The 1,124,486-nt window shown below is 43.5% G+C and overlaps 3 protein-coding genes across 8 annotated transcripts; 2 read left to right on the top strand and 1 right to left on the bottom strand.

The window, feature by feature from the left end:
* Positions 1-199,873: 199,873 nt before the first annotated feature.
* On the top strand, positions 199,874-445,908 carry LOC137384237 (myosin-16). Of its 5 annotated transcripts, XM_068057952.1 has the most exons (23): positions 199,874-200,432; positions 203,450-203,680; positions 241,687-241,791; positions 265,537-265,623; positions 292,498-292,643; positions 297,056-297,146; positions 328,707-328,763; positions 349,681-349,767; positions 356,495-356,740; positions 360,978-361,095; positions 367,559-367,686; positions 371,779-371,975; positions 388,122-388,254; positions 390,271-390,487; positions 397,734-397,870; positions 417,490-417,593; positions 419,821-420,013; positions 425,681-425,884; positions 428,365-428,490; positions 433,244-433,414; positions 435,097-435,297; positions 437,059-437,205; positions 444,903-445,908. In XM_068057952.1, exons 1-23 carry the CDS (start codon positions 200,292-200,294, stop codon positions 445,047-445,049), a joined length of 3,414 nt encoding a protein of 1,137 aa, XP_067914053.1. In that variant the 5' UTR covers positions 199,874-200,291; the 3' UTR covers positions 445,050-445,908. The 5 variants fall into 5 exon arrangements, with proteins under 5 accessions (XP_067914053.1, XP_067914054.1, XP_067914056.1 ...); XM_068057953.1 differs by lacking the exon at positions 241,687-241,791; XM_068057955.1 differs by lacking the exon at positions 203,450-203,680 and having other exon boundaries at positions 199,876-200,432.
* Positions 445,909-446,774: 866 nt separating this feature from the next.
* Positions 446,775-909,549, bottom strand: gas7b (growth arrest-specific 7b). 2 transcript variants are annotated; one of them, XM_068057958.1, is made up of 14 exons: positions 909,053-909,547; positions 706,395-706,515; positions 596,671-596,748; positions 591,826-591,911; positions 586,449-586,502; positions 525,907-525,996; positions 523,720-523,835; positions 519,592-519,666; positions 505,586-505,664; positions 503,212-503,340; positions 486,469-486,592; positions 464,342-464,421; positions 456,452-456,550; positions 446,775-449,777 (listed from the first exon to the last, which is right to left on the bottom strand). In XM_068057958.1, exons 1-14 carry the CDS (start codon positions 909,230-909,232, stop codon positions 449,664-449,666), a joined length of 1,425 nt encoding a protein of 474 aa, XP_067914059.1. In that variant the 5' UTR covers positions 909,233-909,547; the 3' UTR covers positions 446,775-449,663. The 2 variants fall into 2 exon arrangements, with proteins under 2 accessions (XP_067914059.1, XP_067914060.1); XM_068057959.1 differs by lacking the exon at positions 596,671-596,748 and having other exon boundaries at positions 909,053-909,549.
* A 104,208-nt stretch (positions 909,550-1,013,757) lies between these two features.
* LOC137384541 (myosin-4-like) lies at positions 1,013,758-1,038,533 on the top strand. Its single transcript, XM_068058683.1, has 39 exons — positions 1,013,758-1,013,958; positions 1,014,067-1,014,210; positions 1,015,218-1,015,374; positions 1,015,517-1,015,544; positions 1,015,684-1,015,804; positions 1,015,916-1,016,008; positions 1,016,277-1,016,340; positions 1,016,449-1,016,547; positions 1,017,297-1,017,400; positions 1,017,670-1,017,808; positions 1,019,438-1,019,556; positions 1,020,704-1,020,853; positions 1,020,961-1,021,131; positions 1,021,226-1,021,526; positions 1,021,631-1,021,701; positions 1,021,893-1,021,980; positions 1,022,162-1,022,279; positions 1,022,390-1,022,513; positions 1,022,831-1,022,967; positions 1,023,104-1,023,359; positions 1,023,452-1,023,694; positions 1,023,800-1,023,976; positions 1,024,072-1,024,217; positions 1,024,587-1,024,677; positions 1,024,785-1,025,174; positions 1,025,285-1,025,411; positions 1,025,503-1,025,621; positions 1,025,927-1,026,123; positions 1,026,213-1,026,396; positions 1,027,122-1,027,287; positions 1,027,516-1,027,640; positions 1,033,107-1,033,415; positions 1,033,692-1,033,895; positions 1,034,291-1,034,416; positions 1,034,546-1,034,716; positions 1,035,196-1,035,300; positions 1,035,406-1,035,501; positions 1,038,212-1,038,346; positions 1,038,500-1,038,533. Exons 1-39 carry the CDS (start codon positions 1,013,758-1,013,760, stop codon positions 1,038,515-1,038,517), a joined length of 5,814 nt encoding a protein of 1,937 aa, XP_067914784.1. The 3' UTR covers positions 1,038,518-1,038,533.
* Positions 1,038,534-1,124,486: the final 85,953 nt, after the last annotated feature.

Here is a 1,124,486-nt window from a genome sequence, read left to right on the forward strand (position 1 = left end):
AAATGCTGGAGTTCTTCTGTGGAGTGAGATAACGGCAGGTCTGTTATTCGATATGGGAGATAGTGGAGGCGAAGGATTAGAAAATTGAATGCTTTGAGGAACTGGATTCCAATCAAACTGAGGTACCCCAGTCAATCCAGATTAACACACACGAGGCCTGTTACAAAGGAATTTAAAACCAAACAGCTCAAAGATAACTTTGTGAATTGTAGATGAGATGAAATTTGACCCTGCAGGAAAGAAGGTGTTAATCTGTAGTAACCGGGACATTGAAGCTATAATGTGCTGAGCCATGCACTGAATAGAATGATCAACACTTTTACAGTAAATCTCAGCATTTGTTTCTGAGACCCGATATGTTTAAATTCAATTCAATTCATAACGTTCCCTCCACAGAGCCAATGTACAGACACTGGCCAACACTGAATCACAGGGCACGTTTGTCGAGATAATTTTCTCCTCTTTCACCTCACCCATAACTCTTTGGAGACACAAGTGGCATTTAGTCCCCCTTTTGTCCCCATTCTCGTAAATGCTGAGCCTGATGGGAGAACCAAGGCCCTGTCTCTCTGAAGTACATTGATTACCTCTCCATAGCCATGGAAAGCTTCATCTGACTGATGTAGAATCCAGTCTCTGGCACTTCCTGAGTGGGAGGAGGATATTCTCCAATGGCACCAACTGCCCCTTGGATCTGTTTCTCTTACCATCAGCAGGACATCCCTTTCCCATCTCCTACATCAAAAACCAGGGAACAGGGGAATTTTATGCTCCCCCTCCACAGGGGAGAGCATATAATCAGGCGGGATGGTAACAGGGTGGGAAGCAGGCCTATTGCTGCGTGGGGAGCACACAAGCAAACCTGTATAGATTACTTGCCAGCTCCAGGGTGGGGTCAGTCCCTCGTTAAAAGGTACTTAGTGCCTGAACTAGGGATATGGCATCGGGAAGGTGGGGACCTGCCGAGAGCCACCCCCCCCCCCACCCTCCTTTGCTGCCGACCTCCCTACACCCCCCCCCCCCTCTCCTGTGACCCCCCCACCTCCCGCCTGGACGTACCTGTGGCCTGGGTCCCTCGGTGATCCACCAGTGAGTCCATTACCAGCAGAAGCTCCAGTTTAAGAGCTGCTGGCCTCTGATTGGCTGGCAGCTCTCAGCAGGCGGGTCTCCATTGCAGGGGTCCTTGATCCCGGATAAGGCCCGCCTCTGTCCACTTAAGGGCATTATTGGCACTTGATTTGGTGGGCCTCCCCCAGAGGAGGTGACAAGGGGCTGTCCAGGCTTTTGCCAGTGGTCGAGAACCCGTCGCCTGGAATAAAAATCCCAGCTGACGTTGACCTTACTGATTCCTTTCCCTGGTTTACAGAATTCCCTGCACTCTGTTGTGAAGTCAGCTGTGGAGTCCAGTAGAAGCAGAGTGTGATTAAGAATGATGGAAATTTGTTGATATAAATCTCTGGAATGGGGGAATAGACTGACAAGCTGTTGGACAGACAGCTGTTGGGAGCGGGCAAAGGGGTTTAGGGATAGAGTTTTTTATTTGGAGATACAGAACTGAAACAGGCCCTTCGGCCCACCGAGTCTGTGCCGACCATCAACCACCCATTTATACTAATCCTACACTAATCCCATATTCCTACCACATCCCCACCTGTCCCTCTCTTTCCCTACCACCTACCTATACTAGGGGCAATTTATAATGTCCGATTTACCTATCAACCTGCAAGTGTTTGGCATGTGGGAGGAAACCGGAGCACCCGGAGGAAACCCACGCAGACACAGGGAGAACTTGCAAACTCCACACAGGCAGTACCCAGAATTGAACCCAGGTCGCTGGAGCTGTGAGGCTGCGGTGCTAACCACTGCGCCACTGTGCCACCCTAGTGGTGGAGGAAGAGGTGGAAGGGAGGGAGGGGAGGTGATTGGGTATGTGTGGGGGAGGGGAAGAAATTGGTTGGGTTGTGGGGTGGATATTGGAGAGTTGGGAGGGGGGTTGGGGGTTAGGGGAGGGAAGGAGGGTGAGCGGGTGGGGTAGGGGAGGGAGGGTGGTTAGGAGGTTGGGGAGGGAGGGAGGGTGGTCAGGTGGGGTAGGGGAGGGTGGGCGGGTAGAGGGTAGGGGAGGGTGGGTAGGGGAGGGAACGGCTGCAGGTGGGGGGTGGGGAGGTAGAGGACAGGGTGGGCAGGCAGTGGGGCGGGAGGGAGGGAGAGAGTGTTGGTGGGGGGAGGGAAGGGAGGGAGGGGGTGGGTAGGAGGTAAGTGAGGGAGAGTGTGTGGGCAGGTAGGGAAGATAGGGAGGGTGGACAGGTGGGTGGGGACAGGGAAGAAAGGAGGGTGGGTTGGGGGGTATGGGAGGGAGGGAGGTTGGTTGGGGTAGTGGGGGTTTGTGGAGGAAGGGTGGGTATGGGTTAGGGGAGGGTAGGTGAGTGGGTGGGTAGGGGAGGCAGGGTGGGTGGGTAGGGGAAGGGGGAGGGTCGGTGGGTGGGGGGATAGGGAAGCGAGGGAGGGTGGGTGAGTGGTGATGTAGGGGAGGGGGGAGTGGGAGGGAGAGTGGGTGGGTAAGGTTGGAGGGTAGGGAGGTTTGGGGATGGGTTTGGAGGGGAAGGCGGGTGGGTGGGTGGGGGATGGTAGGGAAGGGAGGGAGATGGGGCGGGCAGGTGGTGGTAGGGAAGAGCGGGTTAGGAGAGGGAGGGCAGATAGAGGGTGGTAGGGAAGGGCAGGAGGCTGAGCAGATGGGGGGTGGTAGGGAAGGGAGGGAGAAGGGGCAGGCAGGTGGTAGGAAAGGACGGGTTAAGGGAGGGAGGGCAGATAGGGAATGGTAGGGAAGGGCGGGAGGATGGGCGGTTGGAGGGGTAGGGAAGGGAGAGACGGTGGGTGGGTAGGGGCTGTAGGGGAGGGAGGATCGGAAGGCATAAGGGAGGGTGGGTGGGTGGATGGGGGTTTATGGGGAAAGTGGGTGGGTGTCTGCAGGTGTAGGAGAGGGAGGGAGGGTTGGTGGGCGGGCTTGGGTGGTAGGAGAGGGGAGGAGGGTTGGGGTGTGGGGGTTTGTAAGGGAATGGGGGGAAGTAGGGGAGGGAGGGTGGATGGATGGGGCTGGAAGTGAAGGAGGGAGGGTGGTTGGAGGGGAGGGGTTGGAGGGTGGTGGGAGGAGTTGGAGGGGAGAGTCGGAGGGAAGGGGGAGGGGAGAGTGGGAGGGAAGGGGGATGGGGTGGGAGGGAAAGTGGATGGGGTGAGAGGGGAGGGAAGGGTTGGGGGGGAGGAAACGGAAAGGTTGGGGGAGGGAAGGGGGATGGGGTAGGGTGGGGAGGTAAGGGGGTGGGAGTGGAGGGAAGGGTTGGGGGGAGGGACAGGGATGGAGTGGGAGTGGATGGAAGGGGCTGGGAGGGGAGGGAAGTGGGTGGGAGGTAGAGGCCTGCTCAGTTCAGGAAAAAGGAACCCGACCTGCCCCCGACTCGGACCCACCCCATGTCATTGGGTCTCGTCGGGTTTGGATCGGGCAGCAAGCCTAAAGTGGGAAGGGAGGGAAGGGGGTTGGGGGTGGGAGCGGAGGGGATGGGGTGGGTGGGAGGGGAGTGGGGTGGGAGTGAAGGGGCATGGGTTGGGAAGGGGTGGGAGGGGAGAGGAGGCAAGGGGCAATGGGAAGAGGTGGGAGGGGAGGCAAGGGGCAATGGGGTGGGGTGGGAGGGGAGAAAAGGGGTTGGGGTGAGAAGGGGACTGGGGAGGGTGCAAGAGAACTAAGGGGAAGCTGGGAAGGGGATGGGGAAGCGGAGGGTGTGGGTGAGCGGCAATGGTGGTGAGGCGATGGGAACCTTGAATATATTCAAAGACCCAGTCTCCACTGATCTCTGAGGAAGAGAATTCCACAGACTAATGACCCTCTGAGAAAAAAATTCTCCTCATCTCTGTTTTAAATGGGATACCCCTTATTATTAAACTGTGTCCCCTCGTTCTAGAGTCATCCAAAAGTGACAACATCCTTCCACTATCCACCCTGTCTAGTCCTCTCAGGTTCTTAATATGTTTCAATAAGATCGCATCTCATTCTTCTTCTGGGTATAGGCCCTTACCCGTTCAACCTTTCCTCATAAGATAACTCCTTCATCCCAGGAATCAGTCGAGTGAACCTTCTGTGACCTGCTGCTATTGGAATTTTATCCTTTACGTAAGGAGACCAAAACTGTACGCAATACTTCTGATGTGGTCTCACCAAGGGCCTGTACAGCTGTAGCAAAATTTCCTTACTTTTATATTCCCTTCCACTTGCAACAGATGACAGCATTCCATTTGCCTTTGGCACAGACACAGTGGGCCAAGTGGCCTCTTCCTGTGCCTTAAACTTTCATTGATTCTATAATTTGCTGTACCTGCATACAAACTTTTTGTGATTCATGTACCAGGACACTCGGATCCCTCTGTACTGCACAGTTCTGCAGTCTACCATTTAAATAATATACTGCTTTTCTATTCTTCCTACCAAAGTGGACAAGTTCACATTTTCCCACATTATACACCATCTGCCAAATTTTTGCCCACTCACTTAACCTATCTAAATCCCTTTGTAGACTCTTTATGTCCTCTTGAGGAGATATAGAGTCGGAAAGGTGTAGGGAGAACAATCATGAGTTGCCTAATGTGATCAAATGAACAATTGAAGATTACACTGCACAACCAGACAGAGCATCTTTGAGCTGCAGATGGTAAGGAAATAACTTATATTTATACAGTGCTCTTCATGACCTTGGGACGTCCCAAAGCACTTCACAACCAATGAAGCATTTTTGACGTATAGTCACTGTTGCAATGTAGGGCAATGTGGCAGCATAAAAGGATACAATTCTAAAAAGGGTTCAGAAGCAGAGGCTCCTGGCGGGGTGTATGTGCACAAATCATTGAAGGTAGCAGGGCAGGTTGAGAAAGTGGTTATTAAGGCATACAGAATCCTGGGCTGTATAAATAGTGTTACAGACAACAAATGTTAGGGATGGTTTCCCTTTCTTTCACTTCTCAACTCCCCGAAGACAGCATGTTTTTAAAAGTATTTTAATCCCTGAGCAGTTTAATGGTCAACAAACAGACAAATGACAGGTTTTCTTGTAAGTTTAAAAGAAAGATTAATGTTTATTTTCCAACACCCAAAAATATACACAACTTCACCCACTTTCATAACACATACAGATACACACACGCAAGAAAAGATAGAGATTTAAAAGATAACATGCATTTAGGTCTGATGGTTTTTAAAGAGTTTAAAAAGTGCTCTACAAGTTGATTTGTGCCACTGGTGTAGACTCACTTCACCCCCAGATTCTCTGGGTTATTAGTCCAACCTCCATATTATTAGTATTACAGTCTAGAATGTAAAGGAAATGGGTGAGGTGTACAATGCAGTGGGAACTACCTGAAGGGTGTAAATGGAGCTGTGGATGAGTAAGCAGGGGATGTTTAATGAGTGGGAACATATATGGTGGAGCGTTGAGACTTGATGGTTAAAAAGGGGCCAAGATCCCCTCACCCATCATGATACTAGAACTTACTTCCTATTCTGCTAGTTCTTGGGCAACCTCCAGTATTGCCAGGGTCTATCCACCCCCTGCCAAAGCTTCAAGGGGGCATGGATTTAGGGTAAGAGGTAGGAGGTTTAGAGAGGATTCAAGGGGAAAAGTTTTCACCCAGAGGGTGCTCGAGATCTGGAACTCGCTTCCTGAAAGTGTGGTAGAGGCAGAAACCCTCATAACATTTAAAGAGTACTTGGGCATGCACTTGGAGTGTTGAAAGCTACAAGGCTCCAGACCAAGAACTGGAAAATGGGATCAGGCTGGATGACTTCTTGTCGGCCAGCACAGACACAATGGGCTGAATGGCCTCCTTCCATGCTGCAAATTTCTAAGATTTGATGATACTTTGTCATCACTCCCAGTTGTCCATTAACTTTCATGTAACAAGGTAACTAAATTGTTGCAGGAAACATCATAACCTGTTTTAGCTGGAAAATGTAAATACTTTGCCAATGGAATAAAGTGGTCTGATAAAGGTTTTTTTTTACTATTCCAATACATTTTCTAATTAATTGGTATTATCATGTGCTAGGAATTTTCTCAGGGCTTTTCCTGCTCAAGCAGGGTCTGGTGGCAGTGTGGAAGAATACTCAAGAAATTTCTAGGGAAAATGTTGAGCATCGACATATACTAACTACACAGTGACAAAGGAGCTGTCACTGCAAGCTCTTGCCACCAGAGGGAGTGAGAATTTGAATGCACCATCCAGTTGAAATTTGTGTTGAATATATTCAGAAAGGCCTGTATTTATAGCACACATTACTTTATCTCAGAAAAGTCTTAACACATTCAGTGACTACTGTTATGCAGGCAAATGTGACAACCATTTTGCACACAGCACCATCTCACAAACAGCCATGAGATGAGTGATAACACAATCTCCTCTTTTCTAAAGAAAACAATCCCAATTTTTCATTTATTTCTTCATATTGTTACGGCCACGTGGTGCAACGTGGATGGTTCCTACTGTTCAACTCCCCCACCTTACCGCAGCAAGTGTATTTTTATTAGGTTTTAACCCCTTGATGTTTTATTTGTCCAAAAAAACAGACCGGGTTTTCTTGTAGGTTCTAAAAACATGAAATAAATTGTTTATTAATCAACACACCTTATCCCAAAATTGTCGTAACCACATCCACTCACACACACACACACACACACACACACACACAAGAAGAGACAGAGAAGGGAAAAAAGGAAGGTGACTTTTAGTGGGGCTGGAAGTCACAATAAATCTGTTGAATTCTCTTGGAAATCAAGTTCTCGATGGTTACAGGCCTGAGATGAGGGTAGATTTCTCTCATGATTGAAGGTTCAATTGAAGATAGTGGGTCACTTCTAGTTTTCACTGCTGCATAGTGTAGATGTAGGATTCTGCAGCAGGGCACGTGCCTTCTGGCTTGGCTGGAGCACAAGCTGTCAGAATGTTGCTTCACCCTCTGGCTGTCTTTGGTTTAAGGTAAAACTGTGTAACTTCTCACCTCCTGTTAGGAGACACTCTGATTTCTTCCCCATGGTGATTGCACAATGGCCCAGGACATGGCTACTTCACACGTTCTTTGCTTCCGAAGAAGACATTCAAATCTGGAATGTTTTTAGGATGGGGTGCAATTGACACCTCTTAGCTTTGAAAATTTGTCCTTTGTCTTTGTCAGACAGTTTGAATACTCTAAATGCCAATCCCTTCTTTCTTTGGTGGCCATTTTGGACCACTGTTCACTTTTTAAAATGAACGTTCATTTTTTAAAAGACAAAGTCAGTTTTTCATAATTCTTCAGAGTTAGTCAATAATTTGTATCATCACACTTCAAGTGTTCATGACAATATCAAGTGGCACCTTAGTGAATTTGTGTTGCACCCTTTCTATTACCTCAATGCCCTTCCTGTAGTGTGGATCTCAAAACTGCACACAGTACTCCGACTGTTGTCTTAATAAGGTTTCATATGGATTCACCATTACCACTTGACCTTTATATTCAACAGTCTCCGCCAAAGAAAATCCATGAATTTTTTTTAATGGCTTTATCCACTTAAGGTGGTGCTTTCAATATCTTGTGAACCATACCATCCAAATCGCTCTGCCCTTGCACATCTTCCAGCTTTTCCACCAAGCTCACTTAACAAACTAATCTGGGGCTGTTTTTTTGAAAGGAAAAGCAGCAATTCTTTTTGGCATTAATCTAAATAAAATGCAACAAATGAAAATAAAGCTACAATCAGAAAGAAAGATGATGGGCTGGTGCAATAGGTTAACCTACTTACCTTTCACCTCAGACACTTTCTCAAGGCTCCATTGACACTACAATTCACTGCACCAACTACTTCTGTCCTATCACCCCCACCCCGCCCCCCCCCCCCCCCCTCTGCAACTTCACCTCCGCCAACACCTCCATCACTATTGATCATTCTTAAATGGCCAGATGCACAATACCTCCTGTTTGGATTGCTGGCTAAACAAGGTAAAAAAAAAATCATGGCCACCCTAGCCAAGAGCCTAACAGCATCAAAACATTCAGGGACAGACAAAAACGGCAAGCTACAGGAATCTGGTAGACAGATGGCTCTGGTTTCAAGTAGCCTGTTCTAACATTTCAGTACCCTCGGGGGCTTTAGGTCCATAATTTTCCAAACCTGTAGTTACATAAAAACACAAACAAATACCGTGCATTCATTCTGTATGTTCATTTTTAATAGACCTCATGATCTTGCTGAAACTCCTGGAAGCTGGCGCAGATAGGAATTTCAAGTCTTGCAAAACATTCCTTATGATGGAGACCAATGAACCAGCAGGGCAAACACTAATAAATCTCATTTCCCAGCAGCTGTTTGACCTCAATTTTGCTGATCCACAAGTCTGGAATTTGATTGATTAAAAGATTTAGGTCAAAGCCTACCTTGTCCCTCATGACAAGTTTGTGAGAAAAATGATATGTTGCAATAATGCCATCTGGTTTTTTTTGTACAATGGTAGTTTGGTGTTAAGTTTTAAATAATAAACGGAGCCGCAGAAAGACTTGTTCATTGTTCCAAGTAGGCTTTATAGAAACTACATTTATCAGAATTTGAGCCACTAAAACTCAGCACGGAAATTATTCTGTATGTCATTAAAGTAATTGTTAATTTGGCTTGGTGATTGTACAGTCACTGATGAGTCAGAAAGCTGAGGGTTCAAGCCCCACTCCAGGACTTCCCATAACCTATTTTGACACTTCATGCAGTACTGAGAAATTGTTGTATTGTCCTGTCTTTTGATAGTGACATTCAATTGAGGGCCATTTGCCTGTACAGAGGCATGTATAAGATCTCCTGGCATTTTTTGAAGAAGTGCAGGGAGTTCTCCCAGTGTCCTGGCCAATATTCATCCTTCAACCATCGCCATCAAAACAGATGACCTGGTAATCCTTCACATTGCTGTTTGTGAGACTTTGCTGTGCACCAATTGACTGCCATGTTTGCCTACAAAACAACACTAATTCATTAGCTGCAAAGCATTTTGGGATCTCTTGAAGTCATGAAGCGTGCAATATCAATGCAGCTTCATTCTTACTGAATACTGAACACAAATTCTTCTTTTAATTTCAGCAGGTTACTTTCTCTGTTAAAGTAGCAGGTAGGGGGATTTGGTACAAATACTCGTAACATGGAACATAATTTCCTGGCTTTGAAGCTTAGGCTCAATTTGAACTATCAGTTTTATTTATTCACATTACTCCTTCGAGCAATGAAGTAAAATAATGTTATTGACCTGCTGTTTACTCCCTTACACTCCGATTCTGTTATTTTGGACATGGGCCTCTGAGCAGTTCCCAGCATGCAGTGCAGAAAGGACCATAGTCACAATGTCATTTCTTTCTTTTCCCTCTTCTACTCTCTTACAGGTGTTGATTGCTTTTGTAGACAGATGGGGAACAGTTTCATAAGCATTGGTTGTCTTTCAGCGCTTTGACCAAGTGGCCTTCTGCATTGGCCTTTTTGTTTCTAGAGTCTTGTACAAGTTCCCTTACTCAAGTCCATGAAAGTGCAAAATCCAGATCGCACGTTGATCAAGCTCTGTGTGAAGAAGCACCTCCTCAATTTACCTTTCCCTAATTTGAATTGTGCCTCCTTGTTCCTTTTACACATTTTAGTTTGAAGCAATTTCCAGGATTCACTCTTTCCATACCATGTACCTCTATCATTGCATCTCTCAAATGCTGCCTTCCAAGGTGGAAAAACCCAAGTTTCTTCAACCCTTAATAACTCCTACCTCTTAACACCATGGATCAGCCTTGTGGCTCATCCCTATGCTGCCTGCAGCTTTCAGTGTCTCTTTCCTGCCAATCTAAAAGCAGAGCTTTTCATTAATTAAGCAATAGTTCTGTACTTCACCAAGCCGTAGTACAGAAGTCTGCTGTGAAAGGAGCATTATAGCCTAAAGGGTTGTTTTTATTTCAAACCTGAAGTGTGCCAGGGCACCCTTGATAAGAAATTGCAGCCCCAGTGTCTCTTTATAATGAAATGCAGCTGCTCTAAACCTGTTAGTGTCTTGTTTATTCCCCTGTCACATTTGATTTCAGCAGGTAGCTTCAGGAAGGCCAAGTTCTTAGTTCAGGTTGAGCTGAATGTGATGAAACAAAGGTATTTGATATGAGTTGAATTGTCTGTTATGTGGTTGAGTTCAGTTTCACTTAGAGTCATGCAATCAGTTCCAGAGATCAAATTGAGGGGGCAGAGAAATTAATGCTGCTCATCCTAGAACAGGTTTACTTGTGGGGCTTCTTAACAAACAAAGATGGCTTTTCATTTGTAATTGGGACATAGGCCAAAAACTTTCTTCTTGGGTTGAGAATCCGATGCATGACTAAAACAGCCTCACAGGCGCCAGCCAATTGGTACCTGATTATACTAATTTCAGCTCTTTTCAATCCCTTTCACAGCTGGAGACAAGAATGCAAAGACACCAGCATCTTTCTAGATGATCAGTCTCTTGTGTAGTAAACACTGAGTGATCTTAAACTTGATTAACATTCCAGTCTTGCTGCTGATGTATTGAACTGTCCCAATGCTCTACCTGATCTACACTGGAGGGCGAGGAAGCACAATAAACAGAATTGTCAAAAGTTTAATTTTGAATAGGCCCATCCCTAGATTATCTCTCTCTTTCTGCCCTACTTGCCTGAAACATTATCTGTTCAATGAATTATCAGGAGAGGGCATTGAAGCAGAGAGCATAAATAGGTTCAAGAGATAATTATACATGCTTCTGTAGCCTGTGCCAGTTGGCTTAGTTGGCAGTACTCTCACATTCTCATCTCTAACTGTTGGAGGTTCAAGATCCACTATAGGCTTCAGCGCATTGTCGATGCTCAAGTTTCAGTGCCATACACAGGGTGTGCTGCTTTGTTCGAGGTGCTGTCTTTCAGATTAAACATTAAACTGAGGTGCCAACTGCCTGCTTAGGTGGATGTAAAAGATCCCGTTGAACCTCTGGAAGAGTATTGAGTTTTCCCAGTGTCCTAGTCAACATTCATCCCTTAACCAACAGTACCAAAATGGATTTTCTGGTCATTTATATTATTGCTGTTTGCAGGATTAGCTGTGTGCAAATTGGCTGCATGTTTACCGACATAACAAGTTATTTCAAAAGTACTTAATTAGTTGTGAAGCACTTTGGGACATCCTGAGGGCACAGAAGGTGTTATATGACTGCAAATTATTTCTGATTTTGGTGAGACGATGTATTGAGGCAACTATATAGCCTTGGTGAGACTGCACTTGGAGTATTGTGTACAGTTTTGATCTCCTTATCTAAGGAAGGATGTACTTGCCATAGAGGGAGTGCAATGGAGGTTCACCAGCCTAATTCCTGGGATGGTGGGATTGGCTTATGAGGAGGGGTTGCAGAAACTGGGCCTGTATTCTCTAGAGTTTTGAAGAATAAGAGGTGATCTCATTGAAACTTACAAAATTCTTACAGGACGTGACAGGGTAGATGTGGATAGAATGTTTCCCTTGGCTGGTGAGTCGAGAACCAGGGACACAGTCTTATAATAGGGGGCAGGCCATTTAAAACTGAGATGAGGAGGAATTTCTTCACTCAGAGGGTGGTGAACTATGGAATTCTCTATCCCAGAGAGCTGTGTAAGCTCAATTATTGAGCATGTTCAAGACAGAAATCTGGATTTCTGGATACTAATGACATCAAGGGATATAGGGATCATGGAGAAAAATGGCATAGAGATAGAGATGATCAGCCATGATCTGCTTGAATGGCAGAACAACCTCAACAGGCCGAATGACCTATTCCTGCTCCTATTTGCTATCTTCCTGTGTTGAGAAATACAGTGAAGATGGTGGCTAAGGTTCATCTATTGAAGGACATGGTCTTGTTGAGCCCAAAGACTTTCTACTCTTCCTAAAAGATGCTTTGGTTTGTACAGTTCCATGGGTACCTTAACCAACTGGCATTCTTCACGCCTGAGCCAATGATCTATTCAACTGTGGCATTACCACAGTTATTGCTTTTGTCCAGTTGTTGTGCATTTACAAGGGATCTATTTCTCTTCCCATACCCAAGACAGCAAGGCTAATGGCAGTGCCCCTACCACCTGCCTAACTACAAGCAGGTAATTTAGTACAGGTCAAGAATCAAACCTGGGGTTTCCCTGGTAACTATGGTTAGTGGGAGGTTTCTCGATAGTTAATCTTTGTGGTTATCTTATAGTGTTAATGGTTAAATTTGTGCTTGCAGGTAGGGTTGAAATTCCGTGTTTACATGCTACTCTAAGAACAACATGGAACCACAAATTCTTTCTGAGATTGACACTTCATCATATTACAAGTTGGAATCCTGTGATATACCTAATGAAACATCATATCCATCAGTTGTCAAAAAAATTATTGCAAATTACAGATCTAGATTGACAGGACACTGTTTGCAGCCGTATCCAAGGGAGACAAGAGAATGTCAATCAGTGGCAGGTATTAATTGTATGCAAATATCAGTTAAAGTCATTACCATGACAATCGTTAATTATAAGTTTCATACTATTTCATACACTTTGTTATTGCCAGCTATTATTTGCTTTACCATGACTTCCTACACCAGTATCCAATCTTTGGGGTCCTGGAGTTCATTACACTAGTTTCATCTTTGCTCCTTCTACTCTCCTGTTCACTCTCTGCTTCTCACTCCTAGTTTTGCTGTCTGATAATCTTTTCTCTCTCTGTTTCCGCTTTTGGTCTTATAGCATTTGTCCATGCTCTCTCTTCCCTTTGCCTTTTTCCCTCCACTCACTGCCAAGTCTGCATTGAGTCCCATAATAAACCCTGCTTCCTTTTCCTTCCCATTCCCAGTCCAGAGGAACTGTGCTCATTGGCAGAGATAAAAAGAAAAGCCACAAATGTTGGAAACCTGAAGGAAAATGCTCATTTGATATAAACACAGTGTGACTATCTCAAGAGTTTAAGCAGTCTCAAGCAATGATGTTTCTCATGAAGTAATATTGATTCTTCTACAATTATTATTGTCTAGGTAATTGGGGGCAATTTTGTGATCCTACATATGTTTGCATGGAATGCGGGCCATAAAATTGGGGCAATCATATTGTAAACCCATCTCCAGTCCACGATCCCCTGAGCACAGTTTGTCCACTGGGAGTGCAGGATCATGGAATTAATCCTATAGTGTGATGATTCACTCCATGTTTCATATCTTCATATTTGATATAGTACATTGATGCATGTATTGGTAGCACATTCCAAACCCGTGACTTCCACCACCTAGAAGAGCAAGAACAGGAAACATAAGGTAACATCACCACCTGAAAGTTCTCCTCCAAGCCACACACCATCCTAACTTGGAATTATATTGTCGTTCCATCACTGTCCCTGAGTCAAAATCCTGGAACTCCCTCCTAACAGCACTCTGGGTGTACCTACATCTCATGAACTGCAGAAGGCAGCTCACCACCACCTACTCAAGGGCAAGTAGGAACCTTCAAGAAATGCTGGGCTAGCCAGTGATGCTCATTTCCCGGGAACACATAAAAAGAAAATTCATATTCTGTCTCTGATACTTGTGTATTGACGTCTATGGCAAGTAACGCACCTCCTGACTCCTCAAAACCTTTCCACAAGTCAAGAGTGTGATGGAATACTCTCCACTTGCCTAGATAAGTACAGCTCCAACAACACTCAAGAAGCTCGATACCATCCAGGAAAAGCAGCTCGCTTGATCGATACCTTATCCACCACCTTAAATAGTCACTCCCTCCACCAGCGTCATACCGTGGCAACAGTGCGTACCATCTATAAGATGCATTGCAGCAACTTGTCAAGGATTCTTTGACAGCACTTTTCAAACCTGTGACCTAGAAGGACAAGGGCAGCAGATGCATGGGAACACCACCACCTGCAAGTTTCCCTCCAAGCCACACACCATCCTGACTTGGAACTATATTGCCGTTCCTTCACTGCTGCTGGGTCAATATCCTGGAACTCCCTTCCTAACACCTCAGTACAGTGGTTCAAGAAAGCAAATCACCACCACCTTCTGAAGGGCAATTAGGGATGGGCAATAAATGCTGGTCTTGCCAGCGATATTCACATGCATGAATGAATTTTTTAAAACCCAGTCCATGCTTTGTATTGATCCATTCCATGTTTTATATTGATTCATTTTCATGCTTTCGTATCAGATGCCAGCACAGTTTGATCACCAGAGGTCAGAAGTGGTTAGTAGAGTGTGCTGGTGAACATTGTTTTCAAGGTTACATTTGAACTGTTTGAGATTGTGTCCTTACTCGTTATGTTGGAAATGGAAATGCACAGCAGGCCACTTAACATATGAAAGAAAAAGATTAGCCCTTCATCAGGACACTTTGTAAGTAATGTTATAGCCTGCCAATATTACTTGAATTTCTTTCAAAGAGGAAAATTCAAGGTGAGATCAAAATTATTAACACAATAAGCAATTTAGTATTCTACAGGGCAGTATGGGTAAAATCACAGGCACAGGGCAGGCAGTTCACGTGTGAAGTTTCCTGCATTATTCCTTCGGTACAAAGCATTACTTGACTGTTTGAAATAGCAAATTATTTAAGGACCTACTCTAATGTGCCGCAATATTTTTCACAAACTAAAGTAATCCATTTATTAAAACCCTTTCTGAATTTTAAATGACACACGACTACTAGACTTTATATAGGATACAGATTGTCATTTACTGAAGTTACCATCATTGACGATACCTCCATCACACTATAAAATTAAAGAAGTATAAATTTCAATTTATTTCTGCCAAATCCCGGCTCTGCCTCTCTATCGTCTCCGAACTCCTCAACTATCTGTGCTTCCAGACTGCTTGTCTGATATCCAGTCTTGGACAAGCTACAGTTTCTCCATTTAAACATTGGGAAGTCTAAAAGAACAAAGCCATTATCTACAGCCCTGCCATAAACTCCAGACTCACACCAACAATTCCTTCTCCCTCCCCCGACTATTGTTCCAGACTGAGCCAGACTGTTTGCAACCTCAGTATCCTATTTGGCCTTGAGCTGAGGTGAACTGAGCCTTTAACCAAATATACTCTTCATCACAAAATGCACCTAGTGCATTCTACATAACATTGCCCACCTCCACCCTTGCCTCAGCCCATCTGTTACTGAAATCCTTATCCATGTCTTTGTCACCTCCAGACTTGACTATTTCAATAGTTTCCTGGTCAACTTCCCATTCTGCATAAATCTGTAAATGGCAGCTCATCCAAAACTCTGCTGCTTGTATCTTATCCCACACTAGGTCCCGCTCACCTATCACCCCTGTCCTTGGGGATGTACATTAGCTCTCAGTCCCCAAGAACTCCAATTTAAAATTCTCAGCCTTGTGTTATAATCCCTTCATGACCTCACTCCCTTTCTATCACTGTAAATTCCTTCAGCTCTATAACCCAAACCCCCTACAATCTTCATGCTCCTCTGACTTTGGTGTATTATGCATCCCCCCAACATTGGTGGCCATGCTTTTAGCTGTCTATGCCCACACACTGTGGCATTCCTCCAGAAGGCCCCCATCTCCCCACCTCCCTCTGCTTACTTCCCTGTCCTCCTATAAAATTGTCCTTAAAGCCTACCTCATAGACCAGGCTTTTGAACTTTTGGACACCTCGCCTAAGATCTCCTTAGTGCCAACATTCATTTTACCTCATTACACCCTTTGTGAAATGCTTTAGGATGCCTGTGCCACATAAAGGGGCCTTATAAATGCCATTTGTTGTTGTTTAGATAATTAATTTAATTAAAATGTGTAATTTACATTGTCGTGGAAATGTAAGCCCACAATGCAAAATCACTTTGCAGCTGGCGCTAGTGTATTGTAAGAATAATTTAAAGTTGCCCACCAATGCTGTTGACTTATAGTTACATGGTACTTTCATCCAAAGCCAAACTAGAAATATCTTCCTTTAGCTAGCACTCTAATGGCTCCCTTGATGAACAATGCGAAGAATTCTGAGTCAATCCCACATCAAAACCACTAACGGATGGTTTGGGATGAATCATTGTTGGTCCTTTTACAGTCAACAGTTGTCTGCTGCCTTTCCAAGGCAATATGAAGGATTGAAAATTCCAGACATTTGAGCTGTCCCACATTGGTGTTCAAATCAGAACATTGTGCCTGATTTTTTGCTACCAGCTGTTCCTAGTGTCTCTCCCCAGAGCTGGTGATAGCTTTACATTATCTTCCACAGCCTCCCAGTAAAACAAAAGCGCTAATATTCCAGAATAAACTCAAAATCTTTAGAAATAAGAAGGTTTTGAATCAACAGCTCAGTTTGTTTCCCGAAATCTACATACATCACACCACGATGATTGACTGGATGGGATGTTTCTATTTCAAACATTTGGGTTTCTTGAGTGTGAGAGGCCAATCATCCAGAATCTTGGATTTAGTCCAATCTACATAATGGATGTCTATACCAATATGGTGCATCTGCAAAGTTACTATTTTTGTGGCCATTAGAATAACATGAAACATTATCTGTCATGATTCAATTCACCGAGGGGAGAAAAAAGCTTCTAAAGGTGCACAACTCCAAATTTTTATTAAGAATAAATCAATATTTTTGTTTTTCTGTATTAGCTGTGGCTTAGTTGGTAGCACTCTGGCTTCTGAGTTAGATGGTTGTGGGTTCGGAGTCCCACTCCAGAGTTTGAGCACAAAAATCAAGGCTGACACTCAGTATGTGGGAGTGCTGCACGTGGTGCTGTCTTTTGGATGAGATGTTAAAATGAGGTCCTGTCTGTCATCTCAGGTAGATGTATAAAATCCCACGGCACTATTTTGAAGAGCAGGTGAGTTATCCCCAGTGTCATGGCCAATACTTATCCTTCAATTAACATCACAAATGCAGATTATTTGGTCATTATCACATTGCTCTTTGTGGGAGCTTGCTGTGCACAAATTAGCTGAACAGTGACTACTCTTCAAAAGTACGTCATTGGCTATAAAGCACTTTGGGACATCCATTGGTTGTGAAAGGCGCTGTATAAATGCAAGTCTCTTTTCCCACAATACTCCCCAGTCCCTCCAGTGCCCATTGATTGCAATAAGCCTAAAGTGTACGATGGACACCACAATCTCCCTGTCCAGGGACACCTGTGTATGAACATAGCTGCAAAAGAGAGGCAAGCAGCCAAAACAACCACCCCCATCGATGGCATCATGCCTGGGCATGTTGATGACATTAGTTTCACTGCATTTTGTATGTTTTTTTTCTCGTAGGTAAGTTCTTTTCTCTGTACTCTGCCGTCAGGCGTCCTTTGTCTTGGCCTTTGGCTGGTCATTCTTGAAATGGGCTGCAGGAGGTCTACGAGGAAGTGTCGCAGGTTGACTTTGATCCTGCTCAAGAAGACAATCCTTTCCTCTTTCACCACTGGCTTATTGTATTGATAATTGCTCTAGCCATAGTCCCAAAGGAATCTCTACCCATTAGAGAAAGACAGCTGGTGATGTACAGCTTGAGGGTCACCACTCCTCAAGCGTGGGGTAAGGTGAGGAGGCAGGCCTCCATGAACTACCACAGCTGGTACAGGGATTGAACCCATGCTGTTGGCATCTTTCTGCATCACCGTCTAGCCGTCTAACCAACTGCGCTAGGAGTAGAAACCCTGGATTTTAGTCTGTGATCAGCCATGAGCCGCACTGCCAGGTGATCTCCTAATGTTTGTATGTTAAACGGAATGAAAACACCGACAGTGTGTTTCATGTTCAGCAAATTGCATTAATTCATACAAGGCCTCAGGCCAATATGGCTTTGTTTCCACTGAGCCCCTATTAGTTCCTTTTTTCTGCACAGCTGAACTGAGCTTATTCAGGTTATACGATTTTGCTGGAGGTGGAAACCATTCCACTTTAAAAGTCTGGGTAATTCACAAACATCTGCATGTTGGCTACATTTGAAAGACCTGATTAGATGCTATTTATGATATTCCATTTTTTTTCTTGCATACAATTTGCTAACATGCTAAATTATGTCGCAGCAGAATTACAGTTCTTCAAATTTAGATAATCTGCTTTAATTTTTAGCAGAAGTATGGGTGGTATTTTCTCTGATTGACTGCGAAAGGGGTAAATTCCACAACTGTTTTTGTTTAAAGTTTAACTAGATACAGTATGTAATTGGGACAGTATGCACTGTAGAAAATCCAGCAGAAAATACATGACTAATTTTATATGAATTGTAAATTTGAATACAAAAGTAGGGAGGTTATGCTTCAGTTATACAGGGCATTGGTGAGACCACATCTGGAGTACTGTGTACAGCATTGGTCTCCTTATTTAAGGAAGGATGTAAATGCATTTGAAACAGTTCAGAGAAGGTTTACTAGACTAATACCTGGAATGGGCAGGATGTCTTATGAGGAAAGGTTGGGCAGGTTAGGCTTGTGTCTGCTGGAGTTTAGAAGAGTAAAAGACGACTTGATTGAAACATATAAGATTCTGAGGGGTCTTGACAGGCTGGATTTGGAAAGGATGTTTCCTCATGTGGGAGAATCTAGAACTAGGGTTCGCTGTTTAAAAATAAGGGGTCACCCATTTACGACAGAGATGAGGAGAAATTTCTTCTCTCAGAGGGGCGTGAGTCTTTGGAACTCTCTTCCTCAAAAGACGGTGGAAGCAGAGTCTTTAAATATTTTTAAGGCTGAACTAGATAGATTCTTGACAAGCAAGGGGGTGAAACGTTATTGGGGGTAGGTGGAAATGTGGAGTTGAGGTTGCAATCAGATCAGCCATGGTCGAGCAGGCTTGAGGGGCCGAGTGGCCCACTCCTGCTCCTTATTGGTATGTTCGTAGGTAATTTGTGTATATTAGTGTAATTGCTTACTAATACAAGGATTCCACTAGGATAGGTGCCTTTCTCACTAAAATTACAACTTTCTTTTTACCAACGTCTCCACAAGTGTTTGTCCTTCACCTTCTGCCATCATTCTCAGTCTCTGCTAGATTATGCTGTTTCTTTGTTTCAGGCCCATCTGTTCAAGACCATGTTTGTTTCCTTTAAAGTTAATAAAAAGGGGAAAAAATAGAACATGAGAGTAAACTAGCCAGGAAGAGCTTTTACAAGGATATAAAAAGGAAAGTAAACATTGGGTATTTAGAAGCACAGACAGGAGAAATTATCATAGGGAATGAGGAATTGGCAGGGACATTGTACAAACGTTTTGTGTCTGTCTTCAAAGTGGAGGACACAAATTATGTATCAGAAATAGAGGGCAAACGAGGGCAAATAAGAATGAAGAATGTAATCACTATCAGCAGGGAAGAAGTATTGGATAAACTTAAACGACTAAAAGTCAACAAATCCCCAGGACCTGATGGTCTAAAAGAGGTAGCTGCAGAGATAGTGGAAGCATTGATTATGATTTTCCAAAATTCCCTAGATTGTAGTATGAAACCGGCAGATTGGAAGTTGGCAAATATAACCCCGTTCTCAAGAAAGGAGGGAGAGAGAAAACAGGGAACTGCAGGCCAGTTAGACTGACATCAGTCATTCGGAAAATGCTGGAATCTATTATAAAGGAAGTCCTAACAATGCACTTAGAAAATCAACAGGGTTTTCCGAAAGGGAAGTCATGCTTGGCAAACTTACTAAAGTTTATTAAAGATATAATTAGTAGGGTAAATGGCAAGGAGCTAGTTGATGTTTATACTTGAATTTCCAAAAAGGATTCAATAAGGTGCCACACAAAGGGTTAATACACAAAATAAGGGCTCATGGAGTAGGGGGTAATATATTAGCATGGAAGCAGAAAGTAGGGGAAAACAGGACATTTTCAAGTTGGCAGGCTGTAACTAGTGGAGTACTGCAAGGATCAGTGCTGGGGCCTCAGCTATTTACAATCCATATCAAACAAAGAGACAGGGTAATGTATCCATGTCTGCTGATGATACAAAGCTAGGTGGGGAAGTAAGCTGTGAGCACACAAAGAGGCTGCAAAAAGATATAGAGAGGTTAGGTGACTGGGCAACAAGGTGGCAGATGGAGTATAATAAGGGGAAGTGTGAGATTATTCTCTTTGGCAGTAAGAATCGAAAAGCAGATTATTTTTTAAAATGTGTGAAACTTTTAAATGTTGTTGTTGAAAGAGACTTGAAGTGGAATTTTACCCCTCCCCACCGCTCCCTCCCCCCCCGACCCCACCGCAGGAGCGGGCTGGAGGAGGTGGGGGCATCGTTCACGTTGCCTTCCCGCCCCCACTGCAATTTTATGAAGGGTGGCAGCGGCGAGAAACGGCCTGCCCACCCCAGGCCAATTCAGGCCCTTAAGTGGCCAATTAACTCCCACTTAAGGGCCTCCTCCCACTGGCGCTGGTATCTTACCAGCTCAGGCCCCACAGTAAAACCTGGCAGCCCCCTTGCGGGCTGGTGGGGGCCTTCCTGATTGAGCACCCTATGCCCCACAGAGGGCGCCCCCACGGCCCAACGCCCCCACTGAAATACATTCCTCACCCCTGCCCAACCAACCTCCCTTGTCTCACCAGGGCCCGGCCGATTGTCCCAGATGAAGCCCCACAAACGTACCTTTTTTCCAGGGCTGGAGTCCCTCTTGCTGCACTCCCTGGCTGCAGTCCCTGCAGTGGCCACCACTCCCGGTGGCGCTGCTGGAACTGAAAGCTGCAGGCCAGCTGATTGGCCAGCAGCTCTTGGAGGTGGGACTTCCTGCCTCAGAGGACAGAAGTCCTGCCCAAAACCAATTAAGGGCCTGGGCCATGTAAAATCATAGCGTGGCTCCCAGGCCCAGCGGAGGCGGGCTCTCCCCTGAATTTTTGGCCAGTGGGCGGGGCTCCCACCCAACATAAAATTCCAGACTTGGGTGTACTTGTACAAGGAACACAGAAAGTTAGCATGCAGGTACAGCAAATAGTAGGGAAGGCAAATGGCATGTTGGCCTTTATTGCAAGTGGATTGGAGTACAAGAATAAGGAAGTCTTGCTACAATTGTACGGGGCTTTGGTGAGACCACACCTGGAATACTGTGTGCAGTTTTGGTCTCCATATCTAAGGATGGATATACTTGCATTGGGGCGGTGCATCAAAGGTTTTCTAGATTGTTTCCTGGGATGATGAGAGGCTGAGTAAATTGGACCTATACTCTCTGGAGTTTAGAAGAAGACAGGTGATCTCATTGGAACATACAAGATTCTGAAGGGCTTGACTTGGTAGACACTGAGAGGTTGTTTCCCCTGGCTGGGGAATCTAGAACACAGGGGCACAGACTCAGGATAAGATGTTGATCATTCAGGACTGAGATGAGGAGACATTTCTTCACTCAGAGGGTTGTGAATCTTTGGAATTTTCTGCCCCAAAGGGTTGTGGATGCTCCATCGTTGAACATATTTAAGACTGGGATAAACAGATTTTTGATCTTTCAGGGAATCCAGGGATATGGGGAGCAGGCAGGAAAGTGGAGTTGAAGCAGAAGATTAGCTATGATCTTATTGAATGGGGGAGCAGGCTCGAGGGTCGACTGCTCCTATTTCTTATATGTTCTTATTTTAAGGAATTGGAGCTGCTTCTGGTGTTTTTCTTTATCCCTCAGTTTTCTCCTCATTGAGCCAATGCTGTAGTTCAGTTTGATGGGGGTGGGCATCTGGTTACCTAACCCAATGGACTGTTCCTCATACGTAAATCAAATCAGTGAATATTGGCAAGCTGTTTAATATTGGGCCTTCACAACTGTCCCTCATTGTGTCCTTCTCTAATGCCCATGCCCACACTTTCTAGCAGCAGTTACTGGACAATGATCCAGCTCCAGAACGATGGCTGATTTCTTAATCCCCCTTAGTCCAGGAGCACAAGGCCAATTGTGGGTGTTGTTGGCAAGACCAGCATTTGTTGCACATCCCTAATTTCCATTGAGAAGGTGGTGATGATCATCTTCTTGAACCACTGCAGTCCCTAAGGTGTAGGTACACCAACAATGCTGTTAAAGAGGGAGTTTCAGGAGTTTGACCCAGTGACAGTGAAGGAACAGAGATATAGTTCCAAGGCAGAATGGTGTGTGACTTGGAGAGGAACTTGCAGGTGGTGGTGTTCTTCTGGATGGTAGAGGTCATAGAAGGTGCTTTTATTACATCTTTGTGAAGAGCCTTGGGATTTTTTTTCTACATATAAAGATATATTTAAGGATAATAAGGTGATAAAAATGCCAACAAAGCACTGGGGTTCATTGCTAGAGGAATAGAATTGATAAGTGGAGGAATGATATTAAACTTATATAGAACTTTGGTTAGGCCAAACTTGGAGTACTGTGAACAGTTCTGGTGTCTGTATTCTAAAAAAGTTAGAGGCACTGGAGAAGGTGGAAAAAAAATTACTTGAATGGTACCAGAACAGAATGGTCATACCTATCAGGAAAGATTGAATAGGCCAGGGCTCTTTTCTCTAGAAAAGAGAAAACTGAGGGGTGATCTGATAGATGTCTTTAAGATTATGAAAAAGTTTAGTTGGGTAGACTTGGAGAACATATTTCCACTTGCAGTGGAGACCAGAACTAGGGGTCATATATATAAGATAGACCCTAATAAATCCAATAGGGAATTCAGGGGAAACTTCTTTACCCAGAGAGTAGTTAGAATGTGGAAATTGTTACCACAAGGAGTAGTTTGAAGGGACTAGCATAAATGCATTTAAGGGGAAGCTAGATAAACACATGAGGAGGAAAGGGATAGAAGGATATGTGGATGGGGTTAGGTGAAGACGGATTGAAGGAGGCTCATGTGGAGTAGAAACACTGGCAATGCTTGTTGGGCTGAATGGCCTGTTTCTGTTCTGTAAAGACTGTCCAACAGTGCAACAATCCCTCAGTACTGCACTAAATTGTAAGCCTAGATTATATGCTCAAGTCTCTGAAGATTGACTTGGTGCAATCCAGATATGGCTTTATTGCCAGGGCCAAGCTTCAACTGTTAAATGAACAGTTTCTACGTTCAATGTCTATCATGCCTGCCCTAGGACCCACTGCTGTGCTTCGAGGGAATCCGGAGTTTGAAATGATGAAGGCTGCAACACCTCAGTAAATTTATTCAATGTATTCAATTCAGAATAAAATCTGATCATAAAAATAAAACATGCAAATCGTGGCCCAAGAATTGATCAGAATCCAGACTCTCAACAACGGATAACTTACCTAATCTTTGCAGGCACCGATGACTCTTGCCTCGATGGCGCCAGCTTTTCAAAGGCGGGAAAGTGAAGGCACGTGAGTGCTGCATGTCAAGTGGAAGATCGTGAACGCGTGGTAGGATCACGGTGAAATAAATACAAATACATGCAAAACAGTATGTAACAGATTTAAATTACAATCCCGTCGCATTGTGGTGGAGGTGCCGCCATGGAACTTGGCCGCTTCCGAGAAAATTGGAAACTGGCATTATGGCGTCGGGTTCTGTGGCGGACAACTCCATGCCGATTCTCCAGCCCCACCCACTGCCAAAAAGCCGCCTTCTAACGGAACATAAAATCTAGCCTGCAGAGTGGACACTTGTGTGAGATATTGCTCAACAACCATGTGAACATACATGACATCAACAACTTGCATTTTTGTAGTGCATTTAACATAGTAAAATGCCCCAAGGTGCTTAACAAGAGCAATATTAATAAAAACATTTTTGGCATTTTTTGACACCGAGCCATAGGAGCAATCAGGTCAGATGGTCAAAAGCTTGATCAAAGAGGTAGGCTTTTAGGAATATCTTCAAAGAGGAGAGACAGCTAGGGAGGCAGAGAGGTTTGGGAGGAAATTCCAGAGCTTATGGCCAAAGCAGCTGAAATCATGACCGGCCATGGTGGAGCAATTAAAATCAGTGATGCAAAGCAGGCTAATATTGGAGGAGCGCAGAGATCTCAAAGACTCGTAGGGCTGCAGGAGGCTGCACAGATAGGGAGGGGCAAGACCATGGAGACATTTGAAAACAAAGATCAGGATTTTAAAATTGAGGCGTTGTCAGATCAGAAGCCTATGAGGGTCAGCAAGCACAGGGGTGATGGATAAATGAGATTATGAGCGAGTTAAGATATGGATAGCAGAGTTTTGGGGGACCACATGTTTATGTAGGGTGGAAGATGGGAAGCCAGCCAGGAGAGCATTGGAATAGTCAAGTCTAGAGGTAACAAAGGCATGGATGATGGTGTCAGGAACAGAGGGAGGGTCGAAGTCGAGCAATGTTATGGAGGTGGTAGTAGGGAGTCGTGGGGACAGTGTGGAGTTGGAAACACAACTTTAAACACAGCATCAAGATTGTGAATGGTCTTGCTCTGATTAAAGACAGTTACCAGGGATGGAAACAGTGGATAGGGAATGGAATTTGTGTTGGGGACCAAAGACAATGGCCAGGACTTAATGAGGAGGTGGTGGCCCCACACACCTGCTGAAAGGTTGGGGGCGAGCCCACCTCTACCAGCCCTGGATGCGAAAACGCTATTTTGCGTGGCTCAGGCAATTAATTGCCTGAGGTTGTGGCTTCTTTCCCCTCTGAGGCAGGAAGTTCTGCCTCCAAGAGCTCCCAGCCAATCAGAGGTCTGGCAGCTCTTCAGTCCCAGCAACACCACTGGGAGTGGTGGCCACAGCTGGGACTGCAGCAGGCCCCAGACCCAGCCAATAATGGAGGCCAAAGAGTAAGGTAACTAAGATTGGGGTTTGCTGGGTCAGTCAGCCAGGCCCTGACAAGGGGGAGGGAGGTCGATCATGAGGGCCAGAGTGTCTTCCAGTGGGGCCAGCCCATGCCACTTGAGGGGCCATCCATGGAGCACAGGGTGCATAATTAGGAGGGAACTTCCCCCCCCCCTCACCCAGCCCACAAGGAGGCCTCCAAGCTTTAGTGGGAATATGTCCCAGGTGGTGAAGTGCCCATCCACCACTTAAGGGCCTCAAGTGGCATAAGGGCGGGCAGGCCACCTACTACCTCTCCCGCCAGTGGTATTTTACCAACAGAGGCAGGTAGGCGACGGGTACAGCACCCTCAACCATCGCACCTAATTTTATGCCCCCCCGCCCACCGCCTCCCAATCTGCTCCCGGGGGAAGGTGGGGGGCGGGGGGGAACATGGTGTAAATGTGCGGCCAATGTCTTCAGTCTTCCCAATATTTTGTTCGTGGAAATTTCTGCTCATCCAGCATTGGATGTCGGAAAAGCAGTGTGACAAATCAGAGATATTTGAGGGATTCAAGAAGGTGGTGATAGAGCTAAGCCTCATCAACATACACATGGAACCTGATATATTTGCGAATGATATCGCTGAAGGGTTGCATGTAGATGAGAAATAGATGGGGGCCAAATATAGATCCTTGGGGAACTTCAGAGATAACAGAGCAAGAATGGGAAGAGAAGTTATTGCGGGTTATTCTCTGGCCACGATTAGATAGCTAGGATTGGAACCAAGCTGGGCAGTACCACCCAGCCAGATGATGGAGGAGAGATGTTGGAGGATGATTGTGTAGTCAACTGCATCAAAAGCTGCAGACAGGTGAAGAAGGATGAGAAGGGTTAGTTTATCATGGTTATAGTCAAAAAGATTAGAATACCTTGGTGCGGAGACAGCAGCTTGAGAGAACAATTTGTGAGAATACTTTTTCCAAAATAATTCACAATTTTTTATTGCTCCTCACTGCCTGTAACTATGAACTTAATTCATACATTCAACCCAAAAATGATGAATTATTAGACAGGTTCCCTAGTTTTGGTAGCTGCTGATCACTAGCCTATGTCGAGTTATCTCCTCCAAGCTGTATAATTGGTCTCATTGTTAATAGACTCAGGAAAGGAAACAAAGGAAGGACCTGTTTCCCCAATCGGAGAGGTCAATTACCAAGGGGGCACAGATTTAAGGTGATCGGTAGAAGGATTAGAGGGGACATCAGGAAAAACTTTTTCACCCAGAGGATGGTGGGTGTCTGGAATTCACTGCCCGGATCGGTGGTGGAGGCAGAAACCCTCACCTCATTTAAAAGGTACCTGGACCTGCACCTGAAGTGCTGTAACCTGCAAGGCTATGGACCAGGTGCTGGAAGGTGGGATTAGATTGTGCGGCTAGTTTTTTCAACCGGTGCAGACACGATGGGCTGAATGGCCTCTTTCTGTGCCGTAACTTTTCTATAGTTTCTATTTTCGAAATCACCACAGTTCCCTCTCCTAATTGTTACACAGTAACCCTGGTGAAAGTGAGTGTCTGGGGGATACTGGGTGTAGACAGGATCATGCTTGGCCAAGATGAGGGTGAAGGGGGTGGAATTTCCTGATCATTTGCATCAAGAGACAAGCTTAATCAGGGTGTGAAGCAAACACCTAGCATAAAAGATCGAGGAAACTTGACAGCAGCTGTGTCATGCCTGTAATTAGGCTCTGCCCGATTTCCCCAATCTTTAACACCTATCGATCCCTGTACCCGAACACATCTTGCCTCATCATGGTATCGCCCTCAGGCTAAAGTGCTCTCAGGCTAAAGTGCCCACACAAATTTCCTATGATTCTGCTGATTCAGCAAGAAACAAGGTGCCTTTCCTACAATTTTTTAAAAAGCTATTTTTAAAATTATTAATCCTCACTGAGACTTGTCCTGCAGTTTCCATTTCTTTGTATTTTTATGGCATCAGTTTGGGCCACAGTAAAAATTGCAGTTTCCCCAATTGCAGGTCCTTAAACATATTGTACCTAATGTGCATGAATGATGTGTAGATGGTTTGAAACTTTAATTTCCATACTTAAACCAGGCATCCATGGCCCAATTTGACTGTTTTCTTGGACCCCGATTGTTTCCTGATGATTTTGCATTCCTGTATGTGCTAATGAGATATACAGGAAATGTAGCTGCAAATCGACATTGGTAAAATGAGTGCCCAGATAGGTGTACTTTCGAGCATAATGTCCTCATTATCGACCACCCACAGGAAATTCCACCCCAAACAACCTGCCACTACTCAATGGCTAGACGTACACATGAGGAATGGTTACTCAGGTGAGGTAATGAGAGCTGCCAGCACCTGTGAATCTGTTTATCCCAGCTTGAGGGCACCGCCTTTAGGAAAGACCAGGAAGATAAAAAGAAGAAAAAGTTTGTGTTTATTTAGTGGGTTCACATATTTGGACCATTCCAAAATGCGTCATACTTTATACTTTGCAGTACAGTTATTGTTGTGTAGGCTTGTGCAAGTGAACAGGGTTTCAGATTAATGGCTTACCTGAGCAATGTTACCTCTGACAATGCAGCACTCTCTCAGTGTAATGCTGAAGTGTGAACATCTGTGCTGTAGTGTGTATTTGGGCTTGAAACCATGATGCTGTAGATTCAGAGGCAAGAGTGCCACCAACTTAGCCAAGCAGATACATTGCAATCGGGGCAAATTTACGGGGGGGAAGAGGATGACAAAGGCTAGATAACAAACTAATACTTGACACAATATTGATCTTTATGTGATATCAATTTTGTCAGATGTTTGGCTTTCTACAATGCTGGAAAAGTGTCAACGTTTACTGAACCAGCATAAAATAAACTTGAACAAATGCATTATATATTTGCATTTTCCTGGTCTATTTTTAAAAGGTATCCCCTGCACAAATGTGACCTTGTTTGGAGAATTCAGTGGCATGAACAATTTGGAAACCTCAGCAACAATTTCCTAGCCTCTTGTTTTCTGAATCTACTTTCGACTGCTGTGCACACAGCTGTTATATACAAGGCTCATAAATGATTAAATTCCACTTCTAACTTGCCTTTAACTGGTGTGCACACAATGGGATTGTTGCATGAGTAACAAAGTGCCCAGGAAGCTAACATTCTGCTGCATTTCTTAGCAGATTTGTTCAAAGCATGTTTTGCTTTTGAAGAAATCCATCTTGGATCAAATAAGTAAAAGTAGAACAAAGGGTCACTAGGCTTTAATGGACTTTGCAATACAGAGAACATAAATAATAGGTACCTTCCTCACAAAAGCTTTTGAAAGATATTTATACACATAACCCTGGGGTGGTTATGAAGAGAGACAAGTGGATGAACAACTCATAGAATCTGAATTTAAAAATGTGTTGCTCTAAATTGATATCCAGTAATGTTTTGTGAATGAGCTACTGTTAGTGCTCTTGCAGAAGTAATGGCCCAGAAATTGCTGTCAAAATAATGGAGAGGCTAATAGCACTCGCTGTTAGCTAAGTGCAAGGGCCACAGCAACTTCAGGTGAATTCAAATGCACGATTAAACGTGGAAATCTTGGAGTTGCTGTCTGAGATGAGCCACTCCGCTATTAGTTTCTTGCTGTCCGGCTCCCTATTAAAATGCATTGAATGGCGTAAAGTTGCTGTATTTGCACGGTAGATATAAACACTAAATCTGCTGCAGACAGTTAATTTCAAGTTTAAGTACCCTTTCAATGATGTGATAAGTGTTAATTACTTACAGTAAACCTCTCTGGCACTGAAAATGAACTATTACAAGTGTAGAGTCTCATTCCTACAGGTTTTAATTGTTGGAGTTTTTTAACTATAAAATTTAACTAAAAAATGTGCGTTTATCTTTTTTCTCTCTCTCTCTCAATCCAATCTTTCTTTCCCTCACTTTATTTATCTTTCTGTACGTTATTTGACATTGAATTCACCATTCTATATAGTGCTTCCTTTTTTAGATCTTGTGGTGATCATTTCACAATCCTGCAATCTGATTGGTTAAGGAGATTCACAGATGCTTACTATGTTCACTCAGGTTCCAGTTGCCCTGTAGAGGGCACCGTGCCATTTCCTTCTCGCACTTCCAGTAACTTGCAGTGCAAAATAGCATGGAGATTAAATGGGCAAGGGCATGTCTAACTAATGGCAGGCACCCTTCGTTGACCAGTTACAGGAATTGTTGAGCCAACACATTGCTGGACAAGGTAAAGAATTTTCTATGGTTTGGCTTAACCATTTTTTTAATAAAACTGATAACGGTGATGTATATAGACCAGTAGGGACCAATTTGAAGCTAACCCACCCGTTGTAAAATTGAAAGGATTGGGTACAACACTAGCTTTACGCCCCACCCAATATTATTCCCCATTAAAGTCAATTGTTGGGGTGTAGAACTGAAGTTTCACCCGATCCCATGGATTTCCCACCTGATAAGCAAAGTTAAAATTGCCCCCGTTGTATTTGATCTGATTGAATTCCTAACTGTGCTGTAACGCCCATGTGCTTTGTTGAATGATAATTTTCTTTAATCCACTGATTGGAGATCTGAATTTATTTTTTTTAAGATATTTTAAAAAGAAAAGCTTAGGATGGTCACCTAATTTGCAACACTGTATCCTGCACTGCAATGCTTGTGAGGAGTGAGACAAAATGTCTGCTCAGTCCCCAGCAAGAACCAAGACCCAAGAATTTTAAAGGAACTACCTGTTCTTTCAGCAAGCAGAGAAATATTTTGAACTGCTATGTTTGAATGACTGTCATGTGACAAGCCCCTCCCCATCTGTGGTTTTAAGCTGGTGTCTTCTCTGCAGCAGAGCAGAGGCTTTAAGACTCTAACATGTGCAGACCCTAAGTGGAGGTCCCTCTCTCTCTCTCTCTCTCTCCATTCCAGCTTGACAGCTTTCACATCCTGCCTGTTGACTGACCACCTTTGCATACTCTGGCTACAATCAGAAATCCCATTGGAGGAAATCATTCGCATCACTGTCTCCAAGCGACCCACCAAACCAGTCATCTACCTCTTCAACCTAAAAATCTCAGGACCACCGAATTCAGTTGGAAGCCAGCTGAATCATCAAACGCCACAGACCCTGTATGCCCCTTTTTGCTATGGACTCCAACTCAACCAATCTACCTTTTCCCACTATGTAACCTAGTCGCGTGTGTGTAAACCTCTCATGCAGGGTTATCCAACTCACGGCCTGCGGGCCAAAGGTTTCCATCCAGCCCACAGGTCTAAACTGTACCCAGGGCCGTTCCTCATTCTTGCCAGGGCTCCATGACTGGAGATGGGAAATTTCCTATTGTCTTCTTTCAGACTAGCCTTTCTAAAAACATCGCGCTAAGTTTCACAGCTGACAACTGCTGAAGCAGGAACGCACTTCCCAACTTTGACAGATTCAGGGTTTTCCGAATTTTTTTACAAGCCTGCCGGAAAACCTTGACTCTCTCCAACATTGGGAAGCATGTTTTTGCTTCAGCAGCTGTCAGCTGTGAAACTCAGAGCAATGTTTTTAAACAAACTGACCAACCACAAAGCTGCTGTGCTGAGCACTCCCGCTCAGTGCAACTGTCAGAGAGAGGGAGAGAGTGGGGTGGGGAAAAGAGAGAGAGGGGAAAGAGAGAGAGGGGGGACAGAGAGAGAGAGAGAGGGGAAACAGAGAGAGAGAGGGGAAAACAAAGAGAGAGAGAGGGGAACAGAGAGAGAAAGGGAAAACAGAGAGGCGGATCAGAGAGATAGGGGGAAAACAAAGAGAAAGAGGAGGACAGAGAGAGAGAGGGAGGAAACAAAGAGAGAGGGGATGAGGGGGTGACACCGAGAGCGAGGATGACACCGAGAGGGGGGAACAACACAGAGAGGGGGGAACACAGGGAGAGACAGAGAGAGACATCAAGGTTACTCCTGACAGATGGATATCTATCCAGAGTACTTTGCATCGCTACATCAAATGTACGGGCAGAAATTGACTACTTGTGCAAAAACAATGCCTGGTATGTCATTAAATCAGTTTTCAATATAGTGATTAGAAGGTAAGTCAATAAATTAGTCTTCTCATTTAAAGCTTCTTCACAAAATGCACATTTGTTGTTGTTTTTATTAGTAAGATAAATTTTTAATGCATTTATCTTTCAAAATTTGCTCACTAGCCCCTCAGGCTGAGCATAAATTGTAATGCGCCCCTCCGCCCGAAAAGTTTGGACAACCCTGCTTTCGTGTGTGTGTGTCTGAGTGAAAGTTGGCGCGTTGTTTATTATTTTTATTGGTTCAGTTTAGGTATAAGAAAGATAATCTCTTTCTTTGTTAAACTCAAGTAAACCTGTCCGATTGGTTCTTGTTATGATCATAGCAAGTAAGTAATCAAACACCTACTAAATTGGCCAGTACATCCACTTTAAGAACGAATTAAACTTCTTGTGGTCAAACAAGGAGAGGGAAAAGAGGGAAGCCCTTTGACCTCTCCTCACTTGACTGTAACAATGTGAAGTATTAATTTTGTATCTTGCTGACACTTTCCTTTGTATATAATCTATTTTAAGGGAAGGGCTAATTCAAGCCATTGGTGGTAATATTACCATATTCACTCGTATCGTGGCTACTGATGTACATATTTTTCCAAAAAATCTTGCCTTTCACTGTTAAAAAGCCCTCCATCCTGGATGTGCATTGCTTTTATAGTCTCACCAGCTGTGGTTCCACAATTAGGGCTGAATTTTATCTTCAAAACGTGCGCAGCGTACGCGCGAGACGTTCACCGTGCAGCCGTTGTGATATTTGGCACAGTGCCTCATTAACATGGAGGGGGCAGACTGCCCACTCCCAATGATGTAGAGGGGGTGGGCACTTCATCCCGGGCAAAAACATCCGGTGCCGCTGTGCAGGCGTGGCACCATTTCTAAACAGCTTCAAGCCCTGACAGGTCATTTTAATTTATAAAGGGACAGGTTTGGCAAAAGATTAAAATAAAATTATACTGACACTTCCAATCCCCTCTCCCCTTCCCCCCATGAATAATCCGTTTATTATTTGTCCTATCACCCCAAAAAACTTAAGTTTTCACTCACGACCTCTTCCCCCCAAGCTTTATTCCCTTTGACCCTCAACCCCTTCCCACCATCTCTGCAACCAATCACGTTGGATTTGAATTCACTCCTCTCCTGTCCCCACCAGTGTCATGCCTTGGATCTCCAAACGAATATCCGAAGGCGTGGGAGCTCTGACCAATGGCGGAATATTGTCTTGAGACGGCCGTGGGGACAAGGTAAGTGCTTATGCATGTATTTAAATGTATTTAAGTGTTTAAATGAAGGCTGCGCCGCCAAGCACCGGGTGGGCCATCCCGAGGCCTCGCCGCCGCCGGTAAAATGCAGCGGCGCCTTCCCGGCATCGAGGTCCGTGACGGGCCTCTCCCGGAAGTATTATCTGGGCCCCCCCCACCCCCACCCCCACCCCCACCCCCACCCCTCCTCCCATCACGATCCCCGATGCAGGGAGCTTATAAAATTCAGCCCTTGATTTTCCAGTGTTGGAAGTTACCATTTTCTGTCACCTCACATATGTTGTGCTGTCAGGGAAACCATGAAGACATCTGTCCCTGATGTGTTACAGATGTAGATATGGTTCCACACTAATTGGCCTGTAACAGGATTCTGAAGCAAGGAGTTTTACCAGACAGCTCGAAGGGTCAAAGATCACAATAGCTTGGTAGCCTTGTGTTACATCGGGATTTTAGGACATTTGCGATAATACTCATAACAAGAGAAACACACTGGGAAACTCTTACTGTCTCGTGATTTAAGGACAGCAAAATAATTGATTGGGCTGTAATGAGGTGACTTCGAATCTTTGACAATCTGCCTAAAACACTTAAATTGAGGTCTGTTTATAGTTTAATCTCAACTTTATCTGGGTCGCCATCAGCTCAGGTGGATTTTCTCCCCCATCTCTCCCCCCACGCTCCCCCTGGTAACTTTTATATGGAGGCTGCCTGAGACTTGCTTCACAATCAAAATTAAAGCATCTGCTTGCACAGCACTTTGAGAGCCGTTGCAGCCGGAGCATTCTTTCCATATGTGCCGAGATCTGCTGCAGTGGTGTTGGAAGCGCCATGATGCAGAGTGGAAGTCCGTTTGGAACCTTCATAGAATTTTATTCCCATTCCAACTGCCAACAAAACACAAAACAAAACCTTCTTTCTGCTGAAATTCAAGTCTTCCGGTTAAATTGTTGCCTGCACCTCTGTCCCCTTGAGATTACAAACATTATTAATAATGTAGAATAGAGTGTATAATTTATGGACAGGCAAAATGCTCAGTCCATGCCAGTAGTTGTTTTAAATGTCTGCTACAAATGTCTTCCACCACAACAGACCAAAGAGTGTCGACTGAATGTTGGTCCTGATTCAGAAATACACTTGACTTCTCAGATCTGTTAGCAAGTTTCACTGATACACAGCAGATATCCATTTATTTCTTGTACAAATATGCAGCCACTAGTTGGTTTGACTGTGCAGGTTACCCTGAAATACAGTAACTAGTCATAGTTTTTGTCAGCGTAGGAGAGTTTGTTTTTAGGAAACTGCGACTATGTGCTTCATGCTCTTGAAGACGAAACTCAGTGTTGTTAGTGTTCAGAACTTCTGCACAATGAGAGGATTTACCAAACCTAGTAAGGGTTGGATGGTGTTTTAAGTTATCAGCCAAGCACCCAAGCACTTAAAGATCTGAATTGGAGAGGATATTGTGCTTCTGGGATGATTCACTACAGGTCTCTTTGACTGGCTGCTGGGTGCTGCTTAGTATTAGGCAGAATACTCAACACTGAAGCTCGATTTAAAAATCTGGTGACCATATGAATTACAAGAGAAATGGAGTTACCCCATAACCTATCCCATTGCACATAGCGATGATGTTCTCCTGTGGAACAAAACACCAGTGCTGGCTCGATGGCTGAATTGGCTGCTTCTGTGCTGTTACACGGCCTGTCCTATGATCGTAGTCTCAATTGTTACATATTTTATCATAGCCCTGGTACATGGAAAACTCTTTTATTTAAGTAGTCACTATTTCCCTACATTACAACACTCTCATTACGCTCTGGAAGTGGTTCAAGAGTTCACCCATCTAGGCTCAACTATCACGAGTAACCTGTCCCTCGATGCAGAAATCAACAAACGCATGGGAAACGCGTCTGCTGCTATGTCCAGACTGGCCAAGAGGGTGTGGGAAAATGGCACACTGACACGGAACACAAAAGTCTGAGTGTTTCAAGCCTGTGTCCTCAGTATCTTGCTCTACGGCAGCAAGGCCTGGACAACATATGTCAGCCTAGAGCGACGTCTCAACGCATTCCATCTTTGCTATCTCTGGAGAATCCTTGGCCATCAAGTGGCAGGACCGTATCTGCAACGCAGAAGTCCTCGAGGCGGCCAACATCCCCAGCATGTACGCCCTACTGAGCCAGCGGCGCTTGAGATGTCTTGGCCATGTGAGCCGCATAGAAGATGGCAGGATCCCCCTGGACGCATTGTACAGCGAGCTCGTCACTGGTATCAGACCACCGGCCGTCCATGTCTTCGCTTTAAAGATGTCTGCAAACGCAACATGAAGTCCTGCGACATTGACCACAAGTCGTGGGAGTCAGTTGCTAGTGATCGCCAGAGCTGGTGGACAGCTATAAAGGCAGGGCTAAAGAGAGGCAAGTCGAAGAGACTTAACAGTTGGCAGGAAAAGAGACAGAAGTGTAAGGAGAGAGCCAACTGTGTAACAGACCCGACAACCAATTTTATCTGCAGCGCCTGTGGAAGAGTCTGTCACTCTAGAATTGGCCTTTATAGCCACTCCAGGCGCTGCTCCACAAACCACTGACCACCTCTAGGCGCTTACCCATTGTCTCTCGAGACAAGGAAGCCAAAGAAAGAGACAACAGTGAGTGCACTTCATAAAGTACTTTGTTGGCTGTGAAGTGCTTTGGGATGTCCTGAGATTGTGAAAGGTGCTATATAAATGTAATTTATTTCTTTCATTAGAACCAGCAGATTATAGAACTCAAGTATAAATATTGCTTCTTCTTGCTCTCATTGTAGCTCTTCAGTTACTGGCAGAAAGCATGATCTTATAGCATCTATTCCATAATAGATCTTTTTCAAACTGAGAAACACCTTAGGTGAAAGGCTTAGTACATAGTTCAGGACAGCATCAATGTACAAAAGAGCAACTAATAAAATAAATCGCCTTTATATGATGTATTTCAACACCCTGTAATGTTTCACAGCCAATGATTTGTTTTTGAAGTGCAGTCACTATTTTGCAGTAAATGAAGGAAATGAAGATGCAGTATTTCAAAGGCATCAAGTTTGGATTTTGACAACCAGTTCATTGTAAGAAGAGAAAACTAAGGGAGGTAAAGCATTCTGCATGTCGCAATGAGTTCCAGTGAGTTGTTTAGTTTAATTCTCTACTTCACTCAAAAAAGTATCTGTTCCATTGACCTTGAATCAAAATAAAATAACCTGAATGATGTCACACAAGTTGATGTTTGCTCAATGAAGTTGTTGCGTTATTTTGCTCCTGTTATTTCATATCTAAGCAAGTGACTGGGACAAATATCAGCCGTTGGTTTTAATTCTGGAAAAATAAAGATGACTTAAGATAAAGGATGATGCAGTCTGTATTTTTCCCTTTATCTGGTTGTGTTGTTGGACGTCTGACCAGCGAGGCAACATCAAAAGCCTTCACTTTTGGCAAAGATCTATGTCTCAAAAACACGAAGTCATGGAGCATATTGAAAGACAGCTGTATCGTTTCATCAGTACATCTGCCACAGAGCAACAGGGTATTCATTTGAAACTTGGATCCTGCCCCATGTTGACTTTATAAGTTTGCATCATGCACGAAGGGTAGGAACCTTTGGTCAGTTTGCATATTCAGAATTGAAAGGTATCCCATTGCTCACACATATGATGTGGGTTTCTCATTGTTTAAACTGGATTGACATAGTACTCAGGAGGGAGGAGAGGTGTTTATAAAACTCCTGGGACTATGAAAACCTGGCAGATTTATTGTCATCATGCAGTAAACATGTCAGAATTTAACATCTGCATTGCATAGAATTTATCATCCAGAGACAATCTTACAATCTTCCAGTGACTGGAAAAAAGGTTGTTCTCAATGTTTTACATCTCTATTGAAAATATATTGCTTAATGTTGTGCATAAATTGGTTGCCGTATTTCCTACATTATAACAGTGAATACGCTTCAAAGCTACGTCATTAGCTATAAAATGCTTTGAGACGTCTGGTGGTCGTGAAAGGTGCTATATAAATGCAAGTCTCTTTTTAATCAGAATTTTCAAATTCAGTAACAATCTGTTGCATTCAGTTAGGAGTGGATGAGGCAGTAATTTCATGTGATTTCTTTTTAATTGTGTTACTGTATTTCACTAAATAGATGGGACCTTTATGTGATGTGATATTACAGGATGTCTGACCTAGTTATGACTAAGTTTATTATTTTGTGCATTGATAGTTATGTCAAATTTGTATCATGTACAGGACGTCACTCAAGTGAGGTGTCACGAAAATGTACTATGTCAAATGATGATTTTCTAATCCACTGGCTAGAAACCTGAATATTAAACTGATGGCGATGAACCACTCAAACCTTGCAAGCTTCAAACTTTGCCTGCTGCAGACTGTAGTGGTCAGTAGTTTAATTGGTCTGTGTTTGATTGTGTTAGTCTGTTCACGGATCGATGCTCACTGTGCTTAATTATCTAAGCCTGAGGGTGGAGCTAGTGAGTAGAAACATTTCCAGAAAGAACAGACAGAGATCCCTTGAAGGAAATCAGCCACATTGCTGCCTCCCAGAGAACCACTGAATCAGCCATCCAAAACTTCAAACAGGAAGCCTCAGGACCACAAAAGGAAAGTAGCTCGGCCACCAAATTCAGTCTGAAGCCAGCAGAGTCACCAACCTCCACAGACTGTATATCCCTTTTATGTTTCTGGACTCTAATTCAACCAATCTATCCTCCCCCACTCTTTAACCTATTTCCATGTACGTATGTGTGTGTGCAAGTTGGACCATATTTTATTATTTGATTAACCTGTCCAATTGGTTCTTTTTATGATCACGGCATATAAACAGCTGTGTTGCCTGCCCAGTGCCAAGGTTAAGGACATTTCCTTGTAGCTGGAGAAAAACCTGTGGTCCAGGTAGGTAGAACTAAGAATGAAGTTCTACTGGGGGTGTTTGAAGAGCGAGGGTACAAATTATAAAGAACAAAAAGATAATTACTGGATGTATAGGCTTTGACCCTCCAGAATTCCCTAGATTCTAGAATGGTCCCCATGGATTGCAAGGTAGCAAATGTAACCTTGCTGTTCAAGAAATGTAGAAGAGAAAAAAACAGGGAACTATAGGCCAGTTAGCCTGACATCAGTATCAGGAAAAATGCAAGAATCTATTACTAAGGATGTGGTAAGGGAGCACTTGGGAAATCACAGTATGAATAGGCAGAGTGAACATGGTTTTATGGAAGGGAAATTGTGTTTGACAAATCTATTAGCGTTTTTGAGGGTGTAACTAGTAGGGTAGATATGAGGGAACTAGTGGATGTAGTATATTTGGATTTTCAGAAGGCATTTGATAAGGTGACACACAAGAAGCAAGATTAGGGCTCATGAGATTGGGGTAATATATTAGCATGGATTGAAGATTGGTTACTGTACAGACAACAGAGAGTTTGAACAAATGGGTCATTTTTGGGATGATAGGGTATATCTAGTGGAGTTTCGCATGAATCAGTGTTCAGGCCTCAGCTATTCACAACTTATATCAATGACTTAGATGAGGGGACGAGTGCAGTGTATCCATGTTTGCTGATGAAACAAAACCAGGTAGGAAAGTAAGCTGTGAGGAGGACAGAAAGAAGCTTCAAAAGGATATAGACAGGCTAAGTGATTGGGCAAGAAGGTTGCAGCTGGAGTATAATGTGGGGAAATGATCTACTTTGGTAGGAAGAGCAGAATATTTTTTCGAAGGTGAGAGACTAGTAAGTGTTGGTATTCAGAGGGATTTGGGGTCCTTGTATAAGAATCACAGAAAGCAAATAGAAAGGCACATGGTATGCTCGCCGTTCTTGCAAGCAGGTTGGAGGATAAGAGTAAAGAAGCCCTGCTGCAATTGTACAGACTGTAGAGCTTTGGTGAGACCAAACCTACAGTATGTTGTGCAGTTTTCGTCATCTTACTTTATGAAGGATATACTTGCCTTAGAGGAATTGGAATTCACAAGATTGATTCCTAGAATGAGAGGGCTGTCCTATGAGGAGAGTTTTTTTTTAATTTGTTCATGGGATGTGGGCATCACTGGCAAGGCCAGCATTTATTGTCCATCCCTAATTGCCCTTGGGAACATACAAACATGCGAATTAGAAGCAGAAGTGGGCGGCACAGTGGCGCAGTGGTTAGCACCGCAGCCTCACAGCTCCAGGGACCCGGGTTCGATTCCGGGTACTGCCTGTGTGGAGTTTGCAAGTTCTCCCTGTGTCTGCGTGGGTTTTCTCCGGGTGCTCCGGTTTCCTCCCACAAGCCAAAAGACTTGCAGGTTGATAGGTAAATTGGCCATTATAAATTGTCACTAGTACAGGTAGGTGGTAGGGAAATATAGGGACAGGTGGGGATGTTTGGTATGAATATGGGATTAGTGTAGGATTAGTATAAATGGGTGGTTGATGTTCGGCACAGACTCGGTGGGCCGAAGGGCCTGTTTCAGTGCTGTATCTCTAATCTAATCTAAAAAAAAGTAGGCCATTCGGCCCCTCGAGCCTGCTCTGCCATTCAATAAGATCATGGCTGATCTGTTTGTGTCTCAAATTCCACACTCCCATCTACCCCCGATAACCTTTGATTCCCTTGCCTAACAAGAATCTATCTACCTCCGCCTTAAAAATATTCAATGACCCCGCCTCCACCACCTTCTGAGGCAGAGAGTTCCACAGTCGCACAACCCTCTGAGAGAAAAAAAACTCTCCTCATCTCTGTCCTGAAAAAGCAACTATTAATTTTAAAATTGAGCCTCCTAGTTCTGGACTCGCCCACAAGAAGGTGGTGGTGAGCTGCCTTCTTCAGCCATTGCAGTCCATGTGTGGTAGGTACACCCACAGTGCTGTTAGGAAGGGAGTTCCAGAATTTTGACCCAGCGTCAATGAAGGAACGGTGATATAGTTCCAAGTCAGGATGATGTGTGGGTCGGAGGGGAACTTGCAGGTTGTGGTGTTCCCATGCATCTGCTGCCCTTGTCCTTCTAGATGGTAGAGGTCGCAGGTTTGGAAGGTGCTGTTGAAGGAGCCTTGTTGAGCTACTGCAGTGCATCTTGTAGATTGTACACACTGCTGCCACTGTATGTCGGTGGTGGAAGGAGTGAATGTTGAAGGTGGTGGATGAGGTGCCAATCAAGCAGGCTGCTTTGTCCTGGATGGTATCGAGCTTCTTGAGTGTTGTTGGAGCTGACCCAACCTGGCAGGTGGTGAGTATTCCATCACACTCCTGACTTGTGCCTTGTAGATGGTGGACAGGCACTGTGGAGTCAGGAGGTGAGTTACTCACAGCAGAATTCCCAGCCTCTGACCTGCTCTTGCCCCCTTGGTATTTATGTAGCTACTCCTGTTCAGTTTCAGGTCAATGGTAACCCCCAGGATGTTGATAGTGGGGGCTTCAGTGATGCTAATGCCATTGAACGTCAAGGGGAGATGGTTAGATTCTCTCTTGTTTGAAATGTTCATTACCTGGCACTTGTGTGGCGCGAATGTTACTTGCCACTTACCAGCCGAAGCCTGGATGATCTCCAAGTCTTGCTGCAATTGGACACGGGCTGCTTCAGTATCTAAGGAGTCACGAATGGTGCTGAACGTTGTGCAATCATCAGGGAGCATCCCCACTTCTGACCTTATGATGGAGGGAAGGCCATTGATGAAGCAGCTGAAGATGGTTGGGGCTAGGACACTGCACTGAGGAACTCCTGCAGTAAAGTCCCGGGACTGAGATGATTGACCTCCAACAACCACAACCATCTTCCTTTTTGAGCAGTATGACTCAACCAGTGGAGAATTTTCCCCCTGATTCCCATTGACTCCAGTTTTCTTAGGGCTCCTTGATGCCAAACTCAGTCAAATGCTGCCTGGATGTCAAGGACAGTCACTCTCACCTCACCTGTGGAGTTGAGCTCTTTTGTTCATGTTTGGACAAAGGCTGTAATGATATCAGGAGCTGAGTGGCCATGGCAGAACCCAAACTGAGCGTCAGTGAGAAGGTTATTGCTGAGCAAGTGCTGCATGATAGTACTATCGACGACCACTTCCATCACTTTACTGGTGATCAAGAGCAGACTGATAGGGCGGTAACTAGCCAGGTTGGATTTGTCCTGCTTTTTGTGCACAGGACACACTTGGACAATTTTCCACATTGCCGGGTAGATGCCAGTATGGTAGGAAGAGCTTGAGTTAAGGCGCAGCTGTTTGTGTAGCACACGTCGTCAGTACTATTGCCGGAATATTGTCAGGGCCCATAGCCTTTGCAGTATCCAGTGCCTTCAGCTATTTCTTGATATCACTGGAGTGAATTGGATTGGCTGAAGACTGGCATCTATGATGCTAGGGACCTCCAGGAGGAGGCCGATATGGATCATCCATTCTGGCTGAAGATGAATAAAATGGAGCTGAATATCAAACCTGACCTTTAAACACCAGCACAGATGAACTTCTCCAATGAAAGATTTCAGCTACTACGCAGGCGCCGATGTCATTTTTAAAGGGCTTCGAGCCCTACTTTACAATTTAAATTTTTAAAGAAACAATGCTGTTAAAAAATGAAATAAATTTATCCTGACCCTCATTGAAAACCTGCCATCTCCACACACACCCACCCCTGCCAGAACACTTATCTTGTGCTCCCAACCTTCCCCCTCCAAAGTTCATTAACTTTAAACTTTACCACTTCTCACCACCCACTAGACCAATCAAATTAGTTTTACCCTGCTCCCCCCCCTCCCGCACACAGAAACTTACCTGCTGCCCCTCTCCCCATCAGTGTTCCACCTCGGATCTCCAGGATTTCCTTTATTTTAATAATTTAACATATGATAATTTTGGTCCTGTCGCCAAGGGGGGGGGAGGTGATGGGGGGAGGTTGGGAGGGCCGGCACGAGCCCTCGCTGCTGCCAACAATATTGGACCAGGCCTTCTTGGTGTCAAGGCCTGTAGCAGGCCTCTGCTGGAGGCATTTCCTGCCCCCACCCCACCTGCCATGACCCCTGACATCGAGGGTGGGGGTGCTGTAAAATTCAGTCCATAATCTGTCCTAACACATCCCCCTCCCCTCACTGTACCTACTTGCTCTCCTCGACTGCGGGGCTGTGGCCTTGTGCAGTAGGCTTGCCCACCTGACAGGCCTCCAGCCTGTCAATCAGGCTGCCTGTGGGCGGGAAACCAGCAGAAAACATTTTAAAAACAGCAGGATGTTCGGGAAACACATTCTTCTGGATTTGCCAACATCCAAACAGCATTCCCCACAACCGCCTCCCCACGCTCACAAAGAACGTACCTCTGGGATAAAATCCAGACCATGGTGTGCAGCACATAATCAATTTTCCAAACATTGACCCCCACCTTGAGTATCAAGATTAACCCTTTGACCTTTACTCTGAGTTTTTTCATGATAAAATGGCTTAGATCAGGAAGGCATCTTTGTATGGACTGCAGCTACCTGTTTGCACTCCCCATAACATGACAAAAAACTGTGGAGCCCCAGTTTGCATTACTGCACTGTGTTAAGTGGGGTATGGAATTTGATATGCACAGAATTTAATCTGTATACATGACACCTGGGTCTTACAACTAAAGCACAGTAAAATACATATAGACAGTTATAGATTCGTTTACACACATGTACTTTATGGTTTTAGAATGACAATGTTGCATTGCTAAAGCTATTCCTTTATAAATGTCAATATGAATAAGTAATTCAGAGATGATCTGTTAACAGTCTCTATCAGACATTATATCAGTCGAAAACTAATTTGATCCAGGCTGAAGCCAGGGAGTCAGAAAATGAAGTTGGTAAGCAGCCATTGAATGCTGCTGTCAATAAGGTTCCTTGAAATCTCAATAACCTTTTATTCCTTTTCAGTTAAATCTCAGATTACAGTGAATCCTAAATAAAAATCCTGTAAGATGAAAAGTTAAATTTTACATTTGCTTTAAAGTACTTGACAGCTGAAATTCTTTACAGGGCAAATGGTTCATTTCGGAGAGTACCGAGTGGCACAGGGAGTTGAAGTTTCTAAAGGTGAGATAAACTTTTAAAATGTGGTGAGGATAAAACAAAATTAAATAGATATGCACCTTAAACATAGCTTTTTGAAAATTGATGTAATGAGATAGGACCTGAAATGAAATCTGACCCTTTGAACTTGCTGTTGCCTTTAGCTGAAAGCAGTCAAAAATGTTCAAGTTACCATAGTAACAGATGAAAACACTGATTAGGATCTTATATCTCTGACCCCTCTAACGCTGGCGGGGGTTAAACTCCCTCTGTTTGCTATTCATCACGTATCACTTAACCTGTTCAAGTTAAATTCCTGCCAGTGCTGTGTTAATACAGTCATTTAACATGTTTAATTAATGGATTAGCAATATCACTACGATAGCACAGCATGGTTAACAATCCATAAACCAGTACACAAAAACAGAGCATAGAGGGAATTAACACACAGAAGTGAGTGCCTTTGCAATCATCCACGAGAATTTTTAAAGTACACTTCTTTAACCTGTTGGTATTTATATGGTAACTATCAAAATGTAACAGTGATTTTCTCGTCATATGAACTGTTTATCCAAGTTGTGTTCATTCAGTCGACAGCATACCTTCAACTAAGTGACAACCTGACAACCTCGACTAGACTATGGGACTGCATATTAGAAAATTGATCATGTGCTGTGCACAATATTCTAAAGATTTTTTTCCCCAATTTTTTATGAAGGGTTTACATATCAGAATAGAGGAACAAACTTCAATAGTTAAGATATGTTACCAAGAAATGATTCAAAAGTTCCCCTGATGGTTAGTTTGGTAAGTGCCGGCTGTCGGCTCAGCTCCGCAGACTACGAAAGGTCTTTGTCCATTTCATCATCTGTGCTAAGTGATTTGATCTCAGTTGGGGAATTGATGGGAAGCTGTATTTGGCCTGAGAGAGGAATGGCATTAGCTGCGGCTTCTGTCCAGTGATTTCAGCTTCAAAATATACAGCAAGCAAGATAGACTTGCATTTATATAGCGCCTTTCACGACCTCAGAATGTACTTACAGCTAATGAAGTACTTTTGAAGTGTAGCCATTGTTGTGATGTAGGAAATGCAACAGCGAATTTGCACACAAAGGTCCCACAAACAGCAATGAGATAAATGACTAGATCAATGACTGCTTTAGATGTTGGTTGAGGGCTAAATATTGACCAGGACACCTCCCTTGCTTTTCTTCACGTAGTGCCATGAGATCTTCAATATGTACCTGAGTAGCAGACAGCACCTCAATTTAACATCTCATCCAAAAGGCAGCAACTCTGACTGTGCAGCTTTCCCTCAGTACAGCCAGCCTAGAGTATGTGTTTCTGATTAAAAATAACTAGAATAGGTCTCTAGAGTGGGGCTTGAATTTACAACCTTCTGACTCAGGGTTTAGATTGCTACCCACTGAAGTACAGCTGGTTCAATGTCAAGTAAGGGCAGGGTCAGGTTCACTTATCATGGTCTTATCTACCCTTCTATCTCTCCCATCCCAGAACAAATAGCCTGCACCCCAGTCCTGACAGCTACCCCCTCCCCCAACTCAGCTGTTACAAGTACAATAATATCAGCATGTCTCAGTTTGTAGCAAACTAGCCTCCAGGTCAGCATTGATATAGCATTGTAATTATCACCCACAGATAGACCTCAAAAGGATGTTTTATCGTCTATACAATTAATAACATTTCCACAGCTGCTCGTCATGCAAGGGGCATCAAAAAATATATCAAAGTGTGTTCTAAATGCATTGGTCATGATAGTGTTGCTAGTTTTAATTTAAACAGCAGCAATGACAAGCCATGACTGTATGGCACCCAACAACTCCTCAGCTGGCCTGAGAGATGTACGAGCATTGGCTTCCATCTTCAACAAAGTTGAATAATACAGCTCCTCCAGATTTATGAGTGACGTGTAGTTTCTTTGTAAAGTGCTAAAATAATCAGAAGATTTTAAATGCTTCCCCCACAGTGATGTATGTAACTGAAAATGATTTTGCTTATTGTCCATAATCAGTTGCAGTATGTGAAAAAAGTAATTATTGGTTCTGTGAGTTACGTTATACTACTTGCTTGATAGCTCAGTTGAGAAGTTTAGTTTAGTTTAGAGATACTGCACTGAAACAGGCCCTTCAGCCCACCGAGTCTGTGCCGACCATCAACCACCCATATATACTAATCCTACACTAATCCCATATTCCTACCACATCCCACCTGTCCCTATATTTCCCTACCACCTACCTATACTAGGGGCAATTTATAATGCCCAATTTACCTACCAACCTGCAAGTCTTTTGGCTTGTGGGAGGAAACCGGAGCACCCGGAGAAAACCCACGCAGACACAGGGAGAACTTGCAAACTCCACACAGGCAGTACCCAGAATTGAACCCGGGTCACTGGAGCTGTGAGGCTGTGGTGCTAACCACTGCGCCACTGTGCCGCCCCGGCACACACACAGTGTGTAATGTGGAATTCAGCACAGATGAAAATACATCTATCAATACAGATGATTCAATTCCCAGTGTGCATTGCAAGTTAGCAGATCAGCTGAGTGACCTCAATTGACCTTTAGTGCTCCAAGGTATTGGGGAGGGAGCAGTGGGGGTCGCGGTGTGGGTGGTGTGGGGATGAGCCAGAGCCCCTGATCAATATAGAGTAACAATTCCTTCCAGTGTTTAGACAGTGCATGTTAGTAATTTCAGACAAAGGCTGTTGCACTGACACTCGCTGCTTAGACTCATGAGTATGGATTGATGACCTAGGCATGTGGCCAGAGGGTGGCAGTGCCAGTAGGTGGTACTTTATTCTAACATCTTCAAGAGAGGAGAAAAGCGTAAATATGCCAGGAAGAATGTGTTCGTATGATATCTAAAGTATAAAAATTCAAATCAATATTTCATGTAAATAGGTTTTTCTGTTACTATTACAGGTATTAGCTTGAAAGAGCAACTGTGGCATACATTAGGAGGGGAAACTCTTAGTGCTGGCCTTGCTAGTGACGATCACATCCAATGAAAGAATTTTTTTAAATGTAGCAGTTATATCTCGATAAATAAGGAAAGCTCTTCATGTGGAACCAACCCTCAGCTTACAGCTGAATCTCCACCAATAATTCCACATGCTTATAACAATTGGCTGCTCCAGTTCAGTTTCAGACAAGTGGCCCCAGATAATAACATCAGCACTCTCTATTTAAACAAAAATTTAGCAACAGAAATGGTTGCAACAAAAGCAAAGGCCAATGAAGTTAAAGTTAGCCACCACATTCTTTCTAACTACTATGTTTTTAACCGTTCCCCCCTTGAAACATTTTAAACTGGGGCAGAGATGTGTTTGCATTATCATCAGTGTTTTAATTATTTTAGTCCTTTTTGTAGCCTGGGACAAGCTGAAAGCTATAACTGCCTGAAAGGTTACACTTGATTTGCTGCCTGCAGTCTTTGTGTATTAATCTTTGACTGATCTCTGTGAATTTCTCCCCATCTGCTAGCACTGAACATCATATTTCGTTGATTTCCTCTTTTTACTGAAAGAGCAAAGTCATGTGGTTTGATTTGTTTTGACACCATGTGGTAAGAGATCAGTTCAACATGCCATTTAATTGGGGTCTCCCCTCCTCCCTTGTTTGGTTAGGTTTCCTTTGAAATATAGATGAACTGAGATGGTGAAAGTTTATCCCTGTGAAAATTATTGTCTGTGTGTGTAAATGTACGCGTGTGTTTGGGGGAGGCAGGAGTAGTGTGAGGAGGATGGTAGTGAAGTTGTTGGTAGGAAATCAAGTTGATTATGTGGAATTTTTAGGCATTTTCCTGTAATGTGCTGCCAGAGAATTTCAATGATCACATGGTACGGCATTCTTTCAGGCCGAATGTTGCTCTGATCTTCCTGACTCTTTTTTTATCTGTTTCATTGAGAAATACACTTGCCATTGGCTGAAGCAGAAGTCGGAGCTTCTTTTGTTCCAGTATGTATTTAATTTACATTTGATCTCAGAGAGGCATCCTTGAAAACCAAACTCATTTTGGTTTTTTTTAAAAGGAGGCACTGTCTTCATGAAACAACATTTGGCAATTTTCTTTTAAGGAGGACGAATAACAAATGAGGGTCATTTTCACCACAGTGATCTCACACGACCAGCAAAGGACACCTTGGTGGCTTTGGTAGCGATTTGCATCATTGCACTTGTAGCCAAGCAAAAGTTGGCTGTGGGTTTTCGTGACAATGATGCCCTCGGATAGTTTGAAAACAAATACAACAACTCCTGCTGCACTGTTCTTTGTGATTGTTGTTTTCTACTGTGAATTGTGGACACAGAAGATGTAGGGGGGTGGGGGGGTGCAACTCTTCTTGAAGCTGGCATTTGATCAGAACAAAGGGCCAAGCCTCATGAGAAACCTTCTCGGGAAGATTTGTGGCATGGCTCTAGAAACTGTATTTGCCATGCAGAAGAAAGTCTTGGATCATCAAATTTAGATTGACACTTTTTTTTCTGTGATTAGGCACTTTGCAACCTTCCAGATTCATCACTGAGTTCAGCATTTTCAGATCATAACCACTGCTCTCATTTTTGTGGACAGCAGGTTCTGGCAAATGTCCTGTTGTTGCCATTTGCACCTCTTCTCGATCCATCTTTTGTTCCTTTACTTGTCCCATTACCACTCCCTTTGACTTGCACCATCATCCCTTTGTCATTTAACCACTCCTGCCTTCCACTCAGTCACAGATCTTCCCTTTTTTTATCTTTTTATCCTCCCCTCCCACCCTTTTCATCATAATATGTGCTTTTTGAACAAAATATGCACAATTTCCCTGCCTCTGTACTTCTTTAAAACTATTACATTTCTAACTTCTTCCAATTCTAAGGAAAGGTCATTGACCTGAAATATTAACTCTGTCTGGTCTGTGAGGAGGTTTCCACTTCCTCATCAGAACTCGTTTTTAATATAGTAGCTTTCCGGAACTCCCTTTGCCTCAGCTTCAGTTAGAACTGTTTGTGCCACTTTATTTAACTCTGGATTGGCTTGCTGAGCCTTGATCAGAGAAGACTTATTAAACATTTCCTTTGGATTGTCCAAATCCCCAAAGAAAGTTTCAGATATTTGACTATCTGACTGTGGTGCCAATTTTACCTCCAACAATGGAACATGTTTAGCCATTGCGCGGGTCACTACACATGAAGGAAAAATTCCTGGTACCTTTTCCTGCAACTGTTATGTCTCTTTAACTTCACTTGGTTTTTCCATGACTGGAGAAGCTACTACCTTCGCTCCGGCCAAATCATTCCCTAGGATTAGGTCAATTCCGTCTACTGGCAAACTATGGACAAATCCTACAGTTATCGTTCCAGACATTACGTCACACTCTTGGTACACCCATTACAAAGATACAGGTATATACTCCCCACCAATACCATTCACTAAAACCTTGGTATTCAGTGGGCTCTCTGGTGGAAAAGTTATGCCTTTTTCCAGCAAATTAATTTGAGTGACTCCTGTATCCCTGAGTATGACTATAAGTTTACCTGCCTCACTTGAGGGATAAGGAGTTACTTTCCCTTTTCACAAGAATTCCCTGTAACTTTCAGGTATCCTGTTCATGTCCCCCCGCACTTACAGCTGTTTTTGTACTTGGCCTTATAGCTGCAGTCAGAGCTGCAGCCTGATATATCATACTCTCAGTCAAGGCTCCTTTCTCTGCATTGGCTTTGTGTATCCCAATAGGTCCCATGGGTTTACCTTACAACTTCCAACATTCTGCATGAAAGTGTCCCTCCTTGTGGCAATGATAACACTTAAGCTTGTGGACCTCACTTCCACCCTCAGCATCTTCCTTTCTGGCCTGAGGAGGCAATCCCGGGGTGTTCCCAGCTGTCCTTTTTTGTCCATGGCTACTTGCTTTCCTTTCACCCTCCCACCTTCTATCCTTCTCGGGTTTGTGGGGGTGATGGACAAGTGGTTTGAGCTTATAAACAAGCTCTTAATCATCAACTATTTCTGCTGCCTGTCTGGTTTTGGACACCTTCTGGTTCTCTACATGGGTTCTTACTACTGGAGGGATTGAATTTTTAAATTCTTCCAGGAGAATTAGTTCCTTAAGGTTCTCATATGTGGCCTCTACCTTTAGTGCCCACATCCAATGATCAAAATTGATTTGCTTTACCTTCTCAAATTCTATATAAGTCCTCAAGACTGTCTCCGGAGGTGTCAAAATTTCTGCCGGTAAGCTTCAGGGACCAACTCATAAACAGCAAAAATATCCTTTTCTGCCATCTCGTTATCTGCAGAAGCCTCCTCAGAAAACATGGCATAAGCTTCATAAGCTCTGCCCATCAAATTGCTTTGCATAAGCAGTGTCTAGCTTTCCTTTGGCCACTTCATCTGTCAGGCTATCTTTTCAAAATAAATGAAAAATGCCTCTATGTCCCTTTCCTCAAATTTCAGGAGGGCTTGTACAAATTTAAATAGCTCTCCACTGGGTCCTGGGCTGGAGACATGTCTTTCCCCAATGAATTTTCATCATGGTCAAGGGCATCCTTTTTTTTCTCTAGTTCCAGCCTTCTAATCTGGTATTCCCTTTCTCTCTCCTGCTGCTCTGCTTACTCCCTTTGAAATGCTCTCTTTTGCCCTTTCCTCAAGTTCAAGCATCTTCTAGCTAATTCAACTGCACTGCCATCTGGTTAGCCACCTTCTTCCAATTGCAAATGCTGTGCTCTTACTTTTTGTCTGCTTTCTTAGCTCCTGGTTTTAACTCTAATGTCAACACGTCTGCCAAATCCATTAGTCTAACCTTGGTTATGTTTCCCAAATCATTCCTTCCCCAGAAAGGTCGTAGCAACTAACAAAGACTTTCCAGTAGTGTAAACTTTACTCTAATGCACAAGAAATCTGGTTTTTCCTTTTTTTTCAATTATTATTACCCCACTTGTTGCACACTTGCTTTTCTAGTTCCACTTCACCACAAGTCACAACAAGTATTTAAACATTTACCCAGTTACCAAATGGTCAATCATAGACTACTCTTTATCCCAGAATAAAATACATCAACAAGGTTTCTTTAGTAAACAACAAAATTATCAGTTTTTTTAGAAAACAAGACATAGCCAGTAACAAAGTAAAGCATTAATGCACAGAGTGAAATATGAAAGTTCCCTTTTACCTTAGCTCACCATCCCCCCCCCCCCCAATACACACACACACACATACACCGTTAACCAAAAAAATAGAGATTTTCTCTTTAGAGCTCTTTTACAAAAAAGACAAAAAAAATACTTTGGCCAAATACTTCCTAATTCTTGAAGAAAAAAGGAAAGATATGGAAAGATGCCAGTTGTCCCTTTTTGGTTTGGTGTCCCAAATACATGTAGATGGCTGTCACTGGGATTTTTCTAGAACAGTACTTCTCAGGCGACATTGAAGATCAGTTTCCCGGGCTTTCCAGGAGAAATGTGACAACAGGGGTTTCCAGCAGGCTTTTCAGGAGAAATGCAGCATCAGTTGCTCTATTTCTTTCACTTGATGCTCAGGAAGTTTTCAAAGAGATGGAAGAGGGTGAGCTGATGGTGACTGTTCTCTTGGCTGGTTTTCTCCAACTGCCTTCAAAACAGTTCACACCCTAACATACTGTCCAAAGTGACACCAAAAACAGTATCTCAAGAGTCAAACCTCCTGACCCCTATAAATCTTGACCTGTCACTTCTCTGTAAACATCTCCCCCAAGTCAAAAAGCCCCTGCTGGGTATTTATCTGAAGACAGGTGACTTCCAGTAAATGATGTTTTCAAACAAAACCTCTCAGTGTCCTTTCAATGACCCCAGAGAAAAAAATCCATGGAATTCTTTTCAGTTTTCCCAAATAAAACAATGTCCATAATTCTAAAATACATGAGTCTTCAAAAAAACAAACAAGAAATATAGAAGCACCATCATAACACTAATGAACAATAAACTCAGCTTCCTGGAAACAGAAAAATGAGGGGATAATTGAAGCTGACTTTAGCACAATGAGGTCATCTTTCTCCTTGATCAAAGCATCATCTTTGGGAATGAATCATAGAATCATAGCATGGTTACAGCACAGATAAAGGCTATTCAGCCCATCGTGTCTTTGCCAGCTCTCTGTAAGAGCAATTCAGCTGGTCCCACTGCCCTACCCTTTCCCCATAGCCCTGCAATTCTTTTTTCAGGTGCTAATCCAATGCCCTTTTGAAAGCCGCAATTGATTCTTCCTCTTCCACCCTCTCAGACAGTGCCCTATAGGTTTTAACCACACACTGCATAAAACAGTTTCCCTCATGTTGCTGCTGGTTCTTTTGCCATTCAACATAAGTCAGTGTACTCTGGTTCTCGATCCTTCCACAAATGAGAACAGTTTTTTCCTATTTACTCTGTCTAGACCCCTCATAATTTTCAACACGTCTATCAAATCTCCACTCAACCTTCTCTAAGGAGAACAACCCCAGCTTCTCCAATCTATCCACATACTGAAGTTCCTCATCCCTGGAACCATTCTCGCAAATCCTTTCTCCACCCTCTCTAAAGCCTGCACAACCTTCCTAAAGTGTGGTGCCCCATAATTGTATGCAATATGCCAGTTAAGGCCAAACCTTCAGGTTCATCGTAACTTCTTTGCTTTTATACTCTATGCCCAGGATCCTGGCTGCCTTTTTCACCACTTTTTCAGCCTGCCCTGCCAAATTGGTTGGATAGACAAAACTGGCTCCACTGTACAGAATGCTTAGCCAATCGAAAGGCAGTGCAATAATGGTTGACATGATTTTATCTAAACAAGAAGGATCTGCTGCTGGATGACTGAACCAATGAGTATCCCACAGAGCAAAAGCACAGCTAGTCAACTAAATGTGGCCATGATCTGCCAAATGTTAAAGGGGCAAATTAACTCCAGAGGAGAATGATTGTAAGAGTGTTTTTTTGTTCTTTTGTGTTTTTATTTTTGTAATGGGTTCGCTGTATCTTAAGGGCGCCTCAGCACAAAACTGAAAATTACCCCTTTACTTGACTATCTTGTCAAGCTCTGGTAGCATCGGACAAGAGGATCTGACTAAGCCTGACTATCTGTCATTCAATAGCCTGCGGCCAGACTGACTGGGAGCTGTCTCTTTTCTTAACTTTGTCCCCACTGAATTTACAGCAAATACAACCCACAAAAACTTCTCAAACTAATTGATATGGAATGCTTCAGACACCATCTCAGCAAAGTATCCAGATGGACTCATGACAATGTAATTAATAACAGGCAATTTTATTTGGGCAATATTATAATGCGGCTTTAATGTAGAAAAGTTATCCCATGGCATTTTACACAGGTGTCGTCTTGATGAAAATAGATGGCAGTGCATTCCGGATTGTAATCACTGACAGTGTGAAAACCGTTTGCTTCCTGTGGTACTCACTCTACTCACCCTTTTGTCACCCCTCACTTGACTGAGTTGGACCAGCTCTCAAGCTCCTACTGCTGTTCATGACCTTGTGTGCTCCTCACCCTCCTATAACTATTTCTCTGACTAGCTCTTCTTTGCTCTGACCCGACTGCTCCTCTGCTCGAATACCAGATCTGTTGTTGCACACTGCGAACACCTGATGCTGGATCTCCACTGGATCTCTGAATTAATCTCTGATGGCTCATGGCAGATTCCTCACTCCTTCTCTGCCCCAGTTTTCCATTCAACAACCTTCAACAGCATGCCAAATGATACTCTGTCCCTCAAACACCTCTTGGATTCACTCCCTGTTGATAATGGTCTCAAAACCTGGACATAAGTTTGTAAATGCTTCAAACTGACTTCACCCCATCTAGAAGTCAACTTCGTCCCAGCAAAGGACCTCAAACTTTAGCTTTGAACTCACTCGTATCGTCTCCTCCCTATCCTCTGTTTAAAACCAGGATATATCTCTTCTCACCTCTGCCATTTCTATATAACCCAACTCCTTCTGTGTCCATTGGTGTCCCATTACTTCTGTCTTATTTCTCTTTATCGCTCTTGGGCCCGTCTCTTCTCTCTCCTCCTCTTCCTGTCACTGAATTATGCTATATTTCTTTACTCCCCTATCAAGTACTTGGCCTGCCCAACACACACTCCTACTCCAATCTGTCACTACTTCTCAGCTTTCCTACACTAGATTGCTGCCAGCATTGAGGTTTGACTCTCCGTTGGACAAGTTCACAGTTACCCTCTGTTTCTCTGTTGGCATTCCAGAAGGGCTCATCAAGGCACCATCACTTCCTCCTTACAAGAAACAACCCCGGTGCCCATCTCCCCTCTTGTTGACCTTCCCATCTAGCATGCCTATGAGGAGATAAACACATCAATCTTCAAAACTATCACCCTATCTTCATCCTCCCCTTCCTCTCCAAAGTCCCTGAACATGCATTGCCTCCCAAATTTGTGCCCATCTTTCCTGCAACTCCATTTACATCTCTCCAATCAGGTTTCTGCTTCCGCCACAGCATTAAAGGGAGCTTATTCAAAGTCACAGATGACATCCTCTGTGACGGTGACCATACTCCTCAGCCTTCTCCATCTCTCTGCAACCTTTGACCAAGTCAATCACACCAAGTTCTTCCAGGGAGTCGGTAGAAGTGGAGAATGTTATACATTTTAAGGGAGATTGATATATTTTTGGAAAACAGTACGATTATAGAGTGTTGGAGGTGAAGTGGAATAAAAAGCCTATAGCTTTTGCAGCCAACTCAATCGATGGAAATGGTACTACCTGGTCCTATTTAACCTTTTGATCCCCAGGAAACTGGCTTCTATGGGGATGTCATAACCTAACTATGTCAAGTGATGGATCATGGGTAACAATGACCTCCTAGAGTTAACCTGATTGCCTTAGGGAGTCACTGATGAATTTCCCAGAGTGCATTCTAAAAATTGGCCGCAAGTTTTTCCCTCCCCCTTGAAGTTAGCATTACCTATAGTTAAGGAGCATGGTGTGTGAGGTTGCACTGTCTAATGGATTGGGTGAGTATTGATTGGCCTAATGGTCTTTTCTTACCCTTACTTTTGTATGGTTGTAATACACATTCTTGTAAAATTATTAAATATTCGCAGTCCATTTAATTTCCCATATCTTTTGTCATTCTCATATGCATAGCTCCATGACGCTTGATAAAAGATTACGAATTAGAGAACTTAACATGTTAAGACTTAACACTTAACATGTGTACAGTGTTAAACTGATAATTCAATTTATTTGACCACTAGTGGGGAGCTACAGAGGGATCCTGGAGATTCCAGTCCAGCCAATGCAGTTGAACAAAGGCCCACATTCTGAAATGGACCATTTCTAGCAGGTGTAAAAGAGCTTGATTAAAACAATGTGTGAACAATGTCCAGCCCTGTAGCATTTGTGCACAGCCACCATGTCAAGTGGAAAAAATAGGATTGCAAACTCTTCCAATTTCCACCCTTCTCTCACCTTCACATAGTCCAACTCCAGCTCTTCCTTTTCCTTCCACAATTTTTCTATCTCCATTTCTGGGAATAGGCTTTCAACCAATATTCACTGTAGGTCCACTAACTCCCACTGCTACCTTAACTACACTTCCTCATACCTCAGTTTCGTCATCTCCACCATATCTTTCCTGATGATGCCACCTTCCATACTAGCGCATTCAATATATCTTCCCTTTTCCTCAACTGAGGACTCCCCCACCCCCGCAATGCATGGTTGACAGGGCCCTCGATCATGTCCATCCCATTTCCCGCACTTCTGCTCTCAACTCTTTTCTCCACCCCCCCAATCCAAGAACCACAATAGGTTCCCCATGTCTTTACCTTCCACCCCACCATCCACCACATTCAACAAATCACCCTCTGCCTTACCGCCACCTCCAGCATGATACCATCACAAAACACATCTTCCCCCCTTTCAGCCTTCTGAAGTGACCATTATCACTGCACAACCCTAGTCCACTCTTTAATCACCCCCAACATGGTTCCCCTTCCCACAGCACCTATCCATTGCAGGAGATGCAACACCTGCCCTTTTACCTCCTCCTTTCTTACTGTCCAAGGCCTCAAACATTCCTTCCAGGTGAAACAGTGATCTAACCTGTACTTCTTTGAATTTAATATCCTTGTATTCACTGCGCACAATGCCGTCTGCTCCACATTGGAAAGACCAAGTGTAGATTGGCTGACTGATTTGTGGAACACCTCTGTTCAGTCTGCAACCATGATCCTGATCTTCCAGTGACCTGTCATTTTAATTCTCCACCTTGCTTTTATGATGACCTCTCTGTCCTTGGCTTCCTGCAGTGTTTCAGTGAAGCTCAATGTAAGCTGAAAGAACAGCACCTCATCTTTCAACTGGGCACTTTACAGCCTTCCAGACTCAACACTGAATTCAACAATTCCAGGTCATACCCTCTTCCCCCATTTTTGCTTTCGGATGGCAGCTGTTGGTGACGATAATGCTTTTCATTCTTACCTCCTCTAAATGTATTTTTTGTTTCTTGACTTGTTCGATTACCATCTCCTTTAGCCTTGCACCATCATCCCTTTTGCCATTTCATCTCTCCTGCCTTCCACCCTATCACAGATCTTCCCTTTTGTTCCTTCCTCTCCTCTTTCCTTTCCCTGCCTCGCTTAAAAACAGTAGCCATTCCTTCAGCAAGAACACATTCAACTTAAAGGGAGCCAACGTTTAAAGTTCAAGTGACGGTACTACAAAAAGGCTGTTTGTAATGGACAATTGTCTGAAATTGGCCAAGTTTCGCATCCCAGGAACCCACGAGACTTTGTAACACAAACTTTGTAAAAAAAGAGCCGGGAATTGAAATGAAACACAAACAATGAAGTGACTTCATGAATATTCTAGTCAAAAAGAGACATGTTGTTGAAGATTTTCATCTTGCACTCATCAGGACAAATGCAAGAATGCCAAATTTCAAAGGGAAGCAACAATTTATGTTGCATGAGAAAAGGATACTGATTGGTTGGCAAGTTGACTCTGATTGGTCAAGGCATTGCCATGGAGAATGTACCAGGAACTATTGTCCCACACGCTTTGTTTAATTCATAAAAGGTGCAATGCCTGGACATGTTCCTTTTGCCTGCAGAGGACAGGTCCTTGCATATGAATATATGTAGCTTCTAGCAATTAAGTAAAATGTATGAGACAATAGTTCCGTGGTGCATTCTCCATGACAATGCCTCAACCAATCAGAGTCGACTTGCCAAACCATCAGCAGCATCTTCTCATGCAGTATAAATTTTTGCTCTCTTTTGAAACTTGGCATTCTTGCGTCTGTCCTGATGAGTGCATGACAAAAAGCTTCAACAGCATGTCTCTTTTTTCATCAATAGTCAAGTTCTGTACTACCAAATGGCTATTTGTATACTAGTCAAGAGTAAGCTAATGCAATCAGATAATACAATGGTGTGCGTCTATCCAGATTTAAGTGACTTATCTCGACCATCGAACTCCGATAGCCAAATTATAAATAGCACTTACAAGCTAACGAACTCTGGGTTCCAGTATGCCTGGTTGGACATCAACATCCCTTAAAAATGCTAATCCCAAAAACTGTTTCATTAGGGCGAAACTCTCCACCAATCTAATGATGCTGATCAGCCGGAATCTTCCCCATCAAAACACCTTCATATGCTAGTAGCCTATTTACAAACCCAGGATGTGGAACTGTTGCATGATTTAAGAAGTTACAATCAAAAGCGAGAGGGGTTTGTGTCAATCATTGTCATGGGTGTGACTTTTGTGCTATAAGAAACATGTGTTTAGGGTGTGACGAAACCACAATTGCCAAATGGAAACATAACAATTTTGTCATATGGAACACTGTTTGAACTTTTACTGGATATTGAACATAACTTGTTTAAAAAGGCCACAGAGTTGAATGGCTGAAAACATGGCTGCACATTTGCATTCTGAAAGACAGTTGCATAGAGGGACAATGGGAGTGCTCCCTGATCCAATTATCAAGATGGGTTTCATCAATAGTAATGATCAAAAGACATTGAGAGCCATTGTCTGTGTAAGTGCTCTCCACCACCCCCTCCCCTACCCCGCCCACCGAATGTGTCTAGCACGTTTTGAAGAATCAACAACCTCACAGGAAATGCTGTTTCAAACAAAGAGCTGGTCACATGACTGACCTGTTGGCCAACCTCAGAATTGATTGAATTGTGCCTCACAGAAAGATTTAGGGCAGACTGCAATTGAACTTCAAGAAGAAAGCACCCCTCTCTCTCTGTCTCTCTCTCCAGGAAAGTTCCAGGGACCCACGGAAGCAGTTTAAGAGGACGTCTTTGGCCTTCTGGTACCAGTAAAACAAGTTTGAAAGTGTGCACTGGACCCCAACGAGAACCACAAGACTTAACTCCAATCAAGGTCTTTACATCCAAACCAGAGAAAGTAACTGAATTCCATTTACCTATCCAAACCCTCCCCCTTTAATTATTTCCCCTCTGTATCTATTTGTGTGTGTTTATCGCGTATGCATGCTAGCGCAGTTGCAATGCGTATTTTTAGTAATTGTAACTGAGTTAGAGTGTTAAGGTTAATAAACTTACATCTTTCCTGTTTAAACCTAAGAAAGCCTATCTGATTGGTTCATTTACAATTACAATTAGAAAGCAGTGAGCAAGGGCTCACTGAGGTGAAGCTAAAGACACTGTGTTTTAAAAAGTTAAACCTTGTTACGGCCAACCAGGAAATGGGCGAGAGGGGAGCCTGAGACCCCTTCCTCACCTGGTCATAACAAGGGACAAGAGCAGCGACATGCAAGGATAACGCGGGCGGGATTGATCATCCGCACAGATGGGAACGTACTCCTCTGAGTGATCGACAGGGTGAATGCTGTTCGGAAATTAAGAGGCAGCATTTGTGAATATTGATTTAATTTGAAGGGAGCAGGGTACTGATGTTCATAAGTTATCAGTGGTACAATGAACTGTTAGAAGAATACTGAGTGTACTGAATTGTGAGTCTTGACCATTGGGTTCAGTCAGACTTTAGAGTTAAGAGTATAAGAGGGGAGGTGTAGGTTCACCTACCGACAAAACTGTTACATCTCTAATGTTTCCCAGTTCTGACAAAGAGTCATCCACCTGAAATGCTAACTCTGTTTCTCTCTCCACAGCTGCTGCCTGACCTGCTGAATATTTCCAATATTTTCTGTTTGTGTTGCAAACTCTGGTTGGATGTATCCCAGGAAGTTTCATCACATGATCATACACCTCCAACTGCCTACACCCCCATTCTCTCACTATTAGTCAGCCGATAAGTGCGCTACCTTCACATCTCAAATGGAAAGAGAACAGATTCTTCATTATCAGATTGTATGATCCTTGTCTGTTAGTCAAAAAGTCTTTTTTTAGGGTCTCCAATATTTTACTGACTAATAAATGAAGTGTTCAAAAAAATGAAAAAATACACCAGTTTTCTTAATGCCTCTGTGATTTTTCTCCTAGGTTGCTTGAAGCAGCGTCCTGGAGATTACTTTTGAATTTCTGAGATTCAACGGCATCCGTAGAAGGTTGGCAGGAAGTGTGTTCTGTCACTGCAGCACTCCACTAGGTAGATTTGTATTCTCAGCTGCTGCCGTATTGGGATTTGCAGAGCAGAAGTGAAGCACTCCTCTCGAAGGAGGGAAAAATCTCCCCTCAAGGGCTGCTTTGCGAGTTCAGTACTGCTCAGCTGTCATTATCCAGCAGATGGTGTTGTCAATTGACAGGGATGGGAAATGAAATCCAGGGATATTCAGTACTTAGGAAGGAGAGACAAAAAGCAAAAGGTGGTGGACTTGCATTGCTGGTTAAAGAGGAAATTAACGCAAAAGTGAGGAAAGATTTTAGCTCTGACGATGTGGAATCTGTATGGGTAGAGCTGAGAAACACGAAGGGGCAAAAAATGTTGGTGGGGGTTGTACATAAACCCCCAAACTATAGTGGTGGTGTTGGGAATGGCATTAGACAGGAAATTAGAGATGCATGTGATAAAGGAACATCTGTAATTATGGGTGGCTTTAATCTGCATATAGATTGGGCAAATCAAATTAGTCACAATACCGTAGAGGAGGAATTCTTGGAGTGTATACGGGATGGTTTTTTGGACCATACATTGAGGTACCAACTAGAGAACAGGCCATCCTAGACTGGGTATTGTGTAATGAGAGAGGAATAATTGACAATCTAGTAGTGCGAGACCTCTTGGGGATGAGTGACCATAATATGATAGAATTCCTCATCAAGATGGAGAGTGGCGTAGTTGATTCTGAGACTAGGGTCCTGAATCTTAGTAAAGGAAACTACGAAGGTATGAGGTGCGAGTCGGCCATGACAGATTGGGAAATTTACTTAAAGTGATGATAGTGGATAGGCAATGACAAACATTTAAAGAGCGCATGGATGAACTGCAACAATTGTTGACTCCTGTTTGGTGCAAAAGTAAAACGGGAAAGATAGCCAAACCATGGCTTACAAGGGAAATTAGAGATAGCATTAGATCCAAGGAAGAGGCATATAAATTTGCCAGGAAAATCAACAGATCTGAGGATTGGGAGCAGTTTAGAATTCAGCAAAGGAGGACCAAGGGATTGATTAAGAAGGGGAAAATAGAGTACAAGAGCAAGCTTGCAGGGAACATAAAAACTGACTGTAAAAGTTTCTATAGGTTTGGGAAGAGAAAAAGGTTGGTGAAGACAAATGTAGGTCCCTTACACTCAGAAACAGAGGAATTTATTATGGGGAATAAAGAAATGGCTGACCAACTAAATGCATACTTTGGTTCTGTTTTCACAAAGGAGGACACAAATATCATACCAGAAATGTTGGGGAACACAGGGCTTAATGAGAGAGAGCAACTGAAAGAAATCAGTATTAGTAGAGAAATGGTGTTGGGGAAATTGATGGGATTGAAGACCGATAAATCCCCAGGGCCTGATGGTTTGCACCCAGAGTACTTAAGGAAGTGGCCCAAGAAATAATGGATACATTGGTGGTCATCTTCCAAGATTCTATAGACTCTGGAACAGTTCCTACAGATTGGCGGGTAGCTAATGTAACCCCACTATTTAAAAAGGGTGGTAGAGAGAAAGCGGGGATTTATAGGCCAGACAGCCTGACGTCGGTATTGGGGAAAATTCGAGAGTCCATTATCAAAGATTTTATGGCAGAGCACTTAGTGGTAGAATCGGACAGAGTCAGCATGGATTTATGAAAGGGAAATCATGCTTGACAAATCTACGAGAATTCTTCGAGGATGTAACTAGTAGAGTTGATGACAGGGAGCCAGTGGATGTGGCTTATTTGGACTTTCAGAAGGCTTTCGACAAAGTCCTACATAAGAGATTAGCATGTAAAATGAAAGCGCATGGGATTGGGGGTAGTATATTGTGATGGATAGAAAATTGGTTGGCAGCCAGGAAACAAAGGGTAGGGATAAATGGGTCTTTTTCTGAATGACAGGCAGTGACTAGTGGCGTACCGCAGGGATCAGTGCTAGGACCCCAGCTATTCACGATATATATTAATGATTTAGATGAGGGAACTAAATGTAATATCTCCAAATTTGCAGATGACACAAAACTGGGTGGGAGGGTGAGTTGTGAGGAGGATGCAGAGAGGCTTCAGGGTGATTTGGACAAGTTGAGTGAGTGGGCAAATGCATGGAAGATGCAGTATAATGTGGATAAGTGTGAGGTTATCCACTTTGGTCCCAAAAACAGGAAGGCAGATTATTATCTGAACAGCTATAAACTGAGAGAGGGGAATATGCAGCGAGACCTGGGTGTTCTCATACACCAGTCACTGAAGGTAAGCATGCAGGTGCAACAGGCATTAAAAAAGGCAAATGGTATGTTGGCCTTCATAGTGAGAGGATTTGAGTACAGGAGCAGGGATGTCTTGCTGCAATTATACAGGGCCTTGGTGAGGTCACACCTGGAATATTGTGTGCAGTTTTGGTCTCCTTATCTGAGGAAGGATGTTCTTGCTATAGAGGGAGTGCAGCAAAGGTTTACCAGACTGATTCCTGGGATGGTGGGACTGACGGATGAGGAGAGATTGAGTCGGTTAGGATTATATTCGTTGGAGTTCAGAAGATGAGGGGGGATCTAATAGAAACCGGTAAAATTCTAACAGGACTTGACAGGGTAAATGCAGGAAGGATGTTCCCGATGGTGGGGGAGTCCAGAACCAGGGGTCATAATCTAAGGATACAGGGCAAACCTTTCAGGACTGAGATGAGGAGAAATTTCTTCACCCAGAGAGTGGTGAGCCTGTGGAATTCGCTGCCACAGAAAGCAATTGAGGCCAAAACATTGTAGATTTTCAAAAAGGAGTTAGATATAGCTCTTGGGTCCAAAGGGATCAAAGGGTATGGGGCGAAAGCGGGCACAGGTTACTGAGTTGGATGATCAGCCATGATCATATTGAATGGTGGAGCAGGCTCGAAGGGCCGAATGGCCTACTCCTGCTCCTATTTTCTATGTTTCTATGACATTATTCAAAATGTTTCTGATTAGGAATGGGCTCAAGGCCATAGGAATGAGCATCAATTGGGATAATCAAAAATGAAGTGCGAAGACGTGAGGTGGATAATCTGCTGTTTTATATAATTCGGCTTGGAGATCAGGATGTACATTTGTCAAATCTTCCTTCAGCTGTGGCTGAGTGACTCATCTCTGAGCCAGAAGACTATGGGTTCGGGTGCCACTTCATAGCCTTGAGCAGATAATTCAGGCTGACATTCCAGTGCAGTACTGCGGGAGTGCTGCACCGTCGGAGGTGCCGTCTTTTGGATGGAACATTAAATCAAGGTCCCATCTGCCCTCTCAGGTGGATGTAAAAGATCCCATACCACTATTTTGAAGATCATGAATCTAAAACACTGGGGCACAGTCTCAGGATAAGGGAACGATCATTTAGGATTGAGATGAGGAGCAATTCTTCATTCAAAGGGTTCTGAATTTTTGGAATTCTCTACCCCAGAGAATAGTGGATGCTGCATCATTGAATATATTCAAGGCTGGGATAGACAAATTTTTGGTCTCTCAGGGAATCGAGGGATGTGGGGAGCAGGTAGGAAAGTGGAGTAGAAGCCCAGGATCTACCATGATCGTATTGAATGATAGAGTAGGTTTGACAGGCCGTTTGCTCTACTCCTGCTCCTATTTCTTATGTTCTAATGTTAACAGCAGGGCAGTTCTCCTCAGTGTCTTGGTCAATATTTATTCCTCAACCAAAACTTGAATACAGATTATCTGGTTATTATCACATTGCTGTTTGTGGGATCTTGCTGTGTGCAAATTGGCTGCTGGGTTTCATACATAACAACAGTGACTATACTTCAAAAATACTTCATTGGCTGTAAAACGCTTTGGGATGTCCTGAGGTTATGAAAGGCACAGCATAATTGCAAGTTTTTCTTTCAGGAGCTTAACTGTTGGGTTAGAATCCATGATAAGTGGATTGTCGATGCATTGTATAAACAACAGTCTTAATGGGTAAATAGATTTTTCTCAGTTCATGTTTCCATAGGCTGTTATGCTTTTGAACAATAAACCACATGCAGTGTACTGAGACGCAAACACATAGTACCACTGCTGGCTCTGCTATTTGCACATATAAAATCAGAAGAATGTTTGGTTCAGTTTATTGCCACCCACCTGTGATGGTAATATTAATTCTCCCGCAGTTTCAAGATGAGCTGTAGATGCAAGTGGCTAATTTGGAAACGCACCCACCTCTTTCCTCTTTTCCATGAGGGAATGTTTTATTTACAAGTGAAAAATAGCAGTGGGAGAGAGCCAGCCACCTGTTTCCCCACTGGGTTCCTGGCAGTCAGCAGATGCTTGCAGAACTTGACTGAAATCTTTGTTGGTTTAATGACAGTATCTGTCAGCACCTGCTCAGAGACGAATCTATCTGCCTACACACATCAGTATATGAGAACCATCTGCAGCTGAGTGCAGGCATGTTGTAAATACTTCAGGTTTCTGTTAAGATGGAATGCCACCAATGTGTGAAATGACAATTAATGGCTGATGATCTATACACACCCTGCCCCACCATGAGTAATGGCGACTTTGTTTTCTACGCCTCTCGCTCCTTTTCAAATTATTTGTGTTTCCTTCTATGTTTTCCATCCAAATGTGTTTTCTTTTGCCTTTCATTGTTTCTTCTCTGCTTCATCCTTTGTGTCCAGGGCCAGGGAACCCTGTACAAATCCATGGGATCTCCAGTGAGTCAGGGGCCCCAAAAGGAACCAATGAAAAGGCGTCTAGACCTAGATATTTCGCCGCCTGGTGCCGGTTTTACAGCTAGTGACTGGTCAACTAAAGTCCCAATATGCCGAGCAGGATGTGCACGCATTTCCAGCTGGAAGTGGCTTCCCACCATATTGGTGCAAGTGGATGCATCGGAGTTAGGAGGGAATGTTGGGATTATTTAAACAAAGGAATATTTATTCAAGATCGGGTCCGACGCACTTTTCAAGACTCCATCAATGTTTTAAAGCCCCAATGTTTCAATCGTCATGTGTTCAAATTTCACAGGATTACGTGGCTGTTGGGTTGGTTTCTCATTTCAAATAGAAATAGGTTAACTTCTGGATTTTTTTTAAATCACTCTACAAAGCTCAGTTTGTCAAAGAGCAAGATTTTGCTGATCTTGTACCTCTGTTGACTGCCTCACAGATAGATTGGTTGTAGTCATTGGTGGTCTCATGGCCTGAGCTGCCTTTGGGGCTGAAGGAAGAAGGATGACAGCAGAGAGCAGGGGCAGTTGCTACAGGAGGAAGGAAGTGGAGGGCACTGTGCAGAAGGCCATATTTACTGTGGCTATTCAGGCAGCACTTCTCCTGTGTTAACTTCACTCAGGAGCAGTGTCTCAGGTGACTTCACTTCACCAAGGAGACTGTCATCGAGCTATGTCAGCAGCTGCAGCCACAACTCGAGCCTTGAACCAGGGCATCGACAGCCCTGCCTGTGCATGCCAATGCCATTGTGGACATTAACTTCTATACCACGGGGTACTTCCTGCTACAATAGGTGACATCAGCGACATCTGTCTGTTTGCAGTCACAATATATCAGGGAAGTCACCAAGGCTCTCTATACTAGAAGAAATAGATACATCTCCTTCCCTATAGACAGAGCCCACTCTAACAGTAGTCTATCAATTTCAGCCTGCGCCACTCTCTCTGTGCCATCTTTATTCCAACCAGCTTGCTAAGTTACAGGCTGGCTATTGGGTCAACAATGGCAGCAGTGTCTAGAGCTAGGGATCAGCCTGAGGATAAGGGGTTTTTAGGAATAAGATGAAGAGAAATTTCTTCACTCAGAGGCTTGTGAATCTTTGGAATTCTCTACCCCAGTGAGCTGTGGATGCTCAGTCATTGAGCACATTCCAGAGATAGATTCTTGGGCACTAAGGGAATCAAAGGATATGGGGATAGGGCAAGAAAGTGCAGTTGATGTAGAAGATCAAACATGGCCTTAGTGAATGGCAATGCAGGCCATAGGGCCTACTCCTGGTCCTTTTCTTATGTTCTTTTGTAGAGCCTCATCATCAAGCAAACAACGGGCCTGCCCACAGAGCACTTGCACTGCTTGGAGTGTCCCCCAGGCTCTTTATAGTAAACCCCTGTAGCAGCTCCGCCTGCAGTCTGCTGTCTTACTTCTGCACCCCCTCGCTCTGAGCCTTGAGACAAGTTGGAGCTGGACTCCTCCATACTCCGTGACGTTTTATGCAAGCTGCCCAATGCACCTGGAATCTCCTGTTGAATGTCCAGCAGTCTTCTTCACTAGCTTGGGCCACCAAAGTCAGAATCTGAGTCCTCTGCAGCAGACCTAGTGTACGACTTTGCCCACTGGCGAGCTGGCATCTTTGGTGACCTGTTACCTTGCCCTAGCTCCTGTGTACTTGTGCCCAGTGAGTCAGCACATGTAGGCACCTCCTCCAAGCTAGCCTCTAAAATAAATGTGTTGCCACTATCGGAGCGGGTGCCTCCCAGGGTGGGATTGAGTTATGGTGCACCTTCAAGAAGGCCGGTCTCCTCTTCCTCAGCAGGTAGAGGGGCTTCCATATTTTTACCAGCTGAAATGATTGGTGTGAAGTGAGAGCAGAGACCAAACAGTGGGTGGTGAAAGCATCTTCAGCTTGTCATGGAGATTGTGTGGTGTGAGAAGCCAGAAGGGACAAAGATTTTGTTTTACATGAAGAAATCCTACGTGATACCTCCTCCAACTCTGCCCCTGCCCATGATAGCCAGCACGCTTTCCTCAAGGTGAAGGGGTGCAGCCTGCTGACTCAAATTGTGGGACACCTTTTCCTGCAAGAAAGAAGGGAGTGCTTATGCAAGTCTTGTGAGGTGTTTGGAGAACGCACCTGTTCTGGTCAAACAGCTGATAGCCGAAGTGTGAATTGTGAGTTTTGGGTTAGTGAGGGTTGCAATAGTGGTAAGTGTGATGAGAAGGATGTGTGGTGAAGCATTCTGTAGTGATTAGAGGAGAATGAAGAAACACGGAATAGAAGAATCTTGTGAGTAATGAAGTTCTAACTGGTGAAGGTTTGAGCAGAGTGGAAGAGAGCAGTATTCTTACCTTGAAAACTGTAGTGAAGTAATTGGACTTCTCCTGGCATTGTAGCCATGCCCTGGGTGCTAGATTCCTGGTATTGATATATATCCTGCAACCTCTTCCCATTGCTGGCGTAGTTGATGCCTGGAGGGCTTCCTGCCAATTAGGGAGAAGAGGATGTCGCTCCTTCTGCCCACTGCCTGAACCAGAACCTCCAAGACAGCATCCAGGAACCTTGGTGCTCTCTCAGCGGTTGTTTCAGCCATACTTTTGATTGCAAAAGACTTTCCCTGGTGTCTACAGCCAGAGTGAACCTTTCCTTTGATGAGGTGCTGGCTGCCTTTAAATAATGGTAGAAATATTCAATATTCTCCAACTACACCACCCCCAACCCCCAGCCCCCACCACCACCTTTACAGGCGTGCAACCAATGAGTAGCGCTGACTGCTTACTTGCATGATTAAAATGATCAGACACCTTGAATACTGCCTAAGTCAATAGTAACAGGCACATGCAGTACACTCAGAGCCCCTTGGGAGCATGCTCTACCAATTATTATAAGATATGAAGTTGCATTTTCAGATTTGCTGTGTTTACTCTTTAACTGAATTTGTAAAGCATTTCAAAGTGTTTCCTTGTGTTGAAGTGGAATTGCCTACTGTGATGTTTATTTCTGGAATGCTGCACAGATGTGAACCTTGGAGACGGACGAGAGAACAAAAATAACAGCAATTCTATATACAGCAGCGTTCAAATGAAGATTGGAATCCTTGGATTTGGAGGGGTTTGGGATCCTGGCCATTCGATGTATAATGAGACGCTCTTGTTTGAAGTTTTTGGCTGAAACTTCCTTCAGATTCGAGCTTTCCTGAGACAGTCATGTTCAAATTATACATGTGTTACGACGAGGTGAGAAAGGGGTCTAGCGCTTCCCTTTCAGCCTTTTCCTGGTTTGGTCGTAACAGGGTTTAATTTTTAAAACACCGTATTTTTAGCTTCCCCTCAGCGAGTCCTCGTTCACTGCTCTATAATTGTAATTGTAAAGAAATCAACCAGATAGGTTTTCTCAAATTTAAACAAGAAAGGTGTAAGTTTATTAACCTTAAAACTCTAACTCAGTTAAAACTGCTAAAAATATGCACTGCGACCACCTAGCATGCATACACGATAAGCACACATGCAAATAGAGACAAAGGAGGAGAAAGAAATAAAGGGAAAAGGTTTAAAGTAATGGATGAAATTCAGTTACTGGTTTTGGGTTGGATGTAAAGTCTTTAATTGAAGTTACATCTTGCAGTTCTCGTTGGGACCCAACGCACACTTTCAAACTTGTTTTGCTGGTCTTCTGTGTTGAGGCTTAAGTTACTTCCGTGGGTCCCTGACACTTTGCATGAGAGAGACAGGCAGAGAGAGGGAGTGCTCTCTTCTTGAAGTTCAATTGCAGTCTCTTCCAAAAACTGCACTGTGAGCACAATTCAGTTAACTCCAGGTTGGCCAGTAGGTTAGTCATGTGACTGGCTTTCTGCTTGAGACAGCCTTGCTTGCGAGGTTTGTGGATTCCTCCAAGCTTACCAGACATTCTGAGTGGGGTGTTGGGGGTGGGTGGTGGTTAGTAGAATGCTGGTTCTTACGCATTCAATGACTCTCAATGTCTCTTGATCATCTGGCTAATTGAATTCGGAGGGTACTCCCATTGTCTCTCCATGCCACTGTTTTTTAGAATGCAAATGTGCAGCCATGTTTTCAGCCACTGTTCTGTGGTCTTTTTCAAACAAATTATGTTCAATGTCCAGTAAGCGTTCAAATAATGTTCCATATGACAAAATTAATATATTTCCATCTTGCAGGTGTGGTTTCCATCACACTTGTGATTTATGTGCGAGTTTTTTTAAATCAGTTTATTTAAAAGTCATTTTTTTCCTTCTTTCCATTTAATTACTGTCATCCGTTCTCTGCCGTTTCTTATTTCTGTTTTGGCATTTTGGACATACTGATGTGAAGCCAAGTGGGTTGCTGCAACAACTGGTTCCTGGTAAGAACTACCCACAAATCACTTAGAAACAAGAGGTCACCTTGTGGGAGGATGTTCTCATTTGGAGTCGTGATAATGAGCTCTCCCAGTGGAACAGTTGGAAAGTGTAGAGCTGAACTATGTGAGGAAGATTCCAGATTCATTCTGTGTTGACTTAGCTGATTTCAGCTGATTCAATGGCAAGGACCCTACTTTTGCCTTCGGAACACAGGAACAGGAGAAGGCTCTTCAGCCCCTTCAAGCCTGTTCTGCACCATACTCTACACCATTCATTGTAACCTGCTGTCTGTGTAACTGGTGTGTTTATATACTCTTCAACAATAGCAGTAACAAGGCCATATATTACAATGATGATTATGTTATTTAGACAAGCAGGCAATAAGGCTCCTTGATGGCTCGATGCACTTATATGGTAAGTAGTTGACCGTACAGACCAGGAAAGCACAAATTCACCCCCAGTCTGTGTTGCATTAGCTGAAAGCAGACTGAACAGTTGCTGATGCTCGTCAGGCTTGTATATGTGTAGTGACCAATTGAGTAATGTACTGGAGGATGACAGGTTCCTGTGGAACCAAGGAGGTCAATATTTTCAGCAGAGATGAGAAAGTTGGCCAGAAGGATTAAAAATAGATCCCAAAACAAACATGAGGTCAAAACACAAGTGGGGCATCTGCCAGTCAGCGACAGCATTGTTCAAGAGCTGAGAAAACACAAGGACATTGGGCACCCACTGAAGATTAATCTTCTACCCATCCAAAGCCCCATAATCAGATTGTTAGGACTACCACCCCCTGCTTTATTTACTTAAAACCTATTACATTTCTACCCTTTGCCAGTTCTGATAAAAGGTCACTGACCTGAAACGTTAACTCTGCTTCTCTCTCCACAGATGCTGCCAGATCTGCTGAGTATTTCCAGCATTTCTTGCTTTTATTTCAGATTTCCAGCATCCGCAGTATTTTGCTTTTGTTATATTAGCATGTCTGAGGTAATACTGTGCAAGTGCAAGTAGCTTCAGATTCATTGGTAAATTCAGCTTTATCTTATGAATATTTGAAACATAAAATTCAAAACTCAAATTAGTAAGGCTTTAAGAGATGAAAGAGGATTGTACTAGATATATGTGATCTTACTGCACTCCAGAGGAAGTGAAAAGCAATTTTTTTGCATACAAGGGGATGCAGACCTCTATATGTTCTTTGTGTATCCAAAAAGAAAGACTTGAATTTTTATTGTGCTTTTCATGACCACTGGATGACTCAAAGCGCTTTCCAAACAATGATGTAGTTTAGAAGTGTAGCTACCATTGTGATGTAGAAACACGGCAGCCAATTTGTGCACAGCAAGCTCCCACAATCGGCAATGTTTTTGTGATGTTGATTGAGGGATAGATGTTGGCCAGGACACTGAGGATAACTCCCCTGTTCTTTTTCAAAATAGTGCCATGGGATCTTTTATATCCACCTAAGCAGGAGGATGGGTCCATCTCACAGCACCTCCAATAGTGCAATATTCCCTCAGTACTGCGCTGAATTATCAGCCTTGATTATTGTGCTCAATTCCCGAGTGTGTTTATTTTTGCATGGTCTCCTCCAACATTCAACTTAGATTCTGAAGTACCTTTTATGCAACCTATGATTGGACATGGCAGCACAATCACTACTGTACTAATGTTCAGATAGGCCACACCACTAAACTAGAGTCCTTTGGGCCTCCAGATGAAATTATTTTGATGTGTGTATTTCCCACAACCCTAACTCAAAGCTTTTTGCTGTGTGAAAGCAAGGTTCCTATGCCCGCCAATGCAAAGTTCACCATTTATTACTGAATTGGCTTAAAATGGTTTGAAATTTTAAGAGAGGATAATAGTAAGTACTGCAGTTTGCAGCACAGGCCATTATTCAGCCCATTGTTTTGGCTCTTCATGAGACTTGTACAGCCTATTGTTCCTTTAAATTTGTTTTGGACAATTCATGAGAACACAGTAAATAATGGAGGACAAACAGGCAAGTTATATCAAAGTATTTTTTTTGCAAAAATATACTTTATTCATAAAATTTGTACAAAAGAAGTACACTACAAACAATTCAGAGTGGACATTTCAGAAAGTGCAAAAAGGATCAGTTCTTTCGATATCACATGTGAGGTGCCGCACACCTCTTGCCATTCCATTTTATATACAATGTACATTTGGATTAGATAGTAAAAATATTTTCTGGTGCATACAGCCCGAAGAGTTTCACACAGGTTCCAGACCCTCGGTATACTCTGGCGAGAGGACTTGACACAGTGGCCTTTCCCCATTGAGCCTTTGCAGTGTCTGCTCCAAGTTTGAGTGCGTCCCTCAGCACATAGTCCTGGATCTTGAAATGTGCCAGTCTGCAACACTCGGTCATGGACAACTCTTTGCACTGGAAGAGAAAACAAGTTTCAGGCAGACCAAAGAGCGTCTTTCGCCAAGTTGATTGGTCCTCCAGCAGCAGCTGATGTTCATCTCGGTGTGCATCCTTTGGAGCAGCCTGTATAGCACGGAGTCCTGCGTTATGGGGCTGCTTGGGATGAACTTTGACAAAAACCACTGCATCTCTTTTCAGACCTGCTTTGCAAAGGCATCTTCCAGAAGGAGATGGACAATGGACTCTTCTCCACCGCAGCTGGCTCGAGGGCAGAGTGCGGAGGCTGTGAGACGCTGTGCGTGCAGGAAGGCTCTGACGGGGAGACTGACAGGGAGGACCCTGCTCACCACCAGCCAAGCTACATCTTGGTCTTTGTTTGAAAGTTCTGGCAATGAGATATTCTGCCAAAGGAGTTTAACAGTCTGCTCAGGGAACTATCCAACAGGATCCACCATCTCCTTTTCCCACAGGGCCTCAAGGAGATTACAATGTCCCAGACCCTGCCATCACTATCTCCGGGTATGTCCTGTCCCACCGGCAGGACAGACCCAGCAGAGATGGTGGCACAGTGGTATTCAGTAGAGAGGAGTTGCCCTGGGAGTCCTCAACATCGACTCTGGACCCCATGAACTCTCATGGCATCAGGTCAAACATGGACGAGGAAACCTGCTGCTGATTACCACCTACCGCCCTCCCTCAGCTGATGAGTCAGTACTCCTCCATGTTGAATAGCACTTGGAGGAAGAACTGAGGGTGGCAAGGGCACAGAATGTACTCTGGGTGGGGGACTTCAATGTCCATCACCAAGAGTTGCTTGGTAGCACCACTACTGACCAAGCTGGTCGAGTCCTAAAGGACATATCTGCTAGACTGGGTATGCGGCAGGTGGCGAGGGAACCAACAAGAGGGGAAAACATACTTGACCTCGTCCTCACCAATCTGCCTGCCGCAGATACTTCTGTCTGTGACAGTATTGGCAGGAGTGACCTCCGCACAGTCCTTCGTGTTGTGTGGCACTACCACCGTGCTAAATGGGATAGATTTCGAACAGATCCAGCAATGCAAAACTGGGCATCCATGAGATGTTGTTGGTCATCAGCAGCAGCAGAATTTTACTCAACCACAATCTGAAACCGCATGGCCCGGCATATTCCCCACTCTAACATTACCATCAAGCCAGGAGACCAACCCTGGTTCAATGAAGAGTGCAGGAGGGCATGCCAGGAGCAGCACCAGGCATACCTCAAAACGGATCAGATATAAGCTCTGCAGTCCTGCCACATCCAATCATGAATGGTGGTGGACAATTAAACAACTAATTGGAGGAGGTGGCTCCACAAATATCCCCATCCTCAATGATGCCAGACTTCAGCCAATTCGATTCACTCCGCGTAATATCAAGAAACGACTGAAGGCACTGGATACTGCAAAGGCTATGGGCCCTGACAATATTCCGGCAATAGTACTGAAGACCTGTTCTCCAGAACTTGCTGTGCCTCTAGCCAAGCCTTTCCAGTACCGCTACAACACTGGCATCTACCCTGCAATGTGGAAAATTGCCCAGGTATGTCCTGTACACAAAAAGCAGGACAAGGCCAACCCGGCCAATTGCCGCCCCATCAGCCTACTCTCAATCATCAGTAAAGTGATGGAAGGTGTCATCAACAGTGCTATCAAGTGGCACTTGCTTAGCAATAACCTGCTCAGTGAAACACAGTTTGGGTTCCGCCAGGGCCACTCAGCTCCTGACCTCATTACAGCCTTGTTTCAAACATGGACAAAAGAGCTGAACTCAAGAGGTGAGGTGAGAGTGACTGCCCTTGATATCAAAGCAGCATTTGACAGAGTATGGCATCAAGGAGCCCTAGCAAAACTGAGGTCAATGGGAATCAGGGGGAAAACCCTCCGCTGGTTGGAGTCATACCTAGCGCAAAGGAAGATGGTTGTGGTTGTTGGAGGTCAATCATCTGAGCTCCAGGACATCACTGCAGGAGTTCCTCAGGGTAGTTCCTAGGCCCAGCCATCTTCAGCTGCTTCATCAATGACCTTCCTTCAATCATAAGGTCAGAAGTGGGGATGTTCGCTGATGATTGCTTAATGTTCAGCACCATTCGTGACTCCTCAGATACTGAAGCAGTCCTTATAGAAATGCAGCAAGACTTGAACAATATCCAGGCTTGGGCTGATAAGTGGCAAGTAACATTTGCGCCACACAAGTGCCAGGCAATGACCATCTCCAACAAGAGAGAATCTAACCATCTCCCCTTGACATTCAATGGCATTACCATCGCTCAATCCCCCACTATCAACATCCTAGGGGCTAGCATTGACCAGAAACTGAACTGGAGTAGCCATATAAATACCGTGGCTACAAGAGCATGTCAGGGGCTAGGAATCCTGCGGCGAGTAACTCACCTCCTGACTCCCCAAAGCCTGTCCACCATCTACAAGGCACAAGTCAGGAGTGTGATGGAATACACTCCCCTTGCCTGGATGGGTGCAGCTCCAACAACACTCAAGAAGCTCGACACCATCCAGGACAAATCAGCCCGCTTGATTGGCACCCCATCTACAAACATTCACTCCCTCCACCACCGACGCACAGTGGCAGTAGTGTGTACCATCTACAAGATGCACTGCAGCAACGCAACAAGGCTCCTTAGACAGCACCTTCCAAACCCGCAACCTCTACCAACTAGAAGGACAAGGGCAGCAAATGCATGGGAACACCACCACCTGCAAGTTCCCCTCCAAGTCACACACCATCCAGACTTGGAACTATATCACTGCTCCTGCACTGTCGCTGGGTCAAAATCCTGGAACTCCCTTCCTAACAGCATTGTGGGTGTACCTAACCCACATGGACTGCAGCGGTTCAAGAAGGCAGCTCACCACCACCTTCTCAAGGGCAATTAGAGATGGGCAATAAATGCTGGCCTGGCCAGCGACATCCACATCCTATGAATGAATAAAAAAAAACATGCAGACCGCTGCCTGATGTACTTGTGGTCAAAGGTGTTTTTCTGCACAAGTCTTTCCACGAAGGATAGGTGGTACGGCACAGTCCAACGGAATGGAGCGTTCCACGGCAACGTGACCAGACACATCCTTCGCAACACCAGGGACAGATAGGACTTCAGTACGTAGTGACACTTGGTGTTTACGTACTGGGGAGCTCCGCACATCTTGAAGCAGCCACAGACAAAGGTGGCCATCAGGATGAGGGCAACGTTGAATACGTTTTTTTCCCCTTTATCTAGATGTTTGAGCATCATCTGCCTGCGGACACGGTCCAATTTAAATCTCCTGATAAAGCAAGAGATGGCTTGGGTGATCGCCACGGTGCAGGAGTGGGGTATGGGCCAGACCTGAGCCACTGTCATGAAAACATATTGTGCTGAATGATGATTTTTAATTCATCGCTAGGAAACCTACATTAAACTTTTAAAAGGAAAGCTGGAATCCTAAATTGAACTATTCAAAAGACAGCAACTATGATGGCCACCACAATTTGCATTGAAATGTCTCACATTCCAAAGTATTGAGGTGGAGACGCATGTCTGAACAAGCCCTCATCCAGAACAATGGCTTGAGCAGTTGAATGAATTATCTGGTATTGCCACATTAGCAGGACATTCAAAGCCATCTTGGAACATTAACCGTAGTGGAGAATAACCTCAGGGGGTAATCATCGAAACAATAAGACCTGAGAGAGATTGTAATTCTTGGACTTGGATCTCATTAAAGTGAAAAAGAGAATACACTGAGACAATCATATGACAGTCTAGTCTTTCTCTGTGTAAACGTGGAGTTCTTTTGGACACAGGAGACACGTTTTGAGTGCTAATCAGTGCAAGACCCCAGTGGGTCTCTCTCTCCAGGTAATACTGTAAAAATCAGTCTGCTTTAAATGTTGCAATAAAATGTGAGATGTTTGCAGGCTGAAAAACATCCAAGACTCATTGCTACAGACAGAGAAGCTGGGGAAAAAACATCTACATCACTGTCTCCAAGAAAACCCTGAACTAGGTAGCCACCTCTACCAGCCAGTAACTTCAGGACCACAAATTCAGCTGGAAGAAAACTGAATTACCGGACTCCACAGCCTGTATATTATTATATTTGTTCTGAACTCTAATCCAACCAATCTCTTCTTCATCACTCTGTAACCTAATTGTGTGTATGTGATTCTCATGTGTGTATGGGTGTGTGTGTGTGTGTGAGGGTGTGTGTGTGTGAAAGTTGGAGCATAGTTTATTATTTTTACTTAGGTCGGGTTTTGATTAAGTACAAGAAACTAACCTCTTTTTTGTTTAAACTCAAGAAAACCTGTCTGATTGGTTATTTTATGATCACAGCACATAAAGGGTTAAACACTCACTCAATTGGTAAGCACATCCACTGTTTAACAGAAATAAACCTTGTTGTGGTCAAATGAGGAGAGAGACAAGAAGGGAGCCTTTCGACCTCTCCTCATCTGATCATAACAGCCACGTATAGCAACACCAAGAGCACCTTGCACCTGATGACCAGGTTCTTGCCCGCAATGGAGAGGGAGCATCCCTCCCACATGACCAGTTTCTGTTTCACCATGGCAGCTCGCTCCTTCCAGTTTTCGCACCATATCCTCAGCCCCCTCAGGTAATCTGACCCTATGGTAATTGGGACAAAGGATTGGTCGGCCCAGTTTCCAAAGTACATAGCCACGCTCTTACCGTGATTTACATTGGCTCCCAAGGCCAGTTCGAACTGGTCACAGATGCTCATCAGTCAGCGAACGGACCGCAGATCTGAGCAGAAGGCGGCAATGTCACCCATGCACAGGGAGGCTTTGACCTGAATGTCTCCGCTGCCTGGGATTGTCACCCCTCTCATGCCCACATCCTTCCTGATGGGCTCAGCAAAAGGTTCAATGCAGCAAACAAATAAGACAGGGGAGAAAAGACAGCCCTGTCTAACTCCAGATTTGATCGGAAAATTTTCCGATTCCCACCCATTGACTGAAACTGCAAGACTGATGTTTGTGTAGAGCAGTTGAGTCCAATTGTGGATTCCCTCCCCAAATCCCTTTTGGAGAGCATGTCCATCATGTAGATGTATGATATCCTGTCAAAAGATTTCTCCTGGTCCAAGCTGATGATATCCCTGAGTAGCACAAGGCTATCAGAGATCTTCCTGTCGGATACAGTACTGGTCTGATCAGGGTGAATCACCAACTCCAGAGCAGACTTGATCCAATCGGTGACAACCTTGGACAGAATTTTGTCATCCACATTAAGCAGTGAGATGGGCTGCCAATTTCTAATTTCTGCCCTCTCCCACTTCTGCTTGTAGATGAGGGTGATGGAACCTTTGGCTTTGTCTGAATATGCTTAACTTGCTGTATCACTAGGTGACGGGTCAAGGCGCACATCACAAGACAGTATCAAGGTTAGATTCAATCAGAGAGCAAGTGAGGTAAATCAAGGAGTAGGGGTTTAGGTGACAGCAAGGTTGGGCTATAAGATACTGTAGAATTTTTAATTTGCAGATTATTTGCATAAACTGCATGCTTTACATATTTCCATGGATTATGTTAATCCAATGCAGTGGTAAGTTGCCAGCGTTCGCCAGAGCTGGCGGGCAGCCATAAAGACGGGGCTGAAATGTGGCGAGTCAAAGAGACTTAGTAGTTGGCAGGAAAAAAGACAGAGGCGCAAGGGGAGAGCCAACTGTGCAACAGCCCCGACAAACAAATTTCTCTGCAGCACCTGTGGAAGAGCCTGTCACTCTAGAATTGGCCTTTCTAGCCACTCCAGGCGCTGCTTCACAAACCACTGACCACCTCCAGGCGCGTATCCATTGTCTCTCGAGATAAGGAGGCCCAAAAGAACAAAAGAAAGAATGCAGTGGTATAGTGGGATATGTGGGAATATTTTGTAAAAGTTTGGGTGAAAAAGTGAATGATGCCTTTCTGAATTATATAAAAGCAAAATGACTTGTATATTCAGAGGAAAACGACATGAGGTCTCTATTGGGGACAGCCATTATGAAACTTTATTTACGCCTCCCAACAGAGAGGGCAGCAGAGAGGCAGTATACAAAACATATTACAATAAAATAAGCCAGCTTAATACAGCATAATACAGTGACAAAAATGATATTGAAGTACATTCAACATGTTACTTTATGTTCATTTTGAGAAGAGGTAGGGATATAATCATAATGGCAATCAATGAAAATTATGTCAATCAGCAGCATAACCCTTGGCCTAACCAGGAATTTATGTCCTTCAGCCATCAACAGTGAACTCTGAATTTTCATTCCTGAGCCCCTCCACCTTGCTGTATAGCTTCCTGCCTTCAAAAGCCTCCTCAGAACAGCTTAAAACTTTCCTTTGTTCACTTCCCTCTCAACTCTTGCTTGGCAGCCAAATTTTCTCAGTTAAAAACACTTTGCAAATTCAGTTCATTTTATCATAATTTGGAGCCCTATTCCTCTCATTCTTCCATTTTACTCAGTTTGTATGAGCTTCTGACCCCATATCCTCTCCATGTCCAAGACTTCCTACTTCCATATCCATCTCCACCCAGCTTGCACACCATCTGCTGCTGAAACCCAAATCCTTACTTTTTTTACCTGCAACCTTGACTATTCAAATGCCCTCATGGCTGGCCTCCCACCTTCCAATTTTCATAAACTTAAGTTAATTCAAAACTTTGGTGCCTGTATCCTAACTTTCATCAAGCCCCATTTATCCATCACCTCTGAGCTCATTGATTTCGATTGGCTGCCGGTCCCCATAAGCATCCATTTTTAAATTCTCATCCATGTGTTCACATCCCTCCATGACCTGGCGTCTCCCCACATCTGTAACCTACTCCAGCCCTACAACCCTCCACAAACTTTGCGTTCTCCAACTCTAGTTTCTAGTCCAACCCTCCCTCCTTCACACCACGATTGGCAGCCATGGATTCAGCTGTCAAGGTAGTGACCTCTGGAATTCTATCCCTAAATCGTTCTGCTTCTTTACTTCTCTCTTCTTCTTTAAGACAGTTCTTAAAACTCAACCTCTTTGACCAAGCTTTTGGCCTCCTATCCTAATATGTCCTTTTTTGGCTTGGTGTCAGTTTTTTTGATAACACTCCTGTGAAGCAGCCTGGGATGCTTTACGATGTTAAAGATGCTATATGAATGAAAATTGTTGGTATTTCATGTCACCAAGTATGCTAACTTGGGGGTAGTGGCAAGGGTGGGGTGCATGAGTGGTAGCATCTGTACATCCCCAATCCAAGACCTGTCAACAAGTTGCAGCTGCTAGTGGATTGCCTTAGGCTCATTGCTGTGTTCTCAGCCTGGCTCACACTCTGAAGACCTGGCCTGGCTTAATCCTGACCCTGGCCTGGTTCACATTCCAGATACCTGGCATGGCTTTTTTCTGACCAATCAGACTGGTTCAGAGTCCTGAGCTCCGGCCGGGTTGCTGATCTGTGTGATAGTCCAGGCTCCTGGTTTGTATGGTAGTTTGAGCTCCTGGTTTGTGTGGTAATGTGGAGGGTCGTGAAGTGTAACTTCCAAAGGAGACTGCTAATTGACTTTCAATTCATTTGCATGAAGCTGCTCAGGAGCAGCACGACAAGACACAGAGAAGCTGTTGCTTGCTGCATCATACTGAACTGGCTGGGAGATCAAATAGACTGAGAGGTTTCAGAGCACAATTAAGTCCTTTCTTTATGTGGATGTGCGTAGGCATCTCCATGTCAGGGTCTGAGGTAAATGTCTCCTCACAAATCCCAACTTCAATGAGTTTAACCTTGCAATAATTAACTAGCCCACAGATGTGGCAGTGGAGGTGGTGCCTTGTTACTTGTTTACATTGTTTGATTGTTTAAGCAATAAATATCACCAGTGTGGAAGATAACAAACATCTGTACACTGACTCAACACAGAGACCCAGGCTGTTGTTGTTGCTAACCAACTATAAATATGGTCTCAGTAAATATATAACTAACGTGCAAATGATTAAGAAGAAATACAGAAATAAATGTGATTACTATGTATGGAATTGTAAAGGTCCAACAGTTGTTTTTAATCTTGAGATCCGCAGCAGTTTGAAGCTCCTTCTGAGCATGAAAGGGACGCTATCTGTGAGTTTACAGTAAGAGATATTGATATTTTTATGAGGGGTCAAGCAGTTTAAATGAAACATGATGTTTTGTGCTGAAGAAAGTAAATGTGCAATGTTCGTTTGCATTGGGTCGCATAATGGCAATGGTGCAGAATTTGACATTGATGGTGCTGAGGGAGGTTCCCCGAGAACATCGATGAATTAGCCCTCACCTTAAGATGACAATAGATATTAAACCGGATTTTACATTCGGTGAAGGACAGCACTTGCCGTTCATCTTGCTGATCACTGCCAGTAAAGATCTTGCAGGCTTTTTAGTAGACACTTGCTCAAGTTCAGCATCTGATCCAGCACGGCACCTACAACAGGCAAGCTGTGGCATCTGTGAACAAGGAACAGTGAGGCTCTCTAACCAATCTGATTGAAACATCCTCACTGAGCCACGCAGAGTCTAAACAGGAGGTATAAAGGAAGAAATAGAAATTAGATTAAAATCAGTAAGTGAAATAAAGATTGGGAAATACAGATGGGATTAAGAAAGAGAGAGATAAAAGAGACAGGCAGAAACAGTTTTTAAAAATTATTTTAATTTTTTTGTAAGTCTCCAACACTAGTTAACTTCGGGAGGAATGAGACTCTACACTTGTAAAATTAGATTTTCAGGGGCAAAGAGGTTGTTTGACAGTGTTATCATTTATCAAACCATGAAAAATTAACTTACTCCTGAATGCACCAGCCCAACTTTTTCTGCCATCCATTGGAACCATTGGCAACACAACTTCACACCATTGCAGTGATATCAGTGCCATGTGAGGACTGTTGCAATGCACCTGTGGAGGAACAATGTATTTCAGAACACAGCTTCTGGATTTAAGTATTTAACTACCCGTGTGCGGATGCCAGAAATTGCTGTCTGATTTACCCTATTATAACGATGAGCACTGACAGCCTCACCACTATTTCTCTCGCAAAATCAGGGTCATTGTTTTAAATATACAATATAGAGGAAAGCAGCATGGAGGAAATTAATTCAGGCTCGTCAACGATGGGGAAGATCTGGCAACTGTCTAGTCCTACTCCCCACCCACCCCCTGCCTGGTGCTGCATGCAAGACATTAAGAGCAAAGATAGAACTTGCCTTCATATAGATACTTTTGTGCACTCAGGACATCCCAAAGCCCTTTACAGCCAATTATGTACTTTTGAAGTAAAAACAGAAAATGCTGGAAACACTGGGCAGAGGCGGTTGTGTAATGGTAATGTCACTGGACAAGTAATCGAGAGGCTTAGGCTAATGCTGGGGACATGGGTTCAAATCCCACCATGACAACTGGTGGAATTTAAATTCAATTAAATGATAAAAAATTTGGAATTGAAAGCTACGCTCAGTAATGATGCCATGAATCATTGATTGTCGTAAAAACCCATCTGGTTCACTAATGTCCTTTAGGGAAGGCAATCTGCCATCCTTACCTGGTCTGGCCTACATGAGACTCCAGACTCAGAGCAATGTAGTTGACTCTTAACTGTCCTCTAATATGAACCAGTAAGCTATTCTGTTCAAGAACAATTAAGGATGGGCAACAAATGGTGGCCTTACCAGCGATGCCCCCACCCTCTGAAAGAATAAATAAAGTCAGCAGGTCTGGCAGCATCTGTGGCGAGAAACAGAGTTAATGTTTCAAGTCGTGGCCTTTCATCAGAACTGAGAAAAGTTAGGTTTTGAGCAAGTAAAAGGGTGGGAAGAAGGACCAAAAGGGAAGGTCTATAATAGGGTGGAGGGCAGGACAGATGAAATGACAAAAGCTTTCATGACAGAAAGCCAAAGGGAGTGGTAATGGGACAAGTAAAGAAACACAAGATGTGTCAAGATGAGATCTAAATGGCAGGATAGCAGCCGTCCAAACGCAAGGGAAGGGGATTAAGACAGAAACAAGAGAAAAACACTGAAGCAGAAAATAAACATGAAACAAAATGGGGACAGAGATTATGGCCTAAAATTGTTGAACTCAATATTGAGTCTGGAAGGCTGTTAAGTGCCCAGTCAAAAGATGAGGTGCTGTTTCTCGAGCTTACGTTGAGCTTCAAAGAACAAAGAACAGTACAGCATAGGAACAGGCCATTCGGCCCTCCAAGCCTGCGCCGATCATGATGCCTGTCTAAACTAAAACCTTCTGCACTTCTGGGGTCCATATCCCTCTATTCCCATCCTATTCATGTATTTGTCAAGATGCCTCTTAAACATCGCTATCGTACCTGCTTCCACCACCTCCCCCGGCAGCAAGTTCCAGGCACTCACCACCCTCTGTGTAAAAAACTTGCCTCGCACATCCCCTCTAAACTTTGCCCCTCGTACATTAAACCTATGTCCCCTAGTAACTGACTCTTTCATCCTAGGAAAAAGCTTCTGACTATCCACTCTGTCCTTGCCACTCATAACTTTGTAAACCTCTATCATGTCGCCCCTCTACCTCCGTCGTTCCAGTGAAAACAATCCGAGTTTATCCAACCTCTCTTCATAGCTAATACCCTCCAGACCAGGCAACATCCTGGTAAACCTCTTCTGTACCCTCTCCAAAGCCTCCACATCCTTCTGGTAGTGTGGCAACCAGAATTGTACGCAATATTCCAAGTGTGGCCTAACTAAGGTTCTGTACAGCTGCAGCGTGACTTGCCAATTTTTATACTCTATGGCCCGACCAATGAAGGCAAGTGTGCCGTGTGAAACAGTGGAGCAGGCCAAGGACAGCGTGGGAGCAAGGTGGAGAATTAAAATGTCAGGCGACAGGAAGCTCGGTGCCATGCTTGCGGAGTCATAACCTCGGCCCCATTTTGTTTCGTGTTTTTTTGCTGGTTTGGTTTTTATTCTTTCTTGGGATGTGAGTATTGCTGGCTGGGCCAGTAGTTTTTTCACATCCCTAATTACAGATGGGCAATAAATACTGATCTTGCCCATATATATTACCCAAGCATTATATTAAAAAAATCCTGGAGCTACAGGGAGCCCTCCATTTGCCTCCAGCCCATGTATTGTACTACAAACAGGGAACTGAAAAAAGCTGTGGAGCTAGTTTATAAGCCTCTCTTCCTTTTTAATGTGAAGCTGATACAATAGGAAGGTTAAAAAGGTACCTTCACAGTTAAATCAAAACTATCAGTCAAAAATTGATTTCAAGGGGCCTCTCAGAATCCAGACAAGCTGTCCACATAGCATCTGGATTAACCCAATCTGTCAGAAATTTGTTCACACGATCCCCTGTTGGGTCAATTGCAAAGGCCACAGACCGTGAATGTAAGTAAATGACAGCTAGGAGATTGATATTAATGATCCATTAATTATCCTCTCTGGTGGACCTGGCATCTACCGTAATTTGTTCTGCACTAATACTGATTCCATTCAAACATTTCTGCATCTGCTTATACAACGAAGCTATTTTCGCTTGATGGGCTGTTAACTAATATCGATGAGGATCAGCTACTTCCCTTTGGGAGTTGAAGATGGTCTTTGTAGATTATTTCCAGGGAAAAATAAAACTTTCCCAATGCAGAAAACCATGAAAAATTATAGTATTGACAAGGCATGAACTCCCATACAGTAAGAAAAAATTGTTATTCATTCTCAAAGAATATGAGCATTGCTAGCAATATATTGCCCAACATTAGTTGCCCTGGCTGAGTGGCTTATGAGGCAAGAGTCGACCACATTAAGGTGGGACTGGAATCACATTTAGGACTGATCAGGTAAGGGCAACAGAATTCCTCCCCTAAAAGAAATTAGTGAAATCGTTTTCTTTTAACGACAACCTGATAGATCCATGGTTATTTTACTGATAACAGAATCAAGTGAAATTCTCAAACTGCCATGGTGGGGTTTAAACCCATATTCTCAGAATTATGAGTAGAGATTGTTATGATTTAAAAAAAGACAAACTCTCAGATCTGTCAAAATAATCATAGAATGGTTACAGCACAGAAAGAGGCCATTCAGCCCGTCGTGTCCGTGCTGGCTCTCTGCAAGAGCAACTCACCAAGTCCTACTCCCCTGCCTTTTCCCCATAGCCCTGCAAATGTTCTCTCTTCAGTTAACAATCTGATTCTCTTTTGAAGGCCCCAATTGAATCTGCCTCCGCCACACTCTCAGGCAGTCCATTTCAGATCCTAACCACTTCCTACGTAAAAAGGTTTTTCCTCATGTTGCCGTTGCTTCTTTTGCCCATCACCATAAATCGGTGTCCTCTGGTTCCCAATCCTTCCAGCTATGGGAACAGTTTCTCCCTATCTACTCTGTCCCGAACATTATTTTGAACATCTCTAACAAATCTCCTTTTAACCTTTTCTTCTCCAAGGAGAACAGACTCAACTTCTCCAATCTATCAATGTAACTGAAGTTCCTCATCCCTGGAAACATTCTTGTGAATCTTTTCTACAACCTCTCTAATGCCTTCACATCCAACAACTGGACACAATACTCCAGTTGAGGCTAAACCAGTGTTTTATGCAGGTTAATCATAACTTCCTTGCTTTTGTACTATATTCTTCTAAAGCCCAGGATCCCGTCTGCTTTGTTAACTATTGTCTCAACTGCCCTTCCACCTTCATTGGTTTGTGTTTCATATACCCCAGATCCCTCTGCTCCTGCACCCCGTTTAGAATTGTGCCCTTTAATTATATTGCCTCTCCTTCTTCTTCGTACCAAAATGAATTACTTCATACTTTTCTGCTTTAAATTTTGTCTGCGATTTGTCTACCTGTTCCACCATCCTCTCAATGTCCTCTTGAGGCTTATCACTACCTCCTCACAGTTCACAATACTTCCAAGTTTGCGTCTTCCACAGATAGTGAAATTTTGCCCTGTACACCCAAATTTAGGTCATTAATATAGATCAAGAAAATCAGTGGTCCTGATGTATTTGGGACAGTTTCTCAGAGCAGTATGTTCTAGAGCCAAAAAGGGAGCAGGCTATTTCAGACCTGGTAATGTGCAATGAGACAAGATTAAATAATGACCCTAATAGTAAAGGAGCATCGAGGTGACAGCGATCACAACATGACAGAATTTCACATTCAGATTGAAGGGGAAAAGTGTGGGTCTAAAACTCGTGTTGTAAACCTAAAGAAAGGTAATTACAATGGTATGAAAGCAGAGTGACCTGGGAAACTAGTTTAAAAGATAGGACCATAGAGATGCAGTAGCAGATTTTAAGGATATATTTAATAACCCTCAGCAAAGATTTATTCCAGCGAGAAAGAAAGATTCTTTGAAAAGGATGCATCATCCGTGGCTAAATAAGAAAGTTAAGGATGATATCAAATTAAAAGAAACACTGTACAAATCTGCAAAGATCAGTGGTAGGTCAGAAGATTGGACAGATTTTAAGAACCAGCAAAGAAGACAGAAAAAAGTAACTAAGAGGGAGAAAATCGAGTTTCAGAGAAAACTAGCTAGTAATGTAAAAACAGATAGTCAGAGTTTCTCCAAGTATTTAAACAGGAAACGAGTAACTAAAGATAGTGTTGGTCCTCTGGCGAATGTGTCTGGGGAATTGATAATGGAAAGCAAGGAAATGGCAGAGGCGTTGAACAGGTATTTTATGTCTGTTTTCACTGTAGAAGACTTAGAAAACCTGCCAAAGATACTTGAAAATCAAGAGGTGAAAGGCATGGAGGAACTGAAAACAATCATCATCACCAGGGAAAAGGTGCTGGGAAAATTATTAGATCGAAAAGCTGACAAGTCCCAGGATCAGATGGTCTGCATCCCAGGGTCTTAAAAAAGTGGCAGCAGAGATAGTAGAGTGGTTATAATCTTCCAAAATTCCTTAGATTCTGGAAGGGTCCCAGCGGATTGGAAAATAGCAAATATAACACGTTTATTCAAGAAAGAAGCGAGACAAAAAGCAGAAAACTCTGTCCGGGATTTTATGGGCAGGTCAGAGGTGAGGTGAGGGGGGTGGGGGGGTGCACGGAGTATCGCGACAGGTGGCAGGGGGCAGAGGGCCTGTTGCTAAATGATCTTCCCGGGGTGGGATAGGCCGAAGACAGCCTTCCTGCCGAAAGGCCAATTGAGGCCCTTAAGTGGCCTTTTAGCAGCCAATTAAGGGCATCTTTCCCCCACCGCTGTGATCCTACCAGCGGCGGTGGGGGCAGGGAGGCCTTCACTATGCAGGGAGGTCATCTTGTAATATGAGACACACTCCCTGTGGGCTTCAGAGGAGGGTGGTCTATGGCCCATGGAGGATTCCCCTGCTGGAAACCACTTTAGCCCCCTGGACCCCCCTCCTTCTGGACTGTACGATAACCACCCCACCCCACCCCCCCTGACCAGGGCCTGCCGGATTGGTCCCAGCGACCCCATCGTACTTACCTGAGATCTGGGGCTCCAGCATTGGGCTTGGGTCCAAGGCCACTGCAGTACTGGCAGTGGCCACCGCTTCTGTTGGCGCCGCCGATACTGCCGGCCCTGTGCTTGGCCGGCAGCTCTTGGAGATGGGATCCCCATCTTGAAAGGGTTGGGAATCCTTTCTAGGCAAGAAAAAATCAGAAGATCACTTCAGGGGGCACGAAAAAGGCCGAGGTGGGCATTCCCCCGCCTTTTCAGCCCAGTGTCGGAAGCCCACCTCCAGTACAGAAACCAGCCCCATATGCCAGTTAGCCTAACGTCTGTCATAGGGCAATTACTAGAATCCTTTATTAAGGAAGTTATAGCAGGATATTTGGAAAATCATAATGGGATCGAACAGAGTCAGCATGGTTTTGTGAAAATGAAATCACGTTTAACTAATTTATTAGCGTTCCTCGAGAAAGTAACAAGCAATGTGGATAAAGGGGAACTTGTAGATGTGGTGTACTTGGATTTCTAAAAGGCATTTCGTAAGGTGCTACATCAAAGGTTACGACAAAAAGTAAGAGCACATGGTGTAGGGGGTAACATATTAGCATGGATAAAGGACTGGTTAACTAACAGGAAGCAGAGAGTAGGGAAATTTGATCTTTTTCAGGTTGGCAAGCTGTAACTAGTGGAGTGCCTTAGGGATCAGTGCTGGGGCCTCAGTTGTTTACAATTTATATCAGACTTTGTTATGATCAGGTGAGGAGGGGTTGAAGGGCTCCCCTCTTTTCCCTATCCTTGTTTTACACAACAGATTTATTTATTTTTTAAGTGGATATACTTGTCAACTGTTTACACACTGTGATCATAAGAGCCAATCGGACAGGTTTTCTCGAGTTTAACAAAGAGAAAGGTTAACTTTATCGTACTTAAACCAATCTAAGTAAAATAATAAAATACACTCCAACTTTCACATGCACACACACACCCGCACACACAAATAGTTTACAGAGTGGGGAAAGATAATTGGTTGAATGAGAGTCCAGAGAAGTAAAAGGGGTATACAGTGTTTGAAGGTTGGTGACTCAGCTGGTTTCAGGTTAAATTCTGTTGTTGTTTGACCTGGTGGTCCTGAGGCTTCTGTTTTGAAGGTGTGGACAGCTGATTTGGTGGTTCTCCAGGAGGCAGCAATGCAGCTGATTTCCTTCAAGGCGGTCTCTGTTCTTTCTGGAATCTTTTCAAAACTCTATAGCTCTACTCACAGGCTTAAGTAATTAAGCACAGTGAAATTGATCAGTGAACAGACTAGCACATTTAAACACAGATCAATTAAACCATTGAACACTACAGTCTGCAGTAGGGGATATGCCTCGGTGGTCACAGTAAGCAGGCAGAACTCAAAGCTTGCAAGGTTTGAGTGGTTTGTCTCCACCTGTTTAATATTCAGGTTTCCAATCAGTAGATTAAAAAAAAAATCATCATTTGACATAGCACATTTTCGTGACAACTTGGATGAAGGAACCGAATGTTTGGTAGCCGATGACACCAAGATAGGAATAAAAACAAGTTGTCAAGAGGAGGTAAAGCGTCTACAAAAGGATATAGATAGGTTAAGTGACTGGGCAAAAGCTTGGCAGATGGAGTAAAATGTGGGAAAATGTGAACTTGTCTACTTTTGCAGGAAGATTAGAAAAGCTGTATACTATTTAAATGGAACTCAGTGGTACACAGGGATCTGGGTGTCCTGGTACATGAATCACAACAGGTTAGTATGCAGGTGCAGCAAGTGATTAGGAAGGCAAATGAAATGTTGGTGTTTATTGCAAGGGGAATTGAATATAAAAGTAGGGAAGTTTTACAGCAGCTGTACAGGACTTGGTGAGACCACATCTGGAGTACTGTGTACAGTTTTGGTCTCTTTATTTGATGAAGGATATAATTGCTTTAGAAGCAGTTCAGAGAAGGTTCATTCGACTAATTCTGGGGATGAGAGGCTTATCTTATGAAGAAAGGTTGAACAGATTGGGCCTATAACCATTAGAGTTTAGAAGAATGAGAGGTGATCTTATTGATCCTGAGGGGACTTGATAGAGTGAATACCAGGAGAATGTTTCCACTTGTGGGGGAGACTAGAACTAGGGGATGCAGTATAAGAATAAGAGGTCTGCCTTTTAAGACGGAGATGAGGAGAATTTTTTTTTCCCAAAGCGTTATTAGTCTGTTGAATTCTCTTCCCCAGAAAGCAGTGGAGTCATTGAATTTATTGAAGGCAGAGTTAAATTTTTGATAGACAAGGGAGTTGAGGATTATGGGGGCAGACAAGAAAGTGGAGTTGAGACCACAACCAGTTCAGTCATGATCTTATCGAATGGCGCAGCAGGCCTTAAGGGCTGAATGGCCTACTCCTGCTCCTAAGTCCTATGTTCCTATGTTCCTAACACTGATCCCTGGGGAACCCCATTATATATCTTCCTCCAGTCTGAAAAACAACCGTTCACCACTACTCTTTATTTCCTGTCACTCAGCTAATTTTGTCTCCATGCTGCCACTGTTACTTTTATTCCATGGGCTTTGGCTTTGTTGACAAGCCTGTTATGTGGCACTTTATCAAATGCCTTTTGGAAGTCCGTGTACACCACATTACCCTCATTAATACTCTCTGTTTCCTCATCAGAAAACTCAGCATGTTACTTAAACACGATTTGCCCTTAACAAATTTGTACTGACTTTCCTTAATTAATCTACATTTGTTCAAGTGACTGTTAATTTTTGACCAAATTATTGTCTCTAAAATCTTTCCCACCACCTTCCCCTCTGAACCTTCTATATTCAGCCTGGTTCTCAATTGTATTATCCAACTGAAATCTGTCATATGCACACTTTTTTTGCTTCATCTTACTCTCTTTCGTCATCCAGGGTGCTCTGGATTTGTTTGCCCTACCTTTCCCCCTTGTAGGAATGTTCCTTGACTGTACCCGAATTATCTCCATTTTAAAGGGAGCCCATTGTTCCATTACAGTTTTGCCTGACAATCCTTGATTCCAATTTAGACCAGATTCATTCTCACCTCATTGAATTTAGCCCTCCTACAATTAATTATTCTTACTCTGGATTGCTCCTTTTCCCTAGCCAACTTAAACTGTAAGATACTATGATCACTGTCCCCTAAATGTTCCCTTACTGACACTTGATTCACTTGATCCACCTCATTCCCCAGAGCCAGATCCAGCAATGTCTCCTTCCTTGTTGGAGTGAAACATACTGATGTAGAAAATACCCCTGAACACACGCTAGGAATGCTTGTTACTCTCTACCCTTTACACTATTACCATCACAACCTATATTAGGATAATTAAAGTCCCCCATTATAACTACACTATAATTCTTGCACCTGTCTGTAATTTCCTTGCAAATATGTTCCTGTATGTCTTTCCCAATAGTTGGTGGCCTATAGAATATACCTAACAATGTAATGGTATCTCTATAGTTTCTTAGCTCTAACCAAATAGATTCTGTTCTTGACTGCAGTAGGATACCCGGTCTCTCCAGCACTGTAATGTTCTCCGTAATCAATACTGCGGCCCCTCCTCCTTTCTTTCCTCAGCACCTTGTATCCAGGAATATTTAGTACTCAGACCTGCCCTTTTTTAAGCCAGTTCTCCATTATCAACATGTCATCATATTTCCATATGGCTATCTGCGCCTGCAGCTCACCAGTCTTATTTACCACTCCCCGTGCAGTCACATACATGCACAGTAAACAATGAAGGCAAAAGCAAAATACTGTGGATGCTGGAAATCTGAAATAAAAAGCAGAAAATGCTGGAAATACTCAGCAGATTAGGCAGCATCTGCAAAGAGAGAAACAGAATTAATGTTTCAGGTCAATGACCAAAAGGGAAAATTCAGTTAGGCCCTTTCCCCTATAAGATAGCCTGCTGTTAGTCATTGTCTGGACTTGTGCATAAAGCATAGAGATTTGAGCGAGTTCTAGTGAATCCAATGCTCATGGAACAAATGTCTGTTGTGTGAAGAAAGGGAATATAGAATTTACAGCACAGAAACAGGTCATTCACCCAACTGCTAATGCTGGTGTTGATGCTTCACATGAGCTACCTCCCACTCTATTTCATTTAACTTTATCAGCCTATGCTTCAATTCCTTTTTTCCTCAAGTGCTTATCTAGCTTCCCCTTAAAACATCTACGCAATTACCCTCAACTACACCCTGTAGTAGCAGGTTCCACATTCTCACCACTCTCTGGGTAAAGAAGTTTCTCCTGAATTCTTTATTAGATTTATTAGTAACTACTTCTATTTATGCCTCCTTGTTTTGGAGTGCCCCATAAGTAGAAACATCTTCTCGACACCTACTCTGTCAAACTCTAATTTGAAGACCTCTATTAGGCCATTCCCTCAATCTTCTCTTTTTTTGGTGAAAAGATATAATGGGGTACTGGTGCTGGTAATTTGAAACATGCCCCATGGACAATGTACATCAGAATGCCATAGCTACACAGCCACGACTTACCAATTATACACTGTTGGGAGACATGATTCCCCAATGCTGACACATATTCATAAACTTGACCTCCCACATCCACCCCACTATGTAGGACCAATTGTCTTGGCTTGAACTTGTAACACAGACATTGTAGCTCAGAAGAAGGCCTATCAGCCAACTAGTCTATGCTGGAGCAATCCATCCGCTGACCCACCTTTTCCCTTTAGATGCTTCCAATGCTCATTGAACTTTTTGAAGTGATCATGAAGTTGCTTGATTAGGATACCCCAGCAGATATGAGAACCTTGATTTTCATAAAGGGCAGCTCAAATGTCTGTTAAGGAACGTTGTGAGATTGGTGGAGGATTGGTGGTCAGATGTAAATTTAGATTGTGAACTGGCTTGCATTTGCCTAGGCAGATGGTGGTTATTATGGGCAGCTTGGCACTCGGTCTGGTCACTGGTGGATTGTCCCAGGGATCCATATGAAAACCGCTGAAGAACAAACCTCCCCAAAGTATTTGGATGAAAGCATCAGAAGCACAGCCCTTAAGTTTGCTGATGATGCTAGTTGGCGTCGAGGGAATTAAGACTGACTGAAATAAGTAGGCCACAGCCTGACCCAGATACAATAATAATAACTTGCATTTATCTCATGTCTTTAACATAGTAAAATGACCCAAGGCACTTCATACTAGATTTATCAAATGAAATTTGACATCGAGCCACATAAGGAGATATTAAGGCTGGTTTGGTCAAAGAGGTAGATTTTAAGGATCGTCTTAAAGGAGGAGAGAGGAGGTAGAGAGGTGGAGAGGTTAGGAAGGGGTGTGCAGAGCTTGGGGCCTTGGTAGCTGAAGGCATGACTACTTTTTGATGAGCACTTAAAATTGGGGGTGCACAAGAGGTCCGAATTGGAGGAACGCAGAGATCACGGACAGTTGTAGGACTGGAAGAGGCTACAGAGATATGGAGAGGCAAAACCATGGAGGGATTTGAAAACAAGGATAAGGATTCCAAAATTGTGGTGTTGCTGGACTGAGAGTCAATGAGCGTCAGTGTGTGCACAGGGATGATGGGTGAATGAGACTTGGTGCGAGTTGAGATGCAAGCAGTAGAGTTTTGGTCAAGCTCAAGTTTATGGAGGGTGGAAAATGGAAGGAATAACATGAAAACATGAACAACAGGAAAATATTTTTTAAAATATCTTTGATAATTCTGAGAGTACTGTGTTCTTCACCTCTTGTGTTCTCACAGCCTTTTAGAAACACAGTAATATCATAATTTAAATAATTGTTAAACTGGAAATTGTTCCATCATATGAAAGCTGCTAGGCTGCATAAAGTCAGTGGTCTCAATGTGAGCTATTTAGGGGCAGATAGTGTACAAAGGTAATATCTAGAAGGAAAAAGTAACACTTTGAACTGTGAATGAGCTTAGCTGGGATACACTGTGAGATGTTTGATACTGGTTCAGCCTGTAATAGTTCGTTCACTAGATCTGCCATGACCTTTCTGTCTGATTGTAGTATCGCTCTGAACATTACGTTGTGGGGAATTTGATTGCAAATCAATCAAAGGTAATCATTCTTCCACAGGAGGTCATGTTCGCAAGACAGTGAAATGCTTCTTAGTACATAGTTAAATGGCAGCTCTTTTTTTTCTCTCCCTCTTTTAAGTGCACTGCCCTGACTACACAGCTGTGGGGGTGATTTAAATTTTTGGCAGTATTGTTAAACGGGCGATATCAGATCGGTCACATGTTACACATTCCACCCGAATTTCCTTCCCATTAAAATGACACCCACTTTACTCATGTTTTCCAAGTACATTCTTGCAGAATCTTGCCTTCATTGGACTCTCATACCATAATTTCATTCAATCCAAGACATGAGCTAGGTTCTCTGCTTTCAGTGCATTTTTGAACATTTAGCCTCTCTGTTCTCTGAAAACTCCAATGAATTAGGGTGTGTTAAAACTAACCAAAGGACTGTTTTTAAAAAACGGTAAAACAATGCTGTTAAAGTAGCCAAACTGCACTTAAACAGCGTACGTAGTACAGAGTGGAGCAGTCCAGCTATGGAATACCGTAGCGTTCAGGGTACATGGCCCACACTTTTGAGATGTGGCAGCATGGGCACAGGGCATGTGGTTGGCACTGCCGCCCATGTCTCCAGTACTGTCTGCCTGCTTGTGAAGCACGAGCGCAGAAAGCAATCCACGGGCAACAGTAGGAGGGAGGGCAAAGCAGCTGCTCATGAAGGGGGAACAGAAAGATCACCTGCACCAGCTCATCACCTGCCTGAGAACAGACTTCTGGGTGAAGGACAATGTCTTTATGCCCACCAGATATAACATAGGGCAGCAGAAGAGGTCAGAGAACCCCCTTCTCACCCATGGTATGAAACACACCAGCAATTCATTTTTGATTTTATTGCACAATAGTTACTCAGGCTGACTACAAACTCTAATACAAGCATTGCCAACAGCACAATCCATCAGACCATATATAATAAATTGCCTATACTTCAGATAAGCATTCTTTTTTACATCCAGGACTATTTATAGAAAACATGGAAAAGTAATTGTTTCAACTTGTATCACTGATATTATTTTAACTGTTTCATTCTGTTGAGTTATTATTGAGTTATTAGTTATAATTTTTATTACAGTAACATTCCCACAAAGGAGCTTCCCCGAGGGTGGAAACAGTGGATCAGCTTTTCTATCATAGATTTAAAATATATGCAACTCATCAGATAAAGTGTTAAATCAATATTTTCCAAAGGGGACAAAAAGGGAACAAGAGGGGACACATACCTCCAGAACCCCCTCCCCACAGAAAATACATTTTTGGGCTGAATTTTATAAGTCTGCTGCCAAAACAAATGGTGGCCCGCCTGTGTGGCCGCACAGCAAAGAGCCGCCGCAATTTCAAGCATGGCGGCTCATTTAAACAGCCGGGGCGGGCTGCACCCCCCCCCCCACCCCCCGATCATGTGGAGGGGGCGGGCTGTCTGTCCCTGGCAATGGCGTCAGCTGCCTGTGTACAGGCAGCTGACGCCATTTCTAAAGGGCTGTTAGCCCTACTGGCATATGTCAATATTTTAAAAAAAGATTCAATGAAATTAAATAAATACATCTCTTTTGCCCCTTTCCCACCCCCGCAATAACAAGTAAATTAATTATTTGTCCTTCCCCCCAAAAACACCTTTACCATCTGACCTCCCCCCCCCCCCCAACAAAACTGCACAAACTTTAAAATACAACACTTCCCACCATCCCTTACACCCATGATGTTAATTTGACCCCATTCCCCCCATCCCCCCGCACTGAGAAACTTACCTTCTCCCCCCTCCCCATCAGTGTTGTATCTTGTTTCCCCAGACAGGAATCCAAAGGCATGGGAGTGCCGGCCACCGGGCGAAAGATCACAGCAGGACATCAGGAGGCAATGTAAGTTTATTTCAATTAATTATTTTAATTGAGTTAAATATTTAAATATGGTCCCATCGCCCAGCAGCAGGGAGGCCGCCATAGTGCCTTGCTACAGCTGGGAGGATCCGGGCCGGGCCCTGACAGGTTGAGGTCCGTGGTGGGCCTCATCCATGGCCATCTTCAGGTGCTATGTAAATATAAGTTGTTATTACTGCCTCTCAAATGGCCAGCATTTGGTTTCATCAAGAGTTCCTTCAAACATTACAGTGTGGAACTTTCTCAAACAAGATGTTATTTCTGTAAATTTTATTCTGTTCTTAAAATGGTACCAATTGGAGAGGATGAGAAAGTAGAGCATGGGGTTGATGTTGTCAATCTGCTCTGTTGGTGGAAATCTTGCACACTGGGGAAGGTGATTTTTATTCCCTTCACCTAGCATCAATGGGACATTATTGGTCTCAAGATTGGGTTGTTAGCCTAACCACCTCATTAACAGCTGGCACCATTTTAAAAGGGGCCCACTTTCAGATATTCAAAGCGCTGCTCATCTGCTGCATGCAAGCATTGCCCAGTTTCACACGAGGTGGATTATGAGCCTTGGAGGAGTAGGAATGCACCTCCAGGACCCACAAATATAATCTAGGTCCCTGTCATTCGGTACCCCCACCCCTCTCATTCACAATTTGCTCATCCCTCCCATCTTCCTGGTGACAGCTCCAGCCCAGTTTCCTTTGCCAAATCTGGTGATCGGCATCAATGTGCCCATTTGGCTCCCTGCAGCTCGCTTGGTGAATGTAATGGAGGCCGAAAGCTTCAAAATCACGTGACCATGGTTGCTTCTGGAATAGGCAGTCAGCCAGGGGACTCCACCGATCGGCCTGGGTATGATCAAAATGGACCCCAGGGATATGCACATAAGAAATTCAGACCCCATGCTATGTGTAGTTACCAATCATGAAGACTAATTGTCAGAGAATCGTATCCATAACATAACCAAATTTCTGAACTGGCAGGCAAAGTTCTCTCATCAGTTTCTTCACCAGCACTTCCCAAACCCGCCACCTGCATCACCTAGAAGGACAAGAGCAGCAGGTGCATTCGAACACCATCACGTCCAAGTCACACACCATCCTGTCTCGGAACTGCATCGCTGTTCCTTCAGCGTCGCTGAGTCAAAATCCTGGAACTGCCTCCCTAGCAACACCCTAGGGTTGGAAAGATAGGAGGGTTGATAATAAGAGCAACTTGGTTTTAGTGAGAGAAAGAGTAAAGGAGAGGATACAGGAAACCCTCAGAGTGGTAAAAAAAAAATAGTCAGGAGGCTAGGGTTGAGTCAAAAGTATTATTTTTGTAATAAAAGAGAACATATAAAATCAGAATGCTGGAAGTTAAAAGAAAAATTGGTATCTGTGGTTGGTTTATCAAAAGCTTGTCCTGAAAAGAATGCCCCAGTAGGTGTTAATAAGCCAGTGGCTTTGGCAATGTTGAATAGTGAGCAGAGGTGTGCTCCCCTGGGTGCTGATGAACTAGATCAGGTTCCTGAAGGTTATAGAAGTTTTGTGTTCAGGGGTAAGCTGTCCCCATATTTGTCAGATGAGGTAGGCAAGCCGTTTGTGTTGTTTAGAGATACAGCGGAAACCCAGTCATAAATGGTAGCAAAGGATGTAGATTTTTCCCCAAGTAGTGCATTGAATGGAAAAGTTATAGTGTTGGGGATTGAGGGTGGCTAGTTATCCATTCCATTGCATAAGATTAATTTGCACTGTGATTTAGTCACCAGTCCGCTAACAGTGGGAATCATGCCTAACGTGCATATTGAAGGGGTAGATTTGTTGCGAGGGAATGACTTAGCTGGGTATAAGGTATTGGCATCTCCAGTAGTTGTACAAGAATCTAGAGTTGGAGGAACATAAGAAAGTCAGTTGGTATATTCCATTTCACTCATTTTTCTATGACAGTACCTGTGTTGATACGTAGGGAGATTTTTCCCTTTGACATTTCCAGTGTGTAGATGAGAAATGATCCCATAACAAACTGCAAAGTGATTCTGACCAGACAATCTGTTTTATTGATTTTGGCTGAGCGATAAATGTTGGCCAGGAACTGGGGAGAACTCCCCTGTCTTCTTCAAAATAGTGCCATGGGATCTTTAATGCCCACCTGAGAGAGCAAATGGAGACTTGGTTTAGTGTCTCATCCAAAAGACAGCACAGCACTCCCTCAGTACTGTACTGGAATTGTCACACCCTAAATTTTGTGCTCCAGTTTCTGGAAGGGGATTTGAACCCACAACCTTCTAACTCAAAAGTCAAGAGTGCTATCTCAGCCATGACTGACACTGAGGGGCAGTTAGACTGATGAGGGGGAGAGAACTTGACTCAGTGGCATCTTAGGGCCTTTGACATTACTGGCTGGGTCAGATCATGCTGGTACTCTCACTGTGGCCAGCCATAGAGGGAATTGCATGTGTAGATTGTCTGCGACAATTTGGCCACTGTGCATTTGCAATTTATATGCACCATAATTTCATCAATTAATAAAGTTTGGCACAATGCTTCAGGCATTGGTACATGATGACCTCATGAAGGGTAGTACAAAATGGCACTGCTACAGTTGCTGCACTTTCACTATGTAAACTTATACTCAAACTCTAAGTCCTGAGAAAAATGAGCCTTGCTGACTAGCAGTGTAATAACATGAGGTAGTTTTAGCTTCATCTGGTCACTGGCTACAGTGGACGCCGACTACAGGAGACAGCAACCATAGAAAAATACAAAATGGCTCTAGCTAAGGTAATGGCAGCCCCAGCCCAGGTACATGTGGACACCACCTACAAAGCACTCTGATCCCAAATTGATAAATGGGTCAGTCACATTGTGCTGCTAACACTAATGCAACCATGTGAAGCTGTTTTGAATGGGCATCAATGCATCACCAGGTCATCAATCAGACTGTACTGAAAGCAAGACATGGGAGGCTAGCTCGATAACATTCGAATTTAATCAGTATATATGTAGAAGCCAGTAAAAGGAGCTTTGTCATGCACTCGAGCATTTTGCTGTACATCTACTGGTATGGAGACAATAACTGTAACACAGTTAACCATTAATACAGCTAAAACAACAACAAGCATTTATATAGTGTCTTTAACATCGTAAAATGTCCCAAATTAGGAAGGATAGTCAACACTGAGGAGGACTGCAACAAATTACAAAAAGACACTAATAAACTTGCAGAATGGGCAAATAATTGGCAAATTAATTTCAACAGAGGTAAGTGTGAAGTGTCAAATTTTGGTAGGAAAAATAAGGTCACATGTTACTTGGAAAATAAGAATCTAAATGGGTTAGAGGAGCAAAGGGATTAGGGAGTACAAATACACAAATCACTAAAAGCCATGATGCAGGTCAAACAGGTCATAACAGAAACAAACCGAGCACGAGGATATATTTCTAGAAGGATAGAAGTGAAAAGTAGCGAAGTTATGTTAAATTTGTATCGAATATTTGTTACACCACACCCGGAGAGTGTACCATTTTAGTCGCCATATTATGAAAAGGATAAAGAGGCACCAGAGAGGGTGCAAAAAGGTTTTACAAGGATAGTACCATAACTGCAAAGTTATATACATCAGGAAAGGATGAACAGGTTGAGTCTCTTTTAGAACTCTTTAAAACTATGAAAAGTTTTGCTAGAGTAGACACAGAGAGAATATTTCCACTTGTGGGGAAGAGCAAAACTAGAGGTCATTAATAGTCACGAAGAAATCAAACAGGAAATTCAGAACAAACCTCTTTACCCAAAGAGTGGTGAGAATGTGGAACTCGCTACCACAGGCAGTGGTTGAAGAGAATCGTATAGATGCATTTAAGGGGAAGGTAGATAAGCATATGAGAGAGATGAGAATAGAAGGTTATGTTGATAGAGTTAAATGAGGAAGCTTGGGGAGGAGGCTCGAGTGGAGCATAAATTTCAGCATTGACTGGTTGGGCCGAATGGCCTGTTTCTGTGCTGTGTATTCTATTCAATTCTATGTAAGGTGCTTCACAGGAGCGAAATCAACAAAATTTGACACTGAACCACATAAAGAAATATTAGAATAGGTGACTGAAAGCTTTCTCAAAGAGATATGTTTTAAAGAGCAACTTAAAGGGAGAGAGGTAGAGAGGGGGGAAGGTTTAGGGAGTCAATTCCAGAGTTCAGGGCCTAGACAGCTGAAGGCCTGGCCACCAATGATGAAGAGAAGGAAATCAGGATGCACAAGAAGCCAGATTTGAGTAAGCACAGACATACCAGTATGTCTAACTATACAGTAGGATTGTAAAGAAAGAAAAACTTGCATTTCTATTGCACATTTCATGACCACGGGACATCCCAAAGCACGTTACAGATAATGAAGTACTTTTGAAGTGTAGTCACTGTTGTAACGTAGAAAACATTCCGAATCAAAGACCACATACTGTAATTTCTCAGCTTATGTATCAAATATAAATGGAACTAAGGACACTCATAGCCAGGTGCAGCTGGATGGAAAAAATGCCAAAAATCATGAGTTGTGGTTGAAATCGGAAACTTCAAATTGTCTGTAATTGAGTGTGTAGGGTTGGCTGGGCTAGTCATTGTAGTGAGGACTATTCTTTTAAGTCAGCCTTTTAAAAGGAAAAACATTGGCAGTAAAAGAGTTGCTCCTTGTCCTATTCTTGCTGTTCTACATTTTTTGGCAGCCAGCTGACAACGCACAGCCAGCCAGCACACTGAATGTTCGAAACTCCTCTTTGGAGTCTTGATTTTAACTGTTTCTGTGAGGCAGCCGTGCAGGGAAGTGGTTGCAAACCTCCCCTCCCTGCTCCAGTGACTGTTCAGGTTAGAATGAAAAGGTCTGCAGTTGAAAAGGTTATGCTAGTCACTGTAGAAACCTCTCCTGCTCCTCTGTGTGGAAGCATGGATATGGTGCAGTGCAGTACGTGTGGCTGCAACTGTCAGCCCCTGCTGCGGAGCTAATACAACTGCTGTTTATTGATCAGATAAGAGAGTAATTGAACGCCTGGGCTGGCTGGCTCCTTGCAGGCGGGGTTTCTTTTAAGCTTATAAAGCAGAGGGAGGCTTTCTCCACACAATTTGGCTTTAGGGCTTGGCTGAAGCTTTTCTTTTTCCCAGCAATTCTCCCCTCCCCTCCACCCCCCCCCTCTCTCTCTCTCTCCACTTCTCTCAGTACCTCTGAAGGGTCAGGTAACATCAGGCTGCCAGTGCTGGTCTTGCACGTTTCCTCAACATGCCTTAGTGATGGCGGGATGAGAGGCTACTGTCTGGAAGGATGGAGAGGAAAGTTTGTGTGATACAAACAAAATTTCATCAGTATCGTCCAACTATTAGTGTTCAAGTCAAGCCTCTAGCACATGTAAGACAGAAATGCCATCCTTATCCTCACTTCTGAAGCTGTCCTTGGTCTGTACATGGTTAGACAGACAGTATATTACTTATGTTACTAATCAGCTTATATTGGCAATGTTTTGTGTTGATGTTAGTGTAACTCTGACTCATATTATCTCTCGTAATGCATGTGCTGAGGGCTGACTTTTATCAATGGTGCTGCCAGCTTTATCAAGAAATATTGCAATTTTCACTTAAAAACCTAATCGAAAAAGTTGAGATTTTTAATCATGTGGTTTGCTTTATTGCAGCAACTAAATCTTAATTTTTGATTTTTGCAAGATAATAATATTAAGAAAAAGATACGAGTTTGGACTAAAATAGAACTTGTCCACATTGTGCTTTTTCATGAAGGGTATTTAAGGATATCAACTGAGTTTGATTTATCATTTATCTTCAAAAAGTTAAAGTATATGTGTCTGGTTAATCTTATATAATATATCTTTAATGTTTTGTATGAAAAAGAGTAAGAACTTGTATTTATATAACACCTTTCATGGCCCCAGGATGGTCCAACGTGTTTTACAGCCAATGAAGTACTTTTGGCGTGTAGTCACTGTTATGTTAGAAACATGACAGTCAATTTGTGCACAGCAAGCTCCCACAAGGGTAATGTGACAGATGAACATATGATTTGCTTTAGTGCTGTTGGTTGAGATAAATATTGGTAAGGCACTGGGAAACTCCCTTCTCTTCTCCAAATAGTGTCAGGGAATAGTTTCCCACCTCCTGAGAGGGTAGTTGAGCACCTGATCCAAAAGATGACGGGCTGGATTTTAAGGAGCCCTTGACGTCGGGATCAGTGGTGGGGGGTGGGGGGGCCTGAAGACGGCCCCGGATGAGGCCCACCATGGACCTCAATACCGGCAGGGCCTGGCCTGATCCTCCCGAGACCGTGCCGGCCTCCCCACCTGCCGCTTGGTGATGGGACCACAATCACTAGATGCAAATGAATAAAATTAATAGATTTGCATTGTACTTACCCTTAATCTTGAGGGCCCACCGCAATCTTCAGCCCGGTGACCGGCACACCTGTGCCTTCAGATCCCCGTCTGGGGAAACGATGCGCCGCACTAGTGGGGAGGGGGGAGGAGGTACGTTTATCAGTGCCGGGGGTGGGGTAGTGGTGGGGGGGAACATGGTCAAATAAATGTCATGAGTGTAGGGGATGGTGGGAAGCGTTGTACTTTAAGTAATTTGGGGGGAAGGTCAGATGTTCCAAGTGTTTTGGGGGGGAGGGCAAATAGTTAATTTAATTGTTATGGGGGGGGGGAAGAGGAGCAAAAGAAATGTATTTATTTAATTTTATTCAATCATTCTTTAAATATTTAAATAAGCCGGTCGGGATGACAGCCCTTTAAAAATGCCCGCAACGCCTGTGGACGGGCAGTTGACGTCATTGCCAGCGATGGACAGCCCGTCCCCTGCACATGATTCAGGGGAGGGGGGGTGGGGGAGGCGACTCGCCCCAGCTATTTAAATGAGCCACCACGCTTGAGATTGTGACAGCTCTTTGACGTGCAGTCTGCCATTTTTGGCGCTCGCCACTGAGCTCATTAAATCCAGGCTGACACCTCTGACAATGCAGTGCTCCCTCAATATTATGCTGAAGTGCCAGCCTAGATTGTGTACTTCAGTCGCTGGAGTCAGCTTGAACTTTCTGCCTTTAGGATGAAAAGCAAGAGTGCTGCCATGGGCCAAATCTGACAGCAATGTCGATTTGATAGCTCACAATAATAAATGTAAGTTTTCAGTCATTCTTGAAGATACGAAGATGTGTGTTTCGTGTGCACAAGGACGGATTAATACTTTGATATTAGTTTGCATCTTGATTTTTTTTCAATAACCAGTGATTCTTCTTGTTATCATTTCTAAATTTTGAAGTACTTGCTGATGTCTTGGCGTTGAATGTGCAAGGAGAAAGCCAAGTGTAGTTTAAAGTAAAAGGGTGTTCGAGGGCAAAGGATAATAGAAGCAGGTTGTGCAGGTGCAATTCAAGCCCCATTTTATATCCTGCATCCCATTCTTATTTGTAAATAATACCTCAGCAAACTGTACCACAATTTTGGAAATAGAATTGGTTGCAGCAAAAATAATTTCTCCGCAGTACAGACTAAGCAACAGGAAGATGCAAAACCGCAGTGTTATACTGTCACTGCAGGTGTTAGGATATAATTACAATGTGACTGGTTTACATAGACAGTCTCCATTGTAATGTGGAGATAGGAATTTATAATTGGGAAAGTTGACGCCAGAAGTACAGAGAAACATAGAAACATAGAAAATAGGAGCAGGAGTAGGCCATTTGGCCCTTCGAGCCATTCATTATGATCATGGCTGATCATCCAACTCAGTAACCTGTTCCCACTTTCACCCCATACCCTTTGATCCCTTTAGACCCAAGAGCTATATCTAACTCCTTCTTGAAAACAAGGAGTTGCTTTGGCCTCAACTGCTTTCTGTGGTAGCGAAATCCACAGGCTCACCACTCTCTGGGTGAAGAAATTTCTCCTCATCTCAGTCCTGAAAGGTTTACCCTGTATCCTGAGACTATGACCCCTGGTTCTGGACTCCCCCACCATCGGGAACATCCTTTCTGCATCTACCCTGTCAAGTCCTATTAGAATTTTATAGGTTTCTATGAGATCCCCCCTCACTCTTCTGAACTCCAGCAAATATAATCCTAACCGACTCAATCTCTCCTCATACATCAGTCCCGCCATCCCAGGAATCAGTCTGGTAAACCTTTGCTGCACTCCCTCTATAGCAAGAACATCCTTCCTCAGATAAGGAGACCAAAACTGCACACAATATTCCAGGTGTGGCCTCACCAAGGCCCTGTATAATTGCAGCAAGACATCCCTGCTCCTGTACTCAAATCCTCTCGCTATGAAGGCCAACATACCATTTGTCTTTTTTACTGCCTGTTGCACCTGCATGCATACCTTCAGCGACTGGTGTACGAGAACACCCAGGTCTCGCTGCATATTCCCCTCTCTCAGTTTATAGCCATTCAGATAATAATCTGCCTTCTTGTTTTTGCTACCAAAGTGGATAACCTCACATTTATCCACATTATACTGCATCTGCCATGCACTAGCCCACTTACTCAACTTGTTCAAATCACCCTGATGTCTCTCTGCATCCTCCTCACAACTTACCCTCCCACTCAGTTTTACATCATCTGCAAATTTGGAAATATTACATTTATTTCCCTCATCTAAATCATTAATATATATTGTGAATATCTGGGGTCCTAGCATTGATCCCTGTGGTACCCCACTAGTCACTGCCTGCCATTCAGAAAAAGACCCATTTATCCCTACTCTTTGTTTCCTATCTGCCAACCAATTTTCTGTCCATCACAATACACTACCCCCAATCCCATGCGCTTTAATTTTACATGCTAATCTCTTATGTGGGACTTTGTCGAAAGCCTTCTGAAAGTCCAAATAAACCGCATCCACTGGCTCCCCGTCATCAACTCTACGAGTTACATCCTCAAAGAATTCTAGTAGATTTGTCAAGCATGATTTCCCTTTCATAAATCCATGCTGACTCTGTCCGATTCTACCACTGTTCTCTAAGTGCTCTGCTATAAAATCTTTGATTATGGACTCGAGAATTTTCCCCACTACCGACATCACGCTTTTAAAAAATTTATTCAAGGGATGTGGGCGTCACTGGCAAGGCCAGCATTTATTGCCCATCCCTAATTGCCCTTCAGAAGGTGGTGGTGAGCTGCCTTCTTGAACCGCTGCAGTCCATGTGGGGTAGGTACACCCACAATGCTGTAAGGAAGGGAGTTCCAGGATTTTGACCCAGAGACAGTGAAGGGACAGCGATATAGTTCCAAGTCAGGATGGTGTGTGACTTGGAGGGGAACTTGCAGGTGGTGAAATTCCCATGCATTTGCTGCCTTTGTCCTTCTAGTTGGTAGAGGTCGAGGGTTTTGAAGGTGCTGTCTAAGGAGCCTTGTTGCGTTGCTGCAGTGCATCTTGTAGATGGTACACACTGCTTCCACTATGCGTCGGTGATGGAGGGAGTGAATGTTTGTAGATGGGTGCCAATCAAGCAGGCTGCTTTGTCCTGGATGGTGTCGAGCTTCTTGAGTGTTGTTGGAGCTGCACCCATCCAGGCAAGTGGAGAGTATTCCATCACACTCTTAACTTGTGCCTTGTAGATGGTGGACAAGCTTTGGAGAGTCAGGAGGTGAGTTATTCGCCACAGGATTTCTAGCCTCTGACCTGCTCTTGTAGCCATGAAACTTCATGGGGTCCAGAGTCGATGTTGAGGACTCCCAGGTCAACTCCCTCTCTACTGTATACCACTGTGCCGCCACCTCTGCTGGGTCTGTCCTGCTGGTGGGACAGGAGATACCCGGGGATGGTGATGGCAGAATCTGCAACATTGTCAGGTATGATTCCGTGAGTATGACTATGTCAGGCTGTTTCTTGACTGGTCTGTGGGACAGCTCTCCCAACTTTGGCACAAGCCCCCAGATGTTAGTAAGGAGGACTTTGCAGAGTCGACAGGGCTGGGTTTGCCGTTGTCGTTTCAGGTGCCGAGGTCGATTCTGGGTGGTCCGTCCGGTTTCATTCCTTTTTATTGACTACGTAGCGGTTAGATACAACTGAGTGGCTTGTTAGGCCATTTCAGAGGGCATGTAAGAGTCAACCATATTGCTGTGCATCTGGAGTCACATGTAGGGCAGACCAGGTAAGGACAGCAGATTTCTTTCCCTGAAAAACATAAGTGAACCAGATGGGTTTTTACAACCATCGACAATGGTTTCATGGCCATCATTCGACTAGCTTTTTAATTCCAGATTTATTAATTGAATTCAAATTCCACCTTCTGCTGTGGTGGGATTTGAACCCATGTCTCCAGAGCAATACCCTGGGTCTCTGGGTTATTAGTCCAGTGACAATACCTCTACGTCACCATCTCCCCGGTGTCTGGTCTATAATTCCCTGCTTTGTCTCTACCACCCTTTTTAAATAGTGGGGTTACATTAGCTACCCGCCAATCTGTAGGAACTGTTCCAGAGTCTATAGAATCTTGGAAGATTCATCCACTATTTCTGGGGCCACTTCCTTAAGTACTCTGGGATGCATACCATCAGGCCCTGGGGATTTATCAGCCGTCAATCCCATCAATTTCCCCAATGCCATTTCTCTACTAATACTGATTTCCTTCAGTTCCACCCTCTCACTAAACCCTGTGTTCCCCAACATTTCTGGTGTGATATTTGTGTCCTGCTTTGTGAAGACAGAACCAAAGTATGCATTTAGTTGGTCAGCCATTTCTTTATTCCCCACAATAAATTCCCCTGTTTCTGACTGTAAGGGACCTACATTTGTAAGCTTATTAATACATTATATCTATGGCACTAGCTCCTCATAGTTTCAGAGAGAGGATATTTTCCAATTTTGAAAGTGATTATTTACTGGCGAGGGCAACTGGGGCAGCAGTCAGATCATTTTTTTTTACTTAAACAGGGATCTACTGTGGATCTTGAAGAGAGCCGAAATTAACATCAATTGACACTGGAATAAAAAAGGAAATGCAGCAGGTCAGGATATTTCAATTGGCCTCAGTGTTATAATTGGCCTAATATATATTCTGACGTGATGCTGATTGAGCATTATTCGCACAGCTCCGAGTTAAAATTACCTGGGTGCTAATGACATGATCGGAGGCCAACATTTCAATATTTATAAGGCGCATGCTTAGGGTTACCAAACCCCCCCCACCTTGGTCATATTGTCGGATGCAGAATGGAACATGAATTTCCCAGGCACTGCTGTAAGCAACTTGGGATGAATTTGCACCTTATTACGTGCCGCAATAGCACCCCTTCCCTCCACAGAGGAGCCCCCAATTCAGTGAATTCATACCCCATCCCTTCCCCCCACCCCCGCCATCTCAGAGCACTGATGCCCACTTAGCAGTGGCCAGGAGTGTGAGGGGAGAGAGAGAGATGAAGCAAGGAGAGGTAGGAGACTAGGGGGAATCATGGACAAAACAAAGGGGATTGTGGCCAGTGACTGAAGAGTGGGTATCCGTGGCCCATCGGGGGTGTGCTGTTGGGTTGGGGGAATAAAGGAGCAGAGACCAAGGATTCTCACTGGAAGAAGTAAGAAGGAAGGCAGAAGGAAGGCTTTAGAACTGCAGGCTATTAGACCATGGAATTCTTCAACACAAGTGGCTGTGGAGGCAGAGACTAAAACACCATTTGAAAAGTAAAAATACTACAGGATAAAGTCATGGAGTAATTTACGGCACAGAAGGAAGCCATGTGGCCCATCAAGCCCATGTCAGCTCTCCACGGAGCTATCCAATCAGTCCCACTCCCCCACTCAATCCCCGTAGCCCTGTAAGTCTATTTTCTTCAAGTGGCCATCCAACTTCCTCTTGAAGTCATTGATTGTCTCCACTTCCACCACTCTAGTGAGTTCCAGGTCATTACCACCCGCTGTGTAAAAAAGCTCTTCCTTATAGTCCCCTGCATCTCTTGCCCAAAACTTTCAATCTATGTCCCCTAGTCTTTGTACCATTAGTTAATGAGAACAGTTTTTCCTTGCCTAACTTGCTTGTTACAATCTTGTACACTTCTATCAAATCTCCACTCACTTTCCTTTGTTCTAAGGAGAACAAACCCAGCTTGTAACTAAACTAACCTTGTAACTAAAATCCTCCATCCCTGGACCCATTCTGGTAAGTCTCCTCTGCACCCTCTCAAGGACCCTTACATCCTTTCTGAAGTGTGGTGAGTAGAACTGGATGAAATACTGGGGAGGCAGTGGTGTAATGGTAATGCCACTGGACTAGTAATCCAGAGCCCAGGCTAATGCTCTGGGGACATGGGTTTGAATCCCACCACGGCAGATGGTGAAATTTGAGTTTAATTCATAAATCTGGAATTAAAAGCTAGTCTGATGACCATGAAATCATTGTCGATTGTTAGGGAAGGAAATCTGCTGTCCTTACCTGGTCTGGCCTACATGTGACTCCAGACCTACAGCAATGTGGTTGACTCTTAAATGCTCTCTGAAATGGCCCAACAAGCCACTCAGTTCAAGGGCAATTAGGGATGGGCAATAAATGCTGGCCTAGCCAGTGACGCCCACATCCAACAAAAAAAAAGCTCCAGTTGGGGCCTAACCAGAGCTTTATAAAGGTTCAGCATAACTTCTCTGCTTTTGTACTCAATGCCTTTATTTATGAAGCCCTAGATCCCATATACTTTACAAACCACTCTCTCAATATGTCCTCCCACCTTCAAAGATCGATGCACATGCACCCCCAAGTCCCTCTGTTTCTGCACACTCTTTAGAACTGTGGCATTAAGTATATATTCTGTCTCCCCATTCCTTCTGCTAAAATACAACTCCTCACACCTGTCAGTATTAAATTCTATCTGCCCATTCTGCTAGCCTATCTATGTCCTGTTGCGGGAAGTTCATATCATCCTCACTGTTTGCCTCACCTCCATGTTTGGTGTCGTCAGCAAATTTTGAGTTTCCACTCCTTATTCCAAAATCCAAGTTATTTATATATAGCAAAAAAAGCTGTGGTCCCAGCACTGACCCTTGGAAAACACCACTGTCTACCATCCTCCAGTCTGAAAAGGAACCATTTACAATGACTCGTTGTTTTCACTCCTTAAGCCAATTTTTTTATCTAATTGGACACTGACCCTCCTATTCATGAGCCTCAATTTTGTTAACCATACTTTTATGCAGTACTTTATCAAATGCTTTCTTAAAATCCATATAAACAACATCCACTACACTCCCTTCATCAACCTTCTCTGTTACTTCATCAAAAAATTCAATTACATTCATCAAGCATGATCTGCCGTTTACTAATCTATGTTGGCTATCCTTAATTAACTTGAACTTGCGAAGAATTGCATTACAGGAGAGAGTGTCAGCAACAGCACAGGCACCAGGAGGCCAAATGGCCTTCTTCTGTGCTATAATTTCTATTGTTCTATGAAAATTCTCATTTATTGAATCTGAGCCCAGGAAGTGGTTTAGAAATGTTGGTGCTAAGCTGAGTTTAAGACAATATGACTTGTGAGAAGTGTCCCAAACACTGCGCCCATGTCAGAGATTGCCCTTTTGTGCAATCTCTTGGTTTTGTTCAGGTCAGTCTGTGTCAGTCAGTTTTGACCTGTGCCAAATCAGCTCCGACTGAGGTTCCCAGTTCAGATTGTCACCTTCACACAAAAACTGAGACCAAATCAGAGTCCAAGGAGATTGGAGGAGAGAGATAGAGCCTGTTATAAATGCCATTGACTGCAGACCCTGACCATACACTGTGCAAAGGCAGAGGATTCTGGCTGTAATTAAGAGGGTGAATATCAGAGGATTATCGGTAAGATATCAGGGCATAGCACTTATACTACCAGTTACCAGTTACATACCTTGTATCAGTGAGTTATTACATTACAGTTGGTCATGAGCAGAATCTGAATGTTACCAGATTAGCTATTAGTTATCAGAGCAATTTCAGTGACTTACCATAAGTAGTGGAATCAAAATTCCTCCCACTTCTGTTCTTACCCCCTCCCTCAACTCTCCTCCTGCCCCCCTCTCCCTAGCTATGAATCCCTCCTCCATCTTCAGTTTCCATTCATCCCCACCCTCAGTTTCCTCTCTTTCCCTGCTCATGTTGCACAACAACTGCTGGCGTGAAACTACGGGCAAAAATATTCAAGTAAAGGGGAACCCAACCTTTATAAGGTAAATGCAGTGACATTTACAGGTGTCACCTGATCAGACATCACATGATCTGGTGTCACATGACCAATTCCTCCAACTAGGGTTGGCAGGGTTGAGGTGGAAGGCATGAGAATGCAGTGGCTTATTAAAATGTTATTCATTCTCAGGGTGTGGGAGTCACTAACGAGTGACTTAACCCTAGTTGCCACTGAGAAAGCAGGGGTGGGCCTTCTTCAATTACTGTAGTCTGTGTGGAGAAGGTGGAGCACAAGTCTGCCCAACTGCAGCCAGGATGTTGTGGAGACCAGTCGCTTTTGATGTGTCCAGTGCACTTTGACCTAGCCACCATTTAATTCCCCCCTCTTCCTTCCCCTTTCCTGCCCCACACCATTCCCACTGGTTGGGCTAGTTTGAAATCGGGGCTTCTCTGTCCAGGCTTGCACTCATATGTTGACAACTTGGATGAAGTCAGATCTGGAGGCGCTGTGTGCAACTCACTGTATTAAGGAGAGGGGATAGAAAAAAAAAGACAAGAAATTGAGAAAATTCTTTAGTTAAACAAAAGATGTCTGATTATTCAGAAAATTCAATGTTTGACATGATTTCTTATATATCCTGATATAATCCATTTTTGTTTTGATTGTCAACTTTCCAAAATGGGGAATAATACAGCACTGGAAATGAAATCATGTAAGAAGAATGTGAGGCCTTAAATCCAATTTGTATTTCTGCTTCTCAAAGTAATTCACATATTATGCAAGTAGCAGGTCTGCACTTGTCCCTCCCTTGTCCATTAGCAAACATAGGTTTTTAACCCATTTAAAGGTGCTTTTTACAGCACTACAGGGCTGTTGGCTCCCAACATATGCGGCTGAATTTTATGGCCCCCCCAAGAAGGGTTCTGAGCCGGAGGGCCCATAGAACTGTGATGGGAGGCGTGGGCAGAGGGCCCGTTGCCTCCCCATCACAACACAATTTTGTTGGGGATAGCCTGGCCAAAGATGGCCTTCATACCCAATGGCCAATTGAGGCCCTTAAGTAGCCTATTAAAGACCACTTAAGGGTCTCTTCCTGCCACTGCTGGAATTTGACGAATGGGAGGGGGTGGGACGTGGTGGGAGGGGGCATCCGCCATGCAGGGCGGTCACCAAGTGAAATGAGGCAACCTCCCTGCGGGCTTGGGGTTGGGGGCCTCCTCCGTGGGCAATCTGTGACCCATGGAAGGCCCTTGCCGGGAAATTCTGCACCTCCCTGAATTATCCTCCCTCTGCACCGAGTTCCCATCCACTCACCCCCTTCACTTGGGCCTGCCGGACTGGCCCCAGCGACCCCCACCTCACTTACCTTGGATCCGTGCTCCAGCACTGGGCCTGGGTCCAAGGCCTCTTGTAGTACTGGCAGTGGCCACCGCTCCCAGCGGCACTGTTGATACTGCTGAGCTGCCAGCCCTCTGATTAGCCAACACCTCTTGGAGACAGGATCCCCATCTTTAAAGGGATGGGGACCCCAGTGCTGGACTGCTAACTGGCCCAATACTGTAGAATCACTCCAGGGTGGGGAGGGAGGGGAGGGCTCCAGCTGGCCAAGGTGGGGATCCCCCCACCTTTCAGCCTAGTGCCAGGAGCCCCACCATGTGCATAAAATTCAGCCTGTGAGTTTTATGCATTAGCATTCACCAGGGAGTAATTCCTTTGACTAATATAGTCAGCAGCGGAATCTTCAGCTCTATCACCTCTGTCTGTGGATCCAATTATGAGACAATGTTTTTTCACGTCTCTCGCTTAGCACTTGGACTGTGCTGAATTACAGTGCAAAAGAACCTCAAGGAAATTATGCTTCAGGAATTCTCTTCAGACACTCTTCAGGAATATTTGTAATGCCATTTGTGAGCTCCCTCATAATTTGTTTCATAACCTTGAATTCATAAACTTCAGTCAATTTAGTGTATTGAATTCGCTGCTCATGATGTGGCCTCCTCTACACTGAGTAGACCAAACGCAGACTGGGTGACCGTTTTGAGGAACACCTCCATTCAGTCCGCAAGCATGATGCTGAGCTTCCTGTCGCCTGTTATTTTAATTCTCTGCCTTGCTGCCACTCTGACTTTTCTCTCCTTGGCCTGCTGCAGTGTTCCAATGAAGCTCAATGCAAGCTTGAAGAGCAGGACTTCATCTTTCAACTGGGCACTTTACAGCCTTCTGGGCTCAACATTGAGTGCAACAATTATAAATCATAACCTTGGTCCCCATTTTGTTCAGTTTTTTTTTGCTGGTTTGGTTTTATCTCTTGTTTCTTAAGTCCTTTACTTTGTGTTTGGACGGCTGCTATCCTGCCATTCACACCTCCTCTCGACACATCTTTTTTTTCTTTACTTATCCCATTACCACTCCCTTTGGCATTGTACCATGAAAGCTTTTGTCATTTAATCTCTCCTGCCCGCCACCCTATCACAGACCTTCCCTTTTGTTCTTCTTCGCATCGTCCCCCCTTTCGCTTGCTCAAAACCTTTCACATTTCTCATTTTTCTCAGTTCTGATGAAAAGTCATAGACCTGAAACATTAACTCTGTTTGTCTTTCCACAGCTGCTGCCAGACCTGCTGAGTATTTCCAGTACTTTCTGTTTTCGTTTTAGATTTCCAGCATCCACAGTATTTTGCTTTTGTGTAACATTTCTCAAATGCCAATGAATTGTTCGAGCTTGTGTTATGAGTGTTGACAGTTTGGTATTTGATGCATTTACGGGAATCTAGATAAGCACATGACGGAGAAAGGAAAGGAAGGATATGTGATAGGGTGAGATGAAGTAAATAGAGTAGGAGGAGGCCCAAGTGGAGCATAAACACCTGTTTAGACTATTGGCTGAATGGCCAGTTTCTGTGCTGTAATTTCAATGTGTTAACATTGATCACAAATGCAATGTTAACAGAGAGCAGATCATTGGTGCAATTTGCAGTTTTTCCATTTGGATCAGAGTGAGGTGATGTTTCCAACATTAAACAGCAAAAACTGGACATTGCTGGAGAACTAAAATAAAGACTTGTAATTTTATAGTGCTTTTCATGACCTCAGGATGTTCCAAAGTGCTTTTACAACCAATCTAGTGTAGCCACTAATATAATGTAGGAAACATAGCACAGGGCGGCACAGTGGCGCAGTGGTTAGCACCGCAGCCTCACAGCTCCAGTGACCCGGGTTCAATTCTGGGTACTGCCTGTGTGGAGTTTGCAAGTTTTCCCTGTGTCTGCGTGGGTTTTCTCCGGGTGCTCCGGTTTCCTCCCACAAGCCAAAAGACTTGCAGGTTGGTAGGTAAATTGGCCATTATAAATTGCCCCTAGTATAGGTAAGTGGTAGGGAAATACAGGGACAGGTGGGATGTGGTAGGAATATGGCATTAGTGTAGGATTAGTATAAATGGGTGGTTAATGGTCGGCACAGACTCGGTGGGCTGAAGGGCTTGTTTCAGTGCTGTATCTCTAAACTAAACTAAACTAAAACAGCAGCCAATTTGTGCACAGCAAACTCCCACAAACAGCAATGATATAAATGACCAAGATGGTTTGTTTTAGGTGTTGGGTAAGGGGTGAATGTTGGCCTGGATGCTGAGAAAAATTTTGCTGTTCTAAAACAAACCCAGGAAATGCTAGAAGGACACTACAGGTCAGTTGGTGTACAAGGAGACAACAAATAAGTTAACAATTCATTAGAACTGAAAAATATATTCCATTCAGAATGACCTGGCATATTATCAAGACAGATCCTTACAGTATTATTACGTAAACGTTGACCCGCTGTGCATTGCCTATGGCAATAAAATTGTATCTGTTTACTGTAATAGTTTTTTTCCCCTGCTTCATGCTTTGTAATTCTTTTTATATTCCTTTCAGTGTCTTTCTGTTTATGTCTCACTTTTCTCTCACACTCCTTTCTCCCACAGTTGTGTCTGTTCATTGTGCCCTGTATGAGTCTTCCCTCCTATCTCCTCTCTCGTCTCCTTCACTGTTGTACTAAATTTTTATATGTCAACCTTTGTGAAGCCCAACGAAACACAGCTGAGAGGGGATGAGATCCTCAATACACCCTCAAGAACTGTGTTAATGCCCCAGCTCATGATATACCAACAGTTTCACCTCAGAAAGGTGAAGGCAGCGATGTATGTTTCATTGCAAGGCCCCTCCTGACTTTTGAGTTTCCAGAAAGTTATGTTGTGCTAGTTTTGGAAGATTTCTGGCATAATGGAATTCTTAAATTTTTTGATCCTTGCTGGCTGCATTTGCTTACTCTTTTGTTACTCACTTTTCTTCTGTTTACTTGTCTTTTTCACAGTCCAGCAATTCAAGGAGCTTAAACTTCATTTTAAGCAAATATGTGAACTCATAGACCCTGCCCGAGCTACTTGAGCATGCCAAAGGAGATGTGGGCTCAAACTAGAGAGGCCTTTCTCCGTATCGGGATCATCTGCCACCTGATGGCAACAGTAGAAAACTAGTCTTGAGATGCCCGCAGTTGGCAGGGCACATGTTCAACCTCTGTATCTGTAAGTGACAAACCCGTTAATCGGCTAGGTTGGTTTGCAGTGAATTAAGATGTCATTGAAAGATGTGAGTGGGGCAAAGCTTTTAGTTCTCGAAGGAGTGCCTTACTGAGATATGGTATGCATGAATGGCAATGAAAGCTGTAAAGGTTGTGCGAAAGCTTGGCATGAGCAAACAGTAAAGGCGAAACAGGCAGGCAAGCAGGCAACACTTTGTTGGTTGACCTTGTTTTGCTTGATTCCAGCTTGATTATCAGCTGCAAGGTTCTGCAGGTAGTCTACATAGCCTTGAAACTGGTTACCCATTGACCCCCAGAAATGGTGCGTTGCTGTTTTCAGGGCAAAGTGCCGGACAGGACAACTGACCTCAATAAGCTGCGGTTCCTTTTTGCCAGCCATCAAACAGTGCATTGAGAGTTCTAGTATTTGTCCACAGATCCCTCTTGTCCCTTCACATTGAAGTTTCTTTTAATTTATCTTTCCCGCTTCTCCCAGTTAAATGTGGAAGATTTTTAAAAGTTAAAACAATATTTGTTCCTATATGCAGCCACTTCTCTGTAAATATGCACATCCCTTTAAATGTAACTTGCTGGCCAGATTACCACATCAAGTGTGAATTTGAGACTGCAGGTGTGAATACAGTCTAATACATTAGCCACATGTGACTAATTGGGAATCCAGATGTGGATAATTGCATTTGTGATTAGTAAATAAAAAATGAGTAATAGACACCATTGTTGTGCATGTGATCTCATTACTCACAGTTTATGAATACGTACTTTAACCTTTTTGTATATTTGTTGATAAAATTGAAAGGCGAAAAGCAGAGTGAGTGTTTCTTGATCATCCTTGAGTGCTTTATTTCCTTGGTTACTGAATAGTGCTAGATGTTTGTCAAGTTTAAATATACACGCAGAGTATTTTTACCTGTATTGTGTATGCATGTAGGAGTTTTCTGCATGTGGCTAAAATGGGATTGCTGTAGGAACATCTGTAGCTAGTCAACAATTTTTATTGGCCAACATTTTATGAACAGGATGGAAGTCTGTAAGTTGCTCCCCACTGTTTAATTCAGAATCAGGAATGATTTCAGTGAATTTACATTGTGTAACATCAGACTTAAAAGTCCTTTAGTAGTGTCTTTCAAGAAAGAAAGTGGGCAAATTTTAAAGAAATTGGGGTAAATCTGGAGTCTTCCTTGGCGGGATCGCCGATTGTGGAATGGGCTGATGAATTCTGGGGCACAATAGAATTTATGGCCATTAAAATGAATAACTTGATAGGGGGAGCGGTGTGTTCCCCACACAATACCTGAGTCTCCCCTTAGCATTCCGGTCAAATGAGGCACCTGCTGAGCATTGAGTCTCTAAAAGTGGGTTCATCTACAGTTACTGATGGATTTTGAAGGTTGTTCATACAAAAAAACTCAGTCGATGTGTGATTCACACATTTTAGTTGAAACTTTACCAGAAAGATATGCTCAAGACTATAATCTATTGCCAAGGGGTGCAATAAGGTTGAACTGTTAAAGTATATCTTCTACAAGTCTGTTACAGAAAGTGAGACTTAAGGCAAATGCTACAGGCTGCTAGAGGAAAATAAAATAAGGATAACAAGTTAATGGAAATGTCATTTTAATACTTTGAAATTTCTTTCTTTCTTTCTTGCTGGGTTGCTTTCTTACTCTGAGGAGGAAGTACAATGCATTCAAATGACATTTAAAAGAAGTCACACAGTTCTCCAATCTCTTCACGATGGGCTGAAAGGCCGGTTTCTGTGCTGTATGACTCTATGACTCTTTGACTCTTATCCTTCTTTTTCCTTTCACTCAATGAGCCTACAGCCGAAAGGCTAGGTCTGGCCTGTACATGCTAAAACTCAAACATTTAAAGTGTTTCAATCCATGTGTCAGCTTGTCAGTGTCTCACGGGAAAAATCAGTTCATCCCCTCCACAGGATTGCAGGGTGTTAATATCAATATTATTTAGAGATTAGGACTGAAGGTTGTCAGAATCAATCAAACAGATGCTTATCTCCCACTGTTAGTTGCACACAAACTTAAGGCAGAAAGATAAGCTAGTGGTTTCTGTGTGCCACAAATACAGATATGTTTATTATCAGTTGCGAAAGAAGCTATTACAAAGCTCGTAAAATATGTCTGTACAATGGGTCGTTATCACATTGCTATCTGTGGGACCTTGCTGTGTGCAAATTGGCTGCTGTATTTTCTAAATTACAATAGTGATCATACTGCAAAAGACAGTAAAGAACTTTTGACACATCCTGAAGTCATGAAAGGTGGACAACTAACTGAAATATTCAGTCAATAAAATATTCCAGTTCAAATGCTTGGGGTCATCTGGAGGCCTTCTGAATAGTAGTTCAAGCTTTTGATTCTAAGTATGTTTGGCCTACTTGTGAGCTTACTTTTGTCATAGAGTCTTCATTTTTAGTCGTCTTCTTTTAATTCCATTGCTATAATGGAGAGTGCTCAGTAAAGAACAGCAGGAGTGATTCTAGGGATTAGAGCACTTAGTTATATGAAGAGACTGGCAGAACTGCATTGTTTATATCAGGGAGAAGGGGACAGAGGAGAAAGGTGATCCCAATTTCAGAAGTTTTTTGAGCCATTTATGATGTAGCTTTTGAACTCAAGACCAAAAATAAGTCTAAAGCAAGATTAGAAATTAGAAGAAATACAAACAAGAAATGCTGGAAATACTCAACAGGGCAGGCAGCATCTGTGGAGAGAGAAGCAGAGTTAACATTTTGGGTCAGTGACCCTTCTTCAGAACTGGCAAATATTAGAAATGTCAAAGGTTATAAGCAAGTAAAGTGGGGGTGGGGCAAGAGATAACAAAGGAGAAGGTGTTGATAGGACAAGGTCACAGAATAGCTGACCAGAAGGTCATGGAGCAAAGGCAAACAATATGTTAATGGTGTGTTGAAGGACAAAGCATTAGTACAGATATGGTGTTAACGGACTGAAAATTGAACAGCAGCAAGTACAAACATGAAAAAAAACAGTGGTAAGCAAACTGAACAAACTAAGATGAAATAAAATAAACATACAAAAAAAATGTAAAAATTGTAAAAAAAAAGAAAAAATAACTAAAAATAAAAGTAAAATGGGGGGCCCGTCATGCTCTGAAATTATTGAACTCAATGTTCAGTACAGCAGGCTGTAGTGTGCCTAATCGGTAAATGAGATGCTGTTCCTCGAGCTTGCATTGATGTTCACTGGAATACTGCAACAATCCCAGGATAGGGATGTGAGCATGAGAGCAGGGCCGAGTGTTGAAATGGCAAGCAACCGGAAGCTCAGGGTCCTGCTGCGGACTGAGCAGAGAAATTAGAAGAATTTGTTTTTCCTCCATGACAAGAGATGATAAAAAAACTATATGGGATCCTGTAATTTTTATGCTATTGGCACCATGGAAATGGTATCTGTGAAGAAAACAACTTTAGGTAATGAGGCTTAAATGCCCTTTCCCGATTCCATGTTTTATGTTAAGATTAATTGTAACTAAGGTGCGACAAATACAGCAATATCATCCAATCTTGGTAAAGGCTCAGTCAAAATGAATACTATGGAAGCTTTCCAAATTATACGATGTCTGCTATTGCCTTATTCTCCATTCGGGCACTAGAATTTCATTCAGAGTTATTTTTGACCTAGGGCTATATTAATATCAGGAGGTTAAAATGCTACTTTAACTATTCAGTAGCCAGTAGTTGTGTGTTGAAATGGCATTGTAGCATTCCTCCTCAGACCACATCGTAGTTTGTGATTACTGTGATGTGTGAAGTGGTTTGGCAAAGTATACTTCATTGTTTATAAATTATTATAATTTAATTATAAATTAAATAAATTTGCGGGATCAATATAGTCACATGTTGACCAATCAACTGTGATATGATCAGAATCGGTTGCTAAAACCAACTTCAAAGAACATCAAAGGGAATAGGATATATCAACTGTAAAATTTGGCTGCAGAGTGTTTTTGGTGGAGAAGACTGAGAGTTGTTCTGTTTCCATGAACCTTGTGATTTTAAAAGGGATCTCCACTGAAGGAGAAATTAAGATCTTAATGAGCACGAACGTATTTTTTGCAAAATATTGCCTTTTACTGTGTAGTATTTTATCTGATTTCTGTGTTTCTGTATATACAAGTTCAGCATAAATAAATACTGTGGTGATTGTAGTTTGTACAAGGTTAATCTGATATTTCCCTGCCAAAATGACTATGTGTAGCACAAGCCTATGTACCCGTGAGAATGCAACTCATCGCAATTGGGGTTAATTGTTCAACCCAGGTAGAAATATCTCTGAGACCAGAATAAGAAGGACATGTAGTATCATAGAAAAATTATGGCACAGAAGGAGGCCATTCAGCCCACCATGTCTGTGGTGCCCCAAAAAAACAGCTACCCAATCTATTAATCATTGGGGAAGCTGTTCCACCACAAAGCATTGTGGAACCATTTGGAAAGAGGGCTTCTTTTAAATGCCCAAACTGTAACACACCACTTGCTTTGTGATGGAATAGTTGCTCTAAGTTTCAGAAACTAACCACATTTCAGGAGCAGCAAAGAATCCTTTCTTTCAATCTTATAGTTTCAGCAAAACAGCTTTTAATTAATGTTTTAGGAAGTTTGAAAATCCTGATATCCAATTGATTGATACAAGACAACAATAACTTTGGGAGAGATGGGCATGGACTTGGGAATTGGCAATATGTTTAAGGATCTTGGAGAAGAAGGGCAGGTTCAAGATGGGACAGAGAAGTCAAGGTTTTTTAAGGAGGAGGAAATGATGGCAGCTGTTTTGAAAGGGTTGGGGACAATACCCGCAGAGAAAAAACATTTACAGTGTTGTCCAGGAATAGAAGCTGGATGGTTAGAACTTTAGTAGGAAATTTAGTAGGTTGAAAGAGCGGGAGGTGGGTCTCATGGATGAGATGAGCATAGAAAAACAGAATATTTTTTAAAAGGTGTGAAACTGCTAAGTGTTGATGTTCAGAGAGACTTTGGGGTACTCATACATGGAACGCACAAAGTTAACATGCAGGTGCAGCAGGCTATTAGGAAGGCAAATGGCATGTTAGCCTTCATTGCAAGGGGATTGGAGTACAGGAATAAAGAAGTCTTACTAAAATTGATAGGGCTTTGGTGAGACTTCACCTGGAATATTGTGTGCAGTTTTGGTCTCCACATTTAAGAAAGGATATACTTGCACTGGAGGCAGTGCAGCGAAGATTTATTAAATTGGTCCCTGGGATGAGGAGGTTGTCCTATCATGAAAGGCTGAGTAAATTGAGCCTATATTCTCTGGAGTTTAGAAGAATGAGAGGCAATCTAATTGAGATATAAAAGATTCTGAAAGGGCTTGATAGGGTAGAAGCTGAGAGATTGTTCCCACTGGTCAGGGAATCTCGAACATGGGGACACAGTTTCAGGATAAGGGGTCAATTATTCAGGACTGAGATGAGGAAAAATTACTTCACTCAAAGGGTTGTGAATCTTTAGAATGCTCTAAAGGTTGTTGTGGATGCTCCATCATTTAATACATTTAAGTCTGGGATAGATAGATCTTTGGTCTCGCAGGGAATGAAGGGATAGGGGGTGTGGGCAGGAAAGTGGAAATGAAGCCCAAGGTCACCATGATTGTATTGAATGGCGGAGCAGGCTCGATGGACCATATGGTCTATTTCTGCTCCTCTTTTTTGTGTTCTTATAATAGACAAGTTGGCACCTCTTGAACTTGGAGGAGTGAAGGTAGGCGCCATACCTGGGCAAGGGTGAGACTAGGAGACAGGGAAAGGTTTGCTGGGGATGAGGACATTGAAGGTGGAAGTGAGGGAGTGGTTAAGCAAATCAGTAACAGCAGAAGTGTGGTAATGGAGGTTGTAATCAATTAGAGGGAGTATTTCTCCAGGCACCGATGCAACAGGATGGGTAGGGGTTGCGCATGGTGAGGGATGTAAAGAAATGATCAGAGATAGCTTTGCCAGTATTGAGGCCACAGCAATCACTAACAATTAAAATTGATAAGTATCATTTACACTGTTTAAATAATAAAACAGTATAACTGCCTATAAATGACCTATAAATGAATCCCAATTCTATTTAAATATTAAGTGCAAACATACACCAAATCAAGTTGTTTGGATCTAGATCTCCTGTTAACTGCATGACAAAGCATGACAAAGTTTGACAAAACAAGAGGGTTGAGTGACAATGACCAGATGTCCTGGAAATGTGTGTGTTTTGGGAATAGAACAAGTCCAGTCAAATTTGGTGCGTGGATTTGGCATTTGACTGACTGCTTAAAACCACAGTTGCATGAATTGAACAATACGAGGATTGTTTAGGATGTTATATGAAGTACCTGAAGAGAGGTTCTCATTCATGACTGTTGATGAGTCTGAACAGGATTTGCATTCATTCGTTCAGCTGCAGCAATATTTTGGAAGGCCTGCTTTATCGTCTTATGTAAATGACATAGTCAGCTGCAATGCCAGGTTGATGTGGAAGGACACTTTTAGCAAAATAAGAAAACTTAGAATGAGTAAAGGCTTTTTGTGTTAACAAGCCCACTTCTTCCAACTTCCTGCCTGACCACCCAAACATTTCTCCCTGTCCCACCAGACTTTGCCCTGATTCTGAGGAAAGAATCCACTTGACATGATCTGCCAAATCAGACACCTCAAATTTCTGTCTGTGGAATTTACTTTACACATTTGTGATCAGCAAGGGTTTCAGCCATACCCATAGTCAGCCAAGAACTGACCCTATACACGGATATCCTCCACAAATAGCACTGACATATAAAGTGTGTACAATAAGGGAACCATGTCCTGATCCAAGGAATTTTGCAATAAGCAACTTAATGCAGCACGGGCTACACTGCATTTGGGGTCCCTTATTGTTGATGTGGATTTAAGGGGAAGCTTGAATGTTGGCATGGGTGCAATAAAGCACATCTTGCACCTTTGGAAGTTCTGTGACTATGAGGAATTCCAGTTATCTTGATTCCATTTTCTGGAGAAATGACTGAAGAACCTGACGTGGAAACCTCAGTTACTTCTTGATCACAATTGTGCTTTGTGCTCTGATCAGTGCCAATATAATCTATACCTGGAGCCTGGAATTCCTGTCACAAAGCATTCAAGGCAACTGTAACTATCACTATTGTACTATTTTAAATTCACTGCTGGGATGTAAGCATCGCTGGCAAGACCAGCATTTATTGCCATCCTTAATTGCCCTTGAGAAGGTGGTGGTGAGTCACCTTCTTGAACAGCTGCAGTCCATCTGGTGTCGGTGCACCCATAGTGCTGATAGGGAGGGAGTTCTAGGATTTTGACCCAGCGACAGTGAAGAAACGGTGATATAGTTCCAAGTCAGAATGGTGTGTGACTTGGAGGAGAGCTTGCAGGTCATAGTGTTCCCATGTGCTGCTGCACTTGTCCTTCAGGTGGTAGAGGTCGCAGGTTTGGTAGGTGCTGTCAAAAGAGCCTCAGCAAATTGCTGCAGTGCAGTTTGTAGACCTAGAGTGTCACCATTTGAAGTAATCACCTGGAAGATCTCCACAATGACTTTTCTGTGCCTCTATACATGCTGGTTTTCAAAAACATCAAGGTAGTTTATCCTTAGCCCATGATAACCTGGCTGTCTACTTTGTCTGGATCACCTCCTCAGTCATTGAACCTGTTGTATTTCGTGTTTCACCTCAAAGAGAATAATTATTATATCAGGTAAACTCCTGATTAGATTAGATCTCCCTTCTAATATTTGGCTGTATTGATGAATTTCAACATTGTGCAGAAATGTTTTACTGTCCAGATAAACGTGAGGGTGGACAATTTGAACCAATGAAATATTGTCTAAAATGCTGTAATTTTTCCTAATATTGAACTTCCTGCCTCACAGAAAATGGACAGATATTTTATCTGTACTTCACCAATTTTGTTTCTCCATTTGTCTCTGCACATTAATAGTGTCCCTCTGCCTGTCTGTGGCTTTTATATTATAAACATTACAATTAGATGCCGTAGCTCGGGATTCTGTGACCATTGTTTTATAAAAAATGTGACCTAGTGAGCTGCCTACTATGTGATTTAGGCTGGAACTTATCTGAAAGGTGTCACACTCACTAAAGGAACAGTTATGACGTAAAGTGAACTGGAGCAATTACAAATTGCAAAAATGAACTGGTGACTTAAACTCGGAAAAATTGGCACATTTTGTTGCATACAAGATGGAGTAAGAAGTCTGGTGACCCCTCCCATACTGCAAATATACATCGTGACTGTTGGAGACTATCTCATCATCATGTCTGGACTAGTTCTGGGGAAGGTACATGAAAATGCTAAGCAGGCCATTCAATGCTATATGACTCCTATCTTCAAGAATTGAGTTGACAAAGACTTTCACAGATAGGGCAACTCTGGATTCCAAGCCAAGATAATAGGTGGGATATCACATCACTTTACCACGTTAAGCCACATTCAAACCCCATTGTGCAACAATGGACTCCACGTAAAAAGCCATTGGGCTGGAGTTTTTTTTTGAGAGATACAGCACTGAAACAGGCCCTTCGGCCCACCGAGTCTGTGCCGACCAACAACCACCCATTTTATACTAATCCTACAGTAACCCCATATTCCCTACCTACACTAAGGGCAATTTACAATGGCCAATTTACCTATCAACCTGCAAGTCTTTGGCTATGGGAGGAAACCGGAGCACCCAGCGAAAACCCACATGGTCACAGGGAGAACTTGCAAACGCCGCACAGGCAGTGCCCAGAATTAAACCCGGATCCCTGGAGCTGTGAGGCTGCAGTGCTAACCACTGCGCCACTGTGCAGTGTACCTGTTGCGGAAGCGGCGGCAGGTGAAAATATGGCAACCTGCACACGCTGCCATGTCGCCGCGATCTTCCTCACGGCGGCCCACGATAATGTGCAGTTGGGCTACCCCCCCACAATCATGTGGAGGGGAGGTGCTGTCCGACGCTGGCAATAGCGTCAGCTGCCTGTCCACAGGCGCTGGCACCATTTTTAAAAGGCAGCCAGTCCTGCTGGCTAATTTACATTTTTAAAGTTATACCCTGCCCCCACTATGCCGATCAAAAATCTGTCGCCCCTTTCCCACCCCCCAATAACAATTAAATTAAATATTTGCCCTATAATTCCACCCCCCCCCCCCCAAAACACTTACCTTCAAGACTTGAACTTCCCTCTCCTCCCCAAAACTGAACCAAGTGCAGAGGTCACCCTTTTCCGCCATCCCCTACACTACTACTATAAATCAGACACCCCCCTGCACCTCCCCAGCAACAAACATTCCTCCCTTCCCCACCACTGTGGCGCCTGCTTTCCCTGGACGGGAAAGTGAAGGTATGTAAGTGCCAGCTACCGCTCAGATGATCGCAGCCCAAAGTTAAGATCGGAGTGAATTTTATTTAAATCTATTCATGTGCTGAATTTAAATATCCAAAGCCGGATCCCGTCACCCAGTGAGGGGGCTGCCACGGAGCCTTGCCAACGCCGGGAAGATCAGGCCCGGCACTCCCGGCTTCGGACTGGTGGGCTGCTGCCAGAATGATTTTCCGGCCCCACTCACCACGGAGCCTGACATCGGGAGCTCAGTAAAATCTCAACCACTGTATGAACGCACCAGGGGAGTACATCTATGGTCACCTGACCTAAACCAAACCCGATTGGGTTTTTCCTTAAAAAAAGGGATTTTTCTGAAAAGTAGAGAGAGATATAGCCAGCAGCTGACAGATCAATTCCAGCCAAGAAGAGAACCCTGCCTGTAACTTCTTTAAGTCACCAAGGCAGAGGCTGGAAAAGATGACCTCGAAAACTCCCCACCTGAGAAATTTTAACAAGATTGTTCACCAACTTTGACTGAGTGTTAAACAAAGGAATCAGTAATACTTAGTAAAACAAGAAAAGGAACATCAGACCTGCAATGCTGTTAAAAATTCTCCCCCGAAAACCAAGAAGGTTTCAAAGTGAACTCTTTTTACAACAATCGGGCTTAAATGCTTGCTATTCTCTAATCTGTATCTTTTCTTCTGTGTATGGATGTGGGTGCCTGTGTGAGTGGGTGAGGTTGTGAACATATTTGGGTCTTGTTTAATAAATAGTTATCTTCCTTTTTAAATCTATGAGGAAACCTGTCATTGGTCTGTTTATTTGACCCTTAAAATACTCAGGAACTAAAACACTTGTTAAAAAAAAACGCTATCTGCAGTCAGCTGAGAGTTGAAAAGTAGAAGTCACTCAACCCATCTCCCACCTGTCCATAACAAAAGGGAATAATTATTCCAGACATTCCTATGCTGGGATGGCTATCATCTGACAGATGAAAGGTTACTTAAGGGTGAGATGTTCAGCTGGTTTGTACAGAATAGTTAGCAAAGACTGCCCATCCAGGAAGACATCTAGCGTCCTGCTGCTGACAAACTCTTTTGCTTCCTGTAGGTCAGGGAAAGAGCAGCTTTTTTAAATTAAGATCATTAATAAAAGCTGATCATACCATAGCAGGCCACTTCATCAGTACATCTTCTTCATCTGCGAGTCTTCTTCATCAGGGTGCCTTCTTCATCAGAGGGTCTGCTTCATCAGTGAATCTTTATCATCAGTGTCATTTTCATCAGAGTGTCTTCACTGTCAGTGCGTCTTCCTCATCAGTGCTTCTGCTTCTTCAGAATGTCTTCAGCAACAGGAGGCAGGAGTTTTGTACCCAGATGGGGGTGAGTACGGAGGCTGGAGGCAACATCCATTTCTGGGCCATTTTGCTGCAGGGAGAATCAGAGTCGGCAGGGCTGGGTAGCCAATGAAGGGGTGTTAAAGGCTCATTTAGGCAAATTGTCAGAAGCTGACTGGAATTTTCCAGTTGGCCTGCTGGCCCCCATCGGGGACTAGACCAGCTGCCTCAGGGGGCCTCCTGACAGTAGACTTGGGGGGACCAATGCTCCAGGCAGACTTTGAGGCCCTTCCCTCCTGCCTGGCCACAGTTGCTGCCACAGGTCATCCTGTGGAAGGTTCCCTCTCTGTAAATGTGGCCCAGCTTCTGAGGGCAATTTTTAAGTTAAAAGGTTAAAAAGTTGGGAAGAGGGTTGGAAGATGCAGGTTCCCTCTCTCTCTCTCTCTCTTTTGCCTGAATTGCAAGCTGAAGCTTCTTCCAAGCTGGAGAGCCTCCCATAGGTCCTCCAGATTCAAAAGTCCCAGACAGCGAGCCCGTCCTCTGGCCACTAATTGACTAATTCGGGGAAAGTCACTGCCAGGTGACTGTTTCCCACACAGCTGTGGGGTTGTGACCCCATCTGACCCCGACATTGGATTCCAACCCAAAACCCCAAATTCTGCCCAGTATGTCTTGATAAGCACATCTGTTTCATTATTGTGATTACTTCACATCTTCTTGAGTGGCTGCCAAGGTTCAAGAGTCCCAATTCTCCATCAAATGACAGTCATGCATTTGTGAACTGACAGAAAAGTGTGCTTATTGTAGCGCACATTATTTTGCATGTGCATAGTTTGACAAGTGGATATTTTATTGCTATTTTTCTTTTCAAGTATATGTCTGCCACTATTTATAAACAAGCACATGAAATTACTTTATAGTTGGTAATGTTGATGGGCTTTGAGCAAGCATTCCTTGGGAGTGTGGCATAAAATGTGAGTGATTACCATTGAAAAGTTTCCAGGATTGCTTTCATGTAATTTATTAAACTAAATGAACAGTGCTTTATTATCCTATTTGAGGCAATTTAACAATAGATGATTGGTGGATTATGTGGTCATATTTGAAGTCCAGAAACGCTTGAAAACATTGCATCTGTGTTTGTAAACGAAACCAAATAGACTGATGGACAGTATTGAGAATTGATTACGATATCAGCAGATGTCCTATGGTGTTATGATAAAAATATTCCTCTCATTTCATAGAATACCACATTGTGTGGCACATGATATAACAGCCTGAATTATCATCAACATGTTTTCCAACTTGCAAGGACTTCAGTTCAAGCAGAAAGCCCACCACCAGCACCTCAGGGCAAGTGAGGATGGCCAATAACTGCAGCCTTGCCTGCATTGTCTGTATCCCAAGAACAAATTAAAGACACAAAGGAGGAAAAAAATGGATGAAGAGAGATAGAAAGGGAAAGAGAAACAAACAGAAAATGAACAAAAAATAGATTTTTCTTGGGCACCATGAATTCACTTTATTTCCCATTTACCTTGTGCGTGCACACGTTTTCATATTGGAGGTAATTTTCCAACTAAGTCGGAGCCCTCAGCCATAAACTCTGTATATTGGAAATTCGGGAGTCTGCAATCATGGTGCACCCAAATTTATGATTGACTCTTACCATTGGCAGTACAGTCAGAAGTTGTCCCTTGTAATTCAGCTGTGTGTGAGCTCTTAGGCTTCAAAATTGCACTCAGCTGCCACTGTATGGGCTGGATTTTATTTTCCCGCTACCAGGAGCAGAGGCGGGCGAAAAAAATGGCGGCCCACATGTGCAGGCCACGCACCGCCATGCCGCCGTCAACAGCGCCGCCTGTTTCTGCGCAGGCGCTGGCGCCATTTTAAAGGCCTGCATTGGCAATGTCAATTGACCCCACCCCAACTATACTAAAAATAAATGTTTGCCCCCCCACCCCAGTGCACTGATATTGCAGAGTTGAACCCTTCTTCCCTCAACTGCACAAAATGCAGAGGTCACCCCTACCCCTGCCCCACTAAAAATGCAGCATTGACCCCATTCCCCCACCCGCACTGGACAAAAAATGCTCTGATCCCCCCTTTCCCCACCTTGGCGGCACCAGCTGTCCCTGGATGGAAAGTGAAGGCACATGAGTGCCACCCATCACACTGAAGATCTGGAACCAAAGGTAAGATCACTGGGAATTGGATTTAAATGTATGCATAGAGTTTATTTAAATATTGAATTCCAAGTCCTGTTGCCCAGTGGCAGAGGGACTGCCATGGAGCCTTGCCGCCATTGGGAAGATTAGGCCTGGAATTCCCGGCATTGGGTTCCATGGCAGCTGCTGCCAGTGCAATCTTCCGGCCCCCCCGCCCCGCCCCGCCCCGCCCCGCCATGGAGCCCGATGTCGGGAGCTGAACAAAATTCAGCCCTGTGAATGCTTACTGTATTCCTTCCATGACTTCTTTATATGAAGGGTACCTTAGCGCCTCCTTTACAATAGCGGAGAAAGAAATGCTATGTTGGTAACTATGAGGTCATTTCAAGGTTTTAATCTGCATAGTGAATGTATGTCTTTCTCAGTCAAGTGGTTGAATATTTTCAAATTCACCTTGTTTGCTCTATCTCAGTGAATTAAAAGCTAAATCTTTTTAATGTATTTTGGGCTGTGGAGATCATAAAGGAGTCATTTTCACTAATAACAGTCAAGAACGTTAACCTGCCAGACTGAGAGTGTACTGCATGTGTGCAGACAAAGGAATCTGGAATAACACAAATGAAGTCCAACTGACCAAAGAAGTCAATTGCAAACAAAAAAAAATGGAAATCAGCATAGGAGATCAATTTTTCCAGGGATGGAAAAGGCAATGAGCTGAATTCTATAAGCCCGCCACGGCGTAGCAAATGGTGGCCGGCGCGCGCATGCCGCACGCTAAAGAACCACAGTGATTCCAAGCGCAGTGGCTCGTTTAAATAGCCAGGGTGAGCCGCCCCCTTTTCCCCCCGATCACGTGGAGGGGGCGGGCTGTACGTCCCCGACAATGGCGTCAGCTGCCTCTGCGTTGGCACTGACGCCATTTTTAAAGGGCTGTCTGCCCAACCGGGACATTTAAATATTTAAAATGAAATTGAATTAAAATAAATAAATACATTTCTTTTATCCCTCTCCCATGCTTCCCTCCATATCAATTAAATTACTTATTTGCCCTTTCCCTTTCCAAAATAGTTACCTTCACAATCTGACCTTGTCCCCCACCCCCAAACTGAATAAAATTTAAACGATAACACTTCCCACCATTCCCTATACCCATAACGTTCATTTGACCCCGTCTCCCCCCTCCCCCCATATTTATTAACTTACCTCCTTCCCCCTCCTCATCATTGTTCTGCCTCGTTTCCCCAGATGGGGATCTGAAGGCATGGCAGTACCAGCCGCCAGGATGAAGAGCGCAGTGGGACTTCAGGAGGTAGCGGGAGAGTCATTAATGCAGGTATTTTAATTTATTTAAATATTTAAATTGCGGTCCCGTTGCCAAGTGGTGTGGTGGGGGGGGGCGGTGGTGGTGGCCACCACGAGGCCTCGCCGTCGCTGGCAATATTGGGCTGGGCCCTTCCAGCGTCAACGTCTGTGGCGGGCCTCATCCGGGGCCATCTTTGGGCACCCCCCCCCTGCCACGGATCCTGACATCGAGGGCTCTATAGAATCCAGCCCAATGACTCAAACTCAAAGGGTTAAACAATAAGCAATTAAAGAAACAAATCAAACCATATTGAAAAGAGAAAGTTACGCAGTTGTGTAGATTTAATCTTTCATTGTGGCCTTTTATTTTCTACCCAATTATTTTGCCCAGCTCCTACTCTCTTTTGGCTCAGTTTTTTTTTATTATTTTAAGAATTTTCTGTTTGCTTTAAATATTTAGAAGTGAAGAATTTGATTAAGTTCCAAGATGATCTTTTTTCAAATATATATTTTATAGATTCTTAATATTGATGCCTAGTTCCAATTGTTCCATAACTATTCAGCACTTAAGCTTGGCTCTCCCATTGTCTGATTGTAGTACTGAACTGGGCTACACAGATGAAGAAGGTCATTGATTAGATATCTAATCTGTACTGAAATAGCTAAATCAAAATACATTTCCTCTCATTTGTCCTCATTAATTCCCCCGTTCAGGTGAATGAAACCATTCACCCTCCATTGGGTGTTCAATAGAAGATGGGTTTTAGCAGATGTAGCCAAGACAGTATTAATCCTGTCCATTGGAAATTCCAACACAAGTGGAATTAAGGCTTGCCTAACTTGTTCATCTGAAAGTTAGCCACGAAATAGCAATTTAGTAACTGATTCAAAAGTACTAAACTTGACCTACAGTTATGAGCATCCTCTTCAAACAGCATTTACGATAAAATTCTTTCTGCCTGTAATGTTGTGCTTGTAGTTTTTCTTCTTTTTAATTGGTAAGTGTCTGCTTTTCTATTCTCTAATTACTTATGCTTTTTAATGAGTTATCTCACTACTCAAACTCTCCACATACACAAAAAAATTTGCCATCAGTCAATGCACCCCGATCTGACTCACCTTCTTCCCAATTCCCCATTTGAAAAAAAGGCATGGCTGACATGACAGTCCCACGGAACTTGTGTACTTCCACAGGGCTGAGTACTGGCCCCTCGTAGCACTGAGGTAAAGGTAGGAGTCTAATCTATGAGTTAATAGTTCAGAGGATGGATGAGTAAACTATAAATTATTACTAAACATTTATTGGTCTCTTCCAGTCTTGAAATACCTTGTAGCATTGCATATAATTGATTGGTATTAACTAATGATATGCATGGACCAAGTGTAGTGTAAACAGGTTCAAATACATGGATGGGTGCTACTGTATTTTATAAGGAAGCAGCAAGTATATTCTCCAAAAGGTTGGGTTACAATGCTTTACAAACAAATGAGGGAAATCTTGGTTTTGCTTAAAATGTTGGAGTTCCGAGGCGAGATACTGGTGGGGAGGGGGGAGGAATAAAATTATCAGGGTGGGAGGACGGGGGAGTGGGGAAACTATTCCTATTGGTTGTGGGGATGGTGGGAAGGGGTTGAGGGTCAAAGATACTGAAGTTCAGGGGGAAAAGTTCGGAATTTCAAAAAGTGTTTTTTTGGGGGGATAGGTCAATTCTTGTATTGAAGATTTAGTGGGGGGTGGGAGAGGGGATTCAAAGTTAAATTAAACTAAACTTTTGTTGACATTTTTATGACACTGGCACCTTTAAATATTTAAATCTCTCCTGTAGGGCTTAAAGCCCTTTAAAAATGGTGCCGGCGCCTGCACAGTGGCACTGGACGCCGATGCCAGGGACGCGCCGGCTGCCCCCCCACCTCATCAGGGCCAGCCGCTCCGACCCCTCCATTTAAATGAGCTCCTGCACGTAATATCACGGGGGCTTGGCAATGGCACTTCCGTGTCAGAAGGCTGCTGATTACACAGCGCGATGCCATGGAGCGCAGTGCACTGATAAAATTTAGCCTTATGAGTGGGTTCCGGTCCTTGGAGACTTCCCCTTGGCAATTCTCCCCACTGCCAGCCTTTACTTCTCAGTAATGACAATGTCAATCTCTTCTTCTGAGTCGCTGGAGTGCGAGGCAACACTGCCTGTTGACAGAGAATTTTCACCATTTGTGTTTGGATCTTCATTCTCTTGGTGTGGTGATTCTGAGAAGGGGCTGATACTCTCCAAACCAGAACCACTGAGATCCTGGAGGAACTGTGGCTCAATGTGGGTACCCTTGCTCTCTTCCGCTGTAATTGGTACCTTGGTGACCTCGTGGATAGTTATGATGTTGAGGTCTTTACACGCTGGTAGTCTTGCCACTGTTGGTCCGTTCATGTCTACCAGGTAAAATATTTGTAGTTTCCATGCCGACTAGCCAAAGCTGCATTGCATTGTAGTGTGCCACTGCAAGGGATGGGTGACCCGTTTTATGCAGATAACTTGGTAGTTGTTGGTTGTTTCATTAATTTCCAATGACTCCAATACATATCCTTCAGGATTCGGACTGGTATGATATTTGTACTAGCTCTGGTGTCAATCTTAGCCCTGAATGCATGTTTGCCAATTTTCTCTGGGCACGTGATGTTAATGGTAGCAAAAGCTTCCAGTTGCTTGACTTTGTCAACGCAATGTGTCAGGTTCACTTTGTGAAATGCTTTCTCACCTTTCGGCTGATAATTAATTCTCTCTGACTCTTGTCTCAGGTCTATTTTGCTGTGGACTTAAGTGTATCAGCTTGCATTTACGCAGATCTCTGGAGCTCTCATTGCTGCTGTTGCCCTGTTGCTGAGCCTGTCTTCTGTTTGCTTGCATCCTACTGTGACTTCTGACTGCATCTTTCGAGCCAGATTTCTTGCATAGGGAGGCTCAGTATCCTTTTGCACTGCACACCTTGCACAGGTCTTGAAGTGTAGGAAAACTTCGCAGTAAGTGGGACCAACCGCACTTACCACACAGCTTGCTTGCTCTTTTCAACCTGCTTATCATGCTGATACTGTTGGCTGCACCTAGTGCTTACAGATGCTGTTATCCGGCTACATTTGCTTCATATTTCCTGCCATCTTCAAGCAGTGCATCAATGCTGTTACATTTCTTTTTCCTCAAGAGGTCTTTATGAAATACTTCAATGGGTTGTTACGACCAGGTGAGCAATGTCCAGGGGTCTTTTGCTATCTTTTTCTGCTCTTATTGAAACAGAGTTTAATTTTAAACACACTGTGTTTTGAGCTCCCCTTTTTGTGAATCTGTGTTCACAGTTTCCAATAATCAGGAAAAGAACTGAGCACAAACAGGCTTTCTTTGGTTTAAAGCAGAAAGAGGAGATTTATTAAAACCTTAATCTTAATCCCTAATACAGTTCACACCTACGGATATATAACACGCTCATGCTGACATGCACATGCGATATAAACATCCAGATAGGAATAGAAAAGAGCAGAAGAAAAGATAAGTAAAACAGTTTGAGGCAATATCTTGTTACTGTTTCTCCAGCTCACTGTAGTCCTTGATTGAAGCTATGGTCTTGAGATTCGTTGGGGCCCAGTAATCTTCATGGAACTTTGTTCACGTAGCAAACCTTTCTCTCTTTGAGTTTCACATGTTTTCATGAGATTCAGTTCCATGGGAAGCGATGAAGCAGGCAGACCAACAGGCATGTAGGAGAGGAGATGTTCTCAATCCTAGGAGAAGGTCTTTACTCAATGATCACATGGCCTTGTCTCTCCTCAAAAACCTTTGTTGGGAGTTCAAATTCAAAAAATCTCCCAAGTTGCCCAGCAGGTTAGTCATGTGATTGGCTCTTTATATGGAACAGTCTCCTCAACCTCCTTGGTTGGAAGTTTAAATTCAAAAACTCCAGCCAGACAGTCATGTGTCCAAAACTGATCTGACCACTTCTGTGTATTGGAGAAGCAACTGCTAGATCCCTATTATTTCAATATTGTCTGTTACCATGGAAATGTCTTTTCGGTCAGGGCTTGCAATTTTAAGGTTTAATGTTCATGTGGTGAAATAATGTGTGCCTCAGTCTTGGCAGGTGGGGTTTGCCTGATAGGGTGTTGAGACAATCACCAGCTCTATTAGTCACTCTGGTAGCTCAGCGCATTTGTTGCCCTTACTCAGGCACCTACTGATGAACTGCTCTATTGATTCCTGCGGTTGTGCCTGTAGGACATCAATACCAGGTGGTGAATTTTAAAATGCACTTTTAATCAGAGACGATCCTCTAGCACTTTCCATATCTTTGCAGGATCTTTCTGGCTCTCTTCCGATAAGCCAGAGGTGTTGATTCTGTGTAACCCGTAATTTCCAAATGCTATCTGTATTTTTAAAGCTTGCTTCTCTGGTTATACAATCACTTGGTCTGTGAAACATAACTTGTTTAAAAAGTTGTAACTCAGGTAGAATAATATTGGCCTTCCAGTTCATGCTGGAAAATTTGATATCCATCTTCCTGCTGTTCTTTTGCTTAAAACTTGCTTTAAGACTTGTTCTATGACTCTACACTGTTTTCCCTTTAAGAAACTCTCTGTTATTTAGACTAGCTGCTTGGATGGAGAAGGGCAGGTGTTTGACAGTGCTCTGTGTTTATCTTGCTTGCAGCACTTAAGATGGTCTGTTTACATGGCTGTTCAATAAGCAATTGCTTTATTTGCTGAGGTTTTTTTTGCAGCATTTAAGCTGGTCTGTTTATACAGCTCTTCACAAGGCAGTTCAATTGTTTTATTTTGCTAGAGTTTGTTTATGTCCTTCCGGCTTGTGTGGTTTAATGGTATTTTTAAAGCTGTAGCTGTGTGACTAGAAGCTCTTCTTCATGCTCGACTAGTTTAATGATTTTTTCAACTTTAGCTGTGTGAATAGGGACTCGTCAGTGATCAGGGTTTTTCCGAGCTTTTTGCAATCGGATGCCTCCTATAATGGTGCCAACCTCGATCAGCCTGAGAGAGGAGTCAGGTCTTCCCCATTTTTATTTACAGAGTCTTTAGAAAAAATCAATCTTTTAAGCACTTCAAAGCTGTTTTTTAAACCATTATCCCTCAACCGTCGGCCCAATGACTCACCTGATTTACTCGTTCTGTGCTCTGTCTTCTATAGCTGGAGGCAAGTTCCTTTTATCTTTCTACTATTTGGGCCAGTATTTCTCTTGAATGTACTCTCTTTTGGCAGTAGGAAGGGTCGTTTTCAGAGCTGTTTTACCCATGGTCTTCAACTTAGACTTTTTTCCTTCTCACCACAACTGCCACCACATAATGAGTTCTTTATGTTGTCTGATGCAACATAAATGAGATGTGTGGGGTCCAGTTTGCTGAAGATCTCAAACAGGTTTATTACAGCTAAACTATTATATACTATACAGAGCAAATTATTTACAGAACCTTGCTCTGGATGTTACAGTTGCAGAGTGACTCTGGCTTGGAGTCACATGGCTACATCTTAATACTTATCTCATTCGCATACTAAGCTCTTAAAGGGACATCACCCTTAAAGGTAATCATATAACAAAATAAAGATTGGAAAAAATAAGTAATTGAACTATACCACATAGTGCAAAGAATATAAAGTAAATGCTGATTTTATTCCCTTCAAGAAAAGAGAATACACACATATCAGGCTGGATTTTATTGGAGGGGGGTTGGAAAGGGGAATTACAATTTTATTTTGTAGATTTTGGAGGGGTTCATATAAAAAATTAAAATTCGCTGGCAGGGCTGGCTTCCCTTTAAAAATGACGCCAGTGCCTGCACACTGGTAGCTGACGTCATTGCCGGGATGGACAGCCTGCTCCCTCCATGTGATTGGGGGGAGGGTGGGCCGCTTTGGCTATTTAAATGAGCCACTGAGCGGGAGCGATGGCGAGCTCTTAAAATCCAGCCCATCATTTGTGAAAGAATTATGCAGCTTTATCATGTGAAACACAGGAGAATGCATAGGCGCATTTAAGTTGTACACATGCTGAGAACTGTGCATTTTTTGGGAAGAAGCAGCAGGATAATTTGATGACAGTCCCTGGGCTTTGGCTGGGTCAGAGGAACATTGACGATTCTGCCTGCTTAGAACATAGAGTTGTTGCCCTTTGTGAGCTCTAGTAAAGGATTGTTAGTTTACAATACCATTCTGACCTTCCCGGCTGGTGCTCTAAGTGTGTTGAGAGGTGTCTGACAGACAACTTTGCATCTTTTGATTTCCAAGCGGAGTCATTACATTGCTTGCTCTGAGTGGCATGTGTCTCACAAAAGTTTCATCCATATGTTTGTAATCTTTGGGTTGTGCTGCACCGCAGCTGGGGAATGCACCTTCCCGCAATTAGCAGTGACAGCTGCATTGGCCTGCGTGTTGCTGGATATCAGGACACAGTCTACAATGGGCAGGTTCATCAGGCATAGACTGCACGTGCAGAGGTTAGGGGGCCTGTCAGACACATCATCATCTCCAGGACTTCTGCCCAGAATGGTTTAATTAGATGTAAAGCTTTGAAATGCGACAAATATTTGACCTTGGGGTCTTAAAACAAAAAGTGGATTATGGGTGCCAGTAAAACACTTCCTAGTGAAAGCTTAAGTTCAAAATATTTGGGCACAAATTATAAACTTTGATGACCCTGAAAATAGACCATGGGATAATACGGTAGAAACGTTAATGTGTTTTGAAATTTTTATCCACTTTTTTTGCAGGGATGTTAACCTGTTTAAATGAAATGGGTAAATGCCTACATTAAAATAATTGAGTAAAAAATGCCTCTGTTAAACACTTTAAGCATTTATACATGAATCTCCCACAGCACAATCTCAAGGACCATATATCCACAAATGATTATCAGAAATTTGAAAAAGTACTTCAATATTCCACATATGTGACTGGGCCAATATTTTACTTCAAGTTAAAAGCTTAATAGTTGGTGGAAGTAGGTTTGATTAAGTAATCACAGGCTGAAATCTTGAGTCTAAAGTTACTTGGAAATTGGATTTGATTTTAATGCAGTTGATTTTTACCATAGAATATTGGCAGGATAGATTTTATCAAACCTGCTGTTATGTGGGCGCTGTTGTTTAAAATGTCTGTATTTTTCTTTGCAAAATCTACTGGAAAGGTTCAGAAAGTCTTTATAATGAAAGGTTGGGTTGGCTTAAGTTTTCTGTTGAAACTCTTGATTACTTTCCCTCGGGGTCCACAATGTACAGTATATAGAAAATGACAGTAGACCTGGTACTGCCTTGTGGCATTGTAGGCAATTAACTCCATCCAACCTCCTAATTATGGGTTGAGATAGACTGTCAAATAAGTAAGCGCATGCTTCCACTTTGCTTTCTGTGTTTTGCATCCTGCCTGTACAGATGACAGTTGGAAGATGAAGCATTTTGGATGAAATCCAAATTTTACTTGGTTTTCTCTGAAAAAGAACCATACGTGACATCAGGCTATGAGCTAAGACATGATACTGCATGATATTGCCATTCAAACAGTTAACGCATTAGTACAAGGTTATTTTGTCAGCTATTTTAAAAGTGACACTATTCCATGTACACTAAGGAATTAACAGCCAGGGTTATGTAGTGGATGATTAATGTGACATGAATGCTATAAATTTGCATTCTAGGCTATTAATTGAAATTCTTTAGAAATTCGCATTTTTGCTTTTAGCACTACGACCCCACAGTTCTTTAAATTTTTTTTGCACCTAGTTTTTTCCCCCTCCTCCAGGCTCTGATTTATGTTGGGGTTCAGTTATTTTGGTGCCAGCTAGTTCCCTCGACCCCACCCAAGTGACTATTATTCAAATCTGAACCTGTATTTCCTGCCCAGGTTACTGTCTCAGGGTGATTGTAGGCAACTTTATAAATCCTGATAGCAACTTGATTGAGATCAGCTACTCAGCACAGACTGGCGATTGGACCTGTGACCATCCTGCTTTGAAGGGCGTTTACTGATAAACAATTGGGAGAGGATCCTTCAATTTTGGTTCATAAAATCAGTCCTCATCTAAAAAATTGTCATCAAAGTCTTCTTAATTTGATGATTTTCTATGCATCAAGGCTAATCCAAGTGGGAGAATTATAGGGACACTTGTCCCTTAGCATTTGCTGACCTTGTCCTTACTGTACCATTAAGCCCAGGTTGTTGCTCATTGCCTTTTTTTTTGCTCTTGGTATCAAGAAGAGACAGTTCCCGTATTTTGACCTTGTCTTGGCCAATCTTGTTAGCGTCCAGAAATGTTGTCATTCATAATTTTCTCCTCCCTGCATTTTGATTGTGTTGAACACCATCTACTACTCTGCTGCATGTTTTCCTCAAAACTGTGCAATTCCTTGCCTCACTCAGTCTTCCACAGACCTTCAAACCTCAAACATGTTGCCACCGAAGTAACCATCCTTCTTGAAATGTCCTCTGTAACTCTTTTTAACCTTAGATGGGTAATGCCGTCTGGACCTAGGTTCTTCAACTAGATTTCTCAAATTCAAAAATCAAAAAGCTGTTGAAGTTGGTAATGGGCCACAACTCAAATCTCCCAATTTGGCAAATAAAGTTCGTGAAAGGCTAGTTCAAGAGAGGCACTAATTCAGATCCTAAATATAAGAAAGCTATTTTATAATTGACATTCAGGCTCCAAAACTAAAATCATTTCTCACTTTTGCCATTTTCCTTCCTCTAAGCTCCAATACTGCAGTAACAGAACCAATTGCCAATGCACCCTTGAGTTTGAAATGATTAGCTTGAAGCCACTGCCCTTAAAGACACCATGGATAGAAACACAATTTGGGTGGTGTTGAATCGGCCACCCATTATATGCACAGTCATTATATGGCTACAATGCAACTGAGTATTGGGCAGGTCGTATAATGGGTGGTGAATGCAATACCGCCCACTTGGCGCTGTGCTAAAGACAAATCTCTACCCCTACCATATTAAATTGCTCTCAGGATGGAGCATGAAGGAGCTCTTTGCCCCTGTGCCAGCAGCACTTGGATGGTATGAGTTCTGGGGTCCTTTGAAATGAATAGAGCTGCAGGGAGCTCCTCCATAGAACTGGTGTTTATTGGGGTGGTATGCTAAAATGGTAGGGTCAGTGAATCAACAAAGACAGCTGGTAGTAGATATATTTAACTTTTCCTCTTGTAGGAATGAGAGGAGTACTTTGATCAGATTAGATTCCCGAAGAGTAAAGAATCGGGTGTGTTCTCAAGCCTTACTGCCTAATTAAATGTCAGAGTCTGTAGATCAGGATCCTGCATGTCTAAATGTTGTCATTACTTAAAATTTTTTTCCTGTGATATTTGATATTTCTTAAGGTGCAGTCCTCTTCTGCTCCACCCGTATCTAATTTGTGCAATGAAAATTCCACTAATTAAAGCAATTGTGAGGGAATAAGAGGTTACAAATGTTTTATATTTCAAATATTTCTGAAATCCAGGGAAGCCAACTTGTCACATTCATTAGGCACGCTCTTGGAATGTTTCAGTAAAATCCAACTATAAATTTACTCACAGTTTCTCTCGAGTTTCTAAATAAGAAAATTCATACAGCTGATTTTACTAAACTATTGTTCAGTCTCTGGATTGAATACAGCACCCTGCCATTTATATGTGTATAATTCCTTGCCCTTCAAACATCAGCCTTTATCTGTGTATTTATTCAATCAATTGCCTCCATGCAGCTGAAATAGATTATATCAGTTTGTACTTGAGGCACATTTTTCTGCAGCATAGTAATTATTACAACCCCAGACCCCGTCTCACTCTGTCCCGTCATTACAAAGCATTAAATGTTTGCTTCTAAGTTTCTGTCTGTCGCTAATGTGAAAGAAAATTTGAAAAATATAATTTCTAACCATTTAGATTTCTCAAATTTATTTTGTACATCACTGTCTCACAAAATTTCTCAACTGTATCTGTTTTCAGTAGGCCATGTATTAGTTATCGAACAGCCCATAAAATTTATCGTCAAAAATTAGAGTCAGACCTTTCAGGAGAGATGTTAGGAAATACTTCTACACACTATGGCTGGGATTATGTTGAGCTCCCGATGTTGGGCCCCATGGTGGTGGGGGCCAGAAGATCGCAGCGGCAGCGGCCCACCACGAAGCCCGACACCAGGATTGCCGGGCCCAATCTTCCCAGCGGCAGTGAGACGCCATAGTAGCGTGCCCACTGCTCGGCAATGGGACCCAACTTTAAATATTTAAATAAAGGAAATGAATACATTTAAATGCAATTCACCGTGATCTTAATGGCTGTCTCCGGGATTTTTCTGTGCGACGGCCAGCATTCACGCGCCTTCACTTTCCCGTCCAGGGCAAGCTGGCACCACCGAGATGGGAAAGGGAGGATCTTAGGAATTTTAGTGAAGTTGGGGGAGAAACGGGGTCATTTCTAGTGAAGTAGGGGGGTGGAGGGGGAAGGGGTGACCTCTGCATTTTGTACAGTTGTGGTGAGGGAGAGGTTAAATCTTCAATGTAAGTGTTTTTGGTGGGGGTGGACAGCGCGGCCATTTAGTTTAATTGTATTGGGGAGGTACAGGTCAGAAATTTATTTACAGTCCAGTGGGGGTGGGAATACGGGGTTCAACTGTGCAGGTCTGACAGGCCTTTAAAAATGGCACCAGTGCTTGCGCAGAGGCAGCCGACGCAGGTTACGGCATCGCAGAGCCTGCGCCCCACACATGATTGAGGGAGGGGGGGGCGGACCACCCTGCATATTTAAATGAGCTGCTGTGCGCCAAACCACAATGGCATGTGGCGGTGCGTGGCCCATTTATGCGGGCCATCATTTTTATCACCTGCTGCCGCTCCCGGCATTGGGGAAATAAAATTCAGCCTAAAGTGTGGTGAAATTTTGAAACTCTCTTCTGCAAATGGCGGTTGATGTTGGGTCAATTGTTAATTGTAAATCTGAGATTGATAGATTTCTGGTAATCAAGGTTTTTAAGGGTTATGGGGCAAAGGCAGGTACAGTAAAAGCTATGTTATCCAGCACTTTACCAACTGGCAAACTCTATTATCCCCCTGCAGGAATTCAGGTTGCCATCTGCAGTTAGACATGCTACCTTGCCTCAGTGACTGGTTCCCATTCACTCGAATGGGATGCTCGGTCCCTGCAGTCAGATGCGTTTTGCTCCAGAGTTCCATGTCCAATCTCCACCAGAGATGGCTCGGTGGAAAAGGCGGACTCTCCCGCATGCTATCTTAGTGCACTGATCCCGAGGAATTAAGGAAAAATTAGGAATAGGCTTTCCCAGTGCCAGGCCCTGGGTACCCTTCACTCTCCCGGCAATAACGTTGGAGCGGAGGGTCAGTTCTCCACACGCCTTGGTATGTACAGCTCTTGAATATCTGGAAATTTTGCTTATCTGGCACCTCTCAGGTCCAGCACATGCCGCATACTGTTATATGGAGTTAGCTCACGGATCAGCCATGACCTCATTGAATGGTTGAGCAACTAAATGGCCTACTCCTGTTCCTATGTACACCTATCTACAGCCCATATACCAGCTATCTAACAGGCCATATATCAGTTGCACCTCTGTGTAAATTTGGATATTTGACTTGTTGTGTTGTATGAAGGTGAAAGGCTTTCTCCAGAGACAGGGGAAGAATATCAAAGAGTCAATGGCTTTAGTGTACTGCGTGCAATCAGCTGAAGAGCGACAGACACAATCCCTGAGAAAAGGTTGTCTACCTGCCCGTTGTCCTAATGTGTGACACAGGATGACCTAAAGATAAAGAGAAAATTCCATCCAACATGGGAAATCCATGGAGATCTTCTGTAATTCACTAGTGATGCCAGCTCAAACAGTTCTCGGCTGCCTGGGAACCAAACAGCATGTGTACTTGTCCCCAAGACTAATACTAGCTATATGAAGAGAAATACCACCACCCACCACTGCCACCACCCCTCTGCCCACACCCCAGCAATCACAGAACTTATTCTACCAATATTCTCCAGAGAGTTAGATGCTCCTGACCACCATAAAAAGCAAATCTCTTGCATCATTGTTGAATGATCCCTCAAACCACTGTAGTATTAAACATCTTGAACAAGCCTGGACGAGCACCCATAGAATCATGGAGAAGACTGGCACAAAATCCAAACAACATAAGCAGCCAAGAGAAACAAATTCACCACCTGCCTATCTTTCCCTAAACCTGAACTGAACGAGACATGCTAAGGATAAGCTTCTTTGGATGTGAAGCTGCCTGAATGATGATGTGTGCCTGTGGTATGGGCACAAGCCATCCAATGTTCATCACAGTCATTCTTGCAGCCTTCCATAACAACACTGCCAATTTAACACAATTACTATTGGAACGTGGCAGTTGTTTGCTGTGGATTTGTGCCCAGAAGGAACTAAATTGAGATTGACTGTGCTCATTTTACTTTAGACCTTTACAACAATCTGAGAAAAGAGACTTTCACCGAATGCAATTGGGTTAGATTTGAAGCTGTGTCTTGGAGATGAAAGGATTTTCCTTTAACTCATTGCAATGCCAAGTTTTCATTTTCTCTGGTTTAGTCTTCATTTGGTCTCATCGCTATCAAATATAAATGAAAATATGGTGTGGTCCAAATGAGTGTGCTCTTTGTAAACATCCAACACATCGACACACTTATGATTTAATTTCTCGCATATCATTGCTGTTTAAAAAACATTTATTCAAGGATCCTAAAATTGTCCATAAGGGGACTTGCTTGTAAAAATAGTTGAAGGCCTAGAACCCATTGTTTATTTTATTCCTTCTATTTCAACACAGATGAACTGATCAAAAGAACCGTAAGAATAAAAATTCTTGGTAAGTAGGTTTCATAAAATGAAAGGGAGATGGGCAACTTTCTTTTAATATGTCTACAGTGTGTATAATATAAATGTTTTTCTGTGATATGCAACAGAGAAAAGATTCCATTTGTCAGGTAGAAATGTTAGAGAAATCTGTTTTGCATAGAGAATACTGAAAACTAATGTCATATGTCTTCAAGAATGGAATTCTAAAATTAAATTGAAGAAACAGCCACATCTAATCTCATTCAATGCATTGATGTGGTGCAGAAATGTTTCAGTTATAATGGAGGCTGTATTCAAAGATTAGGCCTTCCTGGCATAGTACCTGCTGTAAATTCTGTTCAGAAACATTTAACATGAAATTGCAGTTTGAAAGTGTCTTTATTCTATACTAAAAGTGATTTAGTGGCAAGTCTGCACTGAGCCCTTTCACTTGATCCTGAAATTCTCCAGATAACTTGCGAGTAAATTCACTTCTTTAGCGAAGCCACAACCATACCACTGACAGAATTCAAACTGACAAACGTGACGGGCTTTCACAAAGGTTGCTCTGTTCTGACTGGTTTTCCTTTCCTCTGCTGGGCTCGAAGTGGAGTTAAATCTTGAATCCATTTCAAATCAGCACATAGCTTATTACTGATATTACCACATTGAAATCTGGGATAGAACAACTTTGGAATGCATATAGGCAGACTGCAGTGATTGAAGAAGAAGACCCACCATTACCCTCTCAAAGACAATTAGGGATGGGCAATAAATGCTGGCCTTCCCACATCCCGAGAATGAATAAAAATAATTAAGATAGAAGGGGCCGTCCCATGCAGAACAGATGGCCCGGAATGAACAATGGAGATGTGGTCTGGATAGATACCCGAGTGTTTTGATTGTTACCATTGGGGCTCAGAAAATATTTATGAAGGACTATCTGTCAGGAGATTGAATAGGTAAGGTAGAGTCCATGGCAGGGGATTGGCCTGCAGAAAGAGCAGTCATGAGGAACGAAAAGTTCATTCCATGCTTTCTTATATTTTTATGAATGAGCCGATAGCTCTAGTTGGACAATAGATCCATTAGAAGGCTAATAATCACGCTCCAACAGTTCAGCATTATTGTGAAGCTGAAGCTGCTTTCAACTAATATTAAACTTGGACTGAGGTTGCATGTGGAGATTTGATCTGTCTCTGAAGCAGGGTGAGCCTAACTCTCGAGAGTCTCACTTCACTTCGTTCGTAGGTCATGTTGGGCCTTGGTATTAGATTCTGACTGTGATTAGACTGTAATCGCAGTTTTAAAACCACTTCACACTGATGCTGCAGCACCAGTGTAAGTGCAGCCTCAGCTTTTAGTTTACTTTCTATGAATGGGGCTGGGGGAGGGGGCACAGGAAAACAAATGCTGGAAATCTGAAGTGAAACAGAAAATGCTGGAAATCCACTCCAGACCTGTCTGTATCTGACCAAAGAAGTTACTGTTTTGGGTAGAGACTCTTCATTAGATTTTCTCGACTATCAAAAATAGCTGTGTGAAGACTGTTAAGACCATTAGCTGCTTCTTCTTTTCAGAGTTTTTGACTTACAATCTTTATCTGTTCTCCTTTCTATTTTGGTCATTCCTACAAAAGGATTCACCTACCTTTTCTCAGCTCTGACAATAGGATCCTTAGCTGAAACATTTCTCCTTCCTTGGGCGGAATTATTTTTGCGGGGTTGGGAACCCGGCACCTGCAATATTTCTGGATCCCAACCCCGTGCCACATCACCATCGCTGATGCACCACAATTTTCTTATGCAAAGGACCAAATTGACCTGGGGGCAAGTCCAGCACCCAATTAGAGGCACCAGGAGTGGCCTGGAGGTGGGGCCAGAGGGCTAATTTAAAAGGCATGCCTTCATGGATGGAGCAGCTGGGAAATCGGATGGCTAGTGTTGGCATGGGCATGTGTCCTTGGGTGGCACCCCGTTTTTCTGATGCCTCCCTGGAGGCGCTCACTGATGCAGTCTCACAGAGGAGAAAGATGTACCTCCTTGCTTCAGGAAGCAGAGATCTGCCCAGTGAGACCAAGAGGGCTTGGCCGGAGGTGGCTACAGAGATCAGCAGCCACGGACCCACGAGAAGGATGTGATTCCAGTGTAGGAAAAGGTTCAATGACTTCTTGCGGCTTGGTAAGGTGAGTGGCTGGTGGCATCCAGTTGATTGGGCACAAACTGTCTCAGCAGCAGAATGCAATGAGCTGACCTCACAGAATGTCCATAGTTCTCCCTCACATTTTCAGATCAAATGTCGCAACACTGAGATGGAAGCTTCCCTCACATATGGTGCTACTCTCCGTTGGGGTCATCACTGAGGGGAACATCAGCCCACGTGTATGTCATGCTGGACGAGGTGAGGAAGGGAAACCTACTTATGATGCATTCTCCTCTCATCCTGCAGGAGAAGAGAGCTAATACCACTGAAGAGATGGCCAGAAAAAGTGGTGGAGTGGCCCAACTGCATGCCTTGACCCAAATGGAGGAGGTGACGCTGGAGATCACCAGGGTGTCTTCGAGGCAGTTGGTTGGGGATGGCAAGACAAGAGGCCGCAAGCAATAGGGTCATTGGATTAGCTCTTTCTTGAAGTGAAGGGCATGGAGGAGACTCCTGCAAAATTCATGCTGTGGATCTTGAGATTCACTTCCTGTGGTCACAGACCAACTGGACATTCAATGAGAGGTGTCGCTCATTGGTGTGTCGCTGCCTTGGTGGCTACATGGGTACAATTGATGACCCCCTGGACCTGAGTGAATCCATCGATGGTGGCAAAGCCCAAAGCCCTCTGTACCTATGCAGGCCCGTCTGTGTCAACATGGATATATTATCTGGCCTCCCTGTACATGGTATCCATGACCTGCCTGATAGCGTGATGAGCTGCTGACTGCAAGATGCCACCTAGGTCCACAGCTGATCCCTGGAACTACCTGGTTGCATAGAAATTGAGGGCAATGGTGACCTTAATGGCTGCAGAGACTACTATGGTGGCTGCGAGGTCTCAGGTGGTTGTGCACCAGAGCACAAATGCCTGGATGGGTGTTGCCTCCTATGATTACTGGCAGTCTGTCACTGGCAGGTAGCTGATTTTTGGGTGGTGGACCCCATGTCTAGGTTAGTGCCTGCTTCCCCTTGCAGTCCGCTGCTGTGCTCCTCTGACCTCCTCCTGTCCAGGAGGTTGCATCTGCTGCAGCTCATCCTGGCTGTTCTATGCAATGTCAGAATAGCCTGTTCCCATCTGATTTCCCTCAGTTGGGCTTTGTGCATTCACCAGGCATTCTTCTGTCAACCTCAGCTGTCCAGGTGATGCCAGCACCCTCACATCCCTCTCCAGATTTCTGCCACTCACCACTGAGAAAAGCAAGTCTTACAGCTCCAGCATGGCAACTCTGTGGCACTTTTGGAGCAGCTGAGCTTTATTTTGGGCCTCTGCATTATGTTAATCAGCCCTTCCCATAGCCCTCATGGCCCTCCACATTGTTCACATCCTCTACACCCTGCCGTGGTCCAGGCATGGCATTTTCCCCATGCCCTTCCATTGAAACTCACAAACTGCTGCTGACAAGCCTTTTAATGAGCTCCACAATGAGCTCAACTGGCAATTAATTGGAAGCTTGAGGACTTGCCATTCCCTCCCTCCAGGCGTCCCTTTAAAAACAGCTTTGTGTTCCGGAGGCTGTGGGTGCCAGTGTCAACCTCCAAGAACATGATCTTCATATCGGGCATGCGCCTACTTCTGCTTCCAGTGGCCTGCTGTGTTTTCCCAGTATTTCCTGTTTTTATTTTAGCTGTCTTTATGAATACTTTATTACACATGGTGTGCTGAATAGAGGCAATTCTTTGCCATTTTCTTGTAGTTTAAGTAATCTTGTTCAGACCTCAGAGTTTGAAACAATAGCATTGTTTGACGCGCTGGTCAATGCGGCTGCGCAGTTTCAATGCCTATTGTACAGTATTCAATTGGCACTCTAGATGCGACAACACTATGAGAACTCTGCACCTCCTCCAACGCTGGCCTCTGTGTATTCCCCAATTCCTTTGACCCACCAACAGTAGCCGTGCCTACAGCCAACTTGGCCTTAACCCCAGAATTCCCTCCCTTAACCATTTCTGGCTAAAGTCGACTGGGAAACTACATTAAAAGATATGACTGTCGACAAGCTATGGTTAGTCTTTAAAGAATTAACACACACGTTGCAACAAATATACATTCCATTAAGGCATGAAAATGGACTTGGTAGATGAGAAATGTTTCTGCTGGCTGGGGAATCTAGAACACAGGGTCACAGTATAAGAATAAGGGATTGGATATTTAGGTCTGAGTTGAGGAGAAATTACTTCACTCAAAGCTTAGTGAATCTTTGGAATTCTCTGCCCCAAAGAGCTGTGAATGCTCAGTTGTTGTGTATATTCAAGACAGAGGTCATTATATTTTTAGGTACTAAGGGAATTAAGGGATATGATGGTGATAGTGCAGGATCGCTGCAATCTTGTAGAATGGCAGAGCAGGCTTGAAGGGTCAACTGGCTACACCAGCTCCTATTTCTTATATTCTTATGAAAAAACAGAAAGACTCGTATTTATAGAGCACTTTTCATGATCACTGAATGTCCCAAAGCACTTTACAGACAATGATGTAGTTTTGCAGTGTAGTCACTGTTGAAATGTTGAAATGCAGCAGCCAATTTGTACACAGCAAGTTCCACCCGTCCAAACAGCAATGTAATAATGAACAAATAATTTTTTTGTGATGTTGGTAGAGGAAGAAATAATGGCAGGACACTGGGGATAACTCCTCTACTTTTCTTCAAAATAGTGCCTTATGATCTTTTATGTCCATCTGAGAAGGCAGACAGGGCCTCAATTTAACATCTCCATCCAAAAAACAGCACCTCCAACAGTGCAGCATTCCCTCAGTACTGCACTGGAGTGTCAGCCTAGATTATTACACATGTTGTCTTGGAGTGGAACTTGAACCCACAACCTTGTGAGTTAGGTGAGTGTGCTACCAATCGAGCCACAGCTGATGCTAGCTGCATTTGGCTCAGTGTTAACTTTTGCCGCTCGAGACTAGTTACAACATTACAGGTGTTATATAAATGCAAGTTGTTCTTGTTATTGGAAATTAATATGGATAATGCTAGCTCTGTATAAGTACATGTAGCACTTTAATGTTCCCAATGTTTATGTGCCAATTCTTACAGCACAATTAGACGCCATGCTATTTCCAGTTGAATACTAATGTAATTAACATTCCCCGTTCACGGGCACCATCCACTGTTTTGTTTTTGGCCTATCCCAGCCCATTCCTTGGAACATTAAGGCTGGATATTCCTGAAGAAGTTCCAGTCCTAGAACCGAGGTGGAAGCTGACCCCGCTCTTGCAGGCAGCAGGACCCCAGAGCGACATTTTACCAGCCACCGGCCAATTAACAGGCCACCACCAGGGCCTCCATCCAACTGAGGGCAGCGGCCCGCGGCCCGCGCCCGCAGAGCTGCTCACTTAGTCAGAGGGCTGGCAGCTCAGTAGCCTCAGCAACTCCACCGCTAGCAGTGGCCAGTGCTGAGGCTGCATAACAAACAGAGGGTGCATCAATGCTGAGGCACCCTCGAAGACGGGTAAGATTTTTTGAAGAAGCCGGGCCAGGGTGGGAGTGATTATTCTGGTGGCAGCGCCTTGGGCATGCGGGTGGCCATTGCTGTCAGGAAGCCCCTCCATGGACCATGGAGCACCCATCAAGGAGGGCGCCCCCCCCCCCCACCGTCCGGGATCCCACTGGGAGGCCCCCAGGGTTGACCTGCCAGTCTTCACAAACGCTGTGGCCCCACCTGACGCTGGTGAACTGCCAGTAGGAGTGGGAAGTGGAGCTTAATTGGGCAATGGGGTACAGGTATCTGGCACAGAGTCTGTCCCTGTTGCTCAGAAGGGAAGGGGGAAGAGGAGCAGAGCATTAGTCATTGGGGACTCCATAGTTAGGGGAACAGATAGGAGTTTCTGTGGGAACGAGAGAGACTCACGGTTGGTGTGTTGCCTCCCAGGTGCCAGGGTTCGTGATGTCTCGGATCGTGTTTTTGGGATCCTTAGGGGGGAGGGGGAGCAGCCCCAAGTCGTGGTCCACATAGGCACCAACGACATAGGTAGGAAGAGAGATGGGGATTTAAGACAGAAATTCAGGGAGCTAGGGTGGAAGCTTAGAGCGAGAACAAACAGAGTTGTTATCTCTGGGTTGTTGCCCGTGCCACGTGATAGCGAAGCGAGGAATAGGGAGAGAGAGGAGTTGAACACGTGGCTGCAGGGATGGTGCAGGAGGGAGGGTTTTGGTTTCCTGGATAATTGGGGCTCTTTCTGGGGTAGGTCGGACCTCTACAAACAGGATGGTCTTCACCTGAACCAGAGGGGTACCAATATCCTGGGGGGGAGATTTTCTAGTGCTCTTCGGGGGGGTTTAAACTAATTCAGCAGGGGAATGGGAACCTAAATTGTAGTGCCAGTGTACAGGATGTTGAGAGTAGTGAGGTCAGGGATAAGGTTACAAGGACGCAAGAGGGCACTGGCAAGCAAGAACCTGGTTTAAAGTGTGTCTACTTCAATGCCAGGAGCATCCGGAATAAGGTGGGTAAGCTTGCAGCATGGGTTGGTACCTGGGATCTCGATGTAGTGGCCATTTCGGAGACATGGGTAGTGCAGGGGCAGGAATGGATGTTGCAGGTTCCGGGATTTAGATGTTTCAGTAAGAACAGAGAAGATGGTAAAAGAGGGGGGGGGTGTGGCATTGTTAATCAAGGAGAGTATTACAGCGACAGAAAGGACGTTTGAGGACTCGTCTACTGAGGTAGTATGGGCCGAGGTTAGAAACAGGAGAGGTGAGGTCACCCTGTTGGGAGTCTTTTATAGACCTCCGAATAGTTCCAGAGATGTAGAGGAAAGGATAGCGAAGATGATTCTCGACAGGGGCGAGAGTAACAGGGTAGTTGTTATGGGGGACTTTAACTTTCCAAATATTGACTGGAAATACTATAGTTCGAGTACTTTAGATGGGTCAGTTTTTGTCCAGTGTGTGCAGGAGGGTTTTCTGACACAGTATGTAGACAGGCCAACCAGGGGCGATGCCACATTGGATTTGGTACTGGGTAATGAACCCGGCCAGGTGTTAGATTTAGATGTAGGTGAGCACTTTGGTGATAGTGATCACAATTCGGTTAGGTTTACCTTAGCGATGGGCAGGGACAGGTATATACCGCAGGGCAAAAATTATAGCTGGGGGGAAAGGAAATTATGATGCGATTAAGCAAGATTTAGGATGCGTAGGATGGGGAAGGAAACTGCAGGGATGGGAACAATCGAAATGTGGAGCTTATTCAAGAAGCAGCTACTGCGTGTCCTTGATAAGTATGTACCTGTGAGGCAGGGAGGAAGTTGTCGAGCGAGGGAGCCGTGGTTTACTAAAGAAGTTGAAGCGCTTGTCAAGAGGAAGAAGAAGGCTTATGTTAGGATGAGACGTGAAGGCTCAGTTAGGGCGCTTGAGAGTTACAAGCGAGCCAGGAAGGATCTAAAGGGAGAGCTAAGAAGAGCAAGGAGAGGACACGAGAAGTCATTGGCGGATAGGATCAGGGAAAACCCTGAGGCTTTCGATAGGTATATCAGGAATAAAAGAATGACTAGAGTTAGGTTAGGGCCAATCAAGGATAGTAGTGGGAAGTTGTGTGTGGAATCAGAGGAGATAGGGGAAGCGTTAAATGAATATTTTGCGTCAGTATTTACAGTAGAGAAAGAAAATGTTGTCGAGGAGAATACTGAGATTCAGGCTACTAGGCTAGATGGGATTGAGGTTCACAAGGAGGAGGTGTTAGCAATTTTGGAAAGTGTGAAAATAGATAAGTCCCCTGGGCCAGATGGGATTTATCCTAGGATTCTCTGGGAAGCTAGGGAGGAGATTGCAGAGCCTTTGTCCTTGATCTTTATGTTGTCATTGTCGACAGGAATAGTGCCGGAAGACTGGAGGATAGCAAATGTTGTCCCCTTGTTCAAGAAGGGGAGTAGAGACAGCCCTGGTAATTATAGACCTGTGAGCCTTACTTCGGTTGTGGGTAAAATGTTGGAAAAGGTTATAAGAGATAGGATTTATAATCATCTAGAAAATAATAAGTTCATTAGCGATAGTCAGCACGGTTTTGTGAAGGGTAGGTCGTGCCTCACAAACCTTATTGAGTTTTTCGAGAAGGTGACCAAACAGGTGGATGAGGGTAAAGCAGTGGATGTGGTGTATATGGATTTCAGTAAGGCGTTTGATAAGGTTCCCCACAGTAGGCTATTGCAGAAAATACGGAAGTATGGGGTTGAAGGTGATTTAGAGCTTTGGATCAGAAATTGGCTAGCTGAAAGAAGACAGAGGGTGGTGGTTGATGGCAAATGTTCATCCTGGAGTTTAGTTGCTAGTGGTGTACCGCAAGGATCTGTTTTGGGGCCACTGCTGTTTGTCATTTTTATAAATGAACTGGATGAGGGTGTAGAAGGGTGGGTTAGTACATTTGCGGATGACACAAAGGTCGGTGGAGTTGTGGATAGTGCCGAAGGATGTTGTAGGGTACAGAGGGACATAGATAGGCTGCAGAGCTGGGCTGAGAGATGGCAAATGGAGTTTAATGCGGAAAAGTGTGAGGTGATTCACTTTGGAAGGAGTAACAGGAATGCAGAGTACTGGGCTAATGGGAAGATTCTTGGTAGTGTAGATGAACAGAGAGATCTTGGTGTCCAGGTACATAAATCCCTGAAGGTTGCTACCCAGGTTAATAGGGCTGTTAAGAAGGCATATGGTGTGTTAGCTTTTATTAGTAGGGGGATCGAGTTTCGGAGCCACGAGGTCATGCTGCAGCTGTACAAAACTCTGGTGAGACCGCACCTGGAGTATTGCGTGCAGTTCTGGTCACCGCATTATAGGAAGGATGTGGAAACTTTGGAAAAGGTGCAGAGGAGATTTACTAGGATGTTGCCTGGTATGGAGGGAAGGTCTTACGAGGAAAGGCTGAGGGACTTGAGGTTGTTTTCGTTGGAGAGAAGGAGGAGGAGAGGTGACTTAATAGAGACATATAAGATAATCAGAGGGTTAGATAGGGTGGCGCAAGGGGAGAGCCAACTGTGCAACAGCCCCAACAAACAAATTTCTCTGCAGCACCTGTGGAAGAGCCTGTCACTCCAGAATTGGCCTTTATAGCCACTCCAGGCGCTGCTTCACAAACCACTGACCACCTCCAGGCGCGTATCCATTGTCTCTCGAGATAAGGAGGCCCAAAAGAAGATAGGGTGGATAGTGAGAGTCTTTTTCCTCGGATGGTGATGGCAAACACGAGGGGACATAGCTTTAAGTTGAGGGGTGATAGATATAGGACAGATGTCAGAGGTAGTTTCTTTACTCAGAGAGTAGTAGGGGCGTGGAACGCCCTGCCTGCAGCAGTAGTAGACTCGCCAACTTTAAGGGCATTTAAGTGGTCATTGGATAGACATATGGATGAAAATGGAATAGTGTAGGTCAGATGGTTTCACAGATCGGCGCAACATCGAGGGCCGAAGGGCCTGTACTGCGCTGTAATGTTCTAATTCTAATCTAATTCTAATTCTAATTACTTGCAATATACCATTGCAGCAGTGAGACATTGGCACCCCTCCCAATGCCTTCTCCCGCCATATTGTCAGCCCTGCAACCTCCCAGCCTACCTCCAAAGGGCTGGGAAAATTCAGGGCTAAGCTATTGAACTGAAACCTCTGGATACTAGCAGACCAACAGATTTCTGTCCCTCTGTCCTCAGGTTTCTGTATTTGTTGACTTATTGTAATAGAATTTCAATTGCTGTAAATGAATCAAAAGATACAAATTCTAAAGGCCTGTGGCGAGTTAGCATTGTCTTTTGGAAGTTAGAACAAAGGTCTATTAAGCGATTTGGAACATTTCACGATGTTACATGCACTATATAAATGCAAGTTTTTGTTGTCTCCCACACGCAGAAGTATGAAAATGCTGCCTCATTATAGAAGACCAGAGTTGTAGACATTTGCATTGTTCTTTACTAGTAATTAAATGTGCTTTAAAATCAACATTGTTACAACCAGGTGAGAAAGGTGTCTAGGGTTCCCTCGAAGCCTTCACCTGGTTTTACCATAACAGGGTTTAATTTTTAAAACAGTGTTTTTAGCTCCCCCTTGGTGAATCCTTGTTCATCACTTTCCAATTATAAGGCAAAGAAACCAGCACAAACAGGTTTTCTTAGGTTTAAAAATGAAAAGTTTAAATTTATTAAACTTGAACTTAAACTCTAATTCGGTTGATGTCTACGGATGCACGACACACCCACGCTAGCATGCATACACGATACACACCTGCAAATAGAGACAGAAAAGGGCAGAAGAAAAATAAAGTGGAAAGGTTTGAGGCAATACATGAAGAGTTTCTGTTATGGTTCTTCGAGCTCATTGTAGAGTCCTTGATTGTAGGTAGATCCTGCTTTTCATTGGGGCCCAGTATTTTTCTTAAACCTTGTTCACTGTAAGAAACTTTTCTCTCTTGGGGTTCATGTGTCTTCAGTGGATTCAGTGGCTTGTGAGAAAAAGATGGGAGCAGACAGGAGAGATCTTCTCTGTCCAGGAGCAAATAGTCTTTCCTGAGTTCAAAGTCTCTGTGGCTAGTTCAAAAGACCCTGGAACAGCCAGTTAGTATTGTGACCAGCTGGTCTAACCAGTCCTGGATTGTATCACCTTAGCAGTCTCTGGAATGCTCCTCTTACACACAATACCTGGTGATCAAGGTCCATTGGGGGTTGAATGTGTCAGGGAATGGTCCATTGTCCTCCAAGCACTGTCTGTTAATATGCAAATATCTTTTGCAGCCACGGCTGATCTGTTTAACAAGTCATTTCCTCGCTCCAGTAACAGTTTAAAATCAATGTTCATGACAAAATTAATGTGCCTCATTCTTGGCAGATGGGGGCCTTGGATGACAACATTCTGTTCTAACAATTAACATATTAAGAATCCTCGCCTCTACTAAGAAGACTTGTAGCTGTACGTGTTCATAGATAGTATGGGGAAGCTTGTGAAGCTTGTCACTCAATTACCTGGTCCCTTCGTTATAGAAGATATTAAAAAATATAATTGACAACTGGAATTGGATGAACAGAAGGATGGTTGAGAATAAGATACTGGATTCATTGACGAATTGGCTATCTGCTATAATGGGGGACAGTAGGATAGGATTCTTCAAGGATGGCATCTAATAGGTCAAAGAGGCTCTTTCACCTGAATATATCTTGCATACCAGTGAAAAAGCAGGGCATAAAGTGGAGGGTGTGGGGAACAGACTTGCTTTTGATGGGAGTAACTTCATTTTGCTGAATCCGTTAAGTTGTTATGGCAACATTTCATGATTTATGTGGCTGTTTTGAAAACGCCTTTCCATTGCACAATCTGATACATGCAGCAATGCAGACTGGTGATTGGAAGGATCCCAGCTCTTTTATTCAAGTTGCTCTACAACAAACCTGACTAAATTCCTTTCCTTCCTCACACCTGCTGATGCAGTTGATAGTCTTGAGATTTGAATGGAAAAGCTAAGGCAATGTGAAACTCCAGATTTAATAACTTATTGTGCTGAAGATATCAAGTAGCATTGTGAAATCAATCGGTGTGATTTGAAGCACTTTCTTAACCAACATAGTAATTACTTTCTTCTGAAATGAAAAGGAAATATTCACCAGGGTGACCTGCACACCTGGCATTCTATTGTCAAATACAACAGATGAATATGTATGTACAGCAATAAGATTTTGTGTTAAGATGGAATTAAATTAATAACAAGTGTCCTAGTGGTCAGTCTGCACCATAATGAACAATAATACGTGACTCTGAATTGGTGATTTAGTTGTTTGATCTACATTGGGCTAAATATAATGGCTGCATTATAATTTGTAGATGTGTTGGAAACTTATGATATGCTGAAGAATACCTAGAAATGACTTCATTCTTTTTTTGCATAACTATTGTGAACAGACTTTTAAAAAGTGAGTTCAGTAGATACAACTCGAGAGCATTGGCCTCTCAACTGAGAAATCAACATTTCAATCCAAGTTTCAAATTGCTTTTGAACTCCAGATTTCCCTGAGAATGTAAATTGGATGAGTCATGTTTGGACTATCTGGAGAGATGGAGTGCACTGATGTCAACTCTGTGCCAGATTGTGATGTCTCACCTGTTTGGTGTACCAGCCTGCCATTGCCCAATCCAGCTAGGGACACAGGAACTCCTGGCCTGGGATTCCCACAACCATGGCCGCACCCCTCCCATGCTGTCAACTTTGTTTCAGGTTGGCAGAGACTCTGCGCTTTATAAGGCCTCGCAGAAACAGCTGGCTAAACTCAGGACCTGGCATACCTGGGTTCCAGCCTAACTTGCTGCCTTGTCATCAGATTCCCACTAGAGTTAAAGGGGAATTGCATCAGATGAATCATTGAGTTTTTGACAGTGTAGTGTCCTTGGCCCAACTATCTTCAGCTGCTTCATCAATGACCTTCCCTCCATCATAAGTTCAGAAGTGGGGATGTTTGCTGGTGATTGCACACTGTTCAGCTCCATTCACAACTCCTCAGATAATAAAGCAGCCTGTGCCCACTTGCAGCAAGACCTGGCAACATTCAGGTTTGGGCGAATAAGTATCAAGTAACATTTGTGCCTCACTAGTGCCAGGTAATGACAATCTCCAACAAAAGAGAGTCTAAACACCTCCCTTTGACATTCAATGGCATTACCATTGCTGAATTCCCCCACCATCAACATCCTGGGGTTACCATTGAACATCAACTTCACTGGACCAGCCACATAACTACACTGACTCCAAGAACAGGTCAGAAGCTGTACATTTTTCGACGAGTAACTCAACACCTAACTCCCCAGAGCCTTTCCACCATCTACAAGGCACAAGTCAAAAGTGTGATGGAATACTCTCATTTGCCTGGATAAGTGCAACTCCAAAAACAATCAAGAAGCTCAACACCATCTGGGACAAAGCAACCCACTTGATTAGTAGTCCATCCACCACCTTAAACACTCATTCCCTCAGTACCTGTGCACAGTGGCAGCAGTGTATATCATCTACAAGATTTACTGCAACAACTCGTCAAGGCTTCTTTGACAGCACCTCCCAAACCTGCGACCTCCACCACCTAGAAGGGCAAGGGCAGCAGACGCATGGGAACACCACCACCTGCATGTTTCCCTCTAAGTCACGCACCATCCTGACATGGAAATATATCGGCGTCCCTTTATCGTCGATAGGTCAAAATCCTATAACTCCCTCCCTAACAGCACTGTGGGTATACCCACACCTCACAGACTGCAGCAGTTCAAGAAGGTGGTTCAAGGACAATGAAGGATGGGCAATAAATGCTGGCCTTGTCAGCGACGCCCATGTCCTATGAACGAATAAAGAAAAGACTTCTATTAGTTTTATAACTAATCCCCTCCCTCTGTTCCATTGACATTTGGGAGCACCATATTGTTAAACTGCTTTCCTTCAGCTGAAAATGCAGGGTACACTGATAAAGAAGACTTTTGAACAAACAATGTCTTAATTCACTAACGGTATGTTTATTGCATGTTGAAATGAGCAGTGTCCTTCGCCCCCACAGTGTGGAGCTACAACTTGTAACTTGAATAAATGTAATCTTTGCAACAATAATTGAGAGCAGAGTGCCTGACAATTTTGCTCTCTGCATTATCAAGTCTATGTGAAAGCAATAACTGCAAGTTTTAGCTAAAAGCAAACCTTCTAATTCACCCACCTTCTCCATTGTTCTTCTGTTTCTTTCTTTTCCTTAAATCTAATTGGTTAAGGACTGTTGGCCCTATTGTTTACTAAGGTTCCAGATGCCCCATTGCCCTCACTGTGCCATTAGCAGCTCAGACTTCCAGCAACTTACAGGGTAAAACATTTTTGTGTTGAAAGGTGCAGGAGGAAGTCTAACTAATAGTGCACACTGCAAGATGCCCTACTCCAACAAAATACAAATGTATAATTCTTCAATTATACCCTTGATATGAGTGACATGATGTACACTGCTTCAAATATGTTGTCCTAAACTAACCTCCTGAAGGTTTTGGAAGTGATTCTAGATCTGTGCAATGGACAGTGTCTTCAATTTGTTCAGTTTGTTTACCTCACTCAGAGGTTCTAGGATTTGATTGTTTGTGTTTTGTCAATACTCACTTGGTGATTTTTCCTTGCTTACTGGCAGCTATTGCAGCTGAGATTGACTCATGTAGAACTGAAAATGATATGATTACACATACACAAGATATTGGAAATTTGTCATCTACTGATGAACTCACAGTTTGAGTTGAAAATTTCTCAACATCTGCCTGTGTGTGTAGTGAATATAGGGACTATATGTTTTTCAGTGAATGCAGTGTGCTCTCCTCTCTACAACATTCCCAACCCAACATTGAGTTGAACAACTGCAGATCATAACCAATGCTCCCATTTTATTGGGCTAGCAGGAGCTGGTAATAGTTCTGCTGTTGTCATTTACAGCTCTACTAGACCCAGTTTCACTTCTTTACTTGTCCCAAATTCCTCCACTTGTCCCATTATTTGCACCATCATTCCTTTTGTCATTTAATCTCTCCTGCCTCCCACCCTCTCCCAGACCTTCTCGGGAACTCCTCCCCCCCGCCCCCCCCCCCCCCCACCTCCCCTTTCCCTGCCTCTGTACTTGCTTAAAACCTGTTACATCTCTAACTTTTGTCAGTTCTGATGAAAAGTCATCAACCTGAAACATTAACTCTGTTTCTCTCTCCACAGATACTACCTGACCTGCTGAATATTTCCAGCATTTTCCCTTTTAATTTGTGCTCTCCACTCTGTTTTTCCCATATTCAAGCATTTCTATTATTTTTGCTTCTCTATATTTTTTCCTTACTTCCAAGCTGGCACCAGAAAATATTCTTAAACTGTCTAACGATTCTCATTGGACGTTAGTAAGCCGCAAAGTTGCCACTCTTGGCCACTTATCGAATCATAAAATCATATTGCACAGAAAAAGGCTATTAGGCCCATCGTGCCTGTACTGCCCCTTTGAAAGAGCTATCGAATTACTGCCAATGCTCTTTGCCCACAGAGCTGCTTTAAAGAAATGAGGGATGGGTTTGACAGCAGCTGATTGCATTACAATGGCAACATTGGTTTACTCAGTCTGAATCTTGTTAATTCAACAATGAATATTTAACAAATTATGTTTTGATAGAGTAAAAGAAAATACTTTAAATATTTCAGCTTAAATACGAGGCAAAGGAGGTCAATTGTCTGCTTGAATTTGCAGTGGTTTCAAAATCGTGCAGGTTATGAGAAGGTCAATAGTGAAAGATTGGCCCACTGGTTCGCGATTTGGGAGCAGGGAAAAACAGATATAGAAGGAGGGAGGGAGAGGGTTAGAAGACTTTTCCCCACATAGAAGGTTATTAGAATGGGGAATGCATTATTACAAGTGACTATTGAGTCAAAGACTATGACGTAATTTAAAAGAGAATTATTTGAAAAGTAAGGGCCTTCAAAAGACATGGGGAAAGAACAGGGAAATACAATTAGAACAGACATCTCCAGTTACCAGCTAGAAATGATGCATGCATGATGGATTGAATGACCTCCCTCCCTGCTGTAATTTCTATGATTCCATCTTGCTTTCTCTGCAGATTAGTTACCTTTCTTTACCCTCTCTCTGTCTGTCTTTATCTCTCACATTCTTGCTCATTCTCCCCGTTGATTGTTCACTGTTTTTTTTTCTCATTGTACCTCTTTCTCTCACTCTTGCACACTCGCTTTCTCTCTCTTTCCACCACGTGTCTCACAAACTCCACAGTACTTTTCACACCCTTTAGTGCTCTTCCTGCCCATCTTGGCTTTCAGACATGGTTCTAGGTTCCACCCTTCCTTCATTGATGGGGTCTCCCCCATTGTCTTTGTGATCCATTACAGCATTCTAAAACTGTTTGCCAACCACCTCACAATCCTGTCTTCAGCTTCTCTTGCTGAGCAACTGCACAGTATGTGAAATATCCTATTACATTGGTCCATTTATTTTCTTACTCTCAACCAACGCACTTGGGAAGTATTCTGTGCAGGCAGGAGGTTTTGCATTCCATCGATTGCTCTCTTGTTATGTCTGGAACTGAGGAATGATTACTTGCAGATGACAGTTCTAGATGACAGTTTCTTTGCTGAGTGGAGAAAATTGCTGTGTTTCTATAAATTGTGGGGGAAGTTTACATTATAATGTGGCTCTCCAAATACCAGTCATGTGTGAGGTAATAGAAGTTTTGCACTGGTTTGACCTGGGTCCTCCAGCTTAGTTTCAATTCACTCCCCCTTGTTGTAATTACAATACTCATGGGGGACTACAGCTCCAGTGAAAAAAGATCTTACCTGTGGTGTAACACTTCCAGAATTACCCACTGGTTTGACTCCATCCTGGATCTGCAGTAAGCATCATGTTGGATGCCAATCTGTTACTGCAGCCCTCCAAGGTATTTTCTTCCCTGAGACAGCTGTCTGAGCCAAAGCAAGGTACGATTAAGTGTTAGACTTGGCATTTTTTGCTTTGATTTGTTCCAGTTGGGTCAGAATTCTTCTGGTCGCTATGTGTAACCACATTGCAAATGCAATTAAGTTTTCCTCTGTTCAGCATTTCTAACAAAACCATAAACACATTCTTTACAGCATGTTCACAATTCTGATAGAAATACTGAGCAGAGACAATCTTCATGAACACATGAACAGCGGCCCTTAGCAACTAGAAGAATTCTTGCCCCAATGGATTTGTAGTTTTCTTTATTCATTACGCACTCATTGGCTGAGGAGGTGGTCAGAGGGTGTGATTTATGTTGCATTGTGATTTATCTTTACACTAATGGTGATCTCGTTTGACTAAAGCTTATAAACTGCAACATAAGAAAGCTGGAGAACAGTGTGGAGATCCATTCCTCTATTTATATTAAGAATGTTGAAATAAATTCTGCCTCTGACATTGTTAAAGCTGTCTCATTGTGCACAGAATTTAAGGGGAAGGGATGAGGCAGACAATTTCTTCTTCTTTTGTTAAAATGGAATCTGCCTCTAACCTTTTTTTTAAAAAAAGCATTAGTTAACAAACCTTTATTTTTTGTAGGTAAAACCACTTCTACATGTGTTAGGTCAGAACATCGAGATGAGAGCAAAAGAAGAGGAGCTTCAACTAGTCATTGAAGAAACAGATAAGCTTGCTTTGCGCATTCAGGAGCTTGAGCAGAAGAATATGCTGCTGGTTCAGGAGAAGAGTGCTGTAAGTTCACCATATGTTAAACTTGGTGTGCTTGATAAGTGTCACTGAAAAACCACAATTTTGTCAACAATCTACCCTTTAAAGTCACAAAATATGTAAACTCCTTGCAGAAGTCAAGTGATCAACAGTGTTTTTATAAATTCTGACACCTAATTGGATAGATATTGTGCTCACAGTATTTTAACCTACAGTACTTTCGCAGTCCTGTTTTATTTGCTGTGAAATGGCCCAGTCAGCCACCGTTACGAGATGTTCGGACATACAACCAAGAAAGTCACAAGTTCAGATACCAGACTTGATTTGTATTTGCATCGCCTCAGCTTCCCCTCCCTCCATTCCCTCCATTTTTCTCACCCTTTCTTCTCTCCTCGCCTGAACGCACCAACACACTGTTCAATGGACAGTGGCAATTTTTCAATGCCTAACCCCAAGTGGCCATTCTTCACCTGTGAACTTAGATTGTATCCAGGCTTTTCAACCAGGGAGGGCATCATATACTGATCCTGATCTTAATCTTGTCCTCACCTGATGTCGATACTTTCCAGCATATGTCCCTGAGCAGTAATCAGGTATAAAGAAGCCTTCATATTTTCCTACCTCTTCTCAGAGGCTAATTACTTAGTGACTAGTGGCTTTGTTACTACCCTGGCTGACACCAAAAAGTCCAAAACAAGCAATGGTTCAAATCTCAGTCCGTGATGTATCACACCAGTATAGCACTACCACCCTAAGCCATTGTGGGAGTGAATTGTGCAGGGCTGTTTCAGTTTCGGTGCCAGCCTTGGTGGTAGCAGTCTCACCGCTAAGTCATTAAAATCCATTCCAGAGATTTGATCACAAAATCCAGCCTGATGCTTCAGTGCCTTACTGAAGGAGCTGGTGTACTTCTGGAGCTTCTACCATTCAATTAAGTCATTAAACAGGATGCTCCCTCAGGTGGATGTACAAGATCCCATGGCATCACTCAGAAAAGAGCAGGGCATTCTCCTGGTACCCTGACCAATATTTAGCCCTCAATCCACACCACTGAAACAGGTTATTTGGTCATTTATCTCATTGCTGATTGTGGGATCTTGTTGTGTGCTAATTGATTGCCATGTTTCCCTGTATTACAATAGTGACTGTGCTTCAAAAAGTACTTAATTGGATGTGAAGTGCTTTGGGACATGGTCATAAAAGGTGGTGTACAATTGCTTTCTCTTTCTCTTTTTCTGATTTGAGTGCTAGATCAAGAACAATGCTGCTTTTTGCCACCCCAATGTCTCATCATGACAGCAGGGATAAAGAAAACATACATTGATAGGCAGAATGTGAAAAGTGATGTTCTGCATGAATCTGTACCAATGCCTCATCTTCTCATTGTATTTATGTATGTCAATGACTCGAGTAAAAGAATAGAGACTTATATATGCACCTTTGCAGATGTCATTAGCTAAGAGGAGGAATAAGTTGTATTGTTATGAACGAGGTGGGAGGAACGCACTGTTGTTTTTAGTTCCACTTCTCCACAGGTCACAACATATATTTAAATGTTTACCCAGTTACCGATACTGTCAATCACAGACTTTATTTTTATCCCAGAATAAAATGCACCAACCAGGTTTCTTTAATAAACGACAAAATTATCAGTTTATTATAAAACAAGATATAACCAGTAACGAAGCAAAGCATTAACACACAGATTGAAATATGAAAGTTCCCTTTTACCTTAGCCCCTCACACACACACAAACACAGCCTGAATTTTACAAGCACGCCATAAATCGTGGTGGCAAAGTTGGCGGTCTGCCCATGCGGATTGCCCATCACTGAGCCCCCGCGTTATTTCATGCGTAGGCGCATTTAAATGGAGGGGGTGGAGCAGCCACCCCCGATGTTGTAAAGGGGACGGCTGCTCCATCCCCAACAATGGCATCCGGCGCCACCATGCAGGTGCCGGCGCCATTTTTAAAGGGCTTTAAGCCCTTACCAGCAATTTAAATTTTTAAAGAGAATAGCACCTTTAATTTAAATTAAAACACTCAATTAAACATCAAAGCCCCTATTCCAAACCCCAATGATCAAATAATATATTTATTCGCCCCTCCCCGATAAACCATTTTTGCCGGTACAGACCTTTCACCCTCAAACTTTGTAATCTTTGCTCTTCAACCCCTTCCCACCATCCCCTCAATCAATGCAAACAGTTTTCCCTGCTCTCAGCCCTGAAAATTTTACTCCTTCCCCCCTCCCCACCAGTGTCACACATTGGAACTCCGAACCGCGTTCCGAAGGCGCGGGAGTTCTGGACAGCGGCCGGAATATCGGTGTGGGATGGCCATTGCTACCAGGTAAGTCATTATTCTTTAATTGTAATATAATTTACATATTCAGATGAAGGCTCTGCCGCCGAGTGGTGGGGGGCCGCACTGCGGCCTCGCCGCTGCTAGTAAAATGCAGCAGGGCCTTCTCGGCACCAGGGGACATGGCGGGCCTCTCCTGGAAGAATTTTCCAGGCTCCCTCCCGCCCCCCAACCTCGACCCCCTACTTCAGAGTTCCAGTAAAATTCAGCCCACACACACACACACCCACATTGGTTAACCGGAAAAAATAGAGATATTCGTTTTAGAGCTCTGTTACAAAAAAAGACAAAAAAGAATACTTTGGACAAATGCTTGATTATTCTTGAAGAAAAAAGAGAAGATATGGAAAGATGTCAGTTGTCCTTTTTTGGTTTGGTGTTCCAAATTCGCCTTGTCGGCTGTCACTGGAATCTTTCTCGGGAGCAATTTGGTCAGGCGGCGTCAAAGATTTATCCGGCAGGTTTTTCCAGTGAGTCAGGAGAAATGCAGCTACCCAGGTTTCAGGCAGGCCTTTCAGGAGGAATGCATTATAAATTTCTCAATTTCTTACACTCGCTTCGAACAGCATCTCAAAGAGATGGAAAAACTGGCAGGCTTTTCAAAGAGATGGGAAAGGCTGAGTTGGGGTTTTGTCCTTCAGGTTGATTTTTAAAACCGACTGACTGTCCAAAGCAAAACCAAAAACAGTCTCAAGAGTCAAGCCTCCTAACCCCTATAAATCTTGACCTGTCACTTCTCTGTAAACAACTCCCCCAAGTCAAAAAACCCCTGCTGGGTAATTATTTGAAGACAGGTGCCTTCCAGCGAGGGTTGTCTACAAACCAAGTCCAAAAGACCTACGATGACCTCTTTTTTAAAAAAAAAGACAAAGTTCAGCATCTATGGAATCCCTTTTTCAGTTTTAAAACACGTCCTCAAAATTTAATAAAAAATGGAAGTACTTTCATAACAGTGTAGATTGAATTGGGAAGTTACAAAAACAGGTTAAGTTAGTCAGCAAAACCATAGATGATGAAGTTTAATTTGGGCAAGTGCGAGGCTGGGAACTGTGGAGGAACAAATGGATTTAGGTTTCCAGGTATTCAAAGCACTAAAAGTAAGAGCACAGGTATGAAATGTAATCAACAAGGCGAATAGAATGTTGGCCTTTATTTTAAGGGGCCAGAATACAAAGGGCAGGAAGTTATGCTTTAATTGTACAGAGCCTGAGGCAGACCCTGTCTGGCGAACTGTGTTCTGTTTGGACGCAGCATCTCAGGAAAGATATATTCGCCTTGGAGGGGTTACAGTACAGATTCACCAAAATGGGACCAGGACTTAAAGGGTCAAATTATTAGGACAGATTGCGTAAACATGGCTTGTAGTAAACTGTGTTTTGAACGTTGAGAGGTGATCTAATTGAGGTGGTTACAATGATAAAGGGTAGATGCACAGGAACTTTGTTTTATTCGTTCTTCGGATATGAGCACCCGGCAAGGCCTGCATTTATTGCCATCCGGCAGAACAAACCTCCATTGGGTGACCAGGATGGTTTTCTCAGCCCAACAACAGCGCAATAGTTTGTGAACACTCTGGGTATGCAGGAACATACCCAAGGTCTGGGAATAGCACAGACACCTGGAATGGTAAGCAGCATACAGTTTTAATGGGTATAAAGATTGCTTCCATTAACATGTGTAGCGTTCAATCCACTACACAATATGTTTCGACCTTAGGGTATCTTGCCTAGGTCTAGGCTGGCCTGTTGTTTCTGCAGTAATGTGGAAGATCACACCTCAACACTTACAGGCAATGTTCGCCATGGTGGTCCCCCTGGGCCATCGAACTGGTCAGGGGGGAATGATTCTCATTCCTCTGGGTATTCTGCTGCGGGGAGGCAATTTCACCATCTCTGAAGTTAAGGTGGTGGCCTCCTCATAGCAGACGTAATGTACAAAAATGCTGTGCTCCAGTTAATCAATGTATACAACCGACAGCAAACGGCAGACCATCCTCCGGCAGCTCCCACTACTGCGGGTGACATCCAGGCCAGTCATTCTAGGCAATGACTTCAACTGCATCATCAATGCAGCTGGATGATCCAGCGGGGCCGACAGCAAACTGGCTGGCACATCCAGATTCCTGATGGAAACAGTAAAAGATGCGAAGCTGCACAAGGTCTTCAGCAACCCTGCAGATGGAGCACTGCGTAGATGTACCTGGTCAAGACCAGATAGGTCTGTCTGTTCAAGGATAGACTTCCTATTTGTGTACTGGACGTTCACAGTTAGATACACCGACATCAAACCAGTGTTCTTCTTTGACCACTGCCTCCTACTGGCCAACTGTCACGTACAGAAAGTCCAGAGGGTTGGCAGGAGAACATGGAAGCTGAACGGAAAACTGTTGACCCTAGAAAACATCGAGGAACTCATAGGGAATAAAAATGTTGGAGAACCATGAAACCCCTCTTTGAGTTCCCGCCGCACTGATGGGAGACAATCAAGGTGAACATCAAGAGGTTCTTCGTCCTCAAAGGTGTTCAGAAAGTGAGACAGAGACAGAGGGAAATGTCCCGGCTCCAGAAAAACATGCGGAATCTGCTCTTGCTGCAGTTGATGGGGGTCGAGATCAACGAGGATTTCCAAGAGGTGAAGAGCCAGCAAGCCTCGCTCTTTGTCGTGGAGGCCTCCAAGATCATCTTCCATTCCAGAGGCCACTCTGTGGAATGTGACAGAAATCACACCTGCCAAATGGAAACATTTTAATTTTGCCATATGGGACAGTACTTGTACTTTTTTTTAACTGGACATTGCACAGAATTTGTTTTAAAAAAAACAGAACTGAGCAACCGAAAACATGGTTGCACATTTGCATTCTGAGAGACAGTTGAATTGAGAGACAAGCTCACTGATTCAATTAACAAGATTGGTCTGGGCAACAGTGATGATCCACATCTTATCTGAGTAAGAGCCAGCAATCCACCACGGCCCACCCATCCCCCCAACCTCCACTGATTGTCTGAGAGACTCTGAAGTCCAGCAACCCTCTAAGAAGTTGCTATTTCAAACAAAGAGATGGTCACATGACTTTTCTGCTGGCCAAACTGGGGACTGTTTGAATTGTGCCACACAGAAAGGTAACAGACTGCAACTCCAGCAAAGTCCCAGGGACCCATGTAGCAGCTTCAAGACAGAGCACTTCTTCAACCTTCTGGTATCAGAGAAGCAAATTGAAAATTGTGCACTGGGCCCCAGTGAGAACTCCAAGACTTCAGCTTTTATAAAGGACATTTCCGCCCAGTAACTGAATTCCCTTTATTACGAATTATACTTCAACACCGCCCCCCCCGCCAACCCCACCAATTCTTTCCTCCCCTCTCTATCTATTTGTGTGTGTGTTTCTCTCGTACGCATGCTATCGTGGTTGCGTTGTGTATTTTAGTCATTTTAACGGAGTTAGAGTGATAAGGCTAATAAACTTACATCTTTCTTGTTTAAACCTAAGAAAACCTGTCTGATTGGTTCATTTGCAATTACAATCAGAGAGCAGTGAGCAAGGACTCACTGAGAGGGATAAACTAAAAACACTTTTAAAAGATAAACCCTGTTACAGCCAAACCAGGAAAGGGACAAGAAGGGAGCCTGAGAGCCCTTCCTCACCTAGTCGTAACAGGAGCAAGATGAGACGTGCTCACGTTTCTTCTTCCAAAAGGTCCAAAGGTTCTGTGATCAGCAGCCTGATGGAAGAAGACAGCTCGGTAATGTCATTGCAGCTAGACATACTAAGGATCAGCAAATCCTTTGATGCCAGTCTGAACGACATGAAACCCACAGACAGCACGGCCTCCCTGTCTTCCTGTCCTCTATCACAGAGGTCATAGAGACAGCAAGCAGAGGAATCTGGACAAGCCACTAACTTTAGACAAGCTGATGAAGGCTATCAAGTCAGAGTGTCATAGAGTTTACAGCACAGAAACAGGCCCTTCGGCCCAACGCGCCTGCGCCAACCATCAAGCACCCGTCCTAAGTAATCCCATTTCCCCGCACTTTGCCTGTAACCTTGTATGTTATGGCATTTCAAGTGCTCATCTAAATATTTCTTGAATGTCGTGAGTGTTCCTTCCTTCGAGAAGTCCTTTGAGATGAGTAAAACTCACCGAAGCAATAGCTTGCTGGCTGAGTTGTGTTTGACTCTGTGAAACTGGATTGGCCCAGGCCTGCTGGAAGTGTATGAGAGCATGCATCTGGCCAGCAGCATGTCAGAATCTATGAGAAAAAGTAACAATCACCCTCATCTACAAGCGGAAGAGGGAGAGGGAGGAAATCAGAAATTGGTGGCCCATTTCACTGCTTAATCACAGAATCATAGAATCATTACAGTGCAGATGGAGGCCATTCGGCCCATTGTGTCTGCACTGGCTCTCTGAAGGAGCAATTCCCTCAGTTCCATTTCCCTGCCTTCTCCCCAAAACCCAACATATTCTTCCTTTTCATATAACTGTCTAATTCCCTTTTGAATGCTTCAATTGAACCTGCCTCCACCTTGTTCTCAGGCAGTGCATTCCAGACCGTAACCACTCGCTGCATGAAAAAGATTTTCCTCTTGTCACTTCTGCTCTTATCAAATATTTTAAATCTGTGCCCTTTCGTTCTCGGTCCTTTCACAAGTGGAAACAGTTTCACTCTAACTGCTATGTCCGGACCCCTCATGATTTTTAATACCTTTATCAAATCTGCTCTCAGCCTTCTCTTCTCCAAGGAAAACAGTCCTAACTTCTCCAATCTATCTTCATAACTGAAATTCCTCATCCCTGGAACCATTCCCTTGAATCTTTTCTGTATTCTCTCCAATGCCCTCACGTCTTTCCTAAAGTGCGGTGCCCAGAACTGGACGCAATACTCCAGCAAGGCCGAACTAGTGTCTTATACCAGTTCAACATAACTTCCTTGTTCTTGTACTCTATGCCCCTATTAAACCCAGGTCCCTCTGCTCCTGCATCCCCTTTAGGAATGTGCCCTTTATTCTATATTGTCTCTCCATGTTCTTCCTACCAAAATGAATCACTTCACATTTGTCTGCATTGATCGTCATCTGACACCTGTCTGCCCATTCCACCAACTTATCTATATCCTTTTGATGTTCTACTCTATCCTCCTCACAGTTCACAATGCTTTGAAGTTTCGTATCATCTGCAATCTTTGAAATTGTGCCCTGTACACCAAAGTCAAGGTCATTAATTTATATCAGGAAAAGCAAGGGTCCCAACACTGACGCCTGGAGAACTCCACGACAAACCTTCCTTCAGCCTGAAAAACATCCATTAACCACTACTCTTTGTTTCCTGTCACTCAGCCAATTTCATATCCATGTTGCTACTGTCCCTTTTATTCCATGAGCAACAAGTTTGCTCACAAGTCTGTTGTGTGGCACTGTATCAAACGCCTTTTGAAAGTCCATGTACACCACATCAACAACATTGCCCTCATCAACCCTTTCTGTTACCTCCTCAAAAAACTCCAGCAAGTTAGTTAGACATGATTTTCCCTTAAGAAATCCACGCTGGCTTTCCTTAATTAACTTGCATTTGTCCATGTGACTATTGATTTTGTCCCGAATTATTTTATTCAAAAGTTTTCCAACCACCGAAGTTAAACTGACTGGCCTGTAGTTGCTGGGCTTGTCTCTACACCCTTTTTTGAACAAGGGTGTAACATTTGAAATTCTCCATTCCCTGGCACTGCCCCCGAGTCCAAGGAAGACTAAAAAATTATGGCCAGTGCCTCTGCCATTTCCACCTTCACTTCCTTCAGTATCCCTGGATGCATCTCGTCTGGTCCTGGTGCTTTATCCACTAGCTTCCCCTAAAATTCTATGCTATTCACCTTCAAATACTCCTTAATCCTCAACTCTGTAACCTCATCCAGGCCTTCAAACCTTTGAGAGCTCGGTAATGTGTCAATTCTGGCCTCTTAGGCATCCCCAGTTTTAATCACTCCACCATTGGCAGCCGTGCTTCCAGCTGCCTTGGCCCCAAGCTCTGGAATTCCCTTCCTAACCCTCTCCACCCCTCTACCTGTCTCTCTTCCTTTAAGATGCTCCTTAAAACCTTTCCCTTTGACTAGGCTTTTGGTCATCTGGCCTGATATCTCCCTCTGTGGCCTCAACGTCAAAATATCTATGGATTAATGTGGACTACAGAATTCTGTCCAAGATCATCACCAATCAGGTCAAGCCTGCTCTGGAGTTGGTGATTCACCCCGACCAGACCTGCATGATATCTGGCAGGAAGATCATAGAATCATAGAAATCATAGAAAGCTTAAGGAACAGAAAGAGGCCACTTGGCCCATCGTGTCGATGCTGGCTGAAAAACAATCCGCCCAGTCTAATCCCACCTTCCAGCATTCGATCCATAGCCCTGCAGATTACGGCGCTTGAGGTGCATATCCAGACTCCTTTTAAATGAGTTGAGGGTTTTTGCCTCAACTACCCTTTCAGCCAGTGAGTTCCAGACCATTACCACTCTCTGGGTGAAAAAGTTTTTCCTCATTTCCCCTCTAATTTTTCTACCTATCACTTTAAATCTATGCCCCCTTGTCACTGACCTCTCTGCTATAGTGAACCAACCCTTCACCTCCACTCAAAATTTTATACATTTCAATCAGATCTCCCCTCAGCCTTCTCCGTTCCAAGAGAACAACCCCAGTCTATCCAATCTTTCCTCATAGCTGCATTTTTCCAGTCCTGGCAATATGCAATTACATCCTTTCTGTAATGAGGTGACCAGAACTGCACTCAATACTCAAGTGCTGGCCTAACCAATGAGTTATACTGTTCCAAAATAACCTCCCTGCTCTTTTATTCTATACCTCGGCTAATAAATGAAAGGATTCCATATGCCTTCTTAACCACCTTATCGACCTATCCTGCTACCTGCAGGGATCTGTGGACATTCACTCCAAGGTCCCTCACTTCCTCTGCACTTCTCAGTATTTTCCCATTAATCGTGTATTCCTTTGCCTTGTTTGACCTCCCCAAATGCATCACCTCACACTTCTCCAGGTTGAATTCCATTTGCCACCTTTCTGCCCATCTGACCAGACCATCAATATCTTCCTGCAGCCGACAGCCCTGCGGAACACCACTGCAAACAGCCCTCCAGTCACTAAAACACCTGTCAACAATTACCCTTTGTTTCCTGCCACTGAGCCAATTTTGTATCCACTTTGCTGCATTTCCCTGGATCCCATAGGATTTTATTTTTTTAGTCTGCCATGTGGGACCTTGTCAAAAGCCTTGCTAAAGTCCATGTAGACCACATCAACTGCACAACCCACATTTATCTTCCTCTGTCTTCACCCAAGAGAATGAGGATGTAGATATGGAACTTAGAGAGACTGTGAGGTTCTTGAGCAACTTGTCATAGGGAGTGACAAGGTATTGGAGGTTTTGGAAGGCTTAAAAGTGGACAAATTTCCAGGTCCAGACGATTTGTGTCCCAGGATGCTGTGGGAGGCAAGGGTGGAGATTGCAGGGGCTCTGACCCTAATTTTTAATTCCTGTCTGGCCATGGGGGAGGTGCCAGAGGACTGGAGAACAGCTAATGTGGTCCCACTATTTGAGAAAGGTTGTAGAGATAAGCCAGGGAACTACAGACCAGTGAGTCTCACGTCAGTGATAGGGAAACTATTGGAGAAAATTCTGAAGGAGAGAATATATCTCCACTTGGAGAGGCAAAATTTGATTAGGAATAGTCGGCATGGCTTTGTCAGAGGGAGGTCATGCCTAACAAGTTTGATTGAATTTTTTGAGCTTGTGACCAGGTGTGTAGATGAGGGTAGTGCAGTTGATGTAGTTTACATGGATTTCAGCAAAGCCTTTGACAAGGTCCCACATGGGCGACTTATCAACAAAGCAAATGCACATGGGATACAGGGTAACTTGATAAGGTAGATTCAAAATTGGCTAAGCTGTAGGAGACAGAGAGTGATGACGGACAGCTGTTTTAGTGACTGGAAGCCAGTGTCCAGTGGCGTACCACAGGGATCTGTGCTGGGTCCCCTATTGTTTGTCATTTATATATATGACATAGATGACTATGTGGGGGGTAGGATCAGTAAGTTCGCGGAAGACACAAAGATTGGCCGAGTCGTTAACAGTGAGGTGTAGTGTCTTAGCTTACAGGAAGATATAGACGGGAAGGTCAAATGGGCAGAAAGGTGGCAGATGGAATTTAACGCTGAAAAGTGTGAGGTGATACACTTTGGAAGGAGTAATGTGACACAGAAGTATTCAATGTATGGCCTGACACTGGGAAGTTCCGAGGAACAAAGGGACTTTGGCGTGTTTATCCATAGATCTCTGAAGGCAGAAGGGCAGGTTAATCGGGTGGTGAAAAAGGCATATGGGACACTTGCCTTTATCAATCGAGGCATAGATTACAAAAGCAGGGAGGTCATGTTGGAGTTGTACAGAACTTTTGTAAGGCCACAGCTGGAGTACTGTGTGCAATTCTGGTCGCCACATTATAGGAAGGATGTGATTGCATTGGAGGGGGTGCAGAGGCGATTCACCAGGATGTTGCCTGGAATGGAACATTTAAGCTATGTGGCGAGGTTGGATTGGCTTGGGTTGTTTTTGTTGGAGCAGAGAAGACTGAGGGGTGACCTGATCGAGGTGTACAAGATTATGAGGGGCATGGACAGGGTGGATAGAGAGCAGCTGTTCCCCTTAGTTGAAGGGTCAGTTACAAGGGGTCACAAGTTTAAGGTAAGGGGCGGGAGGTTTGAGGGGGATTTTTTTACCCAGAGGGTGGTGACGGTCTGGAATGCACTGCTTGGGAGGGTGGTAGAGGCGGGTTGTCTCACATCTTTTAAAAAGTACCTGGATGAGCACTTGGCACATCATAACATTCAAGGCTGTGGGCCAAGTGCTGGCAAATGGGATTAGGTGGACAGGTCAGATGTCTTTAATGTATCGGTGCAGACTCGATGAGCCAAAGGGCCTCTTCTGCACTGTATTATTCTGTGATTCTGTGATTCTGTTACTTCTTCAAAAAACTCGATGAAGTTGGTCAAACAAGATCTTCCCTTAACAAATCCATGCTGACTATCCTTGATTAATCTGTGTCTTTCTAAGTGACAGTTTATCCTGTCTCTCAGAATAGATTCCAATAATTTGCCCACTACCGAGGTTAGACTGACTGGCCTGTAATTATTTGGTCTATCCTTCACTCCCTTTTTAAACAGAGTTACAACGTTAGCAATTCTCCAATCCTCCAACACCACACTTGTATCCAGTGAGAACTGGAAAATGATGGTCAGACTTTCTGCTATTTCCTCTCTTGCTTCTTTTAACAGCCTAGGGTACATTTCATCTGGCCCTGGTGATTTATCAACTTTCAAGAATGCTAATCCCATTAATACTTCCTCTCTTCCTATGGTTATCACATCCAATACGTCACACTCCACCTCCTTAACTATAATATCTGCATCGTCCCCCTCTTTTGTGATGACAGACGCAAAGTATTCACTAAGAACTATACCAACATCTTCTGCCCCTATACATGTATTACCTTTTTGGTCTTTTAAGGGCCCTACTCTCTCCTCAGTATCCTCTTACTCTTAATATATTGATAAAACATCTTTGGGTTCACCTTGATTTTGCTTGCCAATATTCTTTCATGCCCTCTCTTTGCTTTCCTAATTTCCTTTTTGATTTCACCCCCCACTTTCTATACGCCTCTTGGCTTTCTGTAGTATTGAATTCTCAGTGTCAGAAATAAGCTTTCCTTTTCTGCCTTATCTTACCCTGTAGACACCTTGACATCCCTGGGGCTCTATATTTGGCCATCTCACCCTTTTTCTTTGTGGAAACATGTTTACTCGGAACCCCTTGAATCTCCCCTTTGAATGCCTCCCACTGTTCTGACACTGATTTACCTTCAAGTAGCTGTTTCCAGTCAACTTTTGCTAAATCACTCCTCAGTTTAGTAAAATTGGCCTTGCCCCAATTGAAAACTCACACTCCTGTTCTATCTCTGTCCTTTTCCATAATTATGTTAAAACTGACTGAATTAAGATCACTACCACCAAAATGCTCTCCCACTGCCACTCCTTCCACCTGCCCAACTTCATTTCTTAAAGCTAAGTCTAAAACTGCACCCTCTCTTGTTGGACTTGCTACATACTGGGCAAAAAAGTTCTCCTGAATGCACCTGAAGAATTCTGCTCCCTCATTTTCTTTCACACTAAAACTATCCTGGTTAACATTGGGGTAGTTAAAATCCCCTACTATTCCTGCCCTATTGTTCTTGCATTTCTCAGAGACTTGCTTACATTTGCCTCTGACTGTTTGAGGGTCTACAGTACACTTCCAGTGGTGTGATTGCCCCTTTTTTGTTCCTTAGCTCCATCCATATGGCCTAATTTGAGGAACCTTCCAACATATCATCCTTCCTCACAGCTGTAATAGTTTCCTTGACCAAAACTGCCACTTCCCCTCCTTTCTTAACCCTCTCCCTATTGCGTCTGAAAACCCTGTAACCAGGAATGTTGAGCTGCCATTCCTGCCCCTCCTTAAGCCATGTTTCTGTAATAGCTGTGATATCATACTGCCACGTGTCTATCTTTGCCCTCAGCTCATCTTCTTTATTTGCGATGCTCCTTACCTTGAAATAGATACCCTTGAGCACTGCCAAACTCTTTATTTTATTTTCTAACCTTTGTTTCCTTTGTCTTCCAGATTCATCCATCAATTTTCTGCCTTCCATTTTCATTTCTGATTTTGTCACAACTGAGTCTACCCTCAGGTCCCCATCCCTCTGCCAAATTAGTTTAAATCCTCCCCAACAGTAATAGCAAAACGTATCATAAGGAACTCAGTCCCGACTCTGTTCAGGTGCAAACTGTCCGGCTGTACAAGCCCCATCTCCCCCAGTGCCAGTCCCAATGTCCCAGGAATCTAAAGCCCTCCCGCCTGCACCATCTTTCCAGCCACGCATTTATCTGTCCTATCCTTCTATTTCTATACTCGCTTGTGCGTGGCCCTGGGAGTAATCCAGAGATTACTACTTTTGAGGTCTTGCTTGCTAATTGCTTACCTAGCTCCCTAGATTCTGACTGCAGGACCGCATCCCTCTTTCTGCCTACATCGTTGGTTCCAATGTGGACCACGACTGCTGGCTGTTCACCCTCTCCCTTCAGGATTCTCTGCAGCTGCTCAGTGACATCCTTGACCCTGGCACCAGGGAGGCAACACACCATCCTGGATTCACATCTGCAGCCACGGAAATGCCTGTCTGTTCCCCTGACTATTGAATCACCTGTCACAATGCCTCTTCCAGTCTTTCCTGTACCCACCTGTGCAGCTGAGCCACCTGTGGTGCCATAGACTTGGCTCAGGCTGCACCTCCCAGGTGAAGCATCACTTTCCTCAGTATTCAGAACTGAATAGCTGTTGGAAAGTGAGATGCACTCAGGGGTCTCCTGCACTAACTGCCTGATTCTTTTTGACTGCCTGGTGGTCACCCATTCCTCTCTCCCTGCATACTCTTAAGCTGTGGGGTGACCACATCCATAAATGTGCTATCCACATAGCTCTCATCCTCATGAATGCACCACAGTGTTGCCAGCTGCCACTCCAGTTCCAAATCCCGGAGCTCAAGCTGCTGCAATTGACAACACTTCCCTCACAAATGATTCTCCAGGATACGGGAAGTATCCTGGAGCTCCCACATAGCACAGGACGTGCACTCTTGAGATTGAAGCACCCTGCCATTCCTTTATTTATTAGTTGACCCTTTGTTACTGCTAAAAAAGACCTTACCAATGCTACAACACCTTAGAATTATTAATAAAACATTACTAGTACTGATTATTCAGAGTAAAAATCAATGCAGTCCACTAGTTAAAATAAACCTTACTCAAAAAAATACTCACCAGCTACTCACTTGTTCCTTATGATTAATACTTTTTACTCTCTTTTAGTCTGCCAGTTGTTTGGCAGCTATTTACACACACACCCTAACAGTAGTGTACTATGTTCTATTAAAGGAGAATGATGGGGTATAGATTAAATTGTCCTTGACAGAGGACAAAGGATCGGCACAACATTGTGGGCCGAAGGGCCTGTTCTGTGCTGTATGTTCTATGTTCTAACCTAGCTATTTACAGATACTCCCTAACCGCATCTCTGATAGCATTGCGCTATTCAGGGATACAATCGCCTATGTAGGGGACTGGAGGGTGGACAACTGCCTCATCAGCATGGATCAGGAGAAGGTCTTTGACGGAAAATCGCATGTTGGATGTGCTCTACAAAATGGGGTTTGGGGAGGGAATTTGCAATTGGATCCAACTGCTCTACACAAACATCAGTAGCTTAATTTCAATCAATGGGTGGGAATCAAAGTTTTCCGATCAAATCTGGAGTCAGACAGGGCTGTCCTCTCTCCCCTGTCTTATTCGTTTGCTGTATTGAGCCTTTTTATTGAGTCCATCAGGAAGGATGCAGGAGTGACAATCCCAGGCAGCGGAGGAAATCAGGTCAAAGCCTCCCTGTACATGGATGACATCGCCGTCTTCTGCTTAGATCCACTGTCAGTACACAGACCGATGAGCATCTGCGACTAGTTCAAACTGGCCTAGGGAGCCAAAGTAAATCATGGCAAGAACAAAGCCATGTTCTTTTGGAACTGGGCCGATCAATCCTTTGTTTCCTTCACCATCGGGTCAGACTACCTGAAGGTGCTGGGGATATGATTTGGAGGGGCTGGGACATGCACCAAAAACTGGAAGGAGCAAGTAGCCATGGTGAAACAGAAACTGGGCATGTGGGAGGGATGCTCCCTCTCTATTGTGGGTAAGAATCTGGTCATCAGGTGCGAGGCGCTCTTGTTGTTGCTGTATATGGCACGCTGTGGCAGTCACCCGAACCATCTTCCGCTTTTTCTGGAGATCGAAAATGAAGCGTGTCCACAGGGACACAATGCTCAAACCTCTAGATAAAGGGGGAAAATATCTACCCAACATTGCCCTCAACCTAATGGCTACTTTATCTACGGCTGCATCAAGCTGTGCATGGATCTCTGGTACACAAGCACCAATTCTAACCTCATCTCTGGAATTCAGCTTTTTTGTCCATGATTGTACCAAGGCTATAATGAGGTCTGGAGCTGAGTGACCCTGCAGAACCCAAACTGAGCATTGGTGAGCAGGTTGTTGCTGAGTGAGGCCTGCTTGATCGCACTGTCAACAACACTTTCCATCACTTTGCTGATGATTTGAGGGTAGACTGATGGGATAGTAATTGGCTGGATTGGACTTGTCCTGCTTTTTGTAGGCAGGATATACCTGGGCAATTTTCCACATTGCCGGGTAGATGCCTGTGTTGTAGTTATACTGGAACAGCTTGGCTAAGGGCGTGGCTAGTTCGGGAGTACAAGTTTTCAGTACTTCAGCCGTGATATTGCCAGGGCCCATAGCCTTTGCAGTATCCAGTGCATTCATCTGTTTCTTGATATCACGTGGAGTGAATCGAATTGGCTGGAGACTGGCATCTATGATGGTGGCAACCTCAGGAGGAGGCCGAGTTGGATAATCCCATCGGCACTCCTGGCTGAAGATGATTGCAAATGCTTCAACCTTGGCTTTGGCACTGACGTGCTGTGCTCCCCCATCATTGAGGATGGGCATATTTTTGGAACCTCCTCCTCCAGTTAATTGTTAAGTTGTTCACCGTGATTGAATGTGGCAGGACTGCAGAACTTTGACCTGATTCACTGGTTGTTGGATTGCTTTGCTCCTTCTATAGCATGCATGTAGTCCTGTGTTGCAGCTTCACCAAGTTGTCACCTCGGTTTTAGGCATGTTCTCCTACACTCCTCATTGAGCCAGGGTTGATCCCCTGGCTTGATGGTGCTGGTAGAATGACAGATATGCTGGGCCATGAGGTTACATATTGTGGTTAAATACAATTCTGTTGATGCTAATGGTCTACAGCGCCTCATGGACGCCCAGTTTTGAACTGCTAGATCTGTTCTGAATCTATCCCATTTAGAACGGTGGTCGCGCCCCACAACAGGAGGGAGGGTGTCCACAATCTGAAGACGGAACTTTATTTCTTCAAGGACTATGAGGTGGTCAATCCTACCAATACTGTAATGGACAGATGCATCTGCGACAGGTAGATTTGTGAGGACAAGGTCTAGTATGTTTTTCCCTCTTGTTGATTCCCTTACCACCTGCCGCACTCCTAATCCAGCAGCTATGTCCTTTAGGACTCGGCCAGCTCGGTCAGTAGTGGTGCTACCGAGCCACTCTTGGTGATGGACATTGAAGTCCTCCACCCAGAATACATTCTGTGCCCTTGCCACCCTCAGTGCTTTCTCCAAGTGCTGTTCAACATGTTCAACACTGATTCATCAGCTGAGGAAGGGCGGTAGGTGGTAATCAGCAGGAGGTTTCCTTGCCTATGTTTAACCTGATACCTGAGACTTCATAGGGTCCAGAGACAATGTTGAGGGCTTCCAGTGCCACTCCCTCCCAACTGTATACCACTGTGCCACCACCTCCACAACTAGGCAGCATAAACTTAAAATTAGAGCTAGGCCACTTAGGACTAAAATCAGGAAGCAGTTCTTCACACAAGGCAGTAAAAATCTGGAATTCTCTCCCCCCCCCCCCAAGAAGGCTGTAGATTTTGGGTCAATTGAAACTCTCAAGATTGAAATTGATTGATAGATTTATGTTACGTAAGGATATTAAGGGATAGAGAGCAAAGGCAGGTAAATGGAATCGAGGTGCAGATCAGCAATGATCTAATTGAATGACTTGAGGAGCTGAATGGCCTAGTCTTGTTCCTATACTTGTAAGCCATTGTGAAAATACTTGTTGAACACTTTTCTCTGGATGTTAAAGTTGTTCAATTCATATTCCCAGTACTATTGGGTTTAATGATTCCAGCAGGTCAGCATTCCCCCATGAAACAATGTAATCAGACATTCACAGTGTGCACAAATGTGTCCATGTTTTAATCACCCAGGGCGGCAACTCAACCGTTGCATTGTGAGTTTACACTGCAACAGTTTACTTACTGCTCCAAGGGATCTGGTCACGAGTTGTTGCTTCTTCCGTCACCGATGTTCCTCCTGCTGATCCCAGCTGCAGGTCGTACCTATCGTTGCTGCTTTCTTCGATCACAGTCTCTGTACTGCTAATGAATATTCCTGGGTGCAGAACTGGGAGCTCCTGCCTGCAGCACGGAGGTCAATCACGGAATGTAACAGCAATGGCAGGTAGAAACTGAACTGCAGAGCAGCAGGAGTAAGAACGTCAATGAGGTAGAGTGGTTTTGTGCATTGGTGGCCGGGGGGGGGGGAGATTTGATGGGGAAAATAGACATATGGACATGAAGGGACGCTTGTATAGGAGAGAGTTTGTGTGGATTGGGGTGTGGGCAAGGGAGTTTATTTCAGAGAGAGAGTAGTGTGGTGGTGGAGGAGGGGTTGCTCATAGTGGCCGGGAAACCTGGAAGTGTGGGCTTCCTGGAAAAGTCAGCAAGAACTTTTTAAAAAATGTGTCTGCTTTTCCCAACAGGCAGCCAGATTGAGGGTCTGGTTGACTGGCTGGCTGTTAGATGGGAAGGCCTCCGACACTAGGCCACAGCAGGGGAGGGAGAGAGGGAGACATCCAGTGTGGGTGCAGAAGAGACATGGGGGTGCAGGAGGAGGCATTGGAGGTTGGGGTGGTGATCATCGCGAAGGAAGCAGGCACGCTTGGTGGGCTAGGCAAAGTGGTCCTGCCCCTCCTGGCCCACAAACAGTGCTGTAAAGCAAGTTACCTTATGAATCCGATCCTTCTTGCCTCCCTTCAGCTGTTGAACCCCGAGAAATCTGGCCCACAGATGTTAACAGTAAAACTCTGGTTAAATTTGAGACAAGCAGCTTCACTGACATATTTTGATGACGGATCCGTCAGGACAAATTAATCACCCGCCTCCCGCAAACCTGTTTCCATTAAAGCCAGAATGGGCACATTGGAGGCAGGTTAGTAGTTTTTCAATTCGTCGTTTGGTAGTACCGAACTTCAGTATTGCTGTAAACAGAGACATTTTGTCAAAACTTTTTATCTTTCACTCATCAGGACAATTCGCAAGAATACCGATGTAAGGGAAAGCAACAAATTTATACTGTATGAGAATAGACTGCTGATTGGTTGGAAAGTGGACTCTGATTCGTAGAGGTGATACCATGGAGAATGCACCAGTGTATAGTGACTGACAGTTAACTGCCAAGCTTTAGGTATATAGACCGTACATCCCAAAGACATATCAAACAGTATGTTCCTTCCACTGTTCGCAACAGGCAAGGCGTAGACTGTACTCAACCAGCCCATGCTTGCAAAACTCAAAACCCAGTGTCCAATATTAGATGTGAATCCATGATAAGACAACATTTGCTAAATAATCCTCAGTGTGCTAAGAATTACACTGATAACCAATTTAAGAGTGTCAATTGGGCTCACAGTGTGGCACATTTGCGTATACTGGAAGCTATATATATTAACACACAGGGCCCCCATTTTTTGCAGACAGAAAGAACATGTACACACATTGCGCCTGTTTCAGCTAAACAAAATAAGTGACAGTCATTCGCTGCTTCATTCCTCAGGGCAATGCCTTGACCAATCAGAGTCAAACTGCCTGATTTAAATTTCAAACAAAGCTTGGCAGTTAACTGTCAATCACCATAAACTAGTGCATTTTCCATGGCCATGCCTCTACCAATCAGAGTCCACTTGCCAACCAGTCAACATTCTCTTCTCATACAGTATAAATTTGTTGCTTTCCCTTACATTGGTATTCTTGCGAATTGTCCTGATGCACGCAAGATGAAAAGCCTTGACAAAATGTCTGTTTTCAGCAATACTCAAGTTTTTTAAATTTTTAACCCCCTCCCCCTGTTGATATCCTGCCCCTTTTGGGGGGATTAAAATGACCCTCTAGAGTGTCCCTGAACTGTGTTTAAGAGGGGAGTGTCTCTCTGAATTGGAGGTATGGAGATTAGAGGAAGAATATGCTTCTGTGAACTGGGGCAGTGGGCTGTTGGAGGAAGAGTGTCTCTGCAAACTCTGGAGGTGGTTAGCAAGGTTGAGTAAACTGGGGTGAAGAGAGTAGAGGGTAGAGAGAATGGCCTGGATTTGCCTCTTCAGTGGGAATTCTGCTGGGACAATGGTGAAGCAGTCTGTAGACCCACCCATAGCTCCCCAGGCTCACCCTGGTCAATTTCCTGGTCTTGTCTCCATTTCCATATTTTTGCCAGGCTTCTGGCTGGATTTCCAGTGGCATCAGGCATGGGTGTAAATTGGGGAGTGTGGAAGGGTGTTCGAGGGAGAGATTCTCTGAACCTTCTTGGTGTTGAAGAGTGGCAAGTCTCTGAACCAAGGACAGGAGGGTATAGGAAAAAAATGCCTCTGTGAGCTGGGGAGGTGGAGGGGGGGTGGTTTGTGGGTAGAAGTTTGTTGCTAAGGCATTAATAAAGGAATAGTCACCATCACATTAATGGGGTACAACCCTGGAAATGACAGTGACTGACAATGTGCCAGTGGAATTCCTGCCCAGATGATTTCCTGACCCTGTCCCATCCTAGTCTTGAGTACCTCCAAGAATGGGAAGTTAGTGGAAGCAAAATCTAACCCAATGTTATTTTGGGGGAATGTAGGGTGAATCTGCTAATCTGGTTGTTTTACTGAATACAGATAAGCCTGAAAGTAGTTTATTTTTCCAATAATTTTTAAGATTAAAAATCTAGATATTGCAAAGTTGGTTAGAATTAACTTTGGGAACATTTTGCATTTTGACATTAAAACAGTTCAATTAAGCACATAAGAACATAAGAAATAAGAGCAGGAGTAGGCCATTCAGCCCTTCAAGCCCACTGCGCAGTTCAATGAGATCGTGGCTGATCTTCTACTTCAACACCATTTTCCTGCACTATCTCCAAAAACACCAAGGGATACAGGGATAGTGCAGGAAAATAGTGTTGAAGTAGAAGATCAGCCATGATCTCATTGAACAGTGGAGTGGGCTTGAAGGGCAGAATGGCCTACACCTGATGCTATTTCTTATGTTCTTAATCGAACTGTTTCAATGTCAAAATACAAAATGTTCCCAAAGTACCATGTGCCTGGACCCCTCCCCCAAGGGCCTGGGAGTTTGAAAGGATGAATGCAGCAATTGGAACAATGTCATTCGATTTGAAATTTGCTGTCTGCACCTTGCTACATGATGCTATCACTGCTCACAATTCAATCCTGTGGTTGTTTTAAGGCCACAAAATCTGACATAAATACAGAGCTAAAATCGATTGCAATATGTGTCAGATCACTAATACCAATGGTGGAACTTTGTATTGGGTATAAATGTTTTGTGTCAGTGTATGGCTTTGGAATTTTCAAGGGCCTCTGATTCCAGGCAGGAGGTTGATTAGTTTAGCCATATAAATTAGACTTAGTCTTGGTAAATGTTTAGGATTCCTCCGTTTTACAGCCTTGGTATCTGCGTGCTGGGCTGACCTCATGTCAGCAAAGTTAGCACAAGTGAATTGCTAAAGGTTATAGAAAAAGCTATTAAATCCTAGTAATGCCTTGCCTCCTTTGTGATTTAAAGCTCAACTCCACGGGGGAGCAGCAATATGCTGCCTATTTTAGCAGCAAGGGCTGCAAGCAGGCTCAAAACAATAGCAAAGAAATTCAGAAACTTGAAATGTAAATCAGAATATTTTGTGCTCTTAATAAGTACAGTGTTTTGGGGTGATGGTAGTGCATTAGCTGCACACTTTGGGTGTTATTTAGATTTAGTTTAGAGATACAGCACTGTTCTTGCAGAATTTGCTTTCCTAAAATATTTTTGATGCATAAAGAACAAAAATAATTACACAGTGCCTTTCACAACTCAGGATATCCCAAAGCGCTTTACAGCCATTGACGTTGTTTTGAAGTGCAGCAACTGTTTTAATGTAGGGAAATATTGCAATGTACTGGAGTACCAAGAACAGAGATGAGGGCCTAGAAATTTGATTGTAGTCACTGTTGTAATGTAGGCAAATGCAACTAGTTAGCAACATCTAATAACACTAATTTTCAGTTTTCCAACTATCTTTTTGTGGTAATTTTCTCTTCACTCACCCCCATCCACAATATCCCAGATGACGGCAGGTTGGCTTAGTGTCTCTATGGCTACGACCAGTACTGCTCTTGGAAGAATTAAGCACTGCCAAAACATTATCTCCCAGGCTGTCCTTCCTCCGATTCCCCCTCCCCTTTTGGACAACCTAGCCCTTTGAAGATCTCTCTGTGAAATGCAATGACTTCCTGATAGAAACATTTTGTGACCTTCATACCACAGTAATCAAATAGTTCCACGCACATTCTGAACACTGACTGGAGACCCATGTGAAGATTACAAACAGGAATACAATGGAACCTGTATTAAGACAACCGTGTTAGGTCAGTTGCCTTGGAACCACAGTATATGTGATGTGATCACTCAGGGGTAAAATAAGTTCTGGTTTTATTCTCAGCATTAACATAGTGGATTACTGGGCTCTTCAAGCTGAAGGTTATTGTAGGGTGAATTGAACTCCCTCTTGCTAGACTTAAAAAAGTACTTACAATACCTTGTGGAATTTTTTTAAAGTTTAGAGTTATTTTCTATTTTACTCACCAAGGCCTACCATTTAGGGTCTCTGCACTCAACAGGGAGTTGTTCAGCTGTCATCGGTCACAAGACGAATTAGCAAATAGCCTCCAGAGGGAATTGTTCCAGTCCTGAATGCCAGCCAATCAGCAGGCTTCAGAGTTGGTAAACTTCAGTAACAAATGTTATCCTGACTAACATCCGCTCTTTCTTTTATTCGTTTGTGGGATGTGGGTGTCGCTGGCTAGGCCAGCATTTATTGCCCATCCCTAACACCACTTGAGAAGGTGATGGTGAGCTGCCTTCTTGAAATGCTGCAGTCCTTGGAGTGTAGGTACACCAATAGTGCTGTTAGGAAGGGAGTTCTAGGATTTTGACACAGCGACAGTGAAGGAATGACGATATAGTTCCAAATCAGAATAGGGTGTGACTTGGAGGGGAACTTGCAGGTTGTGGTGTTCCCTTGCATCTGCTGCCCTTGTCCTTCTAGGTGGTAGAGGTCATGGGTTTGGAAGGTGCTGCTAAGGAGCCTTGGCAAGTTGCTGCATCTTGTAGATGGTGCACACTGTTCCTGGATGCCAGTTTGTTGGGTCTTGTAGCCTCCTGTTGAGCACAGAATGAGTGGTCTTCTCCTGATGGAGGGCAAGAACACAGGGATAGAAAAGCTGGTGTTACTGAATTAGCCACCCATTCCAAACCCCCTCCGATATTCAGTCCTATTGACTTTAACAAAACTGAATATTATGTCAGGGGTGGTATATTTACACCAATTTTGAGGTGACACCTAAGAAGAATTTCTACCCCTCTAACTGTTAAATGTCTCCTACAATATGAAGAGATTTTCTTCATTGGTTCTTTTCTCACTTGCCAAAATAAAGAGCATTTTACATCGTTCCCTGATCCCAAGGAGAAATAAGTGATTCTCACCTCTTAACTGGCACAGACAGAGATGGGGTAAGGACTGTTATGTCCTAGCCAATGGCATGTACATGGTCCAGGAGAGTGGGTACTTTTTCACAGCCTGAGGGGAGATTCCCCATCTAAATTGCAACTTTTCATCTCAGCTAATTGGGTATTCAGGATTAACAGTTAGCATCTGGGTCTGTCGGACTACACCATCACTACGGCTACTGTTCTCCTTATACATTAGGTGCCGCAATAACACAGTGCAGGTAGTTAGGGGTAATTCAGAAAGCCTCCAAGAAATTGTCATAGACTCACAACATGCAGCAAAATTCTCATAGCCTAATTGATACTCTAACCACTGCAAATGAGAGTGCCAGACAATGACAAGGTTCCTGAAGCAAGTAAATATTACACAGATTCAAAGTTTTACAACTGACCTGTGCTGATCTTTGGCATTGTGAAGAAGTGTAGAATGGAACAGTCTTTTTATCCTCACCACAATCATGGAGATCTGGTTCGGCACGTCTTCTGCTAGCCACAGTTCTCCATTACTGGAGAGTGTGGCTGCACTTTGAAGTGGAAGATTACCTTATCCAAGGCCCTGAATGCACCATTGATCTCATAACCTATCCACTCCTTAATAAAGAGTCATTCATTCAGAATTTTCACAGCTCTGGAAAAATCCCTTCTGACAGAATGTACATATCTGCAGGTCTCAATTTTTTCCAGCGGTGGTCCACTCTCTCACTGGCTCTTTTACTCTGCACACCATGGTTTGAACCTATACCTCCAGCATGGGTTTCTAATTCTACCCCAACTCACTCACTGGAACCAGCTGCAAGATGTGATACTGAAAATCTGTTATGGAAAGGAATTGCTCTTGGCTATTGTGTCAGCTGCTTGAAGTCTGTGGTCATTGATGCTGCAGAATAGCCTTATCTTCCATCCCAATCCAAGATTCATTCCCAAAGTTGCCTCCAAGTTTCACCCCAATCGTTGCACAGTTCCGCAGTTTTTAACATTATTCCATACAACTGTAATTGAGACAAATCGAGGATGGAGCCTTTGTTGGATGATCACAATTCTGCATTTTGTACCTTTTTATATGACATTTTCTGTGATCCGGTTTCTTTTTCAGCCATGGCTTTTAGAATGTGGAGAGGGTATATATTATGTTTTTTTCTTTGAAATGGGCAACTTTCAGTTCATAAAAAGTTTGGGCTTGCCTATGGATGCTGCCTTTTACAGTGAGCACATAGTAAGAGTATTAGGAGGTAATATGAGTTGATAGATTTCAATGCAAAACACACTTCTTAGTTCATAGGTTTTCAAACTGAGGTCAACAAGCCCTCAAGGTCCAAAAGTCTATGGGATTTCTGCCTGCCTGGGGCCAGGCATATTTCACAGCGCACACCATATCTTGAGAGAATTCTACATATTTCCTGTATTTATTGACCTACTTGCATGTTATTACTTTTTTTATATATTAATTTTTTAAAAAGAACATTTCCTGTAATGAGACTACTGTTTTTCTTTGATTAGCTGGCTGTCTTGCAGAGGTTTGGAAAAGGAATATGTCAATATTTGCAGAGAAGTTTGAAAACCACTACCTCACAGGTGCAGTGAGCCATTTAGCTCCTAATGGCCCCTGGCAAAATATTAATTGTTATCACAGGAATTTAAAAGCAACTGAGGGAGAGACACATAGAAATCATGTGAAGTTAGAGAAAGCTTCTGTCGAGGGAGAGTTAGCCAGAGCTTCTGTGTAGCTCAAGAGGTTGATATTGAAACATGGCTGCTTGGCAAAATATCTTGTCAAAATCACCTTGTGTTATTAGATATTTATAGTCCCTTAAACAACACAGCCCAGATTAATAGTTCACATAGTGCAGAAGAGCTTGCCACCTTCCATATGAAGAATCCTGATTCAATATGCTATCTACTACCATTGTCTTCAAAATCATTCCTGGAGATATGTAAGGTTAATGATGAGACTAATCAGTATGCTGTAACCTCAGTGGTCCTGGTTTGTACAAGATAGCAGTAAGAATGCAAGGATAAATGTGATTGGGCTTCAAATAACATCACCGATCAACCAAAGAACTTTGAATCTGTGTAATATTTGAATCAGATCTATTTCTTTATTAAATTCACTACTTAAGTTTATATTTTTTTAAATATCTGTCTATACATGTATTGAAATTCCATCGCTCTTCAATGAGTCACATTTGAAAACTCATGTAAAGTTTGTCACATTTGCACTTTACTCAAAACTGCAACATATTCACACCTGAAGAATCATTAGAAAAATGTAGCATGATGGAATGGGACTGTCAAAAGGAAATTGAATAAATACCTGAAGGGAAAAATTTATGGAGAAGGCTATGGAGAAGGAGTAGGGGAATGCGTTTAAATGGATAACGCAAAGAACCACCACAGTCATGATAGACGAATGGCTTTCTGTGCTGTATCATTCTATGATTCTACGCTCGGTGCAACACTAATTCACCTCTAAATAGCCTCAGGATGTGCCTATTTAGAGCATTTCTCACTGGGAAACATTGAGTAGGTAGAAAATCCTCAAGGCAGTCGTTTAATGCCAATTGAGCAAGGGGCTTACCATGAGACGAGCTGATATATCACATACTTTGCATTCTGTGGTATAATGCCAGTTAGACAACAGCACATCTTCCAACATATTGTGAGCAACATCACTGGAAATCTATCAGTATTTAGATATTTTCTCTTTGTCCCGTTCTTCGATTTTGTTATACCTGCCACTAAGTGAGAAGACAAAGGCAGAAAAATGGTGGTGTGGTGTGGATCAGCCATGTTCTGATTGAATGGCGAGGGGCTGACTGGCCTACTCCTGTTCCTAATGGGCGGCACAGTGGCGCAGTGGTTAGTACTGCAGCCTCACAGCTCCAGGGACCCGGGTTCAATTCTGGGTACTGTCTGTGTGGAGTTTGCAAGTTCTCCCTGTGTCTGCGTGGGTTTTCTCCGGGTGCTCCGGTTTCCTCCCACTGCCAAAAGACTAGCAGGTGACAGGTAAATTGGCTGTTATAAATTTCCCCTGGTGTAGGTAGGTGGGAGGGCATATGGGATTACTGTAGGGTTAGTATGGATGGGTGGTTGTTGGTCCACACAGACTCGGTGGGCCGAAGGGCCTGTTTCAGTGCTGTATCTCTAAATTTAAAAAAAATAATAATGTTCCCAGGTTCTTAATGAGGGTGCGTCAATTCTGCTATATAGCACCCCCCAGTAGTGGGTGACTAAGAACATCTCAGGATGACATTCCCTATAGCCCTGAACTTTATTTGGTGCCTCTAAGTGATGCCAGAGATGAGATTCACAAATCATTATGCGGGGAATAGCCAATAACACCTTTGTCCTACTGCACCTTGATACAAATAATTGATATCTCCTCTAGCACAAAATCCTTTGAATCAGTTTCTCTTTTTTTTGTTTTATGGGATGTGGGTGTCACTGGCAAGGCCAGCATTTATTGCCCATCCCTAATTGCCCTTCAGTAGGTGGTGGTGAGCTGCTTTGTTGAACCACTGCAGTCCATCTGGTGTAGGTACACCCACAGTGCTGTTAGGCAAGACGTTCCAGGATTTTGACCCAACGACAGTGAAGGAACGGCGATATATTTCCAAAGTCAGGAAAGTATGTGGCTTGGAGGGGAGCTTGCAGATGGTGGTTTTCCCATGCATCTACTTCCCTTGTCCTTCTAGATGAAAGATGTGTGAGTTTGGAAGATGCTGTGGAAGGAGACTTGGTGCGTTGCTGCAGTGCATCTTGTATATGGTACACACTGCTACCACTGTGCGTCGGTGGCGGAGGGAGCGAATTTTAACGTGGTGGATGGGGTGCCGATCAAGTGGGCTGCTTTGTCCTGAATGGTGTTGAGCTTCCTGAGTTTTGTTGGAACTGCACCCATCCAGGTAAGTGGAGAGTATTCCATCACACTCCTGACTTGTGCCTTGTAGATGGTGGACAGGCTTTGGAGAGTGAGGAAGTGGGTTACTCGCTGCAGAACTCCCAGCCTCTAACCTGCTCTTGTAGCCACGGTATTTATGTGGCTGGTCCAGTTCAGTTTCTGGTCAATGGTAACCCAGGATGTCGATAGTGCGGGATTCAGTGATAGTAATGCTATTGAATGTCAAGGGGAGATGGTTAGATTCTCTCTTGTTGGAGATTGTCATTACCTGGACTTGTGTGGCACGAATGTTACTTGCCAATTATCAGCCCAAGCCTGAGTGTTGTCCATCTTGCTGCATATGGACACGGGCTGCTTCAGTATCTGAGGAGTTGCGAACGGTACTGACCACATGTAATCATCAGCGAACATCTCCACTTCTGACCTTATGATTGAAGGAAGGTCATTGATGAAGCAACTGAAGATGGTTGGGCCTAGGACACTACCCTGAGGAACTCCTGCAGCAATATCCTGGGGCTGAGATGATTGGCCTCCAACAACCAGAACCATCTTCCTTTGTATAAAAGCAAAATACTGCAGATGCTGGAAATCTGAAACAAAAACAAGAAATGCTGGAATCACTCAGCAGGTCTGGCAGCATCTGTGGAAAGAGAAGCAGAGTTAACGTTTCGGGTCAGTGACCCTTCTTCGGAACCCAGTGACCCATCTTCCTTTGTGCTAGGTATGATTCTAACCAACAGAGAGATTTCCCCATGATTCCCATTGACTTCAATTTGGCTAGTGCCCCTTAATACCATACTTGATCAAATGATGCCGTGATGTCAAGGGCAATCACTCTCACCTCACCTCTCGAGTTCAGCTCTTTTGTCCATGTTTGGACCAAGGCTGTAATGAGGTCAGGAGTCGAGTGGCCCTGGCAGAACCCAATCTGAGCGTCAGTGAGCAGGTTATTGCTGAGCAAGTGCCACTAGATAGCACTGTCGATGACACCTTCCATCACTTTGCTGGTGATAGAGAGTAGATTGATTGGGCAGTAATTAGCTGGATTTGATTTGTCCTGCTTTTTTTGTACAGGACATATCTGGGCAATTTTCCACATTGTCAGGTAGATGCCAGTGTTGTAGCTGTACTGGAACAGCTTGGCTAGGGGCGCGGCTAGTTCTGCAGCACAATTCTTCAGTACTTCAGCCAGGATGTTGTCAGGACCCATAGCCTTTGCAGTATCCAGTGCCTTCAGCCATTTCTTGATATCGCATGAAGTGAATCAAATTGGTTGAAGATTGGCATCTGTGACGATGGGGACCTCAGGAGGAGGCCAAGATGGATCATCCACTTGGCACTTCTGGCTGGAGATGGATGCAAATGCTTCAGTCTTTTCTTTTACACTGATGTGCTGAGCTCCCCCATCATTGCAGTGTGCTGGCTTTAAGTGCTTAAAGGGGAAGTAAGGTGTAGGGAATGCACTTTTACAAAGAAAAATAATGGCTTTTATCAGAAGTTTCTTTGCAGTTTTCTATGTAAATCAATTGCAGACAACACTGGACGTGATTTCAATCCTGACTCTAGAATGCCAGTGTACTCCATGTTTTTTTCTGGACCTGCCTGCCACCTGAGTCTTCAGGGCTATCTGAAATTGTGGCCGCGCTGTTTGCAATGGAACCGGGACACTTGGGAATGTTTCTTCAGAGTGAGTAAACTCTCCAACACAAACAAGAAATGCTGGAAATACTCAGCAGGTCTGGCAGCATCTGTGGACAGAGAAGCAGAGTTAATGTTTCAGGTCAGTGACCCTTCATCAGAATTAAACTCTCCGTTTATTTTGGGTCAAAAACACAAGAGGTGAGAAATTGGGCACGATAGTGCACTTTTTTGGGCACACAAGTGCCCTTAGTTCCAAAATGGTGCCCACAGTGCAGGTGCACTTCAGATGCCAAGGGTGCTGGACACCATCTTGATAAAGGGCAATGTTGATTTGACCACACTGCTGCCACTTTGGAGCTCCACACTGCAGATGACACAATCTCCTAAACTTGTAGAGCTGAATACACGTAAAGCAGCAGGAAGGACACTCCCACCAGTGTTATTTAATGGTATCGTCAACGACTTGAAGATAGTTGCTAGATGATTTCTTCTGTCTGTTGCTATAATTCTACATGTTTTTGGTGCTTTCTGTAGTTGTTTCAAGTTGCAAAACTCCACAAGGAGGGGTGTGTCAGATGCTTAAGTACTTTGTGCTAACATCAAGGCTTGTGCACAAACCAGCTGCTCCCAGACATGGGTGCATGAGTAGGCATCCCCATGCAAATATAGCACCACTGGGAGAATGAGCAGAGGCCACACAGAGCAGGGCAAGCTGCTAGAAGGGGAAGAAGGAGGCGAGAGAGAAGGGATCTCAGCAGGAGGTCATATCCACCCAAGATGTTCAGGGAGCAATTGTCTTCCCTGAATCTCAGTGACAACCAGTGATTGTGATGTCTGCGCTTCAGTATGGAGCTGATCACTGAAATCTGTCAACTGCTGCTGCTCCAACTGCAACCTCAGAGCAGAGCAAAGACCACACTGACAGCAGGTTTGAAGGAGACCTTGATGATGAACATTTTTGCAACTAGTTCCTTCTGGAGCTGGAGATGTTAGCAACAGATGTTTTCAGTCTACTGTTGCATGATGGAGGTCACCGAGGCTCTCAATTCGAAGAGAGATAATGTCATTTCATTCCCTCTTGCCAGCGACAAGCAGACAGAATAAGCATTTGGATTGGATGCTTCCTCATGTTGTAGGGTGCTATTGACTATATGCACATTGCTTGTTGGACGCCACTTGTCAACTCTGCCATGTACCAGAACTGAAAGGGATTCCACTCCCCTCAACGCCCAGCTGGTGTGTGACTGGAGGATGCAGGCTAATGTCTAGTATCCTGGCAGCAGTAATGATGCTTTCATTCTGAGGAAGTGACTGTGCCAGCTGCATTTAAGCAATCATGGCAAACCAAAGGGTGGTTACTGGGTGATAAGGGCTATCCACTAACAATGTGGCTCATGGCTCTGGTGCACAACGTACACACAAGTGCGCAGCATGCCTTCCATGAAAGCTACACTGCCACAAGAAATGTAATAGAGCAGACCATTAGCATGCTGAAGTAACAATTCTGCTACCTGGATTGCTCTGGAGGAGTCCTGCAGTACTCAGCTGAGCAGGTTTCAAGATTTGTGGTGGTCTGCTGCATGCTGTACAACCTTGCCATCATGAGTATATAGCCCTTGCCACCTCATGTCAGGTGAGAAGCTGAGGAGAAGCAGAACAAAGAGGTGGAAAAGGAGGAAGAGGAAGGGAAGCTGCAAACTCGACAGCCCCTTTCTTCCAGGGCTGTACATGAAGAACTAATCCATGTGCGACACCAATAACATCCAATACAATTCCCCATTTGTTACACTTTACATAGTCAGGCAGTGAAGCATAGAACTGGAGTCCAGTCTTTACACACTTACAAGCTTTCATTTTCAGAGATGCACATTATAACCGTGCACCTCCAAAATCCCACCAATACAGTTTCAGTCTGCCCCTATATATATGAGCATAAAGTGAATCCCCTGTTAATGCCCACTGCTTGAATGCAATTAAACACCCAATTAATATACAATCAACCCCATTTACCAACAGTCCCACACTCTTTACCTTCCCTCTGTCAGTAACCATCACATTATCCTCTTGGCTACAATGCAAAAATAAAAACCAACACAAAACATACATTCCAAACTAAATTTATAAATTACAACATTAAATTAATTGCCCTTAGTGCATGTCTTCCACGCGCCTGTGCTGGTCTAGTGCTCTTTCGCAGTGCTACCCCAGTGGTTGCAGTATGGCTGGTGGAAGGCTGCTGACTTTCAGTGGGGGAGACTGCAGATGACTTTGGAGGATGACCTTGTGCAGCTCTGGGCTGAAAAGGCCCGGCTTTGGACTGCACCCACCTCGGCATGGGCAGCAGTCTGGGGGGGCTGACTGACAGGCAACAGCAAAGGCACTGGTGAAGTGGGATCACAAATGCTGTCATCCTGAGAGTGGACAGGAGGTTCGTGCTCCATGGAACCACTGCCATTCCTGCAGGGGGGAGGGGGGTGCAAACCTAGTAATCTGTTGGAGGACAGTTTGTTGGACTGCTGTGACACCCTGCAAACCATGATGGATGCCAGCTAACCTTGCATGACATTGGCCTGAGCTTACACTGTAGCACTCAGAATTTTGGTGGAACCTGCTTGTGCTGCAATGGAAGCTGAGACGTCAGCCATCGGATGCTTTATTATGGTTGGGTCCATAAGTGTGTTGATGGAGTTGACCACCACTTACCTGCTGGAAATGATGGTCTCTGTGCAAAGCCCTGTGCCAAGTTGGTGCAGGACTCCTCCATGCTCCTTGACATTGATCGCAGGCTTTCTGGCAGGCTTCCCAATGCACCAGTTATTTTGCTGTGTATACCCATCCTTTGTAGCGGAACTCGTGTGAAAACTCACCCTTGGGCAAACTGGCACCTGTGCTATCCTTGGCACTGTCCTGGCTGCAGTGCACTTGTGCCCAGTGTCTCACCACATGCAGATCTCACCTCTATGCTATCCTCTAAGATACTTGTAGTGTCAGTACCTGAACTGGTGGATCTGAGTGTGAAATCAAGTGACGATGTGTTTTCATCATCATTCTCTTCTTGGTGTTCCTCCACTGTGGGACGGGGGCGGGGGGCCAGGGGAGGAAGTAAGAGTTGCACTGTCTGCAGCTTGTAAGTCAGAAAGTGATTGTGCGATGAGTGGGGAGTGGGATGTGAGATGGAGGATTAGGTGTGACTGTACCGCCATCTTGAACGGATTCAGCTGCCTCCATTGGCCATGGCCTCAGCAATGTCCCATCTGATAATTACCAGCACCATTTCCTCCATGGAGGTTATAACATGCAGGTAAGCCTTGCCTCCTCTGGTTAGTTCCTGCTGCCTCTGGCTGTACACCAACGTCTCCTGTAAGAGAGAGAGGGAAGTGTGACTGTGAATGTTGTGCCATATGTTTGGGTGATGTAGGTGTCATGGCTGAATAGCTGGCAGTGTGTGCAAACTGTGAGATGTGGAAGTGAGGTTTGCAACAGAACTAAGTATGTGGGAGTACGATGAAGCGTATGAAGGTTCGGTATGCGTCCTGATTGATCGAGATTGTTGGTAGATATGTGATGGGAGCATGGTGGATTGAGCAGTGGCTTAGGCTAGTCGTGCAGTTAGTAGGATATGGCATTTGAAGATGAATTCACTGACCTTGACCACTCGTGCGAGGTCATTAAACTTCTTGCAGTACTGCATCCAGGTCCTCAGGGCTAAACTCCTGAAACTGAACTCTGCAGCTATCTGCTCCCACTGCCTTCTCTCTGGGTGAGGGCCTCCTGGCCCCCATGCAGATACAGGACATCTCTCCTCCTTACCACCTCCTCCACCAAGACCTCCAGTACAGCATTGGAAAACCTTGGTGCACACCCTCTCCCATGGTTAGCCATTGTTGCACAGCACTATTCTGAATGGTCTCAGTGCCTTCAGTAGCCACAATGCACCTTCCCTTTAAGAGGGGCAGGCTAGCTTTAAGCAGTGCAGGCTAGCTTTAGGTTGTGCTAGCAAGAAATGATGTCGGACCCCTGCTGAAGGGTGCTGCCTTCAGAGGCAGTTAGCGCTGGCTGCACACAGAAATCATGATAATAAGCAGACAGCATGAAGGTAGTGTGCTGCCTGCAATACATCGAACGGGCGCAGGGTAATCAAGCATCGCAAACCCTGTGTCTGTTTTCCGGCGGGGGACTATCCAATTTAGCCTCCACAAGTTTATATCAAAATTCAGTTCTTCAAAACTGTTTGATTCAATACCTGATTGAGGTATAAAAAATTATGAGGGGCATTGATAGGATAAATAGGAAGAAACGTTTCCCCTTAGCGGAGGGGTCAATTACCAGGGGGCATAGATTTAAGGTAAGGAGCAGGAGGTTGAGAGGGGATTAGAGGAAAAGAAATTTCACCCAGATGGTGGTTGGAATCTGGAACACACTGCCTGAAGGGGTGGTAGAGGCAGGAACCCTCACAACATTTAAGAAATATTTAGATGAGCACTTGAAATGCCATAGCATACAAGGCTATTGGCCAAGTGCAGAAAAATGGGATTAGCTTGGATGGGTACTTGAGGGTCGGCACAGACACGATGGGCCGAAGGGCCTGTTTCTGTGCTGTATAACCCTATGACTCTAAAACTCTAATTCTGGAAGTTTTGTTTGGGCTGTATTTGGTAACTGGCTATACAGAAACCATGTAATGATTAGTGAATAGGTTATCTGAGCTCAAAAGGAATGGGACAACTAAGGGGCATGAATATAAAATAGAAAAGAAAAGGGTTATGCTAGATGTGAGTGTTTCTTTTCATAGAGAGTGATTGACCTCTGGAACAGATTAATAATGCATATGGTAAGTACAGGTTCACTGGAGCCCTTCAAAAGGGAGCCGGGCAAGTTTCTAAGAGTGGAGGACATCTTGAGTTATAGGCTCATTGGTATGAGTTACTGCAGTCCCCGGGCACTTGCTTGATTGCCTTCAGGGATCAGTGAGGAATTTTACATGGATTTTCCTCAACTACCAACAGTTTTTTTTCTCTTTCTTTACCTTTTCCAGGAGATGAGATGACTGGATGGGTGCGCTGATTGTGCACCAAGGATGTGGCAGGTCTAGACAAATGAGCGTGATGGATTCAATGGGCCTTTTTCTTGAGCTTCTTTTTCATACATCTGCCTCTCTTTGGAAAAGCAGGAATTCTCCTCTCAAAAGCAGCAGTGTGACGGAATGTCTTGCTGATTTTGTGATGCGCTGCCCTACATATGAATTTATTTTAGTGGAGGAAATGATGCAGAGCTTGTTTCTGGCTTCTTTCACCTCAGCCATTTAGTGCCAATGGCTAATGACAGTATCAGCAGTCATGGATTGTTCTTGATATACCCCTTGACCAATTTTCTGGGTGTAAACTGAATGCAAAACACACCAACCTAACTGTGGAATGGCCTACACTCAGTCTGTGTAAACATTGATCGCACTGCTAAATTTATGGGGCTTTTATCCAGACATCCCAGCTGATGCCTGAGGGCCTCTTAAGTATGTAAATTATGGGCCTAACAAATGTTGAAGGGCCTCTTTTTGAAATTTATCAGGGAAGAACAGTGCAGGTTGTTGGGCCTAGCCCACTAAGGATTCTGTAGTGGAAATGTTTTTAATCTTTCTGGAGGAGCAGGAGTACTTCCCCTACTCCATCGGAGTAACGATCATCCAACACCGCCCTGCCAACCTGCGATGTCTGCTCCAACCCCACCCTCCTCCACCCTAGAACTTACCTGATGGCCATTGCCAGCAAGGAAGGAGACTTGACATTGATGTCTTCTCCAGAGCATACTGCCTGTGAAGGTTTGACCAATGCTGGCAGCACCCACTGAGTATGGTGATGAGGCCCAAGGACCGATTTCCATTGATCCTCAGGCCTGTTGGTTGGGATGCTTGCTGGGTGCCTAGTGCCAAGCCTTGGCCTAATAACAGGTGGGCGCTGAACACTGGCACTAAATCTGGGCCAAATAACAGGCCCAGACCAAAATGTACCCCAATTACTGAATGAAGTGGTTAGAAAATACTGCTGCCATACAGAAGAAGAGCCAATCAGATTATTCTCAAGCGGAGCAAATATCTACTGAATGGACTTTCAATTTTATCTTTAAATAAACTAATGTCCTATTATAAACTAATTCAAGTCAATTTAGCTGAGCAGAGATGCTTGACAGTGTTTTGTGCAATATGCATTAACCAGATTCCTTGCCTAGCTTGCGATCATAATCACTGTCTCCCTGGAGAAGTAGGAAGCAATAAAATAAACAAGTATTTACAGGTCTAGGCTGAGGAAAGGCAGTTCTCTTAAAAATCACTGAAGCATATATTGATCAAGACTTGGATTGAAGCTCAGAAGATTTTCCACAGATTACACAATTATGAAATTTATTACATTTGCAATTAAGTACTTAAGGTTGGAAAAAAAATCTATGAAATCGAGTGATGTTCCATTTACAATGTTGGGAATTTATAGTCCTTGTATTTTAAGTGTATATTTATATTACTTTGTAGCCAATGTGCACCCAACAGGGCACTGTCACTTTTGTCTACAGAGCATGATTTGTGGATGGCTTTTGATGTGGTTCGTCAGTCTATTTTTTCAGTCCAGCATTTCTGCTATATATTTGTGGTTTATGCTTGTTAAATCTTGCCTGACAATTTTTATGAATTTACTTTACTGGCAGGGCCTGATTAATGGGTGATCTGTACACTGTGCTTTAACATGTTAGGTTATACTAGTACTGTGGTTCAAGTTCTGAGTGTGCATTCTCCTTTAATTACCTGAATGATATGATATGGTTGAAGAGTGAGCTGATTTAGTTAAAGTGGTGGCTATTTGCATTTACAGATATCGGGGTAGATGTTTGTCTGTACTGCATGGGTATTAAGTGTGGATTCGGCAGTGGGCAGAGACAAGAGTCTGGCAGGGAGAGGCCCATGCTCATAACAACCTGCCTGTAACAGAAGGGAGATTGCGCTGTCAAGGGCTTGCTCACTTTTCCACTCTAACACCCAGGCGGTAAAGATAAAAATCTACCCCAATGTCAGCGTCACCTGAGGGAGAATTGCACTGTCGGAGATGTCATCATTGAGAAGAGAGATTAGACTGAGGCCCTGTCTGCCCTCTCAGATGGATGTAAAAGATTCCAGGGCACTCTTTGAGGAAGAGTAAGGGAGTTCTCCCCCGTGTCCTGGCTAACATTTATCCTTCAACCAGCATCACTAAAACAGACTAACTGCTCATCATCACATTGCTGTGCGCAAATTGACTGTTGCATTTTCTACATTGCAAACTGGACTACAAAAGTTCTTAATTAGTTGTAAAGTACTGAGGTCATGAAAGGCGTTATATATTAATAGACATCTTTCCATTTTTTTAAATTTAGTTTAAAAGTTGGCTTGGGAAAGGGCTTGTTTTCCATTACAAATTAAGCAAAAGAGCCCACCAATGATTTGGTCAGGTGAATTCACTGCCGAGTGTGTCGTAGGTTTATCCGATTACATCAGTTTTTGTGAGTTTTTTACTCTTAATTATCTTTGTTTTTTTTCCCTGGCTGCGCTATCAAATAGGAACGCAGGGTTAGTTTTGCATCTCCACTGAGCATCAGAAATACGCTTCAAACTGATTCTTACCAACCGCATTCAATTCCTATAAGTTAATATCTTCGTAGCTGCTACACTGCAAACAATGATACCAGGACATAGTGATTGTACAATTATACTATTATCTGTTATACATTAAACAGCTATACCATATAAGCCACATAGTTTAGGAAGATCCCAGGTTTGAACCCTGGTCAATGGTGAGTGAGCTGATCTCAACTCAGACAGCAGCAAAAGGCTTTAGGACACATGGACTAGGGAGGGGACAAGTCAGCCAGAATAGTCCTGGTTGCTATTCAGTACTCTTGTGGAAATGTATATACGAGGCAAAGGTAAAATAGGGCACGGCTGTGAGGTTTCCTAAAGATTGCTCAGCCTTCTCACACAGTGCAGGTTCGCCCATGAAGAACAGCAACTTGTATTTATTTAGCACCTTTAATGTATAATATGCACCACATTGCTTTTCAGGAGCCTTATCAGACAGGATTTGACACCAAGCCACGTAAGGAAACATTATTAAGGCTTTAAGGAGCATCTTAAAAGAGGAGAGCGAGCTAGAGAGGTGGACAGGTTTAGGGAGGGAATTCCAGCGTTTGGGGAAATGGTGGGGTGAAGGATATGGAGGAATGCACAAAAGACCAGAATTGAAGGAGTGCAGAGATCTCAGAGGGTTGCAGAGCTGAAAGAGGTTACAGAGGTAGGGAGAGGTGAGGCCATGTAAGACTTTTAAAAGCAAGGCATTGCCAGACTGTGAGCCAGTCAGTGAAGCCATTTGGGTGCGGTACAACCATGGAGCAGCCACCGAAGGAACCTCACTCCAGCACGAGTTATCACCTTTGGAAATGGAGCAGGAGAGTTGCGATGGAGAGAAAAACTGATGGAAAACTGTTTTGATAAAACTTGTGTGAAGTGTTAAACTTCTTTGGAAAATCTGACTGTCTAATGGTTAAATGCATCTAAAACTGCGGTACGTTAAAACTGATTTAGAACAGTGCGCACAAAGATTGTTAAAACAGTTTTTTTCCTCCTCCAGCTTTTTCTCTCGAGAGCACCACCCCTCCCCACCCTCCCTCAAAGGCGGTAACTCAAACTGGGACATCCCAAGTCCCTCGAGGAGATTGGATGGAGGCAATTAGCTGAACACTGTGGTCCGAATGAACTGAACTTTAGCAACAAAAGTTTTTCCATTCCCTGTTGAAAATGTGTTGCAGTTTGCCTGCAACTTTCAAGTTTATTATCTGATCTATAAATGGAAATGGGCAACATCTGGCATAGATGGAGTTTTCAGTTCTAATTGTTTCAATCAAGTAGAAAATTACACAGGAACAGCCTTAGAAGGTGCACGTTCTAGCATGAACAGTACTTTTTACTTGCTCATTTTCTGCTCTCTTCTGAATGGGTTGAGTCTTGCTGGCATTTCTCTGATATCTTGGCCAAAACGCTGTTCTTCAGGTTAGCTGAGCAAGCTGCTCAGCTGTAATAGGCATCACATCAAAACCTGTTCCTCACTTCATCCTGATATTTGCACATATGCACTTTACAGCAGGCGTCACAAAATAGTAATGTTACGACCAGGTGAGAAAGGTGTCTGGGGTCCCTCTCAGTCTTCACGTGGTCTTACCGTAACAAGGTTTTATTTTGAAACACACTGTTTTTAGCTCCCCCTTGGTGAATCTTTGATCACTGCTTTCCAATTTTAAGGCAAAGAAACCAGAACATACAGGCTTTCCTAAGTTTAAAGAATAAAAGTTGAAATTTATTAAACCGAAACACTAATTAGGTTAATGTCTATGCATGCACATGCGATACACATATGCAGATAGAGACAGAAAGAAAACAGAAGAAATAACGTGGAAAAATTTGAGGCAATATCTGAGGAGGTTTTTTTGTGTTACGGGTCTTCGAGCTCACTGTAGTGTCCTTGATTGTAGGTAAATCTTGCTTTTCGTTGGGGGCCAGTATTCTTCTTAAACCTTATTCACTGTAGGAGACTTTTCTCTCTTGGGATTCATGTGTCTTCAGTGGATTTGGAGTTTCATGAGAAAGAGATGGGAGCAGACAGACAGGAGAGGCTGTGGTGAGCCAGCCAGGAGAGATCTTCTTAATCCAGGTGTATTCTGTTTTCTGCCCAAACTGTTTGTACAAATTCAAAAAACTCAGGTTGCCCAGCAGGTTAGACTAGCTAGTTTGACCATGTCTGTTTGTGAATTCAGCCATTTTATCAGTCAACCTAGAATGCGAGCTCCCCTACCTTCAACGTCTGGTGATCAAAAATCCCTTGTGGGTTGAATGTGTCAGGGAATGGCTGCTTTGTCCTTCCAAACACTGCCTGTTAATATGCAAATGAATTTCCAGCCAAGATCTGGCAATTTTTTTTAAAGCAAGTGCTTTCTTCACTTCAGCAACAGTTTGAAATTTAATGTCCATGTGGCGAAATTAATATGCCTCATGCTCGGCAGGTGGGGGCCTGCATGACAAGTAACCAGGAGTGACAACTATGGCTGGTTTCCTCTTTCCTAAATCCACGAGCGCTGAGGCCAGTTATTGCACTGACCTGATTGACATCACCTAACTTAAGACAGACCAAGGTTTTAATCCTGGGAGTTTCCTTGCTTGGCGGAAAAGCCCCTGGGAAGGACAGCATTACCCCTGAAATAATCAAGAGTGCCAAGCCTGCTATACTCTCAGCACTACATGAACTGCTATGCCTGTGCTGGGACGAGGGAGCAGTACCCCAGGACATGCGCGATGCCAATATCATCACCCTCTATAAAAACAAAGGTGACCGCGGTGACTGCAACAACTACCGTGGAATCTCCCTGCTCAGCATAGTGGGGAAAGTCTTTGCTCGAGTCGCTCTGAACAGGCTCCAGAAGCTGGCCAAGCGCGTCTACCCTGAGGCACAATGTGGCTTTCGTGCAGAGAGATCGACCATTGACATGCTGTTCTCCCTTCGTCAGATACAGGAGAAATGCCGTGAACAACAGATGCCCCTCTACATTGCTTTCATTGATCTCACCAAAGCCTTTGACCTCGTCAGCAGACGTGGTTTCTTCAGACTACTAGAAAAGATCGGATGTCCACCAAAGCTACTAAGTATCATCACCTCATTCCATGACAATATGAAAGGCACAATTCAACATGGTGGCTCCTCATCAGAGCCCTTTCCTATCCTGAGTGGTGTGAAACAGGGCTGTGTTCTCGCACCCACACTTTTTGGGATTTTCTTCTCCCTGCTGCTTTCACATGCGTTCAAATCCTCTGAAGAAGGAATTTTCCTCCACACAAGATCAGGGGGCAGGTTGTTCAACCTTGCCCGTCTAAGAGCGAAGTCCAAAGTACGGAAAGTCCTCATCAGAGAACTCCTCTTTGCTGACGATGCTGCTTTAACATTTCACACTGAAGAGTGCCTGCAGAGTCTCATCGACAGGTTTGCGGCTGCCTGCAATGAATTTGGCCTAACCATCAGCCTCAAGAAAACGAACATCATGGGGCAGGACGTCAGAAATGCTCCATCCATCAATATTGGCGACCACGCTCTGGAAGTGGTTCAAGAGTTCACCTACCTAGGCTCAACTATCACCAGTAACCTGTCTCTAGATGCAGAAATCAACAAGCGCATGGGTAAGGCTTCCACTGCTATGTCCAGACTGGCCAAGAGAGTGTGGGAAAATGGCGCACTGACACGGAACACAAAAGTCCGAGTGTATCAGGCCTGTGTCCTCAGTACCTTGCTCTATGGCAGCGAGGCCTGGACAACGTATGCCAGCCAAGAGCGACGTCTCAATTCATTCCATCTTCGCTGCCTTCGGAGAATACTTGGCATCAGGTGGCAGGACTATATCTCCAACACAGAAGTCCTTGAAGCGGCCAACACCCCCAGCTTATACACACTACTGAGTCAGCGGCGCTTGAGATGGCTTGGCCATGTGAGCCGCATGGAAGATGGCAGGATCCTCAAAGACACATTGTACAGCGAGCTCGCCACTGGTATCAGACCCACCGGCCGTCCATGTCTCCGCTATAAAGACGTCTGCAAACGCGACATGAAATCGTGTGACATTGATCACAAGTCGTGGGAGTCAGTTGCCAGCATTCGCCAGAGCTGGCGGGCAGCCATAAAGACAGGGCTAAATTGTGGCGAGTCGAAGAGACTTAGTAGTTGGCAGGAAAAAAGACAGAGGCGCAAGGGGAGAGCCAACTGTGCAACAGCCCCGACAAACAAATTTCTCTGCAGCACCTGTGGAAGAGCCTGTCACTCCAGAATTGGCCTTTATAGCCACTCCAGGCGCTGCTTCACAAACCACTGACCACCTCCAGGCGCGTATCCATTGTCTCTCGAGATAAGGAGGCCCAAAAGAAGAAGAACAGCCCAAAATGGGTACTGGTGTTTCCCAGTGAGTTATTGGAGGTGATGCAGAGATTATATCTAAACATGCCCTATAGACCTATAACATGCCCCTGTAAACCTCTTAAGGAAGGTTACAGCCAGTCGGAAGTTGCTGTTGATAGAAAAATAGAAAATGCTGGAAATACTCAGCAGGTCAGGAAGTATCTATGGAGAGAAGCAGAGTTAATGTTTCAGGTCTGTGACCTGTTGTTGCTGTTGCATGGCTGTGGTGTTTTGAAGAGAAAGTTTGTAATGCAATCAATGTAATACCTTCTGCTGAACAAATTATGTTTTAAAAAAAAAATCATTTATAGCAGCAGACTTGATGTGGTGTGATGAGGTGGCTCCATTGTACAGTTCTCTTATCTCTTCTTTAGCTCCCTCCTCTAATTGTCAATTACTTGGTCCCTTCTTACATTTCTTTCTTCTGGAAGTTATTGCTGTCTTTGGTTGGGCTGCTATCGAAAGAGTAGAATAGTCCTAGGCCCATGCTAACACACCCTGTAGACACCTATCCGAAGGTGCTAAGGAGTGCACGGTTGTAATTCTCCTCCTCTAACTCTCTCTTCTCCTTGCAATTAAGGTGCTTAGCTGAACTCAGACTGCAAACTGATCAAAGTGGGAACTGGAACTACATTTAATTCTTGCGTTGTGACTCTGAGCATTAGTGCTGTCATGCTCAATGCTAGCATAGTATCCCAACACAGCCAAGAGACTGGTGGATGATAGAGACCCAATTGTCTGCAATGGTGTTGCCTTGATGATATAGATGCAGACCTGTATGATACGCAATTGTGCAGCACCTCAGTAGATCAAGGAACTGCATCACTAAGACCTATTGTCTTGAAAACTTTAATTGTAAAATGATCTTATGTTTGTAAAGCAGAAGAAAGAAGACTTGTATTTCTATATTAAAATGTTTAATGTGTAATTTAGCACCTAAATGTGTCTGTGCAAATCTGTAGCTGAACCTTTTGAAAAAAATGAATCCTTCTGAAATGAGGATCCCAATAATTCAGTGGGTCAATGCATTACCTAGTGTGATACTGAAACGGGAAGGTGCCTTGTTTGATCCTTGATCTGTGCTGAACTAGATAAAAAAGATGAAGAAATAAAGAAAGGAGGACTTACATTCATGTCGCGCCTTTCACAGCCTCAGGATGTCTCAAAACACATCACAGCCAATGAAGTACTTGTTTAAATTTAGTCTCCGTTGTCATTTAGGAAACATGGCAGCCAATTTGCACACAGCAAGCCCCCACAAACAGCAATGATAAATGATAATGGCCCGATTTTTATTCCCTTGGGAGCGGTCTAGGAGTTGGGGGGTAGGGGGCGTAAAATCTGGTGAGATGGTGGAGGCATCTGGCCTGTCACCTACCTGCTCCCACGGCTATTTCACCAGTGGTGGATGTGGTGGCAGGCAGCTTGCCCACACTTAGGCCAATTGATGCCTTTAAGTGGCTAATTAACGGTGACTTAAGGGCCTCTTCCCGCCGCCACTGATATCTTACCAGCAGCAGATGGGCACCTTGGCACATGAGGAGGCCACCTAGTGGCCTCCTTGCGGGCGGGGGGTAGGGGGGGGAGGGTGGCCCTCCTGATTGGGCACCCTGTGCCCCACGGAGGGCACCCCCAGCAGCACAAACTGCCTCCACTGAAACAACCACCCCCCCATCCCTTCTCTGGGGCCTAGCCAAGCGGCCCCAGTGAGGCCCGACCCCACTTACCTTTTCAGAGGCTAACGTCCATGTTCCTTTTCTGGCCGGGTGCAGTCCCAGCCGTGGCCACCTGATTGGCCAGCAGCTCTTGGAGGTGGCACTTCCCGCTTCAGAGGGCAGAAGCCCCGACTGAAGCCAATTAAGGGCGGAAGCCATGTTAAAAAGCAGCGTGGCTTGCAGGCCGGTGGAGGCGGGCTCCCTCCCAGCTTTCCAGCTGGTGGGGGGGGGGGGGGTGGGGGCACTGCCTCATCGTTAAATTCCAGCCAATCTGTTTTAGGTGTTGGTTTAGGGATAAATATTGGCCAAGTTGCTGAGAAGCACTCTATTTGAATAGCCCCGTGTAATCTTTTACATTCACCTGAGAGGGCAGGCTTGGCCTCAGTTTAACATCTCATTCATAAGACAGCACCTCCAACAGGGTAGCTCTCCCTTAGTATGGGAATGGTGGCAATGGGGTGGGAGATTGGGGAGTGTGGTAGTGATTGGTTCCTTTAATGTGGAGTTGGTAGGAAGACTCCCTGAGTACAAACCAATCTTGGAGAGGGCCTAATGCTTGATTTTGGCATGGGTAAAGGACACATATCTTTTGTCCTTAATATGGCAAGCACTGCACTTCTAGCCAGAAATGTGGGCAATGCTTCCTGCCCGCCATATTGGGGCCTTAGTAAAACAGGCACTGTTTGGGCCAATTTCTAGGTCATCATGTTTCAAATACTCATTTACTGTATCCTAAACTATCAGTTGGAAGAACCAGATTTTCTTCTTTCACTTTTTCTCATTTTTCCCCTCCCCTCCTGAATGTGCTAAGCCGTCCAGCGCCTCACCCAAATGTTGGTTCTCTGTGTGTGAACCTCATCAAGTTAAAGTCATAGAATCATACAGCACAGAAGGAGGCCATTTGGCCCATCTTGCCTGTATCAACTCTGTCCAATTATTCCCTCTCTTCTTCTCTTTCCCCATAGCCCTGAAATTTTCTCTGCTAGTTGCAGACTGTGGGAAAGTCATAATCAAGCCTATTCTCATCAAATGTACCTCAGGGCAATGGGTCACTGGATGGCAATCAGGAGCAGATTTCTTTTCCCTTCCCCGGGACGGAGGGGGTTAACATCAGTTCTAACACCTCAACTGTGACTAGTCATGGGGCTGGATTTTACCATAGGCGGACAGGACTTCGCCACCAACATAAAAGTCAGTGGCGAACCCACTTCCGCCTAGCGTGGGTTTTCTCCGGGTGCTCCGGTTTCCTCCCACAAGCCAAAAGACTTGCAGGTTGATAGGTAAATTGGCCATTATAAATTGTCACTAGTGTAGGTAGGTGGTAGGGAAATATAGGGACAGGTGGGGATGTTTGGTAGCAATATGGGATTAGTGTAGGATTAGTATAAATGGGTGGTTGATGTTCGGCACAGACTCGGTGGGCCGAAGGGCCTGTTTCAGTGCTGTATCTCTAATCTAAAAATCTAATCTAGCCCGGGGATCCGACCCGCATTTTATGGGTCCCCGGGCTTTAATTGTCCCGAGGCAGGAATTCCATCCGCTTGAGGGAGGAGGTCCCGCCTCAGTGAGCTGCTGGCCAAACAGCAGGCTGGCAGCTCTTAGTCCCACCAGCGCCACCGGGAGTGGTGGCCACTGCTGGGACTGCAGCCCAGCCGAAGCCATGGAGCCAGGACCTCAGATAAGTTGGGCTTGCCTTGCCGGAGGGGGAGGTGGGGGGTGGTCGGGTCGTGGTGGCGAGGCAAGGGTAGTCGTTTGGGGGCGGGGGGGTGTCTTGGGTCCTGGGGTAGGCTCGGAGGCGGGGGTGGCCCTCAATTGGGCACCCTGTGCCCAACTACCATGGCAGCACTTGCCCCCCCCCCCCCCCCACCCGGTGTGTGGAAAGGCCGGCAGCTATCACTGGGCAGCCTTTCATGTCCCCAATGGAGGCAGGCAAATGCCATTAAGTGGCCACTTAAGGGCCTCGATTGGCCTGGGGCAGGTGGGCTGTTCCCCACCACCACCCCGCACCAACCGCCCTAAAGTTGGCTGGGGGCGGGAGCGGGGTGGGAAGGCCTCCCGGAGCCTCCCGCTTAATTTTACACTGCCCTATCTGCCCCCATGCCACCATCCAACCCGCTGTTGCGTTGTAAAATTCAGCCCACGGTCTTGAGGTTAACCCTGAATAACTAACCTTTCAATTTCCCAGAGTTTATCTAACTTGCATTCATGGAAGCATGAAAAATTTACAGCACAGAAGGTGACCATTCAGCCCATCATGCCTGTGCCAACTGAAGAGAGTTTTCCAGCCTAATCCCATTTTACAGCTCTGGGTCCATAGTCTTATAGGTTACAGCACTGGAGGTTGACATTCCTTGATGTCTTCCTGCTGTTTACAGCTTTCTTCCCCTTTATCAACCACATGGCTAATTTTTGTATCATCTGTTATCATGGCCCCTACATTTAAGTCTAAATCATTGACATAAAGTCTGAAAAGCAAGACACCTAGTACTGAGCCCTGTGGAACCCCACTGGAAACAGCCCACTAGTCACAAAAACACCTGTCAACCATTGCCCTTCACTTTGTTAGTGACCTATTCACTATCACAAAGTACAGTTTCATGGACCAAAATTAATACGCATAAAACCAAGGTACAAGGACGTTTGAATGCTGATCTCTACTCTACGCTGTTCTGAAACACATGGAAATATAGTTTTTAAAAAATGTAGTAGGCTGTTGAAAGAATAAAGCAGCTTCATATGTTGTCAGGTATTTGCTTCCAGGAAATAATGTATGTGGAATATTGGTTGCTTTCCTGCTAAAATATAAATCCTGCTTTTTGGGAGAAAAATCTATACATAGAAACACGTCAGGAATTTACTGGAAGAGTTGGAGTAGGCAGGGGATATTCTGCTCTCTAGTTACCAATGAAGTTCACAGTTAAGTTGCCACCTATTGATTCATTAGGCCTCTAAACAGCCAGTTATTCTATTCTTTATAGCATAGCCTAAAGGGATCTGGGGTGGGAAACATGGTGTATGAATAGAGCACCTGCACCAAACTGAAGGTTGATAGAATGCAACAATAAAAGGAAACTATGTAGAGTATGGGGTCTGTAGGGACTCTGGAGCTTAAACTGATAATTACTTTCCTGGCGGTCAGTCTCATTTAGTCAGGTGCTGAGTCAGCTTGCTGTGCCTCACTGTCTGTGGCAAATGAAAGTGTCAAATAGCAGAGTGGTTGTTAGAATCTGATGGCACTTGTTCAAGGCAGCGAGCAGAGGGAGAGGGAGCAAAGGTATCTGCAGAAAAAAGATCAACAAAGAGAAAAAAAGCTGAAGGTCAAGCTGTAAGGTGTAGCTGCAGGGGGAAGCTGGCCACCTTTCTAACCCAGGAGGCTTCCGACTCGGAGCTCCACTCTCAGTAAATCAAGCTGAGCCTTGCCCTGCTGTTTCAACTCTCGTCAGCCAGACAGGCAGGTGTGAACTTTGAAGTGGGGGGCTCACAGCTAGGCAGTCGAGAAATGTCAAGAATTCTGAGCTTGCGGAGATCACGGTCTCTATCCGATGAGTCAGAAGCAGCCGACGGAGTGGAGCTGGAGCCCGAACCAGAAGATCTAGACTGGGATAACTACAGCGTGACCCTGGAGGAGAGGATAGCTGCTGTATGTATTCCCTTTCACTTGTGAATTCCCCCTTTGCAACATCTTGCTTTCTTTCATCCCTTTCACCTAGCTTGCGTGTAAGAATAAGCGCACTGTTCAAACCCACTGTAATGCTGCCCAATGAAAAAGGCTTGGAAGGAAAAGAAAACTTGAAGCAGATTGCACTAAGCTTGCTAGTAAGGTACACTGTAATTGAACACAGTTGGCTTGTTAATTGTTCTATAGGTATAAGTTCAGCCTCCCCTGAGCACTCAGAACTTAACTCTTCGGGGTTTTGCCTGGCAAAATAGTTTCTTCGGAACTCTTAATCTCATATGTTTAAATGGAGGTCATTAAAAGTTGCAATTATTTTAATTTGTGATTAAAAACTGAACATTACAACCTGCTTTTGGCAGGGAGAAGTTGGGGGTATTAAGTCAGGGCTAAAGCATATTTTCTGACTTTAGGGCAAGGCTGATTCCGACGCTCCTTTCTGAGAGTTGGTGTAGCAGGTCAAAGTTGTTAATACTGATGGGGTTCGTCTGAAATTGTGATGAGGCGCCATTTAACCCTTTAGTTGCCCTGTGAAGTATTGACGATGCTGTTCAAAAAAGACGAAGGCAGGAAGCTGTAAAGGTTTGTCTCAATGAATGAAAAATCTGGTGTGCACTGTGCTGTGAATGTTGCTGAGTGGGTGTTTGAGATGTTTCCAGAATGCAGCGCACAAAGCAGAGTATAAAGTCATAGTTTAAATGTGTGGTCTTAATGTTTGGTTTCCCTGAATCTGTTTGTCTATGCTCCCCGGCTATGTGTGTAAGCTGGCTTCCCAGTGGTCTACATTTGCTTGATATTTCATTCCCTTGTTGATCTCATGCATCAAGTTTCTATGGATGCTAAGTTTCCTGATTCTAGTGCATCTCTGAGACTTAATAACTAGTTCCCCGTTGGTCTGTCTGTTCAGGGTGTCTAATTTCTACGATTTTATGCATTTAAGCACCAATGATTTCCAGGCTTCCCACAGCCCAGTGCATCTCAATGTCTGGTTTCCCTGACAGTCAGATGTATTTAAACGTGCATGGTGTTTGAGTTTCCCAGGCAATTCTTATGTCTCTATTTTCCCTGGACTTGTAGGCATATTGCTGTTAATCTTTTGTGTAACCTGTATAGGCAATTATCTTTTACTGGACATTAAATTTGATATTCAAAATTGTGAAATGCTTTTAATTTTTATCTATCTGGACATATTGAAACACAAGTAAAACATTTAAAAAAAAATATCTAGAGAATAAAATTATGTCGTGATTTTGAACTTGATTTGATTCTTTATTTCGAAGGAAGCTATTCTTTATTTATTGTACAATATGCTTCTTTAGTTTGGTCAAGTTGAAGATGGAGAAATTATTTTGTGTAACAAGTTATGATGATCTGGAATACACTGCCTGAAAGTGTGATGGAAGCACATTCAATTGAAACTTCAAAAGGGGATTGGAAAGATAATTGAAAAGGAAAAGTGTACACGGGGAATGGAACTAATTGGATAGCCCTTTCAAAGAGTCAGCACTGGCACAATGGGACGAAAGGCCTCCTACTGTGCTGTCAGATTCAATGAAAAGTTGCTTGCTTTAAGAGTTTTGCCATCACCACCTTTTAGTTTTACTCTTTTGAGTTGTATTAATGGCCTAAGCCATACAGACCACGACGTCCTAAGTTTAATTCTCTGGCTGCATTCTCAGCTAGGGCAAAAGTTGGAGCTAGGGGAGGCTAGTAAATCAGAGTTCCTGGTCCTGATCACCATCTAGTGACCCCTTTACAAGAAAGCACATATGAGAATAGGATCAAGCTTAGCTATGATGCTCTCTATGGTGGAATATCCTGGCACTCACTGTCTTGGCTCACATGCCAAGAATGGGCACCCTTATCAGACACTGGAGGACCTAAGGTACCTGTGGAAATTTTCCCAGCACCTTCAGAAGAGGGAAGGGTGAAAAAAAATTTATGTCAGGAATTATCAATGTAAGCAATATTCTGATTCTTTCCAACTTTCTGATGTTGCTTAAAATCAAGTGCTTGACGGCATCAGGACCAGAATCTAAGAAAAACAACAGAGCCTGAAAGTGTAAAGAAGCTAAATTATCAGTAGCAGTACAAGCCATTATTTATGAACCCACTATCTATCAGTTTGAGTTACAAATGTTCATTTAGCTCCCTCGCACTGCTGCTTAGTAAGTTGCATACATCAATGACCTTATCAGAATATTAATTTTTTTTAAGCATTCAAAAATCATAAGCAAGGTTAAAGTTGAATGCCAGTTGCTCATAACTTCAGAAGAGGCCCTGTTGGCAGAAGTAGCATTTCAGAAGCTCAACTGTCATTTAGTTTTGGTATGCCTGTGCCCCCTGACATTATTAAAATATTTGGGTTTTGAAATGGTTAGAGAAATCAAAAGTGTTTCCATTTATCTCCTAGGCTATACCTGCTAGGGTAGAGAGGCAACATTCTGCATGGGCAGAGCTCCTTTTGTTTGGCCGTTTGCCAACTTTAGAGAGCCAGAAAGAGAAGGCCAATGGTACATAACCATTATTTGCAGCACGGGCACATTGATAAAAAGCTGTGCACTTGGATTTCATTGTATAGCATCGAACGCCTTTATTTTGAACGGTTGTCTCTATGAAGACAAAATGAAGTAGCTCCTTGCAGAGTGGATACTATCTTCTGCTGCCCTATTAAGCTAGGTTGGAGAGGCAGATACAAGATGAGAGCTTTCATTTTCCTTCGGAGTAGAGCTATTTCGTGTGTTGATGTTGTAACTGGATCTGTCGGTGCAGAATAGAGGCTCCGCAGTCTAGTTTTCTTCGCACAGTCAACTCTCCTGTTCTGAATTGGAACCTGGTCTTCATTTAGTGAGGAATGCTGACAGTGCGCGCTCTCTCTCTCTCCCCCCCCCACACACACAGCCCCCAATTCTATGCACACAGAGACAATGCAGACTGTAAATCATCGGAGTCCTGCCCTGAACAGCTGCCAATCATCTTCACAGGAGCAGGAGAGCCTCTCTGACATTGAGCAGCGTTGCACGCAGCTGCTGAAGGTGAAACTGGAGCTGGAGTGGCAGGTCGCAGAGCTGAACGAGCGGCTGCTGGAGGAGGAGGAGATCTGCACCAATGAACTGAACACCCAGAAATGTAAGCTGAAGTCTGAGTGCGGCAACCTCAAGACAGACGTTGAAGAATTGGAGTCCACGCTCATCAAAGTGGAGACGGAGAAGCAGGTGGGTGGTGTTCAGTTGAAACCTGATAAATGCATAACTAATTGGCCAAGGAAATGCCGTGCTTGGATTCGAACCTCTGTAATACTAAAGCAAAATGCAGCCAAATCGATAGCACAGCCCCCATTAATCATTTAATCAGCAGCCCCATTGTAAGCAAAAGCGGAACAAGCCCAGTGCAGTGATGACCCTTCTAAAATGTGATGTATCCCGGGCTGGGACGTGACAGCGCATTCCTGTACATGAAAGTAATTATTTAGGGCAGGCAAAGCCGGAGCAAGGGCTTGCTTAGAATTGAATCAGGGAATTCTGTGCAATCGGAGTTAGTAGGAAATTTTTAATAGATCAGAGGGTGTGATTAGCTTAGGGAATGCCTGAACAGGTAAGCACTTATCTGCAGTCAGGCTGCATTCTTGTACAGTTGAGAAGGGAGGGGGGGGGAGAAATTTAATAAACCTCCGGATTAATTCAGAAATGCAAACTCGATAAATCTTCTTTGAATAACTGTTTAAGAATTAGATTTGCACCTTGTTCGCAAAGCGATTTGTTTGAATTGATGCTTCATTCTTTAATAAGATCACTGCTCAATTGTCATCTATGCAGAAAGAACACTGTTTCAGTAACTAGTCCAAAAATCATTAACCCTTTAGGTCATGAAAAGGGCACTGTTTCCTTTCAAAACAACAAAAAACAAGTTTGGCCAGTACTTTAAAAAAAAACAGAGGTAGAACAGCTGGGCATGGTGTTCATTGTGAGGAGGTCTTATGCAAGTGCATCGGTGATGGAGATAGGCCTGCAGAAAAGGAAATGTTCACTGTTTTAGAAGCAGTGCTTCTGTAATTTCCTTTTCAGTTTCCAGCCTGCTTTTCTTTTGTTTCCAGTTCTTTTTATTGTTTTTTCCCCTCCTGTTTCTCTCAGTCTCCCAATACTTTTCCCCATATTTGCCCACATCACCCATATCTCAAGTGAAAACAAATCTTCTATCAGTGCTGGTCTATTAGGAGGTACACAACAGTTCAGCTGGTCCTTAGATTTTTCCTCCCTACCTCTCTCTGGGGTGTGCACTCCACTTGGCATCTGCCTAAGACAATAGTTGAGATACAGGAGCTCACTGCAGAGGAATCACAGACCTATGACATCATACAACTTGCATTTCTCCACATCCAGCGTGGCCATTCCTGTTGCATAAGCAGGCTCTTGAACCACAGGCAGCACCATGTCCTTCCGTATTGTGTTTCCAGGAGGGAAATCTGGATGGTCAGAAGCAGGAACCCTGCCTTGGTTTATTTCCCTTGGGGATAGGTGCTGGGGATAGGTGCAGCACCCCTACAGTCACTGCAACTTACCTTAGTTCACTCAGCACAGTGAAAGGCTAAAGCGCTAAAGGGTTGCAGGGCTCAGTATTATAATCCACATCCTGCAGCCCTCGGAGGAATTGAAATGGCAATATTCAGGAGAACGGGAAGGTAGAACATGGCTGAGATATTCTGCTTGGCTGTATTGCTGAGTTTGCAAAGTGCTAGTTTTATGTCTGTACAAAGATGGCAGAAGCACCATCAGCACCAGGACTGCTGTACTTCGAAGAGAAGACCCACCTCAGGGCAACTAGGGATGGGAAGAAATGTGACCTTGGCAATGTCATCTGGAAATGTCACTTTGCATTTGAACAATTCATTCTGTTTTATATAACTTCATAGCAGTAGAGCTGAAAGCCTGTGCACTCCCATGTTTTGTTTGTGATGCATGGTTACAGGATATATTTTTCTGTCATACCACCTACCCTCACACATGCCAGCGAAAGATATTAGCAAAAGAAAAACTGAGCAGCAGCTTCAAAAGAGCCAGTAGCTCGAAAGCAGCTCTGAATATAGGCTTCACAGTAAGTGATAAGGCCGAGGCAGTGTCATTGAAACAAAACCTCAGAGCCAAGATCCGATGAAGGGATCCCACCCAAAACATTCCCCTACCTTGACTATTTTAAGATGTTGATCAACCTGCTGTACATTGCAAATACGTTCTGTTTTTAAAACCTAAGAACATATGAGGGTACTAATTGCAGATGGCAACAATTAGGGATGAACAATTAGTGGTTTAATGTGACATTCCTCGTATTTTAAGAGGTGTTATCAAAGGTCATACACACTCAGCAACAACTGCAACTTATGTTTTTATAGCATATTGAATGTAGGAAATGTGCCAATGTGCTTGACAGTCTGCCTGCTGTCCTTGTCAACAGTAATTTTGAGCCTGTGTTTCTGTTTTGACTCTCTTGTACTGGAAATAAAAATCATTACCCACTGCAGTCAGTCGGGAAAAAGTGACTGCTTTCAGGATTTGCGTGACTGACTGGTACGTTACCACGCTGGTGGGTGTCACATTCAAGCACAGTGCCACCCTAATTCAACATCGGCATGTCTGCTCTTCCAGTAGGTCACAAGATTGTGACTGAAAGCAGCCTGATTTCCCCCTCCCTAATCCATGGGAGTGAGGTTGATTGCACCATTCCTATTGCCATCCGAGCTCATGTCTGCATTGAACCTGGGACTGTCCTGATTTCTATGGCTCAGCCATTCATCATTATATGAGTTGTCTATTGCCTTTTTAAGTGAGGCAGTCTGTTGAGTAAAACAGTTAATTCCGAAGTATGGTTAAAGCACCCAAACTCATTTCATTAGGACCCTAAGAGCCAGTAGAGAGAAGAGACTCACCGCCCCACGTCAGTGCAATAACCCACTGTCACAAGACAGTGTGATAACCCACTGCCCCAACTAGTGTCACAAAGTTTTATTTTTTATCTAATTTAAAGGAACAATGTCAGCTTCTGCTGGTTGAAACCGAATCTACATATTATCAATGCTTCCCATTTCAATTTTCCTTTTGCACCAGTGTAAGACGTGCTCCATCCCCACTTGACCTCTGATGAATTCAGTTGTTTTCCAGGTTCTGCTCATGTAAATATCTACGGCCAGCACTGAGCTGGACTACTGTCTGGGAGTCAACCAGTGATCAATCACAGGAGGGGCTAAGAAATTGTGTGCTGTGGGATAGATACCTCAGCAACAGAAAGTGAGTGACTGCAGCTCTGGTGGATGCACTGTCCATCGATTTCCTCCCCACACCCACCGCCCCTCCAACCTCCCTGAGACTTGGTAACTGCCTGTGAAGATGCTCCAGTCTCAACAGTGCCCGCCAGGGCCTAACACCCAGTTAATTGCCATTGGTAATGTAGAAACCAGGCAAACAGCATTGACCCAGAATATGTTTTTTTTATTCTTTCATGGACAGTGGGCATCCCTGGCAAGACCAGCATTTGTTTCCCATCCCTAATTGCCCCTGACAATTGATTGGCTTGCTAGGCCATTTCAGAGGGCAGTGAAGAGTCAATCACATAGCTGTGTGGCTGGATTCACATGGAGGCCAGACCAGGTAAGGACGGCAGATTTCCTTCCCTAAAGGACATTAGTGAGCCAAATGGGTTTCTATGGTAATTGATGATAGTTTCATGGCATCATTGCTAAGACTAGCTTTCAATTCCAGATTTTTTAAATTAGTTAATTGCATTTAAATTCCACCAGCTGCCATTGTGGGATTTGAACCCCTATCCCCAGGGCATTAGCCTGGGCCTCTGGATTACTAGTCCATAAAGGCCCAGTTGGGAAAAAGAACCCAACCGAACCACAGCGGATCCGGCCCGAGTCCCTCCGATTTTACCCCGAGCCCGACCCGACCCGACCCAAGCCCGACCCAACTCGACCCGGCCATCCCTTTTCTTATCTTCTTGACACTGAACCTGCAGCGCATGCGTGATGACGTCATAGTGACGTCACTCGCTCACTCCGCAGACTCAGTTTCGTCCTGGACTCCCAGCTCAAGTAAGTTTTTTAATTTCAATACTTAACAGCAGAGCACTTACCGTGTGTGTCCGACCCGGACTCGGCCCAAGCCCGAAAGCTGGACCCGGAAGAGTGGTCCCACCCGACCCGAACCCGTCACATGTCGTCGGGTCCCGTCGGGTTCAGGTCGGGTAGCAGGCCTTTACTAGTCCAGTGACATTACCACTACGCCACCATCTCCCCTTAATATGATCCAAGAGGTGCTATTATGTCACGTGCACATTGTGTTTATGGGATTTCGATGCACTTGCTGGTTTGGATGGGAGCTTGTTGCCCCTGTCTGTTCAGCCTCAAGAAATGTGTGCCACATGCAAAGAGGTGGAGAGCTGGCAATATCCCTCGTGTTCTAGAATCTGGCACACATGGGGCACTTAGGGCAGGACTGATTCCATTCTTATCTATATATTCGTATCCAGAGTATCCCTTGCAAAGACTCTCTCCCTGCTCCTGCACTGTTACCTCTGGTGTCCCCAAAGATCTATCCTTGGCCCACTCCTATTCCTCATCTACATGCTGCCCCTCAGTGACATGATCTGAAAGTATAGCAATAGCTTTCACATTGATGACATTCAACCCTACCTCACCACCACCTCTCTCAACTCCTGCACTGTTGCTAAATTATCAGACCGCTTATCCAACATCTAGTACTGGATGAGCAGAAATTTCCTCCAATTAAATATTGGAAGACTGAACCCATCATTTTCGGTTCCTGCTCCAAACTCTGTTCCTTAGCTACTGACTTCGTTCTTCTCCCTGGCAACAGACTGAGACTAAGCCAGTCTGTTCGCAACCTCGGTGTCATTGTTGAACTTGAGATGAGCTTCCGACCACATCTTTGCAACATTACTAAGACTGCCTATGTCCACCTCTGTAACATCATCTGACTTAACCCATGTCTTAGCTCACTTGCTATTTGAAATCCTCATTCATGCCTTTGCTACCTCTAGACTTGACCATTGCAATATGTTAACATATTGTTTGCCTTTGCTCCGTGACCTTTTGGTCAGCTATGTGGCCTGGTCCAATCTGCACCTTCTCCTTTGTTATCTCTTGCCCCACCCCCACCTCACTTGCTTATAATCTGTGACTTTTCTAATATTTGTCAATTCCGAAGAAGGGTCACTGACCCGAAACGTTAACTCTGCTTCTCTTTCCACAGATGCTGCCAGACCTGCTGAGTGATTCCAGCGTTTCTTGACCTTGATTTTAATATTCTCATCCTTGTTTTCAAATCCTTCCTTGGCCTCGCTCTTCCCTATCTCTGTAATCTCCTGCAGCCCCACAACTCAGCAAGATATCTGCACTCCTCTAATTCTGGCCTCTTGAGCATCCCCAATTTTAATCGCTCTACCATTGGTGGCTGTGCCTCAGTTGCCTAGGACCCAAGCTCTGGAATACCCTCCCTACACCTCTCCACCTGTCTACCTTGCTTTCCTCCTTTAAGACACTCCTTAAAACTTACCTCTTTGACCAAGCTTTTGTTCATTTGCCTGAAATTCTCTTTATGTGGCTTAATGTCATATTTTGTTTTATAAGACTCCTGTGAAGAGCCTAGGGAAATTTTATTAAATATAAATTATTGTTGGCAATTAACCCATTTTCTTTCCAGAGTGCAGAGATAGATTTAGTCTAGAAATAGGTGAGCCCCCAACCAACTCCCACAAAAACTGCACCAACTGGATGAGACATTAAACCAAGGCTCTGTCTGCTCTCTCAGGTGGATGTAAAAGATTCCATGGCACTATTACGAAGTAGAGCAGGGGAGTTATCACTCATGTCTTGGCCAATATTTATCCTTCAATTAACATCACAAAAAACAGATTATCTGGTCATTATCACATTGCTGTTTGTGGGAGTTTACTGTGTGCAAATTAGCTGCCACATTTCCTGCATTGCAATAGTGACTACGCTTAAAGTACTTAATTGGTGGTAAAGCGCTTTGAGATGTCCTGTGGTCGTGAAAGGCGCTATATAAATGCAAGTCTTCTTTAACCAAATCAACTGGGTTGATATTGATGGGAAGAGACTGGATGAAATCACCTATAGGGAACAAACGTTACCTTAATTTAAATAAAAACACTTACCATCCCATGTACATTGTCGTGGGTCAAAATCCGAAAGTATTAACCAGCAAGTCTATTCATTGCAATGATGCAGCAGCATCACAACACTGGTATTACTGTCTAATCTCCCATATGAAAAATTATGGCGTAATCCAAAAATGAAATTCTGCTATTTCTCTGCTATCCTAACCTCCCATATTCACCTCAGCCAAACTCCTTGGAATATAAGCTCATGTGTGTCTGTGTCTGTGTATTGATTACCTGTTCTTGAATTGTTGTGCTACAACTATAAAAGCTGAAAACCTCTTTAATGTCTAATAACTGTATGGGTCCCCTGAATGAAAAAAATGTGGACCAGCTTCACCTTAGTTCCAACTATTACAAATTCACAAGAGTAAACAGCTGCACAAAATGTAATTGTTTCTTGAGCAATGTATAGTCTTTGAAATCTGACCTGGATGGTTTATATAATGACTCTAAGATAGGTAAATCTCCATCAATAAAGCACTTCATACTATTATAGCTTTATACGTTTATCTTCTGTGATGTAAGCCCGTTTAAGATTTCCAAGCAGCTTGGATGGTGAACTCCAAAACCTGTTGTGATGCCTGGCACAGATTTGATTCCTAATCCCTGCTCAGAGAACTGATCTCAGCTAAAGCATTACAGTTAGCCTTGGCATCCCAGCTGTGGCGGTGAGGGAGAGGTGATGGGGGGGGGTGTGGTGGTGGTGATGGGATCAGCCAGGATTCCGGCTCCTAATAGCTATTCAGTGGCTTTTGCCAAAAGTGCCACAGATGTGTCTGTCGGTGGAGGAGAGGATTGAGCAGTGGCAGGCAGCAGCCTACAGTTTTAATGTAGAGTCAATGAGGAGCACTCCTGGTTGTCATGGTTCTGCATTCGGGTCAGGAGTGTTCTATTCCAGAAAACCAGTTTGTGAAGGATAGAACTGGAGCCAATCTTTACATACTTTTATATTTATTTGCAGAGTTACACATTACAAGCATACATCTCCTAATCCAACAACCACAGTTTCAGTCTGTACCGATTTATAGGGGGATCAGGTTAATGCCCACCATTTGCATACTATTAAACACAGTTAATATACAATTAACAAGGAGAGAAGCTTTAAACTTAACTTTTTGGTGCCTCCAGCAGTCCCCTGAAGGATCACTGAACTTTCTGCTGCTGAACAACCTAGCCACGGAGCTCATTCAGCAGAAACTAAGCACGTGTGTGCTACATGTCATATTGTTGCATGAAAAAGAGGCAATGTGCAATCGAATTTTTAGGCCCTCTTTTCTGTTCTTGTATGTAAATTGCCACCTTTCCTTGCATTACAAAGTACTTCATTCACCGTAAAGAACTTTGGGACATCTGAGGTCGTAAAAGGCACTGGGCCCTTCTTCCTTTTTCTAACTTTACTACTGCCTCTTAAGATGTTTTCTCTCTCCTGTTCTAATGGAGCATTCAGTTTAAAATCAGAGATCCGAAGATAATGTGAAGCCAGAGCCTCCAGAGACTTTGAGTCATTATCAGAACTACAGCTGGTTGCAAACCCATTCATAGCTCTTCCAGCCAGTTATAAATGATTGGCTCAACTTACAATGGCATTGTGCATGTGCAAAAGTAGAAATAAAGAAAGAACTTGGGTTTATAGAACTCCTTTCACAATCTCAGGATGTCCCAAAGTGCTTTACAGCCAATGAAATTGAAGTGTAGTCACTGTTGTAATATAGGAAATGCGGCAGCTAAATTACACACAAGCTCCCATAAACAGCAATGTGATGATGACCAGATAATAGAAATATTGACCAGGGCATCATGAGAGCACCCCTGCTCCTCTTTAGATAGTCCCATGGGATCTTTTACATCCAACTGAGAGTGCAGGCAGGGCTTCGCTCAATCTGAAAGACGGCACCTCTGACAGTACAACACTCCCTCAGTACTGAACTGAAGTGTCAGCGTGAATTTTATGCTCACATCTCTGGGGTAGGACTGGAACCCGTGACGTTCTAACTCAAAGGCGAGAGTGCTGCCACACTATCAGATTAACAACTCTATGCACACTAATTTTCTTTCTATAAACAAAGTTTAAAGGGACAATATCTAAAAATGAGACACTAGATTTGGGTGGAAATTTTGTTTGACTGCTGAATTAATCCCTCTGGCCTCGCTCAGATGTTGTCCAGTATTCATGCCTTGTGCCTACACTCTTAGGCTCCTGTCGTCATGTGGTTCAGTCCTTACCGTTTTTAGCATTGCAGCTAACATATGCCACAAAGAAAGCTCTGCAATCCGTCCTGAAGGCAGCCTATTCATTGCATGTCAAATAAACAGCAGTCGAATCATTTGCAGCAATTGCTGTAAACTTTATTTGGGCTCTGGGAGGCCGAAACAAAATGATACATTTATGAAGAAATGAACTGGGAAGGGAAGTCTGTGCTCATGCTTTTGTACTTTGAAGTATTTCAATGTGATTTTGCAGATTGACTATCTATAAAATGGTAGCATTTTTTTAATGTAAACTTCAAGAGGGTGGGAAGCTCAGAGAAATCTTCCAAGTGATGAGGACCATCTTTGAGTTTTACAGTCCTTCTGGATACTGTACCTCTGGGCTAGGCAGGTATGTAAGAGTGTAGGTTTTCAAGTCGTACAATAGTATTGGTTCAGTGGCGAGCAGACCACATCTGAATCCTGATGGAAAATAGCCCCAAATTTCAAGAGAGATGAATAACATCTGTGCATCTCCTCTTTATTTTATTTCTTTTGGTGCCTCACTTGAAGTAAACCACATATCACAACCCAAACACTGATCCTGCTCTACTGGCGCTCTGTAAGTAGACAGTATAGTTGTAAGCTGGCTCCTCATGTAATGTTGTCATCTAGTTTGTGGACCTCTGTGACCCTTATCTAATTTAATGTACTTTTTGTCTGCATCAAGTTCATAAATAATCAGACTTACTTCAAAATGTCTGGGTCAGATAAAGGTTACATCATGCTTAATAAACTTAAGGAATATTATTTTCTCTTTGGAATAAACGGGTGCTAATCTCGCTCTCTTTTGGTGACTGTTTAGTTTCTGAGACTGAAAATGATTCTTCCATGCCTATAAAGGAAAAGGAAATCTATTCAGAACACTCCTCAATTCTATATTAAAAATATATATCTTCATGAAGTATTATAAATATACCAAATAGAAATTTCATTGACTCTTTTGAAGGGAGAAGCATGGCAAGTTATGGCTTGCGATCGCTGATTTGGGCTACCATCCCAGATCCAGGAATGGGAGTTATTTAAATAATTGGGATGCCAGCCCATGTCTATAGTAGCACAACAAAGGTGCTGCCACACAGCGGAGGCAGAATGCGGAACGCTACTCCGCCACTTCGAGAAGGGGCTCCTGAGGCCTGAATTGGGGCAAAGGAAAGTGAACATGAAACCTCACCGGTTGCCCCGAGGGAACATAGGGGGAACTGGAGGACCAGTGCTATACCTTGAATTACAGACATCCCCTGTCCACCAGAATCGTGCTCCAATTCCACCCCATGACCTAAACATGGAAAATACAACTCCCCAACCGATAGCTGGATATGCCAGTTCTGGTCTCCTGCTCCCTATTAGGCTGATCTTGGGGGTATTGCTGAGGGGGAATACTTTGGAATGGGTCCATAGAAAACAATTGCTCTGCAGCCACCCAAAACCAAGGAACCAAATTACTGGCTGAGAAGGCAGAGGATTCTTTCTCCTTTCTGGACATCTTTGATACTTTCTCTAAAATAAATGTCATTAACTATGTATTTGTTTTAAATTTTTGTTCACTGTAAACAATTTTGCTTGTCAATAAGCTATATTTCCTTCTCTGGCACCCCAATGATTTGATAAGAAACCCGCAGTCTGTCCGTATTTGTAGCTTAAGCCTCAGAGTACTTTAATAGCATATTGTCAAACAGTGGCTAAAACGTAATGTCACTGTATCTAAATAACATAACATATTATGTTTAAGAGAGCGGTCCTCATGATACAGCTTGGGAGTTATTTGTAACCCCCTCGCCCATGACTCAGCAGGTTAAATACTCAGGACCTCCATTCATGTTTGCTGGGGCCATGACATATTGACAAAGCTGGGAGTTACTACTATTCACTTGCCTTGCCTGATGACAATACGAGGCTGGGTTACCTCAGCTTGCATACGGCAAGTGAAAGAGCCCCACAACTATTTGTTCAATAGTGTTATTTTTACTTCGCTTCCTGGGAGAAAATGTCTGGCCTCCACATGACGACTGCCCTCAATGATGTAATTGAAAGCAGAAATTCACTGTGTGGGGAATCGGATGCACAATCCCATATCCCCTCACTGTGGACATAATACTGTTTGCTCAGCATCCCTTCTGGAAGACACACCCAAGGTTTGGGAATTCACACGTGGCGACTTCTAGAGGGGATCTTCTTTCCTACCAATCCACAGTACCACACATCATTTATCAATTCGACACATTTTGCTGTATTATTTCAGTTATCTCCCCATTTCTGGTTAATGTTCCGCAAGAGCCTCCTTCCACTTTAATGTATCTCACCCTATTCCTTTCTACGTAATTTACTGGTGTAGTTTCCCCTTAAGTGCATCTATGATAATTGCCTCAACTACTCCCTGTGATAGTACATTTGGCATTCGAACCACTGTCTGGGTAAAGAAGTTACTTTTGAATTTGTGAGTATCTTATATTTAAGGTCTCTAGATTTGGATTTCCCCTCAAAGGGAAACATCTTCTCTGCATCTACCCTGTCAAAGCCCTTGAAGGCACAGAGGCACAGTTCACGAGTGCTGTCAGCCTCTGGAAACCTCACCCGCATAACCATTTTTCAAGGGTGAGCCTTGGCTTTGAGTTTCAATTGGATATTCGACCATAGTAGCCAGCATTAAGCTGAAGAATGTCTTCACACGTGCACTTGCCAGCAGGGGTCACTGCATAGTGCTCGGGAGCAGGAACCCTGCTGATTTTCTCCAGCTCAGGGATGCTGTGGCCAAATGCGGCACTTTTACCCATTCCTTACAGAAGGGGAGATCAGCTAACACATTTAGTAATGAGCATTGCAAGGTAACACTGGAGAAATCTGCAGAGTTAAGTGACATTGGCCTTGATGTTTTAGTCATGTATTGTTTTTCTGGTACCAGCAATTTCCTCTGTTTTGGGAGCCAGCAATGGGGGGGGACATACATTTAAAATGATCACTAAGATTGAGGAGTGAGATCTGGAGAGATTTCTTCACAGAGAGCTCTGTTGGAGCGTGGAATGGTTTCATACAGGGAGTAGTTGAGGTAGAGACCATTACATCCTTTAAATAAAAATGGATAGATGTTTGATGCAAAGGAAGCTAAAGGATTGAGCGTGGGACAGTAGGATTGTATTTGAATTGCTCGAGCAAGGAACTGGCATAGGTCTTCAGTACTGTAAATTTCTATGGTTTGAAGATATGCCACTGCAGTCAGCAAAGGATTGTGAGGTCACAGGGTCAGAATTCTTCTGGTTGCTATGTGTGGTGATGCTGTAAATGCATTATAAAGATTACTTCTATGAAGAATTTCTAAAACATAAATGGGCAAGAAATACCAAACAGAAAATCTTCACAAGTGCTGTAGGCACCAATATTGAGCAGAAAAATTGAACCCGACATGCGCTGAGGTCTTTGATACTTTTTCACAGGTAAAGCTGATGTAAACAAGAACAGAATATTTATAACAAGGCATTCGTGAAACTCAAGACTGTCGTCACTATCTTCGCTGACCAGGAATAGGGCATTTCTGCCTTCTTTCTTCTCCAGGCTTAGGAACATACGAACAGGCGTAGGTCATTCAGTCTTTCGAGCCTGTTTCACCATTCACTGGCTAGTTTTTATCTGAACTCCCTTTACCCACCTTGGTTTATGTCGCTTAACACCCTTGTCTAACAAAAATCTATCAATTGACCTAGCATCATCAGCTTTCTGGGGAGAGAGTTCCAGGTTCACCATTTGTGTGAAGAAGGACTTCCTGTCATTGCTCCAGAACGGCCTAGCTCTAATTTTAAGGCTTGTCTGCCCTAAATGCTATTACAGTATTGCTCTGTTGCACTGGAAAAACAATTATGCCATTAAGCAATTGCAGTAAAATGCTGTTCACCAGCAAAAGTACAGGACCAAAGTTAGGAATGAGTGAGAAGATTATACAAATCAATCCAAATATTTTAAATGACTGATTAAACAGGATTTGCCTTCACCAAGGCAGCACAGGTAGTTGGTCAGTTCTTTTGTCATTGGCTGGATTCTAAAGCTGTCTAAGATATAAGTGATGGCAGAGCTTATTTATACACTGTTTATCTGTACCTGTTGCAAGTTCCCTACTAGCATGCGACTGATTGGTTCTCCATTCCAAAATGAGACCACTTGCTGCAGTTTTATTTATTTATCGTTATATTTCGTGACTTTTCCGCCTTATTGGCCTAGTATGATCCATTACCTAGGTGAATGGCTAAATATCCACACTGGGTCTGAAACCCACACTGCGCTGTCATTACGCCTGCAGCTACCATGAGAGGGACACAGTTTGGTCAGATTTTGCTCTTTTCAGTGAAAACAATGGACTGTATCTGTGGCGAGCTGTTGAAGTGTCGCAGATGTGCTGTTGCGCAATTTTAAATATGCAACACAAATGCCACTCGGGTCTGTAACCAGACTGGCATAAGGTAAACATGTGTTCGCGAATCAACCTCCAAAATGTATCTATTTAAATGAGTTGGGCAAAATTTTACTGGCCTCCAGGTGGCAGGAATTGAGGTGGGGGGTGGGAGCGGGGGGGCTGATAGAATAGTGTGGAGCCACATCGGGACAACTCCCCGATGCAGTCCCACTACTGGATCAGCTGCCCACTCCCAGGAGGTAGGCAGCTGATTTGCATAATTCAATGCCATTTAACAGGGCCGCCGGCATTGCCCTATCACATGGGGATACCACCAGCTTAATGGACGCAGCTCCCTGTGGCATCTCGGGGGGTGGGGGGGTGAGCAGTAGATCTGGAGGCTCCATGGCCTAAAGAGGGGGCTGCAGGCAGGGAATGCAACCTCTGTGGCCCCAACATTCCCCCCCAGAGAGGTTTTCCCCTCCAACCCTCGGCTCCCTGAATTTTTAATTTTTAATTTACTTACCTGGAGGTGCCCTGAAATCTCTGATCTGCCTCAGTAGTGCCCACCTCTCAGGTGATGATGCTGAGGTTCAGAGCTGCTGGCCCTCGGATATGGTGGGCAGCAGCAACAGCCTGTCTACCATCCCTAATTGGATAGCGGGCCGTAGGAGGCCAATTGCATTAAAATCACCCAGCTGGTCCCACTGCTGGCATGTGAGGGTTCAAGACCCCCTTTTCCTTCTGACGTTTTATTTTATTCATTCGTAGGATGTGGGCATCGTTGGCTAGGCCAGCATTTATTGTCCATCCCTAATTGCCCTTGAGAAGGTGATGGTGAGCTGCCTTCTTGAACAGCTGCAGTCCCGAGGGTGTAGGTACACCCACAGTGCTGTTAGGAAGGGAGTTCCAGGATTTTGACCCAGCGATAGTGAAGGAACGACGATATAGTTCCAAGTCAGGATGGTGTGTGGCTTGGAGGGAAACTTGCAGGTGGTGGTGTTCCCATGTATCAGCTGCCCTTGTCCTTCTAGTTGGTAGAGCTCATGGGTTTGGAAGGTGCTGTCGAAGGAGCCTTGGTGAGTTGCTGCAGTGCCTCTTGTAGATGGTACGCACTGCTACCGCTGTGCGTCATTGGTGAAGGGAGTGAATGCTTGTGGATGAGGTGCCAATCAAGTGGGCTGCTTTGTCCTGGATGGTATCGAGCTTCCTGAGTGTTGTTGGAGCTGCACCCATTCAGGCAAGTGGAGAGTATTCCATCACATTCCTGACTTGTGCCTTGTAGATGGTGGACAGGCACTGGGGAATCAGGAGATGAGTTACTCATCATAGAATTCCCAGCCTCTGACCTGCTATTGTAGCTACAGCTTTTATGTAGCTGCACCAGTTCAGTTTCCGGTCAATGGTAACTCCCAGGATGTTGATAGTGGGTGATTCAGCGATGGTAATGCCATTGAACGTCAAGGGGAGATGGTTAGATTTTCTCTTGTTTGAGATGGTAATTGCCTGGCACTTGTGTGGCACGAATGTTACTTGCCAGTTATCAGCCCAAGCCTGGATGTTGTTAGGTCTTGCTGCATCTGGGCACGGGCTGCTTCAGTGTTTGAGGAGTCGCGAATGGTGCTGACATACCTGGGCAATTTTCCACATTGCTGGGTAGATGCCAATGGACAACTTGGCTAGGGGTCTGGAGCACAGGCCTTCAGTACTATTGCCGGAATGTTGTCAGGGCCCATAGCCTTTGCAGTATCCAGTGCCTTCATTCGTTTCTTGATATCATGCGGAGTGAATCGAATTAGCTGAAGACTGGCATCTGTGATGCTGGGGACCTCAGCGGGAGGCCGAGATGGATCATCAACTCATCACTTCTGAAGATGAATGCAAATGCTTCTGCCTTGTCTTTTACACTGATGTGCTGGGCTCCCCCATCGTTGAGGATGGGTATATTTGTGGAGCCTCCTCCTACTGCCAGTTGTTTAATTGTCCACCACCATTCATGACTGAAAGTGGCAGGACTGCAGAGCTTAGATCTGATCCGTTGTTTGTGGGATTGTTTAGCTCTGTCTATTGCATGCTGCTTCCGCTGTTTGGCATGCAGGTAGTCCTGGGTTGTAGCTTCACCAGGCTGACACCTCATTTTTAGGTACGCGGTGCTCTTCATTGAACCAGGGTTGGTCCCCTGGCTTAATGGTAATGGTAGAGTGGGGGATATGCCAGGCCATGAGGTTACAGATTGTGGTTGGATACAGTTCTGCTGCTGCTGATGGCCCACAGCACCTCACGGGTGCCCAGTTTTGATTTGCTAGATCTGTTCAAAATGTATCCCATTTAGCACAGTGGTAGTGCTACACAACACAATGGTGGGCATCCTCAATGTGTAGATGAGACTTTGTCTCCACGAGAAGTGTGCGGTGGTCACTCCTACCAATGCTGTAATGGAAAGATGCATCTGCGACATGTAGATTTGTGAGGATGAGGTCAAGTAGGTTTTTCCCTCCCGTTGGTTCCCTCACCACCTGCCACAGACTCAGTCTAGCAGCTATATCCTTTAGGGCTTGACCAGCTCGGTTGGTAGTGGGACTACCGAGCTACTCTGCTAATGGACATTGAAGTCCCTCACCCAGAGTACATATTGTGCCCTAGCCACCCTTAGTGCTTCTGACAATTGGTGTTCAACTTGGAGAAGCACTGCTTCATTGGCCGAGGGGGGGGGTGGTGGGGTGGTAACAAACAAAGAACAGTACAGCACAGGAACAGGCCCTTCGGACCCCCAAGCCTGCGCCGCTCTTGATGCCTGTCTAAACTAAAACCTCCTGCACTTTCGGGGACTGTATCCCTCTATTCCCATCCTATTCATGTATTTGTCAAGATGCATCTGAAACGTCGCTATCGTACCTGCTTCCACCACCTCCCCCGGCAGCAAGTTCCAGGCACTCACACCCTCTGTGTAAAGAACTTGCCTCGCACATCCCCTCTAAACTTTGCCCCTCGCACCTTAAACCTATGTCCCCTAGTAACTGACTCTTCCACCCTGGGGAAAAGCTTCTGACTATCCACTCTGTCCATGCCACTCATAACTTTGTAAACCTCTATCATGTTGCCCCTCCACCTCCGTCGTTCCAGTGAAAACAATCCGAGTTTATCCAACCTCTCGTCATAGCTAAGGCCCTCCAGACCAGGCAACATCCTGGTAAACGTCTTCTGTACCCTCTCCAAAGCCTCCACGTCCTTCTGGTAGTGTGGCGACCAGAATTGCACACAATATTCTAAGTGTGGCCTAACTAAGGTTCTGTACAGCTGCAGCATGACTTGCCAATTTTTATACTCTATGCCCTGACCGATGAAGGCAAGCATGACGTATGCCTTCTTGACTACCTTATCCACCTGCGTTGCCACTTTCAGTGACCTGTGGACCTGTACGCCCAGATCTCTCTGCCTGTCAATACTCCGAAGGGTTCTGCTATTTACTGTATACTTCCCACCTGTATTAGATCTTCCAAAATGCATTACCTCAGATTTGTCCGGATTAAACTCCATCTGCCATTTCTCCGCCCAAGTCTCCAACCGATCTATGTCCTGCTGTATCCCCTGACAATCCTCATCACTATCCGCAACTCCACCAACCTTTGTGTCGTCTGCAAACTTACTAATCAGACGAGCTACATTTTCCTCTAGTTCATTTATATATAATACAAACAGCAAAGGTCCCAGCACTGATCCCTGCGGAACACCACTAGTCACAGCCCCCCATTCAGAAAAGCACCCTTCCACTGCTACCCTCTGTCTTCTATGACCAAGCCAGTTCTGTATCCATCTTGCCAGCTCACCTCTGATCCCGTGTAACTTCACCTTTTGTACCAGTCTGCCATGAGGCACCTTATCAAAGGCTTTACTGAAGTCCATATAGACAACATCCACTGCCCTTCCTTCATCAATCATCTTCGTTACTTCCTCAAAAAACTCAATTAAGTTAGTGAGACACGACCTCCCCTTCACAAAACCATGCTGCCTCTCGCTAATAAGTTCATTTGTTTCCAAATGGGAGTAAATCAGGCTGGGCCCTGCCGGCGTTGAGGTCCTTGGGGGGCCTCATCTGGGGCCACCTTCAGGCGCCCCCGCCATGGATCCCAACGTCGAGGGCTCCTTAAAAACCACCCTATATGTGCAATGCATGTGCAGAGACTGACGAGAATATTGAACTTCTAATGCATGAAAACAGTTGTGTGCATAGTAAGTAGCTTGGGCAACTCACAGTGTAAATGATAATGCATGTAATTATTTTTGTTTTTTGTATGAAAAGGGGGATGTTTGGGATAGAAATGCAATGTCGTGGCTCGCCGTAGTCATGTGAACTCTACCACGAGGCACTCACTGCAGGCATCCATCAGAAGGCAGTTCAATAAAGACACAGTACTGTTGTCCTGTGAGCTCGCAACAGAACTTACATTATATAGCAGATTTTACAGCCTGAGGATGTTCCAAAGTGCTTTACAGCCAATTAAGTACTTTTGAAGTGTCGTTACTGTTGTAGGAAATGTGGTATCCAATTTATACACAGCGAGATCCCACAAACAGCAATGTGATTATGCCCATATAATCTGTTTCAGTGATGTTGATTGAGGGATAAGTTTCAGCCAGGACACTGGGGATAATTCCCCTGCTCTTTAAATAGTGCCATGGATTTTGTAAGGGCAGTGAGGGCCTCGGTTTCACATCTCTTAAAAATGGCAGCTCTATCAGTGCAGCGCTCACTCAGTACTGCAGTGAAGTGCCTGCCTAGATTTTGTGCTCAAGCTTTGAGACTTGAATTCACAACCTTTCTGACTCAAAGGCAAGCGTGCGACCAATTGAGCCATGGCTGACACTGCATGGAGTGTTAGAATAATTTATAGGGAATTTATTGATATAAATGTTTATATATTTTTTTGTAGTTATACCATTCTTAGATTGGAAAGTTATATATTTGTGAATGGTGGACTAAAAAAAAGCTGACCTATTTCCTTTAAAACGTGGACAGGTGAATAACATTATCAGAATCATTACAGTGTGCCTCAGCACTGATATTACTGTGTGTATTTGAACACTTGTTACTGTCTGCCCTGCCCAAGTGGCTGGGAAGCTTCAGATGATCATTCTATTATATTTTTCCCCTCCCATCCTCTCGAAGGTGTTGACTCCTTGCTTGGCTGGGGTACATGTGAGTCTTGAGGGCTATTGGACTGTAAGAAGCGTAAAGCCAAGCTTGATCCCACCCTTCCCCAACCGACAGATTTTCAGCACAGTAATGCAAAGTGGGAACACTGGCTGCCCTTCCTCTTCCTATTGCAGGGGTACTGACGACAATCCTAGCAGCCTTACCTGCTGCCTGAGTGAAGGAGATCAGCCACAGGGGATTGAACCTTGGACCTTCCTAGCCTGTCTGTCATTTAGCAAACTCACTGAACCATCAAGGGACCTTATACTTGGAATATTCTGGAATGCATTTTGCAGATCAGCTTCCCTGTTTCACTAACATGTGGAATCGAGATGGTTAGCCTGCAGTTTAATGCACCAAAGGGAAACTGAACTCATTCATGCCTAGTGTTAATGTCAGTAATATTTTTCTTCAGTTGGACGAATTTTGTCTGCGTTGAATTGAAGGATGTTGGTTCTGGAGAAATAGAGCAGTTCTTATTTTGGACACCCAGAATTAAGCACTCCCGAGTCAGAAATAGCATGGTTAGATGCTGAGTAAAGCTTCCTGTACTACGGTCTAACAATTTACATTGGCCTGAAACGATTGTGGCATTTTTCCACAATATATATCTGGCAGTCTTTCTATGTGACAGTCCCAAATTAGAGGCAGTTTTATGTTAAAAGTCTGTGCCCAAGCTCATGCCAACAAACAGTGGAGACTTGCATTTCGCCAGCCTAGCCTGGTTTGAACTGAGGTGTCTTAACCCATTGTGCTACTTAGTGCTCGTTGGAAAAGTGTTTTATCAGCAAAATCTTCTAAAGCATAAAATTTGATTCCTCAGACATTAAAACAAAAGTACCAGGTGAGGCTCAGGATCCATTCTCCAGTAGGTCGGGGCTTCTGTGTATTTCAGTGACAGGTTAGATCGGGGTTAAGGTTCAGTAGCATCAAAGACAGATGTAACCCAAATAAGAAAAATGAATGTCAACTTAAATGAGAATGTACCTGAGTGTCTTCCCAACAATTGTATAGAATGAAGAATTACCACTTGTTTCTTTGAGCACTAATTTGTGTGAACAGCTTTCGAATTTCACACAGCTGTCAAAATGTCTACTGACTTCTTTTGTGTGTGTGCGTGTGTATGTTTGTATATTATATATAGCAAACATTGAAATAAACTATGCAGAACCACAGGACATTTACTTAAATACAAACACTGTCTAAACTGTTTATATCTTTATATTTGTTCGGAAAGTTAACTCAGTCCTCAGACAGTTAATGGCAACCCCAAAGGAGTTTGTATGCATACATAATATGGATTGGCAGGCATGGACCCCTGTCTTTCGTTTCTAGGGTCCCAGTTTCAATCCTCACAGGAAGCAGATTGGAAACTAATGAAATTTGAGTTTCCAACTGGCTGGCTCGTTGCCTCTACTATGGTGGGGGTAAATTACTGTTTAGAAATTTTGTATGAGGTGGACATGAAAGGAGTGAGGTTTTTTTGCAGATACATTGTTCCTTTTTGCTGCTGGTTTGAATTAGCTTTGCTTATTGAAAACATCGTGGCAATGTTTTGTGGTTACTGTTGCATAGTTTGAAGCTGAAAGGTTGACATGTATCGGCAAACAATCCGTTGTAGGCTCTTTCACAACTTGGAGCTACCTTTATTTGCACTCAGTTAAAATAGCAGTTATTGTAACTTGAAGATCGCTGAGTTAGACCCAACTAAAACAAGTAGTGTATGCCACGTTTGCTTTGCAGTGTTGCCGATGATGCCAATTTCGGGACAGTACTGTAATGGTTGGTTCCGCTGAGTGCCACCTCGTGAGAGTCAGTGCAACAACAACACTGGCTGGCACCAGTGCTTTGAGCCCCTGCTGCCAACAATGTGTGCAGGTGGGCTTCGGCACTCATTCTTTGCATGGATGGACTGCAAGGTCCTTCCCCGACTGATGGAGAATGTCCAGGGTTGAAAAAAGAATCCATAATCATTGACACCAGTGGTGTGGCATTCACCCTATGGTACTGTGGTGGGGGCAGGGGAGAGATTCCAGAGGGGTACAGCTAACTAATAACACTGGTGTGGTGGGAGTAGCTCTGTGTTATATAGAAGCACTAATAATGTTAACAATGCCTTCTGTTGAAATGAATAGGTTCATTGGGGTTTGGGCTATGCTGTGAGCTTTTAGATAATTCTCTCAGCGCTTGAAGCTCCGTTCAATTCCAACACAGATTGATGGCTGAAAGTTTACTGCCAACCAATTGTAAAGGCCCAACACATTCTTAACCCATTTCCTGGTGAGCACAATTCAAACTGTCCGTAACTTGATATCAAATAGACTGTCGCAGTCAGAGAGATCACACGGATGTTTTGGAAAGGGAAGAGAAGATTGAGGGACTGATGAAGAAAGGTGCGTTCTTTTAAGGTTGGGAGTTGAAAGATGTCATTAGGGTAGCATAGTAGGAGTTTTACTTTGTGTCCATCCCATGCTGTATCTGACTTAGTAGTGGTTGATGCTGCCACTATTTATTAAAAAAGTTACATTCTTCAACACTGACATTCTTTGTTATACCCAGTGGAAAATTCAACAACCCCCCCCCCTCCCCCTGCCACTCCTCTGAAACAGTCACCCTATCACTGAAGCACACTAGCTGTATCTCTTTAAGACAAATAGAAAAGAAGGACTTGAATTTACATTGTGCTTTGCAGGGCTGCAGGATGTCCCAAAGCGTTTTACAGCCAATGAAGTAGTTTTGAAATGTAGTCACTGTTGTAATGTAGGAAATGTTTGTTGTCGATACAGCTGATTCACTGTTCTTGTTAGTTGCCTCTCTGAACCAGCTTCTTGAATTGGCTGGCTGCCAGACAGGAAAGTCAGCGGTAGGAAGCTGCAGCAGAGGACTATTGGGGACGCGGTTGGGAAAGGTGGTGGGTGTGTTGGGTCGGATTGGCAATCAGGAGGAAGGGCGACAGGCATGGGATTACAGCTTTGTTGGGGGCGGTATTGACCGATCGCTGAAGAAGACATGCTTGAGAGTGTGAGGGGGAGAACTCCTTCTCCTGTCCCAAGAGCAGTGCTTTAAAAGCACTTATCTGTTTGACCTATCTCCATTTCACTGCTGAGTATCCGGAGCAAAACGAGGCCCACAGCTGTTACATTTAACTTGGCTCTTAATTGCAGGGAGGCTGATTTAAATATAATAATGAGTTGTTGCGCCTCTTGAGAGCGGGACACAGGCAGGCCATGCAACATGTGCAGTAAAAATGGAGGCAAGACAGTACTTGGCGGGTTAAGGTTGGGTTACCTGATTTTTAACTATTAACTCGACCCCTCCTGCCCATCTTTGGTGGGAGGGGTCAGGGGGTTAAAAATCTGCCCCCACCTGAGCAACTGAAAAAGAAAGTACCCTATTCCCTGACATTAACGTACTTCACTCACAGATTAACACCAAGACTTAATTACAATGGAAAAAGTCAAACTACTGTAGTTTCCTCTGCCTCGCTTCTTGAGCTGCTATTAAAATTCATGTCAGTCCAATTTCATTACCTGTTTTACTTTCAGCGCATTCTCATTATGGGTGTGTGTGGTTGAAACAAGTGCATTACACAAACAGCTGCTATTGTTCATGCTTAATGACTTAAATTTGTCGACACAGTCACGTCCAGTCTCCCTTCTCCTTGCCCGTGTTCAGATCTTTTGAATAACTAGTTCAGTATCTACGAGAATATAGATTCAATTGACTTAGATATTCGATGCTTTTGCACCTCCTTTACGGGGATAGAAACCAGCTTAAAAGCGTTCAATATGCTTTATTGCACGTACATTCTGAGCTGGAAAAGATGGTCCACCATATGGCTACAGGCATCAATAGAGGTATCCAGGATCCACCAATAAGATATGTTGGGCTGAACAAACTGACCTGAATATGGAGCCTGAGCGGGTGTGGGAGTATTGATAGGTTACGCATTAAATCCCTGGCTGACTGCCAGTCACCACTCAGCTGTGCCCCCACATAGCTTCCCTTGCTCTCCTGATTGCTGCCTCATCTCCCCCATTGCCCCCCCCCCCTCATCCTGACAGTGTTTACCCCTCTTTTGGTCACCCCACCAACCAACCCCCCTCCGCCAATCAGTTCCACCTCCTTCTTTGAAAACCTGCCTGAGATCCACTGCTGACGATACAGCAGCCTGAAATTCAAATCGCCTTTGCTGGGGAGCTGCCTGTGGACGCCGATTAGGCATCTTCAGTTCACCAGGCCTCATGTAAATGAAGCCCGAGGCCCCAGATCGAATGAGCCTCAGGCCCAAACTGTTTGAATGCAGGGATCGTTACCTGTGCCCAGCTCAGCCAGCATGAAGCAATTACTAGCCCCTAGCATTCGGCTAGAAAGAGCCGTTGCATTCTCTCAGTAGCCATGAAACAGATCTTTCTTTCATCAACTCAGTACCTGTGTGAAGTGGTGTACACTGGCAACGGTTCAATAAAATTGAGAGGTACATCTGCAACTTAATGAGTTGCATGAGGAGCTAGGTGGTAAACTTTACAGTTTAGTCTTTCACCGAACTGATAGTCTTCCAGCAGCAGTTGATATTTATCTCGGTGTGTGTCCCTGGGAACAGCCCGTAGAATACAGACTCCTGTGTTACAGAGCTGCTTGGGATGAACCTCAACAAAAACCACTGCATCTCTTTCCACACCTGCTTTGCAAAGACACATTCCAGAAGGAGATGAGCAACTGTCTCTTGCCCACTGCAGCCACCGCGAGGGCATTGTGCGGAGGGGGTGAGACTTCGGGCGTGCAGGAAGGATCTGACGGGGAGGGCTCTTCTCACCACCAGCCAAGCCACATCTTGGTGCTTGTTTGAAAGTTCTGGTGATGAGGCATTCTGCCAAATGACTTTGGCGGTCTGCTCGGGGAACCATCCGACAGGATCCACCGTCTCCTTTTCCCGTTTGGTCTGCCCGAAACTTGCTGGTCTTCCAGCGCAAAGAGTTGTCCACGACCGAATGTTGCAGACTAGCACATTCCAACGTCCAGGACTACGTGCTGAGGGACACACTAAAACTTGAAGCAGCCGCAGCAAAGGCTCAATGGGGAAAGACCACTGTGTAAGGTCCCCCCACCAAGCTGAACTGAGGGGCTGGATCCATGGGAAACCCCTCGAACTGTATCGGGAAAATTTTGAGTGCTGTAAAATGTAAAAATGTATTTGGCATGACAAATGAAATGGAAGGGTTGTGAGGCAACTCATGATTGTATTGAAGGAAACTGATCTCCCTTGCACTGTTTGTATTTTTTGACTTGGTGCTGTTTGAAACTGTTTGGTAATGTATTTTTTTTTTACAGATTTTTGCGAATAAAGTATATTTTGGAAATTTAAAAAAACTTTACAGTTTAGTCTCCACATGCAGAGTTTCATGTGATGGGTGAGAGTTCAGGAATTTGGGTGCAAAGGCCAGCACGTAATTTTCTATCTATTCAACTGAATTGGTGGAAGATGATCCTAATCTGTGCTCCCATTTCACAAAGCACTGTGCTGAGAAAGCTGAAACTCTTAAAATGTACTTCTTACAGAGTTTAGCAAGAACATCAATCAGTGCTTTTACATGCATAATTATTAATTTAGACTGAGCAATTAGTTTGGATTTTGAATGTGTGCAAAATACAGAATGAATTTATGATGATTGTTTATTTAATTGTTGATCCATCGAGACCAAAGAGGTCAGTCACATTTATATTACTACGTAGCTTGATTATTTTACCTTTATTTGTCATTTTAAGTCCATCCAAGATCCAGATGCTGCTGGCCCAGCTGAGAGAGGACAAGCAAGAGCAAATTTCAGAGCTCCAGTGACCATCATGGTATTAGTTAAGAAAAATAAGATAAGTTACAATGGAGATAGAGCAATAAGAAACTAGAGGTAGGAGCAGATGCAGTTTTCAAATGATGAGCTTTTCCTGTTATCCACTGCAGAATTGCATGAGAGATGGTAGGAGAACCTCAACATACAGGAGCAGTATTTAACTGTTTGATGCATTTGGTTTTTACAGACACTTAAGAAGTGCTGAAGGGAAAAGTATCATTTGGTTTGGAACAAGAAGCAAGGTTTTTCAAAGCAATTCGACGTAAAACTCAGTGAAAACTTGATAATTAAAGTTGCATGGGTAAAAGAATAGATAATCAAACATTCCATGAAATAAAGAACTGGTATTACCCTGGGGTGGGTTTGATTGCAGGTGGGAGACTCCAGCAGCCTCTTCAGCTTGAAGACTGGGGCATTTTAACTCCCAGGCCTACTTTAATATTAAAGATCTGTCTCCCTAAAAGTGAGGTAGTTCATTTTGCTACGAAGAATAGTGAGGTCACATTACTTGGAAGGTGTGAGTCCAGGTGGGGAGAAGAACAAAGGGATCTTGGGGTACAAATACACCAAACACTAGAAATTGCACCACAGATGAGCAAGGCCATAATAAAAGCAAACCAAGCACTGGGCTTTATTTCTAGAGGGATTAGAATTGAAAAGTAGGGAAGTTATGCTAAACCTGTAAAGCACCTTGGTTAGACCACACTTAAGAGTACTGCGTGCAGTCCTGGCCATCATATTTTAAAAAGACTATCGAGGTACTAGAGAGTGTGCAGAGAAGATTTACAAGGACGAAACCAGAAATGCATGAGTATACATATCAGGAAAGGATGAACAGGCTTGTTCTTTTTTCTCTTGAAAAAAGGCTGAGGGGTGTCCTGCTATAGGTCTTTAAAATTATGAAAGGTTTAAATGGAGCAGATATGGAGAGAATGTTTCCTGTTCTGGGGAAGAACATAACTAGAGGCCATCAGTATAAGATATTCACCAAGAAATCCAATAGGGAATTCAGAAGAAACTTCTTCACCCAATGAGTGGTGAGACTGTGCAACTCGCTGTCACGGGAAGTGCCTCAAGCGAATAGTATGGATGCATTTAAGGGGAAGCTAGACAAGCATATGAGGGAGAAGGGAATAGAGGGCTACGATGATAGATTTAGATGAAGAAAGATGGGAGGATGCTCGAGTAGAGCATAAAAGGCAGCATGGACTGGTGGGGCTGAATGGCCTGTTTCTGTGCCATATGTCCTATGTAATCCTAAGTAATCCATTCAAAGCTGGTAGAAATGACATTGAGTCCAGTGGGTGAGAGCCTAACACTACTAGGGATCCAGTGGAATAATGCCCGGCATAAGTTTAGTCCTGGTGTGAGAGGCTGCAGAGCCCATGCCAATCTGGGGAAGGAGGGGGAGAAGGCTCATGAATTCCATGTGGAGCCAGAGGAGCACTCGTCTTCCTCCTGGCTTCCAAGGAATCCTTCCAATAGTTAAAAGAATGTAACTTGTCTTGGCCTCTTCTGGCCAAGCTGCTGCCTTGCACTATGTATCACTGGCAGCTTTGGCGTGTATGAGCTTTCTTGGGAACTGAAGCCAAAGTTGCATTGCAGTGCCGATTTATGCCATTTCAGTCAGACCCTCGCCTGCCTGTGACCACACCACTGGAACCTCGGCAGTTAGAATGGCAGCGAACATGAGCCTCTTTGCGCAATGCACAACCATTCTCCCGATCGCTATATTAATCACCCATTCATGCCCTGTGGGATGGGTTAACATCAAGCCCATTATGGCTCCCATGTTGTTCGAAATATAAACAATCAGAATGCAAGATAATATATGTTGGTATGTTGTTGCTGCATTGGTTTCATAGGAACATAGGAAATAAGAGCAGGAGTAGGCCATTTGGCCCCTCAAGTCTACTCTGCCATTCAACTAGATCATGGCTGATCTTCTACCTCAAAGCTATTTTCCCTCGCTATCCCCATATCCTTTGATATATTCAATATCTAGAAATCTATCGATCTCTGACTTGAATATACTCAATGACTGAGCCTCCACAGCCCTCTGGGGTAGAGAATTCCAAAGATTCACCACCCTCTGAGTAATAAAATTCCTTCTTGTCTCAGTCCTACATGACCTACCTCTTATTCTGAGACTGTCCCCTTCATTCTAGATCAACACCCCCCACCACCCCCCGCTCAACCGAGCCAGGGAAACATTCTTCCTGCATTTACCCTGTTGAGCCCAGTAAGAATTTTGAGTACCTCAGTGAGATCGCCTCTCATTCTGTTAAACTTAGAGAATATAGGCCCAGTCTGCTCAATCTCTCCTCATAGGATAATCCCAGGGATCCGTCTGGTGAACCTTCATTGCACTCCCTCCATGGCAAGTCTATCCTTCCTTAGGTAAGGAGATCAAAAGTGTACACAATACTCCAGGTTCAGTCTCACCAAGGCTCTATACAATTGCAGCAAGGTTTTTTTCTTTAGTCCTGTACTCAAATCCTCTTGCAATAAAGGCCAACATACCATTTGCCTTCCTAATTGCTTGCTGCAGCTGCATGTTAGCTTTCAGTGACTTATGAACAAGGACACCCAGGTACCTTTCGACATCAACACTTCCCAATCTCTCACCATTTAAGACATACTCTGCATTTCTGTTTTTCCTACCAAAGTGGATAACATCACATTTTCCAACATTATATTCCATCTGCCATGTTCTTGCCCACTCACTTACCCTGTCTAAATCCACTTTGAAGACTCTTTGCATCCTCCTCACAACTAACATTCCCACCTAGTTTTGTGTCATCAGCAAAATTGTAAATATTACATTTGGTCCCCACATCCAAATCATTGATATAAATTGTGAATAGCTGGGGCACTGATCCCTGCGGTATCCCACTAGTCACAGCCAGACAATCTGAGAATGACCCATTTATTCCTGAATAAATAATGCACTGAATATTGGGTGGTGTGTGTAACAGGAGGCAAATGCAATATCTCCTGTTTTAAGCTGCTGCACAAGATGAATTTTTAGCCCAGTATGGTTGCTGAGGTAAAACTGCTCTTTCTTGGTTATAGCACTCTCACCTCTGAATCAGAAGGTTGTGGGTTCAAGCCCCACCTCAGAGACTTGAGCACGTAATCCAGACTGACACTTCAGTGCAGTATTGAGGGAGTCCTGCAATGCCTGAGCTGCTGTCTTTTGGATGAGATGTTAAACTGAAACCTTATCTGATCCCTCAAGTGGACATAGAAAATCCCAAGGCTTTATTTAAAGAAGAGCAAGGAAGTTCTCCTGGTGTCCTGGCCAACTGTCATCCCACAACCAACAGCACCAAAACTGCTTAATTGATCATTTATCTCATTGTAGAGTTTCACACATCATTTGCCAAAGCAACACTGTCCGGTTGAATTTCTCTCAGAAAGAGAACTTCTGATAAAAGTCTCGGAATAACATGAGGCTGAGCACATTCTTAGCAGTCATGCAACCAAAAGTAAATCTACTTACTGCTGAATCATCTTAAAGTTTAGTAGCTTAGTCAGGTTTTGTCAATTTCAATTGTGGCAACTCCACAATAATTGGCAGTAATCGCCCCCTTTTAGTTCATTTCAGTTGAGTCCATTATATATTAATTGGCACAAATTCTCATGGTTAATGGAGAGTTTCTGCTGCTCTAAACCTAAATATTAAAATGCCAAAAACCAATGTGATAATAAGGTAGGATGCCAAGTACTGTGTTGATGACATGGCTTGATTATGCAATGATCCATTTTGTTTCGTGCACTAAATACAGATTAATTTTTCTTCCAGCTTGGGGGAACTGAACAGTCTTCATTCAGCATAAGCGTCAACCTCTCCCAAGTCAGTTATATCAAGCTTTATTTTCAAGCGAAAGCTGTCTCTACTTAGGTACAAGCATGCACCTTAATCCAAGCTACAATAGAGCATTCCTTTTGAAAAGTGTGCCATTTCCATTTTACATCATTCTTATAGACTCACGGAATGACAGTGCCAATTTAGTGCTAACTGGGGGTATTGGGAGTCACAGTGGATTAGATTGTAACTGGGGTACTGGGAGTCACATGGGTTAGATTGTAACTGGGGTACTGGGAGTCACGGTGGAATAGTACCTCAGATACAATCTAACCTAATGTAATTCCCAGTACCACAGTTATATGCTAATCCAATGTGACTCCTAGTACCACAGTTACATTATAACCCTCCATAATTTGTAGTACCCAAGTTTCAATGTGCTTAACAGGCCTGTGATACAGCAAATTACAATGTTTGGACATTATTTAATGATGTACATGTATTTGAACCATAATCCACAAATTGGTATTTCTCTGTAGTTTGTTTGTACAGTAACTAAGTATTTATTGTAACATAAGGGCAAGATTTCATAGGCTAAAAGCTTACTTTAGTAGTTATTCAGTCAGCCTTCAAGCAGCCCTTGTGCTTTTGACATCTATATATAAAGGATTACAAACTGCACCAGTATCAACAGATAATTATCCTTCCACACACACATACACTTTGAGATGAACTTTTAGAGCAATTAATCATTATTACAGATGGGAATAACATTTAACAAACCATTTATCTTTTCTGGCAGGAATTCTTTAACTGATTTGGACCATCAGCTAACTTTGAACTTCTCCTGGGTTCAACCAACATAAAGAAAGCATACATTGTGGTTAACACAGGCCATTTAGGAACAGGACGAGAGATGGGAAGATTTTCGAGCAGCGTTATCAATAAAACATGGCAAAAGTAAGGGTTCCCATCAGGAGAAGGTGCAATATAAAATAAAGTGATGGAAGGTAGAAAATAGTCAAAATTCTTCCTGTAAATCTGGGATTCAGGCATTTAGCAGGTTCAAAAATATTAACAGGAACAGAAGTTCACATTTATATTGAGTCTTTAACAAAGCTCCCAATTATCCTCACAGATTAGCATAAGGGAAAAAGATGCTGAGCCAAGTTATTAGAGATTAGAAGGGCTGACTGAACGCCTGAGGAAGGAGATTAGTTTTGAGGAGACAGAAATGGAAAAAGGTTCGAGAAGGAACTCCAGAAAGTAGATCTCTGGCATTTTGGAGGCTGTGCTGACAATGGAGAGGAAAGGGGAAGGAGGAATTCACAGAATGTCAAAATGAAAGGTACGTTAAGGGTAGAATGTTGGGCTGGAGGATATTGTAGAGTGGAGGGGGAGTGGATGGTCAAGCCATGGAGGTCAAGCCATGGAGGTCAAGAATGAGGATTGAAGCTTTAAGGGACAAGGAGCCAAGATAGGTCACCAAGGGCAGGAGTGATGGTGCATGGTGCTTGGTGTGGGATAGCAACAAAGCTTTAGATGGAGTTCATGGTGAATGCAGCATGGGGAATGGGAGGCCAGCAAGCAGAGAATTGGAGTAATCAAATATAGAAGTGGCAAAGAAATGTATCAGGATTTCAGTGGCAGTAGGGCTGAGAGAGGATCTGAGGTGGATAATGTTGCAGGGGTGGATATAAGCAGTGATGGAGATGTTATGAGTCTGTATCTCAGCTCGGGTCAGACCTAGAAGCCAAGATTGCGAAGAGTCTAAAATAAAAGGAAAATACTGCAGATTCTGGAAATCTGAAAAAAGAAACAAGAAGTGCTGGAAATACCCAGCAGGTCTGGCAGCATCTGTGGAGAGAGAAGCACAGTTAACATTTCTTGTCTGTGACCTTTCATCAGAACTGGCAAAGGTTAGAAAAGAATTAGGTTTTAAGCAAATGAAGGGGAGGGGGGTGGGGGAGAGAACAAAGGGGAAGGTGTTTGATAGGGCAGGAGAGATTAAATAACAAAGCTGTCCTGGGACAAAGGCTAAGTGTGTGTTAATGCTTGTGGTGAAAGACAAAGCATTAGTCCAGAGAGAGTGTTAATAGCAGAATAATGAGCTGCTCTGACTACATGAACAGCAGGCACATGGTTAAAAAATAAAATATTTTTAAAAAGGCCAGTCATGCTCTGAAGTTATTGAACTCAATGTTCAGTCCGCAAGGCTGTAGAGTGCCTAATTGAAAAATCAGGTGCTGCTGCTTGAGCTTACGTTGGTGTTCACTGGAACACTGGAGCAAGCCAAAGTCAGAAATGTTGGCATGAGAGCAGGGGTGAGTGTTGAAATGACAAGCAACCGGAAGCTCGGGGTCATGCTTTTGACACTTTCTGTTTTTGTGAAGAGTCCAGTTCAGTCTGCGACCATGACTGGGAAGGGGGATGGAGTCAGTGGCAAGAGAGTGAAGATTCTGGCAGGCCTAAAGAATGATGGCTGAGGTCTTCCCTATGTTGAGCTGGAGGAAATTATGACTGACCCACGACTGGATGTTAGAGAAACACTGATGGCATAGAAACAATTGAAGAGTTGAGAGATGTGGTGCAGAGGTAGAGCTTGATGTCATTGGAATACATGTTGAAGCTGGTCCCATGTCTGTGCATTGTGTTGCCATGTAGCGGCAGATGCATAAGGAACAAGAGACGGACCAGGAAAAGTTGATGTGGGATGAAAATACAAGACAGTGCAGATATGCTGGCTATCTGATTTCAAATAATTTAATATAATAGGGCCTAAATCTGAATAAGCTATGCCAGTGTTTAATATGGGTTTCAATCATTCGTTTCGATGCAATCCTCTCTGTAATGCACACAAGGTGCACGTTCTTTCTGTAATGTATGTGAGTTCTACTGTTTCTGTGTAATGTATACAAGTTCTGCTCTCGCCATGTAACTCAAGGTACATTTACATTACTAATTTAGCATTGGAGTGGAAATGATTTCTGCTTTGCACTAGTGCTGAGCGTGTCATTTATATTCAGGCTCAGCGTTGAACCAGATTCTGGAATGACCCTGAGTGAATCTTCGAGGAGGTGATTGCCTCACACTGCAAGGTTTACAAGGTGCTCAGTGTGTCCACTGGGCCTCCTAGAGAATTTTTCTATGCACCTTACCTCAATTTAAATGGTTAGAGAGTGAAGAATTTTCCATCGGCACACTCTAAACGCTCACATTTCTAATTGTTGGGAAAAAGCTCTGTGCAGATATATATCCAGGTATTTACAGAACTATCTCCTAAACAGGAGAGTAAAAGTTTCAGCCTAGCATGATTCAAGCAATGGGAAAAGGATGCTATAGTCTGGGTACTTCAACATCAGCAGAACCCTGGAAATTGATAGTTTGCTATCTTGCTATGTGGTGTCATCCGTGGCTCAGTGGTAGCACTCTTGCCTCTAAATCAGATGGCTGTGGGTTCAAATCCCACTCTAGGGACTTGTGCTCTAAATCTAGTCTGATTCATCAGTGTGGTATTGAGGGAGTGCTGCACTGATCTTCACGATGAGATGTTAACCAAGATCCCCTCTACTTTCACGGGTGACACAAAAGATTCCATGGTCCTATTTCAAAAAAGATCAGGGGAGTCCTTCATGGTATCCTGGCCAATGTTTATCCCTCAACCAACAGATTATCTGGTCATTATCACATTTGCTGTTCATGGGACCTTTCTGGTAGCAAATTAGCTGCTGAGTTACCTATAGCATTGACTACACTTCAAAAGTACTTCATTGGCTGTAAAATATCAGTCAATCAAATACAATTTATTGTCCATATGGAAATTCATTTTGGGTACATTGCTCATTCATTAATATATTACATGCGAATAATAACAAAAAAAATTATCCTATTACAGAAAGTCTAACTTGATTAAAATATATATATTAAAAACTAATTCCAGTACATTAAAATAATCAGTCATTGATTCCCATCATGAGCGCATATCCTCATCCATTCATTAAGCTCCTGTTAAAAGTTCTTATCGAGAAAGGCACACACAAGTTCAAGAACTGAATAGTCTGACTTCTAAGTGATTGTAGCCTTTTCCCTGAATGCATCCAACAGTAATACTGAGACAAGGGGCGAATCTCACTTTTCATTATACTGTTTACTTTTGTAAAAATTCTTCGAGATCGGATTTCATTGTCAAGAAAATATGCGATGCCAATGAGGATTTTTAATTCATCCGTTGGAAACTCGCATTAAACTTAAAAAAAGAAAGCTGAAATATGACAGACAACTTTTACAAAGACTTTGCCACAGCTAAAAATGGCCACCACCGTTTGCATTTGAAAACCTTGCACACTCTATAAGTATATTAAGAGTAAAAGGGTAGCTAGGGAGAGAGTAGGTCCCCTTAAGGATCAGTATGGCAATCTATGTGTGGAGCCACGGGAAATGGGCGAGGTCTGAAATGAATATTTCTTGTCAGTATTTACCGTGGAGAAGGTCATGGAAGCTAGGGACGGAATAGCGATATCCTGGAGCATATCAACATTACAAAGGAGGAGGTGTTGGAGGTTTTGAAGCGCATTAAGGTGGATAAATCCCCAGGGCCTGACCAATTGTAACCTAGGATGCTATGGGAAGCAAGGGAGGAGATTGCTGGGGTCCTGGCAGAGATTTTTGTATCATTGTTAGCCACGGGTGAGGTACCAGAAGACTGGAGGATAGCTAATGTTGTGCCTTTATTTAAGAAGAGCAGCAGGGATAAGCCAGGGAACTAAAGGCCGGTGAGCCTTACATCAGTGGTGGGAAAGTTATTGGAAGGGATTCTGAGAGACAGGATTTATATGCATTTGGAAAGGCATGGTCTGATTAGGGATTGTCAGCATGGCTTTGTGCATGGGAAATCATGTTGCACGAATTTGATTGAGTTTTTCGAGGAGGTGACCAAGAGGATTGACGAGGGCAGGGCAGTGGATGTTGTCTACATGGACTTTAGCAAGGCCTTTGACAAGGTCCCGCATGGTAGGCTGGTCCAGAAGGTTCGAACACATGGGATCCAGGGTGAGCTAGCAAATTGGATACAACATTGGCTTGGTGATAGGAGGCAGAGGGTGGTAGTGGAGGGTTGTTTTTCAGATTGGAGGCCAGTGACCAGTGGTGTGCCACAGGGATCTGTGCTGGGCCCTCTGTTGTTTGTCATATATATTAATGACTTGGATGTAAATGTCGGGGGCATGATTAGTAAGTTTGCAGATAACACCAAAATTGGTGGTATAGTGCACAGTGAAGAAGGTTGTCTAAGGTTACAACAGGATATAGATCAACTGGGAAAGTGGGCAAGGGATTAGCAAATGGAATTAAACGCAGACAAGTGTGAAGTGATGCATTTTGGGAAGTTAAACCAGGGCAGGACATATACAGTGAATGGCAGGGCCCTGGGGAGTGTTGTTGAGCAGAGAGACCTTGGGGTGCAAGTATAGAGTTCCCTGAAAGTGGCAACACAGGTAGACAGGATGGTGAAGAAGGCATATGGCATGCTTGCCTTCATCGGCCAAGGCATTGAGTACAAGAGTTGGGACGTCATGTTACAGTTGTACATAACGTTGGTTAGGCCGCATTTGGAGTACTGTGTGCAGTTCTGGTCGCCCCACTACAGGAAAGATGTGATTAAGCTAGAGAGGGTGCAGAAAAGATTCACAAGGCTGTTGCCTGGTTTGGAGGGCTTGAGTTATAAAGAGAGATTGGATAGGCTGGTTCTGTTTTCCCTGGAGCGAAGGAGGCTGAGAGGGGACATGATAGAGGCATATAAAATTATGAGAGGCGTAGATAGTCAGAGTCTGTTTCCCATGGTAGGGGTGAGTAAAACTAGAGGGCATAGATTTAAGGTGAGAGGGAGGAGGTTTAAAGGGGATCAAAGGGGTAAATTTTTCACACAAAGAATAGTGGGTATCTGGAATGAGCTGCCTGAGGAGGTGATAGAGGCAGGAACAGTAGCAACATTTAAGAGGCATCTGGACAGGTACTTGAATGAGCAGGGCATAGAGGGATATGGAATTAATGCAGGCAGGTGGGATTAGTATAGATAGGCATTATGGCCGGCATGGATGCGGTGGGCCGAAGGGCCTGTTTCTGTGCTGTACTATGCTATGACTCTATGACATTCCAAGGCATCAAAAGTGGAGGCATATGTCTGATTAGCCTGTGCCCAAAACAATGGCTTGCCCTATTGATTGAGCTAGCTGAGATTGCTTTCATTAACAAGACATTCAAAGCCATCCTGGGGCATTAACATTTGAAAGGGCGAACCCCTCCTGGGGAAAACATTGACACCATGAGACTTGAGAGCTGGAAATTCCTAAAATTGAATCTCATTAGAAGTTGCCAGAGAATATACTGAGACAGTCATGTCCATCTCTGTGAAGGCGGAGAGTTTCCCATGGACAAGCAGACAAGTCAGAGACTCGATCTCTGCAGAAGCCAGAAGGGCTGTCTCTCTCTTTTTCTCTCTCTCCCCCTCACTCCAGAAGGCCTGGTGTGGGGTGTGCGAAGACTAGCTATCGGCTGCTAGATCCAAGACAAAGGCAAGAAGAAAGCCCTCTGCTCAACTGTCTCCAAGAACAACTATCAACGCAGAACTTCCAGACCACAAATTTAACCGGAAGACCTCTAAAGTCACAAGTCACCACAGACTGTATTATTTTTATTTGTTCTGGACTCTAATCCAACACAAGTCTTTTCCTCATCACTCTATAATCTATTTGTGTGTGTGATTCTTGTGTGTGTGCGTGAAAGTGTAGCGTAATTTTATTATTTTTATTTAGATCGGGTTTAGACTTAGAGCAATATCATTAACCGGCTTTTAACTAAAGTCCATAATTAGTTCTTTCATCTAGTTTTCGTTCAATTTAAGAGAATTGTCATCGCATCATTTTACGAACCTCTGTGAGTTCCTATAGTTTACTTTGTTATTCCTGATGAGGCCCACAAGTGCCGTTTTCATCAGCATACTTTAGAATTGTTACATCATCATGTTCTGATCAAGGCGCAAGTACACAATCCTGAGGAGATCCAATATTCATTAACATGAGCTCAGAGTAAATCCTGGAGACTAACACTCATTGGATCCTGTTGTGAAGAAAATCACTTATCCAAAGTAGCAGAGTAGGATTAACATCAAGGTTTTTCAGTTTCTCAATAATCTTGAATGGTTGCATGGTATTCAAAGCTGAAGAGAAATCAACAAAGGCTGCACAAGAATAGTTGCCTAATCTGTCCATGCGCTTTTGGATCAAATGGACCAAGGTCAGAACAGCACGTCCATTGACTTATGAGGTTGATAAGCAAACTGTAACTGACCAATATATGGAACAGGAGGTGGGTGCTTTGGAATATCCTCAAGTTGTTAAAAGCACTGGATAAATGCAAGTCTTTCTTTCTGCCAGCAGCATTCCTAAATGAAGGAATGGGTGAAAAATATAATGCAACTTATCATAAAATCAACAGTGTTTAAATAGTGCTCACAGATATATTTTACATCTGTGTGCTTGTGATTTCTCCAACATCCAAAATCATTTTCATACTTTGACCCATGGAGCAACTGCAGGACTGGAAACCTTGCACAGAATAACTGAATCCAACATTCAGTGTTTCATTACAGTAATTTTAAATGATCACTCCCATGTCTTGGCAATCCCTCAGATTGCTGTGCCAAGTTTTAAAAGGTTCTTAGCAAAGTGTAATCTTTTTTCAATCAGTCATGCAGCTAAAAAGAAATCTTAATCGGCAATTTCTGAAAGCGATTTATCACCAGGTGAAAATGTTATAAGCTTGCACTTTTGAAGTATCACGCTTTCCATTTACGTAAGTATTTGAACAATTGTTTAATTCCACAGCACATTAACTGTTTGACTGTCAGAATTCCCAATGCAGTCTGACATAAGGCAACGTATTTCCATTGGGGTCATGGCTGTGACCAGACATGCACAGAATTACTGGCACTAATGTGATATACAGCTGAACTAGCATTCTTTTGATTTGTCTGTTATGGTCTGTCTTAACACAGAAGGAACCATGGACATGCTTGGAAGTAACCGACTGTTAAAGGATTTGTACTTCTCAAAGGAAAGCACAAAATCTCAGTACAATTCAGATCAAAAAGGAACAACTATGAACAGTGCAAAATGACAAACAGCAGCTCCCCAGAGACGGTGTTTGATGAGTGAATGATCCAAGCTTCTGTCACAGGGTGAAGCAGATGATAAATTGACCACTCACAACTGGCAGGAATATAAATAGTGAATAATTATACCTGCAGGCAAAGTCTGGGAATGGATTAAAGAGTCCGGAACAGCAGTGTATGTAATTGGGATAAAAATTAAAAATTAGGTGGAAAATTGAAGCAAAAAATAGAGGTTGAAAATAAAAAGCACGGATTTGAAGGATAGGTTCACCTTATTTTATGAACGTCAGTAATCGATTATAGCTGGGAATGGGTCCCTTGGGTACTCTTGGATCTGATGTGTACGTTGAATGGTTGACATTTCGAGTTATGACAGTGATGATCACTGCAGTATTGGTGCCCTACCATTAAACATCACGAGGGTATTTCGCAAATAAATAACTTGCATTTATCTGTGTCTTCCATTTCTCCAGGACTTTCCAAAATGCTTTACTGCCAGTAAATTACAGTTTGACATGTTACCACTATTGTTGTGTTGGGGAACAGGGTAGCCAAGTTATGCACAGCACAGCATAAACAACAATTAAGATGAATGACTAGATAATCGGTTATTAATTGCATTGGTTTCAGGATGAATGTTGGGCCAAGATTCTGGGAGAAATCTCCCGCTCCTCTTCAAAATAGTGCCATGGAATCTTTATCATTGCCTTGAATCCAATGTTACATTGCTGGAAACTGGAGATGGGAATCCAACTCCTTGTTTCAAAGTTATAAATTTCACAGTACTACCGGGTATCTGTTAGTTTTAGTAAATGCACAGTGTACTTCCTGGGTGTTTTTTTTCTGATTTTGGGCCTGTTTTTTGATCAACAGTCTCTCAGAATGTAACTAGTGTGTCTATATTGTAGATTGCGATGTTGTCCGCGCTAAGGGATTAACAGTTGTGGTTTGATCACTAGAAGTTCGTAATACCATCTCAGTTAGGTAAATTCAGCATTTCTGCCTTCCCAGCAGAGGCCTGCACCTCAAGGGTGCACAGGCTGGCAAAAAGGTAACAAAAGGGTACTACTGATTTTTAGCATGCACTCCCTTTGTGTGCGGTTCTTCTCTGTGAATTTACACATGTGTATGATGAGGAAGTAAATGGAAGTAAGACGATGATTCTTTTTATTATACCGATCCTTGTTTCTCCCCCGCCCTCCCACAGTTACAATGGTCACATTTAATCATTTAGCCCTGTACTTGTAATTCCTACAAGTGAATAAAAGTTAATGAGCCAAAGTCTGACAATTGAGCTGATGGCTTTTGGCAGATAATGCATGGTGTGATGGGGGACCTAAAAATGTCTTGAAAAAATATTCCCAACAGGAAATTTGTCCTGATATTTGAATGTACTATGTGGATTTCACTGGAAATTGTGCTGCAAAGTGAGTTGCAAAGTTGAATTTATGAAGATTCATATGATGAAGGCCATTCAGCCCATCTCAATTCATCCATCCAGAGAGATCCTATTGTTGTATTAGTTTTTTAAGTGGCAGCATGGCTCTGTGGTAGTACTTTTACCTCTGAATCTGAAGGTTGTGGTTTCACTGCAGAAACCTGAGCACAAAATCCAGACTGATACTCCAGTGCAGTACTGAGGGATTACTGCACTATTAGAGATGTCGGCTTTCGGATGAGAAGTTAAGCCATCTCCACTGAATGTGAAAAATCCCCTCTCGCTATTCTAAGAAAAGCAGGGGAGTTCTCCCTGGTATCCTGGCCAATATTGATCCTTCAATTAAAGTCACGAAAACAGATTATCTGGTCATTACCTCATTGCTATTTGTGGGAGCTTGTTGTGCACAAATTGGCTGCCATGTTTCCTGCACTACTACAAAGACTACTCCTCAAAAGTGCTTCATTAGCTGTAAAACGTTCTGGAAATTTCTGAGATTGTGAAAGGCGCTATATAAATGCAAGTCTTTCTTTTAAACCACTCAGGTATTTTTTGCATCTTCCAGTCTATTTGCTAATCCATTCCAAATGTTGACCATTCTTTGATGGATGAAAAATTTCCTGATATCAGTCCTAAAATTATTTTTCACTTGGTATTTCCTTGATATACTCCCACTGTTTAATAGAAAGTAATAATCCAGTTTAAATCTCTCTGCACATTCAGCAGTCTTATATTTCTGTTTATAAGATCACCTCCCAGACATCAGCTTTCCAAGCTGAGTAGCCCAAGCCTTCTCAGTCTTTTCTCATCACTCAGACCTTGCACTATGTATCATGTGTTGACCAAGACTTTAAGGAAGCTCTGGATTGACTGATGTATTGAAAAGCTACAAAACATTTTGATGGGATTTCCAAATCTATTGTCTGTGTTTCTTCTCAGAGTTCGGAACAGAAACTGCAGACACTTACAGAGGAATTGAACCAGAGAGATGAAGCAATAGCTAAACTTCATAAGGATAAGCAACAATTGGAGAAACTCATCCAGGTCAGCTCTTTCAGCAAATAAAAGCAGAAAATGCTGGAAATGCACAGCAGGCCTGTCAGCATCTGTGGAGAGAGAAACATAGTGGCTGGGATTTAATGAGAAGGAGGTAGCCCCATGCACTGACTGGAAAGTCAGGGCTGTGCCCGCCTTCATCGACCCTGGAAGGCGCAATGCCATTTCCCATAGAGGCCGTGGCTTCCGTCCCTCTGAGGCAGGATGTCCCGCCTCCAAGGGCAGTTGGCCAGTTGGAAGGCTGACAGCTGTTCAGTCCCAGCAGTGCCACTGCTGGGACTGCAGCAAGCCTTGGACCCAGCGAACAATGGAGGGCAGAGAAGTGGGTAAGTGGGGTTGGGGCTCACCAGGGCCAATCAGCCTGGCTGTAGTGAGGTGGAGGGGGTCAATCACGAGGTTGGTCCTCCAGCAGTGGTAGCCCATGCCACTGGGAGGGGGGCCCTCTGTGGGGTGCAGGGTGCCCGATCAGGAGGGACCCCACAAGTCCGCAAGGAGGCCGCCAAGTTGTACAGGGTGACCTTCTAGGTGGCGGTGTCCATCTGCCACTGGTAAAATAACAGCAGTGGTGGGAAGAGGCACTTAAGTGGCCATTAATTGGCAACTTAAGGGCCTAATTTGGCCTAAGGTCTGGCAGGCCACCAACCACCTCCCTTGCCAGTGGTAAAATACCAGCGGAGGCAGGTCGGTGCCCTCCACCATCCCACCCAATTTCATGCCCCTCCCTAACCCCCGGCCATCTTCCAGCCAGCTCCCAGGCGGGGAGGGTGAGGGGCGTTAAAATTCCGGCCAGTGTTTCAAGTCAGCGACTTTTTGTCAGAACCAGTTCTGATGAAAGGTCATCGACCTGAAACGTTAACTCTGTTTCTCTCTCCCCACATGCTGCCAGACCTGCTGAGCATTTTCAGCACTTTTTTTTTCTTTCAGATTTCCAGCATCAGCAGTAGTTTGCTTTTGCATTAGAACGCCTTGGACAATTGCGTGCAGACTTTCTCTATGTGGTGAACCAGAGTTCACAGTCTACCTTTTTTACCTTTGCATACTTGCAGGAGACTTAAGCAATTGAAAAATATGTCTTTTTAAAAAAATTATTCAATATACTTTTGGCAGTGAATATGTATCTTTTTGATGTGTTGGAAAGCATTTTAATTTTAAGATTATATCAGATTTCAGTCCAAGCAGTTATAAATTAAATTGCTGCTCTTTAAAAGTAGAGCCTTTCAGCAAATGAAATTAAAGGGCATCTGTAATGTCTCCCGGTTCCCTGTCGTGACCGTAGCGCTATTGTTTGACGGCAATGGACTGTAAAGACCTGGATGTCATTAATTTTAGGCACGGCCCCTTCAGCTCACAATGCTGCTTTCAGCCATATTTAGATTGCACTCCATCATATCACTGTAGTCAGGAAGTCTGGTACCACAGCACAAGATAATGTAGCTTGTAAAAGAAATCTGTCTTGACTCAGATTTATAGCAACTTCCTTCCCAATTCTTGGTGAGTTATTGGTATAAGTGTAGTGTTCCATGCTAACCTGCATGAACTCACCCACCTGTCAAGCTTTTTGTTGGTGCCCAGGCAGCCGACACCAGTTGTAGTGACGTAGCTGCATCATGTGCTGCCTTTCTTGATGTGACTTAGTTGCAGCATTGAGCTTAACCATATTTCACAGAGGAGTGGCAGGATGCAAATTTGTCTTTGACTTGCCTCAGAGGAGGAGATGCCAAGAGTTAAGAATAGAATAGAGACCAATATAGAATAATAAAATCACAGAATGATAGAGCATGAAAGGAGGCCTTTGGCCCATCATGTTCTTGAAAAGAGCTCTCCAATTAATCCCACTCCCCTGTTCTTACCCCATAGCTCTGTAATATTTCCCTTTCAAGTATTATCCAGTTCCTTTTTGAATGTTACTGGTGAACCTGCTTCCACCACTCTTTCAGGCAGTGCATTCCAGAACACAGCAACATTTTTTTTAACTCATGTTATCTCTAGTATTTTTTTTTACCAATCACCTGAAATCTGCGCCCTCTGGTTACCAACCCTTCTGTCACTGAAAACAGTTTCTCCTTATTTGCTCTTATCAAAACCATTCATGATTTTGAACACCTCTATCAAATCTCATCTTAAGTGAGTCTGCACTAAGAATAACTCCCAGCTTCTCCAGTCTCTCCACATAACTGAAGTCCCACGTTCCTGGTACAATTCTAGTAAATCTCTCTTCTGAACCCCCTTGAATGCTTTGACATCCTTCCTAAAGTGTGGTGCCCTTGAGTTGAATACAGTACTCCAGGTGAGGCCTAACCAGTATTTTACATATTAAAAATAGTAACCAAAAGTCACATAGGGATGGAGGGAATGTTGGAAGACCAAGGCTGGAATTTTACGCTCCCCCTCCCCCGCCCCCCCCAGGGAGCAGACTGGGAGGTGATGCGGGGGCGGGCAAAATGGAGTGGGAGGCGGGGGTTGCCATGCCCGATGCCTACCCGCCCCCAGCACCATTTTCCCAGTGGCGGTGGAGGTAGCAAATGGCCTGCCTGCACAAGGCCAATTGAGGCTCTTAAGTGGCCAATTCATTGCCACTTAAGGACCCCCTTCCGCCACCGCTGATATTTTACCAGAAGTGGACGGGCACTTCAGCAACTGAGGAGGCCACCCAGTAATACCTGGCGGCCTCCTTGCAGGCTGGTGTGGGCTCTCCTGATTGGGCACCCTGTGTCCCATTGAGGCCCCTCCAGTAGCACGAGCCATCCCCACTAAAACTACCTCCCCTGCCCTGCTTTCCAACTCCCACACCCAGCACCCAGCTGATTGTCCCCGGCAAGGCCCGATCCTCACTTAAGGCTGGCAGCACTTGAAAGAGGCACCTCCTGCCTCAGAGGAGCAGAAGTCCTGACCGAAGCCAGTTAAGAGCCTGGCACATGCAAAATTGCAGTGTAGCTTCCAGGCCCAGTGGAGGAGGGCTCGTTCCTGACCTTTTAGCCAGTGGGCAGGGCCACCACCACAAGGTAAAATTCCGGCCCAAGTCTCTCTTATGCAGCTCCCATTGGATGGCATGGGGGTACTCACATGAGGGAATTTTAGAGAAAAACTGAAATGATTTGTCAAAATTAAATCGATTGAGTTCACCAGAGCAGTTGTCCCTACATATTCTGGGAATGGAAGAGGTGGACCTTGAGTGTAAATTGAGCAATGGTGCAGTGGTAGATGAGGGAAAATTGGATGGGTCCTGGATATTCTGGTTGCAACCAGCCTGCCAGTTTCTGTTGCAACACGAGATGGGCAGAGCCTTTGAAAACAGAGGGGAAAGGATCAAGAAGAGGGTATTCCCACTTTCCCACTTTTGGTAATTTTCTTGAATGTAGCTGCCTTTCCTACCCAGTGACCAGGCTGTCACAATTATCTGCACTGTCCCAGTGGGTGCCCAAAGTACGCTCACACAGGTGCGGGTGCTTACTGATGGCATGCGAATAGGTTGATTAATGAGAATGAGAGTGAGGATCTAATTAATGGCAATTGGGAGAATCGGGATCTGATTAACGTGAGCTGGGAGAGCAGGAATATGATTAATGGGAATTGAGAGAATGAGGATCTGATGAGTGGGAATTGACAGCGTGTGGATCTGATGGGTGGGAATGGAGAGGTGACGGGGAGTATGGGGAACTGATGAGTTGTTGGAGAAATGAGAAATGGAGCCAGGAGAGTATGAAGAGTGAGAGCAGGCACTGGTGGTAAAACAATGATATTAATAAAGGAAATAAATAATTTGTTATGTATTTTCTTTCATGACCTCAAAACGTCTCAAAGTGCTTTTTTAGAAGTGGAACACAGGGAAATGTAACATATGGAAACATGGTAGCCAATGTGCGCACATCAATTAATGATAGAAATAAAACCCTTACCTGAAGTTGCTTTGTGTGGGAAATAGCAATTAACTATGTATAAATTAAATTAAACTTTGACAAAAAAATTGAGTGCATGAAACTAACAAGGAGGAATGAAAACAGATGATGAGCAATTTTTAATTAAGGGAAAAGGTGCGAAATAACTGGTGGAAAAAATTCACAATTAAAATAAATAAACATTTTTTTTAATTTTTGCATGAATCTAATTAATCCATGTTGTCACATGCTTAGCACGGATCAATTTTGTGATGCTGTTGGTCCTTAGTCTGAAGTGTCACATGGTTAACACAATATTACAAACATAAAATCTTTAATAAAATAGTCTGATTTAATCCATTGTAAGCAGTGGCTAAATCAAATGCTTTCTTTCAGGCTTTTATTGTGTAACGTATCATTTAGTCCTGACCTATTTTCTTTTTCTCCATGAAGACCTATTGGAGGCATTCTTCTATGAGCTAAAAGATGGCTGAAAATGCATTATCCTCTTGGATTGAAGCCCTGTGTTAGAGATAAGATATCAGTGATCTGAGGCCAAGCAGGTGGTCCCACATAAGAGATTAGCATGTAAAATTAAAGAGCATGGGATTGGGGGTAGTATATTGCAATGGATAGAAAATTGGTTGGCGGACAGGAAACAAAGAGTAGGGATAAATGGGTCTTTTTCGGAATGGCAGACAGTGACTAGTGGGGTACCACAAAGATCGATGCTAGGACCCCAGCTATTCACAATATATATTAATGATTTAGATGAGGGAACTAAATGTAATATCTTCAAATTTGCAGATGACACAAAACTGGGTGGGAGGGTGAGTTGTGAGGGGGATGCAGAGAGGCTTCAGGGTGATTTGGACAAGTTGAGTGAGTGGGCTAATGCATGGCAGATGCAATATAATGTGGATAAATGTGAGGTTATCCACTTTGGTAGCAAAAACAGGAAGGCAGATTATTATCTGAATGGCTATAAACTGAGAGAGGGGAATATGCAGTGAGACCTGGGTGTTCTCGTCCACCAGTCGCTGAAGGTAAGCATGCAGGTGCAACAGGCAGTAAAAAAGGCAAATGGTATGTTGGCCTTCATAGCGAGAGGATTCGAGTACAGGAGCAGGGATGTCTTGCTGCAATTATACAGGGCTTTGGTAAGGGCACACCTGGAATATTGTGTGCAGTTTTGGTCTCCTTATCTGAGGAAGGATGTTCTTGCTATAAAGGGAGTGCAGCGAAGGTTTACCAGACTGATTCCTGGGATGGTGGGACTGACGAATGAGGAGAGATTGAGTCGGTTAGGATTATATTCGCTGGAGTTCAGAAGAGGGGGGAATCTCATAGAAACCTATAAAATTCTAACAGGACTTGACAGGGTAGATGCAGGAAAGATGCTTCCGATGTTGGGGGAGTCCAGAACCAGGGGTCATAGCCTAAGGATAAGGGGTAAGCCTTTCAGGACTGAGATGAGGAGAAATTCCTTCACCCAGCGAGTGGTGAGCCTGTGGATTTCGCTACCACAGAAAGCAGTTGAGGCCAAAACATTGTATGTTTTCAAGAAGGAGTTAGATATATCTCTTGGGTCTAAAGGGATCAAAGGGTATGGGGCGAAAGCGGGAACAGGCTACTGAGTTGGATGATCAGCCATGATCATAATGAATGGCGGAGCAGGCTCGAAGGGCCGAATGGCCTACTCCTGTTCCTATTTGCTATGTTTCTACGTCTGTATCTTCTGTGCACGTAAATGCTGTTCCTTCGTTAATCTGTATGGTATCTTTCCAAGATTGGAACTGTACATTTTTGAAACCTTGCCAGAAGAATATTAGCAATGATCCGACATAACTGCTGGGATATCATCATTTATTATTTCTTTGTTGCATTTTAGGCCTGGTGATAGCAAGGGAGAAAGAAGCAATTTCCAAGACTGAAGAGTGGGGGAGAGAGAAGAATGTAGTGAGACAGTGAAGGAGAGGTTTCAAACTTCTGGGCAACAATGAGGGCGAAAGGGAAGAGAAACAAGGGATAATGAGGGATAAGGGGAGAGAGAAGGTGGGGGCATTGGTGAGTCACAGGGACACAGTGAAGAGGGGAAAAGAGACCTGGACAACAGTGAGGGAAAGGGGAGAAACAAAGGTGCAGGGAGTGAAGGAGAAAGACAGAGGGGGACTACAAGAGAAGGAGGACAGAGAACTAGGAGAACTGTGAGGAAGAGGGAGTAGAGAGGGGAGTGAAAAAAACATGACAACAGTAGGGAAAGGAGAAAGAGGCACTGTGAGTGAGGAAGAGGGGTAAAGACAGAGAGGAGGACAATAAGGGAGAGAGGGAAAACAGTGGTAATGGTAAGGGAGAGGCAAGGAGTCAGAGGGGCAAAAGACAATGGTGGAATAAAAAAGAGAGAAGAGAATTGGGAGGAGAGTGATAGAGATAGGCTGTGAAGTACAGGAGCTAGGCAAGCAGAGAATGAGAGAAAGTAAGACATGAAAGGAGGGTTATACATTGACTGATGCATTTTCACTCTCTTAACGTACACTCTTCAGTTTTTGTTTTCTTCACTCTCTTTAATACCCCAATTTACAGAGCATTAACAGGTATAATTGTGTAGATGTGGTTTTAGTGGCTTAAGAAAACCTCACATACTTCCCATCAATGATGTCTGCTTATATGGTTGGTTAAAAACCATCTCCCATAGTATGTATATGGGTGATGAATAAAGATGAGTGATCCATATGGTGATTTCAGTCACGCATCACCTGGGTGAAACCAAGTGTTTCTCGTGTAATGTAATCAGATCTTCTTCAGGTTCTCATTGCAAAACAAAGTTGTTTAGAAGATTTTTTAAGAAGTACTTCATGGGACAGTCAAGTGGCTGCAAGACTGGAGTGCAAGGCTCCCAGCTCAGAGAACCCGGTTTGAATATCAGGCTTGCCATTCAAGTCTGGAACATAAATGTCCACACTTTTTCAAAACCCTGTAAAAGGGAAACTAAACTGGAATTTGGGGCAGAATGTGGCCAGGTATAAAGCTGCCTCAGCAAGATGGCTTTATCATGACTTCAGCTGAATATAAATCAATGACATCTTTCCATCATTATTGCATATCTAAAAGAAATTGTGTCAGTTATGGCTCAGTGGTAGCACTCTCACCTCTGAGTCAGATTTGGATTTCCAAAATGCATTCGATAAAATGCCGCACAAAAGGTCAATTTGCAAGACAAGGATTCATGGAATTGGGGCAATATATTTGCATAGTTGGAGGATTAGTTAATGGACAGGAAGCAGAGGGTAGGGATAAATGGAGCATTTTCAAGTTGGCAGGCTGTAACTAGTGGAGTGCCGCAAGGATCAGTGCTGGTGCCTCAACTATTTACAATCGATATCAATGACTTAGATGAAGAGACCGAGTAATGTACCCAAGTTTGTTGACGATACAAAGGAAGGAATGTAAGCTTTGAGGACCCCAAGAGGCCAAAGAGATATAGACAGGTTAAGTGAATGGGCAGCGGGGTGACAGATGAAGTATAATGTGGGGAAGTGTGAGGTTCTTCACTTTAGTTAGAAGAATAGGATAGCAGAATATTTTTTAAAAGGCGTGAAACTTTTAAATGTTGATGTGCGGAGAGACTTGGGTGTACTTGCACAAGGAACACAGAAAGTTAGCATGCAGGTGCAGCAAGCAATCAGGAAGACAAATGACATGTTAGGCTTTATTGCAAGGGGATTGGTATTCAAGAATAAGGCAGTCTTGCTGTAATTATTTAGGACTTTGGTGAGCCCACACCTGGAGTACTGTGCACAATTTTGTTATCTCATTGAAACATAAAAGATTCTGAAAGGCCTTGACAAAGTAGACACTGAGAGGTTGTTTCCCTTGGCTAAGGAATCTGGAATATGGGGGCACAGTCTCAGGATAAGGGGAAGATCATTTAGGACTGAGATGAGGAGAAATTTCTTCACTCAGAGGTTTGTGAATCTTTGGAATTCTCTATCCCAGAGGGTTGTGGTTGCTCCTTCATGTAATATATTCAAGGCTGGGATATCTAGATCTCAGGTAATGAAGGGAAATGGGGACCAGGCAGGCAAATGGAGTTGAGGCAGAAGATCAGCCATGGTCTTATTGAGTGGTGGAGCAGGCTCAAGGAACCATATGGTCTACTGCTCCTGTTTCTTATGTTCTTATGTTTTTAGAAGGTCGTGATTTAAGCCCCATTCCAGAGACATGAGCACAAAATCTAGGCTGACACTTGCGTGCAGTACTGAGGGAGTATTACACTGTTAGAAGTGCTGTCTTTTGGATGAGATGCAAATGAGAGGCCCTGTCTGCCCTCTCAAGTGGACATAAAAAATCTCATGGCACTACTACTAAGAGCAAGGAAGTTCTCCATCTTGTCCTTGGCAATATAGATCCCTCAACCAACATCACTAAAAAACAGATTATCTGGCCATAATCACATTTCTGTTTTGTGGGATCTTGCTGATTGCAAATTATCTGCTGCATTTCCTACATTACAAGGAACTACACTTCAACATGGACAAAAGAGCTGAACTCAAGAGGCGAGATGACAGTGATTGCCCTGGATATCAAGACAGCACTTGACCGAGTATGGCATCAAGGAGCCCTAGCCAAATTGAAGTCAATGGGAATCAGGGGAAAGCAATCCGCTGGTTGAAGTGATACCTAGCACAAAGGAAGATGGTTGGTGGTTGTTGGAGGCCAATCATCTCAGCCCAGGACATTGCTGCAGGAGTTCATCAGGGTAGTGTCCTAGGCCCAACCATCTTCAGCTGCTTTATCAATGAAAGGTCATATGGTGAGAAGTCCATCATATGGTGAGAAGTGGGGATGTTTGCTGATGATTGCACGTTGTTCAGTACCATTCGCAACTCCTCAGATACTGAAGCAGCTCGTGTCCATATGCAGCAAGACCTGGACAACATTCAGACTTGGGCCGATGAGTGGCAAGATACATTCGCACCACAGAAGTGCCAGGCAATGACGATCTCCAATGAGAGAGAATCTAACCATCTCCCCTTGACTTTGAATGGCATTACCATTGCTGAATCCCCCAGTATCGACATCCTGGGGGTTACTGTTGACCAGAAACTGAACTGGAGCAGCCACATAAATACAGTGACTACAGGAGCAGGTCAGAGTCTGGGTTTTTTTAAAAATTCTTTCATGGCTGTGGGCAATGCCAGCATTTGTTGCCCATCCCTAATTGCCCTTGAACTGTGTGGCTTGCGCGGTCATTTCAGAGGGCAGCGAAAAGTCAGCCACATTGCTGTGGCTCTGGAGTCACATGTAGGCCAGACCAGATTTCCTTCCCTGAAGGACAATAGTGAACCAGATGGGTTTTTATTACACTCGATGATAGTCTCATGGCACCATTACTGAGACTAGTTCTCAATTCCAGATTTTTTCAGTTAATTAATTGAATTTATTAATTAATTGAATTTAAATTCCGCCAGCTGCCATGGTGTGGTTTGAACCCATGTCCCCAGGGAATTAGCCTTGGCCTCTAGATTACTAGTTCAGTGACTTTACCACTATGCCACCATCTTCCCAAGTGTGTGACCCACCTCCTGACTTCCCAAAGCCTGTCCATCATCTACAAGGCACAAGTCAGGAGTGTGATGGAATACTCTCCACTTGCCTGGATGGGTGCAGCTCCAACAACGCTCAGGATTGACACCATCCAGGACAAAGCAGCCCACTTGATCAGCACCCCATCCACCACTTTAAACATTCACTCATCCACCATCGATGCACAGTGGCAGCAGCGTGTACTATCTACAAGATGCACTGCAGGAAGTCACCACGCCTCCTTCGATAGCACATCCCAAACCTGAGACCTTGTCCACCTAGAAGAACAAAGACAGCAAAGAACATCACCACCTGCAAGTTCCCCTCCAAGTCACATACCATCCTGACTTGAAAATATATCACTGTTCCTTCACTGTTGCTGGATCAAAATCCTGTAACTCCCTTCCTAACAGTCCTGTGGGTGTACCTACCTCACACGGACTGTAGTGGCTCAAGAAGGCAGCTCACCACCACCTTCTCAAAGGCAATTAGGAGTAGGCAATAAATGCTGGCCTAGCCAGTAATGCCCACATCCCATGAATGAATAAAAAAAAATATACCTCATTGGTTGTAAAGTGCATTGGGACACTCTGAGATTGTGAAAGGCACTATGTAAATATAAGTCTTTTAGGAGTTTGCATCTTATTATAGGTAACTTTGTACAATGGATCTGCAGCTGTTAGGAGTTGGGTTGAGGCTACGTGAACTCTGTTCATGTAAAGCTCTGTAGTTAAGCAGAGCCATCCTCCTTGTCTGAGCCATGTTCAAACACAAGTCTTTGAAATGAGATAATACTGTGCTAACCCCACTGTGCCCTGGCATTGTTATAATTTCAGCTATATATCCTTGCCACTGATTCCATCACCGTTCCCAATTGCTCACTTAGGCTGTACCAGATGGTGGAAACCATTTATGTCTCCTGCTTGCCAATCATTGCGATCCTTACCCACCTACACTGCCTCCCAATCCCCAATGCAAAGATGTCAGAATCGTTGTGCTTATCCACGAATCCTTCCACTGCCTTACCATACCTTATCTCAATGACCTGCTCCAGTTTTATGTCCCATCTTGTGCCCTACGGCTATTTAACCCTGGCCTGCTGTGTAGGCCCCGTCCTCTGCACCACCATTGGGGGTACAGCATTTAGCTGTTTCAGCCCTAACATTTGGAATTCATTCCCTAACCCTCTCCACTTCACTTTTTTTCTTCTGCTTACCTCTTCTAACTCTCCGCCTTTAACTTGGTGTTTGGTTTGCTCTTTTGTGGAACACATTGGGCCATTTTCTAAGCTAAAGGCGCAATATAAATTCAACTTATCCTTAGTTAATTGTTTTCTCACAGTAATGGGGCACAGTAACTCCTCCACCTCCCCTCACCTTCCACTGGTATTTTAAATGTAAACAATTGCATAGCCTGGGCTAAGTTTGAACCTAAGCCCTAGGAGTGAATTAAGAGTGTGCCAAACAATTGTGCCACTCAGCTCCCCCATACAAAGCCACTTGCTGCCATTATGCCCTCTTCCACCCAGTAGTTTGATAACATTTTCCTCTGTCTAGGGCCTGCTGTGGCATCCATCCCTCCTCTTCCAAGAGTGGGGGATGGATTACTCACTTTTGGGTTTGAACTAAAGTAGGTAACAGTCCACAGAAGTAATGCTGGCTAATTCACCTCTCATTAATTTATCCCTCTATATCCATGTCGGGAAACAACTTGCCTTCTCACTGTATACCCAATCCCTTCAGATAGGACTCAATAATTCAGTCAATCTTTTTGGGCACAGGAAGATCGGCAGGAATTTAACAGATTCCAAATATATTGTGGCTACAGATTTATAGCTCCAAAACATTTTACTAATTCTTTCAAGTAGCCTCTGGAAAGTGCACATCTGTGAACATCATCTACACACAAGTTCAGATTCTGCTCTAATCACCACCACAGTCAAATAGCCTTCTGCCGGTATATAGAAGACTCTTGAATGAGGTACTAGAAGGCAGTTGAGGCCTGTAGAACTGTACCCCAACATGAGGAGGGGAAAAAGAGACAAACAAAGGTTCTTGAACTCTGAAACCAAAGCCAACAGTGAAAACTGACTTATTCCTTTCATATAACTATTTTATACAATCTTGAAGATGTCAAAGATGGTCAAATTACATTTAACTGTGTTGATGATAACTCGTAGTAAACTAACTGGGACCTAGTCTTCTTGTTAAGTGTTCTGAGTGGAAGGTCCTAATGATGATCTACTCATAAAAGAGAAAAACTGCAAATGCTAAAACTCTGAACTAAGAGGAGAAAAAGCTAGGAATGCACAGCAGGCCCTTTTGTAAAGGACAAGAGGATCTCATTCATGGATCTTTTGTGAGTTCTGATGGAGTATCCAGGCCCCAAACATTAATCTGTCTTTTTTCATTACAGATGTTGATGGACCTGCTGTGCATTTTCGGCATTTTCTGTCACTGTTTCAAATCCACTGAGATCCTGCTGGGCCTAACAAAGTGGGGTCCTTCTCAATGAGTGATTGCACTTTCAGACTGCTTGTTAATGAGGTTTCTTCTGTACAGTCAGAAATAATAAAAAAAAACATTTTATAGAGTAAGAGGTTGATTGAAGTGACATACCCATACATGTTTTATCGTAAAATTAAACCACTCACAACAACAGGCTCCTGAATTTACATAAGAGTTCCATTCAGAGGTCGGAGTATGTTAAAAAGGCCAATTTACTCTCAGTTCATTGCACCTTTGAGACTGTTTAAAAATATGAAATTATAAAAATTACAGAGTATTCTGAGGTTTGATGTGCACAGTGTGTTACATGTGCGTATTTAGTGGAGTACAGGAACATATTCGATGGCAGAAGTTTTTTTTCTTTATTCATTCATGGGATGTGGGCGTCGCTGGCTAGGCCAGCATTTATTGCCCATCCCCAATTGCCCTTGAGAAGGTGGTGGTGAGCTGCCTTCTTGAACCGCTGCAGCCCATATGAGGTAGGTACACCCACAGTGCTGTTAGGAAGGGAGTTCCAGGATTTTGACCCAGCGCCAGTGAAGGATCAGCGATATAGTTCCAATTCAGAATGGTGTGTGACTTGGAGGGGAACTTGTAGGTGGTGGTGTTCCCATGCATTTGCCGCCCTTGTCCTACTGATTGGTAGAGGTGGTGGGTTTGGGAGGTGCTGTTTAAGGAGCCTTGGTGCATTGCTGCAGTGCATTTTATAGACGGTACACACTGCTGCCACTGTGCCTCGGTGGTGGAGGGAGTGAATGTTTGTGGATGGGGTGCCAATCAAGCGGGCTGCTTTGTCCTGGATGGTGTCATGCTTCTTGAGTGTTGTTGGAGCTGTACCCATCCAGGCAAGTGGAGAGTAGTCCATCACACTCCTGACTTGTGCCTTGTAGATGTTGGACAGGCTTTGGGGAGTCAGGAGGTGAGTTAATCGCTGCAGGATTCCTAGCCTCTGACCTGCTCTTGTAGCCACAGTATTTATATGGCTACTCCAGTTCAGTTTCTGGTCAATGGCAACCGCTAGAATGTTGATAGTGGGGGATTCAGCGATTGTAATGCCATTGAATGTCAAGGGGCGATGGTTAGATTTTCTCTTGTTGGAGATGGCCATTGCCTGGCACTTGTGTGGCGCGAATGCTACTTGCCACTTTTCAGCCCAAGCCTGGATATTGTCTTGCTGCATTTCTACACGGACTGCTTCAGTGTCTGAGGAGTCGTGAATGGTGCTGAACATTGTGCAATCATCAGCGAACATCTCCACTTCTGACCTTATGATTGAAGGAAGGTCATTGATGAAGCAGCTGAAGATGGTTGGGCCTAGGACACTACCCTGAGGAACTCCTGCAGTGATGTCCTGGAGCTGAGATGATTGACCTTCAGCAACCACGACCACCTTTCTTTGCGCTAGGTATGACTCCAGCCAGCGGAGAGTTTTCCCCCTGATTCCCATTGACATCAGTTTTGCTAGGGCTCCTTGATGCCATACTCAGTCAAATGCTGCCTTCATCAAATGATGTCAAGGGCAGTCACTCTCACCTCACCTCTTGAATTCAGCTCTTTGTCCATGTTTGAACCAATGCTGTAATGAGGTAAGGTGCTGAGTGGCCCTGGCGGAACCCAAACTGAGCATCACTGAGCAAGTTATTGCTAAGCAAGTGCCACTTGATGGCACTGTTGATGACACCTTCCTTCACTTCACTGATGATTGAGAGTAGACTGATGGGGCAGTAATGGACCGGGTTGGGCTGGGATTTTATGAGGCCCCCAGAGGCGGTGGGGGGGGGGGGGCGGGGTGGAGGGGCAGCGCTGCGGAGGGCCCATCGCCTCCCCGTCGCCCAGTGATCTTCCCGGGGTGCAGGATAGGCTGATGACGGCCTGCCCACCCAGAGGACAATTGAAGACCTTAAGTGGCCTATTAATGGCCAATTAAGGGTCTCGTCCTACCGCCGCAGGGATCTTACCAGCGGCGGTGGGGGGGACACCTTCTAAAACGAGGCACCCTCTCTGCCAGCTTGGGGGGGGGGGTCCCTTCTCTGGGGGCAATTTGTGGCCCATGGAGGACCCCCAGTGGGAACATTTCATCCCCTGGGTTCCCCCTCCCCCTGGACTGCATGACCACACCCTCGCCCCCCCCCCCCCCCCCACCTCACTGAGGCCTTCCGGACTGGCGCCGGCGACCCCACCTCACCTACCTCTGGTCGGGGGTTCCAGTGCTGGGCCTGGGTCCGAGGCCTCTGCAGTACCAGCGGTGGTCACTGCTCCCAGTGGCGCTGCTGAGCTGCTGGCCCTTTGATTGGTCCTCAGCTCTTGGAGGCCGAATCCCCATCTTTAAAGGGATGGGGATATTGGCTCCTGAAGCTTTGATTCAAAAAGATCGGAGGATTGCTCTGAGGTGGAGGGCACGAAAAGGCAGAGGCGGGGTTCCTCCCGCCATCTTGGCCCGGTGCCAGGAGCCCCTCCTCCAGCACCAAATCCAGCCCATAATGTGGGACAGCGAACAGATAAAGATATAAATGCTACACAGTGTGTGTGAACAGGCTACAGAGACTGAAGGGTGTTCTGCTGGAAAGGGAAGCATCAAAAACTGGCAAAGCAGAGGAGGTTCCAGTGACGCTGGAGCCTGGCAGAAGAAATAAGCAGACCAGCAAATGGTGCAGACCATTAAAAGGAACAAACTGGAAAGTAAGACAATTGGCTTACATTTGATCAGGCCAGCTAAGTGCTTTCATTTTGGGTGAAAATTCTTTTTTAAGTGTTAATGTGTATTGTATAACACAGGGCAATAATTAACTCCACGCTGTGTGCAGATCAGCATTTTCCCCACCACTTGATTGTTTCATCACAATGCCCAGCTAAGTACCTGATTATAAATCCTCTTCGCGTTTGTCAAGCTAGCTCTTAGCACTAGAACATTTCAGTGAAATGATGGTTCAGCTAATTTACCAATTTATGAGCCACACAGACCAAGAAGGCTGTACCTTCAGGCACTGATCTATGCTGAGTTAGCTGATCTTATCCAAGGCAAAAGTTGGCAAAATGTTAGGGAAGAAAAAAAATGGCCTCTCTTGTGACGGCCACTTGTGTTCTCCTAATGCTGAAGTTCACACTTGAATAATGGTCACATGGACAAGTGAATAATAGTGGGATAAGGTTGCTGACAGTGCTCAGTGTCAACAGAACCGTACTCAACTGTTACTGTTACTGCTGGGACAAACCTCCACCCACCCCCGCCAGCCCTGCCCACTGCTGTTGTCACTGCTGGACAGCACCCACCCACCAGAAAGAGCCAGACGCATAGAAGTTGAGCACCACGGTGCCATGGACATTTGAAGATAGCTGAGGGGTGTCCAGTACACTCCGAAGAAGGGTCACTGACCCGAAACGTTAACTCTGCTTCTCTTTCCACAGATGCTGCCAGACCTGCTGAGTGAATCCAGCATTTCTTGTTTTTGTCCAGTACACTGTCTGGCGTGGATAGGCCCTTCTTGGCATAACCGGCTGCTGCTGCTGCTCCCCTATTGGAGCTTCACTGGCGTGCCCAGCTGGATCCTGGCCCTCCTTTCCTCTTCTGCTGCATGGCATGGGGTCCACAAAGACTGGGTGTATAAGACCCATGCCAGCTGGTCTCTGCCATTGCTGTGCGCTGTCCTGGAGAAACAGTCTTGCCTTGGGACCTTCCCATTGCTACCCCCTTCTGAAGATGCACTTATGCTCGTCAGTGCCCACCCTTTGCAAAGAATCCAGCATCTGAGATTGCACCCAATCTTGCAGAGAGCCCAGCACTGACACTGCATCCACTCTTGCATCCATCACTGTGCCAACCCTTGTAGAGAACCCTGCACCACAGGCTGACAATGGCCACCACTCCCCTTTCTTCCACTATCCACAGTTCACCATAGCTGCCTTCCTGTGGTGGCACTGAGGCCTCACCTCTGTGTTGGCACCTTTAAATGCCTGGGTACTGGGTATCTGAAGCCATTGAATAAATTTGACCCCCCCCCCCCCAATAAAATTGGCTTGAATTTAATACAAATGCATTGCAACTTGCTGTTCACCAATTCAAATTGCAGTGCCGCCATGTTGTGGAGACAAGACTGCCTTGGATCTTTCCCGTTGACAAAATCCGGAACCGACATTACTATGTCGGGTTTCTAGGCAGGCATGCCCACCCCTATTTTCCGGCCCTCCCACGCCTCCAATTGTGTTCCTGATGGCCGGATAAAAGTCAGCCCTCAGTCACTGATCTGTGCTGAGTTAGTAGATTGCGTCCAGGGAAATGGTGCTCACCTCTGGTTGCCACTGTGATCAAATAAGATGTCAACATTTACTGTCAAAGCTCATACAGGAATAATGGTCACTTGGATCAGGCAGCTGAGGGAAATGTCCTGTGGGAACCACCCACTCTCCTTGCAGCTAACTTGGTGCAGATGGAGGATAGACCCGGTGGACAAACCTGGCTTGTGTGCCTGAGTTACTCAATGTGTAGGTCTCTGAGCAATTGGGTGGAGCTAACCACCTCCATGAAGGCTCACAATGGCTGCGTGGGCCTTCCCTATTCAGCAAAAGTCAGAAAATGAAATTTGCAGCTGCAAGTTTTAAACAGCTGTGCACATGCAAACACATACAGACGTAATCACTTTATTGCTGTCAGCAGAGCTCTGGTATCTACCATGCAAAGTAAACAGAACAGAATTGCACAGCACCAGGAGCCTGCAAATGCAGAATTGCTTCTGTGTGAAGTGGTTGTCCATAACTCATCATCAGTGAGCCCACCAAAGATTTCAATATAGAGCTAATTATTAACCTCGCTGCGATGTAGCATAAGTATAAGTGACTGTTGTCTCACCAACCAACAATTCTGTCAGTCCTGTCTCACTTGCATCCCGTGCAAACAATGCCTACATGATGCAGGATGACCCCCCTCACAAATTGGTGTAGCAATAATAAGCAATATTCAGATAATAAACTTGTTGAGGAGTTAAGATGCCATTATAATGTCATTACACTGTGACCTATCCAACAGTTTGTACTTCTTAATTTGGCACTGAGCCACAGGGTCAAGGCCTGGGCAGACGCGTGGCCCATAAGTAATAAAAACAGAAAGTTCTGGAAGTACACAGCAGATCTGACAGCATCTGTGGAGAGAAACAGAGTTAACGGTTCAAATCAGATGTGACTGTTCAGAACCACCAGTGGCCTGCAAGTCCTTCCCGGCTGTATGTCGGTGGCAGATGGAGACTTCTGGAATGTCAGGCACCTCTTAAATTTGTGATCACATTGATGGTCATTGGTTGACTTACAATGTAAACAGTGCTGCATATCGAAACCCTGTTTTAAGTTAAGACAGAAAAGATTTTTTCCTGTTTGTAGGCAATGGAAAGGGCAGTCAAAGACTTGGAACAATTGGATATAACCTGTACTGTATGCCGACAGATGTAAAGAGTTGAGCTTTTTCCGAAACATGTAAGGAATTGGCTGGCTGGAACTGTCTGCACAATGAAGCAGATTTGTATGTTGTACAGGCTTACCTGGAGTTCAGAGGTCCTTCTTTCAGGTTGCTGACAGACTGTTGCAGTACTGAGCAAGAAACTAAGCAGAAAATCATAACCCACTCATCTGCTGTGTTGACAGATGTTGAACCCATTCAGATTCAAATAATAATTTAATAAAAAGCAATTTGCTTGATCACATGTCAGATAAGCTAAGGTACTGTGACTCTTTAATCCAAAAATAATTTAAGGGTAAATTCATCTAACCATTTACTCAGTCAGATTCTTGGAACTGACGAGAGAAAGTCATTTCGAGAAGCAAAGCCTACCAGAAACTTTATAGAAGTATGAATGTGTAATAACATTCAGCACTTATTGGGAATTCTTTTATAACCCTTACTTTCCAAACATAAATTTATTAGTAGTGAGTGCAAGATTGTGGCCTGACTCCATTTAGTTTTCATTAAATTTGACAAGCCTCATTTTTATGCATCAACACTGTACAGGATCCAGTCTCTCGATTTCCCTCCGCAGATGAGGAAGTAAAGAGAATGCAGAGACGGATTCCATGAACTGTCAGTGTGTCTGAATATCTCTCTGTCCTGCTGCCTTAAGTTATCGCCCCAGATTGCATTCTGTTATCTTTGGTTGAACAGTCAGGGTGGTCTTATTTATGGAGACTTCCTAGCTGTGCTTTGATCAAATATGCCATGAAAGTTCTCTTCACCATATAGCCTAGCGAAGACTGAAGAACTTTAAGGAACATTCAGGTACAAAAATCACTCAAGCTTCACATATTAAACTCATTTATTTACGTTATTTTGAAGATCAGATTACCTTTTCAGGTAAGAAAAGGTTTTGTTGTTCAGTGTCTGTAGCCAGGTATGCAGATGCCTGGTAAACTGCACCAAAGCCACTGGCTTAAGTGTAAAACTAGTCACTGGATAGTGTGTGAAATCAGCTCATGACTGGCTCTCTATCTGCTTTTTGCAAACAACCAACTGCCTTTTACTTGGTATCTCCTCACTTGAGCATGGTTGAGATTCAGAATTCAGCAAACAGACAAGGCAAGAATGTTCATCTCATAACTCTTAATTTTAACATAGGACCATGGCTATAGAATTGGACAGGTCCCAAATGGGCACAGGGATAGCTATACAGGATTATATCACGCTTGTTGCTTCTGATGCAGGTAGCGGACAAACTTCATTCTGCCTGCTAATTTAAGTAATTGTAGCAGGCAGCCAGCGCTAAGCACGCTGTTGAGTGACTGCACGCCTGAGTAGGGGGTCACAAAATTGTGAGAGGCTAGCACGCGTTAGAAGCTATAATGAAAACAGAAAATGCTGGAAATACTCAGCAGCTCAGGCAGCATCTGTGGAAAGAGAAACAGAGTTAACGTTTCAGGTCGATAACCTTTTATCAGAACTGTGAAAAGTTAGAATTGTAATAAGTTTTAAGTAAGCAAAAGCAGGGAGTATGGGAAAAAGAACAAAAGGACAGATCTGTGATAGGGTGGAACACAGGAGAGATTAAATGACAAAAAAGTTGGTGGTGCAGGGTCAGAGGGACTGTCAGAGGTGCTGTCTTATGGATGAGACATTAAACTGAGGCATGGTTTTCCCTTTTGGAGGAACATAAAAGATCCCTTGACACTATTCGAAGAACAGGGGAGTTCTTCCAGTGTCCTGGCCAATATTTGTCCCTCAATTAACATAATTAGAAGAGATTCTGTGGACATTATCACATTGCTGTTTGTGGGATCTTGCTGTGTGCAAATTGGGTGCAGTGGTTCCTACACTACAACACTGCAAAAGTTCTTACTTGGCTGTAAACTGCTTTGGGGCATCCTACTGTTATGAACAGTGCAAGTTCTTTCCCTTTACCGTGCTATATGAGCAGGGGAGTATCTCAATCCCTCCTACTCCTCAATAAACCTCCAAGCAGTGTAAACATTGACCAGATTGATTAGGAAATTACCCTGCATATGGAGTGCCAATTCTGTCTTTTACCACCAGGCTGGACAATATAGACCCATTAAAAAACAAAATCTTTTTTTCTTCACTTCTAGTGGTCAACATCCAGCATAATGGAGAAAAACTTTATGGACTTTGTGTATATGCAGAGTGACATTTTCAGACACTGTGCAGTCATTATATTTACTTAGCATATGCATATTTTTAAGTTACTTGATTAATGAAATGATCATTATTAGATTTTAGGATGACCCATTTATACATTCATTTTATGTAAATGTTGTGTGTCGGCAATATTTGAAAGATTGTGCTTTGAGTTTCAGCATGCTGCTTGCCTTTTTTGCCTTCTTTCTTCACACTGACAATGAGGAAGGATCACATTCTGAAAATATCATTTTATTCAGTTATTTTGTGTCTGTTTAATAATTTAAAGTTTGTTCTCAAATCAAGTTACTTCATGAGGAATTATGTGACTGTTGATGGGTCACTCAGAGCCCTCAGTTTTGCTGGACGCATTACTGATCTAAATTTACAGTGTTACTCATTGACTTGTTATCAATGGGCACAGTCCCAACCATTGCCATATTTGAGAGTAACATGCTGCACCATGCAGTGATGAAATATGGTTTTGTGCCCATATCATGAGCTGTGGATTTCAGTACTGTGAGCTGATGCCAAGTTGAAGCCAAACATTTTGCAACAGAAATAAAAATCCGTTTTTGGACTTTTAGGGCGGCACAGTGGTGCAGTGGTTAGCACCACAGCCTCACAGCTCCAGCGACCTGGGTTTGGTTCTGGGTACTGCCTGTGTGGAGTTTGCAAGTTCTCCCTGTGACCATGTGGGTTTCTGCCAAGTGCTCCGGTTTCCTCCCACAGGCAAAGACTTGCAGGTTTGGTAGGTAAATTGGCCATTGTAAATTGCCCGTAGTGTAGGTAGGTGGTAGGAGAATGGTGGGGATGTGGTAGGGATATGGGATTAATGTAGGATTAGTATAAATGGGTGGTTGTTGGTCGGCATAGACCCGGTGGGCCGAAGGGCCTGTTTCGGCGCTGCATCTCTCTATGACTCTACGATAGTTCTATGAAATAGTTTCATTTTAATAGAGTCCTTTCATTTGTTGAATAGAAATTGGGCCCTGCTTGCTAGTAATAGTCTCTTGTCTTCTTCTGCTGGAAAGTAAGAAAAGGATGAGAAACAGCACCAAACCCCAACTTAGTCAACATCTCACAGCTGGGCAGGCCATGAACAGAGATGCAGAGGCACGGAAGCAGAAAATCTGTCAAGGGTCTCAGGTGAAGAGGAGGCGGACTGGGAAAGGGCTTGAATGCCATTTTATGAATAACACTAGCTGCAAGAATATTACAACTTGAAATGAAAAATATACAACACAAGACAGAGTAGCATGACCTCACAGTGCACCATTTGATATTGTGCCAGGCATATCACCAGAATATTTCCCTGAAACCTTATGTATTTCTGTACAATAGTCCAGTATCATGGTGAGAACATGCAGACCAGGGTGGAACTTAGCAAACCAGCACATACTTTAATAATTCACTCATTATTTAATGATGAACAGATGCTATTCTTTTGGTCTGGCATATACACCTCACACTGTGATTTTTCTTATTTATTGCGAGACGATTACTTACAGATGGAATATTTCCTGGTCTGTGAATATTAAAACTCCAGCAGTGTGCTTGTTTTCCATTATCTTCGGCCCTGTATATCATTTTCATAATTCAAGGGTTTCATGCTTTTGCAGACATTGACATTTTTTGACCCAGAGATAGCAAATTTTGAAACAGTTTTGTCTGAAATGACAATCATCTTTGAAGTCGTTGGCTACAATTGGCATTATCCATCCATGTTTCCAAATAAATAGGGCCAACCACCAGCTGACCAAATGGCTGTACCCGTATGGTGTTAGAAATTTTTTGCTGTATACCCTGAAAGGCCTTGAATGGCTGTGCATTCCCCCCATCTGCCCCCTGCCACCATACTGCTTTCCACTTTGATTCAAATCAATCTCGTAGGAAAATGTATGGAGTGTTTAAATTGCCGAAATACTGAGGCAGTTAAATCAATCGGAGCATCTTGAAGAAAATGATTAATTTGTACTGGCATAAAGGAACAGTAGTTTGAAAGGCAACTATATATAAATATCTTGCTATAAAAATCTTCTCATCTCTATCTTAAATGGGTGACCCCCTTATTTTTAAACAGTGACCCCCTAGGTCGAGATTCTCCCACAAGAGGAAACGTCCTTTTCACATCCACCCTGTCAAGACCCCTCAGAATCTTATATATTTCAATCAAGTTGCTTCTTTGTCTTCTAAACTCCAGCGAATACAAGACTAGCGTGTCTAACCTTTCCTCATAAGACAACCCACCCATTCCAGTAAACCTTCTCTGAACTGCTTCCAATTCATTTACATCCTTCCTTAAATAAGGAGACCAATACTGTAGACAGTACTCCAGATGTGGTCTCACCAATGCCTTGTATAACTGAAGCATAACCTCCCTACTTTTGTATTCAATTCGCCTTGCAATAAACAATTACATTCTATTACCTTTCATAATTAATTGCTATACCTGCATACTAACCTTTTGCGATTCATGTACTATGACTGCCAGATCCCTCTGCATCTCAGAGTTCTGCAATCTCTCACCATTTAGATAATATGCTTATTTTTTATTTTTGTTTTTGACTGTCATGTTTCCTACATTACAACTGTCACTACATTTCAAAGTACTTTATTGATGTAAAGCACTTTGGGATGTCATGAAAGCACTATATAAATGCAAATCTGTCAGTCTTTCTTTCCTTCTTTCCATTCTTTCTTTCTTTCTTTCCATTCTTTCCCAGGACTTGTAACTGGTAGAATTCTATATTTCTTTGTTCTTCCCTTTCACCTTATTAGAGTGTTATGGCCAGGTGAGAAAGAGATCTACGGTTCCCTGTCAGCCTTCACCTTGGTGAATCCTTGTTCATTGCTTTCCAATCATAAGGCAAAGAAACCAGCACAAACAGGCTTTCTTTGGTTTAAAGAAGAAAAGTTGAAATTTATTAAACTTAAACTCTAATTTGGTTGACACCTACAGATACATGACGTGCCCATGCTAGCATGCACATGCGATACACACGTGCAGATAGACGGAAAGAAAACAGAAGAAATAAAGTGGAAAAGTTTGAGGCAATATCTGAAAAGTTTTTGTCATGGTTATTTGAGCTCACTGTAGAGTCCTTGATTGTTGGTAGATCTTGCTTTTCATTGGGGCCCAGTATTCTTCTTAAACCTTGTTTGCTATAGGAGACTTTTCCCTTTTGGGGTTCATGTGTCTTCAGTGGATCCAGAGGCTTGTGAGAAAGAGATGGGAGTAGACAGATAGGAGAGAAATCTTCTCAGTCCAGGAGCAAGCAGCTTTCTGCCCTGAAACTGTTTGTACAAATTCAGAAAACTCAGGTGTCCCAGCCGGTTAGTCATGTGACTATCTGATTTGACCATGTCCGTTCGGGTATTCAGCCATCTTAGCAGTCAGCCTGGAATGCGAGCTCCCCCACCTTCAATGTCTGGTCATCCAAAGTCCATTATGGGTTGAATGTGTTACGGCATGACTGCTTTGTCCTTCCAGACACTGTCTGTTAATATGCAAATGTATTTTCCAGCCACGGCTGATCTGTTTAACAAGTCCTTTCTTCACTCCAGTAACAGTTTAAAATCAGTGTTCATGACAAAATTAATGTGCCTCATTCTAGGCAGGTGGGGGCTTAGCATGACAAGAGTGTCGACAGGCTTTCTGCTATTAGCATTGGGCCAACAGGCAAAGTGATGTACAGCCTGACAGGTTGGTGATGCAAAATGATACAGGACTTAACACACAAAATACTCTTCTAATTGGTGAATTAGAATAGAATCCACCACACAACAGTGAAATACTATTATATGGAGATAAGGAATTAAAATTCTGCTTTTTTGTAGGCAAATTAGTAAATGATAATGAATGTTTTGATCTTATTGATGACATAGATTTTAATAGGCAGCTCACCACCACCTTCTCAAGGGCAATTAGGGATGGGCAATAAATGCTGGCATAGCCAGTGACGCCCACATCCATGAATAAATTTTTTTAAAAAGCTGCAATAAGTTGCACTAAAGGCAACCAATGTTTATCTCAACCTTTAAATCAGTGCAGTCATATTGAAACAATAATTTAATGTGACCATGATTTTACTGTTAAGTACACCACTAGATAGGGGTCCTATAGGGTATGTTTTCAAATCCTTTATCTTTTCTGCAGCACAGACTGGAAGACCTACAAGTTGAGGAGGACAAAGTAAACCATCTGACCAAGTACAACGGCAAACTACAAGCACAGAGAGAAGAGGTGAGTGTACGGCTCAAAGATAAGTGTGATTTCTTCTAACTCCATTGTCACTCTGTTTCTTAAATGCACTGCCTTGCTCGGCTACATCAAGGGGATCGGCAAGTCTATTGCTGCACCCCCAAGATTTACAAATGCCTCTTTCTGGTTGAGGATACATTCTGATTGTAAAGGTGGAAGTAAAAGACTGTGAAAATGTTGATGATTTGTAAATCGATTATCCAAGACTGAGTATGACAAAGATTGTGCATGTATACTTTTTCAGAAGATTCTCTGGTAAACCACTTAATGTTCTTGGTTCCTCTTTAAGAAATAAACTGTGTAAAACAATTACACAGTCCGGGGTGAAGTTACTCTGAATGTGTCAAATGTAAGTTTGTTTGTCTCTTGTTTTAAGTGTATTTTCGTAAACTGTTTATTCGAAGGATCGAAATATAGCGAGACACTTCCTCTTATCTCTCTGAGTTCGCGACGCTGTTGAACTTATTAATAAGTACTCGTAGAATCTTTTACAATTTTTATGGAAATAGTGAATATACGAACATACAAATTAGGAGCAGGAGTAGGCCACTCTGCCCCCTCGAGCCTGCACCGCCATTCAAAAAGATCATGGCTGATCTGATTGTAACCTCAAATCCGCATTCCTGCCTACCCCGATAACCTTTCACCCCCTTGCTTATCAAGAATCCATCTACCTCTACCTTAAACATATTTAAAGGCTCTACTTCCACCGCCTTTTGAGGAAGAGAGTTCAAAAGACTCACGACCTTCTGAGAGAAAGAAATTCTCCTCATCTCTGTCTTAAATGGGCCACCCCTTATTTTTAATCAGTGAGCCCTAGTTCCAGATTCTCCCACAAGAGGAAACATCCTTTCCAGATCCACCCTGTCAAGACCCCTCAGAATCTTATGGACATGAGAAATTTTCATAATTGTTTATAATAAGGATTATTGAAATTGTGAGCTACAAATAAGTTTTATATTTAAGTCCAGTTTAAAGATATAGTGAGATACAAGTAATTTATATAGCGACATACAGGTTATCTATATGCTGAGAGGCAAGTTAATTATATAGTAAGGATCAGATTAGTAATATGAAATTAGTAATGTGAGCCACCAGGGGGGATGGTGGTGTATTGGTATTGTCACTGGACTAGTAACCCAGAGACCAGGAATTGCTCTGGGGACATGGGCTTGAATCCCACCACAGCAAAAGGTGGAATTTGAATTCAATTAATTAATCTGGAGTTTAAAGTGAGTGATGTAGTGTTAGACTTTCATGTTCAACATGTGAAGAAAAATAATCCTCTTTATTAAACCCAGGAAAAGTGCTGTTATTCAAATTGGCCACGCACTCAGGGGTTAAGAAACACACATTTTCCTTGTCAAAAACACACCGATTACGGACAGTAAAGGGAAAATAACTGGGGTTTCACTTCTCTCCCAATTCTGTCTGTAATAGTGCTGCATAAGTATAAATTGTGGTTATGAAAATGCAGGGAGCCAATCTCATGTGTTTGCTCCATGTGAGTCTCCATATAAAAGTCTATCTAGTTCACCCACATGGAATAGGTGTCCATTTAAATGTGCAGCCTAGTACACTACATAATCCAGATCTCAATACAACTAATCAGCTGAATGGATGGTCTCAGTCCCAGTGACTGGAAGTCTATGAGCTCCTCACATTGGAGCAGGTGATGGGGGTTCTGATGTCAGATCAGAAAGGTGAGGGGAAGCCCCACCTCAGCCATTTCGGGGAATCGCAGCTGCATTTTAGTGTCCTGGTCAATACTTATCCCTCAATCAGTATCTGAAAAAAACAATTTATCTGGTCATTATCACATTGCAGCTTGTGCGGGTTTGCTGTGCGCACACTGGCTGCTGCGTTTCCTGCATTACACCAGTGACTACACTTCAAAATATGCTTCATTGGCTGTAAAGCACTTTGAGACATCTCGTGGACAGGAAAGGCGCTTTATAAATGCAAGTCTTTCTTTATTTAATGGCACTCAGGTAGTTAACTGCCCGGCGCCGGCGACATGGTCGCTTTATGGACAGGGATCCCGCCTCCAAGAGCTGTCAGCCAATCAGAGGGCTGGCAGCTCAGTAGTCCCAGCAGCGCCACTGGCAATGATGGCCACTGCTGGTACTGCAGGAGCAGCACTGGAGGCCCAGAGAGCAGGTAAGTGTGGCTGGCTCACCGAGGCCTGTCACAATGAGGGGTTAGGGGGGGTGGTTGTTAAGGGCAGGGGAGATGGCTGTTGGCGGTTGGCGCAGGACGGGCTTTGCTGCCGAGGACACCTAATGATGGCCATGAAACCATTGTCGATTGTTGTAAAAAAACATCTGGTTCACTAATGTCCTTTAGGGAAGCAAATCTGCTGTCCTTACCTGGTCTGGCCTACAAGTGACTCCAGACCCACAACCATGTGGTTGACTCTTATATGCTCTCTGAAATGGCCTAGCAAGCCACTCAGTTGTATCTAAGCACTACGAAGTCAATAAAAAAGAATGAAACCGGACGGACCACCCGGCATCAACCTAGGCACCGTAACCAACAACGGCAAACCCAGCCCTGTCGACCCTGCAAAGTCCTCCTGACTAACATCTGGGGGCTTGTGCCAAAGTTGGGAGAGCTGTTCGACAGACTTGACAAGCAACAGCCTGACAGTCATACTCACAGAATCATAGCTCACAATGTTTCGGCAGCTTGTTTTTGAAGCAGCGATAGTGCGAGCGAGGTGGCAGCTGGGAAGGTGAGTTTTAGTTTAAATTAACTTACCTTTTGTTTCGGCGGACACGGGGACTACTGGGTAAGTAAACCTATATATTCGGGCAGTGGCTAAACCCGAAACACTACATGTGTAGTGTCTCCCACCCATCCTCCTCCTCTAACCAAAAAAAAAGGACTCTTGTGTGGAGGGTTTGGTAAGGTAAGGTTTTCCTTTTTTTTGAATCTCTGTTGTCAATTTAGTGCAGAGGGGATGGAAGCTAGGGCAGCTGCATGCTCCTCTTGCAGGATGTGGGAGGTGAGGGTCACCACTTGTGTCCCTGCTGACTTCACCTGTGAGAAGTGCACCCAATTCCAGCTCCTCACAGACCGCGTTAGGGAACTGGAGCTGGAGCTGGATGAACTTCGAATCATTCAGGATGCTGAGGGGATGATAGAGAGCAGTTATAGGGAAGTAGTGACACCTAAGTTACAGGATAAAGGTAGCTGGGTGACCGTCAGGGGAGGGAAAGGGAATAGGCGCACAATGCAGGGATCCCCTGTGGCCGTTTCCCTCAATAATACGTATACCGTTTTGGATACGGTTGGGCGGGACAACCTACCAGAGGAAAGCCACAGTGGCCAGGTCTCTGGCACTGAGCCTGGCTCTTTGGCTCAGAAGGGAAGGGGGGAGAATAGGACAGCAATAGTGATAGGAGATTCAATGGTTAGAGGAACAGACAGGAGATTCTGTGGTCGCGAACGAGACTCGCGGATGGTATGTTGCCTCCCGGGTGCCAGGGTCAGGGATGTCTCGGATCGAATCCACAGGATTCTTAATGGGGAAGGGGAGCAGCCAGAGGTCATGGTACATATCGGTACCAATGACATAGCTAGGAAAAGGGATGAGGACCTGAAAAGCGAATATAGGGAGTTAGGTTGGAAGCTGAAAGGCAGGACGAGCAGAGTAGTAATCTCAGGATTGTTACCGGTGCCACGTGCTAGTGAGGCTAGAAACAGGGAGCGAGTGCAGCTGAACACGTGGCTACAGAACTGGTGTAGGAGGGCGAGATTCAGATATGTGGATCATTGGGATACCTTCTGGGGAAGGTGGGACCTGTACAAGAAGGACGGGTTGCATCTGAACTGGATGGGCGGGAGGTTTGCTAGAGCTCTTCGGGAGGGTTTAAACTAGTTTGGCAAGGGGATGGGAACCGGAGCCACGGATCAGTGGATGGGGTAGCTGTTGAACAGGCAGATACTGAGTGCAGAGAGTCTGTGAGGAAGGTTAGACAATTGACACGACAAAGTTGCAGCCAGTACGATGGGTTGAAGTGTGTCTATTTTAACGCAAGAAGTGTCAGAAATAAGGGTGATGAACTTAGAGCATGGATCAGTACTTGGAGCTACGATGTTGTGGCCATTACGGAGACGTGGATATCACAAGGGCAGGAATGGATGTTGGATGTTCTGGGGTTTAGATGTTTCAAAAGGAATAGGAAGGGAGGTAAAAGAGGTGGGGGAGTGGCATTGCTAATCAGGGATAGTATCACAGCTGCAGAAAGGGAGGTCGTCGAGGAGAGTTTGTCTACTGAGTCAGTATGGGTGGAAGTCAGAAACAGGAAAGGAGCAGTCACTTTGTTGGGGGTTTTCTATAGACCCCCCAATAGCAACAGAGACACAGAGGAACAGATTGGGAGGCAGATTTTGGAAAGATGCAGAAGTAACAGGGTTGTTGTCATGGGTGACTTCAACTTCCCTAATATTGATTGGAACCTCCTTAGTGCAAATAGTTTGGATGGAGCAGTTTTTGTCAGGTGTGTCCAGGAAGGTTTCCTGACTCAATATGTAGATAGGCCGACTAGCGGGGAGGCTATGTTGGACTTGGTGCTTGGCAACGAACCAGGCCAGGTGGCAGATCTCTAGATGGGAGAGCATTTCGGTGATAGTGATCACAACTCACCGACCTTTACTATAGTCATGGAGAGGGACAGGAGCAGACGGGATGGGAAAATATTTAATTGGGGGAGGGGGAGTTACAATGCTATTAGGCAGGAACTGGGGAGCATAAACTGGGAACAGATGTTCTCAGGGAAATGCACGGCAGAAATGTGGAGGTTGTTTAGGAAGCACTTGCTGCGACTGCTGGATAGGTTTGTCCCGATGAGGCAAGGAAGGGATGGTAGGGTGAAGGAACCTTGGATGACAAGAGATGTGGAACAGCTAGTCAAGAGGAAGAAGGAAGCTTACTTAAGGTTGAGGAAGCAAGGATCAGACAGGGCTCCAGAGGGTTACAAGGTAGCCAGGAAGGAACTGAAGAATGGACTTAGGAGAGCTAGAAGGAGACATGAAAAAGTCTTGGCGGGTAGGATTAAGGAAAATCCCAAGGCGTTCTACACTTATGTGAGGAACAAGAGGATGGCCAGAGTGAGGGTAGGGCCGATCAGGGATAGTGGAGGGAACTTGTGCCTGGAGTCAGAGGAGGTAGGGGAGGTCCTAAATGAATACTTTGCTTCAGTATTCACTAGTGAGAGGGACCTGGTCGTTTGTGAGGACAGCGTGAAACAGGCTGATATGCTCGAACAGGTTGAGGTTAAGAGGGAGGATGTGCTGGAAATTTTGAATGATATGAGGACAGATATGTCCCCGGGGCCAGACGGGATATACCCAAGGATATTACGGGAAGCGAGGGAAGAGATTGCTGCACCTTTGGCGATGATCTTTGCATCCTCACTGTCTACTGGAGTGGTACCGGATGATTGGAGGGTGGCAAATGTTGTTCCCTTGTTCAAGAAAGGGAATAGGGATAACCCTGGGAATTATAGACCAGTCAGTCTTACGTCGGTAGTGGGCAAATTATTGGAGAGGATTCTGAGAGGCAGGATTTATGATTATTTGGAAAAGCATAGTTTGATTAGAGACAGTCAGCATGGCTTTGTGAGGGCAGGTCATGCCTCACAAGCCTTATTGAATTCTTTGAAGATGTGACAAAACACATTGATGGAGGAAGAGCAGTGGATGTGGTGTATATGGATTTTAGCAAGGCGTTTGATAAGGTTCTCCATGGTAGGCTCATTCAGAAAGTGAGGAGGCATGGGATACAGGGGAAGTTGGCTGTCTGGATACAAAATTGGCTGGCCCATAGAAGACCGAGGGTGGTAGTAGATGGAAAGTATTCAGCATGGAGCTCGGTGACCAGTGGTGTTCCGCAGGGATCTGTTCTGGGACCTCTGCTCTTTGTTATTTTTATAAATGACTTGGATGAGGAAGTGGAAGGCTGGGTTAGCAAGTTTGCCGATGACACGAAGGTTGCTGGAGTTGTGGATAGTGTGGAAGGCTGTTGTAGGTTGCAACGGGACATTAACAGGATGCAGAGCTGGGCTGAAAAGTGGCAGATGGAGTTCAACCTGGAAAAGTGTGAAGTGATTCGTTTTGGAAGGTCGAATTTGAATGCGGAATACAGGCTTAAAGGCAGGATTCTTGGTAGTGTGGAGGAACAGAGGGATCTTGGGGTCCATGTCCATAGATCGCTCAAAGTCGCCACCCAGGTTGATTGGGTTGTTAAGAAGGCGTATGGTGTGTTGGCTTTCATTAACAGGGGGATTGAGTTCAAGAGCCGCGAGGTTATGCTGCAGCTCTATCGGGCGCTGGTTCAACCACACTTGGAATATTGTGTTCAGTTCTGGTCGCCTCATTATAGGAAGGATGTGGAAGCTTTAGAGAGGGTGCAGAGGAGATTTGTCAGGATGCTGCCTGGACTGGAGGGCATGTCTTACGAAGAAAGGTTGAGGGAGCTAGGGCTTTTCTCATTGGAGTGAAGAAGGATGAGAGGTGACTTGATAGAGGGGTACAAGATGATGAGAGGCATAGATAGAGTGGATAGTCAGAGACTTTTTCCCAGGGTGGAAAGGACTATCACCAGGGGGCATAATTTTAAGGTGATTGGAGGAAGGTTTCGGGGAGATGTCAGAGGTAGGTTCTTTACACAGAGAGTGGTGGGTGCGTGGAATGCGCTGCCAGCGGTGGTAGTAGAAGCAGATACATTAGGGACATTTAAGCGACTCTTGGATAGGTACATGGATGATAGTAGAATGAAGGGTAGGTAGTTAGTTTGATCTTAGAGTAGGTTAAAGGTTCGGCAGAACATCGTGGGCCGAAGGGCCTGTACTGTGCTGTACTGTTCTATGTTCTGTGTTCTAATGTCCCAGACACTGCCATCACCATCTCTGGGTAGGTCCCTTCCCCGTGGCAGGCCAGACCCAGCAGAGGTGGCGGCACTGTGGCATACAGTCGGGAGGCAGTTGCCCTTGGAGTCCTCAACATCGACTCCGGACCCCATGAAGTCTCATGGCATCAGATCAAACATGGGCAAGGTAACCTCCTGCTGATTACCACCAACCTCGCTCCCTCAGCTGATGAGTCAGTACTCCTCCATGTCGAACACCACTTCGAGGAAGTACTGAGGGTGGCAAGGGTTCAGAATGTACTCTGGTTGGGGGACTTCAATGTCCATCACCAAGAGTTGCTCGTTAGCACCACTACTGACCGAGCTGGCCGAGTCCTAAAGAACATAGCTGCTACACCGGGTATGCAGCAGGTGGTGAGGCAACCAACATACTTGACCTCATCCTCATCAATCTGCCTGCCGCAGATGCATCTGTCCATGACAGTATTGGTAGGAGTGACCACCGCACAGTCCTTGCAGAGACAAAGTCCCACCTTCAAATTGAGGGTACCTCCATCATGTTGTGTGGCAACACCGCCGTGCTAAATGGGATAGATTTCAAACAGATCTAGCAATGCAAAACTGGGCATCCATGAGGCACTGTGGGCCATCAGCAGCAGCAGAATTGTACTCAACTACAATCTGTAACCTCAGGGCCTGGCATATCCCCCACTCCACTATTACCATCAAGCCAGGAGACCAACCCTGGTTCAATGAAGAGTGCAGGAGGGCATGCCAGGAGCAGCACCACACATACTTCAAAATGAGGTGTCAACCTGGTGAAGCTACAACACAGGACAATTTGCGTGCCAAACTGCATAAGCAGCATGCAATAAACAGAGCTAAGCATCCCATAACCAACGGATCAGATCTAAGTCTGCAGTCCTGCCACATCCAGTCTTGAATGGTGGTGGACAATAAAACAACTAACTGGAGGAGGTAGCTCCACAAATATCCCCATCCTCAATGATGGGGGAGCCCAGCACATCAGTGCGAAAGATAAGGCTGAAGCATTTGCAACAATCTTCAGTCAGAAGTGCTGAGTTGATGATCCATCTCGGCCCCCTCCTGAAGTCCCCAGCATCACAGATGCCAGACGTCAGCCAATTCGATTCATTCCGCGTGATATCAAGAAATGACAGAAGGTACTGGACACTACAAAGGCTATGGGCCCTGACAATATTCCAGCAATTGTACTAAAGACCTGTGCTCCAGAACTTGCCATGCCACTAGCCAAGCTGTTCCAGTGCAGCTACAACACTGGCATCTACCCGGCAATGTGGAAAATTGCTCAGGTATGTCCTGTACACAAAAAGCAGGACAAGTCCAACCCGGCCAATTACTGCCCCATCAGTCTACTCTCAATCATCAGTAAAGAGATGGAAGGTGTCATCAACAGTGCCATCAAGCGGCATTGCTTAGCAATAACCTGCTCAGTGACGCTCAGTTTGGGTTCCGCCAGGACCACTCAGCTCCTGACCTCATTACAGCATTGGTTTAAACCGACAAAAGAGCTGAACTCAAGAGGTGAGGTGGGAGTGAATACCCTTGACATCAAGGCAGCATTTGACTGAATGGGAATCAGGGGGAAAACTCTCCGCTGGTTGGAGTCATACCTAGTGCATAGGAAGGTGGTCGTGGTTGTTGGAGGTCAATCATCTGAGCTCCAGGGCATCACTGCAGGGGTTCCTCAGGGTAGTGTCCTAGGCCCAACCATCTTCAGATGCTTCATGAATGACCATCCTTCAATCATAAGGTCAGAAGTGGAGATGTTCGCTGATGATTGCACAATGTTCAGCACCATTCGCAACTCCTCAGATACTGAAGCAGTCCGTGTAGAAATGCAGCAAGACCTGGACAATATCCAGGCTTGGGCTGATAAGTGGCAAGTAACATTTGCGCCACACAAGTGCCAGGCAATGACCATCTCCAACAAGAGAGAATCTAACCATCTTCTCTTGACATTCAGTGGCATTACCATCACTGAATCCCCACTATCAACATTCTGGGGGCTACCATTGACCAGAAACTGAATTGGAGTGGCCATATAAGTACTGTGGCTACAAGAGCAGGTCAGAGACTAGGAATCTTGTGGCAAGTAACTCACCTCCTGACTCCCCAAAGCCTGTCCACCATATACAAGGCACAAGTTAGGAGTGTGATGGAGTACTCTCCACTTGCCTGGATGGATGCAGCTCCAACAACACTCAAGAAGCTCGATACCATCCAGCACAAAGCAGCCGACTTGATTGGCACCCTATCCACAACGTTCACTCCCTCCACCACCGACGCACAGTGGCAGCAGTGTGTACCATCTCAAGATGCACTGCAGCAATGCACCAAGGCTCCTTAGACAGCATCTTCCAAACCCGCGACCTCTACCAACTAAAAGGACAAGGGCAGCAAATGCATGGAAACACCACCACCTGCAAGTTCCCCTCCAAGACACCATCCAGACTTGGAACTAAATCGCCGTTCCTTCACTGTCGCTGGGTCAAAATCCTGGAACTCCCTTCCTAACAGCACTGTGGGTGTACCTACCCCACATGGATTGCAGCGGTTCAAGAAGGCAGCTCACCACCACCTTCTCAAGGGCAATTAGAGATGGGCAATAAATGCTGGCTACACCCACATCCCATGAATGAGTAAGAAAAAAAAGATTCAGCTTAATATTGTTGTGAGATACTGGTTAGTTATGTAGTGAAAGCAAACTTGTTCCATAGTGAGATACAGACTAATTATGTCATTAATTGCAGGTTAATTATGTAGTTCAACATGTTCTTTTTGTTGTGAAGGTTGAATGGAGGGACAAATACTTTAATTTATCTCATCATGGCACAATATATTCTCACAGTTTGTGTTTCTATATTTGGCAGTATGAATGTTGGAGAACAATGACCGAGTGCTGTTTAATGATTTCACTGGAAGTGGCCATAAATTGCCCTCCTGCTATGACATGCTGTAAAATGTAAGGTACTGGCTGCTGGTTCTGTGAGTAAAGGAACTGTAAAGAAAGTCTTCACAGTAGCTGGTCTCAATGAGTCGTGGTAGTTTTATGTTTGACTTGAGGCCAATCAGGCGAATCCTGGAATTGGGGAAGCTGGCAGCACCCCTGTATGAGTTTCACTCAATATAAAAGGACCCCGAATGTGAAGAAAACACATAGCAGGCAGCATTGTTGATGGGCATTACTGCTTCCTAATGGCTTACTATTGACATCAGCGTCTTTAGCCACAAAGGCTCCATTCTGTGCAATTCCTTCCCCAATGCTCATCATCTCTCTATTTCTCTCTGCTTTTCCAAATATCTTTTCAAACATCATCGTCACTTAAGCCTTCAATCAGCCTACTTCCACCCAAACTCTCTCCCTAACTTGACATTCTGTTCCTTTTACCCCTCTGTCAGAGAAAAACAAACTTGCATTTATATAGCGCCTTTTATGAGCTCAGGAAGTGCCAAAATGTTTTACAACCAATGAAGTGCTTTTGAAGTGTAGCCACCCTTATAATATAGGAAACGTGGCAGCCAATTTGCACACGGCATGCTCCAACAAACAGTAGTGACCAGACACCATGTTGTAATGAGGTTGGTTGAGGGATGAATATTGCCAGGACAGCAGGGAGAACTCCTCTGCTCTTCTTCAAAATAGTGACATTGGATTTTTTATGTCCACCTGAGAGTGCAGACAATTCATCAGCTTAACACCTCATCTGAAGGGCAGTACCTCTGACGGTGCAGTACCCTGCATGGAGCATCAACCTGGATTATGTGGTCAGTTGTTTGATGTGAACTTGAACCCACAATCTTCTGATTCACAGGCAAGAGTGCTGCCAACTTAGCCACATGGCTTGTAAAGTACTTGGGGAGACGGCTTGCACATTAAAGGTATTATATAAATGCAGTCGGGTATAAAATTGCAGTTTACAAACTGTGAATTCTGTGCCTGTGCAGATTACAGGTGATCGAGCTGTGAACAAGCTGTAATATTTTCCCCATGCAGAAATAATAGATAATGAATTGAGGTAAATACTATTAAACTGATCGATATGACCAATTAGCACAGATCATTAGAAACAAGCACCACTACACAAAAACATGGGCGTTACAGTTTTAGCAAAGAAACTACCACTAAAGCAATGATCATGAAAGCCGTGTTCCATGGCATTTATAATAGAATTGCTGGACCACTGATGTTTAAAACTGTGGCAGAGTAGGCCAGATAAACATTAGTTGAGCTTCTAAAAATAGTACACAGCTGCAAGCAGTAGCCAGGACTTTGAAAATGACTCCCATTGTGTTGCAGTGATCAGTTTCGTTTTGCTTCAGTCATGCAATTCCCTGTAGCTCCTGACCGCTGTCCAGGGGAATACAGAGGAATCAGGTTCACGTTCCAATGAAAAGAAATACGTGCAAATGCAGAAATTTGAACTAAAATCAGAAAATGCTGAAGGTTGAACACCATCTCTAAAGAGAGAAGACATTTTACTGTTCTAATTATAGAGCCCTACATTAGAGCTAGGAGCTGGAAGTATGTTTGGTCAGCTCTATAATGAGGGAATCTACAGATCAGGTAACAACCTTCCCAAATATCTATGTTCTGTCTGCAAATGTACCTCGGCACTTCAGTCCCCCTTTCTATACATATATATTGGCCAGGGCACCAGGGAGAGCTTCCCTTTGAAATAGTGCCATGAGATATTTTCCACCACCCTAGGCTATTGCAATGGTGCCAGAATCTGTTTGTATAGGTGTTAAGCAAATAGAAGAAAGAGAGGGCTGTTTAGTTTAAAATGAGTCCTAAATCCATTGCTTAATTTATTCGTTTTTGGGCAGCATGTTGCAGTTCTGATTATGTAACGATAAGCCAAAAAAGAAAGGTTTTACAGGAACCAATGGTAAAGGGTCACAAAGCATTTTATGGGTCATCACCTGACTGGGATAAATGTGTCTTAGTTTCATATTATTTATATTTGCTGTGAGATGAACAGGTCGAAAGAGCCGGTTTATTTGTTTCTATAATGCATGTTAATTGAGGTTCCTGGTAACATCATTCAACACTGAACCAGTAATTTTGCTGAACATTACAACGTGTATTTATATAGTACCTTTAACATCGAAAAATGTCCCAAGGTGCTTCATAGAACTGAAACCAGACAAAAATAGTAGTTTGAAAGGAATGCAGCTTTAAATTTAACTGAGCTCATCTGACACTCTGTTGGAATCCTTTTCCCAGACCATTTTAAACTTGTGCCTGGCACTGCATCTCACCTCAGTCCATTAAGCACTATTGGGCCTTCCTGTCCTCTGCCAAAACTACTTCTACTCCAGGATCATCCTGGAATACAAAGATAATCTCTAGCTTCCTTTCTCCTCTACTAACCATCTCCTTAAGCACCAACCCCACCCCCCCCACCCCCCGCCCCCCCCCCCCCCACTGTCCCCGGCCCCCTCCACTCTCACCTCTAACACCAAGGGCTGAATTTTATCAGCTCTCTAGGGACTGGCAGGGTGGTGGGGGGCCCTTAAGATGGCGAGGGAAGGCGGGGATGGAGTGCCTGTTGCCTTTCCGATGCCATTCAGTTTTGTCAGAGACAGGGAAAGCCGACGACTGCCTTGCTACCCAGAGGCCAATTGAGGCCCTTAGGTACCCAATTAACAGCCACTTCAGGGCCTCTTTCTGCTGCCGCTAGGCCCTCTGCCATGTGAGGAGGCCACGCAGTAACACCATGTGAGTCTCCATATATGTCTATCTAGTTCACCCACATGAACTAGGTGTCCATCTAAATGTCCAGCCTAGTACTCTATATAATCCAGATCTCAATACAACTAATCAGCTGAATGGATGGTCTCAGTCCCAGTGACAGGAAGTCACTTGTGGGTTGGGGGCTGGGAGCTCTCCTGCTTGGGCAACCTGTGGCCCACGGAGGGCCTTCAGCAGTAAAGGCCATCCTGCACCAGCCGGCAACAGCCACCTCCCCTGCCCTGAACAACCACCCTCCAACCCCTCACTGTGACAGGCCTCGGTGAGCCAGCCCCTGCTCTCTGGGTCTCCAGTGCTGCTCCTGCAATACCAGCACTGGCCAATGCTCCCAGTGGCGCTGCTGGGACTACTGAGCTGCCAGCCCTCTGATTGGCTGACAGCTCTTGGAGGCGGGATCCCTGTCCATAAGGGGAATAGGTCCCCGGCACCGGACAGTAAACTACCTGACTGCCGTTAAAATAAAGAAAGACTTGCATTTATAAAGCGCCTTTCATGTCCACGAGATGTCTCCTAGTGCTTTACAGCCAATGAAGCACATTTTGAAGTGTAGTCACTGGTGTAATGCAGGAAACGCAGCAGCCAGTGTGCGCACAGCAAACCCGCACAAGCTGCAATGTGATAATGAACAGATTATTTTTTTGTGATATTGATTGAGGGATAAATATTGACCAGGACACTAAAATGCAGCCGCGGTTCCCCAAAATGGCTGAGGTGGGGGTTCCTCTCACGTTTCTGACCTGACATCAGAACCCCCATCACCTGCTCCAATGTGAGGAGGTCATAGACTTCCTGTCACTGGGACTGAGACCATCCATTCAGCTGATTAGTTGTATTGAGATCTGGATTATGTAGTGTACTAGGCTGCACATTTAAATGGACACCTATTCCATGTGGGTGAACTAGACAGACTTTTATATGGAGACTCACATGGAGCAAACACATGAGATTGGCTCCCTGCATTTTCATAACCACAATTTATACTTATGTAGCACTATTACGGACAGAATTATGAGAGAAGTGAAACCCCAGTTCTTTTCCCTTTACTGTCCGTAATCGGTGTGTTTTTGACCAGGAAAATATGTGTTTCTTAACTCCTGAGTGTGTGGCCAATTTGAATAACCAGCAGCACACTTTTCGTGCATTTAATAAAGAGGATTATTTTTCTTAATACATTCAACCCGAAAGTCTAACGCTACATCACTCACTCACCACCCTCTCTCACACATGCACATACACACTCAAGAAAGAAAGTCGTTGGAAGGATAGTGCACTGTTACAAATTACAAGCAAAGGAATAGTTCATAAGTCACGTGATTTGGCTCAACTTAGGGGAAAAGGAATGCATTGCAGGTCCAGTGAAGAAGGTGTTTTCACTCCTGAAGTATAATTGGGTGGATTCGATAGCTGGAGTGTCATATCGAAGTCGTGGCCGGATTCTCTGGAAGAGGTGGATTTTCAGCAGGTCATGAAGTTAGTTGCTTGTAGTCTCATTACTAGGAGGTTGGTTTTCTGTACTGGTGAACTTGAAAAGGAACAGGTTTGGAGACTTTCAGATGTTACAGCCTCCAGTTCTTTTAAATCATGATGGTACTGTCTGGTCTGCTTTTTGCTGTTTCTCCAGTCTGTATTTTAAAGATTTTTAAAAGGAGACCAACATGGCTGCCCCATCATGTAACTTCTCACGGTTCCTTTTCCAAATATGGTGGGGGTCTAAGTTGATCAGCCCCATTCTGGTTCTCAGACATTCTTCCAGAGGAGGGTTAAGACAATCACCTTCTTTGTTTCAAGAGAAACACTTTCAATTCAGGAATGTCTCCTGATGGTTTAAGGATGGGCGTTGATGACATCTCTTAGTCTGGAAGGTATTGTTTTGCCCTTTGAAACAGTGAGGCAGTTCTTGAATATCCAGGCCAAGGTCAGCTTAGTAGCTCATGTCCACTTTTAATGTCCATTGTGCTTCATTTAAAGCAAAAGGAAAATTCAGTTCCAGAAGATGCTATGCTGAATATAGTCCATGTTTAAAGTTAGGAATAGGACATGTCTGTACTGGGCACGACAAACACCTTTAACATAATAAAATGTCCCAAGGCGCTATACAGGAGCGGTATAAAGCTAAATTAGACACCGAGCCACATAAAGCCACATTAGGGCAGATGACCAAAAGCTTAGTCAAAAAGGTAGGTTTTAAGGAGCGTCTTCAAGAAAGAAAGAGAGGTGTAGAAGTTTAGGGTGGAGCTGAAGGCATGGTCACCAGTGGTGGAGCAATTGGGGATACTCAAGAGGTCAGAATTAGATGAGTGCAGATATCTCGGAGAATTGTAAGGATGAAGTAGATTACAGAGATAGGGAGGAGTGAGACTGTGGTAGGACTTGAAAATAAGGATGAGAATTTTAAAATCAAGGCATTGCTTGACTGGGAGGCAGTGTAGGTCAGCGAGCACAGGGGTGATATGTGAACAGGACTTGGCACAAGTAAGGACGTGGGCAGCAGAGTTTTGGATGACCTCAAGTTTACAAAGGATAGGATGTGGGAGACCAGCTAAGAGTGTGTTGGAATAGTAAAGTCTAGAGGTAACAAAGGCATGGATGAGGCTTTTAGCAGCAGATGAGCTGAGGCAGGGCAATGTTGTGGAGTTGGAAATAGGCGGTCTTAGTGAACTTCATCCTGATAGTAGAATCATAAACCCAGATTTTCATAGATGCTGATGAGATTTGTTACTGGAACCTGGGCTTGCTTTTATTAAAATATGAACCAACAGAGGGACATGTCATGTCTGCAGTTAGCTGCATTCCTATAGACTGTAAATATCCCTTTAAATGACACAATAACTGAATGTGGAATCGTGTTCAGATATTGCCCTTTAATTTCTTGGAAGTAAAAGTAATTTCAAATCAACAGTTTGATCTGAATGCAAGATAAAGCTGCAGGGTTAGCTGATTAAACATCAGAACAATGTTGTGGGTCTTAAGAGAATGCTTGGTTACTCCTTTACCAGCAATCTAATTAGGGAATTGAAGCGTAGATCCTTGGCTTTCAGCAGCATGAACAGTATTTGAGTTTGATCTTAGACACTGTGTGAATACTGTCTGGGTTTACCTTTGCATCAGGAATTAGCAGGGAGCAAGGGGCCTGTGAGAGCCAGATATGGCCTTAACCACTGCTTATAACTGTTTTAATTCAATCATTCTGTACACACGAGCTAAGTATTTTCACGATGGGGCAATCCTATGTGACTTTGTTGCTGACTCGAGCTTCAGTAGCAGTGAGTCAAGTTTGGAATGCCAGGTCTATAGTGTTACATCTCTATCCCACGCTCCTGTTTGATGAGGCTTTGCCGCTGGGAATGGAGTCTTGTGAACTTAGCCACTATTTATCACCCATTTAATCTAATCTGTTGACCACACAGTGTGTACGCTACACCCACATGGCTTCCTTTTCTCTTTCCAATTTTGAGTCCACCCTTCTGATGTCTCCCTAGCTGGGGTGTGGTTCCATGGGTGCCAATTGCTTTTCAATGTCTCACCCAACTGGCCTTTCTTTATGCATAATTCTTGATTGTTAGTATTGGCAGGATAGTCAACCACAGGGGGCTTTATGGGTGAGCCCAATTTTATTCTCACCCAATGCTCAAACATGAGCACTTCAAGAGGGGGGCTGTTGCTTTTCACTCGCCTGAACCCATGGTACTGAGGTCGATTTTAGCACCCCCTACGGCTTAGTTCAGTTAATGTAGCACAAACCAGGAATTGAACCTGTACTTATGATTCAATGCTTTGCTGAATACCTTGCAGAATCGTTGAAAGGAGCGATGTGGGGGTGGGGTGGGGGGTGGGGCGATGGTGCCATAAAATCCTAAGGTGGCACTTCTGCTACATAAATCTGTGTCACTATTCTGCTTAACTCAATGTTTTTTAATGATGGAAGAAGGTGCAAATTGAACACCACGTTTTATACTACATGATCTAAGACCATACTGCAGCTTGATCTCAGTTAGATTAGCACATGCAAGCTTTGAATCATGAGCAGAGTTCCACACCTGGATGGCCAATGCCTAATGATAGGAGAGCGCGGGCAGGAACATCCACTCCCACATAACTGTAGAAAGACTCCCTGCAAAGTTATAAAATTAACCAGCAGGTTGAGCAGACCACTAGCTCACATATGGCTTTGCAGCAGACTGGAGTAACACTGTTGCAGTGTCACAGAGTACTTGTCTTTAGTGAGCTGGAGTGTCAGATTGATACCCGATTGTGGCAAAGGCAGAGGGGAACGGTGGGATGTTCAAGCACCCCATGGATGTTGTGCGATTGTTTTTTTCAATCAGACTACACTGGCTTCTGAAAGGATGTGCCTTAGGTCACTTGGTAGAACAAGTAAAGGATGTTCTTCCAGAGCTAGTCAGTTCTGCAGTTCAACCAGTGGAAACTGGATAACTGGACTGGTGCTTCTAAATATTCAGTGGGATATTGCAGCAAATAGTAGCGAAGTTATTAATAGACCAGCGCTTGGATTTTGTGTTTTCGAGGTTTTGTCCGACAAAGTTGCTTTTTCTTTTCATTCGCTTTATTTGCTTTGTTAGATTAATGGAAGTAATAATGTTCCCATTTGAACCTTATTATGAAATTCCCATTTGAAAAATAGACGTTATGAAGTAGTTTTGTTTGGTCTGGCAAGCGCATATCAAATACCCTGACTAAAATACCGCCTACGCCACTGACACCTGATACTGAAATTATAGCTTAACTGCACCCATGGACTTATGATTTGAATTGCACCATGAGCAAAAGGTATGTTGGTGCTTACTGCTTAACAGAGGTGACCCTGTACAGATACTGCAGGAGACATGAGGGAAGAAGGAATTAGTAACTTTAAACCACTCTGTTGGCATAAACCTGTCTTTAAGTTTGAACAAAGTATAACCTAATTGACACTTATCAGTGTATTTACTTGCCCTGATACCTTCATAAAGTAAAAGCTTACATCAGTCTCTTTTTAAATCTTTTATTGAGTGATTCACAAACTCACAAAAAGTTTGCAACAAAGCGGATTGGAAGGAAAGCTTGTTTCTAAAAGCCTTCTCTACATCCCTGAATAGCTGATGCGTGTTCACCTCTCACTAATCCTGTTGCTCTTCCCTACTTTACCTCTAGTGATTTCTCCCAGCTGTTGCCACTGCCCTTTGACCTCGATTCTTGGTTATCTGCCAACTTCCATTGTCCGTAGGAGTCAGCTTACATCTGATCCCTCTCAAATCTTCTGTCAACCTGATAATAGCAATAAAAGATTGGAAAAACTCTGTGCACTAACTGAAATAAATAAGAATAATCATTGAAATGATGCTCATTAGTAAATCGAGCCTAGTGTGTAAGGAAAGCCATATCTAAGAGGTTGCTCTACTCCCTCCGGACACCCTACTGTCCCAGCAATTCTTGTTGCTAAGCAACAACGTGGATAACTGGAACACAGAAAATCGAGTTCTGTCGTGTTAGCTTTGGTGAGGGAACTGAAGAAACAAGGTGGATTTTATGTATGAAAGGGTTAAGCTAAAAAGGGGGAACGTCAAGAGAGGGTCATTGGGATTGTAGAAAATCTTAAATCATATATAAATCAGGCAAACCAGAATGCTTCAAGCATGGGACTTAAGCTCAGTACCAGAGAGCAAAAATGTAAATTAGTGACACATGGTTTGAAAGCAGATTTAAGAAGAGGACTCAGTTGTTGGGAACAGTCTGCCAACTGAGGGATAGAGGGCAAATGCCTTAGGGACATTCGAAATGAGGCTACATTCTACATTTGGAGAGTTATGGTGCTGGAAGGGGTGAGCTTTGATGGGTCAAGTGTTCTTTTCATGTCTTTGATCTTCTTTACATCTTCTGACCATTACAATAATTACAACTAAACAAGGTAAAAAGGAATATTTATATATATAAGAACAAAAGAGAAAATGCATTGCCCTGTTTAGAATGTCCATGGAGTCACTGTTGACTATTGATAGAATTAAGAATGCGAATGACTGCGTGGTTTCGACAGTATTGAAAAAGGAGCATTATAACCTTTAAAACTGCATTAAGGCAACAATGACAGGCTGATTCCCCGAACAGGGCAAAAAGGACAGCACATAGAGAGTGCTTGTCAAGAAATCGCAGGGCAGCAGCCTATAAATATCTGTCTAGTTAAAGTAATGGCCAAAAAAAATTAGGAAGAAAATTTTCTGACCAGTGTGAGATTAGTAGCCAAACTCTTTATATGTTCTTATGATATGACTTTGTCCACTAGTTTAATATAGATATTAACCAGTTTTAACTCACAGGTGAGTGCCTCCATAAAAATAATAGATAAATTAATATCATATCCTTGTGCCAATAGACAGGTTTACAGGTCCATTAACATAGCTACGCATGTCATTGAGTTCGAGTATCACAGTAGTTTTGGACATTTTTTTCATCATTCTTCAGGACATGTGCATTATTGGCAAGGCAGGCTTTTATTGCCCATCCCTAGTTGCGCTTGAGAAGGTAATGATGGATCTGCTTCTTGTGTTTGTGTAATGATGGTGCTGCCACTATGCAGGTCGGTAGGGTGTTTCAGAAATTTGAACCAGCAACACTGAAGAAACATGATATATGTTCGAGTCAGGGTGATGTGTGACTTGGAGGGAATCTTGGAAGTGATCATGTTCCCAAGCACCTCCTTCTCTTGTCCTTTTAGGTGGTAGAGATCATGGGTTTGAGAGATGCAGCTGAGGAAACATTGATACCTTGCTGCAGTGCATCCTATAGATTGTACACACTGCAACCACAGTACACTAATGGTGGAGGGACTGGATGTTTAAGCTAACAGATGGAATGCTGATCAAACAGACTGCTTTGTCCTGGCTGGTGTCAAGCTTCTTGAGTATTGTTGCAGCTGAACCCATCCAGGTTAAGTGGGGAGTATTCCAAAACACCTCCGACTTGGGTTTTGTGGGTGAGGCTTGAGGAGTCAGGAGAGGAGCCACTCAATACAGAATACCCAGCCTCTGACCTACTCTAGTAGCTACAGCATTTATATAGCTACTCTAATTTAGTTTCTGGGCACTGGCAACCCCCAGGATCTTGATGTTGGTGGACTAAGCAATGGCAATGGTACTGAATGTCAAGAGTAGCTGGTTAGATTCTCTCTTGTTGGCGAGAGTCATTGCCTGGCACTTGTGTGGCAGGAAGCTACTTGCCACTTATCAGCCCAAGTCTGGATCTGCATGTGGGCGTGGACTGCTTCATCATCTGAGGAATTGCTAACAGAACTGAACACTGCACAATCATCAGCAAAAACCACTTCTGATCTTGCGATGGAGCAAAGGTCATTGATCAAGTCAGGCCTATGACGCTACTATGTGGAACTCCTGCAGCAATGTTGTGGGGCTGAGATGATCAGCCAGCAACAATGACAGTTAGCTTCCTTTGTGCTAGGCTTGAGTCTGACTGCTGGAGAGTTTTCCCTATGATCCCTACCGACTTCAGTTTTCCGAGTGTTCTTTGGTGCCCACATTCGGTGAAATGCTGCCTTGAATTCATCTCACCTCACCTCTGAAATTCAGCTCTTGTGTCCGCAATTATACTAAGGCTGTCATGAGGTCTGGAGCCAAGTGTTCCTGGTGGAACCTAAACTGAGCATCTGTGAGTAGCATATTATTAAGTGTGGCTTGATATCATTGTTGACGACTCCTTCAATCACTTTGCTGATAATTGGGAGTAGGCTGATTCATTGGGTTGGATTTGTACTTTTTATGGGAAAGATAGCTTTAACTTGAAACAAACAGACTTTTCTATAAAATATCACAAATTCTAATAGGTATGGTAAGTTCTTGTGCGTGATTCCTTGATTAGACACTCGCAGTGAAGAACAGCCTGCAGTTCCTGATTTGCTGTCCATTAGAGTGAATAAACAGTAAATCGGAGGCTGTAGGCCTGCGATTTCACAACTAGCACTCCCTGTGATTACCCTTCCTTAGAGAATCAGCCCTTGTTGCCTTGATGTAATTTTCGTTCAGAAATGTAGAAAAAGCATTCAAAGGTGTGAGGAGGATATTGTCCATATCTGTTTCTGTGCCTAATCTAGTAACAGTATGGTGTTATTAACTGGGTAGCGATGCCATTCTTGATTATATAATTTATGTCAGGCTAAGTGTTGGCAGACAGCACCCAGCCGTGCCCAGCACATTCTTGTGTTTCTGTCAGACAAGCTGACCTTAGTGTTTTAAGTGCAAAGACCAAATCAGTCATGGTATTGACTGTTATAGGCAGCAGTATTAATCACTGCTTCATAAAGGAAACAGTTGCTGAAAAATCATGTCCACATGTTTAGCTCTTCACATTTATACTAAAAGCAAGGCAGATTTAAACTGTCCGATGACATTGTTCAAAAGAAAAATATAAGACGTTTTCCTCAATTACTTTGGACAAAGGTCACTTGTGACTGAAAGCTGGGTTAAGTAAGTGCAATCAATGAAGGATTTAAGGGAACTCTTTCCCCACTGCACGTTCCTGGTGCATAGCCTCGATCCCCTGATGGCACATATCAGGAAATTGCGGGGAATGCATTTGTGATCTCTCAGTGTGTACTGCTGATGGGTGAGACTCCACATCATAAGCACAAATTTGGAAAAGGTCTTTGAAATGAATCTTTGAACTTCCTCTGGGATTAATTAATAAAATTGATAAAAATCCATTTTAATTCTAGCGGTGAATAATTAAGTCAAGCTTTGGTCTGTGTGAGATGACAGGCTCTGTTTGCTTCTGTTACGGTGTCACATCATTTGGAGCAGACTTGTGTCCACTTAAACCTGTTCATAGACAGCACTAAAACTGTTCCACATAAGGCCCTTACTGCAAATGATATTTAGTATTGCAGTTCAAAAGGTTCAGTTTCATTATGCTGTGGGATTACCATTATACAGTTACAAAATATTACTTGATAAATAAAATAGAAACTTCCCTGATGACCCAATGGGTAAATTCACTGCCCACTGAGCTACACACACACCAGGAAGATCCATTGTTGATCTGTTGTAAGATTTAATAATCCTGCTTGTTCTTTAATAACCATTGCTGTATAGTGTTACGACCACGGCAGGAGCAACACACTGTCAATTCAGTCCCGTCGCTCCACAGGTCGCAGCATATTATTCAATTTTTTTTCCACCCAACCGGAAAACAGCCAAATTAAACACTCTAGTAACCCCCAAAATAAAACAGACCAAACCAGGTATCTTTAGACAATGGGCGGCACTGTGGCGCAGTGGTTAGCACCGCAGCCTCACAGCTCCAGTGACCCGGGTTCAATTCTGGGTACTGCCTGTGTGGAGTTTGCAAGTTCTCCCTGTGTCTGCGTGGGTTTTCACCGGGTACTCCGGTTTCCTCCCACCACCAAAGACTTGCAGGTTGATAGGTAAATTGGCCATTATAAATTGCCCCTATTATAGGTAGGTGGTAGGGGAATAGAGGGACAGGTGGGGATGTGGTAGGAATATGGGATTAGTGTAGGATTAGTATAAATGGGTGGTTGATGGTCGGCACAGACTCGGTGGGCCGAAGGGCCTGTTTCAGTGCTGTATCTCTAAATAAAAAAAATAATAAAAATAACAAATTAACTATTCATTAAAACTAAATCTTAAACACCATTAAGATAAACCTATGTCTAAAGACCTTATAGCTTCTTATTTTAACCTAACTTCCTCATTCACACACACACACTCAAAAATCACGGTTAACCGTTTTCTTTAAAATTGGTGTTTTTAAAAATTAGCTGTTTCTTAAGAATAAATAAATAAGTAAGTCTTTGTGAGTTACGTTCCTGATGGATGAGGTACTCTAATGTGAAAATAATCAAATGCTACTCGAATTTTTCACTTGGATTTGATGAAGCAATCTGTTTTTGATAGGCATTCAAACTCTTTGGCTGCAGTAGGTATCAACAGTTCCTTCAGCAATACCAAATGGTCTCTTATAAGGGTTATTTCCTCTTTGGGCAATTAATTTGGCTTATAGCTCCTTGTAGAAGTTCTGCTGACAGAGAATGGACAGCTCTTTTCTCTTCATTACACTTCGCTGTTGAGTCTGGTTTTCCAGTTTTTGCCAGTTTTACACACAGTCAAATTGAAACATTATACCAAGTGACCTCTCTCTCTTGCTGTCACCTAGGTAACAAAATGCAGCTGTGGCATACTCTGCCCCCAGAAATCCAAAACTTCTCTCCCTGTCTTAAAACTACATTGTTTTTAACAGAGTCTTAAATGCACATGTTTTAATCTGAGGCGAAAAAATAATACAAGTCTGTGACAACAGACATTAACTGAGGACAAACTAGTCTGGACTCTGGCCCTCTACCTGTCCCAAGCCCCCATGGAGGAATAGTATTTCATTATTTGAGCAGACACATGAACAATAGCCACCCTGATGACTGTTAACCATCTGCGAAACCATACCCAAGCATGAACCAAGAAAAGATTGTAGAAAGGTATAAGGGAAGAGAAACATCCGTTGTGGCAACCCAGTTATTTTCTAGCAATGCTTTTAAAGAGGTCTCCTTAGTTGACTAGCTGGTGCAGTGTGTTTGTACACTGTCCTTTCTTCTCTGGAATTCAAATCATTTGGAGCCCAGACTTGTGGAATTAAACACTTTCCTGTCTGGTAGTTGTAAAGGTTCTACTTCAGATGAGTTTGACCATGTACATATGAACATATGTATTAGGAGCATGAGCAGGCTGTTCAGCCCCTCAAGAATGCCCTACCATTGTTTAAGATCATGGCTGATCTGTTTGTGGACTCAACTCCACTTTCCTGCCTGTCCTCAATACCCTTTGACCCCCTTGTTTCTCAAGAATCTGTCTATCTCTGCATTAAAAACATGCAGTGACCCTGCCTCCACCGCTCTCCGGGGAAGAGTTTCACAGATTCGTGACTCTCTGAGAGAAAATATTTCTCCTCATCTCTGTCTTAAATGGGAGACCCCTTTTTTTAAACTGTGCCCCCAAGTTTTCATCTCTCCCAGAAGGGGAAACATCCGTTCAAAATCCAGCCTGTCAAGTCTCCTCAAGATCTTATGTGTTTCAATAAGATCACCTCTCATCCTTCTAAACACCAATGAGTACAGACCCAACCTGTCCAATCTTTTCTCATCTGATAACCCCCTCATCCCAGGAATCACTTGAGTGAACCTTCTCTGAACTGCTTCCAAAGCAGTTATATCTTTTCTTAAGTAAGGAGACCAAAACTGTACACAATACTCTTGATGTGGTCTCACCAATGCCCTGTCCAACTGTAACAAAACATCTCTATTTTTATATTCCATTCCCCTTGCAATAAACAACAGCATTATATTTGCCTTCTTAATCACTTGCTGTACCTGCATACAAATTTTTTGTGTTTCATGTACTAGGATACCCAGATCCCGCTGCATCTCAGAGTTCTGCAATATCTCTCCATTTAAATAATATGTTGCTTTTCTATTCTTCCAGCCAAAGTGGACAAATTCGCACTTTCCCACATTATACTCCATATGCCAAATCTTTGCCCACTCACTTAACCTATCCCTTTGCAGACTCATTATGTCCTCTTCACAACTTACTCTCCTACCTATCTTTGTGTCATCAGCAAATTTAGCAACCATACATTCTGTTCCTTCATCCAAGTCATTGATGTAGATTGTAAATATTTGAGGCACTGGCACTGATCCCTGTGGCACTCCACTAGTTACAGCTTTCCAACCCAAAAACGACCCATTTATGCCTACTCGCTGCTTCCTGTTAGCTAACCAATCCTCTATCCATCCTAATATGTTACTCCCATACCATGGACTCTTATTTTGTTTTGTAACCTTTGATGTGGCACTTTGTCAAATGCCTTCTGGAAATCCAAGTACACCACATCCACAGGTTCCTCTTTATCCATGTTGCATGTTACTTCTTCAAAGAACTCTAATAAACTAGTCAAAAACGATTTCCCTTTCACATGTTGACTCTGCCTGATTGCATTCAGATTTTCTAAATGACCTGCCATAACCTCCTTAATAATAGATTCCAGCATTTTCCCTATGAGCGATGTTAAGCTAACTGGCCTGTAGTTTCCTGCTTTCTATCTTTCTTCTTTCTTGAATAGCGGAGTTATATGCGCTACTTTCCAATCTGATGGGACCTTTCTGGAATCTAGGGAATTTTGGAAAACTAAAAACAGTGCATCCACTATCTCAGCAGCCACTTCTTTTAACACCCTATTATGAAGTCCATCAGGACCTGGAGGCTTGTCAGCTTTTAGTTCTAATAATTTTCTCAGTACCCTTTCCCTAGTGATGGTTAATTGTTTTAAGTTCCTCCCTCCCTTTCAACTCTTGATTCACAGTTATTTCTGGGATGTTATTTGTATCCTCTACAGTGAAGACAGATGTAAAAAATCTGTTCAATTCCTCCTCCATTTCCTTATTTTCCATTATTAACTTCCCAGACTCACAATCTAGAGGACCAACACTTACTTTACTTACTCTTTTCCGTTTTAAATACCTGTAGAAACTCTTACTATCTGTTTTTATATTTCTAGCTAGCTTTCTCTCTGACTCTAATTTCTCTCTCATTATTCTTTTAGTCATTCTTTGCCGTTTTTTATATTCTGTCCAATCATCTGACCTGCCACCACTGTTTACTGAATTGTACGCTTTTTCTTTAATTTCCTTAGTTAGCCACGGATGGTGCGTCTTTCCCCTAGAGTCTTTCTTTCTCACTGGAATGTATCTTTGTTGAGTGTTTTTTTTATTCATTCGTGGGATGAGGGCATCGCTGGCTGGACCAGCATTTACTGCCCATCCCTAATTGCCCTTGAGAAAGTGGTTGTGAGCTGCCTTCTTGAAATGCTGCCATCCATGTGGGGTAGGTATACCCACAGTGCTGTTAGGAAGGGAGTTCCAAGATTTTGACCCAGCAAAAGTGAAGGAACAGCGATATGGTTCCAAGTCGGGATGGAGTGCGGCTTGGAGGGAAACTTGGAGTTGGTGGTGTTCCCATGCATCTGCTGCCCTTGCCCTTCTAGGTGGTAGAGGTCGTGGGTTTGGAAGATACTGTCTAAGGAGCCTTGGTGCGTTGCTGCAGTGCATCATGTAGATGGTACACACTGCTGCCACTATGCGTCGGTGGTGGAGGGAGTGAATGTTGTGGATGGGGTGCCAGTCAAGCAGGCTGCTTTGTCCTGGATGGTATTGAGCTTCTTGAGTGTTTTTAGAGCTGCACCCATCCAGGCAAGTGGAGGGTATTCTATCACACTCCTGACTTGTGCCTTGTAGATGGTGGACAAGCTTTGGGGAGTCAGGAGGTGAGTTACTCGCCACAGGATTCCTAACCTCTGACCTGCTCTTGTAGCCACGGTATTCAGATGGCTACTCCAGTTCAGTTTCTGGTCAGTGGTAACCCCGAGGATGTTGATAGTGGGGATTCAGCATTCGTAATCCCATTGAATGTCAAGGGGAAATGGTCAGATTCTCTCTTGTTGGAGATGGTCATTGCCCAGCACTTGTGTGGCACGAATGTTATGAAATATCTCCTTAAATGTCTGCCACTGCATCTCTACTGACCTGTCCCTTACCTTTATTTCCCAGTTTACTTTAACCATCTCTGTCTTCAAACCCTCATAATAACCCTTATTTAAGTTTAAAGCACTAGTCTTAGATCCACTCTTCTCCCCCTCAAACTGAATGTGAAATGTCTCAACCAGATTCCTCGTGGCCATCTGCCTACAGAACAAACCCGCCAATAATTCCACACAATTTGGCACTAGAATGGCAATTTTGCAGAGTGGCCTCAAGAAAGGCTGGTGTAGGAAGTGGGGAAAATGTACATTGCTGCAGCAGGACATACTCTTCTGATCTTATGGGTAAGCTACATGGTTGAGATGGTGTACAGGGAGAATTCCTCTGTATCTAGCTTTGCTGCACATGACATTGGGAGTGCTTGGCGCTGACAAAAACGATAAGATGTCCTACCCCATAGCACTGACATTTCCTTCCTTGTTGAGTGTAAAACGACCTCTTTCCCCACCAAAAAGCCATGCATTCTCAAATGGTTCCATATGTATGAATTGTGTACTTCAGTTATCTATGAATATGTGTTGACATACATGATTGAAAATAAAACAGATTTTTCATCTTGCATTTCCTGAACAGTTTGAGTACAACTTTGAACAAGAGAAACAACTACGGGCAAACCTAGAAAGAGGAAGGCGGAAGCTTGAAGGAGATCTCAAGATGACCATTGATAGCCTGAATGAAATGGAGAAACTGAAGGTTGACCTGGAAGAAGTCATTAAGAAGTGTGTTCTTTTTTTAAAAAAATTTCTGAATGATGAATTTAAATAGCTATTAAATTAATGTGTGTGTGCTGTTAATTAGATTGGTTCATGAACTGGGCCAAATTGGATTGTGCATTTGTCAAACGCTGCTGCTACATTGTTTCATTTTGCCATCCACTAGACCAGTCGTACAGCTCAAACCTGTGAAACACCGTGCCTCCCTCTGCCATCCCTCCTTCCTATAATCTTCAGGGTTTTAAACCCCAATCTTGCTACAACTACTTCCTACTACTTCTTTCCTACTCTTTTCAACCTTAGTGAAGTTCTCCGCTAAAAGTTGATCTGTCACCCAAGTTTCTCAGTTTAAAAAGAGTGAATTGTAGGGTTCAGGAGGTGCTGTTGAAGGAGCCTTGGTACGTTACTGCAGTGCACCCTGTAAATAGTACCCACAGCAGCCACACTGTGCTGGTGGTGAAGGGAATGGATACTTAAGGTGGTGAGTCACCATCTGATGTGCAAATTTATAAAATGCACCCCACGGTTGAGATTGCAGTGTTCTCTTTCAAATTGCTTATGGCTGCTCACCTATCCTTAATCATCGAATAAAACAATCCCTATCAATCTGATTAAAGTAAACCCAAAAACGTTCTCACTGAGAAGCTACCTGGTAAATGGATAGAATTGCATTTAATTTTTTTCTAATTATATTTTCAATTTCCAGAAATTCCTCTCCATATGAAATATCTCTTATTTATGTTTTGTGCAAATAAAGTCACATCAAAGGTTGCTGTTCATTTCAGTCCCCTGGGCGTTTTTGGTCATAAATGTTGAGTGCCTCTTTTGCTGTGATTTTCTTTTTGGAGCTGAGTAATTGCCTGTAACTGACTGTAAGCACTGCCTTCTGGGTGGTCTTATACATGGGTTTTACAGTATTGCATTTTGTTCCTGAAGAAACTTGTTGCGTAATTGATAAAAAGTCAAGATATGAGCAAAAGAGAATGTAGGAAGAGTTAAGGCGAGTTAGTGCAAGCACCACACTAAAGCCCTGAGTCTTTCAGTGCATTCAATCCCTCAGAGAATCCGCCTCTTGTTGTATTCTTAAACTCATGGAAGGCAGGTAAGAACCTTAAACTTGTGAATGCAATGGGACATCTTAACACCTCAGTATATATAATGAGTAAATGGAATACCAATGTTCCAGAAAACCGTGCAAGTGGAATGCTTTCAGGAATAATGAAACAACAGAGCTTACTTGTGGCAAAGGAGTTTTAGTTAGAGTGGGCCAGCATTTTGTAGTGTCAATGTGTAGTGCAACAGATGATGGGACACAAGTTTTTTCCCCCTGTGCCCTGGACTGATCAGTCTTGGGAAAGCACTATTTGGACTATTCCAACATAAGGAAGAGAGGCAGTCCTCAGTAGGCCACATTTCTGTGGACATGAAAAACAGCTTCTTAGGAGGAAGTGTAGAGGATGATAACCCTTAGAGCTGTGCTTTGGAGTTGTCTCTTTTGGTCCACAGTAGCGATGCTCAGACCAACAGTAAGGCATTCCTCAAGTTTTTAGTTGGGCTGGCAGAACAATTCTGACAATTGCCCAGGTCATGTGTAGGAACTCAACTCAGGAGCAGCTCAGTCTGCTGGGTGTTGAGCCTTGATTTACAGGAAAGCGAACCATTACAGACAACATTTAGCCCACCAGAGCAGTTTTGTGTGGTGTAGGTCCCACTTCCAATACAGACAGTGGGATCTGGGAGCAGAAAAGCAGATAAGTAATATATTTAACCATAAGAATTAAATAAAAATATGTAAAAGTTAGAACAGTGGGGGAGGGTATTAAAATTTTTAAAGATTTAACATTATGGTGTGGTTTGGGAATACAAAAGAATGCTAAGCAAAGGAGGAACTGTTAGACTGAGAAAAAACTTGGTCAAAGAGATAGATTTGAAGGAGGCAGGAGAGATATTATGTTGAGGGGTTTTTGGAGGCAATTCTAGAGTGTGTTGCCTAGGTGACTGAAAGCACAGCCGCCAATGATAGGACAGAGGCTGAGGACCAGAGGAAGGGGGGGGGGGCAGAATACATTTAAGCAAGAGGAACAGAGTTCAGGAAAGGGGTTGTAGGGCTAGAGGAGAAAGGAAGGGTGAGGCAATGGAGATATTTAAAATGCAAGGTTGAGAATTTTAAACTTGATGTGTTAGGTGACTGTGAGCCAGTGTATTTCTTTAAGGACAGGGGTGATGGGTGAGCAGGGATTGGGGATTTGGGCAGCATTGGATTAGCTGAAGTTTATGGAGGATGACAAGCTGGCTAGGACAGCATTGGAGAAAGTCAGTCTGAAGTTGGAAAGGTATGAATGAGGCTTTTAATGGCAGATGGGGTTGAGGTAGTTCCAGAGGCACACCATGTAATGGAGATGAAAGTTGGTGGTCTTTGTGATGGAGAGTATGAGGGTTCAGAAGCTCACCTTGAGGTTGAGTGGGACTTGAAGACTGAAAACAGGTTGGTTCAGCACAAGACCAGTGGCTGGTGAGGAGGATGAAGTCAGGGACAAGGGCACAGTGTCTGTGATGAGAGCTGAGGCAATGCCTTCCCAGTGTGTAATGAAGAAATTTGTCTCCAGTTGACCATCCAAGGTTGAATGTTGGGCAAGTAGCCTGACAAGGAGTCAAGAAAGTTAGTGGAGAGGCTGAGTGTCATTAGTCTGTATGTGGAATGATAACCTCATGTTAATGGATTATGTCATTAGGGGGCAACGTGTAAATGTGGTAGAGGAAAGGACCAAATATGGATCCTTCTTCGGACTTCTGAGGTGATGGCACAGGGTTGAGAAGAGAAACCATTCATAAAGATACTCTGGTAAGAGTGGAACCAGCTGAGGGCATCTCACCAAACTAGACACGAGAGGAGGGGCATTGGAGAAGGAGAGTGTTGTTGACTGGGTCAAAGGCTGCAGAGAAGTCAAGGAGAGTGAGGAGAAATAACACATTGTCATCATGTTCATAGAAAATATTGTTAGGACTTCAAATATTATAGTAATAAAGTTATAACATTGGGGTTAGGTTCAAAATTTTGGTGTGACTGAACTGGCCATCCCAAACAATGGAACTCCATGGTCTGTCATCAGTCAGCTAATGCTGACAGTTTCTAATAATGAAACAAAATTGGTCGTAAAATGTGTGATTGCATGTGCAATATTTATGTAGCACACATTGGACCTAAAGTGATTTTTTGCAAAAATTCTATATTATAGTCAAAATATTCTATTATATAGAAAGAATAATCTCCTAATTGCGAGTCAGTTGTCAATGGAATGTTCCATATTGCAGTACTTACAGATTGCATGATAGTATGCAGGTAAAGCTGGCATGTAGGTACAGCAAGCAATTAGGAAGGCAAATAGCATGTTGGTCTTTATTGCAAAGGGGGTTGGAGTACAAGAAAAAAGGGGTCTTACTACAGTTGTAAAGAGCTTTTGTGAGACCACACCTGGAGTACTATGTGCAGTTTTGGTCTCCATATTTAAGGAAGGACATACTTGCATTGGAGGCGGTACAGCAAAGGTTCACTCGATTGGTCCCTGGAGTGAGAGGGTTGTCCTATGATTGGAGGTTGTGTAAGTTGGGTCTATATTCTCTGGTGTTTAGAAGAATGTGTGGTGATCTCATTGAAACATACAAGATTCTGAGAGAGACTTGACAGGGTAGACACTGAGTGGTTGTTTCCTGTGGCTGAGGAATCGAGAACATGGGGTAGAGTCGCAGGATAAAGGACCGATCATTTAGGACTGAGATGAGGAGAAATGTCTTCACTCAAAGGGTTGTGAATCTTTGGAATTCTCTATCCCAGAGGGTTGGGAATGCTCCATTGTTGGATATATTTAAAACTGAGGGGGACAGATTTTTGGTCTTTCAGGGAATCAAGGGATATGGGGGAGTGGTTGGGAAAGTGCAGTTGAAGCTGAAGATCAGCTATGATCATATTAATGACAGAATAGGCTCAACGGGCCATATGGTCTACTCCTGCTCCTATTTCTTATGTTCTTAGATCTAGATGGAAGCTAATGGGTCTGAAATGTTCTTTCCTTTTGACTTCTGTAATTGATAGAAGCCATTTGTACAATTTCACTCATTCCAAGCAACTATATAATCTCCAAAATTGCCTAATTTCATAAGATTCAGTGTATCAAATGTCAGACGCAGTGGCAAGTTAGAAAGCTGTTCACTTGTTACTTCACTGGACTATGCATTATACTTATTGAGCTGTCAGTGGTCTCTCCCATTGAATGTTTAGCTCTGGTAAATGCATCTTCATCTTTAAGGACTGAACTCTCAGTTTCATATGTGAATGAAGATATGATTGCCAGATGTTTTTTCTTGTGAAAAGGTTTAGGGACTTTGCCTTCCATGTATAATGTATTTTGTTCTGTTTGAAGGAAGGAGCTGGAGATAAACACAGTGAGCACGAAACTGGAAGATGAACAATCGCTAACTGCTACTCTTCAGAGGAAGATCAAGGAATATCAGGTAAAGTGAGCTAACTGGATACTGCATAATGTTTTCTTTACCCATGTAGAAAACCATCTAGACTGGAGAGTGGTAACTGGCAGTGAATCACTAAGACCAAGAAATCTGACTTCTGCTCAAAACAGTCACCAAGTTGGTGCAGCGTTGGCTCTGTGCGCCACTCTGAAACTTGAACCATATTTGCCTTTGGGCTCCAATTAAATGGTGCCATCAAGCACCAAATGGATGTTGCACTGTAGCTTGCTGATTGGCGAGAATGGGATACCAGCCAGCCCCTGTACTGAGCCAGCTGCAAGTCGGATCTGGTGGTGGGGAACACGGGGAAGTAATCCTGTGGGTTGCGTCAAATGCGCCATCAGTGGGCTGGAATTTTTTTGTGGGCACAGAAGGAGCTTCTCCTGGGTCTACAAAAATAATGACTGAAAATTTGCTGGGCTTTTTCTTTTGAGTAGCCTCCAGTGGTTCGTTTACAGATTATTGTTTCGGCCACTCAAATATCAGGTACGCCAGGGCTTAGTTTTGCGCTATGTCGGCTCAGCTCATTTTAAGTGCATTCTGCATCCGGGGTCCAATAGTAAATACTGAGAGGACTGAAATGCTTGTCTTTCACATGGTAAGTGTAGTGATATCCGGTTTTACAACACCCTATTGTAGGAGAATAGTGTGCTCTTTATGTTATATTCACTGGCTTGTGCAAACATGCAGAACTAGTTGCATTAAAGTGGTCACTGTTCTAATGTATCAGGCAAGCAGAATAATGGATAAATGGGATGACATTTTGCCATCCAGTGTTCCTGTAAACTCTCAGAAATGAAGTGCTCCATTGTTATCAAATGCACCTTGAGTTGTGGGTGTGGTGAAATCACCCAACAATGTTCCACTTGGCTAGAATATAATCACAGATAAACAGGACTGGAATTTCCTTCCAACTGACAAATTACTTACTTGTAAACCTATAGTAACAGCACGGTCAAAGAGTTCATTGAATATCATCTTACACTTCATTGTGATTCTGCAGTGCTTGTAAAATTATTTTAAAAAAAACAGGCATAACTACATATTGTATAAAGTTAATAATTTCTAAGGATTAAGGGAAAATTTATATTTTAAGAAGAACATCAGAAACATTGAAAATGATCCCCTCCAGTATCCTGGCTCTCCCTTTATAGAGTCCAGCCTCATTTTGAATGTCCGTAAGGTATTTTCTTACAGTAACCTACCTGGGAAATTGGGCTGAAGTTCTTCCTAAGATCTGTTCTAAAATTATTTCTTATGACTTAAAATTTACTTCTACGCACCAACTTTCTTGTTTTGTTTTGAAATAATCTTCTCATTGACCTTATCTGTACAGTTATGTGTGTGTGTGAGCTTCTCCTTAACCTACTGTCTTTTAAAATATAGAAGTTAAATTTCTCCATTATGTCCACAGAACTCATCCCTTTGCACTTGGGATAAATCTTGTGATCTCAATGATTCTTTTATTCGTTCATGGGATGTGGGCATCTCTGGCTAGACCAGCATTTATTGCCCATCCCTAATTGCCCTTGAGAAGGTGGTGGTAAGCTGCCTTCTTGAACCGCTACAGTCCATGTGGGATAGGTACAACAACAATGTTATTAGGAAAGGAATTCCGAGATTTTGACCCAGCGACAGTGAAGGAACGGCAATACAGTTCCAAGTCAGGATGGTGTGTGGCTTGGAGGGGAGCTTGCAGGTGGTGGAGTTCCCATGCATCTGCTGCCCTCGTCCTTTGAGGTGGTAGACGTTGTGGATTTGGAAGGTCTGTCGAAGGAGCCTTGGTGCGTTGCTGCAGTGCATCTTGTAGTTAGTACACACTGCTGCCACTGTGTGTTGGTGGTGGAGGGAGTGAATGTTTGTAGATGAAGTGCTAATTAAACGGGCTGCTTTGTCCTGAATGATGTCGAGCTTCTTGAGTGTTGTTGGAGCTGCACCCATCCAGGCAAGTGGAGAGTATTCCATCACACTGCTGACTTGTGCCTTGTAGATGGTGGACAGGCTTTGGGGAGCAGGAAGTGAGTTACTCGCCATAGGAATCTTATCCTGTGACCTGAACATCAGTTGAGGACTAATGGAATACCTATATGGACAGAACGCTCCGCATGCAGGATAATACAAAGCAAACACTAGTAAAGAGCAGATCAGAGAAATTTAAATGGCCTAATAAGACAATATGAAGAGAAATATGTAAGAAAAACAAACTCTACAGCCTGTACAAAGAAGAATGAGGGGTGCCAGAAAAAAATAGAGAACCCTCCAAAATAAAGGAAATAAGGGCAGTCAAAGAGGAATCTGGAAATGCATATAGTTGTCGAAGCCAAACACAACAACTTCCAGTATTGGAACCACCAGTGGGTTATCCAAGGAGAACTGAAATTTCTTAAGCAGGAAAACTACTCTGAAATTGAGAATCAACTAAATATAGTTAACATACAACGTGATTACTTATTTGAAACATACATTAGAGAAGCCATTAGTGTTGTATGATCGCTTTACGAACATACGAATTAGGAGCAGGAGTAGGTCACTTGGCCCTTCAAGCCTGCTCCGCCATTCAATAAGTTCATGGCTGAACTGATTACTCCACATTTCCACCTACCCCCGATAACCTTCCCCGTTGCTTATCAAGAATCTATCTACCTCTGCCTTAAAAATATTCAAAGACTCTGCTTCCACCATCTTTTGAGGAAGAGAATTCCAAAGACTCATGACCCTCTGAGAGAAAAAATTTCTTCTCATCCCTTATTTTTAAACAGTGACCCCAGTTCTAGATTCTCCCACAAGAGTGATGTCCCTTTAAGAACTCAGAATGCTAATGAGCTAAGTACCAGGATGTAGTCATGTGACTAGAAGCCATAATCACATGACACAACAACACACTGGACAAAGGTTCTGTATATAGTTTGCTCTGTATTGTACTAGTTTAGCTGTTAATAAACCTTCTAGAGATCATCAAGGAAGTGGAATCCACGAACCTCATTGTGTTGCTTAAGATAACAAAGAAACTCATGACAATTAGTAGCAACTTATAGGTAATCTCACAACTGCATACTTCATAATTTCGATATCACTTGCTTGGGCAATGTAGTTGGGCTTAAAGGGATCAAAACCAATTAATCCTGAGCGACAGATGCTATAGACCCAAGGGTGCTAAATGGCTCCAGGCACTCTACAAAGTTCCACAAGTTATCACGAGGGCGTTAATGAACACAGGCCAGGTCCCATGGCATTGAAAACAAGTCCACCTGGTATCCATTCTCAAAAAAGGTGGTAAAACAAAACTTCCAGAGACTCATCGGTCACACATCAGAATTGATCATTGGGAGTGCCTATATGAAGAATAAGTGGAAGTCAACAGAGTTTCAGAAGGTGCAGGTCTTGTCTGACCAACACCTTTGACTTTTTTGTGACAGTGACATCTCAATTGAACACTGATATAGTATGCTTAAGACTTCACAAAGCCTTTGATAAAATTCAACTTGAAAGGCTGCTTCACAACTTATGTTAGTGGCACTGGGACTTTCCTTCGGGGTTCTTCTGAGGAGCCACTGTAACTTCAGCTGAACATCAGCAGGATCCCCAGACAGATGTATAAACGGGGGGTTCCACCTGTCTTCTCTCAAAGTTAGAGCAGTTGATCAGCACAATACCCCCTCCGCCGACCCAGTAAATTCCCAGCATAGATATCCAATAACAGTGCATTTCTGGCATTTACAACATCTTGGGATATTCAGAGCTTTTCCAGCTTGGGAATGGAATGCCTGCAGTCGGAGGAATGTCCAGATAAAGGTAGCCTTAAAACGTCATTCACATTCCCTCTCCAGGAGGAACAGTGAGGCAAAAGCAGCAGCCTTACAGTGAAGCCCTTTCTCTTGCTATTAAGATCAGAAACTGGGAGCTGTTGCTTGACACCCTTCCTGATGTCTGTGTGTTAGAACACATCCTCTTCCGAATCACTCTCTGTCCTAGATCAATGAAGCTTACTTTCTTCTGGGCCTATCCTCAGATGTATGATAAATTCAGTTTAATGTAAATTACCAATTTCTGTTTAAAACAAAGCTCAACATGTTAAGTAGAATTCCATTTGACCCTATTTTTTCCTTTGCTGTTGTTTTCGCACAAATATGGCATTTTGGCGCTGAATCCCCCACTATCAACATCCTGGGGGTTACCATTGACCAGAAACTGAACTGCAGTAGCCATCTAAATCCCATGGCTACAATTATTTTGGAGGATTCTCTATTTTTTTCTGGCACCCTCATCCTTCTTTGTCCAGGCTGCAGAGTTTGTTTTTCTTACACATTTCTCTTCATATTGTCATATTAGGCCATTTAAATTTCTCTGATCTGCTCTTTACTAGTGTTTGCTTTGTATTATCCTGCATGCGGAGCACTCTGTCCACATAGGTATTCCATTAGTCCTCAACTGAAGTTTTCGCGAGCACTATCCCCAGTTGATTTGTTTAAGCTCATTCCTTACGACTGCAAAATTGACCCTTTTACAATTGTATATCTGAATATTGATTTGCAGCATTGGTTTATACCTGATCGTAGGATCATACAACACAGAAGGAGGTCATTTGGCCCAATGTGAAAGAGTTATCCAATTAATCCCACTCCCTTCCTCTTTCCCCATATTCATGCAAATGTTTCCTTTTCAATTATGCGTCTAATTCCCTTTTGAAAGTTACTCTTGTATCAGCTTCCGTAACCCTTCCAGATCATAAAACTCTCTGCATAAAAAGTCTCATCTACCCCTCTGATTCGTTTACCAATTTTCTTAAATCTGTCCTTTAGTTATCGACCCCCAAGTCGATCAAAACTTCTCAAACTTCATCACTTTATGAACGTCTGTGGTGCCATTGCTTCTATCTTCAATATGCTATCACAGTCATCCTTGTGCAGACCAGAATATTATGTTTGGTGGGATGACCCAAAGGCTGGTTTACGGAACGCTCATATCTGACACCCATTTCCGCACAAATGGATTGTAAAATTATTGTGCATCCATGAACAGTGACCTTGCTATTCAGGTGCATTTAAAGAAAATAATTTCTGCTCCTTTGTTTTTTTACATGGGTGACTAATATTCTGAAGCACTTTGATAAAAAAGGTTGCTTCTGCATTTGAAATGTTTGTATAAACACCGTCTTTTATTTTGTGATGATATATTTTCTCATAAAGCAGCATGCCGAGTACGTACTGTTGTAACAATCACATGAAATGACCACTTTATTGATAGTCTTTATTGCTAAAATAACTATTTGTTTCAATACAGATTTTTGTCTTTTAACATATTTACATTTGGAAGCAAGTGGGCTATAAACAGTTTCTCGGAGGAGGCAGTGATGTTGAACAGAGCTTAGAAATATTTGCTCTGTTCCTTTTTCTTTTAATGTCAGAGTTCCTGAAATCACTCTTTCTGGCCTCTACTTTAAGACAGTGGTGATTCACCAATAGCAGTCAAATAAATAGTTCTGTCTTAGTCAGACTAGTGGTTTCCACAGTTGTGCTAATTGCAAATTTACTGGAAATACTATTTGTACGTTCGATTTTTTTTCAGATCCTAATTGTGTGGTTTCAATCTAGTTCACCTCTTAGTCTCTGTATAATCCTACAGAAAGCTGCTTAACTGTGTGTAGTTTTATCTTAGTGATAAATTAAAGTGCAGGATATGTCAAAGGTGGATAAAACCAGAAGAGAAAATGTTGTACTGTCTCCATTCTGTGCTTCTTTTTGACACAATACTGTCAGTTACCAGAGTAAAGTAATTGGGATCAATTTTCATGTCAAGCGGATGTTGGGTGGGTGTGGGGAGTGAACAATGACACAGCCCACCTAATGACTTTCGTGAGAGATCTGAATCATTTTAGGTTCGGGTCTCATTTGATGGGGATTGGCAGTTAGCCCACCAATCAGGGGAGGGGTTAGGGAATTTGGTTGGTCACTCACCCATGGAGCCAAGCTGCAGGTGAGCGTTTTTTGGCGGATGGGGGGCTGGAGGCAATTACTTGGAGGGCCCACTGAGCGTCCTGCATTGGTTGGAAAGATTCATGCTCCTCCGCCCCAACAATAATTATTGCCACAATTTTATTTAGGAAGGGAATTTGGGAGCAGTCACCAGTGGTCCATTTAAGGACTGCTGACTGGGCCACTCCACATCCAGTACCAATGGGCAGAGCGTGTGTGGCACATGCCCCATCCATTGATAGCTGACAATTGCATTGGAGTCCTACAACCAGTCTAGGACCTCAACTTGAATATTCTAATGTGTCGTTGGCCACCCATTTTGATGTCAAATTGAAAATCAAGACACGCAGGCTTTGGGTAGCTAGGCAGAAGCAAGACTAAAAACAAATTGTCTACCACCCCATTCTCCAGCGTGAAGGCAGTAGGTGTGACGGGGGATGGGGGAATGTGTGGTGTCGGCAAACAAAAATCGCCCTCTTTATGTCAGAAATCGCATTTATAATGAATGATCTCATTTTTAACCTTTTTTAAATTCAACTCCTGCTTTCTTGCAGGGTTAATCTTAGTATTTACCTTAGCACGACGCGAGGAATGCAACCTAAATTTCCCATGTAACAAATGATCTGTTAGTACCATGTCTATAGACATTGAATATATATAGCCTCTTCAAAATCCTCTTTCTGCCTGCCTAAGATATCCAGTTGAGAATTGAGTTAAGCTCCGTTTGCATAGTGAATTATAGTAATCTCACTCGCCAATTCATTTAAATGCACATTTCCATCTCTATAGAATGACGCTAACTCATTTTTTGATTAAAATTGCATATTAGTTCATGAAATGCAATCTATATGCTGTCTTCTTCATTCCATAAGAAGTTACATTTTGGAGACCTGTTGTCTTTGACAAAGTAGGGATGTCAAAACTGATAAAGGGAACATTTCCCCCCCCCCCATTTTTACCATCTAGTGTTAGCATCCAGCATGGCCTACACATATAGACATCTTCAGCTATTTCAAGCATTTTGTGTGGGAAACAATTATTAAAGGTATAAATAAAAATGTAGATTAATTCTCGTTGGATTGTGAGATAGAGAGATAGCTGATGTTACTTTATATTTGTTTACAATAACAGGACTTCTGAAGGTTATTGACCAAAGACTTTAGTGTCTGAATAGAAAATTATTGGCTTTAAGTAGAGGGAGAAAGCAGCTCAAAGATAGGCCAAGCCAAATTGTTGTAGACCATACAGCACAAAACTGTTGACCATATCTTATTCGAGAGAGCCTGTAGGATGTGTAGGGCAAAGAGGTGCTTAGCTGTCAGCCATGCTTCAATGGTAGCACTCTCACCTTTGAGTCAGAAGGTTGAGGGTTCTCATCTTCAGCACACAATCCAGGCTGACACTCCAGTGCAGTACTGAGGGAGTGCTGCACTGTTGGATATGCTGTCTTTTGGATGAAATGTTAAACTGAGGCCCAAACTGCCCTCTCAACTGGATGTAAAAGATCCCATGGAACTTTTCTAAACAAGATAATGATGATGAACTCAAAAAAGGAAGAAAGATTTGCATTTCTGTAGTGCCTTTCATGACCTCAGGACATCCCAGATCACTTTACAACCAAATAAGTACTTTTGAAGTGTAGTCACTGTTGAAATGAAGGAAACATGACTGCCAATTTGCACCAGCAAACTCTCATAAACAGCAATGTGACAATGACCATTTAATCTATTTTTCTTAATGGTGTTGATCGAGAGATAAATATTGGCCAGGACACCGGGAATAACTTCCCTGCTCATCTTCAAAACAAAGATAAGGAGCAAAATTTTCACAGGCAAGGGGAGGCAGGTTTGGGTGCATGCGGGGAATTAAATCCGCTTAAAGTGACATCAGGTCGGGATCCCGACATTATCCTGCCCTCTTCCAGGTTTCACCTGGTTGAGTTTTAAGACGAGTGGTGTACCCCTCTTGGAGCTATCAGTAAGGTAATTAGATTATGCAAACAGGCAATTAAGTGTCTCTTTAATCCTGTCTTCTGGATTTAACAGTCAGCAGACCTATTTCCTAAACTATCAGCAACTCTTCAAATTCACCAAGGTGAGTGCACAGTGGGGAGAGTTTCTTCAGTGAAACTGACAGGCAGGGAAGCCTTTGGTTAGTGGAACTGAAGAGCTGCAGCCCTGGCCAGGTGAGAGGATGCTGCTCACAGCACTCCTTCTCAGAGAGTGCTTTCACTGCTTGACAGATGATTGTCAACTTTGTTGAAGTCACTTAACCTGCCTTGCACTTCACACACCTTCAGCTGTACTTCCCTACTGCCAGCCTTCATGGCATGGGAGCAGCTTATCCAGCTCCATCTGCACCTCCGATGTAGAACAAGTGGAGTTGCAACACCAACACCGCCATCACCAGCTGCCTTCTCTTCAACCACATGCCACTCCACAGGGCAGAGGGAATGGTCAGAGAGTTCCAGCTTGAAGGAGGTGAGACCCCCAATACAGGATCTGCTCTCTCAATGTGTGTGAGCATGAATGCCTCAGAAGGCTCAGGTTTTCACTGCTGACATCTGCAACCTCCTGGAACAAGACCTCCTTCTCAGTGGATCAGGTGGGCACTCATTGCCAGTGGCTGTCAAGATGCCTGTCACTGGAGAGCCATTCCCCTCCCCCTCCCCCACACTGGATCTCTGCCTCTCCCCGAGATTGTGTGCTCTTCTGCAAGGAGAGGAAGCAGAGAGTTATAAGTGTCACAGGAGAAGAGGGAAGGACACCATATGTGGAGGGTGCCTGTGAGTCGTGGGTATGAGAGAGCAATAGGATAAGAGTAAGTGTGAGTATTGGCTGTTCAGATGGGGATGTGAGGAGGTGCCTGGAGAGAAAGAGGAATGATTGAAGTTGCAGGGTGTGTTGGTCTGAGGAGTGCTGTGCAGGAGAATGCTGGAAAAGTCAGAGTGTGGGGCTTGGCACCTGAAAGTATTATGCCACTCACCTTAACTGCCCTCCTGAGGTCCTGGATCCTTTTGGTGCACTGTCTCCTGGTTGGAGGGATCACACTTCTGCGGTTGACTTCCTCAGCCATTTCCATGAGCACCTGCTTGGTTGGAGAGGCCAGTCTCTTTCCCGTCCTTGGGAAAGATCACCTCAGTGCAGTCCCTCAGATCCAGATAAAAGCTAGACACCAGAGAAGCAGCTTTCCCGGGTCTCGTTTCCATTCCTATCGTAGCTGCAGCCTCAAAAATCCATATCCATTTGAGCCTTTCTGAACCCTGCCAGGGTCTCTTTACTTAAAAAAGCTTCCTTTGACAGAATGGATGCATCATTGCACCCACTCTTTCTGATTGGCTGGAGAACCTGGAGGCGGGTTGCTAATGCCATGGCTCAAAGAGCCGTCATAAAGCCCACTGCAGATTCCAATGGGTTCCTGACCCACTACGGTCCCCTTTGTATCAGCAGGGACCATGAGCTGAAAATTCTGCCCAAGCTTTCTGGCCAATGAAGATCACAAATGATGCCTGACCTGTTGCGTATTTCCAGCATTTTCTCTTGATATGATTCATTTTCAGTGCTGTTAGTAGAAATTGATAACATTTATTCAAAAAATAAATAAAAAGAACATCGTAATGTTTGGCCACAATGGACCAAATAAGCTGAGAATTCCAAATTTATTTTTATTGCTGACTATTGAAAATACAAGTAAGCTGCAAAGAATTTGATTGGCCAACTAGAGTTTTATTTGGGAGCCATTAGACTGAAGATTTTAAGCTTCGTAAAAGGATTGAGATTCGACTGTGATTAAACAATATCATGCTGACATTATTTGAAACTATCTCTGCCACTAAACTATTCCTAGATGTTTTCAAATCCCTCCATGGCCTCGCCTGTTTATATCTCTGTAATCTCCTCCAGCCCCACTACCCTCTCAAGATATCTCCGCTGCTCTAATTCCGGCCTCTTGTGCATCTCTGATTTTAATCACTCCACGATTGTTGGCCATGCCTATAGCTGCCTAGGCCCCAAGCTCTGGAATAACTTCCCTACACCTGTTCATCTCTCCACCTCGCTTTCCTCTTTAAGAGACTCCTTAAAACCTACCTCATTGACCAAACTCTTGGTCATCTCACCCAATGGGCTGAATTTTACCGGCCCCTCGACGCCGCAGGTCACGGCGTGGGGGCCGGTAAAATTCAGCGGCGAGAGGCCCGCCTCGACCCGCAACGTCGAGAAGGGCCCGCCACAAATTACCGGTGGTGGGGGGACCTTGGTGTGGCCCCCCGCCGCATGGTGGCAGCACCACAATTAGCATATGGTAAACAGTACTTACCTTTGCTGATTATGCAGCCTGCCGCCTCTCCACTGACACGTCCTGATTTTTCAATGAACGGACGGCCGTCACTGGCAGTCCCGTTCACGATTGGAAAAGCCGGCGGGTCCTCAGAGGCAGAAGGTTTTACGGCAGAAGGTAAGCTTCTTTTCAGGGATCTCACTCTGCATACCTAAAGGGAGGAGGGAGGGGGGTATTACAGGGGTTTCACTCCGCATTCTTAAAGGGGCAAGGGGGGATACACAGGGGTCTCATTCTGCATTGTTAAAGGGAAGGGGTCTGGGATTACTGGAAGGAAAGCTGTGCTGGTATGAAGGGAGGTACTGTGTACCATTCCTCCGTAAACAGTGAACGCTCTGTTTGTTCATGTTTGTGAGGGGGCATTGGCACACTGGGCACCCTGTGTGTGGGGAGGGTACCAGAAAGGGCAGGAGCATTATGGTTATATGAATGGTGGGGCAATCTGTTCAGTTGGTGGGATCTTGATGTGGTCATGCTGTGCCACTCTGAGTGTTGGCCAAGATGGGCAATGCCATGGCACGCCACATAGTTGATCCAGGAAAACAGCTGATGTACCCGTCAACACCAATCCCTGCTCTGTTAGGAACCTTTGAATACATGAAAGGGTCAACTTTATTAATCACATGGAAATAGGTATGGCTAATCCTACACATTGTGTGATCCTCTGCACGGGGATCCGTATGCACCAGAGGCAATATCAACAGGCAGATGCGATCCATGTAGAGACCCCCTGTCGTGAGCAGCAGCCTCCAAGGGGAGCTCACCATTACGTTTGCCGTGCATTTACAGGCCCCACATGTCATCGGATGTCAGAGCACCAGTTTCAGAGGTGATTGTGCATGTAGAGAGGGTGGTGACATGTCTCTGTGCTCTGCTCAAGGATGACCCGCAGCCCATATGCTTTGGTGGACATCCCATGTCTTTGTTCCTCATAGTGGCAGCGGTTCTCAAGCCTGACGCCTTTGCAGCCTTTTAGGGGCCCACCAGAGACCCTTGTGGGGTCACACAGTCAGCAGTGCACTGCTGCATCAGGGAGATCACCAATGTCCTGCACCGGAGGGCCAGTGAGGATGTCCGCTTCAGGACGGACTCTCACAGCCAGGCCCAGAGGGCCTTTGGTTCTGGCACCATTGCCAGAGAACCATAGGTTGTAATGTTCGTAGACTGCACTCATGTGGCCTTCAAGTCTACTGCCAGGCTACCACCTGCAGACGTCACCATTAAAGGAGCCCTCTCAATCTAGGTGAAGCTGGTATATGAACACCGCAGATGCTTGTTGCGAATGTGTGACTGCTTCTCAGCTGCCATGACACCTGGGTCTTGCGTCAGTCCTGGCTGCCACCGCTGTTCACTGAACTGGCACAGATGGAGGGGTGGCTTCTTGGAGATAAGGGCTATCCCTTGCAGATATGACTCCTGACACCAGTGAGAGACCCCACCACTGCTGCAGAGGAGAGATACAACGCCAGTCACTGAGTTACACGAGCCACCATTGAGTAGGAGATCGGCATGCTTAAAGAGCGCCTCTAATGCCTGTATGGATAGGGTGATGCTCTGTACTGCGGGCCGAAAAGGCCAGTTCCTTTCTTTGCTGATCTGCACAACTACGCATCCAATAGGGGCCAGGCCTGGCATGATGAGGAGGGACATCAACAGGATTCCACCTCGGACGATGAGGACGCTGAGGACCTACAACACGAAAGACGCATGGGAGGGCGGATGGCACTCAGGCTCTGCACGCAGGGCTAACAGTGAGCTAGGGGTGTACAGCAGTGGCTTATCAGACAAAAGCTGTCTGCTCCAAAGGAAACGACATGAGCTCTGCAAGCCACATGTCACCCTTGCTCACCTGCTGTGCACCAGTCCATATCTGCAGCATCCCTGTGTAAACCATTAGAGGCAGCAGCTGACTGAGCCAATGTCCATGTCAGTGTATCCGTGGAGATGCTCATGAGTATGGTAGCATGGCAATGATGCTATTGCATACGTTGGCTCTCCTGAAGGGCCAAAGGTGCAAAGAGATGTGACATTGGCACTACATGCTGGCACACATCATTCACACAGAGAAAAGGACACACATGTTGGTGAAGAACATTTAGTCAAAGATGCATTTACATTGCTGTGACACACGTGCATTCCCATTTGTGTCAGTGTATTCTCTGTAAACCTCTGTAATACCTTTTATGGTCTATTTAAGTCTCACGTCCTGGAATGTGCAAAATTAAGATTATTCACCCAGGTGCAGCACGCCTTACAAGAAGGAATGTTACACTTGAGTGGGAGAAGAGGATCGCAACTTCACAGGACACTGGGACACAGCAGGGTAAGTATGTGGCAGCAAAGTGGAAAGTGCTGGGGTCACTCAGCAGGTCAGGCAGCATCTGTGGAGAGAGAACAGAGTTAACTTTCAGGTTTGTGAACTTGGACAAGTTAACTCTGCTTCCCTCTCCACAGATGCTTCCTGACCTGCTGGATTTCTGCAGCACTTCCTGCCTTGCTGCCAGATTGACAGCAGCCCCCTCTTCAGCCATCAGGTAAGTATTCTTTGACAGCTGTCAGGAAGCAGATGCTGGGGCGCGTAGAATAGGGCCCCAGCACCTGCTGCACAATTGTCAAAAACTCTCTCACTGCGCCGAATGTCCCGCCTCTCCCCATGTAATATTGTTGTGGAGGGCGGCTTGGCGTCGTGATTTTAATGAGGCCCGCGCATAATATCATGGGGGCTCTGCAGCGGCCGCTAAATGTGGGCACTCCACTGAGTTGAAAGGGCGTCGCCATGCAGCACGGCGCCTGAATAAAATTCAGCTCAGTATCTCCTTTTGTGGCTCGGTGTCATACTTTGTTTTATAATGCTCCTGTGAAGCGCCTTGGGATGTTTTCTTATGTTAAAGGCGCTTTACAAATTTAAGTTGTTGTAACTCAACAAGGAAATAATCAAATTATGTGGCTGATGGATTCTTGATGAATGGATCATATTAACAAAAAATCTTGCATCTTGAAACCAAAGCAAAAACCATGTCACAAAGTTGAGAAAACTAGGGGAAAAGTTGCCTTCAGCTGAGGAGTCTGAAGGAGCCAGCCTTCACAACATGCAGGGGCATTGATCTCGTGTACAGTGGAGAGTGTTTCTGTGGACTTGGTGGAAATGGTGGATAAGTCAATGGAGTCCACTACTCAAATTTTAAACACTGCAGGATATATGCCAGGCCCAGAATACTCTGGAGTCTGTGACCAAGCAAAAGATATATGAAAACAAGCTGACAGGAGAAGGTTCTAAGGACAGTAGTGACTGTTAGAGTGGTAACTAGAACTGACCATTTCACTGGGTTTGCAAGACTTAGTTGAGACAATTCAGTCTGTTCTCCCAGCGTCCTTAGACCCACTGATACAGCAGCAATCACCATTGGGTTGCAAGGAGTGATTTACTTAGCATGATAATAAACATAGGGCACATGATGCTAAGGATTAGCTGTATTTAGAGTTTATATGAATGCTAAAGTAAATTGGAAGTTTGTCTGGAACAGTGATTGCTTTTTTTTGGTGGCTTGCTGCTGTGTGGTCTAAGCAGATGAGTTTCGAGTTTGGGAATATCCCAGAAATGGAACAAGGTTCACAGGCCTTGGCATATAATGTTGACATCGAGGCAATTGAGGGGAATCAAGCGGAAGTAAAAGCTCATTTCTTTGTTTGTTGAATAACATTCATTGAAAGTAGTTGCATATGAGTTGCTGTCACTTCTCCCAGGCCTCAAACAGTGTAATCTTAAAATTGAAGGAGAAAAGTTCAGTGACGTTGCAGTAAGAAAAAATTCTTAAATCAATTTGGTAGGCTTCACTGAGAGCTGCAAGTATCCAATATCTGCAGTACTGCCACATTGACAACCTTCTCATCCTCTTAACAATACACAGTAGTGTTGTTTGAGGTGCAGGTTAGAAGCAGTAATCGAGTAACTGAGTGGCTTGCTAGGCCACTTCAGACAGTTGCTAAGAATCAACCACGTTGGTGTGGAACTGGAATCACATATAGGCCAGACCAGGTAAGGACATCAGTTTCCTTCCCTTAAAGGAGATGAGTCTGTCAGTGGCTTTTTTTCGACAATCTGACTGTTTCAAGGTCACTTTTATTGATTTTTCCCTTTTTTTTGACTGAATTTAAATTTGAACTCGCGTTCTTTGGATTACTAGTCAAGTAAAATAACTACTACATTACCCTACTGCATTTTAAGCAATGAATGATGTGGGAACGGTCTTTCATTTTCAGTAAAAACATGCTGAAAATAGCACATCTAAATAGTTAAGACCAGGCAATAGATGAGCCTTAAAAGAATAAAGATCACCCTGTTAATAGCTTACCATATAGTAAACAGTTCAATAAGCAGCAAAACCTAAAAATGGAATTTTAATCTCCACTTTTAGCTTTTACAATTATGATTGACATGATGCAAATATCTAAAATAAAAACCCTTTCAACAAAATAAAGCATCTTCTGTAATTTTTTTGACTGTTGTTAGAGGTTGAAACTGATATCGTTGTATTATTAAATCGTAATCAGTTTCCTGCCCTTTAATTGAAGACAATGAAGCCTTTCTTCATTGTACGGTTGATGTCAGTAGTCTTGTTGCACAGTTGATACTTTGCCAAGTGGAGGTGAACATAGACAATATGAGGAGTTCATCTAACAGGCCAATGATGACATCAAGGCACGACCTGGCCAAAGAGGTGTTCGCACATAATGGGGACAGAATTGGATAGCCCCGAAAACGGGCACAGGGATTGTGATGCACAATTAACCTGCACCTGTTGATTACAATGCAGGCAACATGCCAACTTCTTGCTACCTGCTCATCTCCATGGTCTCTGCGTCCAGCCAGCCCTAACAGCACTGTTCATTGATTAGACACATTGTCATGCAGGCCCTCACCTGCCAAGAATGAGGCACATTAATTTCGCCACATGGACCTTAAACTTCAAATTGTTGCTGGGAAGAAAAGAGGGCCTATTACAAGGAATTGCCAGGCCCCTCGCCAGAAAGACATTTTTGCATACTAGCAGACAGGGTTGGAACAAAGGAACCAGTCCCTGCTCCCAATACACAGAAGACGTGGTCAGACCAGTTTAGTTACATGACTAACTGGCTGTTGCAGAGTTTTGAACTGAGAGTTTTAAATTGGCCACAGAGAATTTGAACAAGGCAGAAAGCTGTTTGCTCCTGTACGGAAAAGACCTCTCCTGGTTGGCTCGCAGCAGCCTCTCCTGTCTGCTCTCATCTCTTTCTCACCAGCTTTGGAATCCATGGAAGGCACATGAACCCCAAGAGAAAAAAGACTCCTACAGTGAACAAGTTTTAAGAAGAATACTGGGCTCCAACAAAAAGCAAGAATTACCTACAAAAAGACCCTACAGTGAGCTCGAAGCACAGTAACAGAAACTCTTCAGATATTGCTCCAAACCTCTCCACTTTATTTTTCTTCTGCTCTTTTCTGTCTCTATCTGCATGTGTAAATCGCCTATGCATGCTAGCGTGGGGCGAGGTGTGTATCCGTAGGCGTTAACCAAATTAGAGTTTAAGTTTAAATTTTAATAAATTTCACTTTTCTTCTTTAAACCTAAGAAAGCCTGTTTGTGCTCATTTGTGCCTTATAATTGGAAAGTGGTGAACAAGGATTCACCAAGGGGGAGCTGAAAACACTGTGTGTTTAAAATTAAACTCTGTTACAGTAAGACCAGATGAAGGCTGAGAGGGACCCCTGGACACCTTCCTTACCTGGTCGTATCAACATCAAGGTACCATTATCATGAGTGGGTAGCACCACTTAAAGCTTGTCTGCACTGCTTAAGGCCAGCCTTTATCTCTTAAAGGAGAGATGCATTGTAGCTGGAGCAGTAGTCTCAGCCACTGCTCAAATCACTAAACACCCATCACTCACATACCAACCATCTCTATCAATCAGGCCTCATACCTAACATTCATATGCTTTGCCTCACCCTCCAACACTTAGCACTGCTGCAAACCTCACATCCACATCTCACAAGCTGCACAGACCTCCAGCTATTCAACCATGACAGCCACATCAGCCAAACAGATTGCACGTCCCTCACTGACATACATCCCTCTCTTTTGCAGGACAAGGAGGAGCACAGCCAAAGGCAGCTGGAACTAACCAGAGGAGACAGGCGGGCGTGCGCATCCTAAACCCTCTGGAGGAGGCATTATAGGAATGGCCATTGCTGAGGCTGTGAAACCAGCATGAGGATGTCGATGTTTATGGAGCCTGCTCCTCTGGTTAGTTGTTTAATTCTCCACCACCATTCAAAACTGGATGCCCATACGGTGCTTAGTGCAACCATGAGTCCTCTCTATGCTTTGTGCTGCTGTAGCATGCCACACATGGAAGAAATATGACTCAGGTCATGTCAATGGCCAAAAGTACCAGCATGAAGCAGATATGGGTGTCAGGATCATTAAAAAAAATTATGGGCATAGTTGATCTGAAATTTTTATGTCAAATATAGTAAAATATCCACTTGGTCATGTCATTGTGGGAAGGAACCATAACGTTGGTTAACAACTTGGAACAGCCTAACCTGTTACATGCAGATGTCACCTTTGGAACAGTAGCGAAAGTATGGACACATGAAATGAACTCCTACTCAAAGGTGGCTTCAAGGTTGTGACGGCTTCAGAAATTACATGTTAATTACATTAAAAAATGCTCTCCAGGAAGATCCATTGTCTGCAACGACCAAAAACATTGGGATAATGTAACAATTGACTCCTAAATGTGCAGACAACAGCATTGATAGTATTATGTTCCTTTGCAATATTGATCACTTAACAGAACTCCTACAAAGATGAAAATAATGTGGCAAGCGGATCCAACGCCAGTGTTGCTCAAAGAGCATTCCAGGAGTTACTTATAACGTGACTGCCTTACGGCCTTTCACCTGGGACATTTACAGACCAGGACCTCCATTCACAACCCATTTTCCATAGAGCAAGTGAAAGTACATGATTAAAACTGTAAGACCTAGAGTTTTCTCCTCATTTCTCCCTCCTTACTCCTGAATTTGAAATCACAGCTTGACTATATGACTCATCGCCCCATGGTACTTCATATTACAATATCCTTGTGACCCTCTCGAACAGTAGGCTGGATGTAAAAGTGCGCCGGGTGACATTGGAATCGAAACAGCTAACATGCTTGTACGAAATTCCTTTGTCTGCAATTTTAACAGAAGTGTTTATTTTAAATGGCTGAACACAACATTGGAATAGCAGACAAAGGAATTTCATACAAACATGTTAAGTTCAGATACTAATATCACACATGATAATTTGATCCTGCCTGTTTGGAATTGTGAGTATTCACAACACTGCCCAGTCCTGCAATTGAATTTCTATCATTTTGCAGCAGTAGCAATAAGTAATGCATGGATGTGAATGCCCTAATCTGTACCTCCTTTTGATTGTCAACTTTAAATACTTTATTGGTAACTATTGGGGTAGATCTTGACTTTGGGCGATAGTGTAAAGCTGATGATAGTCATCGACCCATTTAATAAAGAATAACAGAATTTTTATAGCACAGAAGGAGACCATCAGTCCATTGTGCCTGTGATTGCTCTTTGAAAGAGATATCCAATCAGACCCTCTCGCCTGCTCTTTCCTCATATCCCTGTAAATATTTCCTTTTGTTAAGTATAGATACAGTTCCCTTTTGAGAGATGCTATTGAATCTGTTTTTATCTTTCTTTCAGGCTATGCATTCCAGATCACAACAACTTGCTGAGTAAACAAAAAATGTTTTCACTGACTTCAGTAGAAATATAAATCATGGGAGATGCAAAGCGGGCTGCCAACTCGCTATCGCGCATTTCACACTCTCGCACAAAGAAAATTTAATAAAGCTCATCCCCAAGTCCTTACCATTGAGGAAAATCCCAAAACACAACAAGCAGCAATATCAGAACCCAAAGATCATGAAGACAGTCTGTAGATTGAGATGGGTGGAGGGATGGGGGTAGGTTGGGGTGGGATGCGGTGGTAGAAGTGAGTGTTATGAGGTCTTTAGAGAAAATCTACCCCATTATCTTTAGAGCAGCCAATTTATATAGTGAGCAGATATTTCTCATGATTCTGACAATGCCCTAACCCTGAACTTGAAGGCTCGTTTCGACCCACTAGCATGTCTCTAACAGTAAACCCGCATTGATGACATTCCGAATAAAAGATTTCCTTTTAACACAATAAAAGCATAGTTAGTGCACAGAAAAAAAAGTGCGATAGGTGCAATTTACACTTTTGGGGTTTAGTCATAAAGCAGAGAGTATTTTCTTACTGGTAATTTGAGATTAGTTTTGAAGTACAGTGCCTTGTATGATGCTGTTGTATCTAATGTGCCTCAGGGAAATTGATGTGAGAGGGATTAAAGAGTGTTGTTTGATTCATGTGGCCAGAGTGTGTAATGTGTTAGCTGTGGTAGTACTCTTGCCCTGGGATGTTAGAAGGTTGTGGGTTCAAGACCCGCTCCAGAAAGCTGAGTCTAAGTCCAGGCTGACATTCTAATGCAGTACTGAGGGAGGCTGCACTTGCAGGTTAAACTAAGTTAAACCAAGGCCTTGTCTGCCCACTCGGCTTGATGCAAAAGATTCTGCAACACCATTTTGAAGAAAAGCAGTGGAATTTAAGTTTTAGTTCAAAACCCTGGTTACCTGGCCAATATTTATCCCTCACCATGCATCACTAAAAAACAGATTATCTGGTCATTTGTGGGAGCATGCTGTACACAAATTGGCTGCTGTATTTCTTACATTACAATAGTGACAGCTTCAAAAATACTGATGTGGCTTGAAAGCTCTCAGGGATGTCTTGAGGTCATGAAAGGCATGGTATAAATGCAAGTCTTTCTCTCCCTTTACAAAGGAAAATCGGTGGATGTATAACAGGCCACCATTTTTAAGCACGCCCCCCCTCCCCTCCCCTCCCCCCCACACAGTTAAAATTTTCACACCGCCAATCGTTTCCTTTTACAGATGCAGAAACCTACTCTGCATTTCCATAATTTCTTGTTTTCATTTCAGCAATTTAGCAGTTGCAGTTTTTCCTTTACATTTTCATTCAATCTGTCAGGTTTGTTTTCACTATCACTTTAATTTACTCTTTCCTTCCATTTTAATCACTTGTAATTTGCTTTTCTCCCAATTTGACTTCAGCATGACCCTCTTGGACTCAGGCATATGGAGATGGCTATTTTGATGGATTTGGCGTTTGTTTGATCATTACATACACTTTCAGTTTTATTACCATGCCTGGGAGAACTCAAACTGCAGACAAGTAGATTGCTCTGCTGGTCAAAGAAGTGATTATCTTTTCACTGCAAACCAGAGGAATTTAAGTTTTAGTTCAAAACCCTGGTTTCTCTGGCAAGTGAAGTTCCCCAAATGCCACAGTAGCCTCAGAATTCCAACAGAAGTTTCATATTAAAGAAAACCTCAGAAGATCTGTTGTCCAATATTGACGTCCTGTTTGTATTCAGTGGTTCAAGGATATGATGAACTTAAAATATCTATTTCTTTAATTGTGACATTTTAGTACAGTTCAATTGGCAGTGAAGCCAGATGAGGATGTTTCAAGGGATCAGTGAGTTGCTGAGATGCAACCTTGAAAGCTGACAAGATAGCTTCATTCAAAGATGAACAAGAGAGACAACAGGCTGCATTTTAACTTTTAACTGTTGCCTTTAATGTGGTTTCACACCATTGATTCTCTAGCCAGCGGAAAAACCCCGGGAAGGACAGCATTACCCCTGAAATAATCAAGAGTGCCAAGCCTGCTATACTCTCAGCACTACATGAACTGCTATGCCTGTGCTGGGACGAGGGAGCAGTACCCCAGGACATGCACGATGCCAATATCATCACCCTCCATAAAAACAAAGGTGACCGCGGTGACTGCAACAACTACCGTGGAATCTCCCTGCTCAGCATAGTGGGGAAAGTCTTTGCTCGAGTCGCTCTAAACAGGCTCCAGAAGCTGGCCGAGCGCGTCTACCCTGAGGCACAGTGTGGCTTTCGTGCAGAGAGATCGACCGTTGACATGCTGTTCTCCCTTTGTCAGATACAGGAGAAATGCCGTGAACAACAGATGCCCCTCTACATTGCTTTCATTGATCTCACCAAAGCCTTTGACCTCGTCAGCAGACGTGATCTCTTCAGACGACTAGAAAAGATCGGATGTCCACCAAAGCTACTAAGTATCATCACCTCATTCCATGACAATATGAAAGGCACAATTCAACATGGTGGCTCCTCATCAGACCCCTTTCCTATCCTGAGTGGCTGTGTTCTCACACCCACACTTTTTGGGATTTTCTTCTCCCTGCTGCTTTCACATGCGTTCAAGTCCTCTGAAGAAGGAAATTTCCTCCACACAAGATCAGGGGGCAGGTTGTTCAACCTTGCCCGTCTAAGAGCGAAGTCCAAAGTACGGAAAGTCCTCATCAGGGAATTCCTCTTTGCTGACGATGCTGCTTTAACATCTCACACTGAAGAGTGCCTGCAGAGTCTCATCCACAGGTTTGCAGCTGCCTGCAATGAATTTGGCCTAACCATCAGCCTCAAGAAAACGAACATCATGGGGCAGGCCGTCAGAAATGCTCCATCCATCAATATTGGCGACCACGCTCTGGAAGTGGTTCAAGAGTTCACCTACCTAAGCTCAACTATCACCAGTAACCTGTCTCTAGATGCAGAAATCAACAAGCGCATGGGAAAGGCTTCCACTGCTATGTCCAGACTGGCCAAGAGAGTGTGGGAAAATGGCGCACTGACACGGAACACAAAAGTCCGAGTGTATCAGGCCTGTGTCCTCAGTACCTTGCTCTATGGCAGCGAGGCCTGGACAACGTATGTCAGCCAAGAGCGACGTCTCAATTCATTCCACCTTCGCTGCCTCCGGAGAATACTTGGCATCAGGTGGCAGGACCGTATCTCCAACACAGAGGTCCTCGAGGCGGCCAACATCCCCAGCTTTTCCACACTACTGAGTCAGCGGCGCTTGAGATGGCTTGGCCATGTGAGCCGCATGGAAGATGGCAGGATCCCCAAAGACTCATTGTACAGCAAGCTCTCCACTGGTATCAGACCCACCGGCCGTCCATGTCTCCGCTTTAAAGACGTCTGCAAACGCGACATGAAATCCTGTGATATTGATCACAAGTCGTGGGAGTCAGTTGCCAGCGTTCGCCAGAGCTGGCGGGCAACCATAAAGACGGGGCTAAAGTGTGGCGAGTCGAAGAGACTTAGCAGTTGGCAGGAAAAAAGACAGAAGCGCAAGGGGAGAGCCAACTGTGTAACAGCCCCGACAACCAATTTTATCTGCAGCACGTGTGGAAGAGTCTGCCACTCTAGAATTGGCCTTTATAGCCACTCCAGGCGCTGCTTCACAAACACTGACCACCTCCAGGCGCTTACCCATTGTCTCTCAAGATAAGGAGGCCAAAGAAAGAAAGAAAGACACCAGCTGCATTTATAGTACAGCCCATTTGCATTTATATAGCACCTTTAACATTGTAAAACATTCCCAAGGCACTTCATATGAGCATTATCTAACTAAATTTGACACCGAGCCACATAAAGAGATACTAGGAAAGCTTGATCAAAGAGGTTTTAAGGAGCCTGTTAGAGAAGGCGAGAGAGAGGTTTAGAGGCAGAGTTCAGGAGTTTAGCGTTTAGGCAGTTGGAGGCACGGCTGCTAATGCTGGATTGATTAAGATCGGAGATGGACAAGAGGCCAGAATTGGAGGAGCGCAGATATCTCAGAGGATTGTGAGGAGGTTACAGAGATGCGGCAGGGCGCGGCCATGGAGGGATTTGAAAACAAGGATGAGAATTTTAAAATTGAGGTGGTATTAAAATTGAGGTAATTACTGATCGGTGATTGGCTTGGTCACTGGGGATAATTTTTTAAAAATTACATGAGCAGGAACAGCTATATCAGTAGCTGTAAAAGAATGGGCAGTTGCATCACTTATGTAATAAAAGTGATAAATGGGCCCGATTTTAACTCGCTCAAAACCTATTCACTAACACAGCGTTAAAATTAGGCCCAGTTGTTGCCCTGGCTCATCTCATGCTCAAACCAAAGAATCTCAATGTCGTGCATTCTTTCATAAAGACAGTGGCCCTTCAGAGTGAGTGTTCCTGGACACACAATCTCACGAAAAGCACCAATTGGAGAATAGGAGCTGCAATGTTGGAACCCTATCTCCAATCCATGCACTCCTAGAATCCAAACCTCGACCATGAGTGCAGGATTGTGGAATCATCACAATATATAAATTCTATTTTCTTTCAGGTTGGAAAACTCTGTCCACTGCAGTTCAAAACGCCACAAAACCAACCCGTCTATTGGATAAATAAATCTTTAATACATATTTACAGCTCTTTTACAGAAGTTCTTGCTTTAACCGCAAGCCAATTGCCTGTGAGTTAGTCTTGCACAAAGTTAGTATTCTACTCAGTGTCACTGTGTCTTTCATCCTTTGCTGTTATCATTATGACTTTGCTCCTCTCATTCTTCCTGACTGTGTCTCCTATTCTGCATTCCGCGTCTTGCTTTGTGGAGGATTGCTTCAAGTTTCCTGTAGCCAAGCATTTGCTGTCAGCATACTGCCTGTAAATGCACTACAGTGACCATTGGATGTAATTAAGCAGCAGGACACTTCTCTTACTGGAGTAATTATGTTTTGGCAGTCTTTACCTCTATTGTGGCATTTGAGTAGCTCATTGATAACTCAAAATACCCTCTCCCAGTTTTATTGCCAGACTGAATCGTACTGAAATAGTAAAACTGAAAATAGGTACTTTAACTTTATTAAACACTACTGAAGTTTGAATTTAAATAGGGCATCAGTACTTTGGACAACAGACTTTCTGTGTTTTTAATATAAAAATTGTTCATAAATAAGACATTGGGACTCATTTTGGGACTTGGTATAATTATGTGAAATGAGTGATAGCAAATTGGCAGCCTGTTTTACATCTCTCCCAGTTTTTATTTCCATTAACTTTATTTTCCATTGAGAATAAAAGTTAATATTTTCTTGTGTTGCAACAGGAGTGCTGTATAATTTAGAATACTGGAATCAGCCTGCATCATTATTTTGCTGTACCAGGGGCTAAGTTTTGCCAGTAATTGAACCATTTTTTGAAATTTCTGCATTGACGAACCACAAAACTACTCAAAATGACTCGAGGAAAGAGAATTTGGGGAACTGAGGAAGAGAGAATTTGTTGTTCCCCCAAAAAGTATATTGTGAGAAAAATCTAACTTTTGAAAAATTGATTGATTTATGCTTTTGAAAACAGGATCAAATTTCTTAATTGCATAGAGACTTGCCAGGTTGGATCTCCTTGCCTCTGGACTATTCTTGTAACATAACTAACAGGGAAGGTCCCCTTTCATCCTGGAGGGGCTCTGTTTGAAATCGAGGCTTCGATTTTGAAGTTGCTTGGGAATTAATCCAAATCTGATGCCCCTGAGATAATGGATGATTGGCTCCCTATTTTCCTAGGTACAGATGATTTTGATTGGCTCCCTGACAGATTGCAGTGCTCGTCTCATTTGCAGTCCCATTAGCGTACCTGCCTGTCAGTGGCTTAAATGGAACTGTCTGGATTCTAGAAGAAGGAGAAATGGTCTGGCAGGTCTCTGTGGAAATTTGTTAAAATAAGGAACTGGGTTTTTAAGTCTATAAAATGTCTCTGCATATATATACACCTCAATTTTAAAATTCTCATCCTTGTTTTAAAATCCCACCATGGTCTTGACCCACCCTAACTTTGTAACCTCCTCCAGCCTAGAATCCTTAGATATTTGCACTTTTCCAATTCTTCCCTTTTGCGCATCCTTGATTTTATTTGCTGCACCATTAGCAGCCATGCCTTTCGCTGCCTAAGCCCTAAGGTCTGGAATTCCCTCTGAAAACCTCTCTGCCTCTCTCTCTTCCTTTATGACGATACTTAAAACCTACCTCTTTGATCAAGCTTCTGTTCACCTGCCCTACTAATATCCTTCGGTGGCTTGGTATAAAATGTTGTTTTGACTGTACTCCAGGGAAGCACCTTGGGACGTTTTACTACATTAACAATGCTATATAAATGCAAGTCGTTATAGTTTTGAACAGGAAGTTTTCTGTGGTGCTATATAAATGCAAGTTCTTATAGTCTGAACAGGAGGTTTTCTGTGGTGCTATATAAATGCAAATCATTATAGTTTGAACAGGAAGTTTTCTGTGGTGCCATATAAATGCAAGTTATTATAGTTTGAACAGGAAGTTTTCTGTGCCCCACCTGCCTTTAAATAAACAAGCATTTCATATTATTTTGTCCGCAGAATTCAAAATCCAAATGAATAAAGTAGTTATTCGTCATCCACTGAGCGTGGAAGTGTGTGGGGGAATCCATGCAATTCACATTCCATATCCAACAGCTAAACATTGAGTATCACCTCTGTATCTGTGGCTGAATCTTGATTAAACCATCTTTGCTGCTCCCTCAACAATTTGCAGTGACTTGGTGGGGAGGAACTGATTACAGACAGCAACACAGAGCACAGGTGCCCATGCTTTAACCACTCTCCTTAAAGCAATGTTCCTGGTTGAAAAGATAAGCACTTCAAGTTAAGCTATGCAGAATTACAATGCTGGGGAGAAACTTACAGACAAGGAGAAGTTGGAACAAAGTTCTCTGTGATACTAAGGTTTTTCTTTCAAATCAGTTATTCAGTTATCTATAAAGTAAAGGAATGGTTGTGATTTTACACCATTAGGCTGTGATATGAAGGGTCCTATTTACGAAATGCTTTGCTAGAGGGATACTTGTTTTAAAAGGCCATGGATCATCTAGGTATTTAAGGATAGTGCATTCTTTGTGGAATGCGTGTGTATTTTTGTGTGTGTGCATATCTGTATGTCTTTACCTGTGTGTGTCTGTGCACATGCAGCAACTTCCAAAGAATCTTTATGTGTTAAATGTGTATTTTCCTGGTTATTGGGGCTGTTGTACTGCAGTAACTGTGAGTTGCAATTTGAAAATTAGTCCAGATGTTATGATGCCCTCTTGAATATGCAGTCTACCATTGTTTAGGCTTCACACCAAAAAATGTTTAACTGCAGTCAGGGTGATGCTACTATTTTCAATGGTGTTGTCTTTAAATGATTGAACAGTTCAGTATTTTAACTTTAAAGATGTTCCTGGTGTTCCAGCTTTAGGGAATAGAGCTCTAACTAAACATTTGTGAAGCTGTCATTTAACTGAGGGCAGAACAGTGCAAGCACCAGTGCAGGTGCCAGTGTGAGGCTGGTATCTGCAGTTTCTGTGGTTTGACTTCTTGTATGTGACTTATCCTTGTTTAAAATGGTAAACAAGTGCTATTAAAATCAAGAGTTCACCTATTGCTTTGAACATCACAAGCTTGGACCACGCAGGATGGATTTACACTGAATCCTCCAAAGGTATTTTTACATGACAGGATTTTACCCAATGGTATTCCAAGAATGTGGGGAGAGGTGAACAGAAATTCCTTTATGCAAAGGCTTGTGAGAGCATGGAATGCTTTTCCATGGAATGGTTGAGGCAGATCCAGTCGCAGCTTTTTAGAAAAACATAGGTCTGTTGGAAGAGAGCAGTGCAGTGGGACTAGTTTTGGATCACATGAGCTCATAGCCATCACAGATATGATGGGCCAAATGGCCGCCTTCTGCACTGTAAACTATAGTTCTGTTATTCTATAGCAAATGCTTTGTTCTCCATGCATAGTTTTAATTGCAGTGGCAAATTATTATGCCTGACTCCTGCCCTTTAAGCAATTTCAGTCACTCACCTTTGGATTCTTTAAATCTGGAAAACATTACAAACTTTAAAACAAAAGTGCATGTGCAGCAACATATGAAATTTACATACTGTGGCTGAGATTAAAGTTTATTTTTTGCATTACTTTTCTCCACTTCCAGTAAATTGTGAGGAGCAGCCATCATGAAGTTAAGTCAGTTAAACTCCTTGAAAGGTGGCAGGACAGGGATGAAAGGCAGGAGGGGTGACTGCAGCTATGTATTTTAGGCCAAGTCGGCCATATTGTTCCCTCTCCCATTTATGAAACTGGCATGGTGAAACTTGGGCCTGTAAATTCTCAGAATTCCACGCTAATAGGCATCTGAGGAGAAACAAAGTATGAAATCTATTTCCATGTGATTTAAATATTGTAGAGTGACATTGGAATGAAGTTACCAAATGAATTTTGAAAGTCGACCAATTATTCACCACAGGCTTAATTCTAATGTCTGTACAGGAAATATGTGTTTCTTTCTGTAGCAAAGCACATCATGCAATACATGACTTCCATTAAATGTAAAGAAGTCACATAATTGCATTGGGTAAAAGGAATAAAAGATATTTGCAAGTGACTACACAGCACTAATCTTTCCGGTACTCAGATGAAACCATGAGAACAAAATTCCATTGGCTTATAACCATCATCTCAAGCATAAGAGGAAATTTCAACATCTCCATGGTATTCGGTTTTCACTCTACACCCTGTGGAGTTCGGCCAGTGGTTTTATTTAGTTTTGGCTGATTTAGCTGGCACAGGCCATCATGGGAGATCAGCTTTGAGTGATATCCACACTGAGCGACGAATAATCTTTGCACATTTATCATAATCAATGCTAGGTTACAGGCAAATAATATAGAAAGCATAACTGACAGTGGTTTAGGAATTATAAGCAGATGTCAAGGTGATGTCAAATTTCAATTCACATCTCTTTTGTCTGTCACATTAAAGCCAGGATGCACAGCTCATATCTTGAATTCAATGCGAACAAGTTAGGTACGCAATCCTTCCCTTCGGGATCCTATGGCTTATTGTTCTTACATGGCATTTGGAAAGTAAGATTCCAAGCTGTCCCAAATGGCCTTGTGGTTGAAGGCATCTCCTGATTTGTTGGTGTCATCTTCTTCGCAGGCAGTTGATTGCCACGGATCTCCACCACTATCTGTCCTGTGCAGTCCTTACACATTCTGCACAGGTCAGCTGTATCCAGTCCATTATATCTGTCATCCATTTTCTTCTCTGCTTCCCTCTTCTACGTTTTCCATCGATCTTTCCTTCCAATGATAGTCTCTGTCTACCTTCTGATCTAGTGATGTGGCCAAAGTATTATATCTTTCTCTCTTTTTTTTAGATTAGAGATACAGCACTGAAGCAGGCCCTTCGGCCCACCGAGTCTGTACCGAACATCAACCACCCATTTATACTAATCCTACACTAATCCCATATTCCTACCAAACATCCCCACCTGTCCCTATATTTCCCTACCACCTACCTATACTAGTGACAATTTATAATGGCCAATTTATCTATCAACCTGCAAGTCTTTTGGCTTGTGGGAGGAAACCGGAGCACCCGGAGAAAACCCACGCAGACACAGGGAGAACTTGCAAACTCCACACAGGCAGTACCCGGAATCGAACCCGGGTCCCTGGAGCTGTGAGGCTGTGGTGCTAACCACTGCGCCACTGTGCCGCCCTTGCGCCTTTGATGTTATGCACTAATTTCCTCTTTTCTCCAGCCATTTCCAACACTTCCTCTTTAGCCTTTCTGTCTGTGTAGGATATGCGGAGCATCCTCCGATATGTCCGCGTATCAGATGCATTCAGTTTATCAATAGTTTCTTTATTTGTTGTCCATCTCTCTGAGGCATATAACATAGATGACAAAATGTAGCACCTCAGCATTCTTTTCCTTCACCTGATTACTGCTCAGCCCTACAAACCTGATCATTCCACATTGGATTTCCAATCTGTGACTAATTGGCTCATTTTGGTGGGAACTTGCAGGGGGAGAGGGGTGGCTTTAATTGACCTCAGTATCCTTGTGCTAAGGGAGGAAACTTCAGTCATTTCTGCACTTCTATTGAATCTGACAAGCTCTGCTGGAAGATGCAAGTGTGTGTACCTCAGGTGAAGATATGGTTGATCTTGGTTGTGAAGCCCCCACAATTAAATAGTCTTCCAGCATTCACTTGTCAAGGCATCATCCATGAAAAATGGCTGTTGGAGAGCAGTACAAAAATGTTTGCCGGGATCAGTGGAAGGAACCTTAGCTTGAGCCACAATCTTAAAGGTAGAAGGGGTGAAAAGATTAAGAACATAAGAAATAGGAGCAGGCATAGGCTGTGCGGCCATTCGAGCGCTCTTCAGTTCAATAAGGTCAAAGCTGATCCAATTGTGGCCTCAACTTCACTTTCCTGCCTGCCCCCATAACATTTGATTTTCTGTAGACCAAGAATCTGTTTAACTCAGTCTTGAATATGTTCGATGACCCAACCTCCACTCTTCTCTGAGGTAGAGAATTCCAAAGATTAACGAGCCTCTGAGAGAAGAAATTCCTCTTCTCCATTTGAAATGGAGACCCCTTATTCTGAAACTATGCCCCTAGCTCTAGATTCCCCCATGAGGTCCTCTCAGCACTGACCCTGTCACGCCCACTCGGAATCTTATATGTTTCAATAAGATCACCTCTCAGTCTTCTAAACTCCAATGAGTATAGGCCCAACCGGCTTAACCTTTCCTTATACAACCCCTTCATCCCAGGAATCAACCTAAAGAAATCTTGAAAGGATTCAAAGTATTTGGGATGACACAGCTGCATTCCTGCAATCCACCAGAGGTTAAATTTCAAAGTATTCAGCATATTCCATCTACACTGCTTAATTCAGTTCATAAAGGCTTCAGTAACACAAGGGATCCTACTGGTTGTGAAACAAAGACCTCATAAACTGCACAGTTTGAAGGCTTCTTTTAAAAGAGATGGGCAGTTTTAATGAGGGGGTGAGTGTGATAAACTACCATATATGCAATCCTTGATAGTGTTAATACATAAACATACTGGTTGCTCATGTTTAGTCTGCCTGGTGCATATGTTTGCACTGTCTGGATGCTGTTATAATGGCTTTTGAACTGACTGCTGAAGCACTGAAATGGGACGTGAGTTACTCCTTCAAGCTACATGTATCATGAGACTCATCTGACTGCTTTAATACAGGCAGTAGCCTCTCTGGCACTTGTTAAAGGATAAAATTACTGTTACTGTTCCTGGATAATCAGAGGCGACTGCTTAGGATTGGTGGTAAATGAGGGTGTTTCAGGTGAATGTACAAGAAGGTTTTTAAAGACATTTTTATGCTATTAGAATGCAGTTGATGAAGAAGGACCTGATGAACTACTCCCCTTGGTGTAAACAAACCGGGGTCCCTTATTCACACAGCATTGCAGACACTTGATTAACTGAGGCAAATAGTGTAATACATTTAAGGGAAAGCTAGATAAGTACATGAGGGAGAAAGGAATACAAGATTATGTTGATAGGATGAGATGAAGTAAGGTAGGAGGAGGCTCGTGGGAACATAAATACCAGCATGGACCAGTTAGTAATATAAAAGCAAAATACTGCGGATGCTGGAAATCTGAAATAAAAACAAGAAATGCTGGAAATACTCAGCAGGTCTGGCAGCATCTGTGGTGAGAGAAGCAGAGTTAACATTTCGGGTCAGTGACCCTTCTTCGGAACTGGTCTTTGGACCAGTTAGGCTGTTTTCATGCTGTAAATTCTATATAATGATTCTGTTATGGAATTAAGGCTTTAGTAATGTAAATACGAGGAATTTGCCCTCATTGCAGGGTTGGAATGGCAGGGGTGTTTATGGGGATGTTTAATGGAGCCCAGCACACTTATGGAGGCCAGGTCACTGGTTTGATTATAAAAGTGCAGGGAAACTACTCATAGAAATGGAAAGAAGCACAAATGTAAAAGCGTTTTTAGAGTTTATGTGACACTAGCCCGTCTTAAAATAATAGTTGAATGGAGTTTTATTAAAATGTAGCTCATATTTAGTGTTTTTTTCCCATCCCAGTTGTGTACTGTGAGAGCCTTCATAATGAAGGATTATTTTATGTCACCCCCTTTGCAATCTGACAGAGTAAACCCCCTTCAGAGATCTGGCATTTTTATTAGTTTACTTAGTCCTGCTTTTAAAAGGATCATCCATCAGTGATCTTAGAGAATGTATATTTTCTTTTTTCCCCACAAAATATTTCTTTATAAACTGCATCTGTCACTTAAGGGTGATGACAACCAATTATTATTTTGTTTAATTGTTAAATCTTTTCCAGTAACATCCTGTAGACTTGATTGTGGCGAAGACTGATCAGAGCTGCGTGTCTTTACTCCCTGCATTTCTGTTTCCCCCTTGCCAATTTGGCATTGGCAACTTATTCGGCTAATGCTTCATGGGCATCAGTTGTCCTTTGGTGCCTCATCAAAGTCGGCATTGTTCATGCATGAGCCTCAGCAGCAAGTGTAGGTGGGCAAGTCAAACAAGGGCAGCCAAAGCTGAGGCTAATCCTGCCATCATCCCAGATTGACACTTGTATTTCCAACAGAGATCATCGTCAGGAGCAGGAATGCTGGATGATATTCATCTCCCTAACCCAAAAGTACTGGGGTTAGTTGTAGTGCTAATTGAGGTGTCCCAATCATTGCCCGGGCATGGACCCATTATAAGACATGGGCTTTCCTGGTGTGTATGGCTCAGTAACTCAAAGGAAAAAACTCATTGAATTGCCTGCTGGTGAACCCTCCAGCTGGATTGCCTCCATTGGGAGAGCCCTTCGTCTCCCGTTCTCAGTATTGATTTTCACATTTTGTTGTGGTGTAGTCTTTGCAGACAGGATCCCTGTAATGCCACTGATCTGGCTGGAGCCCAGAGCCTGTCACAAAATGATACCTTAACAACTCCCCCCCACTCTCAAAAAAATATACCAGTGTGTTGTCCATGGGATTAGTAACAACCCAAGTGTGTGAGTGCACTGGAAGGACCTTGTGACAACACTGTACAGTGACTTTATCTAATATAATGTCCTCTTCTCTGAAGTCAAATAAGAGGATGTGACATATGAATGTGTTGAATTTTATTTATGTGGATTTGGACCAATCTAAGAAGCACAGCTGTGGCTAAATAGTTGAAGATTAAATATCATTGATATTTCTAGTTTTTGAACCTGGAGGCAAGGAAAGAGTAAGCCAAAATGCATGCTAAAAAATTGGAAAATAACTCTTGCACTTTTCCACCAGCCTGCTCCCCATCTCCACAATTTATCCTGCCCTATGTATTTTGCAGGCCCGTGTTGATGAGCTAGAAGAAGAGCTGGAGGCAGAACGAGCCATGAGAGCCAAGGTATGTGATAGCATGGGCTGCATGTATTTATGGAACAATAGAATCTCTTTCTGCAACAGAAACTTTCTCACATAAACAAAAATTCTTGGTTTTATGCCACATTAGAAGAACCTTTCCAAATGTCTCACTGACTAATTGAACTGTTTGGTACAATATTGGGCAACACTGACCAGAAAGGCCACAGGTCCATCATTGGTCTGCTCTAAGTCAGCTGCTTTCAATGGAGGCAATGGTCGAAACACGACAATTGGCATCGGCAGGAGAGACATGAAATCTGCCCACTTCATGTGTTATTGGAAGTTTAATGATGATAGGAACAGGAGTAGGCTATTCAGCACCTCAAAACTGTTCAGACATTCAATTAGATGATGCCATACAGTCAGACTTTGTTTGATGCCTGTCTCAATCATATAGCCTCTTGCCAATGGCCATTGAGACTCACATATAAAGAATGGCCCTTTAGATTAAGTATTAGGACTGTTGACTGTAGTAGAATGGTACCCAGTCTGAGTCAACACCTTCACAAAAGGTCCTAAAGTGTTTCACGTGCAAGTCATTTTGTCTTACAAACATCATTACCTCATTGCTATCAGTAAACCCTTGCTAGTTGCAAATTGGCTGCAGTGTTTCCTCCATTACAGCAGCGACTGCGCATCAAAAATAATGCTGAATTGGCTGTTAAGCCCTTTGCGATATCATGAGGTTGTGAAAGGAATTATATAAATGCATATAAAAACAAGAAATGCTGGAAATACTCAGCAGGTCTGGCAGCATCAGTTCTGAAGAAGGGTCACTGACCTGAAACGTTAACTCTGCTCCTCTCTCCACAGATGCTGCCAGACCTGCTGAGTATTTCCAGTATTTCTTGTTTTTATTTCAGATTTCCAGCATCCGCAATATTTTGCTTTTATTATATAAATGCATGTTCTTTCCTTCTATTGTGGGAGTGCCAGCTGCTATGTTGTTGCATACCTGCTGGTGTTATTGTTCTGACCTAAATTACTGCTACTGGAAGATTTTTCATGCCCTTGGGCCACATTTGCATGCACATGTGGAAAAGTGACACCATCAGTTCGCTTTGCAAAAGGTGATCATCATTTCCTGACATTACAAGAATAACTACATTTCAGAAGCACATAATTGGCTGTGAAGTCCAATTAGGACACCCTGAGGTTGTGAAACTAGCTATATAAGTACAAGTTCTTTCTTTATAGTGTCATTTCAGTAGCTGAGACAGGTTTCTGATCTCTGGCACCACTCTGTTGAAATGCAGGCCCAGTTGAATTTGGCAATCCAAAATGAAAGCTGTTTTAGGGAGGTTGGAACTTTATGCCTCCCCCCACTCCCCTACTCCCCTAATCCCCTACCCCACAGGGTGGACTGGAGGTGGAGGGTAGTGTTGGGGGCGGGGGGGGTGGGGGGTAATGGTGTAACATTGAGTGGGAAGCGAGGCTGCTGTTCCCATCACCAATCCAACCCCGCTGCCTTTTTAACAGCAGCAGAGGAGGTTGAAAATGGCTTGCCTGCCCAAAGCCAATTGAGGCCCTTAACCAACCAACTAATTTCCACTTAAGGGCCTCCTCCCACTGCCACTGGTATCTTAGCAGCTATGGCCGGGCATTTCAACACTGGATGGCTGCCCAGTAATACCTGACGGCCTCCTTGCGAGCTTGGGGGGGTGGGGGGCCCTCCTGATCGGGCACCCTGTGCCCCATGAAGGACCCACAGCAATACAAGTTGCCACCACCAGAGCACCACTTTTTCCCTCAAAAATATACTATATTCCTAAAAATCTGTAAAAAAACAATTACAAAATAGTTCCAATTTGACATTCCAGAAGTGCAAAGGAAATCAGTTTCCTTGGATACAGAACTTCAGTTGCCTCCCAACATTTCCCATTCCATTTTACATGCAGTGCACATTTGCATTACAGAGCAAAAACATATTTTGGTGCATACAGCCCGAGGTTTTTTTTAACATCAGTTCCAGTCCCTCAGTTCATCTTGGTGGGAGGACCTTACACAGTGGTCTTTCCCCATTGAGCCTTTGCCGTGGCTGCCCAAAGCTTTAGTGCATCCCTCAGCACGTAATCCTGGACCTTGGAATGTGCCAGTCTGCAACACTCGGTGGTGGACAACACTTTGCACTGGAACACCAGCAAGTTTCAGGCAGACCGAAGAGTGTCTTTCACCAAATTGATGGTCCTCCAGCAGCAGTTGATGTTTATCTCAGTGTGCGTCCCTCGGAACAGTCCGTAGAGCAGGACTCCTGTGTTACAGAGCTGCTCAGGATGAACCTCGACAAAAACCACTGCATCTCTTTCCATACCTGCTTTGCAAAGACACATTCCAGAAGGAGGTGGGCAACTGTCTCTTCCCCACCACAGTCACCTCTAGAGCAACGTGCGGAGGGGGATGAGACTCCAGGTGTGCAGGAAGGACCTGACGGGGAGGGCCCTTCTCACCACCAGCCAAGCTATGTCTTGGTGCTTGTTTGAAAGTTCTGGTGACAAGGCATTCTGCCAAATGACTTTGGCGGTCTGCTCAGGGAACCATCCGACAGGATCCACTATCACCTTTTCCCGCAGGGCCTTGAGGACATTCCGTGCAGACCACTGCCTGATGGATTGGTGGTCAGAGATGTTTTTCTGCACGAACATTTCCACGAAGGCTAGGTGGTATGGCATGGTCCAACTGGATGGAGCATTCCGCGGCAATGTGGCCAGACCCATCCTTTGCTACACCGGAGACCTATGGAACCTCAGCACCCGGTGACACTTGGTGTTTGCGTACTGGGGTCTACGCACAGCTTGATGCAGCTGCACACAAAGGTGGCCATCAGGATGAGGGCAACGTTGGGTACGTTTTTTCCACCTTTATCCAGAGGTTTGAACATTGTGTCCGTGCGAACATGATCTATTTTCAATCTCCAGATAAAGCGGAAGATGGCTCGGGAGACCGCCATGGCGCAAGAATAGGGTATGGGCCAGACCTGCGCCATGTACAGTAACAACGTGAGTGCCTCGCACCTGATGACCAGGTTCTTACCCACAATGGAGAGAGAATGCTGCTCCGACATGCTCAGTTTATGTTCTACCATGACTGATGGAGAAAGTGAAGTCGCATGGGGTCCAGGGTGTACTAGCTAGATGGATAAAGAACTGGCTGGGCAACAGGAGACAGAGAGTAGCAGTGGAAGGGAGTTTCTCAAAATGGAGACGTGTGACCAGTGGTGTTCCACAGGGATCCGTGCTGGGACCACTGTTGTTTGTGATATACATAAATGATTTGGAGGAAAGTATAGGTGGTCTGATTAGCAAGTTTGCAGACGACACTAAGATTGGTGGAGTAGCAGATAGTGAAGGGGACTGTCAGAGAATACAGCAGAATATAAATAGATTGGAGAGTTGGGCAGAGAAATGGCACATGGAGTTCAATCAGGGCAAATGCGAGGTGATGCATTTTGGAAGATCCAATTCAAAAGTGAACTATACAGTAAATGGAAAAGTCCTGGGGAAAATTGATGTACAGAGAGACTTGGGTGTTCAGGTCCATTGTTCCGTGAAGGTGGCAACGCAGGTCAATAGAGTGGTCAAGAAGGCATACGGCATGCTTTCCTTCATCGGACGGGGTATTGAGTACAAGAGTTGGCAGGTCATGTTACAGTTGTATAGGACTTTGGTTCGGCCACATTTGGAATACTGCGTGCAGTTCTGGCCACCACATTACCAAAAGGATGTGGATGCTTTGGAGAGGGTGCAGAGGAGGTTCACCAGGATGTTGCCTGGTATGGAGGGTGCTAGCTATGAAGAGAGGTTGAGTAGATTAGGATTATTTTCATTAGAAAGACGGAGGTTGAGGGGGGACCTGATTGAGGTGTACAAAATCATGAGAGGTATAGACAGGGTGGATAGCAAGAAGCTTTTTCCCAGAGTGGGGGATTCAATTACTAGGGGTCATGAGTTCAAAGTGAGAGGGGAAAAGTTTAGGGGGGATATGCATGGAATGTTCTTTACGCAGAGGGTGGTGGGTGCCTGGAACGCGTTGCCAGCGGAGGTGGTAGACGCGGGCACGATAGCGTCTTTTAAGATGTATCCAGACAGATACATGAATGGGCAGGAAGCAAAGAGATACAGACCCTTAGAAAATAGGCGACATGTTTAGATAGAGGATCTGGATCGGCGCAGGCTTGGAGGGCCGAAGGGCCTGTTCCTGTGCTGTAATTTTTCTTTTGTTCTTTGTTCTTTTACGCTCCGTCCAGTTTTGGCGTATGCCCCAGCCCCTCCGAAACATATCCCCAGCACCTTCAGGTAGTCTGAACTTATGGTAAAGGGAACAAAGGATCGGTCGGCCCAGTTCCCAAAGAACATGGCCTCACTCTTACCGCAATTTACTTTGGCTCCCGAGGTCAGTTCAAACTAGTCGCAGATGCTCATCAGTCTGCAAACGGACCACGGATCCGAGCAGAAAATGGCAACATCATCTATGTACAGGAAGGCTTTGACCATGCTGTCTGTGGGCTTCACATCGTACAGTCCAGCATAAAAGGTGTCAATAACCTGGGGGCATAGCTTTAGGGTAAGGGGCAGGAGGTTTATGGGGGATTTGAGGAAAGATCTTTTCACCCAGAGGGTGGTTGGAATCTGGAACACACTGCCGGAAGGGGTGGTAGAGGCAGGAACCCTCACAACATTAAAGAAGTATTTAGATGAGCACTTGAAATGCCATATCGTACAAGGCTACGGGCCAAGTGCTGGAAAATAGAATTAGAATAGATAGGTTTGATGGCTGGCACGGACACGGTGGGTCAAAGGGCCTGTTTCTGTGCTCTATAACTCTATGACTCTATGAAAAGGATTTGCTAATCCTTAATATGTCAGACTGCAATGACATTACCGAGCTGTCCTCTTCCTGCAGGCTGCCGATCACAGAGCTTTCTCTCTCTACCTTTTGGAAGAAGAAACGTGAGCACGTCTCAAGCTGCTCAATGGAGCGGACTCTGGGCCGGAAGATTATGTTGGTGGTCTCCGTGGCAAAGAGCGAGACCTGCTGGCTCTTCACCTCTTGGAGATCCTCCTAGACCTCAACCCCCATTAACTGCAGCAGCAGCAGATTCTGCATTCTTTTCTGGAGTCGGGACACTTGCCTCTGACTTTCTCTTGCCCTTTGAGCACCTTTGTGCATGAAGAACCTCTTGATGTTCGCCTTGATTGCTTCCCACCAGTGCACCAGAGGCTCAAAGAGGGGTTTCACGGTTCTCCAACCTTTGTAATCCCTTTTGAGTTCCTCGAGGTTCTCTGGGGTCAGCAGTATGACATTCAGCTTCCAGGTCCCCCTGCCAACCTGCTGGTCATCCTGTAAGTGACAGTTGGCCAGTAGGATGCAGTGGTCAGAGTCGAACACCAGCTTGACATTAGTAGATCTGACCATGAATGCACGGGACACAAACAGGAAGTCAATCCTGGAATGAACAGACCCGTCCAGTCTTGACCAGTTGTATCTACACTGCACTCCATCTGCAGGGTTGCTTGGCATCTTTTACTGTTTGCATTAGGAATATGGACGTAGCATCCAGTTTGCTGTCATCGCTGCTGGATCGTCCAGCTACATCAATGATGCAGTTGAAGTCACCGCCTAGAATGACCGGCCTGGACATTGCCAACAGCAGTGGGAGCTGCTGGAAGACGGTCAGCCGCTTGCTGCATTGAACTGGGGCATACACATTGATTAACTGGAGCGGAGCATTGTTGTACATTATGTCTGCTACAAGGAGACGACCGCCCACCACCTCCTTAACTTCAGAGATGGTGAAGTTGCCTCTATGCAGCAGAATATCCAGAGGAACGCAAATCATTTCCCCTGACCAGATCGATGGCCCAGGGGACCCCCATGGCAACCATTGCTGAGTGCTAAGTGCTGAGGTGCGGTATTCCACACTCTTGCAGAAACAGTAGGTCGGCTTTGACCTTGGCAAGGTAAACCAAGGTCGAAACACATCGCATAGTAGATTTAACGCTACGCATGTTAATGGAAGCAGTCTTTATACCCATTTAAAGCTGGTTGTTGCTTACTACATCAGGTGTCCTTACTATCCCAGTCCTTGGGTATTTTCCTGCATATCCATAGTGTGCGCAAGCTGTTGTTGTCTCAGAAAACCCTCTGGTCATTCACGGGAGCTTTGTTCCGCTGGGGTGACATCGGGGGAGTCTTGGAGGCAGCGAGGTTTGAACTGTTCTCTGCCGGTGGTGTCTTTCCCCTCTGTTTCTCCTCGAGGATGTACTGCTCCCGGCTTCCCAGAGCTGGAGTGCGCTGGACATTTCGCTGCTCTTCGCGTTCTGACGCTTATTTTATAGGTGCCATCTTTTCGGCCCTTCCTCATCCGATGAGGAGCTGCTGCCATAGACTGTCTCAGATGTTAGCCTCCTCTTGCCACTGGTTTGAGTGGTGATCTGTGTCTTTTTGGGGGGCTTCTTTGTGGTTTTCCTTTTGACCACATGCCACTCACCGGTTTGTCCCTCTGCTGGCTCCTCCTCCATTGATTCTATCTGAGGAGGAGTTTCCAGGCACGGTGTAGATGTTTGGTTGCTTGTTGCAGCTGCCTCGCCATACTTCTCCTTCTTAGATGGATTTTCCTCGCTGCGGGAAGGATTGGTTTTCTCCTTCACAGCACCAGGCGCGTTCACCGTTCCTTCCTCCTTGGACCTTGCTGCCTGTGTGTAACTGAGGCAGCATTTGGGGCAGGTTTTGTAGAGGTGGCCTTCCCCACCACACAAGTTGCAGCACTTAGTCTGCTTACAGTCCTTTGTCTGATGGTCTTCCTGTTTGCAGTTCTTGCAGATGACTGCTGCAGTTGGCCACCACATGACTAGATTTGCCACAAGTCCAACAAACTCTGGGCTGCCCCGTGTAGATCAAGAAGCCTCTACTTCCCCTGATAGCAAAGCTGGAGGGAGAATGGACGATGGCTCCTTTGACATCCACCTTCAAGGTCACCTTGACCTGCTGCTTGCTGGTCCAAATCCCAAAGGGGTCCTTGACCTCGGTGCTGCTCCCAGCCACCTCGACGTACCTGGCGAGGAAGGTGAGCACATCCACGACAGGAACCTGGGGTTGTAGAGGTGGATTGTCACCACCCAGTTCTGTTGCGATGGCAGCGTGAAGAGTGGCTCCACTGTGAGGATTGACAGCGGCACCTGGTTTCCCTTCTCCTTGAACACCTTCAGGAACTTGATGCATCCCACCACGTTCTTGAACGTCACATTGAAATAGCCACTGCTGGTGAAGTCCTGCAGACAGAAAATCTTCGCAGCTTGGAACCCACAGCAATCAATCAGGATTTTATTTTTGAAGAAGGCACAGTTCATGGGTGCACCTCCTTCGCTATCCTTCACCACCACCCTAATGGTGTTACGCACCCCCTGGCCTGGAGTTCTGGTGTCAGTTGCAGCCATTTTTGCTTGAAGCCTTCCTGGGACAGGCAGTAAAACCTCAACCAACAGGAAAACAACAATCACGGTCGATCTCCAATCCCAAAGGACGAAATGCCGTGAAAATGGCGCTGAAACCCCCCCAGAAAACCCAACAGTCAAAAAAATACCACCTGCAAGATCAAAGCCCATTGATCATGGTCTCTCCCCTGCCAGGTAAGTATCACTCCATCATGGCGGCCGTGCCTTAAGCTGCTTAGGCCCTGACCTCCCCAATCCATGCTCCTAATTGACCCCCATTCCCCTTGCTGGAGTCAGTCGATTTTCCCTGGCGAGGCCTGAAACCCCACTCACCTTTCGGTGCTGGCGTCCACAGTCCTCTTTTGGCTGAGTGCAGTCCCAGCAGTAGCCACCACTCCTGGTGACGTTGCTGGGACTGAAGAGCTGCTAGCCCGCTGATTGGCCGGCAGCTCCTGGAGGTGGGTCTTCCTGCCTCAGAAGACCCCCTCAGGGCCAATTAGGGGCCTGAGCCACACGATACCACTGTGTGGCTTCCAGGCCCAGCAGAGGTAGGCTCGCCCCTGACTTTTCAGCCACATAAAATACCTGTCGATGTGTTATCAGTGGGAAACGCCAAGCCCGTCTGTTATGGTGAATTTTTCCTGTTTCCATGGCGTGGCAGGATTTAGAGCACTAGTGGGAACACTGAAGCAACCACTTGAGGTCGGACACACTCTGTAGCTCAAATGTCACTTTCAGGACAAAGTCCATAGAGGTGAATGATGTGGAAAACTGTCCACGAGAGCTTAGCCCAACCAAAATGGCAGCTCAGGACATCCAGCACCAACACTGGCACCTAGTTAGGTTTATCACATGTGTTGATTCACCTCCAGCAAGGCTAGGATAAACTGCTGCATGTTGTACTTTGCCTCCAGGCTGCTTTTGTAGGCAGTGCGATAATTTAAATCCAGCAGAAGAACAGGCAACTGACTCTTATTAAACCAATCAAGGCTTCTGGTAATAAACAGAACAAGGGGCAATCATACCTGATGACTCTTAATGAAAATAGATTACATTTACATATCAGGTGTGAGAAGAATTTTGTTTGTATTATTAGAATTGCATCGCATTTACAGCACAGAAACAGTCCCAACTGTTCGATGCTGGTGTTTATGCTTCACCCGATCCTCCTCGCGCCTGACTTCATCTAACTCTGCCAATGTATCCTTCCACTCCTTTGTCCCTCATGTGCACTTATTCTCTCTAATAAAGTAATAAATACACAGTCAAAAATAAGGGAATGCTTGCTGTTGGCAGTTCTAACATGACACTTGCATTTAGCACATCAAAACATCTCAAAGTACTCCACGAGTGAATTTTTTGCAGTTTATTAACTGTTCTGAATTCAAGATGGCAACATCTAACAAGTCATGAGATAAATTTACAGTCGAGAATATACAGGCCGTTAATGAATTCCACCATCCATAAATATTCTGACTTTGGAGGGTTTTGTAGCTGTTGCTTTCTAGGTTTGCTGCACACTTGTTAAGCTCTGAAGGTTTGTTTGAGCAACATAGGAACAGCTTCGCACACTGGGAGATTTGGGCATATGGAGTCGTTCAAAGCTTGCAATTGCATATTTAAAGTTATCACATAAGTACTTTCATGACGTGAGCTTGCTGGCTGCAGTTCCTCCCGGGTTTTGTGGGGGGGGTTTGCACTCGTCAGAAATGTGACTTTCTCAATGCTGACCTGTATGAGAGGCCGGAGAGTGCAGTCTGTCTGCAGTCCCAGGCCTAACCATTAACATTTGGCATCTGTTTTGTTTTGCCCGATAAAGCAGACCTATTTTGTCCTGTACCTCCCGGGACACTGAAGCTACAGGGTTTCTGTAACAACACAACGATTGGAGGTAGTGTGTAATATAAATTAGCCTGTGCTGATGATTTTGAATGTGCACAATTTAGGTTCCTTTGAAGTAAGGATGATTGAATTGTTTTGGTTGTTTATGGAAAAGCAGGAGTTCTGAATCTTATTTTCACTTTTAGAGGGGAATTTCATGCTCTCCCCCACCACAGCAGGTTTGGAGGCAGGGAGAGCATATTGTTACGACCAGGTGAGGAATGTGTCTCAGGGTCTTTTGCTGTCTTCACCTGATCTTATTGTCACAGGGTTTAATTTTAAACACACTGTGTTTTGAGCGCCCCCTTTGTGAATCCTTGTTCACAACTTTCTAATTATAAGGCAAAGAAATGAGCACAAACAGGCTTTCTTTGGTTTAAAGAAGAAAGATGACATTTATTAAAACTTAAACTTAAACTCTAATCCGGTTAACGCCTATGGATATCCGACGCGCCCACACTAGCATGCACACGTGATACACACATGCAAATAGAGACATAAAGGAGCAGAAGAAAAGATAAGTAGAACAGTTTGAGGCAATATCTTGTTACTGTTTCTCGGGCTCACTGTAGTCTGTGATTGAAGATATGGTCTTGCGTTTCATTAGGGTCCAGTGTTCTTTGTAAACCTTGTTCACGTAGGAAAGTTTTCTGTCTCAGTTCTTGTGGGGAAGAGATGGAGGCAGGCAGACAGGAGAGGAGGTAATTCTTGCTTCAGTTCCAGGAGAGATCTTCTTTACTCATGAGCACACAGCTATGTCTGAGTTCAAAATTCCTTGTTGAAAGTTCAAATCTCAACAGCCAGCTGGTCATGTGACTAAAACTGGTGTGACCACTTCTTCTGTGTTTGTGGATTCTGCTATCTTAGCAGTCAACCTGGAATGCTCGCTCCTCCCACCTTCAACATCTGGTAATCAAAAGTCCATTGTTTGTTGAATGGGTCAGGGCATGGTCCCTGGTTCCAACTCTGCTAGTTACTATGCAAATGTCTTTCCAGTCAGGGGTTTGCAATTTTAAGTTTAAATGTTCATGTGGCGAAATCATGTGTGCCTCAGTCTTGGCAGGTGGGGAGTCTGCCTGACAATGTAATCAGGCGGGATGGTGGCGGAGGGGGGCAGCAGCACCACCTTCCAGCCACCGTTGAAATTAAGGCCAGGGCAGGAGGGGCTGAGAACGGCCTTCCCGCCCCGCCACCAATTGAGGCCCTTAACTGGGCAATTAATGCCTAATTAAGGGCCTCTTCCTGTCGCCGCCAGAATTAGCTGTGTGTCAGACGGCCCTGTCGCCGCACGGGAAGCAGGGCGAGAAAAACTGTGGGCTGCTTGCCAGTTCCAGTGGAAGGGTGGGGAGTGGGGTCCCTTGTTAAAAGGCACTTCGTACTTGAACGAGAGATGGTGCCTGCTGAGAGCCACCCCCTGCACTTGCTTCTGACCCCCCCCCTACACACCCCTGCCCCACAACCTCCACCCCACGAGACCCCTCCCTCCCTGATCTACCTGTGGCCTGGGTCGAGCGCCGCTCCTCGGCCTCGGGTGGGTGCTCCACCAGCAGCAGTCACCGCCTCTCCAGTGGCACTGCCCAGTTACAGAGCTGCCGGCCTCTGATTGGCCAGCAACTCTCAGAGATTGGGACTTCCATTGCCGGGATCCTTGATCCCGTGGAAGACCCGCCGCTGTCCAGTTAAGTACCTTAATTGGCACTTGATTCAGCGGACCTCCCACAGAAGAGGCACCACAGGGTTCTCGGTGGTGCTTTTGCCAGACATCGAGACCTCCGTCGCCCAGATAAAATCCCAACCTTAGACTTTTACTCACTCAAAACTCAACAATGCCAGATATACACTTCAAAGGAAACCAAAAAATTGAGAGGTCTTCAAAAGATCTTGATAGATGTGAAGTTTAAGCAAATTGAAGTTAATTCATTCTTTAGTAGGCCAAGTGTATTTTGATGCAGTCCTGAAAGTGGAGTTAATTGGAAATGAATTTCCCATTATCTCATCTGGATCCTTTGCCTTTGATTTCTGACGAGTAGCATCTCCAGCACATTCCACAGCTTAATTATAACAATCGATCAGTGCCTCTGACAGTCCTGCCCTGTGCTACTTGAAAAGGTACCCTCAGCCCAGCTTTACCCTGGAGCTAAAATCAAGGCCTCTTTCATGTTATTCAATTTGTCATAATATAAGTGATCTTTTTTAATCTTCTGTCGTAGTGCTGAGGTGAGATAACACAGGGTATGACAGGAGAGAAACTGCTGACAGTATATTTGCTACACTTTTAACAGGTGTTTGTATAAGAGATAGAATCTCTATTACTCTTATTATTTCCTAAAATTTACAATTGTTTAAGTAGTAAATCACATTCCTGTAAAACCTCCAATTAAAAAAAAAGTTGCATCCAAACCTTCTCTTATCAGTGTGAGATACTGGGCACAGCATTATCGGCTTATTGCCAAAGCCAAAAACAAGCATTTGTGCAAAAAAATGTATTTAGACTGACAGAACCATAAATCCAGAGCCAACTTATAAAGTGAACTCATTCCAAATTATTTTGCAAAGTGCCTGAAAGTTGCACATTCATTATCGTGCAAAGAGCCTTCATTGCTAGACAAGTGCAAGACTTATATTAGTTGCATGCAATCACTTGACAGACGTCCTTCTGGAGTCAGGGAGGACTTCCCAGGGGTTTGCTTGAAACTGGTCACAGAGTTTCTTTTTGTCTACCCTGAAATTAGCATTGCCAGTAGTGTGGGAGGGCAGTGCGTACAATTGCAGCATCTAATAGATAGGATGACCACTGCCGAGCCCAATGACATGTTCTTGCATTCATATAAGAAAGAGCAATTTCCTCAAAGAGCTTTACAGCCCATAAAGTACCTGTGTGAAGCAGTCCGCATTGTAATGTAGGAATTACACACAGCAAAGTTCCACAAAAAAGCAATGGATAATGACCAAACAATCTGCTTTTGGAGATGTTGGTTGATTAATAAATATTTGTCAGGACGCCGGGGAGAACTCCCCATTTTTCTTCGGAATAGTCTTCTTCATCCACCTGTGTGGGCAGATGGGGCCTCAGTTTAATATCCCATCCGAAAGATGGCACCTCTGACAGTGTAACACTCTCTCAACGCTGCACTGGGAGTGTCACAGCCTAGATTATGTACTTAGGTCTCTGGAGTGGGCCTTGAACCTACAACCCTCAGAGGCGAGAGTACTACACCCTGAGCCATGGCTGCTTCCTCCGATATGCTGATATGATCGACCATAATATTCCAAGTTCAATTATTATGACAAATCCATAAGTATTTTAAACATGTATAATTATTACAAAATGAAGATAGTCTGTAGTTCTGTCTTGTTGTATAAAATTCTGGTGTATTGGGAGACACTTTGGGGAAGAAATTCCGATAGTTCCACTCTGCCGGTGGAATTGTGGCAATGTAGCATTCTCATTCATCCTTAGCTCCCACCCTAGATCCCATTCCAAGCTGTAGTTATGGGATTATTTTGAATGACCTAAAATGTAGATTAGGGGGTAATCTAATTGAGGTGTTTAAAATGATTAAAGGATTTGATAGGCTAGATACAGAGAAGTTATTTCCTCTGGTAGGAAGGTCCAGAACAAGGCAGCATAAAATAAGCTTAAACATAGAGCCAGGCCATTCAGGAGTGATGTCAGGCAGACTTCTTTACACAAAGGGTAGTGGAAATCAGGAACTCTATCTCTCAAAAAAACCTGTGAGGCTTGGAGTATATGAAAAATTTCAAAAGCAAGATTGATAGATTTTTGTTAGGCAAAGTTAGTAAAGGTTACAGAACAAAGTGGGGTTGTTGGAGTTAAGGTACAGATCAGCCATGATCTAATTGAATGGTGGAACAGACTCGAAGGGCCGAGTGGCCTACTTCTGTTCCTTTGTTCCTAACTATAGACATTTGGGGCAAGGTCGAAATTGCTATTAGGACTTAGGGCCATCTGTCACCCTAGCAATTTCAAAACCATGCAGTATTTTACCTCAAGCCCACATGTAACTATCATCTTCAGTGCTGCACTTCATAGCCTTAAAAGGATTCTCTGTTACTCTACTGAGGAATATATGTCAAAATGATTTGTTTCTGAGGGGGAACAAAAACATGTGAAACTCTGCGCAGACAAGCCATTAGTTGATTGACTGTGCCCTACTTTGCTAGCAGCAAGAAAGACAAGACTCCTTCTGACAGGGTCAGGGGTCACTCTGTGAGAAGTACTTTCCACCTTGTGTAGCTTCCAGCAAGTAGCAGTAAGAGATGTTTATAAAACAATGAACAGGCATACCAGCACCAAGCACTGTTGTTCAGATCTAAATGCAAAGAGAAATAAGCTGTTTGGCAGGGCTATTTCCATATCTGACCTGGATCCCAGGGCTATTCCTTTCCTCATGTGAGACAGTGCTAGGAGACAGCAATCAGTAGTTACTTGGAGTATATTGAATGGAGAAAAAAGATAGGTGTAGTCATTAAATTCATCAAATTAAAGAGTACTGTCGATTCAAGCTTTCCCATTCTCCCCAGATGCCCACCTTTAGTGACTGGGATGCAGTTCCTTGTGTGTTAGTTCTTAGATGTGCTTTTCCATGTAGCTGTATGTTAGTCTGTTAAGGCATTGTCATGTCTTCCTGTCTGAATGCTCTATACTCTCGAAGTGGGAGATAATTTTGACCTTGTACGATAGTGTAAACTGGGTGATAGTGAGTCACTTTACAGTATTGTAGAAGGTCAAAATCTATCTTAATCCACAATGCCTTTGCTACCTGACCTGTTAAACAAGTTGGCAGGGTGGTTGAGGGGTGAAATTGGATTTCAATAGCTGATATCGAAACGGCATCCTGTTTAACTCCCCACCCAATTTTCTTTTCTTTGAATTCAGTAGAAAACAAATGAAAAGTAGTGGATGATCTGGCCACTGTGGGTGTAATTGGATCTGAACCCTGTTTTGTGCTCAATGTTTCCCTTAATCAGCTGCATCCCAGGAACCTGCACTAAACTGTAGCTCTCTAATTTTGCTGTGGGGCTGAGGGTGGTGGTTTTATTTATGCAAACTGGGTGCTGGTCTGAGGCATTTGACTTAAGGGTTTCTCTATGAAAGTGGAGCCCAAAGCAGCTACAGAGACTGGCTTTCCGGTGTGAGTATTTAAATGGGAAAAAGGCACATGGAACTTGGTCTCCTGGAACAGCAATCAGTATGTAGTGGAAGTCCAAAAGGGCTCTTTTAAAGTGTCCCACTGATTTTTCTCATTTGCATCACTTGCCTAATTTGTGGTTTGAAGAATGTATACGGTGTCCCATAGTAAGCATTGTACATTATTATAATAAAAGCAAAATACTGCGGATGCTGGAAATCTGAAATAAAAACAAAAAACGCTGGAAATACTCAGCAGGTCCGGCAGCATCTGTAGAGACAGAAGCAGAGTTAACATTTCAGGCCAGTGACTCTTCTTCAGAACTGGCAGATATAAGAAATGTAAAAGATTTTAAGCAAGTAAAGCGGGGGTGGGGCAAGAGAGAACAAAAGAGAAGGTGTTGATAGGACAAGGTCACAGAATAGCTGACCAGAAGGTCATGGAGCAAAGGCAAACAATATGTTAATAGTGTACTGCAAGACAAAGCATTAGCACAGATAAGGTGTTAATGGACTGAAAACTGAACAGCCACAAGCGCAAACATGAAAAAAGCACAGTGGTGATTGTACATTATTAGTTCTCCTGAAAACTCATATAAAAAAGAAAGATTTACTTTTTTATAGTGTCTTTCACAACCCGGGGATGTCCCAAAGGACTTTACAGCCAATGAAGATGCTGTTCTGTTCTCTGTCAGCCACCATTTAGTTGCACTCATCGCTTGGAATCAATCATTATTTATTGGGGTGGGGTTGTAGTTTTAATTTAACCCCTACCTCTTCAGAAATTGAGTTCACCCACTGCAGAGTGCCCTGTGGTGCCCTTGCCCACCCCCACCCCACATTGTCATCACTTTGTGCAAACCTAAACAACAAAATGTTGGTTTTGGGAGGCATCGAAGATGGGGCCTGATGTTGTCCAATACTCAGCTGCACGCACCTCCCAGTATGAATGACTGGACAGTGATCAGGAACAAAACACAAACTGAGACTTTCTCTCACCTGGCCCAGGAGTAACTGAAGCCGTTCGTAACACCTCAGTTGCCATCCTGGATGAACAGCAGCCAACTCTGCCCAAACAGGTGATTGATCCAGAGACCCTCTGGTTTGGAAGGCTCACTGTGTGGTACATTAATTCACTGAGCAGTCAGGGCAGCTGATTAATTTTACTAGATTATGACCAATTGAAGAAGCCATATTTTTGACAGGAACATGATGTTTAGCAAAAGAAAACTACAGTTTAAGGAATGTATGAAAATACAGCACAAGGAAAGCGTCACCTCAGGATACATTCTGGCATGTATTCCTTTTGCTGAAAATGGTTAAGCAATCCAGTTGAATTTCAGAAAATTTATGAGTCCTTTTTCAAAAAAATATGTTTAGCGAATTAGCCTGAGGGTACGTCAGGAAGTGTTCTGTTTCTGCAATTAGTCACCCAGCAGCAACCCATCATTCATCACATAATTGGAGCTTAAAGTGATAGCCAGTGTCTGATCATGATGTGGGTGGGGGGGTGGGGGGGGGGGGGTAAGTTTCCAAGTGTACACTGCTGGTGAGGAACCTTGAGATCCTTTCGCTCCTAGCTCACCAGTGTAGATTGAAAGATTACAAGGGCACGTTGTCCTCCATTTTCTAACATGTGGGGTTGGAATGCTGAGGTTCCTCACCGTCACTGCATACTTGAAAAATTCAGGCCGTGGGTTCAACCACTTGCCAGTGTGTGTCTGCATATCTTTACTGTAGAGGAGGAAATAGATGAAGGCAGGAATAAATTGCTGTGACGAGATCTCATTTTGAAACCTTTTCCTCAAACCATATGATATCAGGTTGTTAGCTGCAGTTCGACGAACTGCTGGAGTAATCTAAGCAATTGCCATTGCCGGAACAGCAGGACTCTTTATGAGTAGATGTAATAACGTACTTTTGTTGGCTATTACTCAGATCTCCATGTATTAAATGTCTATAATGAGGCACTTGAGATGTTCTTGTCATTTATCGCACAACAGGCACTTATTACATAAGAATCCAAAAACCCAGGTGTGTGGGGGTCAGAGTACATTCCCTGTGTCTGAATGGTGAGCCCTGAAGCTCCCCAAACTATTGAGCTTCAGTTCTCATTATAATGGAGCCGGGTGCGGACTTGGAGCCCACCAGTGAAGAGTAATGGATGATCTAGCCACTGTAAGTGTAAGTGGGTCTGAAGGGGATCGCAGGGGCCAGATAAGGGGGTCTGGGCCAGGAGATCGGGGTTGGGAGTTGGGGGAAGCTGGGAGATTGGGGTCATGGGTCAGGGGGCGAGAGGTCAGGAGCTGGGAGATCTGAGGAGGTCGGCGGCTGGGAGATCGGGGTCATGGGTCAGGAATGAGAGGGGGGGGGGGCAGAGGCCAGGATATTGGGAGTTGGGGTGGACAAGACTGGGAGATCTGAGGAGGTTGGGGGACTGGGAGATTGGGGTGCAGGAGTCGGGGGTGCCACGAGATCCAGGTTGTGGGTCATGGGCTGGGCACGAGGAAGATTAGGAGCCATGAAATCGGGGCCCTAGGTCAGGAATGAGGGAAGTTGGATGCTGGGAGATCAGGGCTCGTGGGTTGGGTGCTGGGACATTGGGGGTCCGGAGCAGGGCAGTTTGGGAGAGGGAATCATGGTGGCCAGTCCTTTAATGCAAAGTCACATCCATTGCTTTTTGGGTGGCAGTTTCTAGCTGTCCCTTTACAGATGTCTGGTTTGTCTCCTGTCTGCCTAAGAAAATTGATCACAGCGTGTGCTGCAGTCTTCACAAACCAATTTCACAAAAAGGCCTAAAACAGGCATTCAGTCCTCAATTTACGCAAGCAGTGGGTTTAACGTCAGTTTCTGGCAAGCACCCTGGACAACTACAGGCCACCCTGAACAATATGACGCGTGGCGCACTTACGGAGTGGAATGAGTGCACGCACGCCATATTGGGTCCTGCAGCAATGTTATTCTTTGGAAAACGTGTGCTACCCAATCAAAGTTCCCAGCCGCAGCTTTGGTCCAAGTGACTATTCCAAGATGCCAATGGTTGCATCGCAAAAATCATCACTGCCTGGACTCTGACCCATTTCATCATGACAAGCATGTCCTTTTTCACAATTCGCATTTACATTAGTTATATGATTGCATTTTGGCCAAAAGAGTCATAGAATCATTTACAGCACATTTGGAGGCCATTTGGTCCTCAAGTCCATGCTGGCTCTCCACAGAGCTATCCAGTCAGTCCCACTCATGATCCTCGTAGCCCTGCAAGTTTATTTCCTTCAAATGGCCACCCAATTTCCTTTTGAAGTCATTGATAGTCTCTGCTTCCACCACCCTTGTGGGCAGCGAGTTCCAGGTCATTACCACTCACTGTGTAAAAAAGTTCTTCCTCACAGTCCCTCTGCATCACTTGCCTAAAGTTTTCAATCTGTGTCCCGGAGTCCTTGTACCATTAGTTAATGAGAGCGGTTTTTCCTTCTTTAACTTGTCTGTCATAATCTCATACACTTCTATTAAATCTCCCCTCAATCTCTTTTGCTCTATGGGGAACAAACCCAGCTTTTCCAGTCTAATCTTATAATTAAAATCTCCCATCCCTGAAATCATTCTGGTAAATCTCCTCTGCACCCTGTCAAAGACACGCACATCCTTCCTAAAGTGTGGTGACCAGAACTGGACGCAATATTCCAGTTGGGGTCTAACCAGAGTTTATAAAGGTTCAGCATAACTTCCCTGCTTTTGTACTCAATGCCTTTATTTATGAAGCCCAAGATCCCACATGCTTTACTAACCACTCTCTCAATATGTCCTACCATCTTCAAAGATCGATGCGTATGCACCCCTAGGTCCCTATGTTCCTGCACACTCTTAAGTAATTAAATATATATTGCCTTTCCCTATTCCTTCTGCCAAAATGCATCACCTCACACTTGTCAGTATTAAATTCCATCTGCCACCTGTCTGCCCATTCTGCTAGCCTATCTATATCTTGTAGGCATTTCCTATCATTCTCACTGTTTGCCACACCACTAAGTTTGGTGTCATTGGCAGACTTTGAGATTCTGCTCTGTATTCCAAGATCCAAGTTATTTATATTTAGCAAAAAAAAGTGGTCCCAGCACTGACCCTTGGGGAACAACACTGTCTACCATCCTCCAGTCTGAAAAGCAACCATTTACTACCACTCGTTGTTTTCTGTCCTTAAGCCAATTTTTTTATCCAATTGGACACTGACTATTCCATGAGGCTCCATTTTCTGAACCAGCCTTTTATGTGGCACCTTATCAAATGCTTTCTTAAAATCCATATAAACAACATCCACCACATTACCTTCATCAATCTGCTCTGTTTCTTCATCAAAAATTCTATTGGATTAGTCACGCATGATCTGCCTTTTTCAGATCCATGCTGGCTATCCTTAATTAACTCGAACCTCTCCAAGTGTCTGTTGATATTTTTCCTGATTATTGCTTCTAAAACCTTACCCGCCACTGATGTTAAACTAACTGGCCTGTAGTTGCTCAGACTGTCCTTACACACATTCTTGAATGAGAGTGTCACATTTGCCACTCTCCAATACTCTGGCACCTCCCCTGTATCCAGGGAATATTGGAAGATTATGGCAAGCCCATATCTCCATCCCCATTTCCTTTAGTAACCTGGGATGCAAGTCATCCAGATTTATCTACCCTAATTCATTGCTTCTATTCTCCCTACTTCTACAGATTATTTTGTCAGATTCCACTTCCTTAGTGAATGCTGATGCAAATAGAGATGTGAAAGCTTTAAAATTTCTCCCTCCACATGTAAAAATATGGGAAATGTATTCAGTAAAATATTGGTTAGAAAACTATGAGCCAGTAGGGTCAGTTCATGGATTGTGTATAAGTGCCTGATAAATTCCAACAAGATCGTCATACTGATTGCGATGAAGTTATACTGTATGCTTCTGACTTGTTGTGAATGGGATTTAGTGCACAGCTACACAAGTGTCAGTATAACTCCATGGTCAGGCCCAAACCAAACTGCAAAGGAGAGGTCCCTGGTAGAAGCCATCTCCCACTGAGAGATTGGCGGCGGGCTCTTAAAATCCAGCCCACAGTCTGTAGTACAACTAAATTCTTTCTGGTTTCAAATCATGCTGTCCAGCTCCAGGTTTCAGACCAACAGTAAGACTGCCATCTGCAGATGCCCTGTTCAGTTCTTTTCCCTTCTGTCACTGTTATCGTTCTGTTCACAAATGTGTGAGCTCTTCCATTGCATGAGAAGCTACGTTCATATAACTGGAAGCCATGCTGCCTGCTGAAGTGCATGACCTGTTGACATAATGGTAGCCAAGCTGTGATTCTGCCTCCTAGTTCCTGGAACTGCTGTGCAGCATAAATTGGGGTGGGTTTCATTGAGCAGCCAGGCAGCACGTGCCAGATTTGTCGGGATTGGTATTTTATCATTTTTGTGTCATAATTGAGTATCTGGAGTAAATGCAGCAAGAAGCAATTGAGCCCACACTCCAAGCTGCCAAGGCCTGTCGCTATAGCTGATGCAGGATTCACGTCACAGGTTACACATTCTTCTGAAACAAGACATCTTTCTTGAGAGAGCCATAATACAGTATCATAGGAAGGGCTCACTGTCATTGCACCCATTGTACTTATTCCCAATGAGGTGTTTATCTTGCAGGGTATGTTTTATCTCATCTTGCCTGCTATCACCCTATCTTTCCTCTCCACAAGGGAAGTGGGGCATCTGCTCCCTCCAGTTTTCCAGGAACACAAACAGGCTTTGCGAATTGACAGGCCTCCTGAGTTGCAAGGCCCTGCGCACTTTCATTGCACAGGAAAATGTCACATAGCTCAGCTTCACCTGCTTGAATCAGAGTCATTTCTAAAGATGTATGATTTTACCAAATTAAGTGCTATTGCAGTAAAAAGTTTATGTCAATGAAATAAGGTAGGTGGGGTTTAAGAAAATTAATTCCCTAATCAGAAGCTGGATGGATGATGAGAGGTTACATGCCAGTGAGTTCCTGACCAGCTCGTCCTAGAAGCGTGATTATATATAATCGTCCACATCTGAATTTCCAACACTCATAGCTTCACTGTAATTTAACGTAATCCTCACTTCATGGAAATGAAAACTCATCACCTTGTCTCCGGGCCTCAAACCCATGCACGTCCTTGCCTCCCTCAGTCCTCCTTCCTGTAACTTGCAGGCATACTAAATCTAAGCTGCCCATCAACTAATCTCCAATTCCAGATCTACTTGCATCAACTTAGAGTCTTGGTGGCCGAGTCCTTCTTGAGTTTTTCAATTTGAAAACAAAGAACCATTCCTTCACAAGTGCCCATAAAATCCATGGTCTTTGAACCCTGAATGAATCAAATGTGGTATTGAACTAAAATTGCTGGTATTTCAGTGAAATATACTTTCCATGTCCTCAGGTAGAGAAGCAGCGAGCTGATCTTACCAGGGAGCTAGAGGATCTGACTGATAAACTGGAGGAAGCAGGTGGAGCAACTGCATCACAGGTAATAATTCAGTGTTATTTTTCATTGGCTACTTGCTTTATTTAATGCTGATTTTTATTTATCAGGGCGTATTCAGATAGATGTACTTATAGAAACCTTTCCCAGACACACTGTGAGGGAAGAATTACTAGGCATTGTCAACATTTTGATGTAGATTTGTTCTGTGAGCATTGCTTGTGAAACCATGGTTATTTTTAAATGGATTAATGATTTTGGCAAAAAGAGACATCTTTGTTGTGTTTACAAAGTCACTAATATGTTGCAACTGGCTAAACCTCCCCTCATTTAATATACCATGGTCCCTGATGCACTGCTTCTCTCATTACCAGAATAAACAATACAAAAAATTCCTCTTTAGAATCCATTTCCTCGCCATAATCATCTTTACATATGCTTCCTGAAAGCCAATGTTATTCACTCAAATATGACATTCTTCTCGGAAGTTGGAATAACTGTTTAGGGTCAAAGGTAAAGGAATGTTCTAGTGTGTTGAATAAAACACCTGACTACATCTGTGCCATTATCGCTGATCCTCACTGGCCAATCTGACTTCCTGTTGGGAATGGAGAGCATTCAGTAAAATTTTTCTCCAGCAGAAAGTTAACTGTAGGTCAATCAAAATTCCTTCAGTTTGTGGTTAATCAGTGGTTATCAAGTCTACAGGTTTGTGTTCTTGTCAGTGATGTTTCATGAAACTGTCAGGGGGCTCAGTGTGTAAGTGCCCCAAGCATTTGGTACTGAGCCATACAGACAGGAAGGGTCCCTGCTCCATTCCCTGGTCTTGTTGTTGAATTGGTTGATTTCATCCAGTATATCACCCTCAGTGCCCTGCAGGGATAGGCACCACATGTTGCACCACGGACATTTGACAAAATTATTGTCTCAGCCGCAGACATGGGGGCAATTATTCTGTACATAAAGTATATATCCAATCTACTGCCGTCAAAACACAGTCCGATTTAAAACGCATTTCTCCCTACTTAGTGAGTACATGGCATTGTTTTTGCTTGCACAAGTATTCAGTGTTTGCCCACACACTTGATGTAGCGATGCAGAGAATCTTGATAGATGTCCACCTGTCAGGTGTGATCTTGATCTCTTTCTCTCCCTTCTCGCTCTGTCTCCCTCTGTGTCCATCTTTCACCCCTCTCTCTCTCCTCCCTCTGTGTCCATCCATCTCCCCTCTCTTTCTCTTCTCCCTTTCTCCCCCTATCTCTACCCACCCCTCTCTCCCCCCTTACCCCTCACCCTCTCCCTCTCTCCCCCTTTCCCTCTCTCCCCTCCCTCCCTCTCTCTCTCTCTCCCCTTCTCTCCCTCCCCTCCCCCTCTCTGTCTCCCCCTCTCTCACATGCCCCCCCTCTCTCTCTCCCCTCTCCTTTCTTTCTCACCCCCGTCTCTCTCCTCTCTCTCTCCCCCTCTCTTCCTCTCTCTCCCTCTCTCTTTCCCCATCCCCCCTCACTCTCTCCCCCCTCTTTCTCCCCCTCTGTTTTTCTCCCCCTCTCTCACCCCCCTCCCCACCTCTCTCTCCCCCTCTCTCTCTCCCCCTCTCTCTCTCCCCCTTTCTCTCTCCCCCTTTCTCTCTCCCCCTTTCTCTCTCCCCCTTTCTCTCTCCTCCTTTCTCTCTCCCTCTCTCTCTCTCCCCCTCTCTCTCTCCCACTCTCTCTCTCCCACTCTCTCCCCCTCTCTCTCTCCCCCTCTCTCTCTCCCCCTCTCTCTCTCCCCTCTCTCTCCCTCCTCACTCTCCCTCCTCACTGCTCTCTCTCTCCCCCTCTCCCTCCTCTCTCTCTTCCCCTCTCTCCCTTCCCTCTCTCTTCCCTTCCCTCTCCCCCTTGACAGTTGCAGAGAGCAGGAACTCTCCCTAGAACTGTTTTGTGATAGGTCAGTTTGTTAAAAGAATTCACAGCCGACAGTTTCAAAGGAACAGGAGCAGGAACAGCAGTTTCTGAACTCAGGACAAGTTTGGGGTTTTCGGCAGGCTTTTTAAAAAAAAATCGGAACCCGCTGTAAAACCCCAAACTTGTTGTGAGTTCGGAAGCCACTGTTCCTGCTCCTGTTGCTGTGAAACTGTGAATTTTTTTAAAGTCGGTCTTGTCTGGAAAGAAGAAGTCAATGGGGAATTTCTCATCCCAGAAATTACCAGTCACGGACCTCAAAATTGTTTACCACGGACACTGTCGTGTACAGACACGTTGCCGACCCCCGCTTCTCTGGGATGGAGAGGAACGGTAAAATCAGCCCAAAATCCTGCTCCTGATGTTATCCAGTGACTCTCTGCTGAAAGGTGGACATCGTTGGTTCAGCTGTAGTCCTTGATCAGGTAGTTTCCAGACATTCCCTGTCTGTGTCATAGGACCCTGGCGCCTGTAGAACCAACTCATCCCAATTCCCACCCCATCAAGGATCTACACCTTCAGGAGAGAAGAGGAGGAAATTGGATGCGCGGAGGACCAGGGTTCGGAGGTGGGGGCGTGGGATTCATGCAGAATGGATGGGTATGGAAGTTCTGAGACTAAAAATAGACGGATGGATGTCGCCCACCGTCAGTAACTTGTGTATTCTGTTTGAGTCTTTTCTGTCGAAATTCCAGATAAGCTGTGAGTTTGAGACATATTGAGCAAGTTCCAGTAAGATGATGGGAGTGGAAGTAACACCGTGAATTGTTTTTAAAAAATGGCCAAACATTTCATTGAGTAGAATGTTCTTTTAAGTGACCTAAGTTGCATAAATTAATTTTTTTATTACTTTGGTATCTGGATAGTGAGAAATTATAATGTAAAATAATAAGGAGAGAAAAAAAGTTGTTTCTCTGTCTGGTCTCTGAGTGATCTTACTCTCATCTTCTTGAAAACATATCTGGCAATTTTTGATTAGTTTATTAAGATTAAATGGCATAAATTACATTGGGGGTAATTTTGACTTTGTGTGATAATGTAACTCTCGATCATCAGTAAAGTGATGGAAGGCGTCATCAATAATGCTATCAAGCGGCACTTGCTCAGCAATAACCTGCTCAGTGACATTCAGTTTGGGTTCCGTCAGAGCCACTCTGCTCCTGACAAAAGAGCTGAACTCAAGAGGTGAGGTGAGAGTCATTGCCTTTGACATCAAGGCAGCATTTGACCGAGTATGGCATCAAGGAGCTCTAGCAAAACTGGAGTCAATGGGAATCAGGGGGAGAACTCTCCGCTGGTTGGAGTCATACCTAGCACAAAGGAAAATGGTTGTGGTTGTCGGAGAGCAATCATCTCAGCTCCAGGACATCACTGCAGGAATTCCTCAGGGTAGTGTCCAAGGCCCGACCATCTTCAGCTGCTTCATCAATGACCTTTCCTCCATCATAAGGTCAGAAGTGGGGATGTTCGCTGATGGTTGCACAATGTTCAGCACCATTCGTGACTCCTCAGATACTGAAGCAGTCTGTGTAGAAATGCAGCAAGACCTGGACAATATCCAGGCTTGAGCTGATACGTGGCAAGTAACATTCGCACCACACAAGTGCCAGACAATGGCTATCTCAAACAAGAGAGAATCTAACCATCTCCACTTGACATTCAATGTCATTACGATTGCTGAATCCCCCATTATCGACATGCTGGGGATTACCATTAACCAGAAACTGAATTGGTGTAGCCATATAAATACCGTGGCTACAAGAGCAGGTCAGAGGCTATGAATTCTGCGGCGAGTAACTCATCCCCTGACTCCCCAAAACCTGTCCACCATCTACAAGACACAAGTCAAGAGTGTGATGGAATACTCTCCAATGGCCTGGGTGCAGCTCCAACAACACTCAAGAAGTTCAACACCATCCAGGACAAAGCAGCCCACTTGATTGGCACCCTGTGCACATTCACTCCCTTCACCACCGGCGTACAGTGGCAGCAGTGTATACCATCTACGAGATGCACTGCAGCAACTCACCAAGGATCCTTCAACAGCATCTTCCAAACCCGTGACCTCTACCACCTAGGGCAGAAGATGCATGGGAACACCACCACCTGCAAATTCCCCTCCAAGCTACACACCATCGTGACTTGGAATTATATTGCCATTCCTTCACTGTCACTAGGTCAAAATCCTGCAACTCCCTTCCTAACAGCACTGTTGGTGTACTTACATCCCAAGGACTGCACCAGTTTAAGAAGGCAGCTCACCATCACCTTCTCAAGGGCAATTAGGGATAGGCAATAAATGCTGGCATAGCCAGCAACCGCTGTATCCCATGAATGAATGAAAAAAATAATTGCCCTTGAGAAGGTGGTGGTGAGCCGCCTCTGGAACACGCTGCAGTCCACGTGCTGTAGGGACACAGTGCTGTTAGGAGTTCCAGGATTTTGACCCAGTGACAATGAATGAACAGCCATATAGTTCCAAGTCAGGATAGTATGTGACTTGGATGGGAACTTGCAAATGATGATGTTCCCATGTGTCTGCTGCTCTTGTCCTTCCAGTTGGTAGAGGTCGTGGGTTTGGAAGATGCTGTTGAAGGAGTGGTGCGTTGCTGCAGTACATCTTGTGTATGGTACACACTGCTGCCACTGTGCGTCAGTGGTGGAGGGAGTGAATGTTTAAGGTGGTGGATGGGGTGCTAATCAAGCAGGCTGCTTTATCCAGGATGGTGTTGAGCTTCCTGAGTGTTGTTGGAGCTGCACTCATCCAGACAAGTGGAGAGTATTCCATCACACTCCTGACATGTGCCTTGTAAATGGTGGACAGACTTTGAGAGTCAGAAGGTGAGTTACCAGCCGCAGAATTCCCAGCCTCTGACCTGCTCTTGTAGCCACAGTATTTATATGGCTGGTCCAGTTCAGTTTCTGGTCAACAGTAACCCAGGATGTTGACGGATGATAGAGAATCGGCAGCACGTTTTACATTTGAAGCCAGGATGTTAAATTTGAACAAAGGAAATTATGAAGGTATGAGGGGCAAATTGGCTGGGGTAGATTGGGAAAATACATTTAAAGTTCTTACAGTACATAGACAATGGATATTCTTTAAAGAATTATTATTACATGATGTACACTAACTATACATTCCTTCAAGGCACAAAACCCCAAAAAGAAAAGGCAGTCAATCGAGGCTAACGAAGGAAGTTAAGAATTGTATAAGATTAAAAGAAAAGGCCGATAAAGTTGCCAGAAATAGTAGTAAACCCGAGGATTGGGAGGATTTTAGAATACAGCAAAGGAGGAACAAGAAATTGATAAAAAAAAAGGGAGAATAGAATATGAATGTAAGCTAGCAAAAAAAATAAAAACAGACTGTAAAAGCTTCTATAGGTACGTAAAAAGGAAACGTTTGGCTAAGACAAATGTGGGTCCATTACAGGCAGAGTCAGGAAAATTTATAATGGGGAAATAGAGAAATGGCAGAGAAGCTAAATGATTACTTTGTGTCTGTCTTCACTGAGGAAGATGCAAGAAATCTCCCAGAATTAGAGATTCAAAGGGACTAGGGAGAATGAGGAAATTAGTGAGAAGGAAATTAGTATTCGTAAGAAGGTTGTATTGGAAAAATTAATGTGGCCCCAGGACCAGATATTCTACATCCAGAGTGCTGAAAGAGGTAGCTATGGAGATAGTGGATGCATTGGTGATCATCTTCCAAAATTCTATTGATTCTGGAGTGGTTCCTGCAGATTGGAAGGTAGCAAATGTCACCCCACTATTTAAGAAGGGAGGGAGAGAGAAAACAGTGAATTACAGACCTGTTAGCCTTACATCAGTAGTAGGGAAAATGCTAGAATCTATTCTAAAGGATGTGATAAATGGACACTTGGATAATAATGATCTGATTGGGCATTTTGCACTTTGGATTTATGAATGGGAAATCGTGTTTGATGAACCTATTAGAGTTTTTTGAGGATGTTACTAACATAATTGATAAAGGGGAGACGGTGGACATAGTATACTTGGATTTTCAGAAGACCTTCGATAAAGTTCCCACAGGAGGTTGGTTAGGAAAATTAAAGCACATAGAATAGGAGGTAATATACTGGCATGGATTAAGCATTGGTTAACAGGCAGAAAGCAGAGAGTAGGAATAAATGGGTAACTTTCGCATTGGCAGGCTGTGACCAGTGGTGTACCGGAAGGATCAGTACTTGGGCCCCAGATGTTCACAAAAGATATCAATGATTTGGATGTGGGGACCAAATGTAATATTTCCAAGTTTGCGGATGACACAAAACTAGGTGGGATTGTGTGTTATGAGGAAGATGCAAAGTGACTTCAAGGGGATTTGGACAGACTTAATGAGTGGGCAAGAATATGGCAGATAGAATATAATGTGGAAAAATGTGAGGTTATCCACTTTGGTAGGAGGAACAGATATGCAGAGTATTTCTTAAATGGTACGAGATTAGAAAGTGTAGATGTACAAAGGACCTGGGTGCCCTCGTCGATAAGTCATTGAAAGCTAACATGCAGGTGCAGCAAGCAATTAGGAAGGCTAATGGTATGTTAGCCTTTATCGCAAGAGGATTTGAGTACAGGAGTAGTGAAATCCTGCTTAAATTGTAAGCTGGTGTATGGCTTGTCTCCCTCTTGCAACAACAACTTGCATTTATATGGTGCCTTTAACATAGTAAAACATCTCAAGGTGTTTCACATGAGCGATGTGAAGCAATAGAATATTTGCCGAACAGAGAGGTTGTAAAGACCATGTCTCTTTAAGGGCAAGCCGTGATTCCTTACATTTAAATTCTTTTTTAATCCTTCTCTTGGAGATTGAGATGAATAAGAAGCGAGAGTCGGAGCTGCTGCGACTGAGGCGTGAGCTGGAGGAGGCCACCCTGCAGTCGGAGTCCACTGCCGCAGCCCTTCGCAAGAAGCATGGCGACACAGTGGTGGAAATAACTGAGCAGTACGAGAACCTGCAGAGGATACGAGTGAAAACGGAGAAGGAAAAGCAAAGCATGAAACTGGAATTAGATAACATGACCCTCACCATCGACAGCCTCCAAAAGGCCAAGGTATTGAAGTTACTCATTTAAAATTGGTTGAACATTTTAACTTCAAATATATCTGTATTTTTTTTTACTGGTCATGAACAGTATATCTGACCTGCACTGAGCACTCCAAATTAGCTAACTTTTTTTTGGAGTCAGTATTGACACCATTGTGTCAACCAGTGGGTTAAGAGGTGGGGCGGAACTTACAGCATTACTCAGCAAACAGGTCTATTTAAACAGAATCTCTACAAACTACAGCAGACAGAGTCTCCCGATAATAGCATGTTATTTCTCCAGCAAAATGCAGTGAGTGGGGAATAGTTATATTATACAAAATATGTGCATAAAATCAATCCCAGTCACTTTCAGTAGTGTGATCTCCAGGTATGACTGATGGGAGGATTAGCCAATCATCTCCATTCTGGCTGGGACTTGTGCTGTTAATATATGCAGCCTTGATTATTTATACAGAATGGTGAATGGCTGGGAGAACAAGAAGTACTGTCTTAAAATTCGAGCTAGGCCATTTAGGAGTCAAATCAGGAAGAACTTTTCTTACACATTAGGCAGTGGAAATCTGGAACTCCCTCCCTCCGAAAAGATTGCAGCTATTGGGTCAGTTGAGATCAATTGATTTGTACACAGAAAATGATGGAAATACTCAGCAGGTGAGGTAGCATCTGTGGAGAGAAAAACAGAGTTACTGTTTCAGGTCGATGGCCCTTCATCAGAAGTGTTGAAAAGTCAACAACTTGAAGTGTTAAATTTGTTTCCAATCCCACAGATACTACCCGAAGATTTGCAGCGTCAGCAGTATTTTGCCTTTTGGTAGATTTTTGTTGGGTAAAAGTATCTAGGATCTGGTACAAAAGCAGGTAAATGGACTTGAAGTACAGGGCGGATTAGACTCGAGGGGCCTACTCCTGCTCCTATGAGTGATTTTAAAACAGTAATCTAATATGAAGTTTAAATTACATTATAAAAATCAGAAGTAAATTGTTAGTGGTTTGTATCCATCGTGTGAACGTTAGATTTAGATTAGTGCTTTCAAGTAGATCTGGAGTACCAGGATTTTTACTAAGTAATATGCGCAGATAACTGTTTTCCTTGCTACACACAGTTAAGTGAAACCTGGTATCTCTGCATCCCAAATCACATAGTTGGACAACGGATCAAGTAAAATCTTGTGATTCAGGGTTGGCCCCGATGGCAGAGTGGGTAAATTAACTGCTGGGTGTGGATCTCAGTCTTGTAACCTGGAAGGTCTCGGGTTGGTTGTGGTGGGGTGCAAGGAGGGGACAGTGGTAGGGGGCTATAGTTGGGCTTAGCACTTGTGGCCTGGAGGGAGAGTTAATAATCAGCCAGGGTGCCTGCTCCTAATCACTATTCAGTTACCTATGCTAGAAAGTACATGTGTATGGATGAAAACAGGGTTAGTTATGATTAACTCTCTCCTAGCTTTAATGCCCCCATGGTTGAATTGTCTGTCTGGATTCACTGTCTAGACTCACACATGGAGAATAGCCACTTGGGTGATGTATCAAAAGGAACTTGCTGTCTATGGAACTGTATCTTATTATGATTCACATCATTCAGGATAGGAAGAGAGAAAATCAGTGAAGGAGGATTATATGGTGTGAGGGAAAACTAAAAGGAGGAGATGGAAATGTAAACATTTATTATATGGAAGGGACAGAGCTATTTAAAAAGAAAAATCTTCAAAGCAACAACTTCTTCCATGTCACTCAACTTTGTAAACGTTAAACAAGTCAAAACTGGTAATTGCCACATTGCTAATAACTAGCCTCAGGTCAATATCTCTCAGCCTGTCTACTGCTCACTAGCCATTAAGGCCCAACAAATCGGCAGGTGTTTGATCCTGTCAGTGTTGGATTGGCCCCACCAGGGAGTTAGCCCTGACTCCACCATGGATCCTACACAGGGTCCCAGTGGGGTCCTTGGAGCGGGATAACCTGACTTAAGGAGTCACCGCCTCCATCTTTTTGGGGCCCCCCGAAGTTGAGAATGAAGGTGGAGGGGGCAGGGTTGAAAATACCAGCACCAGGCAATGTGGCAATTTCAAGGCACCGATCCTGACGCTGGCAATAATCACCAAGGCGGGCCAGGAATCCCACTCTCCTCACCATTAAGGCCAAGTAACTTGCTAAAAAACACTTCTAGAGCTTGTTGAAGGGGCAGGGTGAAATATTTAAAGGGGCAAACGGGTTTTCAGAAGCTGTCAGTTTCTGAACAGCTGAGGGGAGGCAGGTACACAGTGGCGAGACAGTTATGGCTGCCTCAGGGCATCACCTGGGCCCCATAAGAGTAGGGAAAAGGGGGACTGGGCACTTGGTAACAGATAGCAGGGAGAGTGGGCACTCACCGCCCGGGCTTTCAATGGGGTCGGCACCCCCCCCTCCCCCGCATCGAGAGAGCAGAAGAGCAGGGGCAAGGCTACCAAGGACAACTGGACAGCCAGTTCTCCAGAAGAAAGGCTCCAGCTGGCAACAGGGGCACAACTGTCAGATTTTGACCCGAGTGGCGATGAGGGGCAACACCCCCCGCAGTGAGGACAGAGCCCCAGGCATCAGGAAGGCACAGCAGAGGAAAGAGGGGCAGGAAGGCAACAGAGGCAAAACCCTCAACACAGCATCTACCACTAAAGATGGAGCTACCTGGAGATGACCAGGAACCAGTGCCGCAGGAGACTGTGACTCTCCGGGCAGATGGTCACAGACATCTGTGCCCTTGTTGCCGAAGACCTTGCACCTCACAGCACTGGTCACCATGCCCTGCCAGTGGCCGACAAAGTCACTGTGGCCTTGAAACTCTTTGCTTCTTTCTTCAGATGCGGACCTTAGCGGCATTTTGAAAACGACTACGCACCACTGCATCTTGCTGGTCACTGATGCCCTCTTTGCCAGATCTGGACAGCGCATTCAATAAAAACAGACACGGCCTCACAGGGAGCGAGGGCATTGGGTTTCTCTTCCGTCACTGGATTCCCCCAGGGACAAGGTATAGATTGACCACCCATGTGGCCATCAAGGCACCCAGTGACTGGCCAGTGAGATCCATCAACAAGGCTTCCATTCCCCCAAGGTCCAACTGGTCTGTGACCAAAACAGGAGCTTCCTCGATGTGTGTGCTCATTTTCCTGGCAACTGCTGTGACTACTTCATCAGCCGCCAGGCCAGGCTGCGGCAGATCTTCACTTCAACCCCCAAAGCACGTGAATGGATCCTAGAGGACAAGGGAAATCCCTTGAATAGATGGCTGCGAGCCCCAGACAGAGGCACAGAGACAATACAACAAATGTCACCTGCTCAGCAGGACAGCCATTGAGCAGGCCATCGGGGTTCTGAAGATGCAGTTTTGGTGCCTGGACTGGTCAGGTGGTGCCTTCCAATACCCTCCTGCAAGGGTCTCAGTCATTGTGGTGGTTTGCTGCGTTATCCATAACATGGCTGTCCAGAGAGGTGGGGACCTTGAGGACAGTGAGACCCAAGAAGCAGACAGCTCATCGGTGAAGGAGCAGGAGCAGTGGGTAAGAGAGGAGGAGGAATTGGAGGTTGAGGGAGATGATGCTGAACAGAGCAGTGTCCCTGCTGCACAACAAGGTGACCTCCTCCTGCCATACTCTCCCTCCTCTCTCTCACTGCCTCCAGCATTAGATCCAGGTCACATTCGATGAAGCGAGGGTCTGCCCTGCCCCAGGTGCCAGGCATCTCGCTTCCCTCTGGTGCAGTGGAAGGCTTTGGCACAAACTGCAGATCTCTCCCTCAGGACAACCAGCAGCCTCAGTGATGGCTGCCACGGGATGTCTAAAGCAGTCCTACACTTCATCTGACCCACCTCCGTTCCCACCGCCACTCGCTCTAAATGGACAGGGAACCTGTCTCCATGCCAATTAAGGGCTCACCCCATGAAAATATGAACTTTAATCGGTTCCCCTCCCCCACCCACCCAGAGGTGGATTTCTAACCCAAAACCAGACCCACCTCCTGTTTTCCTCCTCCATGGTAAAAATTTAGCCCACTGTGCCAATGCTGGAATTTGAACACCCAATACTCAATTTGGAAGAGTGTTTTTTTTCCTGAGCTTTAACATTTATCACCTCAGTGCCAAATTCACCAGAAATATCAATTAGATATTTACCTTCATTCCTGCCTCAAGTATCATGTGATATCAGCCACTAAAAGTGCTGCAGGCTAATTCTAGCTGGTCCCTGAGGCTTTGTATGTTCTTTTGTAACCAGGTGGCCAATGATGCCCAGATCCGAAAGCTGGAAGACTTGCTGTCGGAAGCCACTTCCAGGAATGAAGAGATGCAGCGGTCACTCACTGAGCAGAGCCTTGGCAAAGCAAGATTGACAGGTATGGAAGAAGGGACATATTACAGAGTTCATTCTATTTGGGCTGTGTTCAGAGGACAAGTTAGCAGTCTGTGCTTTTGGCTGCACCATATTATACAAACATACGAACAATGACAGACAGGTAAAGATCCTCGGGTCTATTCAGCATATCCCACACATTTGTGATTCCCTGTGTATCACAATATATACAGTCTCCACCTCACCTGAAACCACAGCCAGGCTTTTACGTAACCTGGTGGGGAGGGAAGGTGGGACTGGAAACGGGTGACACTGGCGCTCTGGCTCCAATGCCCGTCCCACACTGACCAACCATTTACCAGCCAGAGGTAGCAGACGAGTCGTCAGCTGGCACGGTCAGATGTGCTGGTGCCATCTTTAAAGAGCTGCCAGCGCTGGAACACTGCCTCAGACCATCCTGCTCACAGCAGCCTGTGAGCACCTTTGCAGCAGCCTCAGGAAACATCCAGCCAGCAGTGTAGACCTGCCATTGAGAGAGGATGAAGAGGTCACTGATGTGGCCTTCTGCTGCTTCCCCATTCCGAGGTTGCCCATGCAGGTGGCCATGAGGTTGCTCCTGACTGGATCCATGTGCCCGCACCTCCCTCCCTCTCAGCTTATTCCTCCTCGCTGGAGGACCCACCTGCTGAATGGACCATGCCCATGGCATTTGCACCACTCTGCCAGTTGCTTCCTCAACACTGCCCATCCCACCTCCCCACAACCCCCTCTCGATTGATTCCTATGCCAGGAGCTTGATGGCATGATGGAGGCGCGATCCCAGATCCTTGGCTCGTCAACTCACCCTTCTCCATGATAAACACTCTGGCCATGGTGCACAGGCCTTCCTATGTGGCGAATCCTCCCTGACCCCACGGCAGTCAAATGCAGCAATGACCTCAACTGCTGCCTCGTTGCTGCTCTTAAATATCTGCCTGGGCTCCGACGCCCCGTAGCCCTGTGCACTGCTCGTAAAATGCAAACGGACATGTAAAATGGCATTCAGTTGGGTCTTTAACAAGCTCTCAATTGATAGTTTTGAAAAAGCATGCGCCGTTCTCACTCAACTTGCCCTCTGCTGCTGGTAAAATGCGGACACGGCTTGATGACATCAGCAATCCATCCCAATGCCATCCCATGTGATTTTACATCCCCCCCAAACCACCCACCACCACCGCCCCCCCCACTCCACCTCCAATACCATCTGCTTCGGAGTTGTGAAATCCCAGCACACGTGATCTTCTGGGAGCATTGAGAAACCAGATAAGAAAAAACCCAGGCCAATTTGGGGAAAAGATTCTGGGGAAATTCCTCTCCAGCCTATTTAGGAAATCAAACCTCGTCTAGGGGATCACTCTGGCCCTGAATTCCCTGCAGTACCTACCTTTTGTAAGAGGTGACGTCCGCCTCAGCCCGAAACAGGTCAAGCTCTTGCTTGATTAAAGGCTATTAAACGTTTTGAAGTAGAATTTCCATTTTGAGCACTGTTGGGAAGGTGCTTGAAATTGCTGTTGTTAGGTTATAGTTCAAGTTTCCAATAAAATTTATTTGCATAAACACAAACGTAAAATCTTGCATGAACCAACACAATCAGGCATCATAATGGAATGCAATAATTTCTTTCTGTTTCTTTCAATTCAAAAGAATCTCCTGATGAATTTAAGAGTGATAACCTGATGAGGTTTTATTAATTCTGCTGAAAATGGACTTATCAACAAAAATGCATATTTTTAGTAAAAGTGTCCATATTCACAGAAAGTGAATTTTAAAAACAATATTGAATCATTTAGTAGTTCCGTTGGTGTATATGAGTCAGTTCCTTGGGAAATTAAATATTCTTTGATATGAAAAAGCTTTTAAAATGTGCTTGACTATTGCCCGCAGATTTAAGAAAATGCTACAACCGAGGTGGGAGGAGTGCACTGTTTTTTCCAGTTCTACTTCTCCATAGGTCGCAACATATATTTAATTGTTCACCCACTTACCGATATGATCAATCATAAACTCTTTATCCCAGAATAAAACACACTGTCATGAAGACCCCTACCTGCCAAGAATGAGGCATATTAATTTTGTCATATTAACATTAATTTTAAACTGTTGCTGGAGTGAAGAAATGACTTGTTCAAAGAGATCACCAGACACTTGGCTGGAGGACATTTGCATACCAAGAGACGGTGCTTGTGGAGACAAAGCAACTGTTCCCTGGTCCAATTAACCCAAATGGATTTTGATCACCAGACATTGAAGCTGCAAAGAAGGCTCGCATTCCAGAGTCTGCGAAGATGATAGAATCCACAGGCGCAAGAGTGGTTAAAGCAGCTTGTCACATGACTAACCTGTCGACCCAAGTTTTTTGAAGTAGATACAGGACAGTTTGAAGACAGACTGCAGATTGCAACTGAACCTGGAACAAGAGAGCCTTTCCCCTGGCTGGCTTTCTCTCACTTTCTTACAAACTTCCAGACCCACTGAAGTCACTTAAACCTCAAGAGAAAAAAGACTCCTACATTGAAACAAGTTAAAGCGTGCAGTGGGCTGCAACGAATGGCAAGACTTACCAACAACCAAAGACGCCACATTGAACTCAAAGGATTGTAATTACAACCCAGCTATTGCCTCAAACTTTTCCCCTTTATTCTTTCTACTTTTTTTTTATTCATTCATGGGATGTGGGCGTTGCTGGCCAGGCCAGCATTTATTGCCCATCCCTAATTGCCTTTGAGAAGGTGGTGGTGAGCTGCCTTCTTGAACCGCTGCAGTCCATTTGGGGTAGGTATACCCACAGTGCTGTTAGGAAGGGAGTTCCAGCATTTTGACCCAGTGACAGTGAAGGAACGGCGATACAGTTCCAAGTCAGGATGGTGTGTGACTTGGAGGGGAACTTGCAGATGGTGGTGTTCCCATGTATTTGCTGCCCTTGTCCTTCTAGTTGGTAGAGTTTGCGGGTTTGGAAGGTGCAGTCTAAGGAGCCTTGGTGTGTTGCTGCAGTGCATCTTGTAGATGGTACACACTGCTGCCACTGTGCGTTGGTGGTGGAGGGAGTGAATGTTTGTAGATAGGGTGCCAATCAAGTGGGCTGCTTTGTCCTGGGTGGTGTCGAGCTTCTTGAGTGTTGTTAGAGCTGCACCCATCCAGGCAAGTGGAGAGTATTCCATCACTCTCCTGACTTGTGCCTTGTAGGTGGTGGACAGGCTTTGGGGAGTCAGGAGGTGAGTTACTCGCCTCAGGATTCCTAGCATCTGATCTGCTCTTGTAGCCACGGTATTTATATGGCTACTCCAGTTCAGTTTCTGATCAATGGTAAGCCTGAGGATGTTGATAGTGGAGGATTCAGTGATGGTAATGCCGTTGAATGTCAAGGGGATATGGTTAGATTCTCTCTTGTTGGAGATGGTCATTGCCTGGCACTTGTGTGGCACAAATGTTACTTGCCACTTATCAACCCAAGCCTGGATATTGTCCACGTCTTGCTGCATTTCTACACGGACTGCTTCAGTATCTGAGGAGTCACGAATGGTGCTGAACATTGTGCAATCATCCGCGAACATCCCCACTTCTGACCTTATGATTGAAGGAAGGTCATTGATGAAGCAGCTGAAGATGGTTGGGCCCAGGACACTACACTGAGGAAGTCCTGCAGTGATGTCCTGGAGCTCAGATGATTGACTTCCAACAACCACAACCATCTTCCTTTGTGCTAGGTATGACTCCAGCCGGCGGAGGGTTTTCCCCCTGATTCCCATTGACCTCAGTTTTGCTAGGGCTCCTTGATGCCATACTCGGTCAAATGCTGCCTTGATGTCAAGGGCAGTCACCTTTACTTTTTCTGTCTGTATCTCCATGTGTGTTATCGTGTATGCTTGCTAGCGTGGTTGCGTTGCATATTCGTAGTCGTTAACCAAATTAGAGTTTAAGATTAATAAAATTCCACCTTTCTTGTTTAAATCTAAGAAAACATGTCTGATTTCTTTGCCTTGCAATTGGAAAGCAGTGAACAAGGATTCACTGAGGGGGAGCTAAAACACAGTGTTTTTAAAATTAAACCCTGTTACGGTTAAGCCAGGCAAAGGCTGAGAGGGAACCCCTAGACCCCTTTCTCACCTGGTCATACCAACCAGGTTTCTTTAATAAACAACAAAATTATACGTTTATTGTAAAACAAGACATAACCAGTAACAAAGCAAAGCATTAACGCACAGATTGAAATACGAAAGCTCCCTTTTACCTTATCCCCTCTCACACACATGTCGATCGAAAAATATAGATTTTCTCTTTAGAGATCTGTTGCAGAAAAAAAAGGCAAAAAATTACTTTGGCCAAATACTTTCTAATTCTTGAAGAAAAAAGAGAAGATATGAAAAGGCGTCCCAAATACGCGTCACTGGGATCTTTCTAGAATAGTTCTTTTCAAGCAATGTTGAAGATTAGTTTGGCAGACTCTCCAGGAGAAATATGACAACAGGGATTTCTGGCAGGCTTTTCAGGAGAAATACAGCATCAGTTTCTCTATTTCTTACACTTGATTCTCAGGAAGCTCTCAAAGAGATGGAAGAGGGCGCTGATGGTGACTGCTCTCTTGGCTGGTTTTCTCCAAATGCCTTCAAAACAGTTCACAACACACTGTCCAAAGTGAAACCAAACACAATATCTCAAGAGTCAGGCCTCCTGACCCCTACAAATCTTGACCTGACTTGTCACTTCTCGGTAAACATCTCCCCCAAGTCAAAACACCCCTGCTGGGTATTTATCTGAAGACAGGTGACTTCCAATAAATGTTGTTTTCAAACAAGGCCTTTCAGTGTCCTTTCAATGACCCCAGTGGAAAAAACATCCATGGAATCATTTTCAGTTTTCCCAAATAAAACAATGTCCATAATTCTAAAATACATGAATCCTCAAAAAAACTTAACAAAAAAATATAGAAGCACCATCATTACAAAACTGAGCACAATTCGAACAACCTTCCCAAATGAGCACAATTGGCAGAATCTCACCGTTTTTGCCAGGGCGTGTTCCCGATTCATTTGTCCAGAGAGAGTGTTAGTGGCAGAGCCTGATCCAGGCTAATTGAATCTTGAACCAGAATAAAGGATTGCAGAAAACAAGATCGTAAGTGCTCTTGGACACAACTCACTTGTGCATTGTATGATATTACTAGCCGAAACAAGCAGAAACTCTACCCCACTATCTTCAACAAATAGAATAGCATTGGTGGATCTAGGGGCAATATTAAATTGGTATCTGCTACCTTTTTAGTCACAATGCAAAAAAGATGGTGGGTATTAAGCTATGAATCTGACTGCTCAGCTCTTCATTTTATCTCAAGAACTTCTGCATGCCTGTTGTATTGGATTTTATTCAGCTTGCTGTTTTAATTAGTTGCCCAGCCTCCATCTGGGCCCATCTTCTGCTAAGTCCTGGGCTGGAATTATTGGATTTGGTATTGAGCTTTCATCATGTGCTTTCGAACAGAGCTGCTCATTATTGTGTCACTAACACTCTCTCTGGACAAATGCTTTGTCTTTCACCACAACCGTTAACACTCTCTTTGCCTTTGTCCCATGACATCTTTGCTATTTAATCTCTCCTGCCCTCTGCCCTATCACACACCTTTCCTTTTGTTCTTTTCCCCATCTCCTCCCCCTCCCCCCACTTCACTTGCTTAAAGCCTAAAACTTTTCTAACCGTTGCCAGTTCTGATGGAAGATCACAGACCTGAAGCGTTAACTCTGCTTCTCTCTCCACAGATGCTGCCTGACTTGTTGAGTATTTCCAGAATTTTCTGTTTTAATTTCAGATTTCCAGCATCTGCAGTATTTTGCTTTTATTTTTTTCATCGTGTAGTTTGTTTCATTTGGCGTTGATTCTTGGCTTGGGCATATATTTGCTACTGGTGTTCATTCTGGGACTGGAGAACAGTAATGGGCAATATTATTTTTTTTTTCCTTTGGGGAGCAATTTTAATACTTGAAATTCAAATGTCAGAAATGAAACTACAAATCACAGGCATATAAATATTGGTTGCACCTTTTTCCATGTCACATTATTTTGATGGGCCTATTTGGGTTTAGTAAGCGTGGACAGTTGTTCTTGGCTCCAGTATTAGATGAATGAGCAATTTAATACAGTTGGAAGAAATAGAGACAGAGAAAATAGAGGGCTAACAACAAATACTCCAATCACGGAGAGGGAATGAATGGATTCCGTGACCTATAAATTGGTTAATAGAAAACGATTAAGATGATATAAAAGACCATCTCAGTGAAAGGAGTGGAAAGGACAAAACAATGTGAATCTTTAAGGTGGTAGAAGGACATGGGAGAAGTTCAGACAAATTAAAAATTGTGAGAAAATAGAGGAAGTTGGAAAAGAAAAGGGGGAAAACCCTGCAAATTCCAAGGGGAGTTCATTAGCTGAGTTCATGTTCTTTTGATTGTAATTCTGGATAATATTTATTGTTTCAGCTGAAAATAATGACTTGAATCGCCAGCTGGAGGATGCGGAGAGTAAAATAGGTCAACTTAGCAGGTCAAAGATCATTCTGACATCACAAGTTGAAGACTTGAAAAAGCAGGTTGATGAAGAATCAAAGGTGATTTATGGATCATGAGTAATGTAAAGTCTTGAGGTGTTTGAAAACCATTGATTATTCCTATATCTCCATTCTTGATCAATTCAGTGCTCACAACCACTTTTCCTGTATTTCTGAATGATTTTTCCCAGTGTTCTTCCATTCTGTTGCCATGAATGTGAAAATATACAAAATGGAAGCAGTGACAATTTGGTGAGATTCTGCCAAGTTCTAAAGGAGGCAATAGTTCTGCTAGAGTTAAGATCATTGCTCCTCCATTATCCTGAAGTGCCACTTCCACATAACACCCCAAACATTCAAAATTACTGCTTTGTTAAGAACCAGTTGCATCCATAGTAGAGGATGTAGATGTTGCTGCTCTGTGCTTGATATATCCCATGATGTCATAAACTAGAGTCAATAAAACCTGCTTGACTTACTTGTGCTACTAATGAGGTAAGATAACACATTCTCTGTTATATCTGCCATTGGTTACATTTTATTTTGTAATAATTTCCCTTTTTTGTGCATCATCAATTTTCAATGTAAAATGCAGGCATTCCATCAGCCATGGTAGTGCTATACTTAAAACATAGCATTTCCAGAGCAAGCGGGAAATTTTTCAGGACACCTTATAGCCTCTTAAAGGAAATTTTGTCCAGTTAGTGCTGGATGAGTTTTAGTTGTAGGCAATGAATTGAAAATATCTAAAGTTATGTTGGCTGAGGCCTGAATCTCTCATTTATAGTATAGAGTCTCTTTGGAAAGTGGCTGTGATTGGCAAATCATTGATTTCCATGGAGCTATTAACTAGATGAGTTGAGTATTCACTCTTATCTGTACTGGTGTTTGCCCATTGAGTTTTGTCCCAATGCTGATGAAATCACTTTCATACTTTAAGTTGGGCAAAATCCAAAGTGTGATGTGGGGATTTAATTGCATGATCTCACTCTCATCGGGGAAGCCATGCCAAAAGCGATAACATTGCAGCCCATATTGCAGGCATTCACTGTTGACATGGTTCTTCGCCAGGCCTTCCATTCTAGTAACCCAGCATTCGACCCTCAGAGGCCAACTATACAGTCTGGAATACTTTCCAGAAAACATTTTACCTCAGAAACTCCCTTCAGAAGCCTCCTAAAAACTCTTCCTTGACGATGCTTCGCATCTCTCCCTCACGCTTTTCTATTTTCCTGTTCAACTTTTGCCTTTTCTGCCATGTTAAGCCCTCTAAGACATTGGTCCAGCGCATCCTTCCAGATACGTCAATCCTCTGGCCTCTGGTTCTTTTAAAATATTTCTGACAGGCTCCCTGAGTCCACCAGCATCTGGGGTTTGTGGGAGCAGAAATTTGCTGCGGCAAGTGTCCGAGGCTTGAAACAGTGCATTGATGCGTTAAATGTTATGCCATAGCATTGAAATTGCTTGGCCAGGCTTACCAGCTTTAAGAATTTATATTCCCCTCTGTCGTCAAAGCAACACTGACTGCCAGAGATGACCATGTATCCCAGGAATCCAGTGTTGAAAGAAAATAGTTCGGAAGTACTTTAAATATCATTTTCAATACACCTTTCTATATATGGACTAATGTATTGGTTATCACCTATCACGTCCAGTGGAAAATACAATGTGTGTGAAAATAGGTAGGGACATGGTGGAGCATGACCATATCAGAATTTTGTGCAGTTTCCTATCCCAGTTCTGGCCAGAAAGCAGCAGGAGGAAGAAAGCTCCCAACCACTTTCTTTTACATGAAGGATGTTATATATGAGTTGCAGGAACCTGAATTTGTTAGTGCCCCAAACCGAGCACAATTCCTGCAGGGCACAGTGTTGGCACTTCAGAACAGAGAGGCCTGAGGACTGAGTTAAGTTCATCCTTGGGCCTCATAATTCAATAACTTAGGCGAGCTTCAAGTGCCTTGACACAGCTCGCCTATGAGAACCTTAACAATCTTATTATGCAGGTGCAGCAGGTAATAAGAAAGGCAAATGGAATTTTGGCATTTATTGCTAAAGGAATAGAGTATAAAAGTAGGGAAGTGTTGCTGCAACTGTACAAGGCATTAGTGAGACCACACCTGGAGTATTGCATACAGTTTTGGTCCCTTTACTTGAGGAGGGATGTTGTTGCATTGGAGGCAGTTCAGAGGAGGTTCACTAGATTGATTCCAGAGATGCGGGGTTTGTCTTATGAAGAGAGATTGAACACTTTAGGATTTTACACTCAAGAATTTAGAAGAATGAGAGGAGATCTAATTGAGGTATATAAGATGATTAAGGGGATTGACAAAGTAGACGTAGAGAGGATGTTTCCTCTCGTGTGGCAATCTAGAACGAGAGGTCGTAGTTTTAGGATAAGGGGTAGCAGATTTAAAACAGAGATGAGGAGAAATTACTTCTCTCAAAGGGTTGTGAGTCTGTGGAATTCACTACCTCAGAGTGCGGTGGATGCCGGGACATTGAGTAAATTTAAGGAGGAGATAGAGAGATTTCTAGTTAGTAATGGGTTGAAGGGTTATGGAGAATGGGCAGGAAAGTGGAGTTGAGGCCGAGATGAGATCAGCCATGATCGTATTGAATGGCGGAGCAGGCTCGAGGGGCTGAATTGCCTTCTCCTGCTCCTAGTTCTTGTGTTCCTATGTCTAATATCTCCACGTGCTGAAGCCCATAGGTACGTCTGGAAGGGGAGATGGGGGCCGGTTGGGGGGGCGGGGGGGCGGGTGGTGTCAAGGGTGAACTCAAAGTTGCCCATAATAGAGTTATGGAGCCAAGACGATCAATCCTGCTCCTTCCAACTCTACAAATGCCACACCTCTGGAAGTTTTGGGGCTTTTTTCCCCATCAGTCTCTTTAAGGCCCGCTGGTAAGACTGCTCAAGACCCAGAAATACCAGCCTGAGCTTGGTCATCCCAAGCTCCGACTAGGGAAAGCAAATATAGCAACCTGGATCTGAAATGGGCAAATGAACCTTATTTCAAATCTTAAAATGAGGCCCATGCTTATTTTGAGGCATCTGTCAGGGTTGCCTAAAAACAGAGCATGACCAATTCAGCAGTCGCCAAGGTGTCTCGGTTGCTCCAGCACAGGCATCTGCCCTGTTAAATTGCTTATTGTTACTCCATTTTGGGTCTATAAATGGATGCGACAATGTTAAATTTACATACTGTTGTTAATGATTGGAAAGCAAAGTCACAATTACGTTGTGTGTTGCTGATACTTGGAAAGCCTTTTGATTTAAGACACTTTGGGGTGAATGTTAATTTTTAGACACTCTGGTACAGTGTTTTGCATGCCAGGAATGTGTATCAGGAATTGAGGCATGCTCCCCACATTATTTTGCATCGTTAATTTTAATGAATGGAAAATAAGGAGGGAGGGTGCATGCCGAAATTCTCAACGTGTGCTCCATTTCCTGAAGCATTGAGAGCTGCAAGATCTGAACTTCTCTGCAATGTTTATTGCAGCAAATTGGAGCCAAATGTCATGTTGGTTCCGACTCGTTTCTTTTTAATAACAGTGTATTAAAGGCTTCAGAGAGGCAAACTTTTATTCCATGCGCCTGGTCCAAGTTTAAATCCAATTCCCATAAATGAAAGGATTGCGTTCCAATGTACTTTATTAAGTAGCTTAACAGGTTAAAGGCAAACGAGTTGAGAACTGAACGTACCAGGTGGAACCAAAGGAGCTGATACTTAAAAGAATAGAAATTGCAAGGCTCTTCTCTGCTGTTAGCATGGATCCTAGCTGGACATGAACACAAAGCACAGATTTGAGACGAGAGTAAGGTAACCCTACCTTCAGCCCACATTCTAAACTTGGAACCCCTGCCCTGGTGTTCCTTTTTGCCTCAAACATTTTTTAAACATTGACAATAATTAATTTATTTCAAGTAATAAAGAGTGTTTAATTGGTGGTGTTATTCGATTGAGGCCAATCCAGTGCAGCTAAACTCCTTACTAAACTGTATCATCCTCACAAACGTGCATTATCTTCAAAAGCTACACAGTAAGTGGTCTGTAATTGGGATAAGCCTACAGTGCATTGTAAAAAATATTATGTCGGTGTTTAGTATAAAAGTATTTGATCTTAATATTTTTTCTTGTCGTTTCAGTTGAAGAGCACGATGGCTCTGAGTCTCTCAAGTGCCAAGCATGACAATGAGCTGCTAAAGGAGCAAGTCGAGGAGGAGCAGGAGAGTAAATCTGAACTGCAGAGGCTTATTTCCAAACTAAACAGTGAGGTCACCCACTGGCGGACACGTTATGAAACTGACGCTATTCAGAGAACTGATGAGCTCGAAGAGTCCAAGTAAGCAATGTGGTTTGTTATCAGATACCCTGAAACGAGCTCAGCCCAAGGCACAGATTTTACAGCCTCTTGTGGTATAGAGTAATAAAAGATATTCAATAAAATTAAATGTTATTTAATTATAAACATATATCCTGAAGTGGCACAGCAAGGAACAGCAGCATTTGAAACTTAGAATTCGTAACAGGATGACTAAATGTCGGATGTCATTTAAGAGCTGGGTACCAACAGTTAGTGCCACTCATTGATATTTGCTTTCCTATCAATTTGCAGTATAGTATTATAAAATATACATTTAAACCTGAAAGTTACAAATTCCTGAGGTTTCGGCAAATTAATGCTTTTTATCAGCGGTTAATCCCAGTGAACTTTGTGATGCTTCACTGTTGTAATAGAGTTTTAGCCAAAACTGAGGGAAAGATTGTTCTAACAAGGCGTTAATGAATTTGTAGAAGAATTGTCAGTATGTATAAAAATGCTGATGTAATGTCCCCACAACATAAAGTGATGTACATGAAGTTTTACAGTGACTTTCACACAGAAACACCTCAGAGAACTTAATGCCATGAATTAATGGCTCTTTAAGATATAAATATCCCAGATGCTAAGAAGATTGAGATAAATGTGCATTTGAACTCTGTATAGTTGTACATCAAAGGAGCTTTGACTAAAGTTATGTACTGAGAGCATTAGAACATTAAGTTAAAGAGTTAGATAGATCAACATAGAGCTATATGGTATGACACAATACTGCACAGGATTAAAGTTGGGCACTTTTATTATTAGATGTCAAATTGATGTATTAAGTATTGAGAAGCATAGAAAAATGCAGGGGTAAATATGACTTGATACCCCAGTCTCCTGTTTAAAAGTTGACTGGAGTTGATGGTTTTGGGCCACTGGCAGGGAAGCAGTCTGTGCTTTAACAAGCCATATTCCTGGTCATTTTCTCAACAATGAAGTGGTAAATGTTTAATTTGACAAACTGTGGGTGAGACAGAAATTTATCAATGCTCCGCGAGCAGTTAGTATTTAGCTTAGCCATCTTACTTGAGTTCTTAGGATTTAGTGAAAACTCAAAGTGCAGCCAGGATAACGGGAGATCAGAATTGAGGAGGCATTTAGTCTGAACTATTAATTGCTCAGGATTAGTGTGATATTAACTACTTTACATAGAACTGACCTTCTTTGATCAGTAACTGATAACTACATCCTATGCTAAGCTTTCTTCCGGACGCAGTGAACCATTTGACTAAAATTAAAAACAAAACGTTTAAAGAAATCTTAAATCCTGTTTGTTTATTTAATTAATGGCATGTCCTTAAACAAAATGGTCATCTGTGTTCCATTTGAGGTCATCCTTGCCAAAGAAAATCTATCAATTGTACAGAAATGGGAACAGAGGATTTTAATTTCTTTTTCCTGAACATTAATTTTATCTCAGTAACTGAATTAAGTCTGAAGGAAAATATCTTGGAGAATGGCAGTGTATGACACAGATGAGACAGAGTCTCAACGGTTGTGAAGATTTTCTACAAAATCCAAATGATTTGGTCCAAAGAGGATATGGAATCAGAAATTCATCTCAGTGTCAAAAAGAATGCAAGGATTGCAAATAATCTGATCTATCTCTGTATTGTGATTTCTGATTGATTCAGTAATGTACGTTCACAATGACACTGCTTCATGTGTGTCCCAAAATGGTAAACACAATAAAAAAGAAAGCCACGCAGTTCCCCAACACAGCTTCTAATTGCTCTTATATTATCCCCCCTCTCCCTACACCGCCCACCATATACCCCACCACTGCCAAATCAAAATCAAAAACCCTTCCAGGTACATCCTTAGGAATGAATGTTGGATGCCTGGAATCACGGCAATCCCTGGAAGACTGAAGTTTTAAGAGATTACCTTACTCGGATCTTCACTCTGCCATTGCTAACTCCTGCAAAGGTCCTACTTTCTAGAGTTATCTCCCTAAGAGCAACAGCAACAGTTCAACACTTTCCTCTCCTCTTTTAAGAATGCATTGAAATGGTAGGTCTTATGGGTGGGACTGAGATATTCTTAATGCCATACCCCCACAAGAATAATTCCTAAGAAGTAAGAGCTTCCTTCAACACAATTGTGGTTCAGCTGATTATTTCATTGCACCATCTGCTCTCAGTCATGTCTTTCAGATTTATACTGTGTGTATCACCAAGGCATCTCCTGAGATCAAAGCAGTTGATTGTACTGACTGTCAGCCACTGGGATCAGACATCTCGCAGATTGTTCTGGCTTTCATGATCAAAGCAAAATTCAGATTGAAACTTGGCTGCTTTCCACAACATACTGGAGAAATCCTCTTGAGGGACATTTTTCCAATGCATTGTACATCTTTTTACTTTTTATTACAGTACATTTTACAATGCAGACTTTTATAGTTTTGGATGATGTTATTTTTCATGTAGATCAATCGCATAAGAAATATTATGCATTGAGCACAAAAGACAAATCCTTTTGATTAAAATCCCCCTCCAGTTAAATGTAGAGATAGTATTTTAGCCTTGAAATCAGAGGTTCGATACACAATCTGTGCCTCTTTCAGCCTCATTTATTAAAAAGATAAGTTATTGGTGGTATTCTATACATATCCAATCAGGAGAACCCAACACTTCAAAAAAAGGCACACAGGAACAATAAGAAAGAAAGGCTTGCATTTATATAATGCCTTTCACAACCTCAGGATGCTCCAAAACGCTTGAAGTACTTTCGAATTGTAGTCGCTGTTGTAATGTAGGAACCACACAGCCAATATGCGCAAGGTACGATATGATAATAACCAGCGCTACAACCAGGTGAGCAAGGGGTCTTAGGCTCCCCTCTTGCCATTCTCTGGTTTGGCCGTAACGGTTTATCTTTTTAAATGCAGTGATTTTAGCGTACCACGTCAGTGAGCCCTTGCTCATTGCACTCTCATTACAATTGCAAATGAACCAGTCAGACAGATTTTCTTAGGTTTAAACAAGAAAGATGTAAGTTTATTAGCCTTACCACTCCAACCCGGTTAAAATTACTAAAATACGCGACACAGCCATGCTCTCATGCATACGACAGAAACACACACACAAATCGATACAGAGGGGAAGAAAGAATGAGGCAGGGTGGGGGGAGTGGGGTTGAGGTAGAGTTGGCAATAAATGGAATACAGGTACTGTCCTTTGTCCTTGATGTAATGTCCTTGATTGAAGTTAAAGTCTGGGAGTCCTCACTGGGGCCACGTGCACAATTCCAGACTTATTTCTCTGGTACCAGAAGGCCGAAAAAGGGCTTTGTCTGTAGTCTTGAAGCTTAAGCTGCCACCCTGGGTTCCCTGGGACTTTGCTGGAGAGAGAGAGAGAGGGAGATCTTCTCCTAGGTGTTCAAATTGCAGTCTCTTTCCTTTCTGAGAAACACAATTCAAAAGCCCCAGTATTACCAACAGGTAGGTCATGTGACCATCTCTGTTTGACACAGTAACTTCTTGGAGAGTTGTTCTAATTTCAGTCTTACAGAAATACTCAGGGGGTAGAGTTTTGTCTCTTACAAAGTCAAAGGCTATTGATGTCTTTTGATCATCACTATTAACAAAACCCATCTCGCTAATTGAATCAGTGAGCACTCCCATTGTCTCTCTATTCAGCTGTCTCTAGCTAGTCCTTGTATTCTCAGAATGTAAATGTGCGACCATCTTTTAGCTGTTCAGTTCTTTTTCTTTTTAAAAAGTCATTTGCAATGTTCCACATGACAAAATTAATATGTTTCCATTTGGCAGGTGTGATTTCCGCCACTCCAGATAATCTGTTTGCATTGGAGATCTTTGATGGCTAAATGTTGGCCAGGAAACCAGGGAGCACTGCCCTGCTGTTCCTCAAATAGTGCCATGGGATCTTTTGCATTTTAGTTTAGTTTAGTTTAGAAATGCAGCACTGAAACAGGCCCTTCGGCCCACCGAGTCTGTGCTGACCATCAACCACCCATTTATACTAATCCTACACTAATTCCATATTCCTACCACATCCCCACCTGTCCCTATATTTCCCTACCACGTACCTATGCTAGGGGCAATTGCTAATGGCCAATTTACCTATCAACCTGCAAGTGTTTGGCATGTGGGAGGAAACCGGAGCACCCGGAGGGAACCCACGCAAACACAGGGAGAACTTGCAAACTCCACACAGGCAGTACCCAGAATTGAACCCTGGTCACTGGAGCTGTGAGGCTGCGGTGCGAACCACTGCACCACTGTGCCGTACCTGAGGTTCAAAGGTTTAACATCTTCTCTACAATACAACCCCTCCAATGGTGCGGCACTCCCTCAGTACTACACTGGGATGTTAGCTGGTGCACCTTTCCTGTTCTAAACTTGAGCCCATGTCCCCTGATTGCAGAATTTGTGCCAATCTTGAATATATTATTAGGTTCAATTTGCCTTTTCATTAAGCATCTTGAATACTTCAATAATATCTTCCTTGAACCTTCTTATCCCAAGAGTGAAGAGCCTTGGGTTCTTCAACCTCTCCTCATAGCTCAGAGTTCCTCATTTTAATTGCCCCGGATATCCTTGTTTTCATATGGCCACCAGAATTTCATGCAGTACTCCAGATGTGACAATATCTGTACAAACTCTTGGGATTTGTGCTTTATCCCTCTGGTTGTACATCCACTTAGTTTTCTACTTTTACCACACACTTCGCTGTTGGTATTAGTGAACAATCCACCAATACTCCAAGATTCCTTTATGATTTGTAGCTTAGAGCCATTTAGCTTGTATTTCTATGGTATATTTTCCTTCTCTACCTTCGACCTTAATGCCATTTGCTACTCATCAGTCCATTTAGTGCTGTCCTGAGCCCCAAATCATTAACAGCAAATGGCCCCAACACTGATCCCTGTGATGTCCCAGTAATGGCCACTTGCCAATTTTTTTCCATTCAACATCACTTTTTGCTTTGTCTGGCTTAGCCAGTTTTCACCCCATCTCCAAACTTTGCTTTCTAGTCCAGACCTCAATGTCGATTGTTTATGTGGCACAGAATTAAAAACCTTGCTAAAATCTAAATATGTCTCAACCACAGAATTTCCTCTGACAATGAGGTCCACCACTTGTTTGAAGAACTCCAAGAAATTTGTTTGGTATGAGCTTCCTCTATAAATCCAGGCTCCATCCCATGTCAATCTAGCTATTTCATTATACCCTTTTTCAGGATGCCTTTGAATACTTCACTCACAATAAATGTTAGGTTAACTATAGCTGCCTAAATTGTCTCTGTGCCTCTTTTTTAAAGATTAGTGTTGTGTTTGGTGCTTTCCAGTCCTTTGGCCTTGCTCCTGTTTCTAAAGCTCTCCCTAAAGCCAGTTTCTTAACTACCATGTGTAGGACCAATTTTAACTCTGTGCAAGTGGATGGGCTTTGAGTGAGTTAAAAGCTCACCCTTGAAGTATATCTAACCCCATGCTTTGTCTTCCTTTAACTTCCTCAGCCTATCATTGAGTGTTTTATCTGAAATTTGGTAGCATTCCCACCTCTGAACCTCTTTGCAGACGGTCCTGGTGAGTGGAGACCGGAGTTCCAGATCTGAATTCTGGGTTGACATTCAGTGAGATGTTTGCAGTCGGTGGGTGTGGGTGCCCCTCCCCCATAATTTAAATTATGGGAGCAGGGTTAAAACCCTGCTCCTTCTGACTCAGAAGTGGGAGCTCCATCACTTATTGGAAATAAATCTGAGATATTTATATGTTTGTGTCTACCCAAAGACTCAACTTCTATGCTGGAAACTGTCCAAACTCCCCTCCTTGAGCTCATAAAAAGGAAAATATGTTTGGTAGATTTGTTGTCTCTCTGTCAGTTGATACCATGTCATATTTTGGTTCTTTCAATGGTCCCACTGTTTCTTTTTGACTTTTTGTTGAGGTGGCCTTTATCTGGTGAAGACTCTTAAGTTTCTTTATAAACAACTGTAGAAAAAGCTATTTATGGATTACGTTTCTTTTACTAGTGCTTTCCCTAAAGGAAGTGGACCATTCAATCATGTCCTAGAAGCACCGGTTAAGGAGTCTGATAACATGGGTGCTGTCACATTGAGAGCAGGAAATGTTTAGAGTGAAGGCACTGAGCCTCTCACGAAGAGAGAGAGTGCGGTCATGTTAACATTTTCCAGAGGATATGCCAGTGAGAAGCTGTATTAACACATTGCCTCGGCCAACCTTTTCTTAACATCTTTTCCTCTAATTTCCTGTCTTGGCTTTGATCCTTTGGTCTGGAACGTGGAATTGTCAGGCCCCAGATGTTTCTTTAGATAAACATGACACTTCTGTGGAGCCAAGATGGGTTCTGCCAGTTATTATTTTCTCTATCTCCCTACCTCCTTTCCCTGTCCTCCCAGGGGCAGGAAGTGCTCCATCTGGTACCTGGTTAAGAATTTACAAAACAGGCATGGAGCTTAAATAAGCTGGAATGTCAGTCAAGATCAGGATGCCAACTCCTAAGGAGAGCGGTGACTGGCTGAATGAATCAAACCTTATATTTTTGGGATTTCCACAGTTTATTTTGTAATTATTTTCCTTGTGCGGTACCTGAGCTTTGGAATTGCATCAAAGTTGCATATTTTCATCAAAGAAGGAACTTACCATTATATAGCATATTTCACATCCTTTAGATGTTCCAAAACAATCACAGCCAATGAATTACTTTTAATAATCTACTCACACAACAGCCAATTGGCACATAGCACAGTTCCACAAAAGCACTGACATGAATGATCAGTTAATCAGTCTTGATGGTGGTGTAGGCTGAGGGATAATTGTTGGCCAGGATACTGAGTGAGCTCCTCTGTTATTCTTCACAAAGTGCTGCAGGATCTTTTACAGAACAGACAGACGGGCCATCAGTTTACTGTCTGAAAATCATGTCTTCCTACAATGCAGCACTGTACTCCTCTGTCAGCCTAGAGTTGCTTAAGCTGTGTTCATAATGATATTGTTGTTTTCATATCTTCACAGTCTTCTTAGGGAGCCAGGTGAGGTGAGAGTGAGGAACAAATGGGCATTCTTGAATGAAAAGAATTCTGGCTTACGTTATTGCTCACCTTATTACCTTTCTCTCAATTTAATTTTCTTCCTCAGTCTCCTCAGTTTTGCTTTTTTAACATTAACTATGCTTTCCTTCTATCAAACATAACAGAATCTGTCTCTCTGAACCATTTCCTAAGTTCAAAAATAACTTTAAAACCTTTAACTTATTGTTTTTTTTCCACCTTGTCCCATCTTGTAGGTGGCAGCAAGTTTCCGAAACTGTTTTCATTGTCTGAAACCAGACTTTATAGGCCAGTTTTCTAAACAATGAAGTTTTGGATCTTACATCCAACAGACCCTCAGCATCCACAGCCTTTTGGGGCGAGAATTTGAGTGGGGAAAGAAGTATTTTCCTGATTTCACTCCTGAACGGCCTAGCTGTAATTTTAAGCTTGTGTTTCCTTGTTCTGGATTTCCCCATGAGGGGAAATAGCTGGTCTTTGTCTACTCTATTAAACCTTATATAATTTTGATCACCTCCCAACCTTCTAAATTGAAGGCAACACAACCCAATTAAATGCAACCTGGTCTCATAACAACTTTTTAAGCCGTAGTAATAATTCTGGTGAATAAAGTCAACATATTGATATAATAATTATCCAGGCAATCTTTGACATGTAAAAACATGTCAAAACAGAAAGAAACTCTACGAATGAATAAATCCATCAGTGGCCCAAATGCCTGACTATTCAATAGATGGAAAATCGCAGGCAGTGCACCCATGATATTCTGATCTCTTCTGGCTGCAGACAAGGTGCCTTCTTGCAATGCACAAAATTTACCCTCAACAACTAGTAGTTCTCAAAAGAGGAGTTGGCATTCGAGCATTCTTTTCTGTGGGGAAGGAAAGGAATATCTGATTTAAACAATGAAAGATGACAATATAAATGGGGCAAATGGCTTAGAGCTGTTGTTGAGTATGTACTGTGCGCAGAGGCAGAATTAACATCAGTAGAAACTTTTTAGTATAAGCCAGAATGCTGTAGCCTTCAAGTGTGTGTGTTGGTTCCACTTCTGACACTATTTTACTGACTAACCCGCTGGAAATGATTCCCTCAGTGGTACCCTCAGCATCCTCAAATTATTGAGAATAGCAGCAGATGGACAAGTACTGATAATTCTTGATGCTTCTTTTTGGAATGAAGTCTTTATGGTGATTTTTTTTTGTGCGAGTCTGTAATAACTGATGTAAAAAGGGCTAAACTTTTCTCAGACACTTAGCTGCTGGGTTCCTGCTAGCTGTAATTTTACAGACTCCAAAATCCTGGTGCTCTGTTTGACAAATTGTGATAAACTATGTTCTAGATTAACATTCCCACATGTAGCAATCAAGTCAATTTTAAAACTACCATTTATAGACATCTCGAATGAAAATGTTTTCCAGCAGTAGGTTTAATGTGTATGTTTAATGAAAATATTTCACTGAACTGCTAGAAAACCTTAGGAAAAATGTCCTCCAAGGTTTGACTAAGCTGATTAAAGAGAGACCTCCATTTTCAGCTTCTTTAATAAGCTGTAGAAAATCACATTTTAACAGATCTAACAAAATATTCTATCCTTCAGATATTTAATGAGGGGCAAATCCATTTTGAAGATTTGCTTGAAGTTGTGCTGCTCCATTTTTCTTAATGGGAGAGGTGAAGAGCCAGGAGCGAGAGCAATAGTTACCCAGTGCTCAGTTTGGCTTTTAAAAGACTGCAGATTGTAGGAGGGAAGGGAGCTGAGGGAGGCATAGAGTTTCATGGTTTAATGGTCCTGTGAAAGAATTAATTCGAGTAGGAGATTTCACCACCTAGTGTCATCACTGGTATATCCTTGTATTCGATTTGTTCATGATTAAACACGTATTCTGAAGAACGTATGGGACACCTCTGGAGCCCACAAAACATAGTGTTTGAGGCTATATTTCTTGGTTGCTGCCAAGAGTAGTGCACTATACATAAATAGTGATAGGTTGGGGCTGTTCTTGGAGTTTACAATAAGATGGTTGTTGGCTCCTTCAGCAGAATAATTCACCTTCTCTGAAAAGAGATACTAACCTGGGGAATTTTTTTCCTGTACAAATCAGTCCAAAAGATAAACAGCCAGTCATTTCCATGATTACTGTCAAATGAATGTTTCCCCCCCCCAATATTCAGGACTTATATATTCTTTGTGAACTCCTGCCTTTGCATGAGGCTGCCTTAAATCACTCATCTAAACTGCAGCAATCAGAGCAGAGACATAAGGGAAGGGATTTGTGCCAGAAAGTGCATGTAAAAGGGGTTTTCTCATCTGCTGATCAGCTGGAGTTGATCCTGCAGGACATCCAGGAAGGAGGCTTGTCCTCTTTGGCCATGAAGGGCACTGTTATAATTTTGGGTTTACTTTAGTTACCATCTCAGATTGAGCCGTGTCAGTCAATTCCATTAGCAGTCAGAACATTGTAGTTTTATGGGAATTGACTCCCACTGCCCTATATCTACTTGCGTGGTCACATAACTGGGTGCGGGGGAGGGAAACATGAATACCCCCTCAAGACTGAGACTGAATATTTGTGACTTTTTGCACATGTTTTCTTTAATCTCTCCAAAGACAGACTGGGGTTAGATCTTGACTTTGTGCGATAGTGTAAAAAGTGTGACAGCAAATCAGCAATCTGTTTTACATCAATGCAAATAAATAAAAATTGAGAGAGATATAAAACAGACTGACAATTCATTCTGACCGATTTGACACTGCACAATTTGAAGATCTACCACACTGAGTTAACAATTGATGAGGCAAGGCTTGATATGAATTGTCAAGCTGCTTTATTTACCCTGGGCATATAGAGCAACAATTACAATCAGATTCACTTTGTTCAATCAGTACAATGTATCTTTGCATCATGATACAAATTAAAGACCTTTCCAGACCTCTTCAGCAATTGTGATTTCCTCAGCTTCCCTAAACCATTCATTGCTCTCTGTATTTTTTTACCATAAGCCTTTTTGTTTCAAAAATGAAGTCTTTGTCTCTTCAAACAGATCATGATCAAAGGTGTTTCCAACCCAATGAGTGTGAGGTGTTCTTCGATTACCTAGATGAGCTAATGAATTGCTTATTGTTTTGACACGGGAAAGAAACTTCTATTTAGCATATTTCCCATCTTTTGACTATGTATCGTTTTTAAACTTGTGGGAATGCACTTTGCTTTTAAAAAAAACATAAAATTTTGTACTTACTTTCAAATCATTTCTGTGGAAATTTTTTTAAAATCTTGAAACGTGACTGGTATCTTTTGCGGAAATGACTGGTGCAGCATCTGGCAGGAAATAACTTAGGGAGTCAGTGCTGTTTGCACCACTCAGAGGGTCTGGACGCACATGCACAAGAAGATGGAAGGTCAGAAGAAAGCTGCCGAAGTGAAGGAGTTTGACATGATGTCACGTTAGAGAGTAGTCATGAGGAACGAGGCACATGGTATCAAAGGGATGGTAACTGCAAAAATGGAGGGATTGTTAGTAGTAAATGGGTGTTTTTTTAGATTGCTAGATGTGTGTAGCAATGTCGCCTAGGAATCTAGCTAGGACATTTTTGATTTTCCATTTCTATACATGATTTGGACATCGGCACAAGAGGACTAATGTTGATGTTTTCTGATGATAAGATGGCAGAATGTAGGAGGACAAAGCCAGAGGAATGGGCAGATAAAAATGCAGTTCAGTGTGGAGAAGTTAAGTAATACATTTTGGTGAAAAGAGTAATGAAATGAACCATACCCTAAATGTAATGATTCTTAACCGAGTGGAGGGACAGAGAGATCTAGGGATTAAATTACGTCAATCTTTAAACTGCAGTGAGAAAAGACCAGAAAAGGGGAAATGGGATTCTAGGATCGTAGGAAATAAGAGCAGGAGTAGGCCATTCGGCCTGTCGAGCCTGCTCTGCCATTCAAACAGATCATGGTTAATCATCTACCTCCACGCCATTTTTCCCCACTATCCCCATATCCCTTGATGTCGTTTGTATTCAGAAATCTATCGATTTCTGTCTTGAACATGCTCAGTCATTGAGCCTCCACAGACTTCTGGGGTAGAGAATTCCAAAGATTCCAAAGACCTTCTGAGTGAAGAAATTCCTCCTCATCTCAGTCTTAAATGGCCTGCCCCTTATTTTGAGACTGTGTCCCCTTGTTCTTGACTCACCAGCCAGAGGAAACATCCTAACCACATCCACCCTGTCACGCCCTGTAAGAGTTTTGTAAGTTTTAATGAGATCACCTCTCATTCTTCGTAACTCTAGAGAATACAGGCCCAGTTTCTGCAGTCTCTCCTCACAAGTTATTTCCGGCCATCCCAGGGATTAGTCTGGTGAACCTCCGTTGCACTCCCTCTATGGCAAGTATATCCTTCCTTAGATAAGCAGACCAAAACTGTCTGCAATATTCCAGGTGTGCTCTCACCAATGCTTTATACAATTGAAGCAATACATCTTTACTCCTGTACTCAAATCCCCTTGCAGTGAAGCCAACATGTCATTTGCCTTCTTAATTGCTTGCTGTACCTGCATACTAGCTTTTAGTGACTCATGAACAAGGACACCCAGGTCCCTTGGCCATCAACACTTCCCAACCTTTCACCATTTAAGAAATACTCTGCCTTTTTGTTTTTTTCTACCAAATTGGATCACTTCACACTTATTCACATTACATTAAATCTGCCATGTTCATCCCCATTTACTTAATCTATCCAAATCCCCTTGAAGCCTCCTTGCATCCTCCTCACAATTTATATTCCCTCCTAGTTTTGTGCCATCTGCAAATTTGGAAATATTACAATTGGTCCCCGTATCCAAGTCATTTATATAGATTGTAAACAGCTGTGGCCTGTGCACTGATCCTTGTGGTACCCCACTAGTAACAGCCTGTCATCCTGAGAATGACCCATTTATTCCTACTCTTTGCTTTCTGTCTGTTATCCAATTTTCAATCCATTGCAGTATATTACCCCCAATCCCACGTGCTCTAATTTTGTGTACTAACCTACTGTGTGAGACCTTATCAAAAACCTTCTGAAAATCCAAATACACCACATCCACCGGTTCTCCTTTATCTATGCTGCAAGTAACATCCTCAAAAAAACTCAAACAGGTTTTTCAAGCATGATTTCACTTTCACAAATCCATGCTGACTCTGCCCAATCATATTATTTTCCAAGTGCCCAGTTATCTCATCCTTTATAAAAGATTCCAACATTTTCCTTACCACTGACGTCAAACTAACAGGTCTGTAGTTCTCAGTTTTCTCTCTCGCTCCCTTCTTAAATAGTGGGGTTACATTTGCTACTTTCCAGTCTGCAGGAACCCTTCCAGAATCTATGGAATTTTGAAAGATAACCACCAATGCAACCACGATCTCTGAAGCCACCTTGTTCAGTACTCTGTGTACTGTAGGTTCAATACATTGGGCATTGAATATAAACAGGACATTGTTTAGGTGTTGCTTACAGATCTCAGCCTTCCATTATAGGAAGGATGTTAAAACGAATGAAAAGCTACAGCAACAATTCATGAAAATGATTCAAGGAATCAGAAGTTATTGTTATCAGGAAAGGCTTGAAGATTTGAATCTTTTTCATTGATTCAGTGGAAGTTAAGTTGGGAGTTGAGAAAGGATTTTCAAAATTCTGAAAGCATTTGAGAGAATAAATGGTGAAAGATCATTTTCTCTGGCTGGTAGTCAGTAATAAAGGGGCATGGACTCAAGGTTATCATCAGAAGTACAATGGAGCTAAGTTAGAAGAAATGTTTTCACACAACAGGTTACTGGCACATGGAAACTTTACACATGGCTATTGAGGCAAAGATTAGAACATCATTTAAAAGGGAATTGTGTAAATATTTGAAAATGTTCATAAAAAGGAAGCTTGGAGAAAAGGCAGATAAATGAGATTAAAGTAAATAGCTCCATTTGAAGAGCTAACACTGCAACAGGTGAGATGTACCAAATGTCCTCCTTCATCCTTTCTGTGATTGTAAAGGTTTTTTGTACAAAAAAGCTGCCCCAATATGCAAGCTGCGGTGTTGCCTCAATTCTTGCAACCTTATTCAGAGTGCTGACTCATCCAATCTAACAGACCTCTGAATGAGTACCATGTGTGGCCATACTGCAGCATGGCATAAATACAAGCTGCAACATACAACAGGAATTGTTGTCACTCTGCAGTTCGCAATTCACACGACTAATCTTTGAGCTGTATGTTGTATGCATGTTTACTGACGCACAAAATGAGCAGGTTGGGCACATGACTTAGGAACATTGGAGCAGGAGTAGGCCATTCAACCCTTCGAGCCTGCTCCACCATTCTAGATCATGGCTGATCGTCTGCCTCAACGCCATATTCCCCCACAGTCCACACGTTTGCTGCTGTGTGCTCCTTATACTTGCAAAATCTCAAGGACTAGATAGCAAATAACAAGTGAACAGCACTGAGTAGAAGGAGGGCTCAAATATTGTGAATCCAACTTCCAGTGAGCAGACCAAGCTGGATATCATTGGCTGTGAGATTATCAAGAAACTACAGGAAGGGTGAAGCCAGAGCTTCTCGCAAGCTGAAGGCTAGTACCCATACTGCTGTCATCACACCTTGTCCCTTCCCACCCCCACCCCCACCTCATACACATACTTGCACACAGAGATACCCTTGATGCTGCAGTGGAAGCACTGTTGGAAGTTGTGTTTTGAGTCATAGAATGGCATGCAAATTGGCCATTCATCCCATTAAGTCTGTACCAGTGTTTTTCGCTGAATGCACCAGCTAGTCTAATCCTGCAGTCCTGCATTCTCCTCAGCCTTTTTTTAATATTACTTTTTTTCAGGCAACGATCTAATTCCCTTTTAAAGCAATTTATGATCCCTACTTAAGCAGTGATTTGGGGCAGAGATACTAACCGTGCTCCATGTGGAGATTTTTTATTAACCTTTCCTTTCTATCTTTTTGTGATCATCTTATATTTGTGCCCTCGTATTAATGTCTTTCCCACTAAAGGAAACAATCTATCACTGTTTACCTTATTATAAGCCTCTGGTAATCATTAAGACCTTTTTTAAGCAACCCTTAATCTTCTTGTCCCAGTGAAAAAGCCCTAACTTCTCATTTCTCTCTTCATAACCATAACTGTTCATCCATGGGAACGTTCTAATGAACCTGTGCTCCATCTTTTTCCATTACATCTGTATCCTTCATATAATGAGGAGCATAAAGCCATGTGAAGTACCACAAGTGCTTCTTAAAAAAAGGTCTGGTACAAGTTCAAGATCACCCTCTTGCTTTTGTACTCTTTACCACTTGATATACAACGAAAAATTTGGTTAGCATTTTCATGGCATTGTTGACTTAGGCTATGGAGAAAGAGCAGGAGTCGTGGGAGTAATTCGTTAGTTCATTCGAAGAGCTGTCGCAATTACAATGGGCCGAATGTCCGCCTTCTTTGCTGCATGATTGTATCTGTGGATAGCAGATTCCAAGCTGGTCTGTAAGGAACTAGAGGCATAAAGACTGAGGGCCATAGTCACCATGATTATTGCTATCTCTGTGCTAGAGAGAGCTGAAGGTCTCTAACTCTGTGTCTTCCTGCTGAACCCAAGGCTGCAGAGGCAGTATGCTCAGTTGTACCTGACTTTAGATAAACTCTGTAGCATAGTGGCAGCTGCCTGAAGCCACCTCATATGCCTGACCAACCATCCTTTCTCCAAGGGAGAAGAAAACACTGAAATTAATCCACCTAACAGATCCACAAGGAAATCAGTGCTCCTGCTTTAAGAGATCAGTTCCCAGCACAGGAGAAACTGGCAGGCTTTTGACACCCATTTAGTGCTTTATGTATGTGATGCCTGAGAACAGGAACATTGCGGGCTGTCTGGATAGATTAGCAGGTTTTCGTTGATAGTGAGGCAGACTCCTTTGTGCAATAATAGGGGGAAATGTTACAGGAATTCGCAACTGTGTACATTCCAGTTGACAGGAAGCAAACAAGTTCAGTAACTCTCAAAATTGCTTCCCTCGCTTGCACAGTTCTGACTGGTGTAACCATGTACACCCTTAGGAATTGCCAGGCTATCGTTCCTAAGTTATCCAATTATTATTAATTAAATTCCTTTCCCTCTTTTAAATATTTCCTGAACTCCTGCATGGTACAATATAGGCATGAATAAATCCATTGGCTATGATACAGTTAGAATCTTTGACTCTTTATAGATTTGAAGGGTGTTAGCAAAATACTGCCTTTGTGTGGATTATTTTTAGCTGAGTAATTAGCTCTTTGTGAACAAACCTGTAATAATGCAGTTTGGCTGTTTTCCAGAGTCTGGGAATGCATTAATGGATCTTCCCACATTCATTGGCCTATAGGCACCATCTAGTGGTATCTTTTGGAACTCCTCAGTGAATTGGAAGTGGTTGGAATGGCAGCTCCGAAGGACAGAATCAGTATGTGTCAGTGAATGACCTGTTGTGCTCAATCTCCTATATAGCCCTGTTAGTATTCCAGGGGTATAAAAGGTAGATAGTTACCATGATGGTACAAAACTGTTGTGAAACATAACTATGTGTTGTGTTTAAATAGGAACAAAACAAGCTTTGAAATTTTATAGTTCATGAAGCAACCTGTGCCTCTAACCCAGGCCACACAATAGGAATGTGCCCGTTCGGCTTCTCTCTGCAGTGAATATAGACTACTCAGGCCTAGTGCAGGCCTCTACCAGTGTGGTTTGGTTCACATTCGTAACTGAATGAGCATCGCGCAAATTCAGTCAGCCTCTAATTATTTTTGTTCCGGTTTCCCAGTGCCTTCCTCCATGGCAGGGCCTAGCCAATCAGCACTTTCCCAGGTGACTGGGAGCAGAGCAGGAATCCACCATGTTGGAAATGTTGTGGGCGGTGGGGAGGAATCTGGATCTTCTTGGGTGGAGACCTTTTGCACCAGTATGGTACAGTTCAAGGGGGTATATTCTGCTCATGCTATTAACTCAAAAGTTTGAATTGTCCTGAAGAGTTTTTTAAAAATATAGTAACTTTTGGATCATGACAGGAAGAAGCTGACATCTCGTTTGCAAGAGGCTGAAGAGGCAGTGGAGGCAGCCCAGGCCAAGTGCTCCAGCCTGGAGAAAACCAAACAGCGGCTGCAAGTAGAGGTGGAGGAGCTGAGCATCGACCTGGAGAAGGTGTGTCTCTCCCGTAAAACCCAAGAGTGATTCCTGGGGGCGATAACAGGGCAGCGGTCTCGGTCCACAGCTTGAATGATATATATCAGACAGGCAGAAAGATGAGTGGTTTATAATCACCACCTCAGCCCTGCATGTTGCTTTATAAGCATTCCAACGTACCGATTATTTTTATATAGAAGGTGGAGTTTACAGGATTTTCTGTTTCCAGCAGATCGCTCCCCTCTCCCTTTCACGAAGATAGTCAGTCATGTTGGGGTGCAGTTTTATGATTATCTGTGGTGATCTGGTGCTATGCCCAAGTGATTACCCTTCATGTGCAAGTGTTGGCCCGATCTGATCCTTACTTGACATCCACACAGATATGCTCCTCACTGCCATGGTGTCTGAACAGCAATCCAGAGCAGGGAACCCTCAGTGGATTTATCTTTCTCCCTCTTCCCCGGCCCAGGGTTCAGACATGAGCTGCTCTTTACAGACTGAGGACTCCTCCCACAAAGGATGGCAATCTGCTTCCTTACATTCACCGACATGCAGGTGCACACTTTTTAACATGGGGGGTGTGGGGGGGTGGCCTTCAAATCATTTCTTTGATATATTTCAGTTCTCATTAAGTCACAGAAAGGAATGGAAGTCCATTTGCTTAAACAATTCGACATTTGATGCATGAATCTTTCACGGCAGTCAATATGCCATCTGTTGAATCTGCTGTAAACTTTGACTGGGGAAAATTTAGACATAACTAATCCACTATTCAGCATTCCCCACCCCCCCCCCCCCCCCCCACATGCTGTGAAGTTTTACCATGTCCGTGACATCTCCAATTGGTTCCTTGCCAGAGGTCTGAGCTGGGCCTCCAGTCGATTGGCGAACCGGTCATTGAAGGCTGCAGCAGCAAGTAAGTCCGTGCTGGAGTAAGGGTCAATCGGGTGGTCTGCCGATCCTGGATGAGGAGAGGGGGAAATTGGGGTCCAGAGGGGAGGGGGGGGGATACTGATCAGAGACCTGGTGGTGGGGGGGATTGCAAGCCTTAGGAGGAGATCGGAGGCCTCAGGGTTGGGGGGGACCGAATTTCAAAGTCCACTGGGGAAATTGGAGGCCTCGTTCTGGGAGGAGGAAGGATCTGGGGCCTCTTGGTAGGAAGGTGATTGGGACGTGCCAGATCGTGGAGGCTCCTAAGGCAGTCACCTGAATCCAGGAGGTGGTTGTCAAGCCACTTACTTCCTGAATCCACCAAGTCCTCGCCTTGAGGAAGCTGCTGGGTTACCCGCTGCTCAGGAAACCCGGCCAACCAGAGTTAAAGTTGAAAAGCTGAATGACCATGTGGCTCGCAGCCTCATTATCATATTTAAAGTTGCAGCCCCACCTCCTTGGATCTGGTTGGTCGCCCACCCGCCTTCCAGCCTCAGTTAAAGCTGGAAATGGGTGGGTTGGTGGTGGGTTTGGATTGGGAAACAGATTTTTCAGTCTTTAACCACCCTTCCACCGAACCCAAACCCACTTTATTTTTACGTTAAAACTCAGCCCTGTAACTCCATCCATGAGCAACATTTTTCATGTTCCCACAGTTTAATAAACTGCTCTTGGTGAATTCTAAAGCTGAGAGGGTTTAAAACATTTATAAGGGAGCTGGGTTCCATAACTGTGTTAAAAGATCTGCTGTAAAATTAGTTTTATAGGAGAATTCATGGCGTATTTTACTTCTGGCAATATGCAAACGAGCTTGAGCAGAAATGTGTTGCGGGGGGGGGGGGGGAAGACACCTCTCAAAACTAGTGCAATTTGTGAGCAGATCGATGATTGTGCCTAAAGCAGAAACTCTACCCCAGGTTGTTTGAGCTAAACAGCCTATATAATTTCTATAACCTAAACCTTTAATGTGACAACTCTACTGAGAATTGATGCTGAACCCATCATCATGCATAGCTCCCTGAAGCCCACAGCATATAGCTGAATGTGTAATTGATTCGAATTCATAAAACTGCTTTCCCATTTTTGGGCACTTCTTTCTTATAGGCTAATGCAGCAGGTGCAACCCTGGACAAGAAGCAGCGAATGATTGACAAGCAGATCTCAGACTGGCGGCAGAAGTGCGAGGAGATTCAGACTGAGCTGGAATCCTCGCAGAAAGAGTGCCGACAGTATGCCACCGAGCTCTTCAAACTGAAGACGTCCTATGAAGAGCTGATAGAACAACTTGACTCACTTAAGCGGGAGAACAAAACACTCCAAGGTAACAGTCTGAAAAATCAGGGCTCCAGTGATCTGCAGCATCAGGAATAAATATAAAATGTTGAGGGTATGAATTAGCATAAATATCAGACAGGAGTGGCAATAAAGGATAAATTGACTGCCAACAATTGAGAAAGACATTGAGGAAAAGAAGACAATGTTTGAGGTATTCAAGAGCAGTATTAATGAATAGGGTCTTTGGCCTCCTTATCTCGAGAGACAATGGGCAAGTGCCTGGAGGTGGTTAGTGGTTTGTGAAGCAGCGCCTGGAGTGGCTATAAAGGCCAATTCTAGAGTGACAGACTCTTCCACAGGTGCTGCAGATAAAATTAGTTGTCGGGGCTGTTACACAGTTGGCTCTCCCCTTGCGCTTCTGTCTTTTTTCCTGCCAACTGCTAAGTCTCTTCGACTCGCCACACTTTAGCCCCGCCTTTATGGCTGCCCGCCAGCTCTGGCGATCGCTGGCAACTGACTCCCACAACTTGTGTTCAATGTCACAGGACTTCATGTCGCGTTTGCAGACGTCTTTAAAGCGGAGACATGGACGGCCGGTGGGCCTGGTACCAGTGACGAGCTCGCTGTACAATGTGTCCTTGGGGATCCTGCCATCTTCCCTGCGGCACACATGGCCAAGCCATCTCAGGTGCCGCTAGCTTAGTAGTGTGTATATGCTGGGGATGTTGGCCGCCTCGAGGACTTCTGTGTTGGAGATACGGTCCTGCCACCTGATGCCAAGGATTCTCCGGAGGCAGTGAAGATGGAATGAATTGAGACGTCGCTCTTGGCTGGCATGCGTTGTCCAGGCCTCGCTGCCGTAGAGCAAGGTACTGAGGACACAGGCTTGATACACTTTGACTTTTGTGTTCTGTGTCAGTGCGCCATTTTCCCACACTCTCTTGGCCAGTCTGGACATAGCAGAGGAAGCCTTTCCCATGCGCTTGTTTAATTCTGCATCTAGAGACAGGTTACTGGTGATAGTTGAGCCCAGGTAGGTGAACTCTTGAACCACTTCCAGAGTGTGGTCGCCGATATTGATGGATGGGGCATTTCTGACGTCCCGTCCCATGATGTTCGTTTTCATGAGGCTGATGGTGAGGCCAAATTCATTGCAGGCAGCCGCAAACTTGTCGATGAGTCTCTGCAGACACTCTTCAGTGTGAGATGTTAATGCAGCATCATGAGCAAAGAGGAGTTCCCTGATGAAGACTTTCCGTACTTTGGTCTTCGCTTTTAGACGGGCAAGGTTGAACAACCTGCCACCTGATCTTGTGTGGAGGAAAATTCCTTCTTCTGAAGACTTGAACGCATGTCAGAGCAGCAGGGAGAAGAAAATCCCAAACAGTGTAGGTGCGAAAACACAGCCCTGTTTCACACCACTCAGGATAGGAAATGGGTCTGATGAGGCGCCGCTATGCTGAATTGTGCCTTTCATATTGTCATGGAATGAGGTGATGATACTTAGTAGCTTTGATGGGCATCCAATCTTTTCTAGTAGTCTGAAGAGACCACGTCTGCTGACGAGGTCAAAGACTTTGGTGAGATCAATGAAAGCAACGTAGTGGGGCATCTGTTGTTCACGGCATTTCTCCTGTAGCTGGCGAAAGGAGAACAGCATGGTGGATCTCTTTGCTCGAAAGCCACACTGTGCCTCAGGGTAGACATGCTCAGCCAGCTTCTGGAGCCTGTTTAAGGCGACACGAGCGAAGACTTTCCCCACTATGCTGAGCAGGGAGATTCCACGTTAGTTGTTGCAGTCACCGTGGTCACCCGTGTTCTTATAGAGGGTGATGATATTGGCATCGCGCATGTCCTGTGGTACTGCTCCCTCGTCCCAGCACAGGCAAAGCAGTTCGTGCAGTGCTGAGGGTATAGCAGGCTTGGCACTCTTGATGATTTCAAGATTTCAAACCTTCCCAGGGGCTTTTCTGCTGGCTAGAGAATCAATGGCATCACTGAGTTCTGATTTTGTTGGCTGTATGTCCAGCTCATCCATGACTGGCAGAGACTGGGCTGCATTGAGGGCGGTCTCAGTGACAACATTCTCCCTGGAGTACAGTTCTAGGTAGTGTTCCACCCAGCGGTCCATTTGCTTGCGTTGGTCAGTGATTGTGTCCCCTGATTTAGATTTGAGGGGGACGATCATCTTGATGGTTGGCCCAAAAGCTCTCTTAATGCCATCATACGTTCCTCTGATATTTCCTGTGTCAGAGGCCAGCTGAATATGACTGCATATGTGTTGCCAGTAGTCATTTGTGCAGCGCCTGGCTGTTCTTTGTGCCGTGCTTCTGGCAGCTTTAAGTTAACTCACTGGGGGCTTTCTTGTAGTTCAGCAGTGCGATGCGCTTAGCGGCTATGACAGGTTCCAGCTCTTCAAAGTGAGATTGAGACCAGTCTGCATTCCGCTTCACATGATTGCCATAGGTGGTCATTGCTGAGTCATAGATGGCGTCTCTGATGTGAAAAGGGTAAAGAGGCCTATAATAGGTAGGCTAAAAATGTCATTAGAAAAACTGGTGAGGGTTGTAAAGAGGGCACCTGTGGGTAATATAGTGGTAAGCTTGAAACCCATAGATTAAACTTTTATTTAAGTATTTTATTAGCATGTGCAATTGTTTTGACATTCGTGTTCCTGGAGGTTCCTCCCCCCCTCTCCTAATCAGTAAACTATGGGTTTGGCATTGAGAATCCCCCTTCCTGACATGTAAGAAGAGATGAACCCCAGTTAGAAGTGAGTGTACCTCATATTAGCAGTCAGTGCAGGCCGTGGTTTTGATTCCCAAAGGAAGCTGGGACAGCAGATCGAACTAACTGTGCTGTTGGCCACTTCCTCAGAGCTATACCAATCACGCCCATAGATTCAGGACAGTACACATCAGTGTGATCAAGACCCAGCATAACATGTTTCACCACACGCCTGGCAAGATGCCACCAACGATTTCTTCAGGCACTGGTACACCTACTTGGCAATGGCTGTGGGAAACTGTCAAAGGGAGCAGAAAGTCAAATACAGAGCTGTCCCATCTTCTGCAAAGTCACCTTCGGATGTCCCAGAGTGTTTCACAGTGTTTCAGGCAGGTGAGAGATGATCGGGATGTTTCCCCATTTCTTACCTCTCAACTGACCAAAGACAGCGGGTTTTTTTTTAAAGAAGTGTTTTAACTCAAGTGTTTTAATTGTCAAGAAGAGACAAATGACAGATTTTCTGGTAAATTTTACAAGAAAGTTAAATGTTTATGATTCAACACCTGAAATATACACAACTACACCCACTCTCCCTCATGCAGAGACACGCATGCTCAAGATGCATTTAGGTCTTACGAATTTTTTAAGAGTTCTCTGTTGCACTTGCATTCCCCGGGGTGAAGACTTTAAACAGTGCAGGCCTGTAATATTTTCCTTGTTCAATGAAGAAAAAATTTGGAAGGTTTAGGAGGAGGTATGCACTGTTGCAGATTTCTCTTGTTATATACCAATCAAAGTTCAATGGCGAAACCTTGGTACAGTTTCTCAGGTGGAGAGTTCAAGGCCGACTCCCGTCACTGCCTACGTGTAGCTTACAAACTGGTGGTGTTAGCAAGGTCCTTTCTCTCCAATGGTACAGATGTTTCTCTATCCTTGTCTGCCCAGAATATACCTTTATTAAAACTCATTATCAGAAACCTAGAGCTGAATTTTCTTCTCCCACCGTCACTCCCAGCGGCAGGCAAAAAAATGGCGGACTGCACATGCGGACCACGCACTGCCATGCTGCCGCGATCTACCATGTGGCGGCCCAAATATGCTGGCGGGCCACCCCCACAATCATGGAGGGGACGGGCTCTGCGGTGCCGGCAACTGCGTCAGCTGCCTGTGCGTAGGTGCGGGCGCCCTTTTTAAAGGGCAGCCAGCCAGCCCTGCCAGTACATCTAAATTTTTAAAGATCTACCCTTACCCAGTGCACTGCAAAATAAACTATTGCCCCTTCCTCCCCTCCAGAACAAATCTATGTAATAGTTGCCCTCTCTTCCCCCCAAAACACGTACCTGCAAGACTTGACCTTCCCCCCCCCCCCCGCCACAAAACTGATAAAAGTGCAGAGGTCACCCCTTCACCACCCCCCCCCCCCCGTACACTAGTAATTTACATTTGACCCTGTATTCCCTCCCCACTACGCTGAAAATCATAAGTACCCACCGTTTCCCACCTCGGTGACACCAGCTTTCGCTGGACGGGAAAGTGAAGGCGCGTGAGTGCTGGCTGCCGCTCGGAAGATCCCGGGCAGCAGGTAAGGTAGCTTACAATTTTATTTAAATTTATTCATTCTCTTAATTTAAATATGGAAAGCTGGATCTTGCGCCCGGTGGTAGGGGAGCCGTCAAGGAGTCTCGCCGCCGCTGGGAACATCCGTCCCGGCACTCCCGACATCAGGCACCATGGAGGGCCATTGCTGGCATGATCTTTCAGCGACTCCCCCCCCCCCCACCCCCACTACGGATCCCAATGTTGGGACCTCAACAAAATCCAGCCCCTAGTTTCTGTCATATGACCAGAGTTTCTCTTCCATTGAATTCAGAAACAGTTTCTGATAGTGAGGCCATTGTTAGACAGTGGAGTTTGGGTGTCACTCAGTGTGATAAAGTAGAGCTTTTCACACCCATTCTCTGGAGTTCAGGTTTGGAGTCAAAAAATCTGCAACAGTATTGCTGACTCAATTGGTTGGAGAAATGCAGCCATTGCCAGTTCTTTGAGGGAGTTACATGTGCTGTGAATATATTGTACTTTGATTTCCAGAAGGCATTTGATAAGGGTTATTGCAGAAAATAAAAGCTCATGGTTTCGGAGGTAACATATTGGCGTGTATAGAAGATTGGCTGGCTAACAGGAAACAGAGTAGGCATAAATGGGTCATTTTCTGATTGGCAAGATGTAACGAGTGGTGTGCCACAGGGATCTGTGCTGGGGCCTCAACTTTTTACAATTTTTGTAAATGACTTTGAAGAAGGGACCGAAGGTATGGTTGCTAAGTTTTATGATAAGACAAAGATAGGTAGGAAAGTAACTTGTGAAGAGGACATAAGGGGGCTACAAAGGGATATAGATAGGTTAAGTGAGTGGGCAATGACCTGCCAAATGGAGTATAATGTGGGAAGTGTGAAATTGTCCACTTTGGCAGGAAGAATAAAAAAGAAGCATATTATCTAAATGGTGAGAGATTGCAGAGCTCTGAGATGCAGCGGGATCTGGGTGTCCTAGTGCATGAATTGCAAAAGGTTACTATGCAGGTACAGCACGTGATTAGGAAAGCTAATAGAATGTTATTGTTTATCACGAGGGGAATTGAATACAAAAGTAGGGAGGTTATGCTTCAGCTATGCAGGGCATTGGTGAGACCCCATCTGGAGTACTGTGTACAGCACTGGTCTCTTTATTCAAGGAAGGATGTAAATGTGTTGGACGCAGTACAGAGAAAGTTTACTAGACTAATACCTGGAATGGGCGGGCTGTCTTGTGAGGAAAGATTGGACAAGCTAGGCATGTATCTACTGGAATTTAGAAGAGTGAGAGGTGACTTGATTGAAACATATAAGATCCTGAGGGGTCTTGACAGGGTTGATGTGAAAAGGATGTTTCCCCTTGTGGGAGAATCTAGAACTAGGGGTCACTGTTTAAAAATAAGGGGTCGCCCATTTAAGTCAGAGATGAAGAGAAATTTTTTTCTCTCAGAGGGTCATGAGTCTTTGGAATTGTCTTCCTCAAAAGGCAGTGGAAGCAGAGTCTTTGAATATTTTTAAAGCAAAGGTCGATAGAATCTTGATAAACAAGGGGGTGAAAGGTTATCGGAGGTAGGTGGAAATGTGGAGTAATCAGTTCAGCCATTAAATTATTGAATGGCAGAGCAGGATTGAAAGGCTGAGTGGCTTACTCCTGCTCCTAGTTCGTATGTACAGCAGCCAGTTTGTGCACAGCAAGCTCCCACAAACAACATTGAGATAAAAGATCAATTCGAGGGATAACTGTTGGCCAGGGCAGCTGGGGAACCCCCTTGCTCTTTGAATAGTGCCATGGGATCTTTAATGCCCACATGAGAGGGCAGATGGATTAACATGTCTTCTGAAAAATGGAACCTCTAATAGAGCAGCACTGCTTCAGTACTGCACTGACGTGTCAACCAGGATTTAGCTCAATTACTGGAGTAGAATCCATAACCTTCTGACTTAGAGACAAGAGTACTCCCAGTGCGCCAAGGCTGAAGCAAGCTATTATTCAGCATAGGGTAATGCAATGATGGTATCAATCAGCCGTGGCCTTGCATTATCACACCAGCCTCTTTGGTTTCTTTTCCCTTCATTTTGTCCCATCTCTTGTTATTCCTCAGCATTTTGAGATGCTTTTTGATGCTCTCCAAAACTTACAGAATTTTTGACACACTTTTGTGACATTTCCTTTAGTTGTCCCCATCCCTTTAAGTTTCAGTTACCTGCAACTTTCCACTCCATTCACTTGAGTGCTCCCAACACCTGTCCAATTCTACATTGGAAACTATTCTAATGAACTAACCTAGGAAGAACATGGTGCAGACATCACACTTCTACTCGAGTCTGCTAAAATACACCAATAAAGGATCACATAGCATCCAATACCAGATCACATTTGCAATATCACTATAAGGAGAGGTGATAGGAAGCAGAAAGGGGGTGGGGGAGGGGGGGGTGCTGAGATCTGGAACAAGAGCAAAATGCTGCAGATGCTGGAAATCTGAAGTAAAAACAGAAAATGCTGGAAACACTCAGCAGGTCTGGCAGTATCTGTGTGGAGAGAAACAGAGTTAATGTTTTAGGTGACCTTTCATCAGAAAGAGATCTGGAACTCCTGGGCACCTTCCTACTACACTATTCCCAGACTAGGTGTAATGTACTGTACCCCAAAAGTTAGCATAGAATCTCCTCTTTGGGCAACGAATAAGTTTACTACACTGCTGAGGCACTTCCTGAGGCCTGGCGTTGCATTTCAGGCTGTTGCCATCAAGGCTTCAGGCAGTAGCTGAAGAGCAACAGAGAGAGAGAGCTGAGGCCTTTAGATCATTCATTGTGGAGAGGGTGGAAGGGGGAAATAGGGATTGAAACTGCCCAAACTCATTTGAAGCAGGACCCTTGTAGTCATCAGAGAGAAGAAGGCTTTTGCTCCAGTGTGAAAAGCTAGTTGTGTTTCACTGATGTTTCAGGCTGAACTGACTCTGTTTTCACTCCTTTCCTGATTTGCTTCCGCAGAGGAGATTACTGACTTGACAGACCAGTTGGGCGAGGGAGGGAAGAGTGTCCATGAGCTGCAGAAATCCAAGAAGAAGCTGGAGATGGAGAAAGAAGAGCTGCAGGCAACTCTCGAGGAGTCGGAGGCAGCACTGGAGGTAAACATAAGCGAAATTCACCAGTCACGCCCATTAGTACGGCAACTCCTTTTATACCTGTCACCGGGGAATACTGACCATTCAATAGATGGTCTTTATTTCCCTGTCAGGTAAACAGAGAATGCTTGTCTGAAACCTGCTTGTCTTATCTGATAAGGGATAGCCCCAGTAAGGGCAGGAACTCTGTGTTTTTTGGTGCCTAAAGAATATTACATCTGTATTGTAAACCGGAATGAAAGGCTGCTTATTGCTGAAGGTTGCAGCCTTAAAGCAGAGCAGATGCACACCGTAACCATTTGAGTATTTATCAGTAAGATTGCACGTGGCGGGAGGAAGTGAAGATTTGTCATTAATGACTATAATGTTGAAATTTGGCCATGACTGGCCGGGTTGAGGAGACGTAGACAATTGGAGCTTTAAACCACTAATGTCTTGTTGTTCTGAGGTGCTGAGAGGATCAGTGCTCCCGTGGTAAAGATCAAGGATTTATTCATATTGTTTTCTGCATTAGCTTTGGTGGATCACGATGCCCCAGTACAACGTTGCCGTGTTGTAAGTTTCTGTGTAACTGACCTGTGCTGTATTTACCCCTCAGTGCTGCCTCCAAATGCAGCTCCAACCTCAGTGGCAGCACTGAAAGGTTAATGAGTTGATGACGCTGAGAGGCAGCAGTGCCACCTCAGCAACAACGTAAACTTTGCTTCAAGGCAGACACCATCTTCTCCAGTTGAGAAGTCAACATTGTGGTGCTCATCGCAGGGGAAGGTCCAATCACCAGAAAATAAAATCATGAACAAAGTCAAACAATACCCTTGTGCTATGCAGTCTTCCCTACCAATGGGGCAAACACTGGAAGCTTGGGACATTGACAACCGCTTCTCCCTTCCAAGATCTGGAAATAAAAATCTGCTATCAGTAGAAGTGGCCACAAAGCTGTCAGATTGCCAGAAAAACCCAACTGGTTCCCTGCAGTCCTTTAGCGAAGGAAACCTGCTGCCCATGCACGGTCTGGCCGACATGTGTCTCCAGTCCCACACCCCAACCATAGGAATGGGTAACAAATGCCAGCCTTGCCAGTGACACCCACATCCTAAAAATAAATTTTAAAATATTCTGAGATATGAACACAGAGAGAGTGGGAGAGCGGAGCACAGCCCGAGGAGCCGGAGGTTTAAAAAGCACGCCAAATCAGAGTCGGAGACCAGAGTCTGAGAGAATGGGAGAGCGGAGCACAGCCCGAGGAACCGGAGGTTTAAAAAGCACGCCAAATCAGAGTCGGAGACCAGAGTCTGAGAGAGAGAGAGAGAGAGAGAGAGAGAGAAGCAGGGAAAAAAATTGAAAAGTAACATCAGAGTGATGTCACAATCAACAGAGGGAGCAGGGAAGAAGTTATCTGTTTGGTGAGTATCTGATAAGTGATTAAGGTCCATTCTAATCATAACATTTAAAATAGTAAAGGAACTAGTGGTAAGCTTAATAAAATATATTTAAAAAAAGGAAAATAAAATAAATAATTGAATAAAATAATTAAGTAGTTAATTAATCCACATTAAGGATGGCAGGACAGGCGATGTGTTAGGGCTGCAGCATGTGGGAACTCCTCGATGCCAGTGTGATCCAGGCAAACACGTCTACAGTGTTTGTGGCTCGAAGATCTTTGGCTCAGAGTCATTGAACTGGAGTTCGAGCTGCAGACACTGTGACACATCAGGGAGGAGGAAAGTTACCTGGACATTTTGTACCAGAAGGCGACCTTAGGATACGGTCTTTTGATTTGGTCAGTGGTCAGGGACAGGAGAGTGTGGCTGCAGCTGAGGCAGGTAAGGGGACCCAGAGGGCAGGAGTGCAGGAGCCTCAGCCTTTGCGATTGTCCAACAGTTTTGAGGTTCTTTCAGCTTGTTTGGAGGAGAGTGGGGGCTGCAGGGTGTATGAGAAACCTGACCATGGCACCATTTACAGGAAGCCATTCAAGTACAGGGAGAGAAAAGGAATGTAGTGGTAGTAGGGGACAGTATAGTTAGGGGGATTGACACTGTTCTCTGCAGCAAAGAGCAAGAGTCCAGACAGCTGTGCTGCCTGCCCGTTGCCAGGGTTCAGGACATCTGCTCAGGGCTGCAGAGGAAGGGGGAGGATCCAGTCGTTGTGGTCCATGTAGGTACCAACGACATAGGCAGGACAAGGAAAGAAGTTCTGCATAGTCAGTATGAGGAACTAGGCGCCAAATTAAGAAGCGGAACCTCAAAGGTAATAATCTCTGGATTATTACCTGGACCACATGCAAATTGGCATAGGGCAAATAAGACTGGAGAAATTAATGCGTGGCTCAAAGACTGATGTGGTAGAAGTGGGTTCTGGTTCGTGGGGCATTGGCACCAGTACTGGGGAAAGTGGTGGCTGTAACGTTGGGACAGTCTACACCTGAACCGTGCTGGAGCTGGTGTTCCAGCGAGCCACTTAACTAGGGAAATGGAGAGGGTTTTAAACTGAATAGTGGGGGCAAGGGATCAAATTTGGGAAGCTATGGTAAATCAATGAGTAGAGACAAGGCAAGAGAGAAAGTTATTAATTTGAGAAATGAGAAACAGACTGTGACAGGAAGGGACAGAGCATACAAATCTAAGAGTAAATCAACAGGTAAGGCTAGAGGTTACAAAAATAATAAAAAGACACAGCTAAAGGCGCTGTATCTGAATGCACGTAGCATTCAAAACAAAACAGATGAATTGAGAGCGCAAATAGAAATAAATAAGTACGATCTAATAGCCATTACAGTGACATGGCTGCAGGACAACATAGATTGGGACCTGAATATTGAAGGATACATGGAATTTAGGAAGGACAGGAAGCTAGGAAAAGGTGGAGAGGTAGCCCTGTTAATTAATGATGGTGTACTCGCAATAGAGAGGGATGACCTAAGTTCAGGAGAGCAGGATATTGTAGTAGTTTGGGTAGAGATGAGAAATGATAAAGGCAAGAAGTCACTTGTGGGAGTGGTGTACAGGCCACCTAATATTAACCACACTATGGGACGGGGTATAAAGGAAGAAATAATGGCAGCTTGTCACCAAGGTACGCCGAAAATTATGGGGGATTTTAACCTACATATAGACTATAAAAATCAGATGGGCAGAGGTAGCCTAGGTGAGGAGTGCATAGAGTGTTTTCAGGATAATTTCTTGCAACAATGTGTTCTGGAGCCAATCAGAGAACAGGCTATACTAGACCTGATATTGTGCAACGAGATAGGATTCATTAATGACCCCATAGTTAAAGCACCCCTAGGTAGCAGCAATCATAATATGTTTGGATTTTACACTCAGTTTGAGGGAGAGAAGAGTGGGTCCAAGACTAGTATTTTAAACTTAAATAAGGGCAATTATGAGGGCATGAAAGCACAGCTAGCTAAAGTGAACTCACAAATCAGGTTAAGGGATAGGTCAATAGAGATGCAGTGGCAGACCTTTAAGGGGATATTTCAGAATACACAGAATAGACACATTTCAACGAGAAAGAAAAATTCCAAGGGTGGGACCCGTCATCTGTGGTTAACTAAAACAGTTAAAGATGGTATCAAACTTAAAGAAAAAGCCTACAATTGCACAAAGCTGGGAGGCAGGGCAGAAGATTGGACAGAATATAAAAAAACAGCAAAGAATGACTAAAAGATTGATAAGGAAGTTAAAATTAGAGTACGAGAGAAAGCTAGCTAGAAATATAAAGACAGATACTAAGAGTTTCTATCGATATTTTAAAAAGAAAAGAGTTAACAAAGTGAGCATTGGTCCTATAAAAAGTGAGTCTGGAGAATTAATAATGGATAATAAGGAGATGGCAGATGAATTGAACAGATATTTTGCATCAGTCTTCATTATTGAGGATACAAGTAACATTCCAGTATTAGCTGTAAGTCAGGAAATGAAAGGGAGGGAGGAACTCAAGAAAATTACAATCACCAGGGATGTGATACTGAAAAATAGTTGGAGCTGTGGGCTGACAAGTCCCTGGGAAAAGAAGTGGCTAGTGAGATAGTTGATGCGTTAGTTTTAATTTTCCAAAATTCCCTAGATTCGGGGAAGGTTCCTTTAGATTGGAAAATAGTTGATGTAACTCCTTTATTCAAAAAGGGAGGGAGACAGAAAACAGGAAACTACAGGCCAGTTAGCTTAACATCTGTCTTAGGGAAAATGTTCCAAGCTATTATTAAAGATGTTATAGCAGGGCATTTAGAAAAATTCAAGGTAATCAGTGTTACGACCGACCGCTCCTGTCAAATCCCCCAATCAAAATATATGATTCTGATTGTGGTGGGAGAGACACACTGATAGGCAATCTGTGGAGGGATGGGATTGAATTAACCTATCATTTAAAACTTTCCAAGTTAAAGAAAGACCCAGCCAAATTGTAACGTCTATTAACCCCCGAATGAGGCTAACCAAACCAGGTGTTTTTAAATCAACAAATTAACTCTTTACTTAAAAGAACTACATTCTTAAACACTATGAACATTTAAAAATAGAAAAATTAGAGTCCTTGCTAAATTACAGTCCAATGTTGTTCGAAGTCCTCTGCAGAATGTTGTTCAAAGTCCAGCGAATTCAACTATTAATGACTTGCAAACACTTTCAACAGAATCAATCTGACTTCAGAGATTTTTTGAGATTGTCATAGTCTAACTTCCCTTTCTTCAATTTAAATTGCCAAAGATCTCTGTCTTGGCTTGACTTTTTAGAATTTCGAGAGATCATAATTAAACAAACAAAAATCCTATTTCCTTCAGTTTAAAAGGTTGAGAGCTCTTTTTCAGTGCTGACACCACAGCTGTCTATGTCTTCTCTGTGTGTTTAGTTAGGACAAACTGTCTTCAACTAAGAGCCAGTTCAAACTGAATTGAAACAAATGTATCGCATCAGGCTCACTTCCAGTGGCTATATCTATGGTAACGAGAATGCACCCTTTGAATCGCAGTCTCCAAATGGCTGTTTCTAAGGCAATGAAAATGCACCTTCCTATAAGTCCTAAGGCTTGCCGGCTCTTAAAGCAATACTGATCCCTTGCAAGCCTTAAAGGCAAACTGCATATCTGAAAAAAAAAACTACAGGATCATGACATCAGACAGAGTCAACATGGTTTTGTGAAAGGGAAATCATGTTTAACCAATTTATTGGAGTTCTTTGAGGGAGTTACATGTGCTGTGGATAAAGAGGAACCAGTGGATGTATTGTACTTAGATTTCCAGAAGGCATTTGATAAGGTGCCACATCAAAGGTTATTGGAGAAAATAAAAGCTTGTGGTGTCAGAGGTAACATATTCATGGTTAGAAAATTGGTTAGCTAACAGGAAACAGAGAGTATGCATAAATGGGTCATTTTCTGGTTGGCAAGATGTAACAAGTGGTGTGCCACAGGGATCTGTGCTGGGGCCTCAACTTTTTACAATTTATATAGATGACTTTGAAGAAGGGACAGAAAGTATGGGTGCTAAATTTTCTGATAGGCAAAGATAGGTAGGAAAGTAACTTGTGATGAGGGCATAAGGAGGCTACAAAGGGATATAGATAGGTTAAGTGAGTGGGCAAAGACCTGGCAAATGGAGTATAATGTGGGAAATTGGGAAATTGTCGACTTTGGCTAGAAGAATAAAAAAGAAGCATATTATCTAAATGGTGAGAGATTGCAGAACTCTGAGATGCAGCTGGATCTGGGTATCCTAGTGCATGAATCACAAAAGTTTAGTATGCAGATACAGCACATAATTAGGAAAGCTAATAGAATGTTATCGTTTATCGCGAGGGGAATTGAATACAAAAGTAGGGAGGTTATGCTTCAGCTATACAGAGCATTGGTGAGACCACATCTGGAGTACTGTGTACAGTACTGGTCTCCTTATTTAAGAAAGGATGTAAATGCTTTGGCGGCAGTACAGAGAAGGTTTACCAGACTAATACCTGGAATGGACGGGCTGTCTTTGTGAGGAAAAATTGGACAAGCTAGGCATGTATTCGCTGGAATTCAGAAGAGTAAGAGGTGATTTGATTGAAACATATAAGATCTTGAGGGGTCTTGACAGGGTGGATGTGGAAAGGATGTTTCACCTTGTGGGAGAATCTCGAACTTGGGGTCACTGTTTAAAAATAAGGGGTCGCCCATTTAAGTCAGAGATGAGAATTTTTTTCTCTCGGGGTCGTGAGCCTTTGGAATTGTCTTCCTCAAAAGGCAGTGGAAGCAGAGTCTTTGAATATTTTTAAGGCAGAGGTAGATAGATTCTTGATAAGCAAGGGGGTGGAAGGTTAACGCGGGTAGGTGGAAATGTGGAGTAATCAGTTCAGCCATGAACTTATTGAATGGCGGAGCAGGCTCGAGGGATCGAGTGGCCTACTGCTGCTATAAATTCATATGTTCATATGTCGCATTTAGCCACTGCTATTACAAACAAACGATTGGTGCAGTTACCAGTGGTGTACAGCAGCTGCCCTTGCTATAATACAGAGTAGCTGTCCACTGTTTACAAATTCCTGGTAATTTAGTATACTCATAATCTACTGCCATTGGCAGTCTGAGAGGGTTGTGACAGTAAAATTGTTTGGCATATAATGCAATTAACTGCGGGGAAAAACAGATGCCAACTTTTTTCAAAATTAACAAATGTCAATTATCAATCTGTCAGTCCATTCTATTGAAATTTTTTTTTTTAGTATCCTGGCAGATGGCATATTTCAGACTAGCAGATTTACAGAATGAAAGTGATGCTATAAACTGTGCTCCTCACTGCTGCTAACAATGAGTAGAAGTGGTCTTTAGACAAACCAGGTTTGAAGAAAGTATTTTCTACATTTTCTGTTTTTGTTTGTTGGGGAAAGTACAGTTCTTTAGTTGGTAAATTTATTCAGGCTTTGAAGCCCTGTACTGTGATTTTGGTACCTGTAATTCTGGATGAATTAAAAATCGCTTAAGGTCAGACCACTGTGAACATGAAGGACCAGAATTTGGTATCGAGGACTAAAAGAGTTGCTAATTCCCACTCAGAGCTGATTGCTGCTGTTACACACTTGAAAGGCAATAAGCAATCCCTTCAAGTGATCTCCACCATGAGCAGCTCCATCATGCATGCCATCTCCACAGCTGTTTCCGAACCTGTACACTAGTTCATGAACATTCCAGTCTGACTCCACCTTGTCTGTAAGTCAACACCAACTCAGCACAGGACCTCAAACCTTAACTCAGACTCTTTCATTGCAGTCTCCTCTGTGGCATCTGTTTACAACCATGTCCTTTCTAATCTCTGCGATGACTATCTATCCTTAAAACTCTGTGGCCATTCATCTACACATTATGCGTATTGCTCCAAAGCAGAGCCCATTATTTCTATCTCACTTTTTACTTCTCTTAGGCCTTCTCAAGTCCTTCTCGCTTGGTTTCTTCCTTTCCTGTCACCCAATCATGCGAACTTTCATTTCACCTTTCTTGAGCACTTTGCTCCTGAATCCCTCTCCCAACACACCACTACTCCTCTACCTTCTTATTCTCCTGCCATTGTCCAAAACTTGAATTCACCTTGGATAAGTCCACAGCTACCCACTGTGCCTCTTTCTGCATTCCCTGAAGGGTACATCGAGGCACATGTCACTACCTCCTTACGAGTAGCAACCCCATCTGACCCATCCTCCATTCTCCTCATTCTTCACACCCAGTGCACCCTCGAGGAGTAGGAGGATATGGGTTGTGAGTGATACAAGGTGGATATTTCTGTGATCAAGACCAAGGGAGTAGAGAGGCCGTGTGAGATGGCAAGGTTGTGAGGTGGCTGTGAGCGCAGGTGGGAGTTTATATGGAGAGAAAGGTTTAGGTAAGACAAGAGGGAAATGAATTCAAAGCAGTGCGGGCAAGGGGAGCTGAGATGGAGGTTGAAGTGACAGAGAGTGAGGGCGTTACTCAGTGCAGAGGCTGAAAGAGGAAAGAAGGGAAGATATTTTGGTGAGAAACTTGGGGTGTAGCTTGAGGGTGGAACAGCAGTAGACAGTGGGGTTTTTAAAAGAGATGGGACATTAATGTTATTGATGTCTAAGGCCTTGTTCATCGGTAAACAGTCATTCTGGAGGAGAATGAAGAGCAAGGCAGCAATTGTTGCCAGAATCTAAGGAAGTAGTAGTGATGGGGTGAGTGGGACATGAAGGAGGTTGGTGAGATTAATCCACATCCTCCTACCCCCTTCCAACCCCACAATACTTCTACAGCTGTTGATTTACTGAACCGCACCGTCACCTCCACCTTTGATGCCCTTGTCCCTTGCAAAATATGTCCCCCCTCCCATCCTAATCACTTCACTTGGTATGACCCCCACTTTCACTCCCTCAAGTTCAAGGGGCACAGACTTGAGCGTATCTGGCATACAACTAGTTCAGCAATCCCTCAACAGTCCTGGCTAGACATTGCTATCTGGCCTCATTCTCCTCAACCAGTATTGTCCATTGTTCCAAGATCATCCTGGGCAGCAAAAATAACACCCTGCTTTCCCCACAACAAACCAGCTCCTTAAATGCTTTCTTTCCTGCCCCCACCATCTATTCCCCCAAAAACAAAAAATGCAAGGAGCTCATAGACATATTTGTCTCTAGTATTGACAGCATCCATTCAGCTCCCTTTGCTGCTTCCCTTTTTCCCTTTTCCAGGCCTCCCTCAAAACTTCCCCCTGCCTAAGCCCTTAACCCTCCTATCTCCCCTAATGCCAAGCTCATCTTGTCCATGAGCCAACCTCCTGCTCCCTTGAGACCATTGCTAGTAAATTGCTTACCACCCAACATCCCTTCCTTGTTCCGTGCTAGCTGGCATTGTAAATGGTTCCCTCTCACTTTCAAAATTGTCATCATAACCCCATCGTAAAAAAAACCACCAGCCTTTGACCCCTCTGTCCTTGCAAACTACAGCCCCATCTCCAACCGCACTTCCCTCTTCAAAGTCCTTGAACGTGTTGACACCTCCCAAATCCGTACCTATCTTTCCCACATCCTCCTCCTGAATCTCTCCAACCAGATTTCCATTCCTACCACAGCACAGAACAGTCCAAATCAAGCAACAAATGACATCCTCAGTGACTGCTGTGCATTATTCCTCCTTGTCATCTCTGCAGCCTTTCAGAAGTTAGCCACAGCAGTGCTCCTCCTCCATTGTCCAGCTGGGACAACCATTGCTTGATTTCCCTTTTAGTTATCCAGTTGTAGTCAGAGCATCTCCAGCAATGGTCTCTCTTCCCAGCACAAAACCATTAACTCAGGGATTCCCCCAAGGATCTATCCTTGGTCCCCCGACTTGCCCCTTCCTTATCTACATCCTGCCCCTTGGTGACATCATCTAAAGACATAGGGTCAGGTCCCACATGTACATTGAAAGCAACAAGTTCTGCCTCTCCAGCACCATCATTTGACCCCCTTCACTGCCTTTGTGTTGGCAAACTGCTTGTCCAGCATGCAGCCTTGGATGAGCCACAACGTTCCCCAGTTAAACATAAGGAAGACTGAAGGCATTGTCTTTGACCCCTGCTACAAACTCTTGCACTGATCCAAGTCATCATCTTGCTTTAGTGTGCATCAGCTTAGAGTTGGTAGAATTCTCACCTTTAAGTAGGAAGGTTATAGATCCAAGCCCTAAAGCACAGCTTGAGTGCATAGCTTATCTTGACTCTCCATACTGAGGAAATGCTGCATTGTTAGAGGTGATGTTTTTTGAATGAGATATTAAGTTAAGGCCCTGTCCAATGCTTTAGGTGGGTTTTAACGATCCCATGGCTCAATTTGACAAAGAGCTGAGGTTTTCCCAGTCAACTGGTCATCATTTATCTTTCACCCAGCAGCACTAAAAACAGATTATCAGCCAGTTTATCTGACTGCTGTTTGTCTGACCTTGTTTTGTAGAAACTGGCTGCTGCATCTACCTACATAACAAGAGCCACTACGTTCTAAAATAACTCACTGTGAGAGTAGGGCTAATAGGGGTAATCTTAACCCTAGGCATTGGTGTAAAATGGGCAATATTGAATTGACCACTCATTTCTCACCCAGCCCAATTTTCCCGTCCATTGCCAGATTTGGAGAGGAATATTGTCATTTTACAGGTGGCTAATTCAGTATGGACCATTTTGCACCATCAATTAATATTAAGATTAGTCCCATAAGTTTATTTTTACTTATCAGTTTCTTCTCCATCTTTATCAGTACAGCATATTCTTTGATATTTTATGTATTCCTTTAATGTTCTGATAAATTGGCTCAGAATTTGCAGTAAAAATGGTGAACCTAACCAATGTTCCCTTTAAAATTTCATTGTTGTGCGCAGCTAGTTTTTCGATGCATAGTACCTTTAAATTTGCACATGCAGTATTTAACACAGAACAGGCCTGCACGGTACTTTCCAGGCTGCTGCAAAGGCGTGCATGTGTGCAGCTTAGTGGGAATATTGAGGCTAACAGCACTCACCATAATCAAGGAATAAATTGGACAACAACTTCCAGCACAGTTAAATGCGGAAATCAGGACGCTGCTGTCCGATTTGTCCTGCTCCTCCACAAGCTTTACTATACTGTCACCTCGCCAAGATACTCGGCATTGAAACACATAGAACAGCATGAAGTTGCTGTGTATAAGTGATAGATACCCATACGCCAGGAAATGTTTGGGTTTGTCCATTCTAGTGTAAGTAAATTTTTAAAGTTGTGCTAAGTCTTAGTTACTTCCAAACAACCGCTCTGGCATTGAAAATCAACGTTTATAAGTGTGGAGTCTCATTCCGTCAGATTTTAAGTATTGTTGAAGATTTTTTTTTTAATTAAAAATTACAACTTTGTTGCTTTTCTCTTTTAATCCCATCTTTCTTTCCCTCTCTTTATTTCTCTTTCTGTGTCTGATTTGGCATTGAATTCAATATTCAAACTTCTACTTCCTGATTCAGACACTGCTGCTCATTAACAGTGTTTCAGTCTGATTGGCTAGGGAGGTACACAGTTGCTTGTCCTGTTTACACAGATCCCAGATCCCCTGTAGAGGGCGCGGTGCTGAAATGGCTTTCTAATCACAGCAAGTTCCAGTGCAAAAGCCCATCAAAAGTCTAACTGTGGGCAATTATAAATGTAATGGATGGCTACGTTGGTTCGCTACTGACCTCAAAATCCAGCCCATAGGTTCTAAATGTTGTGTTGTCTAGCACATGGCTATGTTCACATACTTCTATTGAATAAAAGTTTTCAAAAAGATACACATCATATCTCATTGCAAATATGACTGTTTTATGACATTTTGACGAGTTTTGAATCTAAAATGCTCTCAGTCAACTTGTGTTTTCTTGGAGAATTCTTAGAGCATCAGCTCCATTACATTGAATTTCTAGAGTATTCTCTTTCCTCCTCCTGGTGCGCTGAATGTTTAGTTGGAGACACACAGTTAGAAAGGCACAGAACCTAATTTATAGCTGCTCACAGCAGCTGTTCTTTAAATTAACTTCCTACCATAATCTTATTACATTTTGACTTGTTAAATCTTGATAGCTGGGATAGTTACATTATAAGAAGATGAATTTAAGATGATCAGCTCCCCCTAGACTTCATTCCTCATCACTCTATTATGTGAAGACATAGGAAGAAGCTGCTTTAGGCTTCATTATATTAATTCCTCAGGAATTGCAGAATTGTGCTCATTTTAATTTTGGTTATCTCAGCAGGGTGCTGCTAAATAATTCAGTTCATCAAGTGTCTGTGCAACAGTATTAAAATTAGTGTTTGTTATTCTGTGATAAAGCCAGTGAGGTACTTTTGAAGTAGGAAACGCAGCAGCCAATTTGTGCACAGCAAGCTCCCACACACAGCAATGTGATAATGACCAGGTTTATTTCCTTAGGAATGTAGGCTGAGGGATAAATATTGGCCAGGACACCAGGGGGAACTCACCTGCTCTTATTTGAATAGTGCCATGAAATCCTTACTGTTCACCTGAGAATCCCTATCCAATGGTTTTGGTGGTTGTTAAAAATCCCACGGCTCTATTTAAAGAAGAGCAGAGCATTTGCCTAGTCGTCTGGTCATCCTTCCTGCTTCAACTAACACCACCATATGTGATGTGCATCTGCGGTTGCCAGGCAAGAGAAGGTCGTAAGAAGGACCATATCATGCAGCACCATCTACATTTCAGCAGCCTTCAGGCAAACTTATCTGGCTGGGAAAAGCAATGATCTGGAAAGCTGTTCTCCCAGGATGAGTAAAATGGCTGCAACCAATTCTCGAGCTTCAGGCCAGGGAGTGCGTAACACCGTTCAGGTGGTGGTGAAGGATAATGAAGGAGGTGCACCTGTGGACTGTACTTTCTTCGTTAAGAAAATCTTTATTGATTGCTGTGGATTCCAAGCTGCAGATATCTTCTGCCTGCAGGACTTCCCCAGCAGTGGATATTTTGATGTGACTTTCAAGAACGTGACGGGATGCATCAATTTCCTGAGGTGTTCAAGGAGAAGGGAAACCAGGCGCCGCTGTCGATCCTCACAGTGGAGCCACTCTTCACACTGATATCGCAACGTGACTGGGTGGTGACAATTCACCTCTATAACCCCCATGTTCCTGTCGTGGATGTACTCACCTTCCTCCCCAGTTACATCGAGGTGGTCGACAGCAGCATTAATGTCAAGGACCCATTTGGGATTTGGACCAGCAAGCGGCAGGTCAAGGTGACCTTGAAGGTTGATGCCAACGGCGCCATCATCCATCCTCCCTCCAGCTTCACGACCGGGGGAAGTCGAGGCTTCTTGGTCTATGCAGGGTAGCCAGAGTTTGTCGGACCGGTGGCAAATCTGGTCACATGGCAGATAACTGCAGCACAGCCGTCTGCAAGAACTGCAAGAAGGAAGGCCATCAGACCAAGGACTGTAAGCAGAGTAAATGCTGCAACCTGTGCAGTGGGGCAGGCCACCTCTACAAAACCTGCCCCAAACACTGCCTCAGTTATGCTCAGGCGGAAAGGTCCAAGAAAAGGACGGGAGAAGGAACGGTGAATGTGTCTGGTGCTAGGAAGGAGACAAGCAACTCCCTCCGCAGCGAGGAAAGTCTGAGAAGAAGAAAGGGGAGGCAGCTGCAACCAGCGACCCAACACCTACCCCGTGCCCGGAAACCCCTCCTCTACAGACAGAATCAATGGAGGAGGAGGCAGCAGATGGACAAACTAGTCAGTGGCAACTGGTACAAAGGAAAACCACAAAGAAAAAACCTCCAAAAAAGGAACAGGCCACCACCCAAACCAATGGCAAGAGGAGGCTACCGTCTGAGACAGACTACGGCAGCTCCTCCTCACTGGACGAGGAAGGGCCGGAACGACGGCACCTGCAAAATAAGCGGCAGAATTCAAAGGAGCTGAAAGAGAGGGCCCCCCCAGCTCCGGCGCACTGGAAGCTGTGATGGGCCCAGCGCGCCCCAAACCCAGAGCGCCGAACCCAGCGAGATGCCCAGTGCACCCCAGCTTCGGGACACCGAGAGCAACGAAGCGTCTGGCGCACTCCAGCTCCGGGAAGCCGGGAGCAGTGATGTCTTCGAGGAGGAACAGAGGGGAAAGACACCATCAGCAGAGGACAGCCCAAGTCTTGCTGCCTACAAGACCCCCCCCCCCCACCCCCGATGTCACCCCAGCGGAACAAACACCCCATGAGTTACCAGGAGGGGTTTCTGAGCCCAACGAATGTGAAACAACTTGTGTACACTATGGGTATACAGGAACATACCCAAGGACTGGGACTAGCAAGGACAACTGGTGTGGGAAGCAACACCCAACTTTACAATGGGTATAAAGATTGCTTCGATTAACATGCTTAGCGTTAAATCCACTACGCCATGTGTTTCGACCTTGGACTACCTCGCCAAGGTCAAAGCCGACATGCTGTTTCTGCAGGAGTGTGGAATACCGCACTGCAGCACCTACAGGCAATGGTCGCGATGGTGGTCCCACGGGCCATCGATCTGGTCAGGGGGTGATTATTCCCGTTCCTCTGGCCTGGGTATTCTGCTGCGGGGAGGCAACTTTACCATCTCCGAAGTTAAGAAGGTGGGCGGTTGCCTGCTCGTAGCAGATGTAATGTACAACAATGCTCCACTCTGGCTGATCAATGTGTACGCCCCGGTTCAATGCAGCGAGCGGCTGACCATCTTCCAGCAGCTCACACTGGCGACGTCCAGGCCGGTCATCCTAGGCGGTGATTTCAACTGTATCATTGATGCAGCTGGACGATCGGCAGTGACGACAGCAAACTGGACACTATGTCCAGATTCCTAATGGAAACAGTAAAAATGCCAAGTTGCACGATGTCTTCTGCAAACCTGCAGATGGAGCACAGCGTAGATACACCTGGTCAAGATCGGACGGGTCTGCCCATTCCAGGATTGACTTCCTGTTTGTGTCCGGTGCATTCACAGTTAGATCCACTGACGTCAAGCCGGTGTTCTTCTCTGACCATTGCCTCTTACTGGCTGTCACTTACAGAATGACCAGTGGGTTGGCAGGGGGACATGGAAGCTCAATGCTACACTGCTAACCCCAGAGAACGTTGAGGAGCGCAAAAGGGGTTACAAAGGTTGGAGGACCGTGAAACCTATCTTTGTGTCTCCAGTTCACTGGTGGGAAGCAATCAAGGAGAACATCAAGAGATTTGTTATCTCCAAAGGTGGTCAGAGGGCGAGAGAGAGACAGAGGGAAATGTCCTGACTCCAGAAAAGAATGCAAAATCTGCTCTGGCTGCAGTCGATGGGGGTCAAGGTCAAGGAGGATCTCCAAGAGGTGAAGAGCCAACGGGCCTTGCTATTTGCCACGGAAGCTTCCAAGATCATCTTCCGGTCCAGAGTCCGCTCCGTTGAGCAGGATGAGACGTGCTCGTGTTTCTTCTTCCAAAAGGTACACAGAGATAGCTCTGTGATCAGCAGCCTGAAGGAAGAGGACGGCTCGGTAATGTCTTCACAGCCCGACAAAACCCAAGGATAGCACGACCTTCCAGTCCTTCCTGTCATTTATCATGGAGGTCTTAGATGACAGCATGAGGGAGAGACTGGACAAACCGCTAACTCTGGACGAGCTGACAAACGCGGTCAGGTCCTTCGAGACGAGTAAAACTCCTGGAAGCGACGGCTTACCGGTTGAGTTGTGTTCAGCTCTTTGGGACTGGATCGGCCCAGACCTACTGGAAGTATACGAGAGTATTCTCCTGGCCGGCGGCATGTCAGAATCCATGAGGAAAGGCATCATCACCCACATCTACAAGCGGAAGGGGGAGAGGGCAGAAATCAGAAATTGACGGCCCATCTCACTGCTTAATGTTAACCACAAGATTCTGTCCAAAGTCATCACCAGTCGAGTCAAGTCTGCTCTGGAGTTGGTGATTCACCCTGACCAGACCTGTACTGTACCTGGCAGGAAGATCTCTGATCTCGTGCCAATCAGGGATACGATCGCCTATGTACGGGACAGGAGGGTGGACGCCAGCCTCATCAGCCTGGACTAGGAGAAGGCTTTTGACAGGATATCGCACACCTACATGATGGACGTGCTTTCCAAAATGGGGTTTGGGGAGGGAATCTGCAATTGGATCGAACTCATCTACACAAACATCAGTAGTGCAGTCTCAATCAATGGGTGGGAATCAGAAAGTTTCCCGATCCAATCTGGAGTCAGACAGAGCTGTCCTCTCTCCCTTGTTTGTTTGCTGTATCGAACGTTTTGCTGAGTCCATTAGGAAGGATGCAGGCATAAGAGGGGTAACAACCCCAGGCAGCGGAGACACTCAGGTCAAAACCTCCCTGTACATGGATGACGTCGCCGTCTTCTGCTCGGATCCGCTGTCTGTGCGCAGACTGATGAGCATCTGCGACCAGTTCGAACTGGCCTCGGGAGCCAAAGTTAACCACGGCAAGAGTGAGGCCATGTTCTTTAGGAACTGGGCCGACAGATCCTTTCTCCCCTTCACCGTCAGGTCAGACTACCTGAAGGTGCTGGGGATATGGTTCGGAAGGGCCGGGGCGTGCGCCAAAACCTGGAAGGAATGAGTAGCCAGGGTAGACCACAAACTGAGCATATGGGAGCAGCGTTCTCTCTCCATTGTGGGTAAGAACCTGGTCATCAGGTGCGAGGCGCTCACGTTGTTGCTGTATGTGGCGCAGATCTGGCCCATACCCCACTCCTGTGCCATGGCGGTCACCCAAGCCATTTTCCGCTTTATCTGGAGATGCAAAATGGACCGGGTCCGGAGGGACACGATGTTCAAACCTCTGGATAAGAGCGGGAAAAATGTACCCAACATCGCCCTCATCCTGATGTCCACCTTCGTGTGCGGCTGCATCGAGCTGTGCATAAAACCCCAGAACGCAAACACCAAGTGCTGAGGTTCTATCTGTCCCCTGTGTGGTGAAGGATGGGCCTGGTCACATTGCCGCGGAACACTCCATCCAGTTGGACCGTGCCGTACCATCTATCCTTCCTGGAAAAGCTTCTGTGGAAAAACACCTTTGAATACCAATCCATCAGGCAGTGGTCTGCATGGAATGTCCTCAAGGCCGTACGGGAAAAGGAGATTGTGGATACTGTCGGACGGTTCCCCGAGCAGACTGCCAAAGTCATTTGGCGGAATGCCTCTTCACCAGAACTTTCAAACAAGCACCAAGACGTAGCTTGGCTGGTGGTGAGAAGTGCTGTCCCCGTCAGATCCTTCCTGCAATGCCCAGAGTCTCACCCCCTCCACACGCTGCCCTTGAGATGGCTATGGTGGGGAAGAGACAGTTGCCCACCTCCTTCTGGAATGTGTCTTTGCAAAGCAGGTATGGAAAGAGATGCAGTGGTTTTTAGTTTTAGTTTTTAGTTTTAGAGATACAGCACTGAAACAGGCCCTTCGGCCCACCGAGTCTGTGCCGACCATCAACCACCCATTTATACTAATCCTACACTAATTCCACATTCCTACCACATCCCCACCTGTCCCTATATATTTCCCTACCACCTACCTATACTAGGGGCAATTTATAATGTCCAATTAACCTATCAACCAGCAAGTCTTTGGCATGTGGGAGGAAACCGGAGCACCCGGAGGAAACCCACGCAGACACAGGGAGAACTTGCAAACTCCACACAGGTAGTACCCAGAATTGAACCCGGGTCGCTGGAGCTGTGAGGCTGTGGTGCTAACCACTGCGCCAGTGTGCCGTCAAGGTTCATCCCAAGCAGCTCGTAACACAGGAGTCTGTGCTCTACAGGCTGTTCCCAGGGACGCACAGCAAGATAAACATCAACTGCTGCTGGAGGACCATCAATGCAGTGAAAGACGCTCTTTGGTCTGCCCGGAACTTGCTGGTCTTCCAGCACAAAGAGTTGTCCACGACCGAGTGTTGCAGACTGGCACATTCCAAGGTCCAGGACTACGTGCTGAGGGACGCACAAAAGCTTGGGGCAGCCGCTGCAAAGGCTTAATGGGGAAAGACTACTGTGTAAGGTCCTCCCACCATAGTGAACTGAGGGGCTGGACCCATGGGAAATCCCTTGGGCTGTATACACCAAATATGGGTTTGCTGTAAAATTTACATGGCATACAAAATAGAATGGAAGGGTTGTGAGGCAATTTACTTGAAGAAAACTGATTTCCTTTGCACTTTTTGGAATGTCAACTTGGTGCTGTTTTGAACTGTTTGGTAATGTATTTTTTTTTACAGATTTTTAAGAATAAAGTATTATTTTTGGGAAAAAAAGCAAGGGATCAGGTGGTAAACTACTGCAAATTGAAATCCAAATCTTGTCTTTCTGTTTCCCTTTATATTTGACTGTCATCTCTGAGTTCTCTCCCTCTTGGGCCTTGGCAATAGGTTGAAATGTTTTTTTTTAAAGCCTTTCAAAGATTTTCAGATATTTTATCTCTCAGCAACAGCACTCCCCTTTAATTGACCACATCCCTTTAAACTTACCTACACGCAGTTTGCCGCTGCCACTGCTAGTTATCCTCCAAATCTGCACCTAGAGCTATGTGTATTTATGATATTGAGCTGAATTCAGAAAATTGGATGCAAAATTATCAAACTTCTAATCATTTCAGTGTGAAACCCATTTCTAATCATTCAGATATCGGCTGTATCCATAGCAGAAGATCATGGGTTAGCACTAGGTACTTCCAGATCAGGTAGTGCTGTCAGATGCAGAGTAAAACCACCTCTTCCCTGTCTTCAGATCCATTAGGTTAATGTCTGCATTGAAACAATAGGTGGAGAAATTTCATCTGAATACACATTTATATGATCATATCCGATAGCATAATTTCAAGTTTGCAAAAGCAAAATTACATTTTGGTACAAGTGCAGGGACTGTTGTCTCAGATTATTATGGTGACATTTTGTACATGTTCAAGGGATGTTGTGACCCAATATTACGGTACAATTGCAGGTACTATTTTTCTGAGTATTACGGTACAATTGCAGGTACTTTTTTTGAGTATTACAGTACAAGTACTGAGTTTGTTTTTCTGCCTTATGGCAAATTTACAGGGAGTGTTTTCTCTGAGTAGGTGATGCATTTTGGCAGAAGGGATGGGGAAAGGCCATATAGACTTGATGGTACAGTGCGAAAGAATGTGCAGGGACAGAAGGACCGGAGGGTGCATGTGCATAGATCTTTGAAGGATGCAGGACATATTAAGAGAGTTGTTAGCAAAGCATATGGAATCTTGGGCTTCATAAATAGAAGCATTGAGTACAAAAGCAGGGAGGTTATGCTGAACCTTTATAAAGCTCTGGTTAGGCCACAACTAGAGCATTGCATCCAGTATTGGTCACCACACTTTAGGAAGGATGTGAAGGTCCTCGAAGGTGCAGAGGAGATTGATCAGAATAGTTCCAGGGATGAGGGGTTTTAGCTACAAGGTGCGGTTAGAGAAGCTGAGGATGTTCGCCTTGTAGCCAAGGAGATTGAGAGGAGATTTGACAGAGGTGTACAAGATTATGACAGGTTTGCATTAGGTAGACAAAGATAAACTGTTCCTATTAGCTGATGGTACAAGGTTTAGGAGTTACAGATTTAAAACTTTGGGCAAGAGATGCAGGGGGAATGTGAGGAAGAACTTTTTTATACAGCGAGTGGAAATGACCTGGAACTCGATGCCTAGAAGGGTAGTAGAAGGAGTGACAATCAATCATTTCAAAAGAAAATTGGATGGCCACTTGAAGGAAATAAACTTACAGGGCTACGGAGATAGAGTGGGGGAATAGGACTGACTGGATTGCTCCACAGAGAGCTGGCATGGACTCGATGGGCCGAATGGCCTCCTCCTGTACCATAAATGACTCTATGACTCTATTTACAAAGACTGCTTTTCTGAGTATTGCAGTACAAATACAGAGGTTGTTTTTCTGATTATTATGGTACATTTACAGGCTGCGTTTTTGGGAGTATTATGTCACATTTTCAGGTCGTGGTTTTCTGAGTATTACGGTATATTGACAGGACGTGGTTTTCTGAATATTATGGTACATTTACAGGGATGTTTTTCTGAGTATTACGGTTCCATGCCCTGAACCGCTTTGGCCAGTTTCTCACTGTGGACTGTTATTTATTTGGCTGACTGCTGTTCCCTGGTTTCAGGCTGAAGAGAGTAAGGTGGTTCGACTGCAACTCGAGCTGACCCAGGTGAAGGCAGAGATTGACCGCAGAATCCAGGAGAAGGAAGAGGAGTTTGAGGCAACACAGTAATCTCATAATTTTACTGCAGTATTTAATCGGTGTTGGGGGATTGTGTGGTGCACTAAGTTCAATTCAGCCCAGACTGAGCTAGCAGGACCCTTTGCTGCTGCCTTTTAGCAGCAAAACAACCAGTTTCATGCCACAGTGGGTCGTTCCTGGAGGAGCACCTGTCTGTCCCATGGTAAGTAGGTGACCTCCTATGGTCCCCTGATGCTCCAATAGGTCCAGCCCTCCCATTCTGATCACCAGTATAACAGCCCACAGGTTTTCTCCTCTGGTTTTTGATTAATTTTGCTGTGTTTTTGGCAGTTGTGAAGGATTATGTTCTGCTGACTGCTCAGTGAATGAAATGCTTTGTCAATCTCTCCTTTTAACTGTTAATGTCAAACTCATCTCCCAATGGTGGATTGAGCATTTAAATCATTGCTTTGTCTCTCGGTTAACATCAAATTTTTTTTTTTTCTTATTTCTAAATCGTAAGCTGTAAATTGATTTAGATGGAATTAAAAGTGGAAAATTCTCTATCAGGGTGAGGTCAGGTTTTTCGTAAAATTTTCTCTGCTTCCCTCCCTCATCCCCATTCCCACCCTCCTGAAGATGCTGACTCCTGCCGTGGTACAGGATCACACAGGTGTCAGTGGCCCTCTTGCCCAACCGGCTACTTTTCATGTGTGAACTCCAACGTGAATGCCGGCAGGCTGTTCACCTTTGTGGGGCATCGCAGCTGAGTCTGGTCCTGTTCTCACCTGCTTATTTCCGAGCAGGGGGTTACGGACACAATTGGAGGGGGGACACTGGCTAATTCCCTTGTTCGTGGCCCAAGAAGGCTGAGCTAAATTCTAGTAACCCTACCACCGAACAGATCAGCTAAACCAACATGGTTCAGGGATCAAACACAGGGCCTTTCCTGGCCTGTGTGGCACACCTCTACACTGCAGGGAGTTTTGTACAGTGGGAGACTGTATGGTGGACAGTGTTAATAAAAGAAACAGATATATGTGTGTTTTCTCAGATTAATGTTTCACTCTCCAAGTTGTATAAAGCTATAACTTACTGTGATTACTGACTCTTCCAAAATGAATTAACCTCTACTGCTCATTACCGATGAAATACCTATTTCGAGCCTTTGCTCACGTTTCTCTCCTTCTCTTCTATCTTCCATAACCTCTGTCGGAAATCTGCTCCCTCCTGCGGTAAGTGTGAAACTTGCACTTTATTCTTTACAGTTATCCTCTCAAACAATATCAAAGGACTGTCTGGATGCTGCTCCTTTCTTTGGTGGCTGCCTCTGGGTCATGAATTAGGGTGGGAAAGATCCATTTATTGTTGAGAAGCCACAGGGCAGGGCAAAGCCAAGGTTCAGAAGATTAGCGGAGAAGAGGAGGAAAATCAGGGAATGGTAGTTGGATGACATCAAGAATAGGCTTTTAAAATCTTTCGATTGCATGAGGAAGGGAATTCAAAAGGAAGGAAGCAACACTGCAATTTTCCCTCCCTGAGAAAGAATAAGTTAGAAGAGAATTTGAGCAATACCAGCAACAATTTTTATTTTATCTAGCGCTTTTAACCTAATAAAACGTCCCAAAATGTTTCACAGGAGCATTATCAAGCAAAATTTGACACCGAACTGCAGAAGAAGATATTAGGAAAGATGGCGCAAAAGCTTGGTCAAAGAGGTAGGTTTTAAGGGTATCTTAAAGGAGGAGAGAGGTAGAAAGGTCTAGGAAGGGAATTCCAAAGCTTGGAGCCTCCACAGCTGAAGGCACGGCCGCCAATGATGGAACGATTAAAATCGGGGTTGAGCAAGAGGCCATAATTAGAGGAGTGCAGATATCTCAGAGAGTTGTAAGGCTGGAGATACGGAGGAGCAAGACTGTGGAGGGATTTGAAAACAAGGATGAGAATTTTAAAATCGAGGTGTTGCCAGACTGGGCACGAGTGTAGATCAGTGAATACAGGGGTGATGAGTGAAGGGGATTTGGTTTAATTTAGGGCATGGGCAATGGAGTTTTGTGTGAGCTCAAGATTACAGATGTGAGAGGTGGGCCAGATAATTATTATGTTGGACATTTTCGAGAGGTTTATTAATTAAACTCGCTATTTGACATTCAGTACCGTCTTTGTTATCTGGGAAAAAGAGTAGCCATTTTCTGCTCTTTGTGTTGCTGCTTGAAAGGATCTTGCAGTTGCCTCAGAACTTTCCAATGACGGGACCATGTTTTACCTTTTAAGGAAAAACCATCAGCGAACTCTGGATTCGTTGCAGGCCAGTCATGATGCGGAGGTGAAAGGTCGCGCGGAGGCGCTGCGGATAAAGAAGAAGCTGGAGAGTGACCTGAATGAGCTGGAGATCCAGCTGGACCAGGGGAACAAGAACAACAGCGAGCTGGTGAAGCTACTGAAGAAGATGCAACAACAAACAAAGGTGAGGCAAGAGCTAGAAGCTGCAGGAGTAACAGAGACCACTATTTGATGAGGGTAGTTTATAATACAGCACAGACAACAACATCAATGAGTGAGGCTATTTGGTCCATCTTAACTTTTTTTTATTCATTTGTGGGATGTGAGCATCGCTGGCTAGGCCAGCATTTACTGCCCATCCCTAATTGCCCTTGAGAAAGCTTGAACCGCTGCAGTCCATGTGAGGTAGGTACACTCACAATGCTGCTAGGAAGGGAGTTCCAGGATTTTGACCCAGTGACTGTGAAGGGACAGTGATATAGTTACAAGTCAGGATGGTGTGTGGCTTGGAGGGGAACTTGCAGGTGGTGGTGTTCCCATGCATCTGCTGTCCTTGTCCATCTAGGTGGTAGAGGTCGAGGGTTTGGAAGGTGCTGTTGAAGGAGCCTTGGCGCGTTGCTGCAGTGCATCTTGTAGATGGTACACACTGCTGCCACTGTGCGTCGGTGGTGAAGGGAGTGAATGTTGAAGGCGGTGGATGGGGTGCCAATCAAGCGGGCTGCTATGGCTGGATGGTGTCGAGCTTCTTGAGTGTTATTGGAGCTGCATCCATCCAGGCAAGTGGAGAGTATTCCATCACACTCCTGACTTGTGCCTTGTAGATGGTGGACAGGCTTTGGGGAGTCAGGAGGTGAGTTACTCACCGCAGGATTCCCAGCCTCTGACCTGCGCTTGTAGCCGCAGTATTTATGTGGCTACTCCAGTTCAGTTTCTGGCCAATGGTAACCACCAGGATGTTGATAGTGCGGGATACAGCGATGGTACTGCCATTGAACATCAAGGGAGATGGTTAGATTCTATCTTGTTTGACATGGTCATTGCCTGGCACTTTGTGTGGCACAAATGTTAACGCATCCATTCGGAACTTTAAAAAAATGAACATTACCATGTACGAGTGAATTGCAGGTTTTCATATACACCAGAGAAAGGATGTTCATTTATATAGCACCTTTCACAACCTGAGGACATCCCAAAGCATTTTGCAGCCAGTGAAGTACTTTTGAAGTGTTGTCACTGTTGTAATGCAGGAAACGTGGCAGCCAACCTGTGCACAGCAAGCTGCCATAAACAGAAGCGAGATACTGACCAGATAATCTGTTTCAGTGGTGCTGGCCACCCTCATTATAAACCCATTCCAAACGTTGATGACTCAACACGCAAAGAACATGTCTGACATCTGCCCTAAACTTTCCTTTCACCATTTTTAACCAATGCCCTCTGTTCTAGTTTTGACACATTCCAGTGAAGTAGTGCTCTAGGTTAACCTTATCTAGAAAGAAAGATAAAACCTGCACTTATATGACATCTTTCACAACCTCAGTACATCCTAAGTGCTTTACAGCTAATAGAGTACTTTTGAAGTTTGGTCACTGTGGTAATGTGAGACTATGTTGTTTAATATCTGTAAGTTCCTCATCCTTTCAAAATTAAACACCCATCTTCTCCAGTCTGTCCTCATAATTCAGTCCTTTAATCCTAGCAATCTTGGCCATTCTCTACATGGCTTGAATATTTTTCCATGCTTTGGTGTCCAGTGACTCATTTTTATTGTAATTTCTCCCCATCCTGGTTTATTTTTTTTAATGAGACCTTCCCAAAATCCAGCTGTGAGGCTGAGTTAATGATGAACCTACTCACAGGCAGTCTGAAACCAGCCACTAAAGGAACAAAGCCAGCCCGGCTGTTATCTGTGGGTTGGTGCTTGACCGCTGCTCAAAGCCTGTTTCTGATGCAGGTCAGATTCACGGTGTTGGTGTGTTTGAAATCATGGACACAAGTTCCTGCCTTGCTAATCTGCGGCACACAATGTTGGATGTCGAAACAAAATGCCACCCACATTTTAATTTTCTCTGCTGCTCGAAGCCAAGGAAGTGATATGTTTCTGTTTTATCTCTACCTGTTTGGACAATTCTTCATCTGTGTACCAACTTGCCATTGCAGGAGTCTTTATCATATTTCAGCCACATTATATTTGTAGCTTCCTCTCAATTGGGTTCATTTCTTTTTGAAAAAGTGGTGCGCTGGGAACCATTGATGCATCGAAACCAGCAGTTGTTACATGGGCCTCAAATTTATTGTAATACTTTCTATTCAAAGTACTTTCCAGCCCTGTTGATTAAATATGTAGCAAATCCCACCTGGATTATATGTTATTCCCATAGTTGAACAATTCCATACTGGGTCCCAGGCTGAGTGATTAAGTGGCTTATCTTAACTTGCATCAGAGAATGGAGAGCTCAGCTCTCCATTACATTGTATGAAGGGTCATAAGTTAGCTGTAGTTTATGGTAGCTGCCTTGCCTCTAAGTCAGACGCTTGTGGGTTCAAGTCCCACTCCAGAGACTAGAGTGCAAAATCTAGGCTGACACTTCAGTGCTGAGGGAGTGCTGCACTGTTGGAGGTGTCATCTTTCAGATGAGACTTTAAACTGAGGCCCCATTTGCTCTGTCAGGTGGATGTAGAACATACCATGGCACTATTTGAAGAAGAGCAGGTGAGCTGCCCCCAGTATTCTGACCAACATTTATCCCTCAACAAACATCTATAACAGATGATCTGATAATTTATCACATTGCTGTTTGTGCGCAGATTAACTGCTGTATTTTGTATATTAGGATAGGTTGAAGAAGTTGGGGCTGTTCTTGGAGAAGTGACGATTAAGAGGGGATTTGATAGCGGTGTTCAAAATCATGAGGGGTCTAGAGAGAGTAGATAGGGAGAAACTGTTCCCATTAGCAGAAGGATCCCGAACCCGAGGACACAGATTTTAGGTAATTGGTAAAGGAAGTATCAGTGACATGAGGAAAAACTTCTTATGCAGCAAGTGGTTAGGATCTGGAATGCACTGCCTGAGAGTGTGATGGATGCAGATTCAACTAAGGCTTTCAAAAGAGAACTGGATAATTATCTGAAGAGAAAATATTTGCAGGGCTATGGAGAAAAGGCAGGAGAATGGGACTAGGTTCTTGCAGAGAGCCGGCCCAGACACGACGGGCCAAATGGCCTTCTTCTGTGCTGTCACCGTTCTGTGAATCTATGATTCTATGAATTCAACAGGAACTGCACTTCGAAAGTACTTCATTGGCTGTAAAGTGCTTTGTGACTCCCTGAAGTTGTGAAAGGTACTATATAAATGCAAGTTCTTTATTATTAATAAATACATGTTCCATTATTTTTCTAGACAGAGCTGTGAGGAGTGCTTCTAGCAGAAAACACAATCACTGGAAACTTCCTTCCCCTTTAACACCTCCAGAGACAGTGGTCTCGATATTTACAGGGAGGGTGAGGCCAAAAATGGCAGAATAACCCACATGGATGTCCGGCTATTCCTAATGGCAGGACCTCGTTAACATGTTTAGCTCTGTTTCCTGCCCAGCAGCCAGCAAATGGACAGCCTGGCCAGTGGGCAAGTGGGAACACCAGCAACAGAAGGCTGCAGCTGGGGACCCTTGGGGAACAGTCCCAGGAAAGCCCGAGGTTGAAGAGGGCCCTGATTGGGTCTTGGGGGGGCAGAGATTGCTTCCTTTGTCTTTGTTTACAGCACATGTGTAAATACATTGGCTGCACAAGGACGAGTGCTGCACTTCAAAGTAGTTTATTAGATGCAAAGTGTTCTGAGCGGTTTCTGAGAGATGTGATAAAGCACTAAATAAATGCAAGTCAAAATTTCTAACTAACAATAATCAACCATAGAATATTAGCAAGATTTCCGCAGAATACAATAAGGGATTTCATGCCACTGGATGCTTGAGGGCTGGATTGTGTAAAGACAGTGGGAGAATTCCCTGTTCTTCAGCCGGTGTTATAGGATCATTTAGAGCTCCCCACTCCCCATCAGTTTCACATGATTCCTCGGGCAGTGCAGCACTCACTCAGTACTCCACGCAAGTATCAGTCTAGATTATGTGCTCAAGTCCTGGAATGGGCTTGAACCCAACCACTTTCTGACTCAGAGAGACAAGAGTGCAAACAAACTTGGACACGGATTCCCCGGAACACTCATTTCTCTAAATGGAGCATAAATCAGCACTCTTCCTAAAACATTAATCAGTTTAAAATTCTTGTTTAATTCACAATAGACTTTGTTCTGCATTGCTTCAATCTGGAAAGAGCGACAATTCCCAGGCAGTAGACACGCCAGTATATGAAGCATAGGTGATGCATTACTTGGGTGTAACCAGGGGAGGGCGATCGCGTCTGCCTCGTGTGGCTCTCTCCAGTAGCTCAGTGGATTGTGGTTTCGAGCCAGACCAAGAATCGCCGAGCTTCAATCCCTAGTCAGCTGGCTGATCTAAGCCAGATTGATGGTGGGTTTTGCTCAAATTGACCCCTGCATTGTTAGTGAAAGGAGGTAAAGTCGAAATCCACCAGCCCCCTTTTGGAATGTGCTTATGCGTGGGCCAGAGTGGGCTGGGCTGTGATGCTTCTCACAGTTGAATAACCAGTTGACTGTTCTGTCTGGATTTGCACATGAGGAATGGCCATTTGGGATATGTATCAGAGGGCAGCTGACACCCAGGAAAATAAAGGCGTCCTTCAGCCGAGGAGAGGTTCGTAGAGAAAACAGCCTTGCAATTATGATCAATACCAGCTTCTCAAGAGCTGAAGTAGGTTTAGCGAGTACACAAAGACTGTAAACATCCTCCCCAGTTCCTCCTCTCTGCCAAACAGCCCATCTCCGAGAAATGAAATCATCTCTTCTCGACTCATCATCTTCACTTATACATGCACTAGATGGTGCTGTTGGCTCTCCGATTGAGATATAACAGTCCCTTGAAAAGTGAGTGCCCAGCACAAGAATGCCCTGTGCTTTGTGTCCTTCCTCTGGCAGAGAGCCCCCGTCCTTCCATTCTCAATAACGGTGTTATTTCTTTAGTGCATACCTGTGGATCTCCACAGTTTTACTGCAATGTAATTTGAGCTCATTGTTGCTGTCTAGGGCCAGATGAGTGGTAATAGAACTGGTTGCAAAGTGTAAAACAAAAAGATCTCATGACGTTGTTGGCATCATATCTGCTCATTCATCCCTTAGAGAATAGTGTGAAGTAGTGGAGGAATTCTCAGGTTGATTAACAGTGTGAGAGGCTCTGATGTGCCGTATCCATCTAACCAGCCGATAGGGCAGCCAGTCATGGGATCATACAATGAGGAGGGAGTGTGCACCTACCAGCCATGAGTATCTGCTGGATTTCAGTCCATCTCCAATCAACAGTAATGGACTCTGAAAGCTGCATTTCCTCACTCAAAGGTCAAAGGTTCATTTCCATCTCCCAATGTGACTCATCTCATGCCACTATTTCAAAGAAGGTTGGGGGAGTTCTCCGCAGTGTTCTGGCCAATATTTATCTCTCCTTCAGTACTTAAAAACAGATAATCTGGACGTTTAGTTAAATGATGTTTGCAGGAGCTAGCTGTCCGCAAATTGGTTGCCGCGTTTCCTACATTACGAGTGACCACACTACAAAAATTTACTTCATTGGCTGTAAAGCGCTTTGGGATGTCCTGTGGTGCTAAACGGCACTAATGAAATGCAAGGTCTTTCATTTCTTTAACCCTTTGACAGCCTATCGGTATTGTAGTAGCTTCTTTGAGGTGAATGGTGGTGCTGAGCAGGCTTTACTCTGTTACCCAGGAAATGCAGTCTCAGCTAGAGGACGACGCTCGGCAGCATGAAGAACTTCGCGAGCAGTCCAACCTGGTGGAACGGCGCTGCAGCGTTCTGTCCACCGAGCTGGAAGAAACCCGCAGTGCGCTGGACATGACCGACCGCGCACGCAAGATCCTGGAGCAAGAGCTGATGGAAATGACTGATAAATACAATGAGATTAACACACAGGTGAGGAGAGCTGGTCAAGGATGGGGATTGGGCCTGAGGAGCTGGTTGCGGAGGATTGCAACCATTTGAATTCCGCATTGTGGGTTTGGAATTGTCAACATATGTTTCTGTGTTGTAATTTGGAACAGGATGAGGCCATTCAGCCCCTTGAGCCTGTTCCACTATTCAATTAGATTTTTTATTTTTATTTTTTATTTATTTAGAGATACAGCATTGAAACAGGCCCTTCGGCCCACCGAGTCTGTGCCGACCAACAACCACCCATTTATACTAACCCTACAGTAATCCCATATTCCATCCCTACACGAGGGGTAATTTATAATGGCCAATTTACCTATCACCTGCAAGTCTTTGGATGTGGGAGGAAACCGGAGCACCCAGCGAAAACTCAGGGAGAACTTGCAAACTCCGCACAGGCAGTACCCAGAATCGAACCCGGGTCCCTGGAGCTGTGAGGCTGTGGTGCTAACCACTGCGCCACTGATGATTGCTGATCTGCATCTTCAATCCATTTACCTGCCTTGGCTCCATATCCCTTAATACCCTTGCCTAACCAAAATCTGTTAATCTCAGTTTTGACATTTTCAGTTGACCCTCTAGCCTCAACAGCTTTTTGGGTGAGAGAGTTCCAGATTTCCACTATTCTTTCTGAGGAAAAGTGCCTCCTGACATCACCCCTCAACAGCCTAGCTCTAATTTTAACGCCATGACCGCTTGTACTGGACTCTCCCCAGAGGAAGTTGTTTCTCTCTACCCTATAAAATCCTTTTGTCATCCTAAGCACCTCAGTTAGACTCCCTTTAATCTTCTATACTAGAGGGAATACAAGCCCAGTCTATGCATCCTGTCCTTATAATTTACCCTGTCACTCTATGTATTGCTTTCCAGGGCCATCCTGCCCTCTTCACTCTCCATCAGAGAAGTAATTCGTGAATCTGGCAGGGTGGACCAGGTATAGGAATATCGGAGCAGGAGTAGGCCATTCAGTCCATGGAAATTTTCCGCCATTCAATACGATCATGGCTGATCATCCACTTCAATGCCTTTTTCCCACACTATCCTCATATCCCTTTATGTCATTGGTATATAGAAATTTGTCAATATCTGCTTTAAACGCACTCAATGACTGAGCTTCCACAGCCCTCTGGGGTAGAGAATTCCAAAGATTCACAAGCCTCTGAGTAAAGGAATTTCTCCTCATCTCTGTCCTAAGTGGCTTCCCCCTTATTTTGAAACTGTGTCCCCTGGTTCTAGACTCCCCAACCAGGGGAAACATCTTAACTGTAATTACCCTGTCTATGCCTTTAAGTATTTTGTAGGTTTCAATGAGATCACCTCTCATTCTCCGAAACTCGGAAGAATTCAGGCCCAGTTTCCCCAATCTCTCTTCATAGGACAGTCCCACCATCCCAGGAACAAGTCTGGTGAACCTTCGTTGAACTCCCTCTATGGCAATAATCTCCTTCCTAAGGTAAAGGGACCAAAACTGCACACAGTACTCCAGGTGCGGTCTAATCAAGGTTCTATACAATTGAAGCAAGACTTTGCTACTCCTGTACTCAAATCCTCTTGCGATAAAGGCTAACATGCCATTAGCCTTCCTAATTGCTTGCTGCACCTGCATTTAGCTTTCAGTGACTTATTGACAAGGACACCCAGGTCCCTTTGCACATTTACACTTTCTGAGCTCTGACCATTTAAGAAATACTCTGCACATCTGTTCCTCCTACCAAAGTGGATAACCTCACATTTTTCCACATTATATTCCATCTGCCATGCTCTTACCCACTCACTCAGTCTTTCCAAATCCCCTTGAAGCCACTTTGCATCTTCCTCACAACACACATTCCCACCTAGTTTTGTGTCATCCGCAAACTTGGAAATACTACATTTGGTTCCCCAAATCTAAATCATTGATATATATTGTGAACAGCTGGGGCCCAAGCATTGAGCTCTGCGGTACCTCACTAGTCAGAGCCTGCCAACGCAAGAATGACCCGTTTATTTCTACTCTCTGTTTTCTGCCTGTTAACCAATCCTTAATCCATGCCGGTAGATTACCTCCTATCCCGTGTGCTTTAATTTTGCTAACCAACCTCCTGTGGGGGTCTTTATCAAAGGCCTTTCAAAAATCCAAGTATACCACATCCACCGACTCCCCTCACTCTCAGCGTTGCTGATGCACGGTGGGAGCACGTGCCACAGGAAATACTGCGGCTCCAACCCGTGGCTTTCGGAATGATGGAGAACCGTGAGTGGGGGAAGGGAGGGAGGAGACGCGGAATTCCCGAGCTGTTTGCAACGCCAAACGGGAAAATCCCAGTGGTCTACATTGCGTTTTTCCAACTGGTATAACTAAAGGTCATGCAAGGGTGAGATTGCCATCGGATGCTTGGGAAATTACCACTGGATACAATCCCAGATTTTCCACAGAGCTCTGACTGCTTTGACCTTTGCCCTTGCCCCTCACCCTTTCCCAGTTGCAAGGAGCCACCGTCCTGAAACGCAAACTGGAATCGGACCTGCAGCAGCTCACAGCCGAGCACGAGGAATTGACGAGTGAATACAGAGGCACAGACGAGAAGGCGAAGAAGGCGGTGTGTGAGGTGAGTGCTCCTCGCTGCTGCGTGGATTTATTGTCGGGTAATGTATTTTTTTTTAATGATTTGGGCGCTTTTCTTGAGGGATTTTGCCCTCTTTGAGGTGAGAGAGGTCACTGCTGAGGAATGGAAATGCTTTGCATTTTGGGAAATCTAGTGTCCATATGGAGCCAAGTGAAGGAAGAGTAGCTGAGGTAGCGCCTCCCCCTCCTCTGCCCTCATAACCTTGATGCTTCCCACACCCCTGAACTTTACCTCCAGGTGTGACAGTCCTGGGATGTACATTCCCTTGTTCAGAGATGTCCACCTCACCTGATTGAATTGTAGAAAAACTACCGCACAGAAGGAGGCCATTCAGCCCATCATGTCTGCGTTGGCCGAAAAAAAACTAGCTGCCCAATCTAATCCCACCTTCCAGCACCTGGTCTGTAGCCTTGAAGGTTACAGCATTTCAGGTGCATGTCCAGGTTCCTTTTAAACGAGTTGAGGGTTTCTATAGAAAGGACATTAGTGAACCAGATGGGTTTTTACAACATTTGACAATGGTTTCATGGCCATCATTAGACCAGCTTTTAATTCCAGATTTTTATTAATTGAATTCAAATTCCACCTTCTGCCATGGTGGGATTCGAACCCATCTCCCCAGAGCAATACCCTGGGTCTCTGGGTTACTGCTACGCCACTGCCTCCCTGTCTGTGTATGATGTTGGTGGGTGGGCAGCCAAAGTCACCAAAGCAAGGTTCACCCATCTTTGCTGCCATTCCTGGACCAAGCCTGCTATGGAATCCTTGCCAAGGGCTGACATCTTTGGTGCTGCACTCTCGAGCACACATTCACTGTTTGATTATGTTGGTCCCTCCAGCTGAACTGATGCAGCCAACTCCCATCTAAAGGGCAAGCAGCAACCCTCGTTTCAGGGCTGACTCCCTGTCATAGGTTAATTCAGATCAAGGGAGAGCACGCTGACACCACATATTTCCACTGTCTAAAGCTGGCTGTTTAATTCAGTCAGTGTGAAAACTCCGATCTCCGATTCTGGGTAGCTATCCCGTGAACTAAAGAAGCATCATCCAGAAACATGCTTTGACTGAGTCTTAGGCGTTGCCGTTTGTCCGCTTGCCTTGGTTATGGTAATCCCTTCTCTCCTGTGAATCAGAAGGTTGTGATCCAAGTCCCACTCCAGGACTTTGGGCACAAAATCCAGGCTGCCATTCTCGTGCAGTATTGAGGGGGTGCTACACTGTCAGATGGTCAGTGCTGAGGGAGTGCTACACTTTCAGTGGTCAGTGCTGAGGGAGTGCTGCACTGTCGGAGAGTCAATACTGAGGGAGTGCTGCACTGTCAGTGGGTCAGTGCTGAAGGAGTTGCACAATCACAGGGTCAGTACTGAGGGAGTGCTGCACTGTCAGAGGGTCAGTACTGAGGGAGTGCTGCACTGTCAGAGGGTCAGTACTGAGGGAGTGCTACACTGTCAGAGAGGCCATCTTTCGGATGAGCTGTTGAACTGAGCTCCCACCTGCTCTCTCAGATGGACAGAAAAGATCATGTGGCACTGTTTGAAGAAGAGCAGGGGAATTTCTCCCAGTGTCCTGGCCAATATTTAACCATCAACCAACATCACTTAAACTGATTATCCAATAATTTATTTCATTGTTGTTTGTGTGACCTTGTTGTGTGCATATTAGCTGCTGCATTTCCTACATTACAAAAGTGACTACACTTCAAAGGTACTTAATTAGTTGTGAAGTACTTTGGGACATCTTAAGGTCATGAAAGGTGCTATATAAATGCAAGTCTTTCTTTAGGCTGCTACTCTAGTGCAGGTAGTAAAGGGCTTCGCTTTATTGCGGGTGCTGTCTATACAGGGAAAGGCACAAGATCCCAGGGTACCAAGCTATAAAAAGAGTGGGAAGTTCTTCCAGTGTCCTAGCTGTGCACAAACTGTGTCGGTAACAGCAGTGACTGTATGTCATTGGCTGAGACATGTTTTGGGTTGCCCTGAGGATGTGAAAAGGTCTGTATTAATGCGCGATTCTTTCTTGCCTGTTGACCATGTCAGTCTTCAGTAACTAAGAGGACAGTGTCCATTTTTATTCCGAAGCTCCCACGGTGAGGATTGTAACTGGTGTGCTGATTACTCCTGGTAAATTTTGATCCCTGAAGCCCAGGTTCCACAGTCACTGAGAGATAAAAAGGCCAGAGATCTGAAAGACACACATACGATGCTGGAACTGCACAAGCAGATCTGGGCAAGAACGATAATGACCAGAGCTGAATCCTAAAACTAGTGAGGGTGTGGGTAAGGGGAGATGTGCACAGTGTGTGCCTCCCCAGCACCAGGATCCTCAGTCAATCAGGAGCAGTATATGGCAGCAGATCAGGTTTTCATTTTAAATTAACTTTAGATAGTGCGGATTATAGTGAGTCTGCCAGCTGGTTCTGGTGGTAAATTGTTTGTGCATCTGTTACGGCTTTGGGTGTCATCAGAATAGCTTGATTGAATGACTGCTCTTAACTCCCTGCCAGCAATTTAATATGCTGTATGGAGTTCTGGGAGCAGCCAGCAGGTGGCAGCGCTGCTCTATGCAGCAGGAAGAGGGCAGTGGGAGCAGTGATTTATGGCAGCAGCTTTGACAGCCCGATTTCAGAGTTCACTTGGATTGCACTTTGCTGCCAGCCAATGTGTTTACATTACAGCTCCTCTATAATGTCAATGCAAGTTTTATTTGAGTGATAAATGTCTGACAGGCATTTTTTAAAAACAATCTACCGCTTTAAACACAGCCGGAGATATTTTTGAAACCTATTCTGTCATGAGATAAAGCTGAACGCATTTGAAAGGACCAGGCCGAGCCGGGGAGGATGGGGTGCGGGGTAGTGAGTTAAATTCAGACCCAGAGAGTGACCACAGGTTTCTCCTCCATACCCGCCTGTTCATTCTCTATTTGTTCACTGGCCTGACATTGTGAGAATATGCATGAATTCGTCACTCACCCTCAGAGCTGCCTCTTGGGGTTGGGTATTCCTGGAGCAGACTCTGGCCACAGCTGAAAGTCTCGTTGGCCCTGGCGCGATTTGCTGATACGGCTGCAGATCAGTAAAACATGATCCCCCCGGCACTCAGATTACATTCCAATTTCGAGCCAAAGCCATTTCAGCAAATCCCGTGGTCATAACCCCCCCCCCCCCCCCACCCCCGGTCATATCCGTCCCCGTTCTCGGGAATTTGAGCTAGCAGTTGGTTGAATGGTGTGAATAGCTGGTCACATATAACACCCAGGGATCACTGACAGCTTCGCATCCACCAAGAACTGGGAAATGAAGGGCCTCGAGCTCCACTCCTCCCTCACACTCTGTGCACCTGTTTGTCCCCTTGCCTCTGCCATTTACCGCCCCCTCCCCCCAACACCTACTGTCTATTGATCTATTTACCCCCTCACTGTCTAAAACAGTGGGCCCCACAGTGTTTTAGCTGCTTTTCGGTGTCACCTAGTTTTTAAAAATTTTATTTATGTAAAAAATTGGACGGTTTCAACTGGCACGGTGCCAGTCCATTTATTTTTTGGCCTATATATATATTCGTATGGCTGGGTAAGCAGTTATAATTCGATGATGACGTTTCTTGGCCTCATTTTTTTTTTCTCTGAACTCTATTGTATTTTTTTTAATTCAAATTTTGTCAAGAAGTCCCATTTGATTGGGTAAACACTGATTTGTGTTGATCTGATTTGTCTCAGATTAAATGTCAACGACCTCATGATTGACATGGTTATGCTGTTGGCTTTGTGGTGAGGCATGGGTTAAATACTCCATTGCAGGTGAGTGCATCTGGTCCAGTGGAGTTACCAGCTTCGGTTGGTGACTAATGGACCTGTGCTAATGTCACCTTTGAGTCCGAAGGTTGTGGTTTCAAGTCCCACTCCAGAATTTTGAGCACATAATCCAGGCTGACACGCCAATGAAGTGCTATCAACGTGCTACCCTTCAGCTGAAAATGTTCAACTGAAGCCACATCTATCCTCTCAAATGGATGTCAAAAATCAGGGGAATTGCCCTTTGTGCCCTGGCCAATATTTATTCCCCCAACCAACATCACTAAAACAAACGATTTATCTTATTCAAAAGCAAAATACTTCAGATGCTGGAAATCTGAAATTAAAACAGAAAATGCTGGACATACTCAGCAGGTCTGGCAGCATCTGTGGAGAGAGAAACAGAGTTAACTCCCAGTCCTGATGAAAGGTCATCGACCTGATACATTAACTCTGTCCCTCTCTCTACAGATGCTGCCTGCTCGGCTGCCTATTTCCAGCATTTTCTGATTTATCTCATTGTTGCTTGTGGGAGCTTGCTGTGCACATATTGGCTGCCACCTCGCCTATGTTGCAACAGGGCTTCCTCGGCTTTAAAGCACTTAGGGACTTGCTGAAGTCATGAAAGGCGCTAAAGAAATGCAAGTCTTCACTTGAACCAGCAGGTGGCTCTCTGCTTTGAGGAAGGATTTTCTGTTGCAACTTGTGTTCAGAAATCATGAAAATGCCGAAATTCGTAAAGGAAGATGGAAATTTGTGCAAATGTATCCTAGGCTGATCAGTCCGCAAGAGAGAGAGGGAGAAAGGGAGCTGAATATTTCAGGTGGGACCAGAATTCTAATCATGCTCTCATTACGATCATTCTCCGATCAATCACAAGGGGGCAGTGTGGGTCTGTGTATGGCGGCTTGGGAGATTAACGTGCCCCTTTCTGTGTTTTGTTCAGGTTTTAAGATTAGCCGAGGAGCTGCATCACGAGCAGGAGCATTCCCTGCACCTGGAGAGGATAAAGAAGGGCCTCGAGGCCCAGATCAAGGACTTAAACATGAAATTGGAAGAAGCTGAGCAGTTGGCCCTGAAGGGAGGGAAAAAAATTATTCAGAAACTGGAAGGACGGGTAAGAACATGGGAAGAACTGATCCGGACAGATCCATGTTTAACAAGGAATATGCTGACGATTTTTTTTTTTTCAATTGTGTTCCTTCGGATTTTGGCACAGTTAGCTGAAATGCAAATGAGCATTTTTTTAATCGGCTGACTATTGGTGCGGGTAATGCTGTGTGGCACTGTCAACTCACCAAAGTAACCGTCCATCATGGCAGTGACGGCACAATGCTGAGGGCATCAGAGCCGTGGTGAGTTGGCAGTGCCTACACAGCCTTACCCACACCAGTAGTCAGCCCTTTAAAACTCAGTCCTGTCCTTACACAATGCACACACACTCCTTCCAGGACAGCCCTGGCATCTCCAGGAATTAATGAATCTCCGGAGCATTGCTACAAGTCAACCCGGAGAAAGATTATAGGGGCCTTAAAAAAAAAATCATTATTCTTTATTTTTGTTTATCAGTTACATAAAAAACGGTCATGGGGGTAAAGTTTTGACTGACAGTCATGAATCATCCAATCAGGTGAGGCAGGATGTCATGTGATGCAACCTCCATAATGTCCTGCCAGAGTTGACAACCCTAGTCCAGGAAGATAGCGAGGGTTTATCGCAGCCTTGGTGAATGTGACAGACTTGCCCTCGTGCTGGGCACTGGCTCAGCATGGTCACTGATCTGGGGCAAAGCTGAAAGCAGCAAAGAGGTTGGTGGATTTGTGGCCGTGTTTCTCTCTTCCCTGATTGGCAATTCTTTTCATGCTGCAAGTGAAAGGACTCTCCAGTCTGGCATCACTGGCCTCCAGTGGAGTAGCTGAGCTTCCATTGGAGGAGTGCAGACTGCTGTTGGGGGGCCTCTGCTGCAGATGGTGCTGGAGCTGCCACACTCTTTATGATAGACTCAGTGATGCCAAGCCTGATAGCATGTCAGAGCACAAGGGAAGATGGGCACCTCGAGCAGGCATCAGTAGCACGGCCTTCAGTACTTGCGCATGGAGCTGACTCTTTTTGCAGCTAGGACCAGCTTTTAAAAATCAAGCCCATCAGATTTGGATGTCCAGGCTATGGTCAGCAGGGGCCTCCTTCTGTCTGCCTGTGCTCACTCGTGCAATGTACCCCGTCACGCATCCTCCCAGTCTGGCGCATTTTCTGGTTTCCCCAGGTTGGTTATCGGTGGACTGGTGCCTGTGGGCGAGAGAGTGAGTGTTGGCAGGCATTTTGCAGTTCTGGCACGGCGAGATAAACCGGGGCCTCCTTGGGAGTTATTGAATTAATGCAAGGGCGGTCAGTCAGCCCACGTTGCATCGTGCGGCCATGAGTCTCACTGTGGCCCTCACTCCCACTCTGGATTTCGCCCACCAGGAAAGTCTGGGACGGAGGAAGGAGCTGAGTGCGGATTTGGGCAACGGCTTCAGTGTTGGCATCATAAAGCTGGAGGGCATATGGATCATCCTGCCTTTATGGTCATATGGGACTTACCGTCTGTGTGAGAAAAAAGTGCTTCCTGATTTCACACCGAAAATGAGGAATACTTTAATCATTTTGAGCTATCTTTTTATCTGCAAGAATAATAACCACCTGTCACTTGACACAACGATGGGGTTACAGTTTAATAACTGTGGGATGCAATTTGTGTTTGGAGCCTCCGTGGGCACCTGTTGCACCCAACAGGCTTCTGACTGGTGCCTCTTTGTACAGGTGAAAGAACTGGAAGCAGAACTAGATGCAGAGCAGAAGCGACACGCGGAGACTGTGAAGACCCTGCGCAAGAATGAGCGTCGGCTGAAGGAACTGGTGTTCCAGGCAGAGGAGGATCAGAAAACCCAGCACCGCATGCAGGAGCTGGTCGAGAGGCTCCAGAACAAGTTAAAGGCCTACAAGAGGCAGGTGGAGGAAGCAGTAAGTATGGATCACCTCCCACTGGTGGCTCAAGCTTGAGAAGTTCTGACTTGTGGTACCCAGAGTGGTTGGGCTGTTCCCGCACAGAAACGTGATATCATGCTTAAGCACCTCCAAACCAAACAACTGAAACGTTCACACAATTGTGGGGTCAGTTTTTGACTTTCGAGCGTCTGACTGGGTCGGCCGCACATTCCGGCGGTGGAGGTCCCCATGATTTTGCGGCCCCAGTCTCAGTTAAATGCAGCAGGATAGGCTGCAAGGTAACAAACAGGGATCCCAGAGCAGCTTGCTTGGGCTGGGACAGCTATCAGCAAAGTATGTTGTGGGGATCACGATCACAGAGGGTGGGGATCACGGGGCAGCTGTGGCCCAGGTTATTTTAGTGGGACTCCCGCTCCTCTCGGCCCTTAAAAATAATTTGACATTTTAACAGGCGTCTTCAGTTCCATTGCTTGTGAAATGGTGTCATGGAGCTTTCATGAGGCAGGCGCTGACTAGTTCTGGTCTAAAATGGCAACGGGGTTCCTATTTATGACATAAGACCCTGATTTCCATAGTAAAACAGGCCTAGCACCTGAAACAGGCAGCCACAATGGACGCCTGGCAATCGGCCCCTTTCAAAATGGAGCCAGCAGCACCATCTATGCTGACAGGGCGGTCCCACCTATTAATGCCTGGAGAAGTCACTTAAAACCGACCTCGCAGAGTTCCACGCCGTACCCCACTTACCTAAAGCCAGACAACTGAGCTGTAGATTGACAGAGCATGCATTAACCCCCAAATACGTGCAAGGATACTGCTGGGGGTTGGTCCATATGAAACTGTTTGTCGGGCTAGGACTGCCTTATCCATAGGTCACTGACGTGTAGAGTTATCTGGATCCAATTACGGAGAATCCCAGATCCTACTTACCAGGACTAGCTCTCCAGTTGCCAATAATGAGCCAGGCTGGCCAGTTGATCATCAGCTGTGGGCGGGATTACCTACCCCAGCTCACAAAGGGTTGAGGATGTGGGTTCACTGTTCTAATTCCTTCCAGGTGACTTTTCCAGTTTTAACCATCAACCATGGCACCTACACAGTGGGAAGGAAGGGGACAGGGATGTGGAATTGGATGGCAAATCATAGACACATTCTCAGGCACAATTAGAAGCTTGCGTTAGAGAGGCAATGGCTGTGTTTATTTTTCATACCATGCTGCTACTTGCAAAATCAATATTTGTTAATAGATTAGCAGAAGGAACAAAGGGACCAATTCACGATTGTTGTATAGTGACACCATGAGATTTACTATATATGGAAGAATCATTTTTTCCATTTACTGTGAATACTTTAGAAATCGTTGTCAGCTACAGTTGAGAGAGATTCCGAATGATCCTTAAAGGCCCTGTTAAGACAGAGTGACGAATCTGAAGTGTTTACTTGATGTTTGATAAATACAGAGAGAGAGAAAATGGCTCTGCATTATGTGTCATTGTTCATGGTATTCAGCGAGTCCTGTATGAAGTGTAGTGCCTGGGACTGATTTACCAGATGTCCCGCGATTAGGCATCTTTTCTAATCTATTCTGAGATGCAGTTTAATTTTAGTGAAGTAGAGGGAGTATATTGCAAGACAGAGTGAATTTAGGCTCGGTCGTCATTTCCAAGAAAAGGGAACTGGATGTTTTTCCAATTCAACGGGGAGAAAGAAGTTGGTTGTGTGCGGAAGTCCCATGTTCCCATTTTTGTAATTGCGCACCATCTCTTTATGTTCCAGGAAGAGCAGGCCAACATGAATCTGGCAAAATACCGAAAGACGGTGCACGAGTTAGACGATGCGGAGGAGCGCGCTGACATTGCCGAGGCGGCATTGACCAAAATACGCACCAAGAACCGGGCCAGCTTTGGCAAAGGCTACTCCTCGGTAAACGTTTCCACTGGTTCATTTCATCCCCTGCACAGGCACATTTTGTATGGTGAATGTTTCTGTGTGCTGAATGGTGTTGTGGTCACACTTCAGTGCTGCTGCTGCTGCTCTTGGTCTCTTCATGCAAATTAGCATAACCTCTGACTGGCTGGAAAATGAATTCCCACACATCTGAGGAAAGACTTGCATTTATATAGCACCTTTCATGACCTTAAGATGTCCCAACCCACTTTATAACCAATTTATTACTTTATTAAAATGTGGTCATTGTTGTAATGTAGGAAATGCTGTAGCCAATTTCTACACAGCAAGATTCCACCAACAGCAATGTGATAATGGCCATTGCTTTTGGTAATGCTGGTTGAGGGATAAATATTGGCCAGGACACTGGGGAGAGCTCCCCTACTCTGCTTTAAATAGCATTGTGGGGTGTTGTACATCCACCTGAGAGGGCAGACAGTGCCTGGGTTTACCACCTCAACTGAAAGACGGCATCTTCCACAGTGTACACTCCCTCACTGTGACAGTTTGCCATTGGTAACTCACTGTTAGGAGTCACTGTAACCTAGTTTTAGATTTAAAGGTACAAGCTGAAAACAGGCTACAGTCCATGTAAAGTCATCCATGATATTTGGGTAGCTTTATATTCACATTGTACTGCTTTTAATTTCGGAATGTATTGTAGATATGTCTGTGCCGTGTGCTTTTCTAACTGGCAGCTGAGGTGCTCAGTGCCAGACACCTTTTCTTTTTGTGATCATCAGTTCTGCTGGCTGATGGTGCTGGGTTTCTGCAGAACAATAGGGGTTATTTTGATGAAAGGGTGAAAACAGGCACCAAAGTGCCAATAAGCCATGCCTGTTTGAAAGTCTGGATGTAGCACACAATTTTGGTCCTAATTGCTGATTAACATAATATGTGCCTGGAGTACTGGACCCAGTTTTCCTGGAGCATTGTATGTGGACTCCTCACACGAGGGAGAAAGCGCACGGGTACTAAGACGTGGGACTGGAGGTCCTTCCTGCTAGAGGAGGTCCAGAGGAGGAGAAATATCCTGTCGCTGCAGTGGGAAAGGAGTCCACCTCGCTTTCCTGTCCCTCTCTCCTGCAGCAGCTAATGCTGCTCCCTGGCCTCATGTCCTGCACCCATTCCTCATCCAGGCCAAGGGTGACCCCCTAGCAAGATGTCCATGACCAAGCGCTTCTCTTCTCCTGCTGATTCTTACAAGATCTCCAAGAAGGCAGAGTAGAGTAGCACAGCACTCTCTCTCTTCAGGTGAAGCCCTCAGAGAATTCCCAGAATAAACGTTGTTCGACTGTCACGACAAAGTGTCCCAGAGAGTCTCCTGATGCGCCTTGAAAAGTCCTCTTCAAGCCTCCAGCAGCCACTGAACACTGAAAGCTGAACATGGCTTTCAGTAGCACTCGAAAATCTCAGTAATGATTTGTTTACTCTCGTTCAGCTTCTCGCTGTTAGGTGAGGTTGTTAATTGAAACACGAGCCACCAAATGCTGTGCAGCCTCTTTACTAAGTGCTCGCAGGCAGTTTGATTGTCAATCAGAACTTTAATGATCCTCCACTCCGAGCACGCACACCAACTCCTTTACCAAAATGGCATCTTGTGCTAAGTGTGGGCTAAACTGGCTTCCCAGCTCAAGATCCCATCTTCGCCACCTCTGAGGCTCTGCAGCACCTGAAATAGCTGAAGATAATCACGCCTAATGTCTGCATCCAGCATGATCTGTTCTGTATTGGTTTGATTAGATGGATCATAAAGCCTAATCTACTCTGCCCCAAGATTGTGTCTCAGTGCATCTTCAGAACTGAACCAGGGTAACAGTTTTGTATTTCCATCACTGAGTGAGATTATCAATCTACTCAGGGTGAAGGCTGAATGATTGCTCTGGGCTCCAGAAACTAGAAAGAGATTGTCCCAACTCAGTTCAAATAACACAGTCAGATTGTTAGCTGACTGACGTTGAACTCAGGCCCCAAAGCTGAAAGGCCAGTGTTCAAACCCCCATAGCACTCAGTCCCTTTGCCTGTGGCTGTTAGAAAATGCTAATCAGCATTTACTGTCGTAAAACATCCCAAAGTGTTTCACTGAAGAGTTATCAGACAATAAATTTACACCGAGCCAAAGAAGGAGACATTAGGACAAGTGACTTAAAGCTTAGTCAAAGAGGTTGGTTTTAAGGAGCATTTTAGAGGAGAAGGAAGACATGGAGGTTTAGGGAGGGCGTTCCAGAACATGGACGAAGGAAGTCAAGGATCCACAAGAGGCCAGAACTAAAGGAACGCACAGTTCTCAGAGGCTTGTAGGGCTGGATGAGGTTTCAGAGATAGCTCAGTGTGATCGTCACTCTCTAATACCATCACTAGTGCAGTGTGATTGTCATTCTCTGGAACCCGTGCTAACTCAGAGTGATCGTCACTGTCTAATACCATCGCTAGCTCACAGTGATCGTCACTCTCTAATACCCTCGACAGCTCAGTGTGATCGTCACTCTCTAATACCCTCGACAGCTCTGTGATCGTCACTCTCTAATACCCTCGACAGCTCAGTGTGATCGTCACTCTCTAATACCCTCGACAGCTCAGTGTGATCGTCACTCTCTCATACCATCGCTAACTCAGAGTGATCGTCACTCTATCATAAGGTCAGAAGAGGGGATGTTTGTTGATGATTGCACAATGTTCAACACCATTTGCAGCTCCTCAGATACTGGAGCAGTCCGTGTCCAGATGCAGCAAGACCTGGATAGCATCCAGACTTGGGCTGATAAGTGGCAAGTTACATTTATGCCTCACAAGGACCAGGCACTGACCATCTCCAAAAAGGGAAAAGCTAACCATCTCCTCTTGACATTCAATGACATTACGATCGCTGAATCCCCCCTATCAACATCCTGGGGGTTACCATTGACAGAAACTGAACTGGACCAGCCATATAAATGCTGTGGCTACAGGAGCAGGTCAGAGGCTGGGAATTCTGTGGTGAGTAACCCACCCCCTGACCTCTCAATGCCTGTCCACCACCTACAAGGCACATATCAGGAGTGTGATGGAATACTCTCCACTTGCCTGGATAAGTGCAGCTCCAACAACACTCACGCAGCTCGACACCATCCAGGACAAAGCACCCCGCTTCAATGGCACCCCATTTACCACCTTAAACATTGACTTCCTTCACCATTGATGCACAGTGGCAGCAATGTGTATCATCTACAAGATGCACTGCAACAACTCACCATCCCTCCTTTGAGAGCATCTTCCAAACCCACAACATCTAGAAAGACAAGGGCAGCAGATGCATAGGAACACCACCACCTGCAAGTTCCCCTCCAAGCCACACACCATCCTGACTTGGAACTATATCACCGTTCCTTCACTGTCGCTGGGTTAAAATCCTGGAACTCCCTTCCTAACAGCACTGTGGGTGTACCTACCTCACATGGACTGCAGCGGTTCAAGAAAGCAGCTCACCACCACCTTCTCAAGGGCAATTAGGGATGGGCAATAAATGGCCAGCAACGCCCACATCCCATGAAAGAATTTTAAAAACTCTCTTATACCCTCGCTAACTCAGAACAGTCGTTACTCTCTGGTACTCTCGCTAGCTCAGTGTGATTATCACTCACTATTACTCTTGCTCACAGTGTTGAGGAAAGCCATGGTTGTCTTTTAGAGTATTTTAGTGATACCGTAACTGAGATCTGTTGGGTTTTATTTAATGGCCCAATAGTTGCTGCAGTTTCCCATTGAACCTGCCTATGTACAAGGTATTATATGAGCCACATGTCAGTTCTTTACCTGGTACTGCTGGAAGGCTTTATAGAGGCAAAGTATTCCATGAGTATCACTGCTTCCTGTTTATTCGGGTGTCTAACTAATGTCAGTGGCCGAAATAGTTTCATCCTCCCAGCTAAATCAAGAGCATGCAGACATTAAGAGCTAGATGTTAAATGTGGTTAAATTACAACAGAGTAGTTGGTTCTGTCGCAGAGTGTTATAGAACCTGCTGTCTCCTTTTCTCCTTTCTCTTACATGAATCACTCCAGTTTCTTGTCGTGTGAATTATCGAATCTCTTTACGCAGAACCGTGCTCACGAGAAACAATGAACGTATCATTGCAACTGGAATTGTTTTACACAACAAATTCTTTAACTGCACAGGATAAAAGCCAACCTACCCATTGAAAAACCTCATTTCCCACATAAGCAAAGTATGAGCTGCTTGACAAGTTTAGAGATACAGCACTGAAACAGGCCCTTCGGCCCACCGAGTCTGTGCCGACCATCAACCACCCATTTATACTAATCCTACACTATTTCCATATTCCTACCACATCCCCACATTCTACCTATACTAGTGGCAATTTATAATGGCCAATTAACCTATCAACCTGCAAGTCTTTTGGCATGTGGGAGGAAACCGGAGCACCCGGAGGAAACCCACGCAGACACAGGGAGAACTTGCAAACTCCACACAGACAGTACCCGGAATTGAACCCGGGTCACTGGAGCTGTGAGGCTGCGGTGCTAACCACTGCGCCACTGTGTTGAGAAGTGGGAAAACTCACTAATGTGCTTAAGTGTAAGGAAGCACAGTACTCGTAGAAATTGCTCATCTATCCTCGTTCACTGCCTGGGACATCACCAAACAGGCACCCAATATCAACCTATTACTAGCAGCCTTCAGCTCAACCAGCTGCCATTGTGCAGCTGAATTCACCACCACGACAGCATAATTGAACTCCCTCACAACAGCAGCCCCCAACTTAACCTGCAATTTCAGGTCTCAATGAAACCCTCTGAAGTCTGTCCAAACATTTCTACATCTTTCTGCGTGTCTGTTCATCTGTCTGCATATCTGTTTGGCTGTGCGTGCGTGTGACTCAGAGATTCTATCATTAATTTGTTCTTGTCACTAAAGCTTACATTGGCAAAAAAGTGTTGAGCTGACAGTTTTTATGGAGTTCTGCCGCGTTAGTGGGGGTGGGCTGACAGCTGTTAGTGATGGCTGTCGTGATACTGCGGTCGTTTTTAGTGCATCTTTTCCCGATGTTCAGTCTCAGTCATATGGAAAGAAAAGCTGATCATCAATTAGACCCTGAGGAGATCTACACAACAGTCCAGAATTTCATTTTCACAAGTGAGATTCTTACCAAGAAGTTTTTCTGCTGTTTTTTTCAATTTGTTTACTTTGGAGGAATCCTATAGATAATGCTAAAATTTTCACTAATTATAATGTATAATAACTTTCCCATGAACCCTAATACAGTGAGAATAATATGGGCCTTCTGTGTCTCTCACTCATGACCATTACCAGTTGAGGCCAGGAACTTAGTAATTGGTGCCAAATGATAATTGAATTGCATCTTACTACGCAGCTAATCTGAGAATTAATAACTGGTGACAGATGTCTGGATCAAAGGCTTCTCGAGATATCTTACGCAATGCCTATTACCAGCTGATTCACAAGTAAACATGTCACTGGGAGCAAGCAGCCTACTTCAAAACTTCAAACAATGTTTGGTTCCCTATCCTCGTTATTATTGCTCTGTTTTGTCAATGTGCAATAATTTCCTGGATAACAGCAATGCTCAGTATTTGAATGATGCCAAAACTCTTCCAGAGCCAAGGCCCAGATAATAATGCCTCTGATGTGTCTGTCAACACGTCTCAATTCAATAGCTGACCGGTGTTCAGGCAAGCTCGAATCATCTGACCGACACGCTGTGCAGCATAAATGCCTCTGATCAGCATCAATAACAGGAAGGCATCCTGACATTAGCCCATGTCGTGTAGCGATAGTGTGAATGCAGCCTGTATCTGATGCTTGGGTCCAGTCTAATACCAGAGTGAGGTGTGGCGAAGTTCTCTGGCACTTGAGGTTTTAGCATTTGTATGAAGGGGTTTTAGCTTGTGGAGTGTGAATGTACCATCAGGTGACCAACTATTAAAAATCCCTTCATTGCTAAGCAATTGCCATCGTGCCCATTATCGATAAGGTGATAATTTAGAACACCATGCCATAGAAAAGGCTTTATTAAGTGGATTAATATCTAGTCGTATTCTCATTCTTCCCCTTATTAATAAAAAAAATATACTTGCTCTCCCCTTCTTGTTGAACTCACCCATGCCATGAACCATTACCATTTTCTTCTTCCTTGTTTGTAGGCTCACTAAGTTTGTTAACTCAGGTCGGATGATTTTCTTCCCTCACAGATAGTGATGAAAATTGGCAGTGCAATACTTTTTACCCATTCCTACCACCATCCTTAAAGAGTAGCTATAGGCTACTCAAAGAAATGTTGGGAAAAACCTGGATCACAGCCCTCTACAGTCCTCCCCCAAGATCATCTTTACCATCCTTAACGTATTTACGTTAGCTGGGCTCTGCCGTGGATCTGACAAATACACGCTCACCCAAATCGCTCCTGCCCCCTCCACTCTTTTAAAACCCAATCCTCATTTTTCAATTTACCGTGACTTCTCTCCTACTCTTTTTTGACCTATGCTCTTATCTAGGGAAAAGAATGTGATGATCATTGAGGTCTTCAAAGAAAATCATTGAGATTAGGGCGGCACAGTGGCGCAGTGGTTAGCACCGCAGCCTCACAGCTCCAGGGACCCGGGTTCGATTCCGGGTACTGCCTGTGTGGAGTTTGCAAGTTCTCCCTGTGTCTGCGTGGGTTTTCTCCGGGTGCTCCGGTTTCCTCCCACAAGCCAAAAGACTTGCAGGTTGATAGGTAAATTGGCCATTATAAATTGTCACTAGTATAGGTAGGTGGTAGGGAAATATAGGGACAGGTGGGGATGTTTGGGAATATGGGATTAGTGTAGGATTAGTATAAAATGGGTGGTTGATGTTCGGCACAGACTCGGTGGGCCGAAGGGCCTGTTTCAGTGCTGTATCTCTAATCTAATCTAATCTAATCAAATGCAATCTAATAACATTAGAAAAGTGAAGGATGAGAAAAGGACATTCAACTCATTAAACCAGTTTTTCCCATTATATTATCAGCTTCCTTTTAAACTTCCACAGTTATTTCATTTGCAATATTGGGCCATACATTTGAATAAAGAAATTCTTTCTAGTAACAGTTAAAAGTTGTTTTCACTCAAATTTACATCCTTTGTCCAATTTGTCTTGTTTAATTTGAACTAACATTCTTACGTTACCCATCCTAACCATATTATATTTTATACTGTTTTCTGTTTAGATGAAAGCAGTTAAGTTTCTTTCATTTCTCCCTATATTTAGGATCAGTCTTCTTGCTGTGTGCTCTTTGGGTGCATGTCCAACTGAGGACATAGTGAAAGCCTTGGGATAACTTCTGCAGGGTTGTACTGCACTGTCCTGGCTATATTTATCAACATGCTATTTGTTTTTACTAATTACTTCACCAGATTGTCCACACGTCAGACATGTTAAGTCAATAGTCACTCTCAGCTCCAAGTCTCCCTCTGTTTCTGAAATTCCATTCTTTGCATACTTACAATGCACATCTTTTTGAAACAATGCATAAAGTTTTACGTTTATGAGGGACGCATTTCTCGTGCCATTTGTCTTCCCAAAATACCTATCTAAATCATTCTGTAAGCCTAGACAATATCATAGATACACATTGAAACACACGCAAGGTGCAACCAAAATAATTTGTTGACTTCCACTGTCTTAATTTATAGGGTTACAATTCCCCCTTTGCTACCCTGGTCAGATCTCCTAGCTCAGCTGGGTCAGAAGGACGAGGAGAGAAAATCCTGAATGATGATGATTCCACCTCTCTCATTCCCACTTACCTTAATTCTCTGAAGAAGCTGATTATTGAATGACACACAGAAGAAAAGGCTACATCTCATGCACTAACTGTTCCTGGGAAGTACCACACAGAAAAAGGCAGCCAGCATTTACCACGGGAGTGACATACAAGAAAATGATGTGGACATCTTGATGCCTTTGCTACGTGCACACACTGCCGTTGTAAATGGACATCCAAACCGGTAGGAGCAACAAATAAACACTCTTACCAATTGACATTTCATCAAGTTTTAAAAATGTATTTTTCAGATTTAATTGCTTGTGTCCATTATGACTATCTGCACTGTGCTTGTGTGGGAAATCAGTTGGTTGGGAGCAATGGATCGTGGATGCTGTTGAAGCTGCTTTGCATGTTACCGATAGACTAGGCATTCTTAAGCAAACAAATAAATGATGAATGAACTTAGAGTTCATTTAACTAGTCAATTTGGTTAACAAAATAAAACGGTTGAAGCTGGTAACTATCCTAGATTCGGATTGCAGTTTGCTATGTTTCGACTCAGCATTTCAGAGATTAGTTCTTGCTTTCCCAGGTCGACACTTAAGGCTCCCTTCAGCAACTTTCAAGTTCAGTGCAACTTAGTGCTGATTCATGTTTCAAAGCCACACTGTAGTAAAATGTTGAAATTTTCAAGCAACGCATATTTGTATCACTGAGAATTGCATTATTATTTATATATTATATATATTGTGGACTGCTTGGTTGAATCTATACTGCAGCTTTAAGTGGCCCCATAATTGCAGATGGAATTCTCCATAGTAAGTCCTTACTTTAACCTATAATGACCAATACCATTTGTGTAATCCATGGTGATTGTGAATATATTATTCTGTGCATTTTAAAATATAATAAACCAACGTAATCTTCCTAAACTGAACATTTTCTTTTAGAGGGGGAGAGGAGCAGCTGTTGGTAATGCAGTTACTGCCGTGCATTATGAACAGTCCTCACTTTCAACAAAAGCCACTGTTGATTTTCACTGTCGCAGCTCTCAGACAGAGCAAGGCCATCGGGGAAAAAGTATCTGAAAGCAGCAGTGCCTTTGGGAGATTCAACTGAGTCAAACAAAGGCTCAGCACTATGTCCCCCAGTATAATACATTGTGACTTGATATGAGTGTCACGGAGTAGGCCAGAAACTCTGGGGAACCATTGCGGTTGTACTCGGAGCCGAATGGCTGTGTTAACGCACCCGATTTTGACAAAGTGAAAGGGTTTTGAGCGAGTTAAAATCTCACCCCATAAAGCAGTGAGCTGAAGTTGGCAAGTAGAGTGCCTGAAAACCCATGTCTCCATTTTTAAAATACAACCAACACTGATCACTCTGGCTCTTAATGTGTCAGCATTTTGCCTTAAAATTCTCTCACACCTTCTCTTAGTAAATAGAATTCACAGTGAAGTGTCTAGTTTACAGTCATGCCCACAAGATGCATCGTTGAGGGGGCAAAGGCCAACGCACAATCTCAACTGGCCACACCAGCAATTGAGATTTTTTTTGTTGTTAAGATGGAAGAGGGTGTGCTGATTTTCAAGATCATATTGCAGTTCAGTAAACGATCCTTTCCCTTCTGCAATAGCAGTCTGCATAGGTGGTCACATTTGAAGATATTTGTCGGCATTCGCAGTTCAAATTACCATGAAACGTACATGTATGTAACAAGATCCAGAGATATTTTAAAACAGACACTGCAAGCGTCTTCTGCAGCACACTGAAGGGCGATGTTTCAACAAGATGTCATTTTATTATATGGAAAACATTCAGGTTTTAGCAGTTACAGCCTTTCAATGAAAAAAAATTGCTTTTATGGTGTGAATGTTTTAATAACTATCAATTTAACTAGAGAGGACATGTATCACAACTGGCACAATATTCAAAGCAGCATTTACAATGTTAAATAGGAATCATTATGTTGCCGTAAATACAGCTTGGTCAAATTCATTTTGGGGTACTTTCACATGAAAACATCCTGGATCATAAATCATGTCTTCAATGATTTGACATTGTTTTATGGGAAATAATGAAACCCCTTATACAGTACATTGTAGAATTTCAAAATATTATACAGAGAAACTGTGCTTTTGTAACAATGTTTATGAAACTCAGTTGAATTTAAGATATGCAAGTAGCATTCGTGCTTCAAAGTTGTGAATGGACGTGTTAGTATCACCCCAATATACATTGACAAAATGCTCCAAAGTAATTTTTCAGTAAACTGTTAATTGTGTATTATTCTTTATTGGAGTTTGCATTACTTAAAGAAAAGCATAGAATAGCAGCAGGGCTAGATCCTCCATTAATTACTAAGCTAGCAAACATTAATGTGCACACGATTGGATTTTCATCTTCCAAGGGCATTCGGAATGCATCTCACTTGTCTACAAGCTCACCTGTCTACAAGGATGCAAATCTTACTGGTTTGCATTAGTGAGTTTGAAAGCAGCATAACTAGCATTTCCAATGGGAAATTTGCTTCTCACATCTGGTTTGCGCTGTCCTTTGTAAGCCAGAGCACACACTGTTGTTGATGCAATCCAAGTTTCCAAAAGGACAAAGGAACATTTACATGGTTTACCTCTCAAAATTGAACTAAACTGATTTCTGCCAGGCAATAGTGTGGGTACAATAAACCACTAGATGATTTCTCTGTACTCCAAACTTCCAGTCAGATCCATGTCCTTATATACTTCAGATAGCATGTCAGGAACCAGTCTGGTGGCCTGTTTTCCTCTAGGTATCTTAATTGGTGCCATTTCCAAATCCAGGTCTGTTAGAAGCCTTAAGTTTTAAATTGGTCACTTGAACTTCACAACTGATACAAATCATTGCTCCATTTCACTTTTCTCATTCATATTTTAATCAAATGTTTTGGTCATTTTGAAAGGGCCTCTGAATTGACGTCAAGCCAATTCTGCATGCCTGTGGGTTTGATTTCGAGATGAAATAATGTCTTCAGCAGGACAGAACAGGAGCTGCAAAGCACATAAGAACCTAGGTTTTGCTGTGATGGCTTTGGAGTTCGGAGCATTCACATTTGTGGTTTCTTTGGCAGAAGAACTTCTGCTGTCGACAGCGCTCTATCTAAACAACAACACTTCTGGTGGAAAACCAGTACTTCCACATTGTTTTGAGAGTTAACTCAGTGCATGTTGGTCCATTAATACCAAATTCACTTGCTGGTTTAGATGGAATGTTTGGGGACTGTTTTAATAGACAATCAAAATGTAATGATGGGTGGCATCATTACAGTGATATACTGACCTGCACAAGACCCATTCCTAATCACTTGCTCATGACCTCCAAGGAATGATGGATACGCTTCTGGTATCCAGAAGGAAAGGAAATGTTTTACAAGCAAATATGGGCCAAAAAAAAATTTAAAAAGCAAGGTACAGTAAAATTGCCTCAAAACATTAATGATTAGTGCATAAAGAGCACATTACGTATTTGAGATACGTCAAGTAAGGAAGAACCGAGCAAAGGCTGTTTTGTGGGTCTGACTGGAAACTTTCAGGAGTGAACAGGGAAGAAAATGGAATGATGGGCCCATGTGGACAGAGAAGAGTTATAAAAAAGAGACAAGGGAAACTTACCCAAAAAACTATCCAATCATACAAACAAAAAACAAAAAGAAGCAACCACCTTAGTGACAAACTCTAGCCAAAACAAAAGGGGAGAGGAGGGGGAAGGTTACTTTTCCACAGAAAGTTCATTTAATACTTAAATATTTGTGCTATCATTAAGAATTTCATTTGGCAGCTTTTACCTCACTGAGGGTCCTTTTGGAAATCAACTTGAAATTCACTGAAATCCAGACAATCAGAAGCTAGAACTCATTTAAAACCCATTCACTTAACCAGAGTTAAAATCGGGCCTAGAATTCTAATTTAATTCAACTTTTGCTCCTTCCAAAAATCATGATGATAAAAATGAACACAACAAATAATTCATAGTACATTGCACACCAGCACCAACCTTTAGCCTTTCTTCAAAATATACTGATTATCAATTTTGAAGTTACTCAAAACTTTGTAGCCTTCCCCCATCTTTGCCTTTCGACCCAGGCTAGTTAGGCTTCAAGGTACAACAACCCTCAATTGTGGTCATGTGGTCAATTATTAGATTGGCTAATTTATGCGCGGGCATGTGAGATTGAAAATAAAGGTCAGATTTCTGCTCAGGAACAAAGTGAGAACTGGTTTTCATGTGAAAGTGCCCAACTTGATCTCGGGACAACCACATTGCACTGTTTGTTGGAATGTAAGGAGTAAGGGGGAAGTTGGGGGAGGGGGTGGTTGGAATCAACGACAGCCGAAGCACTCTTTATATATACATGCTTAGCATGCAAGAGAAAGCTTTTCCACCATTGCTGGTGAACAGGCAGTTTGATCCGCAAGAAAACTCCTACTAGCACAAAAAACAAACTGCTTGAAGTTGACACAGATGGCTAAATATTTATACATTTTTGTTGTTCCATGTACACAAAAGGCACTGTGTTATATGAGCTTGGACTGTGACTTTCATTGCACTTCATCTCCTCGATACAATCCATTCATCTGAAGACCAGCAACAACTAACTGCTCAGTCAATGCCTGTGGAAATAAAAGTACTGCCTCTAAGGGCTTGCTCTCTATAATTCCATGTCCACAGGCCGGATATGGCCTGTCTTGTGCTCTTTCACCCATAATTCTCTGTCACTGTTTGGGTCAACCTCCCGGAGTAGCTTGTCCACTGGTTCAATAGTCTAGAAATGAAGGGAAAACGAAGTATGAAAAACTGCTTAGATTTTAAGTTTCATTACAAAATGGCAATCATTCTAACCTTTCGTTCTGACTAAAGGTCATCAAGCTGAAACGTGAACTGTTTCACCCTCCACAGATGCTGCCGCATCTGCAGTATTTTGCTTTAGTATTATGGAATCATTCTACATGATTTTTAAGTGAATAACCTAAAGTGAAGGGCCAAGGATCATGATGCAGAACTAGAGGGGGCTATTCCTGCATCATCCAGGCACACCTTGACCATTCTTTGCCTTTGTTGCTCATCTGGAACACAGTCAAGTTTGAAAAGTGCTGGAGAGTTGCAGAGTTTGGTTTGTGATGGCAAGCTTGTGTTTGAAAGGCTTGTAGGTTGTTGGAGGAAATGATGATTGAAGGAGGTAAAGAGTTCCTCTGCCTTGTGACCAAATGAAGTAGATGCGATGGGTATTGATTTTGATGAAGTAAGGGAAGATGGAGTGTGTGTAGGACAATGTATTCGGAAGATAATACACTGTAGATGTTTTATCCACAATAATGTCCCAACTTGTACACATTTAGAAGGCCTGCCCACCATCTATAATTGGACCGGGCTTCCAGAGGTGACCACTCAATTGGCCACCTCCTCAAAAATCTCTTCCTGGGTCCTGCCGCCGGCATTGGTGGGTTCCTGACCCACATTTCATCGCAACAGCATGATCAGGACCTGGGAACAAAAATCCTGCCCATTCATTCTTTGTGTAATTACATATTGATCTTCCTCTCTGACTGTCTGCACTGATCACCTTTCATTATTCCAATATCGCAGTGAGAAAAAGGTGAACAAGTTACATTATTTGCGGCCTGTGGGTTGAGGTTTCTCCAAAACTTTACAGTTTGTTTTGCCACCCCATTTAAACAATTGCCTTTGTTATAAATTGTGGACAGCTTCCCAAAGACTGTTAAGTCAGTGGCTAAGCTGAGCTGTTAGATCTCAATGCTTTATCGTAATGGTTATGTCAACATCATCAGGTTAAGCCAAGAAAACATATGCCGCATCGGTTGCATGAACTCACTGGAACAAAGCTGACTAACTCGGAGGTGCAAGCAACAAATTGGACCAATATAATCTCTCAGAAATATGCTGAGCATTAACGAGTTAATATCCAAACACTCTAGAAAAGATTTTCATATCGCAATAGCCCCAGTGCCTGGCAGCAGTGCACTCGACAGAAGTACTGAGAAATTTGGCAGTCCCATCTAGGAGGTTGGGTGTGTTTTTTTTTCAAACACTAATTCCATAAACCTTTAAACAAGGGCTACAGGAAGTTTTTGTACAGCTTAGAGATGGGAAACGTTACCAATGCCAAGTTCCAACCCTCAGCCTAACACAATATTTTCACTTAATGCCCATGAGTATTAGGCTCCCGTACAAATCTGAGAGATCTGGAAAAATGACTCATCCAAGTACCCTCTCAGAAGGATTTCACAAAGGCCCAGTTCGGCCTCTAGGTAAACAGGGTGAAGCCCCATTCAGTCTAATCTGTGGTCCAACATGCATTGAAGGAGTTTCAGATAATACAAGGCCATGTTCCAGGTGTGAACAAAGAGAAAGTTAGTATTGTACACAGTAACATAGAATCATAGAAAGTTTATGGCACAGAAACAGGTCACTTGGCCCATTGTGTCTGTGCCAGCCAAAAAACGTTCCACCCATTCTAATCCCACTTTCCAGCATTTGGTCCGCAGCCCTGCAGATTACGGCACTTGAGGAGCATATCTAGACTACTTTTGAATGAGTTGAGGGTTTCTGCCTCAACTACCCTTTCAGGCAGTGAGACTATATCTGGACTAGTACCATTATTAAATATTCTCTACAATCTCTAGCAAGTGAAATTTCCTCCAATGTGTCTCCCTGCCTCAAACACAAATGCACAATTTCGAAATTATTATGCCAGGAGTAAGAGTACCCAAAGTTTTGCATCTGAATGAATTGTCTTTCCACTGGTTAAGAAGCTTCCACATGTATACCTATCCCCATAGTTTTCAAGATTATGTGTTGACGTTTCAGAGACTAAAAGTGATCTGTTTTTGGGGCCCAACCAATTTAAGTTTAAAATTTAGCTTCATAATGAGTCCTGGGAGTTTCTGGACCCTGTAGAATCTGGGAAGTAGTGTCAATGCAGCAAGGACAAAACCTGCCCGAAGGAAAATTGACAGGGATAATCCATCACCTTTAACCTTTCTTATACTCCAGTTTTTCTGCAATCCCCACTGGTCCAAGATAGGCACATTTTAGTATGGAGCCATGTATGTCATGCAAAGGGGAGTCTAATAGTACAACGCTTAAAGGGACAAGTCTTCTTAGAGATTTGTGCTTGTTGCATGTAGGGCTTTATTCAGCGAACATAGTAGAGAAAGTTGAGATGATTTCCTCTGGTCACTTTGAGTGGCAGTATTGGAAGCAAATATGGGAATCCCATTTGCTGCTAATGAAAACCTATTAGGGCCAATAATAGTACAGATGAATCATAGAACATATTGAGAGTGCACTTTCTTTTCTAAAAAGACTGACATCACTACATTCAGCAAGGTCAGTCATTTAAATAAAAAATCAGAGCTCCTTGCAAGAATCACCCTTCACACAAGAAGCCCAGCTCATGGTGGTATTTGGGGGGAGGGAGATTATGAAATTTTGCTTAAAGGACCTTAACATGTTCTTTAGGAACTCCATGGAAAATTAAAGAGATGTGGACACTTAAATGTAAGTGAACACATATTCAGTACTTGCATTAGCTTTTACAGCTCAACCTGCATTAAAAACAGCAGCTTTTGAAAGTCCTGTATTTAGAAGTTTGATCAATATAAAGTGAAGGCGAACACAATCTATAGACAGTCAAGTCTGTGGGCAACTGATGGAGCAGTGCAACCCCCTCCCTAACAGCTGTTTGATGGTCGACAAGGTGGACAATCTGCGTGGAGGGTTTCCAGATAACAGCCATGTACCATGTCTGGCTGGAGGGGTTGGGCCTAGTAGTACTCAGAAAACCCAGGATTAGATGTGGGAGATGACAGCACATTTTAAGGAATATGAAAAGCTTCCCCTCTTTTTTTCCCTTCACATTAGGTTCCTTGGAGGAGTGTGTGAAGTGGTGGACTGATTCAGAGGCTGGCTAACAGTCCGGTGACTCATGAATGCATCTTCCCTGGTCACAGCCATCTTCACAACAGCCAATAAGGTTGCTAGTTCTATAGGGTGGGAGGATTTTATGTGCTTCCACAATGAGGGATGCCACCCACACCTACCACTGGAAGCAAATCCAGAATTCAGAGGTGGTGCTCTGGCCTCCACTTGCCGGATATGTCTGGAGCATGGTTCAACCCTCCACTTTCTGACTCAGAGGCAGGAATGATACCACTCACTCGCTCCATATGACAAGGTAAAACTACTCAATATCATACTTAGGGCAGATTGCATGCAATAAAATGTTTGCCATTTACTGCTCACCTATGTCAAATCCTCACAATCTCTATCATGAAATCTTATCCATACCCAAACAGCAGTAGGTCACACATTGAAGCTGCAGCTTTGAACTGAAAGCCTTACTATACTTGTATCCTCCAGTGCTTCACACCCAAAGTATTGTAACAAAATTATAATCAATTACTAATGGCCTGCAGAATGGTCACATGTCTGTTCTTAACATATGTGTCCTTCAGCTTAGAATACGTCTCTGCATAATACAAGAAACAGAGCCGACTGCAGCAGCACTCAAATCCTCGAGACCCTTGAAAGGGGGTTACCCTGGACATATGACAGAGTAAAAGGAGTAAGGAAGGATGAAACAGTGAATCTCATGCAAGCTAATGCCTCCCTGCACTTATGCCTTGTCTTCTCATATACTCCCACACATGCATACACACAACCACACAAATATCACACTCACTGTCTGGCAATGCAAACCAGTTGTTGCTTTTTCCTTGTTGGCCTGGAAAAGCTGCCAACTTACACTGCCAGTGGCCCAGAATAATACAACACACAGCATCACGTATCATCACCCACTGAAGTAGGTAAGTACTTGCACATATGCCGAGGTAACTGAGCTGAGGAGGCAGCACTGGCTGAGGCAGAGTACACATTGGTGAAGAGAAGTGTGCAAAAGTGAAGAGAAGGAGTTGGCTGGATGGCCATGTGGCATCAGTGGTCATCGTGCACTTGCTGAACTGCGGTGAAGATGGGCATTGTCCGGCACCTGGTGCTCCTCAGTGGGAAAAGAGATTAAACTGTTAATGCTGATTACTCTATCAGTTGCCTGTAAATGTGTAGCTAGCACATTAGATCATTCAGCATGCTAACTTAGAATGAGCCAAAGGCTCAAAAACAAGTGCATTTATATAGCACCCAAGGAGCATTAATGGACATAATTTGACACGAGCCACATAAGGAGATATTAGGACAGCAGAAAGTACGTTTGCCAATGGTAGAGCAATTAAAATCAGGGAGAGGTAAAAGGCCAGAATTGGAGGAGCAGAAAGATCTCAGAGGATTGCAGGACTGGAAGAAATTAATTAATAGGGAAGGGAGGGATTTGAAAACAAGGATGTGTCTATCAGTGAGCACAGGGGTGTTGGATGAAGGGGTCTTGGTGCAAGTTGGGATATGGGTTGCAAAGTTTAGGATAAGCTCAAATTTATGGAAGGCGGAAGATGGTTCAATGAGAACAGTCCTTTTCTGTGCCCTTTTCACTTCAGTTCCTGTTCTGTTTCAATTCCTGGAGATGCTACAGTTACTGTCTGTTCTCAGCTGAACTAGCATAAAATAAAAGCTTTTTCTGGGACTTAAAAAAAAAAATCACTTACTAGTTGAATAAATAAAAATCGTGCCCAAACATTAATCGAAAATACCTATATTTTTAATTTAAAAATGGAATGATTTTTTAAAAAAATCTTTAATAACTATAGTAATAAAAAATAAAAATAAGAATTATAAAAATTAGAACAGAAAGAGGACAATCCTAGATTTTGCACTAATCATTGACATTTCTTGCATGAATTCTGGGCCTTAATGAGGCAACAGCACAAAATGGGAGTAATTTTGATGGGTGGCAGGTTAAAATGGACAATATTGGATCAGTCACAATTATACATCTCCTGATTGAAATGAAAATCGAGAAAGATGCATAATGAGCGGTTGATCCAATATTGTAGGATTTACACTAATGCCAAGAGTTGAAATGATCCCTACTGTGTGATAAAGTGTTCTAATACTGAAAAGGCAGATGGTCAGAATGGCCAGAGGGGATCAGGTGCACACCATACCTAGGAGCTACTCATCCAATCTTCTGATCCCCCAGTGCAGTCAGAGGAGCTAGTCAGGAAACTTACCCTGCGACGTATAGAGTATCAGATTTGTTTTTTGCAAGCTGCAATCCTATTTTCGACTCCATCTAAATTTTGCTCTGCACTGAAGAATCTTACACGCTGAAGTAAACAGGCCCGAATGTAAGGGGCCACCTGCTGCACTTAAGTAAGTTTGACAGCTGCAGAGGGAAAAATCAAAATGCCTCAACACTTGTCAAACAGCAAAGCAGTTTCAGAAAACTGACACCCAACTGGTAATGGCCAGATATAGATCTAACATCTATCTGTGTGCGATAGACTCCAGAGACTAAACTAAATTGCTACAAGCAGCTTGAACACATGTAAAATGAAACTATCCAGTTAGGCATTTGCAAAACATGCAATATAAGTCTAGCGAGCTACTTGTAACTGCATAGCATGGGGGCCCTGGGTGCAGTGAACTTGACCACTGCGGAAAAGGCAACTAAATAAATCTCTAACCTTTTTGAAAGCGTCGCCGAGGAATTAAACAGTTCTGTAACCTTGATAATTAATTTAGAAGGCCAATGTCTGATTTTTTGACTAGATCAGATGTCAATAAGACATTGGGCCTACTCAACATTTTTCCCAAAACCTTTCTCACTGATTAGATAGCTACCAGTGGTCAAATAAGAGAAGCTTTCATTGTAAAAGGCTGTTATTCTACCTCATGCACACACTTATTTTGGACTCCTGCCACAACATTAAAGGGAGGCGTTGCTATTGGAAACAGCATGGGCTTTGCCAATATCAGGCCAGCAATAAGCAATTTAATTATCCAGCTATACTGTATTACTGATGAGATAATTAAAGATGACGGCAAATTAAACCAAGCTGACAACTTCTAGGCATTCCAATATATATCATTTAAAAACAAATTCTTTAAGCACTGCAAAAATGAGAGTATGATGTGTGGGATAACTAATTTTGATCGTTTTGAAAAGCACATTGGGGAAAATCAACAAGGAAGTGAGTCTTTCTTTAAAAGACTACATTAAAAATGATTGTCCAAGATGACAGTGGAAGCAGATAGTACAAACAAAAAACTGTAGAGCTATTTGAGGAAGTGGGCAATTGAGGGGCACCAGTTATTAGGACTGGTCAGAGGGAACATTCCAGTCCAGTACTTTCACATGTTTCTATGGTGCCAACACACCTTAAAACTGTGTGAAACTTTGTAATCAAACCTTTCCTAGATACGTGGCCCCATTTTAAGTTTCTAAAACAATTGTACACTAAAGGCAGCAACTTTTTAAGGCATGAATGTTCTCCAGTGGTTCCATAGTAGCAAAGATTTTCTTACACTTTGGTTGAACATGTCTGTCTCATGGCGAAGCTGCGTGTATTGGCAGAGGTGTTGCCGAATCATCTCGATCCTTTCAACCTCCAGCCTCTCGAGCTCCTGGATGGTGAAAAATAAACAGAAATATTAGCAGCACGAGCTTCTTTAATACATACAAGCTTCTGTTGACTTATTCAGATTTAACATGCCCGCTGTCCATTTGAGCAACTGGTCTGACCCATTGCTTTGAAATCATCTTTGCTAAATGGAAATGATGCTGCAGACCATGCACCATAATCCAGCCAAAAGTGTAGCCAGTTCCAACAACAGGCAGGTCTAATAAGAACTTCAAATGCAGGCTTAACCAGCCATTAGTAAATTCAGGTTATTACACAGAATGCAACAGCACACAAACAAGCTATTTGGCCTAACTGCTCTGCGCCAACTGTTCTGATGAAGGGTCACTGACCTGAAACGTTAACTCTGTTTCTCTCTCCACAGATGCTGCCGGACCTGCTGAGTATTTCCAGCATTTCTTGTTTGTATGCTCTGCGCCACAGTTTTTATGCTCTTTACAAGCCACTTTTCACCCTACCTCACCTAACCCTATCTGCATATGCTTCTATTCCTTTCTCCCTCATTTACTTATCTCGCATCCCTTTAGATGCATCTATGCTATTCGCCTACTCTCTGTGGTAGTGCGATCCCCATTCTAACTTGTATATCCCTAACCATTCTCTGGGTAAAGAAGTTATTGGAGCTGGTATTAGACTGGACAATTTATTGCCTGGTGACACTCAGTATAACGTTACCAATTTATTTTGTGCTCCCAACAACTCTCAAGCGTTAACCCAGGAGATCCCTGTCCTTGTCAAAGTTGTATCTGTGCATTACAAGCTGTTCTCATGTGATTTCATATTTTATTCATTTAGAAAAGGCATGGAAAAAGGTGATGCAAATGTGGTGGGTTAAGTCACCTGTTGACCATTTTCTCCTTGTGAGGAAATGTCACCCGAGTACCACAGCTGAGATCAAAGGGTTTTGGGTGGGGGGGGAGAGGCGGTGGTGGGCGTCATATGCCTGAACCCATTTTGTTATCAGGGTTGCCACGTTTTGTCAGTCTGAACTGAACAGTGAGCAATTAAAGGTAGGGTGGGGTAGAATCATGGCCCGAGCCTTGATGCTTATGATAATTCATTGACAACTTTACCAACCTTGCTTAGTGACAATGGGAGAATTGCCAATGTTAACCTAACCCACCCAGAGGGAAATTGAAGAGATCAGGCTGGCTGCTCACGTAAATCTCTACTGAAGTCAAAGTTTGACAGGGCATAAAACCAAACAGACCAACCCAGTTTCATCAGTTTCCTGCCAAGCGGAATGGGTTAAAATTATCTCCTTCATGCCTGGCTTACACCTGATAAATTTCCAAACAACCTACTCGAAAAACAGATGAACAGTTCAAAACTGGCGAGCTGGTATCACTATTATTTTGCGACACACTGTTTTATATCTTTGATGTATTTGCCATTTTCTTCTCTCAGAGGCTGGGGAGGCTCCTTCCAGGTTTTGGTGGATATTTGAAGACAATCTATTCCCACAGCCAGGAATAAATAACAGATTCCGATGGACGCAAAGCCACTTTTGACGGAACAATGCTGATCGTGAAAGGCCTGTCTGGCACATCCCTTGTTAAAGCACAGTGTGTTAGCCAGTTCAAAAAAGATAAACACAGGTTTAATTTATTACTAGTGTAGGATTTCCAGCTACTGCAGGATCTGCTTTGTGAGTTCACCACTTTCCTAACAGGAAACAGATGTGAAACATGCACTCCTGAACACGCCAAAACAGGAACTGATAAAAGACGTTTCATTTAATGCGACCACTAACCTGTACCTGAAAGTTCATGGATATTGACCATGAATCACTCTGGATCATCAAATAACTATGATGGGTGGAAAATGGACAGGTCGGCTAAATTGCAGAAGAATGCTGGGCACATATTATCGGATTTGTGCACCATAGTCTTAAAAAGACAGACTTCCGTTATTCAGCAACTTTCACAACCTCAGGATGCCCTAGAGTGTTTTATAGGCGAAGAAGTACATTTTGAAATGTAGTCACTGTTTTAGAAAATGTGACAGCCAATTTCGGCAACCCCAGAAACAGCAATGTGATCATGCCCAGATAATCTTTTTTTAAAGTGATCTTGGTTAAGTAGTTAATATTGGCCACCATACCGAGAAGAACTTCCCTGCTCTTCTGCGAAATAGTGCCGTGGAATATTGTACATCTACCTGAGAGGGCAGATGGGGCCTTAGTTTAACTCATCCTAAAGACAGCACCTCTGACAGCGTAAGCACTCCCTCAGTATGGCACTGACTGATTAAAATGAAACCTTGTCGAATTCAAACAGCTTTTGCTCAGGGGATAGCACCTGTAGGCTCTGGGTTTGTGAATCCTCTCAAGAAAACACATTGAGCAACATCTTTTACACTGAATGATTCAGTAAATAACAAGGCTGATTTGCATTTATTTTAACACAACGAGTCTTACAAGTAAGGTAGATGAATTGAGGGTGTTGATTAACACATGGGAATATAATATCATTGCTATCACAGAGGCATGGTTGAGGGAAGGGCAGGACTGGCAGCTTAATCATTCCAGGGTATAGAATCTTCAGGCATGACGGTGGAGGCAGGGAGTGGGGTTGTAAAAAAGGAGGTGGCATTGCACTATTGATCAAGGAGTCAATTACTGCACTAAGGAGGGATGATATCTGAGAAGGTTCCTCAAATGAGGCCATATGGGTAGAACTTAAAAACAAAAAGGGGGCAATCACTTTGCTGGGAGTGTACTAAAGGCCTCTAAACACTCAGGGAGAGATAGAGGAGCAGATATATAGGCAAATCCCAGAGAGGTGTAAAAATTATAGAGTAATAATAGTAGGGGATTTCATCTTCCCCAGTATTAATTGGGTTAGTCTTAGTGCGAAAGGCTTAAAGGGGGCGGAATTCTTAAAGTGCATCCAGGAGAGCTTTTTGAGCCAGCACGCAGAAAGTCCTACAAGAGAAGGGGCAGTACTGGACCTAATCTTAGGCAATGAAGCCAGACAGGTGATAGAAGTGTCAGTGAGGGAGCATTTCGGGGATAGTGGCCATAACTCTAAGATTTAAGGTAGTTATGGAAAAGGACAAAGATGGACTGGAAATAAAGGTATTGAATTGGGCGAAGGCCAATTTCAATATGATAAAACAGGATCTGGCCAAAGTGGACTGGGAGCAGCTACTTGTAGGAAAGTCTACATCAGACCAGTGGGAGTTATTCAAAAAGGAAATAGAGTGAGTCCAGGGCCAACATGTTCCCGTAAAGGTGAAGGATAGGACCAATAAGTCCAGGGAACCCTGGATGTCAAGGGATATAGAGGATTGGATAAGGAAAAAAAAGGGAGACTTATGGCAGATTCAGAGGGCGGAAAACAGCAGAGGCCCTAGAGGAGTATAGAAAGTGTAGGTGGGGTACTTAAAAAAGTAATTAGGAGTGCGAAGAGGGGGCATCAAAAAACACTGGCGGGCAAGACAAAGGAAAATATCAAGGCATTTTTATAAGTATATTAAGGGCAAGAGGATAACCAGGGAAAGAGTAGGGCCCATTAGGGACTAAAGTGGCAACCTGTATGTGGAGCCGGAGGACGTAGGTGAGGTTTTAAATGATTACTTTTCATCTGTGTTCGCTATGGAGAAGGACGATGTAGGTGTCGAGATCAGGGAGGGGGATTGTGACATACTTGATCAAATTAGCATTGAAAGGGAGGAGGTATTAGTGGTTTTAGCAGGCTTAAAAATGGATAAATCCCCAGGCCCAGATGAGATGCATCCCAGGCTGTTATGTGAGGCAAGGGAGGAGATAGCAGGGGCTCTGACGCATATTTTCAAATCCTCTCTGACCACAGGAGAGGTGCCAGAGGATTGGAGGACAGCGCACGTGGTACCATTATTCAAGAAGAGTATCAGGGATAAGTCAGGTAATTACAGGCCAGTGAGTCTAACATCAGTGGTTGGGAAACTATTGGAAAAAATTCTGGGGGACAGGATTAATCTCCACTTGGAGAGGCAGGGATTAATCAGGGGTAGTCAGCATGGCTTTGTCAGGGGGAGATCATGTCTGACAAATTTGATTGAACTTTTCAAGGATGTGACTAGATGTGTAGATGAGGGTAAAGCAGTTGATGTCGTCTACATGGACTTCAGTCAGGCTTTTGATAAGGTCCCGCATGAGAGATTGGTCAAGAAGGCAAGAGCCCATGGGATCCAGGGCAATTTGGCAAATTGGATCCAAAATTGGTTTAGTGGCAGGAGGCAGAGGGTGATGGTCGAGGGTTGTTCTTACGATTGGAAGCCTGTGACCAGTGGTGTACCATAGGGATCGGTGGTGGGACCCTTGTAGTGTACATTAATGATTTAGATGTGAATACAGGAAGTATGATCAGTAAGTCCACAGATGACACGAAAATTGGTGATGTCGTAAATAGTCAGGAGGAAAGCCTTAGATTACAGAATGATATAGATGGGCTGTTAAGATAGGCAGAGCAGTGGCAAATGGAATTTAATCCTGAGAAGTGTGAGGTGATGCATTTTGGGAGGACTAACAAGGCAAGGGAATATACAATGGATGGTAGGACCCTAGGAAGTACAGAGGGACATTGGTGTACTTGTCCATAGATCACTGAAGGCAGCAGCACAGGTAGATAAGGTGGTTAGGAAGGCATATGGGATACTTGCCTTTATTAGCCGAGGTATAGAATAGAAGAGCAGGGAGGTCATGATGGAGCTGTATAAAACACTAGTTAGGTCACAGCTGGTGTACTGTGTACAGTTCTGGTCGCCACACTACAGGAAGGATGTGATTGCACTGGAGAGGGTGCAGAGGAGATTCACCAGGATGTTGCCTGGGCTGGAGCATTTCAGCTATGAAGAGAGACTGAAAAGGGTAGGGTTGTTTTCCTTAGAGCAGTGAAGGCTAAGGGGGGACCTGATTGAGGCATACAAAATTATGAGGGGCATTGATAGGATAGATAGGAAGAAACTTTCCTTTAGCGGAGGTGTCAATAATCAGGGGGCATAGATTTAAGGTAAGGGGCAGGAGGTGTCGAGGAGATTTGAGGAAAAATGTTTTCATTCAGAGGGTGGTTAGAATCTGGAACACACTGCCTGAAGGGGTGGTAGAGGCAGGAACCCTCACAACATTTAAGAAGTATTTAGATGAGCACTTGAAACGCCATAGCATACAAGGCAACAGGCCAAGTGCTAGAAAATGGGATTAGAATAGATAGGTGCTTGATGGTCGGTGCAGACATGGTGGGCCAAAGGGCCTGTTTCTGTGCTGTCTAACTATGACTATATGACTCTATTATCTGATTAAATAGCATGAGACACAAGTTTAAAATGAAGGAGTCAGGAATAAGAAGGGAAGTCGGCGGAAATTTTTCACCCAAAGAGCAACAGATCTCTGGAATAAATTGCCAAGGAAGTCACGTAAGCACACAATATGCATGGGGTGAAGAAACAATTAGCATTTCTGAAGAGAAGGGTTGAGAGATTTTCTGAAGAGGTGGTTCAAACAGCTTGTTGAGTCAAATGACCTTGCCCATTTCTTGAAATCCTTGCTCAATTTGTGCCTTCAGTTTTTTGTTGATTACACCACAGATCTTTTAATCACGTCCAATTTTTTTAGTTATTTATTTATTTAGAGATAGTTCTGACTATTATTGTTGTTTTTTCCACCCACAGGCCACAAAATAAGTTTGCTGTGAAGGTTACACCCCTCCATCATGTACTGCCACTTTGTAGTGATCTCACTCCATCCTGGCCAACCCGTGGGATAGCATCAGGTCCTTCAGTGTATTTTCAGTATCAACAGATTTTGGCCCAAATGCAGTCCAAAAAGTCATTAATTCAAGAGAAAGTGGAAACAGTCAGACCACCAACTGATTGTCCAAGTAGAGGTTTGCTATGAAGGCTGCTTTGTATTATATAAAGGCCCTGAACAAAATCAGTTGCTGGAATCTTCTGTCAGATCTCATATATATTGTTTGGACTTGATTATGTTTAATTGTGTCACTTTTACAACAGACTGGGGTACTTGTTGTACAGTTAAAGCAGCTTTAATATTGGTTGTTTTTAAAAAAATTTTCATGGTATGTGGGCATCGCTGGCAAAGCCAGCATTTGTTGCCCATCCCTGATTGCCCTTGACAACTGAGTGGCTTACTAGGCCATTTCAGAGGGCAGTTAAGAGTCTTTGGGTCTTCAGTCACATGTAGGCCAGACTAGGTAAGACAGCAGATTTCCGTCCCTAAAAGACATTAGTTGAACCAGATGAGTTTTTACGACAATTGATGATAGTTTCATGGCACCATTACGGAGACTAGTTTAGTGGCGTGTTAGCACCACTACTAACATGGGGGCTTCATTGGAGTCCGCTGTGGCTGATGACCAGGAAGTCTTGGGGAAAGAAAAAGAGGTCATCCTCGCCGCAGACCTCAGTGAAATCTGGCAAATTAACTGCAAGGTTGCTACTGGCTGTACAAGACCCAGGTTTCAGGAACTGGCAGCTTTACCTAAGCATGAGGAGCAGCCAAATTCACAGCAGAAGAAACGTTCCATTAGTGACTCTGCCTAATAATCTAAAAGGTAAAGGATCCAAGTCAGATTTCAGAGGAAGAAAATGGCCTATCTAACCTAAGTGCATTACAGCCTAACTCAGTAGAAGCAAGTCATTGAGATAATTCTCCAGTGACATAAGTAAGGCATATTCCACAGGGATGCATAAAGCTGCCTGCTGATATCTGCAGACCTAAAATTTCTGCTTCACTCAGTTGGCAGCACTCCTGTCTCAGAACCAAGCGGTTGTGGATTCAAGCCCTGTTCCAGGATTTGGACATAAAAGTGAGTCCACAGCGAATGGGTGTTGTGTTGTCGGAGGCTTTTCAAATGAAGCCTTATACGGAGGTCCTGCCTGCTTAGTCAGGTTGATGTATATGAGTCCACTGCACTGTTTAAAGGAGAGCAAGTCCTATGTTCAACCAGTATTACCAAAAACAGATTAATTAGTCATTTGTTAATAGTGGCGCCTTGCAGCTCACCAATTAGCGACTGTGTTTACCTCCATGATAACATTGACTGCACTTCAAAAGTACTTCTTTCAACATGAAGCATTTTGGGATGTCCCGAGAGTGTGATGGGACTCTGTATGAAAGTAGGTTCTTTGTGTTACAGATAGTTTTTCAGGACTCTAACCTAGTCATGCAATGTGTGGAATTTAAGGAGTTGCAAGCCAATAGTTGCCATCTCACTTCAGCAGTAAACTCAGGTAAGGAAGGGAGGAAAGATTGCCGCAGCTATATTCTGATGTCTGGATTTGTTTTCCTGTTGTCATTAAATTTTCTCCTTTGCTTTCTGTCCTGTGGGCGTTAACTTCTTGCTGCAGTATTGTTTCACAGGTGGCCAGGTGCTTAAGTGGCTATTATTCACATCTAGATAGTGCCAGTCAGCTAACCAGTCTTAAAAACCTAGCCCTCTCCTGGCGTCACTCATCATCCGCATACACATATATTGGACTGAAATTATGAAAACATTAATGATATAGCCTCAAGTCAACAAGGTTACTATCTGAAAATTGTTTAGCTCTACATCATTGAATAGTTTTTTGATGACATTGGGGAAAGAGAGACGAGCGTAAAGAACCTTTCCTCAGGAGAGTCAATGGTCGAAGGATTTAACATAACCTGGAGAAGGAGAGCTTTTTAATATTCTGACCAAATCCCTAACCATTTTAAATGCAGTGTCGCTACAAGGAAAGCGTCACAGAGAGATGTTTAAAGGGAGTGGAAATGATTATGTCTGTTACTCACCAGAGTCGTCGTGACCATTTCCTCAAACCACTTGGACTGGGTTTGGTTGTAGAGATCTACACAGCGCGTCAGATCATCACCTGTAATGGCAGAGGGCACTCATTCAAGGCTGGGTTATATAAACACTGCATTATAATCCCAGATTGCTGCTCAGTGCTCTCTAGCACCTCACAAACATTTATCATGAAATGACTATTTACGATCAGCTGGACCCATTTTCAAGCCTCACTCCACTTTGCCATAGGTTCAGATTGGGTGTTCTCTTGGAATTTACTCTCCACATTTATGTAGCACCATGAATTATAGTAAAACATCCCAAAGAATTCCACAGGAGCGTTATGAAAGAAAGTTTGACACCGAGCCACATAAGGAGATATGAGGACAGATGATCAAATCTTTGGTCAAAGAGGTAGGTTTTAAAGAGCATCTTAAAGGAGGAGAGAGAGGTAGAGAGGGGGTGGTTTCAGGAGGGAATTCCAGAACTTAGGGACTAGGTAGCTGAAAACACGGCTGCCAATGGTGGAGCGATTAAAATCAGGGGCTGAATTTTACAGTAGGATGGGAGCCATCCACCAACCGAAAAGTCGGTGGCAAACCCACCATCCCGGCTTGGGATCCAGTCTGGATTTTACGGTCCCCAGGCCTTTAACAGGGCTGAGGTGGGACTTTCACCTCTTTGAGACAGGAAGTCCTGCCTAATGGAGCTGCCAGCCAATCAGTGGGCCAGCAGTTCTTAGTCTCAACAGCGCCACCAGGAGCAGTGGCCAATGCTGGGACTGCAGCCCAGCTTCACAAAGGAGAGGAACGACAGCCCCGGGAAAAGTTAAGTTTTAGGGGCCTCGCCGGGGGTGATTGGTCAGGCCCCAGCAAGGCAAGAGTGATCAATTGGGGGACAAGGGACGTGCTGGACTTTGGGGGTGGCTGGGGCATTGGGGGTGACCCTCCCTCGGGCACAGGGTGCCTGCCCAAGAGGGTCCCCCACCCCAGGTTGTCAGAGAACCACCTGCTTATGTCAGGTGGCTTTTCTCAGGTCTGGGCCGCCTGACCGGCCAAGGGTAAAATCCTCGTGGCAGTGGGCGAAGGCCCTTAAATGGCCATCAGTTTGCCACTTAAGGGCCTTGATTGGCCTGGGGCAGGTGGGCCATTTCCCGCCGCTGCCACCCCACATAAAATGGCAGCGGAGGTGGGTCGGGAAGGGCCCCCCAAGCCTCCCACTCCATTTTACATCCCCGCCACTATCGCACTCTTCGGGAGGCGTAAAATTCCGGCCCAGGGATGTGCAGGAGTCCAGAATTGGACAAGCACAGAAAATTCGGAAAGTTGCACACCTGGTGGATGTTGCAAAGATAGGGAGGAGTGAGGCCAGGGAGAGATTTGAAAATAAGGATAAGCATTTTAAAATCGAAGTAATGCTCAACCAGAAACCAATCTAGGCCAGCGAGCACAGGGGTGATAGGTGAACAGGACTTGGTGTGGGCAGCAGATTTTTGGATGAGCTCAAGTTTGTGTAGGATGGAAGATGGGAGCCCAGCCAGGGGAGCTTTGGAGTCTAAAGGCAAAAAGGGCATGGATGAGGGCTCCGGCAGTAGATGAGCTGAGGCAGGGGTACTGTCAGGTAATGTTATGGAGATGGAAGTAGGCAGTCATGGTGATGCAGCAGACATGGAGTCGGAAGCTCATCTCAGGGTCAAATATGACACCAACATGGCAAACTGTTTGGTTCAGCCTCGACAATTACTAGGGTGAGGAATGGAATCGGTGGTTAGGGAATAAGATTTTCCAGCAAGGAAGGAGGACAATGGCTTTGGTCTTGCCAATTAGTGGAAATTTCTGCTTATCGAATACTGATGTCGGACAAGCAGTGTGTCAAATCAGAGGCAGTGGAGGGTTGAGAGAGGTGGTAGTCAGATCGAGCTGTTATGTTAGCATACAATGTAAATTATAGTAAATACATGCCATGTGGAAATGTATAATCATACCACACACTATGGTGATATTTAAAGAGTGTTCTAAGGTGTCTATATACAACGAGTTTAAAAATAATGAAATATATTTAAAGAACGTTCATGTCAGGTTAAGAACAAGGAGGGAGACCACTTGGCATCTGAGATAGGATCTTATCTGATATTAAGCCATCAGTGCCCAAGTAAGTACAGGGAATTGCATACATTTATCACAACATAAATTCTATACAACTCTCAGTTTGGAATTCTTAGAATGCTGAGATTGCAGCCAGGAATGTTACATTGTGGATCAGAGCAGCGAGGGGACATAATTCATAAGACTTTCATAGACTGATTGTGATTGCGAACTTTTATGGTAACAAAATTTGACAACACATTTATTGAATAGATTGATGTAATCAATACAGCTTATCTCATCCCATACGGGCACAGCACAGGGGTCCACATTCTTGAGACTGAAGGACGTGACAGTATCTGCCTCAATGGGTCAAGCTACAGGAAGCAAATTATCTTATAGTACAGGCCCCAGTGGCTTGTAATCATAGAACACACAGTCAGTGGGGCCTTGCCCAATCTGGGTTGTCAATAGCAAGGACAATTTTGTACAAGTGCTTCGAAGTTTACTACTGTCTGAGCATATGCACTGTTGCCCACACGTTGGCAGAGTTTACAACACATCCAGGGTTTTTACACTCAGTCATACTATTTTCCACAAGGTGGCAGTGTGGATTTGACATTCCTTGCAAATTTAATGGATATTGGAGACCTAAGCACATCATTCAATGATTTATATCACAAATGCTATAAAACTTCCCTAAGATAGCTTTATGTACACACTATTGATGTTCTACACTACAATGGGAGCAGCATGCATCAAAGGTCCATTAGTTTTTTTTTAAATGGCTCTTTGAATGTCTTTCTCCCCCATCTCCTCTTTCACCTCCCAAAGGTGCTCCCCCTTTCTTGCTTGTGGTATCACAGTGGCAATGCCTCCCTCCCCCAGTTCCTTGCTCAAGTGGCCTTCTTTCACATGCAGACCTAGACAGCAAGTATCAACTGGCCATTCTGTCTCCAAGCCTGATTGTATCCTTACTTGATGTCCACCCAAATATCAGGCAACAATCTCGAATAGAAGCCCTGGTTGACTAACTCTTCCTAGTCTAAGGGGCACTGAGGCCAAGGCCTTGCTGCTTTGTATGGCTGAGTTTCTCATTGGGCACTACACTTAACAACTGAGCCTTTGAAGGAGCATTTTTACTGCGATTTAACTTCATTGACATCTGTCCATCTCTACCCTCCCTGCTTTTCAAATATCATTCATTGACTGAGAGAAAGGACGGGTGGTAAGATAGGATAATGATCATCTCCCAGGACAATGCCCACAGTCTGGTTATACTTGAAAGTTGCCTAGTGGGTTTTTTTCTCACTCCCTATAAAAAAGCCTTGAACTTCAGCAGGCACCTCCCATTCCTCTCTCCCAGTGATGCAGACAAGATCAGGCATTGCCATGTGGAGAAACTTCAGGCAAAAAGCTCCATCCACACTGTTGCTAAAATAAATCTCAGACCGACAGTAAATAAGTCTCAAGTTAACATTATTCCATTTTCAATATAGACAATTTTTTATTGACTGTTGTTTTGGCTTCAGAGTTACAACCGTTTCCTCTTCATAAATATTTATGCTCTGACTGCTTACAGTTTTTCAGCAGCAGGAACTCTGTTCTCAGCAACCACTTTATAAATGTTAACATTTTAAATTAAAAGTGTAGGTTTGCATAGCACTGTAGCTAAATGTAGATGGATAGTTTGAAGTCCCGATTCCAAGCAGTTCTCCTGAACTTCCAACATAACTTTGTGGAAGATTAAATGGAAACACTAGAGGAACAGCACAAACAGCCAGTTCTCCCAAGATTCTGCCAATATTCCATCAATGTTATAATGGAAGATTGGGAGAACTCCCTGGATATTCTACCACTGTATGTTTTTGAATTGCCAGCATTTATGGACCTTTCTTTAAAAATAAACTAGTTGAAATGGAATTGACTCTTGACTGCCTGGTAGACAGGACTAATACCATAACACTATTGTGCAAAGGTCTGCAGCTGTTCAAGCAGAAGGCCCACCGCCACCTTCTCTGCGAAAGTAGGGATGGGCAATAAATGTGGCCTTGCCCACATCCTGAGAACAAATGAAAAAGAACAGGGATCAGAAAATGGGTGCATTGGAAACAGAGGGCTGACTTTACTAGCGGCCCGCAGCACTCGTTAAAATTCCGCCCCGAGAGCACAACTTCAAATGAGCTCTCTGGAGCCAACTAACTCCAGGGGCTGAATTTTATGAGTCCCTCGACATCGGGGGTCGTGGCAGGGGTGGGGGGGGGGCCGTAAAATTCTGCCTGGAGAGGCCCTGCCTCGACCCCCCCCAGCATCGAGAAGGCCCCGCCGGATATTAGTGATGGGGGTGGGGCCTACATCCAAATATGTAAATGAGCATTAATTAAATGCAAATTATCTTACCTGCCAACGGCAACCATCTCACGCTGATTTTACAGCCAATCAGCTGCGACACGTGCGCCTTCGGAACTCCATCGAAGTTCCAAGGCATGACACTGGTGGGGAGGGGGGAGGAATAAAATTATCAGGGAGGGGGGAAGGAATAAAATTATCAGGGTGGGGGAGTGGGGAAACGTATACCTATTGGTTGTGGGGATGGTGGGAAGGGGTTGAAGAGCAAAAGTGGAGAGGTTGGTGGTGGGGGGGGGGTGGTGGGGGGAGATACGTGCTGGGAGTGAAATACATTACAAACACAACAGACAGTAAACACACCATTGTGGGGGTTGGGAAAGGGCCTGCCTGCATGTTTTAGTTTTTCCATTTGAAATAAAAATTTTCCTGCACCACTTTAAATATTTAAATTTACCTGAAGGGCTTGGAGCTCTTTAAAAATGGTGGTGGCGCCGGACGCTGTTGCTGGGGACGCGGTGGCCGCCTCCGGTACGACATCGGGGGCGGCCGCTCCACCCCCCCCCCATTTAAATCAGCCCCTGCACGTAATATCGCGGGAGCTTTGAGGTGGCACTTCCGTGTCGGAAGGCAGCGCACTGATAAAATTTAAATTGATGAAACCATCCTGCAGCCTAAGATATAGATCTCACACCTTTAGCCTAGTTTACTTGCATCATTAGAGCCTCTAAAGCCCATATGAGGTTGTACCCTTGTTTTTAATCAAGAGGTTGGTAACATTAACCATTATTGATGCCACTATGGTGACCTAACAGGGACTAAGACCTTACCCAAGTGTCTCCATGTCAGTTATCCAATTGATGATTTTTTTTTTTTAAACATATTGATTTTTTTTTTACATATTGGTCCAGATTTTTCGCTAGGAATAACGATGAGGGTCTCAGTGCTCATCATTATTATGAAGTAAATTGGACAGCGATTTCTGGCGCCACCCTTGCACAGTTAAACGTGGAAATCTGAAGGTTTCTGTCCAATTTGCCCTGCCCCTCCCGAGATTTCGCTCCCCAGTACCTCGCCGATAGACTTAGCAATAAAGCACATGAAGGGTGTGAAGTTGGAGTATTTACCCACTAAACACACCAGTAAAAGTTAGGGATGGTGCCTCCAGGTGAAAGTAAATTTCTATCAACGTAATAAGTCTTAATTACTGCCAAAACAAACCTCTCTTACCCTGAAAATTTAACTTTACTAGTGGGGAGTTGCATTCCTTCAAAATTTAATTGCTGTTGGAGATTTCAAGACAACATTTAAATTATATTTCAGACTTTTTCTTTGCATTTTATCTCTCTTAATCCCACCTCCTCTCTTCATTTCACTTTCTGTATATGATTTTACAATTAATTAAATATTTTTATTTATATTTCCTAGTTTAAGCTCTGCATGTCTCAATGAGGATTCTTCAGTTTGATTGGTTGAAGAGATACGAACATACATACATACATATGAATTAGGAGCAGGAGTAGGCCACTCGGCCCCTCGAGCCTGCTCCGCTATCCAATAAGGTCATGGCTGAACTGATTACTCCACATTTCCACCTACCCCCGATAACCTTCCACCCCCTTGCTTATCAAGAATCCATCTACCTCTGCCTTAAAAATATTCAAAGACTCTGCTTCCACTGTCTTTTGAGGAAGAGAATTCCAAAGACACTTTTGGTTGTCCTGCTCACACATGCCACAGATCCCTTCTAGATCACTCTCTAATAACTAAGTTGCTGCTTAAAAGTCCATGAAAAGTCTGCAGACAGCTGTAAACATAATGAACGGCAAGAGCAATTCCTTTGCCAGTGACCGCAAAATCCGGGTCTATATGTTTAAATAACTTCCTTCTCCAGTAAGTGTGAAGTAGTACTCTGAAGTAAAAGCACACTCCCTAGATGTTCCCCTTCAAGTTAATGTTTGTTTTTATTTGAGGGGCCATGTGAGCAACCTCAGAAGGTTTCAAAATGGTTGCCTTGTTTTGGACCAGTAGATTTTATGTAGGATGGCAGCAATGTATTTTTAAATCATCAGAGTGAGAGACAATATTCATTACAGGAGTAACAACTTTGGATAATGATGTAATATTTGTTAGTTTGACACCTCACATTTCCACAACTATGTGAAAAAGTCTCAAGGAAATAAAGAAGTCTCACAGTAAAAGTGGTGAAATGCTAGCAGTCACCAATCAATAGCCAGCTCTGAATGGTGAAAAGAAATGACATTTTTGCAAGAAGTTTGAAATTCCTCTGTGTACCATTGTTTTAGAATCTTGATTAATGTGGTAATGTCAAATTCCTGGGCAGTATTTCAGCTAAGCTATTATTCTGTTTGAAAAATAAATGCTGCAGGATTAGAGTGATAACATGCTCAATTTTACATCAGGAGACAAAGAAAAAAGCTTTTCTGTTTGTATATTCTGGGCAGAGGAGACCTTTAAAAGATACTTAATAACTTTCCATACAATAGCAGCCATGAAGGACACTGCAATGCTTCCGAAATAATCCATTTGATTTTGTTTCATATTGCTTGCTTGTAACTAGAGGCCTGTTGACTTTTGTCTGACTTTTTTTTCAAAACAGTATTCTCGACATATTTGCCAAGGTCAACAGATGGCAGAAAGTCTTCCAACCCCTTGCAGTCTGGGCCTGATTTGATGCAGAATGTGTGTATATATATATGTTCCAAATTTCCTGTACTCAGTATGGCTGACCTCAACACTGCAAATCATGTCTGTTTTTTTTCCTAAATCATCCATAACATGTCCACATGTTCAATGGCAGAATCAGAGTCAGCATGTGTTCTCAAGGTGTTTTGGAAATACTTAGGACCAGTATGCATAACTGTATAATGTCCTACATTGACTCCCCACCCCCTTGCAGCCCCAACCTCCCCAGTTTAGTTAGATTTGTGACGTTTGGGCTACTGGGCTGTACCCAGAATCGAGTGTGACCCTTTGAACTTTTGGTTTGGTTAGAACTTGGAAAGAGCTCTTAAAAGTCTTAAGTTCCCAATAGTCTACAGGTATCAACCTAAACATGCTTTTGCATTACAGAACTAGTTATGGGAACGTATAGCAACATAAGAACAGAAGTAGGTCATTGAGACCACAGAGCGTGTTCTGACATTCAATGAGATCATGGTTGATCTCTGACCTAACTTGATGCACCAACCTTTGCCTGATAATTATTAACAGTATTAATGCGTCAGCTGTGGCTCAGTTGGTAGCACTCTTACCTCTGCATCACAAAGTTCCAGGTTCAAATCCCACTCCAGGGCTTGAGCACATAAATCAAGGCTGACACTCTAGTGCAGTACTGAGGGAGCACTGCACTGTTGGAGGTGCTGTCTCTCAGATGAGATGTTAAACTGAGGGCCCCAACTGCCTGCTTGGGTGGATGTAGAAGATACCATGGGACTATTTCGAAGAACAGCAGGGGAGTTAACCCTGGTGTCCAGGCCAATATTTATCCCTCAATCAACATCACAAAAAAGAGAGGTTATCTGGTCATTATCACATTGCTGTTTGTGGGAGTTTGCAGTGCACATACAAGCTGCCATGTTTCTTACATTACAACTGTGATTACCCTTCAAAATAAAGTACTTCATTGACTCTAAAGCACTTAAGAGGTCTGGTGGCTGTGAAAGGTGCTATATAAATGTAAGTCTTTTTTTAAAAACAGAAACCTATCAATCGCATTTAAAATTAACCATTGACCTAGCAACAACTGCCATTTGTGGAGTAGAATCCCAAACCTCCGCCACCCTTTGTGTGTAGAAGTGCTTCCTAACTGCATTCCTGAAAGGATTGGCTTTAATTTTTAGGCATTGTCCCCTCGTCCTAGACTCTCCAAACTAGCAGAAATAACTTCTGTCTATCTGGCCTTTCAATTCCCCCTAACATCTTGAAAACTTTGATCAAATCACCCCTTAATCTTCTAAACTCCAGGGAATATGACCCTAGTTTGTGTAATCTTGACTTGTATTTGAATCCTTAAGAGTCCAGGTATCATCCTGGTAAATATAAGCTGCGCTCCCTCCAAGGCCAGTATATTCTTCCTAAGGTGTGGTGCCTGGAGGTGAACACATATATCAAAGTCCAGCTGGTCTCATGTTCCCTGTTTTTATTGCCAGCTGGCACAGTTCTCCATGAAATGCCAGTGATAACCAGACTCATTTATCTGATGACAGCTGGTAAGAAGCAATCAACCTCTGTTGACCCCAGGTCAAGTTAAAAACCGAAAAGGCCAAACTTCCACAGGAACCTGATTCCAGCGGTTTCTCTGAGGTCATGACCACAGGTGACCTCCATCACTAACCACGTCACAGGAAGCGGCACCCTCAAGAGGTTACCCCATTTGCATAGAGCCGGTGACTAATCGTATTACTAAGGGTACATTTTGGGTACTTGTCTGCCCAAAGTGGGCTGGAACAGGAAACCAAAAGGTTAACATTTCTCCCATAAACACCAGACTGGGTACCAAACAGTCACTGGGCCAAAGCCACTCTGAAGATTTACCCCACGCCTCCCATTCAGGGGTCCAGGCCACAATCCCAATGGAGACACACATCTGCCTCATCAGAATTCCATGCCACCTCTTCTTACTCTACAAGCTGCCTCATTTGGTGTCCCTTTTAGGCTGAGAATGGGAGAACTCCAACAACAGGGAGTCCTTAACAATAGCCACGACCTCTCTACTTAAGTGGTCTTGTTTGAGGTAGATGGTGTCTCCTTCTCCCCACCTCATTCCCCCCACACCCCCAAAGACTGCCACAAAACTCCAGGAAAAGCCGGGACCCCATGGGTCCCAGTCCCATCAGAGTTTGAGACCAATCTAAAGTAGCTGAGCAATTTTGCTTCCTGTAGTTCGAACAGCCAATGGCAAGAGAACTATGCATGTGCAGATGTTTGTACTATTTTTTAAAATGTGAAATGCCTTAAGTATTTCAGGAAATATAAAGAGGAAGTGCTCAATGAAGAATATAAAGTGTTATTCAGTATTTTAACTCCTTAGCTATGTTTATGAATTCAGATCAAGGGTTACACACGTTAAACATCAGTCTGCTGTTCTCAGATGCTGATTAACCTGCTGTGCATTTCTGACATTTTCTATTTTTGTTCTAGATTTCCAGCAGCCCATTTCTTATCTCTAAAAATCACAGAATCCTACAGCACAAAAGGCAGCTATTCAGACCATTGTGCCTGTGCCAACTCTATGAAAAAGCTATCCAATTAGTCCCACTCCCCTGTTCTTCCCCATAGCCTTATAGATTTTTCCTTTAATTATATATCCAATTCCCTTTTGAATGTTACGATTGAATCTGCTTCCACCACAGTTTCAGTCAATGCATTCCAGGTCATAACTTGCTGCGTAAAGAAAAACTCATCATCTTCTCAGGCTCTTTTGCCAATTATCTTAAATCTCTGTCCTCTGGAAACAGTTTCTCCTTATTTACTCTATCGGACTCATCATAATTTTAATATCTCTATCAAATCTCCCCTTAACCCTCTCTGCTCTGAGGAGAATAATCCTAGCATTTCTGGTATCTCCACTTAATTGAAGTCCCTCATCCCTGGTGTCACTCTGGTAAATCTCTTCTGCACCCTCTCTAAGGCTACCAATGTTAATAAAGGTAAAAACACATGGAAATGGAGGCAACAGTTGACATGGATACAGAATTGGTTACATGGTAGAAAACAGAGTAAGGACAATGTAGAAGTACTCATTGACAAGATGCGACTAATGGCGTCCTTCAGGGATCGGTATTGAGGCCTCAGCTTTTCACTGTATTTATAAATGAGTTAGGTGAAGGATTGGAGAGCCATATATCTGATTTTGCTGATGGCAATAAGTTAGGTGGTATGCTAAGTAGTGTCGATGGGAGCAGGAAATTGCAAAGAGACATTGATAGATTAAGTGAGTGGGCAAAACTCTGCCAGATAGAGTTCTGAGAAAGACAGATCAGAGTATTTCCAAATGGTGAGAAGCTAAGAACTTTGGAAGTGCAGAGAGATTTAGGGGTCCAAATCACTAAAAGCTAGCAGTTAGGTGCAAAAATAATTTAAAAGGCTAATGAATGTTGGCCTTTATGTCAAGGGGGTTGCAACACAAAGGGATAGAAAGTAAATACAGAATCACAGAATAATACAGTGCAGAAGAGGCCCTTCGGCCCTTCGAGTCTGCACCAATGCATTAAAGACAACTGACCTATCTACCTAATCCCATTTGGCAGCACTTGGCCCATAGCCTTGAATGTTATGACGTGCCAAGTACTTTTTAAGGGATATGAGGCAACCCGCCTCAACCACCCTCCCAGGCAGTGCATTCCAGACCGTTACCACCCTCTGGGTAAAAAAGTTCTTCCTCAAATCCCCCTTAAACCTCCTGCCACTCACCTTAAATTTGTGTCCCCTCATAACTGACCCTTCAACTAAGGGGAACAGCTGCTCCCTACCCACCCTGTCCATGCCCCTCATAATCCCGTACACCTCGATCAGGTCACCCCTCAGTCTTCTCTGCTCCAGTGAAAACAACCCAAGCCTATCCAACCTCTCCTCATAGCTTAAATGTTCCATCCCAGGCAACATCCTGGTGAATTGCCTCTGCACCCCCTCCAGTGCAATCACATCCTTCCTATAATGTGGCGACCAGAATTGTACACAGTACTCCAGCTGTGACCTTACCAAAGTTCTGTACAACTCCAACATGACCTCCCTGCTTTTGTAATCTATGCCTCGATTGATAAAGGCAAGTGTCCCATATGCCTTTTTCACCACCCTATTTACCTGCCCTTCTGCCTTCAGAGATCTATGGACAAACACGCCAAGGTCCCTTTGTTCCTCGGAATTTCCCAGTGTCAGGCCATTCATTGAATACTTCCATGTCACATTACTCCTTCCAAAGTGTATTACCTCACACTTTTCAGGGTTAAATTTCATCTGCCACTTTTCTGCCCATTTGACCATCCCATCTATATCTTCCTGTTTCCCAAGACACCCAACCTCACTGTTAACCACTCGGCCAATCTTTGTGTCATCGGCGAACTTAATGATCCTACCCCCCCCCCCCCCCCGCCGCCGCCGCCGTAGGGTTATATAAAGTTCAGGTTAGACCCCGGTACTGTGTTCAGTTCTGGGCACCGCACCTCAGGAAAGATATATTGGTCTTGGAGTGCAGCACAGTCACCAGAATTAAAAGGGTTAAATTATGAGGACAGATTGCATAGACTGGGCTTGTATTCCCTTGAGTATAGAAGATTAGGGGATGATCTAATTGAGGTGATTAAGGTGATTAAAGGATAGGCTGTGGTGGATAGAGCATAACAATTTCCTCTGGTGGGGGCATAACCTTAAAATTAAAGCTAGGATGTTAGGAAGTTATGTTATGTTAGGAAGCACTTTTTCACAGTAAGGGTAGTGAAATTCTAGAACTCTCTCCCAAAAAGCTTTTGAGGCTAGGTCAAATGAAAATGTAAAAAAACGGTATTGATCGATTTTTGTTAGGCAAGGGTATTAAGTGTTATGGAACAAAGGCGGGTAGATGGAGTTAAGATACAGATCACCCATGATCTAACTGAATGGTGGACCATGCTCAAGGAGCTGAATGGCCTCCTTCTGTTCTTATGGTCCTTTCCTTCTTATTATTTCCATTTAAAGATTGCAGCTTTTCCATGGTTAACATTTTGAAAGAACCAGGTCCTATTTTTGGTTACAAATGGCTGAGAAATTAGAGGCTAAGCTTCCAAAATTCATCATAAAGTTCTAATATTCTAAATGTAGGTGGGGGGCGGGGGGAACAAGTTAAGCAGCAGCAAACAAACTGACATTTTTAGAAAGGATAAATTTAACCACACATTTTTGTACTTATTTTTGTCCATGATTTTATCTTTCTCCATATGTTGTTACTTGCACTTTAATGATTGCCTGACAGGAATTCAGCCCATTAAGATAGATGCAGGGGCGGTGTTAAATTACAGACAAACGCATGCGCTGTGTGCAGTCTATATACTGTTGGCCAGGAAGGGAGCGAGCATTCAAAACTGCTTTATTTACATTGGCCTTATCCAAGTCCAGTCACTGCTGCATTTTGCTCTGAAACAGCAACAGGGGAATTTTTGCCTTCGATTGTAATGCACAACAGCTGCAAGTTTTCAGCAACAGCCAACAGTGGAAACATTGCCCAAGTCAGTCCGCTAAAGATACAGTCACTGGAAATGGAAAGGAAGCAAAATCAAAAAAAAAAATTGGGATATTGCTTTGTGAATACAGATGTTTAAAATTCCCAGCTTCCCACACTCGTTCTGATAAAACCCAAGACTTTAACCACAGATAGTGCCCTGCTTCCAGGGAATATTGTGCGTCACTCTCCCCTGTTGCTTGGTGATATTCATAAAACTGACAACAGATTTTAACTCAAAACTGCTTTTCACTAATATCTTGCACCAAACAACAAAACATTTCAAGCAGTCTTGAGCCATGGTGATATGGTGAAGTTGCCTCCACTGAAGGTGGTTCTGGGGCTCAGTGAGATTGCACCCTGTTTACATTGCAAGATGGACTTCGGAATAACCGTAGAAACACTGAAGCAATTCAATTTCATACAACAATGAAAGTCACAACAACTTGTATCTAGTATCTTTAGCAGAGTAAAACGTGCTGCACAGGAGTGTAATCAGACAAAGTTGATACCAAGCCACATGAGACAGGTGACCAAAGATGTGGTCAGGAGTAGCTCTTAAGCAAGAGGCGGAGTGGTTTAGGTAAGAAATTGCAGAGCTTGGAGTCTAGACAATTGAAGGCATGGCTGCCAAAGGTCACATGAAGGAAGTGGGTGATGCGACACAGGCCAGAATTGGAGGAACGTAGAGATCTCAAAGGGTTGTAGGATTGGAGGAGATTAGAGATAGGGACGGGAAAAGCCATGGAACACAAGGATGGAGAATGTTAAATCTGACGCATTGCTGGAGCAGGAACCAATGTGAAAGCCAATATATATGCAGTTGTTTAAGTCACAACTGCACTTAGGCAAATGTTCAAAAGTTGCGTTTCTGACTTTTAAGTTGCTGACTTTGGAACTGGCTGATGTTATTGGCTTTCCCCTAATGTAAAAACTCTGTTGTCTTCTCAAACGGGTGGGAACAGGCTGCCTACAGCTAGCAGCATTCAGTATTGCCAGAGATGACCATTTATACTTTCCCTTGGAAACCCACCCTGTGTAGTGAGCTTAGGTGTGTTTAATGTCATGAGTCTTGGCTTTTTTTTTGCTGCAGCATAAGTTAGTATTTAAGGTTAGTGTCTGAATCAGTAATATGGCAGATATGCTCACAGGGCTGGGCAGAAGCATATGACTGCAGATGCAATGCTGTCCCGAGTCACCAATCATTTCAAGGAGACATGTGTTTTAAAAGACAAAATAATACAGTGGATAGACATAAAATCTGAACTATTTTCGCTGTGATAAGTAATAACTACCTATCACGTGTCAGCCTCGTCAGTGCAAAGTCTTTGCTTGCTTTTTTATTTTAACATTACAGCTTTGAAGAATAAGTGGGGGGGGGGGGGGAGGTATTTTTTGTTCAATGTCCTCCACATTTTAATAGATTGAAAAATGATATATCTGAGAAAGATCTGGGGATCAATGGGGAACATCCAACAGCAGCTTCATTCATTGCAGTGTCTGACTCAGATAACAAGAATCTCTACATTACATACTTTAATAGGAATGTATAGCTGTGCCAGGTTGGACAGGCTAGGCTTATATCCGCTGGAGTTTAGAAGAATAAGAGGCGACTTGATTGAAACATATAAGATCCTGAGGAGTCTTGACAGGGTGGATGTGGAAAGGATGTTCCCCCCTTGTGGGAGAATCGAGAACTAGGGGTCACTGTTTAAAAATAAGGGGTCGCCCATTTAAGACAGAGATGAGAATTTTTTTTTTCTCAGATGGTCATGAGTCTTTGGAATTCTCTTCCTTAAAAGTCAGTGGAAGCAGAATCTTTGAATATTTTTAAGGCAGATGTAAATAGCTTCTTGACGAGCAAGGGGGTGAAAGGTTATTAGGGTAGGTGGGAATGTGGAGTTGAGGTTACAATCAGGTCAGCCATGATCTTGTTGAATGGTGGAGCAGACTCGAGGGGCCGAGTGGCCTACTCCTGCTCCTAATCCTTATGTTCGTATGTTAGGATTGTAGCAACCTTAAACTATATTCCATGACTGGAAGAGATTTACTGCTGTCTTTATATCTTTATTGGTACAAGGATTTGCATCCCCATCAATGTATTTTGATGCCCAGTTCAAAACCCCTCTCTATTAAGGTTAATAACAACATTTGTTGACATAAAGCCCATTAATTAGAAATAACTAATTCCACTTCCTGGGAGTGGGGTGGGGATGGGGAGAGAGGGGGTGGTGATGGGAAGACTCCCCTTACTGCAGGAGTGTTGCTTTATTCTAAAGGTATCAAAATTGACTCAGGAAACCCAAGTGCCGGCCTTTGAGGCCTTGGAAAAACCTGACTTCATTGCCAACTTTGCCAGTTCCAGAGGTGATTCAAGGTACAAGAGATCTGATTATGTAGGAAACTCTCATCATCCATTATGGCAGCCTGTATATCCAAAAGGGAGACAGTCATATACGCAGGCTTATAGTCTTTATTCTTCAATGTATTTGTCCTTCACTCTTCTTGAAGACAAGTTGAGAACTGATGAGACTGAACTCTCTTGGAGCATCTTTTGTAAATCTTGTCGTTGTTGATGCATGGTCAAAATTAATGGGGAGAGCGGCAAAGAGATGAAGCTTCAATTGCACTTTCTTTTTTAACCAGATGGAGTAAAGTACCTCCACTTAAGCTGATGGCTTAATATGTACTGACAGAAAGGCTTGTCAGGTTCTTTTTATTATTGATTCATGAGATGTGAGCATTGCTGGCAAGGCCAACATTTATTACCCATCCCTAACTGCCCTTGAGAAGGTGGTGATGAGCCACTTTCTTGAAGCGCTGCAGTGCATGTGGTGTAGATACACCCACAGTGCTGTTAGGAAGAGAGTTCCAGGGTTTTGACCCAGTGACAGTGAAGAAACGGCGATATAGTGCCAAGTCAGGATGGTGTGAGAACTTGCAGGTGGTGGTGTTTCCATGCATCTGCTGCCCTTGTCCTCTGAGGTGGTAGAGATTACAGGTTTGGAAGGTGCTGTTGAAGGAGCCCTGGTGAGTTGGATCTTTGTCGATGGCACACACTGCTACCACTGTGTGCCGGTGGAGGCAGTGAATGTTTAAGGTGGTGGATTGTGTCCCAATTAAATGGGCTGCTTTGTCCTGAATAATGTTGAGCTTCTTGAGTGTTGTTAGAGCTGTACTCATCCAGGCACATGAAGAGTATTCCATCACACCCCTGACTTGTGCCTTATAGATGGTGGGAGAGGCTTTGAGGAGTCAGGAGGTGAATTACTCACTGCAAAATTCCCAGCCACTCACCTGCTGTTGTTTATGTGGCTGATCCAGTGAAGTTTCTGGTCAATGGTAGCCTCCAGGATGTTGATGGTGGCAGAAACAATTATTCTGTTTTTTGCTTTCTTTAACCTTCATAATTAACATGAATTAGTGCATTTAATCTGAGCCAACAGTCTTTCAGTGTGCTGTTAATATCAGCCAGCGAGATCAGAAGTGTTCACCCTGCTATTCTCAATATATATCTCAATTCTTTGTGCAGAGGTCCACTATCTTAGATACTGGGTGAAATTTTATGCTTTCCTCCGTGGCGGGTTTGGAGGCAGGGAGAGCATAAAATCAAATAAAAGCAAAATACTGCGGATGCTGGAAATCTGAAACAAAAACAAGAAATGCTGGATTCACTCAGCAGGTCTGGCAGCATCTGTGGAAAGAGAAGCAGAGTTAACGTTTCGGGTCAGTGACCCTTCTTCGGAACTGACAAATATTAGAAAAGTCACAGATTATAAACAAGTGAGGTGGGGGTTGGGCAAGAGGTAACAAAGGAGAAGGTGCAGATTGGACCAGGCCACATAGCTGACCAAAAGGTCACGGAGCAAAGGCAAACAATATGTTAATGGTGTTTTGAAAGACAAAGCATTAGTACAGATTAGGTGTGAATATACTGAATATAGAACATCAGCAAGTGCAAACCTGAAGAAAAACAACCTGAAAAAAACAGTGGGTAAGCAAACTGAACAAACTAAGATGAAATGAAATAAATGCAAAAAATGTAAAAAGGAATGCAAAAAAAAAAGGAAGAAAAAATAACTAAAAATGACTAAAAATGAAAGTAAAGTGGGGGGCTGTCATGCTCTGAAATTATTGAACTCAATGTTCAGTCCGGCAGGCTGTAGTGTGCCTAATCGGTAGATGAGATGCTGTTCCTCGAGCTTGCGTTGATGTTCACTGGAACACTGCAGCAATCCCAGGACAGAGATGTGAGCATGAGAGCAGGGGGGAGTGTTGAAATGGCAAGCAACCGGAAGCTCAGGGTCCTGCTTGCGGACTGAGCGGAGATGTTCCGCAAAGCGGTCACCCAGTCTGCGCTTGGTCTCCCCAATGTAGAGGAGACCACACTGTGAGCAGCGAATACAGTATACTACATTGAAAGAAGTACAAGTAAATCGCTGCTTCACCTGAAAGGAGTGTTTGGGGCCTGGGATACTGAGGAGAGAGGAGGTAAATGGGCAGGTATTACACCTCCTGCGATTGCAAGGGAAGGTGCCCTGGGACGGGGACGAGGTGGTGGGGGTAATGGAGGAGTGGACCAGGGTGTCGCGGAGGGAACGATCCCTTCGGAATGCTGACAGGGGAAGGGAGGGGAAGATGCGACTGGTAGTGGCATCACGCTGGAGGTGGCGAAAATGGCGGAGGATGATCCTTTGGATATGGAGGCTGGTGGGATGAAAAGTGAGGACAAGGGGAACCCTGTCACGGTTCTGGGAGGGAGGGGAAGGGGTGAGGGTAGAGGTGCGGGGAATGGGTCGGACACGGTTGAGGGCCCTGTCAACCACAGTGGGGGGAAATCCTCAGTTGAGGAAAAAGGAGGTCATATCAGAAGCACCGTCATGGAAGGTAGCATCATCAGAGCAGATGCGTCGGAGACGGAGAAACTGGGAGAATGGAATGGAGTCCTTACAGGAGGTAGGGTGTGAAGAAGTGTAGTCGAGGTAGCTGTGGGAGTCAGTGGGCTTATAATGGATATTGGTAGACAACCTATCCCCAGAGATGGAGACAGAGAAGTCGAGGAAGGGAAGGGAAGTGTCAGAGATGGACCATGTAAAGGTGAGAGAAGGGTGGAAATTGGAAGCAAAGTTGATAAAGTTTTCGAGTTCGGGGCGGGAGCAGGAAACGGCACCGATACAGTCATCAATGTACCGGAAAAAGAGTTGGGGGAGGGGGCCTTTATCAACTTTGCTTCCAATTTCCACCCTTCTCTCACCTTTACATGGTCCATCTCTGACACTTCCCTTCCCTTCCTCGACTTCTCTGTCTCCATCTCTGGGGATAGGTTGTCTACCAATATCCATTATAAGCCCACTGACTCCCACAGCTACCTCGACTACACTTCTTCACACCCTACCTCCTGTAAGGACTCCATTCCATTCTCCCAGTTTCTCCGTCTCCGACGCATCTGCTCTGATGATGCTACCTTCCATGACGGTGCTTCTGATATGACCTCCTTTTTCCTCAACCGAGGATTTCCCCCCACTGTGGTTGACAGGGCCCTCAACCGTGTCCGACCCATTCCCCGCACCTCTACCCTCACCCCTTCCCCTCCCTCCCAGAACCGTGACAGGGTTCCCCTTGTCCTCACTTTTCATCCCACCAGCCTCCATATCCAAAGGATCATCCTCCGCCATTTTCGCCACCTCCAGCGTGATGCCACTACCAGTCGCATCTTCCCCTCCCTTCCCCTGTCAGCATTCCGAAGGGATCGTTCCCTCCGCGACACCCTGGTCCACTCCTCCATTACCCCCACCACCTCGTCCCCGTCCCAGGGCACCTTCCCTTGCAATCGCAGGAGGTGTAATACCTGCCCATTTACCTCCTCTCTCCTCAGTATCCCAGGCCCCAAACACTCCTTTCAGGTGAAGCAGCGATTTACTTGTACTTCTTTCAATGTAGTATACTGTATTCGCTGCTCACAGTGTGGTCTCCTCTACATTGGGGAGACCAAGCGCAGACTGGGTGACCGCTTTGCGGAACATCTCCGCTCAGTCCGCAAGCAGGACCCTGAGCTTCCGGTTGCTTGCCATTTCAACACTCCCCCCTGCTCTCATGCTCACATCTCTGTCCTGGGATTGCTGCAGTGTTCCAGTGAACATCAACGCAAGCTCGAGGAACAGCATCTCATCTACCGATTAGGCACACTACAGCCTACCGGACTGAACATTGAGTTCAATAATTTCAGAGCATGACAGCCCCCCACTTTACTTTCATTTTTAGTTATTTTTTCTTCCTTTTTTTTTTGCATTCCTTTTCACATTTTTTGCATTTATTTCATTTCATCTTAGTTTGTTCAGTTTGCTTACCCACTGTTTTTTTCAGGTTGTTTTTCTTCAGGTTTGCACTTGCTGATGTTCTATATTCAGTATATTCACACCTAATCTGTACTAATGCTTTGTCTTTCAAAACACCATTAACATATTGTTTGCCTTTGCTCCGTGACCTTTTGGTCAGCTATGTGGCCTGGTCCAATCTGCACCTTCTCCTTTGTTATCTCTTGCCCAACCCCCACCTCACTTGTTTATAATCTGTGACTTTTCTAATATTTGTCAGTTCCGAAGAAGGGTCACTGACCCGAAACGTTAACTCTGCTTCTCTTTCCACAGATGCTGCCAGACCTGCTGAGTGAATCCAGCATTTCTTGTTTTTGTTTCAGAGCATAAAATCAAATGGGGTGGGGGTGGGGGTGGGTTCCCGCCACCATCCTGTCTCCGCCAAAATTTAGTCTGCAGCGGGAAGGCCTCAGGCTTTCCCACCCTGCTGCCAATTGAGGTCCTTAATGGGGCAATCAGCCCCAATTTAGGGCCTCTTCCCACCACAGCTGCAATTACCCTTGTGGCGGGTGGCCCTGTCGCTGCACAGGAAGCAGGGTAGGAGAAACCGTGTGGGCTGCTTCTCGGCACCGGTTTGGGGGGGGTGGGGGAGGGGGTGGGGGGGTGGTGGCGGTCCCGAAAAAAAGGCACTTAGTACCTGAACAAGAGACCCAGCATCGGGAAGGGGGGGCCTGCTGAGGACTGTCCTGCTGCCCTTGCTGCTGAGTGCCCTCCTCTGCGTCCCCCACCCCGCAAGACCCCTCCCTCCTGAGGCCTGGCTCCAGCGACGCTCCTCGGCCTCCAGGACGATCACCTCCTTCAGCAGCCACCGCCGGCCTCTGATTGGTCGGCAGCTCTCCAAGGGCGGCACTTCCTGCGATGGGTGCTGGATCCTATGGAAGGCCCGCCATTGTCCACTTAAGCGTCTGACTGGCACTAAATTCGGCAGGCTTTCCAGAAAAGAGGCGATGCAGGCATCTCAGCCTTGGTTTCTCCTGATGTTGTAACCCCTGCCACCAGGATAAAATTCCCCCCACTATGTGTGCTCAGTTAAGTTTCAGTTCACAGGAAACATGACTTCTAAATTGAGCACAAGTAAAAAAAAATTGTCTAGAGAGAGCCTGAATCAAGACAAACTCAATGTGGGCCAGAACATCGGACCAGGACGGGAATGGGGAAACAGGGGGCAGACTCATTGATATCAAGGAGTGGGTGAGTTATGAGAGAATTCCAACCCAGCAAGTCTACCTGGCAGTCTGGGTATTGTTTTAAAAAAAGCTCTTTAATTATATACCTTTTTCAAATGTAAAATGGAAAGAGTGTTTTGAACAAAAGATACTCCACCTAAGCAGTTCTTCCCTTTAATTAGCTATTTTTTATTCCAGGCACTTAAACAAATTATGTCATATTTTCCTATTTCTGGATAGTAAATGCATTATCACAGAATTGTTACAATGCAGAAGGAGATCATTCGGCCTATCGTGTCTGCACTGGCTCTCCGAGAGAGCAATTCATTTAGTGCCATTCCCCTGCCTTTTCCCCATAACCCTGCACATTCTTCCTTTTCATATAACTATCTAATTCCCTTTTGAATGCTTCAATTGAACCTGCCTCCACCACACTCTCAGTTAGTGCATTCCAGACCTTAACCACCCGCTGCATGAAAGTTTTCCCTCATGTCACTTTTGCTTCTCTTACCAAATACTTTAAATCTGTGCCCTCTGATTCTCGATCTTTTCACCAGTGGGAACAGTTTCTCTCTATCTACTCTGTCTAGACCACTCATGATTTTGAATACCTCTATCAAATCACCTCTCAGCCTTCTCTTCTCCAAGGAAAACAGTCCTAACTTCTCCAATCTATCTTCATAACTGAAGTTCTTCATCCCTGGAACCATTCTTGTGAATCTTTTCTGTACTCTCTCCAATGCCCTCACGTCTTTCCTCAAGTGCGGCGCCCAGAACTGGATGCAATACTCCAACTGGGGAAGAACTAGTGTCTTATACAAGTTCAACATAACTTCCTTGCTCTTGTACTCTATGCCCCTATTAATAAAGCCCAGGATACTGTATGCTTTATTAACTGCTCTCTCAACCTGTCCTACCATCTTCAATGAATAATGCACATATACATCTAGGTCCCTCTGCTCCTGCACCCCCTTTAGAATTGTACCCTTTATTTAATATTGTCTCTCCATGTTTTTCCTACCAAAATGAATCACTTCACATTTCTTTGCATTGAACTTCATCTGCCACCTATCCTCCCATTCCACCAACTTGTCTATGTCCTTATGAAGTTCTACACTATCCTCCTCACAGTTCACAATGCTTCCAAGTTTTGTATCATCCACAAACTTTGAAACTGTGCCCTGTACACCAAGGTCTAGGTCATATTAAATAATATATTATATCATATTATACAGGTGTTTCAACCAATATAAAGAGGGAGGGGATATTAATGGATTGAAAATCCCTTTTCCAACAAACATCAGTCAGCAAGTCAAGGCAAGGGAAGCTGGTAATTAAATGAGCAAAGATTAACAGAAGAAAAGTGGACACAGTAACAAAAACAGAAAGTGCTGGAAATACTGAGCAGGTCTGGTAGCATCTGTGGAGAGAGAAGCAGGTCTGTGATCTTTCATCAGAACTGGCAAAGGTTAGAAAAGAATTAGGTTTCAATGAAGGTGAACAAGGTAAAAGAGACAAAGGGAAATTCCGTCGGAGAGAAGAGCAGAACTTCAAGGTAGGCATTCCTGGAAGAGAAGTGGCAGTGAATTAAACACCAAAATAAAAGCAAAATACTGCATGTGCTGGAAATCTGAAAGAAAAACAAAAAGTGCTGGAAATACTCAGCACGTCTGGCAGTATCGGTGGACTTTTTAACCTTATTCACCTTCATTGAAACCTAATTATTTTCTAACCTTTGCCAGTTCTGATGAAAGATCACAGACATGAAACATTAACTTTGCTTCTCTCTCCACAGATGCTGCCAGACCTGCTGAGTATTTCCAGCACTTTCTGTTTTTCTTTCAGATTTCCAGCATCTGCAGTATTTTGCTTTTATATAAAGGTAGACACAGCTTAGACCCACCAGCCTGTTTAACGTCATGTCCCGAACACAATGCCCTACCCCACCTGCTTGTGTCGATTTCCGCCTGGCTTTCTTGATGTCTTCCTCTGTTTTGTAAGTGGATTTATTCTCAAGTTGTTGAGTTTTAAATTCCAGATCCTTCTGCCTCTCTGCCAGAGCTTTTCGAGCCTATGAAAAGGGTGATATCAGTCATCACAGATTCAAAGAGAAGTCAGCCTTTCCTTGTTGAGATCAATCTATCTGAACAACAGCTTACATTTATATAATGCCTGACAGAAAACAGAACACACCAAAGTACCTTACAGCATGAACAGTGGACGCTGAGCAAGAAGTTAGTTGAGGTGACCCAATGTACAATTCAATAGGTTGAGTTTTGAGGGGACCTTTAAGAAAGAACAGGGAAGAGAACTCTAGAATGCAGCTGCATAGTGGCTGAAGATGTTGCTGGAGATACTGGGGTGTTTGAGGACAGTACAAAATATCAAGAGTTCAAGCATGATAAGAGAGCTATACAAAAGGTTAAGTTGCTCGATCTGATATTTGAAGCAACTGCTCTGACTGTTGCGATTAGCAGTGGTGTCTCTCAGCACTGGATCTGTTCAAAGGACTATATACACTGGGTGATCAGCAAAACTTTCATGGGAAAAATTGAGGATTTTCCTTTAACAGACGACTCAATCCTTTGAAATCACAGTGATCATCGAGTGCATTTTAAATTATAAAACGCTCGTTCTGTCTCATCTGGAGTATTGTGTCCAGTTCTAGGCGCCGCACTTTAGGAAGGTTGTGAAAACATTAGAGAGGGTGCAGAAAGGATTCATGAGAATAGTTCCAGGGATGAGGAACTTCAGTTCTGTGGATATATTGGAGCAGCTGGGTCTGTTCTCCTTGGAGAAGAGAAGATTAAGAGGCGATTTGATAGAGGTGTTCAAAATCATAAGGGATCAGGAAAGGATAGGGAGAAATTGTTCCTGTTGACGGAAAGGTCAAGAACCAGAGGACAGTGATTTAAGGTGAACGGCAAAAGAAGCAATGGCGACATGAGGAAATTTTTTTTTGCACAGCGCGTGATTAGGATCTGGAGTGCACTACCTGAGAGGGTGGTGGAAGTAGATTCAATTGAGGCTTTCAAAAAGGAATTGGATAATTATCTGAGGAGAAAATAATTTGCAGTGCTACGACAGGGGGAGTGGGGCTAGAAGAGTTGCTCTTGCAGACAGCTGGCACTGACATGATGGGCAGAATAGCCTCCTCTTGTGCTGTAACCATTCTATGATTCAATGAAATGACTGCAATACTCACATTAATTAAACAAAACAAGATAGTTTACAGACTAGACTGAAGATTTAGCTAAAGGTTGGTTGTGTGGCAGCACATTGAAGCACCAATGTACAGCACCACTGGAGTGGAAGAAAGGTTCAATGTCTCCATATTCCTGAGCTCAGCTGTGCTGCTGTTAGGACGGACCAGGCCACTCTCATGTCTTTTAGAGGGCCACTTAGAGTAACACTTGTAGAGACTTCACAGCAGATCAGTCAGCCTTGGTTATGGGCACAAGAGGTACATAACCTAAGAACACTTGGAAAGCAGGAAATCATTTTACATTTGTAGATTACAACATATCGAAATACATGAAACATACATTCATTTCGAAACTTAGTGATAAAATATCTAGTTTACTATCGTAATGGAGCACAAAGGGCCATTTCAGAGGCCTCTGAGGACAACTCATAAGAAATAATGGCTCAGAAATTTTGGCGTGACCATTTTTGGACACACAGTTAGCACAAGTCCAAGTTGCTGCACCTCAGTGGAGAGGGCCAAGGCGCTGCCGAGATTGGGCCTTGGGCCTCGTTTCCATGAGCGGGTGAATCACAGAGAATAAGAGGCAGCTCACTAAGCAAAGAGTTGCAACAGTTGGGGAGTGTGAGGGAGTGACCGGTTGTAGGTCAGTAGCTAGAAAGGGAGTGGGAGTAGGGGCAGGGTGGGATGGGTGGAGGAAGAATATTCTGCATTCTTTTAATGCAGGTTTGAGAGGAGCACTCCTGCTGATACTGAATCCACATTCAGGTAAGTGTGGGGGCCTTTCTGCTGGCTAATGCTGTGTTGTGCTGTGCAAGTTCAGTGCGGGAAGTGTTTGAAAATTGGAAACACAAGTCTCACTTAAATTAATTAAATGATTTCCACTTTTCATTGTTCCTGACATTCTTGCGCCAATGTAACCAATATGGCAGACAACACACTTACTGCCAGAATTGTGCTTGCGCTTCCTGTCTGCCATATTTGAGGCTTAGGAGGCTGTTTAGTGCCTGAAGAGAGGCCACATTTCTGGGCCTTTGTATTTCAAGGCCCTTCAAGGTTCTTAAACAAAAATCATGGAAACTCAAAGGCCAGCAGTGAAATGAATTGCATATGTTCTGCATTTGGCAGCTATTCTGAAATTGTTTGGTTTCAAATCCACATGCAGGTGAGCCAAGGCATCAATCCACACACCCACACCAAGAAATTTCACATCTGTATATTTTTAGCAGTAACTGGTCACATCTGAGTCATATAGGGATTTCCTGTGTAGAATCATCACTTGAACAGGGTCTGCACCTTTCAGGGAATTCACTGGTGAGTCACACAAGTCTACACCACAGGCAGAATCTTACCACCTTAGTCTCTGGAGCAACAGTGGGTCCATTTCTGGGGAACGAAGCCGACCTCCCGATTCACGGGCCTTCTGGTTACTTTTTCCCAAGTCAACCAATGAACAGCCTGCTTCTGGGTTTGGGGGTGGGGATGATATGTCTAAAACAACAATGAAGGACCTCTGCTTAAGGGACCCCGGTAGTACTGTGTGTTGTGATTCGCTCAGTGAGAGGAGGAAAATGGATGGAAGGTGTGGGGTGGCTGCCCATCCCCCCACCCCATCCCTGAAAGTAATGCTGGAAGCAGTCAGGGCACACAGGAAGTCCTCTTTCCAGAGGAGGCCAGCAAGCCTCACCAAACAGGCTTGGCTTGAGGTTGCAGAGGAGGTGAGTAGCCGGAGTGTGGTGCGATGGACGTGGATCCAGTGCCATAAATGTTTCAATGATGTCCCCTGGTCAGGCAAGGTGGGGGTGCCCTGCCACTCTCAGCTGGCAGCCATCATTCTCTCACCTCCTTAGCAGTCTTCTGCAAAGCTATCATCTGAGCCACACACATTCATTTCTCCTCAGGCCTCTTCTCAGATATCCATCTCAACAGACAGCACTAACACTCACCTGCAGCCCAGCCCCCTCTCACTCCCCAACCCACATTCACTCTCCTCAAAAATCTTACCTTCATCCTTAGCAATCACTTAACTCCTAAATCTCTGTCTTTTTACATTGCAGAAGACAGCCCATAACTGCCGTAAAGGTAAGGAGCAGGGGTGGAGCTGCATTTAATGGAGTGATGGAGGAGGATGCCCTGGAAAGCGGCAGGGTGACAGCAGTGCAGGCTGTTTCCGATGGAGAGATGGGAGTGGCACAGAGACCTGGTGAAAGCATTAGAAATCACACTTGGCACTGAACTGTCACCCATGTTGAGTTGATGTCACCAGTACATGATCTGTCCAATGCTAAGTTGGATCTCTCTGTCACCTGTGTGCAGCAGTTATGAATGTATTTTGTCTCCTGCAGGGGCATTGCCAGAGCCACACCAGGAGATGAGGGAGGAGCTTGTGGAGTCCTCAGAAGAAGACATCACTCTGAGGAAGAACTATCACATGACTCATGTGCCCCCTCCACCAGAGCAGAAACAAACACCTCGGTGGGTCCTGAGTCACAGGTAGAAAGGGTGGCACATGGTGAGGAGCACATCACATGGGAACAGGAGCTGAAGGCAGGGACAGCTGTGGAGAGTCCCCGTCAGGCTTTGCACAGCTAGACAAAGACGCTGAGCATTGGGGGACATATACTAAACGGGTATTTGTGGAGCAGCAATGGGAATTGGCTGAACATCGGTCAGAATTTCCAGAAGCTGTGCACACCCACACCCTCAAGATGGAGGAGCCCATCTCTGCCACGATGTTTCAGGCATTTAAGCGCATGACCACTTCCATTGAAAGATTAGCCAATTCTTCATATATGGCAGGCCCAACGAGTGGATGCAGGCACACAGCAATAGCCTCCAAAAAATGGCAGTGAACTTAAGAAGCATTGATCAAACAATTGGGTGATTGATGGCTAAGCACTGTATTCAAATGCAGCCAAGGGCTCTCCTACACATGGTTAGCAGGGAAGTGCAGGGGGCTCCTGACAGGAAAGAGGAAGGCAGGGATGATGGCATTGGGGGCTCTCCTCAAGTCACCCCCAGGTTACAGTCCTTGCCCGCGGACCCTCTGACAGAGCCGCACACACTGCCTGCTGCCCCATGACTGAGTCTGTCCCTGCACAGATGCAGGTGGAGCAGTCTTTGGCGGAGCCCCCATGGGATCCAAAACCCAGAAGGCATCGGCCACGGGCATCTCACGTGGCACAGCAGGCAAACGAGCACCTTATCTTCAGCTCTGCTGAAGCCACAGGGTGAGCACCATGTAAGAGAAAGCTGCTGCAGAAACGGTCTTAGCTGCACAAAGGGAGTCACTTGGGTGCTTATTACACTGTTACTGTCACGTGGATTATGCTTATTTCAATGAAGGCATGATTACGTTTCATCTTACAATCAGTCATTGTCGTTTGTGCTCCACACCACGTTGAGCCGGGCCAGGTACATGCTGTGGAATGGCCTGAGACTCATTGATGTAAGGCTCAGAAAGAATGTGGATGCCTGTTTGTATCGACCAGGTTTGTTGTTGGGGGGGGGGGGGGGGGGGGGGGGGCGGAAGCTAGCTTCCACAGGTGCCATGATGAGACGATTGCAATGCTGCATGCACAGTACTCACCTGAATCGTGTCTGGATGATGGCATCACAGACTTCTCAGGCACGCAGTATCTATCGGCTGCAGGCACCACCGATGCTTCAGGATGTTCCTGTGCCTCCTCCCTCTCCTCCGCCGAGGATGCTGGGTGCTCTCCACTTCTGGTTCCAGCTCCAATCCTCTCTGAAGTGCAGGTTTTTGCAAGGCACAGCACACTACTGTTATCTGGGATATCCTTGCCTGCTTGTATTGAAAGGCGTCCCCAGATCAGTCAAGGCAAAACTTCATTTTGAGCAAGCCAATGGCTTGCTCTATTGTGGCCCTGGTGGCAAGATGGCTCCGCTTGTACCTCTCCTGTGCCTCCGAGGTGGAGTTTCTCCTTGGTGTGAACAGCTAGGTCTCGAGTGGATATCTTATTTTTTATTCATTCCTGGGATGTGGGCATCGCTGGCGTAACCAGCATTTATTGCCCATCCTTAATTGCCCTTGAGAAGGTGGTGGTGAGCTGCCTTCTTGAACTGCTGCAGTCCATGTGGGGTAAGTACAGCCACATTGTTCTTCGGAAGGGAGTTCCAGGATTTTGATCCAGCGACAGTGAAGGAACGGTGATATAGTTCCAAGTCAGGATGGTGTGTGGCTTGGAGGGGAACTTGCAGGTGGTGGTGTTCCCATGTATTTGCTGCCCTTGTCCTTCTAGGTGGTAGAGGTCACGGGTTTGGAAGGTGCTGTCTAAGGAGCCTTGGTGCATTGCTGCAGTGCATCATATAAATGGTACACACTGCTGCCACTGTGTGTTGGTGATGGAGGGAGTGAATGTTTGTAGATGGGGTGCCAATCAAATGGCTGCTTTGCCCTGGATGGTGTCAAGCTTCTTGAATGTTGTTGGAGCTGCACCCATCCAGGCAAGTGGAGAGCATACCATCACATTGCTGACTTGTGCCTTGTAGATGCTGGACAGGCTTTGGGGAGTCAGGAGGTAAGTTACTGCCAAAGGATTCCCAGCCTCTGACCTGCTCTTGTCGCCATGATATTTATATGGCTACTCCAGTTCAGTTTCTGGTCAATGGTAACCCCCAGGATGTGGGGGAGTCAGCGATTGTAATGCCATTGAATGTCAAGGGCTGATGGTCCCCCAGGAGCAAACCACTGAGGCTGTCTGATGCTAAGAAGAGGAACCCGCGACTATTGAAGGATGAATGCATCATGGCAACTCCCTGCAGTGGTCGCGTAACAGCTGCACATTGGAGTGGAATCCCTTCTGATTGATCAAAATGCCTGGCTTCTCCAGTGGAGCCTTGACCGCCACATGGGTGAAGTCTACAATGCTCAGGACCTGTAGAAATCCTGTGAGGGAGGTGAAGCTGACAGCCCTCTGGGCTTGACTTGCTGCATCCGCCTCAAAGTTAATGCAGTTGGAAACAAGTTGGAAACTCGCAAACAAGTCATCCATGACCTGGATTGTGAGATCCTGCGGATGTCAGCAGCTGAGCCTTGGAATGAACTGGCACCCAGAAATTGAGGGCTGTGGTCTCCTTGACCTGCTCCTATTGGCATTAGGTCTTCCTCCAAGCCAGTGCATAAATCTGTGATGAAAGGCTGTTAGAGCTGCAGCCTTCAGAGGCATTGCTGCTCTAGAGGTCCAGGAAGCTGGCCCTTGGCCTACAGACCCTGTGCTCAGCATATCACCTACTAGGTGCTGCCCTGTGGCCATCCTATCTGATTTGTCCAACTGCACGTGACTGTGGAGAATGCTGCCATTGCTGCCTCTGTTGCTGATCTGGATGACCCTCCAGCCCCTCCTCAGTAGTCCAGGCAACTTCTGAACACGTGGAGCCCACGGCACTGTGCAATGTCACAGGCGATAAGGGAATTTGCCCTTCAGGGATATCCAAAGAACTTGAAAAAATTGGCACCAAGTTGCTGTCCCCACACAAAATCCCTTAGTTTAGCCTGAAGGAGCTGCTCCTATCAGCGCAAGCCTCTGACTGCGGCTGACCTCAGGCTTGCCAGTTCATAATGCTGTCACAGTAAATGTCAGTTTCAGTCCTCAATGACTTCCCACTGTGCACTCGCCTTCCCCAAGCTGCCAAGTGGCAGACACAGCATGTGATCCGCATGCTGTTGGGAAAGAAGTGTTGCATCCATAAAATGGCTTTTAATTAGCCTTTTTAAGTGCCTCAATTGGCTTCCTGTCAGAGCCACGGGCGTCCCCTGCTGCACTCGCAACCCACCCCAGGAAAGCCGGAAGAGAATAGGATCTCGACTCTATGTCATTTTCTGAAATTTTCCCACCTCCATCCGCCTCCCAACGACCTGTCTCCCTGACAGCTGAGACTTTTGATTTGCCTCAATTTCTGCAACCGCTTAAGTATAGAGGATGATAAATAATAATTCTAAAACAAACTAAAAGAGAGTAGAGTAGGCACTGTAAAGAAGTTGTGTATAGGCCTTGCTGGCAGCTCTGAAGTGGCAGGATGTATAAATGGAGAGATGAAACAATCATGAAGTGAAGGCAGAGTGGTTTGAATGGGGGAGTTTTAACTTCCAAAGAGACTGGGATAAGTAAGTAGCTTATTTCAGAAAGATAGCACATTTCCTGAGCGTGTTCAGAATAGTTCCCTGCAATGATATGTCCTGAAACCAACAGACCATATTAGATTTAATAATAAGCAACTCGCCAAGCCTCCTTCAACAGTGCCTTCCAAACCCATGACCCCTACCACCTAGAAGGTCAAGGGCAGCAGACGCATGGGAGGAACATCATCATCTGCAAGTGCCCCTCCAAGTCACACACTATCCTGACTTGGAACTATATCTTTTCGTTTGTTTTCAAAATCCTGGAACTCCCTTCTGAACAGTAGTGGGTATACCTACACCAGTTGGGCTGCAGCAGTTCAAGAAGGAGTGGGCAACAAATGCTGGCCTTACCAGCGATGCTCACATCCCAAGAACAAATAAAAGAGAGTAATGAGCCAGATTTAGACAACAACCTGATAATGTGTAAACATTTATCAAATAGTGATATGATCAAATTCAAAACAAAAGCATTTCCTGTAATTCTGTTCTTGCCCCTTCCCTCCCAGAACCAGTTCCCTTTATCCTCACCATCCATGCCACCAGCCTCCATAGCCAATGGATCATCTTACGCCATTTCTGCCACCTCCAGCATGTCGCCACCACCAAACACATCTTCTCTTGCCCTCCCCTCCCCTTTCGGCATTCCGAAGGGACTGTTTCCTCTGCAACACCCCGGTCCACTCCTCAATCACCCCCAAAACCCCCTCCCCTTCTTACAGTACCTATCCATGCAAGCGCAGGAGATGCAACACCTGCCCTTTGACCTCCCCTCTCCTCACCATCCAAGGCCCCAAACACTCCGTCCAGGTGAAAACAATGATTTACTTGTACTTCTTTCAATTTAATATACTGTATTCACTGCTCAAAATTCACTCAGCATCACATTGGGAGACCAAACACAGATTGGGTGACCGCATTGCGGAATACCTCCATTCAGTCCACAAGCATGACCCCAAGCTTCTGGTCACCTGTCATTTTAATTATCCACCTTGATCTCAAGCTGACCTCTCTGTGCCTCCTGCACTGTTCTAATGAAGCTCAACATAAACTCGAAGAACAGCACCTCACCTTTTGATTAGGCACTTTACAGTTTTCTGGACTCCACATCAAGTTTAAGGATTTCAGACCATAATCTCTGCTCCCATTTTGTTTTCATTTTCTTTGCAGTTCTTGATTTTCCTCTTGTTTTTGCTTTCAGGTGCAGCAGCTCAGCATTCTGCCCTTCACACCACCTCTAGACACATCTTTTGTTTCTTTATTTGTCCCATTACCACTCCCTTTGGTTTTGCACCACCAACACTTTTGTCATTTAATCTTTCCTGTCTTCCACCCTATCACTGATCATTACTTATATTCTTTTTCCACCCTTCCCCTTTCACTTGCTTAAAGCCTATTACATTTCTAACTTTTCCCAGTTCTGATGAAAGGTCATCGACCTGAAATGTTAACTGTTTCTCTCTTCACAGATGCTGCCAGACCTGTCTAGTATTTCCAGCATTTTCTATTTTTATTTCGATTGCATTCAATGTTGTGTATGGATGAGAGAAATTCGAAACAACTACTAAGATTCCAGATTTAGGTAAGGCCGACTTCAGTAGAATGAGACAGAGACTGACCACAGAAAACTGAGCGAATCTGATAATGTGTAAAACAACAGAAGACCAATGGGAGGCATTCAAAAAAGAATTTAACATGATACAGAATCAATTATCATCTCTTGAAATTCTAAAAAGTCAAGCCAAGACAGAGATCTCTGGTAATTTAAATTGAAGAAAGGGAAGATAGACTGTGACAATCTTTTATCCCTCAAAAATTCTAAAGTCAGATTGATTCTGTTGAAAGTGTTTGCAAGTTGTTAATTGTTGAAATTCGCTCGACTTTGAACAACACTCTGCGGGGACTTTGAACAACATTGGACTGTAAATTTGCAAGGACTCGAATTTTTCTATTTTTAAATGTTCATTGTGTTTAAGAATTTAGTTCTTTTAATTAAAGAGTAAATTTGTTGATTTAAAGACACCTAGTTTGGTTAGCCTCATTCAAGGGTTAATAGATGGTACAATTTGGTGGGTCTTTCTTTAATTTGGAAAGTTTTTAAATGATACGTTAGTTAATCTGTGGAATGACAGGATTGAAATAACAGTGCGTTGCTCCCACCACAATCAGAATCGTATATTTTGATTGGGGGCTTTGACAGGAGCGGTCGGTCGTAACATATTTATTGGGAGCTTGTCCGCGACTTGACTAACATATTAATTAGGGGCTCACTCAAGATTTGAATCACATATTAATTGGGTTTCTGGATTTGAATCATATTTAATTCGGAGGCTGGCGTCTGGGATCAGAATCAGACAAATTTGGAGGGCTCACATTTGGAATCATTGCAATTACTCGTCTTTGGGATAACATATTTGAATTGGGATGTTGCTTTTGGCATCAGATTAATTGCTAGCGAGTCTGGGATCTTATCAATTAGAAACATGATTGTTGGGATCTAAATCTGACACCAATTACAAAGAAATTAAAAGAACCAGGTCTCTTGTACAATAAGGTACAGTCTATACCATTGTTATGGCATTAATGCTTGTAGCAGAGTTTTTGGGAAAGCAGAATGTTTCCCTGAGTGACTTGATAACTTTAACTAAGAACAAATTAAAAGAATTGGCAGCAAAATTGGGGTTGGAATTGAAATCAGGTGCCAAAAAAGCAGAGATAATTGAAATAATTGCCGAACATCTGGAATTAATAGCAGAAGATGATCATGATGATAATACAGATGAGGGCCAATACGAGGAACAAGAAAGCGGATATGAAAGACATGAAGGCAATAGGTCCAAGAGTGATGCAGTGGAATTGGCTAGGATTCATTTAGAAATGAAAAAAACTGGAGCTTCAGCAGGAAAAAGAATTAAGAGAACTTGAACTGGAAAAAGAGGAAAGGGAGAAAGAGAGGGAATTTAGGTTAAAAGAGATGAAATTAAGACAAAGGGGTAGTCTTAAATCCAGGGAAAATTCGGGTCAGGAAGAATCTGAATTTAGATCAGGACCCAGTGAGAAGTTTTTTAAATTTATACAGGCTCTTCCTAAGTTCGAGGGAAGGGACGTAGAGGCATTTTTCATATCTTTTGAAAAAATGGTCAAACAGATGAAATGGCCGAAAGAAAGCTGGACATTGCTTATTGAGGGCAGGCTGGCAGGCAGAGCTCATGAAGCTTATGCCACGATTTCTGAAGAGGCTTCTGAAGATTATGAGATGGCAAAAACGGCTATTCTTGTTGTGTATGAGTTAGTCCCTGAAACTTACCATCAGAAGTTTAGGAACTTAGAGATTGTCTGGCCAGACATATTTAGAATTTGAGAGGATGAAGCAAATGAATTTTGACCGTTGGATACAGGCATTAAAGATAGAAACCACAAATGAGAACCTTCAAGAATTGATTCTCTTAGAAGAATTTAAAAACTCCATTCCTTCAGTAGTGAGAACTCATATAGATAACCTGAAAGTTTTGAAAGCTAGGCAAGCAGCAGAGATTGCTGATGATTTTGAGCTTGTGAATAAGCCAAGCTATTTTGTCCATCATCCCCATAAACCCGAGAAGGATAGAAAGTGGGAGAGTGAAAGGAAGGCAAGTAGCCATGGACAAGAAGGAACAGCTGGGAATGCCCCAGGATCACCTCCTCAGGTCAGAAAGGAAGGTGCTGAGGGTAGAAATGAGGTTCGCAAGCCAAAGTGTTATCATTGCAACAAAACAGGTCATCTTCATTCAGAGTGCTGGAAATTTTGAGGTAAACCCATAGGACTTGCTGGGGTACGCAAAGTTAGTGCAGAGGAAAAGACTCTGACTGAGAGTACAGCAGACCAGGCTATAGCTGTAACGACAGCTGTGAATGTGAAACCAGATACTAAAACTAAGAGGAGTGTAGAGGTTAATAATAAAATACCTAAGAGTTATAATGATTTTTTGTCAAAGGGGAGAGTAACTCCGTACCCTGTAAGTGACTTTGAACAACATTCTTAGAGACATAGATCTGTGAGGACTTCAAAAAACATTGGACTGTAAATTTGCAAGGACTCTAATTTTTCTATTTTTAAATGTTCATCGTGCTTAACAATTTAGTTCTTTTAATTAAAGAGTTAATTTGTTGATTTAAAGACACCTGGTTTGGTTAGCCTCATTCGGGGGTTTATAGATGATACAATTTGGTGGGTCTTTCTTTAATTTGGAAAGTTTTTAAATGATATATTAGCTGATCTGTGGAACGACGGGATTGAATTAACATTGCATTGGTCCCACCACAATCAAAATCATATATTTTGATTGGGGGCTTTGACAGGAGTGGTCGTTCGTAACAAAATCACTAGAGTCTATAATTAAGGATAGAGTGTCTGAACACCATGAAAATTTTCAGCTATCTGCGAGAGACAATATGGATTTGTAAAGGGTCGGTGATGCCTGACAAACCTGACTGAATTATTTGAAGAAATGACTGAAGTAGTGGATTGGAGAACGTCTATCATGTTATTAACGCGATTTCCAGAAGGCAGTCGATTAAGCCCCTCTTACGAGACTGTTAACTAAAGTTGAAGCTCATGGAATTGAGGGTAAATTACTGACCTGGTTAAGAAATTGGCTGAGTGGCAGGAGACAATAGGATAAGAGGCAGGTACTCTAACTGAGTGATCAGTGGTGCCCCACAGGGATGTGTGTTGGGACCTCAACTATTTACTGTGTTTATTAACTTAGATGACAGGATATAGAGCCACACATCCAAGTTTGCCAATGATAGAAAAATGGGCAGCATTATAAGCAGTGTGGTTGAAATCATAAAATTACCAAGATATTACTAGATTAAGTGAATGGGCAAAACTATGACAAGTGGATTTCAATGTAGACAAATGTGAGATCATCCACTTTTGACCAAAAAAGGATGAAAATGGTTCAAAGCTAGAAGCAGTGGAGCTCCAGAGAGATGTAGGGAACCATGTACATAGATCTTTAAAATGTAATGGACAGTTACAGAAAATAATCATAAAGGCTAATAGAATGCTGGATTTTATATCTAGGGAGAGGCGGTGGCGTAGTGGTAATGTCGGTGGACTAGTAATCCAGACCCCAGGGTAAAACTCTGGGCCCATGGGTTCAAATCCCACCACGGGAGATGATGAAATTTGAATCAGATAATAAATCTGGAATTAAAAAGCTAGTCGAATGGTGACCATGAAACCACTGTCAATTGTTGTAAAAACCCATCTGGTTCACTAATGTCCTTTAGGGAAATGTGCCATCCTTACCTGGTCTGACCTACATGTAACTCCAGACCCACAGCAATGCCGTCTGAAATGCCCTCAGTTCAAGGGCAATTAGGGATTGGCAATAAATGCTTATCTGCCAGAGGGAAGAAAAAAGGACTAGAATACAAGGGGGTAGAAGTCATGCTCCAGTTATACAAAGCCCTGGTTAGACCTCACCTGCAGTATTGTGTTCAGTTCTGGGCACCACACCTTAGGAAGGATATATTGGCCTTGGAGGGAGTACAGCGAGATTTATTAGAATGATACCCTGGCCACCCAACCTGACCCGACAACATGTGTCTTCAATCAAACAGTACTGTAGAGTCCTGATCGCTATTCAATGAACTCAGCCACAAACTAAAGGGCTCGTGTGTGAAAGTTATGGGTGGGGTGCGGTGGGGCAGTTGGTGACTAAATCAAGCTCCGATTCCCAACTCCATCTGCACGATTCTGCAGGAGCCTGCTGCCAGAACGGAGGATCCTAGGTAGAGCACAACCTAATGTAATTAACTTCATTCCGGTAGTTGGGTCAGGTCAGGTCGGGCGCGGGAAAATAAAATCAAAGGACTCGGGCCTGGGTCGGGTTTCAATTGCATACCCAAACAGGCCTTTAATGCCTCGACTCCAAGGCCGGAACTTTTCCCCACATGAGCGGGCTGATGGTGGGGAGGGCCATAAAATTGCGTGGGAAACAGGGAGTAGTGTTCCCAACGCCTTCCCACCCCCACTGCGATTTTATGCGGGGCAGCAGCTGCGAGAAACAGCCTGTCCGCCCCAGGCCAATCTAGAACCTTAAGTGGCCAGTTAACTGCCACTTAAGGGCTTCCTCCCACCATTGCTGGGTATTTTACCAGCAGCGGCTGGGTGGCAAAGGCCCCCAATATGCTTGTGGGCTGGGAGGAGTATTTTTAAAGCCACCAAAAGAAGCTGGAGATGTAGAAGGGAAATTATGGAAGCTAAACAAGTGTGTTTATGGGCTAAACGTTGCATCCAGGGTGTGGTATTTTTCAGTTAGGTCCGTCCTTTTAAAAGTTGGTTGTATTCAACTAAAGGTGGATCCGTCAATGGTTTATTGGTACTATGAAGAAAAACTAACAGGCATTTTCTTGATGCATGTGGATGATTTTCTGTGCGGAGGATCTGAGGCATTTCAGAAATTTGTGGTAAAGTTCTGCAGGAATTTAAAATTGGAAGTCAGGCTTCCAGAGCTTTATATAGGGTTGAATATTAGGCAGACTACGTTGGAGGTAACCCTAAATCAATAGTCTTACCAAGAGAATGTTAATAGTATCCCAATAAATTGTGCCAGATTCTCACAAAAGGAAGACTCTGCAACCAAGGAAGGAGTAGGCCAGTTAAGGAGCTTAATCAGGCAGTTGAACTGGTTGTGTACACAAACTAGGCCGGATGCTTGCTATGATGTATTAGAATTGAGCACCATGCTCAAACATGCTACTGTTGGGGAAGTCCTGAAAGCAACTAAGACATTGAAGAGATTGAGTTTTGACAAATGTGCACTCAAATTTCCAGCATTGGGTGACCCAGAAGAGATGAAATTGGTCATTTTTAGTGACGCCTCACACGCTAATCTTCCCGATGGTTATTCAAGTGCAGCAGGGTTTATTATATTTTTGGTGGGAAGAAATGACAAATGTCGTCTGTTAGCCTGGGAATTGAAGAAAATAAAGAGGATAGTTAAAAGCACCTTAGCTGCTGAGACACTTGCACTGATAGAAACGATAGATATGGATATGTATTTATTGAGTATTTTAAAGGAACTCTTGTATAGGGGCAATCGGAGAAGAGTTTTCCGAGAGAATGCTACATAGACAATCACTCTCTCTGGGACAATGTCCATTTGACAAAAAGTGTCGTAGAAAGAGGTTGAGGATTGATCTTGCAAGTATAAAATAAATGTTGGAAAGAAAATAAATTTCCAAAATGAAATGGGTTGATGCAAGTCATCAGTTGTCAGATTGTTTTACTAAGAGAGGTGCTTGTTCGAAAAAATTGTTGGATGTCGTCGAAGAGGGCCATTTTGTGTTAGGATAAGTTAAGAAAACATGGAAAATATATTTTAACAATAAGATTGCGTTTGCTTTAAACTAGTTTTTTTTAACGGGGGGGGGGGGGGGGGGGGAGTATACAGCATGTTAATGGCTGGTGCTGTTGAAAGTTAATGATAAATAATGTAAAGAAAAATGTGTCTATTTGTTTTTTATTTCTTTTTCTTATAAAAATGTATGTATTTACTTTAAAGAAAAAAGGGGGAATCTGTTAAAATCTGAAGTTCTGTTCATGGATGATAAATACCTGGTAGCTCAAGATAATAGGGTGAACAAGTGTTGGGTGTTAATTAGTTAATTATATTCAAGTGTGTTTATATAAAAAAGAGCCAGCCAGCACTGGCAGGGTGGTGTTATTTGGAGTGCAGAAGTAAGCTCTGTGACAAGCAATAAACAATCTCCACCAAAGCATCCTTGTCTCAGTGTCTTCTTCACAAACAGGCTTGGAAATTTCTCTAACATGTGTGTACCCAATTGTGTTAACTCTTAATTCAGACTGGAAGGCACTTTCTTTTTGTTTATCCAAACTTCATTAATGTTATTCTGGCAGGATTAACCAAAGACTCGTCCAATAATATTGTAACTGTCGATCTGATATCTGCATTTCGAAAGAACACTTTGCAGTTCATAATGGCAGCTGTAACTATAATGGCCATCCACATCTCCATTAACAACAGGAATTAAACTGACAGCTGCCTGCAATAAAATGTAGAGCATCTTCCACTGGTATGTTGAAAAGGTTATTCGATCATTGGACAAGCCCCAATCTTGGTGATTGATCATTAACTTCAGGATGAACTGGGATTCCAATGTAGAGGCAAAGATTTCCCCACCATTTTTGACATACTATTGATTACTAATGATATGAGATGCTTTATTTCAATTTCTTGGATCGGTTAGATGTGTCAAAATTTGACCAGGACTTTAGCAGCAGTCTACATTACATTCCTGCTAAATTGGGTTTAATCACTCAGTTGATAGGCTGTGGTGCTTGATTGCCATTTGCTTTATATTCCATATTTTTTGTTGTGTAGCTTGTCTGAAAACTGGAATGGGTTTGTTGTTAAACCTCAGCCAGCCTGAAGATATAGTTGAGAGAGCTGATCCATATTTTAACTGATGATATGGGGCCGAAGAGTCTTTTTATGGTTGATTAAAATCAATGGGATAATTTTGACTTTGTACAATAGTGTAAAATGAGCAATGACAACTCGGCAACCTGATTTACAACTTTTCTGATTTCTACTTCCTTTGACTTTGTAGTTAACTTTTGATGTTGAGAATGAAAGTGATCCCCAATGGTCCTGAATTTCCTACCTGTTTTCTGCTATAACTCATAAGGAAACCAGTGAGAACCTCCAAGGAAATGGCAGAGATGGCTGAAAATGGCCAAGTAAGCCATGGCTCAGTGGGTAGCACTCTCACAGGTTGTGTGTTCAAGTTCTAATCCAGGGACTTGACCATAAATCCTAGGCTTACGCTCCAATCCAATACCGAGGGAGTGCTGCAATGTGGGATGTGCCGTCTTTCAGATGAGATGTTAAACCAAGGTCCCCTCTGCTGTCTCAGGTCGGCATAATAATCCAATGAAACAATTTCAAAGAACAGCAGAAGTATTTTCCTGATGTTTTGTACAATATTTATCCCTCAAGCAACAGTTAAATGCAAATGATCTGGTCATTACCACATTGCTGTTTATGGGACCTTGTGTGTAAATTGGTTGCCACATTTCCTACATTGCAACAATGGCTACAATTCACAGGTATTTCATTGCTATAAAGTGCTTCCTGGGGGGATTCTATTGATCTTTCACTGGAGGTATAACAGAAGCTGGTAGACCTCTCAAAGAATTTCAGGGTCAATAATGAAACTACGCAAAATAAAAGGGCAGAAATACTCTATTATATCCTTTTTAATCTATGAACTATATATTTCTGGAAACGATAAGGTTTCCACTTTCTTCCGAGTCCTAAGTATCTCATACCTTCTCCACTGCAGCATAGCGAGCACTTAGTTGTTTGCGGAGGTCAGATATATGATGGTCAAACTTCTTCATATCCTTCTTGAAGTTTTCTCGAAATGACAGCAGTGGTTTCTCCACTTCGCTCTGCAGCTGAGAAAAGAGAACAGAAATAAACTCTCATCAAGTAGGGAGAGAACATGCAGTGGATTTTTGATAATATTGGGGCACTCAAAGTTTAAAGTCTGAATGTAAAGTACCATCTGCTCCTTCTCTGACCATGTCACTGTGCAAAGGATGTTCTTTAATAAAGCTATTTTCTTATAACAAGATAATAAACATCAGAAACTTTAAAACATAGATACAGTCTGTTCTCTGAGCAATATAAAATGGGATTTCCTGTAATTAAAGCAATTGGAGGAATTGTACTGTTGGAAAGTTGCTGGCATAGTTCTGTAGTTGTGTTCATCAACTCTGATGCAGCTTCACTGCTGGGTAAGTTGGCAGCTACATGTGGAGCACAGACATACAGACCAATCCCTGGATTTTTCCAAGTTATCTGATCTCAGCCATGGCAATAATAAGGATGCTTGCAATTGGCTTCAAACCCTCCAGGCTTGTGAGTGGAAGTAGGAGAATCAGCTAATGTTCCCAATCCTGATCACTGTCCAGTGATTCCTCTTGGAAAGCACCTATTTCCTCAGCTGTGGTTCCCATCCCCCACTACAGCTAAATAGTCAAACTCTCCCCAGTCTGCACCTGAATAGTAACTTGGGCTGGATATTGAAGGACACATGGCAAGTGTACGCCAGTATGAGTAAGCAGTGAAAAATATTAATGGGAGAGAAAGAAATTGTGTGCTATACTAAGAGAAGTGTTCCTTGTTGAAAGATATGGGTATATATATCTCAGCTGTAGCACTGCGGTTATAATATCCTATGTTATACTGGTCCACTGGCTATCCACAATTTCCAGATATGCGTGGCTGGGGAGCAAGAATTCCACCACCCCGCACCCCACCCCCTCCCCTCCCCCCCCACCCATCTGTACTCAGAAAACAAGGACAGGGTTCAGCCAATAAGAAAGGGCATTTTCCATTTAGCCTTGTTGCATTCTCATTGGAAAATATGGTCAGGTATGGAATGACAGTGGAGCTCAAAGTTTATTTTGAGTTAACTTATAGAAGGAAATAGGAAGCTCGAATACAAAAACACATAAGATACACACACACACACACACACACATAGTTCTGTCCAGTTGAAAACCTTCCAAATGTATACGGCTTGAAATCTTTATCTGATCACATTCCTTAGCACAATAGCACAAATACAGTAATTATAGAAAAGTCTGCAGGCTATGTTTTCCCTGTGTTTTGAACAGACTGTACTCCTGGCTTGCAGATCACATCCCATGTTGACTAAAAATCCCTAGCTTACCAGGAGTATTTTTTTTATTATTATATAGATGGTACAGAGCAAGGAAAACCTTGCTGAACTGCTGAGACTGGGGGGAAAAAAAATTAAAACAAAAGCTCCAGGAATCGTTTTCCTCACAGACCTCTTTAACAGGGCTACAGATTTAGGGCTGAATTCTACTGGCCCCTCGACACCACCAATCGCGGCGCAGGGGCCGGAAAAACGTTGCGGGGAGAGGCCCGCCTCAACCCACTCTGTCGAGAAGGGCCCGCCGCAAATTACCGGCGGCAGGGGGCCCTTCATCTGCATATTTAAATTGAGAGTAATGATATTCAAACGAATCTACCTGCCATCCCACGCCAATGTTACGGCCTCCGTTCGGCCTTCACGCGCCTTTGGAACTCCACACGGAGTTCCGAGGCGAGAATCCTGTGGGGAGGGGGAAATAATAAAAATTTCAGGGAAGGAAGGCTAGAAGAACGGGGAAATCAATTTTTATTGGATGTGGGGATGGTGGGAAGGGGTTATAGCCCAAATGTTATGTTTAGGGGGTAAAGTTCGGGTAGGGAGAAAGGAATGTGTTGGTCGTTGAAATGACCATTGGAGGGTTGGGGAAGGGCCATCCACATATTTCTTACTGCTTATTAAAAATTTAATACTGCTGCCCGTTTAAAAATGTAAAGTAATTCTAAGGGCTTAAAGCCCTTTAAAAATGGCGCCTGCACGGTGGCACCAGACGCCGTTGCCGGGGATGCGGAGGTCGCATCTACACATCATAGGGGGTGAGCACTCCGCCCTCACTATTTAAATGAGCCCCTGCATGAAATATTGCGGGGGCTCTGCAGCGGCCGCTGAATGTGGGCACCCCGCCAAGTTCAAGTTCAAATAAAATTCAGCCCTTAGTGCTACCTGTGCAACTGATTTGGGTTTTCATTTATCTTTTTCCCATTGAAGTGGGTCAAATCGGGCAAACGATTTATTACCTTGGACGAAAACTTCAGATGAACCTCGGCTTCGTCTGCCAAACTTTTCTTCACTTGTGTCCAAGACTCTCCCAAGGTGCTGCCAGGGACGGACAAAATAAAGAATATAAAGGATTTTTAGAAATTGGAAATGGCCATAGGTCCAACACCAGGGCATCCATTTTTGACATCAATTTCCATTACCCACCTCCCTGTGTTCTGCAAAATATTCTAAAATACATTTTATTCTTCTTGGGGAAGAGTTTCTCTATTCACTATGTGTAATGACATTGTAAAGACATTGAATCAAAACTTCTTGATGAATTTGGTACATAGTTACCAGGGCATTTCTTCACATAATATCTGCTTCAATAACTTCCTTGGTAATTTATTAGTCTGTTACCATTAGTACAAAACTTTTGCCTAACCACTATTCTTACAGATATAAATTCCAGTCGGCACTGTATTTGAGAGATATTTTAACATACACATATCAAATTCTTCTGAGTTAGTTCAGGAAAATACCTATGTTAACACAGTAATTTCTTACTGTACATACAAGAACACTGATCACAATTTCTAACTTTTAAATACATATCCCTGATTTTAAACCCTTCACATGACATGCAATTTCCTTCGAGCAACTTTTTCAGTTCCTTTTCCAGAATTAAAAACTTTAGTTAGGTCTCCTCAAAGACTCCCTTTTTCCAAAAGTTAAATTTCTGATGGTCAATCATCATTTTAAACATTCAAGAGAATCAAATTCTTCCTAAAATTAAGTGAGTAACACCGAGATGGACTCTGCCTAATGCTTTGTACATTCCCTCTTCGAATGCAACCCAGTATTTTGCTTATCATTTTTTTTTTAAAACATTGCAGGCGATGATTCTGCTGATTGTTCCATAGGATGTGCTCACACTTCACAGGCTTAGCATCAGTGGGAAGCCTAAGCCACATTGCATTGACACCAAAATTGGATGCCAAGGCTGGAATGGTCTCTGATGCTAAACTCCTCGAGTGTCAAACCAGGCTGAAAGCCGCATGCATACTGCAACACCATTGCGTTCTGTTGAATTGACCATTCAGCCATTGGGGGAAAGTTCAGATACTATCCATAAGCAAAATGTTCACACCAAAATATAATATGAATTGGACACACACCAGGGTCTCCTCTGTAAATTGCTAAGAATCCATAAACCCTCGTGTATCTCTATATCCCTTTTCTCCTTTAAACCCCTTCATAAAAACCATCTCTTTGACCAAGCTTTTGGTCACCCCTCCTAATTTCTCTTTCGTCGGTTTGACATCAGTTATCCTTACACCTCTGGGATGTTTTTCTACATTAAAAGCACTTGATAAATGCAAGTTGTTTGTCTTTGCAGATCCAGCAATGGACATTTAGTTGGCTCATCAGGATGGAACTGAGCAGGAGGTATTTTGATGGAGGGCAGCAGTGAAACATGAAACATGTGCCTTCACTTCTGGAGTATTTATATCTGGCACCAAACAACCCATAATCGCATGTAATCTTTTTTAATGATATGTCTGTCTGGCAATGACAAAGTACTTCATGCTGCTAATATATAGACAAAAAGCTACTTTAGAAGAAGATATAAATTCCTATTTTACAATAAGTTGTGCATTAATGAAGGACAGAAACATTATACATTCAGATTAATTGCAGTTGTCATTCTTATTAAATTTGTGCAAATTTCTCAATATCCAGCTGGTTTTCACATCAGCTATAATTCATTTAGCACATTACCAAATCTTCATCGTGTTATCATTAATTGCAACGAATGGAAAATCAGGATATGACCCCCTTCCTGATAAGCCGCCTTCCTAATAAGCACCCACAGCGGTGAAAGGCTCTGTGCCAGGAGTGTGCAATCAGAATGAGTAAGTTTTGTCAAGCTACATTCCCAGTGCGTAGTCTCACTTGGCAGGAGCCTATATCGGACAGCTAGGCGTGGAGGTCTGCATGGCCAATTTGTAGTGCTCCCAATTTTCCCATTATTAAAATGAATGACTAGAAATTGAGCATATCTTGAATCAAATGCACTGACCCCTCCCACTTCCATCAATGAGACTTTGCACTGGGAACAGCTGATTCTATGCTCTCTACCCAAGTCAAGTGACAGCCCATTCTAACAGTAGAGCCTTGCAATATTGGGTCTCAAACTCATTGTAGCATTTACCACTTTAAACTCATTTTCCTGGGAGCCCAACAATCAGATACTCCTTTTTGCAGCAATCTTCAGACTTTAAAACCCAAGTATAGGATCATCTAACCATTACTTTCTGCTCTTTCTTTATTCTTTTATTACATTAGCAAAAAACATTTTTTTTCCCCGTAAAGCTAAGGTATGGCAGGGCAGCTCGGCCAAGTGGAATGTGCCTCCTGTGGTATGTGGGAAGTCATGGACGCACCATGTTTCCTTGGCAAACACATCTGCAGGAAGTGTCACCAGCTGCAGAAGTTTGAGCTCTGGGTTTCAGAACCGAGCGGCGGCTGGAGTCACTGTAGTGCATCCGGGAAGCAGAGAACTATGTGGATAGCACGTTTCAGGAGGTACACACCCCGGAGCTTAAGACAGCACAGGCAGAGAGGGACTGGGTGGCTGCCAGACAGACAAGAAGATCAAGGCAGGTCGTGCAGGAGACCTCAGAGAACATCCCACTTTCTAACCGGTATTCAGTTCTGAGTACTGATGGGAGAGAGGGCTCCTTTGAAGAATGCAGCGAGAGTCATGACCGGAGTATCATGGTTGACTCAGCTGCGCAGGGAGGGAGGAGAAAAGACAAGAGAGCAATAGTGGTAGGGGATTCTATAGTTAGGGGAACAGATAGGTGTCTCTGTGGTCACAGCCGTGATTCCAGGATGGTATGTTGCCTCCCTGGGGCAAGGGTCATGGATATCACCAAGCGGCTACAGAGCATTCTGGAGGTCGTGGTCCACATTGGTACCAAAGAAACAGGAAGAAAGAGGATGAGGTCCTGCAAACTGAGTTTAGGAAGTTAGTAAAGAGATTAGCACCCAGGACCTCAAGGGTCAGTAATCTCCGAATTACTCCCAAGGCCACGTGCTAGTGAGTATAGAAATAGGAAAATACACCGATGAATGTGTGGCTGGAGAGATGGCGCAGGAGGGAAGGTTTCAGATTTCTGGGCCATTGAGACCGGTTCTGGGGAAGGTGGGACCTGCACAAACTGGACGGTCTCTACCTGAACGGGACTAGGGCAAATATCCTTGCAGGACGGTTTGCTAATGCTGTTGGGGATGGGAACCTGAGGACAGTTTCAGATAGAACAATTTCAGGGCAGGGAACGGAAGGAGAAAATTAGCGAGTGACTCAGAAAGACAGGAGAAGTAAAGGTTAAAAAGTGTGCAGCACAGGAATTTGGCAGTGTTAAAAGGTATTTATTTAAATGCGAGGAGTATAGTAAATAAAGCCAATGAGCTGAGGACACAGATAGACACACGGCAACACATATTGTTATATCACGGAAACTTTGTTTAAAGTGGGGCAAGAATGGCAGCTCAACTTCCCCGGATATAGAGTTTTCAGGCAGGATAGAAAGGGGGATAAAAAAGGAGGGGGTGTAGCATTACTGGTTAAGGAATTAATAACAGCTATGAGGAAGGATGATATGCTAAATGAATCATCAAATGAATCATATGGGTTGAGCTCAGAAATAAAAAAAAGGGGTAGCCACACTACTAGGAGCGTATTTTAGGGAGAGGGAGATAGAGGAATAAATATGTAGGCAAATTTCTAAGTGTAAAAACTATAGGCCAATAATAGTTGGGGATTTCAACTACCCCAATATCAACTGGGATACAAACAGTGTGAAGGGCACAGAGGGCACAAAATTCTTGAACTGCATTCAAGAGAACTTTTCTTTAAGCCAGCACGTAACAAACAAGAAGGAAGATTGATGAGGGTAGTGCAGTGGATGTGGTCTACATGAATTTTAGTAAGGCATTTGACAAGGTCCCACATGGCAGACTGGTCAGTAAAATGAAAGCTCATGGGATACAGGGGAATGTGGCAGGTTGGATCCAAAATTGGCTCAGTGACAAGAAGAAAAGGGTCGTCGTCAACGGATGTTTTTGTGAATGGAAAGCTGTTTCCAGTGGCATCCCACAGGGCTCAGTATTGGGTCCCTTGCTGTTTGTGGTATATATTAATGATTTGGACGTAAATATGGGAGGCATGATTGGGAAATTTGCTGATGACACAAAATTTGGTCATGTAGTTCATAATGAAGAGGATAGCTGTAGACTCCAGAATGATATCTGTGGTTTGGTTGAGTGGGTGGAAAAGAGGCAAATGGAATTCAATCCGGAGAAATGTGAGGTAATGCACTTGGGGAGGGCAAATAAAGTGAGGGAATACACAATGAATGGGAGGATATTGAGAGAGGTAGAAGAAGTGAGAGACCTTGGAGTGCATGTCCACAGATCCCTAAAGGTGGGAGGACAGGTGGATAGAGTGAAGAAGGCGTATGGAATGTTTTCCTTTATTGGCTGAGGTATAGAATACAAAAGTAGGGATGTCATGCTGGAACTGTATAAAACACTGGTTCGGTCAGAGTAGGGAGTATTGCATACAGTTCTGTTCGCTACATTACAGAAAACACATAACTGCTCTGGAGAGAGTGCAGAGGAGATTTACAAGAATGTTACCAGGCCTTGAAAGTTGCAGCCATGAAGAAAGATTGGATAGGCTACGGTTGTTTTCCTTAGAACAGAGGAGGCTGAGGGGTGACTTAATTAAGGTGTACAAAATTATGAGGGCCTAGATAGAGAAGACAGGAAGAACCTGTTTCCTCTAGCAGAGAGGTCAATTACTAGGGGGCACAGATTAAAGGTGATTGGTAGAAGGATTGGAGGGGACATGAGGAAACTTTTTTTCACCCAGAGGATGGTGGGGTGTCTGGAATTCACTGCCAGGAATGGTGGTGGAGGCAGAAACTCTCAATTCTTTTAAAAGGGTACCTGGACATGCACCTGAATTGGTGTAACTTGCAAGGCTATGGACCAGGTGCTGGAAGGTGGAATTAGATTGGGCGGCTAGTTTTTTATTTCGGCCGGCACAGATACGACGGGCTGAATGGCCTCCTTCTGTGCCGTAATTTTTCTATGGTTCTTTCTCATCAACTCTCCCAATCACGATGTCCTGCACTATTGACCTTAACATTGCACAGCATAAAAAAATGTCCAACATAAAAGAAAATTTCTATAGGTTTATGTTATTTAAGAGATTTTTTTTAAAAAAAAGTTAGGCACTTCGATTAAACTCCAGCCAACATTGGTGGGTTGAAATTTTCCTCTCTGGCTGGCTTTAAAAGCTTCAAGGTGTCATGCTAGGCCCCCACCTGCAAAGAATGAGGCACATCAATTCTCATGAACACTGATTTTTAACTGTTTTTTTTTAGAGATACAGCACTGAAACAGGCCCTTCGGCCCACCGAGTCTGTGCCGACCATCAACCACCCATTTTTTGTACTAATTCTACACTAATTCCATATTCCTACCACATCCCCACCTGTCCCTATATTCCCCTACCACCTACCTATACTAGGGGCAATTCATAATGGCCAATTTACCTATCAACCTGCAAGTCTTTTGGCATGTGGGAGGAAACCGGAGCACCCGGAGGTTGTTGGAGTGAGGAAAGGATTTGTTAAACAGATCTGCCGTGGCTGGAAAAAAACATTTACATACTAACAGACATCGAAGGTGAGGAAGCGCATTCCAGGGCCTGCTAAGGAGGATATAATCCACAAGAGCCAGGACTGGTGAGACCAGCTGGTCACATGACTCCCTCGCTGTTCCAGGGTTTTCTTTTGAACTAGCCACAGAGAGTTTGATCTCAGAGTGTCTGTTTGCTCCTGAACTGAAAAAATCTCTCTTGTCTGCCCCCATCTCTTTCTCACAAGCCTCTGAATCCACTGAAGACACACGAACCCCAAGAGAGAAAAGTCTCCAACAGAGAACAAGGTTTAAGAAGAATACTGGGCCCCAACGAAAAGCAAGATCTACCTACAATCAAGGACTTTACAGTGAGCTCACAGACCCACAACAAAATCTCTTCAGACATTGCCTCAAACTTTTCCACTTCATTTTTCTTCTGCTCTTTTCTGTCTCTATTTGCATGTGTGTATCGCGTATGCATGCTAGCATGGGCACGTCATGTATCCGTAGGCGTTAACCGAATTAGAGTTTAAGTTTAATAAATTTCAAGTTTTTTCTTTAAACCTAAGAAAGCCTGTTTGTGCTGGTTTCTTTGCCTTATAATTGGAAACTGGTGAACAAGGATTCACCAAGAGGGAGCTAAAAACACGGTGTTTAAAAAATAAAACCCTGTTAGTGAGACCAGGTGAAGGCTGAAAGGGAACCCTAGACCTCTTCCTCACCTGGTCGTAACAAAAGTAAACCAAGTTTGATCAGTCTCAACCCAGGTCATAGCTGGCACAAATCCGCAATGGACCATAATTTGGTATCAACTGATAATAAATTGGCAATCTCATTCAGACTGGAAATTAAGAATGCCTGGTTAGGAAATGGAAAAATCCAGACTTGTAGAGTCTGGGATATTGTTTTGAGTTTGGGTTTAGGCACATTATTGGGTCACAACAGAAAAAAATGACAAAAGAACAGCCTACTGGGCCTTTCATGGCTTACTCTGCATTTGATCCATGACCTAGTTGATCTGGGAGTGTTTGATATTGGCATTTGCAATGTAAGTGGAGAATTCATGGGGCGCTAGACTCCTTGCCAACACCAAAATCTTTGAGAAGGTAGGCTGAAATTTTCATCCAGGAGCCTTTTATACTTGTTTTGCATGGACGCAGTTAAACCAAAATAGTGTGAGGTTATTGACGAAAAAAAATAGGCAAGTCATGCTGCAGCTGTACAGAACCTTAGTTAGGCCACACTTAGAATATTGCGTGCAATTCTGGTCGCCTCACTACCAGAAGGACATTGGAGAGGGTACAGAAGAGGTTTACCAGGATGTTGCCTGGTCTGGGGGTCATTAGCTATGAGGAGAGGTTGGAAAAACTCGGATTGTTTTCACTGGAACGACGGAGGTGGAGGGGTGACATGATCGAGGTTGACAAAGTTATGAGCGGCATGGACAGAGTGGATAGTCAGAAGCTTTTTCCCAGGGTGGAAGAGCCAGTTACTAGGGGACATAGGTTTAAGGTGCTAGGGGCAAAGTTTAGAGGGGATGTGCAAGGCAAGTTCTTTACACAGAGGGTGGTGAGTGCCTGGAACTTGCTGCCAGGGGAGGTGGTGGAAGCTGGTATGATAGCGACGTTTAAGAGGCATCTTGATAAATACATGAATATGATGGGAATAGAGGGATACGGTCCCCGGAAGTGCAGAAGGTTTTAGTTTAGACAGGCATCAAGATCGGCGCAGGCCTGGAGGGCCGAATGGCCTGTTCCTGTGCTGTACTGTTCTTCTTTTGTTATCTACTTAAAGCGGTCTCACTTGAGGTGATCTGCCACCACATCAGTGATTCCTTGAACTGATGCAAAAACTGTAGCATAATTAGGTCATAGAAATGCAACATCCACCTTTCTCCTCAGTATTTGCACTTTATTTAGGTAAGGGATGGTTTCACTGAAATCGAGTTACTCCAACTGTACATCTTTAACAAAATTGACATAATTTCATAGCATTCTATGCAGGTTTCCAACTTATAGTAAGATGAAATAACTCAAAAAAGCACAACAGGTTCTAGCTGTTGACTAACAAAATAAAGATCTGATTCTAACAAGAACTTATTTAGAAGGGATCTAGAAATGGGGAAGTTTCTCCAACCACACTATTAAAGGGAAGTTTCACTCATTAGCACAGCTAATCTAAAATACAGGCAAACACAGTTCACGTTTTTTCAAATATTTAGCTTAAGTTCAGTAAAATCAGTGGCCAATGCACAAAATGGTCCAAATACATCCACAATCTCAATGAAAGGCAGCTGGAATTCTTCATTAGTTCCATTGTCTGTACTCAGGAATCAATGCAATCAAAGTTTGCATTGATGCTATACAATTTTTCCTTGAAATGTTAATGTAGCCACAGACCAGGGGAAATGAATAAAATTCATTTTATTTAACTTTCCTTTGCTCTATATCAATGCTGGGTACTGGCAGCTTATCAGAAAATCACGGCTGCATTACACGCAAATTAAAAATATGGGCAAAATACCTGCAGTTTTATGATTAAGTGGCTATTGCAGACAAGGACCCACCAAAGTTGTGGCATCTCCAGGGCAATTAGGGACCCGGGTTCGATTCCAGGTACTGCCTGTGTGGAGTTTGCAAGTTCTCCCTGTGTCTGCGTGGGTTTTCTCCGGGTGCTCCGGTTTCCTCCCACAAGCCAAAAGACTTGCAGGTTGATAGGTAAATTGGCCATTATAAATTGTCACTAGTGTAGGTAGGTGGTAGGGAAATATAGGGACAGGTGGGGATGTTTGGTGGGAATGTGGGATTAGTGTAGGATTAGTGTAAATGGGTGGTTGATGTTCGGCACAGACTCGGTGGGCTGAAGGGCCTGTTTCAGTGCTGTATCTCTAATCTAATCTAATCTAAATGCTCACCTTGCCAGCATTGCTCACATCCCATGAATAAATAAATAAAAAAAACTCTGAAAGTTCCACATCACTTCTCTGATGGCTGACTCATCAAGGAATATGTTTGAAAATAAGATATTTTTAATGTCTCCAACAACAACTTTGACATGAAAAAGATACTACCATCGCTGTTGAATTTTAATTCCACTTTAGTCCAATTGACAGCTGGCCCCATGTATTGGCAGAAATGTCACCCCTCCCCCACATACAAACACCTCAGAGAAGTCTAGGAAAGCTTGTTTCATCCCAATTCTTATAGATAATCAGATGGCAAAAAGTTGATACGAATAAATACCATCTTTACATGGACTGTTTCTATCTTTATCTTTTTTTTAATGTATTTGTACCATTAACATCTGCTGTGTATTTCTGCTGCTGTGCAATTACCTTATGACTGACTAAATCTTACCATTAGTTATAGCCTGAATGCAACAGTTTGTTATTTATTGCCTTTCAGAGTAGATAGGAAAACAAGGTGGTTTTTGGTGCATCGTACTGTAATAGAGGATCACCTGTTAATTCCATGGCACACGTAATGATGAGAGCTTGGTTCATAACGAGACTCAGTATGTATTCGCAAACTTTATTTCGCTGTGACTGACTTAAAAGTGTTGGAACTCCAAACTTTAACTGTGCTGACCTTCATTATTCATACAGAGGTAATTTACTAAAATTGCATGGTTATGAAACAATCTCCAACTCAACTGATGATATACAGACCAAAGATCCAAAGCTACTGGCTAGTGTGGGGATTTGTGATGTCAACCAAGACAGCCCTTCAGGTGCTATGAGCTGGAGCAGAGGAAGAAAACAACCAGCGTTCCAGCTTCCAAATGCTAGCCAGTGACTCCACTGGAAGCATGGATGTTTGACCATTAGACAAGGACAGGATTGTGTTTACCTGTAATGCTCTTTGTGACTTGAAAAATGCTCACTTGGGTGAGAAAAACTTGCAGCAATATGAGCCCATTCCCTAGAAAAGGTCAAGTTCCTTCATGGGGGAATAAATTGGAAGATGAGAAATCTAAAAGGATTTTAGTGAACTTGTCAATCTTCAGGCTGAATTTCTAATATTCTCTTTTAATCAGCACTGGGTTTAAAAATTATGTAAAGAAAGCAAATCTGTATTGAACAAAGAACAGTACAGCACAAGAACAGGCCACTCGGCCCTCCAAGCCTGCGCCGAACTTGATGTCTGTCTAAACTAAAACCTTCTGCACTTCCGGGGTCCTTATTCCTCTATTCCCATCCTATTCATGTATTTGTCAAGATGCCTCTTAAACATCACTATCGTACCTGCTTCCACCACCTCCCCCAGCAGCAAGTTCCAGGCACGCACCACCCTCTGTGTGAAGAACTTGCCTCACGCATCCCCTCTAAACTTTGCCCCTCGCACCTTAAACCTATGTCCCCTAGTAACTGACTCTTCCACCCTGGGAAAAAGCTTCTGACTATCCACTCTGTCCATGCCCCTCATAACTTTGTAAACCTCGATCATGTCGCCCCTCCCCCTCCGTCGTTCCAGTGAAAACAATCTGAGTTTATCCAACCTCTTCTCATAGCTAATGCCCTCCAGACCAGCCAACATCCTGGTAAACCTCTTCTGTACCCTCTCCAAAGCCTCCACATCCTTCTGGCAGTGTGGCGACCAGAATTGCACGCAATATTCCAAGTGTGGCCTAACTAAGGTTCTGTACAGCTGCAGCATGACTTGCCAATTTTTATACTCTATGCCCCGACCGATGAAGGCAAGCATGCCGTATGCCCTCTTGCCTTATCCACCTGCGTTGCCACTTTCAGTGACCTGTGGACCTGTACGCCCAGATCTCTCTGCATGTCAATACTCCTAAGGGTTCTGTCATTTACTGTATACCTCCCACCTGCATTAGATCTTCCAAAATGCATTACCTCAGATTTGTCCGGATTAAACTCTATCTGCCATTTCTCCGCCCAAGTCTCCAACCGATCTATATCGTGCTGTATCCTCTGGCAATTCTCATCACTATCCGCAACTCCACCAACCTTTGTGTCGTCCGCAAACTTACTAATCAGACCAGCTACATTTTCCTCCAGGTCATTTACATATAATACAAACAGCGAAGGTCCCAGCACTGATCCCTGCGCAGCACTAGTCACAGCCCTCCATTCAGAAAAGCACCCTTCCACTGCTACCCTCTGTCTTCTATGACAGAGCCAGTTCTGTATCCATCTTGCCAGCTCACCTCTGATCCCGTGTGACTTCGCCTTTTGTACCAGTCTGCCATGAGGGACCTTGTCAAAGGCTTTACTGAAGTCCATGTAGACAACATCCACTGCCCTTCCTTCATCAATCGTCTTCGTCACTTCCTCAAATATAATTAGTGAGACACGACCTCCCCTTCACAAAACCATGCTGCCTCTCGCTAATAAGTTCATTTGTTTCCAAATGGGAGTAAATCCTGTCCTGAAGAATCCTCCAATAATTTCCCTACCACTGACGTAAAGCTCACCGGCCTATAATTTCCTGGATTATCCTTGCTACCCTTCTTAAACAAAGGAACAACATTGGCTATTCTCCAGTCCTCTGGGACCTTACCTGTAGCCAATGAGGATACAAAGATTTCTGTCAAGGCCCCAGCAATTTCCTCCCTTGTCTCCCTCAGTATTCTGGGGTAGATCCCATCAGGCCCTGGGGACTTATCTACCTTAATGCTTTGCAAGACGCCCAACACCTCCTCCTTTTTGATAAAGACACGACCCAGACTATCTACATTCCCTTCCCTAGACTCATCATCCACCAAGTCCTTCTCTTTGGTGAATACTGATGCAAAATACTCATTTAGTACCTCGCCCATTTCCTCTGGCTCCACACATAGATTCCCTCCTCTGTCCTTGAGTGGGCGAACCCTTTCCCTGGCTACCCTCTTGCACTTTATATACGTATAAAAAGCCTTGGGATTCTCCTTAATCCTGTTTACCAATGACTTTTCATGACCCCTTTTAGCCCTCCTGACTCCTTGCTTAAGTTCCTTCCTACTTCCTTTATATTCCTCAAGGGTTTCATTGATTTCACAGTTTAATAAGCTGATAAGTAACATCAAAATGTTGATGTCCAAGAAATGTTTCCATTTCTGAGGGCTGTCATAGAGAAGATGCAATATGTTGTGGATTAATGGGTGTACTTTCAATGTACTAGTCAGGGAATAATCACTCTCACTTTAATTTGTGTCAGTCAGAAGCTAAAGCCCTGGTCAAAGTGTGAAATTAAATGTTGCCAATTTACGAGGACATGTTTCTGGCAAGATTTCAGCAAGTGAAATCCAATGTGGCTTCTACAGAACAGGGAAAAGCTAATGGTACATACGTCAGTTTGGCACAGAAAACATGGCTCCTCGGAAACACTGGCCTCGATATTACCCTCTCTACCTCACAACAGGCAGAAGGAAGTGTGTTAGGGGTTGGGGGCAGTGGTGGAAAGAGTCCTAAAAAAAAAAAGGGGCATGTATGGACCCATTGCCATTTTTACAATGACAAGCAGTGAGGGGTGAGTGTCCCATCTTGATTTCATTAACATATTCAAAATCAGGCTCCGACAGTGCAATTGAAAGCATGATTTAAATTTAACAGCTGTCGGACGGATTTCCCGAGGCTCAGTAAACCTGGCAATGAAAGGGAAGTGGGAGCTGGCAGTTCCAGAAGGAAAATGTCTTTTATAACACTCCTAGTAGCTGTCCCACCCAGTTCCCCCAGGAAGCCTTTGGCCTTCCCACTGCTGATTGCAGCCTCTCTCTCCCCCCACTGCAATCTACAACCTCTCTCCTCCCCAAGCACCAAGTACAGTTTGCCCCACGATCACCAACACCCAACGTAACAAGCCCCAATCTGCAAGTGTGGTGTAGCCAATGTTCGACATTAAATTTAACTTTACCTCCTCGCTTGTGGCCTTGTCAACAATCATGCTACTTCTAATGAATAAAATATCTATGTTCCCAAACCAAATACTGTGGAGCTTCATGGAAGACTCTGCATTTGTGTAACATTGCAAAATCAGTTAGCCCAAGTTGAAAATATTGCTGCTGTTGGAGAATCCCATTTACTAAAGACAGTTACAAATGGATCTTACTGACACTTGAGTAACAGACTTCAAAAAATCATCCTTTGTGAAAAAATTCTTGATAGTCGTCATTTCTGGGGAGGTCCACTATGCTGGATCCAAAAAAAAAATAAGCTAAGGCTTAGTGTCAGCTGTGGCTCAGTTGGTAACACTCAGATCTCGGAGTCAGAAAGTAGTGGGTTCAAGTCCTACTCCAGAATTTGAGCACAAAAATCAAGACTGACAGTCCAGTGCAGTACTGAGGGAGTGCTGCACTGTTGAAGGTCCCATCTTTCAGATGAGGCATTAAACCAAAGCCCCATCTGCCACCTTGTAAAAGAGTCCATGGCACTCTTTCAAAGATGTGCAGGGGAGTTATCCCTGGTGTCCTGGCTAATATTTGTCCCTCAATCAACCTCACCAAACCAGATTATCTGGTCATTATCACATTGCTGCTTGTGGGAGCTTGCTGTGCACAAATTAATTGTCATGTTTCCAACATTCCAACAGTGAGTACACTTCAAAAGTACTTCATTGCTATAAAGTGCTTTGGGACATCCTAAGGTCGTGGAAGGTGCTACATAAATGCAAGTCTTACTTTCTAATAGTGATCTATTATTATTGCATTGGCATTTGGACAAATACACAAATACAATTCAGTCAGTCACTAATTAGCATTATGATCAATTGGCCAATACTGGCACCTGGTTATGGTATGACTCTATCATAAAGGAGAACCATTCTGAACGTCGTCATATCAGAGTGGTGGTGGTCAGGAGGAAACCAAAACTGGTCTACTCGGACTTCTTCTGTTCTGGTTGCAGTGCTTTATTTCTGCCTTCTTCTTGCCATCTATACATTTTGGCTAGATCCTTGATCTGTTCCAATAATACCCAGCTCAAACCATTGACATTTGTCCTCATAAATTACCAATAAAAACATGACACTATGAGCCCAACAAAGTTAATCAGTGCCTGGTTCCTGATATATTGAAATACAAAAACAATATACAAAACTTATTCATCTGTCATAGTGCATATGATGAAATTCTTTTTTTTTGAAGTTTTTTTTAATGGTGCTACTTGCATCTCACCGTGCAGATACACAAATCCCTCCTGCATATTTGGTTGCTAGAAGGGACTGCCCCAGTGCCACCTCCCAATTATACAGTGGCAAGCTTCGCTTGAAATCTCTACTTGCAAAAAAAAATCTCATGACTACAGCTCCAATTACGAACAGACATTATCTATCCAAACTTGCAGTAGAGCTCAGGGACAAAAAAAATGACTATGAAATTATGAACTCACCCTTCCTCCATGCCCGCTAGTGGACTCTGGGAGAGCTTTGCCAGGTTTTTGGCATAATCCTCTTCAATTTTAATCCTTTGAACAGAAAAAAAACAATATTAATTTGAATGGAAGTCCCTTACAACAAACAAGGATGATTTCCCACTTCTGTACTCCTGGAGCAGACCATTGCACAGTCGGAACTTAATACCACACAAACTCAACATATTTTATAAATACAGCTTTACCCAGACCATCTGAGGTCAAGAAGGACGGAGCACCCTTTACACAAATGTTTGATGTTCCTTCCATTCAAACAAAACAGAAAAGAGCAGAGGCCACACCTGGAATATTGTGTGCAGTTTTGGTCTCCTTATCTGAGGAAGGATGTTCTTGCTATAGAGGGAGTGTAGCGAAGGTTTACCAGACTGATTCCTGGGATGGCTGGACTGACGTATGAGGAGAGATTGACGATTATATTCGCTGGAGTTCAGAAGAGTAAGGGGGGATCTCATAGAAACCTATAAAATTCTAACAGGCCTTGACAGGGTACGTGCAGGAAGGATGTTCCCAATGGTGGGGGAGTTCAGAACCAGGGGGCATAGTCTAAGGATATGGGGTAAACCTTTCAAGACTGAGGTGAGGAGAAATTACTTCACCCAGAGTGTGGTGAGCATGTGGAATTCGCTACCACAAAAAGCAGTTGAGGCCAAAACATTGTATGTTTTCAAGAAGGAATTAGATATAGCTCTTGGGGTGAAAGGGATCAAAGGAAATGGGGGGAAAGCAGGAACAGGTACTGATTTGGATGATCAGCCATGAACATAATGTATGGCGGAGCAAGCTCGAAGGGCTGAATGGCCTACTCCTGCTCCTATTTTCTATGTTTCTATGACTGGGATTAATTGATTAGCTCTACCAAAGAGCTGGCACAGGCATGATAGACTAAATGACCTCCTCCTATGCTGTTTGATTCTATGATTCTTAAAACAGGTGGGCTAATTGGTGCAATATACTTTGTGCCCAATATCATGATACTTACTGTATCCCTGATAGAAAACACATATAGAAAATTACCCTTCAATCCCTTGAATTTGGTTTTAAAAATAAGTTGATAAAAGTGCATCAACATTTAAATGAAAATGTTTAACTCAGTAACAAAAATCAGAAATCTGAAACATTATAATCATTGTGTGTTTATATGCGTGTGCGCATGTGTGAAACATATGTCACATTTCTATCTCAGTGTGTATTCAATATTCACAATTCACAGTTCAAGAAATTTCCAGGAAACGATATGAATAAAAAATTAGGTTTAATTTGAGTTTCAAACCATACTATATTCATTCAAGTTTAAAATACTTAAATGATCAGTGGTTAATAAGCTATTAAAAGCTTCTCTCCTTGAAGATGTAAACCAATAAGCAATTTGTTAGCTTGTCTTGGTAATCAATAAACACCTCACAACAATCGTGTTGGGAAGATTCTAGTGTCGGACGTTAAGCAGGGGCTATCTGGCAAGCTTTCCTTTTTGGCCACGAACAGAGGAGAACAGACAGGCAGAGATGCAGGCAGTCTATAGAAATTTTAAAATAGAAGACTGTGAAAGCCCATCAAGGGCTGTGAGGATAAAATGGAGGGAGTATTTCGGAATTACTTTGTTTTCGTCAAGCCAGATGACCCACATTGCTGTGGCAAAGTATAGCAGGTTTGTTCAATATTTCACTTTATTACACTCAGTAAGTTATACTGATAGAAATTAGTGAAATTGATGACAACTGTGGCTCTCTATGGTCATATACTGTGAAATAAAGTAACTTAATGACTAGTATCTGGCCTAAGCTCATCAAGTGCTTGCCTTTGGAAATATTGAAGAAGCGCGCAGGAAGGACACACATTCATTTCAGATCACAAAGGGATACTATTGTTGCACCCCTGGGTTACGCTAACATATTAGATATTGGGCAGTATGTATCCATCCCTGAACGCAAAGGGCTGAAACTGTTTATGGTAGCAACTAGCACTATTGAGAGAATGTCTAAGGCAAAACCCTAAGCTTATAACAACATAACACACACACAAAATTGCTGTGGAGGATCGTCCCAAATAGTGTGACTGAATTCAAATCATGTGAAAAGAGACCCAACATCCAAGACAGTTGTGGAGCTTCTCAGAATTTCTGCACTGGACTTGCTGAGCAGGACAACTGGGATGAACTACATTGATATTCCTTAGTTTTGGATTTTGTGCATTTGTGATGGTGCCAAACTAGCTCTAGATCAAATACGCATCTGTTTATGCTTACATTTTGCTGGCCATTTGTAGCTAGCTGGGAATACAGGGGAGGATTGCCTTTGACTACAGCAGCATTTAATCTTACTGGCTAGCAGGATGTGACTGGAATACATAATGTGTACATGTGCAGAAAAACAGATCATTTTGATAGAAAAAAAGCTGCAAACAAAACAGTCCTCCTGATCTATTTATAGTTCAGGAAGTGACTGTGGGGAGTCAAATGGTGAAAAGATCAGTGAAATCAAAACCAACTCAAATAAATGCTGATTAATCCAGAAATGCAGATGGCCCAAAACAGCTATGGATTTCTCTAACTGTGTTGGTAGAGTATGGCTGTAGAGAATTTATCCATTAACGACACATAGAAAGCATCCTTGACCATTGATGCTCGACGGGGTTGATTTTAACTGTTCCTGCCAGGAGGGAAACAAATGGCAGTGGATTAGCTGCCTGTATTACACCTTAGCCCCAAAATGGAGACGAAAATTGGGCGGGACATAAAACAAAGAGCTAACCTGGTTCAGGCCTGGTGGGAAGTTAAAACTGACCCCTATATATAATTATCTGAAACACCCACTCCAATGGTGCTAGCCTGTGACACTCCACAGATGTGCTGTTCCATGCACCCCTGGGCTTCCATTTGCAGCCAGCCAGTCCTGAGATGGGGATTACTGGATTACCAACATAAATACAGAGATAGATAGATGGATAGATATTCGGATTGTGGACCTCAGCAGGAAGTCACTGAGTAAGCCAAGCCTATGTATATGCATCATGTCTGGGTACAGCAGGACTGATTTTGAGAATGAGCTCTCCTGTTGCCGAATCTTGCCCACAGCAGAGACAGATCAGGAAATTGATGGCACACTCCCCACTGTTACCATCAGCACTCCCAGGTGAAGCTAGTAACGTGCATTCAAAAAGTTTGCCGTGGTTCAGTGGGTGGCACTCTCACCTCATGTCAGCAGGTTGTGGGTTCAAGCCCCAGTCTAGGGACTTGAGTGCAAAATCTGAGGGAGTGCTGAACTGTCAGAGGTGGAAAGACATTAAACCAAGGCCCTGTTTACCCTCTCAGGTGGGTGCAAGAGATCCTATGGCACTATTTTGAACAGAGCAGTTCTCCCAATGTCCTGGCCAATAGATAGCTCTCAATCAATCTCACTACATAAAGAAATTATCATATTGCCATTGGTGCTGTGCTTAAATGAGGTACTGTGATCCTACATTGCAATAAAGACTATTCTTCACATGTAGTTCATTCACTATGAAGCACTTTGGGACGTCTTGCAGTTGCTCTACCTAAATGCAAGTGTTTCTCTTCTTTCCTTCGCACAGAGAGAACAGTAGGAAACTGAGTTTTTACTGTCAGCAAAAGTCAATAGCTCCACCTTTCTTCATATTTGCTCTACACGAGTACTTGATCTAACACTCAGTCATTACATTATCTCAGGAAAGAATGTTATATTCCAAACTATGTGAAAGGCTGTCTGGATATTTCTCAAAGGCTGTAAATTAGTGCCAAACTAGACATCCCATTATAACTTCCCCCATCATGTGAAAGTAGTAGTACTGCTGTAAATTCAAGAGCAACAACAGAAGCAAAGGAAGGTAACTTAGTTGAACAAGTTTAAAATTCATCAGTGAAGAGTATCAGTGATAAGCTTCTTGCCAATTCCCTTTGCAATGGATCAAAGAGGATGGATCATCTTAACACAACTATGGCCAATCTCTTCATTAATACATAACTAACAAAGTGGGCCACATCCCCAAGGAGAGGCATAATTTCATTAAGTATTCAAAGAAAATTCAATTAAGAAGTGAAATACAAGTAGAACATGTAGGTGACGTAATTACCTTTCTCTAATAAATTCTGCCATTTCCTTTTGCATTTGTTTTCCCTTGAGCTGTTTCACAAGGATAATATCAAATCCAGTAATCGTGCTATTGCTCTGGCTCTCCTTTCTATCTGCCTGTTGAGTGAGCAGGAAAAAACAATGTTTGAAAGAATTATATACATTTATTTAATTTTCATTCATTTCAGTGAGGAAGATTTTTGCTTTACACAAAAGTACAAGTCTGAATGCTGACATGCTGAAAAGTTGTAACCACTATTGGTACAGTTTTACTGGATGGCTCCTTTAAGTTTCAAGTTTCACATCCCATTCTACTCTGTTCCTTCTGCTTCCCTGGTCACTCGGAGTTTTGTTCAAGCGTTCAGTCAGCCACAAAGTGGTATGACCAGGCAGACAGCCTGAAGAATGGCTCTGAAGAATATAAAGTTGCAAAACAAAAAGCACGCAGTAAGGGTAAATTTACAAATGCACACTGCCAGCAAAATTGGAAATTTGGCTATGCATTCTTCATAATTCTCTGACTATTAAAATTAACAGCTGGCAGCACAGACTCATGAATCAATATTAGCTGTGGCTCAGTGGGTGCACTCTTGTCTGAGTCAGAAGCTGTTCAAGTCCCACTCCAGAGTCTTGAGCACAAAATCTAGGCCAAGACCAGTGCAGTTGTTTTCCAATGCGACATTAAACTGAGGCCCTGTCTACTGTCTGAGGAGGACGTAGAAGTTTCCATGGCACTACTCAAATAGCAGCTTCTACCCATCCTGGACAATATTTATCACTCAAACAACATCACTAAAAACAGATTGTCTGGTCATCATCACATAAACTGTTTGTGGGACCTTGCTGTGCACTAATTGGTGACAATTTTGAAAATGCTGGTCCCTTTTATTATCCAGGACTTACTTCAGAGTTTATGGAGAGCAGGTGCTGCTCATTGTAGCTTGTATTTAAGGGCTGGGCTTCTCCCCAGTCAGGGACAGGGACTTCTGGACAGGACGTTAGTCCTGAAGGGAAGAGTGGAAATTGATATTTGTGCTGAACTGTGGATTGAGAATAAAACAGTTGTGGATCATAGACTGTCCCCTGCTTCCTGATTTTGGTGAATGGATATCTGCCAATTGATCAATTGGCTGCTGTTTCCGACATTACAATGTTAACTACACTTCAAAAATACTTCATTCATTTTGGGACATGCTGAGGTCGGGAAAGGCACTATATAATTGCACGCCTGTCTTCTTTTCAATGAGCACATTCTCACACACCTCAATGCATTCAGCTCAAGAGCAGGAAAGATAGAGGGCTGCACATTCTCTGAGTCAGTGACACAGGGGAGGGGCAACCTAAACAAAGATAAGAGAAAACAACTTAAGGGAGAAGAAATAAATGAATGAGAAGAAAGCAAGAATGAGAGAAAAAGCACCAAGAGAAATATAAATAAGTGAGAAAGAAAAATTCCAGCTGAAGCATTTGGTTCAAATTTAAATTTTAAAGCTACTTTCTCACTTTGATGATGATTATTTGGAGAATTGTAACACTGGCTTGGACAGCATGTGCCCTCGTGTTCCTAGCCTCTCACTAGGTCAGCTCCCATGCTTTATTTATAATAAATTCAAATATTAAGGTCACATAGCATTCAATTTGGAGACCTCCACTATATAACTTATAGGCGGCACAGTGGCGCAGTGGTTAGCACCGCAGCCTCACAGCTCCAGCGACCCGGGTTCAATTCTGGGTACCGCCTGTGTGGAGTTTGCAAGTTCTCCCTGTGTCTGCGTGGGTTTCCGCCGGGTCCTCCGGTTTCCTCCCACAGCTAAAGACTTGCAGGTTGATAGGTAAATTGGCCATTGTAAATTGCCCCTAGTGTAGGTAGGTGGTAGGAAAATGGTGGGGATGTGGTAGAGAATATGGGGTTAATGTAGGATTAGTATAAATGGGTGGTTGTTGGTCGTCACAGACTCGGTGGGCCGAAGGACCTGTTTCAGTGCCGTATCTCTAAATAAATAAACTTCTTGGCTGTTCGTTTAAGTCTATCTTTGAGCCATAGAGATGAAATGCCACAAGTATGACGGTAACATGCAGACGCAACCAGCCTTCTCTGGGTTACAGGCACTTACATTGCAAACTGACATTTAGTGTTCTATGCTAGCCCAGATCCTACTCGCAGGCGAAATGGCTAAACCTTCCTTACCCAAAAGTAGTCGCAGTAGCTCCAATCATCTCGTTTGAGCAATTGCTGTTCAGGCATTGTGTCCGGATGTGGAAATGTAACACAGTTTATCTGTTCAAATACAAACAAATTTTCTTTTAAATAATGACATGAATTGATCAGAAAAATATAAATATGAGAATTTTTCTTTGCAATTCTTACACTGCGAGACATTGGTCCTTGAAATTGGCCTTCGCTGCGCCCATTTTACATTCATAAAACAGGAACATTGATCAATTTCTATCCCATTATCTGACATTAGAGTTACATAATTTACAGAATCACAGAAGTTACAGAATCACAGAATTGTTTCAGCACAGGAGGCGGCCATTTGGTCCATGTGGCTGCACCGACTTTCCGAAAGAGCAATTTACCTAGTGCCAATCCCCTGCCTTCTCCCCTTTGCCCTGCACATTTTTCCTTTTCAGATAACAATGCAATTCCCTCTTGAAAGCCTCAATTGAACCTGCCTCCACCACACACTCGAAGGTAGCGCATTCCAGATCCTAACCAGTCGCTGCATGAAAAAACTTTTCCTCATGCCACCATTGATTCTTTTCCGAATTACCTTAAAGCTGTGCCCTCTTGTTCTTGATCCTTCCACCAATCAGAACAGGTTTTCCCTATCTACTTTGTCCAGACCCCTCATGATTTTGAACATCTCTATGAAGTCTCCTCTCAACCTTCTCCAAGGAGAACAGACCCAGCTTCTCCAATCTATCCACCTAACTGAAGTTCCTCATCGCTGGAACCATTCCCATGAATATTTTCTGCACCTTCTCTAATACCTCACATCTTTCCTAAAGTGTGGCACCCATAACAGGGCACAATACACAACTTGAGGCTGAACCAGAATTCTATACAAGTTTGACATAACTTTCTTGCTTTTGTACTCTAAGCCCCTATTAATGAAGCCTAGGATGTTGTATGCTTTATTAACTGTTCTGTCAACCTATCCTACCACCTTCAATGATTTTTGCACATATACACTCAAGTGTTCCTACACCCCTTTTAGAATTGCACCTATATTTTATATTGTCTCTTCACATTCTTCCTACCAAAATGAATCACTTCACACTTCTCTGCATTAAATTTCATCTGCCACTTGTCTGCCCATTCCACCAACCTATGTCTTTTTGAAGTTCTACACTATCCTCCTCACAACTCACAAAATGTTTCCAAGTTTGGTATCATCCATAAATTTTGAAATTGTGCCCTGTACACCAAGGTCTAGGTCATTAATATACATCAGGAACAGCAAGGTTCCTAACACTGACCTTTGGGGAACTCCACTATAAACCTTCCTCCAGCCTGAAAAACATTCATTAACCACTACACTCTGTAACCTGCCACTCAGCCAACTTGTATCAATGTTGCTACTGTCCCTTTTATTCATGAGCTATAGCTTTGCTCCAAGTCTGTTGTTTGGCACTTTATCAAATGCTTTTTGGAAGTCTATGTATACCACATCACCCTGGTCAACCTTCTTTGCTACCTCTTTAAAAAAACTCCAGCAAGTTAGCTAAACACAATTTGCCCTTCATAAATCCATGCTGGCTTTCCCTAATTAATCCACATTTGCCCAAGTGACTATAAATATATAAATTCTAGAAGTATATAAAAGGTGAGAGTGTAGCTAAAGTGAATGCTGGTCCTTTGGAGGATGAGACTGGGGAGTTAATGGAGGGGAACACAGAAATGGCAGAGACACTAAATCAGTATTTTGCCTCAGTTTTCACGGTGGAGGACACTAGTACCATTCCAATAGTAACAGGAAATGCAAAGGTTATAGAAAGAGAGGAACTTAGTAAAATCGTCATCACTAAGGAAAAAGTATTGAGCAAACTATTGGCATTGAAGGCAGACAAGTCGCCAGGGCCTGATGACCTACATCCTTGGGTCCTAAAGGAAGTGGCAGCAGAGATAGTGGATCCATTAGTTATAATATTCCAAAATTCTCTGGATGCGGGAAAAGTTCCAGTGGATTGGAAAAAAGCTAATATAATGCCTTTATTCAAAAAGGGAGGGAGGCAGAAAGTAGGAAACTACAGGCTAGTTGGTTTAACATCTGTCATTGGGAACTTGTTAGAATCCATTATTAAGGAAGTAATAACAGCACATTTAGAAAGTCAAAACGCAATCCATCAGAGTCAGCATGGTTTTATGAAGGGTAAATCGTGTTTGACTAATTTGCTAGAGTTCTTCGAAGTTGTAACAAGCAAAGTGAATAATGGGGATCCTGTAGATGTAGTATATCTGGACTTCCAGAAGACATTTGATAAGGTGCCGCACAAAAGGTTAATACACAGGTAAGAACACATGGGGTTAGGGGCAATTTATTAGCTTGGATAGAGGATTGGCTAACCAACAGAAAACAGAGAGTCGGGATAAATGGATCTTTTTCTGGTTGACAAGATGTAACTAGTGGGATGCCACAGGGTTCGGTTCTTGGGTCCCAACTATTTACAATATATATTAATGACTTGGATACAGGGATAGAAGGTAATATAGCCAAATTTGCAGATGACACTAAAATAGGTGGGATAGTAAGTTGCAATAAAGAAATAAGAAATTTACAAATGGATATGGATAGGTTAGGTGAATGGGCCAAAATCTGGCAGATGGAGTTTAACGTGGATAAGTGTGAAGTTATCCACTTTGGTTGGAAGAATAGAAAGGCAAATTATCTAAATGGAGAGAAACTTCAGAATGCTTCGGTGCAGAGAGATCTGGGTGTCCTCATGCATGAATCACAGAAAGCTAGTATGCAGGTACAGCAGGTAATAAGGAAAGTAGATGGAAATTTGGCATTTATTGCGACTGCACCTGGAGTATTGCGTGAAGTTTTGGTCCCCTTACTTGAGGAAGGATGTAGTTGCATTGGAGGCAGTTCAGAGGAAATTCACTAGATTGATTCCAGGAATGAGGGGTTTGTCTTATGAAGAGAGACTGAGCACTTCAGGCCTTTACTCTCTATTTTAGAAGAATGAGAGATCTAATTGAGGTGTATAAGATGATTAAGGGGATTGATAAAATAGACGTAGAGAGGATGTTTCCTCTTGTGGGGAAATCTAGAATGAGAGGTCATAGTTTTAGGATAAGGGGTAGCAGATTTAAAACAGAAATGAGGAGAAATTACTTCTCTCAAAGGGTCATGAGTCTGTGGAATTCACTACCCCAGAGTGCGGTGGATGCCGGGACATTGAGTAAATTTGAGGAGGAGATAGACAGATTTTTAATTAGTAAAGGTTTGAAGGGTTATGGAGAATGGGCAGGAAAGTGGAGTTGAGACCGAGATGAGATCAGCCATGATCGTATTGAATGGCGGAGCAGGTTCGAAGGGCAGAATTGCCTACTCCTGCTCCTAGTTGTTATGACCTTATGACTATAATCTTGTCCGGAATTATAATTTCAAAAGCTTCCCCACCACTGAGGTAAAACTAATGGCCTGTTGTTTCTTCGCTTATGTTTACACCTTTTTTTGAACAAGGATGTAACATTTGCAATTCTCCAGTACTCTGGCACCATCTAAGGAAGACTGGAAAATTACAGCCAGTGCCTCTGCAATTTCCACTCTTACTTCCCTCAGTATCCTTGGATGTATCTCATTCGGTCCTGGTGTCTCATCAACTTTAAGTACAGCTAGCCGATCCAATATCTCCTCCTGATCAATTTTAACCCCTTTACGTGTCTGAATTGCCTCCTCTTTCACCATGACCTGCGCAGCATCTTTTTCCTTGGCAAAGATAATTGCAAAGTATTCATTTACTACCTCAGCCATGCCCTCTGCTTCCATGCATAAATCCCCTTTTTGGTCCCTAATTGGCCCCACTCCACCTTTTACCATTAATATGCCTGTAGAAGGCTTTTAGATTCCCTTTTATATTAGCTGCCAGTCTCTTTTCATACTCTCTTTGCTTCTCTTATTTGCTTTTAGACTTCCCCTCTGAACTTCCTATATTTAGCCAGGTTCTTGGTTATATTATCTTCCTGATATCTGTCATAAGCACACTTTTTCTTTGTTATCTTAATCTCTATCTCTTTCCTCATCCAGGGAGCTCTGGATTTGTTTGCCCTACCTTTCCCTTTTGCGGGAATATATCTTGACTGTGCCTGATCTTTCTCTTCTTTAAACACAGCCCACTGTTCACTTACCATTTTGCCTGCCAACCTTGGATTCCAATTTATCTGGGCCAGATGCATTCTAACCACACTGAAGTTTGCTTTCCCCCAGTTAATTATTATTACCCTGGATTGTTCCTAGCCATTTTACATATTCAACCTAAACCTTATGATACCATGATCACTGTATCTAATTGCTCCCCTACTGATACTTGGCCCACCTCATTCCCAAGAATCAGGTCTAGCCGTGCCTCCTTTCTCGTTGGACTGGAAACATACTGCTGTAGAAAAATCTCCTGAACACACTCTAGGAACTCTTGACCCTCTCTGCTCTTTACACTACTACTATCCCAGCCTATATTCAGATAATTAAAGTCCCCCATTATGAGCACTCTATAATTCCTGCATGTCTCTGTAATTTCCTTGCAAATTTGTCCCTCTACATCCTTCCTGCTAGTTGGTGGCCTATAGACTATACTGAGCAATGTAATTGCACGTTTTTTGTTCCTCAGCTCCAGCAAAATAGATTCGGTCCTTGACCCCTCTTGGACATCCTCTCTCTCTCCAGCACTGCAATGTTCTCCTTAAGCTCCTTAGCACCTCCAACAATGCAGTAGTTCCTTAATACAGTATTTTTTGGCAGTTGAGATCTTAAAGCAGGGCACAGGGCTCAAACTTACACCTCCCAAACCAGAGGCAAAAGTTCTACCAGCTGAGGCAAGGTAGTACATGGAAGCCAACCAATGCAACAGAGTCACTGGGCCTTTTTATTTTCCAGTCCAGTCGCTCTTCATTAAAAGATGCCCTGCAATTGATCTAACTTATTCTCATAACACAAGGAATCACTTAGAGATTCCTTCAGTTAATATCACTCCAATGTATTTGTTCCTGCAAGTGGGATTATTTAGAACTCTAATTGTTTAGGAGGCTAGATGATGTAATAAAGTAGCATCCTTTAAGCCATTCTGACCTTATTTTGAATCCAATCTGTTCCACTGAAATGAAAGACTTATGTATCACTAATTCTATGAGTCCTCCCATGAGATGTAATTGAATAGTCTTGATTCATTTCCGGATGACAAAACCCAGAGCACAAAATTGCCTTAATTGAAGGAAATCAATTATGTTACTCAGAGAAGTTTCAAGGATAGCTGGGATGAGAAGAAAAAATGTGGTATTGGTGTTGAAGGTGCCCTGTCATTTGTAGTGAAGGCACCTTATTGGAGCAGATTAGGGAAAGTTTATTTTGCATTTGGCTCATGCTTTACCTAGTGGGAACTGTTTTTGCACTCTCGCTGCATACATAAAGCAGAAAAATTCTATTCCGCATCTCTAACATTCTACACCTTGCTTTGTAAGAAAAAAAACTGCAGAGAAAATCAATTGTTCAAGGAAAGTCAGAAAATGAAAGACCTGAGTATCTAGGTGTCCCAAGGAAGAGTATCATTACCCCAGAGTACTCAGTCATTGAGTATATTCAAGACTGATTCAATAGACTTTTGGATAGTAAGGGAATCAAGAGATGTGGGGATAGGGTGGGAAAGTGGAGTTGAGGTGGAAGGTCAACCTGATTTTGTTGAATAGCAGAACAGCTCGAGGGGGAGTAAGGCCTGCACCGTCGCTTATTCCTTATGTTCTTATTCATAGTGCTGCCTCTGACACTAACTAAGTTATGACTCTCAAAAGTAAAATAATTAGATTACTGACCCCAGAGCTAATAACATAATCAACGACTAATTCAGTCTCAGGCTCTGTTGTAGTTCACAAAATGTTCAAGCTTCATCATACTGCTGACTACATTCCGCTCACTGACCGTTAATTATCTAGGCACTCTTCTGATCTGGATGGTTGAATGTGCCTGATTTGGTACCTTTATCAGTTGTATTTTTATTACTTTCAATGTGCATCCATTACTGTTCATTATTATGTCCGCTCTATTGATCATTTGATAATGAGAAGTAACGCTCATCTTTTGTTAGATGTGTAGTGCTCTATCTGGTACCAATAGGTGGCAGGTGCATTCAAAGTAAACTGGCTGTTATCACACAGCCCCCAAATTAAATGACATTGAGTTCAGGTGGTGATATTGAGGTGAAATTAGTCTCGGGTGACAATGAATCGGCCACTTTGTTCTACTGCCAAAGACCAATTTGACCCCCATCTTATTTTGCACCAACAGAACTGAAGAATCACTAATGGGCTAGTCAATAAACTTTAAATATTTGATAAATATCAATGTGGAAATATGTACTTATGGAAATTAAAAGAGTGGAATATTCACAATGCAAATGCAACTATTTTTAGTTACAGAAATATTAACTTTGGAGTTAAAATATTCTGATCCAAGTGTCCTGACCATATCCTGAACAGCCAGGTGATGTAAAAACAACTCAAATGATCATTCAACAATCGATTTATATTCTGCCCATGTAGGTTAACCCAGAATATACAATTCTGGTGCTATGCTATTGGATATACAGCAAAGTAGAACTACTGCCTGCCACTTTCCATCTCAAATCCCAGGAGTGGGGTCACGGGGTCATTAAGTGTTAGAGAAGGGCACCCACTACATTAATAGGACAATTCTACCCACAGGTATTTGACATTGAGCAGCCAAATCAGCAGTCCTTAAAGGGACCACTGGAGGCTGCTCCAATTCATGTACAGGTACGTTTTTGAAGGATTTTTGTGGAAAAAGGAGGAACATTATTGCTCCTCTTGGCCCCACAAAAATCAACTCCCCTCTACCCGCATGCCTGACCCTTTGTGGCTTTCCCCAAGGAATTGCCTCATCACCCAGAACCTTTACTTCCTGTGACAGGCTCAACTCTGGGGGAGTCCCAAGAGATTTATCAACCCCTCTTCTCAGTGAGCTGCCCATAGTAAAGCCTATAGTATGTCCTTATTCCCATTAGTGTGGCAGCTTGCTGGTTATATTAAACTGAGCCTGTTCATTAACGATGTGGCTATCTGACTACTTTCATCAGGTGGGCCGACGGGCAGTGATCTCACTCTTCCCAATGGAATTGGTCACATAAAATCCTACTCCACCTGGTCTGTACAGTCCTATAGCATACCATATAATGCATTTATCCACACAACCATTTGTTAATTGTATATTGTGTTTAATTGTGCACAGATGATGGCATTAACTGGGGATTCACTTGCACCCCTATGAATAGACACAGACTGAAACTGTGGTTGTTGAGTTAGGAAGTGCATACTTGTAATGGGTAACTCTGTAAATAAATGCTTACAAGAATGTGTAAATATTGGTTCCACTTCCAACCTGTGTTACGAAATTGTTTCTATATTTTTTGTTAAGTATGTGTTTTTGAGGACTTATATTTAAATTGTGGAGAAGGCTTAAGATTTCATAGAAGCTGGATATAACGTTGGTTAGGCTGCATTTGGAGTACTGTGTGCAGTTCTGGTCACCGCACTACAGGAAAGATGTGATTAAGCTAGAGAGGGTGCAGAAAAGATTCAAAAGGATGTTGCCTGGTTGGAGGGCTTGACTTATAAAGAGTGATTGGATAGGCTGGGTCTGTTTTCCCTGGTAGGGGTGACTAAAACTAGAGGGCATAGATTTAAGTTGAGAGGGAGGAGGTTTAAAGGGGATCAAAGGGGTAAATCTTTCATAAAAAGAATAGTGGGTATCTGGAATGAGCTGCCAGAGGATGTGGTGGAGGCAGGAACAGTAGCAACATTTGAGGGGCATCTGGACAGGTATTTGAATGAGCAAGGCATAGAGGGATATGGAATTAATACAGGCAGGTGGGATTAGTATAGATGGGTATTATGGTAGGCATGGACGTGGTGGGCCGAAGGGCCTGTTTCTGTGCTGTATGACTCTATGACTTTGTTGTTGACAGTTCATTGAAAGGCCACTTGGCTGAAAACACTTGCTGGAAGAATCAATGAGTGCTTAAAACAACCACTACTGGAAACCACCTGTCATCAATTAAGATAAACAAACAAGAAGTACCTTGGACTAACGGGAGATGTTTACAGAGAAGCGACAGGTCATGAGGCTTGACTCTTCAGATATTGTTATTGGTTTCAGTCAGTGGGAGTTTGGACAGTGTTTTAAAAGGAGTTAAAATCAACCTGCTAAGGACAAAAACCCAGCTCAGCTTTTCCCATCTCTTTTGAAAAGCCTGCCAGCTTTTCCATTTCTTTGAGAAGCTCTTAGAAGCAAGTCTAAGAAATAGAGAAACTGATGCTGCATTTCTCCTGAAAAGCCTGCCAAACTGATCCTCAACGTCACCTGAAAAGAACTGATCTCGGAAGATCCCAGAGACGGCCATCTACGCGTATCTGGGACGCCAAACCAAAAAAGGGACAACTGACATTTTTCCATATCTTCACTTTTTCTTCATGAATTAGCAAGTATTTGGTCAAATTATTCTTGATATTGTCTTTTTTTTGGTAACAGAGCTCTAAAGAGGAAACTTTTTTTTTTAGTTAACCGGTGTGCGTGTGTGTGAGGGGCTAAGGTAAAAGGGAACTTTTATATTTCACTGTGTGTTAATACTTTGCTTTGTTACTGGTTATGTCTTGTTTTATAATAAACTGATAATTTTGTTGTTTATGAAAGAAACCTGGTTGGTATATTTTATTCTGAGATAAAGAGTAGAGTCTATGATTGACCGTACTGGTAACTGGGTAAAGATTTAAATATATGTTGTGACCTGTGGAGAAGTGGAACTAGAAAAGACAGTGCACTGCTCCCAACTCTGTCGTAACACCTTCACCAACTGGTTTTCTGGACTAGAACAGGGAACTGTACATTTATATCATATATAACATATCTGAGGGTAATTTCTGTGGTACTATTAGTGGGGAGCCGAGCTCTCAGGAAGCACAAGGCTGATAATCAGAATTACAAAATTGTAACTTCATCTCTGACCCTGGTCAAGTTGAATGTGATTCCCGACTAGGAATGTGCAATCCACCCCATTAAACAATTTTTGGTCATGGTTCAAAAACAATGAGGGACCACATATATTTTTTACGATACACACATCAAAACACTTCATCTGTTATATTTATTCTATTAGACCATTTATTTGTGCAGACTTTCTTCTTACAATTATGAACCTCCAATATCAGATTCCTACTGCGCTGTTGACAGAAACAGTGTTTCTTCACAACTCTCAACTGGTAGCATCCCTGCAGGCACTGCCAAAAATAATTCAGCACCCTTGCATAAAATGTGCAGAGAGCTGAACATAATTTACAAGAGAAGAATACGACTGCATTTTACTGCAGCTGCTCTGATCAACTGCCACCAATGTAGCCTTGTTAATACTGAATTCACAAAATCTACCAAGCCCCCAAAATCTACAGGAGTGGCATCCCAGCATAAGTACTGGGACATGCCTGTGTGGAACCACCAGCACTAGCTTCAGGTCAAGGGGAGGTTGAATCACTGAAAAATAAATTGTGGGCAGACACATCACTAGAGCTCCAATTCTTGCATCAGGGGAGGCTGATAATTCTGGGGGAAGATAGCTCCCGTTGTGGAAACATTTTGAAATGTTGCAAATTCAAAGGATAGTGGGTGGGGGGGAGGGGGGGGGGGAAGCTGTACATCCAGGCTGTACCCCAGGTGAGTCCCATTCTAGCCGGATGACCAGGCCAGTTGGCCTCCTCTCTCACTGTCTCAACAGGCCAGCAATGAGGAATTTCTTGGCCTGGGAATCCCCTCTGCAGACAGTCCTCCCCGCTCCCCCACAACCTTTCCAATATATCATGCACGTTTGGGGGTCAAGTTTCTGTTTTCCTCAAACAAGGCCTCGCACGGCTCCACATATCCAGGTACCTGCCTAATTTGCAGCCCTTTTGACTCCACTCTCTCTGGATTTCCAGCAAGAATGTTCTGGAAAGGGGAAGATTTTCAGCTTCAAATTATCCAACTTGCTTCATGAATGCAAAGCCAGTTGGTAACAATATTGGTTAGCTCCTCAAACTGACATTTCATGAACTGAACCATCTCAGCTAAATAATGTAAATCAGGTTGTTAAACGTTTCTCCTGCCACTCCAGTAGTGATGGATGTCAGAGACAACTGTTCTAAGAGGAGGTTAGCAAAGCTATAGAAACTGCAGATCATATATCACCATCTTTGTGAAGTTAGCTAGGTAGATAGCTGGGGTAAATCTAGTGGACAGAATGCACTTGGACTTTGGAAGACATTTGATACAATTTTACATATGAAGCTTTTAAACAAGATAGAATCACATGCTATTACTGGTAAAATATCTAGATGGACAGCAAATCATCTAAGCAATAAGAAAATAATTTTGGTAGTCAGTGACAAGTGGAGTTCCACAGGAGTCTGTTTTGAGCTCAATTCTGTTTGCACGAATCGTAAATAATTTGGAAATATTAGCATTAGATTTGCTGATGACATCAAGCTACACATTGGGCGTCTGGAACCAAAATAGGAATTATTCAAGTACACAATGGACTGAATGGCCTTTCCCTTTTCCCATTCCATTGGGTCTTTATGATGCAATCTGGGGCTAGGACCAGATCATTCATTTGGACAATAGTATGTTCCTGTCAATCAAAATAACCAAAGAAGGGTCATGGTTTCATTGGTAAGTCTATAAGCACAGACTGCAAAAGAGCAGATTTTGCCTATAAAATATACATTTCTAAACACCACCTACTCGACCAAAAAGGTTTGCAAGGTGTTCAGTCCACATAAAAGTAAATCAAAGCCTAGAATATTTACTTAGCCTTTCATTTTGTATTATTCATATGCAGTTGGTTGTATTTGCTGTGTCTTATTTCTAAGGTGTATATTGTTGAGCAAGTACCAGGTTCCACGCTATTCTTGATGATCTCTATTTGTACATATTCCTGTACTCCTCAGTTCTGTTCTGAACCAATTATTTATCTAGCTCTCTGACGACAGTAGTCAACACAGCATTAATTATCCTGGCACAGTCTACTGGGAGTGGAGGGGAAAGCCTAATTTGAAGTCTTGTTGTTTTCATTACTGATATAAGCAACAAATGTATTGAGATGCTTTGCCAGAAAATATCAATAGGGAAGTAATCAAAACAATTACAGTTGTGCCACTTCTCTTAGCATTTTGGAGAAGCCAAAGAAATGTTAATATTGACATATTTCAAGAACTTCAATGTATGTACGAGACTTAAAAAGGATCACCCTGAACTAACCAACACATTCTGCTGCTTACTTTGAATTATCGGTTCATTTGAATAGAAATTATTCAAAAAAGCGTTATTCTTAGAAAAATTGTTAAATTTATATCATTGGTCAATTAAATTTTTTTTACAGTTAATTAACAGCAATTGAATGCATTCAAATATATCAATATATTTCACATTTGTTAATGTCACATTAATGGCTGGATTGCACTCAATTTCCCTGTGGGCTGCTGCAAGCATAGTGAACAGCAAGCGCTATTCCTTCACCACTGACTGCAAAATCCTGGTCACGATACAAACTTGTGTTATGGCCAGGTGAGGAAGAGTCTAGGGTTCCCTTTCAGCCTTCACCTGGTCTTACTGCAACAGGGTTTAATTTTAAACACACTGTTTTAAGCTCCCCCTTGGTGAATCCTTGTTCACCACTTTCCAATTATAAGACAAAGAAACCAGCACAAACAGGCTTTCGTAGGTTTGAAGAAAAGTTGAAATTTATTAAACTTAAACTCTAATTCAGTTAAACCCACGAATACACGCCGTGCCCCACGCTAGCATGCATATGCGATACACACGCAAAAAGAGACAGAAAAGAGAAGAAAAATAAAGTGGAAAGGTTTGAGGCAATATCTGAAGAGTTGTTGTTACGGTTCTTCGAGCTCACTGTAGGGTCTTTGATTGTAGGTAGATCTTGCTTTTCGTTGGTGCCCAGTATTCTTCTTAAACCTTGTTCACTGCAGGAGATTTTTCTCTCGAGGTTCACGTGTCTTCAGTGGATTTAGAGGCTTGTGAGAAAGAGATGGGAGCAGAAAGGAGAGAGATCTTCTTAGTCTAGGAGCAAACAGCTTTCTGCCCCCAAACTGTTGGTACAAATTCAAAAAAACTCAAGCTGCCCAGCTGGTTAGTCATGTGGCGAGCTGGTTTGACCATATCCGTTTGTGTATTCGGTCATCTGAGCAGTCAACCTGGAATGCGAGCTCCCCCCCACCTTCAACGTCTGGTGATCAAAAGTCCACTGTGGGTTGAATGTCAGGCAATGGCTGCTTTGTCCTTTCAAACACTGTCTGTTAATATACAAATGTCTTTTCCAGCCACATCTGATGTGTTTAACAAGTCTTCTTCACTCCAGTAACAGTTTAAAATCAATGTTCATGACAAAATTAATGTGCCTCATTCTTGGCAGGTGGGTGCCTAGCATGACACCCCCACACCCAGCGGAATGAAATGCGATTTGAGAAAAGCGCATTTCATCAAAAGGGTCAAGAGAAAAATATAAGATACAGAAAAAAAAACATGCATTTCTCTCATTCATTCTGAAATCCTAAAATGTATCACAGCTTGTCTTCTCCTGGTGCCAGTGCCGTTTTAATTGCCCCCTTTTGGCATCTCAATAAACATGTGGTTCTTTTTTTTTGGGTAAGTTTTTCTTCCGTTTGCCCATTTCCATGGCTGTCTAGGGCCTTTATTCTAGCTGTGGTAATTTTTTGATTAAAAGAGTGTCAACAGTGGGCAGGTCTATCCTGAACTCTCTTTCAGCGCTTTGCTGAGTCTTGCAAAGGCTTTTGTCTTCAGGGGATGGGTGGTTCGCTTTTTTTCGGACAGTGGGGGAGGATTCTTTGCTAATCGCCCCTTTGTCCCAGAGCACACACCAGCCTGCAGACTCTACTGCATTCCCCTATGGCACTTTGACCAGGTGAGGCATCACCCTCGTGGTTTATCTGCCCCCTAGAGATCTTTCTTTGTCTCTGCAGATTCCTGCAAATGCTGTTAGCAATTATGGTGGGGTACTTCTAGTGTCTGCATTTACGTAGGACGATATGGAGTCTAACATTTCACGTATATCAGGATTGGTTGACCGGACAGTAAGGGTTTTCATCTGGGATTCCTCCCAGACTTCCTTTAAGCTGCCCTGTTGGTCACTTTTTCCCCTTCCTTTTCTAAACTTTTGCCAGCCTTGTGCCTGCCTGTCCCATTTTGTTCTCGGTGGGGGTCCCTTACAATTCATCAGCCCTCTGCTGGAGGTTCCTCCTAACACTGGCACAGGACTTACAGGTGCAGGTTTCACTGTAGATTGGGTTTCCCCTCAACCTGGCACATGTGGCAACTCCTACAGTACTCCACCACATCTTTGTGGAGTTTTGGCCAGTCAAACTGCTGTCTTATGTGGACTTTGGTCTTTCGTATACCGGCATGTAGTCTCGTGGGCCCTTCTTAATCTTTCTCTGTGGCACAAGCTGGTGAACCCCTTGCTCTCAGGTGTGTGAGGAGAACTCCATTTCCTAATCAGTACCTCATTCTTTAAATAGTAGCAATCAGGGACTCCCTCTGATTCAATTTCAGACTGAGCAGCCTGTGATAACTCACGCAATACTGGATTGGCTCACTGAGCCTCAGCTAGAGAAAATCCATTTAATTCATTCCCTGGGACACTGAACTTTCCAAAGAAAGTCTCGGACAGGCAGTCCTCATGGTCATCTGCCTGCAGTGCCAATGTAGTCTCCTCTGGGGCAGCTGGTTTGATCATGGCCTGATTCATTACACACTCAGGGACACTGCAGGGAACCGTCTCCTGCCACTGCCCTGTCTCTCTGACCTCCTGCGGTCTTTCTTTCACTACAGGGGAGGGGGCTACCACCTTCACCCCCGCCAGATCATTACCTATGAGGTCAACCCTGTCCACAGGCAAACTAGGACAATCCCTACAGTTACCGATCCCGAAACTAGGTCGCACTCCAGGTGCACCCGGTGTACAGGTACAGGCATACACTGCCCTCCAATACCATTCACCACCATTTTGGTGTTCACTGCACTCTCTGGGGGAAAGGTCAGGCCTTTTCCCAGTAAAAGGGATCTAGTGGCCCCTGGGCCCCTGAGAATTACTATGGGCTTGCTTGTCCCACTCGAGGGGTATGGGGTTACTTTCCCTACAGACACAAAACCCTGATAACCTTCAGGAACCCTACTAGCTTTTCCTGCACTTGCAGAAGTAAGCTTCCTGGGTCTCACTCTTACTGCAGTTAAAGCCACAACTTGTTCTGCTGTGCTTTCCATCAGGGTCTCTTCTTCACTGAGCGGGTGTGCCCTGATTAACCCTACCAGTTTTCCCTTAGTTTCCAGCAATCACCTTTTAAAGCCCTGCTTTATTACAATGGAAGCACACAGGCCTCTGGGTCTCACTCTTACTCACAGCTTCATCTTTTCGGCTAGAGGAAAAGCCCCTTGTGTCTCCTGCTTTCCTTTGTTTCCCAGGACTGCTTGGGCTCCTATCACCTTCCCACCCTTTGTCCCTTTCGGATTTGTGGGGATGACTAGGAAAGGTTCTCCCCAGGGAAACCGGTTTATAAATTAAAGCAAATTCATCAGCCAGGACGGCTGCTTGCCAGGCTCTCTGGATCTGCTGCTCCTCTACATGTATTTTTATGGAGAGTGGGAGAGAGTGTTTAAATTCCACTAACAGAATTACTTCTGAGATTCTCATAGCTGAGCTGTACTTTAACAGCCCTCAGTCACTGGTCAAAAGCCAGATGCTTACTTCTTTTAAACTCCAGATAAGTTTGATTAGCTTGCTTCTTGAGGGTTCTAAACTTTTGGCAATAGGCTTCGGGTACTAATCCATATGCCGACGATAGCATTTTTGGTCAGCTTATAATTTGATGAACTCTCATTTGGCAACAGGGAATAAACCTCATAGGCTTTTCCAGTTAGCTTGCTTTGTAATAAAAGAGGCCAGATCTCAGATGGCCATTTTAGATGCCTTGCCAGTTTCTCAAAGGACACAAAAATAATTCTACATCCTCCTCATTGAATTTTGGAATTAGTTGAGCTAGTTTTAACAATTTTGTACCCAGACCTGAACTATTGGCCATGCTTTCACTGGGGTTACTTTGTCGCCCCTAGTTAACTCAAGCTGCTTCAACTCTCTCTCTCTTCGCATTCCTTCTGGAATATTCTTTCTCTCTCCCTCTCCTGTCTTTCTCTCTCTCTCCCCCCTCAAATTCAAGTTTCCTCTGTTCTAATTGTATCTTTGCTAACAATACCCTGTCAGAGTCTGCTTGTAATTCTGTTTCTGCTTCTTCAGATTCAAGGGAAAAATGGTTGGCCACTAGCCTTAGGAGTTCAGCCTTCCTAACCTCGCCACGTACAGCGATCCCACACTGCTCAGCCATGTTTCTCAACTCCTCCATACAGTGCTTTTAACTTACCCCAAGTTACTTCACCCTGTCTTGGAAAGTTACTAGCTTCAGTTGCAGACATGTTGGTATTCTAGCACACACAACCATAAGAAAACCTGTAATGAAATCTTGCTCTTTTTAGATTGGGAACAATTTGGCTTCCCACTTCCAATTTCTCTCGTTTGTCTGTGGGTCGATTCCTGACACTAGCACCTAAATTTCTGTTATGACCAGGTGAGAAAGAAGAAAAGTTGAAATTTATTAAACTGAAATTCTAATTCGGTTAACGCCTACGGATACACGCCGTACCCCACGCTAGCATGCATACGCGATACACACACGCAAAAAGAGAAGAAAAATGAAGTGGAATCAGATGGAGTTCAACCTGGAAAAGTGTGAAGTGATTCATTTTGGAAGGTCGAATTTGAATGCAGAATACAGGCTTAAAGACAGGATTCTTGGTAGTGTGGAGGAAGAGAGGGATCTTGGGGTCCATGTCCATAGATCGCTCAAAGTTGCCACCCAAGTTGATAGGGTTGTTAAGAAAGCGTATGGTGTATTGGCTTTCATTAACAGGGGGATTGAGTTTAAGAGCAGCGAGGTTATGCTGCAGCTCTATAAAGCCCTGGTTAGACCACACTTGGAATATTGTGTTCAGTTCTGGTCGCCTCATTATAGGAAGGATGTGGAAGCTTTAGAGAGGGTGCAGAGGAGATTTACCAGGATGCTGCCTGGACTGGAGGGCATGTCTTACGAAGAAAGGTTGAGAGAGCTAGGGCTTTTCTCATTGGAGCGAAGAAGGATGAGAGGTGACTTGATAGAGGGTTACAAGATGATGAGAGGCATAGATAGAGTGGATAGTCAGAGACTTTTTCCCAGGACGGAAAGGGCTATCACCAGGGGGCATAATTTTAAGGTGATTGGAAGGAGGTTTCGGGGAGATGTCAGAGGTAGGTTCTTAACACAGAGAGTGGTGGGTGCGTGGAATGCACTGCCAGCGGCGGTAGTAGAAGCAGATACATTAGGGACATTTAAGCGACTCTTGGATAGGGACATGGATGATAGTAGTATGAAGGGTAGGTAGTTAGTTTTATCTTAGAGTAGGTTAAAGGTTCGGCACAACATCGTGGGCCGAAGGGCCTGTACTGTGCTGTACTGTTCTATGTTCTATGTTTGAGGCAATATCTGAAGAGTTGTTGTTACGGTTCTTTGAGTTCACTGTAGAGTCCTTGATTGTAGGTAGATCTTGCTTTTCATTGGGGCCCAGTATTCTTCTTAAACCTTGTTCGCTGTAAGAGACTTTTCTCTCTTGGGGTTCATGTGTCTTCAGTAGATTCAGAGGCTTGTGAGAAAGAGATGGGAGCAGACAAGAGAGAGATCTTCTCAGTCCAGGAGCAAACAGCTTTCTGCCCAAACTGTTTGTACAAATTCAAAAAAACTCAAGTTGCCCAGCAGGTTAGTCATGTGACGAAATAAAAACAAGAAATGCTGGCAATACTCAGCTGGTCTGGTAGCATCTGTGCAAAGAGAAGCAGAGTTAACGTTTCAGGTCACAGACCCTTCTTCAGTCATGTGATGAGCTGGTCTGACCATGTCCGTTTGTGTATTTGGCCATCTTAGCAGTCAACCTGGAATGCGAGCTCCCCTCACCTTCAACGTCTAGTGATCAAAAGTCCATTGTGGGTTGAATGTCAGGGAATGGCTGCTTTGTCCTTCCAAACACTGTCTGTTAATATGCAAATGTATTTTCCAGCCACGGCTGATCTGTTTAACAAGTCTTCTTCACTCCAGTAACAATTTAAAATCAATGTTCATGATAAAATTAATGTGCTTCATTCTTGGCAAGTGGGGGCCTAGCATGACACTTGGCACACCGTAATTTCACTCTTCCTCCAGTGGAGGCACTGCACCTTTTCCTGCATGACAGAGAAGCTCCTACTTTCTAACCAACTACTTTTACGCTTGTAAAACTGGGGTATGTTTTTCTCTTTAACTATAAAAATAGTTATAAAATCAAAGTATACAGAAAATGACTTTAAAAAGTTAACCAGCGTGCCCTGGTCTAAATTATCCTTTCAACGTTTCAGCTGAAGATTACAATTGATCTCGAGTCCCTGTGTACTGGAGATCAGTAACTACGTATAAAATATAATGAGAAAGAATATAGTGGCAGTGATATGAGTCAGACAGAATTGTAGCTATTGCCTGTAGTCATTTTTACTAAACATTAAATGTCAGTGAGCATAAATATCAATTTATTTCATGCTTCTAATCCCGTCATTGTATTGAGCACCCAATAGTAGGAGTGTCACTTGGTGCCTTAGACAAATTAAAGATTTAATGTGACATTTGTGCCATTTCTATGGATTTGTTTAGTTCAATCCACATTCTCTTGCCACAAAGTCTTGATGATTTGGTTTAATAGTATCAATAAAATGCTGAAATCAAGAGAGATATTGGCTAACTTGCTGTGCATTTCCAGCATTGCCTCTTTTCTTTTACAAATAGTATATTAGACGTCATAATAACTTGACAGCCATGTTATAAAATGAGCCCCACAGGCTGAAAAGAGCAACAAAAGACCTGAAGAATTCCAGCTGGGTCCCATGAGCCAGGCTTTAATCATGCTTAACAATATTGGTTCAGTGAGCGTTGAACATCTACATATAGGACAAAATTATACAGGCATCAGAAACATTTAAAGCTTCATGACCTGTCAGAATGATTTGTGGGCTTTCAAAAATGACAACTGTCAGATATTACATCACACACTTAAAGGGGTACAAACTTCAAGAAGTAGTGCTCTGCAACTATTTCTGTGGCTATGAAGGGACAGTCTAGTAGTACATGTCATTTGCATGATAATAAATTTGAACTTGCATCAAAGAAAAAGTTTGATGAACACATTTTAGTGAAGGGAGTGTCCCTTTAACAGTTTTGCTGCAAATGAAAGTGCCCTGTTTATACTTGAAAATAGCATTGAAAATAAATTCTGTGGCACTTACATTTACAAAGGCAGCTGCAAATCTACTGGCTGAGCAGCTAGGAAAAGGCACTGGGTTCAGTCGTGAGTTAATTTGCTTAACAGGCATTTATTGCCCACTTTACCACCATTTAATTGGAAATATTTTGTCTTTTATTGTCAGATTCAGGCCCAATTTTGTCAAGTCCCCTCGTTCCCTTATACCACTCCTCCCACGGCCCACTATTCCTCAATCAATCAGACCAGCTCTCAGGCCATGTCCAATACTGCAAGAGGGGAATGAGCTGACACACCTTCCAGTTTCCCCGTGTTTGGGAAAAGAGAAGGGAAGGAGAATTACCTCACTTTAGGCTGTCATCTTTTGCCAAGCCTGACACTGACGATATACTATCAGCAATTACAGATGCTCCCTTACATCTGTAAGTATGAGCGAGTTTCAAATGTGTCATTTAGGGATATTCCCGTAACAATCAGTATCTTGCCAAGTTGCAATTAGGCAACTGGTTTGATTCAGACTGCGTAGCCAAGGAGTCTGGATATATAACATATATAAGTTGTTTTAAACCTTGATGAAAAGCCTATTACTCTTTCATTAAATCTTGGATTACAGGATAACCAGTTCAAAATGAACTTTATTCAGGGGGTGGAACAGGGCTAGTCCACAGGGTGGGGTCATGAATTGCATTCTGATGCTTACTTTGCTGCTATCAAGTACTGATTGAAAATAATAAATGATTTTCCCATCATAACACAGAAGGATGTGGAAAACAAATTGACTTCTATTTCTTTTTAAATTTGATTTTGGGGGGTCTGGTTCACATTTCAGAAATCCCTTGTGATCTGTTCTGAACTTGGACTGTACGTTTTCAAACAAGGTGGATCGTAACCCAAGGCACACAAGTACTTGGCAGCACCCCGGCAGGTCTGACCAGGGCTCACTGTATTTACTTCCTGCTGCACGCTCACAAAGGTTATTTTTCATCAGTCCTTCCCACTTCCAACAAATCTTCTATGGGTTTAAGCTACGATTTGCACCAATACTGTGGTGTAAAGTTATCCATTCTCACGCTCACCTTGTTGCAAAGGAAGCAGACTATTCACTACTATTCAGACAATAGCTTCAAAAGCAGTGTACAAAGATAGCAATGAAAGCCAGAGGAAGCCATCTTCTTATGTATGTGACAAGCGTTGAGCATCAGAACATTCCACATGGATAGCATTCTGTGCATGCAATGTGGTAGGTCAGTGTGGTTTCATGTGGAAATTTTTTTGCCCGAGTTAAATACGGTCCCACACCACTAAACCATCGCAGGCTTCATCTGCTGTTCATTAAAGAAGGATCAGGCTTTTGTCCATTCTGGAAGCTGTTGCTTTGAGGCTGGAAATGACATCACTGGATGAATCTGAGGCATTTTCTGGGCACATGAGAAGTTTGTTATATATCTTCCAGAATACATCGGTGGACATGGATGACACTAGATGTGTACAATGACATATCCAAGCTGTTGTCTGTGTGTGCTGGCGTGTCTGTGAGCCATTGAAGTCCTTGAGCAGATAATGTAAGGAATGGACATTGCTGTAATGTGAATACCTGTCATTTTTACTTACTCCAGCCCAGTTTTTCACCATTTCCTGACCATCATTGCTGCAGCTTGCCTTACTTTTTACCCACTCCTGGGCTTCTCATATATCCAGTTCCTACCATTTGTTTCACTCTTCATGTTCATGTTTCACTCCATGCCCTCTGCTACCCCAATTAATCAAGAGCAATGCCAAAGGAGCTTCCCAAATTTATGAATGCAAATATTCTATTATCTACGTGTGCCCATCATACTTCCTACATCACAATTCAAAGTCTCACACTTTGGATTTTGTGCTGGAGGCAGGGCTCCCAGCGCTGGGCCAAAAAGGCAGGAGAAACCCTAGCTCTGCCTTTTTGTACCAACCCCCCAACCCCACCACTGCCCCCGAAGTGATCCTCTGGTCTTTTTGAGTCAAAGTTTTGGGAGGCAGGTCCCTGTCCCTTTAAGGATTTTAAAGGGATGGGGATCCTGTCGCCAAAGACTGCCAGCCAATCAGAGGGCCAGCAGCTCAACAGTAACAGCAGCACCACCGGTAGCAATGGCTATTACAGAGGCCTCGGACCCAGGCCCAGCGCTGGAACCCCGGAACAGGCATAGGTGAGGCGGGGTCGTCGAGGCCAGTCCAGAAGGCCCCAGCGAGGGTTGGTGGGGTGGTGGTCATTCAGTCCAGGGGGAAGGGGATCCTAGGGGCCAAAGTTGTTCCCAGTGGGGGTCCTCCATGGGCCACAAATTGCGCATGAGGGAAGGACCCCCCCCCCCCCACTCCAAACTCACAGGGAGGGCACCTCATTTTACAAGGTGTCCTTCCCACATGGCGGAGACCCCCCCCCCCCCACCCACCCCCCCCACCCGCCAATAAGATCCCAGCAGTGGCATGAAGAGGCCCTTAACTGACCCTTAATCGGCTACTTAACGGTCCCAATTTGCCTCTGGGTGGGAAGGCTGCTTTGGCCTTCCCTGTCCCCAGGCAGATCACTGGACGACAGGGAGGCGACGGGCCCTCCGCCCTGCCACCAGTCACAATTCTCCATGCCCACTGCCTCAGATTCCACCTCATGGGGGCCTGTAAAATCCCAGCCTTTGTTACAGATGCAAAATAACGAACAGTTTTTGTTAAAGAACCTTTACCGTTTTTCTGGACCAGCAGCTGCCAAACTGCATAGAATCAATCACCTTTTAAATTAGCCGAACAGATATGCTTAAAGATTTGATTTCATGATGTCTAGCAATTAGAAATTGTGGCTTCAATAGAGCAGGGCATGTTAACAAACAGCAACAGCTTAGCAGCAGAATAATACACTTTGCATTGCATAGTATTGTGCTCCTCCTCTCATAAAACTTTCTGCAACTACATTAACACTGCAATGGGAAAACCTCCACTATATTTTGAAGATATGTCCTACTCAAAGGACTGAAGCACATATTTTTGGCTGGCACTGGAATGCAGTACTGAGGGAGTGCTGCACTATTGAAGGTACCACCTCATCTGCTGCCTCAGATGAACACAGAAAGATCTCATGGTACTACTTGAAGAGCAGGGGAGCTCTCCCTGATATCTTGTTCAATTATTTATCCTTCAATCAACACCGAAAAGCACATAAACTGGTAAATCATTTCATTGCTGTTTGTGGGAGATTGCTTTGCACAAACTGGCTGCTGCATTTCTTCGATTACAACAGTGAACATATTTCAAAAGTACTTCATTGGCTTTTATGCATTTTGGGATGTCCTGCCATCATGAAAAGTGTTACATTAATGGAAATTCTTTAACTACATTAGCAATGCCACAGAAGATCCTCCAGTATGATTAGATGGAGAGATGTAGAGACAGACAGACATTCACCTCTGAATATACTCAGTAATTAAGCACAAAATAATCTTCACTAAATCAGCTCCACTGATTGTTCATGTTAATGTTTCACTATGAATGTAATTACAAAGTCAGTGACACAGAGTACATTGCTAGTCACTAATAAAAACACAAATTGCTGGAAAATACCCAGCAGGTCTGGCAGCATCTGTGGAGAGAGAAGCAAAGTTAATGTTTCAGGTCAGTGACCTTTCATCAGAACTGGCAAAGGTTAGAAATGTAATAGGTTTTAAGCAAATAAAGTGGGAGTGGGGCAAAAGAGAACAAAAAGGAAGGTGTTGTTAGGACAGAGGGTCACAGAGAATAACTGACTAGGAGGTCATGGAGCTGAGGCAAAGTGTGTTAATAGTGTGGTGAAAGACAAAGCATTAATGCAGAGAGGGTGTTAAACGACAGAATAATGAAAGCCCTAGCCAAAAGCACAAACATGAAAATAAACAGTGGGCAAATGGTAAAAAAAAAAAATTTAATGATGAAACAAACTTAAAATAAAATGAAATAAAAATAAAAAACAAAAAGTCGCTGAACCAAAGGCAGCATGCCTTTGGGATTAAGCATTGGGCGTGAGATCATCTCAGGGATATAATATTGTCACACTTGTACTTTACAACAGCTGTGGTACAACTGCATCTGCTGCAAAGCGAACTTTACACTTCAACTTAGCCAAGAACAGTAAAGGTCTTTATTAATATTGAAGAGTTCACTGGTATTTGGATGACGATTTGTATAGTTCAATGTATGCATTTAAACACATGAGCACAGTGTTCACTACATTGAGGCAAGTTGTAATACCTTTACTCCTGAGATCAGCTAACTCAGCAGACTGGGGAACATAGGAACAGAAGTCAGTCAGTCATCTCCTCAAGCGTGTTCCACCCGTTCAATTAGATCATGGCTGATCTGTACCTCATTTAACCGCCATTCGGCCATATCCCTTGATGCGTTTTGCGAATAAAAATCTGTCGACCTCAATCTTGGAAATTTCAATTGACCTTGCATCTGCAGATTTTTGGGGAAAAAGAATTCCAGATTTCTGTGTCTAGGCTCCTCCAAAGCCGATACATCCTTCCTGAGGCGCAGTGGCCAAAAATGAATGCAGTACTCCAGATGGGGTCTGATCAAGGCTTTGTACAAATGAAGCATAATTTCCTCTCTTTTGTATTCCAGCTACCTTGAAATACCTTGTAGCTGTGCACTAGTTACTCGTAACTTGTGTACCTAGATATCTAAATCCCTTAGTCTTCCACAGTTCTTAATCTTTAGCCATGAAGAAAATATCCCAATTTGGCTTTCTTCGATCATAAGTGGATGACCTCAGACTTTTAACAACAACATACATTTATATAGTGTCTCTAACATGGTAAAACATCCCAAGGTGCTTCATAGAAGCATAATGACAAAAAGTAGCACAGAGCCAAAGAAGGAGACATTAGGACAAGTGACCAAATACTTGTTCAAAGCAGTAGGTGTTAAGGTACATCTTAAAGGAGGGGAGAGGTAGAGGTGCAAAGAAATTTGGGGAGGGAATTCCAAAGCCTAGAGCTGAGATGGTTGATGCAAAGTCAGTATTAGAACTTGTATGGTATATCCGGTAGGCCCTTTGTGGTTGAGGACTTCACCAGAACCCTTCAGTAAAGATTGTAATTGCAATTTTTCCCAGTTATTCTGTATACCCCCAAAAGAATGCATAGTTTTGAAAGTGAGGTCATTTAAACTCTGAAAAGAATGATGTATTACAGTATGGAACTGTGAACACCACTATTTTATTTACACCACTCTCGTCATTACTTGCCTTGCTAGCCCTGGCTTCCACTCATGAGCAATGAGCTCAATCAAAAACACAATCATTCGCCAACACCTAAACTAGTCCAGCTTGAATCAGGTGTGGATGTACATGTTGATATTGCTTGCACTTGTACTCAGATGTGCACAAGGTTGCATTTTGGTGGTGCATTGTGCTGTGGGGGTTGTGTGCTTTGTATCTCACAACTGTGTTTGCACAAAGGTGGAGGGACAAATCAATGAAATAGAGTGGAATTGCAAGAAAAGTTGTTGCATTAGTCTGAAGTTGGCTCTCATCAGTGTGGGAGCAAATACATGTAATGGAAGGCTAGTGGTCAGTATGAATATTTGAGGCTATAACTAGCAGTAAAGATAAAATAAAGACTTCCTTCATGGATACTTAATGGCATCTGCGATGATAAGCTGGGATCAATGAATGGCAAAAATATTTGCCTTGATGGCAGCACAAAGGAAATTGCAATGGCCTCCCGGGATCCAAGGTGAACTACTGTAACAATTGTTTCATAAAGTTCTTTCCAGTCACTAAATTGTTCCTAAATTGTTTGATAGATAAAGCTTATAATGGGATGTCTAATTTGGTTGTCCATTCCATGGCCTCCCGAGATGCTGATTGGATAAATGAGGTGCCTCCCTCAACAGATCTTAGTTGGCAGGTTAATGTAGTGTTGGATGGTTTAGGACTTGTGGCCACAATCTCACTTCGGATCGTCCCTCATCTTCCACTTGTGGAGCAGGTGACCACATTTTCCATGCCCTGTGTGGATTCGGTTGAGCACTGTCCAAGGGAGGTCAAAGCCAGGGAGCTATGTTGCTGGATCAGTGATGAGGCGTTGGTTCTTTATGCTACATACGTCCCACAATTCCATCAATCTGGACGGTGGGCAGATAGCGAATTGTTATCATAGCAACTTGGAAATCAATCTCTAGCACTACTCACTAACAGGGCCAAGTACTGTTCTTGATGAATCACTTCTCTCTGCTTTTTTCCCCCGACCCCTTTCAATTACCAGATATGTCCTTTGGGCCACTGCAATACTGGCATATCCATCTATGATGTACTAAACACTAACTCAGCATCTTGATTTAGATAACTATCCATGAAACATAAGTGAGTCACCTTAAAAAAAAATTAAATTACATTTTGGTAGGGGAGTAATTCAGTCTCCAAGCACATCAAACTGGGATTTGAATCAGAATTTTACAGCACAGTCCCTCACACTGACTCTCTGATTGAATCCCATTCTCACATGTTATATTTATGACCATTTTTATTTTTTAATGGGATTAAACAGGAACAAAATGACATTTTCTTGGTGGAAGTTTTATTACTGGCCACCAATGGTTCTTTTTTTTTTTAAAGCAGCACCGTGTCTAATTCGCCATTTTCCAAAGTGCACCCACACAAAACAATAATGTTTCACCCTTCCTGTGAACATTTTACAAAACAAACACAGTAATTTCACAGGCATTAAGCCATCAGATGTGAAATGTTGGTGGTTCAGCTCTGCACTATAACATTGCTACCCTCTCTTGAAAAGTAGAAATAAACATTAGAATATTTGTAATCAGTGCAATTTCTCGTCAATGTTCTGAGGTCCAGGAATACATTGGGGTGGTCCGTATCTTGGCTGCATGCCTGGTTGACTGTGCGCGCTTCAGAACTGCACTAACTCATATGGGAAAAAGATAAAACTGGGATAAATGTCAGATACATCAAATATATCTTGGCAAATATTCAGGACAGCTGCCGAACATACTTGAAATATAGAGGGTAAAACATGTGGCATAAATATTGACGACATCTGCAATCATAGTTAATGCATATTCTATTGAAGCAAATAAATATTCATATTGAACATAGCTGGATATTAACTCTTGAATTGTGTGGTAAGTTATTACCAATTTCCAAGTGGAGATCCGAAGCTGCTGTTAACCTTTTCCCTCCATGGTCTGTACAGCAATCCATTGCACCTGCACCATCTTGCTTTAGGTTACCTTGTCAGGTTACACTCATTAAGAATGCCACTGACTCACTGCAGCTTAAAGTGCAACGTTGGTTCCACTGACTTAATATGAAAGTACAAAATTTACACGCCAGCCCTCAAGCAAGGTTAAAGATTATATAGGCAAAAGAAAACTGGGATTAATTTTGGAGTAGAAAAGATCAAAGGGAAGCTTGCTCGGGGTTCAAAATTATTAAGGGTTTTGATACAGTAAATAAGGAGAATCTGATTCCACTGGCAGAAGTGTTGGTAACCAGAGGCACCAATCCAGTGGACACAGATTTAAGGTAATTGGCAAAGAACCAGAGACTACCTGAGGGAAAAGAAATGCAGTCAGTTATGATGATCTGGAATGCACAGCCTGAAAGGATGGGGAAGCACATTCAAAAATGAAAGACTTGCATTTATATAGCCCTGTTCATGACCAGCAAACATCTCAAAGCGCATTACAGCCAATGAAGCACTTTTGAAGTGTAGTCACTGTTGCAATGTAGGTAACACGGCAGCTAATTTGGACACAGTAAACTCCCACTAACAGAAATGTAATAATGACCAGATAATCTCTTTTGGTGATGTGAATTGAGGCATAAGTCTTAGCCAGGGCACAAAGGGGAATAATTTGCCGAGCTGTGCGGACAGGAGCAATTGGGCAGCATTTTCTAACAGCTGGCACAAGCACCACATGTGCTCCTTCTGTGTCGTATCATTCCATGATTCTATGAAAGTTGGCAAATGATACAGACTCCAAGAGAAGGTTATTGATTCAGTCTACTGGCATCTTTGAAATAGAACTGGATAGGTGCCTGTTGGGAAGGAGGATCAAATGTAATTTTTTTCCAGTGAGGCAGAAGAATCTTGGTGATTGTTAAAGTAGATAATTGGCAGGGGTGAGAGGGAAATTAATGGAATAATCCACATGCTCTCTGGATGAGATGGTTTGATGGCTAAAATTACTTTTTCTTGCTTCAAACATTGTGTTCAATGCTTTGCTCCATGTGGTATCAAACCACACAGACCAACAAGTCTAACTGCTAGTTTGGATTGAGTTAGCTGATCTCAGGGTAGTGCATTACAATTGGCCTCAGCATGCCTAGATGGGAGATGGAAAACAAAAAATCAGCTAGGGCTTACATTCCTGACCTTTATCCACGGCCCCCCTTAGTAAGAAGACATTGGTAAGGACAGGATTAATCACAGCAGCAATCGCACAATAATTACATGTGATGAAGCCCATTCAGCCCATCTTAGCTGAACCATCCACAAAGGACCTAAAGTTCCCCCACTGCAGCATACAACTGCTTTTCAATTCCTTTTCAGTACTCTAACTGGGAGTCCATTTCATGTCGAAGAACTGACATCAGTTCATACTTTCCTTTTACAAATCTGAGCCTTTCCTGCTCTTATAACTTAATTCAAAATAACTATCCAGATTATCCTTTTCATACATTTTACACCTCTGTAATAACACCTTTCAAATGTTTCCTTTTGAGACTTTAAATACCCCAGTCCTTCCTCATAACTCAGGCCTCTAAGACTACTGCTCAGTCTTTTGGTTCTTCTTTGCCTTGCCAATGATGCTTGAAAGCTTCTCTCTTTAATGAGTCTCGGTGATCAAAACTGAACACCTAACTCCAGGTGATATCCTCTACAATGAATAAACTGCTGGACACTCAGTGTTCAGACTCTGACATGAAGGAAGATCATTCTGGAAAGGTAACAAAGGAATGAGCCATAATCGTCAGGGCGTCCTCTCTTGTGAGGAATAAAATTAAATAAAAATGGAAGCTACATTGCTACATGACAATAAAAGTTAACTACAGTTCTATAGAAGTAATTGCACAATCCTCCGCTCTGGAGAATCACACATGGAGGAAGAACAGGTTAAAGAACCAAGGCTACACTTGTAGCCCCATCTTTAACTGAGCCTCATCTTAAACTGTGCTCCATTCGCATATAGATTCCCCACCAGCACAGAGTCCAATCAGTCTCATTCGTTCACATCACGTGGTTGATCATGCTGCATGTCTGCGATTTTCAGAGCAATCAGTGAGCTCAGCACAGTCCAATGCTGCTTGCTGCACAAGGGAGACCTGCACCCAAAATCTGTGCTCGGTTCATTAGGGCTGTGAAAATGATTCAAATTAGAGGGCCTTTCCATATTGTAACTGTGCAGCGCTCCAGCATGCAATGGCCCTGAATGGGAGGCTCTGGTTAAAAATAACCCCTCTGCTTGGCCTTTCCCCTCCACCCCCACCTGCCACTGTTTTTCCTCCTCTTCCCCTAAAACCTTCCCCAGAAAATCATCCAAACCTTTTGGCTGCTTGCTGGTGTCCAGAGTTGCAGCCTCTGCCAACACCTCACAAGTAGAATTGCCAACTCTGGTTTGATATATCCCTGGAGATTTGATCATGTGACAGTTGATCACATGGTATTTGACCATGACACCACTTGTGATACTTAATCCTATGACATTTGATCACACAGCATTTGTCCAGTTTGCAAATATTATTCCATTTACCTTAGCTGAATGCAGTAAATTCCTGACTCAAAAAACATCAATGTAAGTAACTTCAAAAGTTTTTGTACAATTTCACTGCTTTTTACAATACTTAAAAATAATAAATAAAACTAAATTTCATTCACTGAATTTTACACTCCACCATTGAAGCCCAGAGTTTTAGAGGCAAGACTCCATCCTCAGGAAGAAGTACAGAAGCTGCCCAACTCTCATAAAAAAACACATCGGCCCTGATTTTGCACTGACCTCAAAGAAAGCTACCCACAAAGATCTTGCAAGATCTATGGTGTGGATTTCACCTTTCCTGTTGTTAATTTCATTCTGACACCCATTAGAGGGGTGCCTTGGCATCGAGCAGGCTCAGTAGCCAATCACATCGAAGAATTCGCAGACAGCAAACCAGGCAGGTTTTCTCATTCACTTTTTATAATTTTTCCAAAAGCAAAATAAAGATTGGGACATACAGATGGGATTAAGGTAGAGGCTGAAATATCAAACAAACTTCAAAAAATTTAATTTAAAGTATCTATTGGATTATCATGGAATGGAAAAATTTGTCATTCCACAGATAAAGAATTAGTTTTTCAGGGCCAAAGTAGTTGTTTAGCAGTAATTATGAATTAGTACATCAGTAAAAAAACCCTGGGCTGAAATTTATATTTCTGCCGCCGAAATCGGCCTCTGTGGGCCACACGTTGTGGAGCCACTGCAATATTAAGCACAGCAGCTCATTTAAGGTGCCATTTTAATGACTTAAATTTGCAACTCATGCAATATGCCTCATTTGTCCATAAATTACCATCATTTTGTGCTGCCAAAACAGGACAAAAAAACCTTCATATTTGCTCCCAAACCTCCTCGAAGAGCTATAATTACCAAATTTCTTTCATGAGAAAATTGCCGTTGAATTGTCCATCACTTAGAAAATAAATAAAACTATTGGCAAAAAAAAAGTAGAAAATAATGGTGAAAAGATATGGGAAAGCAAGCAGAGCAAGAGCAGCAAAAGATAGAGAGACTAGAAAGAACCTCTTGCCCCATGAGTCATTTACACAGGATAGGTCAAGAATTAAAACATTAAATAATTACCTTAATAAGGAGACAATGCAGACTTTTTAAAAATTCAAAAGATTCAAAGCAAAAAGGAAAATAGAACCGAAATGTTAAGAAATCAAGAATCAAACACAGAACCTGTACCCAGATTGGAAGGAAATTAAACAGGACCTGGCCTCAAATGTTATATCGTGTAATCTTGTGTTGAACGTATTAAACTATCAAGCACTGCCTTACAAGGTTTACAACTCACTGCTCATCAAAATATACATTCCAACTTGCATGTAGCTTTCAGCCATGACTCCACTTTCAACTCATACTATTAGTATTGAGCAGTAAACCATTAAATGATCACTAATGATGGAGCTGCCATGTGTAAACATTCTGAAGTGAATAGTGATGCAGTACTAGTTGCATCTCGTGCAGAGCAACAGGTCCCCTGGGCTTTTGTAATCTGATTCCCAAAGCTGCAATTTGTAGGGCAACAAAATTGTTTGCTGTACAGGAATATTAATCCCATGAGTGCTGAAAAGAGTTTCAGTTTTCAAAATGCACACCTATTTCTCATCATATACCAGCTATAACTTCTCCCATGATAATGGATATAAAGTAGAAATAAGCTATTGTGATAGTGTGGAACCTGAGGTGAGCCACCCTCGGACAAGGGGTGTGGGTTTGCCTGGTCAGTATATTTCTCACACTAAATGTTCCTTAGGAATGTGTCATGTCTGGGTGATGAGATAAGAAGAGTGTTGTTGAAGCATAATGTCTCACTCTGTTATTGCGCTGTACCAGCTGCAAGGCCAATGGTGAAATAGATATGTAAACGAAGGATTGAAAATTACTGTATCTTATTCGTTTAGAGCAAAAACTGAATTGTAATATTATTGGTGCTTTAGAATGCAAATTAAGGATTGAACTATTGTTGTAAGATTATTGGTTGCAGAATAGTATAATTGCCATTGTTTTACTGAAATTCTTCAGAACATTGCACTGAGTCTCAATGTGAGCTCTACTGTGTTTGTTCTCCTTGTGCACAAGTTAATAAAAGTCGGTTGCGAGTACTCCCCGTACCAAGTCTGATTATTTTACTACAGTTTCTTCTACAATAGTGTCTAAGATGTGGCCTGTGGACCGTGTAAACTCCTTCAATCTTTTCTTCTGCTTGCTCAGAGTAGTTCACACTCTTTGGGCCTTGAGGATTAGAAAAGCTGCTTCCTGATTTCTGTGTTTAGACCAATTGAAGGAATAGTATTTTTGCAATCAGCCAATCAGGAAGCAGTTTTCAACCCTGGGAGTTTAAGCAGGCTAAAGGAGCTAAAAGACCCTGTGAACTTAAGTGAGTGGTAACAGACCAGGTGAGCTACATCCCAGTGTGTTGAAGGAGGTGGCTATAGAGATAGTGGTGGTTATCTTTCAAAATTCTACAGATTCTGGAAAGGTTGCTGCAGACTGGAAAGTAGCAAATGTAACCCCACTATTTAAGAGAGGAAGAGAGAAAATGGAGAACTACAGACCTGTTAGTTTGGCGTCAGTAGCGGGAAAAATGTTAAAATTTATTATAAAAGCTGTGATAACTAGACACTTAGAAAATATTGATATGATTGGACAGAGTCAACATGGATTTGTGAAAGGGAAATCATGTTTGATAAACCCGTTGGAGTTTTTTTTGAGGATGTTACTTGTAGCATAGATAAAAGAGAACCAGTGTATGTGGTGTATGTGGATTTTCAGAAGACTTTTGATAAGGTCCCACACAGGAGGTTAGTAAACAAAATTCGAGCACGTGGGATTGGGGTTAATATACTGGTATGGATTGAGAATTGGATAACAGACAGAAAGCAGAGAGTAGGAGTAAATGGGTCATTCTCAGGATGGCAGGCTGTTACTGGTGGGGTACTGCGAGGATCAGTGCTGGGGCCACAGCTGTTCATAATCTATATAAATGATTTGCATGTGGAGACCAAGTTTAATTTTTCCATATTTGCTGATGGCACAAAACTAGGAGGGAATGTAAGTTGTGAGGAGGAAGCTTCAAGGAGACTTGGACACGATAAGTGAATGGGCAAGAACATGGCAGATGGAATATAATGTGAATAAGCGTGAAGTTATCCAATTTGGTAGGAAAAAAAACAGAAAAACAGTAGTTCTAAAATGGAGAGAGGTTGGGAAGTATGGATGTCCCTGGGACCTGGGTGTCCTTGTTCATGAGTCACTAAAAGTCAGGTGCAGCAAGCAATTAGGAAGGCAAATGGTAGGTTGGCCTTCATCACAAGGGGTTTTGAGTACAGGAGTAAAGGAGTCTTGCTGCAATTGTATAGAGCCTTGGTGAGACCACATCTGGAGTACTGTGTACAGTTCTGGTCTCCTCATCAAAGGAAGAATATACTTGCCATAGAGGGACTGCAACAGATGTTCACCAGACTAATCCTTGGAATGGCAGGATTGTCTCATGAGAAGAGATTGAAGAAACTCCAGAGTTTAGAAGAATGAGAAATGAGGTCATTGAAACATACAAAATTCTTACAGGGCATGACAGGATGGATGTACATAGGATGTTTCCCCTGGCTAGAATCAGGGGACATAGTCTCAGAATAATGGGTAGGCCATTTAAGACCGAGGAGGAGGAATTTCTTCACGCAGAGGGTGGGGAATCTTTGGAATTCTCTACCCCAGAAGGCTGCAAAATTATGTAAAAGACAGAAATCGATAGATATCTGGATACTAATGACATCAAGGGACATGGGGATAGTGAGTGGAAGTGGCGTTCAGGCAGATGATCAGCCATAATCTAACAGGCTCGATGGGTTGAATGGCCTACTCCTGTTCATATGTTGCTATTCTCACCTCAAAGTCAGAAAGTGCAGCAATTGGAGACTGGTGATCTGGTTCTAAATTCTGGGTTGGTAACCAGTGTAATACTTAAAATCTTGTGGGTGTGTTTGACCCCACTGTCCTCCACCATCCACTGTGTGTGTTGTGCAAGCCCATAAAACCCTCCTGCCATATAGGATGAACCATCCTTGAGTTGGTACAAAGACGGATATGGCCATGGAAAGAAAGTTAATGTTGGAGCCCGTCAGACTGTTAATCAGCTTACGAATCCTTCCACTTCTTTACACTACTCTCCAAGGGAAGAATGTGAAATACAAAATCAAGCAACTTCTGAACTGCAGGACAGTGGGAAGCACAGGAGGTAGTAGACAGTGGTGGGTCAGAACTGGACAAGGAATGTAGAGGATGCAGAACATACCAAGACAAGAGAAATAAAAACTTAACTAATGTACAGACCTTGTGTAGAGAGGATGAAATCCATATTTATTGCATAGCTGGGCTTTTGTTTTGCATGCAAAGGGTTAGGTTTTGAGCAAGCAGGGTTTGATTTTGTATACATGGGCTTATATTTAACAAAAGGATGCACAGGATTTGTACATTACCAGAGCAGGCACAAGTTACAGAAAGCAAGAGAAGCTTACCTCAAGAAAGCTGCCCAATGCAGTTTGGGCTGCATTTCAGAAACTATGAGTTATTTTGGTTCCAAGGTTTTTATAGGATTTAAGTTAAATCCAGCACTGGCTTCCACTGATAAGCAATGAACTCGATCAAAAACATGAAATATGAAGTTAATTTCAAGTAAACTTTTTGTTTTAAATTGAAGTGCAGTGATTCAGTATTCAAGCATATCAAGTTCAGAAATAAAAACAGAAAGTGCTGGAAATACTGACCTGAATACACTCAGACTTGAAACGTTAACTCTGTTTCCCTCTCCACAGATGCTGCCTGACCTGCTGAGTATTTCCAGCACTTTCTGTTTTTATTTCAGATTTCCAACATCTGCAGTATTTTGCTTTTATTATATCAAGTTCAGATTTGTATCAACACAGGAGAAAGCCATTCGCTCATCATGTCTGTGCTGACCCTCTAGAAGATCAATGCTATGAACACCATACCCATATGTGACACCTAGATCAATTTTTTTATTTTAAATGAGATTATCCAGGAACAAAACATCTTATTTTCCAGCTCCCTTGTCTAAATAGTTCAATCAGCACTATGCCCAATTCACCATTTCCCATTGCGTACCCACACAAATTTGTAATGTTTTATCCCTTCTAATCTTTCCCTTTTTGGTTTTGCATTGGTTTTTCCTTCTCAGTCTGTCAAACATCTTTGATATAAGTGCCTTAACTGCAGTAAAGCGTCAAATGAAAGTGATCATGGTGGTGACATTCGTCATAAGGAAAAAAAGAGATCTCTTTTAAACAGATACACAAAATAATTGAGGATGTTGGCTGGAATAAGAGGAACTAGGTCATGCTGAAACATGGTGAAAGTATACATGAGCAATTTACTTAATTCACCTTTGTGCTTGAATGCAGAAGGCTGAGATACTTTTAAATAACAATTTTTGCCAGCCATAAATTGAGAAAGTAGACAAGTCTGCGAATCAACATCAGCTCATATTGTTCTGGCATTCTGGGGAAATTGTGTAAGTTCTGTAGAAGTCTCTAGTTCTCTTCTTGGTGCAGCTTAGCCTAGGGGCGGGGTGGGGGAGTTCTCCCTTACACCACTGACATTCTTTTCCCTCCATACCAGGGGTCTGCAACCTGTGGCTCTTTAACATCTCATTTGCAGCTCCCAACCATTTCCAGTTGGATTGCATTAATATGAAAAAAGCCTAAAAAATATAAAGTCAAGAAAAGTAAGGGACATGTTTTACTGTGGGGATAAAAAGATAATCATTGTGTTACACTTAAAGGTTTCAAATGATTGTTTTAACCAAAAACATCATTGTGCTCTAAAAGAAAATCTGTTTGAGTGGTATAGCTGCAATGTGTTTATAGATAATGTAACCATTATAGTTTCAAATATGTTGAGATGATAAATTATTCTGAATGCAATATTAGAAAAAATTTTTAGCATGAGAAATAACAGTTGAAAAGAATGTCTTAATTCTACGCATCTTATGTTATAATTTGTTTAAAGATGGCTTTACTAAATATTATAGCTTAAAAAAAAAGTCAAATGTGATTATTCAGAATTCGGTCTATTTTAATTTTTTTTTTTATTGATACAAAAATTTTATGTATTTTATTTATTACATATACAAATTATGCATTCTACCAGAAGCATGTTGCAATTTGCCAAGTACTTTGTTTAGAAATATTGAAACCTCGCCTTACAGTTGCCAATAGTTTTTATTTTTGGCATTTTTTTTTTAAAAAAGCTCTTCAGGGAAAACAAAAGGCTGCTGATCGCTGCTCTACACCATCCAATTCCAGTGACCAACTGTCCCTTCTACATAGCCAAGCTACTCTTCATTTCTGACTGATTCCACCCTCTTCATGGTCAGACGCAAAAGCCTCTTCAATGTGATTAGGAACATAGTAGCTGGAGCAGGCCATTCAGCCTGTCGAGCCTGCTCTGCCAATTAGATTATGGTTGATGATCTATCTGAATGCCACTTTCCCATGCTAATCCCATATCCCTTGATGTCAGTAGTAGCCAGTAATCTATCGATTTCTGTCTTGAACATGCTCAATGATTGAGCTTCCACAGCCCTCTGGGGTAGAGAATTCCAAAGATTCACCACCTTCTGAGTGAAGAAATTCCTCCTCATCTCGATCTTAAATGGCCTACCCTTTATTCTGATATGATGATCGGAATTTTACTCCCCTCCCTGGAGTGGGCTGGAGGCGGGGCAGGAGGGTACGTAAAATTGAGTGGGAAGCAGGGAGTGCCATTCCCGTCACCTACCCACCCTCGCTGTCACTTTACCAGCAGCGGGGTAGGTGGCAAATGGCTCGCCCACCCCAGACCAATTAATTGTCCCTTAAGGGCCTCCTCCTGCTGCCGCTGGCATCTTACCAGCAGTGGACAGGCACTTTGACAGCTGAGGAGGCCGCCCAGTAATACTAAACAGCCTCCTTGCGGGCCCTGGGTCAGGGCGGACGCTCCTGATCGGGCACCCTGTGCCCCACAAAGGGCCCCCACAGCAGCACAAGCTGCCCCCACTGGAGCACCTCACCCCGCCCTCCTGATTGACCCCCACCCCCCTCACTGGTGCCCAGCTGATTGTCTCCGGCAAGGCCCAAAACCCCACTTACCTTTTTTGGGACTAGCAACCATGCTGCTCCTCACAATGGATGCAGTCTCAGCAGTAGCCACCGCATCTGGTGGTGCCGCTAGGACTGAAGAGCTGCCAGCCCACAGATTGGCCAGCAGCTCTGGGAGGCATGACTTCCTGCCTCAGAAGGGCGGAAATCCCGCCTGAAGTCAATAAAGGGCCTAGGACTTTTCAGCGTGGCCTCTCCCTCCAAATAAAATTCTGGCCAATGTTCCCTGGTTCTAGACTCACCAGCCAGGGGAAACATCCTATCTACATCCACCCTGTTACGACCTGCAAGAATTTTGTAAGTTTCAATGAGATCACCTCATTCTTCAAATCTCTGGAGAATACAGGCCCAGTTTCTTCAATCTCTCCTCATAAGACAATCCCACCATTCCAGGGATTTTTTTTTTATTTGCTCGGGGGATGTGGGCGTCGCTGGCTAGGCCAACATTCATTGCCCATCCCTAATTGCCCTTGAGCAGGTGGTGGTGTTCCCATGCATCTGCTGCCCTTGTCCTTCTAGGTGGTAGAGGTCGCAGGTTTGGAAGGTGCTGTCGAAGGAGCCTTGATGAGTTGTTGTAGTGCATCTTGAATATGGTACACGTTACTGCCACTGTGCATCTGTGGTGCAGGGAGTGAATATTGAAAGTGGTGGATGGGTTACCAATCAAATGGGCTGCTTTGTCCTGGATAGTGTCAAGCTTCCTGAGTGTTGTTCAAGCTTCATCCATCCAGGCAAGTGGAGAGTATTCCAGCACACTCCTGACTTGTGCCTTGTAAATGGTGAACAGGCATTGTGGAGTCAGGAGGAGAGTTACTTGCCACAGAATTCCCAGCCTCTGACCTGCTCTTGTAGCCACAGTATTTATGTGGCTGGTCCAGTTCAGTTTCTGATCAATGGGTCCCCCAGGATGTCGATAGTGGGAGATTCAGCGATGGTAATGCCTGAGAGTGTGGTGGAGGCAGATTCAATTGTGGCTTGGAAAAGAGAATTGGATAAGCACCTGAAAAGAAAACATTTGCAGGGCTATGGTGAAAGGGCAGGTGAATGGGACTTTCATGGAGAGCTGGCATGGACCCAAATGGGCTGAATGGCCTCCTTCTGTGCTGTAACCATTCTCTGATTCTATTCTACAGTCCTAGTTCTTTTATGGTATGTGAAGGAGTATTTTCATTGTAAACAGGACATTTTAATGATAGTGATACCTGTTGTGACATGCAGTTTACACAAATATTTATTTGCAAAAAATGAGGGTAACTACTGGATTTAAAAAAGAGAGAAAAAAACTGAAGCCCTAATAGCAGGGTGGAATCTGAGACTATAATAAGGACCTACAATGAACCTGTGTCAGAGATACAGAGGCTGCAAGAGCACCCAAGAAATCTGCAGTAAGAATATCCGGAAAAAAAACCTCCAACTGGCTGCAGTAAATGCTGGCTTTGTTCTGTTCTGGTACACAAACTGATGTGTGGCACATCCTTTGTGTTTTGCACCATTGCCAGCTTGGAATGTCACTTTAATTGTATATTCTATTGCCTTCAGAATGGGAGATATTTCCTATTACCCAATGCCAAGAAAATTCTCACGCTGATTGCCGTAAAGTAGGAGCAGAGAAACAAAGAATTACAGAATACTTATTAATTCACAGGGTTGTCAAAATAAATAAATTGCTGCTTCTACTCCACCCATCAGAACACCTGTAACCGGACCCTGCCTTGACCTCACTGTAAGGAGAAGCAAAAGGTTACAAGAAGCCAACAAGCCTTCATTAGTCTTTCCTGTCACTCATTCTCTCTGTGACCAGCATCTCAATACAGAAAGCTCCAATATAGGTCAAATGAGACTCGGAGAACTGCCATCATCAGGGAAATCTTAGCGGTAACATCTGTGGTTGACGTGACTGTCATATTTTGCAAACCCATTGGAACATGATGAAAATCTGTTTTTTTGTCTGGGTGGCAATTTGAAGGATATTGGCACACAAGATGCCAGTTTTTGAATTTGAACTCAATAGTTTCCACTTCTCTGTCCTGTGATTTAGAGACAGCATCAGTTATTAAAGTTTTCAATGACCTTATCAGTAGCAGCAGCAACATCAGAACTCCCAGTGGGATTCCTAAGCACCTTTTCTGGACTCTAATCTACCCACTTGTCAGAAGTTGAATTTCAGAAAGTAGCAACACAAGATGCCACGGCACTGTGAGCATTGCTGTTGGATATTGTTTGGTTACTGGGCGATGCTTAACATTTCTCCCCTCTCCCACCAGCACAGTTGAATAGTTTGGTGACATTCACTGTCAAGGTCCCACCTGTGAAACTGGATCAGTTGAGCGGGACAGCAATGGGTGGCATTAGGTCCATGATTAGCTTATTGAAGGGGCCCGACGCCTGTTGAGGCAAGTTCCCTGAACATTTGGCAGTCAACATCTGCCAATTTGGCAGTCGATGCACTTCTGGGACACACTGGGTATGAGACACTCTTCTCTCACCTATTCAACACGGGTGACACAGCCCAATGTCTCCCCCCATGATTTCCTCATTCAGTTTTGTCACCGGGTTACTACTGTGTAGAAACTCATCTCTCCATTTTATTTTGGTGAAAAGAGATATTTCATCCCCACAGTGCAAATCTCCAGTTAAATCGAAATTCAGGAATTGCCAACAACTCTTCCAAAATTCCACAAGTGCCTTCCAATGTACAGAAGGTGGGTTCATGAAAACAAAACTCTCGTTAAAAGGCACCGTCTTTGTTAGATAACAAGATGATTGATTTATAAAAAATGAAACCACAGTGAAATGGGGTGTTGGGCGCAGGAGTGCTCCCTTAGCTTTTAAACGTGGCAATAAGTATTTGGCATAGCAGCAAAGTGCATAATATTAAATGTAATATTGAGCAATATTAAAGAATAACACTGATCTGTACATCACAGAATCCCCAGTAAAATCTATAAAAGGAACTCCCACGAAATGAGTGACAGTGGGCTGATGCAAAATTAGAGTCAGATCTTCTTTTCTGCCTTTCAGATACAGCCTCATTAGAATGGCAAAGGGAGAACTGTGCTCCCCTGAGCAGAATGGTGAATAACAGGAGTTCTACAGCAGCAGAAGCCAGACCCAATCATCAATGATGTATCTTGCACACTTTCAGCATGTGAAGGAACAGACTGAAGAACTTCAAATGATTTCTAACTGCTGAGGCCTCCTTGGATATGTTGTCAACACCCCAGTGATGTATAATTCAATTCTCTTTGCAGACTGCTTTGAAAAGGAATGGTAATCCAGAGAGACACAGATAAATCATCATGCCAATGTTGTACAAAAAAATTATAATTTATCCTCAGCATTTCGGAGCATTTATATTTATTTAGACAAGAAATTCTGGACGTACTCATTCTCACTTTGAAATACTCTTTGGCCTCCTTGTCTCAAGAGACAATGGGTAAGCGCCTAGAGGTGGTCAGTGGTTTGTGGGGCAGTGCCTGGAGTGGCTATAAAGGCCAATTCTAGAGTGACAGACTCTTCCACAGTCGCTGCAGATAGAATTGGTTGTCGGGGCTGTTACGCAGTTGGCTCTCCGCTTGCGCTTCTGTCTTTTTTCCTGCCAACTGCTAAGTCTCTTCGACTCGCCACACTTTAGCCCCGCCTTTATGGCTGTCCGCCAGCTCTGGTGATCACTGGCAACTGACTCCCACAACTTCTGATCAATGTCACAGGACTTTGTGTCGCGTTTGCAGACGTCTTTAAAGCGGAGACATGGGCGGCCGGTGGGTCTGATACTAGTGACGAACTCGCTGTACAATGCATCCCTGGGGATCCTGCCATTTTCCATGCGGTTCACATGGCCAAGCCATCTCAAGTGCCGCTGGCTCAGTAGGGTGTATATGCTGGGGATGTTGGCCACCTCGAGGACTTCTGTGTTGGAGATATGGTCCTGCCACCTGATGCCAAGGATTCTTCGGAGGCAGCGAAGATGGAATGAGTTGAGACATCGCTCTTGGCTGACATACGTTGGCCAGGCCTCGCTGCCGTAGAACAAGGTACTGAGGACACAGGCTTGAAACACTCAGACTTTTATGTTCCGTGTCAGTGCGCCATTTTCCCACACCCTCTTGGCCAGTCTGGACATAGCAGCGGACGCCTTTCCCATGCGCTTGTTGATTTCTGCATCGAGAGACAGGTTACTGGTGATAGTTGAGCCTAGGTAGATGAACTCTTGAACCACTTCCAGAGCGTGGTCGCCAGTATTGATGGATGGAGCATTTCTGATGTCCTGTCCCATGATGCTCGTTTTCTTGAGGCTGATGCTTAGGCCAAATTCGTTGCAGGCAGCCGCAATCCTGTCGATGAGTCTCTGCAGACACTCTTCTGTGTGGGATGTTATTGCAACATAGTCAGCAAAGAGGGAGTTCCCTGATGAGGACTTTCCGTACTTTGCTCTTCGCTTTAAGACGGGCAAGGTTGAACATCCTGCCATCTGATCTTGTGTGGAGGAAAATTCCTTATTCTGAAGACTTGAAAGCATGAACCAAAGCTACTAAGTATCATCACCTCATTCCATGACAATATGAAAGGCACAATTATCCTGAGTGGCGTGAAACAGGGCTGTGTTCTCGCACCTGCACTGTTTGGAATCTTCTTCTCACTTTTAAATATGTGGCAAGCACATCCGAAGCACGCCGCATGGCAAGCATTGCAGTCTCGATATGAACTGCCCCCACGATAGGCAGCAGAGGATCCAGAAGGGGTTAAAATTCAAAAATCAGGGAAAGTGTCCTCAACCCACCGCGTGCGCACCTGCTGCCACTTTCCGTCAATATCTTTGCTTAACAAAAATCTACCAATCTCAGTTTTAAATTTAACAACTGATTGAGCATCAATTTCCATCTGTGGAAGAAAATTCCAAACTTCTATCAGCCTTTGGCAGGGATTTTATCTTGGGAAGGGTTCTTGACCACCAGCAAAAGCGCTGGCAAGAGCCCCACATTGCCTCCTCTGAGGAAGGCCCACCAAATCAAGTGCCAATTAGGCACTTAAGTGGACAGCAGCGGGTCTCACCCAGGACCAAGGACCCTGGTGATGGAAGTCCCATATGCTGAGAGCTGCCGGCCAATCAGAGGACGGTAGCTCTTTAACTGAGCAGCGCCAACTTGAAGGCACTGGACTCACCAGAGATCCTGGAACCAGGCCACATCAGGAGGGTTTTCGGGGATTTGGGTCCCAGGAGCCGGCGGGGGGGGGGGGTTGCAGGGGACAGCAGCAAGGGCAGAGGGATGACTCTCAGCAGGCCCCCACCCTTCCCGCTGTCAGGTCCCTCGTTCTCAGGCACTATATGCCTTTTAACGAGGGACACCCCACCACCCCCCACACCCCGGAGCCAGCAAGCAACCTGCATGGGCTTGCTTGATATGCTCCCCATGTGGCAACAGGCCCGCCCACCACTGGGCTAATTCTGGCAGTGGGATGACACCCTTAATTGGGCATTAATTGCCCACTTAAGGGCCTCGACTGGCGGCACTGAGAGCATATAATCGGGCGGGATGGTAGCAGGGAAGGGTCCCCATCACCTTTCCGCCCTGGACTTAATTTGGGTGGATTCAGGAAGGTGGTGGGGTCCCCCCTACCACCCAATTATATGCTCTCCCTGCTTCCAAACCCAATCCGGGGCGAGCATAAAATTCTCCCCTTTGTGTGCAGAAGTGTTTCCTAATTTCACTCCTGAAAGGTCTAATTTTAGACAATGCCCCCTTGTCTGAGACTCGCCAACCAGCGGAAACAGTTTCTCTTTTTCTACCCTATCTGTTCCCATTAATATCTTAAAAATTTCAATCATATCACCCCTTAATCTTGTAAATTCCAAAAATATAACCCTAATTTGTATAATCTCACCTTGTAATTTAACCCTTGGAGTGCAAGAATTATTCTGGTAAACATACCCCGCATTACCTCCAAGACAATATATTCTTCCTAAGGTGTCGTACCCAGAGCTGCTCAGAATACTGCAGGTGTAGTCTTTCCAGAGCTTTGTCTAGCTGAAGCATGACTTCTACCCCCTTGTATTTTACTCCTCTCCAGATAAAGGCCAACATTCCATTATCCTTTTTGATTATTTTCTGTACCAGTTTATTTTAGTGATCTATGTACCTGGACCACCATGTGTCTCTGGACCTCCACTGTTTCTAGCTTTTTCCCATTTAGAGTACCCTGTTCTATCCTTTTTGGGTCCAAAGTGGATGATTTCACATGTGCTTACATTGAATCCATTTGCCATAGTTTGCACATTCACATTCTATCAATATCTTTTTGCCATGTTACACTTCCATTTACACTGCTATTGGCTAATTTGGATTTGTGGCTTTCTATCCCAACATCTAAATCATTAATAAATATGATAAATAGTTAAAGCCCCAACTAGGATCCTTGTGAGACGAGTCACTTCCTGCTAATTAGAGTGCTTGCCCATTATCACTACTTGCTGTCTCCTATCGTTCAGCCAATTTCCTAACTTAGACAATAATTTCTCTTCAAATCCATGAGCTTCAGCTTGAGCTAACAGTCTCTTATGAGGGACTTTATTTTCTGATGAGACCAACCATAAAGGCATCATTGAACTCAGTTCAATGAAAGAGTTGATATCAAAATCAGTAGAGACAGCCTCTCTGTGTTGCCTCACTCAGTCAGCTCAGCAATTCCTGCAAGTCATGTTCTCCCAAGTGTCATCAGCATTGAATAGAAATATTCATAGAAATCAGTAAGGATCAATCTGCAGCCACCTGAGTCACCACATACAAGAAAGTACCAAACAATGCTCTGAACCTCTACAAAACAAACGGCTTGTAGCAACTGTGCATCATAACAAGCATCTGGAAGCTAGAAGATAGCAGAGCAATGTGGGACACAAAAATGCAATAAAGTGACCAATCAACATAAAACTTAGCACTGTCCCCATAGCATCATTCCCTACAGTTCTTTAGAATCCAGTTACTTTGATTACATTAACTTACACCCTGATTCCTGTAAGGACTCTATTCCATTCTCCCCAGTTCCTGCATTGCATCTGATCTGGTGATGCCACCTTCCACACCAGTGCTTTAGATATGTCATCCTTTTTCCTCAACCAAGGATTCTCCTCCACTGTGGTTGACATGGCTGTCAAATGTGTCCATACCATTTCCTACACTTCTGATTTCACCCTTGCCCACCCTCCCAGAACCCCATTAGAATTACCCTTTTTCTCACTCTCCACCCCAACAGTCCCCACATTAAACAGATCATCCTTTGCTATTTCCACTGCTACTTAACACAAACCCCCACTCCCTTCCCAAAGCACCTGTAACACCATCCCTTGCACCTCTCTTCTCACTGTCCAGGACCTCAAACACTCCTTGCAGATGGAACAGCAATTTCCTTGTACTTATTTCAATTTACATACGAACAAACGAATTAGGAGCAGAAGTAGGCCACTCAGCCCTTTGAGTGTGCTCCGCCATTCGAGATCATGGCTGAACTGACTGTAACCTCAACTCCACATTCCCGCCTACCCAGATAACCTTTCACCCCCTTGCTCATCAAGAACCTATCTACCTCTACCTTAAAAATACTCAAAGACTCTGCTTCCACTGCCTTTTGAGGAAGTGAGTTCCAAAGACTCACGACCCTCAGAGAAAAATGTTCTCATCTCGGTCTTAAATGGGCAACCCCTTATTTTTAAACAGTGACCCCTAGTTCGAGATTCTCCCACAAGAGGAAACATCCTTTCCACATTCACCCTGCCAAGACCCCTCAGGGTCTTATCTGTTTTAATCAAATCACCTCTTACTCTCCTAAACTCCAGCGTATACAAGCCTAGCCTGTCCAACCTTTCCTCAAATGACAACCCGCCCATTCCAGGTATTAGTCTAGTAAACCTTCTCTGAACTACTTCCAACGCATTTACATTCTTCCTTAAATAAGGAGACCAATACTGTCCACAGTACTCCAAATGTGGTCTCACCAATGCCCTGTATAACTGAAGCATAACCTCCCTACTTTTGTATTCAATTCCCCTCGCAATAAACAATAACATTTTTTACTTTTCCTAATTACTTGCTGTCCCTGCATACTAACCTGTTGCGATTCATGCACTAGGACATGCAGATCCCTCTGCATCCTCTCACCATTTTGATAATATGCTTCTTTTTTCCTCTTCCTGCCAAAATCAACAATTTCACATCTTCCCACATTATACACTATGGCTGGAATTTTACGGCCCCCCAAACGAGTGGACTGGTGGCTGGGGCGGTGGGGGGGAGGGGGTGGGGGTGGGGTTTGTGTAAAATTGAGTGGGAGGCGGGGGGAGCCGTTCATGACCCCCTACTGCCCCAGCTGCAATTTTACGCGGGGCAGCAGCAGCAAGAAATGGCCCGACCACCTCAGGCCAATCAGGGCCGTTAAGTGGCCAATTAACTGGCACTTAAGGGCCTCCTCACACCGTCGTGGGTAGTTTATCCTCAGTGGTCGGACAGTAAAAGCCTCAAGAACCTTGCCTGATAAACCAGGCGGCCTTCTTTCAGGCTGGAGGGAGGGCCTCCTGATAGGGCACCCTACACCCCACTGAGAACCGCCCCCAATGCACAACACTCCCCCCACCATCCCCTCCCTCCCCCCCACTTGGTTCACTGGGGCCTGGCCGACTGCCCTAAAAACTTACATCCTTTCCCTGGCCGTCCTTCACCTCGTTTGGGTTGGCTGGGTGTAGTCCCAGCAGTGGCCACCATGCCCAGTGGCACTGCTGTGACCAAGAGCTGCCAGCCCATTGATTGGCCAGCAGCACCATTAGGCAGGACTTCCTGCCTCAAGGAGTTGGAAGTCCCGCCCAAGATCAATTCAGGGCCTGGGGAGCAAAAAATCCTGGTCTGGCTCCCCAGGCCCAGCGGAAAAGGGTTCGCCACCGGCTTTTTGGCCAATGAAAAATTCTAGCCCATGTGCCAGATTTTTGCCCACTCATTTAACCTATCTATATCCCTTTGTAGCCTCCTTATGTCCTCTTCACAAGTTACCTTCCTACCTATCTTTGTGTCATCAGCAAATTTAGCAAGCTTACCTTCGGTCCCTTCATCTAAGTCATTGATATAAATTGTAAAATGTTGAGGCCCCAGCACTGATCCCAATGGCACACCACTTGTACATCTCGCAAAGCAGAAAATGACCCATTTATGCCTAGTCTCTGTTTCCTGTTAGCTAGCCAATCTTCTATCCATGCCAATATGTTACCCCCTACACCAAGAGCTTTTATTTTCTGCTACAACCTTTGAAGTTGCACCTCATCAAATACCTTCTGAAAATCTAAGTACAGTCCATCCACTGGTTCCCCTTTATCCACAGCCCATGTTACCTTTCCAAAGAACTCAATAAATTGGTTAAACATGATTTCCCTTTCACAAAACCATATTGACTGTGCCTGATTACCTTGAATTTTTCTAAGTGCCCTGTGTCATGATACTGCTTTTTTTTTGGGACAGGGGTGGGGGTGGGGGGAAATTTGCAGTGTGTCTTTAAGACAGAAAAGGATCAGGACTGCTTTAAGAACAAGCCAGCCTCAAAAGTTAGCAAGGAAAGTGCATCTTGGTTGCCCAAATACAGCCATTCAGAGACCAAGAACAAGATATACAATGTTGCGATTAACTTTTGAAACTAGCTGAAAAACTGGCTTTTGCAGAGGCAGTTAACAGACACAGACTTTTCTGCCAGCATGTACTGAAGGAAATAGGAAAGCTCTCCCTCGGTCTATTTAAACCCAATTTATTATACTCTCAGAATTCTGAAAAGTCAAGCCAAATTAATTATTTATTTTTAAATTGTTTATCGGTGTTCATCGTTGAAAAAGGAAAAGTGGCACTTCGGCTGCTGAACTGGACTGCTGGATTTCCTATGGTTGAGGAACTTGTTTCTTTTCCCATCGGAAGGCTGCGAGGACTTCAAGCAACCTTGGATTGTTCCACATTGCAAGATTCCACTTCGCAGGAGGGTAAATTTGCAAGAACTTTTGTTACTTTTTTTTTAAATGTTGTTTATATCTGAGTAGTGTTTAAGAATTTAGTTTTTCTAATAAACAGTTAATTTGCTGATCTAAAGACACCTGGTTTGGTTCGCCTCATTTGGGGGTTAATAGATGGTTCAATTCGGCTGTGGTTTTCTTTAATTTGGAAAGTTTAAAGTGAGATGTTAGGCGATTGATGGAGTGATGGGACTGAATTGACAGTGCGTTGCTTCCACTGCAGTCAGAATCATATATTTCGATTGGGAGCTTTGTCTTGAGCCTGCCATAACACCTGCTTTAACGTCTTTAATAATAGCTTCTAAAATATTTTCCCTATGACAAGATGTTAAGCTAACTAGCCTGTAGTTTCCTGCTTTCCTTTTCCCTCCCTTTTTGAATTAAGGAGTTAAGTTCGATATTTTCCAATTTAATGGAACCTTTCCCGAATCTAGGGAAGTCTGGAAAACTAAAACCAACACATCAACTATCTCACTAGCCACTTCTTTTATGATCCTAGGATGAAATCCATCAGGACCCAGGAACTTGTCAGCCCGCAGTTCCAACAATTTGCACAGTACTATTTCCCTGGTGAATGTAATTTTCTTGAGTTCCTCCTTCCCTTCCATTTCCTGATTTACAGCTATTTCTGGGATGTTACTTCTATTGTGAAGACTGATGCAAAATACCTGTTCAATTCATCTACCATCTCCTTATTTTCCATTATCAATTCCCCAGACTTACTTTCTTTAGGACCAACACTCATTTTGTTAACTCTCTTTCTAAATATCAATAGAAACACTTACTGTCAGTTTTTAGATTTCTAGCTAGCTTTCTCTCGTACTCTAATTTTTCCCTCCTGATTAATCTTTTTGTCTTTTGTGCATCGTTCATGATGCTCACATTCTGGTTTCCTCTACGTTGGGGAGACCAAACGCAGATGGGGTGATTGCTTTGCTGAATTTCTCCATTCAGTCCACAAGCATGACCCAAGGCTTCCGGTCGTCCGTCATTTTAATTTTCCGTCCCACTCCGACCTCTCTGTCCTTGACTGCCTACACTGTTCCAATGAAGCCCAATGGAAGCTCAAGAAACAGCACCTCATTTTCGATCAGCCATTTTAAAACAATCTGGACACAACACTGGGCTCAACAACTTCAGATCAAAGTCACTGCTCACATTTTTGTAGACATCAGGTGTTCGTAATGATTCTACTGTTGTCAATTACATCTCCTCTCGACCCATCTTTTGTTTTTGTTGTCCCGTTACCAACCCCTTTTACTTTGCACCATTATCCATGTTGTCATTTCATCTTTCCTGCTTTTCAACCCATCACATATCTTGCCTTTAGATTTTTTACTCTCCTCCCCTTGCCTCTGTACTTGCTTAAAACCTTTTGCATCTGTTGAAAAGATGCTAGAAAAAATATCAAGATTAGGAATGATTAAAAGAAATAAAAACTTGCATCAAATTGCCCTTTCACAACCTTAGGACATGCCAAAGCACTTTCCAGCCAATGAAGTACTTTGAATCACATAGTCACTATCGTGAGGGAGGAAACCAGCAGTCCATTTGCACACAGCAAAGCGACAATGACCAGATAATCTGTTTCTAACAATGTTGACTGAGGGAATAAATGTTGGTCAGGATCCTAAGACAACTCGCCTCCTCTTCAACATAGCGCCAATGAAGAAAAGCAGAATTATTTTGAAAAGGCATGAAATTTCTAAATACTGATGTTGAGAGACTTGTCTGTACTAGTACAAGGAACATAAAAAGCTATCATGCAGGTACATTAAGCAATTAGAAAGGCAAATGGCATGTTGGCCTCTAGTGCAAGGGGATTGGAATACACGAATAAGGAAGTCTTGCTACAATTATACAGGGCTTTGCTGAGACCTGGAGTACTGTGTGTAGTTTTGGTTTCCATATTTAGGGAAGGATATATTCGCACTGGAGGCAGTACAGCAAAGGTTCACTAGATTGGTTCCTGGGATGAGAGGGTTGTCCGATGATGACAGGCTGAGTAAATTGGGCCTATACTCTCTGGAGTTTAGGAGAATGAAAGGTGATGTCATTGAAACATACAAGATTCTGAAGCGGCTTGACAGGGTAGATACTGAGAGGTTGCTTCCCTTGGCTGGGGAATCTAGATCATGGGGTCACAGTCTCCGGAAAAGAGGTCAATCATTAAGGACTGAGTCAAGGAGAAACTTCTTCACTCAAAGGGTTGTGAATCTTTGGAATTCTCTACCCCAGGGGATTGCAGATGTTCCATCATTGAGTATATTTAAAGCTGAGATAGACAGATTTTTGGTCTCTCAAGGAATCAAGGGTTATGGGGGCGGGCAGGAAAGTGGAGCTGAAGTAGATCAGCCATAATTGTATTGAATGGCAGAGCAGGTTCAAGTGGCCGTATGGTCTACTTTTTCTCCTATTTCTGATGCTCTGTGGGTTTCTGCCGGGTGCTCCAGTTTCCTCCCACAGCCAAAGACTTGCAGGTTGATAGGTAAATTAGTCATTGTAAATTGCCCCTAGTGTAGGTAGGTGGTAGGAGAATGGTGGGGATGTGGTAGGGAATATGGGGTTAATGTAGGATTAATATAAATAGGTGGTCGTTGGTCGGCACAGACTCGGTGGGCCGAAGGGCCTGTTTCAGTGCTGTATCTCTAAATAAAAAAATAATAAATAATGTTGATGGGATGTTTTAGGTCCACCTGAGAAGGCAGACAGGGCCTTAGTTTAATGTTTCACACTAAAGATGATTGATTTAACAAGATCCTGACGGTGTCAGTGCTTTTCCAACATGGTGTCCACGGAGGTTACCTGAGAGGTCTGAAAGTGGTGGGGCTGTGTTGGGCAGACCCAAATGGAACAATGATCGTGGGTTGACAATTGCCAGAGCTAAGTGTGCAATTAAATTGTGGGATTAAAGGCAGCGTGGTTACACAACTGACTGGCAAGACTTGTAACAAAATGTTCATAACAATTCACTTTGGGACACAGAGGCCTTAATTTTCAAATTGTAATGCCAACAGTAAACCATTCCATTTAATAAAAAGTTACTGTTTGCCCTGAGATAGGAAAATCTGGGTGACATACACTTAAATTTATTATAGATAATCCTAAAAAAGCATTTCATGTCCAATAGCATTGGTTGGAATATGAATAAACATGCAATTGGAAACTATAAAATAAATAGCCCTTTACACAGGTCAATGTGCACTTATTCACACAGTAACTAACTGTACTTCAACATAATTCATTGTACATGAAGCACTTTGGGATGTTTCGAAGAGCTATGATTAAAATGCTCTATGAATATAACTTCTTCATTTTCAAGAGAGATTCACTTCATTAGATATCCTCTTAAATTACAAATAAAACTGTTATGTCCAATTCTGATCAATTTTAGAATATTTGTTGGTTTTTCTGTTATATAGCTCTATTTAAGTTGGGAGCACCAGTGATACTGGCTGGGAGGAGGTGCAATGACTGACAGTGTGGATGGGGGAGGAAATTAGCCTTTACAGTTAAAATTCCAGCATCACTGTCTGACTTATTAACCTTCTGAACAGTTCTACAAATGATGCCATCAGCCTTTACTAATACAACAAATATGTTGTCCCACTACCACCAAATAGTAAAAAGATGGGCAAAAAGATGTTAGGGCGGCACAGTGGTGCAGTGGTTAGCACCGCCGCCTCACAGCTCCAGCGACCTGGGTTCAATTCTGGGTACTGCCTGTGTGGAGTTTGCAAGTTCTCCCTGTGGTTTCCTCCCACAGCCAAAAGACTTGCTGGTTGGTAGGTAAATTGGCCATTATAAATTGCCCCTAGTATAGGTAGGTGGTAGGGGAATATAGGGACAGATGAGGATGTGGTAGAAATATGGGATTAGTGTAGGATTAGCATAAATGGGTGGTTAATGGTTGGCACAGACTCGGTGGGCCGAAGGGCCTGTTTCAGTGCTGTATATCTAAATCTAAAGTACAGATGCAACTATTTGTAATAATAATGGCTTGGATTTTGCCAACAGTGGCGAAGCAAGGGCACTCACCACTATTCTGGAAGAAAGCTGCCCGCAAACATCTAGCGATCTCTGAGGCCTGGTTTTCTGCTTTGCTGACTGCAGTTTAAATCTGGTACCAGGTTAAGGGTTGTCTTGATGTGTAGCAACAGTGACGTTAGCAAGCAGGTCGACAGCCAATAATATTGAATTATTCATGCACAGAAGACCAGAGTTAAAAACACTGAAAATACTTCAATTTAAATTTTCAGATACTGAAATAAATGTATGACTGTATTAAGATTGAAACCGAAATAAAGATAAACAGATGTATAAAAAAAAACAGTTTTAAAAAATTTGGGGAATTTTTAATCATTGCGATGTAATTTGCAAATATAGAATTAGCTTTGCAGGGCCAATAAGGCTGTTAGGCAGCAATTATGAAATTAGTATACCGTTATAAACCCTGTTACACCTCATTCAACAAGGTGCAACATTTTCAAAGGTTTTTAAAGCGAGATTAATACTATAATAGTGGAATTACTTGTCAATTCATGACTGCAATGGAGATAACAGTCTGTGGGAACCTCTACAGCAGACTCTATGGAAGAGAGTAGACTCACCGACAGCAACCTCTGCATTTCTGTGTCATTCTGTGCATGTCTGAACTCCCAAAGTTGCTGTCAGTTTCATTGGACAATTGGCAGTGGACGCTGACAGTTTCGCCATCATTACCACAATGAAACCTGGGCCATTGTTTTCGAAAGGACTACAAATGAGCTGTTTGCCTTTCTGAGCCATTCCCAAGGCTGTGTGGGCAGAAATTTCAACTTTGGCAGTAGTGCAAAATGAGCAATATCAGCTTGACTGTTCATTATAAACCCCCACCCGTTATACTACACCCCCCATTATAAACCCCCACCCGTTATACTACACACCCCCATTATAAACCCTCACCCTTTATCCTACACACCCCCATTATAAACTTCCATCCTTTTTACGACATCCCCCCATTATAAATCCCCATCCTTTATACCACCCGTGATAAACCCCCACCCTTTATACTACACACCCCCCATTATAAACCCCCACCCTTTATACTACACACCATTATAAACCTGCTGCTTTCAAATGCGTTCAAGTCCTCTGAAGAAGGAATTTTCCTCCACACAAGATCAGGGGGCAGGTTGTTCAACCTTGCCCGTCTAAGAGCGAGGTCCAAAGTACAGAAAGTCCTCATCAGGGAACTCCTCTTTGCTGACGATGCTGCTTTAACATCTCACACTGAAGAGTGTCTGCAGAGTCTCATCGACAAGTTTGCGGCTGGCTGCAATGAATTTGGCCTAACCGTCAGCCTCAAGAAAACGAACATCATGGGGCAGGACGTCAGAAATGCTCCATCCATCAATATTGGCGACCACGCTCTGGAAGTGGTTCAAGAGTTCACCTACCTAGGCTCAACTATCACCAGTAACCTGTCTCTAGATGCAGAAATCAACAAGCGCATGGGAAAGGCTTCCACTGCTATGTCCAGACTGGCCAAGAGAGTGTGGGAAAATGGCGCACTGACACGGAACACAAAAGTCCGAGTGTATCAGGCCCGTGTCCTCAGTACCTTGCTCTATGGCAGCGAGGCCTGGACAACGTATGTCAGCCAAGAGCGACGTCTCAATTCATTCCATCTTCGCTGCCTCCGGAGAATACTTGGCATCAGGTGGCAGGACCGTATCTCCAACACAGAGGTCCTCGGGGCGGTCAACATCCCCAGCTTATACACACTACTGAGTCAGCGGCGCTTGAGATGGCTTGGCCATGTGAGCTGCATGGAGGATGGCAGGATCCCCAAAGACACATTGTACAGCGAGCTCGCCACTGGTATCAGACCCACCGGCCATCCATGTCTCCGCTTTAAAGACGTCTGCAAACGCGACATGAAATCCTGTGACATTGATCACAAGTCGTGGGAGTCAGTTGCCAGCGTTCGCCAGAGCTGGCGGGCAGCCATAAAGACGGGGCTAAAGTGTGGCGAGTCGAAGAGACTTAGTAGTTGGCAGGAAAAAAGACAGAGGTGCAAGGGGAGAGCCAACTGTGCAACAGCCCCGACAAACAAATTTCTCTGCAGCACCTGTGGAAAAGCCTGTCACTCTAGAATTGGCCTTTATAGCCACTCCAGGCGCTGCTTCACAAACCACTGACCACCTCCAGGCGCTTATCCATTGTCTCTCGAGATAGAGGCCAAAGAAGATTATAAACCCCACCCTTTATACTACACACCACTCATTATAAACCCCCCCTCCTTACTCTACACACTACCTATTATAAAGCCCCACCCCTTATACTACACACTGCCCATTATATACCCCACCAGTTTTTCCCTCTCCTGCCTGTTATAAACAGCTGCCCATTATGCCCTACCCTGCCCATTACGCTACGCTCTGTCCATTATACCCTCCCTGTCCATTATGGCTTCAATGCTGAGGAAAATCAGGCGATGTACAAGGGGCAGGACTGCTGACAAGATAGTGCCCGTTTTACACCCCTGCCACCCCAGCTGAAGTTGAAAGCTCTGGCAGTGGGTTCCCAGTACAAGGATGATACCAAAATAGTTCTTTACGAAACAGTCATTAATTACAGCTCTATGAAATAAATTGGCAGTATGGTAAGTGGTGAGGATTAGCCTGCTGGTGGAGGAATGGTGAAATACACAGATTAAAGTCTCAGCTCTAAAATAAAGCTGACTTCAAACAGTGTGAATTTGCCTTGTGGCAGTGGGGGGGGTGGGGGGGGGGGTGTTGGTGGGGTGCGGGTGGTGGTAAATGAAATTGTGTTGAACTGATACAAAAATACCTGCTAAATTGTATTTCTATTGTCCTTTTTCCAGAAATGTCCTTCCTTTGCTCCATAAAGTCCTACCTGTTGCTGGGCTATATTCCCAAACTACAGGTAGTGCTCCAGTAGTCATTCCTCATGTATGAGCCTGGAGAGTCAGTGCTGACAACCCAGTGAACAATGGATGGCATCATTGCCTTATTCATGCCTGTCCTCACATTGGTACATAAAAAAATGCTTAAGAGGAAGCATTGGTTTGTGATCAGGAGTGACCTGATTTACCAGCTGCCTCGCCTGTGGCCAACTGTATCACCCACTATTACCATATCGGCTGAGATCAACTAATTCAGCACAGATTTTAAATTCGCTGGCCATACACATTCACAGTGAGAAAATTTCAAAGACGGATTCAATCCCTGCATTAACAGAAGGGTAACTAAAGCTGTACTGTTGGGTAAAGGATGTACAAGGATAATATGGCAATGCCGTGTTTTGGAGACAATAATAATTTTTGGGAAAAAAAACACCTTTAAGATACTGGTGTCAAGAAAGTCAAATGTAAAAAATAATGTTAATGAAAATCCAATTCAAGTTTCCCATAATAACTGGCAAAACAGCAGAGTTTAGTCAGTGTGAACAGTGAATCCTGAGGTTATCAACAACACTACAGCATTGACTGTGCCACCGAGAGTGCCTGTTACCATGGCAACCTACAGTTTGCTTTCAGTGAAATGAAGCGTGACATTTGAAACACAAATGACAGATGTTGCCATTACGGTATTAAGGTCCGTGCGCTATGCAATTACAGAAACGCTTGACTGATTTGCAGCTAACCAGCCTCTCTGATGCCACATAAACATTGCCAGGTTGCTGTCACCAGCTTTGCAGAAATCCACAGTAACCTGGCAACATGAGCAAGGTGGCACTTGTGCTGCTGAAAGTAGTGCACATCAACCAACAGCAACACATTTGACCTATGATCCTAATTGCGAAAGAAATCCTAAACATCTTCACATCAGAGCCAGTCGTGTTTCAGTGACCAGCACATTGAGTGGCTGAAGCACTCAGGCCCACACTTCAAAGCGCTGAGGTAGGGTTTCCCTCCCTCCAACCTAAGTGGATCTTCCCCAGTCATTGACTAAGAAGCTGAAGCCCGGGAAGCAGGCACCCTTTGCAAGCAGCCTGCGCACACAACCTTTTAACATGAGATTGGAAGCCATTCCACAATATGAACAGGCCAGTTTCTACAGCAGTGTGAGCTGAGACACTGTAGAACCACTTGTCACATGTGTCTGTGGAGATTCAATGTGACGAAACAGGATATTTTGCAAAATAAAAGAAATTCGCCATACTGCAGTCGAATAATTGCGAGGTCATCCACTTTGTATGGGAGAAAGACAAATTGGAATATTTCCTTAATGAGGAGAGACTAGTCAATGTGAGCGAGCAAAGAGATTTAGGTGTGAATCATTAAAACTATAGCACAGATTAAAAAGTAAATCAGAAAGACTGATGGTATGTTAGCCTTCATCTCAAGGGAGCTGGAGTACAAAAGTGAGCAAGTTATGCTTCAGTTGTACAAAACCTTGGTCAGACCTCATCTGGAGTGCTACAATCAGTTTTGGGAACCGAACCTTAGGAAAGATATATTGGCCTTGGGAGGGGTACAGTGCAGAATCACCAGAATGATATTAGGCCTTAAAGAGTTAAATTATAAGGACAGGTTGCATAAACTTGGCTTGTATTCCCTTGCATTTAGGTTGAGATATGATCTAATTGAGATATTTGGAATGATAAAAGGTTTGATAAGTTAGATACAGAGAAACTTATTCCACTGTGGGTGAACCGCAAACAAAGGGGCATAATCTTTAAATCAGAACCAAGTAATACAGAGTGAAATCAGAAAGCACATCTTCATACAAAGGGCAGTAGAAATCTGGAACTTTATCCTCCAAAAGGCTTTGGATGCTGGGTCAATTGAAATTTGTAAGACAAAGACCAATAGATTTTTTTTCTTAGGTAAGGGCATCAAGAGATATAGAACAAAGGCAGGCAAATGGAGCTGAAGTGCTGATCATAACCTAACTGAAAGGCAAAACAGACTGGAGAGAATGATTGGTTTACTCCTGTTCACAGGTTCACCAGTCTGCTGAGTTAAATGATCTCAGTTGAAACAGCAGTAAAGGTGTTACAAGTGGCCTCAACATTCCTGGGTGTGGATGGATATTGGTTGAGCAAATGATCAAACTCAGTGGTGATGCCTCATACAGTTGAATAGTTGAAGAACCACCATTTGGGACAAAATGCTTAGATGGTTGGTGTCGGTGGAACTGTGCTCCAATATGCAGCAGTGGAGGAATTGGGAGGGTTTTTTGATATATATATTATCTTCTTTTGGGCCTCCTTATCTCGAGAGACAATGGATACGCGCCTGGAGGTGGTCAGTGGTTTGTGAAGCAAATTATCTACACACACACATATATAATTTTTAAAAACTTCCCTTCCTATCAGCTAACTTCAATTATACTTGATTTCTTGTGGTTATTGCAGAGCATACCACTTTCCCTATCACTTTGAGCTGCATCTAAAATCTTAGCATGAACTTGGGTGGCACATACCCAAAGGAGAATGAAAAAGAGACAATAATAAATGCATACATTACAAATTGAACAAGTTTGTCAGCTTGTTCAACCGTTAACACACAAGAGTTCAGATAACTACATAAGTCTTCAGGTTATATAACAATGAAATTTAGAATATATCCATGGGGCAACTTTCATCCTATCTCTACCTCCTGTGCATCTCAAGAGGCCTGTTGCTTTATGTCTCTATGACCTACATCCAGAGCCTGTTAATAAAACATAGACGGATAGCAGCCTTTGTTAACAAGTTAGTGAGGAGTTTGACTTAGAGTGATGCAAGACTTGTCCTTCATCTCGAGTTGATCCTCGAAGGATACCAAGTGGTAGAGTTTCAACTGCATCACAGCAATTGCGAAGTTTAAGTAACATTTGGAAATTAAAACAATAATAGTGTAACTGGAGTCAAATTTGATCAATGCCCCATGAACCTAGCCATTCCTTCCAGCAATCAGCCCTAGTCTTGGTCATATAAGGCAAAGGGAAACCAAAAATGTTCAGTTTTGAATTCATCTGCATAGGAAAGTTATTGGGTTTATGATAATTACAACAATGATGAAATGAGAGCAAATTAATAAGAACAAATTCTGATTTAGAAAATTGAGACAAGAATGGTATGATACTTCAGGCAGCTTCAAGAAGTCACCACATTAAAGATTACCTATACATGCAACGAGTACTCACAGAAAAGGCATCATAATTTCTGGGCAGTTCAAGTCAATCCATCACTTGCTCCAACAGAGAAGTAGCAGATAGATAATAGCTGAACATACAGACTGTACACAAGAGAGAGGAGTAGTAGCAGGCTATCAAGAGGCCTTAATGGCAGCAGTATTGAGATAAAACTTGTTAAGGGCTGATGATGACTATGATGATGGCAGCCACTTGAGAACCTGTGGCAGTGTGCTTCTCGGTGTCCTGCACGTTTTAACAAAGTCAGTCTTCCATGGTGCTGCTCACCTACTCAAAAATTTGAAACTGAACTTCTGGCAAATCTAGTGCAGCTGGACTTGCTCATAAGTTGAGTTCCAGGCTTCCCCAGGGCATACATAGGGCATGAGTAGGACTTCAGTTACAACTTAAAATATTCAAATGTTTACAATTACTTTCATTTACATAATATTTTAGTTGGTGCTGAAGTGGATACTTGGTGATGGTTAAATCTAATCGAGTGCCTGCTTCTCAATTATGCTGCATGCTTAGAAAGCCAGGGGAACACTAAGTGAATTTGGACAGACACGAAACTCATTAGTAAGATACAATTTGACACTGTCTATTTTCTTCTCTATTGGGCTCACATCACTAATCTCATGTCTTCCATTAGTGCTATTGAATTGGTCTGTAAGTAACAAAGATTTGAAATATGGAAAACTGCAAGTGCTTCTGAACAGAGTAAAAAATATCATTGGTCCCCATGTGTGCTGCTGCACAGGAGCTTTTTATTTTGCTGAGTATACATAGGAAAAACCGTCATGAATGTAGGACAGCTTCACCAATGCTACGTGGATCATTTTACAAAGATTACGATTTGGATACGCTGCTACAATCAATGTGTAAATGTCAAGTATGAAGACCAAACCCTTAGGTAAACATGATCTAGAGAAACATAAATAATTGATAGATAACTCCAAAATGTGTTGGTTTTTTTCAGAAAAAAAAACCCAACAGCAAGAAAAGCAGCAATTCAATCTCGCAGCTCTGCTCAAGGCGTGCGCTTGAGATTTATGGCATCAACAGAATGGCTTGATTGAATGACTGCCTTTTAACTTACTGCCAGACATCTATTATTCATCATGTATTGTGATAAAATTGACTGCTCTGTAATTACAATATCACCGTTATTAGGGATGAATGTTTGGGTTCTTTCAGAGTTTTTATGAAGCTAAAGGCTCAGTGCCAGTGACACACCCACAGCATCAGGCTGCAGAATACAGAAGACATCGTCTTACATTGTCAAACCAGACTGAATACTGGATACAAGATGCTCTTCACTGCCAAAAATTGTGGATTGTCACATTCCTGCCGTCCCCCAACCAAACTGCCCTTGACAAGTTATGTCCTGACCATTAGACTTGCATGAATTAATCCTTCCCAGCAGACTGGTGGTGTGAAATTGACACAGAGTAAGATATTTTTTATTTATTTAGAGATACAGCACTGAAACAGGCCCTTCGGCCCACCGAGTCTGTGCCGTCCATCAACCACACATTTATACTAATCCTACATTAATCCCATTACCCTCTCACATCCCCACCTTCCCTCAATTCCCCTACCACCTACCTATACTAGGGGCAATTTATAATGGCCAATTTACCCATCAACCTGCAAGTCTCTGGTTGTGGGAGGAAACCGGAGCACCCGGCGAAAACCCACGTGGTTAGAGGAAGAACTTGCAAACTCCGCAGAGGCAGTACCCAGAATCGAACCCGGGTCGCTGGAGCTGTGAGGCTGCAGTGCTAACCACTGCGCCGCCCACATTGACATCGTTTAGCTCCCCTGAAGGCTATGCTGGGCAAAGTTAGCTGATTCAAGTCTCAAAAGCAGTGGCGACAGTATAATTGCCTTCAGTAGCACTAAGCTAGGGAGAAAGTTAAGTAAGATTGTTGGAAATGCCTTGTCCTGAATGCAACTGCATTTGCTTTAAGTGCATGCACATGGATAATTGGGTGAGAACAAGATCTGGACTCAACTAAGATGCCCTAGAGAGTCGAATATCCTGCCACACTCAATGTCAAAGCTCACACATGCAGAATGTTCCACTTAGGCAAGGTGCTGGAGAATGCCTGATGACCAAATGCACAATGTTTATCATCCATAATCCAATAAGGAAGAAACACCTCGAAAAAAACCTTACATTATAGAGCCTTTGGCAATCTCAAAGTGTCCCAAAGTGCTTTAGATTCAATGAAATACTTTTGAAGTGTTGTAATGTAGATTACATGGTAACCAGCTTGCACAGACAAGCTCCAAAAATCAGCAGCGTGGTAAACAACCAGTTCTTCTGTTTTGGGTTAAAAATTGAAAAGACTGGAACTACTCAGCAGGTGTAGGCGACCACCATCCAACCCGTGAACTATATGTAACCTGGTATGTGGGGAAAGTAGTGTGCGTGGCTAAAAGTGGTAAACAAGTCCACAGCAGCGATGTAGGATATGTGATGAGACAGCAATGTGGTGTAACTGAACTGCTGAAGGGGAAAGTGGATGGACTAATACCTGTGAGGTCTGATGAAGGCATGTCTAACTTGCTGCTAAATTTGTAATAGATGCACCATGTGAGCTGGTTGCTTGGAGATCGGGGGTTGGCGGAGTGAAGCAGTGCCTTGTTATCAGACAAGGGCTGGAGAACAGAGAACTAGCTATGCATCGTGGTTGAAACTTGAGGGATGAGGCTACCAAAAAACAAGCAGATGTCAAAACCGGTGAAAGGTTGACAGACTGTGGCTGACATGGCTCACAAAGTATGACTGTTACCCCAACCCCATGGGTGGGTTTGGGACCCACAAACAGTCCCAGCTCCTATTTCCAGCCTTCAATAGTGCAGTGCTCCCTCAGTGCTGTCAGCCTTGATTATGTGTCCAAGTCTCTGGACTGGAGCATGAACCAGGAAAATGGAGGAGAAGCAAGAAAATTGGCCATGAAATCTGTTCCATATGATTCAGCTACTTAGCACTTTAAACAGCTGGGCTATTGCGGAACTGCAAGATGCAATTTTTACCAAGCAGTGTGTGTGGAGCATATCGCTATGGGATATTCAAGGGTTACTGCTACAAGTTCATGCACTCAGCACAGAGTCTCACCTACCAGAAACATAGAATTGGAATTTTGCTGCACACTCCTCGATTGTCTGCCCAAGGATTGATGGGAGAATTAACTCACAACATTACCCATATAATGAACAATTTGTGCTGTTAAGTGGGAATCAATACGGTGCAACAATTTGAACATTTACTGAAGACACTAGCTAATATGGGACTAATAGGAAGGTTCTGTGGAAATCGATTAGCTCAGCAATTGGAGCAGTGTAATAAGTTCTCACCTAGTCAAAGCCATAGCAGTCCTATTTAGGACAGTGTTTAAAGCAGCAGTTCTGCTGTAACAGTATACGGAGTTTATCTTCTGCTTTGTAAAGCAACCAACAAGCTTATTAGTTGTTCTTTGTTTTTGATCTTGAAGACATCTTTCAATAGTGTGTTAAGAGTATTTATGGAATTCAATATTGCAGGGGTATCCAAATCAGAAGCCTGAAATTCAGTCAACTCGGTGCTATTTGTACTCATTTATTACTCATTGGCTTGCCCTATTTGAATTACATGCGGTTTGGAAAGGGCTGTCCTCAGTGTTATGGCCTCATTGGTGGATAAATCCTAATTATAACACCGAGATTCTTCACTGTCACCAACTTATATGCAACTTAACAAGACCACAGCTTTAAACATCTTTACATGGCCTCAGAGACTTCATGGTACACAGCTATGCAACTGATCAAGACAAAAGGATAGACATCCATGTAATAAAGCACAGTGCAGTGCGAGTGGTTTTCTTTTGCATTTAATCTAGCTGACACTCCAAGGTGGTACTGAGGGAGTGCTGCACTATTGCAGGTGCCAACTTTCTGATGAGACATTAAACCGAGGCCCAGTCTGCCCTCTTGGGTAGATGTTAAGGATCCCATGGCACTATTTTGTAGTTCTCCCTTGTGTCCAGCATCGCTACAAGAGATTATCTGGTCATCATCATATTGCTGATTGTGAGATCTTACTGTGAACAAATTGTCTTGTCTTATTTCCTACATTACTGCAGTGACTAGACTGAAAAAACTGCTTCATTGGCAGTAAAGCTCTTTGGGATGTCTTGAGATCATGAAGCATAAATACGAGTCTTTTTTTAATGTTTTGTTTTTCTCGCTGCACCATTGTTTAAGTTGGAAAATCAGGAGCTGGCACCTACCTTATAAAATACAGCCGTGACAGTGAGGAACTTTTGCTGTTCATGTGGGTGCCTAGAGAAAGGTCGCAACTAACTTTGTGGCTAGGTTGATAAAGCAAGATAGCACCATGCAGCACCTCAATATCTCCTGCTTAAGTGATTTTGCAAGAGGAGGGTGCTAATATGGAACTGATTTTTGCAGTGATTAACTTAAGAAAGTCTCTGCACCAGGCACAAAATGTACCTTTATGGGAGCAAACACTAGCACAAAACCTAAATAACCAAAGACAGCTTGGAAAACATATGGTTAATTCACTACAAATAGAATGGAGCACAGCTGCGAGCTACAGGTTTTTGTGCCCCATGGTTCACAGACTGTGTAACACTGAATCAAACCTCTCTCTCTCTCTCTAGATGCACATATTTCTTCTGGCTTCAATGTACAATGCATCATTATAAGTATTAGGCTATTCAGAGATTGGAGAAAAATGAGTTTTGAAATAAAATATTTGTCTCTTGAAAGATCTGGAAATGGAATCAATTCCTCTCGGCACTTGTAAATAATTCTGAGTTTCCACTCGTCCCACTCAACCCAGCTCCATCACCATAGCAACAACAAATTGCTGAGATAATTTTAACAACAAGTCTTGCTGTTTTTTTTTGGGTGGGCTTTTTCCCGTTGCGTCTTAAAAACAGCGTACTCACCGTAATGGTGCTCTCTTTATTCTGTCTTCGGGTGGGTGACCCTACTCCTGGATTCTGAGGGAAAGAGAAGGAAGCGTCAGTAGTCATCCTGTTCAAGGAAGGGAAAAAAAGTCAGAGCTGAACTCTTGTCACTTCAGCTCACTCCGAGCCAGTTCTGACCCAGCTTTCCCCAAGTCCTCCCCCCTCCTCTCTGGCCAGACTGGTGACTTGTGACTCAAACTCGTCAGATCTCTTTGGTGAGACAAATTGAGGGCGTCTGGAGATTTCAGTGACCGCCCGAGGCAGCCATAGTAAAAGCGAGCGAATCAGTGCATGAATGCCGGTGGGAAGTGGGAAATCAACTAAGAGACTAGATACACAGGAACTTCCAACCTTCCCCCCACCCCCTCCACCACTTTCCTCCCGATGTGTGCACCCTTCTCATTAACCCCTTCTCAGCCAAACCCACACTGTTCAGAACTTTACAGCTTCACTTATTATATAGTCACATGCCGTGCTTCCCCACACCACCCACTCAAATTAATTAGTGGATTTCTCAAGCGAGTAACACTCGAATAATTGGCTGCTTGCTGACTCCATTTGAGCTGAGTTTGGAGAATGCGTCCTGGACAGAAACAGTGCACCAGATATGAATCTCACACATATCAATGCGGATGCTGCACCAGCGCTCCAAGCTCCACAGGTTATCTTCCTTTTATTATTTTCAACCCTCAAAAATAACAAATCACAACACATGGATCACATCAGGCCTGACCATTTTTTTCTCCCAGTAAAAGTGGCCACTTGCATTGGGCTGCAGTTATGCTGGAGGTGTCCATCTTTCAGATGAGATGTTAAACGCACACATAATTCATCAAGGGGTCATCAGCTAGACCGGCCTCGCACTCCTGAACACTTTTGTTTCCCCTTCCTTATCTATGCTACCAAGGCCAACTGGCATCTCACACCTTCACCCTTGAGAACATCAATTTCTGAAGCAACGACCAGGTATCAGCTGGCAGCTTGCTATATTGTGCAGCTTAGTATTACACCGAGCAGTCCATATAGCCAGTGAGCTATAAGGGGCACCAGTCCACATCATCTATAACTAGAATTAGCAAATTATGAGGGCATTGGTAGGGTAAATAGGGAGCAGCTGTTCCACTGGCAGGAGGGTCAGTAACCAGTGGACGATGATTTAAGATCATTGGCTAAAGAGCCAGAGGGGAGGTGAGCAGAATTTTTTTCTAATGCAGCGAGTTATGATGGCCAAGAAGGCACTGACTGAAAGAATGGTGGAAGCAGATTCAGTAGTAACTTTCAAAAGGGAATTGGTAAATACTAGAAGGGGGAAAAAAATGCAGGTCTATGAGGAAAAAGCAGGGAAGCAGGATTAATTAGACGGCTCTTTCATTCAGGTTGCACGGGCACGATGGGTCGAATGGCCTCCTTCTATGCTGATCATTCCATGATCTGAAGCTGTTTTTATATAAGGTGACAGATATCTGCTATCCAGTGATATGCCTGAGCGATGACAAAGAACAAAGAACAGTACAGCACAGGAACAGGCCATTCGGCCCTCCAAGCCTGCGCCGATCTTGATGCCTGTCTAAACTAAAACCTTCTGCACTTCCAGGGTCCTTATCCCTCTATTCCCATCCTATTCATGTATTTGTCAAGATGCCTCTTAAACATCACTATCGTGCCTGCTTCCACCATCTCCCCCAGCAGCAAGTTCCAGGCATTCACCACCCTTTGTGTAAAGAACTTGCCTCGCCCATCCTCTCTAAACTTTGCCCCTCTCACCTTAAACCTATGTCCCCTAGTAACTGACTCTTCCACCCTGGGAAAAAGCTTCTGACTATCCACTCTGTCCATGCCACTCATAACTTTGTAAACCTCTATCATGTCGCCCCTCCACCTCCGTCGTTCCAGTGAAAACAATCCGAGTTTATCCAACCTCTCCTCATAGTTAATACCCTCCAGACCAGGCAACATCCTGGTAAACCTCTTCTGTACCCTCTCCAAAGCCTCCACATCCTTCTGGTAGTGTAGCGACCAGAATTGCACGCAATATTCCAAGTGTGGCCTAACTAAGGTTCTGTACAGCTGCAGCATGACTTGCCAATTTTTATACTCTATGCCCCGACCGATGAAGGAAAGCATACCGTATGCCTTCTTGCCTTATCCACCTGCGTTGCCACTTTCAGTGACCTGTGGACCTGTACGCCCAGATCTCTCTGCCTGTCAATACTCCTAAGGGTTCTGCCATTTACTGTATACTTCCCAAGATTGAACTTATGTGGTGCTTAACATGACTTGCAGTTTAGTTTCATGGAGGAAGAATGGCTAAACTAGTGAGGCATTGGAGGGTGTGTCAATGCTGGTGGAACTATCCCCAGCATAGATCATTACCTTTAGAACAAGGGAGAGGAGGCAGTGGGGAGTAGGAAAAATTTCTTAATTTTGTATTTTAAACAACGAAACAGGTTTTCCCTTTTGTGTACAAACCTGATGTAATGATACCCTTCATGTTACAACTAACAGATGACCACCTTATTCTGAGCTCTTCTTTGCCTTAAATTTGGGGTGCTGGCCCTTTAAAAACAAATTCACTGTCTCCACTCGAGCAGTTTGTAAATAAGGAGATAAGCAATCCTCTCAATGGGCCCATTCAACAGATTAGCATATGAATAGGCAAAAGGGAGTCTTTATTCTGCCTCTTAAGTGTCTGCCTAGAGTAAAGAAACTATGTGGGACTTGACAAAAACTGCTGTTTTGTTATGGGCCTAATGCCGGTTTTTATGTGCCTATTGAGGCACTGGAAGAGCTCACAAGTAGCACAGCAGCTCGATCTTCCTTCTACTGTAGTCCCAATGCTTGTCCATGAGAGGCCCAAAATGAATGTTGTTGCCCTACTGTAGGCTGCAGAGCCGATTGAAATTCAGATTGAGGACTCTGTACAAAGTGCCAATTAATTGTTACTTAAGGGCCTCCTCCCACTATCGCTGGCAATTCAGTAGCTCAGAAGGCCATCCAGTAAAACCTGGAGGCCTCCTTGTGTGCTGTGAGGGGGCCCCCTGTCCGACGGAGGGTCACCCCACGGCACAAACTGGAACACCTCTTCATCTGCCCCCACCTCAAGCGTCCCCTGCAGAAACCACCCCCCTGCCTTGCCGAGGCCCAGCCAATTGTCCCCGGCTAGGCCCCACACACTTACCTATATTCCAGGGCTTTGTCCATGTCGCTGGTCCTGGCTGGGTGCAATCCCAGCAGTGGCCACTGCTCCCAGTGATTGGCCAGCAGCTCTTGGAGGTGGGACTTCCTGCCTCAGGGGGCGGACATCCCACCTGAGGCCAATTAAAGGCCTGGGCCACATAAATTACGGTGTGGTTTCCAGGCCTGGTGGAAGCGGGCTCACCATAGATTTTTTCTGCCAGTGGGTGGGGCTTCTGGCCCAATGTAATATTCCAGACATGGTTTCTGTGGTCACCTCAGGAGACACTTTCACTCCTTATTGAGGTTACCAAGTCCGGTTCAAGATATTCCTCGAAGTTTTGACCGATAATGGCTGACCACATGGCATCTGGGAATGTTATTCTGTATATCTTATAAAAACTTGGGTCCCTCAACGTTGATTATCTTTACTTGTGGTTTAATGCCAGCAGCTGTTGTGCAAGAACAGACAAAGAAGGGAAACCGAGCGGCACAGTGGTGCAGTGGTTAGCACAGCAGCCTCACAGCTCCAGCGACCTGGGTTCAATTCTGGGTACTGCCTGTGCGGAGTTTGCAAGTTCCCCCTGTGACCGCGTGGGTTTTCGCCGGGTGCTCCAGTTTCCTCCCACAGCCAAAGACTTGCAGGTTGATAGGTAAATTGGCCATTATAAATTGTCCCTAGTATAGGTAGGTGGTAGGGGAATTGAGGGAAGGTGGGGATGTGGTAGGAATATGGGATTAATGTAGGATTAGTATAAATGGGTGGTCGATGGTCAGCACAGACTCGGTGGGCCAAAGGGCCTGTTTCAGTGCTGTATCTGTAAATAAAATAAATAAATAAAGAGAGGAAACCAAAAGTGGGGGGAGGAAAGAAGAAGTGGGAGCAACTTTGATTCCACTAGTAACTCACTGAAATTGCACTGATAACTAACAGTAATTACCAATAACAGTCAGATGCATGGAACCAGTTCAACAGGGACATTCAACTGGATTGCTGGAACCAATTCAGCTGATGAACTGGAATTCATTTCCCACTTGATAACTGGTGAGAACTGGTACCAGTTTGACTGGAAGCACCAGTTATACAATAACTCAGTCTACATGTAACTGGTAGTAATTGGTGTATTGCCTTGATAACCTGTCTGTTACTAATAGTAATCCTATAATCCACTTATATTCACCCTCTAACTACAGCCTAAATCTCCCTGCACTACACAAGGTTTGGTCAAACTCCCCATTTAATGTCACTCTCAATAAGCTCCATCTCTCTCGTTATCTCCTTGGACCCTGGTTTGGACTCAGGTTCTTCATGAAAATGGCAACTTTCAAATGGGTATCTCATTCAGCGACAATCCCGACACGAACTTCACACATCAAAATCGGCTGGCAGTCTGACCTGAGCTGCACAGCGATTATATTTAGGGTAGCAGGCTCCATGAATTTCACACTTCTCACCAGACACATTGTCCTGAACTCCACTCAGTAACAACATTTCTAAACCATTCCATTGGCTTGCACTCAATATAAGGAGAGAATTACAGAAATTACAGCACAGGATGCCGATGCACCAATGGGCCTGTTTCTGTGCTGTATCGCTCTATGACTCTATGACAGGAGGGTTGGCAATTCCACTCCTCATATGCCAATGCAATCATTTTCTGTATTGACAGGAGGGAAAGCCAAATCACAATCACGCTAGTTTCTATATCATCAGTGCAATGTAAAGTAAAAAGCAAGCAATTCCAGATACACAGCACTATTGTCTGAAATGAAACGATTTCTAATACAACAGATTGCATAAAATGTGGACCATGGAGTCTCACAGGAAGTTTAACTCAATGTTCTCATTGATTTGCATATCTCTCAATCAAGCAAGGTACTAACAGAACTTGGTGTTCCGATTTAGGAGTTAGCCACCAATGAAGCAAGAAAATGCCTTTCTAGACATCCAAAAACAGAACAAAGCAGTGAGTAGAACATATAAGCACATGTCTATAACTAAGTTCACCGGGTTTTGGGAACAAAATTGCCACAGTTTGATGGCCAAAAATGGCTGTGGCTGCAGTTTGGCCACACTAACACTGTGTGTTAAGAGTTAATCTTTAGTGCAGGGCTGGAAGTTCCACTCTTCAGGATTATGACACTTTTGTGCCAAAGGTGTGTTGGAGGGTGAAGAACGTACCTGTGGATCACTGCTGGTCTTTCTCAAGGCCATGTGCGAGGTCTCTGAATGGTGTGACAGACTCCCTGACGAGTGAAAGCCATTCACTGTAATACAAACACAAGCAGCTGCATTATAAAAGACAGATCTGGTCTGATCTTCGATGCAGTCCAAAAACAAGGGTTTTTTTTTAGGTATTGTTTTGCGCTAATCCACTACTTTCAAGACACTGATCACTTCCCATCCTTGGTCTGAGATAATGCGCATTAAACTTCCTCCTAATAAAGCATTTGCTTTAGTGAGATTTTTTTTTTTACTGGGGCATGGCAAAGTAAAAAATCTGGTGTTAGTGGGACAAAGGCCCAACGGAAGGGATAGTTTCCATGGGCATCTCTGGAAGTGGCTCATTTTCTAGACAGACTTGGAGTTTTTGTCAGAGGTGGCCAATATATGCAGCAATGAAAAGAAAATATAATTTGATGAAAGCTATAAATCTGTGCTTTGCTACAAAAAGTGTGGATGATAATACCAGTTATGACTTCAGCCATCTTTCATCAGTCCATTATGTGATATCACACGTTTCAAACACACAAGGCAGCCAACAAATCGCTACAGGAAAGATCTAATCAGCTATGCACAGTACCAGTGAGTCATAATGACACAAGTGGAGTCAACAATTGACTTTAGCTTACTCTGTTTATATGGGATTTACCTACAATAAAATTGAATTTGAAATTGAATCAAGGGCATATTTTAAGTTATAAAAATTCTGCTAAGTAAATACGCCTCAGCATTACGTATTCTGTGATTTCAAAGTAGGCTTTGGCCCTACACCATAGATTCAATTCTCATGTCAGTCATAAATAGGGCCCTACCAAATTCAAGACCATGAAAAATGCGTCACAGACCATGAAATCTCAGGTCCTCTGTGAATTCAGCCATTTTGCGAACTACATGCATTTTATTTATTGACAAGGCATAACTGATTGCTGGGCATGTTACGAACATTGTGCATTTTAGTGATTGACACAAGGCTCACCTCGCTTACTGGTAGATGAGGGAGGGCTTCCAGTGCAGTTTTGAGAGAAACAATCTCCAGTATTAGCAGTCAAGTGAGAATGTCAGAATGTGCAAATCAAAAACAGCCACAACTATGACTGCACTCCATCAAGTGAAAGAATTTGGAAGCCAAATTCTGCATGCTGATAGTGTGTGACCTATTTATAGTCAGCTTTTTACAATAATTTTTGAGGAGACAATAAACACCATTTGAAACCAGAAATCTTCCTGGTCTTTTTTTAGTTTTAAATAGATCATTTTCATGGTTTGTTGCAACACCATGAAATTTATGATTTAAATACGTGAAATCGTGAAATTCATGATCCTTAAAATGCTGTGACCGTGAAATTTGTAGAATTTGACAGTGAATTAAGTAGCGCCCTAGTCATAAATAACAAAGAGAATGCAGAAGAGCTATCTTGTTGCATTAACTTTTTTGCTGCATGTATAATCCTTTAAATTCTCAGAAATCTATTTTTCAAGTCATGCTATTAGATGATATCAGTCTTTCTGAAGGGAGACTTCTAATAAATTGCCTATGGCCACTCTGCAACTAGGCCCCAATGTGTTCAAGTTGAAGTTTTAAAGAAATGTTTACAATGAGTCATCTGCCTTAATTGGCATTTTTACAATTGTTTTATTATTTTTTTCTCCATAATTTTCTCCCCTCTTTCCCGAAGGTGCTGACTTGTGCAGAGTGTAGTTCCATGGTCTGGGAGGAGCAGCCATTTGCAGTCAGCATGCTGAAAGCTGCAGCTTGTTGTTCCTCATGTTTCGATGTAGCTAGTTAAATCTTATTGGTTGTTTTAGCTTTTTTTTTAAAAGGAGGTGGTGGAAGTTGTTCACAAACCTCTCTGTAAAATGGTATCAAATTTTGCCTGCATTAAAATTCTCTCCTTTAAATCTGCCGTCATCAGCCCTTCGCCTCAAAAAACCAGCCCTTGATCCCACTGTCCTTGAAATCTACGCCCCATCTCCCATTCTTCTCCAATGTCCTTGAACATGTTGTCGACTCTAAAATCCATACCCATCTTTCACACCATCCTCCTCCAACACCTCTCCACTGTTGTCCAGCTGGGTGTGACTGCTCTCGCCTAGTTCTATTCTTAACTATCTAATTGTATCCAGAGTATTACTAACAATGGCTTCTCTTCCTTCTCCCATATAGTTACCTCTGGTGTCCCCCGATGGATCTATCCTTGCCCCCCTCCTATTTCTCATCTACATTCTGCCCCTCAGCGACATCATCATTAGCACAGCGTTAGTTTTCTGATGTATGCTGACAACACTCAGCTCTATCTCATTACCACCTCTCCCCTGTTGCTAATTTATCAGACTGCTTAGCCGACATCTGGTACTAGATGAGCAGAAATTTCCTCCAATTAAATATTGGTGAAACTGAAGCCATTATTTTCGATCTCTGCTCCAAACTCCGTTCCCTCACTACCGACTCCATCCTTCTTCCTGACAACAGTCTGTGACCAAACCAGTCTATTTGAAACCATGGAATCATATTTGACCTCAAAATGAGCTTCCGACCACATATCTGTGCCATCACTAAGACTGCTTATTTCCACCTCCATGACATCGCCCGACTTCGCCCCTATGTCAGCTCATTTGTTGCTTAAACCTTCATTCATACCTTGTTATCTCTAGACTTGACACTCCTAGCTTGTCTCTCACATTCTACCCTCCGTAAATTTGACGTCATCGAACACTCTTTCTGCCACCCATGTCTTAACTCACACCAAAGTCCCGTTCCCCTATCATCTCTGAGCTCACTGACCTGCATTGGCTCCCTGTCTGAATGGTGATAGATTGGGAAAGGGGGAGGTGCAGCGAGACCTGGGTGTCATTGTACACCAGTCGGTAAAAGCAAGCATTCAGGTGCAGCAAGCAGTTAGGAAGGCGAATGGTATGTTGGCCTTCATTGCAAGAGGATTTGAGTATAGGAGCAAAGATGTCTTACTGCAGTTATACAGGGCCTTGGTGAGAGCACCTCTGGAGTATTATGTGCAGTTTTGTTCTCCTTATCTGAGGAAGGACGTTCTTGCCATGGAGGGAGTGCAAAGATGATTTACTCGGCTGATTCCTGGGATGGCAGGATTGACGTATGAGGAGAGATTGGGTCGACTAGGCCTATATTCACTCGAGTTTAGAATGAGAGGGGAGCTCATAGAAGCTAATTAAATTCTAACAGGACTAGACAGGCTAGATGCAGGGACGATGTTCCCAATGGAGTCCAGAACCAGGGGTCACAGTCTCAGAATACAGGGTATGCCATTCAGAACAGAAAAGAGGAGAAATTTCTTCATTCAGAGGATGGTGAACCTGTGGAATTCATTACCGCAGAAGGCAGTGGAGACCAAGTCATTAAATATATTCAATGAGATAGATATATTTCTTAATGCCAAAGGAATCAAGGGATATGGGGAGAAAGCGGGAACAGGATACTGAATTAGACGATAAGCCACGATCTTTTTTGAATGACGGAGCAGGCCCAAAAGGGCCAAATGACGTACTGCTGCTCTTATTTTCTATGTTTCTGTCAAGCAACGTCTCAATTTTAAAATTCTCATCCTTGCTTTCAATTCCCTCCATGGCCTCGCCCCTCCCAATCTCTGTAATTTCTTCCAGGCCTACAAATCTCCATGATATCTGGACTCACCTAATTCTGGCCTCTTGGGCATCCCCAATTTTAATCACTCCACCACTGGTGGCCACGCTTTCAGTTGCCTAGGCCCTAAACTCTGGAATTCACACCCTATAACTCTCCTCCCCTCTACCTCGCTTTCCTCCTTTTTTTCTTTGGCCTCCTCATCTCGAGAGACAATGGATACGCGCCTGGAGGTGGTCAGTGGTTTGTGAAGCAGCGCCTGGAGTGGCTAAAAAGGCCAATTCTAGAGTGACAGGCTCTTCCACAGGTGCTGCAGAGAAATTTGTTTGTCGGGGCTGTTGCACAGTTGGCTCTCCCCTTGCGCCTCTGTCTTTTTTCCTGCAAACTACTAAGTCTCTTCAACTCGCCACACTTTAGCCCCGTCTTTATGGTTGCCCGCCAGCTCTGGCGAATGCTGGCAACTGACTCCCACGACTTGTGATCAATGTCACAGGATTTCATGGCGCGTTTGCACATGAAACTCCTTCGACACTCCTTAAAGCCTACCCCTTTGACCAAGCTTTTGGTCATCTGATCTCATATCTCCTGTGGCTCAGTGTCATATTTTGTTTTGCGAATGCTCCTGTGAAGTACCTTGGGACATTTTATTATGTTTAAAGACACGACATAAATATAAGTTGTTATTGTTTATGTACTCAACATTGAGGGTAAGAGAGAAATGGGGTCAACCAACAGGGGATTAAAGAATGCATGAGCATACTTCAACCAGGCAACTATTAAAAATTTGCTTTTACTTCCCTCCTCGAAATTGTTAATTTAAATGAATTAGGAGCAATAAGCACTTTCCAAATACTGTACTGAATTACAAAATTGTTCTATTAACCTCCTGTCCCTGCTTGGGTAACTGTAAATTTGTTTGTGTTCCCCCTTTTCCTTTTTCTGATTCTATTAAGATGCTCATCTTTTATTTTTCTGTCTTGAAGAAAGACCTTGCCTAAGACATCATGTTTTTTTTCTCTCCATAGAGACCCACTGATCCGTTGCACCTCTTCAGCATTTTCTGTTTTGTTTTTTTTAAGAAGGATCCATTGCTCTTTCACCCAAGGTGTGAAAATGTTTAAGTGAAAGAAAATTGAAGGTTATTTCTGAAGTTTATTTTAGCAGTCAATAGTTATTCAAAGTTTAGTTACCTGTAGGCAAGGAATTCATCTGAGATATTGGACTCTTTGGTGTCCCTGGAGCACTAGTCGGCCTTTCCCAGGTTGTTTCTACAATAAAGAAAAAAAAACCTCAGTGTGTGAAGTTTAAACCAATTGATACAAAACTGGCACAGGGATCAGCTCAGGAATATCAGGAATTATGGAAAATTACTGACAAGAGACACACGGAGGTCAGATATTTTAAAGCTTCGCCTCACTCAAGTTTATCTAACTAAATCTGCCGAAATTCCTGGAGATAAAACAAGACCAAGTTTGTTTAGGTTGCTTGGCATCCTTCCATCTACGAAAGATGATGAACATGCAGCAAACAATCCATTTAGGTGGGTGTTTTCTCTTGGTGCAGCTTTGCTGATGGCTGTGAAGTCCAATCCTTGAGAGGCAGGTTCTGCCATAAGTGCCGCACGCGAAGCTACCAAGTGGTGATGTGAGTTGTGGTTTTTGGCGTTGGCGTCCGTTGCCAAGCTGCTGCAGCCATTGGTCATCGTGGTAGTGCACACCAATCCACAGGATGTGTCACCATTTCTCTCTTTCATCTGCTAGTGACTCCCAGGTGCAACAGTTGACATTTAGGGCCTTCATGTCATGTTTGCAAGCATCCTTGAAGCAGAGATTTGGGCGCCCCACTGGTAGTCTGACCCTGGCTACTTCACCATACAGAAGGTCCTTGGGTAAGGGACCCTCTTCCATCCTGCAGACATGGCCAATCCACCGAAGATGCCCCTGTTTGATTAGTGCCAACATACTTGGGAGCTCTGCCTTTGAGAGGACTGCCGCATTTGTGATTTTGTCCTGCCAGGATATACCGACAATGTGCCATAGACACAGCAAAGTTGGAAATTATTGAGCTTCTTTTCCTGGTAGCTGCAAATCGTCCATGTTTCACAGCCATACAGCAAAGTGCTGAGAGCACAGGCTTTATAAACCATCAGCTTGATTCTGAGGGTCAGCTTGGTGTTATCCCACGCGCATTTCACGAGTAGGCCAAAGGCGGTAGCTGCTTTCCCTGTGCGCACATCGAGCTCTGCAACAAGGTACAGATTGTCTGTCACTGTGGACCCAAGATAGCAGAATTTGCTAACCACTTCCAGTGGGGTTTTATTTAGTGTGATCAGGGGCGAAGATGCAACACCTTGTCCTATGACCACAGTTTTCTGATGCTTATGGTCAAGGAGAACAAGTTACAAGTATGAGACAGTCCATGAGTCTTTGTAGCCAAGTTTCCCGGTGAGTGACTAGCGCAGTATCATCAGCATAGAAGAGTTCTCTGATCATGACATGATGTGTTTCTGTCTTTGCTTTCAGCCTTGATAGATTGTAGAGCTTACCATCTGACCTAGTGTGCAAGTCCACTCCTGCCATATATGCAGGGAAGGTAAAAGTCAGGAGCACGGGGAGGAAGATGCCAAACAGAGTGGGGGCTAGGACACAACCCTGTTTCACTCTATTCTTCACTCCAAAGCTGTCGGAAGTGGAGCCATCAAACTGTACAGTGCAGTGCATGGTGTCATGGAAGGAGCAGATGAGACAGAGGAGCTTCAGTGTACAGCCAATTCTTGCCAAAATCTTGTACAGCCCTGCTCTGCTGATGGTGTTGAATGCCTTAATGAGATCTATGAAAGTAAGGTAAAGGGATATACTCTTGTTCCCTACACTTCTTTGTAGCTGGTATACGGAGAAGATCATGATCTGCCGGCACGGAAACCGCACTGTGCTTCTGGGTACACTCTGTTTGCAAGTAAATGGAATCTTTTAAGTACGATCCTAGAAAAGAACTTCCCCATGACACTAAGGAGTGAGATGCCCCTGTAGTTGTTGCAGTCTCTTCTGTCACTTTTGTTTTTGTATAGTGTGATGATTTTGGCAGCATGCATCGCCTGTGGGACAGAACCTACTTTCCAGCAGAGAAGGAGGAAGTCATAAAGGTGTGGCGATAGATAGGACTTTCTGTGCTCGAGCAGTTCAGCTGGGAATCCGGTCTTGCCAGGTTCTGTTCGCTAGGCAGTGTATGGCCTTGACGAGCTCTGGTGAAATTGTGGGACCACATCAAGCGCAGATTGGGAGATGTCCAACTCACAGCTCATTATAATATTCAGCTCTACGGGACAACTGTTTATTTCTGTTGGTGAGTACTTCATCATCTGCTGACTTCAGGGGAGCAACTTTGGTGATGGCAGGACCAAGTGCTGTCTTGATCCCTATACATAGCTTGTAGATTTTCTTTATCACATGCAGTTTGGATTTCTTGACATAAGTTGATCCAGTGTTTGTTTGTGCAGTATCTCCCTGTCCTTTGCACAGCTGTCTTGGCTACTTTCAGGTTGTACAGTGTCTCAGCTGTTGGGTTTATGTTGTGCATCATGTAGGTTTTGTTTTTTGCATCAAAGACAGACATGATCTCAGTTGAGTAGGTCTCAGTAGGTCTGTGCAGGACATCATCCATAATAAATCAATCCTTAGACAAAGAACATTTCTATCAAATAAAAACCTTGGAAAGCTTTATGCGATTTTGCATCAAGTAATACTGTGCACCTGCCTTCACCTCTTGTAGAGTGTTCCCCTTTCACCTTGTCAGCCTCTTTCCTCTCTCCCAGAGGTCTAGTCTTATATTTAGATATGGTTCCATAGCAATGGTAATCTGGCATTGCCATACCAATACTACCATCTATCACGTATAAGCAGTCTATCCTACTCTGAAGGTCTTCACACATATGTCGCCCCTGATCTCCATAGATGAACAATCAGGAAAGCTGTTTTTTTCCTTTCTCTCCCCCGGAAATATATAATTATATTGCCCTCACTTTCACCCTGGCTGAAGTTAGCTAGTTCACAGACCAGAAACTGAACCTTTCATTATGAGGGTTTGCTCAGCTATGTACCGCATACCACTATTCCTGGTCCAATGTTTACACTGCCTATTGGCCTTGCTGCATGCGTTTAATTTGCACTTGCTCTGTGGATGCTGCCCGTGTACTGCATTGCTACTGAGAGACTGCTGGTCTGGATGAGTGCAAACTCAAAACTTGCACATTACCAGTGAGTTTTCATAAAATTCAGTCTTAATTTTCCCAAATGATTGCTGGAAGGAAATAAATATACAGGCATCTTTCATCATTTTGCAAATTAAACAGGGAGAGCAACATTATTATGTGTTTCTATTCTTTATTCTAGGATAAGATCAGCATATTTAGGCTTTGGATCCAAGGCTTACACTGTTAGTTTGGATACCAATTCCATTCTTTAATTTGTCAAATTTATGGCAGTATGTATTCGAATAGGTTGAAGTGTATTCATCTGTTTTCCTTTCAGCCACACTCCATATATTTAGTGCTATGGTATCACATTATCCCCAGTAGCAAAACTGTGATATATTGACACTAATTGAGTTAATGAAACAGAATTTTTAAAAATAGATGTTCACAATGCAAAGATTAGTACTTGCTCATTCCTCTTGCAGAGATTTGAAATAACTAGAATTAAAATGGAAGCTGCCTTTGCTTAGCCAATTTCAAAATGGCGATCCGGAGGCTAATTACCTGGGATAGCTTTAACCTGACTTGCCAGATGGGAAACCCACAGGATTGGGTGGAACATTGGTTTTACACACCGCCCAATATAAATCTCCACTGACTTCAGTAAAGTGTAAAATCAGACATGGTTGAAAACTAGTGTTGGACCCAATCCAGTTTCCCAACAAGTGGGTTAGGTTAAAGTTTCCCCCAATTTAATTGTCAGTGGAAATCAGGGCAGGTAAGCTTAATTTGGGAATGCCAGGATACAGGGCCTTTATTGTAGGTGCTTGTTAAATTATACATGGCCAAAACATTTGCAACTATATTTGTCCAGAAAGTTGGAAACACCTGCTCAACAGCATCCTGTGCAATGGTTCACATTATTATGTTGTTAATCAAGAATAATCAAACAAACTGGGTTCAGAACCCTTTGGATTATTTATTTAAGTTTGGGAGAATTCTCTCAAGTTTTTAGTTCTGGCTAGTGATCTGAGTTTCATGAAGGCAAACGAAAGATTGGTAGAATTTTGGATGAAACACTTATTAAACTGTGTTCCATAAAGGATGTTTTAACCCCTTGTGAACTGATGCAGTTTTACTGTTAAGTATTGTGATCTGTGTATCACGTATTGTTTCTCTTGTCGTATTCAACTTACTAATGCCCTCTCCTATGGTGGATGCGGATTCACTGAACTTCTTCAAGCAAGAGTTGAACCTGCTCCTGTTTGAGGCGGACATCACCTCTTACAAAAGATAGATTACTTCAGGGAATTCAGGACAAGAGTGATCTCCTGGGCTAGTTTCAACTGAACAGATGGTTCGGAGAGGAAGTTCCCAGATTTTTTTCACCCCAAGCTGGTCTGGGTTTTTAGGAACAGAGGGCTTTATCTGACCATCATTAATTGTATGTTTGTACCTCACACAAAGCATGGCTAAGGGAATGGATTTTGCTTATGAAAATTGTCTTTTCACTGTGAATACAAAACAAAGTGGTGGGGAAAAAATTGGAATTCCCCTCGTCCTGCCCCCTTCCCAAAACAGTGTCCGTCACCCAAAGAGAAACATTCTAAAAAAAGTATAAATAACTATGCTGTGGAGTCAACAAATACAGAATAAAGGAACTAAATACAGAAATCTGATGGCCTTGTGGACCATTTAGAATCCACTTGACTATTTAACCATGGGCGATCCATGACAGAGGTCCTGTCTTTACCCAACATCCACACAATTCCAATTGGTTTCACTGGTTAGTAATCAGGAACAGAAGTCAGTTTGATTTTTTTCCCATCCTGAACTCAGGGGTGACCCCCTACTGCAGCCTCGGCTCATAAACTGACTCGGAGTATGCTTGGTCTAAAGCCCTGTCCTTTACAGAAATGGTGAACATTAAAAGTGATCTTACTTCTACCAACTGTGGTATAATTGCAAATTATGATCCAGCACAGAATACATCAGTGAGCATTCTATTTACTAAACTGGATATATTTCAGAAATGCATCCAAAAACTTCTAATTGGAATCTTGATCTGTAGATTTTAAACTAGAATCAACTTTTCTTCTGTAAGATTGCAACACATTCACTATTGTGCCACTCACAGGCTCTGGACATTACGGCTGAATTTTGTTCCGGTCTTGGAGGCAGGCACGGAGGTGGTGATGGAGTGGGGGTGGGGGGGAGCTAACAAAATGGCAGGGAGCACCATTCCTGACATTGGCCGGGCCCCTGCCATTTTGTCCAGGATGGGGAAGGCCACCCCAGGGCTAATTGAAGCTCTTCAGAGGCCAGTGGGTCCTCTTCCCACTTCCACTTCAATTTTGAGAAAGGCAGAGGGGCCCGCTGCCATGTGATGATACCGCCAGGTAAAGCCTCGCGGCCTCCTAGCAGGGTCGGTGGGGCGTCCCTCCTTTTGGGGCAATCCAGGATCCCCGGAGGGCTCCAAGCGCCGCAATTGCCACCCCTCCGGGGAGGACACCCTCATCAACACCACCCCTTCCCTCCCCATTGCCAGGCCCTCACCTGAATGGCCTCGGTGACCCCGACCCCAATCACCTTTCCTAGAGTGATCTCCATCTTCAGTACTGCAGGGCCTCTTGCAGTATCGGCAATCACTACTGCTCCCACTGACGCTGCCGGTACTGCAGAGCTGCCGGCCTTCCAATTGGTGGTGGGCAGTTAATTGCCTGCCTGCCGTAAAATGGCTTCAGGGGTCTGACGGAAGGCTGAGGAGGGGTCTCTGCTCACCTTCCAGCCTGCTGCCAGGATCCCCATTGCCATAATAAAATGCAGTCCTATGTATGTACACAGTCAGGATATCACACTATCCTCCATGTATTATTAAGTTATTCATTTTTAGTCTCCTTCATCCCAATTAAAATAAAGATATGCATGGGGTGGGGCTGAAGGGGATTGAACAATGTTGTGAGAAACTCTGTTCCACAGCCATTGACTTCATCCCTCCACCTGACAACTGTCTGAGGCTGAATCAAACTTTTGCAAGCTTGGTGTCATACCTAACTCCGAAATGAGCCTCCGAACATATATCCACAACATTACTAAGACCACCTATTTCCACCTCCCTAACATCGCCTGACCCCACGCCTGCTCATACGCTGCTGAAACCTTCATCCATACCTCTAGGCTTGAATATTCTAATGCACTCCTGACCGGCCTCCCACATTCTACTCTCTGCAATCTTGAGGTCATCAAAACTCTGCTGCCCGTTTCCTAACTCACACCCCAAGTCCTGTTCACCCATCACCCCTGCGCTTGCTGGCCAACATTGGCTTAAAACACCTCTATTTTTAAAAATTTTCATCCTGGTTTTCAAATTCCTCCATGACCTCATCCCTCTCTATCTTTGTAATCTCATCCAGCACTAGAACCCTCAGATATCTACGCTCCTCCAATTCTGGCTTCTTGGTGCCTTCAGCCACTAAGGCCCTACAATCCGGGATTCTCTCCCTAAACCTCTGCCTCTTTACCTCTTGTTCCTCCATTAAGCCTACCCCTTTGCGCTTTTGCTCATCTTTTGCCCTATTAACTCCTCATGTAGCTAGGTGTCCAGTTTGGTCTGGCAACATTCCTGTGAAGGATTGTGGGGCATCTTACTATGTTCAAGGTGCTATATAAATACAAGTTGTTGTTGAATCAGAATCTGAGTGGAACTGAGGCTGATTAACCAGCAGGGACTTGAAAATGCAGCTGCTGAGATTCCAATTCCATGTTTTCCATTTTGCCATTTTCTGGAGGGCGCCATCATCTGCCCACCTCCCTCTCTATCAAGCGGGCATGTTGGGATGGGGGTGGTGGTGGTGGGGGGTGGGGGTGGAAGACATGGGGATATCCCAAAAATTCTGCCTTTTACATTCATAAAAGTCCTCAGTGGAACTCTAGCCAACCAAGAGGAGGTATGAGTCCCGCTGAAGCCCCAGAAATGGCTCTGGACCTTATCAGACGAACAGTTCCAGAGGAGACCAACCGTCTTAATTTTAACATTAATGGCTGCTGTTGCAGTGCAAAGATTTTAGGCCACTCCTGTCTTTGGCCTGGGACCGGCCACTGACGTTCCGGCCTGACTATGCTCAAGACCCCGTCCCTGCAATTTGGGATAGGATGTGACTTTTGCTTTAGGCAGCCATCAGTTCCACTCCACCTCCCCGTTACACTGACAGGGTTGTGGGCCCTCGATTTTGAACGAAAAGACAATTCCTTGATAGAGTTAAAGAGTATTGGAGCAGCTATTTATTGCATTTAAGTTGCTTCACGGCGTTCAATGTGTTTATTTTCCTCTTTCATCTGCCATTGTTATTTTGTTTCTTTTTCCCCCACATGAAACTTTCTTTTTCTATCCTTGCTTATTTCCTCAGTTCATTTTTGGTGACCGCTCTAGTATATCCCTAGCCTGCAACTTCATGTGAAGGGCTAGAAATCACATTGACTACTGGCAGACATTTGCTAAGAGGTGGACACAGAGCCTTTATGTGCCCATATTTACATGGCTCTGTCTCCATGACAACTACTTAATCTGCGACTATAATCACGTTTTCTCTTTGCCTTTCCAGCAGGGTGGATGCAATAGGCTACTTTCAGCTTTTTCAACAACTCAAACTTCTAAGCCTAGCAAGATCACCGTTCAAAACCACTGCAGATGCAAACTGGTCGAATGTCATAAGGGTCAGTATATTCTGCATGTGGCTTTCTTTATGTGAATCAGGAACTTTGCTTCTGTAATGCTGGCACTCAGATTATGTATCACAACTGTGATGGTTTCCATGGCAACATGATGGGGCACAGGTAGTAGTTAGTTTCCTAGGTTACTTCACAGCTGTTAAAAGAGCCATGACACAAATTGAAAAGAATTTTCTCCACTGTGGTATTGGTCCTTCGCTAAGACTAGGGTTGACAACTCTGGTTGGACATTTTCCTGGTGGCTTCATCACATCATCTCCCAGCCTGACATAGGACATCGGAGCAGGAGTAGGCCATTCATTCCTTTCGGCCTGCTTACTGCGCCATCCAGTCACAAAATACTAGTTTTTACAACTGATAAATTAAAAAGTGTTCAAAGAAATTGAAAAAAAATTGAAAGAAATCCTGTGATGTTTCTCCAGCTTGGTGTGCAGCAATATTTGGGTGATTAATCTTGAATTCATGGAGATTCCAGGACAATCCTAGAGGTTGGCAACCGTAGATAATACTTATATAACAAAGTAGGCACAAAGCATTCCAGGATGCAACTGTAATTCTTCACCCTGTCCCTCTTAAATGTGCTGCCACATGCTCGGGTACAGTTTCATGGATACCAGCAGCCCTTTGGCGCCTAAAGCGTGGTCATTCTTTCAACAGAGTTCCAGACAGCAAGGGTGGGTGACCAATCAAGCTCCTGAGTGTTCGGGAACCACACTTGATCCTCTGCTCAGCATCAGGATATGAGACGGTACAACAGCGCTCAATGGATAGTAGTCAGGAGCACAAACCCAGGTTAAGTCTCTCTGCTACAGCTTGAGGGCATGGAGAACAAGGCTGCATTTGCTGACAACGCAACCACTAGGTGACGCAGTATTAGCACATGTGCAAATGCAGCCTGTTCCACTGAAATGTCACTGTCTGCGATGTCTCAGGCAGCTGCCAGGATTAAAGATGGCACTGCTCAATTTATCACAAAAAATAAATCCAACCCGAAAATCCCCTCAATGGCTGCCATCATTACCTCCATCCCAGCCCCAACAGTCCCCCGCTCCCTCTTGCCATTGCACTTCTCTTTGCCACTCCCTCCTGCACCCGTCGACTCGTCACTCGCTCCCCACTGCCTTCCCTTAGCCACTCGCTCAGGCCTTGCCACCACCCCGCCCCCCCCCACCCCTCCGCCTCCGGCCACTCGCTCCCCACCTCCCCCCGCCCCCTCCAGCTGCTAGCTCCAGGCCGCGCTGCTTCCCTCCTCTCGGCCACTTGCTCCCACGTTCAGTCATTCCCCGCCGTGCCGCCCAAAGAGGCAAGGCAGGCTGCGAGGGGTGATGGAGCGACGTGGAAGCGAGTGCTGAGAGGAGGGAAGCGGCGCGGCCTGGAGCTAGTGGGGGGGGGGGAAAAAAGAGTAGGCGAGCAGCTGGAGACCGGGGTGGGGGGGTGGGGAGCAAGGAGCAGGGAACAATTGGCCAAGGGAAGAGTTGAGCAGTGGCAAGGTCTGGAGTGAGCAGTTGAAGGGGGGGGGGGGTGGGGGAAAAGTGGCCAGTGGGGAGGAGTGAGGGGGAAGAAAGCACAAGTATCTTAAGCAGGGGAAGTGGGTTGGGGGCGGGGGGGGGGGGGGAACAAGTGGCTGAGGGAAGGCAGCAGCGTGGCGGGGATCAGAAGGTTGAAGCGGTGATTGAAGCAGGAATGGTGGGAGGTAACGGGTACTGTTCAGGTGAATGGAGACGGCTATTGAGGGGTGAGGACGTTATTGCGCGGTGGCGTCACGCACGTGCACGCACGCATTCATATTGGCAGGCCAGCAAATGTTTGCATTCGTTGATGACATCAGCGACCGCTCTGTACACGCTCTGCATTGTCAGGAGTCATTTTGGGAGAACAATTGCAGTGCACCTCCCTGCTCCCTCCTCACCTTGCCTGAGGCCAGTAAAAACCAGGATATTACCTCTTTAATACTGGAGTGGAAGCATCACTGCACATCAATATAAAGTGTACGGCACAGGCTGTGATCATAAAAATAGTCTCCTCCTCTTATGAAGGATGTTAAGGCATGAGAGAAGGTATTCACGAGAATGGTTCCTGGAATGAGGAACTTCAGTTCCGTGGATAGATTGGAGAAGCCGGCACTGCTCTCCTTGGAGAAGAGAAGATTAAGTGGAGATTTGATAGAAGTTTTCCAAATCATGAGTCTGGACAGAGTTAGATAGGGAGAAACTGTTCCCGTTGGCAGAAGGGTCAAGAACCAGGAGACAGCAATTTAAGGTGATTGGCAAAAGAGGCAACAGCGACACAAGGAAAAATGTTTTTACGCAGCGAGTGGTTAGGATCTGGAATGCAATGTCTGAGAGCATGGTGGAGGCAGAGTCAATTGAGGCCTTCAAAAGACAGTTGGATAATTAGTTCAAGCAAAACAAAAATTACAAGGCTACAGGGAAAAGGCAGGGGAGTGGGACTAGGTGAGTTGTTCTTGAAGAGAGCCAGCAAGGACAGGATGGGCTGAATGGCCTCCTTCTGTGCTGTTACCATTTATGATTCTCTGAAGGGATACCTCTTACTAGAGTAGAGCTCTGCAGGGACCAATTTTGGCTGGGGTGTGAAAAGGAAAATGAAAGCAACTCAAATAGCATAAGGCAGATATGGTGGAGGATTTTACAGCAGTAACTGATTCTCAGTGATCAGAATATAAACTGCATTGGTTTTGCTCTCTTGCTTTACCAAGTTATTCAAGCCCCTCAACTAGATTACTGTCATTAATATCTACGTAATCGAGGCAACCATAAAGGCGGGGCTAAAGCATGGCGAGTCGAAGAGACTTAGCAGTTGGCAGAAAAAAAGACAGAAGCGCAAGGAGAGAGCCAACTGTGTAATAGCCCCAACAAACAATTTTATCTGCAGCACCTGTGGAAGTGTCTGTCACTCTAGATTTGGCCTTTATAGCCACTCCAGGCGCTGCTGCACAAACCACTGACCACCTCCAGGCGCTTACCCATGGTCTCTCGAGACAAGGAGGCCAAAGAAGAAGAAGAAGAATCGAGGCACTGTTCCCAGTAGTATGAAATGAAGTAAAACCTACAATCTAGATCTTCAAAATATCTGATACAACAGCACTTCAATGTGGGAGCCTGGCATCCATCACCTACTGAAAGAAAATTCACTAAACACAGAATAAAACTGCTCCCCTGATGTATTATATAAACATGTATTGAGATAGATACAGATAACAGAACAACAGAGGTTTCTGTGTATTTCAAGAATCTTGTACGCATCAGGGCCTGATAGCTGTGCGAGTTTCTGTGAAAAATAATGTACTTTGATATCAATATCGCATGATTGAAGCTTCTCATTAAGGTGAAAAGTATTGCACAACTCAAATTTAATCAGGCAGCATGAAACCACCTTCCAAAGACAAGACTCACGTCCCTGTTTTGGCTTCACACCAGCTGCAGTATAAATGCAACCATTACAACACAATCTTTGCAGTGTTTGTAGAGAGCTCACTATTCCATTGGCTGCTTGTTAACATTAAAATGTAATTTCAGTGCGGTTACTGGTGAAAGTTGCTTGGAAGCTCTGCTTGATCTGGACAAAAAACATTGTGAAGTTAGCAGTGTAAATTAATGTTACCAGCCCAGCATCAGCCAAAATGAATGCTCGTCTCAAACTGGCACCTTTATTAGAACAACAGTCATGAGGTCATTTAAACACCATGACTTGTGGCTGCCTTGTGTATTATTCTACATATAATCATTCCCTCATTGCCATTATTCATCTATTACTTTGGCTACTAAAGGAGAAGTCTAGAGTGAGTATTTGCTCGAGTTTACAGAAATATTTTCTCCTAAATGTACATTTTCTGAGCTGCTCAAACCACAGTGATGGCACTAATGGGGAGAAACACTGAGAAAATGGGGACATGACTTGGGACAAATCTGAGAGTTAACCCTCGAAACCATACTGTATCAAATGGGTGTGCAGGGTTTCTTGGCATTAGGCAGCTTCAAGTGGGCAGGCTTGTGATGTCCTCGGGACTGGAGTGAGGCTTAGCTCAGTTTGGTGCAAGATATGAGAGACAGAGATTGAGACAGAAGCAGCAAGCTGTTGAACACAAAAGTTTCTTTACTTTCACTTTGCTAGCATGTGCGTTCTACAGCAGCCTCTAGAGTACATAATGCACAATACAATCACAATTTCAAAACACACACCACCAGAAGGCTGGTTAGTCTGAAGTAATGGCCCTTGTATTCAGTTGAGGTACTCCAAGATACAAAGGATGGCTTTCTGTTGGTGCACTCATGAAACAGCATAAAAGCAAAGGTGAATTTACCTGGTGGTGTTGAATGTAGTGTTGAAAACTGACATTTCTTAACACCTCAAATTAGTTTCACATACATTATATTTGTGTGTATAAAATAAATAGATTAAATAGATATTAAATAGAAATAGATACTGGAGCGGGAGGGGGAGGATCCAGTTGTTGTGGTCCACGTTGGGACTAACAACATAGGCAAGGCTAGGATGGAGGACCTGTTTGGGGATTATAAAGCACTAGGAACGAAATTAAGGAACAGGTCCTCGAGGGTCATAATCTCCGGATTACTGCCCGAGCCACGTGCAAATTGGCTTAGGGATAAGAATATTAGGGAAGTAAACACGTGGCAAAGGGAGTGGAGTGGGAAAGAGGGGTTCCATTTCATGGGGCATTGGCATCAGTTTTGGAACCGGGGGGATCTGTACCGATGGGACGGTCTCCACCTGAACCGATCTGGAACCAGTGTTCTAGCGAAACGGATATATAGGGTGGTCTCTAGGACTTTAAACTAGTGACTCAGGAGGGAAGGGAAAGGGAAAACGACAGGGAGTATGATGGTAAATAAAATGGTAAGCAGCAGGTTAACATGTGTGCAGGAGGGTTTAAGTTCAAGGCAGACTATGAAAGAAGCAGAAAGGAAGGATAACTCAGGAGTTATTATTAGAGATGTTGGAAATCATAAGGGTAAGAAAGCTAGCATAAAGGCACTTTACCTGAATGCTCGTGGCATTTGTAACAAGGTTGATGAGTTAACGGCACAAATCGCGAATGAATATGATTTGGTAGCCATTACGGAGACATGGTTACAGGTTGGTCACGACTGGGAGTTAAATATCCAGGGGTACCAGACTATTCGGAAGGACAGACAGGAAGGTAAGGGAGGTGGTGTAGCTCTGATATTCAAGGACGACATCAGGGCGGTGCTGAGAGATGATATAGGTTCTATGGAGAATGAGGTTGAATCCATTTGGGTGGAAATTAGAAACTCTAAGAAGAAAAAGTCATTGATAGGCATAGTCTATAGGCCACCAAATAATAACATCACATTGGGGCGGGCAATAAACAAAGAAATAACTAATGCCTGTAAAAATGGTACGGCAATTATCATGGGGGATTTTAATCTACATGGAGATTGGTCGAACCAGCTCAGTCAGGGTAGCTTTGAGGAGCTCGTTGAGTGTATCCGTGATAGTTTTCTTGAACAGTATGTAATGGAACAGACGAGGGAGCAAGCTATCCTAGATCTAGTCCTGTGTAATGAGACAGGAATAATTAATGACCTCATAGTTAGGGATCCTCTTGGAAGGAGTGATCACAGTATGGTTGAATTTAAAATACAGATGGAGAGTGTGAAGATAAAATCCAATACCAGGGCCCTGCGCTTGAACAAGGGGGACTACAATAGAATGAGGGAGGACTTGGCTAAAGTAGACTGGAAACAAAGATTTTATGGTGGGACAGTTGACGAGCAGTGGAGGACTTTCAAAGCAATTTTTCAAAGTGCTCAGCAAAAGTATATTCCAGTGAAAAGGAAGGACTGGAAGAAAAGGGGTAATCTGCCATGGGTGTCTAAGGAAATAAGGGAGGCTATCAAATTGAAAGAGAAGGTATACAAAGTGGCCAAAAACAGCATGAAACTAGAAGATTGGGAAAACTTTAAAGGTCAATGGAAAGCCACAAAAAGAGCTATAAAGAAAAGTAAGATAGAACATGAGAAAAAACTAGCACAGAATATAAAGACTGATAGCAAAAGTTTCTATAAATATAGAAAACGAAAAAGAGTGGCTAAAGTATGCCTGCTATGCCTGTGCTGGGACGAGGGAGCAGTACCCCAGGACATGCGCGATGCCAATATCATCACCCTCTATAAAAACAAAGGTGACCGCGGTGACTGCAACAACTACCGTGGAATCTCCCTGCTCAGCATAGTGGGGAAAGTCTTTGCTCGCGTCGCTCTGAACAGGCTCCAGAAGCTGGCCGAGCGCGTCTACCCTGAGGCACAGTGTGGCTTTCGTGCAGAGAGATCGACCGTTGACATGCTGTTCTCCCTTCGTCAGATACAGGAGAAATGCCATGAACAACAGATGCCCCTCTACATTGCTTTCATTGATCTCACCAAAGCCTTTGACCTCGTCAGCAGACGTGGTCTCTTCAGACTACTAGAAAAGATTGGATGCCCACCAAAGCTACTAAGTATCATCACGTCATTCCATGACAATATGAAAGGCACAATTCAACATGGTGGCTCCTCCTCAGAGCCCTTTCCTATCCTGAGTGGCGTGAAACAGGGCTGTGTTCTCGCACCCACACTTTTTGGGATTTTCTTCTCCCTGCTGCTTTCAAATGCGTTCAAGTCCTCTGAAGAAGGAATTTTCCTCCACACAAGATCAGGGGGCATGTTGTTCAACCTTGCCCGTCTAAGAGCGAAGTCCAAAGTACGGAAAGTCCTCATCAGGGAACTCCTCTTTGCTGACGATGCTGCTTTAACATCTCACACTGAAGAGTGCCTGCAGAGTCTCATCGACAGGTTTACGGCTGCCTGCAATGAATTTGGCCTAACCATCAGCCTCAAGAAAATGAACATCATTGGGCAGGATGTCAGAAATGCTCCATCCATCAATATTGGCGACCACGCTCTGGAAGTGGTTCAAGAGTTCACCTACCTAGGCTCAACTATCACCAGTAACCTGTCTCTAGATGCAGAAATCAACAAGCGCATGAGAAAGGCTTCCACTGCTATGTCCAGACTGGCCAAGAGAGTGTGGGAAAATGGCGCACTGACACGGAACACAAAAGTCCGAGTGTATCAGGCCTGTGTCCTCAGTACCTTGCTCTATGGCAGCGAGGCCTGGACAACGTATGCCAGCCAAGAACGACGTCTCAATTCATTCCATCTTCGCTGCCTTCGGAGAATACTTGGCATCAGGTGGCAGGACCGTATCTCCAACACAGAAGTCCTCGAGGCGGCCAACATCCCCAGCTTGTACACACTACTGAGTCAGCGGCGCTTGAGATGGCTTGGCCATGTGAGCCGCATGGAAGATGGCAGGATCCCCAAAGACACATTGTACAGCGAGCTCGCCACTGGTATCAGACCCACCGGCCGTCCATGTCTCCGCTATAAAGACGTCTGCAAACGCGACATGAAATCCTGTGACATTGATCACAAGTCGTGGGAGTCAGTTGCCAGCATTCGCCAGAGCTGGCGGGCAGCCATAAAGACGGGGCTAAAATGTGGCGAGTCGAAGAGACTTAGTAGTTGGCAGGAAAAAAGACAGAGGCACAAGGGGAGAGCCAACTGTGCAACAGCCCCGACAAACAAATTTCTCTGCAGCACCTGTGGAAAAGCCTGTCACTCTAGAATTGGCCTTTATAGCCACTCCAGGCGCTGCTTCACAAAGCACTGACCACCTCCAGGCGCGTATCCATTGTCTCTCGAGATAAGGAGGCCCAAAAGAAAAAAAGAATAAAACGAAAAAGAGTGGCTAAAGTAAACGTTGGTCCTTTAGAGGATGAGAAGGGGAATTTAGTTATCGGATATGATGAAATGGCTGAAGCATTGAACAGGTATTTTGTATCGGTCTTCACAGTGGAGGATATTAATAACATGCCAGTAATTGACAAAGAGACGAATGTAGGTGACGACCTGGAAACAATCATTATTACGGAAGAGGTAGTGTTGGGCAAGCTAATGGAGCTAAGGATTGAGAAGTCTCCTGGCCCTGATGGAATGCATCCCAGGGTACTAAAAGAGATGGCGGGAGAAATAGCAGGTGCACTGGCGGTAATTTTCCAAAATTCACTGGACTCTGGGGTAGTCCCAGCAGATTGGAAAACAGCAGATGTGACGCCACTGTTTAAAAAGGGAGGTAGACAAAAGATGGGGAATTATAGACCGGTTAGCTTAACCTCTGTAGTGGGGAAGATGCTTGAGTCTATTATCAAGGAAGAAATAGCAGGGCATCTCGATAGAAATTGTCCCGTTGGGCAGACGCAGCATGGGTTCATGAAGGGCAGGTCATGCTTGACAAATCTTTTGGAATTCTATGATGACATTACGAGCAAGGTGGACAATGGGGATCCAGCGGATGTGGTGTACCTAGATTTCCAAAAGGTCTTCGACAAGGTGCCGCACAAGAGGCTGCTGCATAAGATAAAGATGCATGGCGTTAGGGGTAAAGTATTAGCATGGATAGAGGATTGGTTGACTAACAGGAGGCAGAGAGTGGGGATAAATGAGTGCTATTCTGGTTGGCAGTCACTAACTAGTGGTGTGCCTCAGGGATTGGTGTTGAGACTGCAATTATTTACAATTTATATAGATGATTTGGAGTTGGGGACCACGTGTAGGGTGTCAAAGTTTGCAGATGACACTAAGGTGAGTGGCAGAGCAAAGTGTGCAGATGACTGTGAAACTTTGCAGAGGAACATAGATACATTGAGTGAGTGGGCAAAGGTCTGGCAGATGGAATACAATGTTAATAAATGTGAAGTCATTCATTTCGGTAGGAGTAACAGTAAAAAGGATTATTACTTGAATGGTAAAAAGTTGCAGCATGCGGCTATGCAGAGGGACCTGGGGGTGTCCTTGTGCATGAATCGTAGAAGGTTGGTCTGCAGGTACAGCAAGTAATTAGGAAGGCAAATGGAATTTTGTCCTTCATTGCTAAAGGGATTGAGTTTAAAAGCAGAGAGGTTATGTTGCAGCTGTATAAGGTACTGGTGAGGCCGCACCTAGAGTACTGTGTGCAGTTTTGGTCTCCTTACTTGAGAAAGGATGTACTGGCACTGGAGAGGGTGCAGAGGAGGTTCACTAGGTTGATTCCGGAGTTGAGGGGGTTGGCTTATGAGGAGAGACTGAGTAGATTGGGATTATATTCATTGGAATTCAGAAGAATGAGGGAGGATCTTATAGAAACATATAAAATTATGAAGGGAATAGATAAGATACAAGTAGAGAGGATGTTTCCACTGGCAGGTGAAGCTAGGACAAGAGGGCATAGCCTCAAGATTAGAGGGAGCAGATTTAGGACTGAATTAAGAAGGAACTTCTTCACCCAGAGGGTTGTTAATCTATGGAATTCCTTGCCCAGTGAAGTAGTTGACGCTTCTTCAGTAAACGTTTTTAAAGCTAAGGTAGATATCTTTTTGAACAATAAAGGAATTAAGGGATACGGTGAGTGGATCCGAGTCCACAAAAAGATCAGCCATGATCTTATTGAATGGCGGAGCAGGCTCGAGGGGCCGGACGGCCTACTCCTGCTTCTATTTCTTATGATCTTATGAACTTATGATCTTTCTCAACTTCCCTTCCCTTTTAAGCCATTGGTATACGAATGACAATTCGATTTTCAGTGAGAAATTCCTGACTCTCTCCCACCTTTGTTGGTCCCCTGATACAGACCCCACCTTCGCTCCCTCACCTTCAGGGCACAGCCTTGAATGTATATGGCACACAACTGATTTAACCATTCATCGCCAGATCTGGTTGGACCACAACAAGCACTGTTGGGCCCTGCTTTCCTCTGCCAGTACTTCAGGAACATCCTGAAATGCACAATTAACAAGGTTTTTCCCCACGAACAACCATACCCTTAAACCCTTTCCCTACCACCCTCACTTCTAACAAGTGTGGAGAACTCATGGGCTTAAGATATTTAAGTTAAGACTGAGACCACCTATTCAGCTGCCGCTGCCACATCGCTCCCTTCCCTTTGCTTAATGTTACAACCAGGTGAGGAATGAGTCTAGAGGTCTTTTGCTGTCTTTACCTGGTCTTATTGTAACATGGTTTAATTTTAAACAGTGTTTTGAGCACCCACTTTGTAAACAACTTTCCAATTATAAGGCAAAGAAATTAGCATAAACAGGCTTTCTAGGTTTTAAAGAAGAAAGATGAAATTTATTAAACCTTAAACTCTAATACAGTTCACGCTTACGGGTATATGACACACCCATGCTGACATACATATGTGATATAAACATGCAGATAGGGACAGAATACAGACGAAGTCCCACCTTCACAATGAGGATACCATCCATCATGTTGTGTGGTACTATCACCGTGCTAAATGGGATAGATTTCAAACAGATCTACAAATGCAAAACCAGGTATCCTAGGTGCTGTGGGCCATCAGCAGCAGCAGAATTGTACTCAACCACAATCTATAACCTCATGGCCCGGCATATCCCTCACTCTACCATTATCAAGCCAGGAAACCAACCCTGGTTCAATGAAGAGTGCAGGAGCACATGCCAAGAGCAACACTTGCATGCCAAACTGTGTAAGCAGCATGCAATAGACAGAGCTAAGTGATCCCATAATCAATGGATCAGATCTAAGCTCTGCAGTCCTGCCACATCCAGTCATGAATGGTGGACAATTAAACAACAAACTGGAAGAGGTGGCTCCACAAATATCCCCATCCTCAATGGTGGGGGAGCCCAGCACATCAGTGCAAAAGACAAGGCAGAAGCATTTGCAACAATCTTCAGCCAGAAGTGCCGAGTTGATGATCCATCTCAGCCTCCTCCTGAAGTCCCCAACATCACAGATGCCAGACTTCAGCCAATTCGATTCACTCCGCGTGATATCAAGGAACGACTGAAGGCACTGGATACTGCAAAGGCTATGGGCCCTGACAATATTCCGGCAATAGTACTGAAGACCTGTGCTCCAGAACTTGCCGTGCCCCTAGCCAAGCTGTTCCAGTACAGCTACAACACTGGCATCTACCCGGCAATGTGGAAAATTGCTCAGGTATGTCCTGTACACAAAAAGCAGGACAAGTCCAACCCAGCCAATTACCGCCCCATCAGCCTACTCTTAATCATCAGTAAAGTGATGGAAGGTGGCATCAACAGTGCCATCAAGCAGCACTTGCTTAGCAATAACCTGCTCAGTGACGCTCAGTTTGGGTTCCTCCAGGGCCACTCAGCTCCTAACCTCATTACATCAAAGATGGACAAAAGAGCTGAACTCAAGAGGTGAGGCGAGTGTGACTGCCCTTGACATCAAGGCAGCATTTGACTGAGTATGGCATCAAGGAGCCCTCGCAAAACTGAAGTCAATGGGAATCGGGGGGAATCTCTCCGCTGGTTGGAGTCATAGCTAATGCAAAGGATGAAAGTTGTGGCTGTCGGAGGTAATCATCTGAGCTCCAGGACATCACTGCAGGAGTTCTTCAGGGTAGGCCCAACCATCTTCAGCTGCTTCATCAATGACCTTCCTTCAATCATAAGGTCAGAAGTGGGGATATTTGCTGACGATTGTACAATGTTCAGCACCATTAGCGACTCCTCAGATACTGAAGCAGTCCGTGTAGAAATGCAGCAAGACCTGGACAATATCCAGGCTTGGGCTGATAAGTGGCAAGTAACATTCGCACCACACAAGTGCCAGGCAATGACCATCTCCAACAAGAGAGAATCTAACCATATCCCCTTGACATTCAATGGCATTACCATCAGTGAATCCCCCACTATCAATATCCTGGGGGCTACCATTGACCAGAAACTGAACTGGAGTAGCCATATAAATACCATGGCTACAAGAGCAGGTCAGAGGCTAGGAATCCTGTGGCAACTAACTCATATCCTGACTCCCCAAAGCCTAGCCACAATCTACCAAGGCACAAGTCAGGAGTGTGATGGAATACTCTCCACTTGCCTGGATGGGTGCAGCTCCAATAACACTCAAGAAGCTCGACACCATCCAGGACAAAGTAGCCCGCTTGATTGGCACCCCATCCACAAACATTCACTCCCTTCACCACCGAAGCACAGTGGCAGCAGTGTGTACCATCTACAAGAAGCACTGCAGCAAAGCACCAAGGCTCCTTAGATAGCACCTTCCAAACCTGCGACCTCTACCAACTGGAAGGACAAGGCCAGGAAATTCATGGGACCACCACCACCTGCAAATTCCCCTCCAAGTCACATACCATCCTGACTTGAAACTATATCGCCGTTCCTTCACTGTTGCTGGATCAAAATCCTGGAACTCCCTTCCTAACAGCACTGTGGTGTACCTACCTCACATGGACTGCACCAGTTCAAGAAGGCAGCTCACCACCACCTTCTCAAGGGAAATTAGGGATGGGCAATAAATGCTGGCCTAGCAAGCGATGCCCACATCCCATGAATGAATAAAAAAAAAAAAAGAGATAAGTAGAACAGTTTGAGGCAATACTTTGTTACTGTTTCTCGAGCTCGCTGTAGTCCTTGATTGAAGCTATGGTCTTGCATTTCATTGGGGCCCAGTACTCTTCTTAAAACCTTGTTCACTTAGGAAACATTTCACTGAGTTAGTGTTTTCACAAGATTCAGTTCCGTGGGAAGAGATGAAGGCAGGCAGACAGGAGAGGAGATGCTCTCAGTCCATGAGCACATGTTGTTCTCTGTTCCAAATCCTTTGTTGGGAGTTCAAATTCAAAAAAACTCCCAGATTGCCCAGCAGGTTAGCCCTGTGACTAGCTCCTTAAATGGAACAGTCTCTTCAAAAACCTTTGTCAGAAGTTCAAATTCTCTGCAACAGCAAGTCATGTGACTAAAACTGGTCTGACCATTTCTGTGTATTGGGGAAGTAACTACTGGGTCCTTTTCGTTCCAACACTGCTAGTTCTATGCAAATGTCCTTCCAATCAGGGTCTTGCAATTTTAAGTTTTAATGTTCATGTGGCGAAATCTTGTGTGCCTCAGTCTTGGCAGGTGGGGGTGCAGTTTGCTTTAAAACCTGGCTCGGGTATAAAATTAAAACCCGACGCTGGCCCGACCCGACAACAGCCAACCCGAACCCTCTAATTCTTTTTAGATGCCTGACCCAACCCAAACCCGACAAATGTAGTCAGGTTTGGTCGGGTAGCCAGGCATTACTGCAGAGTGCGGAGTCCGGACTGCACATTTCCTGCCTTGACGTCCTGAATGTTCATTTGAAGATTACTTCCCGGAGCAAGGCAGCACTGTCCACGTCCAGCCCGACCAGATCCCAGATGATGGACCCGGAACAGAGACCCTACCTGACCCCGGCACATGTCGTCGAGTCTGGTCGGATTCCGGACGGGTAGCCATGCTTTAGTTTGCCTGACACCATCAAGCCAAGCTGCCCTCAGGATTCCCTTTCTCCTTAGCCTAAACTCACATGTTTAAGTTTCTCTACCATCTCCCCTCGTGTTCTCTGGATGCTCACTTCCTGCTCTCTCAATCCTATTCCCACTAAACGGCTGACCACCAAACCACTCTTCCTGGTCCCATGCTGGCTGACATTGTAAACTATTCCCTCATCTCAGGTATTTTCTCTCCTCTTCCCCACCCACCCACCCCCCAGTACCTTCAAATCTGCCATTGTCACTGCCATATCCACTCCTGAATCCTCTCCTTGTGAACTACTGCCCATCTCGAACTGCTCTATCCTTTGCAAAGTCCTTGACCACGTTGTTGGCTCCCAAATCCATGCCAATCTTTCTCACAACTCTCTGTATTCTTAGAGGTTTCAGCATGTGATATTTGATCATATGATATCTGACGACTTTTCACCTCATCATGAGATGTTGATCACGTGATACATTCCACGATTTACAAAGTTGGATGCCCTGCAGTTGAAACTCTTTGGTCTTTCATGCTAGCAGCTGTCACACATTGAGAATCAGATAGGTAGCGGTGAACAGGTGGAGGAAAAATGTTGGTGCAAGCTACAGGTGTAAAGCTCTCCTTTTTTTCCAGGTGGCGAGCAGCAGAAATTTATCTTCCTTTCCTGGAAACTCCCGAACAATCCAGGAAGACTGGCAATCCTATTGCCCATCAATACGTTGCCTCATTGTATACCTTATAAGGCTCACAGCAGGATTGGTCATATTTGCTGGCCTTGAATTATGATTTTTCAAGAAAACTTCCCAATTGCTTTGGTCCGGACAGAGCAATGGAGCAGTGCAGTCAGGTGTTTTGCCTACCACATCAGAAGATGGGCTCGCATAACTGTTACAGAATCTCTCCTCACTGCATTGGGAGTTTTACAAGGTCGTCATCATGGCTTGTTACTTAGATCCTCAGCCAGCATCTGGCATTGGCATTTATCTTGTCACGCCAACTTGCTTTGTTGAATGATAATTTTCTTTAATTCACTAACTGGAGATCGGAAGTTATATTTTGTTAAAGAAATTTTTAAAAAACAGATAAAAGAAAACTTTGCCAGCAGCTTCATATGGCCACCTAATTTGCAACACTATATCCTATATTGCAAGGCCTGTTTGGAGGGAGACAGAATGTCTGCTTATCCCAGGAAGAACCAAGACTCAGGAAGTTTAAGGGAACCGCTAATTTTTTTTTTAGCAAGAGGAAATACTGCTATGTTTTGAATCACTGAGTGACAGTCATGTGGCAAGCCCCTTTCCATCTCTGGTTTCAAGCTTGTATTTCTTTGCAGCAGCATCTGGATGGTGGTTAAGGGGTGGGGGGGGGGGGTCCCTCGCTCTCTCTCCACACCGGTTGACTGACCACCTTTGCATACTCCGGCTACAATCAGAAACCCCGTTGGAGGAAATCATCTGCATCACTGTCTCCAAGGGACCCACCGAACCAGTTAGCTGCCTCTTCAAACTAAAAGCCTCAGGACCACCGAATTCAGCTAGAAGCCGGCCAAATCACCAAACTCCACAGACTGTAAAACCCTATTTTTCTATGGACTTTAACTCAACCAATCTACCTTTCCCCACCCTGGAAACTATTTTTGTGTGTGTACACCACAAGTGTGTGTGTGTGTCTGCGAAAGTTGGTACGTAGTTTATTATTTTCATTAATTCAGTTTAGGCATAATAAAGTTAACCTCTTTCTTTGTTAAACTCAAGGAAACCTGTCCGATTGTTTCTTGTTATGATCATAAGTAAGTAAGTAACCAAACACCTACTGAAATGGCCAGTACATCCACTTGAAGAAAGAATTAAACCGGTTATGGTCAAGCAAGGAGAGGGGAAAAAAGGGAAGCCCTTCAACCCCTCCTCACTTGACCTTAACAATCTTAAGTAGATTCTCTGTGGTACAGGATGTTAACAAAGGGCCACTGCATCAAATAATGGTTAAATGTTTGTCTAGGCTATTCATATCTGGGGTTGTTTCTCAGCTTCTACTTGGTCACATTATCCCCAGCCTTTGCCAACTCAGCTCTCATTCAACTTAAGATATGCAGTGTTTCAGTTCAAGGTCAGTGGCAAGAGAATTGCCCCAGTGTGTTCCAGATTCTCCAAGATCTTTGGCATTTCAAGCCATTTGACACTCATGTCAAGAACCTTGTTAATCTCCCATTGTGAATATCTATGGGAGACCCCAAATCTGACAATCTGCAGTGAGACCAGAATAGCAGGTATGGACATAAACTTTAAGGTAAGCCATTGTAGTTGAATTAGTTTACAAACCAAAGTAGTAGTTCAGCACAGGCCAGGGATTTTTAAAAGTTTGATTCAGTCACCACTTCAGTTATACACTAGCCACTGCAAAGCCAAAATCAAGCCATTTCCTCGGAAAGGTACCACACTGCTTGCAGCTCATGAGGCTTCACATCTGAGTTACAACATGCATTTTGCATTGATGCAAAGCCAAAATATTTCATGTAACTGCACATTATGTAATACCACTGACCTATATATGCTAATAATATTGTTTAATAATAATGAACAGGTTTTGTAATTAAAACAGTGCGTTATTATTTTACATTCAAGCAATGGAAAATTGCAAGTCAGCTTTAGAAATGTGTTTCTCAAGTTCCCTTCTTGCATAATTCTGATATTTGTTTTAAACTTTCCCATTTTTGTAAATGTTGTGATCATCATGTTGAAGGAAGGTAATACTGTTGAATAGGAATACATCATCAAGCACTGCCTGTCCAGGCATTGTATGGTTGGATGCAGAGGAAATCTCCCTCTAGCTTGGCCCCAGTAATGAGCCAAAGCTCCAAGCTCAGAACAGCAGCCTTTAACCCAGTGTGGTATTTTCCCACAGCAGCAAATGTATGGCCCATCTGAGCAAGATTAGCAATTTAGGTGGTGTCTTGAACTGTTGTCCAATGGCCGCTAGGAATGGATTAAAATACATGGAATAGTTCCTTTACACCTTAAGAAGCATCTCTTGTGTAGTTAAATTCTAAAATGATATATTTGAATTGGTTACAGTTTGGAACATTTTCCACAAATTTAGTGGCATTGTGCAGACTTCCACAGGTAGCATCTGAGGGACAGTTGTGGTTCATTTGGTTTAGAAGTAAATGAAACAATCCTAACAAAAAGATTTGTTTATTTCTGCAGACACAAAAGGACAAATTTGCTTTCCAGCCAGACTTAATGTTTGGAGACTCAATGGGCTGAATTTTTATCGCTCACTGCCATTTCGGCAGCGAGTTTCAAAAAGTGCGCAGCGCACATGCGAGACGTGTGCCGCGGATTGTGACGCGGTGGCTCATTAGCATGGAGAGGGCGGACCACCCGCCCTCAATGACGGAGAGTGGGCGGGCACACCATCCCCAGCAACATGTCCGGCACCATCACGAGACACCATTTTTAAAGGGCTTCAAGCCTTTAACGGTAATTTTAATTTTTAAAAACAAATGTATGTTAAAATGAGATTAAAAATAATTTAATAAAAGATCGAAGTCCCTCTCCCACCCCACCAATGACCACACAATTTATTTATGGTCCTCTCCACCCAAAAAAAACTATTCTTCCCAACTCAAACTTCCACCCCCCCCAAACTTCATTACCTCTATCTTTGAACCCCTTCCCACCATCCCCTCAGCCAATAGTCAGAGTTTTCCCCACTCCCCCCACCACCCTGAAAATTTCACTCCTTCCACCCTCCCCACCAGCGTTATGCCTCGGATCTCCGAACAGAGATCCCAAGGTGCAGGACTGCCGGCAACCGGCTGGAATATTGGTGTGGGACGGCCGTTGTGATGAAGTAGGTAATTATTCATTTATTAGCTTTGATTTTAATATGTAAATTTTTTTTTTTGGCGAGCTGTGGTGATTCCCGGTCCGAGTCCTCGCCCCCGCTGGTAAAATGGGGTGGGGCCTTCCCGGCGTCGAGGCCTGTGGTGGGCCTTTCCCGGAGATATTTTCCGGGCCACCCTGCCACGACCCCCAACACTGGGGGCTGGTAAAATTTAGCCCAATGACTATTGCCAGTGAAACTATCTGGAATCATTTACAAGGACAATGTGATACTCATAGGAAGTGTAGCAATGGAAATACAAACTAAACCATGGAGTTATTTAGATTTAGAGATACAGCACTGAAACAGGCCCTTCGGCCCACCGAGTCTGTGCCAACCATTAACCACCCATTTATACTAATCCTACACTAATCCCATAATCCTACCACATCCTCACCTGTCCCTATATTCCCCTACCACCTACCTATACTAGGGGTAATTTATAATGGCCAATTTACCTATCAACCTGCAAGCCTTTTGGCTGTGGGAGGAAAACCGGAGCACCCGGAGAAAACCCACGCAGACACAGGGAGAACTTGCAAACTCCACACAGGCAGTACCCAGAATTGAACCCGGGTCGCTGGAGCTGTGAGGCTGCGGTGCTAACCACTGCGCCACTGTGCCGCCCGCCTTATAAAAAAATAAAAGTTATAAAAAATAGAGCAATTTAAAAAGACTGGTACACTTGCTTTCAACAAGGAGGACAACAAAGTCACATGACACATACCTTCTGCACTGAAATACACATTCATGTCTGGTAGAACTGAAACTCATTAACCCTGTCTGCATTGAAATTAAACAGCTTATCACACATGGATGTGAGCTATCCACAAAGTGAGCTAACACAAAGACAAGAGCAGACTCTCCGTCTCCAGCTACAATCACTGCAATAAAGTGTAAACATCCTTCAGCTAATCAAAATGGGCTGAAATCAGAAGCTATTGCATAGTCCCTCAGGAACCGAAAATCTAAAGTTGCATGGGCAAAACTAACAATTTATGAATTTACCTTTAAAGGTAACCTTTTTTGGAGAACAAAGATAGTCTTCGGTCATCAGCCATCAAGCTAACAGGACAGCAGTCTGGGATCTCCAGCCACCGAGCGAACACTGAAAGCCATCTCGAATTCCAGCACAAGACTGAGAGAGAGAGATCAATTCCAGCTAAGACAGTTGAACCCTGCTGAGATGAGTTGGCAACCAACTTCAGCAGAGAAATAAAAGAGTGCCTTTTGAACAACTCTTCCACCTGTGAAAATTCTAAGAAATACTAGCACCATCTTTGAACTGAAGTGTTGACTGCCAGGAGACTTCAGCAACCCAACAAGGGCAATGCACACAGCAAACAGGCCTGCAACTTTAAAACTTACCTTTCAGGAGGATCCCACAAGTTTTTCCCGAAAACAGCAGACTTTACATCTTGAACTCTTAATGCCTAATACCTTCTATCTGTCGTTTCTTGAGTGTGCATGAGAGAGTGAATGCGTACATGGGTGGTGTTGCAAACATTTTGGGTGATTGTTTAATAAATATTCAATCTTCTGTTTTAAACTCATGGAGAAATCTGTCACTATCTGTTTATTTAGCCAAAAAATACAGGGGCTGAAACAATAATTTAAACAAAAACATTATCTGTAGTCAGTTGGGAGGTGACCAGTAGAAAGCAGCCACGCATTTCCCACCTGTCCATAACAATATATAAGGCATTACAACAATGTAAACCCATGGCAATCATATTGTTCACTATCTTCCCATGCTGCTAATTACACAATACAGCAATCCTGACAGTGCTCTAAGGTTCAGAGGTGGGCTGAGAAAACCCTAAAGCATTCTTTTGCAATTGGATGAAGTGGTTACATTTCTTTGTTCCTCACTTGCAGGCACTGGTTGACACTTGGATAAAGATTCATTGCCACAGTTGCCCTCCTGTACTTTGCCAAAGCGGTCACCCTTCATGTGTGAGTGCTACAGAATGTTCAACGACAGGGGAAGAAGGTACCACAGCTAAACTCAAGCTTATCTTTGCTGAATAGGTCACTTGATTTTAATCAGAATCATCAAGCCTTATCTGATTTTTCTGTTTAGCCCAGAGGCACTGTGGCCAATTATAGCATCCCTCACTGCTGACCCTGGCTGAGAGCAACTAACTTAGCAAAAACGAGGGTCCAACCAGATTCCTCTTGGATTCTATGCTCAGTGCAGCATGCTTGGATTTCCATCAGAGCAGAATAGGACTCATTAAATGTACAAGTATGCTTCACACTCATGTTGTAGGGAACTAGGAAACCAATTACTTTCCAATTCATAATGTGAAGCACATTCTATTGATACTTACAAAACACACTTTAAAATTTAACCTGGAAAAGTAAGGCCAGGTTTAGAGCAGAGGTAGTTTTATTAGAGACCTTATAACAACAGTGGGCTGAATGATTACTATTAACCTAATCTACATTCTGCCACCTGACTTGATTGCTAGGGATAATTTAAGCCCTGGTATATTACCTTTCTGGATGACAACATTGGAGTGTCTTGTATTTCATTTGGAAGTACTCAACTGTCGTGTAATGATGGCGTATGGGTGCTTGAATTTTGAATCTCATTGCTGGAACGCTGCTGAGGCGCAATAAAAATCTCTGCTAGGAACTACCTCTCCCAATGGATCAGCCAGTTTATCCAGTGAGAAGGTGAACCATAGGAGTCAGCAAGGTCTCAGATTCAATCTCTAGGCAGGGTTATAGGAGGGGAGAATCACAGGGGCTCCAGATCATTCTCTAGTATCCTTTTCTGGAAGTGTGGAAGTGTGGGCGTTAGGTGAGGACAGAATGCAGATTGGCAGTGATGTCAGCATGTATTTGAATACCCTACCACTCATGATCTAGGCATGCACATAACAGTCACTTGGTTGAGATACTGGAGGAGAAGCCAAGCAATGTGAAATCACCATGGCAGAAACCATCTTACGTCTCTTGGCACTGTCGAGACTATAACACCAGTGCAGTGTGAATCTGAGTTTAAAAAGTGCTCAGGTAGCCCTTTGGGAGCCTTTGACTGGTGGCTTGGCTCAGTGCTGGTACTATTGCCTTCATGTCAGAAGATCCTAAGTTCAAGCTTTGCTCCAGGCCTTCAGCACATAATTTAGGATGATAGTTCAGCGCAGTACTGAAAGAACACTGCATTCGGCAGTGCCATCTTTCAGGTGAGATGTTAAACCAAGGCTCAATCCGCCCACTCAGGTGTATGCAAAAGATCCCATGGGACTACTTAAAGAGGAAGTTCTCAACTAGTACCATCCAAACAGATTCATTCATTACTGTTTAAGGGGCCCAGGGCTGCATGTAAATAGTCTGTCACATTGTCCTTCAAAACAATCATGGTTAAACTTCAAAAATAAATCATAGAATGTCTCAAACTGCTTCATAAAGGATGTGACAGGTACTCTATGAATTCAAGTTATTTCTTTTATAAACTAATTTTTCAAAAATGTTGTTTTCAGAAAATTATCATTTCATGTTCTCCAAAATATCCAAAAATTCATGACCAGGGAGTGGAGCTCCACGTATGAATATAAGTCTGCAGAGCTCTCGCTTAGTAGGCAGAGTGCAATTGAATCTAATATAAACCTCAACAGTCATATGTTTCACTCTAGAGGTATCAGTCTCAGATCACTGCCAACATCTCCACATCATGGTGTCACTGGGACTTTGGAGAAGACTGAAAAAAGCTCCATGGCAGTACAGCACTGTACAAAATAATTCAAAAGACCAGCAAATTACACATCTTCAGTTTGGAAAAAAAAAGTCACATGGAACTGTCAGCTAGACACATTATCTCAAAAAAGATCAGGGCAATTGTTCTTAGTCAATGCAATTGCAAGGCCTCGGAATATCTCCCCCATAGCTCAGCTGCATCAGCCTGCAATTGCTTCCTAACATAGCTTCTAAAGTGCTAACATTGTAAACATATGATGCCTCTAGCGATGGTTGAGAGTAGAATTTCTCAAGATTTCCTCTGCACAACACATTAAAGGACAGACAAAGCCTTTGGAAATGCTTGAGGATAGACATCCTTAAAAAAAAGTAAAGAAATGTCTGAGACAAGTGTGGAGAACAGGGCTCCCACAGGAAGATGAGGAAAGAGGGTGACTGTCTTGTGGGAAGCAGAGACGCGACATGTTGAAATGTGGAAGGTGACGCGATCAAGAATGAAAAAGTTGAAGGAGATGGAAAGAAGGCTTTCTGACCCTCTATGCTCAATTGGTTTTGAAGGGGCTTTGGTTCATATTATGTTATTAAAGTCTAATTCATCTTACAAAGGGTAATTCCCAGTCATAACACAAGCCGTTAAATATGCTCATGGTCTTTCCAGAAAGGAAATAGGACAGCCATTAAAAGAGTTTACTTTTTCTGAGCATGTCACAGAGCAGTTCAAAGTTTGCTGACAATACAACAGGGCTTCATTCAATACCCCTGGATTTGCTGCAGAAGCTAACAGGGACACAAGCTTCCACAGCAAGCTGGATGGGCTGGAGTTAGAGGGGGAGAGAGGAGAAAGATTGGCAGCTCTGCAGATCTATCCTAAATCACACAAAATTGAGAATCGGGGCAAAGGTCAGTCTTGTTTCTCGATCTCTATTTGAGAGGTGAATCTAGAGCAGCCCGTGACAGTGACAGACATGGAACTTACCGTTGAGTTCCGAAGAAGGGTCACTGTCCCGAAACGTTAACTCTGCTTCTCTTTCCACAAATGCTGCCAGACCTGCTGAGTGATTCCAGCATTTCTTGTTTTTGTTTCAGATTTCCAGCATCCGCAGTATTTTGCTTTTATATTATTATGGAACTTACTGTGCTCTGTAGTTAACAGAAGCAGGCAGTGACATTTCAGGCTGAAGTATTAATATGTATTGTCTATAATGGAAACAGTTAGTACTAGTCAGTTCGTGGACTGTAAACTTAAGTGAATTTATCCTCAGCAGGGCAGAGTTGCAATTTGGCTGTGAAAAATGTATTCTGCTCATTCACATAATTCACGTAAAATAAACCTGTTTGTTGGCAGACAATCAGCCTCATCTCACAAGGGTACTCAAATCCGTACAAAAGGACAACGCAGCATAAATGTGAGCTCATCCAAAATTCTACTGCCCGTGTCCTAACTCACACCAAGTCTTGTTCACCTATCACCCGTGCTCGCTGACCTACACTGACTCCTGGTCCAACAACGACTCGCTTTTAAAATTCTCATCCTTGTTTTCAAATCCCTCCATGGCCTCATCTCTCCCCATCTCTGTAACCTCCTCCAATCCTACAACCCTCCGAGATCTCTGCACACCTTCAACTCTGGCCTCTCAAGCATCCTTAATTTTAATCACTCCACCATTGGCGGCCGTGCCTCCAGCTACTTAGACCAGGAGTCAGCAACTTGTTTTACCTAAGGAGCCTTAAGAATATGTCAATTTCAGCATTTCTAACCCAAATACTTGCCAAGTGTCTCTGGTAACATGCATAATTTGCATATATAGTGCATAAAATACATTCTTAATTTATGCATCAATAGAAAAAAAATTTAAATAGACCACCTCACTCTAAATTATCGCTTTTAACTTTTCTTAATATAATTTTGTCAGTGGTCATCTTTAAAACAAGCTATAACTTAAGATGTGTAGTATTAAGACAATTTTTTCAGCTATTGATCCTTGTGATTAAAAAAAGCTTCTGATAGCACATTCAGAATAATTTTTTTATCTCAGTATATTCGAAACAATGGTTGCATCCATAAAACCTGTTCCGCGAACCAAAGGCATTATCTAGAAACATGGTGTAGCTATAGCACTTGAACAGGCTTATTTAGAGCACGATGATGTTTTTCATCATAATAAGCATTTGAAACCATAAACTGCAGCATAATGTTAGCTTTTTATCCCCACATTAAAAATTTAGCTCATACTTTTCTTGACAATTTTTTTTAGGCTTTTTTCATGTTAATGGAATCCAACTGGAAAAGGTTGGGAGCCACAAATGAGATGTTAAAGAGCTGCATGTGGATCTGGAGCTGCAGGCTGCACACCCCTGACCTAGACCCTAAGCTCTGGAATTCCTTCCCTAAATTGCTCTGCTTCTCTTCCTTCCTCTCCTCTCCTAAGACGCTCCTTAAAGCCTTCCTCTTTCACCAAGCCTTGATCAGCTGTCCCCATATCTCCTTATTGGCTTGGGGTCAGATTTCATTGTATAACTTCTCTGTGAAGTGCCTGGCATATTTTACTATGTTAAAGGTGCTATATAAATGCAAGTTATTGCTGTTGTGGTATCTGGTACCAGATGCATGCGGTAAGTCCATTGAGGAGAAGAAGGAGCAGCGGGACCCGAGGGAAGCCTTGAGAAAAGGTGCTCCGAACACCCAAAAAATCCATGAACGGCTCCTCGGCCGCAACTTCAAAGCGCCCGCGGGAGATGGCTCGGAGAGCATCTGCAGCGCACTGTCGGCAATGCGGTATGCCTTTATTTAAACCACATCAAAAAACCCTGAGCAAATATAACCACCTTTGTAAGTCTGCCCAAAGATGCTTCACCTCCCGAAGGACGCGGATGAACTTTCCGGACATCGATGGAGGAAACTGAGGAAATGGCTTATTACCTGCACCCGCTTTCCCCTCCCTTCCCCCTCCCCCCTTTCCACACCCCCCCCCCCCCCCCAATTCCCCTTCCCTGCTCCACCCTCTCAGCTCACCCCCTCACAACCCCGTCCCAGCCCCCCACTCGCACCAGCTCCCCCTCGCAACCCCCTCCCTCCACCCCGACAGCCTCCTTCCCAGCTCCCCCTCGCACCTCACTCCCTCTACCCCTCCCCCTCGCATCCGCTCCTCCCACCGGCATCATCCTACACCTGTGTAGGGGCCCCAACAACCCCACTGCCTTGTGGGCGTCTCGGGAGAGACCAAGGCTAAGGGAGTGAACCCTAACAGAAAATCCGCAGCGGAACCCCGTAGGCGGTCATGTGTCACCTTTGGCATGTTTCCGGCAGTTCCTGCAGCCATACCGGTGCCAAACGCCATGCTCTGCACTCCTTTGGACCCCACCAGAAAGGCCGAGAGGGGGGTTTTGATGACTGGGCAACTGTCAACTTCCATAAATTCGCCCAGGCATGCGCCATGGAGAGGTCACTCCATAGTTGCCTCACAGCGACTGAAACAACACGGTATCTGGTGCATACAATAAGGGATCTATTGTGAAGACTCCAAGATCATGTTATTGTCTAAATAGACATTGGGCAGTAAAATGTGCTCACCAGACCTTAAAGGAATGCAAGATCTGCTTGCAGGAGTGACTAACTATGCTGAACCAAGATTATGTATTATAGATCTGTGAATGAGTAACAGAACCAAATCCAGTTACAAAAGGGTTACATGTTGCACTGAAGAGTAGTGCAGCTGGAGATATAAGGCCTGGCATCCTAGGGTGAAAGATCCTGTGGATCAGTACTGCTACAGGGCCCAAAACTATATGATGTCAGTAACACCTAATAACAGAAAAACAGTGGTTATGTTTCCGTGGAATGTAGGATATGCAAATGTCTTACAGATGCCTTTCTAATCTATACTCAGTGAATCTGTGTTTTTTGTGTGTTACATATTACATATTTTTCCATATTATCAGTTAAAATGGTCTCACACCGCAGAAAAGAAAACAATCAACCGCTTTGGTTGCACATGGTTTTCATCTTCTGGTGCATAATGTGGATGCATCACAGCCAAAGGTCCAACACCAGTGAAACTTTTCAAACAAAGACTCTAGGGGAATTTTATGCTCTCCTGCACAGCGGGTTTGGAGGCAGGCAGAGCATGTAAACGGGTGGGATGGTGGTGGTGAGGGGTGTGGGAGGTGCTCCGCCACCTTCCTGCCTCTGCCAAAATTAAGTCTGAGGCGGCAATTAACACCCAAATAAGGTCTCATCCCGCCACCGCAATTAGCCCAGCAGCAGGTGGGCCTGTCGCCGCATGGGGAGCACGGCAAGAAAAACCATGTAGGCTGCTTGACGGCTCCACAGGGTGGGTGGGGGGGGGGGGGGCGGACGGCGGTTGGTGGTGATGTCCCTCGTTAAAAGACACTTAGTGCCTAAATGAGGGATTCAGCATCGGGATTGGGGGGGGGGGGGGGGGGGGGGTCCACTGAGAGCCGCCACTCTACTCTTGCTGCTGACCTCCCTACACCCCTGGCCCCCACCCCGCGAGACCCCTCCTGCCCTGACCTACCTGTGGCCTGGGGTCCAGCACTGCTCCAGGCCTTGGGTGAGTGCTCTACCAGCAGCAGCGACCACCTCCGCAGTGGCGCTGCTCAGTTAAAAAGCTTCTGGCCTCTGATTGGCCGGCAGCTCTGAGGGTAGGACTTGCACTGCCGGGGTCCTTGATCCCGTGGAAGGCCTGCTGCTGTCCAGTTAAGTGCCTGATTGGCACTTGATTTGGCAGCCCTCCCACAGAAGAGGTAGCGTGGGGTTCTCGCCGGCACTTTTGCCGGAGGCAGAGACCCCTGTCACCTGGATAAAATCCCAACCTCTGCATTTTCCACTGCGATATGTATAGTAATGGGACAAAGCCATTTATAAAAATATGCCTTTCATCATTCCTTCTATTTTATTCCAGTCCTAAAACCAACTTTTGTAGCTTCCCCAATGGCTTATTGGGTGAATTCAATGTCTTTTGTGACCATAGGCCATGCAGATTTGGAAGTTCACAGGTTTGATTCCTAGCCCTGGGCTTATTTATCTGATCTTAGCTAAGATTGATGTTAAGGTGCTACAAATGAGCCTCACAGCCTCTGGACTACATGCTCCCCCGTCTGTTTACTATCCAGCTGGCTTTGCTAAAAAGTGGACATGAGCCGCAGTTTGTGAATGCTTAGACAGCTGGAGTCCAATCATGGTCAGATTTGTAAGTGCAGATCATGCTTGACGAATTGAATGGAATTTTTCAAAGGAATCACACATTGCATAGATTGAAGGTATGCAGTAACTGTTGCATTTTCAGAAGATGGTCGACAAGATGCTGCATAAGAGTCTTGTGAAAATTAAGGTACATGGCATCAAATCCCTCCATAGCCTTGCCCCACACTATCTCTAATCTCCTCCAGCCTCACAACCCTCAGATATCTGTGCTCCCCTAACTCAGCTGCAAAAGCCCTCAGCTCTAAACCTCTCTACCGTGCTTTCCTCCTTTAAGACACTCCTTAAAACTTCTCTTTAACCAAACTTTTGGTCATCTGCCCTAATATCATATGTGGCTTGGTGCCATATCTTGCTTTTTATATTGCCTCTGTGAACGCCTTGGGAGGTTTTATGACATTAAAGGTACGTTAAAGGTATTATATAAAAGCTAAACATGACAACTGTGCTCAAGTCCCCTAAATACCTACAAGAAACACTGCAGGAAACTAGCTAGCTCTGTAAAATGTTACTTTCCCAACTTTAGTAATTGGGCTGACTGACCTATACTTTTATTGTTCATGCCTTTCTCACTATTTGAGTATTGGGCTGGCACTAACCACCCTTCAACCCTTACATATAATTGCCATATTTTTGGAATTCCTACAATTTTAACCAGTATCACTTATTTTTTTTCCCACATATATCTTAGTGGATTCAAGTGTAAATCCCAAATGGTTCAATGGCCCTTCAAAAACATTGAATTCTCAGAGATCCTCAGAGAACACTCAAATTCAAAACTTAAATTGAAAACATGAAGCCAGTCCATGCATAACAAATGAATGCTATATAACATAAAATATTTACAACAATTTCAAAAAGAATAAAGCCCCCTGTATATGGTTTATCATATTAAAGAGACAAAATACATATATCTTCAAGTGTTCTAATGTAAGCTTTGACCTTTTAATTCTGGTAAATAACAGCAGGATAGAGTTCCTCTGTTTATTGGTTGGGTAAAGAACACACATGATTTTGATACAAACAACAAAGAGGTTGTTTTTTTCCCCCAGTATGTTAACATTGCTTCAGTTTGTATAGAATCAGCACGATTCCTCCCTCCCCAAGCCATCTGGTTGAAATTGCTTATGTCATCATGAACAGGGATTAAACCTGGGACTAATCATTCATCAAAATGGACATTATGTTTTTATTGCTCCACTTATTGCCCATCTAAAGTCATCACTACAATTTTGGCAATTGCATTTTTTAGATAATCTAATTAGATAAAAAAATATTGCATTCAGTAAAAGCTCATAACATGACCTGCAAGAATACAAACAACAACTTGCCTTTACATAGCGACTTCAACATGGTAAAATATCCCAATCAGCTTATAATAGCTTCCTCTATGCATGCTTAATAGGTATAGGGAAGAAATAAATAGATTTTGATTATTATCACTGAAATAGCCTGGAGACATTTTTAAGCAGTAGAACTGCCTGGCTACTGCCTTGAAGCAATTGAAAGAGACAGTCAAAAGACTACAAATCTGACACGGAAATAAGAGGCTAGCTCCCTTTATCGAATTTAATGTTGTTACGACCAGGTGAGAAGGAGTCTAGGGCTCCCCTCTCGGCCTTTTCCTAGTTTGGCCGTAACAGGATTTAAGTTTTTTAAAACACAGTATTGTTAGCTTCCCCTCAGTGAGTCCTTGTTCACTGCTCTCTAATTGTTATCATAAAGCAATCAACCAGACAGGTTTTCTCAAGTTTATACAAGAAAGGTGTAAGCTTATTAACCTTAAAACTCTAACTCAGTTAAAACTACTAAAAATACGTGACAACCACACTAGCATGCATACACGATAAACACACACACACGATAAACACACACACAAATAGGTACAAAGGAGGAGAAAAAATTAAAGAGGGAAGGTTTGAAGTAGATGGAATTCAGTTACTGCTTTTGGGTTGGACGTAAAGTCTTTGATTGAAGTTAAGTCTTGCAGTTCTCGTTGGAACTCAGTGCACACTTTCAAACTTTTTTCGCTGGTACCAGAAGGTTGCAGGGTCTTCTGTCTTGAGGCTTAAGTTACTTCCATGGGAGCGAGAGAGACCTTGCTTCTCTTCGGTCTTCAAAAGCAATCTGTCTCAAACATTTTCTGTGAGCACAATTCAATCAATTCCCAGGTTGGCCAGCAGGTTAGTCATGTGACTAGCTCCTTGTTTGAAATGGCATCGCCTGCAAGGTTTGTTGATTCTTCAAAGTTTATTAGACGCACTCAGTGGGGGCGTGGAGGGGGGAAATTGGAATGCTGGCTCTTACATAGACAATGGCTCTCAATGTCTTTTGATCATTACTATTGACTAGCTAATTGAATCAGGGAGCACCCCCATCGTCTCTCCAGGCAACTGTCACTCAGAATGCAAATGTGCAGCCATATTTTCAGCCACTGCTCTGTGGTCTCTTTTAAACAAGTTCTGTTCAATGTCCAGTAACAGTTCAAAATAGTGTTCCATATGATGACATGAATATGTTTCCATTTGGCAGGTGTGGTTTCCTTCACAATATAATTTTCTTTAATTTTCCATAAGACAGACCTTGCATTACGTCAGTGTTGCTCATCAATACTACAGTCTGTGAGGATTGAGTGTCACATTTCATTGATGATTATGTGTCCTTTTCATGACTAGTCCAATTAAAAGCTGGCGCTGTTGGTGGAAGTAGCATTAACTGAATCCATCTGGTTGTCTTCGCAGATTGTGTTCCAAGTATATCCCTGGTCAAAAGACTCACGGAAACATTGATGTGTGTGGATGACACACCCCTTCTGCCTCACTGTTTAGGCATCTCTCTCCAAGGCAACCATAGCCCACAGGCCACAATCCAACTGAAGCCAACTCAGTAAAAAAATTACCATAAACACAAAAAAAAGCTTCACAAGTACAAATCTTTCATTCCCAATGGCAATATGAGAATTGAGATTGTATAAATTATCTGGTGACATTACCATGGGAAAACGGATGTACATGCAAGACATTGACAAATGCTGTTGGTACAGTAATAAGTGGGAATACTTCAGGGGAAAAGTACCCGAGAAAATTATTAAATTATGTTTTGGAAGGGATTTAATGTGCCAACAGAATGAATGTAACAGATGATGGATCTGGACTGGTGATATGTGCATTGTTGGAATGTTGAAAGGCAAGGCTTTTGACCAGTTTTGTAGCAACATGACAATCCTATGTTTATAAAATTCAGACAGACAAAACATGTGTGCTTGCACAACAGACCCTGAATTGTTACATTGCTAATCTCTATTAAATTCTATGGAAAACATATAATTTAATTTCATTTTATGCATTGATAAATAAAAAAATCAGATGCTTTGCAAAAAAAGTCTACAAATTTTAACTCAACTCCTGGAAGCTTCAGGAAGTCCTATACCAAATGTGTAGCTTTTTTGTTAAAGAGTTAAGCTTACATAGCATGAGGCTGAATTATCAATAATGTGAAAACAATAATGCTGAAGGGGTTACTAAAGTCAGAGCGTACAGCATAAATTCACCAGGATGATACCAGGGATTGAAAACTACTGTCATGGGAAAGAGGAGATTTGAAAGAGGTTTTTAAAATTATATGGCTTTTTTCACAGCTGATTCTTTCCTTATTCATTCTATGAGAGGGCCATCAACTTAAAATTGTTGCTAAGAGAGTGAGAGGTCAGGAGTAATATCGCTGCACAGAGGGTTGTTGGAGCATGCAATGCTTTGGTTGAGGCAGAGACCATTGCATCGTTTATAGTAAAATTGGACATGTATTTAAAGCTGAGATGAAAGATAGCAGGACGAGCAGCACGATTAGTTTTGGATTTCTCTGAGCGATGGCATAGATATGAAAGGCCAAATGTGTTCCATCTGTGCTGTAAACTGTGACTCTATGGGTTCACGTAGATAAATACAGGAAGGTACAGAAGCATAAGGAAATGGTGGTTAGAACATCAGTGAGCTATTCAAAAAAGAATATTGCTGCAGGTGCAAGATATATTCGTAAGAAATTCTTTTCTTACTTTAAAAGTGAAAGAGCAGTCAAAGAAGAGATGAGAACCATAAAAGTTACAAATGGGTTGACACAGAGGATAAGCATAAGATAGTTAGGCCTGGAAATTAATCATGCAGCTCACGCTTTTCAGGCAAATAATGAGTGCTGTAGGGCCCAATATGGTGTGCGTGTACCCATTCCAGGCCAGGTATGCGCTGCATGCCATATTGGTTAGGGTGCCCTGGTTGTGTGTGGAGAGCTTTTCAGAATACCCACCTCTTGGACGTTTTGCTGTCCGTGACATGTGACAAACTGTGGCTGTAGGTGTGATCAAGTCAGTTACTAAGAAGGAATCTTCTGTGAAAACTACCAAGGCTGCAAGTAAAATATTAAAGAAGTGAATATCACCGCTGAGTCCCAGCATTCAGCAAACCCTGTTGAGACTGACATCACGAAAACATGAGTTTTCCTGAAAACATGAGTTCAGCTCACTGTCAATCCACCCTAACATCTACTTAAGGCCCCTTCCTGGGGTTGGTGCCTCAGCACAGCATGTCTTGCATACTGCTGTCAGTTTTCTCAGGTAGAGAGCAGCCAAACCACCAATCTTTAAATACCTCTGGAGACTGTTAACAAAAAGATAAGTAAATAAAAAACCTAGTGAAGCAGACCAAGGACTATTCAGTGGTGTAACCAGAACGGACAGTTGGGGATATAGCATCAATTCAATTTCTTGTGCGCACATTGTTAATTAAGAAGCAATTGGGGTCAAAGGGCATAGTTATACACCAATTACATCAGGAAATTGGGACCAAACAAACCGCCCTCTGCAGTTGTTCCCTAGGCAGTTACATCAGAGCAAATTGGGTGTGTTTGTATAACATTAATTCTATTGATACACTGACCTAAATGAAAGATGGTGTGTTGTGAATACAAAATGAATAAGAATAAATGAAAAAAAAACAGTGCAACACTATACAGGAAATGGATTTGGATTTATGTACCTTTCAGGTATAGTAGTTCAAAAGCTGTGTGAATCCACTTTGACGGACTGACTGGAGCTAATTGCATTTATATTACTGCCTTTGAGTAGCAGCAAACCAATTTTGATTGACATTGTCCAACTTGGCAGGCTGCATTGCAAGAGAAAGATTAACTAGAAATGCTGTGAATGTTTACAGTGCTTATATTATGGAAATGTAGACCAATGGCCATTGAGTGCTGTCCTCCCTCCTTATTGCATCTGCAACCCGTTCAATCCAGTTCTCGGTGTTACAACCTCAGGGAGATGGTTAACGTGCAAAATACGAGTATGAACCCCCAGACCAATTTAAAGAATCACACAAGATTTCATGTTTTAAGACTATTGTAACAACTAAACTAAAAAAGAAATCCCAATTATCTGAATAGCACTTTGTAAATAGCTGATACCCCAAATTACAAAGAAAGGTATTTACTCATTAAAAGACTTGAAAACCTCACTCCACACTTATACTTTACACAGTCCCTTTTTATGGTGAAATCCTTTGTTGTTAAAAGTCCTAAACTCCTCCCAGTTGCAATGAGTTGGATCTCTGAGAACTTTTAAAAAAATCAATGTCCACTTTGCTCAATTCTCCGAGCTCTTCCGACCTGGACATCCGTGAATAAGGCGTTTCCTGGTGATCCTACTGGTCTACTTCTCAGCAAGCATCACCTTTCAAAATGGGTTCAAGTTTTCACAGCCTTTCGCTGTATCCGGCTTCCGAGAACAGGTATTCCCTCTCTTTCTCGAGCTGCCAGCGCTGGTTGTCTTCCTTTCTTACAGCCTGCTGGGAGGCTGCAACTGCTGGGTTCCCTTCTTCGGCCTGTCTTGATGCTGCAGCAGCTGGTTTCTTCTCTTACAGCCTGTCTCCTTTCAGAAAGTCTATTAAATTTATCTAGACTCAAAAGTCAATAGTTTGTTGTACTGTTCCAATATGCAGAGTTCAGAAGTCTGGTTTCACAGAGCCACTAGGGCCTTTCATTGCTCCCAGGTGTTAACAGCTGACTGGTACATTTGCATCTTCTAAATTTATGACTCCTTGTTTTAAGACCCGAAAGTCTGGGAGGGAGAAACCCATCGTTCTTCAGGTGTTAGCCCTGCAATCTCTGTTTTTCAAAAGAAAGTCTTTGATCTATGTTCTTTGTTGTCCTGGTAACTAAGACTTCTGTCTTGCCCTTTGCAGAGTGGAGATGAGGTCAACTGACCTTCCAGACTCCATCTTGAACTTTTAAAAAATCATAATCATGTTTCAAGGTCCAGCATTCATAACGCACAAGCCAACAGAAAAAGGTCTGCATTTGTCAATACTCAAACCTCAGCTCCCATAACTCACTTAAAGTTGGCCTTCAGCCACCTTCAGATGCTTTCCTGCCTCCAACAGCACACTATTAAGTATAAAATGTCTTCAAATTGTTCCCCTGAACTAGCATAGGGACATGAAGTGGGTTTGATTTGAGCTGGGACCAATTTACATTGTCAGCAGTCAGATTCTGAAGGATTTGTAGTACAAGCCAACATAATGGACTTATAGTACCGTATTCCAGCAAGGATTAAACAGTCAATTGCTATACTTCTAACTGCCAGCATAGTCTTGCTCCACATTGTAATCAAATCCATTCTTTTCAGCACTGGTATAATCAATACTTTTGAACTTTCTGACTCCAAGATTATGGTTAAATTGTTAATTGTTCTGTTTCTGGGGTATTGGAGTATGAATTCTAAACATTTTTTTAAACTGTTTGTGGAAGATTGATTATGACCAGGCCACTAATTTATGGTGACTGATGAAGTTCCCAAAGCTCCAAGGTGATTTACAATGTCCTAACATTGCCCAGGCTGAGGTGAGCTAACTTAACACAAACAGAAACTTCAGTGCAGGACCTCTCGATTTGCATGTTGCTGATCCACACTGGGCTCGAAACTTACCAATTGAACCAGAACTTCCAAGTAACAATCTGGGAAACTAAAAACTTCTTTTTTAATGTGTGCTCTTTTGATGTGTCTTCCAGGTTATTTGTACGTCTTTGTCCACATTAATTGGGTCAGTTTTAAACCCAGTTTGAATATCATAGGATTATCTTTCATGTAAAAATTGAGAGGTAGGCTGCAAATTAAATGCATCAGTTGTGCTCAACACCAATTTAACCTTTGTGGGCGGCACAGTGGCGCAGTGGCTAGCTCCGCAGCCTCATAGCTCCAGCAACCCAGGTTCGGTTCTGGGTACTGCCTGTGCGGAGTTTGCAAGTTCGCCCTGTGACCACGTGGGTTTCCTCCGGGTGCTCCGGTTACCTCCCACATGCCAAAGACTTGCGGGTTGATAGGTAAATTGGCTGTTATAAATTGCCCCTAGTGTAGGTAGGTGGTAGGAGAATTGAGGGAAGGTGGGGATGTGAGAGGGAAAAATGGGATTAATGTAGGATTAGTATAAATGGGTGGTTGATGGTCAGCGCGGACTCGGTGGGCCGAAGGGCCTGTTTTGGTGCTGTATCTCTCCATGACTCCCCAAGATGGCCAACATTTAAATCGGCTGCCCGCTTGAGAGCGGGATAATCCTATTCTGCAAATATTACCTTTGTTTTGAGAGGTTTTTTTAAAAATATGTTTTTAAGGATTCATATTTAAAAATTGTGGAAATGGATTCATTTGGAAGCCTGAAGAAATGCTGTACTTTGTTTTTTTTTCACTGGGGCCATTGAAAGAACACTTGACGGAAAACACTTACTGGAAGAATCAAGGAGCCGAATTTTACCAGCCCCTCGTCGCTGCAGGTAACAGCTGGGGGGACCAGTAAAATTCAGCGGGGAGAGGCCCGCGTTGACCCGCGATGTCATGAAGGGCCCGTCGCATATTACCGGTGGCGGGGGGACCTTGGTGCGGCCCCCTCCCGCCGCCTGACAGTGGGCCCTTCATCTTAATATTCAAATTAACAAAACAGAGATGCAAATAAACTTACCTGCAGGTTGCGGCCGTCCCATGCCAATTTTATCGTCGCTGTATGTATTCCGTGTGCCTTTGGAACGCCGTATGGCATTCTGAGGAGAGAACCTGGTGGGGAGGGGCAGGGGAGAATAAAATTTTCAGGGCGGGAGGGGTGGAGGAGCAGGGGAAACATTTTTCATTGGTTGTGGGGATAGTGGGAAGGGGTTGAAGGGCAACAAGTGCAAAGTTTGGGGTTTAAAGGTCGGGACTGTCAAGAATGTTTTTTTGGGGCGGGCGGACGGGGGTGGGGAAGAGATAAATAAATTTATTGTGTGATCATTGGGGGGAGGTGCAAGTGGTGCTTTTATGCTAAATGTACTGTTTGTATTTAAAGTTAAAGTCCTGGTCCCTTTAAAAATTAAAAGCTCTGCTAAGGGTTTAAAGCCCTTTAAAAATGATGGTGCGTCGTGCAGTGACGCCAAACGCTGTTGCAGGGAACATGGCAGCCACCTCCTCTGTCATCAGGGGCAGCCGCTCCGCCCCCTCATTTTAAATCAGCCTCCACGCGTAATATCACGGGGGCTTGGAGACGTGCATCTCCATGGGATGCACGCTGACATCAGAGTGCGCAGCCACGAACTGCAGCGCACTCGTAAAATTCAGCCCAAGCAGTGCTAAAAACAACCTGTACTGGAGATCAACTGCCTTAAGAGAAATAAACAGGAACTTTGTTACTGGATAAGTCTGGTTTTATAATAAACTGATGATTTTGTTTTTTATTAAAGAAATCTGGTTGGTGTATTTTATTCTGGGATATAAGGTAGAGCAAATGATTGACTGCATCAGTAACTGGGTAAACATTTAAATATATGTTGTGACCTGTGGAGAAGTGGAACTAGAATAGACTCCTTCCACCTCGGTCGTAACAGCTTTCTTTAAAAATAGACTTGATAATGCAAAGTAAAAGTTATGGATCAATTAACAAAAAAGGCCATTTCAATAAACCACTGTTAACTGAGATTAATTGCATTTGAAGCACTTTGAAATTTGTGAGGAGAAAGAATTTGCATTTATGCCGTGTCTTTCATGAGCTCGCCATATCCCAAAGCACTTTACAGCTAATTAAATACTTTTGAAGCATAGTTCATTGTTAGAGTATAGAAAATGCAAAATGATAATGGCCTAGAATTTGCTGGAGCAAGGCATCTCACACACGCCCTGTTAGACAGACTTGATCCTGCATACTTCAGCAATTTTCTGCCCACAAAGTTGCTGGAAGTGCGAGCTGATAATGGCACAGTAAGGGCAACAGAACAATGGAACAAACAGTCCATAACCACCGAGATTAAAGGAGCAAGAAATAAACAGAGGAAGAATGGAGAAAGTGAGTGAATTCAATGTCAAATCAGGTACAGAAAGAAAGAGAGAGCGGGAAAGAAAGATTAGATTGAGAGGGGACAAAAGGAAATTTTTAAAAAAGGGACATTTTTAAAACCCCCAACAATTCACAATGAGAAGGAATGCTGCACTTTTAATTGTTCGCTTTCTGGGTAAGAAAAATTGATAGACAGCCATGAACAATTATCACATTGTTAAAAGGGTACTTACGTGATTTACCAGATTTCACCTTCTGTGGCGATTTTAAAGGGCAATGGATGTGCAAATGCAGTATTATAGAAATCACAGGAAGTTAAGGCAAACAGTGGACCAGTGCTAGTCAGCATTTCACAGGGTATCTCTTCTTCACCACAAGTTGCTGGTCAATTTGCACATTAATAACGCTGTGCATCGTTCACATGCTGTTATTTTTTTTTCAGCAAATTCTGGGCCAATATTGACCTGGTTTTTGACTACTCTGAAATAACAATGATAGCCCATCATAAGTTCTATTCCTTTAAGTCTTAGTCCTCATCAAATCTCTTTTCAAAATAAGATGGAATAAGAAAACCCAATATGCCAAATGAGTAATTTTTAATTAATCGCTGGAAAATTTACATTAAGCTTTTACTGGGAAATCCCCTGCATTTAACTTTTTAAAAAACTGGCAGCCAAGATGACCATCGCAATTTGCATCTGAAACACCTTTTCATATTCAAAAGATCCAGCCGGTGCCAGAGGTTTGAGCAGCATGGAGCTAGGACAATGGCTCGCTCTAAGTGATTGAATTACCTAAAATTGCTTCATTAGCACAACAATCAAGGCAATCCTAACACCTTGATTTTGAAAGAGCAAACCCCCTGTAAGTATAAATTGGCATCCTGGGGCCTGTGGAGCCAATTCCTCACCTTGAATTTCATTAGAAGGTTCCAGAAAACATGAAGCAGCCATGCGACCATCTGTCCATCTCGGCGGAAGCTGTTTTTTCCCCCTTGGACAGAGAGAGGCCATAACTCAGACTGTGCAGCAGGAAAAGGTTGCGTGCTTCCCTCTCTATCTCTCCCAAATAACACAAGTTTGAAAACCATCTGCAACTGTGAATCCCTCCAAGCCTACGGATTGCTACAAAGACCAGGGGAAGAGAACCAACTACAAGTCTGCCTCCAAGAAAGCCTTGAGCCAAGCGGGCCAACCACAAAGTGCACTTTGACAAGCTGAGGACTTCAAGAATACAGCTTCAGCCGGAAGACCACCGGATCATCCACTTCACAGACTGTATATTTAAGTTCCACCAAATTTATTTTTCCCTCTGCAATATACTTGCGTGTGTGCTTCTCGCGTGAATGTGTGCATGAACATATAATGTATTTTTTTTAATGATTTTTACATCGGTTTTAAACTTACCTCTTCCATGTTTAAACAAAAAAAAAACTGTCCAATTGGTTCTTTCATGATCATAGTAATGGTAAAAGGTAAACTCTCAGAGGTGGTAAGCACAACCACTGTTTAAAAAAAAAACAGTGAATAAAACACATTGATGAAGGAAGAGCAGTGGATGTGGTGTATATGGATTTTAGCAAGGCGTTTGATAAGGTTCCCCATGGTAGGCTCATTCAGAAAGTAAGGAGGCATGGGATTCAGGGAAAGTTGGCTGTCTGGATACAAAATTGGCTGGCCCATAGAAGTCAGAGGGTGGTAGTAGATGGAAAGTACTCAGCATGGAGCTCGGTGACCAGTGGAGTTCCACAAGGATCTGTTCTGGGACCTCTGCTCTTTGTGATTTTTATAAATGACTTGGATGAGGAAGTGGAAGGCTGGGTTAGTAAGTTTGCCGATGACACGAAGGTTGCTGGAGTTGTGGATAGTGTGGAAGGCTGTTGTAGGTTGCAACGGAACATTGACAGGATGCAGAGCTGGGCTGAGAAGTAGCAGATGGAGTTCAACCTGGAAAAGTGTGAAGTGATTCATTTTGGAAGGTCGAATTTGAATGCCGAATACAGGCTTAAAGACAGGATTCTTGGTAGTGTGGAGGAACAGAGGGATCTTGGGGTCCATGTCCATAGATCGCTCAAAGTTGCCACCCAAGTTGATAGGGTTGTTAAGAAGGCATATGGTATGCTGGCTTTCATTAACAGGGGGATTGAGTTTAAGAGCAGCGAGGTTATGCTGCAGCTCTATAAGGCCCTGGTTCGACCACACTTGGAATATTGTGTTCAGTTCTGGTCGCCTCATTATAGGAAGGATGTGGAAGCTTGAGAGGGTGCAGAGGAAATTTACCAGGATGCTGCCTGAACTGGAGGGCATGTCCTACGAAGAAAGATTGAGGGAGCTAGGGCTTTTCTCATTGGAGCGAAGAAGGATGAGAGGTGACTTGATAGAGGGGTACAAGATGATGAGAGGCATAGATAGAGTGGATAGCCAGAGACTTTTTCCCAGGGTGGAAAGGGCTATCACCAGGGGGCATAATTTTAAGGTGATTGGAGGAAGGTTTCGGGAGATGTCAGAGGTAGGTTCTTTACACAGAGAGTGGTGGGTGCATGGAATGCGCTGCCAGCGGTGGTAGTAGAAGCAGATACATTAGGGGCATTTAAGCGACTCTTGGATAAGTACATGGATGATAGTAGAATGAAGAGTAGGTAGTTAGTTTGATCTTCGAGTAGGTTAAAGGTTCGGCACAACATCGTGGGCCGAAGGGCCTGTACTGTGCTATGTTCTATGTTCTAAAACCTGTTGTGGTCAACTAAGAGGAAGGGCAAGTGGGGCAAATGTGACCCCGTCCTCACTTGGCCGTAACAAAAGAATTAACCTTGGTATTCCCAGCTGAGATTTAGGATTGGTTAGACATAAAATGTGAATATCTCTGGTGTGATGGCCTTATTTCTATATGTTTTAACTCACTGCAAAGACCCAGGGCCAACAAGAGAGGATTATCTCGAGTTTTGCAAATCCCTTGATCCAAGAAGTTTAAGATACTTTACAAACCCGTAACTCCAAACTTAATGCAAAATTGAATGCAATAAATCAAATAATTTGTCAGCTGGCATCAGAAAATGATCATGAAACCTGTCGGATTGTCATAGAAACTTAAAATTATTCACAAAGAGAACATGCCACCTCTACCTCGTTTGGCGTACATGTGACCCCAGTCTTGTACTATGTGGTGGTTGCTGTGATATCACTTTAACAATCTAAGTACTCTATACAGCATTACAGGAAGTGATGTCATTCAGCATGTGATCAGTTTGTTGGATTTGTGCAAGACACTTAGTCACACTTGTGTGATAGAGCTCTCTTGTAAACGTGTTACTTTACAATAAAGAACCCACAATTTTATAAATACTCAACTTAAGATGGTTTGGTGTCTTATTGCCACATAATAGCAATAACACAATATGGCAGCATATGGTTTCTGAAGATTGTTTTCGATTTTCAAGTGCACCATCCTCAATGTGGTAGCAGAATGTGGTCTCTGAAGAATCACACCCTCAATGACATCGTGGTAGCGTATGATCTCTGATTCAGCACGGCATTAGCAATGTGGTGACAGCAACGCACAGTTGAAGATCACAGCTTTGAGGTAGCACTACTGCAGAGAGGCTCAGGAGTGGTACTCATCGGGACCAGTAATCTCAGGACATTGAGACCAGCGATCATTCCCGTCGTAGTCCAACATGGACAGGGTAGTGCAACCCATCAGTGGGGGGCATTGGAAAGTTCGATGACCTTCCACAAAGTTGGTGCTCAAGACACACTGAGTATACGAGAGGGGTTTGTTCAGATCAACGGTGGCCAGAAAGAAATCAGCAGAATTCGGGTGGAATCATGCTCAGAAAAAGTGAGCAGTGTCAGGTTCTCATCGATGCTGTGGATCAGCATCGCCATTATGTGCCAGGTATTTTCCTCCTACTACTTAGTGAATGCGCCCTCCCCGATCGCAGGCAGAAAGTCCGCAATGCAGGCACAGGTTCTGGGCGTGGCCGAAGCTCATCGCTGCAGACCTGCAAGTTTTTTTCCCTCCAGGGAACAAAAAGAGGCTGCAATTTAAAGGGGAAAGCTCCAGCTGAATTTTTGTACACTGGGAATTTGGCAATATGTCCAGTAAATACCCTGCCATGAACTGGAAAGCCCCAAGACCATGAGTTTCAACTCTTTAAAACAACGCATGGAGTTATATTTCTTGGATCTGGTCATCACAGAGCTGGAAAAACAAGCAGTCAAAATAAAAATGGCAATCAGTAATGCTGGGCTACACCGGATTAACACCTCAGGACTTTCTGAAGCAGAACAGAAGGACCCAGCAAGGCTATGATCTACATTAGAGGACCAAATCAAGGTCAGGATTAATTTCAGAATTCACAGCCTAGAACTGATGACATACTGACAGCAATCAAGATCAATTGGTGGGTAGGTGTGGCGAGAAAGGCAAACTCTGTGACTTCTCAGAGTGTAATTATCAGGGCAAATTATGGAATTGGTGATTGCATCAACCCCGAAAGAAGCTTTTCAGAAATAGCTACTAGACACGGAAAAAGGTTACGATGTTAAAAGTCTCCTAAGAGAAGGCAGGAAATTTGAGGCCATTGCTTCAAGTAGGCGGTGTATATGGGTGTTCAGTACTACAACTATAGGTGAGGTAACCAGGATACCTCAGCCAGACAAGATATGTGGCTAGTGAGGCCTGATGCACCAACCAAAGAATTGTCCTGCCTTCATGGACAACTGCAAGGTGTATGGCAAGAAGGGGCACCGGGCAAGGCTATGCAGGAGCTCCAACAATGGAAAACTGGACAGGAGTCACAGCAGACCGTGACCTGACAAGGAGCAGACACCACCTTGTGGAAGAAACAGGGATACAATTGCCAAATGCCAAACCAAATGCAGACATATCTACGAGATTGACAGTGATGTGCGCAGCATACAAGGCACTGGAGGTGAGCGAGCCTTCCACCAAATGGATATGGTTACGCAGAGGGAAGCCTTCACAACCGTGTGCCCGGAGAAAAGCGGACAACATGTGTTGCGGCTTAAGGTCGATACAGGGCCAAGTGCAAACATTTTGCTACTGAGAATAATGAAGAAACTGAATAATGAAGACCTGGTGAGATGCGAAGCCAGGATAGAACTGACAAAGACAAGACTCACCGCATACAATGGTATACCGATCAAGTGTATAGGTGCACTAAGGGTGAAGTGCAGGTATGGAACCTCTAGTCACAAGAAGGTTTCTACATCATCGAAATATACTAACATGCAAATTAGGAGGAGTAGGCCACTCGACCCCTCGAGCCTGTTCCACCATTCAATAAGTTCATGGCTGAACTGAGAACTCCACATTTCCACCTACCCCTGATACCTTCCATCCCCTTGCTCATCAAGAATCTATCTACCTGTGCTTTAAAAAATATTCAAAGACAGGTACAGAAACAGGTAGTCCATGGGATCAGCAGTGTGCCACAGACAGATGACCAGAACAGATGTGACCCTATTGAGTCCATCCCAGATTTGCAAACAATGGTACATACAGTCAAGTCCTTGATTCTGCAATGTCAAGAGGTTAAACAGGATCTACATATAGCTATGTTACACTTGAGAGCGACAGCAATCGGCACAGCACTGCCATCCCTTGCAGAAATCATATTTGGACGACAGGTTAAGACAACGCTTTCAAGTCACCATCTCATGATATCCTCAATATAAGAAAAGCTCCTAGCAAAACAAGACAAGATGCAGACTACGCACGATTAGCACATGGGTGTGGAACTATCATTGTTACAGATAGGGCAGAAAGTCAGGGTAATTCATCCACAAAAAGGAGTGTGGTTCCCTGCAAAAGTGTCCAAAGTCTGCAATGAACCAAGACTTTATGAAGTAACCACCCCCAACGGAGCAGTGCTTAGAAGAAACCAAAGTCAGCGAAGAGAACTAGCTAACCACACTGCATGACAACCCTATTGCATCAAGAACACAGTCACACTCAGATCTGCAGAAAGTGATAGTTGTAACGCTCGAGCACAGGATGACTGTCAGAACACTCACAAAAGTCTAGCAAAGAAAACTGATGAGTCTAGTTCTGCATCAAGCTACAATGTGACAAGATCAGTTCGAGTCAGTAGACCACCTGTATGGCTGAGACACTTGACGAAAGAACATGAGAGACAATGCATGTGTAAACATTTTTCAAAGTTGTTTCATTCCATTACGTACATAGTTTATATTTTGTGTATTTCCCTTTGAGGAAATGGGATGTTGTGATATCACTTTTACAATGTAAGTACTCCTCATCAGACCCCTTTCCTATCCTGAGTGGCATGAAACAGGGCTGTGTTCTCACACCCACACTTTTTGGGATTTTCTTCTCCCTACTGCTTTCACGTGCGTTCAAGTCCTCTGAAGAAGGAATTTTCCTCCACACAAGATCAGGGGGCAGGTTGTTCAACCCTGCCCGTCTAAGAGCGAAGTCCAAAGTACGGAAAGTCCTCATCAGGGAACTCCTCTTTGCTGACGATGCTGCTTTAACATCTCACACTGAAGAGTGCCTGCAGAGTCTCATCCACAGGTTTGCGGCTGCCTGCAATGAATTTGGCCTAACCATCAGCCTCAAGAAAACGAACATCATGGGGCAGGACATCAGAAATGCTCCATCCACCAATATTGGCGACCACGCTCTGGAAGTGGTTCAAGAGTTCACCTACCTAGGCTCAACTATCACCAGTAACCTGTCTCTAGATGCAGAAATCAACAAGCGCATGGGAAAGGCTTCCACTGCTATGTCCAGACTGGCCAAGAGAGTGTGGGAAAATAGCGCACTGACACGGAACACAAAAGTCCGAGTGTATCAAGCCTGTGTCCTCAGTACCTTGCTCTATGGCAGCGAGGCCTGGACAACGTATGTCAGCCAAGAGCGACGTCTCAATTCATTCCATCTTCGCTGCCTCCGGAGAATACTTGGCATCAGGTGGCAGGACCGTATCTCCAACACAGAAGTCGAGGCGGCCAACATCCCCAGCTTATACACACTACTGAGTCAGCGGCGCTTGAGATGGCTTGGCCATGTGAGCCGCATGGAAGATGGCAGGATCCCCAAAGACACATTGTACAGCGAGCTCGCCACTAGTATCAGACCCACCGGCCGTCCATGTCTCCGCTTTAAAGACGTCTGCAACCGCGACATGAAGTCCTGTGACATTGATCACAAGTCGTGGGAGTCAGTTGCCAGCGTTCGCCAAAGCTGGCGGGCAGCCATAAAGGCGGGGCTAAAGTGTGGCGAGTCGAAGAGACTTAGCAGTTGGCAGGAAAAAAAGACAGTGGCGCAAGGGGAGAGCCAACTGTGCAACAGCCCTGACAAACAAATTTTTCTGCAGCACCTGTGGAAGAGCCTGTCACTCTAGAATTGGCCTTTATAGCCACTCCAGGCGCTGCTCCACACACCACTGACCACCTCCAGGCGCTTAACAATTGTCTCTCGAGATAAGGAGGCCAAAGAAGACGACTCCACATAGCATCACAGGAAGTGACATGCGATCAGTTGGTTGGAGTTGTGCAAGACACCTAATCATACACATGTATGATCGAGCTATAAATGTGTTATCCTACAATAAAGAACTCACAGTTTAATAACCACACAATTTAAGATTATTTGGTACCTTATTGCAACATAAAAACAATAACACAACAGTCGTCTCTTGATGCTTGCAGGGCAAATGTAATGGGCAATAAATACCACCCACATCCCAACAAAAAATATTTTTTAAATGCCAAGTTTAGATTGGGAACGTTATGCTATGGCAACCAGACAGTAATAATTTATTGGACAATGGACAACATTCTGTTAATTTCACTTCTTTATCATGTCTCTATTTTTCTATTCATCTGTCTTTCCTTCATGGGACTTAATCTAAACTACATACTTAGATCAGTTCCAACATAGATTTTTGAGTGGGGTTCTCAAGGGCAATCCCTGGGTGATCTATAACATCAAATTTATATATTTTTTGTTTGTTCACTTACTGGTGCACATGTACACATATATAACTGAAACATCTTTGCTGTGATAGCATTGTGTTCCTTTGAGGAACTGCTATTGTTTTGGAGACAGTGCAGGGGGCCCCGAGACGAATGATCATAGTTGCAGAGGTTCTTCCCACACAGAAAAGTTGGGAAACCAGTACAGTACCAGTTAGAAATGTAAGGACACATGTTTACACTTTACTTAGTTAAAATTTTAACTGTCTGTTTGCTGCGGCTGGATAGCTTTTCTCAAATGGACAGCAAGTTAAAAAGTGATTTATTTTCTGGTAGTCTGCAGTAATTTCTCAGGTTAACAGAAATGTATAACAGAACTGTTATTCAAAACTTGGCATTTATGCTAATGAGCACACTTCTGGTGAGGTTGAATTGGAGAACAAAGTACTGCAGCTGGATGCATCATCACTATCCTTCCATTATTTCCATTCCTAATGTAGAGGGTCCTGAGTTCAAATCACTTATGAGAAAATTGATTGTGCCTCTTCCATCTTCAGCTGAAAAGGCCAAGGAGCACAAGGGAAAAGTTATCAAGTAAAACAAAGTTCAGTAGAAAAAAATTCTAGAATCTAGTGACAATTCCACAATCCACTTGGTGTTATATCCTTGTGCTAATAATTTGACATTCTATACCAAAAGACACAATACTGAGTTTTTCCCCCACTTACAAAGGTTTTCTGTGCTTTCTTGGCTTGACATACATACCTGCATTTGTACAGGCTGCCTCCCAATACCCTGGGCAAATTAGTCCATCAGAAATGACTGTGTTCAAATCATTAAGCCTTTAGTGTTTTGATTCAACTGTTCAATTAAAGATCTTTCTGCAATAACTGTGGAAGGCAAGAAGCTACCATTTGTGATGTTCTCGGAACTGGAGTAAGGTTTGGTCAATTTAGTAAGGGATATGAGATGGAGACAGAAGCAACATGCTGTTGAACAATGGATTCTTCTTTATTCTCTCTTTTACTTTCACTTTCCCTTTGCTAGCATGGATGTGTATAGTGGCCTCAAAATGAACAAAATGCACAATGCAATTTCAAAACAATCTCAAAACACTGCACCATCTCTATCCAATCATTTGCTCACTAACAATCCACATTGAAGACAGCCAGACTATCATCTCACTTTCTGCAGTTAGTCCTTTGGTGACTGATGAGACCGGTTTCTGCTGGGAATTAGCATCCACAGATTGAACAGTGGCTCCTGGTTACACCAGGTTGAGGATATTGATTCTTTCTTCAGACGAGACTCCTTCAGTTGACGTTTACATTCAGCATCAGGAATTTGACAGGCTTCTCATAGTAGAAGATGCCTTCATGGATGTTTTATCACCAGGCTATTTTTACCTTGAGCAAATAAAAGCAAAATACTGCAGATGCTGGAAATCTGAAATAACATGTCATACAAGATAATAAATCACATGAAAGGTTCCGATGAAAGGTCATCTACCCGAAACATCAACTCTGCTTCTCTCTCCACAGATGCCGCCAGATCCCGTGAGCATTTCCAGCACTTTCTGTTTTTAGTTTTATTTTATCTTGAGCAAGTTGCTCCCACTTAAGGACATCTATTTTTCACTATTTCAGAGTTGCTTTTAAGCAGTCTTTATATCTCTTTTTCATGGAACAAATGTGTCCTTTTAAAGCGGTAAACAGAAAGGTGAATTACCACCCTGTTGTATCAATAATGATTATTCTTCCCTAGCTTGTGTGGGTGTTTTTCTGTACTCTGTACAGATAGTACCAATTACTGGAGATGGAATAGATCAGCGCAGTGGTTAGCACCGCAGCCTCACAGCTCCAGTGACCCGGGTTCAATTCTGGATACTGCCTGTGCGGAGTTTGCAAGTTCTCCCTGTGTCTGCGTGGGTTTTCGCCGGGTACTCCGGTTTCCTCCCACAGCCAAAGACTTGCAGGTTGATAGGTAAATTGGACATTGTAAATTGCCCCTAATGTAGGTAGGTGGGAGGGAATAGGGGATTACTGTAGGGTTAGTATAAATGGATGGTTGTTGGTCGGCACAGACTTGGTGGGCCGACGGGCCTGTTTCAGTGCTGTATCTCGAAATAAAATAAAAATAAATAAGATACAATGGGAGGAATTTTACCAGGTCTTTGGAGGTGGGTTTGGAGGCCGGGGAGCAACCAAAATTGGAGAAAAATGCGTTGTGCCAGCTCCTCAATGTGATCCCGCCTCCTCCAACTTTTCACGGAGGTAGCTTCTGTGGGCTGTCAACCCTCCCTGGCAGTGGCAGGAAGCCAACTAAGCTTGTTAAATGAGCAATTAGCAGCAAATTCCCAAATTGCATTGCCTTTTGATAGTATTGGATGGGCCCCATGCTGTGTCAGAACCGCAGCTGCACAGCGGGAGGTTGCAGCAGCATGAAAATAAAGATGCAATTTGACCGTTTAACGGTGCAAATGGCAAGCTTGATGGCATCAGCAGGCTGAGGCCTGCCATTGCAAGAGCAGCTCCTGGAGTCTGCTCTCACAGGCAGTGCTCGGGGTGTGGAGATGGCTGCTGGTTCCCTTTGCCTTTTTTCACAGCCCGCTGTCCTCCTTTGAGGCTTTCGCCTCAGCAGCACACTTACAGTCTAGCCGCCATGAAGGCTGCCAGCGCACTGACTGGCCCTCCCTCCTCCTCAACCTGCCCTTCATGTCTAATTGCACCCAGAGGAAGCCTGCTAATTAGTCCCCTTCCAGAAGACTGACCTGGAAGGCTTGTTGCTCTGACAGCCAGGTTATGGACCCATAAATGGTCCCCTCGGCCGAAACCATTCTATGTTCAGAAAATTCAGTCCAACACACCCATTTCTAAAAGTTATTTTCCCTCTTTTATTTTCCCTCATTCCTTAAAAAATTTCTACCTGAAGCGACCGATTTTAAATCCAATGTCACAGCAGCACTCCTTCAGCACTGAAGATTTTGTGCACCTAAATCATGTGGTCAAGTATCTGGCTTGAAACTACGATCCTTTCATCCTGGAATGCAAAGGTAATCCCTGGCTTCTTTTCTCGACTGCAAAACCATCTTCTTTAACCTGTCTCCCCTGCCTCCTCCAACAAGGAGTTTGAGGAGCTGATGGATTTCTCTGTCACTAAGATGTCTCTGTTGCTTCCCTCCCTTCCCCTAGCCTACCTGACCAAACTTATTCTAAATATTCCCCCTGCCCTAGCCCTGAACTCTCATTTTTCTTTACTTTTTCCATCTCCCTTCATTCCCTTTCCAAGCCTATCTTGCCCATGTGACTCACCTCCCACTCCCTTAACCCTATTTTCACTAAACCGCTGACCACCCCAACTTCCCCTCCTGGCCCCTAAGTGAGCTGATATTGTTAACATTTCTCTCTCCTCAGGTACTGTCCCCCTCCACTTCAAATGAGGGGTACAGTAGCAAAGTGGTTATATTACTGGACTAGTAATCCAGAGGCCTGAACTAATAATCCAGAGATGTGAGTTCAAATCCCATCACAGCAGCTGGGGAATTTAAATTCAATTCATTAAGTAAATATGGACTTTAAAAGTTTGTCTCAGTAATGGTCAGTAGTAAACTACCAGATTGTCATAAAAACCCATCTGGTTCACTAATATAATTTAGGGGAAGAAATCTGCTGTCCTTACCCAGTCTGGCCTATTTGCAACTCCAGATCCAAAGCAACATGGTTAACTCTTAATGCCCTCTGAAACAGCAAGTCATTGAGTTATACTCAAGAAGGTGGATCACCTTCTCAAGGGTAATTAGCAATGGGTAATAAATGCTGTGTTTGCCAGCGATGTCCACACCCACTAAACGAATAAAAGAAAATCTACCGTCATCACCCCGCTCCTCAAAAAAAGCCTTGACCCCTTTGTCCATGAAAATTGCCTCCCAATCTCCAACCTCCTTTTCTTCTCCAAAGCTCTTGAACATGCTGTCACTTCCTAAATCCACACCCATCTTTCTCGGAACTTTTGGTTTGAATCTCTCCAATCAGGCTTCAGCCCTGCCACAGCGCTGAAATAGCTCTTAGCAAAGTCATAAATGATCACAATCCTATGTGACTGTGACCACAGTAAATTATCCTTTATTGTCGTTCTCTGCCTGTCTGCAGCCTTTGACGCAGCTGACCACATCATTCTCCATCAACGCCTCTCCTCTGTCATTCAGCTGGGTGGTACTGCACTCGCCTGGTCCCAATTTTATCAATCCAGTCATAGTCAGAGAATCACTTGCAATGGCTTCTCTTCTTGCTCCCACAACATTACCTCTGGTCTCCCCCAGGACCTCTCATTGGTCCCCTATTTCTAATTTGCATGCTGCCCCTTGGCAACATCATCCGAAAACATGTTAGGTTCCATATGTACGCTGATGACTCTAAATTGCTAGCCTGCTTGTCTGGCATCCAGTACTGGATAAGCAGAAATTTCTTCCAATTAAATATTGGGAAGGCCAAAGTCATTGTGTCTTTGGTCCCCACCACAAACTTCATTCCCTAACCACACACCCCATGTCTCTCCCTGGCAAATGTCTGAGGCTGAACCGAACTGTTGGCAACCTTGGTGTCATATTTGACCCCAAGATTTGAAATATTAATTGTTCCTTTGATATGTGAACTATTGTAAGACTCACAAGACTACAAGTAATATCCAAAGAAAACGTGGGTTTTATTATACTTTAACTAGAATATATGTATAAAGTTACTGCACGAGCCACATCTAAACACATCTCACTCTGTCGGGCTATACTCACAACTCCCTGGTCATGTGTGACGCTACATCACTTCCTCCAGTGGCCTTCACTTACAGCTTCTTATGGTGGTCCGTTCTTGAGATTGTCCCACAAGAAGATCCACACCATCAGTAAGACAGTCTATTTCCACCTCCACATCACCTGACTCCACCTCATTTGCTGCTGAAACAGTTATCCATGCATGAATTACCTCTAGACTTTACTATTCTAATGCACTCCTGGCTGGCCTCACCCTCCATAAACTTAAGCTCATCTAAACATCTGCTGCCCATATCCTAACTCACACCAAGTCCCGATCACCCATCACCTCTGTGCATTGGCTCCAGTTAAGCAATATTTTGATTTTGAAGTTCTCATCCTGGTTTTCAAATCCTTCTATAACCTTGCCTCTCCCTTCACCTGTAACCTCCTCCAACCAACAGCAACTTATATTTATATAGCGCCTTTAATGTAAAAAAACATCCCAAGATGCTTCGCAGGAGCATTATAAAACAAAGTGTGACACCGAGCCACAAAATGAGATATGTCAGATGACCAAACGTTTGGTCAAACAGGTAGGTTTTAAGGAATGTCTTAAAGTAGGAAAGTGAGATGGAGGGGCAGAGAGGTGCAGGGAGGGTATTCCAGAGCTTGGGGCCTGGGCAACTAAAGACGTGGCCACCAATGATACGATTAAAATCAGGGATGTACAAGAGGCCAGAATTAGAGGAGCGCAGATATCATGGAGGATTATGGGGCTGGAGAGGATTACACAGATAGGGAGGGGGCAGGTCATGGAGAGATTTGAAAACAAGGATGAGAATTTTAAAATCAAGACGTTGCATGACTGGGAACCAATGTATGTCAGCGAGCCCAAGGGTGATAGGAGAATGGGACGGTGCGAGTTAAAACAAGGGAAGAGTTTGGATGACCTCAAGTTTACAGAGAGTAGAATGTGGGGAACCAGCCAGGACTGTGTTAGAATAGTCAAGTCCAGAGATAATGAAGGCATGAATAAGAGTTTCCGCAGCAGATGAGCTGAAACAGGGGTGAAGTCGGGCAATGTTACGGAGGTGGAAATTGGCGGTCTTAATGATGGTATGAATACGAAGCTCATCTCGGGGTCAAATGTGACACCAGGGTTGCGAACAGACTGGCTTAATCTTAGACTGTTGCCAATCCTACAAGCCTCTGCGATATCTGCGCTCCTCTAATTCTGGCCACTTGAGCATCCCCGATTTTAATTGCTCCATTATCTTCGGCAGCTGCCTCGGTCCTAAGCTCTGGAATTTGCTCCCTACACCTCTCTACCTTGCTTTCCACATTTAAGACACAACTTAAAACCTAGCTTTTTGACCAAGTACTTGGTCACCTGCCCTATTAACCTCTCGGTTGCTCAGTGTCAAATTTTGTTTTACAATATTCCTGTGAAGCACTTTGGGAAATGTTAACACATTAAAGCAGCTATATAAATGCAACTTCTTTTTATTATAACCAATTATTTAAATGTAAATGTCAATCTATTTTGTACCTAAACAAATCTTTTAGCATGTAAAGAATATACACAATTTGGATTACTGCTCATTCTATTCAGAGTTCTCTCTCCAATAAGCTGAACATTTCCCTTTGCTTCATAGGTTATCTTCCATACATGGTTGACTTAGTTAATAACATTCCAGAATGGCTGTGTCTAATTGACAAATCCAGTATCACTGCACATGCACTGGTCTGCTAACTATAATTTGCTGCTGCTATGTATAGCTGTAACACCACCAATGTCTGACAACTTCCCTGGGTCATGTCTGTTCAATGAGAGAGCACTAAATGGTGTTATTTCTAGATTGCATGAAAATCTTTCAAATTATATTTTCCCTATTTTGTTCTTGTAATTGAAGACTGACAGCTAATTATGTAGAGGAGAAATTTAGGAAACATAAAATATCTAAATGACCCTGAAGCTAGATTGGAAGTCAGCAATGCTTCTGACGCCGAATGAAATTAATTTAAATGCAGGAGATTGATGGTTATAGAATGCCTTGGAAGTCCTCAAAAACCTTACATGAATAAACTGTCTATGATTAAAGCTCTGGAGTATCTCATTTTAGCCTGATCTGGCACTCTCAAGCAGTATTGAGGGGCTGCTACATTGAGATACTGGCCTTTGGATGAGATGCTAAACCAAGACCTCATTTGCCTGTTCCAGAGATTCAGGTGAACAATGAAGATCACAGGGCATTTCTCTCTGTGGCCTGGTCAATGTTCTTCCCCCAACTAACGTGTTAAAAAAACAGATTGACTGGACATTGATCCAAAAGCAAAATACTGCAGCTATTGGAAATCTGAAATAAAAACAGGAAATCCTGGAAATACTCAGTAAATCAGGCAGCATCCGTGGAGCGATAAACAAAGTTAATGTTTCAGGTCAATGACCTCTTGTCAGAACTGGAAAAAGTTAGAGATGTAACAAGTTTTAAGCAAGTACGGGGCAGGGAAAGTGCGGTGGGGGTTGGGAGGGGGCGGTGGCAGGGAGAAAGCAAAGAACAAGTGGCACGTTCTATGATAGGGTGTAAGACAGGAGAAACTAAATGACAAAAGGGATAGGAGCATAGGACCAGGAGTAGGCCATTCAGCCCATTGTGCCTGCCCCGCCATTCAATACGATCATGGCTGACTTCAATGCCTTTTTCCCACACTATCCTCATATCCCCTTATGTCATTTGTATTTAGAAATCTTGATCTCTGCTTTAAACATACTCAGTGACTGAGCTTCCACAGTCCTCTGGGGTATAGAATTCCAAAGATTCACAACCTTCTGAGTAAAGAAATTTCTCATCTCTGTCCTAAGTGGCTTCCCCCTTATTTTGAAATTGTGTCCCCAGATTTTAGACTCCCCAACCAGGGGAAACATCTCAGCTACATCTACTCTGTCTATCCATTTAAGTATTTTGTAGGTTTCAATGAGATCACCTCTCATTCTTCGAAACTCTCGAGAATACAGGCCCAGTTTACCCAATCTCTCTTCATAGGACAGTCGCGCCATCCCGGGAACAAGTCTGGTCAACCTTTGTTGCACTCCCACTTTGGCAATAATATCCTTCCTAAGGTAAGGGGACCAAAACTGCACACAGTCATCTAACCAAGGTTCTATACAATTGAAGCAAGACTTCACTACTCCTGTCATCAAATCCTCTTGTGATAAAGGCTAACATACCATTAGCCTTCTTAAGTGCCTGCTGCACCTGCATGTTAGCTTTCAATGACTTATTGACGAGGACACCCAGATCCCATTGTACATCTACACTTTCTAATCTCTGAACATTTAAGAAATACTCTCCACATCCGTTCCACCTACCAAAATGGATAACCTCACATTTTTCCACATTATATTCCATCTCCCATGTTCTTGTCCACTCACTGAGTCTGTCCAAAATCTCCTTGAAGCCGCTTTGCATCTTCCTCACAACACACATTCCCACCTAGTTTTGTGTCATCCGCAAACGTGGAAATATTACATTTGATCCTCACATCCAAATCATTGATATATATTGTGAACAGCTGGGGCTCAAGCACTGATCCCTGCGGTACCCCAATAGTCACAGCCTGCCAATGCGAGAATGACTCTCTGCTTTCTGCCTGTTAACCAATCCTTGATCCATGCCAGTATATTACCTCCTATGCCATGCGCTATAATTTTACTAACCAGCCTCGTGAGGGACTTTATCAAAAGCCTTCAGAAACTTCAAGTGTTCCACGTCCACCAACTCCCCTTTATCAATTCTGTTAGCAACGTTCTAAAAAAACTCCAACAGGTTTGTCAAACATGATTTCCCATTCATAATTCCATGTTGACTATGCCCAATCAGATCATTATTAACCAAGTGTCCATTTATCACATCCTTTAGAATAGATTCTAGCAATTTCCCAATGACTGATGGAAGGCTAACAGGTCTGTAATTCCATTTTCTTTCTCCTTCCCTTCTTAAATAGTGGGGAGACATTTGTGACCTTCCAATCTGCAGGAACTGCTCCAGAACCTATAGAATTTTGCAAGATGTGGTGGATGATGTTGCAAGGCAAAAGAAGATGGGTAATGAGACAAGTAAAGAAACAAAAGATGGATCTAAGGGAAGTGCAAATGGAAATAGAATCATCACCAACAGCTGCTGTCTGAAAGAAATGGAGGCAGAAGTTATGATCTGAAATTGTTGAACTGAGCGTCGAATCCAGAACGCTGTAAATTGCTTCATCAAAAGATGAAGTACTGTTCCTCGAGCTTGCAGTGAGCTTCATTGTAACAGTGTAGGTTGTCAAGGACAGAAAGCTCAGACTGAAAGTGGGGTGGAGAATTAAAATGACAGGCGACCAGAAGCTCGGGGTATTGCTAGAGGATTGAATGGAGGTGTTCCACAAAGCAGTCACCCAATCTGTAATTGGTCTCCTTAATGTAGAGAAGGTGACATCAGGAGCAGCGAAAGGAGTACAAGTAAATCGCTGTTTCATCTGGAAGCAGTGTTTAAGCCCTGGGGAGGTGATTAAAGGGCAGATGTTGCATTTCTTGCACTTGCAAGGGGAGGTGCTGTGGGGAAGCAAAGGAGGCGTTGACGGCCATTTAAGATAGGACCATAGTGTCGCAGAAGGAATAGTCCCTTTGGAATACTGAAAGGGGATGGAAGGGAAGATACATTTAGTGGTGGCATCCTGCTAGAGATGGCAGAACATGATCTGTTGAATGTAGAGTCTGGTGGGATAGAAGGTAAAGACAAAGGAATCCTATTGTGGTTCTGGGAGGGGAAAGGATGAGAGCAGAAGTGCGAGAAATGGGATAGACACGATCAAGGGGAAACCTTGGTTGAGGAAAATGTAAGACGTATCAGAAGCACTGGTACGGAAGGTGGCATCATTATTAGAACAGAGATGGAGAAACTTGGAGAATGGAATAAAGTTCTCCCAGGAAGTGGGGTGGGAGGAAGTGCAGTGAAGGTTGCTGCGGGAGTCAGTGGGCTTACATTGGATACTGGTAGATAAGCTATTCCCAGAAACGGAGATCGAGAAGTCGAAACAGGAGAGGGAAGAGTCAGAGGTGGACCATATGAAGGTGAGAGAAAGGTGAAAAATTGGAAGCAATGTTGATGAAATTTTCAATTCGGAATGAGAGCACTAAACTACACCAATACACTCATCAACTGGTCATTTATCATATTTCTGTCAGAGATATATATCTTGGCACAAAATGGCTGCCACATTCACATATGGAACAACTGTCACTATCTAGTCAGAATGAATTATGTCTGAAATGCTTCCAGAGACTTGATAATGAACTGTACAAGTGGAAATGTGTCTTCCTTTAAAGAATTATCCTAATGCAGTGACACTTGCTTTCAGAGAAACACTAACAGCATAACTATGAGCAAGCCCTGCATACAAAGTTTTTGAATTGAGTGACTTATAGTGAATTCTACTCTCAGCCTAATGTTTGATGAGACTCTCTTCCCTGATGACTAACTGCTCCATTGAAGAGGCTTCATAATAAAGCCCCATTTTTCACACATCACTTTGAAATGAAACACTGCTACTAAGCAAAACATTTATCCAATAGCACATTGTAGAATATAACATTTTAGCATTCACAGCAAACATTATGCAGGCCATTGTTGGTGCAATCATTCTGTTAACTACAAGAAAGTGTGAATGAATGAATAGAAATGCTGTTAAATCTACAGATCCACCAGATGTAGCAATGGAGGGAGATTTTGTTTTGAATAAAGTTGGCAGATATATTCAATTCTGCCCATGGTTTCCTTGGTTTAGTGCATAACTTGGCTGCTTGACCATCACATGTAATATAGAACCTGATCATCTGTGTCCTCTCAATGTGACATATCATTTAATTTCACTCTTCATTTCAATGACTTAGTATAAGGATGAGTCTACACTAACAACTTGCATTTATATAATCATAAAACATCTCAAGCAATCAGACAAAAAAAAACAGACATCAAGCCAAAAAAGGACACATTTGCACAGGTGACCAAAAGCTTGATCAAAGGCATAGGTTTTAAGAAGCATCATATAAAGGAGGAGTTTTGTTAATGGTAGGTCAATGACATTTTTAAAAGATACACAGGCGAAGGGCAATGTTTAATGAAGGACTTCGAGACAGCCTGCTGGGACATGGGGAAAAATGCAGGTGGCAGAGATAGGTAATGCTGCAACCTGTGAATAAATCGACCATCAAGAAAAGGGTCTGTGCCAAGCTTCATTTTTCACCTTTGGGTTGGATCCAATTAACAGTTTGAGGGAATTCCAGAGCAGCAAGACTAAGCAGTTGAAGGCACAGCTGCCATTGGGAAGGCAAAGGAAGTTGAGGGTGCACAAGGGGCCAGAGCTGGAGGGACTGCAGAGCTAGAGGGACGCTATCCAGCTATGTTATGTTACATTTATCGGTACAATATTTAAAGTGACATCGTATCCCACCACTTGCCTAAATTAAATTTGGATGACTTCATTTCTGAATTCCACCACATATTGGAGTGAAGCCAAACCGGTTTGTGCTGATGCAAACTGTATCCTATAGCTGGCCTATTATTTTAAACTCACTCAAAAATGTTAAAAACCACTTTGCATCTTGCACAATTTAGAGTTTAGATTCTCTCACAAGCCTGCAGAGTCTTAACTATTTTGAAAGCAATTCAGGCCAAATGAATAAATGCAGATAAACTTTCCACTTCACTCTGAAAGCCAGAAAGCTTTTCTCACTCTGTGAGGGAGTTTCAGTTGGAGGTTTCTGTGTGTTTATACCCTCAGGGTTTTCTTCTCTGGACCTTTGGAAATTATGTAATACAGCTGCTGGCCAGGGTCGTGACCTTTTTCATTTGGCCTTGTCAGGAAGCCATGCCTTGAGAGCTGCCCAAATTCTCAACAATGGCTACAAGTCAGTTTTTCCAACAAAAATTGTTTTTCTCAAGATTGAGAGTGTTTTGTAGCTGCATGGGCACTGAGCTGAAGAACGACCAAAAGAACATTTCTTTTTATGTTCTGGAATTTATTATTCACTAATATTCCATCTCAACCCAGCTAGTTGTGTACTTCTTTTGTCGGAACAGGAATTTCCTGGAGGAATTACTAGAAAGGTTCTTTGACATATGTTTATATTCTTTTTATAAATCCCAGTTTTTTTTCCTCTCCTCTCCTGAAGGGCCTGCTTATGGTTCTCTAGCTGCAGAAAGTCCTCCTATACCCCACACCTAATGATTCTATAACATGTGACCTCACACGGTAAAATATCACCAGGGTGTTTGGCTACAGTGGGCATCATGGCCAAGCTCACCTAACGTTCACGAATGATCAGTAATGTCGAGTGATTGGAAGCAGCATCCCTGGCTGAATTGTCCCCGCTCCACTCGGTCCCTTGCTGCACCAAAATGTTTGCCTGGGGTTAGATCCAATAATTTATTCCAGAGGTGAACCTGAAACCTTCCTGGTCCACACAGCCTCTGAGTATGATGCAGAATAGTATTGTCACGCCAATGTGCTTTGTTCATAGAATCATAGGGAGATACAGCACTGAAACAGGCCCTTCGGCCCGCCGAGTCTGTGCCGACCAACAACCATCCATTTATACGAATCCTACATTAATCCCATATTCCCTTATATCTCCACCTTCCCTCAATTCTCCTACCACCTACCTATACTGGGGGCAATTTACAAAGGCCAATTTACCTATCAACCTGCAAGTCTTTGGCTGATAATTTTCTTTAATCCACTGACTGGAGATTTGATTTGATTTAGAGATACAGCACTGAAACAGGCCCTTCGGCCCACCGAGTCTGTGCCAACCATTAACCACCCATTTATACTAATCCTACACTAATCCCATATTCCTACCACATCCTCACCTGTCCCTATATTCCCCTACCACCTACCTATACTAGGGGCAATTTATAATGGCCAATTTACCCATCAACTATGAATTTATATATTTTTTTGAAGAAATTTAAAAGAATAAAAAATGACTGCTGGCAGCTTAAGGTGATCACCTAATTTGCAAAGCTTCTGAGATGGAGACAAAGGACGAAGCACGCTGCACATCGCGTCTGCGCGATTTGAAGTCTGCAGCCTTCAGCTGTGGATGCACGCCACTGAGCCCCTGCGATATTTCGTGCGGGGGTTCATTTAAATGGAGGGGGCGGAGCGGCTGCCCCCATTGACGTGGAGGGGACGGCCACTCCATCCCTGGAAATGGAATCCGGCACCACCGAGCAGGCGCCATCTTTAAAGGGCTTCAAGCCCTCAGCAAAAATTGTAATTTTTAAAGTAGCAATGGTGTTGAATTTGTTTTAAAAAATAATTAAAAGCTGGAGGCCCTTTCCCAACACCCCGCCCCAAATATTTTTTTATTGGCCTATATGATGACCATTAGCTTTATTCTCACTTTCCCCCCCAACCTCGTCACATTTGCCCTTCAACCCCTTCCCACCACCCCCACAGCCAACAGAAAATGTTTTCCACACTCCCCCACCGCCCTGATAATTTCATTCCCCCCTCCCCCTCCCCACCAGTTTCTCACTTCGGAACTCTGAACGGAGTTCCGAAGGCGCACAAGTTGCGGCTGAAATATTGGCATGGGATGGCCGCCATGTCAAGGTAAGTTGATTTGTATGTTGTTTTAATTAATTTTAATATTTAAATGAAGGTCCCGCCGCCAAGCGGCAGGGGCGCGGGGCCACACCAAGGCCTCGCTGCTGCCGGTAAAATGCGGCAGGGCCTTCTCGGTGTCGGGGGTCATGGCAGGCCACTCCCACAAGTATTTTACAGGCCCCCCTGCCATGACTGCCAACGTCGAGGGGCTGGTAAAATTCAGCCCGAAATGTCTGCTTATGCCCCAGCAAGAACCAAAACCCAGCAAGTTTAAGGGAACTACCTGTTCTTTTTAGCAAAAGAGAACTGCTGCTAACTGCTATGTATGAATCGCTGAGTGATTGTCATGGGACAAGGCCCTCCCCAGCTGTGGTTTTAAGCTGGTGTTTTCTCTGCAGCAGAGAAATGAGAAACTTCTGGACTCTTTCTCTCTCTCGTTCTCTCCATTTCGGCTTACAACCTTCGAACTTTGCTTGTTGACTGACCAACTTTGCATACTCCAGCTACAATCAGAAACCCCGTTGGAGAAAATCATCCACATCGCTGTCTCCAAGAGACCCACCAAACCAGTCACCTACCTCTTCAAACTAAAAGCCTTAGGAGCACCAAATCCAGCTAGAAGCTAGCCGAATCACCAAACCCCACAAACCGTGTATCCTTTTTTTCCTATGGACGCTAACGCAACCAATCTACCTTTCCCCATTCTGTAACTTATTTGTGTGTTTGTAAACCTCTAGTGTGTGTGTGTGTCGACGTTGGCGCGTAGTTCATTATTTTCTTTAGTTCAGTTTAGGTACAATAAAGTTAACCTCTTACTTTGTTAAATTCAAGAAAACCTGTCCAATCGGTTCTTGTTATGATCATAGCAAGTACATCCACTTTAAGAAGGAATTAAACCGGTTGTGGTCAAACAAGGAGAGGGAAAAGAGAGAAGCCCTTTGACCCCTCCTCACCTGTCCATAACAGTACATTTACCCAAAAACCATCAGGAAGATGACAAAAGGTTTATGTTTATCTCCCCTATCGAAACACACACATTTTTTTTTAATGTTTTGTTTGTTTAGGCAACAGATGTCAATACAGCGGAATGGAATACTTTCCCATTTTCAGTGCGTTTCATCAACATTAAGCATTCTTGGGTTGGATGTATCACAAGTCGGATACAGAATAAAGCTTGTTCTATTCTGCTTCTTCGAGCACTGTGTACCTTAATCACACCCTCAGGGGAAAAAACAATCCCTACTGCACCAGTGCAAACTGCTTTATTTCCCACACCAGCAATCCTTAATGACCTTAGTGGCCCTGCCAACGTACTGCCAATTTATGCTGAATTGTGGACTTTGGTCTGTGTAACTCACTCACGAGTAACAAGACAGAGAAGGGCCCAATCTCATTTCAGATGAAATCAGTCAGAGAAAGAGCTGGGTTTTAATCCAGAGCCTTTTAAAAAGATTTGTTCTTGTTACATGGGTGTTATTTATTACCCAAGCCCTAGATGCCCAGAGAAGATTGTGAGCTTTCTCCTTGAACTGCGGTAGTCTTGTAGTGATAGTGCTAATACAATGATATCACATAGGGAATTTTCAGGGTATTGACCAAGTGGGATTGAAGGAGGAATAATATATTTCCAAGTCTATATGGTTTGTGATTTGAAGGAAAATTTGGAGTGATGGTGTCCCCACAAAAATGCTGCTCCTGCCCTTCTTTGTAGTAGTAGTCACAGAGAAGGGAAGTGCTTTCAAAGTAACCTTTGGAAATTGCCACAGTACATTCTGTAGATTGTACCTACAGTGATGATGGAGTCAGGTGGATATTGAGTTGAGTAGCAGAGGTGACAATAAAGTCCACTGCTCTGTCCTGGCTGGTTTGAGCATCAAGCGTTATTGCAATTGAACTCATCTAGCCAAGTAACGAGTATTCCACTACATTCCAGATTGATCCCTGTTTATGGTGGACAGGTTTTGTAGGGTCAGGAGGTGCACTATACTGCTCATCGACCCAAGGTGTTGATTTGGCTGGCCCAGTTAAGCCTTTGGTCAGTGGCGACTTCAAAATATTGATGGTGGGGGACTCAATGATGGTTATGCCGTTGAAGATTAGAGAGATGGCTCGAGTTCCTCTCGTTTAAAATGACTATTATCTGCCATTTATATATGACACAAATGTTACCTGTCACTTGTCAGTTCAAGCCTGGATATTATCCAAGTCCTTGCATAGGCTATATGGGCTGCTTCATTATTGGAGGATTTGTGAATGGAGCTGAATACTGTGAAATTGTCAGAAAACTGCCTCAGTCCTGGGGCAGGTCATTGATGAACCAGCTTTGATGAAGCAGCTGAAGCGGTTCATCCATCTTGACTGATGAGTTCCTGAGGAACACTGGCAGTGATGTGCTGAGGGTGAGATGACTGACCTCCAGCAACCACACGCATCTTCCTTTGTGTCACTCATGACTCGGGTCACTGCAAGGCTTTGCCTTTGGCTTTCATTTACCTCAGTTTTGCTAGGGGTCACTCAGTGGTGGAGTTAAGTTTGAACCCCGAACCATTCAATCAAACCTAAGATTTGCACGACTTGGGAGTAAGGGGACTGAGCTGGCAACTGGAGAACACCAACTTACCTAGTGTGAGGGTCAAGTCAGAAATCGCACAGACTTGCAGGTCAAACATGAAGGCCGAAGACGAGTGACAGTGGTTCCGGGGAGTGAAATAGAGGTGATCTCATAATGATTGGAGGGGTTACGATCCCTCACTGGCTCTGCCGCTGAATGGTGCCCTTGTTGTCATACTCCATCTAATACTGCCTTGGTATTGAGGTGTAAAGGCCACCTAGTATTTGATCCTTCCTAAAAATAAATCTTTTGAGATTATGTACATTAGTTTTAGAATGCCTGTTAATGCCATTGTAAAACAGCAAAGCTTTCATGCTGCTTCAGCCTTCTGCTGTAAAGGTCAACAGTGGAACATAGAGAAAGATTTTTCCTGAACTGATAACACACTGAAGTGTTGTAATAATGTATACATTACAGATGGTTAGGGCAGTATTATATGGACGCAACATACAGTATTGTAAGGATAAGCAAATGGACCCTGGACTCCTTAATGCAACTAACTCTAATCCTTCTCCATGAAAATGTCAATAAGAGTAACTTCTAATAGAACATTCTTTCCAATGGAAACTATCTACTTCCCTGCTCAACTCAGTCTGACAATGAAAAAATAAAATGTCAATGGTTTAATGAAATCTATAGGACACTTCGCTGATTGCTGGGCAGGGGCAGCATTGCTCAGTGTAAAACTATGCCTTGCAGACCAGGAAAGTCTTGGGTTAAATCCCCAGACTGTGTGGAGTCAACTGACCTCAGTTAGAATGACAGTAAAGACACCATAGTTAGCCTCTGCACTCCAGGAGCTCAGCAGAAGAAACAGTCAGCCTGGGATCTGTGCTGGAAAGTGCATGGACAGAATCAGGCTTCTAACTCATTATTTAGGCTCACACAGGAACACTGACCACATGGCTGAGGTAGAATAAAGGAGGACGACACCTGTCGAACAGTAGGCCAGTGTGATTTAGGGAGAAGGCGAGAAAATCTGAGGTGGGGGAAGAAACATTACAATGCCACAGCATGCTTTGAGCAAACCAGGGTTGTGTTTGCCTTCTATCTGAAATTTTTGGCCAGCAGTCATAAAACAAACTTTAAAAATAAATTGCTGATTGTGAATTTAGACAAAACATTAGTCGTATATAATATACACCCCAATCTAATCAGAAATGCCCAGTATTCCTTCAGCATGATATCCCAAGCACTTTGTTCTCAGAATTAAATAGATCAAGGGCCAAGTCTTTGAAAGCATTAACCTCTATTTATTCAATCATGCATTTGAGTAGAAACATCTCCTCTATATCTTTATTATTACTACATCACCTTGCACTAAAGCAGAGCTCATTTTTTTGGAAGGGGGAAGGGTAAGCGTACTGATATATTTGCAATAGGAACAACCCCCTGATCCTGTTCTGCCATTCAGTAAGATCATGGCCGATCTGTATCTTAACTCCATTTCCCCACCTTTATTTATTTTTATTTAGAGATACAGCACTGAAACAGGCCCTTCGGCCCACCGAGTCTGTGCCGACCATCAACCACCCATTTATACTAATCCTACAGTAATCCCATATTCCCTACCACCTACCTACACTAGGGGAAATTTACAACAGCCAATTTACCTATCACCTACAAGTCTTTGGCTGTGGGAGGAAACCAGAGCACCCGGCGAAAACCCACGCGGTCACAGGGAGAACTTGCAAACTCAGCACAGGCAGTACCCAGAATCGAACCCGGGTCCCTGGAGCTGTGAGGCTGCAGTGCTAACCACTGCGCCACTGTGTCGCCCCATGTAACCTTAGTTCCATATTCCTCAATACCCTTGCCTAACAAAAATCTTTCAATGTCAGTTTGACTCAGCATCAACAGCTTTACGTGAGGAAATGTTTCCTGACATCACCCCTGAACAACCTAGCTCTAATTTAATGGTTATGTCCCTTGTTCTGGACTTGCCCACCAGAGGAAAGAGTGTTTCCCTCCATCCACTATCAAAATCTTTAAATCATTTTAAATACCTCTAATCTTCTATTTCAGTTATGCTGCAGGCTTTATCTTGATAGCTGTACCTTCTATTACATCAATATAAGTGGACACACAGAGTTATATTGGGCCACTCACATCCCACTCATCAGGGAAAATGCAGTTCTGCACATATATACAAGTAGAGCTCTGCTTGCTCGTCTGCGACCGCAAATTATATTTTCAATAACATGAGAAACATCGAGCTGGTCGACCAGTCTGGGTTCTTATATATTTCCAAACTATCTCCAGTAGGCAGCTTCTCAAAAAGAAGGAGTTCAACTGCTGGTTCAGCTGCAGTTTTACTGCTCATCTTGCCTCACTTTAAAGCAGAAAGCACTTCACAACAACTGAGGAAAAAGGTTTTAAATATTTCCAGGCTAGAAATGGGGGCAAAAATGACCAATGCCCAAGGACACCTGAAATATGTGGACGCCATATTGGTGGTGCCAGGGGCCTTTGTATGTGCTAATAATGAGCTTGAGTTCCAGTTTTAGGTCTCTTCCCCCACCCCCCCAGAACATGGGAATAGGTGTTGGGCCTCCTCTGCTCAGGTTTCTGGGCATGAATGCAGCCTCGGAACTGACTGCCAATGAAAAAGGTAGGTTTATTTTTTTTTTAAATTCATGTGGAGCCAGGAGGAACAGGTGTGTTTCTATGTTACGAAATTGCTCTGTGGAGATTTTTTTTCTTGCCTCTCAGGCCTTGCCCAGCAAACATCATTTGCTAACTCAGAGAGTTAATGTATAATTGCCTCCCAGCTTTAATTAGCAGCCCATTTTAATCAGACCGCTGATTTGCAAATCTGATTCACTGATTAAATAACATAAAAAAATAGGAGCAGGAGTAGACCATTTGGCCCCTCAAACCTGCTCCGCCATTCAATAAGATTATAGCTAATCTTCTACCTCGACTTCAATTTTCTTTACTCTCCCCATATCCCTTGAATCCCTGTGAGATCAAAGATCTATTGATCACAGTCTTGAATATACTCAACAATGGAGCATCCACTACCCTCTGGGGTAGAAAATGCCAATGATTCAGAACCCTCGGAGTGAAGAAATTTCCCATCTCAGTTCCAAATGATCAACCCCTTAACCTGAGGCTTTGTCCCTGTATTCTAGATTCCCCAGCCAGGGAAAACACCCTCTCAGTGCCTACCCTGTCAAGACCCATCAGAATCTTGTGGCACTCCACTTGTTACAGCCTGCCAACATGAAAATGCCCATTTATCTCTACTCTTTGCTTCCTGTCCATTAACCAATCCTCCATCCATGCTAATATATTACCCCCAACTGCACGAGCCTTTATCTTGCATATTAACCTCTTGTGTGGCACCTGGGTGCCACAATCTGTTGTAGTTTTTACAGCCGTACGAGCTTCTTCAGTCAGGTTGGCTTTGGTACTTACAGAAAATGTTCTTCTTTAGAAATATTTTATGTACTTTTTGTTTTATTTGGGAGCCATAAGTGATGGGAGTTGTACCTAAGGTAAAGGTAATATCTGAGCTGTTTACAGTGAATGGCTGGTTTACATCAAAACAGGATTATAGAACAAAGAAAAAAAATGTCTATTGCATTTTAAACTCCTTGCTTCAGTTTTTCTTGTCGTACCTCTATTAGGTTCAGTTTAAGAAATCACTCAGCCTAGCCCGTGCACATCAGTACAATTACAGAGACACAAGCATCTCATTGTTCAGGAAGACCTTGATATATGAATGTTTATTGCAACCTTTGTCCTTAGACAACTGAATGTCTTACAGCTCATCCAAAGTGTAAGAAATGGGTTAATTTATCCCCAGGAAGTTGACAAGTTATTCAATTCAAATACAAACAGCCTGTGTCATTTAAAATACATATTTGATCGGCCATTGTGTTTGAGTTTGAGATACTTCTTTTGATTTTCTTTGTTCTGATCAAACGTCCAAAGGATTTTGAAAATACATCTGATGCCATGAGAGAGTGAAAGTGAGCCACAGACAGACAAACAAGAGGGAGGCAGGAGGAGGAAGCTCATGCCAAACCTCCATGTAATGCTACAGTGAGGGACTTGGTTTCAGGTCCAGCTGTATTTTGATAAGTGCAAGGAGCTCATGAACATTTTGTCCCCAAGATCAAGACCTACCAATCAGCTGCCTCTCCCTCCCTTCCACTAGTCCACCTGGCTAAACTTCCTATAACTCTCCCCCAGCCCAAGCCCTGAACTCGAATCTCTCTCTATTTTCTCTCCTGTATCTCCTCATGTCCTCTCTGAGTTCATCTTGTGCATGAGATCAACCTCCTCCTTCCTTGATCCTATTTGCACTAAACTGATCACCCAACTTCCCCTCCTGGTCCCCATGTTAGCTGATATTGCAAACGGTTCTCTCTCTTCAGGCGTTGTCCCTCTCTCCTTTAAATCTGCCATCATTACCCCTCTCCTCAAAAAACAACGCTTAATCCCACTGTCCTTGCTAACTGCTGTCCCATCTCCAACCTCCCTTTCCTCTCCAAAGTCCTTGAACATGCTGTCACCTCCCAAATCAGTTCCCAGCTTTCCCGGAACTCCATGTTTGAATCCCTCCAATCAGGTTTCCGCTCCTGCCACAGTACCGAAACAGCTCCTATTAAAGTCACAAATTACATCCTGTGTGACCGTGACAAATGTAAACTGTCTCTCATTGTCCTTCTCGACCTGTCTGCAGCCTTTGGCACAGTTGGCCGCACCTAATGTCCTCCTCTAATGTCTCTCCACAGTCGTCCAGCTGGGTGGGACTGCTCTCACCTGATTCTATTCTTATCTAGCTCATCAAAACCAGAAAATCACTTGCAACGGCTCCTCTTCCTGCTCCCACACTCTGGTGTCTGTTAAGTATCTATTCTTGGTCCCATCCTATTTCTCATCTACATGTTGCTCCTTGGCAAAATCATTCGAAAGCATAGCATTAGCTTTCAGATGTATGCTGACCACACTCTACCTCACCACCACCTCTCTTGACTCCTCCACAGTAGCTAAATTATCAGACTGCTTATCCAACGTCCAATACTGGATGAACAGAAATTTTCTCCAATTAAATATTGATAAGACTGAAGCCATTGTTTTCGGCCCCCGCTCCAAACTCTGTTCTCTTGCTACTGACACCATCCCTCTCCCTGGCAACAGTCTAAGATTAAGGCAGTCTGTTTGCAATCTTGTTGTCATATCTGAACCAAAGATGAGCTTCCGATCACATTTTCGTGCCTTCACTAGTCTGCCTATTTCCACCTCCATAATATCCGACTTCATCACTGTCTCAGCTCATCTTCTGCTGAAACCTCAATTCATGCCTACATTACCTCTGGACTTGACTACTCCAACGCACTCCTGGCTGGTCTTCTACATTCTACCCTCTATAAACTTGAAGTCATCCAAAACTCTATTGCCTATGTCTTAACTTGCACCAAGTCCCGTTCCCCCATCACCCCTGTGCTCGTTGACCTACATTGGTTCCTGGTCAAGCAACGCCTTGATTTTAAAAATCTCATCCTTGTTTTCAAATCCCTCCATGACCTTACCCCTCCCTAGCCCCGTAAAGAACTCCAGCCCCATAACTCTCCAAGATATCTGTGCTCCTCTAAATCTGGCCTCTTATGCATCCCTGATTTTAATCGCTCCACCACTGATGGCTGCACCTTTAGTTGCCTAGGCCCCAAGCTCTGGAATACACTCCTTACACCTCTCCAACTCACTTTCCTCCTTTAAGACACTCCTTAAAACCTATGTATTCGACCAAGCTTTTGGCCATCTGACCTAATACCTTATTTGGCTCAGCATCATATTTTGTTTTATCATGCTCCTGTGAAGCACCTTGGGCAGTTTTAGTACCTTAATGGAGATATATAAATATAAGTTGTTGTTGAGATTTCGTGCAGGAGATACAACTCCCATTTTCTATATTCCAGCATCTAACAGTCACATTCTGTATACAGCTTTAAATCGGTTTGTCTTTGCTATTAGACACTACCAATCTATTGTCAATAAATTTGTTCACTAATTCATTTTCTAAGCCATGGTTTGACAGAATGTTTATTTTAGAGAGCATCTTTAATAATTGAGATTTAGACCAGGCTTAATCACAGTGCAGGTAGATCCTGGGAGCATGAGACTGTATGGAGAGTCCAGGATTTCAGAATTGGTCCAGGAGTAGGGAATCAGGTTAAATGTCAACATATCAAGATATTTGATATATAAAGACTCCACAATTTAGTTTTTTGTATTTACTCTTGCAATAGGTGACTGACATCAGGATAAAACATGCTAATCTTTGTACTTATTCCTAGGCTAAAGAATAGATGTCAGGGTGAGAACACATCTCTTTCATTTCTACATTAAAGGACCGATGCTGGGTGAGTGCACATCTAAACCTGTGGTTATCCAACATTAAAGTCTCCTCCAAAACAAAGTTGCTATGAGGAATAGTTGGAAGATGAAGCCAATTTTGTCCAAATTTGGCTGAGAATTGAATCTTAGATAAGCAGGTGATTCAGTTTATGACTGAAGCAGGGACAAATGTTTAGCATGTAAAGGCCTGCTTGGGTCTGCAAATGAGACCCGATCCAAGCCCAACAGAACCCCAACCGACCCCGAGCCTGACCCGGCCCGAGTCCTTCCATTTTTCCCCGTGCCCGACCCGACCATTAATTAACCCATCTTCCATTTTTCACTTTGTTCCTTACCTGCACATACTTAAAATAACTGTAACAAAGCCACCTTTAAAGTCCAAAAACTAAATTAACATTAGAGTCACTTACTTGAGGTGGTGATAGAGAGTGTCCAATCTGGCCCGACCCGACCCCGAATGCCGGACCCGGAAGAGTGACCCAACCCGACCCGAACCTGACACATGTCGTCGGGTCCCATCGGGTTTGGGTCAGGTAGCAGGGCCTTTATTAGCATGTGGGCGAGGGGCAACGGTATTTAAAATGAAGAGGAAAGCTATAGCTTTCAATTGGTCAACTGGGGACACAGCATCAAAAAAAAGTGGGACAAATGGTCAAAATTGGTATTATGAGAATAAACAAAATAATGATTGATCAAATATCTATAATGAAATTGGATTTCAGGGTTATCTGATTAATCTCCATAATCCTCCCATACCCCCGAAAGATGACTTCCAAAATTAGGGTCAACATGAAACCCAGAAAGTCAACACCATCATGACCCAATTTTCATTTGGCACAGGCAGCCATTTTCTCATCTTGGGAGAGCGAGCATTTCATCTGGTTTCTGTGCTAACAGGCAGCATCAGCATAGAGTGCACCTTCAGTCTCGTGGGTCACGTACAGACAAGGGACCAAAGTACCACGGGGAGGAAGCTAACGATGGACATCAACCATTGGCAGCTGGTGGCCTTTTGAACAGGTGAGGCAAAGGCTCTGCATGCCTCACTAAGCCAGCTTGTTACATGGCAACAGGTCCTTTGCACATGTACCTATACCCTGCGCCACAGCCCAGGACACAAGCTGGTAATCTGCCTGCCATTTAGGGGTCACTTTCATGATGAAATTGCAACAAAGAAAGAAAGGAACTGGCTGCATCAGGAGCTACTCGACCATCAAAAGGCAGATCTGTCGGCTGCTCCATGTCAGAGGAAATTTCAACTTCCTCACTAGAAGTCTAGGTGAGGCACCGGCTTTACAGGCCTCACATAACCAGCCACCTCTGACAGCAACACCTTTTTAATATTGCATTTTGTGACCATCAGAAGAAACATTTATTACTTGCTTCAAACATTCCATTTGCTCCCCGTAAAACTTTTATGACTAAATCCAAGAGTTGCCTGACAATGTTTTTGATACAAACTGGGAGGATAAAGACAAAAATGAGAAGGCCTATTTACAATGCCATGCAAAGGGTGCTCTCTTAATTGTCAGTGCATACCCCCATAGCTCTCTCATATTATCCACAGTCCTGAGAGAAAAACTGAAAATTTAGGAAATTGGGCCAGTGCCTGTAAAGAGAGAAGTTAATGTGTCGTTTTGTGTATCTTCATACAATAACAACTTGCATTTATATAGCACCTTTAATATCACAAAACATCCCAAGGTGCTTAAACAAGTAAACAGCCCAAATGTTAACTTGTCCTTTCCTGTTATGGATGCTGACTGACTGGTGTTGGTATTGTTCTGACACTTTTTACTTTTATTTCAAATTTCTAGCATTTGCATTTTTTTCCATATCTACAGGACTGCTCAGTCTTTGTTTCCAGAGAGTCTTGAGAGGATGCTTTTGAATCGCTGACAACTCACTGTTTCCTCTAATTTAGGAGAGTCAAATTCCTTTTCTCCTCAGCCATGAACTGTCTGTGAGGATGAATGGAGGAACAGCTGTTAGGCCCCTACCTATTTTACCTTGAACTAGTAAACATTTATTGAGAGAGAGGCTGGAAATTAACGTGGAGGTGCTGGCTCCGCCCACTGGCTGAAAAATCAGGGGAGAGCCTATCTTCACCTGGCCTGGAAGCCGCACTGCTCCTTTGCATGGCCCAGGGCCTCGGTTGGGACTTCTGCCCCTGAGGCTGGATGTCCCGCCTCCAAGGGCTGCCAACCATCAGAGGGCCGGCAGCTCTTCAGTCCTAGTAGTGCCATCGGTGGCCATTGCTGGGACTGCACCCAGTGAGGGGAGCCACAATGGCCGCCAGCCTCGGAACAGGTTAGTGGGATTGGGGCTCGCTGGGGACAATCAGCTAGGCCCTGGTATGAGGGTGGTAGGGGTGGGTTGGAAAGCAGGGCAGTGGGGTAGTTTTAGCGGGGCGACTCTTGCTGCTGGGTGGGGGGGGGGGGGGGGGCCCTCCGTGAGACACAGGGTGCCCAATCAGGAGAGTCCCACTATCTGCCCAGCCCACAAGGAGGCCGCCAGGTATTACTGGGCAGCCTCAAGTGCTGAAGTGCCCGTCTGCTGCTGGTAAAACACCAGCGGTGGCAGGAAGAGGCCCTTAAGTGGCAATTAATTGGCCACTTAAGGATCTCAAATGAAATGGGGCAGGCGGACTGTTTGCCACTTCCCCCACTGGTAAATAGCAGCAGAGGTGGGTAGGCAATGGGCATGGTAACCCTCACTTCCCACATGATTTTAAACCCCCACTGCCTCCCAGCTCGGTCCTGATGTGGGGGCGTTAAATTCCAGCCAGAGACTCAGGTCCCCCTCCTCCATCACTGAGAAAACTCTCAGCCTCCACTCCACACTTCACCCCGTAGGGGTGACAACTCTGGACCTATCCCAGAAGGTTTTATCACATGCTCTCTGGCCTCCAACTGCCACGTCCACAGCCAAACAGCCACTTCTCCCCATCTCCAATATCTTTATAATTAACAGAAGTGTTTAAAAAAATTGGGAACACAATTTGTTTTAATGCTAGGTGATTTTTCTCTTGGGCTGCTTGCAGCAGTGCCCAGGAGATTAAACTTTAACTCGTGGAGATGCTAGGAAAATCATGGCGGGTTGGCAACCCTACTCCACACTGACAGAGCCAAAACTGGGAATTTGTGGTGCAAGGAATGATGAGCACTGATCCAGATTCCATCATCATGGGGTGCTGCATGCTGGTGTTTCAACATCACATGCAACAGGCACCCACATCCAGTTAAACTGCTTTACCAACAGTTAGTATCAGATACCAAATACACTTGCTACACTGAGTCATAATGCACATGTCAAACTGGCTCTTGAGATTCTACCCACTTCCTGCCATCAACAGACACAGGGAAAGAGCTTGTATTGAAGCAGTTTTGTCTGTTACTATGGAAACGCTCAACACGCATTCATATGGCAATACAATACAGGCAGTTGCTACCACTGTGTACATATTCCATAAATTTTTCATGTCTCTGTTCAAAATGACCATACCTTTTCAAAAAGGTATTTCTTTTTTCTCCCTTAAAATTAGGTCATTTGTGACAAACATTTTAACATTTAGAAAGAAACAGGGGAGAAAAAAATTAGGGACTATGACCTTCAGAGATGTCTAAGCACAGCAGGTTGTTATCTCTTTTGCATTGTACTATAGGCCTTTCATGCTTCAGCAGATTACCAAATAACAACTGCGCTGAACATCTTCAAAGACTGGCCCACAACTCACTGAAATTCAATAGATGCTCGAGTACCAGTGATGCAGCTTTGCTTTACCACACCACTGGCAGCAGCAGCCCTTCGAAAGAAAAGAACTTGTATTTATCTAGTACCTTTCACAAACTCGGAACGTCCTAAAGCACTTTACAGCTGACAGTGTACTTCAGCAGCAGTGTGCTGATGTAAATGAGGCCATGAAACAGCTTCTGGAATGGAATCCATGACCTACTGCAAGAAGCAGTTCTCACAGAGGCCACAGGAGCTAGCGCAATCAAACCATTGACATTGGAGGCCAGTGCAGCCATCTGTTCTGGCCAATGGCAGTCAAAGTGGCTTGGCCTCCTTGCAGAGACCAGCCATACATCATGTGCTTGCTGATTCTTCACCCGCTGTGGAAAGTTACGGTGGGCAGGACTAAAACTCTAAATCATGATTTAAAAACTATGCATGTGTATGCTGCTGTGTGGGGCATTGATTTTTTTATTCTTCCAGATGTTGTGGAAACCGGTTCTCAATATAAAAGTAGTTGATACTGCAGAAATGGACACTGAGGGAATAACGCAAAACAGCTTCTCAAGGTCATTTTGCAAAATAAAACAGGGCATAAGAAACTACATGGCTTTTTTAGTCGTTATAATGTGTTATATGCCACATCTGAAGATACCTCCTCCTTCCATTTGCTAACTTGTTTGAATAGAGGATAATGGCTACAAATTATTAGTATATTGATAAACTGACAGATCCAGCTCCTGGAGGTCATGATTAGTCAAAGGAATTTTACACCAGCAGTTTAAGAACACTGCCACATGTTCTGTACAACAACATGTTATATTTTGCATTCCTCTTGTGCCATGCTCTGCCTTGGGGACTTGTTTGATGAGGAGACATCCATTTAGTGAACAGTAATTAGCCTTGTTTCAAACTGATGCCATCATTCACAGTTTCTCATTACACAACCACACAGGGCTACAACTTGATATGGCCCAAGGGTTTCTTTTAGTAAACCAGAGAAACCACAAGCCACAAGTGCAGGCTATGGGAAGAATAGCATCAGCCCCTGAACATAAGGTTCATCCCACATTTCTTCAGATGCAACATAGTCTTCCTAGGTTGGATTTTAACATTTGTTTCTAATTTTGACAATATTAAGTTTGTTTTATTTTATCATCTTTAAAGCCATTTTTACCTCATTCAAGTTGTTTTCAGCAGCGCTCTCCTGTCATTAACAGCATTCCACAAGTGAACTGGTCCATTCTTCATTGACCTGGTGGCAATATGGACCTACAGCTTTTACGGGTTGTACATTCTACCATCAGAATGCCTGGCTTCTCCTGTTGCATGTTAAATGCAGAGTCACTTCCATATGCCAGTCTACTTGTGGCATAACATAATGTAGCCTACTGACACCAACAAGTTGGCGCACAGACCCCACTCAATGTCAGTGCCCCCTGCAATGTTCCCAGACCTGCTGCATCCCTCTTAGTTTTCAGTACTTCATTGGAGCAATTCGAAGCATAATATTTTATTTATGTTGTTGTTTACCTGCCCTCTTCGCTCGGCCTCTCGAAGGCTGACTTGGAAAATGCAGATTAATTGTACTAACGGTGATAGCAACGCATAAAGGTTATTTTGGAATTGCTTTCCTGCAACCAATATATAGGTCAATAAAGTGTGGTGAAAAGGTATCTATAATCTACAGACTGCACTTTTTATCCAACAACTGGAATTTAAAATGAAAGCTACCAGAATATACATACACACAAACATACACATATCTAGTCACAGTTTCCAGCCAATACATACATCCACATCTACAATTGCCAGAATGTTTGAAACTGCCAGAAAAACTCAGCTTTTTGATACAAAGTTGCAAATAGTAAAGTTTTGGAGGGACTTCTGATCAGTTCACTTCACTGACTACTCTGTCAAACCTGAGAGGTTAACTATTCAAATAAGAAGTCTCCAGTCCACCCACGTCCAGGCATAAAAAGCCAACCTTTCTGTGGAATGAGGTATTTGGCTGTTTGCCTTTCTTTAGGGAACAAGTGCATCTTTACATGAGGAAATGACGTTAACAAATTCTCTTAGATTTGGCAGCTACCTTGAGAAGTTTCAGGTGAAAGAATTTTGTGGTTTAGAATTATAGGAAGATGAAAAGAATCTTAAGTTACAGGCAAGATAATGTTAATTATTAGAGATGCAATCATTTTATCTTTTAAGAATTTGAGGTGATATCCCTATTGGCTATCCACCATGGCAGTTTGTCTTTAAACAGAGTTCAAATTCTCAATGTCTGGAAATAAAAAAAAACTGTTCTCAGTAAAAGTGACCATGAAAGTGTTTGATTGTTGTGCACACCCAGCTAGTTCGTTAATGTCCTTTAGGGAATGTAACCTACTGTCCTTCTGTCCTTACCATGTCTGGCTTATGCGATTCCAGCAGAAGCTGGGTACATTTTGCAAAGTGGTTCACATTCTAAACGCTTAAAGCAACTCAACCAACTGTAAGGCTTGAAAGGAGTCTAATGGAATACTCATCAGTCGCCTGGATGAGTGCAGCTGCAACAATGTTGAAGGAGCTCAACACCATCCATCCAGGCCAGAACAGATTTCTTGATCGGTGCTTGTCACTGGACTCAATATCCACCCCAGCACACTGTGGCTGCAGTATGTTTGATCTGTGGGATACACTGCAGCAATTCACCAAGATTACTGCAAGAGCACCTCCCTCGCAATCTCTAACAGAAAGGACAAAAGCAGCAATGTCATGGGAACACCACCACCTCCAAGCCACACACCATCCTGACTTGGGACATACATCATTGTTCTTTTATTACCATGGGTCAATATCCTGGAATTTCCTACCGTAAGGTTATCATGGATTGATTTACTTACAAATAATCTTTTATTCAGTCACTGGTGTTTGTCTTATTGCGTAGAATCCTGTCTTTGACAATGCAGTAGTCTGAGCAATGTTAAACTGCAAATCGTACATTTGAATGAATCTCTCTGTTCAAACAGGCCAATGCTTGTAATTGATGACTAACCGAAGTTTGTAAACCACATTGATGGTAATCATTGTCAGTAAAGGATCGATGGGATAAGCTAGTAAATGAAATAGCAAGCAAATCATAGAATGTTTATAGCACAGAAAGAGGCCACTTGGCCCATCGTGTCTGTGCCAGCTGAAAAACGTTCCACCCATTCTAATCCCACCTTCCAGCATTTGGTCCATAGCCCTGAAGATGCAAACTTCAGGGATAGAGAGAAGGGACCCTCTACTAGGCATGGAAAAAGATGGCTGGACATATAAAACAAGACAAGTTTAAACTAAGCGTGGATGGAGATGATTGGATGTCTAGAATTAGACAATTTGGGGCATAAAAGAGGAAGGATTGTGAACGATCAGTTGCAGAAGTAGGAGAAGACGAGGTTGTTTGACTTGTGTGGGTAGATGTAAATGCTGGCTCACGGAGTCTAATGTGACTATTAGCTAACAAAGGGTAAATCTTAAATGAATTTAGCAACTTTTGTAATTATATAAATGCCTGCTTTTTTAGTGTGACCATTATACTGAAGAAACAGGTTTCATTAATGAGAAATGTCTGAATGAAAAAAACTCAATCCCTACCCTGAAGGGAATGATAAAGCCTGTTTAACACTCAATATAAATTCATTTACATCATGCTACAAGAAAATTAAAGTAACAGCTGTTCTACTCAAACATTGTAGGTTGCTAAATGGATGAATGTGATAACAATGCATTGTGTAAATCTTTAAAGAAGATAAACAATTATCACATCAAAGTCACTGGTAGAGTTAAAACAGATCTCAGTTTCCTCACTTAAACAGCCATTTAAATAATTTATTGCTAAATGAATGAGAGACGAAATGGTTTGAGAACTTCTGTATTTCTCTGCAATTTACTCTTCCTTAATTAAAGTAGGAAAGACACTTTCCAGAAACACTGGAAAGAAAGAGAATAGTTCTAACTTTAAAGCGCCTTGTGGCATTTTACTATGTTAAAAGGCTTTATAAATGCAAAATTGTAGTTGTTGTAAATTCGACCAAGTTTTTTTTGTTAGCACAGCAGTATGCAGCCATTCTGTGGGGAGTGAGACGGGAGGGGAAGAGGGGGGGGGAAGGTGGTGAGAGTTGGGGGGTACTGGGCAGAGTGTGGGATGGTGTGGGTGGGGGAAGTGGCGGCAGGGGGGAGCAGCCGGAGGGTGGGGGGGGAGCAGGAGTGAGAGTGGGGGAGGGAGAGTGGGAGTGGGGGGGTGGGAGTCGGGGGTGGGTGGAGATGGGGAAGCAAATCAGCCAGCGTTCCTGCTCCTGATTGCTCCCGCGTTAAGTGTGTTTGTATGGACATCGGATAAGGGAAAATTGGACTCAGGTGACTCTCACACTGCCCTCAAAGCTCACAAACGAAGAATGGCTATTTGGGTGACAAAGGAGAGCAACTGGCACCTGGGAAACTACAATCCAGACTGAATCAGTGGCTCAGGAGGAAAAGCACTAGTGGGATCATACAGCTCCGCAGCACACTGGGCTCACCTGAGTGAACTGTCAGTCAGTATAGGCTAATCAAGGTGCTCTGCTGACACCATAATGAGGCTTGGGTGGTATATGCTGATATGAAACTCTCAATTGGATTGTCATCTAACAATCCATTGATATGAAGCTGATATTCTGTAGAACATCATTTGGAACCTAGATGGCACCTCCTTCAGGAATGTGTCTTTGCAAAGCAGGTGTGGAAAGAGATGCAATGGTTTTTGTCGAGGTTCATCCCAAGCAGCTCTGTAACACAGGAGTCTGTGCTCTACGGGCTGTTCCCAGGGACGCACTCCGAGATAAACATAAACTGCTGCTGGAAGACTATCAATTCGGTGAAAGACGCCCTTTGGTCTGCCTGAAACTTGCTGGTCTTCCAACGCAAAGAGTTGTCCACGACCGAATGTTGCAGACTGGCACATTCCAAGGTCCAGGACTACGTGCTGAGGGACGGACTAAAGCTTGGGGCAGCCACAGCAAAGGCTCAATAGGGAAAGACCACAGTGTAATGTCCCCCCACCAAGCTGAACGGAGGGGCTGGATCTGTGGAAAACCCCTCAAACTGTATCGGAAAAATTTTTGTTTGCTGTAAAATGGAAAAATGTATATGGCATGACAAATGAAATGGAAGGGTTTTGAGGCAACTCACGATTGTATTGAAGGAAACTGATCTCCTTTGCACTGTTTGTATTTTTTGACTTGGTGCTGCTTGAAACTGTTTGGTAATGTATTTTTTTACAGATTTTTATGAATAAAGTATATTTTGGAAATAAAAAAATAAATTTGGAACCTGGATGGAGGAGCCAAGAGTGGCGGAACAACATTCCTCATCTGAGTCTACCTTCCAAAGCTTCTTTTAAAAACTAGTTGCACAACATAGGTACTGAAAATGTAGCAATGTTGTACACACATTTCGCCATATTGTGTAAAAGAACCAGCAAGTTAAATAATTTAACTTCAGACGGCATTGAACCAGACATGAGCAGGAGTTGATGCCTTCCAGGAGAGGAGAAAACAGGAAAAATAAAATTAGTATTAAGGCTTCAGTAAGGCTGAGAATCAACTGAAAACAGTTTCAGTCTGGAAAGTGCCAGAAATCTCAATCTGTGGATGATACAGTATTTCCAGTCCAACTTAGCATTTTTCTGTGTTAATCACTACAAAAATATGCAACAAGAGAGCAACATGCCTGATGTTGGCATACTTTTCACAGGATTAGGAGCAAATTAAAGAGTCTGATCTTCCTCCTAATCTGACAAAAAAATTGTCCATTCTGCAGGCAGTGGCCCTTTAGCTGAACCCATCATCTTTTGGATAATTAGAATTCAAAAGTAGAGGAGCTCCCCACTGTGGCTCAGTTGTCGTCTAATATGTTTCCCCCTCATTTGATGAATCTTCAAGCAGCATAACTGCTCAAAAAGGCATCAACGTTTAGCAAATCATGCTGAAAATGAGACAAACACTGCCTGTTACTATGGCAACAAACATTTGTATCTAAAATTAAATGTCTATATTTCCAAATCTAATGGAGGTAAGACCTCTTAAATGTTGAGCTACTTAAACTACTGGCATGTTGGCTACCAGTCTTTATGGGAGGCAGAACATTACGTGGTCAGAGCAAAATCAAAAAAGATTTTCTATTGTAGACATATAAGATCACAGCCAACAAATCCTTGCCCTGGTTCTAATGCGATTATCCTTAAAGGTCTTGACAGGAAGTAATGCGGCAGACATTTTTCTGCCTGGATTCAATATAAAGTGGACAAATATTTGAGTGGCACTTTTTTTTTTAAAGCTTTCTGCTAAAAGGGTCAGCCCATGTCAAGATCAAAGCATAATACAAAACAATGTTCACTTGAATAGCCATCAGAAAGAATTAATTTTTTTTATAAATTCAAGGAATGACAGTTTTCTGGAAAGTGCTGCAGTCTAAGCTTTATTGCGATGTTCCTCATTGACTTTTTGTTGAAGGGACAATGTCAAGCAGATCTTGCTCAACACGCTACAACACAAAACGATATGGGACCTACATGCCCAATTTGGGCACACTGCTGAGCTCAATGAAGTCTCTGGATTTCCCAACAGGAACACAAAAAATTGCAAGAGCAATCATCGTATTAAAATTATGTATTTCATAGTTTAATGAAGCTTTTTAGATGCTCCCTGCATGCTGATCAGGACACCTTCCCCAATAACATTTCTTTGCCTCCACTTGCTGGATTGCAAAAGGAGGAAGAGGCCACAATGTGGATTCCCAGTCTGGCATTACCCCTGGGTCATGCATGGTCAAATATTGAGCAGCTAGGCCCACAGAGAAGAAGGGATGTGCAGTCTGAGGAACTCTGCTCTTCAGCTGCAGAAGGCAATAGGCTGGATTTTAAGAGGCCGCCTCCGATCTCGGCAGCGAGCTCAAAAAATGGCAGCCCGCCCATGCGGGCCGCACGCCAAAGAGCCTCCGCATCCTCAAGCGCGGTGGCTCATTTAAATAGCCAAGTCACCTCCCCCCCCGCAATCTCATGGAAGGGGTTGTCCATCCCCGCAATGGCGTCAGCTGCCTGTGCAGAGGCACTGGCGCCATTTTTATAGGGTAGCCAGCCCTGCTGCCCAAATTTTTAAAGTCCAACCCCTCAAAATTAAATAAATTTCTAATGCCCCTTTCCTACCCCCCATAACAATTACAATAACTGTTTGCCCTGTCCTATCTAAAACACTTGACTTTTACATCTGACCTTCCCCACCGCAAGTTGCACAAAGTTTAATGTTCAACCCTTCCCGCCATCCCCTACAACCATTACGTAATTTTGACCCCGTTCCCCCTACACTGACAAACTTACCTCCACCCCTCCCCACCACTGTAGTGTTGCGTTTCCCCAGACAGGAATCTGAAGGCACAGGAGTTCCCTCAAGATCGCAGTTAAGTCTATTTAAATTTAATAAATTTAGTCATTTGAATATGTTAATTGTGGTCCTGCCACCTAGTGGCGCGGGGGGGGGGGGTAAGGGCGTGCCGCCACAGAGCCTCACTGCTGCCGGGATGATCAGGTCAGGCCCTCATGGCGTTGAGGTCCGTGACGGCCTCATCTGGAGCCATCTTCAGGCCCCCTCCCGCCACAGAACCCAATGCCTGAGGGAGGACAATGTCATGTTTTTGACTGGACCGATGGATGGCAGATATTCTGCAGCCCATATTGCTCAAGCACTTGTGGTGGGAGAATGGAAAGCATTTATGAATGGGATTGATTCAGGCCATGACAAAACCGGGAGTGAGCAACTAATCTCTCACAGGAAGAAATAAGGCATCAGTATTTTTCTGTTTTCATGTTATGAAACTGGAAATTTCTTTGAGTTTATTGATTCATTTGAAAACAGTGCAAGGGTTGTGAAGTGGCTGGAGAGTTTCCAGATGTCCTCCCAAAGACAGGTGTTTAGAGTTACTCAGAACACTGCACCTCTGGGATGAAGAGGTTTGGCAAAACTACAATTGCTGGCCTACAGTCCATTATTTTTCGAACACAAAATTGCTGACCCTCAGAGAATAAGAACATAAGAAAAATGTAAGGACAATCTCTCACACAGCACACAGATATGAGCAAGTCCAATATACACCACCACGGACTGCATCCCAGCTACTTAACCACCCGAGGTAAAGCTCTGCATATGCATGCCCCAATTCCTACAAGATAAGTGAGCAAAACTCCCAAATATTTGTCCATCCTCACATCTCCACCACTTAGCAAACTCGGTAACGACAGGTACCTTTCTAGCATTTAGGATCATGAGGAAATTAATAAGGTTGAGGCATATTTCTTCCGTCTTACCCTAAACTGCACTCCATATGGTTGGAGCAACCAATATTTTGAGAAGTGAACACGTTAATAAAACAAAAATAAAAGTAATTTTAGCATTGCATTGAAGGAGTTTGGCGCATGTTATTGGATAATATTAGAAATGATAAGTACCAAATAGGTTTAATTGATATTGCTAATTTAATAAGTGCTGTTACATGATTAAAAACGAATGGGCATGGATTTTTTTTAATGAATGATTAGCTGTCTTGGCCAGCAGTGTTGCAAGTCCCAGAATGATTACAATTGTCTGCACAACACAGGTCATGTATCCTGAAACAGGTCAATTATTATAGCAGTTGCCTAAAATTTGCTTAATTTGTTTGCAGAGGCTGCAGTTCATGTTTGCAGTAACTGGACATAGAAAGTAAATTACATCCTCTTTCACTTTAGTCACAGACTGGTTTCATGAATAATACTATGGGTCACTTTATTATGCGAGGTCCCCAAGAAATCATCCCCCCTGCCTTTTTTATTTTTATACATTAATTTGGTTATTCAGCATTGTGTGTTTAATATGTAATTGAATGTAAATATACCTTCTGTTAGCTTTTTCTCTTAAAAGTCAATTCACAACCTAACACCCCCATAGAGACAATAGACTTGTCTGCCAGGAGAGGGACAAACTGTGCCTGAAGTAGCAACTTTATCACTTCTTTATGCTACTCCAACTGACAAAGACTGTCTCTCCTGTTTTTCTTTTTGTCTGAAATAGGACAGACAAATCACCTCAAGCACCACCCTCCACTCCCTTGGGTGAACACAACAATTATAAAAGACCAAGCCTACATTTGATTGTTGTTAGAGTACACTGTGCAACCCAGTTTCATAGAAAGACTTAAATAAAGTTAGTCATGTGGAGATGTTACTTAAACCCGCCCGCCCCCCCGCCTCATTGTATTCAAAATGTCGAAAGGGGCCATATAATGATTTTATTTCATTTTTGATGCATATGTTGCTGTTGCCATAATGAGAGGGAAATAAAGTTCGCAACTTTCCAAGCTTGTCCTGGAGTGTCTAGGAATTAAAAGATTAATCTCTTGCACACTGCAGTGAGCGAACTTGATGTCAGAGATTATTAGCAGCATTAAAAAAAACACCAGGGGTTCAACTCGGTTGCACTGACTTTTCGGTGTAACCAAAGGCAAAGGTTGTGGAATTTTAACACAAATTGAGCTCAGCATGCATAGAGTTTCTGCAATCGTTTACACCAGTTTAAAAACCATCACAGTAGAAACAGGCTCTGGCCACATCCCCAGGGTGAATCAAATCACTGTTGGGTGTTTCTGTTAATTACGCCCATTTTCCAGTCCTTTTGAGACTCTAAAGTGTAGCTGGTTCCTTTGGACACATGAATACGAATAGGAACATATTTAAAGCTTTTAATTGTATTTCTTTTAATTTATTAAGAAACTGACTACTGTACTCCAATATAACTAGGAAATAGTTCTGTATATTTTTTGGTCATTTTCAGTAATTGGATTACTCATAGGTGGAGTGACATGGATTAGAATGTTTATTTTGTGAGATAAACCCATTTTCAGCTGTACTAATTTTGCATTTGCTGATATGCAAATGAGTTTGAGTGTAAACACGAGAAAATGACTTAAAAGCTGCCGCAATTTTGGGCGGACCGTGCGCCTGTTTTACGGATTGTGTGGCAAATGGAAAATGTTTTGCTTTTTATTTTTAATACATTTTTGTTTATTGTTATGAAAGTATTGGAGAGGGAATGGGGGTGGGGGGAGGCTGTTAGGCTGATTCTTGATGGTCATTAAATCGGCTAAACTCGCAGTCTGCTTGCTTTTCAGTTGGTGTGGTGGTTTTCTGCAATGATGTCATTCTGGGCATCCAATACCAAGAGCAGAGTGGTGGAGTGGTTAGAGGTGGGAAGTCATGTGATGATATCTCCAGGACTTCATCCAACCTCAGTTGGGAACCCTACTGGGAAAAAGTGCTGAAGTAGACCAGAAACTTGCCTCAAAATGCTGCACGTTCAATTCAATGTCTAGTAGGTAATTTATCTGGGCACCTTAAAATCTCCACCTGTGTGGAACTTTTACCTGTAAAACAGGCCCACCCAAAAAGTCATTCTTCTTGGTATATTTCATTTTTTTAAGTTACACAATTTCAACATCAGATTAGTAAGAAATACCAAATATTATAGAATTAAAATGCAGGTTTAATTCTCGACCTTCCTCTCACAATGACCTCTCTATCCTCAGCCTCCTGCAGTGTTACAATAAAGCTCAATGTAAGCTCAAGGAACAGCACCTCATCTTTCGATTAGGCACTCTAGAGCCTTCGGGAATCTACACTGAGTTCAACAGTTTCAGACTGTAATCTCTGCTCCCCATCTTGTTTCCTTTTCAGGTTTCGGTTTTACTCCTGTTTTTCCTCTTGTTTTTGTTTCCGGTGGCAGCTGTTCATCATTCTGCAATTCACACCTCCTCGAGACACATCTTTTGTTTCTTTACTTATCCCATTACCACTCCCTTTGGCTTTGCACCACCAATCCTTTTGTCATTTCATCTCTCTTGTCTTCCACACAAACACAGACCTCGCCTTGGTTCTTTATCCCCCCTCCCCCCCCCCCCACTTTCATTTGCTCAAAACCTATTACATTTCGAACTGTGATGAAAGGTCATCGACCTGAGACTTTAACTCCGTTTCTCTCTCCACAGATGCTACCCGACCTACTGAATATTTCCAGCATTTTCTGTTTTTATTTTACTGCAGATTTGAATCGTGTTTGGAAACCAACAAATACATCACAGGAAAGACTAAGCAAAATCAATGTCAAAGTTGGTGATTTATTGGCAGGAATTCTTAACAGCTTACAATGCAACCGTTGTTATTTGCAGCGAATGCATTGTAACCTTTATCTATAATGTGCAAACTGACATTTGAATCAGTTTGCTTCATTACCCCTATTCATTGCAACAGATAACACAGGACAGTGACTCTGAGGAATTCTTCTCAAGATGACTCACAGGTACAGAATTCAGAACACAAATCAATGATGTAACCTTTCATCAATAGCAGTCTGTGTAAATGAACCTTCTGATTTTCTATCCACTATAGGACAGTTCACACAAACGTGGTAAAGATAATCACAATATGCAGAAAGTACAGAAATCCACAGGAAATTTCACGTTCCTGCTGTCAGGAAGTTTACTCAAGCTAGACTCTAGTTCCAGGCTCTACACAAGGCTAGCTTGCAAGTGTTAACAGGCTATTCAACCATGGAATGTGTCACAGCCAAACCCACTTCTGTCCTCATTCAACACCCGGACACAAGTACTTTCTGGAAGGAGTTGCTGGGTAAGGACCAAGAGATGATTTTGTCCCCCTGCTCCCTAATAAGGGATATTAAAGCTAATTTTTACACCCCAATTAAAATTAGTAGACGGGCCATACCAGGGATTACACTTTAGACCTTTTGTGGCTGTATTAACCAGCACCAACCTATGCTGAACAATTGGTGAGTAAAAAGAAATATATATTTCCACCCCTTTTTAATTTTGTCACCGTTCTCACCAACCCCTCAACCTCCTCTCAATATTTGCATGACTTCTTCTCCATCGCCTCTCACCCCCAGCTAGATTGCCTCACAGATATGAAAAAACCGCACCAATTTCACAAGTACAGTCGTGGATATGCACGACTGCAAAATCTCATCAAAACAAACTAAAAGTTTATGAATATGATGCAGAACATTATCATGGTTTTCAGTCTTATGACATGGGAATATTTGATCTTTGCCATTTGCTGTTTGACCTTTTGTGGTCAAACACTTTATGATTGCTATGGAATTTACCAAGATGTTTTGCAGGATATTTTAATGTGGGTACAGATTTAATGTATGGAAAATTTGAAAAGACCAAAGCCACAGTGAAGTGCACTGCTTATTGTGAAACTGCCAGAGAGACCAGATGGGCACAGTTGCAGCCCTTTTCCTAATCTCTACTGAGATGAAGCCCTGGTTTAAGGAGGTAGAAAAAAACTGTTTGCTGACCACGCAACCACTAGGTGGCACAGTACTGGCACATGCGCAAATGCAGCCTCATCCACTGAAACGTCACTGTCTGCGAGTCATAAAGGTGACGCTGCTCAATTTGATACAAAAAGCAAATTGAAACAAAACCCTTTCACCCCTCAATAGCCACGATTGCTGCCCTCTACACCCCCCCAACAGTTTCCCACTCCCTCCCGTGATGGCCGCTTCTTTACCCAGCTCCCTGCCAAACCTGCCTTCTTGCTGCTCCCTCCCGCTCTAGACTGCTCACTGCTTCATCCCGCCGCTCCCGACTGCTCACCGCTCCATCCCGCCGCTGCCTCCTGCCAGTCACTCCCCACCTCGTCACCTGAAGCAGTTGTGTAGCGGGCAGGCAGGCGCGGGTGAGAATAGCGGGAGGGAGTGGGTACAAAAACGGCGGGAGGGAGTAGGGCGAGAACAGCAGGAGGGAGCAGGGAAGCAAAGTGGTGACTGAGGTGACGAGTGCGGGGGGGGGGGTGGTGGAGGTGACACTCGGATGTCATTACGTGACGTTGCTGCACGGATCCATACAGGCAAGCTGGCAAATGTTCAGACACACTGACGACATTGGTGATCTCTCTGCATTGTCAGGAGGCTCCAGCTCGGTGAACACCATCCAACAACTCCTGGTGCAAAGTGTGCGCGCCATTGTGGGTGACGACAGGGTTGGGCTCAGCTATGATTCCTCCACAATTGGAAAAAAAAAAGGGGGAATTTTAACCTATCAGGACTGGCAGGTGTGTGGCAGATGAAGGGTTAAATTCTTAAAAATGGGAAACCCTCCATGAAAACGCCTCCTTCCGCTTTGACTGGGCAGAGTTGCGGGCCAGGCAGGAAACCCACTCTCGAGGCGGGTCAGTGATTACAATACTTGAATGAGGTTTGTTTCAGATTTTAGTAGCCATGTGGATTTATCGGCTGCAGGTCAAGTTTCTCAGGGCTCAGAAAACCCCACAGCCAAAGGGAGGTGAGACTGGCCATTGCTTTTCCAGCACTGCTTGGGCAGGACAAGCAAGAATGCTTCCCCTTACCCCATCAAACAAACCTTCCACATTTTGCCACCCGCCCTGCGATTGGCTGACCACCATTTCTACCCCTATCCCAGCGCAATCCTATCCCCAAAGCGGCCATGTACAGCAGGCTTTCTTGTCCAGCAGTCGGCCAGAGCCTCTGTATCTGGCTGGCTGCCATGCGAGAAACAGTGAAAAAAAAATCATACAAGGTCCTGCCATTAAATTTGGCAGGGCCCCCTCCTTGCCCTTATTTCCGGGTCACTGACAGACATCCTCGCTCCCTCCCTGTAAATATCAGGGCCATTGTGTAATTTCAATAGTCCAAAAAGCCACAATTCTCCTATTTGGGGTGAAGTTCTGATGGGGTATATTCTGTCCACTCCTCTAAAGCAATCCAAACCACGCCCACTTCCCTGGCTCAGGCTCATTAGAAATACATGGTAGAAATTCCCATAAACATGAAGGGGACACAGCTGCAGTACTGGAGAGTCACTGCAGGACCTTGCGCTGGATCTTGTTCTCATTCCAATGACGGGTTTCATTGCCAGGGGGTGGGGATGCCGGATAATGGGGGTAGAATTGCCCACCATGGAACCTGATGCAAGGATTCCTGATTCAAATTCTCCCTGCGGTGGGATAGGCCGATGACAGCCTTCCTGCCCAGAGCCACTTAAGAACAAAGCACAAAGAACAGTGCAGTACAGGAACAGGCCATTCAGCCCTCCAAGCTTGCTCCGATCTTGATGCCCGCCTAAATTAAAACCTTCTGCACTTCCGGGGACCATATCCCTCTATTCCCATCCTATTCATGTATTTGTCAAGATGTCTCTTAAACGTCGCTATCGTACCTACTTCCACCACCTCACCCGGCAGCAAGTTCCAGGCACTCACCACCCTCTGTGTAAAGAACTTGCCTCGCACATCCCCTCTAAACTTTGCCCCTCTCACCTTAAACCTATGTCCTCTAGTAACTGACTCTTCCACCCTGGGAAAAAGCTTCTGACTATCCACTCTGTCCATGCCGCTCATAACTTTGTAAACCTCTATCCTGTCGCCCCTCCACCTCCGTCATTCCAGTGAAAACAATCAGAGTTTATCCAACCTCTCCTCATAGCTAATGCCCTCCAGACCAGGCAACATCCTGGTAAACCTCTTCTGTACCCTCTCCAAAGCCTCCACGTCCTTCTGGTAGTGTGGCGACCAGAATTGCACGCAATATTCTAAGTGTGGCCTAACTAAAGTTCAGTACAGCTGCAGCATGACTTGCCAATTTTTATACTCTATGCCCCGACCGATGAAGGCAAGCATGCCGTATGCCTGCTCGACTACCTTATCCACCTGCGTTGCCACTTTCAGTGACCTGTGGATCTGTACGCCCAGATCTCTCTGCCTGTCAATACTCCTAAGGGTTCTGTCATTTACTGTATACTTCCCACCTGCATTAGACCTTCCAAAATGCATTACCTCATATTTGTCCGGATTAAACGCCATCTGCCATTTCTCCACCCAAGTCTCCAACCGATCTATATCCTGCTGTACCCTCTGACAATCCTCAACACTATCCGCAACTCCACCAACCTTTGTGTCGTCCGCTAACTTACTAATCAGACCAGCTATATTTTCCTCCAAATCATTTATATATACTACAAACAGCAAAGGTCCCAGCACTGATCCCTGCGAAATACCACTAGTCACATCCCTCCATTCAGAAAAGCACCCATCCACTGATACCCTCTGTCTTCTATGACCGAGCCAGTTCTGTATCCATCTTGCCAGCTCACATCTGATCCCGTGTGACTTCACCTTTTGTACCAGTCTGCCATGAGGAACCTTGTCAAAGGCTTTACTGAAGTCCATATAGACAACATCCACTGCCCTTCCTTCATCAATCATCTTCGTCACTTCCTCAAAAAACTCAATCAAATTAGTGAGACATGACCTCCCCTTCACCAAACTTAAGGGCTTCCTCCCGCCACCCTTGGGATCGTAACAGCAGCTGGTAGAGGGGGGGGGGGGGGGGGTGGGGGAGAGGGGTCCTCAGCCTTGCGGGCAGGACGTCTTGAAAAATGAGGCAACCTCCCTGCGAGCTTGGCGGGGGGTCCCTCATTAGTGGGCAATTTGTGGCCTAGAGGACACCCACTGGGAACAACTTTACCCCCTGGACCAAATATCCACCCCCCCCCCCCCCCCCCCCTCACCGGGGCTATCCGGACTGGCCCCATGGTCCCGCCTCACCTACCTCTTCTCTGGGGTTCCAGCGCTGGGCCTCGTCCAAGGCCGCTTTAGTATCGGCAGTGGCCTCCGCTCCCAGTGGCGCTGCCGATACTGCTGAGCTGCTGATCCTGTGATTGGCCAGCACCTCTTGGGGCGAGATCCCCATCTCTGTTAAGTCTTTAAAGAAACGGGAATCCCACCTCCTTAAACTTTGACAGCAAAAGACTGGAGGATCTCTCTGGGGAGTCGAAAAAATGCAGAGGCGGGGTTTCCCCCACCTTTTTGGCCCGGTGCCGGGAGCCCCACCTCCTGCACAAAATCCAGCCCCTTAAAAGGGGCAGAAGTATCCTGGAAGTCGAAACTGAAGTACCACTGAAGGCCTCGCTCGAGCCTGCAGCCGTCACTTGCTAAATGTTGAGAGTCAGAGTGTAGGAAGGGTTGCCATTGCAAAGTCCTCTCAACTCCCACCTTTCTGCCACTTTATGGTACCTATCACCTTCCTCATGGCTGGCCCAGGGAGCGGTGGTAACTCCAGAGACATCAGTACATAATCCAGGCGTGCTCTACTGTCGGAAGTGCCGTCTTTCAGATGAGACTTTAAAGCAATGGGTGTAAAAGTTCCCAGGGCACTTATTTGGAAGAAGAACACTGTTCTCCCCAGTGTCCTGATCAATATTTATCCCCCAAACAATATCACAAAAGAAAACAGATTATCTGGTCATTATCAATTTGCTGTTTGTGGGACCTTGCTGTGCACAAATTGGCTGCTATATTTTCTACATTACAACAGTGACTACACTTCAAAAGTACTTCATTGGCTGTAAAGTGCTTTGGGACGTCTTGAGGTTATGAAAGGAGTTGCCTTATTGCCCATATTGTCCCTCATTTTCAGCAGCAATCCAGCCCATGGAGGGGAATCTTGTCGCATGCTTCCTTACAGGAACCTAAAGTAGTCCGTTGTATCGTGCATGCGTGTTAGTACTTGCTGGGTCAGAAGTCTTCAGTTTCTGGAACTCACACTTTCCACTCTGTTCTTTTCTCCCCCCCCGATATTCTGCCCACCATAATAATACAAACAAGCTGAGGCTCAGAGATCAAAAGTAATTCATCCTTTTGAAGTTGCTAGTCACGCACCCAGAGACAAATTGCCTGTCGCGCAGACAGCGAGCGACCAGCAAAGAGAATAAACAATATGGAGACAAGAGACATAGTGAACACAGGTCAGTGCAATTCATCAAAGGCAGGAAGCAATTCTGAAGCAAGCATTTGCATTAAAGCATTGATTTTAACTCTGGGCATTATTGTGGAGTGTAGGGGCTGGAGGAGAAGGCCCACAACAGCTGTCGGTGTAAAGTCTGGCCCATTTTAACATCCAGGCCTCATCTCCACCTGAGACGAGGGGCGGCTGCCTGGCTGAAGTGAGGTTTCAGGCTATAGGAGGCCACCACCAGAGATCCAAGGGAACGATCACTGGTATAAGTTAAGTTGTGACAGGAGGGGGCGGGGGGAGGGATGTGGAGGTATTCACGCTCAGGGAAGAGGAGGAAAGCCTGGGTCTCTCCTGAACCCCACTTTAGCTTGGCGTCAGGTTTTACTGGTGACTTCAGAGGGGTCCAAATGAGGTCAGCAAACCCCTTTTAAATATTCACAAGGCCCTGACGTGGCTGTGGTGGGGATCCTCCATATGACCCAAAATAGAGCAGTTAAAACAGTGAATGTGAACATGCCAAAACCACAGCAGGAAGCACCTGACTGCCATTTTAACCACATTGCCCACCCTCTTCCACTTGAGTGAGCAGGGTTAAAATTGGCCTATAAAACTCCTAACTTCCTCAGGCAAAGGTTTCATTATATCTTGAAGTAGGAGATTTGAGGAAAATAACATGTAACCTTAGGAAACACACTGCACATTTTAAAAAAAAGCCTTTTTTAAAAACATATTTGTTTAAAATTAGATAGTATGGTCTTCTGTATCTGATTCAGTGTGATGGTACTAGGTTCTGGCAAAAGTGAGTTAGGGTACTTCTTGAATAATTAGGTCCTTGAAAACAGGGCACTGTTTTCTCAGGTTTGATTAAGAAAAACATTGAAATTGATGTGCTTAAATTGAAACTGTGAATGTTTTGGAAATGTGCTTATTTTCACTCTGACCCCCAAAGAATGATTTTGCATTTACATAGCATCTCTCACATCCTCAGGGCATCCCTAAGTGCCTCAGGTACTTTTAAAGTGCAGTCACCATGGTAATGTTAGAAACATAAGGTTCCAGAACAGCGGAGATAAGTGAGCAGATAATCTGTTTTAGTTAACATAGTAACATGACATTTAGCCTCTCAAGCCTGTTCCACCATTCAATTAGATGATCAATCTGTGACCTAACTCCATCTGCTCACCTTTGCCCCATATCCTTTAATACCTTTGGTTGACAGAAAATTATCAATCTCAATTTAAAAATGATCAATCTAGCATCAATTGCCATGGGAGGATGCAAGTTCCAAACTTCCACCACCTTTTGTGTAGAAGTGTTTCCTCATTTCACTCCTGAAAGGTCTGGTTTTAATTTTCAGACTATTCCCTCAGTCCTGGACTTCCCAACCTGCGGAAATAGTTTTTCTCCATCTACCCATCTATTCCCCTTGATAGCTTGAAATCTTCAATCAAATCACCCCTGGTGGGGTTGGTTGAGGGACAAACGTTGGCCAGGACACCAGGAGAATTCCCTTGCTCTTCTTTGAATAGTCCCATAAGATCTTTTACATCCTCATGAAGGGCCAGACATTTCACCTTCAAAGGAAAATCGGGCATGGTGTCCAATAAGCTGCTAACTCAATAATCGTCCAGTTTACATGAATGCCCTAAATTACAGCTACCCCTTATATGCACTAGAAATCAGAAAAACAAAGCACAATGTTTCAATTCAAATGAGGAGCTCTACTCAAAAATGTACCTCTGTCCCTTTAAGAAGCTGGTTAACTCCCTGTACTTGCCCACCATGGCCTATATTTAGATGAAAGATGTTCAGTGGCAGAATGGAACATTGTTTCTTTTTTTTTAACCTTATAGTGTCATCAGGTACAGCAAAGGTAAGATGGTGTTTCACCTGATCTTCATTCAAACCCATTTGCTAGGGGTGAAAGGACATTGTGCCAAGCACTGTGAAACCCAGCCCATCTAATTAACTCTTTAAAAAAAATCTAAAAAGGAAGTTACTCCGGCAAGTCTTTCTTATCTACAGCAGGACGTGCTTCCAAAAGGAATTTCCCATCAACATCATCATCTGTGAGCCTACAGACTGGGAACATTCTGGGGTCAAACAGGTTGGTCCAGAAAAAAAACATATTCTTAGCTACTTGCACGGAGAAAAAGATAAACTAGTCATAAGTGACCTTTCATCAACATTGCAAATGATGTATAATGACGCTTGAAAAGGGTTTTGCTGATAGACGCTCACATTAAAAGATCCTCCTCACCATCTCAAACCTTCTAACAATCCTCACATGAGAATAACATGGCCACACATTATAATTAACTACTGCTTAGCATCGGTCAACTGCAGGAGAAAATTGGTGGCAGCAGACAAGTGCAAGTGATGGCTTTGATACAAAGTGCCATTGCACATTATGGAATGTATCAGGTGCAAGTGTTAGATTGGAGCCAACAGAATGCAAAGACAAGGCAGGACGAATTTCTAACTTCTTTGGCCAATCTTGCTCCTGTTGGCATAGTTTAGAATGGTATGGTGCTGGCACATGAACACACAATTTCTAATGTTACATTTGCTGGTGTTACGCAAATGTGCTTTGTTGAATAATAATTTTCTTTAATCCACTGACTGGAGATATGAATTCATATTTCTTTTTAAAGACATTTAAAAAAGACCAGCTAAAAGGATGACTTTGCTGGCAGCTTAAGATGGCTACCTAATTTGCAATACTGTATCCGACACTGCAATGCTTGTGAGGAGGGAGACAAAATGTCTGCTCATGCCCCAAAACCAAGACCCAGGAAGTTTAAAGGAACCACCTGTTCTTTTTAGAAAGAGAGAAATACTGCTAACTGCTATGTTTGAATGACTGAGTGACTGTCATGTGACAAGCCCCTCCCCTTCTGTGGTTTTAAGCTGTGTCTTTCTGCAGGAGAGAAGCAACTGGACTCTGATAGAGAGACCCCCCCACTCGGGTCTGCACCTCTCCATTCCAACTTGAAAGCTTTCAAATCATGCTTGTTGATCACCTTTGCATACACTGGCAACAGTCAGAAACCCTGTTGGAGGAAATCATTCACATCACTGTCTCTAAGAGACCCATCGAACCAGTCATCTATCTCTTTAAACCAAAAGCCTCAAAACCACTGAATTCAGCAAGAAGCCAGCCAAATCACCAAACACCACAGACCATATACCACATTTTTCTATGGACTCAGACTCAACCAATCTACCTTTCCCCATTCTGTAATCTATTTGCATGTGTGTAAACCTCCAGAGTGTGTGTCAGTGAAAATTGATGCATTGTTTATTATTTTTATTAGTTCAGTTTAGGTACAATAAAGTTAACCTCTTGCTTTGTTAACTCAAGAAAACCCATCCGACTGGTTCTGGTTATGATCATAGCAAGTAAGTAATCAAACACTTTCTGAATTGGCCAGTACATCCACTTTAAGAAAGAATTAAACCTGTTGTGGTCAAACAAGGAGAGGGAAAAGAAGAAAGTCCTTTGACCCCTCCTCACTTGACCGTAACACCATAAATTTGAATCTAGTCAAAATTAAACAAAACAGTGACATCAATAATTCACCATTGGATGATCACACTTAAGTCAGTAAGTTATTTTATTATGACAACTTCAGATCGGCAGCCAAGAATAAAATGGATGCCATTCCCAGTTGTCTTGATGGCAGGGAGCGCTGACAGCCCATGGCTGGTTTAAGTGGAGCACTATGCCACTATCCACCTAGCTTTTAAAAACTTTTTGTGAGTGGCCCCTATTATAACACTTCCCTGCAAATCACCACAAGAGGTATAAATACCTTTAGTCAAACAACTCTCGGCATCTCATTTCAAACACCACAAATAAGCACAGTATCTAGTATGCTTCCATGTCATTTTCATGGAGGCAGCATGCAGGGGGTTGGGGGGCATATACTGTGTGGCAGGGTTACCTACCTACAAGCAACAGATAGCCAACTAAACTTGTCAGAGGCCTGCAAAGGCCTATTGTCAGAGGCCGACTGAAAAATTCTAGTCGGCCTCCAGTGCCCTGGAGGCGTCAGAACAGTGTAGCTGCCTGCAGATGGCAGGCTATGGTGGGAAGGGGATCAGTGCTTCTGACAGGCTTCGAGGCCCTCCTTGGCTGCCTGGAATTAGCTGCAGCCACAGGCCTCCCAGTGGAGGGGTTTCCCCTCCACAATGATGGCCCAGATGCTGAGGCCGTTTTTTCATTTAAGGTGTAAAAGGATGGAGAGAGGGCACCTCAAAATGGAGAGGATCTCTCTCTCACTTACCTCAAAAGGCAGTCTGCTGCTTCTTCCATGCTGGAGGGCCCCCTATTAGCCCTCCAGCTTCGAAAGCCCAACCGCCATCATTAATTGGACAGGTAGCCTGCCCTCTGGCCATTAGTTGGCCAATTTGGGGAAAATAAGAGTCGGCTGACTGTTTCCCAAACAGTGTGGTCTTCAGACCCCCACCCCCCATTTGACTATGATGGTGGGGTTCCGAAGCTCGTAGGGAAATCTGCCCTAAGTTTAAGTGACCAACTAGAGCAGACCAGCATTTTGTAGGCACGAGACACTGTGGGAAGACTCTTGCTTGAAGTTAGGAAATTCAGCATGGGACCTAATTCTAATGAAGATCAATCTTTAATTAGCTTGTGCTCACCAGTAGCAAAGTCTCATTTTCTCCCCCAAAACGTGCCTTTGGAAATTGGGCACATTGCAATTCAGGCCTGATTTTCTGATCCATGCCATTACCAGAGAAGCTCTGTGCCACCGACAGTGCCTCAGAAAATCTGGACTCTGATGTTGGCTCTTTCATCAGCCACTGGAAAGTGTTCATGAGTTTTAAATATTTACATCAGTGTTGAAGAACTCCTTGCTCTGCCAATTATTGCTCATTAACATCTTTATTCACTTTGTGATTCATGGTAGTGCCAGCTTCAAAAAGCCAGAACATCTGTCAAATAACTTTATAAAATAAGATGATTCTTGGAAAATAATCCCACTTATAGCTTGTTTTCAGAATGCACATACAAAATGAGATGCTCTTGTTCTGGCTGGACGATGACACTGGCATGTCTATCTGAGGCAAATCTGTTCAGCCAGTCTCATGGTGGGGAATAATTCCAGCTACAGGGGATGTACAACACCTCTTTGTACCGCGAAAGAAGACAAGAACATGTTTCTTTGAATAGCCTCACAAGAGATTCATTGATCTATAATTTTTTTTTTTAAATTGCACACGTGCCATTATCTACAGGACTAATATTTCACACTTTGAATAACCATTGATGTCAAGGTTTACACAGATCAGGAATAATTATTTCCATGAAATGATTAGTATGATGGGTTGCAAAGACCTGACAGACACAATCATGGTTAATGACACCTCTTCAAGTACAGCATTGCAATTAGATTTTCAGGGTTCATCTCTGAAATATGAAACAGCTGAACAAATAGGAATTCCCTCTGAAGATATCAAAATGCACTTTCCTTCAGCTATAGTACAGTGTTTGTTAGACTGACAATACAGAATAATGGCTAAGCAGTAAAAGACTTCGCTTCCAGCTAAAGCCATGTACAATCAGAGCTTTATAATTTATTTAATAAAATCTCAATGTGCGCTTTGACCTTCTGATAATTTAATCAGAGATACAGGACAAATAGCATTTATTTTGTGCTGCATGTCAGATCTAAATGGCCAAGAGCCGGCACAAATCTAGCTAAAATGGGAATTTGCTGGGGGCTCACTCCATTCAATTATTTATTCACAATTCCAGGTGCAGATGTTGACTAGGGTTGCCAAACCTCAAGATTAATTCCCTAATAGGTAAACCATCCCTCCTCATTCTTCTTGACTTGACTGCAGCCTTTGACACAGTTGACCACACCATCCTTCTCTGACCGTTGTCCAGCAGGGTGGGACTGCACTCGCCTGGTTCCATTATTACCGATTTAATCATGGCCAGAATATCACCTACAATGGCTTCTCTTCCTGCTCCCTCACAATTATCTCTGATGTCCCCCAAAGATCTACCCTTGGCCCCATCCTGTTTTTCACATACATGCTGCCCCTTGGCGACACCTTCTGAAAACACTGTCAGTTTATGACACCCAACTGTACCTCACCACCTCCTCTCTCAACTTCTCCACGGTTGCTAAATTATCAGACTGCTATACAACATCTAATACTGGATAAACAAATTTCCTCCAATTAAATAGAGGGAAGGCTGAAGCTGTTGTTTTCAGCCCCTGCTCCTGTTGGCCAGGGGCTGCAAGAAATACAGAATTAGTTACAAACTGCTGGGATTGTTTGTTACCTGTAGTAACCTGGAGCTCAGACACTGGCCTGTGCTGGTAAAAACCAGTTTGAACTAATTACTTTATGAGACAAGACAAAGGATCGATCACAGGAAAAGGGCCTGATTTGGACACGGTGTGATACCAGGGTCTTTGGGCCTGGGCCAATTAAGAGATGTGAACGAGGTGAGCACGCTTAAACCAACCGGAAAGACACAGCTCAGATTTGGAGAGATAAGAGTAGAGCTTTTTGGGCATAGAGCCAGCCAAGCCTCCGAAGAGCAACAATTGTGGAAGTGGAAGACCCTGCGTGAGCAACGTGGCGACGACGTAAGAGAGAGAGAGAGAGAACGGAACGCCTGGCCAGCGTTAATTCTCCCTTTTTCGGGTAATATCCTTAGTTTTCTGTGACTCGGTCAGGGAAAGGTCAGAGGAACCTAGTGGGTGTGCTTATGAATTCTAGCTAGTTTTGTTATTAACTGTATAACTCAATTTGAGTTGCCTGCTTTTGTCTAACTAAGTGTATAAGCCTTATCCTTACATTGTACAACAAGGTGAATAAAGTAAATTGATAGTTAAAGAAAGGACTGAGTTTCCTCCCCTTTGTACTAAGCCATTAACTGTAGCTGTGGATCAAGCTGGAGGGTGGCTCTCCTGTAACCTGATATCCCAAACACCCAGCCTGAGCCTGAATTAAGAGGACTTAGTCCCACGTGACGGCCAGGATCAAGTGGGTATAGGGAATAAAGGGGACAAGGGGGAGTTGACTCCGCGCCACGGTTTACACTCCAAACTCCATCGACTCTATCTCTCTCCCTGGCAACTGTCTGAGGCCAGGGGAACCAAACTGTTTGCAACATTGGAGTTATATTTGACCCCAAGATGAGCTTCTGACTGCATAATCACGTCATCACTAAAACTGCCGATTGCCACATTCATAACACCACCCGACTTCGGCCCTGCCTCAACTCATCTGCTACTGAAACCCTCATCCATGCCTTTGCTACTGCTGGCTGGTCTCCCGCATTCTACCCTCCATAAACTGGGTCATCCAAATCTCTGTTGCCTATATCCTTATTTGCACCAAATCCCATTCGCCTATTAACTCTGTGCACACTGACCAACATTGACTCTTTGATAACAAATCCCTCGCCCTTCCCTATCTCTGATCTCCTCCAGCACCAAAACCCTCCAATATATCTGTGCTCCTCTAATTCTGCCTCTTGAGAATCCCCGATTTTACTTGGTGGCCGTGCCTTCAGCTATCTAGGTCCTTAGCTATGAAATTCCCTCCCTAAACCTCTCCATCCCTCTTTCCTCCTTTAAAAGACGCTTTGAAACCTACCACAATTGACCAAACTTTTGGCCATCTACCCTAATATCGCCTCTGTGGCTCGGTGTCAAATGTTGCTTCATGACATTCCCGTGAAACACTTTGGGATTTTTTATTACATTAATGGCATTATATAAATACAATTTGTTGTTGTTGTATTAATCTCCAGGACACTGCTGCAAGCAGCCCAGGAGAAAAGTCATAGGGACATTGAAAAGAAAACAGTTTTCTCACATTCTATGAAGACAATTGTTTATTAGTTATAAAAATATTGGACAAGGAAGAATAAAAAGCTCGTTGAAGGGAGGCAGGAGGTGAGGCGACGGGAACTCAAGGAATACATCGACTTAGAGTTGGCAACCATACTGTGCACAGGTACAGGGAACAAAAAGTTACATATTAAAACATTCTAGATAATTAAAAGGGAAGTGGTAGAATGGGGAAGACATGAATTCTTACAGGCTTTAATAAGGCTCAGAAGGCATCTGCACCAAGTCTAAAGGGAGAGAGCGCTAAGTATTGAAAGGCATAAATAAAAGAAAAGGAAACGTGAAGTAACGGTATAAATCTGCAGGTAAGGAATAGTAAAACCCAGCATTGAACTCTCTGTTTGATGACTGCTGAACAAGGGTGGCACTGTTCGTCACTCTCTCCTTTGTCAACATTGCAACATGCCCACAGGATTGAGACCCCAGCTGACTAATATGGTCAATAAGTAGCACAGATCCAACCTGGCCAACTACCGCCCCATCAATCTACTCTCAATCATCAGTAAAGTGATGGAAGGGGTCATCAACAGTGCTATCAAGTGGCACTTGCTCAGCAATAACCTGCTCAGTTTGGGTTCCGCCAGGGCCACTCAGCTCCTGACCTCATTACAGCCTTCGTCTAAACATGGACAAAAGAGCTGAACTCCAGAGCAGAGGTGAGAGTGACTACCCTTGACAGCAAGGCAGCATTTCACCGAGTAGTGTGACTTCAAGGAGCCCGAGCAAAACTGGAGTCAATGGAAATCAGAGGGAAACATTCTGCTGGTTGGAGTCATAGCTAGAACAAAGGAAGATGGTTGTGGTTGTTGGAGGTCAATCATCTCAGTCCCAGGACAAGACTGCAGGAGTTCAAGGTAGTGTCCTAGGCCCAACCATCTTCAGCTGCTTCATCAATTACCTTCTCTCCATCATAAGGTCAGAAATGGGGATGCTCAATGATGGTTGCACGATGTTCAGCAGTATTCATGACTCCTCAGATACTGAAGCATCCCCTTTCCATATGCAGCAAGACCTAGACAACATCCAGGTTTGGGCTGATAAGTGGCAAGTAACATTCGCGCTATACAAGTGCCAGGCAATGACCATCTCAAACAAGAGAGAATCTCCCTTGACATTCAATGGCATTACCATTGCTGAATCCCACACTATCAACATCCTGGGGGTTACCATTGACCACAAACTGAACTGGACCAGCTATATAATTACTGTGGCTACAAGAGCAGGCCAGAGGCTAGAATTCTGTGGTGAGTAACTCACCTCCTGTCTCCCCAAAGCCTGTCCATCATCTACAAGGCACTAGTCAGGAGCGTAATGGAATACTCTCCACTTGCCTGGATGGGTGCAGCGCCAACACCACTCAGGAAGCTCGACACCATCCAGGACAAAGCAGCCCGCTTAATTGGCACCCCATCCGCCACCCTCAACATTCATTCCCTTCACCACTGATGCACAGTGGCAGCAGTGTGTACCATCTACAAAATTCATTGCAGCAACTCATCACGGCTCCTTTGACAGCATCTTCCAAATCCACGACCTCTACCATCTAGAAGGACAAGGGCAGCAAATGCAAGGGAACACCACCACCTGCAAGTTCCCCTCCAAGCCACACACCATCCTGACTTGAAACTGTATCGCCATTTCTTCACTGTCGCTGGGTCAAAACCCTCGAACTCCCTTCCTAACAGCATTGTGGGTGCACCTATACCCCAAGGCCTGCAGCAGTTCAAGATGGCAGCTCACCACCACCTTCTCAAGGGCAGTTAGGGATGGGAAATAAATGCTGGCCTAGCCATCCACACCCATATCCCATGAATGAATTTTTAAAAAAGGCAGTGCCACCCCTTTGCAACATTGTGGATGCAAATGTCCTTGCAGTAGATAGCATCCTTTTGAATCACATTCTGTGATGACCTGCATTCTGGAAAAAAAAGTCCCCCCAAAGTCATTGCCAGGTAGGTGTACCAGGGCTGCAGATATAATGGCATCTTGGAGTTTGCAGCCAGTTAAGAGTATTTTGTTTTTTCTTCCTTTTTTGTTACATTCTTTTTTACAATCTTTTTTTTGCATTTATTTCATTTCATCTTAGTTTGTTCAGTTTGCTTACCCACTGTTTTTTTTTCAGGTTTGCACTTGCTGCTGTTCAATATTCAGTGTATTAACACCTAATCTATACTAATGCTTTGTCTTTCAACACACCATTAACATATTGTTTGCCTTTGCTCCGTGACCTTTTGGTCAGCTATGTGGCCTGGTCCAATCTACACCTTCTCCTTTGTTATCGCTTGCCCCACCCCCACCTCACTTGCTTATAACCTGTGACTTTTCAAATATTTGTCAGTTCCGAAGAAGGGTCACTGACCCGAAACGTTAACTCTGCTTCTCTTTTCACAGATGCTGCCAGAACTGCTGAGTGGTTCCAGCATTTCTTGTTTTTATTTCAGATTTCCAGCATCTGCAATATTTTGCTTTTATATAAGAGTATTTTGTCATTTGGTTGCCCTGGAGCCATACATTCTAACTGGCTTTGGAAAGCCTCAAAAGGTATCTTCTTTGGAGTCTAATAAGAAACAGTAGGATCACTGAGAGCACGTTGAAGTATGATTGGAGTGCTGTCGAGGAAGCATCCAAAATCAGTCAGGAATGCACCTACTAGGTGGGGCCATTGCATCTTCTATCCCAGATTCCTTTGGGAATAGCAGCCTTTCAAGACACTAATCGCCTAACAAAGCAATGTATTTTCCACCTCTAGTCTGCAGCCACAGGCATGGATGAGAGGGTCGAAAACATCTATTGTGTAACATGACCTATCTAATATCCTTCCATATGTCCTGCTCCTCTTTGTTACAACTGCTCAAATAGGGGATTTTCATTGGTGACTGTAATGATTGATTTTAAAAATAATTGGCACCAAGGCTCACACAAAAGGCTGAATTTTTCCAGCTCACCACCAATCTGGGCAGCAAGCTCAAAAGTGGCGTGGTGCATGCGCGAGAAGTGCTCTGCACGCGGTGGCTCATTTAAATGGCCGGGGAGGTTGGCCCGCCCCCAATGACATGGAGGGGACAGGCGCTCTGTCCCCAGCAATGGCGTCTACACCATTTTTAAAGGGCTTCCAGCCCGTCAGTTCAATTTAAATTTTTAAAGTAACAGGACCTGAAAAATTAAAATGAAAATTTATTACGTTTCAATCCCCTCTCCCACCCACTCCCCCCCCCCCCAGTGAGTAAACAGTTTATTAGTTGCCCTCTCCACCCACCCCCCCCCTGAAAAAAACAGATGTTATGATCCTGACCATACACCCCTCCCCCAAAGTTTATTAACTCTGACTTTTACCCCTTCCCACCACCCCCAGACCAATCGGGAAGGTTGCACCCTGCTCCTCTACACCCCACTCCTGCCCTGAATACTGAACTCCTCCCCCCTCCCCACCAGTGCTCCACCTCGGATTGCCGAACAGAGATCCAAAGGCACGGGAGTTCTGGCAACTGGCAGCCGGATGGCTGGCGCTACGAGGTAAGTATTTATTGATTAATTAACATAAAATTACATATTTAAATGAAGTTGCCATCACCGAGCAGCGGGTTGGGGTCACCATGAGGCCTCCCTGCTGCTGGTAATATGGGGCAGGGCCTACCCAGCGTCGAGGCCTGTGGCGGGCCTCTCCCAGAGGTATTTTCCGGGCACCCCCTCCCCACCACGACCCCCAACGTTTTGGGGGGGGGGGGGGGGGGAGAGAGAATGCAGCCCAAAATGTTAAGTATGAGCAGAAAAAAAATTGTCCAAAAATGGCCTGAAAATATTTATATTACTTTGCCTTCTAAATGAACATCCACTGACTTCTCTGTCCATAGCAGCCTTTGATACCTTGATTACACTGGAAATGTTAGGAAATGTCCAGGATGGTGAAGAATGCTCTTCTAGGCCCCTAAATGACCCTATGAGCACTAACTTGACATTTGACCCCATTACAAAATTTAAATGAAACTCCTGTCTGCTTTTGTCAAGAGTTTCATTGCCTGGTCCAAGCCCTATGGAAAACAAGAGTAACATAAAATGGGTGGAGATCAGTCAGGAATGAATCACATTCAACTGAATTTTTATACATGCCCCATTCGTGCAAATTTCCAAGCCAAAATAGAGACTAAAATCTGGTTTATAGCATTTTGGGCTTTATTTTCTTTATCTTGTTGCTGCCAATGCATTGAAGGCATGTTTGTGGTATAAACAAGGCAGTGTACATGCCTTCAGAAGCCCAGAATATTGCTTCATGAGGTGATTTTGTTTCCTGCATTCAGAAACATCCTCTGGTTGGCATGTTACTTGTCTGAGCTTCAGTCCGTCTGTACAGATAAGCAACATTTTTTTTTTATTTACTGGCTTGTGGAGATGTTCTTCAATAAACTATTAGTACATACTGAAAAGTTGCAACTTTTAAAGAACTAGCCTTGCAAAAACTTCATTCTTGCACAGCTGTTTCACTGCTGCTGTCATTGCTTTGATTCTATTTCACAATGTAAACAGGCAAACCTGGAGCACCATCATATAGTGGAACCACTTCTATTGAGAACAGCTCTGCAATGTAAAATGGCCCTTTGTATTTCACCAGAACCTATGAATCCATTGAACAAACATCCTGTTTTACAAAAATGTTTTAATGCTGTTGAAGGCCGAATGAGCCAAATGATTTCCTTTGGTGCTGTAAAAGTTATGATCCTATGAAATGTGATGTAAGCATAATAGTCTTTTGTTCATTGGTCTGGCTGGATGGTGAAGAATGCTCTTCTAGGCTCCAAAATGACCCCATGAGCACCAACTTGACACTTGCTTCAAACAATAGTCGGAGCTGTATTAACAGTGGCTAGATTTAGCCTTTTATCAGGCCTTGTCTTCATTGAGGTTCAGGAAAGAAGATTTATCTCTATTTTACAAAAACAAAATACAGCAGATGCTGGAAATCTGAAACTAAAACAGAAAATGCTGGAAATACTCATCAGGTCTCAGCAGCACCTGTGGGGAGAGAACATAGTTAATGTTTCAGGTCTGTGACCTTTCATCAGAACTGTCAAAAGTCTTAATCCATTGTTGGATCTGCTTTAAAAGATCATTGTGTGATATCACAAAACAGTTCTCCCTGACCTTTTCCATAATTATAAATCTGGAGGCAAGGTGTGAGATGATCTACTGTTTACTGTTTTCAGTTTAATGCTTGATCGTGACCCTGCCTTTTAGTTCGGTGATCATTAATCACCATTTCTTAAAGATCAATTTTACTACTAACATCAGCGATCAATTTCTCAATTGACTAGTTTTATTCTCCAGCTGAGTTTTTTCCGATGCATAACTGTGAACGCTCAACTCTACATTCCTAAATGTTCCCCTTGCACCTCACTGGTGATGGAGAGCTGAATTTGATTCATAAGCCATAGGATTATCAGCACAGTACCCAAAGGGTTACATAGTTATCTTTTGGTAACATAGGCACAGAAAGTTCCACGGAAAATAAAATTTGGATACTTTCCTAAAATCAGCATACCAATCCACAAGAACCTGCGATGTTTCCTGGTAGAATTTCTCTGCTGGGTCCCTTCTGCACAGCTGACTGGCTGACTGAATGCAATGTTATTGTAAAGGATTAGAATCACCCAAAGGAAAATGGAGAAGGGACAGCTTTCTCGGAGAATTACAATCACTGGAGCACAAGCTGACAGTGTTTGGAACAGAACAAAAGACCAAACAAAATAAAACCATCAGCATCTTTAAGGCAGACGGCCAGAAATGTATGTGTGCTTAGCTTCAGAGGTGATGGTGGGACATGGCGGTTAAGTACCAGCAGTACCATTAACAGCTGACTGCACCTAACAAATGGAGCAATTCAAAGAAACAAAGGCCCGTTAAAACATTGTCTTCGGAGGCTGGACACAAGCCAGGATCCAGAGCCAAGTGCAGGAGGAACATTTAGGAACGTAGAGCTGAGCGATCAGTTATGCACCAGAAAAAAACTTCGCTGTCGAATAAAACTAGTCATTTGAGAAATGAATCGCTGATGTTAGTAGCAAAATTGATCTTTAAGAAATGATGATTATTGATCACCTAAGTATTAAACTGAAAACAGTAAACAGATGATCTTCTCTCGTCTTGCCTCCAGATTTATAATTATGGAAAAGGTCAGGGAGAACTGTTTTGTGATATCACACAATGATCTTTTAAAGCAGATCCAACAATGGATCTTTAAGACTTTTGACAGTTCTGATGAAAGGTCACAGACCTGAAACATTAACTATGTTCTCTCCCCACAGATGCTGCCGAGACCTGATGAGTATTTCTAGCATTTTCTGTTTTAGTTTCAGATTTCCAGCATCTGCTGTATTTTGCTTTTGTAAAATAGAGATGACTCTTCTTTCCTGAACCCCAATCAAGACCAGGCCTGATAAAAGGCTAAATACAGCCACTGTTAATACAGCTCCGACTATTGTTTGAAGCAAGTGTCAAGTTGGTGCTCATGGGGTCATTTTGGGGCCTAGAAGAGCATTCTTCACCATCCAGCCAGACCAATGAACAAAAGACTATTATGCTTACATCACATTTCATAGGATCATAACTTTTACAGCACCAAAGGAAATCATTTGGCTCATTCGGCCTTCAACAGCATTTACATGTTTTGTTGTAAAACAGGATGTTTCAGGATGCTGTCAAGCTGGAAACTTTGTAGTTTGCAAAAATCATTTTTCACACAGCCCATCAAAACATTCCATGGCAGCACTTCGACATATGGACTACTTGAACCTTGTGTCAACGCTGGGGAAAGGGCCCTAAATGCTAGTTAAACAGACAAACTTTCAGCTGCATTAAGTATAAAATTCTATGAAACATTGGTGAGTTTTGAAATATAGCTTTAAAGGGGGGCAAAAGTCAAAATCAATTCAGTTAATGCGATTCCACTAGATGGAAATGAAAAAGTAAAAGAGGAGAAGGAGCATATTCAAATTCTCGACTCTATCTGCAATTTGGACACCTCAATTAGCTGCAAACTGAGGGCTCCCACCAGCTAGATTTAATGAAATAAAAACATAACTTTTCATTTGGAGGGAGTGGAAAATAAATTTGAAGGAAATGATCCAAATGGATGCTTGCATGAAATCTTCACCAGCTGGGTGTCAGAGGTTTTCTGTAACCATTTGCTCATCGTTAGCCTGGCTCTTTGCCAAACAAGGAATGAGTATTTGCTGACTATTGTGTGACACTCCTTTACTGTGAGATGATCCTTAAGAAAATCCATAGACAAGGAGCATTATCACAAGATGTGGCTTATCAAGCAGCACGAGTCGCAGCATTGCGGAGAGCTCAAATACCGGGGGTTTAAGACAAGTGAAACACTTCTTTAAAACACAAAGGATAATAGAAATTTGCAATAAATTACCAGAAAGTCCACTTAAGTGGAGAATATAAATGGATTGGAGAGATAATTAGACATATTTATGCATTTAGAGAGGTGGGGTTTGAAATATGTTAAAAACGGGATCATGAACTTGTTCGGCCTAAGGGCCTTTCCCAGTTCCTAAAAAACTCTTGTGTTCCTATGATCAAGGCATCATTAATCGGGCTTACCATTTGTGTAGGTATTGACATAATACTTCCGGCCCTGTGGTGACATGTAGCACTGCCAACCCTGTGGCAGAGGAGCGTGAGCCATTTCCTCAATCGTCTGTGGACCTACTGATGCAGGTTTCTGTCAAAGACAAACATGAACATGCAATTATCCCAAAACTGTTGTTTATAAACAATGCATAGATTCTTACATAGTAAGTTTAAGTAACTTTGCCGAATCCAGTAATGGATCGGATTCCCTGTCCATGCACATGTACAGGTTCATTACGGCCTCTTTGTGCTAATAGATGAAACTTCTGGCAAATCCAAGCATTTTAAACAGAGGCGAAAGTTACAATATTCTCAGAATTTTGACTGAACTCAGACTCAGTATCTTCCAAGAAATGATTGCTTATGCACAGTGGGGCATTTAACTAGTTTTGTATTGATTCATCACTATATATTTTGTAAGCAAAAGAAAAAATTTGACTTTGGCAGGTATCAGTGACTGCATCATTTTTTTTTTTGCAGCATTCTAAGTGATGGCTTCAATACGACTGTCTAGCAATTCTCCATTGTAATTTTACCTAAGCCATTTCTATTGTTCCAGTCAGAGTTTTTTTGTGTTCACCGTTAAGAGTCTCCTTGGTTGTCATGTCAAATTTTTATTCTACAAATAAACATGTTCAACAATGCTACATTTCAAGAAGTACATTATTGGCTGTTAAGCGCTTTGGTACATCCTGAAGCCGTGAAATTCACTATTTAAATGCAATTCTTTTCTCTTTATGTACATACAATGTAACTAATGATTCATAGTTCCTGCATGAACCCTGTCCAAGATGCCAGCTTCATTGATGAAATTAGAAAACTGTGAGGACTTTGCACAGGACCATTGTGCTGACATTTATTCCATAATTAATAACAGGAAAAACTAAGATCAAAGATATTACCCAGTGACGTAAGTAAGTGATGACAACAGTAGTAATTTTCAAAGGGAAGTGGACACATACTTGAAGAGAAAAAAATTTACAGGGCTATAGGGCAAGTGGGGCAAAGTTGGACTAATTGGATAGCTCTTTCAAAGAGTTGGCACAGGCACGATGGCCTGAATAGTCTGCTTCTGTGCTGCATCATTCTGTGATTCTCTAATATGCGCACTGGGCATAACAATCACTACAATCAGTTGCCATAATCTTTTCTCAGGTACTTCTGAAAAGAAAACGTGTTGCAGAATTTCCACTCCAGAGAGTTGAGCACAAAATCTAAGCTAACACTCCAGTGCAGTAGAGAAGGAATGCTGCACTGTTGAAGGTGGTGTCTTTTGGATGAGATTTTAAATTAAGCTCCGAACTGCCCTCTCAGGCATTTGAAAAAGATCCTATGGCACTATTTTAAAGAACAGCAGAGAAGTTCTCCCTGGGGTCTGGACCAATATTTATCTCTCAACCAACATCAGCAAAAAAAAAATCTGGTCAAAGCCACGTTGTTATTTGTGGGATCTTGCTGTGTGCAAACTGGCTGCTGCGTTTCCTACATTACAACAGTGACTACACTTCAAAAGTACTTCATTGGCCGTAAAGCACTTTGGGATGTTCCGAGGTTGTCAAAGGCATTATATAAATACAACTCTATATTCCTTCAAATATTAATGTTAAGCTAATTTGTGGAGCAGCGAGAGTGCATCGGAACATGAAAACTGGCCACTGCAATTGAAAGTTCTAATTTTTGTTTTGGTATAGTTATCTGCTGACTCTTTCCTGCAAGGCACATCTACATGACCGTATAACACATGATTCCGATTTATCAGTATACTAACTTGCAACATCCGTGCTCCGAAATTAAGTTATTTCTGTACAGTGAAAAGTAGAGCATGGATGCCTTGTAGTAGTTATCTTTTCTGATTAAATCTTACTGTTCTAATAAAACTTTCTTCCAACTAACCTGGAAAAACATGTAACTGAACTTATTGCTTTGTATTCACATTGCAGGGGAACCCGTCAACCAGGTTTGCCAATGTTCCAGGAATTAAAGACAATTCTCCACAAAAACTGCCGCGAGCAACCCAGGAGAAAATTCATTCAAAAAGCATTTAAAAAGTTTCTCTTCATTTTCTTTGAATACTTTTGCTTTTTACTCTCAGAAATATTAGAGATGGGAGAAAATGCTGGTTGACTGAGTGGGGCAGTTGCAGATCTTGTGATGAAACCTCCAGAAATATGTTCAACCAGAGCTGGCAACCCCACTTTCAACAGAAATTAAGTGCTGAATTGTGCACTGCATTGGTAAGCAATATTTGATTGATGGACTCTTAAATGTCAAAAGTGTGTATTTATTACGTGATCTTTTAGTTCCTACATGTCAAATATCAGAAGTAAAGCAAACAACACCAACTGGATGTCAAGTTATTTTGTGACACATATAACAAACGATGATTCCAAAAACGCACATCTCTTACCTTCTGATACCACTTTAGCATGAAACATTTAGCACACATATTTCTTACAAGTTCAGGGTGCACGCATGTTGCATCAGCAAGCATCTGTTTCCAATTTCAACACGGTCAACTTTTTCCATATTACATCTCAAACTAGTGCTAGGAAACAGTCTTGAGAGCGCCAATTTTTGCATCACATCAACATAGAGAACACAGTGCTGGATTGAAGCTGCTGATCTGAGGGCCAGTAGCGTAAGAGCTCCTCAAGGAAGTATTACATTGAATTGCACGACAAACAGGCCATTTGGCCAAACAGGTCTGAGCACCACATGAGCCTCCTCTCCCACCCCTCTCCAACTAACCCCATCAGCATATCCTTTTATTCCTTCCTCCTTAATGTGTTTATCTAGCTTCCCCTTAAATACACCTATGCTATTCAGCTCAACTTCTCCTTGTGGTAGTGAGTTTCAGATTCTAACCACTCTCTGGGTAAATAATTTTCTATGAATTCCTTTTTGGATTTCTTAGTGACTATCCTATATAGAAGTGTTGATCCTCCCCATAAGTGAAAACATCTCTTCTGTGTCTACTGCATCAAATTCCATCATAATCTTAAAGACCTTCACCAGGGTACTCCTCAGCCTTCTCTGTTCGAGAGAAAAAAAGCCACAGCCTGTTCAGTCATTCCTGATGAGTATAACCTCTCAACTCTTTGTAAATCATGTCCCTGCCTTCTCCAACGTCTCTATATACTCTGTATAATAGTGACCAGAACTGTATACAGGTTCAGGTCATACTGGCAACAGCATAATTGCAATCTGTGAGAAGTTATCTTTGTAAAGCACCACCCAGCATAGCACTGAGCTATACTGATCAGAAGATCACAGTTTTAATTCATGAGTCAGTTTATCATGGCTGATGCAGCAGATGAGGTGCTACAGTTGGTTATAGCAATTTAAGCTATGGAATGGAAAAATCAAAAAGAAATCCCAATCCCGAGTGGTCCCTGGTGGGAAATGTGCATGTGTCAGCCCAAGATGAGGAGCGGTTTGGGATAGATTATCCTGCCAGTCAGAGTCGATGAGCCTACCAACACACACTGGCAGCAACATTGATGTTGGCAATAGCGTAAAACTATTCAGCTACCCATTACATAACCCGATTTCTCCCGATTTTCATTTATCAGGAGGGATGTATAACTGAATTGACATTGCCCGTTTTACACCATCTCCCAAAGCGAATATTAGCCCCATTGCTCACATGTTAGCAAAAGCCACTTGGGTAAGGTACAGGACTGGTGCTGGCACCTGCAACCTAGTAAGAATTGGCTCCATCAACAACAACTTACATTTATATAAATTTTAATTTATTCAATTAATGTAGAAAAACACTCCAAAGTAATCAGAGACAAATTGACACTGAACCAGAGAAGGAGACATTGGGAAGGATGACCATAAGTATGATCAAAGAGATGAGTATTCAAGGGATCTTAAAGGAGGAAAGGGAGTATTCAGATGAGCACTTGAAACGCCATAGCATACAAGGCTCCATGCAGTTGGACCGTACCGTACCACCTATCCTTCGTGGAGCAGTTTCTGCGGGAAAACACCTTTGACCACCGATCCATCAGGCAGTAGTCTGCACGGAATGTCCTCAAGGCCCTACGGGAAAAGGAGACGGGGGATCCTGTCGGATGGTTCCCCGAGCAGACCGCCAAAGTCATTTGGCGGAATGCCTCATCACCAGAACTTTCAAACAAGCACCAAGACATGACCTGGCTAGTGGTGAGAAGGGCCCTCCCCGTCAGATCCTTCCTGCACACCCGAAGTCTCGCCCCCTCTGCGAAATGCCCCCGCGGTGGCTGTGGTGGGAAAGAGACGGTTCCACCTCCTCCTGGAGTGTGTCTTTGCAAAGCAGGTGTGGAAAGAGATGCAGTGGTTTTTGTCGAGGTTCATCCCAAGCAGCTCTGTAACACAGGAGTCTGTGCTCTACGGGCTGTTCTCAGGGACGCACACCGAGACAAACATCAACTGCTGCTGGAGAACTATCAATTCGTTGAAAGATGCCCTTCGGTCTGCCTGAAACTTGCTGGTCTTCCAGCGCAAAGAGTTGTCCACGACCGAATGTTGCAGACTGGCACATTCCAAGGTCCAGGACTACGTGCTAAGGGATGCACTGAAGCTTGGGGCAGCCGCAGCAAAGGCTCAATGGGGAAAGACCACAGTGTAAGGTCCCCCCACCAAGCTGAACTGAGGGGCTGGACTCATGAGAAACCCCTCGAACTGTATCGGGAAAATTTTCATTTGCTGTAAATGTAAAAATGTAATTGGCATGACAAATGTGAAATGGAAGGGTTGTGAAGCAACTCATGATTGTATTGAAGGAAACTGATCTCCCTTGAATGTTTGTATTTTTTGATGCTGTTTGAAACAGTTTGGCAATGTAATTTTTACAGATTTTTATGAATAAAGTATATTTTGGAAATAAATTAAAAAATACAAGGCTATGGGCCAAATGCTGGAAAATGGGATTAGAATAGGTAGGTGCTTGATGGCTGGCACAGACACGATGGGCTGAAGGGCCTGTTTCTGTGCCGTATGACTCTAATGAGATACAGAGGGATTTAAGGATTGGATTCCAGAGCATGGGGCTTGACAGCTGAAGGCATGGAACCAATTTGTTGGCGGTGGGGGCAGAGGGAGGCGTAAGAAAGAGAGGATGATTCAAGACTTCAGGAGCAAAGAGGAGAAAATTGGAAAAAAACACAAATGAAAGGTCAAGTCAAAAGTACTGCTAATTAAGTTAAAAGAATTATATCATAAAACCTGATATGTTTCAGTGATGAAATGGTGGGTTTTAATTGTTTATAAAGTATGTTATTTGGTTATAATATTATTCACAGCAGGGGAATGCTGATTAATGATATCATGCATACCACATAAGTTTGGCATTGCATCTCTCATGCCAAAAGGGTGTTAGCAACTAAATTAGATATTACATGAATTGGCAGGCAACTATGAAGCCTAGCAGAGTATCGGTTGACTTTGGGAGGCTGGTTCTATAAGGCTTTTTTTTTAATGACACTTTAGTTCCACAATTTATATTCAAGCTTCAAGATTGGAATGAATCATCAATCTTGATAAACTGTTTTCTTCTGAAATAGTTCAGCTCTGCTGTATATTGGAACAAAAGGAGGCATAAACCTATGTCAGATTTAATAGTTACATTTACTCCAGCAAAGACAACATCAGCATTGCTTGCCAATAGTGAAGCACTTTAGGTTGTTCCAAGGCAGTGAAAGATAATGGGCTGGACTCTAAAGAGCCCTCGATGTCAGAACCCGTGGCGGGGGCCCCAGATGAGGCTCGCTCCAGACCTTCACAGCAGCAGGGCCTGGCCCAATATTGCCGGCGGTGACGAGGCCTCGTGGCAGCAACCCCACCCCCCCCCCCCCCCCCCCACCCCACCACCTCGACGCTAAGCGACGGGACCACAATAAGCATATTCAAATTAATAAAGTTAATACATTTACATATACTCACCCGCAATCTTGAGGGCCCGCCGCAATCTTCACCCCAGTGGCCGGCACTGCCACACCTTCGGATCCCCGTCCGGGGAAACGAGGCCAACATTGGTGGTGGGGGGGGGGGGGGGGGGCGTAAGAGGGGTCAATTTCTCAGTGCAGCGACGGGAACAGAATCAAATTAATGTCATGGGTGTAGGGGATGGTGGGAAGGGTTAGAGTTTAAAGTCTGTGCAGTTGTAGGGGGATGAAGGTCAGATGGTAAAGGCAAGAGTTTGGGGGGGGGGGCGATAGGGCAAATAATTTTTTATTGGGGTGGGTAGTAGAGGGGCAAAAGAGATGTATTTATTTTTATTTCATTTAATCTATCTTCACATATTTAAATTTACCGGTCTGGCCGAAAGCCCTTTAAAAATGGCGTTAGCTGCCTGTGCACATGCAGCTGACGCCATTGCCAGGGTGGACAGCCTGCTTCCTCCATGTGATCGGGGGAGGGGGTGGTGGAGTGTGGCCGGCCCTGGCTATTAAAATGAGCCGCTGTGATTGGAATCGTTGCAGCTTTTTGGCATCCGGCCTGCGTTTTAGCGGCGGGCTTATAGAATCCAGCACAATAAATAAATAATTTAATAAATAAATCACTCTATCCTCCACAATTAGAACCTGAAGACAATCTAATTCTATCAAACAGTAAATGTTAGAACAGGTTTGTTATCACACCATCAGAATCTTAGGTGAAAGCCCCCAGTACAAAACACCAGCAAGGTGGAAAAGATGACGAGGGTGAAATCAAACACACTGGGATGAATTTTACGACCCCCACAAAGGGTGGGAAGGTGGCAGTGGCAGTGACAAACAGCCCGCCCACCCCAGGTCAATCAAGACCATTAAGCGACAATAGACACTCAAGGGCTTCCTCCCCATCATCACAGGGATTTTACCCGTGGCCAGTCGGGCATCCCAGGCCCGAGAGAAGGTGCCTGACAAAGGTAGGTGGCTTTCTGACAGCCTGCGGGGAGAGGGGCCCTCACGATCAGGGACCCTGTGCTCAATGGAGGGCCGCCCCCACCATCCCTGATGTCCAACACGCCCCCTGACCCCTCAATCGACCACCCTTGCCTCGCTGGGGCCCGACCAATCACCCCCGATGAGGCCCCAAAAACGTACTTTCGCTCCAGGGCTCCTTGACATCTTCCTTCCGATGACTGGGTGTAGTCCCAGCAATGGCCAGAGCGCCCAGTGGCGCTGCTGGGACTAAGACCCTCCGGCCCGCAGTTCATTAGGTAAGACCTCCTGCCTCAAAGAGGTGGAAGTGCCGCCTGAGACCAATTAAAGCGGAGGCGGGTTTGCCACCAACTCATCAATCGGTGGACAGCTCCCATCCACCAAGGGTAAAATTCAGCCCACTATAATTCTGAATGTAGTGGGCAATTTAGATGGACTTTCCTTTGAAAGGAGGGGGCAAACTATGTATTTACATAAACTCATAAAACAAGTTGGTCTATCCTTGGAAACTTAAATGGATTTTATAGCAATACTTGGCAATACAAAGCAACAATAAATGTATTTTGTGAAACTGGCAACAGCAAAAGAAAATGTTTCTGAGCCTTAAATATAGTCACACAGCCAGATGGGAAGCAAAGATGAATGTGATTCTTTTTCACACTACCTTAAATAAATAGAACCTAGGCTTACTGACAGTGCAGCAGCCGCAGATAAGGAAGGGTTAGTAGTCCACAAAACCCAGTGTAAAGGAAGGGGTTGAAATCATTGCCATAATTGGCACAGGAAGTTGCTGAACTTTTCATCTAACTCTAGTCACACTCTGTGACAAACAGCTTTGGAATATCTTACTTAACATGTAGTACTGGCATTTTATTTTTATATGAACTTTTTGTCAGAATTTGTTTTTTTTAAAAAAATGTTTGATGCTGCAATATCTTAAACCAAGTAACAAAGCCACAGTTTCTGACACTTAAGATATTTAAAGCAGGTATTAAATTGTGAAAAATATTTCAAATATACAGTACACGTACAAAGTGTATGTGTGTCTGTAATAAGATAATTTTACAGATGTTCAAACTGAGCTGTCTCTACAAGGTCATCAGATTTTGGGTCAGGTATATCTTGCACGACAAGCATCATGTCTCAAAAATTCTGTACTCATTAATTTACCAGCTTATCGTTTCTGCTGCTGTTTGCTAATATTTTTTTTGCAATGTTAGCACCATATTTCTTTGGCTAGGTGACATTGTCCTTTGAAAGTTAAGACATGGGGTCCTGCAGAATGCATCAATATTTGCTGGGAATCCACACACACAAGCTTGTAAACAATTGGTAGAGTTAGTCTGTCTAAGGTGCACAAATGCCGCTTACAGAAGAACTGAAATGTGCAAGAGTAACTCTTTAAAATCAAAGTTCTTTTAAAATTAATAATGGGCATCAGATTCTTTTGTTTCATAAGCAGAAAATCCACTATATTAGTAAACCACAGTTATGGGAAGTTTTTATTTTATTCTTTTGCTAATTTAATTATATTTTAAAGATCTAAAAGAAAATGTCTGGTATATCCCTTGCATATCAGTATCCCCACATTTGATGCTAATTGTGTTATTTCCTTGAGCAGCAATTACTAAAGAACATATATTTAAGTAATTCAGCCTTTGGATCATCCTGCTTTTTAAATAAAAGTGCAAGTTCAATTGGAAATTAACTTGTCATACTTTATTATCTCACACTGCCTTTGGTCACATATCCATTTTTCCATGCATATAAATTTATTTTTTCCTGCTCTATTATGCAACACCTAATGCAATATAATTATTTTAAGCAATGTATGATAATCTGCTTAAGCAATGATTTTGAGTACATTACTATAATTTAATTTCTTGCACTACGGAAGTGAATTGCTGGTATAACCAGTACATTTTTGGTTTACTTGAAGCATAACTTGTTCATGAGCTCAGGTTTACTTACTAATTAGTGCTTTTGTTCTGGAGCGGAGCATTACTGCCAACGTGGACGAAGCCACACTCGTTGACCAAAGGTCTGGGATTTTAATTCCAGTTGCAGAGGTTGTAGATTTACATTATTACATCTAATTTACCAATGAATGGCTGGCAGTGAAAACCAGACAGAAATCCAAACAATACCTTATTCATAACTCACCGGTAAATGTGCTACTTGTTCATCTTGATTACAAAAGGTATTGCCTGCATATAGGACAATTAGCCCTCTCTTTTACAGATGTACAGTAGGTAGAAGAAATCATGGGGTGGATATTAATGCCAGCAATGATATTGTGGGAACATTTGATGCATTTGTACCAGATTTCTCTACTATTTCACCAGGGATATTAACCTATTTAAACCACATCAGTCAATGCCTCTGTTAAACTCATGGAATTTTGATACAAGCCTGGTAAGTGCTTCTAGAATAATGAACAGTAATTTCTACCTCAGTAAGGGAACAAGTAATATTAGTACAACTGGGTGCTTTACTTGGTTAGCCTCCCATCTGAGTTAAGTGCATTTGAATGTGATGACAAATAATGCATTCATTCACTTTAAGCTCTTTCCAGTAATGTCTTTGACCACCCATGTGTAGTTGAAGATGAATGGATTCAGACTTGAGCCAAATCAAACTTAATAGTGTACACACTGAAAGTTCACTATTAAAAGCATACTTTATATTTTAGTTCCTACATAAAAAAGACTCAAATTTATAGGGCACTTTTCACAACCTCCAGGATGTCCCACACGCTTTACAGCCTATGAAATACTTTTGAAGTGTAGTCACTGTTGCAATGTAGGAAACTTGGCAGCCAATTTGCACACAGCAAGCTCCCGCAAACAGCAATGAGACAATGACCAGATAGTCTGTTTCTGTGACGTTGTTTTGAGTGATAAATATTGGCCAAGACACTGGGAGGAATTCCCCTCCTCTTCTTTGAGATAGTGGCATGGGATCTTTTAAGTCCATCTGAGAGGACAGATGGGGACATGGTTTAACATCTCCCCTGAAAGATGATGTCTCTGACCGTGCAGCATTCCTTCAGTACTGTGTTAGGGTGCCAGTCTAGATTTTGCACTTAAGCCTTTGCATCTTTCTACCACCCATTTCTGTTTCAGAAATACTGGCCGGAATTTTTCTGAGGTGGCAGAAGTCCCACTGCCAGGGCTGAAGGCAGGAGCAGCCCTGCCTAGGCAGGCGGCGGGATCCAGGGCCGCATTTTGCTGGTGGCAGCCAATGAAGTGGCTGCCTCCGGGGCTGCCATCTTATCGAGGATAGCTGTGTTCTGCCTCCCACCCACCCCTCCCAAACAGCAGCTGGACCAAAGGATTGGCAGTTCAGCAACACCACTGCTAGTGGTGGCCATTGCTGAGACTGCAGCTGCAGGATGAGAGTGCCTCAATGTTCAGGCCCCTTTGAAAAGGGGTAAGTGGGGTTGGGAGTAGCTGGGGCCTGGTAGGCAGGCCCTGGCAACTGGGGGGAGGGTGGTCACTGAGGGCAGGCATTGCCCTTTCTGGTGGGGGTCACTCTCTGGGCCACGGAGTGCCCTCTTCCCCGGAGTCCACTGGGAGGCTGCCAGGTTTCACTGGGCAGTCACGCCACGGGGTGGCGGCACCCGATTCCCACCCACCCCCCCAAGACATGGGCAAAATGGACGTGGAGGTGGGAAGTGGCCCTTTTTGACCACTTAAGTGGCTCAATGGGGCTTCCAGCGTGCAGCCGACCTGGCAGATTTCCCACCACAGGCAAAATGGCATGCCAGTGGGAAGATGTCAAACAACCCCGCACTTCACCCACCCTCAAAAATCTTCTCGCACCATTTTTTTGTTATTCCTTCATGGGATGTTGCCCATCCCTAATTGCCCTTGAATTGAGTGGCTTGCTAGGCCATTTCAGAGGGCAGTTAAGAGTCAATCACATTGCTGTGGGTCTGGAGTTACATGTAGGCAACAGATTTCTTTCACTAAAGGAAGTCAGTGAACCAGATGGGTTGTCACAACAATCAATGATAGTAATGGTGCCATTACTGAGACCAGCTTTCAATTCCAGGTTTTTTTTTGTTTTAATTAACTGAATTTAAATTCCATCAGCTGCTGTGGTGGGATTTCAACCTGTGACCCCAGGGCATAAGCCTGGACCTCTGGATCTCTAGTCCAGTGACATTACCACTATGCCACTGTCTCCCGCAGCCAGCCTTCCTACCTCCCAGCCTGCCCCACAGGGCTGGTAAAATTCAGCCCATTTATTCACATTATCTGCTTGTAGTATCGTGCTCTGTTCCTAGATCAGCAAGGAGGAAGATCACTACAAACACATAGCATTTGAACTTCTGAAGCATGCATAAGGCACAAGATGCTTGCATAGATTATTACATTAGGACCACACAGGCAGCTGGCAGTGCCCCTGAGTTGTGTTATGAGTGTGACAATACAGCAGAGGATACCATTGCCAAATTTATGCTTACAGGAAGCAAACTAAGTTATATCTGGCTGCAGGGTTGCCAACTCTGACTGGCGACATTCCTGGACATTTCATCACCTGACCTCCAGCTTCCAACCGCCCCACCCACTCAGCCTTTCAACATCCCAATATTTTTAATAACTAACAAACAAAAGCATTCAAATCCACTTTACTGAACTTAGGTTTAACCTTCTTTTAAATTGAGAAACCTAGTCGCGGTGCCAAGGCCTATAACGCAGGCTATCGCCAAGATTGCAAAACAATAGTATGAAAGCTTAAAATTAGAGAAAGGTGCGGGAAGGTAAAAAGAAAAAAAGATACTTGGAATATATTGATCAAAACAGGCAGGGTGAAGAAAACAGAACGCCGTTTGGATGAAAGAAAGCAGAAGCAATGAAAAGTAGTAAACTGGACTGATGTAAAAAAAAGGACATGAAATGCAAGTATTTATAAGAATATAAATAAAAACAGGTGATGTGATAAGAAAACATTTGAATGAAAAGTGAGCTTTCTTTCTGTCCAATAAATTCCATTCTTTTTACCGCACCTGTTGTTGCTGTACAAAAATGTTTTATCTAATGAGAAAGACCACATTTATAGGCCAGATTATTAACAGTAAATCAATAGAACTCAAAAAATTGTGCCGCATATCTGAGCGGACCAACATTTCTTTACAAGCAGTAAATATCACTGCAAAAATGATATTTAAAGTTAAAAATGTATAACCTTTTCCAGTTAATTGGTTCAGCATCATCTCCAAGTCCAGCATTTGTAACCGGTTAATTGCTAAAGGTTTCCTATAACGTCTGAGCTTGGAAATTATGGTGTTGCTTGAAATGTGCTAACGACTATGTTAAAGTAATGCACAGTGGAATTTAATATGACAACGCTAAATGCATGTGCTGTATAGTTAGTCACCAAACATTTTCACAAAGGAGCTTGAAATAGGTGTTAAGCCCCCAATATGCAGAAGCAATGGGGCGAACAGCAGTTTCAGGTGGGTGCTCTGTACCAGTACAGGGCACCCTAACCAATATGGCATGCGGTGCAGTTCCAGTGCAGACTGAGCACACGCACATTGCACACCATATTGGGCATTGTAGTGTCCACCACTCATCTGAAAAATCGGTGCTCCGCAATCGAATTTCTGGGCCAGGTATTCTTTTAGTTACAATATTTGTCACGATGTTCTTAAATAAGCCTATCGTAAAAGATAGCACACTAAAGTTTCTTTGAAGAGGAATGAATCTGCAGTGTGCTTGATATCAGCAAACACCTCATGTAAGTACCATTTGCTTGAGGTTCTGAATTAGATATTTTACACTGTCTAAATTGTGATATTACCCTGTTTAATCAGTCATCTGATGCTTTAGTTGGGATCAGACTACTGTTTGCAGATAGGCAATCAGCAGCTTAGATCACCACTTCCTTACAGTAACAGGGACTAGTATATGGACACCATCACTGTGCATTACATAAAGAGAAATTTAACTTCAAACTCCTTTAATAATCCATTAAAATGTGAAAAATGAGAACAGCACAAATCACCATCTTCTTGTGCTTTATCCAACCCAGTAGGCTCTTTGACATCCAGGGGGCTCTAGATTTGGGAGTCTCATCCCACCTTCTGAATATCGTCATAGGTGTGACAACATAAAATTATATCGAGCTGTGATACTTGAGGTATCTGGCTTCTCCTCTGATCTCACACATTTTCCATTTTCAAATGTTCAACGTTAACAATTTAAAACATATGGCTATCAATAAGAGAGGAATTCAGGAGGAGAAGGGAAATGTTTTAACAATTAACTAATGACCAAGGGGAAATAGAGGCGCACAAAGTTGAAACTAACATGAGGTATAATTGAATCTCATATCACTGCATATTGGAATCCCTCCAATCAGGTTTCCACATCTGCCCTAGCAGTGAAATGGCCCTAGTCACAAGTGACATTCCCTGCAATTATGGTTCATTAACCCTCTTCAGCCACCCTGCAGCCATCGACATGCTGAACGACACTATCTTGCTCTAGTACTCCACTGTTCAGCTTCATGGGATTGCTCTTATTTGGTTACATTCTTACCCATTTGATCTCACAAAAGCATGTCTCAATGGTTTCTCGTCCCACTCCTGTGTTAGCCAAGGATCTATCTGTGCAATTTTCTTTTCCATGTACTTCAATGAAAAAGAAAATTGGTTGGAGTGTGAAATGGACAGCTGATTCACTATCATCCCAAACTAACTTCACTCCCAGTGTCTGTGAGTTCCCTAATAGATGGGCACATTTTGAAAGTGATAAAAGAAGGATGTCAGAAACTACCAGAGGAAGTAGCAAAAACACACAAATGTTGTTTAAGAATTCCAGGAAGTCTGGAAAGGTATTTCCTGAATAGGGGGTCTCTTGCTTTAAGTGTAGAGTAAACCCTTAAGTATTTAAATATCAGAACATCCAAGATTAAAGAATTAACCCCTCTAATCCTGTTTTTGTAGCTGTCTTGCAATAATGCAGCTATTGTGAAATATGGTAACTCTTTGCACTTACTTCCTCCATTTGTTTGTTTTTTTTTTTACTTTTGAAGGGATACAAAATGTTGGCACCAGCAACCTGATATCTTGCATACGTGGCTATTCTACACTGGTAAACCTGAATTGCAACAGCAAGCTATTGAACCATGGAGGGCATCACCACCGACTCAAATCCTGTTCTCATATACATAGATGTACATTTTTAACTAAGTGTGACTGGATAGTGCCTGATAATTCAACCCTCCCTAGCTCAGAGGTGTTTCAATTAATTGCAGTGCCATAACTAGCACTCCACTTGAAGTCAGCCCATTCAGTACAAACCAGGGATTGAATTGAGATCTTCCAGTATGTATGGTTTAGCACTAAACTGGGTGGGGCCTTTACTCAGTAGGCAATTGTTTTGGAAAGCATGGGCTTTTAATATGAATTATTTCAAAATGATGTGTATTGTCGAAGACAATTTTTCTTCCTTCTGAAGCCTTCTCTAATTCACTCTGGGTTAGGCAAGATACATATTTCATTGAAGAGGTTGCATTTTGACAGTCTTCCATTGTTTGCTATTTTAGAAGTAAGCAAAAAGGCACAAAAACGCACCTACACAAAAATTAAGACCAGTGTTGATCATGTTACTATTCTCCACTGATTCCAAATTAAATGCAACCCTAATTGCATTGCCTCCTCAATGAATAGTATTACCCTCCCACTTTCCTGCCATTGAGTAGCTGAACAACACAGCCACTGATGCACAAACAATGAGCATCTGACAGCATTTCTAGATTATCAGCTTTGGATACTATGATCAGCAGTTTGTCTGGGGTGCAGAATTTAATGTAAGGTTATTTCTGCACACTGATTGAAATAAAATTCCCACTCTGAAAATGTTCATGAAATATTCTGGTAAATTAACCCCAGAATAATAGCAACATCCAGCAATTTGAGATAAAAATAATAAATATTGTGGCTTAACTGAGGGCTACAAGGTCCACTAATCAATTGATTCTTATTTTATCCAGAACTAGACTAACCGTTGAAAAGGGAATGGTTGAGAATCATTTAGAAATTAATAACAATGCTTGACATGTTTTCAGGGGAGGTAAGAGAAGGACCTTAAAGTAAATTATCAATAGGTAGTAATGGGATATAGGTGCACACCATGATAGAATATTTACATATGGATATCAGAGAAGTTATGCTGAACCTTTATAAAGCTCAGGTGAGGCCAAAACTAGAGTAGTGCATCCATTTCAGATCACCTCACTTTAGGAAGGATGGGAGGGTCCCTGAGGGGGCACAGAGGAGTTTTACCAGAATGGTTCCAGGGGTGAGGGATTTTAGCTACAAGGTTAGTTTGGAGAAACTGGTGTTGTTCACCTTGGAGCAAAGGAGATTGAGAGAAGATTTGACAGAGGTGTACAAGATTATGCCAGGTTTAGATAAGGTAGACAAAGAAAAGCTGTTCCCATTAACTGATGGTACAAGAGCAAGGGTACACAGATTTAAAGGTTTGCGGCAAGAGATGCAGGGGATAATGTGCGGAATAACTTTTTTTACGCAGCAAGTGGTAGTGACCTGGAACTCACCACTCACATGGATGTGGAAACAATGATTTCATAAGGAAACTGGATGGGCACTTGAAAAAAAGTAATTTGCAGGGCTATGGGGATACAGCAGGAAAACAGAACTGACTGGATTGTTGTACAAAGAGCTGGCATTGACTCGATGGGTCAAATGGCCTTCTTCTGTGCTGTAATGACTTTATTGGGATGATCAGCCTTCATGGGCTAGATGGCCCCCTTCTTTCACCTGACTTTATGATTTACATTTTAAATAGGGAAACTAATTTTTCTCATTGCATCTTAAACATCGACCCAACATAATAAACTATTTTTCACAAGTAACTATTTTTGACTTTTAAAGAAGACGTTTCTGCTTACAACCCATCACAACCATCTCATTTGCTGACTGAAGTGGTGTGCAACTGACCTACTAACGGAAACATTTTGTTGAAGCTTTTCATCTTGCACTTATCAGGACAAGAATACCAATGTAAGGGAAAGCAACAAATTTATACTGTATGAGAAGAGAGTGCTGATTGGTTGGTTGGCAAGTGGACTCTGATTTGTAGAGGAGTTGAATACAGTAGTTTATGGTGACTGAAAGTTAACAGCCAAGCTTTATTTGTAATTTAAACCAGGCAGCTTGACTCTCATTCCTCAGGGCAATGCCTTGACCATCAATCAGTGAATGGCTGTCGCTTATTTTGTTTAGATGAAACAGGTGCAATGTGTGTACATGTTCTTTCTGTCTGCAAAGAACAGGGGCCTGTGTATTAAGATATGTAGCTTTCGATGCATGCAAACGTGCCACACTGCGAGCCTGACTGACAATGTTAAATTGATTGTCAGTGTAATTCTTTGCACACTGAGGATTATTTAGCAAATGTTGTCCAATTGCGAAATCGCATCTAATGTTGGCCACTGTGTTTTGAGTTTTGTAAGCATGGGCTGGTTGGGTACGGCCCGTACCTTTCCCATTGTGAACAGCAGAAGGGACAAGCTGTTTGATACAATCCGCCAATCTTTGGGACGTACGGCCTATATACCTAGCATCACACTGGCATTGAAATTCATATATCCAAACAACGATTTGACCTACTAATCTCTGTCACCTTCACTTGAAGGTATCCTGGCATAATATGGTTCTCATTTTCTCTCCACTGCAGTGTCTTGATATAGGTTCAATTCTGAGTTATCAACTTTTGTATGTTTGATTAGTCTAGCCAGGAGAGATTACTGAATCTTCAATAAGTTTTGACAATAATTAATTTATTACATATTATAAAACCGTTTACTTAAATATGTCTAACTCCTCTGATGCCATGCTGTTGCTTCTTCTCCAAGTCTCTTTCTCATGTGATCTCTTACATCATCATAGTGGGAGGTGTTACTCACACTGTCCCAAACATTAACACTTTCAAACCCTTATACTAAATTATTCTGTGTGATTAACATACGTGTACAAAATCAACAAGTCAATGCCTCAGTTAAAACAGCAAAGTAAATTCATGTAAACATGTTAAGCATTCATAGACTGATACTCGCAGAGCGCAATTCCAAGACTTGTTTGGATCGGAGAGAAGAGCATAATTAAAATAAATTCTCAAGTGTTGACATCAGAGAGTCTCATGGGGCCATTAGCCCATGCACTGTACTCACAATAGCTCACTCTCATTTCTCCACTAACATTTGCAGCTAATTCCATACAAACTCTGGATAAAGTGTACCTGATTTGAGTCATAAACAGGGTCTCATGACAAATGTAATTTTAACATTTGCCGATATTGTAAAACAGGTGATTCCATTGATGGAATATGGAGAGGTGTAAAATGAGTGGCTCGTCAGGCATCACTCAGTTTGTACTAATTGGCAAAAGTTAAAATGACTAACGTTTCCAGAAAATATAAGATTCAGAACTAAGCTAGTTGGGGAATGTATATTAAGAACTATGCTGCTCGGAACACAATTTCAAGATAGGCATCACTGTAGCGCTTGGAAATTAACTGATCTCAGTCCTTCAAAAAATTCAATTGGAATTTAGTGCCACATTTGAGATCTTATTTCGAATCAGATATCTGGCAGCACTTTTTCACCTAAAGGATAATATTTTTGTGGAGTAAATTATGAGGAAAGGTCATCGATGCAGACATTTGTTCAAGTGGCAATTTGATACACTTTTGGAGAAAGTAATTGCTGGAGATGAGAAGGTGTTTGGGTGAGGACGATATTAAAAAGGAATGAAGTGTAAGGCCCTATCGACCTCTTTGTGTTCTTAATTTTTTTTGTTAAATTCCACAGCAGTCAGCTAACAGCTTTAGATTGATGGCCTGGTTTCATCTGAGTTGAGGCAACCACTTAATTTGAGCTGGATTTGAATAGAGCAGAGGCTTTCTAGCCAACATGGTTTATTAGTCTCAGCTCCATGTTCTTTTTTTGCTAGAAAATTAAACTAAAATGTGAGTTCAAGATATTTGGGTAAAGCTTCACCAAAACAGCCACATTTGGGCAGGTTTGGACCTGTGGCTTAGTCCCAAGCTCATTTTTATTAAGTACCTAACTTTTTAATAATCCTGAACCTATGACTCATGATCACTTCATAAAACTGCCACCTAGAATCAAGAATATACTGGCTGGGAATGTTACAAGGGCACAGAACAACTTGAAGGGTCCAAAATGTATCATAAACTGACTACAGCTTACAAATATCATTTGAACCCCAAGATTGTGTTTCAGCCTTCCAGCACACTTTCAAACATCTGTTATCTTTATGTCTTATGGAAAATCTTAGCAACTCACAGTTAACATCCTTCCGCCTGTACTTGATCTTATTACTAATATTAACTTTTATCATACTGTAAAATACCTCAACCCCATCCTGATATTCCTAGTTCTTGGACCTAAGGACATAACAACAACTCACCCAACACATTGAATTGATACTTAGAGGATCCCAAGTACAGGGTTAACATAGCAAACAGCAAAAACATGCTTGTTATACATTAACTAAAAATGTTACTGGGTAATATCATCGCAGTACCATAGTCTCATTCATAACTTACTACAAGGTATCCCTTCTCCTAACATTATAAACTCACGCAAGAAAATTTAATTCTCTTTCAAAATATGAAGCAATGAAATGGTGATGTCCACCAGATGTGGAAGGCTCCAGGCAAACTGATGTACATCACTTGGTCATACCCCATGGTCACCTGGATGTCTTCTAAAGATCTGTCTTCGGTAAACAGGTTTTTTCTTCCGATCCTGTTCCCACCTGGCAGTCACTCCCCAGAACAGGTCACTGGATAACAATCAGGAGCATAAATCCCAGATGATTACTACCCTCCTTGGCCTGGAGACATGGACGCCAATTTTAGTGCCACAAGTGCTCCCTTGACTGAGACTAACTGACTCCTCAATCTGAATATTATAATGAAAATTCTAACTATGAACAGAAAATGAAGATATTCTTGAACACAACCTGAACTACAAGAAAGATAATCTGTATTGAACACAATAAAAAATATTATGCACTATAACACAGTTAATAGGATTTAAACTGATACAACCACGGATCAAACAAGACAGGCCTGACTGAGGAATAGAAATAGGTGGTGTTTCATCTGATCAGTGTCACCTTTGCTGACTACTACTCATCCTCTTTTGCTCTGGTGAATTTAGCACCACTAACTTAAGCCAGGAAGCCTACATACTCAAACAAAGGGACTTAAGGGGATTCAAATTCTATGATAGGATTTAAGTCTCATCTGTTAAGGTTCCAATGCACTTCAGAAGACTGTGCAGAGGTCTATATTATCGGTCGGAGCAAACCAACACTTGTGGCATGCATTTAGTCTTTTTATTTTGAGGTGCTAGTTGTAAAATGTGTGGAAGGCCATCATCATGTTTTAAAGCCTTCAATTAACTCCTGAGAAATCTACCCCAGTTATAGAGTTTTTGCTTTCACAATATGGAGTTCAATAGGATCACATTATACTTACCCTGATTCATAGGGTTTAAATGCTGGTTAGAAGACCGTAAGTTAGGAATACCCAAATATATGCAGAGTTACTTCTGGACTTGAACTAGCTAAATCCATACAGTTTTACAGACACCTGGTAAGCAACCTCTGCTTGTCCAGTTAGGATTACCCCAAACATTAGAGCTTTGACCTGAAGGGTTATCTATAACCACTTGACCACCATCCCTTAGTGACAACCTTCCAAGTTCTATTAGTCACCCTGACTGTTTGATCAACCTCCAATGGTATACTATATGCCTGTCTGGTTTAGATAAAGGATCAAGGTTGCTATGGAAGACTGACCTGGTTCGAAGCTCCTAGTACCAGCTGTGCCATATTATAACTAGCTCAACTTCAAAGAGGCTTTGTCTACCTTTCTCTCCTGGGAGGATAATCAGGAATTGGTCATTAGATAATTGACAAGCACAGCACTCACCAGGAACTCCTCATAACCAGCATAGTGAGCAACACAGCTTACTATAAAATGTTAAGGAATTCTTTAACAAAAGTGTTTCAAGCCCTATGTATAAACACAATGGAACATTTTTTCTTTCCAGGTGTAAGTCAGTGTTAAATGATTAAGAACTGGTGTAAAGGCTGCCTGAAAGGTTAAGTGCTGAGAGCACTCAATTTGCTGGTAAAGCTCATTTGTATAATAATTGAATAATCATTCACAGCACCAGGTGCAGAGTCAGATGCAGTGAGAGAGCACAAAAGTGATGGGTAAAGAAAATCACTTGCAAGTTAAATTTAAAGGGCAAATTAAAGGGGTGTGCCACAACAGAAATTAAGAAAAAATTAAAAATTCTGAAAAGATTTCAAACCTTAAAAGGAATTTTAACTCATGTTCAGCCTTCTCCAAGTCTGAAGGAGCAGGGCAGAAAGGAATGACAGAAAAAATTTGAAGATAAAGGGAAGCTTAGGTACAGGTATGAATCTAGACACATATAAAAGCTGCCCCGTTCTCAACTCCTAGTATCTGCTGAAGTCAAGGTGGTGCTGCATGAACCACCATCAGCATTAGTTCTGCCAAAGTGAGACAATTACACGTCTACAGACAGGGGTATATGGGTGTCATCAGGAGGGCATATAGTACCAGTGTACAGATAGAGGTGCATGGGTGCCATCAGCAGAGCATGGAGAACCACGCAGACAGCCTGACTACCTGACATCCCTCCTCCTCCTGAACACATCCTTTCAGAGGATTCTCAATTGGAAATCCACTGATGCCCATAATGATGCTGCTGGCAAATGAATAATAATTGAGAAAAGCAGCAGAAAGGCTCATTGGAGCCTAAAATGGTCAGCAGATTTTTTTAAATTAACTAAATGGACCGGAAAGGTCATTCACATTCACATACCTTTACATGAACTCCAGAATTAATTGCCAATCCATTACAAGTAACTTTCCCGAGCTTGGGTTTGATTTGGTGTTTTGCATGTCTGTCTGTCAGGAAGTGGCATGCAAAAGATACTGGCCATTTTTACATGAACTAATGTAGTTTCTGTTTTGTTGTTGTAGTTAGGAACTTCCAACACCACCCCAGACCCATGTGGAAAATTGAATTGGACCAAAAGTAGATGCAGACCAGGAGGAAACACACTCTGCCCAACTTTGCACTCCAGTATACCCCGTCGGTGCCCGTTTTCGGGCAGGATGTAGATGAAAATTAGCCCCAGCGTTTTGTTTTGTGATTTATATTGGTATTTACTGAACTGGATTGTACTCCTTCCCCAAGGGAGAGATGCTGCAAAATGCAAAGTTCTAATTTGACAATGCCGACTTCACAACCAGCCTGAGGCTGGGTAATTATCTCCTTGCCCTAGCTATGAATAGAACTTAGATACTGTTTGAGTGTTCTATCTATGCAAACAGGATCATGATAAGGGTATTGTTTTCTTTATGTTTTTACAATGTCATAGGGAGGAGGGGACAGGCCAACTGTTCAGAAAATCCCTGCTGCCTTAAAGCAATAGATTTTAGTAATAAGACACAAGTGTTTTCCAGCATGGATCAGAATATTTACCTGAACTAAAAGAAACCAAGACAAAATATACTATAGGTGCCTGCAATAGTTAACAAGCAATTTAAGGAACATTATCTACTGAGTTCACAACATCTGAAGCAGGCCATTGTAAAAAAATGGGAAAGGAGTCCATAGGAAACAATTTCTGTAAAAAGATTGAGGTAGACATTGGTATACATTGCACCTTTTTTTTGGGTGGGGGTATAAAGATATGCTTTGCACTATCAGTTTAGCAGTGAAATGACCTGCATCCAATTGGCACAGGTCCTGGCCCCACTGTTAAATGTGTGGGGTCTATGTTTCAGCCATTCACACCAGCTGACCAAAACGGGCATTAAGCCCCTTGAATATGTTAATGAGGAGCCTAATGCCTGTTGAAGGACCACTTTACATAATTAATTACTGAGGAGCGGGCAGGATTCTTAACCTGTCCCTGTGACGGCAAATAAGTTGGTAAGTTATTTTTATTATGTATAAAAAAGAATTTTCAGTGGAGCCAAGAGGAGCAGGTGTACATCCCTGATTCCACAGTCCTAACAATCATCCTCTTCCATTGTTCACTCCACCCCTGTTCCAGAACATACCTGAGGCAGGTAGCCAGAGATGGACTTTTCATGGAGTGAGCTTCATCTGGACATGTGACCAGTGCCAGAAACTAATCCCAGATTTGTAGACGAGACCTGAGGACCAATTCCTGGCACAAATGTGCCCAAAATAATTTCTAACCCACTGTATTTTAATGAATCTAATATTATAGTTGTTTGAACTTTTGTTACAGAATGATAGGGGTACAAGGCTATCAGCCAGTAGGGATTTCATCTGAAAAATGGAACATACAACAATGTAGTACTCCCTTTACTGCAATGAACTGACAGCTTTATGTGGTCAAGTCCTGGCGTGGAGCTACAGCCACAACCTACTGACTCAAATGAAGATGTGGATTATGATTGTGACAAGAAGGATAGATGGAGGTAGGCAACACTCGGAGCTGAAATAAAATGATCTTGATTACGGATCAAACATAAAGGAGGATCTGAACTCAGGAACAAGTAGCACTCTTCTGTTTAATACCACTGGGCTTTGCTAAAGAGGCTGTTAGGGAAGTTGGTGAATACCAAGTTGAAAGTACATAGGTGCTTGTGGGGGGGGCTAAAAGGCTGGTCTTCAGTTCCTGACGTTTAGCTGAAACAATTTTCAGCTCAGCCACATCTTTGTGTTTGGCAGGCAGTTGGAGCGGGTGGAAAAAAACCTCATGCTCAATGGAGGTGACTGCATAATTGCTTTTGGAGTATTATTGTTCTGGCCAATATTTATCTCTCAATCAACATCACAAAAAAGACAGATTGTCTGGTCATTATCACATTGCTGTTTGTGGGAGTTTGCTGTGCTCAAACTGGCTGCCGCGTTTTCTGCATCACAACAGTGACTGCACTTCAAAAAGTGCTTCATTGGCTGTAAAGTGCTTTGAGACATCTGGTGGTCATGAAAGGTGCTATATAAATGCAAGTCTTCCTTTTATTCTTTATTATTTTACAAAATACTCTGTTCATGTGGACTAACTCATTTGCTGCTTGCTGGCGTTCTCAAAAATAGTACTCATTTTCTGGCAATTTAATTTAATCCAAAACAGAACAAAGGAATATCAGGTGGTATACAAAGGCATGAAATACTTCAGTCAAAAATAAGGCTACATTAGAATCATTTTGTCATAGTATTATCAATTTATTAAATTAATTGGGGGCAATGTTGCTTTCTGATGAATCATATTGCATAATTTGCTGAATTTACTATAATCCAGTCTGACATTTCAATGCAGTACGGAGGAAGTGCTACACTGTTGAAGGGGCCATCTTTCAGACGAGACATTAAACCGAGGCCCTGTCGGCTCTCTCGGGTGAATATAAAAGATCCTATGACATTCTTCGAAGAACAGCAGAGGAGATCTGATCAATATTTTGCCTTCAACCAACATCAATAAAACAGATTATCTGGTCATGTATCTCATTGCTGTTTGTGGGGCCTTGCTGTGCACAAATTGGCAACTACAGTTCCTTACATTACAATGGTGAGTACATTTCAGAAAGTGCTTCACTGATTACAAAGGACTTTGGGATGTCTTGAGGCACTTTATAAATGTAAATGTTTTCCTTTCCTTCCTTTATGGAATTTATGAATCTAGCCATTACCCATGCATTGATAATTAGGCACCTAGGACAATTAATTACATGACAATTAATTCAATATGAAGAGTGAAAAAAGAGATGAATTGTAGAGGTTTATTATTTTATCAATGCAATTTTATATTTTGCACATCACATTTTATACTATTGAGGGGAGAAATGTCAGTGGTAGGAAATGGAATATATTGCAATTTAAAACCAACTATTAACTTAAAATAGTCCCAGACCAGCTCCAGTTCCTGCTGGATGAAAAATAAAGATTCTTTTACATTTCTCCAATAAAGACCCCTGAGCTGAACAGCAAAAGGAGCACCCATTCGTGCTGGAAACTTTCAAGTTCTAAAGTCAGCTATTATTTTCAAGATATCTGTGTGCAGGGAAGTTGCAAGTGTTGGAGTATTGGTATGCTTTCTGGACACCCCCAACCCATCCCCAGTCCTAATTTCTGAAAGACAATGTCAGCTACCCAAAGCTTTTCAGAAAATGTGTTTTATTATGGACGCAGCAACAGAAGCTAGTTGGAAAAGAATACAAAAATCTCGAGACTCGGTGTGATGGTGCACAGTGCGTCTGTCCCCAGAAATCTGATGATTTCATGGATTCTATTATGAAAACCTATGCAATAGCAATGGTGTTGAATTACTGTGATCTGCAAGCTCCAAAGTGTAGTTTTGAAACTCTCAGGAGTCATCTGGACAGAAATGCCGAAGTGGGCAGCAAACTATCCACCCTCACTCCCCCTCCCACAGCATGGACCCAGTGGGAGGCCCTATTGGATGGATATGAATTTGGGGCAGGAGGCTACCACTGGGAGTCTGAAGGAATGGTCCACGGTAGTCAGATTAAGTGCATAGGAGGGGGAAGGATGGGGGGGGATAGTGCTCGCAGTGGGGCGGGCGGAGGGGGAGAAAATTCCAGGCAGCTGAGACCCAAGCTTCCGTGGTGGAGCTTGGAGGAGCTCCTCTTAACTAATAATGAACCTGAAATGGAATTATGTGATCCCAGATTCACTTACCGCCTAGCTGGCACGGCCACAATGACATCACTGGAGCCTGATCTACATATTTAAAGGAGGACCCCACTGCCTACTGGTAGGTGTCCCATGCACCTGCTGAAAACAGCAGCTGAAAATTATATCCGGCAAGAAGACAGGGGGAATGAAGGGATAAGTCGCTGCCCCTGATTTTAACTGCCTGACTTTCTGTCAGGTGGGCAGGGTTAAAAATAAGGCCTTAAGAATTACACCAAGATTGTTCGAACTGCAAAATTTTGCAAGATATAAAAGAATGTAATTTCATTAGTCTGGCCTGGGCATGTACCAAAGTTCCAAATTTGAAAGGATTTAGGCCTTAATTAGGCCTTAAACTTTATGCAGTCATGCGTTTCATGTGTTGTTGGTGCTCTTCTATTTCCACAGACGACAGCTTCATCCAAGAGAAGCTGGGACCAGCAGTATTCCTTAAGTAAATCCAGCTCTGCCAATATAAAATCTATTTTTAAACTACAAAGACATTTTTACCGATTAAAAACCCTTCATTTCTTTTTTGTTGCAGAAACCAAAGTAGATTTGGCCACATCCGTCTCTAATTAGCTGCGCTATTAGCTCCAAATTCAATTGTAACAGACCACTTGAAAGTATTCAGCATGTGTCCCAGGCACAGTGGGATTTCGACATCACCCAAAAATATCAAATACCACATTCCATCTAGTAAATGTATGTTATTTTATTATCTTGTGACAAAGGGATAAGACATTTTGGAAAACTGACTTCCAGAACTGGCCAGGAACACTCTGATCCTAATGTTAATACTTCAATCATAATCCAGAATTCGTTAATTTAAAAATCAACAATTTGGAATTTATTGTAGTATAAGATTTTTTTCATGTGTAGGATTTCTGGACAGGAGTTAAGACTTATATGGTTTCATACTGTCAATCATAAACCACTCGTGACAGGATCAAACTCAGCTATTACAAATAGCTCTGGGATGTTTTTGAGCTGCAGTGGTAACTCCCTCACCGCTGAGTCAGAAGGTGTGGGTTCAAGTCCTTGAGCACAGAATCAACGCTGCCTCATAAGGTATTGAGGGAGTGCTGCACTATCAGAGCTCATAGAATCATAGGCTGGGATTTTTCAAGGCAACAGGGTGGGTGGGGCCCTCCTCTGGCGGGCAGCAGGACCTGGGGACCACAATTTACGAACGGCAGCCCATTAAGTGGCTACCCCGGCCCCAAGAGCTGCCGACCCTGCTGGGGCTGCATCTAGAGTAAAAGGATACAGCGATGGCCATGCATCCTCACAACCAGGTGAGTAGGGTCTGGGGCCAGTCAGGCAGGCCCGGGCAGTGGGGTGGGTTGCTAAGGGTAGACGGCACTGATGCCGCAGGGGTGGCCATTGCTGTCATGGAGAAACGGGGCCTTTCATGGGCCAAAGAGTACTCAAAAAAGGGTGCCCATCCCCACCTGGAGCCCGCTGGTAGGCCACCTGTATTTACCTGGCAGTCTCCCCATGAAGCAGAGCACACTTCTCTGCTGGTAAAATGCCAACAAAGGCAGGAAGAGGCACTCAACTGGCCACTTAAGTGGCTCAATTGGGCTCTGGGCGGACAAACCACCTACCACCTTTCCTGCAGCTGGTAAAATGGCATGGTGCTGGGTAAGTGTTGGGCATGCCACCTGATGCCTTTCCACCTTTGACCCCATCCTCAAAGGGCGTGGAAAATCCCAGCGATGGAATCATAGAACATTTATGAAACAGAAAGAGGCCATTCAGCCCATCGTGTCTATGTTGGTTGACAAAGAGCTAACCAGTTTAATTCCACCTTGCTGCACTAGGTCCGCAGCCCTGCAGGTCACAAATCTTCAAGATACCATCTTTCAGATGCAACATTAAACTGAGGTTCTGTCTGCTGTCTTAGCTTGATGTAAAAGTAAAGTGAAAATGGCCTCTTCACTTTCGCCACAGTGTGATGAAATCCGTGGTTGCGAAGCTTGTTTTCTTTTAGATGCTAACTGAGAGGGAAACTAGAATTGAAACAGAAACCAAAACTGAAACAGAAGCTGGAGAAACAACTTCAGGTTTCCGGGGAAACTGACACTGGTTAGAATCAGATAAAAGGACGCAGAGTCCTCCCCAGACCAGGCATACGAGGCAGGTGTGGAGCACTAGCAAGCAGAAGAAAGTGAACACTGAATCCAGGAGCTGTTTCTGTCAGTTACTTAACTAAACTACTAACCAGACCCTGCCATATAGTGCACAGGAGGTCACCGAAGGACTTGGATAAAGGGAAGACTGGTAAATCCACGCCATCAAGACTGTTGTGAGCAGAGCTGATGAGCTTCTGGGCGGCACAGTGGCGCAGTGGTTAGCACCGCAGCCTCACAGCTCCAGGGACCCGGGTTCGATTCTGGGTACTGCCTGTGCGGAGTTTGCAAGTTCTCTCTGTGTCTGCGTGGGTTTTCTCCGGGTGCTCCGGTTTCCTCCCACATCCAAAGACTTGCAGGTGATAGGTAAATTGGCCGTTGTAAATTGCCCCTAGTGTAGGGAGGTGATAGGGAATATGGGATTACTGTAGGGTTAGTATAAATGGGTGGTTGTTGGTCGGCACAGACTCGGTGGGCCGAAGGGCCTGTTTCAGTGCTGTATCTCTAAATAAAATAAATAAAAAGTGCGTCTTGTGTTGAAGACCACACCCATGGAGTTTGGATGGAGAGGGAACTGCTGTTGGAAGAAAAACAGGGGCTAAATCCCTGAAGAAAAGAGCTGAAAATCTACCTCAGGAACTTCAGAGTGGTGAAGAACCGTGTGACTGTAATTTGGTGCTATATATGCTGAGTGGACAGCCCAGTGAAACCGTGGGACCCCATCTCTGTTGTACCTGATAGTTAAGGTGTAATTTGTAATATACATATTTTGACCATGACGTTTGTTGCTTCATGTTTAATTTACGTTGGTTTTGGTTTGAGTGTTAAAGTAAAATTTATAAAAGTGAAATCTTGTCTGTTTGGTTTGGTTTCCTAAATTGGGGTCAATCGGTGGATTCGATTTTTCTTATTTGTTGGTGGTCTCCACGGGATCATAAAAATGGTGAGAGCTGTTGTCAGGGGCCCAGGAAATGAGTAGCTCCCTATACTGCCTCCACCATGAGATGTTTAAATGGACGATGGGGAAAAACCATAGACATGAATGCAATAACACAAAATGGAAGGCTGTGACATCCAAGACTGTCCTCTCAACTTCCAGGGGCAGACTGAACCACAATATTAACAAAAGTCCAGGAGGAGGCTATCTGCCTCTCCAAGGAATGGTGTACTGTACATTGGAGGGAAAATAATGAATATGTCAGGTTGGTTTCTCTCTGTCCTGTCAGCCAGATCTAGAGCTGTGAAGCCCAATGTGACAGGGCATATCTTCTGCTTAAACCATCATTTCTTGACACCAAAAATTCTGGCAACCTGCACATGATATTTTTTGGGTTATATGAAAATTCAATTGGTGGCAGAGATAATATGCTGAGCAATTTCAATCTGTCAATTTAAACTAGTTTGGAATTAATGCCAGAGTTTTGTGTCAGGATGTGGAAATATTTCTGTGACTTTGCTCTTCTGATCTGAGGTGACCTTTGTTCTTTTGCTGTGATGTGATGTCATATACCTACTGCTCTTTATTATCCATAATCTTTCCATTGTTTGAACCCTGAACAAAATTGAAATCAAACCATATATCTTATGCAACAGTACAGAAATACACTGTAAAGTCAGATTATTAGTTATTCTTGAATTTGTACTTAGGATGTGGGGAACACCAGCAAGTTAACATTCATTGCCCATCCCTAGATGTCTAAGTCTTAAGAATCAATGATGTAGCATGGCTTCATAGTGATGTAGAGGCATTGAGTGGAATGACAAGTTCCCTTTGAAAAAAGACACAATGCCTGGACATCCTTTTTGAATTAAACAAAAGCATGGGGGACAATAATTCCCTGGTACATTCTCCATGGCAACACCTTGACCAGTGTCGACTTACCAGTCAATCAGCACCCTTTTCTCTTGCAGTATAAATTGTTGCTCCCTTTGAAAATTGGCATTCTTATGTCTGTCCTGATGAGTGCAAGATGGTAAATTCAACAGCATATCACTTTTCTTCGCAATACTCAAGTTCTGTACGAGGGAAGATTTTCTTCCTTTGTTATTTGAACAATAATTGCAAAGGGAAGCTCAATGGACAGGTTTAGGAATAAAAAGGGAATTTTACTGCTCATTTGGAACTGCAAAATTATGAAAACAATTTTTACAAAAGGACATGGATTCAATTCTTCAAATGTTTTGTCAAATCGTTATGGAAGCAAAGTCCCATCTTGGGCTATTATGCGCCTCAAACAAACAAATCTGCAAACCGTTAGTTGATTACCAATTATAGTTCCTTAATTGCAGACTATTCCCTATTACATTAAATGGCTCATCTGCAATCTGCATTTTGCATTCCTGGCTTTGTTCAATTGCCACTGACTTTAATGCACTCCCAAAAGCAGGCAATGACAGAAGTTGGTCATTAATGCCCAATGTCTTTTTGTCCCAGTAATGAATGTGACACAATTAACACTGATGATAATTGAATTTACATTTCCAAACATGTACAAATGATAAAGGAGAGCTCCAATCCTTTTGTCACTCGCTGTATAGCCATTTGGTTGAACTGCATTTCGGATAAATGGCAAGGCAAGGTTTCCATTCCCCCTCAATGAAGCATTTAAATGACAGTTTAGAATGGTCATATTACTTCTTGGGTTATCAGTACAAATGCCAGTTTATTCACTGTCACAAATAAATTGTACAATTTTCTACAAGTTTCTGCCCATCCTGCATTAAAGGCACTAGCATGGTTACTTAACCATGGGAGGCATTATAACTAACGCCAATTGTGTCCTCCAAAATCAAAACATGTATACTTTCCCACTCAATAGTGGGAAACCTGGCTGATTTTCTATGCTTGTTTGAGCCCTGATGGGATGTGGCCAGTTGCAAGACCGTTAATTCTATCTTGATGAGGCCACTTGACTCAACATGAAACCTGAAACCCTCTGATCTATCTTGCTCTCTTCCCCCATTAAGCAGTGCATTGAACAATTCAGGTAGGGAGGTACTATGTCAGCGAGAAATTAAACCCCAAGGAGTACTTTGAAGTTCATGCTTCAGAGGACAAAAATTGATATGAAGCAGCAAGGAAAAGAAAAAGAACTTGCATTTCTTTAGCATCTTTCATGAGCTCAGGATGTCTTAAAGTGCATTACAGCCAAAGAAGTGTAACGTATGAAACATTACACATAATACCACTACCTCAGTGCTGCAGACCAAGCTTGCTTAGAAATTGAGTCAGGAGTAACAATTCTATAGCAGCTGTCACAGATGTAAATCCTTTATGGTGGAAAAAAGACAGCGAGCGAAAGCAGATAACATGTCCCTGAATTAAGGGGGATATCTCTGAAGGTTTCGTTACAAGACCTTTTTGCGAAAGTTATCTTCTTTTTCTACAAAAATTATTTAAAGTACAGCAAAACTAAATGGTTTAAACGTGACCCTAGTCTATGCATTAGTCATGAAAATGACATAATTCCCAGATATTGTCACATGCTTCCAGAATGCCGAGTTACTGCTAGAGCTATCATCCTCTGGACCTGTGTGACTTAAACAATTACCAAAGACTGAGAGCTGAAGTTCAGATTTTTTTTTTCGTTCATGGGATGTGGGCATCGCTGGCCAGGCCAGCATTTGTTGCACATCCCTAATTGCCCTCGAGAAGGTGGTGGTGAGCTGCCTTCTTGAATCGCTGCAGTCCACGTGGTGTAGGTATACCCACAGTGCTGTTAGGAAGGGAGTCCTAGGTTTTTGACCCAGTGACAGTGAAGGAATGGTGACATAATGTCAGGATGGTGTGAGACCTAGCGGGGAACTTGCAGATGCTGGTGTTCGCGCGTATCTGCTGCCCTTGTCCTTCTTGGTGGTAGAAATTGCAAGTTTGGAAGGTGCTGTCGAAGGAGGCTTGGTGAGTTGCTGCAGTGCACCTTGTATAAGGAACACACTGCTGCCACTGTGCACCTGTGGTGGAGGGAGTGAATGTTCAAGGTGGTGAATGGGCTGATCAAGCGGGCTGCTTTGTCCTGGATGGTGTCGAGCTTCTTGAGCATTGCTGGAGCTGCACTCATCCAGGCAAGTGGAGAATATTCCATCACACTCATGACTTGTGCCTTGTAGATGGCTTTGGGGAATTAGAAAGTGAGTTACTTGCCAGAGAATTCCCAGCATCTAACCTGCTCTTGTAGCCACAGTATCTATGTGGCCGGTCCAGTTAATTTTCTGGTCAAGGGTAACCCCCAGGATGTTGATGGTGGGGGATTCAGTGATGGTAATGCTGTTGAACATCAAGGAGAGAAGGTTAGATCCTCTCCTGTTGGAGATGGTCATTGCCTGTCACTTGTGTGGTGCAAATGTACTTGCACTGACAAAACATGCGCACACCCGCACGCGGGCACACACACATGCACACAGTCACAATATTGGACATTACTAGGTTTTTTTTCTGCTAGAATCTTATTTCTGCAATCTAATAAAGGTCAAAAATGCTTTGGTTCATTGAAGACTCCAATATTTCACTAACAATCTGCAATATTTGAAAGCCCTTATCCCTTTATATAAATAGATATTGTATAACTCTGCTTCTGGCATCATCTCATCGCAACCATTGGGACAGGCTTATTTTCCATCCTACTGTCATCAGGTAATGAGGAGATATTTCTTGGTTTAAAATAGTATGAATCTTAAAATACTTGGTCTGCACATACCTGTTTTATCAAGTCACAATAAAAGGAGGGCAGTGTTTCCAGAAATCTCTCAGACATATTTTGACAAGGTACCTTGCACAGCATATGAATCACGACAATGGGAGATTTCTTTTTTTCTAGCACCATTACTGACCGAGCTGGCTGAGTCCTTAAGGACATATCTGCCAGACTGGGCCTGTGGCAGATAGTGGAAGAACCAACAAGAGGGATAAACCTATTTGACCTCACCTTCTCCAATTTATGTGTTGCAGATGCATCTGTCCATGACAATATTGGTAGGACTGAACATCGCACAGTCCTTGTGGAGACAAAGTCCTGTGTTCACACTGAGGGTACCCTCCATCGTGTTGTGTGGCATTACCACAATGCTAAATAGGATAGATTCAGAACAGATCTAGCAGCTCAAAACTGGGCATCCATGAGGTGCTGTGGGCCATCTGCAGCAGCAGAATTGTTTTCAATCCCAATCTGTAACCTCACGCCCAGCATATCTGTCACTCTATCATCAAGCCAGTGGATCAACCCTGGTTCAATGAGGAGTATAGGAGAGCATGCCAGGAGCAGCACCAAGCATACCTAAAAATGAGGTGCCAACCTGGTGAAGCTACAACCCAGGACTACATGCATGCTAAATAGTGTAAGCAGCATGCAATAGACCCAAGTGATCCGACCAACCAATGGATCAGATCTACGCTCTGCAGTCCTACCACATGCAGTCGTGAATGGTGTGGGACAATTAAACAACTAACAGGAGGAGGAGACTCCACAAACATGCCCATCCTCAATAATGGGGGAGCCCAGTATGTCAATGCAAAAGACAAGGCTGAAGCATTTGCATCCATTTTCAGCCAGAAGTGCCGAGCGGATGATCCATTTCCGCCTCCTGAGGTCCCCAGCATCACAGAAGCCAATTTGATTCACTCCGTGTGATATCAAGAAACAGCCAAAGGCACTTGATACAGCAAAGGCTATGTGCCCTGACAACATTCTGGCTGTAATACTGAAGGGATGTGCTCCAGAACTAGCCGTGCCCCTAGGCAAGCTGTTCCATTATAGCTACAACACTGGCACCTATCCGACAATGTGGAAAATTACCCAGGTATGTTCTGTCCATAAAAAGCAGGAAAAATCCAATCAGCCAATTATTGCCCAATCAGTCTACTCTCGCTCATCAGCAAAGTGATGGAAGCTGTCACTGACAGTGCTATTAAATGGCGCTTACTCAGCAACAACCTGCTCACCGATGCTCAGTTTAGTTTCTGCCAGGATGTTTCAGCTCCAGACCTCATTACAGCCTTGGCCCAGATATGGTCAAAAGAGCTGAACTCAAGAGGTGAGGTGAAAAATGACTTCCCTTGACATCAAGGCAGCATTTGACTGAGTGTGGCATCAAGGAGCCCTAGCAAAATTGAAGTCAATGGGTTTCAAGGGGAACCTCTCCACTGGTTAGTCATACCTAGCACAAAGGAAGATGGTTATGGTTGTTGGAGGTCAATTATCTCAGTCCCAGGACATCACTGAAGGAGTTCCTCAGGGTAGAGTCCAAGGCCCAACCATCTTCAGCTGCTTCATCAGTGACCCTTCCTTCTATCACTAGGTCAGAACTGGGGATGTTCGCTGATGATTGCACAGTGTTTAGTACCATTCACAGCTCCTCTGGTACTGCCTGCATGCAGAAAGATTTGGACAATGTTCAGGCTTGGGCTGATGAGTGGCAAGTGTCATTCATGCCACACAAGTGTCGCAATGACCATCTCCACGAGAGAGAAGTTAACTATCTCCCCTTGACATTCAATGGCATTACCATTGCTGAATCCCCCACCATCAACATCCTCAGGGTTACCATTGACTAGAAACTTAACTGGACCAGATATATAAATATTGCAGCTATGAGGGCAGGTCAGAGGATGGTAATTCTGTAGTGAGTAACTCATCTCCTGACTCCCCAAAGCCTGTCCACCATCTGCAAGGCACAAGTTAGGAGTGTGATGGAATACGCTCCCTTTGCCAAGATGATTGTAGCTCCAACAACATTCAAAATGTTCAACACCATCCAGGACAAAGCAGCCCAATTGATTGGCACTGTAAATATTCACTCCCTCCACCACCGACACACAGTCGCAGCAGTATATAACATCTACAAGATGCACTATAGCAACTCACCAAGGCTCCTTCCACAGCACCTTCCAAACCTGTGACCTCTACCACCTAGAAGGACAAGGGCAGCAGATGCATAACACCACCACCGCCTGCAAGTTCCTTGCAAGCCACACACTATCCTGACTCGGAACTATATTGCTGCTCCTTTACTGTCACTGGGTCAAAATCCTGGAACTCCCTCCCTAACAGCGTTGAGGGTGTACCTACCCCACATGGACTGCAGCAGTTTAAGAAGGCAGCTCACCACCACCTTCCAAAAGCAATTGAGGATAGGTGACAAATGGTGGCCTTGCCAGTGATGCTCACATCCCATCAACAAATGTTAAATTTAAGGGTTTAATTAGGTAGACATAGAGAAAATGCTTCCACTTGTATGGGGGGAAGGGGGGGTGGCGAAGAACAAAACTAGGGGCCAGAAATCAGATTGTCACCAATAGATCCAATAAGGAACTAAAGAGGAATTTCTTTACCCAAAGAGTGGTAAGAATGTGGAATTCATGGCAAAAGGAATCGTTGAGGCAAATAGCATAAATGCATTTTAGGAGACGCTAGATAAGCACATGAGCGGAAAAGGACTAAAAAAAGACTATGTTCATAGGAGTGGATGAAGTCAGGTGGGAAGAGACTCATGTAGAGCAGAAACATTGCATAGATGTTTTGGGCCTAATGGCCTTTTTCTGTGCTGCAGAGTCTTTGTAAATTGATATATGTAACTCTCCAAGTTCTACAGGATAAATTCACTAATTCCACACTCTCAGCAGGGAGCTGTGTTCAAAGCGAGCATTGAAGAGTAAGTCCTATGTTAAAGTCCTATCGTTAACCCATGTTCATTCCTTGTTGGGAATGTTGGACTGTCAAACTTACCATTATGCTTTAACTGATTTATGCGTGCTCGATAATAACTTGTATCAATCATTTTTACTTCTTCCAGTTGTCTTCCCTTCTCTTTTGAACACTAACATCTGGACACATGCCATTTACTTCAATGGTCACAATCATGATCGGGAATGGGACATTTTAGTTGATTTTCCCATTCCTAGCCTCAGGGTGCTGAGGGCAATTATACCACTGTTACCAAGATAGATATCAACTAACTAAGTAGAGATAAGCGGTCATATTTTGAGATCTTCTTTGACTGTATGGCCTTTTAGGTGGTGCATTCATCAACTCAGCCACCAAGGGAGCAAACAAAGATCATATCAATGATTTGATCTCTAGGTCAAGCATGCCTTCAGTACATCGCTGTGCTTTTTTCTCTTTTCCATGGCAGAAACCCTACTTTCAGGCTAACATTAGGCAGCTGTTTTATTGTTTCTGCCATCAGTGGAGTGCAACATCTTCTTTCAATGACTGTCAGGATGGCTGCTCAATAAATGCTTGGAACAACTTTGATGTACATGTAGTGAAATATTAAAGAGTTCAACTTGACCTCCAAGTCAACCAGCCAGAACTCGCGAGGTATATTCTTAACTTTCCAGTAACACGGCATCTCAGTAAAGTTAGACTTGTCTGCATTTACACAAATCACCATAATTGGGTAAAGTTCATTTCAGAACTGGAGGGAATGCTTGATAACTTTACTAAAAGACCAATCAGATCGACTAATGCTCGTTAAACATACGTTTGTTTCTTCACCAAGCATAATGATTCTAGTGGGAATTATTAACCAAAATTAGCCGTTATACTATAGGGGGTGATGCTATGATCCAAGACTCCTAGCGAGCACTTCTCAGAAAATCAAGAGCTGTGATTTTCTCCACTGGGAGTGCCAGATCATGTAGTCACTCTTTATAGGTGGTCCCGAAATTTAAAAGAATATAGAAAAAGTAAAAACAAAATCTAGAAGTTAAAATTTACTAGCTTAGCAGACAAATGAGGTAACTGGGATAGTCGATTAATTTTGATGCAGAGGCACAGAGTAAGAACTAAAATGAATGGAAAATAAAGGAGAATGATTGATTTATCACTGAAGTCACTGGCTAATTACCCATAAAATTCCATTTCCCACTTCAAACAAGGACGGAGAAAGACGAAGAAAGATCAATTTTCTGTTTAAAATGGTACAATTTTCTTAGTAAAAGCATTACAATTAGGGTGAATCTTTTTGGGAGATTCAATTGGACTGTAAAATGGTTAAAACATTATAAACAGATAGTTGGTTGGCGAAGAATTGCTAATTAGCCTTTTGCTTTAGGACAGAGCTCCACATTCCACAAAGAAGCATATAATTAAGCCACAACTCCCATTATGTGTGTGATTAATTCATTTATTTTCAGCTCACAGTCGGAGTGCCTGAAACAATCACATTAAAATAAATATCTCCCTCCTGGTGCACTGGGAACTGATATAATGCACTATTGCCCGGCCACCTTTCCATCTGCACCAAACGCAATTACTATAATATGGCAGAACCTCTTTGTAGCAAACTTGACGGTACAGCAAGACTACAGCTGATCTTATATTGGGTTTAGTAATGGGTTAGTGCTGCCAGTACTTGATGCTTGGGTTTAGCGTAACCAGTGGGTGACTCAGAATCTACTTGCTGCAGGCCAGGAAATCTAATATTCTACTGAGAATATTTATATGTATAATGTCAGATTCCTTGGCTTTGTAGGTAATGCAAATGGTATGATCAGGAAGCCATGGTGAAGCAAAGAACACTTGCAATGAAGATTGAAATGTATTGTTCCCATTGGGCATGCCATATGGAAGAGCGGAATGTGCTTACAGATCAATGGATGTCTCCAGTCAGAAAGTGCACAACCTTTGCTCATAAGCTGGCTGTCTCTCCTCGTTGAAGTCATTCAAGTTCAGCGACAGGAAACACATTCTCACATTCAGTCCGTTCTGGGATATACAGAGCAGGGTCATAAACCATAAGTCCCATTTATCCTGGCAGACAGAATCTAAATTCACGTCTTTCAGAAGAGTTGCGAACCTAAGGCCCCCTCTGCTGTCTCAGGTGGATGTAAAAGATCCCATGTCACTATTTTAAAGAGAAGGGGAGTTATCCTGTGTCCTGGTCAATATTTATCCCTCAATCAACACTACAAAACAAATTTATTTGTTCATTATCACATTGCTGTTTGTGGGAGTTTATTGTGCACAAATTGGCTGCCGTGTTTCCTGCGTTACAATAGTGACTACACGTCAAAAGTAGTTATTTGGCAATAAAGTGCTTAGAGAGGTCAGGTGGTAATGAAAAAGCAAACAATTAAGTTTTGCAGAGGCATATTTATCTCACCTCAAGTGTGATACAATACTGCTGTCAATTTGAATGCTGGACAGTACAATTTCCTCCACCTAGATCAACCAGAAAAATTTCCTCATACAGTCAAAACATCCTCTCCTTCACCCATAGGAGCCACATGAACCATTTCCAATACTGTATGTGCAAATGGGGCAAATCCATGGTACTCACAGATTCATTTATTTGATTTAGATTACAGAGTTTTCAAACCACTAGTTATATCAGTGCAGTAGACTGCTTGTTTTTATAGGCTGAAAGTTAACAATGCGAGAAAAGTTATGTTGTCCACTCGCCACTAGAATAAGATGATCTGTTCCTTGGCCATTGCCAATAACATGGGTCAATTTGACTTCCTTCTATACATGGAACTGTTTTCCTTTGATACTTGCCCACAGCATGTGATGTTACAACTTCCTGTACTCTAAACTGTCCAACAGCCAGTGCAACAGCGAAAATTTTACTATAAAATACTCTTTGAAACACTTATGGAAGCATTCTGTGCACTTCAATAACTACCTATATTTTTATGATACTGATTATGAACATGTATCGCACTGGTTAACATCTCTGAGCACTATTTGATCTATTGTTCATTAAAATATTTTACCTCACTTTAAATGGTAGAATCATAGAAAGGTTACAGAACAGAAGGACGCCATTAAGCCGTCATGTCCGTACCAGCACACTGCAAGAACAACTCACTTCGTCCTGCTCCCCTGCCTTTGCCCGAGAGCCCTGCAAATCTTTTTCTTCAGATAATTATCCAGTTCTCTTTTGAAAGCCTCGCTTGAATCCGCCTACATCACACTTTCAGGCACTGAATTTCAGATCCTAGCCACTCACTGTGTAAATATGTTTATCCTCATGTCACTGTTGCTTCTTTTACCAATCAACTTAAATCAGTGTCCTCGGTTTCTGGATCCTTCAGCCAATGGGAACAGTTTCTCCTTAACGACTCTGTCCAGACCCCTTATAATTTTGAATATCTCTGTCAAATCTCCTCTTAATCTTCTCTTCCCCAAGGAGAACAGACTCAGCTTCTCCAATCTATCCACAGAACTGAAGTTCCTCATCCCTGGAACTATTCTCGTGAATCTTTTCTGCACCCTCTCTAATGCCTTAATATCCTTCCAAAAGTGCATTGCCCAGGACTGGACACTATATTCCAGATGAAGCTGAACCAGTGCTTTATATAGATTTATCATAACTTCCTTGTTTTTAATACTCTATGCTCCTATTTATAAAGTCCATGATCTCAAATGCTTTATTAACTGCTTTCTCAACCTGCCCTGTAAGCTTCAATTATTTGTGCACATATATCCCCAGGCCCTTCTGTTTGTGCACCCCCTTTAGAATTATATCCTTTAATTTATATTGCTTCTCCTTGTTCTTCCTACCAAAATGTATCACTTCACACTTTTCTGCATTTCATTTTATCTGCCACTTTTCTACCCATTCCACCAGCCTGCCTATGTCCTCTTGAAGTGTATTGCTATCCTCCTCACAGTTCACAATACTTCCAAGTTTTGTATCATCCACAAATTTTGAAACTGTGCCTTGTACAACCAAGTCTAGGTCATTAATATTTATCAGGGAAAGCAGGGGCCCCAACACTGACACCTGGGGAACCCCACTATATACCTTCCTCAAGTCCGAAAAACAACCATTTACAACTACAATAAAAGCAAAATACTGCAAATGCTGGAAATCTGATAAAAAAACACAAAGTGCTTGAAATACTCAGCAGGTCTAGCAGCATTTGTGGAGAGAGAAGCAAAGTTAACGTTTCAGGTCTGTGACCTTTCACCAGAACACAATTATCTTTACTCTGGATTGCTCATTGTCCTTTTCCATAGCTACCCTAAACCTTATGATGCTATGGTCTCTGTCCCCTAAATGTTCCCCTATTATCAGTTGATTCATTTGACCCACCTCATTCCCCAGAACAAGATCCAGCAATCTCTACTTCCTCGTTAAATTGGAAACATACTGATGTAGAAAATTCTCCTGAACACATTCTAGAAACTCTTGCCCCGCTCTGCCTTTTACACTATTAGTATCTCAGTCTATATTAGGACAATTAAAGTTCCCCATGACAACAACGCTATAATTCTTGCACCTCGCTGTAAGTTCTTTGCTAATTCGCTCCTCTATATCCTCCCAACCAGTTGGTGGCCGATAGAATACCCCCAGTAATGTAATGGTACCTCTATTGTTTCTTAGCTCTAACCAAATAGATTCTGTCCTTGGCTCCTCTAGGACATCCTCTCTCTCCAGCACTGCAATGTTCTCCTTAATCAATATAGCCACCCTTTTCCTCTCCTATTTTTCCTGAACCCCTTGTATCTAGGAATATTTAATATCCAGTCCTGCCCTTTTTTAAGCCAAGTCTCTGTTATCGCCATGACATCATATTTCCTCATGGCTATCTGTGCCTGCAGCTCATCAACCTTATTTACCACACTCCATGTATTCAAATATGTGCGCAGTAAACCTAATTTAGACCTTATTACATTCCCTCTTACACTGACCCCACTTAATGCCTTATTATGTCCTACTCTAGTGCTATCTGTCTCTCCCAATTCTCTGTGCACCTTGGTCTTCCCCTCTAAATTTACTTGCTGGTTCCCACACCCCTGCCAAGTTAGTCTAAACCCTCCCCAGTTGCACTAACAAATCGCCTCACAAGGACATTGGTCCCGGATCTGTTCAGGTGTCACCTGTCCAGCCTGAGCAGGTTCCATCTCCCCCAGAACCAATCCCAATGACCCAGGAATCCCTCCCTCCTGCATCATCTCTCCAGCCACGCATTCATCTACTCTACTGTCCTATTTCTATACTCACTTGCTTCTGGTACTGGGAGTTATCTGGAGATTACTACCTTTGAGGTCCTGCTTGCTAGTTTTTTTTCCCTGGCTCCCTAAACTCTGCCTGCAGGACCTCATCCCTCTTTCTACCTATGGCATTGGTACCATTATGGACAATGACTGTTGGCTACTCACCCTCCCCACTCAGAGTGCTCTGCAACTGCTCTGTGACATCTTTAACCTGGGCACCTGGGAGGCACCACCCTGGGTTCACTTCTGCAGCCGCAGAAATGTCTGTCTGTTCTCCTAACTACAGAATCCCCCATCATGATTGTTTTTCCAATCTTCCTCCTGCCTCCCTGTACACCTGAGCTGGCTGCACACTCCAGAGAAACCATCACTCTCACCAGTATTCAGAATGAAATGCTGGTTGGTGAGTGAGATGTACTTGGGACTCCTGCACTACCTGCCTGGTCCTTCTTGACTGCCTGGCAGTCACTCATTCCCTCTCTTCCTGTACACTCTTAACCTGCAGGGTGACCACATCTATAAATGTGCTATCTATGAAATTCTTAGCCTCGTAGATGCACCACAGTGATGCCAGTTGCTGCTCAAGTTCTGAAATCCAGAGCTCAAGCTGCTGCAGCTGACGACATTTCCTGCACGTGTGATTGTCCAGGACATGAGATATAAACTCTAATTATGTCTGTAATAAATTACACAAAAGCAAATTAACTCATTACACTATCAGGCAAGCCCCCACCTGCCAAGACTGAGGCACACACGACTTTGCCACATGAACATTAGAACTTAAAATTGCAAACCCCTGACTGGAAAGACATTTGCAGAGTTGGAACAAGAGACAAAGGACCATGCCCTGATGCATTCAACCAACAACGGACTTTTGATTACCAGACGTTGGAAGTGGGGGGAGCTAGCATCCCAGGTTGACTGCTAGGATAGCAGAATCCACAAACACAGAAGAAGTGGTCAGACCAGTTTTGGTCACATGACTAGCTGGCTGTTGAGATTTGAACTTCCAACAAGGGATTTGAACTCAGAAAGCTGTGTGCTCCTGGAACTGAAGCAGAACCTCTCCAGTCCTGCCTGCATCCATCTCTCTCCCACAGAACTGAATCTTGTGAAAACACGTGAATCTCAGAGAGAGAAAAGTTTCCTACATGAACAAGGTTTAAAAGGAACACTGGGCCCTGACGAATAGCAAGACTACCTACAATCAAGTGAGCTCAAAGCACAGTAAACAAGAGACACTTCTGATATTGCCTCAAACCCCTCTCTACTATATCTTCCTCTTCTCTTTTCTGTCCCTATCTGCATGAGTATATCCCGTGTGCATGCTAGCATGGGCGTGCCGTATATCCTTAGGTTTGAACCGTATTAGAGTTTAAGCTTAAAGTTTAATAAATTTCAACTTTCTCCTTTAAACCGGAGAAAACCTGGTATGTTGGTTTCTTTGCCTTATAATTGGAAAGTTGTGAACAAGGATTCACAAAAGCAGGGGGGGGGGAGCTCAAAACACAGCAGTGTGTTTAAAAATAAAACCCTGTTACAATAAGACCAGGTAAAAACTGCAAAAGACCCCTATACACCTTTCTCACCTGGTCGTAACAACACTGACAGTAATACCATTCCTTGGGACATCACATATTACAAATGGGATTAACTGAATTAAAGGGATGTTACATTTTTTTAAATCACTGCAATATTTATGATGCTATATTGAAGTCCAGAGTTGATACCCCTTAAATTCTCTGATTAGAATGGAGTTTACTCAGCAATGCTGATGTTATGACCGAGGCGGGAGGAGTGCACTGTTAATTCAGTCCCACTGCTCCACAGGTCACAGCATATCAATAAATTTTCCCACTTACTGAAACAGCCAACTAGATACTCTATTTGTCCCCAGAATAAAGCACACCAACCAGGTTGCTTTAATAAACAACAAAATTAAACCTTTATTTTAAAACCATGTCTTAACCAATATATATGTACATATATGAATTGAGATATTAAAGCTCCTTATTTTTTCCCTAGCCCTCATGCACACGGACATACATCCGATAACAGGTTACCCAGGAAGAAAGCGATTTTGGTTTACAGCTGTTTCAAAGGAATAAAAAGCAATAAAAAAAAATTAAGACTGCAATGATCTGGAAGGAAGTTCTTTGGTTTGGTGAGGTGTTCCAAGGTCGAATAGTTGGATGCTACTCAAAGTCTTTCCAGGCAAGGTTGGTAAACAGTCTGTGTTAGGTTGGCAAATAAATTCAACTGCAGAAGGCTTCACATAGGTCTTCTATCAGGGGTGTAGCAACAAGTATCAGTTCTCACATTCAATGCTAAGGTCCTTTTAAAGATGCAAGGTTTCTTCAAAAATGCAGGAAGCAACAATACCACTTCATACAAGCTTTTGCTTTTCAAGAGCAAAGATTCTTTACAGAGAGGTTATACTTGTCTGGTTCTTCTTCTGATCTCCTAGCAGGTCCAAATCAAATTCCAATTTCCTGCTTTAGTCCAAAGCCACTAGCTTTTAAAGTTCAAAATGAAACCAAAACCTTCCAGGAACAAATCACATGCCAAGTCATAAATTCTCCCTTGTCACACAAAAGGTAGCTCTGAGGTCAAACCCCCTGCTGGTTTCTTTGAAATTATCTGGTTTCCAGTATTTATTTACTGGACAAAACCATGAACCTCTTGTTGACCCTGCCTTCCCTCCAAAAGATCCATAAAGCTCAGCTATCTCCAGAAGTCTCAATGCCCACTGAAATCCTTTTCAGTTTTTTAAAAAAAGAGATTCTCAAGCTTGGACGGCTAGAGTGTGATGCAGAATGATGCCAACAGCGCAGGTTCAATCCCCGTACCTGCTGCGGTAGTTCATGGAGGTCTGCCTCCTTGTCTCGGCCCAGGCTTGAGGAGTGGTGACCCTCAAGCTGTATATTACTAACTGTCTCTCTCTAATGCAGAGAGAATCCTTTGGGACTATGGCTAGAACAATATACTCCTGATCTTTGAGCAGCTTTACCACTATGTTAATACTCATTGCATTGTAACAGTGTCTGAGCTGACAGCAAACAATACATTTCATCCCAGGGAGAGAGAAGATTCCCTGAACCTGCTGACGCTCTAAGAGTTAAAATTAAAATACTGACTGCAAATGGTACTTTAATATTTTAAAGTTAATTCATAGTGTGTCAAAAAAAATCACAAAATTCCCAATCTGACAGATGAATTAATCTAAGCATTAAATCTTCATGCTGTTCAGTATCATATCTAGTAACATGATTTAAATCAAATGATATCCAGTGCACTTTTTATGAAAGCTATTTGCAGCCCACTTCATACTAGTCTCCAGCCGCATCATGTTGTTGGAATTTGGACATCATAATGACTTTGCATTTCCTTTTAAAAATTAAAGGAGCCAAGCTGCTATAATAGTCTGCAGTGCCCAGGTTTTCAGGGGTGATGAGGTTTGAAGGGGGGAGGGGGCGGGAGGTGGGTGTGGTGTGGTGAGGAAGAGGAGAAATCAGCTCGGTTTTTCAGTTCTCATCTGGTGCCCTCGACTGGAAACTATCAAATGAGCACACTATTGGGCTCAGTTGTCCTGCTGTCCACAATCGAACAACCTGCAAACAATCACAGTCTAGACTCAGACATGGAGCGTGGCCACTTGGATGAGGTACAGGAGAGCTGCTGGCACCTGTGGAACTGTACCTCACCAAAAATCAGCACTTTCAGAAGAGAAGTCTGGGTGTGGGAAAGCAAAACAGTTAAGCAGAAAAGAGATTTTGGATCCAATCTGTAAACTAAATGCACGAAAATGTACAAAAAGAAATAACATTTCAGAATAATTTTTCTGGAGTAATCAACATGAGAAAATACATGGTTTCACTACAAGATCTATGAGAGGGATAAAATGCTTCATGCAATACATACAATGGAATGGCTGACTAAGAGAACATAAACTGGCCTGTATCAAAGTCACACCCATCAATGAAATGATTCCGAACTAAGAACATGATTTATAAAAACAAGCTACATTTGACATTCAAAATGGAAACATTTGCTGTGATTCTGCTATTAGCTAATGTATAAAAATACATGAGGTCATTCAGCTTTATGAATGTTGGACTTCCTTGAGCAAAATTGCGAAAGTAATGTTCAAAAACTAGTATTAGTTATGGAAATCTAAAGCCAAATATATTTTCACATTACAGACAGTTCAGGATATTTGTGGGGATTGGACTGTACCTCTGCATTTAATCAACTCAGACAAACTGCTCCCTTTTGATATCAGACTGAAAGTCTGGTTATGCACTTATACAATTCAAAGTTTTTGACTTCATAATGACACAGCAATCCAGGTGCGAAATTGCCTGAAGTACACTTAGACAAGTGGTGTCAGATAGTTTTGAGGACGTTGTATCATACTATATTTCCTTCACTGTGGTGTGGTAGCACTGTACATACAAAGTATGGAGCAAACATTTATATTGAGTTTAATGCTGTGTTAGTTCTGCCCAATCCCTGTGCACGGGTCTGGCATGGCTGCCAGCAATCCCAGAAAAAATTTGCCCAAGATGCTAAGACAATTGGGAGACTCATCTCTTCTTACTAAAGACCCAATATAAAAGCAGCTTTTAAAAAGTACCCAGCTGGTTCTTTAAACTTATTTTTTTCAAAAAAAAAGGTAGCACTGTGCCAGTTTCACAGAGCACAGAGTTTGAAGTATTCTTCAGAACTGCCGATCCTGAACAATGCAGAAACGTTACCTGTCTTTAAACAATACTATTAAAGCCAGCAGCAGGGCAGAATGAAAGTCGCCTGCCTCTGATGGCTCTGAAAAGGATGCACTCGAGTTTTGACTCCATTAATCCTGATCCTCAGAGATCAATATCCAGAGTAGGAAAAAGTAGCCTGGAAATGGGGCGGTCTTGCCTATGAAATAAAGAATGAAATTGTTGCACAGGTGCAATTCTCCATGCAATTCCCACCCAGAACTGGAGACACACAGAGTAAGTTGCTCAAACTATCATTTTCTGATCCTATACCTGAATAATTTTTCAAGTTATAGGTCTCTATGACCTGAAATTGCTTTCGAGCCTGGGTATCCTACACCAAGATGCACAGTAGTGATAACACACTCTTCAGTTTTTAATAAACACACCTTATCAACCCACTCCAGCAATGATCATCTCTGACATGTGGAAGCTCAGTAAAAGAATGCAAGAGCAATCTCTCAATAAACTGAAACAGTGGAGTTGGTGCAAAAACACTTAACAATAAAGTAACATTTTAAAACTTCATATGGGGCCGCCTATCAATAAGCTGCCCCATACTCTATACATCATTGTATCTTCCAGACATCTGACATTTGACTACAATCCTTCACACCCAATTCCACTTCTGCAACAGTGTGTTGGTTGTAACTGTATCAAATAACATTCCTAATACATCTCACTTTCATCAATTACGTTCAGGTGTTTTTAAAAAAAAGTCACTTTTGGTTCATTCTGCAAACAAAATTCAACTCCTGATCAAACAATGCCTTGATTTTAAAATTCTCATCCTTATTTTCAAATCTCTCCATGGCCTTGTCCCTCCCTATTTCTGTAATCCACTGCATTCCCACAACCCTCCAAGATGTCTGTGCTTCTCTAATTCTCGCGTCTTGGGCATTCCCGATTTTAATCACTCCACCATTGGTGGTCATGCTTTCAGTTGCCTGGGTCCTAAGCTCTGGAATACACTCCCTACACCTCTCTGCCTTCTCTACTTCTCTTTCCTCCTTTAAGATGCTCTTTAAAACATACTTCTTTGACCAAGCTTTTGGCCATCTACCCTAATATCGCCTTGTGTGGCTCAATGTCAAATTGTGCTTGACAGCACTTCTGTGAAGTGTCTTGGGATGTTTTATTATGTTAAAGGTGCTATATAAAAACAAGTTGTTGTTGTTTAAATATTTCCTGTATCCTTATGTAGGTTTTCGTTGCTGAACTAAGCACTAATCACTGTGCTATAATAGGAAGAGTGTTGTTTCTGGTGGTGCTGGTCTCTTTCCCATTCTTAATATCCCTTTTCCCCAGTTCAGTGCTCCATTTGCCAAAAACTGAAGATATCAAAGCTCAACTAATGAGAGCGAATACATTTGAATCTCTTTGAATGTAGGCCAGGACTCCCAATTGCCTAGTTCATAAAGAAATACGTCACTACTGGAACCACAAATGCATCTTTTTTAATGGGAGAATGAACAGCTTAATCACATTCCTTTAAAATAAAGCCATTGGAATGATGTAGTAAATCCAAACCACCCTTGTTTGAACCAGCTATCTTTACTCCAGAAAAAAAAAACTATCATAATTATTAGTGTCAAGAAGAGAATTAAATTCAATAAAGCTTGTTACAAAAACTCATTGTAATATTTTTTAAATATCAGGTGCAGAAAAACATGTATTTGATAGTAAATTAAATTCAGTATTGGAGGGCTGATTGATTTTTGTTTTCCTTTATAAATGTTACACTTTCTTTAGTCTTTGCAGGTTTCATTGGAGCGGTTCATTTATCCAAGGGCTGTATTTGCATTACTCGATTCCTGGTTACCATTTCTTATATTTAGGATTTATTTCAGAGTCCATTCATTTTAATGAAAGGAATTCAATAGCTATTTGTAAAAGAGGAACATTAATGGGTATGGAAAGCAAACAGAAGAATGGATTAGACCAAATTGGTCAAGTGGAAGAAAAAGGTAGCATAGACTTTCTGACGAAAGGTCATTGACCTGAAATGTTGGGCTGGATTTTTGTTTTACAGTCGGGACCCCGGCGTCGGGTGAATTTGTTTTGGAGTCAGACACGATTTTTGTAGGAATGGCCAATTAATGGCCAGGGAGTGCACTCGCCATTAAATTAAGGATGCTGAACAGGCTCCCAAGGCAGGAGGGTCAATAAGAGGCCCTCCAGCAATGGCACCCCCACCACGGGAGCTGCTGAAGAATATAAGAGAGAGATAGGGCACCTCACGGTACAAGCACCCTCTGAAGAGAAGGCAAAAACATTTTCTATTTAAAAAGGCCATAGCTGCCAGGCCATCATTATGGAGCGGTAACCCCTCCACTGGATGGCCAGCGGCCACAGCCGTGGCCCGATGGCCATGGCGGGTACAGGTGGGAGGGGTCCCCAGTGAGATGGAGTGATGCCCCCCTGTCCATTCCCTGGCTGTCCTTCGACCTCAGTGTGCGGCCCACAAGCCGACTGGAAAACTCCTTCCAGTTGACTGCTGCTGAGTGACCTTATTAGGCGATTTAATTGGTCCAACAGCTGTCACCCATCACCCGGCCACCACCCCCAGCTCCTCCCAGAACAAAAATGGCCCGGAGGCAGAAACATATCGGCAACCCGGCACGTCACTCTCCAACGTCCATTTTAGGGCCTTCCCGCCTTCCATCCCACCTCCAACAGGAATCACAAATTCTGCGCATTAACTCTGTTCCTCTTTCCACAGATGCTGCCTGACCTGCTGAGAATTTCTAGCATTTTCTATTTTTTTTACTGGTGTAGACTTGCTGGGCTGAATGGCCCATATTTGTGCCTTAATATGCTAAAATTCACAAAAGAGAAAGCTGTAATGAGAAGCTTTTTATGTTGTCTGATGCAACATAAATGAGATGCATGGAGTTCAGTTGACTGGAGATTTCAAAACACATTTATTAACAGCTAACTATATACAGTACACAGCTAATTATTTACAGGACTTGCCTCTTGATGTTACAGTGGCAAAGCGAGACTGGCATGTAGTCACATGATTGCGCCCTGGTACTAAGTTCATTAGCATACTAAGATCTTAAAGGTACATTACTCTTAAAGGCAATCACACACATCCCCCTTCTTTCCAAAGATAAGTCTCGAATGCTAAAAGCAAAAACACATGAAATTAGATATCAAAACTATTTACACATGGATAGAGGTTATGAACTTTACAAGAATAGAGGCTCAAAAGTCCATCGATTGTCTCGGTGGTTTGACAACTCTTGCTCAGGGAGTTTGCGTCTTATCTGTTGCTGTTTTTGCCGAAGTTTCTCCCTCTCTGTATTCAGTCTCTGTTGCTCTGCCTTCAGCCTGCTAACATACTCTGTTGCTTTTCTCAAGTTGACCACTTTTGGAGTCTCGTCATTCTTGGAAAGTTCTAGCACCTCATCTTGAAGAGCCAATACACAATGCTTCAACTCATTCCTCTTCTGCCTCTTTAGGACATTGCATGTCCTTTGCCTCTCATCATCCTCCATGTCTGAAGGCTTGGAGCTCAAGGTTGAGGACTTGTTGGTGGAAGAGTACTTGGTCTCATGGAGATACCGCTCCGTTCTGGCTCGTTGTGGTGTTGGCGGTTCTATAGAGAGCAGAAGTGGAGGCGTGGCATATTTGTGCTGTTGCTGGGTTTCTAGACTGCACCATTTGATGCTGGTGAGAGTCTGCGAGCGGGTTCCGGTCCTTGGATATTTCCCCTTGGCAATGCTCTCGTGGATAGTTATGATGCTGAGGTCCTTACACGCTGGTAGTCCTCCCACTGCTGCTCGGCTTGTGTCTACTAGGTAGAATGTTTGTGGTTTCTATGCAGACTTGCCATAGCTGTATTGTATTGTTAATGTTCCACTGCATGGGATGGGTGACCCATTGCATGCAGATAACTTGGCAGTTGTCGGTTGTATCATTGATTTCCATCAAAGTATGTATCTTTGAGGATTCGGACTGGCAAAATATTTGCCCTTGCGCCTTGACTTTGTATGTTTGCCAGCTTTCTTTAGGCACATGATGTTGATAGTGGTGAAAGCTTTCAGTTGTTTGACTTCATCAATGTGATACATCAGGTTCACAATGTGAAATGCCTGTTCGTCTTCTGTCTGAGAAATACTTCGGAGTCTTGTTTCAGGTCTGCTTCACTGTGGACCTCATGTATCGGCTTGTGTTTATGCAGGTCTCTGACACTTTCCTTGCTGCTGCAGTTCTGTTTCTGCACCTGTCGTCTGTTCTTCTGCATCCTTGGAGCCAGAATTCCTGCATAGGCGGGCCCAGTGTCCTTCGGCACTGCAAACCTTACACAGGTCACGAAATGCAGGGCAATATCGCCATGAGTGGGACAGACCACACTTACCACACAGCTTGCTTACCCTTTTTGACCTGGTTGTCATGCCGATATGGTTGGCTGCACCTAGTTCCTTCAGGTGCTGTTGTTCCAGCTACAATGGCTTTGTATTTCCGGCCATCTTCCAACAGTGCATCAATGCTGTGATCTTTTTTCTCCAAGAGGACTTTCTGGAATGCTTCAATGGGTGTTGATACAATACAATCACCAGCTCCATTATTCAGTCCGACAGCTCGGCTTCTGAAAAGTCTCATTTGTTGCCCTTACTACGGCATCGACTGACAAACAGGTCTATTGATTCCTGTGGCTGTTGCCTATAGGACATCAATTCTACGTGGTGAATTCTGAAATTCACTTGTAATCGGAGCTGATCTTCCCGCACTTTTCATATCATTGCGGGATCTTTCAGATATGCCCGAGGTATTGATTCTGTGTACTCCCTCATTTCCAATTGCTATCACTATTTTTACAGCCTGTTTTTCTGGTTCTACAATTATTTGGTCTATAAAGCATAATTGCGTTCTTTGTTGGAACAGTTTGCACTCAGATAGGTTATCCAAGGCTTTCCAGTTCATGCTGGGAAAATTGGTATCCATGTTCCTGCTGTTCTTTTGCTTTAACCTTGGTTTGAGAACCTGTTTCTGTGACACTTTACTGCTTCACTTAAAAAAATTCTCTGGTCTTTAGACTGGCTAGTTTGATTGACAGGGGCAGCTGTCTGTTTATCTAGCTTCCAGCACTTTAGTCTGTTTGCTTCGTCTGTTTGCTTACACAGTTGTGCAATAGGTATTTCAAGTGTTTTTTGAAAAGAGAGTTTGTTTATGCAGCCGTTCAATAAGCAATTCTTCACAGTTGAATGGTTTTATGAGGATTTTTTCAAATTTCAGCTGAGTGAATGAAAGCTCTTCAATCTGGAATGATTTAATGGTTTCTATTTATAGCTCTAGCTGCAAACTATGTGAATGGAGGATTCCCATGCTTTTTCTGTCAGGTGCCTCCTATAATGGCGTGGATTGGGGTATAAAGGGTTAAATTGAAACATTTTCACTGCTAAATACCATGATTGGAATTTAGCTTTTTAATCTGATGGTCAAACAAAGGGATTTTTATTGCTGGAGAACAGATCATTTCGGGGCACCCAGTGGCAGCAACAGGCATCATTATTTTAAGTATAGCACAGCCAAATGCAGAGAAAATCTTCCTCCACTCCGTCTTAACCATGTACTTTAAACCAAATCTCAGAAAAACATTCCCTACCGTGTCAGTGTGCCACTTCCAATTCTTGTATTTCCTGTCTCTCTGCACAAGACTGATAACCTCAGTCAAAATGTGGGCAGTTTTTTTGCTGTAGGCAAACAGTCATAAATAACTGATTTGATACTGTTCCAATATGTTTAAGGTAGAAACTTTATGGCTGGCAGAGAAAACAGACTCAGTTTAAAATGGATGCGAATGTCCATCAGAGTGTAATGTAGGAACCCACAGCACCACCAAGGCCCCAGATCATCACTCAGATATGGAATCCTCTAATTTTGTGAAATATTGCTTTTCTAAGTCTACTGAAAATGAACAGCATTTGGATTGCCTGGTCTGCTTTTTAAGCACGAAACATATCAAAGCACAAATTGAAATAACAGGCTCTGTTTTTCAGAAATACCACAAAGTAGTCCATCACAACCTTAAATTTTTTTCAGCACAGTTGTCTGTATAGCAGCTGTCATTACACTTCAAAGCAAATCACTGTATGTAAAGAACTTTGAGATATTTCTAAGAGGCATGATTAGGCACTATATTAATGCCAGGTTTTCACTTAAGTTTACCTTTCTTCAAATTTTTCCATGTTTCAGGACTGTTCTTGAATGCCATAAAATGCTACTATAAACTAGAAAGGTGGCTTTCTGTGATCTTAACCCTTTTTAGTTGAAAGAACCGGCTACAAAGGGGACAATTAATTGTCAACAAGATTCTGAGTGCATTTAATACTGTAGATCGGATTTTAACTACCAGCAGGAATCGTGTGGGCAGCATTTTGCAGTATGAGGTCCAGGAGATTTTAACTTCCAGGTCCCATCTGATCAGTCACCCTCGCAAACCCAGAGGGAATCCCAAGCTGGCCAGCAGGAGGCCATCATTGACAGCCAGGTGAGTATGATAATGGGGTTGGGAAGGCCGAGGCAGGGAAGTCCCAAGGTTTCCCCATGGAGCGTACAGAAGCACTGCTTCCCCTCCTGGCCCACAAGAAAACAGAAGATGGTTTTTAAAAACGACATCATTCTGAGCCTCTTCTGACCTGGATCTGCCTGATACCAAGTTGGCCTGCTGGGAAGGCAGACTGATTGGAAGGGGTTAGTCACTGTGGCCATTCTAACTGCCCATCCACCCTGTTTCACTGGGCGGGCAAGGTTAAAATCAGCCCGTCTATGTGACAAACACTGAAATTTTCCGAATCCTTTAAGGATGAGATGAAGTAAAGTGCAGAACAGACAAGTGGGGGGTGAATTTTCACCTTTACAGTTGGGTGGAAAGCAGATGGTGGCAGAAACAAAAGGTGGGAGGTGTTCACAACGGGTCCACTGCTGCACATTTTCAACCATGCAGTTAAAGTGAATGTTCAAGGGGACAAAAATCACCTCACTGAAACTTGGATCATTGCTGTTAAATGTTGACTGACAAAAACACTTTTTGAGGTTCTCCCAATATCTCATTGTAAAGAAAGTGCGTAAGTGAGCCATACAGAGCAGCAAGTCCCAGCTTGGGCTAAGTTAAGTGATAGAACTAGGGGTCACTTTTTTAAAAATAAGGGGTCGCCCATTTAAGACAGATGAGGAGAAATTTTTTCTCGCAGAGGGTCGCAAGTCTTTGGAATTCTCTTCCTCAAAAGGCGGTGGAAGCAGAGTCTTTGAATATTTTTAAGGCAGAGGTAGATAGATTCTTGATAAGCAAGGGGGTGAAAGGTTATTGGGGATAGGCGGGATGTGAAGTTGAGGTTACAATCAGATCAGCCATGATCTTATTGAATGGAGGAGCAGGCTCAAAGGGCCGAGTGGCCTATTCCTACTCCTAAGCTGTTCGTAAGTCAGCCAGGGTGGCAATAGGGACCTAAAAATTGGCTGAAACATCCTTGTGTTAGGGAGAGAAAATCAGACAGATAACCAGTGACTCCTCCTGATAGTGTCATTGTGTGGAAGTTGGGTGGCAACATAATTGAGCTCATATGTCATACTTCTTGGAGGTCAAATAATCGGCCAGCACTCACCATCTGAACTCAAGCATGGATAATGTTTACTTATGCATGGTTCCAGAGGACACCAATACCCTGGATGCATAACTCAGCAATGACTCAATACCTTCAGGATGGAGAAAAAAAATTTCCACAGTTTGAGCGACATCTTCCATTCCACTGAATCACAGAAAGTTTGCATACCTGGGCTGTTAAAGGTTTCTAGTCTGATTGGAGGCTGGTAAACATTTAGAAGAACATTACAACATCAGTTAAAAGAAGTTTTGAGAGGCTGAATGGCATAATGTCTCATCATATTTATCTCCCACAAAACTGCACAGCGTCACAGAGCTTCAAGATTATAGTTTCACCACTGCCCAGAGAGATTCCAGAAATGCCTGACTCACGGAAGTAGTTGTGATGCAGAACAATGAAATGTAGAATATTCAGAGGATGCAAATTGTTCTGAAGAAGTGCTTTAGTCAATTAAATACCTTTGAACTGCTCAAATCTGTTTTGCTGCTAGAAACATGGCAGCCAATTTATGCACAGCAAGGTTGCATACATAGCAATAAGATAATGACAAATAATCTGTTTTAACTGAGAAGGGTCACTGACCCGAAACGTTAACTCTGTTTCTCTTTCCACAGATGCTGCCAGACCTGCTGAGTGGTTCCAGCATTTCTTGTTTTTATTTCAGATTTACAGCATCCGCAGTATTTTGCTTTTATCTGTTTTAACTAATGTTGGTTGAGGGATAAATATTGGCTCGGGTGAACTTCCCTGCTCTATCTTAAATAATGCCATGGGATCTTATACATCTACAAGATGTAGTGGATGTGGTGTATATGGATTTTAGCAAGGCGTTTGATAAGGTTCCCCATGGTAGGCTCATTCAGAAAGTGAGGAGGCATGGGATACAGGGGAAGTTGGCTGTCTGGATACAAAATTGGCTGGCCCATAGAAGACAGAGGGTGGTCGCAGATGGAAAGTATTCAGCATGGAGCTCGGTGACCAGTGGTGTTCCACAAGGATCTGTTCTGGGACCTCTGCTCTTTGTGATTTTTATAAATGACTTGGATGAGGAAGTGGAAGGCTGGGTTAGCAAGTTTGCCGGTGACACGAAGGTTGCTGGAGTTGTGGATAGTGTGGAAGGCTGTTGTAGGTTGCAACGGGACATTGACAGGATGCAGAGCTGGGCTGAGAAGTGGCAGATGGAGTTCAACCTGGAAAAGTGTGAAGTGATTCATTTTGGAAGGTCGAATTTGAATGCAGAATACGGGCTTAAAGACAGGATTCTTGGTAGTGCGGAGGAACAGAGGGATCTTGGGGTTCATGTCCATAGATCGCTCAAAGTTGCCACCGAAGTTGATAGAGTTGTTAAGAAGGCGTATGGTGTGTTGGCTTTCATTAACAGGGGGATTGAGTTTAAGAGCCGCGAGGTTATGCTACAGCTCTATAAGGCCCTGGTTTGACCACACTTGGAATATTGTGTTCAGTTCTGGTCACTTCATTATAGGAAGGATGTGGAAGCTTTAGAGAGGGTGCAGAGGAGATTTACCAGGATGCTGCCTGGACTGGAGGGCATGTCCTACGAAGAAAGATTGAGGGAGCTAGGGCTTTTCTCATTTGAGCGAAGAAGGATGAGAGGTGACTTGATAGAGGGGTACAAGATGATGAGCGGCATAGATAGAGTGGATAGCCAGAGACTTTTTCCCAGGGTGGAAAGGGCTATCACCAGGGGACATAATTTTAAGCTGATTGGAGGAAGGTTTCGGGGAGATGTCAGAGGTAGGTTCTTTACACAGAGAGTGGTGGGTGCGTGGAATGCGCTGCCAGCGGTGGTAGTAGAAGCAGATACAATAGGGACATTTAAGCGACTCTTGGATAGGTACATGGATGATAGTAGAATGAAGGGTAGGTAGTTAGTTTGATCTTAGAGTAAGTTAAAGGTTCGGCACAACATCGTGGGCCGAAGGGCCTGTACTGTGCTATGTTCTACGTTCTAAGGTATTTGGAAAGCATTTTAAAAGGGAGTTAGAAAAAAAGACATAGATTGTACCTTCACCATTTTTGTCATTATTTAGTGATCAAGCCATGGGTTTATCAACTAGCAAACCTGTAGCTTGAAATGTTTTTTCTCCCTCTCAAAGCTGCACACAGTGAAATATAACAAACCACAAGAGTCTGCTGACACTGGCCTGAGCTTAATCTTATAAGAAGCAGATAATGATCAGATCCAAATTATGTTCTTTAGAGTAGGACAGGTATTTCACATCTTACTACAGGGTTTCCTGAGAACTGATAGGATACAATGTCAGTCATTGGCAAATTAATTAAAACCAAACACAGATGGGATATAATGAGCAGGCAGATCTGACCAAAACTGCTGTTTTTGCAAATTATAATTACCATTCTCAAATCCTGACATAACGTATTTCACCAAGGACTCATATATACATGGTGTTTGAGTAAGGATGCAAATATGTTTAACACAGCATGCTGTGTGTGGATAGACATCCAATTAAATGTTTTTAAAAATACTTAATAGATTCCGATTATGTGGAACAGAATAACGTAAGATACTGGGAACAAAGAAATTAGCAGAAAATGTTTCAGGAGATGTTGGGTGGACCCCAGTAGGGATCATATTGCATTTTTACCAACCTAAGTGACACATTCAGAACTGTTTGGACTGGATTTTGTTCACCCTCAGGCGCAGGCTCCATGGCCGGTGGTGGGGGGGGTGGGGCTGAAGATGGCCCCAGATGAGGCCCGCCACAGACCTCGACACCGTGAAGGCCCGGCCCAATCCTCCCGGTGGCGACAAGACTCCCTGGGCCCCCTGCTGCTGAGTGATGGGACTATAATTAAAATATTCAAACGAATAAAATTATTCAGTTTAAGCAGACTTACCTGCGATCTTGAGGGTCGCCGTGATCTTCGGCAGGGCAGCTAGCACTCCTGCTTCTTCAGATCCCTGTTCGGGGAAACGCTGTGCCACACTGGTGGGGAGTGGGGAGGAGGTAAGATTTTCAGTGCAGGAGTGGGGGGAACGTGGTCAAATAAATGTAATGGGTGGAGGGGATGGTGGGAAGAGTTGAACCTTAAACTTTATGCAGTTTGGTGGGGAGAGGGAGGAGCAGGGGAGGTCAGATATAAAAGATAGGTATCTTGGTGGGGGGAGGGCAAATAGTTATTGTAATTGTTATTGGGGGGAGGGAAAGGGGCGTTAGAAATTTATTTATTTTTGGGTGGTAGGACTTTAAAAATGTAAATAGGCCAGCTGGGCTGGCTGCCCTTTAAAAATGGTGCCAGCGCCTGCGCACAGGCAGTTGACGCCATTGCCGGGGATGGACAGCTTGCTGCCTCCATGAGATTGAGGCTGGGGGGGTGCAGGCCGCCCCCACTATTTAAATGAGCCGCCATGCTTGAGATTGTTGTGGCTCTTTGGCATGTGGTCCGCCATTTTCTGAGATCGGCAGAGGGCTCTTAAAATCCAGCCCAGTAAGAGTGGGAGTACTACTACATAAGAGATGGCATAAGAATATACACTGTGGCAAGCTTCAAGAAAAAAATTGGCAGATGTTTTTGGACCATTATCTGTTTCCAAATCTAACCTGTGCCAAATTGGCTTTATTGCAATTTTAGTAATCAAACTAATCCGGATGGACTTGGACTTCAAAATATATCAGTATCTGCACACTTAGGATTCATACACAATAGTAAGTTATCGGACACCTACACAAAGCTTTTAAGTGCAGAGAGATCGACTATTGACATGCTGTTCTCCCTTCGTCAGATACAGGAGAAATGCCGTGAACAACAGATGCCCCTCTACATTGCTTTCATTGATCTCACCAAAGCCTTTGACCTCGTCAGCAGACGTGGTCTCTTCAGACTACTAGAAAAGATCGGATGTCCACCAAAGCTACTAAGTATCATCACCTCATTCTATGACAATATGAAAGGCACAATTCAACATGGTGGCTCCTCATCAGAGCCCTTTCCTATCCTGAGTGGTGTGAAACAGGGCTGTGTTCTCGCACCCACACTTTTTGGGATTTTCTTCTCCCTGCTGCTTTCACATGCGTTCAAATCCTCTGAAGAAGGAATTTTCCTCCACACAAGATCAGGGGGCAGGTTGTTCAACCTTGCCCGTCTAAGAGCGAAGTCCAAAGTACGGAAAGTCCTCATCAGAGAACTCCTCTTTGCTGACGATGCTGCTTTAACATCTCACACTGAAGAATGCCTGCAGAGTCTCATCGACAGGTTTGCGTCTGCCTGCAATGAATTTGGCCTAACCATCAGCCTCAAGAAAACGAACATCATGGGGCAGGATGTCAGAAATGCTCCATCCATCAATATTGGCGACCACGCTCTGGAAGTGGTTCAAGAGTTCACCTACCTAGGCTCAACTATCACCAGTAACCTGTCTCTAGATGCAGAAATCAACAAGCGCATGGGTAAGGCTTCCACTGCTATGTCCAGACTGGCCAAGAGAGTGTGGGAAAATGGCGCACTGACACGGAACACAAAAGTCCGAGTGTATCAGGCCTGTGTCCTCAGTACCTTGCTCTACGGCAGCGAGGCCTGGACAACGTATGCCAGCCAAGAGCGACGTCTCAATTCATTCCATCTTCGCTGCCTTCGGAGAATACTTGGCATCAGGTGGCAGGACTATATCTCCAACACAGAAGTCCTTGAAGCGGCCAACATCCCCAGCTTATACACACTACTGAGTCAGCGGCGCTTGAGATGGCTTGGCCATGTGAGCCGCATGGAAGATGGCAGGATCCCCAAAGACACATTGTACAGCGAGCTCGCCACTGGTATCAGACCCACCGGCCGTCCATGTCTCTGTTATAAAGACGTCTGCAAACGCGACATGAAATCGTGTGACATTGATCACAAGTCGTGGGAGTCAGTTGCCAGCATTCGCCAGAGCTGGCGGGCAGCCATAAAGACAGGGCTAAATTGTGGCGAGTCGAAGAGACTTAGTAGTTGGCAGGAAAAAAGACAGAGGCGCAAGGGGAGAGCCAACTGTGCAACAGCCCCAACAAACAAATTTCTCTGCAGCACCTGTGGAAGAGCCTGTCACTCCAGAATTGGCCTTTATAGCCACTCCAGGCGCTGCTTCACAAACCACTGACCACCTCCAGGCGCGTATCCATTGTCTCTCGAGATAAGGAGGCCCAAAAGAAAGACACAAAGCTTTTAAGTCACATTATGCTGTTGGCTTTCTTTCAGCACATTACACCATACAAACACCTGAAGAAAGGGAACAGACACTGCTACCTTGCAGTTCATGTTATATTGTCTTTCATATTTATTAATGGAGCTGACTGTTGATGTAATAGGGTTATACTAGTGCCAGCTATCCTCTGGCACCTCAACCAAGTGACCATTCTTCATGTGTCTGCCTTAGTAGTGAGTTTTAATAAGGTATTTGAAATAGGGGCACATTATAACCAAGCCCAATTCTGTCACCTAATGTTGACTCGCATACACTTACCAACAACAATCACCGGAAAGCACCAATGAACCAGGAACCAGAGCTGATATTTTTCATTTCACTATTCCAAGAGCACTGAGGAAATGAATCAAGAGAACATTCCTAGGGTTTTCTAAAAGGGTGTATCACTTTTTTTGGAGCGGGAAAGCATCAAGATAGAGATACTGTAATATGCAGAATACATAGAGGGTATCTGATGGGAATGAGATTTTTTTTTATCAGAAGAGGTAAACTGCCCTCAGTTCACATGAACATGAGTTAGTTAGCGCTGATCCACATGTATTATAAAGCAATCGTATAAATAAAATGCTTGATAACGTCTCATGTTTTAATCTTCTTCCTCCCTTCATAGCTGCTTCATGTGACAATTTATATTTAACACACAGGTAGCTCAATGATTAGTGCATCGCACCGTGCATGGTTATTATTTGTGATGGCAGGAATCATATGATGCATGATAGTGGGGAATTTTGTAGCACAATTTTACTCTTTGTGAAGATCTGCACACATTTGTTTTGCATACATTTAAGCAATGGCTTGTGTTGTAATCAAAGGCAGGGTTGTGTGGGCTAATGGCTGTAAAATACTGGAAAACAGAGGGCAATGCAGCAGACTCGGATTATGTCTTTCTCCTTCTTCCATCAGAGCCCAACAAGATCTGAGAGTGACAATTGGGGCAGTTGATAGCTGCAAACTTGAACAACTTAATTGAGAAAACCCAGGCAGAACTATCTTCCCACATTCCAAGCAGTCTTGCACTTGATCTCACTGTTGGAAAACATTGCTGGTAACCATGGCAACTCTCTGGCCATGCGTGCCCCTAAGCAAACTGGAGTATAAGCAGCACACACACAAAAAAAAATCACTGCTGCTACACAGCTGCCACATAAAAAGGCTTGTACAACCCAAAGCAACCCTATCCAACTACCATAAAACAGAACCAAACCAAACACTATGATGAGAACTGCCTCTCTGGATTTTGGGACATGATAGCAGCTGCTCTACATGCTGCAGCAAAGAAGACCAGAAAACCTCCAATAATAACACATAATTTCACTTTTAATTCAAAAGCCATATAACTATTTGACTTTACTACATATAATGTTTCTTGATTACCAAATTAATTCTAATTATATTAAGACTTCCATGTCTGACTTATGAATTTCAATGCTTCTGACGCGTGCAGTTTCTTTCAGTCACTTGAAATGCAGTATCTTTTTTGCTGTTTAGAAACCATGAAAAGAAGCCAAATGAGGAGAAGGCAATATTTGATTTTAAAACCTTGGAGATTATAGGATGGAGAGAAGATTTGTTAAAGGTGCTAGAGATGAGTCATATATTTTTATTTTGACAATATATCTGCACCAAATGTATAAATTGGGACAGTGCTGAACTATAGAGACGTGAGACCCTGCTAATTAGTATTTTGATAAGGAGGAATGAAAAGAACCAATGAAACTTTGATGGCATTTACAGTCCCCAATTACAAATCCTTATGTACAAAAGAGATCCTGTCACTGACACCATTGCTTTCATCTTTGATGCAATATAAAGCTGCAGTGAACCACAGAAATGCTGTGATATTTTGTCAATTAGTTATATGCCAGCATTGAGGCTTGAGCCATTAATCAGAGCATTTTTACTGCATTACATAGGCAGTATTTAATAATCATCCAAAATACAATCTAAATAACACTTCCTTCTGGTTAAATAATCCTCAAAATACCTGACAATTTGCTTTGCATAGATTTTAATCTGCTAAGATAATGTCAACAGATATTAATGTTTAATTACGGACAGAAAAACTTGAATGCTTTTGAACAATATTTGTGGTGGAAAGTTGTGTGCTTTCCAAAGTGAAAGAGGTTAGTGTGGAGAATGGAAAATGCTGATGACACTGACAAAACCTCTTGGATAAGGTACCTAATGAAACAGTCAGAAGAAAAATCCTTTTCTATTCCCCCAATTTTTTTTAATAATAGGGTATGTTATTTAGATATTAATAAACTTACAGAATGGACATATAATTGACAAATAAACTCATACTCTTTCACAAGTGTCTAAATGAGGTACAGGAGCAGAGGGATCTGAGGGTACAGATACACAAATCACTACAAGTAGCAATGCAGGTTAATAAGGCCATTTAAGAAAGCAAAAGTACGAAATTTCTTTACCCCGGGAGCAGTTAGAACATGGAACTTGCTACCACAAGAAGTTGGGGCGAATAACATAGATGCATTGTTATGATCACCTAGTTCATGGTCTGTATTCATTTTCTAGAGGTAACTTTTAATTTGGGAATTGATTTTTTTAAAATGCAAGACAAATGAAAACACCTGGTTTGAGAAGCAGGCAAACAAATCAAAGGATGGCCCATGTTTATTTAGACGAAGACCCTAAACAATGGGAACCTCTTTCAACTTCTTGATGGAGATGGTGTGTTTGCAGCTGCCTCAATCAGGGGTTTAACTTATTCATATGATTTCCCAGAACAAAGAGAAAATTTGGAGTTGGAAATAATTAGTTTAAATTGCTATCTGGGACATCCAACATGTACCACATTGCTATGGAGATAGATGATTCGGGGGGTGCCTGTTGGTGTTTTGATCTGTGTGCTTGCTGATAGGCAAGTAGTTGCATTTTGGAAAAGCTGTTGGCTTCAGACAGGCTGTTGGTCACAGAGAAAGCAGTTGGTTTTGAAAGCAGCTGGGCTCAGGAGCAAAGAGGTCATCAGGAACCAGGGGTGTTTCTGTTCTGAGGCACGTTCAAGCTGGGAAGTCCAGATCCAGGAGATTTTATACCTCACACAATAGCTGAGAAATTAAAGAATATCAAAGTGAGTTCCTAAAAGTTGTGCTACGCTTTGGAGTGGTCCCAGGAAGAGTGAACAAACTGCCAAAATCCTGTAACATACAGGGGAACTCTTGGGGTGGAAGTAAGAGTCAAACACAAGTGTTCTGTTGAGATTTAGAGTTTAAAGTATAAGTGTTTTCAAATTGTAGTGTTAAGTTAGTAGTATTTTGCTTTGTTTAACAGTAAAGGTTTTGTTTAAAATATGAAATCTTGTGGTGTAATTCTTTCAGTAATAACTGGAAATTCATCTTTCTCTTTTAAAAAGTTAATGGTCCCGAACAGGATTACAACAACATATAAAAGGAAGCTAAATAAGCATGGCGGAGAAAGGAATAAAAGGATATATCGAGGAGGTTAGATAAAGAGTGGGAGGAGGCTCATGTAGAGCATAAACACTAACATGGACCTGTTGGGCTGAATGACCTGTTTCTATGCCAATACTTTAACAATCTAATCGAGGAAAAGAGGACAAATTCAGTCCCTTGTGCCTGCTCCACCAATCAATTGCATCATGGCTGAACTGCAACTGAGCTCCATTTCCCGCCTTTGATCTGTATCCCTTAAACACCCTTACCTGACAAAAATCTAACGATCTCAATTTTGAAAACTCAAATTGTCCCAGCACCACAGCCTTTTGGGGGAGAGAATTTCAAATTTCTACAACCCTTTGTATAAAAACGTGCTTCCTGATTTTCCTACTAAATGGCTTTGTTCACTTGTTCTTGATTCCCCCACCAAAGGAAATAATTTCTCAAGGGAATACAAGCCAAGTTTTTGTAACCTATCCTCATAATTTAATCCCCCTAAACTCTATCATTCTGGTGAATCTATGCTGTATTCCCTTCCAAGACTAATTTATCCCTCGAGGTACAATGCCTAAAACTGAACACAGTATTCCAAATGGGGCGTGACAAAGGTTCCATAAAGCGGAGCCACTAATTCTGCCTCTTTGTAATCCAGCCCCCTTGAGATAAAGACTAACCTTCCATTAGCCTTTTTAGTTGATTTTTATACTTGTCGACTAACCTTTACATGCTTTATGTAACTGAACTTTCAAATGTCTTTGCTCCGCTTGACATTGTTAGTTTCTCACTATTTGGAAAATATTCCAATTTATCTTTATGTCCAAAGTGAATGGCCTCACACTTTCCCACTTTAAGCTCCATCTGAAGTTTATCCAACTCACTTAATCTTTCAATTTCCCTTTGCCAATTCCTGCTCCCATCTGGTCTACTTACTGTCCCTCTTAATTTAGTGTCATTTTCAAACTTGGGTATACATCTCTCTATTCGTTCATCCAAGTTGTTAATAAATATGATGATGAGTTGAGGCCCCCGGACAGATCCCTGGGGAAAACCACATGTCACTTCCACCCATACTGAGTACATACTTTTTATTTCAACTCTCTGTCTCCCAACAGTGGAGCAGTGGTTAGCACTGCAGCCTCGCAGCTCCAGAGACCTGGGTTCGATTCTGGGTACTGCCTGTGCGGAGTTTGCAAGTTCTCCCTGTGACCGCGTGGGTTTTCGCCGGGTGCTCCGGTTTCCTCCCACAGCCAAAGACTTGCAGGTGATAAGTAAATTGGCCATTGTAAATTGCCCCTAATGTAGGTAGATGGTATGGGATTACTGCAGGGTTAGTATACATGGGTGGTTGTTGGTCGGCACAGACTCGGTGGCCGAAGGGCCTGTTTCAGTGCTGTATCTCTAAAATAAAAGAAAATTTAAAAAAAAACAATTTTCAACCCAAATCAAAAGGCTACCTCTTATTCCATGCAACCTCATAGTTGTTAATATTGTTATGATCGAGGTGGGAGGAGTGCACTGTCTTTTCTAGTCCCATTTCTCCACAGGTCACAACATATATTTTAAAAATGTTTACCCAATTACCAATTTGGTCAATCATATACTCTACTCTTTATCCCGGAATAAAATGCACCAAACAGGTTTCTTTAATAAACAACAAAATTATCAGTTTATTATCAAACAAGACTTATCCAGTAACGAAGCAAAGCATTAACACAGATTGAAATATGTAAGTTCCCTTTTAAAATTCATACACACACTCACACACACACAGAAACAAATACAGAAATTCTCTCTGCAGAGATCTGTTACAAAAAAAGACAAATAAAATACTTTGGCCAAATACTTGCTTATTCTTGAAGAAGAAAAAAAATATGGCAGGAAGTCAGTTGTCCTTTTTTGGTCTAGTGTCCGGATGTACGGAGACGAGTCACCGGGAGCATTTCTAAAGCAGGTCTTTTCAGGTGGCGTTGAGAATTACTCTGGCAGATTTTTCCAGTTTCTCAGGAAAGATGAAGCACCAGGGATTTTAGCTCTCCCAGACTGGATCTTTGCAGGGTTTCTTCAAAGAGGTAGAGAAAGAGGTGAGCTGGCTGTTTTGTCCTTGGCAAGTTGATCTCCAACTGTCTTCAAAACAGTTCACACCCCAACTGACTTGAAAACAATATCTTCCCCAAACAGAAGATCAACCTCCTGACCTCAATAAACCTTGACATGTGGCTTCTCTGTAAATATCTTTCCCAGGTCACCAAGGTTTTTGCTGTTTATTGAGCTTAAAGCACATGATTTCCAGCACAGGTTGTTTTCAAACAACATCTCAAGTGCCCTTTCAGTGAACTTGGTGAAAAAAAAACACATCCATGGAATCTTTTCAGTTTTAACACAAGCCCTCAAAAAAAATTAATAGAAGCACTTTTGCAACAATAGTTTTTGAGTGGAACAACAAATTGCGGTTAGATAGCACATTTCATATAGTAAAATATCTCAAGATGCTTCACAAGAGCTTTATCAAACAACATTTGATACTGAACCACATAGAACATATTAGAAAAAACTTGGTCAAAGAGGAAGATTGAAGGATGAGAGAGAAGTGGAGAAGATTAGGGACGGGTTTCCAGAGTTCAGGACCTGGACAGCTGAAGGCACAGCCACCAATCCAACAAACAAGGAAGAAGTACCATGAATTTGCCTGCCACTTGACAGAATCCCATCGTAGAAAACAGATTTATGCAGAACATGAAACATCTTGCCGGAGTTTTTTGATGAGGTAACAGATAGGGTTGATGAGGGTAATGCTGTTGATTTGGTGTACATGGACTTCCAAAAGGCATTTGATAAAGTGCCACACAACAGACTTGTGAGCAAAGTTATAGCTCATGGAATAAAAGAGACAGTAGCAACATGGATACAAAATTGGCTTGAGTGACAGGAAACAGAGAGTAGTGGCTAATGGATATTTTTCAGACTGGAGGAAAGTTTGTAGTTGAGTTCCCCAGGAATTGAAGTTAGGCCTCTTGCTCTTCCTGATATATATTAATGACCTAGACCTTGATGTACAGGGCACAACTTCAACATTTGTAGATGATACAAAACTTGGCAGCATTGTGAACAGTGAGGAGGATCATGTAGAACTTCAAAAGGACATAGATTGGTTGGTGGAATGGCCGGACAAGTGGCAGACAAAATTTAATGCAGAGAAACATGATGTGATTAATTTTGGTAGGAAAAATGCAGAGACAATATAAAATAAAGGGTACAATTCTAAAGGGGGTGGAGGAGCAGAGGGTCCCAGGTGTATATCTGTATAGGTCATTGAAGGTGGCAGGACAGTTTGAGACAGCAGTTAATAAAGCATACAGCATCCTGGCCTTTATTAATAGGGGCATAGAGTACAAAACAAGGAAGTCATGTTAAACTTGCATAGAACACTAGTTCGGCCTCAATTTGCATCCAGTTCTGGGTGCCACAATTTAGGAATGATGTGAAGGCATTAGAGAGACTGCAGGAAAGATTCACGGGAATGATTCCACGGATGAGGAACCTCAGTTACGTAGATAGATTGGAGAAGTTGGGACTGTTTTCCTTGGAGAAGAGGAGGTTGAGAGGAGATTTGATAGAGGTGTTCAAAATCGTGACTGGTCTGGACAGAGTACGTAGGGAAATACTGTTCCCATTAGTGGAAGGATCGAGAAAAAGAGGACACAGATTTAAAGAAATTGGCAAAAGAACCAATAGCAAATGAGGGAAAAACTGTTCCACGCAGCAAGTGGTTAGGATCTGGAATGCACTGCCTGAGAGTGTGGTGAGGCAGGTTGAATTGAGGCATTCAAGAGGGAATTGGATTGTTATCTGAAAAGGAAGATTGTGCAAGGCTACAGGGAGAAGGCAGGGGACTAGGTAAATTGCTCGTTCGGAGAGCCAGTACAGACACGACACGCCAAATGGCCTTCTTCTGTGCTGTAACAATTTTATGATTTGTGATTTATTCACCTTGTGTCATAGTGGAACCTTATCAAATGCCTTCAGGACATCCACATACAGCAAGATCCATAAACATTCCTTTGCTTTCCTTATTAGAGACATGCTCAAAAAATGAATCTACATGAGTCAGACATGAGTTACCTTTAACAAAGTCATGCTGGCTCTTTCTGATCATCTCATATTTGCTTAAGTGTTCATTCATTCTAATGACAGATACCAGCAGCTTCTCCAGAACTGACCTGAAATTGTCAGGCCTGTAGTTCTCTGGTTTCTCTCTCCCACCTTTTTGAAATAATGGAGGAACACTGGCAATTTTCCAATCTAATGGCACAATTCATGTATCAAGAGAACTTGAAAGTGTAATAGAAAGTGTCACTTCAGTTCTTCATAGTAATATTAAGTGAAACTAATCATTGACCATATATACGGGCTGAAAACCAGATTCGCTCAGAATAGATAGTTATTTAAATTTGCCTGATCATGGTCATTTTGTGGAATTTATTTCTCAACCTGTCTGGTTCAAATTGGAAAATCCATCTAAAGCTGAACTGTCATGTAAGAATGCATAATAGTTTCGGAAATCCACATTGTGTCATTACTATAATTAATTACTTTACTGTTTAATAAATTTATTTGCCAGTTCAAGCTTAAGTCACAGTCTAGTAAAGCGTTCATTCTGCCATGCACCAAAGTCAAGGAAGATCACGAGAGGGCGATGACAAAACGAGCAAGCCGAAATAAAGTGGTTATTTGCCCGATCCCTGGGCATACCTAGATATCTGGGCAAGTGAAAGCACTCTCAGGGAGATCACTTAAAAGAATGGTTCACTGGTCCTAGCCCCCTCAACCTCTCTCAAAAATCTAAAACAGAATAAAGAAAATCCACCAAAACATAACAGAAACAATCAGTAATTTTACTCACAAAGACAAGATGAAATGCAAATAACAAAGAAACATTCGAAATCTGAGTGGTGAGGTTATAGTTTGCACAACACCCCACATAATTTCTAGTGCCTAATCATGAAGGCGGATAATTGAGTGCGTGGATGGCAGAGATTCCATTGTAATGATCATTTGACAAGCAGGTTAGTATCTCAAGTTACTCATCAAGCACCTTTTACTTGAGAAAATTCCCAGCAGTTATATTCTGGTCCATGTGAATTGCATCACTTTCGAGCCACTGTCCTACGCGTCATTCTGGCCATTTTCTCATGGTTTCTTTTTGAACCGTCTGCCAGAAAATCTGCAAAAGTAAATGTTACTTGCCCTCAGATTTTTCCTCGCTCCCTTCTGGAAAAAACACCTAGCTCAATTCACACTATTTTCTGTCTCTGCCAGAAACTCAACAAATGAAGAATTACTTGTGTTAAAGAGGAGAGATACCTTTGTTAATGGATCAACATGCTTCTTCACTAGGCTATCTAGCTGAAATCATCAATAGCTGATCTAATCTAGGCTGACTCTTCAGTGTCAGTACTGAGGGACAGCTGCACTCTCAGAGGTGTCATCTTTCAGATGAGATGTAAAACCGTGGTCCCGTCTGTCCTCTCAGGTGAATGTTCAGGATCCCACAGCATTATCCAAAGAAGAGCAGCGGAGGTTTCCCGGTGCCCTGGACAACATTTATCCCTCAGCCAACAATTAAAACAGATTTATAAATATTATTTATTATGTCATTTTGATTATGTACTCAAGTCCCTGATGTGATTCCTCGATCTACAGATTCAGAGATAGGAGTGTTACACAATGCGCCAAGGCTGACTAAAATGCTAAATTACATGTGCATTCGCAATCTTGGAAAAAAGGCAGAGGAAACTTTGAAGAATCTGTTATTAAAACAAGTCATTTATTTAATTGGTGTCTGTGGGACCTTGCTGTGTGCAAATTGGCTACTGTGTTTCCTACATTACAACAGTGACTACACTTCAAAAGTACTTCATTGGTTATAAAGTGCTTTGCAATGTCCCAAGGTCATGAAATATGCCACATAAATGTAAATTATTTTCTTTCTACATGCTGAGTCATGACATTTCTAGAGGTTCTGCAGTGCCCACATATCATTCAATTTTCTCTATCTGTAAATAACTATACTTAATTCTCAATCCCAGTTTCAACCAGGTATTCACTAATAATAATAATAATAAAAACAGAAAAAGCTGGCAAGACTCAGCAGGTCTGGCAGCATCTATGGAGAGAAAAACAGAGTTTTCAATTCGGATGAAAAGTCACAGACCTGAAACGTTAACTCTATTTCTCTCTCCACAGATACTGCCTGGCCTGCTGAATATTTCCAGCATTTTCCATTTTTATTTCAGATTTCCAGCATCCGCAGCATTTTGCTTTAGGTATTCACCAAGATCTTTTTCAAAAATGTGTTAATCTACACAGCATTAACCGATTCACCTGGAAGTCTATGCTGTGCTTTCATGACTCTGGAAAAGAAAAATCTTTGAAATCTAATTTTGGTTGAGGTGTGTGCATTTACTCATGCCTTCTAGTTCTGTGATCAACGTCCAAATTAAATAACCTGTTAATGTCGACATTACTCCAAAACATGAATAATGCCTTCTTACAAATTTCTTCTCTAACAAAAACATGTTCACATTTGTGGCCTTTCCTCATAACATACAAGCCTCAGTCCTGGAATAATTCTTGTTGGTCTCCGCTAAACACACTAATACATCAATGCAGACTTGCTTGTACCTCAGTTCGATTCATCATTGTTTAAAAAAAAGCCTGAAAGAAAACACATTAAACTGACACAAACTACAGCTGTAAATACCTTCCCGACATGTGGGAAAAAACAACTTTTAACAGCAGAAACATCTCCTGTTCACAAGCTGTAACAGGGCCAATAGGCACACTGTTGCCGGGGCCAGAAACTTAGTTTATTCCATGGTTGCACTGAGACCAAAACCAACACTGAAAGAGCTAGACAGTAAATAAAGGTGCCGTACCTCCCCCAGACACTTTCGAGGCTGATAAACGTTACCAATTACTGGACTGTGTATTTAGGTGTTAATTAGTGCAACTAATTTCTACAAAGCCAACTCTTGATATTTCGAATTTAAGAATAATTTTATTGAGAAGGATTTATTGCACCTCATCAATGAGACAAGTTAGAATTTGGTAGAAAATGTACTGATGGGTAACACAGATTGCTTTCACTGGAAAGGTTGAATTATGGTCATTGAACATTGAGATGATAAAATATTGCACAAATCTAATTTTTTCATTAAATTCAAAGAGAAGCCTAGGAAAGCAACGCTGCAAATGTATTTGTTCTGCTTTGCTTGCTTCTGAAGAAGCCACTGGCATTGCTGTTGTGTTTTTCCTCAGAGAGCATGTAAGTCTGTTGCACCAGTCAACTTATAATTTCTGTTACGACCGGGTGAGGAAGGGGTCTCAAGCTCCCCTTTCGCCCCTTCTCTGGTTTGACCACAACAGGGTTTATTCTTTTAACACAATTTGCCAACTCAGTGAGCACTTGCTCCTGTTACTTGAGTTTAAACAAGATCTAAGTTTATTAACCTCATCTCTCTAACCCGATTAAAATTACTAAAATACGCAATGCATCCAGCCTCACATTCACACAAGAGGAACACACACACACAAATAGCCTACAGAGGGAAAAAACAGACTTGGGAGGTTGGAGTAGAGTCATTAGTATAAATGGAATTTAAATACTGAAGTTTAGTCCCAGCATTCTTCATTGAAATTGTAGTTTTGAAGTCCTCGCTGGGCAACACACAGTTCAGGCTTGCTTCTCAGGTTCCGGAAGGCAGGAGAGGGGCTTTATCCATCTCCCGTGAGTTGTTGGCTGTGCTGGGGGGCTGTAGGGTTTGCAGTTGAGGTTCTGCACCTTTGTGTGAGAGAGAAAAAGAGAGCGAGAGAGAGAGAGATTGCAGCTCTCTTGCTGGCTTACAGTTACAGTCTCCTTCTGAGGCACAATTCACCAAATTCCCAGAGTTACATAGGCAGTCCTATGATGTGACCATCTCTTTGTTTGAAACAGCATCTTCTGGAATGATCTTTGAAATTCAAGGCTGTTCAGACATTCTTGGTGGGGGGGGGGGGAGGGTTTGGCTCTGTCAAAGTCAATGGGTGGCAATGGCTTCTGACGATCAACATTGACAAAACCATTCTAGATAATTTAATCAGAGAACACCCCCATTGTTCTGGCTAGACTTGGTAATCACCTGTCTCTAGTCAGCCATTGGCTTTTCATGTGCAAATTCGTGCGTGGCCATCTTTAGCTGCTCTGATTTGCATTTTAAAAGTTATTTGTAATAACATCCAGTAAAAGTCTTAGGCAAAGTTCCATACAACAAAATTAATATTTCCATGTAGCATGTTGGGTTTCCGTTACATTACAAATATAGATTTAATACCATTTATATCTTAGAGTAGGTTAAAGGGTCGGCACAACATCGTGGGCCTGTACTGTTATATGGACTGAGGTTGAGCTTATAGCATTCAGCCAGGGCTGCCATTTCGTACATAAATCAGCTGACCTCTCCACCAGCCATAGCCTAACCAGCTCTCACATTCACACTCGTCATTCAGCTAAGGGAAAGATGGGACCTATTTGATTGGAAGATTAACAACAGAAACTGCATTTATATAGTGCCTTTGACACAGTAAAATATCTTAAAGCACAGGAGCATTATCAAACACAACTTGACATCAAATCTCACAAGGAGTTTGCAGAGCAGATAGCCAAATGCTTGGTCAGAGAGGTAGGTTTTAAGGAGCGTCTTAAAGGAGGAAAGAGAAATAGAGATGTGGAGAGGTTTAGGGAAGGAATTAAAGAGTCTAGGGCCTGAGGTAACCTGAAGGCAAAACCACCTATGGTGCAGCGATTAAAATTGGGGATAGTAAAGAGGCCAGAATTGAAGAAGCGCAGATATTTCAGAGGATTGTAAAACTGGTGGAGATTACACAGATGTGGTGTGGCGGAAAAACAGGATGAGGCCATGGAGGGATTTTTTAAAAAAGGATGAGAGTTTTAAAATTAAGTATTTGCTTCACCCTGAGCCAATGTCAGTCAGGGAGCACAGGGGTAATGGGTGAACTGAACTTGGTGCTAGTTAAGACACGGGAAGGGGAGTTTTGAACCACCTCAAGTTTATGGAGGGTAAAATGTAAGAGGCTTGAAGAGTCAAGTGTAGATGTAATAAAGGCATGGCTGAGGGTTTCAGCAACAGATGAGCTGAGACAGGATGTGAAGTCAGGCAATGTTACAGAGGTGGAAATAGGCAGTCTTAGATGGCTCAGATTTTTAATCCATTGAGGAGCTAAGTATTACAAACCAAGTTGAATCCCCAACCTGTGCTGCAATAGCTGACTTCAAGCTCAATAATAAGACATTACAATTGACTTCAGCATCCTCAGTCAGGGAAGGGATCAGTCAGTTTCCACTCAATCACTATTTAGCAATCCTCTTCCATGTTTGTGGAAGGTTAGTGAGTTTAGGCTCTGGTTCAACTCTTGAAAACCATGGGGGGCATCAAGACCTGCTGAAACCAGGCTTCCACATGAAGAATTGAACACTTACGCAAGGGGGCTGGCATCTTCCAAAGCCTTAGAAACCCAATACATCAAGGAGACAATGCCTTCATGCGCAGAGAGAGAGATAAAAGAGAGAAAGAAATTGTAACAAGCTTTCATAGAACAATTATATCATTTGACTGAGGCCAAGCCCTGAAAAATTCCAAGTAGATTTCTTCCCAGAAAGGCAGATAAATTTAAAAGGAATGTTAGCTTGTCAGAAGGATGATGTTCATTGGGTTCTTAAAAAGTTTCTGTTACAAGTGGTTAGATCCACGGTAAGATTCAAAAGGGTTTGACTAATCTCTAAAGCTGATTCCTGCTTAAGACAGAATAATGGACCCAACTCCCACTATTCAAATTATTGCACTAATGAGAAGCTTTTTATGTTGTCTGACATAAATGAGATGCATGGATTTTAGTTGACTTAAGATCTCAAACAGCTCACAAGTACATACAATGCAGAGTTGACTATTTACAGACCTGCCTCCTGGTGTTAGTTACAGAGTCACATGACTGCATCCTGGTACTTGGCTCATTAGCATACTAAGATCTTAAAGGGACTTCACTCTTAAAGGTAATCACACAATAATTGCCAAGAGTCCTTTGCAGCAGGTCGGCTCATTGTACCCTTTATTTGCCAGCTCAATCAAAACAGAAACTATACAGAGGTTTTAATTCAAATTCTCAGCAATGAGACACCATTTCCTTTAGGCTTATGTCACAGCAGTTCAAGAATAAAACAATTCTTATTGCCAAATAACGCCTTCTGCACTTCCTTCTCGTTTTGCAAAAGTGACCTCACACTGCACATCTGGACTGTGCTTGATGATACATAGTCACACCCATCTGAATAATCGTCTTCACAAAAAGTTCTTAGCACTGATACAATTTTTAAAAAAGCAAAACAGTCCCATTGTTACCAGCAAAGCAGAGATGGGGAGCTCTCAGGCTATAGTTATATTGTTAATTTTACACCTCACTGAAGCAATTTGTATCATGGCAAAATAAGTGACTCTGTACCTCATGGGTCTGGTCCTGGTCTGGTTCCAGTTTGCAATGGTGTGAAAACACCTTAGAGCATTTTTTTTTAATTTCCAAAATATACTTTATTCATAAAAATCTGTAAAAAATACAGTACAAAACAGTTCCAAACAGTACCAAGTCAGACAATACAAAGCGTGCAAAGGAGATAAGTTTCCTTCAATACAGGAGTGAGTTGCCTCACAACCCTTCCATTTCGTTTTACATGTCATGTACATTTTACAGTAAACAAATATTTTTGGATACAGTGCGAGGGGTTTTCCATGGATCCAGCCTCACAGTTCAGCTTGGTGGGGGGACCTTACACTGTGGTCTTTCCCCATTGAGCTTTTGCCATGGCTGCCCCAAGCTTTAGTGCGTCCCTCAGCACGTAGTCCTGGACCTTGGAATGTGCCAGTCTGCAACATTCGGTCGTGGACAACTCTTTGCGCTGGAAGATCAGCAAGTTTCGGACAGACCAAAGGGCGTCTTTCACCGAATTGATAGTCCTCCAGCAGCAGTTTCTGTTTATCTTGGTGTGCGTCCCTGAGAACAGCCTGTAGAGCACAGACTCCTGTGTTACAGAGCTGCTTGGGATGAACCTCGACAAAAACCACTGCATCTCTTTCCACACCTGCTTTGCAAAGACACATTCCAGAGGGAGGTGGGCAACCGTCTCTTCCCCACCACAGCCTTAGGGAATTTTTTTAAATTTCCAAAATATACTTTATTCATAAAAAACTGTAAGAAATACATTACCAAACAGTTCCAAAAAGCACAAAGTCAAAAAATACAAGGAGTGCAAAAGAGATCAATTTCCTTCAACACAGGAGTGAGTTACCTCACAACACTTCCATTTCATTTTACATGCTATGTACATTTTACAGCAAACAGTTCTGGGGCTTAATTGAGGTGAAGTATCAAATCAAGTTTAAAAGGGTTCAGGGATATGTTAGATTTTTTGACTGGTAGTGGAGAATAACCCCAGTCTCGGTAACTGTAGCCATTGACCCTCATGCAAGGAGGAAGTTTATTTTAGCAAAATATCCCGGAGGCTAAATTGGATAGCCCTCGAAAACGGGTGCTGAGCTCACAAAGTATGATTAACCTGCGGCCATTGTTTGAATGCAGGCAGCACACCATCTTCATGCTGCCTGCTGATTAGCATGATTTCTCCGCACAACCAGTGTTAATCACACTGTTGCAGATAGCAGCCAGGGGCACAACATTGTAACTTCCATTCTTAAAACTACTCTGTAACTCTTGAAGGGGAGGTGCATTGTGATTGGTGCTGGTGCTGGGATTGTTCTGCAAGTGAATCTGACTTGGGAAACAGTGAAACATGGCACAATATAGGACAGCGCAGTCTGCAAGGTTTTCTGACACACCACTGGAGGTCTTGCTGGAGAATGTGGAAAAGAGGAGAGGTGTCCTCTATCCATGGGGACCAGAAGGCCCTCCAGACATATGGTTAAAAGGCAGGGGGAGCAAATAGCCATGGAGGTCAATGTCACGCCTCTAGCACTGAGGACCTGGATGTAGTGCCACAAGTTCAATTACCTCATACCTCAAGGTCAGTGAATGCATCGCCAATACAATATCCTACTGACTGCACCGCCAGTCTCAACTACTCCTCAATTCATCACAGCCCCATCGCTCACCTATCAACAATTTCTATCAATTAGGACTCATACTGAACATTCATATGCTCCACCACACCCTCACATACTTAGCACTCCTGTAAGCTTCACACCCACATCTCAAAGCTTGTTTACACTGCCAGCTATTCAACCATGACAGCCACATCACCTGAACGGATCGCATGACATCTGACACACTACCTTCCCTCTTGCAAGACAAGGTGGACAATAACCAGAAGCAGCAGGAGCTAACCAGAGGGAGACAGGCATGCTGGTGGGTCTGAAACCATTAAAGATGATGGTATTTTCATAACCAATCCTCCATCTCACATCCCACTTCTCCCTCATCCCACAGAACAGAAAGGAGGTGTACAGGTTGATGCTTCCCTTCCTCCCTTTCCTCCTTTCTGATCCTCATACTCCTGTTTTGCAGCTGCTTGTCTGATAGCTGGTGGCAGTAGCTTCCCTTCAGGATGACGAGGTTCTGCAGCATGCAACAGACCACCACATGTCTTGACACCTGCTCTGCCAAGTACTGCAGGGCTCCTCCACAGTGGTCCAGGTAGCAGAATCATTGATTCAGCACACCAATAGTCTGCTCTATCACATTTCTTGTTGCAGCATGGCTCTTATTTTATGCATACTGCATGTGTGTGTGGGTTGTGAACAGAGTCATAAACCACGTGGTCAGTGGATAGCCCTTGTCGCTCAGTAGCCACCCATTGGCCTGCCGTGCTGGCTGAAATGCAGCTGACATAGCAGACTGTCGCAGAATGAAGGCATCATGACTGCTGCCAGGATACTGCGCATTGAGCTGAAAAATATGCTGTCCACAGTCACACAACAGCAACTGGACATTGAGGGAGTGGAATCCCTTTCAGTTCCAGTACATGGCAGAATTGACATGCGGCGCCCGCAAAGCGACATGCGTGCAATCAATGGCACCCTACACCATGAAGAAGCCGTCAATCCTAGAAAAGCCTTGTGCTTGCTCTGCCTGCTTGTCTCTGGCAAGAGACAATGAAATGTAGTTAGCTGCCTTTGAATAGAAAGCCTCAGTGACCTTTCTTATGCAAGAGTGGATAGCAAACTGTGAGATGTTGTTAATATGTAGATCCATCCTGAAAGGAGCCAGACACACAAATCGTCATCGCCACAGTCTCCTTCACAGTCATGCGGTCCCTGCCCTGCTCTGAGATTGTAGTTGTGACTGCAGCAGTTGGCAGATTTCAATGAGGGCATCCTTATTGAAGTGCAGATGTCTCAGACATTATTTCTCATAAAGTTCAGGTAGGAGAATTGCTCCTTGAAAACCCTGGGCAGATATGGCTTCCTGCTGTGAGCTTTTCTCCCCCTTCTCCTCCTTACTCTTCTAGCAGCTTGGCTTGCTTTGCATGCCCTCAGTTCCTTCTCCAAGACATGCAGTATTCAAGGGCAGTGCCTATTACTGCACCCATGTCTTTATGCAGAAGCCTTGAAATCATCCAAAACCCCTTGAGCACCTGCCACAACACTCCTTGTAGATTTTTGCAACCTGAATCAACTATGGAAAGCACCAAATATTTGTCAAATTGTACCAACAATTTTTGTGCTGGAAGAAATCAACTTAACAGCTAACATGTAAGTAGCTGATGATCCTTTCAAATAGTGTTGATGGGGTGGATCCTTCATGCTGCTGAAGGCGTCTTCAGCTGTGCGAAGTTAAGAGGGGCATTAGCTGGAGCACTGAGCTCCAACATGCAGCATTTGTATCGAATCAGCACAGCAAGCTGACTGACGTCATGATCTGCATGCTCTGCATTCTTCTGGCAAACGTCAGCTGTGTGTGCACTACTGTCTTCACCAATCTGGTGTCTAGCAAAATTCATAGCAGAAGTGTACACGGTCAATGTTATTTTGGTCCCCAAACAGCAACCGCCCAAATAACGGGCACAACCAAACCCAATTTTGTGCCCCCGTCTTTCTGAAATGTTAAAAGTTAGATTGCACAAATTGTAGCAAATCTGAAAATGAATATATTTTATATTAATTGTAAGTAATTTGCTTTTACAGTCTATACATTATCATACAAAACATCTGAAAAGTTATGTTCAGAACTGATATTCACTCCACTCAAGTAACTGTCATAATGGACCCAGAAAAGTATAATTTCAATTATTTTGATCTGAATAGAGGATTTAGCTATCAATGTAGATTTCCTTTGTAATAAAAGCAAATTACTGCAGATGCTGGAAATCTGAAATAAAAACAGAAAGTGCTGGAAATACTCAGCAGGTCAGGCAGCATCTCTGAAACATTAACTCTGCTTCTCTCTCCACAGATGCTGCCTGACCTACTGAGTATTTCCAGCATTTTCTGTTTTTATTTTATATTTCTTTTGCATCTTTACACCTGCATGATCATGTGACCATGTGCCTCCAAGGTCATTTTCATGCTTCTTGATTGTTTCATTGTGTTTCATTTGCATGGCAGTTGCCAATAGGCTGGGATATATGATAATTGGGGATGGAGGGGTTAAGTAAGGGATATTTGAGTTGCCAGGCCTATTGTACATTTTCTGATTATTCCCAACCTTAACCTTCATCTCACTCCCTCCATGCGTGTTCCTCCTCAGTCACTGAGTTTCCCTTATTCCTGACCATCCTCTGTGCCAGCCTTGCTGCCTGTTCCTGTATCTCCCAATCTCTAACACAATTCAACCTGCCTTCAAATATCTCAGCCTTAGATATAAACTACTGCATCTCTCAGCCACCAATTAGCAGCTTCAATTCCTCCAATCCACACCTTTCCAAATTTCTTCCTAGGCTAAACTCCATCATTCCATTCCCTTGATAGGTCCACATTCCCCATGCTCCTTCCTTGTCTCCAGTTTGTATGAATAGTCTCTTCCTATCTGATGCAAGCACATTTCTCTTACCAATTGTTAGCTGTTGCCTTATTGTACATAAAGAAATAAAATGCAGTAAATCATTGTGAGAGGTGAGGAACATTTGCAAGAGAGAGGGAAGAACAGACTCACAAAATGTGGGAGAAGTGATATAAAGAATTGGAGATAGCAGAGGGATTTGAAATTACAATGAGATACAATGTGAGGAAGCCAAATAGAGAGAAGAATGAAAACCAAAGAAAAAGAGAAATAACGATGGAAGAGAAACAAAAAGACAGTTACAGGAAGTGAAAATTTCAATCTGTCCTTGAGCGACGCCATGGGAGGACAACTAGTATGTTGTAAATCATGATAGTTTAAATACTTTAAATTATAAATATAGATGAGTACAAGTCAGGAAACGGTGGGGACAAAATTCAACACAAACATTGCTTTCAAGGAACAATATACATTTCAAATAGAACCAGATTTGACTGAGAGTAACCTCTCCTTGAACTGAGTGGCTGAGGCTTCTAAAGTGCATTCTCAGTTTATTCCAGGATTGTAACAGACATAAAGTTCTTCTCATAGCTACTGGCTGCAAGTGCGCATCCAAGCATTGCTAGGCAGCTAAGTACACCACAGTGGGGCTGCAGAATTGGACACCTCTAAGCAACAGTGTTGTTTCGCTTGTGGAGAAGGGCAGCACCTCCCATTGTCAGAGAATGGCTATGTATTCCCATTGTGACATCCATCATGAAATGTATTACTAATATGTCTACTCTATTAGTGAAAGCATTGTACAGTGTTGACAATGAAGATGTTTAAGGGAAAAATAAAGGAATTCAGGAAGACTCAGAACTAGGTTGGAAAACTCTTGGAAGTATTAACCTCGCCCAGCAGATGTGATAAAGATCAGATAAACAAGTTAATCATTTGTGTGCATTGGCTAGTTTACTGATGTTAGTTTTGGAGTTCCTCCATCTCAAATGAACTGTGGCAGCTTAAATATTTAAAATACCTGTCACAGTATTTGTTTTGACAACTATTTGCAATTTCCATTTATTTAACATGGTAAATGGTTTATTTCGAACAGTTTATGGAGTAAAAGGTCACTTGGCATTTTTATTACAAGAAAATGCATTTTTATTGAGCAGATTCAGAAATCTACTCACTTTTTAACACTAGACGCATGCAGCAACAAAGTGGGAAGGTTTACAATTGACCAATCGCCATTGCTCATCCTCCCATTGGAAAAATACTGTTCAGCTTTAAATAATTCAATTCAGTTCTGTTACCATTAATTCAAATGGTGGAGATTTGTCTGTATGCTGTGTTAACAACTTCACAATTTTATTATACAGCACAATCTTCCCCAATATTAGTTCTGAATGGCATTTTTAGGAAACTCTGCAGGAACAAACAACCTGCATTTTGTAGTGGCATTAATGTAATAAATATATTAAAGGTGCTTCATTTAGGAGAGAATGACCAAGGAACTGTAAAGGAGTTAAGAAAGATTAACAAAAACAACAGTGAACAACAACATTTATATAGACCTTTAATGTCGTAAAACCTCCCATGGTACTTGACAGGATCGTAATCAAACACAAAATTTGACTCCGGGTGATATAAGGAGATATTAGGCCAGGTGGCCAAAAGCATCTGAAAGGAGGAGAGAGAGGTGGGGAGGTTTAGCGAGGAGATTCCACAGTTTTGGGCCAAGATAGCTGGTGAGAAGAATAAGCAATATAGAGTGATGCTATAAACAGTGTAAAAATGGCACTAAGTTAAGTCAGACTGTTTTTCAAACTGTTACTTAAAATGTTAATCCAAGTTGGTGGAATGAACATCAAAGCCCAAGTATAGAGTTGGGCCCAGAATTTCTGGTATTCCTGTCAGCACAATATGCTCTATTCACAAATATTTAGTGGTTTTCCACAAATTTTCTGCAAACATAGTTCGTCTTTCAGGGAATGTGCAGAATACCACAAAAGAACTTTTCACAAAGTTTTTGATGAAAGCCTACTGACCTACAGAGAGTACATGATTGCAACATTAATTGCTCAATATAAGAACATATAAATGATGGTTCTGTGGATATTTCAAACTCCGTGGCGCAACTAATTTGACAAAAATTGGCAAAACTACTGGCAAGCTAAGAAACAGGAAGCAACAAATTTGCTAGAAGCTTTCATTTGGAGTTTATGTTAGTTTTAACATGCATATTTTCCGAACCAAAAAGAATGCAATTAGTGATGATAAAAAAGCTACGTGATTTTTTTTTACTATTAACCAAGTTCAAAAAGTCCATTTCAGATCAAACAAAGTTACAGTGACCTGTCTAGCCACCAACAAGTGTGAGAAAGTTAACCTGGGTGACTAGTTCCCTGGTTTTCCTCTCCTTTTGAGAAAGTGATTTTTTAAAAGTTCATTCTTAGGATGTCAAGTTCACTGGCACACTGGCCAGCATTTATTGCCCAGCCCTGTACAAGTGAGTCACTTGTGAGGTCGCTTCACCAGGCAGTTAGGAATCAACCACATTGATGTGGGACTGGAGTTACATATAGGCCAGACTGGATAAGGGCAGAAGGTTTACCTCTCTAAAAGACATTAGTGAACTAGTTGGGTTTTTACAATGATCCAGCAGCTTCATGGTCACTTTTACTGATACCAGCTTTCGATCTCCAGATTTAAACTGAATTCAGAATCTCAATTTGCCATAGTGGGATTTGAATTCATGTTTTCTGCATTATTAATCCAGGCCTCTGGATTACAATTCGAGTAACACAATTATACTACCATAATTTGATTTGATTCAAGGCATCCATCAATATATCAAATGAGAGGTGTGAGTGAGTTACTCTAGGTGACTAATTTCCTGTTTTTTCTTTCCTTACAATAAAATTATTTTCCTTTACTCACCACCTTCCAGTAAGGACATGGCTGAAAAGGGTAAACTCCATTTGAAGAATTATAGGAACAAACTACTCTTTCTTTTTCAAATAGTTGCAAGTATATAACCTGTTCTAGATGACTTTTTTGGAAAACAAATCATCTGCCTATACACTACCAGGCATTAAACTCCAACTTTTTGCTGAAATGTGTAGGTTCACTTTTGTACTGATAAGAAGCAGTTTCAGTTTCATGTAAACACAAACTGTATCAAATTTGCTAGAAGCTTTCATTTGGAGTTTATGTTAGTTTTAACATGCATATTTTCCAAACTAAAAAGAACGCAATTAGTGATGATAAAAGAGCTACATGATGTTTCTTTTACTATTAACCAAGTTCAAAAAATCCATTTCAGATCAGGTCTAAAGTTGTCTCCATACTGTGAGAGCATCCCAAGCAGGGAATCTCACACTTCACCTTTGCAATGGTTGCAGAATTACTACAAAGTGAAATTTGAAAATTACCAAGATAAACCACTGGACTGCCTGTGACCTTTTCAAACTTAATTTTAATCATTTTAAATGTTAAGTGTTGCTCATCAGCTTAATGTTAACATTACTGGGCATGGCTCCGTGGGAATCAATATTTTCTAGTACCTTGCTCAAGAGCCAGTTATTCACATGTAAGTAAGACTTGACTGTAGGTTTCATCAGGTTATTTAGCAGCGATCATCAAATCCAAGGCTGCTTCCTCTTCTTACCTGCTAACCTACATTTCCAACAAAGGTTACTGCTACTGGTAACAATCCTACCAACCCCCTGAATGAGATCAACAGGAATGGAAACTGGGGCCTGATCTGTACAGCTCAGCTACTTCTCTCCAAGTCATTGGGAGGATGAGAAAGGGGAACTGGGCAGTAATGTTAAGCCAGCATTCAGATGGTCATCAACAGAGCCTTTTCTTTTATAGAGGGCACTGGTGCTGCAAAACCCAGAGTACTTAGTGCGGTTTTGGTCTCCTTACCTAAGGAAGGACATAATTGCCCTAGAGGGAGTGGAATGAAGGTTCACTAGACTGGATCCTGGGGTGAGGGGATTGTCCTATGAGGAGAAATTGAGTAGATTAGCCCTATATTCCCTGGAGTTTAGAAGAATGAGAGGCGATCTCATTGAAACATATAAAATTCTAAAGGGGATTGATAGGATAGATGCTGAGAAAATGTTCCCCCTGGCTGGGGAATCTAGAACACGGGGTCACAGTCTCAGAATAAGGGGTTGGCCAATTAGGACTGAGATGAAATTTCTTCACTCAAAAGGTTGTGAATCTTTGGAATTCTCTACCCCAGAGAGACGTGGATGCTCAGCTGTTGGGTATATTCAAGACAGATGTTGACAGATTTTTGGCACTAGGGGAATTAAGGGATATGGGGATAGTGCAAGAAGCTGGAGTTGAGGCAGAACATCAGCCATGATCTCGTTGAATGGCAGAGCAGGTTTGAAGGGCCAAATGGCCTACTCCAGCTCCTATTTATGTTCTGAATGCTGACTCTGTAAAATTAGAATCAGATCAGATCAGAAGACAACAACCTGGTTCCACAAATATAGCATTTATTTCAATATGTACAAATAAAAATAAACTTACACTGCAGCCGTAGCAATAGTGATTCAGTGTTCATGGAGAGAAACATACCACAGAAATATTTTAACTAGCTCCCACATATAACATGATTTAGCAATTTCTTAGGGATACAATAGCTCTCTGGGCTCTGATTCCTATCTCCCAGACATAAATCACCTTGTTTTTGAAGTCCTCAATGTCAAAAATTAACAAGCCATTAATTAGTCATTCTTTTTCAGTGAATGATAATTAATGAAAGTTTACATAATATAATTACAGGTGTCTGTGAAAGCACTTTCAATCCAGTACTGAGGTCTTTTGGATGAGGCATTAAACAAATCTGTTTTCTCAGGTGGACAGTAAAGATCCCATGGTGCTACTCAAAGCAGAGGAGAGGAAATCCCCGACCAACACTTATCCCTTAAAGCTTATTCCTCCTGATGTATATGGAAGCATAATATTGCTTCATCTTATTCTCATGTGATGTAATAATATTGTCTAAAATTGTACCCAGTTCTAATTAAATAACCAATGATACAGTTAGGCACATTGTTTCTTTAGTTTGTTGAATGTCAGATCTAAATCTCAGTGTGCATGCACTGTATTAATTTAGCAAGATATGAGAGAGAAACAAGAAGCAAAGAATTGAAAACTCACTGAAGTCAAGTCCTTCTTCAGCGTTGAAGCTAAGAAGAAACTGACAGCCCCAGCCAGAGACTGACTCAATGTGCTCTACTCCAGTCCTGTCAACTTCAAGCCATACAGGACATGGCTTAGCTCAGATTAGTTTCCCTGTTTACAGTACTGTAGGAGTCACTTCGGGAGTCCATCAGTTTATAAGATCTTGTTCCAAATAGGTTAGGTGTTTTTCCTCTCTCTACAACCCCACATTCTTTCAGGAATATAAGTCACCAGTCTGGTAAGGGGATTGAACTATTCTGACATCTGAAGTCTGAGAATAGGGCTAATTTTGGAGACCAGAAGAATATTTTGATGAGAAGCATTTTAATAAATTAGTAAAATAGACTTTATATAAATCCCCAAGCTCCCTTTAAATAAATAAAAAACAAAGCCTTGTTCCTTTCACCTATAAGGACTTTTTATTTAAGCTGTTCTCAACGCTATGATATCTTATGAAGATGAGGCAGCCCACCCTCCAAAGTGATGGCTGCATGAGAACATCTTGAATATGTAGAAGCAGATAATAGAACTACCCGCGATACAATTTGTTTGGAGTTTTCTGAAACTATTGACAAAGTCACAACTAAAATCCACAAGAATCCAAGGTAGACCAGGGATTTGAAAAGAAGTGGTTAAAAAGTAAGAAACAGAAAGACATAATACCAGACTGGGGGCAGTTGTGTCTCGCAGGGGTCAGTGTTTGGAGCTCTGTTATTTTTAAACTACATTAATATTCTCAACTATCACCAGTAACCTGTCTCTAGATGCAGAAATCAACAAGCGCATGGGAAAGGCTTCCACTGCTATGTCCAGACTGGCCAAGAGAGTGTGGGAAAATGGCGCACTGACACGGAACACAAAAGTCCGAGTGTATCAAGCCTGTGTCCTCAGTACCTTGCTCTATGGCAGCGAGGCCTGGACAACGTATGTCAGCCAAGAGCAACGTCTCAATTCATTCCATCTTCGCTGCCTCCGGAGAATACTTGGCATCAGGTGGCAGGACCATATCTCCAACACAGAAGTCCTCGAGGTGGCCAACACCCCCGCTTGTACACACTACTGAGTCAGCGGAGCTTGAGATGGCTTGGCCATGTGAGCCGCATGGAAGATGGCAGGATCCCCAAAGACACATTGTACAGCGAGCTCGCCACTGGTATCAGAACCACCGGCCGTCCATGTCTCTGCTTTAAAGACATCTGCAAACGCGACATGAAGTCCTGTGACATTGATCACAAGTCGTGGGAGTCAGTTGCCAGCGTTCGCCAGAGCTGGCGGGCAACCATAAAGGCAGGGCTAAAATGTGGCGAGTCGAAGAGACTTAGCAGTTGGCAGGAAAAAAGACAGAAGCGCAAGGGGAGAGCCAACTGTGTAACAGCCCCGACAAACAAATTTCTCTGCAGCACCTGTGGAAGAGCCTGTCACTCTAGAATTGGCCTTTATAGCCACTCCAGGCGCTGCTCCACACACCACTGACCACCTCCAGGCGCTTACCCATTGTCTCTCGAGATAAGGAGGCCAAAGAAGAATATTCTCAATGCTAAAACTAAATAAACTATCAAATTTTTCAACAACATTAAAACAGGAGATACAGCCAATGCAGAATGGACAACAAAAAAAATTACAAATGCTTTAGGTCAGGTACGCAATTGGACAGGATTCTTTCATTGTGGATTGATTCATGTGGAAAGGGGGACTGCATCAAAGGATGGGCTGTACCTTAATGCGTCTGGAGCAGACCAGAGGATATTCAGTTAAATGAATTTAAACAGATAAAGTGAAGATTTTCTTTACCAAAGGAATGTTTGGAGTAGTCTGCCAGGTGGGGTAGTAGAGCCAAAATCATCAGAAATGTTCAAAATTCAGCTGGATTAGATAATGGGAGAGCTAGGATAGCTTTGAGGGGACGAATGGCAATTTTGACCCTTAACACCTACATGTAAATCATCAGTGTTTCACATTGTCATCAGTTGGGACAAGTGAGAGCATCAGGCGCCCCTTTGCACTCCCACACCACTCTTCCCAGGTCCGGTGACGATTGCCCAAATTTCGAATATGAACGCTCAATAGATAAGGTTCCCAGAACACTGCATCAGAAAAATAACCTTTCAAGTGTTTACATTTCACAATAGAAACAGAACTGGGAATATGGGTGATGCTTAACAAAAACCCAATGAAAGGACTGCTGAAGAAAAGGCTGCAGAAATCATTTTAAAACATTTTCTCCCATCACCCTATTCTTCTCTCTCTACCGTTTATATCAAATGGTAGGGCTACCATTTTTAATGTGGCTGTGTGTTCCCATCACCTGCAGTGTGAATCCATTCCCCCAGACAGGATGTGGAATACGATCCAACATGACAAGCTTGCCATCACTCCTGTTATTGTATCAGCGATGGCAAGTGGATGGAGATTGTTACGACTGAGGCTGGAGGAGCGCACTGTCCCTCTCTAGCTCCACTTCTCCAAAGGTCACAACATACATCCAAATGTTTATCCAGTTACCAATATAGCCAAACATATACTCTATTTTTTTAATTTCAGAATCACATACATGAACCAGGTTTCCTTAATAAAACAAAATTATCAGTCTATTATAAAACAAGACTTGTCCAGTAAAGGTGTCAAGCATTAATACACAGTTTGAAATATGAATGTAAATATATATATTCCCTTCTAGACACACACACACACAAATACACACACACTTTAAAGAAAAAATAAAGAAGTTTTCTCTGCAGAAATTCACTTTACAAAAAGACAAAAAAAAAATACTTTAGCCAAACACTTGTTAATTCTTGAAGGAAAAAAGAGAAGATATGGAAGGATATCAGTTGTCCTTTTGATCTGGTGTCCTGGTATACCGATACGGGTCACTGGGATCTTTGCAGAAGCAGTTCGTTCTGGACATGTCGAGAATTAGTCTGGTAGGCTTTCCAGGAGAAATGTGGCACAGGGATTTCAGATATCACACTGGATACGCAGGGTTTCTCAGCAACAGGAGTGAGCTGGGTGCTTCTCTCTTGGCAGGCTGACCTCCAACTGCCTTCAAAACAGTCCACACCACAACTGAACCAAAATAATATCCCAAAAGCGAAACTAACTCTTTACCAAGATAAATCTTGACATGTCTCTTCTCTGTAAACAACTCTCCCGAGTCACCAATGCTTCTGTTGTTTATTTAACATAAGACTTGTGACATCCAGTAAAGGTTTGTTTACAAACAAAACCTCAAATGCCTTCCCAGTGACCCTTGTAAAAAAAGAAAATCCACATCCATGGAATCTTTTCAGTTTTCCAAATGAATCAATGTCTATAATCTTTAACACATGTCCTCAAAACATTTTAAGAATGGAGCACCTTGTTAACAAGATCACTTGGAGTAATGGAGTTGAGAAAATGTTACTCCAATCCTTCATTCCACAAGATTGTATATTTAATTGCCTTTTAGTAGCTCAGTTGGTAAGACTGTTATGTAGTTCCATGGGAAGAACTCATGCATTCTAAGGAAATACCTAGTGTGGCTCAGTTCCATACAAATAAGAATGATCCCAAGTTTGATTCCTGGTGGCCACAAATGAGTCCAGGAGCTGGATACCCTGAATCTCAGCCTATCCCAGCAGTTTCTATGGAGTTCAGGCCTGGACTTTCCACAAACTCCAATACGCCACCGGAAAGCTGGTGTGGCAGCCTACCAATTGGGGTCCAAACCTGAGTCATGGCCTGGACCTCCCCTGGACTCCCAAAGATTGGAAAAAAATAATGCCAGCAATTTTTCACCCCCTTACAAGGGCATTGCAGACCACAGTGTGCAGTCTTTTCTGCAGAGGGGCACCTGCAACGTGCTCCTAATTGTATGGCTGCCTCTACCATTATTAAATTAGGTGACCTCCCTCCAGACCCCATATACTTTGGCAGGGTCAGCGCCGGAGGTCATCGGCAGTAGAATCCTGCCACTTATACTGGGATCAATGGACTACAGGTGCTCAGGGGCCTAAACTGAATTGGTAGTCAGCTTCAGCACTCCTTGGCTAATGAGGAGGAAGAGAAAATAAGATTCTCACTCCTGAATGCAATCCATTAACTTTTCTACTGGAATTGTGAAACAAGAACTCAATGTGGCACAGCTGTGAGGTCCCTGTGGTTAAATTGTCTACTCAGCTCATAATGCACAACTGCAATTGTGCAAAATACTAGAAACCTCCCAACAATCAGGGAACCATATTCCAGCAATAGTCGATGGCTTCAGGAGGAGAAAGGAAAGTTTTATTGAGAAAAATATGGGCCAAACCTTGTCAAGCACTCTCCAGCTCAAAATCTTTTTGCATCATAAATTGCTGGAACTGTGAGCAGATAATGGTGCAACAAGGGCAACTTGACATTAGTGAACAATGAGATTTAAGGATTGAGGAAAAAAATTTTCTTCTCTGCAATTTGTGGGAATCAAGAGTCAAATCAGGTACAGAAATAGAAATAAAGAGAGGGCTTATAAGATTGGATTAAGTGAGAGAAAAAGGACTCAAAAAAAATTTAAAATTTGAAAAATTTTAAATCTAAGAATTTATGACATGCAGGAATTAGGTTGAAAAGTTTAAATTGTTCTGTTTCTGGGCCGGAGAGATTGATTGGCATCGCAACAACAATTATCACGTCGTTAGAAAGGGTACATGTGCTCTTGATCACCAGCCCTAACTTTTGGCAGGGAGTTTAATGGGTGATTAGTGTGCAAATCCAACAGGTTCTTAAAAATGAAGTGGAGACCGAGGGCAGGATTCTGCTTGTATAAAGCAAAAGGCAGAGCAGTGCAAATCGACCAACAAGTTCTGGATTTGCTGACCAGTTTATGCATTAACAACACCATGCATTGTTAACAAACCATTATTTATCCAGCAAGATTCAGCTCATTATTTAAAAAATGTTATCAACCCATCAGGAATGAATTTTTAATTTCTTTTTACATTTATTTGACTTAAAAATACATTGAATCCTCTTAAATTATTCCATAGTCTCGTTACTGCGTGCATGCTTGTTAATATGATGGTTCTGATGATTCCATGTCACTAGAACAGATCCAGAATTAGATTCTGATCAAGTGAGAAAGTGAGCAACTTATGATATTTGGGTAGTTATAAGGTTTCTTAACTCACTGAGTGATACTGAGTGATACTGCTCAGACAGTTGGGCAAACTCACAATCTGATAACAAGTTGCTCCACTCACAGTAAAACCATAAATAAAAATACTGAACAACAATGGTTGTTAATGGTAAGTTAATTATGTTGTCAAGGAATTTACTTATTTGGGTAGCATCATCTTGTTTGATGCCACCAGAAACAAGGAAGTGGACAATAGGCTTTCAAAAGTAAACAGCACATTCAGCAGACTCTACAAACGAGTGTGGAGCAACCACAGCCTCAGAGCAAAGACCAAACCCAAAGTGTATAAAGCCGTAGTCCTCACCACCCTTCGGTATGGCGCCGAGTCATGGGTCCTATATCGCCAGCATGTACGCCTTCTAGAGCACTTCCAACAGCGCTGCCTCCGCAGCATCCTTAAGATCCGCTGGCAGGACCGCATCACAAACATTGAAGTCCTGGAAACAGCCAACATCACCAGCATAGAGGTCATCCTCCTGCAAAGCCAACTGTGTTGGGCGGGTCACGTTGCCCGGATGGACGACAGTCGCCTGCCCAAGATCGTATTGTATGGAGAGCTGAGCACTGGTAAAAGGAACAGAGGGGCCCCATGCAAAGGTTTCAAGGACTCCCTGAAGAGGTCCCTCTCTGTGTGCCACATTGACCATCGCCAGTGGGAAACGCAGGCCATAGATCGTGATGCCTGGAGATGCTACATCAGGAGGGCTACAGACACCTTTGAGACTGAGCGAAGAAACAGCATGAAATAGAAAAGAAGAAGGATAGATCCATTTGCCCCCAGCAGCAACTACACCTTTATTTGCACCTACTGTGGGAGAATCTGCCGGTCACAGATAGGTCTGATTAGCCACCAGTGGGCCTGCAAGCGATGAGTACAACTTTCCCAAAATTTTCGTCCACGAAGAAATGCCAAGAACAAGAAGAATTATTCACAAGATACACAAGTAGGGGGCATTGTTTAATTAAGGACTTAGAGCAGCTACAAAGAGAGCCTGCTGGGACATGGGTGGAAAGCAAGAGGCAGCGATATGTAATGCTGCATTCTGTGAATAAACCAACCATCAAGAAAAGGATCTGCGTCTAGCTTCATTCTTGACCATTTGGTTGGCTCCATTTAACAGTGATAATGTCAGGAAACACTTCTTCCCATAAAAGGGTGGTGGAAGTCTAGAACTCTCTCCCCCCAAAAACATGTTTAGGCTAGGTCATTTGAAAATTTCAAAACAGAGATTGATAACTTTTTGTTCGGCAAGGGCATTAAGCATTATGGAAGCATTATGAAGTAGATGGAATTAAGATACAGAGCAGCCATGATCTAATTGAATGGCCTACTCCTGTTCCTCTGTTCCTTCCTATTTTCCCAATCCAACCAACTTTGCATTGACAGTTCAGCAACTATTGTTTTCACTTGTCTTCTTCAATTCCCCCTCTGAGAAGGGCTGGTGGAGGATTTGCTTCCAGGTGTCATTTACTCTCAACATGTTTGCCAATAGAAGCCCAAGAGCAAAGTAGAGTGGCCTCCCTACCGACCTTCCTTGTGAGAAAATGGTCCCCTCCTCACCTGACAGCATGGCTGAGATCAGGAATTCAAATTCAGAAGATTACAAGCCATAAAAAAGGCAATCTGCATGACCAATTCGACAGATCATCCATTTACTATCCAATTTAGCGAGAGATAGGCATGGCAGCTGCGCACCAAAAGATAAAGGACACGCTATAAAACACATCCTGATTATTTTTCTCCAATGACTCCTGTGCAAAAATGGGATCAAAAGAGGATTTAATTCCAGATTTAGGAAAATCAGACATGATATCAGGCAATAGCCAAGCTTTAGCTAGTCAAAACAGAACACAGCTCCCTTATCTCCCTGCTCCAAGAGAGTGATGAAAACAAAAAAGAGCTCCAGTGAGTTTCCTGATTATTGAAATCTCCAGTGAGAGGGGAGAATAAATTTTAAAACAAAAGGGTAGCATTCCAGCGTACCCATTGGGACAGTCGGAAGAGAAATATTTTAAAAAGAAATTGGAAGCCAAGCAAGTACCCCAACCTCTTCAAGCTTCTTAAAGGCTACAGTGCCACAATCTTTGTTAGAAATCATGATTAATCACCGAAAGGCTATAGAATACATGCACACCAGCAATGGTAAAAACTGGTATTTTAGCTTTGTTGTTGCTTCTTGCTTTACTAATATGCCAAGTTAAGTGTGTTTTAAAACCTAACAGGGACACTAAAACAGCAATTGGAAGGAAATAGAATAGGGCAAACAGCCAGTCACCAAGGGGTCATTCTGACTTTTGGTTATAGTGCAAAACCAGCAATATTGGGTTAGCTACCCATTAGAGATTTTGATTTTCATTTCCATTGACTAACAGGCAGCTGATCCGAGATCACCTGTGAAACACTGACCCCCAAAGTCAAAATTATTTCCAAGTGTTATCTGTGTTCCTCAAGAGAAATGGATCGAATATAGCAAAGTGGGAATAGCAATTTCTTTAAAGTTTTCAACACACTAACAGTCCAATTCATTGCACCATAATGTATTAAAATTCAGGAATAGCCCCACAGCTCTCATAACTGAGCTCTCCAATTTCAGACATCTGTTACAAAAGTGCCTCTGTGTTTTGTTAAATATAATTTTTGAAGATACATTTATGAAAGATTGAAGAAATGTTAAACTTTGGGGTTTTCAAAGGGGGTCATGTAAAGGCCACTAGACTTTGCAAAAACAGTCCCTGGAAATGTCTTTTTAAAAGGGACACTGAGAGGTCTTCTGAGGAAAACAAGCCTTTCCGGGAAACCACTTGACTTCCAGCAACAACAACAAACCTTTCCAGGAAACCACCTGACTTTCAGCTCAATAAACGACAGAGAACTTTAGCTTTTCAGAGCATGATGGGCCCCCCTTATTATTTTTATTTCGAGTTACTTTTTCTTTTTTATTTGTTTAATTTATTTCTACTGTGCCCACCCACTGTTTTTTTCATGTTTGTGCTGTTCAGTTTTCTGTCAATTACCACCTTCTCTGCACTAACCCTTTGTCTTTCACCACACCACTAACATACCATTTGCCTTTGCTCCATGTCCTTCTGGTTAGTTATTTTCTGTGACCTTGTCCTATCAACAGCTTCTCTTTTGTTATCTCTTGCCCCACCCCTGCTTTACTTGCCTAAAACCTATTACATTTCTAATATTTGCCAGTTCTGATGAAGGGTCACTGACCTGAAACATTAACTCTGCTTCTCCCTCCACAGATGGTGCCAGATCTGCTGAGTATTTCCAGCATTTCTTGTTTTTATGTCAGAGAACCTTGGACACCTGAAGATGTTGTTTACAAAGAATTGACAGGTCAAGAGTGACCTGTTGTTGGTTTTGCTTTTGAATTGTTTTGCGTTAGGGTTGAACTGTATAAAAAGAGAGACGAGATTTCCTGAGGAAGGAGAGAAGACCACAACCCAGCTCAGCTTTCCAGCACCTTTCGAAAAGGCGCTGAGAAGTCCACTGTGTCAACGCATCTCATCTCCTGTCTGAAGAAAAACATGCTAAATTTATTCTCAATGTCACCAGAAAAGAATTGTTCTAAAAGATCCCAGTGACCCGTCTACGTCTACTTAGAGGCCAGACTGTATGCCAGTTTTGGGACACAACATATCTTATCTGCTGTTTCTTCAAGAATAAGGAAGTATTCAGCCCAAGTGTTTTTTTGTTTGTAATGGAGCTCTAAAAAACAAAAATCCCTTTATTTTTCTGGTTAACCGGTGTATGTGTGTGTGTGAGTGGCTAAAGTAAAAAAGGAACTTTAATATTTCAATCTGTGTGCTTATGCTTTACTTCATTACTGGTTAAGACTTGTTTTATAATAAACTGATAACTTTGTTGCTTATTAAAGAAACGTGGTTGGTGTGTTCTATTCTGGGATAAAAATAGAGTCTATGATTGACTGTATGGTAAGTGGAAAAAAAATTTAAATATATGTTGTGAGCCATGGAGAAGTGGAACTAGAATACACAGTACACTCCTCCCATCTCTGTCAATACACATCATATTGGAGAAGGCACCAAACAGAGGTTAGATGCTTCTTGCCAGGAGATAAGGAATGCACCAGTGGAGGCATGAGAACTAGTTACTGGATATCAGAAGAAGAAAACAAAAGAGGGTAGAAAATAAAGAAAACACCTTGCAAAAAAGAAAATACTATTGTACACTACTGCCGAAAGATATACACGAATAATATGTACAGACCCAAGTACACACAGGAAAGTGTGTTTGCACAGATAATTGTCAGTTGAAAAAGTCCCTATCTTATGTTGTACGCCAGCCCTAATATTGTGTTTGCATGGCCAAGTTTTTAGGACAAAAGACACAACAAATCACACATTCCTTTCCATGAACACAGATGTGGCTATGAAACAAGGTCGCTGGTACTATTTAATACCACGCGTACAGCTGTAATCCTTTCATAAACTAAGCCTCATTTTAAAAATGTTTTTCTTTCCCCTTCCAATTATTTTTCCCTCTCAAAATAACATTTCTGCAGAAATGAAAAAGACTGAATGAAAAAAAGAGGTTGCAGAAAGCCTAACCTTGTTTTGACCCAGACAGTCTAAGTTTAAGATGGCTTATTATTTAGATATTTCTTGCAGATTTGAATTATGAAAACAAATTAAACAATCACTGCAATCTAATTATTTGACGATATCATATTAGGATCCAACAATTCACAAACATTGGGAAATCTACTGCCAGCTTTATTTCGAGCAGTTTTATTTTTCAAAGGAGACAGATGTCTCAGATGGAAGTATTTAAGTTGCTGTGAGAAGCAACAAAGGCCTTCAAAACTCCAGGCCGGCAGTATTACTTTGTTTACCTTGCTGCCAGTTTTTGAGCTGCTGTTTCTGGCAAAGCAGCAAAGTAAATGAAGCACATGCTGTGGAACCTTATCCAATCTATAAACTCTGCCCGCCAAATGTTAACATTTAATGGCACCGCCGCCCCCCACCCCCCCCCCACCCCTCCACCCCGACATACAACATCACGCACAGAGAAAGAAAGAACTTGCATTTATATAGCGCCCCTCAAAACTGCAGGATGTTCCAAAGCAATTTACAGCCAATTAAGTACTTTGGAAATGTAGTTGCTGTTGTAATATAGGAAATGCAGAAACCAATTTGCACACAGCAAGCTCCCACAAACAGCAATGAGATAATGACTAAATCAACTGTTTTAGTGATATTGGTTGAGGGATAAATATGGGCCAGGACACCAGGGAGAAGTGCCCTGCTGTTCTTCCGTGGGATATTTTACATCCACCCAAGAGGGCGGAAGAAGCCTCATTTTAATATCTCATCAGAAAGACAGCACCTCTGACAGTATAGTATTCCCTCAGCACTGCACTGGGGTGTTAGTCTGGATTTTGTGCTCAAGATTCTGGAGTAGGACTTGAACACACAACCGTCTGACTCAGAAGTAAGAGTGCTGCAGAGACACAGGTTATGAATACAGGCACAGAAAAACTGCACACCTGATTTGTGGCCAAGATGATTTTACATCCACTTTGGGAGGAAAAAACAAAAAAGCAGAATATTTTTTTGAATAGCGAGAGACTGGGAAATGTGTGCCTTCAGATGGGCCTGGGTATCCTTATACATGAATCACAGGAAGTGAACATTCAGGTACAGCAAGTAATTAGGAAGGCAAATGGTATGTTAGCCTTTGTTGCAAAGCAATTAAGAGTATAAGAGTAATGAAGTATTTCTACAATTATACAGGTCAATGTGAGGAAACACCAGGAATGCTGTGCACAGTTTTGGTCTCCTTACCTAAGGATGGACATTTTTGCACGAGAGGGAGTGCAACGAAGATTCACTAGACTGGTTCTTAGAATGAGGGGATTGTCCTGTGAGGAGAGATTCAGAAGACTAGATCTATATTCCCTGGAGGTTAAAAGAATGCAAGGTGATCTCATTGAAATACATAGTGTTGAATTTTCCCTGGATGGTGGTGGTCCCAGTGATGGGCCAGAAGGCAGGGGGTGACCGCGTCTTGTCCCTGTTTCAGAACTCAGGCAGAATTTCATGGTGGGCAGCCACTTAACTGCTTGCGGCCTAGGTCCCCATCCCTTTAAGGACAGGGAACCCACCCCCAAGCACTGCAGTCAATTGGAGGGCTGGCAGCTCAGTCCTACTGGCAGTGCCACTGGGAGCGGTGGCCACTGCTGATACTGCATGAGGCCAGGGACCAGGACCAGCGTTGCAGCCCCGGATCTCAGGTAAGTGGGGGCTGGCTCGATTGCCCACTGAGGAGGCCCCTCCCACGTACCCAGCCCACAAGGAGATCACCTTCTTTTACTGGCCAACATCCCACGTGACAGGACACCCATCATTAGCTGGTAAAATACCAGCAGTTGTGGGAAGAGGCGCTTAAGTGGCCAGTAATTGGCTACTTAACAGCTTCAATTGGCCTCTGAGCGGGAAGGCCATCCTTGGCCTTCCCTGCCTTGGACTAAATTTGAAGGCGTCGGGAAGGCAACAGGCATTTCACCCCTTGTCTTCCCACCCAATTTTATATCCCCCCCCCTCCCCCCTGCCATGTCTGTTCCTGTCGCTAGGGGGCCCACAGAATTCAGCCCATAAAATTCTTAAAGGGCTTGACAGGGTAAATGCAGCGAAAGTGTTTCCCCTGGCTGGGGAATCTAGAACATTGGGTCACAGGTCAAAATAAGAGGTTGGCCACTTAGGACTGAAATGAGGAGAAATTTCTTCACTAAAAGCATTGTGAATCTTTGGAATTCTCTACTCCAGAGAGCTGTGGATGCTCAGTCATTAGTACATTCAAGGCAGAGAACAGAAGGATTTTGGATACTAAGGGAATTAAGGGAGATGGGGACAGTTCAGGAAGGTGGAGTTGAAGTAGAAGATCAGCCATAAACTTGCTGAATGGCAGAGCAGGCTCGAAGGGTCAGATGGCCTACTCGAGCTCCTAGTCCTGATGTCCTTATGTAGTTGGGAAATCCTGCAGATTCCCAAGATGCTTTCCAGTCACGCAAAACTCTACGTTCGGAGTGTTATGTCATTAAAAAAATGTATGTCCCCATTTCAAAAATGATAAACAAGATTGTAATGTTTGTTTGAAATTCTTTTTCATTGCTATGTTGGTGAAATTATTTTGAAGATCTGGATCAATAAGAACGTGATCAGAATTTAGGAGTTGCTGTATGCAATTTATATTTTAAAAAACTGTGAAAGGCACAGGACTTGGATTTAAATAAGCTTTTCAAACTTTTAAAGGCAGAGGATGAAATAATTTCTGCAGCAACCAACATCTTCAAAGGGTTCATTATGAGTCATTTGAAACTAGACTTCTTTAAACATGGAATATATTATAACTGGAGAAAACGAATGAGGATATTGGGTTTAGTTCAGCCATACTAATAAAGAAAATTTGCTCAACCTCATCAGCCCAAACTCTAGCATCTCTGATTCATTCCCTCACAACCAGTGCTGACCTCTTAAACTGTGAGCTTTTTTGAGATATTCACATACTTAGCCCTGTGGTCTAAAATATTTGGTGATGTTTCCCCTTACTGTCACTCCAGACTCCAACTTCTGCCAATATGTTTTCTCATATTGGTCGCTGGATTTCTCCCTGTTCACTGTCACTGTCACAACCTGGACACATTTTCCTATGTTGGGGTGGGGTGAGGGGTTCATTAAACATGTACCCTGTCACAAGAAGGAACCCACCACTGCTAACAATGGAAGGTTCCCATGCTGCTGCAGTGAAAGGGCTGTAGTATCAATAGAGGCAGCCGGGCATTTAAAAGCAGGGGTGGGGGGTTCTGATGAGCCTAGAAGAAAACAAGGGGAAGCCATGGCCAAGAGCAATGTGTAAAGATGTAAATTCTTTAAGCTGAAATGGAATGTAGAGGAGACCAGAAAATGATCCATCTTTCTCCATTTGAACACATCATTAATTGCTCAACATAACTGCTGGAGCACAAGTGCCTCCAAAGGCACCAAAATCCTTCCAAGGAGGTAGTTTCAATCTGTGACATGGAGGAACAGTGTTGTCAACAGCAATGGCTTCTGCCAGCTGCTCTCGCATTGGATCCAGCAGTTTGATTCTAGCCATCAGTAGACGGAGCTCTCAGAGAGGCCAGGTAGGTTTGCCATTTCCATCCTGTACAGTCCTCCTCATCCCAGCAGTATTGTACAGTATTATAAAAGGGTAAATGATCGAGGATTCTTACCTATGGTGTGGAACACACAAAACATGTCCTTTGTTATTGGTTTTTCAAAAGCTTGCATACCTCTCCACATTTTGTACAAAATGATTGCACAGTTCTTGACAAGGATGTGCAAACACTGGGAGCAAACTGTGTTTTAAAATTGAGACAATATTGGGGCTGGAGTTTGAGCTTCCACCTGGAACAGAGGCGGGCGGGAGCTAACAATAGCCCTGGCTCCATCCCACCTCCAGGTCATTTTTGCAGAGGTGGGATAAGGGGCGGTGGGGGTCAACAGGGTTCATTAGGAGCTCATTAAGAGCCTATTGAAGCCAATTAAAGAAAGCCTACTGGGATTTTCTAGTCAGCCTCCAGGTTTCTGCAGGCCCCATAGGCAGGGACCAATTTAGGTGCCTGGAGGAGGCTTCCTGTTGGCAGGCCAGGCAGCCAGCATTCCAGGCAGGCCTAAAGACCCTCCCTTCCTGCCTGAGTGGAGGAGCAGCAATAGGCCACCCTGTAGAGGGACTCCCCTTACCCTTACAGTGGTGGCCTGATTGTAAGATCCATTTTTTAACTTAAGATTTAAAGAAGTTAGAGAAATGGCGCCTCTATCTTTAAGTGCCCTCTCCCTTATTTACCCTCTTGCAGCCTGCTGCTCCTTTCAAGTTGGAAGGCCTCAGATTGTCCCTTTAACTTCAAGAGCCCACCCACCATCCTTAATTGGATGGCAAGCCCATCACCATGCTAATTAAGGGGCCACTGTCATGAAAATGACAGTGGCTGGGATTTTATCCGGGCGACCAGGTCTCGAGCTCTGGCAAAAGCGCCAAGAACCCAGTGTCACTCCTTCTGTGGGAGGCCTGCCAAATCAAGTCCCAAACGCCACCGCAGAGGCCATGGCTGCTGCCAGTGGAGCACCTACCCAAGGCCTAGGAGTGGCGCTGGATCCAGGCTGCAGGTAGGTCAGGGCGGAAGGGGTCTGACGGGCTGAGGTGTGAAGGGGGGGTCAGCAGCAAGGGCGGGGGGGGGGGGGGGGGGTGGCTCTCAGTGTGCCCCCCGTTACCGGGTCCCTGGTTCAGGTTCAGGCACAAAGTGCCTTTTAACGAGGGACCACTCCGTACGCCCACCACCAACCACCCCCGCCTCCCCGCCAACTTCCCCGGAGCCGAGGGCATGCTTCCCGTGCAGCAACAGGCCCATCCAACACTCGGCTAACTGCGGCTGTGGTGGGATAAGGCCCTTAATTGGGCATTAATTTCCCACTTAAGGGCCTCAAATGGTGGCAGAGCAGGAAGGCTGTTCACAGACCTTTCCACCCCAGACACTTAATTTCAGTGGAGGTGGGAAGGTGGCAGGGTCCCCCCCAGCCACCAGCCCACCCAATTATATGCTCTCCCCGCCTCCAAACCGGCTGCGGGGGAAAATATAAAACTCCCCCCCAATGATTGGCTGTCCCTCCCTGGCTCTCCAGGGGCGGGTTCAGCACCCAGAAACAGTCCTGACCTCTGTTTCCTGCCCCCAGAGGAAAAATTCTGCCCTTGGTGTCTGGGATTTGATGTACAAGGGTATTTCAGAAATACTGTTAGGGTCACTTTAATCTTATCTGTGCAGCAGGAAACTGATGGGATGGGATTGACTACCCTTTTAAATCCAGCTCAACTTTACTTTCCATGGAATTGCTGTTATGTTTAAGTGCTTCCTTTCTTTCTCACAGCTGGTAATAATCATCTGAAACAATGACAAAAGTGAAAAAGTATCTCAACTAACAAACACAGATTTGTACACGGCTGAGCTGGGATGCAAACAGGAGCCAGTAGCCCTACTTTACATGACATGGATTAGTTTGAGTTAGAGAGATATTTGGTCTCTCAGGGAATCAAGGAATATGTGAGCAGGTGGGAAAGTGGAGTTGAAGCTGAAGATCAGACATGATCATATTGAATGATGCAGCAGGCTCAACAGCCCCTATCGTCTACTCCTGCTCCTATTTCTTATGTTCTTAAAATCATTTCACACTCTGTTAGGTTTTTAGCATTCTTTTATTTTTCCAACATTTCCCTCCTCCCTTTCCTTCTGTCCTGTTGATGCTCAGTTGGTACCACTCTTGCCTCTGAGTCAGAAGGTTGTGAGTTCAAGTCCCACTCCAAAGATTGAGCGTATAATCCATAATGACACTTCAGTGCAATACTGAAGGAGTGCTGCACTGTTGAAGCTGGCGCCTTTCAGATGAGATGTTCAACCGAGTCCCTGTCCTGTCCTCACAGATGGATGTAAAAGATCCTTTGGCACAATTTCAAAGAAAGGGAGGGGAGTTCTGTCAATATTAATCCCTCAACCAACGTTACCAGAATAACGAATTATCTGGTTATTTTGCTGTTTGTGGGACCGTGCTGTGCTCAGAATGGCTCCAATGTTTCTTACATGATAACAATGACTACACTTCAAAAGTACTTCATTGGCTGTAAAGTACTTCGGGGTTCTGAAAGGTGCTATATAAATGCAAGTCTTTTCTTTTTTCACAGTTGAAGTCACTTCCATGTTGTTAGATATTGATCAGCAGCAGAAATCTTGGGTGATTTCCTTCTTCCTAATCCAGGAGTGTTGACGTAAACTGTAACACCCTGAAAGCTGCTTCAACTGAGACCAGTTAACTCAGCACCAGTTGTGGATTGACCTGGGACTATCCTGATCTATATGGCTCACTGTTCAGCCACTTGAGCAACCCTAACACAGTTATCAATAAGAACTTAAGAGATTTGTGTTAACACTCCAAATTAAAGTTTAGAAAATGAAAAACATTGCAATAAAGGGGGGGAAAATATTTCTGTTGCTAAATAGTAACCACAGCCACAAATACAGTGACATTACCAGTTTGAGACGTGAAATCTGAGGAAATGGTTCAAACTTGATCCAAAACTAGCACAATTCACTAAGCCCTCTGTGCTCGGAGCACATGAAGACTGGAATACCCAAGTAGGCTGAGCTGAGCCAAAATATATATCAAGTTGCTTCTGAGACCACAATGTGAAAAGTAATGATTCTGGCCAAGATCAATCCTCGAGTGCCTTTGTGAGTTATGAATAATCAGCAAAGATCATATGTGATTAAAAAAAAATCCCTGGGCAGGACATTAGGCAGCAATTTCCAGAGCCTGGATTCAACAAACTTCAAGGGCAATACTTTCCCTGTGGGCTTCAGAAACCCACCATCAGGCGCAAATGTGGATTTTCCCTGAATTGGCCAATAAATGACCAGAGGGCGGTCTCCCATCCAATTAAGGATGGCAGGTGAACTCTCAAAGCTGGTGGGCCAAAAGGAGACCCTCCAGCCTGGAAGCAGCAAGATGCCACGGGAGGTAAGTGAGGGAGAGGGCAGCCCAAAATGGAGGAACCCACTTTCCAACTTTTTGAAATTTAAAAAGAACAGATCAAGCAGCTGGGTCACCATTGTGGAGGGAACTCTTCCATATGGTGGCCTACGGCTGCAGCTGAACACAGGTAGGCAAGGAGGGCCTCTAAGCCTGCCTGGAGCATTGGCCACAGGTCTGCCACCAGGAGGCCACCTCCAGAGAGCTGCACTTTCGCTCGCCACCTGGAAAATGCCAGTCTGCATCAAACAATTGGCCTTAAATAGACTTTACTGGGTGAATTAGCTACCCACAACTTATGGGTGGGTAGCCCTGCGGCACCCCTCCCTCCCCACCCCACCCAACAATCCCACCTCCAGGAAATTGGCCTGGGAGGCAGGATGGAACTGGAGAATGAGCACGCCGGACAGCGACACAGAATTCCACACCTAACCGCCTCCTTTTCTGCCCCTCTGGTGGGGCCTAAAAATTCAGCCCAAAGTTCTTTCATCCAACCAATACATCAATGGAACAGGTTGATCTTAAAACTGAGTCACTACAGAATCTGGATTATTTAAAAAACACGCAAGAAAATGGGGGTTATTTTGACGAAAGGGTAACAAAAGGTGCTAAATGGGTTCTGTGCTAATATGACTAAGCACACAATTTTGGGCCTAATTGCTGACTACCATAATTTGAACTTGCCTGGAGGTGCTAAAATAGACACCTGCAGGTTTAGCACTCAAGTGCTGATTAGACATAATTTTCGTGGAACACAATATGTGGGCTCCACTCACACACTGCCACTGAAAGTGTAGAGTACTCTGGCTGGCACACAGTAAGATGGTCAGAGACTGAAGGATATGGGTGCACAGGTTCTCAGATGCAGTATTAGAGATCCTGCTGGAGAAGGTCCACAGGAGGAAGGCTGTCCTATACCTGTAGGTGGGGAGGACGCAACCTCACCATCCTGTCCCTCTCGCGTGCAGCAGCTGGTGTCGCATTCCTCGTCCAGGCCAAGGAGGACCTCTAGCAAGATGCCCATGACCAAGCATTCTCTTTCACCTGGTGACTCCTAGAAGGCATCCAATCAGGTACAGTAGCACAGCACTCACTCTTTTTAGGTGAAGCCCTGAGACAATTTCCAAAATAAATGTTGATCGAGTCTTGGTGAGGTCTTGACAAAACATCCTAGGAAGTCTCTTGATGTGTTTTAGAGATCCTGTAGACAGCTCCAGCAGCAAGTGAACATGAAATGGCGAGTGTTCCTTTAAGTGGTGCTTGAAATCAATATCAATGCCATGTTTACTCCCAAACAGCTGGTTGCTGTTAGGAGTGGGTGTTAGTTGATGTGCTAATTACCAAAATGCCATGCAGCCTCTTGAAAGAGCGCGAGCAGGAATTTTAAGTGAAAATCAGCTGCTTAATGATCCTCCAAGATGTTCCTAATGCAAGCTTCAACTCCTTTACCAAGATACAATCCTGCGCCAAATGCTGGCCAAATTAGCGTTTCACCTCGAGATCCCATCTTAGCCACCTCTTTAGCGTCTAAAGTAATGGGGGGAAAAGCTCCCCCAGTTTAATCCTCATACAGCCTGATACAAGAGGAACAATAGCTATGTTGCCTGCCTTAATTCACTATCTAGGCCGCACAGATGAAGAATGCCAACTTGGGCACGGTGCAAGGGATTTGGCACCTGATGAAATATACCACAGTCCAAACCATCTCTATGGCATTAGAAGCCAATTTAATTGATCATCGCAGCCTTAATCATCCCCTAGGCAGCTGTTTATAGCGCCATTTAAACTCTTTTACTAAGCTGATGCCTTCACAGAAGGCAGACAAGCCAGGCATTGCAGCTCAAGACCCCATCTTCACCACTTCAGAGTGCCTGAAGTATCCGGGGAAACTATCCCCCTATGTAATTGAACAGTTGTTAAGTTACAGTGAGCCTGCCTAAAAGCTCGTTGGATGTTTTATAATAAGTATCAGATTCATATGTGCCTACACAAATCACACAGCTAAATTCCAAGACTTTTTCATTAGACTTCCCATAGCTTTTAATGAATACAATGGACACATTAAAGGGAAAGCCATTTTGCTGGAAACTCAAAATGAATCCAGAATGCCATTAAAAACATTAAATTATTACATACATTACATGTAGGCACTGTATCGATACATGCACACATTCCTCATAGTTAATGGCCCACAGTCCAAGTAGGAGCACTCCGCATTTTAATTTGCAATGTACATTTCAGCCAAATGTCTGAACTGTGAGTAGTTCTTGATATGGGGGAGCTTTTGAGTTGTAATAAAATTGCATTATAACAAGAACAAGCCCTAGCTTTTTCAGCTCTCATTTTCACCAGAAAAGCTGTACGTCACTGAAAACATTTCAATTCTTTTCTTCTTTGCAGAAAAAAGGAAATAGAAAAGTAACAAACATAGCTTTAAAATGTGAGTTATGCTTTCAAAACAATGGCATGCATACATATACATTTTATAAACATTCCAAGGTGCTTTAAATATGAGGAAAAATGAGCAAGGGTAACCCCCATTCATTGTTGCTATGAAGTAGACCCTGCTGGAGCGTGAGTGGACTCGTGTGAGTGGATGCCCGGTGAGAATAGGACTGGTCTCAGCTATGATGCCCTCTAAGGCTCAATAGCTTACAGACACACTCTGCCAAGGCTGCCACGTTTTGAATGGCCACTTAGGTGAAGCACTGGAGAGCTCATGGAGTTTGTAAAAGCATAGCCCAGCATGTGTCAGTGCCTGTAGATGAGCAGAATAGAAAGCAGCCTGTATTAAACAAATGTATTGGTGGAATATCAGACTTATGAAGAAGCCAATATTGGTAACTCAGCTGCCCACACTGATCAGGAGCACTACCTCTCCACTCCCTAATAATTAGCTGACTACACAGTGGTCACACAGCAGTCTGTCAAAGCAATGATAGCAAACATCTTTTGCACACTGCACCAGCAAATGTCAAAAGATCACAGGAGAAAGAACAAAGGCAGCAAATGTTTTTTTTGCTGTCCTTTTATAGTCTGAAAGGTCTCCTGTGGATAATGTGATACTGGCACACTGGAGTGGGTGTATTTAACATCCAAGAAATCTCAGCAACAGGGCTTGTCTGCAAGAAAGTCCTGAATACGCTGGAGGTGATTTTGCATTATAGGATTGCAGAAGCCCTTTCTCCATTCACTGGCTCAATATAAGTGACCAAGTGACTGGAACTAACAGCATCATATTTGGCGGCTCCATACTTCAGGTCACAGGACAGTGACATCTTAAAACAGCTAAAAGCAGCTGTCCTTACAGCTGAATTTGCACTTTCATGGGTCTACAATTCAGTCCTCAGGTTAGGGAATGTGTTAAGATGTTAAAAACAGGTGCATTGATATTGCTACCCTGTGGTCAGAACTACAGAAGTTTGAAGAACCACCAAACTACTGCCCATTATTTAAGCCACTGATGAGAACAAGGCGCAGTGGGTTAAATTTGCAGCAGCCTGATACAGCATCTGCACTCAGTTCGTGCCATTTAACATTTTGATTTTTGTCAGTTTCCTTGAGTGCCAGGAGGAGCTGGATTTCTCCTCCGGGCACCTCAAGGAAACATCTGGCCTCTTCTGCCCTGGGATTCTCCTTTCCCCCACCCCGCAGTGATTATCTCTGGATTGCCCCTCCCCATTAGACCTAATTTTGCTGAAGACGCTGGCCATGTATCAACACTGGTGACCGTCTGTCACACTTGCCTGTTCCATCTGCTGGCACCATGCCATCACTGCTGAGTTCAGGCAGGAGTCGGGCCTAGCATTTAAATGAGGCCTGGGAGTTAAAAAGGCACGGGCCTCATGTTGGCAGGCCACAGCAAGCCTGACACTCATCCCCCAGGTCCCATGCTCTTCCCCCGCCTCCCAAACTGTTTCATGATCGGGTCTTCAGTATCTGCCATCGGGTTAAGACCAGCAGTTGTAAAGAAAATGTGAGGAGCTGGTCCCTTGCACTTGCAGTTTTAATTACAATCAGGCCTCTATATCACATCTTGGGGAAAAGCCCAGACTCATCAGCAGCTGACTGAAAAGCAAAATGGGGAAGAATAGTGCACAGTGTCCCTAGGCAAGAACAGTTAAAATAGTAGGTTTTAAATACCATTTTATACCTACTTTTACAGAATGCATGGAGCTAATGGTTCCCAGTGAATATAGCCATACTCACTAAGACTAATAACTGGGAAGGCCTTTTAGAAGAAAAAGATTGGGATCCTAATATTTTACTTTGTATTTCTGACTGGTGTACGGAACCACACATCTGAAGCCAGCGGCACCATTACGATGTGAAAGCTGCTTGTAGCAATGTTCCAACCTTTAATCCTGGTTGGCAGTCCTGGTTCCAATGGTGAGAATGGGCAGCTGCCCATTTTACATTATAAACTCTCAGTGGGGTATCTCTACAGTGCTTTTTTGATACATGTCCACTATGGGGCATTTCCTGCAAAGAACATGAGATTTTCCCCAGCCAGTCTTTCATGTTTTCCCTTTAATGTTCATTGTGTCCTTGTAGGTCTGGCCATAATTATATGTAGCACACATTACAATATCAAAAGTCTTGGTTGTGGAGGCTATAGGGGTTATTAATTTAACACTGAAGCTGCTAAACGTTTATGCTGTAGTGTTGATTCAGTCCCTGAGTGAATCTCCCTCACAATTGGGCCTTCTTGTGCTGGGTTTGATTCAGAGCACAGGATTTGGTGTTTATATCAGTCTTTTAAAAAGCTGGATACTTGGTCCATGCTGATCTGTAGACAAGATGGACTCCATTGTATAAAGGCAGCGCACCATGCAGCAATATGCCAAGAGCATGTTAATACAGCACCTTCATAAGACATTCCGTAAGCGAATGTTTGCTATTAAATGCAGCAACAGCCAAACTTGATTAAGAAAAGCACAGCTTTCAGAACACAGAAGCTTGAAATGAAAATTGGAACGTGCAAGTGTTATATCAAAATACCTCTGAAATACCAAAAACTACATCCTCTGAATGGCCCACAAGGACCTGGTCTCAACTGTCACAATATGGATGGAAACGTTTCATGAAATGACAGTCTTTGTCTATGATATAGAATGTGAATATAAGGTGGGTCAATTTTATTTCCTCGCCCCCACCCCCTCCCCTCCCCCCACCCCCAGCCAAATTTCTCCCCTCTTCCTTTCAAGACTTCTTGCTGAGGTACAGTTTCATACACACTAGCAACACTTCTGTACCTCACCAAAGTGTTCCTTGTTAGCCTAGACAGTGAATGATGACAGGTAATTCTATTGTGGGGGCATCACTGTTGCCACTGACATCCACAAATTCACACTTTTCAGCAGAAGTCACTGAATGGCCATCAGGAGTAGGAATGATGATTTTCTCTTCCCTAGCTGGGTGTTACGATCAGGTACGAAAGAGGTCAAGGGTTCCCTTTCAGCCTTCACCTCGTCTTACTGTAACAGGGCTTAATTTTAAACACACCATATTTTTAGCTCCCCCTTGGTGAATCCTTGTTCATCACTTTCCAATTATAAGGCAAAGAAACCAGCACAAACAGGCTTTCCTAGGTTTAAAAAAGAACAGTGAAATTTATTAAACTTAACTCTAATTCGGTTAATGCCTATGGATACATGACGCGCCCATGCTAGCATGCATACGCGATACACACATGCAAATAGAGATAGAAAAGAGCAGAAGAAATAAAGTGACAAAGTTTGAGGCAATATCTGAAGAGTTTTTGTTATGGGTCTTTGAGCTCACGGCAGTGTCGTTGATTGTAGGTAGATCTTGCTTTTCGTTGGGGCCCAGTATACTTCTTAAACCTTGTTCACTGTGGGAGACATTTCTCTCTTGAGTTTTATGTGTTTTCAGTGGATTCAGAGGCTTGTGAGAAAGAGATGGGAGCAGGCAGACAGGAGAGGCTGTGACGAGCCAGCCAGGAGAGATCTTCTCAGTCCAGGAGCATTCTGCTTTCTGCCCAAACTGTTTGTACAAATTCAAAAAAACTAAGGTTGCCCAGTGGCTAAGTCATGTGACCAGCTAGTTTGACCATTTGCCCACTTGTGCATTCAGCCATTTTAGCAGTCAACCTGGAATGCGAGCTCCCCTACCTTCAACATCTGGTGATCAAAAGTCTATTGTGGGTTGAATGTGTCAGGGAATGATCCTTTGTCCTGTCCACAGTCTGTTAATATGCAAATATCTTTCCAGCCAAGGATCCATTGTGGGTTGAATGTGTCAGGGAATGGCTGCTTTGTCCTTCCAAACACTGTCTGTTAATATGCAAATGTCTTTCCAGCCACAGCAGATCTGTTTAACAAGTCCTTTCTTCACTCCAGTAACAGTTTAAAATCAATGTTCATGACAAAATTCATGTGCCTTATTCTTGGCATGCATGACATGGGGCTAATTACAGCATCACATCAGTTACCCCAGCACTGACTAGAAATCAAATCTACGGCTTCTTTGTCCAAAGGATTTAGCACTCCACCAGATAATGCCTTCTATCCACTAAATCATTGAGGTATAAATCTCATTTAAATAACATTAACGCCAGTTAGCCATCACAGAAACAGAGTCATAACGTGACACCTTACTTAACCTAAGAATGGAACTCACTGCATCACGTATGAATGTGTTAGGAAAGCGCAGGACGACAAGTTGTTTGAATGTGTCATGTATGCGTTGCTCTATTTACTAACCATCTGCAGGCAGATAAGTAATTAGCCCCAAGGTTTAAAGGTAACATTTTGCCTCCTCCCTAAAATATTCTGAATAGATATTTTATTAAAATGGTTGTATGTTTTTAGAGGTTTTATTTTGGAAAGTTTCAAAATTGTGCAGTGGAATCTGAAAACTGAAAACAAGCAGCCTCATTTACAATCATTTCTCTGGGCTTCCAGTGGAGTAGCCTGAGTACTAGGTACATACTGTGATTACATTCACTTGAGCCTCTTGTGGAAAGGCCACAAAGAATGACTGGCATGCTCATTCCAATTTCGAAATCATAAGTGGAATGGGAGTTCCTCAGTTTGCATTCATGCCATTTTACTGCAACAGAAATTGCGGCCTGGGGCAAAAGGCAGACAACAACTTGTCAGTCAGTTTTGTTCTTGCTGATAGAGATCTTTAGAGACAAGAGAAGTCCACACAAAGAAAACACTTGGAGCTTCTCTGTTTTATTTTATCCTGATTCAAATTTAGGTGCACTACATTTTCACCTAGAGAGCAAGACGAACTGTTAGTTTTACATTGTAAACAGTTACACAATACTCCATAAGTAGCTCACTATCAGCTCGGGTGCTCTTACCTAGCTATTAACTCATTGTACAAGTTATTTAAATTAACAGGGGTATTGCTGTCTTAAACGGGAAATATTTTGTAGATGGGGGGAGAATTAGCAATTGATGGAGAGATTTGGAAGTGGAATGCAAAGTGTAATAGCTTGAGGCTACGTCACTGATGCTGGAATGTAAGGAGATGGGGCCCACTGTCAACCAGTTGAGGAGTGGAAAATGCAAGCTGGGACATAGGGCAAGAGGAAGTTGCCAAGTTAAGATGGAATGAAGCTGAAGCCTCAGAGGGATAGGTAAACAAAGGTGAAAATTTTGAATCATTGCCGATGAGGAACCAGTGGAGATCAGCAAGGAGTGGGTTGATCAGTGACCATGACCTACACCAGATGGACTTCAGCAATTCAAGAAGGTGGCTCACCATCATCTTCTCAAGGGCAATTAGGGATGGGCAACAAATGCTGGGCTTGCCAGCGATGCTCACATACCATGAATGGAATTTTAAAAATGTAGAAACATTGACAAAGGAAATAGGAATACCTCAGTGAAAACTGGGCATTATATTTAGCCTAAAATAATGTACTGTATTCAAAGAGTGACTTCTGTATACTGTTTTCTCTCTCAAACATTTCCATGAGGTGTGAGACCCTGCTCGACTCCAATGCAAAATAAAAGACCCAATTGCTATACAGCACAAACATGTGGGATTGGTTTTCTTTCATTCATTTTCTTGGAACAGGAGGTCTCAATTCAATGGCTGAGTAATCCACCCACATTTTCATGGGCCTGTGACACCATCTGTTGCTTAAATGTTGGATATTTACACTACAGAGTACAGCTAATGATTAGAGAACCACAACTCCATAATTGGCTGCACTCCTATAGCATAAATTCACTTTTTGTTAAAATGGAGCACATTGGGTCACCCAGGTAAACAGCGAGAGACTCAAATGGCAGACTTCCAATGGTGTGCATCATGCCCTGTCTCAAAAAGGAACCCAAAAACCGAAAAAAAGATTTTAAAGTTTATAGTTAACAGTAATGAATGCAATCAGCAGCCATTTCAATTGAAGTCACTGGAGTTTAAAACTTATCACTGTGGTTAGGTACATCATACCAAATTTTCCCCATTGAGTCAAAAACTCCTGGCTCAAGCATCTAGATATGTGTGTCATCAATAAGAAATGGGCATTGATAGATTCTCAAAGAAAATGTGAAAGTAAAAGTTTCAAGAGCTTCAAAGGTAACTATTCAGTACAGAAAGCTATAACTAACACAAAAAATCTCTTTCTGTAAAATAAAAACAAAGAGTGCTGGAAAATACTCAGCAGGTCTGGTAGCATCTGTGGAGCGAGAAGCAAAGTTAACGTTTCAGGTCAGTGACCTTTCATCAGAACTGGCAAAGGTTAGAAATGTAATAGGTTTTAAGCAAATACAGTGGGGATGGGGCAAAAGAGAACAAAAGGGAAGGTGTTGATAGGACACAGGGTCACAGCGAATAACTGACTAGGAGTTCATGGGACAAAGACAAAGGGTGTGTTAATAATGTGGTGAAAGACAAAGCGTTAGCGCAGAGAGGGTATTAAATGACAGAATAATGAAAGCCCCAGGCAAAAGCACAAACATGAAAAAAAACAGTGGGCAGGCACATGGTAAAAAAAAATGAATGATGAAACAAACTAAAATAAAATGAAACAAAAACAAAAAATCTCTTTGTTCCCCACTCAACCTCTCCTCAAACTACCAAGGAGCTTTTTTCATTCCAGGGCTTTTCTACCCTCCTTCAAATTTGCAAGTTATTTTCTTGTATCTTATCTTTTGAAGTCCCTCAGGCCCAGCACTATTTCCTGCATGAGACAATGGGCGAGAGATTTGTTCCAGGCCTTTGCAATGTGGGTTTTGAACATACTGTAAAAAGGTTTGCAACATTGGCATGGCTTGATTTGATCTTATGTTTATGCTCCCTCTGAGGAAGCGCAGGACTCCATCCAGCTGTGTGTCCCACTGCTCTGTGTTTCAGTGTGTTCGTGTTCCAATGTATTGTGCCACCATGCCTTAAGAGTCCTCTAAATCAAAAATATTTGGCCTCTGCAGAACCGTAATGCTCTTCGCCAGTATTAAATTTTACAAAAAGAACCAGCCAATCACAAAGTGTGACACATTTTGAAAAATAAACTGGAAGCTGAGTCGTGATAGGCTTTAAAATGGAAAACCCAATGCAATCTTAATAATTCAGACCTCAGAATCCTGCCCAGCATTGGAGTGCATTTCTGCAAGCCTACCTCATGCTATGGACTGGTACATTACTTCTCTTGTATGGCGAGTTCCTGGACTTCAACAAGCAACATCCATGAAGGAATGAAGGGTTGATGGTGAAATCATCCCATTTTGCCTTTGTGCATTCAGTCAACAACTTGCAATTATGTAGCACCTTTAATGTAATACAATCTCCCAAGGCACTTCACAGGAGCATTAAAAAATAAAGTATGACACTAGGGGCACAAAAGGAGATATTAGGTCAGATGGCCAAAGCTTGGTTAAAAAGGTAGATTTTAAGGAGTCTTAAAGAAAGCAGATATGGTCTCTTCAGACTACTAGCAAAGATCAGATGTCCACCAAAGCTACTAAGTATCATCACCTCATTCCATGACAATATGAAAGGCACAATTCAGCATCGCGGTGCCTCATCAGACCCCTTTCCTATCCTGAGTGGCGTGAAACAGGGCTGTGTTCTCGCACCTACACTGTTTGGGATCTTCCTCTCCCTGCTGCTCTCACATGCGTTCAAGTCTTTAGAAGAAGGAATTTTCCTCCACACAAGATCAAATTGCAGGTTTTTCAACCTTGCCCGTCTTAGAGCGAAGAACAATTTATGGAAGGTCCTCATCAGGGAACTCCTCTTTGCTGACAATGCTGCATTAACATCCCACACTGAAGAGTGTCTGCAGAGACTCATCGACAGGATTGCGGCTGCCTGCAACGAATTTGGCCTAACCATCAGCCTCAAGAAAATGAACATCATGGGACAGGACGTCAGAAATGCTCCAACCATCAATATCGATGATCACGCTCTGGAAGTGGTTCAAGAGTTCATCTACCTAGGCTCAACTATCACCAGTAACCTGTCTCTTGATGCAGAAATCAACAAGGGCATGGGAAAGGCATCTGCTGCTTTGTCCAGACTAGCCAAGAGAGTGTGGGAAAATGGCGCTGTGACACGGAACACAAAAGTCCGAGTGTATCAAGCCTGTGTCCTCAGTACTTTGCTCTACAGCAGCGAGGCCTGGACAACGTATGTCAGCCAAGAGCGACGTCTCAATTCATTCCATCTTCGCTGCCTCTGGACAATCCTTGGCATCAGGTGGCAGGACCATATCTCCAACGCAGAAGTCCTCGAGGCAGCCAACATCCCCAGCATATACACCCTACTGAGCCAGTGGCGTTTGAGATGGCTTGGCCATGTGAGCCGCATGAAAGATGGCAGGATCCCCAAGGACGCATTTTACAGCGAGCTCGTCACTGGTATCAGACCCACCGGCCGCCCATGTCTCCGTTTTAAAGACGTCTGCAAACGCGACATGGAGTCCTGTGACATTGATCACAAGTCGTGGGAGTCACATGCCAGTGATCACCAGGGCTGGCAGACAGCCATAAAGGTGGGGCTAAAGAGCAGCGAGTCGAAGAGACTTAGCTGTTGGCAGGAAAAAAGACAGAAGCACAAGGAGAGCGCCAACTGTGTAACAGCCGCGACAACCAATTTTATCTTTTTATCAGAATTCAAGGAGCACAGCTATCTTGGAGGGTTGTGGGGCTGGAGGAGATTACAGAGATTGGGGGGGTGGGGGTTGGGGGTGGGGGTGGTGAGGCCATGGAGGGATTTGAAAACAAGGATGAGAATTTTAAAATCAAGGTGTTGCTTGACTGGGAGCCAATGTAGGTCAGCAAGAACAGGACTTGATGTAAGTTAAGACACGGGCAGCAGAGTTTTGGATGACCTCATGTTTATGGAGGGTAGAATGTGGGTGACCAGCCGGGAGTGAATTGGAATAGTCAAGTCTAGAGGTAACGACGGCATGAATGAGGGTTTCAGCAGCAGATGAGCTGAGATGGAGCGAAGTTGGGCGATGTTACAGAGGTGGAAATAGGCTCTCTTAGTGAGGTCGGAAGCTCATCTTAGAGTCAAATGCGACACCGAAGTTGCAAATAGACTGGCTTAATCTCAGACTGTTGCCAGGGTGGAGTTGGTAACCAGGGAACAGAGTTCCTAGAGCCGGGGGGGGGGGGGGGGGTGCTAAAAATAAAATAATTGCAAAACGCTCTGAGCCACTTCATTATAGCATTAAATTGATAATTATTCCAGCTGAATGGAGACGGGAGCTATCAGCTCCAGAAGGTAAGTACGTTTTATAGCACTCCGTGTGAGCCAGGAAGAGCAGCTGTACTCCCCCTGGCCTTTCAAGCAAACCTTTAGCCAATCACGATTTCTTCTCGCTGCCATGATTGGCCGAAATCCCACCTCCCCTCACCACTAAGCCCTGATTTTTCCTGATTGCTGGGGACCATTCCCAACAGTCTCTTCTGCAGCCTCCTACCATTGACTTTCCTGCCAGGCAGCTGGCCATTCTGTCAATATGACTGACTGCCATAGGGAAACGGAATATAAAAAAAATATAATGACGCCGCGCTGTTAAATTCTGTAAGAGATCTACGTGCCCAAGATTTCCAGGTACCCCTCTCAAAACTGCACTCCCCTGCTCCTTCCAAGCTTCCCAGTAAATAATAGGGCCAATGGCTTTGTTAGAGTGTTGCAAATAAAAATTAAACTTGGGTCCATTAACTTATGAACTAAAAAAAGCACAGAGGAAATTAAATCCCTAAAAAAAAGTAAGACGTAAGACTATCAAGCAAAGCCTGCAGGTAAAATGTGAAGTTCATTGTAAAAACGTTTCAGGCCGTGGCAGTACAACCAATTGTGAAGAATTATTCTACATTAACTCCAGCAACATTTGGGAAGCCAGGTCCTGGAGACCTTTCTAGTATGTGTTTTTGGACTTGCAAGGCTTAATCACAAGTGAGAGATTTCCCTCTGATTTCAGGAAAGGGAGTTAATTTTCTCTGCAACAATAAAATACTGGAGAAATAAAATATAAATCGACAAACAAGGCTTAATTAAAAGATGCTAGGAAGGATGAATTGGCATTAATTTCACTCTGAATATCCAATATTTTTTCTTTTTTTCCATCAACTGTTGTCTCCTGATGACATTGAGCCTTTGTGGAATGATGCCATGGATACTGGTGATCCTCTGCTACCTCTCTCCAATAACAACACTTGATGTTGAATGCTGGCAAGTTAATTAACTACAGAGGTTGAAACAAATCTTCTTCCTTTTCAGTGCCCACAAACGCGTACTCTGTAGTATAAATCATGGATAATGACAGGAACTGGCATAATTTCCTTTGCACCCCAGAGCGCTGTGGTCAATTGTAGAATCCTTACTTGCCCCCCTCCCCTGGCCAAGGTCAGCTAAATCAGCACAGAGCAGCATTGGAACCTGGGGTCAGTATCACACCATTTACCCACTAATCTGTCAAGAGAACTACCTAAATACATCAGTATTAAATGCATAACTACATTTTGTGATTGCTTCACAAATATGTTTTGAAAGCTACTATAAGAAACTTAGTATCTTTACATTATTTGTGGACTTCTCTGGGGTCAAAGGAAAAATGTTGCTCACATTCACAAAAATAAGTTCAAATATTAATATTTAGCATTGTACTAAATGAAGCACACATCATAATAACTCTCTCAAGGTCAGCAGAAAACCTTCAGAATGGTTACAGAAAAATAATTCCACACAAGATGTATGTCCAAAACACAAGATCCCACAAAAATTCTCAAAGCTTTCTGTGAGCATTTTAACTACTCCTGGAGCACATTAGACTAAAGGGAATAACTGTGCCAAGAAAAACACTGCCATTAAAAAGTCTTACCATCTCAGGGGAATAAAGATTTCCAAGTCATTTGAAGCTTAAGTATTAATTGAAATGTATATAAAATTGTATATAAAAATGCATATATAACCTCATAATGACTGATGGAGCACAAACAGGACACTGCGGCTGAATATGGAGCTGATGACAAGAGTTAAAAGGAATCTCAATCTATGAGGAAATGTTAAACATTCCCATATCCTAACTAGGGAGTTAATCAGAATTGAAAGACAACAACGCTAGGTTGAAGCAAATAGGCTGTAAACAATTGTTAACCTTTTGCTGAGCTTTTCAAGTTCAAAATGCCCTGAGAACTAGTTGTTCTATTTTTTTTTAACATTCAGAAAGCAACAAATAAGCTTTACTGGTTGCTCCCCCAACTCCCCCAGATGTGCAATTTCATAAGTTATTTTCACAAACAACTTCCAGACCAGGTCACGAAATGTACAATGCCAGACACTGTTAACTTCCAGCAGACGGGAATTACATCACAATTCTCAGCAACAAGGACCATTTTGTAAAGCTGCCTTTAAAAATCATGTTAATCACTTTGACCTTGGATCGGTCTTTGTATCCCAATGGGTGACTTTCTCATTAATGTTTTTACTGCAGTGTGACTTCAAGTTGTCCTTCCTGGTTTCTCTTGTAGTTAAACAACACGACATAGATGGACAAGAAATTTCATTTAGCTGCAATATACTGTGTTCTAAAGTACCCATTAATACCTATTAATTGCTCCAATAAACAATATTACCCCTAATTAAATAGATACCATCCATTTCAACATCAGTCATTTCTGAATCAGCATGACATGTCAGTGACCTCAATTAAAGTAGTTCACGTTTTAAAAAGAATTCAAAACAGCAATTAGTGGAGGTTGAACAATTTGTATTCCACAGGGATAAGTTTTAATATCTTTTTAAGTTCACCTAGGAATAAGAGTCGGCCATTCAGCCCTTTCAGCCTGTTTACTGTTCAATTAGATCATGGTTGATCTATACTTCAATTCCATTTACCCACCTTGGTACCATATCCATTAATACGTTTACCTAAGAAAAATCTTCAATCTCAGTTTTGAAATTTTCAATTAACCTAATCTCAACAGATTTTTGGAGGAGAGAGTTCCAGATTCCTGCAACCCTTTCTGCGAAGAATTGCTTCCTGACATCATGCCTGAATGGCTTAAGATGAATTTCAAGCTGCTGCCCCCTCTCTGGATTCTCCCACCAGAACAAGTCGTTTATCTCTATCTACCCTATCAATGTTTTAATCATCCTAAACACCTCAATTAGCTAACCCCTTAATCTTCAATACTCAAGGGAATACAAGCTGAGCCTGCGCAGTCACACAGAAGCAACATGGAACAAAGTTTTATGAAACAAGCCGGTTGTCCTATGATGAGAGATTGAGTAAATTGGGCCGATACTCTCTGGAGTTCAGAAGAATGAGAGGTGGGCTCATTAAACTTATAAGATTCTGAGGGTGCTTGACAGGGTAGATGCTGAGAGATTGTTTCTCCTGGCTGGAGAGTCTAGAACGAAGGAGCATACTCAGGAGAAAGGATTGATCATTTAAGACTAAGGTGAGGGAAAATGTCTTCATTTAGAGGGTTGTGAATCTTTGGGAATTCTCTATCCTAGAGGGCTGTGCATGCTCAGTTGTTGAGTATATTCAAGGCTGAGACAGATTTTTGGACTCTAAGGGAATCAAGGGATATGGGGAGTGGGCGGGTAAGTGAAATTGAGATCAAAGGTTAGCCATGTTCTTATTGAATGATGGAGCTGGCTCCAGACACCAGATGGCCTACTCCTATTTCTTACATTCTTAAAGTTCAATACAAGATATTACTAACTGCACTGGTAAAGTTCTACATAAGCATAAGAGCTCCTTCAATTGTACTAAGGGACATCTTGGACCTAGCACACAGGCAGCTTGATTTTGAATAATAGACTGAATACATTATTTATTTATGGAGTTCTCCAGCTATCTCCTTTCTTAACTCCCTGCCCATGTACTCAAACATACTTGGCTAATGGACCTTGCAAGCAACAGGCACCCAGCTCTCCAAATGCTGGTCACTGACAAATGGCTGGGTGTGGCTCAAGGCATCATCTCTGTTTGGAAAATTGCCTGGAAATACCATTTCTCAAATGTAACACTGATGTCCTTTGGAAGATTTATTGTGTATTTTTTTTTAAACACAATTGGTCTATTCAACATGCACCAATCCACCTGCTTCAACTTCCATACAAAAAACAAGCCACATTTTATTTTCATCGACATATCTTACATCAAACTGACAGTTTAATTCTATGGGTAGTCAAAAAATTAAGATTAGTAGCTGTTTGGTCAAATATTTTCAAGTTTAATGCATATGTATTTCCTACTGCCTATAAAACTTTCCTGAGTAAAATTAATTTGATTTCTAAAAACACAGCCACCATGCCTTCAATTGAACCTTTGAGGAGATGACAGTTTTATTAGTTAAATAGCATGGGCAGAAAGGAATGTATTTGTGCCTCATGTATTTGGGGTTTCGACCTAGATTTATTGTGTAATGAATCAAATATTCTGAAATTATAAGAGGGGAAAAGAAAATGAACAATGCTTGATTTTTAATAAGGAAATGGGGGACTGTGCTGAGTGAGCATCCCCAGCTGTGCCCCTTAGGTAAGTACTGGGAGAAGAAGGAAAACAGGAGGGGGTGACAATTATGTGCTAGCAGCTCCTCCGACAAGGACTCTGGAGCTGGGAGGAACTCTCCTGCTTCACCTGGCTCCAAAAGAACTTTGGTCGCAGCAGCCACTCAAGAATCCTGAGCAAGACAGGCCAGACTCCTGCCCCGCTCATTGCATATTTCAGCAAGGGGCGTAAAGCAGACATTAGGCACCCCATTTTTATAGGTTAGAATCCTAAATTCTGTTGTACGCTGCCACCAGGGAGACCTGCAAAATGCCCAAGCCAATTTCGGGTTGAATGTCTTCCATGTTTGGACAAACATTTCAAATTTAAAAATGATGAATACAATGGAACTCTCCCACAGTAATCATCTAATCACTGAATGCTTGGCAAGTTTCATTTGCCATCCAGGCTTCTTTGATCATCATATGAGAGCAGGAAGTGAGCCAAGAAGTAAATAAAGCGACTGACAGATATTCGGTAAAAGGAGAATATTTTTTCCATATTTCAATTAATATTCAGTCCTGGAAATTAACACCTAAGGAAAAGAAATTCCTAAGTTAATGGAAAAACAGGTCTCTACTGTCGTCAGTTTCCAGATATCCAATTTCTGTGAGTTATCCGACTGTGTGAAGATAATGTAAGTTGCCTGCATCATCTGCATCTACCCAGTATAAGGAGTGCTACCTAACAGTACTACAGCTGCCCTACTACTGATGGGAAATAGGGTAATTGGGCCTGCAACTTTGAGAAATTGTGTCAAGGTGGCTTCCGCTTCAGAGAATTTTTTTTGATGTTACCTTCAAGTCATCCCTGTTAAGGTTCAACAAATATCAGATTTCTGGTTGATCTTAACCCCAACCTCAGTAGCAGTGCCACAGAAGTTCTGTGCAGGTATCTTCAATAATTTCAAATTAAGGTTGCCAATTAATGATGCATTATAAATAAATTTGTGTTATGGGACCCACTACCACTGTATCTGCAGTTTACAGCACTGCTAAGAAATCGTTTTCTGAAGTCAGTGCACATTTAAATCATCAACATATATGCTATTGTGAAATATCAAATTAATTTGCATTCACTTGCCCAAGCCAGAGTCAGTCTGGAAGCATACAATTTTAATTAATTCTATACTGAATTGAATTTACCCTGGTTACAAGTAGTTGCTGTAGAATGCTTCCTTGCTTGGCTAGAATGAAAACATAAAATGATTTTAAAGGGGTTATATCTTTATTCCATCCAAGAATGAGATGAATAGTCTGAGTGGTGGACCTATGATGGATGGATTATAACTAAGTTTATAAAACCAAAATTCATAGTAGAAATACTAAAGGGGGTCATGACTGTTTCGAGGTCTCAGAGCCCGCCCTCTTTATGTGGACCAATTCTTCATAAACATATTCAACCTGGAGGATTTTTTGTTACTTTCACACAGGCTAGCACTAAATAAGTAATAATGGGAAATTATATCAGTGCTAAGTTATATTATACATAAATTGAAATGACTGCATAGCCAATATATATTGATGTTTGGTGTCAATAAGATTCAGTCTAAATATTTAATAATACATCAGATTCCAGAATTCACCAACTTGCCTTAAGTTTAATCCTCCCCTTTTACAGTTGATTATTACCATAAACATGAGCTAAACACTGAAGAAACGATGAAAAACTTAAATAAAACACGTTCTAGTTAATATGTAACCAAAATGTTCATTGCTCAGTGGTTGCACTCTGCGTCAGAAAGTTGTGGATTCAAGTCCCATTTCAGAGACTTGAGCACATAATCTAGGCTGATGCTTCAGTGCAGTGCTAAGAGAGCTGCACTGTCAAAGGTGACTGAGGCCTCACTACCCTCTCAGGTGAAAGATCCCCTGGCACTATTCGAAGAAGAGCAAAAGAGTTTTGTGGTGTCTAGCCATACTTATTCCTCAGCCATCATCACTAAAACAGATTATGTCATTATCACATTCCTGTTCATGGGAGCTTACTCTGAGCAAATTGGCTGCTGCTTTTTCGACCCTAAACTATGTTTAGTTTCAACAATCATGAGGGCTGTACGTGACCAAAATAAGTACAATAGACAGATTTAAACTAATAACTGGGAGTGACTATGTCAGCAGGTTCTGCAAAGAAAATCGTCTGTCTGGGCATATTTGCAACACAAACACAATAGATACCTCAATTTAAAGGCCTGCTCAGGTCTGCAAATGAGACCCGACCAGAGCCCCACAGAACCCCATCTGACCCTGAGCCTGACCCAGCCCGAGTCCTTCCATTTTTTCCCGCGCCCAACCCGACCATCAGTTAACTTACCTTCCGTTTTTCCATTTTGTTCCTTACCTGCACAAGCTTAAAATAATTGTAACAAAACCACCTTTAAAGTCCAAACAGTAAATTAACATTAAAGTCACTTACCTGAGGTGGTAATTGAGCATGTCCGATCCAGCACGACCCGACCCAAGCCCGAATGCCGGACCCGGAAGTGCGACCCGACCCAAACCCGACATGTGGCGTCGGGTTCCATTGGGTTTGTGTCGGGTAGCAGGCCTCAATTCATTGAGAACTATATTAATGATGTCAGGTGCAATAGACACCTGGATTGGACTATCAGTGTTGCCAGACAATGTTTCTTTATTCATTCGGGGGATGTGGGGATTGGTGGGATGGCCAGCATTTATTGGTCATCCCTAATTACCCTCCAGAAGGTGATGGTGAGCTGCCTTCTTGAACTGCTGCAGTCCATGTGGTAAAGGTGCTGCCACAGCGCTGTGAGGTAGGGATTCCAAGATTTTCATGCTGCGGCGATGAAGGAATGGTGATATATTTTCATAATGTGTGACTTGAAGGGAAACTTGGAGGTGGTGGCGTTTCCATGCACCTGCTGCCCTTGTCCTTGTAGATGGTAGAGGTCACGGGCAATGTTCCCTCCAAAGCTGTTTTGTACTGGGCAGGCTACAAACTCCTCTCAGCACTACATTTTTGTCCATGAGCAGCTTACATTTTAAAAGTCACTGAAATTTCACTAAGTTGTGAGTGACCTGTTTGTTTCAATGTGTGATCCGTTCCAGATGGTTGCTTAGCTGCACATCTGCGCACCTTAGAGGAATCATTGCTCTCCTTCCATTGGTTCCATCTTACCTCTCCTCGAAGGTCCCATTCCACCTCCACTGCTCACATGTCCCAATCTACCTCTCTTCTCACTGGTCCCATTCTCTCTCCACACATCTCATTCTGCATCTCCTGACATATTCCATTCTGCCTCTCCTCACACATTCCATTCTCCCTTTACTCTCATATGTCCCTCTCTGGCTCTCCACTCACTAGATGTGTTCTCCTTCTCTTCACACATCCCAATTTAGCCCTTCTTCCATCTATCCCATTCTTCCTCCCCTCACACCTGGATATTAGTTCTGCTTTGCCAACACATCAGCTGACACTTTCAGGAGAGATCATGAAATGTAAAAGGAGTGGAGAGGATGCGCACAGCTTGACAACCTGTGCTTAGATTATAACCAACCTTAAAAATCCATTCATCTCACCAAACAGTGAAATGAAACATACATAATCTGGTCCATCATCCATCATCAATTAATTGAGACAGCTTCAATTAACCTGCACTTTCCAGGCTGATAAATGTGGCTCCATTAATGCTAAAGGCAGGTGTTCATTGGCCATGCTCCATATCATCAATAACCCAATCTTCATCACAAACCTGCCCATCAGAAGCATTAGGTGCTCACTGAGACCAAATCCATTGATCAATTTCACTCCAAGATGTGTGTGTTTACCTGTCCATGATGGGATCTGCCCACTGCTTTTGGGGCCTATCGTTGCTGTGGACATTCCTGGGCCATTCAGCTTCAGGTTGAGTCATGGGGTACTGAGAGCTGCTGAACAGGGAGTAATCCCACGTCTCACTTGAAACCAGAAGTGCCAACTAGACATTCTGCATGACTTTCATCTGGCTCATCCCCTTTCCTCCCCTCACAAGCTGACTAGCTATCAGGGAATTTTCCAAAGTCTCCCCATGTCCCACAACCTTTGAAGAACTTTGGACATCTGAAGCTCAGTCTCTCCTGGAGTTCTGAGGCCTTATCCAGCTCCTCACCTCCCATCCCTTATTGACGCGCACTGTTTACTTATGCACATACTTCCCCCTCACAATCAACCCCCCACCAAACCCCCGGCTTGGACACGCTGCTCCTCCAATCACAGATTCCCCCTCTCCCGCGCTCACAGCTCCTCCAATCATAGACTATCTCTCTCCTGTGTTCGCTGCTCCTCCAATCATAGATTCCCCCTTTCTTGCGCTTGCTGCTTCTCCAATCACAGCTCAGGTTATCCTGCTCTCTCTCCAGTTCCTCATGCTTTTGCACTTGGGATTTGATACCCAGCCTTGGCTCTAGCTCATTGTTGTGAGCGGTCTATTTATTTTGACGCACAGTTCAATACAGATTGCTGCGCAGTTGTGCACCTCAGAGAAAATATTGGTCACAGGTTTGGGAGTTGTGGAATGTATCTTGTAGATGGTACACATGGCAGTTATGTTGCTCTGGTGTTGGTAGGAGTGATCGTTTAAGGTGGTGGATGGAGTGTTGATCAAGCAGATTGCTTTGATTTGAATGGTGTTGAGCTTCTTGAGTGTTGTTGGAGCTGCACCCATCCAGACAAGTGGGGAGTATTCCTTCACACTCCTGACTTGTGTTTTGCAGGTGGTGGAAAGGCTTTGGGGATTCAGGAGGTGAGTTACTTGCTACATAATTCACAGCCTCTGACCTACTCTTGTAGCCACAGTATTTATGTGGCTGGCCCAGTTAAATTTCTGGCCATTTCTGATTATGGACCAATGCTCCAGGTTCATTTCCCTATGCAGCACAGTATTGATGATTTAATTTCCCCTGAATTTTCTCTCCTTGTCCTGTAAGTGTTTCTGGGACAATTAGGTTATGGTTTGGCAGGTGCCAAACACACCTCAGTACCTCACCCAAATTCTTAAACCCTACTCCTCCACTTTAAGTGCAGCAGGACAGGACCTGGCCTGGCATTGATCCTGTCCCAAATCCCATGGACAGGGTCAGTAGCATATGAGGAGCAAGGACCCCAGTAATTCAGCATTTCCTGAGCATCTATCCATTAGAGGGGAAACAACCTTTGATCCAAATGACAAGAAGAAGAACACAACAGATGAACAATAGAGAAGGTGCACCTACCTAGTAGCAATTGATAGCTTTGAGATCAATTGCCATTAGGAAAATACCATTGAGGAGGACCAATTCTGTCAGATTGTTTTGCATGGTGTAGAAGAAGTGGAAGAACCTGCAGGACTTAACTCGGGTAACATCATTTTGTCAGTCCTATCCTTTTGGCATCAGGGCAGAAGGAAGATACAGGTGCAGGAAGCCCCTCACATCCAAATTTCCCAACTGAAGAAAAGGAGTGGAGACCAGTAGAACCAGCCCCAAATTCTACCCCTGCTGGATTCAACTCTTACTTCAGGACTTTTGGTCCCTGAATCTATTTTCCCCAGATGTAATGAAGTGATTTTATGAACAAATGCATTAAAAAGGAAAAAGATTATGTACGATTTTATTTGGCTGATAAATAAATTGGAACAATAATGCCCACAAGGGTGGTGGAAGCGAAGACAATCAATGACTTCAAAAAGAAATTAGATGGTCACTTGAAGGAAATAAACTTGCAGGGCTATGGGGATCGAGCAGGGGAGTGGGACTGACTGGATTGCTCCATGGAGAGCTGGCACAGACTCAATGGGCCAAATGGCCTCCTTCTGTGCTGTGAATAACTCAATAACAGCAGCATAGCATATATGTTGTGATGCAAAGGGAAATTTTATGAGCTACCAGGCTAAGGCTAGTGCAGTTCCCCAGAATTATCTAAAGATTTTCATATCAATTTGTGGATTTGGTGTGTCTGCTGCAAACAGGATACTGAAATAAAACATATTTGGAAACATAATGAGTGAGAAAAGATAATTTGGCAATCAGATCTGCTCCTTCCACAGACTCCTCTATAATAGATTCCACATCAATTATTTTTAAATTCATTCCCAAGATGTGGGTGTCAATGGCAAGGCTGGCATTTATTGCCCAGTTGGCGGTAGGTCTTGATACAACTGAGGGGCTGAGTAGGTCACTTGGAGATAAGAGTCAACCATGTTTGTGTAGGATTGGAATCACATATAGATCAGACTGGGTAACGGCAGCAGGTTTCCTTCCCTGAAGAGCATTCATGAACCAGTGGGGTTTTAAACAATCGGCTTCATGGTTACTTTTACTGACACCAGTTTTTTAAAATTTACTTTATTTTTTACATTGAATTCAAATTCTCAAACTGCCATGGTGTGTTTTGAATTTATTTTCTCTGGATTACAATGCCGTAACTTAATCACTGCAATATCATCCCCCTCTGTTCTCTCTTTGTATTCTCTGATGCCTAAAGTAATCATGTGAAGCTCCAGAGTGTTCATCTATCCTCACAATCTACTATCGAACTCTGATGTCCACGGGCAATATTCCTCCCTCCTGCTCCTGGCTGCAGAGGACCACTGTATTATATGCATTATTTAACCATCTCAGTTTACACCTATAGTCACAAATCCCATCCCATACCAAGGTTATGCTGCTCATTTCTTGTTGCATTAAATAGCTAGCCTTAGGGCCATTACTGGAAATCTGCTCCATATATCCAATACTCTACGGGATGTCGAACTTCTTAAATCTAGCAGCAAGGCTGAACCCAGAGAGAAACTGGTGCATCTTTACTGAACTGTAAATCCTACAAAATTTTGAAATGGCTCTCTTGGGCCCTGTTAAATCTGACTACATTCACCCCAGTCACTTCTGCTAAGTACATTCACTTCTCAGGTTATTTAAACCTGCGCTGGATATAGTATTCCCACTAATCAACTACACATTTCTCAACAGACCTGTAGTAATGTCATCACAATTATTAATACTTAAACAAAATCCACAGAGATATCCAATAAAATCTGCAGGCTAAGTTTCCCATGCTAAACCAACAAAGTCATTAAGCTACAGTTTATCAATAACATGAATCATATGAGAAAATTAAAACCTATACGGACTAATTTGTTAAACAAGCGACTGAATGAACTTTTTATTTTACATGTATTTGTTTATTCAATGATTTATTGGGATCCTTGCTCAAGTTTCACTTTACTCCGGCTTTTGGGCTGGTACTAATCTTGGGGTTTCGTGCTTCATTGGCATAGTGTAAAGATTTATTCTGCAACTAACCTGACCTAGGAGGTTATAATATCAGGGTTCCTCATATTGTGAAATCAGTTTTGCTAAGAACATTACAATTTTATTGGACCAGAATTTGCTAATAACGCTAATGCTAACGACGCTCACCATTATTTATTTATAAATGGTACAGCAACTTCAGACGAGGAGCTGATGTGCAGCTAAATGCGGCTGCCCAAATGTTGTTGTCAGAGTTGTGCAACTCCACCATTAGCTTTGCAAAAACAACATCTCACGGTCTGCCTCACCATTGAAATGTGTTGTTAAGTTGCTCTATCTGCACAGTAGGTACGAACTAAACTCACTGCAGATACTTCCTGCTAGTAATTAGCAGAAGTACTCTTTTAACAATGTGATCATTGTTAATTACTGCCAGTCAACCTCTCTGGCACTGAAAATTAACTATTACAAATGTGGAGTCTCATTCCTGTGAGTTTTGAATTTGCCCAGAGATTTAAAATTTTACATTTCTCTTTCTTCTCTCTCTCCTAATCCAACCTTTCTTTCCCTCTCTTTATTAATCTTTCTGTACCTCATTTGAAATTGAATTCATCTCCTTTATTTCACCCTCCTTCTCAGACCTTCCACTGTTTATTACAAAAACCTAAAATCTCATTCATAAAGAAGGTACCCTGTTGCATGCCCTGTTCACTCAGGTCCCAGCTGCCCTGTTTCCCTCTTCCACCAACTTTGCGTGCAAAACTGTTTTGAGCTGAAGGGTGCAGGGACAATTCCAACTAAAAGCAAATGCTGTTAGATGCCCTGCTACAGCAAAATCTGTCCCAATGCATTTTTCCTGTAGATTCTTGGTGAGTTTCCTGTGTTCATTCCTGTATACCAGAGAGCTAAACAGCAGGTCTGGTCAAGGATTCCCGAGTAAATTATTGATTAAACTTACTGATCAGAGAATAAGGTTCAGCATTAGACCTGGCGAACACAATAAGAAATTCAATATGTTAAATTCTATAGATTTTAGATGCTGTGAAGACTAAATATATTTACAATGAAATTTTACAGAAGTTGTAACCATTCATATTAAAATAAAACCAAAGTTTTGAAATAAAAGAGGAAAATAAGCTGATTCTCATTCTGATAGCGAAGCATGGCGATGTCATTCTTTAAGTTTAGTTAGTGACTTATTCAAATTATAATTATATTCTCTGGTTTTGCAATCCTGGATTTGGACAAAATGCCTCTATATCCACTTCATCAATGCCCTTTACTATTTTAAGGAGCTGAACAACATCCCACATCCAATTACCTTTTTTCTTATTGCAGCACAATGAATAGTAAAGAGTAATTTAATATTTTTCAGTCTACAAAGGTTACCCAATACAGAGAGATAATTATTCTCTGTAACAAAAAGAAATGCTCTAAGATCTGAGAAATTCATATAAAAGTTCTTGATTAAAATGTAATTTATTTAAGAGTAATGATCCACCTTTCAAAGACCCACAACTAACAGTACCAAAGAACAGTACGGTGGCTATTATTTTCTATCAGGCACATGGTACTGCAGTCTAGCTTTTCCATGACTATTTGGATCATGGGCCCAATTCTGTTTTTCTGATTTTGATTGAGGGATTTTCGCCGGGTGCTCCGGTTTCCTCCCACAGCCAAAGACTTGCAGGTTGATAGGTAAATTGCCCCTAGTGTAGGTAGGTGGTAGGGGAATTGAGGGAAGGTGGGATGTGGTAGGAATATGGGATTAATGTAGGATTAGTATAAATGGGTGGTTGATGGTTAGCACAGACTTGGTGGGCCGAAGGGCCTGTTTCAGTGCTGTATAAATAAATAAATTAATTAATTAAAATAACCACTAAAGGAGCACCAAACATTCATTGCTGAGGAAGCCATAGCTTGACTCTTGAGGTTATTCTGTTTCTTTGTGTGCGGGGACTTCCTTGATTTTGCTTTTTTAGATTTCTCCTTTCTCTCGAAGCCATAGTCCACCCTTTGGGAGAAAGCTAGGCAGCCAGATTTGTGTAAACGTCTCCAAGGAATTCCCCTTAGTTTACCGCAAGAAGATCGATTCATCTGTGGTATTTTCCTCCTCCCCTCTCTCATACCTCGGGCAGAATTTAATACCCGCCCATCACCCCACCCGCCCCCCCCGCCAATGAGGAGCAAACTGGGAGGTGGCGGGGGCCATATAATTGGGTGGGAAGACGTGGGATGGAAGCCCGTCATCTTACCGACTCCCCCAATTAAGTCAAGGGCGAGAATGGTCAAGGATGGCCTTCTCCCCAGAGACTAATTGAGGCCCTTATGTAGTCATTAATTGGCTACTTAAGGGCCTCACTGCTGCCACCAGTGCCATACACCATGTGGGGATGCCACCAGCTACACCCTAGTGACCTCCCTGTGGGCTCAGAGGTGGCGGAGGCCCTCCTGTGGCCCACAGGTGGCTCCCTTGATGGCAAGGGCTGCCCTCACTGATAGAGAACCCCTCCACCCCCACCGTCCACAGCAACTCCCACCCCGGGCGGCACAGTGACGCAGTGGTTAGCACCGCAGCCTCACAGCTCCAGCGACCCGGGTTCGGTTCTGGGTCTTGCCTGTGCGGAGTTTGCAAGTTCTCCCTGTGACCACATGGGTTTCCGCCAGGTGCTCCGGTTTCCTCCGACCGCCGAAGACTTGCATGTTGATAGGTAAATTGGCCATTGTAAATTGCCCCTAGTGTAGGTAGGTGGTAGGAGAGTGCTAGGGAATATGGGATTAATGCAGGAAGGGATGTGGTAGGGAATATGGGATTAATGTAGGATTAGTATAAATGGCTGGTTGATGGTCGGCACAGACCCGGTGGGCCGAAGGGCCTGTTTCAGTGCTGTATCTCTCTATGACTTCCTCGCCAAGCTTTGCCCGATTGGGGCAGGCTCACTGAGGCCAGTCACCTGAACTCCAGGCCTCCATCGCTGACTGGGTCCAATTGGCTGTCAGCTCTTGGAGGCAGGATCTTTGCATGGGAACTCCAACAGCAGGCACGTAACTGCCTGATTGACATTTAATCCCATCGGGGCTTCCGAAAATGGCCGCAAAGGGGTTGCCACTGGCTTTCCAGCCAGTTGACAGGGCCACCTCTGTGGTCATTAAACTCACTCTATGACTGTGCTCACTCTAGGACTATCCAACAATGCCTGCTGAAAGTGTACATGTGCTTGCAGTCACTTAAAACAGAATCACAGACAGAAAATATTTGAAAATTGCCTTGGCAAGGCAATGACAGTATGCTTTCAAGTATTGACAAGCAGTATCAGCAATCTCACCTGTCTTTATGAGGAGGTTCATAGTAGTGGTCAGGGACTTATGCACAGGAAGAAATAAAAGAATCAGAGAGTCACTTTGAGCCACTCTGACCATCTCCTAGCAGTTTATAATACAGAGAAAGTATCAGAGGCCTGGGAGCTAGTTCACTGCCTTCTTGCCTAGGAATATGGTACAAATTAGGGAAGGGAAGAAATGCCAAAGCATTTCCTTCTCAAGATGATGTTAAATCTTGCTGTCAGCGTTACTCAGGTAAACCCTCAATGTAATCTATAAATGATTCAAATGCATTCTAAGGAATGCTCACAATTAATTATTTCATCTTGACAGCGGGTTTCTTCAAGTGTAACAGCAGATTTTCTTTAATAATTAGCAAATCAATCTGAATCTCCAGACGCCCTGAATCTAAGTCATACAAGAAGCCTTTTGATAGTGACTGGAATACAGATTGCCAGAACCTAAATAGCATTTTATCAGTCTGCCAATGTTAACTTTAACTCCCAATTCTAAACAGGGATTACCTTTGATACGGTCAATTTTCCCCTTTGACCACACCCTCTCATTTACTTTTTTCCTCCAAAATTAAATACAACTCCTCTTAGGCAACAATTAAAGGTCAGTTGGGAGTTAGGAGTATAATGAAATACAGTTGTAATCCTATCACAATTTAATGGTGAATAGGTGTTCGCTCTGGTTTCTGTGAATGGATTCCAAATAGCTTGACAAGAGAGATTCTTCTTCTCAATACTGAGCTTACCAAAATATCTTTAGTCTATTGAACAATCGGGATGTAAGGTTGCTGTTTAACACGTCCCACCTTGGGCCTACCTACTTGCATCTTGTAACAAAGACATTTTCGGTTAGTACATTGTTTCTCTACTATATGAGGCAAACCCGATAGTAACTGGAACAAAATCAGAGCTCTGTCAAACAAACATAACTCTGATGGTTACCAGTAGCTCAGAAAGACATGGAGAATCTGTAATGGAATATCAATAGGCAATTCACAGATTTCTCATTGCCTAAGCATTGTTTTAACAATCAGTTGACAGTCATGTTTGCCAAGGGCTGCCAGATATGGAGTATTCTAGAATCTAATGTCACCTCAGGGCTGGGACCAATATCCCACCATGTGGGTACAGTCAGACATTCTTCCTACTGTGAACATAGTGTTACAATCAGGTGAGGAGGGGTCACAAGGCTCCCCTCTTGTCCTTCCTCTTATTTGACTGCAACAGGGTTTATTCCTTTTTAAACAGTGGTTGTGCTTACCACCTCAGTGAGTGTTTTATCTTTTACCTTTGTTGTGATCGTAAAAGAACCAATTGGACAGGTTTTCTTGGGTTTAAGCAAGAGAGAGGTGAGTTTATTATACTTAACAATGTAAACATGATTTTAAAAAAATAATAAAAAATTTCGCGACACATTCACGCACACACTCACATGAGAATCACAAACACAAACAGTTTACAGAGTGACAAGGGGTAGATTTGTGGTTGAATTAGAGTCCAGACCAAATAAAAATTAATACACAGTCTGTGGGGTTGGATGATTCCGTTGTCTTCCTGCTGATGTTGTGTTCCTGAGGTCTTTGGCTGGTAAATGTGCAGTTGTGGCTGGCCCACCTGGTTCAGGCTTTTCTTGTAGGCAGAATTGTAGGAGGCTTTCTTCCCCTGGTGTCTTTGGCTTGGATCCAGCAACCAGCAGCTAGGCTTCACACACCCTAACATGACGTCTTCTGGAGAGAGAGAGGAAGAAAAAGGAGAAAAGGGAGATGGAAAAAAGAAAAAAAGAGAGAAAAAGGAAAAAGAGAGAGAGAGCAGAAAAAAAGAGAAAGGAAAAAAGAGAGAGAGAAAGGAAAAAAGAGAAAGAAAGACAGACAGACTGACCTTCTGGCTTCTGCCCAGAATCAGTCACCTTTATCCAAAGGAAAACTCCCAGCTTCCACAGAGATGGACAGATGGTCACATGACTGCCTCATGTATTGCCTGAAACCTTCTAATGAGATTCAAGGAATTTCAGTCTCTCAGACCTAAGATGTTAACGTTTACACCTGGAAGGATTGGCCCTTTCAAGGTTAATGTCCCAGGTTGGCTTTGAATTTCCTGCTAATGAAAGCAATCTCCTGTGGTTCACTCAATAGAGCGGGCCATTGTTTTGGGTAGAGGCTCAGACATGTGTCTCCTCTTTGAGGCCTTGGAATGTGCCAGGTGTTCAAAGGCAAATTACAGTGGCCTTCTTGGCTGCCAGCTTTTTTTTTTAAAGTTAATCGTAGAATTCCAGCTCTTTTTGTTTCATTTAGTTTAATGTAGGTTTCCAATCAATGAATTTAAAAATCCCCCTTGGCATAGCAAATTTTCTTGACAACAGTACCCCTATTCTAGCTACTGGGTATGGTGTCATTATTTGTGAATGATATAGAAGAGTGTTATTGTGACACCAGTTAATATGACCCTGGTTTCTTCACTTGTGCAACTCCAAGAGTTGCTGCCTTTGTTCATATTATGTTACCAATGGTGTACGTATCCTTACATTTTACACATTTTTTTAATAGTTTCTTTTACCTCACTTCTCCCAGAGACTCACCCACCACGTAACAACCCCATTCGGGGCCTGGTTTCAGCTTTCTGCCAATACTGGACTATAGCCAGCTGCTGGGTGATGTGTTCGGGATGACCAAAGGAGAACAGAGAAGAGCATAGCCTCAATTCTGTAATCCTCCATCTTATCAAACCAGAAAACCATTTTGCCATCTATGCTGCTTCAGCTCTTGTGTTTTTGAAAACTCCAAACTAAAGATCCATATTGTATTGAGATGCATCCATCACACTTAACATAAATAAATTTTAAAAAGTATTCAAAAAATGAAAGTCAGTCAATAGGTGTTAAGTGCTCTCAGGCCATTTGCACTAAGATGTTAAGCCGAGGCCTGTACAAGTGGAGGTATAATCCCAAGGCACTGTTCAAAGAAGATCAAGGAGTTCCCCTGTGTCCATGTCAACGCTTACTGTGATGGAAACCACACCTGCCAGATGGAAATATATTAATTTCATCATATGGAACATTATTTGAATGCTTACAGGACATTGAACATAACTTGTTTCAAAAGACCACAGAACGGTGGCTGAAATCATGGCTGCACATTTGCATTCTAAAAGCCAGTGGGATGGAGAGACAATGGGACTACTCCCTGATCCAATTAGCCAGATGGGTTTTGTCAATAGTGATGATCAAAAGACATTGAGAGTCATTGACTGTTGTTACGACTAGGTGAGAGAGGGGTCTCGGGTTCCTTCTTAGCCTTCACCTGGTCTTACTGTAACAGGGTTTAATTTTAAACACACCGGTTTTTTTTTTTATCTCCCCCTTAGTGAATGATTGTTCATTAACTTCCAATTATAGGGCAAAGAAACTAGCCAAACAGGTTTTCTTAGGTTTAAAGAAAATAGATTGAACTTTATTAAACTTAACCTCTAATTCGGTTAACACCTACGGGTACGTGACATGCCCACATTAGCATGCATACGCGATACACACATGCAGATAGAGACAGAAAAGAGCAGAAGAAATAAAGTGGAAAAGTTTGAGTCAATATCTGAAGATGGTTTTGGTTATTATTCTTCACGCTCGCTGTAAAGCCCTTGATTGTAGGTTGGTCTTGCTTTTCATTGGGGCCCAGTATTCTTCTTAAACCTTGTTCGATGTAGGAGACTTTTCTCTCTTGAAGTCCATGTGTCCTCAGTAGGTCCAGTGGCTTCTGAGAAAAAGATGGAAGCAGATAGGAAAGGTCTTCTCACTCCAGGAGCAGTCTTTCTCAGTTCAAACTCTTTGTACAATTCAGAAAAACCCAGGTTGCCAAGCAGGTTAGTTATATGACTAACTAGTCTGACCATGTCTGTTTGTGGATTCTCTTATCCTAGCTGACCCTGGAATGTCTCTTCTAACACACAATACCTGGTGCTCAAAGTCCATTGTGGGTTAAGTTGGAGCAGGGAATAGCCCCTTTGTCCCTCCAAGCACTGTCTGTTAGTATGAAAATGTTTTTTCCAGCCACGGCTGATCTGTTTAACAAGTCATTTCCTTGCTCCATCAACAGTTTAAAATCGATGTTCATATAACAAAATTAATGTGCCTCATTCTGCATGACACTGTAAGCGGTCTGCATGACACTGTAAGAGCCAGCATTTCACCCCACCACTGAGAGTGTCTGGTAAGCTTGGAGGAATCCACAAACCTCGCAGGAGAGGCTGTTTTAAACAGGGAGCTAGTCACATGGCTAACCTGCTGGCCAACCTGAGAATTGTGACTGACACAGAAAAGTTTTGGAAGAGATTGCAATTGAACTTCAAGAAAAGAGCACCTCTCTCACTCTCATATGCAAAGTTCCAGGGACCTATGGAAGTAACTTAAGCCGCAAGACAAAAGACCAGCGAAACAAGTTTGAAAGTGTGCAGTGGGTCCCAATGAGAACTGCAAGACTTAACTTCACTTAGACACATTACATCCACGCCAAAACCAGTAACTGAATTTCCATCAACTACTTCAAACCTTCCGCCCACCCTTTTAATTCTTTCTCCTCCTCTTTATTTGCATGTGTGTTAATCACCTATGCATGCTAGCATGGTCATGTTGTGTATTCTTGGTAGTTTTAACTGAATTAGAGTTTTAAGGTCAATAAACTTCCACTTTTCTTGTTTAAAACTGAGAAAATCTGTCTGGTTGATTTCTTTACAACTACAATTAGAGAGCAGTGAACAAGGACTCACTGAGGAGAAGCTAAAAACACTGGGTTTTAAAAATTAAACCTGTTACGGCCAAACTAGAAAAAGGGAGGGGAGCCCTGGACCCCCTTCCTCACCTGGTTGTAACATTATCCTTCAACCAACATCACCAAAACAGGTTAACTGATCACTTTCCTCATTGATGTTTGGGGGACCTTGCAGTGTACAAATTGACTGCTGTATTTGCCTACAAAACAACAGTGACGAAAGTTCAAAAGCACTTCATTTGGGATGTGCTGAGGTCGCTGAAGGCTTTGTATGAATACAAGTGTTTCTTTATGACCTTAACGGAACAGGCCAGAAAAGGGAAGAGAGGTTCAAGAAAAACATTATCTCTTGTATGTTAAAAATGGTAGTGTCATGAATCAGACTTCCCCGGAATACTGTGACCGGAATTTTATGTTGGGCGGAAGCCCAGCCCACCAAGTTGGTGGCCTCCACCGGGCCTGGGAAGTCACGCTGGGACTTTTCGCTCCCCAGGCCCTGAATTGGTCTTGGGCGGGACTTCCACCTCCTTGAGGCAGGCAGCCCCGCCTAATGGAGCTGCCGCCAATCAGCAGGCCAGCAGCTCTTAGTCCCAGCAGCACCACCGGGAATGGTGGCAACTGCTAGTACTACTCCCAGCCATTGGAGGCAAAAGGAAGGACGGCCCCGGAACTCAGTTAGGTTTTTGGGGCCTCACCGGGGACAATTGGCTGGGCACTGATGAAGCAAGGGTGGGGGGGGGGGTTGTAGGTTGGGGGCGGAGAGGGGCAGAGAGTGCTTTGGGGGGCGGTTGGGGCTTCAGGGGCAGCCCTCTGTGGGGCAACGGGTGTCCAGTCAGGAGGGCCCCCTCCTCAGCCCACAAGAAGGCCGCCTGTTTTTACCAGGTGGGGTTCTTGGGGCCTTTGCCGTCCTCCACCAAGGGTGAAACACCCGCAGCAGTGTGAGGAGGCCCTTAAGTGGAACTTAATTGATCACTTAAGGACCTTGATTGGCCTGGAGCAGGTGGGCCGTTTCCCACCGCCGTCCCACGTAAAATTGCAGTGGGGGGGGGGTGGGGGGGGGAAGGCATCAGGAACTGCCTCCCCCCCACCTCCCACTCAATTGTATGCCCCCCTCCCAGCCACCAGCCCGTAGTTTGGGGGCTGTAAAATTCCGGCTTGTATCCTTTTCCTGTATTGGTGAAGCATTCAGCAAAATACAACTGAGCCGCTTTGATTAACTCATTCAGGACAGCAGTTTACTTCACAACTGTTTTAGATACAAACAAAATATCATTGGATGTAACTCATTGTACCAGAAGTAATGATAGATATTCCTAATGACTGAAGAAATATTGAAAAAGTATCCGTTGAAATGATGCAACTGTACTCAACACTATAAAGGGAACATATAAAATTGATCGAGACAAATTACTTACCATATATCGAAAGGTTTAAATATCAAGGGACACAAATTTTAAAAGTTTGAAAGTTAGAAGGGAAGTCAAGCACTTTTTTATGAATATATTTGTGGAATAAGTTACCACGGAAGACCACTGAAGTGGTCAACAGCCTTATATTTTGTGCGGTTTTGAATAATATGTGCAAGATCAAAACAAAAATAATGAAACTTACTTCTCTTACTGAGATCAAATGGAAAACCACTATTTCTGGAAATTTTTAATTAACATAGAAATACTGAGAATGCACCGCATTAAAATGAGAACAATTCTCACCTGAACATTAACACACATATTAAAGAAGTCAGGACAAGTGTATTTTGAGAATGTTAGAAAAAAATATTGAATAATTGGAGACTCCTTCTTCAAAAATTAAAGCCACCCCAAACTGTGATGCTCTTTAAACATACCCTGTTGAGGGGCTTTTCCAACCACCTGACATAGTTCCCCTCACCAACTGTTGAGGTAATTTTACAAAAGTCTATGCTGAGATACTTTCCCAATTGCAGTACCTTCCACCACCTCTTATGCCATACCCACCATTCATTTCCCTTCCCCCGTGCCTCTATCCTTTGTTTCCCTGCCTTTCTCACCCTCCTTTCCTACCTTGGTCCAATTATCCCCTTGATCTGACCTTGCTTGATCTGAAAACAATACTTGATCTTAACTTATCTATGTGCAACACTACAGAACATGAACTCATGTTAAGTTTGCAAGTATGACTCCATTCTTCTGGTCACCTATCATTTTAATTCTCCACCTTGTTCTCACTTTGACCTGTCCTCAGCCTACTCGAGTGTTCCAATGAAGCTCAACGTAAGCACAAGGAACAGCACCTCATCTTTTAATTAGGCACTTTACAGCCTTCTAGACGCTATATAAAGTTCAACAATTTCAGCCCATAATCTCTGCCCCCATTTTCTTTCCTTTTCTTGGCTGGTTTTGGTTTTTCCCTTGGCCAGAATTTAACGTTGGGTGGAGGCCCCGCCCACTGGCCGTAAAGTCGGTGGCAAGTCCACCTCTTCTGGGCCTGGGCAGCCATGCTGGGATTTTCCACACCCCAGGCTCTTAATTGGCCTTGGGCGGGACTTCCACCTCTTTGAAGTAGGATGTCCTGCCTAATGGAGCTGCCAGCCAATCAGCGGGCCGGTAGTTCTTAGTCCCAGCAGCGCCACTAGGAGCAATGGCCACTGCTGGGACTGCACCCAGCTTCAGAAAGAAGATGAGTTTTTGGGGCCTCGCTGAGGACAATCGGCTTGGCTGCAGCGAGACAAGGGAGTTCGGTTGCGGGGAGGGGGTGGGGTAAAAAACAGTGTTGTGTGTTGCGGGCGGTTGGGCCTTTGGGGACAGCCCTCCAATCAGGAGGGTCCCCCTTCCCCAGCCCCAGCCCGCAAGAAGGCCGTTCTTGGGCCTTTGCCGCCCACCTGCCATGGGCGGCAGAGGGAGGAGGCCCTTAAGTGGCAGATAATTGGCCATTTAAGGGTCTTGAGTGGCCTGAGGCATGTGGTCCGCTTCCTGCTGCCGCCCCACGTAAAATTGCAGTGGAGGTGGGAAGGCGTCAGGAATGGCAGCCCCGCTTCCCAATCTACTTCTTGCTCCCCCCCCCCCACAACCACCTCATTGAGAGGGGCCATAAAATTCCAGACCTTGTTTCTGCTTTCAGATGGCAGCTATTTATCATTCTGTCATTCACACCTCCTCTCGACACATCATGTGTTTCTTTACTGGTCCCTTTGACCCTGCACCAACTGTTCCGTCATTTAATCGCCTGTTTTCTACCCTATCACAGACCTTCCTGTTTGTTCTTTTTCCACCCTCCCCCGTTTCACTTCTTTAAAACCTATTACATTTCTAACTTTTCCCAGTTCTGATGAAAGACCATCAACCTGAAATTTTAACTCTGTTTCTCTCTCCACAGATACTGCTGAGTATTTCCAGCATTTTCTGTTTTTATTTCAGATTTTCAAGATCTGTAGTATTTTGCTTTCATATTACCAAAATATATTATTTGGTCACTGATCACATTTACTGTCTGAGGGACATTGCTGTGCACAAATTGGTGGCAGATTTGCTTATAAAACAACAGTGACTGCACTTCAAGAGTAATTCATTTGCTGTGAAGCACTGAGATGTCCTAAGGAAGTGAAAAACACTAGAAAAAAGTAAATAATCTCTCTCCCTTCTTTCCATTCCAAAAGGTTTCTTTTTAAAAATTGGATCAATTTTTGCCTTTAAATCCATATATATAGACGATTGTATGCATAAAGCCAAAATACCGACTGCGGTCAATCTTTAACAAAAACAAGAAATGCTGGAATCACTCAGCAGGTCTGGCAGCATCTGTGGAAAGAGAAGCAGAGTTAACGTTTCGGGTCAGTGACCCTTCTTCGGGACCCTGTTCCGAAGAAGGGTCACTGACCCGAAACGTTAACTCTGCTTCTCTTTCCACAGATGCTGCCAGACCTGCTGAGTGATTCCAGCATTTCTTGCTTTTGTTTCAGATTTCCAGCATCCGCAGTATTTTGCTTTTATTTTAGCGGTCAATCTTTATCTGTATTTCTTTGCTCCTCCAACTACCTGTCATCAGATGCATCAATGTTATTGCGATTTCAAATCAAAATTTAATCCCATTTTAGGCATAAATTCATACAAAATACTTGACAAAAAGAACTGCACCCTGAGTACTGTGTCCTGTTATGGTTACCAAGAAATAAGAAAGATATTAAAACGCTGAAGGCAATGCAGAGAAGAGCCATGACGCTGATCTCTAGATACATGGGTCTGAGGGTTGATGAAAAACTGGATAAATGTGAACTTTTCAGCCTGTAAAGGAGATAGGAGATGTCTCAGAGGATCTGATCTGGGTTTATAAAATAGTAAACTGTATGGAAAAGGTATACCCGGAAAAGTATTTAAAGTTAAACTCTAGGGGTAGGACATAGCGACGCAGGTTCACACTGGAGTGAGTTTGATTTGGAGTGGTTGAGGCAAAAATCGTAGAATCATTGAAGAAACAATTAGATGCAGCAATGGAAAGACTGTCTTTTTGAGTGGATGCAATAATATGGGCTGAATGGCTGTCCTAATCTGTAATTACCTTGTTATCTTGTGAAATTGGATAATGTGGTCCATTTTTGATGTATCCCATCCAATGTTAGATCTATATGGAAACCTGGTGCCATAATTTAACCTCAGTATATTGAATCATTTTTAATTTGTTTGCTCATTATAATTTTCTTTTCCAAAATCTGGGAGTCTGTTTCCAGCCTACATACACAAATAAATCAATACCTGCCGGTTGCAATTTGCCTTTGAATCAATTGACAGCCAAATCCAACATTGAAAATGCAGCATAACATTGATATCAGATACTGTTTCCTTTTTGTAGTTTGACTTCAAATTTACATCTCAAAATTTGTCCAATTGACTGGTCAATTTATAATGACGATTTCATGATTTATTTTCCCAAAAATATACTTTATTAATAAAAACCTGTAAAAAATACATTACAAAACAGTTCCAATTTGACAGTCCAGAAAGTGCAAAGGAAATCAGTATCCCTCGATACAGAACTTGAGTTGCCTCACAACCCTTGCAAACACAGCAAAAACATATTTTGGTGCATGCAGCCTGAGGTTTTTTTTCACGTTGGTTCCAACCCTTCGCTATACTATGGCGGGAGGACCTTACACAGTGGCCTTTCCTCATTGAGCCTTTGCGGCATCTGCCCCAAGCTTTAGTGTGTCCCTCAGCACGTCGTCCTGGACCTTAGAATGTGTCAGTCTGCAACACTCGGTCGTGGACAACTCTTTGCATTGAATGATAATGAGGCTAATTATATTGTTATCAGTTTTCACAAGTCCAGGCTAAGTCACAAGACCAGACATCTTGCAGGGTTGAGCACCTTACAGACAATGTTAGAGAAAAATATCATCAATAAAGTACATTGAGGCCCACATCAAACACCACATGCACTTCAAGGTCAATCTTGTGAGCCTGTCGGTTAACAGATGTTGCAGCCAGACTGGTGTTAGGATGGGAGTCAGATTAATTTACCCTATCGACTTCATTTGTACAGCTCACTGCTCTACAGTGAAATGTAATTAATAACCAATTTAAATGAGCAAGGTTTCCAAAAGGAATACCCCGGTAAAGCCAAATATCCAGAAAAACCTAAGAGATCTAAGCTACATTGAATACACTTGTAGGTAAACCCTTGTCTGTTTTGCTCCAATTGCTTGCATTTCGTTGAATGTTAAATAACATTCGCACTGGAGATCAGTTTTCATCTGATTTAGCTGACTGAAAATGATGACAGCAATTACGATATGAATAATGAGTTGAGTGGAGTTAAAAAAATTCAGTCTATTGTCTCCATTAATTATATGTGCTTTATTTATATTATTTATAGTATTTATACTCCATTTATAATTAGAAACCAAACAAGTAAATGTAGACATTTTTCAGAGCAACAGTACTCATTTTGTTATAAGTGAAGTAATTCAACCTAAACACACAATGCTTCGCCCCTTTGTCAAGCATCAGTGTTGCTGAGCTTCCTAATTTTATTTCGCATTAGTTCTTATGTTAGGTCTTTGCTGGATACATACCTGCCTGTGTCCTGTTGAAAATCATACACCATAACTCAAAAGGAGCATGAAAACCTGAGATAAATTCTCAGTACTCGTCACAGTTAGCTCACTTATAAGGAATGGCTGTAATACGCTTTCAATTAACACCAAGTTATTCTCTCTGAATTCTATTAATTCACTTCCCTTCTCTTTTAGTAAGTCTCCCCACTTCCAACTTATGTCATCCAGTGCCACACTATTTCCAAACACAGAAATCTGGCAGTACCTGCTTTGAGACCATTGTTACCTTTCAGTAGAAGGCACTTTTCCAAATGTAAAATTTATACACTGAAATCGAAATTTGTAACCAAACATGGAAATGCAATGCATCCACAACCTCTTAAAGCTGTGATTTATCTTCTACACTCACTAACATAAGTAGATCTATAATTTAGCAATACAAAGCACTGTCTCCCAACAAAGTGTATTTTGTTTTTTTTATTGGTGCCTCTATAAAATCTAAATTTATTGCTACATGTCAGGTTGAGTGAAGGCATAATGGTGCACAAAGTGCCAATTCTCCATTGGATCTTTTCAATCCTGACTTGAAGCACTAACTCTGTAATTTTAAGGTGCTATAAATATCAAAAAATATACACCAAAACTATTATAAAAGGCTATCCATCTATTAAAAAAGGACTAAAGTTAAAAATGAGAAAGGAACTAATCTACTACTTAATACCAGATCTCTGGACAGGTGAAAATAATGAATTAAAATGCTTTGAGCTACATTTTCATGCTATTAGTATGTGGCATCTATGCCAATCAGTTCAACAAAGGACCATTTTTGGGCACAAGTGTAATCTTAGGGTGGTTGGCTCGAAGACTGTACCCATATCGCACCAAAAAAATAAAAGAGGCTGAGTGTGTTTGCGATGATCTTCTCTACTCTCCCTATTTTCTCTCTTTCATCACAGTGGGTCACTCACAGATTACCGTAAACCTTGATGAAATCAGCAGGTCCATTTTTCAGTTTAAGTAAAACGTGACAGGTTGTGTAATTTATTCACATATGTTCAATGGACCGTGACAGATTGTGTTTATGCTTCAGCAACCATAACTGCAACACAGGCTCACTCTCTAATTTACTGGTCTTGATATGCATTGGTAAACACCGGAGCTGTTAGAATAAAGCAACAGAAGAACCTTGAGACAATTCATAGTCACAAGGAGCATCACAGCATTCTTGTAACTGAAAATGTTTTCTTGCTTTAGTCTGGATTTTGATCTTGCAGTACAATGAAAACATATCCCAAAATATGTTTAGAAACCGTGGGAATAGATAGATACGCTATGGTTTTGCATGTGATGTTTTTATATATTATACACAAAATTATATGAATCAACTTTCAATGTTGTTAAATATGATTTCCTATGCAAATTGCCACAACACATTTGAATATAATAGAAACACTACGCTTCAAAATGATATGCACTCCAAAAGTATTGCACTAATATTTTTTTCTTTATTCATTGGATGTAGGCATCGCAGGCCAGGCCAGCATTTATTGCCTATCCCTAATAACCTTTGAATTGAATGGCTTGCTAGGCCATTTCAGAGGTCTGGAGTCACATGGAGGCCAGACCAGGTAAGGACAGCAGATTTCCTTCCCTAAAGGACATTAGTGAACCAGATGGGTTTTGTTTTAACTACAATCGACATTAGACGATTGGCCATCATTAGACTAGCTTTTAATTCCAGATTTATTAATTGAATTCAAATTCCACCTTCGGCTGTGGTGGGATTCAAACCCATGTCCCCAGAGCAATACCTGGGTCGCCAGTCCAGTGACAATACCAGTACACCACCACCTCCCCTAATATGCTAGAAGTAGTTTTGTAGTCATGCTATTCACATGTTCTGCTTTGGTCATATCAGTTTCAAAGGCATTACAAATGAGCATGATATCTTGATAATCAGGTGAGGCAATGTGTAAGTGATACTAATATGCTTTGTATTTGATAGCCCCAAACAATGCTCAGATCAGTTTGGTTTGCCACTACAGTCAAAATGGGACTACTGAAAACTGAATCAAAAGTCAAAAAGAAAATCAGATTACTTCTGAAATAAAAAACAAAAGTGCTGGAAATACTCAGCAGGTCAGGCACATCTGTGAAGGGAGAAGCAGAGTTAACGTTTCAGGTTTATGATCTTTCATCTGATGAAAGTTCACAGACCTGAAACGTTAACTCTGCTTCTCTCTCCACAGATGCTGCCTGACCTGCTGAATATTTCCAGCACTTTCTGTTTTTATTTCATATTTCCAGCATCGGCAGTATTTTGTTTTTATCAGATCACTTCTGTTTTATTGATGCACATGGTGAACAGACACCAGATAGGAAGGTACAGATACTACATTTACAATAGGATTCATTTTATTATCACGGTCATATAGTAAAATAAAGATCTGTATTTATATAGTGTGTCATGAAGACCCCACCTGCCAAGAATAAGGCCTATTAATTTTGTCATATAAACATTAATTTTAAACTGTTGCCGGACTGAAGAGATGAATTGTTTAAAGAGATCAGCAGTGGCTGGAAAATTTGCTTTCTAAGAGATAGTTGCCTAGGAAAAGACAATAGAACTGTTCCCTGATCCAATTAACCCAAATGGATTTTGATCACCAGACACTGAATGTGGAACAAGCCAGCATTCCAATCCCCGCCCCCTCCCCGACACCAGGTGTCTGCTAAGATAAAAGGAATCCACAGAAACACAGGAGAGCTTGTTAAAAAACAACTAGTCACATGACTAACCTACTGGCCCAGGGTTTTTGAATTGTGTTCACAGGACAGTTTGAAGACAGAGACTGCTTTGAAGACAAAAAAGAAGGAAGTTCTCTCTCCCTGGCTCTCTCTCTCTCATGAATTGCCTGGTCCACTGAAGCCACTTAAACTCAAGAGAGAAGACTCCTACATCGAAACAAGTTTGAAAGTGTGCACTGCGCCCCAACAAAACGGAAAGATTTAACGCAATCAAAGATTCTACATTGAACTCCAAGGACTGTAAATGACCTCCCAGATATTGCTTCAAACTTTTCCCCTTTATTCTTGCTCCTTTTCTGTCTCTATCTGCGTGTATGTTTATCGCGCATGTATGCTAGCTTGGTTGCGTCGTGTCACGTATTTGTAGTAGTTTTAAGGTTAATAAACTGACACCTTTCTTGTTTAAATCTAAGAAAACCTGTCTGGTTGATTTCTTTGCCTTACAATTGAAGAACAGTGAACAAGGATTCACTAAAGGGGGAGCTAAAAACACAGTGTTTTAAAAAAATTAAACCCTGTTACGGTTAAACCAGGCAAAGGCTGAGAGGGAACCCCAAGACCCCTTTCTCACCTGGTCGGAATAAATTCCTTTCATGACTACAGGACATACCACAGTGCTTTGCAACCAATTAAGTACTTTTGAAGTTGAGACACTGTTACAATGTAGAACACTCAGCAGCCAATTTGCACACAGCAAGCTCCCACAAACAAATAAAAGACGAGATCATCTTTTTTAGTTGTTGATTGAGAGATAAATGTTGGTCAGGTCACCAGGATAACTCTCCTACTCTTCTTCAAATAGTGCCATGGGATCTTTTCTGCCCACTTAAGAGGGCAGACAGGGCCTCAGTCACATCTGAAAGATGCCATTTCTGACAGCACTCCCTCAGTGTGCACTGACGTGTCAGCCTAGGTTATGGCCTCAAGTCTCTACAGTGACCCACAATTTTGGACTCAGAGGCGACAGTGCTACTCACTGAGCTATAGCTTAAACATAAACAATACAGATAGATTCTACAATATTCATTTATGATACTTTTACATCTAAGTACCATGCATGGTATTGCTTAAATCCTACATGTCATTTGATGAGCCCAGTCTTCATCAATCTATCATAGAACCATAGAAAAGTTATGGCACAGAAAGAGGCCATTCAGCCCATCGTATCTGCGCCGGCCGAAAAAAATAGTCGCCTATTCTAATTCCACTTTCCAGCACCTGATCCGTAGCCTTGCAAGTTACAGCATTTCAGGTGCAGGTCCTTTTAAATGAGTTGAGGGTTTCTGCCTCCGCTCCTGATCCGGGCAGTGAATTCCAGACATCCAACACCCTCTGGGTGAATAAGTTTTCCTCTAATCCTTCTACCAATCACCTTAAATCTGTGCCCCTTGGTAATTGATCTCTCCGCTTGGGGAAACAGGTCCTTCCTGTCTGCTCTATCTAGGCCCTCATAATTTTGTACACCTCAATTAAGTCACCCCTCAGCCTCCTCTGTTCTAAGGAAACAACCCTAGCCGATCCAATCTTTCCTCATAGCTGCAATTTTCCAGCCCTGGCAACATTCTTTTAAGTCTCCTCTGTACTCTCTCCACAGCAATTACATCCTTCCCATAATGTGGTGACCATAACTGTACACAATACTCCAGCTGTAGGCTCACCAGTGTGTTATCAGTTCCAGCATTACATCCATGCCTTTGTATTCTATACCTCGACCAATAAAGGAAAGCATTCCATATACCATCTTTATCACTTTATCTACCTGTCCTGCCACCTTTAGGGACCTGTGGACATGCACTCCAAGATCTCTCATTTCCTCTACCCCTCTCACCATCCTCCCGTTTATTGTGTATTCCCTTGCTTTATTTGCCCTCCCTAAATGCATTCCCTCACATTTAGTTTTTAGTTTTAGTTTTTTAGAGATACAGCACTGAAACAGGCCCTTCGGCCCACCGAGTCTGTGCCGACCATCAACCACCCATTTTATACTAATCCTACACTAATTCCATATTCCTACCACATCCCCACCTGTCCCTATATTTCCCTACCACCTACCTATACTAGGGGCAATTTATAAAGGCCAATTAACCTATCAACCAGCAAGTCTTTGGCATGTGGGAGGAAACCGGAGCACCCGGAGGAAACCCACGCAGACACAGGGAGAACTTGCAAACTCCACACAGGCAGTCTCCAGAATTGAACCCGGGTCACTGGAGCTGTGAGGCTGCGGTGCTAACCACTGCGCCACTGTGCCGCCCACTCAACCAAATCATTGATATCATTCTGGAGTCTACAGCTATCCTCTTCACTATCAACTACACAGCCAATTTCTGTGTCTTCTGCAAATTTCCCAATTTCCCACATTTAAGTCCAAATCATTAATATATACCACAAACTGCAAGGACCTGACACTGAGCCCTGTGGAACGCCACTGGAAACCACTTTCCATTCACACAACTTCCATCGACCATTACGCTTTGTTTTCTGTCACTGAGCCAATTTTGGATCCAATTCACCACGTTCCCCTGTATCCCAAGAGCTTTTACTTTTCTGACCAGTCTGCCATGCAGGAGCTTGTCAAATGCCTTACTAAAATCCACATAGACAACATCCGCTACACTACCATCATCAATCCTCCTTGTTACTTCCTCAAAAAATTCAGTTAAGTTAGTAAGACTCGACCTACCCGTAACAAATCTACGCTGACTATCCCTGATTAATCTGTGCCTTTCTATGTGGCAGTTTGTCCTATCTCTCAGAATTGATCCTAATAATTTGCCCACCACCAAGGTTAGACTGAGCAGCCTATAATTATTTGGCCTATCCCTCGCACCTTTTTTAAATAATGGTACAACTTTCACAGACTTCCAATTCTCTGGTACCTCGCCTGAATCTAGTGAGGATTTGAAAATGATCCTCAGAGCATCTGCTATTTCCTCCCTGGCTTCCTTTTGCTAATTCTCACCTATCTTCCTTTCAAACCTGCTGCAATTTTTTTTGTCTCCTTTGCTTCATCCTTTAATAGTAGTCATCTCTTTAGTGTAGGTAAAACTGCTCTACAATGCCTTTAGAAAGCATTCACTGTTAAGGATGGATGCAAGCTACTGCAATACTAATGTACAGCTATCAGCAATTTAAGGACATAATTTAAATTGTACAAACCAGTTATAGGAAAACATGGGAATTTCAAACCATGACAAGATTAACAACTCGGTTGCTCAAGGAATGCTTGGAAATATAACCAAGATAATTTGGGTCTTAGTTTATTGTCATTCCTACAAACGTAAAGCACCATACACTTGCTGAGTTGAATCTTTAGTGAATTGTTTTTACTCAAAAATAAACTCTGTACTTATATCAAGAACTCAGATTTCCTTTGGTTTACCTTACAATAAAGTGTCTAGTATAAAATTTAAAGTCATCTTGTATTGAAATAGTAGCTCAATCTACTTCTCTCTTTAAAGGACAAAAACTGTTGGGAATAGAGCTGACGGCAAGACTCGAGGATGCATTAGTAAATTGGTCAGTAGTGTGAAAAAAACATGCTTTGAACAACAGCGAAATCAAGACATTAGTCGCAGTGAATTACTGTCCAGTTTTAAATAGCAAAGCAATATTTGCATCTTGATGACATTCAGTAACGTTCTCACTATTGTGCAATTTGAATGTGTATTGTGTTCAACATCATTCCTTAGCTGTATGGTCAAATCTGTCACAAGTTGCACATTACCCATTGATTGGATACTGATCGACTTTCATGGTTCTTCAAACATCACCGATTCTATATAATAGCATTAAGATATAACACATGGCATAAATGAGCCCACAGCCAGCTGATCTTCTCAACATTTGGCAAGGCAACATGATAATATTGTTGTGCATCAATGATGTTAACACATTTCATTATTTACCATTCTTTTCTCATAGATAGCAGTAATTTGAGCATAGATTGGATGGAAATGGACCTATAAATGGATTGATTAGTAGTTGTCAAGACACATTTTCAGCCTTTGAAGGACTGAAAGGCTTTCATGCTGAAAGAAACAATTAATTTTATCCATACATTTGTTTTAGAATATTGACCAAAATGTTGCGCAGCATTAGTAAAACTAACCACAGAACATAAAAACTGTCTTGATTTATAGTCAACTCTGTTCTTTCTGGCAGGACTCAGAAGCCTTCTCCATATGTTATAGTCTCTTGCCAAAGTCCTGACCTTCTCATAACCAAATCCCTATGTGTTAACATTCTGCAACATGGAGTTTATCTATTTCTTCTGTGCTATCCTTCAATTTTATTTCTTTGCTTTACCCATTCCCACTGGAAGAAGATTGGGAAGCCAAAAAGTTTCTCTCTTAGTTTGACCAAACAATTCTAATCTCCTTCTGCTTTGAATTTTGCCCATGATGACATCCTGTTGATAGTACTGAATACAGCAAGGCTGCTTAATCTCACAACTATATGGACCTCATCTGAGGGTTCAGCCAGAATGGAAGGCCTTGAATTTTAATGCTACCTTTGTTTTAACACTTTAAGTATCACTTCTGTGAGATCAGTTAGCAGGAGAATAATGGATACCCGGAAATGAATATAGCCAATAGTCTAATCAAGGAACTCCAATGGCATCACAATCTGCAAGAGGGACCTATGTCACTCTCATCTCATCCATGGAAAGAAAATTATCAATAGGTAATTTTTAAACTTTATGAGGTGGGTTTGAGGCCTTTATCCGTACCAGTGGCACGAGCTGGTGAGCTCCATGCTTTTTGTATGTTCACAGCAAAGGACTGACAATAGTGACACACTGACTGCAAATTTAAAATGAGGAAATAATTAACAACTGATGACCAGAAAATCTAGGGCCAACGACATACTTTTTTTTTTCAATCTGAGATAATGAAGAAAGTGAAGGAACTTGAATTTATGACCATTTGTTTTTAAAAGAATTCAACACATTGTCCATTTCATACAAATTCTGAACAGATTAGACATTTTTAAACAACGAAAGGAATAACAGCAGACTATAAGAGCATGTGTTTGGAAGTGAGTGTGAATAAAAAATACGGGGGTGCGGGGGCAGGACATTTTTTTGGGGTCACAACCCAAATGTCGGGGTCATTTCCGGGTCCCGATCGCATTGGCGCTTGAGGTTAGACATGATTTTTGAACTGCTCACAGGACGGCCTGTGGCTGCAGCTGTGGCCATCTAACAGACACAGCCATGGCGCGGGGGAGGGGTTAGAAAAATTATTTGGAGTGCTAGTCCAACCCCCACCCCTCCCAGCCTCCCCACCGCAGATGGGAAGTTGCTTCCATGTTTGGCTGGGATCAGGCTGTCCTGGGGGGCTCCGACAGCCAATGGGAAAATTTCAGTCTGCATTTCCCCAGTTCCCTTAATGGGCCCTTTAAGGGCCTTAATTGGCTACCTGCCACTTGCAGGCAGGTAGTCATTACCAGCTAATCCCCAAACCATCCACTTTTAAAATGGCCTATAGGTGGGAACATACTGCCCTCCCGTCTCCGATGCAAATCAAAAATTCTACCCAGGGAGAGAGAAAGAAGGAGAAAACTGAATCTAAATTTGCATGGCAGCAATATTGGAGAACCCACCATTCAAGAATATCCTGGCAACCAGCTGCAAGTACAAATCTGCGCTCTACATTTTACCGTTGTGCATGAGGATGCAAAAGAGAAACAAAACCTTTTATGATTCAGAATCAAATGTTTGACACAAAGAGCCATTATCCATTAGTATGAGAAGCAATGTGCATTTCATTCTCGGAGATGAAAACCTATTGTCCTGCCCAACAAAAGATAGGAAACCACAAAAGAAACCATTTGGAACACAGCAGTTAAATAATAAGGATGTAAAAGTACTGTAATGTGTTACACAAATGCAGAGCATAATTTTTATCAGCTCACTAGAGATAATTGAATACCGTTCATTATAAAAATTTAAATAGGAGCTAAACAAGTTTAAAATGTTGAGATTTTAATTGCTTAATCACACATTACCTACTCGGAATCAAAAATATATCAACCGACATTTTCTGCAACGTTCATAGATTGATTAGTAATCTTGCGTAGCAGGATTTGTAGCAACTTAAGTTGTACGTGCCTGACCTTATCAAATAGTTTTGGACAGGAATGATTGCGTATGTGCTGTGAGCTCCTGATGCATTCTGATTGAGTCAGGGTATCTCAAGGTTGTTCTATATATATATTTTTTCCATATGTAACTCAAAAAAGGAAAGCCCATGCTTTGTATGAACTGAAACATGGCCCATGGCAAAGTAGTCTGGGACAGTGGGCCATAGGTTGGACAATGCACCCATTCAATAGTAAGAAATGCATTAGAAATGGTGCTCAAGATATGTTCTTGATCTCAGCCTAATGACAGATGTTATAGGACCATGGAAGTTCACAGAAAGCAGTTATTTGGCTCAACCAACCAATACTGGCTCTTTGCTAGAGCAATCCAAAACTAATTCCACTGCCTTGATCTCTGCTCAGGGCCCTGCATCTTCCTCTGCTTTAAATGTTTATCCAAGATAATCCCTTAAAAGATGCAATGGTCTCTGCCTCAACTACCCCCAATGGCAAAGTATTACATGCTCCAATTACCCTCAGCGTTAATAAATTTATCACTTCCCTGATGACAATTTTAAATTGATGACTCCTCATCAGTGATTGCTCATACAGAGAATTGGGGGATTGTTTGGTGAAAGGGGGAAAACATGCACTAAAAAAAAATGGTGCTATAATAATAAGACATGCCAGTTTGAAAGACTGGTTTTACCCTGCAGTTTTGGTCCTACTTGCAGATTGTTATATTTTAAGTTTGCCTGGAGGGGCTAAAATGGAGACATCTGCAGGTTTAACACCCAAGCACTGATTAGTAGAGTGTATTGGCTGACACAGTGGCAGATTTCAGGATGGTTCAAGGACAGAGTGAGAGGACATACAGGTTCTCGGGCATGGCACTGGAGTTTCTGGTGGAGAAGGTCCAGAGGGGAAGGAATGTCCTGTACTCGCAAGGGGAAGGAGTCCACCTGTCCCTCTCTCCTGGTGCTGCTCTACCTGGCCTCATGTCCTCCTGCCATTCCTTGTCCAGACCAAGAGAGACCCCAAGCAAGTTACTGATAACCAAATACTCCCTTTGTCCTGGTGACTTCTAGAAGATGCCCAATAGGGTCGAGTAGCACAGCACTCTCTTTTTAGGTGAGATTCTCAGAGAATTTCTGGAATAAATGTTGAGACAGTGTTGGTGAAGTCTTGGCTAAAAAGTGTCCCAGAAAGTCTCCTGATGTGTTTCAAAAGTGCTTTGCAAATCTCCAGCATCAAGTGAACAGTAAAAGGTGAGCATGCCTTTAAGCAGCTTTCAAAATCCTCAGCAAATTCTAATTTACTCCCCACCAACTGGCCGATCTAGAAGAGGGCATTAGGCCAAGCACAAGCCACAAAAATGTTGTGCAGCCTCTTTACTGAACAGCAGCAGGCATGTTAAGTGGCAATCAGCTCCTTAACACGCCTCTGGCCATTCCTAGCGCGTGCGCTTCTACCACTTTACAAAAATGCCGTTCTGTGCTAAATGCAGGCTAAACCAAGCATTTCAGCTTAAGATCACATCTTGGCTCCTTCGGAAATACTTTAGTGCCTAAAGTATCCAGGGAAAATCATCCCATGATTTTCACTGTTCACTGAATCAACATTGTTAATAATTCTGAAAACCTCTAAAAAAAAATTCCTAACTGCTCTGGTGAAAATAACAACTGTGCCTCAAATCTCTTTTCATAACAACAATTTCCCATCCCTGACATCATCCTGCTGTATCTATACCTTACACTCTCTATGGTTTTAATGTCCTTTCTACAGTGAAGTGCCCAAGTGCACTAATCGTGGTTTAACCAACCTTTTATTTGAATTTATCATTACTCCTTTTTTCCTGTACTTTATGCCCTATTTATAGAACCAAAGTGCTGTTGGTCTTTTTGTGGGTTTATCTGCCTGAGGAACACCTCCGCTCAGTCCGAAAACATGACCCCGAACTTCCTGTCGCTTGCCATTTCAACACACACCCCTGCTCTCATGCCCGTCTCTCTGTCCTGGGCTTGCCGCAGTGCTCCAGTGAACATCAGCGCAAGCTCGTGGAACAGCACTTCATTTATCGTTTAGGCATGCTACAGCCTAAGGGACTGAACATTGTGTTCAATAATTTCAGAGCATGACTGCCCCCCCCCTTTAATTATTAGGTTTACTTTTTATTTTTTTTAATTTCATTTAATTTTAGTTTGTTTCATCATCCAATTTTTTTTTACCATGTACCTGCCCACTCTTTTTTTATGTTTGTGCTTTTGGCTAGGGTTTTCATTATTCTGTCATTTAACACCCTCTCTGCACTAACGCTTTGTCTTTCACTACACCGCTGACACACTCTTTGCCTTTGCCCCATGACTTCCTTGTCAGTTATTCTCTGTGACCCTCTGTCCTATCAACACCCTTTGTTCTCTTTTGCCCCACCCCGACTTTATTTGCTTAAAACCTATTACATTTCTAACCTTTGCCAGTTCTGATGAAAGGTCACTGACCTGAAACGTTAACTTTGCTTCTCTCTCCACAGATGCTGCCAGACTTGCTGAGTATTTTCCAGCACTTTTTGTTTTTATTTCAGATTTCCAGCATCTGCAGTATTTTGCTTTTAACTTGAACTTGATGTTCATTCTGCAAGTTGACATTTCCTCCTCAATTTTTTTGAACATTGGTCAGAATATCCTTAGTGAGTAAAGAGTCTGAATGAAGGCAAAAATGCATCTGATAGGATTAACTGTGTGCCCACGTTTAGCCTAATCAATTAACCATCGTCAGAATTATATCCTCACTGCAGCTATATGAATTTTTTTAACAGTTATCCTTTTGGCCTTGCAGATGAGAACTATCAATTTAATGGCGAGTTATGGGTCATTTTATACTGTGGACCTGCACCCACAACCTAAGTTGTGAGGACCAATGTCACGAAATATCTTTAGCACTGATATGCATTTTGTGACTGTATGAGGGATTGGGGAGAAAAGGAAACTCCCTGTAAAGATTGTGGAAAGGCATCTGATAAATTTTACCGGATTTCTTTTTTTAAAGTTTATGCTTATCTAAATGAACTTCTGAGCTCAAAGTGAGAAATATCAGTGCTTGGAAATAAAACAGCTTTCCCACTTTGGTTGATTTGCTCCACAGTGTTGGCATCAAACATTCACAGGTCAGCTGTAGTGTGGCCAGCTGTAAACTAAAACTTCCTCTTCCCCAGCAGTTGGTATTGGGGAAATGATAACAATGACATTTATAAGTTGCAAGAGTTGCATAATTGCAAACTTGTTGAAATATATGGAACAATGTTCATTTTTGTGTGTCAACAGTGAAATACATGACAATAGGTTGCATTTTTAAACCAAAGTTAGTAATTGCCACTTTTAACAAGTAAAAGTGGGCAAATTTGCTCTTTGCAATGCAACTCAATCCTCAGACAAACACCTCCTATTGAATCTCACACTAGCCACTTCTTTGAGTAAGACTACCAATTTCATGCTAATGTGTGGTGAATTATGGTGAGCTTTCTCCTGTAAATTTGCATCCAGTAGGAACTAGATTAAGAGAGCTCAAATTCATTACATATCAGACCCTTGGAGTTGGCAGAGAAGACATTTATCTCAAGTTTGGGCTAAAGTCCCAGAGGGAAATGGTCAATGTGCTAAGCCTCCAAAGTAAACCCAGTGGGATCAATTTTCACTTCCATTGCCTGGCATTAATGGGACAGTAACATCTTCAAAACACTGACAAAGAAGCCAGGGACATTTTTGAAAGGGGTCCACCCAAAAGCACACACTTGTCTCAAGCAATAGGCACCTGTTAATGTGTGAATTGAGGTCCTAGAACCCCGATTGCCATTTTTGGTCAGGACTCGTTGGAGCAGTTCAAGTTGAAAGAGCCTAACAAGTGCAGACAAGGAAGGTTTGAAATTATTTTTGTGGGGCCTGGAGGAGCCTCTAAGATTGCAACTTCCTCTTTTCTCCTCCTGCTTGGGAAACCTGGAGGCAACATTGTATTGGGATGCCTGTTTGTTGCCCTGCCTGTGTCGGCCCAATGTTAGTGACACCAGTGCCTCAAAATCGTGGTCGCCTCTTCTTGGTGAATACAGTTCGATTGGCCAGAACATACTGCCCGTCAATCACCCAAAGGTCAAAATCCAACCCCTTTTGTGTCACCCAATCTTCCAATTCTGCAGGAGTCTTCAGGTCATTGTGATGAAGAATGCGTTGCCTGAAAGGCTGGTAGAAACAAATTCAGTGGTAGCTTTCCAAAGGAGATTGGATAAATACCTGTAGGGACAGAAAGTACAGGGCTATCGGGAAAGAGCAGGGGTGTGGGGCTAATTGGATAGCTCTTCTAAAGAGCTGGCACAGACTTAATGGGTCAAATGGCCTTCTTCTGTGCTTTATTGCATTAGGGTAATTTTTCGGTACAGCTTTAAACAAAAAATTATCTATTTGTTCGTGAAGCAATCATTACAGGGAGGATGGGGTGAAATTCTAAATGTTATTGTTTTAATGTTAACCACCCATAACAGAAGGAAGTGCTATCAAATCAAATTTCAAAAGCTGCACTATGTAAAAAATCCTTCACTTCACCTTCCTACCATTGAAAATAATGGAATATATAAGGTTTGTCACTTGCATTGTTCCCCTAATCTTGTAAAATATGCTTTAACCAAAACATTCTATTCAACAATAACAGCTTACATTTATATAGTGCCTTTAACATAGTAAAACCATCCCAAGGTGCTTAATGAAGGCATTAACAGCTAAAGTTTCACCCGAGCACATAAGGTGATATGAGGGTAGATGACCAAAAGTTTGGTCAAAGAGGTAGATTTAATGAGCATCTTAAAAAGGAGGAAAGAGAGGAAGAGAGGGGCAAAGAGCTTTAGGAAGAGAATTCCAGAGCACAGGATCTCGGCAGCTAAAGGCACAGCCGCCACAGGTGGACCAATTCAAATTGGGGATGTGTAAGAGGCCAGAATTGGAAGAGCGCAGAGTTCTCAAAGGGTTCTAGGGCTGGAGGAGGTTACAGAGTTAGGGAGGGTTGTGGGTCTGGAGGAGGTTACCGAGATAGGGAGGGGTGAGGCCATGGAAGGATTTGAAAATAAGCATGATAATTCTAAAATTGAGGTGTTGCCAGACTGGGAGCCAATATAGGTCAGCGAGCAGAGGGGTATCAGGTGAATGGGACTTGGTGCAAGTTAGGTTATGGACAGCAGAGGTTTGATGAGCTCAAGTTTATGTTGGGTGGAAGATGGGAGGTCAGCCCGGAAAACGTTGAAACAGTCAAGTCTGGAGGTAAAAAAAGCATGGATGAGTGTTTCAGCAACCAATGATCTAAAGTACAGGCAGAGTTAGGCAACGTTTCAAGGGTAGAAGTAGATGGTCTTGATGATGGAGCAGATATCTGGTTATAAGCACAATTCAAGGTCTTCTGCAACATCAGGGTTGCGTACGGTCTGTTTCAGCCTCAGACAGTTGCCAGGGAGAGGGATGGTGTCAGTGCCTAGGAAGCAGAGTTTGTAGCAGGGATCGAAGATAAACCACTACAGTATTCATTAGAACGAACAGTTTTAAATCACAGTGGTAATTTTTTTTAAAAAGGAATTCACACTGAAAAAGAACAAGTCAGTTCTATTCTGCTGAAATGTAATATCAAATATATTAAAAGAAACTTTGAACCTTAAATGTTTTATCTCTCTTTCTTTACATAGTCAAGTGAAGACAAGTACTATATATATTTCTATGGCATCACAGAGGGGAAAAAACTATTGCTTACAACAGCTAGTTAAGAATTAACTCAAATTACAATTTAAGGAAGTACAGAAAGAGGTAACATTTTGCATGCATCTGTTCTCTTTTAAAATGCAGCTGTGGAGGTGTCCAATTCCACTGCTATTACTAGGACTGCACTGACAAAGTTACATACTGCCAATCAATGAGCTCATAGGTGCTCATTTACCAGTTTTGCAGAAGTAGTTCTATTCTGTGTGGAGGGGAGGGAACAAAAATAAATGTTACTGCACAGGACTTACAGAACACAAGACTCCATTACCAACCTCATCTCCACCCCCTTCCTATTTTCTGAAGGGTCCCTTCCTTCTGCAACATCCCAGTCCACTCTTTCACCCTCTCTACATCCAATTGCCCTTCCCTTGGCACCTTACCATGCAAATGCAAGAGATACAACATCTGCCCATCACCTCCTCCCATACTACTGTCCAGGGTTTCGATCACTCCTTCTGTGTGAGACAGTACGTCCACTGTCCCTAATTTAGTATGTAGTACTTGTTATTCACAGTGCAGGCTTCTCTACATTGGGGAGACTAAACATAGACTTAGCGGCTGCCATGATGAGCTCCTCCATTCCGTCCACAAGTTCTTCTGTCCAAGCTACTTGTGGATTGCTTTCCTCCCAATCCCACTCTGAACTCTCTGTCATTGGCCTCAGACACTTTTCCAACAAAACTCAATGCAAGCTTCAAGAAGGATAGATCATCTTTCTCCTTAGTATCCTGCAGGACTCTGGTTTTAACACTGATTTCAGTAACTTCTGATTTTAATTATATCCTTATTTCTAAAACCTGTTTTTATTCTATACCTGACCCCAGGTTTCTAACTTGCCAATTTTCTTGCATTTCCCAGGCCTCTTGTTTCTAATGTCTCTTTATTGTTTTAATGTTTCTGCCTATTACTTGCTGTAAGTTACATCATTCCACTCTTGATTCCACTCTAGGTTTTGTATCATCTTATATATGTATTTTCCAGATTCCCTTTTGCTGATGGTACTAATATGCCTGTCGCCTCTAATTTTTCACTTTTAAAGAATCAGCATGCAAAATATTAACTTTCCTGTTCTCTCCACAAATGCTGATTGACCTGCTGTGTGTCCTGCATGTTTTCTTATTGTTTCAGATTCCCAGCATCTGCAGAATTTTGCTTTTTACCTTGTGAACTTAATTTTTGGCTATTGCTTTATTTGGAGTAAAATATGACTCCTTGGAGGCTAATTCACAACATTCATCTTTTTTATAGTAGGGAGCACTTCAGAAAGGTATTAATGGAACACATTTCAGGCAGTCTAAAGTCTGCAAACACCCATGAATAGCATTCCATGAACACTGCTGGGATTCCATCCTATTACTGAAAGGGGTACATTCGCTTAGCAGATTACACTGTTATCTATCACAATGATGACTTTGTAAAGGGTAGTGTCCTAGGCCCAACCATCTTCAGTTGCTTCATCAATGACCTTCCCTCCATCAGTAGGTCAGAAGTGGAGAAGTTTGTTGATGGTTGCACTGTGTTCAGTACCACTTGAACCTCCTCAGATACTAAAGCAGTCCGTGCCCATGTGCAGCAAGACCTGGACAACATTCAGGCTTGAGCTGATAAGTGGCAAGTAACATTCGCGTCACACAAGTGTCAGGCCAATGATCATCTCCAACAAGAGAGAATCTAACCATCTCCCCTCGATGTTCCATGGCATTACCATCACTGATTCCTCCACCATCCTGGAGGTCACCATTGAGCAGAAACTTAACTGGGCAAGCAATATAAAGACAGTGGCTACAAGAGCTGGTCAGAGGCTGGGAATTCTGCAGCATGTAATTCACCTCCTGACTCCCCAGAGGCTGTCCATCATCTATAAGACACAAATTGGAAATGCAATGGAATACTCTCCAGTTGCCTGGAAAGGTGCAACTCCAACACACTGAAGAAGCTTGATACCATCAAGGCCAAAGCAGCCCGCTTGATCGGTACCCCATCTACCACCTTCAACATTCACTCCTTCCACCACCAACGCACAGTGGCAGCAGTGTGCACCATATTCAAGATGCACTGCAGCAACGCACCAAGCCTCCTTCGACAGCACCTTCCAAATCCGTGACCTCTACCAGCTGGAAGGACAAGGGCAGCAGATGCATGGGAACACCACCACCTGCAAGTTCCCCTCCAAGTCACACACCATCCTGACTTGGGTCTATATTGCCATTGCTTCACTGTCACTGGGTCAAAAACCTGGAACTCCTTTCCTAACAGCGCTGTGGGTGTACCTACACCAGATGGACTGCATCGGTTCAAGAAAGCAGCTCACTACCACCTTCTCAAGGGCAATTTGGGATAGGTAACAAATGCTGGCTTTGCCAGCAATGCTCACATCCCATGAAAACTTGTTTTTAAAATATTAGATTTTTCTGAGCGTCGTTTTGACTCAAGAAAAGTTACATAGCCTTTGCAGCTGGGCAATTTGATAGGTTAGAACAGTATCTTTTAAATTATGGGAACTTGGTTTGAGTTCAGTCTCGAATTGTGAAATGAAAAACTTTTTCTGCTGGCTATAAAGGTCTTAAATTTGGGTAGTCTTAGTAAGTGAACGTGCACAGTACAAAAGTGGCCATAATTTGTTATAAATTGACAATTTTACTTAGAGGTTCTAAAGATGAATGGAGCTTAAAATCCCACTGGTGGTTGTTGCTTTGAGATTGGAATTAAGGTATGTTACTTGTGCAGATTAAAGAGAGCTGGCCTATGGCTAATCTGACCTGGGAATGCTCAATATTGACAACTAGGTTCTAAAAGTAGAAACGTAATCTATTCTGTAGCACTGAAAGTATTCACCTTGCTGAGCACAAATATTAAACAGGGGTAGAAGCAGCCATTGACATCAAGGCACCAGGAATAAAATTGTGATATGTTCTTTGATTTACTAAGATCAAAGGTGTGGGCATCTGTAAATGCAGAGTGCTTTTCCAGTGATGCACATTAAAAAATTATCTAGACATTTCTATGCATGAAGCCCTATATTCATTCAGTATCCTAACTAACCCATTCCATGAGATCAAATCCATAAATCCTGTTTTAATTGCACCTTGGTCCCTCCAAAGGATTTTGCCGCCATTTTCTTCACCAATTTCTTCTAAAAAGATTACATGATTACATTTTCTATTATTCAATTTCATAATACAAGAAACATTCAGGTAAGAATGCTAAACCTTTCACTTATGGCAGTTCCTTCTAAAGAGTCAGCACAATGTAAAAGTGTTTAAATAATCGTATGGTAGTACAGAACTTGAGTATTGCTGAAAATAGAGACATGTTGTCGAAGCTTTTTGTCTTGCACTCAGCAGGACAATCTGCTAAACAAAATGAGTGACAGCCATTTGCTGGTTCATTCCTCAGGGCAATGGCTTGACCAATCAGAGTCAAGCTGTCTGGTTTAAATTTCAAACAAAGCTTGGCAGTTAACTGTCAGTCACTGTAAACTGGTGCATTCTCCATGGCAACGCCTCTACCAATTAGAATTCACTTGCCAACCAATCAGCATTCTGTTCTCATACAGTATAAAGTTATTATTTTCCCTTACATTGGTAGTCTTGTGGAATGTCCTGATGAGTGCAAGATGAAAAGCTTCAACAACATGTCTCTATTTTCAGCAATACCCAAGTAAAAATGTTTGTTGTTACCATTTTCGATACCAATCAAGATGATAATGGCTTTATCAAGTATCTGGTATCCTGGGATGGAGTGAAAGACTATATCAATAGATGTGAAGGATTGTGTCTGAAAGTACTTCCATCCCAAGAAAGAATATATGAAAAAAACAAGGCAGATTTGATTCAATTTTCTTCTACAGTTGCAGATAAAATGAAGAGAGTGCTGTTAAGATAACTTATCTTACCAAAGCCAAAAAAAAATTCTGGCAAACAGGGGTGGATTTCAACTCAGCTCTATCCAATTAAATTAATTTCAGACTTAAATTTGAATATTTTATGCCAGTATTGAATCCAGAAGAGAAAATATCTCCTGTGACATGCAATCTAAGTGCCACAGGGAAACAGATGGGCTTCGCACACAACTTGACGTATCCATAAGAGATAAATATATCTGTTCTGTGGCAAGAAAGCCCAAACGTTCATCATAAATTAAACGTATAATACATAAATGTTGGTATTTTTGTCATTTAAAAACTTCAAGTCACTATTATCTAAAATATAACTAGAGTTATGATTCCATTCAGTGTAGCATTCAGTTCCAATCTTGGTCCCTTAAATATTTTGTTCATGTATCATAAAGAACTAAAAAAACACAGAGAATGATCTCTTAAAGTATTAACATATTGTCAAATGGTTTTAATAAGTCACTCAAGCTTCATGATCTTCATATATACAAGCTACGCAGAGCTTCATAATTTCTGGAATAAAAGCTGGACCCCACTAGCCTCATCCAGAATGCGTGCATGCTTTATGAAACCACTCATCAGGACCGATTACGGTTGTCAAAACCAATATGGGGTGGAAACCTGTCTTGGGTGATGACGCAAAATGAAAGCATCAGCTGCTTGTTAAATACCCCACCTGAGATTCAGTTTGATTGACTTCAATGAACTGAATATGGCGAGGTCGTATAGCAGGCAGCTAATACGATAAAATTAATTGTGCTCAATGATCCAAGATGAATTTCTACCCCCCCCCCCCCCACCTTATTGGTACTTTCCAATAACCTCCCTGCATTTTGGTAAATGCTCTCCCAATTCTGGATTTATGTTATATTTTGCTTAGATTGTGTAAGACCACAGCTGTGCTGCATGTGCATTACTGAACATGGAAATGAAAGTAATATCCTCACAGTGGTTCTGACTGACAAGATTCCTATTCCTAAAACCAGTACGATTAGCTCAATATCACGTTGATACTGGGAGCATCTGACACTCTGGTGTAGTTTAGGAAAAGAAATTTTAGAATAACCCTGTCCCTATTTGGTTAAGCTCAATGTCCCCATCGCCTTTACTGCATTTCCTAATGCTCCTTCTCTAGTTGTCTTTCCATAGATTTATATACTGTGTGATTTAATTAGGAACATTGCTGACTTATTCCAGCTAAGATCTTTATGTGTAATATTGCTGTCTGTGCTCTGTATTTACTCCTATGCTCTTAATTTTTAAATATTTTAAACCCTTTGTTACAACGTATGATTTGTCGGGACTGACAATTAACTGTATCAATCCTCTTAATTTTTAAAATAACTAGGTCACTTTGAAATCCCCTCCTTTCCAACAAGAAGCATAAAAAGTAGAATTTCAGTCGCCAGATTTACATTACAGTCATGTCGGAATGCATAGATTAGTGTCACTGTGGAAAACATATGTTCCTGTGGGAGAAGATGAAATGCAGCTTTGGCAAAAAAAAAAGCTTCCGAGAGGTTAATTGGAATGCAGCACGGCAGAAACATTTATTTGTGAGAAAGGCAATGGGGTAGATCTTGACTTTGTGCGATAGTGTCAAACTGGTGGTAGCAAGTTGGCAACCCGTTTTACATCCCTCAATTTTTACTTCCACTATCTTCAATGGAAATAAAATCAGAGGTAAAATGGGCTGCTGATTCATGGTCACCCTTTTAACTCTATCGCACAAAGTCAAGATCTGTCCCAACTTGTGGCAAAAGCAGAAATAAATTAAAGTTATGATATCCCACAAGATTGAATTGCAAACTATTTTTGCAGTGCACCAAAGCGTGATTGGTACCATCGGAATGGTACAGCCCAGCAAATAGAGGTATTTTTTAAATGGCAAAGAATATTAGTGAAGAATAAAAAAGGCAACCTGCCAGCATACCTGCAGCTCCCCAAAGAGACAGTTATTAACAAAAAAAAAGCATTTACGTAACAACATGCATTTATATCGTTCCTTTAATGTAGTAAAACATCCTGAGGTGATTCACAGGAATGTTGTCAAACAAAGTTTGACACCAAGCTAATAAAGAGATATTAGGGCAGACAATCAAAATTTTCGGCAAAAGGAACATCTTAAAAGGCGGAAGGAGAGGCAGACAGGGAATTCCAGAGCTTAGGGCCTTGGCAACTGAAGGCACGGCCCCTAAAGCAATTAAAATGGGGGTTACGCAAGAGGCCAGTATTGGAGGAATACAGAGATCATGTAGGGTTGTTGGGCTGCAGGAGGTTACAGAGATAGGGAGGGCTGAGGCCATGGAGGGATTTGAAAACAAGGATGAGAATTTTAACATAAAGGTGATGCTTAACCAGGAGCCAATGTAGATCAGCGAGCACAGGGGTGATGGATGAATGGGACTTGGTGCATGTTAGGATATGGGCAGCACAGTTTTGGATGAAATTAAGATTATATGGTGCCATATCACATTTTTTGAAGACTTCATAAAGCACCTCACCTACAATTACTTTGAAGCACACTCACTATTGCTAGGAGAGCAAACATGGTAGCCATTTTGCACACAGCAAGATCCCACAAAGAGTAATCTGATTAATGAGTGGTACTGTTACATTGATACAGTGCAGTTGATGACAGGAGTATAGCCCGCTATAATGTAAAGCAGACAAGCTCAGTGTTTTTATTAGCTCTCAGCAACGTCTTTAGGGGGAATATTATGAAGGTGACAGTGTCTCAGCTGCCAGCTGGAGAGCCAGAAAACCCGCGTTGCCTACTCCGGGGAGGCACGTCGGTATTACATGCCAGTCAGGCAGTTGAGAGGTCACCGGTGGGACCTCCACGGGATCAGGACCCCAGCGGTGGGAAGTCCTGCCCTTCGAGAGCTTCCAGCCAATCAGAAGCCAGCAGTTCCTTTTGCTCAGCAGCGCCACCGAGGAGGCGGTGGCAGCTGCTGGAACGACACCCACCAGAGGTCCAGGATCGTGGAGTGACCCAAGAGAGATAAGTGCTGGCAGGAGGGGTTTCACGGGATGGGGATTGTGGGTGTGGAGGGTGTAGGACATATGGGTGGCTCTCAGAAGGCAACTCCTTCCTGATGCCAGGTCCCTCGATCACGCACTGAGCGCCTTTGAATGAGGGATCCTCCCCACTCAGAGACCACCAGAAACCCACACAGGTTTACATGTTGTGCTCCCCACCTGAGGACAGGCCTGCCGGCTCCTGGGCTACTATCAGCAGTGGCGGGAAGAAGACCTAAATTAGGCATTAATTGCCCCTAAAGAGCCTCAGTTGGCAGTGGGGTCGGAAGGCCGTCCACGGCCTTCTCGCCATAGACTTAATCGGGGTGGAGGCGGGAAGGTGGCGGAATCCCCACCTGCCACCATGCTGTCTGATTAAATGCCCGCCCTGCCTCCTAACTCGCCATGGGGAAAGAACATAAAACACCGCCCCTTTTTATTGACCCTCGAATGTGGAACTGGTACCATACAGCAGCAGAGAATAGGAAACTGCAATCCTTGAAGGTTCTTTAGCTATTTAAGAATGTGTATCCATCAGATGCCAGTGGTTTAAGGAAGTAAGAGCAGCCAGTTCCAAAAGCCTGCGTAAGGGATATCCACCCACCTGCCTAATGAGGCAGGAAATACTATCAGGCAGAGGTGGGTGAATAGAATATTTTCCTTTCAACCTATAGCAAGGAAGATTCCTTAACATAAAATAGTTTGCACTAGAAAAACTGATGACTGAAACAACAAAAGCATTAAATTTGGTAGTGAAGCAGCTAAGATTATTACCTAATAACACTAGAGTCAAAACATCGGGCTGAACTTTGTTCGGAGGCGGGTTCGGTAGCTTGGGGGCTGGGCGAAGAATCTCCGCAAAGACATCCGCCACGAAACACGGCACTGTACCGCAATGTGCCAATTCTGTCAAGAGGTGGGAATGAACCATGGTGGTACTGATGCCCTGATGCGACAGCATCATAATTTAAATGTTTGAAACGCTACTTTAAATTAATTTGAATCTAATTCACTGTGACTTAACAAAGTTTCCTCAATTTTCGGGTTGACGTGCAGCACTGCACATGCCTTCAGTTTTGAAACTTTGAAAAGCTGGCCCCACCGAGGCAAGAGTCCTCGGTGCTACGAAAGGTAAGGTAACCTAACCCGAGTAGTGTAGGGGAAGTGAGATTTACAGTGACCGTTGTTGCTATGCTGAGTGTCCAGGGGGGCTTGTGTGTGAATGGGATGATCTCTGCAAGGGGCCTGTGTGTAAATGGGGGGTGTGGTGGGGGAAACTTTGCAAGGGCTTTGTGTGTGAACCGGGGAACATCAGGTGCCACTATTATGTAAAAGGGTGGGCCACCGCGTAATCACTGCAACATGGCCGCTCACGTCATAAGCGGGACCAGCGCCTTTTTGTGCCCCATAAAATTCAGCCTGACAGTCGATCTCAGCTGTCAATACCTATACTGGACATTTTGAATTCTCCACTGGGCAATTATATTAGTGAGATCAGCAAGCCCTAAGTAAAGTACAAGGTGATAAAACATATTGACAGACCATTAATAATAAGTCTGTCAAAGGGCCCCAAGCTTATAACTGGTTTCCACATTTCCCAAATTCCATTTCTGTTGTGTGTTTTGGTGGGGTTGCCACCCATCGGGCTGGATTTTAAGAGCTCGCCGCCTCAAAAAATGGTAACCCACACGTGCAGGCCGCACGCCAAAGAGCTGCCACAATCTCCCGCGCGGCAGATCATTTAAATAGCCGGGGCGGCCCACACCTACCCACCCCCCCCCAATCACATGGAGGGGGCGGGCTGTCCATCGCCAGCAATAGCGGCAGCTGCCTGAGTGCAGGCACTGGCGCCATTTTTAAAGGGCAGCCAGCCCTGCCGGCATATTTAAATTTTTAAAGATACCACCCCCACCCCCTAAAAATTTATCAAATAAATTTCTCAGGCCCCTTTCCCACCCCCCCCAGCAACAAGTACATTAATTATTTGTCCTCCCCCCACCTCCAAAACACTTACCTTTAAAATCTGACCTTCACCCCCCCCTTCCGCCCCAGACTGCACAAACTTTAAAGTTCACCCCTTCCCACCATCCCCAACACCCATTAAATTTATTTGACCCCATTCCCCCGCCCCCCACCCACCCCCCCAACCACGGCACTGAAAATCTTAACCCCCTCCCCCCTCCCCACCAGTGTCACACCAGCTTTCCCCAGGCGGGGAATTGAAGGAGCGGGAATGCCAGCCACTGCACTGAGGATCACAGCGGGCCCGGAAGATTAAAGGCAAGTTTATGCTAATGTATTCATTTTATTGATTTAAATATGTAGATGCAGGTCCCATTGCCCAGCGGTGAGGGGGCCATCATAAAGCCTCGCTGCCGCCAGGAGTATCGGGCTGCTGCCAGACCCATCTTCCTGCCCCCGCCAAGGAGCCCGTCGTTGTGAGCTTGATAACATCCAGCCCATCATGTTTGGGACTAGTCAGCCTGGTCTCAACATCTTTAAAGTACAAACTAATTTTTCAACATTAAAGTCCATTTACTTTACTTGCTTCCATGTCTCATGAAGTTGAGGCACATTTCAAGTTACTAATGTTTTCAAAGCAACAAAGCAAACATCAGAATTCCAGTTATGAATTCTGCCTTGCAATGCCCCTTGAAATTTAGTGCTAAATTTGGAAAAATCTAGATTCCAAGCCACGTGTTTTTTAATCTTTTGTGCCCTTCGTAATCTATGTTTTCCAGCTTGTAAATTTGATCTCACTCATAGGTGAATCCCAACTCCCTGCACTTCCATAACTCTTCTCTAGCCCTGATATTGAGGTAAGCTTTTGATGATGTTCCCAGAGTTACTAGTAGAATAACCTGTAATTATCCTTTCTCTGTCGGTTCTCTCACCTTTCTTTGATAAGCAAGAGAGCATTACAATGTCAAACCTCAAGTTCAAATCAAAAGAACTTAAGAAATAGGAGGAATAGACCATACTGCCTCAGTTCCACTTTCCCACCTACTCCCCATATCCCTTGACTCCATGAGAGATCCAAAATCTATCAATCTCAATCTTGAATATACTCAATGATGGGGCATTCACAACCCTCTGGGGTAGAGAATTCCCAAAATTCCCAACCCTCAGTCAAAAAACCTCTCCTCACCTCAGTCCTAAATAATCAACCTCTTATCCTGAGGCTGTGGCCCCATGTTCTAGATTCCCCAGCCAAGGGAAAGAGCCTCTCAGTGTCTACCCTGTTAAGTCCCTTCAGAATCTTGTATGTTTCAATGAGCCTGTGACCAGTCGTGTACCACAGGGATCGGTGCTGGGACCCTTGCTGTTTGTAGTATACGTTAATGAGTTAGAAGTGAATATCGGAGGTATGATCAGTAAGTTCGCAGACGACACAAAAATTGGTGGTGTCACAATTAGTGAGGAGGAAAGCCTAAGATTACAGGACAATATAGATGGGTTGGTAAGATGGGCGGAGCAGTGGCAAATGGAATTTCATCCTGAGAAGTGTGAGGTGATGCATTTTGGGAGGACTAACAAGGCAAGGGAATATACAATGGATGGTAGAACCATAGGACGTACAGAGGGTCAGAGGGACCTTGGTGTACTTGTCCATAGATCATTGAAGGCAGCAGCATAGGTAGTTAAGGTGGTTAGGAAGGCAAATGGGATACTTGCCTATATTAGCTGAGGCATAGAATATAAGAGCAGGGAGGTTATGATGGAGCTGTATAAAACGGTAGTTAGGCCACAGCTGGAGTACTGTGTACAGTTCTGGTCGCCACACTATAGGAAGGATGTGATTGCACTGGAGAGGGTGCAGAGGAGATTCACCAGGATGTTACCTGGGCTGGAGCATTTCATCTATGAAGACTGGATAGGCTAGGGTTGTTTTCCTTAGAGCAGAGAAGGCTGAGGGAGGACATGATTGAGGTATACAAAATTATGAGGAGCACAGACAGAGTAGATAGGAAGAAACTTTTTCCCTTATCGGAGGCGTCAATAACCAGGGGGCATAGAATTAAGATAAGGGGCAGGAGATTTAGAGGGGATTTGAGGAAAAGTGTTATTCTTGTACTCCAATTCCCTTGCAATAAAGGCCAACATGCCACTTGCCTTCCGAATTGTTGGCTGTACCTGCATGCTGACTTTGTGTTCCTTGTATGAGTACTCTGAACATCAACATTTAAGGTCTTCATGCCATTTAAAAAATATTCTGCTTTTCTAATTTTACTAAGCAAATTAATTTTACAGAAGCCAAATTGTCTTTCTTCTTTTATAGCTTACCACTGCAAAAGCTGATACAGGTTTAGAACACCAAATCAATTCCAAAATTCAAATAGCTAAGGACTCTTAAATATAACCAGGAGCAGTTCCTGGAACTTCCTGGATTTTGATTTACTGTTGCCCTATTCAGAAATAACTATTTATCATACATATAAGAAACATTTTTTTGAAAAGTTTCAAGGAGGAGTTACACCACTTCAGACAATCAAACAAAACTTCCAACATTAATATCAAGCTCAGCTTGGTACAAAGCTCTGACTGAATTTAAAAGGGCAGCAACCAAACCAAAATGAGGCAAAAAGAAACTGTCATTTTCATCGTAATGTCTTGTTATGAAATATCGCAGATCCTTCTAGCTGATATTATAATCATATAATATTGTAGAAAAGCTTCAATTTGCTTCACCATCCTATTAGTTGAAAGGAGATTTGACAGGTACACAAAATAAATTGAAGAAAAAGGGACATAAAAGATAGAAAAAGAAAACATTCTCTTTTCATTGAAAACATTATGAATGTATGATAACATTTGAGAAAATGTTCAAAAAGAGCATATATAGAAAGAAGTGCCATTGACTCTGACTCTGTGTATACCACAATCTTTGCATACAGTGTGGAAGGCTGACCTGCTTTATAAAGTTCAAGGTCTTAACTATCAGTACTCATTTCCTGATAAAGGGAACTGCTCATCCTTGGTTATAATTTGTTGGCATAGTCCAGCACAATATATCTGCAGCAACATCATTCAGTTGTCATAATAATAGCTTAGTTAGTTGGTTGGTTAATCCTCCCTTATTTACAGGAATCCCAGGAATACCACTGAAAGTAATAACCACATGCATGTATGCAGCACTTGTGAATGCCCAAAGATGCTTGAGGGAAGAGAAACAGACAGCAACTTGTATAAGGAAAAGAGACAGGGACAGGGAGATTGAAGGCAAAATGTAGATTTTGAGGAGGTCATTGAGAGTGGGGAGAGAAATAGCAGGGTGAAGGGATTTATATGGTAAGTCTGCAGAATGGAAGGTGTTGGGGTTGCACAACAGCATAACACTGGATGAGCAAAATTTTGTTGCATAATTGGGTGGGTTACAATGAAAATAAGGTGGGGGGGGGGAATGTGTACTGTAATCATAGGATCATAGGAAATAGGAGCAGGAATAGGCCATTTGGCCCATCAAGCCTGCTCCACCATTCAAACAGATCATGGATGATCATCTACCTCTACACCATTTTCCTCCACTATCCCCATATCCCTTGATGTCATTAGTATTCAGAAATATACCGATTTCTGTCTTGAACATGCTCAATGATCGAGCTTCCACAGCCCTCTGGGGTAGAGAATTCCAAAGATTCACCACTCTCCAAGTAAAGAAATTCCTCCTCATCTCAGTCTTAAATGGCCCACCCCTTATTCTGAGACTGTGTCCCCTTGTTCTAGACTCACCAGTCAGAGGAAACATCTTATCCACATCTATTCTGTCACGCCCTGTAAGAATTTTGTAAGTTTCAATGAGATCACCTCTCATTCTTCGAAACTCTAGAGAATACAGGCCCAGTTTCTGCAATCTCTCCTCATAAGACAATCCAGCCATCCCAGGGATTAGTCTGGTGAACCTCCACTGCACTCCCTCTATAGCAATTATATCCTTCCTTAGATAAGGAGACCAAGACTGTACACAATACTCCAGGGACGGTCTCACCAAGGCTTTATACAACTGAAGGAATACATCTTTACTCCTGTACTCAAATCCCCTTGCAATGAAGGCCACCATACCCTTTGCCTTTCTAATTGCTTGCTGCATCTGCATACCAGCTTTTAGTGACTCATGAACCAGGGCATCCAGGTCCCTTGGACATCAACATTTCCCTACCTCTCACCATTTGAGAAATACTCTGTCTTTTTTTTCTACCAAAGTGGATCACTTCACACTTATTCACATTATATTCTGTCATGTTCTTTCCCATTCACTTAGCCTGTCCAAATCCCCTTTCTTCCGCCTAGTATCCTCCTCACAATTTACAATCCCACCTAATTTTGTGTCATCAGCAAATTTAGAAATATTACATTTGGTCCCCACATCCAAATCATTGATATAGATTGTGAACATCTGTGGCCCAAGCACTGATCCTTGCGGTACCCCACTAGTAACGTGTCTGCCATCCTGAGAATGATCTGTTTATTCCTACTCTTTGCTTTCTGTCTGTTAACCAATTCTCAATCCAAAGTAGTAGTTTACCCCAAATCCCATTTGCTCTAATTTTGTTTACCAACCTCCTGTGTGGGACCTTATCAAAACATACGAACTTCTATTAATAATGTTTATTAATAAGTTTAAGTAGATTGTACTCTAGGATTTTAGCATTCTCTGACGTTTGGCTATTACACAAAATGTGCTGAAAAAATTATGACAGGAGTTTCCCAACTAAGACTTCTGCTCTGAAGCAATCAGTAGATCTAGCACACAAAGTTCATTAAAGAAAACTGCAAACAAGACCTTTGTGGTGGTGGGGTGGGAGGTTGTGGGCAGGGGAAAGAGAAATGACGCACCAATTTATGATCTTCAATTTAAACCCTGCTGTTTTGGACATTTTGGTATGAAGCTTTACATGATAAAAATCACATTTTCAAATGGATTTTGTTTTTCTCTGCCCGGTTTTTGTTACGAGCATTGAAATGTGAGGTTATCCACTTTGAATCTGAGAAAGCCATATCAGAATATTTTCTTAATGGTGCGAGACTATGAGCTGTGGAGGAGCAAAAGCATTTAGGTGTACAGGTACACAAATCACTGAAAGCTCATGCACAGGTACAAAAGGTAATCAAATAAAATACTGGAATGATAGCCTTTATCCCAAGGGAAGTTATGCTTCAGTTGTACAGAGCCTTGGTCAGACTCCACCTGTAGTACAGCAGTTTGGGCACTGGGCCGCAGGAAAGAAATACTGGTCTTTGAAGGGGTAGGACACAGATTCACCAGTATGATACTTGGCTAATATTTCCATGCGTTTTGGAAGGTTGAGGGGTAATCTAATCAAAGCATTTAAAATAATTAAGGGATTCATTACAGGAGATAGAGAAACTATATCCTCTCACTAGGGTTCCAGAACAAAGGGACATAATCTTAAAATTAGTAGAACAGTACAATTTGGCCATTTATAACTAATCATTTTCACACAAAAGATAGTGGAAATCTGGAACTCTCTCCTCCAAAAGGCTTTAGATGCTGGGTCAATTGACATTTTCAAGGCTGAGATTGATAGAATTTTGATAGTTGAGGGTATCCTAAATGCATGCCCATTTTTCACAGAACTCCATGTTTGAATCCTCCAATCAGGTTTTCATCCCTGCCTCAGTATCGAAACAACTCTCATCAAAGTCACAAGTGATATCCTATGTGACTAACAAATATAAGCTATCCCTCCTCGTGCTTCTCGATCTGTCTGCAGCCATTAACATGGTTGACGTCATCATCCTCCTCCAACGATTCTCCACTGTTGTCCAGCTTAGTGGGACTGCACTCACCTCGTTCCATTCTTATCTATCCAGCTGTAGTCAGATGCTTCTCTTCCTGATTCAGCATCAATACCTCTGGTGTTGCCCAAGGAGCTATCCTTTGCCCATCTTATTTCTCATCTGCATGCTGCTCCCTGGCAACATCTGAAAATACGGCATCAGTTTCCACATGTACATTGATGCCACCCAGTTCTACCTCAACACCACCTCTCTCAACCCCTCCATTGTCTCGAAATTGTCAGGCTACTTGTCTGACATCCAGTACTTGATGAGCAGAAATCTCCTGCAACTAAATGTTGGGAAGACTGAAATTATTGTCTGTGGTCCCCACTCCAAACTCTGTTCCTAGCTACCGACTCCATCCCTCCCCCGGCCACTGTCTCAGGCCGAACCAGAACATTTGCAACCTTGGTGTCATACTTAACCCCAAGATGAGCTTCTGACCACATATCCATACCATCTTAAGATCACCTATTTCCACCTCTGTAACATCACCCAATTCCAACGCTGCCTCAGCTCATCTGCTGTTGAAACCTTCATCCATGGCTGTGTTACCTCTAGACTTGACTATTCCAAGGCACTTGTGACCAGCCTCCCACTGTCTACCCTCCATAAACTTGAGGTCATCCAAAACACTGCTGCCCATATCTTAACTCAAAGTTCCTTTCACCCATCACCCCTGTGCTCGCTGAGCTACATTGGCTTCCGGTTAAGCAAAACCTTGATTTTAAAATTCCCATCCTTGTTTTCAAATCCTTCTATTGCCTTGTCCCTCCCTATCTTTGCAATCTTCTCCAACCCCACAACCCTCTGAGATATCTGCACTCATCTAATTCCTGCCTCTTGAGCATTCCCGGTTTTAATCGCTCCACCATTGGCGACCGTGTTTTCCGCTGCCAAGGCTGTATACTCTGGAACTCCCTCCCTAAACCTTTCTACCTCTCTCTCTTGCTCCTTTAAGACACTCTTTAAATCCTACCCTTTTGACCAAGCGTTTCGTCATCTGCCCTAATATTTCCTTATGTGACTCGGTGCCAAATTTTGTTTGATAACACTCCTATGCATATTATGTTAAAAATGCTAAATAAACTAAGTTGTTGTTTGATTAAGGGGTATGCAACAAAATTGGGTACATGGAGCAATGAATGGCAGAACAGTCTCTTGGGGTTGAATAGCCTACTCTTGTTTCTGCTTTTTATGGAATATACAATGAGAATTATTTTACCTTTTTGTTCCTTCTGATTTAATGACTCATACACTGGATTAATTCTGTCCTTTCCACGCACTCCCCCCACCGTCCAATTCAATCCCATTATTGCAGACGCACTGTGTGCTGGATAATCTGGGTTGTGGGCTTCCATTTGTCAAAATGGAGAGGCATTCATGACAGCGAGAGCAGGTGGGATGTTAATTGTATTTAATTGCAGGTGGTGGGCATTAACTGGGGATTCACTTGTGCTCCTATAAAAAGGAATAGACTGAAACTGTGGTTGTTGGGTTAGGAGATGCAAGTTTGTAATGTATATCTCTGTAAATAAATGCTTATAAAATTGTTCCGAAGGGTCACTGACCCGAAACGTTAACTCTGCTTCTCTTTCCACAGATGCTGCCAGGCCTGCTGAGTGGTTCCAGCATTTCTTGTTTTTCTTTCAGATTTCCAGCATCTGCAGTATTTTGCTTTTATCTTACAAAATTGTGTTCAGTTCTATCCTTCATCACTGGCTTTCTGGATTAAAACACTTAGCAGAGAACGGTTGCCTAAGAAAAAGAATTTCATACAGAAAATGAAAATCTTAGTGGCCATTGTGGAAAATTGGAGCTAGCAAGTGTAACTAAATGGAATTTGATTACTCTCCGATGTTCTCACAGGTTGAACCACAAAAGCAGTTGAAGAACGAAGAGGATGCGTGGACATGGGTTCCATCCCTATCAAAAAGGAAAGAAAGTATAACCTTGGTGTTGTCACTTCCTACAAGAAGTAAAATCGGGTGGAAAGTATTTTGTAAGATGGATGCCGGTCAGTTTGATGGTGATGAAGGTTTGAACCTTCTATTAGAGTTCCTGTATGCAATCTACAAGAAAGATGAACCTTTAAATGCCAATAAGGCATGGTCAAACTTTGATAGATTTCGGTGTGTTGATAAGGTAAGCTTTTTATTTAAGAAGTTCTGTCCGTTGGATTGCTAACCTAACAAGTTTTGACTTTTTTTTTTGGTTTTTCAGTAGATTTGTTGGGAATTTAGAATAGAGGGAATGGAAGTTAAGGCAGTTGTATGTTCCTCCTGCAGAATGTGGGAGGTAAGGGTCGCCAAGAGTGTCCCTGCTGACTGCATCTGCGGGAAGTGCACCCAACTCCAGCTCCTCGAGAATCGCGTTAGGGAACTGGAGCTGAAGCTGGATGAACTTCGGATCATTCGGGAGGCGGAGGGGGTTATTGAGAGGAGTTATGGGGAGATAGTCACACCTCAGGTAAAAGAAGTAGGCAGATGGGTTACCGTCAGGGGAAGGAGAGGGAACCAGCAGGCAGTGCAGGGATCCCCTGTGGCCGTTTCCCTCAACAACAGGTATACCGTTTTGGATACTGTTGCGGGGGACGACTTACCAGGGGTAAGCAATGGGGTACAGGTATCTGGCACAGAGTCTGTCCCTGTTGCTCAGAAGGGAAGGGGGAAGAGGAGCAGAGCATTAGTCATTGGGGACTCCTTAGTTAGGGGAACAGATAGGAGGTTCTGTGGGAACGAAAGAGACTCACGGTTGGTATGTTGCCTCCCAGGTGCCAGGGTTCGTGATGTCTCGGATCGTGTTTTTGGGATCCTTAAGGGGGAGGGGGAGCAGCCCCAAGTCATGGTCCACATAGGCACCAACGACATAGGTAGAAAGAGAGATGGGGATTTAAGACAGAAATTCAGGGAGCTAGGGTGGAAGCTTAGAGCAAGAACAAACAGAGTTGTTATCTCTGGGTTGTTGCCCGTGCCACGTGATAGCGAAGCCAGGAATAGGGAGAGAGAGGAGTTGAACACGTGGCTGCAGGGATGGTGCAGGAGGGAGGGTTTTGGTTTCCTGGATAATTGGGGCTCTTTCTGGGGTAGGTGGGACCTCTACAAACAGGATGGTCTTCACCTGAACCAGAGGGGTACCAATATCCTGGGGGGACGATTTGCTAGTGCTCTTCGGGGGGGTTTAAACTAATTCAGCAGGGGAATGGGAATCTAAATTGTAGTGCCAGTGTACAGGATGTTGAGAGTAGTGAGGTCAGGGATAAGGTTACAAGGACGCAAGAGGGCACTGGCAAGCAAGAACCTGGTTTAAAGTGTGTCTACTTCAACGCCAGGAGCATCCGGAATAAGGTGGGTGAGCTTGCAGCATGGGTTGGTACCTGGGATCTCGATGTAGTGGCCATTTCGAAGACATGGGTAGAGCAGGGGCAAGAATGGATGTTGCAGGTTCCGGGATTTAGATGTTTCAGTAAGAACAGAGAAGATGGTAAAAGAGGGGGGGTGTGGCATTGTTAATCAAGGAGAGTATTACAGCGACAGAAAGGACGTTTGAGGACTCATCTACTGAGGTAGTATGGGCCAAGGTTAGAAACAGGAGAGGTGAGGTCACCCTGTTGGGAGTCTTTTATAGACCTCCAAATAGTTCCAGAGATGTAGAGGAAAGGATAGCGAAGATGATTCTCGACAGGGGCGGGAGTAACAGGGTAGTTGTTATGGGGGACTTTAACTTTCCAAATATCGACTGGGAATACTATAGTTCGAGTACTTTAGGTGGGTCAGTTTTTGTCCAGTGTGTGCAGGAGGGTTTTCTGACACAGTATGTAGACAGGCCAACCAGGGGCGATGCCACATTGGATTTGGTACTGGGTAATGAACCCGGCCAGGTGTTAGATTTAGATGTAGGTGAGCACTTTGGTGATAGTGATCACAATTCGGTTAGGTTTACCTTAGCGATGGGCAGAGACAGGTATATACCGCAGGGCAAAAATTATAGCTGGGGGAAAGGAAATTATGATGCGATTAGGCAAGATTTAGGATGCGTAGGATGGGGAAGGAAACTGCAGGGGATGGGAACAATCGAAATGTGGAGCTTATTCAAGGAGCAGCTACTGCGTGTCCTTGATAAGTATGTACCTGTGAGGCAGGGAGGAAGTTGTCGAGCGAGGGAGCCGTGGTTTACTAAAGAAGTTGAAGCGCTTGTCAAGAGGAAGAAGAAGGCTTATGTTAGGATGAGACGTGAAGGCTCAGTTAGGGCGCTTGAGAGCTACAAGCTAGCCAGGAAGGATCTAAAGGGAGAGCTAAGAAGAGCAAGGAGAGGACACGAGAAGTCATTGGCGGATAGGATCAGGGAAAACCCTAAGGCTTTCTATAGGTATATCAGGAATAAAAGAATGACTAGAGTTAGATTAGGGCCAATCAAGGATAGTAGTGGGAAGTTGTGTGTGGAATCAGAGGAGATAGGGGAAGTGTTAAATGAATATTTTGCGTCAGTATTTACAGTAGAGAAAGAAAATGTTGTCGAGGAGAATACTGAGATTCAGGCTACTAGGCTAGATGGGATTGAGGTTCACAAGGAGGAGGTGTTATCAATTTTGGAAAGTGTGAAAATAGATAAGTCCCCTGGGCCAGATGGGATTTACCCTCGATTCTCTGGGAAGCTGGGGAGGAGATTGCAGAGCCTTTGTCCTTGATCTTTATGTCGTCATTGTCGACAGGAATAGTGCCGGAAGACTGGAGGATAGCAAATGTTGTCCCCTTGTTCAAGAAGGGGAGTAGAGACAGCCCTGGTAATTATAGACCTGTGAGCCTTACTTCGGTTGTGGGTAAAATGTTGGAAAAGGTTATAAGAGACAGGATTTATAATCATCTTGAAAAGAATAAGTTCATTAGCGATAGTCAGCACGGTTTTGTGATGGGTAGGTCGTGCCTCACAAACTTTATTGAGTTTTTCGAGAAGGTGACCAAACAGGTGGATGAGGGTAAAGCAGTGGATGTGGTGTATATGGATTTCAGTAAGGCGTTTGATAAGGTTCCCCACGGTAGGCTATTGCAGAAAATACGGAAGTATGGGGTTGAAGGTGATTTAGAGCTTTGGATCAGAAATTGGCTAGCTGAAAGAAGACAGAGGGTGGTGGTTGATGGCAAATGTTCATCCTGGAGTTTAGTTACTAGTGGTGTACCACAAGGATCTGTTTTGGGGCCACTGCTGTTTGTCATTTTTATAAATGACCTGGAAGAGGGTGTAGAAGGGTGGGTTAGTAAATTTGCGGATGACACTAAGGTCGGTGGAGTTGTGGATAGTGCCGAAGGATGTTGTAGGGTACAGAGGGACATAGATAGGCTGCAGAGCTGGGCTGAGAGATGGCAAATGGAGTTTAATGCGGAAAGGTGCGAGGTGATTCACTTTGGAAGGAGTAACAGGAATGCAGAGTACTGGGCTAATGGGAAGATTCTTGGTAGTGTAGATGAACAGAGAGATCTTGGTGTCCAGGTACATACATCCCTGAAGGTTGCTACCCAGGTTAATAGGGCTGTTAAGAAGGCATATGGTGTGTTAGCTTTTATTAGTAGGGGGATCGAGTTTCGGAGCCACGAGGTCATGCTGCAGCTGTACAAAACTCTGGTGAGACCGCACCTGGAGTATTGCGTGCAGTTCTGGTCACCGCATTATAGGAAGGATGTGGAAGCTATGGAAAGGGTGCAGAGGAGATTTACTAGGATGTTGCCTGGTATGGAGGGAAGGTCTTACGAGGAAAGGCTGAGGGACTTGAGGTTGTTTTCGTTGGAGAGAAGGAGGAGGAGAGGTGACTTAATAGAGACATATAAGATAATCAGAGGGTTAGATAGGGTGGATAGTGAGAGTCTTTTTCCTCGGATGGTGATGGCAAACACGAGGGGACATAGCTTTAAGTTGAGGGGTGATAGATATAGGACAGATGTCAGAGGTAGTTTCTTTACAGAGAGTAGTAGGGGCGTGGAACGCCCTGCCTGCACTAGTAGTAGACTCGCCAACTTTAAGGGCATTTAAGTGGTCATTGGATAGACATATGGATAAAAATGGAATAGTGTAGGTCAGATGGTTTCACAGGTCGGCGCAACATCGAGGGCCGAAGGGCCTGTACTGCGCTGTAATGTTCTAATTCTAATTCTAAAACAGAAGGTCATTCCATGGAAGAATATATCATGGACTTTAACAGGGTAAAAATAGGATAGGGGTCTTTGCTTATTTCTTTATCCACAGCCAATTTGTGCCCAGCAAAAAGTAAAAGTATAGGGTCCAACAATATCAAAATTACAAACTCTAAGGCTGGCTTCTAAGACCTATAGTAGTGCACTGGTCTGCCCACCAGAACAGCAGGAGTTTAATTTAAACTCTAATGTCCATTGAAATTCTGACACTTATCTGCAAAGAGAGTTCTGCCAGTAATTATGGTGTTAAGTATGCAGCAATATGTACTTCGGCTCGTAAAATGATTGCACTCCAAGGCATCCTATCCATTCTGTAGAAGGTGGTATCCTGCTAGGAAGGATATAAACTAATAGCTGGGTTGAAAATTTTTTTTAAGCTACTCTGAAAGAAACTTGGATGAAAGGGATTCATCCGCAGAATATTTAGATAAAAAGGAGACGTTTGACAATCTCTCATTACTGTAACTGCATCAACATGTTCTTGGTATCTGAATGAGTCTTCAAAACAGTTAGCACAGATTCAAGTGGTTAAAAAAGTGGTTTGTCAAAATAGCTGACATCAGTTGATTTCAATAAAACATATGGCATTATTCATTTCAAAGAAGTATAAAGAATTATGTTCTCAACAATTAGACGTGGGCAGACAAGATTAAATATGCGTTGGGGGGACGGGGGTGGGGGTAGAGTTTCTGCTCGGTTGCGCTGTTTTTTTTTAAGCACCATTTGTTCAAGATCAGTGTAACTGGTGTGAAGATTGCAGAATTTTTAAAAGCAAATTATGTTCAGCGCAAATTTAATTTCCATGATCTTTTGTGTTAGTTTAAAGAACATAGTGCCAGAAGCCAGCCCTGCCTACAAAACTGGCCACACCCTGGGTTTGAATTAATCACCATTTTACATTGCTGCTAATTGCTCTTGTTTGCAGGCCTTTGTGGAGACTGCAAAAATTAAGTTTGTTCTATTAGGCAGAAGGACACACTAATTGGTACATTTTAGAAGCTTTAGAGTGTACCTTTTTTATTAAATTTACTAAGAAACTGACCACTGTACCCCAATATAACTAGAAACTGGTTCTGTATACTTTTTAAAAAGCCGTTATCAGCAATTTAAAATTGGGTTACTCACAGATTGACATTGTGATCAAAAATGCTTATTTTTTGCAAGAAACTCATTTTCATCTGTATTAATCAAACTGCATGAAGTTACTACTCTTAATTATACAATTAGCCTTTTAAAGCAATTTTTCTTAAAATTATGTTTTAAAATGTTGCCTGATTGCATGGGTTCATGGCAGATTTTATGTTCATTGATCTACAAATGAATTTCAGTGGAAACTTGAGAAAAAAACACTTCTCAAAACGGGCGCAATTGTGGGCGGAATTTCCGCCTAGATCACCAATTGCATTTAAAGTGGAAACTCTACTCCTGATCTGCACGATATTCATGTTACGTTAAACTAAACCATATATAAAAAATCATTACTGCAGTTCATCAAGCTGATCTAATGAGGAACTGAGCCATGTAAATCAGGAATGTCAGAGGTTCAATTTCCAGCCACTACAGAGTGAACTGACCTGAGAGAGGGTAGTGGGGCTCTACAATTGGTCTTGGAACCTTGGGTGAAGAAAAGATAAAAATTAAACCAAGTACCCTTGCTTGATCACTATTTAGTGACTTGCTGAAATTCTGAAACTATGTGGATGTCTGGAAAAGACAGGAATGGGGTCAATCAGGTGTGATGCCTATACAAATGAATAAGCTGCTGATCAATACATGAATATGGCCACTTAAGTGAGATGTAGCAGAGCAGACAATTGCATGGATCTATACCATAGCAAGGAGTCAATAAAAGTAAGAGGGCAGTGGAAAATATTACATCTGTAACAAATAAAATTTTGCACTTTTAAATTTAGCACTGTTAATCTTTATGTTTTGTCATTTATTGTAAAGGGTTACACCATCTACATATCTTCTTTAATTTAAGCATTCTTCGAGAGAACTCAAAAACAACCAGCAAAACTTGTGCTGTACTTAATTCAAAATTAGAGGGAGGCTGTAAAAGAAAACGTGTTTCATTTAAATATGCTTATTTAAGCAGAACATTGGAACAAAACTAACAGTTATTGTAGAGAGATTCAGTAAAGGAGGGAAGATACAAAATCAGCTTAATATTTTCTCACTTAATATTTCTAGGTTCTTGATATAAAGCCCACATGTCAAACCAATGGGGCATCCTGTACATTTGGTACCTTAGGTACAGAACTGCTTTCTTCCATGAAAGTTGCGGATTCATTTATTTACTTATGTAAAATGGTATACGGGAGGTTTAAACTTATTTCTTTATCTAAATGCAGTGTGCAAGGAAAACATTTATTTTCCAGGAACTGCAAAAAAATGGTTATTTCACTGTATCTCAGTGAAACTCTCACAAAACTTTTTTCCAAATATTTTCAATAGTGAGACACTATATACCCATATCTCAGGAGCCTGCCCTTACAATGGTGTCGCCTCTGACTTACAATGAGCAATGCCACAGGGAAAAAAACAATATTTTAGACATTACTCTTTGTCTAGGCATAGAAGAGTTAGCCTAATTACCCAGTAGAAATAACTTTCCAATTAGAAATGATTTCTAACAGATTATAATTTATAGTAATACCTTTTTCAAGTAAAAAATGAATTTTTGTTATGATGGTGTTCTTTCCCAATCAAAATCTATCATAAGATTAACCATGGCTGCTTTTCTCATGCTTTTCAATATTCAGTTTGACTTGCTTTAAAATGTAAAAGCAAAAATCAAATGCAACTTTGTAAATGATGGAAGTTCTTTCACATTATGTTGCAGATTGCAACTCAAATTCAGCATCAGAAGTGTTTAAATACCAGATTTTCTCCCTTACTCTATTTACACCATATCTAATTTTATAATTTTCCCAACATTGTGAAACTTCAACATTGTCGTTTATAGGAGTCCACATCACTTCCTTTCATTTGCTTGAAGCAGTAGGATTTTTTCTCTGAGGAGAAGAAGAAGTTACTGACACTTTTTTTCAGTACTGGATGCTGTTCTCTAATCAAATCACTTTCCTTTGTTGCTTCCCATTAGTAGATAGATGGAAGGGAGGTAGGCCCCTGTGTCATGCTATTAGAATCATTGTTTTGGCATCTAATTTTCATACAAAAGGCACTATTTTAACCCTACTAACAATTGGCAATGGGACAGATGTGGGATTATAATGGAAGCCAAGGAACCTGCTGCATCCCTGCCCACTGGCCTTAACATCATTCCCATTAGATTTGGGTAAGAGTGAGCCTTGCATCATATAAACAATAATTAAGGATTTAAATGGCCTGGGCCTCATCTCAGTGCCCTCATGCGCTTTTCCCACATGCCCTGGATTCCTCATGCTGCACTCCTACCTGGAGTTAAAATTAGGGCCTTAGTTTGTGTTAATCTTTGAACCAGTACTTTTCACAGATGCAAAAATATCCAATTTTCACTCTTGGTTTTGAATTGTGTGTGTGCAGTCATCAAGAAATGCAAAGACTGGATTGAGGAAGGGAATTTTTTTTTCTGATGCACTCAGAACTTGACATTAACATGATGATTAGGCAATCATGCATAGTGCTCCATATTTACTACCCAAAAATCACCTCCCACTATCCTAGCAGTAATCAATCATTTCCCACTCCCATTGTTCCATTTTAGAGACCTTTGTATCACATGGAAGCACAGTAATCCCATTCAGTGGTCACATACAGACTAGGGCAGTATTCCTCAAACTAAGGCCCACAGACTCCCATAAAGAAATTCCAGGGGATCCATGAAGTAGTCGAGCAGAACACAAATGAGCAATAGCTAGAGGAGGGCTTGATGTGAGCCAGGAGACGGGAGTTGAGTGCAGCCGCCGCACGTGCAGCACCAAGTGGGTTGGCTATCTCACCTCAGGGGCAAGCGCACATGGAGGAGTGTTGAGAACAGTAGGAAGTTCACCAGGAAGACCAGCAGTTACCAAGGCTGGTGGTGGGCACCAGGTGAGTTCAGTCTTGTTCAATAGAAGGCTTTTTTTAATGTATTTAAGTACAACTTAAACTCAAAGAAAGGAGGCCAAAATACAAGTTCAGCCAGGTATTATGATTATTAGGTAGTATCATTTAGATGAAGTGAGTGCTCTATGACTATTAATCCATTTCAAAAGGGGTCCTTCAACCAAAAATGTTTGAAAGCGACTGAACGAACGAGGTGACAGGACATTGCTCAAACTGATTGTTCCATTACGTTTTCCCTCAAAATGTAACACCATGACACAGTGTTTGCAAATTTACCTGTTGCCTGGAAGGGTTCTAAACATCATGATGTTTCCTTAGTTTGACATTATGAAATCAGTTTGGATGCTTTCCTAGTTAGTACCAATTCACAGCCAAAACTGTCCATAATTTGACAATCTCACCTCGAGAGGTCAAAGGATGGATTTTGTGAGAAATGGAATGACACACCAGTACAACTGGGGAATTATCTGATATTTGTGAAAGTCCATTGTTAGGTTAGGCTTGGAGGTATTTGATGTGCCAAAACTCAAATGAACATCTCATTCGCCGGTATTTTCTTCCATTATTTTCATGACCACAAAAAACCTTTAAAAAACATTAAAAAGGGAGTAAAAATATTTTTAAATACTGCAATTCCTTTCTATATATTTAGCAGTCCCTATAAAACAAATTTTTGATATTTAGCGGATGGACTCCAGAATCAGTGCAACAGAACTCATAAAAACATTAGCAACCAGTGATGACTGCATGTTTAAATGAGCTACCTTACCAGAACATTACAAGTATCTTGAAAGAGGGAGACAGAAAGATTGCATTGGAGAACTGAGGAATTTCTCTGGATGACAGAGGAAAATCATCCTTTTTGCTATAACTGCAAAGCTGTTTTGGACATGTAAACTCTGACCTGTGTCCATGAGGTAATTTGAGCAGAGGGAAGAAACAGGAAAGTTGCTTGGTGCGCTTCCAATAAGAAACTGATTAATTTGCTTACATATTGCGGTGAGCTCTTTAATGAAATATTGCAAATTAATTATGGACTTGACAGATCTGGCAGTTTAAGAGGAAACATCTGGTATTTGATAATGAAAAATCCATTTTATGAAGAGTTATTAACAAGATGGCAGAAAACACATTTGACCTACGTTTACTCATGGGTGCTTACAAACTATATATCGTACAGATTAATAATTAATAAGTATGTAATTCACAATAGATTACTTATTTCTTAGAGGTTATGAGGCAAGCACTAACTGGGCCTACAAATGCTTCTTTAACTGTACAGTATTAACATTTGTCCACTGCCAAACTACAACATGTGCACGTTTGTAGAATTAATATCACACAATATAATTCAGATATAAATAAATGCTGCAAAATGTTTCAGCCAAAGGCAATTTCATTTCCTCACCACTTTTTAAAATTGGTTTTAGAGAATCAATATTTGGTATCAAAGCACTGAAGACAAAAAGAAGTGGAATTAATGATTTTGTGAAATAAAGACGTCATAAAGCCCATAAAGATATGTTAACACTTGAAACAAAAGAATTTGGAAACATGGAGATGATTGGAAGGAATTCTTCAAAAGAACAGTTCCAGTTTTCTTCCTCCCCTCCCCCCATTATCTCAAGAACAGTTTCCCTCTTATCTTCCTTCACTTTGTTCTCTATACTTGTCCACCTTCTATTGTTCTCTGCACCAGTTTATCAGCCCTATCACTCCAGTTAGAAGGGACTTGAGTATTTAGTTCCACTCAGGCGGATTATGGTTAAAAATTCACCCTTCTCCTTCCCAAGGTTAGTTCCACAGTAGATTGGTAATATATTACAACCAGTGCTTGCAAAGAACATTACCACGCTGATTCATATTTGCTACCATTGCAGAGATTTCCTAAATGCCTCTTGATCAAAAATTGTAAAATACAGATCACCCTTTATTTCTCTTTTTTATTTTTCCTTATTTTCTATGGATGAATAAATGAATCCAGGTGAAAATCAGGGGAAATAACAGTTACAATTTCAGGACGAAACTTGAAACAAAGAAAATGTGGTATCATGATTAAGTGCGATCGAAAGCTTCTAATGCTTAGTGCCTTTTTTAGAGAGAAAAAAAAACTGGAATATCTTTATTTAGGCATAGTAAAATGCCCTAACTTCCTGATGACCTACTGGAGTCAAGGAAGCACTGTTCACATTAGCAGTTTCTCTGTGCAGGGATTGAAAGAAATTGCAATATTTCAGAAAATGAAGCAAGGTGTCAAGGCAGGATTGGAATCATTCCACGCAGGGTGGGAATGCAGCAATGTGAAAGCAGTCTCATGTGTGTACCGATACAAAAGTGGCAGTGTTACTCAGGTGTCATGTCCCAGTCTGATGCAGGTCAAGCAGTCCAACTGCCTGCTCGGAGATGATCTCAGTAGTTTGAGTGCACACTATTTATAAAACCTTTAATCCTGTGTAAAAACATATTGCAAAAATGACCAGGTTCCATTGGATGCCATGGGAGCTTTTAAAATGTTTTACACTATTAATGTTATGGCCAAACAGACCTTTCCACGCACATTAAAAGAATCAGTGTCCAAGCATGCATGTTCAAATCCCTCCATGGCCTTACCCCTTCCTATCTCTGTAAGCTTTGAGAACCCTACGTTCCTCCAACTCTGGCCTCTTGCACATTCCCTATTTACTTTGCCCCAACACTGGTGACTGCCTTCAGCCATCCAGGTGGTAAGCTCTGTCATCCCCTTCCTAAACCATTCCACTTCTACACCCCGCTCCTCTTTTCACTCTGTTAAAAACAAATCTCCGATCAAGCATTTGGTCACCTTCCCTAATGTCACCATCTTTAGCTCAGTGCCGACTTTTTTCAGGTCATGCGCCTGTGAAGTGTCTTGGGACTTTTTTTTTAAAAACTAGGCTAACGATGCTTTATGCAAGTTGCTGTTGTTGTTGCATGTGCAGAGCTCCTTTGTAGCTGGCTTTAGTGTCATTTGGACAGGTAGGCAGCTGGCAGCATAATCCTCATCTGTTGGCTGCAGTCATAAGTCAGGTTGAGAACAATGACTGCAGTATAAGTACAGCCGCATTATATGAGGAACAGAAAGAGGCTCCAGGAATAACTTTTGTTTCCAAAATATCTTACTGTCCATTCAGAGCAGGTATTTTGATAAAATTCAAACCATTTTATTTGATCAACTCTTGATCCCTACTGTACACGACTTGCCTATGAATAAATGATGTCCAACTGTAGAATATGATTACTAACATAATAATCAATGTTTGTGATGCAATATGTAAATGGAAGTAGTACCTATTCCTGTTAAAGAAATAAAACTGGACACAACCAATTATTTTTATCGAACCCAATCAAGCTAGAACCATTTCTAGAAAGTTTCTGGGTGTTGTTATATTTTCCCTAGAGCAATCCTTCCACTGAAACCAGGTAGAAGAAAAACTTGCTTTCTGATTTTATTTCAGGGATGCATTTTAGTATACATCCTGTATTTTCAGACTATTTTCCAATGTGGCCAAAGTATAGAATGTCAGAGATTGCAATTTCTAATAGAATTATCTTCCACAAGCATACAAGCATTCTAATGTTCAGTTTTTAGAAGTGCAAAGAGATATCACTCCAAGGCACAGAACTGAATTAGAGCCTTCCTGCCCAGGACACTCAGCAATGAGGACAGGATTAGTCACCCAAGATCTCACTCACAAGGCTAAGGTATACTCAGTAAATATAATCTAGGGGGAAAAGCTCCTTAGTGCAATCTGTGTAACAAAATCATTTACCATTTATCTGCCAAGATGAATTTCTAGCCCTGACGTTTTTCCTCATAAAAAATAGCATCACATTGGTATATTAGTGTTAGGAATACATATTGTTCAGAAAATACTTTCAACAAATATTCTGCGATTATTCTCTTCAGTCTTAGTAGGACATTGCTATTTAACATATTATGTGGTTGAAAGAGGAAATTATTTATCAAATGAATACTGATTTGATCACAAACTATGAGGTTTTTGCAGAAAGATGAACAGGTTTCCTATTGTTCCAATAAAATATCAGGCAGTCTTCTCTGGGTATATCATTACATTAAGATAAAAAAAAGTTCTTAACTTGGTATCACTATCACTTGAATTTCATTCCGGAAAAAAATAAAAAGCAGCAGAAATTTGAAGTGATTCCTCATATTTTCTGTCAGTTCCACGGACAGTGAAGGGCCTGAAATTATTTCAAATTGACAAAGAATGCGGAAGTGGGTGTGGTGGCACAGGGTTGATGGGGAATACTTCAGTAGCACAGTAACAGAACAGGTTGAGGTTAAGAGGGAGGATGTGCTGGAAATTTTGAATGATGACAGATAAGTCCCCGGGGCCAGACGGGATATACCCAAGGATATTACGGGAAGCGAGGGAAGAGATTGCTGCGCCTTTGGCGATGATCTTTGCGTCCTCACTGTCCACTGGAGTAGTACCGGATGATTGGAGGGTGGCAAATGTTGTTCCCTTGTTCAAGAAAGGGAATAGGGATAACCCTGGGAATTATAGACCAGTCAGTCTTACGTCGGTAGTGGGCAAATTATTGGAGAGGATTCTGAGAGACAGGATTTATGATTATTTGGAAAAGCATGGTTTGATTAGAGACAGTCAACATGGCTTTGTGAGGGCAGGTCATGCCTCACAAGCCTTATTGAATTCTTTGAAGATGTGACAAAACACATTGATGAAGGAAGAGCAGTGGATGTGCTGTATATGGATTTTAGCAAAGCGTTTGATAAGGTTCCCCATGGTAGGCTCATTCAGAAAGTAAGGAGGCATGGGATTCAGGGAAAGTTGGCTGTCTGGATACAAAATTGGCTAGCCCATAGAAGTCAGAGGGTGGTAGTAGATGGAAAGTATTCAGCATGGAGCTTGGTGACCAGTGGTGTTCCACAAGGATCTGTTCTGGGAACTCTGCTCTTTGTGATTTTTATAAATGACTTGGATGAGGAAGTGGAAGGCTGGGTTAGCAAGTTTGCCGATGACACGAAGGTTGCTGGAGTTGTGGATGGTGTGGAAGGCTGTTGTAGGTTGCAACGGGACATTGACAGGATGCAGAGCTGGGCTGAGAAGTGGCAGATGGAGTTCAACCTGGAAAAGTGTGAAGTGATTCATTTTGGAAGGTCAAATTTGAATGCAGAATACAGGCTTAAAGACAGGATTCTTGGTAGTGTGGAGGAACAGAGGGATCTTGGGGTCCATGTCCATAGATCCCTCAAAGTTGCCACCCAAGTTGATAGGGTTGTTAAGAAGGCGTATGGTGTGTTGGCTTTCATTAACAGGGGGATTGAGTTTAAGAGCCGCGAGGTTATGCTACAGCTCTATAAGGCCCTGGTTCGACCACACTTGGAATATTGTGTTCAGTTCTGGTCGCCTCATTATAGGAAGGATGTGGAAGCTTTAGAGAGGGTGCAGAGGAGATTTACCAGGATGCTGCCTGGACTGGAGGGCATGTCCTACGAAGAAAGATTGAGGGAGCTAGGGCTTTTCTCATTGGAGTGAAGAAGGATGAGATGTGACTTGATAGAGGGGTACAAGATGATGAGAGGCATAGATAGAGTGGATAGTCAGAGACTTTTTCCCAGGGTGGAAAGGGCTATCACCAGGGGGCATAATTTTAAGGTGATTGGAGGAAGGTTTTGGGGAGATGTCAGAAGTAGGTTCTTTACACAGAGAGTGGTGGGTGCGTGGAATGCGCTGCCAGCGGTGGTAGTAGAAGCAGATACGTTAGGGACATTTAAGCGACTCTTGGATAGGTACATGGATGATAGTAGAATGAAGGGTAGGTAGTTAGTTTGATCGTAGAGTAGGTTAAAGGTTCGGCACAACATCGTGGGCCGAAGGGCCTGCACTGTGCTGTACTGTTCTATGTTCTATGTTTCTATGTTCACAGTAACAGAAGTTATTGATCTAAAGTTTGAATTTATCACTGCTTCTATGTATAATCTCAGCAGTGGCTCTCTCACTTCTAAGTCAGATGGTCGTGAATTCAAGTTCCATTCCAGAGTCTCGAGCTCAAAATCAAAGCTGACATTCTAGTGCAGTGCTGAGGGAGTGCTGTCTTTCAGATAACATGTTAAATCAAGGCCCTGTCTGCCCACTCAGGTGCATGTAAAAAATCCTATGGCACTATTTTGAACAACATTACAAAAGTGACTAACTTCAAAAGTACTTTGGGATGTCATGAAGAGGTGCTTTATAAATTGTAGTTTTTTTAATAAACATTTATATCCGTTATACATTACGCACAAGTCATTTTTCTGAATGCTGTATAACTTGTACATCAACAATATTAAATGGGGAAAGTTGGAATGAGCAACAAAGCACCCACCACCATCACAATTCAGATATTTATATTCTTTAGGTCCAGATGTACAGGGTGACACTTGCACAGAAATTTATTGGGCAGGATTTTATTCTTCCCTTGGAGAAAGGAATGGAGGCAAGGGACTCACAAAATGGCAAGGCGTGTGATGCCTGACATTGTTCTGGCCCCCTGCCAATTTATCCAGGACGGATAGGGCTAAGAGCGACCTCCCTGCCCCAGGCCAACTAATGGCCACTTAAAGGCCTCTTCCCGTCTCCAGTCCAATTTCATGGAAGACGGAGAGGCCTGCTGCCATGTGGAGACGTACGGAAACCTGGCGGCCTCCTAGCAGGCTCGGGGTTGTCCCTCCTTTGGGGGAAATCCATGGCCCCCGGAGGGCACCCCCAATGGTGATGGCCGCCTCCCCTGGCAAGCCCTCCCACCCCATTGCCTGCCTGACTAACCCCAACTCCCCCAACCCAACTTACCTTCATGCTGGGGTCTCCTCTTTCTTTGACACTGCAGGTCTCCTGCAGTACTGACAGTGGCCACCGCTCCCAGTGGCCCTGCGATTGGCCAGCAGCTCTGGAGGCAGGGACTTGTCCCTTAAAGGGGCGGAGTCCCCGATAGCAGGCAGTTAATTGGCTGCTCGCCATTGAATTGCAACCGGGGTTCAATGGAGAGCCGCGACGGAGTCACCCCCTGCCTTCAGGCCCACCACTGGGCCCCCGTCACCAGAATAAAAACCGGTCCATTGTGTCTGTTCTTTATGTGCACACTATTATGATGGTGCCAAATGCATGCCTTAGGGTTGATAGCTGAAAGGAATGGCTCCAAGCCTTAGAAAAGGCAACAGATATATTCTTGCAGTTTTTAAAATATTAAATAGCAATGTCTAATACTTCACCAATGGCCGGTTGGGATCTCATTACATTCTCAGACTGGGGCCTTCAGATAAACTAAATCTGAGACACAGGAGATAGATGTTTCAAATTTAGAGCCCAAAATAAAAGAAATGCTCAAGCTTGAGAATGAACCAACATTAGGGGTAAAGACGACCTTGAAAGAAGATGACTTCTCAATTTGTTAAAATAATGGTGACTCAGAACATGATTTAATTAGAATGCCAGCATAGGAGATGTTGACACAAATTCATGTGGTGTTTAGAAGGTAAAAGATAATGATTAGAGAACTTCTCATTGTAATCCAATGTTTCTCACGGCCCAAGACAAAGCCCTATTAAAGCAAATAGAGATGTCAAAATTCAATTAAATGGTTGACTGGACATCAAGACAAAGAGAAGATATTAGCAGAGATGACCAAAACCTTGGCCAAAGAAGTGTGTTTTAAGGGGGTCTCTAAAGGAGGTAGAGAAGTAGCATGATTTAGGGAGGGGATGCCAGAGACTGTTGAAGGTATGGCAGCTATATGCATGGAAAAGGAAGGGAGGAAATACACAAGAGACCAAAGTCAGAGGAACAGAGATTTCTATGGGGTTTGGGGTGAGGGGTGGGGTGGCAGGTCGCTGTTGTCGAGCTGGAGGAATATACAGAACTATGGAAAGCCAAGAAGGGATTTAACCGCAAGGATTTTACAACTAAAGTTTACACAGAGGGTGAGGTGGGGAATGGATGGCCAGCCAAGGAGAACACTGGAATTGTCAAGTTTGCAGATGTTAAAAGTTTGAATGGTGCTTTCAGTGGTAGCTGGGCTAAGGCAAGGATGGAGGTGGCGATGTTATGGAGGTGTAAGTAGGCACTTTTTGTGACAGAAAATATATACAGCCATAAACTTAGATTAGGGTTGAATAGGATGCTGAGATTGCAACTAGTCCGGTTCAGGCACAGGCAATAGACAGGGAGAGGGATGGAATCAATAGAAGGGTACTGAGTTTGTGGTGGAGACAAAAGATGATGGTTTTAGTCATCCTGATAATTAACTGGAGGAAATTGGGAAATTGAGGCTGGATATCAGACAAACCATCTGATAACACAGAGGCAGTGGAGAGATTGGAAGAGGTACAGCTGGTTGTTGTCAGTGTTAATATACTTGCTGTCCACACCTTTATGGATGATGTCACCAACAAACAGCAATTAAAGGCATCCAAAATGGCAAAGAAGCTTACGATAAAAGTTGACAGCACAGGAGGAGGCCATTTGGTCCATTGTGATTATGCCGGCTCCTTCCTAGAGCAATCCAAAAACTAATCCCATTGACCTCCTCTCTTCTCATAGCCCTGTACCTTCCTCTGCCTCAAATATTTATTCAGTCTTTCCTTGAAAGATACAATGGTCTCTACCTGAACTATTCCTCATAGCAAAGCATTCCATGCTCCTACAGCCCTCTGTGCAAAGACATTTCTCCCAACCCCTCTCCTCACTCTCTTTAGTGGCAATTTTAAACTGATGACCCTTCAACCAGAAGATATGTCTTTCCCTATTCACTGTATCAAAACACTTCATAATTTAAAAAAACCCAATTAAATGTCTTAAATCTCTTAGCCTTCTCTGCTCCACTGGAAATAGTCCCAGTATTTTAAGTCTCTCCTCATAACTACAATTACCCATTTCTGGCATCAACTTGATTATTATATGCTGTACACTCTATACAGTCCTTGTTATAATGAGGCGGCCAACATTGTATACAGCAGCCTAACTGTGGCCTAACTAAACTTTTGTACAAACTTATCATTACTATTTTTACTTGCATTCAACAACCCTAGTTATAATACCCCAAAACACTGTTGACTTTTCTTTATGGCTTTATCTACCTACATTTGTACTTTTGTAGAATTATATATTTGAACTCCTAGGTCCCCCTATTTAATCATACCCTTTAGCACCTTTCCATTTAGTGTATTCATTTCTCCAACCAAAATGCATTACTGACTATAGTTACTTGCATCTACCAATTACCTGTCCTTTCCACTAACCTATCCATGCTTCCTGAAGCCTTTTATAGTTCTACTTTACTTTGGTTTCATAGAGTGGCATTAGAGCTATAACTGTAAGCCATCTTCCTTACTTGCCTTTTGTTGAGGGACAGCCCCAACCCCCTTCACCAAACAGTGCCCCGCTCAAGAATATTCCAACGGATTGCATCATGGAATGATAAAACATGGAACAGGATCCACAGTTACACCCATACTGCATTAACTCGAGGCAATGTACTTCCCAACAGAAAGGGTAAACTATAAAACTGATAGTTCTATTACGATTATGCATCAGCCAGTTTAAGTGTCTTTTTATTTGCTCCATAAAGGTTGGAATAGCTCCACCTCCTAACAGCATTGTTTTACCAGCATAAGAGATGCAATCAGAATTACTCTAAAGACATCCCACAGCCAGGTGGGTCACGAATGGTGCCTACTGATGCTCACAGGTAATGAGAAGATACGTCACAAGTGGAGTTCAGCCAGATTGAGTACCCCTGCTATGCAATGCCTCTTTAAAACAAAAGGCACATTTAAGAAAAACACAAGGGCTGGGATTTTACCCATGGCGGATGGGAGGCATCCGCCGACTGAAAATTCAGTGGCGAACCCGCTTCTGCCTGGCCTGGGGATCCGACCCGTATTTTGCGGGTCCCCGGCCTTTAATTTTTCTGAGGCGGGACTTTCACCTGCTTAAGGCAGGACGTCCCGCCGAATAGAGCTGCTGGCCAATCAGCAGGCTGGCAACTCTTGGTCCCAGTCGCGCCACCGGGAGTGGTGGCCACTGCTGGGACTGCAGCCCAGCCGACAGAAGATGATTTCAGGGAGCCCTGGAACTAAAATAAGTTTTTGTTGCCTCGCCGGGGGTGATCGGTAGGGCGCCGGAGAGGCAAGGGTGGTCGATTTGGTGGGACGGGGGGTGTGCTGGATGTTGGGGGTGGTTGAGGCATTGGGGGCGGCCCTCCATCAGGCACAGGGTGCCTGACCAGGAGAGACCCAGCAGACCATCAGAGAGCCACCTGCTTTTGTCAAGCGGCTTTTCTCGGGCCTGGGATGCCTGTCTGCCCATGGAGGCAGGCCAAGGCTCTTGAGTGGCCGTTTAGTGGCCACCTAAGGGTCTTGATTGGCCTGGGACGGGCGAGCCGTTTTTCACCACTGCCACCCTGCGTAAAGTGGCAGTCGAGGTGTGAGATGGTCGGGAAGGGCCCCCCAAGCCTCCCGCTCCATTTTACACCCCCACCCCCCACCACCTTCCCACTCTTCAGTGGGAGGGGGGGAGGGGGAACATAAAATTCAGCCCAAGATTTCACAAAGATGATCCCAAAGACAAATCTCTGAATACTTCCTTCAGATGATTGGAATTCCTGTAAAGAACCACACTATTTAAACTGTGTTATTTTAGAACTGTAGATCACATCTAAAGACAACAGTAGAAAGTTCAATTTAAAAATCGCATATCAAGTCCAAATTGGAAGCAGTTCTAAATCGACAGTTATCACTTACTTCCTCAGATAATATCCATGGATACAAGAGGACGATGTACAGGTGGACAGTTCATTGGTATGTTTTTCCTAAAGTTCCTGACTGATTAATGTCATGTCAACCTTCAGTTCAAGCATTAATAAGGTCACTACAATTTATGTACAAGGTTTCGCACACAGAGACAGGCAAAAACTTTCCTTGTTCTGAGTATAAATCATTTTTTGTCACATGTAAAGAAAAGTATTTTTTGAAACATTGAGTCATAATTAACAAATAGTACCCAAAGCAACCCAATTTTGTGGTTTAACAATATTTAAGATTTTTTTTACTCTTTAAACTGTCTGAAAGTAAACATGCTGGGAGAACACTGAACAACAAGCATTTCAAAGATAATGAGGTTTGAAGATTTTACAATCTGGCCACTCTCCAGGTACTTTCCCTCATTGCTTCCACAGGTAGGCACACACTTCCTAGAACTGTAACTTTCTGAATGAACTAACTGGGGATAGCGCTAGGGTTTCCAACCCTCCTGCTTTCAGCGGGAGTCTACCGGAACATGTGATTGGTCTCCTGAGCGCTGCTGCTGATCACTCCGGATAAACGGGGTAGGAATTTGTCTCTGACGGTGGCACAAACTAGATGGTATCAGATTGACTGCCTGTAGAGCCTGATAATTAATTCCATTGACTACACTGGAACTGAAATGGTGCTGTGTATAATGGAGGCAAATCCGATATCACCCATTTTGTGCCACCACCTGGGACGGATTTCTACCGTGGTCCTTGTACACATGATTCACACATGTGCAGTACCCTGTTGTGGCTTGCCACTAATCTGAGCTCTGCTAGTCATCCTGTTATTCAGAATGTGCCACTTCCTTACCGTTTGTGAGGACGGTGGCATCAGGGCCAATGAAAATCACCGGGAAATTTTGCAAGTCCTGAGAGCAAATAAGGGAGCAAGGGAGAGAATATGTTGAAGGAGGAGAGAGAGAGAACAACACAAACTGTGGGAGGGAGAGAAAGGCATGGCAACACCAACTGGAGAGGGAGAGAGAGAGAAACCTATTGTTGGAGAGAGAGAGAGAGAAAACAACACAAATTGGAGCAGGAAGGGAGAAACACAAACTGGGGAAAAAAGAGAAACAAACTGGGGAGGAAAAGAACAATACAAACTGGAGGAGGGAGGGAGTGTGCAAGAAACGCGAATGTTGGCTTGTGATGTGGGCTGTTGTATAATATGTTTTATTACGGGGGTCAGGCAGCTTTGGCGCTGTTCCCTAAGGACTGAGACGCACCTCCCTGCTCCCTGAAGCTGGGAGTCAGTGGTGGAGTTTGGAGTGTGGGATTCAATGAATTTAATTAAGTTTATTTTATTATTTTTATAACTTTCTGAGCATAGTAAAAAGTCATAAATCTGTACAAAAACATTAGCTATACATAATATATCGATGATGGTTTTGTTGAATCACTGGAATTCACTTGGTATTTCTCATTGTCGTCAATACTGTAGAAACATCATTGAAGTAGTTTTTATTTAAGCAATATTAATCCTTAAATCTTCCGATTCTTTTGTATCCCTTGATTTATAAATTACGCTGCAATTCATCTCACTACGAAATGAAAGGTTAAATATTTTATTCAGAGCTTGATGATAATGGAACACTAAACGAAGATAAATGCAATAGCATCTGCAAACTAATGTCCAGGATTATATCAAACCAGAGCTGGCAGTCCTAAATAGTCTACCCGGGGTGTACCGCTGATCTTCAGATAAATCCATTTATTATAAGATGTCCTATGTCTTACAGATATCTTCGATTGGTGGACCTTATGTTCTGCACCCAGTCCCTCTCTCATCAAAGTACTGGAGAGGAACAGGCAGTTCACGCAAGACAGGACCAAAAAGGTAATCGACTTTTTTTTTAGGTCCAGCAGAATGATCATCAGACTCAGGACATTGTTTTACCATTACAAACCAGAAGATCCAAACCCTAGTGGCCATTCCTGCCACTGCTGGCTTCTCAGACGTGCAACAGAGCTGACTTATTCCCCTTAACTTCTTAATGTTAGGTCTTGCCAAGCACTAGGCTTGCTTTAGGGGAGGGTTTGAGCCATTGAAATGACCTGAACCTAGAATTCCAGTTCAGTTTGGACTCTTGCAGATGGAGCATACTTTGGGTACTTCTTACAATTTAGTATATTGTATTCACTGCTCACAATGCAGTCTCCTCTACTTTGGGTAGATCAAACTCAGATTGGGTGATCGCTTTGTGGAACACCTCTATTCAGTCAGCAAGTGTGATCCTGAGCTTCCCATCGCCTATCATCTTAATTCTCTGCCCCACTTCGACTCAGGCCTCTCTGTCCTTGGCCTCCTCCACTGTGCTAATGAAGCTCAATGGAAGCTTGAGGAACAGCACCACATCTTTTGATTAGGCATTTTACAGCCTTCCAGACTCCGAGTTCAAAAATGTCAGATCATAACCACTGCTCCCACTTTTTTTTGGCTGGCATCTTCTGGTAATAATTCTACTGTTGTCATTTACAGATCCTCTAGACCCATCTTGCACTTCTTTTATTTTCCCATTACCATCTGCTTTTGTCTTTCACCATTATCCCTCTGTCATTTAATCTTTCCTGGCCTTCCATCCTATCACCGACTTTCCCTTTTGTTCTTTTCTCGATTTCGCACCCCCCACCCCCACCCTTCCTTTGCCTCTGGTCTTGCTTAAACTTATTACATCTCTAACTTCTTTCAGTTTTGATGAAAGGTCATCAACCTGAACCATTAACTCTGTTTCTCTGATGTTGCCTGACCTGCTGAATATTTCCAGTATTTTCTGTTTTTATTTTGGGTACAGCACTTGCCTAGCACCCAGCTACAAAAGCACCCAAGTGAAAAGGTCACAGGAAAATTAGTTCTTATATATCTTATATAACATAATTGTCATGAGGCAGAATTTTCCCAAGCTATTGAAGGTGGGTTCGGCGGCGAGCAGGGTGGGAAAGCCATGGAAAAGGACGTCAGGATCTCAACGTGATCCCACCTTTTTCCAGCTTTCCCCGGGGCAGATTGCATGTACAGCTGGGAACCTCTGTGGTGATGGGAAGAGGCCCTTAAGTGGTCATTAATTAGCCATGTAAGGGCCTCAATTGACCCAAGGGCGGTAAAGTACCAGTGGAGGTGGGTAGGCGACAGGCACGGCACACCCACCATCCCACCCAATTTTGTGTTCCACCACCCGACACCCACCCCCCACCCCCCACCCCCAACCTGCTCTCAGGGTCAGAGGGTGTAAAATTTTGGCCATGGAGAAGGAAGAATTTCTTCTGCACGTGCACAGGCATTCTGTTATCTCACTGTAATCAGAGTACAAAACATATGTGGAAATGTTTTAATTATTTTAAAATTCAAGCCTGATAGTTGCATAATTCCTGGCAGTCTACTGAGAATCACACGTTTGATCCAGGAGAGGAAAATTCTGATTTTCCCCCCTACCCAGCAAGTTGGCAGAGAGTGAGAAAGAAATTGGAACTGAAGATGATTAAATAAATCTCAGATAATCTAAAAAACAAAGTAATTTGTCAGCTTGCAAGGGATGCCCATTTTCAATTACTCTTTTTTGAATCTGTTTATCTGCTGTCTTTAAATTTTTTTTGCTGGTTTTATGCTGTTTGTGCCACCAACAATCAACATGTAATTCTCACACAGTAGGTAACAACCCCTGAAAGTAAGTTTGCAGAATTTGCGAAGATTGGTCACCAGGAAGAGCATTCTTTTAAAATATCAGGTTTTCCCTGCAGCTGTCTTTCCTGGGCTGGTGGCAATATGAGTGCACAAGATGTAGCTGGCGACTTCAGACTTCACAAAAAACTAAACTTTGAGCTTCCAAAGCTGAAGTTTGAAAATCCAAACACGTACCCCTGAATAAAAATGTGAGAATCTACAGGAGAATTCTTTAAAGTTAAATTTGTCTTGAAGTGCTACTTCTGGAGACAGTCTCAACTCTGCCAGCAGTGCTGCAAAGTGCCTGGCATGGCACATGTCTCATGAAACATAGGATTGGATGAAAAAGAACTTTGGACCCATTTAGTGTCATCCACCCAGAATATCAACATGACCTTCTTCCTATTACTGCATTTGCCTGTTACTTGGCAGAATCAGCTGTTAGAATCATAGAACAATAGAGTGGTTACAGCACAGGAGGCCATTCGTCCTGTCATGTCCATGCCAGCTCTCTGCTAGAGCAACTAACCTAGTTCCACTCCCCTGCCCTTTCCCCATCGCTCTGCAGTTTTTTTCTCTTCATATAATTGTCCAGTTCTCCTTTAGATCGTGTTGATCAACATGTAATGTAATACTTCCTGGCCTGCGTCCTAAGCTTACCCTTGACAATTCTGAATCTGTGTATTCTTCTCTTGCTGCATTGGTGTACCTGATCCAGAATTGCTGTATCCTGTTCGAGCATTGGCTTTCCCATGGCACCAGAGACACCGTCACAGATACTGGGTGCCAAATGCTGTCTTTTTTGTGACCATTGGCAGGCTGAACACTCACAGTAGCAATCAAAGTTACTTCAGTGAAACTGCCAGGTCAGAATACCAGCAGCCTCATCATATTTGGGCACTGCCTCATGAAAGCAGTTCAATATGACATAAAAGTCATTCATAAAATGAATAGCTATCTCAAAAAAAGTTCCAATAGGCTCAAAGCTGCTCCTTTACTAGATGTCAGCTGTGGCTCTGGAAGTTGCACTTGTCTCTGACCAGAAGGTTCTAGGTTCAAATCCCACTTCAGAGACATGAGCACATAATCTAGACAGTACTGGATGAGAAATTAAATGAATGCTCTGTCAAGCCTTTTAGGTGGTTTTAAACAGTCCCATGATACTATTTCAAAGAACAGTGGTATTCTCCCTGGCGTCCTGGCCACTATTCATCCCTCAACCAACATCACTAAACACGGATTATCTGGTCATTATCACAGTGCTGCTTGTGTTTCTGGCATTATAACAGTGACTACACTTCAAAAGTATTTAATTGGCTGTAAAAGCAGTTTGTGACATCCTGAAATCATGAAGGCCTTCTTTTGTTTCACTATACGCACAAGGCTGGCAGACTGGTATGCCAACTGGGTCTTGGACTCACATTCACAAGTACATAACGTGGAATGTGTATTTCAACCATAGAGCAGTTTCGGAGAGTTTTACATTGTAAAGCAGTCATCAGAAATAGTTATGAATGTGGATCGTAGTTTAGAGCAGCAGGAAATATTACTGTAGGCAATGCCCCAGGACACAATGCTTCTTATTGTTACACACTTACTGTATAGAACCTACAGAATACAAAGTGCTACCAAAAGCTCTTTACCTCTCAGCAGTACTGAGGAGATTCTAAACCAGTTTATTAATCTTCATTACTGTCAGCTCTGAAATAACCTTTGTCAGACTGTGATGATTAGGTAGTATGCAGATGTGCACCTCTGGGTATTTAGCATCTCTAAGAAGTTAGGGAATTAGAAAGTCATAATCTATTAGGTTGAGAACCAGGATTCTGTAAGTGAGAGAGGATTTAATCTTAACACACATGTACAAAGATGGAGCATTTTACGGCCCTATTTGGTTAGTTTTTTTCAGAAATCTCAATCTTTACATGTTTTGTATCTGAATTCCTGTGCTTCATCCTGACATTCTTTAGATTGATTTGAAGGGAAATAATGCTAGTCAATGGTGCCTGGTCAAGAAAAAAAATTGAGTATGGATAGTTCAAAACCTGCATCGCACAAATTGTGATGTTAACAGCTGTTTGAAATATTGCAATATTTGCTTTCTTTTGCTTTAAATCTACCTAGTAATAATTCAATTATATACAGTAATTTCTTGAAGCACAAGCGGTAATTTTATCTGAGGGCAACAGAGGAAAATGGGAGATATAACCTGACTGCCCATTATATATCACTTTAATGTAGAGAAACCAGCTGTGGTGTTATAATGGACAACAAATTTGATATTGCATATTTACGCTATCAACCAGTTAACATTACACACTGTCTTCAGCACTGCATGCAGAAATCTGCCATGGATATTAACTAAACAAAATTAGGATTAAAACAATTTTAAGATGTTAAGAAGAACAGCCCCCACGTACTGGGACAGGAAAACATGCTCTCTCCAGTTTGACCATATTGGTTGTAGGGATAAATTCCTGCTCAAATAGATGCAATTGACTGCCACTACAATCTTTTAGCTGTCAATGTTATCTTGAATTATGTATAAAACAAATTATAGTGGCAGATGCAATGTTATTGCTTATTGATCAGTTAGTGAAATACCCAAGAAGACTACAATGGTGTTTAAAAAGGAAATGATTAGACATTTGCAATGATGTAAATCCTTTGAAATAACTATTCATTGTTCAGTTTCTAGAGCCAGATTTAAAGCCGACCAAACCCGACTACGTGTGTCAGGTCTGTATTCTGTGTCCAGCATTCGGCCTCGGTTGGGTCGGGCTGGACTGTGCTGTTTTGTTTCGAATTATTTTTGTTTTAATCTACAATTTTTTTCTGTTTCAATCATATGTTTTTTATTTTCAGGTCAGGTCAGGCATTTTAAAAAATTAAAGGACTTGGGCCTGGGTCTGGTTCGGATTGGCTTATGTTGGGTCAGACCTGTGTCGGGTTTTAATTTTACACCCGAGCCAGGCTTTATCCAGATTGACAAAATGGGATGCTGTTTTGATGTCTAAATTTATTACATCAAAAGCACAACCATAAATATATTGTCACACTGAATACAGGAGACAATTCTGGGGGCTGAAAATGGTTATGAATTAGAACACTTTCCTTTCAGCTTTGGAACCAGGTTGAGATCACGAACAATTTAAATGATCCATGGAAAGATGTGATACGATAAAATGTCAATGACATCCTGTATCTTCAAATAAATTAAACAAGATTTGCGCAAATACTTGCGCCACAAATCTGTAGTCGGAACATTCCTGGGTTTAGCGTCAACAGTCGCTCCCATAACCAGTCTGACTGCTTTACTTATAAGCAAGTGGACTCACACTACTCTTTACCTACTTGCATGATTATGTAATCTTCAGACGTGACCTGAACAAGATACTTGTGTCTTTTGTATGTGTATTACTTCAATCTCCTCAAAGGTGGACTGGGCAAATACTTGACAAGACAAATCCGGATACAAATCATTATGCTGTTTTATTTTACAGCATGGGCGGCACAGTGGTTAGCACTGCAGCCTCACAGCTCCAGCGACCCGGGTTCAATTCTCCTGTGTGGAGTTTGCAAGTTCTCCCTGTGTCTGCGTGGGTTTCCTCCGGGTGCTCCAGTTTCCTCCCACATGCCAAAGACTTGCAGGTTGATAGGTAAATTGGCCATTATAAAATTGCCCCTAGTATAGGTAGGTGGTAAGGAAATATAGGAACAGGTGGGGATGTGGTAGTAATATGGAATTAGTGTAGGATTAGTATAAATGGGTGGTTGATGGTCGGCACAGACTCGGTGGGCCGAAGGGCCTGTTTCAGTGCTGTATCTCTAAACTAAAAAACTAAACTAAAAAGATGAACACACAGATTGCCAACTGTAATCAGAACTTTTGTATTTCATTCAGCTTCACTTCATTTCCTCACACAAAGAAAATAATGAAGTCCCCATGCTATCCTTAATGTTGGATTGTCCTTCTTGATTTTTCTGAACTATCTAACTTTCTGAAACACTGATTATCAAAAGAAACTGAACCCAAGCATTTTGGCCTTAAGCCCAGGGAAGTACCTCCTGCAGTCTGTTGTCTTTCCCCCCTCCCCCGCCAAGTGTCACTTCTCAGTCAATCTGATAACCCCATGCCGAGGAGTAGAATCCATCAGCCTAACTTGGCAATTATCCATACTGAGTTTAAATGAATGGAGATGTCCCAGTAGCAATAGGTGTTAATGATTACTAAGTATGTTAAGCAGAGCACTAGTTCAGATACCCCATCTAAATTCTAATCTATGTTTCCCAGCCCTACTATTCTCAAAGAGTTATCTTCAACTCATTAGCATCATTTTAACAGATATTACACCAAAGTCCCCAATGGCAGCATAGCCAGTAATCTCAAAACTTGCGATTTGTTATGCAAAGATAGTACACTTTTAAGAAGAATTACATAGGAGTGAAAGAGCAAATGGATTTGATTAGGACCATTGGGAGGAACGTCCCAATGTTTATTTGAACCATAAATGCAATCTAAAAAGATATGTTCATGATGTTGCTACACATGACGACCAGAACAATTTTTCCCCATTATGGTTCAGGTTTAGGAATTCACCAAATCTTAGAAATGAATGAATAAATAAAACCAACAAGGTCCTTTATTGAGCATCACCTTGTCCAGGATAATTTGAAAACAGATGTGGATATGCTCTCCACATCTTTTTTCCTGGCCTTTTTTTTTTATTGTTTTCTATTTTCTTCTACTCCCCAATTTTCTGCTATTCAGTCCTTCTGTAAGATGCTGACACTTGCTCATGTACAAATCAATGGAAGAAGACAATCACTCAGTATCTCATGCAGGTAGTCTTGTGAATTCAGGCAGGGAGTATCAACAGATTATTGAAATGTGGAACACATCACAGCAGAGCACAGTCCTGAGATTTACTGACATGCACATGTGCACTTTTCAGTGGAAAGTGACTGGATGTTTATCAGGAGTGGGAACCCTGGCTGATTTTTGTTTCACCATCCTAGGGGCATTAAGGCCAACTGTTGCCCTGGCTGAAATCAGCTAACCAACCAGCAATCAAACCTGGCAGCTTTTGATTCACATGACATAGTTGCCCATTAAGCCATCAGGCTTAACTCCTCTTTGCTGACGATGCTGCTTTAACATCTCACACTGAAGAGTGCCTGCAGAGTCTCATCGACAGGTTTGCGTCTGCCTGCAATGAATTTGGCCTAACCATCAGCCTCAACAAAACGAACATCATGGGGCAGGACATCAGAAATGCTCCATCCATCAATATTGGCGACCACGCTCTGGAAGTGGTTCAAGAGTTCACCTACCTAGGCTCAACTATCACCAGTAACCTGTCTCTAGATGCAGAAATCAACAAGCGCATGGGTAAGGCTTCCACTGCTATGTCCAGACTGGCCAAGAGAGTGTGGGAAAATGGCGCACTGACACGGAACACAAAAGTCCGAGTGTATCAGGCCTGTGTCCTCAGTACCTTGCTCTACGGCAGCGAGGCCTGGACAACGTATGCCAGCCAAGAGCGACGTCTCAATTCATTCCATCTTCGCTGCCTTCGGAGAATACTTGGCATCAGGTGGCAGGACTATATCTCCAACACAGAAGTCCTTGAAGCGGCCAACACCCCCAGCTTATACACACTACTGAGTCAGCGGCGCTTGAGATGGCTTGGCCATGTGAGCCGCATGGAAGATGGCAGGATCCCTAAAGACACATTGTACAGCGAGCTCGCCACTGGTATCAGACCCACCGGCCGTCCATGTCTCCGCTATAAAGACGTCTGCAAACGCGACATGAAATCGTGTGACATTGATCACAAGTCATGGGAGTCAGTTGCCAGCATTCGCCAGAGCTGGCGGGCAGCCATAAAGACAGGGCTAAATTGTGGCGAGTCGAAGAGACTTAGTAGTTGGCAGGAAAAAAGACAGAGGCGCAAGGGGAGAGCCAACTGTGCAACAGCCCCGACAAACAAATTTCTCTGCAGCACCTGTGGAAGAGCCTGTCACTCCAGAATTGGCCTTTATAACCACTCCAGGCGCTGCTTCACAAACCACTGACCACCTCCAGGCGCGTATCCATTGTCTCTCGAGATAAGGAGGCCCAAAAGAAAGAAAGCCATCAGGGTAGCTATTCGTGCCCTACAAGTTTTTTTTTTAAACCAGTATAGAATTAGCAAAATTGGTAAAAACTAAAGAAAAAAAATGTAAAAAATAAACTATAGTGGTATTTGGTGGGTTAAGTACATAGAGATCACACAACTACAGTACACACTGGGCAAAGCTAAAAAAACAGAACAGTTCACTGCAGCCACATCTGGCATTAAATGAATTATGCATGATTCTTGTACATGTGTGCTGTAAATTGAGTGAATTATATGCCCATTAATGCAGAGTATTTGATACTGAAAAGTAGGATAAGCTATGTTGATAATGCAGGGGTCTGCACTCACATGCCTATCAACTTAAATAGTAATAATTGGCAGAACAGTGACATACACCACTAATGTACATATCTTACCTTTCATGGATTTTGTGTGTGCACTCCTTTTTTCCTGATGTTGCTTTTTTAATGCAGAATAATGGATCACAGTTTGAGGTGAATCGGAAAACGAATGATGCATAGCAATATTTCAACACTGATTAGACTGTGATTAATGTGTCTGGTATTTGAGACTAGAAAGGAGGAAATGCTCTCTGTAGAAATTCTTTTCACTTTCCGACAGCAATGCACAGCTGAGTTCCAGTCATTTCCTATGTGATGGTGCAGGCTTAAAATGGGTATAACTTATTTATAAGGGACAAGCTAAGTACCTGATTTCAAATGGGACAGGTGCTTAAGAGATGGGTACAGACTGTTGCTCATTTCGTTTAAAGGGTTGCCCCCATTGAGAAACTGCCCTGCAAACAAAATGTTGGAAAAGGTACTTTCAGAATGGACAGACTCCTCTTAGGATGGATATGGCGGAGAAGGAAAGGGTTGTGGGTTGGCTTCAACTAATTCAATTGGTGGTATTTAGGTTGGGTCAGCCATCTAGGGATTAGACATGGGTTTTCTGAATTCTCAGACAATGTACATAGAGGCTGGCCTGCACAAACTTTCTCTCGGCATCAGAGAAGGTCCTGGCCAGATTGTCGAAGTTGTGCATCCAACTTTGCACTTCCTATGCATATATGAGATTCACCCAACTGCTTTAAAGCAGTTATATAATAAATGCAGAATGAGGTTCTAGGATGCAATAAAGCAACAAATAAACACATAATGCCTCTGTTAAAATAGTGGGCAGAGGAATCTCAGGCAACATGTTAAGTGTTTGCCAACTAATATTATTAGCTGCAATTTCTGTGTTGCTGAGACATCAGGGGAATGTTGCATGGAGAACGCCAGGAAATAGTGGAGATGAAAAAATGTAAATATTCTGAAGTTTAGCCTAATTTCCCCTGATTTTACAGAGTATTTATACATAATTTCTCCTCAGGGGATTAAGTACGTGAGGCAGAGTCCATGATTGGGTGCAATGTATGTGACCTGTGGAAAGAATAGTCTTAATGGCTAAATTAGTGTTTTCTTATTTCATGCTTTCTGTTATCATGTATATAGTTGTAATGTAGATACTCATGGGTACGTAACAGTACAGGTACATTGTAAAAATTATCAGTCCAAGACAAGATCTTTCTCAAAGGGTTAACAATATGTGTTTGCTGAAGACCTCCAGGACAGACAAGGGAAAACAGTATTACTTTATGTGATAAGATATTAAGAATAATAATGGGAGTAACGTTGTAATAATAAATGGCTTCAATTAACCCAATAGCAACTGGAAATATCCTATAGAAGTGTGGTGACAGAAACAGTACCAGCAAATGTGGTTCAAAGTAACTTGTTGACACATTGGGTTGAATTTTGTTCTGGCGAATGGGGTACCAGCGGTGGGCCAGAAGGTGAGGTGAGACCCTGCCAATCAGAGGGCCAGCAGCTCTGTAGCACTGGCAGCATCACTGGGAGCAGTGGCCACTGCCGATTCTGCAGGAGGCTCTGCAGTCCTAAAGAGAGGAGACGACCCCAGCTGATGGAAGTGGGGTTGGAATCACCAGGGCCATCAGGGCAGATCCTGGAGACGGAGTGGAGGATGTGTTGGTGAGGGGATGGTCTTCCTTTGTTGGGGGGGGGGGTGGTGGCAATCGCCACCAGGGGGCCACCCGGGGACCCTGGATTACCCCAAAGGAGGGAGCACTGATCCCACTAGGAGGCCCCCCCGGCTTTACCTGGTGGCGTCTCCCCACAGTGTTGGGCCTTCCATTAAGTTGAGGTGGAGGCAGAAAGAGGCCTTTAAGAAGCACTCCGCCTGCTGCCTTCCAATGCAATTTCATGGCCCCCGACCTCCATTCTCGTCCCGAGGGGGCCCATTAAATTCAGCCCATTGTGTTGTGGTTCCCACCTAAATCCACAGCTTACAAATAATCTGGAGCACATCAATAATCTGGAAGCAATGGGACCTCTGGGACATAGTGACTACACCATGAGCACCAGTGCAAAAATATTATTTTTTTTATCAAGGTCACCTTTAATTAGACAAGTGAAATCATATTAAGTGGGATATAAAACCAAAATTATCTCAGTTAAGGAAAAATGTAAAACTTTCAAACTTTATTAATTATACAGGATATGTAAAGACCCAAGAAAATGAGCTTGAGCGAAATAAGCATTCCCATAATAGATGAATAAGCAATTAAAATGGAAACAAGGAAAAATAAATCTAGGCAAAATTTAGAGGGAAAAGGGTGAGTGAAGAAATTTAGCAATATAAGAAAATGGAAGGTTAAAGTCAGTATAAACAGGTGCAAAATAGACCTTAAAGACTTCTATGTCAAATGATGCCAAGTGGGATACAAAAAGCATTTTCCCAAGATGTTATAACAGTAGAAGCAGTTAGAAGGGATGCTGAAATTTAAAGTTTAAAGTGCTGGTGAAATTGAAGATCAAGAAAAACAGAAGTTTCCTAAACTATTTATTACAGATGAAAATATTACCCTTGTGTCCAATTATGATAACACAGTGAATATCCTGGTGAAGTTTAGAATGAGCATTACAGAAGAATTCAATAGATTAAATGGACTGGAAACCCTTGGCCGGACAGCATACATTCTAAGGTACTGAAGGAGAAACTTGGGAAAAAATAATTATTGGATACTGAAAACTTTCTGCAGAAATGGAAGCAAGTAAACATTGTGCCCATAAATATAACCCAGCTAATTGTAAGTGTATTAGCCTAATATCAATCATAGCTAAAATAATGAAAACCACTCCAAGGAGTAGTGTACCTATATAGCACTCATTTAATAAGAAACAGCCAGCTTTGATTGAGAAAGAACATTCCAAACTGGCAAGCCACATTGCAGACTTCACAAATATTATATACTTTATTTGAACTTTTAGAAAGCTTTTTATACAGTTTCTCATGAGAGATTCTATGTAGACTAAAAAATCATTAGATTCCGGGACAGAACACAGTACAAAATAATATATTTGTTAAAAATTTGGAAACAGGTTGTTGAGAGTTGTAATGCCAAACTGCAGTATCATAGCAGTTCGTATTTGGAAGGTTTGTAGGGGGTGAAATTGGTCTTCTGTGGCAGTGCAAAATGAATGATAGTGAATTGGCAGCTTGTTTTGTACTTGATTTTTGACTTTGCTGGAAAGGAACAGACAGGGAATATTACAAGCTACTGAATCACTATCAGCTCATTTACGCCACCACAAATTTCAACCCATCGTTTCTAATCCAAATAAATGACCTGGCTGCAGGAGACTATTGTATGCTTACTAAATTGCAGTAAAATAGGCAGAGCATCAACAGCAGAGGATGCAATTAACAATTCACTGATGTATTTACATTAGTTGTATAGTTGGGAAGACAAAATTGGCATATTACTAAATGCAAAACCTTGTATATTTTATTTAGAGATACAGCACTGAAACAGGCCCTTCGGCCCATCATCAACCACCCATTTATACTAACCCTACACTAATTCCATATTCTTACCACATCCCCTACCAATACTAGGGACAATTTATAATGGCCAATTTACTTATCAACCTGCAAGTCTTTGGCTGTGGGAGGAAACCAGAGCACCCGGCGAAAAGCCACACAGTTCACAGGGAGAACTTGCAAACTCTGCACAGGCAGTACCCAGAATTGAACCCAGGTCGCTGGAGCTGTGAAGCTGCAGTGCTAACCACTGCGCCACTGTGCTGCCAATAGTTTACACAAAGGGTATACAATAAGTACAACTGGCATGGAAGTAATATTTGACACAGCTCTTTCGATGTTGAGACAATGTGGCAAAGCAGTTAAAGATTTAAACAGAAAGATGGTAAACTAACAATGACAGTAGACTACAAGTCTACAACAATTATGCTTTATAATGGACTAGTAAGACAACTCTTGAACTGTTAAGTCAAGTTGGAGAGAAGGTGCAGTGAGGAACAACAAAAGTGATTCCATATATAAAGGTGAATTATGAGTAACGATTAGACAAACTTAAGCCTCACAGTCCAGAGGGGGAAAAAGAAATACGTGTCGCCTTGAGAGCTCATAAATGGTAAGGGACGCTGAATTTTACTTCAGCAGAAACCAGGCCAGTGGGATCAGATGACATTAATTCAAATATCTGAGGAGTGTATAATCTCCAAGAAAGGGTAACAGAGTCAAATACATTTGGAACATTCAACATGCAAATTGAATGTTAGACTGGGAAAGTTGGAGCATTGAAGGGTTAAATGTTGTTGGGCAAAATAGTCTTTTCTTGGCTTGGCTAGTGTATGTTCTCACAAAATAAGGATATTATTTTATTTACATCATAATACATATCCAGATTTATTTCAACATATAAGTTGCGCCTCTAGTGAGCATTTTCACAATTCGATTGGAATAAATATAAAAGAAGATGAATGGTAGTCACTTCTTGCTGCTTTGTTATGATCTGGTGCCTAATTCCACAAGTTCCTGTAAATCTGAAAATTTCCTTGTGAATTGTAATTCATCTGTGACCTCATGATTCACAACAATTAGAATTTGTTGCCTGAAGGTTACTTGAACACAACTGCTTTAACAGCAGAATACTACGTAAAGCAAAGTCTAACACTGCTGCTGTTATGAGGGTGGGGAGGAAGAGGGGAGGGGGAGGAAGAGGGGGGGAAGAGGGGAGGAAGAGGGGCGGGGAGGAAGGGGGGAAGAGGGGAGAAAGAGGGGGGAAGAGGGGAGGGGAAGAGGGTGGGGGGAAGAGGGGAGGGGAAGAGGGTGGGGGAGGATGGGGGAAGGATGGGGGGGAGGGTGGGGGCAGAGGGTGGGGGGAGGAGGGGGAGGGTGGGGGGAGAGGGGAGCGGGAGGGTGGGGTGGAGAGGGGAACGGAAGAGGGTGGGAGGAAGAGGGGAGGGGGAGGTTCGGGGAAGAGGAGAGGGTTTGGGGGAAGAGGATCGGGTTGGGGGGAAGAGGGGAGGTTGGAGGAGTGGGGAGGGGGGGAGAGGGAGAGGGAGAGGGAGGGGAGGACAGGGGAGGGGGAAGGAGGGGGCAGGGGAGAGGGGAAGGAGGAGGCAGGGGAGAGGGGAGGGAGAGGGTGGGGGAGAGGGGCGGGGGAGAAGGGAGGGAGAGGGCAGGGGAGAGGGAAGGGATGCGATAGGGGAGGGGGGAGGGGGCGGGGGGAGGGTGTGGGCGGGAAGGGAGGGGGAGGGGAAGGGGAGGGGAGGGGAAGGGGAGGGGGAGGGAGGGGAGGGGGAGGGACGGGGAAGGGGAGGGGGAGGGAGGGGGAAGGGAGGAGGGGGAAGGGGATGGGAGGGGAGGGAAGGGGGAGGGGAGGGGGAGGGGAGGGGGAGGGTAGGTGGAGGGGAGGGGGATGGAAGGGGTGGGGGAGGGAAGGGCGAGGGGAGGGAAGGGCAAGGGGAGGGGGAGGGGAGGGGAGGGATAGAGTGAGGGGATGGGAAGAGTGAGGGGATGGGAAGGGTGGGGGAGGGGATGGTGGGGGTGGGGATGGGCGGGGAATGTGGGGGAGGCGAGGGGAGGGGAAGGTCGGGGAGGGGAGGGTGGGGGAGGGATGGTGGGGCGGTGTGGGGAGGGGATAGGGTAGGGGAGGGGTGGGGAAGGGGAGGGTGAGGGTGGGGGAAAGGGGGGGGGAGAGAGAGGAGAGGGTGGGGGGAGCGTGAGGGGAGATGGGGGTTGGGGGTGGGGGTGGGGCTGGGGTCCTGTAATGAAATCTCCGTGAATGTATCCAGAGATGGCAAGCCCTAGTAAAGGTCTAATACTGGTACATTTTAGGCACTGTTACATTTAGAAAGTTAATGGTAATACGTGTATCTCACCATCGAATCACAGCTTTTTCCTGTAAATTTATTTACATTTAGTGATGCGATTGACTGGAACATGTATGTTTTTTTGTGGGTGCTACAAACTTTTTTAAGGTCACATTTTTTGAAAGACTATCTAAAAGAGATTGAAATAGACAGTCCCCGTTATATTACGTGCAAATTAGTGTTCAGCCTAATGTGTGTTTATTTAATGAATAGTTAACGTGGAAATTAAAGGACAAGAGGTGCAAATTTAGTGAGGTCAATGCCCGGAGCTGAGTGGTGGTGGAGTCCAATAAAACAGGCACCAGTATAAAATGGCGTTACGTTTAAAATAACAAATATTAAAGTCTTACAATTTCCCACTTTTTACGATTTCTCCACATTTTTGTTTTCAAGCGTGCCCCCTAGTGGAATGTGAAATGTTAATATCTGGTGTTGAACCCACGTCGATCATCGAGTTTCACAACTACTGCTGAATTTGGACTGTCACAAAACAATTTACAAACAGGGAGAAAGGCTGTAAAAACATCTTAATCTGTAATTCCACCCTCATAAACGGTGACAGCTTCCTTTCGTCAATCCGCAGTGTTCAAACTTTTAATAATAATCCTCATTTCATTGCCCAATATTCCCCAAACTGTCAGTTTCCGAAAGATTGTATCAGAATTTCCGGACTGTTTACCCATTTTCCGTCAGTGTGTGTGTGTGTGCGCTGGGGGTAGGGATGAAGTCAGCCTGAAAGATGACAATCTTGATTTATTCCACAAACATCAGGCAACCAGGTTGAAAGACGAACGCAAACCAACTCTCTGAACTCTCCTAATTAAATTAAATTGCGCTCAAATTTCCCATGACCAGTACACTGCACATCTGGCTGGTCTGAAATTTTCAGCAATGCCTCACGTCCCATCCGTTTTGCAACGTTTAACAAAATTGAACTTCGAGTGATTAAAGGCAAAACAACCCAAGAGAACAGAATAAAACAGTTGGTATAGTTCACAAGGGTCTCAGTTATTTTGCCAGGCTTACCTCTAAAATTTCCACATAACTTGCAGGGAACCATCCCCTGGCCCCATCCTTTTCTCCTTCCCACCATCCGCCGTTCAGCACCTGTAAAACCTTGATGATCTCCCCAGCTTCGAACTTCAGCCCTTGCTGATGTTGGTCGCCGGTAAACGCGTACAAAGTTTTGCACAGAGCTCCGGCCATAGCAGCTTCCTCCTCGGCTTTGAGTAGCGCTGAAAGCTCGCCCGGTGAAATGCTCGAGTCGCTTTCTGCTTTTCCCTCTTTTCCTCTGCCGTGGTGGATCTGATGCTACAGATAGGACTCCCTCATTGTTTGTTCCAATTCACGATGTGACTCAGTGCTTAGATCATGACGAAACTGGACGGATAAGATTCACAGAGAGAGAGAGAGAGAGAGAAAAGTGCAGCCCTTCCGATGTTTCCTCGCTGTATGTTTCAGCGCTGAGCTGCTGGAGTTGTGATGAAGACTGTTGCAGTTCTGGATGGTGGCGCTTTGACGGGAAGGAAACGAACTGATAGCTCTCCCATTGTAATTAATTTGAATGTGTTTGGTGATGGGAATCGGGGTTTGCTATAGTTCTGAGTAAACAAGGTAACAAAACAAACAAAAATTACCAGAAGTACAGAAGTAACAGTTGCATTGTATAAAGGTTTCATGTTCAAGATGAACACATTCTTAAGCACTACACCCATGTGTGTTTGGTAAATATGATATTCATATCTGATAATCTCAATAACCTCATTCAGACCCGACCACTCTCGTTTCTCTTCAGTGATGGTGATTTTTTTTTAAAGGTGGGGAATGTATCCTTTCGGTGTCTTTCTCATAAACAATTAGTCCTGTAGACTTTAACTGCCTTTCTGTCTTTAAAGAATGAAATTTATGCTTTCTGGCTGTAGCAATACTACTCCTGCTGTCCGCTTGCAGATTATTTTTTTTTGTTCCAATTCCTCCATTCTCACTTTTCTTCCACGACAGTTTCAACAAGTTCTGTATAGGAGTCTTGTCTAACAGTGACTGAACGAGTCAGATTCCTTGTTACCAGTTTTACCAATCTCCTGCCCGTCACATTACTATGATCCTATTTTCCCCTGAAGCGGCTTTGCCTATACTAAAGTGGCTAGCTGTCATCAGCGCCCCGATGTATAGTGACTGACAACCAAAATTTCTGTTTTATTATGTAGAATTCAAGATTGTTGTCAGTGTCTCAGGATGGTATTTGGGAATTTAGTTTCTTCCTCCGAATTCCAGGGACCTTTGTTATGGGTGTCAGGAAACTCGCTTTTCCTTCCTCGTCCCTTTTCATCTGCTTTTGCGAGCACGTCTAAAATTTTCCAAGTTCCTGACGCAAATCTAACCTGCAACAATGTGACTACTAGACTTGCATTTCAAAGGGATAAGGTGGGGTGTCAGGGTCAAGCTCACTTGCAGGCTCTAATTTACATTCTTCTTGTGCCTTTTCCCCTCAAAGTACGGATTTATTCTGGTGTACAGTTCCATAGGCATCAGTAATCATTCTTTATGTCTGAGCCTGGAGTGAACCTTGATGGATTATTTTACCATGGGGATCATCATAAATGAGCCTTTTCCTGTTCTCGCCTGACCTCCCCACACACGTGCTCTGAGCAAAGATCACCGGATAATCTGTCAGAAGCAAGAATCTTGACTTATCTCTCCCAGCCTAGAAATACTCAGGCCAATGAATTATCTTTTGAAGCATGATCACTGTTACTTTGTACTCAAACAATAGCCAATTTGACCTCGTCCTCACCAATCTGCCTGCAGCAGATGCATCTGTCCATGACAGCATTGGTAGGAGTGACCACCGCACAGTCATTGTGGAGACAAAGTCCCGCCTTCACATTGAGGATACCGTCCATCGTGTTGTGTGGCACTACCACCGTGCTAAATGGGATAGATTTCAAACAGATTTAGCAATGCACAACTGGGCATCCATGAGGCGCTGTGGGCCATCAGCAGCAGCAGAATTATACTCAACCACAATCTGTAACCTCATGGCCCAGCATATCCCCCACTCTACCATTATCATCAAGCCAGGAGACCAACCCTGGTTCAATGAAGAGTGCAGGAGGGCATGCCAGGAGCAGCACCAGGCATATCTCAAAATGAGGTGTCAACCTCGTGAAGCTACAAGACGGGACTATCTGCATGCCAAACTGCGTAAGCAGCATGCGATAGATAGAGCTAAGCGATCCCATAACCAACGGATCAGATTTAAGCTCTGCAGTCCTGCCACATCCAGCCGTGAATGGTGGTGGATAATTAAACAACTAACTGGAGGAGGTGGCTCCACAAATATCCCCATCCTCAATGATGGGGGAGCCCAGCACGTCAGTGCGAAAGATAAGGCTGAAGCATTTGCAACAATCTTCAACCAGAAGTGCCGAGTTGATGATCCATCTCGGCCTCCTCCTGAAGTCCCCAGCATCACAGATGCCAGACTTCAGCCAATTCGATTCACTCCGCATGATATCAAGAAACGACTGAAGGCACTGGATACTGCAAAGGCTATGGGCCCTGACAATATTCCGGCAATAGTACTGAAGACCCGTGCTCCAGAACTTGCCGCGCCCCTCGCCAAGCTGTTCCAGTACAGCTACAACACTGGCATCTACCCTGCAATGTGGAGAATTGCCCAGGTATATCCTGTACACAAAAAGCAGGACAAGTCCAACCCGCCCCATCAGCCTACTCTCAATCATCAGTAAAGTGATGGAAGGTGTCATCAACAATGCCATCAAGTGACACTTGCTTAGCAATAACCTGCTCAGTGAGGCTCAGTTTGGGTTCTGCCAGGGCCACTCAACTCCTGACCTCATTACAGCCTTGGTTCAAACATGGACAAAAGAGCTGAACTCAAGAGGTGAGGTGAGAGTGACTGCCCTTGACATCAAGGCAGCATTTGACCGAGAATGGCATCAAGGAGCCCTAGCAAAACTGAGGTCAATGGGAATCAGGGGGAAAACCCTCTGCTGGCTGGAGTCATACCTAGCGCAAAGGAAGATGGTTGTGGTTGTTGGAAGTCAATCATCTGAGCTCCAGGACATCACTGCAGGAGTTCCTCAGGGTAGTGTCCTAGGCCCAACCACCTTCAGCTGCTTCATCAATGACCTTCCTTCAATCATAAGGTCAGAAGTGGGGATGTTCACTGATGATTGTACAATGTTCAGCACCATTTGTGACTCCTCAAATACTGAAGCAGTCTGTGTAGAAATGCAGCAAGACGTGGACAATATCCAGGCTTGGGCTGATAAGTGGCAAGTCACATTCACGTCACACAAGTGCCAGGCAATGACCATCTCCAACAAGAGAGAATCTAACCATCTCCCCTTGACATTCAATGGCATTACCATCGCTGAATCCCCCACTATCAACATCCTAGGGGCTACCATTGACCAGAAACTGAACTGGAGTAGCCATATAAATACCGTGGCTACAGGAGCAGGTCAGAGGCTAGGAATCCTGCGGTGAGTAACTCACCTCCTGACTCCCCAAAGCCTGCCCACTAACTACAAGGCACAAGTCAGGAGTATGATGGAATACTCTCCACTTGCCTGGATGGGTGCAGCTCCAACAACAGTCAAGAAGCTCGACACCATCCAGACCAAAGCAGCCCGCTTGATTGGCACCCCATCTACAAACATTCACTCCCTCCACGACCGACGCACAGTGGCAGCAATGTGTACCATCTACAAGATGCACTACAGCAATGCACCAAGGCTCCTTACACAGCACCTTCCAAACCCGCGACCTCTACCAACTAGAAGTACAAGGGCAGCAAATGCATGGAACACCACCACCTGCAAGTTCCCCTCCAAGTTACACACCATCCTGACTTGGAACTATATGCCGTTCCTTCGCTATCACTGGGTCAAAATCCTGGAACTCCCTTCCTAACAGCACTGTGGGTGTACCTACCTCACATGGACTGCAGTGGTTCAAGAAGGCAGCTTACCACCTCCCACCCTTCCTTATATGATACTATCTGTTCCTTTCTTCTTCACATATTTATACAGACCTCCCTTACACTTTTTTCCCCCTGATAGATAGGAGCACTACTGGCCAACTGATTTCTTGCAAGGTCAATTGTCACTAATTGTAGATGGGCAGTTACTGATGCTAATTAAGCAGGCTTTATAATGACGAATAGAATTTAAAGCACAGAAACAGGCCATTTGGTCCAACTGGTCTATACCAGGGTTTATATTCCACACAAGCCTCCTCCCACTCTAATTACCTCTTCTCACATTGCATTAGAATGCCTTTACTCCCCTCTCCCTCACGTACGCATCAAGTTTCGACTTAAATATATCAATGCTATCTACAATAACCACTTCACATGCCTGCAAGATAACAACTCTGAAAATAAATTCCTCATAAATACTTTACTTGATATATATTTATACCACCTTGTTCTGCACTCACCCACTTGTGGAAACAATTTCTCTATGTTTACCCTATCGAGCCCCATCAGGATTTTAAAGACATGTTCATCAGGTATTCTCTTTGTCTTTTCTTTTCCAGAGAAAAGAGCACCAGTCTGCTCAACCTTTCCTGATAGTGGCATCCTCTCAATTCTGGTAACATCTTTGTAAATCTTTTCTCAGTGTTCTCCAGAGTTTTAACATCCTTTTTGTAATATCAGCATACTGAAGTTGTGAGGGACAACAATTTTTGGTCATGGAAATATCAAGTCTTTATTTGCTATATATATATATATATATATATATATATAGCCGCATGCAGGATGGCAGGATCCCCAAAGACACATTGTACAGCGAGCTCGCCACTGGTATCAGACCCACTGGCCGTCCACATCTCCGCTTTAAAGACGTCTGCAAACGCGACATGAAATCCTGTGACATTGATCACAAGTCGTGGGAGTCAGTTGCCAGCGTTCGCCAGAGCTGGCTGGCAGCCATAAAGACAGGGCTAAAATGTGGCGGGTCGAAGAGACTTAGTAGTTGGCAGGAAAAAAGACAGAGGCGCAAGGGGAGAGCCAACTGTGCAACAGCCCCGACAAACAAATTTCTCTGCAGCACCTGTGGAAGAGCCTGTCACTCCAGAATTGGCCTTTATAGCCAGTCCAGGCGCTGCTTCACAAACCACTGACCACCTCCAGGCGCGTATCCATTGTCTCTCGAGATAAGGAGGCCCAAAAGAAAGAAAGAAAGAATATATATATCTAATATGGTTGTTTTATCATCTTTCTCCCTGTCCTCTTAATTATTACAAGATAAAGCAGCGTTATTTAAAATAGATTTTCCATATTTCAGAGATTACATGACATTCTAATTATTGCAATTACATTTTCTCTGATAACTTTAAAGAGTACAAGCACTTCGAACCACAGTTGAATATAAACTTAGAACTCATTGTCAACTTACCTGTAAGTAAATTATTATTAATCATATGAATGTATAAAAAAATGTGATTAAAACTGAACCTGATAGTGAATGGCATTGCTTATGGTAAATTTGGAACACGGTTTTCTCTTCTCCTGTCTCTATGCTGTTACTTCTAATCCTTTTTGTTCTGCTTCTGTCTCATTTTCTCTTATGTTTCTGTATCTCTGTAGTTTCTTATTTCCCTTGGGTTGGAAGTGGTGTTGGCAAGAAAGGGGGGTTACTGAGGCATTAGAAGTTGTGCAAGGCAGAAAGCTTTATGCAATATTTAAAGCTAGATGGAGCCACAGGGACTAATGATTATGCAACATTGAGGCGAAATGGAGCCATAAAATCAGTCGGACCTAAAGCAGAACAACTAGAGAGTGCTATGGGATCTTTTGCATTCAGGCAAACAGATAGATGAGGCTTTGGTTTGACATCTCATCCAAAAGACCAAACCTCTGACAATGCAGCAGTCCTGTGTAGTGCTTGTCTGGTGGGTGTCTGGAATTCACTGCCAGGAATGGTGGAGAACCCTCAATTCTTTTAAAAGGTACCTGGACATGCACCTGAAGTGCTGTAACCTGCTAGGCAATGGACCAGGTGCTGGAAGATGGAATTAGATTGGGTGGCTAGTTTTTTATTCTGGCTGGCATGGACACGATGGGCTGAATTGCCTCCTTCTGTGCAGTAATTTTTCTATGGTTCTGTGGTTCTATCCACAATCATTTTAACATTGTGCTGTTTGTGTATAGATGACGTCAACAGCAACAATGACTTGCATTTATATAACGCCCTTAACATAGTAAAACATCCCAAGGCGAATCATGGGAGTGATATCAAACAAAAATTGATACTAAGCAACATAAGGAGATATGACAGATGACCAAAAGCTCGGTCAAAGAGGTAGGTTTTTAAGGAGCATCTTAGAAGTGAAGAGAAGAGAAGGATAGAGAGGTGGAGAGGCTTAAGGAGGGAATTCCAGGGCTTAGGGCCTATGCTTTCAATGCTGGACCAATTAAAATCGGGGCTGTGCAAGAGGCCAGAATTGGAGGAGTGCAGAGTTCTCAAAGGGTTATAGGTCTGGAGGAGATTACAGAGATAGGGAGGGGAGAGGCCATGGAGGGATTTGAAAATAAGGATAAGAATTTTAAAATGGAGGCATTGATGAACCGGGAGCCAATGTAGGCCAGGACTTGCTGTGAGTTACCGGGCAGCAGTATTTTGGATGAGCTCAATTTTATGTAGGGTGGAAGATGGGAGGCCTGTTAGGGCATTGAAGTAGTCAAGTCTATAAATAACAGACGTGATGAAGCTGTCAGCAGCAGGTGAACTGAGGTAGCAGCAGAGTAGGTCAATGTTACAAAGGTAGGCGGTCTTGGTGGTGGAGTGGACACAGGATTGGAAGCTCATCCCAGAGTCAAATACAACACCAAGGTTGCGAATGGTCTGGTTCAGCCTCAGACTGTTGCCAGGGAGAGGGTTGGAGTTGGTGGCTAGGGAATGAAGTTTGTGATAGGGACTGAAGAGAATAGCTTCAGTGTTCCCAATATTTAGCTGGAGCAAATTTCTGCTCATCCGCTACTGGATGTCAGATAAGCAGAGTGACAAATCAGAGACAGTGGAGGGTTGAGAGAGGTGCTGGTGAGGTAGAGCTGGGTGTTGTCAGTGTAGTTGTTGAACCTGATGTGGTTTCGGTGGATGTCACCGAGGAGCATCATGTAGTATCTAGATGAGAAATGGGAGAGGGCTTCTAAATGTTCCTCAATGTCTGTGATGCTCAAACCCTCAACTACAGTTTCATCACCTTCAGGATAGATTACTGTAATGCTGGTTTCACTGGCCTCCTCAGTGTCACGCTTCAGAAACTTCACCTTGTCTAGATTCTGTCACCTGAATCTTCTACTATGTATGTTTTCACACACTTATCTCACACACCTATGCCAACCTCCACTTACTCCCTGTGCCCTAGCAGATTGAATTTATGATCCTTGCTCTCACCATCAAATCCTTTTGTGGCACTGCTGTACCTTATCTGTACAGTTTTCTCCAGGACTACCCCAGTGTACACACTCCACTGTTCTGACTCTTATTCTCCTTATTCCCCACATTTTGTTCTCTTCCATTAGAGACTGTTTTTCAAGCACAATTTTCCTGTCCCCTTCACATTGGTACCCCGCCCTCTCACCTCTGTAAATCTCCACAAGACTTATTTCAATAATTTTTGCTTGTTCAGTGTTTTTAGATGTTCTTTAAGCATTATATCAGTGCAAAGCTCTGTTGCGGTAAAATGTTCTAACTACAGTGACAATGTTCCTTTAAAGAAACAGTTAAATATACCTCATTAGTAACACAATTATCTTAATGCAAAATACACACCCAATGAAGTCATAATTTACCTCATTTGCAATGTGACTTCAATGATTTTCTTAGATACTGATGTAATTGCATTAAACGGGAACCCCAGCCTATTTATAATATTACTTGCCAATGCAATCCAGTGTCAAATGTTCTGAATCAAATGTTGCTGTAATGTAAAGACATCCAATTTCCCTCTTTGCATCTGAGAAGCCTCATCAATTCAATATATTCTGGATGCATTTGACAGTAATGTTTTTAGATGTTCTTTAAGCATTATATCATAACTCAGTATAGTCTGTCATTTTACTAGTGTAAAGATACAAATTTTAAATAATATATATTAAATTATTGGACATAATGTGCACTCTTTCATTCACAAATCATACAGTGTTGGTTTTCCTCTCTGGCTGCAATTACTTTCTTAATGTGAGCTTCAATTGACTCTCCCTTCCCAAATGTAAGCTTTTTAAAACTAGCATCAGTGGCATTTTTGAAAGCATGCAATAAGAAAAGACTTAGCGAGGCTTTTTCACTTTTACTGATTTGCAATAGTAACCACCACCATTTGAAGTTGTGTAACATGTGCTCCCTATTGTGGGTCAGTGATGGAAAATGTCTTCATCCCCAGCCACCAGAATGTTTCAATTTTAGTCAGTGTATGCTGGCTGTATGTGTTCTGTTCAGCTGATGACTAATTCTGCTGCACAGTGTTTCAGTGCCCTGTGTGTCTGTCTTCTGCTTTAAAGGAAGCTGACATTTCTCTATATTTTTCCTTTCTCTTTGTCTTTTAACATTTCCTTTCTTATCCTTTTTGCCCATTATATTGACAATGTTGGCACAGTAACTTGTCTATTTATATAATGGCATGGATGATGAATGTGGAATTATAAGAGTGCTTGTATTTCATGCCTATGTGCCCAAATGCAACAGACTTTCTTCCCACTTATCTACAATTTCAAACAGGAACGCACATATGCCTAATGCCTTTTGCATGATTCCACATCATTCAGGAGGTACTAAATGATATATATGGGTGAATGCGCTTGTTCAAAAATGTAGGTAATAGCTGAAAAATGCAAGTGAGTTGGAAAGACTAAAACTATATAGAGTGCAATTTATTATTTTTTTCTGATTTAAAAGAATTAAAACATAAATCAGCGGTACAAGAAATAATAGACGTTTTAAAAATATTAAGTAACTGCTGGGCGTTATGTCACCTGCACTTATACAATGGCTGTCACAAAGGCATACACAATGGAAGACCACTACCTGGATGTGGTCACACTAACCTTTGTAAAGCTGGAAGTCAGAGTGGCAGCAGCAGCACATTTGGGATCAGCATAACGACAATCATGTCACAATATTAGCTGTATAATTCTTGTGTTCCTCACTTTTTCTTTCTCTCTCTCTTTCTTGTGCTAGTGTATTTCTGTGCTTTGTTGCGGTTCTTTGCTCATACTGATATTACACAGTGAAACAAAGTCATGCACTAGTGTACCATGTTGGGTTACTATCGGCTCTCTTATCCTACCATATCTGGTGGCTCCAGCTTCCACCCAGATAGTTGAATTCTATTACTGCCTATTGCACTATCTTGTATTATCTTTGTTTTAAAATGTGATGGATCACTTTTTGAACTTATTTATTTCTCTTAATGGGAAAATCAAGAAATAAAGAGTTAATGGAACATATATTTTGCCTGCAATAAATTATTTATTTGTGTTACCATTCGCACAATCAAAATTAACCATTATATTGGGGCAAAAGTAATGTTACCCTACCTGATGATTCTCCCGTGTCTCAAGCACAATCGAATATTATGTTCTTTTTACTTTTGAGTTTCTTTTTGCTATATATCTGTATGAAATATCTTCAAGAGATCTTTGACTATTGTAGAAAGAGTGTGTGAAAGAGAGACAAAGCAGGAACTTGAGAAGAGTGAGAGAGAAGTAAGAGGATAGAGACAGGTACAGCAGCTGCCATGATTTGTAGTAGCACAGGTGAACAAACCTGAGCAGCCCAGAGAAATAAAGCACAAGAACATGGATAGCAACCTGTCCATAAAATCGACCGATAAAAGCAAAAACAGAACCAATGAAATCTCTTCATAGTTTCCAACTTTTGCTAAGGCAATGTTGCTTAAAAAGGCAATTTAAATAACTATACTTCAGGGTTATTTATTTAGCAAATACAACGTAGTACATGTGTGACAAGTGGAACTTTGCACTTTGCAATTTGGCATTTTTTGTTTATATTTTGTAATATATATTAATTGGTTAAAGCAGCAGTATTTCTATTATTTAAAAGACAATTCTTTGATTTCCCTGGCAGGTTCTGGAAGGACTGTACCATTATTCAAGTTTGTATGAAGATTATGAATAAACATCCTAAATATTCATTTGAACAAAAGGTTTTATTAACACCAAGTTCTGTTGCAGAAATATTCGGTTAAGGAGGGAAGATGCAAATTAGATCAATATTTTCCTAAGGGGTTTTACTGGCCCTCACTGTGAACATGTAGGAAAGACTGTCCAGTTAATATCCTAAGGCAAAGGCTGGCTGATCGCATGTAAGAGATAGAGATTTATTTATTTAACATTAAATATGAAGAGAAGGTTATAACTATCAGGAAAGACAGAATAGGCTGGAGTTCTTTTCTTTAGTAAAAGGTCTGAGAGGTGACCTAATTGAGATCTTTGAAATTATGAAGGGGTTTGATAGTGCAGAAAGGATAGAGAAGATGTTTTCACTTGTGGGATAGTCACAAATATATCCAATAAAGAATGCAGGAGTGGGTTCTGTACCCAGAGAGTATTTAGAATGTGGTATGGATGGTTCCCACTGTTCATCTCCCAACTGACTGCAATTGTGTTTTGTTAAAATGTTGCGTTAGCCTCTGACTGTCTTTCGGGTCAAATAAACAGACAAATTACAGGTTTTCTCATAGGTTAAAAAAAGGTAACTATTTTTACACGATTCCCAAAATGTTCGCAGCTTCAGCCATGCACACATTCACTCATACACATATACACAAGAATAGATAGATGGAGAGGAAAAGGGTAAGTAGCGTAAAGTTCAAAGTGGTAGGTGTTGGTGGTTTACAGTAAACCCGTTGCATCTTCTCAGGAGGATAGTCTCTTTTAAAGGTGCAGGCCTGGGTGTTGGTAGTCTTGAACTCGCTGAGGGTTTGTAGATTTCTGGTGGTTAAAACTTCAGATTGGAGTCACTTTAAATTCTCTGCTGCAGCAAGTTGAAGTGTAGAATTAGCAGCAGGGCTTCTTTCTTGCTTGGATGGATCTCTTTCACAGCCCCAGCTGGACTGCTTTCTGAAGGTGTTGGCTTGATCCCCCCTCTCCTTTCAGAGAATTACCTTTTTAAGGTAATAATTCATCACATTAGAGTTTCTGTTAGGAGACACATGGCCCTCGCCCCTGGTGTCACCACACAATGGGCCAGGATGTGGAGAACATGGCTATTGATTGATGTTTGAATGGGGACCATTCTGTTAACACAGTGCTATTTCACACCTATTCAATTTTGGTTCAGGCTGTGAGTCCATCTGTCTCTAGAATCCTTTGTTAGTTCGTTCATGTCGATAAGAATCAATAATTTGCAATGGTACTCTTTTCAATTTCAAAGGGGTTCATCACAGAGTTATTTCAGATGAGGTGACCAAGTTTAATTCTTGTAGACAGGTTTGTTGATTTCCAGTACAGGAGATGAGTCTCATGACCGCTACTCCATTTTAACTGTGGTACAAGTGTCCATGTTCTTGTGGTTTTGTTTAACAGCTGACTTTTTAAAATCATAATTCTTTCATTTCATTGTTTATATCATCATGGCTCCTTCGGTGCATGACAAGAAGATTAAAAGAAGATTTGATAGAGGTGTTCAAAGTCATGAGGTGTCTGGACAGAGTAAATAGGGAAAAACTATTCCCATTGGCCGAAGGATCAATAACCAGAGGGCCGGGGTTTTACCCGTGGCGGACGGGAGCCGGCCACCGACTCAAAAGTCGGTGGCGAACCTGCTTCCACCTGGCCTGGGGATCCGACCCATATTTGGTAAGACTTCAGCTTTTAATTGCTCTGAGATGGGACTTCCACCCGCTTGACGCAGGAGGTCCTGCCTAATAGAGCTGCCAGCCAATCAGCGCTACCGCGAGTGGTGGCCACTGCTGGGACTGTAGCCCAGCCTACAGAAGATGATGTTGGGGAGCCCCGGACCTAGTGTAAGTTTTTGTTGCCTTGCCGGAGGTGATCATTCGAGCCCCGGCAAGACAAGGGTGGTTGATTGGAGGGATGGGGGGGGGGGGGTGTTGGGGCAGCGAGAGTGGCTCTCCATCTGGCACAGGGTGTCTGATCAGGAGGTCCTCCCCCTCCCCCCAGGCCATCAGAAAGCTGCCTGCTATTGGCAGGCGGCTTTTCTCGGGTCTAGGACGCCCGCTTGCCATGTGTAAAAGCCGCGTGGTGGTGGGCGAAGGCCCTTAAGTGGCAACTTAAGGGCCTTGATTGGCCTGGGGTGGGCAGACCGTTTTTCGCAGCCACCACCCTGCGTAAAGTGGTGGCGTAGGCGGGAGCGGGTCGGGAAGAGTTCCCTGAGCCTGCCGCTTCATTTTACGCCACCCTCACGCCCCCCCCACCCCCCCCCCCACCACCACCATCCCGCTCTTTGGGGATGTGTAAAATTCAGCACAGAGGCCACTAATTTAAGGTGATTGGCAAAAGAAGCAACAGTGACATAAGGAAAAAAAATTTTACACAGCGAGTGGTTAGGATCTGGAATGCATTGCCTGAGAGTGTGATGGAGGCAGATTCAATCGAGGCCTTCAAAAGAGAACTGGATAATTACCTGAAGAGAAAAAATTTGCAGGGCTACGGGGAAAAGGCAGGGGAGTGGGACTAGGTGAGTTGCTCTTGCAGAGAGCTGGCATAGACACAATGGGCTGAATAGCGTCTTTCTGTGCTGTAACAATTCTATGACTCTATCATTCTATAATTCATGTTCTGGGTAGAAATCAAGAGTGAAACCTCTAACTGATTTCCCCCTTTCTAACCAGTGCTGCTAAGACCAATTGTTGCACTCTAACTTTTGTTTGAGCTGAAATCAACTAATTTTGATCAGGCTGACACTTAGCTGAAAACTCATTTTCAGAAATGTTTAGATAATCCCAGGCAGACAAACTTTTAAATTTGACTTTACAGTAGGTAGGAATTAACTTAAACTTAGTACAAAGCCAAAGTGGTATGAAACAAATACAGGAAATGCTATAAATACTCAGCAGGTCATGCAGCGTCAGTGGAGATAACAGATGAGTTAATGTTTTTGGTTAAAACATTCATCAAAACTATAGGGTATTATAGATGGGCAGAATTTAAAAGGGAATAGGATAAAGGGAAAGGAAAACACACATGCAAAGAAATAGAATGACCAGTAAAGTGATTAAGTTGAAAGCAGGAGATGGTGGAAGTGATATTAGCTCAAGGCAACAGAGATTACCTCCTGCTGATGCAGTTTTTAACTTTAATGCAATTAGGGGCAAGAGCAGCTCCATTTTCAGATTGGTGGAGACTGTTGTGCAGGCATCTTTAGCTGCCACAGTGAAAAGCACACGCTACCCTGCATCCCGCAAAGACAGGGTTTAAGTAAATGATATTGAAAAGCAGTGCTATCTGAAGCAATTCAAGCTGCTATTAAAATAAACTGGTTCAGAGCACATTGGCTGTCAGAGACACTACAGAAAGTATATAAGAGATCAGGGGCGGCACAGTGGCACAGTGGTTAGCACTGCAGCCTCACAGCTCCAGCGACCCGGGTTCAATTCTGGGTACTGCCTGTGTGGAGTTTGCAAGTTCTCCCTGTGTCTGCGTGGGTTTCCTCCGGGTGCTCCGGTTTCCTCCCACAAGCCAAAAGACTTGCAGGTTGGTAGGTAAATTGGCCATTATAAAATTGTCCCTAGTATAGGTAGGTGGTAGGGAAATATAGGGACAGGTGGGGATGTGGTAGGAATATGGGATTAGCGTAGGATTAGTATAAATGGGTGGTTGATGGTCGGCACAGACTCGGTGGGCCGAAGGGCCTGTTTCAGTGCTGTATCTCTAAACTAAACTAAAGGATACCAGTGTCAACAAATAAAGCTGGTTGTCCAAGCACGTATAAGATAGTAATGAATTTTAAATCACATTTATTACATAAGAAATATATTATCCGCGTTTCCACTGTTCACACTATATATGTTAAAGGGCATCAGACCAATCTTTACCATGTACACATCTGAGCTGGATTAGAATCTACCATTCACATCTCAAGTCAATGTGATGTGAGCAGTGTTGCACATCCAATGTACAACGTATTTTAGCAGTTGTGCATCAAGCAAATCACCACAGAATTACAACATAAGGTTGAGCATAATGAATTAACTTTTTTCTTATTCATTCATAGGATGTGGGTGTCACTGGCCAGGCCAATATTTATTTCCCATCCCTAATTGCCCTTGAGAAGGTGGTGGTGAGCTGCCTTCTTGAACTGCTGCAGTCCATGTGGGGTAGGTACACCCACAGTGCTGTTAGGAAGGGAGTTCCAGAATTTTGACCCAGCGACAGTAAAGGAATGGCAATATAGTTCCACGTCAGGATGGGGTGTGGCTTGGAGGGGAACTTGCAGGTGGTGGTGTTCCCATACATTTGCTGCCTTGTCCTTCTAGGTGGTCGAGCTTGCTGGTTTGGAAGATGCCGTCTAAGGAGCCTTGGTGCATTGTTGCAGTGCATCTTGTCAATGGTATACACTGCTGCCACTGTACGTCGGTGGTGGTGGGAGTGAATGTTTATGCATGGGGTGCCAATCAAGTGGGCTGCTTTGTCCTGGATGGTGTCGAGCTTCTTGAGTGTTGCTGGAGCTGCACCCATCCAGGCAAGTGGAGAGTATTCCATCACGCTCCTGACTTGTGCCTTGTAGATGGTGGACATGCTTTTGGGAGTCAGGAAGTCATAGAGTCATAGAGTTATACAGCACAGAAACATGCCCTTCGGCCCATCGTGTATGTGCCGGCCATCAAGCACCATCTATTGTAATCCCATTTTCCAGCACTTGACCCATAGCCTTGTATGCTATGGTGTTTCAAGTGCTCATCTAAATACTTCTTAAATGTTGTGAGGGTTCCTGCCTCTATCACCCCTTCAGGCAGTGTGTTCCAGATTCCAACCACCCCCGGTGCAAAAATTTTTCCTCAAATCCCCTCTAAACCTCCTGCTCCTTACCTTAAATCTATGCCCCCTGGTTATTGACACCTCTGATAAAGGAAAAAGTTTCTTCCTATCTATCCTATCAATGCCCCTCATAATTTTGTATATCTCAATCAGATCCCCCCTCAGCCTCTCTGCTCTGAGAAAAACAATCCTAGCCTATCCAGTCTCTCTTCATAGCTGAAATGCTCCAGCCCAGGCAACATCCTGGTGAATCTCCTCTGCACCCTCTCCAGTGTGATCACATACTAGTGTGGTGCCCAGAACTGTACACAGTGCTCCAGCTGTGGCCTAACTACCGTATTAAACAGCTCCATCATAACCTCCCTGCTCTTATATTCGATGCCTCGGCTAATAAAGGCAAGTATCCCATATGCCTTCCTAACCACCTTATCTACCTGCGCTGCTGCCTTCAGTGATTATGGACAAGTACGCCAACGTTCCTCTGACCCTCTGTACTTCCTAGGGTCCTACCATCCATTGTATATTCCCTTGCCTTGTTAGTCCTCCCAAAATGCATCACCTCACACTTCTCAGGATTAAATTCCATTTGCCACTGCTCTGCCTATCTTACCAGCCCATCTATATTGTCCTGTAATCTAAGGCATTCCTCCTCCCTATTTACGACACCACCAATTTACGTGTCATCTGCAAACTTACTGATCATACCTCCTGTAATCACTTCTAAATCATTAAGGTACACTACAAGGGTCCCACCACCGATCCCTGTGGTACACCACTGGTCACAAGCTTCCACTCACAAAAACATCACCCTCTGCCTCCTGCCTTTAAGCCAACTTTGGATCCAATTTGCCAAATTGCCCTGGATCCCATGGGCTCTTACCTTCTTAACTAATCTCCCATGCGGGACCTTATCAAAAGCCTGACTGAAGTCCATGTAGACGACAACAACTGCGTTACCCTCATCTATACACCTAGTCACCTCCTCGAAAAATTCAGTCAAGTTTGTTGGACATGATCTCCCCCTGACAAAGCCATGCTGACTATCCTTGATGAATCCCTGCCTGTCCAAGTGGAGATTATTCCTGCCCCTCCGGATTTTTTTCAATAGTTTCCCTACTCACCAGCCTGTAATTACCTGGTTTATCCCTGCTACCCTAATGGTACCACATTCGCTGTCCTCCAGTCCTCTGGCACCTCTCCTGTGGCCAGAGAAGATTTGAAAATTTGTGTCAGGGCCCTTCTATCTCCTCCCTTGCCTCCCATAGCAGCCTGGGATACATCTCATCTGAGCCTGGGGATTTATTCACTTTTAAGCCTGCTAAAACACCTAATACTTCCTCCCTTTTAATGCTAATATGTTCAAGTATATCACAATCCCCCTCCCTGATCTCTACACCTATATCACCCTTCTCCATAGTCAACACAAATGAAAAGTAATCATCTAAAATCTCACTTATGACCTCCAGCTCCACACACAGATTGCCACTTTGGTCCCTAATGGGCCCTACTCTTTCCCTGGTTATCCTCTTGCCCTTAATATACTTATAAAACGCCTTAGGATTTTCCTTTATCTTGCCCGCCAGTGTTTTTTCATGTCCCCTCTTTGCTCTCCTAATTACTTTTTTAAGTACCCCCCCTACACTTTCTATACTCCTCTAGGGCCTCTGCTGTTTTCAGTGCTCTGAATCTGCGATAAGCCTCCTTTTTTTTCCTTATCCAATCCTCCAGTGAGTTACTCGCCGCAGGATTCCTAGCCTCTGACCTGCTCTTTTTGCCATGCTATTTATATGGCTACTCTAGTTCAGTTTCTGGTCAATGGTAACCCCCAGGATGTTGATAGTGGGGGATACAGCGATTGTAATGCCATTGAATGTCAAGGGGAGATGGTTAAATTCTCTCTGGTTGGAGATGGTCATTGCCTGGCACTTGTCTGGCATGAATGTTACTTGCCACTTATCAGCCCAAGCCTGAATATTGTCCAGGTCTTGCTGCATTTCTACTTGGACTGCTTCAGTATCTGAGGAGTCCCGAATGGTGCTGAACGTTGTGTAATCATCAGCGAACATCCCCACTTCTGACCTTATGATTGAAGGAAGGTCATTGCTGAAGCAGCTGAAGATGGTTGGGCCTAGGACACTACCCTGTGGAACTCCTGCAGTAATGTCCTGGAGCTCAGATGATTGACCTCCAACAACCACAATCATCTTCCTTTGTGCTAGGTACGACTCCAACTAGCAGAGAGTTTTCCCCTGATTCCCATTGACTCCAGTTTTGCTAGGGCTCCTTGATGCCATACTCAGTCAAATGCTGCCTTGATGTTCACCTCGACACTGGTGTTCAGCTCTTTTGTCCATGTTTGAACCAAGGCTGTAATGAGGCCTGGAGCCGAGTAGCCCTGGCGGAACCCAAACTGACTGTCACTGAACAGTTTATTGCTAAGCAAGTGCTGCTTGATAGCACTGTCAACGACAACTTCCATCGCTTTACTGATGATTGAGAGTAGGCTGATGGGGCAGTAATTGGCCGGGTTGGACTTGTCCTGCATTTTGTGTGCAGGACATAACTGGGCAATTTTCCAAATTGCCGGGTAGATGCCAGTGTTGTAGCTGTACTGGAACAGATTGGCTAGGGGTGCGGCAAATTCTGGAGCACAGGTCTTCAGTACTGTTGCTGGAATGTTGTCAAGGCCTATAGCCTTTGCAGTATCCAGTGCCTTCAGTCATTTTTTGATATCACGCCGAATGAATCGAATTGGCTGAAGTTTGGCATCTGTGATGCTGGGAACTTCAGGAGGAGGCCGAGATGGATCATCCAATCGGCACTTCTGGCTGAAGATTGTTACTTCAGCTTTATAGGAACATAGCAACATAGGAGCAGGAGTAGAACATTCAGCCCATCGAGCCTGCTCCGCTCTTCAGTATGATCATGGCTGACCATCCACTTCAATGCCTTTTTCCCACACTATCCTCATATCCCCTTATGCCATTTGTATTTAGAAATCTGTCAATCTCTGCTTTAAACATGCTCAATGACTGAGCTTCCACAGTGCTCTGGGGTAGAGGATTTCAAAGATTCACAACCCTCTGAGTAAAGAAATTTCTCCTCATCTCTATCCTAAGTGGCTTCCCCCTTATTTTGAAATTGTGTCCCCTGGTTCTAGAACCCCCAAGCAGGGGAAACATCTTACCTGCATCTACCTTGTTGATCCCTTTAAGTATTTTGTAGGTTTCAATGAGATCACATTTCATTCTTTGAAACTCTAGGGAATACAGACCCAGTTTCCCCAATCTCTCTTCATAGGACAGTCCCACCATCCTGGGAACAAGTCTGGTGAACCTTCGTTGCAATCCCTCTATGGCGATACTATCCTTCACTGATGTGCTGGGTTTCCCCCAACATTGAGGATGGGGATATATGTGGAGCCACCCCCTCCAGTTAGCTTTTTAATTGCCCACCACCATTCATGACTGGATGTGACAGGACTGCAGAGCTTAGATCTGATCCGTTGGTTATGGAATCACTTAGCTCTGTCTATCGCATGCTTCTTACGCTGTTTGGCACACAGATAGTCCTGTGTTGTAGCTTCATAAGGTTAACACCTCATTTTGAGGTATGCTTGGTGCTGCTCCTGGCATGCCATCCTGTACTCTCCATTGAACCAGGGTTGGTACCATGGCTTGATGGTAATGGTAGAGTGGGGGATATGCCGGGCCTTGAGGTTACAGATTGTAGTTGAGTGCAATTCTGCTGCTGCTGATGGCCCACAGTGCCTCATGGATGCCCAGTTTGGAGTTGCTAGATTTGTTCAAAGTTAATCCTATTTAGCACAGCAGTAGTGCCACACAACATGATGGAAGGTATCCTCAATGTGAAGACGGGACTTTGTCTCCACAAGGACTGTGCGGTGGTCACCCCTCCCAATACTGGAATGGACAGGTACATGTGCGGCAGGCAGATTGATGAGGACTAGGTCAAGTATATATTTTTCTCTGGTTGGCTCCCTCACTACCTGCTGCAGACCCAATCTAGCAGCTATATCCTTTAGGACTCGGCCAGCTCGGTCAGTAGTACATTCTGTGCCCTTGTTACCCACAATGCTTTCTCCAATTGGTGTTCAACATGGAGGAGTACTGATTCATTGGCTGAGGGTGGGGTGGGGGGCGGGGGGTGGTGGTTGGGGGGCAGTCGGTGGTAATCAACAGGAGGTTTCCTTGCCCATGTTTGATATACTTCTTGCTATAACCAAAGACAACAATATATATTTAAAAATCATAAGATGAAGCATGGTGAATTGTCATAAGTAATTGAATATGCATTATTAATTAATAGAATCTCATTCATAACAGACAGAAATATATTTCAGTATCTTGGGATACTGTTGGGTTCGATGATTTCGGTGTGATGGTTACATTCAATGTTTGAGTTTTGTTTATGGCACAGCAATGGCTGTTGCCATGCACAGCATTTCTGTTTACACAGCAATTTTTTTTTTACTGTTGTGTGTTTTAAAGATTTTTGGGTCAGATTTTGCCATGAACAGTGAACAAACTGCACTCGCCGCTCCTTAAACTTTCTATGGAGTATTGCACAGCTAGTTGCTGTCAGCAGGACATCAAAAGGGTGCTGCACCCTCTACAGGGTGTCTGGGACCTGTGTAAACAGGTCAAGCAACTGTGTTGATTGGTCAAATAGCATCAAGCAGCCCAATGGTAATTCAGCTGGGATATGGCAGGAGAAGGGTTTCAATATGGAGGCCTTCTTCTCAATGTGGCTGCATAACCTTCCACAGTAGCCAAGCCCCTTGAAGTTTTGAGGAAATGCCTGAGAATGTGGAAGCACAGGAAGTGCTGTGTTGTCTGACGTGACACCAGCTGGTGCAGGGACATCTCCTGACCTCCCATGAGGAGCACATAGACACAAATTATGATTAAAAAGTAGGACAAGCAAACATTATCAGGTTATAATTATCAGGAAAGACTGAATAGGCTGGGACTCTTTTCTCTAGGGTGTGACTCAACAGAGGTATTTAAAATTATGAAGAGGTTTACTTGCGTAGATATAGGGATGTTGTTTCCACTTGTGGGATGTTTAAAATAAATATAAGATGGTCACCAATAAATGCAATAAGGAATTCAAGAGAAACCTTATTACCCTGAGAAAATGTGCTACCACAAGGGGGAGTTGAAGGGAAAAGCACTAATGCATTGAACGGGCATAGAGTTAAATACGTGTGCAGGATTTTGTTGAAGGCCGCAGGTCCCTGCAGTGGCAGCGGAAGAGGGTGCTGCTTCTGCTTGAGCGTCATGCGGCCAGCCAAACGCGATGACGTGACGGCTGACCTATTAACTACTGGAGGTGCGGGGCCATCCAATTAATGAACCAAGTGTGGACAACAAAGTTCCAATGATGGTGTCACCCAACTCAAAGGCAGGTGCTGGCATCATATTTAAAGGGCTGCCAGCCCTGCATGCATTGCTGCCTTACTATTAATGATTGCTTCAGCAATGTTGTTGAAGGGCCCTTCAGCAACTGTGAAGACCCCTGCACCAGAATTGAAGATCATTGCACCCCTGGACTAGAACTGAAGACCCTGCAGCCCGGCACCAGAATTCAAGACCATAGAACCCTTCCACCAGGACTCAAGACCCAAGGAACTGACCAGGCGCCTGCAGCCACCACAGCAGAGGGAAGACAACGGGCGGGTCCAAGGTTTAGCGATGAGCCCCTGCAGGTCTCCTTCAAGCTGCAAAGGCAGAGTGGGAGGTCTTCTTCCTAAGGCACAGCAAGAAAAGAGCAGCCAGGCTGACAAAGCAAGCTTGGATGGAGATTGCCGAGGAGGTCAGCAGTCATGGGGTCAACCCCCCACCCCCCCCATCCCCCCATCCCCGAACATGGGTGCAGCACCAAAACCTGGCCAATGACCTCCTTCAGTCTGTCAGAAGGAGTTTTCCATACCGTGCTCTTCTATGGGGCTTGCACGTGGCAAAGCGAGACAGTGCGCTAGATGTGGAGGCATGAGCATCCAGGCGGTGGCAAAAGGTTGAGGCTCTAGCATATCCTTCTAGTGCATGGCTGCATGTCGACCAGAGGCAGCCATCTGTCATAGCTGACCCCCATCACGTCTCTGACGACAGACTAATGGAGGAGGCATTCATGAATCCCCATCATAGCCAAAGGGCTGCTACCAGCATAATTGTTTTTTCTTTGAGAATTGCTGAAAATAGAGACATGTTGTCAAAGCTTTTTGTCTTGCACTCATCAGGACAATCGCAAGAATCAGCTGAAACAGGCACAATGTGTGTACATGTTCTTTCTGTCTGCAAAGAACAGGGCCCTGTGTATTAATATATGTAGTTTCCAGTACGTGAAAATGCGCCACACTGCGAGCCCTACTGACAATCTTAAATTGGTTGTCAGCATAATTCTTAGCAACCTGCGGATTATTTAGCAAATGTTGTCCAATCACGGAATCACATCTAATATTGGACACTGTTTTGAGTTTTGCAAGCATGGGCTGGTTGGGTACGCTCTGCACCTTGCCCATTGTGAACAGTGGAAGGGACATGTTGTTTGATACGATCCGCCGGTCTTTGGGACGTACAGTCTATATACCTAGCATCACACTGGCATTGAAATTCATATATCACATTACTCATTTGTGTGATAGGCAGGATGTCCTTTTGGTTTGATGGCAGCATTCTTTGAGAATTGCTGAAAATAGAGACATGTTGTCAAAGCTTTTTGTCTTGCACTCATCAGGACAATCGCAAGAATAACCAATGTAAGCAAAAACAACAACTTATACTGCATAAGAGAGTGCTGATTGGTTGGCAAGTGAACTCTGGTAGAGGATTGCCATGGAGAATGCACCAGTTTACAGTGACTGACAGTTAACTGCCAAGCTATGTTTGAAATTTAAATCAGGCAGCTTGACTCTGGTCAAGGCATTGCCCTGAGGAATGAACCAGCGAATGGCTATCACTTATTTTGTTCAGCTGAAACAGGCACAATGTGTGTACATGTTCTTTCTGTCTGCAAAGAACAGGGCCCTGTGTATTAATATATGTAGTTTCCAGTACGTGAAAATACGCCCTCAGACTTGGGCGGAGAAATGGCAGATGGAGTTTAGTTCGGACAAATGTGAGGTAATGCATTTTGGAAGGTCTAATGCAGGTGGGAAGTATACAGTAAATGGCAGAACCCTTAGGAGTATTGACAGGCAGAGAGATCTGGGCGTACAGGTCCACAGGTCACGGAAAGTGGCAACGCAGGTGGATAAGGTAGTCAAGAAGGCATACGGAATGCTTGCCTTCATCGGTCGGGGCATAGAGTATAAAAATAGGCAAGTCATGCTGCAGCTGTACAGAACTTTAGTTAGGCCACACTTAGAATATTGTGTGCAATTCTGGTCGCCACACTACCAGAAGGACGTGGAGGCTTTGGAAAGGGTACAGAAGAGGTTTACCAGGATGTTGCCTTGTCTGGAGGGCATTAGCTATGAGGAGAGGTTGGATAAACTCAGATTGTTTTCACTGGAACGACGGAGGTGGAGGGGCGACATGATAGAGGTTTACAAAGTTATAAGCGGCATGGACAGAGTGGATAGTCAGAAGCTTTTTCCCAGGGTGGAAGAGTCAGTTACTAGGGGACATAGGTTTAAGGTGAGAGGGGCAAAGTTTAGAGGGGATGTGCGAGGCAAGTTCTTTACACAGAAGGTGGTGAGTGCCTGGAACTTGTTGCCGGGGGAGGTGGTGGAAGCAGGTACCATAGAGACGTTTAAGAGGCATCTTGACAAATACATGAATAGGATGGGAATAGAGGGATAAGGACCCCGGAAGTGCAGAAGGTTTTATTTTCGGCAGGCATCAAGATCGGCGCAGGCTTGGAGGGCCGAATGGCCTGTTCCTGTGCTGTACTGTTCTTTGTTCTTTGTGTTGCTACTGCATAGTAGAAGCGTGAAACAGATAGCTTTACCTGCTGCTCAATTTTCTGCGATACATTACCCTTCCAGGGTAAGGAGGTAGACTGGGCACTTTTCAGGGTCGAAAATGACAGCCTTAGATTTCATGACCATCATTGGACTATCTTTTTAATTTCCAGACTTTTATTCATTGAATTTTGCTGTGGTGGGATTCGAACCCTTGTCCCCAGCGCAAAACGATACCACTATGCCACCACCTCCCCTCAACTTGTGCTACTCTTCATTGGGAAACTAATAGTGTTCAACCTTCTGCTTGCAGGAGAAATGGGCACACAATAATAAAGAATGGGCCAAGACTGATGGAGGCCTCCCAGACATCTGTGTTCTGATCCTGACAGAAAAGGAAGTGCTGGGTGGCCCTGTGATTGCTGTTGGTAAAATAGGAGTGTCAGCCAAAGAGAGTGAATGAATGAGTGCAGGGCCACAAGGGTGCATCTGGGTGAAATATAAGGCACAGTGTTCATGTGTCCACCACTGGACACATGGAGCTCCAAATCAGGCATGATTGGGATGAGGAGATGTGAAGCTCTTAACCTCTAAATGTTTGTGATCTCTCATGCTGGTCTCAGTAATCCCAAAGGACATGCTTCTGCAGAAGGTGAGGGACATTCGTCCACCTCTGAGGAGGAGGAGGAGGGATTCTCAAAGGGTGCACCATTACATCATTCTCCCTCATCCTCCACCAATGCAGATACTCTCACATTGGTGGGTATGTGCTCACGATTAGATCCATGGTCAGAAACTGGTGATCACAACACAGACGTGCCCAAGCAGCTGATGGAGCATATGATGGCTGAGGTCACTCACACTTGGAGGACTGAGGGAAGGCAGGCCCATGTTAAGCCCCAGGCTGATGATGTGACTCTGGAGTCATTGGTAACATGGAACCCGCTGGTGCTGCAGAGCAAGTTAAGTGAATATCTGGTGGAGCTACCAGAGGCTATATGCATGCATGCATGAATGATGGAGTCCATCCAGGCCATGAGTGTTGCCATGTCTCTGATGTATGAGTGCATGCCTTCCTCCATTTGAGAAGCTGGTGACCCTCATGGAGAGCAAGATCCAGCAGACCAGTCATTGGATGCCGTAGATGTGCGCAGACCTGCATACCATTTCTGGTCCATGAGCTCTATGCAGCAGTGGCAAGGCAAGAGGGGGACAAGGCACCTGAAGTCCCCACAAGGTGCTCATCCTTTTCAGGTTAGCAGGGAGGTACAAGTGTGCCTTGAAAGGGAGGAGGAGCGGCTGCCTTCTGTATCTGTGGGCTCCTCTCGGGGCGCTCCGAGTGTGGAAACAGCTCCTCAGCCCCGCTGCCAGTGACCCTAGCACTTCCAGTAGTCATGACAACGGAGTAGGGTCTGCACCTATGCAGGAGCCCTCAGCATGCCGGGGCCTTCCAGGCCTCAGGCAGGCAGAGGACTGATGCCAAGGTTATCCCTGGCCATAGGGCAGCCCAATCAGCAGCTTGCCTCCACCTCAGCTGCAAGTGCAGGTGTTGTACACTCAGAAGCAAGTTAAGAAGAGCACTTAGACACACTTGGGTTCAGGGGTATTTAGACTTTACACATGTTAAGGCTTTATACTGTAGTGTCAATTAATAAATGTTAGACTGACTGCTATTCATCTCTGCATTTCATATTGCCTTGTCAGATGTCATCTACATCCTCGCTCCTTCAATGGGCTGCTAGTGTTGGGGTAGGCCACATTTGGTCAGCCTCTCAGCTTTGGCAGTGCTCACTATGAATATAGGCACTGGGTGATGGAGTGTGGGATGAAGGAAGTGACGGCAGGTCCGCATTAAGTTAAGTCCTTATTGTACTGATGGTGAAAGGACATCAAGGTCACAACAAATGGGAATGTATGAGATTATCCTGAGCCTCCCTTGCATGTCTCTCATTTTCCCTTGCTTCTGGTGCAAGGGTTTCCTCATCCTGTGCTGCCTGCTCAGCAGCTTCCTCCACATGTTCTTCATTGGATGAAGAGTGGCGATCAATGATGTCTTCATTAGGCAAGGCCACCCTCCTCTGCAGTGCTAGAATGTGCAGAGCACAGCCGACCACCACAAGCCACGAGACCCTCACTGTGGCATACTGAAGGGCTTTACCAGATTGGTGTCGGCACCTGAATCTCATCTTCAGCAGCCCAGTGGCGTGCTCGATGGTCACTAAGGTGGACCCACTGCAGGGCAAGAGTTCCTTCCAGATGTGAGTAGCCATGTTCTCAATCGGTAGCCCTTGCCCCTGAATCCATCCCTGAAGGCATGCAGGGGGTGGGGGGGAGGTGTTGTGGGGCTGGAAAAGCGGTGACATCTGGGATTGCTTGAGTATGTAGGTGTGGAATCATGCACACACCTGCTTTCGTTGGTCACAGATCAGTTGTACATTAATGGAATGGAAGACCTTTCAGTTGCTGAAGGTTGCTGGCTAATCCGTGGGAGCCTTGATGGCCATATATGTGCAGTCAATGACACCTTGCAGCTGGAGGAGTCCAGCAATGGCCCTGCACCCAATGGATCTCTCCGCCTGACTGTCCAGGTTGGTTCGGTAACGCACATTTTCGTCAGCCCTCTTGAACAGGGAATTGGTCACCACTTTGATGCACCAATGGGCTGCAGCCTGGGAGTTTATATTTACATTTACACAGGGGGAATTTTAACCTGACAAGATGGGTGGCTTTGCAAGCAGGCGTCTGTTTAAAAGGGCTGAAATTGCTGGCACTTTGGGAAGTCAGCGGCAACCCCCCAATTTCTGCATCATGTGGGAAGCCCCCGTGGGACTGGTGGGTTGGCAATTATAATATGTAAAATGCTCATTATCAGCTGCTTTAACTAGTATTTCTGCATTTGACTGCGTGCATGGGTTTTCCAGGCTTCAGGAAACTCGCCAGGGAAATCAAGGTGAGAGGACAGTAGGATTTGAGGTGACTAAACAACTGACGTGCAAGAAATCCTTTAAATACTGTGATGTCACGCTAACTTGTTTGATTAGGGCAAAAACTTTTTTTTCACAGGACTTGTGCTGAGAGTGTGCTTTCTCTGCTTTGGAGGTGATTTCCACTACTAGGAAGTCATTTCTACTTTTTGGAGTCTATTACATTTGATCTACACTTCCTGGCTGTCAACTTTCCAAGATAAGGAGAATAATGATCGCATACCCTACATTGATGAATGTGAAGATGAAAGTGGACAGTGAGGACTACGCTTGACTAATACAAGATGCATCAGTGTCCGTGAAGGCAAACTGTACCTCCTTTAGACCTCCAGAAGGCGTATGGTACAATTTTGTGCTTGCATTTAGATAGCCATCCTGTTCAGTTTTGGGTATCAGAATTCTGAGTTGTATTATGTTTAGTATCTGAATTATTGGAGGGAATTTTTTTGCCCTAATGATGTGCTTCTAAATAATACTTCTACTGCCTGCAGCTGTTGTTCTTTTGATCAGTAGAGTTTTGATCCAATGTCATATCAGCTGCACACCAGATGCGTGAACTGGTTGCATACACCTCAATTATACCAGGTATATCACACTTTAGATTCTGCTTACTTTATGCCGTTTATGCAGTTTTACCTTGGACCTCAGATGTGAGCCAAGTTGAGCATCAGGAGCAGCAGCACCAACAGGAGCAGGAGTAGCCTCCTCCTCACCCACCTGCCGCTCCACAGGAGAAAGGGAATGAGCACAGAGGTCCAGCTCGCAGGAGGCGAAACCGCTAACACAGGGTTTACAGGCAGAGGATAAGCTTCCTGGAGATGACCGAGCAGCAGTGCCTCAGGAGGCTCAGAGTTCTGTGTCAGGTGGTCACAGACATTTGCAGCCTCTTGGAAGACCACATTGCCAGTGGCTGTCAAAGTCATCACAACCCTTAATTTCTTTGAATCTGGCTCCTTCCAGGGATCTGCAGGAGATATTTGTAGAATCTCACAATCTGCTGCCCACAAGTGCATATCACAGGCTACTGATGCCATGTTTGGCAGGGCTGGGACTTGTGTGCACTTTGCAGCCAATGAGACCAATCAGAATGAGCAGATGCTCAGCTTTGCTGCTTTGGTCAGTTTACCATATGTCCACAGAGTCATTGCAATCAAGGTGCTCCCAGATCACCCTGGAGTACTCATCAACCGAAAGGGATCTGACTCTATTGATGTTCATCTCGTCTGCAACCACAAAAATACCATCATACATGTCTGTGTGAGATTCCTAGGGAGCTGCCATGATGCTTTCACCCTGTGGTAGCCAAGCCTTCCTGAGATCTTCACACCTTGAACCAGAATTAGCAGATGGCTCCTTGGAGACAAGAGCTACCCTCTGAAGACGAGGCTGATGAAACCTATGAGGAGCCCAGGCAGTGATGCCCAGGAAGGGTAGAAACCACCTTGGAGCAAATGGATTCCACAAGTGTTTGAAAATTTTAATGTATTTCTTACATAATTTGATAATCTGCAAGATTTTGGAGAAAGAGATTGGCCATTTATCTCATTTCTGTTTGTGAGATTTTGCTGTGTGCAAACTGGATGCCACATTTCCCTAGATTACAAAGTGACTGGTCCTCAATGTAGGAGCAAACAACATAGGTAGCACTAAAAATTATGTTCTGCTGAGAGAGTTTGAGGAGTTAGGGTCCAAATTAAAACACAGAACCTCAAAGGTAATAATCTGTGGATTGTTAACTGAACCAAGCACCAATCAGCATAGGATCAAGCAGATTAGAGAGTTAAACACGTGGCTCAAAGACTGGTGTGGGAAGAAGGAGTTTGGATTCATGGGGCAACTGGCACCAGTAATGGGTAAGTGGGAGCTGTTCTGTTGGGATGGGCTCCACTTAAACCCAGCTGGGATCAGTGTGACTAGGGCTGCAGATAGGGCTTTAAGCTAGAAAAAGGGGTGGAGGCGATCAAGTGAAGGGAGATTTAGAAATCTAAAGAGAAAAGTCACAACAATACAGTAGTGTAGCGGTTTGGGTATAGCTAAGCAAAGTGGGCTAGGAAGGGACAGAGAATTTAATGGTAATAATGCATCAGTAAATAAGGTCCATGCAAAGAATAGGCACATAATCTAAATGCATAAAGCATTCTGAACAAGATTGACAAACTAGCTGCACAAATATATATAAATGGGTTTGATAGAATCACTATTAGAGACATGGTTGCAAGGCAACCAAGATCAGGATACTTAATATTTCAAAAAGACAGGCAGAATGGAAAAGGAGGAGGAGTAGCCCTGATAATAATGGATGACATAAGAACAGTGGTGAAAAAGGATCTTGGCTCCTACGATCAGGAAGTAGAATCAGTACGGGTGGAGATTAGGAATAACTGGTCGGGTAGTTTATTTGGACCCTAACAGTAGTTATACCATTGGACAGAGCAATAAGCAAGAAATAATTGGAACCTGTAACAAAGGCAATGTTATAATCATGGGGGACATTAATCTTCAAATAGACTATCCAAATCAATTTGGAAAAGGCAGTCTGGAAGATGAGTTTTTGGAATGCTTTTGCAACAGTTCCTTGGAGCAATACCTTGTGGAACCAACTAGAAATAAAGCTATTTTAGATCTAGTAATGTGTAATAAGGCAAAATTAATTAGTGATCTCATAGTAAAAGATCCTCTGGGGAAAAGTGATCATAATACAATTGAATTCCATATTAAGTTTAAGAGTGACATACTTGAGTCCAAAACAAGAATCTAAAGCTTAAACAAAGTCAATCACATAAGTATGAGGGGAGAGCTGCATAAAGGTTAATTGGGTAAATAGACTAAAAGTTATGACAGTAAATAAACAGTGGAAAATATGTAAACAAATGATTCAAAATTTTCAACAAAAATAGTTACATTAAAAAAAAAATCAGTGATAAAGATCCATCTGTGGCTTGCCAAGAAAGTTACAAATAGTATTAGTATTAAAGAAGAGGCTTATAATGTTGCAAATAATAGTAAGCCTGAGGACTGGAAGAGTTTTAGAAACCAGAGAAGGGCGACCATAGGGTTGATTAAAAAAAGGAAAAATAGAATATGAGAATAAACTAGCCAGGAATATAAAAACAATTATATAAAAAGGAGATTATCTAAAGTAAATGTTGGTCCCTTAGAGGCAGAGACAGGCAAAATTATTATGGGGAATGAGGAAAATAGCAGAGATAGTGAACAGATATTTTGCGTCTGTCTTCATAGTAGAAGACACAAACTACATGCCTGAAATACAGGGTAAGCAAGGGGTTAATAAGAGTGAGAAACCTAAAGTATTAGAGAAACTTAAAGGACTAAAATCTGACAAATCTCCAGGGCCGGATGGCCTACATCCTAGGGTTCTAAAAGAGCTAGCTGCAGAGATAGTGAATGCACTGGTTGTGATTTTCCAAAATAAACTAGATTCTAGAACAGTCCCAGCAGATTGGAAGTTAGCAAATGTAACACCGCTATTCAAGAAAGGAGTGAAAACAAAGGCTGTGTTAGCTGACGACGTAACCACTAGCTGGTGCAGTACTTGCACATGCGCAAATGCAGCCTCATGCACTGAAAAGTCACTGTCTGCGACGGCTCAGGCAGCTGCAAGTAGTAAAGATGGCGCTGCTCAATTTATCACAAAAACGAAAACAAATGAAACCCAAATGGCCACAGTGGCTGTGATCGCCACCTCCATCCTACCCCCAATAGTACCCCGCTCCCTCCTGCCATTGCGCTTCTCTTCGCCGCTGCCTCCCGCGCCCATCTTCTCACTGCTTGCTCCCCGCCTTGCCACTTCTCCCCCCTCGGCCACTCGCTCCCCGCTTCACCATCCCCCCCCCCAATCTGTGGGCCCTCACTCCCGGCCTCACCGCTCCCTCCCACTTGAAGTCTCTCTCCCCTCCCCTACCTATCTTGTCATTCTCTCTCTCCCTGGCTTCCCCTGTGCAGGGAAGAAAGGCGGTGATCATGGGAGGGAGCAGGACCAGAAGTGGGAGGGAGCAGGGAGCAGAGCAGAGGGGAGAAGTGGCGAGGCCACAAGCGAGTGGTCCAAAAGTAGGTGGGGGGGGGGGTGGTGGTGAAGCGGGGGGAGAGGTGGCAAGGCCAGGAGCGAGTGGCGAGCAGACTTTGCAGTATGCGAATGACGTTTTCACGCGCATGCATAAATTAGTCCTGGCAAGCCGGGTGCTGACATAGGCTGCATATGCTTAGCACCATACTGACACCAAGTGTCCATTCTGTGCATGTACAAAGCTGAGAGCGCTCTGATGACGTTGGCGCTGGGCTGCACTGTCAGGAGTCACTTTGAAAAGAAAACAGGGAACTTGAAACCAGTTAGGCTGAAATCAGTTGTTGGGAAATGTTGTAATCTATTATTAAGGAAGTTTTGACAATGCACTTAGAAAATCAGTGTACAATCAGACAAAGTCAACATTGTTTTACAAAAGGGAAATTGTGTTTGACAAATATATTACAGCTTTTTGAGGATGTAACTAGTAGGATAGATAAAGGGGAGCCAATAGATATGGTATATTTGGATTTCCAAAAGTTGGGGATAATATATTATCATGGATGCAGGATTGGTTAACAGGCAGGAAGCAGAGAGTAGGGTTAAATGGGTCATTTTCAAGTTGGCAGGCTATTACTAGTGGGGTGCTGCAAGGATCATTGCTGGGACCTATCTATATTCATCACTTAGACAAAGAGACAAAGAGTAATGTTTCCAAGTTTGCAGACAATACAAAGCCAGATGGGAATGTAAGCTGTAAGGAGGACATCAAAAGAGGCTGTAAAGTGATATAGATGGATTAAGTGAGTGGGCAATAAGGTGACCGATGGAGAATAATGTGGGAAAGTGTGAGGTTATTCACTTTGGTAGTAAGAATAGAGAAGCAATTACATTTTTTAAAAGGCGTGAAACTTTTAAATGCTGATGTTCAGAGATACATGGGTGTACTTGTACTAGGAACACAAAGTTAGCATGCAGGTACAACAAGCAATTTGGAAGGCAAATGGCATGTTGGCCTTTATTGCAAGTGGACTGGCATACAAGAACAAAGAAATCTTGTTACAATTATATAGGGCTTTGGTGAGGCCACACCTGAGGTACTAGGCGCAGTTTTGGTCTCCATATCTAAGGAAGGATATACTTGCCTTGGGGGCGGCACAGCAAGGTTCACTAGATAGGTTCCTTGGATGAGAAGGCTGTCCTATGCTGAGGGAGGCTGAGTAAATTGGGCCTAAGCTCTCTGGAGTTTAGTGGAATGACAGGTGATCTCATTGAAAGATTCTAAAGGGGCTTGACAGGGTAGACATGGCCGCTTTTGTTTCCCTTTCAAGATTATATCTGATGGGTCATATTAGAGAAAATTAATATGGCTACTTCATCTTCAAACTTGCATACATTACCGCCTCAAAAAAGACTGATACAGACATCATGTAATCTTCGGACACTACTCATTTGAAAATATAGGCAACAGAAACATCAAGGAGAAAATCATCTACAACAGATGACTCTTACTGGAATGTGGCTGAATCAGAAAAATTTTGCCTATTTGGCCGAAATGGAACACATAATCTAAAGCCAATCTTTAATTCATGTTATGATCTAAAACTTGTATGAAAAAGATAGAACGAAGAAGCTTACACTTTTTGGCATGTGACTACGATCTGCTTCTGTCACAAGAATGTGTACAATTCATCCAATAATGGATTGAATTATGAATGAGAGATTTAAAAGAGGCTTAAAAGTGATGGTAGATTCACCTGTTTCAATGTTTGGAAAATATAGCAAAGCAATTAAAAAGGAAATAGAAAATTGTGATTATATAGCCGGAACAGTACAAGTTGGTTATGTATGAGACTTGCAGTGTGTTAGTCAGAATGCTTTCAAAGTATGATTGTAGAATTCTGATAACCATGGCACAAAAAACCTAAGGAAACATTAGAGAGATACAAAGAAGTGTCACAAGGCTAATCCCAAGTGGAAAGAGAATTAAATAGGAAGAAATGTTAGAGCAGCGAATGAACTACATAATAGAAAAGAGTTTAAAGGGGTTCTCATTGAAGTATACAAAATATTAAATGATAACAATTAGGTGAGATCTTATTGTAGCAACACATTAAATTTATAGACTAGTCATTCTACTGTTAGTTAAGCTGCTGTTAGTTACACCTAAAGCTGCAACGTGATGATTATGAAATTTGGCTTTTGTTGGTTATGCATATTTAAAACCTCACTGGATCATAAAATTCCAAATATAAGCTGAAATAAATCAGCGATGTATAGTAGTGTAAAATGTGTTGAGTTCTTGATTCTTCCAAAGTAAAGCAAGTGTTACGGCCAGGTGAGGAGGGGTCACAAGCTCCCTTCTTGTCCTTCCTCTTATTTGACCGAAACAGTGTTTATTCCTTTTAAAACCGTGGATGTGCTTACCACTTCAGTGAGTGTTTTACCTTTTCCCTATGTTGTGATCATAAAAGAACCAATTGGACTGGTTTTCTTGAGTTTAAACAAGAAAGAGGTAAGTTTATTATACTTAATAATCTAAACCTGATCTAATAAAAATTACACTACACATTCACACACACACACTCACATGAGAATCACACACACACAAATAGATTACAGAGTGATGAGGGGTAGATTTATGGTTGGATTAGAGTCCAGAACAAATAAAAACTAATACACAATCTGTGGGGTTGAATGATCCCATTGTCTTCCAGATGAAGTTGTGCTCTTGAAGTCTTTGGTTGGTAGAAGTGCACTTTGTGGCTAGCCAACCTGGCTCAGGGTGTTCTTGGAGGCAAAATTGTAAGTGGCTTTCTTCTTGGTGGCTTTGTCTTGGATCTAGCAACTGGAAACTAGGCTTTTCATGCCTCACTAGGCTTTCTGAAGACAGAGAGAGAAAGGGATACAGCCCTTCTGGCTTTTGCACAGTCTGAGTCACTGGCTTGTCTCCTTTGTCCAAGGGAAACTTCCAGCTTTCACAGGGATGGACAGACAATCACATGACTGCCTCAGTATATTCTCTGATACCTTCTAATGAGATTCAAGTTTAGGAATTTCAGTCTCTCAGGCCTCAGGATGACAATGTTTACACCTGGAAGGGTTGGCCCTTTCAATGTTAATGTCGCAGGATGGCTTTGAATGTCATGGTAATAAAAGCAATCTCCAGTAGTACAATCAATAGAGCAAGCCATTGTCTTGGGGTACAAGCTGATAAGACATGTATCTCCTCTTTGATGCCTTGAAATGGGCAAGGTGTTCAAATGCAAATTGTGGCAGTCATTTTAGCTGTGGCCAAGTCTTTGTAAAAACTGTCTTGCAATATTTCAGCTTTCCTTCCTTTAATTTTAATGTAAGTTTCCAACCTATGAATTAAACTTCATCATTTGGCATAGCAGGTTTTCTTGACACAAGAGTTAATTAGCGAATATTGCAATAGCATTTCAGGATGGAGAGATGTGGTACCTCTCATTTTTTCAGTTATTTTTAGGCAGGGCCAATTCATCACGGTAATTTATTATTTATCATGCAAAGTACGGAAAGTCCTCATCAGAGAACTCCTCTTTGCTGACGATGCTGCTTTAACATCTCACACTGAAGAATGCCTGCAGAGTCTCATCGACAGGTTTGCGTCTGCCTGCAATGAATTTGGCCTAACCATCAGCCTCAAGAAAACGAACATCATGGGGCAGGATGTCAGAAATGCTCCATCCATCAATATTGGCGACCACGCTCTGGAAGTGGTTCAAGAGTTCACCTACCTAGGCTCAACTATCACCAGTAACCTGTCTCTAGATGCAGAAATCAACAAGCGCATGGGTAAGGCTTCCACTGCTATGTTCAGACTGGCCAAGAGAGTGTGGGAAAATGGCGCACTGACACGGAACACAAAAGTCCGAGTGTATCAGGCCTGTGTCCTCAGTACCTTGCTCTACGGCAGCGAGGCCTGGACAACGTATGCCAGCCAAGAGCGACGTCTCAATTCATTCCATCTTCGCTGCCTTCGGAGAATACTTGGCATCAGGTGGCAGGACTATATCTCCAACACAGAAGTCCTTGAAGCGGCCAACATCCCCAGCTTATACACACTACTGAGTCAGCGGCGCTTGAGATGGCTTGGCCATGTGAGCCGCATGGAAGATGGCAGGATCCCCAAAGACACATTGTACAGCGAGCTCGCCACTGGTATCAGACCCACCGGCCGTCCATGTCTCCGTTATAAAGACGTCTGCAAACGCGACATGAAATCGTGTGACATTGATCACAAGTCGTGGGAGTCAGTTGCCAGCATTCGCCAGAGCTGGCGGGCAGCCATAAAGACAGGGCTAAATTGTGGCGAGTCGAAGAGACTTAGTAGTTGGCAGGAAAAAAGACAGAGGCGCAAGGGGAGAGCCAACTGTGCAACAGCCCCAACAAACAAATTTCTCTGCAGCACCTGTGGAAGAGCCTGTCACTCCAGAATTGGCCTTTATAGCCACTCCAGGCGCTGCTTCACAAACCACTGACCACCTCCAGGCGCGTATCCAATGTCTCTCGAGATAAGGAGGCCCAAAAGAATGCAAAAAACCCAGAACAATTATTCAATATATTTCAAGCATGGCCAAGATTTCCAGTAATTCCAATGAAAAGGTACAAATTTAGTGCAGTAATGCCATTGAAATAACAGGTTCTTTGTTGCTTGTCCAGGAAACATGATCAAAACAGTGTTTCTATGAGCTGCATTTGTAAAAGGAAACAAGAACTCTTGATCTAAGATAAAGAATTAAGGTGCTTGTGACCTTTGTGAAAGATGAAAGAACTAAAGAAGGCACAAAACCACCTGCATGCAAAAATAACCATCTCTAAGGAATGCTCCCACTGACAATGTCCAGGTTGTGAGATTTGTGCTCCAAGATATAATAATATCTGGGTTCAACATGCTTGGAGACAGACTCCAGAGATCCATGCATGAGGGAAGCGGTGCAATAAACTATGCTCAAACAAGTCCGTGCCTTATGATAGACATGTGGCTCAAGCAAGGGAATAGATAAGTTGCTCTCAGGTCGCCGGCAGCTTCTTATCAGTGCCTGTATCATCACAAGTGTCAAGAAAAGATTCCCAAATAAGCAGCAATACCCAGATGGAATACAACAGACAATACCAGACTAACAGACAAGTTTGCCAAGGTCTGAAATATGTTGAGGTAAGCAGCGTCAAAGGTACCTCCTTGGGAAGCCTCTCAGAAAACCTCTGCATATACTCTTGCTAGTGGTACATCATCTAGGAGCCATAAGGAGGAATTTTAACTGTCTCTGGCTAGCAGAAACTGGGTAGAATGTGAGTTAAATCCAAGTGGTGGACTTAGTGCTCTTTTCCCGCCTGTAGCTATCTTAACCCTGTAGCCTTCTTGGCCAGTTGAGGTACCCGCCTGACTCAGCTGGGGGTATCCTGAATACATATAAATTGAGTCTTATTATTATTATGCAAGTTTAACACCTTACTGAGTTGACCTTCTGCTGTGGACGCTGTACTCAGTAAAACCTGGCAGACACCCAGCGAAGGTCCTGACGAGGAAAGTTTAAAACTTATTGTTGGTGAAGGGAGCTGACCAGTTAAATCAAAGATGTTGAAATTGAGTCACATGCAGCTTTTGAATGCTGGAAGTTTGGTCTCTGGGCAAAACAGACTCCAGGATGGTATGGTGCCTCCCTGATGCTAGAATCAAGGATGTCTCAGAGCGGTTACAGGACATTCTGAAGGGGGAGGGTGATCAGCCAGTGGTCATGGCACACATTGGTACAAACGACATAGGCGAAAAAAAGGATGAGGTTCCTAAAAGCAGAATATAGGAAGCTAGGAAATAAGTTGAAAAGTAGCACCTCAAAGGTAGTAATCTCAGGATTACTACCAGAGCCAAGTGCTAGTCAGAGTAGAAATAGCAGGATATATCGGATGAATATGTGGCTGAAGAGATGGTGTGAGGGGGAGGGTTTTAGATTCCTGGGACATTGGGACCGGTTCTGGGGGAGGTGGGACCAGTACAAACTGGACGGGTCACACCTGGGCAGGACCGGGACTGATATTCGAGGGGGAGTATTTGCTCGAGTTGTTGGGGAGGGTTTAAACTAAAATGACAGGGGGATGGGAACCTTTGCAAGGAGTCAGAGGAGGGGGGATCAAAGAAAAGAACAAAAGACTGTAAGGGGAATAAGAAAAGTGATAGGAAGAGAAATCAAGGGCCAGAATCAAATAGGGCCGCAGTATAAAATAGTGGGAAGGGGACAAGTAATGTTAAAAAGACAAGCCTTAAGGCTTTGTGCCTTAAGGCACGGAGCATTCGCAATAAAGTGGATGAATTAATCGCGTAAGTAGATGTAAACAGGTATGATATAGTCGGGATTACGGAGACATGGTTGCAAGGTGACCATGGATGGGAAATGAACGTCCAAAGATATTCAGTATTTAGGAAGGACAGACAAAAAGCAAAAGGCGGTGGAGTTGCATTGCTGGTTAAAAAGGAAATGAACGCAATAGTGAGGAAAGATATTAGCTCTGACGATGAGGAATCTGTATTGGTAGAGCTGAGAAACACTAAGGGGCAAAAAATGTTAGTGGGGGTTGTATAGTGACCCGCAAACTGCAGTAATGATGTTGGGAATGGCATTAGACAGGAAATTAGAGATGTATGCGATAAAGGAACATCTGTAATTATGGGTGAATTTACTCTGCATATAGATTGGGCAAATCAAATTAGTCACAATACCGTAGAAGAGGAATTCTTGGAGTGCATACGGGATGGTTTGCTGGACCAATATGTTGAGGAACCAACTAGAGAACAGCCCATCCTAGACTGGGTATTGTGTAATGAGAGAGGAATAAATGACACTCTAGTGTGCGCGACCCCTTGGGGATGAGTGACCATAATATGATAGAATTCTTCATCAAGATGGAGAGTGACGTAGTTGATTCTGAGACTAGGGTCCTGAATCTTAGTAAAGGAAACTATGAAGGTCTGAGGCACGAGTTGACCATGATGGATTGGGAAATGTTACTTAAAGGGATGACGGTGGATAGGCAATGGCAAACATTTAAAGAGCGCATGGATGAACTGCAACAATTGTTTATCCCCGTCTGGCGCAAAAGTAAAACGGGAAAGGTAGCCAAACCGTGGCTTACAAGGGAAATTAGATATAGCATTAGATCCAAGGAAGAGGCATATAAATTTGCCAGGAAAAACAACAGACCTGAGGATTGGGAGCAGTTTAGAATTCAGCAAAGGAGGACCAAGGGATTGATTAAGAAGGGGAAAATAGAGTATGAGAGCAAGCTTGCGGGGAACATAAAAACTGACTGTGAAAGTTTCTATGGTGTGTGAAGAGAAAAAGATTGGTGAAGACAAATGTAGGTCCCTTACAGTCAGAAACAGGGGAATTTATTAAGGGCAACAAAGAAATGGCTGACCAACTAAATGCATACTTTGGTTCTGTCTTCACAAAGGAGGACACAAATATCATACCAGAAGTGTTGGGGAACACAGGGCTTAGTGAGAGAGAGGAACTGAAGGAAATCAGTATTAGTAGAGAAATGGTGTTGAGGAAATTGATGGGATTGAAGGCCGATAAGTCCCCAGGGCCTGATGGTATGCATCCCAGAGTAGTTAAGGAAGTGGCCCTCGAAATAGTGGATGCATTGATGGTCATCTTCCAAGAATCTATAGACTCTGGAACAGTTCCTACAAATTGGAGGGTAGCTAATGTAACCCCACTATTTAAAAAGGGAGGTAGAGAGAAAGCAGGGAATTATAGACCAGTCAGCCTGACGTCGGTAGTGGGGAAAATTCAAAAGTCCATTATCAAAGATTTTATAGCAGAGCACTTAGAGATCAGTGGTAGAATCGGGCAGAGTCAGCATGGATTTACAAAAGGGAAATCATGCTTGACAAATCTACTAGAATTCTTCGAGGATGTAACCAGTAGAGTTGATGAGGGGGAGCCAGTGGATGTGGTTTATTTGGACTTTCAGAAAGCTTTTGACAAAGTCCCACAAAAGAGACTAGCGTGTAAAATTAAAGCGCATGGGATTGGGGTAATGTATTGCGATAGATAGAAAATTGGTTGGCGGACAGGAAACAAAGAGTCGGGATAAATGGGTCTTTTTATGAATGGCAGGCAGTGACTAGTGGGGTGCTGCAGGGATCAGTGCTAGGACCCCAGCTATTCACAATATACATTAATGATTTAGATGAGGAAACTAAATGTAATATCTCCAAATTTGCAGATGACACAAAACTTGTGGGAGGGTGAGTTGTGAGGAGGATGCAGAGAGGCTTCAGGGTGATTTGGACAAGTTGAGTGAGTGGGCTAATGCATGGCAGATGCAGTATAATGTGGATAAATGTGAGGTTATCCAATTTGGCAGCAAAAACAGGAAGGCAGATTATTATCTGAACAGCTATAAACTGAGAGAGGGGAATATGCAGAGAGAACTGGGTGTTCTCGTACAACAGTTGCTGAAGGTAAGCATGCAGGTGCAACAGGCGGTAAAAAAGGCAAATGGTATGTTGGCCTTCATAGCGAGAGGATTCGTGTACAGAAGCAGGGATGTCTTGCTGCAATTATACAGGGCCTTGGTGAGGCCACACCTGGAATATTGTGTGCAGTTTTGGTCTCCTTATCTGAGGAAGGATGTCCTTGCTATAGAGGGAGTGCAGCGAAGGTTTACCAGACTGATTCCTGGGATGGTGCGACTTTAGATTTAGATATACAGCACTGAAACAGGCCCTTTGGCCCACCGAGTCTGTGCCGACCATTAACAACCCATTTATACTAATCCTACACTAATCCCATATTCCTACCACATCCCCACCTTCCCTATATTCCCCTACCACATACCTATACTAGGGGCAATTTATAATGGCCAATTTACCTATCAACCTGCAAGTCTTTTGGCTGTGGGAGGAAACCGGAGCACCCGGAGGAAACCCATGCAGACACAGTAGAAGAACTTGCAAACTCCACACAGACAGTACCCAGAATTGAACCCGGGTCGCTGGAGCTGTGAGGCTGCGGTGCTAACCACTGCGCCACTGTGCCGCCCTAGCGACTGACGTATGAGGAGAGATTGAGTCAGTTCGGATTATATTTGCTGGAGTTCAGAAGAGTGAGGGGGGATCTCATAGAAACCTATAAAATTCTAACAGGACTTGACAGGGTAGATGCAGGAAGGATGTTCCCGATGGTGGGGGAGTCCAGAACCTGGGGTCATAGTCTAGGAATACGGGGTAAACCTTTCAGAACTGAGATGAGGAGAAATTTATTCACCCAGAGAGTAGTGAGCCTGTGGAATTCGCTACCACAGAAATCAGTTGAGGCCAAAACATTGTATGTTTTCAAGAAGGACTTAGGTATAGCTCTTGGGTCTAAAGGGATCAAAGGGTATGGGGCGAAAGGGGGAACAGGCTACTGAGTAGGATGATCAGTCATGATCATAACGAATGGCGGAGCAGGCTCAAAGGGCCGAATGGCCTACTCCTGCTCCTATTTTCTCTGTTTCTATGTTAACTCAGTTCTATTTGTACTCACATTTCTTATTTGTTAGTTTGTTGGAGAGAGGGAGGAGCACAGCCCAAGAAGTGGAGAGCCGGAGAGAGAGGGAGGAGCACAGCCTGAGGAGTGGAGAGCCGGGGAGAGAGAGGGAGGAGCACAGCCCGAGGAGTGGCGAGCTGGGGAGAGAGAGGGAGTAGCACAGCGGGAGCAGCAGGAGCGGAGCTGGGGAAAAATCAAAAAGTGACATCACATTCAACAGTGGGAGCAGGGAAACAGAGAGCCGCTGGGGTCAGTATTCAGGTAAGCTTTTAATTTAATTTAATTGAAATCAAATATAGAGTAAGACTTGATCGATTTATCGGTAGATAAACTAAAAACTAAAGCAGATTAGAAAACTAAAGAACAGTTGGAAATTTAAAAAACAAATTAAAATCTAATGAAATAAAATAGAGATGCAGGGCCAGGCGATGTCTTGTACCTGCATGATGTGGGAGCTGGTGGACCCCATTGTGGTTCCTAGTGACCATATCTGTAGCAAGTGTTGGTTTCTCGAGGAACTCCGGCTCAGAGTTGATGAGCTGGAGTCTGAGCTTTGGACACTGCAACACATCAAGGAGGGGGAGAGTTACCTGGACACCATGTTTCAGGACACAGTCACACTCCTTAGATTAACTACCTTGAATTTGGCCAGTGGTCGGGGACAGGAGGGTGTGACTATGAGTGAGGCAGGTTGAGGGATCCAGTAGGTAGGGTTGCAGGAGCCTCAGCCCTTGTCCTTGTCCAACAGGTTCAAGACTCTTGCTCCTTGTGTGGAATGGAGCAGGGACTGTAGGGAGGATGAGCAAACTGACCACAGCACCGTGGTACAGGGAGCCATTCAAGTGGGGGGGAGAAAAGAGAAATGTGGTTGTAATCGGGGATAGTATAGTTTGGGGCATAGACACTGTTCTCTGTGGCCAGGATCGAGAGTCCCGAAGGCTCTGTTGCCTACCTGCTGCCAGGGTTCAGGATATCTCATCTGGACTGCAGAGGAACTTGGAGTGGGAGGGGAAAGATCCAGTTGATGTGGTCCACGTGGGTACCAACGATATAGGTAGAACGAGGATAGAGGTTCTGCTGAGGGAATATGAACAGCTAGGGGCTAAATTAAAAAGTAGAACCAGAAAGGTAATAATCTCCGGATTACTACCTGAGCCACGAGCTAATTGGCACAGGGTCATTAAGATTAAAAAGTAAATGTGTGGCTCAAAGATTGGTGTGGGAGAAATGGGTTTGTATTCATGGGACATGGCACCAGTACTGGGGAAAGAGGGAGCTGTTCCGATGGGATAGGCTCCACCTGAATCATGCTGGGACCAGACTCCTGGTAAATTACATAACTGGGGCTGTAGATAGAGCTTTTAACTAAATAGTTGGGGGGGTGGGGGGGGGGGGGGGGGTGGCGGGGGGAGGATTCAGTTGCATGGAAAATCAAGAAGTCAAAGTTAAAGCAGAAGGTAGGAGTGCAGGTTAGTGATGAGGCTGATTGTTACCAGAAAATAAAAGGAAGGGACAGAACGTGTGAACATCATATTGCACCAAGGAATCATTCAAGAGTAGGGAAATTTGACAATAGAACAAACTTAAAGGCTTTGTATCTGAATGCACGAAGCATTTGGAATAAAATAAATGAGTTAACAGCGCAAATAGAGACGAATGGGTATGATTTAGTGGCAATTACTAAGACGTGGTTGCAGGGAAACCAGGTTTGGGAACTGAATATCCAAGGGTACTCAGTATTTCGGAAGGATAGGCAGGAAGGAAAAGGAGGTGGTGTAGCTTTGTTAGTGAAGGAAGAGATCAGTGCTGTAGTGAGAAATGATATAGGCACTGGAGATCAAGACGTAGAATCAGTCTGGGCAGAAATAAGAAATAACAAGGGAAAGTCCCTGCTGGGAGTAATCTATAGGTCCCCAAACAGTAATTCGGCAGTGGGATACAGTATAAACCAGGAAATACTGGGGGTTTGTAAGAAAGGTACGGCAATAATCATGGGTGATTTTAATATGCATATAGACTGGATTCATCAAATTGGCAAGGGTAGCCTTGAGGGAGAGTTCATTGAATGTATTAGAGATTGTTTTTTGGAGCAATATGTTGTGGAACCAAACAGGGAGAAGGCTATTCTAGATTTGGTATTGTGTAATGAGGTGGGATTAATTAATGATCTCATAGTTAAGAATCCTCTAGGGAAGAGTGATCATAGCATGCTAGAATTTCAAATTCAGTTTGGGGGTAAGAAACTGGAGTCCCACACTAGCGTTCTGCAGTTAAACAAAGGTAATTACATGAGCATGAGGACAGATTTGGCCCTAGTGGACTGGCAGGACGACTAAAAGATAGGACAGTTGATGAGCAGTGGCAGATGTTTAAGGAGATATTCAATTCCTCCCAAATAAAATATATTCCAGAGAGGAAGATTCTAAGAGGGGGGAAAATCCATGGCTAAGCAAGGAAGTTAAGGATAATATAAAGACAAAAAACTAAGGCAGACCATATTGCAAAGGTCAGCAGCAGGCTGGAAGATTGGGAAACTTTTAAAGCTCAACAAAGGATTACTAAAAAAGTAATAAAAAGAGCAAAGTTAAATTATGAAAGAAAACTAGCGCAAAATATAAAAACGGATAGCAAAAGCTTCTATAGGCATATAAAAGGGAAGAGAGTAGCTAAAGTGAATGCTGGTCCTTTGGAGGATGAGACTGGGGAGTTAATAGAGGGGAACACAGAAATGGCAGAGACGCTAAATCAGTATTTTGCCTCAGTTTTCACTGTGGAGGACACTAGTACCATCCCAATAGTAACAGGTAATACAAAGGTTAGAGAAAGGGAGGAACTCAGAACAATCATCATCATTAGGGAAAAAGTACTGAGCAAACTATTAGTATTGAAGGCAGACAAGACACCAGGGCCTGATGGCCTACATCCTAGGGTCTTAAAGGAACTGGCAACGGAGATAGTGGATCCATTGGTTATAATATTCCAAAATTCCGTGGATGTGGGAAAGGTTCCAGTGAATCGGAAAAAAGCTAAAATAACGCCCTTATTCAAAAGGGAGGGAGGCAGAAAGTAGGAAACTATAGACCAGTTAGTTTAACATCTGTCGTTGGGAAATTATTTATTTAGAGATACAGCACTGAAACAGACCCTTTGGCCCACCAAGTCTGTGCTGACCATCAACCACCCATTTATACTGATCCTACATTAATCCCCATTACCCTCTCACATCCCCACCTTCCCTCAATTCCCCTACTGATACTAGGGGCAATTTATAATGGCCAATTACCTATCAACCTGCAAGTCTTTGGCTGTAGGAAGAAACCAGAGCACCTGGTGAAAACCCACATGGTCACAGAGAGAACTTGCAAACTCTGCACAGGCAGTACCCAGAATCAAACCCAGATCGCTGGAGCTGGGAGGCTGTGGTGCTGACCACTGCGCCACTGTGCCACCCTAATTGTTAGAATCCATTATTAAAGAAGTAATAACAGGACATTTAGAAAGTCAAAACGCAATCCATCAGAGTCAGCATGGCTTTATGAAGGGTAAATCATCTTTGATTAATTTGCTAGAGTTCTTCGAAGCTTTAACAAACAAAGTGGATAATGGGGATCCTGTAGATGTAGTATATCTGGACTTCCAGAAGGCATTTGATAAGGTGCCGCACAAAAGATTAATACACAAAGTAAGATCAGATGGGGTGAGGGGCAATTTATTAGCTAGGATAGAGGACTGGCTAACCAGTAGAAAACAGAGAGTCGGGATAAATGGGTCTTTTTCTGGTTGGCAAGATATAACTAGTGGGGTGCCACAGGGTTCGGTTCTCATGCCCCAACTATTTATAATCTATATTAATGACTTGGATGCAGGGATAGAAGGTCCTATAGCTAAATTTGCAGATGATACTCAAATAGGGGGATAGTAAGTTGCAATAAAGAAATAAGAAATTTACAAATGGCTTTGGATAGGTTAGGTGAATGGGGCAAAATTTGGAGTTTAACGTGGATAAGTGTGAGGTTATCCATTTTGGTCGGAAGAATAGAAAGGCAAATTGTTATCTAAATGGAGAGAAACTTCAGAGTACTTCGGTGCAGAAGGATCTGGGTGTCCTCGTGCATGAATCGCAGAAAACTAGTATGCAGGTGCAGCAGGTAATAAGGAAGGCAAATAGAATTTTGGCATTAAATAATAAATAATAAAAACAAGAAATGCTGGAATCACTCAGCAGGTCTGGCAGCATCTGTGGAAAGAGAAGCAGAGTTAACGTTTCGGGTCAGTGACCCTTCTTCGGAACAGTTCCGAAGAAGGGTCACTGACCCAAAACGTTAACTCTGCTTCTCTTTGCACAGATGCTGCCAGACCTGCTGAGTGATTCCAGCATTTCTTGTTTTTATTTCAGATTTCCAGCATCCGCAGTATTTTGCTTTTATTTTAGAATTTTGGCATTTATTGCTGAAGGAATAGAGTATAAAAGTAGGGAAGTGTTGCTGCAACTGTTCAAGGCATTAGTGAGACCACACCTGGAGTATTACGTACAGTTTTGGTCCCCTTACTTGAGGAGGGATGTAGTTGCACTGGAGGCAGTTCAGAGGAGGTTCACTAGATTGATTCCAGGGATGAGGGATTTGTCCTATGAAGAGACATTGAGCAGTTTAGGCCTTTACTCTCTGAAGGTTAGAAGAATGAGAGGAGATCTAATTGAGGTATATAAGATGATTAAGGAGATTGACAAAGTAGATGCAGAGAGGATGTTTCCTCTTGTGCGGCAATCTAGAATGAGAGGTCATAGTTTTGGGGTAAGGGGTAGCAGATTTAAAACAGAGATGAGGAGAAATTACTTCTCTCAAAGGGTCGTGCGTCTGTGGAATTCGCTACCCCAGAGTGCAGTGGATGCCGGGTCATTGAGTAAATTTAGGGAGGAGATAGACCGATTTTTAATTAGTAAAGGGTTGAAGGGCTATGGAGAATGGGCAGGAAAGTGGAGTTGAGGCCGAGATGAGATCAGCCATGATCATATTGAATGGCAGAACAGGCTCGAGGGGCTGAATTGCCTACTCCTACTCCTAGTTCTTATGTTCTTATGTTTTGTTTGAATTTATGGGTTTGATGATTTGTAATGGCAGTTCTCAGCTCTGTTGCTTCATTGATGGTTCAATCTTCAATCAAATCCTCATCATCTGTTAGTATTAGCAACTTGAGAGAAATACACATGAATGGAAATATGAATTTAAACTTCATATGTGGCTCCTGAGGCTCCATGATAAGTAACCAGAAAAAACCAAAAAGCTTGGACACTTTTCACTTAGATGCTCATACTGTGGTATCCTTTTCTGTTGATGCCCTGATACTTGAAGAATGGCAACATGTGTGCAGTCAATGGTTCCTGCATCCAGACAACGCCACATTTTTGATTAAATCTTGCCTGTCTCTCTTGTCAATGCTGCACCTATGTTGAATGCCATCAGCATTATGTAGAAACAATTAGGTTAATTTCCAACGTATCGCCCAACCTTCTTTTCCATTGAAATCAATCAAATATCAGGCGTTTTCTATGATGGATGCTTGACCCACAATGTAGATATTATGTCCAGCATAAAATTGCCCCCAGTGGGTTTCTTGAAACAATATGTAGACAGTCCAACTAGGGAAGGGGCCGTACTGGACCTGGTATTGGGGAATGAGCCCGGCCAGGTGGCCGAAGTTTCAGTAGGGGAGCATTTCGGGAACAGTGACCATAATTCCATAAGTTTTAAGGTACTTGTGGATAAGTATAAGAGTAGTCCTCGGGTGAAGGTGCTAAACTGGGGGAAGGCTAATTATAACAATATTAGGCAGGAACTGAAGAATTTAGATTGGAGGCGGCTGTTTGAGGGTAAATCAACATCTGACATGTGGGAGTCTTTCAAACGTCAGTTAATTAGAATCCAGGACCGGCATGTTCCTGTGGGGATGGAGGATAAGTTTGGAAAGTTTCGGGAACCTTGGATAACGAGGGATATTGTGAGCCTAGTCAAAAAGAAAAAGGAAGCGTTCGTAAGGTCTAGAAGGCTGGGAACAGACGAAGCCCTTGAGGAATATAAAGAAAGTAGGAAGGAAATTAAGCAAGGAGTCAGGAGGGCTAAAAGGGGTCATGAAAACTCATTGTCAAACAGGATTAAGGAGAATCCCAAGGCTTTTTATACGTATATAAAGAGCAAGAGGGTAGCCAGGGAAAGGGTTGGCCTACTCAAGGACAGAGGAGGGAATCTATGCGTGGAGCCAGAGGAAATGGGCGAGGTACGAAATGAGTACTTTGCATCAGTATTCATCAAGGAGAAGGACTTGGTGGATGATGAGTCTAGGGAAGGGTGTGTAGATAGTCTGGGTCATGTTAATATCAAAAAGGAGGAGGTGTTGGGCGTCTTGAAAAACATTAAGGTAGATAAGTCCCCAGGGCCTGATGGGATCTACCCCAGAATACAGAGGGAGGCAAGGGAGGAAATTGCTGGGGTCTTGACAGAAATCTTTGTATCCTGATAAAAAAAAAGGAATGAAACCAGATGGACCACCCGGCATCCACCTAGGCAACGGAAGCGACAACGGCAAACCCAGCCCTGTCGACCCTGCAAAGTCCTCCTTACTAACGTCTGGGGGCTTGTGCAAAAGTTGGGAGAGCTGTCCCACAGACTAGTCAAGCAACAGCCTGACATAGTCATACTCACGGAAACATACCTTACAGACAATGTCCCAGACAATGCCATCACCATCCCCGGGTATGTCTTGTCCCACCGGCAGGACAGACCCACGAGAGTTGGTGGCACTGTGGTTTACAGTAGGGAAGGAGTTGCCCTGGGAGTCCTCAACATCGACTCTGGACCCCATGAAGTCTCATGGCATCAGGTCAAACATGGGCAAAGTAACCTTCTACTGATTACCACCTACCGCCCTCCCTCAGCTGATGACTCAGTACTCCTCCATGTTCAACACCACTTGGAGGAAGCACTGAGGGTGGCAATGGCACAAAATGTACTCTGGGTGGGGGACATCAATGTCCATCACCAAGAGTGGCTCGGTAGCACCACTACTGAGCGAGCTGGCCGAGTCCTAAAGGACGTAGCTGCTAGACTGGGTCTGCGGCAGGTGGTGGGGGAACCAACACGAGGGAAAAACATACTTGACCTCGTCCTCACCAATCTGCCTGCCGCAGATGCTTCTGTCCATGACTGTATTGGTAGGAGTGACCACCGCACAGTCCTTGTGGAGACAAAGTCCTGCCTTCACATTGAGGATACCGTCCATCGTGTTGTGTGGCACTATCACCATGCTAAATGGGATAGATTTCGAACAGATCTAGCAATGCAAAACTGGGCATCCATGAGGCGCTGTGGGCCATCAGCAGCAGAAGAATTGTACTCAACCACAATCTGTAACCTCATGGCCCGACATATCCCCCACTCTACCATTACCATCAAGCCAGGAGACCAACCCTGGTTCAATGAAGAGTGCAGGAGGGCATGCCAGGAGCAGCACCAGGCATACCTCAAAATGAGATGTCAACCTCGTAAAGCTACAAGACAGGACTATCTGCATGCCAAACCGCATAAGCAGCATGCGATAGACAGAGCTAAGCGATCCCCATAACCAACAGATCAGATCTAAGCTCTGCAGTCCTGCCACATCCAGCCGTGAATGGTGGTGGACAACTAAACAACGAACTGGTGGAGGTGGCTCCACAAATATCTCCATCCTCAATGATGGGGGAGCCCAGCACATCAGTGCGAAAGATAAGGCTGAAGCATTTGCAACAATCTTCAGCCAGAAGTGCCGAGTTGATGATCCATCTCGGCCTCCTCCTGAAGTCCCCAGCATCACAGATGCCAGACTTCAGCCAATTCAATTCACTCCGCATGATATCAAGAAACGTCTGAAGGCACTGGATACTGCAAAAGCTATGGGCCCTGACAATATTCCGGCAATAGTACTTGAGACCTGTGCTCCAGAACTTGCCACGCCCCTAGCCAAGCTGTTCCAGTACAGCTACAACATTGGTATCTACCCTGCAATGTGGAAAATTGCCCAGGTATGTCCTGTACACAAAAAGCAGGACAAGTCCAACCCGGCCAATTACCGCCCCATCAGTCTACTCTCAATCATCAGTAAAGTGATGGAAGGTGTCATCAACAGTGCCATCAAGTGGCACTTGCTTAGCAATAACCTGCTCAGTGACGCTCAGTTTGGGTTCCGCCAGGGCCCCACTCAGTTCCTGACCTCATTACAGCCTTGGTTCAAACATGGACAAAAGAGTTGAACTCAAGAGGTGAGGTGAGAGTGACTGCCCTTGACATCAAGGCAGCATTTGACCGAGTATGGCATCAAGGAGCCCTAGCAAAACTGAGGTCAATGGCAATCAGGGGGAAAACCCTCCGCTGCTGGAGTCATACGGAGCGCAAAGGAAGATGGTTGTGGTTGTTGGAGGTCAATCATCTGAGCTCCAGGACATCATTGCAGGAGTTCCTCAGGGTAGTGTCCTAGGCCCAACCAACTTCAGCATGCTTCACCAATGACCTTCCTTCAATCATAAGGTCAGAGGTGGGGATGTTCGCTGATGATTGCACTACGTTCAGCACCATTCGTGACTCCTCAGATACTGAAGCAGTCCGTGTAGAAATGCAGCAAGACCTGGACAATATCCAGACTTGGGCTGATAAGTGGCAAGTAATATTCGTGCCACACAAGTGCCAGGCAATGACCATCTCCAACAAGAGAGAATCTAACCATCTCCCCTTGACATTCAACGGCATTACCATCGCTGCATCCCCCACTATCAGCATCCTAGGGGCTACCATTGACCAGAAACTGAACTGGACTCGCCATATAAATACCGTGGCTACAAGAGCAGGTCAGAGGCTAGGAATCTTGAGGCGAGTAACTCATCTCCTGACTCCCCAAAGCCTGTCCACCATCGACAAGGCACAAGTCAGGAGTGTGATGGAAGACTCTCCACCTGCCTGGATGGGTGCAGCTCCAACAACAGTCAAGAAGCTCGACACCATACAGGACAAATCAGCCCGCTTGATTGGCACCCCATCTACAAACATTCACACCTCCACCACCAATGCACAGTGGCAGCAGTGTGTACCATCTACAACATGCACTGCAGCAATGCACCAAGGCTCCTTAGACAGCGCCTTCCAAACCCGCGATCTCTATCAACTAGAAGGTCAAGTGTAGTAAATACATGGTAACACCACCACCTGCAAGTTCCCCTCCAAGTCACACACCATCCTGACTTGGAACTATATCGCCGTTCCTTCACTGTCACTGGGTCAAAATCCTGGAACTCCCTTCCTAACAGCACTGTCGGTATACCTACCCCAAATGGACTGTAGCGGTTCAAGAAGGCAGCTCACCACCACCTTCTCAAGGGCAATTAGGGACGGGCAATAAATGCTGGCCTGGCCAGTGACGCCCACATCCCATGAATGAATAAAAAAAATCCTCATTGGCTACAGGTGAGGATTGGAGAATAGCCAATGTTGCTCCTTTGTTTAAGAAGGGTAGCAAGAATAATCCAGGAAATTACAGGCCGGTGAGCCTTACGTCAGTGGTAGGGAAATTATTGGAGTGGATTCTTCGGGACAGGATTTACTCCCATTTGGAAACAAATGGACTTATTAGCGAGAGGCAGCATGGTTTTGTGAAGGGGAGGTCGTGTCTCACTAACTTGATTGAGTTTTTTGAGAAAGTGACGAAGATGATTGATGAAGGAAGAGCAGTGGATGTTGTCTACATGGACTTCAGTAAAGCCTTTAACAAGGACCCTCATGGCAGACTGGTACAAAAGGTGAAATTACACGGGATCAGAGGTGAGCTGGCAAGATGGATACAGAACTGGCTCAATGATAGAAGACAGAGGGTAGCAGTGGAAGGGTGCTTTTCTGAATGGAGGGCTGTGACTAGTGGTGTTCCACAGGGATCAGGGCTGGGACCTTTGCTGTTTGTCGTATATATAAATGATTTGGAGGAAAATGTAGCTGGTCTGATTAGTAAGTTTGCGGACGACACAAAGGTTGGTGGAGTTCCGGATAGTGATGAGGATAGTCAGAGGATACAGCAGGATATAGATCGGTTGCAGACTTGGGCAGAGAAATGGCAGATGGAGTTTAATCCGGACAAATGTGAGGTAATGCATTTTGGAAGGTCTAATACAGGTGGGGAGTATACAGTAAAAGGCAGAACTCTTAGGAGTATTGACAGGCAGAGAGATCTGGGCGTACAGGTCCACAGATCACTGAAAGTGGCAACGTAGGTGGATAAGGTCGTCAAGAAGGCATATGGCATGCTTCCCTTCATCGGTCTGGGCATTGAGTATAAAAATTGGCAAGTCATGCTGCGGCTGTACAGAACCTTAGTTAGGCCACACTTGGAATATTGCGTACAATTCTGGTCGCCACATTACCAGTAGGATGTGGAGGCTTTGGAGAGGGTACAGAAGAGGTTTACCAGAATGTAAATTTGGTTTGGAGGGTATTAGCTATGAGGAGAGGTTGGATAAACTCGGATTGTTTTCACTGGAATGACGGAGGTGGAGGGGCGACCTGATAGAGGTTTACAAAGTTATGAGTGGCATGGACAGAATGGATAGTCAGAAGATTTTTCCAAGGGTGGAAGAGTCAGTTACTAGGGGACATAGGTTTAAGGTGCGAGGAGCAAAATTTAGAGGGGATATGCGAGGCAAGTTCTTTACACAGAGGGTGGTGAGTGCCTGGAACTTGTTGCCAGGGGAGGTGGTGGAAGTAGGTACGATAGCGACGTTTAAGAGGTATCTTGACAAATACTTGAATAGGATGGGAATAGAGGGATACGGACCCCGGAAGTGCAGAAGGTTTTAGTTAGACAGGCATCATGATCGGCACAGGCTTGGAGGGCCGAATGGCCTGTTCCTGTGCTGTACTGTTCTTTGTTCTTTGTACCTCGATGAACTGCTGACTGCTGATCCTTGCTACATTGCCTCTCATTACCTAAGAGGACCTTATGGTAAAATAGTTCAGTGCCATTGCAATTTTTACATTTTCCTGGTTGCACGTCTGATTCAGAGATGGCAGAATTAATCTAAGGCTTCCTTGGTGAGACATAATCCCTTCACCCAGTAGTCCTCAGTGTGGTGCCTGCGCCTACATTGCTTGCAGCAAACATACTGCCTGGGATAATAGTAACTTCTGGCAGTACTAGGACCTTTGATCCCTCTGATCCTCCTTTGTTGGTGCTTCGCCTCCTCCTTTAATATATCCATCTGAATGAGAATTAGCTGATGCTGCAGTGAGTCAACTCTCTGTTGCTCTGCTGTGCTGGAGGTCAGGTGGCTTTCTCTGCTGCTTTCACATTAATGTGATGTGCACCTAAAGGCAAGCATGATGAGAGTTGTTTTCCATTATTTGTTCCCATTAATTGCTGCTTAGCAAACCCTTAGTAAGGAAAGCACTTGTTAACAATAGGGTTGTGCATTATTGCACATTACTTTGCTTGTGCATTAGCTCTAGCATCTGAAGGAGTTTAGATTTGATATCTGCATACTACCTTTATTATGGGAGTCGTGTTTTGTTATTATTATCTATAATTGTACTGGCACAGTATTCTATTTATGCCAAGTAAGTTAGTTTTTGTTTTGTATTGTTCTTATCCAGCATTAATTTCAAAGTACAATATGATTTAAAGAATTGTTGACAAATTTCTCCTGGAGTCACTTACATGTAAAGGTGGTTCTGTGCCAAAATTGTAATTTCACCATAAAATTACTTACTCTAGACATAAAGCTCAGGTCTCTCTTTCTTTCCAAAACTAAAATTTATTACTAACTTGATCTTTCACTTTAGTCTTTGATTTTCTTTTATTGTTTGTTTTTTTTCCTTGCCTTTAATGTTCTCCCTGTTTCTGTGTTGAAGTGCCTTTATTTTCTGTACAGTTCTGTACAATTTTCTTTATTTGTCTACTTTTCTTCTCTGGCTGCTTTGTCCTTTATTCTACATTTCCATGCCTCACTTTCTTCCCATTTTGATCTGAAGGAGTTCAAGCTAAAGTTGTTGCCGGGGCTTACCACACACTGGGAACAAACAACTAGCAGTGGGAGCAAGACGAATAATCTTCAAGGACACTAAAACTCTTCCATTTTATTGACACCAGTGCCATTTTGTAAGTGGACAGAAAACAATGGAACACAAAAGTCGAGTTTGCCATTTTCTTGCCAGTATCTGAACACCCACTAGGAATGTTAGATGTGGAATCCTCTTAGATATGGGAATGTTGCAGCTCAAATACAAAGTTAATTATCATTGAATGAGTCATAGAAGCATAGAAAATTTATGACACAAAAGGGGGCATTTCGGCCCATCATGTCTGTACTGGTTGATAAAGAGCTATTCAGTCTAATCCCACTTTCCAGCTCTTGGTCCGTAGCCCTGTAGGTTATGGCACTTCAAGTGCACATCCAAGTATTTTTTAAATGCAATGAGGGTTTCTGACTTTACCTCCCTTTCAGGCAGAGTTCCAAACCCCTAGCAGCCTCTGGATGAAAAAGTTTCTACTCAACTCCCCTTCTTCTGCTAACTACTTTACATTTGTGCCCTGTAGTTATTGACCTCCCTGCTAAGGGAAATAGGCCTTCCTTATTCACTCTATCCAGGCCCCTCATAATTTTGTGCACCTTAATTAAATCTACCCTCAGCCTCTTCTGTTCCAAAGAAAACAACCCCAGTCTATGTAATCTTTCCTCATTGCTAAAATTCTCCATTCCTGGCAATATCCTCATAAATCTCCTTTATAACCCCTCTCATGCGATCACAGCCTTCCTGTAAATGCGATGACCAGAATTGTATGCAGTATTCTAACTGTTTTATACAGTTCTAGCATAACCTCCTTGCTTTTATTTTCCATGTCCTGGCTTATAAAGGAAAGTATCCCTTATGCCTTCTGAACCACCTTATGTATTTGTGCTATTACCTTCAGGAATCTGTGGACAAGCATTCCAAGGTCCCTCTGTTCCTCCATACTTCTCAGTATTGTGTATTCCCTTGTCTTAATTGCCCTCCCCAAATCATTACCTCACACTTATATAAAAGCAAAATACTGCAGATGCTGGAAATCTGAAATAAAAATCTCATTACCTCACACTTCTCTAGATTGAATTCCATTTCCACTTTTCTGCTCACCTGACCAGTCTATTGATATCTTCCTGCCATCTATAGCTTTCTTCCTCGCTATCAAACACACAACCAATTTCTGTATCATTTGCAAACTTCTTAATCATGCTCCCTACATTTTAAATTTATATCATTGATATATACCATGAAAAGCAAGGAACCTAGGACTGAACCCTGCGGAACCCCATTGGAAACAGCCTCCCAGTCACAAAAACAGCTCCACCCATTACCCTTTGTTTCCTGCCTTTGAACGAATTTTGGGTCTAACTTGTCACTTTCCCTTGGATTCCATGACCTCTTACTTTTCTTACGAGTCTGCCACATAGGACCTTGTCAAAAGCCTTGCTAAAATCCATATAGATTAGATCAAACATACTACCCTCATTGATCCTCCATGCTACCTCGTCAAAAAATTCAATCAAGTTAGTCAGGCACGACCTTCCTTTATCAAAACCATGCTGACTGTCCTTGATTAGTTTGTGCTTTTCTAAGTGATTTATACTGTCCCTCAGAATTTTTTCCAATAATTTTCCTGAGCTCAGGCTGACTGTATTTACTCGATCTATCCCTTCCTCCCTCTATAAACAAAGGTACAACATTAGTGGTCCTCCAGTCCTCCAGCACCATGCTTGCTGCCACAGAGAATTGGAAAACAATGGTCAGAGCCTCTGCTATTTCTTCCCTTGCTTCCCTTAGCAGCCTGGATATACTTCATCTGGGCCTGGTGATTTATCCACTTTCAAAGATTCGAAACACCTTAATATTTTCTCTCACACTGTGCTTATCTCATCCCATATTTCACACTCCACCTCCTTAACTGCAATATCTGCATAGCACCCCCACCCCCATTTTGTGAAGACAGGTGCAAAGTATTCATTAAGGACCATGCCCACATCTAGCAGCTCCACATGCAGGTTACCTTTTTGCTTTCTAATCATCCCTACTCTTTCCATAGTTATTCTCCAGTTCTTTATGTACTTATAAAACATCTTTAGATTTTGCTTGTCAATATTTTTTCCTGCTCTGTCTTTGCTTTCCTAATTTCTTTTTTTAACTTTACCCCTGCATTTTCAATACTCCTTTAGGCTTTCTGCAGTATTAAGCTCTCTGTATCTGACACAAGCTTTCTTTTTTTCACCTTATCCTACTCTGTATGCCCTTTAACATCCAGGAAGGTTTGGATTTTGGAGTCCACTCTTTTTCTTCGTGGGAAAATATTTGTTCTTAACCCTCTCTTATCACATCCTTGAATGCCTCCTGCGCTTCTGACACTGGTTTACCTTCAAGCAGCTGTTTCTAGTTCACTTTTGCCAAATCAGATCTCAGCTTAATAAAATTGGCCTTTCCCCAATTTAAAACTTTTGCTCTTGGCCTATCTTTGTCCTTTTCAATAACTACGCTAAATGTAACTGAATTGTGATTACTACCACCAAAATGCTCTTTCACTTATACCCCTTCCAGCTGCCCAGCTTCATTGCTTAAAAGTAGGTCCAGAACTGCCACTTCTTTCGTTGGGCTTGCTATGTACTGGCAACAAAAGTTCCTCTGAATCCATTTTAAGAATTCTGTGCCCTGTTATACTTTTTACACGATTTTATTGCATCTCATATTATTGTTTCCATTGTTTCTCCACTTCTCAGAAATTTGATTTGCCCTCATATTTGCTGTTCTATCTCCCTCTGACTGTTTGGGGAGCTGTAGTATACTCTTAGCATTGTGACAGTGAGTCAGGGCTTTTGAAGGTGCTGGAGTGCACTGGGCTGCCAAGCACAAATTTCATGGTAATTCTGTGCAATCAGTAATGACGAAAGTCAGTTTAATGAACCGTCTCATATTGTTCCAGTTGCTCAGCTGCACTTTTTGTTTGGTCACTTAAAGTATGAAGTAAAATTGACAGTACCGATATTGGATGGAATAAAAAAATAATTAGGATGTACTTAAAAGTTGGCAATCCTCAAAATAGAAAAGTCACCTGATCTGTGTTGTGCTATTGCTTTAAGGGGTGTATCTGAAACAGCTGTCCATCAGGCAGGATGTGACGTACAGCCCCTTGTGATCTCTAAGCAGTTCTTGAAAACAGCTACAGAAACAAGACGTGTATCCTACCTTCCTGGTATTGCTGTGTATAAGCTAGTATCTTCAATAAAAGAACCCACCTTTTAGAGTCACCAATCTTGTCTGTGTGATTGGTGTGTTTGCGTCAAGAAAGAGGAAACGCAACAGTCTGGATGGGATGTATCCTAGGTTACTGTCGGAGGTAGGGGTGAAAATTGCAGAGGTTCTGTCCACAATCTTCTAATCCTCTTTGTATATGGTGGTGGCACCAGAGGATTGGAGGCTTGCAAATGTTAGGCTGCTGTTTAAAGATGGGAGAGGGAGAAACCCAACAACTGCAGACTAGTCAGCCTAATGTCAGTGGTGGAGAAACTTTTAGGGACAATGGTCTGGGACAAAATTGATGATATTTGGAAAAGTATGGGCTAATAAATGAAAGTTGGTATGACTATGTTTAAGGCAAGTCATGTTTGACTAACTTGATTGAATTCTTCGATGAAGTAACGGAAAGGTCGATAAGAGTTGTGCGTTGATGTTGTGTATGGTGTTACGACCCGGTGAGAAAGGTGTCTCGCGGTCCCTCTCAGCCTTCACCTGGTCTTACCATAACAGGATTTAATTTTTTTACACACCGTATTTTCAGCTCCCCCTTGGTGAATTCTTGTTCACTGCTTTCTAATTATAAGGCAAAGAAACCAGCACTAACAGGCTTTCTTAGGTTTAAAGAAGAAAAGTTGAAATTTATTAAGAAACTGAAAATCTAATTTGGTTAACGCCTACGGATACACGACGCGCCCACTCTAGCATGCATATCTGATACACACATGCAAATAGAGACAGAAAAGAACAGAAGAAAAATAAAGTTTGAGGCAATATCTGAAGAGTTTTTTTATGGCGGGTTCTTTGAGATCTCTGTAGAGTCCTTGATTGTAGGTAGATCTTGCTTTTCGTTGGAGCCCAGTATTCTTCTTAAACCTTGTTCGCTGTAGGAGACTATTCTGTCTTGGGGTTCATGTGGCTTCAGTGGATTCAGAGGCTTGTGAGAAAGAGATGGGAGCAGACAGGAGAGATCTTCTCAGTTCTGGAGCAAACAGACTTTCTCAGTTCAAACTGTTTGTACAATTCCGAAAAACCCAGGTTGCCAAGCAGGTTCGTTATGTGTCTTCAGTGGATTCAGAGGCTTGTGAGAAAGAGATGGGAGCAAACAGACTTTCTCAGTTCAAACTGTTTGTACCATTCAGAAAAACCTAGGTTGCCAAGCAAGTTAGTCATGTGACTGACAGGTCTGACCATGTCTTGGATTGTATCACCTTAGGAGTCTCTGGAATGCTCCTCTTACACACAATACCTGGTGATCAAGGTCCATTATGGGTTAAATGTGTCAGGGAATGGTCCTTTGTCCTTCCAAGCACCGTCTGTTAATATGCAAATATCTTTCCCAGCCATGTCTGATCTGTTTAACAAGTCCTTTCTTCATTCCAGTAACAGTTTAAAATCAATGTTCATGACAAAATTAGTGTGCCTCATTCTTGGCAGGTGGTGGACTTTCAAAAGGTGTTTGACAAAGTACCACAAAACAGACTTGTTGGCAGAATTTAAGGCCATGGCATTAAAGGAACAGTAGCAGCATGGATACAAAATAGTCTAAAGGACCAAAAGCAGAGAGTAGTGGCGAATGGCTGTTTTTCAGACCGGAGAGAAGTATACAGTGGTATTCTCCAGGGTTCAGTATTACAACTATTGGTCTTTTTGATATATATTAATGACCTGCACTTGAGCATAAAGGGCATAATTTCAAGGTTTGCAAAACTTGGAAATGTAGTAAACAATGAGGAGGATAGAAACAGATTTCAGGAGGGCATAGTTTGGTAAAAGGGGAAGTTGCATGGTAGATGAAATTTAACGCAGAGAAGTGTCAAGTAATACATTTTGGTAGGAAGAATGAGGAGAGGCAATATAAAATAAATGGTACAATTTTACTGGAGGTTTAGGAACAGAGCGATCTGGGGGTGTATGTACAGAAATCTTTGATGGTGGCAAGACAAGTTGTGATCCTTTGCTTATTAATAGAGTACAAAAGCAAGGAAGTTATGCTGAACCATTATAAAACACTGGTTTGGCCTCAGCTGGAGTATTGTGTTCAGTTCTGGGCACTACACTTTAGGGAGGATGTCCAGGCCTTCGAGAGGGTGCAGAAGAGATTTACTAGAATTATACCAGGGACGAGGGATTTCAGTTGTGTGGAGAAACTGGAGAAGCTGGACTTGTTCTCCTTGGAGCAGAAAAGGTGAGGAAGAGTTTTGATAAAGGTGCTCAAAATCATGAATGACTTGGATAGAGCAAATAAAAATAAACCGTTTCTAGTGGCAGTAGGTTTGGTAACCAGAGGACACAGATTTAAGGTGATTGACCAAAGAACCTGAGGTGACAGATGGTAATTTTTTTTTCACAAAAGCGAGTTGTCATTTGGAATGCACTATCTGATAGGATGATGAAAGCAAGTTCAATAATAACGTTCAAAAGAGAATTGGATAAATATTTGAAGGGGAAGAAAATTACAGGGCAATGGGGAAAGACCAGGGGAGTGGGATTAATTGGATAGCTCTACTAAAGACCTGGCACAGGTATGGTATGATGGGCCAAGAGGCCTCCCTCTGTGCTGTGTTACTCTCTGATTCTATAACTATACATCAGTGAATGCACAGGAGTAGGTGAACACAGGAAATGTACCAACACAACAGAATTGACAGGATAGAACAGGTGCATTCCTTGGGTAAAAGCCAAATGTTTCCTGTGTACAAATGTCGGGAAATCAATATCTAGTTTTGTGCCTATCTCTTGGAATAATGGTACCAAAAAGTTGTGTTATTACATAAAAGATTGAGCATCAAATGGACAAATAGTTCAATGGCAAGAGACTAAAATGTAAAAAAGTCATTTTGAATTCATTCCATAGATCTCAGGACATAGAATTACTCAGAAGTGACAATTACCCTCAGGATAATTTTCAAAGTTATGACATCGAAAGACAACCTTATTTATTAAGCCATCTCATTTTGACAGTGATAAAATGTAAGAGATTTATATTTTTTGCTATGCATTGTTATTCACAGCCAAGAGAACATTATTTGTCACATTATTCCCTCGAATGTGCTAGACCATAATTTTTTATTCCTGTCTTTTTTTTCCCAAGTGATTCTACATTTCTCTCCCCATGCTACGAATTCCAGCCATTCAAAACCATTAGAACAAATGACCTGGCCTTAGCCCTTTACTGCTGATTTATCTACTAGGAAACACTCGAGAAGGTCAAGGTGACTGGAGTTGTGATTTTATTTTCTTTCTGTTATGACCGACAGCTCCATTCAAAGCCGCCAATCAAACTACACGATTCTGATTGTGGTGGGAGAAACGTACTGTTAATTCAATCCCGTCCCTCCGCAGATCACCTAATGTATCATTTTAAACTTTCCAAATTAAAGAAAGACCCAGCCAAATTGTACCATCTATTAACCCACGAATGAGGCTAACCAAACCAGGTGTCTTTAAATCAACAAATTAACTGCTTAATTTAAAAAACTAAATTCTTAAACACTATGAAAATATAAAGAACATTTAAAATAGAAAAAATTAGAGTCCTTGCAAATTTACAGTCCAATGTTGTTTGAAGTCATCACAGCTGTCTGAGATGGGGAAAAAAGATTCTTCAACAGTAGAACAGTCCGTAGTCTAATTCCAGCAGTAAATGATATTTTCTTTCTCCAGTGATGGATTTCAACAAATTAACAACTTGCGAACACTTTCAATAGAATCAATCTGACTTTAGAGTTTTTGAGGGTTAAACGATTGTCAGTCTAACTTCCCTTCCTTCGGTTTAAATTATCAGAATCTCTGTTTTGGCTTGACTTTTTTTAGAATTTTGAGAGATAATAATAAAACAGACTAAATGTTCTTCCTTCAGTTTAAATGGCTGAGAGATCTTCTTTCTGGTGCTAACACCAGCTGTCTGTCTGTGTTCCAATAGAAGAAACTGTCTTCAACTAAAAAGCCAGTTCAAAAAATAATTGTAACATTGTATATACAGTCCTGTGTCCCTAAATGGCTGTTGCCGGGCAACCAGGATGTATTCTCTGAAGCTGGTTGGTTCCCTCTCCATATGGTTATATCCAACGGCAATCAAAATGCATTTTCTCTAACTCCTGAGGCTTGCTGGTTTTTAAAGCAGTACTGCTCCTTTTCTAGCCTTAAAGACACACCACATATTCCCCAGAGAAAAAAACTACAGGACCATGACATTTCTCTGACTGTGGGAAATACTTGCTTTCTGCTTGAGGCCACATAATTGAGACTGGGAATTTATCATGAATCATGGCTCAAACCTGAGACATACTATTCATGCCAAGCTTTCTATTGAGCAACCAAGGTGAAAGACCAACATGCATACTGCAGTACAAAATCAATGTGAAAAGCAATAACTAAAAATGGCACAAACAATAATGATTAGGTAACAGCACGGTGTCACAGCTTCAGTAGTGTGCTGACATTATTTATAATTCCAGACTACATTTTTACTTTTTCAATGAAAAAAGGATTAAAAGGAAGACTTCATTTATGTAGCACATTTCATGACCTCAGGATGTTCCAAAGCACTTTACAGCCAATGAAGTACTTTTAAAGTATGGTCACTGTTATAATGTAGGAAATGCAACAGCCAATTTGCACACAGCAAGGTCCCATGAACAGCAATGTCAAAGTAAAGATAGGTAGGAGAGGAAGCTGTGAAGAGGACCTAAAGTGTCTGCAAAGGGATATAGATAGGTTAAGTGAGTGGACAAAAATTTGTCAGATGGCATATAATGTGGGAAAATGTGAACTTGTCCACTTTGGCAGGAAGAATAGAAAAGCAGCAAGCAGTATATTATTTAAATAGAGAAACATTGCAGAACTCTGCAGTGCAGAGGATCTGGGTGTCCTGGTACATGATTTACAAATAGTATGCAGGTAGAGCAAGTGATTAGGAAGGCAAATGGAATGTTGTCATTTATTGCAAGGAGAGTGGAATATAAAAGTAGGGAGGTTTTGCTACAGCTGTACAGTTGCCACATCTGGAGTACTGTATACAGTTTCAGTCTCCTTACTTAAGAAAGGATATAATTGCATTTGAAGCAGTTCAGAGAAGGTTTACTTGACTGATTCCTGAGATGAAGGGGTTATCTAATGAGGAAAGGTTACACAGGTTGGGCCTGTATCCATTGGAGTAGAGAAGAATGAGAAGTGATCTTTTTGAAACATAAGATCCTGAAGGAACTTGACAAGGTGGATGCTGAAAGGATGTTTCCCCTTTTGGGACAGACTAGAATTAGGGGACACTGTTTAAGAATTAGGGGTCTCCCATTTAAGATAGAGATGAGAAGAAATGTTTTTTCACAGAGGGTAGTTAGTCTGTGGAATTCTCTTCCCCAGAGAGCAGTGGCGGCAGAGTCATTGAATATTTTTAAAGCTGAGTCAGATAGATTCTTGATTGAGAAGGAAGTCGAAGGTTGCAGCAGGTAGACAGGAAAGTAGAGTTGAGGTTGCAATCAGATCAGCCTTGATCTTGTCAAATTGCTGAGCAGGCTCGAAGGGCAGAATGGCTTACTCCTGCTCCTAATTTGTATGTTGTGCGTACGTTCGTAATCTGCTTTAGTGGTATTGATTGGGAGATACATATTGGCCAGGACAACTACCCGGTTCTTCTTCAAAATTATGTCATAGGATCTTTAAGTCCACTTGAGAGAGCAGATACAGCCTCAGTTTAATGCCTCATCCAAAAGACAGCACCTCCAACAAGGCTGTACTCTCTCAGTACTGCACTGGAGATGTTTGTGCTCAATTCTCTGGAGTGGAACTTGACCCATAACCTTTTAACTTAGAGGTTGCATCTATCCTTGGCTGTCAAAAAGATCTGTAGGTCAGCTGTGGAGTGTACAATAATTGTATGTAATAAAACCAGGAAAGGGTAGGAAATGATAATTCATTACAAACATCAGTTGTCACATATATGTGCCGCTGTTGCGAGCGCTAAGAAAACCCCTAAGGAAAAAAAATCACGCAAGCCGCACTGCCAGCCTCTTAAGGCGTGCCTCCCCCTCCCCCACTTGCTAGAAAGGGTACTAATGCGGAAGTGCTGGGCATGCATCAGAAGCATCAGGAGAGGTCTGATAGTGACATCAATTAGTTGTTCTGGCTGACGTGATGCAATATTTTGTAATTTCAGCCATGCAGGTCCAGAGTGTGCATGTGCTGTTCATTTCTCAGCTGCACATGTGTTCAGCTGCATGATGAAACCACGCCCCCCCCCCCCCCCACCTCCCCACCACCCCACACCCAACACATGCACTATTTAAAGGGATGGCCATCCAAATTGCCGGTAAGATGCTTTTAGCTTACTTCTGCTGTGGCAAAGTTTGTTGAAGTACTGTGCCTTGTTTTTGGAGATCTGATGGTGGGCTGGCACATCCAATTCAAGGAGGGCAGAGGATTTGGTCACCAGTACACTGCAAGAGCTATGGTTGCCTTTGGGTCTGCAACATGACTGACAAATGGAACAGAGCCTGCAGAGAGGGGAAGCTCTATGAAGAGGGAGCAAGAGGAGGAGGAGGGCTCTCAACAGAAGGCCCTACCCACCATAGGTTTTTCAAGAGCACTTCTCATACCCCCACCTCACCTAGAAACAGTGCCTAATTTGAGACTCAGATTCAACAAGGAGGTGGTCTTAGAGCTGTGCCACCTCCTTGAATAGGACCTGCAACCTCACACCAGGTTGAGGATGAGACTGCCAGCGGCTGGAAAGATTAGAGTCACATTAAACTTCTCTGTGACCAGACAGGAGTGACAACATATTGAACATGTCCCACTACACATCCATTGCTGCAATTGGGAGGTGGTGGAGGCCATATATGCAAAGAGGGATGACTACATCATGTCTCTCTAAGCATGGAGAAGCAGGATGAGCAGGCACATGGATTTTCCAGGATAGCAGGATTCCCAACGATTGCAGGGAGCCATTACTGACACACACGTGGCTCTACGGGCCCCATATGTTAATGGAGAGAGGTACTCCATCAATATGCATGTGGTTTGCGACCATGTACAAACCATATTGTCAGTGAATGTTCACTATTCTGACAGCAACCAACAGGGCCTTCATCATGAGGCAGTCATCTGTGCTGGCTATCTTCAGGCCTCCAAGAAGAACCAGAGGTGGCTGATTAGAGACAAGGGATATCCCCTCTAAACCTGGCTGATGACCCCTTTCCGCCACCTGACCATGCGAGGACAATTGGCATCTAATGAAAACCATGCTGCCATCAGAAACTTTAAGGAGCAGATCATCAACATGCTAAAGCTACGCTTCTGCTGCCTGGACCCTTGGGCAAGTCCTCCAGTACACGGCAGAGCATGTCTCCAAGATTGTAGTGGTTTGCTGCGTGCTCCACACCATTGCCATCCTGAGGACGCAGCCATTGCCAGCAGGCATCCGGAGGCCACCTCAGGAAGAACAGGATGAGGCAGGGAGGAAGTCCTTTGCTCTGGACAAGCTGTCCAAGAATGCCTGCACAGATTCCACTTCTCATAGTGTACATCCCTTTACCACCATTCCCCACCTTACCATCCATATGCCCCATCACTGCATCCCCTTGGTCAAGATCCTGCAAATAATGCCACTGTCAATAACCTTTCTACAACAACTTTATCCAAACAAAAATGAACTATTCACCCTTCTGCATCCACTTCATGCCTTGCTTCCATGTGCCTATGCCTGTCCAAGTGCAAATATGTGCTACTTGTGAGATTGTAGCATGGCTAGGGAAGATTGCAGACAGCCTTTCAGGATGCCCTCCGGGCCCAGAAGTCCTGGCTTCTGACTGCACCATCTCAGCATGGGTGGTAGCAGTCTGGGCAGGCTGGCTGACAGGCAACAGCAAGGCTACTTGTGGAGTGGCAGTGGTAGGAGCACAAATGCTGAGAAAGGGCAGCAGGTTCATGCTCGATGGTGCCACTGCCACTCACAAGGGATGGCACATCACCAGTGCTAGTAAACTGTTGGAACACAGATATCTGGACTGCTGCAAGGCCTACATCCCCCTTCAGTCCAGAGATCTGTAGCCAGGATGGCAGCAGTCTAAGCCTGCGCAGTAGCAAGCATGGTTTTCATGATCTCCATCAGAGCTTTCACTGCAGCACTGAGACTTTGGGTGGCTTTCACCTGTGTTGCAATGAAAGCTGAGACAATGGCCACCTGATACTCTATCATGGGTCGGTCTGTCAGTGCTGTCATGGAGTCATAGAGTTATACAGCATAGAAACAGGCCCTTTGGCCCAACGTGTCCATACCAGCCATCAAGCCTATTTATTCTAATCCCATTTTCCAGCACTTGGCCCATAGCCTTGTATGCTCATCTAAATACTTCTTAAATGTTGTGAGGTTCCTGCCTCTACCACCCCTTCAGGCAGTGTGTTCCAGATTCTAACCACCCACTGGGTGAAAAGATTTTTCCTCAAATCCCCTCGAAACCTTTTGCCCCTTACCTTAAATCTATGCCCCCTGGTAATTGATACTTCTGCGAAGGGAAAAAGTCTCTTCCTATCTACCCTATCTATGCCCCTTATAATTTTGTATACCTCAATCAGGTCCCCCCTCGGCCTTCTCTGCTCTGAGGAAAACAACCCGAGTCTCTCTTCATAGTTGAAATGCTCCAGGCCAGGCAACATCCTAGTGAATCTCCTCTGCACCCTCTCCAGTGCAATCACATCCTATAGTGTGGTGACCAGTACTCCAGCTGTGGCCTAACCAGCATTTCATACAGCTCCATCATAATCTCCTTGCTCTTATATTCTATGCCTCGGCTAATAAACGCAAGTATCCGATATGCCTTCCTAACCACCTTATTTCCCTGTGCTGCTGCCTTCAGTGGAAAGCTCTGGTACGTTGGAGCCAGACTCCTTCATGTTCCTTGACAGTGACAACAGGCTGTCTGTCCCGTCTGCCAATGCACTAAGCATTCTTGTGTGCATGTTCATCAGTGTTTTCTTCTATGCTGCTCTATCGGAATCCTCATCTGCGTCCCCTGCAGCAGAACTCGCCTGCGATCTCACCCTCTGATGAGCTGGAAAACAAAATATATTTTCTATTGGCCTGGCTGCAGCCACTGATGCCTGGTGACTCACCATGTTCTGATCCTGACTCTATGCTCGCCTCTAAAGTTTGCACAGTGCCAGTACCTGAACTGGTGGCTGTGTATTTGATCAAGTGATGGTGCTTTTTCATTTCTTCATCATTGGTGTGCTGCTGCTTTCTTTCATCCTCCTGAGGCTGCTGTGGCTGGGCAAGTGGCAGTTATTAAGTATCTGAAAGCAGAAAATCCAAAGGGAAGTGGCTGAAAGGTCCATGGTCACATCATGTGCGACTTATACTTCATGCCAAATAACAGGATGAGGGTGAGGTGAGAATTAAGAAGGAGAATACCATCATCTTCAATGTTCTCAGCGATGCTGGATGCTATGTTTTCTGTTGCAGTGGCCCCATGATGTGGGGAACCATCTCCTCTGTAGAGCTCAGGAGATTCAGGCATGCTTGTCTCCCACCAGTTCTGCTCTGCTCCCTGCCATTGTGTGCCATCTTGTCTTGCAAGAGAGAGGTAGAATGCCATTGATTGTGTAACTTTGTGTTTGGCTGATGGGCCTACCATGGATAAATAGCTGGAGGCCTGTGGAAGCAGCGGGTGCTGAGTGTGAGGCTGGCATCATTGAAAGGTGTGTGAGTGTGAGTTGAAATACCTGAATGTAAGGCCTGAGTCCTGACTTCTGAAAACTTCTGAGGGGAGTGTGGTGCATTGAGCAGCATGAGAGGCTGGTCATTTGCAGAGTAAGAGATTTCATGTGAAGGTGCATTCATTGACCTTGATCACCCGTTGAGGTCATTGAATATTTTCCAGGACTACTGCCAGGTCCTTGGCACCAGACTCCTTACATTGACCTCCATTGCCACCTGCTCCCAATCCCTTCCAAGGCATTTCTGGAAGGCCTTCTGGCCCCCTGTGGAAACATGGCCTCTTTCCTCCTGCTGAGCTCCATGACTAAGGCCTCCAGTACTCTGTGTGTGAACTTGAGTGCTCTCTCTGCCCTGGTGCTCTATTTTCTTGTTTGCAATTGCAGCCAATTGCAGTACTGGCAGTCAGCAGCAGCCTCCTTTCTGTCAGTGCAGCTCCCCTTTAAGAGGGACAGACTGCCTTTAAGAGCTGGAGACTAGCTGGAACATGTGCTGTTGAGCATGAAACCGGCCAGCAGTGTGGGCCATGCTCAACTGCACATTGCCATAAGGGAAGTAGGTAGCATGAAGTTTGCACACTGCCTGCCTCAATGGGAGCAGCTATTGGTGGGTTGCGAATATTGACCCCTGTGCTCAAAAACTGGTGCAGACCAATTTTTAGCCCATGAAGTTTCAGTTCTAAAAGAGGCTATTCTTCAGACAGAAGTGGGATTCTTACCTGAAAAATGTCTTTTATACAAGTTTCCCAATTATGGATGACTTCTTCCCAGCAAATTCAACTTGGAAGTTTTCATACTTGGCTCTGGATCAGGCTACAAATGGGTGCTGTGTGCAGTGGATTCACACCTCTTGTTAAGAGTTTTGGGAATTTTGCACCTGAAATTACACTATACTGTTTACATTGGTATGGATTTAAAACAGCTTTGCATTGAGACCAATGGTGTACTGGCTTATTGGAAATATGAAGAGAGTGGGATAGGAAGGGGTGCTGTAGAAACAGAAAGGGGATAATTTTAACCTAACTCGCCAGGTGGGAAACTTGCAGGATCCTGTGGAATGCTAATTATACACCATGCTCAACATTACTTGTTGACTTCAATGGAGAGTAAAATCGGGCAGGATGTGAAACCAACAATGCACCCAATCCTGTCAGTTTCCTGACTGGTGAATTAGGTTAAAATTGGCCTCATTTAGGCAGAATGTAAAATCAGCATTCCAACTAATCTCGTGGGTTATCCGTTCCCGGCAATGGTGTCAGCTGCCTGTGCGCAGGCGCTGGTGCCATTTTTAAAGGGCAGCCAGCCCTGCTGGTCAATTTGAATTTTTAAATTTCCCTCCCATCCTCACTCGCCACACTGAAAATCCTAACTCCTCTCCCCTCCTCACCAGTGTCACGCCGGCTTTCCCTGGATGGGGAAATTGAAGGTACGGGAGTGCTGGCTGCCGTGTTGAAAATCGCAGTGGGCCCAGAAGATTTAAGGTAAGTTGATTTAAATTTATGAAAGTCAGCAATTCAAATATTTAAATCCAGGTCCCGTTGCCCAGCGGCAGGGAGCCCGCCACGAAGTCTTGCCGCCGCCGGGAGGATCAGGCCGGGCCCTCCCTCCATCTGCCTCTGTGGCGGGCCACTGCTGGACCCATATCCGGGTCCCACCCACCATGGAGCCCGATGTCTTGGGCTTGGGAAAATCCAGCCCATGGCGTGGGTAGGAAAACAAAAATAGTTGGTCCTGTGAAGGCCTGGCCACGTTCAAAATTTTGAAACTTTGTCAAAAATTGCTCAGGAGTAGTTAATTTTCATTCTTCAGATAACATATAACTTTATATGCACAAATGATTTAGCCATCCATCACCAGATCAGGCCTTACGTTCCTGTGCCAAAACTGTCCACTACACGAGGAACATCCTAGGGAGCAAAGATAATCCTATCATACTAAACATCTCGTTAATCCCTCTCTTCTGTCCCTTTTACCCTCACCACAAACAGCACCTGTGAGGAGCTCATTAATTTCAGTACTAAGATTGAGACCATTCTGCCTCTATTGTTTCATCCCTTCGCCTTTTCCAGCAAGCGAAACCATTCCCACCACAGCTCTCGCCTGCTCTAACCTTGAATTCATGTCTTTTTCTAGTTTCTCTCTTATTTCCCTTTAGGCCCTATCCAAATTCATTTTATGAGATCCATCACCTGCTTTCTTGCTGACTGTTCAAATTCCCTACCTGGCTCCCAAGCTAGGTGACACTAAATAGTTCCTGCTATTCAAGTACTTCCCTTTCAAAGCTGTTGTCTCAAAAGAGCCATCCGTAACCCCTCTGTCACTGTAAACATCCCAACACATGCCCCCTTACCTCTCCAAAGTTCTTGAAAATTTTATTAGCTTTTAAATGTGATCATATTCCCACAACTCCATGTTTGAATCTCTCCGTTCAGATTTTGCCCTTGCCACAGCCCTGAAATGGCTCTAATCAAAGTTATAAATGCTCTGTGCATGGTGTATTATCCCTGATCATCTTCAACCTCTGTAGTCATTGATATGGTCAACCACACCATCCTCCTCCACTGCCTTTCCTCTGTTGGTCAGCCTAATGGGATTGCTCTCATTTAGCTCCACTCTTACCTATCCAATTGTAGCATAAGCATCTCCAGCAATGACTTCTCTCTCACCCCCACGCCATTACCTCCAGAGTCCCCAAAAAATCTATTCTCGACCTCCTCCTCTATGTGATGCCTCCTAGTAACATCACCTGCAGACATGGAGTCATCTTTTGCATGTATACAGGGGACACTCAGCTCTAACTCTCCTCCGCCTCTCTTGGCCCTTCCACTGACTCTATGTTGCCAGACTGCTTGACCAATATTCAGTCACTGATATGCCAGTTAAACAATGGGAAGACTGAAGCAACTGTGGCTTCTACCACAAACTCTGTCACTTGGCCACTGATTCCATCCCTTTCTCCAGCCATTCAATCAGACTGATCCAGACAGTTTGCATACTCAGCATTCTATTCAAGCCTATACTGAGCTTTTAAATCCATATATTCTCCATCACAATGACCCCCTACTTCCATCTCCTTAACAGTGTCCGCATAGGCCCCGTCTTTGGCATATCTTCCACTGAAGCCCTCATCCATGCCTTTGCCACCTTCTGATTCAATTATTCCAATGATCCCCTGGCTGGCCTCCCTTCCCCACCCTCTGTCAGCTCATCAAAAATTCTGCTACACGTTCCTATCCTGCATCACATCTTACACACCGATCACCCCTATTCTTCTTGATCTACTTTGGCCCTCAGTCCCTCAACTCTTTCAACTTAAAATGACTATCCTTGTGTTTATGTCCCTTAAGGCCATTCCTCTTCCTGTCTCTGTAACATTCTACAATGCCCCGCCCGACCCTTGCTGAACTCTCCATTTCTCCAATTCTAGACTTTTGTGCATCCCCCGCCTTCATCCATTGGCAGTTGTGCTTTCCGTTATCTTGGCTCCATGCTCTGGTATTCCCTCCCTAAACTGCCCTGACTCTCTACCTCCCACTCTTTCTAGAAGACCTTGCTTTTAAATGCTCTGGGTGACTGAGTAACACTGGTTGTATAGCTAACTGATAGTCACAGAGCATATAGCAGGTTTGCTGCCTGTATCTGTGACCAAGACAGATGTATCATCATCAGTGCCAGGGATCTTTATTGTAGTTACTGTGGTCGCATTGTTTTCTGAGGCTGTGCCTACAATCACTTGTAAAGGGTTTAATAATGAAACTGAATAGTAGCATCCAAAGTACCACTGTTCATGGCCCCTCCCTCACCCTCATCCACGCTATTTTTACCTCAAGGCTCAACTAATCCAACGCTGTGTGGCTGGTCTCCTAACTTCCATCCTCCATAAACTTGAGCTCATCTAAAAATCTGTTGTCCATATTCTAACTCGCACCAAATCCCATTCACCTATGCTTGCTGACCTACGTTGGCTCCTGGTCCACAAATGTATTCTCGCAGTTCCCTAGTGGGGGTCTGTCTCCTCATAGAATCACAGTATGATTATACATGGAAGGACGCCATGTTGTCTGTTGTGTTCATGCCAGCTCTCTCAACTCAGCTGGTACCACTCCCCAAACCTTTCCCCATATCCCTGCATTTTTTTCTTCAGATAATTATCCAATTCTCTTTTGAAAGCCACAATTGAATCTGCCTCCACCATACTCTCAGGCAATGCATTCCAGATCCTAACCACTTGCTGCGTAAAAATGTTTTTCCTCATGTTGCCTTTGGTTCTTTTGCCATTCACCTTAAATCAGTGACCTTGACCCTTCCACCAATGGGAACAGTTTTTCCCTATCTACTCTGTCTAGACCGTTAATGATTTTGAACACCTCTGTCAAATCTCCTCTCAACCTTCTTTACTCTAAGAAGAACAGCTCCAACTTCTCCAATCTAACCACATAACTGAACTCCCTCATCTCTGTTATCATTCTCAAATCTTTTCTGCACCTTCCCCAATGCTCTCATATCCTTCCTAAAGTGTGGTGCCCAGAATTGGACACAATACTTCAGTTGAAGCCGAACTATTGTTTTATAAAGGTTCCTTCTTTTTGTACTCCATGCCTCTATTTATAAAGCCGAGGATTCCATGTGCCTTATTAACTGCTTTCTCAACCTGCCCTGCCACAGTCAATGACTTGTGCACATATACCCCCTATCTGTCTGTCTCCTCGCAGTCTATCACTATCCTCCTCACATATACTAGGGAGTAGTGGTGAATGGTCGTTTTTCAGAATGGAGGAAGGTATATAGTGGGGTTCCCCAGGAGTCGGTGTTGGACCACTGCTTTTCTTGATCTATATTAATGACCCAGACATGGGTGTGCGGGATGACACAAAACTTGGAAATATTATAAACTGTGAGGAGGATAGTGATAGGCTGCGAGGAGACAGACAGGCGGACATGTGGCAAATAAAAATTAATAATACATTTTGGTAAGAAGAATGAGAGACAATATAAAATAAAGGATCTAATACTAAAGGGGTGCAGCAGCAGAGGGTCCTGAAGTTAATCTTGACTGGCCTGTAGTTGCTAGGCTTATTATTACACCCTTTTCTGAACAAGGGTGTAACATTTGCAATTCTCCAATCCTCTGGCACCACCCCTGTATCTGAGGAGGATTGGAAGATGATGGTCAGTGCCGTTGCAATTTTCACCTAATTTCCCTCAGTATCCTCAGATGCATCTCATTCGGTCCTGTTAAACTTGCCATTTAATACCTCCTCCTTATCAATTTTTTTTGTTTTTTTTTGCAGCGGCGACAGGGAGAGCGAGGTGGCAGCTGGTCAGTGATAGGCAACATGGTTTTGTGCAGGGAAGGTCATGTCTTACCAACTTAATAGAATTCTTTGAGGAAGTGACAAAGTTGATTGATGAGGGAAGGGCTGTAGATGTCATATACATGGACTTCAATAAGGCGTTTGATAAGGTTCCCCATGGTAGGTTGATGGAGAAAGTGAAGTTGCATGGGGTCCAGGGTGTACTAGCTAGATGGATAAAGAACTGGCTGGGCAACAGGAGACAGAGAGTAGCAGTGGAAGGGAGTTTCTCAAAATGGAGACGTGTGACCAGTGGTGTTCCACAGGGATCTGTGCTGGGACCACTGTTGTTTGTGATATACATAAATGATTTGGAGGAAAGTATAGGTGGTCTGATTAGCAAGTTTGCAGACGACACTAAGATTGGTGGAGTAGCAGATAATGAAGGGGACTGTCAGAGAATACAGCAGAATATAGATAGATTGGAGAGTTGGGCAGAGAAATGGCAGATGGAGTTCAATCCGGGCAAATGCGAGGTGATGCATTTTGGAAGATCCAATTCAAGAGTGAACTATACAATAAATGGAAAAGTCCTGGGGAAAATTGATGTACAGAGAGATTTGGGTGTTCAGGTGGCAACGCAGGTCAATAGAGTGGTCAAGAAGGCATACGGCATGCTTTCCTTCATCGGACGGGGTATTGAGTACAAGAGTTGGCAGGTCATGTTACAGTTGTATAAGACTTTGGTTCGGCCACATTTGGAATACTGCGTGCAGTTCTGGTCGCCACATTACCAAAAGGATGTAGATGCTTTGGAGAGGGTGCAGAGGAGGTTCACCAGGATGTTGCCTGGTATGGAGGGCGCTAGCTATGAAGAGAGGTTGAGTAGATTAGGATAATTTTCATTAGAAAGACGGAGGTTGAGGGGGGACCTGATTGAGGTGTACAAAATCATGAGAGGTATAGACAGGGTGGATAGCAAGAAGCTTTTTCCCAGAGTGGGGGATTCAATTACTAGGGGTCACGAGTTGAAAGTGAGAGGGGAAAAGTTTAGGGGGGATATGCGTGGAAAGTTCTTTACGCAGAGGGTGGTGGGTGCCTGGAACGCGTTGCCAGCGGAGGTGGTAGACGCGGGCACGATAGCGTCTTTTAAGATGTATCTAGACAGATACATGAATGGGCAGGAAGCAAAGAGATACAGACCCTTAGAAAATAGGCGACAGGTTTAGATAGAGGATCTGGATCGGCGCAGGCTTGGAGGGCCGAAGGGCCTGTTCCTGTGCTGTAATTTTCTTTGTTCTTCGTTCTTTGTTCTTTAACCCATCCAGTGTCTCAATTACCTCTTTTTTCATTGCAACTTGGACAACATCATCTTCCTTGATAAAGACAGATGCAACGTATTCATTTAGTACCTCAGCCATGCCCCTGCCTCCATGTATAAATCCCCTTTTTGGTCCCTAATCTTTCACCACGTTTTTACTATTTATATGGCAAGAGAAGATGTTTGCATTCCCTTTTATATTAGCTGCCAGACTCTTCTCATACTCTCTCGCTGCTGCTTTTATTTCTTTTTTTACTTCTCCTCTGAACTTTCTGTATTCAACCTGGTTCTCATTTGTATTATCAACCTGACATCTGTCATACACACCTTTTTTTCTCCTTACTCTTACTCTCGTATCTCTTTTGTCAGCCTGAGGAGCTGGAAAATAAAAATCCTGCGATTCAAGTGTATGCTGGTGACAAAACTTTGATACCACATTTCTCCCAGAAAGCCGACTGTATAATTCTCGACCGCTCCAGAAATGACTACTGCTGAAACGATTTCAGTGACCCATCTCCACATACACAGATGCCAGACCAAAAAAGGGACAACTGACTACCTTTCACATCTTCTTTCCTTTTTCTTCAAGAATCAGCAAGTATTCGGCCAAAGTATTTTATTTTTTGTTTTTTTTTTGTAACAGACCTCTGCAGGTGAATTTCTGTATTTTTTCCAGTGTGTGTGTGTGTGTGTGTAGTTGGGGAATTTTTATAAAGGGCACTGTCTTATTTTAATCAGTGTGTTAATGCTTTGCTTTGTTACTGATTAAGTTTTGTTTTATAATAAACTGATAATTTTGTTATTTATTAAAGAAATCTGGTTGATGTATTTTGTTCAGGGATATGATTGGCTGCATTGGTAACCAGGTAAACATTTAAATAGATGGTGTGGCCTATGGAGAGTGGAAGTAGAAAAGACAGTGCACTCCTTCCACCTAGGTCGGAACAATATGGAGACCAAAACTGCACACAATACCCTGAGTGTGATATCACCAAAGCCCTGTACAATTGTAGCACAATACATGCACAGTAAACTTATTGGATTTCCTCTAACTCTGACCCCACGTAATACCTTATTATTTCTTACTCCAGTGCTATCTATCCCTCCTAATTCTTTGTGCACCTTGTTTTCCTCTCTGATGTTACCTCCTGATTCCCATCCGCCCTCCCGTCCCTCACCAAGTATGTTTAAACCCTCCCCATTAGCACTAGCAAACCACCCCACAATGACATTTGACAACAGGCTTCCAATGTCCCAGGAATCTAAAGACATCCCTCCTGCACCATATCTCCAGCCACAGATTCATCTGCTCTACCCTCCTATTCCTATGCTCACTATGGCACCGGCAGTAATCCGGAAATTACTATATTTGAGGTCCTGCTTGCTAGTTTCTTTGTAGGACCTCATCCTTCTTTCTACCTGTGTTGTTGGTATACCCAACGTTGCCCTCATCCTGGATGAGCGGCTCACCTTGGAGGTGGAAAGGAGGCATAGAAATTAAAATGGGTCCGAGCGTGGCAAATCAAGCTTATTGCTCTCAGGACCATTCCCATGCCCAACTCTCGCCATTTTTAAGCTCTTGGAATTTCTTCCATTTAGTTAATTATAACTTCTCCAATTGCTTTGAACCTGCATCACGGAATTTGGATATTACAACAATGGGAGCATGGTAAATGATATACTGCATATGGCCTTCATTTTACTCTCTCCACTAGAAATACCACTGCTACTGTAATGTTCTCAGCTGTTAGTCCAACTAACCACACCATATTTTACAGCAATGTGCATTTAGGCAAATAACTGTTCAACACAAATCATGTATTTCAGAATCATTTGTTGCAAAACAGACTCACTAAGATGTGTATCCCCGAATAGGTGAGGTGCAGTACATGCTAAATCTTTGCCTTGTACTAGATCACCCCTCAACAACTGTCAATGCTACCAGAACTTTCAACTTGATCACCGATCCATCAGGCAGTGGTCTGCACGGAATGTCCTCAAGGCCGTACGGGAAAAGGAGACAGTGGATCCTGTCGGATGGTTCCCCGAGCAGACCATCAAAGTCATTTGGCGGAATGCCTCATCACCAGAAATTTAAAACAAGCACCAAGATGTAGCTTGGCTGGTGGTGAGAAGAGCCCTCCCCATCAGATCCTTCCTGCACGCCTGAAGTCTTGCCCCCTCCGCGCAATGCCCCCGTGGTGGGGAAGAGACGGTTGCCCACCTCCTCCTGGAATGTGTCTTTGCAAAGCAGGTGTGGAAAGAGATGCAGTGGTTTTTGTCGAGGTTCATCCCAAGCAGCTCTGTAACACAGGAGTCTGTGCTCTACGGACTGTTCCCAGGGACGCACACCGGGACAAACATCAACTGCTGCTGGAGGACTATTAATTCGGTGAAAGACGCCCTTTGGTCTGCCCGAAACTTGCTGGTCTTCCAGCGCAAAGAGTTGTCCACGACTGAATGTTGCAGACTGGCACATTCCAAGGTCCAGGACTACGTGCTGAGGGACGCACTAAAGCTTGGGGCAGCCGCAGCAAAGGCTCAATGGGGAAAGACCACAGTGTAAGGTCCCCAAACCAAGCTGAACTGAGGGGCTGGATCCATGAGAAACCCCTCGAACTGTATCGGGAAAATTTTCATTTGCTGTAAAATGTGAAAATGTAATTGGCATGACAAATGTGAAATGGAAGGTTTGTGAAGCAACTCATGATTGTAATGAAGCAAATGGACCTCTTTTGCACTGTTTGTATTTTTTGACTTGGTGCTGTTTGAAACTGGTAATGTAATTTTTACAGATTTTTATGAATAAAGTATATTTTGGAAAAAAAACCCCAGAACTTTCAACTTACCTGACAGGGGAAGAAATCATGATCAGTGGCCTTTGATCCTGTTCCAGGTAGGTTTTGAGTAAAATGGCTGGAACCAATTTTCGAACTACAGGCCAGGGAGTGCGTAACACCGTTCGGGTGGTGGTGAAGGATAATGAAGGTGGTACACCGGTTGACCGTACCTTCTTCATTAAGAAAATCCTTATCGATTGCAGTGGATTCCAAGCTGCAGACATCTTCTGCCTGCAGGACTTCCCCAGCAGTGGATATTTCGACATGACTTTCAAGCCCACCGAGTCTGTGCCGACCATCAACCACCCATTTATACTAATCCTACACTAATCCCATATTCCTACCAAACATCCCCACCTGTCCCTATATTTCCCTACCACCTACCTATACTAGTGACAATTTATAATGGCCAATTTACCTACCAACCTGCAAGTCTTTTGGCTTGTGGGAGGAAACCGGAGCACCCGGAGAAAACCCACGCAGACACAGGGAGAACTTGCAAACTCCACACAGGCAGTACCCAGAATCGAACCCGGGTCCCTGCAGCTGTGAGGCTGCAGTGCTAACCACTGCGCCACTGTGCCGCCCAACGAAAGTGAAACAGCTTGCGTGCACTGAGTTTGCAGGGACATACCCAAGGGCTGGGTCTAGCAAGGACAACTGGTGTGGGAAGCAACATCTAACTTAAAAATGGGTATAAAGATTGCTTCGAATAACGCGTAGCATTAAATCCACTACGCCATGTGTTTCAACCTTGGACTACCTCACCAAGATCAAAGCCGACCTACTGTTTCTGCAGGAGTGTGAATACCACACCTCAGCACCTACAGGCAATGGTTGCGATGGTGGTCCCACGGACCATCGATCTGGTCGGGGGAGTAATGATTCCCGTTCCTCCTGCCTGGGTATTCTGCTGCAGGGAGGTAACTTCACCATCTCTGAAGTTAAGGAGGTGGTGGGTGGTTGCCTCCTCGTAGCAGATGTAATGTACAACAATGCTCCACTCCGGTTGATCAATGTTTATGCCCTGGTTCAATGCAGCGAGCGGCTGACCGTCTTCCAGCAGCTCCCACTGCTGCTGGCGACGTTGAGGCCGGTCATTCTAGGCGGTGATTTCAACTGCATCATTGATGCAGCTAGACGATCCGGCAGTGATGACAGCAAACTGGACGCTAGGTCAGGATTCCTAATGGAAACAGTAAAAGATGCCAAGCTGCACGACGTCATCAGCAAATCTGCAGACGGGGCGCAGCGTAGATACACCTGGTCAAGATCGGACGGGTCTGCCCGCTCCAGGATTGACTTCCTGTTTGTGACCCGTGCTGTCAAAGTCAGATCCACCGATGTCAAGCACGTTCTTCTCTGACCATTGTCTCTTACTGGCCGACTGTCACTTACAGGACGACCAGCGGGTTGGCAGTGGGACATGGAAGTTCAATGCTACACTGCTAACCCCAGAGAATGTTGAGGAACTCAAAAGGGATTACAAAGGTTGGAGAACCGTGAAACCCTCTTTGAGCCTCCAGTTCATTGGTGGAAGGCAATCAAGGAGAACATCAAGAGGTTCTTTATCTTCAAAGGTGTTCAGAGGGCAAGAGAGAGACAGGGAGAAATGTCAATGCTGGGCTCTACGACATGAAGCCCATGGCCCGCATGGCTTCCCAGTCCTTCCTGTCATTTATCATGGAGGTCTTAGATGACAGCATGAGGGAGAGTTGGACAAACCGCTAACTCTGGATGAGCTGACAAACGCCGTCAGGTCCTTCGAGAAGAGTAAAACACCCGGAAGCGATGGCTTACCGGTTGAGTTGTATTCGGCCGTTTGGGACTGGGTCGGCCCAGACTGCAGGAAGTTTACGCAAATATGCTTCTGGCTGGCAGCATGTCAGAATCCATGAGGAAAGGCATCAGCACCCTCATCTACAAGCAGAAGGGAGAGGGCGGAAATCAGAAATTGGCGGCCAATGCAGACTACAAGGTTCTGTCCAAAGTCATCGCCAGTCGGGTCAAGTCTGCTCCGGAGTTGGTGATTCACCCTGACCAGACCTGCACTGTACCCGGCAGGAAGATCCCTGATAGTCTCGCGCTACTCAGGGATACAATCGCCTATGTACGGGACAGAAGGGTGGACACCTGCCTCATCAGCTTGGACCAGGAGAAGGCTTTTAACAGGATTTTGCACACCTACATGATGGACGTGCTCTCCAAAATGGGGTTTGGGGAGGGAATCTGCAATTGGATCAAACTGCTGTACACAAACATCAGTAGTGCAGTCTCAATCAATGGGTGGGAATCAGAAAGTTTCCCGATACAATCTGGAGTCATACAGAGCTGTCCTCTCTCCCCTGTCTTGTTTGTTGGTTGTATGGAACCTTTTGCTGAGTCCATTAGGAAGGATGCGGGAATAAGAGTGGTGACAATCCCAGGCAGCGGAGGCACTCAGGTAAAAACCTCCCTGTACATGAACAATGTCGCCATCTTCTGCTCGGATCCATGTCCGTTCGCAGACTGATGAGCAGCTGCGACCAGTTCGAACTGGCCTCGGGAGCCAAAGTCAACCATGGAAAGAGTGAGGCCATGTTCTTTGAGAACTGGGCTGATCAATCCTTTGTCCCCTTCACCGTCAGGCCAGACTATCTGAAGGTGCCGGGGATATGGTTCGGAAGGGCCGGGGGTGCACCAAAACCTGGAAGGAATGAGTAGCCACGGTACACCACAAACTGAGCATGTGAGAGCAGCGATCTCTCTCCCTTGTGGGTAAGAACCTGGTCATCAGGTGCGAGGTGCTCACGTTGTTGCTGTATGTGGCGCAGGTCTGGCCCATACCCCACTCCTACGGCGTGGCGGTCTCCCGAGCCATTTTCCGCTTTATCTGGAGATGCAAAATGGACCAGGTCCAGAGGGACACGATGTTCAAACCTCTGGATAAGGGAGGGAAAAATGTACCCAACATCGCCCTCATCCTGATGCCACCTTCGTGTGCTGCTGCATCGAGCTGTGCGTATAGCCCCAGTACGCAAACTGCAAGTGACATTACATGCTGAGGTTCAATCTGTCCCCGTGTTGTAAAGGATGGGTCTGGTCACATTGCCGCGGAATGCTCCATCCAGTTGGACCGTGCCTTATTACCTATCCTTCGTGGGAAGGTTTCAGCGGGAAAACACCTTTGACCTCTTGTCCATCAGGCAGTGGTCTGCACAGAATGTCCTCAAGGCCCTAGGGGAAAAGGAGATGGTGGATCCTGTCGGATGGTTCCCCGAGCAGACTGCCAAAGTCATTTGGCAGAATGTCTCATCACCACAACTTTCAAACAAGCATCAAGACGTAGCCTGGCTGGTGGTGAGAAGGGCCCTCCCCATCAGATTCTTCCTGCATGCCTGGAGTCTCGCCCCCTCCACATGCTGCCATCGATTGGCTGCAGTGGGAAAGAGACAGTTGCCCACCTCCTTCTGGAATGTGTCTTTGCAAAGCAGGTGTGGAAAGAGATTTTTTTTTGATTCATTCATGGGATGTAGGCGTCACTGGCCAGGCCAGCATTTATTGCCCATCCCTAATTGCCCTTGAGAAGGTGGTGGTGAGCTGCCTTCTTGAACCGCTGCAGTCCATTTGGGGTAGGTATACCCACAGTGCTGTGAGGAAGGGAGTTCCAGGATTTTGACCCAGCGACAGTGAAGGAACGGCGATATAGTTCCAAGTCAGGATGGTGTGTGACGTGGAGGGGAACTTGCAGGTGGTGGTGTTCCCATGTATTTGCTGCCCTTGTCCTTCTAGTTGGTAGAGGTTGCGGGTTTGGAAGGTGCTGTCTAAGGAGCCTTGGTGCATTGCTGCAGTGCATCTTGTAGATGGTACACACTGCTGCCACTGTACGTCGGTGGTGGAGGGAGTGAATGTTTGTAGATGGGGTGCCAATCAAGCAGGCTGCTTTGTCCAGGATGGTGTCAAGCTTCTTGGGTGTTGTTGGAGCTGCACCCATCCAGGCAAGTGGAGAGTATTCCATCACACTCCTGACTTGTGGCTTGTAGATGGTGGACAGGCTTTGGGGAGTCAGGAGGTGAGTTACTCGCCTCAGGATTCCTAGCCTCTGACCTGCTCTTGTAGCCACGGTATTTATATGGCCACTCCAGTTCAGTTTCTGGTCAATGGTAGCCCCTAGGAGGTTGATAGTGCGGGATTCAGTGATGGTAATGCCGTTGAATGTCAAGGGGAGATGGTTAGATTCTCCTTTGTTGGAGATGGTCATTGCCTGGCACTTGTGTGGCGCGAATGTTACTTGCCAATTATCAGCCCAATCCTGGATATTGTCCAGGTCTTGCTGCATTTCTACATGGACTGCTTCAGTATCTGAGAAGTCACGAATGGTGCTGAACATTGTGCAATCATCAGCGAACATCCCCACTTCTGACCTTATGATTGAAGGAAGGTCATTGATGAAGCAGCTGAAGATGGTTGGGCCTAGGATACTACCCTGAGGAACTCCTGCAGTGATGTCCTGGAGCTCAGATGATTGACCTCCAACAACCACAACAATATTCCTTTGCGCTAGGTATGACTCCAGCCAGTGGAGGGTTTTCCCCCTGATTCCCATTGACCTCAGTTTTGCTAGGGTTCCTTGATGCCATACTCGGTCAAATGCTGCCTTGATGTCAAGGGCAGTCACTCTCACCTCACCTCTTGAGTTCAGCTCTTTTGTCCATGTTTGAACCGAGGCTGTAATGAGGTCAGGAGCTGAGTGGCCCTGGCAGAACCCAAACTGAGCGTCACTGAGCAGGTTATTGCTAAGCAAGTGCTGCTTGATGGCACTGTTGATGACACCTTCCATCACTTTACTGATGATTGAGAGTAGGCCGATGGGGCGGTAATTGGCCGGGTTGGACTTGTCCTGCTTTTTGTGTACAGGATATACCTGGGCAATTTTCCACATTGCAGGGTAGATGCCAGTGTTGTAGCTGTACTGGAACAGCTTGGCTAGGGGCACGGCGAGTTCTGGAGCACAGGTCTTCAGTACTATTGCCGGAATATTGTCAGGGCCCATAGCTTTTGCAGTATCCAGTGCCTTCAGTCGTTTCTTGATATCATGCGGAGTGAATCGAATTGGCTGAAGTCTGGCATCTGTGATGCTGGGGACTTCAGGAGGAGGCCAAGATGGATCATCAACTCGGCACTTCTGGCTGAAGATATTTGCAAATGCTTCTGCCTTATCTTTCGCACTGATGTGATGGGCTCCCCCATCATTGAGGATGGGGATATTTGTGGAGCCACCTCCTCCAGTTAGTTGCTTAATTATCCACCACCATTCACGGCTGGATGTGGCAGCACTGCAGAGCTTAGATCTGATCCGTTGGTTATGGGATCGCTTAGCTATGTCTATCGCATGCTGCTTATGCAGTTTAGCACGATAGTAGTCCTGTCTTGTAGCTTCACCAGGTTGACACCTCATTTTGAGGTATGCCTGGTGCTGCTCCTGGCATGCCCTCCTGCACTCTTCATTGAACCAGGGTTGATCTCCTGGCTCGTTGGTAATGGTAAAGTGGGGGATATGCCGGACCATGAAGTTACAGATTGTGGTTGAGTACAATTCTGCTGCTACTGATGGCCCACAGCACCTCATGGTTGCCCAGTTTTGCATTGCTAGATCTGTTTGAAATCTATCCCATTTAGCACGGTGATAGTGCCACACAACACGATAGATGGTATCGTCAATGTGGAGGCGCTGGTTTTTGTTGAGGTTCATCCCAAGCAGCTCTGTAACACAGGAGTTTGTGCTCTACGGGCTGTTCCCAGGGACGCACATCGAGATAAACATCAACTACTGCTGGAGGATCATCAATTCGGTGAATGACGCTCTTTGGTCTGTCCGAAACTTGCTGGTCTTCCAGCACAAACAGTTCTCCACGACCGAGTGTTGCAGACTGGCACATTCCAAGGTCCAGGATTACGTGCTGAGGGACGCACTAAAGCTTGGGGCAGCCATTGCAAAGACTCAATGGGGAAAGACCACTGTGTAAGGTCCTCCCACCATAGTGAACTGAGGGGCTGGACCCATGGGAAACCCCTCAGGCTGTATGCACCAAATATGGGTTTGCTGTAAAATGTACATGGCATGTAAAATGGAATGGAAGGGTTGTGAGGCAACTCACTCCTGTGTTGAAGAAAACTGATTTCCTTTGCACTTTTTGGAATGTCAGCTGGGTGCTGTTTTGAACTGTTTGTTAATGTACTTTTTTTGGAAAAGTATATTTTTGGGAAAAAAAACTACTTACCTGAGCCAAAGTAAATCGCAGCATGAGTGAGGTCATGTTCTTTGGGAACTGGGCTGACCGATCCTTTGTCCCCTTCACCGTCAAGTCAGATTACTTGAAGGTGCTGAGGATATGGTTCAGCGGGGCCGGGGCATGCGCCAAAACCTGGAAGGAGCGAGTAGCCATGGTACACCATAAACTGAGCATGTGAGAGCAGCGTTCTCTCTCCATTGTGGGTAGGAACCTGGTCATCAGGTGTGAGGCGCTCACCTTGTTACTGTACATGGCACAGGTCTGGCCCGTACCCCAAATCCTGCACCATGGCAGTCATCTGAGCCATCTTCTGCTTTACCTAGAGATCCAAAATGAACCGTGTCTGGAGGAACACGATGTTCAAACCTCTAGATAAAGGGGGAAAATACGTACCCAACGTTGCCCTCATCCTGATGGCCACCTTTGTGTGCGGCTGCGTCAAGCTGTGCGCAGAGCCCAAGTACGCAAACACCAGATGTGACCACGTGCTCAGGTTCTGTCTGTCCCTGGTGTTGTGAGGGATGGGTCTGGCCACATTACCGTGGAACGCTTCATCCAGTTGGACCGTGCCGTACCACTTTGCCTTCGTGGAAACGTTTGTGCAGAAAAACACCTCTAACCACCAATCCATCAGGCAGTGGTCTGCACAGAATGTCCTCAAGACCCTACGAGAAAAGGAATTGGTGGATACTGTCGGATGATTCCCCGAGCAGACCGCCAAAGTCATTTGGCAGAATGCCTCATCACTAGAACTTTCAAACAAGCACCAAGACATGACCTGGCTGGTGGTGAGAAGGGCCCTCCCCGTCAGATCCTTCCTGCACACCCAGAATCTCACCACCTCTGCATGCTGCCCTCGTTGTGGCTGTGGTGGGGAAGAGACTGTTGCCCACCTCCTTCTAGAATGTGCCTTTGCAATGCAGGTGTGGGAAGAGATGCAATGGTTTTTGTCGAGGTTCATCCCGAGCAGCTCTGTAACTCAGGATTCTGTGCTCGACGGTCTGTTTCCAGGGACGTACACAAAGATAAACTTCAACTATTGCGGGAGGACCATCAACTCGGTGAAAGACACCCTTCGGACTGCCCAAAACCTGCTTGTCTTCCACAGCAAAGAGTTTTCCACGATCGAGTGTTGCAGACTGGCACGTTTCAAGGTCCAGGACTACGTGCTGAGGGACGCACTAAAGCTTGAGGCAGATGCTGCAAAGGCTTAATGGGGAAAGGCAGCTGTGTAAGGTCCCCCCACCATAGTGAACCGAGAGGCTGGAACCTATGTAAAACCCATCGGGCTGTATGCACCAAAATACGGTTTTGCAATGTAATGCAAATGTACATTGCATGTAAAATGGAATGGAAGAGTTGTGAGGCAATTCACTTTCTGTATTGAAGAAAACTGATTTCCCTTGCACTTTTTGGAATGTCAACTTGGAACTGTTTTGTAATATTTTTTTTTACAGATTTTTATGTCTAAAGTATATTTTTGGAAAAGAAAAACTACTTACCTGGCAGGATGAAAAAAGAAGCAAGATTTTCGTTGACATTGGCGGATCGAGGGAGGCGACAACAACTTTTGAGCTATGGCTGCTGTTAATGCCCAAGCTCCAGGTCAAGGGATGCGCAACACTATCTCGGTTACAGTGAAGACCTCAGCCCAAGGATCCCCAGTGGACGGCATCTTCTTTGTAAAGCGGGTGCTGTTGGAGCGCTGTGGGTTTGAAGCTGTGGACATCTTCCGCCTGCAGGATTTCCCCAGCACTGGATACTTCGATGTGACATTTAAAAATATCGCGGGATATGTCAAGCTCCTAAACACCTCAAGGAGAAAGGAAGCCAGGTGACGTTGTCAATCTTCAATGCGGAGCCTTTGTTTACTCTGCCAACGCAACGAAACCTGGTGGTGATGATTCACATATACATCCCCTATATCCCTGCGCTGGATGTGCTCACCTTTCTCAGCCAGTACGTTGAGGTGGCTGGAAACAGCACGGAGGTCAAAGACACTTTTGGCATCTGGACAAGCAAAATGCAGGTCAGGGTAACCTTGAAAGTAGATGCCAATGGAGCCATCCTCCACCCTCCTTCCAGCTTTTCTATTGGTGGAAGTCGAAGTTACTTAGTGTACACAGGGCAGCCCAAAGTCTGTTGCACCTGCAGCAAAACTGCTCATTTGGCTGTCGAATGCAGTGCAACCTTTTGCTGGAACTGCAAGCAGGAAGGGCATTTGACCAAGGACTGCAAAAAAAGCAAGTGCTGCAACCTGTGTGGGGAGGGTGGGAATCTCTACAAGGCCTGCCCAAAACGTTCTGTCACCGATGCACAGGCCATAAAAGCAGGAGCAACAATCATGTCTTCTGCAAAGGAAATTTGCCCCCCACCCTCCACCAAGACCTCTGGTGCACAAGATAATGCGAAAGAGGGCATGCCATCCAAACAAAATGTGAAGGACACTTCAGAAATTGGCCAAACCCCTCTGCCTCCTCCAGAGAAAGCAGATTCAATGCAAGAAGAAGCAGCACCAGAAGAAGGAGAGTGGCAGATAGTTACAAAGAAGAAGACAGAAAAGAAAGGGAAAGCCACCCTGTGAAGTAGCAGCAAGAGGCGGGTGATGCCTTTGACAGACACCAGTGGCTTCACATCCTCGGATGAGGAAGGAGAGCAGGGCCACTATCAACAAAAGAAGTGGCAAAACACCAAGGAGGTAGTGGAGACAAATGACCCCGAGCTGAGAAACACTGGAAGCAATGAAGGGCCCAGGGAACACCTGTTTCAGGATGCCAGAAGCAGCAATGCAACCAGCGTCCCCCAGCTCCAGCAAACTGAGAGCAACCACGTAACCAGCGTCCTCCAGCTCCAGAAATCTGAGAGCAGCCACTCAACTAGCACCCCCCAGCTCCGAGAAACCGGGAGCAGCAATAGGCTTGACGAGGAGAAAAAAGAAACAAAAATTCCACCTCAGCACAAGGAAACCTCTCCCGAGTTCACAACCACCACCCCCCCGCCATCGTCACCCAAATGGTACAATGCTCCCATTGCAGAACAAGTCTCTTTTCTCATCCCAAGGACTGTGGAACAGTTTAAACATGCCACAGGTATGCAGGAGCACACCCAGGAGCTGAAACTTGCCTCAAGTTTTGGATGTATAATCTAAAATCTTTAAAATGGATTTAAAAATTATTAATGTGTGTTGCATTAAGTCCACTACGCGATGTGTTTTGACCTTGGGTTACCTGGCCAATGTCAAGGCTGATCTATTTTTGCAGGAGCGTGCGATATCGCACGTCAGCACTTACAGGCAATGGTTGCGATGGTGGTCCCATGGGCTATTGATCTGATCAGAGGGTAATAATTCCTGTTCCTCTGGCCTGGGTATTTTACTGTGGGGAGGCAACTTCACCATCTCTGCAGTCAAGGAGGTGGTGGGCGGTTGTCTCCTTGTAGCAGACGTAACACACAACAATGCTCCGCTCAAGTTAATCAACGTGTACACCCCGGTCCAATACTGCAAATGGCTGACCGTCCTTCAGCAGCTCCCACTGCTGCTGGTGATGCCCAGGCCGGTGATTGTAGGTGGTGACTGCAAATGCATCATCGATGCAGCTGGACGATCCGGCAGTGACGACAGCAAACTGGACACTACGTCCAGATTCCTAATGGAAACAGTAAAAGATGCCAAGCTGCACGACATTTTCAGCAACCCTGCAGATAGAGCGCAGCGTTGATACACCTGGTCAAGACTGGACGGGTCCGCCCGTTCCAGGATTGACTTCCTGTTTGTGTCCCGTGCTTTCACAGTCAGATCCACTGACCTCAAGCCGGTGTTATTCTTCTGACCACTGCCTCCCACTGGCCGACTGTCACTTAAGGACGACCAGCGGGTTTGCAGGGGGACCTGGAAGCTGAATGTAAAACTGCTGACTCCATAGAACACTGAGGAACGCAAAAGGGATTACAAAGGTTGGAGAACCGTGAAACCCCTTTTTGAGTCTCTGGCGCACTGATGGGAAGTGATCAAGACGAACATCAAGAGGTTCTTCATCCTCAAAGGTGTTCAGAGGGTGAGAGTGAGACAGAGGGAAATATCCTGCCTCCAGAAAGAAATGCAGAATCTGCCGTCGATGGGGGTCGAGGTCAAGGAGGATCTCCAAGAGGTGAAGAGCCAGCAGACCTCGCTGTTTGCCATGGAGGCCTCCAAGATCATCTTGCGGTCCAGAGTCTGCTCCGTTGAGCAGGATGAGACGTGTTCGCGTTTCTTCTTCCAAAAGGCACACAGAGAGAGCTCTGTTATCAGCAGCCTGAAGGAAGAGGATGGCTTGGTAATGTCATCGCATTCTGACATATTAAGGATTAGCAAATCCTTTTATGCTGGACTGTACAACATGAAGCCCACAGAAAGCACGGCCTCCCAGTCCTTCCTGTCATCTATCACAGAGGTCTTAGATGACAGTACGCGGGAGAGTCTGGACAAATCGCTAACTCTGGACAAGCTAACAAAGACCGTCAGATCCTTTGAGAGGAGTAAAACTCCGGAAGTGACAGATTGTTGGTTGAGTTGTATTATGCTCTGTGGGACTAGATTGGCCCGGACCTGCTGGAATTGTACGAGAGTATGCTTCTAGCTGGCAGCATGTCCGAATCCATGAGAAAAGGCATCATCAACCTTATCTACAAGCAGAAGGGAGAGAGGGCAGAAATCAGAAATTGGCGGCCCATCCTACTGCTTAATGTAGACTACAAGATTCTGTCCAAAGTCATCGCCAGCCGGGCCAAGTCTGCTCTGGAGTTGGTGATCCACCGCGATCAGACCTGTACTGTACCCGGCAGGAAGATCTCTGATAACCTCACGCTACTCAGGGATACGATTGCCTATGTGCAGGGCAGGGGGGTGGACCAGGAAAAGGCTTTTGACAGGTTATCGCACACCTACATGATGGAGGTGCTCTCCAAAATGAGGTTTAGGGACGGAATCCGCAATTGGATCAAACTACACAAAATCAGTAGTGCAGTCTCAATTAATTGGTGGGAATCAGAAAGTTTCCAGATCAAATCTGGAATTAGACAGGGCTGTCCTCTCTCCCGTTTTGTTTGTTTGCTGTATGGAACCTTTTCCTGAGTCCATTACGAAGGATGCGGGCATAAGAGAGGTGACAATGTCCAGCAATGGAGACACTCAGGTTAAAGCCTCCCTGCACATGGACTACATCGCTGTTTGCTGCTCAGATCAGCTGTCTGTTCGCAGGCAGATCTAACTGGCCTTGGGAGCCAAAGTAAATCACGGAAAGAGTGACGCCATGTTCTTTGGGAACTGGGCCGGCCGATCCTTTGTTCCCTTCACCATCAGATCAGACTAACTGAAGGCGCTGGGAATATGGTTCGGAGGGGCCGGGGCATGCGCCAATGTCTGGAAGGAGCGTATAGCCATGGTAAAACATAAACTGAGCATGTGGGAGCAGCGTTCTCTCTCCATTGTGGTTAAGAACCCGGTCATTAGGTGCGAGGTGCTCACGTTGTTCTGTACATGGCACAGGTCTGGCCCGTACCCCACTCCTGCGCTGTGGCGGTCTCCCGAGCCATCTTCCGCTTTATCTGGAGATCGGAAATAGACCATGTCCGCAGGGACACGATGTTCAAACCTCCAGATAAAGGTGGGAAAAACGGACCCAACGTCGCCCTCATCCTGATGGCCACTTTTGTGTGCAGCTGCATCAAACTGTGCGGAGAACCCCAGTATGCAAACATCAAGTATTATTACGTGGTGAGGTTCTATCTGTCCCCGGTGTTACGAAGGATGGATCTGGCTGCATTGCCGCACAACACTCCGTTCAGTTGGACCGTGCCGTACCACCGAGCCTTCGTTGAAAAGTTGTGCAGAAAAACGCCTTTGACCACCAATCTATCAGGCAGTGGTCTGCACGGAATGTTCTCAAGGCCCTACGGGAAAATGAGATGGTGGATCATGTTGGATAGTTCCCCTAGCAGGCTGCCAAAGTCATTTGGCAGAATGCCTCATCACCAGAACTTTCAAAAAAGCACCAAGCTGTAGCTTGGCTTGGTGAGAAGGGCTCTCCCCATCAGATCCTTCCAGCATGTCTGGAATCTCACTGTCTCTGCGTGCTGGTGGGGAAGAGACTGTTGCCCACCTCCATCTGGAATGTGCCTTTGCAATGCAGATATGGAAAGAGGTGCAGTGGTTTTTGTCGGGGTTCATCCTGAGCAGCTCTGTAATACAGGACTCTGTTCTACGGGCTGTTCCCAGGGACGCACACTGAGATAAACATCAACTGTTGTTGGAGGACCATCAACTCGGTGAAGGACGTACTTTGGTCTGCCTGAAACTTGCTGGTCTTCCAGAGCAAAGAGTTGTCCACGACCGAATGTTGCAGACTGGCACATTCCAAGGTCCAGAACTATGTGCTGAGCGATGCACTAAAGCTTGGGGCAGCAGTCACAAAGGCTCAATGGGGAAAGGATCATTGGTAGTCAAAGGTGATTTTCTGCACAAATTTTTCCGTGAAGGCGAGGTGGTAGGGCATGGTCCAATGGAATGGAGCGTTCTGTGGCAATGCGGCCAGACCCATCCTTCGTAACACCTGGGACAGATAGAACCTCACCAGGTAGTGATACTTGGTGTTTGCGTACTAGGGTTCTACGCACAGCTTGGTGCAGCTGCACACAAAAGTAAGGTTCTCCCGCCATAGTATACCAAGAGGCTGGAACCCGTGTAAAACCCCTCGGGCTGTTTGCACCAAAATGTTTTTTGCTATGTAATGCCAATATAAATTGCATTTAAAATGGAATGGCAAGAATTGTGAGACACTTCATGTTTCTTTCGAAGAAAGGTGATCTCTATTGTACTTTTTGAAATGTGCAATTTGAAATGTCTTGTAATGTATTTTTGCAAATTTTTATGAATAAAGTATATTTCTGGAAAAATAAACCACTTCATCATCAGTGTCCCACACAGTTTTCCTGATCAACCGTGCTATGATTTTATCTCGCGAATGTGCAGATTTATGCTGGTGTCAATTGAGGTTTGGGTGGTGATGGCTGGTGGTTCAATGAAATTTACTCCAGATATGCCTTGAAAACCACTGGATTCTCATTGTTCTGTGAAGAAAGCAGAGGAGAAAGTAAGAGCTCCTAAGTATGCTTATCCATTTGAATCTTCTTCTTCTTCTTTGGCCTCCTTGTCTCGAGAGACAATGGGTAAGCGCCTGGAAGTGGCCAGTGGTTTGTGGAGCAGCGCCTGGAGTGGCTATAAAGGCCAATATTAGAGGGACAGACTCTTCCACAGGTGCTGCAGAAGAAATTGTTTGTCGGGGCTGTTACACAGTTGGCTCTCCCCTTGCGCTTCTGTCTTTTTTCCTGCCAACTACTAAGTCTCTTCGACTCGCCACACTTTAGCCCCACCTTTATGGCTGCCCGCCAGCTCTGGCGATCGCTGGCAACTGACTCCCATGACTTGTGATCAATGTCACAGGACTTCATGTCACGTTTGCAGACGTCTTTAAAGCGGAGACATGAACGGCCGGTGGGTCTGATACCAGTGGCGAGCTCGCTGTACAATGTGTCTTTGGGGATCCTGCCATCTTCCATGCGGCTCACATGGCCAAGCCATCTCAAGCGCCGCTGACTCAGTAGTGTGTATAAGCTGGGGATGTTGGCCGCCTTGAGGACTTCTGTGTTGGAGATACGGTCCTGCCACCTGATGCCAAGTTTTCTCCGGAGGCAGCGAAGATGGAATGAATTGAGACGTCGCTCTTGGCTGACATACGTTGTCCAGACCTCGCTGCCATCGAGCAAGGTACTGAGGACACAGGCTTGATACACTCGGACTTTTGTGTTCCGTGTCAGTGTGCCATTTTCCCACACTCTCTTGGCCAGTCTGGACATAGCAGTGGAAGCCTTTCCCATGCACTTGTTGATTTCTGCATCGAGAGACAGGTTACTGGTGATAGTTGAGCCTAGGTAGGTGAACTCTTGAATCACTTCCAGAGCATGGTCGCCGATATTGATGAATGAAACATTTCTGACGTCCTGTCCCATGATGTTCATTTTCTTGAGGCTGATGGTTAGGTCAAATTTGTTGCAGGCAGCCACAAACCTGTCAATGAGACTCTGCAGACACTCTTCAGTGTGAGATGTTAAAGCAGCATCGTCAGCAAAGAGGAGTTCCCTGATGAGGACTTTCCATACTTTGGTCTTCGCTCTTAGACGGGCAAGGTTGAACAACCTGCCCCCTGATCTTGTGTGGAGGAAAATTCCTTCTTCTGAAGACTTGAACGCATGTGAGAGCAGCAGGGAGAAGAAAATCCCAAACAGTGTGGGTGCGAGAACACAGCCCTGTTTCACGCCACTCAGGATAGGAAAGGGGTCTGATGAGGTGCCGCTATCGAACATAGAACATAGAACATTACAGCGCAGTACAGGCCCTTCAGCCCTCGATGTTGCGCCGACCTGTAAAACCATCTGACCTACACTATTCCATTTTCATCCATATGTCTATCCAATGACCACTTAAATGCCCTTAAAGTTGGCGAGTCTACTACTGTTGCAGGCAGGGCGTTCCACGCCCCTACTACTCTCTGTGTAAAGAAACTACCTCTGACATCTGTCCTATATCTATCACCCCTCAACTTAAAGCTATGTCCCCTCGTGTTTGCCATCACCATCCGAGGAAAAAGGCTCTCACTATCCACCCTGTCCAACCCTCTGATTATCTTATATGTCTCTATTAAGTCACCTCTTCTCCTCCTTCTCTCTAACGAAAACAACCTCAAGTCTCTCAGCCTTTCCTCGTAAGACCTTCCCTCCATACCAGGCAACATCCTAGTAAATCTCCTCTGCACCCTTTCCAAAGCTTCCACATCCTTCCTATAATGTGGTGACCAGAACTGCACGCAATACTCCAGGTGCGGCCGCACCAGAGTTCTGTACAGCTGCAGCATGACCTCGTGGCTCCGAAACTCGATCCCCCTCCTCATAAAAGCTAACACACCATGTGCCTTCTTAACAGCTCTATTAACCTGGGTGGCAACTTTCAGGGATTTATGTACCTGGACACCAAGATCTCTCTGCTCATCTACACGACCAAGAATCTTCCCATTAGCCCAGTATTCTGCAATCCTGTTACTCCTTCCGAAGTGAATCACCTCACACTTTTCCGCATTAAACTCCATTTGCCATCTCTCAGCCCAGCTCTGCAGCCTATCTATGTCCCTCTGTAACCTACAACATCCTTCGGCACTATCCACAACTCCACCGACCTTCGTGTCATCCGCAAATTTACTAACCCACCCTTCTACACCCTCATCCAGGTCATTTATAAAAATGACAAACAGCAGTGGCCCCAAAACAGATCCTTGCGGTACACCACTAGAAACTATACTCCAGGATGAACATTGACCATCAACCACCACCCTCTGTCTTCTTTCAGCTAGCCAATTTCTGATCCAAAGCACTAATTCACCTTCAATCCCATACTTCTGTATTTTCTGCAATAGCCTACCGTGGGGAACTTTATCAAACGCCTTACTGAAATCCATATAGACCACATCCACGGCTTTACCCTCATCCACCTGTTTGGTCACCTTGTCAAAAAACTCAATAAGGTTTGTGAGGCACGACCTACCCTTCACAAAACCGTGCTGACTATCTCTAATGAACTTATTCTTTTCAAGATGATTATAAATCCTATCTCTTATAACCTTTTCCAACATTTTACCCACAACCGAAGTAAGGCTCACAGGTCTATAATTACCAGGGCTGTCTCTACTCCCCTTCTTGAACAAGGGGACAACATTTGCTATCCTCCAGTCTTCCGGCACTATTCCTGTCGACAATGACGACATAAAAATCAAGGACAAAGGCTCTGCAATCTCCTCCCTGGCTTCCCAGAGAATCCTAGGATAAATCCCATCTGGCCCAGGGGACTTATCTATTTTCACACTTTCCAAAATTGTTAACACCTCCTCCTTGTGAACCTCAATCCCATCTAGCCTAGTAGTCTGTATCTCAGTATTCTCCTCGACAACATTTTCTTTCTCCACTGTAAATACTGACGAAAAATATTCATTTAACACTTCCCCTATCTCCTCCGATTCCACACACAACTTCCCACTACTATCCTTGATTGGCCCTAACCTATCTCTAGTCATTATTTTATTCCTGATATACCTATAGAAAGCCTTAGGGTTTTCTTTGATCCTATCCGCCAATGACTTCTCGTGTCTTCTCCTTGCTCTTCTTATCTCTCCCTTTAGATCCTTCCTGGCTAGCTTGTAACTCTCAAGCGCCCTAACTGAGCCTTCACGTCTCATCCTAACATAAGCCTTCTTCTTCCTCTTGACAAGCTCTTCAACTTCTTTAGTAAACCACGGCTCCCTCGCTCGACAACTTCCTCCCTGCCTGACAGGTACATACTTATCAAGGACACGCAGTAGCTGCTCCTTGAATAAGCTCCACATTTCGATTGTGCCCATCCCCTGCAGTTTCCTTCCCCATCCTACACATCCTAAATCTTGCCGAATCGCATCATAATTTCCTTTCCCCCAGCTATAATTCTTGCCCTGCTGTATATGCCTGTCCCTGCCCATTGCTAAGGTAAACCTAACCGAATTGTGATCACTATCACCAAAGTGCTCACCAACTTCTAAATCTAACACCTGGCCGTGTTCATTACCCAGTACCAAATCCAATGTGGCATCGCCCCTGGTTGGCCTGTCTACATACTGTGTCAGAAAACCCTCCTGCACACACTGGACAAAAACTGACCCATCTAAAGTACTCGAACTATAGTATTTCCAGTCAATATTTGGAAAGTTAAAGTCCCCCATAACCACTACCCTGTTACTCTCGCTGCTGTCAAGAATCATCTTTGCTATCCTTTCCTCTACATCTCTGGAACTATTTGGAGGTCTGTAGAAAACTCCCAACAGGGTGACCTCTCCTCTCCTGTTTCTAACCTCGGCCCAGACTACCTCAGTAGACGAGTCCTCAAACGTCCTTTCTGCCACTGTAATACTTTCCTTGATTAACAATGCCACACCCCCCCCCCTCTTTTACCATCTTCTCTGTTCTTAGTGAAACATCTAAATCCCGGAACCCGCAACATCCATTCCTGTCCCTGCTCTACCCATGTCTCTGAAATGGCCACAACATCGAGATCCCAGGTACCAACCCATGCTGCAAGCTCACCCACCTTATTCCGGATGCTCCTGCCGTTGAAGTAGACACATTTTAAACCAAGTTCTTGCTTGCCAGTGCCCTCTTGTGTCCTTATAACCTTATCCCTGACCTCACTACTCTCAACATCCTGCACACTGGAACTACAATTTAGGTTCCCATCCCCCTGCTGAATTAGTTTAAACCCTATGCTATGCTGAATTGTGCCTTTCATATTGTCATGGAATGAGATGATGATACTGAGTAGCTTTGGTGGACATCCGATCTTTTCTAGTAGTCTGAAGAGACTACGTCTGCTGACGAGGTCATAGGCTTTGGTGAGAAGTATGCTTATCCATTTGAATACTGTATCGCTATTAGTTGCAAATTACACACTTACATCAATGTGTCTATACACAATGTTTAAGTAACATTATATTATTGATATGGAATGTATCTGCTGGTCTCTACAGGATCACCCATCACAGTAATGAATTCTGCTGTCTCCCTTCTGAATACATCTGTCCTTATATGTAATGAATTGTTTGTGCACACATCCACTGCCTGTTCCATGATGTGCCCCATTGTTATGTGTTACACTTGTCTTCAAACAAATAGCAGTGTGGATTAACACAGGGTGAATTAGCCATGGAAATAGCTTTTTATAATATATTCTCTTTGCCATTCTGGCACATTTAATATTTGCTACTTGCACTTCTCCTACCTTAGTTGTTTTCTCTTTGATAACTGTCAATACAGTGTATTTTGCAAATCTTTGTGACTTTCATTCATGTATGTGTCTTGTGCTGCTGCTCTATAACAATACTGATGCTTCATTGCTGTGATCTTAAATCATACTGCTTGTTTAAGAAATCCAGCAAAGAGTTGTTCACACAGATTTCACATAATGACCTATTGCTATGCTACTGGCCTTGCATCCTATTTGGAGACTGTCTTCCTGCACCACAAATGTCATTGATTTTTTCTGATATACAGTTCAGGAGTTTGTCTGGAACCTGGTTACTAAGCTGGCATTTCTTTGGACCATTTTTGAAAAATGTTGCACACTCCATGAAGAATTAATGCATTTAATTACTTATACTGGGGTAAGCAGCTTATTAGCTATTACAGCAATGTTAAGTATCATTACTGCATTTGTGTCATAATTGGTTGTTTTTTTCAATATCACTACTGAAATCACACTTTCAGGATTGCATGTTTCACAACTCCTGTGATTTTACTTTTAGTAGGTTGCAAGTAACACCAAAACTGTATTTAACATTAAGTCAGCATGCAGAAACAGTAAAATGTAAAAATAGAATTACATAGAATATACAGCACAGAAATAGGCTATTCAGCACAACTAGTCATTGCCTGCGTTTATGCTCTACTTGAGCATCCTCCCATCCCTCCTCATCTAACTCTGTCAGCATAACTATCTATTCCCTTCTCCTTCATATTTATCTAGCTTTCTCTAACTGCATCTATAACTATTCACCTCAACTCTATCAAAGTCTTTCATAATTTTTAAAGACCTCCAATAGGTCAACCCTGAGCCTTCTCTTTTTAAGAGAAAACAGTCCCAGCCTATCCATCCTTTCATGATAGGTATCAACTCTCAGTTCTGGTAACTCTTTTTTGCACCCTCTTCAGTGTCCCTATATACTTTTTAAGATATGGCAACCAGAATTGCAGACAGTACTCCAAGTGTGGTCTAATCACAAATATTATCCTCATATTTATATGTGCAAAGTTGACTTTCACAATTATTTTTACAAGGACCAGTGCTGGATATGGGAAATCCCTATCGCCCATCCATATCTATGGAAGGTACCAATCAATTGGCTCAAATTTCCAACCAATGTTTACATAAGTAAGAACTGTGCAGTTTTGGCTGGAGAGAAGAGGAGGTAGCATAGACAGTAAAAAGGGTGATAGTGAGTGAAACGGTTTATCTAAATATGAAAAACTGCTGACACAAAGCTAACTCATTGGTAAGTGCCATGAACAAATTTCCATCAAGCAGAATGAGTAGGCACCAACAACTGGAAAAATAGTACTTGGATAATATTGAGTTTTCAGGATTCAATTTGCATTAAAATATGGAGTCAAAAACTGAAGCCAAATTTTTCAACATTTACCTCAATGTTGATGAGGATAAATGGCAAAGACTCAGCTTTGCATTGCAGTTTCAATCACTGCTTGAAAATTAGCTCAATAGAGACTAAGCATGACCATACAAAGGGTAAGGAAAAATCCAATGGGGCATCTCCACCTCACCATTCTTGTGCACCCCAAGGTTAGTAGTAGAAGACTTACCAGCTTAAGGGAAAATTAAGGTCATACTTTCCTTTAGCTCCCCCTAAAAATAAAAGCAGTATTGCAAAGAAGTTGATGTTGAGAAAGCTGTTCTGCTGATGGCAAATGTGCAACGATGTCTAGTGTCTAAAATAACCACTCAGCAGGTCTGGCAGCATCTGTGGAAGGAGAAGCAGAGTTATTCAGGTCAGTGACCCTTCTTCGGAACTGGCAAATATTAGAAATGTCAAAGGTTATAAGCAAGTGAGGTGGGGGTGGGGCAAGAGATAACAAAGGAGAAGGTGTAGATTGGACAAGGCCACATAGCTGACCAAAATGTCATGGAGCAAAGGCAAACAATATGTTAATGGTGTGTTGAAAGACAAATCATTAGTACAGATAGGGTGTTAACGGACTGAAGATTGAACAGCAGCAAGTACAAACATGAAAAAAAAAGTGGGTAAGCAAACTGAACAAACTAAGATGAAATGAAATAAACATAAAAAAAAAGTTGTAAAAAATGTAAAAAAGAAAAAATAACTAAAAATAAAAGTAAAATAGGGGGCCCGTCATGCTCTGAAATTATTGAACTCAATGTTCAGTCCAGGGGCTGTAGTATGCCTAATCGGTAAATGAGATGCTGTTCCTCGAGCTTGCGTTGATGTTCACTGAAACACTGCAGCAAGCCCAGGATAGAGATGTGAGCATGAGAGCAGGGGGGAGTGTTGAAATGGCAAGCAACCGGAAGCTCAGGGTCCTGCTTGCGGACTGAGCAGAGGTGTTCCGCAAAGCAGTCACCCAGTCTGCATTTGGTCTCCCCAATGTAGAGGAGACCACATTGTGAGCAGCGAAAACAGTGTACTACATTGAAAGAAGTACATGTAAATTGCTGCTTCACCTGAAAGGAGTGTTTAGGGCCTGGGATAGTGAGGAGAGAGGAGGTAAATGGGCAGGTATTACACCTCCTGCGATTGCAGGGGAAGGTGCCATGGGACGGGGACGAGGTGCTGGGGGTAATGGAGGATTGGACCAGGGTGTCGCGGAGGGAATGATCCTTTCGGAATGCTGACAGGGGAAGGGAGGGGAAGATGTGTTTGGTAGTGGCATCACGCTGGAGGTGGTGGCTAGTGTCTGTTGTGATTGGCATTTGCAGCCTGGTTTGCAAAGTTAATGTCTAAATATTAATGTTTAATGTCTAAAGATCAAGGGTGTGGTACACTATTGTGCCTAAGCCATATGAGTGCCTTGTTGCACTCATTGTTTCCTGGATAACTGTTGATTAATAGGGAAACCCACCAAATTCCAGTCTTCACAGATCTCAGGAGTTATGTTCTCCTACCACCCACATGCAACATGTGTTACACTGAGTTTCTGATCACAGAAAGTTTGCTACAGTGGTAGTTCCTACAGCACTCCCCAATGTATGAACAGTGCTCCATAAATTGCCTGACGAGTGACTTTGAGGACTGTGGAAGAAATGCCCCGAAATGTGGAGAGAGAGAAGCTAGGAGAGTTGTTGGAAGCAGTACTAGAGGACAAGAGACTAGCAGCAGCACCCTGTGGGGAGGGAGAATGAGAAAGGGAGGTTGAGGGAGAGAGAAAGAAGCCAGGATAAGAATTTTGGGAAAGGAGTAAGGGGAAGCACTTTGGGAGGCATAGAAACCAGAAGCAGCAATATTGGGGGGGGTGGGGGGGGGGGTGGTGGGTGGGTGCAAGAGAGGCTGAAAATGAGAGAAGCTGCTTTGGGAGGGGGTGCAGGGAATGTGGGCAAAGGAGTTGAAAGCATTGCTTTGAGAAGCTGGATTTAGTTGGTCAGCAACCCAGTGTCACTTAGATTTTTAAGTAAAATGAAAAAAAAGCATCAATTTTGAATGGCAAAGTTTTCCAGGGCAGCACTATCCCTGGGACTCCTCAAGAATTTCATCATCTGTTGGCAGAAGGGGAGAGGAGTAGTGTAGAGAGAAGGGCTGTTACAATTGTAAATTTGCAGCCTGAAATGATTCCCATAGCCAAGGTAATGGTCTGAATCACTTGTTTGCAATTTGGCACCTCCAAATAACACACATGGAAAACAATTTGTCACTTCACTTATATTCTCAGGAATATAATACATCAGAGTAAAGCAGGAAGCCTCACCCACCAGCTGTGCATTTGGAAAGTGGCAGGTATGCTACCCGCAATTCTCCATTATTAAAATTAATGAATGGGAAATTGCAGGTAATGCATGCAAATATTTCTTAAAGTGCATGACTGGAGGGTAAGGCACCCTCCCAATAGAACAGATTTGTAAAATTAGCCACACAGAGAGGCAAATTATCTCCAAGCCTTTTCATATTCAAAGCTTGAGTAAATATAAAACAGAATCAGAAATCCAGCAGGCAATAAAAAAAGGCTTTCTATAACTGTAGAGCTATTATTTTCTATCAAAATCTATCAACTGCTGAACTATTTAGCACTCTATCTGCTTTGTTTGATATGACAGTAGACTCTGGGTGAGATTTTCCACTGAAGTTACAGTGGCTCCCTGTTGTAACTATAGAAGTAGGGGTTGAAATTTGGGCACCAGTTCCCTTCAGGATTTTCTGCTGGAACTGAAGAAGTAACATAGAATATGACCACCCCAATATAGGTGAGCATATTCCAATAATGTGCAAATGACAAGAATAAAAAAGACAACATTATTGCCACCATTTGTTCCATCATAACTCTGAGCACTGAAATGCCATGCATTCCTGGTGTACAGTGCTGCTGTGGCACTTGGAGAGGGAGAATGTCAAGTTTTAATGCCCTGGGAACATTGAATCAATTGTGAGGCAATCAACAATGACAACTTGTATTTATATGGCACCTTTAACATCATAAAACGTTCCAATGCACGTCGCAGGAGCATTATCAAACAAAATTTGACACTGAGCCACATAAGAAGATATTAGGGCAGGCTTGGTCAAAGAGTTAGGTTTTAAGAAGATTCTTAAAGGAGGAAAGAGTGTTAGAGAGGTGGGAGGTCGAGGGAGAGAATTCCAGAGCAGAGGACCTTGGCAACTATAGGTACAATCACCAATGGTTGAGGGATTAAAATCAGAGCTGCTCAAGAGACCAGAATTAGATCAGTACAGATATCTTGGAGGATTGTAGGGCTTTAGGAGTTTCTAGAGATAGGGAGGGGCGAGGCCATAGGCTGACTTAAAAACAAGGATAAGAATTTTTAAATAGAGGCATTGCTTAATCAGAAGCCAATGTAGGCCAATGAGCACAGGGATGAAATGGGTGGATAGAACTTGGTGTGAGCTAAGTTCTGAACCCTGTGGTTTGAGTTGACTACAGCTGTCCCTGAGGCAACTGGCACAGTTACTGTGACAGATTTTCTTTCCAATTGGGATGGGCTCCTTATCAGAGATGGGAATCCAACCAACAGCCCACTGAAAATACGTTATTAAGCTTAACCTGAGAAAATCAGCCATAGTCAAGACTACAGCCATGGGGTCGGCATAAATACTTGCTCTATCACATTTCTGCCAGGATCCCACCAGAATGTTAATTTGAACCTTTAGTTTTTATTTTTAATGAAATTTTGTGGTTGTATCAATATTGTGGACCCTTTAATTTGGTTAATACAACTGCATATTACTCAGTATTGGAGGTAAGGCCTGGCTCGGATATAAAATTAAAACTGACCCTGGCCCTACCCGACCACAGCCAACCCAAACCCAACCCGAGCCCAAGCCCTGTAATATTTTTTTGCACCCGACCCAACATGAATCTCCTTCATCTGTTCCGGCAGCAGGTTATTCCTGCAGCTGGAGTTGTGGAGCATCATGGGTAAGCCTGATCCCGTGACTTCCCAGAAGCAGTGTCCCGCTAGACCTGACCCGAGCCCGAATGCTGGACTCGGAATTTCGACCCAAACCCGGCACATGTAGTCAGGTCTAGTCGGGTTCAGGTCGGGTAGCCAGGCTTTAATTGGAGGAAATCCACATCCCTGGCTATTATCCAGACTGCCACTTCAAAGAAGGATACGTCACCTCTGATTAGGTGGTCTGCTTAATGAGTGTCCACAAAGATGACATGGTTAACATTGATTCCTGACTATGAGAAACAATCAAAGTCATTAATTGTGTTTGTTTATATCCAGAAGTCTTACAAGTAAAGTTCTCACAACTTGGTTTTATTCTTAAAATGAGTGAAAGGCTGGAGACAGATTTCTGGAAGATAGCCCTGATAAATATGAACACTAATCTAGCTGACAGCTATAGTTAATAGAAAATTAAAAATAAATCTTTCTCCATGCTCTGTCTTCAAAGGAAAGAAAAGATATATTTAAGGTATCAATCAAAAGTAAATTCTTCCTTTATCAGCCAGTTGATGATCTGGGGTTAGTGTGAGCACAGCATGAATATCAATCTTTTGCTCACAGTTAGATGTGAGAATGATTAATTTCCAAGACAATAATTAATTTTTAAATTGTTTTAAAAGTACCTGTGAGAAATCAACTTTTATTCTATTGTAACTTGGTGAAATCTACTTTGTTCTTGTTTCTGCTAATTCTACTTAATAAACCTAGTTTGAAGTTTGTAGTTTAGATATACTATGCAAGTGTGATTTGGAGATACCAGGTTAATCTGAAGCATCTCATACTACTTTAGCGAGCTTATCAGCTCACCTCAGATACAATACTTCTCATATTTACTTCATGCATAATCCTTCTGATCAGAGGAAAGGTGGACTTGCCTTTGGAAGTAATCCTTTTTGCTGAGGCACAAGAGCAAGTATCTGGAGAGTGTTTTATTCATTAACTTGCAATTAAATTACCTGCATTGCTTTGTAAAAGAAATATTTGCTTTCCATTTTTATATTAAAAATTACTGAATTTAAATGCATGTGGAGTTTGACTGAAAGTGTTGCTCACAACACTTCCTTGTAAAATTAATGTTTTTCTCCTAATTTAGATTAAATCTGTAGTTGTTTAAGGAACTGTAGACGTTTTCATACCAGTAGGGAGAAGAAAAGCTACGAAAGACAGCATGTCTAAAATAGTAGCATGGCAATACACTGCTGATCCAGGGAAACTCACATTTGAAAAGATCAGTACATATTCATTGGAGAATTGTTCTATCAATAAGGGTCACTCAGTTAACAAAGCTATTCCCACAGTTATGACACATCATTCTGTGAAAAAGGATTAAACAATTAGGAAAAAAAAGCTAGCACATTCACAACTTATGCTCGATTGCTAGCAGTATTGCCTTTACAAAGTTTTTTGCTGGGTGCACAGCATGTGTTAGACTTCTGAGTATTCTAATAATGTGGTTGGTACGTTAATGCAATCAAGAGTGATAATGTTGCCAAGAAAGATGGACGGCGATACATGCTTGTCAAAAATAAAATTTACTAGGCTGAAACCTATATAAAAGAAGCTGTACAGATGTAATTTGAGCGTTGGATTAAAAAAATGCGAAACAGGACAGAGCAGAGCACATCATCAATTTGTTATTTGTTACTCAGCCTTCTCACAGCAGATCTTTTGGGACAATGGCTGATAAATACATCCTGCTAGCAATGTACATAATTTTTAGACACATGTCATCTACATTATATCCTCAAAGCATTAGATTTTTATCCTCTGCTATAGTTTAATCTGTGTGACTGAAATTTGCAACTACATTTTGCATTCAATTCAGTTGGCTATTCAAGTAATTTTCTAAATGTATGTCACAGATAAATCTAAATTGTTACCTTTGTAAGAAAAGTAGATGTTGAAGAACTTAATGTTTTCTGCTTCATATTTCCAGAATTTTTAATTTTCTCTTTCTTGTCTCTGTGGAAGCATTATACTCAAAATATAATTCAACGGTCATTAGCACTTAGTATACTTCAATTTTTTTAAAATAAAAGCTTTCAATGTTGTGAGTTAAACTGCAATCACACCACATTGCTCATCTAAGATCATCTAAGACCTATAGAGTGCAGCTAGCAATACCAAAATTGTACTGATACCGATTCCTGCTAGCAAATTGCTCTCCATATGCCAGGAGAGAGCTTTGCTGCCCCCTATGGTTCTTTTCTTAATGTTGCAAGAGAACAGGTGGCAGCCTGTATACTTCCTTGGAACATTAATTAGACTCTGTATGCAGTTTAACAAGTGCGTAGATGATCTATTGGACCATATGAACACTATGTAAAATACCCTGGACTCAGCCCAAATGAGTGTTAAACTCTGCTGAGTGTTGAGTCCAAATCAAGCTATAGAAATTTCTGGAAGCACAAGAGCTCTGCTTCCTGGTCAGTAACTTTTAATGCCCTGAGAATTGACATAACACAAGAATAATTTTAATTTATTTTATAAGGTGTCCAGCTGGTCTAATGGATCATCTAGATATTTATTAAAAGTTACACAAAGTGTGAAACCAGAGTGGTCAGATTGCTAAACTAAGGCCAGAATTTTACGCCAGCTCAATGAGCCCGATGGTGGTGGAGGGGGGGGGGGGGCAGGATAGTGTAAAATGGAGTGGGAGGCTCCAGGAGGCCTTCCCGACCTATTCCCACCTCCACCCCACTTTATGTAGGGTGGTGGGGGGGGCAATTAGCGGCCACTTAAGGGCCTTTGCCCACCTTAACATGGATTTTACGCATGGCAAGCGGGCGTCCCGGAGCCGGGAAATGCCGCCCGGGAAAAGCTGGTGTCCTCTTAGCGCCCCCTGGGGGGGCCCTGACAATCGGGCCTGATTCAGGATGCCCCCACTTCCCCAACCACCCCCAGGACCCAAGATGCCCCCCTTCCCCTCAAACGACTACCCTTGCCTCACCGGGGCACAACCGATTATCCCCGGAGAGGCAACCCAAACTTATCTCGACTCTGGCTCCATGTCCTCGGCTGGGCTGCAGTTCAAGCAGTGGTCACCTGATTGGCTGGCAGCTCAATGAGGCAGGACCTCCTCTCTCAAGAGGGTGGAAATCCCGCCTCAGAACAATTAAAGTCTGGGGACTTGTAAAATGTGGGATGGATCCCCAGGCTAGGTGGAAGTGGGTTCGCCACCGACTTTTACATCAGTGGCCAGCTCCCATCTGGCAAACATAAAATCCAGCCCTAAGTCTTAAATTACACCAATAATACATGTCAATATAAAGTGATTGCATAGCAGTAGCCCTATTGGTCTGAGATTCATATTCATGCACAGATCTTCACTCTCTGACAGCTATTTTTAATGTTAAGAGACTACTGTTGGCAAAAACACTTCCTAGCTGGATCAAAATGATTTAATTTTGTGTTGACAATACACTACAAGATGATCCATTGGATTGTTTCAGCATTTAAAAAAAAATACAATCACATTCGACATGGTGCTCATCAGTTTGGAAATTAGACCAAGTCCTGATTACACAGTTATAATGTTATCATTGCATTGATACACATCTCAAATCTGTTTTTCATTGATGCAAAGATGTAACCCTCATTCATGCTTTTGTTACCTGTAGACTTGACTATTCCAAGGCAATCCTGACCAGCCTCCAATGTTTGGCCTTCTACCTTGAGGTCATCCAAAACTCTACTGCCCATGTCCTAACTCGCACCAAATCCCATTCACCCATCACTCCTGTGCTGGCTGACCTTGACTGGCTCCCAATCAAGTAATGCCTCCATTTTAAAATTCTCATCCTCATTTTCAAATTCCTCCATGGTCCTATCTCTACAATCTCTTCCAGCCACACAACCTGCCATGATATCTGTGCTCCTCTAATTTTGGCCTCTGGAGCATTCCCAATTGTAATCGCTTCACTATTGGTGGTCCTGCCTTCAGCAGCCAAGGTCCTTCTTTTGGGCCTCCTTATCTCGAGAGACAATGGATACGCGCCTGGAGGTGGTCAGTGGTTTGTGAAGCAGCGCCTGGAGTGGCTATAAAGGCCAATTCTAGAATGACAGACTCTTCCACAGGTGCTGCAGAGAAATTTGTTTGTCGGGGCAGTTGCACAGTTGGCTCTCCCCTTGTGCCTCTGTCTTTTTTCCTGCCAACTACTAAGTCTCTTCGACTCGCCACATTTTAGCCCTGTCTTTATGGCTGCCCGCCAGCTCTGGTGAACGCTGGCAACTGACTCCCACGACTTGTGATCAATGTCACAGGACTTCATGTCGCGTTTGCAGACGTCTTTAAAGCGGAGACGTGGACGGCCGGTGGGTCTGATACCAGTGGCGAGCTCGCTGTACAATGTGTCTTTGGGGATCCTGCCATCTTCCATGCGGCTCACATGGCCAAGCCATCTCAAGCGCCGCTGACTCAGTAGTGTGTACAAGCTGGGGATGTTGGCCGCCTCGAGGACTTCTGTGTTGGAGATACGGTCCTGCCACCTGATGCCAAGGATTCCCCGGAGGCAGCGAAGATGGAATGAATTGAGACGTCGCTCTTGGCTGGCATACGTTGTCCAGGCCTCGCTGCCATAGAGCAAGGTACTGAGGACACAGGCCTGATACACTCGGACTTTTGTGTTCCGTGTCAGTGTGCCATTTTCCCACACTCTCTTGGCCGTCTGGACATAGCAGTGGAAGCCTTTCCCATGCGCTTGTTGATTTCTGCATCTAGAGACAGGTTACTGGCGATAGTTGAGCTCTGGATTTCCCTCCCTAAACCTTTCTGCCTTTCTTCTGCTTTTTCCTCCTTTAAGATACTCCTTAAAATCTATCTCTTTGGCCAAGCTTTTGGTCATTGGCCCTGATATCTTCTTGTGCGGTTTGGTGTCAATTTTTTCTTTGCAACGCTCTTATGAAGTGGCTTAGGATGTTTTATTACATTAAAGGCACTATACGAATACAAACTGTGGTCGTTGATGGAGCCTGGAGCCGGTTCCGCCATTCAATCAGATCAGCGTTGATGTGTACTTCAACTCTTAATTCCCGCCTTTGATCCATAACCCTCGATATCCTTAGCAAACAAAAATCTAGCCATCTTAGTCTCGAGCATTTCAGTTGTTCTAGCATCCGCAGCTATTTATAGACAAAGCTCTACACATTGCCATCGGAAAGCCAGCTAAATTGTAATTTCAACAGCACCGATGGGACTATGAGCTGTCTTATTCAAAAAACTGGAGGTTTAAAATGCCACCACTTTAACTGCAGTTATATAGAAGTCGGTGGGTATTCCACATATGAGCCTACCTCATTCAGGCGGTCTCGCACCAATTCCAGTGTCTTCACATCCAAATTGCAGGGAAGCTTGGTGAAATATGTTTCCAACTCCAATCATTTATGGATGACTGACGACTGTGGGGGAGGAAAAAATCCGTACTCTTCTCACACAGTCAATTAAACAAAAAGTTCCAATTATCTGAAGATTTCAATAACTGTCCAGATTCAGGAACCTGTAAACTTAAATTCCTTCTAACCTTGACGGAATGATGTCGAGAACATAGAGATTCAGAATGACGGGAACTTCATTGAGCTATTTTATATGACTGAGCATCGTAACTCGTGCACCAAATATGAATAACAAGTCACCTTAAAAACCGCTGACAATAAAGCTGGTGTGCACACGCTTTACTGATAAACTCTAAAACAGATTTCGGAAAGATTCTTAATTAAATATTTGTTCTTAATTAAAAGCAATCTTACGTTATAGTTTTTCAGATGTTACTGGCTGGAAGTACGCCAATACATTTTTTCCCATATGGACCGACTGACTTTGCAACCTTAAAAATAGCCTCAGATGAGAAATGGAGAGTTGATGGGGTAAGCAGGTCTGGTGGCCAGTCCTTTGTATACCAAATATAGAGGTTTGCTTTGCTGTGCCAGCAAAAAAAAGTTATCTATAAAGATGCACCAGGGAGCGTCGCCAATCAGCCACTCTCTCAGCTTCACCGTACGTACTGCAGGGATGCTGCTGGTTTGCTCATTAACAAAGATGCCGTCGCCAATATTTTGAACTTTTAATAGTCATGTCGTTAATACATTATTCACGGGTCTTAACATTTGTGAAACGCTGAAACGTTTGCTGTGATATTAGTGTAGTGTGGTTCTGGTTCTTTCTGATGCAAAGATCGTGTTATACCAGCAAGTTGTAAAATGAAATGTACAGCAATTTCAATGGTTTCGGAATAATTATTTGTTTAATTAACGATGACTGAAACGACAATTTGCTTAATTAATATCAGGCTAATGTTTCACAAATATTCATTTTCCAGTGCAGCTGCTGCGGACGCTGTGTTTCTTTGGGTGCGGAGATAAACAAGGTACGCGCCTCTAACCATAAGGTTCAAACTAATATTTTGGAACCGTCCAGCGGAGTCACGCCTCCACTTCAGTACAGTTGACATTTAATTTGGGTTACTCATACAAATTCATTGAGCAATGCACTGATATGCATTTTTGCAAATATGTAGCAACACGTTAATAGCAGAAAATAAATCGGTGGGGGAGAGGGGAGAAATCACCTGTTGAATCCAACCTTTGCTGCAATGCAGACGGTTGGTGGGAAAGAAAATAACTGTCGTATTTCAGTCACAATTCACAATCACAAAAAGCTAACCGGGGAGTAAATTGAGTAAGAAAGTTATGTATTCCTATGTGGGTAAAATACATTTTAGCTAGTTTAAACATTGGAAATGATGCAAGTTTAACTAATATAAGCAATGCATTAGTCGGTCAGATTGAGCAAAGATATTTTACAGAGCTGATAGATTTGGCGTACTTAAGCGACCCTGAAAACATCAAACTGATTTTCTATTGGACAGTAGCTATCGGGCGGAGAAACTCCATGATAAAATGCTAAACGCGAAATTAAGGCTTTGCTTTCGCACAAGGATTACTCAGCACGGAAAAGGGTGCTAATCCGAGACCGTTTTGGTTTGTGTGACAATTCAAACAGGAGAGTACACATTTTACTGAATTATAGGAAGGGACGAATACAACGTACTTATACCAGGATATTTTAATTTCGGTAGGACAGATTAGTGCCTGTTGAGTTTTTTTTGTGTGCATCGGATTTGTAGAGTTTACAAACATGCACCTCCGTTTCAACAGTAAACCGAAGCCATGGGGGATGCGGAAATGGCAGTGTTTGGAGTGGCGGCGGCGTTTCTACGTAAGCCTGATAAGGAAAGACTGGAAGCTCAGAATCGACCATTCGATGCTAAAACTGCCTGCTATGTCCCTGACCCTAAAGAATTGTACATTAAAGGGACAGTCAAGAGCAAGGAGGGTGGCAAAGCCACAGTGGAGACATTGGATAAGAGGGTCAGTTGAAAAACTCAAAATAAGTAAATCATCCTGAAAAGCCTGACTTGTCTTCACGAAAACTACATTTCTTTAAATAACACGGTAGGTCTGTTGATTATTTTTCAGACAGTAACTGTCAAAGAGGACGATGTCTTCCCAATGAACCCGCCAAAATTCGATAAAATCGAGGACATGGCCATGTTGACCCACCTGAATGAAGCATCTGTGCTGTATAACCTCAAAGAGCGTTACGCAGCCTGGATGATCTATGTGAGTACAATAGCTTCAGACCAGAAAATTACTCAGAGCGGAAGAAAGCCTTTTTTTTGTATGAGCAATCCAACTAGTGCCTCTCCTTGCTCTTTCCCCTGAGTCCTCCAATTGTTTCCATTTCAAGTACACAATTCAATTTTAAAAGTTAGTACTGATGTGAATCCACCCCCCTTTCAGACAGTGCAGTACAGATCCCAACAACTCCCTGTGCATAAACACAAATCCTCATCAACCCTCTGGTTCTTCTGCCAATGGCATTACATCTTCTGGTTATCCAACCTCCTGCCAGTGGAAGACAATTTCTCTTCTATCAAAGCCTTTGTAATTTTGAACCTTTCTATTGAATCTATTCTTAATATTCTCTGCTCCAAGGAGGGCAATCCCACTTTATCCGGAGTCTCCACATAACTAAAGTCCCGCATCCTCGGTACCATTCCCCTAAATCTCCCCAGCAAGGTCTCCAAGGTCTTGACATCGTCCGTAAAGTGTGGTGCCCAGAATTTGATACAATACTCCAGCTGATGCTAACCAGTGAATTATAAAAGTTTAGCATAACTTCCTTGGTTTTGTACTTTATGCCTCTATTTAAAAAGCTAAGGAGTACATACGCTTTTTAATAGCCTTATTAACTTGCGCTAATATAAAATAAAAACAAGAAATGCTGGAACCACTCAGCAGGTCTGGCAGCATCTGTGGAAAGAGAAGCAGAGTTAACGTTTCGGGTCAGTGACCCTTCGTCGGAACTCACCCGAAACGTTAACTCTGCTTCTCTTTCCACAGATGCTGCCAGACCTGCTGAGTGGTTCCAGCATTTCTTGTTTTTATTTCAGATTTCCAGCATCCGCAGTATTTTGCTTTTATTAACTTGCCCTGTCACTTGCACACGTTTGTCTATGTGAACCCCCAGGTCTCCCTGTTCCTGCACCCTTTTCAATTCCAAATGAAAATGATAATTGAATAAATTAACGGCTTTTAGTTATAAGACACATGTTCTCTGACTTTAGACCTACTCTGGGTTGTTCTGTGTCACCGTGAACCCCTACAAGTGGTTGCCAGTGTACAACCCCGAGGTAGTGACTGGTTACAGAGGCAAAAAGCGACAAGAAGCTCCTCCCCACATCTTCTCCATCTCTGACAACGCCTATCAGTTCATGTTAACTGGTAAGTAAGTAGGGTTTTTTTACCCTTCAGCGCGGAATTATTTTTATTCTCATTGAAACCAGAACTACGGTATACGTTTATGCAACATTCTCTGTGTTACCTGAAATCTGATCCGTTGATTTTCCGTTCATCTTATTTACAGATCGTGAAAACCAGTCTATCTTGATCACGTAAGTGTTGCTGTTAATATATTCCCGCAGAGATTGGTAGTTAACTAATGGAATTGGAACGAATTCCAGTCTTTTTTTAAATCACTTTATTAGTGCGGTAGTTGTTGATTTCTTCATTTTCCACTCTCGCTCCTTCCAGCGGAGAATCCGGTGCCGGAAAGACTGTGAACACGAAACGTGTCATCCAGTACTTTGCATCAGTTGCAGCTGCTGGGGACGCAGCCAAGAAGAAGGAGGCTCAACAATCTGGGAAGGTGAAGGTTAAACAAAACTGATACTGTAAAATGTGACAATTTCTTGTTGTTTAGCTGTAATTCATTTCTTCACTTGGTAAATGCTCCAACTTCTGGTAATCAAAATTATTCTTGCAGGGGTCCCTGGAGGATCAAATCATCCAAGCTAACCCATTGTTGGAAGCCTTTGGTAATGCCAAGACAGTGAGAAATGACAATTCATCTCGCTTCGTGAGTGTTTTGAACATTTGCTGCAGTTGCATATTTTACAGCCCATAGTGTGCGCAAAACTGTTTAACAATCCAGTGTAACAATCAGGATTAAAAAAGAAAATGCGGAAAATACTCAGCATCTAGCATTTTCTGTTTTTATTTCAAATTTCCAGCATCCGCATTATTTTACTCTTGTAATAATCAGCATATTTCAATAACACCATATTGTGCGCGAATTGTGAAATCATGTTTCCAATCTTTGATTTGAATAACCTTTACATTTTAAGGGTAAATTCATCAGAATTCACTTCGGCACCACTGGGAAACTGGCTTCTGCAGATATTGAAACCTGTAAGTGCCGATGAACTTGATTTGCAAATATCAACCCTAAATCAATTTGTTGACGTGTAGACTGGTTCTTCAGTAAATCTACAAATGTATGTGCACATGTCTCTCTAGATTTACTAGAAAAATCCAGAGTAACATTCCAGCTGAAAGCTGAAAGGAGTTATCACATTTTCTACCAGATGATGACCAACCACAAACCAGAAATTGTTGGTAAGGACAAACGTTTTGGAATGTTAGTTTAGTTTAGTCTAGAGATACAGCACTGAAACAGGCCCTTCAGCCCACTGAGTCTGTGCCGACCGATCAAGCACCCATTTATACTAATCCTACACTAATTCCATATTCCTACCACATCCCCACCTGTCCCTATATTCCCCTACCACCTACCTATACTAGGGGCAATTTATAATGGCCAATTTACCTACCAACCTGCAAGTCTTTGGCATGTGGGAGGAAACCGGAGTACCCGGAGGAAACCCACGCAGACACAGGGAGAACTTGCAAACTCCACACAGGCAGTACCCAGAATTGAACCCGGGTCCCTGGAGCTGTGAGGCTGCGGTGCTAACCACTGCGCCACTGTGCCGCCCGATGCTTTCTTGATGGTTTTCCCTGCTAACATGGGAACGACCAGTTCTAACACGTTAGTGTTTGCAATACACCCTGAATCTGAGCCTATAAATAGATCAATTTAAATAAAATCACAGTATAAAATGATGTTATTTTCATATTTTCCTTTCAACTTTATCCGATTTACATTTTATATATGTATCTCCCGTCTGTAATGCTTTCAGTGGTATATTTGTATAGCGAATATCAGACCAATGTTGAATTAAAACTGAATTTGACACATGGGCTGAATGGAAGAGGGGAAACCTAACTGTAAAATTCGATGATCGGGAACTTTCATTTGGTTCATCACAAGTCTTCAGACAAAACATTTATTTTGCTTTCTGCAGAGGCTTGTCTCATTACCACCAACCCCTATGATTATCCATTCATCAGCCAGGGTGAGATTAGTGTCAGCAGTATTGACGATACAGAAGAATTGGTGGCGACTGATGTGAGTAGCTTTATTAGTATTTTCTCATACGGCAAGTACACATTTAGGCAGCCAGCACCCATAATTCATTTTGCTATAAAGGATAATTAAAAAGGGTGATACCAGCAGTGTTTATCTGCACTATCAGTAAGACAGTTAAAGTTTAGAATTTTTTGCGGCATAAAGATGTTTTAAATTAAATTTCAAAAGTTCCAACAATGAAGTAGATGACACAGTTTCAGCATATGAATCTTTTTGTTGGATTCTAAATCTCTTGTTTGAATTTAAAGACCGCTATTGATATCCTGGGCTTCATCACTGAAGAGAAATGGGGCATCTACAAATTCACTGGTGCAGTCATGCACTTTAGTAACATGAAATTCAAACAGAAACCGCGTGAGGAGCAGGCTGAGCCCGATGGCACAGAAGGTAACAGTTTCATACTTCTCACTTCACTGCACTATTTACTAACATATATATATATTCAAAATAATATCGCAATTAATCAAATGCATAGCTTATTACACTTTACAGTCCAAACTATATCAAAGTTGTATTGTAATATTTTGGAACTATATCATTTGTGGAAGTATTGTTAAATCTGGATCGCACTGCCTGCATCTCCTGTATTAGTCTAGTGTCTGTTGGTTTGTGGTGTAGTATTTGGGCCCTTAGACCAATTAGATTTCAGAAATAGAGACCACTATCCCTATAACCAGTTACCTCATGCTGAGCACTGCTGGCCAGCAAATAAGCAGTTTCTGCAAGCTGAAGGCTTTGAGACTTCTGTTTGGTATTTGTACCCTGCAATGTCATACCATCATTTCGATATGCATACATTAGAGAGTGTGATAATGTTAAATAAAAGCTGACTACCATGGCTTGGGTTTCCTCCCAACACTTTTGACAGTTGGCCACACTATTCACCTAATTGGTTTCTGTATACAAAGTTTGGCATTAATAAATTGCCAGGTTCCATTGGAAAATATGAATGATTCATGACAGCTGATACGTTGGCTGATAGCTGACAAATGACAGAAGTAATTCTTTGAGATACACCGAGCTGAAAACAATTTTTAAATCACATTTACCCTGCGTAACAAGAAACATAACAACTTGCATTTATGTAGCACCTTTAATGTAATAAAACATAGTAAAAGGCCTTTCACTGGAACATTATCAAAAACATTGACCTTGAGTCATATTAAGAGATATTTTATTTATTTAGAGATACAGCACTGAAACAGGCCCTTCGGCCCACTGAGTTTGTGCCAACCAACAACCACCCATTTATACTAACCCTCCAGTAATCCCATATTGCCCATCACCTCCCTACACTAGGGGCAATTTACGACAGCCAATTTACCTATCACCTGCAAGTCTTTTGGATGTGGGAGGAAACCGCAGCACCCGGCAAAAACCCACGCAGACACAGGGAGAACTTGCAAACTCCGCACAGGCAGTACCCAGAATCGAACCCAGGTCCCTGGAGCTATGAGGCTGCAGTGCTAACCACTGCGCCACTATGCCACCCATATCAGGTCAGATGACCAAAAGCTTGGTCAATGAGGCAAGTTTTAAAGAGCCTCTTAAAGAAGGAAAGTGAGGTAGAGAGGCGAAAGGTTTGTGGAGGGCATTCCAGAGTTTAGGGTCTTGGCAGCTGAAGGCATGGCTGCCAATGGTGGAGTGATTAAAATCAGGGATGCTCAAGAGGCCAGAATTGGAGGAGCGCAGATATCTTGGATGGTTGCAACAACTATGGCTGCATTTCAAAAGTAGCCCTTTGGTTGTGACAATATTATTTATATTCAGTTCCTATCCTTATTTTACCCTGTCCGTCTAAAGTCTCATAAAAATATGTGACACAATAACAGATACTATTTGATGCAGGAACAAAACTTTGCTTTTGCCCTGCTCACATGTGTACCCCATTATTGTCCTGAATATTGTATTGAACATGTGCAGATATTGATCCACAGGTTAATATATATTATATATATTATATATATATTATATTATATATATAAATATATTGAATTCCCCTTCATATTTTCTTAGATGCCGACAAAGTTGCTTACCTGACTGGCCTCAACTCTGCAGATTTGCTAAAGGCTTTATGCTTTCCAAGAGTGAAGGTTGGCAATGAATTTGTGACCAAAGGTCAGACTGTTCAGCAGGTACAGTTTCCAAGAATTTTAGTAAATACTATGGGTTGGATTTACCAGCACCCCCAATGTCGGGGGTTGTGGCGGGAGGGGGGCCTGGAAAATACCCCCAGGAGAGGCCTGACATGGGCTTCAATGCCAGGAGTCATGGCGGCACCACCCCCCCCCCCCCCCCCCACCCCCCACCACCCCCCACACCTCCGCCACTTGGCAACGGGACCTTCATTAAAATTATTGAATTAATACTAACCTCGTCACGATAGTTGCCGAAACTCCCGCGCCTTCAGATCTCCGTTCGGAGATCCGAGGTGGGACAGTCGTTGGGAGAGTGGAGCAGGTAAGTTTTCAGGGCAGGGGTGGGGGGAGCGGGGCAAACCATTGCGATTGGTGGAGGGGATGGTGGGAAGGGGTTGAAGGTTAAAGTGAAGGAAGTTCGAGGGGGAAATGTCGGGATCGTGAGTTTACTTTTCTTGGCGGAAGAGGGCAATTAATAAAGTTTGTTGTCATTGGGGGAGTGGGAGAGGGAATTGAAACTTTTAATAAACGTCTCCTTTTGATTTTTCAGGTCAGGTAGTAACTTTAAATATTTAAATTTAAATGAAGGGCTGGAAGCCCTTTAAAAATGGCACCGGCGCCTGTGCAGTGGCATCAGACGCCATTGCCAGGGATGGAATGCCTGCCATGTCATGGCATCGGAGGCAGTCGGTCTGGTCCAGACATGTAAATGAGCTACTATGCTAAATATCGTAGCAGCTCCGTGGGGCAAACCCCGCATGTACGCCCCGCCACTTTTGAAGCTCGCTGCCAAGATCGGAGGTGAGCTGGAAAATTTCCGGCCTATGTGTGGAAACATTTAAAATATTTAAAATAAAAGCAGAAAATGCTGGAAATATTCAGTGGATCATGTCGCATCTGTGGAGAGAAACAGAGTTAACACTTCAGGTCGATGACCTTTCAGAAGTTCTGCCGAAAGTCTTGACCCGAATTTTTAATTCTCATTCTCTCCCGACAGATGTTACCTGACTCGCTGAGTATTTCCAGCATTTTCTGCTTTTATTTCAGATTTCCAGCATTTGCAGTATTTTGCATTTGTGTTAGTGTTTAAAATATCTAATTTAGGCTGTTGCTTTAGGCTAAAGCGTATATTGTGTTCTTTCAGGTCTACAACTCAGTTGGTGCCCTTGCCAAATCAATTTTTGAGAAAATGTTCTTGTGGATGGTTGTCCGTATCAATCAGCAATTGGACACAAAACAAGCCAGACAGTTTTTCATTGGTGTGCTGGATATTGCTGGGTTTGAAATTTTTGATGTAAGAATCAGAAACATAAGTATCAACAAAATAAATTATTTAAAATTAACAGCACTAACAGGCAATTCAACAATTAAATAATACTTTAAATTGCTCTACATGTTCAGTTCAACAGCTTGGAACAGTTATGTATCAACTTCACTAATGAGAAACTGCAGCAGTTCTTCAACCACCACATGTTTGTTCTGGAACAAGAAGAGTACAAGAAGGAAGGAATTGAATGGGAATTCATTGACTTTGGTATGGATCTGGCTGCTTGCATTGAACTCATTGAAAAGGTAGGTGAAACAATGTACTTTGTTAATGTGTATCGCTTTATCAATTTCAAGAATCAAAACTAGCTTGATATTAATATATGTGTGGTAACCTCAGCCCATGGGTATCTTCTCAATCCTGGAAGAGGAGTGCATGTTCCCCAAGGCGTCAGACACTACTTTCAAGAATAAACTGTATGATCAGCATCTTGGCAAGTCAAATAACTTCCAGAAACCCAAGCCTGCCAAAGGAAAGGCTGAAGCTCACTTTTCACTGGTCCATTATGCTGGCACTGTGGACTACAACATTTCTGGCTGGCTGGATAAGAACAAGGACCCCCTGAATGAAACTGTAATTGGACTATTCCAGAAATCATCAGTAAAACTTCTGGCTCATCTCTATGCTGCATCCGCTGAAGGTAAAATTCTATTACACTTAAATGTTAATATTCCTTTTTGTTAACATTGTATTCTTCTCTTTCCTAAACAGTTTAGAACAAACAAATTTGTTGCTTTTTTGTAGCTGAAACCACTGGCAAGAAAGGTGGCAAAAAGAAGGGCTCTTCCTTCCAGACAGTATCTGCTCTGTTTAGGGTATGAATTTCTCTTACATGTAGATTTTATCAATCTGTAGTGAACTAAGTTTTAATAAATTTGAGTGAGCTAGCAAATAATTTATTCAAGTGTGACAAATATGAATAACAAGTAGGACAGACTTGTATTATTGTTACAAATACCATGGGACCAAACTGCTGATCAATATTACTTTCTTGTTCACTTCACAGGAAAACTTAGGCAAGTTAATGACTAATCTGAAAACCACACATCCACATTTTGTACGTTGTATAATCCCCAATGAGACAAAGACACCAGGCAAGTGTGATTCCCTATCTATACACTACATTTTGAGAAATAACATTTTGTTTTCATATAGACAAAATAAATCATGTGCAAAATTAGTAATGGTTGCAAATATCTGTTTTTAAATGGACAGAAGGCCATGAAAAAGATCAACAATTTTATTGTGTTTTAACCTTTAAGTTCTATCCATCAGGTGCTATGGATAATTTCCTTGTAATACACCAGCTGAGGTGTAATGGTGTGCTGGAAGGTATCAGAATCTGCAGAAAGGGATTCCCAAGCAGGATCGTCTATGGTGACTTCAAGCAAAGGTAATTAATCTCACTCTCGAGACGTCAGTTTTCTGTCATATGAAAATATTGAGTATATGTGGTAGAAATAGTGGGGAAAAGCTAATGCACTTAAATCTTTAATACTACAGATACAGAATTCTTAATGCAAGTGCCATTCCTGAAGGTCAGTTCATTGATAGCAAGAAGGCTTCTGAGAAATTATTGGGATCCATTGATGTAGATCACACACAGTACAAATTTGGACACACTAAGGTAACTATATTTAAAATCTAAGTTTCTCACTGTGAAATAATAGGCTGATTAAACTATAAATTCAGCTTTGAGTTTAAGTTGAGAAGCACCAAAGTTGCCTTGTTGCTCCCGTGTTATTATGGATGTATGAAGCTATTCCAGATCCACTACAAACTGCTCCATTAGGATGAGAACAAATCAATTGCAAAAATGCAAATGCCACACAAATTTCCTCGTATCAATTCAACACTGAAAAAACAAATTGAAATATATTTTTAAAATGTATTACATTTTGTGTGTTGAACATAAAAGGTGAACACTTATTTAATTTATTTAAGGTGTTCTTCAAGGCTGGTCTCTTGGGTACACTTGAAGAGATGAGAGATGAGAAGTTGGCACAACTCATTACCCGCACCCAGGCTATGTGCCGTGGATTCCTAATGAGGGTTGAATTTAAGAGAATGATGGAACGGAGGTAAGTATCATCACTTTGAACATCCAAAAATAAATCTGCCAGTAAAAATATTTTATAAATAATATACTATTTAACTCTTACACAAAAGCTATAAGAGGATTGGTATGAACTGTGTTCCCCTATCTGTATCCTTTAGGGAAGCACTGTACACTCTACAGTACAACATCCGTTCCTTCACAAATGTCAAACACTGGCCATGGATGCAATTGTATTTCAAGATCAAGCCTCTCCTGAAGAGTGCTGAAACTGAAAAGGAAATGGCGAATATGAAGGATGAGTTTGAGAAAACTAAGGAGGCACTTGCCAAATCTGAAGCACGAAGGAAGGAATTAGAAGAGAAAATGGTGGCTCTTGTACAGGAAAAGAATGATTTGCAATTGCAAGTCCAAGCGGTATCTATGTTTGCAGTCTTAATATAGTAAATTCTATATACAAGTTGTGAAAACCATAACCTGGTATAATTCACTGTATAATTTTTCTGCAGGAAAGTGAAACTCTGGCAGATGCAGAAGAAAGATGTGAGGGACTGATTAAAAACAAAATTCAATTGGAGGCTAAAGTGAAGGAAGCTAATGAAAGATTGGAAGATGAAGAGGAGATAAATGCTGAACTCACAGCTAAGAAGAGAAAACTGGAGGATGAGTGTTCAGAATTGAAGAAAGATATTGATGACTTGGAGCTCACTTTAGCCAAAGTTGAAAAAGAAAAACATGCCACTGAGAACAAGGTATGAATCGGTGTTTTTAAAAAATGTGTAATAGATATACAACTCATGGAAGGATGTTCATACTTCATGAAATTCTTCTATATGTTTTATTTTTGATGAAACTAGGTTAAAAACCTCACTGAAGAGATGGCCAGCCTCGATGAAAACATCGCTAAAATAACAAAGGAAAAGAAAGCCCTCCAAGAGGCCCATCAGCAGACTTTGGATGACCTTCAGGCTGAGGAAGACAAAGTCAACACTCTAACCAAAACAAAGACTAAGCTGGAACAACAAGTTGATGACGTAAGTATTTTTAAACACAACTAGGTCAAATGGGTTTGAGGATGCACTCATTTTTTGAACCAAATTCTGATCAAAATATTTTTTTCATTAAAAAGCTCGAGGGTTCTCTGGAGCAAGAGAAGAAGCTTCGCATGGATCTTGAACGCGCTAAGAGGAAGCTTGAAGGTGACTTGAAGCTATCGCAAGAAACCGTAATGGATTTGGAGAACGATAAGCAGCAACTGGATGAGAAACTAAAAAAGTCAGTATTTATCTTATTCTTTGTTCATATTCCTTTGCTTGAATTCTTAACCAATCTGTCCTGTTGATTAATATGTTGTTATCAGAGACATTGACACTTCAGTCAGAGGATTTTCATTAACTTGAGCATATGATCTTATGAAACATCAGTGATTGTACCAATCTATCTAGGCTGATGTCACTGTTTAAACAAGAGGGCTCTTCATAGAGAGTAATATGACATTAACTCAGGAATTAAGGTTGCATTTTAAATATTCTCTAGCCTCTGCGTGTCAGTGAAAATAAACTGTTTTCTTGTATGAGTTCATTAAAATTACAGGAATTTGTTAATTGCATAGTTCAACTTAATTTTTCCCTCTTTTTATTAAAGGAAGGAATTTGAAATCAGTCAGCTTCAAAGCAAGGTTGAAGATGAGCAGGCTTTGGCTTCCCAACTACAGAAAAAGATTAAAGAATTACAGGTGATCCGTATGTCCAGTGAAATTATCAATGCTTCCTTTCTAAAGGTTACATGCATGAACAGATGTTACTTGTTCTGGGATTATAATCAACGCATATTTATTTTAAGGCTCGCATTGAAGAGCTTGAAGAAGAAATTGAAGCTGAACGCACTTCCCGTGCTAAGACTGAGAAACAGAGAGCTGATCTTGCTCGGGAACTTGAAGAAATCAGTGAACGACTGGAAGAAGCCGGAGGTGCAACTGCAGCACAGATTGAAATGAACAAAAAACGTGAAGCAGAATTTCAGAAAATGCGCCGCGATCTAGAGGAATCCACCCTACAGCATGAAGCCACGGCTGCTGCTCTTCGTAAGAAGCAGGCTGATAGTGTAGCAGAACTTGGAGAACAAATTGACAACCTGCAACGTGTGAAACAGAAGCTTGAGAAGGAAAAGAGTGAGCTGAAAATGGAAATTGATGACCTTGCTAGTAATATGGAATCTGTATCGAAAAGCAAGGTGCGGTTCTGAATGTTGCTAAACCCTACTCCTTCATATAATTATCTGCAATTAATAATTGTTGTCTGTTTGGTTTCTCATCTTTTGAGAATTGTGTACTTTGGTTTTAGGCAAACCTTGAGAAGGTGGCCAGGTCTCTTGAGGACCAGGTTAGTGAACTAAAGACCAAACATGATGAGCATCAACGTTTGATCAACGATTTATCAACTCATAAAGCACGTCTTGGAACAGAAAATGGTATTTATCAGTTCCATAGCTTTTTTTTGGTGTCTAGAAACTACTGCGTTATTTTATAATTTTTCTGCTTGGAACCTCTTCTGATTTGCAGGTGAACTGAATCGCCAGTTGGAGGAGAAAGAAGCCTTGGTATCTCAACTAACAAGAGGCAAACAAGGATATACTCAACAGATAGAGGAGCTCAAGAGGCATCTGGAGGAAGAAACAAAGGTACCAGAATAATTTATGTAAATCATTCATATTAATTTTAGAAGAAAATTTTACAATATGGTAAAATATTTTCCAAGTGTTTTGAGAATTCATTTTTTGCAGCAATTAAATTCTTCAATTTGTAACATTATACATATTACATTTTGTGACATTGTCATCTAGTAATTGACCTAAGGTGCTATCTTTGGAAGTGGCGATATTTCTAATCATTGCGATCATAAGCAAAGTATCAAGGTTCAGTAACACGCTAATGATCACAGGCATATTAACTACGATATCACCTTCCAACTTGGCAATTATTTCAGGCTAAAGGTGCCTTGGCACATGCTCTGCAATCCGCCCGCCATGACTGTGATATGCTCCGTGAGCAATATGAAGAGGAACAAGAAGCAAAGGCCGAACTCCAGCGCGGCATGTCCAAGGCCAACAGTGAAGTCGCTCAGTGGAGAACAAAATACGAAACTGATGCAATCCAGCGCACAGAGGAACTGGAGGAGGCCAAGTATGTTATATTGAAATGAGAATTTGGTTTCATACAACACGTTCTTTGAGACAATTTTCTTCCAACATCTTTGGATTTGTACTTTTCAGGAAAAAACTTGCTCAGCGTCTGCAGGATGCAGAGGAGCACATTGAGGCTGTTAACTCCAAGTGTGCTTCATTGGAAAAGACAAAACAAAGATTGCAAAATGAAGTGGAAGATCTCATGATAGATGTGGAGAGGGCAAATTCAGCAGCAGCTGCTCTTGACAAGAAACAGAGGAACTTTGACAAGGTAAGAGTATGTTGTGGCATTGTTTCCCTTTCTTTGACATTTTAAAGACAGTTATAATAGCAATTTCACATTGATATTAAGTAATTCCAGCAGTGGATGGACACAAAAATGGTAGTATAACTCAGTGTTAGGATGAGACCTGATTCTTGAATGGACTAAAACCAAGTGTATGAGGGCCCTCTATGAACCTATCTAATAACATTTAAGTTTCACAATTGGTGGGGTTTGATCATCCCGCCCCAAAAAGCTGTGGATTCTGGTGAATCAAAATTTTCAAGCCTGAAATTGATAGATATTTGTTGGATAAAGTTATAAGGTATATGGCGAAAAAAGGAGTAAATTGAAGTTGCACCGTAGGTCAGCCATGATCTAATAAAATGGTGGCAAAAGCTCAAGGGGCTGAAAAGCTTACTTCTCTTCCAATGTTTGAAAGCAAGTTTAAAATACACTCAAACCGTGCGTTGTATCTCCTGGGTACTTTAAAATTTAGTACTGCTGCTCTTCCCTCACAAAATATAGTCATTGAGAAGCAGACCTTTGTGCATCTAATTCAATTTGCACGCATGAAGTTGTGTTCTGACCAGCAGAATATGAGTTACAGCCCAAAGTGTAGGTCCAGTGTTGCAGTTTGAATTCCATACTCTCCAGCTATCATTTCACAATGGTATGGAAGTATAACTGCATCCTCATATTTCATGTGTAACTTTTACATTTGTACACTAAAGATCCTGGCAGACTGGAAACAGAAATTTGAAGAAAGCCAGGCTGAACTGGAAGCAGCTCAGAAGGAATCCCGCAGTTTGAGTACTGAGGTCTTCAAGATGAAGAATGCATATGAAGAATCTCTGGATCACCTTGAAACTCTTAAACGAGAGAACAAGAATCTGCAGCGTAAGTCTTAAACCTTTCTTATCATTTAAATATTTTTAAATGTTGATATTATTAAATTGATGTGTATACCTTGGTGTTAAAACCCATCATAAAATTCCGTTCTTGCCACAGTGCTTTGTACTCTCCAGGAACCAGTTTCACATCAGTAAAATAATCTTTATATTGCTTTTGCAATCTTAGTTTTATCACCACAAAATAGGTATAATTTGTATTTTTTTCATAAAACAGAGGAGATCTCTGATCTGACTGAGCATCTGGCTGAAAGCAGTAAGGCCCTCCATGAGTTAGAAAAGGCAAAGAAGACAGCTGAGCAGGAAAAAAGTGAAATTCAGTCGGCTTTGGAAGAGGCAGAGGTAAAACTGATAATTATCTTAGCAGTACACATTATAAATTGAAATTTAGAACAATAATATTTGTGAAATGGAGTTACAACACTTGTCTCATGCGTTGAAGAGCATTACAATATGGTTGAAAGACCTAAAAGTCATCAGTTCAAAGGGAACACGCTAAATGGTCTTAATGGTGTCCATTGAGAGTAACTTATCGATGATCTTTCCAAAGCGTAGTTTTCTTTACATTCTTCTTTTGGGCCTCCTTATCTCGAGAGACAATGGATACGTGCCTGGAGGTGGTCAGTGGTTTGTGAAGCAGCGCCTGGAGTGGCTATAAAGGCCAATTCTGGAGTGACAGGCTCTTCCACAGGTGCTGCAGAGAAATTTGTTTGTTGGGGCTGTTGCACAGTTGGCTCTCCCCTTGCGCCTCTGTCTTTTTTCCTGCCAACTACTAAGTCTCTTCGACTCGCCACAATTTAGCCCTGTCTTTATGGCTGCCCGCCAGCTCTGGCGAATGCTGGCAACTGACTCCCACGACTTGTGATCAATGTCACACGATTTCATGTCGCGTTTGCAGACGTCTTTATAACGGAGACATGGACGGCCGGTGGGTCTGATACCAGTGGCGAGCTCGCTGTACAATGTGTCTTTGGGGATCCTGCCATCTTCCATGCGGCTCACATGGCCAAGCCATCTCAAGCGCCGCTGACTCAGTAGTGTGTATAAGCTGGGGGTGTTGGCCGCTTCAAGGACTTCTGTGTTGGAGATATAGTCCTGCCACCTGATGCCAAGTATTCTCCGAAGGCAGCGAAGATGGAATGAATTGAGACGTCGCTCTTGGCTGGCATACGTTGTCCAGGCCTCGCTGCCGTAGAGCAAGGTACTGAGGACACAGGCCTGATACACTCGGACTTTTGTGTTCCGTGTCAGTGCGCCATTTTCCCACACTCTCTTGGCCAGTCTGGACATAGCAGTGGAAGCCTTACCCATGCGCTTGTTGATTTCTGCATCTAGAGACAGGTTACTGGTGATAGTTGAGCCTAGGTAGGTGAACTCTTGAACCACTTCCAGAGCGTGGTCGCCAATATTGATGGATGGAGCATTTCTGACATCCTGCCCCATGATGTTCGTTTTCTTGAGGCTGATGGTTAGGCCAAATTCATTGCAGGCAGACGCAAACCTGTCGATGAGACTCTGCAGGCATTCTTCAGTGTGAGATGTTAAAGCAGCATCGTCAGCAAAGAGGAGTTCTCTGATGAGGACTTTCCGTACTTTGGACTTCGCTCTTAGACGGGCAAGGTTGAACAACCTGCCCCCTGATCTTGTGTGGAGGAAAATTCCTTCTTCAGAGGATTTGAACGCATGTGAAAGCAGCAGGGAGAAGAAAATCCCAAAAAGTGTGGGTGCGAGAACACAGCCCTGTTTCACACCACTCAGGATAGGAAAGGGCTCTGATGAGGAGCCACCATGTTGAATTGTGCCTTTCATATTGTCATGGAATGAGGTGATGATACTTAGTAGCTTTGGTGGACATCCGATCTTTTCTAGTAGTCTGAAGAGACCACGTCTGCTGACGAGGTCAAAGGCTTTGGTGAGATCAATGAAAGCAATGTAGAGGGGCATCTGTTGTTCACGGCATTTCTCCTGTATCTGACGAAGGGAGAACAGCATGTCAATAGTCGATCTCTCTGCATGAAAGCCACACTGTGCCTCAGGGTAGACGCGCTCGGCCAGCTTCTGGAATAGCTTCTTTACATTGGAATAACAGATAAACCATTCGATTTATATATTGTAATTTATGACTGATAAGTATAACTTTGAGGCAGAGAATTGGATTACAAGTTTTGCACTACAAAATGGTAAGATTTTAAAACTCAAAAGTTACAACTCTTATTTTTGCATATTGACATTAGGAGGCTAACATTAGACTTCATAGAACAGTTATAGAATGGTTATAACACAGAAGGAGGGCCATTCGGCAACTTCATGTTACTGCTGGCTCGCTGCAAGAGCAACACATCTAGTCCCACTCCCCAACCCTTTCCCTGTAACCTTTCAACATTTTTCTCTTCAGATAATTAGCCAATTCCCTTTTGAAAGCCACAATTGAATCTGCCTCCAGTACACGCTCAGGCTGTGCATTTCAGATCCTAACCACTCGCTGGGAAAAAAAGTTTTTCCTCATGTCATATCTGGTTCTTTAGCTATTCACCTTAATTTGGTGTCTTCTGGTTCGTGACCCTTCCACCAATGGGAACAGTTTCTCCCTATCCATTCTGTCCAGACCCCTCAGAATTTTGAACCTCTATCAAATCTCCTCTCAACCTTCACTTCTCTAAGGAGAACAGCCCCAGCTCTCCAATCTATCCAATGACTGAAGTCCCTCATCCCTGGAAGCATTCTCATAAATCTTTTCTGCACCCTCTCTAATGCCTTCACATTCTTCCTAAAGTGTGGTGCCCAGAATTGGACACAATACTCCAGTTGAAGCCAAACCAGTGTTTTACAAATGTTCACCATAACTTCCTTGCTTTTGTACTCTATGCCTTTATTTATACAGCCTAGTATCTCATATGTCTTATTCACCACTTTCTCAACCTGCTAACTTCAACGACTTATACACATACACTCCCAGGTCTCTCTGCTCCGGCATCCCCTTTAGAATTGTATCCTTTATTTTATATTGCTTCTGCTCATTCTTCCTACCATAATGTATCACGTCACACTTCTCTGCATTAAATTTCATCTGCCAAGTGTCCACCCATTCCGCTAGCCTGCCTATGCCCTTTTAAAGTTTATCACTTTCCTCACAGTTCACACTTCCAAGTTTTGCATCATCTGAAAATTTTAAATTGTGCCCTGCATACCAAAATTTAGGTCATTAATATAGATCAAGAGAAGCAGAGGTCCTAGTACAGATCACTAGGGAACCCGACTGCATACCTTCTTTTAGTTCAAAAAACAACCATTCACCACTACTCGCTGTTTTCTGTCACTCAGCCAACTTTGAAACCATGATGCCACTGTCCCTTTTATTCCATGGGGCTGCCTTTGTTGACAAGCCCATTATGTGGCATCAAATGCTTTTTGGAAGTCCATGTACACCACATCAACTGCATTGTCCCCATTAAAGCTCTCTGTTATCTCATCAAAAAAATCAAGTTTCTTGAAGACAATTTACTTTCAACAAATCCATGTTGGCTTTCCATAATTAATCCATATTTGTTCAAGTGACTGTTAAATTTTTCCTAAATTATCATTTCTAAAAGCTTTCCCACCACTGAAGTTTAACTGACTGGTCTATAGTTGCTGGGCTTATACTTACACTATTTATGAACAAGGATGTATATTTGAAATTCTCTAGTAGTCTGGAACCACCCTTGCATCTAAGGAGGATTGGAAGATTATTGCAAGTGCATTCACAATTTTGACCCTTACTTCCCTAAGTATCCTGGGATGTATCTCATCCGGTCCTGGTGACTAAGTACAGCCAGCTTTTCTAATATCTCCTCTTTAACAATTTTTAGCCCATCTTGCATCTCAATTACTTCCTCTTGCAGTATGACTTTGGCAGCATCTTCTTCCTTGGTAAAGACAGATGCAAAGTACTCATTTAGTACCTCAGCCATGCCCTCTGCCTCCAATCGGTCCCACCCCTCCTATTACTACCCTTTTACTATTTATATGCCTATAGAAGACTTTTGGATTCCCTTTTATGCTAGCTGCCTGTCTCTTCTCTTAATCTCTTTGCTTCTTATTACATTATTCATTTCACCTCTGAATGTTCTCTATTCAGCCTGGTTCTCACTTGTATTATCAGCCTGACATCAATCATACACACCCTCTTCCTGCTTCATTTTACTCTCCATCGCTTGCGTCATCCAGGGGGCCCTGGCTTCGTTTGTCCTATCTTTCCCTCTCGTGGGAATGTGCCTTGATTGTAGCTGAACTATCTTCCGCTTTAAAGGCAGCCGATTGTTGAATTACAGTTTTGCCTGCCAATCTTTGATTCCAATTTACCTGGGCCAGTTCCATTCTCACCGCATTGAAACTGGCCCTCCCATATTTAATTATTTTTACTTTGGATTGCTCTTTGTCCTTTTCCATAGCTAACCTAAACCTTATGATGCTATGATCGCTTTCCCCTAAATGTTCCCTTACTGTCACTTGATTTATTTGACCCGCCTCATTCCCCAGAACCAGATCCAGCAATTTCTCCTTCCTCATTGGACTGGAAATGTACTGATGTGAAAATCATCCTGAACACATTCTAGAAACTCTTGCCCCTCTCTGCCTTTTACACTATTGTTATCCCAGTCTATATAAGGATAATTATAGTCCACCATTGTAATTACTCTATAATTCTTGCACCTCTCTGTAATTTCCTTGCAAATTTCTTCCTCTATATGCTTCCTACTAGCTGGTGGCCTATTAGAATACCCCCAGCAATGTGATGGTGCATCTATTATTTCTTAGCTCTAACCAAATAAATTCTGTCATTGGCCCCTCTAGGACATCCTCTCTCTCCAGCACTGTAATGTTTTCCTTAATCAATACAGCTTCCCCTCCTCCTCACCTTCCTTCCCAATCTATTCTGAACACTTTGTATCCCGGAATATTTAGTATCCAGTCCTGCACTTTTGTTTGATGACACTCCCGTGAAACATAATCAAAAGTTTTAAATGCACTATAAAAATGCAAGTTGTTGTTATTGTTTAGCTTACATACTGATAGGTTCCTGCCTCCAAAACTTTGTGAATAATTCTTCCCCACAGAAATTCTCCCTTCTCATGAAAACCTGAATCTTACCTTCTCACTGTCGTTTACTTGTGGCAAAGCAAACAATGGGTGGAAAACCTCTCCAAGGTGGGAGTGTGGAAGAAAATTCCAATGGCCATTTTCCAACATGGACTGGTTTAGCCTAATGGTCTGTTTTCATGCAGAAACTTCTATGTATTTCTACATATACAGACATAGGGATTATGCGAGTGCTTCTCAACTTCTTTTTCTCTGTCCAGTGTCTGTCCATTTTTGGATGGTATTCAAGAGGATAATCGTGTGATGATTATATGCTGAATATAGGAATTTTTGGAGTTGTTCCTTAGGTAGTTGATAATCAATTAATGTCTGCATAAAAAACGTGGTAGAAATGTGGAATGCTCTTCCTCAAATAGCAATTGATGCTTAACAATTGTTAATTTTAAATCTGAGATTGATAGATATTTGTGAACCAAAGATTTTAATCGATATGGGGCAAAAGCGGGTATATGAAGTTAGGTCACAGATCAGTCAGGATTTCATTGAATGGCAGAACAGGCTCGAGGAGCTAAATGGCCTACTCCTGTTCTTAAGTGCATATTATCCAATAATGCAATAGGTTAGAAAGACAGCTGAATTTGATGCACATGAGTATCATAGAGAATGCAAGCAGCTTTTATGATTATAATCAGTGAAATGTTGAAAAATATGTTTGATGTCCTTTTGCAGGCTTCTCTGGAACATGAAGAGAGCAAAATCCTTCGTATTCAGCTAGAAATGAACCAAATAAAATCAGAAATTGACAGGAAAATTGCAGAGAAAGATGAGGAGATTGATCAGCTGAAGAGGAACCACCTGAGAGTTGTAGATACAATGCAAAGTTCCTTGGATGCAGAAATCAGGAGCAGAAATGATGCTTTAAGAATCAAGAAGAAAATGGAAGGCGATCTAAATGAAATGGAGATTCAGCTGGGACATGCAAACCGTCAGGCTTCAGAAGCTCAGAAACATCTGAGAAACCTGCAGGGTCAATTAAAGGTTTGTTCAATAGTGCATTTGCCTTTGATTTTTAGTTAATTTTAATTTACCTATAAATATTGTGCAGCCATCTGTGAATTAAGTAAATATAATGGCATTATTCTATGACCTAAGAATAGAAAAGTACAGGAATCATAATTTGTCAGCAGTTTTGAAATATTCAAACTACTTAAGATTTTACTAAAAAGAAACTTATTCTAATTTCTGTTAATATATGAATATTACAAATTACTATGATATCTACTTGCTTACAAAACATTTCTACGTTCTAAATAGGATACCCAGTTACAGCTGGATGATGCTTGCAGAGGCCAGGAAGACTTGAAGGAGCAATTGGCCATGGTTGAGCGCAGAAGCGGCCTGCAGCAGGCTGAGATTGAAGAAATGAGAGCAGCACTGGAACAGACAGACAGAGCTCGCAAAATCGCTGAACAAGAGCTGATTGATGTCACTGAGAGGGTACAGCTGCTGCACACTCAGGTTTGTCTACACACTAACGTCAGTTTGAACCTGGGAAGGGTGTGGTTGAGGCCTAAAATGGCCAAGGTACCTGGCAGGGCCAGGAACAAGGTGGCTCTTCTGAACCTAATGCCAGGATCTCATTAACATTTTTATATCCATTTCCCAGCCAGAACCCGACCAAGTGGGCAGCCTGGCAGGCTAGCAGGTGAGAACACCAACAATAGGAGGCTGCAGCTGATGCCACCCTTTCACTGTCTAATTCCCAACCTCTGGAAAACCCATGCAGCCACTGTAAATTTTAAATCAGGCTCCCATTTGCCTGTCACGAGCATTAATATTGAGATAGCAGTCTTTTCTTTTTGCAGTTTACACATCCTAAAAAACAAGTTCCTCCAATTTAACTTTTCCTGCAGAACACAAGTCTCATCAACACCAAGAAGAAGCTGGATGCTGATCTGAATCATCTTCAAACTGAAATGGAAGAAACAATTCAGGAGTCAAGGAATGCTGAAGATAAAGCAAAGAAGGCTATCACAGATGTAAGAAGTTGTCTTAACTATTTATTCATATTTTTACAAATACTAATTATCTCACTTCAATTACTTTGTTGGTATTATTTCAAGTGTGTGCTTGAATAATGATTTGCCCAATTACCTCACGGATATAAGGCTGCCATGATGGCTGAAGAACTGAAGAAGGAACAGGATACCAGTGCTCATCTTGAACGAATGAAGAAGAACCTGGAGCAGACTGTAAAGGACTTGCAGCATCGCCTGGATGAGGCTGAGCAGCTGGCAATGAAAGGAGGAAAGAAACAGCTCCAGAAACTGGAAGCCAGGGTAAGCAACAGAATTGCATTATTATATGTTGCATACTAAAGCTTGTGGATATGTTGAGGCTTTAACATAAAAATACGAATCACAGTGGCGCAGTGGTTAGCACCGCAGCCTCATAGCTCCAGGGACCCGGGCTCAATTCTGGGTACTGCCTGTGCGGAGTTTGCAAGTTCTCCCTGTGACCGCGTGGGTTTTCGCCGGGTGCTCCAGTTTCCTCCCACCGCCAAAGACTTGCAGGTGATAGGTAAATTGGCCATTGTAAATTGCCCCTAGTGTAGGTGGGGAATATGGGATTACTGTAGGGTTAGTATAAATGGGTGATTCCTGGTTGGCATAGACTCGGTGGGCCGAAGGGCCTGTTTCAGTGCTGTATCTCTAAATAAAAAAAATTAAATAAATAAATATAAATAATAAAATAATTTAAAAGCAATATGAAATTGTATGGATGTAAAATAATTAATTGCATTTGGTGACTGGTTTAGGTGCGTGAGCTGGAAAATGAACTGGAAGTTGAGCAGAAACGAAGTGCTGATGCCATCAAAGGTGTTCGCAAATATGAAAGAAGGGTCAAGGAACTGACTTATCAGGTATTTATAAATTCATTATTTGGCGTGGCACACCAATGTGGGAACTAGTAGTATTTTTTTTACAAAATATCAATATAAATGTTGCTTCTTTTGCATTATTTACAGTCTGAGGAAGACAGAAAAAATGTTCTGAGACTGCAGGACTTAGTTGACAAGCTGCAAATGAAGGTTAAGGCCTACAAGAGGCAATGCGAGGAGTCTGTAAGTAACTGAGCACTGTAGTTGCATCTATTCTTTTAAAAAATTTAAAGAAAATTATCTTCTAAAGCTAAAATTTAGATTTTAAGTATTTGAAATTTTTCAAAGAACATCAAATGCTCATGCAACCTATACTAAAAGAAAGTCAGGAACACCAAAAGTTTGTTTACTCGGAAAGCATAGAAAATCATTTAGTTTATCAGGCCATCTCCTTTTACTGATTAATGTATCCTATCCTATATTTTCAACAAGAACATATTCAGCTTTGTAAACTTCTATTCATAACTTCAGCTCTAAACCCAGAACTAAGGTACAGAATCATTGTTGTCATTATTAACTGAACTATCAAATGCATCAATAATCAATGCATTTGGGCGGCACAGTGGCGCAGTGGTTAGCACCGCAGCCTCACAGCTCCAGCGACCCGGGTTCAATTCTGGTTACTGCCTGTGTGGAGTTTGCAAGTTCTCCCTGTGTCTGCGTGGGTTTCCTCCGGGTGCTCCGGTTTCCTCCCACATGCCAAAGACTTGCAGGTTGATAGGTTAATTGGCCATTATAAATTGCCCCTAGTATAGGTAGGTGGTAGGGAAATATAGGGACAGGTGGGGATGTGGTAGGAATGTGGGATTAGTGTAGGATTAGTATAAATGGGTGGTTGATGGTCGGCACAGACTCGGTGGGCCGAAGGGCCTGTTTCAGTGCTGTATCTCTAAAAAAACTTTTAAAAAAACTTTCTGGAAATAAGATTATAAATTCTGCACACAAGATTATAAATATGGGTTCACCATCTATAAAAGATTACAATAACATTGTTATATTCAAGTGCTTTGAGACACATTTCAGGATTTTATTAGTTCTTTTTTTAGCAATATTAGTCTGAGCAGAAGATTTCAGTGAATTAATAATCTTGTTGAAATTTTTCACCTGTGCCATTCCATATTGCAACTAATTTGACTTAATCTTTGTGATTGCTTTTAATCTCTCTTATGCTTATCATCTGATTACAAAGCTTATTATCATTATGAATATCACAACCAGAATAAGCCCTTGGACATGGCATTCAGAACTGGAATCATGTGTAACAAAGCTCTTGCTTTTATTTTAATCTTCAACTCTCTACTGCTCAGGAAACTTTCAACCTACCTCGTGAATTTGTTATTTTATTTTGGAATTGGCTGTTTCAAAAGATTTACTCATGGTTCCTGAAATCCACTGGGTAATCTTCATCCTCTACATTTTAAAGAATTCTCAAAACTAGTGGGGTCTAACCGATTCGGCTAAATTTTACTATCCCTCCGATGCGGAAAATATTTCCGGGAGAGGCCCGCCATGACCCCCGATGCGGCAAGGCCTCAGTGCAGCCTCCAGGGCCTTCATTTTAATAATAAAATTAATTTAAACACATGCAAATTAACTTACCTTGTCCCAGCGGCCGTCCCACGCCTATATTCTGGCTGCCGGCTGGAACTCCCGTGCTTTCGAATTCCGACGCATGATACAGGAAGTGGGAGGAGTGAAATTATCAGGGCGGTGGTGGGGAGGGAAGTGGGGAAAACATTTTGTATTGGCTGAGGAGATGGTGGGAAGAAGTTGAAGGGCAAAGGTAATGAGGTTGGGGGGCAAGTTCAACTTGGGAATAAAGTTTATTTTGGTTTGATAGGCCCAAAGACAAACACTGGGGGGGGAGGGGAAAGCCCTCCAACTTTTATTTAATTGTTTAAGGACTATGTTAAATACTGTTCCTTTAAAAATTCGAATTTCTTCTAAGGATTTGAAGCCCTTTAAAAATGGCGCTGCTACACACGCCATTGCCTGGAATGGAGCGGCCACCCCATCTACGTCATGGGAGGCAGCCATTCTGACCCCTCCATTTAAATGAGCCCACATGCGAAATATCGCGGGGCTCAGTGGCGCACAAGTCATGCATGCGCCGCGCCTCCTTTCAAGCTCACCATTATAGAATTCAGTCCATTGTTTTGTGGGGTAGCACTATGCAATATCCTCAAACATTTTCCCCATAGAGTTAATTTCCAGATTCATGTCTCACTCTTTTGAATATAAGAATTGCATTTTCTATAATCCAGACTCCAAATGCAGTTTTTATGAAACCTGTGAAAATATTTATGAAGTCTCACCTAATCTTATTTCATTAAGGAATAGATTTTGCATAACATCCATCTGTGGACATTTTGACACAGAAATCAGACCACATTGCACCTCTTGGAGAGGTGTAAATCAAACCTTGCATATGCTAATAAGAAGCCTTAAGAAGCAATCAGGGTTCAAGTAGCTCAGAAAGTAAAATGCTCTCCTTCAGCCACGTGTAAACTAAAGTCCCAAATATAAAGGATAATATTTAAACACATTGCAACAAGCAATGCCCTATCAGTGAGCAGAAACGTCAATCCAGTCTAGGCTAGATTCAAATTCATGTCCCAGGCACAAAAGAACAATGTGTTAAACCAGTCCACAATACAATCTTCTCTCACAAAGAATAAAACGCTGTGTAGCTTGTGAATAGTTGAATTATAAACCTCAAACTGTGTGGATCACAGTATTACAACTGACAGTCACCCCTCCAAACACATAATGGCTTTTGTTAAAAACTTTGTGAGCAAGTCTTACTTTTACTATCCTAGTGACAGTTTACATTCTCCTATGGTCAGTGTGCTGGCCTGCAATCTGATAATTTCTTCCACTGCATTCCCTTTAGGAGGAGCAGGCCAATGTTCACCTGTCCAAGTTCAGAAAGGTGCAGCATGAACTGGAGGAAGCCGAGGAACGTGCTGACATTGCAGAGTCTCAAGTTAACAAACTTAGAACTAAAAGCCGTGACATAAGTATCAAGGTACAGTCGATGCAAATGATTTTAAAATTGAATATTGGCAATAACGAAAAGTATTGGTAAAGATTTCTGTTGTTCATTAGAATATAAATAATATTTTAAAAGCAATGTTTTCATTATATTGACTTAACCATTTGCATTTTCTTTTTCTATTAGGCCTCTGCGGAAGAGTAGATGACAATCTGAAATGGTCCAAAGAAGAAATCCACAAAATGTGTATTTCTTTGTAAAATAGTTTTATAAATGTAGTGATGTCCACAGAAATAAAATTGCAACTCTGAAAAACCTTTCTTTGCCATCTTATGTTTGTTAGCTGACTTGATAATCATCCGAGGAACAAAAGTGCTACACAGAAAAATTCCAATGAAATAACATTGTAAACAAAAGTTTGGTGTGACGATAAGAAGGAGAAACTATGAGAATGGTGCACTTGAAATCATTGTTGATCAAGAATCTGTCATATCTTTATTATGGCAATGAAATTTTTTGAGTCATAGAGTCATACAGCACAGAAACAGGGTCTTCGGCCCATCGTGTCTGTGCCAGCCATCAAGCACCGAACTATTCTAGTCCCATTTTCCAGCACTTGCCCCGTAGACTTATTTTTTTTAAATTCATTCATGGGATGTGGGCGTCGCTGGCCAGGCCAGCATTTATTGCCCATCCCTAATTGCCCTTGAGAAGGTGGTGGTGGGCTGCCTTCTTGAACCGCTGCAGTCTATGTGGGGTAGGTACACCCACAGTGCTGTTAGGAAGGGAGTTCCAGAATTTTGACCCAGCGACAGTGAAGGAACAGCGATATAGTTCAAAGTCAGGATGGTGTGTGACTTGGAGGGGAACTTGCAGGTGATGGTGTTCCCATGTATTTGCTGCCCTTGTCCTTCTAGTTGGTAGAGGAAGTGGGTTTGGAAGGTGCTGTCTAAGGAGCCTTGGTGCATTGCTGCAGTGCATCTTGTAGATGGTACACACTGCTACCACTGTGCGTTGGTGGTGGAGGGAGTGAATGTTTGTAGATGGAGTGCCAATCAAGCTGGCTGCCTTGTCCTGGATGGTGTCGAGCTTCTTGAGTGTTGTTGGAGCTGCACCCATCCAGGCAAGTGGAGAGTATTCCATCACACTCCTGACTTGTGCCTTGTATATGGTGGACAGGCTTTGGGGAGTCAGGAGGTGAGTTACTCGCCACAGGATTCCTAGCCTCTGACCTACTCTTGTAGCCATAGTATTTATATGGCTACTCCAGTTCAGTTTCTGGTCAATGGTAGCCCCTAGGATGTTGATAGTGGGGGATTCAGCGATGGTAATGCCATTGAATGTCAAGGAGAGATGGTTAGATTCTCTCTTGTTGGAGATGGTCATTGCCTGGCACTTGTGTGGCGCGAATATTACTTGCCACTTATCAGCCCAAGCCTGGATATTGTCCAGGTCTTGCTGCATTTCTACACGGACTGTTTCAGTATCTGAGGAGTCACGAATGGTGCTGAACATGCTATGGTGCTTCAAGTGCTCATCTAAATACTTCTTAAATGTTGTGAGGGTTCCTGCCTCTACTTCAGGCAGTGGATTCCAGATTCCAACCACCCTCTGGGTGAAAAACTTTTTCCTCAAATCCCCTCTAAACCTCCTGCCCCTTTCCTTAAATCTATACCCCTTGGTTAATGACCCCTCCGCTAAGGGAAAAAGTCTCTTCCTATCTAACCTATCAATGCCCCTCATAATTTTGTATACCTCAAACATGTTCCCCCTCACCCTTCCCTGTTCTAAGGAAAACAACCTTTTCAGTCTCTCTTCATAGCTGAAATGCTCCAGCCCAGGCAACATCCTGGTGAATCTCCTCTGCACCCTCTCCAGTGCAATCACATCCTATAGTGTGGTGCCCAGAACTGTACACAGTACTCCAGCTGTGGCCGATCTAGTGGTTTATACAGCTCCATCATAACCTCCCTGCTCTTATATTCTATGCCTCGGCTAATAAAGGCAAGTATCCCATATGCCTTCCTAACCACCTTATCAACCTGTGCTGCTGCCTTCAATGATCTATGGACAAGTACACCAAGGTCCCTCTGACACTCTGTACTTCCTAGGGTCCTACCATCCATTGTATATTCCTTTGCCTTGTTAGTCCTCCCAAAATGCATCACCTCACACTTCTCAGGATTAAATTCCATTTGCCACTGCCCTGCCCTTCTTACCAGCCCATCTATATTGTCTTGTAATCTAAGGCTTTCCTCCTCGCTATTTACGACACCAACAATTTTCGTGTCATCTGCGAACTTACTTATCATACCTCCTATATTCATGAAAATCATTAATGTACTCTACAAACAGCATGGGTCCCAGCACCGATCCCTGTGGTACACCACTGGTCACAGGCTTCCACTCGCAAAAAAAACCCTCCACCATTACCCTCTGTTTCCTGCCACCAAGCCAATTTTGGATCCAATTTGCCAAATTGCCCTGGATCCCATGGGCTCTTACCTTCTTAACAAATCTCCCATGCGGGATGTTATCAAAAGCCTTACTGAAGTCCATGTAAACTACATCAACTGCTTTATCCTCATCTACACATCTAGTCACCTCCTCGAAAAATTCAATCAAGTTAGTTAGACATGATCTCCCCCTGACAAAGCCGTGCTGACTATCCCTGATTATTCCCTGCCTCTCCAAGTGGAGATTAATCCTGTCCGTCAGAATTTTTTCCAATAGTTTCCGAACCACTGATGTTAGACTCACTGGCCTGTAATTACCTGGTCTATCCCTGCTACCCTTCTTGAATAATGGTACCACATTCGCTGTCGTCCAGTCCTCTGGCACCTCTCCCGTGGCCAGAGAGGATCTGAAAATTTGTGTCAGTGCCCCTGCTATTACCTCCCTTGCCTCACACAGCAGCCTGGGATACATCTCATCTGGGCCTGGGAATTTATCCACTTTTAAGCCCGCTAAAGTATCTAATATCTCGTCCCTTTCAATGTTAATATGTTGAAGTATATCACAATCCCCCTCCCTGATCTCTACACCTACATCGTCGTTCTCCACAGTGAAAACAGATGAAAAGTAACCATTTAAAACCTCACCTATGTCCTCCGGCTCCACACACAGATTGCCACTTTCGTCCCTAATGGGCCCTACTCTTTCCCTGGTTATCATCTTGCTCTTAATATACTTATAAAACACCTTAGGATTTTCCTTTACATTGACCGCCAATGTTTTTTCATGTCCCCTCTTCGCTTTTTTAAGTACCCCCCAAACTTTCTGTGCTCCTCTAATGCCTCCGCTGTTTTCAGCGCTCTGAATCTGCCATAAGCCTCCTTTTTTTTCCTGATCCAATACTCTATATCCCTTGACATCCAGGGTTCCCTGGACTTGTTGGTCCTACCCTTCATCTTAATGGGTACATGTTGGCTCTGAACTCTCACTATTTCCTCTTTGAATGCCTCCCACTGGCCTGATGTAGACTTTCCTACAAGTAGCTGCTCCCAGTCCACTTTGGCCAGATCCTGTTTTATCAAATTGAAATCGGCCTTCCCTCAATTCAGTACCTTTATTTCTTGCCCGTCTTTGTCCTTTTCCATAACTACCTTAAATCTTACAGAGTTATGGTCACTATCCCCGAAATGCTCTCCCACTGATACTTCTACCACTTGTCCAGCTTCATTCCCTAGGATTAGGTCCAATACTGCCCCTTCTCTTGTAGTACTTTCTACGTATGGCTCAAAAAGCTCTCCTGTGTGGATTTTAAGAATTCCTCCCCCTTTAAGCCTTTTACACTAAGACTATCCCAGTTGATATTAGGTAAATTGAAATCTCCTACTATTATTACCATATTATTTTTACACCTGTCTGAGATTTGCCTACATATCTGCTCCTCTATCTCTCCCTGACTGTTTGGAGGCCTGTAGTACACACCCAGCCAGGTGATTGCCCCCATTTTGTTCTTAAGTTCTACCCATATGGCCTCATTTGAGGAACCTTCTAAGATATCATCCCTCCTTACTGCCATAATTGACTCCTTGATTAACAGTGCAATACCACCTCCTCTTTTATCCCCTCCCCCCATCACGCCTGAAGATTCTATACCCTGGAATATTGAGTTGCCAGTCCTGCCCCTCCCTCAGCCATGTCTCTGTGATAGCAATAATATCATAATCCCATGTGCTAATCAATGCCCTCAATTCATCTGCCTTATTAGTAAAACTCCTTGCATTAAAGTATATGCAATCCAGCCTTGCATTTTTCACTTGTGCCTTAACAGGTCTATATTTGCTCTGCCTTCCAGACTGACTCACTTTCTCTTCTATATTTGGCTGTGCCTCACCCCCTACTGTACCTCCACTCTGTATCCCATCCCCCTGCCAAATTAGTTTAAATCCCCCCACAACGGCACTTGCGGCCCCCCAAAACCTCCCAGCAAGGATGTTGGTCCCGTTCCGGTTCAGTGCAACCCGTCCAACTTATACAGGTCCCACTTTTGCCAGAAACAGACCCATTGATCCAGGAACCTAAAGCCCTCCCTCCTGCACCATCTTCTCAGCCATGCATTCATCTGCTCTATCCTCCTATTCCTATACTTGCTAGCACGTGGCACAGGGAATAATCCAGAGATTACAACCTTTGAAGTCCTGATTTTTAATCTGCTACCTAGCTCTCTAAATTCTTGTTGCAGGACCTCATCCCTCTTTCTACCTATGTCAGAGGTGCCAATGTGTATCACGACCTCTGACTGCTCCCCCTCCCCCTTCAAAATGTCCTGCAGCCGTTCTGTGACATCCTTGACCCTAGCACCAGGGAGGCAACACACCATCCTGGAGCTTCGTTTGCGGCCACAGAAACGCCTATCTGCACGCCTTACGATAGAATCCCCTATCACTATAGCTCTTCCACCCTTTTTCCTCCCCTGCTATGCAGCATAGCCCTCCATGGTGCCACGAACTTGGCTGTTGCTGCTTTTCTCTGGGAGGTCATCCACCCCAGCAGTATCCAAAGCGACATATCTGTTTGAGAAGGGAATAGCCATAGGGGACTCCTGCACTACCTGCCTGCGCCTCCTACTCCGTCTGGTGGTCACCCATCCCTTTTCTGCCTGTGCTGCCATTTCTTGCGGTGTGACCACCTCACTAAACATGCGATCCACGACGTCCTCAGCACCGCGGATGCTCCACAGTGAATCCACCCACGGCTCCAGCTCATTAATGCGGGTAGCCAGTAGCTGCAGATGGATACACTTCCTGCACACATGGTCGTCAGAGACACTGGAAGCATTCCTAATTTCCCACATAGCGCAGGAGGAGCATATCACAGGGCTGAGCTCTCCTGCCATGACTTACCCTTAGATTAATTAGTTACTCCCTTAATTAAAAAATACTAATTACACTCGGGGCCTGTTCTACCCACTACAATCTAAAGTCCTTAATAAGTTACACTGAATTTAAAAAAAACACTTTAGTAGTACTCACCTTATCACCAGAGCTTTTTTCAACAAAAAAACATTCCCCTTTTTTTCAGCTATTTAAATGCATTAACAGCTGCTACTCACCCAACCAATCACCTTGCAGATTTCCCTTGATGTCACTAAGTTTTTTTTTGAGTCTCAGTGCGCGCCGAGAGAGAGAGCAGGTCCGCTGGCGGAGGCCGCTCCTGTCTTCAAGTAAGTCAATTATCGACTGGAAATTCATCTGGACCCACAGGCAGCATGCACCCCAACTGGGAGGCTAAGACCGGCATTAAAGCTGGCCTCCGGCCTTGTTGCCATTTCTTTGCATGAGCTGTTGATAAACTTGTTGCCTCCACAGGCAGCTCGCTCATTTGATGATACTGGTTGTTGGGTCACTGACTTTGCCTGCAGCAGCCTGAAAGTCTTCGTCAGGAACAGGGTTAGAGAGGGCAATAGTGGAACAATCAAGACAACTGCTCTTCCTGGCTCCCTGGAAGTTTTTAAAAAATTATTTTGTATAAAAATGTCTTACCTTTCATTACCGGCTGCAGTGACTACTGAAGAATCCTGAGCAGGACTATCTACTGACTGCCTTACTTATCTCTGCTTGAAATTATGGAAAAAGACCAAGAAAAATCAAATGTGAAGTTACTGAATGGGAAGAGGGCTAGTTTCTGTGTGTTGGATAGAAATCTGGCTCAAGTGGATTGGAAACAAAGATTGGGAAGTAAAATAGTAAATAAGCAATGGAAGGTTGCCAAGGAATGAGATAGTTCATTACAGACTAGATGCATTCCTGTGAATGTTTGGAGAAATTGAGATTAAAGTGAAACAGAGAAAGATGGATAAATGTCAGGTTATCATGGGGTAGAGAGTCAAGCTGACTGGAAGTGCAGATAGAAAACATAGAAAATAGGAGCAGGAGTAGGCCATTCAACCCTTTGGGCCTGCTCTGCCATTCAAAAAAGATCATGGCTGATCGTCAAATTCAGTACCAAGTTCCCACTTTCTGCCCATATCCCTTGATCCCTTTGGCATCAAGAAATATATATATCTCCTTCTTGAATATATTTAATGACATGGCCATCTACCTGCCTTCTGTGGTAGAGAATTCCACAGGTTCACCACCCTCTGAGTAAAGAAATTTTTCCTCATCTCAGTTCTCAATGGCATACCCCATATCCTGAGACTGTGACCCTCTGGACTCCCCAGCCATCAGGAACATCCTTCCTGCATCTAGCCTGTCCAGTCCTGTTGGAATTTTATAGATTTCTATGAGATCCCCTCTCTTTCTTCTAAACTCTAGTGAATATAGGCCTAGTCGACCCAATCTCTCCTCATACGTCAATCCTGACATCCCAGGAATCAGCTTAGTAAATCTTCTTTGCATTCCCTCCATGGCAAAAATATCCTCCCTCAGATAAGGAGACCAAAACTGCACACAATACTCCAGATGTGGTCTCACCAAGGCCCTGTATAACTGCAGTAAGACATCCTTGCTCCTGTACTCAAATCCTCTTACAATGAAGGCCAACATACCATTCGCCTTCCTAATTGCTGCCGTGAATGCTTGCTTTCAGCGACTGGTGTGCAAGGACACCCAGGTCTCGTTGCACCTCCCCTTTCCCAATCTATCACCATTCAGATAATAATCTGCCTTTCTGTTTTTACAACCAAAGTGGATAACCTCACATTTATTCACGTTATACTGCATCTGACATGCATTTGACCACTCACCCAACCTGTCCAACTCACATTGGAGCCTCTTTGTATCCTCCTCACAGCTCACATTCCCCTCCCAGCTTTGTGTCATCTGCAAAATTGGAAATGTTACCTTTAGTTCCCTCACCCAAGTCATTAATATATATTGTGAATAGCTGGGGCCCAAGCACTGATCCCTGTGGTACCCCACTCGTCACTGCCTGCCACCTGGAAAAAGACCCGTTTATTCCTATTATCTGCCAAGCAATTCTCAATCCATGCCAGTAGATTACCCCCAATCCCATGTGCTTTAATTTTGCACACTAACCTCTTCTATGGGACCTGATCAAAAGCCTTCTGAAAATCCAAATACACCACATCCACTGGTTCTCCCATATCTATTCTACCAGTTACATCCTCAAAAAACTCCAGTAGATTTGTTAAGTATGATTTCCCTTTCGTAAACCCATGCTGATTTTGCCCAATCCTGTTTATGCTTTCCAGGTGTTCTGCTATCACATCCTTTATAAAAGCTGAAAGCTGAAAAAGCAAACAAGAGGGGAAAAGGATTGTATGAGAAAAGATTAGTAGGTAACAGAAAAGGGATCCTAATGTCTTCTACAAACATATAAAGGGTAAAAGGATAATCAAAGGAAAGATGGGGCTGATAAAGGACCTAACAGGAAATCTTCTTGCGGAGGAGAGAGGATGGCTGATGTACTTAATGAATACTTTGCATCAGTCTTCACTAAAGAATGTTCAGTAAAGGAGGAAATAGTAGAGAAAGTGGATAGGATAAAACAGTTGGCAGTGCTCAGAGTAAAAAAGTCACCTGGGCCAGAAGGATTGCATCCCAGGTTGCTGCAAGAAGTAAGGGTGGAAATAGTGGAGGTTTTAGCCACAATCTTTTAATCTTCCTTTGATATAGAAGTGGTGCCAGAGGACTGGAGGGTTGAAAACATTACACCCTGTATGAAAATGGGGGGAGATAAACCAGATAACGACAGGCCAGTCAGCCAAACATCAGTTGTGGGGAAACTTCTAGGGGCCATAATCCGAGACAAAATTAACTGTCACTTGGAAGAATATGGGATAATAAATGGCAAAAATCATGGATTTGTTAAAAACAAATCATGTCTGACCAACTCCATAGAATAACAGGGACAGTGGCTGCATGAATACAAAGTTGGCTGAGTGACAGGAAACAGAGAGTAGTGGTAAATGGTTGTGTAAGATTATTAGGTTACTAACATATTACCCACCAGAATACTAATTGTTAAAATTTATCTATTATAAACTAACTACTAACTTATTATCATAAATGAACATTTAGCTTTATTTGAACCCTTCTGTTAGTGTGACAAGTAGGAAAACTTAGGAAATAGGGCACAATATAGACAAGATGGCAAGGTAGAGGGATTCTGGGAGGTAATGTCAAGTTTTAAAAGATTACTTGCAGCAAAAAAAGGATCTTGAAAGCAGACAGTGAAAATAAAATGTAGAATTGTCTCTTAATGAGATGAGAAGCCACAGAATGTAAAGCATAAACTAAAGTAGCCAGCACAACGGGGTTAGCATCAGAATTAGCAACAATGAAGGAATGATTCATGGTTGGCTAAGAAAGACTTCCTTTAACACAAGGTTATAGATGATTGGGGAAAGGGAGGGTTAATTGGAAAGCAGCCAGAATAAAAGATGACAGCCAGAATTCTACAGCCTCCCCAATGAATGGGCTGGTGTTGGGAGGAGCCGTAGAATTTAGTGAGAGACGAGGGCTGTTTGCGATGCCTATCTGCCCCTGCCGCAATTTTACACGGGGCAGCGGCAGCGAGAAACAGCCCGCCTGCCCCAGGCCAATCAAGGCCCTTAAGCGGCCAATTAACTGCCACTTAAGGGCCTCCTCCCGAGGCCACTGGTATTTTACCTGTGGTGTGGGGGTGGTGGGGGGGGTGGGGTGGCAAAGGCCCCAAGAAGACTGCCAGGAAAACCTGGCGGCCTACTTGCGGGTTGGTGGGGGGCAGCCCTCCTGATTGGGCACCCTGTACCCCATGGAGGACTTCCTCAAAGCCCCAACCACCCCCACCGCGCAACACTCTCCCACTCCCCCCAAACCGACCCCCCTTGCCTTGCGGGAGTCAGGCCGATTGTCAGGCCTCAAAAACTTACCTGTCTTCTGGGACCGTCCTTCACCTTGTTTGCTAAATGGCCGGCAGCTCCATTAGGTGGGACTTCTTGCTCAAGGAGGTGGAAGTCCTGCCCAAGACTAATTAAGGGCCTGGGGAGCGAAAAATCCCACTGTGGCTCCCCAGGCCCGGCAGAGGCAGGCTTACCCCCGACTTTGCGGTCAGTGGGCAAGGCCTCCCATCCAACATAAAATTCTGGCCGACTTGTCTTTGTCTCTGTATGCCCAACAAATATTCGTACAACAGAGACAAGAGAGAGGGAGAGCTTGAAGAACAAAAAGCTGCAAGAGCAACTAGTTGTGCACTCTACCATCAAGTTTCTAATACAGGTAGTATAATCTGTGTTGGACTGTTTGTTACTGAGTGAGTTTGTAATTATAGTTTATCTGAAAACTTAATAAACATGCCCTCATCTTTATCTCAATACTGTCAATTCACAACGATGCTTTGCTGTCAAGTCTGTTCCTGCCTTAAAAGGGGGCATAAACCCCCACAATCATACCTAATACTACAGTTGTTTTTCTGACTGGAGGAAAGTATATAGTGGGATGCCCCAGAGATCAGTATTAGGACCACTGCTTTCCTTGATCTATATTAATGACCGAGACTTGGGTAGGCAGGGCACAGTTTCAAATTTTGTGGATGACACAAAACTTGGAAGTATTGTGAACTGTGAGGAGGACAGAGACAGACTTAAAGAGGACACAGACTGGTTGGTGGAATGGGCGGACACATGGCAAATTAAATTTAATGCAGAGCAGTGTGAAGTGATAAAGTTTGATGAGAAGAATGAGGAGAGGCAATAGAAAATAAAGGATACAATTCTAAAGGGAGTGCCGGAGCAAAGCAACCTGTGGATATATGAATACAAATGGTTGAAGGTGGCAGGGCAGTTAATAAGGCATACGGGATCCTGGGTTTTATAAATAGAGGCATAGAGAACAAAAACAAGGAGGTTACGGTGAACCTTTATAAAACATTGGTTCAGCCTCACCAGGAGTATTGTGACCAATTCTGGGCACCACACTTTGGGAAGGACATGAAAGCATTAGTGAGGGTGCAGAAAAGATTCACAAAAATGCTTCCAGGGATGAGGGACTTCAGTTACAAGGATCAGAGAAGCTGGGGTTGTTCTCCTTACAGAAGAGAAGGTTGAGAGAAGATTTGATAGAGGTGTTCAGAATCATGTGGGGTCTGGACAGTGTAGATAGGGAGAAATTGTTTCCATTAGTGAAAGAGCTGAAAATGAGAGGACACCAATTTAAGTTCAATGGCAAAAGAACCAAAAGCGACATGAGGAAAAACTTTTTCACGCAGCGTATGGTTAGGATCTGGAATGCACTGCCTGAGAGTGTGGTGCAGGCAGATTCAATCATGGCTTTCAAAAGGGTACTGGATAATTATATGAAGAGAAAAAAATTGCAGCACTACGGGGAAAGGGCTGGGAACTAAGACCAGCTGGATTGTTCTTGCAGACAGCCAGCATGGACATAATGGGTCGAATGGCTTCCTTACTGTAACAATTCTATGATTCTAACTTGATTGTGTTCTTCACTGAAATAACAAAGAGTTTTGATGAAGATAGTGTTCTTGATGTGTGTATGGACTTTCAAAAGATGTTTGATAAAGTGCCACATACTAGATTTGTTAGCAAAATTGAAGCCCATGGAATTAAAGGGGCAGTGGCAGTGAGGATAAGGAATTGGCCCTGAGACAGAAGGAACAGTGGTAGTGAACTGTTGTTTATTGGCCTGACGGCAAGTATACAGTGGTGTCCCCGAGCAATCAGTATTAGGCCCACTTCTTTTTTTGATATATATTAATGACCTTGACTTAAGTATTGGGGACATCATTTCAAAGTTTGCAGATGACATAAAGCTTAGAAATGTAGGGCCAAATTTTATTAGGGAGACACTGGTCCTGCTGTCGGGACTGGAACTGGGTGTGAGGCACGTCAGGGCAGGAGCGACCGGCCGCACGCAATTCAGTGCCTGTCGGCCAATGAGCCATGATACCAAACCAACTGCGCGTTTGGCAAGGGCCCGGAGGTGGGTAGAACAGCATCAGCTAACACATTGGCAGGTGTTGGCGCCATTTTTAAAGGGTTACCAGCCCTACATTGAAATCTGCACTCTGAAGGCTTGGGAGAGGATGAGATGATTGCAGAAGCTAAAGAGATGGCCGAGAGGAGACCCCCGGCTGCCCATGCTTTCCTGGTGCTACCATCCAGGTGCTTTTGCAGGCTGCAAGGGAGAGGAGAGACATTTTGTTCTTGAGGGACGGGAGGAGGTGACCTGGGAGCCAAACCAAGCAGGCCTGATACCAAATCACAGAGAAATTCGTTTTCAGCCCTTCCTGTCCCCGACTTAATCATGTTGCAATGGGAAAAAGACAGGCCCTCCGACCTCCGGCTCCCATCGCAATTCCTAGCCTGTCTCAGGGGGGCCCATTAAATCCAGCTCAGTGTCTGCAGGACATCTGTGCAGACCTCCACACCCTCGTCCTGGGCGCAAGGTAGCAGTGGCAAGGCAAGAGGGGACTCTCAGGTCAGCAGGGAGGCAGATGTCTGCCTTGCTAGGGAGGAGGAGCAGCTGCCTCCCCCAGCTGGGGTCTCCTCTCATAGTGTTCATGGTGCAGGCAGCTGCTCCTCTGCCCATGTTGCCAGTTCCTCCAATATTCCTGCTGACAGAGGGTTATACTGGTTCTGTGCAGGAGGCCCTCAGCATGCCAGGGCCCTCCAGGCCCAAGGCATCCAGAGGACGACTGCCAAAGGTCATCCCTAGACATGGGACAGCAAGTTTAGCAGCCAGCCTGCACCTCAGTTGACAGCACATGGGGAGGTCATGAAAGAGAATTAAGAAGTGCACATAGAATCACAGGGTTATCACAGGTGAGTGTGTTTCAGATCCAATTGACAGCCTGTAGTCTGAATGTTGTTTCTGCTAAGCATAGACTCCCGCCCTTTCTCTTCCATCAAGGACTTGGCCCTTTGCTGCATCCCAGCCTCCAATAAGAGGTTGGAGGTGATAAAACATGCTGCATGGGGTCAACTCTAGAGCCTCACCATATCTGCTCTGCATGAACATTCATTAAAGTTCATTAACGTATCTCATGGCCACTCTCCTGTTTCCCCGGTACCCTTCATCTGGCCTGGCTTGCCCATCTTCCCACTCCGCATCCTCATCACCCATGGAGACAGTCCACTCGTCACTTTCCTCATTGCTTGTCTCCCCACTCTGCAGAGCCAGGTTGTGCAGTGCACTGCAGACCACGATGCTATGTTAGACCCTTGCTGGGGCATACTGAAGGGCTCCACTGGACCAATCTAGGCACCTGAATCTTATCTTGAGCAAATTAATGGCCTGCTTTGTGGTCGCCTGCGTTGTCCCATGGCAGGCATTGTACCTCCCCACTGCATCCATGTGCAGGTTGGACGTCAGTAGCCATGTCCTCAGTGGGTAGCCCTTATCTCCAAGGATCCAGCCCTGAAGGTTGGAGGGAGGCTGGAAAAGTTCTGGCACCTGGGACTGCCTCAAACATAGGCATCGTAGCAACTTCCTAGAAAGTGTGCGCAGACTTGCAGGATCCATTTACGGTGGTTGCACACCAGTCGTACATTGACGGACTGGAAGCCCTTCCTGTTGATGAAGGCCGCTGGCTGGTTGTCCAGAGCCTTGATGGCCACATGAGTCCAGCTGATGTCCCCCTGAGGGAATCCAGCGATGTCCCCAATCCCGATGGCCCTCTCAGCTTGTGAGTTGGGATCTGTGCAGAAGTGCACATAGTCCCCAGCCCTCCTGAACAGGGTATTGGTGACCTCCTTGAAGCTTCTATGGGACGCTGACTGTGGATCCCTGAAAATATCTGGTGGCATTGAAGTTCAGCATCATGGTGACTTTCAGTGCCACTGACATAGGATTCCCACCAAAACCCCTGGGGCACAGCCCATCCTGCATCATGACACACAGGTCTATAACAACCTTCCTGGTGAGGAGGAGTCTTCATTGGCACTGCCTCTTGGGCATCTGCAGGTAGTTGAGCCTTTCTGCAGGTACCTCCTTCTGCATGGAGCACCACCTCTCCTCTGTGCCCTTATCCAGCATCTTCAGGCTGCTGCTGACCCTCCTGTGGCCACACAGGTCATTGCAGTGCTGCCACAGGAGCCTGGCCCTCCCTCCCACTCTGCTGCACCTTGTCTTTGAGGGGGTCCCCAAAGCCTGGATGAATGAGGTCCATGATAGGTGACCTCTCCCTAAAAGGCAGGCCTTTCCTACCAGTGGCCCCCTCTTGATGCCCTAACTTGTGAGTCTTGCCCAGGTGTCACGTGCCTTGAAGGAGGAGAGCCTCTGAAGCTCTGTGAGACCCACGCGTCACTTATAAACCTTAATCTGGACCCTAAAATCACATTCAATTTGCATCTGAAGTATCTTAATTAGATGCTAGTCATGTCGTCGTCGGACCACGTCTTCCATGTTGCTGCCATGGACAAAATCGAGATGGGATGTCATGACATCAGACTTCCTGTCTGACGTGTTGCACCCCGATTTTATCTCCCACCACACCTCTGTTCTCGTCCATTTTGTTCCCTTAAAATTCAGCCCTTAGTATAGTGAGGAGGATAGTAGCAGACTTTAGGTGGTCAGAGACGGAATGCATTTCCAGAATTTTCTGAATTTGTTGTAGACTGAATGTTAAATGGGCAGACACACGGCAGATGGAATTTAATGCAGAAAAGTGTTCCGGGAAGCATTTTGGAAGGAAAAGTGGCGAGATGCAGTATAAACTAAATAGTACAAATTTCAAAGGAACAGACAGACCTTGGGTTTCACAGAAAGAAATATTTGAAGGTTGCAGGACAGCTGATAAAGCTGCTAAATAAAACATACCTGATCCTTGACTTTATAAAGCATGCAATACAAAGACAAGGAAGTTATTCTAAGTATGTATAAATCACTGCTTAGATCTCAGTTAGAGTACTGCATCCACTTTTGGATACACTCTTTAGAAAGGGCTTCAAGGCCTTGGGGAGGGTGCAGAGGAGATTACTAGAATGGCATCCGGGATGAGGGGTTTCTGTTATCTGGAGAGACTACAGAAGCTGGAATTGTTCTCCACAGAGCAAGGAAGATTAAGAGGATATGTACTTGAATTGTTTAAAATCAAGAGTCTTGTGTGATTGTCTTAATGGGTGTGCAATAGGCATTTTAAATGCTTTTCTTTCTCTGCTTAAGAATGTTTATACAGCTGTTCAACAGGCAATTCTTCACGCTGGAGTGGTTTTATGGGTGTTTTAAACTTGGGCTGACTGAGTGAAGGCTCTGCAAACTTCCAGGGGTTCAATGGTTTCTTTTTATAGCTTTAGCTGCAAGCTCCGTGAATGGAGGATTCTTTAAGAGTGATGTTCCTTGAAGATCTTAGTATGCTAATGAGCTAAGTGCCAGGATGTAGTTATGTGACCCAGAGTCAGAGTCACTCTGCAACTGTAACACCTGGAGGCAAGTTCTGTAAATAATTCACGCTGTACTGCAATAGTTTAGCTGTAATAAACCTGGTTTGAGATCTTTAACTAACCGACTCCACGTATCTCATTTATGTTGCATCAGGCAACATAAAAGGAACTCATTACATGGTGGCAGCTGTGGTGGGAAGACAGAATCTAAGATTGAAGACTACAGGGAAAACAGCTTTAAAAACTACCCTTCTACATCTAAAAGAGAGAAAGTTAAAAAGAAGCACTGTCCCAAACAGTGTAAAGAAAAAAATAAACTTACCTCCAGGTGTAGAAATCAGAGCTCAGAACAACAGGCTGCAAGTAAATCGAGTGAGTCATTGTTCCAAAGATCGAGGGATACTACTTTTTAAAAAAAGTTTTGATGTCCTTCAAAAGATCGATTTTTTGAAAAGCTCTATGTAAAAAAATAGCAGAAGAGACCTGACTCTTCTCCCAGGCTGATCGGGTGGGTGCTGTTACACAAGGTGTCCATTTGCAAAAGCAGGGGAATCCTCCATTCACGCAGTTTGCAGCTAAAGCTATAAAAAGAAACCATTGAACCCCTGGAAGGTTGCAGAGCCTTCACTCACTCAGCCCAAGTTTAAAACACCCATAAAACCACTCAAGCGCGAAGAGCTATATAAACATTCTTAAGCAGAGAAAGAAAAGCACTTAAAATGCCTATTGCACAACTGCATAAACAGACAGATTAGAGTGCTGGAAGCTAAATAAACAGACAAGCATTTCTAAACATCTGCACCTGTCAATCAAAGCAGCCAAGAGAGCTTTTTAAAGGGAAAGCAGTACAAAGTCACAGAACCAAGTCTCAAATCAAGTTTTAAAGCAAAAGAGCAGCGGAAAAATGGATACCAAATTTCCCTGCATGAACTGGGAGGCCACCGATATCCTATCCAAGTTCCAACTTTTCAAACGATGCAATTATGCTTCACAGATCAAGTAATTGTAGAACCAGAAAAGAAAGCTGTAAATATACTTATAGCAGTTGGAAATGAGGGATTACACAGAATCAATACCTCAGGCTAAAGTGTGGCTACCCGACCTGAACCCAACTAGACCCGACGACATATGTCGGTTTTAGGTTGGGTCAGTTCTCTCTTCCGAGTCCAGCATTCGGGCTCGGGTCGGGTCGGGCTGGACGTGGATAGTGCTGCCTTGCTCTGGGAAATAATCTTCGATTGATCATTCAGGTCAAGGCAGGGAAACGTACAGTCCGGACTCCGCACTCTAAAGTGAGTTAGTGAGCGTCTCTATGACGTCATCGCACTCATGCTGTAGCTTCCATGCATCCAAAAGTGATTCTACACTACAGTGCACTGTGGGGGGTGGGCGTGCAGTTGGTTCCTGGTGACGAGATCAAGCTTAGATTCCCAACTCCATCCGCAGGATTCCGCAGGAATAGCCTGCTGCTGGAATGGATGAACAGGATCACAACATTTGGACAAGGTAGAGCACAATAACCTGTCTGATATAATTAACTTTATTACGGTAGTTGGGTCGGGTCAGGTCGGGTCAGCGCGGAAAAAAATTAAAGGACTCGGGCCCAGGTCGGGTTCTGGTTGGATGTGGTTGGGTCAGGCCCAGGTCAGGTTTCAATTTTATACCTGAGCAGGCCTTTACCTCAGGCATATCTGACGAGGACCAGAAAGATCCCACAAAGATATGGAAAGTGATAGAAGATCAGTTCAGATTAAGAGTCAATTTTAGAATTCGCTGCCTGGAATTGATGTCCTACAGGCAACAGTCACAGGAATCAATAGACCAGTTTTTCAGTAGATTCCATAGTAAGGGCAACGAGTGCGACTTCTCAGAAGCTGAACTGTCAGACCGAAGGAGGGAGCTGGTGATTGTATCAACCCCCATTGAAGCATTTAAGAAAGACCTCTTGGGGAAAAAGAAAGGTCACAGCATTGATGCGCTGTTCAAAGATGACAGGAAATACGAAGTCATTGTAGCTGGACAACAGCACCTACAAGTACTAGGTGCAGCCAACAATATCGGAACAATAACCAAGTTGAAAACAGCAAGCAAGCTGTGCGCTAAGTGTGATTGGTCCCACTCACTGCATGTTGTCCTGCACTTCCAGAACTGCAAAAGGTGCAGTTCGTGAGGTGCAAAAGGACACTGGACACGCCTATGCAAGAAGTCTGGCTCCAAAGACATGGTCAGAATTCACGGCAGGACACAGGCAAACAGACGACAGGGCAACAGCAGCAAGGAAAGCACCAGTGACTGATGTAGACACAAGCCGATACACGAGGTCCACAGTGAGGCAGACTCAGACAGAAGATGAAAAGACATTCCACGTTGTGAACCTGACACATCACATTCATGAAGTCCAACAAGCTTTTGCCACTATTAACATCATGTGCCCAAAGAAAGCTGGTAAACATACACTAAGGGTTTGCTAGTGCAAATATCCTACCAGTTCGAATCCTCAAAGATATGTACCGGATTCACTGGAAATCAATGACACAACTGACAACTGCTAAGTTATCTGCATACAACAGTGGTGCACAGTGGCGCAGTGGTTAGCAGCGCAGCCTCACAGCTCCAGAGACCCGGGTTCAGTTCTGGGTACTGTCTGTGTGGAGTTTGCAAGTTCTCCCTGTGTCTGCGTGGGTTTTCTCCGGGTGCTCCGGTTTCCTCCCACAAGCCAAAAGACTTGCAGGTTGGTAGGTAAATTGGCCATTATAAATTGCCCCTAGTATAGGTAGGTGGTAGGGAAATATAGAGACAGGTGGGGATGTGGTAGGAGTATGGGAAAAGTGTAGGATTAGTATATATGGGTGGTTGATGGTCAGCACAGACTTAGTGGGCCGAAGGGCCTGTTTCAGTGCTGTATCTCTAAACTAAACTAAACTAAACAGTTCACCCATCCCTTGTAGTGGCACATTAGCAATGCAATGCAAATATGGCAAGTCGGCATGGAAACCACAAACATTCTACTTAGACTCAAGTGGACCAGCAGTGGCAGGACTACCAGTGTACAAGGCCCTCAACATCATAACTATCCATGAGAGCATTGCCCAGGGGAAATCGCTAAGGACCGCAACCTGCTTGCAGACTCTGACCAGCATCAAATGGTGCAGTCTGGAAACCCAGCAATAGCACAAATATGCCGCGCCTTCACTTCTGCTCTCCAGAGAACCACCAGCACCACAATGAGACAGAATGGACAGGTACCTCCATGAGACGAAGTTTTCTTCCGCCAACAAGTCCTCGACTTGAGCCCCAAGTCTTCAGACGCGGAGGATGAGGAGAAGTGAAGAAGACACAATGTCTGAAGAGGCAGAGGAGGCATGAGTTGAAACATTGTCTGTTGACTTTTTGAGATGAGGTGCCGGAACTTTCCAAGAATGACAAGGCCCCAAAAGTGGTCATCTTGAGAAAAGCAGCAGAGTATATTAGCAGGCTGAAGGCAGAGCAACAGAAACTGAATGAAGAGAGGGAGCGACTTCAGAAAGAACAACAGATGAGACACAAATTCCATGAGCAAGATTTCTCAAATTACCAAAATGACATATGGACTTTTGAGCCTCTATACTTGTAACTTTTATAATCTGTATTCCATGTAAATAATTTGATGTTACGTAATTTTATGTATTTTATCAAATGAGACTTATCTTTGGAAAGAAAGGGGATGTTGTGTGATTGCCTTTAAGAGTCATGTCCCTTTAAGATCTTAGTATGCTAATGAGCTAAGTTCCAGGACGTAGTCATATAACCCGAAGCCAGAGTCACTCTGCAACTGTAACAACTAGAGGCAAGTTCTGTAAATAGTTAGCTCTGTACTGTGTAATAGTTTAGCTGTAATAAACTGTTTTGAGATCTTCAACTGACTGGATTCCACACATCTCATTTATGTTGCATCAGACAACATAAAGGACCTCATTACATGGTGGCAGCTCATTACAAAGAGGAGTTTTGAAAGAGTTCATCAGAAAAAACTGTTTCCACTGGCAGAAGAATTGATATCCAAAGGATCCAGATATCAACTGCCAGAAGGCCACAGGGGAGATGAGGAAGAATTTTAGCACTCTGAGTTATGATGTGGAATGTAGTGCCTGAAAGGGTGCTGAAAGCAGATTCAAAAGGGAAGCGGCTCTCTCCTTAAAAAGGAAACATTTGCAGGGCTATGGGGAGAAGCTGGGGAATGGGACTAATTAGTAACTCTTCTAGAGATCTGACGCAGGCATGATATATTGAATGGCCTCCTTCTGTGCTGTATGATTCTGGTGCTATGATTAGCTATGTTAAACATGAATTAAACCTTTGTTAGACATTTGGAGCACTGTGCATGGGTCTGGTCTCCATACTATTAAAATGATTTAAAGGCACTGGAGGAGGTGCAAAAGCATGATACAGGAAAGGCTGAATAAGCTTTGGCTCTTTTCTCTAGCAAAGAGAAGACTGAAGGGTGAACTAACTGACGTCTTTAAAATTATGAAGCACTTTGTTAGGGTAGATGTAGAGGATCTGTTTCCACTTGTGGTACAGACCAAAACTAGGGGCCATAATATAAGATAATCACCAATAAATCCAATAGGAAATTCAGGAGAAACATCTTTAGCAAAGAAAACACTCCTGCAAAATCCGGGCCTTTGTTTAAATAGACTGTCTGTTGTAGTGTGCTGAATGTTGAAAGCCCTGTTGTAAGTCTCACCTTGCCTCCAACTGATTGGCTGACACACTTCTGTCAATGCTAACTTTGAAATTTCAATTCACAAAGGAACTCTATACCTTTTTAACATCTAAAAGTAGCAAAAACAATTAATTTGTGTTTTACTTCAAATCTCATGCTTGGATCAGTGCAACAATCAGTGCCATCATTCAACTTTAGCATTGCTGAACATCTATTCATTTTTGATACTCATAATAGCGATGTATAAAAATGACAAGATTCCAAAAATCATCAGTTGAACATTTGTCAACTGCAGATATGCAGTCAATAGAGCTCACATTTATTCATAATACTATACACATTAAATATGCATTGCCCAAATTATGAATCCATCAATTAGAATCAAAAAATTGTTCCAATACATAAAAGTTAGCAAATATGGAGTAATCCAGTTGGACTGTTTTACTAGGTTAAAAGTTCTATACAAATGCAAGTTGTTGTTTGCAGGGAATGAAAAAAGTCAATTTGTTACCTTGGTACCAGCCTGTTATAGATGCGTTTTTAGCTTGGAATTCTTGTTACCATAATGAGTTTCTAGCTGATTGTTACGATCACCTGGTTCATGGTTTAGATTCATATTTTAGAGGTGACTTTTAGTTTTGGGAAATTAAATGTGTAGCTGTAAGAACTGCAAAAGGTTTCAGACCACCCAAGATTTAAAGTTCTGTGCTGACAGAGATAGAGAGGCGAGAGCCATAAAGCCACAGGTGGGCTCGTTTAGTTGGGTAGTTGGAACCAGAAAATTTATAAGAAATTGCTCTGTCATTGTTTGCAATATCAATTATTCATGTGGATATCAGAAATCAAAGAGATGTTTAGGGAGTTGGAGGTAATTAACTTAAATTGCTATCTGTGACATCCCACATGTACCACATTGCCATGGAGATAGATGATGCAGGTGATGTCTGTTGGTGTTTTGATCTGTGTGCTTGCTGACAGACAAGTAGTTGGCTTTTGAGAAAGCGGTTGGCTTTTGGAAAAGCCGTTGGCTTCAGACAGGCTGTTGGACACAGAGAAAACAGATCAGTTTTGGAAAACTTGGCTTTGAAAGCAGATGGGCTCAGGAGCAAAGAGGCCATCAAGAACCAGTGTGATTTTGTTTTGAGTAAGGTCCGTGCTCAAGCTGGGAAGTCCAGATCCAGGAGATCTGATACCTCAGAAGATAGCTGAGAAATTAAGGAAATCAAAGTGAATTCCTAAGAGCTGTGGTACATTTTGGATTGGTCCCAGGAGAAGTGAACAAATGGTCAAGACCCTGTAACATATAGGGGAACTCTTGGGGTGACCTCACAGTCAAACAGGAGTGTTCTGTTGAGATTTAGAGTTTAAAGTATTCGTCTTCATATTCTGGTAAGATTTTAAGTTTCAAATATAAGTGTTTCTAAATTGTAGTGTTATGTTAGTAGTGTTTTGGTTTGTTTAACTCCTGCAACGTTTTTTGTTTAAAATGTGAACTCTTGTGGCATAATTCTTTCAGTAATAACTGAGAATTCGACTTTCTCTTTTTTAAAAGTTAACAATCCGTAATGGGATCATAATGTGGCACATTTCTGGCTATCAATGGAAGTCTTTCAGACATAGGCCTCAAAATTCGATTTCATAGCACATGTACTTTTGGCGCTACGTGTGCCGTTTCAGTTCCAAAATAGCTTCTGTGGTGCAGACACACAATTCTGTTGCTGGCCGTGCCAGATGACATTTGGGTGAGGGTGTTAGTGCAGGATGAGGGATCATGCACCAGAAGTATGCAAATTAGGCAGATTGCGACATCAGTCACTGCATAACACAGGTTTAATGCCAGCACTGCCATTTTTGACCTGAACACCCTCTCTTAACCTTGCACAACTGAACATGTGTTCATCAGCAGGAAGGACCCCAACCCCACATTGCTATTTAAAGGGATCACTTTCAGATCAGTTGCTGATTGATTCCTACTGGTTGTTGCTGAGTTTGTAGAAGTAGTTGGTGGTTTATACTGTTATTTAAAGTTACTGAAGTCTACAAGGACTGGTGTGGCACATGCTTAATGATTTGGTCTGAACTTTACGGGTTCTGCTCAGACGACTTGCTCCCAGTCATGGGTGCAGTAGTTTCTATTCCCCTTGCCTGGCAGGAAGAATGAGCAGAGGCAAAACAGAGCAGGACAAGCTGTTCGAAGAGGAACGAGGAAGGGGGAGAGAAGGGGTCTCAGGAGTGGACCATATCTGACAGAGAGCAATTCTTCTATCACAACCTCAGTGAAGAACAGTGCGGCCACTATTTTCTCAGAATGGTGTAAGTCCTGATATTGGGACCATATGTGGGTCCTGAGCCTGAATGGGCAGGCAGTGGGACTGCAATAACAATCATCCCAGAGGCAGCCTCTTAATTGGCCCCTGCCAGATCCTTTGTCCAATTAAGGACGCCAGGTGGGCACTCCATGGTGCCAACCAAACTGGAGGGCCAGCAGCTCAGAAGCCTCAGCAGTGTCACCGAGAGAAGTGGACACCGCTGAGGCAGCAAGGATAAAGAGAGGGTGTGTCCATCTTGAGGCAACCTTACAGGGAGGAAGACAATTCATTTTTCTGCTGGGGCCAAGCAGGCCGGCCCCGGCGTTCAGAGGGCAAGCCCTTCCAGCGACGGTATTGGAGCCATGGCAGTAGCCATTGCCACCAGCAGCCCTCTCTTGGGCCTTGGAGCCTCTGGCTCTGATGCCACCCCCCCCCCCCCCCCCCACACCACCCGCAAGAGGCCACAGGGAGGCCAACTCGATGCAGCTGGCAACTTCCCTACATGGCGGGGGACCGCTCCATGGCCAGCAAAATTCTGACAGCCTGGGAAGATGGTCCTCAGTTGGGCCTTTAATTGGTTAAATTGGCTGCCTGCCTCCAGTCGGTGTTCCAAATGCTAGGAAACTTCCCTGGGAGCAGGACTCAGTTGGGAAGCCATCCCAACATGCCTCCCCAGCATTTTACCAGCCCCCTACCTCCTAGCCTGCAGCTGGGGCTGATAAAATCTCACCATGTGTCAGATGTCTCTGCTTCACTAAAGAAGTGTTCACTGAAATCTGCCACCTGCTGAAACTACAACGGCAGCTTCAGAGCAGGGTGAGGACGGCATTGTCAGTGGCAGTGAAGGTGGCCATGGCCATGAGCTTTTATGCATTGGGCTCCTTTTAGCTGGAGCAGGAGATATTTGCAATGTCTCCCAGTTTGCTGTCCAATGTTGCATAAGGCTCTATATTCCAAGAGAGCTGACTACATTTCATTTAGTCTTGCCAGAAAGGAGCAGACAGAGTGAGCACACAGTTTTGCGAGGACTGCAGGCTGACCCATTGTGCAGGATGCCACTGACTGCACACACGTTGCTTTGCAGGCTCCACATGTCAATTCTGAGCCGTAGTGCAGCGAGACAGGATCCTGCTTCCTCAACGTCCAGCTGGTATGTGGCAATAGTCAGTGCATCATTCAGGACAATGCTCAGTATCCTGGCAGCAGTCATGATGCTTCCATTTTGCCGCAGTCTGCTGTGGCATCTGGATTGCAGCCACCACTACAAACCAGAAGGTGGCTATTTGACGACAAGTGCTGTCCGCTGATCATCTGGCTCATGAGTTGGGTGTGCAACCCACATGCACTCAGGCAGATACACATAATGAGAGCCATGCTGCCACATGAAATGTAATCGAGCAGACAATTGGGATGCTTAGCAATGCTTCTGTTGCCTGGACCATTCTGGAGGAGACTTACAGTACTTGGTAGAGTGCATGTTAATATTTGTTGTCTGCTGCATGCTACACAACCTCACCATTAAGAAGCCATAACCCTTGCCACAAGGCATATACGGCAAACATCTGAAGAGTATAAGGAAGAGGAGGTGGAGGAGGAGAAAGCAACCATCACAGCCCTATTCTGGCCAGGCTACCCCTGATCAACGCATCCAACTGCAGTTCCAATAAACACCACCCTAATTCCCCATTCACCAACAGTCCCACACCTTCCCTTACCTCTGTTACTGACCTCTTGACCACAATGCTACAATAAAAAAAATTCTACTTTATAAATCAAACCACCCAAACGTCAATTAATCACCCTTCTCCATTCACTCAGTGTCTGTCTTCCATGTGCCTTCACCTGTCCTTGTGCTCCTAGTGTTACCTCAGTGGCTGCAGCATAGCTGGTGGAAGGCTGCTGACTTTCAATGGGGGAGACTGCAGATGGCTGAGCGTGCATGGATTTCAGTAAAGTTTCCACTGTAGCACCCAAATGTTGGGTGGCTTTTACTTCTGCTGCAATGGAAGCTGAGGCATCAACATCAGATGCTGTATCGTGGATGGGTTTGCAAATGTGCTAATGGAATTAGCCACCACTTCCACACTGAAGAAAATGGGTTCCAAGCTCTGTGCAAAGCCCTGTGACAAGTTCGTTTTTGAGTCCTCCATGCTCCTTTACATTAACCTCAAGCTTCCTTGCAGGTCTGCTAATGCATCAAGCATCTCAGTGTGCATGCCCGTGAGCCTTCTTATGTAGGCCGTTGTAACGAAGTCCTCATAAGAAATATGAATAGGATCAGGCCATTCAGCCTCTTGAGCCTGCTTTACCATTCAATAAGATCATGGCTAATCTTCTATCTCATCTTCCCACACTATCCCTTGATTCCCTTAGTATCCAAAAATCTGTCGATCTCCGATCTAAATATAAACAACTGAGCATCCACAGCTCTCTGTGGTAGAGATTCCCAAAAGCTCACAATCCTTTGAGCGAAGAAATGTTCTCCTCATCCCAGTCCTCAATGGCCAACCCCTTATTCTGAGATTGTGACCCCTAGTTCTAGACTCCCCATCTAGGGGAAACATTCTCCCAGCATCTAGCCTGTCAAAATCCATAAAAATGTTAAATGTTTCAATGAGATCACCTCTCATTTTATAATCTCTAAGGAATAAAGGAGTCAATCAAAGGAATCAATCTCTCTTCATAGGACAATCCCCTCATTCCATGAATCAGGCTAGTGAACCTTTGTTGCATCCCTCTAAGCTATGTATATCCTTCCTTAGGTAAGGAGACCCAAATTGTACACAGTACTCCATGTATGGTCTCACCAAGGTCCAATCCAACTGCAGTAAGACTTCTTTATTCTTATACTCCAATTCCTTTGTAATAAAGGCTAACATACCATCTGCTTTCCCATTGCGTGCCTGTACCTGCATGTTAACTTTCTATGATTTGTGTCCATGGATATCTAGATCCTTCTGAATATCTACATTTCCCAGAATATCAATATTTAAAATATATTCTGCTTGTTAATTTTTTCTACCAATGTGGGAGTCTCCACATTATAGTTCATCTGCTATGTTTTTGTCCACTCACTTAACCTGTCTAAATCCTTTTGCAACCTCTTAACATCCTCCAAAATGTTAAAATTCAATCCAAACACTGATACATTGGTGAAGTGTTATATACATAATGGCGGCAACTATTTTAAAAATAGTGCTTTATATTGACTCCGTGCCATCACCAAGACCACCTACTTCCACCACTGCCTGACTCTGCCCCTGCCTCAGTTCATCTGTTGCTGAAACCCTAATCCATCTCATCCATGCCCTTCTTACCTCTAGACCTGACGATTCCATGCTCTCCTATCTGGCCTCCAATTTCCCATCCTCTATAAACTTGAATTCATTCAAAATTCTGCTGCCCACATCCTAAACTGCACCAAGTCCCATTCATCCATCACCCTTGTGCTTGCTGACCTACATTGGCTCCTGGTCTGGCAATGGCTCACTTATAAAATTCTCCTTCTTGTTTACAAATTCCTCCATGGCCTCACCCCTCCCGATCTCTGTCATCTCCCCCAGTCCCACAGCCCTCCAAGATCTCTGCGTTCCTCCAATTCTGGCCTCTTGTGCACCCCGGTTTTAATAGTTCCACCATTTGCCGCCATGCATTCAGCTGCTAAGGCCCTAGGATCTGGAATCCCTGCCCTAAATCTCTTGCGCTCTCTATATCTCTGCTCCTTTAAGATGATCCTTAGAACTTACCTCTTTGATCAAGCTTTTGGTCATTTGTCTTAATATCTCCTTATGTGGTTCAGTGTCACATTTTGTTTGATAACACTCTTGTGAAGCACCTTGGGATGTTTTACGACATTAAAGGCACAATATAAATGCAAGATCTTGATGGCTCTGGTATCCCAATCATTCCTCATGTCTCATTCTTCTGATAATGTGATACACATATTTATCTTACTGACAGTGCAGATACATCAATAACATTTACTATTTGTGATAATATATCATGTCATAGATTTGTTTGGCTTATGTATGTTATTTTGGAATAGGTTACTGATTATGGCCAACTAAATGTGCGTATAGTTAAAAATGCACATGTTCTATCAATGCAATATAAAAGTTCTATCAGTCATTTTTCAATTTCTCTACTTGGTAAATACTCTTGCCTATAAATTGCCATGGTTAATGAATCAGTAATTACTGGAGTTAGTGGTATACCATCGGTGAATAAAGCAAAAATCTTTACTGTTTTGTGACTATTAAAGAAAAATAGCACATCAATCATTTCACAATTAATGGCCTCTCGTTTCTAACTACATCAGTTTCATGGCTGAACTGATTATTCCACATTTCCACCTACCCCGATAACCTTCCACCCCCTTGCTTATCAAGAATCTATCTCTGCCTTCAAAATAATTGTGATATTATAAATACATATGTTAAAAAATCCATTAACATTCTGAGCAAATAGTGGAGGAAATAAAGAAATTGGGAGGATTTAAAAAAAAATTCTAACAGGTTACACTACAAGGAACACTTTTTGCAGTAAAATCAAAATATGAATTCCAAAACATTTCAGATATTGCTGCAAACTACATGAAAGCAGAGGAGTGTATTTTTATGGTACAATTATACCATCACTTCTAAGATCCCGCTCATATATTAGAGTTTTTACACTAGATATTTCCTCTGACACTCCCCCGCCCCCACCACCCCCCACTCCCCACCACCCGGTAAGGAAACCTTGCAACCCTTTACAACCTTCAGTTTTTTCTGCCCAATATCTAGGTAGATAATAGTGAGACACAATGATCATAACAAAGAATCCTTACACTATTCGGTGGCTCCGGAAATGTATCATGTGCCACCATGTGATTCTCCTGTAATTGAAAGATTGACTGGGTTTGCAATTTTATCAACTTGATCCACATGTTTTGGACCAAAGGCTTTATTTACATAAGATAGAAATATGAACAATAAGCAGTATAGCACAGTATAAACTACAGATTTATCCATGCTTCGTGATACATAAGAATATAAATACTAATCATTTTTTCTCTAGACATAGACTTCAAACAAGAATTCACTTATCGTAACATCAATTTAACTTCCCAGACTTACCCATCTTTTGAAAAAACATACAGATCTATACCTGTTGACTTTAAGATTGAAAGCTAATGGCAGACTGACTCTCACCCCAAAATCTTTCTGGAAGGAGAGGTCCATGACCACTTAACTGTCAATCAACAAGGATTCCATCTAATCAATTGCTCTGTTCACTCTGCAAAGGTTTCAGAATCGGATGTCTGTCAAAGCCACAATCATTCAATCTGTCTCCAGGCGCAATGAATCACTAGCATAGCTATCCTAAAATAGACCGTTTTATCTACCAAAGCAATGTAAAATTAAATATCCATTCATCAATATTGAATGTAGATAATATTGACAATGGCAAAATTGTTTGCCTTGGATTGATTAAACACTTCAGACAACTGATGTATGGTGAGCCATAGGTGTACCTTATGGAGTCCTTTCCAGAGCTGATAGCTTTCTACTGAAAAGATGTTTTGTGTGACCTTGGTCCAAATCCCTTACATGCTTTTTCTAGCAATACAAAATATAAGTTCAAAATTGAATCTATGTAAAAAGGTCATTTTTGCCACATTCACATAGAACAATTTCTCCTGCTATCGGTAAATAACCCTAGAGCCAGGTCAGTTGTAAATCTTAGTATCCAAACATTGGTTCTAACTTTCCCTTTCAGACTTTCACAAGTACTGCAGCTGCTCCAAACTCTATAACTTCTGAATCCCCATGGCTCTGGTTTAGGATCATATAAATTTCAGTACATGAAGCAAGTCAGCTCAAATAGTTCCGAAGAAGGGTCACTGACCCGAAACGTTAACTCTGCTTCTCTTTCCACAGATGCTGCCAGACCTGCTGAGTGATTCCAGCATTTCTTGTTTTTGTTTCAGATTTCCAGCATCCGCAGCTCAAATAGTGCTTGTCCTGGTGTCGGATCTACATTAAAGTCATCTTGTCTAATCCCATTTCCCTGCTCTTTAGTATTCTTTAGTTTTTCTCTTCAAGTGTTTATCCTATTCCATTTTAAATGTTCTGATTGGCTAGCTTTACTGATTGACCTGCTGTAATGCTTTCTATATTTTCATTCTTTGTGTAAAAATATTCTTGTAGCCTCTGCCTTTATACTTTTAGTATTAATTCAAAATATATGGCCCCTTATTATTCATTCAATGAACAGCAGATATTTCTTTCACTATTTATGTTCTGAAACCATGCCAAAACTTCAAAACTTTCATTAGATCTCTCTTAATCTTCAATGTTCTAATGAGTACATGTCCTTTTTAATCTCTTCTCATAACTATAATCCTCTGATTTTCTTGTTAAAGTAGTTGAGCATAACCCATCCTTTACAAATCCTTGAAGACTGTTCCTGGTCAGCTGTAATTAATGTTGACTAATGTTAGTCATTGCCATAAATGTGTATATTTATATAAACGATGCAATGGCGGTTGACTGTTTAATGGGATTACATTTGGGAATAAACCCAACACTCTTCCTGGTACTCTGTTCTAATAATATAAAATAGCTCAGTTTTACACTTCCCAATCCTTTTTTTTTGCTAAAAAATGAAGAAGTTTTAAACTTTGAAATCCGTACAATTGTGTACTGTATAATATTTTACTTTAATAAAGTTGCACAAGAAAGAAAAATGTTGCACGAGAAAATAGCCGTTGACACGAATATTTAATCTAATAATTCCTTGTGCTTCAGCAGCCTAGGTCCTAAACTCTGGAATTCCCTCCCTAAACCTCTCCTCCACTTTACTTCTGTTTCTTCCTTAAAACCTACGTTCTTGACCAAGCTTTTGGTCATCTCCCTAATATCCCCTTCTGTGGCTCGCGGTCTAATTTTGCTTTATAACGCTTCTATGAAGGCCTTGGGACGTTTTATTATGTTAAAGGCTCTATATAAAGATAAGTTGCTATTGTTGTAATGTATTAACAACACAGATTTAATCTTAACATTTTTAATAGAAAATGACTGGCGCCTCCATTACATTTCAATTTCTGCATTAATGTAAATGTAGGAAAACGCTGTGTGTTTTGTACAGATGGATACATATGTGTGCCGTGATCAGATGTCACTGAATTTGATATATATCTTATGCACATCGTTTCTGAATCCGTTGCTTGTAGTGAGGTGTTGGATGACAACCGGTGTGCAAGTCAATATGCATCGTGTCTCATATTAAATAATCAGCATTTACGATCAAATTCAATTTTAAGATGGTCTACTAAGACTTGTCTTCTCCTTATGCAATGTAGTTTAGATTCGGCTGCATTAGCATCCCTTACCTTGATGGATTCTGCCATTGAAAAACATGTACACAGCAACTGTTATGAAAGATAAAAAATAGGTGTGTATAAATCCGTATGTCAGTACTGAAAATTAAAGCCTCGATTTAGAAATTATATAATACGGTATACAAAATCATTTCATTTTATCCGAAGCCGTCTCAAGTATGTTTTCATACATTCCAATGTATAATTATACAATAACCTTTTAATATGTCTAAATAACGAACTTACAATACCGCAAATATCATTCAGAGTTACTACAATATCATGACTACCCCAATGAGCGTGAAGAACGTTAATAACGAAGAGACTTGATGGACGCCAGAAGCGTCCAATGTTCTGTCGGACAACTTATATACGCAGATTTTTTTTTGCTTGTACAGCTGGTCGCGTTCCCATTTAGTATTTCAAATGCCTGACGAGCAGATTTGGTTATACATTAACTCTCGTGTTCTAACATCAGGATAAAATTAGAGAAGCAATGTCAGTAGTTCTGTGTGGAATTCTTAATCCAGTCCTCATCAAATGTCTCCGTAATTGACCACGTAAAGCTAATGTGGCGATTTTTACCAAGTGGAACATCTTTGTTTAGGCGAGTGGCTCTTGGCCAGCATAAAGCGCAAATAAAATGCAGTAAATTCTCTCCTCACAAATCACCTTATGATATAGTTTAGTAATCCTTAATGATCGATTTTAAAGTAAAATCAGGGCTTTTGCAGTTACTTATATCAATACACGGCATTTACCTGTAGTCTATGTTTTAATGAAAATACAAAAATTGCTTCTCCGATCCTGGAATTTCACATGGACTATATGTAGAAAGTGTTTCTGGCTCTCCGGCAAAGGTGCCAGTTGTGGTGGGGTCTACATAAGTTAACGTTCTGATTAGTTAAGCCGTTTCAAAATTAGAAAGTGCCATAAATGTTGATCTTATATTAAAACAAAAAGTCGACAATTATTAGTCTAAAATTAGATAAAATGCATTAATTCTCCAATTATCAAATTCAGTTACGAAGAGGAAGTTGTATATTTTAACGTAATTTCGGTTAGCACAATGGATTATTCATTTAAAAGGACAATGCTGAAGTTATATGATGCAGAGACCTGATATTGGAGAAACAGTTTGGCCAATACCTTCTTTACAATCAAGTTCTTTTCTATAACATAAAATTGGCATGTCTACATGGGTTTAATTGGGACAAAAACAGAAAGTGCTGGAAATACTCAGCAGGTCTGGCAGCATCTGTGGAGCGAGAAGCCCAGTTAACATTTCAGGTCTGTAACCTTTCATCAGAACAGTTCTCATAGAGTCAGACAGCATCGAAACAAGCCCTTCGGCCCATCGCGTCCATGCCAATCATAATGCCTATCTAAACTAATCCCACCTGCCTGCATTAATTCCATATCCCTCTAAGCCTTGCTCATTCAAGTACCTGTCCAGTTGCCTCTTAAATGTTGCTACTGTTCCTGCCTCCACCACCTCCTCTGGCAGCTCATTCCAGATACCCACTATTCTTTGTGTGAAAAATTTACCCCTTTGATCCCCTTTAAACCTCCTCCCTCTCACCTTAAATCTATGCCCTCTAGTTTTAGTCACCCCTACCATGGGAAACAGACTCTGGCGATCCACCCTATCTATGCCTCTCATAATTTTATATACCTCTATCTGATGAAAGGTCACCACTCTGAAATGTTAACTCTGCTTCTCTCTCCACAGATGCTGCCAGACCTGCTGGGTATTTCCAGCACTTTCTGTTTTTTCAGATTTCCAGCATCCGCAGTATTTTGCTTTTATTTTCGGTTTAACTGAGATTGTGCTGTAAAGGCCTGCTCAGGTCAGGCAAAAAAAACCTGACCCGAACACAACAGGACCACATCGGACCCAAGCCCGACCCGGCCCGAGTCCCTCCAATTTTTCCTGCGTCCGACCCGACCCAAGCCCAAGCCTGACCTGACCCGACCCGAGCCTGACCCGACCACCGGAATGTTCACTTTACCTACCTTGCGACTCCCAATCTTCAGGAAGCTGCAGCATGAGCATGATGATGTCATAGAGACGCTCACTTGCTCACTGCGCAGACTCAGAGTTTCCTTCTTTGATGTCCCAGACTCCCAGCTCAGCTAAATTTTTTACTTTTAACTCTTGTGTGTGTCCCACCTGGACCCGGCCCGACATGGACTGACCCAACCCGAGCCCAAAAGCCAGACCCAGAAGAGCGACCTGATCTGACCCAACCCGAACCCAACACGTCATCGGGTCCCATTGGTTCGGGTCGGGTAGCAGGCCTTTATTGTGCTGTCCCCAATGGTTTCATATCCCTCCAACTAGGGCATTAAACTACAGTTACAGGGCACTGGCCTGAGAATTGCTTAGCTGGTAAACCTATCATTTTGCCACAGGTAACCTTAACTTTGGGAATGTTCTTTCATCACCATTTACATGTTAGTGCTAGGAGAGAGCACATTGTCGAATGAAAACCTCCTGTAGTAGTGTGGACTCTCTAACATTAAAGGAAAATTTCTTGATCCTCCATTAGCAGTCTTACACTGCTTGCTTTTAGTTTGCTTGAGATTCAGAGATTTTACCTGACTCCTGAATTAGACTGCCACTTCATCATCAATGTGCATCTGAAATCATTTTGAATTGATGTGAAAATGGTATGGAAACAATACAGTGACAGTGATTACTGATGCGCACATAAGAATAATGGTTACTGTAAGATGCAAAGAGGCTATTGGTGTCCATTGAACTACACCCTTGTATGAACAAATGGTCAAGATTTTCTCACCACTTTGCAGACGGGCTGGGAGGAGGGTGGCAGCAAAAGGCATTGAGAGGGAATGCAGATGTGTTTACGTTACAAGCAGATATTACCAGAGGCGGCCAAGCTGTTGGGAGGAGATTGTGTGTGAACGCGGCGGGATGGTAATTAAGCCTGTTGATCTTACCAGCTTTTTTCAATTTTACCGAGGGTGCAGGAGAACAACAGAACTTCAGAGTCTCGTCAGCTATAACAAGATGGAAGCTCAGCGGAATATCAGCAGTCACTGTGAGTGGTAGGTGGCTTGGTAGGCTGAGTGATACTGAACGGACAGTGGCAGAAGCAATCTGGAGCAAAGAAAAACAAACTCGGGTTGAGTGCCCTCTCTGACTTGGCACTTATATGTATAGAGAAGTGGGGGTGGGGGCCTGAGAACTGAATGCAGCTATTTGCTATGGGCCTCATTCACTCAGGCTTTGAGACCTGCAGTGAGGAGGAACATCAGAGAGGGAGAGAGCTGCAGCTACCAGGAGCAGGGCTACAACACCCAGGAGGGCACCAGGATCATAAGTCTGAAAGAGGTATGGATGAGAGGGCACAGAGGGGCATGCAACAAGCCTCTTGTGTGCAGACAACACTACCAACCAGAGAGGGTCTACTGTCAGAGGCTCAGCTTCCTGCAAATATCAGAGCAACAGTGTTGCTGAAGATTGCTCCTCTTTAGGGAGAAGGTCACCGAGCTGTGCACCATGATGGAGGAGGAGCTGAGCCTTATGGGAAGTGGCAGGCACCCAATGCCCGTGGTGTTGAAGGTCACCGTGGTGCTGAATTTCTGTGCTTCCAGGGATCTTCTGGAGATACCTGTGGGATCTCCCAGTCTGTGACTCATCGCTGTATCAAGATGGTCACCAATGTCATGTTCAAGAGGACCAGTCAATATGTGCACTTTCGCACTGATCTGGATAGTCAGACTGAGAGGGCCATACAATTTGGGGCCATTGCTGGATTCCCCCAGGAGCAAGGTGTCATCGACTGCATGCATGTAGCCATCAAGGCATCCACAGACCAGGCAGTAGTCCTCCTCAACAGAAGGGATTCCACTCATTCAATATGCAAATAATCTGTGACCACCACATACAGATTCTTCATATCATAGAGTCATTTACAGCACAGAAGGAGGCCATTTGGCCCATCGAGACCATGCTGGCTCTCCATGGAACTATCCAGTCAGATGTGTGCAAGGTTTCCAGGAAGTTGCCACAATGCCTACATAGTAAGGTATTCCCAGGCCTGACATTTTAAGGCACCCATGTGCCCTCAAGGATGGCTACTGGGTGAAAAGGGCTATGCATTGAAGAGATGGCTAAATAGGCTTGTGAGGAACCCAAGCACAGACGCAGAGGAGGGATACAACAGCTGCCATGGGACAACTCAAGGAATCACTGAGCAGATCATAGGGATTCTGAAGATGTGGTTCAGATGCCTGGATATATCTGGAGGAGCCTTTCAGTATGCCTCAGCAACGATCTTGCATATCGTGGTGGTTCACTGTGCTCTGCACAACATGGCACTACAGAGGGGAGAAGCTTTGAACAATGAAGACATCCTGCAATGTGATACCTCCTCTGAACATTAGAATACGGAGAGGGATGGTGACCAGGCGCAACGTGATGGAAACCCCAAGGAACCGCAGGCAAGGCACCAAGAGATTTGTACAAGGGAGTCTTGCGACTTGCAAATAAAAGCACGTATCACAAGAGCCTTAGTTACACACCCAGTTAATCCAAAAAATCTTCCACCATCTGCAGCCCTGTTGTCATTGCCTAGAATGTCCTTTCTATTTCCCTGGACCCATCGTGACATGAGGCAATGGCATGGGAAATGCATTGACTTCATTTGGTGTGGACGTTCCCATCACACCCTTTGTGAGAGCCAGTGAACTGTCAATGGCCCAGTAGTGTATAAAGAAGTAAAGGATTCTTTTTGTAGTGCACTATTTCAGAATTCATTGAAGCTACATACACAACAAAGTGACATCCTGTGAAACCCAAGTGCAAGTAGGTGGACATTTTCAAGTACTTGGAAGTGCTGTCAGCTGAGGTGGAGGCAGGCTGCTGACCTTTCTGCTCGGTGATTTTTAATGACCGTGGTGGTTGTCCTCTAGTTGCCTGAGACCTGGAGTGCCCCGGCATGCAGGAACTGCCTCTGTCTCTGCAGCTTCGTGAGGCGCTGGTGTCACTGTCAGAGCAGACGAAGACCCACCATCCATGCCAGGAGCACCCTGATAGCAGCCTTAGATGCTGCAGACACCTCTACCCTTTCAGGACACACTTGGCTGCCCACCTGAGGCGTCTGAGGATCTGGCAATGTCTTGAGGCATCTCGTTCCCCCCTCTAACCCGGCCATTGCTCCATAGAGCTCATGGAGGTGATGATGACATGCAGGTCTGCAAACAGCTCCAGCAGCTAATGGATGGTGTCAGGATGTGGCTCTCCGTGAGGGTCGCCAATCTCTCAATGGCGGATGCCATTTACACACACGCCAGAGACATGGCTGTACTCATGGCCTGGATGGACTCCTCCACTGTTGGTGCAGAGGTACACATAGTCTCTGGAAACACTGCCAGATGTACATGCATCTCAGGTTGCAGGTCCAGTATCTGTGACATTGTTGATGACTCCAGAGGTATGTCATCAGGCTGAAGCTCAACATTGGCATGCACTCCCACAGTCTTCTGAGTGTGAGTGATCTCAGTTGTCCCTGCCTCTGTCAACTGCTTGGGTGCTTCTGTGCTGTGCTCACCAGATTGTGACCCTATTGTTACTTGTGCGCAAATACCCACTGACATGAGGGCATCTTGTTGGTGGAGGCTGTAGGGGAATGATGTGATAGTGCATCCTCTGAAAACCCCTCTTCCTCCTCAGAGGTGGACCACTGTCCCACAGGCTTGGCAGTTGGCTTCTGTTGTCCATGATCTGCGAGAGTGATGAGTGATTAGAGAACACATCCTTCTGACTACTTGTAATCTGGTGCTCCATGTGACCAGTGGTGGACACATGTGCATTATGCTTGGTGCACGCCAGAGGGTCCCTTCTGCCCATTCATTAGGCCACTCACTCTCTCGCGGCTCGACTTCAGGCTCACCATTAGTGATTGTCCGCCCTGCTTCCAGGCCTCCCAGCTGCAGTGCCTCCTTCCATGGGCATAAGGATGGTAAGATATAGTCCACTGCCACCTGTTTTGGATCTTTCCTGTGTGTTGTGAGCTCTCTTCTCCTGCAAGCACATAAATTTCCATTGTTATTCGCCTATCAAATACACACACTAAACCTATGGCAGCCTAACTGTCCATCATGGCACGGCAGGGATGCCTCCTGCATTTGGCTATTCAGTAGCACCAGTGCAGGAGTCACCTCTGACTGATCGAAATCCTCCACAGAGAGGCTTACATGCCTCTGACAGCCAATGCTGATGCCTAGGCATTGCTGGTGCAGGTCTTCTCCCCCCGTTTCGAGGGAACAGGACTTCCCTTCAAGCCCATGCAGCCAGGAGCAGCACCTCCAGGGAGGTATCAGTGAATCATGGAGTGACTCTTGATCTGCCTTTGGCCATTTCAGCACTTGTGCAGTTGCCAGGGCTCCCTTGTTGTTCCCTCTGGGGCTGCTGCCTATACAAGTACTTCTGGCTGCATTTAAAGATGGTATCAGCATTGCTTGAACTGGGACATCCCCTGCCAGTGCAGCCTAACTGACCAGCTCCCATGCCTGCCAGCTGTTAATTTGCCAGCCCTGAGAATATGGTATTCACAACTCCGACCCCTACCCGTACAGTCACTTTACCCACTTTCGGTCCCGATGTTGGGACTTGGTTACTGCTGGTAAAATCCTGGCCAATATCCTCAGGAGAGGACAGTATGGGAGAATTCCAAAGTAAAATTGTAGAAGAAAAATATTCTTCAAAATGGGAAATGAAGACTGCAATAATACTTGAACTTAGACCTCTGCATTCAGCACCAGAAAACTGAATAACAAAAATAATATATCACGAAAACAACTTATTGGGCAACATGAAAAGAAAAGCGAGGACTGTGAGCCAACCTATGTGTTCCTGTCAATTCGCTAACAATAACAGGAGAAAAAGAAACATTCTCATTTAACAAATTATCAGTGCTAGAAACAAACTAAATCTCCAGTTCACTCAAACCTGTATGTTAGTTCAAAAAAACACTAAGGAAGCAAACTACAGTGTTGCATATTTTATTTTTCTCTGGTCATAGTTGACCCAGATCGCTCCTTTTATAACCCAATGGGGTGGTAAGTGTCTTGGCAACCTGTTTGCAGGAAAATGTAACACTATTCGTGAGGCTGCTACTAAGAGATATATTAAATCTTGTTGGATTAATTATGGCTTGATGGCATAGCTGGATCAAATATTCACCCAATGGATAATCTTATACTTAAGTTAACAATCTATCATTTTATTGCACAACGTCTTGCAGAAGACACAAATATTTTGCACATGCTATTCAAATTTAAATAGTGCATAGTTACTTGATAGCTTCAGCTCAGAGGAGTGTTGTATTTCAGTTTGAAATGTAAACACTAGCTGCTGATGTTAATAGCATCCCAAATATTTGCAACATTCACATTCTTAAGTGTAATGTAACATAATCATTCAAGGAAAATTCGTAGATTTTGAAGTATTGCTTATCCATGAGGCAAATTTGTTCGTACTTTCATAAAACTGCAGATCCATTTAAAATGATTTTATTTAAATCTTTGTTCAAGGCATTTTTAAATTGAGCCATCAACACCTCTTAATTTTACTTCTTTTTTTAAAAAGTCCTTCATTCTTAGATCTCCCTTCACCATGCACCATTCTGTAATCAAAAGGATAACTGCATGCAAGAAAAATTGATCAGCTTTAAGTCTGAGGTTGTAGGTCTAACTTTTAGCTTGGAGCTTCCTTTCATAACAAGCACTCAATCAAGAATTAGAGCCACTGTTAATAGTCAATGTCATATTCTAAGACATGAAAACTTGCTGAAGGAGATGTTTGCAGAAAGATTAAGGGAGAAAGAGAATGATGATGTTAGACAACTTGAAATTAAAAATGGGAGGCTGCAATGAGCAACTGAAGAGGAAAGAGCAAGACCACGAGGCGTGGAGAAATGAGCAAAGGACCTGCCCTTAGGCAGATCACTACAACAACAATAGTCAATCTGAGTATAGGAGAGTGTTGGTAGAAGTTTACTTTCTTGATAGTTAACTCACATGGGGAATTAACTTACTCTTTGCACACTAGCAGTGTGTTAACTAGTTTGTTTTCCTTCCCAATTCAACACACTCACAGAAACACACAGCTTTACGTTTTGCTCATTCTTGGTGCTAGCATGTGCTACAGCTAATGTACAATTGAACATTCAGTCAGGAAAATGCTGCAGTAATGGTACTGAATCACCCATTAACCCGCATAATACACATAAATGCAATACATAATGTTTAGCACATTAATTGAGCTAATGAGTCAAATGAACAGCAAATGAAGAGGACGACGACTTCCAAAAAAAGCCCTCTTCCCAGACGATCATTGTAAATGGCCTCAAGGATCGCCAAAATGTCCTTTTTGAATTGGAGAGGTTCACTGTAGGGTCCAACAAGTATGGGAAGCAAACAAAAGTGCCAAAGTGAACAATTGGCATATCTGTCAACTATGTTATGTTGATAAATATGAGTATGACTCTCAATTGCTTTGCATGGCTACATTTACCAATTGTTTTGGTAAAAATGGGTATCTAATGTGCCAGTCAGGTTTAGTCAAATAGTTGCATTGAAGAGTTTGGACTTAAATACATTTAATAACTTGGTGAAATGGAACATGATAGAGAGATTAATGAGAATATTTTGGGCATTTCAGAATTGGCAAGAAATGCAGATATGTTCAGTAGCAGCTAGAAAAATTGATCACTAACTATCCCATGAACAGACTAAATGAGTTGACAAATCAAACTCACTTTACTTTTCAAACTTCAGCTAGGAAAGTGCTTGGCATTTCATTGTACTGTTTTTGCAATATACATACTATTGTGCAGCCCTTGACTCTCAAATGATACATAATATTGTTTTCTTTAATGAAAAAATGTATCATTGAACAGATGCCACCAGACTAGAGTGGGGGTGATTTGCAGCAAATAATGGCCACTCCAGGCAGCAGTAACAATGCTTCGATTTCCAAGGAGTTGAGGGAACGCTAGCATAATGATAATGTTAGCTAGAGGCCCGGTTTAATGTTCTGGAAACGTGAGTTCAAATCCCATCAGGACAGCTGGGGAAATCTATATTCAATTAATTAATAGCAATGATGATCATGAAACTAAACAGAATGTTGTAAACACCCATCTGGTTCACTAATGTCCTTCAGGGAAGGAAATCTGCTGTCTTTGCCTGGTCGGGCCTTCATGTGACTTCAGACCCACAGCAATGTGGTTGACACTTAACTGCTCTCTGAAATGTGTCACGGAACCATATTTATTTTCTCCTTGGGTTAAAACAGTGTACCTACAAGACAGAGAGTGAAGCTTTTGGATTTCTGAGGCACAGCTGCAGTTGTTACCTAGGTGACAGCAGGAGAGAGAGATCACATGGTGTACTGTCACAATTTAACTATGTGTAAAAACTGGCTGAAACCAGTTATGAAAGACTCACCAGTGAAGCGTGCTACTGAAGAAAAGAGCTGTCTGTTTCTCTCAGCAAAAATTCTACAAGGCGCTACAGGCCAAGTTAATTGCCTAAGGAAGGAAAAAAAGCCCTTTGAACAGACGATTTGTCTTGCTGAGGTAAAGTTTCTACTGAGAGACTGTCGGTTTTAAAATTCAAGTAGACCTATTGCTGTGCTCATCATTGAAAAAACTGTTTGATGCCTCCTGCAGCTGAAGCGTTTGAATGCCTATCTACTAAAAGACCATTTCATCAAATCTGCATGGAGATTTTGAGTGGCATTTGATTATTTTCACAGTAGAATACCTCACTCATTAGGAATGTAACCACAAAGACTTATATGCCAGTTATTTATTTATTCTTAAGAAACAGCTAATTTTTAAAACATCATTTTAAAAAATGGTTAGCCGTGATTTTTGAGTGTATGTGTGTGAATGGGGGGAGTTTGGTTAAAATAAGAAGTTATAAGGCCTTTAGACATAGGTTTATCCTAATAGTCTTTAAGATTTAGTGTTTAATAAATAGTTAATTTGTTGTTGTTTAAAGACACCTGGTATGGTCTGTTTTATTCTGGGGGTTACCAGAGTGTTTAATCTGGCAGTTTTCCAGTTGGGTGGGAAAACTTTAATAATGTGATAATATGCTGGGACCTGTGGAGTGATGGGACCGTGGGACTGAATTGACAGTGCCTTGCTCCCGCCTCGGTTATAATAAAAGGCTGAGCGACTCACTCAGTTATATCAAACTGCTAAAGAAAAACTGAATAAGAATAAAATTGGACGACCACCTGGCATTGAATTAAGCACCAGAAACATCAAAGGCACACTCTACCCAGTAGACCCTGCAAAGTCCTCCTCACTAATATCTGCGGACTTGTGCCAAAATTGAGAGAGCTATCCTGCAGACTAGTCAAGCAACAGTCTGACATAGTTATACTCAGTGAATAATACCTCACAGCTAATGTACCAGACTCCCCCCCCCCACCATCTCTGGGTACATCCTGTTCCACTGGTAGGACAGATCCGCCAGAGGGGGCAGCACAATAGTATACCATCAGGAGGGAGTGACCCTGGGAGTCCTCAATGTTGACTCTGGATCCCATGAAATCTCATGGCATCAGATCAAACATGAGCAAGGAAACCTCCTGCTGATTATTACCTATGGCCCTCCCTCAACTGATGAATCAGTTCTCCTCCATTGTGAATACCATTTGGAAGAAGCACTGAAGGTCGCAAGAACACAGAATGTACTCCGGGAGGGGACTTCAATGTCTATCATCAGGAGTGGCAACATTTGCAACAAGAAGTAGCACCATTATTGACCTAGCTGGTCAAGTTCTGAAGGACATATCTGCTGGACTGGTCCAGTGCAGGTGGTGAGGGAACGAACAAGAGGGAAAAATCTACTTGCCCTCACCCTCACTAATCTACTTGTTGCAGATATATCTGTCCATGACAGTATTGGTAGGAGTGATCACAGCACACACTCCGTCGTGTTGTGTGGCCCAACCATCGTGCTAAATGGGATAGATTCAGAACAGATTTAGCAGCTCAAAACTGGGCATCTATGAGGCACTGTGGGTCATCATTATCAGCAGGGTTGAATTCAACCACAATCTGTAACCTCATGGCCCAGCATATCCCTCACTCTACCATTACCGTTAAGCTAGGAGACCAACCCTGGTTCAATGAGGTGTGTAGGAGAGCATGCCAGGAGCAGCACCAGGCATATCCAAAAATGAGATGCCAACCTGGTGAAGCTATAACTTAGGGCTACATGCATGCCAGACAGCAGAAGCAACATGTTAGAGACAGAACCTAGCGATCCCACAACCAACAGGTCAGGGCAAAGCTCTGCAGTCCTACCACATTCACTTGTGAATGGTGATGAACAATAAACAACCAACAGGAGGAGGAGGCTCCAAAAACATCCCCATCCTCAAAGATAGGGGAGCCCAGCATGTCAGTGCAAAAGACAAAGCTGAAGCATTTGCAACAAGAATTGCAAATTGGATTATTCATCTCAGCCTCCTCTTGAGATACCCAGCATCACAGATGCCAGAATTCAGCCAAACTACATGATATCAAGAAATGGTTGAAGGCACTGGATGTAATTAAGGCTACGCACCCTCACAACATCTCAGCTGTAGTACTTAAGATTTGTGCTCCAGAACTAGCCATGCCCAAAGCTAAGCTGTTTCAATACAGCTACAACACTGGCATCAGGGCGGCACAGTGGCGCAGTGGTTAGCACCGCAGCCTCACAGCTCCAGCGACCCGGGTTCAATTCTGGGGACTGCCTGTGTGGAGTTTGCAAGTTCTCCCTGTGTCTGCGTGGGTTTCCTCCGGGTGCTCCGGTTTCCTCCCACATGCCAAAGACTTGCTGGTTGATAGGTTAATTGGCCTTTATAAATTGCCCCTAGTATAGGTAGGTGGTAGGGAAATATAGGGACTGGTGGGGATGTGGTAGTAATGTGGAATTAGTGTAGGATTAGTATAAAATGGGTGGTTGATGGTCGGCACAGACTCGGTGGGCCGAAGGGCCTGTTTCAGTGCTGTATCTCTCTAAAAAAAAAAAATCTACCTGATAATGTGAAAAATTGCCCAGCTATGTTCTGTCTACAAAAAGCAAGGCAAATACAATGTGGCCAATTACTGTCCCATCAGTCTACTCTCAATCATCAGCAAAGTGATGGAAGATGTCATCGACAGTACTATCAAACAGCATTTACTCAGCAATAGTGTCCTAGGCCCAACCATCTTCAGTTGCTTCATCAATGACCTTCCCTCCATCATCAGGTCAGACGTGGGGATGTTTTCTGATGATTGCACAATGTTCAGCACCATTCGCAACTCCTCAGATACGGAAGCAGTCCATGTAGAAATGCAACAAGACCTGGACCATATCCAGGCTTGGGCTGATAAGTGGCAAGTAACATTCGTGCAACACAAGTGCCAGACAAAGACTATCTCCAACAAGAGAGAATCTAACCATCTGCCCTTGACATTCAATGGCATTCCCATCGCTGAATCCCCCACTATCAACATCCTGGGGGTTACCATTAACCAGAAACTGAACTGGAGTAGCCATATAAATACCATGGCTACAAGAGCAGGTCAGCGGCTAGGAATCCTGCGGCAAGTAACTCATCTCCTGATTCCCCAAAGCCTGTCCACCATCTACAAGGCACAAGTCAGGAGTGTGATGGAATACTCTCCACTTGCCTGGATGAGTGCAGTTCCAACAACACTCAAGAAGCTCAACACTATTCCAGGACAAAGCAGCCCACTTGATTGGCACCCCATCCACAAACATTCACTCCCTCCACCACCGACGCACAGTGGCAGCAGTGTGTACCATCTACAAGATGCACTGCAGCAATTCACCAAAGCTCCTTAGACAGCACCTTCCAAACCCGCGACCTCGACCACCTAGAAGGACAAGGGCAGCAGATACATGAGAACACCACCACCTGCAAGTTCCCCTCCTAGACATACACTATCTTGACTTGGAACTATATCGCCGTTCCTTTACAGTTGCTGGGACAAAATTCTGGAACTCCCTTCCTAACAGAACTGTGGGTGTAGCTACACCCCAATAACTGCAGCAGTTCAAGAATGCAGCTCACCATCACCTTCTCAAGGGCAATTAGTGATGGGCAATAAATGCTGGTCCAGCCAGCGACGCCCGTATCCCATGAACGAATAAAACAAAAATAATAATCTGCTCACCGATACTCAGATTGGGTTCGGCTTGGGGCACTCGGCTCCAGACCTCATTACAGCCTTGGTCCAAATATGCACAAAAGAGCTGAATTCCAGGACTGAGGTGAGCGTGACTGCCCTTGCCAAAAAGACAGCATTTGACTGAGTGTGGCATCAAGCAAAATTGAAGCCCATGGGAATCAGTGTGAAAACTCTCTACTGGTTAGAATTATACCTAGCACAAAGGAAGATGGTTGTGGTTGTTGGAGGTCAAGCATCTCAAGCCTAAGACATTACTGAAGGGTAGTGTCATTAGCTCAAGCATCTTCATCAATGACCTTCCCTTCATTTGCCTGGATGAGTGCAGCTCCAACAACACTAAAGAAACTCGATACCACTCAGGACAAAGCAGCCTGCTCGATCAACACCCTATCTACCACCTTAAACATTCACTCCCTCCACCACCGGTGCACAGTGGCAGCAATGTGTACCATCTATAAGATGCGCTGCAGCAATTCCCCAAGGATACTTTGACAGCACCTTCGAAACCCATGACCTCTACCACCTTGAAGAACAAGGGCAGAGAGCACATGGGAACATCACCACCTGCAAGTTCCGCACATCACATACCATCCTGACTTGAAACTATATCGCCTTTCCTTCACTGTCACTGGGTCAACATCCTGGAATCCCTCCCTAAAAGAACTGTGGGTGCACCTACACCACATAGACTGTAGCAGTTCAAGAATGTGGCTCACTACCACCTTCTCAAGGGCAATTAGGGATGGGTAATAACTGCTAGTTTTGCCAGCAATGATCACATCCCATGAAGGAATCGAAACAAAAAAAAAGCTGTTTGGGAAAAAGGCAGCTCAACCAGCTGAAGTGTAAAACGATACAACCAGTTCCCTTTGGAAGAGGGCAGTTATCATTTTATCATTTTGTCTGCTTGAAGACTGCAGGAGGTCAGAGAGACAGGGCAGCAGCAGGAGACGGTCCCCTGCAGTTTCCCTGAATGTGTAGTGACTTGGGCCATGGCCAAATCAGCTCCCCCAGAGGAGACTGAATTAGCATTGCAGACAGATGACCATGCTGTCTGTCTGTCTGAGACTTTCTTTGGAAAGTTAGAGGACCCAGGGAATGGATTAAATGGATCTTCCGAGCTGAGGCTCAGCGAGCTGACCCAGTATTGACAGAGTTAGCACAAGCTGCCTAGACTGAAATTGCAGAGGGAGTGCCTAATTGCTACAATTTAAAGAATGAGGTACTGATGAGGAAATTAAGTTCTCCTCACAGATCTGAGGACAAAGAGTGGACAGTGGTTCACCAGTTAGTGGTGCCGCAAAGGTACCGGAGAGAAATACTAAGAATTGCCCATGAGTTGACAATGGCTGTACATGTCGGTATACGAAAGACCAAAGCCAGCATAAGTCAGCAGTTTGACTGGCCAAAACTCCACATGATGTGATGGAGTACTGTAAGAGTTGCCACATGTGCCAGGTTGAGGGGAAACTCCAACCCGTCGTGAAATCTGCACCTCTAAGTCCTGTACCGGCTTTTGAGAAACCCTCCAGCAGAGGGCTGGTGAATTGTAAGGGACCCCTGCCAAGAACAAAAGGGGACAGACAGGCACAGGTCTGGCACGGAGTTAGAGAGGAGGAGGAAGCATATGATCTAAATGGTGAGAGATTGCAGAGCTTTGAGATACAGAGGGGTCTGGGTGTCCTAGTGCATGAATCGCAAAAGGTTAGTATGCTGGGTACAGCATGTAATTAGGAAAGCTAATAGAATGTTATCGTTTATCGCGAGGGGAATTGAATACAAAAGTAGGGAGGTTATGCCTCAGCTATACAGGGCATTGGTGCGACCACATCTAGAGTATTGTGTACAGTAGTGGTCTCTTTATTTAAGGAAGGATGTAAATGCTTTGGAAGCAGTTCAGAGAAGGTTTACTAGACTAATACCTGGAATGGGCGGGCAGTCTTACGAGGAAAGATTGGACAAGCTAGGCTTGTATCTGCTGGAACTTAGAAGAGTAAGAGGCGACTTGATTAAAACATATAACATCCTGAGGGGTCTTGACATGGTGGATGTGGAAAGGATGTTTCCCCTTGTGGGAGAATCTAGAACTAGGGTCACTGTTTAAAAATAAGGGGTCGCCCATTGAAGACTGAGATGAGGAGAAATATTTTCTCTCAGAGGGTCGTGAGTCTTTGGAATTCTCTTCCTCAAAAGCCAGTGGGAGCAGAGTCTTTGAATATTTTTAAGGCAGAAGTAGATAGATTCTTGATAAGCAAGAGGGTGAAAGGTTATCGGAGGTGGGTGGAAATGTAGAATAGTCAGTTCAGCCATGAACTTATTGAATGGTGGAGCAGGCTCGAAGGGCCGAGTGGCCTACTCCTGCTCCTAATTCGTATGTCCATATGGCCAAAAAGGACAAAGAGGACAGGTTAAAGGAGGTCGGGGAGGATTCCCAAATGAAAACCCCCTACTGTCCGGTCAGCCAACCCTGAAATGTTGGAAAAATTAGACCCCACATCCTCCTATGCAAATGCAGACAACAGAAGCCCTACCAGCATTTGCAGAAATCTGCAAGGACAAAGAAAGTCCTCAAGAAGGCAGTGAAACTGTGAGTGTGATACCTCACCTAGTCAAAATGCCGCAAGGGAGTGCAGTGGAATTTGGACAAATACCTGTAAGCAGGAATGTCCCAGAGGACAAAGGGAAGATTACCAAAGGATCCTTCCCCCACAGTCAGGAGAAAAGGGAACCAACAATACCCTGAAGTAAGCAGCATTTGGATGACTCACCAGAGCACTGAAAGTGAGGTCAGAGCGGATCCACCCACTGCAGACTTCTATGTTCAGAGCTCAAACTCAGAGCTAATGAAATCTAACAATCTCCCTACAGACCTTAACAGGAACAAAACACCCTAGACAATTATGGAAATATGCAAACATCAAACCTCCCCAAAAATCACATGTTTATTGGGATGCCCATTCCCAACTTATTGCAAGCTGATATTAAAGAAACTTTAAACCCCTTGAGCAACACATAAATATCTCAGACCCACCTCAAGGGAAAAGGGGCAGTTTAAAGCAACACTACTACAAAGGAAAAGACAGGCTGAAGCAATTTTAAGACTTCTGAGTGGATGAGAGTGCATGAGAGAAATGTGTGCTTTCCTGTATTTACTCTTCCTTCTAACTTATAATGAAATGCTGCCCTAATATCGCATTTCATTTGGTGTGGGGCAGAGGTGTGATGGAAATCACACCTGCCAAATGGAAACGTATTTATTTTGTCATATGGGACACTACTTGAAACTATTTTACTGGATATTGCAAATAAGTTGTTTAAAAAAAGCAGAGCTGAGCAGCTGAAAACATGGTTGCACATTTGCATTCTGAGAGACATGAATGGAGAGAGAATGCGGGTGCTCCTTGATTCAATTAACAAGATTGTCCTGGGCAATTGTGGTGATCAACATTCTTTGACTGTGTAAGATCCAGAACTCCACCTCCCAGCATGTTTGTCTGGAAAGCTTTGAAATCAAACAACCCTCCCAGAAGCTGCTGTTTCAAACAAAGAGATGATCACATGACTTACCAGCTGGCTAGACTGTTTTTTTTATTTGTGCCGCACAGAAAGGAAAAAGATTGCAACTGGACTGGCAGAAGAAAAGTCTCTCTCTCTCTCTCTGTCTCTCTCTCTCTCCAGCAAAGTCCCAGGGAACCCATGGTGGCAGCTTAGACTTCATGACGACAGACTAAGCCCCTCTTCGGTCTTCTGGTGCCAGAGAAACAAGGCTGCAATTGTGCATGTGGCCCCAGCAAGGACTCCCAGACTTTAACTTCAATCAAGGACATCACATCAAAAACACAAAAGACAGTACTTGTATTTAATTTATTGCCAACTCTACCTCAACCCCCCCCCCCCCAACTCTTTCTCCCGCTCTGTATCTATTTGTGTGTGTGTGTCTCGTATCCATGCGAGCGTGGTTGCATTGTGTATTTTAGTAATTTTAACCGGGTTAGAGTGATAAAGCTAATAAACTTACATCTTTATTGTTTAAACTCAAGAAAATCTATCTGATCAGTTCATTTGCGATTACAATTAGAGTGCAGTGAGCAAAGGCTCACTGAGGTGGTAAGCTAAAAAATCACTGTGTTTTAAAAGATAAACCCTGTTATGGCCAAACCAGGGAAGGGGCAAGAGGGGAGTCTGAAACCCCTTCCTCACCTGGTCATAACATGCCTAAATGGCTGACAACAGAATTGATACAATAGGTTTTAATTTCTCACCCAGCACCTCCCGAATGTACCCCTCAAATGGAGTATCCCTTGTGAGGTCCAGGTAGTTCATGCTGTCATGTTACATTTGGCCTGGAGTACTGATCTTCCTTCATCAAACCGACACTAGATTTTCCTGTAGAAAGAGGTTATGTGCTCTCATAGGCCTGCTGGTGTTCCTATTTGCCTCATTTTTACTGAGGGGTGGACTCATAGGACTAGCAACAACATCAAAACAACTGCATATGTAAGATTTACACATAATGTAGTCACTCAATCACAAAGGTGACTTTAGAATAATGGAGCATGCGTGAATGTTAGCATATAGAGTTGCTTTAAAGTCACATTGATCACTTGCTGATCCTGTTCGTCAACCTTTCCTGATATGAAACAATATAAAAATTTCCTACATCCAGGTAAAATGGCAACCAGCCACACTGTTCAGCTTTGCTGTTGGCACAACTTAACTTCCAGAGATAAAAACAGAAAATGCTGAAAATACTCAGCAGGTCAGGCAGCATCTGTGGAGAGAAAAGCAGAGTTAACATTTCAGGTCTAATGAAAGATCACAGATCTGAAACATTAACACTGCTTTTCTGTCCACAGATGCTGCCTGACCTGCTGAGTATTTCCAGCACTTTCTGTTTTTGTTTGATTTCCAGTATCCGTAGTATTTTGCTTTTAACTTTCAGAGACCTGGGCCTCAATATTAACAATCCCCTCCAATGACAGGCAGGAGAGGGTGGGGGGGTGGGGGGGGGGGGGGGGATTAAAAAGTGAAGTATGCAGAACATAAGCCCAAATGATCACAGACACATAGCCACCTCTTTTATGGCAGTAGATATCAGGGCATTCAAGTATCTCACCGTAGAGGCGCAGGGTGGTCATTAACATACGTAAATCAGGCTCCTAAAATGCTATTGGGATCGACATTTTAAATTAATAGCTATTGCACAGGTTTCATTTGGGCACAAAACTCAGCAGTGAAACAGAGGTGGGACTGCACAGCATTTTATCTGGGTGGTTAAATGACAGGAGGTTCCAAGCTCAGTTATTTCTTAGTTCCCACTGAGATACGGTTTGGCGAGAGTGCTAATGTGTGAGTCTTGAGTTGATCAGATAGAGAAGTTCATGATGGGTGACACCATGGTTGCTTTTGATTGGACTTGAAAAGAGGAAAATGAGGATCAACAGCAGCAATGTTTTGCTGTAGAAGGAGCTGCAAATCGCCAGCAGTGGAGGCAGCAACAAAGCAGTTGAGCTCACAGTAGACACTACCCATCTAACAGGGTCTACAGGCAGAGGCTCAGCTTCCTTGACGTAACAGAGCACCAGTGCTTCTGATAGCTGAGATTGACACTTCAGTAGTACACATTGGTAGCCTCCTAGATGAAGATCTGCTGCTTTCGGGACCTAGTAGCCACACATTTCCAGTGGCTGTGAAAGTCACCATCCCCCTTAATTTCTTTGTCTCCGGTTCCTTCCAGGACACTATTGGTAAAATAGCGAGGCTCTTGCAGTCAGCTACACATAAATGCATAAGAGATGTGGCGGATGGATTGTTACCCAGGGCTGGGAGGTATATCAACTTCCCCTGTGATGAGCTAATCAGAATGAGCTGGCACTTAGATTTACATCTCTGGCTGGCTTCCCACAGGTGCAGGGTGCCGTCAACTACACACACATGGCAACCCGAGCACCCACTGATGAAGCAGGAGTACTCATCAATCAGAAGGGATTTCATTCCATCACTATGCAGCTGTGGTGCAACCACTAAAAAACGTTCATGCACGCTTGCATGCAATTTCCTGGGAGCTGTCTCAATAGATTCATACTGTGGCAATTCTACATCCTCGACCTGCTCAGACCTGTAACCAGCCTTAAAGAGTGGCTGCTAGGTGACGAAAGGATACCCCCTTCAAATCTAGCTTATGACACCTCCGAGCAATCCCACCAATGAAAACCAGGAATGTTACATCATGGGACATATGACAAGCAGATGTATAATTGAGCAAGCTATCTGCATGCTCAAGCTGCAACTCAGGTGCCTGGACAGGTCAGGATTCACCAGTATAATCTTGGTGTGCTGTGTTCTGCACAACATAGTACAGCAGCGAGGACTAGAGGTGCAGGAGGAACAAACCGTTCAGCACTCCTTATCTGATGAAGATTTAAATGGTGAGAAAGAGGAAGATGGAGTGCATAATGCCAGAGCAGCTGATCACATTGATGATCAAAGTCTCCTAATAGCTCTAAGTTTCAGTTAATCCCTCACTCTGGACCAAGTATCTATAACATTCCCCTGCCACTCACACCCCATTGCCAACCCTCAACTAAGCAGTCATGTAACGAAATATCCACTTGTTCCACATCAACCCAATTGGTGTCAGTCAATTCATATCTCTACATTTAGCACAAAACAACTGAGAATCACAGTTGCTACTCACCTTTCAAACATGGAAAAATGGTACAAAGCAATAATGTGATGTAACATTAACTGGATGAACAAAGATCCGAAAACACCACTGTGCTTATCCTTGGTGAAGTATAAAACTTTATTTTTGCTGTCTCTGGTGCTTCTATGCGGTGCTATCCTGTGGATTCAGCAGAGGTGATGGCAGGCTGCTCTGATCTTTGCTCTTACATCTGAGATGCACTCAGCAGCCAATGACCTATGGATGTTGGTGCCTGTGAGGGCCCTGCTAATGACTGCTCGAACTTCACTTGTGCAGGCGCAGATTGGGCAGGTGGGAGAGGAGCGACTGCATTGGATTCTGGTTGCAGTGGGGAAAGGCAACAGACATGCTGAGAAACTGTTGCCTCTCCCTTCGTGCCTTCTTCCCTTTCCTGGGCCAGCAGCATATCAGTCCTTCTTGTCTGTGGGAAAGCAGCTTGGAGGAGATCAGTGATGCTTTGGAAGATGATATATGGTCTGATGCAGGACTGCAGAGCTTTGATCTGATCTGTTGCTTGCAGGATTGCTTGGTGCTGTCTATCGCATGCTGCTTCCACTGCTTAGCATGTATGTGTCCTGTGTTGTAGCTTCACCAGGTTGGTACCTGATTTCCAAGTGCCTCTGTTCTGCTCCTGGGATACTTTTCTACACTCTTCATCCAGGGTCAGTCGCCTGACTTGATGGTAATGGTAGAGTGAGAAATAGATTATAAATTGTGGTGGAATACAATTCTACTACTGCTGATGGCCCACAGCGCTTCATGCATCCATAGTTTTGAGCTGCTACATCTGTTATGAATCTATCCCTTTTAGAACATTGGTGGTTGTACACAACACTATGGAGGGTGCCATTGGCATTAAGGTAGGACTTTGTCTCCACAAGGACTGGGTGGTCGTCACTCCAAGCAATACCTTCATGGGCAGATGCATCTGTGAGAGGTAGATTGATGAGGATGAGGTCAGGTAGGTCTTTCATTCATATTGGTTCTCTCATTACCTGCTGCTAGCCCTGTCTAGTGGCTATGTTTCTCAGGACTTGGCCAGCTTGTTCAGTCGTGATGGACATTGAAATCCACCAATCAGAGTGCCTTTGCTACCCTCAGTGCTTCTTCTAAGTGTTGTTCAACATGGTGGAGTACTGATTCATCAGCTGAGGGAGGCCAGCAGGTGGTATTCAGCAGGAGGTTTCCTTGCACATGTTTGACCTGATGCCATGAGACTTCATGAGGTATGGAGTCAATGTTGAGTGCCACACCCTCCTGACTCTGTAATACATGGTCGCCACCTCTGGTGGGTCTGTTCTGCCGATGGGAATTGATGTACCCAAGGATAGTAGAATCATAGAAATTATAGAAATTTATGGCACAGAAAGAGGCCACTTGGCCCATCACGTCTGTGCCAGCTGAAAAACGAGCTGCCCAGCCTAATCCCACTTTCCTGCATTTGGTCAACAGCCCTGCAGGTTACGGCACTTGAGGTGCATATCCAGACACCTTTTAAATGAGTTGAGGATTTCTGCCTCTTCTACCCTTTCAGGCAGGGAGTTCCAGACTCCTACCACCCTCTGGATGAAAAAGCCTTTCCTCATCTCCCCTCTAATATTTCTACCAATCACTGTAAATCTATATCCCCTCGTTACTGACCTCTCTGCTAAGGTAAACAGGCTCTTCCTATCCACTCTATCCAGGCCCCTCACAATTTCATTCATCTCAATCAAATCTCCCCTCAGCCTCCTCTGTTCAAAGGAGAACAACCCCAGCCTATCTAATCTTTCCTCATAGCTACATTTTTCCAGTCCTGGTAACATTCTCGTAAATCTCCTCTGTACTCTCTCGAGTTAAATTACATATATTCTGTAATGAGGTGACAAGAACTGTACACAGCGCGCAAATTGTAGCCTAACTAATGATTTATACAATTCCAGCATAACCTCCCTGCGCTTATATTCTACACGGTGGTTAATAAAGGAAATGATTCCATAGGCCTTCTTAACCTTATTGACCTGTCCTGCTACCTTCAGGGATCTGTGGACATTCACTCCAAGTTCCTTCGCTTCCTCTACACCTCTCAATATTCTCCCATTAATTGTGTAACCTTGTTTGACCTCCTCAAATGCATCACCTCACACTTCTCCAAGTTGAATTCCATTTGCCACTTTTCTGCCCACCTGAACATTGATATCTTCCTGCAGTCTACAGCTATCCACATGGCCCATTTCTGTGTCATCTGATAGTGATGGAGGAGGACAAAAAACAAAGAACAGTACAGCACAGGAACAGGCCATTCGGCCCTCCAAGCCTGCGCCGATCTTGATGCCTGCCTAAACTAACAACTTCTGCACTTCTGGGGCCCATATCCCTCTGTTCCCTTCCTTTTCATGTGTTTGTCAAGATGTCTCTTAAACGTCGCTATCGTATCTGCTTCCACCACCTCCCCTGGCAGCAAGTTCCAGGCACTCACCACCCTCTGTGTAAAAAACTTGCCTCGCACATCCCCTCTAAACTTTGCCCCTCTCACCTTAAACTTATGTCCCCTAGTAACTGACTCTTCCACCCTGGGAAAAAGCTTCTGACTATCTACTCTGTCCATGCCGCTCATAACTTTGTAAACCTCTATCATGTCGCCCCTCCACCTCCGTCGTTCCAGTGAAAACAATCCGAGTTTATCCAACCTCTCCTCATAGCTAATGCCCTCCAGATCAGGCAACATCCTGGTAAACCTCTTCTGTACCCTCTCCAAAGCCTCCACGTCCTTCTGGTAGTGTGGCGACCAGAATTGCACGCAATATTCTAAGTGTGGCCTAACTAAGGTTCTGTACAGCTGCAACATGACTTGCCGATTTTTGTACTTTATGCCCCGACCGATGAAGGCAAGCATGTCGTATGTCTTCTTGACTACCTTATCCACCTGCGTTGCCACTTTCAGTGACCTGTGGACCTGTATGCCCAGATCTCTCTGCCTGTCAATACTCCTAAGAGTTCTGCCATTTACTGTATACCTCCCACCTGCATTAGACCTTCCAAAATGCATTACCTCACATTTGTCCGGATTAAACTCCATCTGCCATTTCTCCACCCAAGTCTCCAACCGATCTATATCCTGCTGTATCCTCTGACAATCCTCATCATTATCCGCAACTCCACCAACCTTTGTGTCGTCCACAAACTTACTAATCAGATCAGCTACATTTTCCTCCAAATCATTTATATATACTACAAACAGCAAAGGTCCCAGCACTGATCCCTGCGGAACACCACTAGTCACATTCCTCCATTCAGAAAAACACCCATCCACTGATACCCTCTGTCTTCTATGACCGAGCCAGTCCTGTATCCATCTTGCCAGCTCACCTCTGATCCCGTGTGACTTCACCTTTTGTACCAGTCTGCCATGTGGGACCTTGTCAAAGGCTTTACTAAAGTCCATATAGATAACATCCGCTGCCCTTCCTTCATCAATCATCTTCGTCACTTCCTCAAAAAACTCAATCAAATTAGTAAGACACAACCTCCCCTTCACAAAACCATGTTGTCTCTCGCTAATAAGTTCGTTTGTTTCCAAATGTGAGTAAATCCTGTCCCAAAGAATCCTCTCTAATAATTTCCTGACCACTGACGTAAGGCTCACCGGCCTATAATTTCCTGGATTATCCTTGCTACCCTTCTTAAACAAAGGAACAACATTGCTATTCTCCAGTCCTCTGGGACCTCACCTGTAGCCAATGAGGATGCAAAGATTTCTGTCAAGGCCCCAGCAATTTCTTCCCTTGCCTCCCTCAGTATTCTGGGGTAGATTCCATCAGGCCCTGGGGACTTATCTACCTTAATGCTTTGCAAGACACCCAACACCTCCTCCTTTTTGATAATGAGATGACTGAGACTATCTACACTCCCTTCCCTAGGCTCATCATCCACCAAGTCCTTCTCTTTGGTGAATACTGATGCAAAGTACTCATTCAGTACCTCGCCCATTTCCTCTGGCTCCACACATAGATTCCCTTCTCTGTCCTTGAGTGGGCCAACCCTTTCCCTCAGTGTTGGGTCCCTTGCTGTTTGTGGCATATATTAATGATTTGGACTTAAACGTGGGAGGCATGATTGGGAAATTTGCTGATGACACAACAATTGTCCGTGTAGTTGATAGTGAAGGGGATAGCCATAGACTCCAGAAAGATATCAATGGTTTGGCTGAGTGGGCAGAAAAGTGGCAAATGGAATTCAATCCAGATAGTTGTGAGGTAATGCAATTGGGAAGGGCAAATAAAGTGAGGGAATACACAATAAATGGAAGGAGTGCATGTCCACAGGTCCCTGAAGGTGGCAGGATAGGTAGATAGAATGGTGAAGAAGACATATGGAATGCTTTCCTTTACTGGCCGTGGTATAGAATTCAAAAGCAGGGATGTAATGCTGGAACTGTAAAAAGCACTGGTTAGGCCACAGTTGAAGTATTGCGCACAGTTCTGGTCACCACATTAAAGAAAGGGCATAATTGCTCTGGAGAGAGTACAGAGGAGATTTACAAGAATGTTGCCAGGGCTCGAAAGTTGCAGCTATGAGGAAAGATTGGATAGGCTAGGGTTGTTTTTCTTAGAACAGAGGAGGCTGAGGGGTGACTTAATAGAGATGTACAAAATTATGAGGGGTCTAGATAGAGTAGACAGGAAGGACCTGTTTCCCCTAGTTGATAGGTTAATTACCAGGGGGCACAGATATAAGGTTATTGGTAGAAGGATTAGAGGGGACATGAGGAAAAGCTTTTTCACCCAGAGGGTGGTGGGTATCTGGAATTCAATGCCAGGAACGGTGGTGGAGGCAGAAGCCCTCAATTCTTTTAAAAGGTACCTGGACATGCACCTGAAGTGCTGTGGCCAGCAAGGTTATGGACCTGGTGCTGGAAAGTGGGATTAGATTGGGCGGCTAGTTTTTCTGGCCGGTGCGGCCATGACAAGCTGAATGGCCTCCTTCTGTGCTATGGTTCTATTCTATGGTTCTAAAAGTGTGAAATATGTAAAAGTAATCGGAGGACATCATCACATCATATTGTCAGCCTTCCAGTGGCACGTGACATTAATGAGGTAGTTGCCATGGATTTAAAGGTATGGGACAAAGACAAGAATATTTTCATTCTACATTTTATGGACCTAGCAACTAGATTTCGTTTTTTTACAATAATAAATAGCAAGGACAACATGCTGATTATAGACAAAATTATGGAGAAATGGATGGGGACTGGACTTGGGGCACCAGCTAAGTTTCTGACTGATAATGGAGGGGAATCTGCCAATGACGAGTTCAGGGATATGTGTGAAAACATGAACATTATGGTTATGAATACTGCAGCTGAAAGTCCTTTCAGCAATGGCTTTGTGAAAGGAATCACACTGTGGATGATGAAATGTTATATAAAATCTTAACTGACCAGCAAGTTGACAACTTCCCTGGCATGGGTGGTTCATGCGAAGAATTCACTTCAGATGGTTTCAGGATATAGTCCCTATCAATTAGTCTATGGCGGAATCCCAAATTGCCTTCTGTACTGTGCGACAGTCCTCCTGCTCTGGAAGATACTACAATTAGTTCCATTTTTTTCTACACATTTGAATGCTTTACATGCAGGGAGACGGGCTTTCATCAAGGCTGAGGTCTCTGAGAAAATTCACAGAGCTCTGAGGCATCGTATCAGGCCATCTGAGGCAAAATTTAGTTCAGGAGATTTATTGTGTTATAAAAGAGAGGGTCATAGGGAATGAAAGGACCCTGGTTAGGTAATCGGTCGTACTGGTAAGACAGTAGTTATCAAGCATGGAAATCAAACTCAAAGTTAATTCCTGATGATGAATTGGGGTTGATTACAAAATATCAGAATCTGAGCAGCTGATAGAGGGAAAAGAGGCACCTTGTACCTCAAATACTAATGCATTTTGTGATGAATGTCCTGAGGCACAGAATATGGTAGATTGAGGGTTGGATAGTAACGTGACCGATAATGATGCTCAGCAAAGAGCTATCGCATCCAAAGGCCAATTGCCCGAGTAGGTACTCAGGTGACATATATTCCAGAGGGGTCTGATAAATGGAGGGATGCAACAATTGTGGAACGTGCAGGAAAATCTATAGGCAAGTTTAAATATTGGTTAAATGTTCAGGATGATGGCCAAGAAGCAAGGTCCATGGACTGGCAGAATGGGGTGAAAGGGTGGAGGGTAATAAAGCGTAGTGCAAGTTCTAATAGTGAGTCTGGAAGTGACTCTTGTGTAAGGAAGCAATCACGTACTGCAGAAAGAGCCTCCGATTAAGTGCAAGGGAGATCTTCTAGCAGCAGTCCTGCAAGACATCAAAGTGCGAAACGAGGCCGTTGTTTGAACAGATTTCACAATGCAACGAAGGCTAGAGAGCAGTTTCGGAATGGTACTGGAAGCAAAAGTCCTCATGACTGTGAAGTTTTAGTGGCTGCCAATAAACTTGAGGATAAATTAATAAGACAAGCAAAACATATGGAATTAGGGAGTTGGAGTTCATTCTGAGGTACCAGATTGGGGACAGCCAGCCTTGTTACATAGATGTATTTGTACTGAAAAAGCACTTCCCGATGGAACTTATAAGGCTAAAGCGAGGCCAGTTGTGAGGGGTTTTGAAGAGTGACTGGGTGATACCAATGTTAGAGTGGACTCTCCCACAGCTGGAAAAGTAATCTTGAAAATCTTTTTGACTCTTTAGGCCACATATTCATAGGAGTGTAGACCCATTGACATAAAAGCCGCATTTCTGCAAATTGATACTTTTCAGAAAGAGGCGTATCTGAAACCACCTAAAGAGGCAGCAGATGCAGGAATAAAATTATGGAAACTGAACAAATGCGTCTATGGCTTTAAAGTTGCTTCCAGGGGATGGTTATTGTATTGACTCCACAGGGAGAGTGACTGTGTGGGTCTGTTATTATAGTATCTGAACAAGGGACATACTGACGATAGAATACTCATTGAATGTTATGTGGATAATCGTTCTTTATGGGTCAATGTACACTCTACAAAAAAAGTGAGTGAGGAAAGACTACATATTGACCTTGCTGGATTGAAATAAATGCTAGAGAGAAAGGAAATCTCCAAACTTAAATGAGTAGATGCAAGTCAACAGCTATCCGATTGTTTCACAAAACAAACTGCTAGTACAAAGAAATTGTTAGGGGTGCCCAAGGAGGGGTGTCTCACAAAGTACAACTTTGTACCCAATATGGAATTTATCTGGATTTATTTTGAAATGTTCTTTGAGCATGTTTATACTTTTTATACAATCGGAAATTTATTTTGCAATGTTATTTGAGCACGTTAATCCAAGTTGTATTGTAAAAAGAAAGAAATGAATCTGTTAATTTTGTATCTATGGTTTGATTATATGTAGGTGAAGGGCTTTAATTGCTGTCTTAGTTGAGCACTTATAAGCAGACACTACTGAGACTGGTGGAGGTTTTGAGTGAGGAGCTACATGTTTGTAATCCTTTTACTCCGTACAATAAATGCGAAACTGAGTAAATATAGGCTCCAGCATTATCCTTCCATAACAAGCTTTCTGAAGTTTATCATCACTCACCCAGGCCTCGTGGCCCCGGTTGAGGAGGAGGGGCAGCTCAGAGGGAGGCAAGTGATGGCTTCAGTGTTCAGTGGGACACATCACCAACGTCACATCCATCAAGAAGGCTAGCCTTGGGGTGGGCCTGATGCAGAATGGTGCAGAGGAGCAAGTCAGCAGCCATGTACACGCAGTAGAGTCTATCCTCAGGAGAGAGTCTACCTGCTGAGGCTGAACCTTTTGCAGATATCTGAGCTGCAGTGTCTCCGAAAACCGTGGCTCTCCAAGAAGGTGGTCACTGATCTCTGCGCCATGCTGCAGCCCGTCGGTGCATCAAAGAGTTGACCAATGCCCTGTTCATGAGGGCCAGTGACTATGTGCAATACTGCACCGATCTGGAGACCCAGGCGGAAGGAACATTGGGTTCAGGTCCATCACTAGATTTCCCCCAGGTGCAAGGTGTCATCGACTGCACACGTGTGAACATCAAGGCTCCCCTGCACCAGTCAGCAGTCTTCATCAACAGAAAGGATTTCCACTCATTCAATGTTCAACTCGTCTGTGACCACCAAAAGAGGATCCTACAGGTGTGTGCAAGGTTCCCTGAAAGCAGCCACGATGCCTACATCCTTCAGCAGTCTCAGGTGCCACAGCTTTACAGACCCTCACGCATCTTCAAGGATGGATTCTGGGGGACAAGTGCTCCCCACTTCAGACATGGCAACTCACACCTGTGAGGAACCTACACATGAATGCAGAGGAGAGGTACAACACCTGTCATCGATCAACCCAAGTGACCACTGAACTGGCCACTGGACTTCTGAAGATGCGATTCAGGTGCCTTGATCGATCCGGTGGATCCCTTCAGTATGCCCCAGCGAGGGTCTTGTATATTGTGGTAATCTGCTGTGCACTGCAAAACCTAGCACTGCAGAGGGGGGAGGCTTTGAACAATGAAAATATTGGTGATTGCGATGCCTCCTCCGACAATGAGGATGTGGAGGAGCCAGCTAAGCAGCCGATGCAACTGAGGGACCACTTGGACAACAGGCAAGACAAAAAGAAACACACAAGGAAAGCTCGGGACCCCCTCGTACAGAGCCTTTTCCTGTGAACTTTGTGCCCTTTCAGAAAGATTTGTTTAAAGATTTGTTGGTAGAGGCAGGAACCCTCACAACATTTAAGAAGTATTTAGATGAGAACTTGAAATGCCATAGCATACAAGGCTATGGGCCAAGTGCTGGAAAATGGGATTTGAATAGATAGGTGCTTGATGGCCAGCATGGACACGATGGGCCGAAGGGCCTGTTTCTGTGCTGTATAACTCGATGACTCTATGACTCTATGACCTCATTACAGAAAGGATGTACTTGCACTAGAGAGGGTACAGAGGAGATTTACGAGGATGTTGCCAGGACTGGAAAAATGCAGCTATGAGGAAAGATTGGATAGGCTGAGGTTGTTCTCCTTGGAACAGAGAAGCCTGAGGGGAGATCTGATTGAAATGTACAAAATTTTGAGGGGCCTGGATAGAGTGGAGGTGAAGGGTCTAGACACCTTAGCAGAGAGGTTGGTGATGAGGGGCATAGATTTAAAGTGATTGGTGGAAAAATTAGACGGGAGATGAGGAAAATCTTCTTCACTCAGAGGGTGATGATGGTCTGGAACTCACTGCCTGAAAGCGTAATTGAGACAGAGACCCTCAACTTATTCAAAAGGAGCCTGGATATGCACCTCATGTGCCAAAAGCTGCAGGGCTACAGACCAAATTCTGGAAGGTGGGATTAGAATAGGTGGATCTTTTTCAGCCGATACAGACACGATGGGCCAAGTGGCCTCTTTCTGTGCCTTAAACATTCTATGATTCTATTCTATAAAGCCTTACATTGAATCAGCCCTGCTATCGTGTCCTTCATTGCCAGGCGCACAGTGACAAGGCTGAGGAGCTAAACAGACGCTGTTTACTCCACTGCTTCCAGCCCTTTGAAGGAAAAGGCATCGAAATGCGATCTTACAGGGCACCAAGAAATAAAATTAGAAGCAGGACAACTGAGTGAAAGATTTATTGAGGTGCAAACCAGAAAGGAAACTTAAACTAGATATGGATTTAAGGAATCTAGATATGTAAATTACCCGTGACCCCTAAGTGCAGCTAGGTGCTCTTCTTAACTCTCTAATGGATGGTCGTACACGGTGCTCCCCCTGTGTTTCCAGCTGAGGTGGAAGCAGGCTGCTGATCATGCTGGGATGACCTTGGCCATTGTCCCCGGGCTGCCTGAGGCCTGGAGGGCCCCAGCATGCTGAGGAGCTCCTACACTTGTGCAGGACTCTCCTCTATCGTCACAACTGCTGGAGCTGGTGTCACTGGCAGAAGGGTTGAGGAGCAACTGCCCACTATAGAAGCCCAGAGAGGAGCCCCCCAAAGCAGAAGGCAGCCGCTCCTCCTCCCTTTCAAGGCACACCTGTACCTCCCTGCTGACCTCAGAAGTGATGAGGAGCTGGTGGAGAATCCAGGCACCTTGTACCCCTCTTGCCTTGCCACTGCTGCATTGAGCTCATAGCTAAGGTGATAGCATGCAGATCTGCATACATCTCTGGCATGCACTGACTGGTCTTCTGGATTTGGCTCTCTCTGAGGGTTGTCAATCTCTTGATGGAGGAAGCCATGCGCGCACCCATCAGAGACACGGCAGTACTCATGGCCTGGTTGGACTCCTCCACTATCCACGTGTGGGTGCGCATAGCCTCTGGAAGCTCCACCAGGTGTTCACACACCTCACACTGTAGCTGCAGCAGTTGCCATGTCGAGTCAGACTGTCTCCAGCATCCTTTGTTAGTCCACTCATGTTGATAAGAATCATTAATATGCGATTTCAAAGGAGCTCTCCCCAGAGCTATTTCGGACTAGGTTAAGGAGTTCCATCTTAGCAGACATTTTTGTTTATTTCCAGTACAGGAGGGGTCATGTGACTGCTACTCCATTTTGACTGAAATAGTCAGCAGGTCTGGCAGCATTTGTGTAGAGAGAAACAGAGTTAACATTTCAGGTCACAGAATCGCAGAATCGGTACATTGCAGAAGGAGGCCATTGTGTGTACATTGGCTCTCTGACAGAGCAATTTCCTCAGTTTCATTCCCCTGTCTTCTCCCCATAACCCTTTACATTCTTCCTTTTCATTATAACTGTTTAATTCCCTTTTGAATGCTTCAATTGAACCTGCCTCTACCACATCCTTCGGCAGCGCATTCCAGACCTTAACCACTCACTGCGTGAAAAAGTTTTCCCTCATGTCACTTTTGCTTCTCTTACCAAATACTTTAAATCTGTGCCCTCTCGTTCTCGATCCTTTCACGAGTGGGAACAGTTTCTCTCTATCTACTCTGTCCAGACCCCTCATGATTTTGAATACCTCTATCAAATCAGCCTTCTCTTCTTCAAGGAAAACAGTCCTGACTTCTCCACTCTATCTTCATAACTGAAATTCCTCATCCCTGAACCTATTCTCGTGAATCTTTTCTGTTCTCTCTCCAATGCCCTCACATCTTTCCTAAAGTGCGGTGCCCAGAACTGGACACAATAGTCCAGCTGAGGCCGAACTAGTGTCTGAAACAAGTACAACATAACTTCCTTGCTGTTGTATTCTATGCCTCTATTAATAAAGCCCAGGATACTGTATACTTCATTAATCGTGCTCTCAACCAGTCCTGCCACCTTCAATGACTTATGCCAATATACACCTAGGTCCCTCTGCTCCTGCGCCCCTTTTAGAATTGTACCCTTTATTTTACATTGTCTCTCCATGTTCTTCCTACCAAAATGAATAACTTCACATTTCACTGCATTGAACTTCATCTGCCACCTGTTTGCCCCTTCCACCAACTTGTCTATGTCCTTTTGAAGTTCTACATTATCCTCCTCACAGTTCACAATGCTTCCAAGTTTCGTATGGTCTGCAACCATTGAACTGATGAAAGGTCACAGACCTGAAAGTTAACTCTGCTTCTCTCTCCACAGAAGTTGCCTGACCTGCTGAGTTTCTCTAGCACTTTCTGCTTTGCTGCCACATACTTACTCTGTTTTGTCCCAGTGTCCTATGCAATTGAGATCCTCTTCTTCCACTCAAGTGTAACATTCCTTCTTGTAGGCTTGCTGCACCTGAGTGAATAATCTTAATTTTGCACATACCAGAACGTGAGTCTGAATTATACCATAAAAGGCAAATACACGATCAGAAATAAAAGCATCATTTAAGAACATCTACATACTTTTAATTTCCTGAATGTGAAAAGCCACAGACTAATATGCATTTGGAATCTGTATTCGTTTCATTGCTAACTGTTATATGCAAAGACATGTAACTGCAATTAAAAGTACTTCTTAAAGAACCAGGAAAATATGTTTATATTCTAGCTGCATTGCAAACCAGAAATATTACATCAATAATTATGATCAGCTGCTGCAGAAGCAAAGTGCACATGAACATATATATCTGTGTCAATCTGTCGTAGATGAAAAACCAGGACAACAGTACAGATTTCCTCACTAGTCCTGCATTAGTTTTCAAACATGCGTAGAAAAAGCCTTGCAGCCAGAAATTAGAGCAGTTTACACTGTGGAATCATCTTTGCATTTAAAGGACCAGACCAAAAACAGAAGATGGCAGAGGAGCACTCCAGGGTGGCCCCATGGTTCAGCGATACCTCTCTGCTCACTCTCCTCCAGGCTGTGCAGGCAAGGCAGGAGGTCCTTATCCCCAGTGATGGTAAGAAGACACCCTCCCACCTGACCAAGGCAGCCTGGCTGGAGGTGGCAGAGGAGGTAAGTAGTTGTGGGGCCATCCGACGTGAAAGGCTCCAATGCCGGAAGAGGATGAACAACCTGTTTCACACTGCAAACGTAAGTGGCACTTTGTATCATGGCCCCACTGAACCCGGGTGTCCCCACACAAAGTGTCACATGAGTGCTACTGCCATGCCAAAGACAGGGAGGTTGGGCAGGGATGAATGATGTAACATGAATGGATGAAAGTATGACAGAACTCACCCTTGTCTGCAGCTCAGAACATGGAACCTACATGAGTGGCTCATCCAGTAATGCACACTGAGCCTGCCCCACCTTTGGGCCCAGCACTCCTCTTGTGACATGTTTCGGGCTGTTGCCTTGCTATCCTTAATCTCTGCCTCCTTGCTTCTCCGAACAAAGAGAGCCCACACATGTGAGGCGAGTTGGACTGTTAGAGGACTGCCAAATACACGGATGCTGACACAGGCTGAGGAGGAGGCCCTCGAATTGGCTGTGACACACGTGGACCGTGCATTCGGTCACGTTGAGCTCGGGCTCCTGGGCGAACATGCATCCATTTCATATACACAATGATCAGTGTGAAAATCGTGGGGTTTGACACAATACTGTCACAATCGTTACATGCTCACCATAAAGACTGACAGTGTTCTTCGCTAATATACAAGCAAAATATTGCAGATGCTGGAAATCTGAAATAAAAACAAGAAATGCTGGAAATACTCAGCAGGTCTGGCAGCATCTGTGGAGAGAGAAGCAGAGTTAATGTTTAAGGTCAATGACCCTTCATCAGAACTAGTGTTCTTCTCATTGTAACTTGCAGGTCAATGCTCTGAGTTGGCAATGGTGGCCCTGCATCTCAGAGAAAGAGATATCCTCAGAGGACGCAGTGTCCCAGGACACTCCCTCACCTTCCACCAGCGCAGTTGCAGCAACCTCAGTGGGAATTCAGTCGGGCTTACAGTCGTGTTCACAAGCTGGTGAGAGCACTGCACACACGCCCAAGCAGCTGACTGAGGCTGAGACAGCCAAGGCCCCTGACAGTCAGAGAGCTGTGAGTGGCCAGGCCCATGCTGAGCCCCAGGCTGCTGATGACCTCTTTTGACAACAGCACAGGGCATGCTGGAGCTGCAGCAGCAGTGGTGGCAACATCTGGTGGAGATGCCATCGGCCATGCGCAGCCTTGAGCGGACGATGGGGGAGTCCATTCAGGCCATGACAGCTGCCGTGTCCCAGGCATTTGAGCACGTGGTGTCATACATGGAGACGGCGGTAGCCCTCCTGGTGAGCCACATTCCATTAATACGCGCTGACCTGCAATCCCTCGTCGAGGCCATCAGATCCACAAATCAGTAGCAAGGTGCGAGACGGACCAGGGGCATGGAGACTGCCTCTGCCCCTGGTCCTTCCTGGGAGAGCAGAGAGCTTCAAACGAGCCTTAAGCTAGAGGAGGCGAGCCTGCGCGCCACATCTGGGATCCACCCTCAAGGTGCATCAATTGTAGCCACCAGCCCCTCCGCCCCTCTGCCAGTGAGTCAAGCTCCAGCAGCCGTAACATCTGAGGAGAGCTGTGCAGTGATGCAGGATTCCCCCAGCTAGCAGGGGCCCTCCAGGCCTCGTGCGCACGGAAGACCACTGCCAAAGTCATCCGCAGCCAAAGGGCAATCTGATCAGCAGCCTTCCTCCAGTAATGGTGCTGGTGCAGAAGTGGCACCATGAAGGAGCATCCGCAAGCATTTCCAAAAAACACTGTGACACAAATGGGTCTGCACGGGTGACAGCACAATGTAAAAAATTCAAACACTAAATCTTCTTCACCAACATCTGTGTGAATGAAGTGTGCCAACATGTACTGCTCCTGTCTCCTCCCATTACATCATTGGCCTTTCAGAACTGCCAATGTATGGAATAACATCATTGCCGTCCCAGTATTACTCATGTGCGTCTCCATGGATGCAGTTACATGGACAATGGCTCAGTATGCTGCTGCCAGTAATTGTGGACGCAAAGATGTTGCAGATGTGGACTGCTGCACAACAGGTGAACGAGGGTGCTATGTGGTTTGCAGAGCCCATGGTGGTTTCTATGGCGTGGAGAACCTTAGTGAGGCACTGCTGTGCATCCCTAGTGCGCTGCTCGCCCTGCACGCAGAGCTTGGATGCTCTCTGTCCTCCCATGCAACTTTCCTGCTGTAAGGCACAGTGGCGCAGTGGTTAGCACCGCAGCCTCACAGCTCCAGCGAACCAGGTTCGATTCTGGGTACTGCCTGTGCGGAGTTTGCAAGTTCTCCCTATGACCGCGTGGGTTTTCGCCGGGTGCTCCGGTTTCCTCCCACAGCCAAAGACTTGCAGGTTGATAGGTAAATTGGCCATTATAAATTGCCCGTAGAAAAGATAGGTGGTAGGGGAATTGAGGGAAGGTGGGGATGTAAGAGGGTAATGGGACTAATGTAGGATTAGTATAAATGGGTGGTTGATGGTCGGCACAGACTCGGTGGGCCAAAGGGCCTGTTTCAGTGCTGTATCTCTAAATAATAAATAAATAAATAAAGTCCTCAGTGTCCTCATAGTCGGAGGAGGATTCCTGCTGATGTCTTTGCTCATCATGCCAGGCCTCCCTCCTGTGGAGTACGTAGCTGTGCAGAGCCCTTTCTGGCTCATAGTACAGGGCACAACCCGATCTATCTGGGCAGCGGAAGTGCATTTTCAGCATGCTGATCACCTGTTCAATGTTGGCTCTTGTAGCTCCGTGGATAGCATTGTATCTCTCCTGTGCAGCAGTGGTGGGGTTTCTCTCAGCATCTGGAGCCATGTCTGCAAGGGGTATCTTTTGTCTTCAAGAAGCCACCCCTTGATGTGAGTCAGTTCAGTGAACAGCAACAGCACCTGGGACTGGCGCAGGATGCAGGCGTCATGTCAGCTGCCTGGAAAGTGGGCATAGATTTGCATAAAGCGTTTCTGGTGATCACATACCAGCTGTACCTACATGGAGTGGAATCCCATACTGTTAACGTATGCAGCTGCTAGCCTGGCGGGAGCCCTGATGGCCACATGGTGCAATCTAGGACCCCTTGCGCCTGTGGAAATCCCGCGATGGTGCTGAAACTGATGGCCCTCTGGACCTGGCTCTCAGGATCCATCCTGAAGTGGACATAGTCACCGGCCCTCCAGTACAGGGTGACCTCCATGCTACAGCGGTGCACGGCTAACTGTATTACCCTACAAAGATCTCCAGTGGGCCCCTGAAATGATGCAGAGGCATAAATGTTAAGAGCCGCTGTCACTATGAGGGCCATAGGCTGCAGGTCATCGTTGAGCAGGGCACTGAGATATGTCACTGCCTCTCTCGAAATCCGCAGTCACCTCTGACACTGGCGCTCTGACATCTGCAGGTATATCATGCGGGACCTGTAGATGCACGGCGATCTGTAGTGGTGAGTTCTTCTTAGGGGCTGCGGCTACTCACGACCGAGGGCTTCTATGTGGGCTGCACCTATAAAAGGGAAGAGAGTAGCTAAAGTGAATGTTGTTTCCTTGGAGGATGACACTGGGGAGATAATAGAGGGGAACACAGAAATGGCGGAGACACTAAATCAGTATTTTGTCACAGTTTTCACGGTGGAGGCCACAAGTGCCATCCCAATAGTAGCAGGTAATGCAGAGGTTATAGAAAGGGAGGAACTTAGAACAATCATCATCATGAGGGAAAAAGTACTGAGCAAACTATTGGGACTGAAGGCAGACAAGTCCCCAGGGCCTGATGGCCTAGGGTCTTAAGGGAAGTGGCAGCAGAGATAGTGGTTATAATATTCCAAAATTCCCTGGATGTGGGAAAGGTTCCAGTGAATTGGAAAAAAGCTAATATAACGCCCTTATTCAAAAGGGGAGGGAGGCGGAAAGTAGGAAACTAGAGACCAGTTAGTTTAACATCTGTCGTTGGGAAATTGCTAGAAACAGGGAGCGAGTGCAGCTGAACACGTGGCTACAGAACTGGTGTAGGAGGGAGGGATTCAGATATGTGGATCATTGGGATACCTTCTGGGGAAGGTGGGACCTGTACAAGAAGGACGGGTTGCATCTGAACTGGAGGGGCACCAATATCCTGGGCGGGAGGTTTGCTAGAGCTCTTCGGGAGGGTTTAAACTAGTTTGGCAGGGGGATGGGAACTGGAGCTACAGATCAGTGGATGGGGTAGCTGTTGAACAGGCAGATACCAAGTGCAGAGAGTCTGAGAGGAAGGTTAGACAATTGACACGACAAAGTTGCAGCCAGTATGATGGGTTGAAGTGTGTCTATTTTAACGCAAGAAGTGTCAGAAATAAGGGTGATGAACTTAGAGCATGGATCAGTACTTGGAGCTACGATGTTGTGGCCATTACGGAGACGTGGATATCACAGGGGCAGGAATGGATGTTGGATGTTCCGGGGTTTAGATGTTTCAAAAGGAATAGGGAGGGAGGTAAAAGAGGTGGGGGAGTGGCATTGCTAATCAGGGATAGTATCACAGCTGCAGAAAGGGAGGTCGTCGAGGAGAGTTTGTCTACTGAGTCAGTATGGGTGGAAGTCAGAAACAGGAAAGGAGCAGTCACTTTGTTGGGAGTTTTCTATAGACCCCCCAATAGCAACAGAGACACAGGAACAGATTGGGAGGCAGATTTTGGAAAGGTGCAGAAGTAACAGGGTTGTTGTCATGGGTGACTTCAACTTCCCTAATATTGATTGGAACCTCCTTAGTGCAAATAGTTTGGATGGAGCAGTTTTTGTCAGGTGTTTTCCTGACTCAATATGTAGATAGGCCAACTAGAGGGGAGGCCATGTTGGACTTGGTGCATGGCAACGAACCAGGCCAGGTGGCAGATCTCTCGGTGGGAGAGCATTTCGGTGAGAGTGATCACAACTCCCTGACCTTTACTATAGTCATGGAGAGGGTCAGGAGCAGACGGGATGGGAAAATATTTAATTGGGGGAGGGGGAATTACAATGCTATTAGACAGGAACTGGGGAGCATAAACTGGGAACAGATGTTCTCAGGGAAATGCACGACAGAAATGTGGAGGTTGTTTAGGGAGCACTTGCTGCGAGTGCTGGATAGGTTTGTCCCGATGAGGCAAGGAAGGGATGGTAGGGTGAAGGAACCTTGGATGACAAGAGATGTGGAACAGCTAGTCAAGAGGAAGAAGGAAGCTTACTTAAGGTTGAGGAAGCAAGGATCAGACAGGGCTCTAGAGGGTTACAAGGTAGCCAGGAAAGAACTGAAGAATGGACTTAGGAGAGCTAGAAGGGGACATGAAAAAGTCTTGGCGGGTAGGATTAAGAAAAATCCCAAGGTGTTCTACACTTATGTGAGGAACAAGAGGATGGCCAGAGTGAGGGTAGGGCCGATCACGGATAGTGGAGGGAACTTGTGCCTGGAGTCAGAGGAGGTAGGGGAGGTCCTAAATGAACACTTTGCTTCAGTATTCACTAGTGAGAGGGACCTGGTCGTTTGTGAGGACAGCGTGGAACAGGCTGATATGCTCGAACAGGTTGAGGTTAAGAGGGAGGATGTGCTGGAAATTTTGAATGATATGAGGACAGATAAGTCCCCGGGGCCAGACAGGATATACCCAAGGATATTACGGGAAGCGAGGGAAGAGATTGCTGTGTCTTTGGCGATGATCTTTGTGTCTTCACTGTCCACTGGAGTAGTACTGGATGATTGGAGGGTGGCAAATGTTGTTCCCTTGTTCAAGAAAGGGAATAGGGATAACCCTGGGAATTATAGACCAGTCAGTCTTACGTCGGTAGTGGGCAAATTATTGGAGAGGATTCTGAGAGACAGAATTTATGATTATTTGGAAAAGCATGGTTTGATTAGAGACAGTCAGCATGGCTTTGTGAGGGGCAGGTCATGCCTCACAAGCCTTATTGAATTCTTTGAAGATGTGACAAAACACATTGATGAAGGAAGAGCAGTGGATGTGCTGTATATGGATTTTAGCAAGGCGTTTGATAAGGTTCCCCATGGTAGGCTCATTCAGAAAGTGAGGAGGCATGGGATACAGGGGAAGTTGGCTGTCTGGATACAAAATTGGCTGGCCCATAGAAGACAGAGGGTGGTAGTAGATGGAAAGTATTCAGCATGGAGCTCGGTGACCAGTGGTGTTCCGCAGGGATCTATTCTGGGACCTCTGCTCTTTGTGATTTTTATAAATGACTTCGATGAGGAAGTGGAAGGCTGGATTAGCAAGTTTGCCGATGACACGAAGGTTGCTGGAGTTGTGGATAGTGTGGAAGGCTGCTGTAGGTTGCAACGGGACATTGACAGGATGCAGAGCTGGGCTATGAAGTGGCAGATGGAGTTCAACCTGGAAAAGTGTGAAGTGATTCATTTTGGAAGGTCGAATTTGAATGCAGAATACAGGCTTAAAGGCAGGATTCTTGTAGTGTGGAGGAACAGAGGGATCTTGGGGTCCACGTCCATAGATCACTCAAAGTTGCCACCCAAGTTGATAGGGATGTTAAGAAGGCGTATGGTGTGTTGGCTTTCATTAACAGGGGGATTGAGTTTAAGAGCCGCGAGGTTATGCTGCAGCTCTATAAGGCCCTGGTTCGACCACACTTGGAATATTGTGTTCAGTTCTGGTCGCCTCATTATAGGAAGGATGTGGAAGCTTTAGAAAGGGTGCAGAGGAGATTTACCAGGATGCTGCCTGGACTGGAGGGCATGTCTTACGAAGAAAGATTGAGGGAGCTAGGGCTTTTCTCATTGGAGCGAAGAAGGATGAGAGGAGACTTGATAGAGGGGTACAAGATGATGAGCGGCATAGATAGAGTGGATAGCCAGAGACTTTTTCCCAGGGTGGAAAGGGCTATCACCAGGGGGCATAATTTTAAGGTGATTGGAGGAAGGTTTCGGGGAGATGTCAGAGGTAGGTTCTTTACACAGAGAGTGGTGGGTGCGTGGAATGCGCTGCCAGCGGTGGTAGTAGAAGCAGATACATTAGGGACATTTAAGCGACTCTTGGATAGGTACATGGATGATAGTAGAATGAAGGGTAGGTAGTTAGTTTGATCTTAGAGTAGGTTAAAGGTTCGGCACAACATCGTGGGCCGAAGGGCCTGTACTGTGCTGTACTGTTCTATGTTCTATGTTTAATAACAGGACATTTCGAAAGTCAAAACACAATCTATCAGAGTCAGCATGGTTTAATGAAGGGTAATTTGACTAATTTGCTCGAGTTCTTCGAAGCTGTAACAAGCAACATGGATAATGTGGATCCTGTCGATGTAGTATGTCTGGACTTACAGAAGGCATTTGATCAGGTGCTGCACAAAAGGTTAATACACAAGGTAAGATCACATGGGGTGAGGCACAATTTATTAACTTGGATAGAGGATTCGCTAACCACCAGAAAACAGAGTCGGGATAAATGGGTCTTTTTCTGGTTGGCAAGATGTAACTAGTGGGGTGCCACAGGGTTCGGTCCTTGGGCCCCAACTATTTACAATCTATATTAATGACTTGGATGCAGGGATAGAAGGTACTATAGCCAAATTTGCAGATGACACTAAAATAGGTGGGATAGTAAGTTGCAATAAATATTAAGAAATTTATAAATGGATATGGATAGGTTGGGTGAATGGGCCAAAATTTGGCAGATGGAGTTTAAAGTGGATAAATGTGAGGTTATCCATTTTGGTCGGAAGAATAGAAAGGCAAATTATTATCTAAATGGAGAGAAACTTCAGAGTGCTTCGGTGCAGAGGGATCTGGGTGTCCTTGTGCATGAATCGCAGAAAGCTAGTATGCAGGTACAGTAGGCAATAAGGAAGGCAAATGGAATTTTGGCATTTATCGCTGAAGGAATAGCGTATAAAAGTAGGTAAGTGTTGCCCGCAACTCTACAAGTCATTAGTGAGATCGCACCTGGAGTATTGCGTACAGTTTTAGTCCCCTTACTTGAGGAAGGATGTAGTTGCATTGGAGGCAGTTCAGAGGAGGTTCACTAGATTGATTCCAGAGATGAGGGGTTTGTCTTATGAAGAGAGATTGAGCAGTTTAGGCCTTTACTCTCTGGAGTTTAGAAGAATGAGAGGAGATCTAATTGAGGTCTATAAGATTATTAAGGGGATTGACAAAGTAGACGTAGAGAGGATGTTTCCTCTTGTGGGGCAAACTAGAACGAGAGGTCATAGTTTTAGAATAAGGGGTAGCAGATTTAAAACAGAGATGAGGAGAAATTACTTCTCTCAAAGGGTCATGAGTCTATGGAATTCGCTACCCCAGAGTGCAGTGGATGCCGGGACATTGAGTAAATTTAAGGAGGAGATAGACAGATTTTTAATTAATAATGGGTTGAAGGGTTATTTAGAATGGGCGGGAAAGTGGAGTTGAGGCTGAGATGAGATCAGCCATGATCGTATTGAATGGTGTAGCAGGCTCGAGGGGCTGAATTGCCTACTCCTGCTCCTAGTTCTTATGCTCTTATGTTTATGCTCTTAGGTTCTGCATGCGGCGCATATGGTTCCTCACAAGACGTGGGTCGGACAATAGAGGATGAACCATACCCATCTCTACGTGACAAATAACGTCATAACCTTCTATTCTTCGGAGGTTCCTAACAGGGCAGGCATTGTTGTTGACTGTTACATCAGGTGCTTTCATGCATCAACTATGTGGTGTGGCATGGCATTGCCCGTCTTAGCTCCCACTAAGAGTGGCACAGCATGACCGCATAAAGATTCTACCAGCTGCATCAATTGCCCCACCAGTCGGATAACCTTTACAGTCCTACCGTTTCTGGCACTCTCCCCACTCACAGGGTGACTGAAGTGCCATTGCTCCCTCACTCACACAAACAAACAATGGCGCAGAGCGGCCACCCTTTACGGAGGGAGGGTACGCAGTACCTCCCTTCATGCCTACAGATCTGTGCCCCAGTAATCCCATTCCCCCTCCCACCTCCTGACATGCCTGCAGAGTGGAGACCCCAATAATCCCATCCCCCCTCCCATCTCCCTTCCAGTATGCAGAGTTGAGACCCCGGTATATCCAGACTTACCTGCACTGTGTGTGATCTCTCCTACTTCTGCTGTCCCACAGCCTTTTCTCATTCGTGAATGGAACGGCATGTGACTGCCGCCCATTCAGCGAAAAATGTGGAACTGTGGAGCAACAGGCAGCGGGATGCATAATCAGGCAAGGTAAGTACCGCTTTACAGATGGAAATTGGGGTGCCGCTGCAGAGCAAGGGGGGAGCCACTCCAAGGTCCTGCCACCACTGATAAAATGGGGTGGGACCTTCCTGGCGTCGGGGGCATGACGGGCCTCTCCGAGAATTTTCCGGGCCCCCCCGCCACAAGCTTCAACGTCGAAGGGCTGGTATAATTCAGCCCATTGTTTATTTCATCACGGCTCCTTCCCTTGCATGACTCACATATATTAAGGGATTCCAAAGGATACATCTATTGTGTTAAGAGACATAATGGCAAAACAGAACTCTGCTCTCCTACAGAGCTGCTGCTCATAATGCTCGCCACTACAAAGGAAAATTTTAGGCTTCCTCATTTCAGTGCCAACAATAAATTTCTTGCTTTCTGTAGAATTTAATACCAGTCTCTGAATTATCAGGCATTTGAAAACCAAGATGCCAAAACATGCACATTATTAGCACATAATCCATTATCAGGCAAAATGAAAGAAACAGCGGAACGGGCACCAGTAACCTCTGTTGCAGGTCTTTAAAATAGAAATGCCCATTTGTCCTCCATATTCCAGCTGTGTGAGATTGCCTTCACCTGGTTCCATTTCGATCTAGTCATAGGCAGAGAATCAGCTACAATGGGCTGAATTTTATCAGCTCGCCACCGTTCTTGGCAGCGAGCTTGATAAAGTGCAAGGCGCAGGCACAAGACGATATTATGCGCATCAGCTCATTAGCATAGAGGGGCCGGACCACCTGCCCCCGATGACGTAAAGGGGGCAGCTGCTCTGTCCCTGGCAATGGCGTCCAGCGCCACCGAATTGGCGCGAACGCCATTTTTAAAGGGGCTTCAAACCCTTAGAAGACATTTGAATTTTTAAAGTGATCATGTCAATTGTCACTTTAAAAAAATGAACGAAGCCCCTTTTCCACCCTCCCCAATGACATCGCCAGGTTTCAGTTTCCCTCTCCCCCCACGGAAAACAATGTTTTGCCGGTTCCGACCTTTCACCCCCAAATGTACAGATCTTTGCCCTTCAACACCTTCTTGCCATCCCCTCAGCCAATTGAAATAGTTTTCATCGCTCCCCCACCCCCCATGCCCTGAAAATTTCACTTTTCCCCCCTCCTCAGTAGTTTCATGCCTCAGATCTCCGAACAAAAATCCAAAGGCGTGGGAGTTCTGGCCAGCGGCCGGAATATCAGCGTGGAACGGCCATTGGGACAAGGTAAGTTTATTTGAATGCATTAATCTTTATTTACATATTGAAATGAAGGCTCCGCCACTCAGTGGTAAGGGGGCCATACCAAGGCCTCGCCACCACCAGTAAAATGCAGCGGGGCCTTCTCGGCATCAGGGGTTGTGGCAGGCATCTCCTGGAAGAATTTTCCGGGCCCCCCTGCCACAACCCCCAATGCTGAGGGCTTATTAAATTCAGCCCAATGGCATCTCTTCCAACTCCCGCTTTGCTACTACTGGAGTTCCCCAAGGAGCTATATTTGGCCCCCTATTATTTTTTATCCACATGCTGCCCCTTAGTGACATCAACAGAAAACACATCAAGCTCAACATACACACTGATGCCACCGAGCACTACCTCACTACTACTCCTCTCAATCCCTCCACTGCCTCTGATTTGTCACAATGCTTACCTAAGATCCAGTATTGGATGAGCAGAAATGTCCTGCAACTAAATATCGGGAAGTCCGAAGACATTGCCTTTGGTCCCAGCCACAACCTCCATTCCCTAGCCACTAATTCCAACCCTCTACTTGGCCACAGTCTGAGGATGAACTAAACTATTTGCAACATTGGCATCCTATTTAGCACTAAACTGATCTTCTGACCCAATATTCCTTCCATCACCAAGACTATGTTCACCTCTGTAATTTCACTAATCTCCACTCCTGCCTCAATCCATCTGCTGCTAAAACGTCTAAACTTGACTATTCCGAAGATATCCTGGCTGACTTCTCACCTTGCACCCTCTGTAAACTTGAGCTCATCCAAAATTCTGTTGCCGTGATTTGAACTCGTACCAAGTTCTGTTCCCAGTTCACCCAAGCTCGCTGACCTACATTGGCTTTTAGACCAGCGATTGCTCGATTTTAAAATTCTCATCCTCCATTTCAAAATCCTCCAATTCTTGCCTCTCCCTGTCTCTGTTAATTCCTGCAGCCCTACAACACTTTGAGATCTTTGTACTTCTCCAGTTCTGGCCTCTTGCTCATCCCCAATTTTCATCGCAAACAGCAGCTATGGCTTCAGCTGCCGAAGCCCAAAGCTCTGGAATTCCTTCCCTAAACCTCTCCACTACTCTACCACACTCTCTTCCTTTAAGTTGCTCCTTAAAATCTACCTATTTGACCAAGCTTTTGTCAGCTATCCTAACATTTCTTTATGTGGCTCGGTGTCAGGTTTTATTTGATAATCCGAATGCCTTGAAGAACCTTGGGACTTTTTACCGTATTTAAGGTGGTTTATAATTGCAAGTTGTTGTGGTTTCAGATATATACTTGCCCCCTAGCTGGATTCATGACCAATTGTGTGCTTGAAACCAAAGAGGGCACAGAGATGCGTTATGATCAGGTGAGGAGGGGTCGAAAGGCTCCCCTTTTGTCCCTCTCCTTGTTTGACTGAAACATGGTTTATTTCTTTGTAAACACTGAATGTGCTTACCAATTCAATGAGTGTTTAACCCCATATGTGCTATGATCATAAAAGAACCAATCAGACAGGTTTTCTTGAGTTTAAACAAGAAAGAGGTTAGTTTATTGTGCTTAAAATTTAAACCCAATCTAAGTAAAATAATAAACTATGCTCCGACTTTCACATATACACACACACATGAAAATCACACACACAAATAGGTTACCAAGTGATGAAGTATAGTTTGGGTTAGATTATGGTCCAGAACAAGTAAAAATTATATACAATCTATGCGGTCTGGTAAGTCAGTTGTCTTCTGGCTGAATTCATGATTCTGAAGTCTTTGGCCAGTAGAAGTGCACTTGTAGCTGGCCCACCTGGTTCAGGGTTTTCTTGGAGACAATGATGTAGGAGGCTTTCTTCCCCAGGGTCTCTGTCTGTAGCAATGGTAGACTTGGATGTTCCACAGTCACAGACAGGTTTGGAAACTTGCCATATTATCTGGAGAGAGATAGAGAGAGGGACACAACTCCACTGGGGTCTTGCATGGGTTGGCTCTCAAAAGCTTGTCTCCTGTGTGTAACAAAACTCCGAGTTTTGCACAGAATGGGGAGACTGTCACATGGTTCTCTCAGTACTTTTTTTTAATAAGGTCCAAAGTCTAAAACCCAAATCTCTTGTATTGTGTCAATGTTTACCCCCTGGAAGTATGTCTCCAGTAGTGAATGCTCCAAGATGAATTTGAATGTCCTGCTAATGAGGGTGATACTGGATAATCTACTCAGCTATCCAAGCCATTGTCCTGGATGGGAGCCTTGTTATACATGCATCTCCAACTCGATGTCTTGGAATGTGAGGCATTTCAGTGCAAACTGTGGTGGCCATCTTGGCTGCCAGCTTTTTAAAAGTTAAATGTAGGATTCCAGCTTTCCTTTTAAAAAGTTTAATGTAGGCTTCCAACCAATGATTTAAAAATGCTCATTCAGCATAGCATGTTTTCTTGATGGATGTGACACAAGGGGTCTCCACCTCTTTTCTTTCTGTGTTTTTCCTCAGAAATAGGCATACATGGCATGCAATGCCAAAGATCATCAACCTCATTGGGAAAAATTTGTTTCTAGTGTATATCAGATGGGTAATGGGTAGGACATCCATTCCATCCATTCAATGCAAGTGGCAGGAATCTTGACCAATTTTTGTGGTTGGGTCTGATCAACATTGAATTGACGAGCTGCCAGCATTAACCACGTTCCACCTCAGTTGGGAGGGCAGAAAATCTGATGGGGAGGCTGATATTTATGGGCCTGTAGCATCACCTTAAAGGGGACGGGTTGAAGTGATGAGAAAGTGAGGGACCAGTGGTTACAGTGGCAAGGAAAATTGTTACAGTGTCTACAGCAGCAAGAATGTCAAATATTAGAAGCTTTCAAGGCTCAAAAGACAAAATTGACTGAAGAAAAATAAATTTCAGATCTGCTTCCAGTTTTCCAAAATTGCAGTTAAGCATCCCTTAAAATATCATAGGAAATGACTGCCTCCGAAGTTGTACCACCCTTGATCCATGGGCTGGTTGAGGAACGAGAGAAAGTAATCCAGGAAGAGACAAAAATGACAATAATGTCTCAACTGATTAATTTGCATATAGCGATGAGGCTCCTGCTTCTTTCCAGTAGGAGCTCCAGTTGCCTAAGTCGAGGTCAGCTAAAAATTGCATCTGTCAACCCTCCAGGGTTAAGCGGTCACCCAATTCCCATGCTATTTGAAATCTGCTCACCAGTGGTGTCCTGCAGGGATTGGCGTTGGAACCATTGCTTTTTACTATTTTTATTATCTGGATAAATGTGTTGGGGGCACAATCTGCAGATGATACTAAGATCTGTGCAAGTGTTAGGACTGTAGATGATGCTTGTCTGCTTCAGGTGGATCTTAATGTGTTGGGAGATTGGGCACCTGACTGGCAAATTATATATAATTTGGATAAGTGCAGTGTTATACATGTGGGCTGGGCAGATTTAGACATTCGAGTATAAATATCTCTAAAGGTTCATGAAAAATGCTGTGAAACAAAAGCTGGAGCAAATAGGGTGATGAGGAGCATATAACTGAATATAAGACAAGGCATACATATTTTGCCCTTGTACAAGACCTTGGCTAGACCTCACTTGGAATACTGGGCAGAATTTTATCAGCCCCTCGACGCCACCAGTCACAGCACGGGGGCCAGTAAAATGTTGGTGGGCCCTTCATCTGCACATTTAAATTGACTGTAATGATATTCAAATGAACGTACCTGCCACATGGAGTTCCAAGGCGAGAACCTGGTGGGGAGGGGGCAGTAATAAAAATTTCAGGGCGACAGGGGTGGAGGACTGAGGAAATCAATTTTTATTGGATGTGGGGATGGTGGGAAGGGGTTATAGGCCAAATGTTCTAAGTTTTAGGGGGTAAAGTTCGGGTAGGGAAAAAGGAATGTGTTGGTCATTTTGGGTATTGGGTATTGAAATTGAGTATTGGAGGGTTGGGGAAGGCCCATCCACATATTTCTTGCTGTTGATTAAAAATTTAATACTGCTGCCCGTTTAAAAATTTAAAGTAATTATAAGGGCTTAAAGCCCTTTAAAAATGGTGCCAGCGCCTGTGCGGTGGTGCCGGATGCCATTGCTGGGGACGCAGAAGCCGCCCCTACACGTCATCGGGGGCGGGCGCTCCGCCCCCACTATTTAAATGAGCCCCTGCATGAAATATCATGGGGGTTCTGCGACAGCCACTGAATGCGGGCACCCCACCGAGTTCAAAGGGTGCCGCCGCATAGCGCGGCGCACGAATAAAATTCAGCACACTGTGTCGAGTTTTAGCCTCCTCACATGATGGCTTTAGAAAGGGTGCAGAAGAGGTTCACTAGACTAATTCCCAGAGTAAAGCATCTTAGTAATTAAGATAGGCTAAAAGGGTTGGAACTCTATTCATTAGAGAAGGGTAGACCTAGGGGTGAACTGATTGAGTTTTATATGATGATGAAGGGAATAGATTGTGTTCCAGTTGACAGTTTGTTCCAATTATTAAATAAGTTAGGAAGGACCAGGGGTCACAATTTTAAGTTGTGTAAGGCCAGATCCAGATGTCAGGAGGTAGTTCTTTTCCCAGAGAATTGTGGATCTCTAGAACAGACTGTCATCTCATGTGGTTATCACCTATTTACTGAATTCTTTCAAGTGAGAGCTGGACCTGTTTCTGATCACCTCTTACAACAGATAGGTACCTCAGGAAATTCAGGGCCAGTCTGGACTAGTTTTGATTTGCCGAGTTGGGTCAGAAAGGAATTTCCCAGATTTTTTTCTCACCCAAATTGGCTTGGATTTTTATCTGGTTTTTCACCTTTCCCAGGAGATCACATGGTTTTAAGTAGTATGGGAAGTAGTATACATTATGATACACAAGGTATTGTAATTGAATGAGACGGAGTGAATGGACCAGGGTTTTTTTTACCTGTCTATCATTGTTCTTTTGTATGATACTTATGACAGTACTGCCGCATTTGGCTGGTACCGGATGAAAATTGTCCCAATACCATTACAATTGAAAAGATACATGAAAGAATCAATTTAATTACCTTTACTGGGAGTTAATGCCTCTTCTATTTTAATGAATGTTTAATATATACGAAACTTACCTTCTGTCATTCACTCCTATCCTTTCCTCATCCTTCTCAGACATAAACTTATACCTAATCATTAGTATATTATGGAGTAATGTTCATTGTCATGCAGACCCCCATCTGTTAAGAATGAGGCTTATTAATTTTATCATATGAACATTGATTTTAAACTTTTGCTGGAGTGAAGAAATTACTTGTTTGAAAATCATCAGACACTAGGCTGCAAGGATATTTGCATACAAAGAGATGGTGCTTGCAGACACAAAGGACTTTTTCCTGCTCCAATTAACCCAAATGGATTTTGATCACCAGACACTGTTCTCTTCTCTTTGGCCTCCTTGTCTCGAGAGATAATGGGTAAGCACCTGGAGGTGGTCAGTGGTTTGTGAAGCAGCGCCTGGAGTGGCTATAAAGGCCAATATTAGAGGGACAGACTCTTCCACAGGTGCTGCAGAAGAAATTGGTTGTTGGGGCTGTTACACAGTTCGCTCTCCCTTTGCACTTCAGTCTTTTTTCCTGCCAACTGCTAAGTCTCTTCGACTCGCCACACTTTAGCTCCGCCTTTATGGCTGCCCGCCAGCTCTGGCGATCACTGGCAACTGACTCCCATGACTTGTGATCAATGTCACAGGACTTCATGTCACGCTTGCAGACGTCTTTAAAGCGGAGATATGGACGGCCGGTGGGTCTGATACCAGTGACGAGCTCGCTGTACAATTTGTCCTTGGGGATCCTGCCATCTTCCATGCGGCTCACATGGCCAAGCCATCTCAAGCGCAGCTGGCTCAGTAGGGTGTATATGCTGGGGATGTTGGCCGCCTCGAGGACTTCTGCGTTGGAGATACGGTCCTGCCACCTGATGCCAAGGATTCTCCGGAGGCAGTGGAGATGGAATGAATTGAGATGTCGCTCTTGGCTGACATACGTTGTCCAGGCCTCGCTGCCATAGAGCAAAGTACTGAGGACACAGGCTTGATACACTCGGACTTTTGTATTCTGTGTCAGTGTGCCATTTTCCCACACTCTCTTGGCCAGTCTGGATATAGCAGCGGATGCCTTTCCCATACGCTTGTTGATTTCTGCATCAAGAGACAGGTTACTGGTGATAGTTGAGCCTAGGTAGGTGAACTCTTGAACTACTTCCAGAGCGTGGTCGCCGATATTGCTGGATGGGGCATTTCTGACGTCCTGTCCTATGATGTTTGTTTTCTTGAGGCTGATGGTTAGGTCAAATTCGTTGCAGGCAGCCGCAATCCTGTTGATGAGTCTCTGCAGACGCTCTTCTGTATGGGATGTTAATGCAGCATCGTCAGCAAAGAGGAGTTCCCTGATGAGGACCTTCCATACTTTGGTCTTCGCTCTTAGACGGGCAAGGTTGAACAACCAGCCATCTGATCTTGTGTGGAGGAAAATTACTTCTTCTGAAGACTTGAACGCATGTGAGAGTAGCAGGGAGAAGATGATCCCAAACAGTGTAGGTGTGAGAACCCACCCCTGTTTCACACCAGTCAGGATAGGAAAGGAGTCTGATGAGGCACCGCTATGCTGAATTGTGCCTTTCATATTGTCATGGAATGAGGTGATGATACTTAGTAACTTTGGTGGACATCTGATCTTTGCTAGTAGTCTGAAGAGACCACGTCTGTTGACAAGGTCAAAGGCTTTGGTGAGATCAATGAAAGTAACGTAGAGGGGCATCTGTTGTTCGTGGCATTTCTCCTGTAGCTGGCGAAGGGAGAACAGCATGTCAATGGTGGATCTCTCTGCTCAAAAGCCACACTGTGCCTCGTCACCAGACATTGAAGGTGTAAGGAACTGCATTCCAGGCCCTGCTAAGATGATAAAATCCACAGAACCTGGACTGGTTAAACCAGCTGGTCTCGGTTTATTGAACTATCCACAGGACAGTTTGAATTCAGAAGGCAGTGTGCAACTGAAGCTGGAACAAGGAAGCCTCTCTCTCTTTATTGCTTTCTCCCAAGCCATCGGACCCATGGAAGACACGTAAACCTCAAAAGAGAAAACACTCCTACATCGGAACAAGTTGAAGCGTGAACTGGGCTCCAACGAATTGCGAGACTTACTGGCAACCAAAGACTCCACATTCAACTTAAAGGACTGTAACTACCAGATATTGCCTCAAACTTTTCCCCTTTATTCCTTCTACTTTTTCTGTCTCTATCTGAGTCAGTGTTTATCACAATGCATGTTAAAGTGGTCGCGTCGCATATTCGTAGTTGTTAACCGATTAAGGTTTAAGATTAATAAACTTGTACCTTTCTTGTTTAAATCTAAAGTAACCTGTTTGATTTCTTTGCCTTACAATTGGAGCAGTGAACAAGGATTCACTAAGGGGGGGCTAAAAACATGGTGTTTTAAAATTAAACCCTTTTACGGTTAAACTAGGCAAAGGCTGAGAGGGAACCCCTAGACCCCTTCTCACCTGGTCATAACATCATAGTAAAAATCAGGGCCTGGAGTTTCCTCTCAATTTCACTATGTTTTTTTGGTGCAATTTTCCCTATTTCAGCACAGCAGAAAACAGACGTATTTTGTCGAAGTTTTTCATCTTGCACTCACCAATGTAAGGGAAAGCAACAAATTTATACTGTATGAAAAGAGAGTGCTGATTGGTTGTCATATATGAAAAGGTTCGACAAAATGTCTCTGTTTTCAGCAATACTCAAGTTCTGTAACATCAAACAACAATTTATATCAGCATTACTGGCACAAAAGATCATGAAATTTTAAGGCCAAATTGTGTTCAGAGCAACTTGAGTTTCCTGTAATCTTTTTTGCTAGTTTTAAAAACATCATGCTAGAAACAAGCTCCGCCCACAAAACGGGCTATGTCGCCAGGGTGAATTAATCACCACAGGATGTTTTTGCTAATTTTGCTCAATTGCAGGCCTTTGAGGAGGCTCCAAAAATGAAACTGGATCTTTAGAGTGCAAGGAAACTAATAGGTGTGTTCTGAAAGGTTTCGATTTTTAAAAAAAATTACTGATGAACTGGCTACCATACCTCAATCTAACAAGAAATTAGCTTTGTATGTTTTTAAAAAGTCATTTTCAGTCATTTAGAATTGGGTTATTCACAGATGGTGGATTGACATTGTGATTTAAAATGCTTATTTTTTGTGACAAACTCATTTTCAGTTGTATTAATGGAAGGTTTACCACTCCTAAATATATCTTGGAATACGTTTTCATAAAACATTCTTAAAAAGAATTAAATGTTAAAATGCTGAAATGTGCTGGTTCATGCCTGATTTTGCATTTAGCAATGTAAAAATATATTTGAGTGGAAATGTGGGGGAAACAACACTTCCCAAAACGGGTGCAATTTTGGGCGCGATTTGTGCCAGAATTGCTGATTACACCCAAGCAGAAACTCTACCTCTTTAAGAAAGGAAATTATAACACACTCCAGTAATAACAAGTTAGCATCATCACAAAAATTACTACACTTCAATTGTTCCTTAACAATTTCCAATAATCTATATTTTAGTGTGACATGTTCTAGTTTGCCAATGTAACTTGCATGCCAAGTGAGCACAATGTGGTCTCTGAACAATATGGGATGGATTTTACAGTCAGCAGCAAATAAATGGTGTCAGATGTTCGTAACAGATGCACTTACCAATAGACTTTTTGTGAGCATTTGTACTGGAAGTTCCAGTCAGCCAACTACAGAAAAAGTGCTGTACACTCTATAGAGCATCTGGGACCTGAGTGAACCAATCAGATCGAAGAATCGTTTATGAGCAGTGTGGATTTTGAACCAGGAAATGTAAATTAGAGTATTTAATTCAGTGTAAAATCGGAAAATCAGAAAGAAAAATAGAGAGGGAAAGAAACATTGGATTAAGAAAGAGAGAGAGATAAAAGACACAGGAATAAAAAGTTTAAAATGTTTTATTTAAATTTATTTATTTTTAAAATCTCCAACAAAAACTAAAATCTGAAGGAATTAGACTCCACATTTGTAAAAGTTATTTTTTGGTGCCAGAGAGGTTGTTTGGCAGCAATTAAAATTTATAATGCCATTGAACATTTACTTACACTGATTGGACAAGTCCTAACTTTTTCTGGCAAGTTCCCTATGGATATATTGGGTAATTAAAACTTCACACCTTTCTATGTATTTCAATACCATTCACACCCAGCTCTTGGAGAAGCAGCGAATCTCAGACAGCAAATTTACGATTTCTGCATTTAATGGGCATGTGCAGTCACTGTAAGTTGCTGACCTTAATAATGGTAAGTGCTGTGAGCCTCACAGTATTTCTATCGCAAAATCTGGCCCAATTCACTTTTGGAATTACATTCATTGCTTGTATACGATCTTCCAACAACTTGATTCAAGAAGATGCAAAAATCATTAAAATCTTGCCACATAACAGCAATAACTTGCAATTGTATAGCATTTTAATGTAGAAAATCATCCCACAGCATTTCACTGAAGCGTAATCATACAAAATTGGGATGAAGTAAAATAAGGAGATATTAAGAGAGGGGGCTAAAAACTTGGTCAAAGAGAGAGTTTTTAAGGATGATCTCACAGAAGGAGGTGGAAAGGCTTAGAGAGGAAATTCCACAGCTTACGGTCTAGACAGCTGATGGAACATCTGCCAGTGTTGGGGTGAAGGAAATGTGTATTAGAAAGAGGCTAATATTGTTTTTATATTCGTTTGCGGGATGTGGGCATCACTGACTACGCCAGCATTTATTAGCCATCCCTAATTGCCCTTGAACTGAGTGGCTTGCTAGGCCATTTCAGAGGGCATTTTAAGAGTCAACCACATTGCTGTAGGTCTAGAGTCACATGTAGGCTGGACCAGATAAGAACGCCAGATTTCCTTCCCTAAAGGACATTAGTGAACCAGATGGGTTTTTACAACAATTGACAATGGTTTCATGGTTGCCATTAGACTAGCTTTAATTCCAGATTTATTAATTGAATTCAAATTTCACCATCTGCTGTGGTGGGATTTGAACACTTTTCCCCAGACCATTAACTTGGGCTCTGGATTACTACTCCAGTGACATTGCCATTACACCACCGCCTCCACGTATGTAGAATGTAGAGTTCTCAGAGGGTTGTGGGACTGGTGGAGGATGAGAATTTTAAATTTGAGGTGTAGGGGTATCGAGAACTACTGTAGGTTAGCGAGCACAGGTGATGGGCGATTGCGACTGATTAATGGTTAGGATATGAACAATAGAGTTTTGGATGGACTGAAGTTTATAGAAAATGTGGAAGATTTGCAGCCAGCCAGCAGAGAATTTGTATAGTTTATTGGTGTTAACGAAGCTGTGGATGAGGTTTGCAGTAGAAGATTAGCAGAAGCAGAGGCAGAAATATGTTAGAGGTAGAGGTAGGTGGCTTTTGTGATGAAGAGGATAAAGGGCAGGAAGCTCAACTCAGAGAAGATAGGATACCAAGGTTCCCAACAATCAGATTCAACCTGAAACTTAAAATATTTAGAGAGCAACTTTAACATAATGAAACATCTCAAGGCACTTCACAGAAGCATTGTAAAGCAAAATTTGACACTGAGGCACATAAGGAGATATTAGGGCAGACAATTACGGGGTGGTTTAAAGGAGGAAAGAGAGGAAGAGAGGTTTAGTGAGGGAATTCCAGAGCTTCGGGCCTAGGCAGCTGAAAGCACAGCTACCACGATGGAGCAATTAAAATCAGGGATGCTCAAGATGGCAGAATTCGAGGAGCACAGGTATCTCGGAGGGTTGTGGGGCTGGAGGAAATTACAGAGACAGGGAGAAACAAAGTCATGGAGGAATTTGAAAACAAGGATGAGAATTTGAAATCAAAGTGTTGCTTAACAGGAAGCCAATGTAGGTCAGTGAGTACTGAGTCCCAAACTGAAAAATTGTCAGCTAGAATGTTTATGGCTGTTTCTAGCGCAACCCATGCAACGTGCCCTCACAGGGCCAAGAATGCACCAGAAGCATGCAGAGTGGGCGGAACATGACTTCAAACAGCTTCTAATGCACAGGTCCAGTTAATGCCTTCTCTTAAACACTCCCAGCTGATCATGCATTCAGCTACATAAGGGACCCCCAACTAGTGCTATTTAAAGGGCTAACCATCCAACCTCCAGCTGAGGTGGTTTTGACTTACTTTTGCAGTGTTAGTGGAAGTACTGTGTTCTGTGATAGTGGAAGAGTTTTGCAAACTTTTTGGATTTTGTAGGGAATGGTACTGGGACTTGACAAGGGTGGTCAGAGGAGTTGGTTGGCCTGTCACAGGAAAGCCTCCTTCAGTAATGGGGGCTATAGCTGCAGTCCCTCTGGGAGGAAGAGGAGGGTTCTCAATAGAAGTCTCTACCCACAAAGATTCTTGAAGGTGCACTTCTCCTCCTTTAACTCAGCCAGTAGCTGTGTGTGAGGTGTCTGTGATTCACCAAGGAGGTGCTCACTGAACTGTGCCACTTGCTACAACCCAACTTGCAGCCTCAGAGAAGGGTGAGGATAGCGCTGCTTGTTGCTGTCAAGGTCACTGTTGCCCTCAGTTTCTACGCCATTGGATACTTCCAGGCAGAAGCAGGCGACATCAGCAACCTCTCACAGCTCACTGTCCATTGCTGCATCAGGGAGGTAGCAGAAGCCCTGTATAGAAGGAAAGGAGGCTTCATCATATTCTCTCTGACTAGAGAGAAGCAGGAGGAGGGAGCACATGAATTTGCCGAGCTGGCGGGATTCACAATGATGCAGGGTGCAATCAACTGCACTCATGTGGCTCTGTGGGCCCCACAAGCTAATGAGGAGATGTTCCGTAATCACAAAGTCTACCACTCTATCAACGCCCAGTTGGTGTGTGACCATGACCAGAAGATTCTCTCCGTGAATACCTGCTATACTGGCAGCAGCCCCGACACATTTATCCTGCGCTAGTAAACTGTACCCACCATCTATGGACCACCACAAAGAACCAAAGGCTGGCTGCTGGGTGACAAGGGATACCTGCTATACAACTGGCTTATAAATCCATTCTGCCATGTGAGGAAAACGTGCCTAAAATGAGAGTCATGCAGTGTTGAAGGGTATTCCCAAGCGCAGAGGCACCTGCAGTAAATATCATACTGTTTAAATATTATTTGAGTAACTAGTAACATATAATCTCAGTGAACAATGAAGAGGTTGCAAGGCATCATGGGGCTTAGTCAACTTGACCACATTCCACACAGGAGCTGAGTAACATAAATTCAAACAAAGACTTATTCAATGGAGAGCAGATGTCCTTGTGGAATGCTGACAAAGATACCAGCCTGTAACAAGGTTAAGATAAGGTGGTGTGCATACATGAGAACCAAGGATGGGGATTAGAAAGGAATGGAAAACATCATAAGCAATCCCCTAACTGTCCGTGGGCTGGTCATGCAGCCCCTTTCACGCATGGTAACCGCTTCTATTGGTCTTTAATAATCAATGTATATAATCTGTAATCATTATGATTGGACCATGTCCAGCGAGGATGGGCTGAGTAACTGTTTGAAAATGTATAAGTATTGATGATTTTCCTTTGTTCGGTGGAGAGGCATCTGGACAGCCCAGTGACCTGCTCCCCGCTGGCGTAACTAAATAAACTGTTTGACATTGGAGAAGACCTGAGTGTTGAGTGATTCTTCTAGATTCATTCCCGCTAACAATCGGCGTAGTCGGCAGGATCAGGTGTAAGTCAGCTCTTCTGTAACCCCGATATCCCAATCACCCAGCCTGAGCCTGAATTAAGAGGACAGTCCTCCGTGATGGCCAGGATCAAGTGGGCAAAGGGAACTAAGGGACCAAGGGGAGTTGGCCGGAGCCTGATTCTGAACTTAGGACGAGCAGGATTCGGCGGTCGTTGGATGCCATCAGAAGTACCAGGTGAGTAATTAAAACTTATCCCGGGGCCGAGTGGTGTTCCGCGACCGGCGAATGCCAAATTTGTGAACAGGATCTGACCAATAGTCAAACGGTGGTAGGTAGTTCGTTAAGATACATAGGGCACTGTCGAGGAGGGCTTGAAATATATCATAAGCTTGTTGTGTGAAATACTGACAGACTTGTGACCCGACAGTTAGCCGGGAGACGGTCTACTGCAAGTTGCGCTAGATCGAAAGCAGACCTCTGAGTGTAGATTTCTAACGGTTCTAATCCTACCCAAGCCTGGCCAGTGAAAAGATAGAGCTCGAGCGAGGACCAGAGGGTTCCCTTACGTGTTATTTGGCAGTTCAGAACAAGAAACTTATCGATAAGATGATTGAATCTAATTGGAATCCCCACGACCCTGCCGCAAAACAAAGGGAGTGGTGACAAAAAGAAGAAAAGCATTTACTAAGTTTATGGCAGAGTGACATAAAAGACTATGTTTTAGAGTAAAAACAATCTACTGTGTCTTTGATTCGAATGTGTGAATGTTGGAAGCGTCCACGAATGAATTGAATGTCTGGGATGTACAGCTTGTGTTCTGTAGAACTGACTGTCGTTAACTCTTTGTTGTCTGGCTTTAATGTTGAAAGCATGAGTCTATTAAGTTGTTTGGAAATGAATGAGTGTGAAAAGTGATTGTTGAGTGTGTTCATTTCGATTTAAGATTGTGCACCCAGGAATGGGATATAAACTTGAATTATATTTTAAGTTAAAGTTTTATTTTTTAAAGTTGGTTTTGCAACTGTGAAAAGGCAATAAACAATAAGAGATAAGCTTCAGCCTTGAAGGTCTGAAGATGTCTGGCAGAAATCCAATTTGAAGTTTAAAACATTGCTTTAATTGGAAACTCTGCTATCGCTTTATTTTGCAGTCTAAACTTGAAGACATGTTTTACTGACTGTTTTTAAGTAGCAAATATCAAAAAATTGGATATTGTTTTCAAGGAGAGAAGGATAAGCAAAGGAAATATGGGAAGATTAAAGTTTGTGTAAGGAGCTGGTGTTAAGTCTTTTGTTGTAAGAATGTTAAATAACTTTTTCTTTCGCTTTTGGTTTTATTACAGTCATTTGAAAAGGTGCCTGAAGAAAGAAGAAAAATGATGTAATTTACCTATCTTTTAAAAAAAGCACGTGCTATTCTGTTCTGTGTGTAGTTAATAAGTATTATAAGTTAATAACTCTGAATTAAATTAATACTGTTAAGGTTAACTAACCTGTTAAGTTGAGGAAAACTTTTAAATGTTCATTGACGTGAACCGGAATTTGGAA

Source organism: Heterodontus francisci, chromosome 26, assembly GCF_036365525.1.
Source record: "Heterodontus francisci isolate sHetFra1 chromosome 26, sHetFra1.hap1, whole genome shotgun sequence".
In the NCBI taxonomy this organism is placed as follows: Eukaryota; Metazoa; Chordata; class Chondrichthyes; order Heterodontiformes; family Heterodontidae; genus Heterodontus; species Heterodontus francisci.

What these genes read in the sequence shown, in the direction of transcription:
- LOC137384237 (XM_068057952.1), top strand. Translation starts at nt 200,292, where the DNA reads ATGTCAAGAATTCTGAGCTTGCGGAGATCACGGTCTCTATCCGATGAG. An exon ending in TGGCAAAGCAAGATTGACAG is followed by an intron (nt 361,096 to 367,558) that starts GTATGGAAGAAG and finishes TTATTGTTTCAG; the next exon opens with CTGAAAATAATGACTTGAAT. An exon ending in GAGGAGTTTGAGGCAACACA is followed by an intron (nt 417,594 to 419,820) that starts GTAATCTCATAA and finishes TTACCTTTTAAG; the next exon opens with GAAAAACCATCAGCGAACTC.
- gas7b (XM_068057958.1), bottom strand. Translation starts at nt 909,232, where the DNA reads ATGGCCGGAGCTCTGTGCAAAACTTTGTACGCGTTTACCGGCGACCAA. An exon ending in AGACCAGCAGTGATCCACAG is followed by an intron (nt 586,503 to 591,825) that starts GTACGTTCTTCA and finishes TCTTTCCCTCAG; the next exon opens with AATCCAGGAGTAGGGTCACC. An exon ending in CAGACATGTTCAACCAAAGT is followed by an intron (nt 449,778 to 456,451) that starts GTAAGAAAATCT and finishes CTTCATTTCTAG; the next exon opens with ACTATTGAACCAGTGGACAA.
- LOC137384541 (XM_068058683.1), top strand. Translation starts at nt 1,013,758, where the DNA reads ATGGGGGATGCGGAAATGGCAGTGTTTGGAGTGGCGGCGGCGTTTCTA. An exon ending in TGCAATTGCAAGTCCAAGCG is followed by an intron (nt 1,023,360 to 1,023,451) that starts GTATCTATGTTT and finishes ATTTTTCTGCAG; the next exon opens with GAAAGTGAAACTCTGGCAGA. An exon ending in TGGAACAACAAGTTGATGAC is followed by an intron (nt 1,023,977 to 1,024,071) that starts GTAAGTATTTTT and finishes TTCATTAAAAAG; the next exon opens with CTCGAGGGTTCTCTGGAGCA.